This window comes from Acomys minous, assembly GCF_964271855.1.
Source record: "Acomys minous genome assembly, chromosome: 9".
Taxonomy (NCBI): Eukaryota; Metazoa; Chordata; class Mammalia; order Rodentia; family Muridae; genus Acomys; species Acomys minous.
Window position 1 is genome coordinate 86,409,982 of NC_140490.1, and position 1,153,433 is coordinate 87,563,414.

General features: G+C 45.8%; 10 protein-coding genes, 3 long non-coding RNA genes and 1 pseudogene across 30 annotated transcripts; 6 read left to right on the plus strand and 8 right to left on the minus strand.

Moving 5' to 3' along the window:
* Positions 1-26,942: 26,942 nt before the first annotated feature.
* On the minus strand, positions 26,943-42,440 carry LOC311606163 (uncharacterized protein). 4 transcript variants are annotated; one of them, XM_084797254.1, is made up of 4 exons: positions 42,283-42,440; positions 35,585-35,656; positions 32,675-32,801; positions 26,943-31,747 (listed from the first exon to the last, which is right to left on the minus strand). In XM_084797254.1, the coding sequence occupies exons 1-4, from the start codon at positions 42,301-42,303 to the stop codon at positions 30,135-30,137; spliced, it is 1,833 nt and encodes a 610-aa protein (XP_084653380.1). In that variant the 5' UTR covers positions 42,304-42,440; the 3' UTR covers positions 26,943-30,134. The 4 variants fall into 4 exon arrangements, with proteins under 4 accessions (XP_084653380.1, XP_084653381.1, XP_084653378.1 ...); XM_084797255.1 differs by having other exon boundaries at positions 26,944-31,747; positions 35,600-35,656; XM_084797252.1 differs by having other exon boundaries at positions 26,944-31,747; positions 35,585-35,683.
* Positions 42,441-42,482: 42 nt separating this feature from the next.
* Positions 42,483-47,606, plus strand: LOC311606164. 4 transcript variants are annotated; one of them, XR_014782237.1, is made up of 5 exons: positions 42,483-42,641; positions 44,072-44,200; positions 44,809-44,987; positions 45,776-45,966; positions 47,087-47,606. It is a non-coding gene; the product is annotated as an uncharacterized lncRNA (long non-coding RNA). The 4 variants fall into 4 exon arrangements; XR_014782238.1 differs by having other exon boundaries at positions 47,225-47,606; XR_014782239.1 differs by having other exon boundaries at positions 42,484-42,641; positions 45,776-47,606.
* An 84,439-nt stretch (positions 47,607-132,045) lies between these two features.
* On the plus strand, positions 132,046-567,983 carry SYN3 (synapsin III). 3 transcript variants are annotated; one of them, XM_084794231.1, is made up of 14 exons: positions 132,046-132,126; positions 166,048-166,525; positions 187,146-187,203; positions 229,488-229,579; positions 279,902-280,058; positions 283,179-283,268; positions 492,458-492,520; positions 535,609-535,751; positions 544,004-544,078; positions 549,132-549,234; positions 553,744-553,878; positions 554,589-554,676; positions 559,902-560,193; positions 561,468-567,983. In XM_084794231.1, exons 2-14 carry the CDS (start codon positions 166,215-166,217, stop codon positions 561,598-561,600), a joined length of 1,740 nt encoding a protein of 579 aa, XP_084650357.1. In that variant the 5' UTR covers positions 132,046-132,126; positions 166,048-166,214; the 3' UTR covers positions 561,601-567,983. The 3 variants fall into 3 exon arrangements, with proteins under 3 accessions (XP_084650357.1, XP_084650356.1, XP_084650358.1); XM_084794230.1 differs by lacking the exon at positions 132,046-132,126 and adding an exon at positions 138,625-138,998; XM_084794232.1 differs by lacking the exons at positions 132,046-132,126; positions 492,458-492,520; positions 535,609-535,751; ... (4 more) ...; positions 559,902-560,193; positions 561,468-567,983 and adding exons at positions 138,625-138,998; positions 303,898-308,930.
* LOC311604392 lies at positions 176,946-187,243 on the minus strand. Its single transcript, XR_014781470.1, has 6 exons — positions 187,119-187,243; positions 183,510-183,683; positions 182,772-182,906; positions 180,594-180,659; positions 178,398-178,464; positions 176,946-177,907 (listed from the first exon to the last, which is right to left on the minus strand). It is a non-coding gene; the product is annotated as an uncharacterized lncRNA (long non-coding RNA).
* On the minus strand, positions 285,742-335,279 carry TIMP3 (TIMP metallopeptidase inhibitor 3). The gene is made up of 5 exons (XM_084794237.1): positions 334,854-335,279; positions 296,390-296,472; positions 291,794-291,905; positions 290,873-290,994; positions 285,742-289,730 (listed from the first exon to the last, which is right to left on the minus strand). Exons 1-5 carry the CDS (start codon positions 334,972-334,974, stop codon positions 289,533-289,535), a joined length of 636 nt encoding a protein of 211 aa, XP_084650363.1. The 5' UTR covers positions 334,975-335,279; the 3' UTR covers positions 285,742-289,532.
* On the minus strand, positions 297,850-316,496 carry LOC311604393. The gene is made up of 2 exons (XR_014781471.1): positions 315,604-316,496; positions 297,850-315,571 (listed from the first exon to the last, which is right to left on the minus strand). It is a non-coding gene; the product is annotated as an uncharacterized lncRNA (long non-coding RNA).
* Positions 567,984-568,399: 416 nt separating the features above from the next.
* FBXO7 (F-box protein 7) lies at positions 568,400-591,254 on the minus strand. Of its 3 annotated transcripts, none has more exons than XM_084794233.1 (9): positions 590,961-591,254; positions 588,310-588,604; positions 583,584-583,811; positions 581,104-581,245; positions 578,386-578,469; positions 573,788-573,883; positions 571,743-571,919; positions 569,889-569,926; positions 568,400-569,005 (listed from the first exon to the last, which is right to left on the minus strand). In XM_084794233.1, exons 1-9 carry the CDS (start codon positions 591,080-591,082, stop codon positions 568,619-568,621), a joined length of 1,569 nt encoding a protein of 522 aa, XP_084650359.1. In that variant the 5' UTR covers positions 591,083-591,254; the 3' UTR covers positions 568,400-568,618. The 3 variants fall into 3 exon arrangements, with proteins under 3 accessions (XP_084650359.1, XP_084650360.1, XP_084650361.1); XM_084794234.1 differs by lacking the exon at positions 590,961-591,254 and adding an exon at positions 590,754-590,892 and having other exon boundaries at positions 588,310-588,452; XM_084794235.1 differs by lacking the exon at positions 590,961-591,254 and adding an exon at positions 590,754-590,891.
* Positions 591,255-612,602: 21,348 nt separating this feature from the next.
* On the plus strand, positions 612,603-679,154 carry BPIFC (BPI fold containing family C). 3 transcript variants are annotated; one of them, XM_084794090.1, is made up of 17 exons: positions 622,678-622,868; positions 624,253-624,394; positions 629,603-629,726; positions 634,108-634,228; positions 637,750-637,878; positions 639,559-639,714; positions 639,841-639,904; positions 642,091-642,151; positions 654,534-654,625; positions 656,546-656,722; positions 657,890-657,943; positions 659,391-659,561; positions 660,534-660,601; positions 672,671-672,713; positions 675,961-676,024; positions 677,009-677,085; positions 678,552-679,154. In XM_084794090.1, exons 1-17 carry the CDS (start codon positions 622,714-622,716, stop codon positions 678,672-678,674), a joined length of 1,821 nt encoding a protein of 606 aa, XP_084650216.1. In that variant the 5' UTR covers positions 622,678-622,713; the 3' UTR covers positions 678,675-679,154. The 3 variants fall into 3 exon arrangements, with proteins under 3 accessions (XP_084650217.1, XP_084650216.1, XP_084650218.1); XM_084794091.1 differs by lacking the exons at positions 622,678-622,868; positions 624,253-624,394 and adding an exon at positions 612,603-612,718; XM_084794092.1 differs by lacking the exon at positions 624,253-624,394 and having other exon boundaries at positions 622,760-622,868.
* Positions 679,155-680,585: 1,431 nt separating this feature from the next.
* RTCB (RNA 2',3'-cyclic phosphate and 5'-OH ligase) lies at positions 680,586-706,441 on the plus strand. Its single transcript, XM_084794094.1, has 12 exons — positions 680,586-680,787; positions 682,177-682,255; positions 684,589-684,656; positions 685,805-685,904; positions 688,551-688,707; positions 690,800-690,956; positions 691,780-691,939; positions 693,741-693,916; positions 694,347-694,535; positions 695,650-695,760; positions 698,769-698,888; positions 705,959-706,441. Exons 1-12 carry the CDS (start codon positions 680,695-680,697, stop codon positions 706,064-706,066), a joined length of 1,518 nt encoding a protein of 505 aa, XP_084650220.1. The 5' UTR covers positions 680,586-680,694; the 3' UTR covers positions 706,067-706,441.
* A 3,009-nt stretch (positions 706,442-709,450) lies between these two features.
* Positions 709,451-716,476, minus strand: ASCL4 (achaete-scute family bHLH transcription factor 4). Its single transcript, XM_084796136.1, has 2 exons — positions 714,196-716,476; positions 709,451-710,173 (listed from the first exon to the last, which is right to left on the minus strand). The coding sequence occupies exon 1, from the start codon at positions 715,228-715,230 to the stop codon at positions 714,802-714,804; it is 429 nt and encodes a 142-aa protein (XP_084652262.1). The 5' UTR covers positions 715,231-716,476; the 3' UTR covers positions 709,451-710,173; positions 714,196-714,801.
* Positions 716,477-727,187: 10,711 nt separating this feature from the next.
* Positions 727,188-749,669, plus strand: PRDM4 (PR/SET domain 4). Of its 4 annotated transcripts, none has more exons than XM_084794227.1 (12): positions 727,188-727,336; positions 727,591-727,798; positions 731,952-732,085; positions 733,850-734,035; positions 736,764-737,558; positions 739,467-739,616; positions 740,664-740,803; positions 741,644-741,729; positions 742,814-742,941; positions 743,534-743,848; positions 745,279-745,447; positions 749,307-749,669. In XM_084794227.1, the coding sequence occupies exons 3-12, from the start codon at positions 731,953-731,955 to the stop codon at positions 749,617-749,619; spliced, it is 2,415 nt and encodes an 804-aa protein (XP_084650353.1). In that variant the 5' UTR covers positions 727,188-727,336; positions 727,591-727,798; position 731,952; the 3' UTR covers positions 749,620-749,669. The 4 variants fall into 4 exon arrangements, with proteins under 4 accessions (XP_084650353.1, XP_084650355.1, XP_084650352.1 ...); XM_084794226.1 differs by lacking the exon at positions 727,188-727,336 and adding an exon at positions 727,345-727,511; XM_084794228.1 differs by lacking the exon at positions 727,188-727,336 and adding an exon at positions 727,345-727,511 and having other exon boundaries at positions 740,685-740,803.
* Positions 749,670-755,911: 6,242 nt separating this feature from the next.
* Positions 755,912-771,181, minus strand: PWP1 (PWP1 homolog, endonuclein). Its single transcript, XM_084794236.1, has 15 exons — positions 770,988-771,181; positions 768,678-768,736; positions 768,383-768,576; positions 766,445-766,530; positions 766,250-766,346; positions 764,703-764,813; positions 763,818-763,948; positions 763,179-763,240; positions 760,993-761,089; positions 760,227-760,288; positions 759,085-759,196; positions 758,577-758,667; positions 758,371-758,492; positions 756,924-757,029; positions 755,912-756,238 (listed from the first exon to the last, which is right to left on the minus strand). The coding sequence occupies exons 1-15, from the start codon at positions 771,057-771,059 to the stop codon at positions 756,129-756,131; spliced, it is 1,512 nt and encodes a 503-aa protein (XP_084650362.1). The 5' UTR covers positions 771,060-771,181; the 3' UTR covers positions 755,912-756,128.
* Positions 771,182-792,669: 21,488 nt separating this feature from the next.
* ABTB3 (ankyrin repeat and BTB domain containing 3) lies at positions 792,670-1,067,236 on the minus strand. 2 transcript variants are annotated; one of them, XM_084794224.1, is made up of 17 exons: positions 1,063,696-1,067,236; positions 908,439-908,588; positions 892,252-892,456; positions 852,421-852,573; positions 828,445-828,610; positions 826,222-826,311; positions 824,184-824,285; positions 822,198-822,291; positions 821,950-822,085; positions 821,006-821,226; positions 819,207-819,385; positions 812,540-812,645; positions 807,530-807,632; positions 804,934-805,015; positions 800,605-800,673; positions 798,193-798,306; positions 792,670-794,955 (listed from the first exon to the last, which is right to left on the minus strand). In XM_084794224.1, the coding sequence occupies exons 1-17, from the start codon at positions 1,064,849-1,064,851 to the stop codon at positions 794,746-794,748; spliced, it is 3,336 nt and encodes a 1,111-aa protein (XP_084650350.1). In that variant the 5' UTR covers positions 1,064,852-1,067,236; the 3' UTR covers positions 792,670-794,745. The 2 variants fall into 2 exon arrangements, with proteins under 2 accessions (XP_084650350.1, XP_084650351.1); XM_084794225.1 differs by lacking the exons at positions 892,252-892,456; positions 908,439-908,588; positions 1,063,696-1,067,236 and adding an exon at positions 852,711-852,823.
* Positions 1,067,237-1,141,982: 74,746 nt separating this feature from the next.
* LOC311605675 (peptidyl-prolyl cis-trans isomerase A-like) lies at positions 1,141,983-1,142,449 on the plus strand (annotated as a pseudogene). The gene has a single exon. The product of its transcript is annotated as a peptidyl-prolyl cis-trans isomerase A-like (transcript).
* Positions 1,142,450-1,153,433: the final 10,984 nt, after the last annotated feature.

Here is a 1,153,433-nt window from a genome sequence, read left to right on the forward strand (position 1 = left end):
ATTTATGTTGTAGCAGAGTCATCTTGGGTAATTAGTTGATGTAATTCTCTTCATCCACAAAATGTGTGAAAAGGCTGAGGTCACTAGTACTGCTGTGAAAATAAAATCAAAGGCTGAAGTCATTTGGCAAATGCTCAGTAAATTATAAGTGTCACCAATCCCATAGCTGGGAAATACAATAAACCTGCTGGTGGAACAATCTCTAGACAAGGTATTTCTGCAAAGGAATTGATGTCAACATATTCGAGAACAGGTCTACTCTTATTTGCACTGTTACCCTATTTAGAATATTTGAAAAATGAATATAACATGCAAAACCATATATAAATGGGTAAAAAAGAGTTTGTGCATGCATGCATGTGTGCATGTGTGTGTGTGAGCCTGTGTGTCTGTGTTTCAAGCACGTATTAAAGAGAATGACACTTGGACTGCAGAACTGGCTCATGGGTGAACATGATGATGTAAGTTGGAGTGCCAGAACCTGTGTAAATGTTAAATGTATGCTGCAAGCTCTCAAAGGTGCTCCTTTGGGGACATCAGAACCAGAGATATAATTATTCCCAGAAGTTCACAGGCCAGGGAATCTGTTACACAGAAGAAACAACAAAGAGACCATCTTTCAAGCAAGCTGGAAGATAAAAATAGACACCCAAAGTTGTGCTGTATCACACACACACACACACACACACACACACACACACACACACAGAGTCACAAAGTTATGTGCACATCCACATTCACACACTACAGATGAATGAAATCTCTTCATTTCTCTCTACACATACAGAGTTGAAGTGCATTATATTGAGGAAAATAAATTGGACAAGTAAAGACATATATCTTTAAGTCAAATGTAGAGATCAAAGAAGTATATAAAATTATGGAGTGAGGATGATTAATAGATATAAAGAGTGAGTTGGAAAAGAGAAAAAAACCATCCAACGTTCTACAGCAGTTTTACAGTTGTAGACAACAATTAATTGAATATTTTAAAGTAACTGCGAGAAATGGTTTTTACTATGCACACATGATGAAATTAAATATGTCTGATGTCACAGATATGCAAATTATTGTGATTTGTGATTTAAATATTATATACATTTGTTGATATATCATATTATACCCTAACATATAAATATTTGCATGAACAATAACTATATTTAATTAAAAATATGATACCTGCATAGGTATCTAATCCTGACCACATCGTCAAAAATGTTGGATTCTTGAAGATTAAGTTATATCTTACTGCTAATATTACTTAGCATTATACGTCTTTCAAGCCTGAACCCACTCAGTTAATCTCTTCTCTGAAGTTTCTGCTGTATTTATTACAGGCCAAACCCAACTTCTCCTTGGGATCTTGCTTCAAAGCGCTTGCAATAATTCATTACTTTTTAAAGATCAGTAGCATCAGGGGTTTTATAACTTAGAATTATTGAAGAGAGAAATATTTTACTTCAGGATACTTTTTTTTCTAAAATATCTTTCAGTATCCCCAACTGTCTTTATTTATGAGATGGCAGAAAGACATCTCACTGAACTTAAAATTCTAGAGTCAAGAGTCGCCTGACATAAAAATGCCCCCAAATGAGAAATATTATCATAGAAATTTAGCAGGGGTAAGCATAACGTGAACTATAGAAATTTCAATCATTATTTTATTTCTTAGAATATTGGTTCTCAACCTGTGGGTCATAAACCTTTCAAAAAGGTTGCATTTCACATATCCCTGATGCTCTTTATTCACTAATTATCAATAGAATTCAAAGTTTAAATCACTCCAGAGTCAAGAGTCCCCCGAGAAAAAAAAATGCCTCCAATTTAGAAATGTTGCCTTAGAATTTTAGCAGGGATAGGCTTATTATAACCTACAACAATTTCAGTCATCAATCTATCTTTTAGAAGTATGATTTTAATGATATTATATTCAAACTGAACATAAATCATGAGACCTCTCACAATTGCCTAAAAACAATTAATAATAAAAATAATAATAACAAATACCACTTACAATTTCATTATGATTTAGCTTTAAATAGTTATTTATAGTTATTAATTATCCCAGTGAGGATCAAAATAGTATTTATTTCAGATACCTCTCATGAGTATTAAAGTGGCACAGATTAATATGATCTTTCACTAATCCACAACTCTTCACACAAAAATTATGGGTAGTTCAACAGAAGGCATAAACCAATTGTTATAATCTTAATGCTTGTAATTCTCAAAGTATGAAAATAAATGGCATTGATTGTTTCAGTTCCATGTGGATATACTTCATGTCAATTAACTTTAAAGTTTAAAATGGTTAAAGTATATAGACACTCTTAACAATTTTGTGCATGCTACTTATAATTGTTTAAGTATTTTTGAATGAGATGACATAGATTCAACATGCGATATTGACAGTGTATCTAGGAAAACAAAATTTAAAAAAATACATAAAGTCAATACTGCATGTCTTCTTTTACAAGGATAAGCTAAAAAATATGCCCTGAAAGTATTTGAAAGGTGACTATAGGACAGGGATAATACCAGAGGAGGAGGAGGAAGAGAGGGTAAGAACAAGTGTAAACATGCTCAAAACTCTTGATTATACTCAGTGCACACGTTAGCAGTTATCATAGAATAGTTAAAAAACCCAAAATCACCATTTCCTCAGTATTTTACACATACACAAAGACTGTGTTAAATATTCACACACATACACACACACACACACACACACACACACACACACACACACACACACCACCCTTTGCGTCCTACAAAGCTTACCTTTCTTGGCTCATACATGGAAAAAACACTAACATTTCTTTATAACTCTGAAATTCTGTAATCCTGGTGTTATGTCAATATTCCCTTAGCGGTATGTATTGCTTCCAAACACTCAACCTCAACCACTCTTCAGAAAAGAATGCTAGGAATCATCTAACTTCACCAACAGGTGCTTCCCTCTCAAAACAGATTGATCTGGAAAAGCAAAAACAAACAAACAAAAACATTGCCATTAATTTCTCTGTGGTGAAATGGAACATCTAAGAAAACATTGCAGTTCCATTCTTACTCAGCATAAAGGGAAGTTCTTTTTACAAGTATGAGCGTTGTGGTTTACTCTGTATATCGCCCCATTTTCCTCAGCAACGACAACATTTGGATATTTATATGTGCTCTCTGAGTAAAGTGAAAGGATGGCATCGTATTCCTGCTCCCACCAAAACTTCCCCACATCTCCACTATGACCTAGGCTAGTATAGAATCTCGACAATTCGTGAAAATGCTCAGGATACTGACACATATTGGCTATTTAATTATTTCATTTAATTTCTATAGATCAAGAATTTATAGAACCAGATCAATTAGTATTTGTTGAGAGAAATAATTCTATAGGATGAATGTTTTTCTTGGAGTTAATGTTATGAACAAATAGGTGAAAGGGGGACAGGGGTGAAGTAATTTGATTAGAGTCCTACAGCTACTAAAAATAATAGACAAAGGGTTGAGTCAGTGTCTGCTTGGTTTCAAGTCTTGCACTCCCTGGAGACATTTCTTCTTTCTTGATGTTGGTGACACGTTCCTCTGCCATGAAGTTCTAAACTGAGAGTTCATCCTGGTATTTCTCATTGTCCTAGTACCAAGAAAGCAAGTAAAAGATGACTGCCACCTAGGACAGGCAGATTTTTCTGGTTCCAGATCCTTGGTTATTATCATCATACCTTCTTTCTGTTTTGAGTAAAATTCATTATTGAATTTTAATACTATGCAAACCTATTTGTCCTGCTTTGCTTCAAAGCATAGGTAATAACCACAAAAAGAAAAATTCAGTCTAATAATTGAAGACCTGTGGTTAAATTAGAAAATGTAGGCATAAACAAATATCCATCTTTGCATAAAAAAACACACATAAACTCCACTCACTGTAACATGGAAAGCACATGTTTGAATGAGCATGGTGCTATTAACAGATACCATCTCTATAATATCTATACCCCAATAACCTTACAAACAATATCAACACTCACCAGGGAATGTGTGTAGACAGTGAGGAGTTACTTTCGATGACCCATAAGTGTGTTGACTCCATTCACTTTAAAAGTACATGAACTCCCCACCACCATGGGCCTAATCAGTGTTTTCTGAATCTATTCTAGCATGAAATCATTATAATCAGATAATGAAGGCTCCTGAGAAAATTATTTCATCAGAAATCCCCTGGGTTTTTCTTTCTGTTGGTGAGAAAATTAGTTTCAGAAGATATCAGAGCCTTGAAAAATTTCTTCAATCTCTAGAGCCTTTGGGGAAATTTTTACTCATCTTTCAATCAAGCACAGAGAATATAGTTATCGTTGATGTGGTAATAGAACACATCGCTTACGTTATTTTCTGAGGATATAATCAGAAGAAACAGAAGACAGAGTGCATCTCTGTAAACTAGTTTGCTTATGAAAACAATATTTATGAGATTTTGTTAGAGAAATAATGAAACATTAAGAACAGTAGAATAATAGAGCCATATTTCCTCAATTAGGCAATGGGTTTCTCTAAAGCCTTTTTGAAAAGAAGCAATGTTTTAGACTCAGATAGCTGTTGCACACAATATTATTTTTTGTAGCTGATCAGTTAAAGATCAGAGATCAGAAGGCTGAGTTACCACTTCAGCATGTACAGATAAGCACAACAAAATTAAGGTAGAGTGGATCAAAAAGGAGAGAATTCTAAAACTACCTTTAGTATACAGGGGTCAATCATGTGGATCAAGGATAAAACAAGTAATAAAGAAATGAGTATTTTAAGAAATTATGAACATGATCCTTGTAGCTTGTATAACTTTGTACTTCCAAGCCCAAAGAAGCAATTAGTAGTTAAATAAATTATGTTATGTTATTTGGCCTGGAAGCAAGTTGTTAGATCAGCATTTTTGTATGATTATATTTGCATAGTTATGCTTCAGACACCTGACAGAACAACTTTTTGAAAATTACATATTTTACTTACTGTTTCAAGGGTTTCTGCCAATGGTTTTATGATCTCCTAGAGATGGAACAGTATCATATGGAAGTAGTTTGTGAAGGAAGAGACTCTTCTCATGGCACCTTGGATGCAAAAAACAAGAAAAAGACCTGGTACCTAGCATAATCTTTAAATAATGACCACAGTGACCTATTTTCTCTAAATAAGTATCATCTTCTAAAGTTTCCAAAGTCAACAAAAATCATACCAATAGTTAGGGAAAATTTAACATATGTTCATGTGGAAGATATTTAATGCTCAAATTATAAGACCTTCATATAGCCAGGTCATATAATTTATTGTTTTTGAATCATAAAACTTGTATTCCAAGCAGACTGTAGACTGAGACTCAAAGTTGCTCTGGTACTGTTCTTGAATAATTCATAGACAGCAATAGTACATACTGCTTACCTCATTATCAAGTTCTCAAGGTACAATAAATGTCAGATGAAACAAACTTTGATGAAAAAAAAAAGAAACAAACTTTGATGATATAAAGTTTGGTGATTAACATATAGGCCAGACTGATCCGTGGTTCTTTACTTTCAAAATGTTAATTACCATCCCCATCTACATACCACACTTGAACAACAGTGCCTTAGACTCTGTTTTGCTTCATAATGAAGGTTATAAATTTATTTATTTTTGTGCAATTAGTGTCCAAAACAAATGTGCATAATAAAGTTTTATTAAACAAAGTTGGTTGGAAAAGCCAACCATTACAAAAGGGAATCCAAGAAAGAGCAAAGGCTCTTAGATTTCAATACTTTGCATGTTGATTGGCATCAATAATGAATTGAGTAATCAGTAAGACAGATGGAAGATGGAGGAAATATCAATGGTAAGTGAAGTTATATGTGTGTTTGTGGGTAGATAGATATTTGTGTTTAAGGAAGAAGTGATGAGTGCTTGTAAGAATACAAATGACAATTGATAGATGAAAATAGAATGGGTGATTTGATGATAGATTTGTGCATCAATGAATGAAAGAAATGGTTTGTTCTATCTTTCCTGAGAACTGGGAATGGAATGGGATCTGGAAATATCAAGGGATGTTGAGGGCTTTAGATGGGGTTTGGGAAATTTGGGTAGTTATTTCAAGGGCCATTATCTGACTGGAGGGAAGAGGAAATTCTAAAACATGGAACACTTGCCTGGAAAATAATGTTGAAAATTGTCTAAGCTCTTTTATTGGTAGTGAGGAATGCCTCTACCCACCCTGATGTAATTGCTTCCCACCAATACCAGGAGGTACCAAATCTGTTTGACTGTGAGCATGTGGGTAGTCAAGCAGCAGGTCAGTTCCAGGGAAGACAGCCTCTGGCCTGGTGAGTAGGAAATGGGAGCTGCAATAAATGGAGTGGGGGAGGGGGCATGACATTTGGCAGATTTTATAAAGAGACAATAATAATCCTTAAGTAATACAAATCCTCATGGTTAAGCTGTAGGTGAACCCTAATGAAGTGATACAACACTTGGCTATTACGTGTAAGAGCTGGTGTATATAGAACAAAATTTGTAGAGTGTTAGAAAGTGAAAGTGAGGATATGGGCTGTAGTGCAAAGTTGCCTTGCAGTTGGTGAGATGGGTGTGGGATTCCAAGGACCACAGCTCTAGCCTTCTTGTTTGCTTTTTATATATTAAGAGGGAAGACAAGTTGAGAGGAGAAGATAGTGTTAGTTTATTTGATTCTCAAATGAGGATATTTGCTACAGCTAAACATGTATGCAGCGTGCCAATCCATGGGTGGTAAGATCAAATTCTTTGATGTATATGCCACTAGTGCAAAGGAAGGTCCTTGTTAGTGGCCGAGGACACTTAGAGCATAGTCCTCTTTTTCTATTACATAGAGCAAGAAGGGATGGGTTAGGTATGGGAGGCTTATTCTCAGTCTTGGGCTGCAGGGACTTCAACAGCACTGCTCGGGTTTTGGATTTTTAGGTTGATCACTCCATTCTCCCAATTCTCATTGGATACCATGATCATCAATTTATGTGACACAAGCAGACAACAAAAGAATGAATCAGAGTCAGAGTCTTTGGTCTTCACCTACCTTTGCTCTTGGGAAGTTAAGAGCATTTATGAAACTTTGGGTGGGTACAGATAGCTTCTTAATTTAGGAACCATTTCCCACAAGTATTTGGGAAGCCACTGTTGGCTTCCTTGAGTGAAGTCTATTCATGTCTGCTAAGGGCAGGTTGATATACAAAAAGTCAAGCCACAGAGCTTGCACTTGAAGAGCTTCTTGTCAGAGTACAGTTTAATGTATTTTCAGATTATGCAGGATGCCCTGAACTTCTAGAGTGGATAGAAAGTAGAAGGAACAGTCAACTTCCATGACCTAGACAACTCAGCAAAGGGGCTAATTTCATTATAAGTGACAATTCAGCCTTTCTTTTTTCTTTTCTTTCTTTTTGATTGTGAAGAACTCTTACTTAAGTTTATGTGTATTATTTGTGATCAACAGCAGTATCCTTAATTAAAAATAGACTGAATTTGACCAGGGAAATGGCTAAGTACATAAAGGACCCTGCCACCAGCCCAATGTTTTCACAGTGATTTCTGGGACCCAAAAGGTAAAAAAAAAAGGAACCATATTTTGCAGGTGGTGCTCTGGTCTTCCATATGGTTGTGGCATAAGCATTCATCCCTCACATGTACACAACACAAATTAAACAAATGGAATATTTAACAAGCTGATTTTTAATATCCTGGCCAGTTTGAGTATCATGGAATATTAGAACAAGTAAATTTTAGTGGTTAAGATCACTGAGAATGCTAAGTCAAAATGCAGATTGTTAGGTTTGAGTTAGGCCATTTGGAGAGTGCTTGCCTTGAAATCTTGTGTTCCTAGGTTAGATCTCCAGAATCAAAATGATGCTGGTGTGTGTGTGTGTGTGTGTGTGTGTGTGCAGGGGGAAGCATACCATCATCCTTATCCCTAGATGGTGTGACCCAAAAGCATCTGATGTGTGATTTGCCATCAGCATGGAAATGAACATATGTGTCACTATGCAAAGTTCCAAAGTGGCAGTTTTGAGTGTACACGCAGGTCATATTACCAAGAAAGAGGCTAATGTTGCTTGGTATCTTTGCACCCAACAGTTTTTAATTGGTTTCTTTCTTTTTGTCTTGCTTTAAGTCTTTTTGATATTGTTGTTGATGATGGTTAAGATATGTTGCTAAGGCTGGGTTTTGGGCTCATCATCTTCTTGTGGTTGCATCCTCAGTGGTGAGGTGCCTGTCTTCTCTTTTTAGCTTATGCTTTAATTGTAGATGTGTTCCTGTTATACAGGTACATCATCACTTACATCTTTAAATAAAATAGCATAATTCATAAGCAAGGTCTGTAATAGTGGACTTCCATTCTTTGAATCATTACAACACTTGCCATGTACCTGTCACTAGTATTTAATGTCTGACTGAAAATGTAACAAAATACAGTTACCTAATCCTTTTCTAGGTTTGAGTACAAACCATGTCGATTTTCTTCTAGACTCAACTCAAACTGCCTGTCCTTGTATTTCCAATCTCTCCAAAACTTTAAACATGAATGGGTGTTGAATTTTGTCAAATGCTTTTTCTGCATCTAAGGAGATGATCATGTGGCATTTTTCTTTCAGTTTGTTTATATGGTGGATTACATTGATGGATTTCCACATATTACTTTAGGTTGTATAGACAAGTACCACTTTTGATTCTTCTTTCATTTTTCAGAAAATAGAAGATGCAAAGTTATATACTGTCTCCTTCACAAACGTGTGCCAGAAATGTCAACCTGAGGGCTCTTGAGATGCCACTGCAGTAAAAGGGTACCTGTTGTCCCTGCAGAAAAACCAAGTTTAGAGAAACACAAAGCAACTCCCTATAGTTCCTGACTTGAACCACAGAGGTATGGTCCTCCAAAGTCATCAAGCAGGCATGCAGCACACATAACACCGTGCAGATTAATACTCACATAATTTTTTAATGAAAGAAATGGAAACTTATATATTACAACCTCTATTCTGACTACTATGGTAATATAGTACCTTCTGGGAAAGCAAAGTCCTAGGGTGGGAAAAATTTTCTTCTACATTAGAAAGGAAGGAAGCAAAGTCATTAGAAGGAGCATTTTCTTAAGCTTGAAAATAGTTGGCTTATGCACAACACCAAGTCCACACTCTAGGAAATCCTTACCAAACTATTCTACATGCTACAATAGAGAGAGGGGTAGCTGGGTAGTGGTGGTGAACAACTTTAATACCAGCATTTCTGAAGCAGAGGCAGGTGGACCATGTGAGTTTGAAGTCAGCCTGGTCTACAGAGAAAGTTCCAGGAAAACCATGGCTATACAGAGAAACCCTGTCTTGAAATACAAAACCAAAGAAAATCAAACCAAACAAACCCAAAACACACTATAGATGTGAAGCCAGCAATACTTACACAATGGTCTTATGTCTGAAAAATAAAACAAGCCACAAAGAGAAAATACTGATTTCTATATTGACAACTTACTGCTGAGCATTGGAATCAAGAAAATGATACTAGCATGGACCATTCTAAGGCAAAGAAATTTCATGTGTCAAACAACCAACTAACCAAAAAAGCATAGGCAATCATCACTGTGTGATATATAATTCCAATGAGAGAATCCATTAAGCAACAATCTGCATGTCCTCACAGAAACATCAGTTTCATGACAAGACAAAGCCACATATTTCTTACATCATCCTACTGCTCTACAGGGATGTAGTATTTAACATTAAGGTTCAGGTCACTGAATTCTTCTTATTCTATTTCTCTTTAAGTTTCTAAGTGATGCCAGCAAAAAATTCCATGTATTTGTCTGGCCACTGCCATAAACCTTGTTCTGGAAACTTGACTATACCTGATATTCAACCTATGTAGAACATGAGACCTTCCTTCCTCACAAATGTCTAAGGACAAGAGTCTATCCTCTGTAAGAAATGGGCATCAATTATTTATTTTATCATCATTTACAATGGGATCTCTTTCAAAATTTCAGGTCTTAAGTCCAAATGAAAAATATATATCTTCACTGGAATGATCAAGGGACTATTCAATGGCACAAGGCTATACTATGTAAGTGACAAGATTTAAAGGTTGAATCTTGATTACCAGAGAAGAAAAAGAAAAACAATCAAGGAAAAAAATCAATCATAGTTCATGTGAGATCAAATGACTAATTACTGCTTGATATTTTATTCAATGAAATGTTTTTATACTTCCATTGAAAAAGATGTCTTTGCACATGCAGTTTGTCCTTTGATTGTATATATCTTGAATGCATGAGAGCATTACTCATGTGATCTTTCTTAATCCCCAAAGTATAAATTGTCTGGGGCTCTGAATATAGTTGGCTATTGCATGAAACTTTTGTCCACCTCACCTGTTGGCTACATTCTCCCATGACCTCTACAGAATGGATACATGGGAAACTCCAAGACTTGATAGTGCTTTAAGTATTATTTCAGTAAAATTACAAAAGTTACACACAAAAATCACCAGTTTTCTTACATATAGATGATAACTTCAAAAAAAATAATTAGAAAATTAACACATCAGAGTTGCTTCTAATGAATTCTATGAGGAACTGTCTAAAGCACACAGGGAAAAATTAAAAATAATTGAGGGCACGTAGGCTTCATTCCAGGCATGCAGGGATGGTTTAATATATGGAAATCCATCAATGTAATCCACCATATAAACAAACTGAAAGAAAAATACCACATGATCATCTCCTTAGATGCAAAAAAAGCATTTGACAAAATTCAACACCCACTCATGTTTAAAATTTTGGAGAGATCGGGAATAAAAGGCACATACCTAAATATAATAAAGGCTGTATACAACAAGCCAATAGCCAACATCAAATTAAATGGTGAGATACTCAAGGAAATTCCTCTAAAATTGGAGACCAGACAAGGCTGCCCACTATCTCCATATCTCTTCAATATAATTCTTGAAGTTCTAGCCAGAGCAATAAGACAACACAAGGAGATCAAGGGGAAGGAAGAAGCCAAATTATCCTTATTTGCAGATGATATGATAGTGTACATAAATGACCCTCAAAATTCCACCAGAGAACTCCTACAGCTGATAAACACCTTCAGCAATTTGGCTGGATACAAAATTAATTCAAAAAGTCAGTAGCTTTCCTATATACAAATGAAAAACATGCAGAGGAAGAAATTAGGAAAACTATACCTTTCATGATAGCCACGAACAATATAAAATATTTAGGAGTAACTCTAACCAAGCAAGTGAAGGACTTCTTTGAAAAGACACTTTATATCTCTGAAGAAAGAGATTGAAAATGACATCAGAAGATCGAGGGATCCTTGTTCATGGATCAGGAGAATTAACATAGTAAAAATGGTCATCTTACCAAAAGCAATTTACAGATTCAATGCAATCCCTATCAAAATACCTACACAATTTTTAAAGACATTGTAGGATCAATTCTCAACTTCATATGGAAAAACAAAAAACCCAGAATAGCAAAAACAATCCTATACAATAAAAGATCCTCCAGAAGAATTTCCATACCTGATCTCAAGCTGGTTTACCTGGATGTCTACATGTAGAAAAATGTAATTTGTCCCATATTTGTCACCATACATAAAACTGAAGTCCAAATGGATTAAAGACCTCAGCATAAAACCAGAGGCACTAATTTGGTTAGAAGAAAAAGTGGGGAAGAGCCTGGAACACATTGGCACAGGAGACAACTTCCTGAACAGAACATCAGTAGCTGACAAACTTCTGTAAGGCAAGGGACACTGTCAACAGAACAAAGTGAATGCCTACAGACTGGGAAAAGGTCTTTATCAACCCTATATCTGACAAAGGTCTAATATCCAAAATGTATAAATAACTCAAGAAATTAAACATTACCACACCAAGTAACCCAATTGAGAAACGGGCCTAGAACCAAACAGAGAATTCTAAACAGAGGAATATCGAATGACTGAGAGACACTTAAGGAAATGCTCAATGCCCATAATCATTAGGGAAATGCAAATCAAAACAACTCTGAGATTCCATTTTACACCCATCAGAATGGCTAAGATGAAAAACTGAAGTGACACCACATGCTGGCGAGGATGTGGGGAGAGAGGAACACTCCTTCATTGCTGGTGGGGATGCAAACTAGTACAGCCACTTTGGAAATCTATCTGGTTTTATCTCAGAAAACTGGGAATAAAGCTTCCTCAAGACCCATCTATTCCACTCCTTTGAATATATCCAGAAGATGCTCCAGCACACAACAATGACATATGCTCAACCATATTCATAGGAGCCTTATTCATAATAGCCAGAACATGGAAACAGCCTAAGTGTCCCTCAGTAGAAGAATTGATAAAAAAAAAAAAAACCTGTGGTACATTTACACTATGGAATACTACTCAGCTATTAAAAACAATGAATTCCTGAAATTCTTGGACAAATAGATTGAACTAGAAATGATCATAATGAGTGAGTTAATCCAGAAGCTGAAAGAGTCAAATGGTATATACACACTTATATCTGGACACTAGCCCAAGGGGCATGCCCCAATAAAGTCTTTGCTTACCAGGAAAATGGAACAGAGGGGAAGACTTCCTTTTGGGACTCTAGGTGAGAGAAGCAAGGGAGAATGGGGAAATAGAAGGATCCAGAGAGTCCTAGAAACCTACAAGAAGGTCATTATGACAGGCAGATCTGAGCCCAGGGGTCCTGCTCTAACTATGGCACCAACCAAGGACAATACTTGCAGTAAACACCTACCCAGATCTAGCCAATGGACATGACATTCTCCATAGTTGAGTGGAGAGTGGGGACTGACTTTCACACGAACTCTGGTGCCCTGTATTTGACCACATCTCCTGGATGGGGAGGCCTGGTGGCACTCAGAGGAAGGATAGCAGGCTACCAAGAAGAGACTTGATACCCTATGAGCATATACAGGGGGAGGAGGTCCTCTTCAGCCACAGTCATAGAGGAGGGGAGTAAGGAAAAAATGGAAGGGCGGGAAGAATTGGAGGATACAAGGGATGGGATAACAATTGAGATGAAATATGAATAAATTAATAAAATATATTTAAAAATAAAAAATAATCGAGAGTACAGAAATTACACACTGTGACAGGAAAAAAACTGGTTAATGGGCGTATCACATGTAGCAGCTGACAATCGATGGAATCCCCCTGAGCCAAAAGCAACATTTTCACAAAAGTAGACATGAAAACAGGAAAACCACAAATATAAAATTTAACTGAAGAAAGAATATTCTCAGGGTATCACAGAACTTGACCTCATATTATTATAATGCACCCCAGGTACAGAGTCAGTGTGTTACTGTACATGAAGACACATGTAGAAAAGAAAACATAACAAAGCATAATAAAGCCCAGAAAAAAACATGGCAGAAACATAATATGTGACAAATGTGCTCAAGACAAACCCAGGAAGAGAAGAGCCCTTTGAATGCTACTGCTGACAAAATGATTGCCCACGTGCAGAAGAATGACATTAGAGCCACATCTCTCACCCTACACAGAAATCAGTGCAAGAGGGACAGGGACCTTCCTGAGAACAGAAATGATGGAAGCCTAAATGGAAAACATGGTTAAATGCTTAGTTATTCAAAAGTAAGAAAACACTGTCTGAATGAGATCCCACAAGTATGGAAAACAATCCGCACAACCCAGAAAGGACTTCCAAGGAGTAAAAAGCTACAATATTCAGTGAAGTAGTAATGATGTATAAATAACAAAGTGAAATAAACAGGTTTTCTTTACACAAGGGGTTACTACCTAGACTATATAAAGTGCTGATTACCATGAACACATGAAGTCCAAATCATCTAATACAAAAATGGGGTGATCCAACAATTAGATACAGAGTTCACAAAACCACACATGTATATGTATAATATTTTTTAAAGAATGGTTTATTTTTATTTATGTATATGTATAATTTGCCTGTAGGGATGGATGTGTACCCCATGAGGTTCCAGTGCCCACAGAAGGCTGAGGGAGAATCTGATCCCCAGGACACAGAGTGACAGGCAACTGTGAGCAATTATGTGCGAGCAGGGAAGCAAACTGTGTGCTCTGCAAGAGCAACAAATGGATGAGCCATCTCCACAACCACCTCTGTCTGTCTGTCTGTCTATCTATCTATCTATCTATCTATCTATCTATCTATCTATCTATCTATCTATCTAATCTATTAAGTTTTCATCATCTTTAGTCATAAAATTATAAAGACAAAAGCAACTATTAGTGAATCTCACCTGGTCGCAATGGCTACTATTCAGAAAATCTATGCTGGAGCAAGGCAAGGTGGGAATGAATGCCTTTAATCTCCACCACTCTAGAGGCAGAGGAACGTAAATCTATTTGATTGTATGCCATCTTGTCTACCTAGTCAGTTCTGGGCCAGGTAAATGCACATAGACATTGTCTCCAAACAATGTAAAAGCAAATGTAGGGGTACAAATACAGGTGAAGGAATGGAAATGTGGAATTCTTATTTATTCCTCGGGGTAATGTCTACTGTGGTAGTAAAGTATATTCATTTTGGAAGTTTCAAACCAAAATCTTACCCCCACAATTAAACTGAGCTCTCATTCAGCTTCTACTATCCTCCCACAGAGAGACTTGTACACACAGGGACACTACAGCACTATTGACAGGATCCAGGAATTGAAACAGTCTAGATGTCCATGAACAAATTCATGGGTAAAGAAAACGAAGCTCATGCCTGTGGAATTCTATTTGCCCAAAAGAAAATGACAATCATGAACCTCGTATTAAAATCAATAGTAGTGAAACTGATATTGAGTCAGTGCCTAATGGGAAAAAAAAGTCCTCCCTGTGTTCTCAGAAGGGCAGATCCCATATTTCACTTTTGTCAGTGTGCATGCTATTACAGTCCTTGACCTTGGCATGAGAACCAAAGCTTTCACTAAAGTTCAGAATTTTTTTTATAAAAAAGTACTGTAGTAATGGCAGTAGTTGTGTCAGGAAAAAAATCTGAAACACAGTTGCCCTTTAGCAGTGAGCTTTATAAGTGGAACATCCTGGAAAGCATGACGCAGCCTTGAGGCAGGAGAACACCACTGTGTTCTTTATATGGTGCAGGTAAGCCAAGTGTGCAGAGTTTAATGAGTATCACAGGCTCATAGCTCGTGATGATAACTGCTTCCCTACTGATAGAGTCCAGGGGAAGACTGTGCCTTCTCAGAATAAAGAAAATTATCTTCAACATGAACACACTCACAATCCCTGGTCAGTCACTTTGTGAGAAATGGTTTGAGGGGCTCTAAAATTTTCCATTATCGCACATTTTTAACATGGTCTAGCTAGTAGAAAGTACCCACAATATCATATCTGAGTCTATGACTAAATTTCATTTCATTCTAGCTGGTGGCTATAAGACATGCATTTACCATTTGTATCATGCTGTGTTAGAGAACAGGTACATTGATCTGTGGCTAAGTGTATCTAAAAAATACATTTATTCTCAATATGTTCAACATGTCATCAATTGAGGCAGGGCCCTCCTCTTCGTTGTTTAAGAAGATCACGCACTGTTCACTGAGATAAAATGTTCCTTTCTGACTTCCAGAAGCCTAAGTGTGAGACTAGATCTCTGAGCTAAGCTGCGGTTCCCTCTTCAGACTGGAACAAAAACAGCAAGTATACTACCCCTCTTATAATAAAGAAACAAAAACATGTAGAAGCCACCAAATCAAAGCCATAATTAAAAGTGAATCAAGCTGTGTTTTCATCCCCTCCCTTTCTCACCCATCTCTGTCATTTTTCTGTGTCCACCCTCTCACCACCTCCTCTTCTGACCTGACAGCACCTTCTCTTGACTTCCCTCCTATAAGTGCCATATGAATACATGTATGTGCTTGTGTGTGTGTGTGTGTGTGTGTGTGTGTGTGTATGTGTATGTGTATGTGTAAGTGTGTTTTCATTGGTCATTTGTACACAACCACCAGGAACATTCAAGAGACTTGAATGGACCTGTTAGGTCACGCTCCAAACCTCAGTCCTGCCTCCTTGCCTCAGCTTCAACATCCTGGTCCTCATTGCTTGTTCACTGTTATTAATGCTGAGGTCAAAACCAGTATCTTGGGAACAAAGTGCCTGGAGTAAGGTTGCCAAGGCTTCCTGGGTTGGATTCATCTAGAGACTAGAGAGCAATCAAGGGTGGAGTGTGGGGAATGTTCTGTCCAGCTGGATTTTCATGTGCCTATTTCCCCTTATCTGGAAAATTCTCTTCTGCTGACAGTGAGGAGACAGGTCCAGGAGCTAAATCTAAGGCTCTCTCATCTATTCCAGGAAGATACTACATCCTTGTGTCTTGTTTAGTGAATTTCAATGTATTTGGCTCATGAGGCCAGAGCGTCAGAGCTGCTTTTATGTGTGAAAGAAGAGGACGAATTATGGGACCTGTGAGTTTAAAGAGTACAACTGGGACTTCGAGAAAGTAAGATGGTGGGATTGGGAATATGGTTCTGTATAGAGTTCTTTCCTACTATGTACAATGCTCCATCTGTATAACTGCAACAATTAAAAAAATACAATGCTAAGGGAAATAAAAATTTCAAATGTAGATGCAACTTATGTATATCTATATATACAATAAGTTTTAGCTTTTCAAATATTATTGTTGATATTGTTTTTTGGTTTGGGGCTTTTTTCTTTTCTTTCTTTCTTTTCTTTTTTCTCTCTCTTTCTCTCTTTTTTTTTTTTTTTTTTTTTTTTTTTTTTTTTTTTTGCTTTTTGTTTATTTCTTTTTCAGACAGGGTCTCACTATATAGCTCTGGCTGTGCTCGTACTTGCTTTGTTGACTAGGTTAGCCTCAAAGGCATGGAGACCCATTTGCTCTAGCTTCCCAAGTACAAGTCCACCAATGATTTTTAAGATTATTCTTAAAGTATGTGGATGTGTGTGGGTGTGCATGTGGGTGTGGGTGTGCGCATGCTAGTGCAGATGCCTCCAGAGGCCAGAAGAGGGCATCAGATGCCCTGGATCTGAGATACAGGTAGTTTTGAGTGGCTTGGTGTGATGCTGTGGACTGAACCTGGCTCTTCTACAGCAACAGGATTCATTTTCCACCCTTCTCCCCAGCTGACCCTTCTCCCCAGCCCAGCTGCACAGTTCTGAGTTTCATAACCAGGCAGGAGTGTGTAGGAGTAGATGAACACCTATTTACCCCAGATCAAAAGATACATTCCAGTATTTGGGTCTGGGGATGTGGCTCAGTTATTGAAACTGCTTGCCTAGCATACCTCGTGATACCCTGAGTTTGACCCAGAGCACAATATATATATCAGGTATGGTAGTGCATACCTGTAATCACAGAACTTGGGAGGTAGAAACAGGAGGACCAAACATTCAAGGTCAGTTTTGGGTTCACAGTGAGCTTGAGGCCAGTCTAGAAAAATGAAAGTTTGTCTCAAAGAGAGAAGGAAAAGTTCAGTATCCCACAGGCACCACTACCACACCCCTAGTAATCAGCACCCCAAAGGTAACCGGATCTAGAGATTTTATCTAAGCCCTAGGGATCCTGACTAGAGTATGAGGACCAACCGGCGCTGAGCCATGACCTGTTCTTGCTGCCTGATAATTATAGGCACTGGCTCCCAAGTTTGGGGGTCATCAGGCTTGTGTTTGTTCTTCTGATGTTGCTCTGCAATGTGACTCAGTGCTACTGTTTGTTCTTCTTTAAACATGACACCTAGTTCATCATCTTTATGAGCCCCTTTTACTTACCCAACAGCTACCTTGCAAGCCTTTGCCTGTGCTTAAGGTCCAAGTGAGAAAGGTCATGGGGGAAATTTGGTGACAAAAGGTAGGATTTGATTAAGAGTTCATGGGGTGTCTGTGTCTCAGTAGAGAAGGCAATAGAAGTCCTTCTTGATGTAGAAAGAGCACAGGCATAGGGCGGCAGGGAGGGCAAATGCCTAGGCTTGTATCCTGTGTGGGACAGTGGATATAAAGGATTCCAAGGGTGCTTATGGTGCATTTTGGGCAGGAATTGAGGCAAGGTGGGAGATGGCCCTAACACACATTCCTCCCAAGAAGTGGGCTGGGTCTGGGAACACAGGATGGCATGCAGCAACAAGGCTGGCCCTGGTTCTCCTAAGGCCACCCTGCCTTCTCGTAGGAAAAACAACAGCTGAGATGGAGACAGGAGGACTCATCTTGGCCATCTTCGTGCTTCTGGGGCTGACTCTAGAAGCTGTAGTCTCTTTCCTACTAAGGGCAGTTGTGTGACCATGTCTGAGCAGATGGCCTGCACTGCCTGCCTGCTTCCTGGTCGTTCCCTTCCCTGCCAGGGAGGAGCAGAAGTCAGAGGTTGGCTCCTCTAGCCAACTTCTCTTGTCTTCTGGCCTGTACTGGGCCCAGATGTGCTCTGTCCCTAGGGAGGGAGCCTCTGGATGAACTTGGGATTTAGAGTCAGAATATCAATGAGGGATGAGGGGGGACAGTCTCTTACAAATAGCTTTGACTGATCCCTGCTTAAGCCAAGCTCCTTGACTGAGAGAACTGTCTATCTGCCTATCACAGGATGGGGATAGAGGTACCGGGCCTAACTGCTATATCATGTGATCTTACACTTGCGCAGAGCCATCCTTCTGGCTCTCTCTTAACTTTTAAAATGCTTTGGCGGGCTGTTGCAGGTATCTCCAGGATTGTGGAGTTTGGGTTGTGTCTACTATCTATCCAGTGCCCAAAAGTGGGGGGATCCCAGAGACCAATGATGATGAGCAGTTTGCCTGGGAGGCTTTTGCTGGTGGAACCTTCACAGTTCGAGCAGATCACAGTGAGTCAGTTGGCTGTATTATGTTTGGTGGTAGAATTCTTTAGAGGAGTAAGTCAGTTGGGAACACTGTATTTTAATGTGGAATGTCTTTCTTAGGTATTTTAGTTGTAGTTTTAATTCCATGTCTTCACATTTTATTACGATTCATCTCTTTAGAGGTGAGCCCATGGGCTGGGGTACCAAAGTGGTGATAGTTCACATTAAAGAAGTCCAGACAGAATAGTTAGAGGAGAGGAAGTTCAAGGAAGTGGTGAAGAAATCCCCACAGTTCATACAGTATCTCATCACTCTCTATGTGACCATGGGCTTAGCAGTCTTTGAGCACTGTGTTGATTGGCTCATGGCTTCTGGCTTTGCTGATAGTTCTTCATAACTCATTAAATTTGGTGACTTAGTTTGAAAAGATCAGCAATTAGGCATAGGAAAATAAAGAGGAAGCAATTAAGGATGCCAAGGAAAAACAAGACAATAGATAGGACAACAGATGAGGAGGATGACAGTGGTGAAGATAAGAAAAAAAGAAAACCAAGATCATTAAGGGGAAATACATTGACCAGGAAGAGGTGAATAAGACCAGGATGATTTAGACCAGAAACCCTGCTAATATCACTCAAGAGGCATATGATAGATTCTGTAATAAGTTCTCTAAAGGTTGACAAGACCACTTGGCACTTTACACACATGTTAGATAGGCTGGACAGATGCTTTGAGTGTTGTGGAAATGACAGGAAACAAGCTTCCCAAGTTATTGGTAGTTGAGAATGTGGAAAGTGACTTTGTTTCCTGGAAACTACCCAGAGAGGCCTGTTCTTGGCAGGGGTTTTACATTCCATTCTGATGGGAGTTTGAGTTGGTCCCAAACAACTGTAAGGTCTGATTAGAGGGACACGTCTCACTACCAGAATTCTAGGTTGATTTAGCACAAGGCTGTTTTATCGGGAGCTGCACACAGGTTTTGTTCTGTTCCTAGGACTTCAGGAACGTGGTACTGTTCCAATATCAGATGTTTGGTATTGGGGCTTGAGGCAATCTTGTCCTGAACGATCCCAGTGGATGTTCTTTCAGCATAGGTGGTCTCTTAGAATTTGAGGTAGAGGTCTTCATTCCCAGGGCAAGTACCTTTAAACTTTTTAAGAAAAAGAACCACCATCAAACTCATGTTCATTCTGTGGTCACCATTGACAGCTGTGATGAGCTGATACTTAAGAACATCAGGCAAAATCTCCTGGGCCTAATGTATGAAGTGCAAGCAAACAAGTTTTTTTTCATGTTTTTAAAATTTTTTATTAATTTATTCATATCTCAATGGTTATCCCCTCCCCTGTATCCTCCCATTCCTCCCTCCCTCCCATTTTCCCCTTACTCCCCTCCCCTATGACTATGACTGAGGGGGACCTCCTTCCCCTGTATATGCTCATAGGGTATCAAGTCTCTTGGTAGCCTGCTATCCTTCCTCTGAGTGCCACCAGGTCTCCCCATTCAGGAGACTTGGTCAAATATGAGGCATCAGAGTATGTGTGAAAGTCAGACCCCACTCTCCACTCAACTGTGGAGAATGTCCTGTTCATTGGCTGCATACTAGCCCAAGGGGCACGTCCCATGAAAGTCTTCACTAACCAGGAAACTGGGACAGAGGGGAGGACATCCTATTGGGACTCTAGATGAGAGAAGCATGGGAGAATGGCAAAGTTGAAGGATCCAGAGGATCCTAGAAACCTACAAGAAGAACATTACAATAGGCAGATTTGGGCCCAGGGGTCCCGCTCAAACTATGGCACCAGCCAAGGACAATACAGGCTGTAAACTGCAAACAAGTTTTTAAAGAGATCTTCAGCATACAGCTGAGGCGGACTTACACCCAGATAAAAAGAGTCCTTACCTCCCCAAATCTTCACTGGGCTGGGTTGTTTAAATCTGGGAATACTACCATGTGGGGTCCAGCTGTTTCCTGCACTTTCTGTTCTGGTTGATTGTAGAGACTTTATCTGTGGCAAGGTTATCTCAAGACCATGCCCATGAATATCTCCTAAGAAATGTTCCAGAGAGCAAAATCCTGAAAGTCATCAACAAAAACCTTGTGAGGAAGAACCAAGAGCTCGTCTCTGAGTTGCCTGAAAATAAAGAGTAATGCAAGAAATTATGTTGGATGTCCTCTAAGAACTTAAAGGTAGAATGGACAAGGGCTTTTTATCCTGACCATTTTTCAGATTTTACTTTCTAATTCACAATAGGACTTGCTCTTCCCCTACACCGAAAGATTGACATCAATGAGGGTTCCCTTAAAGCAAGGCTCTTTTCTCAACTTCTCTGGTAGCACACTCTGTCAGTCTAGAAATGAGATTACTTACTTGTTAAGGGAAGAGTGTCTGCTGTGTATAAAGGAGACACAGAATCCATCGTCTACATCATTGATATGTTAGAGCTTGGGCCTGATGAAAGCTGCCTTGTATGGTGTAGGAAGTGGAGGTGAGGTAGACGCACCATGGCTACCTAAAAATGGCAGAGTGAAGGTCTTTTTTTTGCACTGAGTCATTAATAACCAATCCTAAAAGTTAGGGCAAAGAGCAGTTTGCCCACTGCACCCTGTAGAACCTGTGCAGAAGACAGGCTTTGAGGTGGTGAATATTACTGAGTCCATGGACCAGTACTAACCAGAGGATAAAGAAGAGAAGAAAATAGAGGCAAGCATAGCAGAACTTGAGAATATATGCAATCTCATGATGCTATTGAATAAGAGACGGTGAGTTGGTGTTAGAGTTTCCCCACTGCCAACCTTATACTGCTCTCTAGCAAAAGGTGTCAGGAAGCATAAAAGCAGGCCCTCTTCAAGCAGTAATAGACTACTGCTTCTGTAGAAGGTAGCAGATTTTTACTTCAGTCTCTTGGTGATGTATGAAATTATCCTCTAAAAATTAGCATATATATATATCTGATCCAATGTCAATGCCCAGTCCTTTTGTTCTGAAAGCATATAATTTCTCACAAGCATTATACAGTCCTAAAATTATAAATGTATGTGTGTATGTGTATGTATGTGTATGTACAGAACAATTGAGGCTGGTTTTCTGTTCTTTGTATAAACATAAAAAAACTGTAAATCTTAATTCATGCCATAGGAAGAATAGCATCTAATAATAATTCATAGGGGTTCTGTAGCCAACAAGAAGCATTGTTTATGCCTAGACATTCATGTCTCAGCCAGTCTCAGAGGTATTCCCATATAGTGGGATTAGCAATATAAGATACCTCCAATTGAGAAATGGGGCTCAGAATTAAACAGAGAATTCTCAACAGAGGAATATCAAATGGCTGAGACACACTTAAAGAAATGCTCAACATCTCTAGTCATCAGAGAAATGCAAATCAAAACAACTCTGAGATTCCATCTTACGCCCATCAGAATGGCTAAGATCAAACATTCAAGTGACAACACAGGCTGGCAAGGATGTGGGGAGAGAGGAACACTCCTTCATTGCTGGTGGGAATGCAAACTAGTACAACCACTTTGGAAATCTATCTGGTGCTATCTCAGAAAAATGGAAATAGGGCTTCCTCAAACCCAGCTATTCCACTCCTTGGAATATACCCAGAAGATGCTCCACCACATAACAAGAAAATTTGCTCAACCATGTTCATAGCAGCCTTATTCATAATAGCCAGAACATGGAAACAGCCTAAGTGTCCCTCAGTAGAAGAATGGTTAAAGAAACTGTGGTACATTTACACTACGGAATACTACTCAACTATTATAAACAAAGAATTCCTGAAATTTGTGGACAAATGGATTGAACTAGAAATGATCATAATGAGTGAGTTAACCCAGAAGCAGAGAGACTCAAAAGGTATATACTCACTTATAACTGGACACTAGCCCAAGGGGCATGTCCCATGAAAGTCTTCACCTACCAGGAAAGTAGGATAGAGGTGAGGACATCCTATTGAGACTCTAGGTGAGAAAAATATAGGGGATGGGGAAGTAGGTGGATCCAGAGGGTCCTAGAAACCTACCAGAGGAACATTATGATGGGTGGATCTGTGCCCAGGGGTTCTGCTTGATCTAAGGCACGAACCAAGGACAAAATGTGCAGTCATCATCAAACCCCTACCCATATCTAGCCAAGGGACAGAACATTCTCCACAGTTAAGTGGAGACTGGGGTCTGACTTTCACAGGATCTCTGGTGCCCCATATTTGGCCATGTCCCTCTGTTGGGGAGGCCCAATGGCACTTGGAGGAAGGATAGCGGGCTACCAAGAAGAGACTTGATACCCTAGCACCATATTCAGGGGGAGGAGGTCCCCCTCAGTCACAGTCATAGGGAAGGGGGATTGGGGTGAAAATGGGAGGGAGGGAGGAATGGGAGGATGCATGGGATGGGATAGAAAATGAGATGTAATATGAATTATTTTATTTTTCAATAAAAATGTGTTAAAAAATAAAAATATCTACAATGATGATTAAAAAAAGGATACCTGCTTGTTCTGCAGTTTAGATACATCCCACTTGTATCCCCCTCCCTCATCCCCTCCTGATCCTTCCTCCCTCCCTCATCTTTTGTCCCTCCCTCCCCTAGTCCTCAGAAAGGGGAGCTCTCCTCCCCTAACATAGAGTTATGAATTTCCCCCTTAGGACTGCTTTGAGTGGGATCACTTGTTTTTTAGCACTCATAGAACACAAATTTGTTCTCACCACTATTAATGTCATACAAAACATTGAGACTATATTTTAAATACTGAGAATGAATCAGTCTGATAGCAAAATCTGCTATCATGAAAAATATACTCTGTCAAAATGCTGTACTCCAGTCTACTATTTCCTTTTCCTTGTGTATGGTGACCTTGAAAACTACATCCTGTGCAGAAATCCTTGTATTTGTGAGAAAGTAGAAATGAGCAGATATGTGACTCTGCTTAAGAATTTCATGTTGATAAAATTAAATGTCACATAGTTAATACTACCCCATTTTCCTTTTGCTTGATATCACATTATTGAATATACAGCTGATTGAGGATATGGGCCAAACCATATGTAGTATTAAATAGATTGTATCTCTCATCTCTAATGGCCATACTAAAGTATTTCAAGGTTAATAATTCAATCACATTACTGGTTGAAAAGTTCTTCTGTGTTTCATAATTAAATTTTGAGACTGTACAATTAAAATGAATTCTACCCTAACCTCTTCAGAAAAGTGCTTTTCCTGTATTTACAAGAGTTTGACGCCTGGATAAATATTTTAAAACAAGAAATGTCATTGACGATAGTATGAAAATCTTTAACTTTAGATTGAGTAAGTTATAATAACTGTGAAAAATTCCATATGCCTGAAAAGTCTCATCTTCTATATCTTACAGCTAGAGTCCCTTTTACTATAAATCACCTCTGCTGTTGCTTTCAAAATTCTATAATCATATATATCATGTATTTCTGCCTTTTCAGGTGTAAGTAAAACTTTTATTTTCTTTTTTCCTTCTTTATTTTTTTGGAGGGGGCATGGAAGCACCATGTAGCCCAGGAACTCCTGGAACTCACACTGTAGACCAGACTGGCCTCAAACCCACAGAGGTCTACATGCCTCTGCCTCCCAAGTGCTGAGATTAAAAGCATGCACCATCACCACCTATCCTAATTAAATCTCTACTGCAATCACATTCGCAAACGCTAAGCAGAATGTGTTCCTTTGCATCTTTCTTCTTGAGTCTGAGAGAAATTAAACCCACTCAAATCCAGTTTAAGTGAAGCACCAAAAAAAAGTATACAAAGTGTCAGATATGTCATAGTCACTTGGATAGGAAAAAATGGTCTATAGCAAAATCAAAAGGCAAAAAATATAAGAAAAAAAACACAAGGAAGAGCTTTGGCATGAAATACAATCCAAGGTATGAACTATGTTAACTATCTGGTACAAGTATTAGGATAGACAAATTGTTTCCTTTGTTACTAAACTCACGTGTTTATACATCATCAAAATCAGATATAATTTTCTTTGAGATTCGTTTCTTTAATGTATTTCTATGTCAAACCTTCTCTCTGTGTCAAACAAGAAAATACTGATACTGCGTCATGTCTTTTACTGTTTATATTAGAACCATATACACTGATTCTGGCAGAAACCCATTCTTTATTCCATCTCACAAGATACCTGAGAATGACATATTGATATCATTTCCAGTCTCTACATACTATACAACGTCACCTGTGGGACTTGGTAGAACTTCAGTAATGTCACAGTTATAATAATGTTTCCCACATTGTTCCTGAAACAGCTACACAACACCAGGTTATTCCACAGAGGTAATTGGGAATCATTTTATTAGATTTTGCTAATGAAGTTGGCACCTTTGCTAATGAAGTCAGTACAAATCATCGAAAATACATGAAACATGAGTGGTGAGATATTACAAGCACAATTATTGTTGGGTTACTGCCTTGAGTCTCCCACAAAACATTCACAATAAGTTTTGGGTTACAAGCATATGTCTATCACAATTTATGCCATGTGTGTGGGTTAATGTTTTTTTTTTGTCTCCCATAGTTTTTGCATGGTCAAAGGTGAGGCACCGGAGTATGTGAAAAAGTCATATCCCACCCTCCACTCTACTGTGGAGAATGTTCTGACCATTGGCTAGATCTGGGTAGGGGTTTAAGGTTTACCGCCTGTATTGTCCTTGGCAGGTGCCTTAGTTTGAGCGGGACCCCTGGGCCCAAATCTGCCTATCATAATGTTCTACTTGTAGGTTTCTAGGATCCTCTGGATCCTTCTACTTTGCCATTCTCCCATGCTTCTCTCATCTAGAGTCCCAGTAGGATGTCCTCCCCACTGTCCCAGTTTCCTGGTACTTGAAGGGTTTCATGGGACATGCCCCTTGGGCTAATATGCAGATATAAGTGAGTATATACCATTGAGTCTCTCTGCTTCTGGGTTAACTCACTCATTATGATCATTTCTAGCTCAATCCATTTATCCACAAATTTTTAATAGCTGAATAGTATTCCATAGTGTATATGTACCACAGTTTCTTTATCCATTCTTCTATTGATGGACACTTAGGTTGTTTCCATGTTCTGGCTATTATGAATAAGACTGCTATGAACATGGCTGAGCGCTCCGCCCAGCCTGTGTCACAGCAGGAGAACTCGGCTGTGCTTAGTTAGCTCCTATGGTGGCACTGAGTGCTCTGCCCAGCCTGCTTCACAGCAAGAGAACTCCCGCTGAGCTGAGCTGGTGCCTAGGGTAGAACTGAGCGCTTGGCCTAGCCTGCGTCAGAGCAGGCGAGCTGTGGCTGCACTGAGGTAGTGCCTCAGGCAGAATTGCTTGCTGAGCTGAGCCAGCATCTCCACGGCACAGCACACTGAGCGAACCCGGGACTCTGGGGCTCAACTGTCCGCCGAGTCCAGTTTGGGTCACAAGGCACCATGCAACCCAAATCCTGTCCAGAGTCCCCTCTCCCGCAGCAACTCCCACCAGCCACCACTCAAGTCGCCTCCACCGGAACGCCCCGAGCTGCAAACCTTAGCCGCCGCCACCTCTGGTGCCTCTGGTGCCACTGCCGCTGCCTCTGCCACTGCCTCTGCCACCACCGTGCCGATACGAGAAAATCCGTGCTCTTCCCATGTGCAGGGGCATGCAGGTCCTCCACTTCCTGGTCCCTCTGAACCGTGGAACACTCCTGCTGCCATGGTGTGCGGACCCTGGTGTTCCTGGCTCAGAAATCCATGCAATTCCCTGAATTGTTCACTGGAGCTTCCAAACATGGTCCACACTGCCCGCCACCATCTTGGGTCCCCCCTGTAGCAACAACTCTTAATAGTTTGGTGTCTTGTGCTTTACATTAACAAGTTCTGAGTCTTTGGCCCAAGTATGACACAGTATACACATTTTTCTATTTTTCTTCTTCTGAAGATTCCTTATTCTGATATGAAGAATCTTCTAATCTCTGTACTGTGGCCTACATTTCAGCATTTACTTTGGTAGTCTTTTTTTTAAAGTATGTTTCCTCTGATCTCTCTTAAAGAGGACATATAAAATTTTAATTTTTACCAAAGAAATAATTACTTGTATGCTGATAAATGAAATAAAGTTGTGTGGGACCCAGCTGCATTGTGTCAGTGCACTTTTCTTTTTTTTTTTTTAACACAGAGAATGTTTTTCTTTTTAATTTCTAATTCTCTTCTTCAGGAATTCCCAAGTCTGTTGACTTTTCAGCATTTTCTACCATTTCCACATGTCTGTAGCTGACATCTATCAAGCCTTTTTGTTCAGGTACTGGCTCTGCCTCTTCAGGTTGGTCCCTTGTTGAGCAGTTGCAGGCTTTTGCTGGCTGGGACTTAACTGGGCTTAAGTTTTCTCATGGACTGCCTAGCTCTCTCTAGTGTGCTAACTGTTCTCTTGAATCGTGCTGTGCTTGGGAGAGGACATCTCTTCTGTGCTTTCAGGCTCCTATAGAAGAGCCAGTTTTCTTATTCAGCAAGGGCTTTTTAGAAGAGCTACCTTCCGCACTGCCTCTCTGAGGTTTCCTGCTTCCCTGGTTGTCACTAGGAAACTGCCTTCCAGCTGGAGAGTTTTCAGGCTCTAAACATGGATTTTGTGCCTGATGCTGGATGCCAGTGAGTTCAGCATTTTTAAAACCCCTTTATCCAATGTCTGACAATCCCAGTGTTCATCTTTCTCTGTGATGGAACTCCCACGTCACATTTCCTGCCTCAGCTAATAGGCCATCAGCTTTTTTTTATTGATAGGTGATGGTTCCATAAAGTACACAAGAGTTTCTCTATAATGACATGCACCATGAGTGTTGGGTTAGTGAGTCCTCCATCTTATGTAAGACAAGATGGGTGGAGTCTCATGCAGTGCATTCACAATGGTTGGTGGCTTACAGTCATGAGCACCTATCCCAGTAGATGCCATTTGATTTCAGTGTTAAAGGTATGAACCCCCCCCCATAGAACATGGACCAAGAGATTTGGGATACATGTGTTAGCCTCCCACAGTACATTCCCCATGATTTCTACATTATATGCATGAACCAAACATATTACATTTACCGTGAATGCTAGGTTACTAGTTTGTGTCTTTCAAAGTACATTCACAGTGACATAGACATGCCTCTCCAAGAAGATTCTTCATATCAGAATATGTTCTAGGTACTTGTAACTAGAAATGCAGATGAGCAGGTCTTTTTCTCATCTGAGATCTCAGTAGAAGTCCTTTTGCTAAATAAGACAAGAGAAAAACAGCAGTTTTCTGGGACCCCAGTAACTCCATCTAGTTCATTCTGAGCTTTTATTGATGCCCCCTTGATGTACTTATGGAGAACAGGTCCAGAGTGAATGTGCATTTTTGGTAGGAGAATGGCCATGTCAAGGACTACAGTGTCTGAGATCCATGGGTGTCGGCGCTGCACCGTCCAGCAGAAATAAGACACCAACAACCAGACTTCTTCTCGAGATCTTTACTCAGGATTAAGCTCAGTGGGAATGGCCCCGAAGAAGGGAAGGGCCAAGCTTAAGTACAACTCAAGGGCCAATCAGCTCATGCCAGGTGTCACCTCCTCATAGGTCCGCGTCAGAGCAGGAATGCTCGTCATCAGATCACCAGTTACCCTTGCACAGCCTTTTGCCATATAAGGACTTGTTTATCTTAGAGAGCGGAAGCCTGCGCCATGTTAAGGCGTGGCACCTCGCAGCTCTCCACACATGGGAATGGTGAAGACTTCTGCAGGTCAGGCTGAGGGAAATGTTGATAGTATATATAAAACTTACCAACTATAGCTTCCACCAGCTGGATGACTGTGATTTTATTCTTTGGCCCTACAACACCCTCACAGATACACTGTGACTAGCTAACCCTCCTTCTCATTCAGCTATGTCTAATAACCACACCTCCTTAATTCATATTCAGATGCCTAAAAATGACTGAATCTTTTTTTTTTTTTAGTTTAGTTTTCAAACTAATGCTATTGTCTCCATCTATCAGAGACCATGGGCTCACCCAATATCAAATTTTCTCTATGAATTGTCAGATAGTCACCATCATCAATGAGAAGGTCTAGGGGGGGGTCTTGGATTGTTCCCCAATACCATCTATCCATAAACACCACTCATCCGTCCTCATCAGCCCCCATAGTTGATTCATAAGCTACAGAGAGAAGGGTCAAGATGGCAGCACAATCAGAAGCCAGAGCCCCATTCAAGGGTAGTATGGCTTGGAGATGAGGAAACTAAAGGGTGCAAGGCCATTTTTTCCCAGGCTCTGAAGGATTGTCTTGGGGAAGAAAGAGAAGATGAGAATTCCACTGTTACCTCACATGTAGGGCGATTCTTAGGGACAGGATACTAATTTGGGGAGGTGTAGTGTGGAAGCTGAATAGAGCACACAAAGAAGGTGAGGCCCAACCAAAGGGTGGACAGGAGCTGAGATGACCTACACATTATCAAATCCATGGGTTACAATATTGAAGTTCTCACATTCTTTGTATTTGTACACTTTCATTCCAGACTCAATATTGTGAAGGTGGATTACAGATGAGTCTTTTCTATAGCACTGAGGAAGGGAGGGAAGTCTTTCAGAATCAATTTTCAGATGAATCTACACTTTTTTCATGAGTTGATGCTTTGGCAACTTCAGTGCATTTCTTGGCATTCTGGAAAGTGGCCTCTAAGATGCAATGATGCATGAATCTAACTTAGACGCATTATCTCTAATACCAATTTTCTGGTGTGCAAGTTTGGAGGAACAATTAATAGTATCAGCACATGTTGTAGGGTAGACTTTTCCTAGGGGGATGCCACACCCAAATCCATGTACTCACCCAGAATAGGAACTGACAGCAAAACTAAGTATGGATCTCACTGAGGTTCAGGTTAATGAATCAAAGAGCTTTACTTGGGTTACTTACAGGAATATGAGGAAGGAATTGTTTATAGGAGCAAAAGGAAGTCAAGTTGCCCCCATGAAACTTCAACCCAGCATTGGATATATCTGACGAACACAAAGCATATCCGCAGGTACATCTACAGCAAGCTGCTTCACAGCGGCACACTCTTCAGACTTCACCATTTGGGATTTAATATGTATTTGAAGGTGACAAAGTAAAAAAAGAAAGTAATGAAAACTTTTCCTTATTTAGTCACGTTTTCAAATATTTATCTTCAGTATAACCTCTTCATCTCTCCTAAGATTTGAAAATTAAAGGTTTTCACAAGTTTTCCATAGTTCACATAGATTCTCTAGTGAAGAGTCTGCAGTAGTTTCTAAGAACAGAACTTTTGATAAAGTAGATGCCACATTACGTGATATGGAAGCTTTTCTCCCCAGTGTGAATTTTCTGATGTCTTCTTAAAGCTGAGGCATGAGTAAACATTTTGTCACATTCACTGCACTTGTAAGGTTTCTCTCCTGTATGGATTCTGTGATGCCGTCTAAGATCTTCACGACATATAAAGGATTTTTCACATTCACTGCACTTGTAAGGTTTCTCTCCTGTATGGATTCTTTGATGTTTTCTAAAATCTGAGCTACAGGTAAAGGATTTTCCACATTCATTGCATTTGTAAGGTTTCTCTCCTGTATGGATTCTCTGATGTATCCTAAGATGTGAGGCACGTGTAAAGTGTTTCTTACATTCACTGCATTTGTATGGTTTCTCTCCTGTATGAATTCTTTGGTGTCTTCTAAGATCTGAACCAAATATAAAGGATTTCTCACATTCACTGCATTTGTAAGGGTTCTCTCCTGTATGGATTTCCTGGTGCAATTTAAGAATAGTGAAACGTGTGAAGGATTTCTCACATTCACGGCATTTGTAAGGTTTCTCTCCTGTATGAATGTCCTGATGCTTTCTAAGACCCGATTCAAAAGTAAAGGATCTCTCACATTTACTACATTTGTAAAGTTCCCCTCCTGTATGAATTTTCTGATGTATTCTAAGATACCAGGCACGTGTGAAAGATTTTCCACATTCACTACATTTGTATGGTTTCTCTCCCGTGTGGATTCTTTGGTGTCTTCTAAGATGGGCTTTCTTGATAAAACCTGCTTCACATTCATTACATTTGTGAGGTTTTTCTCCAGTATGACTTCTGTGATGGGCCCTTAGGTATGTCAGTCTGCTAATGCACTTGCTGCATTTGTTACATTTGTAAAATTTCTCTCTTGTATGAATTGTCTGAGGGCATCTGAGATGTGTCAGTGGCATCAAGCATCCGTGATGGTCACTGCATTTGTAAGGCTTTTCTCCTGTGTGTGCTTTTTTGTGTTTTCTAAGGCATGAGCCACTAGTCAGTGATTTCTCAGAATTATTACATTTGTAAGGGTTCTCTCCAGTTTGGGTTCCATAACGGTCTTTGACCTGATATAACTGATAACAGCATCTGTCACATTCTTTACGTTCACTCTCTCCAGAATGAGTTCTCTGATGCACAGTGAGGCTTGAGGAGTCCTTGAAGCATTGTCCACGTTGATGTGGCTTCTCTCCACCACAGATTACATTCAGTGTGTGATTCTGTTTAGAGTCAAAGGATTTATCATACTCTGTATTTTTGTATTCTTTCTTTCCAGGCTGTATTCTTTGCTTTCTACTGATGATGGAACACAAATGTAAACTTTTACCACAGTCTTTATCTTTGCAGGGTTCTCCAGTGTTTCCACTTTTGTGACTGTTTGGGTTTGATGGTTTAATACAGGCGTCCCTGTGGTTAACAAGGGTTAACAATCCATGGTTGTTGCAGTTTTCTGCAGTACCATCTGTGTTGTGAGGTGCACACTGGGGGCATTCACGAACCATTTTGTCAATCTCATTACATTCATGAGACTTCCCTTGGGTATTCACGTGCTGATAGACAAGATGCTGTGAACCATTATCCAAGACCTTCTCATACTTACTACATGTGCGATGGTTCTCTGAAAAGGAGCACAAATAGGGATAATAGGAATTGATGCTTAAGTGATAGATTCAATAACTGACATCTTCTTAAGTTCTCGAAGAATCTAGCAGTTTAGGAATAAAACCCTCAGTGGAGGCATTTTGTCTCCCACTATTGTTAATTTGATCCTACAAATAAGCAGTTTCACCTCAAAATGGAAGGACCAGTAATAGTCTTCACATTCTTATTGAAACTGCATACTCTGAGGAAGGTGGGACAAATAGATGATCACTAATAAGGCACTCTCGTGATGAGCTCTTGTGAGGATCTTAACTGTTTCTTTGTTTTCTTTCTTATGTTTTTGAGGAAGTCACACTATGTAGTGTTGGTTGACTAGGAACTCACTATGTAAGCCATGCTGACCTAAAAAAAAAAATCACCAGATCATATTGTTTCAGCCTCTCTCGTGTTAGAATTAAAACCATCCTGTGTTGAGACTAGATATAGAGACCATATCTCAAAAACAATTAAAAAAAAAAAACCAAACAAACTCAAATCAAAACTCAGCAACAACAAAAACCATGCTCACCAGAAACATATCTTTTCTATTTTAAAATCTCTCAGTTCTTCATGATCAGAAATAGGTGAATAGATTGCTCCAATAGTAAAGTGAAAATATTCCAATTATTAATCGACATTCGATGACTTTTTTTGCTCTGAATACTATTTCTTTGAACTTTGAAATTCTAATAAGAACCTAGGTAAGAGGGCTGTGGATATTATGCAGTGTATACCATTGGTTGATCTTGCAGGGGACAAATTAAAATGTAAAGGAAACACCAGGAAATATCTATGTTTATTATCACAGTTTCCTTTATTTTTGATATTCTCTATATAGTTCAAAGAGTTCACATTCATGTATAAAACGCACAAGTCAGGAATTTTACAGGAAGCACATTCTTACCTATAAAGACTAGATTGCTATAATTTTCCAACATCACATCAATGTACAAAGCCCTGCAAGTGGACTCCAGACGTTCCCACTCCTCCTGGGAGAAGTCCACAGCTACATCCCTGAATGTCAATTGGTCCTGTAATAAAAAAAATAATTATCCATTTTCCAAGTGCTGCTGAACAAAATGAGATCCTAGGTAAAAGAGAACCAAGGCATTAGAGACACTTCTGTGGTACAGATGAGGCATGACAATTATTAAAAGACAAAAGATTTTTAGACATTTTGTAGAGATAGTTAAGCAGTTAAAAGCATTGCTTTTTATTCCAGACAGACAATATTGGGTTCCTAGCACTCACATGTCTTATTCAACTGATTCTATTGCCAGTTCAATCAGATCCGATGCTCTCTTCTGATCTTTATATGCAGGGGGGACACAGCACTCACTCGTACACATACATTTAGGCAATATATACCCCCACACATAAAATTATAAGGAAAGTGAAGTGAAAAAAATTCTAGAATACTCACATTCCACACTGTATTTTCTATCTCTCTGTAAACAGAATGATAATCCTGCAAATATTAAACTTTTAGGGTTTATAAGACATACATTTGAGGTCTAGATACATACAGTGATGTACCTTTATGAAGGATATGTTGGTATCAAACAGGATCACAATGTCTCATCTCAGATGAAGGCGTGAAAATAAGTTAAACTATACAACTTTTAACCTTGCTGAAATAGGGAGTCTGGATCAATACTGTGTGCAGTTGGGACTCACTTGACTCTACTCTAAAATGCTCAGTTGGGATTCTGAGGTCCAGATTCATCCTGCACCCTTCATAGAACAAAGAGGTAGAATGTGGAAGGCAAAATTCATGGGTGAAATAAAAGTTAAAAAAATGTTTTGTTAATAGTAAGGAGTACAACAACAGTGTGCAATTCTATGTTCTAAGTAGCACATAGAATCAAATAATTTGTGAGATTATATTATTGGAATATTTGACAACCATGAAATAAATTTAATATTATCTAATTAATATTTGTGGATGTAAGTGTTAATATTATCTAATTTCTCTAAGTGTCCCCAAACCAATACAGATGAATAACAACTCTAGAAATTCTATATGTGCTTTCACTACAGAATAGTTAGAAAAATATGTGTAAATATGTATAAATAAGTGGGAACATTATATTAACTTTTAATTTATTTTGAACATACAATTCAAAATAAATAATGAGATTTGCTGAATTTAATATGTGAATCTTATAATTGCGAGTCTATTCTTTTCTTCAGTATTTTACCTCCATCATCTAAGAGGATTTTAGGTTGTATAGGAAAACATCACTTTGGATTCATCTATCATTTTTTTTTTCAGAAAATAGAAGATGCAAGGTTATGAGGGCCAGAGAGATGGCGCTGAAGTAAAGGGCACTTGCTGTCCTTGCAGAAAAAAATCAAGGTTAATTATTTCTTAGAGAGAAACACAAAGCAACTCACTGCAGTTCCTGGCTCCAGTCCCAGTGGTCTGATATAGACCTTAGTGCTCCACAGTCATCATGCAGCACACGTAAAAACATGCAGGTGAATACTCATATACGTGAAAAAAATTGTAAGAAAGAAATGGAAACCTATCCATTACAGCTTCTCTTCTGAATCTCTACCTTTGTATCACAGTAGCATCAGGGAAGGGAAAACCCTAAGGTGTGGGAGCCTTCCTCCTTTGTAGCATGGTTTTCTGTCAGTTCCCTGTGGCAGGGCTGCCTTGCCAGGCCACTGTGGAAGAGGATGCACCCACTCCTGATGTGCTGGGATGGAGGAGGGGGAGGGAGCCTCCTTTTCTGAGGCACAGGAGGGGATAGAAGGAAGCGGGGAGGAGGATGGGAGCAGGAGGAGAGGAGAAAGAGGGCTATGATTGGGATGTAAAGTGGATAAATAAATACATTAATTTAAATAATAAAAAAGAAGAGCTCAAAGTTATTAGAAGGGCCATACATTTATGTTTGAAAATTGCTGGATAATCACAGTACCAAGTCAATACTCTCTAGAAAATTCTTACTGAAATATTCTACATGATATACAATATAGAGGTATGACCAGCAAAGCTTATACAATGATACTGTGTCTGAAAAATAAAACAAGAGTCAAAGAGAAAATCTGATCTCTATATTGACAACTTACCACTGAGCATTAGAATCAAGAAAATGATACCAGCATGGACTTAATGGGTTTCACATGTTAAAAAAGAAACCCATAGGCAATCATTACTATGTGATATATAATGCCAAAGAAAGAAACAATTAAACAGCAATCTACATGTTCTCACAGAAGCATCAGTTTCACGACAAGAGCAAGGCACATATTCCTTACATCATCCTATCTCTCTACAGTGATGTAATATTTAGTATAAAGAGCAAATCAGTGAGTTCTTATCATTCTAATTCTCCATAAATTCCTCAGCGATACCAGCAAAATGCTGCATGTATTTGCATGGCCACTGTCACAGACCTTGTTCTGGAAATTCAAAGATCCCTGATATGCAACCGAGGCAGAGCAGGAGACCTTCCTTCCTCATGAATGTACAAGGCCAATAGTCTATTCTCTGTCGGAAATGGGTACCAATGTATGCATTTCTTTGATCACCATTTACAATGGAATCTCTTTCATAATTTCAGGTCTTTAGTCGATGAAAAATATATGTCCTCATAGGAATAATCAAGAGAAGATAAAAATGGGACAAGGCTGTGTTATGTAAGTGACAGATTTAAAGTCTGAATCTCGACTAACATAGAATAAAAAAATCAAGAAAAAATCATAACAAATAAGTACTTTGGTGGCATTACCAGAGGCACAGAATTAAAGGTTTATGATTTCAATGTTAAAACATTCTCCAAAGAAATGCGGAGCGGACACTGACCTGGGGTGCACTTACCAGAGACTCAGGCGTTCTCCCTGTTGCTCGGCTTGGAAGGCTTGTTGACATTTCACACTGAGGTATCAAAAAACAGACACACACCTAAAATTAACACAACTCTGCCATAAAGATGCAAAGCCAAACAAAAAGACCCAAGCGCTAGACTGATATCAGAGTTCTTGTCAGCATTCTATAGACAGCAGAGCATGAGAGCATATACTTAGAGTGTAAGAAGCAGTAACTGTCAACCGTACCACTGCACTCAGAAACACTGGTTCTCAAAATTCACAGAGAAGGAAGCATCATTGAAAAAAATTGTGGAATAAGAGGGTATTTACTTCAGCAGCAATGTATACCATAATTAGATGCAAACAATGGATAGAAACATCAGAGAAAATCTATCCTTGAGAACACAGGAAAAGGAATTTCAGTAATTTAACCAACCAGAGCAAATTAAAACAAAACCAAACAACAAACAAACGAAGCATATGGTGACTACATCCTGCTTTTCCTATATATTGATGATGACAGTTTTAAAAATAATGTAGAAATCCATTCAGGTTGCTTACAAATGATCTAGAAAATATGTAAGGCACACAGGAAAATAATTTAAAAATAATAGTCATAAGTTTTTACATACCTTGAAAGAAAAAAGAAAAAAAACCAACATTACTTGGGACAGCTGACAGAATCGATGCAGGACTCATCAGTCAAAACTAACATTCTTCATAAAAGTAGACATGAAAACAACAAAACCACAAACATCAAAGTTAACACCAAGAAGGAGTATTCCTGGTGGTATCAGAGGATCTGACCTCGAGTCTAAGTAGAAACGGAAATGTCAATAATACACAGTTGAACAAGATTTCATGGTTGAACTACTCAAGGAAGTAGGGAGAAATGGAACAAAGCTCAAAAGTGTAAAGGGCACGTGCGTCACCGCTAGGCCAACAGAGATAAAAATGAACATTAATAGGAACACTGTATGGAAAGGAAGATATGCAGATTCCCAAGCCTTATTTTACCCAGTGAAATAAGATTATATAGATATAATATATCTACATATCTATAGATATAGATATAATATAATATAGATATAGATATAGAAATTTGAATAGTATGATCACATGCAGAACTTCCCATAGGCACCATGGATGTAAAAACAAGGTTCAGGAATGAAATTATATACGAATTCTAGGAGCTTTTGAGAATACTACAAGAAAGCAAGACAAGAGCCATGCGACCTCAGTTTCTTCAAAACAGGATTAGTTCTTAGAATGTGTTTTCTTGCTCTTCCCAAGTAAAGTAGGTAGGAGTGAGTTTGCCTCAGATTACTCATTACTGCTTGCTATTTTTAGTCAATGAAATATTTTTATGCCTCCACTGAAAAACATGTTTTGCCACATGCAGGTTGTCATTTGATGGTACATAGTTTGAACTTGTGAGAATTTTGCTCATAATTTTTCATAACCCCCAAAGTATAAATTGTCTGAGGGTTCTGAATAAAGTTGGCTGTTGCTTGTGACATTTGTACAACTTATTTATTGGCCCCATTCTCCCAAATCCCATAACATCTAGAGCAGTGACACCTGGAAAATGGTCAGACTTAAAACGTGAATTAAGTATTATTGAAAAATACAAAACTAACACACACAAAATCATTAGTCTTTGTATATATTGGTAATGGGAGCTTCAAAAAAAAATTAAAGATTTAACTCATGTTTTTCCAGCCCACAACTCTGCCTGCATTCCCTGAGGCCTCCCAGCACCAGGGACAACAAGGTAAAACCCCTCCCTTATCAATCCCCTGCCTGCCAATTAGCACTCCCAAGAGCTGTACACTGTAACTAGTGCCAGGCACTCCACTTTCCTGTCCACAACTTTGCCTGTGTTCCCAAAGGAGTGTCACCCCCCGAGGGATAACCAGAGGGCTAGCATAAGAACACAATCAACAAGAGCCGGGGCAATATGGCATCACCAATGGCAAGCTATCCTATTACAACAAGACCTGGATATCCTAACACACCAAAGCACGAGAAAATGACCTTAAATCAATTGTTATGAAGATGATAGTGACATTTAAAGAAGAAATGAAAAAAAGAAATTCCCTGAAATACAGAAAAATCCAATCAAACAGGTGAAGGAAATGAATCAAGCTGCTCAAGACCTGAAAATGGAAATAGAAGCAATAAGGAAAAAATATATATATGAATATATATAAATATATATATACACAAATATACATATATATGAATTCCAAGATGTTGTGAGCTTTCTGCAGTCTCCGTACCCTGTCTCCTCCAGCTACTGCTCCACCAACCTTCCCCAGGCCTGCTTCAAAAGAAACTTACAGTGTAGACCCTCTGCCCGTGAGTGCTTTTGGTTACACTGTGTGTTGTCTTCCCTGTCTCCTAAGCTCCACTGTCCAGACACCAATCCACCAGCATTCACCAGGCCTGCTGCACCAGGAACATCCAAGGGACAACCAGATGGCTAACGACCAGCGTAAGAACACAGCCGACAAGAGCCAGGACACTATAGAACCTTCAGAGCACAGCTATTCTACTGTGGCAAGCACTGGATATCCTAACACCACTGAAGCACAAGAAAATGACCATAAATTCAATTTCATAAGGATGATAGAGGCCTTTAAAGAGGAAATGAATAAATCCCTTAAAGAAGTACAGGAAAATACAAAGAAACCTTTGGAGGTACAGGGCTTCAAAGAGGAAATGAATAAATGCCTTAGAGAAATACAATTAAATAGGTGAAGGAAATGAATAAAATTGTTCAAGACCTGAAGATGGGAGTAGAAGCAATAAAGAAAACACAATCTGAGGAAATCCTGCATGCAGGTGGGAAGCCTAGGAAAGAGACCAAGAACAACAGACCCAGTCGTCACCAACAGAATCCAAGAGATGGAAGAATCTCAAGTACAGAAGATACGATAGAAGAAATTGATACATCAGTAAAAGAAAATGTTAAATCTAAAAAAAAAATAATCCAAAAACATCCAGGAAATCTAGGACACAGTGAAAAGACATAACTTAAGAATAATAGGAAGTGGAAAAGGTGAAGAGTCCCAGCTCCAAGGACCAGAAGATATTTTCAACAAAATCATAGAAGAAAATTTCCCCAACCTTGAGAGACAGAGATGTGTAGTGGATTTAAACACGTTTACGTTTTGGTCCCAAGTGTAAGATGTAAAACAGAATTGTGAGAGGGCCCATGATGTTTATTTGCTAGGAGGGAAACGGCCTCATGCGGGGCGGGCAAAGGTCTTTGCCAGGTAGTCAACATTTTGGTAAGAACTCTGAAAGGATCTATAGGCACACGCCCTTAAAGAGAGGATGTGTTTCTGTCTTTTTCATCACTTCTCATTGCTTGGATGACCATCATTTTGAGACTCTCCTAGAGAGAAACGCTCAAGGTTCCAGGATCTGGCTGCTGCTCTGAGTTCCAGCTGCTGTGGCTGTGGTAGCTTTTGACGAATTTCTGGAATCCTGTTGATAAAGAGTGGAACTGCCTCCAGGAACCAAGTCTGAAAAATGTCTACTTCTGTCCCCATTAACCTCCTTTCTCTCCCGAGTAGGGTAGGAGGGATGGAAGGGAGGCATAGGCATTAAGGAACCCCAAATAAAGTAGGTTTTTTAAAAAAGATTGAAGCCTACAGAGATGCATATAAACGTACCAGAAGCTTATAGAACACCAACTAAACGGGGCCAGAAAATTTTTTTTCTCCTGCCGCATAATAACCAAAACACTAAATATACAGAACAAAGAAAAATATTTTAAAATGCCAAGGAAAAACAGGCCAAGTAACACATAAACATAGACCTATAATAATTACATCCTACTTCTCAACAGAGACTCTAAAAGCTGGAAGGGCCTGAACAGATGTCTTGCAGCTGTTAGGAGAGCACATATGCCAACCTAGACTACTATACACAGCAAAAGTCTCAACCACCATAGTTGGGAAAAAAACCAAGCTATTCCAAGACAAAACTGAATTTAAACAATATCTATCTATAAACCCAGCCCTACAGAAAATATCTGAAGGAACTCTAACACAACAAAGTTAACTACACCCAAGGAAACAGAGGAAATCACTTATTTCACACCAGCAAAAAAAAAAAAAAAACCAAAAAAGAACACACACAGACACACACACACACACACATACACACACCCCTATCAGGTATCTATGAGTGGTTTGGACTGGGTGCTAGGGACTGAACCTGGCTCTTCTATAAGAGCAGAACTCACTCTCTACCCTTCTCTCCAGCCCAGGTATAAAGTTCTTAGTTTTGTAACCCAGCAGAAGGTATGTGGTAGTACATGAACTTATGTCTACACAGATCAGAACATACATTCTGTGGGCTAGAAGGATGCCTCAGCAGTTAAGAGCACTGGCTGCTCTTCCAGGGGTCCTAAGTTCAATTCCAAGCAACCACACGGTGGCTCACAACCATCTGTAATACGATCTGGTGTCCTCTTCTGGTGTGCATGAAGACAGTGTACTCATAAACATGAAATAAATAAATCTTTAAAAAAAGTTTTAATAAAAAATACATTCTGATATTTGGGACTTGGGGATGTGGCTCAATTGTTAAGACTGTTGCGTAGCATACTTCATGACACGCTGAGTTTGACCAGAGCATGTCCTATGTCAGGTATATGGTAGTGCTTACTTCCCAGTAACCCCAGCATTTGGCAGGTAAAAACAAATGGATCAAAAGTTCAAGGTCACTTTTGGTTAGATAGTGATCTTGAGACCAGCTTGGAATAGAATTTTGTCACAAAGAAAGAAAGAAAAAAAATCCCATATCCCACAGGCACCAGCATTGCGGCCCTAGCAATTGGCGCCACAGAGGCAACCAGGCCTAGAGGTTTTGTCCAAGTCCCTAGAGATCCTGAGTAGAGTATGAGGACCAGCCTGGGCAGAGGTATAACCTGTTCCTTGCAGCCTGATCAGTATAGCCATTGGCTGCCAAGTTTCATGGTCACCAGGCTTGAATCTGTTCCTGTGCTGTTGCTACACAATGTGATACAGTGCGACTATTTGTCTTTGCTCATCATCTTTATGAACCCCCTTCATCTTACCCCAAGGCAGACTGTCAGCCTCTGCATGTGCTTTTGGGCCCAAGATAGTGAGGTGATGAGGGCAATTGGTGACATAAGGTAGGATTTAATTGAGAGGTCCAGGTCTGTCCCTCGGTAGACAGAGAGCTAGTAACAGAGTCCTCTGTCTTGAAGTTGCAAGGAGCTGGGGACACTGAGGGTTGGGGTGGGGGAGGATGGCGGCTTTTCTGGGGTAGTGGATGTAATGGATTCCGAGGGTGCTAATCCTGAGTTGTCAGAAGGAATTGAGGCAAGGTGGGGGATGTCCCCAACACACATTCCCCCCAAGAAGTGGGCTGGGTCTGGGAACACAGGATGGCATGCATCAACAAGGCTGGTCCTGGTTCTCCTAAGGCCACCCTGCATTCTCTTAGGAAAAACAACAGCTGAGACGGAGACAGGAGGACTCATCTTGGCCATCTTCGTGCTTCTGGGACTGACTCTAGAAGCTGTACTCTCTTTCTTACTAAGGGCAGTTGGGTGACCATGTCTGGGCAGATGGTCTGCACTGCCTGCCTGCTTCCTGCTCGTTCCCTTCCCTGCCAGGGAGGAGCAGAAGTCAGAGGTTGGCTCCTTTAGCCAACTTCTCTTGTCTTCTGGCCTGTACTGGGCCCAGATGTGCTCTGTCCCCAGGGAGGGAGCCTCTGGATGAACTTGGGATTTAGAGTCAGAATATCAATGGGGGGTGAGGGGGGGCACAGTCTCTTACAGATAACTTTGACTGATCCCTGCTTAAGCCAAGCTCCTTGGCTGAGAGAACTAAGTCTATCTGCCTATCACAGGATGGGGATGAAAGTAGCAGGCCTAAGCGCTGCCGTATCGTGTGATCTTATGAGTTCACTCTCCCTCCTATCTCTGCGCCAGTTCTGTGTCCCCATTGCTTGTCCTTTTACTGCTTATTTTATACTGTCAGAAACCAGGTGGCTCCAAAGGCTCTCTGCTGAAATAAACATTTTTTTCCTCCTCCAAATCTCACTGTGTCCTCCCAAGACTTAACCCCTTGGAGAGGGGAGAAGGCTGGCAGCCTGGATATAGGGTTGAAAATGAGAAAAGGTTGGGAGAGGGTATAACGGAAGGAGGAGTCCATGGGCTCAGAGGGGCTCCAGTGCCCCCTGGTAGGGCCACAGAGAAGGAACAGGCCTGTGGCTTAGATGCAGAAGGGCCAATTTTTTTTTTCTTCTCTGTTAATTTTTTTTTCTTCAGACAAGACGTATTCCAAGCTGACCTTACATTCTTTATGTACCTGAGGATGACCTTGAACTGTTCTTCCTGCCTTTGCAAGTGCATGTACCACCAGATCCTGGATCTAGGGATCAACTCTTAGGCTTTGCGCATGCTAGGCAAGCACTCTGCTCACTGGGTCACACCACTGACCCTCTTTCTTATTTCAAAGGACTGGAAATGGTGGCAGCATTGAGCCTTTCTTTATGTCTACTGTTCGAGTGGACCTCTCACGTAAACACTGTCCTCAGCCCCTGGAAGGAACTCTGCCAAAAGGCCAGTAGTTCCCCCCTTGGTCCAGCCCATACTCCCAGGTGATCCCTGGGCAGGAAAAGTCCAAGGCCTGTGTTCTCCCTTACCTTGGCACCAAGCCCTGACATGAAACTTCTGGAAAAAATCAGAGTAGCGACTCTGTTGCTCCTTCCACCACAAACTGCCAGACAAGTCCCTGCCAGTCAAAGCCGGGCCTCCCGTTTCTTCCCGCCCTCTCCAGGAAGTGCGATAGCGAAGTCCGGAAGTGAAGGCTAAATCGCGGTGGAGGAAGGGACTGCGCTGGCAACTATTCCTTTAAGGCGGAGGGATTTAAGGGAGCTGCGCTGTGCCATTTATAAGGAGTTCCCTACACTTTCTGGCGTCACTGCTGCATCACGGAAGTTCGAAATTATGGCTCCATCGGTTTTTACCTGGCTTTGACCTACTGTCAAGCTTTCCTATTAAGGTAAGAGTTTGGCTTCTTGCCCCTTGCAGCTCCAGCGGATTTGTTCCTGGGAGCCTAGCCATGTTGGTAGCTTGTCCCAAGCGCTCCGGCCTGCCAGCAGGTGGAGTGTCTTGCCTTGCGAGTCTACCACTGCTCATTGCAAAACCTGGAGCTATCCCGCGACCGGTCTCCCCCAGGTCAAAAGGTTCTGCATCCCAGAAAGCGGGGGGGGGGGGGGGGGGGGGGGGGGGGGGGCTTGCCGAGCCCAGGGTGTGGGCAGCAGTTAGTGGGAGCGACCTACCAGGCCAGCAGAGGCGTTTGCCCTCGGTTCTAAGAAAGACTTCAGAGCCAGAAACGTCTGCAGGATTGTGGGCTGCTCTCAGCATGGTCTCCAAGGTTAGCCCTGCCATCTGGTTTGGGATAGGGGCCCAGGGATTGGCTTGAACTCTTGAACCTACGGGGCTGGGATTTCCCTTTTCCCAGTGGAGGAGGAAGAAAAAAAGGGAATGTTGCAGACATGGGAAGGTTCCTAGGTTCCTCTCCTGTTTTGGGTCTGGGTTGAGTTTTGCTTTTAGTAAAACAGAGGCTTTTTATTAAGTTAGATGACATGGTACATTTAAGATGGGAGCAACTCCCTCATGGCTTACAAGCCGAAAACAGTTTTCTCCTAAACAACTTTACCTCCCAAACCATCTTTACTTCTGAAACCCTTTCTCCCGCAGAACTCGGATGGTTCTGGAAGTTTCTGGCATCCCCCACCATTGTCCTGATGCTGGACAGTAGGAGTGGGTGTGTGGTACTCCCCCCTAGCATGACTCCTCTTCATGCCTGCTCGGCCTTGGCACGGGTGACTGAATGGCTTGAGTTACCCTTTTACTTGTGCCGCAGCCTATGCAGATCTGCACAGTGAGCAGGTGTGGGGGAGCTTGGGCTCACGTAGGCTCTTTGTCCTTTTTTAATTGCCTCTTGGACACTCCCCACTGCCCAGACTTTCAGTCCTCTTGTTCTGCTAGATGGAACAGCACAGTGTTGGATGGAATTGTGTCCCTCTCAGGGTGACAGTGGGGAGCAGCACATAGAAATGGCTGCTGTTTCTGATAAAGTTTGTTCTTCATGATAATGAAAAATATTCTAGGTAATGAATTTCATATTCATTCACACAAACATACATCATACATACATACATACAGGGTTTGTGTGGGGTTCTTAATCTATAGTTAATGCTCTTTCCTTCCACTCTTGGTTGCTTTCTTACTGTAGCTTCATGGTCTTTTTCTGTTTCTGTTTTTATGTTTTGTTTTGTTTTTAAATTATATTTCTCGTCGGTTGAGAGTTTAAATCAGTTTAAACTATATCTCTGAACAGTGACTTAGTTAAAACTAGTGAACCTCTGGATTAGAAAATGTACAGGCATTATGGTCCATGGTAATTCCTGATCCTTTCATTGCTAGATGCCACAGGAAGAGGTGGAGACCTTCGCCTTTCATGCAGAAGTCCCCGAGCTCACCTCCTTCATTGTCAGTACTGTCTATTCAAACAAGGAAGGTTTTCTACAGGAGTTGATCTCTAATGCTTCAGATGTGAGTATTCTGTTGTATCTTCAAAACTGTATAGACATGGGAGAGGTATAGTATGACATTGAATGGGAGTGATTGCAAGGAATAATCCAAAAATCTGCCACAAGTTTGAAAGGGAAGGCCCTGTTTGGGCAAATGAAACAAGGTGTAAACGTATTTACAGCTCTTGGAAAAGATTTGCTATGCGAGCCTGGCAGACCCCTCCAACTTAGACAACAGCAAAGAACTGAAATTTTACATCACCCCCAGACCTCAGGAGCACACTCTGACTTTGCTGGACACAGCTATTAGCGTGACCGAGTCTGACTTGGGAATCATTGCTACCTAGGTTTGGCTCCAAAGCGTTCATGGAGGGTAACCAGGTGTGTGCCCTTTTCTGCCACACCATTCTCACCTCATTACTGCTTTTGACTTGCTAATTCTTCAGAACTTGTCTGACTGGTGTGTGTTTGGAGGGTTTTTAGGGAAAGTACATGTGGAAGTCAGAGGACAGCTTTGCCCACTAGTTGCTGGAATTGAACACTTTGGTTGTCATGCTTTCTCAGCGGGAACTCTCACTTGAGCAGAACCATCCTTCTGGCCCTCTGTTAACTTTTAAAATGCTTTGGCAGGCTGTTGCAGGTATCTCCATGGTTGTGGAGTTTGGATAGTGTCTACTATCTATCCAGTGCCCAAAAGTGATGGGATCCCAGAGACCAGTGATGATGAGCAGTTTGCCTGGGAGGCTTCTGCTGGTGGAGCCTTCACAGTTCAAGCAAGCCACAGTGAGTTGGTTGGCTACATTTTGGTGGTGAGTAGCATTCTCTGGGTTGGGGGAGTAAGTCAGAAGTCTTGAGCACTATATTTTAATGTGGAATGTCTTTGTTAAGTATTTTAGTTGTAGTTTGAATTCCATGTCCTCAAGTTTTATTATGACTTATCTCTTATATTTGAGCACGTGGGCTGGGGTACCACAGTGATAGTTCACCTCAAGGAAGACCGGCTGAGTAGTTAGAGGAGAGGAAGGTCAAGGAAATGATGAAGAAGCACTCACAGTTAGTTCCTAGAGCATCCCATCACCCTTTGTGTGAGTATGGGATTGGCGGTCTTTGAGCACAGTGTTGATTGGCTCATGGCTTCTGGCTTTGCTGGCATTGAGTTCTGCACAGCTTATTAGATGTGGTGACTTAGTTGGAGAAGATCAGCAGTCAGGCATAGGAAAAGAAAGAGGAAGAAATTAAGGATGACAAAGAGAAACTTAAGACAACAGGTAGGACAACAGATAAGGAGGATGATAATGGTGAAGACAAGAAAAAGGATACAAGGAAAAGAACAACATCAAATTATGTCCATTTTGTGTTCATCATTGACAGCTGTGATGAGCTGACACTTAAATACATCACTGAGTGTCTCTTGGGACTTATGTATGAAGTGCAAGCAAACAAGTTTTTAAAGAGATCTTCAGCATACAGCTGAGGCTGATTTTCTTTTCCCCCAGATAATAATAAGTCCTTGCCTCCCCAATACGTCACTTGGCTGTGTTGTTTAAATCTGTCGGATCCAGCTGTTTTCTATACTTTCTTCTCTGGTCGATTGCAGACTTTATCTGTGGAACGGATGACTCCAGTGCTGTGTCCCTGAACACCTCAGAAGAAATGTGTCAGCAGAGCAAGATCCTGAAAGTCATCACAGAAACACTGTGAAGAACCACCTTGAATTTGTTTCTGGGTTGGCTGAAAGTAAAGAGAAATGTAATTAAACTTTGTTGGGTGTCCTCCAATAACTTGAAGGTAAGATGGGCTAAGGCTTTTTACCCTGACCACTTTATGTTTAGAGTGTTATTTTCCAACGTACAATTGGACTTGCTCTTCCCCTACACTGAAAGCTTGAAATCGATGATTCACCTAAAGCAGGGCTTGCCTCTCAACTTCTCTGCTAGAACATTCTCTCAGTTTGGAAATGAGATGGATTCCCGGTCAAGGCTGTGTGTCGTCCATGAAGGAGACACAGAATCAATCGTCTATGTCACTGATAGGTTAGAGCTTGGGTCCGATGAGAGCTACCTTGTGGGGGTGGAAAATGGAGACAGACAGGCACATCAAAGCTACCTGAGAGTAGCAGCATGAAAATCTTTTTTTTTTTTTTGACACTGGGTCATTTTAAACCAATCCTATAGTGCAATGAGCAAGTGGTACACTTTTCCTTGTAAAACATGTGCAGAAGAGGGTCTCTGAGGTGATATGAGTCCATGGACCAGAACCATGTGTTCAAGGGGGTTGATGGAAAGAGCATAGCCTTGGTGAGTTAAGGAGTGCCTGTACTAACAAGTGGGTAAAGAAGGGAAGAAAATAGAGGTGAGCAGGGCAAAATTTGAGACTTTCTGCGATATCATGATGAAGACCTTGGATAAGAAGGTTGAGAAAGTAAATTGGTATTGGAGTTCCGCCTGCTGAAAACACTACGTTCCTCCATAGTTAATGTTGTCAGGAAATATAGAAGCAGGCCCCTCTTCCAGCAATAATAGACTATTACTTCTATAGAATTTAATAGATTTTTTTTTTTGCTTCGATTTCTTGGCAAGCTAGGAGCTTCGTTTTTAAAATTTTTAGCATATGTGTATGTACATCTGTACATGTATGTACACATACATGTAGGCTTTTGTCTTTACTCTGCTGCATTTTGACAAACACCCATGTCTGGGCAATGAACATGGAATGGATCCTGAAGACTTAAGAAACTTCTATAGTGAGTTACATGATGGCCAAAAAGCACCTAGAGGCCAGTGCTGCTCACCTGTTGTTGAGACCCTGCAGCAGAAGGCTTAGGATGACAAAAATGACAAAGGTGTCATCGAGGATCTGGTGTTGCTGCTGTTTGAAACTGCTCCTGTCTCTGGTTTCTCCCATGTAGGCTCCTAGACCCACTCCACCTGTCCGATCTCATGATCGGACTAGGCTTGGGTGAGTTAGGAGGCTCATGAGCTACAGATGGCAAGTTGTAGAACTGGCTGACTTCCATCAGGCTCTAATCTCATGTCTTCCTTTTTAGGCAGTGATGCAGATAAGGTGATCACAGAGGAGCTCAGTGCTGCTGTGTTGATGAGGGTGCCTCTCATATGGAAGAAGTATATGAGAGACCTCCCTGGAACACCGATGTCTTCTGTATAGTTTCTCTGTGGATCTACCCACAGCCTTAATTGGCCTTTCTCTACATGGCTGTGTGCTCATGTCTATCATCTTCAGACATCTTCAGACCATCGCTTGGTCATGAGAATAAGACAGGATCTCTTCTATCCTCGAGTTAGGAGTTTTCCCTAACACAGAATTGTAGGGTTGGGTATTGTATACTGCGGTTTTTGTTTTGTTTTGTTTTGTTAATTTTGTCCTGAAGTTAAAAATTATACAAAATGAAAAAGATGTATTTTATTACAGTCCTGTTCTCCTGTTAAAGGAACACTCTGAATATAGTGAGATTTTCCTTGGTTGTGTTGGAAGGTGATGTTTAAAACTCAAGAATTCTGCCTTCTGTATACAGCCAACCAAATTATAGGGCCAAGTTACTGCTGTAATTTAGTCAAATAAAAGCAAAAGGTGTCATTTCTAAGTACCAATACAAGGATCACAGGGATGCCAAGGGAGCTGGACAGGGCTCCGTCCCTCCTCTGTCGCAGCACCACTTTCTCTGCTTCTTGGGGAAACAGCACTGGTACTTGTAAGCACTGCTTCTCTTCTCTACATGGGCTCTAGCTCTCTTAAGGGCTGTTAAAGGTAGGAGAAAGGCAAGGCCTAGTATTAGGAAGCTACATCAAAAAAAAAATAGGCAAGGAAACCTTTATATCTGAATTATCTCTGCAACCCAGACCCACAGTTTTCACTTCCATGCAATCACTCAGAAAAGCCAGCTTAATGGAGAGGTATGTGAAATTCTGACAAAGAGGGCTTCCAGCTCTCCTCAGCTGTGTACTGGGAAAACATTTGCCCTTGAGTCACCTCCTCCTCTAAGAAACTAAAGAAAACCCTAGTGATGAGAGCAGCTATTAGGGTTGTAGTGCCCTCTGGAAGAGACTTTTCCAGGGAAGTGCCCACTGCCACCTCCACCCTCTCCTGGAGAATGAGTCTCTTTGTTCCAAAGCACCAGGGCAGACAAACTTACACACCATGGTGCCTGCACCCTTCCATACAGTATTCTGACAGCATCACAAAGGTCAGCTGCTGAACTACCCCACCTGGCGTTTCAGGCATTGGATCTCAGTCATGTGGGCCATGGCTGCTGAGCCCCTCTACCTGGCAGCTGGTGTACCCCATCCTGTTTCCCAACCCCTGGTTCTTCTGTCACTTGGGCCATGGCTTTCTGCCTGAGCTCCTCCAACTAAAGACCTTGGCAGAGCCTCATGAGACGAAAGGATATGTTAGTCCCTGGGCCACAGGCTCCCTGTGCTCCATCTTTCTTCCTCCACTCTTCCCTTAACCTGCTCCGCAGTGCAACTGCCATAGCAATCCCCTCACAGTTACAAGGCCGAGCAGGCCAGGTTCCCTGTCCTTCAGCCTCAAGGGACCCCTGCCTACTCTTGCTTCTAATCACAGGGCTATTCAAATACAACCATCAACAACTCTCCCTCCCCCCTGCCCCATAAGTCTGATAGGAAAGGAAGTTTTACTTTTTTAGTCATACTGCTGATTCTTTCATGGTGCAGGGATCAGGCCGCTGAGTGACACCCCCAAAGCATTTAACCATCCCTCACAACTATAGGCTTTTACTACCTTCAAGCCCAGGTAAGGTTTCTCAGAGAAGCTGTGTGGGTATCCTCCTGGCCTTCGTCTACCTACTCTGGGGCCACTTTCTCCTTTATGCCGTATGGCTTTCATTTTCTCTTCTGGTCTGTACCTTTCTTCTTTGCTCTAACCCTGCTGCTAGTAGAAATTTAGGTACAAATTTATATCCTTTAATCTCTTTCAAGTCTGTTTAAAGGTTCCTGACTCTTAAGACCTCTGACCACCCTATGAAAAATACTGGCACACGCCTTTAATCCCAGCACTCGGGAGGCAGAGGCAGGTGGATCGCTGTGAGTTTGAGGCCAGCCTGGACTACAAAGTGAGTCCAGGACAGTCAAGGCTACACAGAGAAACCCTGTCTCGAAAAACCAAAAAACAAAAAACCAAACAAACAAACAAAAAATCACCGTCAGCTCTGCCACAGCCTTCGCTCCCTTCTGCTATTCTTCCACAGGACTCACTTCCTTTCAATACACATAAAATTCACTTTGCACATCTAATATCACTCTCACTCATTCTTGATTTTGCTCATGGATGTAAACTGTACCCTTAGCACAATGTGTGGAAGGTGAGTTCATCTAATTGCTATTAAATATCTTTAGGAAAATTTTAGATTTCTGCTCATCACACTGCACGCATTGGGTAAATCAGAAATCAATCATTTAGTAGGGAAGTAATGAGTGTCCATATGTGTGTATAGACTGGAGGAATAGCAATGGACAGTGTAGGACCTTCCCTTCTCTGGAGCTTGCGCTCCTGTCTTGAATCCTCACACCCTGGGGTTACTTGCACCTTGGTAGATTATCAGAAGTCCAGAAGGTGAGGTGGCTGTCTGTCTCTGTCTCTGGCTGCTCCTCTATCAGGCAGCATGTGCAGGCCAGATTCTGGCACTGACAGGCTACATGCAAGGCTGTCTCGCCATGTTGGTCCTGCAGTATACAGCTGCCCTCCTGAAGCACCAGTGCTGACCTGGAATCTGGCTGGTCCAGATAAAGAGCCAGATTGCCTGCCTTCTATAGGAACAGTGGGTAACAGGATCACTGCAGCAGGCTCCTACCTCTGAGAAGATGTTTAGAAACAAAGACACAAGCATTTCTAAGTCCTAGTGGTTTCTCTAAAGGTAGCTAAAAGGCCATTTACATCTTCCATGAAATTAGTGCCAAGCTCCTCCCCATATTCTTGGGAATCTGATTAAGCAGTGCTTTGTTCTTAGTTCTTCATTCCCTGGAAAATTCTCTGTTATCCTCAAGGGTTGTTCTGTAGGGGTTGGGTTGGAGGAGGAAAGACAGAAAAGCCAAGGCAGTCTCCCTGGTAATTCCTTCCTTTAAGGCTCAATTAATATGTTGTCACTTAATGGGGTGCAGTGGCCGATGCCTGTAATCCCAGAACTTGGGGAGGCAGAGGCAGATGGACTTCTTCAAGTTTGAAGCCATCGTGGTCTACAAAGTGAGTCCAGGAGGCAGAGGAAACCCTGTCTCTGGAATCCAAAACCCAAAACCAAACAAACAAAAGCCAACCAATCAAAAACGTCATCTCTTGTATTGACTGTTTTTTACTTGCTCCACAAAGATACTATACCCCACCGAAGCTTGTATGTGTCTTCTATAAAATCTTGTCAGTCATCATGCTGTACAACTAGATTCTGGTGATTTTAACAACTCAGTCTTTGGGCACCTTGTGGGAAAAGGTTGCATCTTACTCATCTCTGTATTGCAACTGCTGCCTCTTTGGAAGATGTTTTTCTATGGGCTCTGATTTGAGTGCTTCAAATGCTTGTCAGATCTGATGGGACCTGGGTGTCAGTCTCTGTAGTGGAAGTATTGCTGTCCTTAAAAACTCAGTTATGGTATGTAAACATAGTTTTGTTTTAATCTCAGGTGTGGGATATGGGGCTGATTCAGATTGTCCATGGTAGCAAACTGTGCCTTGTGCAGGCTCTGAAAGGGCTTCTTTGCCAGCTGCAGATAGTTTAATTCTGAGCACTCTGGAGAAGGAATAAATGTCAGAGCCCCCTCTCCTGAGGGGGAGCTCTGAGAAAGAAGAATGCTGCTGCTCCTGGCTGGTGGTGTTGGTGTTTGAGAGTGGGAGGTATCCTGAAATGCAGATTGGATTTGCCCCAAGGAACCCAACAACCCTAACCAGCAGGAAGGAGCTACAGAGAACTATGCCCCCTTCCTCCCCTCCCCATCAGTCTTTCCCACTTGGTGTTGGGATGTTAGAAGGTATAGAGATGGAGAAGGAAGGTAGAGGCATAAGAACATAAATAAATTAAAATAGAGTTAAAAAAATATCGCCAACAAGTCTCCCTTTGTACATTAATCCGAGGGCTTGAGTCTCACATGATACTTTAGAAACAAGTGCTAGGTTACTGCCATGAGCCTCCCACAGTGCATTCACAATGAGTGCTGAGTCGGAGGTATAAGATGACCATGAATGCCAAAGCATAGGCATGTGTGTTTCCTAGACATGCACTATTAGGCATTCTAACAGATGCCAATGTCCCATAAGATTTACACCATAAGTATTGTTACATGAAAGATTCCACCACACTACATTTACCGTGAAACCTGACACAAAGGTATGTACCATCCACAGTACATGGTGTATGAATTCCTGGCTTTACTGGTTTGAGTCTCATACATAATATTCTGAAAGAGTGCTGGGCTATAAGCATGAGTTTTGTGTAGTCCATGCATTATGAGTGCTGGATTTCAGCTGTGGACCCACCACAAGCATAAGTACCATGAATGCTAGGGTATAGCCATGAGCTTCCTTCAGTACATTCAAAATGAACAATAGGTTAACTCCTTTCAGTCTTGCAGGACTTTCAAAATGAGTAAGTAAATCAACTAGTGAAAAAGTAAACATATTAATGACAAAATAAATAATGAGAAAGGTGAGTGGTAGTTTCTCAGCATGAGCTTCCCATAGAACGTGCCCAATAAATGCTGGGATATAGGTGTCAGCATTCCCATAAAACATGCATTATGAGTGATTAGTTATAGGCGTGGCACCTATAATCTGTATCAACAACGTATCAGCCGCCCCGCAAAGTACTTGCATGAGTGCTGGTTTAGAGGAGTGAGTCACCCCCATACATTAACCACGAATGGTTGAGTCTTGTCCAATACATATTCCATGAGTTCTGGGTTGTGCTTTGAGTTTGTCATAGTATATTTGCAGTGAGTATTGGGTTGTAGGCGTGAGCCTCCCAAACAACATGCAACATGTCAGCCTACTACAGTGCATGCACAGTCAGTTCTAGGTTGCAGTCATAGGCCTGACACGATGCATGCATCACGAATGCAGAATTATAGCCACAAGCTTCTCATGAGCAGCATGTGTTTCTAGTACTAGTTTGAGTCTCTTAGAGTAAATTTGCAGTGAATGTGGGGTTACAGGCATGTGTTTCCTACAGTTCATGCTCTATGACTACCGGGGTACCTTGATTTTTCACACAGTACTTTCCCAATGAGTGGTAACTCATTGGCATGACTCTCCCACAGTACATGCACCATGAGGGCTAGGTTACTGGTTTGAGTCTTGTCTAGTGCACTGACGATGAATTGCTGTATTATAATCTTAGCATCCTGTGGTCTAAGCAAGTGGAAAGGCATGTATCCAACAAAGTACATGCTTTATAAATAGTGAAATTCATGTGTCACTCTTGTCGAGTACATGTACCAGAAGAGCTTGCTTAAAGCCAGGAGCCCACTACTGTACAAGCACCACAAATGCTGGATTCCAGGCATCAGCCTCCCACAAAGTCTCCCCTGGTACATCCACAATGAATACTGAGTTAGAGGCATAATCCTTCCACAGTATGTGCACCATAAGTGAGGGGATACAGAAGTTAGCATCCAGCAGACTATTCATCATTAGTTCTTGATTTATAACCATTGACCCTTCATAGGACATGCACCAGGTATGCTGGGTTATGCATATGACAATCCCAGAGTACAAACACCACGAGTGCTGTATTGCAGCTGAGGACCAACCACTATACTTGTGTCATGAATGCTAAGTTACAGGCATTTGTCTCCCACAACATTCACCATGTGTACTTGCTTAATAGTCTGAGTCTTGTGTATTATATTCATTATGAGTTCTGGGTTATAGGATGTGTCTCTCACAGTACATGCTGTGGAACAGGTGCTGAAATACTGGTGTCAGACTGTATCCCTGCACTGGCTTACTGGTTTGAGTCTTGCACAGTATATTCACAATAGGCATTTGACTCCCACAGTTCATTCAGAATGAATTCCAGGTCACTGTTTTGTGTTTTTCACAATTCTTGTGTTGGGTGCTGTGATATCTGAGTATCACATAGTACCTTCAACAAGGAGTGATGGATGATCAAGAGGAACCTCCCACATCACATGGAGTCAGCCTCTCATGGTATGTGCAGCACAAGTTGTAGGTTATAAGCAGGAGCCCTCCACCATATATATATGTGGTATATATATATATATATATATATATATATATATATATATATATATATATATATATATACCATAAGTGATGGGAGATTGGTGAAACCTTGTATGTGCAACGTGAAGGAAGGGTTATAGTCATAAGCCTCCAACGAATTCATCATGAGAGCTGGGTTATAGGTTTGAGAATCACACAGTACATTCACAACAAATGCTGTGTTTTACACATAAGACTCCAATGATACATTCACGATGAGTCCTTTTTATAGTCATGAGCTTCTGACAGTATATACATCATTATTCCTGGGACCAGGCACACGAGATTGTCACAGTACATGCACCATACACTGACTGTGAAAAATCAATTCTCGCCTTCATATGGAAAAAACAAAAATCTCAAAATAGCTAAAATGATACTGTACAATAAAAGATCTTCTGGAGGAATCCCCATCCTAGATCTCAAACCCTACAATAGAGCAACAGTAGTAAAAACAGCATCCTACTGGCATAGCAAGAGGCCGGTTGATCAATGGAATTGAATTAAAGACCCAGAAATAAACCCACATACCTATAGATACTTGATTTTTGACAAAGAAGCCAAATCCATACAATGGAAAAAATAGCATCTTCAACAAATGATGCTGGTCTAACTGAATGATGACATGTAGAAAAATGAAAATAGATGCATATCTAGGACCATGCAGATAACTGAAGACCAAATGGATTAAAGACTTCAACACAAAACCACACAGACTAAACCTGTTAGAAGAAAAAGTGAGGGAGAGCCTTGAGCTCATCTGCACAGGAGACAACTTCCTGAACAGAATACCAACATCTCAGGCCCTAAGATCAACCATTAATAAATGGGACATCATCAAACTGAAATGCTTCTGTAAGGCAAAAGATACTGTCAACAGAACAAAATGACAGCCTACAAACTGGGAAAAGATCTTCATCAACCCTACATCTAACAAAGGTCTAATATCCAAAATATATAAAGAACTCAAGAAATTAAACACCATCAAACTAAATTATCTCATTAAAAATGGGATACATAAATAAATGGAGAATTCTTAACACAGGAATATTGTCTGAGAAACATTTAAAGAAATGCTCAACATCCCTAGTTTTCAGGGAAATGCAACTCAAAACGACTCTGAGATTCCATATTACACTTAGCCAAATAATAGCCAAGATCAAAAACTCAGGTGACAGCACATATGGCGAGGATGTGGAGAAAGGGGAACATTCCTCTATTGCTGGTGGGAGAGCAAACTTGTACAACCACTTTGGAAATCAGTCTGGTGCGTTCTCAGGAAATTGGGAATAACTACCTCAGGACCCAGCCATACCACTCCTGAGAATATACCTGAAAGATGCTCCACCATACAACAAGGACATTTGGTCAACTGTGTTCATAGCAGCTTTATTCGTAATAGCCAGAACCTGGAAACAATCTAGATGTCACTCAATTGAAGGATGGATAAAGAAACTGTGGTACATCTTCACAATGGAATACTACTCAGATTTTAAAAACAAGGAAATATTGAAATTTGCAGGCAAATGGATGGAACTAGAAAAGATCATCCTAAGTGAGGTAACCCAGACCCAGAAAGACACACATGGTATATACTTACTCATAAGAGGATATTAGCCACATAATTCAGGATAACTTCACTATAGCACAAAGACTGAAACATCAACCAAGGACCATGTATGATGTGGACCTAGACCCACTGCTCATATGTCTCCTTGTGGATCTCTCTTGTGGAGAATAGGGACAACTTCAGACATGCACTCTGGCCAATGAACTTAGATTACTTCTCCAAGGCAAGATGGCTGTCCCAGGCTATAAAGGAAAAGGTTATAGGTAGTACAGATGAGACTTGATAGGCTTATGTCAGGTGTTAGGGGAAGATGGTTGCCTTTTCTGAGTACTAAGGGAGGGAAGGAGAGGGGATGAGGGAAAGAGGGTGGATTGGGAGGGAATGAGGAAGTGGAATACAGTCAGGATGTGAAGAATTTAAACTTCAGAATAAGCAAGTAACTTATATTGCTAATCCCTCTATATGGGAATAGCTCTGAGACTGACATGAATGTCTAGGCATAGACAATGATTCTTGTTGGCTACATAACTCCTATGAATTATGATTAGATGACATTCTTCATATGCGATGAAGGAAGATTTACATATGTCTTTCTTTTCTCCTCATACAAAGAGCAGAAAGCTAGCCTAATTGTTCTGTGCATCATGTACACCTTAGACATATTTTAGGACTACATAATACTTGTGGGAAATTATATTCTTTCAGAACATGAGAACCGGACACTGACATTGGATTAGACCTGACAGGATGCACTCCTCTCAGCATGATGGACACTGACATCCTGTATCCTTCATGTTCCAGCACCAAATGGTGCAATTGCTGTTCCTCATCAGAACATGATAGCTCCCAGGACACTTTCAAAGAAAGCTTCCAATCCCAATTGGTCCAGCCTTTCAGACTGTCCCACTCAGGACTCCTTATAAGCCTGGAATTTCTCAACACTTAAAAACTGAACCACAAATGTGATTCCTAGCTTGTTTAATCATTTCCCCAATTTTATCTGGGCCCCTAGTAGGTATTATTTGGCCCAAATCAACCAGAAGAAACTTTAAGATAATGAAATGATGCCCCGTTTCCTTTTAGAAGGATCAGGTGTGTTTTTGGTTGCTTTCTTGGCCTATAGAGTGTTATTATCAGTGGGACTTGGTTACAAGTTATTATTGGTCTTATTTAGAAAGAAAACAAGCTTAGACTCAGCAATGTGTCTCTTTCCCCTTATCTTACATTAGGTTTGGAGATAGGGGTTGAAAAGAAAGAAGTGGGGAATACAGAAATATATAGGGAATATAGAACAAAAAGTAGATTAGTGAATCTACTCCTCAACTTAATGCCTCTCATTGTTTCTCACAAGGTTACTTTTAATTCACTTGTATAGAATTTTGTATATAGATACAAAATAAGTTTAATTTTAGATACAGTGTTATAGAACTCAAATGTAAGTTTACTCTTCATAAACATTTCATATAAATATTTCTACTCTAATATGAGATATTTTACCCATATAAATCAATTATAATACAAGTTTACTTCCAGTACTTTGAAAGTGCTAATGCAGGCTGTTTAGGATAAATAAGTTGTGCAAGTTAATTGTTAGCTGATCAAATCATGGTCATGCCAATCACTAGTCTACTTTTATCACAAGGATATACATCTTAGGTATGGGAGATAGATATGAATCTATAGAAAGATACGGTGGAATAGTTAGATAAGGTCCTCAAAAGCCTCAGAGACGTGCAGAATATGGCATGTAAAATGTTTTTATTATTTTAAAGATTAACTGACAATGAGACAGGTTAACTCCTGGCAACACCCAGACTACCTCAAAGAGGATGATGAGAATCAAAGAACCTCCTAATGCAGACGGCTTCAAATGTGGCAAACAAGCCACTGAGAAAAATGTCCTCATTTCTACCACAGACAGAATTCTGCCTAAAAAGGGACAAGCTTGGATGCAGGCAGAGTTGACAGCCAAACTCTTCCAAGACAGGGTAAGCAAGTCCTCAAGAATTTCTGCCTTACAAATATCTCTGTCAAATATATTGGGCCAGAAGGCTGAAGAAGATGCTCCAACATTATAGAGAGTTTTGGGTAACTATTCAGGTAGCAAACTGTCTCTGTCATCTTCTCATTTGGAAAGCTGCTAGCCTGCACTCCCAGCATACTCAGGTAATCAAGTTTTATTCCTTTTCAAGTCTCTGATGGAGTTGAAGACCAGGTAGCTTAGTTTTACAATGAAGATTAGTTGTTTAGCGGTTAAGATGTTTTTTGGTTTAGATAGATGTCAAGTTGATAATGACAAAATGTGATGGATACTGATTTACAGTCAGAATTTTAGATGTACAAAGATAGGAAAGATGTTTTCTTCAAGGCTGTCAAATACAAAAAGCAAAAACACTAAGAATTTAACATTTATATAAGTCCTGATCATTTCATGGTTCTTCTTGCTATAGGTAGTTTATTGTATATATGAGTAATAATACAAATGTATATGTAAAAATAAAACAATAAAAAATTAATATGAAAACAGAGCTTATGGAATTTTAAACAACAACAACAACAGCCCAATTAATCAAAGCACCCTCTTCTAGAAGATGCCTTTTAGTAATTAATCCTTCACGTAACATAATATTTCATCTTCTGAGTGAGATTTAAGCATCCTCTCTTGGATCTCTTTTTTGTTTCTATGAATTATAGAAGGTTTATCTTATGTTATATGGCTAAATGCCAATTATAAGTGAGTACATACCATATGTGTCTTTCTGCATCTGGGTTACCTCACTCAGAATTATTTTTTATAGTTCCATCCACTCCCCTGACAGTTTCATGATTTCTTCATTTTTAATAGCCAAGAAATATTCCATTGTGTAACTGTTCCTCAGTTTCTTCATCTATTCTTTCATTGAGGAACATCTAGGTTGCTTACAGATTCTCACTTTCTTGAATATAGTTGTAATGAATATAGTTTAGCAAGTGTTCTTGTGTGGTGGAGCATCTGGTGGGTATATACTCAGGAGTGATATTGCTGGGTCTTGAATTAGAGCTATCCCAAATTTCCGAGAAACTGCCAGATTGACTTCCAAACTGGTAGTACAAATTTGCACACCCACCAGCAATGAAGGAGTATTACCTTTCACCACATCCCTGCCAGAATACGCTGTCACATGGGTTTTTGGTCTTAGCCATTCTTATGTGTAAGACAGAATCTCAGAATCATTTTGATTTCCATTTCTTAATAACTATGGATGTTGAATGTTTGTTTAAAATTGAAGAGTTTTTTTAGGGCTTCACTGTATTAATAGACTGATAGTCAAAAAGAGAACCACATATTTCTTTAGAATATCAACATTTCTATTAAAAAATTTCTCACTCATGTTTTTTACACCTTAGTCTAAAAGAGATGTGACAAACAGAAGTTGTGTAGGAGCCAAAGTTAGATGTCCAGCTAAAATCACTTAGTGATTCACAAGAATCACTGCTCTATGTCCATTTGGTTCTAGTTATTTTTGAGTAGATGTGACTACCTTTGTTCATGGTTTTGAGGCATAGCGTCTCTCTATAATGTACAGGAGAGACTTAAACTTCCAATCTTACTGCTTCAGCTTTCCAAATGCTAGAACTACAGGCAACATCTTCCATGCCTCTTCTTACTTTTGTCAATTTTGAGGGCTTTACCTAATGTATCATTAAGATGTTCTTTTTCAACGTTTCTATTATAATTTACTCATATTCCATAATGATTGTTATCCTCTCACTTATAGCCACTGCCTCCCTCCCTCTTTTGGCCATTGCTCTCCCGTAGACATCTGAGGGGAGATCTCTTCTCCCTCCAGCGAGGTCTCATCTGGATAGCCTGCATCCCTGTCCTCTGTGTGCCTGAAGGGCCTCCCTGCCAAGGGGAATTAATCAAGTCAGGGACACCAGAGTTCCTGTCAGGGGCATTTCTCCCTCCCCTGACAGCCATGGAGAATGAACTGTCCATTGGTTTTATCTGAATATGGGGTCTAGGTTCTCTACACGCATTGCAATTGGTTTGTGCAACAGTTTGTGCAGCCCTTCCCCTTGGTCCAGATCCTTGGGCCTTGATGCTTTCCTTATGGCTTATCCTTTGGGTCCTCCCTTCCTCCTAAAAAACATCAGGTGTTTTATTTTCCAATATCTTTCACATTCAAGATGAGATCATCTAATGTTGAGTTACTAGTTGGTATATGTTAGAGCTTCAAACTGGTTCATAAAACAAAAGGGGAAGAAACACTGCTACCATATTCTACAAAGCTAATAGTGTGCCGACAACCCAATCAGATAAAGAAACAAGGAATGAAGTGATGGACAGAGGAATAAATGGAACAGGGGAGGAAAGGAGAAAGGGAGGAACTCATAGAGGGAAAGGAAAAGAAAACCTGTTCAAAATGTCACTCCTAAATATACATGGCAAAATCCAAATTAATATTGACTAAGTAAAAAATGTTTATAAACCATGAATGGTAAAAATGTCAATAAGACAAATAGTAGAACTCCCTTTTTGCTCAGGGTGTGAGTCTCTCTTTGAGACTTCATCTACTTCTATTTTTTTGTCTCTAATTATATCATAACTTATTAAGTAAAAGTTAAGTAAAAGCTTCCATGACATTGTTGTTCAAGAATGAGTGAAAATAGAAATAATGCCAGGCATGGTAAATATACTCCTTTTGTTTTAAAAAGACTGAATTACTTTTGTGTATGTGAGTATTTGCTTCCATTTATTTATGAGTACCACCTATATGACGTGTCTGTGGAAGCCAAAAGATTGTGTTAGAAACTAGTGTTGTGAATGACTATGAGAAACATGTGGATTATAGTAGCTGTAGTCTTGATGTGCCAAGGCAAGTTGGTACCCATCAAGGGACGCCCCTTTTATGAGAAGAAGGAGAAGAGAGAAAGAAGGAGGCGTGCAAGGGTTGGACTGGGAGGAGAGGAGGAAAAAGCAGTGGTTGAAGAGAGGGAAGAAGTTAGGAGAGAGAGTGTGGAAAGAATAAGGTTGGTTATGACATGTGGAGGGGACACAGGAGGACAGAAGGCCTGCAAGGGAATGAGAAACTGTTAGGCTGCAATTTAAGAAAGTTCAGCCATTTCTGACTATCCCACGTAAATATCACTCTAAATTTTAAGAGCTTCATTAAAACATAGCCACACCCACTGGTTATCCTATTGTGCAAGGTCACACTACAACAGTGTGGCTACCCATGTCTCACAGAGCTTATGCCTGGATAATTTTAATTCATTCAAGGGAGAAAAACTATCTATCTGTGAAATGATATGAATTAGGAAAGCTCTAAGCAAATCCAATGTTGAGGCTCTCTTCTTATTTTCATTATTAACGGTTGTATTATGTCTTCATGGAGCTGAATCCTTTGAATTATCAAAGAACTAAGTTTCTCTCTCACTCTTGAGATTATGTGGTTGAATATATATACATATATATATGATAAATAGGTATTAAGTCATCTAATATGTTTACATTACAAGTATAGAGTCCAATTGTCTTTGGGCATCTTTAGTCCAATTATTGCTGGTGTGTGTGTGTGTGTATAATTTGAAGATATTTTCTGGGCCTTAGACTTGGATGTCTTCTCTTTCCTTGATGCCTATTATTCTCAGGTTTTGTATTTTCATGGTGTCCTTGATTTCTTGCATATTCTTGTTAGGAGTTTTTTTATATTTGGCGTTTTCTTTGATGGTTGCTTTGAGTTCTATGATTATATCTTTTAGTCTCAAGATTCTTTCCTCCATTTCTTGCATTCTGTTAGAGAAGCTCACCTCTGTGTTGCCTACTTTCCTTTTTATTAATTTATTCATATTACATCTCAATTGTTATCCTATCCCTTGTATCCTCCCATTCCTCCCTCCCTCACATTTCCCCTTACTTCCCTTCCCTATGACTGTGACTGAGGGGGAACTCCTCCCCCTGTATATGCTCATAGGGTATCAAATCTCTTCTTGGTAGCCTGCTATCCTTCCTCTGAGTGCCACCAGGTCTCCCCATCCAGGGGACATGGTCAAATATGGGACACTAGAGTTCGTGTGAAAGTCAAACCACATTCTCCACTCAACTGTGAAGAACATCCTGTCCATTGCCTAGATCTGAGTAGGGGTTCAAAGTTTACTGCACGTATTGTCCTTGGCTGGTGCCATAGTTTGAGCAGGACCACTGGGCTCAGATCTGCCCATCATAATGTTCTTGTAGGTTTCTAAGACCCTCTGGATCCTCTTATTTTCCCATTCTCCAATGCTTCTCTCATGTAGAGTTCCAATTAGATGTCTTCCCCACTGTCCCACTTTCCTAGTAAGTGAAGACTTTCTTGGGACATGCCCCTTGGGCTAGTGTCCAGATAAAAGTGAGTATATACCATTTGACTCTTTCTGCTTCTGGGTTAACTCACTCATTATGATCATTTCTAGTTCAATCCCCTTGTCCACAAATTTCAGGAATTCCCTGTTTTTACTAGCTGAGTAGTATTCCATAGTATATATGTACCATACCACAGTTTCTTTTTCTTTTTTCTCTTTTTTATGATACTATTTTTTATTGAAAAATAAAATCATTCATCTTACATCTCAATTGCTATCCCATCCTGTGCATGCTCCCATTCCTCCCTCCCTTCTGCCTTTACCCCGTTCCCCTTCCCTATGACTGTGACTGACGGAGACCTCCTCCCCTTGAATATAATGCTAGGATATCAAGTTTCTTTTTGGTAGTCTGCTATCCTTCCTCTGAGTGCCAATGGGCCTCCCCATCAAGGGGACATGGCCAAATACGGGGCACTAGAGTTCATGTGAAAGTCAGTCCCCAGTCTCCACTTAACTGTGGAGAATGTCCTGTCCCTTGGCTAGATCTGGGTAGGGGTTTGTTGATGACTGCATATATTGTCCTTCATTGGTGCCATAGATTGAGCTGAACCCCTGGGCCCAGGTCTGCCCATCATAGTATTCTTCTTGTAGGTTTCTAGGACCCTCTGGATCCATCTCTTTCCCTATCTCTTCTATTTCTCTCACCTTAGGATGCCCTCACCTCTATCTCGCTTTCCTGGTAAGTGAAGACTTTGATAAGACATACCCCTTGGGCTAGTGTCCAGTTATAAGTGAGTATATACTATTTGAGTCTCTCTGCTTCTGGGTTAGCTCACTCATTATGATTATTTCTAGTTCAATCCATTTGTACACAAATTTCAGAAAATCCTTGTTTTTAATAGCTGAGTAGTATTCCATAGTGTAAATGTACCACAGTTTCTTTATCCATTCTTCTACTGAGGGACACTTAGGCTGTTTCCATGTTCTGGCTATTATGATAAGGCTGCTACGGACATGGTAGAGCAAATGTTCTTGTTGTGTGCTGGAGCATCTTCTGGGTATATTCCAACACCATCAGCAATTTGGCCGGATATATAATTAACTCAAAAAGTCAGTAGCCTTCCTATATGCAAATGACAATCATGCAGAGGAAGAAATTAAGAAAACTACACCCTTCACGATAGCCACAAGCAACATAAAATATTTAGGAGTTACTCTAACTAAGCAAGTAAAGGACTTGTTTGAAAAAAATCAAAACGCTGAAGAAAGAGATTGAAGATGACATCAGAAGATGGAATGGTCTTCCTTGCTCATGGATTAGAAGAATTAACATAGTAAAAATGGCCATCTTACCGAGAGCAATTTACAGATTCAATACAATCCCTGTCAAAATACCTACACAATTTTTTAAAGACATTGAAAGTTTATTTCTCAACTTTATATGGAAAAACAAAAACAACAAAAACACAGAATAGCTAAAACAATCTTGTACAATAAAAGAACCTCTGGAGGAATCTCCATACCCCATCTCAAGTTGTACCACAAAGCAGCAGTAATTAAAACAGCATGGTACTGGCACAGCAATAGGCTGGGTGATCAGTGGAATCTAATCGAAGACCCAGAAATGAACCCACACAAACATGGTCACTTGATTTTTGACAAAGAAGCCAAATCTATTCAATGGCAAAATGATGGCATCTTCAACAAATGGTGCTGGTCTAAGTGGATGTCTAAATGTAAAAAAATGCAATTGGACCCACCATGCACAAAACTCATGTCCAAGTGGATCAAAGACCTCAACAGAAAACCAGAAACACTAAATCAGTTAGAAGAAAAAGTGGGGAGGAGCCTGGAACACATTGGCACAGGCGACAACTTCCTGAACAGAACACCAACAGCCCAGGCCTTAAGGTCAACAATTAATAAATGGGACCTCATGAGGCTGAGAAGCTTCTGTAAGGCTGAAGACACTGTCAACAGAACAAAGCGACAGCCTACAGACTGGGAAAAGATCTTCACCAACTACCTCTGCGTATTCTGTTTTATCTTTTGAATGAGATTTAAGCATCCTTTCTTGGATTCTACTTGTTGTGTATCTTCTTTGGGTCTGTGCATTGCAGCATGTTTATCCTGTACTATATGTCTAAAGCCACTTATGAATGAGTACATACCATGTATGTCTTTCTGGGTCTGAGTTACCTCACTTAGAATGATCGTTTCTAGTTCCTTCCATTTCTCTGCAAATTTCATGATTTCTTCATTTTTAATAGCCAAGAAGTATTCCGTTGTGTAAACCTCAGTTTCTTTATCCATTCTTTTGTTGAGGAACACCTAGGTTGTTTAGAGATTCTGGCTATCATGAATAAAGTTGTTATTGATATAGTTGAGCAAGTATCATGGTTGTATTGTGGATCATCTGTTGTGACTTTACTCAGGAGTGGTATTGCCGGGTCTTGAGATAGACCTATTCCCGATTTTCTGAGAAAATGCCAGATTTATTTCCAAAAATGGCAGAACAAGTTTGCACTCCCACCAGCAATGGAGTAATGTTTCCCTTTCTCCACATGCCTGCCAGAATATTCTGTCACTTGTGTTTTTTTTTTATCTTATCCATTCTGATAAGGGTGTAAGATGGAATTTCAGAGTCATTTTGATTTACCTTTCCCTAGTGAATAAAGATGTTGAATATTTTCTTAAAATTGAATGTTGTTCTTAGGGTTTCATCGTCTTAATAGATGGATAGTCAAAAGGAGAACCACACATTTCTTTAGAATATGATCATTCCTATTCCAAAATCTCTCACTCATTTTTTAAAATCTTAGTTTTTTATGGAATATTACTTACTCTAAAAGAGATGCCACAGACAGAAGATATGTAGGAGCCAAAGTTTGACGTCAGCCTAATTTCACTTAAACATTCATAAGAATCACTCCTCTATGGGAATTTTTCTTCCAGTTATTTCTGAATGGTTGGGCCATGTGACTACCTTTGTTGATGTTTTTGAGAGATGGTGTCTCTAGATAAAGCGTAGGTTAGACTTAAACTTCCGGTCTGACTGCTTCAGACTTCCTAATGCTAGAATTATAGGCAACATCGACCACGCCTCTTCTAACTTCATTTCCATTTTGAGAGCTTTACCTAATGGATCAGCACAACGTTCTTTTTAAAAATTATTATAATTTACTCATAATACATCACGATTTTCATCCCCTCACTTGTATCTGCCGCCTCCATCCTTCCCTCTTTCACCCTCTTCCCCTGCCCTAGACCGCTGATGACAAGGGCGGGGGTCTCTTCCTCCTCCTATCAGGTCTCAGTTGGATAGCCTTCGTGTCTGTTCTCTGTGTGCCTGTAGCACCTCCCATCCAAGGGGAAGTGATCAAACTGGGTACATCAGAGTTGCTGTCAGAGGCAGCCATGCCTCCCTCTACAATCATAGAGAATGAGTTTTTGCGTTGGTTGCATCTGAACAGAGTCAAAGTTCCCTGCATGCATTGGTGTTGGCTGGTGCAACAGTTTGTGCAGCCACTCACCCGCACCTTGGTCCAGATCCTCAGGCTTGATGGCCTCCTTGTGTTTGTTCCTGGACCCTTTGAGTCCTTCCATCCTCCCTAAAAATGATCTGGTGCTTTGTTTTCCAATATCCTCCTCTTCTACTTGAGATCTTCTAATGTTGAGTTACTGATTGCTACATGTTAGATAATTGTTGCTCGTTAAATATTTTATGACTATGTAAATTATTTTGTACAGTTTGTTGGAACAGCAAAAGTCACTTATTTGTATCAGCAAAACCTATATAAAGACAGAGGAGGCAGAAAACAGCAGATAAGAATGATGATCTCAATACAGCGTACAGTTCAGCACTGGAGGAAAGATGGGATATTTTTATAGCCCAAATTAATGATGAGTTTGCTGTTTGCTGTTTGAATGAATCAAACAGAAAGAATCCCACAGCTTCCATGGGAACAATATGAATAGACAACACATATGGGAAGTTTTAGTTGTTTAGTTCACTCCAATAACCTCAATTAACTTTGAAAGCCACAGTTATTAATTTAAGGCAATCAAATATTCAGCTTCTTACTTATCCACTTGCATAAATCTACCAAATGTGGGAATACCTTTTATTTTCTTTAATTGATAAATATTTTTATTTCTGGGACCATCAGTTCGACCATGTGTGCAATGTCTGTAACCTATTTTCCTTCTAACCTATTAAATCACTGGATGATTTCCTCAAATTATTCTATATGTTAGCTAAATATTTAGTATGTAAACATTGCTTATGCTTCTAAGATTTTAATTTCTGGTATTCTGCTCTTTGTATACACACACAAAAAAAAGACATCCATAAATCTTCATTCATACCATATGGAGAATGATTTCTTTTTTATATATACTTTTATTTTATTACACATGTATAAAACACACTACATACAGCAGGGAGAACCAGGTGACAATCAGGAAAATAATGAGTTCTATATATGTTACATTCACAGTGATCTGGCCATCTGCATTCATCTCTTTGGAAGCAAGTGTTTTTCCTGTCTTGTTGGGTCTAGATTTCCCAATGAGATTCAATATCTATCTTATTTCAACTCTAATAGCTTAACTTCTTTATCTTGATCTAAAACGATCTTGTCCCCTAACCAGCTAAACTTGGATATAGAACTATATTATTTTGTCTTCAATGCCCCTCAGAGACTTGAGAAGGAATAAAACTTAAAATCCTGCGTGAATCAGCAGTGTGGGTTAGCAGCTTCCAAAATGTACAGATTGACTTAGGACAGTTTACTCCCTGACCAGTCACCCAATACACTTTATAAGGCTGGAGCCTCATCTTCAGCTTTCTGGCCTGATATTTCTGCCAGACTTATTCACAGGGCAGAAAATATTGAGGACTTGCTTACCCTGACTTGGAAGAGTGCGGCCGTCGACTCTGCCTGCATCTAAGTTGCCCATTTTTAGGCAGGTTCTGTTAGTGGTGGAAAGAGGATGTTTTGCCCAGTGGTTATTTTGCCACCTTTGAAGCCATGTCCATAAGGAGGCTCTTTGATGCTCATCATCTTCTTTGAGGTTGGCTGGGTGTTGTCAGGGGTTTACTTCTCTTGTTGTCGAAGAAATTTAGGATTGTAAGAACAACTCTAAATGCCATATTCTGTGTGTCTCTGAGGCTTTTGAAGACCTTATTCAACTATTTTACCTCATATATCGATACAGTCATATCTATCTGTTAGACTCAGGATATATATTCTTGTTTTAAAATCTGGCAAGTATTTGACATGCCCATGTTTTGTATCAATATATTAAATTCTATAGCAATGACTTAGACGTAACCTTCATTATAAATAGCAAGTAAGGCCTTGAGTTAAGGAGAAGGTTCACTCATCTAACTTTTGTTCTATCCTCCCTCTATGTTCCTAAATCTCCCTTTCTTTCTTTTCAGCTCCCATCTCCTTGCCTATGTATGCAGGAAAAAGGCAAAGAGAGACGTTCCTGTGTTTCCCCTAATTTTTCTCTGTTTAAGACCAATAATGACTTATGACCACCTTTCGATGAGAATAAGCATTTGTAGATCAGGCAAGCATTCAGCAACCTATACAGCTACCCCCCCCCCGAGGAAATGGGGCATCATTCTCTTAGGGTTTCTTCAGGTTCAATTGTGGCACATAATACTTTGGAGTGGCCCCCCCCAAAATTGGAGAGAATGGTTAAGCAATGTAGTGATTGCATTTGTGGTTGAGAGATTCCAGGCTTAGTTAGGAGATTGCAATGGTGGTCCAAATTGGACCAGAGGTTTTCTACAACGTTGTTCAGGAAGCTGTCCAACTCTGATGAGTAAAAGGAACAGAATCATCCAGGGTTGGATCTAGGAGGATGCAGGATGTCAGTGTCCATTGTGCTGGAGGGAATGATTCCTGTCATGTATGATCCAGCTGGTTATTTTGTTCTGAAAACATAATCTCTCACAAGTACTATACAGTTCTAACATTATAATTCTATGAGGTGTTACAGGATACCCAGAACAATTAAAGCTAGTTTTCTGGTCATTGTATGGGTCGACATGGATTCTGTAGCCAACAAGAAGCATTGTCTATGCATACATATTCATGTCTCAGTTTGTCTCAGAGCTATTATCACGTAGTGGGGTCAGCAATATAAGTTACCAGCTTGTTCTGCAGTTTGAGTTATTCACATCCTGATTGTATCTCCCTCCCTCATAGGCTCCTAATTCCCCCTCTCTCCCTCCCTCATCCTCTCTACTTCCCTACCTTAGTCCTCAGAAAGGGTAGGGCGCCTCCCCTAACATCTGATCTCTGTCTATCAAGCCTCATATGTACTATCTATATCCTTTTTCTCTGTGGCCTGGGAAGGCTGCCCTGCGAGGGGGGAAGTAAAGGACTGACATTTTATTGCTCGAAGTCAAGGCAAAAGTGCCAACAAGACAGGAAACTAAAGGCAAGTCATGATTATTACGCAGAGGCCATAAAAAGGTACTTGTAACTCGCTTTCTCCTATGGCTTTGTTTCGACAGAGTTCTTACAGAACCCATGACCAGCACCTGGGAGCTTGCACCAGCCATAAAGAAAGCGCCTTACACCATTAATAAATAATTTTAAAAGACCCATAGATGAGTGTTTATAGCCTGCTTTTATCAGGTGATTTTCTCAGTTGAGGTCCCCACTTCTTTCATGACTGTAGCTCATGCCAACCTGGCATAAAACTAGTAAACACAGATTACTACAATTTTTCTGAGATCTCCTATTATTGGAAGCCTTAACTTTCCCAGAATCCTATGGTTGTTTCAAGTTCAAATTCTACTGAATCTCAATAATGTCATCTGTACCAAAGAAGTTCCCCCTGTCAATGACAAATGTAATTACACAATTTCCCAGACACATTCATGTAATATTCTTTGAAGTGTAAAACTAAATTCTGGTAGGTTTTTCACTTCTCAGAACGGAAGATCGAAGGAACACTTAGCCCTTCACTCTTTATCTAGTATAACAAGCTTAAGCCAACCATGAGAGAAACTAGAATAACTTCTTTGGTATAATGTAATCCAGACCACTATTTCATGCAGAAATAAGAAATCTCCATCAAGAATGTTACAATACTGAAAACTTTTTATTTATAATATTAATATTAACATTAAATTTATAATATTTATATTATATATATATTTATTGATCAATAAAATCAAAAAAGGCTTTATTGATTATATCTAAATTCAGTGAAAGTCAGATTTCTAGAGATGATTATTAATGTTAATGATTTTACTGTATATGACCATATACAGTATGTATGGTAAGAATATATGTAAGAAGCATGGTTTTAAAAATCCATAGTGAGTAAATTCCTAAGCAATATTTCTCCCATGAGAGGTCTGTGTATCATCACTTTCATCTGTCTTAGGATTTTCACATAATTCAAGAAATATTGCTGACTTCTTCTAATATCTTCTTGATATTCCTAGAGTAAATCAAAATGCAATTAATGACCAGGGAGGTGGAAATTGATTTAGAAAATATTCTAAATCTTGTCTACCAATGACAGTGTGGTACTGATGTTTCATACTGATGAAGTTACCACAGACTGACTACTAAAACTGGAGGAACAGCAATGGCTCTCAAGCTTTTTTGTTGTTGTTGTTTCACTTGAGATAAATATCTATGAATGTAAAATTATAATACTAAGCATTACTTTTTAACTGTCATTATAGTTACCTGCTTTCATGAGTAGATACTAATGCATAGTAGTGAGATAACGGCAAACCAAAGGCTATATAGAGCCTTCAGTTATGGCCTTCATTTCAAAAAAAAATACTCCAATAGTACATCCATTTGCCACAAATTTATTTAGACCAAAAATCTCTTACCTGAAATAACTCTTTCTACCCCATATGTACAAAAAATGGAGAAAAGAAGCTTTCTAATATTGTTGGAAAAGTTTATGCTCAAAAAAGTATTAAATTTTGAAATACAACCAAATTCCTCTGAAAGGGCAGCGTATGTAGAAAGTATGAGTTTTAAAGATCACACCAGAGATCCATCTTTAGCAGAGGATTCCCTCAGTATTCTTCCTGAAAGTTCCTTTTGCCCAAACACACTATCCTAGGTTGTCTATGCTATGTACATCCTATTCAAACTGTATGCATAAGACACATATAGTTTATATACAATATAATACGAAAGTCATACAATATACTTTATTGCAATTTGCACTCCCCCAACACTTCTATTATTTTGAAATCTTTACTAGCTCTTCAGCAAACAGAATCCACATTTTCTGTCTATCTCTCATCAGAAAATTAGCAGGTTCCAAGCGCAGTTGCAAACACCTGTGATCCCAGAACTCAAGGAGGCAGAGGCATGCAGATCACTGTGGATTAAAAGCCAGCCTGGTCTACTGGTGAATCCAAGAAAGCAGTGACTATCCAGACAAACCATCGTTTTGAAAAACAAAAGGAAGGATGAGAGGAAAATTTTAAAAAAATAAAGTGAGCAGGTATTTTTAAAAATCATAATGTTACTAATACTAAAATAAAATAAATTTAAATTTAAAACTTAAATGGATTAGAAAACATAAAAACAAAGCTGAAAAACTGTGTTAAAAAATGCACAAGAAGCACTTGAATACCCAGAGATACAAATATTCTGACACTGAGAATTCCCACTAAAAACCCAGGTAGAACTCATGGTTTTATAAGCAAAACAGCTGCAATATGGGAACAAATATACAGACAAAACATTGTGAGAGAAATACCTTGCAATGAATGACATTGAATTAATTTATGTAACCCATTTATTTCTATGTGGCATCTGCATTTAAATGTGGGTTGCATAAATATTGACAGAATATTGAAGTAATTTTTTTCTTTGTAAGCAGTTATCACCTGGACTTATTGTCTGCTTTAACAAAGGAAGTTGTGTCCATTTGTGGCATTGTAACAGGAATTCCAAATTGCCATGTACAATCTGAGTATATACTGTGGGAGTTATCTGGGAGTTCATACTTACCTGAAGTATAATAAACATTGACATTCGAAGAAGAAAAGGATTCCGAGGTTCTGTTAGCCACACATCTGCAGAATTTATAATTATTTATAAGTTAGAGTTTTATAGCTTTTAATCATGCTAAGGCTTTTATATAAAATATAACATCACCATATAAAATATTGAAAGTTTAGATCTATTTCAGGGTTTTTTTTTTATTTTTCCAGATTGAATATCGCCAAACTGATTTAAAACAAAGGACGTAAGCATGGAAGATCATTCCACATTCTGATATCTTCTTCAATTTCATTCTTTAGAGACTTGAAGTTTTTCATACAAATCTTTTACCTGCTTGGTTAGAGTTACTTCAAGATATTTTGCATTGTTTGTGGCTATTGTGAAGGGTGTAGTTAACCTAGTTTGTGAGAATCAACATAGTAAAAATGGCCATCTTTCCAAAAGCTATCTGCAGATTCAATGCCATTACTGTCATAATACTTACACAATTTTTACAGACCTTGAAAGATGAATTCTCAACTTCATATGGAAAAACAAAACTCAGAATATTTAAAACAATTCTATACAATAAAAGAGCCCCAGAGTAATCTACATTCCTGATCTCAAGCTGTATATAGAGCAACAGTAATAAAAATGACATGGTACTGGCATAGAAATAAGCTGTTTAATCAATGGAATTGAATTGAAGTCCAATAAATAAACTGACACACCTCACACCTATGGAAGTTTGGTTTTTGACAAAGAAGCCAAAATAGCACAATGGTAAAAAGATAGCATCCTCAAGAAATGATTCAGATTTATAACTGAATGACTACAAGGAGAAAAACACAAATAAGTCCATATTTATGACTCAACACAAAGCAAAACTCCAGATGACTAAAGACCTCAACATAAAATTAGACACACTAAATCTGTAAGAAAACAAACTTCTTGAACAGAACACCAACAGCTCAGCTTCTAAGATCAGCAATTACTAAAGGGGACCTCATGAAACTGAAATGCTTTTGTAAGGCAAAGGACACTGTCAATAGAACAAAATGACAGTTTGCAGAAGGGAAAAAGGATGTTCACCAACTTTACATTTGACAAAGGGCTAATATGCAAAATATATAAGGGACTCAAGATATTAAACACCACCAAACCATATAACACAATTTGAAACAATGTTTCCAAAGCTAACCAAATAATTCTCAAGAGAAGAATAACAAAAGGCTGAGAAACAGTTAAAGAAATGGTCAACATCATTAGTCATCAGGGAAATGCAAATCAACAGCACTCTGAGATTCCATTTTACACCAGTCAGAATGGCTAAGATAAAAAAAAAAAACTCAAGGAACAGCACATGGGGAACACTCTTCCATTGCTGGTGGGAATGCAAAGTAGCATAACAAGTTTTGAAATCAATCCGGTGCTTTCTCAGAAAACTGTTAATAGCTCTACCTCAGCACCTAGCTAAACTACTCAAGGGCATATACCCGAAAGATGCTCTACCACACAACAATGCCATTTCCTCAGCTATGTTCACAGGACCCTTATTCATAAGAACCAGAAACTGGAAACAGCCTAGATGTGTCTAACCTGAAAAATGGATAAAGAATCTGTCATATGTTTACACAGTGGAGTATTACTCAGCTATTAAAAACAAGGAAATCTTGAAATTTGCAAGCAAGCAAATAGATGGAACTAGAAATGATCATCCTGGGTGAGGTAACTCAGACCCAGAAAGACGTACATGGTATATACTCATTTATAGGTGGATATTAGCCCAACATAGGTTTCTTGTTAGAGTCTCCACCCAGCGGGAGATTGGGACAGATGCTGGATCTTGCTACTGAACAACTGGTGGTTGGCGCTATGAGAGAGGTATGGAAGAATGGGAGGATGGAAGGCCCACAGGCTTCAGGAGCTCCAAAAAGAAACCCTCAAGGCTGGCAGATCAAGACAAAGCAGAAACAGTTGCACCAAGCAAGGACAAAGCATGCAGTAAAACTAGACCTCCCTCGTGCTCAGCTCTATACAGTGGGCAGCCCATTCTCCACAGTTGTGGAGAGAAGCAGGAACTGTCTCTGACATGAATTCCGGTGCCCCCCTTCTGATAATTCCTCTTGGTGGGGGAGGTCTGGCGGCACAGCGGAAGAAGTATACTATCTGGAGGAGACCCGATATGTTGTGGTCGTATTGTGGGGGAGGAGGTCCCCTTGGGTCAGAGGTCTAAGGGAAGTGAATAGAGTGGGAGGAGGGATGGAAGATCCATGTGATTGGACAACATTCAGGTTGCAATCTGAATAAATAATAATAAATTCAAACTGAGATAGAGACAAAAATCTAAGAAGAAATGTACCCCTAGCTTTCTTTTCCTATCGTTTCTTGAAAACAACCTTTTTCTCTCAATGGGAAAAATAAAAATATAATTAAAAAAGACGTAAAGTAGGGAAATTTGTCTTAGGTACAGAAATCGGGATGATCAGGATTCTATGCCTGTGCTGCTGCTGTCATACCCAGCACTATATTGTCCAAGGTGGCAGATACACATACTGCACCTATCCCCATTCTTGACACAACCAACAATTTCATGTCTTTGCTAATCACTAACCCCAGATTCACCCTTGAACCTTCAGAAGCAATCCCTGAGTCACGCAGTCCATTCCCACCATTGAACTGTGAAGAGATCAGCACTGTGATGAAGACCTGTCTACACATAGACCAGAATCACAAAAAAAATCTACTCCATTGTTCTCTTCAACAACTACAAAAATATTGAGAAGTATGCATCTCCTTCTGCTAGAAAAAAGTAAAATGCAAGTTCATGTCATGATGAGAGTGTGAAATCTTTCTGTAAACTTCCTAAAGTGTTCAGTATGGCTGAATATCTGAATCACCTGAAATACAATTGATATGCTGGGATTCAGTGCTAGCAGGGCTTCTGCAGCTGCCATTTTCCCTGACTCCATAATTGTATCACCAAATCACAAAATTTCAAAATGCTAATGTCCTTTGCACAATTCTTTTTAAAATTAAATATGACTTTGTATTAAGCATATTTTCCATTGGCATATTTTAATTCACATTTAATATTTGTATATATTTATAGAGGTTTGGATTGATTATATATATATATATCTCACATATTGACTCCATTAGCCTAACTGGCATTTCTGTTTCTTCAAACACTTATAATATCTGACAGAATTCTTAGCATTCCCCTTTTCTCTTCATTGATGATATTAGTTCTAAAGAAACTTGGACACATGAAGTTGATGTGCTGGTTATTCCCATGCTTTCTTCCTTACTCAGAGCATGTAGGGAGAAGAGGCTTGACCTAGGACCCTATATAATGTGCTTAGCATCCAGGTGTCACCCCTCTCCAGTGGAGTCTGTGTGACAATTACTACACAGGCCTGACAACCAGGACCCCCAAGGAGGTGAGAGTCTCCTGGGCTGGGCTTGATATTCCTGACAGCACATACTACAGTTTCAAAACTCTCCTTGCTGGGAGCTCTCTTCTGTTTCTCTCTAACTCTAAATGCATTTCACTCCCAAGGTGGGACTCCTTGAGCGTAACCATGGTTGCTGTGAGATCCTGGCCTGGGACTGCAGCCAGGGACTGTCCTTGGCCAAAATAGTTCTGCTTCACTTCCACTTGTTAAAAGAGACATGACTAAAAATTAATCATTTAGTTAATAGGTTATACTACAGCCTACAAAGAAATGGAGCATTTCAAAAGATTCCAGTTAGTGGAACAAGAAGAATAGAATAGGGAGAAAACGTCCTGGCACACGGGTGCTGGGCACGAGTTTTGTTAGGGAGAAAGTTTCATTAGGGAGAGGATGTTGGCCCTGGACTAAGAGACCACATACGTATTGATACAAAGCCAATAACTTAGAAGTGATGACATCATTTTGCTATGCACTCTGTACCTTGAATTGTTTCAATTCAAAGTCGTAATTCAAACTATTGACAAAACTATCTGTACCTGTACCATGTATGCTTGATTGCTCACTGACTTCCTTGAATCTGCTCTGTGGGAAAATGCTGTGGTAAAATACAACCAAAAAAAAAAAAAACACCCTGCTTTCAATAAATGTATATAATGCTAGACTGCTTGGCTGAAAAATACACTCAGATGGAAACTCAAACTTGAGTCGCCTCTGCTTGTCACTTTGCCTTATCTCCGTTCACCACCAACAGTCCAAGAACCTCCGATCCCAAGTACCGATCCTCGACTGAACTAGTGGTCCATGGCATCCAGGTCCCCTCAGCCAGGGGACCTAAAAAGAAAAGCAAATGGTGGAAACAGTAAGAATGCCTGATAAGAATTCTGTAGACTTGGCCTTGGGGTGATTGTCACCAACCCAGAATTCAAGCCTGACAACCCACATTGTGGAAGGTGAGGACAGACCTCTGCTGTTCTGCTCTTGTTTCCTCACAGGCCCTGTGGCACATGAATGTCCTCTCTCACACATGCACAAAATAAATAAGTAAATGTAAAAGAAAACATAATCATGTGGCCTCAATAAGATATTTAAAGCTTCTTAGAAGGTTAAATTTAATGTGGTCCCAGTCATGTTGAAACAGCGACTGTATATTTTTATAGGCTTATTTTCTCTTCTCAAATTCTGTGTCAATTCACCATGTTTAATGAACTTTTTCATTCAAAACATCTAGATGAATATATAATTATTGCCAAATGCAGCCCTGAATCTTGTTCTCTTAATTTTTTCTAACCCATTTTTTCATCTGTAAACACCTTTCACAATAGCCACAAATAATATAAATTACTTTGGTGTAATTCTAACCAATGCAAATAGAATCATATTTAGCACCCTGAACTAAACTAAACTCCAAGTAATATAAAGACCTAACATAAAGCCAGACACACTAAATCTACTAGAAAAAAGTGGGGGAAAACCATGAACTCATTGGCATTGAAGACAACTTCATGAACAGAACACTTCCAGCTCAGGCTTTAAGATCAACAATAAATAAATGGGAACACATGAAACTGAATATCTTCTCTAAATCAAAGGACACTCCCTGTAGAACTAAATGAAGGCATACAGACTGCTAAAAGATTTTCACCAAACCTACATTTGACAGAAAGATAATACCTAGAATAAATAAAGAACTCAAATAATTAAATACCAACAAGTCAAATAATCCAACTAAAATGCGAAACAGAACTAAATAGAGAATTCTCAACAGAGGACTATCAAATTACTGGGAAGATCTTTAAACACACTCAAGTCATTAGTCACTAGGGAAATGGAATAAAAATGACTCTGAGATCCTGCCTTACATTTATCGCAGTGGCTAAGATCCAAAACTCATGTGACAGCCCATGCTGGCAAGGATGTGAAGAAAGTACAACATTCCTACTCCTCCAAGTGAGGGTGGAAGTGCAAACTTGTACAAGCACTAAGAGAAAAATCAATCTGGAAATTCTCAGAGAACTGTGAACAACTCAACATCAAGACCTAGGTATACCACATCTGGGCATCCACCCTAAAGACGCTGCACCATATGTCTAGGACATTAGCTCAACTATGTCAACCGTGGTTTGCTTGTTGTCGCTACAATCGTGAAACAACCCAGACATCTCTCAACCAAAGAATGGATAAAGAAACTGTGGCCCTTCTACACAATGGAACACTATTAAGCTATTAAAAAACAAGGGCATCATGAAATTTGGAGGGAAATGGATTGATCTTGAAAAGTTCATACTGGGTGAGATAACCCAGACGCAGAAAGACGTATTTGACATATACTCAGTTATAAGTGGTAAGATGATTTTCAACTAAAAATTTCTTAGTAAATTCAAAATTATTTTTCTCTTCAGACAAGATAAATATAAGCTACTAAATCATTGACCGTTAATTCACAATACTCAATGTTTTTTTTATTCTAGTTTCACCTTGGTTTATGTCACAAATATGATGTTCAACAGGAATCTCGAGTTATACATTAATTCTGTGTTTATTTCCTTCACTCTTTGCAAACTGCAAAAACCCATATTGTCCGTAAACCAAAATAAAATGATTTTGGTGTATATAAAAAGTCAAAACTATAAAATTCAGACAATCCTATGGATGTGGAGTGAAGAATATTCCATGTACATAATATAAAAGATAGAGAAACCTCTCCTGATATCACCATGAGGTGAGATCAGACATAGTGACTTCTACAACAGATAATATCATTGTTCTCCATGCTGTGTCATAGGAGAACATTTTCAATCAATCCTGGAGCAGTTTTTATCATTCCCTAGTCTGGATTCCAGAGAAGTGTCTTAAAGAGATTGGTAATTTTCAGTGGTGAGGTAATTCCAGGATATGCCTCACTTATCAAATTAATTTAATTCACAGAAAATAAAATGAATGTCACAAGGTATTAACAAAAGTCATGATATACAATGTTTTATGCATAAATATGAGACATAAGTTATAACAGCACGGGAATGCATCCTTCACAACCACACTTGAGCTCAGTGGAGCACTGTGCTAACTGTTCCACTCACAGAGAATATATTGAAACCAGACACCCCATAGAAAAGTGAAGAACAGGTTTGTTTCCCATGAGCTAAAAACCATAAGTCACAACATCACTTACTGGTGAGGTAAAGAGATATTAAATTTTGTTGCAGTTAGCACAAAGTATTTAAAAAGCATTTTCATAAGTATTTGGTTAATTTTCATATTTCAGGCAGGAATCGTAACTGGAACACTAGAGCAACAGGCATCATCCTGCCTTTTTCCCACAGCAGATACAATGCTCATACCATCAGCTCTTTTGGCTTCCAAATCCTTCTGTCTTGTTATCCCAGAAAGAAATGGACAATATATGGAATCATGGACAATCTTAAATTACATGCCAGAATGGCTAGCTGAAAACTGCTAAGTTACTCAAAAAACTTATCATATAGAGTGTAAAACCTTCAAATAAATTCGTCTCTTGTTTACTATATATATATATATATATATATATATATATATATATATATATAGTGTTAAGTTCAAATTGACCAAATCATTGAAGTATTACAATAAGGTTTCTAAAATGAATTAAAAATAAAGTTTTGGTCACTCAGGCTGTTATGTAAAACCTGAGAGTTACAAGTCAGCACATTTATAACTCACATGTAAAAACATAAGTTTGTTTCTTCCTTCATGTATAAAACAAAATATCACATGATGCTCACCAGTGGGTTGCAGGAAAGTATTAAAAGATATTGGGAAGACATCATTTTGTTTTTCTTGGGACAAAAATAAAGGTTAAGATTACTGAGCCATGACTATTCTATTCAAAACCCAACTGTCCAGTACTGCAAACACACCATTCACCTTTCTATTGCCCCTGTTCTGACCAATTCCAGATTATTATTATCAGGGAACCATTTTGTGATTCACCTGGTCAGTTTCATTATGCTACAGAAGACTTTTATTATAGCTATTTATGATATTAATTGTCATAAAACTTCACTACTACAAAGAGATGCAGTGTTCTCGTTTCCGCTAATGATGTTGCCAACTAGCTGTCTCCTTTGGATGGATAAAACAAAACTAAAATGTAAGGGACTCTAACGCTTTGAATTTATAACTTTTAATTCTTCCTGTACAAGGATTCCATTTAGTTGAATGCAACAGTGATGTGCCTCAGAACTGAGACTTCAGCTTCCAGTGCTTGCAAGGCTGCTACTACTTAGGCCATTGCTGCTGCATCCAAAGCCACATTCAATGAACACCCTACATGAACTTATATATTTCAACAATATTCATTTATCTTACATTAATAATATGAGAGTGTGAATAAACATTAACATTATTAAAAAGAAAAATATCCACAAGTAGACATTAACTATCCTCTGTTCAATGTACAAATGTGACTCACAAAGACTTTTTGTTATATTTGAACATGGACGTCTTTCAAACAGTGACTTGAACCATAAATTCTAATATCACCTTTCAGTCTCTTTTTCACATGTCAATGGTCAATATCAAATGATTCAGATTTATACATGTCAGAGTAATTACATTTCTTAAAATTGTATACCAAATGAGATCATACAGATCTCACTGTGTTAGGAGAGGAAACAACTAACTGGCATCTGCTGACCTGCTACCAGATCCAACTTTAACACTTATGTGAAACATAAGGCTCCATTTCTCTACCCCATCTCTAATTATCCTGTTTGTCCTGGTGATGCCACCTGGAGAAGATAAAATTATTGTCAACTGACGATTCCTCAATAAACTTAAACACAAACTGATTACTCAGAAAATGTAAAGCACATAAATGCATACTCCTTGATACTAGTCTACAAAATTATTTAATAAAGCTGCTATCTCAAAATATTTTTAGAAACAAGGTCTCATAATGAAGGGTAACTTCAGCCTTCCTTCCTCAATCCCCTGCAGTCAAACTCTTTATTACAAAATCAAATGCTACTTAATAAAATAAAGGAGCACAAATTAAAATGCAGTCTTTTCTTATTTAGTAACAAATGTGATTTCTCCATCACACAATAAACATTCTTAACTCTGTTCATCTTCCTAGTAAATGAGATCAGGCACAGCACCTGGAATGACGTGTCTCCTGACACCAATTAGGCCATCAGCGTTTAACATGGCAAGCATGATTTTCATTACAATATTAAGATCCATTGCTTCCATTTCCAGATCAGAATTCGAATCCAAGCTTCCAACAGTATCTTCATTCGCACTTTCCACGCTGCTATCACCTGCAGAGTATGAAACGCAAGTTGAAGGGCACGGTGAGCACATGTCAGGATTCAGACTACGTCCTGAACAAATATTACATGTCACTTTGTGTTAAGTTCCCACATAGAAGAACACGGAACTGAAATCACTAATTGTGGAAACAAGGATATACAGGATTCAAAAAAAATAAAAGAACACTACATTTAGTCTCTTGCCTTTGCAGATGATGAAGAGTACCACAACTGAGTACAGGGTAAAGAACTTCATGTTGATGCTTTGATCTTCAGAAGAAGATCCCTGTGGTCTGGAGAAGTAGATCATCCAGGGAACCTCTAGCTTGAACATTTATACTGTTACTAAGAACTGCCCTGGCCTCAAGGTGTGGCTACTTGATGATGACGGCAGACTTATTCATTGTCACATGCCAATGGCAGAGTGCTGCCAAGTGCCTTAATGCTCTGCTCCTGTAATGCCCTCTATGATATTTGTTCCTTATTTAGTTCATGCCAGACTTATGATATTCATTTTGCCATCATATGTGAACAGGAAACTCTGGAACAGCCTATTTCAGCATTAAAAATAAAATATTTCAAAATATAAAATGACCAATGCCAATCAGGATAAATACATAAATAACATAGTTAATTTCTGCTACATTTTCTTTCCTTCTTACTTATGGGCCCAGACAATGAGGGTATTGCCCAATGAGAAATAAAACACTCTCTACAGTCAAGGCCCACTTCTCAAATAAGTCTTGGTGAAATCAGAATTTATATTGCTCAAGTATACATCTTATGACAGATGGTCTTTAATGACCTATATACATTCTCTCAAATTGCAAATCTGGTAGAGAAATAGCAAAAAAAAAAAAAAAAACCAATACAAGTTCTCAAAAGTCATTTAAGTGTCATCTATTCACATTCAAAAGATATAAACATTCAATACAAAAATCTTAATTTTGGATAGCAATGTGGTCTTAGAACTCTTCAAATAAGCACAACTACACACACGGTAATAACACAAAATAAAATGCTCCTCCTACTCATCTCCCCAAACAGGAAAGTTTCTATATAAAGGAATCATTTATACTTTCAGTTCCAGGGTATCTGATACAGTCTATGGCCTCCATAATTGATCCATAAAAGAGATGCAAAAACATACACACCGGCAAAGCAACCACACATATACAATGAGACTAAATCAACATTGAGTGAAAACAACAGCTTTCAAAGTCATTGAAGCACAACAAATATTTACATGAAACTGTTTAATTACCTTGTCTGCACTTTGGGCCAAAAAAAGTATTTTGAAATCATCCTCAGTCTCATCATTTCCATTTATTGAGTTACTGATATCTACCATGCCATGACTGATCGCCAGGATAAGTATCATATTTTTGTGCTTTCTTATTTAAAATTATACTATGATTGATTAACATTTAGGTCATTTGCCCTTAAGCTCAAGTTGATAGTGACTAAAAGAAGTCAACTATTACCATCAGTATCTATGATTATCTCTTTCCTTCAAAGCAATCCCCACATCCAATAGTGTTAGAGGCTTACTCCAAACTTCTTTGAAGTCACTTTTCTTTCTCTACTTGCGTTAATTTTCTTGATGTAAAGACCTCTCTCTCTCTCTCTCTCTCTCTCTCTCTCTCTCTCTCTCTCTCTTTCTCCCTCCCTGTGAAAAAAATTTTATGCCTATAACTTTTACACCATTGTTTTCAATGTGATTCCAGTGGAAATAAAGTTGAATTAGATGAATTATCCTAAGTAGCCTAAAAATCTGGTGCAGGAAAAAATGACAAAATGGCACAGTGAGCAACTTGCTTTTTATCTGAAAGTTTTCTACTGCGTCATCTTATATGCGTTCCCCTACTCAGTCACTTACTTACGACTGCTGTAAAACTTTTCATAGAATGCAGTACCACCTGTCCCATATGAGAGCCTCAGGACTTGCGTTGCATTACAGATTTTGCAGCTGGGCATTTTATGATCACCACGCCAATTGTTTTAAATTTTATAACAACCTTCATCTAGTAAAGAAGCACTAGGTCTCTAAGATTGCAATTTAGTTGTTTTTCTTGTTTGTTTGGTTTTTTTAGATTAAGAAAGAAGGAGAGACCAATCAAATTGTATTATTCGACTTTCTGCTTATTGTCTTACAATGCAGAAAGTGGAGTTGAAAGAAACTAAAGTTGAAAAGAAATGAAATATAAATGGAAAGAAGTTCCATGGAGAAGTTTAGCACAAATAACCAACACAAAGAATTTTTTGAGAAGATCTTCATCAGTTTTCCATAATTTTAGTGTCATCAACACATCACTAGTATTAACTATTTGTCACTTTGCATTGGCCATGGAAAAGTTAATACAAAAATACCCACGTGCCATAACATTTTACATAGCACATGGGTTCACCTTGTTACATTGTTGCCCATTTAGAATTCATCTGTTGGCACATGAAATGTTTAAATCTGATTCTGAATATAAACCAGAACATCTGAGTTCTTCTTAGCTTTCAATAAAAAGAACACTTAAGAAATGTTGTTTGTAATTTTCTCCAAGTCTAAACTCTTCCTATTGTCCTTTCCACTGTGTGCTGTACTACTTGTTCTCATTAAAGCTGGATTAACCTTTCCTTTGTTGTGAGGAGATTGTTGATAGGACATGATGTTCTAATCACAGAAGGTGACTGACTGACGGAAAGTACATATTCAAAAATCCAATTACCACATGAGATATTTGTTCACCAATGTTCATTGTCTGTCTTTTAACAATTGCCTCAAAATACATGCAACATAGATATTCATCACATGAAAAAGAAATAACAAAAATGTACTATATAACAAAGTATATAATCAGTTGTTTATAACAGAGAAATAATACATTATAAAGTTATATCGGTGAAGTGAAATTCAGTCATTCCAAGTGAGGAAACCCAAAGTCAGGAAGATGATTGTCATATATTTTCTTACACTATGAATGTTGCTGTTGAATCATTGGATATAAATAGGTTTTGGATAACCCATAATATAACTTAAATGTGTAAAGGAGGAATGGTGGTAGTACTCTTAAATTCAGGGAAGCTAGTAAGTAATAAGAAGAAACAATAGTGAATATTAGATCAGGTGATATTAGGTAGGCTGAAGATTCCGGGGAAGATTGATTATTGAGAAGCCTAAGCATCATTAAAAGCCGTTTGAAAATTTAGATGCAAGCACACCAAAGTGTGCATACACATACATATGTGCAAATAAATTAAACAGGTATTCATAAAAAGGAGACAATGCCTTTAGTATAAATAGCAGTATGGCAAGCAAAAATTTCATTACAAGAAGTGAGCTACTATATTTTGAGTTATTGGTTACAGGAATAAATAAACCCACCACCAAACAATACAGGTTACTGCAACTCTTCTTGGTTATCTACTAAAACTTGAAAATAAAACCTTGATATTCCAGATATGCTTTATTTGAGACATAGGACATAGAAAAATCCAGTCTTTATTGATATGTAAATTTCATAACTACTGGCTAACTTTTATAATGATGCCATAGAGATTTGTGAAAGAGAAAAGTGTTCAGCAACTTTATTTAACTTTGGTGTGGCATCTGGTGTATGTCATTACTACTAAGGATTTTTGATCATTAAGTATTATGAGTAGAAAAATATAAGAGCAAGAAGCTTAGTATGAATCTACAAAAGCCAGGTTTTCTGGACTCAGGATGGCTTTTGTAAGTCTGAAGCCCCATCAGTGTGAGAGCATGCACAACTCTTCACAAGTTCAAGCCATAAAAAAAATCCCAACGTGGCCAGGTGACATAGTCACAAACTCCTACCACTGCCTGAAGATTTATGGCCAATAGAGAGCTTCTTGGAAAGGCAGAGTAACTTTTCATAAGGGTGTGACCACTTGTTGTTTGATCACAGTCTATGGAATGCCCATTCCAAAGGCTAATTAAACAACAATAACTAAACTCGCTGTTTTGTTTTTCTTTTACTTTTTTTTTTAAAAGAGTATGGTGTTTTGTCTATGTAGAAAATCTGCATCTATGAGTTAAGATTGCAATATAGTTGCCTTTGTTTCAACATAAAGTTGAATGATTATCACAGAAGGGTTTCAATTCTTTGTTTATATTTCTGACATAAAAACATTTTAGGAAATGGGCAGCCCTGGCAAAAATGGAAAAAAATTTTAAACTTTCATATGCATTTCACATAAAACATTAAATGCTCTTTTGAAATTTAAACTTAATATAAAATGTTAACAAGAATATGAATAAAGAAAAAACTTTTTTCAACTTTATACAATCAGTCTGTTAAGTTAGTATATTACTTGTTAGACATAATTTAGGATCAGCTCTATCTGCTAAATATATGTGCTAAAGCCATTTCTATAGCTCAGGCTGTTAAAATGATATTAAAATACATACTTGTGATCATATTAACAACCAACCTTTTATTAAAACAGATGCTAATCTCTTCTACACAATTATAAAAATGGTGTTTCAGACATTTCATGATTATTTTGTATGTTGTACGATGTATGTGCCTCTGTGCACATGGTTGCTTATGATTTCATGTTTGTGACAGTGAGTACGTTCATTAGCATGCAAGTAAGCCAGAGAACAGCTATCAGTGTCAATTTGATTATATATTTAATTTGAGATAGAATTACTATGGAATTTTGCCACACAGGAAGAGATAATGACCAATGACTTTTAAGAAACCAACCTTTTTTCCAGACCTCTAATCACAGTGGGAGGAGTAGAAGAAGGTGTGACCACCTGTAGGCTTTGGCATTTTTAAACCTACTTTGTGGTTCTTTAATGCATCTATATCCTTTTCAACCCTCCTACCCTAGATAGGAGAGAAAAATGTGAATAGGGAAATGGGAGATAGACCTTCTTAGACTGAGCTCCTTGGGGGGTAATTCCATGCTTAATATCCATATTCCAGCAGACCTGCTAAACAGCAAACAGGCACATCAAAACATTCTCTGGAGTATTTTCTCTAAAAATACCTGCAATTCAGAGCAATGAACAGCCAAGCAATACAAAGCAAGGCAAAAGCAATTAATCCTTGTTCTTTGGACAACATATAACAGCTCTTAGTCCATACAGGGCTATGCACCAGCTGCAGGAGCACCCACATTATTTCGGTCAGTATGACTAAACTTTATTTTTTTTAAATGAATTCTTTAATTTTTATTTTTTTGTTTACCTGGACAATAATATAAATTTGTAACTACGTAAAATTCAAATTGTCAGAAGTATTCAAAATACTATATTTTTTAATAAAAATAAAAGAATGTCACTTTGAATTCTTAGTGGGAGACTGCAATACCACACTCTCACCAATAGATAGATTATTAATACAGAAATTAAATGGAAAAATAATGAAACTAATAGAAGTTATGAATCAAATGGACCTAATAGATAAGTACAAAGCAGTCCACCCAAACACTAAAGGACATGACCACTTCTGAGCACCTGATGGAACCTTCTCTAAAATTGACCATATACTTGGTCACGAAGCAAACATCCACATATACAAGAAGATACACATAACCCCTTGCATCTTATCAGAGCACAATGGATTAAAATGGATCTCAACAACAACAGAAAGCCTACACACCCATGGAAACTGAATAACTCCATACTCAGTAAACCTGTAGTCAGGGATGAAATTTTTAAAAAAAATTAAAGATTTCAAAGAATTCAATGAAAATGAAGGCAGAGCATACCAAAATTTGTTGGGCACAGAGCAGTCCTAAGAGGAAATTTCATAGCCTTAATAAAGAAATTGGAGAGATCCCATATTAAAAAACATAACAGCATATATGAAAGCTCTAGAACAAAAAGAATCAGACACTGCCAAGAGGAGTAGACGTCTGGGAATTATCAAACTGAGGCTTGAAATCAATGGATTATAAACAAAGAGAACAATGCAAAGAATCAATGAAACCAAGAGCTGGTGCTTTGAGAAAATCAACAAGATAAAGTAACCCATAGCCAAACTAGCTGAAAGGCAGAGGGAGAGAACTCAAATCAATAAAAATCAGAAATGAAAAGGGAAATATAACACAGAGCAAATCCAGAGAATTATTAGGTTTTACTGTAATTTCTGTGTTCGCACAAAATAGCATAAAAGAGTTATATAGTAGGTCAGTATAACATTCAAGTACTCACATATTCTCTCCAAAATTTCTATCCAAGGGCTAATATAGGATAAATAAATCTATTATCTGGGAACATAAAACAACAAAAAAAATTTGTACAACAAATTTGTATCTATAGGAAATTAGAGAGGTCTGCACTGGAGAGTTGTCTGAGTGATCATAAGTCCTGGTTGGTATTCATAGGAGTAAGATCTAATTCTACCACCTACATAGAATGTCGCAGGTTTCTGTCACTCCAGTTCCAGGGAACATGACAATGTACACACAGACATGCATATGGCCAATACAACAATGCATTGAAATTAAAAATAAAAAAAGGATATGAGAGATGTCTTGATAACCGTTGTGTTCAGGTCACATGTTCAGTACCAGGTATATTCTTTCATTACTGCCATTAAAAATATAAGATGACCTTCTCTTGTTTCAAAATAATTTGTTGGTCTCAGTAAGTGCACACCCAGGTTTACTCTCTCTCTCTCTCTCTGCTCTTATAGAAAAAACTCCACATGAGGGTCATACTAATACTTACGCATCATACATATTCTCAATCTTGTCCCAAAATGTTAATAATAGCTATTCACAATGCCAATGGCTCTCAAATTACAGAAGACTGTAAGGATGTCATGGGCCAATATACACACTACCGATTACATTTCATTAAGTTATATGTTAAATCTCTCGCTCATTGTAATTTCTAAAAACAATTAAGCCAGGATCTTCTATTCTCCTAACAGAACTGACTTGGCACTTTGACTGTTTTCAACAATTGGCAAACTGTTTCCTTCATTCTAAGTTTGCTCCTCTGGGCTTTTGGTGTTTCCTACATTTTTCTATGTGTGGCTTTACTTAGACTATCATATTGCATGAGTATAACTTTAGGTGATGCTCTAATTTTTGAGTCATGGAGTCATTATTGATCTAAATTTTTTTAAACGGACAGTTGAACTGTTTAAGCTTCCAAAACCCATGATTGTGTTACAGTTTCTTATCTCTCATGGTTCCATATATACCAGTCTTGTTTGCAGTTTGTGATTTTGCTTACTTAACATTACCACAAATGATACCTGACAATACACAGAACAAGAAGTTATACAGGACACTGATGTGGTTACGACCCAGGACCAACAGTATCAACTCCATTCTTATAATACTAAGGATCACTTGTCCTTTATGTATTGTCACAATCACGTGATTCAACCAGTGCGTTATCCAGTTTTTCTCCTTCATAAGCATTCACGGGCCTTGTCATATAAATCAGTGAGAAATACGTAATAGAAACTAGACATCTGCAATGATTTCACTTGTAATCCAGTGATGCTTCATAATGACTCACTGGCTCAGAGATAATACATTTTCTTCCTGATGTGTTTACCATTGTTTTGGTTTGTAAACATTTTATAAGTTTGTCAATATAAATTTGAATTTTTACATATGTTTGTGAGTTATATTTTGTACAGTTTTTCTTGTTTTTTTTCCCTTCATGCCTTCCTCCCTCCCCCTTTCCCTCCTTCCTGCAGTTCCTCACTTTTAACATTTTTCTCTCCCTCCGTTTTTTCAATACTCTGTATCTTTGCTGCTCTTCCTGTCAATAAGGACTGCGAACTCCTCTTCTGTGTCATCGTTTCAGTTTGCTAAGTACCTGAAAACTATTATGCCACCAACTCCTCACTGACACAATCGTGACATTTTCTCCTTTCTTCACTTAAAATTGTGCTATAATCGATATCACCCAGACCATTGAACCTTAATCTCAACCAAGTATTGAATAAAAGAAGCCAACGATTACCTTTAGTATCCGCTGTTATCGCTTTTATTCACAGTCTCATCACTTCCATTAGTGTTAGAGGTTGACCCCAACATGACTGAAAGTAGTTTTCCATCCTCTGTAATAAACTCAAACCCTTCTAAGTTATAACATCTTATAACTCTATGACACACCAGCTATCAATTCAATACCAAAGAAAATATATTAAAAATTAGAATGAATCCCAGCTGGTGAAAAATATGTTATCCTTAAGGAACAAAGATCTCCTTAACTATGTAGAGTGTGTGGACACAAGAAAAATATGTCAGACAATAAGAAGATATATGTCTAATCCTACTCAAATTTGGTATGTCAAGACAGGTTGATGTCCATGGGAGGCCACACCATTTCTGAGGAAAAATGGAGGACAAAAATGAAGCTGAAAAGGAAAGATGAAGGACTTTGATTGTAGCAGGGAGGGAAATATGGAATTGGGATATAGAGTAAATAAACATTATTCCAAAACAAAAAAAAGGAATCTAAAAATAAGAATAATATGCTGGGTCAATGAACATGATTTTGTTCTTAGTGAAGATAAACTAGATTGCTAAACTCCTAGAAAATGAACTAGAAAAAAGAAAAATTGTCCAAATAAATAAAACTCACACATGAAAGGGGAGTATTACAAGCGATGCCAATGAAATAAATCTAGAATATCAAGACAAAATCATTGGAAAACTTAAATTATGTGATGCTTGAAAATATGGAAGAAATGAATATGTTACACTACACTAATGGATTATCAAAAACAAAGATAAAAACAATTTAAATAAATATCATAAAGCATAGAACCTGAAACAGTACTTAAATATCTCACATTAAAAAATATCATAGAGATGGAAAGGTTTACTTTCGAAGTATTTAAAAATTTAAGGAAAAGCTAATGGCAACAAGCCTCAAATTGGTTCATAAAATAAAAGAGGAAGAAACACTGCTATCACATTCTACGAAACTAATAATGTGCTTATAACCCAACCAGACAAAGAAACAAGGAATGAAGTGATGGACAGAGGAAGAAATGAAACATGGGAGGAAAGGGGAAAGGGAGGAACTCATGGAGGGAAAGAAAAAGAAAAACTTTTCAAAATGTCACTCATAAACATACATAGCAAAATCCAAGTTAATACTGACTAATTTTAAAATGTTTCTAAACCATCAACGATAAAAATGTCAGTAAAACAGATAGTACATCTGCCTATTTTCTCAGCATGTGAATCTCTCTTTGAGACTTCATCTACTTCTATTTCTCTGTCTCTACTCATATCATAAGTTCTTAAATAAAACTTAAGAGCTTCCATGACATTGCCATTCAAGTATGCATGATAATTTACAGTATTTCAGATGTCTAAGGCACATCCAAATCAAGTTGCATAAATAGCCAACATATAAGAATTATGTTAGAGAACATGTTCATACGTTTTCCATTATTTTAGTGTCATCAACAAAACATACATTGTATCTATTTGCCCATTGCATTGCCCATGGAGAAATTAACATATTTACACACACTTGCCATAGCAATGTGTAAAGCACAAGGCTATGGCCTCGCTTTCTTCCATTATTTCCCATTTAGAATTTAATCGGTAACACCTAGACTGCTTCAACCTGAAATTTTTATTAACAGAATATCTGAACTCATTTGAACTTTCAATATAAACAACACTGAACAAAGTGTTTTGCTTTCACGTTTCTCTGAGTCTAAGTTAGTATTGCCCTTTCCATGGTGTTCTGTACAACTTAGACGTCATTGAACCTGGATTAACCTTTCTTAAGTCACAATCAATTTATTGAAAAGACATGTTGTACAAGCATTAAAGGTGACTGAGTGATGGAAAATATTATTCCAAAGCCTCACTTACCACATGATTAATCCCAAATTCAGAGACTGTTCAGCTCTTGATAGCACTGAATGCTCATCATGCATACTCAAGTTTGATTCCCAGAGAGCACTTTTTTTTTGCTAAGAACCATTTATAATTTTTGTTCCATGGTTTCTGATACCCTTTCTGGCCTCCATAATTGAAACATAAGTGGGGCACACAGACATAAATGATGGCAAAGGACCCCCACATATAAACAAAAGTACATCAATATTGAATGAAACCAACACATGTAAATCTACTGAAGACCAAATAATTATGTCAAACCCTCTAATTAACATGCCTGCTCTTCCTCTCAAAAAGAACTATAAAGTCCTGCTCAATCTAATCATTTCAATTCACTGAGTTCCTGATAGTTATCCTGCAACCACTCCTCACTAGGAAAAATCATCACACTTTGTCTCCTTTCTTTACATAACACTTCACTATGATTGATATCAACCAGATAATTGGACATTTAATTCAATGTGTCATTGACTAAATGAAGTCAACTATTACCATCAGTATCAATGATTATCTTTGTTCATCTAAAACTTTTTACATACAATATTCTTAGGGTTGATTTCAACCTGCTTGGAAGTTATCTGCTTCTTCTTAAATGAACTCAAGGCTTTCTCCGTCCATTATATATCATCTTATAATCCAATGATGCATCAGCTATCACTATACTCACAAAAAAAATCTATGTAAAATATTGTAATGAGCCACAATTGGTGAAGAAAAGTGACATCCTTAAGAGATGCAGAGTTCCTTTGTTATCTAGGTTATAGGGACAGAGCAAAAATATGTCAGGCGGTAGGAAAAGATATTCGTAGTCATATTCCAACCTGAAAATGCCTATTCAAGTTAATGTCTAGGGGAGCCCCATCCCCTTTATGAGAAGAAAAGAAGGCAAGAAAATGGGAAAGAAGAGATATCAATGGAATGAACGTGGGTGGAAGAAGGGAAAATAAGATGGAGTTGGGCTGTAAAGAAATGAAAACTGATTCTAAAACAAAATGATAATCTAAAAATACGGATAATATATTGAGTTAATGAACATGAATTATGTTCTTTATGAATATCCCTAACTCCTAGGCAAATACACTAAATGGAAGACAAAATATACTAATTAATAAAACTTAGATATGAAAGGGGACTATTACAAGAGATGACAATGAAATAAATCTAGACCAGTAGGAATTCATTTGAAAACTTGTATTGCACAATGCCGGATAATGTAGAAGAAACGGATACGTTGCCAGACACAAATGTACTATGAAATTTAAGCAAAGATAAAAAATGATTTAAATAAATTCTGTAACAAACACTAAGGGTGAAGCAGTAATAAATGTCTCCTCTCAAAAAAAAATGGCACAGAATTGAAAGGGGTTTTTGTTGGAATATATTAAAACTTTAAAGAGTAGCTAATGCCAAATAACATTGAACTAGTTGATAAAATAGAAGGATAAGGAACACTGCCATCACATTGTACAAATCTAGGAGTGTGTGGATAGAAAAACCAGACAAAGATACATAGGAATGATAGAAAGAAGTGAGGGAGAAGGGAAGAAGAGGCAGAGGAAGGGAGGAAAAAGGGATGGAAGTTAGGGATGGAAAAATAAAAGAAAAAAGTGGTAGAAAACATCAATCATTAAACATACATAAAAAGTCAAAATGAAAAGTGTACAATCTTAAAACATGTTTAACCCTAAGGCACTGAAAAAAAAAAGCAGGAAAGTAAGCTTAGTAGAATGCCCTTTTTCTTCAGGTTGTGAATCTATATCTCAGATTTTGTTTATTATTTTTATGTCCCTACTTGCATCATTAGTTCCTTTTAAATTTTATTTATGTATGCATGTAAAATCCCAGCAATAGCACACTCCCTCCTCTCCACGCAGTCCCACCCTCTCTCCTATTTCCCTTGCCCCTATTTCTCAGAAAAGGGGAGCTCCCCTTTCCCATTGACCCTAGCTTATCAAGTTGCTTCTGTACTGAGTGTGTCCTCTTCCCATGTAGCCAGACAAGGCAGCAGTCCTGACAGGAGGAAGTGATCTAGCAAGAAAGTTCATGTGAGGGACATCTCACTCCCCTTAATACAGCAAGCACATAAAACCTGGGCAGCCCATCAGGTACATCTCAGTATGGGGCCTAGGTCCAGTCCATGCATGGTCTTTGTTTGATGCTTCAGTCTCAGCAAGCACTTCTGCACCTTGGATAGTTGGCATTTTTGTTATTTTTCTGGAGCTCCTTTCACCTTTGGGTCATTTTCTCCTTCCCACTATTCCATATGTCTCCCTATGCATTGCCCAATATTTGGCTGTGATCCTCAGCATCTGTTTAAAGCCTTGCTATGTGGAGCCTCTTAGAGAAAAGCTCTGCTTTACCCTTGTTTGCAAGCATAGCATAATAACCTTTATAATAACGTCAGGGATTGCTTCTCTCCCATGCATTGAGACTTGTGTTCAGCTGGAGATTTCTTGGATCTTCCCTCAGTCTCACCTATATATGATCTATATTTATCCTTGCATATGTTGTGGGTAAGGTGAATTTAAAGATTTTGGAGGTGGGTTAGTTTTCCCCTCCCTCTACTAGGAGACTTATCTAATTATTTCTGGTTATTGTTAAGGACGTAGTTTCCCTATTTTCTTTCTCTGTCCATTTGTTATCAGGTTCCAGCTATTCCAGAGTCAGAACATCAAAGCCCTGCTTCAACAGCAACTGGGAAATTGAGATTTGGCATGGATCCTGTGGTTGGCAGGTGATCCTTCAGACTTTCCCCCAAGGGCAACTTCCCAGTCTGGAACTGATTGTTGCAAGCGATATATTTCACTGATGGTAGCAAGCGAGAACTAGGACTGATGGTTCCTAATGGGGGCTTCTACTGATGGTGGCAAGGGATGGCCTCCACAGACACAGCAAGTGGGGACATCCACTGGTGGTGGCAAGTATCTAAAACATAAAGTGAAAAAAGGAAAGAAAAGAAACACACACACACACACACACACACACATCACATTACACATTTACACTTGATGATGAAGTAAGAAAGACTCACACAGGTAGGTTTCAAAAGGCTTCTACTTGCAAGTTAATCTTACTTTACACACACACACACACACACACACATACACCCATACACACACACACACATACATACATACATACATACATGCATACACATCTTGGTGGATGGAACAATCTCCAAGAGTGAGTTCTAAACCAACCTGCTATTGTATATATGCATATTTACTTTGGTGGATGGAACAAACTCCCAAGAGCAAGTTCTATCAACCTTAATATTTCTCCCGCAGCTTATACATCCCAGCAAGATCTTTCAAGCAGTACAAAAAATCACAATGTGGTTACATTGTATTTTCTTCAAGTGAATGATCAAAATGAGTACTTATGTATACAATTAGAGATGTGAATAGCATAGTTTGACTTCTTCCTTTCTGATTTTTATCCCCTTGATCTCCTTTAGTTGTCTTATTCCTCTAGTTATAACAGGAAGAACTGTATTTAAGAAACGTAAGAGAGTAGACAGTTTTGTCTAGCCCCTGATTTTAGTGGAATTGCCTTGAGTTTCCTTCCACTTAATATGATGTTAGCTATTGACTTGCTGAACTTAGCCTTTATTCTATTTAATTATGGGCCTTATATCCATGGTATCTCCAAGACTCTTATCACCAAACGATGCTGGATTTTGTCAAAGGTTTTCTGCCTCTAATGAGATGAGTGTGTGGTTTTGTTCTTTCAGCTTGTTTATAAGGCATATTACATTGATGGGTGAGCCATCCCCACATCTCTGGAATGTAGCTTAGTACATCACTGTAGATGACATATTTGGTGTGTTCTTGGATGTGGTTTATGAGTATTTTACTAAGAAAGTTTGGCATCAAGGTTCATAAATGAAATTGGCCTGAAATTCTCTTTCTTCACTGAGTCTTTTGTTGTTTGTGTATCAGGGTGACAGCGGATTCTTTGAATGAGTTTTGTAATGTTACTTCTGTTTCTATATTGTGGGATAATTTGAGGAGTACTGGTTGTTGGCTCTCCTTTGAATGTCTGAGAGCATTCTGCACTGACCATCTAGACCTTGGGATTTTTAAAAATTGGCTGACAGACTTTATGACTGCTGCTATTTCCTTAATGGTTATAGGACTGCTTAAACTGTTTACTTAATATTGACTTAACGTTGGTAACTAAAATCTATCAAGAAAACACTTATTTTCTTTTAGATTTTCAAATTTCATGGAATACAGGTTTTTGAAGTAAGAACTAATGAATTTTTGGATTTCCTTGGTGTTTGCTGTTATGTATCCCATTTCATTTTTGATTTTGGTAATTTCAATACTCTCCTGGTTTTTTTGGTTAGTTTGGTTCAGGATTTGTCTATCCTGTTGAATTTCCCAAAGAAACAAGTCTTGGTTTCATTGATTCTTTGTACTGTTCTTTTTTTTTTTTTTTTTTTTTTTTTTTTTTTTTTTTTTACTAATTTTGATTTCATCCCTGAATTTGATGATTTCCTGTCTTCTCTTTCTCTTTGATGTGGTTGCTTCTTTTTGTTCTAGAGCTTTTAGGTGTTCTGTTAAGTTTGGTATATGGAATCTCTACATTTCTTTATGAATGTTCTTAGTGATATGAACATTTGTCTTAGCATTGCTTTCATTATACTCCATGAGTTTTGGCACCTCGTGCCTTTATTTTCTTTAAGTTCTAGGAAGTACTTAATCCTTACTTTACCCACATGAGTGATCACATCATGGCTCATACTGGCACTATGTTCTGTTATGCTTTTCACATCAACTGAGTCATTCTATATCATCATATTTAAATGAAAGAACTTTAGTTATAAAATATAATTGCCATGTTATGAGGATCATCATTTCCTTTCCTCTTTAAACTCTTACCATGATTTATACACCAATAATGACTGACATATACATGGCCTGGTAAAATTCATAGGTTATACAATAATCTCAAATTTAGAAATAGGTTTTCATATATAACTCTAACACAATATTAGGCAGCATCCATTATCAGTTGTGATTTTTTAAGTTCAGATACTCTATTTTTATGGCCTCCATGTTGATCTAAGAAAACACATTTTTCAGTGTTTTAGATGAATGAAAGATGCTAAATAATCAATATCTTGCGATAGGTAGAAGCTACAAAGCATCCTTGAAATGCTTATATGCAAGCCATACAGAAGTATACACATAACATGTTATAAAGAAGATTTTAAGATATCAAACTTACCATGGAATATGATTATCTTCATTATCTAATGTATGTTATTTAATGTATGAATGTGCATTATCTTATCTATCACAAAGGAGCTGTCACTTAAATTTTTCTTACAGACAAAGAAACTATGTAAAACATAAGAGTGAAAAGTGGTAAAGGAATGTGTCATCCTTAACAGATACTGAGCTCATTACTTATCTTAGAGTATAAAGAGACAACACAAATCCATTAGGCAATATGAGAAGATGTAACTAGTTCTAATCATACTGATTATCCCAAGACAACTGATGTCCATAAGTGACCTCCCCTTTTCTGATAAGAATTGGAAAACAGAAGAATGGGGTAGAGATGAGAAAGAGAGAGATGAGAGGAAGAGACATGGAGGAGAGCAAGAAGGGGAAGATGGAATTAGGATATAAAACAAATAAAAATTATTCTAAAACAAAAAAATCTAAAAATAAGAATAATATATCAAGTCATTGAAAATAAATTTTGTTCTTTACAACGATACAGTAGATTGCCAAACTCCTAGGCAAACAAAACAAAACAAAAATATCCAAAGTAATAAAATTTAGACATGAAGGGGGATAATTAAAAGACATGCCAATGGAATTGATATAGATTATCAGCAGGAAATAATTGGAAAATTTATTGCATAATGTTGGGAAATCTAAAATAAAGGGATACATTGCCAAACACAAAGGACCCACAAAGGACCTACTGAAATCAAAGAAAGATAGAAAATTAAATAAATGCCATAATAAACTTTGAATCTGAAGCATTAATATAATGTCTCCCATCAAAAAATAGAACCCGGTTCCCCCTCAGTCACAGTCATAAAGGAGGGGAGTAAGGGGAAACTGAGAGGGAGGGAGGAATGGGAGGATACAAGGGATGGGATAACAATTTAGATGTAATATGAATAAATTAATAAAATATATTTAAAAATAGAACAGGGATGGAAACGTTTAAATATGTGAAACTTTAAAGAAAAGCTAGTGCCAATGAACTTCAGACCAATTCATAAACTCAAATGGGGCAGGAACACCACAATCACATTTTACAACTTAGGTGTGTGTGGATACCAAAGCGAGGAAAAAACACAGAGTAATGAAGGGATGAAAGAATAGAAAAAGTGAGAGACTGAAGAAGGGAGGGAGGAAAGAAGGAAGGAAAAGAAAAAACTGTATAGAATATCACTCATAAACAAATATAAAAAGCCAAATTAATATTGACAAACTTACAAAATGTTTACAAACCAAAACAATGGTAAACATGTAAGGAAAACAAGTAGAACAGAATTGCTATTCCTTCTCAGGTTTTTCTGTCTCGACTTATTTCATAATTTCTTAAATAAACCTTATCTCTGTTTCTGGAAAAATTCATTCCAGCCATCTTTTGATTAACATCATTGTTCTTAACAAAATTCCAATGGCAACAAAGTTGGGTTAAACATATTATCTTCAATAGTTGGTGCAATCCGGTTTACTCTCTATCTAAAACAAATTATCTACTAATTTGTCTTAACACATCCTGCTACTCTGTTAAACACTAATTACTGCTATGCAATCCATCCCACAACTCAGTACACCTGTCTCAGATGAGAGCCTCAGGACTAGTGTTACAATGTGGCTTTTTTAGATGGCCTTTTGATGATCATGAAACTGTGCTTTTGAGTTTTAAAACAGACTTCGTCTAGCAGCAAGACATGCTGTTAAGTGAAGAATATAGAAGTACTAAGTTTGTGAAAATTGCAATTTGGTTGTTTTTATTATGTGGTTGCTTGATTAAGAGAAGATGGCATATCAGTTAAATAGCATTCTTTAAAATTCTGACAATGTCTTTCCCTTCCCATGCTGGATGTGGAGTTATGAGAAACTAGAGTAGAATAGAAATAGTAGATGAATTAAATGAGATCTCCTTGATAGTTTCCATGAGGTTGTCAACCAAGGTAGTGTGATACTTTACATTATTGCATATGTCTAAGGGCCATCCAAACACACTAACAATAATAACAGACATATATGGTTTATGTCTAAAAATGAACTTGTATCTAAGCGCATCATTATTTTAGTGTCATCAACTCACCATTTATTTTGATGATTTAGCCCTTTGCACGGCCCATGGACAAGTTAATACACTAACACACACTTGCCATAACATTGCACATATCTATCATGTCACCATCTTCCATTATTGCCAACTTCGCATTTATTTGTTAACACATAAAACCTTGGCTTTCTTTTATATATATATATAATCAGAACTCCTGAACACATCTTAACATTCAATAAAAACAGTTGCTGTTATTTTTCTCCAAGTCTACCTCTTCCCATTGCCCTTCCCACTGCGTGCTGCAATACTCACACTTCATTACAGCTAGATTTGCTCTCTCTCTCTCTCTCAAGCAATTTGTTGATTACAGGTGATGTTCTAAGCATGTTCTTGTTACCACATGATTTACCCAAATTCGGATATTATTCAGCTCTATGTAGCACTGAATCCTTATTGTGCATACTCAATTTCAATTCCTAAAGGAAATGTAGTGGCTAACAACTATTTATAGTTTTAGTTCTAAGGTTTCTGATAACCCTTTCTGACCTCCACAATTGCACATAAGTAGGATGTACAAACACACAAGCTAACAAAACCCACACATATAAAACAAAAGTAAATCGATATAAAGTTAACCAACACACTCCACATTTATTGAATACTAAACTCCAATCTCAACCTCACTCATTACCTTCCTCTTCCTCTCAGAAAGAGCATCTAAACCGTCCTCAGTCTCATTATTCCAATTTACTGAGTACAGGACTACTATCATGCCATGGCTCTTCACCACTGTAATAAGCACACTTTTTCTTCTTTCTTCACTTAAAATTTTGTTATGAATGCTATCTGCCAGATCATTGGACATTATGTCCACCATGATGTTGACCAAAAGAAGTCAACCACTATCATCAGGATTGATTAATGTCTCTTTCCACTGAAAGTCCAATCAGTCCAATATAGTTAGAAGTTGCATGCACTATGACTGGAAGTCGTTTTGCTTCTGCTTCAATAAAATAATAGCCTTTTATGTTATTTGATCCTATAAACCTATGAACATCATCTATTATTATAATAACAAAAGATTATGTAAACACAAGAATAAAACACAGTTGGTGGGAAAAAAGTGTCATGATACACTTCAGAGATAGAGATTCTTTGGTATACAGAGTTCCTTGGGTATCTAGAGTCAATGGACAAAACAAAAATATGTTAGGCAATTTAGAGAAGATATGCCTAGTCCTTCTCCAACCTGAAATGCCTAGGCAGATTGATGTCTATGGGAGGTCTCCCTTTCATGAGGAGAAAGGAAGGAAAAGAGGATGGTAGAAGGAGAGATGACAGGGAGGGCCTTAGAGAGCAGCATTTAGTAAGGATGTGAAGTAAATAAGAAATGATCCTAAGACCAAAAAAAGAATCTAAAAATAAGAACGATATATTGAGTCAATGAATATGAAGTTTGCTGTTTTCAAAGATACACTACATTGACAAACTCCTTGGTAAATTAATGAAACGCAAGAGAAAATATTTGTATTAATAAAAATTAGATATAAACAAGGATCATTTCAAGAAATACCTTTGAAATTAATCTATAAGGTCTGTAGGCAGTAATTGGAGAACGTACATTGCATAATGACGGAAAATCTAGAGGAAATGAATATATTTCCAGAAAAAAATTATTTACCAAAATAAAAGACGAACAAGAACAATTTAAATAAATGTTATAATAAAAATTGAGCCTGAGGCAGTAATAACTCCCAACAACAGCAATAACAGCAACAACAACAAAACGAAAACATAGCACAGGGATGGCAAGGTTTACTATTGAAATATATGAAACCAGTAAAGAAAAGCTAATGCCAATGAATTTCAAACCTGTTCATAAAATAAAAGGGAACGGAACACCACTATTATATTCTACGATGCTGGTAGCGTGCTGATAGCAAAATCAGACCAAGGCACTGAGAATGATAGGATAAATGGAAAGAAATGGAAGAAGGGTGGGAGGCTGGGATGGATGCAGGGATGCATGGGTAGATGGAGGGAGCGAGGAAGGGAAGGAGGAAGTGGGGAAGGAGGACAGAGAAAGAAAAGAGAAAAACCAGACAAAAATACAAAAGAATGATGGAAAGGATGGAGGGGAAAGGGAAGAAGGAATGGAGGAAGGGAGGGAAAAAGGAAGGCGGTTAGAGATGGAAAGAAAAAAAACTATAGAAAATGTCAGTCATTAAACATACATGAAAAGATCAAAATGAAATGTTTACAAATGTGAAAAAAAAAAGTTTAATACTGAGGCAATGAAAAAGAGCAGGAAAGCAAGGACAGTAGAAGTCCATTTCTTCTCAAGTTGTGAATCTATCTGTGATTTTGGTACAATTATTCAGCCTCTTCTTGCATCATTATTTATTTTAAATTTATTCATTTATTCATGTTACATCCTGGTCACAGCACACTCCCTTCTCTCCACTCAGTCCCACTTTTTTCCTCATCCTCTTTTTCCTGTTTTTCAGGAAAGGGGATTTCCCTTTCCTACCAACCCAGGTTTATCAAGTTACCTCTGGACTAAGAGTGTCTTCCCCTCATGTGGCCAGTCAAGGCAGTCCTGCCAGGATTAAGCGATCAAAATAGCTGGCCGAGGGTTCATGTGAGAAACAGTCCCTGCTCCCCTTAATACAGGACCCATAAGAAGACTAGGCAGCCCATTGGCTACTTTATTGAAGAGTACTAGATCCAGTCCAAGCATGTCCTTGCTTGACACTTCAGTCTCAGAATATACCTCTGGGCACTGATTAGTTGGAACTTTTAGTCTTTTGTGGAGATCCTATCACCTCCAGGTACTTTTCTCCTTCCCGCCTTTCCAAAAGAAAATGCCTTGCCCGTTATTGGCTGTGATTCTGAGTATGTTTTGAAGCACAGCTTCACGGATCCTTTCAGAAGCCATCTCTGCCTGACACTTGTTTGCAAGCATCCTTAGTAACGTCGTGGATTGTTTCTCTCCCATGAGATGGGGCTTGGGATCACCTGGAAATTATTTGGACCACCCCTCAGTCTCAGCTATATCTGCTCTATATTTATCCCTGCACATCTTGTGGGCAGTGTGACTTTGGTGTGGAGGTTCTTGTTGGTGTGTTAGTGTCCCATGGCTCTAAGGATACTTACCTACTTAGAGGTTGTGCTTCCCAGCCTCTATAACCCTTGCTACTAGAATTATCTGATAGACTCCTTCTCGTATTCTGCTGGGAGGTTTCCATGACTGAGGTCTCCAGCTTGTCACAGAGTTGCCCTTGCCCACAGTTACTCTTTACTCAACAGGCCTTTTGTTGTCCCGTTGCCAACCTCCCCAGTTCTGTTCTTGCCTCTCTGTTTCCTCTCCTACTTTGTTCCTTCCTTTCAATCACAACCTCTGTCTATTCCATTTCCCCTTCTGAGTGTTGGTTAAACATCCTCCATTAGATGTTCCTTGTTACTTGTCTTCTATGAGTCTGTACAGTGTAGTATGCTTATTCTGTACTATATGGCTAAAATTCATTTATAAGTGAGAAGATACCATCTTGCGTCTTTCTGGGTGTGGGATAACTCCCTCAAGATGATATTTTCTAGTTCCATTCATTTGCCTGCAACTTTCATGATTTCTTTGTTTTTAATAGCTGAGTAGTTTCATTGTGTAAATGCACCACACTGTCTTTATCAATTCTTTTTTTTTATGGACATCCAATTTGTTTACAGGCTCTGGCTATTATTAATAAAGCTGATATAAAGATAGATGATGAAAAGTACTTGTAAGGTAGAGAATAGTTTGGATATATGGCAAGGAGTGGCATAGCTTTGTCTCGAAGTAAAGCTTTTTCCAAATTATGGAGATATTGTGAGATTGATTTCAAAGTAGTTGTGTTTGGAGTCCCTCAAGCAATGGGGGAGAGTTCCCCTTTCTCCACATTCTCACCAGCATGTACTGTCATTTAACGTTTGATTTTAGGTATTCTGAATGGTGTAAGGTGGAATCTCAGAATCATTTTGATTTGTATTTCCTTGATGAATAAATATGTTGATTTTCAGATAAATAAAGACACTAAATAGACAGTATCTTAGGAGAGGTAGAAGCTACAAAACATCCTTGAAATGCTCGTATGCAAGCTGTGCACAAGTATACACATAATATGTTACAGAAAAGACTTTAAAGATATGAAACTCACCATGGAATATGATTATGGTAAATTTTTACCAAAAATATGACTCACAAGAATGATTACCCCAAAAAAGAAGGAGCATTTATGATGTACTCTCAAACAGTTATCACAAAGGACCAGTCACTCAGAGTTCTTCTTACGTGCCAGCACACTGACAGACTTAATATAATACACACCTAAACAAAATATAATAGAAATGTAAAAATGATATTGAAAATGTGTACAAATTTAAAAGGTCCACAGGAATCACCACCAAGAATTTGATAATCTAATATGTAGAATAATAACTGTGCAAAATTCAGTGAAGACAATTTGTTATAGCACCTTCCATTACCAAGTGACTCAGAGATCCTGTTGGTTATCATTGTTTAAATGTGATTCACAAATGGAAGGAAATTTTACAACCCCGGTGCTATGACGAGGACTTGGCTCTGAGGGAGGTACAACACACAATTCTAACATATTCCCAGACAACCTTTAAAACAGAATACAGCCTAGGCAGTGATATTCCTCCAATGGCAGCACAAAACATGAACATATCTACAGAGAAGTGGATGGTCTCACTCTGCTTACTCTAAATCCCAAGTGTTTATCTGAAAAGAGACCTAGATGTCACCAGAGTATATTATCTGCATCTTTTATGTTGGCTTTTCACAATGCCATATAGCCTTATGTTTTGGGTTGTTTTTTCCTTCCCTAGAAACAGTAGTTGGCTTGAACACTTAGGTTTTAGATCTAAGACTTTGACACTTACACTTTAATAAGAATTTTTCTTATAGGCAGCTGACTTCTGTGACAGTAAGAAAGGGGTAAAAAGTTACTTGCAGCATGGTATAACCTCTTCTATTTTATGCACCGTAGTTGATTCATTGTAAATTTTCCTCCAACATAGCTGAACACAATGTTACCAGAATTCAGTTGCATAGCTGTATCTTACTCTACATGTATTCAAGAAGAAAACAAGAGACAGAAATTGGTAAAAAAATAAATAAATGAATGAATTTATTCAACCCTTGCTCATATTACAATGATTTAAAATTTAATTTTGTAAGAAAATACACAGACTGTTTATAATAATTCAGAGAAAATAATGGAAAAATAGGTGGATAATGTGATGAGACAATACCTACTTGTCCTTTCCCCGGGTGTTGCAACATGAGTCTAGTTTGCCTTTGTACGCATGAGGTGGTCTGTATTATCATCAAGGAATCTCCTCGTTGCTAATCATTTCAGAAGCGAAAAGAAACTTTCAAAGATATCATCATAATTTAATTTATCTTCTTGCTATCTGAGGAGTATCATTTACCAAAAATAGCAAGTAGTCGTTTTAGTGGGGAACGTGAGTAAGGATGACATGTGCTCACACCTGTGCTTAGTATCACAGGCTTCTTTACTTCTAGAGAAGATTCCTTAACCTACATCCCCCAGGTGTTTATTTGTTTGATGGATCTCTAACTTAACACTGGAAAGAGACAGCTGGATATACGTAACCGTTAAGAGAGAGCCAACTTAGATAATTTTATTCCTTCTCAAGTCGCTGATAGGGTTGAAGACCAGATAGTTTTTAGTTTTACAGTTAAGCTAGTTGTTTTGATGTTAAGATATTTTTAGGTCTAGATAGATGTTTTAAGATAACAGAGATGAGATATCATTGATATTGATTTACATTCCAAATTTTAGATGCATTAAGATGGGAAAGATATTTTCTTCAAGGTTGCCAAATAAAATAACCAAAACACTATGAGTGTAACATTTATATAATTCTTGATTTTTCATGGTTTATTTTGTTGTAGGTAGTTTATTGTATATATGTGTAATATTATAAATATATATGTAAAAAGAAAAGTAATTTAAAAAGATACAACCAACAAGTATATTTTGGTTAATTGAAAGACAAATTTTTAAAAGTCTGTTTCTGACACATAATATACAAATGCATCACTGCTAACCAGTGCTCTTTAAGGGGAACCAAGCAGTATCCCCTGTAACACTGATTTTTGTTTGTTTGTTTGTGTTTGTTTGTTTCATTTTTGGTTTGGGATGAGTTATTTTGGTGAATGTCAAAATTCTGGTGTTAATCACAATGTGGACACCAGATTAGTAAAACTAAGCAAACATCAGAGTGTGAAGCCAGGCCAAAAACATTTACCAAAGCTTTATCATTTGAATGAAATTAGAGGTCAAGATATGTTCAAAATAATTCTTATTTCTAAATCAGGGAAGAGTGTGATTAATATAAAACTTATCAGTGAACTGATTGAGGGCTTTTTCTGTGTTGATCCAGATGAATCTGGATTACTTTGTTTCTCAATTCTAATTTATTTTACTTTCAAGTGTTAATATCATTTAAAATGTTTTCTGGGAGTTGCTTTGAACACAAGTATATGCAATACAATATTCTTTTTGGTTTTAGTTGTGCTTTTATTTATTTTTAACTTAAGAAGTAATTTACTCAGATTGCATCCCAATTGTTATCCCCCTACTTGTATCTTCCCTTTCCCCTGTTCCTCCCACTTCCACCCTATTCCCCTTCCCTAAATCTGGGACAGAAGGGGACTTCCTCCCCCACCAAATGATCACAGCTTATCAGGTCTCATCCAGGTAGCTACTTCCTCTTCTTCTGAGTGCCACCAGGCCTCCTCACCATGGGGAAGTGATCAAATAGGGGGCACCAAAGTTCATGTCAGAGGCAGCACATGTTCTCCCAACAACCAGAGAAAAGGAGCTGTCCATTGGCTAGATCTGAAAAGGGGGAGTCTAGGTTTTCTTCATGCATTGTCCTTTGTTGGTGCAACAGTTTGTGCAGGTCCCCCAGCCTTGATGGTCCATCAGCCTTGATGGTCATCTTGTGGGATGCCTGGACCCTCTGGGTCCTTCTACCTCCCAATCTTCTATACCAATCTCATCCAGAGTCCAATAGCAAGTCCCAAAATCTGTCCCAATGCCCTACTGAGTGAACACTCTCAGAGGACATCCATGTTGGGCTAATATCCAATTGCGAGTGAGTATATACCATGTGTAACTTTCTATGTTTGGGATATCCCACTCGGGATGATCATTTCCCTGCAAATTTCAAGATTTCATTGTTTTTAATAATGCAAATGTACCATGTTTTCTTTATCCATTCTTTGACTGAGGGACATCTAGGTTGTTTCCAGATTCTAGCTATTATGAATAAGGCTGCTATGAACATAGTTGAGCAAATGTCCTTGTTGTGTGATAGAGTAGGTATATTTCAAGGAGTGGAATAGCTGAGGCTTGAGGAAGCCCTATTGCAAATTTTCTCAGAAAGTTCCAGATTGATTTCCAAAGTGGTTGTACAAATTTGCACTCCCATCAGCAATGAAGGAGTGTTCTCCTTTCTCCACATCCTTGCCAGCATGTGCTATCATTTGAGTTTTTGATCTTAGCCATTCTGATGGGTGTAAGATGGAATCTCAGAGTCAATTTTGATCTGAAATTTTTTTGTAATCTTTTTGTTTTATAGAACAATAGTCTTTTATTTTTCTGAGGCTATAACTATCAAAAACTAACCTACTCTTTAAAAACATAAATTGTTGTGGTGATATTCATAATACATTGTCAATATATTGTCTCTGAGCCAGTGAGCCATTATGAAGCATCTCTGAATTCATTGTGAAGTCACTGCAGATGTCTAGTTTCCTGTACATATTTCTCACTGCTTTATATGCCCCTCATGCATACAAGACTTGTGACATCTTGTGAATAAGAAAAGAAGTGGCTAGCACATTTGTTGGGTCATTTGATTGTGAAATTACACGAAGGACAAGAGATTCTTCATAGTATGAATGGAGTTGATATTGTTGGCCCTGGATCAAACTCAAGTCATTGTCATGTATAACTTCATGCTCCATGAGTTTTCAGATATTATTTGTAGTAATGTAAAGTAAGAAAAATCACACACACACACACACACACACACACACACACACACACACACACACACACACACAAAACGCAGTTAATATTGGTACCTGTGGGGAAATGTGAGATAAGAAATTGTAACACCATCTTGGGTGTTGGAAGCTTAAACTGTTCAACTTTAGAGTTAAAAAAAAACTGTTCATATCCACAATGACTCAATGACTGAAAAATTATACTATCACCTAAAGTTATACAGTCTAAATGAGGCACCACTTAGAAAAATGATGAGAAACATCAAAAGACCAGAGGAGAAGATTTAGAATAATGGATAAATTTCACTCATTATTGAAGTTAGCAAAACTGCCAAGTATATTCTATTAGGAGAAAAGAAGATCTTGGCATAATTGTTTTGAAAACTCCAATAGTGGAAGAGAGAATCAATGTGTAATTTATTGAAAAGTACTGTTAATATTTGGCTGTGACATGCTTGGAACGTCTGTAATCTGGTACTCATAGTTAGGGTGAATAGAGATTATTAAAATTTTGGGAAAACAAATGAGAATATGTGTCGTGCATAAGGATGAGCATGACCCCCACATGGAGATTTTTCTACATGAGTATAGGAAAGATTAAACGTGGTATGCATTTACTGAGAGCAACAAAATATTTTGTAACAAGAGAAGATCATCTTATAATGATTTTAATGGCAATAATGAAAGGAAATAGCTGGTAGAATCCATGTGACATTGGCACAATATTATCTAGTTATAGTTCATATCCTTTTTCACTTTTATTTTTAGTACATTGGTGTATTGGCCATAAGTATGCCTGTGTATACATGTCATATCCCTGAAGCTGGAACTGGATTTACAGAAATCTGTGAGCTTCCATGCCATGTGGGTGGTAGGAATTGAATCTGGGTCCTCAGAAAGGACCAGGGCTTCTAACCACCGAGACAAGTCTCTAGTCCAGACACCTCTAATTTTCTATAGATAGAAACTTGTTCCAGTAAGTTCTGGGATAATAGGTTTAGTTATCCTATGTCAGTCCTTGGAGAGACATTTTGAAGCGAAAGTGTGAGCACATGAATGTTATAGTGATCTACTATAAACCATTTATATCAGAAAATTAGAGTAGATTCTTTGGATTTCTTCACTTGTTAATGCTCAGCTGGTGATCTGGAGAGGTCCAGGGTAGGGTCTCTGGTGCTGGATGCTGATGCCCTTTCAGGTCGCTTTACCTCTTGGATGGCCAGAGCTGATGGCTCAGGCAACTGATCAGGATTGAAAGAGAAAGGAGGGAAGGGGGAAAAGAGCCCAAGGTTTCTTCTCTGGGGACTGTCTGTACTATGGCCGAGGAGGAGAACTTAAGCTGACCACATTTTTCCTATGTCTGAGACTGTAAAAGCGTCTTCTGGCTAGAAATGTCAAGGGGATCGTAAAAGGAGGCTCTTTGGTCTGTTGATAGGCTTCTTTGCAGAGGTCTCCAATAAGTTGGTGTAAACTTAGGCTATATTAGCAGTAGAAGGCTGACGGCCCTGAGTCTGTTAACTTATTTGCAAATCTACAGAGAAATAAGAAGTAAGAGAGAGATAGAAAATAAACCACTCACACACATACATTCAAGAGAAAAGATGATGAGATCAGGCATCTTGACTTAACTGAAGTCAGGTTTCCCAGTTTTCAGCGCATACAATAAAGAGAAAAGAATCAAGAGAGGAGGTGGATGAAGTCAGGCATCTTAACTTCAACTGAAGTTAAGCTCCCCAATTCTCCCAGCCCCGTTTACTGTAGAAGACTGTACATCTGAGAAAAGGGAATTACTTCATAGTCAGAAGAGTACAATTAATCACAAAGATAGATGAATTCTAAAATATAATAGGTTACGTGTTTTAAATCTAAACATTTCTTATCTATGTATCCATTACATAAGTTCATGGTGAGTTCAGAATGATGAAGGTTGACAAGGTCTAAGGTTAATAGGGTCTGAAGCCTACAAGAGTATACGACTTATCAATTAGGATGGACCGGACTATACATTATCCAGCTATCTCTTAGTTCATTAGGAGCTCAGAACAATAATTTTATCTGTCCTTCATTCTAAGAAACAGGGTAAATTCAGACATCTCTAGGTAACTTCGTTCATTCATGTGAAGTTTAAACAAACTTGCCTATATTTATGGTGAAATACCAGGATTCGTGGTGCCATCTACAGTGGAGGCTTATCTGAGGCACAAGTCTGCTACTAGACTATCCTTAGTGAGGCATCTGGAGGTCCACAAAGGTATTTATTACAGACATAAACTAACTTTAACTTTTAAAACTATTTGAATCAAATCAGGAATTCCATAATCAGGGATTAATTCATCTGAATAAGAAACAGTACATCTTCAATAAGATTCTGTAGGAAGTTTGCTCCATCAGAGTTGGTCAGTACCCAGAAAATAACAATTCACACCAATGCCGGATGTAATTACTTTTGGTTTTTTGAGACAGAGTTTCTCTGTTTAATCTTGGCTATCCTGGACTCGCTTTGTAGACCAGGCTGGCCATGAATGTAATCCTGGCTGTCCTGGACTCACTTTGTAGACCAAGCTGGCCATAGACTCACAGTGATTCACCTGCCTCTGCCTCCCTGGGTCCTGGGATTAAAGGCATGCACCACCATGCCAGGCTCTAAATGCCAGATTTTAGAAAGATGCAGCAAAGCACAATTGACAGGGTAGTCAGAGGTTGGAAGCAATTCTGGGGTACATCATGATACAGACCTTGCAAATAATGGATCACCTCCAGAGATCTCTCATGCCTACTGGACTTCCCCAAATCAATGGCTCCTGACAGCATGTCAGAGGCTGGAAGCAGTTTGGGGGTGCATCATGGTACAAGACCTTGCAAACTCCAGATCACCTCCTAGACAGCCCACATGCCCAGTGAGCTCCCTTAACAGGGTGGCTCTTGGTATTCACTGTCTGTCATTATGTCTCCCTTTTCATTTCTGATTTTGTGGATTTGAGTACATGCCATGTGCCTCTTAGTTAGTTTGGCTAAGTTTCTATCTTGTTGATTTTTCTCAAGCACCAGCTCTTGGTTTCACTGTTCTCTTTCTTAATAATTTATTGATTTCAGCCCTGAGCCTGATGATTTCCAGCTGTCTGTTCTTCTTGTATGTGTTTGCTTCTTTCTGTTCTAGAGGTTTCAGGTGTGGTGTTTAGTTGTTAGTATGAAATCTCTCCAATTTCTTTATGAAGGCGTTCATTCTTATAAACTTTCCTCTTAGCACTGCTTTCATTGTGTCCTATAAGTTGTGGTATGCTGTGACTTTATTTCATTGAATTATATGAAGTATTTAATTTCTTTTTTTATTTTGTCCCTGGCCCAGAGGTCATTGAGTAGGAACTTGCTCAGTTTCCATGAGTTTGCAGGCTTTCCGTTGTTTCTGCTGTTGTTGAGTTCCAGTTTCAATCCATGGTGGTCTGATAAGATACAAAATGTTATTCTTATGTTCTTGTAATTGTTTATATTTTCTTTGTGGTCAAGTATATGATCAGTTTTGGAGAAGGTTCCTTGAGGTGCTGAGAATATGGTATATTCTTTAGTGTTTGGGTGGAATGTTCTGTAGATATCTATTGGGTCCATTTGACTCATGATGTCTATTAAGTTTTGTCATTTTTCCATTTATTTTCTGTCTCAATGACCTATCAGTTGATGAGACTGGGGGTTGAAGTCTCCCACTATTATTGTGTGGGTTACAGTATGCGGTTTAAACTTTAGTAATGTTTATTTTAAAAGCGCGGGTGATCTTGCACTTGGGGAATTGTCCTGTATGGAATATCGGTTGTTATATATAGTCCAAAGAACAAGGATCAATTGCTTTTGCCTTGCTAAGAATTTCTGGTTTTTCATTGCTCCCACATATACTTCTGAATAATCAGTCTTCCATGCAAACTTCAGTCCACCTAATATTACCTGATCCAATAATCACTAGTGCCTCCCTTTTTAACCTACTATCTTCCCTGAATTGAAGACCACCACCACCCATTTCCTCTTTTACATATTTATGTTATTCTACGGGTTATCCAAAGATTCAACAGCAACATTTGTAGTGTAAGGATTTGCTGTAAGGAAATATATGACAATTGTCTTCCTGACTTTGTGTTTCTTCACTTGGAAGGACTGTATTTAACTTTACCCATACACCTTTCAGGTTTACTATTTCCGTGCTATTAACAACTGGATATATTCCTTGTTTCATTGCACATTTTTATTATTTCTCCACCAGGTGAATAATATCGATGTAATTTGCATTTTGAGGCGATGGTGGAAGGGCTGTCAGTGAACATTTGTGAACTAATATCTGTGTAATAAGATGTAGAGTCCTTTGTGTATATGCCAAAGGGTATTACAGGTGAACCATGTGCTAATTGAAACTTATGAATAAATAGTTTTCATGAGTCACCTTTCATGCTTAAAAATAGCATATCCTATCAACAAACTGCTTGTGACAGAGGAAAGGTTAATCTGGCTTTAATGAAATATGAGTAGCACAGCACACAGTGGAAAGGGCGATGGGAAAAGTTAGACTTGGAGAAAAATACAAGCACTGTGTTTTTTGTTTAATGTTGTTTTTATTGAAAGTTAAGATGAAGTCAGTTGTTCTGGTTATATTCAGAATCAGATGTAAGCATTTCATGTGGTAACAAATGAATTCTAAATGGGCAGTAGTGTAAGAAGGTGACACCATAGCCATGTGTTATGTACAGTGTTTTGGCAAGTAGTTGTTATTGTATTAACTTTTCCATAGGTTATGCAAATGGACAAATAGTCACCACAGATGGTGTGTTGATGATAGTAAAATAATGGAAAATTCATGAATGTCTTCATTCAAATACAAATCCTATGTGCTGGTTATTTATGATGGTGTGTGTGGTTGTCCCTTAGACATCAACAATAGATATGGTGACCCTATGGTAAACTTCTTCAAGGAGACGTCTTTCAATTTATCGTCCATTTCTTTTCTTCTTTGGTTTCTTTCAACTCCACTTCCAGCATTGTAAAACCAGAAGCAGGAAGTTCAAAAATACTTTTTGATTTATCTGTCTTCTTTTCTTAATCTAACAAACAAATAAGAAAAAAAAACAACTAAATTGCAATTTTCAGAGACTGAATGCTTCTCTAGTAGATGAAGGCTGTTTTAGAATTTAAAAATCATAGGTGTGTTTATCATTAAATGTCCAGATGTCAAAAGCTGTAGTGTAATACAAGTCCTGAGGCTTTTATATGGGAACGTTGTACTGCACTGTGTGAAAAGTTTTACAACAGTCATAAGTGTCTGACTATCAGAATTCACGTAAGAAAAATAGTGAGAAATGTGTTTTATATATGAAGAAAGTTGTTCATTACCCCTTTTTGTCATTTTTCTTTGCACCAATTATTTAGGCTACTTAAGGTAATATATCTAATAGAACAGTATTGCCATCGGAATCCTGTTAGAAACAATGGTGTTAATAAAATTACTGGGATTTTTTTTCACAGGAACAGATAGAAAATTTATGTAGAGAAAAATAATACAAGTAGAGACAGAAAAAAATGTAGCTGATGAAGTCCCAGAGACAGACTCAAAACCTAATAAGGAATGGAAGTCCTTTTCTAACTTAAAAAATTAAGTTAGTAAAGATTTCTCTTACGTTGGTAACATTTAACTTGGATTTTGTTCATTTGTGGTTATGAGTGATATATTCTATAGTTTTTCTTTTATCTTTCTATCTCTTCCTTATTTTTTGCACCCTCCCTCACACCCTCCTTTCTCTCCTCCTTCTTTGTGTCTTTGTAACTTTTTGCTATCAGCACAGTACTAGGTTTGTAGAATATGAGAACATTTTTCCTTCCACTTCTATTTTATGAATCAGTTTGTCTTTCTCACTGGCATTAGCTTTTTTTTAATGCTTCGTCCTCAATGTTTATTATGGTGTTTATTTAAATTATTTTTGTATTTGTTTAATATTGGGAGGTCATTTGTGACTGGAAATGTATCTCTTTAGAGATTCCAACTAAGTGCAATATAAGTTTTGCATGTATATATGCAAATGTATATATATATATATATATCTTTACATCTGGTTCGAATCTTCCCCACCCTCCTCCCCTCCCAGTCCCTTGCTCTCATCTCTCCACCTCACAATTTTCCTGTCCTCTCTTTATCCTCAAAAAAGAAGAAGGCTCCCATGGATATCACCCTGCCTAGGCATATTAGGTTGAGCAAGACTGGGCTAACTTCTTCTATTAACTGACATATTTTTGTTGAGCCCATGTACTCTAGATAACTTAGGATCACTGTATCTTAAAAGGGCAACCCATAACTTTACCAATTTCCTTTCAATTTTAATGTTTTTCATAGTTTCTCTGCTATTAAATTGCTAGCTGGTGTGTCATAGGTTTATAGAATTATATATCATAGAAGCTACCGAATTTATTACAGAAAAAGAAAACTGACTTCCAAGAAAGTTGGAGTCAACCTTTAACACTTTTTTTTAAAGAAAAGAGACTGTCATATATATTGACAGTAATAGTTGACTTCTTTCAGTCACTATCATGTTGTGCTTAAGGTCCAATGATCTAGATGATCATCAACCATAACATAATTTTAAGAGAAGAGAGCACAAAAATTATGATAGTTATCCTGGTGAGCAGTCATGGTATGGTTGTTATCAGTAACTCAATAGTTTGAAATGATGAGACTGAGGATGATTTCAAAGTAATTGGTGACAAGGAGAGAGCAGGCAAGGTAATTAGACATTTTTATATACGTATTTAGTATGCTTAAATGAGTTTGAATTTTGTTGCTTTCACTTAATATTGATGTGGTTTCATTGTATATGCATGGATGCTTTGCCAGCATGTTTGTCTGTGCATCTCTTTTATGTACCAATTATGGAGGCCAGAGAGTGTATCAGACACTTTGGAACTAGAATTAGAAATGATTCTGCTACATAGAAACTTTCCTGTTTTGAGAGGTGAGTAGGAGCAGTTCATTTTGTAGTATTACCCTGTGCCTGGTTATGCTTATTTGAAGAGTTTCTGAAACCACATTAGTGTCCAAAATTAGATTTTGGTGTTGAAGGTATATATCTTTTGAATGTGAATAAGTGATATTTAAATGATTTTTAGGAACGTGTATTCTTTTTCTTTTGCTATTACTCTATCCACTTTTCAATATGAGCAAATGTATGCCAGTCAGTAAAGACCCTCTGTCATAAGATGTATACTGGGTCAATATACATTCTGATTTTACCAAGGATAATTTGATCAAGTGGATCATGACTTTAGAGAGTTTTAAAGCTTTCCTAGAGTGATACTTTAATTTTCTCGGCCTTACATAACCAGAAACAACAATGTTGCAAAAATTAACTATCCTGTGTATATAACTATCTTGATTGGTATGGGCAATTTAAGTTTCCTACATGAATAGTCACCCAAAACTCTATAATATTGGAGCATCATTCTTCAACCTTCTGGCCCAATATATCTGACAGACATATTTGTGAGGGAGGAACTATTGAGGACTTGCTTATCCTGTCTTGGCAGAGTTTGGCTGTTGACTCTGCCTCCATCCAAGCTTTCCCTTTTCTAAGGGAGAATTCTGTCTGTGGTAGAAATGAGGGTGTTTTGCCCAGAGGCTTGTATGCCACATTTGAATCCATCTCCATAAGGAGGTTCTGTGATGCTCATCATCTTCTTTGAGGTAGGCTGAGTGTTGTCAGGAGTTAACCTGTCTCATTGTCAATGAATCTGTAAAGTAATAAAAAAAACATTTTAAATGCATATTCTGCATGTCTCTGGGGTTTTTGAAGACCTTGTCTTTCTATAGAGTCATATCTAAATGCTGCATCTAAGATGTATATTCTTGTGATAAAAGTGGGCTAGCAATTGACATGACCATGATTTAATCTACTAACATTTAGTTTGTATAACTAATTTCTCTTAAACAGCTTGCTATAGCACTTTCAAAGCATTAGAAGTAAATCTTGTATTATAATTGAGTTATATGGATACAACAACTCATATTAGAGTGTATATATATATATATATATATATATATATATATACTCTATATACTATATATATATATAGTGTGTGTGTATAAAGAATAATCTTAAATTTGAATTCTATACAACTATATCTAGAGCTTATTTTGCATCTATATACAAAGTTCTATATCAGTGAATTTAAAATGTCTTGTGAGTGACAATTGAAGCATTAAGTTGAGGAGTAGATTCACTAATTTACTTTTTGTTCTATCTTCCCTGTAAATTTTCATATTCCCTCTTCATTCTTTTCAACCACATTCTTCAAACAGGATGTCAATGTCCAGTATGCTCAACGAATGCATTCTGTCAGCTCTGATCCAATATCAGTGTCTGGTTCTTTTGTTCTGAAAGCATGTAATTTCTCACAAGCATCATACAGTCCTAAAATTGTAAGTGTATAAAAAGTGTGCGTATGCATGGAACAATTAAGGCTGGATTTCTGCTCTTTGTATGAGCAGGAAAGAAGATAGCTGTAAATCTTCATTCACTCCGTATGAAGACTGGCGTCTAATAGCAATTTGTAGGGGTTCTTTAGTCAACAAGTATAATTGTCTATGCCTAGATATTCATGTTTCAGCAAGTCTCAGAGCTAGTCCCATATGGTGGCATTAGCAATATAAATTACCTGCTTGTTCTGCAGTTTAAATTCTTCACGTCCTGATTATAGCCCACACACTCAATTCCTCCCGACCACCCCTACCTCCCTAACTCCCTCTCCCTCCCTCCATTGGTACTCAGACAGGGGAGTACTCTTCCTCTAATAGCTGACCTCAGCCTATCAAGTCTCATCTGTATTGGCTGTAACCTCTTCTTCTGTAGCCTGGCATGTCCCTCTTGCCTGGGGTAAGTGATCTAAGTTCGGTGGTCAGAGTGCATGCCTGATGTGGTCCCTACTCTCCAGACATGGGATCCACAAGGAGATTATGCTACTACATCCAAGCAGTGGGTCTATGTCCACATCAAACATAGGAGGCATCTCTGGATTTCACATAGTGGCATGGGGAAAAAGTCAAAGATGTCATGGACCCGCTTGTGAATCAGTCATTATTGTCATGTACTTGCCTATGACAAAATCCTGAAAATCACGTTCCTGTGTGTGAAGCTGCCTTTGTTATTGGTACCCACGTGAGAAGCTCTGGATATCATTAACCTTCAGGGGAAAGCAGTCCTGTATATTGGGTACCCATGTGTGAAGAAGTCTTGTATACCTTGTTCCTACATTGCAAAATGTCATAGATACTATGCACACAAATAGGAAGAAGGCCTAAATGTCATGTACCCATGTGAGAAACAGTCCTGGATATCATGTACCTACATGGGAAGCAGCTCTTGTTATTGGTACCCACATGGAAAGAAGCATTGGATGTAATGAAACAGTCTGTTTTTCGGAAACTCACATGCAAAGAAGTCCTGTGTCTCTTGTTTCTGCATAGGAAAAGGTCATGGATGGTATGTAACCAGATGTGAGAAGTCCTAAATGTCTAAAATTATGATGTGACTCTTAAAAAAAAGTACTTATCTGGGAGGTTCTTCACCCTGTTCTGGGGGCTTATGTTTGGACACTTCTGGTATGTTGTTTAAGAAATTTTGAGCATCAAATTGGTGTAGGGGTGCACACATGCACATATGTCTTGACACAAGATGTATCTTTATGTCTTGAAAAAACAGATCTTTTTTTTTATTAATGTGTTTATTTAACCACTTTACAGCCTGATCCCACCCCCCTCCCTCCTTTCCTCCCAGGCTCACCTTCACATCCCTGTCCCACTCCCCTCCAGGGCCAAGGCCCACATAGATACCAACCCACCCTGGTACATCAAGCATAAACCAAATTAAACAAAACATTTAGACTCCACGAAGATCTATAGACCTGATAACCATCAATGCTTTATATACGTAAGTATATGAAAAAGTGAGTACAGATAAATGAAGGAAACAGTTTCCCTACAAAACTGCTACCTTTTGTGAGAGAGCGGTGCATCCACAGAGGCACAGCTGAAGCCGTGAATCAAGTTCTTGAACTAACATGACTGAAGAATTAATTAAATGATTGGCATCATGCAGAAAAGCATGGTGCGCACCCCCAGTGACACGTGTCTGGTATCCAGTGGTGACAATTTACATTTCTAAGACAAGGTAAAGAAAGAAATGAAGCCATCTTTTAAGCTCTACTTAGAGATATAGTTCTTTTCCCCCATGATATTATTTATTATTTTTTATTTCCTGCATATATTGTAATGCATTAAAAGTATGAGTTAAGATAAAGTTTCAAGGTTAGCCAGAAGAGAAACAGATCCAGGTTCCTACTTCCTTTGCCTCGGGCATTGGACTTGTTTGACCTCCTTAAATACGTTAGCATTCTTTCCGGCCTATCAGTGCTTATTAGATTTGATCTTGCCTGATTCTGACATCCAGAGGAAGGTGATTCACTCACAGTAAGCATGCTAATCATTCTCTGAGGACTTGTGTAATCTGGATGATATCATCTTGTCTGGATGGGATGTTTTAAATGGAGAAAGCTCACAGAGTGAAAATTTTCCACTTGCTTGGCACCTCTGGTCTATCTATTTAAGCAGTTGTGAGTGGTGTCTTTGAAAATAAAAGAGGGTGCCCACAAAGTTAATCACACAGATCCATATTTATGACATTAGTCAGTGTAAAACTTTTCAAGGAACTCTCTTTTGAAGAAATAAAGGTCACCGTAAGTGTGCCTTCTCTAAGATTTCAGTATCATTTGGGTCCTAACACTGACTAGCTATGTAATCATGGAAAGTTACCGAGTACTGAGCATTGGTCACCCTGTTCATATACTGAGGCTCCTCACTGAGGCATTATGAAGAATAACAAAACTATTTGACATCACACGGTGTCATATAAGGGGAGGCTGGGAATGAAACACAGGTGGCTGACTCACCTAAGAGAAATGGAAGACAATTTTCTGGAAAAAAAAAAAAGGAATTAAGGAACCGTCCCTGTAGATAGATAGAAAGATTTATTATTATTATTATTATTATTATTATTATTATTATTTTGTCTTTTAAAATGAAATTCTCCAACTATCCTAGTATTAAAAGATGGTAGTATGTGCAATAGAATCTGGTCTCAATTCCTTCCCCATCTACCACATCTCTCCTTACTTTTTGATACTACAGAGACAGTTTAGTCATAGGATATTGTACATAACTATTTTGGCACAATCCAATACGCTACTTCTTGGATTAGTAGAGAATGTGTTGTATAGTGGTTACTAGTACAGGCTCCTCCGCTGCTTGAGTTTAAATTCTGTTTCCATCACTCGTCTGAGTGGTTTTGGGAAAGTTACTTGAGATGGCTAATTTTGATGGGGCTTCAAATCCCACAGGGGATATGGTAGTTCAGATGGGAGTGGCCTCCATGGGCTCATAACGTTTGAAGACTTGATCTCTACTTAGGGGAACTGTTCGGGGGGGGGGGGGAAATAGGAGGTGTGTGTGACCTTGTTGGTGGAGGAGGGGCAAGCTTTAAAGTTTTAAAAGCCCATGCTTTTCCCAGTTAGCTTGTGGATGGGAGATACAGCTCTCAGCTGGTGCTTCCATGCCATAACTGCCTACTTACTGCCACACTTCCTGGCTTGATGGTCATGTACTCACCCTATAAAACTGTAAGCCCCAAATAAACTATTATAGAATAGTTTGCCTTGATCATGGCATCGTATCACAGCAATAGAACAGTAGCTGAGGCAGGAGACTACTAACCTCTGAATACATCTGTGAAGGTGTTTTGAAGGGTGTTTAGCTGAAACAGGGAGGTCTGGATAGAACGCAAACGGCATCACCCCATGGTTTAGGATCCCAGACTGAATGAAAGGGGAAAGGATCCTCTTCCTCTGTGGCCTGGCAAGGCCGGCCCACCAGGGAGAAGTGATCAACATGTGGGGACCAGAGTCCATGTCAGAAGTAGCCCCTACTCCCCGTATTATGGGACCCACAAGGAGACTGAGCTGCCTATCGACTACATCTGAGCAGAGGGTCTAGGTCCCCATCGTGCATGGTCCTTTGTTGGTGCATCAGTCTCTGCAGCACCTCCCTCCTCTGCCCAGATTTGTTGGCTGCATTGGTCTCCTTGCGGAGCTCCTGACCCTTCTATGTCCTTCTATTTCCGCCCCGCCCCCCCTTTCCATAAAACTCCCTGTGCTTCACCCAGAAGTTCTTCTGTAAGTCTCAGCATCTGCTTGGATCCCCTGCTGGGTGTAGTCTCTCAGAGGACCTCTATGCTAGCTAGGCTCCCGTCCTGTTCTTTCTCTTCAACTGCTTCCAGTGTCTACTCTATTTGTCCTTCTGAGTGAAAATGAAGCATTCTACATAGGGTCCCTCAGTTTGTTTAGTTTCTTCGGGTCTGTGTATTGTAGCGTGGTCATCCTGTATGAAGTGGCTGATATCCTCTTCAAAGTGTGGTGATGAGGGAGGTGACTACAATCGAGATGTCAAGTAAATAAATTTTTTTTAAAAAATGTTTAATGCAATTTTTAAAAATAAAGGGGAAATTTCTCTCCCTGCTTCCTAACGACAGCCGCCATATGAGAACTAGGTCACGGTCTGGCCACCACTCCCTTCCCAGCCATGAACTGTACACTAATGTTATAAACCCAGACCACCTAACTCAATTTTCTTCTGTCAGATATTTTGTTACATTAATGAAAAAAAATAGCTAATATATTACTTAAGAGCTCTGAATCTGGAATCCCACATCAGTGCAACAGAAAGGTTATAAATAACAATTTTACAAGTGTGTTCACTAGAAGTGTCAGTTGGGAGAATGCACTTAGAATTGTATCTGGTACACAACAACCCAAGATCAGACCCTTGAGGTAAGTACACATTTTATCTCCCGAAGGGAAAGACTCATTTCCTCTCTGTAGATCTGCTTATCATGGGACAATGTCCTTACTTTATCGGGCCATTCTTTTCTCACACGATGATTCATTCATATTATGACAGTAACTGTTGGGGGGAAATTACATTAAAACTATTTTACTTTACGTGTGAAGAGTGTAATTTTTTGAGGGTGCGGGGGGAGAAGAAAGAGTTGACAAGGGTCCTAGTGAAGAGCAGGATTTTCTGGCTATAACGACCAGGAGTGAGGATGTGAGTGTAGAGGCAGGAAGCCCAGCCACGGACTCTTCTTCCAGCATTTGCATACGCTAAGCTCAACATGAGATGATTCAGCCAGACACATTGAGTCCCTGGTGACATCAGCCCACTGCATAGATAGACAATATGAGTCACCAGGATGGGTAGATAATGGGCTGGGAAGAGCTTTAAAAGTGAAGAGAGGGAGACACCAGAAAGAAGCTCCTAATAAGAAAAGCAGGGTCAGACACCGTCAGTGCTACCCTATGAAGATTGTGGGAACACTATTGATCTGGAAGCCTAAGGGATGGTATCTGTGATGCCGATAGTCATCTCCAGATAACATCGCTATGATCTCATTTTCTGTATCTTCTTCTACCTCCTCATCCTCCCTCTTTTTCTTTCTTTTTAATTTGTTCAGGATTTGGACTCTGGTTTGTTTTGTAGTTCCTGTGGACTTGCGATGAAAACTCAAAGGAATATCAAGGATATTTTATTACCATAGAGCTGGAAATATATCCCAATGGTAGAATGCTTCCTTAGTACATATGAGGCCTTAAGTTCAGTTCCCAGTACCACAAAACAGCAACGGTAAACACTGAAATGCTTAGGTTAGTGAGATAGCTTATCAGGTAAAAGGTACTCACTTCTTACCAAGCCTGAAGACCTGACTTCAATTCCCAGGACCCACTTGAAATGAGAGACATGACTCTAAAGTGACCTCTAACCTCTACAATTGCTCCGAGGCGCAGGAACACACACACACACACACACACGTAATTTTAAAATGTTAAAGAATGTGAACGTGGAAACAGGCCCAGAGGTCTAAAAGGAAGACCAAAAGAAAATAAACATGAACAGTGCAGAAGATTGGGAGTTGATGAAAGTCTTGGGATTTAAAGAGTGTTAGCATCTGCACCCCCCCCCCATGAGGTGAGAAAGATTGAAGGTAAATCTCAATGGGGGTTTTTACAAAGGGGCTCTAGGCTCTAACACAGGCCTCTAACGTTAGTCTTCAAGATAGCCAAGCCAAACTCGGATTATGAGTTAGGATGAAGAAGGACAGAGCTGTATTGATGAAAAATCAGATGATAGCAGTTCACATACCTGTTCAGCAGGCACCCACCCACATTAGCCCAGCATCCGTCAAGCCAGAGTGCTTATCAGAACCTCCAAGGACTGTTTACAGACACTTAAATTCTTGTGCCATGTGTTCAGAGCCCCTCTTGTTGGCTGCTTTTCTTGTGGTTCTGACAAGGTATCTGAAACACCATTAAAATCCCTTTTAATTACTTCACTGGCCTTAAAAAATATAACTCCCATGTGCAGCGTTCGGTTGAGGGTCATTACCAAGGGTTTCTTATGTTTAGTGGCCTTTAGTATTTCTGCCCTATTTGCTTGCTAGAAGAGATGGGGACACATGCCGCTCTTCTCTACTAGAGTTGTTAGTGAAAGAAAATGACAAAAGGGGTCAGCACTGTTTATTTAAGCCTTGGGAAGAAAACTTAAGGAGAATATACCCAAATACTCAGCTGTTTCCTGACAGACCTAGGAGGCATTTCACCACAACTTTTATACTATATGGGGAAAAAAATGCTGGTTAATACATGACCTCTTTAAATCTGATGAGAGTTGACATGATGTTCCCATCATCGGAAAAATTATGAACTCTAATGAGAGTAAATGCATATCCCTTGAGACAGCTGAGGGGGAAAAATCTGATTATCTTCTATGCTCAGAAATGTCTGTGTAGAGCACTGGCTTGGATTTCAGCTCAAAAAAAAAAAGGCCATTCCCCAGGGCCTCCTGGACAAGTATTTAATGCCTAGGCCTGTGAATAAGATACATAGATGTGAGTTCAGCCAAAAGATGATAGTCTTTGTGGATTATGAACTGCAGCATGGTATGGGTGATGCTAAACTTGGATTATGAGTTAGGATAAAGAAGGACAGAGCTGTATTGATGAAAAATGAGATGATAGCAGTTCACACAGCTGTTTAGTAGGCACCCACCCACATTAGCCCAGCATCCGTCAAGCCAGGGTGCTTATCAGAACCTCCAAGGACTGTTCATGGACACTCAGATTCTTGTACAATGTGTTCAGAGCCCCTCTTGTTGGCTGCTTTTCTTGTGATTCTGACAAGGTATCTGACAGAAGCAACTTAAAGAAGGAAAAATTTTATTTTGCCTTGTGGTTTCAGAATGTTCAGTATCATGTAAAGAAAGACATGGTGGCTAAAGCATCTGGGCTGTGGTGGGGGAAGCCAAAAGACACAGATGATTACATCTGACTTGGTCAGGAAGCACAAGGCTCAAGATGGCACCAGATCCAGGCTACAACTCAAAGTCTATTCTCCAAGATACCTGTTTTCTCCAGCTAGGCCCAGCTTCTAAGTGTTCCACAACCTACCAACCTAGTGTTGTTATGAGTTCAGCTTGGATGCAAGATAACTCAAACACCAAGTCAAGGCAGAAAAGAAAAGTTTACTGTAATCAAGCTGATACTTAGGAGCTAAACTGCATCCCTAAGCCAGAATGCTGTAAAGCTTTTAAACACAAAAATCACAAAAGCCATAATCATCTGTGCTGAGTTACAGTTATGTTTTCCACCAATCAGGATTATAGGGGAGTTTCCTAGGAGCACATTTCTTTATGGTACACGTATCCTGTTCTCACTGATTGGTTTGCTCAACCACGGCAGGGTGACTTGCCAAGCATTCATGTCTCAACTTGCCAACCAGGATGTTGTTCATCCAGGGAGGTCTTGGGAATTTAAACTTTGTTTGACCCCCTATATGAATGTTTTATTCAAAATGGCTTTAGTTTGACTCCTTCTTATAGTATCACCATCTGGAGATCAAGTGTTTAAACACAGGGACCTATGGAGGGCATCCCATGTTCAAAATATGGTGGTCTGATCCAACAGCCTCCAGTAAGGCCCAAGCATGAGATTTTCATTTGATTCTTACTCATTACTTATTAAGTTTCTATACTAGTCAGAATCTAACTCCAACCACTTAATCCCACAACAGCTATACATCTCTCTCTCTCTCTCTCTCTCTCTCTCTCTCTCTCTCTCTCTCTCTCTCTCTCTCTCTCTCTCTCTCCCCCCCCCCCACAAACTAGTCAATTAGAGATTCCTTTTCATTTCTGTGGAAAATTCTAACTTGCGCAGAATGAAAAGGGTCCCCTACGTTGCTTTTAAATATTTCTTGGTTGCTCTCTCTTTAAAAAAAAAAAAAGCATCAAAGCACAACAGTCTTGCTGTGTATATAGTCTCCTTCAGAACAACCATGTGTCTGAAGTGATTCCCAGGTGTGCCTGATGCTTTTGAAGACCTGCGGGAATAATGAATGAGTGGTGAACAGGAAGTGCAATGAGGCAGGCAAGGCATGAAGTTCTCAGTCCACGCTAAATAAACAGATGGCTCCCATCAGAATTTTAGCACAAACAAACCCTTGGGTTGCTTTTATCGGATATTGTGTTGTAGCACTGAGACAGGTAAGTGGTACAATAGAAGTTGAGGAAAGACGTTTTGTGGTCAGTCAACATTGGAAGACTCTGAGATCGTTACATTAATTCAGTTCCTACATTAAGTACAATTTTTTTTTTCAGGAACTGTGTGTTGCCAATATACCTGGGAAAATGTTCAAAAGAAGCAGGGAAGGGAGAGCACTTAGCACTTTCTCTTTCTTGCTCAACTGTGGAATTCTCCTCCAGGGGTAGGCCATCTTAAAGGGATAGTGTTCACACCGAGTAAGGCGTGATATCTACCTGCTTTGTGCATCCTTCTACCAACAGGCACAGAGCCTGAGGCAGAGATAATGTCAACAAGACTTGAAGTGGGGGCTGTGAGGTACAAAGGATGGGCAACCAGGACAAAATTAAGCCCCAGTTGCCCTCATACACCCAGAACAACCTGATTTCACCACTCAAAACAAGAGGCTTCCAGATCCTGAGTAATTGTCTAAGCTTTGGTCCGGATTCAACCCACTCAGCCCTCTTTCTACTTTGGTGGTCAACTAACTAAAGCTCTCCCTCTGAGTGTCTTGATTACCTCACTCACCTCCAGATGCAGGTGCTCTTCTGGGGACCTTGGAAACCCAGTGATGGAAACTGCTGATTCCCAGAGGAGCAATGTATGAATGAATTGTGATAGTCACTCTAGCCACAGTGCGCCACCCACAGCCAGAGCTGTGCAGTGCAGTCAGAGTTCATGACTATGCCCATCATGAATATGTTTTAACCACCATGCTGTAAAACTCAGCTCAACATTTGAAACAAATTTAAAAAAGGACTTACATCTTAGAAGAGGTAAAATAATAATAATAATTCCCTTGCAGAATGTGAGAGGCCTATGATCAATTCTACCTGCCCACCTACCGTAAAACTCACAAGTACGTGTGTGTTTTCTTATTACTAGTTAGGAGATAACCCTGAAATTGCCATTCCCTTACTTCACCTGCCATTCGATGTGTACCCCAGGTGCTGAATTATAAAGCAGGCCACTTATCTGGGTCCTATGGCTCATCTTGGTCACCCCTATAAAACTAGCAGAGCTGAAGTTGAGCAGATAAGGAAACCTTTAAAACAGATAAGAGCAGTGGTTTTTGAAATAATGTGAGTGGGTTCAGGTGTTGGCTGAGTCAGAGTATGAGTTAGCTTCTCTGAGGCTTGCTTTCTCCATCTCAAGGTGCTATTGAAGGAACTAAGATAATAAAAACTAAACATGGCAGGCTGGTGCCCTAGTCCTTCATAACCAGTATGGTTGTTGGGTTGTTGTTGCAATATATATATATATATATATATATATATATATATATATATATATATATATATATATATTAGATTGATAGATAGATAGATAGATAGATAGATAGATAGATAGATAGATAGATAATATACCATGTAAGTGGGAAAGGCTGCAGTTCTAACTTAGGTTTCTGGTCACACTAAGGCAATATTTTACCATAAGCTTGCTTCTCCTTTGAAAAGAGAAGCCATCATAACATCCTTTTTCTATAAATATTTTTGAGCCACTAAGTGAAAAGGATGGAAATCACAGCTAAATTTTAGATTGCATTTTACAGCCAAGGAGCACTTTCCCCGGCATCCCTGTTCCGGGCTCCAATATACTGATAGAAATGGTTAACAGAGGAAGAAATGCTCTGCCTCTGGAAGTTAGAAATCAGGCTCTGCTCCCTCAAGGGCTTGAGATTCATGAGAGGAAACTCCAGCTACGGAGCTATAGAGCAGAAATGAAAGGTGACTATGACAGATGCTGGACGCAAGCCTCATAAAGTGTTCAAAAGGACCAGTGGACTGACCTTTCTCTCATGTTTACTCCACCCAACACAAAAGATGAGAAACATCCATGTCTCTTGAGTCCAGCATGGAGGTCCTAATGTGCAGCAGATGGCAGGATATTATGCAGAATCTGTTAGTGCCGGTGACAAGTTAGAAATGTCCTGCCCAGGTGTCTCTCGCCTACAACACACACACTATATACACACACCACACACATACACACACACACACATACACACACACACACACACACATACACACGCACGCGCGCACGCGAACGCACACACACACACACACACGCATGCAGGTATGCACTACACATTACAGTGGCCCCTGAGCCACCTCAGATAAGTCCTTAAGGAGTTGTGTGTATGGTCAGGAAACCCCTCATTTTAGAGAGAAGCCATGGGCATCCAGGAGGGGAACTAATATAGAAGAGGTCACTCAAGCTAGTGTTCCTTCTGTGTTGCACATATTTAAAACATTTCCAGGTTCCCGTTTTAAAATATTTTGTCATACTCAAATAAGAAAAATTAGGGAGTTTGAAGCTTTGATTGTATGAATTATACTTTGATTATACCAATAGCATTGCCATAATTTCATAACAACTTAAGTGTAATGAATAAAGCTAAAGGCTTTTGAAACCCACCCATGCAAATACACAAACAGTAAGTTCCCTCCTTGCTACCCTTGAAGATAACCGTGCGTAGCATTTTTATATACTTTTTTCAATTTACACTGCAAGATGCTTTGCTTCTTATTAATACGTATGACTCAATTGCATAATTTTTCAGTGCTTTATAGTATTCCACATGCATGGACATGCAGATCCTGGGTAAAGAGATGGTTTGAAAAACAGGGCTGCAAGGTAAGTCTTTATCTTGGGCACACGTACGTCACCACATCATAGAATCTGCCATATAAGGAGGTTCCTAGAGATGAAATAGATGGACCATAAGATGCGAGCATTTCCCAAGCTGCCATGGGCTCATATTGGCCTTAATGCTTACTAATGTCATGGGAGGATTCTTCTGCCAAGTGTGTCCTTACACATAAAAGAGGAAATAAGAGAAAATATTTTCTTGATTAAAGAATACCACATGCCCAGGGACAGATGGATATTGAAAATCATGCCAGAAGGGACATAAGCTTGTGTGCAGAGAATTTGAATGGTGCCCATAGTGCTAATGCAAAATACAAGCCCTACCGTTCTACAATAGGACCTGTGAGCTCTCTTGAGAGTAACCCTCCTTTGACTTAAAAAAAAAAACATTAGGACTCCAGAATGTTCCTGTGACATGGAAATGCCCTGTTGAAGAAGAGAGACAGAAAATACAAGGTCACAGAGGCAAGATGCTAGTGAGAACTGAGAAGGAAAGAATTCTAGGAAATCACAACCAGATTCACTATCAAAGGCATGGTTCAGACAGGCAGTGGGTCTCTGGGAGTGACTTACATCACAGGGAGGTGATGCAGGTCATAAATGACAGAAGGCATAATGCTCAGGGTCTGGTGATGTATTAAAAGTTGTGAGATCTTCTATAGTGCATGTGTCTCTTTAGGTCTCTTCTTTTACTGCCTGAGAACTGGGAATAAGAAACATGCTCAGTAGAAGGATCCAGACAGTCCTAGAAACCTACAAGTAGAACATTATGATGGGCAGATTTGGGCCCAGGGGCACCAGCCAAGGACAATACAGGCCATAAAACTTTAAACCCCTACCCAGATCTAGCTGATGGTCAGAACAGTCTCCACAGTAGAGTGGAGAGTGGGATATGACTTTCTCACATACTCTGGTGCCTCACCTTTGACCATGTCCCCTGGAGGGGAAGACCTAGTGGCACTCTGAGGAAGGACAGCAGGTTACCAAGAAGAGACTTGATACCCTATGAGCATATACAGGGGGAGGAAATCCCCCTCAGGAACAGTCATAGGGGAGGGGAATAAGGGGAAAATGGGAGGGAGGGAAGAATGAGAGGATACAAGGGATGGGATAACCATTGAGATGTAACAAGAATAAATTAATAAAAAAAGGAAAAAAATAAAAACAATATGAAAATTAAAAGAAAGAAAGAAAGAAAGAAAGAAAGAAAGAAAGAAAGAAAGAAAGAAAGAAACAAGCTCACTGCTCAGGGCAGCTGGGAAGACTTGACAGTCAGATGTCTACGCAATGGTTATCATGTGACTGGTATGTAGAACCTGTTCCTGGCCTCTGCTGTGGTTTGAACAAGGCTTCCCCTTACCAATCAATATGTGGAGCTGCTAGGGAAGCTTGGCCTTCGTGGGACACCACAGCCCCTCCCGTCCTCGTTTCTATGAGGTTCAAAGAAAGAGGAGAAACTGAGAGAGAAAAGAGGAGAAAGCACCTGGAGCTATTTCTGTAGTGTGTGGCTCAGTGTTTCTGTCAAATTGATAGCCGCTGGAGTCATCTGAGAAGAGGGAACCTCAACTGAGGAAAATTCCTCCTCCATCAGATCGGTTTGTAGGCAAGAATGCGGGACATTTTTTTCACCGATGATTGATGTGGGAGAGGCCAGCTCACTGTCGGCACTGTCGTTCGTGGGTTAGTGGTCCTGGGTTATATAAGAAAGCAAGCTGAACAAGCCATGAGAGCAAGCCAGTAAGCAGTGGTCATCTGTCGCCTCGGTTTCAGTTTCTGGCCCCAAGTTCCTGTTTGAGTTCCTGCCCTGATTTCCCCCAGGGATATTGTGATGTGACGTATAAACCAAATATCCCTCCCTCACCAAGTTGCTTTGGTCACGGTGTTTTATCACAGAAAACAAACAAGCAAGCAAACCAAGCCTAAGATACAGAGCTTCTTCCTGGAGGAATAGGTAAAACGTGGCAGATACAACACTATTAAGTAGGCAAAGACCTTACCTCTAATATGATGGCTGGGATTTAGGTCAAATAAGATGACAATGTGCTAATGGGCTCCATAATTTCCATCATTCAACCTCATTGTCCAGATTAGGAAATTTATTCGTTGTCTGAGCTTTAAATGACAAGCTGTATGTCAATGATCTTATTTTCAAATATTTATATTGTGTGTGTGTGTGTGTGTGTGTGTGTGTGTGTGTGTGTGTGTGTGTACATATGTGCATCTGTGCCTGCAGTTATCAGAAGAGAGTGTTGGGTTCCCTGGAGCTGAAGACACAGTTGCGAGCCACTGGACACGGCTGCTGAGAACCAAACTCAGGTCCTATGGAAGAGCAGAATGCACTTTTAACTACTGAACCTTCTCTCTAGACCCACGTATGCTAGTTTTTATCTGGAGAAATCAAGTAATTGACCATTGAGATGCAGAAAAGGTGGGTAAGATGTGTAAAGTACTCATTCCACGCCAGGCTCGGTGTGAAGAGCTTTAAGTGTTTTACGGGTCTCATTCTCACAAGTATCATGGACACGGGCGTTATTAGTGCCCCCTGTCGTATAGCTGTGGTGTGCCTAAGCTTGTCAAAGGTGGCATACCTGCATAATAGCACAACAAAGATTCCATGAAGATGGTAGGCTTCCAGGGCTGCCCTAATGCCCTTGTACCTCTGCTTCTCTGTGAAGGTGAGGAGAAAATATTTGTTTCACTCATGCCGACTTTTCCTCTGGCAGCTGAGCTTGGCTGAAACAATAGAGGTCTCTAGAGAGACCAGTGTATGTGTACATGCAGACTGGTGTACATGTGGGGCTTAGGATGGAAGGCAAAGGACACGTGGACAATGTAGCCTCTTTGCTGTGCAAAAAACAAAAACAAAAACCCAAACCCTGGGAAACCCAGTGTGTAACAGAAGCACATCTGGAGTTCTGATTCCAGTTTATCTCTGACTAAAACACACTAACACCAAGGACCTGGTTCTGCCGGGCTGTCCATGTTTAACAGTCACAATCCTGAAGTGACTGCCCTATTGTCCTTGCTGTTGCTAGGATAAAAAATATCTTGACAAAAAGCAACTTGGGGAGAGAAAGGGTTTGTTTTAGCTCACAGTTCTGGGTTATAGTCTATCACTGTGGATGTTGTGGAATCCACCTAAATCCAGCATAACCCAAACACCAGGTCAATGCAGATGACTAAAAATGTACTGTAATCAAGTTGCTACTGACCAATCAGAGCTGCAGAAGAGACCCCAGAGCTGAACTGTGACCCCCCAAGGAACACTCTACAGAATGCTTAAAGGATGAAACCATAAAGCGAGGGGGAGTGGGACGGGCTGTAGCACTGTCCAATCATATTTTGATATAAGGTGTTGAACAAGGGATTTTTCCACCATTGCTGCCTGATCCCCGGGCATCCGGCCGTGGTCCCTCCTGGAATAAATGGAATCTCAGATGGGCATGGTGTAGTGAGGAAGCAAAGGCAGCTTTACTTGTGAATTATGGAGTTTGGATTTATAAACCCCGGGTAGTGAGGGTGACTCGTGCCTGATTCACTAGGGCTAAGAGTGCCAGGATACTCCATCTACCTACATGGGGCCTTTATCACAGGAAGGAAAATGGTACTTAACTGTCTTAATTATGAAGGGGTGGTCCTGAGGTATAATTAACGGCCATTTGTTGGAGGCTAAGATCTCAGCAGGGGGTGAGGTATTCCCTGTGCTTGTTTTCAGGAAAGGTTGGGCATGTATTTCCTTTTAGGACTATGTGACACCGCTTACAAAAATCTGGAACCACTGCATCAGGTGGAGTGAGGACCCTCTGAGAAAGGGAGTCCAGTCTTCGTAGACCGAGTGCGGAACTGGCTATCCGGAGAAGATGGACTTTGACCGTAACTAGCGGAGCCTTACACAAGACTACACAGTGAGACAGCATACAATGGGCCTGGACTCTCACTCTTGCTCAGGATTATAAACATTGCTTGCACAATACTGATTGTAGCGGTTCGAATGAGTGTTGCCTCCGTAGGCTCAAATGATTGAATACTTAGTTACCTGTTGGTGGAATTACATGGGGAAAATTAAGAGCTGTGGCCTCGACTGAGGTGATATTCCCTGGGGGGATGACCTTTTCGGGTTTCAAATCCTACACCATTCCCAGTTACCTCTCACTGCCTCCAACTTGTGGATAAGATTTAAGCTCTCGGCCGCTGCTCCAGCACCATCTCTGCCTGTCTCCTTGCTGCCATGCTCTCCACCATGATGGCTATGGACTCTAACCCGATGGAACTGTAATCCCCAATAAACTCTTCTATACTTTGTCCTGGCCATGGTGCCTCTTCACAGCATCGATATAGTATCTACCTGCTGATATCCTGGCCCCACCCCCGTCAGCTGATTGGTTAAGATGAAAGGAGTTGAGGAGTCTACGCATCTTGCATTTTAACCTGGAAGGTTTTTGGAATGTGTAGCCAACCACACTGTTGGAAATGAAACACTGTTAAGGTGTTTTCGTTCCCTGTCCCACAGGACTTGGCCCTCCCCCCCCCCCTTTTTTTTTTAATCTCACTGGAGCTGCTTCTGGGTGAGACTTGAAGGGGAATTTATTGGATCTTGAGAGTGACATGATCAGCTGAAACTTCCATGCACCCTTAATGACAGAGTAACACCCACTGGCATCTGCCTCCTTTGAGGGAGACTGCAAGAACTTGGAAACTTTTTTTTTTACTGGTTGCCATGGCAATTCTTTGCAGTGTCAGCAGAAATACTCCACGACACACACAAGCTAGCAGAAAAGCCTCCCCAAGTCTTCAGCTCAGAATCTGCCTCAGCCCTAGACTCAGGCATGGCATCACTGAGCCTTGACTCTGAAATTCAAGAAAAGAAATATACGCCCTGAGATTGTTTTTTCTATTTCCTTATCTTACTAAGGCACAGAGGTGAAGCAAATTCCAACCACCTCTCCAAGGGAAGTGCATGGGAGTAGATGGAATTGAAAAGTTCTTGCACCACTGATTCCCTTTGAATATAACTCCAAATCTCTCTCTCTCTTTTATTTTTCTTTTTTTATTAATTTATTCATATTACATCTCAATGGTTATCCCATCCCTTGTATCCTCCCATTCCTCCCTCCCTCCCATTTTCCCCTTACTCCCCTCCCCTATGACTGTGACTGAGGGGGACTTCCTCCCCCTGTATATGTTCTTAGGGTTCTCTCTCTCTCTCTCTCTCTCTCTCTCTCTCTCTCTCTCTCTCTCTCTCTCTCTCTTTTAATACTCCAACTGCTAAAGCAGCATTTACCTCTCCAAATCCTGATCAGGTTTGTTTCCAGCCTTACTGTTTGACAATCCTAGCAATTTGTCTCTTTTTAATTGGGTGTGACTGTGTGGGCACACACGACGGTGTGCGTGTTATGGAATATGTGTGGAATTCAGAGGATAAGCTCAGCTGCTGGTCCATCTCCTCCTCTCACCTTGTCTGAGCAGGGTCTCTCTGTCGTTTGCTGCTGCACATAGGCTACTTTCTTGGGGTTCCCCTGTCTCTATGTTTCATCTTCCCTTTGAAGCCTTGGGATTATGAGTGTGCTACCAAACCTGACTTTTTACATGAGCCGAGTAGGCAAATCCAAATCCTCATGCTGGCACAGCAAGTGCTCTCTCTCCCCACTGAGCCACCATCTTCCCATTCCACAGTTCACCTTTAACTGTGTGGCTCTTTTAAGGAAATGTTGAAAAATGAAACTTTCCAATCACCTTAAAAATCTTGCCGTGTGTAGACAACAGAACAATTTTACCCAGCCAATCTACAGCCCAGGAAATCCTGAGCTGTTCTGAGTTAGGGCCCAGGCTCCAGCTATAGCTCTGTCAATTATGAGCTATGCATATGAAATGTGAAATACTTGCAAGCTGTAAAATTTATAGGCGAGGGCTTATTTCTGGGATAGTTTGTTATTATAAGAGCTTGCTCACTTTTTTTTTTTTTAGACACGCTAAGAATAGTATAGTAAAGAATCTGGGTTCTTTTCAAACATAAATATCATTTTCAAATGCTACCTACTACCACCACCTTGTGGGGTGTGATTTCTTATGGAGTGGTGAGGAAATGTGCACCTGTTACCATGTCGGCATCCATTTGTACGCAGATTCCTGTGCTAAACTGTTCCTTTGCTGTTGAATGAGGCAGTTTTTCCTTCCTGAGTCCATCCATTTCTTGGTTCAAAGCAACAGAAATGACTCGGTGACTAATGCAAGAAAGGGTAGCAGAGATGGAGATTCACAAAGGAAAACCGGCAGGGTGAGGTGCAGGGGTGGCCGGAGGGATCACCCTTGGGAAACAGGCAGAAGTCAAGAGAGCACAGAGCCTGGTCACCATGATTCATGACTACATGGTCCAGTCTCTTTAGGATGCTGATGCTGATGCTGTCACTGTCACCCTGATCAGTGTCCGGTCCAATCTTTCTCCTCCTTTTGTCACGTTTTCCTGGGAGGCAGTCATGGGGATGAGCATCTGATGGAGGTTGAGCTAGCATTCTGCCCCAAGGATAGGAGTTGTGCAAACTGTGGGTGGTTCAGGTCTGAGGAGTTGCCAGGCTTTCACACAGTGAAAATTAACCCTCAAAATGTAGAGTTCCAAGGCCTGGAGAGATGGTTCAGTAGCTAAGGCCATGCACTGCTCTTGCAGTGCCTGAGTTCAGTTCTCAGCACCCAAGTGGGGTGGCTGACAACAGGCTCTAACCCCAGCTCCAGGGAACCTCCTGCCTCCGGTCTCTGCAGGCACCTGTACTCATATGCAAAAGCCCACATACACATAATTAAAAATAAGAAAATCTTTTTTTTTAAACTGTATGGAAGTAAAAATAACAGGCATTTTATGGAAAGTCATCTTTTAGCTGGTGCTTGTTTTGCTGCTGGCAAAGGTTCAGAAGCATTGCTTAGTGACTTAGCATCTTTTCCCTCCCAAGTCCTTGTACAACCTCCAAGACAAAACCCAGTGGTTTATGAAATCATCTGCTGTTTCTCCAAATATAAACACGGGCTCAGGTGAGGATGGTAGGGACATAGGGATTGCCTCTTCTGAGGGTGATTACTGTTCACAGGCCCCTTTCTTTGTTCGAGTTGAGTACATAAAATAAAAATGCCAGGTGGCACTGACCTCCAATGCATGATGACCAAATATCATTAATGGAAAACCTTTGGTGCTATATACCAAATACTGGCTATCGTGCATTGAATTTTTAATGAAACCATCACATTCTCCTGCATCTAATTTGCAGCTTTTCTTATTCATAGTGCAATGAAACATGAATACTTGTGCTGTAATTTGCGCGGCTTCTCATCAAAACCCCTGACCCGCTCCCTGTTTCCTTAGAAATATAAGGTCCTTTAGATTAAACTATCAAGGCAAAAATTCCCCTTCTCTTTTTCCCAAACATTTTTCTTATGCATTTTGAACATCAGTAGTGTTGTTTAAAAGAAGAAAAACAAAAACAAAAAGAACTATAGTTAAAAGTCTAGATATTACAGTTAGAGTTGATTGTGGCACGTGCGTTTAAATCCAGCACTGAAGAGACAGAGGCTGGCACGTCTCTGTGAGTTTGAGGCTAGCCTGGTCTACATAGAGAGACCCCCGTCTCTAAAATCGAACAAAATATTCGAGGACCGAGGAGTCTGTCTTGCGGGTGATCTGCTTTGACCTTGTGAAGGAACCTAAGGCATAGAAACAACACAGGAGACAGGGACCTGCCAAATGCCTACCCCCCACCGCCCACTCGCCAAGTCTGTACTGTTTTGGAGGATGAGATTTCCCTGATCAACTTCTTTTCCGATTTCTTTTACCCGAGTAGTCTTAATTCACATCTCACAAATTGCCTCCATAGACCAGTCCTTGTATTCCAGTAACATCTCTTTTGTGTTCTTACTACATATCCCTCTCAGATTACAGCAAGCTGACATTATCTTTTGTTCGTCTGCTTGTATGTAACTAACTTCCTGGCCACCCTACACCAGGATAGGAGCTTAGTTTCCTGCTGCTCCTTGAGCTTGTACTCCTGTGGCATTTGCTAACATATGGCTTCCCGGTCTCTCCTCTTAAAGCCAGGGGAGGTCAGATGACTTTCTCAAAGCTGGCTTCCTAGGATACGGAACTGCACTCTTCACACTCCCTGAGGGGCATCTCGCCCCTCCTGGGATGGAGAAAGATCGCCTCATTTGGCCACTTGAGGCCAGCCAAGAGCAAAAGCTTGCTTGGGCAGCAACTTTTCCTACCTGACTGGAGCAAGAAAGCTAATGGGGCGGAGAAGGAAAGGCGGGAGGGGCGGGCCTAGGTGCAAGGGTCTTGTTGTCCCAGCCAATGGGCTCCGCGGCGCAGGGAGGCCGGGCCGCCCAGAGGAGGCGCTCGCGTACTGTGCGGGGCAGAGGCTGAGCGCACCTAGTGCAGCGCGTCCGCGGATCCTGTAGCTGGCGGTACCCGCCTGAGGTACCGACGGGCCACCGTAGCTGGCAGGGTAAGCGACGGCGAAGTCGACTTTGTGGGTTTTCTGGCCATAGGGAGCAGCTACCCGAGCCCGAGCTGCTGCCCTGTCCTCGCTTGGTGCTGTGTTCCCATAAGCTCCCTCTCAGTGTTAGCGGGATGGTGGTGCTCCGTGTTGGCGGGATGCGGGATGCGGGATGCGGGATGCGGGATGCGGGTGCTCCGTGGGCCCAGAGCGCCACCCTCCCGTCCCAGGCATCTGCTGCGGGGCCTTGACTCTAGTCTCCGTGTAGTACTGGAGCCCCGGAGCTCTCAAGGCTTTTGGGGTTTCAACCCAGCATCCAGATGTCTCTCTCGGGGAAGAGCATCCTCCGAGAAGCTGGGAGAAACACAGCAGGTGCGGATGCTCTGCACTGGACCGCAACACCTGCTTTATGTCTGCAGATCCCTCACGACCTGTTGCCTTGGGTCTGGGGCTCAGATCTGTCGTGCAGTCTCCTATTTCCAGCCATCCTGGGGCGCAGGAAGAGACCTTTGGAGGGTTTCCCTGGCCAGGCTAGGAACACAGACAAACACTGAATAGAGCATCACGACTTACTTGGCTGAGTGCCAGGCACTCAGCTCAGCTCCAGCAGCCTGAAAGGAGTCTTGGGAGTTCATGGGGCCTAACAGGGATGATATGAGGGATTGTCATGTGCTGTAATGCAAAGAGTACGAGGTGGGTGGGTCGTGGTGAAGCTGGGAAGGCTGGGACGTCGCTATTCAGTGCAAATTTACAGAGACTAGAGAGTTTGCCTGCCTAATAACTGAGAGGGAAGATAAGAATTTCAGGTAGATTTTTCTATATGCAGATCAAAGTGAAGGAGCCAGAACCTCGGCTAATCAAACGGTAGATTACACAGTACGGCCAGGACTTGTGGGTGGGAAATAAACTGCAAGGTGAAAGGGCTTGCCAAAATGTACACATGTCTAAAGATGCGGCCTCACAAGTTTGTGCTGGGATGAAGGAATCTGGGAAAAATTCCAGTGGGCCCCATGGTCACTCTGCTGGCTCTGTGGACAGTGCTGGAGGCTGGCATCCCCCAAGCTGGTAAGTTGTACAAAGCTGGTTTTCAGGCAACTTGGCTGCAAAGACTCTGGCCCCTTAAGGCTGACTGACTGTCTGGCCTGCAGCCCTGCGCCTCTAGCTTCTGGGCTTGAATTCAGAGAGGAAGATGCTGCCATGTGATGCCTGCTTCTGAACTTGTGGGTCATTGCATATTTGTTTTGGAAGCTGCGGCATCTATCTCGTCATCAGATAACCTTGGGGAGTTTATATGGAGGATTTGTGCTCTCTTTATGATCCCTGGTTCCTGGGTGAGGACTTCCACCTTTCCTGGGCTTGCCTTTTTACCTCCTTGGGCCCAGTGGCTGCTGCTTTGTGGGCAAGGCCATATAAGCGAGTGGTACAGCAGCCTCAACAAAGGCTCATGGGAAGTAAGACCAGAAAGCCACTTAATCTAGTTGCCTCGAAGACATTATCAGCCTTGTAAACTGTGTGTGTGTGTGTGTGTGTGTGTGTGTGTGTGTGTGTGTTAGGAAAGCAGTGCCTAGTTGCCATAGGCGTGGTTTCTTGGTTAAAAGATCAGAGATGCTATCTAGTAACTTTTAATTGTTAGTTTGCCACACTCTAGAATTAGCTAGGTTGAAAGTCTCAATGAGGTATTGATTGTCTAGGTGAGATTGGCCCGTAAGCATATCTGTCAGATATTGTCTGTATGAGTAAGTTCATTGATGGGAAGACCCAGCCAGTGGTGAGCAGCGCTCTTCTTTGGGATCCAGTCCTGGACTATCTAAGTGTGGCAGAAATGAGCGGAACATTAGGCATGCCTTTATTCTTTCTCTACCTTGCTTGTGGCTGTGACTAGCTCCCTCAAGCTTCATATCTGGAGTACTTTCATGAGCCCCCAAAATATGGGCTGTAGACTGGACTTGGGAACCAAATGAAACCCTTTCTTCCCTAGGTTGCTTTGTGATGTTTTATCACAGCAACAGGAATGAAGATAGAACACATGCTAAGATTTCTGGGTACAAGGGTCCTTGAGGAGTTGCAGCAAGTGAGTGCAGAGTGCTCCCAAGGAGGGACGTAACTTCAGGTGTCCCCTTCAGCCAAATGGTTTCTAAATAGGGCCACAAATAGGAGCTATCAACAGCCAACACTCCTTGCTGCTGGACGTTAGGAGGTAACAAGCATCTTAGCCTTGGAGGCGGGCTGGGCATTGAGGCACCTCTGCTAATCACCCCAATGACTGTAGACTTCTATGCATGTGTATATGTATGTGCTTTCTATGTACATGAATTCTCGCTTAGTTGTCCCACAACATGCAGAGTTATACGCTTTTATTCTCGGTTTCGCAATCATCTCAGTGCCTTTTGAGCCTAATGGAGTCCCGATTAAGCCGGCAATGACAGCATCCGTCACAGTATGTCACTTGTTACACTCCAGGAAGTGCTTTCAGTGATGAGTCACTCGCTAATTCAACCACTTAATAAGCCAATCAGCCTTCCAAACATCAGGGGCTGTCCCAGGCAGGGAGATGCAGCTCTGTGAGCTAAGGAAGGGAGAGTAGTGGGCTCTGTATACTTTAGCCCTTTGAAAGAAAGTACTGCAGGGTGGACCACTGCTTTGCGTGGGCTAGGAGTGAGGATGTGAGCGAGGACAATGGGGGTTTTTGTCTGAGTGACTCTTTGTGTCTTGCAGTTCAGTGAAGCCTCCTTGGAAAGACTGTCCTGTGTGAAGTGGACACCTGCCCTTTCCTTCTCCCTTTACAGCCCTTTTTAACTTTATTCTCTTTCTTGCGTTGGCCTTCCGCACTGCCCCACAGGCTCCAAGCAGTTGAAAGCTGCTTTATCGCAGGGGTCCGGCAGTGTCAAGCACATACTTTTTCATTACACGTGTGTGTGTGTGGATGGTAGGGTTATGGAGACTGAACCCAGGGATTCACCCATGCTTAGCCACACCCCCTACCGCTGAGCTATGCCCCCATCCCAATACATATTTCCTGACGAGTGAAGAAAACGGTGGATCTGTTTCACAGGGTCATCAAGGAAGCTCCCTCCCAAACACCGCCCTCCACCCCCATGTGTGTGTGTCTGTGTGTGTGTGTGTGTGTGTGTGTGTGTGTGTGTGTGTGTGTGTGTTAGTTATTTATGCTGATACTCGGCATTGCTAAGATCAGGAAGCAGAAAGAGTAGCTTGCCTATGGACCGTGAGGCAGTGGACCACAGATGTTTCCACTGTCACGGAAACATCACTCAAGGGTGGCTTCCGGCCACAGGAGATGCATGTGAAGCTGCTTGCCCTTGGAGGCATTCTGAGTTCAGATTTTACCCCAAGTGCAAGGAAGCCAGTGAAGGATGTTAACCCACGTAATGACCTGATACAATGCTATGTGCATCTTTCCTTCCTTCCTTCTTTCTTTCTTTTTTTCTTTCTTTCTTTCTTTCTTTCTTTCTTTCTTTCTTTCTTTCTTTCCCTTGCCCTAGAAGGCAAACTCTGCTAAGAAAGGGACCCAGTTAAACCACCATTAAATAAATGGATGATCTGGGTTATGTTTTCAAAGTATCCTACCAGCTACACTAGAGAGAATAATGAAGTCTTGACGCCGACTAGAAGTTAGGTGAGTGAAATGTGGATGTCCTGCGTAAGCAGAGGGAAAGAGCAGAGGATTTGAACTGTATTTTGGATGTAGAACAGATAGGATTTGTTGCTGCACGACATTGGAGGTGGACATCAGAAAAGAAAGGTCAGAGGTGACTGTCAGGCCTGTGGTTTAGGGTTGGGTGGGTGGAAGACGTCTATCACAGGGTGGGCGAGTGGGTGAATGAGATTAAGTGCGCCATGCGTACACAGGGAACTATCGGTCCTAAAACAACCAAAGTACTAATAATACATGCTACAGTATAAACGGGCCTTGTAAGCAGTACAAGAACATAAATAAAAGAAGGCAGACACCGGGCTACAGAGATGGCTTAGTGGGTTAAGTGCTTGCTGCGTAAGCATAAGAAGGTGAGTGCAGACACCCACGTTAAAAAGGCTGGGTGTGGCCGCACACGCCTATAACCCAGCACTAGCAGGTAGAGGGCAGGAGGAGCTTGCTGGCTGGGTGGCTTATCAGAAGCAGTGAACTCCAGGCCCCGTGAAAGGGTCCGTCTCAAAAGATAAGGTGGGGAGGGATACAGACAAAGATAAGGTGGGGAGTGATACAGACAGACACTGCGCCATTGACCTATGGTTTCTGTACATGCACTCCTGGGTAAGTGCACAAACACACACACACACACACACACACACACACACACACAAAATGTGGGCATAAGAGGCTAGACACTGGACAGTGCCGTTATCCATATAGGTAAATCCACAGACACAGGAATGGAATCAGCATTTGCCACAGGCTGAGGGAGAAGCAGGAGTGGGGCCTGATAGCAGAGAGAGTGAATGGTTCCCTTTGGAGTAATGGTGAGGCCTTAGAACTACACAGGGGTGGTGGTTGTGTCCATATGAAGGTGCTAAACTCGACTCGGCCTTGTGCTTTGAAGTGTTCGGTTTTGCACAATGTAAGATTCGCTTCGGTTTTAAAAAAAAGATTAGGTGGGTAGTATGGGTGTTTTGACAGTGGGAAGACTAGGCAGAAGCAGGCTATGTGGGGCTGGACTAGCCAAGTGCATCATATACCCTTAAGGGACATCCGTTTGGTGTGGGTCTGTACTCTAGCAGGTAAGCCTGGGCTGGGATAGAAAGGGCAGTTGTCAACTGTCAGATGTCAATCACGAAGCCGGTGAATTCAAATGACAAAGGATGTGGAGGAAGACATGAGATCCTGGACCATTCTTGAATGTGATGCTCACGGATACCCCATAAAGAAATCAAGAATGCACCTGACACCTCAATCCGTATGAGCAAGACTGGACCGTTAACTTATGTGGGTCCCCGACTTCCAACCTTCTGCCTTTCTCACCCCAGGATGATGATGCCATTTTAGAACTTCAACACAAGCCTTTCCTGTGGGACCCATTCACCCTGTCAGCCATGACTGAGCATTCACACGTGGCAGGCCCTGTTCTGGGCATATGTGGGTGGAAAGGGTAGACACAGCTGTAATCTCATCAGTCTTATCGAGTAAACAAGCAAGAGCAGCTCCCAGATACAGGGGCCTGAGAGAAGCTCACAGCGAGGGCATCTGTCCTAGGCTTGGAGGTAGGAGCAAGTTCCCTACAGAACATGCTAGTGAGGCTAAGATTTACAACAGAAGCAGACCGAGTGAACTTGAGAGAGACAGTGGTTTCCAGAAGGGCTGACTGCCTCTGAGTGTACCTGTCTGAGAATTCACTTTTCACTCCTCAGTCCTCAGGCTCTGCCATTCCCAGCCTCACCGGCCACACCGATACCTTCTGAATTCTTGCGGACCACGCTAGACAAGCACAAAATGCAAAGCAATTGGCCTGGTTCAACTTTAAGTAGGAACTTCATGTTGGCTATAGCAGTTCAAGCCTTTAATCCCTGTACTCAAGCTATAGGCAGGTGGATCCCTGTGAATTCCAGGCCAGCCTGATCTACATAGTAAGTTCTAGGACAGCCAAGGTTTAAAAAAAAAAAAAAAAAGATCTGGCTTTAAAAAAATAAAAAGTGGGAACTTAACAGGATATCAAGATAGGGTCCAACAGCTTGGCCTTCAAAGTGAGCCGCGGCTGTTGGGCAAATGGCTCACGTTCTCATTTCGTCCAGTGTAGGTCACTGACCCCAAAGCATCATGCAGGGTGGGCTGGTACTCTTCTGCGGAGCCCATCCGTAGCCCTATTTCACTTCTTATGTTGAGATGTGATAGCACTCTCTTGCTAAGGTTATTGGTCTTGAACTTACTCTATAGCTCAATCTAGCCTTGAACTTGTGATTTTCCTGCCTCAGCCCCTGACCCCCACCCTACCCCAGTAGCTGGAACGGCAGATCTGTGCCAGGAGGCCTGGCTGAACCTTACTTGTGAAAGAGGACCTGTAATGTCTGCTGCTCAGGGAAGGATACGAATGGGAAGATGCAGTAAATGTTGAATATATTATATATTGCTCCAAAAAAAAAGTGTCACTGCCCTTAGCGAGGAAGGGTTATGAGTGCACAGGGTCCCGTTTCTTTATACTGTTAAAATAGGTAGCCACACACCCTCTAAAGGCTGTGGTATGGATAATCTGAGGTTGTATCACCACAGACATGTTTAGAAAGCTCTTTGGAGGGATCAGATTAAAAAAAAAAATAAGTTTGGAAAACACTGGTATAAACCAAATCCTTTTTGGGGTTGATGAGCAGGAAGGGGTTAAGCATCTAGAAATAGGATTTTTGCCTTTTAGGAATTATTAGCCAATGAGGGGGCTCACTGGTGATGTAATGCCTAGGGCTGGCACTCCATTGGTTAAGTGTATTGTTTCTCTGGCTTCCCTGAGAAGCAGACCTGGAAGGAACACAGGGGTTAATCATTATCATTCTGTTTCTCTCTCTCTCTCTCTCTCTCTCTCTCTCTCTCTCTCTCTCTCTCTCTCTCTCTCTTTCTCTCTCTGAAGTGTGAAGACATAGCAGAGCTCAGCATACTGTTGGCATTTGCTTTCCAATAAAAGCCATACTCGCTGCCTCCTGCCTCCCTCCTAAGTAGAGCACGTGTTCCAGTAGTACTATAGAGGAGGACCTAAGAGGGCGAGCAGGAGGGGGAGGAGGAAGAGGAGGAGTTGTTCTTTAGGTGACAGAGAGCCTCTTTGCGGGGCTGTGGCCTCTCCTTGCCACCTGGCATGGGCACAGCACCACATGCCCCCGGTGGCTTGTTTCACAACTACCTACTTCTGCGCATTGTTCAACCTGGCGGGATCCTCAGACACGAGGAGGTGAGCCCAAACATCTGGAAGAGGGAGTGGGGCCTGGGAGGGGAAGGGAAAGCATCTGGGAAGGCGGAAGAAACAACCTTAGGCTAGGAGGGGCCGGGGGAGGTCAGGGGCAAGCTCCAGCCTCTTGCCTCTCGCCTGCATTGTGATCTTAGGACAGCAGATCTCTCCCCTTTCAGGGTCTGTTTGCTAAAGTGCATATGGTACTGGCAGGTGCTGGCTGAGCACTGCTCTCAGGGGGAGCTGCTGAGAATGGGCTTGCTCTTGCTGGAGCTGTCCGTCAAATGCTCCCTAAAGGTAAAGGCTTTGCTTTGGGAATCAAGCCAGGATGGGAGCTGGTGTGCCAAGGAGCCCTTCCTTGCATTGTGTGTGCTCCCTGCTTCCCCCCCCCATCCCCCCCCACCCCCGCAGACTATAGAGTAAGATTTCTCCAGAAACTGCTGAATGCTCTCCCAGAACCTTAAGGTCCCTGACCCCCTGAGTTACTAATGTGCCTGAATGAATCTGAAGCACTCTCTGGCTGGTCAGGCTGGGCTGTCAGAGGGCAGAGAATGCTTCAATACCTTTAATGTTGTGGATAGCACAGTTGTGATGGTTTCCTTGTCTGTGTGTAAATGGGCTATAGGTTGTTGGATTGTTGCTAGCGCCTGACACCCTTCCTTACGTGCCCTGAAAGGCTTCCGGTGCTTCAGGGGGGGGGGACTGGAAAAGGGGGGGGGTGGACTGAGAAGAGCAGAAGTGGGCATACGTGTGAGGAGCAGCAGGGAACTGCCGCTGCCTGGAAACTCTGCCTTTCATCTCACTGGCACTTCCAGGCATCCTTGCATCTCATGCTTGCCACAGTCTCACCACCGGCACACCCCCTACCCCCGATGCAGAAATAAAAAAGTTCAGCCACTTATTAGAATGTGGTCATATAGGAGAAGGCTTCTAAATTTCTTTAGGGAGAGTAGAGCCTACAAAGGGTTTTCTTTGTGTCTTGTGTAGCTCTTGGTGTCTGTCACACTACCTTCTAGGCCAGGATTTTCTGATGAAGAACTTGCATGTCCTTGAGCTAAGTCACCAAGTTGGGTTTTTTTTTTTTGTTTTTTTTTGTTTTTCCTGAGCCCCAGTCCTTTTGCTTGTCCAGCAGAGAGGTGGGAAGGGGCAGGAGGGATATATTTTTGGAGCCTTTCTCGCTCCAGGTGCTTGTGCTTTAGAGAGAGATGAGCTCCAGAATGACTGTGTGGGTTGAGGGTGATGGCTAGACAATGTCTGAATAAAGGGGCATGCCACTTGTGTCCCCAGGGGCTTCGCAGTAGTTAATCACTGTATTTTTTCATGCAGTCCTAGGAATGGGCGGGTGAACTCCATCGTTCAGATGTGCAAAGTCAAGGCTGTCAGAAATGGAGTGACTCGCCCAAGGTCACCCATTTAGTGACAAGTAAGCCTGACATCTAAACCCATCCAGGTAGACACACCAGAGTGGCAGCAGGTTACAGGGTGGAACGGGACTGGAGATGGCAGCCTTTGTCTGCTTTTGCATCATTCCCCGCGGTTTGTTCTAGAAACCGTGCCCCGACTTTGATATGGGTTAGCCCAGCCATATTATTGTGGGGTGTCTGTTCCATTGCCTCAGATGGCTGCAGGAGATTAGAGTACCCCGAATCTGAAGGAAGCCTCATGTTTTACCGGCCAGACCCCTCAGCTTACAGTTGAGAAAATGCAGTTCAGAAAACTCAGATGACTTGTCCCAGGCCACTGATTAGTCCATAGATGGTAGGAAACGGGGACCCACATCTTTCTGTCTCTTAGACGCTTCAAGTTGTATCATTCTTATCAGATGATGTTTGTAGTTTGGGGCCTAGAATAGACTCACAGACTACATAATACGTACTTGGCATTGTGGCAGGTGTTTGAGGTGCAGTGGGCAGGGAACAGCCATAATGTGAGGCCAGATCATTATCCTGGAAGTAGGCTCAGGACACAAGCCATGTTTCGTATGAGCTCTGCCTCCCAGGTGAGCAATCTTTCCTCATCTAGGGACTGAGACCCTTCACCTGCACCTCTGGCTGGTATATACTCCACACAACTGTACCAGCTCTTGTCACATATGCTTTCTGCTCTTTGTCTTTCCAAACTAAGCTGCTTGTCCAGAGTATGGCTTCCAAAATGGGGAATGGAATCAGCTGCTGCCACTGTCTAATGAGGAGGCAAGTGTTAATACCTTGTATGACCTGAGGTTGTATACCCAGACATATATAACTTATCAAATCAGCATTAAAAAAAAAAGTGCAGACGCTTGAGTCTTTGCCCAGTCACTGTGTTGATAAGTGAACACCATCCTGACTGCTGCTTTAGATGTAAAAAAGGTTATCATAGGAAAGAAACATTGTTACTATTCTACAGAAACGGGGGGGGGGGGGGGGGGGCACAGCTCACAGAAGTGTTTAGATGAAGAGAGGAGAGCCAGCACATAGAGGGGCAGGGAGCTGATAGGACATTCCAGCAGAGGAGTGTCCCCCCCACCCCCGCTTGCATGCTCATACTGCTCAAAGTGAACAGAAATCCTGGCAGTGAACAGAACCCAGTAGCCTTCAACTTTCCTCTTAGATCTCAGATATCTTGGTTTTTCATCACTAAGAAAAAACAAGGGTGTACCAGGAGCAACCTTATTCTTTTTTTTTTTTAAAGATTTATTTATTATGTATACAGTATGCATCAAATCACAGTATAGATGGTTGTGAGCCACCATGTGGTTGCTGGGAATTGAACTCAGGACCTCTGGAACAGCAGTCAGTGCTCTTAACCGCTGAGCCCTCTCTCCAGTCACGAGGCCATAGTATGAAATGCAGAGCTGAAGAGCCAAAAAAAAAAAAAAAATACCTTGGAACAGATTTTAGTCAACAAAAAGCATGCGTTATGCCCAGCTTTTATGTAATCTAACTTCCACCAGCAATGTTTGTGCTAATTGGTGTCCAAGATACTGGCCCAGCCTAAAAGAAGTAGAAAATTAATCTGCATGGGTTTGCATGGGGTTGCATACTGTTTTGTCTTCAAGGTAACTATCAGGTTATGAGCTAGCATGGCTGGAAGTAGGGAGTTCCCGGGCATCCTTGCTCGCAAGATTCTCTGTGTATGAATAGCTCCAACACCTGCGTGCTTGCTGAAAAGTGATTCTGAATCTTGAAAATCAAATGGCAGTGTCTGGGGAAACCTCCAGCCCACACCTGTTACAGAACAGATTCTCAACAAATATTTGTGGCCATCAGCATCTTGCTCTGTCAGACTTGACAATGCCAGACTTTGAGAAACTTTAGAGGCCAACTGTGTGTCCAGGCTGACCCTTCTTTCTTAAGAGTTGCATCCTGCATCCTGTTAGACTCCTCTGATGTTTACTCTTATAAACAAGCATCCTCCAAAATCCCAGGTCGGGCGAAGGGTGGGGCTGATGCCCTGGGTGTTGCCTATATTTATGCGACACTGAGTTTGTACCTTAGAGTCTGTGTGTTTGGTTTCCTTCACTTGTAAGGCTCACTGGGCTGACTCTGAGAGGACTCACTGACACCTGTAGACTGGCCAGAAGCAGGTGCTAATCTGCCTTAGAAACTTCAGGGACATCTCATAGTGGTTATACCTGTGGGTAGCTTTCTCATAGGGTAGCTTTCACATAATATTATTCTAAGAAAACATGAGTATGTCCCCTTGATGGGAAGGCCTGGTGGCACTCAAAGGAAAGATAGCAAACTACCAAGAAGAGATCTGATACCCTAGGATCATATTCAGGGGGAGGAGGTCCCCCCCAGTCACAGTCATAGGGGAGGGAAGTGGGGTCAAAGTGGGAGGGAGGGAGGAATGGGAGGATACATGGGATGGGATAACAATTGAGATGTAATATGAATGAATTAATTTTAAAAATTATAATGCAAAAAAAAAAAAGAAAGAAAGAAAACATGAGTGTCCAGCCTTGGTCTCTCTGAGGTCTTGTTTCTAATCGAGCAGGCTACAGGAAGATGTCAGACTGAATATAGCTTTAAAGCACAAGGAGCTGAATTAATTATTTTACGTTAGGGTTGATCTACTTTGAAGGGCGATACAAAACAAAGACACGCTATCAGGATGAGAGCGTTGGAAATTTCATGGCTGAGTGTTCATCTCTCGGGCTTATTCATTTATCCATTCAGCAAATATTTGAGGAGTTCTTCCCGGTGCTTAGGGGCATTCTAAGTGCTGGTATCTATCAGTGGAAAGTCAGGTGACATCTTTACTCTCATGGATCATATGTGTTGGTGGATAAAAAAAAAAAATCCGTAAATGAACCATCCTCTCCAGGTGGAGAACCTGACCCTTCCTCGCTGTGTGACTGTGACACCGTTCTCTGTTGTCTATCCACAATATAATGTCACAATAGTCACACATCCTGTGAGGGAAAAAATATGAGACCATTCAAAGGCACAGAGAGCTTTCCTTGCAGAGAAGTCAGAGAAGAGCTAGGGTATAGAGCTAGGGTATAGAGCTAGGGTATAGAGCTAGGGTATAGAGCTAGGGTGTAGAGCTAGGGTATAGAGCTAGGGTGTAGAGCTAGGGTGTAGAGCTAGGGTATAGAGCTAGGGTATAGAGCTAGGGTGTAGAGCTAGGGTATAGAGCTAGGGTATAGAGCTAGGGTGTAGAGCTAGGGTATAGAGCTAGGGTATAGAGCTAGGGTATAGAGCTAGGGTGTAGAGCTAGGGTGTAGAGCTAGGGTATAGAGCTAGGGTATAGAGCTGGGGTATAGAGCTGGGGTGTAGAGCTAGGGTATAGAGCTAGGGTATAGAGCTAGGGTATAGAGCTAGGGTATAGAGCTAGGGTGTAGAGCTAGGGTATAGAGCTAGGGTGTAGAGCTAGGGTGTAGAGCTAGGGTGTAGAGCTAGGGTGTAGAGCTAGGGTATAGAGCTAGGGTGTAGAGCTAATACCCAACCTTACCATGAGGCTCACGAGTGGCTGAAAGTATGTGAGAGAAACTGGAAACAGTGAGTCTCAGAGCAGGTAGAGAGGCCAGGCAAGTGGGGGGGTGTCAATGAAAATGTCACCAGAAGGGTCCCTGGGAGCCAGATGTGTTAAGGAGATTGGATTCCATCCCAAGTTAGACGTTTTAAGCAAAGAGCTGTCTTCTAGGACAAATACCTAGGAGTTGGATCACTAGGGCATGCACTAAGGTTATGTGTGAGTTTGTGGAAAACAGTCAAACTGTTTCTCCAGAGGAACTGGGCTGGTGTGCATTTGGGTCAGCTATGCCTGAGAGTTCCAGGTGCTCGCCATGCTTTGAATTGAATTTCTATAATTTGCTAGTTATGCTGAATATAATTTTATGTATATGTTGGCCACCCTTATATAGCATCTTTGGTAAAAAATATATCTTCAAGTCTGTACCTCTTAGTGTTTTTCTATTTGTTTTTCATTGTTTATTTGTGTGTGTGTGTGTGTGTGTGTGTGTGTGTGTGTGTGTGTGTCCACAGAAGCTAGAAAAGTACATATTATCTCTTGTAGCTGCAGTTATGGGTACTTGGAGATGTCTGACATGGGTGCTGGCAACCAAACTTGGGCCCTCTGGAAGGGCAGCAGGTGCTCTTAACCTCTGAGCCGTCTCTCAAACTCTGCCTTACTGTTTGGGACAAGTTCTCTGACTGAAACTGGAGCTATCAGGTCAGGTGCAGCTAAGATATTACAAATGTGCACAGCTATGTCAGACTTTTACGTGGGTGCTGGCCTCTGAACCTGCATCTTCCTGCTTGTACCACAAGCACCATGCAGACTGAGCCCCAGCTTTTGGTGTTCATTAGATCTCTGTGGTTCCAGTGTTTTCTTCAACTGGGGCTATCAGTTGTTTTCACAGCATGTTGTGACTACAGTATCTGCCAGAAACAGCTTAAAGGACAAGGGGTTTCTTTCAGCTCATAGTTTTCTATGGTTTCGGTTTCTCATGGCAGTAGGAGATTGTAGACGAGGCTATACATCACGGGAGACCAGAAAGCAGGAGCTCGGCAAGAACCAGGTCTAGGCTTTTCCTTTAAAGCCCACCCCTAGTGACCGACTTTAGCTAGGTAGGCCCCACTTCCTAAAGGTTCCCCAGCCTCTTGAAATAGCAACACCAAGTGGGAAATAAACATTCAAAGCATGAGCTTATAGGGAAGTGCATTAGCTAGTATCCTCTAGAGGAACAGAACTGATGGAAGGAATATATATATATATATATATATATATATATATATATATATATATATATATATACATACATACATATATATATATGTGTGTATATATATGGTGTATTTATTAGGTTGGCTTAAATGATATGTGCTAGGTAGTCCAATCGTGGCTGTCTGCACAATGGAGAGCCTGTCCCACCTGGTGCTAAAGGTCTGGAGGATTTCCTGAAGGGGCATTGGTCTTTCATCCACGTTGGAAGCCCACAGAAGCTGGGAATCATGGGAAACTGTTGTGGCAGCTGCAATAACAGAGTCAGCGGAAGGGTAGGCGAACTTACAAGTGAGACGCGAAGACGACGATCTCAAAAGCTAAGCTTTCCCCTCTGGTTTCCTTTTGTCTGCACCGCCATTAGAAGGTACTGCTCGCATTCAGGTTAGGTCTTCCTGCTTCAAGTAACCTGATCAGGACAACCCTTCAGGTGTGTGCCCAGTGGCTTATCTTTCAGTTGACTTCAGATGACTTCAGATTCAGTCAATTTGACCACTAGATTACTTTACCACTCTGTAGGGGAGTTTCAAATTCAAACTGGAGCAATGGGTCTGAAGCCATGGGAGCCTTTCAACTCCTCCTCAGTCACTAGCACTGACTCGCCTTGGTAAAATGTTCTAAGCAGGAGGTCCAAGGAATGTCTCTTGTGCCTTTAGAGTCTCACGTGATAAGGGCTTTTAAGAAACGCACAACACACACACACACACACACACACACACACACACACACACACACACCCGCCCCCTGCGCTATGACAATGGAGCTGGCTGCATGTGCTGTGTGCAGAGCTTGGCACAACACTGTACCTGGTACCACTTCCAGCTTTCCCTGAAGTGCCTGACAGACTCAGCGCCTCCTTTTCACACGTTATCCTTCCTACTCAGTGAGACGACCAGAGCCAGAGCCGTGCCTCACTGTGGTTCGGCTTCTTGTTTCTTACTCACGGCCTGTGTGCCAAGGGTAGTTTGTTTGGGATAACCTAACCCTTGCCAAAAGCCAGGGGATGAGCTAGAGTTATTAGCCCTGTTGTGTGATGGGTAGACTGAACCACGGAAAGATTAAGAGCTGGCCCAAAGAGGCAAGACCAACAGGCAGAGAGTTTTGAGTGTGGTGCATTGGCCTTGGTGGAGCGGCCTCAGAGGAGGAGGAGGAACAGCCATACCCCCGGAAGTGAGGAAGTGGTAACTGAGGACCTTCACTGTTTTGTGTTATTTGCGAGTTTCTCCATGTAGGGACTATTTCTATAATAAAGCGGGCCTGGGGAAGGGGACATAAGTTTTGTTCTTTTTTTTTTTTTGACATTAGCCATTGGGTTGAAGCCTTCTGTTTTTATTCATTCCTGTTGAGTTAATAACAAAGTGGTATATAGCCAGAGAGGTTTGAAAGAGCAACGCCGGGCTGGTGATGTGGCACAGAGGTTAAGAGCACTAACTGCTCTTCCAGAGGTCCTGAGTTCAATTCCCAGCAACCTCATAACCATCTATTATGTGTCCTGATGCCCTCTTCTGGCCTGCAGGTGTACATGCAGACAGAGTACTGTAAAAATAATAAATAAATGAATAAATCTTTAAAAGAAAGAAAGAACAATGCCAAATGTTATGGCATCGCGATGCCCTTAAGATTGTTTGGTGTGGTGCTCTTCGCCCTTCTGTGAAAAAAGTCCCAGCTGTGCCAATTTTCAAAGATTCAGTGCTCCAGGCGGGATATACTCCTCTGGCAAAACCCTTTCTAATCAACTATACCAACTTGGCTTGAGCCACTGAAAGGCAATTGATGAAATATGGGTACACTGTCTGTCCAGGAACAGTGAGCTAACTAAAGGGCTTCTCTTCGTGAGCCTTCAAGAAGGTGGTGCAGGCCATGGAGGTTGAAACCAGTAAAACATGCAGAGCACTGCTATTTCAGAGCCGTCTTGGGGGTCTTCTGTCATGCCAAGTTTTGCCTTCTGATAAGGGGAGGCAAATCTAAGACCGCCCCCAAGAACTTGGTTTCCTTAGAGATTCATCTCTAAGGATGTATCCTTAGAGATTCATCTCTAAGCAGGTCCAGATGCTAAGAAAAGAGATGTGGGAAGAGCTTTTGTGATTAAGAACATAAACTATTTAACCCCTCCCATTTTCCCCCTTCCCCATTGTTGTATGACACCATTCCTGGGGAAACATGATGAACTATCTACCCATCCCAGACAGGGAAGCAATGACAGAGCAAATATGGATAACACCAATATCCAACCTGGTGAACCAATGAATTTTCTTGGAGTTACTTACAGGAGCGGAAACGACTCCCAAGGCAACTGTATCACCCAACATGGGTGACAATTCACGAAAGCTGGAAACCAAGAGTGCACTCTAAAACTCATCAAAAGCTCAACAGGTTAGAGACCGTCATTCTTGAGCAGTTCAGGTGGTCTGAACCTCTTTAGCGAATGTGGCTGCTCTGCTGGTCTCTGCTTCTTCCAGGTGGTTTAGCTAGTCTCCATGTCACTTCTTGGTGGCTTGGCTTGTCCGAGTGTCTCAGCAGCCTCTCCTGCTTTTATTTATATATATATTTTGTTTGTTTGTTTGTTTGTTTTGCCACAGTGGCTACACTGACTTATGCTCCACTCCTACCAATTGCATGAGAGAAAAATATATCCCTTCCCAGAATTTTGTTTTCATAACCTTAGCCATTATGACTCAAGTTAGATGAAACCTCAAAGTAGTTTTAGTCTCCATTCCCCTGATGGCTAAGGATGAGTACTTTTGTAAATTAAGAGAAATATTTATTAAATATGAATTTTGTGGATGGGTTTCATAACAATTTCTCTATAAAATGTTTTTATAATTATGCTTTACATTTAATTCTGATTCATATACAAGGTCTAATATGCATTGTGACATTTGTGTATTGTTCTACATTCTGAGTTGGGAAAGAATCACATCTTATAAACTAGGAACTGGAGGCTCTGAAAGGCCAAGTTATTGTACAAAACTACTCTAAAATTCCATCTTATACCTGTCAGAAGGGATAAGATCAAAAACTCAAGTGACAACACATGCTGACAGAGATGTGGAGCAAGATGTACACACCTCCATCACTCCTGGGAGTGCAAACTTGTACAACCACTATGGAGGCTTCTCAGAAAACTGGGAATAGTTCTACCTTAAGACCCAGATATTACCACTTCTGAGTATATGCCCAAAAGATGCTCCACCATACCATAGGGACACTTGTTCAACTGTGTTTATAGCAGCTTTGTTCATAATAGCCAGAATCTGGAAACAACCTAGATGTCTCTCAACAGGAAAAAAAAATGGATAAAGAACGTGAGGATGAGCACTTTTAAAACTATTTCTTAACTATTTGTGTTTCTGCTGTAGGCCCAGTGAATATTATTTTGCTAAGGGGACATAGCAATAAGTTGCCACTTAAATTTGGAGCTCTGTACCTATGGACTGGAATGGCTCTCAGACCTCATCAGAGAAGTTTCCTTGTGCAGTCAGGGGTGAGACTAACACAGAAACTCACAACTACTTCAAAGTGCAGAGAATAAGGGCCTAGGTAGTGCTCGGCCATGTGTGGTACATGTATCAGCCCTCCCTCAACAGTGCTCAGCCACCACTGTAGAAGAGGTCGGAGGTCGGGGAGGTCCAGAGCTAAAGTGTCTTCTGTACGTGACAGACCTGTTGACTCATGAACTCACAGCAGCTGTAGTGACCTGCACAAAATGAAGCCAGTGAACATTCTAGCATCGGGAGTGGGAGTTGGGGGGATGGTGGGGGGGGGGGTGCGAGCTCAGGAGCCTCCACCCATAACTGAGAAGCTATTGACAGCTGATAGCTTCTATGGGAAGAGAGTCAGTTTTCTCAAAGGATATGGACCCTGGGAGGTGGGCCACACTCTAGTGGATGGCCCCATACCTCTAAGTATATTGACAGCACACAATGCACCTGGTAAACTTAAAAAAAAGAAGAAGAAGAAGAAGAAGAAGAAGAAGAAGAAGACATGAGGTTGGGGGAGGGGGTAACAAAGTAGGGGTGGAGCTAGGAGGAGTTAGGGGACGGAATAGATGGCTGATCAAACACACTGTACATGTGTCTGGAGTTCTCAGTAAATTAATAAAGTGTTACTTTGAAAAGAAAATAATACTAAATGGATGTAGCCGAGGAAGCTGAGGCTGCCTTCAGCATCTTGGCAGGGCTTGCCCCATACTGGCTGTTACTGGAGGTGCCCAGGGATCAGCTGCCAGGCAGTCCCATCCAATGAGAGAAGCTCCTGCTTTGCCCACCAGGGATAGTGCTGCTCCTGGTGGGGAAATCTGATGCCAGGATTCCAAAGCTTTATATACCCTGCCTGATGCAAGTCATCTCCCTTTAGGTGGCACGGTTCCTGCTTGCCTGGGGCTCAGCCACTTCAGGCCTGGGAAAGCCACTTGTCTTGAGGCAGTGAGCCCCAGTGAGGGGAGATCCAGCAGGGCATAGAATTACCCCTTTGTTATATTTTAATTGAAAATTTGTCTTACAATAGATTCTGATCGTGCTTCCAACTCCCACGTCATTTTAATCTGTCTCCACTCCTTATTTCCTGCCTTTCAATTTTACATATGCCCTTATTGCAGAATCCATCTGCAAGAAGTTTTCCCAGGCCCCCGGGAAAAGGCTAGAGGTTCAGGCAACTCCCACCTTGACCTCCAGGGGGGAGCTGATTCTGAGAATGGAAGAAGGAGGGGCGACTGATGAGTGAACAAAAAAAATAAAAATAAAAATAAAAATAAAAAACTTAGAACCTAAACCCTGGGATCCCAGCGACCTGGTTGAGTTATGAGGCGGCTTGTGTTTCCTTGGTTAAGTTACAACAAGTCTTGCTGAGATTTGGCTTCCTCAGGATGAAATCTGGAAGGAAGAACCTCCTCCCTCGGATGGCTGGTACATGAGAACGTGTAAGAGGTGCTTAGCTGAATGCTTTTGATGTAGTGGGACAATTAAAAATAACTTCAGCAAATGTCATTACTAACATAGTATGACAAGTTTTATTAGAAATCAAAATAAACAGAGGCAGAGAAATTAATCTCTTCGCTATGCTTGGCTTTGGCGATTGAGAGTAAGAAACAAAGATTTGCATGAGTTCTTCATAGGGTCCTTCATTTACTGATAGAAAAGAAGCTGGTGAGGGCTGTTAAGGGTGATTTGCCCGCAGGGCGGAGCGGGTATCAGGTGGAGCTCATATTCAGGAGCCAAACCATCTCCTTTGGCCAAACCCTAGGGCTGTGGCCACCAGAAAAGTAGTTCTCCTTTTCAGGGCCTCAATTTCTTTCATCCATAAAGAAAAAAAAAAGATTATTGTAGAGGAGGGGGAAACCATTTGCCTATGTCAGTGATTCTCAACCTGTAGGTCAGGACCCCATTGGGAATCAAATGACCCTCTCACAGGGGTCACATATCAGATAGTCTGCATTTCCGGTGTTTACATTACGATTCGTAACCGTAGCAAAATTACAGTCACAAGGCAGCAATGGAAAAATTTTTATGGCTGGGGATCAGCACAACACGAGGAACCGTATTAAAAGGTCACCGCAGCGTGACAGAGCATCAAAAGAAAAACAGTGTCTAAGGCGCACGATGGATGCAGGCGCCCGCTTCTAAACTTCAGATGGCTCAACTTGAGACTGTTTCATTTTACGGTGAGAATGTGACAGTCTTTTAACTGGGTGCTTCAGATTTGGAATGTCTCCCTTTTCCCCGCGCTAACAGTGTGCATCGTTATCCTTTTTCATGATGCTGGACTGCTTACAGCCAGTGGTCCAGGCAGTCGTGTGATCACAGATGAAGCATCCAGTATCCTGTGGTGTGCATCACTGCCGGGCTATGATGTGCAGTACGTCAGGGGGGGGTCTTCTCTGAATTTTTCAACTCCAGATATTTTTAACTCACAGTGGAGCAGTGCATGTTAAGTCACAGGCATTTGAATAGGAACCTGAGTGACTCTGAGGGACAAATGGACCCTGAACCCTAGAACATCTTAACGAAAGAATGGAAGCATTCAGAGAACCGGTGACCCAGGCGAAAGAGACTGAGTTTATCAGGCAGCAAACGCTAATAGAAACTAGTAGAAAAAGAAAGGCTAATTATTAAAAGCTTATCAGGAAAAATTCCTATTGTGTCTGTGGCATGGGTGGTAAAGGTTCAAAGCTGTCTCCAGCCATTAACCCATGTACTTCCTGGTGGACACAGAGAGAGAGACAGGCAAATGGGTGCCCTGGGTTTAGGAAAAAAAAAAAAAAAAAAAAGGAAGGAAAGCTCTTCCTTTGATCTTTCTTAGTTAGCTTCAGCTCAAAGTAGTCTTTGTGCCATGGTTGCATATGCTGTTCTACTGAGACTGTTAGGACTGGTGGGTTTGTTACACAAGACAGACTTGGAACAGGACCTAGCACTGCCTAAACATTCGCCGTTGTTATTTGTTTTATTATCACTGGCGTCATCCACCTCATGAGGGTGAGGAGCCTGTGGTGGTATCCACCCCCAGCTGTACTACACACACACACACACACACACACACACACACACACACACACACACGCACACACGCATGCATGCACGTGCCTCAGCCGCATGCCTCTTTTCCAGTAGCAGAAAGGCAGCCAGCCTGCAAGATGAGAGTGTTGACCGTTCTTGATACAGTTCCCAGACGTGGGCTTCCTAAGGGGAAAGACAGTGCAGGCCTGAGAGAGCCCTACAGCTCAGCCAGCGTTACCAGCGAGCACTGTTAGCCCATTGCACCTGAAGAGGAGATGGGAGGGTGGGGCAGCCGACCAGGGTGTCTCAGTGGTTGAACGTCCTCATCCTGATAGAGAACAGTGCACTGACCAACTCCCTGGTGCATGATGGTCTGCAGAGTTGCTAAGTCCCTGGAGCCTCAGTTTCTTCATCTGTAAATGCGATCACTGATCGTATTTGTCCCACAGGATTGGGTGAGGATTAGTGGGAGACTGTTTGCCTTTGGCTCATAAGCAGCCACGCGTGGGTGCTATTTGATGATTCAGAAACAATGTTCCTTGTTGGGAAACAGTAATGTAGCTAGGAAGCGGTCACGACGTCCTTATGTTAGCTGGGGTAGTTTTGGAGGCATATAAACTCATAGGTTGAGGACGCAGGAGACCTGTGCTCTGGTCTAGCCTGTGCTTCTACTGAGCTACATGACCTTGGACAAACCAGCCTGCCAGGTTTTCTTGTCTTAGTCAGTTTGCTGCTGTTGTAGCAGAAGGCCTCAGGCCTGGGCATCTGTAAAGACCAGAGATTTCTTCAGCTCGCAGTACAGGCGGCAGAAAAGTTTACGATGAGATTGCTCCACCCAGTGAGATTCCCACGCCACATCAAAACATGGAGGTGGCCAAGAGACATCAGAAGTCCTCCAGGGAGTGGGGTGCTGACGCCTGGCCTGCAGACAAGACAGGAGGGCTGACTTGGTCACCGCCTGCTCTTTCAATAGGTAACTCCGTCCTGTATGAGTGAGGACCCACTGATTCCTGTCGGACAGCATTAACCCATTCATGAGAGTTTGGGCCCAGTGACGTAAACACCTCCTAGAATGCTCTACCTACCAACACTGCCCAGGAAGGAATTACTCTTTACCACAGGCTTTGGTGGAGACCAAGCAGGCTAAAACCAGGGCACGCTCACCAAGGCAAACAGCCACGGAGTAGGAGTGCCAGAGTGTGGGGGGCTCTGTACTGCACAGACATCTCCTCCCATGCCCTCCCCCAGTCGGATGGAGATAGCTTCCAACCACCCACAGACTTAGAGTCCTCCAACAGACTTCAACCCTGTGTTTGTTGTGTGTGGGCTCCGTGTGCCAGATCCTGGGCAAAGCAGTGAGAACAGAGAGCTTGGCTCCGCCCCCCCCTGCCCCCCCCCCCCGGGAGTGCCTGGTGGGAAATATCACTCCGCCGTTGCATTGTTGTATGGGAGCAGTGGGTGTTGGAACAACACTGCAGGGAATGATCAGGGTGAGAAAGTGATGATAATAGAGGTGGGACGTGGGTGGCAAGGAGAGAGCTAGGGAAGAAATTTCCAGAATTGCCTAGTACGGAAGCCTGGGGGGGGGGGTGACAGTAAGGTCAAACACCTCCTCCTGATAGGAAGTGTTTAAGTCATTGGAACATTTGTGTCACTGTGATCCAAATGCTTGACGGAAACAACTCTAGAGAGAGACGATTTGACCTCTGATCTCAGAGCTTTTCCTCCAACACCATGGCAAAGGCATGGCAGAATCCAGGAGCTCACGTCACTCACTGTGGCCAGGAAACAGAGCAAATGAAAGAGAAGCCTACAGTGTGATGTGGTGCAGTCCCCAAGGACTTATCCCCTCGTGATAGACTTTTTCCAGTCAGGCCTGGCCGCCAGAACCTCTCAAAGTAATGCCACCGGCTGGGGACCAAACACTCACGTGGGATCCTGTGGACGGCATTTCATTTTGAATTGTAGGGGATGAGGCTTCCATCATGGATAAACAAACAAACAAAGGCATTTTGGGGGTCGAAAACGTGTGAGGAGAGGGTCCTAGTCATGTTAGCTCCGAAGAGTATGAAATAATCTGGAGTTTTAAAGTACACTGATGGGGGTGGGGTTCATGAAAAGGAACGGCCGATATTGGGAGACTTAACAGACTGTCAGTTAAAAGGAAGAGGCAGAAGAAGAATTGCATCCGCTAGGGACTGTGACCATGGGGCTGAAAGGAGGGAAGGAATCAAGTCTGTTTCAGGTTGGTGGTGGCTGTATGTGGGAAAGGAGGGGAAAAGCATGCAGCTCCTCAGACTGCCAGCCTGTGCGGCTGAGTAGGGTCATTACCAGGGTGAAGACAGACCAGAAGGGGTGTGGCGGGTCTCATTCACTGGACTGCTTTATAGCCGTGCCCTGTCCGCTTTCCCCGAGTGCACTCGCTCGCTTCCTCATTAGGCTAGCACCTGGCCTCGAGGAACGTTGCCAATTGGTCATTTGCCCTGGCCTAGGCAGGGGGCTCCTGGCTAGCAACTGAAGGTGTTGGAGGACTGAAGGCCAAGTAGGCACCGTCTGGCTCATCAGGTGCGCTCTCTGTGAGTGTGCCTCCATATGTCTATGCCTTTCTCTTTCCATGTATGTCTCTTCCTGCCTATGTCTACTTTTCTATGTCTGTTTCTCTATCTATCTATCTATCTATCTACCTATCTATCTTTTCCCCCTACCCCACATGTACATATCAGATATAAATACACAAATATATTTGTGTGTGTTGAGACAGAGAAACATATATAGATATACAGCTATATGCCCCCAAACTGTGTGTGTGTGTGTGTGTGTGTGTGTGTGTGTGTGTGTGTGTCCGTCCTCCGGCAGAAGCATCATGCAAATTTCCCAGGCAACTGGTTCTTTTTCATCGCTACATTCTTTGCATTCTCAGGGACACTGCAGGCCATAAGGTCCCTTTGTCTTTAAGAAGGAGGCCACTTGTTTTTCTTATTCATCGGGCTGGAAGGTTCTACCTAGTTTCCAAGTTGTGGCCGTATAGGCATGCCCTTGACTCTTCTCTGCCTGCTGCTGTCCCCAGCTCAAAAAGTCCAAGGCCACGTGCTCCTCCAGTCTTGGTACTGTGGTACTCAGAGCCAAGCCCAGGACCTTCTCCTCAAATCCACAGTGATGAGTGTTGCACAGGGCACCATCGCAAGCAGCTTTAGACCTAACTGGTAGCTGGTGAGTGGAATCAGAATCTTCATGGAGGAAGCAATGAGCCCAGAGAGCCTGAACAGAATAAATTCCTGGAGAAAGTGGGTGGGGGGGGGGGAGCGAGCGCAGAGAAGACCACACTAGAAAAGAACAAACAGAGATGGAACCACTGTGTGGGGGACAGAGGACAGGGATGAGGCCTCTAAGCACCTCTGTGTAAATGGCTAAGCTCAACTTGAACACCTGAGAAGCCAGATTCCAAGGGGACTAGGGTACTACGGTACGGTGGAACACCCATGGACCGTAGCCTCGCGTCTGCCAGGGTTCAAATACGAAGGCTGAGAAGAGGTGGGCGGCTAGATGGTCAGGATTGTGGCCACCAGAGCTGGGAGTGCTAGGCTTGAGTTGTAGCTCCGCCAACTGGTGGTCAAAAACCACGAGGAGTACTCTCACCTTCCTGATAGGTTCGAAGATGGGTGCCGTGAGTTAGTGAGGCAGAGCCTGGCAAGCTGAGAGGCCATATGGTCTCTGGTCCTTGATTTTTACATCTGCGAAATGGAGTCGATAGCATCTCCTGGCTAGGGTTGTTGGGGAAGGCAAGTCCCATCTTAACCAAACCAAATTGACCCAGTAATATAGCCAACCCCACTGCTGTCATGGCCGTCATCACATTGGTGATTACCATCATCATCACCAGGATCTTATGATACAGGCATCCCTTATTAGTGTCTTTCCTTGTTGTTATAAATACCCTCGACAAAAAGCAACGTAAGGAGCAAAGGGTTTATCCTGGCTCACAGATTAGGTGCACAAGCCATCATGGCAAAGAAGACGGGAGCAGGAGTATGAGGCGTCGAAGTAAGGAAGCAGCAAGAGATGGAGGCTGCTGCTCAGCTCACTTTTCCTTTTTATTCGGTCCAGGAGCCCTGCCCAGGGAGGAGTGCCACCTACAGTCAAGGTGGGTCTTCTCATCTCAGCTACCTCAACCTAGAAAGTCTCTTGAAGACATGCCCAGAGGCTTGCTTCCAGAATAATCTAAAGCCCATAAAGTTGACAAGGTTAATTAACAGTGACAGTCCTCAACCTGTGAAATAGCCTCTGTTTTGTTCTGGGTCAAAAGTGATGCTCTCGCTGTTGAGCTGAGGAAGTGAGTTTCAATTTGCAGGTGGCAGGACTCTTAATAGTCTCCTGTCACCCCTCTCTCTCCTGCGGCTGGCCACTTTGGCATCCCATAGATAGCCTCTGGCCGGAGAAGTATTTCCGCCAAATGAGATTTGTAGACTAACTGACACAGATCCTTTGTAAAGTGCTGTGGCTCCTCTTGATTGTCAACTCAGTTGGGTTTAGACTCACTCAGGAAACACACCTGGAGGCATTCTATAAAGAGGCTTCCAGAGAGGTTTCTACAGGAATGCCTGAACGGGCAGCACCATTTGGTGGGCTGAGTAAAAAGAGGAAGTGAACCATGTTAGCATAGAAGCAGCTTCACAAGCCTGCCTCCAGGCTGCCTAGCAACCTATGATACCATTGCCGGCTACCTACCACCAGGTGTGTGCCCCAGCCCAGCATATAAAAGACAAAAAAAAAAACCCCATCTTGCCTTTTGTTCTCTTTCTTGCTGTTGTGCTGTCTCTGTCTGTCTCTCTGTCCCCCTGGGGTACCCCTTTCCCCTCTCCTCCTCTCCCACATTTCTACAATAAATCGCCTGTCATATACATGTCGCGTGGCGCATATTTCATTTTACCAAACGAGGCACCAGGACCCGTTCCTTCCTGCCTCCTTCCTGTAATGCAGTGTGGCCAGCCACCTCACACTCCCGCTTCCAAGCTTTCCCCCACCATGGGGAGTTTGGACATGACCTTCAGATGATGATGTCTGGATAAGTCAGAGGCAAACTGACATGATGATCAAATCGCTTCAAGCATGGGCCCCAGTCCTGGATGTTACTGCCCAGAGGGCTCTGCAGATTCTGTGTATAAATAGCTCCTGTGATTATTTCACAGATAGCTCAGTCCTGTTAGCCATGTAATCTTCACAGGATTTAGTATATGCTCCCCAACTTCTTAAGTGTAATCGTCTATGTCCATGAGCTTAGTTTTGGGGATTGTTTGGGGGAGGACTTCTGTATTTGAATGTATTTCAGATAGGGGGCAGTGATTTGAAACAAATAAGAGGAGATCACTTGACTTACCCTCTCACAGACTTTCCCAGCACCCTAGGTTTTTCTTCCTCAAGGGGAAAGAGACAGTGCAGAAGGCCACAAATCATCCTTTCGACACTAAAATCTTCTCTGTTTCGGTGACGATCATGTGCTCTGCTCCTGGCGAAATTGACACCACTCACAGGAGAAAGGCATGCGGGATTTGAACTCATCAACAGCAGCAGGCACTTTCACGTGATGTGGCTGGAAAGGCCCAGCAGAGCCAATCCCTCAATGCTTAACCTTTTCTCCAGGAAGTAAAGTGTCTCTTAGCATCAGCCTGGTGTGGTCTATGGATTCCCTGCCTCCCCTGAGAGACTTTCTGTTCCCGCAGTCATCAATGCATTGGTGAAGCCCAGGCCGTGCTGTCTCAAAGAAATTTTAAACTTCCTAAGCAAAGACTGACTCTTAAGGAGGGACCGGAGTAGGAGTAGGTAAGAAGAGGGGAGAGTCCTGTCAGTGTTCACTTGTGGGGCAGAGGATGGTGTGAGGGACCTTGTATGAATCCGGGTATGTTTGCACAGATGAGCAGCCACTAAAAACTGAAGATGGCTACTCCTCCAGTATGAGGTTTCACTAGCTGAGGTGTGAATCTAGCACCGAGAAGAGCTTTCTTTCTTTTTCTTTTTCTTTTTTTTTTTAAGATTTTATTTATTTATTTTGTATACAATGTTTTGTCTGCATGTACACCTGCAAGCCAGAAGAGGGCACAAGATGTCATTATAGATGGTTGTGAACCACCATGCGGTTGCTGGGAATTGAACTCAGGACCTTTGGAACACCAGACAGCGCTCTTAACCTCTGAGCCATCTCTCCAGCCCTGAGGAGAGCTTTCTTTAGTACAATAACATATCTAGTCTTCACAGAAAACCCATGGAAGTAGTTGAACTTTGTCCCTGGTGGTTTTGTATACATTCACTCAGTCAATGGCCTTTGCTGCCCTACTATGTGTGGACACTGTCCTAAGTGCTTAGAACAGATACATCAGGGAACAGGTCACACAGTGCTGTGTGATCTTGAGGCACTTGGATTCTATCAACGCAAGCAGAGGTGGTGGGCAGTGTGTGGAATAAGTTGTAGGCAGAATATATTAGGTGGTGCATCCTGCAGTGTTGAAGGAATCCCAAGTGCCAGGCACTGGCCACCAGAATGGAGTCCTTTTGTCTCTACATTCAGGAATGTAGAGACATTCCTGGCATTCAGGCTGGCATTCAGGAATACCTAAAGGAGGCGAGGATTGAGCTGGGCAGACATCTGGAGGGACTTCCTGTTGAGGGGACAAGCCGTGTGCAGCAAGCACACACAGGAAGTTCCATCCTGAAATCCGTAGTCTTTTCCTGCTGTTCAAGAAATGAGGTTAGGCTTTGCACATTCCTCATCTGAGTCAGCCAGGTAGGAGGTCTGGCTGGCGGCATGAAGTGCGCTGTGTGAGTAACCTCGGAAGGACGTTGTGAAGGCATTTCAGGAGCAATGATGGGTCTCCTCCGAGTTTTGGTGGTTAGGAGAGTCAATTGAGATTTCTAGAACTAGATAGCCAGAAAGTTCATTTTGCTCCGTGTTAACTTAAAAGACAAGTATCTTTAAAAAGCGCTTTAACAGCATTTACTTGGATCTACTTTAGCCCTGCAGCTCTGAGTGTTAGCTGTTAGCTCATTCTCATGTAAATACTGCAGTTCCCCACCACACTGCCCTCCTACTTGCTGGTTGTCAAAAAGGAAATCAATACTACTGGGGACACAGGTTGCTCACTGATGCCAGGCACTATTTGAAACACCTTAATTAGCCACTTCATTCTCATAAGAGCCCCATGAGGTAGGTGCCGACTTATCAGCTGAAATCTGAAAACAAAGTACAGGAAGCACGCATGCACAGCACGAGGAGATGAGGTCACTTTTCTTTCTTTCTTTTTTTTTTTTTTAAGATTTATTTATTTTATTTATTGCATATGAGTGCTTTATCTATAGAAGAGGGTATCAGATCACATTATAGATGGTTGTGAGCCACCATGTGGTTGCTGGGAATTGAACTCAGGACCTCTGGAAGAGCAGGCAGCGCTCTTAACCACTGAGCCATCTCTCCTATCTAAGACCCTGTGGATGGGAAGTAACAGAACCCGAGAGCTCAACCTTCAAACTGACTGATTCTGTCAGGCTGTGTCTAAGGCCAGAGAGCTGAGACTGTGTGCTCTGTAACTAGTGCGTTTGAGAGGGGCCTTGTGCTGGGTAAAGAACCACCATTGGAGTCAAGTTCTTGGACAGCACAGACCCAGTTCTTGGACAGCACAGACCCAGCATGAGGAATGACAAGAGAAAGTGAGTGAGCATCTGAAACCAATACAAGAAAAGGCAAAGGCAAAAACGTGAGGTTTCTGGCCTACGAGTAGATGGATCCCAAAAGTAGAAACCCAGCTGTGTAAGCTGATCTGAAGGGGAGCAAGGAAATTAACCCAGGTTTCTCAGAGATAACCTGCTTTTTTTCCCCCCTCTGGGGTGATGCCACTGCGGGATGACTCTTTCCACTTTAATGCAAAGCTTATCACCCTGTGACTGTCCCTTTTCGGGCTCTATGGCCAAGTCAACCTATTTTCATCCTTCTTAATATTCCCCTCACCTACCTCAGCCTCTGAGAAGTAGCTGCCTGCCATTGAAAATGTTTTAGGTTTATTTTTCTTTTCTAAACCAGACAGGTCCACACCTGCCCTCTAGTGGCAAGTATGTGGCAATGCCACTGCTTTTGCACTCTGCAGCCCTTAGAGAAGATCCTAGTGGGGGGCGGGGGAGAGAAATCCTGGTCGCTTAAGCATAAGAACTGTTAAAATTGTGATAATCCAATTCTGGTGGCCAAGATTGGGTCTAAGTGACTGGTGGGCAGGTTGCATATCCAACGTGACTACGCTGGACCAAGAGATGTTCATTGTCTTGTGCGGAATGGGACAGTGCCATGTGAGATTTTTACCGCGTCACGTTGAGCAGTGGCAATGAGGTAGAGATAGTGGCTCTCCCATGTTCATCTCAGCATTATTCACAATGCTGTTTTCATTGTCAGATGGTGAGGTGTTTGGTGATAATGAAATACTATTGGGCCATTAAAAAGAGAAAAATCCTATTGCTTTCAATGGGGATGAACCTGGAGGACACTATGTTAAGGCAAGTAAGCAGATCACAGAAGGATAGACTGCGTGGCCTCAGTTGGGGCATCTGAGTTGTACAAAATCGGGTGACATTTATCGACATTGCCACTGAAAAGAACGAGCTTCACCTGTCTTTTGTAAGGACAACGATATTAAATATTGAAGTGTCATAGTTCATATTTTCAAATTGCCAAAGGGGATTTTAAATGTTTTACCCATCCCTAAAATGATAAATGCATAAGATAGTTTTGTTTATTGACATGATTTAGTCACCCCCACAGTATCAACATATGTCAGAAAAGTACATAATCTTCCAGCTACAAGTAATGTTATGGTCACTTCCCAGCTGACCTACTTAAAAACACGTAACTCTCTGCAATGTCACTCCAGGTTCTTAACCAGCACATATCTTCAGCCACAGCCACTGGTTCACCAGTTACCAACTTGTCTTTGCCAGACTTAAGCCTTTCTAGGGCCCAGAATAGTAAGGGTTACAGGAAAACCCCTGACCATCCTTGGGGTGCACCAGAAGTTTATAAGGAGGCATGCCACTAGGAATACACCTGTAAACCCAGTTACTTGGGAAGCTGAGGCTGGGTGTTCAAGAGCCCAAGGTTATCCCAGGCTACTTAGTGAAGTGCCATCTCAAAATAAAACATAAAAAGAGGCTTTCTAGCAAACAGAAATGTTTATAGGAGGCAAGTGTGGTGATAACAGTTAAATTCCTACCAATCTGGGGTTGACCAGAGTACCCAAAAAAGTGACTGTTAAATAAACTGCACAGTGTCTTCAGCTCAAATATTTCACAAACGTTTTTATCCAGTCATTTTTAAAGGTTTATTTATTTATCATGTATACAGAGCCCCTTTATCTAGCAATTTAAAAAGAGAGGCTAGGCACGGTGGTGCATGCCTGTAATCCCAGCACTCAGGGAGGCGGCGGCAGGCGGGTCTCTGTTAGTTCGAGGCCAGCCTGGACTACAAAGCAAGTCCAGGACAGCCAGGGCTACACAGAGAAACCCTGTCTCAAAAAACCAAAGTGGAGGTGGGAGGTGGGTGGGAGGCGGAGTGGGAGCTCAGTAGTGATCAGTAGCTTACTGAAATTAGCCCCTTCACAGATGATAATCACCAACTTTGGACAGATATTTAAACGAACATGTGTGGGGGCTGGAGAGATGGCTCAGAGGTTAAGAGCACCGACTGCTCTTCCAAAGGTCATGAGTTCAATTCCCAGCAACCTACATGGTGGCTCAACGACCATCTATAATGAGATCTGGTGCTCTCTTCTGGCCTGCAGGCAGAATGCTGTATACATAATAAATAAACGAATCTTTAAAAATAAATAAATAAATAAATGAACAGATGTGATGTTTCTAGAGAGAAACAAAAAGTCGATACAGCACGGGAGAGAGCTCACCTTGAGGGAGTGGAGCCACCATACACATGCCCAGGTGAAATGGGAAGGCAAGCACAGCGAAGCTCAAACTAAAGCTGATAGTTGGGGTTTTAATGGTACAGTGAGTAACTTGGCAGCATACAAACAGAGGGGGTGGGCGGGCGTGACGGTGGGGGGAGACAGGAGATATTTCAGTTCCTCTCAGGATGTTCATCCAAGGCTTTGCTGAAACTGTATTACATTCGCACCCCTCCCTCAGGCAATTCTGTTTTCATTCTTGCTGACAGTTGTTCATCAAGGTGGCGCTCTTTAACAGGCCTGCCTGTGAGACTCTACAGGGAGAGACTCCTCTCTGGGGAACCTAACCCAAAACAATAGGAAGTAATTATTATTTTATTTTTCTTGTCAGGTGCAATAGGACGTCATCAATTTAGGATCATACAGAGCCATAAAGTTAATCTCATGGCCACAGAGGTGGCTTTGTCAGTAAAGGTCTTGCCATATGAGCAAGAAGAGTAGAGTTGGGGTCTCTAGTACCCAGATAAAAATTCAGACACAGCAGTGTGCGTTAGTGCCTTGGGGAGGTGTGGATTGGCCAGCAAGGGGTATAGGGAAACTTCTGAGGTGACAGAAACAAATAGACTCTACCCCACATTATCATTTAACCAAATTCAAAGAATTGTACTGTAATGACTTTTTGAATTTTACTGTTTTGTTTTGTTTGTTTTTTGTTTTGTTTTTTGGTTTTTGGTTTTTTTGTTTTGTTTTGTTTTGTTTGAGACAGAGTTTCTCTGTGTAACCTTAGCGGTCCTGGACTCGCTTTGTAGACTAGGCTGGCCTCGAACTCACAGCGATCCACCTGCCTTTGCCTCTGGAGTGCTGGGATTAAAGGCGTGCGCCATGACACCCAGAGGATTTTACTCTTAAGTAAAATTCATAAGATGTAAAAGTTGAGGGCCAGAATGAAAATGTTTTTTCTTTCCTTAGATATAGGGATGAGATGAGAGCTGTCCCCAAGCTATAAGAACATACAGCCTGGGATAAGCCCATAGTGTTTCTTTCTCTGTTCTAGTTATCCTTAGGCCTAGGCCTGGAAGCTTCTAGCCTCCGAACAATCTAATCTTCTGCAGACTCAAACAGTGAAAGCTTCAGTTTCCAGCCTTCTCGTACTAACCTAGGCCTAGAATGTTGCAGCCTCTGAGACTTACTGCTGAATAAACCCACCCTTTCCAGCTCTTTCTGAACTCTGGCTGGCTGGTTCAATTCAGCTGTTCTGGCCCAAACTCCTCTCCAAGCTGACCGACTCACACTGGCCTCTCTTGACTTCTGACTGAATTGCACTGCCTGGCCTCCAACTGATTCTAGCAATATTTTTTTTTTTTAAATCTTGCGGCTCCTTCTCATTCTCTGGATCATTCTTTCTGCAACGTGTCTCTGTAAAACGGACACACACACACACAAACACACTGCTCACACTACCCCCTGCTCCTCCCACCGCTTTCCCTGTGCTGCTCTGAAGTCGCCTCTCTTTCCTGTGCTGTTCTCCTGAGAGCTGGGCATGTCCTACCTCTGACTCATTCTGTCCTCATTCTCTGCTGTGTCACTTTGTCTGCCCCTCAATTAGGCAGCACTTTCAAACACGCCTGCTTCCGTCTATAAACTAACCTTACTTTCAGTGCTTGGGACTAAAGATAGGTAGTAAGGGCGTGTCTATCTTCCAGCAGGACCTACAAGGTCTTTAGATGTGATTTCCTTACCAGAGCAGCCATTTTGCTGGATTAAAAGTCCTCTACAAAACAATAAAATGTAACTGAAACATATAGTTCAGTCCCATGGCTTAAGTTGTCACTGTCCTCCATTTCACATAAAGAATGAGATTTTAAAAATTCTTCTTGGGTTGGGGAGATGGCTCGTGCTTAGCCAGTCAAGGCACCTGCTGCCAAGCCTGAAGACCTGAGTTCAGCCTCCAGCCCTACAGAACAGGAGAGAACTTTTACCTGAAAATTATTCTCTGGCTTCCACAAGAGTGTGTATACACACACACATGCACATACACACATGAACACAGAGAGAGAGAGAGAGAGAGAGAGAGAGAGAGAGAGAGAGAGAGAGAGACAGATAGACAAACACACACACACACACACACACACATACACAATACATCAATGAACAAATGTAATTTAAAAACCCAAAATATTCTGTTTAGAAAAGTGTGTGTGTATGTGTGTGTGTTGTCTGTTTCAGTTACCATAACAAAATGCCACAGACTATACGGCTTAAACAGCAGGAATTTGCACAGTCTAGAAGTCTGACAGCAGGGTGTAGCATGGTGGGTCTGGAGAGGACCACCTTCCAGCTTGCAGATGGCCACTTTTTACTTGTGTCCTTACAAGGTACAGAGGTGGCCCAGCCTGCCGGGGTTCGATTAAAGCTCGGGAGGAAAATCCACCTGTATGAAGAAGAGAACACAAGACACGAAGAAATGGGAGCAAGTCTGGATTCTGATCAAACCCCGTTTATTGAAATTTATCACAGAGTTTTTACAGACACGGGGGCATGGGTGTTTGCGTAAGTGAGGGTTGCTATGGATACCTAACTCTGGAATGCTCCAGCAGGTGTCTACCTTTACAGCTGCTATAATCACAGAAGAGGGAGAAAGTCCAGAGAGAAAAGGAAGTTGTGAAAGATCTGGTTAGTCAGGAAAAAGTTCCCAGAACTGCTGCTCACAAGCAGCTGGCCTTTAATCTGATTTTTACCAGTAGTCTTACTGGAAAAGCTAGTTTATAGCCAGAAAGGAGTAGCTCTTACTATGAGCTCGGGAGTCTTAGAATGACCATCTCCCCACAATAAACCACAACAGGTGTCTGACTGCTGAACCACGATAGGGTCAGCTGGTTTTTGATAAATGACAGACTGCTGGAGAAATAGGAGCCTAAAAGTGTAGGCTCTGACAAGATGGCTGAACACTGGCCATATGGCCTACTGTCCCCAACACTGAGGGAGCTTCCTGCCTCTGCCTCCCTCCCAAGTGCAGGGATTACAAGTGTGAGTCCAGACACCCAGACTACAAATAACTTCTTAAGCAGGGTGGCCTGGAAGTTGCCTCTGTCTGATCCAGTCTCGGTTGTTTTCTATGTTCTCAAAGGCTTTTATCTCACAGGCTTGCTTGTGTCTGCTGAATGCTGGTGTGAAGCTGGCCCTGGAGTTCTGCCCTTGAGGCTTGGGGGCTTTGGCACTTTAGCTCCCAGATCCTCATGCAGGGGCAAAGCTCCTGCCTGCCTACCCAGTAACCAACTGGCTGCACTATCTTTGGAGCCTCAGTTTCTATTTAAAACAACTTTTTTTTTTCTTACAAGACTATCTGTGTGCGGTATGTATACATGTATGCCACCATTTACTTGTGTCCTTACCAGGTACAAAGGGTGTCTGTCATAAGAAGAGTTCTTTCCCCATCCTGGGGCCTCCATCATCAATACTGACCCAATTCCAGTTACCTCCCACAGGCCTCATCTAAAAAAAAAATCTCTTCTCACTGGGGATCAGATCTTCAGCACGTGAAGTTAATGGGGGTAGGAGGGGGTGCTCTCAATATCTACCATTATACATTCAAGAACATTTGGAAAATACAAGTAAAAAAAATTTTTTAATGTCAGACAATGTGTGCTGCAAGAATAAATTCACTGCTGTGGTTTATCTGTAGTTTCTAAATTGTATCATTTTTACGGGGCTGAGGTTTTTCTGTATATGTAAGTTTGTGTTATGATGTGTTTTTTTTTTTTTGTTTTTGTTTTTGTTTTTTGTTTTTTTTTCAGTGCTACAGATCCAACTCAGAGTTTCCTGGAAGCTAGGCGCCTCTTTCACTGAGCTATATCTCAAGTCACTTAAAATGTTATTTATGTATTTACTTACCCATTTAATTTTGAAGCAGGTTTTGCTAAGTTATTCAAGCTGGCCTTGGGCTCGCTAGGCCCAGACAGACCTTGAACTATTGATCTACCTATCTCTGCCTCCAGTGTAGATGCGGTTCCCCATGTATTTGATTTATTTGAGTTCAATACATTGATGTATCGATGTACTGATGTATACATTATTACATTGTATACAATGATACATTGATGTATTTACTATTACAACATGAAACTTAGTTCTATTATGGAAGACGTGTCATCTGAACCATTATTTTACCAGTGTCAATAAGGCTGTAATAAATCTATGCATGAAGTTTTTACCTATTACTTAATTTTTTTTAATTTTTACTGTAGAGTTCCCAAAAATTGCAGTTGTGTGCTTGCTTTTAAGGCCTATTGCCAAATTAGTCCCTAAAAGTGTGCCCCAGTTTGCAACTCCATCAGCAAGGGGCTGGAAATGTGCCTTATCTGTTTGCTTTTAAAGGGGAAGAGGTTGTTTCCACTAATGTGCTTGCTGGCTTGTATTCAACAGGTAAACAGAATCCTGTGAGGCCCACGTCTGCTGGGCCAGAACCCTCTGGGCTCCTCTGACCCCAAGCCTCGTCCTGCCTGCAGCTGGCAACCTGCTCTTCCAGCCTCACCTAGTTGCTTTTGTGTGGAAGGAGGCTACTACCCCACCTATCGACGGCGACAGCAGCCATGAACTTCCTCCGGAGGCGTCTGTCTGACAGCAGCTTTGTGGCTAACCTGCCCAATGGCTACATGCCAGATCTCCAGCGCCCAGAGAGCTCCAGCAGCTCCCCAGCATCCCCCGCCACGGAGAGGAGGCACCCCCAGCCTCTGGCTGCCTCCTTCTCTTCTCCAGGATCCAGCCTGTTCAGCTCTTTCTCCAGCGCCATGAAACAGACCCCCCAGGCCCCCTCGGGGCTTATGGAACCACCAACTCCTGTCACACCCGTGGTTCAGAGACCCAGGATCCTGTTGGTGATTGATGACGCCCACACAGACTGGTAAGCTGCTTCGGTTCGCGAACTGAGCCTGGATGGGGCTGTCTCACCTCTCCCGTAGGAAAGAATAGGAAAGCAGGTGCACTAAGAGGCTTACATGGTTTCTGAGGCTGAGGGGTGGGGGTGGGGGCCGCAGGAAGGAGAAGCCCTGTGCCTTGTTTTTTTAGGAACATTACACTGACAGAGTCGTTTGCAAACTTTTAACAGCTCTGAAGTAAACAAACAGAGCCCCCCCTCCCAAGTCCGGAAAAATTCCATGTGTATGCTATAAACATCTTAAAGTTTTCGATATGGGGCATGGCCCCTGCAAGTGTTCTAGAGACCCGGCTGGGAAACCATATGACCTTTCTGAACAAGGAGAGAGGTTTTTGTTTGTTTGTTTGTTTTGTTTTGTTTTTGTTTGTTTGTTTTGTTTTGTTTTTGTTTGTTATTTATTTTAGGTTTGTTTTGTTTCCTCTTTTTTTTCTTTTCTTTCTTTTTTTTTTTTTTCTTTCTTTGGTTTTTCAAGACAAGGTCTCTCTGTGTAGCCTTGGCTGTCCTGGACTTGCTTTGTAGACCAGGCTGGCCTCGAACTCATAGCGATACGCCTGCAACAGCGATCTGCCTGTCTCTGCCTCCCAAGTGCTGGGATTAAAGGCTTGCGCCGCCACACCCGGAGTCTGTTTTTTTCTCTTCTTTAATTTATTTTTAATTTACATCCAGATCGTAGCCCCATCTCTACTCTCCTCCTGTTCCGTCTATCCCACCCTCTCTCCCCCTGTCCTCCTTCCCCTTGTCTTCAGAAAAGGGGAGTCCTCCCCCTCCCCCTCCCCCTCCCCCAACCCACCCCAGCAGATCCAGTCTCATCAGGACTGACTTCATCCTCATTCACTGAGGCCAGATAAGGCAGCCTGATTAGGGCGAAGTGATCGAACACGGGCAGAAGAATCCAAAGCCATAAACAGTACCCGTTCAACTTAACTAGGGACCCCACATGAAAACCAAGCTGCACATCCGGTACATAGGGAGGGGGCCTAGGTCCAGTCCGCGCATGCTCTTTGGTTGGTGCTTCCGTCTCTGTAAGCGCCCGTGGCTCTAGGTTACTTGACTCTGTTGGTCTTCTTGTGGCATTCTTGTCCCCTCCTGCTCCTTGGATCCCTCCCTTCCCCTCTTCCACTCGACTCCCCAAGCTCCGCCTAACGCTTGGCTGTGAGTCTCCTCAACATTTGATTCTACCAGCTGCTGGGGGGTGGGGGTGGCTCATGGTTCTTTATCCTAAACTCTTGGCAACAGATTACCCACCCTGGCATCCCACTCCTCCCATGAGCTTGACCTCTGACACCCACCCAATTGGGCAGGAGTGACGACAGTCCTGCAGACCGTAAGTTCTGAAAGCAGAGAGGCCTGGACACCCACCGAAGTCAGTGCAAGCTGCTGTGAGGGATCAGGCAATGTGCTTGTGTGCAGGGGCTGCCTCTGGGGAATAAGTCTATGTCCCACCGTCGTGATCCTGGGAGGTGACAAATACTCTAAGTCCCATTGGAAGCCGCAGTTTTCAGTTAAGGACGTCGGCCCAACTGTGGAAACACCGAAGCCCTGTATTCAGAGCAGAACTGCACCTGGGGGGAAGCGGAGTGGTTCTGATGGTAGACCCATGCACAGTGTTGGGGGGCAGAGTCGTGTGTGAGTATCTACAAATCCTCCCCAGGGAGGTGAACTCAGGTTGGGCGTGGCCAAGCCTGTGCTTTGGAGTCAAAGCTGCTCATTTATTCGAGATGCGTTCCTGATGTGCAGCAATGTTAATTATCTCCAGCTGATTCGGACAGCCGGCCTCGCCTTTCTGATGAGAAGTAACCTCATCACTGTTGTTGCTTTATGCCTGGAATTCCCTATGGAGCCAAGTCTAACTTCAAACCCATGAGGGAGCTTCCTGCCTCTGCCTCCCTCCCGAGTGCAGGGATTACAGGTTTGTATCAGACACCCAGACTACAAATAACTTCTTAAGCAGGGTGGCCTGGAAGTTGCCTCTGTCTGATCCAGCCTGAGTTGTTTTCTATGTTCTCAAAGGCTTTTATCTCACAGGCTTGCTTGTGTCTGCTGAATGCTGGTGTGAAGCTGGCCCTGGAGTTCTGCCCTTGAGGCTTGGAGGCTTTGGAGCTTTAGCTCCCAGGCCCTCATGCAGGGGCAAAGCTCCTGCCTGCCTACCCAGTAACCAACTGGCTGCACTATCTTTGGAGCCTCAGTTTCTATTTAATCCAACCTTTTTTTTTCCTTACACGTATATCTGTGAGTGGTGAGTGTACATATATGCATGTGTGTGCTCATGTGTGTGGGTGCACATATGCGCATTAACAAATTAGGGGCTAAGAGCACTGGCTGCTCTTCCAAAGGTCCTGAGTTCAATTCCCAGCCATCACATGGTGGCTCACAACCATCTATAATTGAGATCTGGTTCCCTCTTCTGGCCTGAAGGCACAAAACTGTAAATATAAATAAATAGTAGAAGAAGGAGGAGGAGGAGGAGGAGAGGAGGAGGAGGAAAAGAAGAGAAGGAGAAGAAGAAAAGAAGAAGAAGAGAAGAAGAAGAAGAAGGAGAAGGAGAAGGAGAAGCTCAAGCAGCTCTGTGTGTAGGGGCTGGAAGTTGATGTCGTCTTTCTGAACCAGTCTCCACTTTATTTAGAGGCAAGATCTCTCAATGAACCCAGAGCTCACCAACTCTTGCTAGACAAGCTAACCAGATCTCCCCACCCCCTGGGCCACCAGGATTCCCTGTCTCTGCCTCCCCAGGGCTGGCATTATAAGTGGCCATGGTGCCTGCCAGCGTTTTACATGGGCTCACAGAGCTGAACTCTAGGCCCCCTGCTTGCAAGCCAAATGCTTTTAATCCACTGAGCCATCTCCCCAGCACCTAACCAGACATTTGACCTTATTCTCTGCTGGCCCGTCTTATCTCTGCCTCAGCTCTCTGTCAAGAAAGTTGCTTCCTGTTTGGAAGTGAAGTTTAATAGTGGAGGCTGTGGTGTGGTGACAGCTAGGCTGAATTCTGCCGTATACCCCAAGCTCCCTTGCAGCTGTGTAGCTTTTGTAACTTGCTTTGCCTAAATGCAGTACCTACCTCCTAAAGGTAGCTTATAAGTTAATATAAAAGTACTAAGTAGCATTTAAGTATACATGCATGCTATTGTGGCCGACTGTGGCCCTCTCTGTATGGCATTAATCATGACAGCTGTCCTTCCAGGCCTCCGTGTGCCTTGTGTCTTCGGCCCCAGTACTTGTGCAGAAAGGACAGAGTTCATCCCCTTGTGCCCAGTTTCCTCTTGGTCATTTACTACTTAAGCCCTGAGTGGCTGACTCAGATCCTATTGCTCTGTGTCTGCCCATAGAGCCTGTGGTGCTGTGACAAGTCACAGTGACAAGGCCGGGATCCAGCTAGTGACCGCAGCCAAGTAGCATTTTAAAGTTGGGCTTTGGTCATCATCAGTCTCCTTAGCCTACAGGAATGAGTAGTGTAGATATCTTAGACGCCGCTCCCTTGGAAAGGGGGTGGGGGTGGGGGGTTGGAGGTGGAGATACAATTTTGGCCTGAGCTGTCTCCCAGTGTGTTGAAACTTGCTCACACTTTGATTTGGTTTCAAGAACAGCAGGGTTTGGTTTCTGGTATTCTTCCTGCCCTTTGGTGGGGATAAAAACTGAGGCTCATGAGCTCCCCGGGAGTTCGCTCCATATTCACTGAATGTTTGTGACAAAGACAGTTCCTGCCACCACCGGCTCATCGGCTTCTCCTTTGAACTCTCAGCATCTCAGGGGGCATTCCCAGTTGTCTCCAAATTAATGTTCACCGGGTGCCTTGGAATCAGTCTTGCTGGTTGTGGTATTGCACGCTTGTAATCCTTGCACTCAGGAGGCTGACTGTGGGAGGACTGTGAGTTCAAGGCCAGCCCTGGCTACATCGAGAGACTGTTTCCAGAATAGCATGCAGACATGAGAAGATTATTAATCCTGCCTATAAATCTTCAAAAAAAAAAAAAAAAAAAAAGCCTGGCCGCAGCTACCAAAAGTAGCCAGCAGGTGGCAGGCTAGCCCCACGGTAGAGCCAGCTGCCTCCAGGTCGGCTTTGGCCCAGCTCCTCCTCCTTTGTTTGTGTGAAGGTCTCCAGAGGGGAGGAAGTTGTGAAAAGGGAAGAAGAAGCCAGCTCCCACAGCCCCTTCCTTTCCTTTTGAGATGATAATGAGGAGAGTGACCCCACCCCCAGCCCCTTGGGCACACTGCTGTCCCCTTTCTGACCCTTCTCAGACTCAAGCTCTGCAAACTCTCTTTCTCTCCTGGTCCAGGAGGGTTTCCTTGCAAACAGAGGGTGTTGTGGGAACCCACGCCCCTTCTGGGAGTCCAGCTGGGAGATTATTTAAACGTGTGGGCCCAATCAGTTCCACCTGAGAATTAGCCAGAACCCTGGAGAAGGGACCTTGCATTTATTTTATTTTTTTTTCTTAATTTTCTTCCCACCTAGTCTCTCAGTGGCTACACCCTTGGAAAAAAATAACACCCCTCCTTACAGCAACCGTTCACAGTATGAGCTCCTCCGGGAAAGGGTGGTGTCATGTGGGCACCTTCTCCCTCTATGATGGGATGTGGGAGGGTCCAATGTTATGCAAGTATCCATCCTTGCTCTGTGTCCCCTGCTACAGTGACATCATTATCTGATGGCAATGATTCAGGACACTCCTCCCCGCCCATCCCGCTCAAATCTTTCTGCCCCTTCGTCTGTGAAGCTCCGAGGCCTTGACGTGGAGAATGAAAAGGTGTCCCAATTAGGGACGAATGCTCATTGATCACTTATTCTCAGCCCTTGGACCAGATATTAATCTTTGTATTAACCAACATCCTCTGGGTGGGGGGTGAAGTGTGGGGAAGGGGGGACAGGGAAGGAACTGTTCTGTTCTAGGCTGACGGCAGCACTAGTCTATGGGTATAAACATAAATATTTAGCAGGCAGTTTGCCAGCCTATCTCTTAACAGAAACAGTAGTAAGATGTTGTCCCCTTGAGTCCTTCTCAGCCAAAACCTGGTTTTGATCAGGTTTATAGTGTTTGCATTTCCTGAGTAGAACCTGGGAGCCCAAAGCCGACCTTTGCTGCTGAGAGGACTCATGGCTGAGCACTTTAAGGTGCAGCTTGGGAAGGGGAACCTAGCCATGCAAAGGGTCTCTAGAGAGCGTCTGGCCACCCTACTGGAGGTCTGACTGGGTGGCAAGTTTGTCCTCTGGGATGGGACAAAGCATTCAGTGCTGGGAACCACAAGAGAAAGGTGTAAGCACATAAGTCAGTTTGAAGCTCAGTTTTCTTCAGCCTGCTGCCCCTGCGCTGGCTCCCTTGCTTAGGATTTCCAGCAGTTCTCCTGGCTTCTCGCTTCTAGCCTCGACCTTGTCCCCTGGTTACCGTCCAACCTAGCATCACAGCATCCTCCCTGGATACTGGTCATTTCCATCCTTGGATGGTGCTTCACCAGCCTAAACTTCAAGATTGAAGTCATAAGCATGTGCCCCGCCCCCTTTCCTGGATTTGTCTCCAGTACTACACTGTTGGGGACAGTGGGCCATATGGCCAATGTTCAGCCATCTTGTCAGAGCCTAGGTTTCTATCTCTCCAGCAGGCTGTCATTTACCAGAAACCAGCTGACCCTGTCGTGGTTCGGCAGTTAGACTAAAGATCAGATTTAGACGGAGCCACCCTGTTGTAGTTTAACAGTTAGATTAGATAAAGATAGTAAAATATTCGGTGTGGCAGAACGTTGTGACCTGCTTGGAATTCCTCGCATTTTGAGATAGCCTGTAGCTGGGTTGCCATAGCAATATGCTTCCCTGCCCCCTGCCTTATAAAACCTTCTACCTGAAAAATAAAATTTGAGAGCTTGAGCAAAGACTTGCTCTCCTTCTTCTTGTCTTGTGTTCTGTCCCTATACAGGAGAATTCTCCTCCTGAGCATTAGTAGAACCCCCGCTGGCCGGGTCACTACACCCTGTTTTGCAAACAACTGGTTCCCAAGCATGCCTCGCCTTAGCACTTTCTATTCCCCGTTCCACCGAATACCCTTCCCTATTGTGTTTACCTGGCCAATAACTGTTCATTCTTAGAAGCTTCTAAAGCGGTGACTATCTTGTCAGTGCTGGTTGCTGTGTCCCTAGCGTGACTTAAGCACATGCTTCACTGTAGCCTTGTGGCACATTATCACAGCGGATTGTAATCGACTCTTCCTTCAGTTGCTTACCCACTTTTATGTTGTCTAGAGCTTAGTGCACACTCAGTTATCATTGTCATTGTTCCCATTCCTGGCTAATCAGGGTGACATGAGTTTACAAGTCCCTTACCTTGCTCTCTGTCAGTATGCTAGAGTCACTGAAAAGTGAATGTTTAAGGTGGTTTTTAAAGCTGGGTGTGGTGGTGCACACCTGTAATCTCAGCACTTGGGGAGGTGGATCTTTGTGAGTTCGAGGCCAGCCTGGTCTACAGATGAGTCCAGGACAGCCAAGGCTACACAGAGAAAACCTTGTCTCAAAAAACAAACAAACAAACAAACAAAAGGATTGTTTTTAAAAGAAGAAAGGCTAGGAAAAATGGTACCTCTGTTGGTAAAGTGCCTGTTGTTCAAGTGTGAGGTCCTGAGTTCAAGACCCAAAACCCACATAAACAGCTGGATGTGTCATCACACACTTATTTTTTCTATTTTATATTTATTCATATTACATCTCAATTATTATCCCATCCCTTGTATCCTCCCATTCCTCCCTCCCTCCCATTTTCCTCTTACTCCCCTCCCCTCTGACTGTGACTGAGGGGGACCTCCTCCCCCTTTATATGCTCATAGGGTATCAAGTCTCTTCTTGGACATCACACACTTACAATCCAGCACTGGGAAGCTGGAGGCAGGGGTATCCCCGGGGCTCAGTGGCTCTCCTCCTTCTAGCCTACTGGCAAGTTCCAGGTTCCAGGTTCATTGAGAGACCTTGTCTCAAAAATAAAGGCGGGCAGGAGCTGAGGAATGACCCATGAGGTTGACCTCTGGCATCCGCAGGTGCACACACCCTGCATATGAATACCCCCTTGCGCATGTGCACATACAAAACGGGGGTGGGGGTGGGGCCACCAACCAGAGCCCTAGATTTAAGTTTCCAAATAAAACCTGTTACTTAACAGTTTCAAAGACCATAAGCAGGTGGGGTAGGGTGTACCACCATCCTACTTGCAGGTTCTCCAGATGAGGGTCATGAATGAGAGGACGGCCACCAGGGCAGGTAGATGCTGACAAGCCTTCGGCTTCAGTGCTCCTCTGTCCTCTCGGGTAACTGTGGCCCCCGTCCTCACATTGTCTGCAGTTCCACCTCACAGTGGCCCTAGCTGTCTTACCATCTGCTTATTCCCCCCGTTCCTTGTTTTCAAGACAAATGGGAAGGGTGTCCTCCATTTTCAATGCCCCTTACCCACCCTGCACGGAGCCTAGAGGCTACCATGCCTCATTTGCGTGGCAATGCACGGTTAGTGGTAGCCCCGCATGAGTGGCCGGTGGACTTCTAGGTTGAAAGGGGCTGGGTTGGGCAACTCCGTCTTCTCTACCACCTGTGACCCACCCACTCCTAAAATGGTTTCTATGCCTAGAACAGGACAGGTGACAGAGAAAGATGGAAACAGTAATAACCAAACAAATGCTCTGGGAAGTTATTGCTAATGGCAAGGTAGGAGTGTGACACCTAGAAATGACCTCGGTGACATGCCTAAATGCCATTTGCTGTCACCTCACACTCAACCTCATAGAAAGTCATGTGACCACTGGTGCAGTGACACAGAAGTCATAGGCTCTCTCCGGCACACCGCGCGGCACACCAGCACTTCCCGGAAGAAAACCTACCAGGGGCTGTTTTCCAGGCACGGAAGCAGCAGAGGCTCCTCATACCTGCTCAAGGAAACCCAAACAAGAACGAATGGGCTTTGAGGAGAATAAGCACCGCCTTCCTACCCAGGCCTCCCACGCTGGGAGTGAGGGAGTTGCCGGGCAGCGTGGATGGAACAGTAGGACAAAGATACACGAGGCTCAGCGAGGAACTCTCTGAGGGCCGGACCACGTCCTCCTTGGGACGTGGACAGCACTTATGAATGGGCTTCGTGTCTCTTCCTGTTGCTGCGATAAAACGCTCTGGCAGAGGCAGCTTAAGGAAGAGACGGTTTGTGGGCTGGAGAGACGGCTCAGAGGTTAAGAGCGTTGGCTGTTCTTCCAGAGGTCCCGAGTTCAAATCCAGACAACCACATGGTGGCTCACAACCATCCATAGTGAGATCTGGCGCCCTCTTCTGGCTGTAGGCACTCATGCAGGCAGACTATTGTATAAATAAACAAACAAACAAATAAATAAATATTGAGAGAGAGAGAGAGAGAGAGAGAGAGAGAGAGAGAGATGGTTTGCTATGGCTCATGGCTTCAGGTTGTGTCCCCTCATAGTGGGACTCTCAGGGGCAGGAACTTGAGGTATGCACTTACATAGAACCCCTAGTTAGGACGAGAGAACATGTGGCCACCCACCTTCTTCTCTCCATTTTGAGCCTAGGGAATGGTCCCTCCCACAACTCAGGTGGTCTTTTCATATCAGTTAATATAACCTCCCAGGTGATTCTGTCAACTGAATACTAACAATCTCCTAATCTCATGTGAGTCCCATCGCCAGGCGGCGTTGTGCTAAGTGCTTTCCATCCATTCTCTAAGTTAATCCTCCTAATTACTGTGTGGGCGCTAACATTATTCTTGTTTTTATAAATAAGAAAGCTTGGGGGCTCTGTGCCCTGAACCTGAAAGCCGATGTTACTGTCATCTGGGGACCCTGCCAGGGCATTTGAGGACAAGCCTGGGTGTCACTGTGTTCTTGCTATTGTCCCAGCTGCACCTGAAGCCCAGGACCTCCTTGCTGCATATGAGTGGTCTCTGGCACCGCCTCTACGTACACACATACCCAGCACCAGACAGCCCCAGAGCAAGGTGGCAGAACTCCATGGAACCTCCCTGGCCAAGCACCGAAGCCTGGTAACCTCACCCTGGAGGAAAGCGCCCTACCCCTACCAGGCAACCTCACCCTGCCAGAGCCCTTTGGGCAGCTGAGTGTAAAGGTGCCAGGAGGAAATGGAGTCCTTGCAGGCTTCCAGACTCATGATCTCAGACTGGCAAAGCAAACTTTTTGTAAAAAAAAAAAAAAAAAAAAAAAAAAAAAATTGCACTTGGACACACAGAGAATATTTTTCCCCTCTTTAAAGTACTAAGGAAGCTCCATTCCTTGTAGCTGCTTTGATATTAAAGTTGTCACTTCCTTTTTTTAAAAAAAAAATTATTTTTTTATTTTTATTTTTTTAGACAGGGTCTCTCTGTGTAGCCTTGGCTGTCCTGGACTCACTTTGTAGACCAGGCTGGCCTTGAACTCATAGAGATCCACCTGCCTCTGCTCCCCACCCTCCAAGTGCTGGGATTAAATGCATGCATCACTTCCAAGAACACATGTCAGACATGTTTTCCTGAGGAGAACTAAGTGGAAAAGAGGATGCATGCTAGAGAATTTGGGTCTGAAAGGCGGCAGCTCAGAATTGAGGCCCACTCTTCACTCTCACCACCTCTGTGTCTTGGCCAGCTTGCTTGTGAGTCCGTTTCTTTGTGTGTAAAGGGGTGATTGTACTAGCTCTGTCCCTACCTCTTTGGCCTCGGGGAATAGAGGAAGCTCCTCCTCGGAGTACCGCCCTCATCTCGCTCACATGAGTTTCTCAGCACATGCAACTTCTCTACCTGAGTCTACCTGCTTCCAATATGAGTTCCACTCTGTGGCTCTTTCTGTCTCCCCTGTTTAACTACAACTGGAGTTTTGAGCACAGGGCCTGACAAATAGTAAGGTCAGTGAGATGGATATTTAATTAGTGAAGAAACAGACACCAAAGAACTTGCTTCTGCTACATGAAGGTTCAGGCTTGAGGGTGCCTTGGGAAGGCTCCCTCAGAAGACACTCAGATGCTTTGGAACTCAGGAAAGTTCCTGTTGCTTCTTTTGTAGTCTCAAGGCTCCTTGCTGCCCCCTCTCCCCGCCCACCCAGGTGGTAACAGAAAGGCCCCAGCCATGTACTGAGAGGTCAGATAGCCTCTGGCTGTTTGGACAGAAGCACAAGGATAGCAGGACACCTTGGACTGTCTCTCTGAGGATTTGCAGTAAGCCTAATTGGTCCCAAGGGAACCAGGGGTGGAGAAAAGGTGTGACCTCCCAGTTGGCGTCACCATCAGTGGCCTATGGGAAGGTGTGCTAGTGACATTTCTCCTGACCAGCAGCAACTTATGGAAGGAAGGGTTTATCGGCCTCAGACTTTAAGGGCACACTCCATCATAGTGGGGAGAGTGTGGCAGCAGCCGTGTGAGGGCAGATGCTCACATTGTGTCAGCCATTGGGAAGCAGAAAGAGATGAACGCTGGTGTTCAACTGGCTTTCTCCTCTTCGGTCCGTCTGAGGATCCAGCCCTTGGGATGGTGCCAGCCAGAAGTATGTTACCATGGTGATTCGAAAGCCCATCAAATTGACAATAAAGTTGACAATCAAAGTAGGGTTGTGAGATTCAGTCAATAAAAACACAGCTTATCAGGTTAATATTTCGCGAATGAGCCTAAGTATCTACAGCGAAACATGAGAAAGACATATACTAAGAATATACTTATTGTTTACTTGACATTGAAATTTCATTGAGTGTCCAGTATTTTCTCTCAGAGAAGAGAGTAACACAGGATGGAGGTTGGCTTTACAAATGTGCTGCCAACAAGAGGCTAGCTAGCCTCTGAGGTGCCTTGCTTTCTGATTGGGGAGCCAAACCAGGTCTCCCAGCTGGCTCCATTCTCAGAGCACAGCTTCCTCTGCTGTCACCAGCAGGGAGGGAGACAAGGCCAGAAGTCAGTCTCCAGTCAGACTCCTAGATGCTGTGAGATCTGGCCCCTACTCTCCAACTCAGTTATGTGTGAGACCTCCGTCCAGTCTAACCTGCTGGCCTCACATCTCTCCTCTGTAAGGCAGGAGTGGGGACCAGCTTTCCCAAAGGGTTATCGCGAAGGTTAAAGAAAATGGCGTGGGTAAAAGCTGGTACGTGGCTCAGCCTGACATAATAGGCCCTGGGATGGTAACTGTTATTAACAAATAATTGCAGTTACTAATTGCTCGCGAGTATAATAGGCCTGGGAGCCCGAGGGAAGGAAGCCGCTTGGCATGCTTCTCAGTTCAGCTGGTTGTGCTGGAGGGCCAGCTTCCAGAAGCCCTGGAGGAGGGGCGTCTAGGCCCTGGCAGACTTGCAGTCACCCTCTGAGATACAGTGAGAGCTCCAAGTCAGTCGACTGGCCCTGGAGTAAGTGGAGAGGCTGAAAAGCAGAGATGCACTACGTTGCTGAGGACCCCCGCATCCTCCCCCTCCCACAGCTCTGGGGAACAACTTATGCCTGTTGCCACCACAAGGCTCTCCATCTCATAAGTCAACTGCTTGTATGTGGAAAACTGTAAAAGCGCTTCTGGCGAAGTGAGGAGAGGGGGACTCATAAAAAGGGGTGTCACCTCCTCCTCGCTTTACTTATTAATTCAGACATTCCACCTGACCCCACCTGGGAGGCTTCTATGCTGGACATTGGCCCTGCACCTCTGCCCCTCCCTCCCTGTATTGCTCCCTGCCCTAGTGTCCAGGGACAGGGGAGGGGCCTGAACATTCCCCATCAACCAGCTCTGTTGCCTGGAGACAGCTCAGTTTTCCCAGGCCCGGCCCCTTTTATCAGGGAGACAATGTGTGCACACAGTGAGGGCCTTGTGTGGCACCCAAGCCCCTAGCCCTTTGACTTGAGGAATTTTTCAAGTGCTGACCCTTCTCCGTGAGGTCTCATGCTGTCCGATCCAAGGGCTGGTGTCTCCGCAGCTTCCTAACCCAGCTCTGTGAGGAGAGAGGGAGGGAGGGAGGAGAAACAGAAAGATTGTCCCCACCACCCTGCTCTTGTAGAATCTTGTTGGGAGAGCTTCACCCTTGGAACCGAGCTAGAAAACCCAGGGAAAATATCTTTGAACAGAAGAGACTGTGTAGAAAATGTTTCCTAAATCTCTTTCTTTTTGCTGTCTCTCTAAGGAGATTGACTGAGCTATGAGATCTGAAGGATAAAGGACACTCTGCTCTCAGAGCCCCTGTTCTGATAGATATACAACCCTGTGGATGGGCGAAGACCATGTCTCCGAATGAGTGTTTCCATTAAATGACTATTTCCAGCCACCACCCTAAAACTGTTATATAGGGTCATGTTTTCTGTCAAGAAAACAAGTAACTTTGGTCAACGTAAGCAAAACGAAGCTTTATTGGATATATATATATATATGTATATATATATACATATATATATATATATATATATATATATATATATATATATATATATGGTGAAGTTTTTAAGAAGGAAAAGGATGTATAATGATTGGAATTCTAGAACATGTCAGGGCTATGAGGCCCCTCCAGAGATGTGCCTACATCATACATGCATACCTCAACTTTCGTTTGCCCTTGTTCTTAGCAACAAATTATTGGTGAAAATTAAACCTGGCTTAGCCTACTCCTTAACTCTTGGGGACACATGGAGACAAACCCCCTGCAAAGGCTTGTGTACAGTAGGGAGGTTTGGTTCTTTCAGGACACAGGCAGATACAAATGGAGGAGCCACTACTAGACAAGGATTTGATGGATCCAAGTCAGGCCAAGAGGAACTGTCACGTGCCACAGTGGGCTCTGACTGTCCAGAGTGGAGGCAGGAATCTCTTAAATTTTATTTTATTATTTTCGACAATGATGAAAAACCAGCCTTAGAAGCTACCAAGAGAGAGGGGGGCTTTGTAGCCTGTGTCTTAAATGAACAGAAACAAGACCACCACTAGAGGAGCAGCAAAAGATGGAGATGAAACTCAACTTGATAGACAGAGCATGCGGTCCCCATGAGCAGCTTAGTGTGAGTATAATTAGCTGGCAGAAATCCAGTGGGTAGTTGGAAAGCGCTGAGTGCGCCATTGTAGAGAAGATGCCCAGCTTGGTTTGACTACTCACTTGTGAAAGCCATGAAGGGCTCAGGCTCCAAAGAGCTTACTCTAGACGCCCTTAGAAGAGGCTCTACCCTGAAGCTTTTGCTGTTCTTCTCTGGTCTTCTTTGTCTTACCTCCATCTGATGCCCTTGCCTTGTTCGTCTCTGAGGAACTCCACTGCCTCGCCCTCCACAGCATGGCTTGCTAGGCCAGGCCCTCACATTGACCTTCCTTCTCTAGAGTCCCTCAGAGCCCTGGGTCCTCTTGGGCAATAATGACTTCAGAGCAGACGCCTCCAGACTTTAGAACCTCACTGGTTCTAACCCTGCCCCTGGAAACACAAGTCTCTGGGCAGATGCCAGGCGCATTACAGAATGTCTTCCTCCCCAGGGCCTGTGGAAGCCTGCCTCTAATGTGTTCCCTGGCAGGAGGGAATCCTCTGCCATCGCAGGAAAAGGGATGAGGTTTCCCAGTCACTCTTCCAACCAGTCTGGGCTTTTCTGGAGATCTCTGAGGAGTTAATTACCATGTGAAGACACTGACTGCCATTGCTTAGCCAGAGGCTGCCTGTGGAAGACATGCCAGTGAGTGCCTTTGTGGGCATGTGGCTAGGAACTGCACAGGTGGGAAGAAACACTTCCTATGGTCAGGAAAACAGCAGCTTAGGCTCCATGGCCAATGGCATCTGCCACTTGGCTTCAGCTGCAGAGAGATGGCTGGGAACCATGGGGACTGTGCTGTGCTGGGTGTGACAGCCAGTGTTCCCTCTAAAGGCGACAGCTGCAGTCCACTGGGCCAGCTTTTGCCTTGTGGGAATACAGGCCAGATGTTGAGCTTCTAATGTTCAAGGGAAGCCAGACTTTTCTTTTTTTTTTTTTTCACTAATTAATTCATTTATTTACTTTATATTCTGATTGGAGCGTCCCCTCCCCCCTCTTTTCTAAGTCCATCCTTCTCATCCTCCCTGTCTCCCCAGAGAAGGGTAGCCCTCCCATAGATACCAACCTTCCTTGGAACATCAAGTTGCAGTAGGACCAGGTCCATCGGGAAGCCAGACTTCTCACGTGAATTCTGTATTTTAAAAGTAAAAGGTGCTGAGCACAATGGTGCACACCTGTAATCCCAGCACTCTAGGAAGCAGAGGCAGGCAGATAGTTATGGGTTCAAGGCCAGCCTGGTCTGCAAAGCAAGTCCGGAACAGACAAGGCTACACAGAGAAACTCAGTCGCGAAAAACAAAAGGAAAACAAACAAACAGACAAAAAGTGAAAAAGGAGAGGAAGAGGTAACTCAGTGACTAAGGGTGCTTGCTACACAATTCATGAAGACCTGAGTTTGGATTCCCAGCACCCATATAAAAGGCTCTCTCTCTCATACACACACACATGGGGGTGGGGGGAGCCTGTAACCCCAGAGCTTGGGGAACACAGAGAAAGGAGGGTCACTTGGACTTCCTGGATGCCAGCCTAGCCCTAGTGTGAGAGAGAGAGATTGTCTCAGGGGCAAATATGGAAGGCTAGAGAAGGATGCCCAATGTCTTCCTCAGGCTTCCACATGTATGCCAATCCATACTCATGGTAACGTACCCCACAGCCTCTGTCATGCACAGAAGTAAACATTTACAACACATCCTGTCAAAATGGGGGCTCTGGACGTCACCAGATCTACCAGTTGGGGACTTGCGTTAAAAGCCAGAGGTGTTAGGGTAACTATTAGATCTCTATCTTCCTCGGGGGCTGACGTACAGTGTGACATAAAAGCCTTCCTCCTTTGCATGGGATGTTTTGCTCAGTGCAATTGCAAAGACCGACGTGATGCTTAACACTGATGAGTAAATAGTCAGGCGAGTGGATGGATGGGTGGATGAGTCAGGTGACGAGTGAGGAAGCTGCTTAGTGGATGGGGAGTTCATATATGTACAAAGGGAATATGGATAGACAGTAAATCTCCTCAGCCTTTTGCATGCAGAAAAACAGAGGGAAGAGCTGAATGTCAGTAAAATACCTACCGTGTAGCAGGAGCGCTGTCCAGTAAGTAATCCTTACCCAGATGGCACATGTAGTCACTTTTCTCCTAATGTTTTAACCAACGAGAAAACTAGCACCATGTGGTGGTAGGTAGGTGTTTGCCTGGGGTGGCATCAGGATATAAATGGTAGAGCTAGACCGGACCTGGGTCTGTCTCTAAAGCCAGAAGACATTCTTCTACATCTTCTCCCAGCAAGGTGAACCCTCACTCATGCACCGCCCATCAGTAGCCCGCTGGGAAGGAACTCACTGCCACGCTCTTGTCAGCCTCCCAGATGCCTTTGCATCTGGGTCCTAATGTAAACTCTCTCAACACCTTTAGAATTGATCTTTCTTTTTTTTTTAAAGGATTTGTTTATTTGTTTTGTATACAGTGCTCTGCCTACATGCATGCCTGCACAACAGAAGAGGGCATTAGATCACATTATAGCTATATAGATGGTTGTGAGTCACCATGTGGTCGCTGGGAATTGAACTCAGGACGTCTGGAAGGGCAGTCAGGGCTCTTAACCTCTGAGCCATCTCTCCAGCCCCGAAATATCTACAGATATTATCAGAAATCCTGCCCCACCGCCAAACCAGGTCCTCCTCTGTGTGCCTATTGCTCAATTTTCTTTCACACTTAAGGGTTATTTGTCACTCAGGAAGATTTGTCACTCCCTATAGTGCCTGCCAGTGCTTGCCCAATATGGCTGTCCTTGCTGGACACACACACACTTTTGAAGTCTTAGTCCCTGGCAAAAAAAAATAGGCACCAAATATTGGATGAGCCGATAAACTGATGGATTAGGTGGGCTACCTCATCATCAGCACCACAGACACCCCTCCAACCTCACTTCCCACCCCAGGCTGGCCTGAGTGAATGTCTCTTCTGTGGAAAGAGCTGGATCTCTGTGCTGATGTTCCAGTGGCCACCCTCCATCTGTATGTCACTCCCCCTTAGAGGCAGTAAGCCCTGTGTGGTCTTCATAATTGACTCCTTGAAGCCGGAAGATTCTGCACAGAGCAGATGGTCCATCTTTGTAGGCTGAATCAGGCAAAGAAGGCTTCCTGGGGCCATGGACGTGGCCACTGGGCAAGGCACTCGCTGCACTAGCCTGAGGACTAGAGTTTAAAGCCTAAGGACTCTAGTAAATGAATGGCCATGATGCCCTGACCTGCATTCCAGGACTCAAGCTGTGGGTTCAAGTACGAGATGCTGCCTAGCCTCAGTGGCTCCACAGGCAGATAGATGGATCTGTCAGGGAGCTGTGCTCTGACACAGGTAGATCCCATCTCTGTTCATTCCTTGGCTGCAGCAGGGAAAAGAATGCAAAGTCCACTCCTCATAAGTCTCTCACACACCACCACCCGAGGGCCCAAACTAGAGATTTCCCACCCCAGGCAGCCCTAGTTTATAATATTCTCCTTCCTGGTGCCTTGAATGTGGCAGTAAAATATGAGGCCACCCACAGAGACTGAGGCCTCCTGGAATCTAGACTTCCCTCCCCCCTTCTCAGGGCAGGACCACAGGACCACGGACTTGGACTTGGTTGATTGGCTTGAGTTATTCAAGGAGCTGTAAGGATGGACATATTAGGGCACTAGGATGAGGCTGTTGGTGGAAGGCAAAGCCTTTGGGCACCATAGATCCATCTGGTTTTGCCCGAGGTCAAACAGCTAGTCAATAGCAGAGGCAGTGGGCTCCACCCCCCGAGGCATCTAGAATTCTAGGCCATCCCTCTCCTTCCCCTCTGCCAGACAGAGCTGTTCTGAGGCAGCTCCAGCCTGAATGAGCCCACCCTTTCACCCCCACCCTACCCCACCCCCTGCAAGGAGGCAGCAGTCTGTGTGGCCCATCAGGAGACAGACTTCTGACTCCCAGCCAAGCAGAGGACGGACTGTCTGACCCTCACCTCAGCCTGAGACCGCCTGCCAGCCCCAGTGGTAAACATTCCAAAGACTCCTGGGAAGGCCAAGGCCTCTTTGAGGCGAGAGCTGCTTGGGTGGCACGTAATGCAGAATGTTCTGGGTTCCAGGTTGGGATCAAGTCCATGGCTGACTGTCAGTCCTGCCTGCAGGTTAGAGATCTAAACAACAACCCATATCATAAAAAGGTGTAAATTTGTGAGTTATTACAATGATTAGCCAGCAGGTGGCAATAAAGGGTCACAGGAAGGAACTGGGGACAAGGAAGAACCATTTACCTGGCTGACAAACCTGTGGGAAGCGCAGTCCTTTGCCCTGTCACACGCTGTGCTGTCACATGCTGTGACTGTTGGGACACAGCTTCTGGTTTCACAGACTGGATGTTTGGAGTCAGGGGACAGATTATAATGTACGGTTACAAGGCCGAGTGGGACCTTATATAAGGGTTGAGTGTAGGATGTACTCAGAGGGTGAGGAGGGCACCCAACCCAACCAGATGGAGGTGCTGCTAAAGAAAACCAAACAGCAGATATCGCCTGTGAGAACACTGGAAAGAGAGAAAGAGATGACCTGGCAAAACAGAGGCAGGGGCCTGTGCAAAAGCAGAGGACATAGTAAGGCATCCTAGGAGTGTGTGTGTGTGTGTATGTGTGTGTGTGTGTATCCATGAAAGCAGCTGTAGAACTAGATGTGGGTGAAATGGGCCATCTGGTGGCAGGACCACCGTTAGGAAGGAACCTGGAGTTCTGGGCTGAATCCTGAAAGTCTGAAACTAGGGGACAACTGGAAACGTTTTGAGATATTGAATGCAACTTCTCCATCTGCAGGATATGGGGAGTGACCCTGCCCCATTCCCTCTTGAGATTGATGGAACACTGGAATCTAGGGGGGAGGGGGGGGAAGGGGGGCGTGCCTCAGGGCGAGAGTAACCGGGACACTAGGGAAGACAGTGAACTAAGGCGGAGGACAAAGAGCTGCCCGTTGCTATGCTGCCATAGTCTGGACAGGACTCTTAAGTCCTTATGAGTTGTAGTCATCAAAGAAGGAATGCAACTATTTTACATAGGTGTTTGCTAACTTTGTTAGAATCCTGCTTCAGTCTAACTACCTGTGATGTCATTGCTTACCTGACCTGGGGACCTATATAAAAGGACAGACTCTCTAGGCTTCCTCCCTCACCCTCTGTTATCTCTTACCCCTCTCCCTCTTGCCCTCTCCTCCTCCTCCTCCTCCTCTTCCTCCTCCTCCTCCTCCTTCTTCTTCTTCTTCTCTCTCTCTTTCTCTCTCTCTCTCTCTCTCTCTCTCTCTCTCTCTCTCATACCCCTCCCCCCTTTCCTCTTCTCCCCATACTCATTTAATAAACCTCATATAATCTAATATCTGCTGCCTGGTATCTTCTTATCATTTTCATTTTATTAAACACAAAACTCATTGTGGTAGTTAGCTTTAAGTGTCTTCCTGCTACAATGCAGAATCGCCTAAGAGCATCAACTCTGGAATTGACTAGGTCAGGCTGTTCCTGTGTCTGTAGATGACTGTCCTCATTGCTAATTGGGAAACCTCAGGCAATTGTGGGAGGCACCCTTCCCTACAAAAGAAAGCTAGATGAGAGCAAGCAAGCAAGCTTACAGACCTTGACTTTCCCAAAATGGTCCTCTGTATGCCAAAAACAAAAACAAAAACAAAAACAACAACAACAACAAAAACCTTTCATCTCTAAGTTGCTTTTAGTAAGGCACCACAGCAACAGAATTGAAATTAGAATACTTATCAACTTTAAATATTAGTCATACACCTTGTAGGTCATTTGCTGTTTTCCCCAGGCCCCACAAATACTGAAAGTGGGATGGAATGTGCTGACTCTCTTGTTGAGGATTTGTGATGAAACTCCGTATTGTGTGAGGCTAGCTACCCACGCATTTTATTGAAATGCATCAATGGGAAAGAAAGAAAGAAAGAAAGAAAGAAAAGCCTCACTTTTAGGTTATACCAATCATTCCTGTCCCCCAAAACTCCAGCCTTAGTGACATCTTAGCCTGCCAATAGTGTAAGAAAAAGTGCCCCCAGCATTGAATCTGTCAGTCAAGGTCTTCAGAAGAAGGCGGGTTCTGTTGGCATTGGCTGAGGATCGGTGGGAGCTGTGAATACAGACAGCGAAGCAGTCTAAGAGTTTGTGGAAGGAATTCTTTTCACAAACAAAGACTGAGAAAACAGTTGGCCACATCCCTGCTCCAGGGAAAAAGATTAGAACGAAGAAACTCCAGAGATGGCTCTTGACTGTGCTGCTTACAAATTATTGATTAGAACTGGATCCTGTGGCCACATCCACTTAAGGGGGACTTGGGACTGGAGTTTTATGTGCTAATCTATGAGCATTTCTGCTGTAGAAAAGGCAAAGAATGACTTAGGAGGAAGAATAGCACTGTCTTCATCCCTAAGAGGGCTTATGGAAATGCTTAATGTATTGCCTGGTTCTCAGTAAAGGACTCAGGTGTTTGTTTCACTGTAACAGCAGAGGAAAGGGGGGAAGGCAAACTAGCTCTTTTGCATTTAAGTGGAAACATAAGCATCCTCTTAGCACCCTCTGTCCCGACCTTTCAGGGTTGAGTGAAAGAAAGCAGAGGAAAAGGCTTAGGTGCAGTTGCCCTCTTAGGATCTGCAAATGTTTAGTCTTTGGGTTTTGAGTTTCCTCATTGGTAGGATAGATATAAAAATGCCTGCTTCGTGATCGCGATTGTATACCTTAAATGAAAAGGACCATGGATTAAACCCTACGACTCACTGACCCTTCATTTATTTACTTATTTTTTTTATTTATTAGATAATTAATTGCATTCTTGTGGTGTGTTGTCTTCTCTTGTGGGTGTTGGGAATATAGTGATGGGTTACCGACTTGGGGGAGTCCTACTGTCCCTCAGTGGGATACAGGCATTAAGCACAGTTGCCGATTCTGATTATCCTTGCAATCAGCAGCAGGAAAGACAGCCCTTGTGAGAAGGGAGCTATGGTCAGGAGTAGGTCAGGTATAGAAGAAAGTGGGCAAATGGGAGGGATTGGGAAGGAAGATTGGAAGGTCAGCAAGGAAAGGCAGGGAGAGGTCATGGGAATGTTGTCTACTCTTTTGCCTTCTTCAGTGGTTGGTGGGGATGTCAGCTGTGTAGAAGAGAGTCCTGGAAGGGCGAGTGGCCAGATGAAAGGAATAGAGGAACACGTGATACAGAGATAAGAGAACAGATAGATCAGTGAGTCCTTGACACAGTACATACGTGTAATTTAATAAAACAACACCAAATCAATGCCATATTGTTTATGGCTCATTGGGTTCTTCAAATACCCCTAGGCATAGGGAGCATGCTTCCTTTTAGGGGCTGAAATTGAGGCACAGAAGGTCAAGTCACCTGTTGGAACCAGAACTCCAGTCTCCTGCCTCCCCACCCATTTTCCCTCTTCTCCTCCACCATTCTTTCTCTCAATACCAAGGCAGTGGGTGGTCGGAGGAGGACAGGGCCAGATGGAGACTGTCCTCCTTTATACCTCTGGGTCTTTGGGAAAGGGAAGAAAAAAACAAAAACAAAAAAACAAAAAACGATCCTTACTGAGCAGATCTCTTGGTCTTCTTGCAGGTCAAAGTATTTTCACGGGAAGAAAGTGAATGGCGACATTGAGATCCGAGTGGAACAGGTAGGTGGTGGCCCCTTCCCTAGCTCTTCTCACCTTTGCCCTTTTCTGAACCGGGGCCATTACCAAGAGCAACCTTGCTTCTTTCTTATGTGGTCATAATGAACTAAGATTGCCCCCAAAAATGCTGGCTTGTCCTTGGGAGTCTTATTAAGTTCCAGAATTTTCTGGTCCACTAATTTTTCAACCTTTGGTTTTTGGTAGTGTATTGAGGCACAGTAGTGATATATATATATATATATATATATGTATGTATGTATGGTGTGTGTGTGTGTGTGTGTGTGTGTAGGGAATTTATTAGAATAGCTTACAGAGTATCATCCAGCTAGTGTAACAATGGCTCTCTTTTTAGTGAAAGGTCTAAGAGTCCAGTAGTTCTTCACTCCACGAGGCTGAATGTCCCAGAATTCCAAAGGAATAGGTCCTAATGCTAGTAAAGGAATGTACTTGCCAATGAGAGTGAGAAGAAGCCGGCAAAGAATGAAAGCTTCCTTCTTCCATGTTCTCTATACAGGCTGCCGGGGGAAGGTTTAGCTCACATTAAAGGCGAATCTTCCCACCTCAAAAGATCTGGATAATAGATGGCTCATCCCCCTTCAAATAGTTTAATTAATTAAGAGAGAGAGAGAGAGAGAGAGAGAGAGAGAGAGAGAGAGAGAGAGAGAGAGAGAGAGAGAGAGAGAAAGAAACTCTCACAGGGGTACCTAGCAGTTTAGGTTTTAGTTCACTCTAGATGTAGCTAAGCACCAAGAATAACCATCCCAGATAGAGACATTTTCCTCAAAGGAACTATCAAAAGCAGTTGTTCATGCTACAAAACTGAGACAAATAGAGCTGCTCAGAAGGAAAGCCATGTGTCCCATCTTTGGCCCTTTGATTTTTGACTATGGAGTATAGTGGATGTATTATTGTGACAAAACACCATGACCAGGACAGTTTATAATAGAAAGCATTTAACTGGGCTTAGGATTTCAGAGGGTGAAGAGTCCATGATGGTACAGCAAAGGCAGGGCGGAGGAACAAGAGCTCACATCTTGATCTTCAAGTAGACAGAGAAAGATACACACTGGCAATGGAAAGTATTTTGGAATCTCAGGGCCCTCCTCCAGAGACGTGCCTCCTCCAACAAGGCCACGCCTCTTTATCCTTCTCAAACAGTTCTACCAACTGAACACCAGGTATGCAAATACATGAGCCTATGAGGCCATCCTCAGTCAGACTACAACAGTGGAAGAACCTGTTTGAATCCTTACTCTTTTATTTCTGCTCAGTGTTGACCAGATGATTTACTCTCTCTGTGTCATCATTTTCTTGTATCCCTGTAGCTGAAATGAAATTATTTGAAACTCCAGAAGAGACCAGAATTATGACTCCTGTTATCAATATCCAGAACCCTTATTTTATGTAGAAAGAAACATTGGCTAGGCAAAATAGCATGGGAAATAAGAACTGGACTCCAGACTTCTGGATTCCTGACTGGGGACTCCCCATTCAGGAAACCGAGACCCTGCTTTGTAGGACCACAGTACTCAACTTTAGGAGAGCGCATCAGAGCAAGGGATCTGGATTCAGACTGCAGGTTCAAATCTCAACTCTGCCTCTTAATGACTTGTCCTGCCTGAGCAACGCTTGAGCCCTCTCGAGCTCTCCATCCACGCTCTCACAATACTTGTATCATCAGCTTGTGACAGTGGTGTTACGGGGAAGAGGGCAGGAGTCAGTGACAGAATAGGTGTTTATTTTCCTCTTCTCCTCCTCCTCCTCCTCTATCTTCTTTCTTTCTCTTCCTCTTTTCCCCTCTCTGTCCTCTTCCTCCTTCCTTTCCCTCATCCTGTCCTTCTCCTGCTGCTGATTCCTATGCTGTTAGTGGTTGTAGCTGTTATTATTTCTCCTTTTCCTCTCCCTCCCTTATCTCACATCCTACTCCATTTCACTACCACCCTTCCTCCTCCTCCTCCTCCTCCTTCTCTTCTCCTTATCATTCTTCAGTGAATGTAAATAAAATTCTTATGGGAAGAAATACTATTTAGTACTCAAGAACAGGAATGGCCTATCTCCCCGGCCCCACCTCTTGTACTTTCTTTTTCTCTCTCTCTTTTATTTATTTTTTTTATCCCAATGAGTCAGAGGAAGGGAGAAAACTTCTGAGCGTCAAATTGATGGAGTTGGCTTCATATTAAAACACCTACAGTTTGAACTTCAGTATGACCCAGTGGCTTTTAAGTCAATCCAATGTCTATTAATTTTCCTTCCATGGCAAAAAAAAAAAAAAAGCAGGTTATTTTTGTTCATTTTACAAATATTTGCCAGTGTCTACCCTGTTAGCTAGCTCGTGTGGGGAAGGATAGAGAAGGTCTCGTCCATAAACAGAAGTGGCTCTGAGGATGGAATGCTGTTTGAGTTGGATTGGAAAGTGGATGGGCTTTTAACATTTGGAGCTAGTGGCATGGAGAACATGTGAGGTTGAGGCCCAAGGGCAGAGGAAGTTGGCCAGTACAGGGCAAGACACCAATCCCACTGGTTTTGTTTTTGTTTTTACTCCAATACACTGTCTTCCCTTGCCCCTCTCTCAGTGGAGAATGCCACCTGGACCTTCCGCCTTAGCTGCAGACCTGTGCAGTCTCACTCTAGCACCACACCTACCCTCTGTCATGTCCTCTTGACTCTAGGTCTCGTGATTCCCCAGTCCTTCCACCGATGTCCCAGTCTTCCTTGGCTGAACTACCACAAGCTCGCGTCAGAACTTTCCGCCACCAGCCTCGTAACTCTATTAGCTTACCAATCTCCAATTCACTCTTCATGCAAAACCAGAGTGATTTGTCTTTGGTGTGTGTGTGTGTGTGTGTGTGTGTGTGTGTGTGTGTGTGTGGTGATGGTGATGCAGGAGCTTGTGTACCATGTGTGTATGTGGCGGCCAAAGGACCACTTCAGGGGTTACGCCTCACCTTCCCCCTTGTGTGAGAAAGGGGGCTCTTGTTTTGTTGCTTTGTGTTCTTGCCCAAATGTCTTGGGTGCCTCTGGAACTCCCCTGTGTTCCTCTCTCATCTCTCCATAACAGCACTGAGAAAACAGATGTTTGCAGCTGTACTCAGCTTAACAAGGGTTTTAAGAATCCAAGCTCAGAACCCTACACTCACACAGCAAGCCCTTTTACGCACTGAACATTCCCTTTAGCCCTAGAGTGATATTTTGAAAAGAGTGAATTGGGCCCTTTAAAGAGGTAGCTTCCTCAGAGACTCTCTCCCTGAGCCCTATCTGAATCAGGAAACTCAGTGGTTTTCACGGCCCCTCACTTCTTCCTTCCTCACCTGCACCTCAGTATTTGAGCTCTATCTTTAGGGTGGGATTATTTGCCTGAGGGCAGGGGCCATGGCTGTCCGGATCTCACTCTGTAAAGCAGCATGGGTCCCAGCGCAAACTAGAACTGAAGGAAATATTTGCACAGTGAATAATTGACAGATTCCACACATGCTGGGAGCATGGTGGTTTCCAAGAGTGATAAATGACTGCTTCTTAATCTCGCCTCAAAAATCTTGGTTTTTCTGTAAACCATCTGGCAAATGTGCAGTTGCCAACCAAGCTGGACCTTCTTCATCTCCTTTGCAATGACCCCAAGGCATGTTTCCATCTCCTGCCTTGTATCTTAACAACGCCTTCGGGCCCAAGTGGCAGGTACCAAATTTGTATACAGGGACGGATACCTGAGGGAGCTGCTATAACCACACTAGGATGCTGGGGAGTCTGTGGAGGCTACAGTTGTGATGGCAGATGTTGGCTGATTTAGTCATTCTCATTTCCAGCCTCGGAAAGCCAGGAAGCAAATTAGTCAGGAAACCAATTAGCATGTCATTTGGGCATCTGTCCCTGGAAGACATCCCTTCTCAGACTCTTCTTGACATTTGAATGGCTTGTCTTTAGGCCCACCTGAATCAATGGGTGGGTCACATAAGCAATCCCAACCCCCTGGAACTTCACACTCATCCTCCAGCACTCAAGAGAAGCTTTAGGACCAAAAACCACTGTTTAGTCTAAGCTGGCCTCTCAACGGAGGGCCAGATTAGCCAGATGATTGTACTGTCTGGGCTTTGTTGGACAGAGTCAAAGAGTTAGTTGTGGTTGGCCTAGAGGAAGCCTCCACCCCATCTCTCCACCCTCTTCCCCACAATTTCAAAACCACTTGCCTGGCTGTCACAGAGCCAGGAATCCCACACCCAGGGAAGTAAGTGGAGAGCTGCATCACTTTGCATCTGATTATCCAACATAACCTGCTGCCTCTACAGGCTCCTATGGTGGGGGTCCCGGTGGAACTAGAGAGGATTTGGCCAGGGCGGTTGGCCTGCCAAGCTCTCCTGTTTCTGTTTGAGGCCAGGGCACTTTTCCACAGACACAAGTCACCCATTGAGACCAAAAGGGTGGGGTTTATGGATAAATAGATCAATGTTAAGTAGAACCACAGAAGTGTTTTCTTTTTTAAAAAAACAAAGATTTAGTATCATGGAACCCAGGGCTCTGGTAAAACTGAAAATGAGAAGAAGAGAAAAAAGGATATATATATATATATATATGTGTGTGTGTGTGTGTGTGTGTGTGTGTGTGTGTGTGTGTGTGTTTGTATACATACACACATATACATATATATGTATGTATACATATATGCATATACACGTACACACACACATATATTATTTATATACATACATACACACAAACCCATGAGAGAGAGAGGATGCATTGGAATGACCATGTTCAGACTTTTCTCGGTCTTAATGGAGTTATAAAGGCAGAAGGAACCAAAGTGCCTTCCTCTGACAATGTCAGAGAGGAAAGCAGGAAGCAGAGGACACTGGGTAAGCCATTGTTTCATATCTGAGCACAAGAGGCTCCCTTGTGGTTCCTGTTCATGAATTCTCTAGAGTGAATTAGTTCAACATATTTGAACCTGCAGAGGCTGTACAGATTAAAGATCTTTCATCTAGAGTACTCTGGGTCAGAAGTATTTCAAATTTCAATTTTTCATCAGATTTAGAAGTACTTGCACATAGAGGATGAGATGCCATAGGAGGAAACCTGGATCTAAATACAACATTTATTTCCATTTAACATGTAATGCAGACACTGGTAGAGATTTTATAATAATATTGTTAGTGCACCTGTATTTTGAGTATGACCTGTTGCTTGAGGCCAGGGGTGTCATGGTTGGTACTCAAAGACTTTTGGCCTGGGAACATCTGGGAATTAAGATTTCTGGCTTAGGGAAGATCAGCCTGTATGTTATTTGCACATGTATTCACATATGTGCAGCTGCACTAGCATGTATACATATGTGGAAGCCAGAGGTCAATAGGGAATGTCTACCTGTTAGGATACTGCTTCTGGCTGCCTACCTGTGATGTCACTGCTCACCTGCCATGGGGGCGTGGCCCTGCCCTGAGCCATATAAAAAACACAGTCCACATGGCTCTCTCTCTCTCTCTACTTTTCTACTTCTTTACTTCTCACTACCCTTTACCTCTCTTTACTTCTCTCTCTCTCTCTTTCTCTCTCTCTCTCTCTCTCTCTCTCTCTCTCTCTCTCTCTCTCTCTCTCTCTCCACATGTGTCTCTGGAGACAGACGGTTTCTGTGTCTCCTTATTAAGCCTCTTAAGTGGATCTGTTGCGTGGTGTGATTCCATTCCTCTGTACAGCTCCGCCGTTCACCTCTAACCTCCACTGCCCACTTTTTTTAACACTGCCTCTATCCCATTCTACCTTATCTTTTTGAGACATGGTCTCTCATTGAACCTGGAGCTCACTGATTGGCTAGACTGGCTAGTCAAGGAGCCCCCATCCCTCTCATCACCCCCACTCCTATCTGCCTACCTGGCTCCCCATAGCGTTGGGGTGATATATGTATGCCACCTCACCCAAATTTTCTGTGGGTACTAAAGATCTGTACTCAGGTCCTTGTGATCACACAGCAAACCCTCTAGCCTGGTGGCAATCTCCCCAATCACTTTATGAACCCATCTTTATTTTTTTTATGCGTACATTGGTGTTCAATTAATAACTATGTGTTAACCTTTCTTAGAATAGAATTTAACTGGTGTGGGGCTGTAAGCCCTCACTCCTCACTAAGACACGATTGACAGCTGCTGGCTCATCAGGGTGTGAGAATCAGTTTTTCTCTTGACACATGGCCTCTGGTAGGGCTGACCATGCTGCAGTGGATGGCCCCACGCCCGTGTACATGTGGGCAGCACTAATTAATTAGTCTTAGCGGATTAAAAAAAGGAGGGAGCGGGGAGAGTGAGAATGAATCTGATCAAGATGCACTGTACATATGTATGAAATTCTAAGAAAATGAGTTTTAAAAGAACAGACCCTAATTAGCAGTGGGTTTTGTCCATCAAAATAGGGTGGAACTTGAAGAAACATGTCAACAAAATAACAAGTGCAAGTTGGAAGTTCGTTTAGTTTGAACATTGATAACAGCTTGGTCATCATAGTAGAAAATGATTAATTTTTGGAAAAGGCATACACCTTGAAAGAAGTATAGCTAACGGCTTGGGAAAGGCTCACACTTGACTTTGTTTGATACCTCCTCAATAACGGTTTATGACATGTCATTGGTTGAAGACTTTAGGGTAGGTGAGACAGGGAATGTGCTGGATTCTGTTTGATGTGGTCACACTGAATGAGTAAGCCGTGTGTGAAGTGTGACGCAGGATCAGAGAGACCTAGCTTATTGACATCATATGAGAAAACAGGAAGGATCCAATATTTGAGTAGAACCCGGCTCAATATCAACGGGAGGAAGTGTAGGCTGAAGGCTGAGGCTGTGTCCGCAGGGAAGAGTAGAGATGGGAATTTCAGCTCCACCCTGTTTCTGCCCCGTTGGCCTTCCACCTACAACATATCCAAGGATTGATTTCCTTATCAGAGAAGTGAGGGTAATAATTGTAGCCCCTGGAACTACAATTGTTATATGGGCTAAATAGTTCATGAATATATTGAGTGTAGTTTTCGGGCACACATGCTTGTGCTCAATAAACTGTAGTTATGGTTCTAACTCTCAATTTGATGCCATTGCAGGGAGTTCACAGGAAAGTGACATGCTTAATAGGAAAAAAAAAGGTGTGTGTGTGTGTGTGTGTGTGTGTGTGTGTGTGTGTGTGTGTTATAGAAGTGATAGGTTCAAATAACTAAAAACTGAAAATGGAGTTCTGGAAGTTGCTCTCTGAGTTTGCCTTCCTACTCATGTAGTCTTTGTGGTTTCCACTATGGCATACCGCAGCCAGGACCAGACGGTGCAGAAGGTGGTGGAACAGCCATCAAATTCCTCAGGCACTCGCGAAGTAGGCCTTGGATCCAGGTGTGGCTGTGTGAGCAAGGGATTATGTGGAAAGAGGGCTGTGCTATCGGCTTTGATGTGTATATGAGCCTCGTATTCGATGATGTAGAAGAGATTCATTCTTTTAAAAAAAAATACTTTTTAAAGTCAAGAAAATAACTGGATTGGATCATGCTAAAAGGAGATAATATTATTCTGTTCCAGAGTGTTTCCAGCTAGAAATGGTAAAGGGCAGGAGAAGTTGAGAAGGCAGGAGAATGTTTTTTTTTAAGGTGTCTTCTGCTGGGTGCATAGTCTGAAACACTCATTCATATTATTTTGATGGCCCTTATATTATTACCAAGTGACAATAAATGCTGTGAGGTTGTTTTCATTTAAAAACAAACAGACAAACTGAAGAGGTACAACGTGGCATCTAGTAAAAAGTTTTAATCGATTTTTTCCCTGGATGATCTCCTTTTTGCCCACATAATAACCATTATCACTTACTCCTTGATGGGGAGATGATTTTTTTTTTTAAAGAGAGGTTTCAAACCTACACGTGCATGCCAATGTATGAAGCTACAATGGGTGTTCCAAAATGGTAGTTGGTTGGTGTCTGTTTAGATTTAGCCATCAAACTAACCTAGAATTAGCTGTGAAGAGAATCTCATTGCGGTGTTGCCTAGATCAGATTGGCCTGTAAGCATGTCTGTGAGGATTGTCTTCACTGGCAACTGACGAGAGCCCAGGCTACTGTGGGCAGCACCATTCTCTTGGCACTCGGTCCGAATTGTTTAGGAAAGGAAGCTGAGCATGACCCTCTTATCCAGCAAGCAGTATCCTCCATGGTTGCTGTTGAGTTTCTTTGTCTATAAAGTGAGTTCCTTGCTCAGAAGTAACGCTGGGTGGAAGACTGCCCTTCGGATTCCTTCCTTGATTTCCCTCAATGAGCCTGGAAATAGAAGCCCTTTCTTCCCCAAGTTGCTTTTTTATCAGAATGCTTTCTCACAGCGACAGAAATGAGACTAGAACAGTCCAAAAACATGGAAATGATTCTGGAATATTTCCAAGGGTTGGAGTTAATAAGGATTTATATAACGATTGGACCCAAAGGGGAGGTCATATTACGCAAAGCCCCCACAGTCTTCATTCATGGCTGTCACTGTCATGACTGTCCAGGGGGAGCTTGAGTCCACATCCCCACGAGCATTATGGGAACTGCCACCATCTGCCTAACTACTGTTGCTGGCAGCAAAACATGTATTAACTAACCTTAGAAGCAGATGGGTTGATGACTGCCCGCCCCCCACTTTGAGTCCCCGCAAAAGTTAACTCCCATTGGTAGAAACAAAGATGGGTACCATGTGGCAAAAGAATGTGGGACATAGAGACTTGGGATTTTGAGCTCCCATGGTATAAGAAAGAGGAATCCAATGGATGGATGTAGGGCTGAGCAATAACAGCATCCAACACAACCCTACCAGACATTAAGGTGGTTTGGGTGAGAAATGTCCCCCATAGGCTCCGGTATTTGGATGCTTGCTTCCCAGTTTTGGCGCTGTTTTGGGAAAGGTTGAGTGGGGCAGCCATGATGGAGGAAGTGCATCATAGGGGGCAGGCTTTGAGAGGAAAAGTTTCACGTCACTTCCTGCTTTCTCTGTTTTGGCTTATGTTTAAAGATATGAGACCCCAGTTTACTGTTTTTACCATCATGCCTACCACCTGCTTGCCATATCTCCCTGCCATGCCATGATAGACTTTTACCCTCTGGAATCATAAACCAAATAAATCCTTCCTTCTATATAGTATTTAATCACAGCAACGGAAAAGTAACTCACAAAGAGTGTAACTCCCAGCACCCACAGCTGGGGGCAGAGGGAGCGGAGCGCACAACTGCCTTAAACTCCTATTTTGGATTCCACAGGCACCTACACTCACATGTATACATGTATACACATGCTGAGAGACACAGAGACAGAGAGAATTTTAAAAATAAAAAATAAATCTAAGGGAGAGACAGAATGAAGAATTTCTCCCTCCAGGTGCTAGAATTGTTCTCAGAACAGCCCTCAGCCATCCACCCCCTTTTACACATGCCTTAGTTAAAGAAAGCTGCTTGCTCAAGGTCACACCCCTTTCCTGAGTGCAGATAATGGATCCTTGCCCCTCCATTCCAATATGAGACGGCCATGAAGGGCCATCCCCACCCCAACAGCTCCTTGTGGCATGGATAGAGACCTCTGCTGAAATGTCCAGGTAGCTCATCTTCTATTCCCCAGCCTGTTCCCACATTTGCCATCCCTTCTGTGGCGGTGGTGCTTCCTAAAGCATCCCTTAATTAACTTCCCTCAGACCAACATCCATCTTAGATCTGCATTCTAGATGATGCCCAGCCTTCACAAACCCATTTATGATGTTGATAGGTCCTGGGCACTTTAATCTCCAAGGAGGTGCTACAGGTGATTTATAAGTCTCATGGGAGCTAGATTTCTAGGACTCTGCTCAAGCCCTGGATTCTGAAGCCCATCCCATGTAGAACAATTTCTGTTCTTGATTTATTCCAAGCATTGATGCTGAACTCTGAGGTGCTCCACAACTTGATCTTCCTGTTTGACCTCCCTGTGTTTGAAACTCACCAGAGCTTGGCATCTCTCTTATACAGCTGATCCAGTAAGCCTCGTTTTCTTAATACAATCCTGCAAGATTTATTTGTTTATCTTGGCTTACCCTGACCTCAGACGTTCTGTTTTGTATTATTTGTGAAAGTGTACAGGTCTCCATGGAGGCCCCTTTCTCTTCAAATTTAAGAACCAGCTGGGAAATACAGGGAGAAGGAAAAGAAAAGAAAAGAAAAGAAAAGAAAAGAAAAGAAAAGAAAAGAAAAGAAAAAGAACAGGTGGGATGCTAGGACGTTCTAATTGAACCATAACTCAACAGACGAATGACTGTTTCTCGTCTTAACCATGGCATTGATTTGTGTGGGTTTATCAGCTTCCTGGCTCTACCTTTAGGCCCATCCATTTAAGTCTAGAAACTAGGAAGTGGTAATAAATGGCAACAGCAGCAAACTGCCACTGAAGCACCCCAGCACAAGTGCCTCTTAGGTTGCCGTGTGTTAACTCATTTAATCTTCAGCTGTGACTGTTGCTGAGAAAAACTGAGGTTCAGGGAGCATCGTTGAATTGACCAGACACTGTCCCATAGTGTGTAAACCAGCAGCGTTTGATTTCAGCTCTGACTTAACCAAAGCAGACTCTTCACCAAAGTGCATGTATCCGGATGTGTGTTGTTCTTGAATGTTGTCATCAGAGAGCATTTGTCCATCCCCCTCTTGTCTCAGGCCCCTGAGGTGTCTCAGGCATCTCACTCCGATCTTTTGATCTACTGGATACATTACAAACTCACATGTGATGCTCTCCAGCACACGACTACCCTTTCCCCCACTCACCCTAGTGGCCCTTGGTCATTGGATGTTTCTGGCTTGTTGCTGCAACGTTCTGCTGTCCGGAAGTTCTGTTCGTTATTTTATTTCATCCCAAAGGCTACAGATACCCTTGACCTTTGAACCACAGGAAGAGTGTAAAGACCTACTCTCTGGAGCTCCATCAGTGGGCTGTGAGTCCCAGCTTTGCAACTTTCTATAGGACCCTATGGAGTAGTTGAGGGTTCCTCATAGGTAAACCAGTAGCCGTAGTAAGAACCTATAGTCTGAAAAGAGTTACCGTACGTGAAGAAGCCAGAGTAGAACCTGGTGTATAGAGAATGCTAGTTTGACAGTTGAGTTCTTATCCTGGCCACGTGATCCCTGAGTAGTTTCTAGTGTGGGTTTTTTTCTTCTTTCTTCTTAGATTATTAAGAGATGGCAAAGACACAACCATACACTAAAAATCTTCCACACACAATCTGGGAAAGCCTGCATGAGGAACTCTTGTTGAGATGTGTGTTTCCATTCATTACACACACAACTAATCACAGGCCCCATTGCTATTTCCACACGCAACTGGCACCTTCTAATTTTTCCCTGATACCTTACGGTGGGGATCCTGGGTTTGATGGGTGTCAGGGACAGGGTTTAGGTGTTAGGTAGGCCTTTATTGAATGGATGTGAGTAAATGAATAATGTTACAGCCATGGGAGGGTAGAGCCAGATTATCCAATCCAATCTACTTTTGGGGGGAAATTTATTTCGTTTTTTATTTGGGTGTCTCCATGAGTGTATATGTTTGTATATGCATAGAGACAAGAAAAAGAGTGTCGTATCTCTTGGAACTGAAGGTTTAGGTGGTTGTGGACCACCTAGTATGAGTGCTGAGAAGCACTCTTAACCACTGAGCTATTTTTCTAGACCCTCAACCTACTGATGTACTGTTTTAACTGCTGAAAAATTAGAAGGGAAGAGACCAGAGCCATCGTGCACCTCATGCTATGGGTGTTGACCACATCACAGAAAACCCAGGCTCTCATCTCCCAGGCCATTGCTTTATTCTATATCATTTCTCCACCTGCCAATGGGTTGTTTCGGGGTTTGGGGTTTTAGTTTGTTTTTCGTTCGTTTGTTTTGCTTTGCTTTTGTTTTTTTGCTTTTGTTTTTGTTTTGTTCATTTTGGTCTTTCACGTTAAGGAGCCATTAGTTCCTTCTTAATGGTTTTAATAACAAAGAAATTCATTTAATCTCATGAGATCCCTATTTTTCACACTGACCTATGAGAGGCCTTCTAGGTAGGTGTCTAGGCTGGAGTTATTTCCCTAGCTGATGGCCAGAGAACAGAGTTATCAAGTGGGCACTAGAGGGCTACTGATTCCTGTGCTTAGGAGCCCCCCTGATTCCAAGTACAGCAGGAACCATTTTGCCAATTAGATGGTCCCTCTGGTCTGCCTCATATTCTCTGTTAGAGGAGATTTAATCGTCCTGGTATGACTGACCATTCTTGAATACTTGAGCTAAGTCTTGAAGAATATATGGGGAAATATGGGACAGGGTAAGAGAAAGGTGGGGCTTTAAAAGGTTTAATTATTTATTATTATGTATATAGTGCTCTGCCTGCATGTACACCCGCAGAACAGAAGAGGACATCAGATTACATTATAGATGGTTGTGAGCCACCATGTAGTTGCTGGGAATTGAACTCAGGACCTCTGGAAGAGCAGTCAGTGCTCTTAACCTCTGAGCCATCTCTCCAGCCCCAAGAGGTGGGTTTCTATGCACTAATTAGAAGGGAGAGGGGTGAGGATCAAAGGGGTTGGTCCATTCTCCTTCTTTCCTTTTGGGGGGAGGGGAGGGATATAGGTATTCAGTATGTATTCCAGACTGCTCTTAAACTCTCTGTATAATTCAGTGTAGCCTCAAACTCAAAGCCACCCTCCTGCCCCCTGCCACAGCTTTCCAAATACTGGAATTACATGTGTGTCACCACACCTAGCTGGGAGTCTATTGTCTTACGCCAGGTTGTCAAACTCACAGGTCTGGCCTCTAGCCATTATGTTTGGAAATTTACCTTTCCTTACTGTCATTCTGATTCACCAACGCATGCCTTCCCTCCATTGTTAGACAAAGGAGACACCAGTAGAAATTAGGTTTGTTTCCAAAAGGAGAATTCAGCAAGCCCTTCATATATATATAACATTGAACACCTGCTTTGTACTTGGTCTTAATGACAGTTCTTCAACCTCAAGGAGTTTGTCATCTGGTGGCTATAATACATCATGGTATATGTTTTCCAGAGACTTCCCTGCTGTGGGACATTGTCCAGAGGGTCTTCAGAGAAGCAGGTGATCAGCTAGGGGTTGGAGAAAAAAAATAATGGAAAAATCAACAGACAGATGTGGCCATCGGGCCTTCCAGCTAAACAACATGTTTTATATCTTAGCTTGTCACATATGGAGAAAAGATCAGATGATAGAGTGCATGAGAAAAGACTGTTCTGGTTAATTTTAACTGTCAAGTTGACATAATGGAGAATCACCTGGGACAAAAGTCTCAGTGAGGGAATGTCAACATTTGGCTGGCCTGTGGGCAGGTCTATTGGGAATTCTTAATTAATCCAGCTTGGTCAGTAACATTCCCTAGTCAGGGGTTCCAGAAGTGTATAAGAGATCAAGTTGAGCTAACCAGCAAGCAAAACTTCATTTGTTCTTTCTTGGCTTTTAACTGTGGATGTGATGTGACCGGCTGCTTTAGTTTCTGCCCTGAATCCCCCCAAAATGACGGACTGTAGCGTAGAATTGTAAATCCAATAAGCCCTTTCCTCTCCTAGGTTCCTTTATGTTACAACAACAAAACTAAAATTAGGAAAGGGATGATGGGAGGTAAATCTGGAAAAGGAGGTATATAGCAATCTCTTCTATAAGGGCTTTAGGTACAAGCTGTGCGTGATGGCTAGTTTTATATTGACTTGAAACAAGATAAAATCGTATGAGAGGAGGGAACCTCAATTTAAAAAAATAAAAGCATCCAGGATCTGGAGAGCTGGCTGAGCCCCTCACCTGCTGCAGCACTTGGGAGAGTGGACCCTGAATCTGTGATGGACAGCACAATAGAGCTGACCCTGATGGAATGGCATGAGAATGAATGCCATTCTTCAGCCTCAACCTTAAGGGCATGAGATCGGGGAGAGCTGGCTCTGCCCCTTGCTGGCTATGGCATTGGATGAGCCAGCTGGGGCAGGACGGGAGAGCTCATCCCAGTGGTATGGGGGCCCCCGGCGAGCGGGGGTTCGATTAAAGCTCGGGAGGAGAAGTCTCCTGTATAGGGACAGAACACAAGACATGAAGAAGGAGAGCAAGTCTTTGATCAAGCTCTCAAAATTTATTTTTCAGGTAGAAGGTTTTATAAGGCAGGGGACAGGGAAGCATATTGCTATGGCAACCCAGCTGCAGGCTATCTCAAGATGCGAGGAATTCCAAGCAGGTCACACCGAATATTTTGCTATCTTTATCTAATCTAACTGCTAAACTACAACAGGGTGGCTCCATCTAAATCTTATCTTTAGTCTACCTGCCGAACCAGGACAGGGTCAGCTGGTTTCTGGTAAATGGCAGACTGCTGGAGAGATAGAAACCTAGGCTCTGAGAAGATGGCTGCACATTGGCCTGTCCCTAACATGTGGGTATGGGTAGGCTGATCAAGCCCAGATCCAGAGCTTTGAGTTGGCCCACCCCATCAGTGAGCTGCTGGAGTGTGTGAAGGTCCTATAGGTCCAAAACTACAACATCTCCATGACACCAGGCAACAACCGGATATCCAAGAGGACTCTGCATGAGCTCCTGCCTCCGAGTTCCTGTCCTGACTTCTTGTAATAATGAACAGCAATATGGAAGTGTAAGGCAAATAAACCCTTTTCCTCCCCAACTTGTTTTTTGTTCATGATGTTTCGTCACAGCAATAGAAACCCCAAGTTACTATACAACTTAAAAGTGTGTCCTAGGGGCAAGCAAGGCCAAACGGGCACTAGCCTGATTAACCTGTGGAATGATGAGACTGTATGTCCGTGCTTACCTGCTCATGGTGTGTTTGAGAGATGGACATAGAAGTAGCATTCAAGGCTGAAGCACACCCAATCCTTGGTTATGCTGTCCTCAGGTAAGAGGTTTAAGGTGAGTGCCCCATGGATTGGAGTTCACCACGGTGTTCTTTTTAGTATCCGCTGTTATGCCTGTCATTTCTGTTGGAAAAGTGTAGAGGCGACTTGATTTCCTTAGAATGCAGAGAGCATATTCAGACCCGCGCGATGGGGTCAGGCTGGCATCGTCTTGAAACAACGCCACTGTCAACTTCATCTTGACCACATTAGCTGACCATTTCCCCTGGGCTGCTCCATTCGCTGTAACTCCATTTTTCCAGTCTGCTGAAAAGCCAGGGCCTGAGTCTCCGGTGCATGGCCACCCTCCCAGCTCCCTTTGCCCTGCCTTCCTCGTACCTCTGTCCCAGATTTGCCCTTCAACTTTTGCTTGGCCACTCGACATTTCCCGCCAGCCCTACTGTTGTCTTCACCACTTAGGATCCAGCCAATTCCACGATGAAAGGAGTCCCACTGAGCTACCCCAGCTCTGCCAGAGACCCCCAACCCAGGTATGCTTACACGCTAGATAGGAGCCATTGACTTCCAGTAGGGACTCCAGGGGGCCATTAATTAATTCAGGGCAGAACCTATCATGGAACACCCCAGAAACCCAGAAGTGAACCAAGGGGACTTCTGAATGCTCAGCAGGGAAAAACACCACTTAATTGACTTGGATGACTTCATGGCAGAACACTGTCTGGCTGTTATGCTAAACTGGAAATGAATCTGTTATATTGTCTAAGGAGTCTCCCAGCCCACCCTGAGCACGTCTCCTGGGGAAGGGAGTGGGGCCGACACATACACAGGGCTTCTGCATGGAAATGTCTGCGCAGATTGTTTCGTGCCTAGAAGCTGATAGCTGAGGTTTGTATGTTCTGCAGTGTCTACCTTCTGTAGTCCCCAGGAGCTTCCCCAGTGCTCTACTTACTTTGGAATAGAATTCAATATAAATCAAACTTCTCTTGGACCCCCCTCCTCAGAGAGGTCATAGGGTGTCCTTAGAATTTCCACAGACAAGTGTTGTCCCATGATAGCGCTAAGCCAGGGGGCAATAATCCCAGCGTCTGTTTCCCATGCTTCTGAGCATTAGGCACCTACTGGGCGTTTGCTGCAAACGTCTTTCTCTCATCCTCATCAACTCCCTATGGGAAGTAGGTATCATAAAGTCCCCCATTCTCCAAATAAGGTAACCAGGGCTAGTCCAAAGCCACATGGCTCATGAGTGACAGGTGGAAGTCACAGTCAGTGTGACTCCAGAGTCTGCATTGACAGTTCCTAGCCTTGATGCTGGCTCACCTGGCAATGTATCCTGGACACACAAACCCATCAGAGGCTTTCCCACTTCATTCCTCCCAGATTCCATTTTAGACCCCAGTCCTCCTGACTCCAGGCCCTCCTGAGTCATAGTCTGTCTCTGGTCTTACACATATCTCCCTGGGACGTCCTTACCACTGGTCTTCTTTTTATATATGACAATTCATTTCAGGTTTTATCTCCACACTGCTTTCACCTCCTCCTCTCCTCTCCGTGTGTTCACGGTGCCTTGTGCACACGTCTACCATGACATGTACCAGATGACTTTGTTACTACCTGTTCACTTGCCTGCTGAGAACAGGGTGGGATCTTTATCCTACAAATAGAGTGCCTCTCTAGGCTAAGTGATAGGTCAGTTGTGGTTGAGGGAAGACAGATGCAACCTCTGCTCTTCCGCCGTGCCCCCCTCCCCTTAAATGCAATTCTGTTAAAATCCGCAGTAGTGTAAAAAGCTATGATAGTATAGTGGGGGAGACAGCTCAGTTGGTCAAGTGCTTGCTGTACAAACAGGAGGACATGAGTTCTTATCCCCAATGCCCACATATAAACACGGGCATAGTGGTATATGCTTGTCATCTCAGAGCTGGGGAGGCAAAGACAGGAGGATCCCTGGGGCTTACCAGCCAGCAATCTAGAGTAATTGGCAGGGTCCAGGCCAGTTAGAGACCCTATATCAAAAGATAAGATGATTGATGCCAGCACTTGGGAGGCAGAGGCAGGCAGATCACTGTGACTTTGAGGTCACCCTGGTCTACAAAGTGAACCTAGGACAACCAAGGCCACACAGAGAGACCCTGTCTCAGAAAAAAAAAAAAAAGATAAGATGAAAGGATCCTGAGGAAGTCACCTGAGATTGACCTCTGGCTTCTACGTGCATTGCCCACCACCCCTCACACGCTCTGATGGTAAAGGCACCTGGGGTGATAGGAGCTTGTGACGGGTGCCTGGCAATGAACACTTACTCACTTACATAATTAGTGTCCAGGTACAGAGTGTGCATCCAGCAAGTACTTCTCAACCCTACTTAAAGTAAAGGGAAAAATAAAAGAAGCTATAGAGTTCAGACCAAAACTGAGATGCCCCGAGTCTCCTTTTGCCTGGTAATGAACTAATAATGTAAAGCATTAGTTCGATATGAGTGACAGAGAAAGCAATGCCGTTGTGATGCAGAATGTTTGACAGGTCACAATCCAGGCAGTTGATCTGTACAAACTGATTTTGTTTTTGCCACAATCCCCCAAGCAAGCTCAGAACTGATGGAACTGAGACTCACCGAGGGGAAGAGTGCTGGCCAAGGCCACAGGGCCAGTAGAAGGCTGAGCTGAGATGTGACATCCACTGCAACTGGAGAACTGGAGCCCCTTACCCAAGCCATGCCGTTAGACAGAGCCGACCCCACCTACCTTGCCGACTCTTCCTGCCAGTCTGGCTTTGAGGTATTGTAAAGAGAGAGGACTTGCTTGGCATTGATAAAGATCAGCAGCAGGAAGCAGAGGAAAGGCCCAGCATCGGGCACCTAAGGGTGCATTTGGGGGAGTTCCCAAGGGGGCAAGAAGGACAGTGAGTCACTGAGGTTCAGTTCAGTGCACTTCGCAGTCACTGCTTCTCCCCTAGCACTGCCTTTCATATTTCAGCAACTGCCAAGTCTCCTTATTTCTCAGATAGGCAACCGAGGCTGCCAGAGACGGAGCGGGTCATGTCCTAATTGGTGAGCTATGATGGTTCCTCCGGCTGGCAGACTGTCCACTTAATTCACCTGTTGCTTCTTCTCTTCCAGACAAATGCACTTTTCTGGGCACTTTTCTCAGGGCCACAGACTGCATTTCTGGTTTGCTGTCCTTCTGTGTCCGTGGTACTAGCCTTCCTTTCCTCCCTGGATAACACGGCGGTCCCTCTCATGAGCTTATGAGTGGGCTGCCAGTCTGTTTGGGATGGAAGTGTACCAATGGGCAGCCCCTCCCTGCCTAAAGCTTGCAGGCTATCCAGACAAGGAGGAGACCCAGTCCCTCTGTCACTGCCAGGAAAAGCAATGGGTTTGCACCTCCCCTTTCTGGGCCAGCCAATTGCCAGGCACCCCCAAACACTTCACTCGTTGGACTGAATGGGATTTTGATGACTCCTCTTAATTTGCTTCTTCTTGCACAATTGCTTTGGTCTCCCTCTGGCTCCCACTGCCCTCCGTGGTCCAGGCTCCTCAATGTCTGTGGGCTCAAGGCCAAAGTCTTTAGGCAACACCAAAGCCCTTCCTACCCTGCTAAACCTGTCCTCCATTTGCTCTCTTTTCCTCTCTCTCTGCTTTGTGGTCGCCATGGATGATTTCGGAAGAACCAGATAATTAATTTAGAAGGTTTCATACTCCTGGAAGCATTGTCTGTGTCTTGATGTCAAATAATGTTATTTTTACACAATACCTATCAATACAGATAACCATTCATTCATTTACTCATCCCGCCATCTAGCCAGCCCCGTGCTTACAACTTTATCCATCTCTCTAGAACGGATTCTCCATTCTTTCCTTTGTGGATTCTCCCATCTAAACACTAACCACACTCGACCCTACTTAATCAGGAGATCGGGCACATTCTGGGTAGGGTGGCCAAAACTGCTTTCTGGTTTCTGATCAGTTCAGAAGTAGACTTTCTTTCCCCTATAGGCTTTATGAAATGTAATATTTCACACTAAAAATAAAAATAACAGGGACAATATGAACCCCTTATATTAAATATGTTTATAGGAGTGTGTGTGTGTGTGTGTGTGTGTGCGCGCGCGCGCAGAAATAGAGAATGGCGCAGGCTAACCATGCAGCTCACACAAACTGAATGTAGAGATGCAGGCCTGTCATCCCAGCACTTGGAAGGTAGAGGCAGGATGACCAAGGAGTTGAGGGTCGTTCTTGGATATATTAGTGAGACATTGTCAAACAACAGACAGACAGAGATGGAAGGAAGGAAAGAAGGAAAGATGGGGGGAAAGTAGGAAAGGGGAAAAGAAAGAAATGAATTTGTATAGATCGGCACCAGTGTACTATCTGTAGCCCAGTTTCCCTCCAGTGACCTTGAACTGTTAGTGCTGCAGATGGTAAGAGCAGACCCACAGAGTCTCGGGCAATGTAGACTTGTGTGTCTGAGGTAGGACTTGAACTCCCGGCTGACACTCTCTTCTCCTGGCTCCCAGTGCTAACTCACCCCTTATCTTTGGCATACTCGTCTACTTTCCCTACCAGGCCTCTGTGTGCTTTTGGTTTCCCATAATCCTCCCCTGGACGGCCCTCTGTGTATATCTTGTGGGAAATAACAGTAGAGTTCTGGAAGTAAGAAGGCCCATTTGAACTGTCATTACTATTACATAGCATTTAGTCTGCATGAAGGAAATGGCCTTGGTGTATTCAGAGCAGAGGAGTATTCAGGGAATGTGGTGTGGTGGTCAGGGCTGTGTCTAGGCTGAGATGGATAAGGGGTGGGATTTGGGCTCTGCCCTTTTTCACCTATGGGACTGGTAGTGATGGACTCGATGTCCTGAGCTCCCATTTCTTTAGTTACAAATGGAGATAGCAGAGTAGCTGTGTTTGGCATGTAGCCAGAACTGGATTTGCTTCAGCGAAAAATGGATCTAGCCTGACTTACTTGTGAATGGAGGAACTGACAAATACAGAAAAACACTGGCACCCCACATCTGCCCCGTTTCCACACCAGATACGGCTGCCTCATGAAGGGCCACCCACTTTCCAGCTAGGCAGAGGTCATTGATGTACCTACCGGTCCACACAGCAGTGAGTGATGGCAGCAAGGTGGACCCACAGGCTGGCCTGAACTACGTAGTGATTTTTGAGGCCAGCCTTGGTAACTTACCATGACCTGTCTCAAAATAAAATTTTAAAGGGGGCCAAGTCATAGCTTGACAGCAGAGTACTTGCCCAGGCTGGACCCTAGGTTCAAACCCTAGTATTTTTTTTAAAAAGTGTTTTAATACAAAATGAATGCATATTAGATTACTAATAAAATATTTTTATAATTCCTCCATAGCCACGGGAAATAGTAAGGTCATTTGTGCACTGTTTTCAACTCCATAAAACACAACACTTTTTACTTGTGTTGTCATTATTTCTGCTGTAATTTTTAATTTTTAAGAGCCACCACGTCAGCCACTGGCATTTTTACCAAGTGCAGATCGGGCCTCCTGGGTCCTTCAGACCAAAGCAAGAGAGAAGGTTCAGAAAGTGATTTGAGCTATTACTGTTGCCCCTGGTGCCCTTGTTTTGCTGTGTTTTGTTTTGTTTTTGTTTTTTCTCTCTTATCCTGTTTGTCTTTCACTCACTTAGGGTAGAGGACATGTTGGCGGTGGGAGCTGATGGGTGTGTGGATAGACTCTATACTCAGGTGATGTTTTCTCAGAACCTGCAAAGTCAGAGAGCTTCAGTGTGACAATCTACAGACACGCATTTTCAGTCTGCTGTGAAGAGACACCATGGCCAAGGCAACTGTGATAAAGGAAAACATTTAATTGAGACTGGCTTACCAGGGCTGGAGAAATGGCTCAGTGGTTAACAGCACTAGCTGTTCTTCCAGAGGACCTGAGTTCAAGTCCCAGTACCCACCCGGCAGCTCACAATTCTCTATGACTCCAGTTCCAGGGCTTCTGATACCTTCACACAGACATATATGCATACAAAAAAAAATGAACATAAAATAAAAAATAAATTATGGGAAAAAAAGAGAGAGACTGGGGTACAGTTTCCAAGTTTCAGTCCGTTATCATCATGGTGGGAAGCATGGCAGCATTCAGGCAGACTTGGTGCTGGAGCTGAGAGTTCTACATCTTGATTGGCAGGCTGTGGAAAGAGACTGTACCACACTGGGCATAGCTTGAGCATCTAAGACCTCAAAGCCCACCTCCACATGCTTTCTCCAACAAGGCTACACCCACTCCAACAAGGCCACATCTCCTAATAATGCTACTCCCTATGACCAAGCATTCAACACACCAGCTTATGGGGGACATTCCTATACAAACCACACAGTCCCACTGCTGGGTGTACCCCCAGAACCCAAACCCAGGACTGGGCCAGATATTGTGCATGTCCATGAATCGCAGCCCTGTTCATAGTAGTCGCTGAGCCCCAGCACATCATTTGTTGGGCGGTACAGAGGGTTTATACTCTTTTCTCAGAGTATGAACAGAGTTCCCGCCTCCGCTTCTTGACACGGGACAAGCTGAGCACAGATGAGACCTCTTCCCAGACACTGTCCCTTCCGATCTTTGTTCAGGGATTCAGTTCAAGTTGGCTCAAAGCCCTACCTGGGCCACGTCATGCTGGAACTCCTGTGGCCTCTTGAGAGGAAAATGAATGCTTGGGAAGAAAAAGGACCTGACCTTCTAGAAACATAAGTCCCTGCTAGAGAAAGGAAGTGGGAGAAACAGCCCATTCACACACAAGAAAGTGGTCCCAGGGCTCCCCCTTCGCTGAGCCTCATATTAGTTTGGAACCATTTCACAGTGGACCTTTGCATGGATGACCAGTTCAAACTGAGCTGCTTAAAATGCTTGGAGCAAAAGCCTAGGGACTTGCAAATCAACCTCAGAAAGAGGAATTAGCTGTGTCTTGTCTCAGAACTCCCAATGCTTGCGCCAAAATAAACACATAAGCTATGCTGGCGGGGAAAGCACAGCCCTTTTTTCTTCTCCATTTTAGAAACGCCATGTGTGCGTTATTTTAAATAGGCGCCAGCGTATGAGGCCCTTTTTTAACAAGATTGAAAACAGATGGGGCCTTAGGCTATTCGGTAGCTCCCAGAAAACTAGCTTGGGACGTGCTAAGCCATCCTATGTCCAGGCAATGCTCATTTGCTTGTTGAAGCTCAAGTTCAGCCAGGCCTCTGGGTCCCAGAGAGCACGTGTCTGCTTCCTGTGGCAGGTGTGTGAGCCAAGGAGAGGAAATAGCTCCTCTCCCCGCATTTACAGGGTTTGCATTTGGTTAAGCCCTCAGCAGCTCAGGAGCAGGGGGATTGCTCTGGTATTGAGCAGCTTTGGAGTTGCAGGATTGTGCTGGCCTTGGGCAGCCTGGGCAAAGGAGGACTAGGCGAGTCTTGGTCATTTTGGGAGAAAAGGGGTTTGTTCTAGTTGGGGGCTGATGCTTTGGGGGCTGGACACGGCTGTTGTGTGAAAAAGCGTTGCCTGGGGTAGATGCAACACACACATCTACTCCTCCCAGATAGAGAACCCGTAATAGACTTAAGTAAGTGTACCAACAAAGTCCAACTTGGTGAACCCTAAGTTTTATTGAGGTTGCTTATAAAAATATGGGTGAAGGGTTACTTATGGAAGTAGAAATGACTCAAAGACAGCTCTACCACCAAAGCCCATCCCAGCATGAGTGACAGCTCACCAAAGCTGGGAAGCTGGAGCACATTGCGCAAGCCTGCAGGCAGCTCAGCATGTTGGGAAGTGTCCTTTCCAGGTGCCTCAGTTACTTAAACCTCTTCCTGGCAGATCCGTCAGTGTCTGCTTCTTCCAAGCAGCTGGACCAGTCTCAGAATCCTCTGTGCAGTTCTCACCAGCTAGTCTCAGAGGGCCCCTCAACTTTTGTTGCTTACTTTGATAGGGAGAGTCCTAGTGTCTGGTCAGTTTCAGGGACTTCCTGAAAGTGTTTTGAGTTGTCTTACCTTACTGTTTATTGGAGCTTCTCTCTGCAGGATAGAAGGTTTCAATCTCTGAGGAAACTGTTAAAACACCAATAGGGCACCCTGACCTCAGAGCTCTCCAAAATGCTGTGGTTCTGACTCCAAATAGGCAGAGCCATTCCAGTGACTTAGATGCACTTCTCAATTAGACCTCTCCCACATCAATGACAGACCCTGTCTCAAACAAAAAGTGGGAGATGCTTCATGAAGAACAGCACCTGAGGTTGCCCTTTGACCTCCACATGCACACGTATATGTACCCAGCAGTCAGCCTACAGACACCCCTCGCCCCTTCTCCCCTCTTACACACACACACAAACTTCTGGAGAGGGCCACCGTGGTGATTGTACAACAACATGAATACTTCACACCGCTAAACTGTACGCTTAAAATGGTAGTTTTACATTGCATTTATTTGACAATGAAAAATAATGATAGAACATACTGGTACTTTCTTCCTCCCGCTCCCTTTTCCCAGGACCTTGCTCTCTTAAGTATCCCTGTTGCACACTGTCACTTACTCGGGTCCTCTGCTCCCATGTCACTGCTTACAAATGCTTGACCCTACTGAACGTTCTTCATCATGTCCTTCCTAAAACTTAGCACCGTGAGTGCTCCCCCCTGCCAGCTCTCCAGAGTGCTCAGTGGTCCCTCACAGCTGGAAGAGGAGCTGAAGGGGAATCTTCCTGGGTACTACCTGGGCCACATTTCCAGAGGGCCCGGTAGCAGGAAGTGGTAGAGTCTGTCTTGGGGTTGAAGGTCTGTCCTCTAATTATGCAGGTTGGATGCAGTAGAGGGCAGACGAGGCACAGGGTGACAGTGGTTTCAGGAGAAGGCAGTGGCACAAATCAAGGGGAACAAAGAAAAGGAAGACTTAAGTGGTTTTTTTTTTCCTTTTCACAACTTTGACAGTACTGTTGGATCTTGAAAATGAAAAACACAAAGAAGAGTCATTTGCCCTTCTCAAACCTATATGGATGCGATGTCCCTGTCATCACCATATAATTTTTCCCTTTCTGCATACATTTCTTTCCATGCCCTCTGCCAGCTCCTCATGCAGTTCCCTCACCTGAGAATCTCTTGGTCCCTGACCCCAGAATCCCACCCCAGCTGCAGCTTTTGATGCCCCTCACCCTATCTACCCCTGCTCCCTGGTCTCCATTCTTGCTTCTTGTCTTTTTCTCACTCACCTGTGGACTACTGGCTGCTACTACTGACCAGTGGAATGTACTTTCCTGTCCCAGTCTTTAAACATCCAGAACATTCCTCGGTGGGAGAGCACCATGGAGCCATGCAGCGCCTTCCTTGGCACTGAGAAATGAATGTCAAAGACTCGTTAACTAGGGCTGGAGAAATGGCTCAGAGGTTAAGAGCACTTGCTTGCTCCTCCAGAGGTCCTGAATTCAATTCCCAGCAACCACATGGTGGCTCACTACCATCTATAATGAGATCTGATACCTTCTTCTGGTCTGCAGGTGTACATGCAGGCAGAGCACTGTATAATAAAAATAATAATAATAATAATAATGATAATAATAATAATAATAATTGTTGTTGTTGTTATTATTATTATTAAAATAAAAAACAAAATAACTGGTTTTAAAAAAGGACTCATTAACTAATATTCATATCCAAGTCTAAGCTGTGGTCTTGAAATGGCTAATTGGGCGCACTGTCCATTGCAGGTAGCAGAAGGTCACTGTGGCTGGCAAGATTTGGGCGGTGCTCTCTCAACCTCATAAAAACACCAGAGATGGGAAAAGATGAGGCCTTGGTTCTGTTCCTCCTGCACGCATATCCAGCCCATGAGCCATTGATAGCTCTGAATGCAGCCCAACATGCTTGTAGATGACAACATTAAGTCACGATGTCAGAAGGTTGGACACCCATGCAAGGCCTCAAGGCCTCTCCTGTCCCCTCTCCTCCCATTCCTACCATCTGCTTCTTTTATTCTGTCCCTGATGCCCCTCTTCCCCTTCCTCTACCCTTTCACCTACCTCTTTTTCCTTTCCTTCACTCCTCTGTGGAACATCCATCCTGCTCTGGGTACATTGTCAAAAGCTCTCCGCCCACCTCCCTGAACTTTCCACCTGACATGGGGAAAGGACATGAGATATGACCCTTTGAGTCTTGGGTGCTGTTTCTTATGGATGCAGCTATCTTGGGAACCCTGACCATCAGGACAGAATCAAGTCACGGCTTTACTGTCTCTTAGCTATCAAATTCCACCTGACCTCCTTTAAAAAAAAAATTGTGCATCTAGGTTTGGGGGATCAAACCCATATCGTTATGAAATTCCTTTAAAATCAGAAGTGTTAGGCTTCTGCTTCTGTCTGTCTGCCTACCTGTGATGTCATTGCTTACCTGCCACAGGGTCGTGGTCCTGCCCAGGGCCATATAAAAGGACAAACCTTCCACATGGTCTCTCTACTCTCTCTCCTTTTCACTCTTTGTCCCCCCCCCTCTCTGGGGTACCCCTCTCCCCTTTCCTTCTCTCCCCATGCCCATTTGATAGGCTCCTCTATAACATAATATCTGGCGCCTGGTATCTTATTACTTTATACCTTATATCTTACAGCCTTAGTTATTAAACATAAAAAGAAGTTCTGTCTTTTCAAAGTTGATTCTGACATTTTTCATTGCCAAAAGTAGTGGTGGTAGTGGTGGTGATAAAGGAAAAGGGGAGAATTGCCACCTTCCCTGGGATGGCAAAGCTTATCCATTGCACCATCTCCTGCAGAATAAAATTCCAGATCCTCACTGAGCCCCATAATCTCTGACCACATCTCCTACCTCATACTTTCTCACTAGCCAAGTTCTGGCCCTTGCTGGTCTTTGACACTCCCATATACAGTCTACCCTCGGCACTTTTAGACGGGCTGACCTTCTATCTGAAGAGCCAAGCCCCATCAATGGCATTTGTTACTCCCCTTGCTCTTTTCACTGGCCAAATCCCAGTGCTGCCCCGCCCCCAACTTTGACATGACACTCACTCACTCCTAACCCTGTCTTCTTAACAGGGTTTACTTTTCCTTTCCATCCATGTTAAGGCCCTATGAGGACAGAAGTTCTGACCACCCTGGGACCAGTTTCCGCCCGTGGCAGATGTCTTAGTCACTATTCTATTGCTGTGAAGAGACACCATGACCATGGCAACGTCTATAAGAGAAAGCATTTAATCGTGCGGTTGCTTATATAGCTTTAGAGATTAAGTCTGTTATTGTAGCATTGGAGAGCATGGCAGCATACATGGTGCTGGAGCAATAGCTGTGAGCTACATCCTGATCTGCAGGCAGAGAAAGCAACACTGGGCCTGGTGTGACTTTTGAAATCTCCAACAAGGCCAAACCTCCTAGTCCTTCTAATCCTTTTCAATGGCCCCACTCCCCGATGACTAAGCATTCAAATGGACCCATGGGGGCCATACTTATTCAAACTGCCACATTCCACTCCCTGACCCCCATAAGCTTAGAGCCATATAACAGTGCAGAATGCATTTAATCCAACTTCAAAACTCCCCCATAGTCTTTCCATCTCAACAGCTTTTCTAAGTCGAAAGTCTCTTCTGAGACTCAAGACAGCCTCTTAACTGTAAACCCATGTTAAAGGAAAAGGAAAAAGCAAACCGCTTAACTTCAGCATGCCATAGCAGAGAATACATATTATCATTCCAAAAGGGAAGAGGTGGGGACATAGTGAGGAAACACTGGACCAAAGCAAGACATAAAACCATCAGTGAAAACTCCAAACTTTTGCATCTCCACGTCAAATGTCAAAGCAATTTCAGATCTCCATCAGCTTTGTTGATGACCAAAGCAGAGTAGTGATCCAGTGAGAATTTGCTAAGTACGTGCGTTAATGATGAATGGGTAATAAGAAGGCCCTGAGTCCTACGTCTCACTGCTCTTCCCATTAACTTTGTGACCTTGGCCAAGTCATGTGCCCACTCTGTCCCTCAGCTTTCTCAATACATGAGGACACCGATGCCTACTCTCAGATCAGTAAGTTACTGTGATAAGCAAGTTAGATGACAGCTGTGACCACTAACCTTTCTTATCTGGTATCTTACTGTGACATGCAGGTTAATAACAGCTGTGGTCTTCATTGCCTGGCATTTCTTCTAGGGAACTATTGTGGGCCTTATAAGACTGACAACAGACTAGACATAGCTTCACCCAACTCCAGGTCAGCCAGCTGGTGATCATTGGAGTGCCTTCTGAGGGTACGACTGAAAAGCCCACCGCAGCACAGGCAACAGATGACTCACAAACCCCCACACACATCCTTAGTGCTCCCTACCCAACTGGTAGGCAGCTCCACGAGAGAGTCTCCTCTTTGCAGTTGGTCATAGCCTTGAGGGGGAGCCCTCTGAATCCAGCAAGCTTCTGAGCCTCCTGAGTCTCCTGAGTTACTTTTGCTGTCTCCATCAAGAAGGAAACATTAGAAGAAGGAGGAGGAGGAGGAGGAGGAGGAGGAGAAGGAGGAGGAGGAAAAAACATATGATTCAGAGGCAATAGCTATAACAACAGCACTTGCCTCAACTTTGTTCACTTAAGGCTTGGTGGTGGAAATAAGCATTGACACTGCCTTCATTTTGCGGGAGAGAGGTGGGCACAGAAAGGCCAGCCTGTCTACAGTACCATAACAAGAAAGGGGCATAGGTGGCCAAGGGCATAACAGGACTTGAAAAACCAGGAGTGTACCATGTTGAAACTGCAGAACACTGCTGTCTATTTTGGTTTAAATATTCCATTATTTAAACAGGATGTCGAGTATTATCATTTTTTTTTAAATTCATCTTGGCATGTTTTTGTACTTTTATCTTCCCCTATCTTTCTTGTCTGTGTGCATACTTATTCATTAGCACACACTCCCCCCCCCCACACACACATGCATATATACATTTATATCCATATTTTCTCCCTCTCTCTCTCTCTCTCTCTCTTTCCTTTTCCCTCTTCTCTTCCTCTCCTCACCTCTCCCTCTCCTCCTAGACCTGCCCTTCCTGCTCAACATTTCTCTCACATTCAGGGATTATTCTGGTGGCCAGGAAGTAGTTTTGATCAACACAAAGTACCTGCTCCTGGACACTGCAGAGAAGTCCCAGGGCTATGTGGTACTCCTAGACCGTGGCCCTCCCTGAGATGCCAGGTCCTGTTCCCAAATACGACTCCCTCGTCTGGAGAGGCAGCTGAGCCAGCCTGCAGGCTTTCAATGCCTCTTTTGTCTGCAAGGCGAACCTGAGCTGGTGGAAAGAGCTCAGCCTCAGATGTTAGTTGAGGAAGTCATGGAGCCCCCTAGGCCCTGGGAACTAAAAATACAGCCTGCACTGGGAAATGGACAGGAAACAGCATCGCTGGCTGCAGGCCTTGGCACCCTGTCAAGTGCTGGCCGGCATCAAGGCGGGAGGAACAGGCAGGAGGAACAGGCAGGCCAGGCCTTCGCTGATAGAGGCTACAGGTGGATGCACAGAAGACTAAAGGTTTGTAAAGCCAAAGAGCAGCAAAGGCTACAGGCCAGGGGCACAGCCTGAGGCCACTGAGTAGCTCTCCATCTGGCCCTGCAATGTGCACATTAGAAGAGAAATCATCTCACGTAACAGCAACCCCTTGGTGCAATATGAACAGTGTCAGTCGGGTTTGGGTCCCAGGTGATATAACATGAGGAAAAGTCCCTGCCTTCCTGGGTGCCATCTCTGACACCAGCCTAGATGCCTTCTCTGCAACCCATGTCAGTCACTGAGCTACTGCTGCCACTCATCAGGCAGTCTCGGGTCACAGCATAGGGCAGCAGACCAAACGGACTCTGTCTCTGCGCTTTAGAGTCTCTGTTTTGGTCAGAAGGCATTTAAATATTTGATAGACATGATCTTCAGTGTTGAGGAGGTCTGGCGGGAATTATATTGTAGGGATTACAGAAGAACTGGCTGTGGCAGAGTGCTTTGAAGGGCGACCACCCTCTGGCAGCACCATTGAGCGGGTCCCTGAATGGCCTGAAGATACTCAGAGAAGGGTTTTTTTCCATGAGGGACAGGAATCTAGGTCTCACTCTACAACCTTGGCATGGACAGGATGCCAGGGGGAGAGGGGCCTTGAAGCTCAGAGGTAGAGGACCAGGAATGGTGGAAGACAATGGAAACTAACTCCCATGGGATCTTATGAGCCACGGCAGGCTTGGTATTCTATACTTAGTACTTTAACGTTATTATTGCCGGTGTCTGTCCTTTCCACAAGCGTTTTGGCTATGAGAGCACTTTGGAACTGGGGAAGAGGTCAGCTTCTGTATAGAATGCTGCTCTCCAGAGGAGGAATTTCACACCCAGTTTTGTCCATGGAAGTAGATACATCAATCTTTGTTTGGGAGTTGGATGGAAGTCTGATGATAATTTACTGGAGGACTCAGAAGTGCTTTAACCATCCATTGATGAGCACCATCACCCCCACCCCCCTTTAAGGTTCCTACAGTAGAAAGACGATGAGCAAACCAATGGAAACCCCTTGGTGCTCAAAGCGCCCATGCAAGGTCCTCCGTGTAAGCTCCAAACCCCAAGCAGTATTGCATCTTACCTTCCTGTAATCCAAATTACCTTCCCAACTTTCCTTTTTAGGTTTCGTTACTTTCTGTGTGTGAATGTTTTGTCTGCATGTATTACGTGCACCATGTGTCTGCATGGTACCTGTGGAGGTCAGAAGAGGGCATTAGATCCTTCTGGAAATGGAGTTAGAAATGGTTGTGAGCTACTCTGTGAGTGCTAGGAACAAAACTCAGGTCCGCTACAAGACGAACAGGTGTGTTAACCAAAGAGCCATAGCTCCAGCCCCTCTACTTCAAATCTTAATGCAGGTGTCTCTGGTTAACTAGTCATAGCTATAGGATAGTCATAGGACACAGCAAGCACACGGGCCGAAGGAGACAGTAAGAGAGCTAGGCCCCCTGGGAACCAGAGACTCAAGATAATCATCTGGTCCACGGCTGACAAGATGGAGCTACGGAAAGGAGACTGGATCCCAAGAGTAACGCCTTCAAAACACTGATAGGGCAGCGGCCTCGGAGTTCATGACCACTCAGATCCACACACCCTCCAGTGCGAAGTTTAGAAGCCAGGACACACAGAGCACTGGCCCCATCCCGTGGCAGACACAGTCTCAGGTGCTGTGAGTGGTTGCTGCTAGTGAAACAGACTAAGGCAGCTTGTGTACCAGGGCAGAGTGTCACAGGGAATGGGCACTGGGGAGAGCTCCTGCTGCCTGAGATCTTCCGCACTCCACCCCACCCCACCTCCGTGAACACGATGTCCGTCTTTGCCTGTGTGCCTGTTGGTCTAGGTCTCTCTGTCTCTCCTCCCGCAAAATGCACGAATACCGAAGGCCCTGTACAAGGACACACTCGAAGTAAGGGCTCAAAAGTGCAAGCTGCGCCAGGTATGTCTTCACTAACCAACAAGAATTTTCAGACCCTTATCAACCTCCCTTGGATTCCAGACCCATCTGTCTGCCAGCATCTTGCCCTTTCTCAGGCACTCTGGACAGCGTCCCTTTGTGTTCAAATCCTCCTTCAGTCAGGCAGGCTTCACAGTCAAGGCTGATAGCCGCTGCCTTCGCGTTCCCACACATTCTTGGTTTCTCTCCTGCATTCCAGTCAGTCATCCGGTTCCAAGCCTCAATTTCATTCTCCCCTCACCCACCCCCACCCCCGCCCCATTGATCTGTGGGCCTAATAACATCCTTCAGCATATTATCATAATCGCCATCCCACATGCTGTCATCACCGTGATTATCATCGCAAGTGCAATTATCAGTAAGGAGACGTGACTACCCTGTGCTCTCGGTCACATTATCTGCTTGCCTTGACATCCTCGTCAGGTGCCAGTGCTCATGAGAATGTAGCCAGAGGCCTTACAGGAAATTGAGTTCGTCCAATTTCCATTCCTCTGTGTGTGCGCATGCGTGCACACGTGTACTTTGATGCACACATCTCTGTGTGCTTCCTTGGGACCAGACTGGCTCCTTCTGATCTAGGAGGGTATAGGAGAGGCTTTCTGGGTGGATCTGATTCCAGCCATAGGTATGATCTATACCAGAGCCTAGCTATTACAAGGAGCTGTATAAATGTCTTTAAAATCAAACCACTACTCTCTTTGCTGCTTAACTCCTCTAAATATGCCTCCTTCCTAACCCCTGGAGCCTGTGGAAATGTTACCTAAAGGGACATTGCAGAGGTGATTGCATGGTTACAGTTATGAGTCTGGAGCTGTGGGGTGTCTTGGAGGGTCCAGTTTCACTCAGCCTTAACCACAGACCCACATAAGCCCTTGAAAACAAGGAACTTCCTGTGATAAGAGGCTGTGTATCAGAATTGGACATCAGAAAAGGCCTGAGATAGGGAAAGACCTACATTCTGTTGTTCATCCCAAGATGGAGAGAGCAGGGCTGTGGATGTGGCTCAGTTGGTAGAGTGCGTGGCTGGCATCCATAGACCCTTGGGCTCAGTCCTTAACACTATGAATGGTGTGTGGTGGTATATGCCTGTAATTTCAGCACTTGGGAGGTAGAGACCAAAGGAGCAGAAGCTCATGGTAATTCCTGGATGTCTATCAAATTTAAGGGCAGTGTGGGCTGTAGAAAACCTTATCTCAAAAGGAAAAAGAGAGGGGGGAGGAGGAGGAAGAGAATACAGCATGGCGAGAACACCATCTTAAGCAGCACATAGGTCAACGGAGTGGACGCTTGAGTCCTCCAGTTACCAAGAACTGTGTGCTTGCTCTCAACATCCCCCAGGAAGCTTCTTCCCTGAGTCTCCCAATCAGAGCCCGGCTGGCCAGAACCTTGACTTCGGCCTTGTGCAACACAGAACAGAGAGACGGGTCAAGACAGCCTAGCCGTCTCACCTACAGAGCAGTGAGGTGAGTGTGTGTTGTCTGAGGTCCCTAAAGTCACAGTAGTCCGTGGCGGCGGCAGCAGCAGATGAACACAGTGTGAACAGCCTGCACACCCCTTCCCCCAGGAGTCCCAGAGCTTCGGGACCCCTGGGCTCCGTTCCAGGGTTCTAGCTCTGCCTTCTGCTGCATTCAGCCACGGGCTCAATGTTGACTTTCAGCATTCCAGTGCCCATGGCCCCATGTCCTCACCTGTGCTTTTTTCTTCGTTGACCCATATCTTGAGCTTCCCTCCCCTGCTAATATCTGCCCAGAAACACATTCCTGATCACACTAACCCAGAACCTCTGGCAACAGCAGTTCCCAAAGGCAAGCTACTTAGCAGATGTGGGACCCACTGGCAGTAAGCAGGGTTGACCAGAGAAGCAGAACCAATAGGCTGTGTACCTACTGTAGGGGGGCATTTGTTAGATTGCCTTAAACACTAGGTCTAGGGAGCCCAAGGATGCCTTTCTGCATACTGGAGAGGCTAAAAGCCTGACGGCTATTCAGCCTGCAAAACTGGTTGCTTCAGCAACGCCAGGATAGCACCAGCACCCTGAAAGCTCGCTCAAGACTTGAGTCTGAGTCGAAAGGATGAAGAGCCTAGGATCTGATAGACACAGAGGGTGGTAGCAGTAGCGGAAGCAGCGAAAGATGTGCTTGCTCAGGAAGAAGAGGCAGGAGGGGGTCACTGCTTTGTTCTCAAGCCTCTTAGACTGCCCACAGGAAAATACCCACTTTAAAAGCCGGTTATTCCATCATTAAACGTTCTCTGGAATGGCCCTCAGAAACATGTGCAGAGGTGAGTCTCCCAGGTGATTCCAAATCCCTTCCCTTCAAGTTGCTCATTAAGAACAAACACAGTTCCATTCACATCCCAACTATGCGAGTAATCGTTTATTAAAGAAGTGTTTGTGGATACCTTCTGTGTACCAAATCTGACCATAAAGCAGTGAGCAATTCTTCACGGAGCATGTTCTTGCTTGGTGTGCCTTTCTAATCAGGGTTGCTATCATAACAGATTTTGTTTTGGGGTGTTAACTGAAGAACTCTGGTTGAGAAAGAGACCCATGGAGATAATTGAGTCCACCAATTACAGTGTTCCAGATTAAAGATAGAGAAAATTAAAGCCGGGAGAAAATGAGACTGTAGCCTAAGGTTGGTGTTAAAATTTAGTCTTAGGGCTCTAATCCAAAGTTCATGGCCCATCTCTCTCCACCTTTTCTACCTTTCTTCATGCAAATGTTTAATGTGATTATAAAAAGCAGGAAAGCTCAGGTGTCCTTGGCATCAGCGTTGGAAACCTCTCCCTGTGGCTTTTTAAATGAATAGCAAAATACCCATAAACCTGTTTACACTTTTTACAGCCCATCTACAGATCAAAGAATTAGCACCTACTTTTCTTAATGATGTCTCCAGGTCATATCTTAGGCATATACCATACAGTTGGTTTCTCTGCTAAGATAAGAGTCCCAACAATCAAAATTAACTGAAAGTTATATTCATTTTCCAAAATAATATATTTTTATAATTTATTTTATTTTATGTGCATTGGTGTGAGAGTGTCAGAGTCATTAGCACTGGAATTGCAGATGGTTGTGAGCTGCCATGTGGGCACTGGGGATTGAACTCAGGTCCTTTGGAAGAGCAGACGGTGCTCTTAACCACTGAGCCATCTCTCCAGCCCCTCAAAGTAATATATTAGAAGGGGCTGAAGAATTGGCTCATCAAGCATGAGTGCTTGCTTTCAGAGGTCAGCACACATGTTGGATCACAGCTGTTGTAACTCCAGTTTCCTGGGATTTTTAATTTATTTATTTTTTTTTTATTTTTATTTTTTTTTTTTTTGCCTCTTCAGGCACCTGCACACAAGTGAACAAACACACCCAGCGAGATATAAAAAGATAAATAATAAGAATAAACCTTAAGAAAATAGAGGAGGAGCTAAAGAGATAGCTCAGAGGTTAGGAGCACTGGCTTGTCTCCCAGAGGACCCTGGTTCAATTCCAAGGACCATATAGCAGCTTTCAACTGTCTGCAACTTCAGTTCCAGGGGATCCGACACCCTCATACAGGCATACATGCAAGCAAAACACCAATGCACATAAAAATAAAAAGGAATCACAAAATAAGGAAGGAAGGAAGGGGAAGAAGGAAAAAAGGGAAGAAAGAAAGGGAAGGAAAGGAAACAAACTCTTATGTGCCCTGGGTAGCAAGAAACAGACAAAAAGTAACTTCATTGATCACAAGAACATGGGCTTACACTTTTTAAAAGGCAGAAAGGAAGCTAAGATGATAACATTTGGAGCTATGCTGGAACTCGAAACTTCATGAATAATGCCAAGAGATTTCTTTCAGGATGTTGAACATGGCATTAGTGGATGACATACATAGTGGTCCTCAGTGAAGAGGATGACTCAGTACTCAGTACTGGATCGGCCTCTCTCTCTCTCTCTCTCTCTCTCTCTCTCTCTCTCTCTCTCTCTCTCTCTCTCTCTCAAATCCCCTTTACCTTTAGGGACCACATTCAATTGTTCAATTGCTAAGGATTGAGAGGCCAAACTTTGAGGGGCCTAGCAGCAATAATGGACAGACACAAAGCAGAGCACAGTAGAACATGCAGTGCCCCGTCAGCCACATCATAGGGGAGCCACAGAAGGAACATCTAACCAGTGCTCAGGACAGAACCTTTGAGGTCTGTGTGTACTATAGAGTGGGCATATAAGAAGACTCTATCTGGTCTGTAGATAGAAGGGACTGAATTGTTACCCTACATTGTTTCTTCTGTTTAGGTGCCTTTCATCTTATATAGTTAGTCAGTGCCCAGACTTCCTGCAAAGGGGACAGTAACAGAGACAACTTGAAGCAGACTTCAGGATAGACATAGATAACAGGAAAGGATAGAGATTTTAGAAGTAGCTGGGCTTACTGACACAGCCTTGTGACCACAGCTACTTGAGAGGCTAAGCTCGGAGGATCACAAACACAAGGGCAGTCCTTGGACTCCACAGAGAACTCAAGACCATTCTGGGCAACTTAGTGTGACCTTGTCTCAAACTTTAAAAACTAAAAGAGATCAAGGTAGAGTTCAGTGGTAGAGCACTTACCAAGCATATTCAAGGCCCTGAATTCCATGCCCCAGAGAACCACAGAAAGAAAAACAGAGTGTCACAAATGAAATAATTTAGTGTTTGGCAAAGGTACAAGTGTGGTCCCATGGGAGCAGGGTAGAGGCACTGTTTCATCAAATGGTGGCAAAATGCCACTTAACCAGGTGAGAACTCGAAACTTGAACTTTAAAAGTTAATTCTTTATGGGTCACAGGATTAAATACAATGTACATAACAACAGAGCTTCTATCAAGAAAAGTTGCAGGAACAGTTCCCAGGCATGTGTGGGTTCCGCAGGCTTTTGAGCCTACTGGTTTTTGATTTGTTGTCCCATCCCCCGCCTCCCCCCAGTCCCCCAGCGTTGAGTATTTCCTTTCAGGCAGGGTGAGACCACAGCTTGGCCACGGACTTCCAGGTGACTCACTACAGAGTTGGTTTTCGGTGTCGCTCTACCCTTTCCTATGTGTTACCTGCAAGTTCCAGCCACAGTGATTCTCCCGAGCTTCAGCCTTGGAGTCCTCACCTCCGCGATGGCTGAGCTCAGTGTTAGTTCTCCCATGCTGCTCTGCAGCCAGCAAACTCCCTCCAGGCAATTGATCAAAGGCGATGATAAGGATAATTGCTTCCTTTCTGCAGGAACCCCCAGCCCTGAAATGCCTGCTGTGGGATGGCTGCAAACTGACAAGGTAGTTTGTCTGGTCTCCTTGTATAAGATGGGACTACGAATAGAGTCTGTAGTAGTTTATTGGAGCCATGAGCCAAAGTCTGTCTATCAGTTTCTTTTCTCATTGCTATAGCCAAATCTCATACTAAAAGCAACTAAAGAAAAGGAAGAATTTGTTTTGGTTTACAGTGTGGAGGTTCACCGTTGGTGGGGAAGCCATGGTAGCAGAAGCTCTCGGCAGTAAGAGCAGACGCGTGAGGCTCTTTGCTCATATCTGGATAAATCAGGAGAACAGAGAAAGCCAGCACTCAACTCATTGTCCCCAGTGTTTAGTCCAAGACTCCAACCAATCGGATGGCTCTACTCACATTCATGGTAGGGCTTCCATCTTCAGTTAAACCTCCCTAGAAATAAACCCAAAGACGTTCCCACAAGTGTGTCTCCTAGGTGATTCCAAGTTCAGTCAAGCTAGCGATGAGGATGAGCCATCACAATCCCTGTATTTTACCTCTTGGGTGGCACAAGTGCTTGAGGATATTACTGTTTTTCTACTTCTACCATTTGGTTTTGGTTTCGGTTTTTTGAGACAGGACTTCTCTGTGTATCCCTGGCTGTCCCAAAACTCATTCTGTAAGCCAGGTTGGCCTCAAACCAGCCGTCTGCCTGCCTCTGCCTCCCATGTGCTGGGACTAAATACATGCACTATGACATCTGAGGGCTCTACTATTCCTGATGCCTTCAGTTCATTCGTACTAAGACAGGGAAATTGGAAATAATCATAATTGCAGTTCATCGCAGAATCCCTGCGACTCAGCAGCATCCTAATTGTCTCAGAAGTCTGAATCATCACAAAATCTTAAGAATGGACATCATTTATAGTTATCTCCATTTGACAGCTGTTAAAACTGATATTCGGGAGGACTAACGAAACTCATTGGCTAGCACATTGACTAGCTTGCATATACATGTGGCTTCTTGAGGACTAGTGAATCTGTACCGCAAGGTCTCAGGCGTAGCCTTTTTTAAAAGATCACGTAAAAGACAATTGAAGGCAAAATTGAGGCTAAAATGTTAATTCATGCAGAATTTTTAAGTTGCTCTTAAAACTTTTGTAAAACTGATAGTTGCTATATTACAGAGAGGCAAGGGGAGAGAGACAGAAAAATAGACAATACTGAGAGAGACAAAGAGATTGTGAATGTTTCTATTCATGAGTTCATGTGTCTGGCCTACGGTAGAGCAGGCTACTGATGACGCTGACCTTTGGAGATTTCTTCTGGCTTCGTCTGAAAGGCTGAAATTGCATTCATTTCTCAGTTGTTTTCTTTGTCTCCTAGGGTTGCCATGGAATATTTACACAAACCAGGAGAGTTAAAACAATAAGTGTCTCATAGTTCTGGGTGTTGGATTGTCTCCATCAGATTTCAGCATGTCCTCCCACACCCTAGGCTCTCCGGGATGATCTCTGTTGACTCCCTGTGCTTTCTAGTGTCTCCTGGCCATCTTTGCTCATGGCCTCACCATTTCTAGTGTCTATCTCCATCTTCGTGTGACTTCTACCCTCTAAATATATGCCTGATCTTCTCGGGGCTTGTCATTAGAGTTAGGGTTTGCTCGGATCCAAGATGGTCTTCCTCTTCAGATATTCAGCTTAATTATATCCGTATAAATTCTATTTCCTAAAACGGCCCCATTAAGGTATCAAGGGATTAGGACTTGGATATATCTTTGTGGGGGATAATATCTGATCTACTGCAGTCTCTGTGGGAAGAATGAGATTCTTCCAAGGTGACCACTGTTTTAAGATCCTAGCACAGGGACCAGTGAGCTACCTTGGTGGGGAAGGGGCTTTGGGTACCTCTGTTCATTTCCATCACTGTTGATATTTTAGAAATTTAAATACAGAGCAATCCCATCCCCCTTTTTTTCTTAACTTCGTAAACTCTCCATGCTACAACAGAATCTACTTACCCTGTGACCCAGACATTCACCTTCTATAATTGCTTATAACCCATGGCTGGGAAATAACTCTAGACATACAAATCTGAACGAGACCAACCTCTGACATTTTTTTTTATCAAAGCCTGACTATGTCTTCTATCCAGGAATTTCTTTTCCCCTTTGGGCAGCAAAACAACCCCTGGGTCTGCCCTCCTCTCAGTTCATTCTTTTTCTCTACATGTCTAGTAGCCAGCTCTCCTGTTTCGCAACTTCCTTTTAACTTCTTTCTCTGCCACACACATGCACCAGCTTTTAAAAAAATTCTCTGTGGGGTTGCCAATTGAGTATTTTGAGCAATTTGGAGCTGATTTTGGAAGGCATCAGACATAATAGCTGTGTTATTACCACACTTTACCAACATGGGCTCATTAGCAGTGATCTTTTCTTTTCACCTTGCCACAACATAATGAGGTTATTAATTAGAGCAAGAGGCATAAGTGTTCTTGGTTTCACTTAATATCATCCAGAGAGAGGGTCAGGCCCTTTGTCACAGTTCCTGATAAAGAGCTCCAGGGTGATGCATTTAGATCTTTACAAAGTGATATTTTCCATCATTAAAAACTTGTTCTCTTTAAATGGCGTTAGGTCCCTATATTAGCTACTTTTCTGCTTCTGTAATAAGACACCATAACCAAAAGTGACTTATAGAAGAGACAGTTTGTTTTGGCTTATTGTTTCAGAGGTATAAGCATCCACTATGGTGAAGAAGGCATGGGAGTAGGCAGGCGTGGCAACCACAGCAAGAATCTGAAAGCTCACATCCTCAACTGAAAGTTTGAAGCAGAGAGAGAAAACTGCGGGTGATGTGGGGCTTTAACTCTCAAAGCCCACCCCCGACTGACAGGCCACCTTCCGCAAGGCTGCACCTCCTAAACCTCCCAAAGCAGTGCTGCCTACTGGGGACCAAGTGTTCAAATAGCGAGCCTAGGGCCCAGGGGTCCCGCTCAAACTAAGGCACCAGCCAAGGACAATACAGGCGGTAAACCTTAAACCCCTACCCAGATCTAGACAATGGACAGAACACTCTCCACAGTAGAGTGGAGAGTGGGATATTACTTTCTCACATACTCTGGTGCCTCAACTTTGACCATGTCCCCTGGAGGGGGAGACCTAGTGGCACTCAGAGGAAGGACAGCAGGTTACCAAGAAGAGACTTGATACCCTATGAACATATACAGGGGGAGGCAATCCCCCTCAGGAACAGTCATAGGGGAGGGGAATAAGGGGAAAATGGGAGGGAGGGAAGAATGGGAGGATACAAGGGATGGGATAACCATTGAGATGTAACAAGAATAAATTAATAAAGTAAAAAAAAAATGAAATAGCAAGCCTATGGGGGAGGGGGAATTCTCAACCAAATACAGTCTTCAAGCATTAATATGGCCTCATGCAGCCTCAGAGAGAGGCAGTGGCGTGGAAATGGTCAATTGCACAGCCCCAAGAGCAAACCGTCTGGAGTTGAATCCTGAGCATTGCTACCCATTGGGTGACATCCTACATATATCTAATCTCTCTGCCTCCGTTTCCTTGCCTGGTAGATTTATGTGTGTGAAAGGCCTAGACCAAAACCTTGCACATAATGAGCACTGAATATATGCAAACAGTTATGTTGATTAGGTATATCCAAATTAAAGCTTTTGGCTGTTCCTATGAATAAGGTCCTTTGGTATTATTCCCTTTAAATGATGGCATTGTCACTAAAATTCATACATTGACAAAGAGAACAGTGCCAAGTATGGGAGACCTCCTGTTCATCAAGGGTATTGAGTAGACCCCACAAACAATACAGACAATTGCTGTTACTCTTGGTCGCCCACGAGAATCTGATATGAAGAACTCATTGCTGGAGACACTACACTTTGCACGTAGAACAGGAAAACTCAAGATGATGCCAACCTAGAAGCTCCCTCCCTGCTGAATATCTTTGATTGTGTCAGAGGTGCTATACGGGCTGCTGAGGGAGAGAGAAAAGCCATCAGAAGCCATTCCCCAGCTGTGAACTCTGTGAACGTTAATAGCAACCGGCCTGATAAGATAGGCCCATTGATGCAATTGTGGCATCAGTGAAATATGGGTAACCAATTGCTTTCTGTTGGGACGTAAGGCCACTCTACAGAAAAGAGCTTACACCTGGTACTCTAAATCTTGCCAAAAACGCATGGCTTGGAAGCTCATACACCCTAATGGAAACCTAACTTCTGTTATTCTGCTCAATGGAAACATCATCGAACTGCCTTCGAACAACTTAACCTTATATCCATAGGTTATTGCAGCTTTCGCCCCTTATTGTTGAGTGCCCAGGGGACGCTTGTAGCATGTTTCCATAAGGAGAACATCATGGAGGAGAGGGTGGAAAGATGTTAAGAGTGAGGCTGCTGCAAAAATGTTCCTGGGCATGGCAGGGCCATTGTACTCATGAACTCACAGCAGCTGCCACTGCCTGCACAAGACCTTTACAAGGTCAAGCCAATCAGCACTGAAGATAGATGGACTGATACAGGATCAAGCCAATCAGCATTAAAGATAGATGGGGAAGGGAGTCATGAGGACCACATCCACATGAGAGCTATACACAGTTGATGGCTGATGAGGGAGAGACAGTTTTCTTCTGGGTGTGGCCCATGGTGGGTTGTCCATGCTCCAGTGACTGCATCTATATCTGTGTGTGTATGAGCAGGTCTAACTAGACACGTGGGTTATAAATAAATATAAATAAATAAATAGGATATGCGGCTCGAAGGTGGATGTGTGTTGGGGTCTCTAAGAGAATTTAGAAGGGTGAATATGATCAAAATAAGATCTCTCCAGCCCTATTTTACTATTTTTTAATTATGAGTATGTGTGTGACTCTATGGCACTGGATTCCCTGGAGCTGGAGTTACAGGTGGTTGTAATCCACCTAAAGTGGACTCTTGGACTCAGACTCAGGTCCTCTTAAAGAGTAGTAACACTTTAATTACTAAAGCATCTATCTATTCAGCCCCATATATGACATTCTTAAAGAACATATAAACAATTACATTTTTATAAAAATATATCATAGTTTGAAATCCAACCCACAGTACCTCAGAATGCGATCTTGGAGAGAGAACATTTAAATAGTTCATCAAGCAAAATCAAGGTCATTAGAGTGAGAATGTATCTATATGATTGTTGTCCTTATAAGAGCAGGGACTTTGGATATAAGAACAAACATTGAGGAGATGATGAGAAGAGACTCAGGGGAAAAAACTGGTGCTCTTCAAGCCAAGAAAAGGGGTCTAGAGTAGACCCAATCCTTACAAACCTGCTAAAGACACCAGCCCTACTTTTAGCCTAGAACTGTAGAGTAATAAGTTCCTGCCATTTAAGCCACCCAGTAGTGGATCGTTAGAGCAGCATTCTAAGAATCTGATATAGGTAGTTATAGCAACATGTGTGACCAGGGATACGTGTCATTCCACAGAACTCTGATGGAAAGCAATAGAATTTCACCTGTCCCTCTCTCCCCCTCTTGGTGCCTGTGATGTCTCTTCCCTCCTCTTCTTCCTCTGCTTCCTTCTCTTGTTCTTCGGCCTCCTCCATTCTGCTTTTCCATGCTTCCTTAATGTGTCTAGCAATAAATGTGATGCCAAGTAGCTCCCAGGCTTGTGTATTAAAGATATAAGCCACCTATTAGCTGGAGATGTAGCTCAGTAGGCAGAGTGCTTGCTTAGCATTGCACAAAGCCCTCGGTTCCATCCCTAGCACTAAAGAAAACCGTTATAGCACATATCTGTAATTTCTGGAATTAGGAGATAGTGATAAGAGGATCAGAAGTTCACAGTCGTCTTCTGCTACATAGTGAGTCTGGCTGGGGTCAGCCTTCACTCATGATAGACAACACTATGCCAAGAAAAAACAAAATGGAGCAAAAAGATAGAACCCCCTGGAAACAAACTTCATGCCTTGTTTTAACTTCTCAGGATCATTCCCTCATCTTGCATCAGACGCCTGTCCATCCACTGTGACCAAAGGGACACAGACATGGTACTTCCACGGTAGCTACATGTATAGAACAAGGGAAGGGGCCATTACTAAGAAAGGGGTGTCGGGGCTGGAGAGGTGGCTCAGAGGTTATGAGCACTGACTGCTCTTCCAGGGGTCCTGAGTTCAATTCCCAGTACCCACATGGTGGCTCACAAACATCTATAATGTGATCTAATGCCCTCTTCTGGCCTGCAGGTGTACATGCAGGCAGAGCACTGTATACCTAATAATAAATAAATCTTAAAAATAAAAGAAAGAAAGAAAGAAAGAAAGAAAAAAAAAGAAAGGGATGTTGGACAGATGGTTTGAGGAGTGTTCTGTTACCAAGGCCATATCATCAGAGGCATGAGGCTGATGAACTGCATAGCACAAGCTCTAGGGAAATCAGCCTGATAACATTTGGCATCTTCTAGCGACAGAATTAGAGTAGCTTCTTCTGCTTCCAAGGAGGCAGAAGAGCTGTGGTCATGACAGTGGGCCCTCGAATCAGAGACTCATGGGTTCCAATACAGTGTGTTCGTCATTTGATCCTGAGTGTGTCACCTGTCTCTCTGCTCCTCAGCTTCCTTTTGAGAAGGGAAATAAAAATCCCATTTGTAAGTGTGAGATGAGGCCTGCATGTGCACCAGATAATACATTGAAGTATACAGTAAACACAAATGCCCTACAGTGGTGGTGTTTGATGCCTCATTTTTTTGTTGTTGTTTTTTTGCTTTCTTCTCCAGGCGGAGTTCTCTGAGCTGAACCTGGCTGCTTACGTTACCGGAGGCTGCATGGTGGACATGCAAGTTGTGAGAAACGGCACCAAAATTGTGCGGTAAGCGGACCTGAGATACAAAAACCGTCTGAGTAGTGTATATGGGAAACCTCACAGAGACACCTCCACACCAGCCTGTGGCTACTTTCAGGTGCCATGTGCGCATCCCTGTGCCAAATGGTTCCCATAAACTTCCAGGTGCCCCAGTAATAAAAATTACTAGTGACACAAATACATGGGAAGCAACTGTGGTTTCTTTTTTTTTTTTTAGGAGTAAGGCTTGGGCTTGGGACGAAAGGCCTGGGTTCTCGTTGTAGAGCTCTGACTCTGTTCAGCCTGTATTTGGCTCCATTTGCTCTATGTTTCTCACAGGCGATGTGGAGATAACAACACAGCAGCCAGAAGCTGCCAGAGTTTCCATAAGCTCATGCGTGTGAGAGCAGCCTATCCACAGTGTTTAGCAGGAAGAACAGAACCTCCCTCCCCAGGTAGCTCAGCAGACTAAGCATTCAGAGAATCCCCTTTAACCAAAGCAGAACTAAAAGCCCTGATTATCAGATTTTCCAGAAATCTGTGTAGGATGTGTGCTGAGCTGGAGAGGAAATGAGGGAATTCTTTGGAAGTCATAAATGACAAGTACACATCCCCAGGAGAGATAAGAATCACATAAGTGCAGTCCTGTGTGGTTAGGCTCTGGGAAGGAGATGCATAGGCCAGTGTGTGAGGGTAAAGTGGGTCAAGCTCAATGGGCAATGGATGAAGTCGAGAGAAACAGCAAAAGATCTGGGGAAGGAAGGTAACACATGTTTAGCGCCTTGTCAGATGGTAGGAAGTGTGTGTTCTTGATCTGGGGAGAGGGTATGAGAATTCTGCAAGTTGAAAATAGCCTCTGCAGGTAAAGACAGGCAAGCAATGGAGCATGGTTGGGGGCTGTGGAGCGATTGGCTAGCATGCGACCATTTACTGCGTGCTTTCTTAGTGCCAGGAAGACACTGTGTGGCTTCCTGTTTCCAGTATCAGTGGTCCAGGTCATCTGGGCCACCACTAAAAACTAGTTTCCAATCATTGTAATGCTTAGATGCCTTTAAAGAGTTGGCGTGACCGTGGGGATTACCAGGGCGAGAACAATAGGACAGTGAAAGGCCAGGTAGATAAATAAGAATTGTTATTAATTGAATGTGAAATGTCCGCCTGAGGCTCATTTGGTTGAACACTTGGTCTCTAGTAGTGGTGGGTTATTTTTGGGGGAGGCGGGGAGTCAGCAGAACCTTTGGGATGTGGGGTCAAGCTGGAGGAAATAGGTCACCAAGGTGGGCCTTGAAAGTGAAACCTGCCCATTGGCTAGTCTGGGTAGGGGTTCGAGGTTTACTGCCTATTTTTTCCTTGGCTGTTGCCATAGTTTGCGGAGGACCCCAGGGCCCAGACTCGCCTGTAGTTTTCCAGGACCCGCTGGATCCTTCTATTTCCTCTTTCTCCCAGGCTTCTCACACCTAAAGTCTCAATAGGATGACCTCCCCTTTTACCCACTATCCTGGTAGGTGGGTAGGTGGTAGGCTAGCCAATGGACAGGACATTCTCCACTGGTGAGTGGAGAAGGAGATCTAACTTTCACACAAACTCTGGTGCCCCATATTTGAACATGTCCCTTGGATGGGGACGCCTGGTGGCACTCAGAGGAAAGATAATAGGTCACCAAGGAGAGACTTGATACCCTATGAGCATATACAGGGGGAGGAGGTCCCCCTCAGACACAAACATAGGGGAGGGGAGGGGAGTAGGGGGAAGTGGGAGGAAGGGAGGAATGGGAGGATACATGGGATGGGCTAACAACTGAGATGTAATATGAATAAATTAATTTAAAAAAAATAAAAATTAATAAAAAAAAAAAAAAGAAAGTGAAACCTGCCTTCAGTTCTATGGCGCACTCTCCATTTCCTGCCCAGCCACAGTGTTGCTGTGGGTCAGTTGCCTGTTGCCCGTCACCACGGAGTAACTAGACCACACCTTCCCCCACAGTGATGGGCTGAAACCCCTCTGAAACTGTGATCCAAAAATCTGCTTTTCCTCTCTTAAGTATATCCTCTGTCGGGCGCTTTGTCACAGTGATGGGAGAAGCAACTAACGCAAGTACAGAAGCCACCACGTCTTTAGACTGCCTATGTGCTCAGTGGCCCAGATTAGAAACTGGCTTTGGTAGGCTAGGGAGGGAAAGGGAAGGAAGTCAACACTCACGGCAACTCATCTTAAAGAGTGTAATGGTCAATAAACACGCACGCACACACACACACACACTGAACTAAGACTCCAGAGGGCTCCACCTTCAAGGTTAATTGTGCCCTTACAGATTGAAGTGAGACCTAGGAAGCCCCTGGGCGTTCAACTTGATGCCTGCTCAGGTATAAGCAAACCCTTTATAAAATAATACACTTTTATGCCATGCTTCGGAGACTTCTTTACACAACAGCTAGCACACGGTCAGAATTAACAAGGATTGGTGCCAAAAACGAGCAGAACTAGGAATAGTGGACCACTGGGGCCGAACTTCAGAGAGACTAGACACTGCAGTTGCCTAGGCACAGATTAGTACAAAAGAAAATGATGTATATATCTAGGAAAGGAAAAAATCAAGTTGGAAACTATTTGCTGAGAAACGGGAGCTATTAAAAAGTAAGCGTTCTAGTTGGAATGTATGCAGATCTTGTGTATGCTGTCACAGTGTCTGTGGGTTCATGTCCGCATCAGTCCTGCTGTAATCGGAAAGATGCTGTTTCCATGGAGCTGTCCACTTATTCTGGCCCTTACAGTCTTTCAGCCTCTTCTTCCACATAGATGCCTAAGCCTTGAGAGAAGGGATGTCATACATCCCACATAGGGCTGAGGGTGCCAAAGCGCCTCACTCTCTGCGTGTGGTCCAAATGTGAGTCTCTGTGTTAATTACTATCTACTGCAAGAAGAAGCTTCTCTGTTGGGGATACAGTGATACGCTGATCTGTGGGTATATTAGGAGTCATTTTATTGCAATATTCATTTAGCAGAATAATTGTAGTAGGTTTTCCCCTAGGATGCATGACCTATACAATTTCAGGTTCTTGGCATCATTAAAAAAATATCAAGGTATGGATTCCATCTCAAGGAGATGGACTTAAAACAGGGATGGGAGGTGGGCATAAAGTCACTCCCCAAGCAAGAAGAGTTTTACAGCTGACAGCTGTTTGGAGAGGAAAAGTCTGTTTACTTCAACGGAGTGACACCGGGTAATATCAACCACACCACAGGTCAGGCTGATGCTAAGGAATAGTCACCCAACACAAGAAGGACTCCATGTTTTTTATTGTTTAGCTGTTTGGTTTGAATTAGTGGTGGTGGTGGTGGTAGTGGTGTGTGCCCTTTTTATATGTGCACTTTTTTTTTGTTTGGTTGGTTGTTGGTTGGTTGGTTTAGTTTGGTTTGGTTTGGTTTGGTCTTGTCTTTTAAGAGAAAAAAGAGCACAAAGCTAGATGGCTAGAAAGGGGGAATCTGGAAGGTGTGAGGGGAGGGGAAAGAATATGACCCAACCATATTATATAATAAAAATTTAAATAAACAATGTTAAAAATAGAACTTCTAGAAATGGAAAACTTTATTAGCCAAAATGATTGAATGTGCTGTGTTTAACAGCACATTAGGCACAGTTGGAAAAGCACTCACGGAATTAAATGAAGTGTCCTGAAGGAGGCAGAGAGACTGGAGAGCATTAGAACTGCGTAAGAGCGGGCTAGATCACAAGACATGCCAGCGTGTTCATTTAATCACAGAGTAAAAGAAGCTGCCAGAAGCTCAGCACAGTTTAAGCAGGATTGAGAAAAAGAATTCTGCACCCAGACATGTCCATGCAACTTTAGAAAGATAAAGAAAAACATCTTGAGAATAGGCAGCGTTAAGAAGGTAAATTGGTTTTATCGTAATAGGGTGACAGCCGTGTGAGAATGCCTTTCAGAAAGCCATTGTGAGAATGCCTTTAGGGCAGTGAAGGAAATTAGTTGCCAGCCTTTCATTCCACCCCAGGGGAAAGAGCTTCCATGAAGTGAAAGATGAACAAGTGAAAACACTTACAACAGCAGATCCTCACTAAGGGAGAAGACTCTCAAGTATTTAGGCCAAAGGAAAATGATCCCAGATGAAGGATGAAGGAGATGTGAAAAGAAAAGAAGAGGGTGTGTGTGGATAGTTCTTGTTTTCAGATGATGATGATGATGATGATGATGATACTTGTAAGTAGAAATGGTTATTATAAAGTGTAAGCAGCCCAAGAGTCACCTCACCCCTGTCCACTGACTGTCCCATCACATTCCCTCTATCAGTGGGCATGGCCGTGGAACTGTTTGCCATACTCCTAACCCTGAAGTCATCTCTTTGTTTCTTCTTTTCCCAGAGGTTCCCTAGACATTGTGGGTGGTTAGAGCTGATGCCTGACTCTACCCTGCAAGAATACTGATGAGAGATCCCACTTTCACAAAGTGTGAATTCCTAGGAATCAACCCTCTCATGGTTACTTGTGAAAACTTCAACCTCGGCAAAGCAGTCATTAAGTATCTGTGCCACCAATATATATTGCTAATCTCATTAAACATGAGTGGTATAAATGTTCTCATTAAACAAAACAACTTTCAGGGTAACTTCAAAGTTTTTAAGTACATTCTATTCAAAAGAGTAATATAAATATAATAATACAGAGCATTTGAAAACTAGGGAGAAAACATCCCAAAACTACCAGATTAATAGAGAAGCTAATTGAGAGCCAGGTGTGGTAGTACGGGCATGTAATACCAGAATGTAGTATGGTGAGGCAAAAGCACCGAGCCTTTCAGGCCCCCTTAAGCCACATGGCAAGTTCCAAGCCTTCCTGAAGGGGCTAGGAGTTAGTACAGCACAATGGAAGAGGACTTGTCCAGCACCTTCTAGAGGCCCTGGGTTCAAGCCCCGCTACCGCCACCAAAATATTTTTATTACCCAAGCCACCCTGAGTTGTACATATAATGAAACAATGTCTCTAAAAACCAAACAATGCTAGCTAATACACCTGTGTTAATATCATGGGAGTTGGACAAGGACTTTCAGGTGAAGTATGTTACCAAAGAAAAGGACATAAACATGTTATAATGGAGCATTTGTTTATTGAGGATAAATAAAACTTCCATTTTACAAGCACTGGGAAAAGATACACAAATATAGTTAAAAGGTTAATGTAAATAAAAGATAAAATATACAAGTCTGCCATCGAAGGGCTATTTTGAGGGTGCTGCAGGATAAACTCCCTGCACCATATATTCTTATGGTAGCTACAGTGTGCAGTGAGTCTGTAAAGCTTAACTGTTATTTAGGAACCAGGGTATCTTAATGTTCAGTATTACCAGTGCTTATGTCCACTGTCTTGAATCAAAGGAATATCCTCCCTTTGTAATAATTAAGATGCCTCCATCTGTGCCATTAGTTGTCAAGTTTTACTGCAAATTAGACTCACCTCAGATTCAATTCAGAAATTCTGTTACCCAAGTAAAACTTGAGACCAATTACATGGGAATTCCTGAAGATGCAGCATAGAGAGCAGTGGTTTGAAAGCCATCTAGATAATTCCAATAAGCAGTGTTGTGGTTTCATTTCTATAGCACAACCCATTCCATACCTTAACAAAGAATACTTAGGTAACAAAGGATTTACTTCAGCTTACAAGTTCAAGTTACTTGTACCAGAGAAGTCAAGGCAGTAGGGACTTGAAACAGCTGTCCACATCACATCCACAATTAAGAACAGAGAGAAATGAATGCATGCATACTTGCTTGCTAGCTTGCTTGCTCACTCAAGCACTTGCTTGCTTCCTCTCAGCTCGATTTCTCAATTCATATAGTTAAAGTTCCCCTACCTGAGGAATGATGCTGCCCACAGGAGGCTAGGTCTTCCCACATCAATTAACTTGGTTAAGACAATCCTTCACAGACATGTCCACAGTCCAACCCATTTGCATTTCTCCATGTAGTCTTGGCTGTCCTGAACTAACTTTATAGACCAGGCTGGCCTTGAACTCACAGCGATCTGCCTGCCTCTGCCTCCCGAGTGCTGGGATTAAAGGCGTGCGCCACCACTGCCTGGTGATAATCCCTTCTTGAAACCCTTTTTCACAGGGGATGCTAGGCTGTGTCAGTGTTAATAATCAAAGCTAACGACCACAAACAGCCACCCACATTGTTTCTGTGGTGGCCTTGGCTTGGGTTTGTGTCATCTGAAAAGCCAAGGACTCTACCAAGTAGGCTACCTGAATACAGGAATCCGTTTGTGAAAATAAACATCCTCACGTCTTCTTCTAGGGCTGCTCCCTTCTTTCAGAACTTACACAATTGTTTGCAAAAGTGAATTTAAAGAGATACCCCAGATGTTCATTAATCATCTTTCTTTGGAAGCAGAATCCTTGCAGATGTAATTACTTAAATTACGTCATACTTTAACAGCATAGATGCATAATCCAATATGACTGGCGGTTTTGTAAGAGGAAACATTGGCCTAGGCATGGTATCATTCGCCTATAGTCCCAGCCACTGGAGGCTAAGGCAGGAGTATCTGGTGTTCACGGTGTACCTGAGATGCATAGCAAGTTCTAGGTCAACAAAGAAAGATACTGGGTCCAAAATGGGGATATAGAGATACAAGGAAAATGCTGCATAATAATGGAGAACCAAACTGGAGTGAGACATATACAAGTGAAAGAGTGCCAAGGATCTCCAGCAGTGATGGGGAGCTAGGAGATGGACTGGGGACATCTTCTCCCTCAGAAGGAACCAGAGATGCCGGACACTTTGATTTTTGGACGTCTGGCCCCTACAACCACAAGAGGATGGATTTCTGTCATGTGAAGTTATCACACACACAGTGTGTTAGCTTTCCTATAGAGTCATCAATCATAGCGCCTCTCGAGTTGTGGTCCATGTACCCGTCTCCCTACCATCTTATTAACACACAAATTCCCATCTACCAGGTGTTGAGGTGGGGCCTGGGCATCTAATTCCCCTAGGTGCCCCAGGGGTTGTTTCTCCTATAGACTAAAGCTGGGCATCAAGGATTTGGATAAGTTCTGAGAGGACGGTGACGTTGAAGAAAAAGAAGAGAGAGAAGGAAGAGAAGGAGGAGGAAGAAGAGGAGGACCAACCATACCTAGAAGAACCAAGGCTTTGAAGAAATTGACAAAAGAACCAAAGACTCAGGTCCGGGGATCCCATAGAGCTGTTATTTTTTGTCTATATTACTTAGTTTTCTTGTTGCTATAACAACATAGCTGACAAAAGCAACTTAGAAGAGGAAGGATTCGTTTTGGTTCAAGGTTTAAGAGGGAATATAGTCCATCAGGGTGGGGAAGGAATAGGAACAGAGTGTAATGGGGTTGATCACATTATATCTACATCTGGACGTAGAAAAGGGAGTGAAGCTACAAAATCGCAAGGCTTATCCCTGGTGACCCACTTTCTTTACTGCAGCCCCACCTTCCAGCAGGCACAAAACCCTTTTGGTATCAGGATACAACTTTGTCTCATTTACGAAGTTCATGGCAGAGAACACTACAAACAAAGAAACACTACACACAGAGAACAGAAGAGAGCACTACAAACAGACAAAACAAACGGAACACCACAAACAAAGAAAAACCACACGTACGAACCTCTCACAATGTTTGTCTTACTTAAGTGTTGCTATTGCTAAAATAAAACACCATGAACAAAAGCAGCCTTGGGTTGAAAGGATTCTTTTGCATCCTATAGTCCGTCCGTCCGTCATCCTGGGGAACTTGAGGCAGGAACCTGAAATTAAGAACTGAAGCAGAGGCCATGGAAGAATGTGGTGGACTGACTTGCTCCTCACAGCTTGCTCAGTCTGTGTGTGTGTGTGTGTGTGTGTTTTTAACCAAACCCACAGCAGGCTGCCTCCTCCCACACCAATTACTTGTTAAGAAAATGCCTACCAGGCTTGCCTACAAGGCAGTCTTATGTAGGCATTTTTCTCAATTGTGGTTCCCAGGTTAAGAAAGAAAGAAAGAAAGAAAGAAAGAAAGAAAGAAAGAAAGAAAGAAAGAAAGAAAGAAAGAAAGAAAGAAAGAGGAAAAGAAAGGACATGGCTGCTCCTAGATATGGTGGAGGAGAAGGTTTATTGTAGATATGTGGAGAAGCATTACCCAGAAGCTGGGACATCTAGGAGATCCAAGAGTGGACATAACCAAACTGAGCCCTGCTATGTGAGGAGAGGGGGAGGGTAAGGGAGAGGAGAGAGCAGGGAAACCAGCTGGAGCAGCCAGGAGGCCCAAAAGTACAAAGAGGGGGTAACCAAAATGATTGGATTATATAGGGAAGAGCAACCTGGGCTGGAGAGTTGAGGGTCGAGGGTGGGGTATGTAACAGATAGGGAGTGAAGGATGCTGGGAGAACCTGGCAACCAGTTCCTCTTTGATACATTAAGTAGGCCTTTTGTCACTGTTTGAAACCTACTAGTTCCCTCTTCTCTCATAGCTCTAGCATGTATCAAATGCACAAAAACAACAAACAAACAAACAAAAACACCCAAGCAGGACAATGCCTTAAGTTAAAGTTTATAATTTTTCGTTGGACCACATCCAGGGCTCTCCTTAGCCACATGGCATCCACCAATTGGACAGGACTGTAAGACTGAAAGTTCCACAAACTTCCAAAATGGTATCATCATCTAGGGACCAAGCATCAAACATATAAGCCTGTGGGCCTAGAAGGGTGCTCAGAGCCTCCTGCAGGCAGCTCAGTCCAACAAAGCTTGATACAAGCATGTGATGACAAGCCCTAGCTGTGCCCTCCCACGTTGCAATGTTGAGCAATTCTCTTCATTTGTGGTATCTTCTTTCAGAGATACTTAGGTGGCATATTGGAAATGCCAATAGGCATTTTGCACTGGGGCCGTAGTTCATTATACATGTGAGCAGGACCTATAACCACATCGGGCTAAGCATCATCTCTGGGTGTGTCAGCAGGGATCTTGCTGACAGACTGAGTAAAGAAGATGGGATATCAGGACTGGAGAGATGGCTCAGAGGTTAAGAGCACTGTCTCTGCTTTCAAAGGTCCTGAGTTCAATTCCCAGCAACCACATGGTGGCTCACAGCCATCTATAATGAAATCTGGTGCCCTCTTCTGACTTGCAGGCACACATGTGGGCAGGATACTATATAAATAATAAACAAACAAAGAAGAAGAAGATGAAGAAGAAGAAAAAGGAGGAGGGATCTCACTAACGTGGGAAGGCACCATCTCATTCACACAGAGCCCAACCTAAGAGCACAGAAAGCAAAGCTGAGGCTGTCTTCTGCACCTGAAACATCCAGGCTCTCCTCTCCTCTTTCATCAAAGCTCCCAGTTGCCAAAGTTTCACACTCTAGGACTTATACCAATGGTGTCTCTGTTCTCAGGCCTTGGCCTGAGAGTGACACCATTGCACCACCACCACCACCACCACCACCACCACCACCACCACCCCACCCCACTGCTTCTCAGGACTCCACACTCACACCGAATCCCACCACCATCACTGGCTCTCCAGCATATTATGGGATTTCTCCATGGTCACGTGCCCTAGGCTTTTTAATGCATCTCTGTTGCTCTGTATTCTGCTGCTTCTATTTCCATGGAGAACATGAGGTTCTCGGATTCCAAGAGAACAGGGTGGTGGCCGAGTAAACAATTGCTAGTCTTCTCCCGTCTATCTCTTCTGCTCTGAGAAAACAGCACCTAGGTGATTTCCCACCACAATGACTCCTATCTGCCTCGCTGTCTGGACAGTGTGTGCAGTTGACAATACATAACAAGCCCTAGCCCTTTGGACTATCACCTTAAGACTGGTGGTAAGACAACAGGACTTTCTCATGAGACTTCTTCTGAAGTTCTTGGTTAAGAGGCATAGACACGTGAGTTCTGTAGGGGACACCAAGCTGCTGGGGTAGATGTCCAGAGCTGCTGAGATGGTATGATGTGTGCCTGGAGCTGCTGGGGTGGGGGGTGGGGGGGGCTCTCTGTCTCCCTGAGTGAGTGACCGGCCAAAAGTGGAGCCGAAGTAAAGGAAATCACAGCCAAGGGAGACAGTGACCCAGTGGTGTTAAAGCAAAGAAAATCACAGCCAAGAGAGACAGTGACCCAGTGGTGTTACTCAAGACTGAGTCCACACTCTTCCCCAGACTTGAGCCAAGAACAATCCCTTTTAGTTTAAGCCAGCTTGAGCAGCACATACAAAATTCATGCATTTTTATTTATTTAAAAAACACTTTTATAGCGTTTCCTATGAGCTAGGCACTGGTCCAAGCACTTAACATATATTAACTCATTTTATCCTTTCAACAACCCCGTAAGGTGTGTGCTATTAAATTCCATTTTTATAGATAAGAAGTTGAAGAAAAAAAAAAAAGCAAACCAATGAGTTGTGTAATGGAACCCAGGTGTCCAGCCAGGGAGAGGTGGAGCCCAGCCAGTCTGACTCCAGAGCCTCTGTGTGGCATCTCTGCCCTGACTGCCGCTCTTTAATAAGAGGGAGAGTGTTGCATAAAATTTATTCAAGAGGTGTTAAGTTCCCCCACTATGAATGGTACATAAGAGGACAGTTCCGCAATCATTTGGAAGGAAAACATGGGAAGAATCCAAGAGTCTGACTTGGAGACAGGGTATAAGGAAAAGGTCACTACCACTTACTGGCAGATCCCTGTGCTGAGTTCTTCATGCAAAACCATGATCTCAACTAATCCCATGACCCCACAAGATGGCAGGGGACAGTGGAGCTTAGCAGTGAGAGGCCAGGCTCTGGAGCAGTTTGCCTGGGGAGGTATCCCTCTTCAGCCTGCATGAAGGCATTTCGTGACCATGGATAGCACGTTCACTGAATGCTTTATTCTAACAAGTCCTCAGCGAGTTCCGTGAGGGATGCCCAAGATGGTGGTGTGTGCTGATCCCTCTGCTATGTCTAGACCAAGGCAAACTTTAAATTAAGTGCTGGTAATTACTACCGTAGCCCATTTTACAGAGGAAGAAACCAAGTCGTAGCCACAGAGATTCACCTGGAGGCCTAGAATTGTTTGCTTCGCAGATTTCCAGAGGCTGGCAGCACTTGAACCTGAGCCAGGCCTCTGAGATAGGTTCCAGATGGAGCCCCGGGCACCTTTAACTCCTTCAGTTCTCACTGTCTGCCTCATAGCAGCTGTTCCCACTCCTCCCATACCAGCATGGTTGGAGCCCAGATCTCTAGGCAGAAGGCAGCAGGAACCAGAGATCTGGGTTAGTCAGTGCTCTGTCACTGCAACAGGATACCTAAGTTCAATCCACTTAAAAGGTGACTGGGTTTGGTTTTTGTTGTTGTTGTTTGGATTTTGTTTTGTTTGTTTGTTTGTTTTTGTTTCGCTTGAGGTTCCAGATGTTTCAGTCTGCGATTGCTTGGCCCATTTGTTTTGGGGATGGGGGTATCCAGTAAATCTTTGTGGACGTGTGACACGGAAGACAATGTCACCTCAGCATGCTTGTAAAGCAAAAGAGAGCAAGAGATAACAAGGAACCAGAATCCTAACATCCTTTCATGTCACCCTCCCCCCAATGACCTAACTTCCTTCCACTAGTCCACCCCTCCTAAAGATTCCGCCACCTCTCAATAGCATGAAGGACCCTGACCAAGCTATTAGCACGTGACCTTTAGGACCAAATCCTATCCAAACTTAAGCAAGCTTTCTGCAGGGGCTGAGCAGGGACAGAGCGCGCGTAAGAGTTTAGTAGAGTGCTGTTTTCATCCCGAGGTCAGACCTGACCATCAACCTCTAAGCGTCCACTTCTCACCTTAAAAGGCACTAACACAGCTTGTGTGGCTTTTGTAAGCACCACATGAAGTAGTATATGTACAAAGTTTGTTTATATATTCCACAAAATATGACCCACTATGCTCTGGGCACCATTTCCGAAACTAGGAATTACACCAGGGATTGTATGAGGTAAGGGACAGAATTCACCCCTTCTTGGTTTATTTAAACACAAGAACTTTAATGAAAGCGTCATTTGCAGAGGAATGTGTGGGGCTGAAGGGACAAAGAAGGGAAATACCATTACAAGCAGAGCATCCCAATCTGAAAGTCCTAAGCCTAAAATACTCCAAAATTCAAAGCTTTTAGAGTCGTTTCATGGCATCACAAGTGGAAACTTGCACATTGTCAATGTGTGTTTAGCACACAAAGTTATGAAAAACTATTATAGTACCATACCCCCCGGCTACTTATGTAATGTGTATATGGAATGCAAATGAATTTTGTGTTTAGACTTGAGTCCTGTTTCCAAGATGTGTAAATAGGCAATACATATAAATGTATGTAAATATTCTAAAACCTAAAACCATCAGAAATGCAAAACGGTCTGAGTCCAGAGCATGAATGACACAGTCTAGAAGATATAGTTCCTAGTTAAACAGGAGAGACGCTTTGCTGAGCCCTTGGTTACAGAAACCCCTGCAAAGCCACCACAGTGATGGAGGGAGGTATGGTGACTGTGCTATGCCAGATATAAACAGACAAGCTCGTGTTTAATGTCTCTACCTTTGGCTATGCTCTCCCAGGCATCTATAATAAACTATCTCCTCCACCATAACCTATGAGCAGTCATCTTCTCCTTTTTATTTATTATTTTTCATTCAGATTTGTAGATATTGTTTAAATTTGGCTTTATCGTGGAATATCTAATTTTCTATATCTATGCTGATTGAAAGCTCTGCAGGATATACTAATCCAGACTGGCATCTGTGACCTCTTAGAGTCTGCAGGATATCTGCACAGGACCCTCTGGCTTTTAGAGTCTCCACTGAGATGTCAGGTGTGATTCTAATATGTCTGCCTTTATATGTTACTTGGGGTTTTTTTCCCCTTGACACTTTTAATATTCTTTCTTTGTTCTGTATATTTGGTGTTTTGATTATTATGGCCTGGGAAGATTTTCTTTTCTGGTCCAATTTATTTGGTCCTGTATTTTCTTTAAAGTGAGGAAATTTTCTTCTATGATTTTGTTGAAATTATTTTCTGGCCCTTAGATCTGGGAAACTTCTTTCTTCTATTCCTATTATTCTTAGATTCCGTCTGTTCTTCGTGTCCCTGATTCTTGGATGCTTTATGTCAGGAACTCTTTAGACTTAACATTTTCTCTGACTAACGTATTAATTTCTTCAGTTGTATCTTCTATGCTTGAGATTCTCTCCTCTATCTCTTGTATTCTGTTGGTGATCCTTGTGTTTGTAGTTCCTGTACTCGACCCTACATTTTCCATCTCCAGGATTCCCTCAGTCTGTGCTTTCTTTATTGCTTTTATATTTCCATTTTCAGGTCTTGTACACTTTCATTCATTTCCTTCAACTATTTGCTTGGGTTTTTTTTTTCTTGAATTCCATTAAAGAATTTATTAATTTCCTCCAAGTGTTTGGGTTTTTATGTTTGTTTGTTTTATGTGTGTGCGTACATACACATGTGTGTGTGCGTGTTCGTGTGTGTGTGTTTTCCTGGATTTCTTTAAGGGATGTATTCATTTCCTCTAATTTTTTGTTGGTGTTTTCCTGGGTTTCTTTAAGGATGTGTTCATTTCCTCTTTAAGGACCTCTATCATCCTCACATAGTTGGTTTTAAGGTCTTTTTCTTGTGATTCAGCTATGTTGGACCAGATCTGGCATGGTAGCTGGGCTTTGGTGGAGACACGTTCTCCGGCCTGTTATTTTTTATGCTGACATGGAAGCCTCTGGGTTTGGGGTGATTGTAGGCCTAAGTGCTGACTTCTGGGAGGCCAGGAGGGGCCAGCCTGTGGGGTCCACAGGAGGTGTAGATGGAAGAGAGGGACGCAGCTATGAAAAGCCTGGGGGTTGTCTCTGCGGGGGGCCAGAGAGAGCAGAGGAGGGTTCCTGGCCTCCGCCAGGTGCAGCCTATCATTTTTAGCCCTAATTTTTTTTTTTTGAGATAAGCTCTCTTAATGAGCTTCTAAATTTGATTGAACAGATTAGCCAGAGAGCCTCAGAGATCTTCCTGTCTCTGCCTTCCCAGAACTGGAATTATAAATGCATGCCACCGTGCCCAGCTATTGTATGTGGGGTTTGGGGACTCAAAACAAGCACCTTAGCGATGAGCTAGCTTTCTTTACATCCCAGGTGTCTTCCACTTTATGGGGTTCTGGTAGGAAGTTGCACCCATTTCCTAATCTGGTGTATCTGAGAAGCCCATGGGCCTGGTTTTCCTGCTATGATTTTAACAGGCGCATGTGTTCATATGTGCTCATATGGTCATATTGGGACCATAAGTAAAATGGTCCCAGTTTACTTTATATTTACATTTTTACCTGTATTAATAGGAAAGAACTTTTTCTCCTTATAGGAATAAGTTATTTATCAGTGTGTGCCTTGTGGACAGTGTGTATCGGTGGTGTTGCTTATGTGTCCACTGTGGTACATTCTGCCTCTGTGTTTCCATACAAAATTACAAAACATACTGTAGAAAATTACCTCCAAGCTCATTATGTACCATATATGTAAAATGCAAATGAATTTTGTATTCAGAGCGATTAAATGCAAAAGCTGATTTTAAATGGGGTCTCTTGGGGCACATCACAGCCAATAAGACTATTAATTGATGAAATAAAGTGACTTACAACAGGGCACAGCCTGATGCCCACAGGTGAGCACTGGGGAGAGATGCTACCTTTCCTCACTCTGCCTTCCAGTCTCTAGCTGGGGCCATGCAGAGGCCAGAAGGCAGGAGAACTGGGTTGGTACTGCCCATGGGACCAGGTTTGCTGGGGCCCAGAGCAGGGCAGAGAGGAATGGGGACAGAATGGAGTCAGGAAAAGAGAGTAGTACCGTATGGGCTCTTCAGTGGACAGCCACACTATGCCCCTGCTCCTGAGGTCAGATTCTGGTATCAGTTTATACGTTTTAATTGATGGCTTAATCATCAGTCTGCACGGTAATTAAATTGGTAGCGCTTCTCCTTCTGCTCTCTGGCCAACACACAACCCACAGGTGTGTGGCTAAGCAGCTAGGGGTGCTTGAAGCACTCAGACATCCCAGGTCTTAAGGAAATTCACTAGTTCCGTTTAGAAAGCAGAACAGGGGTCAGCCCAGGGCACTTGGAAATCATGTTGTGTGGATGGCAGGGGCTCTTTTGAGCTCACACGAGAGCCTGGCTCCACCGAGCAGTGAGAAAAGGGGGGCAGCTGCGTTCACCCAGACAGATGGACTTGGAACTCAGAATGAGAGGCATCAAGAATGCAAAACACCCAAGGAGGCAGACATTAATGAGGCCCAAGCTAATTATGCAAGCCAGCTCTGAGTCCGTGGCATCGGGCAATTCTAAATCTCAGGCAGGCGTTCAAACCGCAACGGCTGATAATGTGCGTCACTCATTAGAAGGTCAGACATCAGAGAGCTGAAGAGGGGGAACCAGAACGCCTCAGGAACCAAGAGCTTGAGGGAAGTCGTCAAAGGTATTCAGATCCCAGCACCCCCATATCCCAGGACCCACCCAAACAGACTATTTGCTGGAAGGGTATGTGAGGCAAGAGAGAGAGAAAGAGAGAGACAGAGACAGAGGGGGAGGGACAGAGAGAGAGAGAGAGAGAGACAGAGAGAGAGAGAGAGAGAGAGAGAGACAGAGAGACAGAGAGACAGAGAGAGAGAGAGACAGAGACAGAGAGAGAGAGAGAGAGACAGAGAGAGAGACAGAGAGACAGAGAGAGAGAGAGACAGAGAGAGAGAGAGAGAGAGAGAGGCCTCGGCTTATCCTAGCTGGAAGGGGACAGTTCTTGAGAACATAAGGATTTCAAGTTGCCTCTTAGAATTGTCAGTGTGTCCCCATTGTGCAGATGGGAAAACTGTGTGGCCCTGGGCAGGAAGGAAGAGTAATTTGTCCAAAGCCCCTAATATAAGAGGTGGAGCCAGGTTAGTCCCCAGCCATCTCTAACTTTATTCTGCAAACTCCAAACATTCCTTTTAAAAAATTAATAAAATAGTTTGTTTTTGTTTTTTTAAAGGCAGGTGGCAGTGGGACCAGTGGGACCAGTGGCTCAGTAGGTAGTGTACTTGCCACACAAGACTGAGGAGCTGAGTCTGGATCCCAGTCCAGCAGTGTGTCACTGTGATCCTAGCACTAAGAAGCAGGGAAGACAAGGGATCCCTGGAGCTTGCTGGCCTGCCAGTCCTGCCAAATCAGCAAGCTCTAGGCTCACTGAGAAGCCCTGTCCCCCAAAATAAGGTGAACAATGACTGAGGAAAACTCCCAGTTTCAACCTCTGGTTCCCACTGCACGCGCGCCCACACACGCACACACACACACACACACACACACACACACACACACTGTATATGAATAATATTCCTCTGCTATTTATTTCACACATACTTAGCCTAAACTTTGACTTCTCAATTTCACATATTTGAATGAACACTCAGTATCGTGAGTGTCAGATACTGAGTACCAGGCACGGAACCCAGTTCCCACTTTCCCCATTAGCGCACCTGGATGCGTGTGGCACCGTTTTCTCATTGACTCCCCTAAATAGATCTACACCCCCGGGGGATTCCCTGTCTTCCCATTCATTCACTGCTAGAAATAGAGGATATAGCTGCGAACCAAACAGCGCACATCATGCTGATGTTTAAGTTGTGGATACGTATCGTTAACAGCAGGTTCTGGGGGAGAGCAGCTGGTGTCTGAGGCAGACAAGCGCAGAGGCTTCTCCGGAGAGCTGACTCAAGCAGAACAGGGAGAAACCAGAGTGAGCCCCGTGGCTCTGGAGGATGAGCCTCAGTCTTTCCGTTTGACTTTGTGTGGATCCTAAATTTCTTCCTGCAGTGTGGAGACAGAGCCCAGGGCATCACACATTTCAACCCAAGCACTCTATCAACCACACTGTATCACAAGCCGCCTGGGGCACAGGCTGCATGCCAAGCCGTGCTTCTTGAGACACTTGTATAGTTAAGAGTCTCCTCACCCTCTTCTTCTCTTTCCAGTCTGCCACCAAACGTCCCCTTCTCAGTCAAAACTTGCCAGACTGTAAGCTCCCTATTCTCCTGGCTCAATGACACAGTTTTTGCTTCCCTCAGGCCTGCCTATGCCTGCCTGGAGATGATTGAGGGATAGACACCTCTGATTTCAGATAACGCAAAAGATACAAATATAAGATAGCTGTAGCTGTAATATAAATGCACATAAGGAATGCTGGACTGGAATTTAGTTCCTTGCACTATTTTCTAGAGCTTGAGATCAGGTAGACAGGGAGTTGCTTGTGTTCCCATTTTCCCCCCATCTGTCACTTGTCTGGTTTTCAACACCATGTGCTCGGTGGATGTGGAGTGCACCAGCCCCTCCCCCACAACCAGGTGTTCTGCTCACTGCTTGTTCTGTGGCAGTTCTGAGACAGAGTTACCATCTCCTTACCGCATCTCCCCTGGATTGAACTGTCCCCGAGCACCCAGTTAGAGGCAGCTTTCTGAACTCGAACTGCAGCTCCTGGCACAATGCCTAATTTAGCTGAAGTTAATCCTTGACTAGCTGGCAGTTCCCACAAATGAGAGACTCAGATTTTTTTTTTTTTTGAGACAGAGTTTCTCTGTGTAACAGCCTTGGCTGTCCTGGACTCGGTTTGTAGACCAGGCTGGCCTCGAACTCAGGGATCCACCTGCCTCTGCCTCTGCCTCTGCCTCCTTAGTGCTCGGATTAAACACGTATGCCACGACCGCCCGGCTGAGAGACTCAGAATTTTGTAAAGTGAAAAGACTCACCATTGAGAAAACTTGACTGCAGTTGGCACCAGGTGGGGGATTTTATGATAAGACACCACACTTGACAACTCTGATCTTGAGAGGACATATGGTTTAGGTGCGGAGCTTAGCATATCTGGTCATTGTGAGCTTCAGTATAGCAGTTTGGAGGGAAGAAGATCCCTTCGGTCTTCAGTCTTAGCTTTGACTGCTGTAGGGAGAGTTGTGGGGGAAAAAAAAAAAAAGGAAACAACAACAACAAAATGACAGTGTAAGCCTAGAAAGAAATGCCAGGTCTCCAGCCCCACATCTCAGGCCAACAGTTAGAGGGCAGGTCTACCACTAACTTCCCTGGGAGAGGAAACAGCAGCCAGTCCCACGAAACAGAACAGTGTAGCTCCTGGTTCCAACATTGCCGAAACCCAGGATGGAAAAAAAACGTATGAGACCTTCCGCCCCGAACCTGCCAAGCCCTCACACTTTCCCAGTCATAGAGTCAGATTGTTACTTTTTTCATGACTGTTTCTGTAAGAATAACTTTTATTCTCCTGGCTCAATTGTTACCTGGGAGGCTACCTGCCTCCTCCTGCTAACCTAGGCCTAGTCCTGGAAGCTTCGGGCCTCCGTACAATCTAATTTAGGCCTAGAATGTTTTCAGCCTCTGAGACTTACTGCTTAATAAACTCACCCTTACTTGTTCTTTCTGAGCTCTGGGCTGGCTGGCTCAACTCAGCTGCTCTGGCCTCAAACTCTTCTCCCAGCTGACTTATTCAATCTGGCTTCTCTCTCGGCCCAGAATTGCTCGGCTTGGCCTCAAACTAATTCAGCCATCTGCTCTAATCTTCTGGCTTCTTCTCATTTTCTGGCTCTTCAGCTGAGTTCTCTCTCAGAAGCCCACGCCTCTATTACTATCCTGGTAAAAACCTGCCTCCTCTCTGTAAATCCACCTCTTAAGTAGCTTCCTTTTCTTCTCTCTTCTTGTGAGAGTTGGGCGTATCCTATCCTGTCAGATCTACTCTGATTCGTCACCTCTTCTGCCACTCAACTAGACATCACTTTCAAACATGGGTGCTTCCTTCTACAAATTAATTTCACTTTCGTTTGGGATCAAAGGTATATATCACCATGCCTGGATCTAAGCTTTCCTTTACCTCAAACTTGCTCTATACCAGGCTGGCCTTGAACTCAGATCTGTTTGCCTCCATCTCCTGGATTAAAGGTATGTTTGTATTCCAGCCGGATCACACAGACCTAGATCTTTGGACATGCTCTCTTGCCAGAACAGCCATGTTCTGAATTAACCATTCCTCTACATATTTCAAAATACCTGGCCAAGGCGACTTAAAGGAAGGAGGAGGGTCTGGTCTGGCTTATACTAGAAGGGGACTCAGTCCATCACGGGGAAAGAAGTCATGGCTGTGAGAACAATGCATCCGTAGTCAGAAAGCAAACAGGATCGGGTAAATGTTAGCAATCATAATTTATTAACAGCAGTAAGAAGAATTAACTCAGGAAAGCTAAAGCAAACTGGGGGCCTGTGGACCAATGACTGTGCCTCTCTGAGTCTGCTTCCTTGTCTATAACGTGGAGATGGTATGGCCAACCCTGTAGACTAGCTAATAGGCTCAAAGCAGATGCTACACGGGGAAGAGGGGGTGGGTGAGGGTGGGGGTGGGGGAGGTATCCTTGTTAAATTATACAATGATGTTTGAGGTTAAGTTTTATATTAAAATACTGCTTTCTGGGAATTTCTTTGATTTGCTGGTCACTCGTGTTTCTGTGTTACCTGGCCTGTTGGCTGGTACTCTGGAATAGAGATCCTCACCCAACCTTCTGTAGAATTGTCTCCTGATGGTCTTGCAGAGCCTGCCAGTGCTTTGGGCTCTTAGACAACTTGTCCTTCACTGGAGGAGACCAGCTTAGAGGAAAACCCGTGTCCAAGGGAAATACAAGGTCTCCAGATGTCCTGGTTTCGTTTCTGTTGCTGTGATAAAATATAGCCTGGCAAGGAACAACTTTGGGAAAGGGGGAGGGACTTATTTCCACTTAAAATTTCAGGTTATCGTCCATCACTATGGGCAAGTCAAGGATGGAACTTCAAATAGTCACATCATACCCATAGTTGAGAGGCCTGAGGTCCATTGCCTATTGTTTGTCCTCTCACGACAGTCTAACAAATGCCCTTAAATCTCTGTCGTCTAAACTCATGACCATTTTGTTTTGTTTTATTTTATTTTGCTCTATGGGTTGGAAAATCTGGGCAAGGTTTTGCCACATGATTCTTCGACTTAAGATACTGCTCCCTGGGGTAATTCACTTGACCTGTGGCTTTGTGGTTCTGGGAAACTCACTCCACCTACATTCTTAGTCTGGTATCTCAGGGCTCTTCTACTTGCCTTGTCGGGGGGGGGGGGGAGGCGATGGGGCCAGGGGCAGGGGAGAGCAAGATGAGATTTCTCTGTGTAGCCCTGGCTGTCCCGGACTCACTTTGTAGACCAGGCTGGCCTCGAACTCCCAGAGGTCCATCTGCCTCTGCCTCCCGAGTGCTGGGATTAAAGACATGTGCCACCACACTCGGCTTTTCTACATGCTTTTGTGTCTGCATGGCTCTAAGGCTTTCCAGTCTCATGGGCTGAGGGCCTCTGCTATGGCAATTAGTTTTCACCACACAGAGGTATCTGTCCTAGTTTCGTTTCTGTTGCTAAAATACTCTGACAAAAGGCAACAAAAGGGAATAAAGGTGGCTATTCAGCTTCCAATTCCAGCTTATAGCCTGTCATAGCAGGGAAGTAGTCATGGTGACAGGAATTTGAAGCTAGTCATATTCACAGTCAAGAACAGTAAGAAAGGCCGGACAATGGTGGCGCACGCCTTTAATCCCAGCACTCGGGAGGCAGAGGCAGGTGGATTGCTGTGAGTTCGAGGCCAGCCTGGTCTACAGTGTGAGTCCAGGACAGCCAAGGCTTACACAGAGAAACCCTGTCTCAAAAAACAAACAAACAAACAAACAAACAAACAAAGAGCAGTGAGAAAGGAATGTATGCGTGCTAACTTGCTTGTGCTCAGCTGGATTTCTCCAGTACTCTGACTAGAGAATAGTTCCACCCAGGGTGGCCTGTGTTTCCCATGTGAGTTAACTTAATTAAGGCAATCCCCCATAAGCCAACCCAGTGTTAATAATCCCTCATTGAGCCTCATGTCCCAGGTGATTCTAGGTCTCGTCAAGATGACAATTAAACCAGGAGATCACGTCTCTTGGTCAAAGTAGCAAAGATTTTAAGGGCCCACTACCCTTCTATCCAAGAATCAACGAAACCAAGAATCCAGTGAAGTCATTTATATACCATCCATAAGACATGAATGGGCATAGGACTATTTTGTTGTTGTTGTTGTTGTTTTTAAGATTTATTTATTTATTTATTTATTGTGTATGCAGTGCTGTGCCCACATGTACACCTGCACGCCAGAAGAGGGCATCAGATCATATTAGAAATGGTTGTGAGCCACCATGTGGTTGCTGGGAATTGAACTCAAGACCTCTGGAAGAGCAGCCAGTGCTCTTAACCTCTGAGCCATCTCTCCAGCCAGAATATTTCATTCTTTATCTTCCTCTGATAAATTTTTTTTTTATGGTTTGGTTGGTTGGTTGGTTGGTTTTCAAGGAAGGCTCTCACTCTGTGGCCCTGTCTATACTGAAACTCTCTATCTCTATAGACCAAGCTGGCCTCAAAATCAGAGACCTGTCTCCCAAGTGCTGGGATTAAAGGCGTGCACCGTCACGCGAAGCTATAAACATATAGCCCAGGCTGGCCTCAAACTCATGATCCTCCTGCCTCTGCCTCCCTCAGCAAATCCTAGTGGGTACACCACCACAGCCAACTCCTAAGACGTCACTAAGTGTATGCAGCCAGTCTGCAGGCATAGCTTGTTGGTTTGTGTAAAAACCAAAATCAAAACAAAACGTTATTCTAAAATATTATTTATCTGGATTACTGAAAATTTCCCACCCAACCTACACTTATGCCCCAAGGTAAATGTTTCGCTCCCAGCTCCATCTGAACTCAAGCAGTTCCCTGGCATGTAGCAGTGGTCATTCCATCAACGATCGTTAACTGAGAGAAGGAGTTGGAGTGGCTTACAGCACCTAGTAGGTCTTCAGCAATGGAGCCTCAGATGTGGGAGTCAGATTGCCTACATGGACAGTCCTACCTGAGCACCTACTGTGTAACTCCTCGAAAGTTCCGTAGCTCCGTGTTTCAGGTCCTTGCTAATGTAATAATAAACTGATGGTTGGTTCTACCTCATGAGGAGAGTCGGGATATTTTAAATGGCTTTGAAGGGCCTCAAATTACTCACAGTAAATATGAATAAATACTACTGCCATCTCTGTTAGTTCTTCCCCTGGGGTCAAGGGTCACTGGTGGCAAGAACAAGGAGGAACTGGAAAGAGCTGTGGCAAAGGGGTTTCTGGTTCTTAAATCTGGGTGAGCATGGCACTGTCTGACAGTGTGGGTTCCCTGCCTTAGCATAAGGAGCTAGCAGATTCCTACCCCTAACCCTGTGTTTAGTGGAAAGCTCTGAGTGGAGCCCTAATGGGGACTTTGAGACCTGCCCATTGGTTCCAAACTGATGTCCCAGGTCCTCAGTGTTTTCCATATGAATTCAACCTGAAAGGTACTCCCACCCTATCCACAGGTGGGTGAATGAATGAATGAATGAATAGATGAATTAATTAATTGTAGGACTCAGCACAGCAAATCTGAAGTCATTCTTCCAGCATTTTTGAGAGCACCTTCCGACAGCCTGTGTATACTGAGTGTAGTGTGTTGCCTGGGTCCTGGTTAGACAGCCTGTAAAACGACCAAATGGGGTTTTTTGTTTTTTTGTTTTGCATCCAGGACCTGGCATGAGTCTCTCTTACCATCCAGGCCCTGTATCTTGAGAAAGGACCAGGCCAGCCCTTCCTATCTGTCCTTGCAATGGGGCTCTGCTTCCAGATTGGGGGGGGGGGGGAAGTCAGAGACTTTCAGCTGCTTCCAGCCTCTCTCAAGAGCCTCTGGCTGTGCAAACCTCTGCGCCTGGGGTCCCTGGCACCAGGCTTCCCAGTCAGCAGACCTCAGCGGGGCACTTGGATCAGAGGCAGTGTGGAGGAGGGCCAGCTTCCTGCCACGTCACCAACACCTCACATAATCCCACATGCCTGTGCGTGAAACCCCATGACTGGGTTACTCACCAATTAGTAGGAGCCTTGGGGATGTGGCTCCATGCCTGTAGACTGGCGGGACTCCTCTTCCTCCTCTGCCTGTGAGAATGTAGCCAGCCCATAAGACGGCTGAGTACACAGCACGTGCTCAGTAGACAGCCTCAGCCAAGGTTTGAGGTTGCGGGAAGACAGAGTATCTCACTTTGCTCATTCTTCTTGCCTACACCGAGCCTCCATGCCTCCACACTCCAGACGTGTACTTTAAATATATTAGGTGTGAGCCTCCGTGCTAGAAGATAGGTCCCATGAAAGTGTGAGCCACTGCGACATGGCAGGTCTTTGGCCACTGGGAATGCTTACTCTATGCTAACTTTGTGGACAGCAACCGCAGAAATGCTAAGTCCTCTTTTATGAAAAACAACAACAACAACAACAAAACATATTTTCATGCCTTTTAAGGGAGTGTCTGACTTATGAAAACTGTTTTCTTTGGGGAGGATAGAACAAACTCGAAACTGCAAGGTCATTATTCCCTGACCCTGCTCTAACGAGCCGGAAGGTGGAAGCTCCAAGAGGGCAGCAACTGCCCGCTGGGGTTCCCCATCTAGACTTTAAACAGGCTAGAAGTCTGCCTTTCTGGTCCTCTCAACCTGGTCCATGACGTGCCGCACTGGAAGGGAGGGGAGGGTAATAAATTCATCCCATACAAGACAGGCTCTTTGTCCTATCTAAAAGGCCCCAGTGCTGACTGAGTCACAGTCCAAGGCTCTGGTGTGCAGTGATGGTCCCATTGTTCCTCTAAGATGTTACCTACATAAAGGGATTTTTCCCACTTCTTTGCAAGAGTGTGGATAGAAACAAAAAAGCAAGGTCTCCTACTAAACCTGGCACACAACCACTTGGTTAGCATGGCTGGCTAGCCACCACCCTCCCTGTCAAGGGCATTACAAGTGTACTAAAAAAAAACCTTCCACTAGTCCAGTTGGCCAGAATATAGTCATGTGGCTGTGGTCGGCCCCGACGCACTCTGGGAAGTGTAGTCCAGATGGATACCCAGGCCTAAAGGGAAACAGGTCTGATCAAGTACCTAGATAGTGCCATGCTCTGAGCTTTGAACAAGTTTCTTTTACTGCTCATCCTTAAACGGAGGAAACGGGGTCTGGGTATGCCCTAGCTTGAGCCAAAGATCAAGAGTAGTCATTGCTGTCATAGAGCCCGGTGACAGTAAACACAGGTTTAAGGAAACTGTCACAGACTTCACCGCTTCCTCCTGAATGCTTGGCACGGGTCCAGGGACATAGTAGGTGCATAAGAAACCATTGTACTACTGTGCGGCTTCCCACCAGCCTCCTGAATGCATGCCTTGCCTTGGCTCGCTGGTGCTCCGTTCACACACACATCTTTCTGACAACCCACCCATTGCCATCAGTCACTGGCAATGGCCCCTGCCAGCTGTGAGCTGGGACACAGGAAGGATTTTATCTGTAGTTGAGACGTCCTGAAAGGATGAGGCTCCCTTCTCGGCTCGCTGGAAGGCTGCCCGCTGTACGGCACATTCTTTGCAGCCTAGAGGCGCGGACGGTAACCAGGAGCGGATTGAGGGCTACAGCAGGCAGTCACGGAAGACACCACTGCTGCTGCTGTGTGGGCCTGTGTCCTGCAGGCTTTGAGTCCCCACCCCAAACTGCAGTGTCACACTGAAGGAGAAGGAAAAAGGCCGTGGAAACACTGCCAGAGTTTGATTGCTAAATTGGGTCTGGTGGCACAGCCCTGTAACCCCAGCTTCTCTGGAAGCTGCGACAGGACAGCTGAAAGTTCAAGGCCAGCTAGGGGAAAATTTGGAAGACCATGCTTCAAAATAAAAAAGTAAAAATAGTCCTGGCAGCACAGTTTAATGTTAGAACACTTGCTGAGTGCACACAAGACCCTAGATGCACTTCCTCAACGTCTAAAAAAACAAAACAAACAAAAAGCCAGCCTTGGTTGTTGGTGTACTCAGTTCTTAATATAGACAGGTGGGTGTTTGGAAAGATCCTGATGCGGGTCACCCTCCAGTGGTAGCAGTTTCCGTTTGCATGCCTCCTGACATAACCTTCAGGACAACCTTATGAGAGAAATGAAATGATTATTTCAGTGTTAACAGGGCAGAAAATTGGGGCACAAAACCTTTAAACCCATCATGTGCCACAGGAATGTCCCTTCATCAGGGCCCAGCCTCTGCAGCTCACCACAGTCCCCACTACATCTTTATATCTCCCAGACACGGGGACAGAGGGTCAGTCATTGCATCTCTCAACTTGTTAAGTGGTGGGGCACAGAGGGAATGTTGCTTAAACTATGGGTCCTTCCTGACTACTGAAATCCGGCTGTGATCATTAAAAACCAGGGACTGTCATGTCTCTGCCCTGTAAAGCGGGACCATCGCTAACTGTTCTAAACCGCAAATCCTCATTTCCCTCTTCTGTCCCCTAACTGCCCCCAAGAGTGTGTGTAATCCAGGCCACTACTCTGAGGGCTCTGCCATGGTACACTCGTGCTGTTTACTAACAGAAATGACCACAGCCCCACAGCAGATGCTAACACCTGGGAAATGGAAGCTGAGATGGTCCCAGTAGGTGGTGACTCTCAAGGAGGAGAAAATAATGTTTCCAATACATGCTTGGGTAGATGAAGCCATGTAGTGGGCCCGTGGCATCTTCATGTCCATCAGGCCCAACCCCCTCCTACCCATACCCGTAGCAAAACTTTCTGTCTTAGTACAGTGCCGTGGGCAGAGCCATAGGCCACCTCAGACCCCAGTAGGCTCACTCCACGTGGAGCCCGGCACACATAAAGCCCTTGGATGGTGTCAGGTACCTATGTGTACTGTCCTTAGAGATGACAAGAACAGGGACATATATGTGAGTTCTGATGTGAGCCAGGCATAGCAGCAGATACTGGACAAGAGTGACCCGGCCTTCCTGAGGAGACAAGTCAACCCTCTTTTCACAGGAGAGCAAATCAAAGAACTTGGGTGCGTCTGTGCTCACACTGGCGGTGAAGATGATGAAGTCATCCCAGGTTCCCACCCGCTCTCTCCCCATACTGCTTGGCTTTTCTTTTTACCTGGAATCAAGTTCAAGCAAGCTATATCCCTGACCTCTGTAGGTTTTTTTTTTTTTGGATGGCAAATGCCTCTGCCCTACACACACACACACACACACACACACACACACACACACACACACACACACACTGCATCATTTTATCCACACTCTACCATATTACTTACTTTTCTTTTTTTTTAATTTAATTTATTTATTATTATGTATACAGTGCTCTGTCTGCATATACACCTGCAGGCCAGAAGAGGGCACCAGATCTCATTATAGATGGTTGTAAGCCACCATGTGGTTGCTGGGAATTGAACTCATGACCTTTGGAAGAACAGTCAGTGCTCTTAACCTCTGAGCCACCTCTCCAGCCCTTATTACTTACTTTTCGCAAACTAGTTACTGTAGCAAAATAACTGACAAAAGGAAGTTAATGAATAAAAAGTTTACTTTGCTGCAAAGCTTAAGGATACAGTCTCTTATGACAGGAGAGACATGGAGGCAGGAACCTGGGTCAATCGGCTGATGGCATTGCGTCCACAGTCAGCATGCTACCGCCTGTAGTTGGTTGGGCTGGGCTTTCCCACCTCGGCTAATCTAATCCAGAAATTCTCTCACTGCCATACCCAGAAACTTGTCTCCTAGATATTTCTAGATCCTTCCAAGCTGGCAATCAATATTACTCACCACACCTACTTATCCTCCTTTGGTTCAGTCTTTACAAAGGTGCTGCTCTTTCATTCATAGAACATTTATTGAGCACCCACTGTATGCCAGATAGTCTTGTAAGCCTCAGGCCTCTTCATAGAGACTGGGCTCCAGCCCCAGGCACCTGCTGCACCGACAGATCCCCAGATGGCAATGAATAAAGTATCAGTGTGAGGGAATTACCAAAGGAAGAAAACAGTAAGCCTGGAAATGTGTTGTTCTCCCCCATTAAATGGATGAGAAAACTGAGGCTCAGGCAAGTTAAAGATTTGATCAAACCCCAACACCTCAAGGACAAATAATGAATATGACTGGACTTTGTTGTGTGCTGATGGTGTGCCAGGGATCTTTTGTGCATTCACTTCCGCCCTTTTGTGCACTACCTGACATGGACTGTTGCTACCTTTGTCTTGCAAAGGAAACCCCGAGTCACTGAGATTGAACATCCCAGTCTGAGATGAAGAGCTGAAAGGTGGCTAAGTGAGGCCTGGGCCTGGGCTGCCTGGCCCCAGGGACTGAGTTTCTCCCACTTTGAACTCCAGTCTCACTGACCCCACTAGATTCCATGACTGTCATGTCTGTAGGAGACCAGGAAGATGCAACATGACAGTCGCGGCCCTTCAGAGAGACCCCAGGGTCCCAGGCAGTGCGCCATGTTGGGAAGGTCATAGCAAAGAGGAATAAGGATCATATGAGTCCCCAGGCAGAGACCTCCCTACACAGGAGAGTACTCTTACACAAGTACATGCCAGAATGGGCTCCCAAAAGCCAAGTGGAAGCTCATGCCTCCAGGACCTGAGGCCACCAAGGGACTGCAGCTTGCTATTTGACATTCTTATGTCTCACACAGCACCTGGGTCCAGGTACCCACATTCCCAAGGCACCATGGGAGCTCAGTGCTAAGGCAGACAGTTTAGTCCATGAAGGGGTCCAGAGTGAGTCCCGTGCAACCTCCCCAACCCAAAAGGCCGAGCCAAGAGAAATGAACATGTTCTCTTTACCACGGTGTGCAGTGTGTCATCTCAGCGATGGGATTCACCCAAACAGTCTCCCTCTGAGACACTGGAGGGACAGTGGGGCACAGGTCACCCCATGTCCCTGGAAAAGACATTACTTGGAACTACTATACAGCAGTATTTCCTGTGTCTTTCAAAACTGTAAAAAAAAAAAAAAAGAAAGAAAAAAGTTAGAGTGTGTGTCCCCTAATTCTTTTTTGAGTGGCCTTTGAGGGGAACCCAGGGCCTTTATCAATGACAGGGCCAACCACACCACCAAATGTTGGAGGGTCAAGTCATACGTGACTCGGAAAGACTATTTGTTCTTCTGTCACAGAGTTATAGAAAAAGCATTAAAATGTAATCTTTTGCTATTGTGTATTGTCTGAGGTCAAAACCCTCAGACATCTGCTATCTTTAGCTAGCATATTATTATGGTCTTTCTGCCTATATGTTTAATCTTCCTTAAAGGCAAATGAGTTCTGAGCTGCTAAGTGGGTTTTGTAATGAGCTGCTAAGTGGATTTTAATAAAAATTAAAGAGATGCCCCAATTCCTTCTTTTGTTCCATCATAAATGGAATTCTTTGAACCATGGTGTCATTATGTGTTTGAGGATCTTGCTCCCAGGTAGGGACAGACTCCCAGAGCTCCCAAGTGGTTGGCCTAGCTCCCAAACACCTGTGTACCAAAATAGTATTCAGGGCTGGTTAGGCCTGTGGTCTCACCTACACTTCTAGGCTAGTCCTTTCCTCTGGCAGGACCTGATCCACCTCTAATTCTGCTCATATTTTGGATGCAAAGATCTCTGGAAGTAGTGAGCCAAGCATAAAAGGTCACAAAATGACACGTATGTGTAATTTCATTTTATTTAGAAACAGATGCACCAGGGGCTGGAGAATTGGCTCAGAGGTTAAGAGCATTGACTGCTCTTCCAGAGGTACTGAGTTCAATTCCCAGCAACTACATGGTGGCTCATAACCATCTCTAATGTGATCTGATGCCCTCTTCTGTCCTGAAGGTGTACATGCAGGCAGAGCACTGTATACATAATAATAAATAACTTCTTTTTAAAGAAAAGAAAGAGATGTACCAGTAGTGTGTGTGTGTGTGTGTGTGTGTGTGTGTGTGTGTAGAACCTGTGTGGTCTTTGAATCTGTGTGTGTGTTGGGGTCCCCTCAAAGGTCTCTCTCTCTCTCTCTCTCTCTCTCTCTCTCTCTCTCTCTCTCTCTCTCTCTCTCTCTCTCTCTCTCTCTCTCTCACACACACACACACACACACACATATGCACACATACACACACAGACACAGACATACACTATTGGATATTTTTCTTTAAATAGAATTCCAATATAGTTTTACCCACTTAGGGGAACATGTGAACCCCAAAACACTAGTTGGACATTGTCACTGCCTCACCCTCCTCTGGAGGTCATAGAAAGCCAGACCTTCCCCCTCCCCCACCCCCAGTGTGTTTAGAAGCCAGATCTGGACCTGAAGACAAAAAGGAGTGAGCTGAGCTGGGTCAAGAGGAGTGACAAGAAGTGGGGTGTACTAATTTTAGCAAATATAATGGATAGCAGTTACAGGATCCCTATAGGCTCCGCTGGCACATGCTTGGCTGTGTCCCCACCTTCCACTCTGTGACAGCTGGGCAGGCACAGACACTCATAGACCTCAGATTGCAGTGAAACACTGGAGGACTCCGTTGCCTTAAATAGAGGTGTGGGGCATGTTTTGGGATGCCAAGTCTGGCAGAACTGGGAAACCTCAGCACTTGTCCTTGGAGGATGCTCAGGGATAATGCCGCTGAAGAGAGCCAGGTTTCTTTCACCCTCAGTGTTGGTGAGCAAAAGTCTTCATCATCTCCCGTACTAGGCTGTGCTTCCTACCCAGGTACCCTCCTGGCTCCGGTCCTGGGGACTCAGTCATGCTCCATCGCCTCTGTCACTTATCCTCTCTTTCTCTTCCTCCTCACTCCTTTTCTTCGGGCCTGTGATTTAGAAGTGATTCTTTTCTTCTTTTCTTTTAATTACTTGTATAGCAAGGGTATCTAGCACTACCCGCTAGGCACATTACCACTGAAAGCTGGTAAGAGCATGTGCAGACACTGATCATACCCACTGTAAAGACAGGGAGGCTGAGGCATACTGCAGATTCAGTGACTCAGCATGGTGTGTGCATGCCTGCATTTTACTTGCCTGTTAGAGGTCTGAACTGAGGGAGGTTCTCATTCTTCCAAGACAGGCACTTTAGCAGACTGAACCCTCTCCCCAGTTCCTGGTATTATTATCTCAAGGTCACTTGGAGATTAATTTATATACATATATATATTCTACATGATTCTGTAGAGGGCTCACCAAATATGCTTACTATACACTGGGATGGAGCTCTCTGGCCAGCCAGCCTAGCTTAGTGACTCAGCCCCAGGTTCAAAGAAAGATGGTGACAAGAAGAGGAGGAGGAAGAAGGGGAGGAGGAGGAGGAGGAGGAAGGAGGACCAGGCAGTTGGTGGCACATGCCTTTAATCCCAGAACTTGGGTAGCAGAGGCAGAAGGTGATGGATCTCTGTGAGTTTAAGGCCAGCCGGGTCTACAAGAGTTTCAGGACAGCTGGGACTACACAGAGACCCTGTCTCAAAAAGCTAAATAAAGTAAAATAAATAAGGTGGAGAGTGATCCAAGAAGACACAGGATAGTGATCCTTAGCTCCCACAGCCACCCACACATAAATGGACATACAAGAACATGTACATGCATCACAGAGAGAGAGAGAGAGAGAGAGAGAGAGAGAGAGAGAGAGAGAGAAGAGAGAACTAAAATATTATTTATTTTATTTAATGTCTATTAAATGCCAGTCATATTTCATTTAAAACACTTTCCTAAAACATCTCTGTAGTTGACAAAAAAAAAATCTCAACATGGATGCGAAGGTAATAATAAAAATTATACTGAGGTATCAGATTTCAGAGCTGGATGATGCACAGTGCTGGATTCACCTTCGATATGATAGTCTGTAAAATAGTGCAATTTGCTATGGAAAACAACTTGATAGGTTTGCAAAGGGTTTTTTTTTGTTGGTTTTTTTTTGGCTTTTGGTCTTTGGTTTGGGTTTGGTTTTTTCTTATATGTCTGTGGTTCTGTGTTTCCAGCCACTGGGCCACACTGACAGTAAGCGTTTCCTTCACAGGACGTTGTGAGCGTTGTGCAGCGCTGAGTCCTGGGTTCCGCTTCCCTCAGGAATAGCCGGAAGACACAGAACAAGGTCCATGCACCCAGGCTTCCGATCCCACCAGGGATGTGGAAAATGCCTTTAATCCTAGCACTCAGGAGGCAGAGAAAGGCGGATCTCTGTGAATTCGAAGCAAGCCTGGTCTATATTTCCAGTTCAGGACAGCCATGTTAACTATCAGAGAAAGCCTATCTTGGGGGGAAAAAAAGTTTTCCACCGTGTTAGAGTTAGCTCTTTTTAATGAGATAGCTGGTACCAAATGGCAGCAGAAACTTGGGGTTCTGTAACTGAGGGGCCAGTGATATCATCATGGTACAGCCCTTTGGTTAAACCACCTTCTTAAAGGTGGGTGGGAGCAAATGCCAGGTTCCTGGGATGCTCCAAGTGGCGGGAGCTCACGGCTCTGAGAGGTCCAAGCTGACGCAGATGAATTGGACAGCTAGCTGCCTGGCAGCAGCTGGGCTAGCTCCAGTGGTGACAGAGGCACCTTCCACTATGACTGCCTGGCTGTGCAATCAAGCCTGTGTAGGTCCAATGGAAAACCCCGCTGGGGAGGAGGGAGCCTTCTTTCCCCAGCATAAACGATGAGTCTCTGATGATCTTTGATGAAATAGATGGTGTTCTTCACTTATTTCTTGTGAAACAGGGGCTTACAAACCTTGGGCAATGGGAGAGGTTTTGAGAATGAATGTGGGTCAATGGCTGGGGCTGGGATTTGGGAAAATCTGCATTTGCATGGGGAAAGGTGACAGGAGAGAAGCTCCTGTGACTGACCACCTGTAACCTTGGGGCGAGAGAGCTTTGTCCCATACCTTCCATTCTCCGAATTAGATTGAAGTTTCAAATGTGAGATTTTTGGGGTTTGAACATGCTCCAGTCTCACTAATCCCAGGCCAGTTCCTCTGGAGACACAGTCCATTGTAGGCTCAGTTTTCTTTTTTTTTTTTTTTTTTTTTTTTTGGTTTTTCGAGACAGGGTCTCTCTGTGTAGCCTTGGCTGGCCTAGACTCACTTTGTAGACCAGGCTGGCTTCGAACTCACAGCGATCCGCCTGCCTCTGCCTCCCAAGTGCTGGGATTAAAGGCTGAGTTTTCTTAACCAATATATTTTATTATGAACTTATTAACCGAGCGTACGTCCCTTATAACCCGACTAACCGAAACAATCAGAAAAGAGGATTAAAGAATAACAAAACCGTAAGGATCTCAGTTCTAAGGAACTATTCTCCTGGCGTAATCAGCAGGATTTCTTCTGTTGGAACCTGGAGTAACCAGAACCCGGAACCTCAGCAGGAGCCTGGAGCCCCGAAGCCTTCCCTCCAGCGGTTCTCTCTAGGAGCGTCTCGAGGAGCGATGAACAGCCGAAACTATCCCAAGTCCCCAAAGGGCTTGCCTCCTGTTTCTGGCTCACTTACATATCTCCTCCCGGAGTCTGTTCACGGATCTTTTCAGCTGGCAACAATCAAGCTCTCACATGAGGTGGTTTGCCTTCTAGTGGATTAACCTCACCTGTTCTCACAAGACCATTCCCCATCCCACACTTGGGATCATAACAAAAATACGTTTATCTCTCCTTCGGTCCATGAGCTCTGCGTGTAAGTTATGTACACCGAGTGTGTGTGCCTAGTACCTGTGGAGGCCACAGAAGAGTGTTGGATTCCCTGCAGCTGGAGTTAGAGATGATTGGAAGTCCCCAGTGGGCCAGTGGGAGCCAGGAACCCCCAAGTTCTCTCCAGGAGCAGCCACAGCTCTTAACTGCAGAGCCATCTCTCAGCTTGGATGGTTTTCTACAAAGTAAACTATACATATGCCACAGGATCCTTTCTCTTACGAGATCCTCCCCACCCCTCTCAGGAGAAACATGCCTACTACATGACGTGTGTAAGAACCTTTGAAACAGCTTTATTCAGAACAACCCCAAGTTGGAGACAAACCAGATATCCATTAGCTGGAGAATTGGGAGGCAGAGGGTGGCACATCCATGTGAAAGAGATCTCTCAGAGACAAGACAATGCTGCAGCCCTGGAAGGGGCTCCTTGCCTTCCATGGCCGGTGAAATTTCTCCAAGCTTAGCAGTTTAAATCATCACATACTTGTCTGCTGACTTGGGTGGCTCAGAGTTCTGGGCAGTCTCAGCTGAGTTTTCTACAAGACTGTATGACAGATGCCAGCAGGGGCTCATATGGAGTGGCAGAGGTGTCTTTACAGGATCATCCAGCTTGTCGTAAGAATTTCTCTTCTGCACCCATGAACTGCGGGTGTAGTTCCTTGCTGTTTGTTAGCTGGAGGCTTCTCTCAGCTCTTAGAATCCACCTTCAATCCTTAGAAGCCATCCTAGCTCCTAGAGGCCACCCTCGGCTCCAGCTCCTTCAGGACACACTCTGCTACTAAAGGTCACTTCTAGGTCATCCAGATGAACTGCAGCTCAGTTGTCCGTCTTCAGGGAATGGTTAAATGAATTACAGTAAGCCGGGCATGGTGGCGCACGCCTTTAATCCCAGCGCTCGGGAGGCAGAGGCAGGCAGATGGCCGTGAGTTCAAAGCCAGCCTGGTCTACAAGGTGAATAGAGGACAGCCAAGGCTACGCAGAGAAACCTTGTCTCGAAAAACCAAAAAATAAAATAAAATAAGTAAATAGATAAATAAATAAATTACAGTAGAGCCGTAGGCTTAGACACAACTGAAAATACAGAAGCTCGTCTGTGTGTACGTAAATGAAGCAATCCCCGTGGTCTGTTGCTCCGTAAAAGCGAAAGCCACAAGAATGCACAGAAGGGGGGGTTCAATCCACAGCTCATTAAAAGGTTGCGCATCCTTTAATGAAAGGGATGTTGTATTATTTACTCTTCTTGTTGCTGTGACAAAATGCCAGAGAAAAGCTGTTGAAGCAAGGAAGGGTTTATTCTGGCTCATGGTCTGAACAGACGCAATCCACCACAGTGAGGGAGGCCCAGCAGCGGGAACAGGAGCATCTGGTCTCCTTGCCATCTACCTGGGGAAGCAGATGACTGCTGACTCTTAGGAGACGTCCTCCTTTTTTTATTCAGTCTGAGACCACATCCCAGGGAGTGGTGTTCAACCCACTTCATGGTAGATCTTTTCCCCTTGGTTAAATCTTTCTGGAAGCATGCTCACAGGCATATCTGGAAACTGTATCACGCCGGTAATTTTAAATCCAACCCAGTCGGCAGTGGAGTTTAACCACCCCATCCATGCTTGGTCTGAGAATCTCGCCGTGGACAAGCGTTGCGGAAATTTCTTCCACCAACGCAATATGGACTCTTGCTGCAGCAGAGAGATGTGCTATCAGGAGATACGTGAGACAGCTGCCAGGACAACAGGGTGATAGTAAATGTTTGTTATGAAGAGAAGGGACACAATCCAAAGTAACAATAAAAGGGAAGAATCGTAAAGTGGAACAAAGGTCATAGTCACCTGTTAGCGTTACTGAGGATGAAATGTGCACATCGTGTGGCATCGTGCTCTTACGGGCCTGACTGCCCAGAAGGTATGCTGACATCAGCATCACCACCACATCCGGAGTCACGTGTTGTGTTCCAGGGTCAGCATAACTGTGATGTCACTAGAAATGGATTTTTTTTTTCCACAGTCAATAAAAATGTTGTGTGGGTCAAGCTCGATGACCCGAGTTTGTTTCCTGGGAACCACATGGTAGAAGGAGAGAGCGAAGGCCCACAACTTGACCTCTGACCTCTACGTGTGCATGGTGGTGCCTGACCATGCTCATACATGCACAATAAATAAATGTGGTAAAACATTACAAATATTCGTGTGTAACGTGTGTCTTTGTGTGTGCCCATGCCTCTGTCATGCGGGGTGTGTGTGTGTGTGTGTGTGTGTGTGTGTGTGTGTGTGTGTACACCAGCTCCACATGTGTGTGTTGGCATATTGTGAGGGTAGAGGTCAGGGGACAACCTCAAGTGTCATTGCTCCAGTGCTGACCATCCTGTAGTTCGACACAGGGTTTCTCCAAGGCCAGGGGCTCTCCAATTAGGCCAGGCTGGTTGGCTCCTGGATGTACCTGTCTCTGATCGCCAGCACTGGTATATTACAAGTGTATACGACCACATAAGCTTTTTTACATAGGTCTAGGGATCAAGGCAAGCACTTTACTGACTGAGTCTTTTCCCCAGCCCTCCACTAACATCTTCTAGGATGACCCCCACACAGGTGGCCACTGACTGTCCATCAGAACATTTAGGGGATGAAGGAAGAGGAGGAAGGTCTGGGTTAGAGTCATTCAGAAGGTTTCTAATGTCTAGATAAGACAGAGTCCCTTTGCCCCTATGCTGGATCTGTCAGTTGCCCAAAACAGCAGAGACAGAGCTCCAGGCACGTTGGTGAACCTGGATGACTTCCTTCCTGCTCTTTCTGGGATGGCCGTTCAAGCTGGAAGCAGCCAAGATCCTGCCTTAAGGAGTTCCTGTCCACAGTTTAAGGGGCAGCTGGAAGCATTTATACCGGAACCTTCGGCTGGGTGATGTCCTGGAAATCACTGCCATGTGTTTCCAGGAGGGCAGGCAGGGCCCACATGCATTTTCGGCCCCTCCCACAGCCTTTCTCTGTGCAGAGCGGCCCTCACCCTATCCCTTGCCCCTGACTTGAGCCCATTAGTCTCATCATTTCATTGCATCTCTGAGTTCCTTGCAATTGGCAAGGTTCTAGACACGCAGGTAGAAAGCCATCAATCGGCACTCCCCGAAGGAAGAAACTGAACATCAAACTACGGCTAGGATGTGTGGTGATGGGAGAGTAGGGGAGACAGCGCCAAGGAACCATGCCTCAGAAGAGGGAAAGGAAAAAGGACTTCTGAGAAGAAAGGGTACCAACATTAAACCTCCTTTCATTTCGTTTTATTTTATTTTCCATTAATTTAATTATTTAATCACATTACTGGAGGCTTTGAACTTTTTCAGACCTACTTTATTTGGGGTTCGTTAATGCTTATACCTCCCTTCCAACTCACCCACCCTAGATAGGAGAGAAGAGGTTAATGGGGACAGGAGAAGCAGACCTTTCTAGACTCAGTTCCTTGGAGCGATTCCACTCATCACCATCAGGATCCCAGCAGATGAGTTAAACCTCAAACCAGCAGTTCAGCAAAGGTGACTGGAACAGCATTAGCCGGTACCTGGGGCAGCAGCAGGAAACCAAAACCTTAAAATGCTCTCGGGCTGGAGAGATGGCTCAGTGGTTAAGAGCACTGTCTGCTCTTCCAGAGGTCCTGAGTTCAATTCCCAGCAGCCACATGGTGGCTCACAGCCACTGCAGTGGGATCTGATTGCCTCTTCTGGTGTGCATGAAGACAGAGCACTCACACATAGAATGTATTAATCAATAAATCTTAAAAAAAAAAAAAAAGCATTCCCTGGAACATTCCTTTCTAGGAGCGTTTCGAAGCAGAGCGATTAACAGCCGAAACAGTGAAAGCGATGCCAAAACCAAAAAGCCAAGCCTCTTGTTTTGGGCTCATATATATTATTCTCAGTGTCCACACTAGGCTGTTTATCAGTTGGCAAAGAGTCAAAAGAGGCAGCTCTTCTTCTAGTGGACAAACACCGTATGTAACAGACAAACATGGCACGCCCTCACACAAGTCTGTTTCACATCCCACGCTTGGGATCAAATAAAAAACATGTTTACATCCACTATACTTTATAGCCCGATTCAAGCCGCTTCCCTTCTTCCTACCCAGTCCGACTCCCGTGCACCCCCACCCCACCCCTGCATTTTACCCCCTTTATCCTCTTTTCATTTTAAATGTTCATATGCATTTTAGAGTTTGGGATTGTTTTGAATACAGATAGCTGAACATTCAGATTTGATAAATTTGTTTACGTCATATTTACTGAAGATCCTTTAAAAAAAAAAAAAAAAGAACTCAGAGCTTGTCCAGACTTGGGGAACACACAGGGATGTATGCAAAAGACATCTATATGTGAAATGGGTTAGACTACCTGCCTCTGCAGTGTGATCACAGGAACTCCTTAACCAACTCTGTGCCTCTGTCTTATTTAAAAGCCAAGACTGGTAGTCTGTACCTGAAGTCCCAGCATTCAGGAGGTGGAGGCAGGAAGATGGTTGGAGGCCAGCCAAGGCTACATAATGAAGCCTTATTTTTATTCACTTACCTCAAAGGGTAGCTGCTGGAATTCTTTAAAGCAGAAGTTCTTAAGAAGACGAGAGCCCAGCACTTAACAAACATTAAACGTTGATCCTCTTGGGTTCTGGGCTGTGTCTGTCGGAGCTGAGCTTGCTCCTGCATATGTTGGGATTTAACAGAGAAAACCATCTTATCTAAGACCCCCTTAAAGACCCTGTGCGCAGCTTTCTTTGTGCTGAACCCTAAAGGGAGGTCTCCTGTTGGAGTCGGCTAAGTGGCAAATGGACCCACTCTTGATTCTGAAAAAAAAAAGACCCTTGTGACCTCAGGCCTGGGAGGGAGCGGGGCACATTGACTAGACTGCAAAGAGTGTCACCTGGGTCCGAGTTTCCTTTTCAGACTCTGCATCACAACCTCCTCTCTCTGAGGGAACATTCAGGGTACCTTTTGATGGCTCCCTTCATAGAACAGACAAGGGCTCATCTTGTTTCTCAAGAGAAGGAAGCTGTCCCACGGAGAAGCTCACCATGAGGGAAGTGGGGACACCTTGGGATGTGGCGGGAAGGCTATGTCCCCTGACTGGGACATTGGAGGGCAGTGAGGCAGATGAGAGGGTTGGAGAAGTTGCCAGCCTGGATGCTTTGAGCCCCCCGGCCCCAGACTGGATAAGGGAGAAAGGTGTGTCTTTTTAGAGTTCCGTGCCCACTACTGTGTCTTTTCTGTGATGGAAATGCTGAGTGATCCCTGGCTAGATGGATATTAACCTGACAGCAACAGGCAGGTGACGTGTTGGCATAGATCTCCATGACAGAAGGCTCAGGCTTCCATCTCTGCCAGTTCCCGTCCCTGGTCTGAAATGTGCTATCCTGTCCTTCCAGGGGGGAAACTATTAATTTTTATCTCAAAATGGCTCCCCCCCCCCCCACATCCCTGTGTATCTCTCACATCCGTTCCAGCCGTGCGGAGAAGGAACAGCTGCTCGCTCGGGGCCCACCTCTCCTCAGCTGCCTTATCTCCTGGATGAATGATGTCCGCTTCTCTTGCAGCCGCCGCCTGGCAGGAGTCCCATAGTGCTGCAGGCTGCTGACAGCCCTCAGAGCTAAGGCAGCTGTGGGAAGAGAATGGGCCACTCAGGACCCACGTGGGTGAGCCCGAGTCCTCCATATCTCCAAGCCTGGAGGCTCCAAACCCCAATAAACCTCACCTCACACGCAGCCTGACCAGCACACCTCAACACCCAGCGAGGGAAACAGAGGCCCTTCAGACATGAGTCCTGCTTTCCAGGAGTGGAGACTGTTTATGAACCTTATGAGCCGTAAATAGCCTCATGTTCTGGGAATATATTTAACGACCCCAGGTCTCAGTTTTCCTCATCTGCAAAGTGGGTTGAAATGAATGATCTGTGCTCAACTCTGTGCCAGCCAATGTACCCAGAAAGCAATACAATTTAGTAACGCTATGCCCAGGACCTTCTCTGGCACCTTGAGTTGAGGATAACTGTATCCCCAGACAACTGAGAGGTTAAGACCCCTCCCTGTCCCCTCCTCCACCGGCTACAGAGTCAGTAGCATGGCCGTTCCCCAACTTGTTTCTGCAAGTGGGGTATTAGTTATGCTCCAGTTCCCCCTGCGACTCCCACCAAAGCCTGTATTGGCCAACAGAATTCCTTTCCTTTGTTTCTGCCTTCACCACTGAGTCTCATGCTTCCAAGCTCTGGTTTGGGTTCTTCATCTAAGGAACCCAGGACAGGGGATCCTAGGAGAGGAGGTTTCTAAGTGACCATCCCTCTGCTAGCACCCCACAGTGAGTCTTGGCAATTCTTGAAGCCATTCCAACATGGTGGACTATAGCAAAGGACAGAGATGCTAGGAGCAAAAGCAGAAACCTAATTCCCAAGGTAGGGCCTAGGAAAGGCCCTGGGGCCTTCTAGCTCAACTGTCTCTAATGGGGAGGAAAGAGGAGTACTGAGGGGAAAAATGACATTCCCAAAGGCACACTGCGAGCCAAGGATAGCTGGGCTTGATTTTTTCCCCCCCGATATTTTTGTTATTTGTCATCTTCCATTTTGTTTGTTTGTTTGTTTGTTTGTTGAGACAGGGATTCTCTGTGTACTCTTGGCTATCCTGGACTTACTTTGTAGACCAGGCTGGCCTCAAACTCACAGTGATCCACCTGCCTCTGCCCCCCAGAGTGCTTTCCCATTGGTTTTTAATGTTTTTTTTTTTTTTTTTTTTTTGGTTTTTTGAGACAGGGTTTCTCTGTGTATCCCTGGCTGTCCTGGACTCACTTTGTAGACCAGGCTGGCCTTGAACTCACAGTGATCCGCCTGCCTCTGCCTCCCGAGTGCTAGGATTAAAGGCGTGCGCCACCACGCCCGGCTTAATGTTATTTTTTTAAAGACTTATTTATTATTATGTATACAGTGCTCTGTAGGCCAGAAGAGGGCATTAGATCACATTATAGATGGCTGTAAACTACCATGTAGTTGCTGGGAATTGAACTCAGGACCTCTGGAAGAGCAGTCAGTGTTCTTAACCTCTGAGCCATCTCTCCAGCCCCTAATGTTATTTTTTTTAATGTCCTTTGTGTTACATGTACCAGGCCATTGGGAGGAGAAGCCTTGTTCGTTGTGCATTGCCTTTGACATGGGCCTTGTGAATACCTGTGTGTTCAACACCTACTATACACCCAAGAAAGGCCACAGACATCGGCCTTAGAGCCTAGATCCATCTTCTCAAGACCCAGAAACATCTGGGCATGGTGCTCATGCTCACTATCCCCGCACTCAGGGGATGAGACAGGAAGATGTCTGCAAGTTTGAGGCAAGCCTAAGCTATATAGTGAGTTCCAGGTCAGCCTGGGCTGCCCAGTGAGACCTTATCTCAAAAAAACTAACATTAGGGAGGCAGGGACTGGTGCATCACAGAAGCTTGCTGAAAGACCCCTGCCTCACTAAACAACACCCTAGGTTGACCTTGGCCTCTACACACATTCATACATATGAACATGTGTACACACACACACACACACACACACACACACACTGCAATTCTCAGAGAACCTTGTTCTGATTTGACTAATCTTCTACACCTGAGTTTCTGAAAAACTGTGCTTATTAATAGGCTTCGCATTCATTATAAGGTCATCTTGAGGATTAGATTTAGTGATATTAAAGATAATATCATTAAATGCCTAGAGCACAGAGGAAGTAATTTTTCTTACTGCCTGTGAGAACAAAGTGGAAGAAGCTTCTGGCTGAATAGAGCTCCACAGTGCAATTGGTGATGTCTGAAGACAGTTTGGGTTGTCCCAAACCAATGTGGGTTTGCAACTGCGTTTCGTGGCTAGAGGCCAAGGATGCTTCCTAATTTCCTCTGATGCATAGGGAAGCTCCCAGGCGGTTCCCTGAGATCAGGAAGCGAGCAGCTACAACAGCTGCCACTGGATGGCTTCACTCCCAAGAGCCCTGTGACTTCGGATGGTTCTTTAACAGCGCTGTGCCCCAGTTTTCTCATAGGGTTTTCCTTTGAGGCTTAAATGAAAGCTTGTTCTGAGACTTCCTAGTATGGTAGCTATTATTTCAGATCAGATCAAGACAAGAACAGAGGCAGAGAGATCGCTGTGAGTTCGAGACCAGCCTGGTCTACAAAGAGAGTCTAGGACAGCCAAGGCTACACAGAGAAACCCTGTCTCAAAAAACCAAACAAACAAAAAAAAAAAAGACAAGACCAAGCCACTGATCAGGGGTTTTGACAATTATTTATTTGCGTGTATTTGTGTTGCAGAGTTCATATGCACATGTGTGTGCATGTGCCTGGAGGGCAGAAACCATCCCTGGGCATCATTCTTTGGTGCTGCCTTCCCAGTTTTTGAGACAGGCTCTCTCATTGGCCTGGCACTCCTGGATTCTGCTAATAAGCTTTAGGGACCCACTAGCCTTTGCCTCCTTAGTGTAGTATAACATGTGTTTCCTACCACAATGTATGTGTGCTTGGTGTTTTGAAGGACTCCTAGCATAGTTCCTCTAGGTGGAAAGAGTAATGCCATGGGAGCGCAGAAGGTCGTCGAGAGAATCAGCCACCAGCACTGCCTGCCATGCCCCACAGGCTTAACAATGAGACAAAGCAAGGTCCTAGCTGGGACTACAGTAGAAAAGACTTGTTTCTTGTTTGTCTATCCTCGTTTAATTTTATTTCTGTTGTTGTAGTTTTTTTTTTTTTTTTAATCTTAGCAACTTAGAGAAGGAAATAGTTATTTGACTTACACTTTCAGGTCACCATCCTATGTTCATACACTCTGACCAAAAGCAACTTGGTGAGGAAAGGGTTTATTTGGCTTATGAATCCAGGTCACAGTACATTATTGAAAGAAGTCAAGGCAGGGACCTAAAGGAAAAACAAAACAGGGAAGAGCATTATTTCCTGGCTCAATCTCTCACTCACCTAGATTTCGATCTTTCTTTTTGGCTTTTCAAGACAGGGTTTCTCTGTGTAGCCCTGGTGGTCCTGAAACTCACTTTGTAGACCAGGCTGGCCTCGAGTCACTCTGCCCATGCTGGAACTAAAGGTGTGAGCCACCATGCCTGACTCCATCTTACACTGCCAAGATCCACTTGACTAAGGATGATTCCACCCACAGTGGGCTTGGCTATCCTATAATAATGGATAATCAAGACAATCCCCCACACACTACCTATCGACCTATCGCTTCGACACAGTTCCTCAATTGGGACTCTGCTATCACATGGCTCTACAGTATCTCAAGTTGACAGTTAAGGTGAATTGGGTGGGACATGTCCATTATTTCTGGAAAGTCAAAGCAAGAACTTAAAATAGCATAGCGACGGTCAAGAACAGAGAGAAAATCAACACACAGATCATTGCTTATTTAATGCTTAGTGTTCAGCTCATTTTATCTCCTCCGTTACAATCCAGAGCCAAGCCTAGACCCATAATGGACTAGGTCTTCCTACATCGATTGGCAAGCCAGTTCCCCCACAGTCATGGCCCACAGGCTAACCTGATTAGATAATTGGTCAACTCAGACACTTTCCAAGTAATTCTAGGTTGTATCAAGTTAACCATTAAATCTAAGCAGCATAGTCAACTATCAACTGCCTGTCCATCTACCAATCACCTATAGATGCCTGACTACCGTAATCTTTGGTTAACATCAAATTGTAAGAAAAGTGGACATTTTAAAGGAGATACCCAGCCTCCTGATGACTTCCCACCCCTTTACCAAATGAGCAGTGTTCCATTTCTCCTCCCAAACCATCATCTTTCAAGGCTTTCGTGATACAACTGGTTGTCTTTTTAGATAGTTGTGGCGGTGTGGCAGTGTACCCTTAGAGTTTCCTGTGATACAGCGTCACTGCTATGGTTTTCATCTGCTTCCCAGAATGAAGATAGCCTCGCTCTTTAATCCTGCATATAAAAACTGTTCTGTGTTGTTTCGTTTTACGGCAGAGAGAATAACTTAAAAAAAAAAAAAGATCCGACTTTCTATTTCTCATCTCCCCGCTCCCCCGCCGCCCCCCCGCCATTCAAATCACCAGGTTAGCAGTTTGGTGTGTGTCCTTCTATCCATGTTCCTATGTATTGATGGGTTTGTATAATAATAATAATAATAATAATAATAATAATAATAATAATGATAAATATTAAATATAATATATTAATATAAGTATATATTAAATATATTATAATAAATATAAATATTAAATAAATATTAAATAATAATAATAATAATAATTATTATTATTATTATTATTATTATTAATTTTCAGTGTGTTTTTATAAGTAAGGATATTCTTTACTAGTTGGGCTTAATTTTTGATGTAGTTTAAGTGTACATTTCCCCCAAATACATGTGGTAGTATTAAGAGATGGGGGCCGTTAGAGGTTAGAGAAATCTTTAGGATGCAGTGAGATTAGTGTCCTTGCTGAGAGATCTAGAGAGTCCCTCCACTCCCTCCTGCTCTGCCTGGTACAGGTGCAACAAGGAGGCGCAGCCATGAACTGGAAAGGAGGCCTTCACTTTTCACTGACTCTTCTGCTTCCTTGACTTTACCTTTCCAGCCCCCCAAAACCACAAGAAACAGCTTTCTATTGTTTCTAAGCCGCACAGTCTGTGGTGTTTCATTACGGCTCCTGGGATAGACGACCACAGGGCCGCCGCTGTTTTGGCAAGAGGAGCACGGAAGTCTGGATGGATTTATATAGAAGAACAAAATAAGCCAGAAAATCCTAGAAGCTACCAGAATATGGGGCTGCCCGGGGAATTGGATTACTGAGGCGGCTGAACACAGCACTACAGACTGTACGGTTAAACGACAAAAATGCATCCACTCCTCATTCTGGAAGCTCAAAGTCTGAAGCTGGGGCATCTGGTCCTCTGTAGGCCCCAAGAAGGTCACTTTCTTGCCTCTTGCTAGCTTCTGACAGTTGTCAGCAGTCTTTGGAAGGTTCTAGATTATAGACCATCATTGCCTTCATTAATGTTCATATTTCCCCCTCTCTCTCCCTCTCTCCCTCCCTCCCTCTCTCTCTCCCTCCCTCCCTCTCTCTCTATCCCTCTTTCTTTCTTTCTTTCTCTCCTTCCCTCCCTCCCTCTCGTGTGTGGTGTGTGTGTGCGCGCGCGCGCGTGTGTGTGTGTGTGTGTGTGTGTGTGTGTGTGTGTTACTCTTAACAAAGACAGTCATTATGGTCCAGTCCATTGCAATGTGACCTTGTCTTAGCTCAATGCTATCTACGAACACCCTGTGTCCATAGCAACTCACCTCACAGGTAACAAGGATCAGGACTTCAGCCTATGCTTTTGGGAGACATGATTCAGCCCAGGACAGGTAGAAGCTCCAGGGGGAAAGACTGAGGAAGAGGATGGAGCCAGTGACACATCCGCCCACATGAAAGAGGAAGAAGGGCCCGGGATGAAGAGACCAAGACCCTGAGAACAGAGACGCGAAGCCTGCTTCCTCAAACAGCCCCTGCCTGTGTTTTATTACCCTCAAAATACTTGAAGGCCCTGCGATTCATGAGAGCAGGTTTCCTGTCAGCTCCTTCGAGTCCCTTCCTCACTGGAGTATGTAGCTGGCAGCTTCCCTGTGGGCCCCAACCAGCCTGGCTGCAGTATCCTGTTTTCAGCTCCTTGCCAGATTTCTGGTTGGCCGCCACCTAATTTCTGTTTGAGCCTGGTCTAATTTCTTGCAGGTCCTCAGGAAACCGTTGCTAATTCTCAAGTCCTCCCAGCTGGGGGTTCAGTCCCCCACCCTCTGGAGAGCATGCACATTTCCTGTGATTTACACTTGCAGCGAGATGCCTGATATTATGAGCCTTAAGACACAGAGACAGCCCTGATGTTCAGAACTCCTCCCTCCCTCCTGCTGGTTTGCAGCTTCCTGGGTCCCTGTGCCCTAGATTGTACACCACAGGTTAGAAAGCAGAGCAGAGAGGGTTCCGGACAGCATAGAGTTTATAACAAACCTGGGCGTTGTCGGCTGGCATGCACAGAGATCAGAATGTCTGGAGCCTTCCCAGGCCTGGCTAGGAACCGATATGGAGGTGACCCAAGTCAGCATGATCGTCACCTTTCGCCAACTTAGAAGCTGAAGAACAAGGGATAGTTGCAAAATCTCAGCAAAGCAGCTGAGGATAATGAGGCGCCTGCTCATTAGCTGAGGTCCCAGCCAAAGGCCTGCCAGAATCCATTCCTGCTACCGCAAGGCCTCGCATAGTTGAGGGAATTATGACACTTCTCCAGTGGTTCAGAGTGACTCAGCCTTGGGCCCCCCCTGCCTCTCGACATTGCCTCGAGCCCTCGGTAATCCCCGGCAATGTACCTTCTATCTTATCCTTGCCATTTCATTATCTGTCATCCTCAATTTCCTTGGAGTACTGACAGCCACTTCTAAGACATACCTGGGTCCAAGAGCTCATATTAAAGTTTAAGGATGAGATTAAAAAAAAAAAAAAAAGGAACCCCAGCAAGAGTTCCCCAGAGCCAACTTGTGTGGAATTGTCGGAGATCCTGCCCAGGCATGAAAGACCCAGGATGTGGACCCTGCGAGATAGTAGAGACAGAAAGCCGTGATGGGCTGGTGAGGGAGTGCCTTATAGTGTTTTACCAGGGCTCAGCTCTGCCTCCACTTCACATGTCTCTATATTTCAACCACAGAGCTGGCTGCAGACTTCCTCACTTTGTCCCAGTGTTAGGGCAATATTGATAACAACCTATAGGCTGGGCTCAATAGAGCCCAGGCAGGAAAGGATTCCTCATGGTTCACTTAGCTCAGAAGATGAAGGTAGCTGGAGGCCAGGCTCTGTGGGTATCAGGGATTAGCCAGTCATGGGCAGGGCTTTTGTTTCTGTCCCGTAAGACCACAAGAGCACCTATTCTGCAGCAAATGGAATTCTTCCATGTAGCAAAACAGGGTCTCTATCAGCTAACTTCTTCTTCTTCTTCTTCTTCTTCTTCTTCTTCTTCTTCTTCTTCTTCTTTTTTTTTTTTTTTTTTTTTTTTTTTTTGGTTTTTCGAGACAGGGTCTCTCTGTATTAGCCTGGGCTGTCCTGGACTCACTTTGTAGACCAGGCTGGCCTCGAACTCACAAAGATTCGCCCGCCTCTGCCTCCCGAGTGCTGGGATTAAAGGCGTGCGCCACTTCTTAGCTGACAACTCCTTTCCCCTACATAGACAGCAACTCCAAGGAGTCTAATGAGGCCATTGTTTAGGGATCCGAATCATAAAACCAGTTCCTGCCACAGTAACATTTGCTAATGGGAGGAAATTTGATCATGGGCTCTTCCTGCTCAAAAAGAAGAGAGAGAGAGAGAGAGAGAGAGAGAGAGAGAGAGAGAGAGAGAAATACATCCACATCCACAACACTCTTCCTCCTACTTGGAGAATTCTTAAACCCCTGTCCATAAAGAATATAAAGAAGCTCTACTTTTCCAAAACCTAAGCCTTCCTTCCTTCCTTCCTTCCTTCCTTCCTTCCTTCCTTTCTTTCTTTAAGATTTATTTATTTTTAAATTTTTAAAAGATTTATTTTTTATTTATTATTTACCAATGTTCTGCCTGCTTGTACACCTGCATACAAGATCTCACTATAGATGATTATGAGCCACTATGTGGTTGCTAGGAATTGAACTCAGGACCTTTGGAAGAGCTCTTAACCTCTGAGCCACCTCTCCAGCCCAGATCTAAGCCTTACTATACACATTCACCGAGACCTGCCCCAGGAAGAACTGAATGCTCTGGGCCACTTCAGTATCTCGTCCACACCTTTATCACGTCATTTGTTTACTTTTTTTTAAAAAAATGGGTGTATGTCTGTTGTACATACATACATACATTGGATGTGAGAATCATAAGAGGTCACAGGCATTTCTTCAGAAAGACATTCACAAAAGCGTACATGAAGTCTGAGTGTAGTCACTCCCTCTTACTCCCCTTTCCCCTTAATCACATTCATTTCCCCTAGCCAGACAACCTTGTCTCTACTTTCCCACATCGTATGATTAAATGTAGCTGTGTAAAATCTATGATCCCCAAATTAAAGAGAAGATGTGGTTGATATCTATCCTTCTGAGTATGATTTACTTCACATAGCATAATGATTTCTGGCTGCATCCATGTTCCTGTAAATGACGTAATTTCGTTCTTCTTTATTGCTGAATAAAATTCCACTTCTTTATGTATTTATCTGCTGACAGGCACCTAGGCTGGTTCCACAGCTTGTCTATTATGACTAGGGCCAACACAATTAATTGTGTAAACACAGATGTATTTAATGTTCATTTAGTACCGCCTTCATGCACATGGCTCCGTATTACTCCTGGGCTGTCAGTTCTAAAATTGAAGGGATCTTGTCCCCATCATCTTGGCATCTTCAGCCTCTACTGTATCATTTGGAAATATCTGGGGACCAGAGGTATGGATGTTTAGAAGATATGGAGAATGCGGTCATCCTCTGATTGGACAGAAGAATCAGAGTTCTGTGTCAGAAGGAAGCAGCTACCTGCTACTGGTCCCTAATCTCTGAACACTCCTCAGAACTCTGCCCTAGAGAAACCTTTGCGTTCTCTGTGGCAGTGACTGTGCCTATCAATGACAGCACATGCCTCGCCAGCCCTCACACCTCACACGTGAAAAGGACCTGCACACACTTGATGTGAGAATCGTAAGAGGCCAATTTGAGCTCCTTGGGGTTAAATTTTTCCTGTTGGGGCTGACGGCTCTTCATAAATACTAAGCATGTGACACTGCGAAGCAACCCCATAGTTACCAGGGACACATACTATTGTCTGGACGCAGTGGCCATCACACTTCATTTCCTCCCTGTGACCACACGAATTCCCTCCCCTTCACAATGGCCATTCTTTGTGATGTTTGTTGTTTATTCATTCTTTCTTATGCACGCTCTCATTAATGCCCTCTTCCGAGCACTGCGAGCACTGTATCCACATACACACCCTGTCTCCAGTCCACTCCCCACAGACACATACTTAAAAATAAAAATAAATAAATAAAATATTTTCTTTAAAACACTATCCTAGTCTCAGAAGTTGGTCTGAACACTCTCTTCCTAAGCAGCGAGGTTTGACCGTTATTTTCTCAATTCTGTCCCTGCTAGGAATTCTTCACACAGCTAAAAATAAGCTAGAAATAGCCACCCTGTTACCTCTGACTGCTTCGTCTAGGTGGCCTTACCCCTAGCAAGACACTGAGGTCACTGCTGTTACTGTCTAGAATAGAGACCACCCTCCCAGGAAGGGGTTCTGGCTCAACTGTCTGGACCCTGTAGTCAGCAAAGCAGAGAGAGTAAGCAGAAGGCAACATCGGATAAACTGAACCAGGGGAAGTGTGGAGAAAACACGTTTCTATGCTTCCCAGAGGTCCTGAGTTCAATTGCCAGCAACCACATGGTGGCTTCTAACCATCTAAGTTGAGATCTGATTCCCTCTTCTGGCCTGCAGGTATTCATGCAGGCAGAACACTGTGTACATGATAAATAAACCTTAAAAAAAAATGAAAAGCCAAATAACAGAGACATGCAGGGTCTCTTTTAGGGGACGTGACTTATCAAATTGAAACACTCATTGTTCAAGGAAAAAAAAACCTGCTGTGTTATGATACCTGGTGGTTACAGGCCTGTCACCCCAGCTACTTGAGAGATTAAGGCACAAAAAAAACAAGTTCAAGACCAGCTAAGGCTACAGAGAGAGTTCAAGACTAACCTGGGCAACTTAATGAGATGCTGTCTCAAAAACCAAAACAAAAGTGATATAGCCCAGTGCTAGGACATGTATACGTCCTGGATTGAGTCCCTGGTACTGAAAAAAAAAAAAAAACACCCTGTGGTTTTGGCAAATATGTTGCAGGATGGACATTAGAAAAAGCGACCCCTTGAAACTGCCTTTGGTGGGGGTGGGGTGTCCTTTTAGGGGCAGGGTGAGGGAATTACCACAGGAAGAAAACAGAGCGCTTGCCTAGAATGAAGGCCCTGAGTATATGATTCCCAGTGGTAATGAAAGGCGGGATGGGAAGAAAAAGAGATAGAGGAGGAGGAAGAGCAGGAGAGGGAAAAGGAAGGGAGTGGGGGTGGGAAGAGAAGACCCAGGGGAGGGGAGAGGGAAGGGAAAGGAGACAGAAAAGGGGAGGAGAGGAAGAAAGGAAAAAAGAAATTTGTTTTGGAGGATATTTTGGTCATAGAGGAACTATTCATATACTTGCATTATGTAGAAAATTCCAGAATCATCACTGATAGGAAGCATAAAATCAATTATGTGTACGAATGCCTTCTGTATATAGTAAAATGCATAGTTGGACCAAAATGTGTATATAAAGGTTTTTAGGAATTTTCTCTGCATTTCGTAGAGTCTCCGGCAATTTGTTTACTTCTTTGCACATTCCACGGGGGCTTTTTGGTAAAGCATATAAAAGTTGGAAACGGTTCTGTTACAAGTAAGTGCTTCTGGTTGCCGTCAAAGCCTTCCTCCCTTCTCCCATCGCAGTTGCTCTTGTTCCAAGAGTCTGACTTTAACTTTTCCTTACACTAAGGCTGACCATTCCCATAAACGCACTGTGAGTCAGAGGACAGGCCACAATCTGGCCAAAGTGGCCCATGGAGACAAGTTACCATTTAGCAGAGAAGACCCTTGCCTTTGCTTTGACAGGAGGGTAGGTGATGTTCATAGGCGTCTGCACCACACCTACCCTTCACATACCTGCCCTGGAAGTGCAAACCCCAGGGCTATCTATTGAGAACCAAGGCCAACATGGCCTGAGACACATCTGCAGTGTGCATGTTCTTTTAGTCTGTCCTCAGTGGGAGCGAGTCCTCCTTCCTCTCTGAAGGTTATTTTAGCTTATATTTGAATTATTTTAAAGGGACAGAGTTTTTGTGAAGCTAAGGATATGACTCCAGATGAGACAGATGGATCAATGGTACCGTGTTGAGTGTCCACCCTCCGCCCACTGTGAGGCTGGCTTCTCATGTGTCTTAGAAGGAACACAAAAATAAGTCGGCCTTTGACAGTGTGAATAGAACACTGTAAATCTGCCAGGAGACAGGGCGTGGGTGGGTGGGTGGGTGGGGGGGATTAATTTCTCAAAGATGCCATCTTCCCAGCTATAAAGTGGGGGAACCCGGCCCTCCCCTCAACTCTGTTGAGAAGCATTTATCGGGACCCTGTCTCCAGAGGGTCCCAGCAGAGGACCTGTGTGCTCTTGGAGTCTGCCACTTTCCAGAGGTTGCGACTGAGAAGGCACAAGGCCAGTTTGATGAGAAATCTACAAGGAGGAAGTCCTGCCACCAGACAGTTGACAGCTATAGACTTAACCTTTCCACTTACCTGCAACGTGTCTCTTTGAGCAAATTATGTATCTTCTTGAGTGTTAGGATTTACCTCTGAAAAATGAGAGCTGACAGCATCCACGTGCAAGGGAATGCATAAAAGTTATTTCATTGTTCTGTCATTTGAGACATTTTTCCTGGCTATTAAAAAAAAAAAATGGGAATCTAGGAAACAGCCTAAAATCCAAACACAAGAAAGTATCTGTTCTTTCCAGTTCATTTCAATAGTTGAGCAGCTGTGAGTTGGGTGTGTCCCTGTCCATCTTCCCCTCCCCTGCCCTGTCAGCTGAGAGCTTCTAAGGGTAGCGGCCACATAGGGTCAGGGCTATAACCAGCAAGCCTTGGTCATTCTGCCATGTGGTAATACCACTGCCGTTTCTTCTCTTGGCAGGTCCTTCAAACCGGACTTCATCCTGGTCCGGCAGCATGCCTACAGCATGGCTCTGGCTGAGGACTACCGCAGCCTGGTCATCGGCCTCCAGTACGGAGGGCTTCCTGCTGTCAACTCTCTCTACTCCGTGTACAACTTCTGCAGCAAGCCCTGGGTGGTAAGTGACAGACCAGCCCTCTGGGAGGGAACTGGGAAGCATGAGGTGGCCTCCCACCCTGTAAATGACTCCATTCCCCAAACACAGACCCTCAGCAAGGAAGAGAATCTTATTTAAACAACTGAAAGAGCAACTTAAGCCTAGGTCTCTTCGGGGAATTGCAGCCTCCCAAATATATATAAAACACATTATGATATAGGATCGTGTTATAGGAACAGCATAGTAATCTTGATGAAGTATAGCTCGTTGGTATGGTGCTGGGCGCAGTCTCCAGTGCTGCATAAGCCCGATGTGGTGCTGCCTAAATCCCAGCACTTACGAGATGGAGGCAGGAGGATCAGACAAGGTCATCCTTGAATATATAGTAAGGGTTTGAAGCCAGTCTAAGCTACGTGAGATCCTGTCTCAAACAAAAACAAACACATTGCTGGGGGTTTGTTCGTTTGTTTGTTTTTATTTGGGGGGTTTTTTGTTTGTTTTTGGTTTGGTTTGGTTTTTTCGACACAAGGTATCTCTGTGTTATTAGCCTTGGCTGTCCTGGACTCGCTTTATAGACCAGACTGGCCTCGAACTCACAGCGATCCACCTGCCTCTGCCTCCCGAGTGCTGGGATTAAAGGTGTGCATCACCACACCCAGCTTATATTGCTGTGGTTTTTTTTTTTAACATCTTAGCATACTTTTCTTACTGTTGCTCTTCTGTTAATAAGTTATTAAACACTTATTGAATACTAGAAAACTGCTACAGGTGCCCTTGCTACTAGTGCAGTTGACGATGGCATCATTGCTCGTTTCCCACAGAGGAAAAGGCTTCGTTTCAGGCTGGACGGGGAATTCTCTGAGATCTTAGGGCTGGTGTATGGTGAGAACACACTTTGAAGCCCTCTTTCTCCAGCTCTCACACTTTTCTCCTCCCTGTTGATTCACTCATCTCAACCACTCATTTGATTTACTCAAGTTTCCACTTACATGTTATCAAAAACCAAAGGGTCTTCCTAAAATTCCAGCCCTCCTCCATTCTCTGGAATATTCTCAGACCCCTAACTCCGCTTTGTTATCCCTACACCTGGGGTCTGTACCTAAATGACGTCATTCCTTATCTGCCATCTGTCTCCCTCAATACAAGCAACACACACACACACACACACACACACACAGCGTGCAATGGTGACACCAGAGTGCCTGACGCCTAATCTCCCATGCTAGTGGAACAGCCGATTAACAGATAGGACAGCTGTGTCATCTGTCCTATGGTTCATACCTGAGGTTGGGGGGGTGGCAGGGGGAGTTGGAGGAGGCTCATAGGTGTGGAGACAATGCTATGAAATCTCTGGTCCAGCCTGTTTGCCATCACCTGGGCAAGAAGAGCACTGATTGGTCTGGACTCTGGAACTAGATTGCCCAAGGCCAAGTTTCTCCACTTAAACATAGTATGCCCTTGAGCCACTGCGTTAACATCTCTGAACTTCGCATCCATATTTAGAGAAGGATGATAATAATGAGGCCTTCCTGGTTTTCGGCAGGGGCATGAAAAGCGTTTGTCATGGTGGCTGGTATACAGCATACCCACAAGAAATGGTGACAACAATTCTTGCCTCGTACACATGGGCTAAGTCTATGCAGGGATGGTGCTCAGTGTTTGTTGAGTGATTATTCGGATTAACTTAATGTATGTTGATAGTCTTGGCTGCTGTCCTCCTGTCTCTGGTCTCCTTGTATCAAAAGACTCAGTGGGATTGTAAGATCTGAGTGCCCTGAAAAGGGAATAGTCCGTAGTTTTGACAGCAGCAACTATGCAGCAACATAGCATTTCCTGTGTCATATGCTCAGCCCCAATGTGCACCTCCCAATAAGCAGGTATCTGAGGCCCACATAGCTGACAGTAAGTGCTGCAGCTCTTCTCCATAACCCACCGGCTTAGCTATGAGTTGCATTCCCTCCTTCAACTCCGGCTTCCTTATCTATAAAATGAGGGATACCCCCAAGCATCATTTCTTACATTTCTGAGGTTCCCCTCAAGCCCTTCAGAATGACTCTGTGCTGTGCTACACATGTGAGCTACTCCCCCCCCACCCCCGGGACTGCGCAGGAGCCCACCCACTGCAGAGCAGGGCTGTCCTCAGCTTCCTCGTCTCTCCATACAAGATCTTACCATCTGGCTAGTACCAAATATGGCTCTTCTTCCAGCTACCAGGTGCCTGTGTTTGCGGAGTCTGAGTTGTTCTTCTGGCATCAACTTGTAACTCTCATTTGCCTTCCGAGCGAAGAAGATCCTTGGTCCAGCCTTTTAAAGCTCATGATAACCTAGGGTGAATCACACTCTGGCTGCTTTCTTGACATCCTGAGCACTTGAGGCCACAGCCATGGCAACCACTGAAGGCCTTCAGGGACAGTTGTTTCCTTGAGTAGCCTTCGTCCCCTGCAGAGGTCCAGGGAGCCTTCCTGATGGCCTCCACCCTCATCTGTGTCCCAGATCACCCCCCCACCCCCACCCCCCCGGCTTCCTACCAGCACTACTCTAGTGTCTCAGTCTTGCAGTGAGAAACTTGACATTCAGAAATGTACGGTGACCCCACCCCCACCCAGGTCTCATAGCTAGTGAGTAACAATAAGAAATTGAACAAGAGAGTCTGGACTCAGCATAAATATTGTGAAGTGCCTACGATGCTGTCTTAGAAAGATGGGCATTGCAGGCAGAGGGATGGCAAGACACCCCCCCCCCAGAAGGTTGTCCTGGGGGCCATGACTTTGTGTGAAATGACTGAGAATGCAGTTAAGTGCTTATAAAATGTGGGTGAACTGAAGAAGCCAGTGACCTGGCAGCCTTCTAGGGGTTAAAAAAAGAGAGAGAGGGGAGAGAGAGAGAGAGAGAGAGAGAGAGAGAGAGAGAGAGAGAGAGAGAGAGAAAGGAGAGAGAGAAGAGAGAGAGAGAGAGAGAGAGAGAGAGAGAGAGAGAGAGAGAGAGAGAGACCTAACCAAGGAAGTTGGCTTTTGATCCTAGTGGTGGGCAACAGCTTTTAGAGCTTAGCGCAGGTCAGACGCTTGAAGGCCAATGTCAAGTGGGTGCCAGGATCTAGTGGGAAATCCTGGCTGGCTAATGGTCTCTCTTTTTCTCTCCCAGTTCTCTCAGCTCATTAAGATCTTCCATTCCTTGGGTCCCGAGTCGTTTCCTCTAGTGGAGCAAACATTTTTCCCCAACCACAAGCCAATGGTGAGTGCCTTTTTTTTTTTTAGCTCTGCTTATCTTCGTGGTGCGGGATGACCTGACGTGTCTGTCTCCTGAGTCTCTCTGGGCGGCTCACACCTTGCTTCCTGGTTATCTGGACTCCACACAGGCGCCTTCATGTCCTGTGCTTGTGGCAATGTCTAGTGTTCCTTGAGGAAGGTTCAACTTCCCCAGGGGGAATTCGGGCAGGAGGGCAAGTGACAAAGGTACTTGGCGTTCTGTGACACTTCCATTAATTGTTAACACATCAAGGGACTTCTTGAGCTGGCTCCCTAGAACTAGAGGTTGAGTATAAAGGGAAAAAAATATTTTTATGGTAAAATGTTATCTCTAGTGCATTTTTCCTTGGACCTGGTCTCTGCTGTAATTTTAATAAAAGCTGTGATATTTTATTTGAGCTGATTATTAAACAGCAACGCATTTGCATGTTTGATTTCCTTTCTTTGGAGTGTACCTGTGTAATCCCTTGGAGTTGTCTGGACCCAAGCCGAGAGTATGTGGCTTCACTATCTATTTGGAAGGTTTTAAGGCTGATATCTTTCTGAGTGGGTTGGAGGGTTCTGTGACCATAGCTAGAATTTCGGTAGAATTCTGTGCTGCCAGGATCAGCCTACAGCATGCTTGCTCATGTGGTTGGTGCATGGTCAGTGGATTTGGGTCTTGCGGGAAATAGGATTCTGGGCAACAAGAGTCGGGTGTACTCACCCTAGCTAGGGATTGCGACCTGGTTGTAGGAGCCCAGGCTCTGGCTGCTGAGCTTCAAACACCTGTTTGAAGGCACTACCAGGTAGGTCTACAGCCTTCTATGGGAGGAGTAGCCTAGCCAGTCGGAGATTGTGTATCTCATTGGTTGTGTATCTACTGGATCGACCCATCAGTCACAGAATCCAGAGTGTCTGTCTGGTTAGTGTGAGTAGGTATAGGTAAATCTGAATTATCAAATTGACTGGGATGAAAGCACCCAGATTAGCAATGAACTTTCTAGATGTCTGTCAGGGGCCTTTCCAGAGAGGATTAACAGAGCCAGCAAACACACGCTTGGAATGAGGGTCTCTTAGCGCCATCAATGAGGTTGGCTGCCAAGATGAGATCAAAGGAAATGGAGCAAAGTTGGGGCTCAGGCCTTCTCTTTTACTTCCGGTCTACCATAATGAAAGTCACTGGTCCTCCCACAGTCGCCTGGGCACAGTGAACCAAAGCCTCTGAAACTAGGATCCCCAAAAAAATCGTCCCCACTCTCAGTTCTTTCTTTCTGGTATTTGGTTACAATACCAAAGTCTGACAAACACAGGTGTGTGTGTAAGCATTCTAAGAGAATTCAGGGTTTACCTTCAAAGTAGTTAATTATTAACTGCAGACTTAGTCTACTGACTAGATTTTAGACAAGAATTTAATCTCTGCCCGGTGTGGTGACACACATTTATAATCCCAGCCCTCGGGGAGGCAGAGGCAAAGCAAATCTCTGTGCGTTCGAAGCCAGCCCGGTCTGCAAAGCAAGTCCAGAGCAGCCGAGGCTACACAGATAAACCCTGTCTCATAAGACAAAAAACAAAAACAAACAAACAAAACAAAACAAAACAAAAAACAAAAAAGAAAGAAAAAAGAATTTAATCTCCTTGAGAGTGGTAGAGCTATAGCAAGTAAATGAATTATATAGAGCCTGGTGGGCGCTCAAAGCGGAGAATCTTTCAAACAGGGGCAAAGGCCATGACCTGGACCACTGGCAAGAGAGGGTTCACACTTAGGTGGGTAGTGTGCAATGGAGCATAGCTCATTGAGTACTGAGAAGAGCTCAGCAGTTGTTCTAAGGCCCTAGAAATTCCCAGCATTCCAACTAGGCCTTTCACTCACTTTAGGATTATCAGTTTGACCCATTGACATCATGTATGGCCACCTACATGCTTACACTCCTCTTCTGTCCTGGAATTCTCAGGAAGAAAATAAGGAAGGCTGCCGGGCGTGGTGGTGCATGCCTTTAATCCCAGCACTCGGGAGGCAGAGGCGGGCGGATCACTGTGAGTTCTAGGCCAGCCTGGTCTACAAAGTGAGTCCAGGACAGCCAAGGCTAACACAGAGAGACCCTGTCTCGAAAAACAAAACAAAAACAAAAACAAAAAAAGAAAGAAAGAAAATCAGGAAGGCTGAGACAGGTCCCAGGCCCGTACCATCCACCACTGGTCAGATAGCAATCGCTTGACTAGGGAAGCACCTGCCAGTAGAGTAAGAGAGTGAAATTAGGGCTGGACCAGCAGGTATGAGGAGCTTAAGGATACCTTTCCTGAAATCTGTTGCAAAAAATAAGAATTTAATTGAGGTGGCCCAAGCCGTAGACATTGGGTTGGAAGAAGGTTGTGTACAGGGGCCAGAGGGACACAGGCAGAATCTGCTTGCAGGACCCTCTGTGATAATCGATCTAACCTCCCAAGTCAGGACCCAAGAAGGCAAGAGACGACAGGTCTGTGATAGAAATAAAACCACTTTTACTGTTTAGAATAAAGGACGCACTATAAAAAGTGAACATTATGCAACATTACAAGACAATATACATTCACGGAATATAAAATTCATAAATAACATGGAGGAAAGCTGTAAACAGTGCTACAGAATTTAGCAACAAATACATCCCTTCTAGATGGGGTCTCCCGCTGGCTGGTGTCTCTTCATCATTCCTGGGCTTCAGCACAGCTGACTTGCTAGAGGAAAAGCTGACAAAGAATCTAAGGCACTCCTTGTCTCCAAAACCGTGGTCATTTTCCTTGGGCCCTCTCCTCCTCAACCCAAATAGCCATCTTGGATCCCAGCACTCAGGGAGGCAGAGGCAGGAAGATCTCTGTGAGTTCAAGGCCAACCTGGTCTACAAAGCGAGTCCAGGCCATCCAAGGCTAACACAGAACGACCCTGTGTTGAAAAACAACGACAAAAAAAAAAAGCCAAATTAGATCTGTTGAGACCTGGCTTTCCTGCCCTCGCCTCTTCCATTATGCTTCTGCCATTAAGACTTGTTTTCTTTATTTTTCTCTCTGATACAATCACTAGAGCAGCATTTTTAAATAGCTGGGAGCCAACCACCTGAATGCCACCTTGGTGTGAGTCAGGGAAGGGTAGCAAGACTTCCTGGGCCCACATTATCTCCCGGACAGATCTATCCTCAACTCATCATGCCTTTTATTGCTTAAGAAGCACACCGTGAAACAGTGTGTGTATGGCAGGCCTCGGGCTGGAGACGCTAGGCACTGGGTCTCCTTAAGCTCCACACACTAGGCTAGAGCAGAGGGCTAGCCTGGGAAGCAAAAAACCCATGCATAGGAATTCCTTGGTTGGGAGGCAGACAAGATGCCTGGATGAGACAAAGAGAGCTTGGAGTCACAGGTGTCATGGCCCTGGACTTGGCAGAAACCATGGCTTCCTGGTTGCGTGGGAGAAAGGTCTTGGAAAGTGGGTGACAGATGAACCAGGGATATAGTTGATACAGGACAAGGACATCGGTGTAGTTTTGGGTTTTGTTCTGTTTTGTCTTTGTCTTTTGTTTGTTTGTTTGTTTGTTTTGTTTTGTTTTTCCCTTCTCCTTCCCACCCTTAGGATGCCATGGGGAGGAGGCTGGAGGACTCTGTTGTACCTTTATTTCCTTGACTCTCCCGTCTAGCTGAGTGCTTGGGTCCCAGTAATTCTACCCTCCGTTCTACTATAGAATTTGAATCCAGAAAAAAATGACATGTGGGTTTCTTTTTTTTTTCTTTTCTTTTCTTTTCTTCTCTTAGACACAGTGTACACATGACAGCCTACACATGGCACATGATTTAGCAAAATAAAACATTCATGATATGATTGAAATATCAAAGTGTCGCAGCTACATAAATGACTTTAAATTATACAGTAAGTGAACAGGTGAAATAAACAAAGCTATAGCTTATCGAAAGCTCAAAAACCGCCCTCCGATGATGTGACTTTACAAAAGGCCCTTCCTTGTCCATCTTGAAAGGCCTCGCCAGCTAACTGGGGCTATGGTTCTGCCAATTGAGTTTATTTGCCTTCAGGTTAACTTCACGTGCGGTGCGTGCCACATACCCAGGCCTCACCCCGTGTCTCCCTCTAGGAGAGATTGAGAATGGAATCTTGGAACAGACACTGGGGTACACATATGGGAGGGCAACATGAGCAGGGTAGACCAGGAGCTCCGTGTTTAGGAGACTCCGAGGCTGAAATAAACCCCAAACAGTAAGTCAGAGCATCACCCCTTAACAGCTTGCTGTTCTGATCGCAGCTCTTCCTGCAGCAGACCAGGAAAGGGGGGGGGGTGCCTTCTGTTCCCTGTGAGCACAGGGGAATAAAAAATCAACCAAGAGGAAACTTGACACCCCGCAGCCTGAACTGTCTTCCAGCCCTGCTAGTCTATCAAACACCTGGTCAAAGCATTGGTGTGTGTGGGGTGGGGCAGGCACCGGAACTTGTTGTCTCTCTTTCTCTCTCTACTTATAATTGATAACTGTGTTTCCTAAAATGGAATGATACTAAGAAAGGATAAATACCCACAGTCTGAACAAAGGCAGAAAGTAATTGTGTTAAATGCCACCGCCTCACCATCTCGAACTATAACATACACTATCGCCTACTATTGACATCGCATTCAACACTAAAACTTAAAATACATCTTATTTAATAGGAAATTTTATATTATAGTTTTATTTAAAAAAACAAAAATACAACCACAACGAAAGGCCTATAGTGTGACGGCAGAGCCTGGCTCCCTTGGTGACCAACCGTGCTCGTCCTCTGAGGTGACCACCTCAGAAGGTGATGTCCCCCCGTCCCCATCTACTACTGAGCTGGGAAAGAGGTGTATGCTGTCCCTCAAATCCAGGAAAGGAAGCATTCCACTGAGGCAGGACGCTGTGCGACTGTCCCTCTCATGTGAAGGCCCCTACCCTACACTCACACTTACCTGCCATCAGCTGGCCAGTAAGGCAATTAAATGAAGGGTGCCCCAAACACAAAGCAGAAGGGAGAAAGGAGATGAGAGGTCATAGACCTCAGTTATAGGGACAAGAGTGTGCTGACGGTGTTCAGAGTTTCAAATTTTAATTCGGATTAAAAAAAAAAGGGTCAACTTGGAATGTCACAATTTCCCATCAAACAACAACAAAAGAAAAGAGATTAAACTAACTGCATATTTAACAGCATCGAATAGAATTCTGTGTCCTATAAAAATTAGCTCATAATCCCCTGTGGGTATATGCAAATGTGTATATAAACACGTCCCGCTGGATGAGCCAAACGCTACTTTGGAAATAGTATTATCTACCCAAATCTGCTTGACTGTATCTGTGGGATAGTGTGTGTTTCCCCAGCTTACATGCTGGCAAGAGTCCAGGCAAACTTCCCCAAGTATTCCCAGGGGAACATCTCATGGGAGCAAAGATGTTCATCCCAGCCCTTTGTCTGCATTGTTGTACAGACAGACAGACAGACAGACAGGTTGCCTGCTGAACTCGGGCAGATGTTTAAGTCTTCACCAACTCAGAACATTCTGTTATTCTGACATGGATGCTTGCTCCAGGATCTGAAACATCTGGACAATTCCAAGTATCAGAGGACTGGGGAACCCATTTCTACAGTATGTCTATTCACTCCCTCCCCCTCTCTGACATGCAGACATAGACAGACCGTATGATCCAGACACAGTTGTATATCCTCTGTGTAGAAGGTCTTTCAAATACCTGGCGTCTGTCTGCTTGCTGCCCTTGACTGAGTGGGAAACAGTTGGACTTCTGCCAACTTCTTTCTTTATCCGTGTACTTTGTGTACTGGCATGGAAAAAAGTGTACGTGGAAGTGGGGCCAGGAGGTGGTCACGAGAGGAAGAAGAAAGAGAAGTAGTAGCTATTAAATGCCCAAATGGGATAGCTTTTTCACTTTTTTGTTTTCCTAAAAAAATATAGATTATATACCATGAAGAGGAGAATACATGCCTCATTCTTTCTGGGCTTGGCACCAGAGATTCCCCTCAGATGGAAATGGGTGATGATGTCAAAACCAAAAAGAAAATGGTTGGGGGGGTGGGGGGGGAAGAGCCAAGAGAGTATTTTTCCAAATCAACTCTATAGACAGCAGAGACGTTAAGTGTCCCCCCCCCCCCCCAGTGCTAAATTTGCAAGAAAACAGGCACTAATTTCATTGTCATCATCTGGGAAGAAGTTAGTGTCCGGGAGGCTCAGCGGGATGGGAAGGAGGTAAAGGCGGGGCAGGTCTGGGTTCAGGGGTCTGTGGCGTTGCTGATGCTCTTGTCTGGAGGGGCCCATCCTCGGTACCAGCTGCAGTAGCCTCCCTTCTGCCGGATGCAGGCGTAGTGTTTGGACTGATAGCCAGGGTAGCCAAAATTGGAGAGCATGTCGGTCCAGAGGCACTCGTTCTTGGAGGTCACAAAGCAAGGCAAGTAGTAGCAGGACTTGATCTGCAGTGACACACAAGCCACAGTTAGGGGGGGCTGAGTCATAGCAGGCCCAGCCTGGCTCCAAACCCTGGTGCCCCTGCCCTGTCACGCTGACAGTAGGAGCTACGAGCTCATTACTATTGAGCATCTACTGGGGTCCCAGACACGGTGCCTCTAGTGGGTACACTTCTAACGCCCCTCTATAAATAAAAAGAACAGAGGCTCAGAAAGCTTAAGCAGCTTGTTCCAAGTTGCAAGACCTATGAGTCCCAGACTAGATGTGGGAAGGGGAAGAGTACCACTGGAAATAAAGGAACTAAAACAATGAAAGTTCTCCTCTTGGTAATATAGAGGGGGGGGGTAATCCCCCTCAGGAACAGTCATAGGGGAGGGGAATAAGGGGAAAATGGGAGGGAAGAATGGGAGGATACAAGGGAGGGGACAACCATTGAGATGTAACAAGAATAAATTAATAACAAAAAAAAAAAAAGAAAGTTCTCCTGGGTTGGAAATCAGACTCAGCAAGCTACGCAGCCCAGGATCCTACAGCAAAGATCTCTGCGCCTTGGTTTCTTACCCGTACAGTGAAGTAATAGTAATTAAGAGCATGTGACATTATTCTGAGGATTAGGGGAGAGACTCAACTCCCTCCTATGACCTTGTACTTGGGGAAAGGACTGAACCTGGTTTTTGAAGAGAGAGGTGTTGGATGGCAGCTGATGGCAGCGGGCCTCAGCCAGCTTTCCCACCTGGGCAGGGACCCCGGTGAGTCAGCTGTCAGAGTGAACCCACTTGACAGCTTGGCAGAACCCTCCAGGGAAAAATTCTTGTACCTGTCATGGCCTTGAACGGCTGGGAGGAGCCAGGATGCTCAAGAGCCCTCATAACCCAGCAGCTGCCAAGTAGGCACCATCCAGGCCAGTGAATACAGAACAAAGGCATTCTTCTTCAGAGCTTTCATGCCTGCCTTGCCCCAGGGCAACATTCCTTACCACCCTTGTACCACCCCCAGCAGCCTGTCTGTCCCAGAAGAGCAGGAACCAAAGCTTCCTTCCAGATTGCACGTGTGTGTGTATGCACACACGCGCGCGTGCACACACACACACACACACACACACACACACGCACGCACGCGCGCGCGCACACACACACCTAGAACTCACCTTGCAATTGCAACCCAGGTGGTAGCGGTAATTGAGGCCCTTGCGCTGGGACAGCGTGAGGTGATCCCACCTCTCCACAAAGTTGCACAGCCCTGTGTACATCTTGCCTTCATAGACGCGGCCTGAAGTGGGGTTGGAGACAAGGGAACAGGCGTTCGTTAGAGCGCTACACTGCCAGGGCCAGGCACCGACGCTGGCTTTGTGATACCTTCCCTGACACCTTGAGACATGAACCCTGGCCCTGTTTTCTAGAGGATAATGGAGCTTAAGATACTGAGCATTCTGCCAAAGGTCTCAAAGCCATCGGGTCTTAGAATTCCTCCGGGTGCCGGGCACGCCTCTAATCCCAGCACTGGGAGGTAGAGGCAGGCGGATTGCGTGAGTTTGAGGCTGGCCTGGTCTACAAGGTTAGTACAGGACAGCCAAGACTACACTGAGAGACCCTGTCTCAAAAACAAAACAAACAAACAAAGAAAAGAATTCCTCCAGCACTCGGGAGGCAGAGACAGGCGGATCGCTGTGAGTTCGAGGCCAGCCTGGTCTACAAAGCGAGTCTAGGACAGCCAAGGCTACATAGAGATAGAGAAACCCTGTCTCGAAAAACCAAAAAAAAAGGGGGGGGGGAGGGCTTTGCACACTGTCATTCCTACAACAGCCTAACGATTGGCCTGTGACATACAACAGACCTAACTGGTTGGCTGTCAAGGGCTATAGAAGATGAAACCCCTTTCTCACTATATCAAAGCTGAGATATCATGAAAATCAGGACACAGCCAGGTGTACAATGGAGCCAAAGCTTCCAGCCAGCAGTGGGTAAGCGAGACCAGCACTTCGTGAGACACATGGCTATGACCCTCAGGACGCCACTGACTCAAGCTCTGGCAGGCCCACCAGTGCCTTGGTGCCCCTGGTGACTCTTACCTGTCAGCAGGTACTGGTATTTGTTGACTTCTAGCTTAAGGCCACAGAGACTTTCAGAGGCTTCCGTGTGGATGTACTGCACGTGGGGCATCTTACTGAAGCCCCGGTACATCTGTGGGCAAAAGGAACATGATCATGAGAGAGGGCCTAAGGCCCAATCAGCATGCTGCTGTGTAGTGCATCTGAGTCTCTGGTTCCCCTGTGCAGTCAGACAGCTGCAGGCTATGAACTTACCATTACCACAGGCTTCCCTGAACACCCGAGGACGCCATCTCCCTTTTCCCTGAGCCAGGATGGTGTCTTCCTAACCAGCCAGGTACATGTTCCATCCAGCTGCCCCACCCCATTCCTCTACCTACACATCTCAAACCCCAACATCCCTCTCCACAGATCCAAAGCGGTGACTAAGAAAGGCTCCCAGAGCTCTCTGCAAGTCCCAAGGGCATAGCCAACTGGCCTACACGTGACAGCTCTGTGACACGCTGGTATGCACAGCAGCATATTTACATGCAACACCCTCACAAGGAATAGGTACCGAGAACTCCATTTTTCATATGAGGACACTACAGAGGCCACTCTGTCAGCTGTGAGCCAGGGAAGGTGGGACAGGGACAGTGAGGCCTGGCCTGATCCTTACCCCTCAAGGGGCCTTGAATGTCTGGTTGCCGCTAGCCCTACCCTAAGAGCTATAAAATACAACAATGCATTATAAATTACCCAGGTAATTAAAACGAGCTAGACAGCATACCCCACTGGTGCCTCACAAAGAACCTTCTAGGCCTGATAGACCTTTGATTCTCCCTCATCTTCTAACTGGCAATTGGCTAGCAGAGGCAGGTGGTCCACAGGGCACAAAGCCGTCTGTTGGACTTGCACAGTCTAGAGAGAGGCCTCTGCTTATTTACGGAGTGCACTGTCCCAGTGGAGTAGACACCTTCTGAACCCTTCTCCTCCGCTGGGGCTTCCCAAGAGAACAAGAAAACTTGGGGTTCGGCTATACCACAGTGGGGAGCATGGCTGATGGGTCAGACCAGAATGCTGCTGTTTGGTGCTGGAGGATAGTACCACTCTGGCTCCCCAGGAAATACATTTTAAGACTCCCGATGTGAACAATACCATCACCATGGCCCGCAAAGAATGGGCTACCCTGACTTCCGTGCCAAGTCACTAACTGCTCGTGAGGTTTCAGGTTTTGGCAAATATTTCCACTAAACACTTAGTGGATGCAGTGTGTGACAGCACAGTAGGTCCCAGCAAGGGCTAGATAAAAATCTTGCACCATAAGACTCTCAAGCCTTGGAGGACAATGGCTCCCTGCGGCCTGAAGGTCAAGGGGTCTTGTAGCTGGAGGAAACCCTGCTGCTGCTCATTTGCTTAGACAAACCACTGAGGAAAGGGCCCAGCACATTCCAACTGGCCCACAGATCTGTCCTGGCCCCAGTTAGGACAGGCAAAGCACATGACCAGCACATGTTCCCCTGGGATCCTCCTGGGACCAACTGGGACATAATGTCCCCCACGTGCTGTCCCCCTTGCAGCCTGCCTGAAAGCATGTCTGTGCTGCACAAACAATAGCCCCTGGCAAAACAAACTGCTTTCCCATGGTCCTGATGGGAGATAAGCACCCCTCCAACCCCCCACAAATCACAGAGGCCAGTTCTGGAAACTTCCACCTTTGCACCACAGCTCAACCCCAGCTAATCTCCAAGGACAGGTTTACAGTAAACTCCCTCAATGTTCTTTAAAGGCTCACCCCTCACCCCATCCTGTGGGTCTGGGTCACTCAAGGCATTGCCTGACGGAAGGAAGGAAGGAAAGCTGTGTGCCTGTCCTCAGAGGTCAGCTGTGCTGGCTTCTCATGTCCTTGAATTTCCTTCAGTCCGGCTCCAGATCTGACCCCCTGAGGTAGACCAATCCTCAACAGCAAAACCTCCTCAGGGCCAGTGCCAGCCTCCCCTGATTGACTCTCACTTCCGGCAAACACTTCTGATGCACCCTTTGCAGGTTGCGTACCAAGAGCCACCTTCTAGATCACACACCAGCAAAGCCAACCTGGCCTGTAAGTCCCCCCCCCCATGAACAGGTGAAGGGAGCCCCCACAGTGGGTAGAAATAAGCAGTCTGCCTGCCAGCCCAATACTTAGTTATATCTCCTTGTCCTCTAAGACCCGATGGTAAAGACCCTAGAGCTTGCCGTGTCTCAGTCAAACACTCTTGTCTTGTTACGTAACTTGCAAATGTTTGTGGCCTCACCACTGAGAAGAGAAATATGAGGCTGTTTCACAACCCTGGCATGAGGCTTTTGCATAATGCAAAGGCTTAGCAGATCGTCTGGGGCATATCCAGTACCTGCTCTGACATGCAGGCAGATGGTCCCTGCAGATAAAAAGGCACTGACCAGTTTATATGGGTCCTAACACGGGGCTGGGAAAAGTGACTCAAACTTAATGAAAGATGTTAGATATGGCTAATGAGAAAAGCCAGAGACTATAGGGAGATTTGGGGAGACGTGTCCACCTCACCAACCTCAGAGAAGCAGTCCCTCCCCCAAAGAAGCTCCTGTCACACCATTTTGTAGGCTGCACATCCTTGATTAGGAGCCCCCTTGATTAGGAAAGGCCCCCTAAAACCTCAACTTGAGACTCATATCTGCCCTTAATTAAATGCATGACGCTGGCCATATTACTTCTCATTGAACCTAATCAGGAATAAATAAGTGAAAGGTTACTATATTGAATACCCATCACCCTAACACCATGACCCTAGCTGAAGAACAGTGAACAGAAAACAAGACAGCCTGGGAGTGGTGTGCTGGCAGGCTGGTGGGTGAAAGTGCAATTATTTAGCCTCTAAACAACTCCCACTAATGGGTGTGACAACAACCAGGGACATTCTGCTGACAGAAACGCCTCTGGGGCTCTAAAGGGCTTCTAAGCCCTGAGGGCAGGAAGGAAGGCAAGCCAGTTTAGGAATTCCTGCCTCCCAGCTATTGCTCTACAGCAACCTCGAAGTTTCTGACAATGCAGGCTGTTGCAGGACAGGCAGGAGAGGGGCCTCCATGGCCAGAGGTTGCAAAGTGGGGCTTGGGGTTCCTCTCCCAGCTTTCCACCTCCACCCACTCCTGGCTTCCAGGCTGTCTGAAGACATAAGCTGCTCTCATGACCAAGCTCGGGCAGCCAAGGGCAACTGGCCAGGGGCTGAGGCCGAACATTACATAACCAAGAGCCTGGGAGTGTTTCCACAATTGAAGCCAGAGCAACAGGTTCTACAGAGTTAATGCCTCTAGCCACAGGCCTCAAGAGGGAGTACAGAGGCCTGAAGGTCAGCCTCTAGGGTAGCAGGGCTCCACCCAGGGGTGAGTCACCCCTCACCCCCAAGACAAGTCCAGCCTGGGCATTAACACTTGTCTCCTCTTGAGGATTTTTCAGACCTCTGGGTCTCGCCTCCATCTCTTTAATTAGAAGGGAAGCAGTCTCCAAGACCTGCCTGCTACATAACAGACACCCCTCCACGCACAGCTGTTCAAAGATGCAAAGACCAGCAATAAGTAAAAGGGCAGGCAGTTCACATGGACCTCTGCACAGCCCATCTTGAACTTGTGGCTAGTTAGTGACTATCGCTTCTCCCCTCTCCTAAGGTAGAGAGACTGCCTCATGGGCTCACAGGCTGCAAACACAGAGATTGGTATATAAGCAAGGTGCATATAAAGGCACAGGGTAGAGGACCAGCTTGGTTATTCAGGCTGGAGCCCCGGCCCTTAATGCCACTGAGGCAAAGGTAAAAAGGATAAGCTAACAGCAGCTTCTACTGGCTCCTGCTTAGAAACAACACTACCAGCTAGAATGTTTGAACAGTGAAGGTTTATGGGGTGCTAAGCCCCACTCCACACTACCAAAAGATGGTAACACTGTGGCCTGGAAAAGCACTAGGCCAAGGTCAATGAGCTCTTTAGGAGTAGCGACAGGACTAGGACATGGGTTCTCTGTGTTTTCCTCATGATAGACTATTCCAGCAGGTTCAGGCACTTTCAAGTGTTGAGTGTATGGTCTGATGATGGTGTGTATATGATTAGCAAATATTCCTAATGAGCTATAATGCAGGAAAACAAGCGGATCCAGGAAACAAGAGAGAGGGCTCTGTGCTCAGCACTTACTCAGCGGGAAGACTGGAGGGATGGACACCTAATCACGTAGCCATAGTGACTGGCTACGTGGGTACATCCACAGGTCAGCTCACAAGAGCTCTTGGGAATCTTGTGGTCCAAGATGAAGATCTTAGAGGTGTTAGGCAGGCCACAGAAGGGCAGTAGCTGGACGGAGGTCCCATAGTCATCAGAATAACAAAACTGTCTTGCCATCTGGTTCTAATGCTGGCTAAGCTTTTCCTAACAGGTATCTCCGAATACCTACCTATGCTTGTCTTTGGAGCAAGCAGCCACCGTGTCTTCTGGTTGCCTCATTGGCTCCCCGGGAGCTGGCTGGGGCTTTTACACTGAACAAATACACATTCCAGTTCCAACCACTTGACTTCCCTTGGCCATGATTCTCCTGGCAAATCCCCTAAGGTCTCTCCAGGGGCCAGTAATGATGTCACTCACCTTCATCTGCTTAATGGTGTAGACCAGGGTGCCAAAGGGCCCTTCCTTCACCAGCTTCTTTCCCACCACTTTGGCCCGGATCACTGTAGAGAGAGCAAGGCAGAGAGGGATGGGGTTAGGAAGGTCTGAACCACACCGGGAAGGGGTACCTCTTTCTTGACCCCCGTTTCATAAGGATCTCTTCATGTCCTGGCTTATCCACAGGGGTGTGATGAACCCCACCTCTCTCAGCACCACAACTCAGCGTTCAGATTGCGCCACCATGTCCAGCACAAAGCAAGGAACTGCAAAGCAAGTGTAGGTCTGAGGAAGCCTAAATGAGTGGTCTCCATCCCAGCCCCATTGTTGTGACTTGAGACAAGTGGGAAACTTTGATTCCGGCTTCCCATCCCTAAAACAGAATTCACAATAGTCTAGATCCTAGGTGAGACAAAGCAGGTGAAACGTACCCTTGCCTTTTCCATAGCTTCCATCGATAAGTGCTAATTAGACTCATTATCCTTAGCACCAAAAAAGGAGGGACTGTGACAGTTGGCACTCTGAGTGCACACCGACTGCACTCAACAGTCAACAATCTCCACCATCTCCTACGGTGTGCGTCATCTCCAGTCATTACTATAGCCCACAGGACGAAGAGGGATTGACTGAGATGGTTAAGAGTCTGTTCCTTCTCTTTCTACTAGACTGTTTTTAAAAGACTCTCTCCCTCCAAAGCAGTGTTAAGAGTTCTTTTTTTAAGAGAGCCCCACAGAGCAACCAAGGACCCCGGGGGTTGAAAGGGAAAACTATAACGGCAGCAAGTAAGTCGTCATCGCGTGTGCTGGGGGTAGGGGTGGGGATAACCTAATTTTTTTTTTAATTTATTCACTTTACATCCCGATTGTGGCCTCCTCCCTCATCTCCTCCAGGTCCTACCCTCCCTCAGGTATCACCTAATTATAAGAACTGCTGAAAGGCTGCGGCTGCAGCAGGAACAGTGCGGCAGCCGAGGGGCTCCTGCGAGGACTTTGCAGAAAGGAAGCATTTTTACTGGTGTTGAGCTGAGAACCAAACCCTTTAGCTCTAAGATGCTAGTGATGCTCCAACCTCAAGTTCCTTCAGACGTGGAACAAACACACAACTCACCCACCCACTTTCAGTAAATATTCAAGAAATCTGTGTTGAATAGAATATTATGGATATAAAAGAGTATTACATACATACACACACACACACACACACACACACACACACACACACACACACTCATCCTGCTGTATCCTTTATCCTCCTCCCTTGTAGATATCCCATAATATTTCTAAATTCTTTGATTCATCTATTTGCTTTAAAAACATCTTAGTGAAGAGCCACATCCTCATCCCTCTGGGGTTTCCTGCTTACTGAGCCTGGATCCCACTTTTGTAGTCAAACATGAAATCAGAACTCAAATTAGTCAGTGACCTCTCTAGACTTTATTCTTCTTTTCTTTTCTTTTTCTTTTCTTTTCTTTTTTTTTTTTTAACCATCCTGACAACATAAAGCCCACTGGTGAAGCCAGAGCTCAGGCAGTTCAGGTTAAGAAAGGGTGACTGGCTGTTTCCAGGTCTACTGTAAAAGCCAGACATTGACAAGCTGCCAGAACAACCTCCGCAAAGGCTCTGCCTCCATTTCTGGTGTCTCCCTTTGCAAGCCCGGGAGCAGCAGGCATCGAGCCATCTTCGGAGAGGCTCCAGGGACTCTTTCATCTACCCTAACCTCATTAGAACTGCTGGGCAGAAAAAGCAGGTCCACCTGGACTTGGCAACAGACACTCAAGGAACTGAAGTGACCAACTCCGTGTTCAGCTGCTTCCTTTACCCAGAAGGTAAACTGGGGAGTAAGGCTTTGCCTACGAGGGAAAATGCAAGAAGAGGGGTTTACTTTAAATAGCAGTGTCTAGCCTTTCCTGGCTTGCAAAGAGCCTTGATGTAGACAGAAAACGTCTTAGGCAAGCCTGCCCTATAAAGCTGGGCACTTCTGGAAGCTTCTGCACATAAAGCCAGCCAAATTTTTTCTTACCCCGAAATGGCCTGAGCTTGGAACTTTTTTTCATCTGGGGATAGTTTAGGGAAAACACACCGAGGTTTTTTTTTTGTTTGTTTTTTGTTTTTTGTTGTTTTTGTTTTGTTTTGTTTTGTTTGTGCTCAGGGAGTTACATCAGAGTTCAAATCCCACTGTCATCTCTATGTGGCCTCACTATGGCTCTCTTCCCTTAGATCTCTTTGGTTTTCTTGGACCAATGCCACTCACATCGATTACAAGTGACATCCATATAACTCGTGGAGAAAGGCCATAAACAGCTGGGCTTGGCAGGCTCCCTGTGTGGAGTCAAATCCTAGCACTGGTGCCATGTGACCAAAGGAAACATACTAAACCTCTCTGGACCTTAGTGTCCTAATGCATCAAATGGGAGTGTTGATAGCAGTCATCAGAAAGTTGCTGTGAGAGCCAAGAATAAGCATAGAGAATAGTATATGACCTACCCCAAGCATCATTCATCTTAACTCACTGTCACCAGCATTGCTACCACCATCAGAAGCTCACTTGATATCTGTCTCCCTAAAGCCCTATCAGCAAAGGTCTGTCAAACCTTCATGAGATTAGGGTAGAGGGGAGGTTGCTGGCTGGGACGAAAGTGAAGGAAAACTCACCAAAATACCCCAGCCTTGCAAAACCCACAGAGAAAGATACAGGAGCACACGTGGGGTGATCGAAACTAGTGTGCATGAGGTACCTCCATCAGTGTCCCATCTTGTCACTACAGATAGCCCAGTAGCGATTTAGTGAGACCTGCCAAACAAGATGGCATCTGTGGTCCAGAGAGACAGAGGCAGAAGCAGAGACAGCCCAGGGTAGAGGCCACACCACTGGTTTATCTACAAAAGCAAAACCTCTTGAAACTAAACTAAAATTAAACAACATTCTATGTTCCCAAATAGATTCAGAGCCTTTCCAAGTCAAATGGCTTGCCAGCCCCAAGTCCACCTATTTGGCTCCTGAATCAGTATAACTTCATTTACTTTAGTTTGTCCTGTGCAACTTTTGGATGTGTGTTAGTCTGTGCTTTCCTATTTGGCAGTAAAGTTTTCCCCCAGAGGCAGTCACTGGCCCAGGCAGGAGTCATAGAGAACAAGAAGATTGCGGGGTGTCCAAGACTTCAACAGCAACAGAAAACAGCTTCACAACTTGGAGCTGACAGTACATCCAACTGCTTCCCCTACCTCCAAATGGCAGCTTTGAGATGGACCAGGCTGGACACGGGTTCTCTTTACTCCTGCTAGAGAGTGGCCACACACTGTTTCACCCAGTGTCCTCCAGCAGCTGAGCCAGCCTGGGCATGGCCTAGGTTGGGGTCTGGAAGCACGAATGCTTGGTAGGGGTGATGGCAAGAAGTAAAAGCCCCATTCCCTGCTTCCACCAACTGCACTCTAGCAGGGAGACAGGGTAGAGTTTAGCATCATCGTGGAGCCTAAGTGCTGCCATAGACCAGAGAGAGAAGAGGCCCAGCCCGACTCGGCCTCTTGAGGCTCCTTAGGTCCTCTGTAGCCTTCTCTGCTTCTGAGGGCACACAGATTTTTTGAAAGGGACAGGAAGAGATTAATTAAGGCATCAATAATATTTCAACTTAAAAGTTCCCAAGAAGAAACTGCCTAGAGGTTGAGTGTCGAGGCACAGAGAAGGATGATAGAAGAGTTGCCCAGAATGCCCTGGGTTCACTCTACAGACCACCGAAAGGAAAAGAACAGGCTGTGGGTACTTGGGAATTGGCTCACACACCCACAAATGTATGTGAAGTGCTCAAGTCGATCAGAGATATGGGAAAGCAGGCATAAAAAGCACATCTCCTTAGAACAGGCTTCTTCCTTGTGATATATTTTGGAAAGTTTGGTAAGTGGCTGCAAAAAACTAAAGGCAGAGAGAGCACAGCCCTTCCAAGCTCACCCATCCACTTTGCTAGCCACGTGGACCTCAGCTGCACAAGCTTTAGACGGTAACAGTTCCAAGGCAAGCAGGATCCCCTGGTGTAGCTCTAGGAATCACACATCTGCTGTTAATCAACCTATTCAGAGAAGGGCAAGAAACCCTGGAGCTGGGCTATGCCTCTCCCCACAACCTTCCACCCTGCTCCACCAATCCAACCACCACCAGTCAAACCCAGACCTTTCCCTCCCTGACCTGGGTCTACCTATTGACAGGCTGGAAGGATGGAACAGCAGGGCTGCTGGTCTGGCTAATTTGTGGGATAAAGGCCCCCAACTTTGTGGAGATGACCTATCTCAAGCTCCCATCGGGAGCCATAAAGCTCCATGTAGCCTCTCTCTCCTAGGAGCCACCTGACTGGCTGGCTGGCTGGCTCTGCCCTGAAAATGTAGAGACACAAGGGCAGGGAGGTCCCTGTGTAACTCTCCAGCCCTCCCTCCCTCTCCCCTTCCCTTCCCCTCCCTTCCTCCCCTCTCTGGTTCCTAGCAGGAATCTACAAGTAGTGACCACCAGCAGATAAGCGTAGATTGTTTATTTCGCTTACTGTGCCTCTCCAGCACAGGACAATGTGTATGTAAAGTGCTTTGCAGCCTTGGAGCATTGTGCAGGTGGCAGGTGATTTGGAAGCAGGAGTCTGGACAGTACTCGCAATCCTGTAACACTTTTGGGCTCTTCAGAAAAGAAGGCTGACAGCATCCTCCTGCCTTCATCCTTTACAAGGTTCTTCTCAGGAACCTGTTTGCCCCTTTGAGGACCCTTGATGTATCTACATTTAAGGACAAGGCAGTAGAAATGAAGATGAAGGAGGCAAAAGATGAAGGAAGCCTAGAAGCTCCTCTTCCCCCTGGTTCTCACTTTGTGGGTGACAGGACCCTAGAATCTAAAAAAAAAAAATTCCCTCTAAAATGGCTCAAGCCAGAATGATCAGAATAAGAAGGTTTCTAGTGAGTCAGTGGTAATGGCATGAAATAACAGGAAGCACAAGGCACATTGGTGTTGTCGCTGTGTGGCCTCCTGCAGGTCACCCCCCATCCTAGCAGCACATACAGACAGGGCGGGCTAGGGTTACCAACCTCATAGGTGCTCTCCTTCACAGGGAACTCTCCCTGACTCACCAAAGCCAGTTTGTTAAAATTACCCAAAACATTAAAACAAGCAAACAAACAAACAAAAACCCCAGTCCAATCAGTGGTGTATTCTTACTTAAAGCACTCTCTTACATACAACTGTGGTCGTCAGTAAGGGTCTATTTGGCCTGTGCAAGTGACAACTCCCACCTGCTCAGAACCCCCATCAGGACCTTCCACAATTCTTATGCCTCTCTCTATGGTACTCACACCTGGAACTCTACTATAGGTGTGAGGTACAATTGTATCCTGGGAGTAGGCCACACCCATCACCGGGACTCTGAGGGCCTTCTCCGTCTCAGGGGACGGCAGCCCAAATCTTTACCCTTGCAGCTGTTAGGTTTGGACATCCTTGCTTCACCCCCTGCCTAGCTCTCTTCATCCCCTGTTTGTTACATCCTGCTCAGGGTGCCCTCTCCACTGCCCCCCTGCATACCCCTCCCCAAGCCCACAGTACCTCCACTTGGGCTCTAGCCTTGTTGTGTTTTGCCACATGCCACCATCAGGCCGCCTGTTTGTTCATTATATTTCCCTAAATAGAATGCAGGCTCCCAAGGTAGGTAGGTGCTTTGCTTGGCCAACTGCTCTATTCAGAGAGCCCAGGAGGACCGAAAACATCACGGGCTTCTAATACATCTGTGCGGAATACGCTGAGTTTAGCGTGATTTCCACCCTCCCCTCCCCCCCCCCCACATACGCAGCGCCACACACAAAGAGGATGACTCAAGGCTAGATACGTAACTCTCTTGTGTAAACTGTGGAAGATAACCAAGTCTTTCTAAGCTTTCTATCCATCAAAACGTGATAAGGGCAGTTCTCAAGTTGGTAGGTCAAACATCTGTCCATCCCCCGTTGCCTGGGGCCTGTGCCTGACTGGGGGATAGATGAGATAAATGAGGCCCTTAGGAACTCTTATGTCTCCCAGGCAGGAGAAGCATACAATGATAGCAAAGTATGGCAAGCACTGAGGAAGGAACCAGGGCCAGAGCCCCCAGGGCACAAAGGAGTGGAGCTTGCTTTGGGGGCAGGTCATCAGGAACATCTGTTACGGGATTCATCCTACAGAAGACACCTTGTTTGGTGCATCTGAAGTTAAAGGAAACAGAAATTTGGACCAGACTTTAGGAGGAGAAGGGGGGAAGGGCCAGGAACTAAAAAAAAAAAAAAAAAAAAAAAACTGGCTGGGAATGAGGCAAAGCTGCAGCTGGCTCCTAGTAACACCAAGGCCCTCTTCCCCCTTTTCCAGGAAGACACCCTTCCCCCACCAGCTCCCCCAAATAGGCACTTCCTACATCCTATCCTGGTTCCCCAGGGCTCTTCTCTCAGTCAGTTTCAAAGGCCCCATTTTTGTTGATGTCGAAGCCAAGGCCAGACATTATAAAATGCACTCCCCACCAAGATAAGCAGGCTCTAGTTCAAAGCCTGTCCTGACTAACTCTTTCCGTTAAGTAAAAATATTAATCTTGGTTTTATTTAAGCAGTTTTTTTTTTTTGGCAAGAAACGAATGCCTGCGGCTAAAAATAAACCCGATCCGTACATGCTCAGAAAAATCTGGAAAGCTGCAAATCATTTCAACCCAATTCCATCTCAGAGAATGCCTTTAAAACTGCCCCACCTCAGAGCTCCAGTGCTTTGTATCCAATGGCTGGTACCCACATTGTGCTCTGGGGTCTCTGGGCAAGCCTGGCTTTGGGATGCTCTGTTTTCAGTCCTTGGGCCTCTAAGGAGAGGAAAGAGAAGGAATGTGCAGGGTCCTGCCTTGTATGCACTGTGTGAGTCTGCTCAAGCCAGGAGCCAGGAAACAGTCCCTGATGGTGTTACTGTTTGTACACAAAATAAAGAAGCCATGAAAGGGAGGCAAAAGAATACAGATCCAGAAGTTGGAACTTGGTCACCCAAAAGGAACAGGAAACAAAACCTCCAGCATGCTCCTTCTGCTTTCCCATTCACACCAATGACGACCTCAGTGTGACGACCTCAGTGTGATGACCTCAGTGTGAAGCTCTCCGAGACTAATGGCAAGGGTCCCCGGCCTCAGGCATCTTCTCAGATTTGGGATTAATGCAATTAATTTCTAATCCAATTGCTTTTCAAGGCAGTTGCCCTTAATTGCTTCCTTGGCCACTGGCAATTTGGGAGAAGGATATGCGTCATTTGGCCAAGGACAGGGCAAAAGTCCTAGGGATGGCTGCTGGTTCCTGGATATAAAGCTGACTGAGCTGGGGAGTAAGGGCCTGGGATCTGAAGAGGTACATGGTGTTTCTGTGTGGTGTAGGTTTGCCAGGCACCACTAAGGTGTCACTTGGGCTTCTACTTCCTTTCCATGCATTGGCTTCTCTTTAACTAAAATGCTGCCTCCGCTGGCAAATGTATTGCCGCAGGCCAAGCTACTCCCATGGACTCTCGCTGTTCCACTTCCCGCTCTTCCCTTCTGGGGAAGCTGCTCTTCTGTGATGAGTTCTTTGGCAACTCAACAGCATCGCTAGTAACCAGATGACAGGTACAACTTGGGGTGTCCGCACTTGGCATCAAGCCTACATTGCAGCAGGCTCCCAAAAATGTTCCCTGAGTGAATGAATGACCCCTGGGAGAGGGAATGCACGGTAACAGAAAAGCCCAGGATTGTTTTCCTGCCTAGCCTCCTGGAACAGAGTACCAGTTCCTAGACAAAACAAACAAACAAACAAAAAACAGGCAGGTGAAGTGTATCTGAGTCCAAAGAGACCCTGGTCCCAAACAGGGATGGTTCACACTCCAAGCAAAGTGAGTTGAGGCGATGCTGTTCGTACAGGGGGTCGCAGTCAACTTCCTGTCTCTATGGAAGGGCTGCGCTCAGACCCTGCGAAAGATGTGGGTGCTCAGGCTCAGGCACCTAAGAGGAAGCAAGCTCCCACTGAAAGCTCTTCCAGGCCTGCCACTGCTGATCTGCTCACAAAGGCCTTGGTGGGCAGGAAAAACAAATTCAGCTGCCCTTTCCGACCACCTCCCATCCTGTGTTTTTCTGCTTTCACTGTGTGTGCTCTTCTTCTCGTTCTCTGACCCCCTTCCCCTCCTTCTTTTTTTCCTCCTCTTCCACAAGCACACTTGGAATTGATCTAGTCCCTGCGCAGTATTTACTCACAAGGATATAAAGCACTATGATCTGATACCACGCCTTAGAGAGCTGGCAATAGGCAGGTTGGCAAGGCTCCTACCTTTGGGAACCATCTTTCTGTCTTATGAGACCAAGAAGATGGAATTAGGGGGTAACAGAACAGAACCACAGGCCAGAGGGGTCATCCTAGTCTAGTTGCCATCTGAGAAGTTGCTAGAGCCAGAAAGGAATGGGCTTGTTGGTAGGTGTAAGTAAAGGTAAAAAAAAAAAATTAATTAATTCGAAACTCATAGACTAGAGATCCTAACCTACAGAGTGACAGAAAACATAGCCTGCAGTAGGACTGGTCTCCCAAGTGAGTAACAATTCCTCAAGTGATGGTATCTCTAGAACATGCGCTCCCATGGGAGCATGCCCCCCCCCCCCACCAAAGCCTTGGGAAACCCCAAGAAACTAGTTTGGGTCTCCTATGCCTCTCTTTGCATCAGACCCACAATGGGCCCCTTCCACTTTACAACCCATTGCTGAAGCTCAACGTTAGGATTTAATACAGCCCTGCACCTGCCGTGCCCTCCCCCAACTCAAACCCCTTAACCTCCTGGACTAGGTTTGCCTTGGGTGTTTGGTTGGTCTCCTGTGCTGTGGCCAGAGAAGATATGGTGTCTAGGGTGCACACTGACTTCTACTGAGCTCAAACACACTCGGAGTTCAGGACTGCCCACTTCCTCTTTGCGATTGGTTCACAGTTGGCAAGGGGGGGGGTGGCGGGGCGAGCGGGCCACCCTGACCTTCCCTCCATGGGATCCAGCCCCTTCCCATGGGCCCATGGGAAACTTTATCCCACACAAGTGGCCACCAGAATAGCAGCCTGGTCTTCAACCAGAGCCCCTTTGAAGCAGTGCCCAGAAAATACCGTGCCCTCCAATGGCTCTCAGAACATTGAGCTTTCAGGTCAGGTCGTTTGTGAGAGCAGAACAGCTGGCAGCATCTCAGGAACTGTCTATAGAATTTGATTTTTCCTCCTAATTGGGATTTTGTTTGCTAGAAGAGCTGAGGGATGCTGGGAGAGGTTTAGGAACTGAACCACCATTAATCCAAGGGCCCTCCCCTCCGCCCACCAGACCTGAGGGTAGCAATTCTGTTCCCTGAAGGCACCAGGAGGAAAGAGCAGGAGGCATTACTTGTGGCTTGAGCATTCAGCAAAGTCTGCTCTGTTTCTGTAGTATATTTTATACAGCACAGATGTTAAGAAACCCTGGTATGACTTTTTAACATGTTCTTTGGGTAGCTTCTCAAAGCCTCAGTTTCCCCCCCAGCTTTATCCTTAACCCAGCCAAGGTTGTGGATAGCGAGTGCAAATCGCTGGAAGGATCCCACTGGAAAAAGGTGTTACTGGCCCCAGCCCACCAGCTCATAGCTCCCATGCCCAGACATGTAGACACTCACGTAAGTAGAACAGGTATGAGAAAACTCTACACGTGTAAACTCTAAGACAGTTAATCAGAAATAGCTATCGTGAAGGGTGTGAAAGAATGTTTCTCTGAGATAAGCTCCAAGTGCCTCTTCAAGTCCTACCTAATTAAAAAAAAAAAAAAAAGGTAAAGAATGCTAAGTGCTGCCTCTTCTGGTCCTGGTGGATAATGACAGAATTAGAAAGCCAGCTCCCACCGTATTTTTGGTATTTCTGAGCCATCTTCTCTGGCCTGGCCAGTGTAACTGGGAAGAAGGGTCAGTGATAAAGAGGGAAAAGACCATCTATTCTCTGAACATCTCCTCCACAGGACCCACGGTACTTGAATGTATTCAGTAGATATCTCCTGATGGCCTAGCACGCACCACGGCAGATGCTCTGTCAGATGACGAAATACAGCAGCGAGCAAGACACACACCTACAGATAAGTCATCTGCCCCTTACAGCTAATTGTAGTGTTTTTATTGGACGCAGAAAGAAACAAAGCTCAGGGGAGTTGAGGAACTTGTCAGAGGTCATACAACTAGAAATTAAATACAGATGTGCCCAGCCACAGGGCCCGCCCTTTTTCTATTACTCAACAATTAGCAAGCATGGAATGCTCCACCAAAAAGGTCAGATGCATCAGAAAGGAGGAATGACAGGGGGCCTGCCAAGGCTGAACAATCAGGGAAAGACTTAGGAAAGCCATTGCTGCTGAGAGCTTTCGGCTCCTTCAACCCTTGCAATGTCTAAAGACTCTACTGCAAACTGGATCTAGTTTCCAGACCTCGTGTGGATTCATTCTAGCTTCTAGGATGGCTTCTGGTTTTACAGGCCATTCAGAGTGTACCTGTCCCCATCAGTCAACAGTACAAATGCACTCTGAAGGAGGGCAGACGTGATAAACTGGCCGAAAGGCTGGACACTAGGGTCCCATCCCCTACCTAGGGCAATTGCCACAGCACCAGCATCCTCAAATCATGTGTGTGGAGCACAAGTCATTTCTCCCTTCCACCTTCACTGCATAGCTGAAGTCAAGACAGTGTTTCATGTAAATAACCAAAGTGACCCATCGCTTTTGAGTCTGCCTGCCCACACAGGAAGTGATATCACAACATGAGTTTAGCTACTTGTGGAAACACGTTTAGGCACTGCTTCTAGATTCCCCCAAGCACAACAATGAAGAGCCAAGGGGGACACATTTCCAGTGTTACACACCAATGCCCGTTTACAACAGGCAACGGGAGCACTGCAGCTCAATACATGTAGTTTGACATTGACCCAAAATGCCAGTGAGTCACTGGAGCATGCTGGCAGCTTTCCTAGATGAGAAATCTATTTGCTTGGATCGTATCATTCATTTGGCACTCCTGTTATCAATCACAACAGGTGCTAATATTTATGTGCAGGTACTGCGCATGATTGGTGCTGAGTACTTTAGGGGGATCGTCCCATTTTGAGCCTCACTAAGACCTCATAGAGAAAATACTGTCCTTAGCACCATCTCATAGCACTGAAGCATATGAGGATGCATTATTTTCCCAAGATCACCTAATGAGGAAGTGGAGAACCCAGCAGTCCAGGTGGCCTGTCAAGTTCCTGTTTATTATCCTTGGGCCACATTTACTTAACCTTCCAGCAGTGCCTGTTTATACACTAGCGAGTCGGGCACATTTTAATAGATGGACAGGACTTTCAGGGTCACTAAGTATAACATCCTTTAGGTTTGTTTTGTTTTGTTATTCTGGTTTGGTTGGTTGGGTTTTTGTTTTGTTTTGGTTTGGTTTTTGGTTTTTTGTTTTTTGTTTTTTGTTTTTGTTTTTTGAAACAGGGTTTCTCTGTATAGCCTTGGCTGTCCTGGACTCCCCTTGTAGACCAGGCTGGCCTCTGAACTCACAGAGATCCACCTGCCTCTCTGCCTCCCAGAGTGCTAGGAATACAGGCATTGCACCACCATGCACGGCTGAAAATCTTACACAGCGAGCCCTGAATGGCAGGAAGAGCCCTAGGGTAGGGGCACTTGGCCAATTGATTCACTTTGTCTTCCTCTCATTTTCGGTGTGAGTTTTGCCTACCGGTACCTTTCCAAATCCTTCTATTCTACACCAGGATCAAGTTGGAAAGGCCATACTCCATTGTCCCTTCCTACCCCAGAGCCTGGCCCTATTTTATTTGTCCCTTTGTACTTCTCTTTTAGGCATTTTTCCTTCAGCTCTACTTTCTTCATTGTCCCCTGTGTCATGTACCCTGTGTTCTCTCAAACCACATTTCTGAACATCAAGGTCACTGGGGTGGTGTCTGGCCTTGTCTTAAGGGTCCTTCTTGGTATAGTGTCCATCCTGATGGTTTGAACTTGTAGAAGTGAGTATGGAGTGGGCCTAATCAGCTCACTGGGTCCCTCTGCCATCCAAAGTGGCAGAGGATGTTTGCTAATGAGGAGTAAGCACCGTGAAGCCTGGCCATGATGCTGCGGGATGGACACTCTGATGAGAAGAACTCACTCTGAGTAGAGTGATGCTAAACACTCACATCTCCTCTGGGCCCTTCCACTTCCCTAGTGGCATGGCACAGGGACACCGTTAACATTCACCTCTCCCCCCACCCCCCCCCCAAATAGCACAACCTGAGTGGCTTATCTGCCATGCTCCTTGAGCCCCTCAGAGAAAGCTGTTCTGAAAACAGGTACTCCCTTCAGTTTTCCTTACAGCATCCTGGACCTGACTTACTCACATCCTTGCCATAGACGTTTCTATTTATGAAAGACAAGGAAGATTGAATGGGTCTCGCTCTGGGGATATTTTTTTTTTTTTGTCTTCAATTTCCCTCCTCTTTCCCACCCCTATGCCCTTGGTTGGGATTTTTTTTTTTTAAAGAGGAAAAACATAAACAAAACATGATGTGGGTAGCAGCTCACAATGTTCTAGCTGGATCCTCTCTGCAGCAGCAGAGCACATCAGTAGGATCCGCAGGAAACACCTTGCACAATCGGCTGTGAGAGCCAGAGCACAGGGAGGTATGCACCAGGGATCCCGGGCTGGGCAGGCTCCCCAGGCTGGGCACAGGAAACAGGAGCAGGATCCCAGGCCCTGAGAGACAAACATGCAGGGGGGGGGGGGCGGAGGGTGCAGCTGTTTCTGGTGTTTTCCAGTGGGAATCCCTGAATTGTTTATCTTTTTCCCAACTATCTACACCTAATCTGTCATAATGGGGGGGGGGGGGAAAGGGGAGGAAGATTGGCAGCTTCCTTGCATCTTCTGTTGTGGATTTAGCAGCCTCTCTTACTGTGAAAGGTGCGTGCAGTGTAGAGGTCAAGTGTATATGAGGACTTGGGGTAACCGAGAACTGAGGGTTGAATCTGCATTACTCTGTGTTTATGTGTGTGTGTGTGTGTGTGTGTGTGTGTGTGTGTGTGTGTGCGCGTGCATGTGTGTGTGTGTTGGTGAAATCTATCTAGGGCCTTGCCCATGCTAGGCAAATTCTTTACCATTAAGCAATATCCCCAGCCCTTAAAAAATACTTTTTTTTTTAATTGCAAGGCCATGTTTTGTAATATAGCCTCAACAGGCTTTGAACTTGAGATTTGCCTGTTTCCACTTCCCAAGTAGCTATGACTACAGATCATCTCTCTCTCTTGGGCAAACTGTCTTAACCTTTGCATGCTGAAAATGGAGATGTGCGGAAAAGCTTCCTTCTGCCAGAGATGGGAGCTGGTGTAGAGACCCACAGCCAGAGATTATGCAAAAAAAAAAAAGAGTGTAAGCTGGAGGAGCCAGAGGACATGGAGGACACCAGGAGATCATGGTGTCACCGAATCAATAAAGCAGGCCTCATATGGGCTGACAGAGACTGAAGCGGCAAGCACGGGCCCTGCATGGGGCTGCGCCAGGGCCTCTGCATATGTTACGGCTGTTAGCTTGGTGGTTTTGTGGGACTCCTTACTGTGGGGGGGCAGTTGTGTCTCTGACTCTTTTGCCTGCTCTTAGGACTCTTTTCCTCCTATTGGGTTACCTTGTCCAGCATTGATATGAGGGCTTTTGCCTTGTTTTATTGCATCTTTTTAGTCCCGTTTGTCTCTTGAAGGCTTGCTCCTTTCTGAAAAGGAACAAAGGGGAAGTGGCTCTCAGGGAGAGGGGAGCTGGGAGGAGTGGAGGGAAAAGAAACTGTGGTCCGGATGCATTACATGAGAGAAGAATCTATTTGCAATTAAAAATCAATGGAGATGTGAATTCATGCCTGATAGGGCTGCGAGCACTGAGATACAGGTCATGAGGGAAACAGCAGCATTGATTATTCTGGAACAGGCTCCATTCCCAAAGCCATGAAGAAGCTCGAGGGCAGTAAGCAAGAGAACCAGTAAGTTCTAAGAGAAGAGAAAAGGGAATGGAGAGGGCTAGCTGAGCCCCATATGGGGCATTGCAGGCTCACAGCCTGGCTGCCAACCTCACCCCCTTCTTGGAACGGCGGCTGCCCCACTTACTCTCGGCCAGCATATTTTGATTTCAGGTCAGGTAGAAGCAAGGGACGTTGACTGGTATCCATCCAAGGGGACAGTGCAGAAAAGCCCAGCAAGAGAAGGGAGAAGACGCATGGATGTAAATGCTAACTTGTGATTGACGTCTTCCGGGTGGCATCTTGGTCCTTCCTGGGAACGAGGAGCATTTGGACAAATCCAAAATAGTATGTCGGTGTGCGTGGTTAGCCTTTCAAAAAAAAAAACCTGCCTTCCAACAAGTTTGTGGGTGTGGGAAGCCAATCTTGATATACAAAGTTAGGTCTGAGGAGAGCCATGACTTGGCAGGCCTGCTTGGGCCAGGGTCAGTGAGTGGCCAGAGCCAGGCATTATTCTGACTAGAGAGGAAGGAATAGACAGTGGCCAGAATTCTGTAGGAGGTGAAGGCCAGACCCAGACCAATTAGGGTCTGATGGAAAGCGGGACCACTCTTAATAAATCAGGAGGCCAATGGCCTTGCTGCTATGAAGATGCTGGCTAACAGGAGCATCTGGCACTAGTCAAGTCCCAGGCTAAGAAGAAAGCCTGCCATAGGGGTTACAAAAGAAAGCTGAAGGCCCAGGGGCCAGGCTGCACCCCTACCCCCAACTCTATCTCAGTCATAATTAAGTGCCAACTGGGAGTCAGCTGGGCAAAAAGGAACATGTTTCTTTGTTCCATCCACTGGTTGGTAACATTACAGACATTCTTTGGGCATCAACAAGAAAAGTTAAGTGAGGGAGTCATGCTCAGAACCACTAGGCGTGATCATGAAAGGATGGCTCAGATCAAAGGTAGCAGCAGCGTGATGCTCAGTTTAGTTCCTACCTATCTGGCTTTGAGACTGGGGGTCAGCCATATGGCTAGACAGACTGCTAAGAATTGCCTAGCTGAATTTAGCACATCCTATTTTGTCCCTGTCCCCTTTCAGCAGTAGGCTTGGAGGGGTAGACTTTGGTGACATGTGACTTGACATGTTTCAGGTAAGTCAGGTAAGTCTAAGATAAGGAGTAAGCTGATAGTCTGTCTTCTTGGCTACCCCTAGAGCAGTGGGAAGGTAATGGGCAGTTGCCCCAGAAATGCTGGTTTTAGCCTCCCGCCTCCACCCCACCCCCACCCTAAGGGGAAGGGACACGTGTCAGTTTCCTCAAGGGAATGACTCTCCCAGGATGTTCAGTGTCACTCAGTGCCAGCACCACTCCTCTCTGCTGCTGCCAGCACTGAATGCTGGCACTAGTATGCTGGTGCACCAAACATGAAGAAAATAATGTAGCATGAAGGGTATAGGCTGTTTCTCCCCCCAGGTCCAGCCCATTGGGTAGACCAGAACTCCCAGATGTAATGAGGAAACCTTGATTCTACTGCTTAGATGTCTAACTCTTAGGATCACCATGGGCCAAATTACCTCTCATCCCTGCTTCTCCAACTGGAAGCAACGGATGACTGAACAAATACTCTTAAAACTGGCCTTTCCTCCCTAGGTGCATGTAGCTCCGCAAGTGGCTAACCTGATGACTTCTTTCTCGGATGCAGCAACCAACAGGTGGCAGAATCTCCCAGAGTCTGTATGGGGTGTCTGAATGATCTGTTTCCCATCAACAAAGAACACTGGCTGGAAGGGCCTTAAATGGCCCTCTTAGAACTCATTAGATTGGGTTTTGCCCACTCAAATACTGGAGCATGGAAGCTAAGTTTGAGCCTGGCTCCACCTCCCACCCTTACTGTAGGCCCAACACACAAAAAAAGACACTTGATCCATCTTGAATCCCAACGCCCCTGCCCCCCATGTTATTTCATGCATTTCAGTCAGCGTTAACAGTCCAGGAATCTTCCAAGAAGTGAGATCTCTACATTCCTGGCACTTATTATGGTAGAAGAGACAGAACAACAACAACAATGCCCAATAAAATACCAGGTTCTTTGGGGGGAAAGGGAGAAAGAAGCCATGAAAACAGAGATCAGATCCTAAAGAACCTTCTAGAACTTGTTAAGAAGCCACTGGGGAGCTTTGAGCAAGCCATTGCTGATGAGTCCCTGCCATTTCAATAGCTTTCTCTGGCTACTTTTGGAGAATGGATTATAGGGGGCTGAGCTGAGAGCAAGGAAATTAATAGCTATTACTATCACCCTTTCCCTTCTAGGGTCACTGTAAATAAACCTCACAGGAGATCTCTTCTGACACCCAGAAAAGCACAGAGGCACAGGCAGGGTACAGATGGTCACATGTTTGAAAATCCATTTGTACAAGTAGGAGCTTGCAGGGCCTGGCACCAGGCTAGCTGGAGCTGTGTTCCTGTATGGTTGCATTTCAAGGAAACAGGGTAGAGTGGCAGACTCTGCCTGCCCCGTGCAGCTGTCCCAGGCCAGATGAATCCACATACTTAAACAGGGAGCTTTGGGTGAGGCCACGCCTGACTCTGCTTTGGCTGGTGGTGCTGGACTTGGGGTAAGCTAACACCCAGCAATGTGTCATGGATGATGCCGATGAGAAGCCATTTGCTGAGTGCCTGGCACATGCTCGCCTCCCCAGCTGGTCTCTCTTTCAGGAGTAGGAAGAAAACACAAGGAAACTGGAGACCAGGTTAGCTAGGGGGTCTGCAGTTTCAGAGTACCTCCTCTATAAGGAAAATGACCTAGAAAACCCCCAGGACCCCTGGGGAACACATCCCAGCATCATGGGTCCCAGGCTTCTCTTTCCACTGGGGTATGGAGTACTTGCAGGCTGGAGCCTTGGATTCCAAACTGTGCCTCTAGGCTCCCACAAGTGGAAAGAGAGTGGATGTGACAACAGTGTCATAGCGCTGTCATGCAGCGAAGGGAAAACACAGTGCTCAGATGACTCACTCACTCAGATACCTCCTGAGTGACGTCGGGCTGGGGTTCACGGGCAGACACCTTGGTGCTTAGCAAATATTTGATGAGCCCAGATGAATCCACATACTTAAACAGGGAGCTTTGGGTGAGGCCACGCCTGGCTCTGCTTTGGCTGGTGGTGCTGGACTTGGGTAAGATAATACCCAGCAATGTGTCATGGCTGATGCCGATGAGAAACCATTTGCCTGGCACATGCTTGCCTCCTCAGCTGGAGGTGAGCTATCCAGAAGTTTCATTCCTCTAAAAGGCCAGAAGACAGTAATTAATCAGATGACCTGTATGCATTAGCTAGTGTCAAACAAACAAACAAACAAAAACCTGTTAATTTCTTAGGATTTGAGTCATCTGCTGTTTCTGTGACAGGAATACTGAGATCCACCAGCATTTTACAAACTGGAATGAAGGTATTTGCTTTTCCTACGTGGCTGCTGGCCCTGCCGGTTTTCCAGTCAGCTTTTTGCATTGTTTCTTTTGTATAATGATGCCACTGTGCAGAAAAAAAAGGGTGGAGACAGCAGAATGAAAATGACATACCTAAGACGTGGCATCTGCAGGGCACCTTCAAGGCTGTCTCCTAGACTGGCCCAATCCTACACACATGCAGACATGGTTTCACCTCTGATGGAATCATATGGAACACATATGTTGATGATCTGTGTTCTTTTAATCCAAACAGCAGTCATTCATATAGTTCAGCCCCAAGAGCTTGTTGGGCGGTTTTGTAAATATCTCTGTGATAAATGTCCTCTATGTTAATGTCATGTGTATGTTCATGAATATACATACATGATTGTTTATACGCACATGTACCTATTCGTGTACGCTGACATCTTACCTGATTGTCTTACCTGGACCTAGAAGCTATCTCTTGTCTTTAAACAATAGTCATTTAGTAGTCCCTGAATACAAGCCAGAGAGAGTCCTTGGCTCACATCAGCCGACCTCTCTGTAGACATCTCAGGGAGACATGTAGCTATAAGGACATTTGACACAGCTTCTCAGGTCCCAGGAACTCACAAGTGCCTCCCAAGTCCCCCTATCTGCAGCCTGTGTCGCTCACCCACGGAGGCCAACTGGTGACAAGCCTTAAGGAAAGCCTATCTGTCTATGTTTGTGTTTGTTATTCCTTGTGGATCTTGCAGGACCTAGTTTGTTATTTCAAAGTCCTGAGGCAACATCCCAGGATTGACAGGGGACCACCAGGAGTCTATTCATTTGTCACAAAGTCACAGCAAGGGGCCACCTTCCCAAACAAAGTTCCTTTCTGCTTTCCTGATCCTCTGCTCATAAAAACCCTTGGCCTGTAGTGGGCAGTTTTAGGACGCTGGGTGCACAGGGACCATCCCTTTCAGAGAGAAGGCAAGCTGCCCTCTCTATGCTCAATCATCTCAGTCCTTAAAAAAGAATAGAGAAAATGCTGGGAGTGGTGACTCACACCTTTAATCCCAGCACTCGCACTGCACTAGGAGAGGCAGAGGCAGGCAGATCTGGGATCTCTGTGAGTTCGAGGCCAGCCTGGTCTACAAAGAGAGTCCAGGACAGCCAGAGCTGTCCTGGGGCAGGGTGTGTGTGTGGGGGGGGGGGGTGTACAAAAAGTGAAAAACAAAACAGAGAGAGAGAGAGAGAGAGAGAGAGAGAGAGAGAGAGAGAGAGAGAGAGAGAGAATTGATGTGAACATCTCTGGTGAAGTGAACCAAAGGGACTCCATTCAACCAATGAAAGCAGATTCTGTGTCCTACATGCATGCCCCTGACCAATCTGAACTCAGCTATTCCTAAAGATATTTTATTATAATACTTTATACAATACACATGCATGTGTAATTACATCCTCCATCTTAAACATCACTTCCCCCGAGCCTGTGCGATTCCCAGGTGCACTTTTGCTCCAAGCAGAGGTCTAGTGACGGTCAATGTAAGGCCAGTCCTTGACCCAGTAACGAACCTGTCTTCCATGAAACCCTTTCTCCTTACTCTCCCTACACCCAACTGCTCAAGGTAAGATGCTCAACAAATAGCAGCTAGTTTTCCAAAGTCAGTGAAGGAGCGACTGGCTCCAGTGGAGGCAGGAGGGTAGGGTACAGCTGCAACAGGATTCAAGGGCATTTTGTTGTCCTTTGTGATAACCTTATTAGATAGCACTCCACTCTGCATACATACTAATATATATATATATACATATATATATATATATATATATATGAATAGCCTTTACCTGTACAGGCTGGAGATAGGGCTTTTAGGTGAACTGCCTAAATTGCCAGCTCCAATGGGGGGATGCTATAAAGACCAGCCCTGGTCTTTTCACACAGAATCCAGACTTTCCTCCCAGGCCCCAGGTGGCCTCTCCCTAGCCCTTTGAGAACTTGCCAAGTTGTCCCTGGTCCTGGCCAGTCACCATGCTGTCTGCCCAGAGTCCAGCCTCCAAGGTCCCTCGTGTTTCTCTGAGATGCTCCCTTTCCTCCTCCCCATCCGCTGTTTCCCTGCTGGCAAGTGCTCACGGTTTCCCAGACCGCCCCCCTGTAGGCCTGGGCCAGCTTTAGGCCAATGCGCAGAACCCTGGCTACTTCTAGACTGGTAGGACAGGAAGGACACTCCGAAGCCTGATTTCCCTGACTCACTTAGGAGCGAAGCCGAGGAAACCTGCCCGCCCACAGCTCCCCATAGGGACATTACACTTGGAAGTCTCTTGTGAAAGGTGCCATGGATCCGTCCCGTAGCAGGTGCCTCAGAGACAAGAGCCACACAATCTGCAGGTCCACAGAGTAATCAGGGCTCTCGGGGAAACAGTATAAGATCTGAGACATCCCCCCCTCGCCCCCCACGAGCTATAAGGAGCACCCCCAAAAGAGGCAGGCTGTGCTGCTGGCTTCCACCTACCATGGACCCCTCAACCCACACAGCGGATCCATGGAAGCTTTGCTTTCCCTTTATTGTTCTTTTATATATGATTATAAAAATTGGTATGTCACTGTTGTGGAATTTCATTTTCCGGAGTACATGGGCCAAAATGACAATCCGGCAAAACTGTACACCCTAACAAATAAACAGCTTTAATATATACGTTCTTACTTTTCTCTACACATCAAGTAATATAGTAAGAACCTAGGTGCCCCTCCCCGCACCCCCATACTCACTGTCTGCTTCTGCACCTGCGAAAAGACACAAGCAAACAGACTAGACACCCCCTTCCGCCTGCCTGCCCACCCTCTTCCCACTTCTCAGCAGATGGCTCATTCCAGGTGCGAATCACTTTACTATCTTTTATTATTCTTATTTTTTTTTTTAATGTTTCCATTACTCAAAAGTGCTTCCCCCCGCCCCCTCGTGTTTGATAAAGAATATACCACAAGCTACTTTATGGCTCTTTGGAGTCCTGCTGTGTTACATAACACATATTTAAGAAATTTCTCTGCAGGAAACATTAGGCATTGCCCATTTGCACCAAACTTCCAGACACACAGTTGTTTCTTAAAGGACATGCACGTTGTGGGAGCCCGGGATGCACGGTACAGGATGACTTTCCCAGTGGGGCTAATACTTTTCTCGCCAGTAGCCTGTGAAGGTGAGACCCACATCCATGAGGCTGGAAAACATCAAATACCAGGATTCCCCGTATAGCTCTGCCAAGTCCAGGGGGAAGCATCTGGAAATCCCCAAAGGGATTCGCACCTGGAATGAGCCATCTGCTGAGAAACGGGAAGAGGGTGGGCAGGCAGGCGGAAGGGGGTGTCTAGTCTGTTTGCTTGTGTCTTTTCGCAGGTGCAGAAGCAGACAGTGAGAGATAGTAAGTATGGGGGTGGGGGGGCACCTAGGTTCTTCTCTATGGGTCCCTAAAAGTGTCTCTCCACTGACAGGGGGAATGTTCAGGTGCTCCCTAGCTCCTGAAAGTAGCCAGGTTCTGGTGACCTCCTCTGAGACTTTTTGTCATGGGGCATGGAGGCATATTGTGGAAGCCAGAAATTCCAAGTAAGTGGGAGATGAGGGGAAAAAAAAAAAATCAAGCTGACCTTGCAGAATTGCCCCTATGCAATAAACTAATCGGATTAAACTGGGGAGGGGGTGGGGGAGCTCTGGCTTCAGTGTGCTGGGCTCCCAGATGGTGCCAAAGCATTGGGAAAGTGGAAGGTTAAGCAGAGAGAAGGCCACAACAAACTCAGAGAAGACAGGCCTGTGGCCTGGAGATGGCCTGTGGTCCCACCCCAGAGAAAGTAACAATGGCCTTGGACATAGGAACCAGTTGAAGCCTGTTCACCACACACAACATGAAAAGATGCCCTCAAGGCCCTGATTTCTCTGGGACTCCAGGCCATGGGGAGATCACGCTGATAGTTTTCCTAGAAAACCATGTGGGAAGAGAAAGTCTTTAGAAAACAGTCATAGTGTCCCAACAGTTCCCTTGGGCCAGTAGTGGAAGCGGAAGTCAGGCCAAAAGGGCTATATAAGGAAGTCAATACCTAACCGGGCATGGTGGCGCACACCTTTAATCCCAGCACTCGTGAGGCAGAGGCTGGTAGATCTGTGAGTTCGAGGCCAGCCTGGTCTACAAAGCGAGTCTAGGACAGCCAGGGCTACACAGAGAAATGCCTGCTTCGTCGTCCAAGCTAGAACTATAAGAGAAAGGTGGCTAGACCTGCCCCAAGTAGGGAGACAGGCTGGACCCCTTAAAGGTAGGGTGATAGTAATGTCTTCATAAAGACATCAGCACTTTGTCTGTCTGGAATGTAATAGATGCCCAATAAAATTCTTATCCATGAGTTATCAGGGCCTGGGACACATACACAGCCATGTGAGAGGCAGACGGATGAAAACTGCTCCCTTCTCATCTAATAATCACAAGACCGATGGGCCTGGTGGCTAAGGAAGCAGACAGGAAGCGAAGCGCACCTTTTGCACATGTGGCCTCACACTTGAGACCAGCCTAGGATAAGGGCAGAAGCCCTCAGCTCCTGACAAGCCTGACACCCTGTCCTCTCGTGTGTCCTGAGATGCCTCCTCTTTAAGCCTCTTTCCAGCTCTTTGGCTTGGGAGACCTGCAACAAGCAGAGAAGCAGCAAGCTCCTTGCCTGTGTAACCTAGCACCGGCCCCAGGAGGTCAGACCTCCTGGTGCCAGCGCGGATCATTTCTGCTTTTACTCTCTCACTCGCTGGTGGAAAAAAACGAGAAAGCAAAATTCCCCTGAGCAACCTGAAACCCTGTGACCCCCTAAGTGGCAGTCCCCTCACTCCCCCCACCCCACCCCACCCCCAGTCACCTATACTCAGCCCAGAGGCCAGCATGGGGGTTATTTATAACCATGTCAGAGGAGGAGGAGACAGGAAATTAGGAAGGGAAGAGGGGAAGAGCAGCCTAGTGTCCAGTGACCCACTGGATTGGAACCTGCTGCCTGCTTGACCCATGCTGTCTGAGCCTCATGACAGGGGATTTTTCCCCCCTCCTCAGCCCAAGCTAGGTTCATGTGACCTCCAGTCTTAGCTGCAGCTCACTTGCCCACCCACCCTGCAACTCTTCGCCGTCATTATCCTGGGTCTGTTGGCCTAGAGTGGCTCAGTGGTTTTGGCTTCTTCCACCAAGTTAATGGACAGAAGGCTAGGGGCCAGCCCAGAAGCCCGAAAGAAGGGGCGTAGGATAACCTCCAGATCTAGGAAACCATAAAGCGAACAAACTCCCAGCCTCTCCCAGCTGTTGTGTGCCCTACCCTGCTTCGTTTCTCCTGTTCAAAAAGCCAGACTCCTAATGGTCAGCACTCAGGCATTCAAGCTAAGCTATTAACTGAATTAACGAGTCTCTGAGAGGAGATAACTCACGCGGAGTAACACAGCGGTGGGGACCCAGCCAGGATTTGGCTCTTCTGGATAGCACTGTGTTGTCCCGTGTGGCCCACTACAACTCATAAATACACTCCCAGGTTGGAATGTACAGCCTTGCTGCACCCCGAGCCATGGTCATCGTGCCTGAATCCTAGCTGACCACCTCAGGCCCTCTTAGCTGTTCCTCTATCAAAACATCAGGGCCACGGCTGAATCGGCAGAGCCGTTCCCTTTCAAGATGACTGTCGGATGAAATTAAGTTAGGTTCCTTGGAGGTTGTTTTCCTTTATTTTGGGCTATTTCATCTTCACACAACCATTGCCCAATTCTCTTAAGACAAATGTTGTCATGATTGTAAATGCCCTTGGGGAGAGTGTCTAAAATTCTTGTAAGCTGTATTATGCATACAATACAGATTCTATCTGTAATACCATCATCCTGGGCACAAGACTAGGGGCCCAGGGAGGTGCCACATCTGTATGTCCCTTGGATGCTCATGACCTTCTCTGGCCTGGATTTGAGTTCTGGACCTTCAATAGCTCTTTCTCCTGCCAACTATGTTGTTCTCCAGTCAAGCCTGAAAAGAACCTAATTTACTAGGTTCTATAGCTTGGATCTAAAACACACAGACACACACAGAGAGAGGGGGGTGGGGGGAGGGGAGGAAGGGCTTCTCCATCATCCCACACTATTGGAATGGAATCTTTATGAGATGCCTAAAGGGAGGTCTTACGTTCTTGGAGTCCAGCCTTTGAAGGGAATTGGGGTGCTCATCTCTTGCTCTTTTTCTTTTTTTTCTTTTCTTTCTTTCTTTTTTTTTTTTAAACTTCTCAACCACTAGGAAGTAGATAGGCCTCCTTTCCAAAGAACATTCCTCGGTTTGAGCAACACCTTGATTTAAACCTTCCCACAGCTCAGGAAGTCTTGTCTGCTCCTGTCCTCACAAGAAGTGTTGGATTTCTGCTGGAAAGTCAGTGAGGCAGCTTCAGGAAGACTCCTAGAGCTACAGAAGCTGCCCCAGGTCTGGGGCAGGGGGGACATTGGGAAGCTCTAGGGGAACTGGGTTCTCAAAACCTGCTCTTAAAACAGCAATGTCTTTAGTGGGGAGCAGGGACAAACGGGCTGGCCTGGAGCTCAGTGTGTGGCTCAGGCTGGCCTGGAACTCATGATCCTTCCTCCTCTTCCTCCGGAATGCTAAGATTGCAGGTACCTGCCACCACACCCAGCCCAACGGGTCTTGATGACATCAGGAAACGGAAGTCTTTCTCCTGTTTTCAACTTTGAAGGGTTAGCTGGCACCATACCAAGAGCAAGGCCAAAAGCACATTGAATTTGTTTTGCCTGGTGTCCCAATTCTAAGTTGTTATTTTAAAAAAATAAAATGAGGCTGGGCGTGGTGCCGCACCCCTTTAATCCCAGCACTTGGGAGGCAGACGCAGGTAGATCAGTGTGAGTTCGAGGCCAGCCTGATCTACAAAGTGAGTCCAGGACAAGCCAAGGCTACACAGAGAAACCCTGTCTTGGAAAACCAAAAATAAATAAATAAAAATAAAATAAAAATAGTTGCTCTACTGACAACCAAAAGCTGGCAAGTAAACTTGGTTAGCAAAGAGCTCCAGCCTATACGGAGCTCAGATAACCCAGAGTAGAAATTCTCTTTATGCAGAGCACACTCTTTACTGGCATCATACCCCTCCAATGACCCAGATTCAGTGTTTGAGCGTTCCTGTAGTTCACCCACATTTATTGAGCAGCTACTAAGTACGACGGGCCTGTGGTCAGGAATACCAAGCGATTTCCAGGCAGCCGGGCTATTCTTAGCTTTCTGATGTCTATTTAAGGCGTGTTAATCCATTCCACCTCCCCCTTTGCAATTAGACACATACCACCTTCCAACCTCTTATGCTGACCTCACCCGGCTACTCCCACTTGTAGGCAGGATGGACAAGTGCGCTTCGCACCCTGCTGGAGTTGGCTAAGGGTTTAGTCTTTCTGAGCCTGGGCAGCCTGGGAAATCAGCCAAGTCTGAGAAGTGCCTGCTTTGCCCAGACCCTTCCAGCAGTCCTGGAGGTCAGATCCCCTCCCTGTCCTTCTCGACCCTAGAGCACAGAGGGGCAAAAAAAAAAAAAAGCGACTGAACCAAGAACAGCACAACCAGAGGGCTGAGTGGGTGGTCAAGAGCTCAGGCTGTGAGGTAGACTACCCCATTCAAACATCTGCACCCTAGACAGATGTGTGATGGCATCAAATCCCAGCTCCACCTTGCATGAGTAGAGTATCAAAATGTAGGAGCCAAAGTTAACCTGGATGTAAGGCCCAAGGACAAGATAACTTCCTGGAATGCTGGGAGCTGTAGTTCTAGGTTGGATAGCTGTGCCGAGCTGTAGTTCTTGAGAACAAGTCACGTTTTCACTCCCCTAAACAAGTTTGAACCAATTACACCGGATGTGCTTATTGGAGGTAGGCGGGAGATATGTAGGCAGGATATATGTCAGGGATGTAAGCTCACCCATGATAGGAAATGTGGTGAATTGTCAGGTTTGCCTTCTTAAGTTTCTGCAAAACATAAACTCCTGGCCATTCCCTGGGAACCCAGGGATGGACCTGGCCATTTCCCTGGCCAATATTTTAATTAAAGCTTGCTTTAAAATTGGCTCAAAATTGTGGTACTGGCCTCTCTCTTTCCATTTTTAGGATTAAAAAAAAATACCTACCAAGCCTCTTCCAGCCTCAGTAGACCCACCAATAATGTGAGATCGTAGAGGACAACAGTATCAATTCTGAACATCTAAGTTCACAGCTATTAATAGAATTTATATGCATAAACATAAAGTTATTGGGACCGTTGTAACCTTGATATTTAACTTTTCTGGCTGTCAATGTCCTTGTCCGCATTGCCCAACTTCTTTGGGCGGTAACAAGAGTTAGAAGTGATAAATCATGAGTAGATATAAAAATGATTTGATTTATTAATATTGTCAAATATTTATTCCAGATCTCAGCCCTAACAACAGATTGCTCCACTTCTATTGACCTAGTTTTCCCCAATAGTCAAATGGGAGGAGAATTGGGCCGGATAGCTGCTACAAGGTTACACAAGACATAAGCTTCCCACCCTAGGACCTCCGTGGCCTCAAGTCTCTTCTGGCCAAGTTGAGTCAGTAGCTTCTGAGCTGTGGTTAGTCCAAATGTACCCACAGCTTCCCTACATCCCTGCATGCAACCTGCAAAAGAAGGAGAGTAGGGAGAAAAGATGCCTTATATTCAGACAGTATCTTGGCTTGTGCTGTGCCCATGGACACAGTGGTCCTTAGCCATGCGTGGTGCCTAGAATAACCGAAATCCAGCCACTTAGAACTGACATACGTTGCATATAAAACACGGCAGTGCATTCGAAAGCCTTCACTGAAAAACTGGAAAATCTTGGAAATAGTTTAAAAGTTGATTTACACGGTAAGAAAAAAAAAAAACAAATAAAAAACCCCCGTACTTTGGACATATTAAGTACAGCATTAAATGGGATTTCACTTGCTTGTTCCTTTTTATAACAGGACTGCTTTGAGAAGGTTGTAAATGGTATGTGTGCCCCTCCCCCCCCGTCCCGTGCTCCCCTCAGGATGGTGCTGGGCTGGGATTTCTTTCTGCTTGGAAACTATTGCTATGAAACCTCTCAGAGTGAGACCCAACGGAATATGAACTATTTAGGCTTAAATTTTAAAACGAAATAGTAAGTCAGGTGAGGCATTGGGTTGTAGGAATCTCCTGTGGCTTAAAGGAGCCTAGATATAGAAATAAAACTGCCAAATATATATATAAATAAAATCTGCCAAAACACCCCTGGACGCTGGCACCACCTCAGCACCTGAGTTGCAAATGGCCCCTTTGGTTTTCATCGATCTTGTGCGAGCGTTCATGCACAGGCCAGAAGAAAATATTGCATGTCTTCATCAACCATTGTCCACCCTATTTTTGGAGGCAAGTTTTCCTACCGAACCTGGAGCTTCCGGGTTAGTCTACGCTGGCTGATCAGCAAGCCTAAGGCATCCTTTTTGTCTCTGCCTCAGTTCTGTGAATTTTTTTTGTTGTTGTTGTTTGTTTGTTTGTTTTTGTTTTTGTTTTTCGAGACAGGATCTCTCTGTGTTAGCCTTGGCTGTCCTGGACTCACTTTGTAGACCAGGCTGGCCTCGAACTCATAGCAATCCGCCTGCCTCTTCGTCCCGAGTGCTGGGATTAAAGGCGTGCGCCACCACACCCAGTCCGGTTCTGTGCTGTTTTAAGACCACACTATAACACTGCCTTCTTCTTCTTCTTCTTCTTCTTCTTCTTCTTCTTCTTCTTCTTCTTCTTCTTCTTCTTCTTCTTCTTCTTCTTCTTTTTTAAATGTGAGTGCTGGGAATCCGTGCTTTCATGCAAGCACTTTCCCAATTGAGCCGTCTCTCCCAGCCCACTTTGTTGTGTTTTTCCAAGTTGATCTCTGCTGTTTAATGCAACATCTGTTTCCCATCGAGCTTGGCCGGTGCCCAACATGGCAAAAACTAATATCCTCTCTCTTTACCCCACCACCCCCCGGGCTGAGGACACTGTTGCCTAGAAAGATTAGATGCTTTCAAGCATCCTCGGGCATTTCCGATGCATACTCACATCAGGCCATGAGCCAGTGAGCAAGACCCAGTTCCTATGTAAGAGACACAGTAAGACCGTGCGTGTCCCAGTCCTGAGGGTTGCTACAGTGAGCCAAGACTGTTATATTTCTATTATCTCAGGGAATTCTCCTGCAGCCCTATGAAGCTAAAGGTCTTCTTGTTCATTCAGAATTACAGAGAGGATAAGAAAGAGTGAGATGGGGGTGGGTGGGGGAGGGGCGGCTCACCCAAGGGCAAGATTTGAGCCAGACCATTTAACACCAGAACCACTCGTTCTTCACCAGCTTAGAAACTGGGAAGGAGGTGGTACCAAGTACATTATCTATAAGAGTATCATTTTACTTAAAAACAAAACAAGATACTGGCCATATTAATCTAGAGATATGAGAACCTAAAGGTTACCCAGGAGGTCACTGGGACACAAGGTCACAAAACCTACAACCTATATGGCTGAATGTGTGTGTGTGTGTGTGTGTGTGTGTGTGTGTGTGTGTGTGTGTGTGTTGTGGTGTGTGTGTGTGTTCTTCTGGATTATATTGATACTTACAAACTAAAGTTTCACACTAGCACGTTTGGGTTTCTAGCCTTCTATAAGAGCCTAGACATCTGGGCACACTGTCCCCTTTCCAAGAGAGGTGGATTTTCTAGTTCACTACAATTTCCGCTACTCTCTCTGCTCCCTAACACCAAGGCAATGAGAAGGTATTCAAGGCCATCACATGTGTATTTGGAGACAAATGTGGGAAAGAGAGACTGGAGAGCCTTATGTGGTTGGTTGGTACGAGCAATGGTCTCGTGTATTTGATGTTACAATAACCCTCCTTTTCTGGGTAGTCCCTGTAAGCATCAAGGTTTGTGACCTGAACTAAATTACAGACAAAGGAACACAAGTTGGAAGACAATGGGATAAAAAGGGACCTGGAAGGAGCTGGAGAGATGGCTCAGCGGTTAAGAGCACTGGCTGCTCTTCCAAAGGTCCTGAGTTCAATTCCCAGCAACCACATGGTGGCTCACAACCATCTGTAATGAGATCTGGTGCTCTCTTCTGGCATGCACATGTACATGCAGACAAAACACTGAAAATATATATATTTTAAGACGTGTTCAGGCCAATATATATATTTTAAAGGGAGGAGCCCTGGAGCCCACAGCCTCCTGCCCCTCACAGGCATAGGCTCTTCCCCATCATGTCCCTCTATCCAGAACCCTAGGTAGCCCCTTGGGTGTTGGGATTCTCACAAATCTCAGTCCTTTGGGTGGCTGTTTGTCATCCTTAGAGAGGAAAGTAGAGTGGGATTGCTCAATGGTCACATGTTTGACCTCGGACTTCCACACTCTTAACTATTGGAGTGGACAAGCTCCTATGAAGTAATGCCACTTTTATTACAGGTCTACATCTACACTGCAGCTGAGAAGGTTTCCTACCATGCCCTCCAACAGTCAGTGACAGACCCTGAAGTGACCTCAAATTCTGAATTCTAACCTTAAGCTAAGTCTGCAAGGCTGCTGCCTCCTGATAAATGAACAGTATTCCAACAGGAAGTCTGGTCGTCACGTAGATCACTGAGCTCATTAGACGTGTTCAGGCCAAATCCCCACCATGCTCACAGGCACAGAGATCCTGTTCTGATCTTAACAGACTGTGTTTCTAATGAAGCTCCCATCTAAGAGTATCATTGGGGGGGGGGGGGGCGGTGCTGGATGTTCCGTCCTGAACTCCGCTAGACAGCCAGCACTCTCCAAGGGAAGCTGATCCAGCATATGGACGCACCTTAGGTAGTAAACACTAGTGTGCGAAAGAGCAGACACATACAGTCAGTCCTGCACTTTTCCAAGTAAGAGATCAGCACCTGGGGAGGATCACACCACTGAGGTCATTCCAGAGTCAGGTGGGAAACCTGAGGTAGACTTCAGGGCTCCTGACTGGAGACCAGTGTCCTCTCTACCTCAGCACACAGGACACATTCGTTGCTTTCCTAGACCCAACCTGTGTAGAGACAAGAACTGACTTGCCATCCAAGTTTAGTGTCACCAGTTTCCAGGACCCTCCCTTTGGCTACCGGGTGCCTCCTACTCTTTCTACCTATCAGAAGGAAGTGTACTTTTAGGAGTCTAAATGGGAAAAGGGGCAGCCCCTGATCCTTGAAGAGCACTGGACTTGGCCCTCAGAAGGCAGGGGGCCTACACCCAACGCATCTGCTCCATAGTGAAGCTATTCTACCGCAACCATCCTCACTATTGACAGCCACCCATTGGGAACGGTGACCTTCCCACCACCCTGCTTTCTGTATCCCCTTGAGAATACAAACTGAGCCGGGCAAGGGTAGCCCATGCTTGTAATCCCAAGCACTTAGGAGGCAGAGGCAGGTGGATCTCTGTGAGTTCGAGGCCAGCCTGGTGTACAAAGTGAGTCCAGGACAGCCAAGGCTACATAGAGAAACCCTGTTGAATAAATAAATAAATAGATAGATAGATAGATAGATAGATAAATAAATAAATAAATGCTGAACAGTCATGGGACCAATGTGGGGAGCTTCATTATCCTTGTCCTGTAGGAGGCCATGAGGAACGTGGATAGCACTGAATTTGGGATAAGGGAAAGATATCAATTATGATTTGAAACACAGCTATCTGCATGTGACAGTGGAAACATCCATCACCCCTTGCAGTACTGCTTTCCTCAATAAAAATACAATGAGGATACTAGTGTAAGTACATACATATATACAGACACACACACGGGAGGGGGCCAGAGGGAAGCCTTTACCCCACCCCAGTTCTCCCCAGTTTCACAGACTAGGTAACTGGGTCAAAGAACTTTTTTTTTTTTAAGATTTATTTATTTATTATGTATACAGCATTCTGCCTACACACCAGAAGAGAGCACCAGATCTCATTATAGGTGGTTGTGAGCCACCATGTGGTTGCTGGGAATTGAACTCAGGACCTTTGGGAGAGCCATCTCTCCAGCCCTCAAAGAACTTTTTGAAGCAGAGCCCGAGAGAGCTAGCACAGCCGGTGGGGCGGTGGCGCACACTTTTAATCCCAGCACTCGGGAGGCAGAGGCAGATGGATCACTGTGAGTTCGAGGCCAGCCTGGCCTACAAAGTGAGTCCGGGAGAGTCAAGGCTACACAGAGAAACCCTGTCTCAAAAAACAGTAACAAAAAAGAGAGCCAGCATGTTTCCAGATCTCCAAGGCCACAGGTCCAGCCTCAGTAAGGCTGAGATGACCTGGCTGCCACAAAAATGAATAGTCCACGTTGAACAGCACTGCCCCAACATGCAGGTCTGATTTCACGTCACATATTTCTTATCACTTAGCTGTGCCATTCACATCTGGGACAGACACTGGGGACTTCCAGTATCATCACCGGGTCTGTCACTTGGCAGAAAAGGCATGGAAGGAGAAGAAAATAGTTTGGCTTCTGTGAGCCACGGTGATGCAGCCAGTGGAAAACTGCCCTGGGATGATGGTGTGAGGTGGCAAGGCAGGAGCAGAGAGGGGAAATGCTGAGCCTAGCAAGCCTTTAGAAGCACAGATCTGGGCTGGAGAGATGGCTCAGCGGTTAAGAGCACTCACTGACTGCTCTTCCAGAGGTCCTGATCTCAATTCCCAGCAACCACGTGGTGGCTCACACCATCTATAATGAGATCTGGTGCCCTCTTCTGGTAGGCAGGTGTACATGCAGGCAGAACACTGTATATGTAATAAATAAATCTTTAAAAAAAAAAAATGAGAATAAGCCGGGCAGTGGTGGTGTACGCCTTTAATCCCAGCACTCAGGAGGCAGAGGCAGGTGGTTCAATGTAAGTTCGAGGCCAGCCTGCTCTACAAAAGAGTCCAGAACAGCAATAATAATAATAATAATAATAATAATAATAATAATAATAATAATAATAATAATAATAATAATAAATAAAAGAATAAAAATAAGCACTCAACACACTCTCCCTGATACAGAACCCACTGAAGGAAAAGTGGATTGCTTTTAAAATATTTTTTCCGTATTGAGAAGGATGAAGTCAGTGGGGTGAGGCATAGAGTGCTTGGTTAGGAATCAGAGCTCTCTTGTGATGCTTTGGTTCCACTTGGGAGCCCCAAATAACTAACGCTATAACAAAAATCGAGGGCAGCAGGGAAGAAGGCCCAGGAAGCTGGCGAAGGGAACTGCCCTGAGCGTCCCAACAGTGTGACTCAGAGACCAATGTGCCAAAGTTGCGAAGGGAGAACCTGTAGCCTTCAGTCTACAGGAGGAGGAGGCCCTAAAGCTACACAAGGGAATGATTCTGATCACAGGCTTCTGGGGGGAGGGGGAATGCAGCTTGAGGCTGGGCTGTTTCTTGTGTGAGGGTGTGATTGTTGGCTGGCAGTTTCCCCTCTTCAGCCTGAGGCTACTCAGTGGGTGCCTACAAAGGAAAGCCCCCCACTTTACAAAGAATGATAAGCAAGCGTGGAGCTCAGCCCAGGCCTGTGGATTACTAGTCGCAACACCAGTGATAGGCACTGTGGCGTTCTTGCCAATGGGTTAATGGGGCTAGTTAGACTCATCACAAAAGCAGAGGGCAGAGCAGGTGCCACCCACTCTGGGTGATGCACAGCAGGAATGTGGTTCTAGCTTTGGAATGATGCCCTCTGGGCAATGCCTTGTGCCATCAGAGGAGTTGACTTTTGGTGGAAATGAAGTTTGAGCTCTGGATGAGGTGGTTCTTGTGTACCCACCATATGGAGATGGCGGGGGGGGGGGGGGGGGGGATGGGACCAAGTGAGAAACTCTGCCCCAGAGGATGTATGATGGAAGAGCATAGCCTGGGTCAAATGGGTCAAGAGCCAGGCAAGACCAATGAAGAGATGGGTGGGGCCTGTTATTGGTCCTCATAAAAACCATTTTTTTAAATTGTGCTTTATTCCTATTAACCCATTGAAACAATTTCAAGCAGGACTGCGGAAATCATTCCTAAACCAGGTCTCATCATGTCAGGACCCCACGCTCTTTCTCTGCTGGGCCTGCTCTGCCTTGGTCTCAGCCAGTTTCAGGTAATGAAAAGCATTGCCATTTATTACAAAAGCAAAACTCTACAGCCATCTCTAACTAAAGCAGTCCAGAGCAGCAACAAGTCAAGGGCGGTGGCTGTCCTACCACTTCAAGGCCTGCTCTTGATATAAAAAAGGATCCCATTAACTTGGCTTAAGTGGCCTTAATTTTGTTCCCTTTCAGAAAGATGAAAAGGCTGACCAAAAAGCAGAAGTCCTTGGAATACCAAAAAAAAAATGTCTAAAATTGTTTCCATTGGAGGAAAGCCTGACTATAGTACCTGCAGCGCAGCATTGTGACATTGCCTCCATGCCCCCGGCCCCATCCCCCATCCTCTGTTCTCCTGTCCTCCCTCTCTCCACCCCCCACCCCCCTCCCCAGTCCCCACTTCCCCCACTTTCCATTCTTCCAGTTGCAAATCTAAAAAGGACAAAGTCAATACGCAGCTCTGGAGGGTGGACTGCAGCAAAGATAAAGACTTACAGTGCCCTTCCTTCCTAACACTTCTAAATATATATTTGCCAGAGACATATCCATATACAGAATCAGAAGACAATAGTTACTATTTGCTCCAGCATCCTTGTAAGGACTAGAAACATTAAGAAGCATTGTTATTCATAAGTAAGGGGTGTCAAAATTAATGAAGGTAAATCTAGAGGGATATTATATGGCCATAGTACTATCACATATAGTAGTGCACATGCTATATAGCATAGTTTGGTATACCTTAGAGTTGGGATATACATGGGTTAAAATACTAGGCTCTGTTATTTACCAGAAATAGCATTGAACATTACTTAATTTTTTGAGCTTCAGTTTTTCCAGGGAAGATGACAATAGTACGTCTGCCTCGTAGGACTGTTGAGACTTGAATGAGCTAGTTAATTATTTAGAATGATGCCTAGCACTCGGTAATCACTCCATTTTAAAACTCAGCTGTGGGGGCTGGAGAGATGGCTCAGAGGTTAAGAGCACCGACTGCTTTTCCAAAGGTCATGAGTTCAATTCCCAGCAACCACATGGTGGCTCACATGTTCTCTTCTGGTGTCCTCTTCTGGCTTGCAGGCAGGATATTGTATACATAATAAAGAAATCTTTTTTTTTTTTTAAATAAGACTCAGCTTTGGGTTTTTAAAACTATAATCCTATGAAATACTAGAGAGAGGAAATATATATATATATATATATATATATATATATATATATATATATATATATATATATGTGAAACTCCTTGATGCACACGATTGAATGAGAACGACACTAACTGCTGTAAATTTTCTACATATGATGATGTAAGGATGCTTATAGAGAATATAGAAGGAAGTAGCAGCGATCCAAAAGGACTTGCTCTTTTTCTGATTTTATATAGGTGGATGGATAAAGAGATGGATTAGATGATAGATAGATAGATAGATAGATAGATAGATAGATAGATAGACAGACAGACAGATAGATAGATAATACATAAAAGACAATAGGTGGCAGGGCGGTGGTGGCCCATGCCTTTAATCCCAACACTCAGGAGGCAGAGGCAGGTGGATTGTTTTGAGTTCAAGGCCAGCCTGGTCTACAAAGTGAGTCCAGGACAGTCAAGGTTACACAGAGAAACCCTGTCTCAAAAAACCAAAAGAACAAAAAAAGCTCTGAAAAGGTACAAATTACTTGCATCCTTTCATAAGGAGGAGAGTGAAGGCTAAAGAGACCCACTGAATGCCTAAACACAAAGCCAACAAGTGGGGGTGGGGGGACAATTTAATCCCAGCTGTGCCTTTTCCTGGGCCCTTCCACCATCCCACATTGCCTCTAAAGGCCACCCAGGAGTTGAGTGTGACAAAGGTGGGAAGAAGGGGCCGTCGTGTCTACACAGGCTAAAGTGGTAAAAAGCCAAAACTGCCTAGAATTGTGTTGCTTTTGTTTTTCATTAATAAACCTGTTGGAATGTGCCAGTCAGCAGCTGAGCTCAATGGTTCCTGCCGGTCCAGCAAAACCACAGCCCCTTCCCAGCCATGTTCTAGTCCTATCTTTTGGGGGACTGGGAAAGGGACAGACCCATCAGAGGGGCACCTTCTGCATCAACCAGGTTCCCAGTCTGCAGATTTCTTCCCTGGCTCACCCCTCATTGACTCACTTCCCACAATGCATTGGGCTGGGCAACTCCCTGGGAATCCTTAACTATCTCCCACAGGCATCCTGGAAGTTTGGTTCCAATCAGCCTTAGTGCCACACAGTCACTTTTTCACCGTGGCCTAATAATTTTGAGTGTCTTTTCTGGGTTTTAACAGCCAAAGAACATAGGGAATTTCCATTGTTGTTGTTGTTGTTTCCGTTGTTGTTGTGTTATAAAACTATGATCAATTCTTCCTGGGCAAACACGATACTTACTACTCAAAACCTCGGCTGCTTTAGCTACCTTCAAAGTTTTGAGGAAAACTTTCCTAATCTAGATGAAAATGCCATCCATCCCTTCCATTTTGATTCTAGGAACAAGCACCTGCCTTAGCATGCAAAGAGGTCAGTGAAAGTTGTTAAGTGCCATAACTGAGACTGAGTGCAGGCCTGACCACTGCTGGGTGGCCTTGTATAATAAGCATAGCCTCACTCAGCCTCAGTATTTTCCATCTGAGAAACGGGTACAGTACCACTTAAGGTTGCCAAGGAGTTAAGATGGCATCTTTGAAGTGCTTGCACCCCAGTACAAGTCTGAAAGCTTCCTTCCTTTCCTTCCTCTTCCCCAATAACAGTTTTCCACTGGCCAGGATTAGCCTTGGTACACATGCACACTCAAACACACACACACACACACACACACACACACACACACACACACACCACTAGGTGGTTGGCCTTTCTCCCGTGTACCATAATTTTATTTTCTTTGAGTCGGCTTGCATGTAGGAGTGAGAGGGCATGGGTCAGCTTTCTCTTAAAACATGGCTTCTTTGCTAAAACCACTTCAGATCTGATGCTGAAGAAACCTACTGACAGTGGTCCATGTCGAAACAACTCAGGGATATCAGGGCTATTCTTCAAGGCTAGCAGTCACTCCTCCCGGGCCCAGGGGGGCATCGCTGACACCCCTCCACTCCCACCAAAAAAAAAAAAAAAAGCCACTGCCTAATTACTCCTTGTGAATGGGGACAAAGAGGAGGATTTACTCTTCTGAAGTGAAATTCTTTCCACTACTCCCACCTCTGCACAACACACACACATGCACACCCAACTCCGGTTTTCAGAATGCTCTGAGCGTTACCCTTCCTTTCCTGAACTAAGGCTGCCAGAATTAAATTCTGCCTGGCCAAGGCTGCCCCTTTCATTCCCAGCGCCCGCTCCCTCCCCCTCCTTCTTCAGAGTCAAGGGTTGGAAGGAGTTTCAGGGACAATGGCTGGTAGGGAGAGAGCCCCAAGTGAAGTGACTGCTGCCAAGTCCCTTTCTTTTACCCCACTGGTGTATCTGATAAGCCTCCATGTAGTTTATTCTTCTAAACACTTTGATAGGGTGCAGGGCCTGCAGTTGCCATGGAAACACCTTTTAACTCCTCCTCATCCAGAAGGTTGTGCCAGTCCCCTGGGCTTTAGAGAAAAAAAAAGGGAAAAGAGACACCCATGGATCAAGAGACAGGAGAAGGAAGGCCATTGTGGGGTGGGGGTGGGGTTATGAAGAAGGTCCAAGCCAGGCATGCCGCGCCCCTCCCTGGCAACGCGGCATCCGCGCAGGATGAGAATGCAGGAAGGTTCTAGAAGAGGAGGGTGGCAGGCTGGTCTGACCATACTTAGGGGGCTCCAGTGTCCAGAGGACAGTTAGGAGCCATCTACTGGAGGCAGCAGGTCAACAAGTCAGCAGTCCCACACCCACACCTCCCATTTTTAAAAGCATTATCTCATCCCGTATGCAATGCACCAAACTGAGGTCCGCCGAGAAAGTCTGGATCCCTGCCAGGGCAAAGATTTTTCTTTCTTTCTTTCTTTCTTTCCTTTTTTTGCTACTACCATGGTCTGGGTTTGACATATGTCTTGCTGACTTAACTTTTCTCTTAGGAAGCATATGGAGAGGGAGACGGAAGCCGTTTCTTGACTAAGCCCATAGAAATTACAAGAAGCTTCCTCAGTCCTGACCTACAGTTAGACCCTTATGGAAGCAATGAGCTGAGTCCAGAATAGATACAGCAGACAGGATCTGCTGGCTCACATTGGCACTTTTCTATAAACTTTGGGGACACAAACCTCTGAGCAAAAGGCACCCGGGACGGAGATGAGAGCCTTCTCTCCAAACTGAAACACACCCAACCCCCCACTGTGAAGCAGAAAAGAACTTGGGCCCCAGTCTGCACACCCCAGATTCCACCTGCTAGCTCCAGGCCAGGGGCACGCTCTAGGCTGAGCTAAACCAGAACCCAGCAGCAGTAACTAGTTGGAAAAGTGAGAGGAAAAAGGCCAAGAGGAACCTGGGTCGCAGGGGGGGAAAGGGGTGGTTGGGGGGCGGGGCGGGGCGGCGTGGTGGTGGTGGTGGGGGGGGCGATGACACACAACCAGGTCTCCAGAAATCCAAAAGGATGCTTCCAAGCAATCCATACAGCCGGGGGTCGGGGGTGGAGTGGGGAAAGGGGTCCTAGCAAGGCTCTCCCCTAGGGGACAGGCAAGGGTATGTGTCTGCAGGTCCCAGGAAACATCCAACAAGGGTGACTGCAGGTCACACAAACACCCTGGGCTGCCAAATCGACTGACCTGGCCACCACAACCACCTCCCAGATTTACTCCGCCGGCCCCCCCCCCGTCCCACCCCCACCCCCACAAGGCTGTGCCTGGCCCACCAGCAGTGCTTCTCCAAACCTCATTTTTCTCCCTTGCCAGGTCGCCACCCTTCCCCCCCCCCCCCCCCCGCCCTTCCCTCACCACAACACACTTGCAAAGTAAGAATCCCTCACCCAAGACTCAGTGGAAAATTCCCTTCTCCTTTAAGACCATACTTAAAACCCACATCACTCTATTCCTCACCTCCGAGTCCCCACCGGCCAAGGGCAGCTTCATGTCCCACCCTGAGCCCAGCAGGCACACAGGACCTGCGTGCTTTAGGAGCGGGAGAAAAAGAGAGATTTTTCTCCCAGCTTCTACTGACATGGGATGGCCAAACACAAGTTTCTATCCCCAACACTCTTCAGGCACTCAGGACAGTGGGCTCTGCTTTTTAGCAGGTCTCTCTAAATCAACACACAGTCTCTTTGAAACCATCACCGTTAAGTGATGAAGACCCTTGGCGTCTTTCTTCTTCTGGTGACAAATCTGCTTTCTCTGGTTGCTCACTCTCTCCCTTCTCACGTACATTTAGGAAAAAGAAATAAATAAAACCCTCCCTGTGAATTTTCACAGATACGCGGTAAGTGATTCCCCCACAGTCACCTTACGCCAGCTATCGACACCCAGACACAGTTCTCCTTACTGAGGAGGTCAAACCTACCGTTTTCTCCTGTTTCGTTTTTTTTTTTTTCCCACCCCCACCCCCCCTTCGAGCCACTCAAACTTGGCAGGCAAGAGGCTCCATTAGCACTTGCTGGGAGCGCCTGCAGCTAGGCTGGGTTGGATCTCAAGGAAAAGAATGAAGTTCAAGGGCGCGGGAGATAAGCAATCTTTGAACGCTGGGAGTTTTCTCTCACAACTCCGCACAAGCTGGCAACTTCTTGTAAAGTGTACTCGAAGTCCCAGAACTTCAGTAAGCATTCCAACTTTTCAGAACCTTCTCCCACCCTCCTCATCCTCCAGCTTTTCTCCCCTTCAAGAGCCACTGTGGAAAGGGACCTCATTCACTTCTGCCTGCGACAGACCATTTGGCCACTGCTTGGGTTCCCTCTGCGAGGTTGTCTCCCCACACAGACTCCCCCGCCCAGGGAAACCGAGTCTCCAGCTACAACACGCAGCTTGCCCTGGGCCTCCCGGAGCGCTTACCGATGTCAGAGTTGCAGAAGGCATCCTGGGGATGGCTGGGCGAGCATGTGCACGCTTCGGCGCCCCAGTGCCCAAGGCTCCAGCAGCCCAGGAGCACGACAAGCCCAAGCCAGGGAGTCATCGTAGCTGCTGTGGTCCGCTGCGGGGACTGCCACTCTTCAAAGTTGTCGAGCGCTGGCGCGGATGCTGCAGTCCGAGCTCACTCGCTGGGTCTTACCGTGGGCAACTCTGAGCTCCAGGGGAAGTGCTCTCTCCAAGTAGCGGAGCGGGACGCGACGAAGTGGCGTTGCGTGGCTGGATCAGGAGTCCACGGAGCCAGCAAGTGGCCTCCGGGAGAAGGATCGGGAAGTGGAGAAGCGGGAGAAGAAGAAGCTTCCCGGCGCTGGCGGCTGCCCGCTGCCCACTGTGCGCTGAGTCCAGGGCTGCCGAGAGATATAGGGGCGCAAGGGGACCCAGCCCCTCGGGAGCTCGGGGGGCCGCCCCCTCCGACCAATGGCAGCGCCGCATTACCTCATCGGCCCTCCAAAAAGGGGGCGGGGCCGGTGGGCGCGGGGCGACAGGGCGGGGCCGGCCCGGACTGTTCAGATCCTTATAGGGAATAATGCGGTTGTGGGGCACGCGAGTGGGTGGGCTGGGCGCGTCCTGGGCCCAGTATGTGCTGCAGCGTCGCCCCACGTCCCCTTCACCCTACGCCCACCGGCCCTCAGTGCGTCTTCGACCCAAACAAGGATCCAGTCCCAGCCACCCAGCCAGTCAGGAATCCCTTCCAACGGGCCCAGGTAGCCAGCGCCCTGGAGTCCTTGATCCTGCCTCCAGGAAAAAGTCTAGAAAATTTCTCCTTCTTACCTTTCCTAGAGAGAGCAGGGAGTTAAGAGGAAACACCTGGACACATGACATTATTCCCCCCGCCCCCTTTCCGCTCCCCCCTGCCTCCCACCTCTGCCTTTTGGGAATAGCTATGATAATTGTCACTGGGGGCAAACGGGATCTGTGGAATTATTCAACAAACACTGTTCTGGGTGCAAGCAAAGCCCTTGCAACCAGGGTGATTGTGCTAGCGCTATGAGGAAACTGGAAGAGATGTAGACCAAGGCTGGAATGACTAAGAGGGCGTCGCTTTCTGTGGGACAGTAAAGGACGAGTTCTCTGAGGTGACATCATGCAAGAAAAACAGCAAGTGCAAAGGCCCGAGTCTTCTTTAAAGGACAGAATGTAGAAGGAAAGAAAAAAAAAAAAAGGCGGAGGGAGGTGGGGGAGGGGACGGGGGTGGGCAGGGAGGGCTATGATAGCCGGTCTTACCGGTGGCAAAGAGGATTTCAGCAAGAGACTTTGAGGTAAAACAATCCAAAAGTGGAGTAAAACGAGATCCTGGAGAAAAAAACTATGCAGGATTCTAAATGGCAAACTGTAACAGAAGAGTAATGGTAGTGTTATTACCATCCTATTTTAAGTAGCATCTGGACTGTGGGGCCTGTGTGTGTGTGTGTGTGTGTGTGTGTGTGTGTGTGTGTGTGTGTGTTATACTCACTGTTGTTGTTCTGCCTTTTTGAGACACAGTCTCCCTATATAGCCCACGCTGACCTTGAACTCGATGTCCGCCTGCCTCAGTCTCTTAACTGTTAGAGCTATGGATAGGCAGCGCCCCGCCTGGCCTATCCTATAGGGTTTTAAAAGCAGGTTTCCATACTCCAATCTTCTTGTATTTACATATTCCTTCTAATTGAGAAAAGCAAGAGCAGGTGTCCTGTGTACCCTCCAGCTGAGGAAACAGGCTCTGAGAGGGGCCGCTCCCTTCTCACCTCCCCGCTGGCCGTTCTTACCAAAAGAGACATATGCCCATGGACTTAGCAGCAAGTGCATCTACCCAACAGTGCTCTATCCCTTCCTTTCCCACCTTATGCCTTATAGGGGTTTGAAGGAGAACGGTGCTCTAGCTGCAGAAATGCTGAAAACTTGCAGCAAATAACCCCCTTGGATGAGTATCCCCAAGAGAAGAGACTCTTTAAGGGGAGAAGCAGAGAGAATCCTGGTAACACTGTCCCTTGCTTGTACCTCCCTTGCTAGGTCATTCCGTGTCTTTGTTAGTGTTGGCGTTACTGTGATTTTTGAGATAGGATCTCATGACGTAGCCCAGGCTGGCCTTGAACTCTCAACCCCTCCTACCTCAGTCTCCTGAATGCTTCTAAGAGTCCCCACCAAGCATTTCAGCTACTTACAGAGAAGAGAACCCAGCTCCCATACCTTTCTTATCCTCGCTAGCTCTGAAGCCCCTCGCTTCCTTAATTCCACTCTAGGGTGCCGTGGCCCCATCTCCCGGAATACGATTATATTACGTCCCTTCCTAACACTTGGAGGCCTCGGCTATTTGGCCATAGTGCTTTTTTTTCAGCCCTTGGAAGGTCCCTAGAGACTTGAGTGTGGGATAACAGCCAGGACACTAAGGCCCAGGCCGTGGGCACTGCGGGGTCACTCAGAGGAACTAGGTCGAGTGAGGACATTCTTGGTGGGATTTGAGAGATCCTGTTGGCCCTTGCTCCGCGCCGGTCACGTGGAGGACTTTAGAAGGGTTTGCAGACAAATCCACTTGGAATAAACATCTTACAGGCTAAGAGGCCTCTCTTCTCTGCTTTCCTATCACAAGACCGTTGTGTCCAAAGTGCCACTTGTTTTTCCTCCAAGGGAGAGCGTTTTCTGGAATAAAAGACAAGGGCCAGAGAGCTACGTGTTCTGCTACATGTCACAGAGCAGGTTCTTCTGAGAGGACATCTAAAGTGTGCCTTGCTCTGGCAGCTACTTCCTTATCAAAACATGGTGTCCTCTGATTATTTTCCTTGTGGAAAGGTGCTAATTTGGGCTTATTTCCTCTTGATTCTTCTACTTTGGCTCACCCAGAATTTGGGGGTTGCAGGGAACACAAAGAGGATTCTGATCAGGAGTTTCTCTCTCTCTCTCTCTCTCTCTCTCTCTCTCTCTCTCTCTCTCTCTCTCTCTCTTTCTCTCTCTCTCTCTTTATTTACTTATTTATTTTGAGACAGGGTTTCTCAGTGTAGCCTTGGCTCTTGGACTCACTTTGTAGACCAGGCTGACCTCGGAACTCACGGAGATCCACCTGCCTCTGCCTCCTGAGTGCTGGGATTAAAGGTGTGCGCCACCACACCCGGCTGAGTTTTCTCTTCTACCTAGGCTGAGATGCTCCTCTCTGCCTGCCTCTGCAAGGTCAGACTAGCCATGGTCCTGGGAACGAGAGGAGGGTGCTCCTGGAGTCCTCATGTGGGTCCTTCCGGCAGGTAGACCTTGCAGCCATCAGTCTGGACATTAGGTTGTCCACCGGACTAAGAATATGTAAGGACTGCCTTTTCTAGTCACATAGCGAGCAAGATTGAGTGGATATGGAGCTGGGGGTAAGAATGGGGGTACCAGCTCTCCTGCTTTCTGCTGATAACTGAGAACAATGACAGAGTTGTGAATCTGGGGCGAGCTGAAAAGGCTTCAGCCAGCACCTGGCTTGTCCTCAAACCAACCTGCCGCACCTTGTCCCTTTGTTGGAACTTTTCGAGGGAAGGTGAGGGCGTGTCCACCTCCTCCCGTGTGTTTCAAATTTCAGAGGGTAGAGCTGTAGGAGGTATTGACTTAGACATCTAAAAGACGATGGAAAGCTGCTTAGAAACTGTTCATCTTCCTGTTCGATGAGAGAATTTAATCAGTGTCCCACAATGGGCTAGAAGCAGAGCCAAGTTCGTGTTGTGAACACTGATTCCTTTGCTTCTACCTGCATGGCATCCACAGGGCTAAGCCTTCCAGGCTAGGGCACGTGACGAATGTATCTTCAAGTCCCATAAGCTGGCCCACCGAGAGCTACCTGCACTGCTTAAGAGTTCTTGACAACAAGAACAGACCGTTCTGGTCTGACCAGCAATGTGCAGTGCTATGTGACTCGAAGGGTTTCCTCCTGGCTTCATTTCCCTTTCCACGATACCTTTTGCAAACAGCCCAGGCATGGTTTACAAATATATATATATATGAATACTTCCTTTCTGGAGAGTGAAAGGAGGTCAGGGTGAAAAAGAAACATTATCCAGCCCTGAGACCTGTTCCAGACCTGGCCCCTGAATAGTCACACTCCCCACGCACTAGACAAGCCACTTCCCCTGTTCAGGCATCAATCTCTATAGTTCTTGGATAAAGGATTAAACGTTATGATTCATAATTAATAATAATAATAATAATAATAATAATAATAATAATAATAATAATAAAGAATATCTACTATTCTATGGGAAACAGAATTCACCTCTCAAAGACGAGGTGAATGGTTGTGAAGGAAGAGAGATCACACCATTTGAGCGGGTTTGACACCAAACAAACATGCCGAAGACTGAGGCCCATCCACCACACTCAGCATTTTCCCACACTCCCATCCCACTGTCTTCCAAGACCCAGGGCATAAAACAAAGAATGCCAGGGAAGATTATGATGATAAAAGCACAGGAGAAACTTGGAGTCTCGTTTCTGATGGATCCTCTTGTAGTTACCAATTCATTGGCAACACAGTTCAGTTCAGTAATTGGTGCATGGATCCGAAAGTCCGCAATAGTCCCAGGGCCTGCCCAGCTTTGGACTTGAAAGGAGGCAGCTCCTCTGAGAGGCTCTTTGAGCCTATCCCTCTGGCTACTGCTAGGGGGCGCAAGAAGCCAGAAAACACCCTTTCTCTGAGCCTTCAGCCTGCCAAGTCTTCCTGAGAAGCCTGGAGAGAGAGACACATCCACACCAGCCAGTGGGTGCAGATTCCTTGAGTGGGTGAAGCGAACCCTTCCCTTCTGGCGGCCACAAAACTCTCGGTCTATACCCCGTCTGGGTCCGCAGCTGCTTGAGCTCCTCCACGCCTGGGCTGATCGCATGTCAATTTAAGGAAGAGAGGCTTTTACTTGGGAAGCAACAGACTTGTGAATCACTGATTTGGGGGCCATGGGAAGGTCTGGGAAGATAGCGGAGAATGCCACAGTCCCCGTCTTCCAAGTGGGGCTCTGAAAGTTCAACCCGGAGAAGGTGCTGATGAGATTAGGTCAGGACCACTGCCACAGAAGGCAGTACCTCAGCTTCCCTCTCTCTCCCGCCGCCCCCCCCCCCACCCCCGGCCCAAACCACAGTGCCTTTCCCCAAACCCACAGTCCATGTGAAAGTCATTATATTCAAAATAGCCTTTTCCAAGCTACAGACAGCCTGGTCCACCCATCACCAGGAGCCCTAGCCAGACCCTCAGCAGAGTTGCTCACCAACACGGGGGCAATTAGGAGCCTAAAAAGATGGGTGTTTTGGGTTCACTCTGTGCCTGGTACCAGCAGGGAGTAAGCACCTTTTCTGGCTTCCATCTGGAACCAATTTTATAGCAGTAAAATTGTAGGGCGTCTCTCGACCCAGCTCCCCCACCCCCAGCCCTGCCAGGGAAGTGAAGACCCCCTCTGTAAGGTCTCTGGCTGTGTTCACGTGAATGCTGGTGTTTTCGTATTTCTTTCCATAGACAGCTAGCCCTAGGAATTTTAAGCCAGAAAACACATGTGTGTGCGGTAGAGGCACTCTGTGTCCTGTGTGTTTCTGGGGTGGTGGGAAATGGGAAATCGAGTTAAATATTCTGATTCTTGGTTTTCTCTTAATGACTGTATGCTCAGGCAGTCAATTATTTCTGCAAAGGATAGTATGAAAGTCGGAGCAGGGGTGGGGTGGGGGTGGGGGGGAGGGCACCAGAGCTTCCGCCACAAACCCAGCTTAATGTGTTCCTTGTGCTGTTGGGATTACTGCACTCTGCCTTTATTTAACAAGGAGGAGTTAGCTCCCCTGCGGCTTTTCTGACTGTACCAGGCTCAGTCCCGTACAGGGCTGTTTCAGCCAGCCAGCCAGCCCTGCTGGGGCTCAGGGAAAGACTCTGACAGACATGTGGTCAGGTTCCTGCATCCCAGGGCTGGAGATCATATTACTGCAAAGGTACTGTGAGCTCGCCTTGGTGGGGCGGGACACAACTGGAACTGGCTCGTCCTGTGGCGGAGGGTCCAAAGCGCGTTTGACACTGTGAGTCGCGTCCTTCTTGATACCTGGCTATAGGAGGGTCCTCTGCCTCTGGTTTGTCACTCGTGACCTCATGTCCAGTACCTTCTGCCTCGGTGGCGGACTCCCAGCTCCTCAGTTTCCTGTGATTAGATCTTTGCCTTCCCACTTTAGCCTCGGTCATCCCTTTGCGTAATCCAAGCTTCTTTCCTGCTCCGGGCTGGCCAATGTGTGCTGTGCGCACTGGAAGGAGATGCTCACGGCAACAGTGTTCCTCTGGTCTCCCGAACCATCCCTGTCCATCCTCCTGTGACAATTTCACTTGCAAATCCCATGACCTAATCAGACTTCAGTTGTCCTGGACTCACTGTCCCTTCCAGCATTACTCACCCCCTAATGACGTCACTGTTCACCGTGTCCTAGAGAATGTTGAGCTAGACATCTCTCCTAGCCGTCCCTGTTTCCCACTCTCACTGTTCCCACCCTGGATCCAACCTGGAGAGTCTTTCCAGACGGTGTCGACAACCCCATAACTGGCCCTGCTGCCCACAGTCCTTTTCTGTCAGGTTCCTTCCTTGCTTTGCAGCCACCCACCATTTTCTCAATCATAAAACCTGAAGCCAGGCTAAGCTTTGCTTCAACTGATCAGTTCATAGTCCACATGACTTTCTGAACAAAATCTTAAATGCCAAAGACATACAAGGTCCTCTCTGATCTGCCTCTTCCCATAGTACCCCGGGCTGCAAGTGGAGGTGGCACCGCTCCTATAATAAATATATCATATGACAGCTACCCCCACAGTTACACAGCAGCAAACCTGTCCTTAGCCTCACCCTAAACTTCTGGTACCTAAGTGCCATCTTGTACCATTTTATTCCCCCTGTTCCCCCCCCCTTCCCTCACCTCCATCAGCCAGGAGTCAGCTAGGACCACCAGCTTCTGAACGCTTGCTGACCCTCCTGTTTCTCCTCTGTGACCCACTTACAGTGTGTTTTTTAGCCGTCCATCTGAGCACCTCTCAGTCTCTGCTGCCCGCAGTGGTTGAAATGACTGATTCTCCTCTAGACCCAGGGAAACCTGGGTGTTTCTCAAACGCTTGGTGCAGCACCTACACGCAATAGGCCCCTTAGCAAATACTGAAAGACCATACTAACCAATGAATTGATGGGTATGGAATTTGAACAGGGACTGGGGCCATCCTAATAGTAACTTCTAGACAAAGTAGCTTGAAATTTTCTTTCTCTCTTTTTTGTTTTGTTTTGGTTTTTTTGTTGTTGTTGTTTTGTTTCATTTTGTTTTTCAAGACAGGATTTCTTTGGGTAGCCTTGGCTGTCCTAGATTTACTTTGTAGACCAGGCTGGCCTTGAACTCAGAGAGATCCATCTGCCTCTGCCTCCTGAGTGCCGGGATTAAAGGCGTGCGCCACCATGCCCAGCTTCAGAGTCTTTCATTGCTTACACTTTTCCCTTTTGCCTGGCCTCCTCCTGCTTCCTGGGGTGCTGAAGAATGGGGTTCCAGAGTGCCCCGGTTGGCTGACATTGGCTCAGTAGAATCCATTGCTATATTTTCCAGAGATCTCTGAGTTAGTTGTAGAACACGGTAATGATTAAAACTGTATTTACAAAAAGCAACAATTAAATAAATTTTACTTAAAGCAAGGACAATGAACACCGAACTTCATCATTTTCTAGTCGCAGATACTTATCAACTTACGAAGAGGATATGTCCAAATAAACGAATCATTGGCAAAAAATGTCATGGCCCCAACTGCACGTAATATACTTTACCAACCAAACGTCAGAGGTGAGACACAGGGACGGTGCAAAGAGTCAGTGGCTCACTGTCGTAATGGGGACCTGTTGGAGTTTGTGCTCCCTGCCACTGCCCAGCACATCAAGAAAGAGTTTTACTGAACATCAGTAGCTCGGGGAATGATGGAACGTGAAAAATCTGGTGTATGGTTTCTACTGAGCAAGTATCAAAAGGAGTGAAATCATGAGTCAAGTCATCAGAAGTCAAGAGTGTGTATTTTTCACTCCCTCAAGCTCAGTCCTCTAGAGATTACTTCCATTGATTGTGCTCTGCCGTGGTGCACCTTTCCAGTTCTGTAGTAAGTGACGTCACAGCGCAACTTGATAGGAGTATTTACACCACAGACATTGGCCAACGCCGCATATCAGGGCTTCTTGCCTAGGAGAGCCACTTGTTAAATATTTACAGGTTCGCTGTTGTTGTTTCCTGACGGTAAAACCCTGGATAAGTGACTTTACCCCCTCGTGCCTCAGTGTCCTTGTCTGTAGTATTGGGACAGCATTACTCCCTACCTAGTGACACCATTGACTGAGATATCGAAAGCACGTGATAGAATGCTTGGCATCACTGAGCAGCCACCTGTTGAGAGCCCAACCTGAAGTTTATCACACTGTGCTTGGGTTGTCACTGCCCAGATGAATTAGTTACTTTTCTCCTCACCATGTCCCTGACAGAAGCAATTTAAGTGAGGAGCAATTTACTTTAGCCCTGGATTTTCAGGGACGATGGGTCGGTTATAGCAGGGAAGATACGGTGTCTGGGAGGCTTTCTCTAACAGTGATGGAGTTTGTGATGTGGCTTGTTATATCATGGAAGATTTGGAAGCAGAGAGCGCAGAACAAAGCCAGAATCAGATATCACTTGCAGGACCCACCTTTGGTGATTCACTCCTGCTAGGTAGGCCCCGTGTCTCACACATTCCACAGCCTACTCAAAGAGTGCTCCCTGCTGGAGCCTGTGCTCGGTGTTTCATGTTCGACACATAATGCTGAGTCCTGTCTACTTACCAACTGTGCTGATTGGCTTGGGCTAAGTTTCAGTCCTGAACACTTATCCCAGTGCCTGATGCGCAGCACATTCTCAGCAAGCAGGGATTTAGATTTAAGGAACGAGCTGTTGAGAGGCTACTGAAGAATCAAAACTTAGGGGCTGGAGAGATGGCTCAGCGGTTAAGAGCACTGCCTGCTCTTCTAAAGGTCCTAAGTTCAATTCCCAGCAACCAAATGATGGTTCACAACCATCTACAATGAAATCTGGTGCTCTCTTCTGGCCTGCAGGTGTTACATGCAGGCAGAACACAGTATACATAATAAATAAATAAATCTTTAAGAAAAACCCAACACACACACACACACACACACACACACACGCATGCACAAGAATCAAAATTAGAAAACAGAGTGTTCCCTAACCACACTGTACCAATGTACGAATTTCTTTTCCACACTAGGGAAGTGCTGAAACACTATTGATTGGGGTTCATTCCTTTTATAAGAATAGTATAGTGGCCGGGCGTGGTGGCGCACGCCTTTAATCTCAGCACTCAGGAGGCAGAGGCAGGTGGATCTCTGTGAGTTCAAGACCAGCCTGGTCTACAAAGTGAAGCCAGGACAGCCAAGGCTACACAGAGAAACCCTGTCTCGAAAAAAACAGAAACAAGAACAAAACAGAAAAAAAAAAAAGAATAGTATAGTGAAGTCATGCTCATACTTCAGGAGCTGAACACCGCACACCCCCTGGCCCCCCCACCCCCAACTTGGTGCCCATAATGACCCACCGTGCCCACTGGTGTCTTCTTTATAGCTACAACTCCCTCCGTGTGTGTTATGAAGTCCAGTAAAGTCCTCAACCTGACAAGAGAAGCATGAGCAGTAACTTTCTAAACTGCTTTAAGGATGCCTGGAACTGTTTCTGCTTCAAGTATTTACAAGGGGAATAAAAGAATTCGATATCATATCAACACATGCTAGAAGAAAGTGCACCTACCTGAGGAGTGTTTGGAAGGTTGGTGACAAGGAGAAGGAGGGGAGACCCTGAAGGCGTGGTGAAAATATATATATATATTTTTTTCTTTTTGGTCTGTTGTTCCTTTGAATAAACTGGTTTTCTAGCTTATGCAACTCCCAGTAATTAAAATGGCTGGAATACTTTGCATTTTTTACAGCAACTTGAAGGCGGCTCAGAGGCCTGGAGCTGGAGCCAACTCGTGGGGGGCCTGGCGATCCTATGATGCCTGTCCCTTGGCAGGGTAGAGGGTGCTGGCATCTGGCTTGGGCAGGGGGTGGGGTGGGGAAGTGAAAGGGGTCATGATTTGTAGCAACTTGTCTCCTCTTTCCCTGGACAGGCACCCGCGTGTCTTGTCCAGAGAAGGAAGGTCACCAAGGGCCACTCACTTTATGAAAGTCTAATGTTAAGTGAGGTTGTCTAAGGTTCCCAGGGATGCTCAAACTATCCTTTTTCCAATTCTGCCTGTGTATCGAATCCTATAGTAATAACCCATACACTATTTGATTAAAAAAAAAAAACAGTCAGATGAACCCAAGCCTAGAGGTTCATGTCTGTATTATCAGCTACTCCTGAAGCTGAGGCAGGAGGATTCCAAGTTCTTCTTACCACTCCCAATCCTGTAGGCCTTTAATTTTTCTGCTTCCCAAGATCTAGCCTGGTACTCTGTATACACTAGGAGCTCAATCCTGTGTTTATGCCAACAAGACTGTCTGCATGCTTGTCTTCTCTTATACCGGAGGGGGAAATCACAGGTGTTGTTTTGAGCACTCACCTTGTGGAGTAGGCGTAGGTTTGCCGTGATTTCCTATTCTACTGAAGGACTTGGGTCTCACAAGAGCCACCAAAGTACTTTAGAGTTCCAAAAGTAGGCTGGTAAGAGGCAAGTCTCCATTGTGATGAGTTCCCTGTTGCTATGTCAATAACTTTGTGGCTTGCAACAATGTATCTTATCCTCTGCTTTCTGTGAGTCAGAAATCCAGGCAAGACTTTACTGGGTCTGGGTCTTCTACAGGATTAAAATCAAGACGGTACCCAGGGCTCCCGTCCCCACCCACCCCCTCTCGGGGCCTCCAATGAGGAAAGATCTGTTTCCTTACTCATGTGCTTGTTGGCAACTTTTCATTCCTCAGTGTGATAGTTTGAATGAGCATGGTCCCCACGTGCTCATATATTTGAATGCTTGGCCCCCAGTAGGTGGAACTATTTGGGAAGGATTAGGAGGCATGGCCTTCTTGGAGGCCGATGTGTCACTGGGGAGTAGGTTTTGAGGTTTCAACAGATTCTTTCAATTCTCAGTGCTTGTTCTCTATCTCTGCCTCATGGATATGGATCAAGATGTGAGCTCTCAGCTGTTCCATCACTTGCTGTCATGGACTCTAACCCTCTGAAGCCATAAGGCAAATTAAATGCTTTCTTTATTTCTTTTTTCTTTAATTGCCTTAATCATGGTGTTTATCACAGCAAGAGAAAAGCAATTAAGACATCTAGTTTCTCCCTGGTTGTGCTCTGACATGCCTCAGTGGTCCCTTGCCACATGAGTCTGTCCATACGCAGCTTCACTGTGTAGCAAGTTCCTTCCTCAATGCCAGCACGAACACAAGCCTCCTGAGACAAGCATTGCAGCCGTGTTCGCACAACCGTGTGTATCTGGGCGTTCAGGCCATGTTCTGTTCATGCTACAGTCTCTGCCACACTCAGGAAAAGAGTATTGCACGGAACATGGGTGACAAAAGCAAGAACCATGCAGGTCAGAAGGGCTCGCTAATCTCTAGACTGAGTAATTAGAATGTGGAAAGCCCTGAAAGCCATGGAGTTCAGAGAGCTGCTGTAAGTACTTGCTGGGGTGGAGGCAGTAAGACATTCTTTTAAAAAAATATTTATTTATTATGTATATAGTGTTTTGTACCAGAAGAGGACACCAGATCTCATTATAGATGGTTGTGAGCCACCATGTGGTTGCTGGGAATTGAACTCAGGATCCTTGGAAGAACAGGTAGTGCTCTTAACCTCTATGCCATCTCTCCAGCCCCTGGTAAAGCATTCTTTAGTTCTGTTGAGACACAGGTTTTCAGTGTAGCCCTGGCTGTCCTGGACTCCCTTTCTAGACCAGACTGGCCTTGAACTCATGGAGATCCGCGTGCCTCTGCCTCCTGAGTGCTGGGATTAAAGGTGTTTGCTTCTTTAGTTCTCTTTAAATCAGATGTTTGTTTGTTTGAATTAAACTGTCATCTCTAGGGCTTGATTTGGGTTGAGCTCAGCATTGTTTTCTCACAGACATTGAAAAATGTTCAGACTGCCAGGTTCTCCAGAAACCTTGGGAGCTCTGGGATTTCATCCTCAGGGGTCTAGACGCAGCTGCAGCTGCCCAGACTACAAGAATGCTCTGCTCACCTCAGCCCAGCTGTCCCTGCTTCTCTGCCAGGATGCCACAGGGTGGCTGTGTCTTGTTCCCCCTGTGTGCAGGCCCCATGCCACATCATGAACACCTGAGAGAAGCATCCAGGCGACTTAGGCCTGCTATCAAGGCAGAAGCAAAAGACAAGCTAGACCTTAGTGGTCACCCCCAAATACAGGAAGGGAACTAAGGAACAAATATTCCGGGGTCGGGGCTAGCCCCTGTTGAGAGCTGAGGCAAGCCACCTCTCTCTGTGGTTTTTTGGATCCCAGTCCTGCTCACTTTAGGAGTTTCATATGGCTTCCCAGAGAACGGACAAAGAAAGACTCAGCCATCCTTCAGGGCCCAGACCCACAGACAAGGGAAACCAGCTTCCTTCTGTTGGCATGCAAAGGCCTGAGTTCTGTCTGTTGTCCTTCCTGCTGTGGAATTTTTCCTTCAGAAACAATTTTGCTGGAGGAAAAACCAGCTCTCTGAGATGGTTGTAAGAGGAGAAAAGTGTCACTGTAAGATTTGGAGACCAGCCAGATGTGATGGTGCATGCCTGTGATCCCAGCACTCGGGAGGCAGAGGCAGGTGAATCACTGTGAGTTCGAGGCCGGCCTGCTCTACAAAGCGAGTCCAGGACAGCCAAGGCTACACAGAGAAACCCTGTCTCAAAAAACAAAACAATAATCCCAGCACTCAGGAGGCAGCAGCAGGCAGATTGTTGTGAGTTTGAGGCCAGCCTGGTCTATAAAGAGCATTCGGAGCAACCAAGGATAACACAGAGAGACTCTGTCTCGAAAAAAACAAAACAATAACAACAACAACAACAAAACCCCGAAAAACAAAAACAAAACAAAAAAGAGAGGTATGGAGACCATTTATTTGCATTGCTAAAAAGGACAACCATTCTGTAACTGAACAAAGAGGAAGGGGAAGGGAAGAGTGTGTTGCTGCAGATCTACCCAGCTTCTCTACATCCAGGGAAGGGAAACCATCAGAGAACAAACTAGAAAGCATTAAATACCAATTGTACCTTGGCCTGGGTTCAACCAACCAACCAACAGTGAAAACAGTAACTGATACCTTGAGAGTGCATGCTGTGGGCCAGACGCTGATAAAGTCCTATAAATTTCAGCTGAGCCCTGTGAAGTGAGCACACTTAACCCTTCCTAATTTGTGGGAGAAGAAACGAAAACCCTGAAAAGTTAGGGAATATGCCAAAGGCCACACAGCTCATTGGAGGCAAGCTCCCTGAGGGCCGTTCAATACAGCTTTAAGATCGGGGCTTTTTAACTAGCACTGGGTCAGTCATACAAAGAGTTTTTGAGCATCAACCTGTGTAGAGCACCATGCCAGCACAATAGGGAAACAAGAAAAGATGATCGCTTCAGGGAGGTCTTCCCAGCTAGCTAGTGTGCTTGCTGGTGCAGGACCATGGGCAAGCTTGTGAGCTACAGTGGCCTACAGGGCGTGGTGGCTTGGCCTTTGAACTTTTACATTCCAGCTGGAGCTGGTTTCCCTCAGTCTATGGATATGAGTCTTGGAGGACCATGCGGAGTTAGTTCATTGGTTTTTCTAGAATCCCATTGGATCTGCCATAGGCCAATGTCTTATAAAAATATATAAATTAGCCGGGCGTGGTGGCGCACGCCTTTAATCCCAGTACTCGGGAGGCAGAGGCAGGCAGATCGCTGTGAGTTCGAGGCCAGCCTGGTCTACAAAGTGAGTCCAGGACAGCCAAGGCTACACAGAGAAACCCTGTCTCGAAAAACAAAACAAAACAAACAAACAAACAAACAAAACAAAAAATATATATAAATTTTTAAAAAAATAGAAGAGAAGCCAGGCATGGTGGTGACACAGTCCCAGCACTCGGGAGGCAAGAACAGGTGGATCGCTGTGAGTTCGAGGCCAGCCTGGTCTACAGAGTGAGTTCCAGGACAGCAAGGGCTACACAGAGAAACCTTGTCTCTAAAACCCAATAGATAGATAGCAGGGAGCTAGTAGCTGCTTAATGTGTAAGTGGGCAGGTGGGCCAAAGAAGGCAGAGGTCAAGACTGATGACATCAGAGGCTCAGCTCACTATGCCATCCTCTTGTATCTGGAGGGAAGCACAGTTTTCAGAGCTTGCGTGAGCAGAGGCTCTTTGTTACAGCTTCCTCTCTCATAGTTTCTGACATGTTATTCCAAAATGGGGCATGGGTTCTTAGTCAGCCTGTATCTTCAATGGTATGAAAGAGTAAAATGGGGGCCGGGCGTGGTGGCGCACGCCTTTAATCCCAGCACTCGGGAGGCAGAGGCAGGCAGATTGCTGTGAGTTCGAGGCCAGCCTGGTCTACAAAGAGAGTCCAGGACAGCCAAGGCTACACAGAGAAACCCTGTCTCGAAAAACCAAAAACAAACAAAAACAAACAAAAAAAAAAAAGAAAGAAAGAGTAAAATGGGGGCGGGGGGCCGCTGGAGAGATAGCTTCTCCAGGGCAGCACTCTCTGAGCCCAGGTTCTCCTCTTCAGCATGGTTTCACACTTTACATGCACCAGATAACCATTTGGTTAATGCCAGTCTCAGTGTGTAGCCACATAGAAGCAGAAGCTGGTGTGTGTGTGTGTGTGTGTGTGTGTGTGTGTGTGTGTGTCTGAGTCCTCACTGGAACCCCAGTGCCTCCCACAACCTGCCAGGTACTAGCTGCTCAAGAAATACCTGTAGAATGAATGAATCAACGAAGGAATGGTACCCACCACGCTGGCTTGTCCTGTTCACTGAAGGGAGGCATCCTAAGCATGCTTTTTGTTGTGGCTAGAGAAAGTCCTGAAGTTTGGGTACCACTTAATTTTAATGAGATAAAGACAAATTTGAAGTTTTCTTAAAGAGGCCACTGTAACTTTGCTTGAGGCCTTTGCTTGCTTTTTTTGGTGTATTTTCCTAATGGGGATATTGTTAAATGCAAACTAGAGATGACAGCCCACCTGTATAATAACACCTGTGTAATATCATTCAACTTTGTGTATTTACGGAAACAGAAGATTGAAAAACGTGGACCTCAGGTTGGGGGCTAGCTCAGTGAGTAAAATGTTTGTTGTGCAAACACAAGGCCTTGAGTTCAGTCCCCCGAATCCATGTGGGGAGAAAAAAAAGGCCAGCATGGGGCATTTGTTTGTGACCTCAGCACTGGGGCTACAGAGTCAGGTGGATTTCTGGAGCTTGCTGGCCAGCATCCAGCCCACTGGAAGAGTTCCAGGCCATGAGATACCCTGTCATGAAGAAAGAAAATAAGCCGGGCGTGGTGGCGCACATCTTTAATCCCAGCACTCAGGAGGCAGAGGCAGGTGGACTTTTGAATTTGAGACCACCCTAGTCTACAGAGCAAACTCTAGGACCGTCAGGACTACCCAGAGAAACTCTTGTCTTAAAAAAGCAAAACAACAACAACAACAACAAAATAATAAAATAAAATAAATAAAAAGAATAGGCCTTGGATTATTTCAAACACACCAAGCTTGGGACCCTCACTAGCTATTAGGAAATAAGCGTGCACCAAACAAGGACTTCTCTCCCTGAATAGATACCTATGTGAAAATAACTAAAAAAGAAAGATTTGGTTGGTGCCAGGCCATTAAAATTAAGTATAACATGTCCAAATGCTAGCATCCTTCTTAGATTCTCCTCAGAAAACATCTGCTCAGGCTAAATGTATCATAGAAGGCCACAGAGGTCATATTTGGCAGGAAACTATGACGGTGTGGTCTTAGACAGGCCATTAGGTGTTTCTGGCTCTTAAAGCTTTAAGTGAAAAATAGCCCCAGAAGCTGACAGTGCCCAGTTGGTGGCGCTGTGTGGGGAGGTCGCTGGACCTTAAAAGGAAGAGCCTTGCTGCAGAAAGTTTATTGCCTTGCCCCACCTACCTTCCTCCTATCTGTGCATGGAAAATGTCATGAGGTAGCTACCTCCTCCTGGGTCTTCCTCACCACAACGGCCTACCATAAACCCAAACCAACTCCCTCTTTCTTTTCTTTTTCCATTTTTTTTTTAAAGAGTCTTTTGAGACAGAATTTTCTCTGTGTTATCTTGGTAGTGCTGTAGACCAAGTTGGCCTTGAACTCACAGCAATCCTCTTGCTTCTGCCTCCCAAGTACTGGGATTAAAGGTGTGCACCACCACACCCAACAACTCTCTCTTTCTTAAACTGCTTTTCGCCGTGCTTTTTATCACAGCAACTGAAAAAGAAAAATCTAGTACACTGTCTGTCTCCTCTTCAGTAAGATGAGGGAGCCATTGAAGATGAACACATTCTATGGTTCAAGTGAGATTGGTTCTGAGCCCCAAACCTGCAGGAAAGGGAGCTGGGAGGGGCTTCCAGGAAGCCAGATAAAAGCTTGAAGAACTGACCTCTTGACATTAGGGACCATGCCTCAGTCAGCACTGGGGTCTTGGATAGCAGCCTCTGTAAGGAATTAGGAACTCAGCCAGGCAGCACTCGGGAGGCAGAGGCGGACAGATCGCTGTGAGTTTGAGGCCAGCAAGTGCAGGAGAGACCCTGTCTCAGAAAAAAACAAAACAAAACAAAAAAAGGAATTGGGAACTTCCCCCAGGTGTACTAAGGCATGGGGGCTGCGGACAGGTTTCTCCACCTCTCTCAGAACACTGATTAGGGTATCCATGTCCTGGATGGCCTGGCCTCTGCTTTGAATGCTTTATTAAGACTTATTTTTTTTTAAGCCAGGTGTGGTGGCATACACCTTTAATCCCAGCACTTGCATGTACACACACACACACACACACACACACACACACACACACACCAACACCATTTCCTATGTGCCAAGTATTCATTCTGTATTCACAATGGCTTGAAAAGCAGCACTTATTTTCACCTCTTTTCACAGACTAGGGCACTGCAGCCAGGGAAGTGATGGGGCTTGCCTAATTCCGCACAGCTGGTGCCTGATAGAGCTAGGCTGTGACTGAAGGGGACTGGTTCCAAGTCCCCTGCCCTGGGCCACCTTAGCACCAGAGTAGACGCTCTCTTGAGCCACACAGTCTTGAGTCACTGGTTACCAACCCTCCCTCTGCATGATGCTGGACGGCCTCCTCCGGGGTCCCACGAGAATTAGATAGGACGAGCGCATGGAAAATATTTAGTAACACGGCAAAGTACACTTGGGGAGGAGGCGCAAGGATTCAAAGTGGCACTGGATAGATGGCTCGGTGATTCACAGTGCTCACTACTCAGCCACAGAACTGAAGTTCAGTTCCTAGTACCCACACTGGGTGGCTCAAACCGGCCTCTGGCCTCTGCATACCCACAACTCATGGGCAAACTCGTGTGCCCTGCCCCTTACACACACACACACACACACACACACACACTTGAAAATAATAAACATAAATCTTTTTGTTTGTTTGTTTTTTCGAGATAGGGTTTCTCTTGTAGTCCTGACTGTCCTGGACTCGCTTGGTAGGACAGGCTGGCCTTGAACCCACAGCGATCCTCCTGCCTCTGCCTCCTGAGTGAAGCGTTTGTTTTGTTTTTTTTGTTTGTTTGTTTGTTTTTTGAGTTTTTGTTTGTGTGGTTGGTTTTGGATTTTTGTTTTTTGTTTTTGTTTTTGTTTTTGTTTTTTTTGAGACAGGGTTTCTCTGTGTAGCCTTGGCTGTCCTGGACTCACTATGTAGACCAGGCTGGCCTCGAACACACAGAAATCGCCTGCCTCTGCCTCCTGAGTGCTGCGATGCTTTTTTTTTTTTTAATGTGGGTTCTGGGCATCTAACTCAGGTCCTCAAGCTTATAAGGCCAGCATTTCACTAAGCCATTCGTCATTCCCCTGGTTCTCCCTCAGTACTTTTTAAAGGTTTATTGAGATATTGGGTGTATTCTCTTCCCAGGCTGGCATAATAAAATACCACAAACTAGGGGACCATAAGCCAGTAGAACTCTTCTGGAGATCAGAAGTTCCAAGTCAAAGGTGCGAAGGGCTGGGTCTCTCTGTAATCTCCAAGGAATGACCCTTGGCTGACCAATTCCAGTTTCAGGCAGTGCTACCCACTTCTGCATTCCTTGATCGGGAGACGCTGATTCCTTGATTCTAATCTCCGCCTTCCTGGTCACATGTCCCTCTCTGTTTCTAGGTATAAAGTTCCTCTTCTTTTGAGGACGCCTATCTCTGAATTCAGGCCCATCCTCATTCGTATGACCTCAGTTTAACCTTGTGGCATCTGCAAAGAGCCTGTTTCCAGACTCATATTGACAAAGGAGGCTAGAGCTTGAATTTTCTTCAGGGGCCACATTTCAACTCCTACCCAAGCCCTCCTAGCCTCCCTTATCCTCAAGATAAGCTCGGATTCCAGTCCCCAGTGCCTTGGCTTTTACTTCTTCCTTCCAGGTGTATCTTAAACTTGCGTTGGTCTCGTGTTTCAGATCTGACTATCTTGTTGTTTGCTTGCTTGTTTCCTGAGAGATAGGGTTTCTCTGTGTAGCCTCGGCTGGCCTGGACTAGTAAATTAGTAGATGACGCTGGCCTCCAACTCACAGAGATCCACCTGCCTCTGCCTCCCTGAGTGCTGGGATTACAGGTGTGGGCCACCATAGCCGGCTCTTGGCCCTCGCTCTAGTTGGTGCCGCATACTACCTGCTTTCCTTCAAGCTATGCCCACTTCTGAGTCCCACCTTATCATACAAGACTCGCTGTAGATATCAGCTTTCCCATAAGTCTTCCTCACTGGCTCTTTTCCTCCCGATCCAGGGAGAAACAAGCTCTCATCCCCCAATAACCCTGACCCCTGCCACGGCTGTCTACCAGTTCTACCAAAGATCCAGTCACTTTGTCTGCCTCCTTCGCTCACCGTGAACTCCTAGAGGCCAGACATAGCCATCTTCAGTGCTCAGCCCAGAGGCAAGCATACAATAGACCACAGGGTGCAAATTGGAACCTCATGGGCGGGATGTGGCCAAACAGATGTGTTCTATTCATCCTCTGTGGCACTGAGAAGAATTTAAAATAGCTAGCAACAATTAAAATGAGATGAGTTCTCATAAAACTCCAGAACGGCAGCTTCCCCTGAGCAGTGGGGGGGTGGGGGTGGGGGGAGCTCTTCCTCTCAGGTCTTTGTTCTTATCTCAGTTGGCAGAAGCCAAGCCAAACGCCACCTCTTATATAAGACCCATGCTCCCTGTTGTCCCCCCCAAATAGCAACACCTGCCCATTTGTTTTATTGCCTCTGGATGCCTCTACACCCTAGGAGTAGAGTTATGTTAATTTGACACAGATATTTTCTCCCTGGTTTGTAGTAGTTTCTAGTCCCTACTGTAACAACTACTATGGAACCGTGCCTTAAGGCAATATGAGATTTCTAACTCACATTTATAATCGAAAGAGGTCCAGGGTCACTTTCATGACGCTGAAATCCAGGTCCTAGCTGAGCCACCGTCTTATGGTTGGCCTCAGTGGACAGTCTTATTCTCGCCTCTGCTGGTTTCTGTCTGCTGAACAGGCTTTCAATTCCTGGGCTTGTGACGTTGTCTCTCCAATCTCATGGTGCCTCATGGTCACCATGCCCTATTTCCCCTATATCTAAAATTTCCCTCTTCCTTTGCTTATAATGATAAATATGATTGCATTGGGGGGGGGGGCTCCCCCAACTTAATCACATCCATAGAAGCCTGTTCCACACGTTAGGGGACATCTAGGTGTCATTGATTAGGGAGTGAATATCCTTAATGGTCTAAGTATTGCCCGTGGCCTCAGAGGGAATGTTTTGCCCAGCCCTGTTTTAGAAGGAAATATTCCAGCCCTTCTGGAAGCCCCAGGGCTCGTTTTTTATCTCTATCTGGCCCACACCAGTGTTCCCCTCATCACTGCCCTGTCCTCCTGCACAGTTGGACTTAAATAAAGCCATCTGCAGCACTACTAGGTCTTCTGTCCCTGTGTTTCTCTCCCTTGTGGCCCAGTGCTATCCTCAAGGACATAAAAACATTATAGAGTTTTTTTTTTTTTCGGAGGTGGAGTGGGTTTTTTTTTTTTAATTTTTAAAAATTTTTTGAAGGAAGAAATGGTCTGTTTTCCATGTAGGATCCTTTCTTCACCTTGTTTTGCAGTCTCGATGGCTTTACCAGATGTGCTCCTTTTTTTTTTTTTTTTCTGGGCTCAAACCACTTTTTGCATTCTATTTCAGCCTTGTATAACCAATCACCCTCCCCAAACTAAACAGCTCTGCTTCCCTAGATGCACTTGTCTCCCCTCAACTTGCAGTGCCCCAAAAGAAGCATCGCCCTTCCCCTTCCTAGCTTTTACCGGAGAAACTCCGATACAAATTGGTTTCCACATTTCCTTCTGAACTGGTAAAGCTAGCAGAAACATGTGGTGAGTGACCATCCGCCGTAGGAATGAATGGAAAACACACAGGCTCAGAGCCATCTTCATGTGGAGAGAGCATCTTTTTACTTGGTCCACAAGCTCAAGAGTGAATGAAAGGCACTTTGTGTTTTCACAAGCACGTGAAATGGCCAGTCATGTGCGTGGATGATGGCCATCGGTATTATTAGACACCAGTGTCTTGTAACACTGACCCCACCCCGTCCCACTCCGCAAACGGAAGAAGGCGCTTATTGCCTGCAGTTTAGAGAAGGAACGGAGACTTCTTTTTTTTTTTTTTAACATTTATTTATTGTATTTACTGTATATGATATGCCTTATCTGCAGAAGAGGGTATCAGACAACATTATAGATGGTTGTGAGCCACCGTGTGGTTGCTGGGAATTGAACTCAGGACCTCTGGAAGAGCAGGCGGTGCTCTTAACCACTGAGCCATGTCTCCAGCCCGGCACTGAGACTTCTAAGGTGAGATGGCTGCCTAATTGTCAGACAGCTAACAGGTGGCAGGCGTGGCTATGGAGTCCGTTCCCCACCCAGCACCATTTTGACGAGCTGGAGAGGATTCCGCCGTGTGACAGGTCATGTGGATGGCACCGCACAGTGGCCTCACATTCAGGGGCAGCTTCCGATGACTTCCCCTGTCACTCACTGAGTGAATGTTTTCTCTCTAGCATTCAGTTTTTTCAAAAGACTAGTATCTACTTGGTAGACGTCTTCAGGTCCAGATTGAGTCCCAGTAAGAATAACAATGCTAACCAATACTGACCTGGTACTTTTCATGCGCCCGTGCTGTGTTTCATGTGCCTTTTACAGACTAATTCATCCAACACCCACAGCATCACTGTAAGGTGGGTATCGAGCAGTAAGGGATAGGAACATGGTTGGTTTGTTCAAGGAACAGCAAGTGGAGTCAAGGGAATGAGGACAGGAGGTGGGGTTAGAGATGTTTGGGACAGGTATCATGTGAGGGAAGTCATTGGAAGGACCATGAGCTGGTTAGCAATCGGCTATGTCTGGTTGGTTTTGTTTTGTTTTGGTTTTTTGGTTTTTGGTTTTTCAAGACAGGGTTTCTCTGTGTAGCCCTGGCTGTCCTGGACCTGCTTTGTAGACCACGCTGGCCTCGAACTCACAGAGATCCACCTGCCTCTGCCTCCCGAGTGCTGGGATTAAAGGCGTGCGCCACCACGCCCGGCTATTCGGCTATGTCTGAAAGCGTCACGGTCTGAGGTGAGAAGAGAGTAGAACACAGGTAACAGGCAGAAGCCATTGTAGTAATTCAGGGTAGAAACGATGGTGCTTTGGCAATTAATATGGTAAGGATTTATGTATGATACATATGATATGGCAAATAATATAGTAAATGAGGCCCAGTCTATTTTATTTTAAAGGTGTGGTTGAAACTATTTGCTGATGCCGGGCGGTGGTGGTGCATGCCTTTAATCCCAGCACTCGAGAGGCAGAGGCAGGGGGATCGCTGTGAGTTCAAGGCCAGCCTGGTCTACAAAGCAAGTCCAGGACAGCCAAGGCTAACACAGAGAGACGTTGTCTCTATCCCACCGTACCTACACACACACACACACACACACAAAAAGGTTTTCAGTGGCAGCTGAGATAGTTGGTAAGGAGAGAGAAAGAAAGTTTCAGAGCGGAGTGACTGATCACGTCAAATGTAATGGCTCTGCTAAATAAGATAAGAGTTAAGAAGTAGTGATTTGAATGCACAACATGAACTGAATAAAGGAGGATGATAAGGGAGAAGCAAAGAAAATGGCCTGACAGCCGGGCGTGGCGGCACACGCCTTTAATCCCAGTGCTTGGGAGGCAGAGGTAGGCAGATCGCTGTGAGTTCGAAGCCAGCCTGGTCCACAAAGCTAGTCCAGGACAGCCAAGGCTACACAGAGAAACTCTGTCTTGAAAAAAACTAAAAGAAAAGAAAATAGCCTGACATATCCAAGTATCTATTGAAATTGAGTTCTTAATATGCATGTTTTATTTTTTGCTTGTCTGTTTGGCTGCTTGCTTTGGCTTAGGGTTGTTTTTAAACAAGGTCTTACTATGTAGCCCTGGCTTGCCTCTAGAACTTGCTATTTAGACTGGCTTGGCCTCAAATGCAGCAACCTTCCTGCATTTTCATCTTGAATGCTGGAATTATGCATGTGCCACTGTGTCTATCTATAATGCATGTATTTTTCGTATTAATTTATTTAATTCTGCAGTTCAAGAGTATATCAAGAACATAAATAATCATCTGAGATCCAGCCCCTATAACCCATTGCCACATAAGTGGAGTAAACCTGTGAAAGAGGAATACAAAGCCATGGCGCTCTCCCGCGGCCCCCCCCCCCCCCCCCGTCTCTGTCTCTGTCTGTCTCTGTCTCTTTGTCTCTGTCTCTCTCTCTCTCTCTCCTCCTCTCTGTTTCTGTGAGTGTGTGTGTATATATCTTTAATTTGTTTGTGTGTGTCTTTAATTTTCAGCTAAAAGATCAACTAAGCCTAAGATTTGACTCTCAGACTATCATCAGCAGAGGAATTCAGCACATTTGGAACCTTTGTGGGATACCCCGGCCTACAGATAGGGCTGACAGTAATGGGTGTGATTTTCTGAGCAGATAACAGATCACAATTTTAGTTTTCCTTCACTTTGGGAATCTGAAGCCACTTCCCCCAAGCAGTGATTTCCTCATCACCGAAACATTAGGAGCATCCCGCTTACTCAATAGGCCACTGTGGAGTGCTTACCATATACCAGCCACTAGTTTGAGTGCTGGGAACTTCTTGGTAAACAAAACTAAGTTGATTATCATGATTACCAATGGATTCGTTGAGAGTCACCTAGGAGATTGGTGAAGCCCACCTCTAGCTCTATCTATCAGGGCCCTCCCAACGAGGATTATTCAAGCAACGAAGACCCACACTGAACTTAGTCATCATCCTCCCATTGGCTGGGAGGCTTGGATATAGGAATGAATGAACAAGGACACATCTCACTGATGCAGACTCTTTTTATTTTCTGGCCACCCTGATGTGAGATGCTCTGTCATGTCATGCCATCTACCATGGTGGACAGAAGCCTCTGAGGCAGTGAGATAAAATGAATATTACCTCTGAAGTTGCTTTTCTTGGGTATTTTGTGATAGCAGTGAAGAAAATAGCATAAAACTTCCCATGTAGGGGGGCATGGTAGTGCACGCCTTTAATCCCTCAGGAGGCAGAGGCAGGAAGATTTGCTGTGAGTTTGAGTTCAGCCTGGTCTACAAAGTGAATCCAGAACAGCCAAGGCTGCACAGAGAAACCTTGTCTCAAAAAACAAAACAAAACAAAAACAATAATAATAACAACAAAACAACAACAAAAACAAAATAAACAAACAAAAAATAACTTTCCATGTTTCTTTTTCTGGAAGCTTCTGTTCTAGGTAACAATGAGTAACAGAGTGAGAAAGCCACGAGATCAGTATGCACAGTCCTGGGAATGTGGCCTCTCTCGCCTAGTCCCTTCCCTAGGTGACTTTCCAACATGTCTATATTCCACCCATACCCCAGAGGGTTGCCAGAACTATGGCTCTGAATATTGTTCCCCATTTCCATATCATAGAAGTATCATCAACCTTATTCTGGCATGTGTCAGGTTTTTTGTTTATTTGTTTGTTTGTTTTTCAAGACAGGGTTTCTGTGTGTTAGCCTTGGTTGTCCTGGACTCGCTTTGCAGACCAGGCTGGCCTCGAACTCACAGGATCCCCTGCCTCTGCTTCTGTGTGTCACCTTTTTATTGGTCAAACAGGAATAAGCAGACCTCAGGGCCCAGTAGCTACCATCTAAATACCTCTTCAGATCAACCTCCAACAACTGAGCTTTCCCAGAAAGAGGAATCCCAGTGCTTGGAGCCCCTTAGGCGTCTAGGACCAGAGTCTCAAGCCTGCCTGTAAGGGATTGCTCTCCATGGGGGGGCTCCCTGTTTCAGTGTGGCTTCTCTATCACCCCCACGTTCTGCTGCCAGGCTGATGCAGGAATGCCAGGCCCGTGAAAACACCAGCTCCGAGGCAGAGGCTGTGAGATCGAGGCCAGCCTGGTTTACACAGCGAGTCCAGGACAGCCAAAGCTAGAGAAACCCTGTCTCAAAAAAAGAAAAGAAAAGAAAAGAAAAGAAGACACCAGCTCACACACTGCCCACTCTGAACCTGTGAAGTCACCTGGCCCCGACTCCCACCCCCCACCCTCACCCTACCCTTCACCTCCTCTCTTGTCCTGCTTACACAGGCAGCTTCCCCTTGAGAACCAAGCCTGAGTTCTCCCTCACGTGTCCAACTTTCCCAGGGGAGCTTCCAGCGTGTGTGCTTGCACCGTCCTCACCATGTGACTATCCTCCTCTGTCACCCTCTCGCCTGGATGGGCCTGTCATTTTCTCATTATCATCACCATCCCAGACCCAAACTTGTCCTCTGCTTTCCTGTTTCCAATTAAACTTTGTCCTATCAGGAATCCTAGGCCACATTGTTCTGCGGTTACCAGAGAGGAAAATGACAGCATGCGAAGGAAATTCTCACTGCTCAGCCTCACAGACTTGGCCAGAGATATCCTGGTGGGGGTGGGCCACAAAAGCTGGGGAAGACCCCAGGGCAGATGTGGTGGGCCAGTGAGGTTTGTCGTGGGTGTAGGGCGGAGTGTATTTTCTTTCCTCATCTTGTGCTTTCTTGTCACAGCTGCTGTCCCTTGGAGACCCCAACATTCCAGTTCCCAGGGCTAATTTTAATTTCTTGGGACTGGCTTGTTCTGAGTGACCCTTACCCCTGCCTTTTCCCCTTGACTCCATGTGTTTATTCCTGCCCTTTGGCTCACACAACCCGCACACACTCACAACCCACACTCACACACACACACACACACACACACACACACACACACACACACACTCTAGCTCATGTGACGCTTTCAGCAGAGAATAAAATAACTCTTTCAGGACAAGTGACCAGGTCCCCGCAGCACTCAGGAAGCAGGAAACTAAACAGCAGCAGGGAAGGGGACTCCTTAAAGGACAAAAGAGGGTAGGGGGTGGGGACCAACTTCCTGCTTCCCAAGTAAGGGCATGGTGTTTACAGCATCAGATGTCAGCTCAAAACCTCCCTGGAACAATTAAAAAAAAAAAGGAGGGGGCGGGGAGGGGGGAGACTATGAGGAAGTGGAGAAGAAAAAGTAAGAATAAGGCCTAGAAGGTGATTCCACAGTATGGACACCAGGACTCAGAAATGTATGGTGCTTGCCCCTATTTGGGGTATTCCTGGGAGATAATATCAATTCAGACCCTAACCCAGGATACAAGCTCAGCCTTCTGACTTCCAGTTAGATTTTGCTCAGGCCACTAGGCTACCTTTTGCCCGGTTTCCTATCCATTTCTTTCTTTCTTTCTTTTTAAAAAAGATTTATTATATTATTATGTATATAGTGCTTTGCCTGCATGTTCACCTGCAGGCCAGAAGAGGGCACCAGATCTCATTATAGATGGTTGTGAGCCACCATGTGGTTGCTGGGAATTGAACTCAGGACCTCTGAAAGAGCAGTCAGTGCTCTTTACCCCTCTGAGCCATTTCTCCAGCCCCCTCCCATCCATTTCTTATGAGCTGAAAGCACCTGAAGCTTTTGGTTCCCCTCTGGCCCCACCCAAAGTGGTTTCCTCAGAGAGGTCTTTGCTTCTTTGCCAAGGAAGAAGTAAGAGGAAGTGATGTCCATGAGGGAGGAACAACACCTGCCTGGTTCTAGTCTGAGGACCTGGCTATAGAGAACCAGAATACCCTTTCTAGTCTTCATCCTCCACTCTGCTAGTTCTTCAGGAAATCCAGTAATCAACTGGGGCTTCTTCCTCCAATCTTAGAGGCATCAAAACCCTCCCTGGACACTAGTGGTGATTATTCCCTCTTCTCAAATTTCCCCCCCTATTTTTAGAGATGCTTTTTCATACACTGCTATTTTTCTCAATTTCCTTGATCATCTATGTCAACTCTTTTGTCTTCTTTCTTAAATCCTGGGCTTTCTTTCCCTGAGGAAGTAAAGATTCTAGAACTTTCCATAGGATTCCTGTGCATCTGTTAGACTTCAGATAGCTCCCAATAGACTTTCAAGTGCTCTGAGCCCCCAAGGCAATGCTACATAGCTAAAACATGCAAACAGAGTATCTGGATTTGAGTCTTGGCTATGCCTCAGTTTCCACATCAGCGAAATGGGAATGTCCTATTTTGCTTTCTGTTACTGTGAAAGACATCACAACAACAACAACAACAACAAAAACCAGCTTAGGCTTAGGCAAAGACTTATTTCAACCTCCAGGTTGCAGTACATTCATTGAAGGAAGTCAAAGCAGAAACTTGTAGTAGGAACCTGGATCAGAAGCCAAGTAAGAAGTAACATTTCTAGCCTCTTACTCCCAGGTCTCCATTCGTTTTTTTCCCCCCTTTGGATTTTTGAGACAGGGTTTCTCTGTGTATCAGCTCTGGCTGTCCTAGACCTCACTCTATATAGAGGCCAGGCTGGCCTTGAACTCACGGAGATCCACCTGCCTCTGCCTCCCAAGTGTTGGGATTAAAGGAGTGCACCACCACACCCGGCTCAACTACCTTTTTAAATACAATCCAGGCTCATCTGCCTAGGCATGACACCACACACATAGTGGTCTGGACCTTCCTACATCAATTAGCAATCAAGAAAATGCCCCATAGACATGCCAACAAGCCAATCTGATGGGGGCAGTTCTCCAGCTGAGATGTCCTCTTCTCAGATTTGTCAGGTCAGCAAGTTAAGAATAGTCAAACAGTATAGAGCAACTGTGAAGATTAAAGGAGCTCCTGCGATGTATACAAATATAAAGATACTAGTTACTTTACTGATTTACTGAATACATTGTTGCCTTTTGCAATGAAGGTTCGGTTTGTATACTTCTCACTCACATTCAAAGTACTGAAAACAGTGCTGATGCTTAGTGCTGCTACTGTCACCATAACAGTGTAGTAGTAACTATGGGGTTAGTGCCATTGCTCCTAAGTGTCCAGAATGATATCTCCCACTTGATTCAGGCCTTCCACTTTACCAAGTACTACTCTTTTTCTCAACAGCTCCTGGACATGACTAGCCTTTTCTTCTCCTCTCATATAGGCTTACAGAGGCTCAGAGTATGTCTGAGCTCTGAACTCTGTTTTTTGTTTGTTTGTTTTGGTTGGTTTTGGTTTTTCGAGACAGGGTTTCTCTGTGTAACCTTGGCTGTCCTGAACTCCCTTGTAGACCAGACTGACCTCAAACTCACAGCGATCCGCCTGCCTCTGCCTCCCAAGTGCTGGGCTTAAAGGTGTGCAACCCCATGCCCGGCTGCTCTGAGCTCTGAGCTGACTTAGCCCAGAACATCCAGCCAAGAGGTGGAGGACCAAAACTTGTCTCTCAGTCCTTGTGACGGTGGTGATGCTGCTGCACCCAACCTTGCCTTGGCTGTCTTCCCTCTCACTTCGTGGTTACGACTACCAGGCTTTCCTTGCCGGGACTCTTCATGTTCTTAGAAAAGGGACCCATTCAAGGGCTGTAGAGCTTACCTCAGGTCTGCTAAAGTAATTTCCAGTGTAGTGTTACATTTGTTACAACCTTTTGTCTTGTTGGCCCATTTCCAAGCTGGTTGCATCATAACAAAGAGATCCATTTCTGGTGGGTTGCTGTTCACACTGAAATAAAGGAGCCAATACCATTGTGTTGATAACTGGACTATATTACATCCTGGGGAAAACAGGCCATGAACAAGGCAGAGAAGGTTCTAGCTCTTAGGCCTCTGGGGAATCATGGTGCCATTCACTCCAGACACGTCCCCTTTCACTGCTCAAACTCCCTGTCTATTCTTTCATTGAATATATGATACCCTTTGGTATCTGAGATTGTGAATCTGATGTGCAGATCCGTTATCTATAGTGTATCTGTGAAGAAAGTACACTGGGGCCAGGCTCCTGAGAGACCCCCCCTCCCTCCAGGCTGCTGAGTCCTGCACAAGCCCCACAGGGTGGTTTGAGGGTTCCTCCGCCCTCCCAGTCTCCTGATGTGGTTATTTTTAAGGAAAGTTCCACGGAGCAAAGCCTCACAGGGACACTGGTGTTTGAGGGCTGGGTTCTTCCTGCCTTCCTCTGGAGACTGGTTTTTGAGGTCGAGGTCACTGAATCACTCAGCAAAAGTAAATAAATAAGCGGAGGAAGGGAATCTTCCTCAAAAGGAATCAGGCTGCCTTTTCCTCAGACATAAAGCAGCTTGTCATCACCAAGGAGTTGACAGCCTCTCCGGGGCTGTCCTCCATTCCACAGGCACCCCCACTTAAGAAGCCAGCCTTTCCCTTCAAGAAGCTGAGGAAGAAGCCCTCACATCCCAGAGGCTCTGTGTAGATTGACCCCATGTCCTTGTCCTCCTCCTCCTCCTCCTCCTCTTTCAAGCAGAACAAGAAATGACCTGCCCACAGGCCTGAGGTCTTGTCAATTTGCTTGCTTTCCTCTGGGCCTCCCCCACTCCTTCCTGTGACTTTTGTTTTGTTTTTTTGGTTTTTGCAAACCAGGGTCTCTCTGTGTAGCCTTGGCTGTCCTGGACTCTCTTTGTAAACCAGGCTGGCCTCGAACTCACAGCGATCCGCCTGCCTCTGCCTCCCGAGTGCTGGGATTAAAGGCGTGCGCCACCACGCCCGGCCCTCTTCTTGTGACGTGAGCGTGTCGTTTCCATGAGCTACCTCTTCCTCTTGTTTGTCTCCCCTGTCCCCAGTTTTCCCTTGACTCTTCCCCGTTGTGCAAAGGACACGACAGAGAGCTCGTCCGCTCCCTGAGTCCAAGACCCTCACTTTGAAGTTTTGGAAAAAATGAAGTGGGAGCCGGGCGGTGGTGGCGCGCACCTTTAATCCCCACACTCGGGAGGCAGAGGCAGCTGGATCTTTGTGAGTTCGAGGCCAGCCTGGTCTATGAAGCAAGTCCAGGACAGTCAAGGCTACACAGAGAGACCCTGTCTCAAAAAACAAAAAAAAAAAAAAAAAAAATGAAGTTAGGACAGCCTCAGAGACCAGCCCTGGGGTAGGTGAAAGCTTTGGGAGAGTTAGGACCAGAGTCAGAGACACGTTGCTCCCTGAAGCCAGCAGTTGAATTGAGTAGACCCCAAAACCCTACCTCCTGATCTTCAGGTGCTGTACTTGCTTGGGTAAGCTCCTGGACCCCAGACACCTTTAAGGACACCCCGGCTTGATCAAAAGATGGAATAAGATATTGAGAGAAGCATTGTAGAGGGCCTTTAACATTGGTTATGCCAGGTTGACCTTTGTATCAGCCTCCTGGCCAGTTTTGGGGTCTCCTGGGTCTTCATTATTGCTGTCACCCCCTGAGAGGAGCCCACTCAAGACCTTCTGTGAGACAATGTCCTTAACATGCAAGTAGAAAATTAATAGATCTTTGGACGGGGTTCTGTTGGAGTCTTTGGTCTTTAAAATCACTGCTTGAGTTTCTAACGTGAATCTCATAAGAAATATTTTAATGGATTTTTTTTGGGGGGGGCAGATTAGGCCAGAATTTCTAACAATTTCTGAAATAACCATTCTTCTACCATTTTGTACTGTGTATATACACAAAGTGACATTTTCAGCAATGACAGTTATATGATCAAAATATGAGTCAACCCTGAAATACACAGTCTGGGGTGATGGCTGAGTGGGTAAAGGGCTTGCCTCACAAGTGTAAGGACCAGAGGTCACATTCCCAGAAACCCACATCAATGCCCGGTGGCCTGACTAAGTGCCTAGGCCCTGTGGCCTGCCTGTGACTCCAGCTTTGGAAGGCCGAGGCAGAGAATCCAGGAGCAAGCTGGGTAGCAAGACCTTATTACACGTTGCCAGCTTCGTGATTTTGTTACTGCGGCGTAAAATGGACTAACGCAGGAACCGCAGAGGGAGAGACCAAAAAATATACACAAGTAAGTCTGTACAACCAAGATCTGTCCTGATCCCCGGGGAGCTATGGGCTGAGCCACTGGACTGTACAGAAGAAAAGCCTCATTAACGGAGCCTAGAATCTCATCATATTAAATTAAACACAAAACACTTTCAGTAGTCACCTCCTCTACACAATGTAGCCACCACGTGAGTTAAGGGAAGGCAGCACTCTGGTGTGTGTGTGTGTGTGTGTGTGTGTGTGTGTGTGTGTGTGTGCGCGCGCGTGGGCGCGGACGCGCATCAATGTTTTAAAATAATTACCAAAAGTGATAAAAAAAAAGTCACTAATTGTGACCCCACTTCCGGCATGTGACCTACTAATGAAGCGTCTCACTGGGTTTACATTTGTCCCAGAGGGTGCATATTCTATCCATAAGTATAAGCATCAGTCCACTTCCTTATGTCTCCCAGCGGGATCATGGGAAAGCACTTAGAAATGGAAAGGCATGTGATTTTGCTATGTTATTTTTATTTCCTTTAATGATGTTTTTCATATTTGGTTTCTCCTATCACTGTCAATGATATACTTTTTTTTTTTAAATTAAAAACCGTGCATACAGAGCCGGGCGGTGGTGGCGCACGCCTTTAATCCCAGCACTCGGGAGGCAGAGGCAGGCAGATCTCTCTGAGTTTGAGACCAGCCTGGTCTACAAAGTGAGCCTAGAGCAGGCAAGGCTACACAGTGAAACCCTGTATTGAAAAAAAATTAATTAAAATTAAAAATCATGCATACAGATAACTGTTAAGTTTCACTTGCTGTAGAGTGACGTTTCCTCAGTTGAAGAAGCATCACGGTATTTGTAGAACTTTCCTCTAAGACAGAATCCTAGCCACACTAACCAAGCGCTGTTCCACTGAGCTCCATGGCCACCCCACTAGATATTCGTAATAGAAAAGGGGCATTGGGTGTGAGATGAATATGAGCTTACTATGGTGTGCAAATAGAATGTGGATAAGCTTTCTAGTGTTGCTTTGTTGAAGTCAGAAGAATGGAAGCTGTACTTTGAGGATTTGGGGTGGACTTAGGGAATGATTTTCTGGTTTGTCTTTCAAGAAAATGAGTGTATAAACAGTGCTAGAGCTGGAGTCTATAAAGACCTGAGTTCAAATCTTGGCTCTGCCATGTCTTTTTTTTTTTTTTTAATTCATTCATTCAGATTACATCTCAATTGTTATCCCATCACTTGTATCCTCCTGTTGTGCTTTGGGACTCCTTTTGGTATAGGGACCTGGATATGTGTTAAGAAACATTTCCTGGGACCCTTCCTAAGGCAACTCCCCATGTGTCATTATCACAGGGCAGCTGTGGCCTCGAGAGACAGCCTGAGTCAAGCATTAGGAATTCTTGGAGGTAGCCACATGGTGAACCCTTGGGGTGGTTCTATGACACTGAGAAGGAGAGCCTGCCTGCCTGATGTGGAGTCATGTGGTCCGCATCCGGGAGCCCCCAAAGAATGGTGACCTTCGCTCTTCCCACGCACCTCGACCTCTTGGTCTCACCAGGCCCTCGTGTTAAACTTTCTTGGAGTAGAGGCTGGGACAAAGTGGAAAGGCCTGTCACATGGTGTCTCCCTCACGCCAAGCTGCCTCCTGGCTCCCCAGAGATAGGGCCCACGCCCAAGGAAAGTTGCTGTAGGAGGCTAACCTGATCCTTCCTGTGCTCAAGTTGTTCCAAGGGAAGCCAGAGCTTTCTCCGTAGTTCCCAGCCCCCTCCCCCTTAATGGCTCCCAGACCTTCCCTTCACCCTCCCTCCAGTTCTGTGTTCCCACACATTGTCATCCAGAGAGGCCAGCTCCTCACGTGTTCCCCCACATGCCCCTCATGTACTCCTTATATGTGCTGTCCCAAGTAAGCATGACACTCACCTCTTGTGGGCACTCTAGCCTTGTCCTGAAGTCAACTCAGCTCAGGGCCTCTCCTGAATACAAAAGCCACTTTGGCCATTAGACTATTAAAATAATGGACCCCCTAATTGACTCCCCACCCACAAACCTGGAATTACCCCCCAAAAATTGCATTCTGGGAGAAATGTCTGTTGTCTTTGGTAGGCTGCTTATAGATTCCCTTCACTACTTCCTCACACAGGCTGGGGTCTGCAGCCAGTGCTCTGTGCCCCTTACTTCTCCACCCTGACACACTTTCACTGAACCCTTTTCGTCTCATTAATGTCAAGGCTTTAAAAGCCACAAATGTATCTGAACTTGTATTCACACTCTGCCTAGGCATCACATCAGCATTCCAGTGCAAACACTGGAAACTCAACTTTCCTTCCCCTATAAACCTGCCTCACCATCTACGACGTTAGCTCTGGCACCTGCGCACTCAGCCTCAAAACCGGAAGTCCTCCTTGAGTGTGCCATATCTCACCCTCCTCCTCATTGCCAATCTAACCCACAACTATATAGTTCCTCCTCCTGAAAAAGCCTCCCCAGCATTCAGCTGCTCTGCCGCTGGCTACTAACTACTTGTTCTGTTTCTGTCATCGACTGCTTTCAGGAAGATGACCCTCTGTGTCTTCAAGCTCCACAGCAAATCCAACTAGCCAAAGCTCAAATGTATTTGAAAGTATACTTTCAACTAGGCATGGTGGTGCACGCCTGCAATCCCAGCACTCAGGAGGCAGAGGCAGGCAGATCAATGTGAGTTCGAGGCCAGTGTAATCTACAAAGCAAGTCTAGGACAGCCATGGCTACACAGGGAAACCCTGTCTTGGAAAACGAAAGAAAGAAAGAAAGAAAGAAAGAAAGAAAGAAAGAAAGAAAGAAAGAAAGAAAGAAAACATACTTTCAAATTTATGTTGAAAATGTAAGGACTTTTGATATGTTATGGTTCCCTAGCTAACCCAGTACCACATGAATAATATTGATGCCCTACCAGAGAGACCCCAGAAAGATCCCCAGGTAGTTCTGCCATATGAAGATACAGGAAGAAATAGCCATCGATGAGCCAGGAAGTAGCTCTCACCAGTCTATAAGCAGCATGATCTAGCACTGCACTGTCCAGCCTCCAGCACTGTGAGAAACGAATAACCTCTGATTATGAGCCACCACCTACCCTACAATCGTAGCTTGTGGCACCTTGAGCCAAGATATCTAACACGTGATAGTTCAAGACACCTGAGCGGAGGCAGGTACATAAAGAAGTGGGATAAAGGAAGGGACAGAATATCACATTCTTCAGCAGACCATAATGCAAGAAAGAGATCCTAAGCACGTCACTCAGAATGGAGTTTCAGTTGTTCCCTAAGCCAGAGGCATGCCACAAGATAACTCTCGAAGGCTGAGCGGGAAGCCATAGATGCTATATAGTACAGAAACCAGGGGGAAGTTATGTTAATGTTCTGTCCGAGCTGACCCCATGCTACCCACTCAAGTGCAAGAAAAGCCCCAAGTTCACCTGCCCAGACCTGATGCATTCTGAGGCAAGTGAGTCCACTGTGCAAAGAATCTAGGCCAAGCACGTTCCAAACTGCACCCTGATTTATCTATATGACAGTCAGTCTCCTCCTGGGTGACCAAGAACGGTGGCTCACAAATGGCTGACTCCTACAACCCAGACAGCAATCGTACGTATTGGGTGACTGGGAATTCCACCCAGCTCTTCAAGGCAAGGAGGCGTTAATGCAACCCAGCCAGTATCCGTGTTAGACACTCTCCGCTCAGTCACACCCCTTTTGATGTCAGGTTTACAGGTGTCCCCCACCCTGCAACTGAGGTAGTTGTCATCAGCCTTCTTTTATTGGCAATGAAAGCTGGAGCCCAGAAACTTGCTGTCCGCACAGTCCTACAGCTTACAGTTGGCAGAGCTAGAACTGGAAGCCAGCTCTGTCTGACTCTGAGTCCACGCCCTGTCCACCCTCTGTTCCACCTTCTGTTAAATGGCGGGTTATTGTGCCGGCCACACTGAAACGTCTCAAGCATTTTATTCTATTTAATTCTCTTATGAGACTGATAGTATCCCCTTGCTACAAATGGAGAAGCCAAGGTTCACTGAGGTCACCTATTTTTTTTTTAACCTTTTGGGGCTGGAGAGATTAAGAGCACTGACTGCTATTCCAGAGGTCCTGAGTTCAATTCCCAGCAACCACACAGTGGCTCAAAGCCATCTATAATGTGATCTAATGCCCTCTTCTGGTCCACAGGTATACATGCAAACAGAGCACAGTATATATAATAATAAATATATAAATCTTTTCTTTAAAAAAACTTTTAGAGCCAGGAGTGGTGGCACACATTTTTAATCCCAGTATTCAGGAGGCAGAGGCAGGTGGATCACTGTGAATTCAAGGCCAGCCTAGTCTACAAAGCGAGTCCAGGACAGCCAAGGCTAACATAGAGAGACCTTGTCTCAGAAAAAAAAAACTTTTAGATATGTTCTTTATAAGTATTTTTATTAGAAAAAAAACTTTTCCTGAGTGTAGTTGTGTATGCCTTCAATCCTAACACCATGGAGGCAGAGGTAGGCAGATCTGTGTGAGTTCCAGGACAGCCTAGTCTACATAGTGAGTCCCAAGACAGCCAGGGCTATGTAGAGAGACCTTGTCTCAATTTTTCTCATATAATATATTTTGATAATATTCTTACCTCCAACTGTTTCCAGATCCTCCTCACCTTCCTATAGACCCAACTTCATATACTTTCTCTCTGTTTCTCTCAAAAAACAAAAACCCCCCAAATGAAAATCAAAACAAACAAACAAAAAATCAAGAAGATAAAAAAATATATATACCAAACTAAAACAAAAAGTACACACACACACACATACACACACACACACACACACACACACACACACACACACACAAAAGGTCATTTTGTGTTGGCCAATTACTTCTGGGCATGGTGCCTGTCCTGGGGTATGGTTTATATATCCAGTGTCACTATATTGGAGAAGTCGTATTGTCCCTTTCCCCATCAGGTACCAATGGCAAATAGCCTCTTGGTAAAGGATGGTGACTTTGAGTCCACTTCCCCAGATGTCAATCATCTTAAGCTAGGTCATCCACCTGCTAAATGTCGGTGCTGGATTAGAACCTGGATTTGTTTGAGCCCAACGCCAAGTTTTCTCGAGACACAAGGAGCCAGTGCCCTGGCTGGCTCAGTCCCAAAGATGGGCATGAGCTGAGCAGGACAAATCCTGTGTTCTACCTTAGGTCAGCTGGCCTCAGCCTGTCCAAGGGTTATACAGTGTAATCATTAGCACACCCTTCCTGTGGCCAAACCCAGGATGAATCACAGGATCCAGTGGACAGGGAAGGCCCCGGAACAGGGCATCTCCAAGTCTGGAGGATGCAACGGCTAGCACGTATGTCTTCTGGCAGTGGACCAGGGACTCCTAACAAGACTCTTGAAGCTAATGAATGTCTCCTGCAAGAAATAACTCAGAAGAAGCGTGATGGGCAGCTAGACCCTCAGACTCGAGACTCTGAAGCCCTAGGTTTAAACTGAGTCTATTTGCTGGCTGTGTCATCTTCAGAGCCTCATCCCTTCTCAACCTCACTTTCCTCAGCGGTAAAATGGGGTTAGTAGTTGAACGTCTCATGGGCTCCCGGGTCAGATGAAAGGGAATCTCTTTGATAAGGTGTTTGGTAAAATCAGTATCAGCTCCAGTGATGTGCTTTGTTTAATATATGGGCAAAGAACAACTATACTTGATGGAGGAAAGACGTCAGGACTCATAGGCTGTAGGACCTCCCACCTTCCTCTTGCCCTTGGAAAAGCACTGGATCTGAAGCCCAAAGATCCGGCCACAAATACAGCTGAGTGACTCCTCTCTCAACCTTGTCCTGCTCACACCAAAAAAGAAAATAGTGGATTCGAACCTGCCCTACTTAGACCTTAGACTCTGTCAAGCAAACAGTATATGTGGAAGGATTTTAATGCCTGAGGAACATTAGCTGTGTTGTTACGACTGCTCACTGTTCTTGTCCTTCACCCCACCCAGGCTCTCCCCAGCCAGTAAGCCTCTGCCCCACCCTTTCTGGCCCTCGTCTGCCTTGGAATCTCACTTGGCTCCCCAAGAGGCTTGACAGCACAGCACAGATTGTCCAAAGGTTGTTTCCAAAGCCTCCGGCAGTGGAGCCCGGCCCCAGCCCTTCCTCCTTGAAAACATCTCGCCCAGTGGGAAAGAATGTGGGCTCAAATTCAGTCCCGTTCAAGTGTGTGAGCACCCGTTGGGCCACTGCCAGGTGCCAGGCCCTGGACATCGAGTACCTGAAAATAAGCAAAGCGCTCTCTGCCCCAGGAGCTAAGAGTCTAGTTGGCAAACTAGGACATCACATAGACCGACAACTGCATACTGTGTCAGGGAGCCTAGAGAAGCCACCGTGTCTAGCCTAGAGGAGAAAGCCACATGGGAGGAGAGCCTGACCCTCACTCATTCATGTCTGCGTATGAAACCTTTACTGCACAATGGGTCTTTTGTCACCCTGTACTGTCTCTTCATCCCAGGTAGCATAGATTTGCCCCTTCTTCAAGCTTAAGGGTCCCTTAAACTATGACGTGCCTATGTCATTTTAAAGGAGCCAGGAAGCTGAAGTGAGGTTCTCCCAGATACCTAGGTGGACCTGCTGGCATGATTGGGCCACTTTTATGTGCAGATGCATATTTCTTTTGGGGCATTCATTTTCAGTCAGGCTTACCTTCTCGAAAGGATGGCAACTGTTCTTGAAACAACCTGGAAGGAGATTCTCACAGTCCTCGCTGACGCGGTGAACCTTGTGCAGCACTTAACAGTTTGTACCAGCTATTGTATTCCAACTCCGTCCTCACAGGATTTCTGTGAGATGATCTCCTTCAGCCTGGTTTATAGGTAAGGAAACTGAGGTTCAGGGGGAAAAATCTTGGGGGTGTGGCTGTGAAACTTAGAAATTCATTCCAGAAGTCAGAGCTCCCTGGGTCAACATCTCAATCTGACTAGAAACTACAGAGTCTATTTGGGAACTCAGGGCTGTGTGACGGCTTCCTGGCTCTTCTCTGAGGTTGCCTTGGAAGAAGCGGGGATTGCTGGCGGCCATATGGCTGAAGCGTGTCTCTTTTCTGTCTTTGCCCCCCCCCCCATCTCTGTTCTCACCAACTGTTCACAACTCTTAGCAGCTTTTCCTGTCCTGTGTTCCTTTCCACCTCTCCGAGTCACTTATCCATGGCACTCCCCCTCCCTCTTTCTGTGTGTCTCTCTGTCTATCTCTGTCTCTCTGTCTGTCTCTCTCTGTGTCTCTGTCTCTGTCTCCATCTCTGTCTCTCTCTCTGTCTCTCCCTCTCTCTATGCCTCTCTCTGTCTCTGTCTCTCTCTGTCTCTCTGTCTCTCTGTCTCTCTCTCTCTCTCTCTCTCTCTCTCTCTCTCTCTCTGTGTGTGTGTGTGTGTGTGTGTGTGTGTGTGTGTGTGTGATCCTGTCTGTTCAGCCTGTTCACCTCTACCTCTTGTCCTTCTCATGTCACATTTCCTCCAAGGTATTCAGAGATGCCAGGGACCTTGGCTCTGCTAACAAGGGCTGCATCTTGTAGGCCTCTCTGGGCTCCCAGCCTCAAGTTCCCAGGCAGCAATGAGGGGTGGGGAGAAACATGGGGAGATAGACAGTAATGACACACACAGCTCACTCAAGCGAAGGGTGTGGAGGGTGTGCGTGGGGGAACAAACTCAGTGAGAGTAAAAAGCCAAGCTCCAGAGCTGGATGTGATGGCGCATGCCTGTAATCCCAGCACATAGGAGGCGGAGACAGGTGGATTGCTGTGAGTTCAAGGCCAGCCTCATTCACAAAGTGAGTCCAGGGCAGCCAAGATAACACAGAGAAACCCTGTCTCAAAAAACAAACAAACAAACAAACAAAACTGAAGAAGAAGAAGGAGGAGGAGGAGGAGAAGAAGAAAGCCAAGCTCCAGTTCCCCTTCACTTCAGTGTAGGCAGCAGGAGACGTTCAGAGTTCAGAGGGAGAGAAAAATAATTCAATGTGTCCCTCACTTCTTTGGGCTGAGTTCAAATCCTAGCTCTTCCTGCTTTGTAGCGATGCCTCCTGGACTCTTGGACTTCCTTCACTGGATCCCGATTCCTTCATTGTCTGATAGCTGTGAAATCTCTCCTATTACAAAGATATAGCAGGATTTTATTAGATGAATGCCACACACAGAGCTTGGCAGGTATTGGGCACTCCTTCCTAGAAAGTGTTCCTGCATCAGCCCTGCTCCTAGGGCTCTCTCACCCTCTGCTGTCCACTGGTCCTTACGTCTCTGGCCAGTTTCCTGTCAGGCTGTCCGACTTCACACACTAGCCCTCATTACCTCATGGCCTTTGCTCTTGTTTGCTTTCAGAAAATTCTGTCTGTTATTTTATTTCATCACTTCCTGTGATTTGGAGGTGTTTCATGTGTCATCTAAGTGTCCATGTGTTTTAAAGGCTTAGTATCCAGATGGCAATATTTTTTTAAAAGATTTATTTATTATTATGTATACAGTGTTGTCTGCTTGTATACCTGCAGGCCAGAAGAGGGCATCAGGTTATATTATTGATGGTTGTGAGCCACCATGTGGTTGCTGGGAATTGAACTCAGGACCTTTGGAAGAACAGGCGGTGCTCTTAACCACTGAGCCATCTCTCCAGCCCCCAGATGGCAATATTGAAGGATAGCATCTTTAAGAGACGCACCCCTGGTTTGTTGATGGAATGCTCATGGGGTCCTCTGAAGGTGTGTCCAACCCTTTGATATGTCATCTATAAAGTCCATGTGTTCAAGATTTTTATTTATTTATTTAGTTTTTTGAGACAGGGTTTCTCTGTATAGCCTTGACTGCCCTGGACTCACTTTGTAGACCAAGCTGGCCTTGAACTCACAGAGATCTACCTGCCTTTGCCTCCTGAGGGCTGGGATTAAAGACGCTCCCACACCGAGCCAGTTGATTTACTCTTATTCATTGTTTAGCAGATGATTAACATGTTGATTTGGGTGAATGACTTGATTTCTTTGACCCCCTCCTTCATCAGTGGAGGTTGTACATCATAGGGTGCTGGTGGTGACTCAATAGACTAATGCATCAAAAGCTTAGGAGAGGTCCTGGGACCTACTCACTGTTCAGTTAGGGCTTTTGTTGTTAGTGTTGTTGTTAATGCTGTGATTAATTGGATATGGAATGTTTTTAAATAGAGCATACTCTGTGATGAATTTGAGGTCTATTTTACATTGTGCATGAGAGAGCAGGCCACTAAAGTGAAACAGAAAGACCATATGGTTAACTGGAGAAACTCAAAACTCAAAACTGGAGGCTCAAAACTCAGGTAGACCCCTGGATGGGGAGGCATGGTGGCACTCAGAGGAAGGATAGCAAGTTACCAAGAAGAGACTGGATACCCTAAGAGCATATATAGGCGGGGAGGTCCCCCTCAGTCACATACATAGGGGAAGGGAGTAGGGGGGAAGCAGGAGGGAGGGAGGAATGGGAGGATACAAGGGATGGGCTAACAATTGAGATGTAATATGAATAAATTAATAAAAAATACAGAAAGAAACATTAAGTTGGTTGGGTGAAGAGGTGGAGAGGATGTGGGAGAAGATGAGGTGGAGAAAACTGTGGTGACAATATATTATATGAAAAAATTGTTTTCAGTAAGGTGAATAAATAAAAAGGTGAATTTTTGTAAAAAAAAAAAAAAAAAAACCTCAAGTAGACCTAGGTACAAATTCTACCTCATGCCCTTCTTCTCTTAAGTGACCTTGACTGAATAGCCTTTCTTCTTTGATCCTATTACATCCTCTGCAAAGAAAACTGTCTGCATCACCACAGAATAGGTGCTCCCATAGTTGCCATGGTGATGGTGGTCCTGTCTCTTTCTGTCCCTTTCCAACTATTGAGCTGATGAGCATCAAAGCTCTGATTTGAGATAGATCTTTTTCCTTCTGTCCTGTGTTCTTCCAGATGTTCCCATGAAGGCCCCGGAGCCCTTCTGGACCAGGAGGCTAAAATCCTCTTGCTTTACCTTCGTATCTGGTGAAATAGAAAGTTTTCAATTAGAAAAACTAAACACCTCAGGTTTGTTTCCCTCTCTCTCTCTCTCTCTCTCTCTCTCTCTCTCTCTCTCTCTCTTCTTTTCTTTTTTCTTTTTCTTTTTTTTTTTTTGAGACAGGTTTTCTTTGTGTAGCCTTGGCTGTCCTAGACTCCCTTTGTAGACCAGGCTGGCCTCAAACTCACAGTGATCTACCTGCCTCTGCCTCTCAAGTACTGCAATTAAAGCCGTGCACCACCACAGCCTGGCAACACCTGAGTTTTCTTTTCTGTTTTTTTTTAAAAATCTAATTTCATATTTATTTTCTTTCAGTTCTTGGTAGGAGTTCAGTTACTGTTTATGGGCAAATATTAAAAACCTTTCATTTGGAACATTTCACTATAACATGATCAACAACAGAGCCTTGAGAAGATGTTGATTCATTGTGAAAAGTCCATCTACAAAGTGACGACTGTCTCATGCTGATTTAACCGTTGGCAAAGAGGTCTGGACTGATGCTGAGCATTTGTGCATTGTATGTTTTTACAGCCTGTCTCATGAAGTAAGGGGGCCCTCTACTATAGCAGAACGGTTAAAGAACCCCAGACCCACAATCAGTCTACTTGGGAATGAATTCTAGCTCTGACACTTTGGATGGCCTGCTAACCTCTCTGTGTCTCATTTTCTCATTTGTGAAAATGAGACTAGCAAATATCTAATGCTACATATGGTTGCTTGAGAACCAGATGGGCTTACCAAGACGAAATGCTCAGGACAGCTCCTGTGTCAAGATGTAATGGAAGTTTTGGTTTCTCTGTAAACACAGTTATGTTATGTAAATATGTTTTTGTTTTAATCCCAAGTGTGGCATTTTAGTTTGGGATTTTGTTTGTCCACAGCTGATAATTGTCTCCTGTAGGGTGTGGTGTTTGTCAGCTGGTAGCAGTCTGCTTCATGCAGCACAAAGAAGGGCGTGGTCTAGGACTCTGGGGGAAGATAAATAAGAGAGCACAGAGAGAGAAAATGTGGCGTGTGGTGATGGCATGAGGCATGTAGCAGTTTGGAGAGACCAGAGACCAATATTGTGGCAGACAGAGAGAAAAGTTTCAATGCAGCGGCTCAGAAGAGACTGCTTGCTGTGTTTGCTTTTGACGGAAAGATATTGTTGTTATTGCCCCCTCCCCAAAAAACCAACTGACCTTAAATAAATAAGAGTCTACACTCCCTCTCCCCAATAACATTCTTTTGTTTTGTTTTGTTTTGTTTTTTGAGACAGGGTTTCTCTGTGTAGCCCTGGCTGTCCTGGACTCACTTTGTAGACTAGGCTGGCCTCGAACTCACATTGATCCGCCTGTCTCTGCCTCCCGAGTGCTGGGATTAAAGGCATGTGCCACCACCACCCAGCTCCCACTAACATTCTTTCTTTCATTCTTTCTTTTTTAATGATTTTATTTATTTATCTTATGTATAATGCTCTATTTGGATGTACACCTTCACACTAGACGAGGGCATCAGACTCCAGTATAGATGGCTATGAGCCATGATGTGGTTGCTGGGACCTGAACTCAGGACCTCTGGAAAAGCAGTGTTCTTATCCCCTGAGCCATCTCTCCAGCCCCTAACATTCTTTCTTAATCCTAGGGTTAAGGGGGGTTTGGTGGAAGGGAGGTAGAGGTGTCAATTCCCCCAAAATAAAATAGTTTTAGAAACAAGCATTGAACCGGGTCTGCTGGCACACGCCTTTAATCCCAGCACTCGGGAGGCAGAGGCAGGAGGATGTCTGTGAGTTCGAGGCCAGCCTGGTCTATACAGTGAGTCTGGGACAGCCAAGGCTACACAGAGAAAATCTGTCTTGAAAACCCAAAAGGGGGGGAAAAACAAGCACCAACACCAAGAAGTGCTTGCCTGTTATGAAGTCTGTCCCTGCTACTTTTTGTTTTGTTTTGTTTTGTTTTTCGAGACAGGGTTTCTCTGTGTAGCCTTGGCCATCCTGGACTCACTTTGTAGACCAGGCTGGCCTTGAACTCACAGCAATCCGCCTGCCTCTGCCTCCTGAGTACTGGGATTAAAGGCATGTGCCACCACGCCCGGCCTACTTTAGGACTTTAAAGAGAGACATTTGGAGATTTTCTTCACATCCAGGATACAAAGATTGTATCTCCTTAGTTCCCAGCCACCAGAAATAAAATTAACCAAGGATCAAATTGGAGTATTTATCTATAGTGCCTGCACTGCGGTGCCCTAAATTCCTACTGGTCCCTGTTGGCTGTTGTCTATAAAGCTGTGAGCTTTAACTCTCAGAGAAATTCAGATTGGGTCAGACCACGAGGTTCATCTCATCTGATTACTGTGGACACTGAGATGCCACCAAAGCTACCCACCCTGTGACAGATGCTTACCACATCCTGGTCATCCCACCTCACCTCTGTATGTCTCTGATTCAAACAGAGTTCTCTCTGAACAGTGTTCCAAGCTATTGCTGCAAAGGCAGATCCTAACAGCATCTGTTTGCTAGCCTCTGCAGTTTCTCCTTGCACCATGTTTACATCTAAACTCCCCAAGCCCCTCAAATCCAAGAGGCGCCCCTATCATTACCAGCTCCATTTCTTTCTCATATATGACCTGGGTCTCACTAGTTTTCAATGTCAGGCCATTTTACTTATTTGTTTGTTTATATTATTATTGTTGTTGTTGTTGTTGTTGTTATATTTATTTATTTTTGGTTTTTTGAGACAAGGTCTCTCTGTGTACCCTTGGCTGTCCTAGACTCATTTGGTAGACCAGGCTGGCCTCAATCTCACAGTGATCCCCCTGCCTCTGCCTCCCGCGTGCTAGGATTGAAGCTGTGTACCACCACGCCTGGCCCGTGAGGCCATTTTATAAAGTGGTAACTTTGTTTGTGCTGTTCCTCATAGCTTCTCTTCTCTGACAGCCTCCTATGCATTCTCTGAGCCTTCAGTCAAAGCCCTTTGCTCCAGGCGCCTGGCACACTCCCCGAAAGGATGCCAAGGCTCCGTCCATCAACACCACCGATTTTCACCTTAATCATCTGTTTTTGTGTCTTTCTCTCATGAGTAACAGCTCCTTCTTCATGCTCCCCATTGCTCCTTCCAGGCTCAGTTTCCCAGCTGCACAAATGAGGCGGCCAGAAGACATTTCCCCCAACCAGCAGGCAAACATACGGTGGTCAGATTGACCCGTAATCCTGCCCACTGGCACTAGGTCCAGTCCTGGCTCCAGCCTTTTTCATATGGCATCATGTGTGTGCTTGAAGGCAGTTCCTTTCCTCCCTGGGTGCTCTCTTCTCCAAGTCAGCATCCCACATTCCTCTTTTTTGGTGGGGGATGCTGAGGTGTCCCCAAGTCCAAGGCCTTGCTTATGCTAGGCAAGAGCACTTCTGCTGAGCTGTAACCTCCGCCCAACACTCCAGTCCTTTCCTTGTATGGCTCAGGCTTGAGTCCCTTTATCCCTTTCACTCTTCTCTACATAAATTCCAAGTATTTAGTGTCCTCCTCAAACTATGGCATCTGAAATGAATCCCAAGCTGCCCACATGGTCTTCGTAGTGCAGGAATGCTCCCCGCACTTGTCCTAGCTGTGAATTGGTTCATTCTAGCCCAGACTCTGTTGAGCATAGGTTCAAACTAATTCCATTGTCTGTCATCTAAATAACCCATGGGGATGTTGAAATTACTAAACAACTGGCCCCGTCCAGGCACTCATCAACAGCTACAGGGTCCAGAAGCCCCTATTAAACTTGGTATTATTAGGGCTGGAGAGATGGCTCAGAGGTTAAGGGCACTACCTGCTCTTCCAAAAGTCCTGAGTTCAATTCCCAGCAACCACATGGTGGCTCACAACCATCTATAATGAGATATAGTGCCCCTCTTCTGGTGTGCAGGCATGCATGTAGGCAGAATACTGTATAAATAATAAATAAATAAATGTAAAACTTGGTATTATCTTTTATGGCTAGGAGTCACAGAGTACGTAGGAGGCTGAGTGGGAAGTCAAAGCACCAGCAAATTGACCAGCTGCATAAAAACATGTGAATATTTGGATGTCTGGGAGGCTGCTATCCCTGTGCCCTCTGGGTAGGTGTTCATCCTGGATATGGCCGGAGTCAAGGACTTTCAGTTTAATCATCTTATCTTGATACTAGAGTTGAAAGTACTAGCCGGGCGTGGTGGCACATGCCTTTAATCTCAGCACCCGGGAGGCAGAGGCAGGCAGATTGCTGTGAGTTCGAGGCCAGTCTGGTCTAGAAAAGCGAGTCCAGGACAGCCAAGGCTAACACAGAGAGACCTTGTCTCAAAAAACCAAATAAATAAATAAAAAGTACTACCTGTTGTTGGGGGACATTGAAAGGACACAATAAGTAACGTCCCTCAGCCAGGCGTGGTGGCACACACCTTTAATCCCAGCACTCGGGAGGCAGAGGCGGGCGGATCGCTATGAGTTTGAGGCCAGCCTGGTCTACAAAGCGAGTCCAGGACAGCCAAGGCTACACAGAGAAACCCTGTCTCGAAAAACCAAAAAAAAAAAAAGTAACGTCCCTCTTCCCTGACAAAAATGACAAGCAATTAAGAAATAAGAACAATTGAGCTGAGAGCCTGGGAACAATGAGGTAGAAGGGCTGCCTCATACATTAAGGTCTCCTTGATGACCAAGATTAGACCCCCATACCAAGGCTACAGGCATCACTGAACAATGACCCATACCCCCACAATGTGGTCCCCACCTACATCTCCAGCCTCATCTCATTACTTGCTGAATGTGCCAACCACACTGTGCTCTGTGGACATTTTTAACCATGCCCAGTCTTCTGATCAGTCCATGCCTTTGCTTGCTGCCCTTTTGTTCTGGGATGGTCTATCTTCTTTTCTCTGGCCAACTATTCCTTCTCACATAATTAGTATTTGCCTCACAGTCTCCTCCTTAAAAGCCTAGCTCTCCCTATGAACTTAAATTGAGAGCCCGGGTTTCACACTGAATCCCGGGGCCACAGGAAGCCAGCAGGCTGTAACTTGATGGGGTTCACCTCTATGGGAAGTCAAACAGCAAGAACTTCTAGTCAGCCCTCTGTATGTACCAACAGGAGCCAGGCAAAGCGACTCCATCTGCGAGGAGCTTTTATGCCTCATCTTTCAATGCCCATTTCTTCTCTGAGCCCTGTGTTGCTTGCTTCTTGAAATAAATGTGGATTCTATTGAGTGACAGTGTCCACACCCATGGGAACAGGCATTTGTTAGCCACGCACCACTTCAAGTGCTATCTTTGGTGACAGAATTCCTAGACCTAAGGATCTTGCTTCCCTGAGAGGGCCCTGTCTGTCCTCGCCTGTTAGCAAATCCAGCACCCACTTGAAGGGACCTACCACTTACGTCTATAGATAAGCTGCTAAAATTCCAAGGACTTGACAGACAAAGACAGCAGCACAGTTTCAGTCAGCGCGATACAGATTCAGCCTACATAACATATAGGAGTTGTAGTTATTATTACTATTTTATTGGACGGGAAAATTAATAGCTTATTGCTACCACTGGTGAACTCCTAAAATGTCAGTGGGCTTGCTCACGGGACGTCTGATACAGGCCAAGAAGTCTTCCTTTGACTGTCTATCTTGCACATGTGGCCCCATGGTCATCTGAATAGGGAAGTGGCATGCCAGCTCCTAACTGCCTCTATCTGGAAGGGACATGCTGATTCCACTTTTTTTTTTTTTTGAGTCCATTGATCAAAATGGGTCAAAAGACTCAACCTGATTCTTGGGACCATGGAAAAATGTGACGGAGCCCTGGGAGAATTGGCGATGAACACCATCTCTGCCATCATTTTTATTATTAATGTATTTATTTATTCACTTTACATCCCTCCCTTCTCTCCTCCCAGTCCCACCCTCCGTACCCCACTTACCTCTCCTGTTCCTCAGAAAAGGGGAGCCCCCCTACCCACCTACCCTAGCTCATATAGTCGTATCAGGACTGAGTTCACCTTCTTCCCCTATGACCTGGCTAGGCAGTCCCGACAGGGGGAAGTGATCCAAAAGCTGGCAACAGAGTCCATGTCAGAGACATCTCCTGCTCCCCTTACTAGAGGACCCACATAAAGCCTGAACTGCCCATTGGCTATGTCTATGTAGAGGACTTTGGTCCAGTCCGTGCATGGTCCTTCGCTGGTGTTTCAGACTCCACAGGCCTCTCTGAGCCCTGGCTCGGTTGGCTCTGTTGGTCTTCTTGTGGGGCTCTTGTCCTCTGGAGATCCTTTATCCTCCGCCCCCCCACCTTTCCACTAGACTCCCTATATTTCACTCAATGTTTCGCTGTGAGTCTCAGCATCTGTTTCAAACAACTGCTGGGTGTAGTCTCTCGGAGGCCAACTCTGATAAGCTTCTGTCTGCAAAGATAGCAATATCTCTGCCATAACTAAAGCAGTAGAGACAATATAATTATCTCTCACCTCATTTACAAGAAAGACTTGGGAACAATGAGACACGAAGAGAAAAGAGTCACAAGAATGGCTCAGTGAAATTACTGGGCTTCACAAATGCTCAGTTCCTTCTTAGCAAAATGAGGATAAGAGCGTCTAGCCCCGTGGAGCCATTTGGAGGTTTGCATGATAAACGTGGTGGTGCAGAGGGTGTGGCTGACCCATTACCTGTTCCGTAACCAAGAGATTATTCTGGAGCTGTTTACCTAGATCTCTGGGTTGTTGATAACCAGTGAGCACTGAACCCAACATGACTTTTTTCAGTGTTTGTCCTTGGGTCTTCCTGTAGCAAGTACATTTGACTGTCTCTTTCTCTGTCTGTCACTCTCTGTCTTTCTGTGTGTGCATGTATGTGTACGTATGTGTATATGCATGGTGTATTGTGTGTGTTGTGTGTGTTTTATGTATGTGGTGTATGTATGGTGTGTGTTGTGTATGTGTGGTATATTGTGTATTTGTGTTGTGTGTGTTATATGTGTCTTTTGTGTGCATTGTATATATGGTGTGTGTGTGTGTATGTGGTGTGTGCATGTATTGTATGTGTGGTATGTGTGTGTTGTGTGTGTGTTGTGTATGTGGTGTGTGTATGTGTGTGTGTGTAGTATATGTATGTGTGTGTGTGTGTGTGTGTGTGTGTGTGTGTGTGTGTGTGTGCGCCTGTGCACTTGTGGAAGCCAGAGGAGAATGTCAGATATCCTGATCTATCACTTATTCTTTTGAGCAAGGTCTCTCGCTGGCCCTGGAGCTAGGTTTTTCTTTTTTCTTTTTTTTTTTTCTTTTTTCTTTTTTTTTTTTTTTGGCCAGCAAGCCCATGTGATCTTCCTGCCTCCACCCCACATACCACTGGAGTTACAGGCCAGTGGGAGCCACACCCAGTTTTTAAGATGGGTGTTGAAATTCCAATTCAGATAAACATTCTTACCCATTGAGCTGTCGCTCTCCAGCCCCTACATTATCCCTTTTAACATCCAGTTTTCTCATCTGTGAAAGAGTTGAAGCGGCCGCTGACAGTGCCCATCACAGAAGGTTGCTGTGGGGACTCAGAGAGAATCTGTACAAAGTACTAGCAATGCATTTAGTTGACATTAATCCAAAAATGCTGGGTAACAGCATTAAAGGGGGGATGTGGCGTGTCTTATACTATGGAATAATGGTTAGAAGCAAAAGGAGAAGAGTGAAACAGCAGCTGGGCGGTGGTGGCGCATGCCTTTAATCACAGCACTCGGGAGGCAGAGGCAGGTAGATCTCTGAGTTCGAGGCCAGCCTGGTCTACAGAGGGAGTTCCAGGACAGGCAGGGCAACAGAGGGAAACCCTGTCTTGAAAAACAAAACAAGCAGACAAACAAACAAAATGAAGAAGAAGGAGGAAGAAGAGGAGAGGAAGAGGAAGAGGAGGAGGAGGAGGAGGAGAAGAAGAAAGAAGAAGAAGAAAAAGAAAACAAGACAATTACAACGACTCAAACAACATTAGACAAAAGATGCCAGATGCAAATAATGCCTCTTAGACGAAATCTAGAAAATACAACCCAATTTACCGCAACCAGAAGTAAAAAGCATAAAGAGGTTTGGGTTATCAGGGACATATAAGAATTGGGGTTGTCAGAGCCGGGCATGGTGGCGCACGCCTTTAATCCCAGCACTTGGGAGGCAGAGGCAAGTGGGTCGCTGTGAGTTCGAGGACAGCCTGGTCTGCAAAGCAAGTCCAGGATAGCCAAGGCTACACAGAGAAACCCTGTCTCGAAAAACCAAAAAAAAAAAAAAGAATTGGGATTGGGGGAGGGTGACAGAAATATTCCATATTTTGATGGCTGTAACGACAGTCTTTAATAACAATGAATATACCTGCTTGCCAACAGGCATGAGCCTAAATACTTAATATCAATGCTTTGTGGTTCAGGAAGAGGGCTCAGTCTTCACAGTGCTTTGCCTTGGCAAGCATGGGTTTCGTCACCAGAAGCAGCATAAAAATGCTGAATGTGGTGGCACACACTTGTAATGCCAGAACTGAAAAGAAGGGGACAAGCAGATTCCTGGGGCTTGCTGGCCAGCCAGTCTAGTCTACTTGGTGAGCTGCAAGCCAGAAAGAGACTGTCTCAGAATACAATGGGCAACATTCCTGAGCCGTGACATCTGAAGTTGTCCTGTGGCCTCTGCTTGCACATGTGCAAAAGTTCACATGGATCTCCATACACATGGATCACACACGTGCATGCACACACACACACACACACACACACACACACACAATCAGTGCTTCTATTTTCATGTAAATTATACCTGAGTAAAGTACACTTAGTCAACAAATAGAAACAGAGGACCAGGTAAGTTGTAACTGTGATTCTGGAAAACTGCCAGACCTGTCCCTGACCTTTCTATCAAAAGAGGTCCTGTACAGGGGACCTCTGCTCTAGTCCCCTTCCTCTGGGCATCTGCTACAAGTTTACACATCCTGGTTTCTGTTTCCTGCCATTGAACCAGCCAGCCTAGCCTCTCGACTTTGTCAGTGAGCCCAGGGATGCGTGGGCAGGAGGGGGTGCAAGATTCCAGGTGTGGATGGGAGCCCCAACACGTATCACCTCACAGTGGCATGCAAACATTGGCGCGCACACTCTAAGCTGGAAGGATGGATGACCCCTCTGTCTTTGAGGGGCTGGTGACTATGATTCATGAACTAGTGTGGGAGGTGGTGGGGCCGTCAGCTGATGGTGATGCGTCAACTCTCCCATCCCTTACTGTAAACTAGCATGGTGAGAATAAAACACACCCCTCTCCCTGCTGAAGTTAAGACACTTGCCCAAAGTGGCAGAATGGAGATTTGAACTCTGTCCATCTGGCGTGAACCTACGGAAAGCAGATGCCTTACACTCTTGCCTGTGCAGCACACAAAGAGCAAGCAGCCAGTACCTCTGGAGACGCATCCATAGAGCCCAGTAGCAGCGGTGGAAGCAGCTGGAGTGGCCATCCCCTCACTTTTGTCTCAAGCAAATGTAAATCACACTACCAGGAGTCCCAGCTCCAAGGAAGCCTAGGAATGTACCCTCAGCTTTTTCCTAGCTCTTTCAGAGAGATAGTTACCATGGAGCTAGAGTCGAATGGATAGAGAAGACCCCTGTCTACCTTAAGACGCAGTGCTAGATTGGGCGGACTCAGAGGCCCTGGTAGGGAAGGTGCTAGGACCCTGGATAAGTAACTAGTAGACACCAGTAGAAGCATCTTTAAATGAGAGTTTCTTCTCAGGCATATGGGAAGGGTCTCATGGAATCCAGCGGCACCAGTCAGTCCAGGAATAGCCTGGAACCAGGAAGGACTGCCGGCACATTTTTTTTTTTTATATATCTCGGATCCCCGTTCCTTTCTGTGCATATGCTCCAGGCTTTTATTTCCCTACTGATAGGGTTCCTCTGCTTTTCAGCTTTAGGCAGCCGGAAGCATGGCTGCCACGGGGTGGCCAGCTGCTCAGAATGCCTGAATGCCTGTCAGTTTGTCTGACTCTTTCTCTTTCTTCCCACCAATTCTAAGTTTTAAGAAAAAAAAAAAGAAAAAAAAAAAGGCTTGGCTGATGTTGGGCCAACAGTCCTTCCTCACCTGTTGTGTGTGAGAAGAAAAAAAAAAGGATCTGTCACCCCCATTTTGCGACCTATCCATTGCACTTGAGATGAGTCTAGGCGGGTGAGATAATTTGGGAAGGGCTTTTTGGCCAAAAAGGCTGAGAACCCTTCCCGAGACAGATCCTGCATACGTATGTATCTATGCATATTGTTAACTAGCTTAATCTGGGCTCAGGAATTTTTCAAATTACTCCCACATGCAGAGAAGGCTCTGAGCTGTTGTCACTCAGACATCAGATGGGGGATTGCATCTGTTCACCCAGCTTAGGCCATTTAAGGCAGCGGGCCCAGCCTCACTCTACACCTACCAGCTATGGCGGCGGCAGCAGCCCTTCACAGTCTCCACTTATTTCTGGACCTTTTCTCACTCGGATCACATCTCTTTAGCATTTTTGGCAATTCGCTCTGTTCAATCCTGGCTTCTGGCCCTTTTGACTCATTGTCAGTCCTTGGTCCTCTCAACTAGGCTTGGACTAAGCAGGATCCTGGGTTCCAATAACGCGCCGCCCCCCCCCCCCCTTGTCCAGAGTGTTCTCAGGAAGTTCACTGCCTGGTGCCTTTAAGCCCAGGCTCCAAATCCCACTGATCATCACCCTGGCAGGACCAAATAGGGTGTGACCATGTTGATGACTTCACCAGCATACCATGGCTTTGGCCATTCTTTTCATATTTGGGCAAACTTTCGGGCTTTGGTTCAGCATTCTGTGTGTCTAGGCTCCATACCAAGCCCCTACACCAGGTGCCAGGACACAGAGATGTACAGCTGTGAGACTGTCGCTCGAAGAAAGCCACAGGCATGGCCAAGGTTTAGCGGCAGTTGGGGTGCTCCCTATGTTAGGCATTAGATAATGACCAAGAGCCAGCTACCAGCGCCTGCCAAAGAAGACCACACAACCAGCCCAGAATGTCAAAGATAATTCTGGCCTTGGCATGGCGAGCTGCAAGATAAGAAGTCTTTGTTACTTCCTCCTCTGTGGGCACAATGAGGTATTCATGCATCTCCCCTCGGGACTCGGGAAGCATTTTGGGCCCAAGAAAGGCCTGTGCGTCATCGTAATTGTGTAATATGGCCGTCCCCTTCCCATCCCACCCTCCTTGGCAGAGCCCGGTCAGGCAAGATTAAGCTGTATTGATGTTGCTATAACTGTTCATCAAGCTTCCTTCAGTGGTCGTGGATTTTGACTTCTAAGGAACTAATTGGGGCATCATCTGCTCCCACTGTCCTGATCCCCTTACCATCAGGCACGACCCAGGATCCCCAAGTGTTGCAGAACAGATTCTCCAGGAGGGCATTATGGTAGCCAGGAGAGACAGTCTTCCATGTTCACCTGAGACCAAGAGATACTGCTAATTAACAGTGAGTGGAGCAATGGAAATCGTGAGTTTGAACTAGTTAACCAACACTAAAAGTTGGGTAGTTTGTGTAACCGCTCTGATCTTTGGCACTTGTTGGCTTTGTCTTGATTGTGTTCAGTGGATACTTTAAGGAAATGACTTTATAACATTGGTATCAACAGAGGTACCTGTGTATTCCATGTTTATTGGGGAACAATCTACAAAGGCCAGAAAATAGAATCAACCTAGATGCCCACCCATCAAGATGAATGGACAAAGGAAATGCCATATATATATATATATATATATATATATATATATATATATGGAATTTTATACAGCCACAAAGAAAGATGAAATCATAGCTGGGTGTGGTGGCGCGTGCCTTTAATGCTAGCACTTGGGAGACAGAGGCAGGTGGATCTCTGTAAGTTTGAGGTCAGCCTGGTCTGCAAAGCAAGTCCAGGACAGCCAAGGCAACACAGAGAAGACCTGTCTCAGAAAAAGAAAGAAAAGAACAGAAAGAAAAGAAAAGAAAAGAAAAGAAAAGAAAGAAAGAAAGAAAGAGAAAAGAAATGAAATGAAATTATGGCATTTGTGGCAAAATGGATGCAACCAGGGATCATTGTGTTAAATGAACTAAGCCAGACTTGGAAAGACAAACATCACACTTTCTTTTATGTGCAGAACCTAGATTTAAAATTATATATTTATGTGTATATGGGGGGGGTGTCCTAAAATGAGTCATGAAAGCGGAAGAAAAAATATTTTAAAAGATGAGGAATAGGATAATGAAATAGATGCAGGAGGAGGGGCTGATGGGAGAGGGATGAAGGGAATCATCTGGGGAAGGAGGCCTGTGAGAGGGCAACGGGGAGCAGAGTGAATACAGGCCTGGTTGGTAAATATGGCAAAGTAAAACAGGTGGAAACGCACACTCACGAGTGATAATCTCACCTCTGTGTCACCCTTCTAAGGTCAGTCCCAAGAGACAGGCCATCACTGTGATACCCACTTTTTAGGAAGGACAATTAGGCACCTCAGTAACAGACGTAGAACCTGGAAATGGGGTTGGGGGGCTCCTTAGATTTGAACTGGCTTTACAGTTCTCATCTTCTTCTGCCTGCACCACCTCACTGAGCACAGTTAAGAGTCGGGAATCACCATGAAGCCGGTGGTGGGATAGGGCTGAATTTGAACCATGCAAGTTGAACTCTGACTTCAAAGAGATGGTGACTGGGAATACATCATTTTGTTTCCTCATCTGCAGCATAGATGGATAGCGTACACACTCCCGGCTCCAGAGTGGCTGCCCAGATCTAGTTAGCAAGTATCATCAAAAGGCTACAGGGGGCTGGGTACTGTCCTAGAGGGAAATCCTCCAGAAAGACTATGGTCTGGTGTCTAGTGGGTTCCTATTTTATTGTCTATGAGAAGAGGGAATGGAGGTTCACTGGACGTTCATCCCAAACAGCTTTGCCATTGTGTTAAGCAAATGGAGAGACTTGTAGCAGCTATACATGAACTTGGTAGAAGCCAGGAAACACAGTAATAGTTACATAATGACAGTTGACATGTAGGAAGGAATTTTCTCCATGCCGGTTGTATGTAACTGGAGCCATTCTACACAGGAGAAAGCTGGGACTCAGGGAGGCTGTTAATTGGTAGTCAGTCGAACAATGGAAACTAGGCGCTGTGTCTTCTAGTCCTAAATGTCACCCCCAACAGCGGCTGCTCCCACTGACCACTGGCTCTGGTTTCTTGCATCTCAGAAATATATTTAGAGGTTAACTGGATACCTTGTCAAGGGCTTTATCATTGGCTGTGGGGTATATAACTCACAAAGCTTCACCTTGTGTCCTTTGTACCTACTTTAAGATGTAAATCCAGAGGCTAAGCTGCAGGCTGGGGAGCACAGTGCCATGCCATCTGCTGGCAAGCTTCCTCCACCCCACCACCCCCAGCCCCTACCTTGGAAGCTACCTCAGCATTTGGCTTTGCATCACTGTCAGGCAAGCCCAGAGCCTGGGTTGTGTCTGGAATCTGAAAGCTCAGCCAGAGGCTTTTATGAAGTTCTTTCTTTCTGTGAACCTCAAGTAGGCATTACCTCACTTGTCCTTTGTCAATGTCCCCCAGAACACTGGCTGGCAGCCTGATCCGAGATCTATAGATTGTGGGGCTGGAGATGGCCAGAAACAGGAAATGACTCCTTTCAAGGTCACCCAGTAAAGTTATGTGCAGAGGTGCTCCCAGATTTACTGAGGCCCAACCCCGAGAGGCCATCAGAAACCTTAAGAGACAGAAACTGTAAATCACAAAATGACCTGTGTGGCCCAGAGAAGAGGCACTTGTTTGCCACCTTTTCTGTAGTCTATACCTTGCATGGGGCTGCATGCATTCTTACTGCACAAGTGCATAGACATACACCCAGTATATATGCTAGTGTGCACTCACATGTGTGCATGTGATTGTAGAGGCCTGAGGGCAAGCATGGCTCTTGTTCCTCAAGTGCAGCCCACCTTGTCTTTCTTTTTCCCGAGACGGGGTTTCTCACAAACCTAGAACTCCTCAAGCAAGCTAGGCTAGCTGGCCAGGGAGCTCCTGGGATCTGCCTCACTCCGCTCCCTAGTGCTGGGGTCATAAGTGCACTGCTTAGCCCAATCTTTCTTTTTAGCGTGAGTTCTGGGGGTTGAACTAGCATCCTAGCAGTTAACCAACAGAGCTATCGCCCCAGCCCTCACTGAACTCAAGCCAGAGCCTGAGCTAGGCAGGCACTAAGCAGAACACAGCGGATGAGGCAGATTTGGACAGGGGAAGACACACTGAGTAAGGGAAAGGGAAAAAAGTAAGGAGCCCTGAGACCGGAGGGGAAGAGTCCAGAAACCAAAACACGGCAGGAGGAGAGTGGTATTCAGGATAGCTAGTGGGTCATGTAGAGGGAAGATGGCGGAGATAGTGGGATCTGCATTGGTGTTCTAGTCCACCTTATAGCTGAGTATAGCCGCACAAGAAAATACTCATGGATCAAACCACATCTCTGAGGATCTGTACACTTCCAAATCTGAATCGATCGACCTCTAAGGGTAATTGGGGTCCACAATTAACACCTAAACCAGAATATTCTGAAAGACATTGCCAGTTCTTCATCCAATCAAGAATAGGTGCTTATAGTCTGGGAAGATAGCTCAGTTAGATAAGTGATCCTTTAGAACACATGTGAAAAACAGCTGTCTAGGGGTGGTGTGTTTAGAATCAGAGCACTGGGAAGGCAGGGACAGGTGGCTCTGTGGCTAGCTGGCTAGTTAGCCTCATCTACTTGGTAGGTCCCAAGCCAGAGAGAGACTCCGTCTCAAATCAAACAAAGTAGGTGGCACCTAAGGAATAATACTCAACGTTGTCTCGGGAGGCAGAGGCAGGTGGATCGCTGTGAGTTCAAGGCCAGCCTGGTCTACAGAGCGAGTCCAGGACAGCCAAGGCTACACAGAGAAACCCTGTCTCAAAAAACCAAAAAAAAAAAAAAAAAAAAAAAACAAAAAAAAAAACCCAACAACAACAAAACAAAACAAAAAAACCCTCAGCGTTGTCCTCTGCCCTCTGTGTGCACTCACATGCTTGGGAACCCATGCCCACACATGTACCTGCATCCACACAAATACCCCTCCATGTACATACTTACACACACTTACACACACACACACACACACACACACACACACACACACACACACACACACGAAGGAGGATATTGAGTCAAGACGAAATGAAGGCCAATCCGTTGACTGACAGTAAAAAGATCAGCCAAAGTTGGGATTCTCCAACTCTGCGTGTGTGACAACGCTTCCTCACTCTGAAATACTTGGAAAGCCACAGCCCACCTAGGTGGCTGCTTAGTAAGCATCAACGTGATAGGGAATCAGTCAAGGTCAATGTCTTGTGGGACAAAACATGAAAGCACATAATGCAGCCTGCCCAGTGTAGATTCAGCTGGGCCAGCGAGAGGAAACGTATTCAAGGTGCGCACTCAGTAAGAGAAGCTGCCATTATGGTCATTCTGTCAAGGGGGCAATGTCATTGTAAGAGCATTAGGCAGGATGACATACATAATACCAATGTGTTGTGATGACAAGGGCAGTTATTACCTATCCAGGTGGAGCTGGTGCACTGCCCTCATGCAGGGTCTAAGCCTCTACAATTCACATCCATGTCACATTGCTCATGTTATTATGATAAAAATAAGTCATCAATCTACGGGCTATGGCCTATGTTTAGGACACACTACTAAACTCTCCATTGCCGTGGGCACAGTAATGTAACAGGGTGGTCATATTACTCACATTTTGTAGGTGGAGGAAGAAGAGACTAAGGTTTAAAAGGTCGCTCTTCAAGTGAATGGGGAAGCAAGAATTCCAGTGACATTCAACACATTGCTCCACTGCAGTGCTGTTAACACGGATTATGCTTCCCACACCGGCTGAATATGTGCAGGTTGTGAATCTAGTCTCGTCTCTCCCACTCTGGAAAGTAGATTGGATTATTAGTCAGCAAGAGTGATGTCATCAGGGTGACCTTGAACCCACTCTCGTTCATTAAAAGAGGAGTGTTTGTACAAACATCAGTACAGAAGTCTTCTCTCTCTCTCTCTTTCTCTCTCTCTCTCTCTCTCTCTCTCTCTCTCTCTCTCTCTGTGTGTGTGTGTGTGTGTGTGTGTGTGTGTGTGTGTGTCCTCTCCTCTTTTCTCTTTCTGTTTTATTGAGGCAAGTTCTCACACTGTAGGCCAAGGCGGCCTTCAACTTAAGGCATCACATCTTAGCTACCCAATATCTGAGACTAGAGGTATGAGACATCATGATCAGCTCCCCTTCTTTTTGTTTTTGTTTTTTGTTTTTTGGGTTTTTTAAATTTTGTTTTGTTTTGTTTTTGTTTTTTGTTTTTGTTTTTTTTTGAGACAGAGTTTCTCTGTGAAGCCTTGGCTGTCCTGGACTCACTTTGTAGACCAGGCTGGCCTCGAACTCACAGAGATCTGCCTGCCTCTGCCTCTTGAGTGCTAGGATTAAAGGCGTGCGCCACCATGCCTGGCTTCAGCTATCATTCTTTTGGTTTTATTTTTTGTTTTGTTTTTCGAGACAGGGTTTCTCTGTGTAGCCTTGACTGTCCTGGACTCACTTTGTAGACCAGGTTGGCCTCGAACTCACAGAGATCCGCCTGCCTCTGCCTCTTGAGTGCTGGGATTAAAGGCGTGCGCCACCACCCGGCCTCAGCTATCATCCTTAATAATGCAATGACTATTGGCTTGAAAGTTCCCAAATTTGGTAGTAGGCTTTCATACTACAATCCCCATAGTGCAGTTGCCCATAACTCCTTAGTTGTTTTGAAAGGTCCCCCAAAGGTGCTCCCACAGGTGGCTCTGATGGTTGATTGTAATTGTCAGTCCTAATTCACTTAAGAAGAGAAGCTCAATGAGGAGTTGTCTAGAACAGCGTGGCCCCTGAGCATGTCTGTGGGAACTCTCTATGTTAATTGATTTAGGAAGAACAAGCTCATGGTGGGTGGCACCATACCCTAAGCTTGAGTCCTATACTGTGTAAGAGTAAAAAAGGGAAGCTGACCAGAAGCATGCATGCATCCATTTTTCTTTTTATAACAGGTTTTTGTTTTACTTATTTATTATTATGTATATAGTGCACATACACCTGCAGACCAGAAGAGGGCGCCAGATTTTTTTATTATAGACAGTTGTGAGTCACCATGTGGTTGCTGGGAATTGAACTCATGACCTCAGGAAGAGCAGACGGTGCTCTTAATCACTGAGCCATCTCTCCAGCCCGGATCCATTTTTCTATATTCTTGACTGTGGGTGCGAGATGACTAGCTGTTTTAAGCTCCTCCCATGTAGCTTTCCCATTACAGCGGACTGTAATCTGGAATGGTGAGCTAAAATACATCCTTTGCTAAGTTGTTTTTCACCAAGGTATTTTATCACAGCAGCAGAAATGAAATGAGGGCAGCAAACTATCATTGTAATTATGCCTGACCGTCAGTCACCCCTTCTTCCCCACAGTCTGCCTTCTACTTATTCATGTCCAACATCGACCCAGCTCTCTGAGGTCAGCTTCCTACCTATTTGCACTCCGTTTCTGTCCCCAGGCCACGCCATACTGCCATTCATTCACTGTCTCGTTCATTCATTTATTCTACTACTATTTATTGAAGATCTACTTTGTCCTGGGGCTTGGAGAGAGAAGGGTCAGCAAGGGTGTGTAATCCCTGCTCTTGTATAGCTGATGTTCTAGCTGTGGATGTGGAAACAAGAAGTTAAAAAAAAAAATAGATGGCTGCAGCCGGGTGTGGTGGTGCAAGCCTTTAATCCCAGCACTTGGGAGGCAGAGGCTGAGGCAGGCGGATCGCTGTGAGTTCGAGGCCAGGATAGCCAAGGCTACACAGAGAAACCCTGTCTCAAAAAAAAAAAAAAAGAAAGAAAGAAAGAAAGAAAGAAAGAAAGAAAAGAAAAGAAAAATAGGTTGCTGACTGGAACTTTGAAAGAACGATGAAGATTGCCTGGGGAAAAAAAAGAGCACTGGCTAGGATGGGGAAGCCCCACCCCACATCTCGTCACCCTATGTGGGGTTCACTGGTGCCCTCTGTAGTCAGATTGACGCCCACCATTCCCTTGCATTCCTTAGGAAAGCTTTCTCTGTGTCCAGTGTCTGTGTCGCAATCACGCACAAATTGGCCAGCTCCTGCGAGACAGCTGCCATTGTGGGCCAACTCTGACACCCTCAGCGGCCCCTTCAGCTTCCTATTAGGACATCTGCTTCTGTATCTTCTGCCCTAGTCCCGTGCTGTGTTTCCTGAGATCATCTCACAAATAAGCCACCCATATCTGTTCTCTTTGTGGGTGTCTGGGTAAAGGGAAAAGCGGCAAGCGAGGCCTGTGCCTAGAGCCAAATTATGTGACGTCATGGCTGCAAAGGCCTGGAGGGGTTGCTTCCCAGCCTATGCTGCCTGCAGCCTGCACCTTTGAGGCAGCAGGAGCCTAGGTGTAAGGGAACTAGAGAGAGCGAGAGCTAGAGGTGGCGACTCCCTTGGTGGAGTCCAGGAAGCAGAGGAGAATGGTGGGAAATGAAGCTAGAGAGAACAGTAGTTAAGCATCATTTTTTTTTTCGAGACAGGGTCTCTCTGTGTAGCCTTGGCCATCCTGGACTCACTTTGTAGACCAGGCTAGCCTCGAACTCACAGCGATCCGCCTACCTCTGCCTCCCGAGTGCTGGGATTAAAGGCGTGTGCCACCACGCCCAGGTAGTTAAGCATCATTTTAAGTTTAGGCAAAGCCTTGGGGGGACCTTTTCTTTCAGAGAGCTTCTAGAGACTTTGCAGAGTATGGCGGTTTAAGAGTGTGGGACTTGGAAGAAGCTGGTTCAGCTGAGACCAGGGTCTCACAGTCACCCTAAAATAGCCCAGTACCTCCTGTCCTTTGAGGGTGTCACTCAAAGATGCCATCCTGTCCTCTTCCATCTTCTGTTTTCTTAAGTAGGAACTCCTCCAGAGCCTCCCCCTATAAAACCCAAGTCTTCTTATCTGAAAGTGAGGACGGATTCAGACACAGCTGGCAGGGAGGGGTGGAGCTTTGACTTGTGTTGGATCGAAATTCCAGATAGTACCTGCATCTCCCCTGGGTCGTGTGTCATATACAGTATTACCATGACTACCATGTTACGGCCATGTGACAACAAATGTCACATCCTGTAGGCATGGCACACTCCAAGGGCAGCATGGATACAGAATCCACATCCTTTCCAAGTACCAGTCCCACAAAGCATCCACATGAGTGAGAGATCTAAGTTTTCTTCCTGCTTCTGGGGTGTCCTGATTTTCTGTTCCTTAAATGACTCAGGGTTCACCCTTTTCCATCTCACCCACCACCACCACCACCCTACAACTCTGGTTGAGCTCCATGTCTGCTTAAGAGATGACACCAGGAGGCAGGCCTAACCGGAATCATGAAAGTTCCAGAACCTCCTTATCATTCTGGAGGAAAGGTGGAGGTTGAGTAAGACCCTTCCCAGCAGCCCTCAATTAGGCTGTCAAGAGGCCCTAGCCCTAGGAGATGTAACACACTCTCACGGCCTGTGGTTTGTATGCAGATACAGGGTACCACTCTTTTGGACCTCTGCCTGCAGCTACTTGAGTGTCTAGAGGACATCTTTAGTGGAGATCCCAAGCATCCCTTTGGATTTCTCTGCAGCAGCTTCTCTGTTCTGGCCCTGGTCTTTGTCCACTCACAGTGGCATGGGGACAGACCCAGGCCATTCAGGCTAAAAGCTTCTATCCCTCTTTCTTCTCCACAGCCCATATCTAGGTTACATGCAGAATATACGCAGACTTCCCTGCGTTCCAGGCAACCCCTGACCCTGCCTTCTCTGTCCACTGTGCTACCACCATCATGGCCAGGGGACAGATGGAGGTGGCTACCAGCATCTTTCATTTCCCTTTCCCCCAAAAGTCTCTACCCAGCCTTGCTCTGTGCCCTGCCCCCTGACTCAATTAGATATACTCTTGACCTAGCCAGAGGGGTCATTTTTTTTTTTAATAAGGTAAGCATCTAGCTTAAAATCTCTATGGTGTTTGGGTGGGGGCCAATATTTACATGGAACTCCTTATGTGTTTGTTTCTTAAGCCGCTACAGGATGAATGGGGCCATCTGAACTCACCTTCTTTCCAAACTTCCTCTTGTTTTCTTATGCTTTACCGTAGGGGCTTCCTCTCTGTTTCTCAAGCCAAGCTTATTTCTCATCACAAGACCTTTGTATTATTCATCCCTGACCTGGAACAGCCTCCCTAGGAAGCTTGGAGACACTTCTCAGCCTCCCTGCCACAATTCCTTCTCTGCTTGCTCATCACTCAGCACATCCCCTGCCCCATAAATTTGCCATCACCTGACACTGTCATGCTTAATTACTAGAATGGTAATAACCACGAGACATTAGCACAATGGGGGAAGAGTGAGCCAGGCTCATTCAAGTCTATGTTGTAGAACTTCCCTGGTTCTGACGTCGTCTGAAAGCATATTCATAAGACTGCATTGGGATGGATGAATGGAATGTGGGGGGAGGGCCGGGAAGCACAGGGGAGGATGAGAGGAGGAATGTATGAGTGATGGAGGAAAAGGGGGGATGCATGGATGGTGGAAGGAGGAAAGGAGATGGAGGGGGAGTTGATGGAGAAAAGGGGTAGGGGTGGGGAAATGCATTGAGGAATGGATGGGCATGTGGTTTTTGTGGGTTTCATTGAGGAAACCATACATGGAAAAAAAATCAGGAGGAAGGTGGGGCAGAGAAGGGGGCAGATACATGAACTCAGAATGTGGTTGCTGTTCTCTCTTTTCTTTCTTTTGTGGTTTTTTCTTTTCTTTTTTTCCCCAAGACTGAGTTTCTCTGTGTAGCCTTGGCTGTCCTGGACTTACTTTGTAGACCAGGCTGGCCTTGAACTCACGGCAATCCACCTGCCTCTGCCTCCTAAGTGCTGGAATTAAAGGTGTGCACCACCATGACTGGTTCTTTTGTGGTTTTTCAAGATAGGGTTTCTCTGTGTAGCCTTGGCTGTCCTGGACTCACTTTGTAGACCAGGCTGGCCTCGAACTCACATCGATCCACCTGCCTCTGTCTCCCGAGTGCTGGGCTAACAGGCGTGCACCACCAAATCCAGCTAGACTGTGGGTTCTCATTCAGATTCTCTTACTGAAAGAGAGGTACCACTTTCCCAGCCTCCCGGGACCACCATTGCCTATGGTTGTGCCTAGGCATAGTTGTCACTAGACGTAGCCACTCACTCATCAAGAGCTCCAGGGATCCAGAGAGAAATGTTCTGCCAAGGCTGGAATCCCTGTCTTCTCTGAGTGTGGATGACTTGCTTGCTCCTACAGGTTCAAAGAACACTTCATTGTACAGGAAAAGTACAGCTAATGAGAAACAGGCTCCCTGGCTGCAGCCACAGCTAGGGAAGCCCAGGAGACAGAGGAACACCTCCTAGAGCCTGACTGTGGGCATCTGCAAAGAGCAGCCATTTCTTCCCTTGCTCTCAGGCCAGTGCTAGCTTGAAGGCAAAGAGGAGGCTGCTGAGAGGTAGATTGGGAGCAAAGGCAGAGCCATAGATGGGTTGGAGCTTCTGGGCTGGGGCCTTCCTCACGAGCTGAGATCTTTGGCCTGTGATCCAAGTCAGACACCAATAATGACAGGAGCTTCCTGACACTGGACTGTTGACATGCCAACTGTGGCAGCATAGCAGGAAGACCACTGGCTCTGAGGCCACCAGACCTTGTTTGAGGACTCTGGTCCTTGGCGGTCTCAGCTTTCCAGTGAGCATCAAATCATGAGCTGGAGAACGTCCAACACTATTGTATATTACACAGTGAAAATAGCACAGATTGGCGTCCTGAGACCTAGGCTGTAGCCTTGGTTCTGTGCAATATATATATATCCTTGGATAAGGTAAGTTATGATAATGAACCTTGAAAAGTAAAAATGGCCCAGGTTAAAGTTTTGAGGCTCTTGCTACTATGTAGGGAGCTTGGGCAAGTCCCAGAGAATCTCTGAGCATGTTTCCTTATTTGTAGACAGCAACAGTATTATCAAGCTCAAGGGTATATGGGGAGGGTCAATTCAAAAGAGATACGCAAGCTGCTAGAAGTCTGTTTTTATTAAGAGATCACCTTGGGGCTGGAGAGATGGCTCAGGGGCTAAAGCGCTTGCCTTGTAAGCATGAGGACCAGAGTTTGAATCCCACACAAATGCCAAGGGACATATCACACACCTGTAATCCCAGTGCTCAGCAGAGTCAGGGCAAGCTAGAGCAAGCTGACTAGAAAGACTAGTCACATCAGTGAGCTCTGAGCTCCATTGGAAGACCTTGCCCCAGTGTATAAAGTGGAAAGCCATCAAGGAGGATTCCTAATGTCAACCTTGAGCAAAGACATACAGGCACACATACACATGTGTACCCTCACACATGGAAACACACACACACACACACACACACACACACACACACACACACACGTGTGCAGGGGAAGCAACCCAGGCAGGTACTGATATTGTCCAACGTCAACCTTGAGCAAAGACATACAGGCACCCATACACATGTGTACCCTCACACATGGAAACACACACACACACACACACACACACACACACACACACACACGTGCAGGGGAAGCAGGTACTGCTATTGTCCTTAAAGGGATAGAACCAAGACTTAAACCAAGAGTAGATGCCAGATTTGCCAAGTCACCAAGCTGTTCCTCAGAGCATCTCTCTTCTCCATTGCCTGGGGGTAGGGATCGGCGTGCCAGCTAGAGTGCAGCTCTCACTGGACCCAATGAGCCCAAGTGGGGAGTTCGACTGTCTCTCATTATTCCCTTCCCATCCATTCTCTTCACTCCCCAAGCAGTTTTTGAATGACTTAACGAATCTGGGCATTTGGGATTCAACAGTGAACAGAGCAGCACGGCTAAAATCCTTGGTCTTTAGGGAGCTTGTATTCTGATGGAGTGGTGGACTGGGGGATGAACAAATAAGCAAATAAAATAATAAACATCAAGTCACAGAGTCGCTTGGATTGCTTTACCCAAGACTCATAAGTACTTTATTGCAAATGAGTGAGCCTTAAAGGAATTAGATCTTGCATTATGCATCCTGCATTCGACACCAACGTTTTGCTGGTGTTTGCATTAAGCTAAGAATTGAGATTAAAAGGGCAAGTACCTTGGGTCAAGCCCTACTGTAGAAGAAGATATAATTAATTAAATAATGTATATGCATGGTTCTAAGAACTATTTTTTTTGAAACATACACACACACACAAATACACACAAACACACACACACACACACACACACACACACACACACACACACACACCTATACCTCAAACCGGAAGATGTCTGGGGAAGGGTCCTAGAGGAGGTGGCATGTGGCATGGTCCTTGGATGGTAAGAATTCTCTCCTGAGATGGAAATGGAAGACTTCTCGGTAAGAAGAGCAAGCAGATGGACATTATGGAGATCCCATCTGAGATCACAGAATGGTCAGTCCTATGTCCTTGATAGCATGGGGGTGAAGGGGTGAGGTACGGAGTGCTTTTGAACCCCAGATGCATTCAGGAAGTAGTGAGTGGGGACTAGGATGCAGCTAATCATGTACATAGTTTATTTGCAGAGCTTCCTGTCCACTGATCCTTCCTTTAGCCGTGTCTAAACTGACAGGAAGCCTACTCGAGGGGATGCTTAAAATGCGTTAGTGCATCTTTCAGTCTTGGAATCTCCAGCTAGTGTTTCGTTTCGTTTTGTTTTGTTTTCCGAGACAGGGTTTCTCTGTGTAGCCTTGATTGTCCTAGACTTTTGTAGCCCAGGCTGGCCTTGAACTCACAGTCATCTGCCTGCCTCTGCCTCCCAAGTTCTGGGATTAAAGGCGTGTGCCACCACCACCCAGCTTGTTTTTTTGTTTGCTTTGTTTTTTTTTTTTTAATCTGTGAAATTTTCCTATCTTTTATTTCCTTGACTGTACTCACTGATCATCTTAAGGTCTGTGACTGATAACATCAATATATGGATCGCCTGTGAGTAGTTTTGTATCGTGTATTTTTCCTGTTTTGCTTCTGCCTTTTGGCTTTATCTCATAGTATGGTATGTTCGGCTATTTTAGGCCAGGAGCCTGCCTCAGATCCCATCAGTAGTCATTCTCAGTTCAAAGAAAGACTCTTTTCTTTGGCAGAGCACAGAAGGCAGAGACCGATCCTTCTAAGAGAATAGTGGTCTTATTTGGAGGGGAAGACTCAGGGGTGATTCTGACAGCAAGGGGAAGGCAACAAAAGGCAGAAGAGGGTGAAGACAAGAGTGTAAGCACCTCTGCGGTGGCTGCCTACAGCCAGACAGGACATCCTGCAGCCTATGTCTTCCATTCCCAGCCGCAGCTGGAAAAGACATCCAGGCTACAAAAACGAACCCTGTGAGTCTCATGCCAAGAAGGGCTGAGGAAACAGCAGGAACAAGTTGCCTCAGATCTCTGTCTGTGCTTGACGTGAGCGGATCTGGAACAGCTACCTCGTGCCACCCTGCTAAAGGTTGTGAGTGCTCACGGATCCATACACGCCGGCGTGCACAAACAGGAAAGTCAGCGATGAAACCACTGGCCAGATCCACACAGAAATGAAGTGCACAGAAGCTTTGGTTTCAATTCAGTTCTCCAGTGGACGGTATTTCAACAGGCCTTGTCAGTCAGATTCCAAATATCTGTCTCTATTGCCAAAAATCCTTCACCTCCCTCCCTACCCTCCAGCTTGACTATACTTGTGAGTTTCAGATGGCTCCAAGGTAGATGTTTTCAAGTAGAATGATATCTCTCTCTCTCTCTCTCTCTCTCTCTCTCTCTCTCTCTCTCTCTCTCTCTCTCTCTCTGCCAAGGCTTTGCCTTGCCAGCTACATCTTATGTCTCAGACCTCAGCTGGTCCAGGTCTGACATCACCCTTAGTGCCACCAAGATATAGCACCACTGCCCTGTGACCACTATGTCTGGTCCCACCCTTTCTGGGTATGTCCAGCTAACATTGCAGAGATTGAAGTCACCACCCCCCCACTCCCCCCCCAGCACATGCATAGGCCTTGCCATAGACCTCTTTGCACAAGGTCTGACAATCCTGAACATTCTGCCAGAAGAGGAGTTCTCATTGTTCTGATAAAACACTGGACTAAAATACTTGAAGGAGAAAAGATTTCTTCTCAGTTCATGGCCTTGAACTCACAGCAATCCACCTGCCTCTGCCTCCTGAGTGCTGGGATTATAGGTGTGTGTCACCATACCTGGCTCTGAAGTGAGCCCTCTTAAACCATGAACTGAGAAGAAATCTTTTCTCCTTCAAGTACTTTAGTCCAGTGCAGGACAACCAGGACTACACAGAAGAACCTGACTCAAAACACTAAAAAACAAACAAACAAACAAACAAAAAAGAGGGTTCTCTTCATAGTGACAGAGAAAGCAGAGTAGCAGTATGGCTCAAACTCCTCTCTTCTCATGAGACTATAAAGCAAAGAGCTTGGGGAAGGCAGGCATCAGTGATGTGGGGATAACCTGTTTGCACCAACCAGGCCTCTCCCTCTAAAGGACCAACAATCTCCCAAAACTCCACCACCAGTTTGGACCAAGTATTCAGATACATGAGTCTATGGGGAACATTTCCTATTGAAAGCATAATAGGAGGATGAGTGTTGCTAAGCACTGTACCCAAGGGGTTTCCTGCCTTCATCTACCAGGAACCTCAAAGGGTTATTCAGGGGTTCTCTCTTGTTGAGACTTGTCTTGACCCCAAAGTAGACAGGAGAAGAACACTGTGAGATTAGAGTTGGATCTATATAAGTTTGCTTTCTGGTCTGCTGCCTGCTAGATCAACAGTGTTAAGCATCTCAACTTCTGTATTATCCCAAGTAGAGGAAGTTATTCCATAAGCTTACATCGGGAGTAGACAAGTTGACACAGGTCAGTTTTCTAGGACAGTGCTCATAATCATATGGTTTAAACTTGTAGGGCTATGTAACCCACACCCTTCAGGCCATAAACACACGCCAACACAGCCATGAGGAGATACAATACAAAACTGAAAACTTACTTAAAACATTAGAAGGTCCGTTTGACTATTTTGGTTTTTTTTTTTTTTGTACCTCAATTGTGCCATTCTCAAGTATGAAATTTTGTAAATGGCAGAGTATTCCAGGGATGCCAAAAGGTTGGACCCCCATGGAAGTGATGTGTTTTTATGTCAAGTGGAGGAGGGCAGACTTGTTAACTTCAACTATCAACTTGATTGGGTGGAGAAAACCTAAGAGCAGTGATGAAAAACACCTTTGGTGGTATCTATGAAAGCTTCTCCGGAGAGGTATGACTGAGAAAGGGAAGAGCCATCCTAAATGTAAGGAATACTATCCCAGGGTTGGGGTCCCAGATTAAATGAAAAGAGAAAAAAAGGAGAAAGCCCAATTAAGTATCAGCCCTCTTCTTTCTCTGATTCCTGACTGTGGATGCAACGTGATCAATTGCAGCTTCCTGTCCCCCAAACCCATGTCTTCCCTGAAACGATGGACTGTATCCCTTTGAACTGTGGGCCAAAATAAACCCCTCCTGCCTTTGTGGATTTTGGCAGGTATTCGGTTAAAGTGACAAGAAAAGTGACTAATACAGACATAAACAGTGATTAATAAATAATGGCATAAAAGGGGATACGAGTTGGTATCTAATACAGCCAGAGTTTTAATTATGGAGAGATGAGAAACTTCATCCCACATGGTGATGATGGGTGTGTAACCGTGTGGCATAACATTTACTTAAAATAGTTAAAGTAGTAAATTTTATTTTATATAGGCATCACCACCACAAACAAAGGAGCATCTTTTGCTGCTACTTGATGAGGTACCTTCACTGTTCACCAGGTTGTAAGTCAAAGGGTAAAGGTTAAAGGTTTCAGGGTAGTAAGTAGGAGGAACGGTACAGTTCTTGGTCAGTGTTGGGCTCTAGCAACTTCTCTCACTCAAAAGAATTTAAAATCTGGCCGGGTGTGGTGGTTCATGCCTTTAATCCTAGCAGTTGGGAGGCAGAGGCAGGTGGATCAATTGTGAGTTCGAGGCCAGCCTGGTCTACAAAGCAAGACCAGGCAAGCAAAGGCTACATAGAGAAACTCTGTCTTGAAAAACAACAACAAAGAAAAAAAAAGAAAAGAAAAAAAGAAAAAGAATTAAATTCTGAAGTCCTCAAGAAGTACCACCCATGAATATGGTTTTGGGATTAGAGCCCTTGGAATGTCACACAGGTAAGCACATGGGTATGTGCCCAATTTCAGAGACTGAACACAGGGACATGGGCCTGAAGAGATGAGGCAACTGAGCAGGGAGCTTTGCTCTGTGGAGATGATGCTCCAGCTGCCCCAAGGAAGACCTGAAGGGGAGGAAGATGCCCATGCATTGTCCAGGCCTTGGCTAAGTTTTCTGCCCTCCGCATCTCTCCAAAAGCTCAGATGGTCCTCCCCTGCTCTAAGGCTCAGCCAACAGCCACCTCCTGAGGAGGCCTCTCCCTGTATCTACAGCTGTTCAAAGACACGGTCCCTGCATGAGAATCAAAGTCTCCCCATCTCTTGTGCGTCATTTTATACTCACTTCATATGTCAATCACCTCCTCACCTTTAAAGGTGGGAGCTGTGTTGCTTCCTTTCTGAATTCCTTTCCTTGCTCCCTGACCCTAAGTGTGCAAACCCGTTTTCACTGTTTTAATGAAAATCAATGGTTTAATGAAAAACAATGGTGAGATATGTTATAGCACTAGTCCCTACAGTGATTTGCCAGGGCGCACAAGTCCCACGGGATAAAAGGGGATGGTTAAGAGACAAGGGAGTCCTACGGTCTAAGACCCTTGAGAAGAACTGAGCTAAATAAAGCCACGCAGGTTAATATGGGGCACGTGGAGACTATGCCACATGGCAGCACTTTACCAGTCGGCTGGGGCAGCTCAGTGATGTCACTTTGGTAACTTGAGCTCGGCTGTGGTAGGAGTTTTTATATCATGGAGAGCAGCACGTGCTACTGATCTGGGGCTTTATTTTTGTGTTCTCAGAGAGCTGGCTTTACCCACATGTCACTAAATACTAGCTCAGGAAGAGAGCATGGCCTCAAGATTTTCCTAATGTATTCAACCATAAAATCCTTTTAAATTTCATCTTGTGGGGAACATCTTGAGCAGGGAGTCATGTTCTGTAGAAAATACATTGCAGAACGTTGTTGTCTGCACAGATACTTGAATAAATGCCATGGAAGATGAGTGAAAGGGACAGATAGCGTCTACTGTGCCCCACACGTGATGATTGGTGCCCTGTGTTCACTCCTGTGTGTATTTCTCCCAGCACCACAAGAGGCACAGGTATGACCGCACTGTACAAATGAGGGAGGAGGAGGAAGAGGAGGAAGAAGGGGAGGAGGAGGAAGAAGGGGAGGAGGAGGAGGAGGGGGAGGAGGAGGAGGAGGAGGAGGAGGAGGAGGAGGAGGAGGAGGAGAAGAAGAAGAAGAAGAAGAAGAAGAAGAAGAAATGCCCTCACTACCGCCATCACAAAGCCTGTTCCCACCAGAGAGAACAATGTCTAGGGGGTAGTTTGGGCATCAACATTTAAGTAATACTTTCAGAAGGATTTGTCAAACAATTAGTGGACAGGTCATGAGCTATTCTTACAATCTAGTCATCTAGAGATGCCAAAGATACTTCTAGACAGTAGAAGAACAGGATTTGAAAGTTCCAGTTGGTCCACAATCCTTTCTTCTCTATATATGTTTTTCCATATACTGCAAGCCCTGAATCTACCACATTTTTGAGCCTCTTGAACACCTTTTAAAGAACCAATTTGAATCCCAGCACTCGGCAGGCAGAGACAGGTGGATCACTGTGAGTTTGAAGCCAGCCTGGTCTACAAAGCAAGTCTAGGACAGCCAAGGCTACACAGAGAAACTCTGTCTCAAAAAACAAAAACAAAATAAAAACAAAACACCCACCAATTTGGCTGGGCGTGGTGGCATATGCCTTTAATTACAGCACTTGGGAGGCAGAAGCAGGTGGATCACTATGAGTTCGAGGCCAACCTAGTTTACAAAGGGAGTCCAGGACAGTCAAGGCTACACAGAGAAACCCTGTCTCAAAAAACAACAATAACAACAAAAACTCAAACAAAAAAACCCCCTACCAATTTGACTACCCCCCTCTTTATTTCTGCAAGGCAGTTCTAACCCCAGCCAAAATTAAGACCCACTGACACTTCCATGGAAGAGCCCTTAGAGGCCACAGACAAATTCTCATTTTACAGGAAGGAGCCTGAGAGAGTCACACAGGGAAGTGATCGCTTTGGAATCCTGCAAGACTCTGGGCCTTGGCTCCTGTACAACACTATTTTCAATTAACACTGTAGACTCAATTTTCTTAATTGAGTCTTAATGTTTTATTAACAACTTAGTGACCGAGGCTAACCCGATTAACCAAAACAGTAGGAAATGAGGATTAGTGAACACAATAACAAAACCTTAAGGATGTCATTTCCAAGGAACAATTCTCCAGTCGGGAGCTGCAGGATTTCTTCCACTGGAACCTGGGGTAACCAGACCCCAGAGCCTCAGCAGGAGCCAGAGCTCTGAAGCATTCCCTCTAGCGGTTTTCTCTAGGAGCGACTTGAAGGGCAGCGATGAACAGCCAAAACTATCCCAAGTCTCCAGAGGCCCCGCCTCCAGTTCTGGGCTCATTTATATATCTCCTCCCAGAGTCTGTTCACGGGATCTTTTCAGCTGACAGCAATTAAGCTCCTGCATGAGGTGGTTGCTCTTCTAGTGAATTAACATCACCTGTTCTCTCAAGAGACCATTCTGATCCTACACTTGGGACCCTAAAGAACAAGTTTCTCTCCTTCATAATACAAAGATCTTTAAACTTCAGACGCCTTAACATGGTGATTTCAACTGGAATCCAAACCCTTTCTGGATAGCCAGGGCATGGCTGATTTCCACTAAGGACAGGCTTTTCAGCTGACAGCCATCGAGGAAAGATGTTCTGTATCCCAAAGACATTGTCCTGAGTTGTGTATGGAACCAGGCCTCATGGTTCTGTGTTCCTTGTGCTCATCTTAGAGGTACCTTTGCTCCCACTGCAAACAGCTGGGGCCTGGGAAAGTTACCACCACAGAGATGGTCTAGCAGCCTCTTGTTCCCTCTGGTGTGGCTCCCTTTGGTGTTGATGCCGATTTCAATGCTACCTTGAATGTGTCATCTGGAACATTCTAGAAATTCTGAATAGAAGCTCATCTGCCTGGGCAATGAGGGTCAAAATAACCTACCAACAGGCCCTTAACCTGGAATTGGATGGAGGGGAAAAATGGCTCAGAGGTAAAGTTATTGCCATATTAAGCTTGAAGACCCAAGCTCAATCCTGAGCACTCGTTCAAAAAGCCAGCTGTGATAGTGTGTACTTGTAATCCCAATGCTGGGCAAACAGAGAGAGGAGGATCCTACAATCTCATTGGCCAGCCAGGGTAGCCACATATGTGGGCTCCAGGCTCGGTGAGAGACCCTCTCTAAAAACATAAGATGGAGAGCAAGTGAAGAAGACACCAAACACCAATGCTGACTTCTGTAAACACTGTGTGCACATGTTCCATGAGACACACACACATACACACACACACACAAACACACGGGGGGGGGGGAAGAAAAGTAACACAGGGACAAAACACATTGATGCTGTACTGTACTTTAAGCAGGAAAGTAATTTCGGTGAACTTTTAGGCATGTACAATATTTTGTATGAAGTGTTCAATATTTATTCTTGAGCATATAATTTCTTGACCTACCTTTGATGATTTGACAATGAAATTCTCTAGTGAGTGAATGACTGAGTTAATTTGATGTGCAGATTATGGATAGTACATAAATTAAGTGTTGGGGGGTAGTCTGTTGAGGTGTCTGACTTTAATATTTAAAATATCTCATTTGCTTGTTGTTCATTCATTCATTCATTCATTCATTCATTCAAAGTAACCTTGGGTATTCTAGACTTGTGAATATAGGGGCAGACCAAAGTGGTATCTATAAAGATGGTAGAAATTGAATTGATTTCAGGAGTGTGGGAAAGTCATTATGTAAGAACAAAACAACTAAGGAGCCACTTAGGAGACATGCATTGAAGGATGAGCAGGCGACACTGACAGAAGTCCAGCCTGGGAGTACTTCAAAAATCACCTCACAGATTTCACTTGGCCACAGACAAAACAAAAGGAGGCACATGAGGGATACGACATGAATGATGGCTCAACTCAAGGATGCCTAGAAGGCTGGGGATGTGGGGAAGGGTGCTGAAGCTGAGTTAGAAAGGAGCAAAAGAGGTGACACTGGATTGATCAGCCGAGGTCAAGCCCTGCAGAAGTCAGATTCCCCGGTACAGCTGTAGCGCAAATCAGTATGCGATCTTGTAAGTTAAGGATCTCACTAGCGGGCACAGGCAAAGCATGGAAAGGCTCTGCAGTGGTTTATATAGGTATGACCCCCTCCCCCATAGACTCATGCGTTTGAATGCTTGGCTCATAGGGCGTGGTGCTATTAGGAGGTGTGGCCTTGTTGGGGGAAGTGTGTCACTATGGAGGCAGGCTTTGATGCTCTGTGAGACAGTTGTGTGATGGAGGAGGCATGATGGTAACTGGGGCGCCAGCTATGGTGGCAGGAACTTGCTAGGTGATCTGCTACATCTCAGAAGATCAAGAAGCAGGGACCTAGGGCTGGAGGGGCCAGGTGTAACTCTCTGATTTACACCCTGCTGCCCTGCATCATCTACCAGGTAGGACCCATATTTAAAACGCTCTACAACTTCCAAAACCAGCAAGTGCTAAAGATACGCAACCAGATGGGTTCAAATCCCTTCTTTGCACCAGGTGTCAGATGAGGCACAGCACAGAGCTTGTGCAGTTCTCACAGGGATCCTGTATACACAGCAACCATGGCCTGACTGTACATGGTGGCCAACTTGTCTCAGCCGGCTCAGGAGCTTTCTACTTTTAAAGCTAAAGCTGTCGTGTCTGCTCCATACTCAGCAAAGTTGGGCAGTTGGTCACCCGAGGTAGCTGTGGGTGGGACTGTTCCCTTTGGGGATCTGGAAGGATGACTCGAGTGACAGAATCTAACCAGTTACTGTCAGTCAGGTGTGGTGATTTGTGCCCACTCAAAGGTGTAATGGCAGACTTAGTCTGCGGGGTAGGAATATAGTCAGGTATAAAAACTCCTTAGAGGGGCTGGAGATATGGCTGAGGTTAAGAGCACCGACTGCTCTTGCTCTGAGTTCAGTTCCCAGCAACCACATGGTGGCTCACAACCATCTGTGATGTGATCTGATGCCCTCTTCTGGCCTACAGGTGTACATGCAGACAGAGCACTCATACATAAAATAAATAAATAAATCGTAAAAAAAAAAAAAAAAAAAAAAAAAAGAATCCCTTGGAGTCAGAGCCTAGTGGGAGCCCTGTAGCCATTGATAATCTGCCCTTGGCATAGTCAGTGGTTTTCATGAGACCTCTTGGTAGTTTTGTGACAGAGTTCCTGAGAAGGGGGGGGCAAGTGTGTGACCCTTCTTTCCTCACTGCTTCCAGGCTCCACTCATGGCCACCTGGTCACTCAAACTCCTTTCATTCCCATTCATCATTTGTCACAAGGTCCTCACCAGAACTCAAGTCAGTGCCACCACCAGGCCCCTGGACCTCGAAACCTGTGAACCAAATGACCTTTCTTGTGTTGTTGTTGTTTTTCATAAGTAGATTATGTCAGGTTTTTTGTTATAGTGATAGCAGGCTAGAACCAGGGTATAGAGAAACTGGTACGTTTATCACCAATGACAAGAATTAAAATGATTATAATGTAGAGCATGGAGTATAGAAATATGGTCTTTGTTTCATGAACACTTTAAGTCTACAGTGCAAAGCTTCAAATTCAAATATTCATGGAAACATTATTTGTCAAAGTAGAATTATAGGAGAAAACTAAATAATCATCAATAGAGAAATATCAAAATAAACTAGCATGAACCAATGGAATTGGTTATTACTAAGACATTAAAAAAAGAATAAAACAGCTCATGAAAAAAGAATAAAGCAGCTTTTTAATTATGGACATGAAACTAATCCATGAGATACTTCTAAGAAGAGAGAAACAGGTAATTAACCAGTCCTATAGGATACTTATATAAAGCAAAAATGAAAGTATTATTATTCATAGAAAAAGTTATGGAAATATCCCTCCAAAGGAGCTACAGGTGACACCCATTTTTAAATTTATGGGTTTTTTCCTTAGCGCTCTGTGTATTGAGTGATATTTTCCTGTTTGGATGGTTTCCCATATTTTAAAGAGACAGAAAACAAATTCTGGTCCAACAAACCAGATAACAATCATGTTTTCATTCAAAAAGGGTCTCTGTTTTCTAACTCTGTTCTGGTTCATTAATTTTAGAGCACATAGATGTTTTGATCCAAGCTCCAGCTGCTCCAGAAGGGTTGAGTTTTATTTTAAAACAAAACAGGACAAAAAAGTGACTCTGTTTCCATTTCATTTATAGAAAATTAATGCTGAGGTTTGGTTCTGGATTCAAATGGTTGCTTCTCACTCTCTGGCCACTGTGGTTCAGTGCAGTCCAAGCCATTCTGTGGAATTCCCACAGTAACCCTGAATAATTGAAATGAAGGCAGAGAAAGGGAGTTAGAGCCTTAATTATGCAGAAAATTGCTATGTCTCTCATCTTGGAAGAGCCTACAAGAGGCCTCTTTCCCCTGGGTGTAGCATGAAGCCACAGCTGGGACATTTCCAGAAGGCCGGGGCTCCAGTGCATCAGCTCTTCTCTGCCCTTAACCTCAGCTTGTTGTCACCAAATAGGAGCTGGCTCCATGTCCTGTCATTGCCTGACTGAGCCTGGACGCTTTCCTCCGAAGCAGTCTGAACTGGGCCAAGCAACATGCAGTAATATTCCTTCATCATGGGGTCACCCTTGGCCATGGTCCACACCAGGAAATAACTGGCTGAAAGGCCATGTGAGTGCCAGGCACCAGAGTTCACCACAAGCACAACACACACATCTTGTTCCTAAGGTCCGTGGAGAGGACTTGGTGCCTTTCCTTTTATTAAGGCTGGATTTTTGTTTTGTTTTCTTTTGTTGTTGGTTTGGTTTGGCTTTTTTTTTTTAAGGCCTTACTCTGTAGTCCAGGTTGGTCTTGAGGTTATTGTGGTCTTCCTGCCTCAGTGTCCTGAGTGCTGTCATTACACCGTGCACCATCAAACCTGACTTTAGATGCTCTTCTCTTGGAAGAAGTGAGAGTGAGAAGGAGGCAAACACAAGAAAGCTACAGCAAGCCTGGAGTTACTGGCTCAGACAAGCTACTACCGTAGAAAATGCCAGGGCAGCTCTTTTTCCAATCCACTAGTTTTGATCACCAAATGACCCCTGCTCCTCAGTGCTTTCCCAGAGATCACTAGGTAAAGAGGATGCTCTTGGAGCTGTATCCTTCTTGGAACACCCTATCAAGTGTGCCTCAGTGTCCCTAATTAGACACGAGCATTGGAGAACTGTTCCACCCTCGTACTGCAGTGCCTACCTCCTGCACTGGTAGGAAGGGCTGCCTGAGGTACCAGTTGGAAAGAAAGACAGCATTGTCTGTAGATCATTTAAGATCATTATACAGTGGACTGCTATCCAGCCTTCTTTTTTTATTAACTACACACAACAACAACAACATTTCCCAACAACACCAGTGGGAAATATTCTTTGTCATCTGTAACAACCACTCCAACCAATAACACCATGCTGCATCCAGCATTGCCTGCTGCAGATTATATGGTTCATAAATGATAGCCCGCATCCGTTTGTTATTGGGCACATTAGCAATTACATAGTGGATTCTTGTTCATGTGCCATCATAATTCAGTTTACAGATGTGAATACTAACAACAGCACTTGAGGTAAGAAGATACAAGACAAAAATTATGCAGTGGCTTCAAGCCTGAGTTTCTCCTTTCCCCAGATAACGAACAGGTTACCAAATACTATTTCATATTTGCTCCTGATTCTCATACTGGTTCTAAGAAGTAGGCACAACTATGCTCATTTAATATATGAGGACACAGATGCTTGGGAAGGCCAAGGAACCAACCCAGGGCTTTAGCAAAACTGAGGTCTTGTTCCTATAAGCATTCCCCGAGCCTGAAATGCCTAGAGTGTGTAAGACTTTCTTCTGTCGGCTGAGGAGATGGCTCAGGGGATAAAACAGTCCACACACACGAGGACCAGCGTATGGATTTCTAAAAACGTACAGAAAAGCCAAGGAAGAGTGGCGACGCCTGTAATCCATGTACGTGGGAAGCAGAGATGGGATTCCCCAGAGCAAGCTTGCTAGCTGCAATTGCTTAGCTCCATGTTCAGGAAGAGAATCTGCCTCAATAAGCTAAACAGAAAGTGACTGAGGAAGACACTTGATGTCAACTTCAGACTTCTACACGTATATGCACATGTGAATGTGCACGCGCTCACACAATTGAGCCCACACCCGTGCAGACACATATACATGTGGAGGGGGAAAAAAGACACCTGAGGGAAAATGACACTTTCCCAAAGACCATCAGCCGATAACAAGTCAACTTCCTGACACTTAGAGATAATGAGGACAACAGAGAAAGATGGCATGTGACTACTTCATGCTAAGTCTCCTCTCCTCATTGTCCTGTTTGAGCCTCTCAGAAGCCCCAAGAGGCAGGCATCACTGGAAATGATGCCAGATCTCAGGAAGATCAAGTTTATTTACTTGGTGGGGACATGGATCAGTAAGGGGATACCCAAAAATAAACACTTAGAGCCCCTTGGCTGGACCTCTAGTGACCCAGTGGTCCTGAGTGAACGTGAGGGTTGGCAGTGTGGTTGATGAGGGTTGAGGAAAGATTGTGAGCTTCTGAGAAACAAGTATTTGGGGGAAAAGAAATGCTGAATCCCACACTTCTCAGAATCAGTGGTGGTTCCTAGTTGAGGTCTTTGGGTGAATGGGATGACTAAGCCTTCTCACATATGGCCTGGGTTTTCCCAGCTTACATTTCCACGAGTTCCTGGTCAACACTTCCAGGGAGACCAGAAACACGCCACTATCTACTCACAGATGACCAACACTTGTGCCGGTTGAAATATACAGGGAATGCTTTGTTTTGATATTTGTTTATACAATCATTACCCATTGTAGGTTTTCATTGATATCAACATCTTCATAAGTATCATCACAATGATGAAAATAATAGACGTCCATGTTAAAAAATTTAAATACACCAAGGCTTGTTTCTGTTCTTCTGTACTCAAGGTTTTGTTCTCTCTGCTTTTAAAATTTCTTCTTTGTCATTTTTTTTTCATTTGTCATTCAGCTTTCAATTGATGGGTTTTTTTTTTTATGGATTCCTTTGTTTCTGGCTTATTGTCACTGTTTTTCTATTTGAGGTTCATTGAACTTTGGAGACTTCAGTTAGTTAGTTAGTTAGTTAGTTTGTTTGTTTGTTTGTTTGTTTTGTTCGTTTTATTCTCATTTAGGAAAAAAAACTTTCCATTAATTCTTTCAAGCGTTTTGTTATCACTTGTTCTCTTCTCGGACTCCAGTTGCACATATATTAGACTGTTTCCTCTTATCCCACTGGTAATCCCACCAAACAAGAGTAAAGACCATTACCCAAATTCTTTTAGTCAAATTAAGCAAGCTTTATTTTCAGTCAGATAGGGCTGCCTGACATCATGGCAGGGAGCATGGTGGCATGCAGGAAGGCATGGCGATGGAAAAATAGCTGAGAACTCTACATCTGGAGCCACAGAGAGAACATTGGGGTCCCCAGCTTGGACCCTTGAAACCACAAAGCCCTCCCCCAGTGACATAATTCCTCCAAGACCACAACTACCCCTGCAAGGCCACACCTCCTGATCCTTCCAAACAGGGCCACTCACTGGTGACCAAGCATTCAAATCTATGAGCCTACAGAGGTCATTCTTGTTCAAGCCACTACATAGGGTTGGATGCTGGATACTTTTACTTTCATGTTGATGAATGGCAGATTTTATTATATTTATTTCAAGAGCATTGGATTTTACTCTGATAATCAATTATATAGCTTTGGGTTGCTTTTATCTTTTAAGTGACCCTTTTAAGCTTTGTTATGACATGTCCGAAGCAGACTTTATTTTGGGACTAATATAGTAACATTACTAGAGCATCACCTTTGAAGATACTACTGAACACCTATAAATTATAAAGTGTCTCTACTCTGGCCAATGGATTTACAAATTATTCTTATTCTTTAAAGACTTTATTATTTATAGTGTTCTACCTGCATGTTAGCTTGCACACCAGTAGAGGGCACCAGATCTCAGTATAGATGGTTGTGAGCCACCATGTGGTTGCTGGGAATTGAACTCAGGACCTTTGGATGAGCAGACTGGGCTCTTAACCACTGAGCCATCTCTCCAGCCCTATTCTTATTCTTGTATTGGCCTTGGACATTGTTTTGACCTATTTCGTTCCAAAGGATTGTTTATCTTCTGGAGCTATGGAATTTCATTTCACGCATGCTCAAATCTGTTTTCAGAGTAAGGGGACATCTCGGAAAATATTGGAAGTGTCTTTACCCCTCGCTCCCTCTCTCTTCCCTTCCCTAGATCCCGTTCCTTTCCTTCTTTGCAGTTTCTCCTCTCCAGTACTGCGCTCACGGATTCTAGCTGACACAATAACCCAACGTTGTCTCCATCGCCTTCATCCGATAAGACTCCCTAGCTGCCTTGTTTCATTGTTTTTGCTCCCTTGCTGCATGCTGCAGCCTGGAAGCTGGTTCCAAGTAGTAACCATAGGACTTTGGTTTCCTGCTTTCTGAAATTACAGTTCTATCACTTTTCAACCTTTTTTTTTTTTTTTTTTTTTTTTTGCTAAGGTCAAGTGCAAAAATCACTTGTCTATTATCTAAAAACATTATTTTGTTTGTTTCCAGGTTTTATGATACTGTAAAGTATGGGCTGCTGGATGTGTCACAACAGTTAGTCACTTGTGGCACAATCACCTATTCTGAGATTTTTTTTTTAAAGCAGAAGTATGGTTGAATCATATGTGTCTTTAAAAAAAAAAGATCAATCTTATTACCTCATGGAAAATGGATTGAAAGCAAGAGGATGCTGCCTTGTGTTTGAGGAAACAAGAATAAAGAGGAACAGAGTGAGGCAATGTGTAAAATGAATTTCGATTTTTATAAGTTTCAGCGGCTGCCTGCCAGTGTTTATCAAGGCTGAATCTGACTGCTGGACTAAGCAACTGAGTAAATGATGGTGTCATTTAAAATAACAGAACCATGGAAACATGGGTAAAAGACCATGCGCTCTATTTTGAAGCTGTCCCCATGTCTGTGAGACATTCACATAGTTGATGATGACTAGACTGATGGGTTGAAGCTCAAAAGAGATCTAGGCTGAGCTTCTCAATAATATGATGTGGGGCCACATGGACTTCTCTTTCCTTGTTGTTCTATGAAATTAGCTACATGGGTGCTTGTCTAATCCCTTGGTATTATGAGGTGTCAGAGGTCTGGCTTTCTATGTTTTCCTTTCTGAGGCTCACAATTACTTGGCGCATAGGTTGACACCTGATAGGTACTCACTGAGTGTCTGTGAATGAGACAAGGGCTGTTTCCATTGTTTCATGCCAACTCCTTATTCCATACTCTGAGTTTCCTACTTGCCTTCTGGATGTTTGAAGAATTGTCTTAAGTTTTATTGTTCTTGGTTTTTTTTTTTTAAGTTCCAGGCAGACTTTTCTCATTAGTGTGTTAGTCATTAGTAGGGAGGGCCATAACCCTCCTTGATCATAATCAGGGATGGGCCATGTCAACTCAGAGGCTCCATCCTGGACGTGGATTTGGTACCAACTATGTAGGAGGCCATCTTCATTCCAGTAGGGATGCTGTTGGTCCAACGCTTGCACTGAGGGAAATTGCCAGGCTTTCTAATGGATATTTATGCCTTTGGAGTTTCACAGACTTCTCATGAACCTAAGACTGTCTAATTTCTGTGGTCAATCCCCAAGTTAACCTGAAAAGTTGCCCAAAGAACAGGCCAAGCCTATTGTAAAAGATGAAACATCCCAAACTCTAAGAGTTTAAAAATCATATTGATTTTTTTTTAGGTGTAAAATGTCAGTTTTGTTGAAAAGAACTTTGTTCTGTGGCTCAGAGAACCTGGGTTCTTGGTCTGAAATTCATTCTATGAGATTAAGAAATCTCTTCTCTTCTCTAGTCCCTTTTCTTAAACTGAGAGGGTGACATTGAAAATAACCTTAAAGACCTCTTCTGAGTCAGTGGATTCTCTGCTGGGCAGTATAGTTTTAACTCTGCCTCAAGGTGCCTAGAATGTTAGAACTGAAAGAGGGTGGACTGAGCCTCTGCTATCCCCAAGGGAGACATTCTACTTTCTTCAAATGTACTTCATTTGTGTTTTTTCCTCAGTACACTTTTTGAAGATGAAGAAATAGGGTTTTCAGAAATCATGTGACTTATTTAAGACCACACAGTGGGTCCACATTGAACATGACTCACAGCTCCTCAACACATAAAGGCACATGCATGTACACAAGCACGCACATGCACTACCCTAAACTCCACCAAAGCTGTTTCTCTATTGCCCTACCCCTTTGGCACAACCACCTGTCTCTGAAGCTCTGCTGTCCCTTCTGTAGAACATTCCTGTAGAGACAGAATTAACAGATCAAGGATTGAAAACCAAACCTCCCTGCCCATTGGCAATTGCTGTTCCTCTGAACAGAGCCCAGCAAGCGTTGGCTCAAGGGAGTCTAGCAGCCCATGTGGAGCCGTGGGTTGTCAGAACCAAGTTCAGCCCACATGCCACTGGAGCTAGCCCATACCCTGCTCTTCATCAGGTAAAGCCCCAAGACAAGTGGTCTGTGGTGGAGGCACTGTTGCCTTTGGAACAGTTCTGGTTATTGTCCTGCAGGCTGCCGGGGCCAATTCTGTCAGTGTGTCCCGCCAAGCCCAGTGAAGCCACTGAAGATGCTGGGCCAAGCTTTGTATAAAGCCAGGCCAAGTTTCAGAGTGTCTAGTGCCAAGGCTGGATGTCTGATCCAGTGAAGACTAAAACATCCAGATGCTTCTCGACAGTTGACCTCTCATAAGCTTTCTGACCTTGGACCTTGATGACCTCCCCAGGCCTCATGACCTTGTGTAAATACAACGGAGACAACTTGTCACCTCGCCATCCTGAAACACATTATCCACTTTCTTGTGTCATCTCACTGAGGAGTTGCAGAAGTCTAATGTTCCAGATCTTCCTCAAGTACACAGAGGATAAATATTTACTCTTGAGAGTAGGTCCCGATTGAAGGGCTCTTCGCATCTGTACATCCTGAGTATCTGGGACATGTTAATTATTTTGTGAAAGAAAGGGTGAGGGACTTTAGTGTAAAGATGTCACCTGGCAGAATCATCCCTGTGTAAGGAAGAAGAGTAATAGAAGCTGTGGCCTATTGGCAACGAAACCAAGAAGCCAAGATAAATGGATATTCATGAATTTCTGTGACATCAATCCCATCCAGGCTTACTCTTGAGGACTTTCAGTAAAATCTACCTGTACATTTTCTTCCGAGAACTAAGAAGTGGTGCCGACTCCCACATCCTGGAGAGCTTGAAACTAAGATACAACGTGTTGGTTATCTATTGTGTATAGCAAACAACTCCTAAACCTCTGCATCAACTCTGTTTACTGCCCACGAATCTAGAGTTGGTTCGTGTTGGCTGAGTGGCTCCTCTGACCTTGATTTGCTCACATGTCTGAGAACAGCCAGGTGCCAGCTGATTTGGGATGGCTATGAACTGGCCTTTGGGGAATCTCAGCTCTGTTCCATGTATCTCTTTCACTTCAGCAGGCTTGCTCAGGCGTGTTCTCAAGTTGACACAGAGTTTGAAGAGCTCTATTAGGAATGTCCAAAAGCATGATTCAGGTCTCTACCAGCTTCAAGACTATTAACAGCCCATTGGCTAGGGGATGCCATGTGACCAAACCGAGAATCATAGAATGGAAGAATAGACTTTGCCTTGAAGTGGACACTGACTGACAGCATTCCAGGTGGTGGCTGTCCTAACAGCCCAAGGATGACTGAGAACAGAGTCCTCAGCTGTCCTTTTGTGAACAGGTAGTGTGAGTGAGAAAGATAGCTTCTTTGTTTCATGATAAAATACTTCGAGGAGTTTTTATTATTAAACCAACCTAACAACGATACCCTGCCACTACTGACATACCCAAACCTGCTCTGATCACTCAGAACATGCTAGGTCCTGCGTGTCCATTTGGCAGTTAGATGCATTCATGTTATAAAATAATCAACTTCTATTTTATACTGATTTTCTTTGATTTCACTTGATTAAAAAAAAATCAGACAGGTGGGATAATTGTTTTGATATTATTATAGTTGAAGAGACTGAAACTCAAATTGTTGAGGCAACCTGTCAAAGGTCACAGAACTGGTAAGTGGCAGTGCGAGATAAAATAAACACAGTCCACCTGATTCCAGTGGTCAGGCTCCTAGCTACTCCACGTTACTCTGATTCTGTGAATGTTCTTTCATGAGGATAGTCTATGCTACAAAAATAACTTGCGCGCCTCCCCCCCCCCAATAAGGTGATTTTAATGTAATGGCCCATGGGGTCAGGACATTTAACAGAGTTAGTCTGACTCCTTTATACACATACTTGATCCACACCCCAGCCCTGTGTCATGCTCATGACTTTCAGCACCAGCTGTAACGGCACAGAGAGCACCTGGCCAACTGTTTACCCAGAAAGACCAAAGGGTGTTTCACCACCCCACCCCCCAGTATCAAATCTTGCAGCCAAGCTTGGTTTGGCAACAGGAACCCTACTGAGCCATGAGCCAGGCTCCACCAGATTCTATCCAAGGGTGGGGTCCACCAGTGCAATGAGACAGGGATGAAAGGCTGTGTCAAAGCATTATGGGAAGGGGAAGCGGAGAAGAGAAGGAGGCAGCCCCGACCCTTCCTCTGATCTTTCTTTCCAGCTTAAGAAAGGGTGAATGGAAAGAATAAGTTGAGAAGGAGGAACTTGGGAGAATCAGTTTCCACCTACTCGTTCTTCCATTCCCCCCCAAAAAAAGTTGGCTGAGCATCTGTGCTGTTAGCCATCATGCTTGGTGCCGGGGGGTGGGGGGGGGATGATGTAACACTTCTAGTTTAGAGAAAATCAAAGATGATTGAGAGACATACTTATGAGTTAAAAGATGTTTACTATACTCCTAAATCCACTCAAAACAAAAGGGGGTAAAAATAATGAGGAATATTCCATCTTCAATGTAGGCAGGCAATGGCTGTGAGGCTGAGATGGTGAGGTCCTCACTAGCAATTATTTGGTCTTTTCATGATTCAGAAATGGGTAGGGAAGAACTGCTTAGTTAGGGACCACATTTCCCAGCTTCCTGTTTGCATTTATTTGAGGCTTGTGATGGGTTCTCACAGGCAGAATGGGAAAAGATTTGATAGATATCACTCTTGGGCCAAGGTGAGAAAGAGGTAGGTATTCCTTCTTCTCTCCCCTCCCCTTCCCTCCCCTTCCCTCCCCTCCCCTCCCCTCCCCTTCCCTCCCCTCCCCTCCCCTCCCCTCTTCCCCTCTCCCTTTATTTAGGTGAATCCAAAGGACTCTAACACACACACACACACACACACGCACACACACACACATACACACGCACACACACACGCACACACACGCACACACACATGCACACACACACACGCGCGCACACACACACGCGCACACACACACACGGAAGGAATACAAGGAAAAAGCCCACGGACCTCTGACTCAGCATATGACAAGTCACCTGAAGGACAGAAACATTTACAATGGTCTCTTACAAAAGTAATAAATGAGCTCATATCGTATAAGCCCAGCAACATTTGGAGATGGGGTTGTTTGTTACTGAAGCTGATGTTATCATAAGTTCACCAGGGTAGAATTCATATCAGCTATGCATCAGACCTTTGGAAGATAATAGAAGTCAAGTAGGTTGCCAGGTTACCTGATCTTGTATTAGAGAAGGAACAGTGATGTAAGTAGACCTTGGAAGAGTGAGGTGACCCATGTCAATTCATTTCCATTTGGTAGGAGAACAGAGAGACAAGAATGAAGGTGGATAGCTAGTATTATCATTCCAGTTCAGATCCTCATTGCTTAAAGGCCTTGGAAGTGAGGTGTAAGAGAAAGGAGAATGATGTCAGTCTTGAGGCTTATCACTAACGTAGATGTGTAACCACTGAGTGTAATAAGAAGACCTGCACTCTGGGGGCCATATCTACCATGTTTGGTACTGCTTGTAACCTCAGGGAGATGTGCCTCCAGCGGCAGAGCATATATGGTAACAAATTCTAAGACAACAGACTCAATGAGAAGAAGTGGCTTTCAGCCCCAGTTCACTCCTATTATATATTTCAGAAAATAATAAACAAGAGGAAAATATCCCCAAAGTAAAACTATGAGCAAGCAGCAGCAGCCAACATGGAAGCATGTTACAATAACAATTACAGTTAAACAATAACAATAAAATATCAAAATAAATACATAATAAAATATAGCAATGAAAGCCATTATGGAGAGAAAATAATATCAGTTAGATGGAATTTATTCAAGAACAGAAATGGCAATACAAAGAGTAGAGATTCAAAAATAAACGAAGAGGGACATAATAAAGAAAATGAAAGTAACCAGAAAGAAAGCCATACTTAAGGAAATATAAAGGAGTTCACATAAAAGCATACCAGTCACTCCTGAAGAAAACTGCAGGGCAACAGGATGGAAAAATTCAAAGATATTATAGAAGAAAAAAATTGTTAATTGACATAATTGAAAATGACCTTAATATATTGTAGAACTTTGACGGAGAATAGTCAGATCATAAAATTTGGGCGCATTATAAAGGAAAAAGCAAGCCGGTCTCTGACTGGTCTTTATTACGTAATGTTAAAGGATGCTGTAGCAGTAAAACCCTCATGGTAATAAGTAACTCCTTCCTGTCTTCAGGTATGAAAGTAGCCGAAAGACATCCACTGTGTTGGTCACCTTCCTGCTGCTATGCTGACATGCCTGCAATAATTAATTTACAAAAAAAAACCTTAAGTTTACTTGGCTCGCAGTTCTGGTATGAGAATGGGAAGATCCATTTATTTTGGCCATACCAGAGCAAACTGCTCACATCACAAGTCAGAAAGCGAGAGAGAGAGAGACAGAGAGAGAGAGAGAGAGAGAGAGAGAGAGAGAGAGAAGAGAGAAGAGAGAAGAGAGAAGAGAGAAGAGAGAAGAGAGAGAGACAGAGAGAGAGACAGAGAGACAGAGAGAGAGAGAGACAGAGAGAGAGACAGAGACAGAGAGAGACAGAGAGAGAGACAGAGAGAGAGAGAAGGTAGGGAGATAAAAGCTAGGATGCTTCAGTCCCCTTCAAGGACAGGACCCCATGGGCCTAAGGACCTCTCAGTTGGTCCCATCTCTTAGAGATCCCACTACTTGTTAACAAGCTTTGAGAGACCCTTCTCCAAGTCATAACTTTTACCAATTCAGCCTCAAAGAAAACAACACACAGCACTCCAGAGTTCGTGTGAGGATTGAAGCGGAGGAACACGGGCTTGACGACGAAATGCACTCCCTCAAAAAGATGCATCAGTGGGATCCGAGTAGGAATCTCAATGAAGTTTCTGAAATCTATGGGTTGATGGCAAACATTGTATTCATGGAAATATAAATCTCAGGCCGAACATCTGTGGAGATTATAGTTACAGAACAGAATGCAAATGCCCCAAACCACAATGGCAATAAAAAGGGACAGGGGTGGGGAGAGAGACACATGCTAACGTTCCCACATCTGCCTTAGTGGAGAGTCTGTGGGTAGGGAATACAATAAGCGAATCAAGAAATAGATTGGTAAGTTCACTGTTTAAAACACAAGGGTGAATGACTCAGCCAGACTATAAACCTTCCAACCATGAGACGGGACAAGGAGGACAAAGGCGGCTTCTCAAACCAAACCAAAGGGAACCAAGGGAAGCAAATGGCAAGAAGAAAAGAGCAAAGTAAACAGTTTATTTCTTTAAAGGAGAATAAAACGACAATTTTAGAGCAAACATCCGACAGAGCATTCACATAATGGAGCGTGCTCATCTGTGAAAATAAACCAGAAAGTACAATTTGCAGAAAAGTAACTCTGTGTAATCCCGTTTGGGTCAAATAGCTATTGATATAAACATTCTGATTTCCACTTACTTAGAGAAATTTCTGGAAGCCTGCCAAATAAGCCGATAGCCACGATTAGCTTTGAGGAATGGTGCTCGGGAAACTACAGGGGAGAGGACAGACTTTATTTTTTAGTTAACAGTACAAAATAAGTCCCGTGAGCCATGGATTTTTAAAGCATAACTTTAAATACCAAGTAAGTATAGCACAACCCAAAAAGCATGACAGTAGGATGCACGGAGGGCTTTGAGAGGTGCCGGGATGGAAGGAGAGATTTAGGAAGAGCCCCAGAATGGTAGGTGACACATGATGGGGCCTTCCAGACCGCTGTCACTTTCAGAGGTGTGGATCGAGAGTAGGGAGGACTGAGGTGCGGATCGAGAGTAGGGAGGACTGAGGTGCGGATCGAGCCGACAGAGTAGGGAGGATTGAGGCAGGAAGGTAGGGGTGGTGGTTCAAGATTGATGGGAGACGCCAGGATGGTTTGAGGTGTATGAGAGGCTTAGCTGCAGGCTTGATGCTCCTCCTCAGGGGACCTACATGTGTACTGAATAAATAAAAGGATGCTTCTGTGTGAAGGACCAGAGGCTGTTTTCCTAGCTGTCCTCTAGCTCCAGCTCACAGTAGGGTAGAGGGTGGATTCTGGGGGCCTCACATAGATCTTGCTCAGCTTGGCTTCCCACTTCTGCCTTCACGGGCAGGCAGAGGGGCCTGCAGCACCTTCTGAACCAAAGGGCACTCAACTCCAGGTTCCATGTCTACTCCCATTCCCTAAAGACTGCCTTCATCGATCACCTCTACCACCTACTTCGCGTCTCTGTGGCATGGCAAGAAAGAGGAGGAGGAGGAGGAGGAGGAGGAGGGATGAGGAGGAGGAGCAGTAGCCACATTAAAGTGATATCAGTTCCTTTTGGCAGGACTATGCTAATTACCCTCTGCTCTGGACCATTATGAAGGACCAAGGCGGGCTCTACCCTAGTGCTGAGTATACTCCCAGGAGTCTCTTGGTGAAGCATAAGTAGGAAGTAGAGGTCAATAAACTGCTTCCCCTGCATCCTTTAGCCTTCCTGATGCTGCATCTCTTTAATACAAATCCTCATGTTGAGGTGACCCCCAACCATAAAATTGGGGCTCAAATCCTCTAAGATCCTGTGACATGGAAACCACTGTTCCTGTCTTACAATAAGCCAACTGTTGGTGACTAACAGAGTTAGTTACCAGATCTGGGGTTGGAAACAGGTTGGTGTGGCTCATATGTGCAAAGCCACTCCCTTCCCACCCCTCACAGGTGTTTACACAGACATCCAACAAGAACTCAGCTACTGCCCTATGCCAGACTTAAAATCATCTATACACACACACACACACACACACACACACACACACACACACACACACAGAGCAACCTTTGTTTTTTTCAAACTTTATATGTAAAGGGGTTTTTTTGCCTGTGACAAAAATCTGACCCAAAAAGTAGAGAAGAAAAGAAAATAATTATCTATTTTGTTTTGTTGTCTGGTTAGTTTTGGGTAGGGCTGGGTTTTGACACAGTCTCATGTAGACCCTATGCTGGTCTCAAACTCTCCATATAGCCAAAGATTACTTTGAACTTCTCATCCTCCTGCCTCTATATCTCAAGCTCTAGGGTTATAGGTGTGTTCCCCAATGCCTGCAAAAAAAAATTATCTATTAATAGTTTTCTGGGTGTTTCCACCACAAGAATTCCAAAGGTGAGTTCTTATTTGATGCTTAAGGAAATTGGGGCTTAAGGATCTTAAGTTGGTTGCTGAAGGCCTTACTAATACAGGAAGATCGAGCCAATTGGCCTGGCTCACTCTTGGGTCCTGCCCATAGCTGCCTGTCCCTGGACACCAGCCCAGATCTTCCCCTGCCGAGATCTGCTTCAGTAGATCTACCACCACTGAGATGCAGTCCCACAGGGGAGAAAGGGCACCCTTCATCTATCCAGGAGACCATGGTCCAAGCATGGCTACATAGCCCCCAGGAGGGGGACTCAGGAGGAAAGAGAGCAGGTTGGGGTGCTACTCTAGTGGGGGGGGGGGTGCAGGCAAGACAAGTCTTCTCAAAACACTTGGTAAGAACCTTGGAAGTGAACCACAAACTAGCATCCAAGCCTCAGGGTTTAGAAGTTGTTGTGCAAATTCCTATCAGAAATCCCGTAATTGAAAAGGATTGGAGACAGGTCATTATGTCCTGAGCAGCAGACAGTGAGGACAAAGAGCTCTCAGCTGCCCAAAGCCAGCTAACAAAGACAAAAATATTTCTCTTTCCCAAGAGGTTAACCAAGCAACTTTTCCCCAGGTCAAGACACGTACTGAAAAAAAAAAAAACTTGTTTATCCATTCCAAGCAAGAAAGCATCCACCCAGCCAGCAGAGCAGGAACACGGGAGAGGGAGCCATGCTGAGGCCTTGGGGTTGGATATGTCTACTCTCAAGTGTCACACTCTATTGAGTGGCTTATTGACTCTTAGGACCTCTGTTTCCTCATCTGGAATAGTCCCAACATTATACCAGGTCTATCAGACCCACCAGCTATATAAATAAGGACTCAGAGGCTTATTCATATTTTAAAGCTTAAGCCTTTTGCTGGGCAGTCTCTTGTCTACTGTAGCCTTATCCTGGCTAAGCCTGGCACTGCTTCCCTCCACGTGGCCAGGTCTACCTCTCTGCTCTGCTCTCTTGCCCATCCATTCTTGCCTGTGTCCACTGGCAAATCTTCCACCGCTGATTTTTCTCCCATTGTCCCTTTCTCTCTGCCCTGACATTCCACCTTTCACATTCTTCCAAGCTATTGGCCATCAGATTTTTTTAAAAAGCCAATCAGATACAATTCTAGATTGCTTTTGGCCGGTGAGGAAGGAACAAATGTTTACAAGATAAGAGACTGGTGATGGGCCATAGTCCTTTGCAGGTACAGAATTAACAATTGAATATACCGAGACACGCCTTCACACAGTGCACCACAACACAACATGATAGCAGGGATGAAGATGCCATAGATTTTATGGTTGATACACTGTTACAGACGTAAGCCTTTACTTGGACCATTTCATGAATATTGAGTGTATGCCGTGGGCTGCACTCTGACACTCTCTGGTGATTCAGTCTGCCCCTGGGTTACCCTGAAATTTCGCAGGCAGTGGAGAGGAAAACAAATAAGAGCTGTTTATTATTGGGCTCCGACACCTCTAGTTGTTATGAGGGAGATCCCAGGATGGCCTGTCTGGAAGGATTCCTCCAGAAGTTTGCATTGGCCTCTGTTGAAGACTGTGAGAGTCACAGTGGCTGGGGCCTGGCAAAACAGCTCAGCTAGTAAAGAACTTGTCGTGCAGGTTTGAAGAGCTGAGCCCAATGCCCAGCACCTACGTAAAAAGTCTGGCATGGAAGCACACACTTATAACCCCATCTCTTGGAGGATGAAGACATAAGATCACTGGCCAGCCAGCCTACTATAACCAGTGTACCTCAGGTCACAGAGAGAGGCACTATCTAAAAAAAGACAAGGTAAAGCTGGGCGTGGTGGTACACGCCTTTAATCCCAGCACTCTGGGAGGCAGAGACAGGTGGATGTGAGTTCAAGGGCAGCCTGGTCTACAAAGAGAGTCCAGGACAGCCAAGGCTAACACAGAGAGACCCTGCCTTGAAAAGCCAATAAATAAATAAATATAAAAAAGACAAGGTAGATGGGTTGACCTCTGTCCTCTGTGTGCATGCAATGCAGACAGGCATGGCTATGCCGGGCTCCTGTGAGGGGCCAGCACTGCTTTGAAACTCTGAGGATTTGCTGGAATTAACAATGACAAGAGATGTGGAGAGAGGTTTCCAGCCATATGGGATCTCACGGACAAAGTCTTTCAGAGGACAGGGAGACAGACTGCTAGGTCAAGAAGGAGGTGTGCTGAGCATCCTGTCTTAAGTCTTGGAATGCAGGAAAGGTTTAACCAGAGACACAGCATCAGAGAGTGGTCAGGAAGGCATCACAGTGAGCCAGTTGAAGACAATAGGAGCCTGGACATAGGTGGAAACAGAGAAACAAGATGGAGACAGATGACAGTGAGCAAATTTCATAGGTCTTCCTGTTTGATGGGTACCGAAGCTCACACCCATCCTTTGGCTTGGGTATGTGGAGGAATTCTGGTGTCTGTTCCCTGAGATAGGGAAAGCTGGAAAGAGCAAGGATTATGGGGGAAATCCGCAACTGAGAAATTAAATAGAGGGAAAAAAAAAAAACCCAAAGAAACAAAAACGTTGGCCCAGGAATGAAGCTCCTTCCTATTCCTGTATTGCCGGTGTTTAGCTGTAAGGTACCCAGGAGATTTCCATTTCCGCACACAAAGATCAGGGAAAACAGTTGGACAAGATAATCAGTCAGCCACTGTCCATTTAGCGCTTAAGCCCCAACGTTCTTGAAGTACCCGCGGAACAGGCGTTTCACGTGGGTGACTAGAAGGGCTGGGTTGAGATCTGACTAGATCCATGTAGATCAAGTGAATCAAATCCCCACACGGTGGGCCTCAGTGGAGTTGAGTGGCAGCTGAAACTCCAGAGAAAGAAAGCTCTCCCTCCCCTGGGTGCCCACTCATCCACTTCTGTTCACACATAAGCCTGCTTGACCCATCTCAGGGGTCCCTGAAGAGTCCCCAACCAAGAGTCATTTACTAAACTATTATTTCTCTGGTTAAAAAGAAAATGAACATGAAAATAGCATTATGAAGGTATCTTGTGATTCTGCCACCCAGAGAAAATTACCATAAAACTGGGATATGCTTTCTGTCAGCCTTGCTTGATAATTGATCATATTAAATACAATCTTCCTTTATAGTGGTGTTTTGTTTTTTTTTAAACTAGTTTTATAACAGGAGTACTTTGTCAGGAGATTAAAGATTCTTTGAAACAAGGTTTGGAATGATGGTATCATTTGCTGGATAATTTATGTAATTACTCCACCATGGTTTCCTAGATTTGTAGACACATCTCAACTCTGATGGTTTCTTCAGACACTTGGTGAAAGTAGGATGATGGGGTCAAGAGGATGGTGTGTGTAGGCTTTTCAGAATTCCTGTCAAACTGCCTTCCAGAAAGTTCCCATCTTTACCACCCATCACCCATCACACATGGCCTAGTCCAGCATAACCATTTTGAGGAGCTTTCTGGGTGGGGACAGTGAGGCCCATAAAGCAGACCTGCTGATCATAGAAGCCATGTCTTGTCATAGGGCCCTCATTCTGAGAGGAGTTACCAACTGAAAAACTAGAGAGTAAAACAGAATTGAAAATGCCCTTGACATTTGTTCTGCTTTGCAGGTCATAAAGTCTCTGATGAAACTCCACCCTGGTTACTGTGCAAAAGCAGCTGTGGACAGTTCATCAATAGTAGAGTGTGGCAGTGTTCCAGTGAAACCAGGCTTGGTCTTTTTTTTTTTTTTTTTATATGCTTGCTTATCTGGCTCCTGACTCACAGTTTGTTAACCACCAGTAGGCCTCAATCTCATCCTTTTCCACAATCTTGAGAAGTAGGTAAGGCAGGAGTTAGTATGCCTGTTAGAGAGGGAAACTGAGTCTGGGAGATTCCAAGTACCACATCTCCAGGTGCACAGCTAGTAACTGAATTAGCTGGCATGGGTACCTACCTTTTCTGACTTCTGGTTTAGAGTATAAGGAATCTTTTTTGTTGTTTAGTCACAAGAGTCATATGAATAGCAACAAATGCCAACAGTTTGCAAGTCACTTGACCCAGTGTGTAATCCACACGAGGGCACAGAGTTCAGAAAGGAGGAATCGTGATCCAGTGCCTCAAAGGGCAGGAAAGTGCTTTGTAAAAGGTCTCAGATTGTGAAGAGTTAATCTGAAAAATGTGATGTTGGGGATGCAAGTGCTTCTTTAGCAGAGAGTTTGGTGATGGTGGAAAGTAGCTGAATTATACATTCTGTCAAAACTGAAAGTAACAGAGACCCTGCTCTAAGGAGCGGAGTGAACAAAAGAAATTAGTCCGTCCCTGTGTCTCAGAGGTATCGGAATAATGGCTTTTGGCAGAGCTAGATCCAAGGCTAAAATAATGTCATCAACATGTTCTTGGTCCCTTTCTGCTCTGTTTGCTCATGAGCACCATTTTTTAAGATAAGCTCATTTTATGTGACAGATGAAAAGCATGTTGCCAGGCCAGAATGTGTTTAAAATAAAGGGCTCTCACACTCCCGTAACCACAACTTAATATTTCATAGAACTCTGACTATTCTTCCTGGATCGAGTACATCCACCATAGCATTGGTTGCTGTACCCAGGGGCAGGCAGCGTTCTGATTGATCATTGCTTTTAGAGGGTGTGAAGATCATATGTGATGCTCAGTTGGGGACTCACAGGTAGGGTAAGGATAAGGTAAAACCACTAAGGCAGAAAAAAAATGGGGAAAAACTTTACCAGGATATTCACTGAACAATCCCAAGAAAAGAGGGCCAGGAAATTCATTCTCGAGAGACTGTAGTACTACTTTGCTTTACTTTTAAAAAATGAGGAAACCATGGAAAAGGATATTCTTTTAGATAGAATTGTATTTACTATTGGCCCTGTACCTTACGTGGGCAGCATGGTAGAGCTGGCCCTGATGATAAAGGCATGGGTGAGCCAGCCTGAGAATGTGAGAGTGGGAGAGCTGGCCCAACCCCTCACTGACACCACCCCTTGGGAGAGTAGGCTCCACACCTCAATGGGCAGCACAGTAGAGCTGGCTCTGGTTGTGTGGGTGTGGATGAGCAGTCCTTGAAGGCCTGAGAGCCAGAGAAGTGATCCTACCCCCTTGCTGGCTGCAGCATTGGATGAACTAGCCAGGGCAGTCCTGAGAGCTCGCCTTGGTGGTATGGGTTCATGGGTTCGAAAAAGCAGGCAGGCTGACCAACTCAGCTACCACCCAGGCCCAGTTCCAGGGCTTTGAGTTGGCCTACCCCAACAGCTACTTCATTTATGAACTGCTGGAGCATGTGAAAGAGCCGGTCCTGCAGATCCAAAGCTGCAAGATCTCCATGACACAGGACAACAACAGGATAACCAAGAGGAGTCCTGGTGAGACTCCGGTATTGACAGTGTAGCAGAAGCCAGAGGCCTCAAAGCAGACCAATGACTCAGTGCAATGAACATTTGCAAGTGAAGATGTGTAGACAGGGAGGTTTACTGTGGGACACACTGTGACACACTACAGCTTCACAACACAATGTTTTCTATGCTTTGTTTTGCTTTTTTAAATTTTGTTTTGGAGAAGGAGGTTGCAAGGGCGGGGGGGGGGCAGATATGAATGAATAGATGGGGAGATGAGTGAGATTGGGGTGCATGATATGAAACTCACAAAGAAGAGAGAGAGAGAGAGACAGAGACAGAGAGAGAGAGAGAGAGAGAGAGAGACAGACAGACAGACAGACAGACAGACAGACAGAGAGAGACAGACAGAGAGAGAGACAGAGACAGAGACAGAGAGAGAGACAGACAGAGAGACAGACAGAGAAAGAGAGAGAGAGAGACACACACACACACACACACACACACACACACACACAGAGAGAGAGAGAGAGAGAGAGAGAGAGAGAGAGAGAGAGAGACAGAGACAGAGACAGAGACAGAGACAGAGAGAGACAGAGAGACAAAGAGAGACAGAGAGACAGACAGACAGAGAGAGAGAGACAGACAGACAGAGAGAGAGAGACAGAGAGAGGGGTGGGGTGGGGGAGAATGAGAATTGTGTTTGCCATTTCCAAAGATGCATGTGTTGAACTCTGGTGCCAGGCTGTCACCCTACTTGGAAAAAGCATCATTGCAGATGTAATTAGTTAAGATCAGTTGGACTTGATTAGGTCTCCAACCTCATATGGCTGGTATTCTCGGGAGAAGACATTCATGTGACACTGAAAGCAAGAGACTTGGATGATGATACTGCAAACAAAGGAATGCCACAGCTGACCAGCAGTCTACCACAAGCTAAGACAAGGACCCTGCCGCTGGCTTCTGACTGTGGTCTCTCCAACACCATGGCTTTAGACTCCAGTATCGTAAGACAATAAACTCTTGTCACTTAGAGAAAACCTGAGGAACTAGGGCTAGGGGGGATGGGCCAGAGGATAAAGTTCTTACCTTGCAAATGTGAGGACCTGAGTCTTATTTCTCAAAATCCACATGAAAAAATCAGGGCTTGGTGATTCAGGCATGTTCCAGCACAGTGTCACCTTGTGCCTGCTGAGGTGGCTCTTGTTTTTAAGAGTAGAAGAAGAAGGAGTAGAGGGAAAGAAAATAAGTGAATGAAAAGAAGAAAGGTGTATTGGAAAACTCTTGTTCATTGTTTAGAAGTTAATTGAAGTACACTTTCATTTAAAAAAAAACTTTCTCATTACTCAGTGAGAGTGAGGGCCTCTGTCTTTCTGTATTTTCTGTTGCTGTAACAAAATACTTGAAGTGTAGTATTTTATAAACATCAGATGAACATTTGGCCCATGATCTTAGTGTCTAGAAAATACAAACAGCATGGCAATCATGTCTTTTGAAGATCCCCAACCTGAACTGGGCATAGTAGTGCACCCCTTTAATCCCAGCACTCAGGAGAGAGAGGCAGGTGGATCTCTGTGAGTTCGAGGCCAACCTGGTCTACAAAGCGAGTCCAGGACAGCCAAGGCTACACAGAGCAACCCTGTCTCAAACAAAAACAAAAACAAACACAAACACAAACACAAACACAAACAAACAAAAAAGATCCCCAATCTGGTGGTAAAATAGGAGGGGACCTACCATGTACAGAAGGGGCATATGTGTGTATGAAGAAGCAAAAGATAGGGTCTAGCCCTACGGCATATAATAACTCCCTACTAGAGGAATTTTACACTCTTTAGGACCTAACCCGCATGGCAGCATTAATCCTCTCACAAGATCAGTCATAGCCCAACCTCCTCCCATAAGGCTGCTCTTCTGTAATGTCCACCTTCAACACTGCTCCTCTGAAAGCCAGGCTTCCGGAACAAGAGCCCTTAGGGAGCTTACCATAGTAAACCATAGCACGCTTCCTCCTCCAAGCCTCTGAACGCTAGACCCCATGCTTTAGCATATTAGGGTATTTTGAAAGTCCTACCGAGCCATTGAATCATTCCAGTGTTGACTTGGATTGCACTAGTAGCGTGGCAGCTCTGTCACAGACTAGCCTCTGAGGTAGTTTTCTCACCTGTTAAGAGGAGTGGGGAATAATCACTGACCCACGTATGGATATCGGGCCATAAAGTGAGATCAGGCAGTGCTGGAAGTTGCCCAGAGCCTGCAACACGGGGAGCATCTGAGAATGGCAGCTCTTGGGTGGTTGGTGTGTGTCTAAAACAGGCACTAGACTGAGATTTGGGTTGGCACGAAACCTCTCCTCATACCTCCAGGCTTCTGCAGATAGGGAACCTCCCTAGGACGAGTTGGCACTTCTCCGACAAATGTCCAGATACATCTTGTTGGTGCCAAATTGTCTGAGCTCTGTTCCTTCTTTCCACATACCCAAGGCGGTTGCTGATGGGAAAATCTGACTTCCGTTTCCCACGACACACCTTGATTGACAAGCACTGTAGACAGCACTGAAACTCCTTTCCAAGGCAGCACTCAGCACTCCCAAGTGGGTGGCTTGATAAAGGACTGTGAACAGTGTGTGCCTTTTAATAGGATGCTACAAGGCAGGGCTGGGCAGGCTCCCTAAGGAGGCCTTGGGTGGGTAACACTGAGATTCCTCTTGGACACTGGTCCTAATGGGGCCAGTTTTCTCCCCCATTTTGACAGTATCACTCCCTCCTCAGTGTCCGTTCTGGAGGCTCAGAACTCTGTGGAACCCTAGAAATGAAAAATGAATGATCACACAATGACAATGCAGTGACAGCTGGACACAGCATTGAAGACAAGTATTTTCTCCTTATAAAGAGCCCTCGGGCACTGATAAAGCTTCCGGGTTCTCTTCAGGGATTTATAGGTACGTCTATATGCAATCATCCTGCTCACCTCTACTGTCCTCACCTCTACTGTTCAGTGCCTTGGTCGCTTTTCAATTACAGAGTCATTGGGCCAGGAAGCCTCTGACTTTGTCCATGGATTACTCTATGGACACGTGAGTTCGAAGCCTAATGGGCCGGGCCTGGTTGGAAGAGATGAACTATCGTGGACATGCCTTTGATGCTTCCGGGATGCCATGGGGTAAACAGTCCTCCACAACACACTCCTACCCACCATGCTGTCCTGTCATACCCCCTGTACTTGGAGGCAGACTACCTTGGACTTAGTACTCCGAAACTGGAGGCAAGATAAGCTGTTCCCACCCTAATATCATCTCAGGGGTTGTATCGCAGCAAAATCACTGGCTAAGATAGAAATGATGCGGTCAGAGCATTTTATGACAGCTCTGTGCCTTTAAGGGGAGCCAATCATTCCACCACATGGCAGGAGTGATGACTGCCCTTCATCCTGCATCTGCAGTCTCCATCACCCTCACCAGTGGCAAAGGCTTTGTACATCTGCTGTAGCCCATCCTGGACATTAGCAACTGGGTGCAATAGCAACGGCTCAAATAACATTCCCCGCTCAACGGAATGAGCACCCCTGTGAGAATAGAGATGGCAGACAGGGAATTCACAGCTCAGTCCTTCAAGACCGTCATCTTTCTGGAATAACCTTTCCCGGTTCCCTCGCCCTGACTTGAGATCCATCCCTTAGGGACACGTGGGCTGCAGAACAGGCTCCATCCAGGCTATGAGGGTACAAGTCACAGCTACTGAACCGGAAGCCTGGCACCTCTCTGGCCTCTCCTTCCCACCTCCCCCCGCCCCATGCTCTCCATATTTCACCTGGCCCTCTGGTGTCCGCCTTCAGCTGATACATAACACGTGTCCCCTGTCAGTGTCCATGCACACATCTTCCCATCTCACCCCTGGACCACTGAATGGTATTTTCACCTTCGGTCTCACCTCCTTAAGCCAGTTAATGCCTGGCCTTGGCCCTGGCCCTGCTGTGCTCCATCCTGGCCAGCATCAAGTTCAGCCCTGTGCTACATACTCAGGACCAGGCCCATTTCTCTGGCATCATTGTCTCTCCCTTTTATGTGCATATAGGAACGTCAGCACCTTACGTTTCTAGAACTCCCATCCGTTTCCTCACAGCTCACCTATGCACACACAGTTCCTCTGATCCATCCCTCTCGCATTGACTATCTAGCCCCAGCCCACCTGGACTCTCTGTTTCCTCCTGAAAGCCATCCCTTGCTCCCCACTTGCTAGAAACCTGAGCTCCCTTAGGGTGTTGTACTGTATTTACTTGGTGACTTGGCTCCTTCCCTGCTTGGGGAGGAGGGGAAGCTTTTCTCACTCAAGGAAAATCTTTGCTTCGTTGTACCTAACACATAGAAGGCATACATGATCCTTTTTCCTCTGTGTGAAATGGCACAATGGCTGGTGTTTTTGTGTTGAAAAATGTAGGAATTCATGTTTTGCCTGTCTGTGCCAGGGGTAACTCTGTGTTGTGGAGTCCCTGCCTGCAGGAGGCGACAGTGAGGCAGGAAAAGCTGGTTATTTCGCCACCACCAACACAACATCCTCTAAGTAAACAAAGACCTCTTCCCCCCAACTGCCCGCGCTCCTAACTCTGCAACAGAACCCCATTTCCAAGTTTGGCCTTTGGCTAGGGAGCCCCCCAACTCCCATCTCCATCCCAAGAAATCATGTTCGTTTCGATAAACCAACCCTGTGTCCGTAAAAATGGAAGTGGAAAGGCTTGTCAGGGATTTTGTGCTATGCATAAAGGCAACCACACCTGACTCCCCCAGAGGAATCCATCTCTCCACTCACATACCATTTGTGGCCCTTGAGAAAACCCAGGCTCCGGCCCAACTAGGTGCCTCTCTCTCTGCGCACAGCACCGTCCCTGGCTGGCCAGCCCATGCCCTGATGGGAAGCGAGGCACTGTTGCACAAAGCTTTCTTTCTCTCCCCATGTCTACATTATATGAAATTCTTAGGGAGGAGACCAGGCTGGCTTCTTGACCGAAGCTCCCCCAAACCCCACCCAATTTCTCAATAGGGAGCCACCCAGCTGGCGCCTACCCAGCTCCCAGGCCTCAAGGAGAAAGAAAGGGCTGTTGAAAGTGCCTCTGGGTTCCCACACAGGAAGGTGCCAGCTCCAGACAGTCAGGCTTTGTGTCGGGAGAATCTGCTTCTCATGAAGCTGCAGGGCATTAGTGTCCTCTAGAGAGAGTCGGGGGACAGCAAAGAAGACCCGAGCAGCAGAGGGACAGCAAGGATGGTCCAAGTAGCAAAGGAACAGCAAAGAATGACCCAAGCAGCAGGCGAGTCTCAAGCATACACCTGCCCTAGACGAGAAGGTGCTCGCTGTTTTCTTACCTTAAGAAGAGCCCTTCCCAGGACCTCTCCAGGGCCATCACTTCCTTCGGGTCCCAGACACTCCAGCTTGTTTGATTTGGCTACTGTTAACTGAGAAAAGACTGCCAAACCAGAAATATTCTACAGCTAAACAGTGCTCCTAATGTACACATATTTAAAGGTGATATACAGATGAGACGACAGCTGGGGGCAGACAGGGCTAGGAATTGCTAGAGACGTTTGAGACATCCAAGCCTCAGGAGATGTGAAAGAAAACAATCCATGAGCATGGGGGAAGGCGAGTGGGAATATGTGTGAGACTGAGTGCATATGGATGGGTATATGATGCTGGGCGTGGTGGCGCACGCCTCTACTTCCAGCACTCAGGAGGCAGAGGCAGGCGGATCTCTGTGAGTTCAAGGCCAGCAGCCTGGTCTACAAAGCGAGTCTAGGAGAAACCATGTCTCAAAAAACAAAAACCAAAAAAAAAAAAGCAAAACAAAACAAAACAAAACCCCTAAAACCAAATGAATGGGTGTGTGTGTGTGTGTGTGTGTGTGTGTGTGTGAGAGAGAGAGAGAGAGAGAGAGAGAGAGAGAGAGAGAGAGAGAGAGAGAGAGAGAGAGAGAATAAGTGTATGGTTGTTGTGTCATCATGAGTGGAATGAGATTGTATATATAACTGAATGCACATTCTTTTTTTTTTAAATAAATATCTTTTTTTTTTAAATTTATGTGTGTTGGTGTGAGGGTGTCAGATCTTGGAGTTACAGACAGTTGTGAGCCTCCACATGGGTGCTGGGAATTGAACTCAGGTCCTTTGGAAGAGCAGGCAGTGCTCTTAACTACTGAGCCATCTCTCTAGTCCCGTAAGTGTGGTAATAAGGGTATGACAGAGGAGTGTAGATATGTTCAAGAATGTGTGAGTGCCCTGGTGTTCTGAGTATGAGTGGGGGTGTGTATATGTGTAAGGATACACACATGCTTTACTGTGTATGAAAGTGACATCTTACTTTGAGTTCCCATTGCTGTGCAGAAACACCATGACCAAAAAGTAAGTTGGGGAGTAAAGGGTTTAGTTGGCTTACTCTTCTATATGCTGCTCATAATTGAAGGAAGTCAGGATAGGAACTCAAACAGGGCAGGCACCTGGAGGTAGAAGCTGATGCAGAGGCCATGAAGGAGTGCTGCTTACTGGCTTGCTCCCCATGGCTTGCTCAGCCTGCTCTCTTATAGAGCCCAGGACCACCATCCCAGGGATGGTATCCCCCACAGTGGGCTAGGCCCTCCCCACACCATTAATTAATAAAATACCTTACAGCCTTCCTACAACTCAACCTGATGGAATCATTTTAATTGGCATTTCCTTTTCTCAGATGACTTTAACATGTGTTATGTTGACACAAAACTATTTAGCATGGGTGAGGTGAGAGTAGTCATGAATGTGCATGTGAGTGTGTCAGTGTGTCTGAGAGAAGATGTCTTTGCCAGGGCATGGGAGGAAGACCTGATGGGATTCTTGGTACCAAGGTAGCTTGTGCCCCCAAGAACCTTGGCAGAGAGAGAGAGAGAGACTCCCTTGAAACTGGCTGATCCAGTAACTCTTTCCTCTTTTGACAAGTTTACAAACCATGGCCACTGGAGGAAAGGACTCGCCGGGACAGCTTTATGATGCCAGGGCTGGAAACGAAGCCTCAAGATTCCACCCCTACACTACTCTTTGCTCTGTTGCCAAGAGAATTGTCTCACCATTCCTGAAAAACCTGTTAGTGGTCACCTATCGGGTGGGTTATCAGTATCACCCTTCTGGGGGCACAGCCACCCTCCAGGCAGCCCTGCTCCCCACTCCCCATATATTCACCAACTTCCTCCTTGGAGAAGTGACTCGTGCCTGTCCGTTCACAGGCTGCCTGAAGCTCACAGTTTGTGATCATGGCTCTTTAAACATTGCGCTTTGTTTCCTGGCAACAGACAGTTGGTCTCCAAGGGAGACTCTAGCTAAGGCAAGCCAGTTAGAGATCTTCCCTCAGAATCCTGACCACAGAGTCTGGAAGGAGCGTCTGCACGGCTTCTTCATGACTGAAGCCAGGAGGCATGATACTGATATAGAAGAAACCAACAACGCCAAAGACTGAATTCAAAATCGAGAGTCATGGAGTTATCAGACCTGCTAGAGCCCTGTTTCTAGCTCCTTTGAGATGACCAAAGATGACCTCGCGAGTTGCCTGACTATTTAATGCATACTGATGTGTAGGAACTGGTAAATTCTCTTTTTTGTGTTTAAGTTCATGAATTAAAGGCTCTCCCCACCCCCTACCCCCACCCCCCGCCCCTGTAATTCAAAGCCAACATACACCAGGACAGACATAGTCCCTGGAGATGTTTTTCATACAATTTGAACCTTATTGTAATACATTTTTATTTTATTGCAAACATCTTCTTTAAATAATGTGCCTATTTCTCAATTGTTCGTATTTATTCTTTGAGAGTTCCATACAATATATTTTGTTTCTCCTCCTCCCAGCTCCTCCCAGCTCCCTCCCTCTTTCTTAACCTCCAAACTTCACGTTTGTTCTCTCTTTTAAAAATGCTTGGAGCCAGGTGGTGGTGGCGCACGCCTTTAATCCCAGCACTCAGGAGGCAGAGGCAGGTGGATCGCTGTGAGTTTAAGGCCAGCCTGGTTTACAAATCAAGTCTAGAGCAACCAAGGCTACACAGAGAAATCCTGTCTTGAAAAATCAAAAATCAAAAATAAGTAAAAAATACTTGAAATAACCATTAAGAAAGAAAGAAAGAAAGAAAGAAAGAAAGAAAAGGACTCAAGCACACACAAACATACACACCAAAAAAAAAAAAAAAACCCACCGAGTCATATTTCTGTGAACTAATTACTTTTGAGTGTGAAACTTGCCTTGAAGACTGGATAAACCTAGTGTTACTCTGCTAAAGAAAAACAAAAACTGATCCTCCCTCTCTCAGCAGGTATCAATTACAGATAGCTTCTTAATTGGAATAAGACTTTATGCCCCTCCCCTCCTTCACGGTAAGAGTTATCTGGCTTGAACTGGTGTGGATTTTCTCTATTCAGAAACTGAGCTCATATGTGCTAGGTCCTTGGCGTCATCTACCACCTCCGGCCCTTGCTATGTTTCTACAGCATCTTTCGCATAGACCCTAAGCCTTAAGGAGAAGGGTGTGGTAAAAGGCTTTACATTTAATGTTGAGCACTCCAAAGTCTCTCACTCTCTTCACGTTCTCAGTTGCAGGTCTCTGTCTTCATTACCATCTTCTGCAAGAAGAAACTCCTTTTATAAGGGTTACGTGATGCACTGATGCATGGGCATAGGAACTTGACATTAGAAGTCATTTTATTGCTATATTTATCTAACAGAATAATAGTTTGTTTTCCTCTAGGGCTCATGACATATCTGGTGTCAGGTTCTTAGCCTCTTCAAATCTATCAGGTATGAGCTCTGTCCCCTGGAGAGGGCCTTAAATCCAATTAAAAGGTGATGGGTTACTCTGGTAACATTTATGGCACTTTTGCACCGGTGAGCATATCTTGCAGACAGGACATTATTGTAGCTCAAAGGATCTATAGATGCATGACATTGACTACTTTCTCTTCCAGTAGCATGCACAGCACCTTCCAACACTGTGAACACCAGCCAGGAGGCATGGGACTTCCAGTTGAGCACCAGCTAGATTTCTCCATGTTCTATGACATAAGTATATAGTGTCTTCACCAATAGGATTTTACCATCAAGTTGTCTAGGGTAACCAGTAACATTGGCAATAGCATGAAATATTTTGAGGGGAATCTATTGGACCCCTTTAGCCATTGTGCTAAAAAGATATACCCTATTCCTGGTAGAAGGGCTTATACTTGGTAGCATATAAAAAGACCCATTTGACATGCATGTCCCAATTCTCTATTCATCTTCTTCTGTACCATGTGGTATTATAAAAAGCAAGGAATATGGAGGAACTCTAGTTAGTTCTAACTCCTGTCTAGGAACAAAAGGACTGGAAAATCATATAAGTTGGAGGCAAAATTAGAAACCAACCAAGTTCCTCAGAGAAAACATGATGATGTGTATTAATTAGTAACACAGAGCCAAGGCTGGGCCCCCTTGCCCGTGGTGAACATTCGTCTTGCGTGTTGAAGTTCAGGAGTAGGCAGTTGGAGGTAGCATGATGGTTCTGCTCCATGAAGACCTCAGGACTCAAGTGTCTTCTGGCTCATTGACATCTATGACCAATAATTTCATGAAGTGCCTCCATGTTCTATGACTGTATTGAACATGGTAAATCCCAGGGTGAGCCCTCAACTCTGGGGTTCTTAGACATAGGTGACCCTACAAGTGTAGCCCTACAGTGAACCCAATAGGAGAGGTGTCAGCCACGGCTTGTGAATGTTACATTCTCTCACTGGCCTGATGGTGAGATGCTAGAGAGAAGGCAAAGGGACGGAGAAACTGAAGATTTCTAGCACTCAGGTGGTGGAGGTGGTGAAGTCACATGATGTGTTCATTGTGCTTAGAGGAAAAGCAGAGGGAGACAAGAGACACGAGACACACTGCTTAAGGAGTTTAGGAAGGTCTGGAGACACGGTTCCGCTGCTAAGGTGGTTGCCTTGCATACAGAAAGCCTGAGTCCAATCCCTGGCAACACATAAAACCAAATTCAGTGGCACATTCCTACAATCCCAGCATTTGGGATGCGGAGGCAGGAGGGTCATAAGTTCAAGGTCATTCTTGGCTGGGTTAGTAGCTCCAGACCAGCCTGGGTACATGCAATCTTGTTTCAAAAGCAAAACAAAACAAAACAAAACCCCAAAACACTCAGAAGCCCCTCTATCCTTTTTTCTCCATGAGCACACAAATGCATGCTCCAGAGGAGACATCAAGAACAGGAAGGGTTGCATGTCTGCTGCTCCCCAGGAACAGAGTCCAACTAAGGGCACGCCAGTGTTCATGACAGGAAGCGTGTTCATGAAGCTTGGCCACAAATTATAGTCCCACCATTCCCTTCTCCAGTGCTCAAGGCAAACATCAACAATATCTTCCACTAGTAGAAAAAGACGTCAAGGAGAGAAACTCTGTGCTGCCGCATTGAGGAGTGGGGTGCTCTGTACCATCACTCACTGAAGAACGGCTCTGTACTGTCACATCGAGGACTAGTTGGCTGTATGCTGTCACTCACATTGAAAAATGGCTGGCTCTGTGTTGTCACTCACATTGAGGAGTGGGGGGCTCTGGGCTGTCACTCAGAATGAAGAGCAGTGGCTGGCTCTGGGGTTTCGCTCACAGCGAGGAACGGTCAACCACAGATGGCATCAGGAATTTTCATGGATAGTTTTCATCATGTGCATATTTTTGTTTTATAGTGAAATCTTAGAATAAGTTAATATTTCTTCCTCCCTCCTCTCCTATATCCTCACCCTTTCCTCCCTCCCTCCCTTGTATCCTCCCCACTAGCTTAGTGCTATGTACACTATTAATTTCTTAATTTTTTTCCCACCTACTAAACAGTAATCCCTAGCATCCTGAGTAATGTGAATGAGGGCCAACAAGATGCGGGCAGGTCAGGGGTTATTAGCCAGGTGAGAAATGATGGTGATTTGGACAGGGATGGAATAGCCATGGTGTTAGGAACGGCTAGCTTGTAGATCTGTGAAAGATGCAAAGTTTGCTCATAGAGCAGAGGGGATGCGTGGAAGACCAGGAGACAGGACCACCTAGATTCTGGACTAGAACATCCTGTAGGATTGAGCCAAGTGAATGAGGGGAGAGGAAAGAAAGGAAAGGGGTGGAGGAGACTTGGGGTGCTAGGAACACCTGTTAGTTGTATGATCCTTTTGGACCACAAAGTGAAGATGTGTAAACAGACAACAGGTAGAGAGGTTGGGCTACGAGTATACATAGGTGACTCACCCACATAGGATAGGTGTTGAGATGGGTGAGGAAATTAACTGAAGGGATGAGCCAATGTGACTTTCAGGCAGGCACCGAAGATCCTAGAAGCCAAGAGAGGCAAGTGTCGAAGAGCAAGAGCAAGAATGCTATTGCTGAATCAGGGAAGAGGAATGCCCCTCCCACAGCACTGCTCCGTTTCCCTGAATAGTCATCACCTCTAACCCCTTTGGTTGGAAAGTCAGCTCTTTGTACCTTACCAGCCCGGCGCTCATGGTGTGGTTTCACTTGCAAAGGTGTAATCCTACTTGCAACATCCCAGGCTGGGGTCCAGGCAGAAGGCATAGGCAGCAAGTAGACGGCTAGATCAGGAAGAAATAGGGTCTGGCTAGCCAAGCTCCAACCAGGGCTTAGCCATCTGTTCCTTGTGTGGTCTTCACACCCCGTCTGGTGCTCAGGTTCCTCAAAAGCTCATGAGCAGAGGAGAGCCTCCCAGGGCTCTGCTGAGAGACTTCACAGCCACTGTGTAAGTCTTACACTCAGAGACACTTTCCTCTCTCTCAGCCACACATGCCGATATAATCTAAAGGGCCCTTTCTCAAAGTGCGGAGGAGGAATTCACTTAATACTGTTAAAATATAATGCTTGCTACTTTCTCAAACGTCTCTTTTCACCTGTTATGGTGGTTTGTTTGTTTAATTTTATTTTATTAATTTATTCATATTACATCTCAATGGTTATTCCCTCCCTTCCTCCCTTCCATTTTCCCCTTACTGCCCTCCCCTGTTTGTTTGTTTGTTTGTTTTAACGTGCAGTTTAGTGTCCTTTGAAATGGCATAAATAAGTAAAAGGTACATCGTTAGCATCAATTTTGCCACTCATATTGTACTATGCCAAATTACATTAAATGCAGATATAAGAACTTTGAACTTGTAAATGGAATCGATGAAATTACATCATTTGTATTTCATAGCTCAAATACCAGAAGAGCAGAAATACCACACAAAGCTAAGTCAGCTATCTGGAGTTCACTTCTCTTGGCCCGTCCATCTTACCCACACTGTTTCATGATCACTATTGAGCAAAGAAGGGCCAAACCGAAAAGATTGGCCGTTCTCTCTCTCTCTCCGTCTCTCTCTCTCTCTCTCTCTCTCTCTCTCTCTCTCTCTCTCTCTCTCTCACTCTCTCTCTATTTCTCTCTGTCTCTCTCTGTCTCTCTGTCTGTCTCTCTCCGTCTCTCTGTCTGTCTCTCTCCGTCTCTCTCTCTGTCTCTGTCTGCCTCTCTCTGTCTCTGTCTGTCTCTCTGTCACTCTCTCTGTCTCTGTCTCTCTCTCTCCATCCATCCATCCATCCATCCATCCCCCTGCCTCTCTCTTTCCTACTCTTTTTTTCTCCCTCCCTCCCTGCCTCCTTCTTTCTCTCTCACTCTCCCACCCTCCCTCCCTTTCTCTGTTGCCCTTGTCACCGCAGCATGGCAGCTAGTAAGAATGCCGAATGGGCTTCCGGGTCCTTTGCTTTTCTTAGGGTGCCATTCTTGCCTCTGAGGTGAGTTTGTTCCAGCAGACAGCATGGGTCTCACTGCTGTCAGCACTCCTGCTTTCTTAGCTGTGGCCTATACCACTTGCCTTGGACTTGCCTGAAGTCTGCCTAGCCTCCCCCACGCCACACAGCACAGCACTGGTCCACTGGAATTCTATGCTTCAGCCTCAGACTCGCATCTTGTTCATGTTCCCTCTGTTTGCACACGAGATCCACTGTCCCATCAGTCCTTGCAAAACACAAGTTCAAAGGATAATGTATTAAGAACTTTAAGGTGATGACAGCAAAGCATTCACTCAAGCCTAAGGCCATCAGAGCACCGAGACCCTGCATAGTGGTGTGGCCTACTCCCTAGCCTTGCTCTCAAGTCTCCCTCTGTCAACAGGCACAGCAATCACTGCACTACACCCCACCCCCAGGGCTGGCTTTGTCTTCCACACTGGATCACAGCTCTCATCTTGCTCAGTACCCACTACAAAGCACAGTGCTCATGAAACATTCTAGAATGAATATTACTACAAAGTCAAGCCATTGCCTGACACTTAGCCCATTGGTACTAGTGGGTTTTCCGTGGCAGTTTCTGGCCTGTTCATTTGATTCAGCCATTCTGCATCTCTAGAGAGCCCCCAAGTAGCTCATAGTCTGTAGAGAGATAGCTCCTGGAACCTAAAGTTCTCTTGTCTCCTTATGCTACTGAGTTCTAAGCACAGGGCCTGCTGAAGCACGTGCTTGGGGGAAGGTCTGTGGTGAAAAAACCACTGGGGTCTCACGGAGACAACAGCCAGTGGGACCCGGAAGATGGAGTGCTACATAATCTCACGGAAGACATTTTGGAGATATTAAGAAGGTATAAGTAACCTAGCCTAGGATTCCCAGTGAGGTGTCTCAGAGAAAGTACAGAGAAGAGAGGAAAACATGCCCCCCAAAAAGAAGGCCTTCCACTCTAGGAAGACACTTCAGTTGACAAGGTGCTTGCCTTGCCAGCAAGAGGGCTAGTGTTCAATGCCCAGAAGCCACATACAAACCCAAGCGCCATGGTACAAATCTGTGATCCAGTAATGGGGAGATGGGGAGGCAGAGGCAGGTGGATTCCTAGAGGCTTGCTAGTCAGCTAGCCTAGCCTACGTAAAGAAATTCCAGGCCAGGGAGAGAGCCTTCCTCCAGCAAAAGGTGGAAAATGCTTGAAGAATGACAACCAAGGTTGTCTTTTGGCTATATACACACACATGCCTGTGTGTGCTTTTATTGTTTCTACACACGCACGCACGCACGCGCGCGCGCGCGAGCACATACACAGACAGACAGAGACAGAGACAGAGAGACAGAGAGATAGAGAGACAGAGAGAAACAGAGACAGAGAGACAGAGACAGAAAGAGACAGAGACAGAGAGACACAGAGAGAGAGAGAGAGAGAGAGAGAGAGAGAGAGAGAGAGAGAGAGAGAGGAGAAAGAGAGAGGGAGAGGAGAAAGAGAGAGAGAGGAGAAAGAGAGAGAGAGGAGAAAGAGAGGGGGCAGACGGAAGCAGAAGCAGATATGAAAAAAGTACCATGATCCCAGCCAGCGTGGCCTGCTTACCAGGCATGTGCAGGGGGAGCGGAGCATGATGTTGGAACGGGAGATCCTGCTGGGATCTGGGATGTAGTACTATCAACTCCTTGGCAGTAACATAAAGCTCCCCAGGAACCGAAAGAGGAACCATAGCTGCCCCCCCCCCAATTGAGCACTTAGTAGGCGTTCACTTCTGGATGTGTACGGAGACCATCCTAAACCAGGAGAGTAGCCTGAAGCCAAATGACTGCTGTCCTTGGGAAGTGGCAAGAGTGTGTGACTCAAGCAGGAGGTGTGCCAAAGCGCACATGAAAACAACAGCTCAGCAGGACCTGAGCCTGTGCCGTGTGCCAGGCTTTCTGTTAGCACTGTTATAGCTACCCATTTCCTCTTAATGAGGGCCTTTACATATGGGTGGGGTTTTTTTTGTTTTGTTTTGTTTTTACTACCCCCATGTTGCAGGTGAAGAAGCCAGAGCATTAAGTAACTTGGTCAGTACGTTTTGACATCTCTGGGCCTCAGGCTGTTCCAGATCTGTGAGATTCCAGAGATTCTGTGGTGTTTCAAACACTCCCTGTACAGGACACATGGCTGCTTAGCAGCAAACTCAAGTGGTCAATGAGCTTTAAGGGCAAATGGCCAATTCCATTTGGGGTCCCCAAGAACGTGTTGCCCATCAGTGCAGGTGTGTGTTCACATCTGTCTCTCAGAGAAGATGAGCAGGCTGCCTAAGAGATGTAGAAATCTTGAACGAACGTGTAATCACAACTCCATGAATTCAGGTGTGTGGAGAGTAGGGGGCCTAGGACGGAGCCCCAAGTAGGAGATAGAGATGCAAGGAATGAGAAGATGGAGAGGTAGAAAGGGAAAATAGAGTGAGGTACTCAGAAGCTAATGGACACCCGTGTCACACTCTACAGAGACAGCCAATCAGATGAGAATTGCAAAAAGCATGTGGGGAGGGGGTTGTTCTGTGCAGATGCCTCTATGCATGACTTTATACAGGACCATCTCCTCCCACTAGGAAATAAGAGGAAAAGGACAGGGCTGGAGAGGTGGCTCAGAGGTTCAGAGCACAGACTGCTCTTCCACAGGTCCTGAGTTCAATTCCAAGCAGCCACATGGTGGCTCACAACCATCTATAATGAGATCTGATGCCCTCTTCTGGTGTGCAGGCGGTACATGAAGGCAGAGCACTGCATGTATAAACAAACAAACAAACAAACAAATAAATAAATCTTTTTTGAGAGAGAGAGAGAGAAAGAGAAAAAGAGAGAACAGTCAGTGGGTATTAAACTATTAGTCTTATAACTCATGGAGGAAGAATTTCTGCTTTGTCCAAAATGTCCTGGTTTGAAGTCTTGAGTGACAGTCTCTGCAGCCAGATATAAGGTACAACTTGAGTTGGACACATGGCAGGCACATCCATCCTCTGTTAGGGCCTCACTTTGCCTGCTGCTAGACAAAAGTAATTGAAGAGGCACACCCTCAACTTCTCTCCCGGATCTAAAGTTTCTCCTTGACCACTTCATCCAGAGATGTGGGCATTGACGAGGAAGATGTGATGAAAGAGACACCCACCCTCACCAGCACGCATCTTCCGTGGTTCCCCTTATATCCTGACCCTCCTCTATCTGGTTTGATCTCTCAAGGTAGCGCCCAAGCCACTGATGAAAAGCATGTGATTCTGAGCTGCTGGTGTTCCCAGTCCTGCTCATAATTCCCTTACTGATGTGTGTGAACTACAGTGGCCGCCTGGCCATCGTGTTTTCTGACTCATTTCCTCTTCGCTTGTTCTTGGGCTGGCTTCAGCCGGACTGGATCACAAGGAAGTTGGGCCCCCTCTGTGCATCCCCACTGCCTTTCCTCTCTGCCAGCACAGCGGGGTGGGGGGCGGGGAGACACTGAATAAAGGAAATGGACAAGCAGATTGAACCTGCTTGTCCCAGGGGGTGGACCTTAAAACTCAAGTCCTCCTCCCTTGTTAGAGACATCTCCAATGGGTTCCAGGCTCAGCTGAGTCCAGACCCACCATCTTCTCTATCTTGTTACTCTGTGCGATAAAGGTAAAATGAACATCTTTTGAGGGGGCAGAGTTGGATTTGAATTCGATGCTGGCCCCTCTTTTCAGTGGCTCACACTAGGGTACCCTAAGTGCATCTCTCCCATGCAATTTCCATGTCTGAGGATGAGGATATAAGTGGTCCAGGATTTTCTCACCAGGGCGTTGGTGCCCAAGTACATCTGTTTTAAATTTGTCTGTAGAGTAAGTTTAGTTCCTTCATCAAAGAACTTCAGTCCTTTCTCTGGGCCAGACTCTGTGCAGGCACCAGAGTTTTCAAGAGGAAATGGATGCAGTCCCAGTTGTAAGAGATACAGGCAAACAGATGATGCAAATCAAGTTTGGCAAATGTTATGAGGGGGTGTTCCAGGGGAATCACATATGCAGACCTGGGGCTGGGGAGAGTCCAGAGAAGGGATCTAGAAAGTTCTGTTGCATTGTATAAGGCAACAAGTCATGTCATGTCATTTTCCTTTGCTCCTACCACCCTAACTCTGATGTACTTTTCTGAAGGCCTTTGTTTGACTTGGAGAGAAGACTCACCACATTAAGCTGTGAAGTGACATCTCTCTTCTGTGACAACAGAGGGCATTTGTCCCAACAACCTCTGTAGGTTGGGGAAGTGCTGGAGTGCCGCCACCTGGTGGGCCGACTGAACCAGGTGTTCTGGGGGTACTTAAGCAGAGAGGAGGTGACCTGGAAGCAATACCAAACGGAAACTGGTATTGATGTGCCTGATCATTGGTTGGTAGTTACAGGTAACAGGTAAAATGAGAAACTTCTAAGAAGCCCCTGTGAAGGAGAGATAAACCTGGTTTTTAGGATCCCAAGTGCGGGATTGAATGGTCTCGTGAGAGAACAGGTGAGGTTAATTCACTAGAAGAGCAACCACCTCATGCAGGAGCTTGATTGTTGCCAGCTGAAAAGATCCTGTGAACAGACTCTGGGAGCCCAGAACTGGAGGTGGGGCTTTTTGGAGACTTGGGATAGATTTGGCTGTTCATCGCTGTACTTCAAGACGCTCCTAGAGAAAACGGCTTGGCTCGAGGTAAGGCTTCAGGGCTCCAGCTCCTGCTGAGGTTTTGGGTTCTGGTTACCCCAGGTTCCAGCAGAAGAAATTGTGCAGCTCACGCCCGGAGAATCGTTCCTCAGAACTGATATCCTTAAGGTTTTGTTATTGTGTCCATTAATCCTCATTTCCTATTGTTTTGGTTTGTCGGGTTATAAGTGGCGTATGCTTATAGGTTGGGCATTAAGTTGTTAATAAAATATATTGGTTAAGAAAATTGAGCCTACAAGTGGCGCCCAACGCCCCTGTCTGCTTTCAGATGGCTGCAGTCTCCCCTTAAGGTGGATTTGAAGAAGCCGCTAGTTTGGAGGAGGAGCCACATTTTAATCTTGTCTCAAGATCCCTAACCCCTCTAATTGCCCTTGCCGTATGAATTACCCTTGAACTGGTGAACGAAGCAGGCACTTAAACAAGAAAGGCTTGCGGGAGGCCAGTTTCGGTGATGTCTGTATTGATTGGCATGGCTGCCTTTTTCCCTGGTGGCTTAGCCTGGGTCACACATTTCATCTCAGAACCAGGACTGGAGGGGTCTGTCAACTGGCTCGCCCTGGGTTGCCCGGCAGGGTCAGGTGCTGCTTAAATAAGGAGTGTGGCGAGACAACCCAGGAGACAGGAATCATCTCTTCCCCTGTGGGAGAGCTAGCTGCTAGGATCTCTGCCAGTGAATGAACATATTGACCTTTAGTAACTCCCTCTTGCCTGAATGTCTTCCCTTTTCCTTGTTCCTTTCCACCTCTCTCCACACAGGCTCCAGGTCTTTTTGCCTTGCTGCCTCACCTCAACCCACCCCTCCACCCCTAGTCTGGATCACACGGATGCATGCTCTGTGTGGGCTCCTGTCCCGGGTCTACCACTCATTATTTCTGTGAACGTAAAGATGACCCTGAACTCCCAGGGCCTGTATTTCCTTATGCATGAGAAGGAGAGCCCAGCAGTGCACGCAAACTGCGTTGTTGTGAGGATGGATGGAGTGCAGCATACAAGGCCCTCGAAGCATCACCCAGCAAGTAATCTAAATCTACCTGCCGGGTGTTAGCAGTAATTCACGGGGTTGTCGCTCCGCGTACCATGCTCCCTTGCTCCCTGCCCTAAGTCCCTCTCTACCTTCTCAGATAAGGCTCATTCTTGAAGATCAGTCTTCGAGATCTGTCTCCTTCTCACCCACCCCCCTCTTACTGGCACCCTGAATACCCCTGTCCGTCAAAGGTGAGCAGTGGCATCTGCCGGTTGTAGGATGCCTCTGACCAGCAACTTCACAATTAGAACGTATAAGTTGCAAAGCCCTGGCAAGCATAGGAGATGGGTACTTGACAACTGTAGAAGCTTCTGACCTGCTGAATGCTCATCTGTGGCCTTAACCGGGAGACCGGCCTTTAGGACACACTCTTCCATTTTGAAAACACAAGCCCTGCTCTTCTGCAGAGCTGCTGGTTTCCTCAGGTGTCCCAGGTGCTGACAGCTGCTTTCTTCACCCACTCAGCCACCCAGACAGAGTTCAGGGAAGCCACGTGCTTAAGCCCAGGGCATAACCAGTCAGCCCACCCAGAGCCCTTTGTCCCCTGCCCCAACGACCCCTGCTTCCCCTACTGTCACCTCCTTCTTGCCTCTGCCTTTATTCGGTCTGTCTCCCCCAGACCCTCTTTGCAACAAAAATGGAACCGTCCCTTCTCATCTCCTACCCCGCCCCTGGTTTTTTGCTCCCTTCTCCCCACATCTTTGTCACTGCTCCCCAAATCCTTCTCAGGGACTTTAACAAGCAATTCACCTCTTAGCAATTCATCAGACATTGTTAGGACCACGTGCTTGCTGCGAGGTTTTATAGGAGAGTCAAGATGGATGAGATACAAGCACTGTACTGGATGGAGAGGGCAGGGGCTGCTCACTTCCTGGAAGAATCCAGATGCTTGAACTCTTCCTCTGAATTCCCCAGCACATTGCCATGGTGGGGGCTTTGCTGTACAGTCTCCACTTCATAGAGAACTTTGCCTTAAAGGCATGCCACCACCTACATGGCAAACAAAAAAAAGTAAAAATAGGCACCATTTCCTGCAAGTCAGACTCTCATAGCACAGTACACAGCAGGATGGGAGACCCATCTGATGCAGAGAGGAGTGTGAGCCAGGATTCCTTAAGCTGTTTCAGATCAAATGCTTTGTCTCTTGCAAATGCATATCTTGACACCTTATGCCCCTCCAAAAAGAGGGGACTTGAGGTGAAGTCTTTGGAAAATGTCTAAGTTGCGAGGCTGAGGCCCTTACAAATGGGAGTAGCGCCCTTATAAAAAGTCCGCAAGAAGATCTGGAAAGATTGTTCAGTGCACACACCGTGTGAATCTTTAAACTCAGTTCCCCGGCACTCATGTGAAAAAAAGCTGGCATAGTGAAGCATACTTGTAATCCCAGCACTTGTTAGCGATGCAAAGAGAAGAGGAATCCTGGGGCTTACTGGCAAGTGTAACTGGCAAGCTTTGAGTACAAATGAGACCCCTTCTCAAAAATCAAGTAGGATGGGCTCCTGAGGAATATCACCCAGTGTTGGCCCTTGGCCTTCGCACACCAGCGCACACATATGCAACCTCCACATATGAACACACACACACACACACACACACACACACACACACACACACACACACACACATCCCAGAATGCTCCCTCACCTCTCCGGCCACCAGAGAACACACCGATTTGAGGCTCCATCTGCAAACCAACGAACCAGGAAGCAGTCCTTGACAGGCAAGGATTCTTCCAGCTTTTTGACCCTGATGTCTTAGCTCCTGGGACTGTGAAAGATATACTTGTGTTGTTCCCAAGTGTATGACGCTGTGTTTTAGCAGCTGGCAGGGCAGAAACATTCTGAGGGCTGTCTTTGGCCACACAGCGCTTTTGCTGACAGTCTTTGTTTATCCCCAGGACTGCAGGATCTCTCCTTTGTTCTTCAGCCCACGGACTGACTGGAGCGAATAGCAAATCCATCGTTTATTTTGGTCATGTATCATCTTTCCGCTGGTCAGATATCCAAGGCAGGCGCAATGAGACAAGATGCTAGCAAAACCCTCCCCTGGACTGATTGCAATGGAAGGTCTCATCTATTGTTGTTGGTTTATTTTATAAGGTCTGTTTTCATTATTTTCAAGTATGTGGGTGTGAGTGGTGGGGGAGGAAGAAGTATGTTCACGTGAGTCCAAGTGCCTGTGAAGGCTGGGTCTGTTGCAGTAGCAGTATCTGGCTGGTCGGTGGTGGCGCACGCCTTTAATCCCAGCACTTGGGAGGCAGAGGCAGGCAGATGACTGTGAGTTCAAAACTAGCCTGGTGTACAAAGGGAGTCCAGGACAGCCAAGGCTATGCAGAGAAACCCTGTCTTGAAACTACCCCCCCTCAAAAAAGAGAAAAAGAAAAAGGGGGAGAGAGAGAGAGAGAGAGAAAGAGAGAGAGAGAGAGAGAGAGAGAGAGAGAGAGAGAGAGAGAGAGAGAGAGAGAGAGAGAGAGCAGAAAAGAAAGCAAAGCAATACCAGTACTATTGCTTGCTACCAGCCCCATTTTCTGAGTGTCTGGTCTGTACTCAAGTCACCTGCTCATCACGTTGTCTTGTGAGGATACAGTTGTTGGTACCATCAGTTCGGTGAGAAAGAGGTCCTCAGAGGTACCTGCTCAAGACAGCACAGCCGGAAGGGGCTAAGCTGTGATGAGCCTGGAGAAACAAGCTCTAGGAATTTGCTGCCCTGACCCTTAAGTTTTTAACAGGTAAATACAGCCGCACCCTCTGTCTATGAGTTCTGTATCCACAGAGTCAGCCAACCACAGATCTAAAATACCCTTCCCTTCCCCCCAAATCCTGTCTGCATTGAGCATGTGTGGGCCCCACTCCCTTGGTCCTTCATCCTTTAACAATGCAGCATAATAGCTGTTGGCGTTGTGTTGGGGCTAAGTGGCGCGAAGATGATTTGGAGCACATGGGAGGCTGTGCACAGGTTATACGCAATGCTGTGCTGTTCTATACAAGGCACTGGAACTTCTACAGACCGTGGTATTGGCATGTGGCCCTGGAATTAATCTTCTATGGATATCAGGGAAGGATGATACCACACAAGTGGAGCACTCTTACCGAGTGCTAGACACTTGTAGCTGCTAGGAATAAAGTAGCACGCCAACATATGTGGTCCCTGAGGCAGCCAGAGGCATAAACGGTGGGTGGGGGGTGGGGTGGGGGGTGGGATCGGACAAAAAGCAGAAACAGGAGGACTGAGACGATGGCGCTATTGCTAAAGTGCTTGCCGTGCCAGCATGGGGATATGGTTTCAGGTGACCTGTGTCCATGTAAAAAGCCAGAGTGGGCAGCATGTGTCTAGAATCACAGCACCAAAGAGGCAGAGACAGGCAGATCTCTGGAGCTCCCTGGGCAGTCAGTCCAGCTAAATCCATGACCTCTGGGCACCCGCGCGCGCACACACCCATGAATGAAATTTAATATAGTACAGGCCTCGGCTTAGACACAGGACTATGGCATAGAGGTAGGAATGGGCTATGGATTGTGCCACTATCCAGCTGTGTGTGATCTTGGCACACTAACTTCCCTCCTACCTCAGTAGTGCCAGGACCCATGTCCCCAAACATGGTAGTTAGGATTAAGTAATGAAATATGGAGAGGTGCCCATGATGGAGGGACCTGATGCTTAAGCTGGGTACCTGGCCCCCTCGCTCCCTGGCTTCGTATCTATGAGCGTCTCCTACCTCTGTGTCTCCATTTCTTCATATTTTTATTGGGGGCGACAGTCTCTAACTCACAGTGTCATCGGCTGAATCAAATGACTTCACAACTATCAAGCATGTCACCCGTGGGCTTTTACTATATAACTGTTATTAATTGAATTTTTGCCCTAAATGCTAATTACTCTCAATGAATATGGTGGTGCATTCCTTGTGCTTCATGGAGAGATGTCCATGAGAACAGACATCTCTCTATGCACTAAACAAACAAACAAACAAACAAAAAACAAAAAAAAAAACACAAAAAACAAAAAAAAAACTTTCTCCTGCATTTGTGTATCTCCTTCTCTGGGCATCACTAGGAGCCAAAACACTTGAGAAATTAGTTTGCTTGAAACAAGCATCCTACACTGATTCAGAAAGGCCCACTCTGGGTACCACACAGATGGCTCAGCAGTTAAGAGCATGTAGCATCAGGCAAGTCACAGCCACCTATAACTCCAGCTCCAGGGGATCCAACACCCTCTTCTGGCTTTTGTCTGTGTTCACAGGCATGCACACACACACACACACACACACGCACGCACGCACGCAGGCACACACGCAAATATTTAAAATTTAAGGAAAAAAATCTTGTTGGAAAGCCTATTCCGAATGTCAGCAGTTAACCGTCACTGATCCTGTCTTTGCTGGCTATCACAAGCCTTGTCCTCCCCAAGAAAAGCACGTGACCAGCATCTCAAAGCAAGTTTCTATGCCTGGAGAGGCAAAGGAGAGAACATCTTGCATCAGATTTCAAAATGCTCAATCTGCTGACAGCTACTGATGTTTATTGAGTACTCCCATGGGCTTGACACAGAGCATTTTGATTAACTCTCTGACAGTCAGTGAGGTGGATTCTAACAAACTGAGCCTTCCTTGGTCGGGGTCTGGTGTCAAGTGCACGAGAGGCAGAATTGAGTCCCTAATAGGTGTAGGTGTGATTCATACCCACTGTACTGCAGAAGGACGTGAGGCTTGCCTTCCAGAAATGCAAGGCTCACGTAGCCCCCTGGTTGTGGATGTGTGTTTTCTGTGGCTGTAATGACAGACCACATGCTAGCCACATTACAAAGACAAGAGCCCAGTGTTGGCTCATGGCTCTGGTCAAAGGTCAGTGGCCCCACATCTGATGATGACTTCCTGGCAGAGCAAGTTACCCCATGGCAAGAGACAAGGACATGAGTGTGTAGCTTCTGTTCTCACTCCCTTTTCTTAGAAACGAGTGGCAGACCCCACACTGATGATTTATACAAAGCCTAGACATGCCGAGAAACACCCCCCACCTCCAGATACAGTAAATGAATTAAACATACACCTTCCTTATACCACACTGGGATGAAACACTAAGACATGAGTCCCCAAGGGACACTCAAACCACATCCAAACCATAGCACTTGTGAGATAATAAAAAAATCCACTTACCCAGGGGGAGGGAATCCCAGTGCTTGTACATCAAGCATAGAGCAACTACTTCTTGGTGTAATGTCCTCCCAACAACCCCTGTCCTCTTTATATAGGTGGAATAGGCAGTTGGGTGTAAAAATGTCAGTAATCACCAGATAGCCAAAAAGTGGCAGAGCTGGCTTTCCATCGCAATTTATTTTTGCTGGTGTAAGGAAACCCTTGAGACTGGCCTACGTGTGAACAAAGGCCCGGAGATACCAATGGTATAGCATGGCTGTTATGGTTTGAAAATGAGATGTCCCTCACGGAACAGGTCAGGACAGGATAGTGAGGGACAGGTACTCATGATTTCAAGCCGTGGCCATAGGGTGCAGTGTTGTTTTAAGGATGCAGAGTCTTTAGAAGGTGGGACCCGCTTTCAGATTGTTTACCGTTTAAGTGCCATCACCGTGGGCATACAAATCTGCTCACACTGTCAGGTTGTGGTGCTGCACCCGGGTTGCCATAGGTACTCAGAAGACTGAGACAGGAAGATCCCTTGAGTCCAAAAGTTCTTGGCTGTGGTGTGCTATGTCAATCATATGCTCATTAAGTTCACCATCAATATAGTAACTTCCAAGGAGCAGGGGACTACCATGTTGCCCAAAGAGGGATAAGCCAGCCCATGTTGGAATTGCAGCAGGTCAGAGCTATATGTATGTTCCCCAGCATGGTGAACTAAATCCCTATGAAACTGTAAGCCAAATTAAACCTTTCTTCCTTAAGTTGTTCCTGTCAGGTGTTTTTGTTTTCCTTACAGCAGTCAGTATTCCCCAACACACGTACCTCTTATAGCCCATGAGCCAAAACAGAAGAAATTGAAAAGGAAGTGAGGACAAAGCAAAGGCATACGTTTAAAATGAGCACCTGCTCCAGCCCTCAGTCACCCAAAGAGGAAACGTACTCTACAGATTTAAAGCTTTGCTTCAGAGAGACCCATCAATTTTCTGAAGGTCATAAAATGAGCAAATGGCAGCTAATATTTGACCTTGACTACTAAGCACATCTTCTCTAAGTCCGACTTCCCACCTCTGAACATGTGCGCCAACCCCTCCCCTCATACACAAACATGCACATGCGCATGCATGCACCCATGCATGCAACACTTCACTTCCTGCATCTCCCAACCGTATGCTATCTGCCTGGCCTGAGAAATCTAAATTTCTCTATCAGTAGCTTTTTCCTCCCTCAGATTCTTCATCCTCCCAGATCCTCCCCTGGCACTAATTGTATCTTTGGTTGAGTGTAGAGACCTAGAATTTTCTTTTTACTTTTTAAAAACTATTCCCCGCCCCCCAACACACACACTTTCCTTTTTATCTCTTCTGTGTGCTTTTGATACTCAAATTCTGATGTTTGTTTTTGATTGGAAAGCATAGATCAAACTTTATGAGATAACAGGGCAGGGATTCTTTGTATGACATCTTTGCCGTTGATACCAAAATTCTAGAGCCTAAGGAAGTCCTCTTGGCCTCCTCTAATATTTTTTTTCTAAGAGAAATGGAATAAAATGTTTCCTGGTTGGGGAAAAAAAATGGATGGAAAGGCAATTTGATAACAGATGATTTTCTAAGGGCCTGGCTAAGAGGAAGCCAACAGCTGGAACATATTGGTTACATGGAAACCCTTAAGTCATTCCTGGAAAGGATAACAAATGTATGTGCCTGTGTGTGCACGGTAGACATGTGTTTACGTTCAGAGCAAGGCACCCACAGAGGGAAATTGCTTCAATATTGCCTCTAGGCCCGGAGAAAAGACAAGCAAAGCCTACTGTCAGTCTTAGCTTCGGAAATTCAGGTTCTTGGTTCATTGTGGAGTTTAAACTGGAAAGTTAGGAAATCATATTTTTAAGACATCTAACCTGGGAGGGACCCCACCTCAGTCTAGACAACAGTGTGCCAAGGCACAATAGACGTGGTATCTGAGGTATCCTCTCTGCTAATAACTAGGGTGTGACTCTAAGGAAGTTTCTCCTCCCTCGTGGACGTGTTCCTCAAATGTAAAATGAGGGTTTTTTTTTTTTTGACAAGAAAGTCTCTGACGTCACTTCCCACTCTGAGGATCTGTCCATGTGCAACAGGTTTTTATGGTATGAATTTCATCAGCCAGAGATTCTGTTTCTCAGACTCGAGCGGTGGTTCCCTCCACCCACTCAACAAGTATGGCCTTTAGTCAAACCACATTTGGGTAGAAATTCCATTTACTTCATTGTTGCATTGACAATTGCATAATTCCTTGAAACTAAGCTCCTAGGGTATGGGATAATTAAAGCAAAAACAATTAGTCACTTGCAGAGAAGGTGCTCACATCCTGAACTCTTGCCTGGCTCCCAGGACAACGAACGCACATCTTCATGCTTGACTTCATACCTAGTAGGGATCTGTGAGGTACCTGAGCTCTGATAAGGTCTGTCTCCCAACTGTGTGGCAATCTGATTATCTCTTCTGCGTTGAGTTTGTGTGGTAGGAGGAGGTAGATAGTAGAGGCTAGTTACCAAACAGACCCAGTTGAATCCTCTTCATGACTATATGTATAGTAAAATCAATTTCTCCTGTCACTTTACGGCAGAGTCAAGATTCCAACCAGTTGTCGGGAACTTCAGTGTGTGTGTGCACCTGACCGTGCCAATGTCTAGGGCAGATGCAGTAGACCATGCAGTCTAGTGAGCCACATCTCCACATTAGCATTATGAACATTTCGGCAGGGTAATTCTTCAGTCTTCCAGTGGTCACATCACTTGATGCCTAGGACACAGCCCTGACTTCATCCTACATCGTCAGTAGCTATTCCTCAAGAACATCTCTAGACATTGACAAACATCAATGGTCAATGGCACAGACAAGATTCAGGCCAGAACAGGCTGTAGTGCCTACAGCACCTTCCCAAGGGGCATCATGTAGGGCAGAAATGATGTCATTTAGGCGGTGACCACCCTCATTCAAATCTTTCTCCACCAAGCTGACCTGGAGGGGCCGAGCTGAGGAAACCATCCCTACCAACTCTCCCAGTCTTTTCAGTACCGTACAGAAGAGGAAATGAGGGTAACAAGGACAGTAGCATCCTGACCTGATGTCACCTGGAGACCTCCAGAACTTTTAGGATCCAAAGAAAAAAATGTTGGCCCTTCTCAGAGTTTTGGCAACCATCAGTTGGCTCCTCTTCTCCTGAATTTTATGCCTCTAGGTTCCTTGTTCCTATGGTTACTAACCCAACACATCACTGTTGGCAGGTGCACCTGCTTTCCATGCCCCAAACACAAAAAAGCTCTTCTACCAAAGGTGATGTTTTACCCCGGAGAGGCAGGTCTCACTTCAGGATGCAGAAACCTTGTTGCCGCCTCCACAAGCCCCCCCTCGCCCCCCTTCTCCCATTTCTTGTTTTCAACCCCCTTGATGTTGGCCATGGCTCTGTTTTCTTATCTATGGACATCCATGATGGCTTAGATCCTTATGACTCTCTGAGTCTTCAGAAACTCACTTTTTAGTTCCATCATGGACCAAACTATTTCCCCCACTGAGACTCCCCTCCCTAAGCGGGGCCATGGAAGGAGCTTCCATAAGGTAATAAAATAAGATGTGTATCAGTGAAACGATATGCAGTGCTCTGGTTTAGATGGAGGTGGAGTGCCCTCCAGCGCTTCCTGTGTTGGCATTCCATCCCGTCAGTTGTTATGAGAGTAGAAACTGAATTGACTGTGGTTAGAGATGAGGCCTTTAGGAAGAGACTAGGGTTAGATAAAGTTATCATAACGCAGTGCTGGTGGTTTCGTAAGAACAAGGCAAGACGTGGAAATAAATATATGCCTCTGTCTCTTGACATACAGTGTCCTGTACCACGTCAGGACACATCCAGCAAGAAGGCTATCACCACAGCCCCTCACCCTTGAGCCGGAATTACAAAGCAAAATTAGCCTCTTTTCGTCAAGGGTGTTTCCTTGTAGCCGTGCAAATCAGCCCAGAATCATTATTACTGTGATGATATTTCAGCCTCTCATAAATATTTGGCAGTGACCACTGTGATTGATGGACATTAGCTCATTTAATAACACACCTCGGTCAGCCAGCACGGTGATATTCAGTAAAACATAGAGCACGGTGATCCAGAACATTCTCTCTGAGTTGAAGACATAGCCTATATCTTTTTATGTGCCTCTGTTTTCTCCTTTGTCGGTATATAATAGAGACCATAAGAACAGATGCCTTTGAAGTCATTGTGAGAATTGAGTCACTAAAGATGGATGGCGTTTAAAAGGGTGTGGCACTTAGCACGTGTTAGTCGGTGATGGATTATTGTCGCAACCATTGGGGATGAGTAGGGGGCGTTGCAGATTGAGTCAGCCTTAGGCAGGGACAACTCACACAGAGACCTGGGTGGGTGAGTAAGGTCTTGTCCCCAGGAATATCCGGTGCTCTGGGTCTCATGAGATCTAAGCCCACTGATCAGAAACCCCTTTCTCAGCCATGTCTGACTTCCCCCGCTGGCTTTCCCTGCTCATTCCTCATTCCCACAGGGTTCAGTGAGACACTTGGGAAAATATTTTTCCAAAACACATTTTGAGTTATTATTTGTCCAAGCCACCCAACTCTGTGGCCCATCCTTGCCTACTAATGTTACCGCCCTGTCCCTATTTAGATTGAGGTTTTATAGCTGACCAGGGCTCCCATCAGGGCTTCCCTGCCCTGCCGCCTCCAGCCTGAGTCATCCTGTGATGTCACTGTCCCGGATTTGTCACGGTGGCTGCTGTGGTCTCAGAGATTGACTATGGATGAGACTGGCCCCGGGCCCAGCTGTGACTTATTCTCACTGTGTTGCGTCCCGTTGTCCTATTCCTCCGTGATAGAGTGGAGTCATAACAGGGCAACCTCCACATTCTGATGTTTCCTTTCTGTATCGCTCGTATCAAGAGAAGCCGTTCAAACTCTCAACCTACTTATCGGTAAAGAGGAAGATTTGCAGATTGTCTTAGTTAGGATTTCTATCGCTGTGATGAAACACCATGACCAGAAAGCAAGTTGGGAAAGAAAGGGTTTCTTTGGCTCACACTCCCACATCACTGTTCATCATCAAAGGGAGTCAGGACAGGAACTCAAATAGGGCAGGAACCTGGAGGCAGGAGCTGATGCAGAGGCCACGGAGGGGTGCTGCTTACTGCCTTGCTCTTCATCGATTGCTTAGTCTGTTTTCTTACAGAACCGAATCAGCCCAGGGATAGCCACACCCACAATGGGTTAAAGCCTGCCACATTAGTCACTAATTAAGAAAATGCCCTACAGGCTTGTCTATAACTCAGCCTTACAGAGGTAGTTCCTTAATTGAGGCTTCCTCCTCCCTGACAACTCCAGCTTGTATCAAACTGATATTAAAAACTAGCCAGTGCAGAGATTAAATTGGACTATACCAAAATGCCTGTGCCCAGGACAGAGTAGGGGGTAACATCTATTGTCTTAAGTATGACATATAACAAACCACCCCAAAATTCAACAGCTTAAAATATTTTTAATGTGTGTGTGTGTATGTGTGTTTGTGTGTGTGTGCACGCACGCGCGCGCGCGTGCACATTCATGTGCACATGGGTGCGTGAATGTGTATGCCTAACTACAGGTGTTACTCTCCTTTGAGTCAGCATCTCTCACTGGCCTGGACCTATTAGGCAAGGCTGGCTGGCCAGTGAACTCTTGTGATCCTACTGTGTCCCTTTCCCTGGATTTTTACTTGGCTTCCTCGGATTAAACTAAAGCAAGCATTTTACCAGCTGAGCATCTTCCCTGCTGTATCTTTATCCTTGCTCTCATGGATCACACTGGAATTGGTCGGTTTATGCTTGCCTCCAAGAGGACCAGCAGCTCATCAGGACATGCTTTCAGCGTGACAACGGTAGAAGTACAAGAGGACACAATACCCAGATGTCCAAGTACATTTTCAAGTACTGTTTCCATCTCATTGCCCCAAACTAGGGACATAAGCAAGCCCCAAATTAAAGAAGAGGGCTGTGCACTCCAATTGGAGAAATGGCGAAGTTTCTGTCTTAATCTATTTTCTGTAGCTGTGATGAAATCCCTGAGACTGGATGCAATGTAAAGACAAGAGGTCAGTTGAGGTCACAGTTCAAGAGGTTTAAGAACATGCATGGCGCTGGGTGAGGTGGCGCACGCCTTTAATCCCAGCACTCAGGAGGCAGAGGCAGGCAGATAGCTATGAGTTTGAGGCCAGCCTGGTCTACAAAGAGAGTCTAGGATAGCCAAGGCTATACAGAGAAACCCTGTCTTGAAAGACAAAAAAAATATATTTTTTAAATTAAAAAAAGAAAGAAAGAAAGAAAGAAAGAAAGAAAGGAAGGAAGGAACATGCATGGCTTCTGGTGAGGTCATTGTGGCAGAGGGTATCATGAGACAGAGGCTCATGAAAGAAAAGGTCACAAGGCAAACCGTAAAGCAGGAGCACAGGCCTAGAAAAGCAAATTTGCTTTATGGCAAGCCTAGAGCGCACCCACAGGGGCCTAATCAGCTCTGAGGCCTGCCCTCCTAAAGAGTCCACTACCCTCCTACCGTCAGATTTAGTACAAGCTTTCAGGGGGTGCAAACACCATCCCAAGCACTTGCAAAAGGTATTGATGTGTGTGGTTCCGCGTTCTGCTCCGTGAGCCGGGAAGAACGGAGCAGAACCTGGAACAGGTGGGGTCTGCAGGATGCGGGTCCAGCTAGGGCTGCGGGGTAGTAGTGAGGGGGTGGGAGGGAGAAAGCCTTCTCTAAGGAGTATTATAGCCCTTCCGGGTGATTATAGCAACTTCACCAAGAGGGCTGAGGAGCAGTCAGGCGGCCTCTGCCGTGCTGGGTGTGCGGGCAGGAGCTCAGATCTCCATCGAGGCCGCTGGGTGGGCAGGTCCGAGGATGCAGCCGTGAATGTCCGGAGAGAGAAAAGGCCATTTCCGAATCCCGATGCTCACGCATTACAGCTCAACTGAAACAACTACTCTTAGACGCTCTTCGGTGCCTCGGCTTATGCTGCCTCATTAGTGAAGCCGTGTCTGTCCGTTTATTCTGTGGTGAATAAGTACTATATAAACCTTGGGGAGCAAGGAGGAGTTTTGGGGTGAATACATTCCATTGGGTGTGGTTGGCATGCTGACGATGCTCCATTTGCATCCAGGCGCCAGCCGCATGACTACCTGAAGAGGTGGGGGTCACCGGCTTACATGCACCAGGGCGTGCAGGCTCAGAACAGGGAGGGAGCGGTTTTTGCACCCGTCGATATCAAGTTTGAGATTTCCGGGGTTTGAACACGCTCCCCCTCGCCGGTTGCACGTGGCACGGTCCATGTGCTCCACAGGTGCAGAGAGATGTGAATTAGGAGCAGTATCTAGTGCTCCAGGTCAGGAAATAGCTGTTTCCATTTCCAAGTCTCCAACATATACTTGGGCCTCTTTGTTTCCCATCGTGCCCATCGAAACTCACCCTGAGGAGAGAACGTTCAATTGGTGTATTGGCATCCATGACCAATAGCTTGTGTAGGACCTTGGGGTTAAAAAAAGATGTCTTTGTGGTAACCTCAAACGTCACACTTCCTCACCTTAGTGTGTATGCCACTCTCTAAACTTGGTTTTCCTCAGTCTATATGAAACCACCTCATCATTTCAGCCACAGTTGGCTGAACTGAGTAAACTGAGGCTTTGCAATGTCCACATGCCCAAGGTCATATAGGTAATATGCCCCAAGGAGCGATTTACTGAGCCTGGTCTGCAAGCAGGTGGGTTACAGCAACGCTGTGTTCTTTTCACCAAACCGGGAATGTCAGAGCCAGCACTCAGACCAAGACTTCAAACCGAGTTGGGTCAAACGTCAGATGCACTGCTTACAGTTTTAACCTTATTTATGTCTGCGCTATGTCTCATCTATTAACTGCTCTTTAACTTTTCCATGTTCAGTTGAATAAATGTATTTCAAAGGAAACTGCATATGAGTGAAGACCATGATATGATGGCTATCAATAGCTCATTCTACAGACAAAGCAGCCATATTAAAAAAAAAAAAAAAAAACAGAAACAGGGGGTTGAGGATGTAGTTCAGTTGTGAGAGGCTTGTTTGGCACTGACAAAGCCTTGGGTTTGAACCCCAAATGCACAAAAACCTAGGCACAGTGCCATATGCCAGTAATCTCAGCATTCCAGAGGTAGGAGCAGGAAGATCCGAACTTCATAGTCATCGGCTACATAGCAAGTTCCAAGGCAACTTGAGATCCACCAGACCCTGTTTCAAAAGATAAAGATTTTTCAAAAATGGAGCAAATTTTATTAGGTTGAAACTGGATATTCTTGCTTGCTATAGCTCAAAGCTCCCAGAGAAAGATAGCTGTTTGCATGCACGAGGGACGTGGCAGAATTCAACTAGTTCTAAACTAAGACACCTTTGGTGGCTTCTCAAGGTTAGGAAGTTAACTGAAAAGAGAACAGTGCTCCCATCGCACGGTCCAGTGTATTAATATATCCAGTTGTCACCAAGAGCTGCTGGAGAGGCCACCAGCAACTGCGGCTCTGCTTCATATGCAAATGGCTTTGGAGGAAGAGCCCAAAGCTGATTCTGAGGAAAGACTCCAGGAACCTTCTGGAAGGCCTTCAATCCCTCCTCCGACTGAGTCCTTACAGGCCACTGAAGAGTAGTCTGTGTGACCTCTTCCATGGTAATGGCCAGTTTTCTCATGACTAAAAGATTTGAAGCCAACACATTGCTGTAGTTCAGATTTACAGTGTTCCCCCTTCCGTTAAAGGATTGGTCACAGCCAGGCATGGTGGCGTACGCCTTTAATCCCAGCCCTCAGGGAGGCAGAGGCAGAAGGATCACTGTGAGTTTGAGGCCAGCCTGGTCTACAAAGCGAGCCCAGGACAGCCAAGGCTACACAGAGAAACCCTGTCTTGGGAGGGGAAAAAAAAAAGAAAGACTTGGTGACTTGGTTACAAGCCTGTGATGTTACTGAGAGATGATAGCTTTAAGTGGTGAGGCCTGAGACAGGAAGTTAGGTCATGAGTGGCATATCCATGAAGGGGATGTTGGGACCCTGGCCACTTCCTGCTTCTGTCCTTGCTTCCTGACTGCTGTACAGTGAGCCGCTGCCCCCGCCACATGCTCTGCTCTAGATGTCTCTCCCAGTGTGCAGACTTCTCTGCAGTTCATTTGCTTCCCTGGGCATTGGGGGATGTACCAGAGGCTATGCCCACCAGGCCTTCAGGCAACCGTTTCCTCTCCAGAGTCTTGCTGCTACTCTAGTGACCCAGAAAAACACTGCACAGATTCCTTGGACCCAAGTCCTTCAAAAGGATTTCCTCCCTACACTGGGGCGTCTGCACCTGAACCAGGCTACATCTCCCATAGATTAACCCTTCCCAAACTCTCCTTTTAGGAGGACCTCTACACCACCCCTTCCCACATCTAAGGGATTAGTTCCCCATCACAGAAGTGAGGGGCCTTCTGCTGAGTGTGAGCATTTCTCTGAAATCTGTCCTCTGCTGTGTCAAGTCACTTTATTTTTCATAAGGAATAGGGTCTTCAAAGCAAATGCTGGAGAGCAACGGAGGGCAGCAAAACATTGGCCATGTGACCCAGCAACATGGCTGGAAAGACAAGGACACTGCAGAGTGAAAGTGTTCAATACACACACACACACACACACACACACACACACACACACGTCTGCATACACATACACAAGCATACATACAGGAGCACATGCACACACACACACACACACACACACACAGGCATGTGAGACTTTCAGAGTAAATGGTTACACAACTGAGTTTGATAGATGGACAATTTCCTGCCGTCCCTAGACCTTTATCTCCATTTTATCCTTTGGCTTTAAAGGAGGATATGACTTTCTTCTTGTTTTTTGTTTTGTTTTGCTTTTTCTATTTTTGTAGAGTTTTTTTTATTATGTGTTTGTTTGTTTCCTTTTTCTTCTTTTTCTTGATTTTTCTAATAAAAATGTCCTGAAGGGAAAGAACATCATAAAACACTCATTTGTTTTCTTTTGCATTTTCACCTCTGCCCCAGCTTGGGATGCTCTTCCTTGTATGTGCACAGCAAGGCCTCAACCAACTTTCTGGGCTATTCCTTCCTCTTCCCAGAAACAGTCAGAAACAGCAGAGAAAGTCATCAAAGGCTGCAACTCCAAAGGCTTCATGTCTCCTTCTTGGGCAGAGAGAGAGAGAGAGAGAGAGAGAGAGAGAGAGAGAGAGAGGAAGGGGCCCAGTGGGTCCCAGAGGGGATTTCTTCACTTCCTGGCAGTCTCCAGAACACAAACTGTGTTTGTTAGGAGGGAAAGGAATGCTATTGATGGCTCTGCTGCCGCTGGAGAGGGAGAAACTAAAATAATCTGTGACCATTGGCTCCGTTTCCTGTGCGTGTGTCTGTGTGTCTGTCCTGTCCCCAGCCTGTCTGGCAAGCTCCGTGCTTGTCTGAGCTGGAAGAGGTTCATTGAGAGGCCTCCATGGAGCCAGCGCCTGCTCCAGGGTCCCTGACACTGGCCCAACAAGTCAGAAGAACTGCTACCTGGCACTTAGAAAAACCTTTTCCCCTCTGTCCCACTTTCCTGGTAAGTGAAGACTTCCATGGGACATGCCCCTTGGGCTAGTGTCCAGATATAAGTGAGTATATACCATTTGAGTCTTTCTGCTTCTGGGTTAACTCACTTATTATGATCATTTCTAGTTCAACCCACTTGTCCACAAATTTCAGGAGTTCCTTGTTTTTAATAGCTGAGTAGTATTCCATAGTGTAAATGTACCACAGTTTCTTTATCCATTCTTCTACTGAGGGACACGTAGGCTGTTTCCAGGTTCTGGCTATTATGAATAAGGCTGCTATGAACATGGTTGAGCATATGTCCCTGTTGTGTGCTGGAGCATCTTCTGGGTATATTCCAAGGAGTGGAATAGCTGGGTCTTGAAGAAGCCCTATTCCCAATTTCTGATATAACACCAGATAGATTTCCAAAGTGGCTGCACTAGTTTGCATTCCCACCAGCAAGGAAGGAGTGTTCCTTTCTCTCCACATCCTCGCCAGCATGTGGTGTCACTTGAATTTTTTATCTTAGCCATTCTGATAAGTGTAAGATGGAATCTCAGAGTTGTTTTGGTTTGCATTTCCCTGATGACTAAGGAGGTTGAGCATTTCTTTAAGTGTGACTCTAGGTGAGAGAAGCATGGGAGAATGGGGAAATAGAAGGATCCAGAGGGTTCTAGAAACCTACAAGAAGAACATTATGATGGGCGGATCTGGGCCCAGGGGTCCTGCTCAAACTATGGCACCAGCCAAGGACAATACATGCAGTAAACTTCGAACCCCTACCCAGATCTAGCCAATGGACAGGACATTCTTCACAATTGAGTGGAGAGTGGGGTCTGACTTTCACACGAACTCTGTTGCCCCATATTTGACTATGTCTCCTGGATGGGGAGGCCTGGTGGCACTCAGAGGAAGGATGGCAGGCTACCAAGAAGAGACTTGATACCCTGTGAGCATATACAGGGGGAAGAGGTCCCCCTCAGTCATAGACATAGGGGAAGGGAGTAAGGAGAAAATGAGAGGGAGGGAGGAATTGAAGGATGCAAGGGACGGGATAACAACTGAGATGTAATATGAATAAATTAATAAAATATATTTAAAAAAGAAAGAGAGAGAGAAAAAAAGAAAACTCTTTTCTCACTCATGGCCTCAGGGATGAAGAAAGCCTCCCTCCTCCTCAGCTTCTCTCTCTTTCCTCTGTGCCCATCAATCTCTGGCCCTACGTGCGTGATCTTGTGCTAAGACTGTTGTCTTGTCCCCGCACTTAACTGTAGGCTCCTTGAGACATGGTGAACTCCAGCTCTTGGTCCCTGCCTAGAAGTTTCTGGAATTCAGTAGATAGTGTGTTCTATAGAATGGCTCTATCTCCTCTTTTTCTCCCTTAGTATTTCCTCCCTCCCGTCACCTGTCTTATCCTTAAGAGCATTGTTTCAGGGCCCTGGCAGGGATCTAAGGAAATCCTGGCTGTCCTCATTATGCAAAGGAGAAAGCTAAGCTCAAGGTCACACTCATACTGATAGTAAAATGAGGGGACTTTAGGATCTTGGAGTCTGAACTGTTTTGTTCTTTCCCTAGTGTCTTTCTACTGTAACATTATCTTCTTCCTCTATTTTCTGTTTATACTTGTTTTTCTTGCCTGCTCTGCCCACCCATATACCTGCGCATAATTCCCCGTCCCATCATGGCCAGCCATGCCTCCATCAATGACTCTCTGGCCCCTGAGCAGAAGACTGAGATTAATCCACTGTGTGGACCAAGATATGTAGGCATCAAGGAAGCAAGGATGAGGACCAGTTAACCGTTATGCTCTATGTGTGCACGATCATGGCAGTGTACATAATCATGTCGGTGTACATAATCATGTCGGTGTGTGCACATGTGTCAATGTCAGGTCATTTCCTGGATTGGTGTCTAACTTACTTTTTAACACAGGGTCTCTCACTGAGCCTGGAGCTCAGCAGTTGAGTTACATTAGCAGGCCAATTAGCTGCAAGGACGCTCCTGTCTCTGTTGCCCCTCCCCCCTCTCATCTCAAACACTGAAGTTACAGATGCATTCTGCCATGCCTGGATTTAAAAAAAAAATGGCCCTGGGAATATGACTCAGCAGCTCATTCTTGCACAGAAGGCATCCTCCATCAACTGTTTCTTCTTTCTCTTGCTTTTTTTTTTTTTTTTTTTTTTTTTGGTTTGAGCTTTGCTTTGCTTTGAAATGTGATTTTTGCTGTGGTAGCCCTGGCTGGCCTTGAACTCATGATCCTGCAGCCCCAGTTTCTCTAGTGCTAGATGAGCCACGTGACCAGCCTAAAGTAATAATTTTAAACTTAAACTTTATAATTGTGATTTGCAGGTGTTTCATCTTGCATATCTTGGAGTAATATAAATACAATTTTGAGTATTTTTAAAAATATTTATGTACTGAAACACATTCTCATTTTTTTTTTTTTTGTAAGACATCTGATCAAGAGGGCTCAGGATAGGATCCTTCACAGCTTTGTGTTCGTAAAAACCCTTCCTGGAAAATGGAGAGGATTTTTATCCATCAGAGAACATGCTATAAAAATGGGAACCCCATCTTCAGAGCACGAGAAGGAACAATCTGCCTCCTTGAAGACAGTCTTTCAAATAATGGGGCCTGAGGGCAATCATTCTGTCGTGGTTTCTTAAGATATAATTCACAGCCCTCCTTTAAACGGTGCAGTGCAATTGTGCTTAGCCTGTTCCCACGTACAGACACCCATCACTAGCTACAGTTTTAGGACACTTTCCTCATCCCCACAAGTAGGCAGTCACCCCCAGGCCCATCCTCTTAGACCTTGTTCCTTTCCGTCTGCCCACAGCACTTTATAGACCATAGTCTGCTTCGTGTCTCTACAGTTGGCCTATTCTAGAAACTTCTTGTAAGTGGAATCATAGTCTTTATATCTGGTGTCTCTTTCTAAGTTCTTTTATGTGTAGCATATACCAAGACTTCATTCCTTTTTTTATAAATCCTTTGTATGGATGGTTGTATTTTGAGTACTTGTTTATCAATTGATAAGCTTTTAGGCAGTTACTGTATCTTGGCTAATATGAAAAATGCCTTTATGAAATATTCATGAGGAAATTTTGTGTAGACATTGCATTTTCATGGTTTTGAGGAGATAGGGGTTAAATTTATAGGTCAAGGGCATTTGAATAAAATGCAGATTCCTGGGCCCCTAGACCCTTTAAGTCAGACCCTCAGGGCAGGCCCAGAGAACTCCATGGACAGTTAGCTCTGGAGATTCTGAAGTATGCAGTGGACTGAGAGTCACTCTAATCCCGGGAGCTTCACTGTCTAGATCTCACACCGCTGCCTCGGTGCTCATGAGTTCAGCATCATTATCAACAGTGAGGCACAGTTTATCTAGTGATTTCTCATATGTCTGGCGCCTCATCATCATATCCAATGTCCGTAATCACACCACAGAGCTACCGTGTTGCTGTTGCTTCAAAGACAGAAATGAGTCAGCCGGGATGGAAGCAGGAGTACGCCAGCGCATTCTGATCTGAGCCCAGTGCTCATCCAGTACCCCATCCATGGCCGTTTTCTTACCTAAGCATCCTGAAAAAGACTAAAGTGACTATGAAGACTGGAGAGGGGCTCTCTCACTCAACTATGCCCCCTCTAACCCCTTAATCGGAAGTTCTCCATCCCTGAATGACAATTTGAAACGCAGCCATCTCAGAGGTCTAGGTCATAGATTTTCATCTAAATGGGATTAATAATGTGTCATTAATTGAGTCATCAGAAGTTTCTAAACATTTGCCTCGGGTCAAACAACTCTAGTAGGTTTTGGGTACACAGGCAGAAGACACAGTCCAGCTTGGAGAGATAGCTCAGCCATTAAAAGCTATCAAAACCAAAGCCTAAAAAAGGAGGTCTCTGACCCCTGGTTGTTCACACTCTGTCATGGAGGTCTAGAATACATGCTGTAGTAGTGTGGTCAGAGGGCCTGGGAATACCAAGCAGGCTTCCTGGGGGGAGATGAACACTTATGACTTGAAAACAGTATAGGGAAGCTGATGGCATTTCAGGCAAAGGATCTATGGGAACAAAGGTAAAAAGGCAAGAGGAAGCTGCCTGTTTGGGAGACAGGGCATGAGATTTATGTCTCTACAACACCCAGATCATAGAAAGGAGGGGCAGGAAGGGTGTGAAATGAAAAAAGGTGGACCAGGGTCAAACAGGAAGGGGATGGGACCTTACATCACATGAAACAGCATTCAATGCAGTGAGTGCTAAGCCACAGGCTCTGAGGACATCTCCAGAGAAAAGGGGTGGGCCAGGATTTAATTCACAAGCACTAGAAAAACAAGAGAAATCCCCAAGAGATGGTAGAAACTAATGAGCACCCTTAAAATGGCAACTGGGCAGGCTATGGGTCTGGCACTTGAGACATGGTAAATACAAATTGCTGTATTCCCTATCACCCCTGCCAAGGTGCTGAGCCAGATGCCAGGAAATTCAACACCCATTGAAAGCCAGGATTGCACCAGGAGTTTTTAAAGCATCTGTCAAATATTTGTTTCAATATTCTAGGATGTCCCTATTTCAAATATTTGTCATGTGGATGTGTTCTGACTTGGGGTAAGAAAGCAAGCGAAGTCAGTGGATTGACCCCATGTTCACCCATGAATAAATAAATCCTCCTGTCATGGGCTGTGGGAATCCTGCCTCATTTCTTTCAACTACCATCTAAATATATGATGAATATATACCAGATTGTGAAAATGGATAATAAATTGGATGGACGGATGGATGGACAGATATGAGATAAATGATGATAAATGATTGGTGGACAGATACTTGAATGACTGAAATATTTATTAGAGATGGTAAGTGATAGGTGATGATACATAAATGATAGATTGTAGATAGACAGGAAGGAGTTGAGAGAACAATATGGCCATCCCCTGCATTTACCATCTCTACCCAGAGTGGTGAGTAGAGGTGGGCAAAAAGAATTCAGTAGTGTATTCATTACTTTGCTGTTGCTGTGTGATATAGCACCACAACAGAAGCAACTTAAAGGGTTTATTTTGGCTCGCACAGCCCATCATAGTGGGTAAGTCATGGCAGCAGGCAAGAAAGACAAGGTAGTGAGAACAGAAGGCTAGCTGGACATATTGCATCCATACTCAGAAAGCAGAGAATACATAGGAAATGGAATCAGACATTATACCTCAAGAGCCACCCACAGTGACCCACTTTCTTCAATAAGGTGCTACCCCCTAAAAGTACCACAGCCTTCCCAAACAGTGCCACCATCTGGGGCCAAGTATTCAAACACAGGAGTCTCCAAATTATGCATTCAAAACAGGCATTCAAGCTACAGCCAATAAGAAGCTAGCATTGGGGAAGCCAAGTTGGCTTGATGGGAAGAGGTGATGCCTGAAGAGGTCCTGATTGATCAGTAGAATTTAGACATGGCGTGGGGTGGGGGAGGGGGGTATGGTGGTAGGGGTGGAAAATGGCCTGGCTTTGGCTTGAAAAATCCTACAGTAGCAGTTGAGTAACCTGCCTCCTATTGTACGACTGGAGACAAGTCATTCCATAAGTATAAAAGCTCACCCATCAGATGGAGCCATGGGGTTAGAACAGAAAGGAGCATTCAGTGCTTCACGAAAGTCTCAGCAGATGCTTAGCTTCTGAGTTTGGTCCCAGCACTAAGAGTGTAGAGGATGTCGAATCAGTTTAATCCTTACAAGAGTCTTGTGCGAGGCAGACTATCATTTCTCTCCTTGCCCAGAAGAACAAACAGGTAGAGGTTTGCCTGGAGGCACACAGCTCTCTGAGAACAAGCCGAACTGGAACTCAAAAGCCGTGATGTCATAATGAACAATCTGGACCACTACAGAAAGTGTTGGGAGCTGGCCAAAAGATGAGCTTCAATAGCATTGCCTGTAACCCCTGATGAGCTAATGGAGGCAGGAGCCAAAGCTGTCTGCAGCAGTTGCCCCGAGCCTTGAAACTCCTGTGTGCATTACATCAATCAATCAATAGAAAACAAGATTAAGAAAACACACCAGGAACGGCCATTTCCCTGGATTTGGGGTTTATTTCTCTACCAGTAATGCAATCCGCCCCCCTGAGCCATGCTGAGAAATAAATAAAAGGGGACAGACTGAGGAAGGTGTTTGCCAAGGGCTTCTGCCCCCAAGCTAAGTTGAACTCTTCCTGTTCCAAACCCCCGAAGCAAAGAACAACAGATTCCTCGTCATCGAGCTTAGAGCAGGAAGGAACTCCAGACTTCATCTGTCCCATCTAATCCCCAGATGAAAAAAAGGAAGGTCGCCAAGGGAAGGCGTGTCATCCAATATCACACTACTGCTTCCTGTTCACTGCACTGCACGAGCACGCCACGTCTTGGTTGTGGATGGGACGTGCTAGGACATGCGGGGTCTGGGGATATGGGATCGGGCACTGACCCTCCTCCTCCATTCCTGGATCGTACAACAAAGCCACTGGTCCAAGAACATCCTTATCTTCCCAGCACAGCTTCTCCGTATCTGCTGGCCCCAGCATCTCTCTGCCTGGCAAACCAACAGAAGGGGGTGACAGAAACATGACCTTTTTGCTATCTGACTTGTTTTCCTAGGGAATAAATCAAAGAGCTCAAAGCACATTCCTTACCTCATATTCATGCCCTGTCTTTGGTGAAAGAAAAAAAAAAAGAAGGCCTCTGGCTTATACAAATAAGGCTTAACACTGCACAAATTGGAATCTGGTCACCCAGGGGTCTGGCATTGAACTGCCACTTGTCGCTATTTGGTTTGGGGCAAAGTCCATCTTTTTTTTTTTTTTTTCTTCTGACCTTCAGTATTTTCATCTATGGAACATACATCCTGATAGACCCCACCTTACAGGATGAAAGGAGGATTAAGTAGAACACGGAGTACAATGGGGCCTTATACATAACAGTTCTTCAACAAAAGGCGAGCTTACTGCAGCAAGCTCAGAGAAGGTTCAGACCCTCCAGCCTTGTCCTTATTCCAAAGCCCACAGTCATAGCTAGGGGCTTAAAACCCTGTGGAGGGTTTTTGTTGGTTTGTTTGCTTTGGTTTGGTTTTGGATTGTTTTGGACCGTGGTTGAATTTTTATTCTCTTTTCCTTGCTGGGGGGTAGAGCAGGGGTGGGGAGTAGCTGGACAGTGCCTTCTGACTGCGTTAGCAATAGACTGGGGATATTGGCGGGAAATGGAGGGGGGTGTCAAATACAGAATAAAGGTCACCCCCAAAGAGGCCCTGGAGTGTATGAACTAGACAGCTTGAGCTTTCGGGCCCAGCACACCTGTATTTGGGTTCCCATGGAAGAGTAGGGAGCCCAGGACGGGGCAGAACACCCACTGGAAGTGTTGTAAGCAGGAAGAGGGAAGAGGGTGTTCCTGTGAGGGACCTTCCTGTTCTGCTGGAAATGTCTTAGAAGCCTTCAGGGAGTGCTTGCTGCTATCAAGGTGAAGCATTGGGTGATCAGATTTTTTTTTCCTTCTGGGCCTTCTGTGGACTCCTTTTATTCTACAGGAAGCTATGAATGTAGGAAAATGTCTCTCGGTGTACACTATTTAGCTATGTGTACTTTACTGTATGAAACCTGCACACCAACGTTTAACTGGGGAAAGCATGCCTGCCTTATTAAGAAATAGAGCTGAGATCCAGATCGATGATTGATTTTTGGAGAGCCTGGAGCTAGGCAGCATTGCAGATGCGTCGGTCAGATCTTGTCATTCAAAAATGTTGCTGTGTTCTCTCTCCACCACAGATTGATTGGCACTTACTTCCACCTTTTAAAAATATGATACTGACATAGGGAAAATGTGATGTTTGACTGGGTGTGGTGGCACATGCCTGTAATTCCAGCACTTGGAAGTACGGGGGTGGGGGGTAGGTGAGGGGGTGGGCAGAAGTTCAAGGTCATCCTTGGCTATGTGGGGAGTTTGAGGCCAATGTGGGTGATGTGAAATTCTGTCAGAAAAGAATGACAGGGAGACAGATGAGGGAGGAAAGAGAGAGAGAGACAGAGACAGAGAGACAGAGACAGAGACAGAGAGACAGAGACAGAGACAGAGAGACAGAGACAGAGACAGAGTGAGACAGAGACAGAGAGAGGCTGGTTTACATTAGTGAGTTGGGAGTGTCCTCTTAAATTTTATTTTATTCATTTTTATAATTAATGGCTTCCTTACTTTAGTCCTGACTCTAATATGCCTGCTCTATGCCTCTCCAGAACACATGCCTTCCTTACCTCCAGGCAGCCCCATCTGTGCTCAGAAGCATGGAAGGAGAACATGGAGAGAGAGAGAGAGAGAGAGAGAGAGAGAGAGAGAGAGAGAGAGAGAGAACAGAGAGAGAGAGAGAGAGAGAGAGAGAGAGAGAGAGAGAGAGAGAGAAGCTTCTGACTAGAAACTGACTAGGAAGGAATATTGAAGAGATCTCTAGAGAGCAACCCCGTGGGAAGAACAAAGGAAAAAAAAGTTCGTAAGGTGTCTAAATCAATCCTGGGGTAACAGGAAATACAGCGAAGGATGCGCTGCCTCTCGGCCCCCAGGAAACATACTCGGCCCGCCAGCATCCTCCGTTCACAGGGTGCTACCCACTCTGACAGAACCTGAGCTGGTGGTCCCAGGGCTTGTTCACAGTCTGCCCTTTAGAGCCTCTTCTAGCCTCACACCCAATGGCTTGACACAGACGTTCTGCTGAGGGCTTGTAAATATATATAAATATATATATACTTGTATATATTACAAGGAGCTTGGAAGATTGTCTTCTGTTCACGGTGCTGTGGAGTTTGCAAACTCATTCCCATATGCGGCCCAGATGGCAGCCAGGCTTCCTTCCTCCCCTGCCTGAGACCTAGATGTGACTTGTTGAGACCTTGGTGCACTTCACAATCTCCTCAGGTCTGGGCAAATTCCCAGTGGAGGATGAGGGCTCCGTCCTGGCTTCCAGGACGGCAGTTCCAACGTCACTCATTAGATGGACAGTTCTACGTCCAAACACTGTGTGACTCCTGATTGCGTGATCTCACTGCAGATTTAAGGAGCATACAGAGCACTTTGCAAGTGTCTTCCTCAGCCCAGGTTCCCAGCTGCTTTTGCTTCCTTGATTGCCTGGAGAGTCCAAGGGTCCAGCAAAACAGAGCGATTCCTGCTGACTGGGAAGAGGAGCTTTCTAGGTCTGCGTGCTCCTCTCCTCAGAGCCCTCAGCTCACCTGGGTGCACCGTAGCTTCTCTTTTCCTAAAAGAGAAGGCTGCCACTCCTCAGATAAAATTAGGAAACTTAGAACACACTGAAGGAAAGACGTGTTCCCAGCAACCTCAATCTGAGGTCAGAGCTGAAGACAGACATTAGGGTGTCTTTTGACTTTTCTGTTTGTTTCGGGGATAAATTTCCATGTAGGTAGAAATTTCCTCTGAGGCCTTTTACATGTTCTGTCTGTCTGTCTGTCACAGAGTCTGGGCATGTAGCTGAGGCCAACCTCGAACTCCTGCCACAGCCTTCTGAGTACTGAAATTACAAGCATGCGTGCACTACTATGCCTGGCCTCTCCTCACTGTTTAACCATAAGCTGTTTGCTTCATAAAATAATCCAATCTGCCTGCTCACTCTCTCCTGAGGGCTAAAACTGAGGACAAAACCTGCTGACGTGCAGGCTGCTTGACCCCTTGGGGAGATGTGTGTGTGTGTGTGTGTGTGTGTGTGTGTGTGTGTGTGTGTGTGTGTGTGTGTGTGTACGTGCCTGAAACTCTTAACCCAAGAATGAGTGTCAGTCTCTGTGTCTACTCGTGTGGATGTCTTTGTGTGGTGATACATGGCTAGCTGTCTCTGCACATGGCTAGCTCCACGTGCCTTTGTGTGGTTTGCATCTCCCTGTTTATGTATCTGGATATCCCTGTGTCATCAGGTTCGTGTGGTGCCTCTGTGTACAGAAACCTCAGCATCTGTCTTTCTGTATCCCTGGATACCGATGGCCTGCATGAGGAGATGATGTGTCCTGCCTGTGGCCATGGGCAGACAGACGTGCGCAGGAGCAGGGGTGAACTGGGCTCACAGAACCATAGCAAAGGTACACAGTGCCTCTGTAAAGGAGGTCATCTGCTTTCCTGGTTTTGTGTTTTTCATCCTCCCAATGGGCTCCAGACCCTTCTTGCAAACAAAGAGAGTTTAAAAATTGCAGCCCTTCCTGTGTTCCCAAATGTTCAGAACGCTGTGGTGAACTTGAACGCTGGCAGCTTGCATACCCAGCCCTGCCGCTGCAGCAGGAAGCCACCAGCCCAGTGGCTGCCACCACCCATTTATATAATATGCCCCAGAGGAAGGAAACAAGAAGCAACTGCAAAGCTCACTGTACCCCACATCGGGAGCTGGTGGCACGCCTTCTATGGGAATGCGAAGCCTGTGCAAGGCACAGATATGTCCTTTGAGGGCCTTCTTCCAATTTGATGAATGAGACAGTGAATGCGCTCTCTTTTCTGTTGCTATAATAAAGTAGCTGAGACTGAGTGATTTATAAAGGAAAGAGGTTTAGTCTGGAGGCTGGTATATTAGTTCCTTTTCTCACTGTAACAAGATATTTGGTAGAAGCAATTTATGGGAGGAAGAGTTTATTTTTGGCTCACAGTCCAGGGGATACGAGCCATCATGGGGGGGGCGGGGGGAAAGGCATGGCGACCCCTTCCACGACAGAAGTTGGTAACACCAGGCCACAACACGGATAGACCTCAGTGGAAATCTGTAAGGCCTGCCCCCTCCCCATTGATCCACTTCCTTTGGCGAGGCCCCACCTTCTAAAGGTTCCACAACCACCATCACATCCCCCCCACCCCGTTTCCAAAATTGTGCTGCTGGCTCTGAACCAAGGGCTCAAACACATGAGCCTGTAGGGGACATTTTATATCAAACAATAGCACCTGGGAAGTCCCAGCAGGGCTCTGGAATAGCCCCTGAGGCGCTGGCCAGCCTCCGGCACAGAAAATACGCTTGATTGTACAGTGGCAGTGGCAGGAGAGACTCCCCATGGACAGGATCTACCCGTGGGACCCTAAGATATATACCTTGTCCCTGCCAGAAAATGCCTACCCACCAGACAGCCCCAACTCCCCCCTGACCCCACCCCACCCCGACTTCTATACCTCATTCTGGAAGTATAGTCAAACTATCTATGAGGCCACCCAGGCACCAAGCCATAGGGGGTGTTGGATAGGTACCAGGAGGGGCTAGATAATAGCAGCTGTATAGAATCAGCCCAGAGGTACCAGGAGGGTAGCCCCACCCCCCACCCCCCACCCCCCACCCCCCACAAGTAAGCCAATCAATTGTGGCGGGCAGGTGCCTCTCCACCGATCATCAGCTCAGCCCTTTGCAACACACACACACACACACACACACACACACATACACACACACATACACACACACACATACACACACACATACACACACACATACACACACACACATACACACACATACACACACATACACACACACATACACACACACACATGCACATACACACACATACACACACACACATACACACACACATACACACACACATACACACATACACACACACACACATACACACACACACACACATACACACACACACACACACACACACACACACACACACACACCAGCCTCCTCCACTCCAGGACACCCACCCCAGGTCTCCCTAGGCATTAGCAAGGAGCAGGCACTTTTCCAAGCCTTGACGTCATACTGACCATCAAATTCTCCAGCCAGGGAGGGAGCAATAATGCCGTCATCCGTGTACTTGAGAAAAGCAATCGCAGGACTCGGGAGAGGTTTGCTTTTGCAATGCAAAAGGCCAGACAACTCCTCATGGCAAGGACTGCCTCAGAGAAGGGCGGCTAGCATTCACATGAGCAGCATACATAAGGATGTAGGAGGATGCCATGTCCTTGGAGTCAGGGGTCTCAGGGCTCGTGCTAAGACAGAAAAACAATGACTATGACCAGGATCCTCTCGGGGAACTTGGGGGGCGGGTAGGCCTCCCTTCCTGTAGCCCCCGCCTGCTAGTGTAAAGATGTCACAGGTGTGGTCTATTTGACCAAGTTCCATGAAGGCAGGGGCCAGTTCACTGATGTATCACTGGCACTCCGCTGAAAGGCCAATCGATGTGAGCAGAATGGCTGGTCAGGACCAAAGAACAGTGGGCAGGGCTGTAGCGCATATGGATTCCAGGGGTCTAGAGATGACCCCTGGGTTCTCACCTGGTCCTGCCTGGTAGCCAGGTCGGGTGAGTGTGATGAGTAATCTTTGTCACCTTGTCATAAACTAGAGTCACCTGAAAAAAAGGGACCCTCAAGAGAGGGGTTGCCTCCATCAGATTGTCCTGTGGGTGAGTCTGTGGGGTCATTTTTATTATTATTATTATTATTTTATTAATGATTAATGTAGCAGGCCCAGATCACTGTGGGCAGTACCACCCCTCAGCAGGGAGTCTTGGGTTGTATAGGAAAACAGGATTTGTCATCAGAAAAGTGCCCTTCTGTGGCAGATGGGAACAAATGTGGAGACCCACAGCGGGAGGTTGTGAGAGACCTAAATGCTCCATGGCCAAAGTGAGAACTGGGAGAGATACCCCACTCCAGAGAAGGGCATCCATTGAAGACAAATCTCCTTCCTAGAACCCTGTATCCCTGGTACTGAGTTGAGAAACCAATCAATGATGACCAAACAGATGACCAGGAGCTTTCTGCTGTGCTCAAAGCTTGAACCCTGCCCATTGTCTGTTCCCAGTCCTGTTTCCCCTTGTACATAAACTACAGCATAAACTAGAGATTTCCACTGTTCTAAACCTTCCTCAAGAACACCGCAGCTCACTTCAAGAGACAGAAACTGGGCAGAGTGGTGAAGGCCCTTCATCCATGGGAGTAGATGGCTGAAGGACTGAAAGTTCATGGCCAGTCTGGGCTACTGAGTGAGCTCAGTGTCCATCTGAGCAACTTGTTAAAACCTTGTCTCAAAATAAAAAAGAGGGCAAGGAGTGTAGGATTTTGCCAGTGTACCTGCTAAGCAAACATGGGACCCTCTGTTCACTCCCAAGAAAGAGACAAAGAGAGGAGGAAGGAAGGTGTAGGAACCAGAGCAGAAAGCCAGGAGCCACCCTGTGTGAGCCAGAAGCCCTCTCAAACATAGGGGGGATATTTTGAATGCAACCCCCAGGCAGCCCAGAACAAGGAGCCTAAGGTCAGAGCCTTTTGAAGCTGTTTATCCGTAAGTCTATCCCAGCTTCAACTTTTAAAGAATGTTTGCCAATGTGTGGCTTTGAGAAAACATTCTAGCTGACCAGCTTCGTGGCTACTGTGGGCTATCTTCTCCACTACCTCAGGGAAGGAAGCAGCTACTGGTCCACACACAAACCTAAGGCCTCAGCTAGGAAAAGTGGGCCTCCTTGAAATGAGAATGAGATGGGGAAAAAAAATCCAGTCCCTCTCTGTCTCTCTCTCCTCTCTGTTCCTACCTATGTGTGTGTGTGTGTGTGTGTGTGTGTCTGTCTGTCTGTCTGTCTGTCTGTCTGTCTGTCTGTCTGTCTCTCTCCTCTTTCTGGCCCTCTCTCCTCCTCCTCCTCCTCCTCCTCCTTCTTCTTTTTCTTTCTCTCTCTCTCTCTCTCTCTCTCTCTCTCTCTCTCTCTCTCTCTCTCTCTCTCTCTCTCTTTCTCTTTCTCTCCCCCACCCTGGAGCTTTAAGACTTTGCTACAGATAGAGAAGTGAGAAAGGCTTTGCTAAGTGATTTTTTTTTCTATTGAGGCCATAAAATAGAAAAGTTTGGGGAGACAGAGCAAGGGACCCAGATAAGCCTGGGTGGGTGCCCTCTTCAGGACTTTTTCAGCCTGGTTGATTTTCCAAAGCTATTGACAAAGTTGGCCTAATCCAGCCCAGCTGTGCAAACAGGGCCTTTAGGGGGTTTACTCCCACTCCCAGTGCTGTGCTGACAGAGTTCCCTCCAGCCTTTCTGTAGGCATGTCACTGAAGTGCCTGGAGCAAGCAGGTGGGGGGGGGGGGGGAAGCCAACATTACCACCATCAGCTCCACTTGCTAGGTCCTGGTGCCTCAGGACGTTCTCAGAGGCTTTAGTCGGGATATTTGCTCTGCCACCTCTTAGCTAGACCAAACTTGACTTTATCGATTTATTTTTTTGGCGGCGGCGAGGGGTGGTGGAGTGGGGTGGGGTGGGGTGGGGTGGGGGGGCTTTGGTTTCCCATCTGAAATTGGCCAGCACAATACTTACCTTGATAAGTCACTAGGTACAATAAGTGAGTAGACCCTAAAGTGTGCACAGGGTGAGTGGGATCTGGAAACAGGGACAGATGTCCTGAGACCCTCACTCTCAGCCTGCTGGAGAAGAAAGACAAAAGCTACTCCAGCACTGTTGGGCCTCCAGTTAGACAGAGCTGCTGAGAACTGTCCCCTACCTGACCTGATGGGAAGTCTACCCAAAGAAGTTAGGCACAGGAAGGGACGCCCACATCAGTCATCACAATGAGCTCCTTAGTGCCATAGAGAAGAAAACCGAGGCCCAAGACTGTGACCAGGGTGCCATTTCCAGTTCAAAGCCTTTGTTTTCACTCACAGTGCCTTCATAGTTATCATTAATAATTTTTTTTAAGGTGGAGGTCATTGTGTAAGTAAGAAAATGGAAGTACAAGGTTAAAAATAAAGTTTAGAAACGAGCCTTCACTCAGGGGTTGACAGGCTTCAAATTTCGTAGGAGTTCAATTCTCTGAGTAATCCTTTTTCTTTTATAAAAGGGTTAATTTCAGAAGTATTAAGTTTTAGCTACCATCGTAGTTACTTAGGTAGACCAGTAGTCTCAAGCCTGCACGCAGTGAGCATTCAGACTGAAGTGCAATTGAGAGACTCAGCATCTCTAACAAGAGCCCAGGAGATGTTGATCATAAGATCATACTTTGCAAAGCAAAGCTCTAGAGCTAGAGATAGCTCAGCCATAAAAGTGCTCCTTATGCAAACAAGAGAACACAGACTTAATCCCCAGAACCCACATTCTGAGAGTTTGCAGCTGGGTAGTAGTGGCGTATGCCTTTAATCTCAGCACACAGGAGACAGAGGCAGGAGGATTTCTGTAAGTCTGAGGCCAACTTGGTCTACTGAGCAAGTTCTAGGATAACCAGGATGACACAGAGAAATCTTGTCTTGAAAAACAAAAACAACTAAAAAAAAAAAAAAAAGAGTTTACAATCCTAGCACTGAAGAGGCAGAGGCAGGCAGGTATCTGGGGCTTGTTGACCAGGCAGCCTATCCTAACTGAGAAGCTCCAGGTCAAGGAGAGACTCTGTCTCCAAAAACAAAGTAGGCAGCTTCCTGAGGCATGACATCTGAGGTTGACCTCTGACCTCTACAAGCTCATGGAAGGACACATACCCCACACCCTTAATGCAAACATGCAAGTTGTGGGGGAGGGAGAAAGAGAAAGAGCACTCTAGACTTTAGGGATTCCTGATAAGGGGCCTGTAGAAAAAGACTACCAAAGACAGGAAAATCTCAACTGATAAACAAAATATGAGTGATAAAAGACAGCACACCTACCAACTCTGAGGCCATTGGCAGGCCATCCTCCACACTATGTTTTTTGTAGCCCTCCAACTCAAAACTATTCTACCAATGGATTAGCTGAGTTTCAGAAGGGCAGTGGTTAGCATTTGAACCCACACCCCTGGAGAGTAGGGGCAAGGGCTCAATTTTTCTCCAGCTCTGAGTAACTCAGATAGGTGAGCTCAAAGGATTGAGGTGCACTCAGAGCCAGCAGGTCCTCAGGTGTGAGCCTCCTTTCTTGTTGAGCTCTCCTATTCCCAGCCATCTTTCCATGTGTTGGTGACTCAATTCACAGCATTGCCAGAGGGTCTCCAAGTCCCATTTGCTGAGACTGTCCTGTCTGGTGAGTGATTTAGGGGCTTGGCAGCCTCCCTCCCTCCACTGTGCAGCCACTGAATATTCAGCCCAGAGGGCTTTTGGCATGCCCTACATCCTCAAAATGAAACAGGGGGAGCCCTTACTCATTTGCTTGATTTAAAAGCATCTAGAAGCCCCTTTTTTTTTTCCTAGTGGAGGGAATCACACCATCCATCTAAAAGGAGGAAACCCCACATGAAGGAGCAGAGAGAAAAATGGAGACATAAGTTTCAAGGGCTGACATATTAATGGAGAAACCTTGTGCTCGGTTTGTTTCTGCCCAGCCCCGTTCAGCTTGGAAAGACATGCCTCTCTGAAGCTTTGGAGCTAAGAGGAAACGGCTTTATCCTAGGGGAGAACTGAGGCCCCACCCCCACCCCCACCCTCACCCCCTACCCCTTCTCCTTGGACACCGGTGTGACCGCACTTCCATTCCCTTCAGCCTGCAGACAATTACGGAAGGGGGCTGCTCCAGGCTGGGTCAAGACCTGTGCTAGCTTTACTCTGTGCAGCTGGCAAAGATTCGTTAAGTGTTAGGAAGCCTCTGCTTCCCTGTGTTCTGTTATTTACAAGGAGCTGGCTGCCACCAGGCTCAGACGAGGAGGCAAGGAGACGACAGACACACCTAGTCTGGCCAGGAGGTAATCCCCAGGAACCGACAGTCTCAAGTCATTACCTTGTCTCTCCATAGTCCGGGCCTTGAATCTGTGATTCTCCTACCTCAGGAGAAGCTGGGATGACAGGACCGTGGCATCAAGCCCAGTTGCTAATTATTGGTTCTGAAAACTATTTCTACTGGGAAGATGATGGTGTAAAGATACACTAGGGGCTTCATCCTTCCTTCCTAACCCACCTCGGTCCAATCTGAAGGACAGGGCAAGTTAGGTAGCTCACTTGTAAGTTAACTCACAGTAGCCTTGCTCTCCGAAGGCCTCAGGCTGGATCCTTTATCTGGCTCCAGCCCTTCCTTACCCCTACCCAAGCCCGCTCCCTTCCTTCTAATGAGCACTCTGCATGCTCTGTCCTGAGTGAAAATTGAATAGTAGCAGCCCTGTCTTTGGTGCCTACCACCTGCAGGATGCACTCCAAGTACTGTGGTCCCCTGCTCCATCATTTACACTTCCATCTCACTATGATGGATGTTCTGTGATTGTGTGTGTGGAGAGAGAGAGAGAGAGAGAGAGAGAGAGAGAGAGAGAGAGAGAGAGAGAGAGAGCGCCTCCAAAAGAAATGGTCTGGGAGGTTGGGAGGTAGTTCAGTTGGTACCGTACTTGCTACACACGCTTAAGAGCCTGAGCCTGATTCCAAGCATCCATGCCAAAGGCAGGCATGAGGGCACACACCATGTCTGACCTGAGTGGGCAGAGACAGGAGAATCCCTAAAGCTCACTGGCCAACCAGTCTAACCAAATTGGTGAGTCCCAGGGTCAGGAAGAGATACTGCCTCAAAAGCATAAAAAAAGACACCTTCCAAGTGCACACCTGCACATACACAAACATAAACACACATATGTACATAAATGGCTTGTGATAGAAATGGCCAAACACTCATGAACACAAAGTAGCATGAGCAACATGCTGTGCCCCTTTCTCAGCTCCAGCTCAGACCCCATCGGTGACCACAACAGGGTTGCTTCCACATCCAGACTACACGGAGTTCTTCTAAAGCAAATTCAAGACGTTCTGTCCTTTCATCTGAAAAACCCTTCAGCATGTGTTTCTAAAAGGAGAGGTGAAGCCTTCATTTCTTGGAAGCTCCATGTTTGCGGAGTAAGGCAGCCAAAACAGAATGACCAAATTGGTGGTTTGGGTTTGAGTGTGTGCATTGTATAAGCTGATATTTTTAGCTTACAGCCCCTGAACATGCAGAGAGTGCAGTGACTTTGCGTCTACCCTCATTTGTAGAGAACAGGAAGCAGAGTGAGATCTTTCCAGAGCGTGGATGCCGGCCAGCCTCTCCCTCCCAGCACTTCCCTCCATCCTCAAGGTTGGCTCTGATGTTCCCTGAACCCTCTGGGGTCACACTTTTGTGTCCTGCCCTCATGGATGCATCTGCCTGGAGTGCCTTTTCTTCTATTTGGCAAACTGACTATATCTGCAAAAACCCAGTACAAATGTCACCTTGCCCATTGTCTGTGGTACCCTCCTCACTACCATCTTCCTCTTAAGCCAGACTATGCGGCTGAATTGAAGTCATTCTTGTAATGGCTACAGCGCCTCTCTATCCCATTCTCCTCTATAGAGTAGGGTTTGGGTCATCTCTATGACTCGGGTTTGGGTCATCTCTATGACTCGGGTTTGGGTCATCTCTATGACTCGAGACCAGCATGAGAGACAGTCTGGTCCCCAAGCATATGTTTGGCTTTAGCATCAGCTAAAAAGATTATTTAACTAGGTATTGGGGTTCTGGCTCATGAACCAGAAGTAACCCCTCTGTGATGGGCCCACAGGAATGAAGTGGGGTGTGTCTGCTAGAAGGCTGCAGCAAAGCACAGCTGGCCGTGTGGAGGCACCGAACCCGTACAGCTTCTGCAAGACGTCTTCATGGACTCTGCTCTTTAAAAGCCCATTCCCATAGATCTGCCTGACCCTTTAGCACCGGCCCTATCCTATATCTGGGTCCTGATAGCTTCCTCACCGTGCAACAGAGTAAAGGGTGCCCTCCGGCTTGAGCCAGGACCCTGCTATGGAGGCTCATATGACAGCTTGCGTCCGTGCTGTCCTGTGGTCCCTGCCCCTCTCTCACCTCCAATCTCTATGTGCTATAGATCAACCCCTCGGGGCGGGGGGGACCCTGATCCCGCCTCCACAGGATCCCTAGCATGGAAACCAGACATGTCTGTGCCCCTGCAGCCCCAGGTTGTCCGCAAAGAAGCACCCCCTTTCCATCTAGCCTGCCTAGAGGCATCATCAAGACATAGTTCTACAGACGTCATCCATCAGGCCAGCTCCAGCTCAGAATGGGACATGGCGCTGCTCTCAGCCCATCCGTCCCCATAAGTCAGCCTGAAAAAGCCAGAGGCATCACCCACCCACCTAGCCCACGGGCGCCCTTTCTCCCAAGGCATCCTCCTACTTCCTGCAAAGGGGTAGGAATAGAGAGTAGTGTTTCCCTCAGAGATCGATCCGACCACCTCCAAGTGCCATTGTGGTGATATGGAGCCATGGGTCTTCTACAGACACTGGGTATCTGTCCTCCCACTCCAAAGCACATCTCCCTACCCAATATCCACCATTCTCCCAGAGAAGTGATGAGGGGCATGAGAGGCCTATCCTCAGCACTCAGCGGGGCTGTGAGGTTTTTTTTTTTCTTAGAACTCATTCTTCCCCATTTCGCCCATCTCTTTGGTGCTCATCTGGAGTCTGCAGAATGAAAGTCTTCTTGAAGTCAGGAGCTGCTTGGGGGTTGGGGACTGGACCCGGGGTGCGGATGTCTGGATTTGGAAGGTTCGGGCTCACTTCCCAGCTTAACTCAGCAGCTTTGCTCCTCCGTTATTTATAAAGCAAGGACTGCCATCTATATCTCATATCTCGTTAATAGCTGTGAAGACTGAGGTGTGGTTTTAACTGGAAATAGGGCTCTGGCTATCTCCGCTGCCTCTCCCACCTCACTTTCATTCATTTAGTAAAGGAACAAGTTTGTATTGATGGATGTGTGTCCCTTACCATGCCTCCTGGCCTCGGCTAGCACAGGCTATGCCCTGCCTTGCCACTGAGAAGACACTGGGGTAAAGTGATGAAAACTTGAGGGTTTCAGAGGTTGTCAGATAGCTCTGTTGTGTCTAAGCATAGCTGCCTGACAAAAGCCACAGAAACCTTGGTCCAACTTTCTCTTGAAATTGAGTCATACTCTCTGAAGCCTTTCTCTGTTACCAAGATGTGTTCGCCCACGGTAGGCATATGGTCCCATAGTCCTAGAGAACCCCTGATAACCTCTGACATGGAAATCCAGGGTCCTCCTGGTAGGTTGCACCTCAGAAAGCTAAGTGAAGTGGCAAGGGGAGACAGTTGCAGTTATAGGAATCATGTTAAGTTGACTAATAACTCCAAGAACCAGCAATATTCCTGCTCTCCCTGTGTGTCCAGCCAACGGCTCCATGGGGAATTATTCCAATGGATGTAGAGCCTACTGCTTCCTACACAATTGATAGCACAAAGAAGTGAAGTCACTGGCCCAGGGACACACAAGCCCCCAGCATTCTCCTTCTGAGCCTAGCCACTTTTTTAAGCATCTCTGGGATGATAATGTTAGCAAGAAGGACCCAACAATTGAACTGAAGAGCTGACTCAGAGGGAAAGTAGATCAGGCAAGGTGCAACACACACAGCTGCAAGCATCCCAAGTTCATTTTAGCCAGGAAAGACTCTCCTCCCTCTCAAAGATCAGACCTCCAGAACAAGCTAGTGGGCTACTAGGATGATGTCGGAGATGAGATGTTGACCGTCTTAGCTGTGGTTTTGAGATTTCCTATATTCAACTGCATTCAAGGTCTGTCTGTAGATGCTAGAAATGTACACTGAGACACTCCAGCCTATATTGGGATTGGGGTTGGGGTGTAATTCAGTGAGAGAGAACTTGCCTAGTGGTTACTGCAAATGTGTGTGTGTGTGTGTGTGTGTGTGTGTGTGTGTGTGTGTGTATGTGTGTTAGACACCTATACAATGAAATAAAAGGGACATATATTACAATGTGGATGAATCTTGTGAGCATATGCAAAGTAGACACCAATCATGAGGGTTTCCTTGTGTTTGATTCTAAGTGGTAGAGTACTTGCCTCAAATGCTTAAAGATCCTGCTTCAATCCCCATTATTGCCAAGGAGAAGAAGGAGGTGGGAGGGAGGCAAGGGAGGAGGAGGGAGGAGGAGGAGGAAGAGGAGGAAGAGGAGGAGGAGAAAGAAGAAAGAAGAAGAAGGAGGAGGAAGAAGAAGAAGATGAAGATGAAGAAGAAGATGAAGAAGAAGATGAAGAAGAAGAAGAAGAAGGACAAATACAGAAACACAAGAAGCATGAATTTGGAGTAGGGCTGTAACAGTTGGTAGAGCACTTGATAGCACGCAAGAAATCTCAGGTTTGACCTTCAATGTTGCAAAAATATCAAGCCAGGCATGATGGTACATGCCTGTTATCACAGCAGTGGGGAGGTGGAGACAAGAGGTCATCCTTAGCTAGGTGTCAAGGTCACGGTCAACCTGGCCTATGTGCAGACCAAGAGACCTTGTCTCAAAACTAAAATATTTTAAAACAATATCCATAATTGTAATGGGTGGTAAGGTTGGTGTGTTTGGGATGGGTTGATGTCCAGTGAATGCCATTTCTGTTGCCCACAGAGAACTAACTGGGATATAGATCTAGGTAGTGTGCGCCTCACATACTGACTCACATCCCACAACAATGAAGCTGGTGTGTGTGCGTGCGCGCACGTGCGCTTTTTTTCCCTTTACAAAGCTCCTGGGACGTGAGAGGCTGTCTTAGCTGGGTTACTATTGCTGTGATGAAACACTGTGACAACAGCAACTCCTTTTTTTTTTTTTTTAAGAAAAGCACTTAATTGGGGCTTGCTTACATTCAGAGGCTTAGTCCATCATCATCATGGTGGGAAGCATGGCAGCCTGCAGCAGACATGGTACTGGAGAGGCAGCTGAGAGTTCTAAATCAGGATCCACAGGCAGCAGGAAGGTTGTGGGGGGGGGGGTGCGGAGGGGAGGGGCTGGCTTGAGCTTCTAAAGCCCCAAAGCCCACCCCCAGTGACACACTTACTCCAAAAAAAAAGTCACATCTACTAACAGTGCCATTCCCTATGAGCCTATAGGGGCCTTTTTCATTCAAACCACCCCAGAGGCCAAGAAACCTGCCCAAGGAGATTCCTGTGGGAAGATAGGGCTCATGTGTAATGTAGGTAGACCCTGTCTGAAGAAAAAAAAAATCTTAAAATGAATCAGATAAGAATAAATGTAATAAAGCACATAAATAAACTTTTTTTTAAAAGGAAGTAGATAAAAGTAAAGGATAGGAAGAGGAGGGGGAAGGGAGGAGAAGTGTAGCCCACGAATTTTGGGATCCTGAGGTGGCTTCTCTTCAGGAGCCTAAAGGTGGGCTCCTGTACCGCACCTTTCAGGCTTGTTTGGCCTTCTCTCCAGAACAGCTCCTCCACTGAGGGTGTCCTCTCCCTGTGAGTGTCACCTGGAGACTCCCCAAGGGGTTAACAGCATAGGCTGGTAGCCTGAGCTTGCTGTTCTCACAGACAAGGACAAGGAAGCTTGCCGCTAGGCGAATGCTACCAGCCTGTGAGGATGTTTATTTCTGACTGTTGCATTTCTCAGGGAAACAGGAAATGTAAGAGAAAGGAATGCTTGCTTGTTGATAGGGAAATGATCAGTTTAATTATTCCAAATCTACTACCAGTATTTTTCCAAGACACACTTAAAGGAGCAGGGGCGAGACGGAGGTGGAACTATCAGGGCAGAGAGGCCGCAGGCCTCCCAGCAAACATGGCCTAGGCCTTCCCAAGTGCCAGCCCTGGGCCTGGGGTAGCATAAGAGTCAAGGAAGGCAGCTCCAGTGCCGTGTCTATCTTAGGCACCCAGGTCCATGGCAGGACAAGTGAGTGAGGTTGGAGAATGCTGTTTGTGAATGGACGTCACACCACACTGACTGTAAGGTTGAGTTGCAAGTGTCTGCGGGGCTTCCTAGCCAGATCATCAGGACAGATTCCTGGGACAGTCCTCAGGCCTCAGCCGTAATCAACAACAGACATCAGGGAGCTTGATGGACTGGAGAGATGTTAGTGAGTTTCCTCCTGGACAGGGAGGAAACTGGGTCACAGGTCTGGTTGTGACTCAGCCAACAGCTCATGGTCCTAAGGCTAGAAGCTGGACATCAACTTGAAGCCTCCTGGCTCCAGGGTTCCTGGTTCTACCACCTTTCCCGACACTGCTCAGATTTTATAGCCACTGGACGTATCCTCACAGGTCTGCTGGCTTCCATCGACCAACCCACTGCAGAAAGTGCTTGGTGACAGGCAACATGAGGATCCAAGGATGTCACTCGCACATGGCAGCAAGGGTGTAGAGCTCTGGTGGGTCCAGGATGCTTCGTTTTCTCCCTAGGTGACATTTAGAAAACTCTTCCACTATCTTTGCTTCATTTCTTTGTATATAAAATGAGAATTAAAGAAGAAGGAGGAGGAGGAGGAGGAAGAAGAGGAGGAGGGAGAGGAGGAGGAAGAGAAGGAGGAAGAGGAGGAGGAGGAGGAGGAAGAGGAGGAGAAGAAGAAGAAGAAGAAGAAGAAGAAGAAGAAGAAGAAGAAGAAGAAGAAGAAGAAGCAGCTGGAGCAATGGCTCAGTGATTGAGAACAGTTGCTTCTCTCCCAGCTGACTGGAGTTTGGGTCTCAGCATCCATATCCAGCAGGTTCACAATCACCTATAACTCTAGTTCTAGAGAATCCTACGTCCATTATAGACCAAGCCTTGTATGTTACAGTTATGGTGACAAACAAAAAGAAGGCCCTCGTCCTCACAACAACACAATTCTGTCCACAGATGGCAACTCCCCAGTTGTGGCTCCCTTTCTCCAGATGATTCTAGTTTGTGTCAGATACACATCACACACACACACACACACACACACACACACACACACACACACGTTAATCACCACAGTGAGTAATCATGTTGGGAGTCAGGGAGCCAAAGCAGTGGGGAAGGCCCCTGGTTTGAGCTCTTATACCAACTCACTGTTTCAGAGCTGGCCATGTCCCACCCAAACTGACTAGAACCCCCTCCAATGACCTAACCAACTCCCACTAGGCCCCCTATTAAAGGTCCTGCCACCTTGACACAAAGCTGGACAGTCCAGGCATCCTCCATGAACCCTTAGAGACATATTCAGACCATGGCAATGGTTCAGCCAGGATCTAGTTCTTCACTTACTGAAATCCCTATTACCCGGAGAAGAGAGGGAACACCTTGGGTGGGAAGCTGCACAGGACCATCCCCAAGTGCCCAATGTGTAGCTTCATTTCCATCTTCAGCTTGAGGATGGGGTTGGTTGAACACTGACCTTGGCTCAGCCAGCTGGACTCTGATCTTCCCAGGGGAACACCCTGCAAGAACACAGGGCCTCTCCACTTATTTTGGTTTATTTGGGTACTTTTTGAATAAGGCCTTATCAGGGTGGGGAAATCTGTTTTCAAATATGGATCTGGCCCCTCCAACAGGATGTCAGGCCTCTTGCCACAGGGCACTGATGAACTCTGGAGTGTCTGGGGCCATGGGACCGGGAAAAGGGTCCCTGAGAAACCATCCCCAAGGAAACTAAATAAAGCTATTGTTGCAAAGGGAAGAGAAAAAATAGCCTAGCCAACAAGATGTTCTCTGTCCTCTGTGACCTGTCTGTGTTTTGGGAGGGGTTGGTCTATGGCAAAGCAATAGAAATAGGAATGGCCCTCAGAGTCCATAGAAACAGTATGGAAGGGAGGAAACAGGGCGGAAGAGATAGGTAGCCATGGGGCTGTGCTGCTGTTCTTACCTGTCTGAGCTCGAGTGAGTGGCTTATCCTGTTTTCTTATCTACAGTGCTGGGGGAGGAAAGAATGCTAAGGCACATTGCACAAGAAGTCGCTGTTTCCATTCCCAGCTCTGACATGACCCTTGGAAAACCATCACTCTTAGTCTGGGCGGTGACATCATGGATGGACTCCCAGATGCCGACTCAGGGCCACCCTCTTTTATTTCTGGAGATCAAACTGTAGAAACCTATCACAAAGTCTCCAAATTCTGCCCATGTCCCTTTGAAAAGCTCCAAATAGATGAAATACTATTTTCAAGGGGTGTGTGCACAGAAGTGTTAAGTGGAATTTTGTTGGCAGTAGAAGGGAAGGAGCAGGAGGAGATGGAGAGAGAGAGAGAGAGAGAGAGAGAGAGAGAGAGAGAGAGAGAGAGAGAGAGAACCACATACATATTCATTCTTTCACAGGACTGGCATGCACAAGATGTGGTGCAGATCTTGCAGTGACTGGGTTGGGACAGTGTCTGTCACCATGGAAGCAATGTGCACGATACAGTATATAGAGCTAAAGTGTGAGTAGGGTGCAGCTCAGTGGCAAAGCAGGCCATTGGTTCCATCTCCAGCATTGCAAAAGCAAATGATGAGAGCTATTTTTGGAAAAAAAAAAAAGCAAACATCAACTATCTGTGTGCAACAAGTGTATAAAAAGACAAGCGTGTAAAAAGACCAAGGGTCAGAAGCACACCAGGCAGGTGAGATTGGTCACCTAGGTTAGAGAAGACACAAATGGAGTGAAGCAAGAAATGTCAGGGGGGAAATAAAACCCTCTAACAAAAGCAGAAAGATGGGCTGAGAAGATGGCTCAATGGGTGAGGTGCTTGGTACATAAGCATGGGAAATGAGAGTTTAGATCCCCAGTATCTACATAAATACTGGGTGTAGCAGCATGACCCTGTAATCCCAGCACTAGGAGAAGGAGACAGGGTGATCGGTGGGGTTCACTGGCCAGCACCGAGTCAACCAGTGAGGTCCAGGTTCTGTGGGAGACCCTGTCTCAAGAAATAAGGTGGAGGGCGATAAGGAAAGACATCTGTCCTAGATCGCTGACCTTTACAAGCACAGACGTCAGTGCTCACACGTGTAGACACAAATGCACCACATACATGCACACAAAGAAGAAAACACAATAGAATACTAAGTGGAAAGGCATAGATGTAAAATTCTCAGATATTGTTGTAGAATACCTGGGTTTTTAAATTAGACACAGAGATGGATAAATGATACAGCTGTAAATAATCCTCATCTTGAGCCAGAGATACAGCTCAGTGGTAGAGAATTTGCCTACCATCTCCAAGGTCCTCAGCCCTCAGTACTGAGGAGGTGAAGGCGGGGAGGCTGGGAGGAGACGCCTTGTCTTGAGTTTCTATGATCATTTCAATATTATTATCTTAATTTTAAAACTGTCACTTATAACAGAGATAGCTCCTGGGAGTGTCATAACTCCTACCTCATCAACCTGAAACCAATGTGATATGGTAAGGGGCATTACTAGAAATATGCTTATTAAAACACACTAATAGTGTAGGCGCTAGGGGCTGTGTATGGCTACTCACTGGTGTGTCACTCAGTTGCCTTTCAACAGGATGACAAAATTCCTGACATCAACAACTTAAGGGAGAAAGGACTCGCTTTGGCTCACAGTCGCAGAGATTTTCATGCACAGCTCTTGGTTTTGGTGAGGTAGAACAACATGGCGTTAAGAGCATGCGACAGAATGAGTTCGTCACCACGTGGGACAAGCTATGACCTCCAGAGGCACACCCCCATGACCCACTTCCTCTCACCAAGCACCATCCATCTTCCATAGTTTCTGCTGCCTTTAGATAATATTTTTCAAAGTCTGAACCTGTCAACAGTTTAATTAAGCATTGCGTCGGTCATAGCCCCTGTAATCTGACTGACTCTGCAAATGCCATCGCGGATACATCCAGAGGTGTGCTTTGCTGATCCCTGTGGTGTCTCTCAATCTATTCATGAGCACTATTGAAACAAACCATCACAATCAAGGTCTTAGCGTTGACGTTGCCCAACTGTCATCACCCCTGACGGTGTTCCTCCTGGATTGTGGTTTCAGCTTGTTCCATCCTGGATGAGAAGGTTCTGTGGGACTAGAGCCTCTACACATCTTCTCCACCACTCAGTTTTACTGTGCCTCGCCCCTTACTTCCAGACTTAGTCCTTTCTTCCCTCCCCTCTCTTCTACTTTTGAACTTGTAATTTTAGTATTTTCAACTAAGTAATTTATACTTATTTCTCCCTCTTGCCACACCCTTGCCTAACAGCTCTACAAGTTGATTACAATAAGCCCCTTTTGCAGATTGGAAAACCAATATCTGGCCTAAAATTGAGCTGAGAGTAAGTGACAGTACCAGTAGCATGCCATGTTCTCTCCAGGTCCCACCCGGTGCAGCTTGTGACCAGTATGGGCAAGGCAGAGAGAAGAGAACACCCATCTCCCCTCCCCTCAAAGCCTCCAATCTTTCAATTGCTGAGTTTGTTACAGTCTGCAATGATGTCTGGGTGTGATGACTATGCCGGGTAACAAAAGTTCCCTAATGAGAATACACTCAGTAAGTGCTTCACACTGGTCAGATGGATAAAATGTTAGTCTCCCACGGCTGGAGAAGTCATTAGATCCTAGGGGAGAATATAACACAATTATTTTGTTATATGAACACGATGCCAAGCTGTCATCTACATATTTATGTTTATACCCATAGATCAGTGTTCTCCAATCAAGCCCCTAGTCTTGGTTGGAGAAGTTTTTGTTTACAGTGGGTGACAACCAATGGGGGGGGGGGTGTCTCACCAATGAGCAAATGCTAAGAATAAGAGTGGAGTGCTCAGTCCTAAAAGTGACAGCTATGTCACCCTCTCTGGGGCTCAGGGAGCATGGCAGAAAGGAAGGTGGAAAGAATGTAACAACTAGAGGACAGTGAGAAGTGAAAAGATGGACATGATGATGACTGTTGCACCCCTATGAGCTCATGGGAGCAATAGATACTGCACAAGACTGGGGCCATCAGCATGCCATCATGGACAGCTACGAGGAGAGGCTGGTGAGGCCCTACCTCTCCCTGAGGAGCTGTAGGCATTTAAAGGTTGGGCGTGGGAGAGGCACATTCCGCAGTGGTGCAGACACAGGTGAGCCTTGTTCAAATAAATGGCTCCCCGACCAACGCTCTCGCAGGCAACCCTAACTAAATGCAGCGTGTCACAAACACATAGAAAGAGCAGGAAGGGAAGAGGATAAAAACAGGGGGTAGTATAGTCAAACTATGTGTGTGTGTGTGTGTGTGTGTGTGTGTGTGTGTGTGTGTGTGCGAAATCATGAAAGAATATGTTTTTAAAGCTCCAACCCAGAAGTTTAAAGATGAACGACGTGTGTTAGGAATTACATAATAGTAAGATTATGAATAAATGCGGGGGAAGAATCAACACAGAATGCATACACTGGCTCCCTCTAGGGTGGGAGGGAACCGGTTGCATCAAGGAAAGAATTACATCACGGCTTTCCATTGCTTGGGCAGTGTTTTGTTTCATCAACCTGACGTCCTAATGCTGTGAAATATTTTACAACTGTTAAACCCACAAACAATAACCACCAGGGACATTCTCGTCATTTAATATTTAGGTGGAAAGAGCATTAGGTGGAAAAATAAGATTGGATGTGTGCTAGTCTCTCAATTTCATAAAAACAGAACAAATTATAAAACAACTAGAGGGCCTCCCCCCCCCCTCAGACTAGCAGACGATAATATAGGACAACTGTTATATATATATATATTTATATATATTTATTGAAGTTTCCAAATTGCATATTGCTTTTCATGTCACAATCAAATATTACTTCTTCTTTGTTTGGTTTTTGTTGTTGTTGTTTTGGGTTTTTGTTTGTTTTGTTTTTGAAACAGGATTTCTCTGTGTAGCCTTGACTGTCCTGGACTTGCTTTGCAGACCAGGCTGGCCTCGAACTCACAGTGATCCCCCTACCTCTGCTTCTCGAATGCTAGGATTAAAGGTGTGCACCACCACACCTGGTCAAGTATTACTTCTTTACTTTTAAGTAAAGAAGATAAGTTGCTTCACCTTTGGAAAAGGAGTATAGTAATATTTAGTCTGAATTAAGGGATAATTTATCCAAAGTGAGCTTGGGTTTTACAGAATACAAGTTCAGTCCTCGGCTGGCAAATATTCTTATCTGTAAAATGTAGTAATAATAATAATAATAATAATAATAATAATAATAATAATAATAATAATAATAACTATTATTGTCATTATTATTGTTATTATTATTATTGTTATTATTATTATTAATGAGAACCTTCCCAGATTGACTCAGGGGCCATTGTGGAAGTGTAATGTGATGATATATACCTTGCTTTTTTTCCATTTTCGTGACAAAAGACATGAACAACATATTGGAAGAAGGGTTTATTTTGGCTCACAGTTTCAAATGGGTCAGTCCATCCTGGGGAGGCAATGCTGCAACAGCTCACATCATGGTAGAGAGAAAGCAGAATGGCACACTGATAGGAACAGGTTGGACAGGACATAGTCCCCAAGAACATAACCTTCACCTCTGACATTTTACCACCTCCCAGTTGTGCCATCCTGTTTTGAAGCCACCAAGGAATTGAGCCATTCATTAGGTCAAAGTCGCAAGAGCTAGTCACCTCTGGAAATACACTCACAAGCACACTCAGGAGTGTGCTCCAATGGTCTCTTACGTGTTTCTTAATCCAATCAAGTTAACAACTGAGTCCATTCGATAGTTTTGTGATCCACAGACAAGATTGGGCAAGATTGTAACACCCAGTGGGAAAAGAGGAATTCCTCAGGGACCCTCTACATAAGGACAAGTGCATTGCTGGCAACAACCCAGGACAGGGTGACAGACCACTATCTGTACATCCTAGATAAGGGGATGTGATGACCCTGTTGAGGGACAGACTGACCCAAAAGGAAGAGACTGACACCATTACTATGTCTCAAGGACAGATACACTTTGACCTCAAGCAAGCCAGAATAGACTCTGACAAACCAAACACCCTCCAAACAACGTAGGAGTGACGCGAAAGAAATAAATCAAAGCTCGGGCGTGAACTCTGGTTTCCTCTCAAAATCTTTCCTCCCAGCACCCTTTATTATGAAAGGGAGGGATGTGTACACACCTTGAGAAAACGTTGCTGACAGAACAGATTGAAGCATGGCCTCTGTCTTCAGCCTTGTGTTGGTATCGGAAGTGTGTGAGAGACTGCCGATACAACAGGGTACCAGGCAAAAACAGTGGAATCCAAAGAAGCTAACGCCATGAGGCTATTTAACACAGTGCCTGTGAGGTATAGCTGATGGATGCTGGTAGCAGAAGTGGACATAAACTTCTGCAGTAGCCTAAAAGATGGCTAAGAGCAGGAAACGAGACTCTCCAGCTACCTCAGGTAATTTTGGAGGCAGAAGTGTGCTAGGAACAATGAAGCCGCTGGTCTCTGAACTCACACTTTTAGAATTCCTGACACGGGACTGAAGAGACGTCTCAGCAGTTACGAGCGAACACTGATGGATCTTCTAGAGGACCTGGGCCGTCCCACCGCCTGAACACTGGTATACATCTTCCCCACTTTGCAGATAAGGAAAAAAAGGCATGGATCCGTATAATGTTTTGGCTGGATCCGCACTGTGGTGAAAGCCTGAATCTGAAATCGGTTGGCTGGAACACATCTGTCTCTGTGGACTGTCGGGTGCCCCCAGGCATGCTGGTCCTGGGAGTGCAGATGTGCAAAGGCGTATTGGAGCCACAGCAGGGTGACCAGCTGCAGAGCATTCTGTGGGGATTCCCTGACAGCATGCTATGAGTAAAACATACAGAACAGACAGCTGCCCATGGGCTCTCTGCAGCCATGCTCTGAGATGACCAGTAACTGATTTCCTCTTGTGTCTTTCAGCTCACGGCCCCACACTTCCCCGTGGTGATCAAGCTGGGACATGCCCACGCCGGCATGGGAAAGGTAGGAGAAGACTTTGAACGCACATAGCACATAGTGGATACAACCACAGCTTGCCCAGATTATCTGCTGCCCCTCTCCACTTGGCAAAGTCCCCCAGGAGAGAGTGTCAGAAGGACTCCACAATCCTTCTTCCCAACTCATATTCCCCTGAGCTTGCTTTGCATGCACTGTCTCCAACTTGTCAGCCTGAGCTCTGAGCATCACCTTGAATTGATAGCGTACAGTTCTGAGCTCCGAGCATCACCTTGAATTGATAGCATACGGTTGTCCATGATCATAGCTTAAGAGATATGAAGGATAACCTTTTCCTGACAAAGGTTCTTTTCTCCCCAGTAGCTACTATTGTCTTCTTTGCGTTGTAAGCTCCTGTCTTATTCATCCCTCCATCACTTCCTGGGCCAGCACCACAAAGGTACAAGCAGGGCTACACAGCAGGAGCCCCTGGAGTCCCTGGAGTCAGCCAATTTCCCCCAGACTAAACAGTGTATTTTACACAGTCTCAGATGACATCCAGGGAAATGGCTTGGTCGTCCTCACAATTGCAAGTGTCAAAGCTCAACTCAGTTTGGAGAAAACGCTGATCTAGCTGTTCAAGCCATCAGACCACTGGCTAACCTCTCTCTTTCCGGTATCATATCTCATGGGAGATTGCTTGGGCTCATGTGCCTGCCACCAGTGAGTGGGACATAGGGATGGGTCAGCCCCAGTGAAGAGGAAATTCCAACCCTAGACTTAGGGCAGTGGAAAGCTACTACATCATACCTCTCAGGCCCCAGGGCAAGCTAAGTGACAGGGTGGGGGGTGTCTTGACTAGCTTAGACAGCCAGACATTTCTGCTCTTTGGTCTATATCCTTCCCTGAGGGAGAGATAAACATGTTTTTTGTTTAGATCACAAGTGGGGGGATGAGAAAAAGACTTGTGAGAGAGCAGGTGATGTTTATCCCCTTAGAAGTCGAACCACCATGTGGGGGAGATTGGTTGTTAACCAGCTGAAAAACATCCTTGAACAAAATCTGAGAGGAGGTATAAATGTGAACCCAAAACTGGAGGTGGAGCCTTTGGAGACTTGAGATAGTCTTGGCTGTTCAGCACTCCACTTTGAGACGCTCCTAGAGAGAACCGCTCAAAAGGGAAGGCTTCGGGGCTCAGGGACTCCAGCTGGGTTCTAGGTTCTGATTGCACCAGGTTCTGGGTTCTGATTGCACCAGGTTCCAGCAGAAGAAATCCTGCTGATTATGCCAGGAGAATTGTTCCTCAGAACTGATATCCTTACAGTTTCTTTACTGCATTCTTCAATCTTCTTTTCCTATTGTTTAGGTTAGTCAGGTTATAAGTGAGGTATTCTACGTTAACAAGTTCATAATAAAATATAATTGTTAAGAAAATTAAGCCCAGGGCTGGACAGATGGCTCAGAGGTTAAGAGCACTGGCTTCTCTCCCAGAGATTCTGAGCTCAATTCCCAGCAACCACATGATGGCTTATAACTATCTATAATGTAACCTGATGCCCTCTGCTGGCCTGAAGATGTACATGTAGACTAGTATATAAATAATAAATAAACAAATCTTTTTTAAAAAAGAGAAAAGAAAAGAAAAAGAAAGAAAAGTGAGCCTACAATTCTCCTGCCCCAAGATCTCTTCCTGCCTCTGCTCTTCCCGTTCTGGTTGTGTAAGGAGAAGGTCAAAGGGTCAGGGTGAGGCAGGCTAGTGTGGGGCAAGTTCTAAACTAGCCTTTTTAGGCTTCCTCCCCAGTTAGATGATGATTCTCATAACAGCCTCTAGCATGAGTCTTTCTGCATGACTCAGCCTCCTTTCTCTGTAACAAAATGCATAAGAAAATCGGCTTCTAGAAAGGTTATCTGGATGTCTGTTTTTTTGGCTGTTTGGGAATTTTTGATTCATGGTCACTTTGCCCTGTTTGGGCGCCTGTGCTGGAACAGTTCATCATGGCCCAGGTGTGGTGAGTCAAAACTGTTCCTGCCATGGCAACTGAGAAGGAGTGAGAGAAGGAAGAGAATGTGTAACAGAGGCAGCCCACCCCTGGGAACCCATTAAGCTATGAATCCGTTGATGAGATCTAAGCCCTCCTGATCCAGTCACACACACACACACACACACACACACACACACACAAGCCTCTGCTTCTAAATTGCTACAATGGGGACCAAACCTTCAGTGCTTGGGTTTGGGAAGGACATTTAATATCCAAACCATGATACCTCCTTTGAACAAAAACGATAATAGGCTTCAAAAAGCCTGTTCCTTTGTTCCCACTCTCTTCACCACCTCTACAATCTGTCTGTAGCTTCCTCCTCCTCCTCTTCCTCCTCTGGGCTGAAAGTGCCTTCCTCATAGTTCCCAATGGCCTTCATGCTAATTCATGGGCATTCTTCCATCCTGAGTTCCCAATGGCCTTCATGCTAATTCATGGGCATTCTTCCATCCTGAACTGATGTCTCTTCATCACTTAGGCTTTCTGAGCAAACCTTCTATCCTCAGACTTTTCCTCTAGTGGTCTCTGATTCAAGTTCTTCTCCCGGCTCTCTTCTTCAGTTTCATTATTATATTATTATACCTTCAGTCTCTTTCAAGGACAAATTCTCCTGTGTCATCCCTGACCATGGCCGCTCCATAAGCACACTGCTGTCTCTCACTAACTCCCTCAGTTTCAGCTGCCATCCTCATGTCAACAGCCTCCTGAGTCACAGTTCCTATATATGCAATCAAGTTCCTATCTCCAATTACCTCCTGTATTTTGCAGCCTTGTCTCCATGGAAACATCCCAAACAAGGTCCAATATCTCCCCACCTCCCCTTCATCTACTTCCTGTCCTGTGACTTCCATATCTGCAACAGAAACTGTAATCAAAGGGCAAGGGTAGCTCGGGGCTAGAGTGCTTGACTAGCATATCTCAGGCCCTGAGGTCTCTTCCATTTCCGGCACAGCTAAAGAGCACAAACAACTCAGAGATATAAGAGCTACCTCTGCCTCCTCCATGTCCAAATGGTCACCAAGTTCTTGTCACTTGACCCTGTTTCTCTGGTTGCTCCTTTCCACCTGTCCGCTGTCACCATCTCAGACAGCTCTGGTAAAGTTAGGGGGGCATCTAAGGACTTAGTTATATCCTTAAAACTTAAAATAATCCACAAGAGGAAATGAGGAAGTGCCTACAGAGATGGATACAATTCATAGGCAAGAGGGATGTCCCAAAGGTCAAGAGGTCAATCCCCCAAATGAGAGGGTGACACAGACCAAAATAAACACAAGTTTTCAAGAATGCAGACATGGAGGAAAGAGCTTTTTTTTTCCCCCTCTCCTTTTGGTTGAAATTAGAAAACTTGCAAAGACCAATCTTTTTTTTTTTTTTTTTTTTTTTTTGCGGATTTCTTTTTTTTTTTTTTATTAATTTATTCTTGTTACATCTCATTGGTTATCCCATCCCTTGTATCCTCCCATTCTTCCCTCCCTCCCATTTTCCCCTTATTCCCCTCCCCTATGACAGTTCCTGAGGGGGATTACCTCCCCCTGTATATGCTCATAGGGTATCAAGTCTCTTCTTGGTAACCTGCTGTCCTTCCTCTGAGTGCCATCAGGTCTCCCCGTCCAGGGGATATGGTCAGAGGTGAGGCACCAGAGTGTGTGAGAAAGTAATATCCCACTCTCCACTCTACTGTGGAGAGTGTTCTGTCCATTGTCTAGATCTGGGTAGGGGTTTAAGGTTTACCGCCTGTATTGTCCTTGTCTGGTGCCTAGTTTGAGTGGGACCCCTGTGCCCAAATCTGCCTATCATAATGTTCTACTTATAGGCTTCTAGGACCCTCTGGGTCCTTCTACTTTGCCTTTCTCCCATGAATCTCACATCTAGAGTCCCACTAGTATGTCCTCTCTTCTGTCTCTGTTTCCTGGTAAGTGAAGGCTTTCGTGGGACATGCCCGTTGGACTAATATGCAGATATAAGTGAGTATATACCATTTGAGTCTTTCTGCTTCTGAGTTAACTCACTCATTATGATCATTTCTAGCTCAATCCATTTATCCACAAATTTTGGGGATTCCTTGTTTTTAATAGCTGAGTAGTATTCCATAGTGTATATGTACCACAGTTTCTTTATCCATTCTTCTATTGAGAGACACTTAGGCTGTTTCCATGTTCTGGCTATTATGAATAAGGCTGCTATGAACATGGTTGAGCAAATTTTCTTGTTGTGTGCTGGAGCATCTTCTGGGTATATTCCAAGGAGTGGAATAGCTGGGTCTTGAGGAAGCCCTATTCCCATTTTTCTGAGATAGCACCAGATAGATTTCCAAAGTGGTTGTACTAGTTTGCATTCCCACCAGCAATGAAGGAGTGTTTTTCTCTCCCCACATCCTCGCCAGCATGTGGTGTCGCTTGAATTTATTATCTTAGCCATTCTGATAGGTGTAAGATGGAATCTCAGAGTTGTTTTGACTTGCATTTCCCTGATGATTAAGGAGGTTGAGCATTTCTTTAAGTGTTTCTCAGCCATTTGATATTCCTCTGTTGAGAATTCTCTGTTTAGTTCCATGCCCCATTTCTCGATTGGGTTATTTGGTTTGGTGGTATTTAATTTCTTGAGTTCTTTATATATTTTGGATATTAGACCTTTGTCAGATGTGGACCAATCTTGAAGGCTGACTGAGCAAGGAGCCCATGTTCATGCTGGGAAAGTAAAGGTCGCAACATGTGTGCCTTATAGTCCTTGTACCTTCTCCTAAGAAGGAAGATGGGTGGTTGAAGGCTCGCAGGGAGAGCATGCCTTAAGACACCTGTTAAGGAGGTATCAATGGCCTTGTTGTTTTGCAAAGCCTGCTCAGGACCCAGTAGGTGCAGTCTTTGACCTACCTTGTGGTACACCAGACAAGTGTCTAGCCTACAGTGGGTGTGAGAGAATTAATAGGGTCCAGTCCCCACCCTCCAAAAAATTGTGGAGACCACCTCCTATGTAAGGAAAGATAAAGCCAGGTATGATGACACCTATAATCCCGGTACTCAGGAGGCTAAGGCAGTAGAGTCATGAGTTCAAGGCCAGCCTGAGCTGACCAATGAGACTTTATCTCAAAAGTAAATAAATATACAATCTTTACACATGGGGCATGATGGAAGACTATGTGAAGAATGTGCAATGTAAAGGAAAGAGCTTAATCCTACCTAGGGCATAGTGTCTCTTACCACCGTGGAACATCTCCAGCAGGACATATCCTGAAAGACCACTGTTTTACCCAATGTGGAAATAGTTTGAGCGGGGCACAGCATGACCATAACAATCCAATAGATGGTTTAATCCATCCATAAAGGTCACAGCCCTCACAAGCCATTCACCTCTCAAACCACATGGGGAAGCCATCTGAATGAGATGACACTTGGTTTAGAAAGGCAACTAGATAGTGATCCATGGTAGTGATGAGTAAGAGAGTGCCAAGGAGAAGAGCAAAATCAAGCTGCCAAGAAAGCATGAGAAAGCCGCACTAGATAGATTGTGCCTGGAACGTTGAGGAAACCCAATAAACGAGGAACAAAACAAGAGATAGACAAAGCCTCTTGCGTTAAAACGAGGAACAGTAGGTACCATGAGGCAAAGGAATTAAAATATAGCAGAACACTGTGGTTTGGGGTGCTTAGACAAGCAGGGTGGGCATGTGGGTGTGCTTAAGAGTTTTTTGGTTGGCTTGTTTGTTCTTTTGTCAAGTTGACACAAACCGGGAAGAGTTTGTGATTTGCTCCATCAGACTGCCTGTAGACAAGTCCATGGGGGCATGTTCTTGACTAGTGGTCCATGTGGACAGTGCCACCCCAGGCAGATGGCCCCGGGTGGTATAAGGAAAGTAAACTGAGAAGCCATGGGGAGAAAGCCAATATACAGCATTCCTCCATGGCGTCTGCCTCCAGCTTCCTGCCTTGTTTGAGTTTCTGCTTTGACTTACCTCATGATGGACTGTGATTGGGACATGTAAGCCAAAAAACCCATTCTTCCCCCAAATTCCTATTGGGCATGCTGTTTATCCCAGCAATAGAAAGAAAACTAGGACAGAGGGGACACCATGAGCTTGCCAGAAGTCAAGCTAAATAAGCAACTGGGGATCGGCTTCCCAGAGGACACAGAGCTGTGTCGGAAATCAATGATAGTTGTTACAGTTGGGGGAAGAAGGAGGTCCTTCTAGAACCTACCAGGAGGAAGCCAGGGTGCTGATAAATACCTGACAATGCACAAGACATCACACACACACACACACACACACACACACACACACACAATGAAGCTCTGTACAGAGTCCTGAACACCAGCAGTGTCAGATGGAAGGAAAAAAAATCATTGCATTTGGATAAAATTGATTTTATTTCCTCCGTTGCACATGTTACAAGACTGGAAACCAGACGATGTAGTGGGGATGGTAGACTTTAACGTCTAGTCGCTTGTAGTGTTTCAAAAGCCTGACGGGACTCCATATCAGTGGGGCCAACCAAGAGCAGACCTGAAGTGAATAAGAAAAAAAAATTGCCTCTGTGTTGAAAATGTCTGTTTTCTTGCCACTATTCCCTAAGTGTGTGGTAAGTGGTGTGTTCACTGTGCTACATACACAGCAGGTGTATACAGAAGGCGCAACTACTATGCCATCTTATTCAAGGCACATGAGCGTTCACAGACACACGTGCTTGCAGTGTCAATTTTTCAATGTTTTCCTCTTTGGAGACAGCGTGTTACAGCTGAGAATATTCGTTTGGATCTAGGTGCCACCACCCGTGTGTTGTGACACTGTAGGTCCAGTTACCTTACCCGGCCCCCCCCCCCCACGATCATCCCTTCTTTTGTAAAGTGAAGATAATGATAATCTCAACCTCATGTACTGGTTGTGAGGATTAAGAGAAAGTTTGCGCGTGGAGTTCCAGGTCAGTGCCTGCAGCACGTGGGCGGCCAGTGGATATTAGCTGCCAATAGTATGAGAGATGCCTGAGCCTGCTCTGGGGACCCCCAAACCCACAACTGAAGTCAACAAGAAAGAGGTAACTAAACAGCATCAGCTGTCAGAGTTTTCACCTGGCTGCAAGCTCAGTATGCAGTCAAATGCGCATCATGTTGCCAAAAGCTCACCCCCAGCAAATGCCAAACATGCGTGAATGGAAATGGGCTCGGCTGCATTACTCGTTGGGAAAATGAAATTAATAACCACCAGAGTAGCTATAAATGAAAAGACTAATAACACTAAGTGTTGGCAAGGACACCGAACTTACTGACTACTAAGCTGAAGACAGAGGAGTCTGTCTGTTAACAGTAGACCAAATCACAGTGTATTCATTCAAGCTTGATGTTTCAGCAACACAAGCGAACTAAACCACACGTACAGCGTGAGTGACTCTCACAAACACACCATGGAAAGAATTAAGTCACATACCAAGGGATGCTGATTTTGATTTAACTCACATGAAGTTGAAAGCCCTGAGGAAACTATAAGTTAACAGGGATTTTTTTTTTTTAGGTGATAAAAGTTTTAGGAATCCTGAGAAGGGCAGATCTGGAGCTTAGTACTTGCCTACTTCCCTGGCATGAACAACCCCAGGTTCATCTCCAGAACTGCACCGCAAACAAGTCAGAGGAGAAGGGCTCACAGAGCTGAGGCAGATGTAGGTCACATTCTTCACTTGGAATGATGGCTACAGAGATGTTTGCTTTGTATCTACTCAGAGAATCACCCTTTGTGCTGTCCGTCCTTTTCCGTATTTGTGTTATATTTCAAAATCAAACAAGCTTTTGGACAGTAACCGTCTCTGAGGATATAGCCACGGATGTGTGATATGCAGAGCAAAGGAAAAGTCCACAGCTAGAAGCATGTGGTCAGTTCTTGATTGCACCTTAATTCTAGGAGTTCAAGAAAAAAAAAAGGTGGTGCACTGGTGCGTGAAAAACAACTAACAAAGGTCCTGGAGCACCAGAGATGCTCTAAGCAGCTTGCTCAAAGGCATGAAGCACAGACAAGGAAATTTAGACCTGGTGGATTCTACATTCATCTAGCAGGCAAGGCAGGGAAGGTCAGGCTTGTTGAAGGAGCAGCTTTGCACTAAAAACACTGGAGAGCGTCCATCCTCTTCAGGTGGTGTCTTTAAAGCATGGTTGGTGTCTTAACCTCAGATGTTGGACTCCCCCCACCTCGAAAATTGAGACAAATCTTTAGGTGCAAATTGTTTACTGTTTCTCACAGGTAACTTCCCCATGAAGACACCATTGTCCCAAATTTGAGGGCTCAAGCCTATAATCCCCATCCCAGGGATGCTGAGGCAGGAGGATTGCTGTAAATTAGAGGATAAACTGAGCTACACAGTTTAGCCTATTTTATACCTAGCAGGGCTATGTAGTGGGACATTTTCTCAAAAATAGATAAAGAAAGAAAGAAAGAGAAAAAGAAAAGAAAACTCAGGTAGAGCCCTATATTGCTTCATTGATGTTTCTATAGGTTTAGTCAACTGAAAGGAATGGCATCATATACCACTATTCATGATGGGTTCCTCTTCATTATCAGCTTCAAATCAGGGATTTAGAATCACCAAGGAAAATACATCTCTGGATGTAACTTTGAGGGTGTTTCCAGAAAGGTTTACCTAGAGCAGGGAGACTCACCCTGAACGTGAGTGGCACCATGCCTTGGGATGGGAGTCTCAGATTGAATACAAAGGAGGCAGCCAGCTGAGCACCATCACCCACGTCTCTCTCTGCTTCCTGACTGTGGATGCACAGTGAGCAGCTTTGTCAAGCTTCAAAACAAACCCTTCCTTGCTGACATAGATTACATCAGACGTTTCTGCCACAGCGTTGAGAAAATTCACTATTGCGTCAGTGTAGCCTTAGAGGCCAGGTTCAAGGCATCTTCCGGGGAGGCTGAGGCAAAGGGATGGCTTGAGCCTAGGAATCAGAGGCTAACCCAGGGAACATAGTGAGACCCAGTTTCATAAAAACAAACAACCAAGGGATCAAGTCTAAGTCCCAAATATGGTATGGAGAAAAGCATGCAGAATATTTCACCAGGTCTCTAACCTGACCCTGAATTCCCTGTGCACTGGTTATATGCACTTAAATTTCCACATCTCTAACACAGAGACAATAAAGTCTCACCTGGGGCTGTAATGACAACAGAATAAATACAACAGTTCATGCTTAGGGTGGTGGCAGCTGGTAGAGCTGGTAGACGTTTACTGCAAGAGAGCTCCAAAGCCCAACTGCAATTATAAACCACTATTTTGATTAACCACTTACGGATCTGAAATAAGCAGTTGCTCGGAACAAATAAAAAGGGGAGGGAGGGTTTAATTACGTTTTGGGTAAACTCTTAAAAGAAAGGAAACAGCTTTCGGCACAAGCTAACCCGACCCTGGGAATCGCCTCCTGCTTGCTTTCACAGATTCTCCCTGTCTGAGCTTGAGTCTTAGCACTTCACTGAAAAGATATGAACCTAAAATAAACAAAAACAAACAAACAAACAAAAAAGATATGAACCTGAGGCTCAGAGAGGAGCAGGGCCTTGCCCAGGCCACACAGCAATCAAATCTCCCCCAAACCAAGAAGCAGAGTTGAGCTATTTGGCCCCCTTGAGACTTTTGAGACAGAAATGGAGTCGCTGTGATAGCAATCCTAACCATGGTGATGCAGGAGTCTTCTTTAGCCAGGAATGATCTGTCCCACCCCGACCCCAGAGGAGGCCCGAGACTACAAAAAGTGCCCACCCTATGTTTGCAGCTTCCTTTTTGCGTATGCAACTTGATAACTCTTGCATATTTCTGAGCCATCATAAAGTAGAACAAGGGTCACTTGACCCCCAAACACAGCAATACCCAGACCAGTGGTCCTCAGCCTCCCTAGTGTTTCAACCCCATTAACACAGGACCTCATGGTGTGTTGAACCCTGCCCCCACCAACCATAAAATTGTTTTCATTGCTACTTCATAACTGTAATCTTGCTACTGTTACGAATCATAATCTAAATATCTATGTTTTCCGATGGTCTCAAGGGCTCACAACTCACAGGTCGAGAAACGCTGACCTAGATGGTGGTTCTGAGAGCTGAGAACCACTGAATGCCTCATGGGAAGGCAGCATATATGGCGTGGAAATAGTTCACACCAGGAGCAGCTGGGAGGAAGCTGGGACACAGTTCCATCATTCTCTCCGGGATGGCATGTGGCAAGAATGTAAGAATGATTTATTCCTGAAATTTTCCATTTGACATTTTCATGTTTCAAATAGTCGTGGGGATGAGAGAAACATGAGTAAGGAGAGACTATCACAATCACAATAATGGTATTTTTAAAAAACCTAATGTCACATTGATTTTATTCTGTCCAGGATCTAAGTGATATATGGTAGATTAGACAGACAGACAGACAGACAGACAGATGATAGATAGATAGATAGATAGATAGATAGATAGATAGATAGATAGATAGATAGGTTTTTTGATTCATTTATTACAGTTTTGTAAGGCAAGTACTATTGTTTGAGACCTCCATTTTACAGATGGGAAAGTTGAGGCATGGGCAGTAACTGCTGGAGTTGGGGTCCATCCCAAGGCAAGGCAGTCTGGCTGAGCTCAGAGGAGTGAAGGGTATATGACCACTGAGATGATAACAAGTTAAGAGAACTAGACGTCCTAACTCTTCCCACGGCATACACATCGCTGCCCTTTGAAAGGAGCCCCACGCAGTGAGTGACAGGTTTAAGGCACCATGCAGTAGTCCTGTCGGGTCCACAGGACCAGCCGTCTGCCCCAGGTGCGGTGCCTCCAGCGGCCGCAGCAGCATCTCACACACTCCCACTTGCTCCAGTTCACTGCCAGCATCAGCTCCAAGCAACCTGGACCCAGATCCCTTAGCCTCCCCCCCCCTCCCGTAGCAAGCTTTCCCAGTGCTGTCTGCTCTTGAAGTGGGAGGAGGTGGCCCTAGACCTCCATGCTGGAGGGGGAGGAGGAGTAACTAAGCGGAGTGGAGGAATAGGGCCCAGGGGAGCAGTTAAGAAATCAAAAAGATTGTTCTGCCACTGGGAGCCTGCCAGAAAGGAGAATCATCTGTGTTCTGTGGTCAGAAGAAGCCGGTAGCGGTTGAGTGATGCAGCATGCAGAAGATTGATGAGGGCCCTGCTTCCATGAACAGGGTAATCCATTGCATATCTGTGTCCATATGTATTTCACACGTGAACACACGCATAACCTATAGACTCTTGGCTTTTGGTTCTGCCTTTGGATACTAAAGTGCTACCCTTCTAAACACTCAGAGCCAGGGGGAACAGCATTCTAGGGCTCTATCAGCCTGTTATGTGTCATTGGAGGCACATTTGTCCAGATCGGGAGCTTGATTTTTCTAGCAAGGATTCAGGGCTACGGTCTTCGCTTGTGGCATCTTGTCTTCCACTTGCAGCATCCTCGCATCGCCCATGGTTCACACTGGAAAGAGCTTTGGCCCTGGTTCAAGAAACCTGGATTGTCCTGCCAGCCTCTCCATTTTTAGAGATGGCACTGCTCCTGGTGGCCTGTCATTTAAACATAAACGGCAGTTTTCCTGTATGTGCACGGGCCTAGGTTTTCCTTATCTGGCACGTGAAGACTTAATAAGGCCAACAGCACCAGAAGCAGAGAGTGGCATGTGACCATAGAGTGGGTAGGAGGGCTGTTGAGGATCTTGGCTCCAGTATTCTCAAGTTGTGAGCCCATTGCCTCTGTAGTCTGCCATCACTGGGAACTTGAGATAATGTCTTAAGTTCCCAGGACTTCCGGCCTCGCTGAGATAGCCCAGGGCAGATTTTGGTTGTGAGCAAAGGAGGAGGGAGAGAGCACGTTCACAGTTGTAGCTATGTGCCAGAATGCTCCCCTCCACCTCACCTCACCCTACCCCCCACCCCCCACCCCCGAGCCTCCAGGCCTCCCTGAGAGTTAGATCCGCACTCTGCTTTGCACAGGTCCCCAGGGGTCATCTTGCCAAGGCCACAGGTTAGCAGCAGGCCAGAGGCAAGGCCCTGGGAAGATTGCATGGTGGGTAAAGTGCTTGCTGGGTCAGCGTGAAGACCTGAGTTCAGATCCTTAGCAAAAGCCAGGTGTGATGGCAGCCGTCTACAACAGCGATGCTGTGGGAAGGCAGACAGGTGGATCCCAGGGGCTCACTGGCCAGGCCAACCTAACCAAAACAATGCGCTCCAGGTTCAGTGAGAGACCCTGTCTGAAAAATAAGGAGGAACCTTGGTAGAGGGAGACATATGACATTGGCATCTGGCTTCTACATGGGCGCACACCTAGATGTACACACACACATACACAAGAGGGTCAGAATCAAGGTCAACGGGTCTTACGGCTTCCTCTTCTTGCTGCCTAGTAAGGAGCAATCAATAACCTTGGTGTTTCACAAAGATCACTCAGGACCCAGTGGGCACAGTCATTGGCCCACCCACATGTACTCCTGTGGTACACCCACATATAAATGCCTAGTCTATACTGGGAGTGAGTGAATTAATAGGACCCAGTCCCTGCCCTTCAAATATTGTGGAGATCATCTCCTATATAAGGAAAGATAAAGCTAGGTGTGATGACACCTATAATCCCAGTACTCAGGAGGCTAAGGTCATGAGTTCAAGGCTAGCCTGAGCTGACCAATGAGACCATATCTCAAAAGTAAATAAATATACAATATTTATGCATGGGACATGTTGCAAGATTATGTGCTGAATGAGGGAACTTAAAAGAAAGAACTTAATCCCACCTAGGACATGGAGTCTTTAACCACAGTGAAGTCTCTCCAGCAGGGTATATCCTGAAAGACCGCTGTTTTACCCAATATGGAAATACTTTGACACACATGATCATAACCATTTCCTTAGATAGATTAAATCATTTGTGATGTCATAGAGCATAAGGGACACCCTGGTGGAACCAAGTCTTCCCAAGATAAGGCGAAGAGCCAGCTTCAGCAGAGCGTAGATGTATAAAGGGATTTCTCAAAGCCCCACTGGGGAGCATGAGGTACCTTTGAGATGAGCACTGACCTTTCAAAGAAGACTGGCCCTGATTTTCTGCTCCACTGGCCTCACACCGGGCCTCACACACAAGATCAACAAGATCCATCTCAAGAGGATGCAGAAGGGATTGATGATTGTCAAGCCTACGTTTCAAAGGGTGTGTGCTCTACCACCTTCAGGCCGTATTTGTCACAGGGACAGAGGCCTGTCACCAGCCTCCTATGGGAGGACTAAGTATAAGTAACCAGTTCTTATAAATGTTGACACAGACACACACACACACACACACACACACACACACACACACACACACACACAGACCCTCCAGAGAATGCATCGTGTCCAAAAAGAAACAAAACCTTCCTGGAACAGCCAAGAAGTCCCTGTTTCTCTTCTGTTTCCCTGGCAGTGTCTGCTCATCCATCCTGACACTGTGTGTAACAAAAGCCAGGAGAGGCCTTTCTCTCGTGGCCTGAGAAAGAGGAGTTCAGCGCGATTGCCAGCTGGCTCCCACTCTCCTCACCACCGAGAGTCATAGATAATAGAGAAATTATAGAACACAGGCCACGGAGGTAGCTCGATTGGCAGACTGCTGGCCTTATAAATGTGAGGGCCAAGAATCTATGCTTTTGTTTTGTTTTTAAGCCCAGGTGTGGTAGCATGCACTTGTCATCCCAGTGCCAGGGAGACAGAAGGCAGGCAGATCCCTAAGGCTCACTGCCCTGCCAGTCTAGCTGAATCTGTTGGTTCCAGGCTAATGAGAGGCCATCCATCTCAGAAGACAAGGCAGGAGCATCTTTTTAAAATATTTATTTATTTATTTATTATTATGTGTGCAGTGCTCTGCCTACATGTACACCTGCAGGCCAGAAGAAGGCATGAGGTCACATTACAGATGGTTGTGAGCCACCATGTGGTTGCTGGGAACTGAACTCAGGACCTTCGGAAGAGCAGTCAGTGCTCTTAACCTCTGAGCCATCTCTCCAGTGCCAAGGCAGAAGACTCTTAAGGTACAAACCCAAGGCTGACCTCTGGGTTCCGCACACATGTAAATGCATGTGCATAACACAAAGGGGGGGGGGCAGATAAAACGGAATAGAATAGAATAGAACAGAATAGAACAAAATAGAAAGAATACAACTGAGCAGACCCTTAAGGCAGATATTTCTATCAAACCTATTTTATAGGTGAGATAAAATGAGACCAAGAAGACATTAGTCTCACAAGGCTGCACATGACATGCCCACATTGTTGTCTTGTGTTCTGGTGACCATGTTCAAGGAGATCATTGATGTTTCCAGAAAGCTCTACCAGCCTATATAGAACACAGCCTGGTGTCTGTGGAGCCCTTCCCTAGACAAATGCTCAGGAAGAGTCCAGCCTTATAGTCAGCCAACAGGAGAAGCGATGTCCTCAGACAACCACCTGCCTTCCTGGCGTCTCAGCACTGACAGCTGCTCAGCAAGCCTCCTGGAGGGGAAACTAGTCATATCTCTGGCTTCTTGGAAATTGCTGGCGTGTGGGGAAGCTGGTAGTTTGTTTGTCCAGGAAGGACAGAAAGATATAATGTGGGGATGTGTGTGCGCGCGCACACGCACACACATGCATGTTTGGGATATTGGGAGAAGCACATTCTCACCATCAGATGCCACTAAGCTTCTGGACAATTGAGGTAGCAGTGGCCGAGCCTGTGTCTGTTTCCCTGACTTCTAGCCTCAGCCCTGAGAATTATCCCACCAACACCCCTTCCAGGATGAGGCCTGAAGTGCAAGGGAAGCTCGGGACTGAGATGACAAATGCTACCCAGTTCTTTTCCACATCATGGTACTTCAACATGGCGGCATATATGGGGAGTCCACTGGAAGCTGAAGGGTAGGTTCTGGGGTTCCCAAACACTTATGAGACAAGGGACAGCAGAGTTGGGGTCTATTGGGATGTGCTCGGTGACAGCCCAAGTAGGTCTGACTCGGGAGTCAGACAGGCCCAAGCTCCTCCACAGCCCTGCCAATTAAGGGTGCTTTGTAGGAGGACCACCAGCAGCAGCAACACTGGGAGCCTTTTAAAAATGCAGAATGCAGGCCTGCCACACCTCTGTTCCGCTAGCATCATGTCCTAACAAGGTGTCCAGCAAATACTGTTCTGCATGGCTATGGTTTTAGACCAGGAGATGTTATCTGAGATGGCCCGAGGGACCAGGAATTCCACAGTGAATCAGGAACCCAAGCAAGTGTATCAGTAACTTAGAGACAAAGACCATACCAGCAGATAGCATGGCTCAACTCAGATCCAGCCCCACTTGAAACTGTGGGAGATCAGGAAGTCCTTAAATCTTGGGCCACCATCTTTTTTTTTTTTTTTTTGGAAGATTTATTTATTATATATATAATATTCTGCCTGCATGTACACCTGCAGGCCAGAAGAGGGCACCAGATCTCATTATAGATGGTTGTGAGCCACCATGTGGTTGCTGGGAATTGAACTCATGACCTCTGGAAGAGCAGACAGTGCTCTTAACCTCTGAGCCATCTCTCCAGCCCTGGCCCGCCATCTTGATATCTCCAGTTTCATAGTATAGACATGGGTCTCATATTGTATACATGCAGCCTTCATTTTGCTGAGGGCTGCAGAGCCTAACGGCCAACACCTCTGGTTGTGCAATGGATCTGAGAGGTGAAGTGCCAGCTCGCATTCTTGGGCAAGCACTTAACTTTGGGGTCTTTTGTTTCTTCACTTGTGAATGAGGACCCCCCCTCCCCAACTGGACGAGGGGTTTTCCCACAGGCAATAAACAATTAGGAAAATGTTGACTTGCCTCCTGTAGAGGCGAGCTGCTTCCAAAACTGTCTTGTGATTACCAGGGTGGATGGTTAAGGTGGGGGTTGGGAGATGTTGCCTGGACTTAAGTATTTCTAAGGAGTCCACAGGTGATGTCAATACTTCTAGTCCATAATCTAGGTCAAAGGTCAGCAACTTACATCTTACTCTCCAAGTGGCCGTATGTTCGCTGTTGTAGGTACTTGTCCCTGTAGAGCTAAGCAGCCATAGATGATGCGTAGGTGAATGTATATGGCTGTCTCCCTATAGAACGTCATGTGCAGACACTGAAATTTTAATTTCAGGGCCAGGAGATAGTGCAGACCATATAGTGCTTGGCGCATACCAAGCAGAAGAACAAGCAGGGTAGCAAACACACTTGTAATCCCAGTGCGGGGGAGGGGGAGATGGGCAGATCCTTGTGGCTCGCTGGCCAGCTAGATTAGCCAAACTAATAAGCCCCAGGTCGGGGCTGGAGAGATGGCTCAGTGGTTAAGAGCACTGACTGCTCTTCCAGAGGTCCTGAGTTCAATTCCCAGCAACCACATGGTGGCTCTCAGCCATCTGTAATGTGATCTGATGCCCTCTTCTGGCCTGAAGGTATACATGCAGGCAGAGCACTGTATACATAATAATAAACAAATAAATCTTTAAAAAAAAAAAAAAGCCCCAGGTCAAAGTGAGAGATTCTATCTGAAAAAGGGGGGAGGGCTGTACTTGATGAAAGACAACCAAGTTTGTGATCTAATACCTATATGCACACACAGCATATGCTTGCATAACTGCCTACCCCCATACACATAGCGTGTGCATGTGTATCCCCCTTACACACACACACAAGGAAATGTTTACTTTGTGTCAGTTTCATATATCATGAAATACTGTTTGCCTTTATTTATTTTAGGGATTTAAAAATGTAGACGCCATCTCTGGTTTCATGGCAGAGCTGTGATATACGCATCCCTCCCAAGCTGGTATCAAACACTGTACTTGACTTGTACCAATTCCCTGAGTCCTTATGCCCCTGCATCAAAACAGGCCAGTCTTATCACTCAGGTATAAGTTAGCAGAGCTATGTCCACGACCATACTGAGTTCTGAGTCTGACCCTCTTTCTCACCTGCCAAATGGCCAGCCAGGCATATATAAGATGCACCCCTGTCTTCAGCTCTCTCCATGCCTAGACCATGGCCCAGGGCCGTTCACCCTTCACCCTGGACAAGAGCAGGAGCTGGGAGGAGCTGGTGTTGCCTTCGGGGCTGACACTTGTCTGGCGCCCCCCTTCCCTTCTATTCAATCTTACACTGAGCTATATCCAGTTTAAAAAAAAAGTGACCCGAAGAATCGGTGACCCGAGTGATCATCACCACCACAAGGAGACTTGATTTATGAAAGGGAAAAGAGGAAAAGAGCCCAACGTGATCAGTTAAACTTCCCACTATGATAGGGATTGCATTGAATCTGTAAATTGCTTTTGTTGGATGGCCATTTTTACTATGTTGATTCTTCTGATCCACGAACAAGGTAAATCCCGCCATCTTCTGATGTCATTTTCAATCTCTTTCTTCAGAGGTTTAAAGTTTTTTTTCAAATAAATCCTTCACTTGCTTGGTTAGGGTTATTCCTAGATATTTTAAGGAGAGACTTGATACCGTATGAGCATATACAGGGGGAGGAGGTCCCCCTCAGACACAGACTTAGGGGAGGGGAGGGGAGTAGGGGGGAAGTGGGAGGAAGGGAGGAATGGGAGGATACATGGGATGGGCTAACAACTGAGATGTAATATGAATAAATTAATTAAAATAAAGAAATTAATTTAAAAAAAAACTTCCCACTATGGTCCTCCACCTCCTCTCCCCACTCCTGGCAGGGGTGCAAACAGGCAGCAAGGGTGTGAACATACTTTGAGCTCTGCCCCCTGGACTTCACAAGGCTTGGAGTAGGGGCAAAGGCTTTTGAGGATTTGAGCCCGATGGCCTGAATGGCGGCATACTTCCAAAATGTCTAAGTTGGGCCTTTATGCATACCTCAAAGTGATGCTGCAGAGGCAGTGCCTTGAGGAAGGGATTAGATCCTGAGGGTACCACCCTCATGAATAGAGTCATGAAAGAGGCAGGGGAAGTGGCCCGCCCCCTTCCGCAGCATGTAGACACAGGAAAACGCCTTCTCTGTAAAGCCCTGATCGGACACTGGGTCTCCTCATCTTTATCTTGGACGTTCCAGTCCCAGAACTGTGAGTCATGGGTTTCTGTTGCGCATCAGTTGCCAGGCCAAAGATATTTTGTTACAGTAACCCAAACGGCTAAGGTGTGGCTCTTGAAACCATCCAGCAACTATTGATTGATGTGATTGCCCAGCTACTTTAAGCTGAGGCCTCTGTGAATGTTTAGTGACTATTTTTGGCAGATACATTTTGTCACTTCTCTTGCAACTGTGAGAAAACGTCTGACAGAAGTAACTTAAGGAAGGGAGGATTTGTGAGGGAGGCCCCTGGCATTAGAAGGTCTCAGCCCATCAAGGCAGGATGGGCTCATAAGCTGTGGGAACCTGGGACAGATAGTCCTCACGTGACAGCTGAGGAAGTGGGGTCAAAAACCAGAAGCAACTACAATCTTCATGGGCCCATTCTAAAAGGCCTTTTTCTGACAATCAAACCGCACCTCATTTGGGATCCACTGCCATCAAATGTCCCCATAAGATGGGGACTGAGCATTCAAAACGTGAGCCTGTGGGAGGCATTTTGGATCCAAACACTAATAAGACACAAATGCAAGGCTACTGCAAGGCTCAGCAAACTGCTACTGAACCCAAATGCTATTCTCTGGGTTCTGTTAATAAAGTTTTATTGTAGCATGGCCCTGCCTACTGATAAACATACTGTGGAGAGCTTGTTTTTGCACTGTGTTATCATACTTGAGTAGTTTTCATGGCCTTAAAAGTCTAGTATATTTACTATTGGAATCTATAAGGTTTAGTAATCCCTGGCTTAATACAATATGTTTTCAAAAATTAGTAGCACAGACCCCAATAACTAACACATCTTTCCCTGCCACCTGATTCCAAGATACTGAGGTATGTCAGACCCCCACCTGCCCTCACTATGTACCTCATATTTTCTGTTCTGCTGTGTTTTTAAAATGTTGCTCATGGCCCATTCAGTTGACCGCATGCCTCACTTCAAACCCACAGTGTGAAAATACTGGTTCACTACAAATCATATCATACTAATTTAGTCAAGGAATATTTATACGTTGCTTTCTACATGCAAGGCACTATTCTAGACACCAGAGTTGCAGCAGGGACTTCAGCAGTATGCTACCATTCTCAGGGAAGGCAGGTGACGAAATAGACAAGTCCACCTGCGATGTGTCACATGGGACAAAAGGCTATGAAGCGGAGTGCTGCAGCAAGCATGTTCTTCCTGGCCATGGCAGAGAAGTAGCATGACCATGGCCCCGAGTCGGGAGCCTGTGCTGGAGTGAGCTGAGCATCGGAGACGAGAAAGGTCAGGTGGTAGGGGAGAATCATGCCAACAATATAAAGGATCAGTGCAGAGTATAAGCTGCCCTACAGCTGGGACAGGAGCTAAGAAGGCTCTGACCGTGAGTGCTGGGGAAACTGAATTCATTCACTGAGTCCACAGAGAGCCAGACGGCTGCTTTCTTGGTGAGCTCGGGGATAAGGCTGAGCACTGCTGCAGAGGATGATCACAGAGGCCCCATCCTTGGGGCTCCCCAGATAGCATTGCCTGTCAAGGTCCTGTACCTCATGTTTCTCAATCCCAAGGCTTCCTGTGTCTGCCTCCTTCCTGGAATCACAAGTTGCAGGGTCCAAGGGGACTTGTAAAGGCATGAACTCTTGCCTTCCTCGCAGTATTCCTAACAGTGCTCTGGAGCCCCACCCTTTGGCCCCTCAGCTCTTTGTCCAGTGAATAATAAAAGCGCCCACTACATATAAAAGAACCCAGAGGAGGCTCCGCCCTGGAGAAAGGCTGAGGTCTAGAACCACGCAACTGATCTCGCACGGCTCCACCCATGCCCTGGAATCCAATTTCATTCTAAGCTTTTGACTTCTCAAGACAGGGTCTCAAACTCACTAAGAAGCCAAAGCTGACCTTGACCTTCCGTACTTCCTGTCTCAAACTCACTAAGAAGCCAAAGCTGACCTTGACCTTCCGTACTTCCTGCCTTCCCCATCCCCGGTAGCTGTGGGGTTTAGTGTGTATACTGCCATGCCCAACCACCCGGGAGTTCAGTTTGAAAACCACTTTCTTCGCTCGAGAAAGCTGCCCACTCCCGCGCCGTGGTCAGTCCCTGGAATTTTGCTGTTGAGTAAATATGTCCAAACCACCTTCCAAGTGCAAAGAGCAAGCAATGCAGTGGTGTATTTATCAGCCAAGAGCCTGCGTTCATGGTTATTGGAGGGTAGAAAAGCTGAAAGAGAGCCTGAAGGAGAAGTGAGTGCAGGAAAAAAAAAAAGCCTGGGAGCCAACCAGAAGGCAGCAGAGCTGATTTTTCTTAGGTGATCCCTGGGGGCTTCTCTGAGGAGGAGACAGGGACCACAGAAGAAATGAGGAGCCAGCTGACTACGGGACTATCTACCGAAACAGTGTTGGCAGCCGAGGGGCTAGAGAGGGCAGTAGCCCCAGGCAGCATGGAGCCCTATGAGTTCTAGAATCTGGGCAACAATGAAGGGGTGGGAGTAAGAAGGTCAGGGATGTAGCAGAGCCACATCCTGCCTCCCCTGGAAGGTTGGGGGCTGTGCATCTGGGCAACCAGAGTGGGCTTTAGTTGGGTGCTAACCAGACAGGGATTTTTGTTCCCCTCTGAATAATGACATTTGAGCACACCCCTTCCTCAGCAAGGAAAGGGCCCTTTATGGGGTAGCAGGGAGGTCAGGGGTCTTACTCATTAAGCACAATGCTTTTCCCCATCCCACCTTTTCCTTCCTCCTTTCCCTCCCCTGCCCCAGTTGTACCCTGACCTCAGGTCACTTTCTCCTTCTTCAAGTCTAGGGGGCTGAGTGGACTGGGTCACATCAGAACTCTCCTTCCACACAAAACCCCACATGGAACCTACTACTGTGTGGTATCCACCAAGAGAAGATTGCTGGGCCATAAGTTTAAGCCAATAGAAAGTCTTTATTAGCTGGCCAGCACCTGGGAGTTTGGGATCCCGGTGTAGTACTGAGCCTTTCTCAGGGTGACCTTTTAAGCACACACACAAAAAAAGCCATGTTCTGGGTGGGCATACTTCAGTTAGCAAAATTCAGAACTACAGAAACCAAAAGGCAAGGTTAGTGCACCTAGAGACTTTGCCATAACTATGGACTTTAATGAATTAAATCTTTGTTTTGGTTGGCGGTTCTGACTATATGCTGTTTTGTAGCCTGAATGGCACTTCCATCATGGAGTCAGTTGTGCTAAGGTCTGGGGGCCTACTATGACATAGAGACATGTTATACCTTATAGTCACAGCAACATAGGTACAAGTAGTATCCTATTTGTTGTGCTTTGATTAAATGATTTTTAATTTATGACAGCCATATAAATCCATGAAGAGAATACTGGAGGCTGAGTATGTAGGTATATGTCAGAAATCTCAGTGCCCAGAAAGCTGAGATAGGAAGACCGAGTCTAAAAGTCAGACCGCTCTAAACTCAAACTAGGCTCTTTAGTCAGAGAGGCAGGAGAAACGTTTTTAAGCAAGTCCATAATATTTTCACTAACCCCCTAAAAGGCCTGTAAATATGTAGGGAGGGCTCAACCACCATGCTCAGTTGACCATAGACCTCCAATTTCTCCAAACCTCGATGTAACAATCTCAACCATTTTAACTTTGTGCAGTGTGTCACATCCCAATACACACAACACACACACATACAGAGAGAGAGAGAGAGAGAGAGAGAGAGAGAGAGAGAGAGTATTGTTTTTCAAAAATGTTTACATGGCCTTTTATAGCCCCATACTTTTCAGGGGAGTCAACTGGGCAAGGAGGGACTCCCATGCCACTGTCCATCTTTGACTGTCGACAAACCCTCCCATTTTTCTTATGCAAGTCAGCATATTTTCCCTAACTCCCTAAAAGGCAGGGAAACATGTGGGAAGGGTTTAACTACCGTATTCAGTTGACTGTAGAAGCTTCAAGGTGAGATAGCTCTGGGTATTGCCGTACCTAGCACATCCTTAGTACCACCCACTTTCAGACAGAAGACCAGGAGAGAGAGGCCCATGCCAATAAAAGATAATGCAGAAAGTGGCTTAGATGCTATTGCTTTCAGTGTGCGTTGGACTTTACAATAAATAAACAAACTAACAAATAAACAACCTCTAGAGAGCTTTTATTATTGAGGTGTGACAGACAGCTGACACTCACTGTTTTGTGGACATATTGGATTTTACTGTATCTTTAGCACGGCAGGAGGCATGTTTATAATGATAAACTCCATTTACAAACGAGAAAAGTGAGATGTAGATGAGTGAAGAGATTCCCAGAGTTCCACAGTGCACAGCATATACTGACCTGATACCCAGGCCAATGTTCACATCAGTGCCTTCTGGTCTTGGAGAACCCATGTTTTCTGAAGCTTTCATATGTGTAATAACCACTAGTTTGGATGATGAGGTGGGGGAGGGAGGGGGAGAGAGGGAACTAGGGAGGAAGGGAGGGAGGGAGAGATCCTCGTTCCAGGTTACAGTATTTAAATAGGAAAGCTGAGATCCGAATCTGAACAGGCTTCACCCAGAGCTTGGAGCTTTCACCGTGCTCCACATGAAACCTCATCTGACTTCCTTCTTACCAGTGGAATTGGTAATTTGGTAATTTGGAAAGTTGTAGCTATGCACTAAATGCAGTTCCACCAAGCTGGCCCGGCTGATGAGCTCACTAAGCATCGAGCAGTGCCCAGCAGAACACTGCTCTCCTGCCGCCGTGTCCTTTGCCAGCCTGGCAGCCTGATACCTGCCTACCTTGCTGTCTGTTGATGGTCTAGGTGCTCATATTGTGATCCCTACATATGTGAACCATACATTAAGGTGACAGTATTGGGAGGTGAAAGCATTTGAAAGGGGACTGCGTCATGGGGCTTACATGCCTCATGATGAATGACATTGGTGCTGCTATGGAATGTTCCCCCCACAGGCCCCTATTTGGAATTTTCAGGCTTTAGCTGTAGGGCTCTGTGGAAGCTTGTGCGGCCCTTAGCAGGTGGCACCTGACTGGCATGCCTTTGAAAGTCGCACTTTCCTTTAGTTCTACAGCACTTGTTTCCAGCACATGTCACGTGAACAGAAAGAAGTCTTCACCACAGACCAACCCGCGTCCGCCTCCATGCCTTCACCACCATGTTGAACTGTGACTCTTTGAAATCGCGGACCGGTACAAATCGTCCCTCTTTCAGCCACTTCTGTCAGGAATTTTGTCACAGCCAAGAAAAAAAAAAGCTGATAACAATGTTTTTATGAAGTAGGCCCAAGGCTGGCCAGCCAGGTCTGATTGATGAGCACCAGGTAAATGAGGAAACTTGTTTCAAATAAAAAGACAGCATTACTGAAGATGACACCTATGCCCTTTGCACACACATACATAACACAAACACGCACATGTATAAATATGCACACATGTGAGCATGCATGCATACACACAAACATGCACACGCATACATACATGGGCAGATGTTTGTCTTAAACTATAAGATAGAAGCATGGAGACAAAGCATTAGGGTGGTTGCTGGTGTTTGGCCTCTGGTTAATTCAGGCTATGGTTTTTGTGCTTTGTTATTTTGTTTTTCCTGCAAGGCTTCATTGCCAATAGAAACTGGCTCATTTGGGAGAGTTGGTGGTTATACTTCTATCCAGGTTTCTCAAAAGTTGTGTAAACGGCTTATATTCAGTGTGGGGCTCTATCCGCTGCCCTCTTGGGTACTTCCAGCTGGCATGACTCTCCTTCCCTCCCTGGGTTTATTGGCTGCATGCTATGTGCTATGTACTAAGCCCTGCCCTGAGCACCACACATGATTCCTTAGCTGATCCTAAGGCATGCAGTACCTCTCAGGTGGACAGAGGTAGCCAAGTCCACCGATGGCGGAGGAGCCCACTACCTCATTGCACGCGTAGCAGCCCAAAGCTAAGTGAGCTGCTTTGGGAGGCCACACTTGGTTTCCCTTTTCTTTTTAGTGCTTGGAATCAAGCCAGGTCTTTGCAAAGTCTAGGCAATAGCCTTAGTCCACTGAGCCACCCCCGTCCCCGTTCTTGATTTGCTTTTACCACCTAAACTTTTATGATTTTGTTAACTTTTAAGAGCCCAGAGCATGGAGGGGGCCTCTGACTTTAAGTGTTTGTGGTCTTATGTTCTTGGGTCCTCTGGTCTTCCCAGAAAAGCCAAAGTAGATGCCCCAGATGGAAGGCCTTGGACAGCCACCTAGAGATGTGGCCTGAGGCAATGAAAAGTCCTAAATGAAACTCAGGCCAACATCTGCCACCCTCTGCTTATTTGTGTTTTTATTACAAACAAGCTGAAGTCAGCCTAAGAGGCTCTGAGTCGCCTTTATCCTCCCATCCATCAGGCAGGACAGGAAGGAGTATGAAACAGCTTTAATGAGTCTTGGAAGGGAACAGAGCTGTTCAAGTGCCAGGCACTCCCATGAGAGACCAGACAGGCAAGTGCTAGCAAAGAACCTGGTCCATCCTAGAGGGTTATTTCAGGGGTGGATGATGCCTCTCCAATCTGCCCAAGAGGATTCCTGGCTTGGAGGGTCAAATTCTCGGACTCCAGGGGAGACTGAACAAGGCTAGCTTTGCGGGAAGGAACAAGCCAGCCTGAGGAGTTCTTCACAGAGCCTGCAAGGCCAGCGGCCACAGAGGGCCAGTGAGTGGGAAAGGATAGGAAGCAGGCTCCAGTTAGGGTCAGGGAAGTTGTGCCAAGTCCAGGATATTACCCATAGTGCGTAGTCTTTTGGAAGGAAACACTGAGTTAATAGGTGGAGGGAAATGTTGTGTTATCAACAGAAATGGGACATTTCTCTTTGCTCGCTAATAGGGCCACTAGAGCTCAGATTGTAAAAAAGTATTTAAGGACAACTACTTGGGCTAGCGAGATAACTCAGCTATTGAAAGTGCCTGCCACCAAGCCTGAAGACCCGAATTCAGCCCCTGGAACTCACACGTGGAAGGAAGGACCCCTTCAAGTTGTCCTCACCTTGATGAGTTTGAATGAAATGCTTACAGTGCTGTCTCCAGGACATTTTCATCCCAACCCTAGAGAATATTGCGGCCAGGAAAAATTAAAAAGAAAATAATATTTTTTAAAAATTATGACATTCATTTATTTGTTTGTGTTCGTATGTGCACACTCAATGACTTTCACGGTGAATACACCAGCTTGCACCCCAAGTTCCACTGCTGAATTCTACCAAACTTCTAGGGAAGACAATATAAACATCGCCCTAGAAAGAAATAATCTGTCACCTAATCATGCCTTTTCATACTCCCTTGGTCTGCAGGAAGCAAAAACATCTTACCACCAGTGTCTTTATGAACAGGCCTTATGGAATTTCTGTGCTATGGAGAGTGTTGTGATAAACAACATCAGGAGAAGGGAAAGAAAGGAAATTCAGGTAATAGAGGGTGGCAAGAGGAAACCAGCAATGTTAGGAAAGAGTCTGATAAATGCTTTGAAACAAAAGGATAGGCAGATAACAACAGCCACCTCCAGAAACTAGAGGACCAGCAATCAAATAAAGGGAAGTACGGGGCACAGAAAACAACCACCAGCATCCACGAAAGGGCATCATAGTCAGGAGACACAATGAGCTTCTGGCATCAACCACAGAAACCTCGTTTGTGTATGCGGATATTCTTTGGGTCCCGTGTTGGGTGCCAAAATTGCCAAATTTCCCCTTAAAGGAAAGAGGAAAACGTGTCATTCAAAGAAAATAAGAATGCGAATGACCCAGGAATGTGGAATTCAAGATATACCCCAGATGATGTGTTCCCATTGGAAGGAGCTTTGTGAAATGTAGCCACAGAGTAGAGATCGTAAGTCAATACACTCAACAGCCTATTTGTTGGCCGAGGTGTTAAGTCTGTGGGCGATAGCGAGTAGTAATTTCCTCTAAGTGTCAGGGAGATCAGATCCCACCCAGTATCTACAGGAAAGTCTAGGGTAAGTGAATCAGAGGTCAGATAGGTTTGGGTTTACCTAGTAGTTGGGAGAATGTTAAGGTAGATGCAAAGGTTAAAAGTATATAGCTACATTTATAGAGGAACCTAAATATGCCAAGACGGCGTTATCTCTTTATCTTCAACTTTCCATCTCACCATAATTACGGTGTTTTACCAAGCCAAGGCTAGCCTGCAGGTCAGCTTCCGCTGTACAAGGCTGATCTGAGGAAGAAAAGCACAGTGCATGGTCCCCATGGGAAAGACAGATATTAAAAGGAAAGAGAAGAGGAGACTGGACCACGTTTCCCTGTTTTACCTTCAGCTCCTCCCCCTAACCTTCCCTTCCCACAGCCTGTCTCATTGGAGCAGGGCCGAGAGAAGAAGAAGAGATCTGTCCTTCCTGCTGCTCCCACTCAAACCTGGCATCATCCTTCATATCTGCCCTTTTTCTCGTGCCACGTCTTTTGCCCATCAACAAAACCCTCTTATATTTCCTTCACAATAGTTCTAGAATCTGCCTTCCTTGCTCAAGCCCACCGCATCTCTCCCTGTGTCATTTAGCTAGCTAGCTTTCTGACCCATCTCCCTACTCTTCAGCACTTGGTTTAGCCTTCTCACACCAAAGTCATCCTTTTCACCATAATAAAGATCGTGTCAGTTCCTGACCCAAAACATCCATGGCTGTGGTTGACCCTGTCATTTCAAGAAAAACCTTAAATCTGTGTAAGGGCTCTGAGACCCACCATGACCTCCTCTCACCTGTCTGATGGGCCTCCTGCCGTTCTTCCTTGAGTCCCCTCCGCTGTTTCCATCCCAGTGTCTATGCTGGCTGGCAAGTCTACCCAAAACCTCCAGCTTCAGACCTCAGCACTGTGCTTTCTGCCAAGATCCACCAGAGAGGCATGGAGCTCACCTTTCTATTTCCTTTAGGTGTCTGTTCAATGTCTCCTTATTTGGGGGGTGGGACTTCAAACAGCTACACAGGAAATAGCCCCGTTCTGACCCCTAAGAATCCCTTACTCACCTCAGCCCAATTGTATTTTTCCCCTCCATGTTCATCTCCACCTAACTACCATGTATTTATTTGTCGGCGATGCTCCCATCCAGCCCCACTAATGCACCCCCACTTCCTACAATAATGCCTGGCTTGTAATTGGGGCTCCATAAATATTTGTTCAATGAATAACTGGGGCTTAGAGTCAGACAGACTTGGGTCGGAAGGTCAGCGCTTCTATGTGCCAGCTCTGAGCCCCACAGCCAGTAATGTATCCTTTTAACACACAAAAATGGGAATAATAGTACCACCCCATAGGATTCTTAGGAAGACTGAGTGAATTACTATAGCACTTGTAGACTAGTGCCTGGCACATGAAAACCACTCGCTAAGCACAGCTGTCACCATCCATCATTGATGTTATTATAACCGTTGTCATTATTATTATTTATACAGAGGCTGAGTCACATGCCCCAAACCAGAGTCCCACCCCAGTGTCCCCAGCCTTCCTTTCCAGCCAGAGGTGGAGTGGGTAATTTGGGTGGTGGCAGCCTGCCCTATGAGTCAGCTGTGAGCCTCAGCCATGCTGGGGTCCTCTGGCACAGACTGCCTTGGCCAAGGGACCCTTGAGTTGAGTCATCAGGGCCATGATTCCAGCTGGAGGATGCCTTGGCAGTGGAGTTTGGCTGGCAGAGAGTGACCTCCCTGGTCCTTCCAGGAAGAGACTGGGCACCTGCCCCAGGAAGCTCTCGGATGTTACACCATGCCAACATTAAGCCTGTCTATTAGTGCAGTGTGCAAAAGAAGAGGCAGATGAGGGTAAATGGGGGGGAGGGATAGAAAGGAGAAAAGTTACCTCAGTCACTTGCTTCAAGCCAGAGGAATATGGAGGATAGTGCACAAGGTTCCGACCTCAAGCTAAATGACCTCAAATGAGCTCTTTGATTGTCTGGGCCTCATCTGTGAAGTGTAAAGGACAACACGGACCTTTCAGAGTTTCAGCAGGATTTGCTGAGTGGAAATGGATATTGGTTACTTTTTTCCTTACTATGACAAAACACTTGGCAGAGGCAACTTACAGGAGCAGGGGTTTGTTGTGGCTCACAGTCTAATTTTCCCCCACCATGGTGGGTGTCCTTGTGTCCTGTTCCATTGCTGTGAAGAGATACCATGACCAAGGCAAACTCTTAGAAAAAAGACTTTCATCAGGACCTTGCTGACAGTTACGGAAGGTTAGTCCATGATTATCATGGCGGGAAGCACAGAGTCAGGAAAGCAGGCATGGGACTGAAAATGTACATCCTACTGAATCCTCAAAGCCCACCCTCAGTGACACACCTTCCGCAACAAAGCCACACCTGCACCAGCAAGGCCACACCTCCTAATCCTTCTAATCCTTTCAAATAGTGCTGACCAAGCACTCAAATACTTGAGTCTGTGGAGGGGGCCATTACCCTTCCACCCACTATATCCAGGGAAGGCTTGGCCGATAAGACTCAGTCCCTAACAGCAGAAGCTTACAGCACAGTTAGTTACATCTCAGTGGTTCAACAAACAGAGAGAGAGCTCAGTGGAGAAGTCCAGCCCTAGCCAACACCGTCCAGACTCACCTCTCTTCCCACAGTGTTTTACATCCTCCACCTAGGCTCCATCTCCTAAAGCGTCCACAACTTCCCAAAACAGTGACACCAGCTGGGGACCAAGTGTTTAAACAAACACATGAGTGTGTGAGAAAAAGGCTCGCATTCACACCATATGAACATACACTATTTTCAAGTCCCAAGTCCTTTATGAAGCCTTCTTAGTTCAGGCCTACAAAGTTGCTAGCTTCAAGTAATATTTGTAAAAAGGAAGAATAAATTCTCCTCTCTCATGTTCCTCCTAAACCTCCCTCCCCCCCACCCCCCAGCAATGAGGGGCAACAATTGAGTCCTTCCATTCTTCACTTTATCAGTAGCTGTTTATTGGGCAACTACTGCATACTGTGCTGTGTCATGGATATGCAAACCATGGTAAATGGAGGAGGGGTAGGAAGGAGAAAAGTTACCTTAATCACCTGCTTCAAGCCAGAGAAACGTGAAGGACAGGGTACAAGGTACAGAATTCAAGTTAAATGACCTCAAATAAGTTCTTCAATCATCTGGGGGGAAAGTAGACAATGTATAAATGAATAAATAAACCATTACAAAGCTGACTCAGTTTGAGGAAGGGGAGAAATAGGTTGTTGAATAAGAGAGAGATACAGTAGAGCTACCAGAAAGAGCATCTAAAGTCATGGCATCCAAGCAAAGAATGAAGAAAGAGACTGCCCTAAACAAGAGGGAAGAACTTTCCAGGCAGAGAACTGCAAAGTTGCAAATGCAAAACTCCAAAGAATGGTTTGAGGAATGGCAGGTGCACACTGCGCAAGAGTTCTGCACAGGGCATAGTAGGAAAAGGAGGGCCGAAGGAGGCTGGGCCAAGATGGGGCTCCTATCCAGAGAGCCCCTCCTCTTAGGCACTGCAGCCTCCTCGTATGGCCTGTTTCCACCGCCTACAGTCAGTTGCCTCAGAGATCGTTCCAGCTTTATAGTTGTTTACAGAGATGGAGCTTGTCCAGCTACGTGATGGCTGGAAACCTCCAAGACTGTTTCTGAAGGTTGCAATTGTGCGTGTAAAAGAGTCGAGTCTCTTCCTGCAAGTACAGTCTGTGGCATATAGTTAGCACTCAATATAATACACACACAAGAAAGAAAGAAAGAAAGAAAGGAAGGAAGGAAGGAAGAAAGGAAGAAAGGAAGGAAGGAAGGAAGATCTTTTCAAATAATGAATATTAAAAGACTGATATCTGTGAAACTCTGTGTCAACCTCTGTCAACACTCACTTTGCATTGCTATTTAGCTCCTATTCCCCTGCAGTGCCAGACACAGCCCTCAGGACCTCACACATGCCAAGCTCCTATTCTGTCATTGACTTATACTCCCTAGGCATTTCTTCTTCAAAACAAAGTATTATTAGTCAACATAATGTAAGAGATTAATGGGATTTTTCCCTTAAACATAGATGACTAATGAATCCAAAATGAGTGACCTGGATGACCCATGTGGCTCGTTGTCTTGGTCCCCATCCAGGATTCGAAAAAAGTTGTAGAAGAGGCCAGTGCAGACTCAGACCCAACTCTCTCCAGCATCGTAGAAAGGGACTGTATGTTGCAGGCTGAATTCTGTGTTCCCCTTGCCACTTAGAGAGCAGGGAAATTGGCCTGTCAGGAGACTCATTTTGGAGCCCTTTAGTGTCTGTAATCATCTCAAGGAGAACCAAGGTGCATGGCTCTCTGGGAAGCCTTCTAAGGAGTTCAGAATCCATATGCTGCCTGCCCAAAGCATCCCGCCTTGGTGCCTCAGTGGTGCTGGTTTCCCGTCTACTGAATAGAAACCATTCTTTATTAGAAGCAGGGTCTCTTGTAGCCCAGATTGACCTCGAACTCAGCATATAACCAGGCATAACCTTGAGTTCCTGGTCCTCGTGCAAAGTGCTGGGCTATAGTTATCCAACACCATACCCAACTCTCTCAATTATTTCTAACACACTACTTAGGGTGTGTGTGTGTGTGTGTGTGTGTGTGTGTGTGTGTGTGTGTGTGTTTGAAATATGCTCAAGGATTAGTCTAAATAGTGAGCTTACTCTCATGAGCCACTTTTGTTTACACAAAAGACGCCAACACCGTGGTCCTAGTTGCCTTTGTCGTGAAAAGAGCTTACACTATATTCTGAAGAGTAATTTCAGCACATCCCTGTAATCTCAGCCATCAGGAACCTAGCTATGAGATTCAAGAGGCTGAGGCCAGCCTGGGCTACAGAGCAAGACTCTTTCCAAATAAAAGGGAGAGCGTGATCTTAAGTGTGATCTGATTTGAAGTATCATCCTGCTCATTGGCTAGTTTTTCCAGTGGGCTTCCAGTGGACACTCTTCCAGAAACTTCTACTGCTCGATATTAGGGAAGAATCTGGAATAGCAATCACATGAAGTCACACTTCCCATACCACATCAAGGCAGCCTGGGAGACTGGGGGCAGCACAGTGCATTCTGTGCTTCCAAGGAAAGCACAGTTCTCCGAAATGAATAGACACCAGGCAAGTGACTAGCCAGGTAGCTTGGAACATCCAGATTGGATCCCATGTCCCTCCCAATGCGTTGTATCTTTGATTAGTGGGAGTTTGTTGAGATTGTTTTTTAAATAAACGTGCCATGTGACAATCAGTGAGGGACAGGAGGTGAGAGGGACAGTGTCCAGTGGTTTGGGAATTCATTCAGTATCCAACAAATTCATACCCCCTGCTGGTAATTGTAAGATCTTTGTTGATGAAATATTATATTCCTTGGGATTTCTTGCTTTCAAGTTTTCAAGATGTAAATAATTGTTAAGCTAACTAGCCTTAATCCCTTCATCAGGGAAATTGGTAACTTTTTGACATAAGAATGCTGTTTTCAAAACACCTAAGTTGGGCAACACAAACCCAGGAAGTTTGGGAACCGCTGCCTTAGCACTTTTGTAACTTCCTTCTATGTATTTCTTCTAAGCTTTGGGTGAAGAGCGCAAGGGCTGGTTCTGCACTAAAGCGTGTGTGTGGCCTGACAGCAGTGTTACTCAGAACCTAATCCTCTTGGGGGAGGAGAGAGAGAGCTTGTGTGTATTCACGGATGTGCAGGTGCACACGCATGTGGAGGGCAGAGGTTATCCTCTGAAGCAGTTTCTCAGGAGCCCATCTGCCCTGACTTCAGAGACAAGGTCTCTCACTGGGACTTGGGGCTTGCTGATTAGGCAACAGGGCTGGCCAGCAAGCCGCAAAGATCCATGGCCCCACTCTGGAATTAAAAGCGTGTGCCACTATGCCTGGCTTTTGTATGGATGTTGAGGATCCATTAAACTCAGGTCCTCGAACTTTCACAGTAGGCAGTTTTGGACAGAACCATCTCCCCGGTCCTTAGAACCTATTCTTGCCCCTGTCTTATAAGTGTAGTTGCTGCAAGAGTCATTAAAAACCTTCGTAGGAGGTAAGCACAAAGCCTGACCCCTTCACCCCATCTAGCTGCGTTCTTAGTAAGTTGGTGTGGCTTGGAAATGAACTGGATGCCTGTCTTCCTGCTACAAAAACAGGAAGCAAGTCTCCATTCATGTGCCATGACTATGCTTCTATTATGTCAAAGCCTGAGTAGCCAAATGGCCTTCCAGATCCCCTTGCCAAAATGAAAGATCACAGAGCAACTGCCCAGAAATGGATATTGTTATTGGTAGATGTCCTTTGATTTTTTTTTTTTTAGCTGCTTGGTCAATAACCTGGGTTAGTAAACTACCTCATGTGTTTATCTTTTTTTTTTTTTAAGTGTGCCTTGGCCCTAGCAGGAGGGAGAATGTGCTAAGCCTGGTCTTCCAGGGAGACGTGTGAAGATGTACCAAGCTAGAGTGGGCAGGTGACCAGCACTTGCTATAAAGATTTTGGAAGGCTCCAAAACAGTGCAGTGGGCTTCTAATGTGCTCATGCACCATGCACCATGCTTCTAGGGAGGGTCTAGATCCTCTTTCTGCTTTCATCTCCAAGGGAAGATGGGTTGGGTGTGAAGGTTTGTGGGTCTCAGCACCCAGGCACCCCTTCACCCCACAGTCCCCAGTAGTAGCCCCTTCGTTGGCTCTTCAGCAGATGCTCCTTGTGCCAGACCCTAAGCTGGGTTAGGGTATACGGTGGAATAAGGAGAATAATGATGTCATCGTTGGATGCCTGTGATGAGCCAAGTGGTCTTTCGGACCATTTACATGTAAAATCTTGCATAATGTTCAACTACAGTGCTTGACAACAGCCCAACAGTAAGCTACCTGTATCTTGCTACATGAGGAAAGTAAGGCCTGGAGAGGTTGATTAACTTTCCAGGGTCACTAAAGCAAGTAAGTGATGGGGCTGAGATTTGAACCTGAACCTGATTTCAGACTTCCTATTGTCCTGCTTCCCTGGCAAAACCATGAAGTGTGTCCATCCACTTTTCAACTGCAGTTTTAAAAAAAAAAGAGTCACCACAAATCTAAGGTTTTAATGGTAGGAGCAGATGACTCCCAAATGGCAGGGATCCATGGCTAGAGAGCAGGGAGAGGCCCCTGCTGCTCGAGAACCAACCACTGCCACAAAACAACTGCATTCATCCCTGCCTATGAAACTTGAAAGGAACACCAGTGCAGTGGCCCGTCTCCAGATGCTAACCTTTGGTCCACATGTCACCTAAGAACTGGTCACATGAGAGAAGACACATCCCCCAGTGGTTCCATCACTCCCTTCTATGCTCCGCTTTTTTAAGATCCCTTAGTACTTCCTAATAAAATATTGGGGACCAAGCTGCCCACCCACAAGCCTTTGGGAGACTCAATCAAACTGTATGGGCTTTACATTTTGAGCCTAGATAAACCGTAGGTGCAGGCTACTTCCAGTGGCTCTGATGCTCCCCTGCAGGTGGCCTAGGAGGGATCCACATTTGTCCCCCAAGCTCCATCCCACAGCACATCGGTTCTGCTGGGGTCCCCACTGGAGACCTCAGCCGCCGTGGGAGGTAGGAGAACAGGTCACCTTGTTCTCCACGTAGTCTCTACTCTCCAGCTTTCAGAGCCATGTGTCCACATAGCTGTTTGCCACACAGGCCTCTCTGTCCCAGTGCACACTGGGAGGTGTCACCTTTCTTCCCCTTTCTGCAGCTCCAACCCAGACAGGAGGGGTCTGCTTTATATTTCCTTGAGTTAGCATCTTCAAAGACATTTCTATGAAGTACAGAGAAGTCTTATCAGCAGGTGACAGCTTAGGGTTGAGAGAAGGACAATGGAGCCTTTTATCTTTTTTTTCCCCCCCAGATTTTCATTTATATTGTAGCTCTTATTAGACCATATATGTGTAATACTTTTCCAACTACAAAAAGTGCATTTTACAAAAGGCGGATCAAAGTGGTTACAAAACCTCATTCCCTTGATCACTTGAAAGCTGCTCTCCTTGAACGGTGCTTTGAGGAAAAGACATGAGGATATGAGATGCGTTGGATTGAATTATGTAACAGGAGAGTTCACGTTCAGCTGTAAGACTGCTCAGTCAGTAACCAAGCATGAAGATCTGAGTTCAATGCCCAGGACCCACTTTAAATAGTAGTAAGTCAAGTACGGTAGTGCCTGTTTGTGATTTCAGCACTCGGAAGATCTGGAGACAGGCAGATCCCTGGAACCCTAGCCAGCTAGCTCAGCCTACTTGGGGAGTCCCAGACCTCTGAGAGACTCTGCCACAAAGTAACAAGGTTGATGCTTGTGAGGAAGAAAACCTGAGCTTGCCTTCTGACCTCCAGATGTGCACCTCCACACACATGAACAGAGGGAGGGAGGGAGGGAGGGAGGGAGGAAGAGAGAGAGAGAGAGAGACAGACAGACAGACAGACAGACAGACAGACAGACAGACAGACAGACAGAGACAGAGAGACACAGAGAGAGACAGAGACAGACAGACAGACGAACAAACAAACTGACTGACTGACTGACTCAGACAGACCTCCAACCCCCACATGATAATATTTGCAGATGGTGGTCTTTGAGAGATTTACTTGATGTGCCAAGGGTGGGACCCTCCAGCCATGCCAGCACCTTGATGTCAGATGTCCCAGCCCCCAGAGCTGTGAGAATAATCAATCGTCTGCCCTTTTTGAACCTCAATATACAACGTTCTGTTATTGGAGACTTGAACAAAGGAAGACAGCCACCTACAGGGAAACTCGGTGGGCACTGGAGATCAGGGCTGGGTTGCCAGCCCAGCACCTGCTGGGGAAAGCATGGAAGAATGCCACATTGCTTGTGAGGCAGGAATGGCTGATTCCCCAAAACCTTTTCCTCTTAGAAGAACTGGATCATGTTTGGCCCAAGTTGCTTTTTGTTGTTGTTGTTGTTTAAAACACGCAAAGAAAGTGCCACACCTGCTGCCAGACATTGCCACTTGCACTTTTAACCTCCTTCTGACTAATTTTATATCCTCATCCATTTTGTCTTTTTCTCTCATTCCTACTTGTTTTTAAACGTTTGTTATGGAAATGTTCAAACATGCACAAAGAAGGAGAAATAGTCAATCTTCAGCTCCCACTAGTTTTTAGTCATGGCCAGTTTTGTTTCACAGACGCACATACACTCATTTCCTCTCAGACACTAGATACATTTTCATTTTTACAAGCTGAGATCTGCTTCTCATACAAGTTCTCCTTCTAAAGTATGTGATTCAGTACTCTTTTTTTCCTTGGTATCTGCCCAACTGGAAGCCATGAGCACCCTGGAATCCCATCTTCACGCTCCATTCCCCATCAGAAGTCACTGCCAACCCCCTTCCCCTGGGTCCTGGCAGCCACTCCTTTTCTTTCTGTCTCTATGGCTTGCTAGATTGTTTCAAAGCAAATCCCTGCTAGCATGTCATTTTATCCAGAAATAGCTAGGAATGTATTTTTAACACAGAAAGACTTCTTTCTGTAGCATAGCTGAATGTGATTCTTACACCCAAAACATAATAATCCACCATCTATTGTACAGTAGGTGTTCAATATTTCTCTTTTTATTTGGATCTTTTGTTGTTGTTGCTGCTGCTGTTGCTGTTGACATGGTATGGACTATGTAGCCCAGGTTGGCCTTAATTCAGCCTCAGCCTTCCCAAGTCCTGGGATTACAGGCATGCACCACCATGGTAGTGGCCCCCTGTTCTGGCTGTAGTCACACAAAGCCTGACTTCACACAGCTACCATGACTATGACAGTTCTTCTTCTTCTGTTGTCACTGGGTATTTTCCTGTAGGCCATTTATTTATTGGTTGGGAAATAGGGGACTTTTCTATAGAATTTCCTACATTCAAGTTTGGCAGGTGACAACCCATGGTGCTGTCACTGTCTTCCCTGGGAGCTAGAAGGGCAGATGCCAAGAAGCCATGGAAACCAGGTCCTAAGATGAAGAGAGCACACTCCTTGAATGGGTAAGGACGTTATCCCCACATCGTTCCCGAGGCACAGTCCTGTCTGGAGAGTTCCCTTTTCATGTTAAACTGACGAATGAGCTCAGGTGTTGTCTTCATGACCTCTACCTTAGGAAGTTCCCATCAACTCTTCCCCAACAGTCTGGGCATCTACCACTGTTGCCTGGATGCACTGTTGCTGTGGGGTTTACCAAAAGATGCCTTCCTTGGTCCACATCCCTCCATGCATTATCAGAAAAGAACATTTCATCATCCTTTTCAGAATAATGATATATCTTTGTTTCCTCAAAAAGATGACAATCACTTTTATTAAGTAGTTCATTCATTCATTCATTCATTCATTCATTCACTTTACATCCTGATCATAGCCTCCTCCCTCCTCTCTTCTTGACCCCACCCTTCCTCTCTCTTCCCCCCTCCCCTGCTCCTCAGAGAAGGGGATCACCCTCCCCCACCAACCCACCTCAGCTCATCAAGTCCCATCAGAACTGAGCAAGTCCTCATCCCTTGTGGCCTGGAAAGGCAGCCCCGCCAGGAGGAAGTGCTCAAAAACACAGGCAACAGAGTCCATATCAGAGACAGCCCCTGCTCCCCTTATTAGGGGACCCATTTGAAGTCTGAGCTGCCAATCAGCCACATCTGTGTAAGGGGCCAGGTCCAATCCATGCATGATCCTTGGTTGGTGCTTCAGTCTCTTCAAGTCCCTCTGGGCTCTGGTTAGTTGATTCTGTTGGTCTTCTTGTGGAGCCGCTGTCATCTCCAGGTCGTTCTATCCTTCCCTCCACTTTTCCACAAGACTCCTGACACTTCACCCAGTGTTTGGCTGTGAGTCTCAGCATCTGTTTCAATCTGCTGCTGGGTAGAGCCTCTATGCTCTACTCCTATCTGCCAGCACAGCAGAATATATCACTAATAGTGTTAGGAGTTTGCTCTCTCCCATGAGGTGGGTCTCAGGTTGGGCCAGGCCTTGGTTGGACAGTCCCTCAATCTCTGCTCTATCTTTATCCCTGCACATATTGTAGGCTGTTATCTCTAAGTCATGGATTGTTAACACTTCAATGTATTTGAACCTATTGACTTCATTATTCTTTCTGACACTGAAATGGTCCATCTTTGGTTTCTAGGGGGTCTTCAGGTAGACTCATGGTCTTCATGTGACTGCTCCTCTCCTCTCACCATGGTGAGACGCTCTAAATTCTGGAATCAGCCATCCCTCAAAGATCCTGGCTTCCTTTGGGATAACAGCATTTTCTAAGGACCATAATTAAAGTGCTAAGCATGTTTGTCACTGTTTTGCTGGCCACTTCTTCTATGTCCTTTGGAGGTCATAGGGAAAATGTAGATCATAAACCTACACTGACATTTTGAATTCAAATTTTAGATATGAGAGATTTAATTTATTTTCTTTGATTTTCAAATTGTATTTCTTTTTCACTCAGGGCTAGGGATATGACTGGGTGGTGTAGCACTTGGCAGACATGGAAGCAGGAAAAGAAAAGGGAAGGAGGGGGAGAGGAAGGGAGGGATTGTAGGAAGGGGGAAAGGGAGAATCTTGGCTCCTAATAATGCTGATATTATTGCCATCGTGGACCTTTTCAAATAGCCTTTCCATTATTATTCCCACAATGTGGTCATTGAATATCAATCTATTTACATTTCTTATTCAATTTGAAGAATTTGTTAAATACTTTCTATCAAGGATATATAGTTACTGCTGACTTAAGTTGCTGTTGTCTGACTTAAACAAATATGTATGAGCCATGTCCCATGCACCTATTATTGATTAGGGAGAAAGGCGTGTGGCATTTTCTTCTTTGACACTCCCCAAATATAAGCCGCCTCCAGCTCTGGATGCTTTTAATGTCTTAAAACATCTCAAACTATGGGGAGGCCCATATCACTCAGCATAGTCTGAATGTGGCTTTAGGCCACTCCCTGTCAGGAATACATCTGACAGGCTCTGGCCATGCAAGCCTTCATTCTCTAGCCTGCATGGCTCATCCCGTCACTTCACTCAGGCCTCTGTCAAGCTCGTCTTCACCCGCCATTCAGATGGTCCCTCTTCTCACTCAGCATTCCTACCCTGCTTTGCTTTATTCTACATCATTTCCCTTCTTCTCTCTCTCGCACCATTGATGGTTCATTGGCTTAAACGCTGTGTGTCAACTTTCTGTTATGGTCAAAAAAAAATTACTGAGATAATCAACTTTAAAAAAAAACAAACAAAAGTTTATTCCGGCTCACGATTGCGGATGCTCCAGTCCTTGGCTGCTTGGCCTTATGGTGAAGCAGTGCATGGTGGCAGGAGAGCGCTAGAGAGATCGACTCGCCTAGTGGTGGGTGGGAAGCGAAGAGGGAAAGAGAGGAGCTGGGAGATGTAATATGAAGAAATTAATAAAATATATTTAAGAAAAAAAAATAATAAAATAAAATAGACAGAGGGGAAAAAAGAAGAAATTTGGTGGGGAAATGCACATCTCCAAAGCACACTTCCTTTGCCATTTTCTGGCTCATTTATATCTTCCACTACCATGACTATCTCCCAGCCACAAGTGCTGGTCTCTATCCAGCTTCTTCCATTCATTCCAGAAAACACCTTTTAACACCTACAGTGTGCTAGGAATGAATGCTATGGTTTAGAACAAAGTCCATTGTCCATCTCCATCCCCAAGAAGCTGAGCTTCTAAAGGAAGACGGGCACAGCAGATCCAGGGGAGAGCCAGGATTTTATGGAGCCCCAGTATTATATAATTTGGGGAGCCTTCTGTAAAGAAAACAACATCCTGTTGCTAGGGACATTTCGCTTTTTTTTTTAATAGCCCATGGGAGAGTTATGTTAGCTGTTGAGGGGGCACACACACACACACACACACACACACACACACACACACACACACACACAACTACTTAGATTCAGGAGACTTCCAAAGGAAGGTGGGCTGACGCATTAGCTCACTGATTAAACTGTGATATCTGTACTTCCTCTTTTGGTTCCCTTTTGTCCCCAGTTAAAAAAAAAAATCTCAGATGCATTATAAGGCTTAGATTGTGATTGAGATAAAGCGTGATTGTCAAAACAAAATGGCTTAAACAAACTAGAGGTTTCTGTTTCCCCTAATATAACTGAGTAAAAAGAAGCCCAGGCTTGGCAGGAGCCTCCCTGGTTTCATGGGACCAGTGTCCTTCCATCATGTGAGTCACCCACTTGTCATCTATGAAGCCAACGATGGGCCACATTCCAGTCAACAGGAAAAGGCCAAAGGCAAGAGGAACGCCCAGCTCTTCCCTGCAGTTCACAGCCCTTCTTTGATCACATCAAAGTGTCACAATGTGGTCACATGACCACACTACGGTGTTAGGGGAAAGGGCAAGTGTAGTATTTATTCTGGTGGCCATGGGTCCCTAGGTCAGAAGATATTGCAGATGGAGAAAGGGCGCTACGGACGTTAGACATCTCTCAGGCAGCCTATCGTGTGTACTGTGTGGTCTGGAAGCCTCAGAACAGAAGTTCTAATCTTCCCAAAGCCACTTGTGACAGAAGCATGGTTGTGCTTTACTGTCCCTGCAACAGATTTTTTTCATTCTGATAACTTTGAATCCCTGCACCCAAGCTCATGTGCTAACTAAAAGTGAAACCCTAATGCCATCCAAAGGACATTGGAGAAAGACAAAGCAATATCAACTGGGAGGGAAACAGTGGTGTGTGAACAAAACTTCAAAGGCTTACCAATTCCAGATGTTAGCCAGAGACACAACAGGATGCAGCCCATGGAACTCAACAGAATTCACCATTGAAGAGGTTGGGGTGGGTTTTTTTTTTTAATTGCTTGGCAGTTTGGCACGATCTAGACTCACCTTGAAGACAAACCTCTGGGCGCACATTATCTGGATTAGGTTAACTAGTGGGTAAAGAGCCATCCTAAGAAGCTGAATAACAGCATGCATAACTGCTTCCTGACTGTGGATGGGATAGGACTGGCCACCTTCAGCTCCTGCCACCATGCCTTTCCTGTCATGATGGACTGTTTCCCCCCAAACTGTGAGCCAAAACCAACCTACCCTTCCTTCTTCAAGTTGCTTTTGCCAGGTAGCTTGTCATAGCTGTGTAAGTAAAGCAGAGGCCAAAGTGACTCGGAATGTGATGGAAGAGAGGGGAGCCTGAAGACGGCGACTAACAGAAGCCAGTAGAAACAGAATGGTGAGAACCCAAAGTGCCCCAGCAGATAGCACTTGGTTGACTTGTTCCATCGTAATAATCCACAACTAAATCTAAAAATAAATTGACAAAAATGTAGTTCCGCACATTTAACAGAGACCAAAACAACAGCAACTTAACCAAGTTAAGGTTCATTGCTCTCTCCTTCAGGAATCTAAAGGTGCTGAATACTGAGGGGAGGTTACCATGCTGGGGCCTGGGTTCCCTCCATGTTACCACCATGCTATCCTCAACATACGACGGCTATCTCATAGTCCAAGATGACTGATGCTTCTCACGTTACCACGTCCCCCACATTGCAGCCATGAGCAAGAAAGAAAAGGCAGGAGGTCTCTTGAGCTTTGGGAACCACCAAGAGGTGGTTCACACAACGTCTACTTGTTTTTTACTGGATAGACCTTGAAGAGCTCACCATGTCCACAGGGAAAGGACACTAGAAGAAAAAGCATCTGTATCTTGGAGACCAGGTGCTCAGCTTAAACTGAAGGGTCCTGTCTGTTTAAAAAAAAAAAAAGGAATGGGAGCAACCAACAGTCAGAGAGCCTCAAGAGACCTAAGGCAAAGGGGGGGGGGAGCACACATCTCCCTCAGCTACAGCTGAAAGGAGAGAGGCGTCCTGTGAGATGGAAAATACATAGAACATAAGGACCTCTCTCTGGTTGGCCTTGTTTTCTCCGAAGCACGTGCCTGAGCATCACTCCTAGGAGGTTGGGCTCCTCAAGGGTGAAGCAAAGAGAAGGCTTAGCATACCTATATGCCTCATGGTAAAAAGAAGTCTGTACCTGCAAAGGCCCTGAGCTGGTTAGTAACAGAGGCGGACCCTTGGGTCAGGGTTTTAATTATAGGCACTGGGCTCTGATGCACTGACTTTAGATAAAGACGACACAGTTTCCACGTCTGTAGAGGAGCCACAGTGTGTAGCTTGCACGCCTTGCCCCTTGGGGGTGCCTTTCATCCGCTGTGAACTCGGTACAAATGTGAACGGACAGCACTGTGGAAGAGATGGTGTTATCAGAGCGCTCTTTAGGCTCCCCTTTGCTGTTCAGCCTGAATGGCCAGAGACGGTGACTGGTGGCTCGCACGAAGGGGAAGTGAAGCAGGAATGGGCCCTGGAGAGGAGGAGACCTTAGGCATCTGTGAGCAGGATGAGAACAGACTCTCAGGAGGCAGCTTCGGCAGTTTGTTTAATGGGATGAACAAAGGCTACTTAAACCTTTGTGGTGGGTAGGAGCTTTGGGGGTGAGTGTACAATATTAGCCAGGGCCAGGGTGCTGGGGATGCCTCATTTGCATAAGGAGGAATCCCAGGTGCTGCTAGACATGACCTTGTAAGGAGAGACGAAGTTTAACCTGGCTACCAGGCTATATGACCTCCTCCAGGGGACAAAGATGGGGCCACAGGGCTATGTATACGAAGACATGCAGGTCTGCTGATCTCAGGAGGAGATTTAGACATGCCTCAACCTCACCTTATTCCAGGCCAGCTTCTCTGCCTCCCCACCCTCATCCTATGACTCCCTGATCTGACATCAGAGCTTAGATGCAAAAGGTAAGGAATGTGAGAACAAAGACACCCTGAGGGTCAGCCCTACTCTTGTCACAGTTCCACCCAGACTGCTCCAGACTCAGCCCTTAGGTCTTCTACCAGCCTTTGGGCCAGTGTCAGAATAGTCCACGGTCAACAATGAGAAAAGAAGGAAAGAGTGCCATTCTAGACAAACAGGGTCCCCGAGTCCACCTGGAAGGGGCACTCCATCTTATTTTTCATGGACTCTGGGATCCAGCATCTGTACTGTCTTGAGATCACTGCCACAGATCCTTGAGCATGTACCCTGCCCTTGGTGTTGGGAGCTCTCTTAAGACCTCATCCTTCCGTCAAGACCTTGTGGTCTGGGCCTCAAGCCAGTAAATAGAGCAAGTTTCTCCCCTGAGCTTCTGAACTACAACGCCAGCCTGCCCATTGGATGCACACATCCACACTCATACACACTAATGTTTACATACAGTAGCACCAGGCACAAACACAGATATAGACAGCAAATACCATGCAAATGTACAAAAAATACCACACATGTAGCATCCACTAAACACATGTGAACACAACGCACCTATGCATACACACACACACACACTCTCTCTCTCTCTCTCTCTCTCTCTCTCTCTCTCTCTCTCTCTCTCTCTCTCTCTTTTCTAACTGGTTTCTCTGTTGCCCACCACACTCTCCCATTCAACCCCTTAAGCAATTGAGTGATTGCCCTGAAAACACAAATTAAAATACTTTTTCATTTTAAACTCCCACCTCTCTTCCAGTGGCTTCCAGTGTGGCTCATATGAGCATATGATCAGAGCCATCATGACTTTTCATGAACTGTCCCCTAGAATGCCATCAAGCTATTACCCCCACCTTCCTACCTCCAGCAACCAAGTGGCCAGCCACCCTTCCTGAGAGGCTTGAATTTCCTCATGGTTTGCCCCCAACCCACCCGTGTCATCAGCCAGTCACACACTCAGAATGTATACTCACAGGCTGGGAATGGGGGTGTATACCTTCAATCCAGCACTTAGGAGGCAGAGTCAAGGGGATGTCTGTGAATTTGAGGCCAGCCTGATTAGCATAGGACTCTCCAGGACTACAATAGAGAGACCTTGTCTCAAAAAAAATTTACCATTCTGAACCCCTTCAGAGCTCATTTATTCTCTAAAGGGCCTCTGGGCTCCCAGCTGGAACCAGTATCTTTCTCTTTTCTTCCTTGGAAAGAGAAGCAGTGGGATGATTCACCTCCTTTATCTGTGTCCCCTGCGAGACAGGTGACCTTCTTGGTGGAGTACCCTGTCCCAGTCTTGGCAGGTGTGCAGTGGGCACTGGGTGGATAGACGCACTCACATATCCTCCTTACCCCACAGATCAAAGTAGAAAACCATCATGACTACCAAGACATCACCAGTGTGGTGGCCATGGCCAAAACCTATGCCACTACTGAGGCCTTTATCGACTCCAAGTATGACATCCGAATCCAGAAGATTGGATCCAACTACAAGGCATACATGTGAGTCAGTGGGCAGGAGCTGGGAGGAAGGTGGGAGGAGTCTGCTTCCTTCTACCATGACTCTTTGTATGTCCTCACCTCTGCCTCTGTTGCACCTTAGCAGGGTAGATCTCACCAGAAAGATATCTCTCTCTCCCTTCCCCCCCCTCTCTCTGTGTGCGTGTGTGTGTGTGTGTGTGTGTGTGTGTGTGTGTGTGTGTGTGTATCTGTCTGTCTGTCTGTCCCTCATCCCTTCTCATTTTGTGTAAATCAATGACTCCTTGAGTAGCTGACTGAATGGTGAGGGTTTTCTTCTGTACAGAGAAAGATGTACAGTCTGGTGTGTATGTATGGAACAGCAATCTGTTATTCTCTGAAACCAACAAAACTCATTTGGAAGACACATCAGATTCTCCTATTGCAAGCAACAGAAACTACTTTGGAATATTACATGTTTTGTTTTTAAAGAAATTCAATAAAAAACATGGGTGATCAGAAACTTTTAAAACCCAGCTTGTGGTGGCGGGGGAACAAGCTGGGGCCAAGTGTGGTGGTGCAGACCTGTACAGGCAATACTCGAGGAGGCAGCGGCAAGTGGATCACTGTGAGTTCAAGGCCAGCCTGGTCTATAAAGCAAGTCCAGAACAGCCAAGCATACACAGAGAAACCCTCTCCCTAAAAACCAAAATAAAAAAATAATGCTATAATAGAAGAATTGCCATTCAAACCATTTGAGCACGAATCTCAGCGAGATACTGTTTTATCAGAACACCACACCCCACACTGGTCATGATCAGGGACACAGAAAGAACTCGGGAGCCTAACCATGACATTGGTCTGCTTCTAAGGTAGGCTTTTTATAAGAAAAACTTGGGCTGGAGAAATAGCTCAGTGGTTAAGGGCACCACCTGCTCTTCCAGAGGTCCTGAGTTCAATTCCTGGCAACCACATGGTGGCTCACAACCATCTACAGTGTTATCTGATGCCCTTCTTCTCCAGATAAAGCACTCATATACAATAAATAAATCTTTAAAAAAAGAAAGAAAGAAAAACTGTAACCAGATAACAAAACCATAACCAGGTAACAACCAATAAAACCACAACTAGGTAATAGCCATCAAAATGGCGACCAGGTATCCAGGTATAGGAAACAACACTACATTATTTTCACTAGTGAGACAAAGTGTTTCTAACTGACCTTTAATTTGATTGGTTCGATAGTTGGGGGAAACCCTACAGCATATCCAAGTAACAAAGTATACAAAGTTTGAGAAATGAAACCATAGAGACATAGTCATTGGAAGGCAGAGCCTAAAAACTTGAACTTAATTTCACCTTATAATCAAGAGTGATACTAAAAAAACAAAATGGCTATAATTATGCTATGAAGCAGGTAATAATAATAATAATAATAATAATAATAATAATAATAATAAACTAAAGCAAAACCAAAATCCCACTAAATTACCGATTTTAGAAGCATTGGGAATCAGGGCAGCCCCAGGAATATACAGAATCAGAAGTAATTTCTGATGTTCATGGAGCCAATAGGTGAAGAACCCACCATAGTCTTTTGCTATCTCAGAGTGTGAGTGTCATTTGCATTTTGGTTAGAGAAAGGCAGAAAACCCCTATGATGAGCCCCAGCAGGAAGGCAGGCAATTTGAGCAAGATCACTGCCTGGTGAATATGTAGGTTCTGCCTCTAAAGAAAGAGTATGGGACAGAGGCAGTCCCCTGCCTCTGCTCTAACGAGAGTAAACAAAGGCTGGGCTCACCTGGGGCTGAGGCCCATCAGTTTCAGTATGACCCTAGAGTACATAGAAAGGCTCTCCCTGCAGAGGCCTTACCTCCTTCTGGGTCTCTGTGCCCTGTAGAGGAATTTTACTTCAGAACATGGTCTAGGTCTGTGTGATCCAGCTGGAATGCAGATACACCTTTAATCCCAGGAGACAGAGGCAAGCAGATCTCTGAGTTCAAGGCCAGCCTGGTATAGAGTAAGTTTCAGGTAAGGAAAAGCTTAGGTCCAGGCATGGTGGTAGATGCCTTTAATCCCAACACTCAGTAGACAGAGGCAAGCAGATCTCTGAGTTGTAGTGGGTTCTGTTGAGTTACATGGAGTCAGTGAGTTGAGAGGCAGTGCGGTTGAGTTGAGTTCATGACATTTCACTTCATGGAATTCAGAGGCAATTGTACTGGGAGAGATTAAAGAGAGAACAAGCTAGACACAGGTGAAGACAGAATGAGCCAGAGAATAAGAAGGAGTCAGAAGATTAGAGAAGATTGCTAGGGTTAGTTTGAGACCAAGCAGAGCAATTCAGTCAGAAGCTGAGAGAAGCCAGATGAAATCAGTCAGCTTGGAGAGGAGTTTGAGCCAGAACACTGAATTGAACCAGCCAGCCAAGTTCAGAAAGATCTAGACAGGGTGAGCTTATTCAGCAGTAAGTCTCAGAGGCTGAAAACATTCTAGGCTTATATTAAATTGTATGGAGGCTAGAAGATTCCAGGACTAGGCCAAGTCAGTAAGCCTCCAAGATGACAATTATATCAGGCAAATAAAAGATACTTTAATAGTGTTCCTCACTTTGGAATGTTGCTGCTGGTTCCACTTCAAATGGTAAGACCCATCAGCCAAATGTTGGCCCTCTTGTCACCTTCATGTAGCACTGACTTTGGGCATAGCTCCATATCAGGAAACTTTAATAACTGACCATGGACAGTAGTACAGTCTGTCTGTATGTCCATGTGATTCTGTGTAGCATGGCTTTGCCTGAGAATCCTTTGGGCAAGCCAAGCTGTCACCTGCTTCTATAAAGAGGCCAAGTCAATCAAAGCTGTGGCTATTCGTAAATGCATCATCTGCCATGACTTTTCATCACATGGAATTGCCTAGGCCATCAGGAGAATGTATAGGGCCAGGTAGATACTGGGGCGATAGCTTAATGGGTAGAGTGCAAGCATAAGGATCAGAGTTCGGTTCCCAAGCACCCACCTAAAAAGATATGATGGTGCATACTTATAATCCCAGGCCTGGGAAGGATCCTGAGGCTCATTGACCAGCTAAGTTAACATAATTATCAAGTCTCGGGTCATAGTGAGAGAGTCTGTCTCAAAAACAAAGCTAATAGATTCTGATGCACAACACCAAGATTGACCTCTGGCTTCCACACTCCCGTGTGTGTGTGTGTGTGTGTGTGTGTGTGTGTGTGTGTGTGTGTGTGTTTATGAAGGTCTGGGGGTATTTCAATGATTAAAGCACTTGATTTCCAAGTATAAGAACCCGAGTTCAATCCCCAGATCCCACATAAAAAAATACCATGTGTGAGACCATGTATGGTAGTGTATGTCTTTAGCTCCAGTACTTGGGAGGGAGGCAGATCTCTGCAAGTTGGAGGCCAGCCATGTCTACATAGTGAGGCCCTGTCTTTAAAAAATGAAACAAAGCAAGCAAACAAACAAAAATAGCAGGTATGTTCATATGCTCTTTGTAATCCAAGCACTAGATAAGCAGAGACAGCAGGCTCTCTGGGACTCCCTGACCAGCCAGTTTATTCTTATTGGTGACCTCTAGGCCAATGAGAGTGAGACCTTGTTGCATAGGAGGTAGATGGTATTCTAAGGATGATACCCCAGGTTTTCCTCCATCCTCAACAGGTGCACACATGCACACACATAAATAAATAAATAAATAAATAAATAAATAAATAAATAAATAAATAATACTATTATAATAAAAGGCTGGGGATGATCTTAAGCTTTGAGACCCATGCAGTTGGTTGCAGATGTACAATCGTTGCCTAGGACTCTGGAAGAAACAAAGTCAGTTGATGGAGGAGGACATAGTCCTAGAAAAAAGATAAAGCCAGTCTTCAAGGGATAGTTCTGCCCCATTCTGTCAGTTAACCACCCTCTTCTTTCCCCCAGGGTAAGGCAGAGTAATTACTGTTTTCAGTTGTCCTCTCACATGTCTCAGGAATCAGATCTCCCACTCCTGTGTCATCTACGCTCATCCCAGCGAGGTGCTCCAGTGCATGCTTGAGGTACCACACAGGCATCGTTTTCCTCCTCCTTCATTGTAAGAATTTGCATTTGGCATTGGTGTCACCTTGCCCCAGTTTCTTTACAGAGGATTACCTCATTGCTGCATTCTTCAAGCTGAGTCTCTCTGGCCTGACAGCTCCAGTCTGTCATTGGCTACAGAGATTCCTGGACCCTCATTTGGTCCACATCCAAGGGATGGGGCTAATATCACACTTCAGCTGAGAATGTCCTCCCTGCTCATAGCTATTCAACCTCCTCTGGACCACATCCTGTTCCGCACGCAGGCCTTTCTGCTTGCTGCCACTGAGGTGTGACTGCCTTTAGATTCTCTCAGCATAGGCAACCAGAACATATAGATGCATATCTGCCCTCTCATATGCATGCATCCATAATTATTTTTCCATATGTCTGTCTGCGTGTATAGTACATTAAATGGAGTCACACTGTGTCTGGACTTTCATCCAGTACCATGCGGCTCACTTTTGCCTTCCCAGATTGCTTTGCTATACTTTCTATGTCTGACAATAAAAAGCTGGCCCCCACTGTCCATCACTCACTGAGCTATTTACTTGACTCTTATCCATGTAACCAGTTTCAGCCTGTGCCTACTGGCCCAGAGGGGAACAATTCTACCAACCACAGCATATGCTTATAGAAAGTATACCTTTTATTTACCTTCAGTCTTAATATCGTCACTCTCTGTACAAAGTTGCTCAGGCCAGAAGCTTTTCCTCCATCTCCAAGGTTGTACATTGGGTCTTTTATTTCCCCCAACACCCCAAATTCATATTGAAAGTCCATCCCTTCTTAAGTGGTAATCTTAGGAAGAAGATTCAAAGAGAGGATTATACCATCAAGGTAGAACCTTCCAGAAACCGTTCAATGCTTGTTCTAGTTCCATTCTCTTACTGTGTTAAAAAAAAAACCACTTTGAACAAAAGCAATTACAGGAAAAAGAATTTATTTCAGTTTCCATTCCATCACTAAGGGAAGTCGGGGCAGGGACTCAAGTATGAAATTGAAGCAGAGACCATGAAAGAAAGAAAGCTATTTGCTGCCTGACTGATAGACCCATCATTACTTAGCTTTCTATATGGCCCAGAACCACCTCTCTAGGGAATGGTGTCACCCACAGTGGGATGGGTCCTCCTGCGTTAATTAACAGTAAGACAGGCTCACAGGCCAGTCTGATCTAGTCAGTCTCTCAACTGAGATGCTTTTTTCTGATGATTCTAGGCTGTATCGAACTAACATTTAAAGCAGCATTCCTAGAAAGAAGAACTCAAAAGGACCCCTTCTTTCTTCCACTATATGAAGGGACAGTAAGAAGGCACAGTCTGAGAACTAGAAAATGGGCCCTCACCAAACACGCATCTTCAGGCATCTTGAGCTTGGCTATCCCAGCCTCTAGAACTACAAGAAATGAGTTGCTGTTTATAAACCACACCGTTCGTGGTCCTCTGTTACATCAACCAAGATAAATAAAGGCAATTATAGTACAGCCAGATGCTCTGACCGCTATCTTCATCCCATCCTTCATCCCACTGGCTGCATCCCATTCAAGTCAAGGATGAAGGGCAACCCTTCCATACATGTAGGATGAGCTCTGTGAGCTCTGTATGGAGAGTTGAGGCTTTGTAGAGTACAGCTTTGGGGGCATCTGCAGTTAAGAGAGAAGGATAATGCTGGTGCCAATCTCCTTCAGTTCTGTGAGGCTGATAGGAGCCGAGCCTTGTAAAGCCCTTGGACATACGTCTCAGATGCCCAAAGCAATCCTCAGCTCTGCGAGTCATTGTCCTTTTGGAAAGAGAGCAAACTGGCTTGAGTTCCTGTTGCTTCGGCTCTCGGAATGCCTTCTCTTCTTATCTCTTCTCACTGAAAGTACCAGTACATCCATCCCATTTGTGCTGAGATGTTGATGAGTCTATTCGCTCTCATTTGCAGCGGGCCCCACTGAGGTCATCCCTTTATTATTCCCACTTTTTACCAAGGAAAGAGTTAAAGACTGGGAGATGCTGCCTGTGGTATATTACTAGAAAATGCTAGAACCACATTGTTCATCAGTTCTTACCTTCTTTCACTACCAGCTCACTATGCTAAATGCTGTTCATTTGCCCAGACCCACCTCAATAGATACGTTGTGGGACCATATCCAGTGACTTTGGAATTGCTTTCGCTTCCATGGAGCTCATAGCCATCGCTAACTTACCAATGCCAGCCCGCTGTCTCAAAGGTAGTAAAGGCAGGAAGTGAGCGGAATAAAAAGTGTGTGGTTTTATCAGCCCCTCCCCCCTCCATAGACTGCCCCTGTGAGAATTGTCATCGTTTTTGTCAACTTGACACAAACATTAGGCATAGCTGAGAAGGAGGACTCTCAGTTGAGGAGTTGCCCCCATCAGATTGGCCATAGTGTTATGTCTATGAGGCATTTTCTTGATTATTAATTGATGGAGGAGGACCCAACCTCCAACCTACTGTAGGTGGGGCCAACTCTGGCCAGGTAGGCCTGTATAAGAAAGGTAACCGAACGTGAACCAGAGAACGAACTAATAAGCAGCATCTCCCATGATCTCTGCCTGAGTTTCTGCTCCCCAGATTCCTGCTTCAGCTCTTGCCTTGGATCTTCTCAGTGATGAGCTGTGTCTTGGTTACTGTTCTATTGCTGTGAAGAGATACCATTAAAAAAATAATAGAGCATTTAATTAGGGGGTGGGGAGCTGCTTGCAGGGCTCCAAACATGTCCTGGATTCTCCCCAGCATACAGCATCCCTCATCCTGTCAGTAGCTACTGGACACCTACTACATGTTGAGTCCCATTGGAATGGTGTGCCCAGGGGATGAAGGGAAACACTGCTTAGGGCTTCTCCTCTGTCAGGGCAGGTTAGATGAGCACTCCTGAGCAAAGTGCTGGGAGGGGAAGGGAGGGGAGAGGGAGAGGAGGGGGAGGGGAGGGGGAAGCAAGGCAGAGCAGTCCATATAAGTCCAGGAAGGTGCACTTCAAGGGAGCCACATTCAAATGAAGCCTGAAGGTCGAGGAAGGACTTAGGAAGGCAATGGTAGTAACAAAGGCTGCTGGTGCCAAGAGGGAAAGTGAGTGTGTAGGCTTCAAACCAGGGCGAGAGCCACGCATGGGCAAGCACTAAGAAGGAAGACAGCCATGACTGAGACAGAACAAAGTCCAAAAGAAAAGTCATTGAGAGGGGGCGACAAGGCAGGCAGAGATCACAAAGCCTTCTGAACTCCTCACCGTGGGAAAGTAATCACTTCCTCCCTAAGATCATTCTTCCTACATTTACACCTTTAACAATTCCAGAATCACCAGGCGGTACATTGCCCTAGTTTAGTTCTCAAGAACAAGAAGTCATGCATATGAGTCATGTTTCCGTTACTATAGCAAAATACGTGAGACAATCAACTTAAAATCAAGAAGGGTTTATTCAGGCTCACAGTTTCAGAGGTTCTGGCCCACAGTTACATGTCCCCATTGCTTTGGGCCTGTGGTAACATATTCATAGAGACTGCTCATGTCATGGTAGCCAGGAAGCCAAGAAAGAGACCAGAAGTACCAGGGTCCTTTCAAGGGCATGACTTAACTTCCTTTTCCAGGCATCACCTCCCAATAGCCTCATAAGATGCTAAGATTCAAGCCTTTACATATGAGATCTGGTGTGGAGACACTGTAGCACCAAAGTTTGTGACATTTTACCTGAGGTATCAACCTTTTAAAAATTTAATCTACGGGGCTGGAGAGATGGCTCAGCAGCTAAGAGAATTTTGTTGCTCTTGACAAGGACCGGGGTTTGGTTTCCAGCATCCACGTGGCAGCTAACAGCCTCTTCTGTAACTCCAGTTTCCATGTGTCTGATGGCTTCCTCTGGGCTCTGTGGGCATTGCACACACATGGTGCAGAGCATTCAAACAAAGCACTCATACGAAATAAAAATAAATAAACAAAAACCATCAGTAAATACAATTTAACCTTTAAATTTCAAAGACAAGTTTAGAAAACAATACATAACATCCAGGAATAAATAAACCAGGCACCGTTCATGAAGAAAATTACAGAAATGAAAATGAATTTGAGAGCAGAAATCCACAGAGCCAAAAATACTCACTATGTATAATTCGGGCCAGGTATTTGAAATGACATATCCTAACCACCAAAGCAAAGCGGGAAAGCAGATTAGTAACAGCATCTCTAATGTCCTCAACGTGTGGTTTGTTCTAACCCAGGAGAACCTCCATCTCTGGCAACTGGAAGGCCAATACAGGCTCTGCCATGTTGGAGCAGGTGGCCATGACAGAAAGGTAAGAGACAAAAGGGTGGGTGGGAAGCAACACCAGCATCCATGAGCATGCCCCCACCCGCAGAGCACTTCTCATCTTGCTTTCCTGTCTGGTCAGTGTCAATGTCAGGGTACCAGTCAAAATGACATTTGCAGATGGTAGGAGTTCAGAGAAGGGAAGTGGTTTGCCTCATGTTCCAGAGCTGAGTGTGGAACACTGAAGCCTTGGCTTCAAGTCTTCTGGGTCTTGCCTTGCTACCTCAGTAAGAGAGATAGGAGCCTTCACCAGTCCCCAGTTTTCTGCAGATAACTGGAAGAAAGCAGTTTCATTAAAACATAATACAAATGAAGGTGGGCCTTCCTCAGACTGAAGAGGGGAAAGCCAGTTCTCCTTAAATGGTGAGTGTTTCAGAGTGCACTGTAGCTGAGGGCCCGGCCTACAGGTCTTTCTCCCTTTAAGCATGACTGCGTTTGGCCTCCTCATTGAGGGAGGGTTGGGCACCTGCTCTCCACACCAGTCACCAGTAGTGGCCAGAACGTGTTTTCTAGGGTCACTAAACACTGAGAGCCTGCTGCACACCACAGTGCACTGAGCAGCAAAGAGGCCAAGGTAAAGTGCACTGAGCATTTCCTCTAGGGACTGTGGTGCAGCTGCCTCGCAGCATAGTACATCAGTTTGTGATTTGGGGATTTGTCAACTTTTGCTGATGAGAGCTCAAGAGGCATGCTTTCGGGAGAGACCCCCATCTTCACCCCTTCTATTGAAACCATGTCTTTCACGGCTGCGTTGGCTCTCCAACACTGTGTTCTCCAACACTGGTTCATAGCATCACCAGGCTTAAAGCCGCAGTGTCAAGACTGACAGAAAGAACGCCTCCTTCCCTGCCACGGAACCTACTCAGCTGCCTAGCCAGGTTTTGGGTCACATGATCCTCTCTGAGCCAATCACTGGCTGAGAAGGCTGTAGTGCTGCGTTTAACTAAACCTATGTCAAGTGTGTAGCAACAACGACTGAGTCTCAGGGAGGGACGTAATGCTGTATATTAAGAAGTCTTTATAAGCCAGGTGTGGTGGCACACGCCTTTCATCCCAGTACTCAAGGAGGCAGAGGCAGGCGGACTGCTGTGAGTTCGAGGCCAGCCTGGTCTACAATTCGAGTCCAGGACAGCCAAGGCTACATAGAGAAACCCCGTCCCAAAAAACCAAAGAAGAAAGAAGAGACGAGTAAGAGTAAGAATAAGAATAAGAAGGACAAGCTGAGTGTGGTGGCGCAGGCTATTAATCCCAGCACTCGGGAGGCAGAGGCAGGCAGATCACTGTGAGTTCGAGGCCAGCCTGGTCTACAAAGTGAGTCCAGGACAGCCAAGGCTACACAGAGAGACCCTGTCTTGAAAAACAAACCAAAAAAAAAAAAAGAATAAAAGGGGCAAGAGGAAAGGAAGAGAAAGAAGAGAAGAAGAGGAAAGAGAAGAGGAAGAGGAAGAAGAAGAAGAAGAAGAAGAAGAAGAAGAAGAAGAAGAAGAAGACATCTTTCGTAGGAGGGAAAGTAGTTGCCTCACTTATGTTAACAACAGCTAGCTTTCCCTTCTTCTCTAAGGAAGGAGACAGCTGCAGCCCAATACAGTAATGTTAGGACAACATGAGCCCTGAATACTTGCAATACAAAAAGCACCCAATGTCCTGAATACTTGCAGTGGGAACAAGGAGAAAGAGCACCCAGTGAAATTTAGGGAAGAAGAGGTCAGGGAGGACTTCCTGATGAAGGGGGATTCCAGAATTCCTTCCTAGAGAGTGAGTGGGAGCCTGAAGGAGCCAGCTTCTGCTCCACCTCAGCAACTATGTCCTAAGCGCTCACTGTGGGCTAGTTATAGAGCTGGGCCTTGGAGAACAGGGAGGCGGGGGAGAGGCATCAGCCCTGCCCATGTGGACCTTCCAGTTCAGGGGCTGTCATCTCAGGAAGCCAAATGAACCAAGGTGAATGCCCCAACCCTTCCAGCTAAGTTAACGGGCAATTCTGAACTTTGTCCAGCAGGAAGATGAACACAGCGATAGATGAGTCCGCATCTCACACACACACACACACACACACACACACACACACACACACACACACCTGCCAGGGTGGATATCTGCCCTTCTCAGCAAGCCTAGGTGGGAGGCTACAGCTTCTTCTTGGAACTTCCTTCTAACCAGCTAGTCTTGTGGAGGAGTTGTGCCAGGTGCCAGGCACACCTGTCCCCCAGGGAGCCTTCATGGACAGCTAGTGACCTCTTCTTCATGACTTTCCCCAGACTGGAAGTCCAACAGCCTCCATTGCCTCAGAAGTTTACCATGGAGGTCTCCACCATGCCACCGTCCTGCATGTGGGGCTGCTCCGTCTCAAATCACAAAGATGACTCCAAAATGAACCATCACAGGACAGGGTCTGTCTGCTCAGCCTGGCATGCACTGTCCTTCATGCAGTCAAGAGCCACACTCATGGCCTGGATGGAGCTCCCTGCTCCTACTCCTATAGTCTGAAAGTGCCTGGCCACCCTTACGCAGGCCCAGCCCCTCCATGGTTCATAGGCTCGCTGGGTTTCCTGACTCCTGGGCGATTTTCATGCATTTTGTCTAGTGCTAGTCTGCCTGGTTGAAAGGGAACCTTCTTCACATTTCCTGGCCCCTGGGGTGATACGCACAGATAACCTGGATGTTCGCCCTTTGAAAACAGCCTCTGGAGTCTGGTCGCCTCCAGCCATAAGTCTAGACTTCTATCTCTCACAGGAAGAACCTTGACTCAGGAGTGTCTCAGGCATAGTGTTCCTTGAGCGTCTTGTGTCCCATGAGTCAGCCACCAGCACCAAATACGGTAGCTCTGACACCCGGCCCCCAGAAGCCTCTCAAATGCTCCAAGAATGGAAGTTGTTGCCACGCGGGGCTGCGCATCAGTCAGAGTCTTGTAGGACGCATCAAGAGTAGGTAGAGATAGGTGGGTGTAGTGGCCCTGTAATCCTAGCACTCGGGTGGCTGAGGCAGGTGGATCTCTGTGAGTTTGTGGCCAGCTTGGTCTAAAGTGAGTCCAGGACAGCCAAGGCTACACAGAGAGACTCTGTCTTAGAAAAAAAAAAAACAGCAGCAAAAATAATAGGTAGAGGCTGAGTCCTGGTGCTGCTCATTTACCTGCACGTGGCCTTTATTGTCCTTGTATGTCCCAACCACAGGAAGAATCAGGGGAAACTGAGCCATCAGGAGGAAGAGGATCTCCCCAAATCACTAAGGAAATAACAGCAAGCATTCAGGCCACAGGCCGGGGAGACAGATCAGACCATAAAGCACTTGCTACACAAGCATGAGTTCGATTCCCAGATGCCCAAATTAAAAAAAAAAAAAGCCAGGCAGGTATGGCAGCATGTGGCTGTGACCTCAGCACCAGAGAGGCAGAGACAGGGGGAATCCTGCTGCTTGCCTGCCAGCCAGGCCCACACTGTTCAGTAAGTCTCATGTTCAGTGGGAGACCTTGTCTCAAAAAATGGGGTGAAAGGCTCCTAAGAAACAACACTGGCCGGGCAGTGGGGGGGCGGCACATGCCTTTAATCCCAGCACTCAAGAGGCAGAGGCAGGTAGGTGGATCTCTGTGAGTTCAAGGCCTGCCTGGTCTACAATGCGAGGCCAGGACAGCCAGGACTACACAGAGAAACCCTGTCTGGAAAAACCAAAAAAAAAAAAAAAAAAAAAAAAAAAAAAAAAGCAACAACACTCAGGCTTGCCTTTGGTTCTTGATGATCATACATACATATATGTGGTCTTAGCCAACACTCATGCACATGGGCTCGAACACACAAACTCCAGTTCCTTCATGCCAAGTAAAAACAGACACGTGACACTGTGGCAGGCTCCAAATGAGAGGGAGAGAAACTTGATTACAACCTGGCCACACACAGACTCTGGGGCTGGAAGCCACAATGTTATTTATTATTCTCTCTATGCCTCAGCTTTTTCATCTGAAAGATGAGCCCAGAGCTCCCTCCTTGATCAATTTGTGGTGAGATGAGAAGGAAAAAGGAGTCATCCTGCCGGGCACAGAATGGCACATAGTTGGCGTCCAGTGGGTGTGGCTCTTTTTTTCCCAGCATGCTCCTGGCTGTGGTTGGATGGGAGAACTAGGCTTGGGCTCCAGGTCTGGGATATCTAGATGAATCTGACTGTGACTGCCCTGCTGCCTAACTTCAGAGAGAGACCCTCTCTCTAGGCCTCAGTGGGCCCACGCGTGTTCTTAGAAATCTTCAGCTGCGTTCCCGCCTTATTCCAGGTCATACGGCCCAAACACACAAATAGATCTGAGAGCTGGAGTGTCCCGTGTGACCCTAGAGAGTGGGGGAAAGAACCAGGAACACTGACACAAAGTCCCCTTGACTCTCAAATCCAGTCCTCAAGGGAAGCCGAGTGCGAGCCCAGAAGATCTCCCCAGATACAACCAACCCCTTGTTGTAAGGTCAAAGTTCACAGCCCAGATCTGTCCCCAGCAAAGCAAACTGGCCCTGCAGCTGTCTGTCACTGGAACAGGAACAAAAGCAATTGGTCCAGAGGGCCAGGCCCCTAGGCAAGTCAGGAGCTGTCTGAAGGAGCTCCCCTGCCCGCCCCCCACCACCACCATGCCCTGGCTCCCAGAGAATGAGGTCCTTTGTCCCCCTACAGGCTCTTGTCTGGCTGGGGCCCTGAGCAGGGAGGACAGCCTGAAGGGATTTTTTAGAGCCCTTCCAGCAGCTTTCCCAAGGGAAAAGGGCTGCAGGGATGTCTGGGTATCTGGATGGCTCTGGGTGAGGGCGAGGCAAGCTTCCTACTGCTGCAGAGCCAAGGTCCTGGGGCAGCAAAAGGGGTGTGGCCACGAATCTCTGAGACCTCCCAATTCTCACTCCTTTTCTCCTTCATCCTGGCTCTCTTTCTCCCTGCCTCTTACCTTGAGATGCCCCACTCCCGCCCGCCCATCCCCCACTCCCCTCCTTGGTCTGCCTGCACTCTCCCATCTCCCCCTGGCCTCTGTCCTTGCATCTTGCCCCGCACGCTCGCTCACTGTCAGTCATCTGTTTCTGCAGGTACAGGCTCTGGGTGGACAGCTGCTCAGAAATGTTCGGCGGCTTAGACATCTGTGCTGTCAAGGCCGTCCACAGCAAGGATGGCAGAGATTATATCATCGAGGTAAGGAATAAAGCAGGAGAGGTCCAGACTGGACCACCTTCCCCGCCCCCAAAGCAGGAACAACTCTAAACTGAACCCCAGCATTGCAGCCATGGCCTGCTGCGTGAGTGCAGGGCGTAGGGAGACACCCCCACAGGTACTGCCCCCCCCCATCGTACTTCATGCACCCACCTCAGCTGTAGCAATGGTGGGGAGCCTTCCTGCTCAAGCATTCTGACTTCAGAGTTCAAACCTCGGGGTACATGTTTTTCCCAGCCCATCAAGGCCAAGAGTCCACAGTATTCTGTGCCACTGTCCTCATCGGTCAAACGCGTGAAGTGAGCACACTCCCCTTGCCACCGTGCAAGGGTCCCACCCTGATGTGATTTCAACAAGCGTGGGCCCCAGGAGATCTGAGGCACCATCTAGGACCCAGGAGATCCAGGATTTGCAGGCTGCAAGAGAAGGTGACAGAGCGTTGTTGAGCAAAGGGACACCTTTGTACAGAGCGCGGCTGGAGGGACCGACTCAACCACCAGATATAAGAGATGTTGCCAGATGGGCAGGCCCGTTCACCTCTCCATCCCATAATAGCCTCTTCCCTCTGCAACCCCTTCCGACACGCGTCAGGACTCTCCTATCCTTTCTTCTCCAGCTCCCAGCCTCCAACACTTCCACAGCTTTAACCCGAAACACCGCTGTGGCCTCAGGGCCCTCTCCTACCCTAGCTACCCATCTCCACAAGTCACGTGGGGTCCTTTCCGCTCACTTCTCCGCCCATAAGGGAAGAGTGAGCTAGCACCAGGCCAAGACACGTGAGGGGAGCCCTGTGGCCACCCCTCCTCTGCAGCTGCCTCTCCCACGAGTGTGGCCAACTAATGATAGGCACATGGCTGGGATTCCCACAGTAGCCAGCCAGTCGTCCAGTCCCTCGTGTCCGCCCCACTGCTCAGGGACCAACAGGCAAACAACACCAGGTGACTGAATGGGTGAGAGTATGGCATGGCGGAAGCGGTATACCACATCAAGGAGGGGGTTCCCAGGAGCCCAGGGCAACAGTCTCACTAGTCAGCTCACCAGAAAAGCAGAATGCTACCCCCAGGTGAGTGGCATCTCTTTGTAGGACCTCATCCTCGTCTCAAGTCGGGGACCACTTTCCCTCTAACACTTACCACAACAGAGGTGAGCTGAGGGTCACTTCACCTGGGACATCAGTAGTACCTGTCAAACCACCCAACATTGCTTTTACTAGGGCACTACACATGAATCTGGTTTGAGCACACACACACACACACACACACACACACACACACACACACACTTCTTCACTCTCAGCACCAGGCTCTAAACCAGATGAACAGTGCTTGGATGTGGCAAGAGACTAGGAGAGGGCTGCTATTCCGAGAACTAGAGAGCAGGAAAGATGGCTTATAGTCCAGAACTTTCACTGTTCTTGTGGAAGACCTAGGTTTGGTTCTCAGCATCCACATGGTGACCTGCAGCTGTGCAGAACATGCATGCACACACACACACACACACACACACACACACACACACACTTCTTCACTCTGGGCACCAGGCTCTAAACCAGATGAACAGTGCTTGGAGGTGGCAAGAGACTAGGAGAGGGCTGCTATTCCGAGAACTAGAGAGCAGGAAAGATGGCTTATAGTCCAGAACTTTCACTGTTCTTGTGGAAGACCTAGGTTTGGTTCTCAGCATCCACATAGTGACCTGCAGCTGTGCAGAACATGCACGCACACACACACACACACACACACACACACACACACACACGCAAATACTCATACACATAAAATAAGTAGATCTTAAAAAGTAAAAAGATATATAGATATACATATACATCTACATATATATGGATGGACTGGTTGCCTCCTCTCTTGGTTCAGCAACACACACACACATACACACACCTGTGAGCTCTGATCTCTGAGATCTCTGTGCTTTCATAAAACGTCATTTATACCCATAGGCCCCAGCTCCAGACACTAGTAGAGGGCAGGAATGAAAGATGATTCGCATTTAAAAACAAACAAAAGCGCCAGTTTGGGTCTTCTAAACATAAGAAAATAACTTTTAAGAAAAAAAATATTAGAAAAGAGAGAGAGGGAAGAGAAGGCGGGGGGGGGGGGGGGGGAGGGGTCAGATTCTTTTTTTCCTCAGAAACATTAAAGAATTGTTTTCCTTTGGATTTGGTGTGGGATCAGAGAGAGAGAGAGAGAGAGAGGAGAGAGAGAGAGAGAGAGAGCTTGCTCCTAGGAATATGTAATGTATTTTTCCCAGTAAGGGGCAAAAAGGTAGCAGAGATCTGAAAATACTGCCTCACATCCAACTCTGTGTGAAAACACTTGTGTGGCATACATGTTCAGTGAGGGTGCTCAGGGGAAACAGCCTAGGCCTCGTCCTCTCTGACCTGGCCCAAGGGATGACGCTGCTCACTAGGAAAAAATGTCTCCCTGGGGAGAGTGACAGTCCACTTCCTTTGGCTATATCCACTGTGGGGATCCCAGTTCCTGACCTCAGGTTCCTTGCAGTGGCCGTTTTCCCCTGCAGAGGATGTGGGGAGTGGTCCAGGACAGAGAGCAGTGGGCTGGACTGGAGAGAAGAGCGACAGACAGGCGGGGTGCTCAAAGCCCAGGCAGGGGCTTTGGGGACTGCCAAGCCAGAAACTGCCTGTGACCCCAGAGAGTGCCGTGTAAGGACAGTTTACGGGGGGCCTTCTGAGATCATACCCATACCCTAGTTTGCTTTTCGGTTTCCGAGGCACACTGGGTGCTTGTACTCACGGTCCCCTGAAAGTCACAGTCAGGAGGGGTCTTAGCCGCTGCCTGAACCCTTGGTTTACAGTTGACAGAAAAAATAGACCTGGAGAAGAGAAGAGTCTCCACCCCAACCCCCATCCCCCACTCCCCCCAACCCCTCACCCCACCCCACTCCCCCGAAGCAAGTCAGTCACACAACACAGGCCTGGAACCCTGGCAACCTCATTTGAAGTCTTACCACAGAGCTGCCCAGTGCTTGGTCAGGAGGCTCCAGCTGCTGTAGAACTTGCCAGTCGGTTTCCTCATCACGCGGATGAGGCTAACCATAACAGTCATATGGCCTGCCTTGAACACTTGTTGGCTTGAGGCAGGGTCCCATGTAGCCCCCCCCCCCCAGCTGCCCTCAAATTCAGTATGTAAGAAAACCTTGAACTTCTGATGCCTCTCCTGCACCTCCTGAATGCTGGAATTACAGGTGCCAGGGTGAAAGCCAAGCGCCGCCCCCCTACCCCACCCCTCCCCCCACCCCACCCCCTCACGCAAGGTGAACACTCTAGTCACATCTCCAGCCCTGCCAAGGTACTGCTCTGAGACGTCATCTCTACGTGATTCTTAGAATAGCGTCCCCACTTATCATTAGTGCTCAGTGAAACTGTAGTGTCAGGCCCTTCCCATGCTGAGCAGGGCTTATTTACCGCAGGGACATCCCCTCCCCTTCCTCCGGGACACAGGCCACCCTGACTTGGTGGGTAAATGACAGTTCTGGGTCTAAGCTGTCCAAAGGGATAGTTACGTGAGCTCAGCAAAGACACGGGCACAAAGGGTCTCTCGTGGGAACTTGTGAGGCCCTAGAGGGCTTTCGGGAAGGGCTGACTGTTTGATGCTGGATAAGGAGGCAGCCAGGTGAGGGGTGGCCAGAGACAGCTGGGTACAGGATCTGGAAATGACAGTGTCTGGTTGCCCCAGAGCTGGGCAAAGGGCAAAGAGGGTTTAACAGGGTGAAGCAGGTGACAGGGAGTGGCTGGATTCCCTGTAGTAGAGGAGAGAGGTGACCAACACAGCTCTGTCACGGGTGTACCACCTGGTTCACCGGCTCTCATCTATGAGCCTTAGTTTCCCCATCTACTACAAAAGTAGACCGGGCCAACATGACCTGCCAGGACTTCCAACCGCTTCCTCCTTAAGACCAGCCTGGTTCTCAGCGAAATGAGTTTCATTTTTGGTCTGTGTCCTGCTGGGGGCGGGTCACTTCCAGCCTGTGTCAAACTTTGAGTTGTTGTTATGCCTGAGCCCTCACCAGTTTCCAGCTCTGAGGACATCCTTAACCTTGGGTCAGAAGAGCGGGGGGGGGGGGGGGGGGGCGGGGAAGGGGGCCCAGCCCCAAGCCTGGGAGGAAGGTGGGGTGGGAAACGAGGGGGCAGAGACCAATGCCCCAAAGAAAAGTATAGAAAAGGTCAGCGCGTGCTCCCCCACCCTGGTCACGTTGCTTTGACTCCAGCTTGCGGAGGCTGAGTTGAACTGAAGCCAGGGAATCTGTTGGGGGGGGAAAGAACTGGAAAGAACTGGATGTCTGTCTGCTGGGGGCCCAGACGACAGGAAGGACCCCGCTGAGCCCTTTGCGTGGAGGATAGTGCCATCTGGTGGTCATTCCGTATTGAGGCCAGTGTCAACACTGCTGGAACACAAAGCCCAGAGGCCAAGCCGGCTTAACGCAGGGTTCTTCCGCCCCCCCTTTCCCTCCCCCTAGGTCATGGACAGTTCAATGCCCCTGATTGGAGAACACGTGGAAGAGGACAAGCAGTTAATAGCTGACCTTGTCATCTCCAAGATGAGCCAACTCCTGGTGCCAGGGGGCACGGTGCCCTCACCCCTGAGACCTTGGGTAAGGCTCGCTTGAGAACCAAAGAGATTGGGGGGGGTCACTCTGGAACGAAGACCCTCAGGATCCAACGGAGATAACCCCAGGCAGGCATCATGTAGGCGAATGGGGTGGGGACAGAGGCTGACAGAGACCTTGGAGGGGCTCTTCCCCCTTCCATCCCCCAGGAAGAAAGCTCCTGTTCCATCAGCCTTTGGTAAGACTTTGCCAGTGTTCTTCCCGGCATCTCCATCTTGAACCTGAGCATAGGTGTGTGCATCTGTGTGTGTGCGGAAATACATGGACACATATGTCCTGCGTTCCCAAGGCACGAGTCAATAGAGACACTTGTGTCTCCCGCTTCACCATCCCCCAACCCAGCAAGCTCCCACCCCTGCCCTGCACAGGCCCCACCACACCACCCTTCAAGGACTAGCTTGCAAGCCTTCTGGGAGAGCACATTTCAAATCTTCCCCCAGCCCCAATCTCTGCTTATCCCATAGAAACACATCTCTTCATAGACACAGGAATAGTAGTTAAACTCAAGGGGCTGCTGGGAGAGGAGGGGGTGTGGCATTTGCAGACTCCTCCTTGGCTGTGCTGAAACTCTATCATGAGGTCACGGGTTTTATATTAGTGTTTTTTTTTTTTAAAGGAAACAGACCTATATAAGGCCTTGCCTCCCACCCAGAAATGCTGTAGCCACAGGCTTGCTTTCTCTTCTCTTGTTCTAGGGTCCTCAGATTAAACCTGCAAAATCTCCAGGGCAAGGCCAGCTGGGACCTCAGCTAGGACAGCCGCAGCCAAGGCCACCCCCACAAGGTAAGACACAGGATAGACACGGAGAAACATTGTACCCGTGAGGACATTAAAACACAGTGCCAAGGACTGGGAGGTGCCTCGGCAGGTAAGGACTTCCGCTGTGCAAGCATGAGGACTTGAGTTCAAATCCCCAGCACCCGGGTAAACAAGCTGGACATAGCCAAACATGCTGGAAACTGAAGCACCAGGGGAAGAGAGGACCATGGTGGCTGCCCATGTGGTCTAACTGACATGGCAGGCTGCAGGTTCAGTGAGAGACACAGTCTGCAGCAGTGGTTTTCAACCTGTGGGTCACGGCCCATTCAGTGTCACACATCAGATATCCTGCATATCAGGCATCTGTATTACAATTCATAAAAGTAGAAAATTGACAGTTATAAAAGTAGCAACAAAATAACTTTTATGGTTGGAGGTCACCACAACATGAGGAACTGTATTAAAGAGCCGTAGCGTTGGGGCTGGAGAGATGGCTCAGCGGTTAAGAGCACTGCCTGTTTTTCCAGAGGTCCTGAGTTCAATTCCCAGCAACCACATGGCGGCTCACAACCATCTATAATGAGATCTAGTATCCTCTTCTGATGTACAGGTATAAATGGAGGCAGAACACTGTGTAATAAATAAATAAATAAATAAATAAATAAATAAATAAATAAATAAATAAGAGTCATAGCATTAAAACATCTGGGAATCACTAAACTGCCTAACCTAAGGTAAAAAGCAATAGAGAAAGACACTAAGTGTCCTCTGACCTCCACTTGCACACCCAAGGGTGTGTACATACACACAGGGTAATTAATTAATAACTAAATCAGTAAGGATGTGTTGCTGGACACAGTCTAGCGCAGCAGGTCCCAATCTTTCTAACGCTGCACCCTTTTAATACAGTTCCTCATGTTGTGGTGACCCTCCCCCAACCCCAGCATAAAATGATTTTTGATGCTACTTCATAAGTGTGCTTATGCTACTGTTATGAATCATAACGTAAATATCTGTGTTTTCTGATGGTCTTAGGCGACTCCTGTGAAAGGGTCCCTTGCCTCCCTCCCCCAAAGAGGTTGCGACCCAGAGGTTGAGAACCGCTGTGAAAAACAATGCATCCTAATCCTTTATCCTTGGGCCATGCACATTTCCATCCATCCATCTGCAGGACAAGGACCCGAGGAGGGCTCATGTCCTCTCGGGGTCAGGGAGGGAGCTGGGAAGAGAGAGCAGAAAGATGGTTCAGTATTTAGCATATTTAGCATGCCGGGCCTCGCGCTGGAGCTGTTCCCTTCTAGCCTTCCATGTTCATCTTCCTGGTCGCTTTGCAGAGGAAGCATCCGTGTTCCCCTTTTCCCAAAGTAGGAAATTGAAGCGATGCCCAGGAAGGCACAATGAGAAGATAGCAGCTTCTCACGCCTGGACTTCCAAACGTTCTGGGAAATGTTATTTCTAGCTCCTAGTGGTGCCTTGGTATACATTTGTGAGCCAATCAGCTAGAGCGAGAAAGAGAAAAAAGAAGGCTAGAACGTTACTCCCTCAGCCGCTGCTGGCATTCTTCCTCAAAACCATCCCTGCACCGTTCCAAAAGAGCCGCCACTTCTTAGAGGGTGGGTATGGGGGGGGGCGGATTGGACGACAAGAGGAAGAGAACTCATGAGACTAGCTAACTAACGGCTTGCTGGAGGAAAGGTGAGCTGTGGAGGGTTTCCCACACATGGGCTCAAGAGGAGCACCAGGCAAGCGTGTCCCTTGCAGCACCATCAGTGCACTCAGCCTGGCTGCTCTGGGCCAGCTGGGTCTTCAGAGCGGCTTGGCAGGGAGACGCCAAGGCGGGAGATCTTGCAATCTTCACAGAAGGCATTTCCATCCTGCCTTGAACTTTCTAGTCACATCTATTCAAGCGACAGATTAGTTGCTTCTTGGGGGAAATGGGCCTTGGGTACCAGATGGCTTCCACTTCCACAGCTCTAGGGAAAGCAGCTCCCTCCGCCTTCCCCCCTCCCTTTCAGCCTTCTCTCTCTCCTTCTTTCCTTCCCCCATATTTATTTAACATAACCTTCCAGATTAGCTTAAATTCCTCATATAAATGACTTTGAAATTGACTGCCCCCAATATACTCCAAATGTATAAACAGTAATCAAAATTACACTGAACCATGGGTTAAAATATGAGATAGGTGGCATTTTAATTCTCAGTATGTGTGGTCAGTCTTCTCACAATATAGCAAACAAAGCAAACAAACCACATCTGTAATCCCAGCATGAAAGAAGCTGAGGCAAGAGCATTGCTTTGAGTTTGGGGCTAGCCTGGGGTTACCAAGTGAGCTCATTGCCAGGCTAGCCTGGGCTACAGTGTGAAATCCTGTCTCAAAAAAGGGAGTGGGAGGCTGGGGAGAGACAGCTGAGTCGGTAAGTGCATGAGGACATGACTTTGATCTCTAGTGCCCATATTAAAAACAAAAACAAAAACCAAGCTTGGATGTGGCAGTGTACTTAAAATCCTGAAGCTGAAGACGTGGAGATGAAGGTCATCACTGAGGCCAGTTACTGTTCTCCTGGAGGTAATGTACGCACTCCAGCCAGGTCCAGTCTTGCCACCTGGCCACACGGCTTTAAGCCTCAGTGTCCACAGTGACATTGGAGGGAATAACAGCTTCCACGTCTATAGGGTATTGTTGATGGCGTTAGAAAGGGGTCCAACAACGGGGCGTGATTTAGAGGACTCCAGTGTTCACTAGTAGTTTGTGGTTAATGACAATTACACGGCTTACTATTAATACCTGCTCTCTTGCCAGCAACTCTAATTGACAGATTGCTTTTTCATGGTTGTCATTAACAACCCTCTGACCTACATAGCCCTTCTCCCCTCCCGCCTGACAATACCACCATAGAACAAATGAGCCCAAGCTCTGTATTCACCACCCTACCAAGCCCCCCGGCCCTGCTCCCTCCTTTCCCAGTCTGCTCGGGACTCACTCTTTAAAACCACTTTGAATGGCACTAGTGTGTTCTGATCCCCTCTCTGGCCCAGAGGAAAAGCATGCTTGATAGGGAGATTATTTTAAGGAACATGTGGCTAAACACCATGTGAATGAGTTGAAAAATAATCAACCGAGAACCAATTAAGGTAGTTAAAGGGAACGCTCAGTGAATTAACATTCAGACCAAATATAACAGGGCTGATTATAAAACATTTTTCACCAACTTCTATAAATAACAGGATCACATTATTAACTTGTTGTGAACTTATTTTCGAACTCAAGAACATCAAATTTTCCTTTTGTGAACTTCATCTTTTTAGGGTCAATTTTGGGCTTAGGAAAATCATTCATACACACACACAGACACACACACACACAGACAGACAGACCACACACACACACACATCAGGCGGCAGGGAGTAGATCAAATAAAAAATACTAAGTTGTTTGCTTTGCCAAAAAGCTGTAAGAGATAACCAAAGTGTCTCTTGATGTATCCCATTGGTAAAATAGAAACACAAGAAATAGTTAATAAGTTATTCAACCAGGACACAGACTTTCCAAGATCCTATCAACCCCGGTGTGGGGGTGGAGAGCTTAAGACGAATTAAGACGAAAGGAGAAGAAAAAGGATGTTTTGTACGACTTGCACTTGGTTGAGAAAAAAAAAGTAGTCAGCATACAAAAATCATAAAGCTTTTACCTAAACATCTGGATTTTATCTTGTCTCCTCCCCCCCCCCCCCCAGTCAATTTTTAGCCTCTCTGGAAAGCACTCAACCTATTTTCCTACCTAGCACCCCCTGGTGGTTAGTAGGGGATATGCCCCCTTGGTGACAGAGGGCCTTGCCATTTGCCTCAGGCCCTGCTCATCCCTTCATTTCCACAGTGATAAGAACCCGTTGGTGTTTTCCTTATGTTTACTCTTTTTAGAAAGAGAGTGAGAACTGTGTCTTACACCAAGTGGGAATTAAGTCTTTGTATTCGATAGTGTCTCACTCTAAACACGGACTGGACTGAATTCCCTGTATAGCCAAAGCTAGCCTCAAACTTGCCACAGTCCTCCTACCTCGACTTTCTATGTGCTGGGATTACAGGTGTGGGTCACCATGCTTGACTCCATACACCTTCCAAATTACTTCTTCCTTTTCATATAAGACTCCAACCCTATTGAGCCAAAACCTCACCTTATGACCTTTTACCTTAATTATATTACTCCTTAAAGACCCTTTCTCCAAATATGTTCGCATTGATGGTTAGGGTATCGACATTTGAATTTAAAAAAACATGTTTGGTTGCCCCAAGGACATACAGTGAACCTAGACCCCTGTTAAGATCTAGCCAACGGATAGCTCATTCCCACAGTTGTAGGGGCAGCAGGGACAGCCTCTGGCATGAACTCTGGTACCCCCAATGTGATCACTTCCCCTTGGCTGGGCACACAGAGGAAGGGAAAGCGGGCTATCTGGATGGGACCAGATAGGCTGTGGTCCATATGGTTGGGGAGGAGGGATCCTTCTGTCAGAGGTCTAGGGGATAACCATCAGGATGTAATCTTAATAAATTGTAATCATTTTTTTTAAAGTTTAAAAAAAGAAAAGAAGAAAGCATGTATCTATCTATAACAGCATGCCAAATCCCTCTCCTGACACAATCACCCCACAAATCCATTCATACATTGGAGTGTGAGGCCTGCCTCTTCTAATGTGCAGCTTTCCAGTGTTTCTTTATTGCATGGCTATATACATTAGCACTAAAACAAACAAACAAACAAACAAAACCAAATCCATGTTATCTTATAAAATTGCCTTTTTTCTTTCTGTTTCATGGTGTATCCTAGGCATATACTGTTAACAGGTCGGTCAATGTTACCCCAACACAACGTGTGAAAATCAGCAGTTTTTGTTTGTTTGTTTGTTTGTTTTGTTTGTTTGTTTGTTGGCACAGGGTCTTAAGTAATCCAGATTGGCCTTGAATTCTCAACGTCATCAATGATGACATTGAACTCTTGGTCTTCTTGTCTCCGCCTCCTGAATCCTGGGACTACCGGCATGCACCGCCATGCCTAACCATGCTGGGAATCAATTACAGGGCTCCAGCATCCTAGACAAGCACTCCCTGAGATCTGGCATCTCTACTGTTTTCAGTTATAAACAACATGTTTCTATAAACATGTGCTAAGTGTACAGCCACATTATTCCCCAAACAAAATGAACTTTAACTCTTTCTTCGGTTTAGACTTGAACTCTTTCTTTGGCTTGTAGGGGGCCCTCGTCAGGCTCAGTCACCTCAGCCTCCCAGATCTCGAAGTCCATCCCAACAGAGGCTCTCCCCACAAGGCCAGCAGCCTGTGAGCCCCCAGTCAGGATCTCCACAGCAGCAAAGGTCACCAGGCTCTCCACAGCTAGCCCGGGCATCTGGTGGCAGTTCTCCAAACCAGGCTTCCAAGCCAAGTGCCAGCTTCAGCTCACATCCCCGGCCACCTGCACAGGGCCGCAGCACCTCCCAGCAGGGCGAAGAGCCCCCAAAGCCAGCATCACCTCACCCACACCTCAAGTAAGTGTTTGACAGTCGGAAAGGGTGTAGAGATGGAGCGTGTCCAGAGATGAACTGATTGAAGCCCAGGAATTAAGTCATAGACAAGGAACCCAGCAAGGCCTTGCCTAGGATTCAACTAGAGGGAAGTGGTCCTATTAGGGTGACATTTGTGTAGCAGGGACCAGCAATTTGGGAGTACAGATTAGGCCCCTCCGTGTCCCTGGATCAGTCATCAGTTGCTATGTATCAAACAAACCCAAGTTTATGCGGCCGAAGAAAAACTTTCCTGGTGGTTCTAGTTTCCCTCCTGTTGCTGTGATAAAATACTCTGGCAAAAGGCAGTTTTAGAAGGGGCTGGAGGGATGGCTCAGTGGTTAAGAGCACCGGTTAAGAGAGGTCTTCCAGAGGACCAGGGTTCTATTCCCAGTCCCCACTTAGTGGCTAAAAATGGTCTGTAATTCCATTCTGGCCCCTGTGGGCACTACATCCATGTGACACACACAGATAACATGCAGGCAAAAAACCCATGCAGAGAAAATACAAATAAAATCTTAAAAAAGAAAAAAAAACAATTTTCTAAACAACTTAGGGGAGGAGAGGCTTTGTTTTAGCCTTCAGGTCACAGTTCATCATTGAAAAGAATCAAGAAAGGAACTCAAAAAGGAAGTTGAAACAGGAACTATGGGAAAATGCCGTTTGCTGACTTCCTCACTGACTCATGCTTCGCCAGCTTTCTCACACAGCCCCAAACTACCTGTCCAGGGAATGGTGCTGCATCCAGCAGCTGGACCACCCTATGTCAATTAACAACCACAGCAGTCCTCCACAGACATGCCTGTGGGCCTCTCTGATCTGGGCAATCCCTCAACAGAGACAAGGGGTCTAGAACAGGGACTGCCAGATTTCTCGGCTAATGCTGGGAACTCTGTCAGAACCACTGGAGCCTGGTCTAGCCCACTGTGGCTAACACAGCCCCACATGTTACAGAGCAGCCTGGGACGGAGGGAAATGTAAGCAGTGCATGCACCCTACTTCTTGCTTGAAGGCCTACCACAGCCAAATACTTGTCTGTAGGAACCCTAGTCTCTATACCTAAGAAAACGAGGGCAGTACCTCCCACCTTGCCAATTCTGGGCTAGTATCATGTACACACCACACAGTGATGCCTGGGTTCTGGCCTCACCATCCTTTGATGGCTAGGCTCAGCCAGCAGGCTGCAGGCCAGCCCCAGATTTATTTCCATGGGGGTTCCAGCCGTGACCATCCCCCCAACCCCTTACTTTCTGTTTCAGCAAATCTCAGTCCCTGACTAACAGCCTCAGCACGTCAGATGCCTCCCATCGTGGGACCCCAAGTGAAGATGAGGCCAAGGCTGAGACCATCCGCAACCTGAGGAAGTCCTTTGCCAGCCTCTTCTCTGACTAGCAACAACCAACCCAGGCTGGAGGGCAGGAAGACTCAATGCCCGGAGCCTTTCTCTGGGTCCCTCCTCCTCAGCCTTGCTTCCTGGTGGAAACATGCTTCCTACATGCCTCTGACCTGGGAACTGGTGGTCTACATGCATTCTCATCTCTTTGACCATGACAATTCCAATGCTGTCTGACTCATCAGTAGCCTTAGGAGCCCCTAGGTTCCTCAACACAGGCCTTCCAGACAGACAAAGCATCACTACACCTACCATATGCTTGCTCCCCCTGCCGCCATTTCCAAGTGAGATGTCTGTGTGGCTTGTTTTTTTGGTTTGTTTTTGTTTTTGTTTTTGTTTTGCATTCTTATTAGTATTCGGCTTGCCTTTGGGCAGAGGCCCCCTTCTCGGCCTTGACTCACCCCCATCAAATGTATACATTGTAGTTGGACCTCAGCAACACAAGAGGCAATACTTTTTTAATGGTGTTTTTGCAAACAGAAATGGGGAAGGCCAGCCTGGGAGCCCACTTACTCACCTAAAGCAAGCTAGTGCCAGCCTTGCTTGGGAGCGGGCTGACAAAGCCCCCCCCCCTCCCACCCCACCCCCCCACCCCCGACACAGCTGGCCCTCACAGGGACCTTGATGTCAACAGAAAGAAGACAGACCCTATGCAATAAGTGGGGCCTTTTTTCAGAACAGAACAAAAGGACACCCACATAACGCCACCCAAGCCTAGAGCCAACAGCAGAAATCCAGAGAGAGGCAGCACTCCCTGGGGAGAAGGTCACGGGAGGACTGTGCCTCTCTGACCCCACAGAGAATCTGTTCTTCTTCCTTAAAGGCTAGATGGGAAGCCAGAGTGTGTGGACAGCTCCCTGTCATAGGCTAAGACGACACAGTGATGGGAATCGGGTTCAGCGTTTTACTTGCTCTGAAAAAAGGTGTCAGTAAGACCACTCCATTTACAGAAGGTCTCCCGGTGGGACAGCCTTCAAAAGCAATGCATGTGTTTTTTTCTTCAGGAGACTTTGAAGCCTTTTGGAATTTTTTTCCAGGAAAAAAAAAAAAAGTTCCACTCCGACCTCGTTTCAGCCTAGCCGGTATGACTAACATGTTGGCTGCAGGACTAGGCAAATGCTCCTGATTCTCTTTGCTGTGCTCCTTCCCTTGTGCCAGACTGCCTCCCAGGATCTCACATCACCAAGCCCCTGGTGCTAGAAACATTGGAGGTGCCCGAAGCAGCCTCCTGGCCCCCAGAAGACCCAAGACATCAGAACGTATGCATTTCTCTGTACAGCTCCCTTGGCTACTGAGGTGTGCCTTCCCTGCGCTGTGTAATGGGGCGGGGGGGCTGTGGTTAACTGAAGCAGCTTCTGCTTCTGTTCAAGTTCCACAGGTTGCTTGGTGATCATCTGAGGCATCCTCAAGTGTCCAGGAGCATAGGAGCAGTCACTGTGGTTTCCGGGCAGAGTTTGTCTTCTCGAAACAGTCTCATTCAGCAACTCAGGCTGGTCTAGAACTTACGTGGCCCACGTCAGTCTCAAATTCACAGCAGTTCCCCTGCTTAACCAGCCTCCCACGTGCTGAGATGACACTCCTGAACACGGCACCCAGAAAGCAAGCATTCGTCGCTTTTCCATCCTCCCAGCCCAGGCTGGAGCAGCAGAACCAAGTGTAAAGACCCTCTCATGTCCTGGCTCATGTCCTGCAGAATGCACCTTCAAGCTGGTTCCCAGCAATGATCTGCTCAGCATCAGACATGGTAGCTTTAACCCTGGCTGCAGAGAGCCAGTTGGCCCTCACGGTCATCCTCTTCCTTCTTGCCTTTTACTTCCCTCATGGTCAAGTCAATTACTGACAGCAAGTTGACTGGAGTTATTTCAGAAGCCCTGCTTGGCCTCTCTTTCCATATCCTTGGTTTGGAATGATAAGCAGTGGCTGTGACGTAAGATCATGTAGGTCCAGTGACCAGTGGGGCCATAATTTGGAGCTGGAGATGCAGGGCTTTAGGCCTAGTTGGAACCAGTAAGAATCAACAGAAAATACGCTGTGCCGTGATATTAGGCATAACCTGCTGAAGGCCTTGTACCCTCCCAGTACCAAGGAAGCCCAACCTCTTTTATTCCTAATTTCTAAGAATCCAGTATGTGTCAGACAGTCCCTGGGGCTCACCTACACTCATCCTGCCTGCATCTCCCCGAGTGGCTCAGCTGGTCCTCTACCACAGAATGCCGCTGGCAGAAGCTTCCAGAATGCTTCTTGAGGCAGGGATGACCCAGCGCACGGTGAGACACATGGCACAACTGTCAGTGCGTTCTCAACTCCCCCCCACACCGGTGAGGGAAGAGGAGGGCTTGAGGCCAGCACCCCAAGCCAGGCTTTAGGTGGTTAAGAACACGGGGAACACAGTTGGCAGCCATCACTCACAGCAGCCTCACCTATGTCTCAATAATAAAACACAGCTCCTGGCACGCAGTGGAGTGGCGACTGGCAGCAGGAAGTGTCTCAAAGTGTGGGCCATGGCCCTGGACAGAACTGGTTATGAAGGCAGAGGAGGCTTTCGTCAGACGATGGGCGATGAACGTGTAGTTTGAGGGCTCAGAGCCGCAGCTGCATCAGCCTGAGTGTTCTGGAAGCCGTTCTGAAGCAGGGCAGGGAGGGACCTGCCCCTTTGATGGACACACCCAGTGGCTCCCTAAATGGCCCTTTGGCCAAAATGTTCTCACTTACATTCTGTCCCTAAAAATGTCTCAGCGTTCAATGACATCCCTCCAGGATCCAGCAACAGTAGCACAAACTCCTTTCAAAGTCTAAATCAGGCCAGGCATCCTGATTTTTAATAACCATGCACGCATGTCTAGATCCACGGTGTAACACTAGACTGTAGGCAGCACTTTTAACTAATTTCCAACTACCCTGGGAATGAAAACAGAGCTCAAGGGTATATTCAGGTTCCATAGAAATCACGTCTCTCTCCAATGGATTGTTTTTTCCTCCCATAGGCTAGTACATGTTGCTCCCAAAACCTTAACCTTCAATAACTGTGACATTTAGAGGTGGAAAAGGTCAAAAGGAAAGGGGGGAGTCACATAAATAGATTCTGAAAGGTTATCCTTACTGGGTTTTGCTCAGTTACAGCTTTGACCCAAACAATAGCAGTTTTCCTCCAAGCTGACTTCATGTAGCTGAAATACAATAACCCATTCAATGTGGGCACAATGAACAAGGAACTTGCAAACCCAGCCCCAAAGAACACCTTAAAACAGCCCACAGCGAGCTTCCCCCCAAGACCTGCTGGTCAACACGGCCAGCTGCTGCTGGATGACCTTTGGGCTGGTGTGCAGTCAGCTTTCAAGGCACAGAATACCCACACCATTTCTCTTGTCTTAGTTCCCCAAGGCTTCTGGGTTGCTGCGCCCACTCTTAGGATGCAGTCAGTTCTATCCCCCCAGGAAAAAGACGTGACAGCTGAAAACTGGATGTAGCTGACTAGCCACGTCCTCCACGAAGCTCCCATGTGAGTATCTGAGAAAGGACCAGGGAAGCAGGCTGGCTGTGCATCTGCGATCTGGCACAGGGGCTTGGAGCAGCTGCTCAGCGGCAGTTAGGTACTCAGGACTCTCTAGGTTGTTCTAGAAAGTTAGGAAACTAAAGGTATGTATGTGCCAGATTAAGATTGGAAAAGGGACGTTTTCCTGAGCCTGTCACTGAGGAAGTCACTTACCTGAAATTAAACCAATGGAAAGATCAGTAAAAAAAAAAAACAGGAAAATGCTAACAACAGTGATCAGTGACAATTTCTCTCCTCCCTCTCCCCTTTCCCCTCCCCCCACCTTCCCACCCCCCACCCCCACCCCTCACTCCCATTTAACCCTCCAAAGTCATCCTCTGCACTGCAGGGGGACAGATAAGATGGAGACACAAACCCTGGGGAGCATACTCCTGGGGCTCACAACTTCCTGGAGGCCAGGGAGTTGCCCAGGCCAGCATGGGTGGTTGCAGCGGTCACTCCAGGACCGTGCTGCTGACACTCAGTATTGCAAAGGGCCCAGACCCAGGAACGGAAGTGGCCTTCTACGTGAGAGCTTTGCAGACTCCGCTTTGTAAACAAGTCCCCGGACAGTGTGCACCAGCTCCCAGCAGCAGGCCAACCTCTTGTGCTTTGTTCAGCTTCGTGAAGCAGCTTGGTGGCTCATTCAGAAGTGATGAATGGCTGCAGGCTAGTCCCAGGAGCTGGTTAAGCCAGCCTTGCACATACACGTGGTAACTTGATGCTCATGGGGACCGGCCCATTGGCTGCAAGAGCCCTTGCACACGTGTCTCTAATTTCTTAATCCCAGAGCCAAGCCAGCCGGTACAACTGAGCTGGTAAGTGTCAAATGCCGTCCCAAACCCAGATAGCTGATTAAATTAAACTGTTTAATATTTAGACTTTAATAGGAGGCAGCACTTCGGACTTGACAGAAGACAAATGGGAAGGATGGGTGACAAGCAAACCAAATTGGTCCATTTAGGAGCATAAAGGCACAGAGGCTCTCTGTTCCCACAAAACCCAGATTGATAAAACATGCACAGCCAGGCTTCAACAGTCAGATCTACCTGGCAAACCTAGAGAAGAAAACAAAAACACTCACAGCTTTTCATTGAGTCTCAAGAACTTACACTTTCTACACCCGACACTTTATATTTTGCGTTGGAATATCAGAAGCAAGTGTTACAACTCACTTGGGATTCCCAGTGAAGAAAACAAGTCAGCATCAGTAAAAATCCTCAGGGGCTGGAGAGATGCACTTCAGCCAGTTAACTGCAGGAGCTGCACCAGGGCTGAAAAGCTGAGCATAGTGATGAGCACTTGTAATCTCAACATGGGGACGTAGAGACAGGTACAGCCTAAGGGCTCAACCGCTCGCTGGTCGGCCTATCAGAGCTCCTCCGGGCCAAGTGAGACAAATGTGTCTACATGTCTTTACATGACTTGCCTAGCACACTGCAATACCCTTACCCACACAAAGCCTTTGCCAGCACTAGGGCCCAGCAGAGACCTGCCCAACTCTTCTCCAAAGCTCAAATACACAGATAGGAAGAAAACAGACCTCAGGACAAACTCTGAACAAAAGAAAGAGGAGGAACATCCAGCTCCACCCAGGAAGAATTATGGAGCTATGAAGCAGTGGCCTCAGCAACTGAGAAGAACTAAGAGCAGAGCTACAGAATTCAGGATTTCACACAGGGAGCCACAAGCCGGAAAGGGTTCTTCCCAAGACTGAATTACCAGCCGTGACAAATGGGCATTTTCCGTTTATAGTGGTAAGGGGAGGAGAAATCAAGCTCCCGTTACTAAAAGGTGACTATTGGAGACCTAAGGGGCTGAGAAAGATGAAGGCTGTCATTCTTAAGCGCTTGCCATGGGCTTCTAGGCTGTCTTGCTCCCATTACAATGCATGGAGATGACATCATAAAGCCATGTTGCCAACAAGCTGCTGCCAAGCCATGATTTCACTCACTATGTCATCAGCAATACATAAAAACTCAAAAGCCTAATGACAAGGAGGCAAGACTTTCTAAGCTTCTGAATAGAACATTAGCTGCTAGACAAGAGGAAATGCTTTGAGGACTCCTTAATAAAAATTTTGAGAGGTGCCTAAGTTTAGGTTTAGAGCACTCTGCCAATTATCTTTAACTCAAGACTTGCAACATCTGCCAGTTATCTCCAGTGAGGCTGGACACCAGCACCATCAGGGGCTTCCCATGGGCCATTTGGAAATGACTGTGTTCTGAAAATTTGTATTTGGTGCTCTGGTCTTCACTGTTTCCCATGCCTATTCATGCACATATGCACAAGCGCAGACACACACACACACACACACACACACACACACACACACACACACACACGAGGCAACTTAGCATCTAGCCACAAAGACATGTTTTGGTGGAATCTAGATCAATCAAAACTTCAGGGTGGCCCCGTTAGCCACACCCAAATGAACCCTGTGGAATACAGTGGACATTAAGACTGTCCTATAGATCAAAGGAACGTAAGTTGCCCAAATCCTCTTCTGTGTTAAAGGTCACATGGTCTCTAGATATATCAGACTGAAGTTTCTTCACTGTGATACAAAGACTCAAAACACACATGTAGCAAATTCTCACTGGCACACAGGACTCAAAATATTCCTGCAGCACATATTTCAAGCCATTTCCTAGTATGCAAAACAGGTTTTTTAAAAACAGGAAGACATTGGCACTATTCCTATTTCCTGCAGATGCTAACGGCATTTTATTCCTGTGCAGCAGTTCCAATTTAAATGTCACTACAGCATGTTCCTATAGTTATTTGTGTGATTCATTTGTGTTTGGGCTTTTTCTTGTTGTAGAATAAATAAATGTTGAATTTTGAGTATTGTAAGTCTTAAAACCACAACGTTCTCTTAGTAAGAGGGAGCTCTCCTTGAAGAACAAGTACCCGACAGCAAGTATCTTTACTGCTGTTAAGACTTACCACCCTAGACATCAAGACACAACGGGGTGGGGGGCCTCGTGGTTATGAGTCAGCCCAAAGGTCTTCCGAGCCCTAAAAGTTCCTTGTAGAATCCAGAAATGTTGCTAAGAAAGGAAAGGGGTGGATCCATTTCCAAGTTCAAGCAGACCAGCTCAGTGTTTATCATGACATCACCTGAGCTTTCACCGAATGAGCCCTGCTGAGAAACAAAAACAGACATTTCCTGTGCCCAATCATCCCCTCACACTAAGAAGTACCCTGATAGTTTTCATAAGGTGTGACTACTATGTCTTTACTGAAAGTCAAGACCACCATTAATTTTTACTTTTATTAGTTTAGCACAGAACATTATCAGTCCCATAAGCTCCATCTCAGAGGTGACTCCAGAGCGGGGACACCAGCAGTCACCTATTCCCAAAGCTAACCCAGCTTTGAGCAACCTTGTGCTTGGTGCCTTCAGAATCAGAAACTGACAGTAGAGCTCGGCATCCGAGGAAACAGCATCCATGGTTTCAGAACAGTCTCCAAACTGGTCACATGAATGGTAGGCGGCTGTCAGCTGACCTACCCCTGCTGGGTCTGAAGGGAAGTCTGTTGTTGGGGCCACCTCTTCCTGGCAAGAGGGGGTTAGGCCCTGGAAGTGGGCCCACAGGATCAAAATGTGGTCTGAGGGGAGGAAAATAGGCAGGTAGCTCCCCAGGCCTTACGACGAGTGAGGTGACCGGGTCCCCAACACTGGGCAGTATTGGCCTCTCATCGTATTCACCACCAATGATTCCTGGAGGAAGCAGCGAGGTGGGAAGGGCCCTGGGGTAGACGGGAATGGGACAGAATGGGGTATGGCGGCATGTCGGCGGCAGGAATAGCTCATATCGCAAACTCGAAGCCTCTTTTCTTTGTATGTGCCTCTTCCTATACAACTGCAGAAAAAGGAGGGAGACAAGATACGGTGAGTGGTGGAGGTAATCCAACCTCTAAGCTGTTCCCCGCACCCTTCCTTCCCATGGGGTAGGCAACCAAGGCAGACAGGCCATAGAATGCTCCTGGGCTTCTACCACATGAAGAGCCTTAGCTCCAGATGCGGGGCCAAGTGAGCACATGGCCAAAGAGTGACCGCTTAATGTGAGGTATCAGAAGGTCCAAACAAGGGATGACTCGGTGGCGTGTATTTTTACGAGTGCAATCTAGTGCTCCATGGCTGACATAAGCTTAAGTGAGCCTTTTGTACGTGCAATTTAAGTATTTGTTGAAAACATCATGCTATAAATAACATTCAGGTACTATAGGCAATCTCGTGTTTTTCATCCCTACTCGATTTCGATTTAAAGCATCAAGCAAGTGGCAATTTTAAAGGGCAGGACATACACTCAAGAACAATACTGTATATTCTGCAGGCAGCTGAGGACTTTCATTCAATTATCTTTCATCAGTCCTTCCTCGGGCCTATCAGTGGTTTTTACTGTCACAATCTACAAACAGAATCATGCACCTTATTCTTTTCACAATGCACTGTGCTAACTATCTAACAGCTTTACATTACCCAAACACCATGACAAGAGTTATTTTTGTGCAAGAAAAATAACCCTTACTATATTTCAATGAAAAACATTTTAATACACTTTGTAGTTATAAGAAAACAAGGACTAAGCCTAAAGTTGAAACATTTTCATTAGCAATATTTAACAATAACTTTAACTTTAATTGATTTCATCACATCACACTAAAAGGGAAAACACGCCTTTCACTACTCACTTGATCGGTATTTGAGTCATAAACATTAGTCTTTGTATTTAAAATACCTACTTCTTTCCAATCTGTGTCTGGACCTCTGACAGCACCATCTGTGAAGGGAAAAAAAATGTAAAGATTGAAGGACTGTTCACGCACCCAGTACTGAACAGAGCAGAACATGAGGCACTTGCAGGCGCACACTGCATGTCACTACTCTCCTGAGTAAGTCAAGTGCTCATCACTGCCTTGTCATGACCTGAGGACTCAGGCAGTGACCCGGGACACTGCGACGGCATGTGCCCCTGCTTCAAAGCTGTGTCTTGAGGTACATGACCTGGCCCAAGAGTGTCTCTTATGTATCTGGATTACAGTCCGTGCTCATTCCTGAAGTCAAGCTGACCGAGTTCTCTTCTGTAGGTGGGTTACATACTTGCTGATCACCAAGAATATGACCATACACACAACTGTTTTAAATGCACTTAAAATATGTGAAATGAGAAAAAAAAATTCAGTCAACTTCAAGCCTAATGAGTTCAGGAAGAAGCTGGCCATATCTTCTCTGAAAGTTATAAGCTAGCTAAGGAAGTTTATAAAAGCGATTCTCAATCTGTGGGTCATGATCCCTTTGGGGGTTGAACAACCGTTTCATGGGAGTCCCCTAAGACCATTGGAAAGCACAGATTTTTATATTATGACTTATGACTCATGACAGTAGCAAAATTACGGTTATGAAGCAGTAACAAAAATAATTTTAAGGTTGACAGTCACCACAGCATGAGGAACTGTGTTGAAGGACCGCAGCATTAGGAAGGTTGGGAGCCACGGCTCTAGCTCCCAAACAACGTTTACACATACTCAGCTGACTACTGGGCTGTGCCCCACAGTGGCAGGCAGATGCACAGGGAGAGGACATCCACCCCACAGTTTACACTCTAGCTGGCTTTTTCTTGTCAGCTGTTGAACGTATGCTGATCACTATGGGGTTTTTTGTTTTGTTTTTAATTACTTGTCTGATATATTTTTTTTTTCTTTCTGTAAGACAAGGTTTTACTCTGTAACCCAGACTAACTTTAGAGGACCTTAGGAACCAAGGAAGAAAAGGAAGGATCAAGGTCATTCACTTTTAAAAAAGTAACCCCAGTTTTAAGACTTGAAATGACTCTATGATATTCTATTAAGGGGAGGGATCTACCCACTGGATTTCCACAGCTAAGGTAGTATGTTATCAGCACGTTCACATTTTCACTGAAGTGTTTTTGACAGGAAACACATAGCAAGTGTGTGCAGTGCAGTAAATACCAACTTGATAGAGTTCACGTTTGTTTTTCTACTGTGATTTTGTTTTCTTTGCCTGTTTTATAAACTGATGCATTGAGTCTATTTCATGACCCACCCTACAGTCAAAACAGTAGCTTCAAAATCATTGGCACGTCAGTACTGGCAGAGAGCAGCTCACACTCAGGCTCTTTCTGGTTTTGGTCTGGAAATCATGGTGCACAAGGTCTAACATCCCATCCCTGCTGCGATGACCACCCAGTCACAAATGTGACGCTGCAGATAAAGCATCCGAGTAGCACACTGAAGGGGACACTGGTCCCTCAAGGCAGTGGGTGGAAGTGCTCTTCATTTAAGCCACAGACTGAAAACACTCTTTGGGAAGGAATAAACCTGTCTTCTACTTTATATCCTGACATGACAGCTTATTGGTTTATAGTGCAAAAAATATTAGTGGAGAAAGTGTTAGTGGCACAGGCTAACACTAGGAAGCTTAGAGCTTCTTCACTCAAAAGCTTCTCAACAAGCTGTAGATCAAAACAAAACAGCAGGGGACAAACCTACACTCAAAACTTTAGCCATCTGAGTAAAACCATAGCAACAATGTGACAAGGAGCCTTTCTCCCATCAACAGGTCATTATGTAAATCACCTCGAAAATCCCGCAGATACAAACATCTCCATAGCAGTGGGTCATTGGATGCGATAAGGAGGTCATGACAGACTGCAGACAGAGCCAGGACAGAACGAACATCCAAAAGTCGGAAGATGCGTAGCTTCAGCTCCAACGGAAGGACGACCAGCCCAAATACATCTGGAAGGTTCAGCACTAGATGGGGAAGAGGCAGCATCAGGAGTTAACGGGTGAAAAAGAGCACCCAGGTTCCCACACGGCCATCAAAGCTGCCACCGCTTTTCTCCGCTACCTCAAACTGCACTTGACTCGCTCTCGGCAAAGTACTGGACTTCAGCACCGGGTCTTTGAGAACTAGTGCATGGCTTGGCTCTCACACAGATGCTCCTGATGCAGGTCACTCCTTCAGGCAAAGCAAACCCTCATGCACATGACTAGAAATAAGTGCTTCACTATGACACAGAGGGGAGAGAGCTGACTGATAAAAGACCTTCCGAAAAACATAAAGCTTGCTGAATGACTATTTCATCATCCATAAACGTTCATCGTAAAATCTACCTCAAAGTTACTAATAGTCAACTTCACCAAGGTAAAATATCTAGTGCCCAATAAATGAAGAGTACGGCTGGCCAGGCAGCTCAGCAGTTAGGAGCACGTATTGCTCTTGCAGGGCACCAGGTTTGCTTCCCAGCACCACAAGATGGCTTACAGTCATCTGTAACTCTGTCCTCAAGGGCTCCAGCGCCCTCTTCTGAGCTATGCTGGCACTACAAGCACATGAGGAACAAAACTACAGAAGAGCAAAATGCTCATCACATAAAAGGTTTTTTGTTTTTTTTTTTTTAATTTTTTAAGATTTTAAAGAATGGAGGCCGTAAATGGCTTAGCAGACAAAGGTGCACGCTACTAAGGCTGATGGCCTGAACTCAATTCCCTGGGACCGCATCGCACAAGGGAAGAACCAACTCTCAGAAGTTCTTCTCTAACCTCCACGAATATTCTGTGTATGAGCCCAAGTGCATGTGTGTATATATACTTACACACACACACGTGCACACACATATACACAATAGGAATAATAAAAACAATTAAGGAAAAAACACACAGTTTATATGCTACACATACTTTTACTGATTACCTACTGTGGGGCCGGCAATGAGAACACAAAACTGACTGAGACACAGTCCTTACCTTCAAGCCACAACCGTACATTGTAGGCCTAGCGTTATTGTGTACTGTGTAAGGATTCAAATGCTGATTTCTGTGCTCCCCCCGCCCCATATCTGGTTGCAATTCTTGCCAGTCTCAATGTTGTGTAAACACTGCTCCCCAATTATTGCCTAATATGTCAATAAAAAAGCTTGACAGCAAATGGCTGAGCAGGGGAGAGAATAGGGCTGGACTTCCTGCTAGCCAGGGGAGGAGAAAAGAAAGAAGAAATGGGGACGGAGCCATGAGCAGAGGTCCAGGCGACACGAGAAAGCAGCTGAAGCAGAGAAAGCCGTAAAATCCAAGTATCTTGGGGATTTTGGCGAAGTGGAAGGCCAGACTAGCTTAGAGAACTTGAAAATAGTAGTGAATGCTCAGTATTGTGCTGTAAAGATTGTTGAATAAATAACACAGTCCAGTCTCAATTATTTGGGTGTTAGCTGAGTTAAGAGAGCAACTAACACACACAATTTTAAAGCCACCACTAACTTTACATTGAAAAGGAATCATGTCAACCATTACGATACAGTGCAGACACTGCCATGGAACCGGGTGTGGCAGGGAGGCTGAGCCAAGAGGATCACAATTCAAGGCAAAGGCTGAGCTACATAGCAAGTCAGACGCCTCCGCGGCCTACACAGTGAAATGTACCTGTCTCAGATGAAAGAGAACAAAAAGGGGCTCTGGGTAAATATACAAGACAAAGTGGGTAACATTTAAGGGATATACACTGGAGTGATTTTAAAAACAAAATTTCAATAAAACAGGTAAAGTCAGATCTCAGAGTTAATGAGAACACTGAGCACTGGCCACTCTTTCAATCCTTCAGTATGTGACAATTTCCCATCTCTCACCTTGTCTCGTGAAAGCCAGAAGAGGGTACACCAGCTGGTCTTTGAACAGACGGGAGAGCTTCTTAAGGTCTTTGTATACTTTGGCTGCACTTTCCCCTAGAGTGTTACACAGTAGAAGTCAAAACACAAAACCAAATAAAAAAAAACCTAGAGTGGTGTCTAAAAAGTATTAAATATTCATGAATAATTCCTGCACAGATAAAGGGAAATTGAAAAATGACACTCAAGTCTTAACATCTATTCCCCAAAGACAAAGGCAGCCAAGTTTGTTAAAAAACAAAACCAAAAACTACTAGAGCTTAAACCAAATATTGATCCTCACATACTGATTGTGGGAGACTTAATATCCACTCTTACCAATGGACAAATCCTTCAGACAAAAACCAAACAGAAAAATGCTACAGCTAACATGTTACAAATCAAATGGACCTATCAGATATTTACAGAACATTTCACCCAAACACAAAAGAGCATACCTTCTTCTCAGTACCTCATGGAACTTTCTCCAAAACTGACCTCATTCTTGGACACAAAGCCAATCTCAATAGACACACACACAAAAAAAAATTGACATAACTCTTTGCACCCTATCAGACCACCATGAATTAAAGCTAAATATCAGCAATACAAACAAAATAAAGCTTACAGATTTATGGAAACTGAACAGCTCCATACTGAATGAAAAGACAGAAATGAAGAAAGTAAAGACTTTCTAGAATTCATGAAAGAAAGAAAGAAAGAAAGAAAGAAAGAAAGAAAGAAAGAAATCTTATACTAGTATCTAACAGCACACCTGAAAGGTCTAGACCAACAACAAAACAAGCAAGCCACCCAAAAGAAGCAGATGACAAAAAATAATCAAGGTAGGGTCTGAAACAGAAACAAATAATAAAATAAAAAATAAATGAAACAGAGTTGATTCTTTGATAAAATCAACAAAGATACAGAAACCCTTATCTGAACTAAATAAAAGGGACAGAATATATAAACAAAATCAGAAACAAGAAAAGAGACATAACAACAAACACTGAGAAAATCCAAAGAATTAGAAGGACATCCTTTAGAAATCTGTACTCCACCAAATTGGAAAATCTAAAAGAAATGGACAATTTTCTCATCAGATAAACAATTTAAATGGATCTATAACCCCTAATGAAACACAAATAGTCATTAAAATCTCCAACCAAACATCTGAGGGTGAAATGGTTTCAGCACAGAATTCTAACAGACTTTGAAAGAAGAGTTATTGCAAATACTGCTCAAATTATTCCACAAAATAAAAGCAGAAGGAACACTGCCCAATTCAGGATACAGTTACCCTGATACCAAAACCACATAAAGACTCGACAAAGAGAATTACAGACCAATTTTCATTATGAACATAGATGAAAAACTACACAATAAAATACTTGCAAACAGAATTCAAAAACACATCAAAAACATCATCACATCAAGTAAGTGTCATCTTACAAGGCAGGGATAGTTTAACATATGAAAATCAGTTAATAATCTGCCATATAAATAAACCAAAAGAATAACCTATATGATCATTTCACTATATTCATAAAAAGCCTTTGACAAAATCCAACATGCCCTTCATCATAAATTTGTGGAGAGATTAGGAATAAAAGGGGCATGCCTAAATGAAATAAAAGCAACTTACATGAAACCTATAGCCAACATCAAATTAAGTAGAAAGAAACTCAAAGCAATATCACCAAAATCAGGAACAAGACAAGGCTGTCCGTTCTCTCCACATCTATTCAATATAGTACTTGAAGTCATAGCCACAGTAAGAAGAAAACTGAGGGAGATTAGAGGGATACAAACGGGAAAGGAAGAAGCCAAAGTTTCATTATGTGCAGATATGATAGCATACATAAGTGACCCCAAAAATTCCACCAAGGAACTCCTGCAGCTGATAAACACTTTCAACAAAGTGGCTGGATACAAGATTAACTCAAAAAAAAAAAAAATCAGTAGCCCTCCTATATATAAATTACAAAGGGCCTGAGAAAGAAATCAGAAAAACACCACCCTTCAAAATAGCCGCAAATAATACAAAATATCTTGGGGCAACTCTATCCAAGCAAGTGAAAGACTCGTATGATAAAAACTTCACGTCTTTTAAGAAAGGAACTAAAGGAAGATACGGATATGAGAAGACGGAAAGATCTCCCATGCCATGTAACAAAAATGGCCATCCTACCAAAACCAAGTACAGATTCAACGTAAGCACCATCAAAAGTCCAAAACAATTCTTTACAGGCCTCAAAAAAACAATTCTCAGCTTCACATGGAAAAATAAAAAACCCAGGATAGCTAAAACAATCCTGAACAATGAAAAAGCTGCTGGAGGTCTCACCATCCCTGACTTCAAGTTGTATTACAGAACTGTAGGAATACATTCCAAACGGTAGGCCGGGCGTGGTGGCACATGCCTTTAATCCCAGCACTCGGGAGGCAGAGGTAGGTGGATCTCTGTGGGTTCGAGGCCAGCCTGGACTACAAAGAGAGTCCAGGACAGTAAAGGCTACACAGAGAAACCCTGTCTCGAAAAAACAACAACAAAAAGAACAACAACAACAAAACACACAAAAAACCCTGCATGGTACTGGCATAAAAACAGACACATTGATCAACAGAACTGAATTGAAAACCCAGATGTAAATCCACACACCTATGAAAACTTTATTTTTGATAAAGAAGGCATAACAACAGACTGAAAAATAGACAGCATCTTCAACAAATAGTGCCATCAAAGTACATGTCTGCATGTAGAAGAATGCAACTAGATCCGTGTTTGTCAGCCTGCACATAACTCAAGTCCAAGTGGATCAAAGATCTCAACAGGAAACCCAACACATTGAACCTGATAGAAGAGAAAGTGGAGAACAGCCTTGCTCGCACTGGCACGGGACACAACTTTGCTTTTCAGATCTTCAATACAGTTTGTTTGTTTGTTTAAAATTCAAAACAAAACCTTCTTGTAAATATCTGACTAGGAACTTGGAAGAGTAAAATGAGCTACTGGGCTCTAAGCTCCGAGCCACAATACAACACAAATGACTTGCCAAATAAACAGCATATGCCTATCTAACACAAAAGGACTTGAGGAAAAATACTTCACTAAAGTCTATAAACTTTTCCGGAGGAAAAAACTTTCTCCCTCCCTTGCTTTTCTCCTTTTCATATTTAACAGATAAAGAACAGGAATATCTGAGCTAGACCCCTAGATGAGGCTGTTTTTTAAAAGACTTAAGAGTCAGACAATCTACCCTAATCCTGATTCCCTCTACTACTGAGGTCTGGGATGCTGAGATGATTTTGTCTTCTCTAGAGCTATTTTCTTATTTGTAGTATGAGCATGAGCATGAGCATAAAACCTGCTTAGGAGCATGAAATATATATTCATGACAAGCTCCTCCCTAGGATGAAGATAAACATAGTATTGAGGAACTTTTTTAAGTTCTCTGATCATGACAGAAAATATATTTACAGATTTATGAGTCTAGCATTTTCAATAGGGGCAAAATCACCCCAAAGGTGGCAAAAAAGCCAGTTCTTGGAAAATACTAACTTAGCCTTCAGAAGGGCTACAGTACTCAAGTATGGCATGTATTTGTGATACGAAAATGTCGCAGGAAAGAGTGATTGTACAGCAGAGTGTAAGGGGCCTAGGAGTCCTTAGAAGAATGACAGTAAAAGAAATAACAGGCTGACTAAAGGCGGTCCAATGCCAAGATCTCATGCATGCAGCTGGAAAGCCCTGAGAACATCCTGCTCCTCCTCCTGCCTTCAGTCTCCCAGGGAGGAATAACCTGGATCCAGCCAGTCTTGTCCAAGAGATGCTACTGTAAATGCCATCTCTCTCATTTGCCTCTTGATATTTACTGTAGTTTCCCCCAAGGACTGAAGGGAAAGGACATGCCCAGCAGAGAAGAGGAAGGAAGACACATTCCTTCTTCTCTCCACTCACCATTTCTGCTCCCACCTGTGTACGTTTAACCAAAACCAGTAAAAAAAAAAAGAGAAACCTGGCTTTTTTCAATCTATTAAGAATTTTATGGGATACAGACAAAGCCATATTAATGACCCAAATTTTAGGGAAATGCTAATCTCATCAAATATTAGCATTTTTATCAAATTTATATTAAAAATATTCAAATAGTTTTCTCCACTAACATTCAATAAGTACTGAATTTCTTCCATGAAACACAGATCTTCTCTGACTCAGTTAAATGGGAGAAAGCTCTCCAAATACTAACCCAAGGAACTGGGAGAGAACATCAGTGTGACAAATTACACGCAAGTGTTAGTTCCTACAGGATAACTATAATTTAGTGCTCAAAGACCTTAAGAGTTATTAGAAACAAATTCTTCAAACTGTAATCAAACCCTCCACTTTTCTCCCCTCTGGATTTGTGGTGCAGAAGTGGCAGCCAGGGCCTGTACTTGCCAGGCAAATGCTCTGCCATGGAGCCACACCCCTAACCCTAAACACCTGAATTCTTAGAGGCAACACTGTTTGGGAACTCAGCCTTTTCAACACCACCTCCCAAAGCTTCGTTCCAAAAGTGAAGTCAGGGGTACATCACCTGGTTCCACTCCACTAACGTAGGACGCTGGCTGCAGCTGCACTGATTTCACATTCTGAATTCCACCGTTGATTTTTATTGCAGCTGTAAATAAAAGAAAGAAAGATGATAAAGCAACCTGTCGCCTCCTGAGCTGATCCCCTTGGTGCTTGTGCAGGACTGCATTTCCTTGCCTCCATAGACTAAAGGACACATTATTCCAAACGAACTGCTCTGAGCCCATTCTTCCTCTCAAAGCACGGTCAAAAGGCTAAACCTGCCATGAAGTAACCAGCCACAAACACCACCTTTGTAGGACACAGTGAGAGTCTTCATACCCAACCCACTGAGTATCATCAACAGCAGCTTATGAGTAATTGACAGATCTGCAACAAGGTCATCAGGACCAGGCAAGCACAGAAGACCATTATTTCTAATGAAGTCACTAAAGCATTACTCATTTGTTTTCATCCTTGGCAATGGTCAATCCTTGTTCATTAACAGGATCCTGCCAGTTTTCACAGCACTATTACTTTCTAGACCCAAAAGACCAATATTCTTGACATCACAAGAGGGTTCAATTTTAGTTTTGTATACAAAGGCACACTTCATCTCAGCTTATGAAAGAGGCAGTGATGGGCTTATGCACGTGTGCGTCAAGCCGTGCCCTGGGTGAAGGAAAGGTTTAAAGACACTGTTCCTTTTCAAAGACGTGAGCCTGGAGTGACTGGCTCCTGTGGGAACCTACAAGTCACTGATCTGCAAGGAACAAGGGACTGCAACCCCAGAAATTAAGAAGCCATCAGAACACTTAGTGAAGAGCAGGTATTATACGCATGTCCTTAGGTACCTTTGTATGGAACTGAGATAAAGCTCACCACCTCACATTCGCTATTAACGTTTGGTAACTTCCACTGTCCAAGTTGTGACGCGATAAGTCAGGGTGACTAGACAGGAACAGAGACCACTGTCACTCTCGGCACAAAAGGCCAATCTATACAAGCTAACTGTGAGAACAAACACATTACTCAGCCTTCACGCTGTCAGTCACATCCTGACAAATGTACAGTATCTCAGCTTTAAAGTGAAATGCTGACACACTTGAGAACTGGGCAGTTACAAGGAAATGGGAAAAAGTTACATAAGAGGACTAAAAGCTACCTTCTAATTCTAAAATAAAAAATACTGTAAGTTAGTTTTCAAAACAAATTTTAGTAAAAACCCTTTTCTAACACAGAACCTCAACAGACAAGAGGGAAGTGTGTTATGAGAGCGGGGACTCCACCTATGTCACCTCAGAAAAACAAGCAGCTGAAGGACACCGTGGGGACACAGGGAGGAAGGGGTTGCAGGCTACCCTGATGAGACCTGATAGTCTGTGATCAAACGGTGGGTGAGGAGGCCCCCACCAGAGGTCTAGGGGAGGGGAATAGGGCAGAAGAGGGAGGGAGGGTGGGAACTGGGATATAAGAATGAAGGGATAACAATCAGGATGTAATGTAAATAAATTATAATAAAAATTAATGAAAAGAAAACCCTTGGCAGGAGGCAGCAAACAAGGCAATCTGTTATACAAACATTACATTCTACCTCACCTCACCAGCTTACACGTCTGAAAAAGAACCTCAAAAATAAAGAGTGTTAGCTCAGATGGGTGGTACTCACTCACAATCCCCAGAACTTGAGAGGCCGAGACAGAGGATCAGAAGTTCAAGGCCAGCTTCAGCTACATAAAGAATTTGAGGCCAGCCTGGGCTACATGGTCTCAATTTCAAAAATATAAAAATGAAGCAAAAGATCAGGATGAAAGGCAAGATCCTAGTTACCCAAATAGATCTCCAGCATATGAGATCAGGAGAGCATTCCAGAGACCAGCGGTAGTTGGGAAGGACCTGTGTGACATCATGACTAACATGAAACCCAGAGACAGTACACCTCAGGGAAGCTTCCTAGTAAGAGAGGAGAAAGCGAAGAGGTTCTTTATTCAGAGAACTTCCATGGGGAAGGGCAGCTAAATTGTGCACATACCAAGGCTGCAAAATCTCGTCAGTGTTTCTGTGTATCCACAGCCACAGAGATGCCAAACTGGCTAAATAAAACCTTAGACCAACCTCATAAGCCCAGGTAAAGACTTAAAGAAGTAAATAAAAAAGGCATTCACAGACATGCACACACACACAGACACAAAAACCCTTCAAACAGTTGATACTCAGTAAAAGTCATTTTTTCCCTATTATCACAGCTCTCACAGAATACAGTGTTCCAAGACTGAGACATCAAAAGAAAAGGGCTGAGGCTGGAGAAGTGGCCCAGCAGTTAGTTACAGGCACTGGCAGCTCTCCCAGAGGAGCCGGGTTCAATTCCTAGCATCCACGTGGCAGCTCCCAGCTGTCTGTGACACCAGTTCCAGGGGACCTGATGCCCTCTTCTGGCTTCTGTAGGCACTATAGGCATGTGCTGCACGGACAGACATGCAGACATACATACACTCACAAACATAAAATAAACATTTTAAAAGAAAGAAAAACAAGGGCTACCCCAAGAGTGAAAAAGGAGCTCTCCTAAACCAGCGCCCCCATATTTTTAACCCTTCAGGCACGCTATCACTGGTATAGCAATTGAGCTGTGAATGACTCAGAACTACCTGACAGCCAGCCACTGAGGTGGCTACAAAATGTTTAAAAAGAAACTCTTTCCTCGATTCATAAGGCTGCAACCATGACTGCACAGCTCCATTACCATTTATAATGATTAGGTTTCCCAAAGGCACACAGGTGAGCACAGCGAAGCCCTCCTCGCACAGAGGATGCATGTACTGCAGCTTGTACACCCCACTTGACCTCCACTTCTGGGGCATGGACGCTGCTTTGGCTTCAGTCATCTGAGGAATGAAAGGAAAGGAAAAATAATGAAGAATGGTGTTGTGCTATTCCTCTTTTCGGCCACAGACAGGATTTTGCCCTAAAATGGGCAAACTTAGATGCAGGCAGAGTCGACGGCCAAACTCTGCCAAGACAGGGTAAGCAAGTCCTCAATAGTTCCTGCTTCACATTATGTCTGTCAGATACACTGGGCCAGAAGGCTGAAGATGATGCTCCAACGTTATAGAGAGTTTTGGGTGTCTGTTCAGGCAGCAAACCATCTCTGCCATTTTTTCATTTTGGAAGCTGCTATCCTGCACTTCCTGTTTACTCAGGTAATCAGTTTTATTTCTTCTCATGTCTCTGATGAGGTTGAAGACCAGATAGTTTAGTTTTACAATCAAGCTTAGTTGTTTAGGGGTTAAGATGTTTTTAGATCTAGATAGATGTTTTATTGCTAGAGATGAGATATGATAGATATTGATTTACATTCAGAACTTTACACTCACCATGATAGGAATGATGTTTACTTCAAGTTTGTCAAATAAGAATAGCCAAATCACTATGAATGTAACATTTATATAATTCCTGATTTTTTCATGGTTCTTCTTGTTGTATGTAGTTTATTCTACTTATGTGTAATAATATAAATGTATATGTAAAAAAGGGAAAATAAAAAGAATTTTAAAAAAACATGAAAATCAGCAACACCCCTAACTTACTGAACAATGCAGCCCCCTTGGACTGCTGACATGGCTCAACAGGTAAAGTGCTCATCACAAAAGCCTGATACCCAAGACTGAGCCTTGGAACCCACATAAAGGTGAGTTGGAGCACCAACTCCACAGATGGTGTGCACATGCCCCCACATGCACACAGCACACATCTTTCTTTTTTTTTTTCCTTTGGACAGGGTTTCTTTTTTTTGTAAAGATTTATTTATTATGTATACAGTGCTCTGCCTGCAGGCTAGAAGGCACCAGATCTCATTATAGATGGTTGTGAGCCACCATGTGGTTGCTGGGAATTGAACTCAGGACCTTTGGAAGAGCAGCCAAGGCTCTTAACCTCTGAGCCATCTCTCCAGCCCAGCACACATCTTTAAAAAGATGCACAGCCTCCTTGACAGAATGTGCACTTCATTAATACTGCCACCAAAGGAGGAGAACATGCTGTAATATTTTTCTATCAACCTTTTTGTTTTAATAGGTGAAATGACATCATAGAAATAAGGCTTAATTTTTCTCTTCTAAGACTCACATTTCTACCTAGCAAAGACGTGCCATTTTCAAGACCCCAAGTTGGACATTACTTCTTTCCTATAGCCTATTTTCTAAAATTCAGTTCACATTTCTGTTGCTACATATTTGTTACACTATTATTTATAATACATCCTACTAGTCTTGTCTTTCATCCTACTTGTGGAGTCTCTAAGGAATGTGAGGCTCCATGCATGCTGTGCCCAGGCAGACAATACTCTTGGGTTATCCTTCATCTTTGTATCCATCACACGGCCCACAAGAGGAACAGAAGAGCAGTAGTACAGGAGTGTGCAAGACGCTGAGCTCCATGCCAAGCTTACAAAGTCAGAACCTGTACGCTAGCACGGTCCCACATATTCCTCAGCTCCCCTCTAACTGTTCTCTGAGTCCCTGGGCCTCTGGCTGTGCAAAGGTCTCTCCTATGACTTACACAATGTACTGTAACGGTCTAAATGTTTGTCTAATCTCAGACTAATCCTAACCTGAGAACAAAGAGCTGAGAACAGACAAAAACAAATAAACAAATTTAAAAAGCCATTGACACTAGTAGATGCTTAATAAACACATTCTGAACGAAGATAAGCAACCATAGAGCAAAGCCATGAACATCAAACATAGCTTAGCCAGCATCTAGTCAAATTTAGTGCCACCACTTTATCTGTATATTACCATATATAAGCCTTTTGTCTTTTTTTTTTAACCAGTTGCCATTGTCTCTGAAATACTAAACGCTAAAAAAGGAAACAAAGGTAGAAGGAGGAACAATGGAAAGGGACACTTACTGAGCACCTACGACAAAGCCCTAGGCCCAGCCTGGTGACACGCCTTTAATCACAGCACTCGGGAGGCAGAGGCAGGTAGATTGATGCGAGTTCAAGGCCAGCCTGGTCTACAAATCGAGTCCAGGGCAGTCGGGGCTACACAGAGAAACCCTGTCTTGAAAAAACAAAAAACAAAACAAGCAAACAAAAAAAGACAAAGCCCTGTGTCTAAGATTTTATGTTCAACAACCAACCACATTTACTAAAGACAAGTGGAGTACCACAATGCCCTGGTGACTGTGGTACCCCTCACAAGATATTTAGGTTGAACTTACCTGAGGTATGTAGCCCGACTCGACCATGAGGAGATGGACCAGCACTATCAAGGCATCACTGATGTTGGAGCAGCCGGCTGACTGATACAGAGTCTCTAGAGAATGTGGCACCTGCCCCTCCTCTGACTCACTGCAGAGCATCGGTTCCAATGGATGGAAACCAGAAACCTCTTCCATATCCATGGCATCCTGAACTGACTCAGCTTCAACACTTTGACTAGGCCCTTCCTAGAAAGGATGACAATAATAAATTCATTAATTTCACATAGGACATTTTATACCCTAAACAAAGCAGGGATCAGTGCTCAAAATGAAAGCACAGCATGAGGTTCACAAATAGGAGACATCTTAAGGAATCTCTCCTAAACAAATGAGACTTGCAGCCTCCACCTCCAGCCTGAACCCTGTAACTCCAGACTAAAACCCTGGAGCTCATCTGTGAGACTCCGTAACAGTTACTAAACAGTACTAAATGTGACGTCTTCACAGTTCCAACTACTGTCGTGCCTGGGTGTCTCCAAGACTGTGCTTCCTGCGCTGCTGATACTTCAGGGCCCCGTGATGTGTCTCCTGACTTCCAGGAACAGCACTTCCTCAAAGTGCCTGCCTCCCCGTCTTGTCTCATACATGCTTCTGCCAGTTCCCCTGGAAATCAAGAATCCAGTCATGTCTTCTGTCCCAGGATTTCCTCATACGGGCAATGGCATTTCCCATCACTGCACCTTCAATCTGTGTTCCTGGATGTTCGTAGGGGAAAGCTGGTACAGAGTCAGGTAGAGAAACACTCCACGGTCTATCTAATCCGACCCTGCATATTCACGGGATCCAGCAGTAACCTTATAAAAGCTCTGGGGATTCTAAATCAGGAGTAATGTGTGCAACGAACCAAACACATTCGCCTTCCTCACTCACACTTAGCATCTTGTATGCACTTATAACAAAGTCACAAAACAAGTGTTTCAGAGACAGACTGAGGAGCGCAGGCCTAGAAAACTAAGTCCAGAAATCTGGGCTCATAAGACCCGTCATCATCGCTCCCTGACTCAAAATCTGTTCGCTTTCTCCCAGCCCTTCCCTTCCCACGTCTACAGCAGACCCAAGGGATGTCACGGCCTTTACTACTGCACCTTAGCACACTTATTCCCACATCTGCATCTCTCCATGACTGCAAGTTTGTGTAAAGTATAAGACTACACAAGTCATCAATTCTGTAAAAAATGAATACAGTTCCCGCCACATGGTACACACTCAGTAAGGATCTGTGACAACGGCTGGAAGGTGACACACTGCCATTTCATGGTACACACTCAGTAAGGGTGTGTGACAACGGCTGGAAGGTGACACGCTGCCATTTCATGGCACACACTCAGTAAGGGTGTGTAACAACGGCTGGAAGGTGACATGCTGCCATTTCATGGCACACACTCAGTGAGGGTCTGTGACAACAGCTGGAAGGTGACACGCTGCCATTTCATGGTTTTGCTTACCGGGTATTCTCTCATTCACCCTTACAATCATCATATAACTTAAGAAGGGAAAAAGACAGTGCCTTTTTATAGGTATAATTGTTAAATCAAAAATAAAATAAAATAAAATAACCAGTCAAGATTATCTACTTATACAACTTGGAAATGAACCAGGTCCTCAGATTCATCAGCAAGGTTTTTAAATGTAAAACATGCTTTAGGAAAGCTAAGTTGGTACACTGATTTTAGGCAGAAAGTTTGTTCCCCAGTCTGTGCTCAACTCTTAAGACAAAGCAAGCTGCTTCTTTTTTAGGATTTGATTTCCAGAAAAAGGAGTGGCAGGAGAATTTAAAGTTAGAAAGTATAAGACAAGGCTGAAGGACTGGACTAGAGCCACAGCAGATTTTTATTCTTTCCAAATCAGCAGAGTTAAGGCTTAATTGGCTACAGAAAGATCACACTTGCTAAACCACAAACCCTACGCAGGCACAGTGGCACACACCCGTAATTCCGTCACTTAGGAAGTTGAGGTGGCAGAATTGAGAGTTCAAGGTCGAGCTACATAACAACATCCTGTCTCATAAATAGAATTTAAAATTAAATGGGCTCTGTTAATTCATACTACCTAAAAGATGTTACTGAATAAAACATCTCCATAATTTTTTTTGAACAAACAAATCACTATGTTAAAAAGCAATGCATCAAGTCTAAATTCTTAAAATAACCCCTTCAGTTTGCCCCACTAGTCCTACATTGGCCATTTACTACTTAGGCACAACACATGTGGAAATGTTTAAGCAGCCTTACCCTTGGCTGCCAACTACAGACCCGCTGTGGGCTTATCAAACCTCACTCCTGAGTCCAGACAGCACTGGCGTCCTCTGATACGAGTGTCCATCACCCTCCTGCTTGAGAACAGACAACAGCTGAGCACCACCTCTAGACAGTTTTGCCACAGGCCACTTACAGAACTAGAACAAATGGCCAGACGCCACGGGAGCGCTATCAGGTCGGAGACGGGTTATCCCTGCCATCGTCAACAGTAGCTCCTAAGCACCATCAAGTACAACGAACTCACATTTAGTTACACAATAAGGTTCCTCGCCTCTGGTTTTGAGTCTTTTCATCCATGTATATTCCATTTCCACAGCTCCCTTCTACACTGAGCCGGCAGATCATACAGATTCAAGGACTCCGAGCAACACTTATGGCTTCAAGCTCGTCTCCCAACAAGGGTTCCTTCACCCATAGAAAACTTACAGGACAAACGATACACTCTTAGAACTGGAATCACCACCTTGAGGCACCAGGAGGTTCTCAAAAAGTTTCCAAAGAAAAATGAAAGTACTACACACGCTGTAAAACGCCATCTTACTGGAGGATTTTTAGGGCGCACTGAAGTAAAGGGAATACGCTGTAAAACGCCATCTTACTGGAGGATTTTTAGGGCGCACTGAAGTAAAGGGAATGGGCTCTTTTCTCTAGGTTTATCTTTGAAAGAGTCTGTCAGTAAAAACAGAATCATGGATATATTTTAAGTATGCAGTCAGATATCCTTATTTATCACACACATCACCCTACGAAGCAGAAACATACAAGAATGATTTTGTAAGACAAATTAAAATTATTGTATCTAGAAATTATTTTAACAACATCAATTTATTAAGTATTTTAATAACCACCTATTCAGAATATCTACTTATTCTTAATGTCATGGACCTATGTTTAAGGTTAGCAAAAGAAATTAAACTGAGGTGATAAAAATATATACATAAAAGTTAACAATGGTTTATGTGTTAATATTAAAGAATTGTCTCATTTGAGGCTAGCCTGGTCTACAAAACAAATTTCAGGACAGCCAGGGCTGCTACACAGAGAAACCCTGTCTTTAAAAACCAGAAAGAAAGAAAGAAAGAAAGAAAAAAAGAAAGAAAGAAAGAAAGGTAGGTAGGTAGGTTTGTTTCATACAAAGTATAAAACAAATGCTAAGAGACTGGAGAGATGGTTCAGTGGTTAAGAGCACTGGCTGTTATTCCAGAGGTCCTGAGTTCAAGTCCCAGCATTACATGGTGGCTCACAGCCATCTATTACTGGAATCTGATGCCCTCCTCTGACATGCAGACACACGGGAAGACAGAACACTCATATACATGCATAAATAAATCTTTAATAAAAAATAAGCAACTTACAAAGTGATAAAGGTAACCAGTGAATGGTTTAAATCACTGGACTGTAATTAGCAAGGACCTTGGAATGCAGGCAGTACAAACAGGAAAAGGAGGATCAGCAAGGGCGCCAGGCCACCACACCACCGGTCACACGGTCAGCGTGTGGTGCCCTTGCATGTGACATGTGAAAACGGAAGAGTGAGAATGATCAGGAATCTGTAGTAACTAGAGCCGATCACTGACAGGAAAAGACCAGAAAGTGGCCCTGGAGAGGAGGGGTAGGACAACTTCCAGAAAGCCTGGCTACACGACAGTAAGGGACTTTCTTTTCTGTAAAACAACATGGTCGGGCTAGAGACATTTGCTAAAAAAAAATACAGACCTCTCAGACACAGAGCTACTGCAGAGCACGAGAATAACATAGTGAAGACACAGGAAGCAGACAGCCTAAAAGACAGAGTGACAAACACAGACTGGCAGCCTGTGCTGCAAGACGTCAAAGGCACAGGAACTCAGTGGCCCCACTGAGGGGCAGAGCAGGGAGTTCCTATGCAGAGAACAGACCACTGGTGCATATTATTTCCATTTCCAAACTGTTAAGACACAGAATCTGTGGAAATAACTGGACATTAGGTACAATATTAATGAGTGCAGTAGCCCTTTCGTGGTAAGTTAGGAACCAGAAACTCACAGACGGACACCATAGGATCTAAAGGAACATCTGAACAAAACTGCAAAACCACCCATGTTAGAATGCCAGTGAAACATTAGTCTAGATGTTTAGTAGTCAAAAAGATAATGTTCAAGCCGGGCCGTGGTGGCTCACATCTTTAATCCCAGCACTCGGGAGGCAGAGGCAGGAGGATCTCTGAGTTCAAGGCCACCCTGATCTACAGAGTGAGTTCCAGGACAGCCAAGGCTACACAGAGAACCCCTGCCTCAAAAACCCAAAACAAAACAAAACACCAAAGTTCATAAATGGCAGAGTCTATAATTTACTGATGCTAATCATCCTGACGGGCGTAGGATTCCTCTGAAGCGTCAATATATCTTATCAACAACTGTATTGAATTCTTCATCTTTAATACCCACCATACTGTCATCGGTCCGGGCAGGGAACTGGGTGGCCTGTCCTTGGGATGAATCACTCCATTGCTCATCTGGGATGTTAGCCTGACTTGAGCTGGCAGCCAAAGAAGGTTGCTCATTATTCTGGAGTGAGGAATGCTCTGAATCTGTAGATGAAGGTAAGTTAGGTGCCGCCATGTCATCTTCAAGAACCAAACATATCAAGTCCCCAGAAACAATCCCATATGAAGCCAAGGTCTCTTCATCTCCAGTGAGCGCATCCTTGTTGTTCAGGGTAATTGCAAATCGGGTATCAGAACTGCCAAGAAAGACGGGTGAGCACAGTAAGAGCTACCTACTCCACTATTCCAAATACTACATTTGGAATACATTAAAGTGTACGCTATGTACCCCCTCAAAAAACCACTAAGTAACGAAGAAAAGCAGGGGATCTAAATTACTCGTTCTTCTCATCAAATGCCCGAGTCATAGGTTTCTAATGGCTAAAACTTTAGTAGCCGGGGAAATACAGTAGTTATCTATATGTTCATATAATACCTACATTTTCACCAATTCTAAAGCATTCACTTTTCAGCATCACTGAAGTTGAGGTCCTTCCTAAACTTAACATCAGTTTAATTCACAGCTTTACTTCCAGCTTTACACGGGTGCTGGAAGTTCAAACTCAGGGCGTCAGGCTCTTGCGTCAGGTGCTTTAGCCATCTCCCCAGCCTGATGCCCTTTTCTTTCATATGCATCCATTTTCCTCATCAATTAAAGGACTATTCCCACTCCTAAGAAAATAACCTGCTCTGCTGCTACCCGCAAAGCGTTCTGACAAACAAAAAGCTGAAGTCTGCCAGCTGCCCATGAAAACACCAGGTCAACTTTGGCAGAAAAAAGGGAAAACTCCCCAAGTAAACCATTTGTTCTGTAGAAAGATAAGAAACGGTCTGCTTAACAGAAATGTTAATTTAACAGTTTTCCCTCCCACTTTTCTGAAGTATTTTCCAAGGTCCTATATTTCTGAAAGTACAGCAATGGGGGGAGGGAGGGAGTGGCGGTGAATTTCACCAACAAATGGCAACTTTGAAAAAAAATCTACTTTATACCAATCTTTGACTTGCTTACTTAGAAAATGCTCTTTTAGAATAGCAAATGTGTCATGTGGACACATTTTAAAGCTTCCCTTTTGTTCCCCCAAATGAATACAATTTCAGGCGAATTTACTTTCACAAGCTGAGGCTTAAATTCCATCCAACTAACCAACTTCAACTGTGAAAACAAGCCTGAAAGAGAAACTAACTTGGGGCTCCTGGGTTTCACACTCTTTCAAGGCTGCCCTGCTTAACTGAAAAGCACTACAATTTGTAAATATTTTAAAAATACAGTTCTCAAAGTATGTGTGGAAGGGCAACTGTTATCAACATATAAAACACCCAGTTTTACATCACAAAGAAACAAGCAGGTAGGTCATCATTATGTGAAAATACGGTAATATGTTGTTTATTCTTTTAATGTGAAAAAAGCTCTCTTTAAAAAATGTTTTGGTCAACATTATTATTTTATTAGACAGGGTCTCACTATGTAACCCTGGCTGGTCTGGAACTTGCTATGTAGACCAAGCTGGCCTTGAACTCTAAGAGATTTACCTGCCTCTGCCTCCAGAGTGCTAAAATAAAGGTGTAGCTCAGGCTCACTTTTAATTTAACAATAATATAACTTTTTATATAACAACGTGGGGGCTGGGAAGAGAGCAAGTAAGAGAAATTTATACAGGGCTTCACTTTGCTTAATTCCTTACCAAAAAAAAAAGTGAAATACACTTACTTAAAATGCCAATCAACGGGAAGGGTTTTTCTTTTGAATTTCTCATTTTAATAGCCCAAGAGCCCATCTTTAAAAAAAAAATTTTTTTTTTCCTTCACAAGCTCAAATTTCTAGCTCAGCACTTAAAGTGGGTCGCCCATATAGTTTTCTCTCTACGATCTGAAAATATCCTCTGCGGAAACACAGAAGCCTCATCTGCAACCTCATAAATTAGTAACAGAACTTAATCTTACTGTCTCAACTTGCCACCAAACTGCAAGCTCTCTGGAGTCAGGCCTCTGTTTTATGAGAAAAAAAGCAACATCTCGCCCAGAAAATGCCCACTGACCTGAAGCACGCACGCGTACTTCCTAAAACGGTGCAGCTGAGACATTTTACAGTTAGGTGCGGAGTCTGGCTCCAGCACGCTCAGCTGTGCTCAAAAGTTACTGCAGCCCCAAGCAGGGGGCACAAACGATGGCGGCCTAAGGGTGCCAAGAAGTTTGTCACTCCGGGCTCGATGCTTTCCCAGTTTAACCACTTAAAACAGCCTAACCACCGAGGGAAACTCGAGCTGCGGTGGGTTTCCATCGGGAGGGTGTTACCGCAAGCCAAGCGTCCCCGCGGCGGCCACCGCACACCCGGAAGTGACTACTCACCGGGGAGGACAGCGGTACCCGGGGGAGGCTGGGCCATGGTCGGCGGCGAGCACCCTGCGGCCGAGCGTCACAGTCAGAGGTGCTCATCAGCGCCACTACGCCCCGGAGGCCCGGGCCTCACGTGACCTCCCGACGCGCGCCTTCTTTCCCCCCCACCCCACCCCACCCCACCCTCCGAGCCCCACGACCGAGGGCGCGGCCGCTCACCTGAACCCCCATTTGGGGAGCAGGACCTGGCTGAGCTGCGCGCGCAGCTGCCCGAGCGTCGGCTCCGCGTCCGGCACCTCCAGCTGCTGTGTCCGCCTCTGAAGCCGCACGCGCAGCCTCATGGCGAAGAGGACCTCAAGCCTCGGCCCCGGCCCGAGGAGAAACCGAAAGCCTTGTATGTAGCTCCGGGCCTGCGCGTCCAAGGAATTCCCCCGCGCTCGCCTCTCTCCCTCTCTCTCTCTCTTTCGACTACGCCCCCTACAGTCCTCTACTTAAGCCGAGTGCCGAACGCCTGCTCTTGCCATCGGTTGGCTCGGCGCACGACTGCGCCACCTGGGGGCGAGATGCTCACGGCGCAGGCGCTGCTGAGTCCGCTTCAGCGCACAGTGCGCATCCGCTGGGGTGAGAGGAAGCTTATCCCTTCCATCCTGGTTTGCATGACCTTTCGTTCTGGAAGGACCGCTGCAGACAGACGGTGTGGAGACGTGACAGACAGCCCCTAACCTGGCGGCACTGTGGCTTGACATTCCCAGAACTGTTATCCCGGTTATTAGAGAGCTCAGCCCTGCCTGAGTAATAATTTACGCAGGTCCCCTGTGATGACTAAAGAAAGTTAATGTAAGGAGCCAGGCATCCCTTAAGGGCTGTTGCTCTGGAACACCTAGGAGATCCGAGTGGCCTGCAAGTGAGGTAAGAATAGGATTAATAGGCTACAAAGTATTAACAGCTGCCTTTGATTCTGTAAAACTCACTACCACTACGTGAAAGGGATGATACGATCTTTTTATTACTGTATAGCAGAGAAAGTAAGAAACAACCAAGGGAAGTAAAACAATTTTCCTCCAAAGCTGCCGTCCTTCTGCTAGCAGTAAGAATTCATTCAATCTCAGTTTGAGTCGAGCCTAAGTTGTTGGCTTCTCCCAGTACGCTGGAATGCCACAACAGTTTACCTCTCCACTTTGCAGGGAAAATCCTGATAAACCAGCCTACTCCATTTTAGTCTTAAAAAGCCATTTTATAGTAAAGACAAACTAGGTTCATTCTTGTTTATGATTAAATGTTTCTCAAGGATTGGGCTATGCCTCACCTGTAACCTTAACTACAAATGGTTCTGTATTGGCTGTTCCAGGAAACCACAACCATATCTTGTTTCATAAGGTTATTATGAGCACCTGTTATGATGACCACCTTGTTATGACCATCTGTTGTGATGACCACCTTGTTATGACTACCTTGTATGACCATCTGTTGTGAAGACCACCTTGCTATGACCACATTGTTATGGTCACCTTGCAACCATGTCTTTGTTCCTGGCTTGTGTTCTTCTTTGGTACCCCTGCCTACTTGCATTCCAAATGCCCCCATTTATAAACGCCCTACTTGTAAAAACATCAAGGCTTTCCACATCCATGACGGTCCAGGGGTAGCTGAGGTGGGGCAGCAGAGTCAGGGAGAGAGTGTCCAAAGGCTTTTGCTCTGCGCCTATGGGGACTAGGAGCTCATTGCTTCTAGGATTTCTTTCTGTACTTTAACTCTTAAACTTTCAGGCTATTTGAGGCTGCTGGTCACAGCCGAAAGTCTGAACTTTCTTAACTCTTAACTGTCAGGCTGGCAGCCTTGCTATTCAAAAACTCTCTCTTGATAGCCTTGCTGTTTGGGGGGGGGGGGGAGGCACTGGTTTCAGTGAAAAGAAAGGGAAAACCATATATTCACACAAATATAGTGAGCTCCCACAGATCATTCATAAACATGCATAAAGACATAAACAATCAGACAGACACATATTTGGTGGATGGTGAATGGAGGGAAACGTCAGTCAACCAACAGCAACTTTGTTTCTGTCCTGGGTTTTTATAATATGTATAAAAACAATTACCTCATTCAAAAATAGATACAATTGTTACATTAAAAAGGGAGTTACAGTAGGACTATTGATTTTCAAGTTCTTTCATTGGAACTATATCTAGTAGATACTTTTGTTTATTATAAGTTTAAAGCAGTGGTTTTACCGATATGCCCGTTATGAGTGCAAAGCAGGAGTTTTATCTTTTTCTCATTTTTAATGTATGTTGTGTGTTCAAAGCAAGAGTATTTTATGTCAAGGTTTTTCTAAGAAACAGGTGTCTGTCTTGTCTTGTATAGATAACCATTTATTTGTTTCTATAAATTCATATGGTCTTTCTTATTGTAGTGTACACCTGGGCCTTATCCTTGGACTAAACCTAGAATGAATGTATTTCCTTGATGATTAATTTCTTTCAATCATGTTTTCCTTCTTGGTGTAATTCACATGGGGGCTCACAGAGCTCCTAACAGTTTTTGCTATATTGCTGGAGAGTTTAAAGTTATTTGAATCAAATAGAAATCTTTATCAGGAAGTCTGCCCAACAGAAAGAGTAGCACCTATGGAGCAATAATATTATGCTATAGGCAGTGAGGGTCTATTCATCCTTAGCTGCATTATCCCAGGGCCGTGAGACAAGCATGGAAAGGCAATATAGCAACAATAAGAAGTGTTGAGGCAAAATCCCTGGGGCTTTGCTAAAATCAGAGCTATACCCATTTGTCAGCCATGCATAAATGAGTGGGCTCCCTCCAGGAAGTGAACTTGCTTGCTTTTGCCCATCCAGCATGCGATTGCTCCCAGCACCTACTCCTGAACTATAAAAGCCTTTATCTTACCCGTGTCCAATGCTAGTCTCTTGACCCTCACCTTTAGGGAGCGACAGACCCTATACACACACACACACACACACACACACACACACACACAAACACAAACACACACACACACCAAAAAAAAAGCTTGCTTTAATTAATTTGGCCATGATGATTTGGGTCAGTGGTCTTTCTTTCCAAGTCTGTAGGATTAACATTATTTTCTGTTGGATTAACAGTCTCTGCCCCCCCCCTTTTTTTTTTTTTTTTTTTTTTTTTTTTTTGGTGCTGCCATTAGAAACTTGCAATTGAAGCCAGGTCCTTTACCTCCCTTATGTTACAGCAAAACTTAAAACAGCATGTATCTGCTGATCTTTGTTGCACAGTGTATTAGTAATCACCTGCAGCACAACAGTTGTCCCCCAAAGCATAGTAGCCTATATCAATAAACATTTGTTGTCCCATAGGTTCTGTAGATTGGGAACTCTCGGGGATAGTGGAGGTAGGTGATTCCATCTCAAGGTCTCCTGCAAGGGGCTGCCTGAAGACTTGACTGTGCATACCATCGACCTACTGGCCTCAGTTTTTCACAGATTTTTTCCCAGAGATCTGCTTGTATATCTGCATAATGTGACATGCAAGCAGGTCAGAGTAAATGACCCAAGGGTGATCAAGACAAAAACCTATAAAGTCTTTGTGACATAGCACTAGAAGTTATATATTTAGTTCTATCTTTTTTGTTTCTACAAACCAACATTTCAGTATAAGAATATCAAGCCCAAAGCATGAATATTGGTAGGTCAGCTCACTATTGGTTTGTGACTAGTTGTAATAGAAAACCAATTTTTATGAAAGAGACTATTCTTGGGCTAGGCAAAGGGTTTGAGACAAATTCTAGAATACGTGGGAAGCCACTGGAGTCTTCAACATCAGGGTCTTTAGTTCTGGCCAGTGGAAAATGACTCTGGGCAACTAACTACCCAGGAAAGGATGAGTTAAAAGGGTACTATATGGCCCAGGAGAATTCTGAGGGCATTGGAGAAAGCTCATAACCAAAAAACTTGGCCTGATAAGGAATGTACCAAAGTTGGGACTGCCAGATGAAAATGCTGTCACTACTGCTAGGGAACACCGGGGAATGGCTGACACTGACTCTGCTACCAATCAGGTACCTGGTGGGTTTTGCAATGTCCTTCACAAAAATGACAAGCTTCTAAAAGATTGTTTTCTCACCTTAATTCCCAATCAAGGGCTTATAGGGGCACATTCCAACTGAGGAAATTTGGACCTCACACCTGGGTCCTAACTACAAAAGAGATTAAAAATCAGAATCTGGCTCTTTCTTTGGAAACTTATTAGAATTTCCCAGAAGAATAAGGGAGGCAGTAGTGGATGTAAACATGTTTTTGTTTAGATTCCAAGTATGGGATGTGAATAGACTTGTATGAGGGTGTGTGCCATTTGTCCACTGAAACAGACTTGTGAGAGAACACATGATGTTTGTCCACTAGAAGAGGATCTGCCTCTTGCGGGGCATGGTCTTGCTAGCTCATAAACATCCTAGTGCAGACTCTTAGAGGATGTGTGGGGGGGGGCAAAACAAGAGGCGGGCCTTTTTGTTTTTGGCACCACTTCCTATCACTCGGCTGTCCATCAGTCTGCTTCGAGATGCTCCTGGAAAGAAACACTCCAGAGAACTTGCCAAGGTTCCAGTTCCAGCTGCTGTGGTTGCAGTCACCTTTGCTGAATTGCTGGATTGCTGTTTAGCAGGTCGGCAGAAATCCTGACAACAACCGGAATCTCTCCAAGGAACTGAGTCTAAAAAAGGTCTGCTTCTCCTGTTCCCATTCACCTCTCTTCTCTCCTCTCTAGGGTAGGTGGGGGTTGGAAGGGAGGTCTAAGCATTAAAGAACTCCAAATAAAGTAGGTTTGAAAAAACTCAAAGCCTACAGAAGCTGTTCAGTTTTTATAGGAAGCCATGAATTAACAGGTGTACACTTGTAGGGCCATGCTCTGATCTGAAATATACAATTTGCCATAAAAACGGTTGGGGCCAGGAGACAAGACCTGTGGGGCTGTAGAGATATCTCAGTGGTTAACAGGACTGGCCGCTCTTCTGGCAGACTTGGACTTAACTCTCAGCACCCACAGGGCAGTGCACAGTCATCTGTAACACCAGTTTCTAGAGAAAACAATGCCCTCCTTTGGCCTCTGCCTCTTCTAGCCATCTATGGACACCAGGCAGCCACATGGCTCACAGACACTCAGACAAAGCATACATATGCTTAAAAGTATTTTAAACTTTAAAATAAGGATTGTGTTACAACTCACTACAGATGGGGTATCTGTACAGATGACTCAGATTTAGGCTGAGAATATAGTTCAGTTGGTAAATGATAGGTCTGAAGGAGAAATCCAAGCATCCCAAAAAAAAGCATGCCTACAGACTTGGTCCAAAATGGCCACCTTAGCTCAGATCATGTTAGACTATAGGACTGCTGGCAGATGCTCTAAGCATTTCATTCCTCAGGAACTTGTGAAGTGCATCTGGCAAAAACGAGTCATTTTCATTACTGTCCCTTTACTGGCCAAACGGGACAAATGGCTCTCCATTGACATATATATCTGGGGTTGCATAGCAAAGCCCAGGCAGGCCTTCTGGCTCCTTCAAGTCCCTAATCACACAGTACTTGTTATGCATTAAAAAACCCACACTAGCATCCTGGCTCACTTCCTTCATTACCCTAGAATCCTAGGCTGCTCCAATTCATAGACTTCTTTCCCCCAAGCACTCATACTCCTTATAACGCAAATGTTTTTTAAGCCTCCCTACTCTACTCTCCCAGGCATTTCCTGCCACGCCACCTCCAGTAGAGTCCGCTATGACAATGCTGTTCCACGGGCCTGAGGCGACTACCCCAAAAGGGAGAGAGTCTCCTGGAAAAGGCCATGGTGTTCTTTCACTTGGGGGGTTGGTAGCGACCTGCTTCCTGGTATTCCTTCCTATTTGCTCTATTATTCTTCTCACTCATAGTCAAGGCAACAGCAAGGTGACCAGGGACACGACATGGTGCCAGGAGGTGAACTGGACAAAGTGCCAGCCTAGAAACCGCAGGATGAGACACCCCCTCGAAATGCACCTGGTTTATTATTAGTCATCCTGAAAGTTCTTAAGAATAATAAAACAATGGAGAACTTTTGCAATGAATTACAGCAAAAGGAGGCGGTTAAAAAAAATCCCCCCAATTAAATGAAGGGTCTTTACCAAAGGCAGAGCCAATTCAAGGAAAAGGTAACTCAGGCAAGAGTGAAAGTAAAAGCGGAATTTTAATTGCTACAATACAAAACTCTCTATGGCATGACATATGTACTGCAGGGCAGTCTCTGGTGTCCTCCTAGATATAGAGGACCCTATAGATTGGGTACTACACCTCGTCCACCTCTCCCCTATACAGGAGTGTGTGAGGGAGGGGACGGATGGGTGGTCATCAATGGGGGGAAAAGTGTCACATTGACTAACAACAAAAAGTTAATTTTACCGAGGACTGTCTCCGGCCTCTGGCTCAACTTGAGAATATGATTCCTGCCTCTGCCAAGTTAATGTTTTAGAAACAATGACGTCATTACTATGTACTTTGTACTGTGTATTCTATAAGCCTGATTGCTTCACTGACCCGCTTGAATCTATTCCACGGAAAATGTAACCACAACACACTCCCTGCTTCAAAATGGGTATAATAATCTGGACTGCTTGCCTGCAAAGTACACTCAGATTCAGACTGCCTCTGTGTTTGTCTCTGTTTGTCACCTCTGAATCCTTGCGTGCCAAGTCTCTGAGGACCCTCGTCCCAGGGACCCCCATACCTGCCTGACTGGGGTGGTTCGCGGCAATTTCCCATCTGCTTCTTTTTCTCTCTGCTTTGGACTCTTCTAGGTGCCTCTGGATTCTCTGTCTGTCTGTCTCTGTCTGTCTCTGTCTCTCTCTCTCTGTCTCTCTCTCTCTCTCTCTCTCTCTCTCTCTCTCTCTCTCTCTCTCTCTCTCTCACACACACACACACACACACACACACACACACACTGAAAAACCTTCCCCCTAATCATGAAGCAGACATTTCAGCGATTTCTGTACTGCACCTCCAATTACAGTAAAGTGCCTGCCACGCATCCACAAAGCCCTCTGTTCGCCCCACAACACCGCACCAGCTGGGTATAGGCACCTCTATAGTCCCAGCACTTTGGAGAGGTAGGAGAAACAGGAGTTGAAGGTCATCCCTGGCTACTTAACAAGGCCAGACCAGTCTGGGTTACATAGAGTCCTGACATAAGTAAATAATAACCAGGCGTAGTGGTGCATGCGTTTAATCCTAGTAGTCAGGAAGCACAGGTAAGGTCATCTCTGTGAGTTCAAGGCCAGCCTGATCTACATTTCAGGCCAGCCAAGGCTACATATTGAGAGCTCTGGTCTCAACAATAAACAGACAAATAAAAGTTGGGTTTCAAACCCCGCGACATAATGGCTGAGGTGTCTATTTAACATATCAAAGGATTCACTCACCACCAGGTATACACTCAATGTCCCTTAGTCCCTCCTGTGTCCCCAGCGCGCTGCCATACCATGAGCACATCCTCACCACCCCCCCCACCACCCCTTGCAGCTCTCCTTGGAACCAGGACCACTTGGCACTGCTCCACCCCTCCAAAGACCCAACTTCTAGGCATAGCTTCTGCTGCCGGCCTGGGACAGGACTTGAGAGTGCTGGGCCACCCCCTTCCCTCCTGTGTATGCTATGTCAGGATCTGCCAGAGGATGCAATGACTCAGCAGTCAGATCCCAACAAGAAGAAAGCAAGCCGCCTGCTCATCATCTCCAACTGCACCTTTGGGAGGCAGAGGCTAGAGGCAGAGGCAGGTGAATCTCTGAGTTCGAGGCCAAGCTGGTCTACAAAGTGAGTCCAGGACAGCCACAGCTATCACACAGAGAAACTGTCTCGAAATATGAACCTCCACCACACCCCACACCCCAAAAAGAAAACAGAGACCTCGAATTACTGCTGAGGCATTTGTGAATCATTTATCTGTTACATTTGATACTAAATTCCACCCACCAAGTGGCTCTGGCTTTCTGCCTCTCCACGTGACAGCTCGCTTGCACCCCTTCCCCCTCCCTCTCAAACGAAAGCTTGAGCTCTCTCTCCCCTTTTAAAAACATTTTATTTGAGTAGTTTATTCGGATTACATCTCAATTGTTATCCCCTCACTTGTATCTTCCCATTCCCCCCTCCGTCCCTCCTTCACCCTATTGTCCTCCCCTAGGTCTGTGACAGATGGGGCCCCTTCCCTCACCATATGGTCACATCCTGCCAGGTCTCATCCTGGTAGCCTGCTTCCCCTTCCTCTGGGTGCCACCAGGCCTCCCCACTAAGGGAGAAGTGGTCAAATAGGGGGCACCAGAGTTCATGTCAGAGTCAGTCCCTGCTCTCCACACACCTGTGGAGAATGAGCTGTCCATTGGCTAGATCTGATTAGAGGGTCTAGGTTTACTGCGTGCATTGTCCTTGGTTGTTAGGGCAACCCCTACCAGGGGTGCCCTGGGTCCAGGTCCGCCATCCTTGATGGTCTTCTTGTAGGGTTCCGGGACCTTCTGGGTCCTTCCCTTTCCCCATTCTCCCATGCTTCTCTCACCTGGAGTCACAATAAGAAGTCCTAGCTTCTATCGAGTTAACCCAGACCCAGGAAGATACATATGGTGTATACTCACTTATTAGCCCGACAAGGATGTCCTCTGAGAGTCTCCCCTCCTTTAATTACCTCTCTGTTACAAACACCTGGTCTCCTTAAAAGCATAAACTCTACTATTATCTCTAAAAACTCTACTTTCCAACTCTTAAAAATAAAAAAAAATCCTCTCTGATTTATTTTTCTGCTCTCAAATAAAATCTTAAGATTACACTATAAACTCTTATCTAAGGATTTATAATTTGCTTATTGGATATGGTGTTTAAAATATAAATTAAAATCATCATTTAGAACGAACACACACACACACACACATATAAATTTGTAACATCTGTAGAAACACAGATGTTTTTAAATGCCAGAAAAATGACTCCACCATCTTAAGATAACCACATGGTATAAAACAACATTATAAAACATATTATTCATAATTAACTCATTGCTTATTTTATTTCTTTTTAGACAAAAAAAATCTCATTTTAAATTAGTATAGATTTTTTACAATATATTGTGTATTGTACCCTGATTCAAAATGATTTTATATAGCGTTTTCTTTCAAGGTTATAAAGGTCTATTTACATAAACAAGTTAATTTAAAATGTACCTCTAACTACTTATGTCTTTACTAGTTCCTAGATGCATGAATGAATAAATGCTGTTTCTCCTGTCACCAGCTGCTCTGGGTTCACCTGCAGGCTTCCTGGCCAATGGGTTTGATATAATAAATTCAAATGGAATTTTAAAAGTCCTCTACAATGTTCTACTATATTTCCAGCCCTGGAAACTGTGATATGTTAATTCTAGAGACATTCATTTGTTTACAAAATCAGCACTTGGCTATTATGCCCTACCTCCATTCTCAGTGGCTTAAAAATCACTGCCTTAGAAATATGTTTAGCCTTGATTTCTGAATAGGATAATGTTACTAATATAGGCCTAGATTTTTATAGGCTATGGACTTTTATAAACTAAATCATTCAGGAAACTGTTAATGCTCCATATTGCTACAGCATAAAAAGATCAAAAGTTTTCCAATTTCTTTATGGACTATGTTTTAATTTTTAAGGCTCCAACTTAACAGTGATGAAACCTAAAATCCTAATCTTTAATGATTAAAATCTTATAAGTGACCAAATCCTTTAATATGTTCAAAAATATTTTGTCATACTAAGAACCAATGTGATTGATTATAAGATAGATCTTCATTTAGACTCCTATACATATTTTCAAGGTCAAACAAAATAAAATCATACTATTCTGTTTTATGTTTGCAAGACACAGTTTAGAGCAGATAACTAAAGACAGACAAAGGTTGCTTAATTCAAATGTTCTGACCCTCAAGCTTGTCAGAGATCTGTTGAATGTGACATTTAACATATGTAAATTCATCATGAAGAAACAGATTTCCAAATCCTAGCAATAGTTCCCCAAGGTCTACAAGAAGATTTGGGCACAACCATGGATGACTTCATAGATGGATTATGGTATTCTAGTCACTGGGCAAGAGTGCTCCCAAAGAGTGCTTGCCCTCTGCTAGGGCCCAGCCTGAACTGTGGACAAACTGGACGTCTGGAGAGTTATTATCTCATATTGCTGTATGAGGGGAGGTCAGATTCTCCGTGCTTTTCTTCCACAGAAACAGCCTCTTGTCTTCTGTGCCTGATGGCCAGATTGCTTTTGCCCATGGTGCCATGAAAACCACAGGAGTCTGGAACAACTGTCTAGGTAGTGACTGTGGGAAGCCGCGCTCACATTCGCCATTACAAGATGGCGCTGACATCCTGTGTCCCATGCTGACAAACAACTAATCTGCGCATGTGCGAAGGGATTTTCCACTTGTTGTGCTCTGCCTCTCCCGTGGCGTCATCTCGCCCGATGAGCAACAGCCAATCAGGGACTGACACATCCTAAGCGGAGGACAGTTTCCTATATAAGGGATGGGTTTCTGCTGTTTGGGGTCTCCATTTTACTTGTTGTAAGCTTATGCTCTCCCTCTCAAGATGCATTAAAGCTTTACTGCAGAAGGATCCTGTGTGTGTGTGCAGCGTTGTTCTTGCTGGCGACACGGTAACGCTAGCCACAGTGGACCATGACCAACTAGTCATCTCTGTCATTTTGATTAATACATAGACTCATTTAGACTCCAATTTATCCTTCTCAGGTCTCTGATCAGATTGATGGCTAAGCTAACGGTGCCTGACAGGATCGAGAACAGGCAATTAGCTCCTTATCCCAACTATGTTAGTTCATTAGTCAATTCATTAACTAGTTAAAACTACTAGATACTACTAGTTAAAACTACCAGATATCTTATTTTCAAAAAGTAAACAGACTTTTTTGAGTTAATTTTGTATCCAGCCAATTTGCTGAAGGTGTTTATCAGCTGTAGGAGTTCTCTGGTGGAATTTTGAGGGTCACTTATGTAGACTATCATATCATCTGCAAATAGGGATAATTTGACTTCCTCCTTTCCCATTTGAATACCCTTGATCTCCTTATGTTGTCTTATTGCTCTGGCTAGAACTTCGAGTACTATATTGAAGAGATATGGAGAGAGTGGGCAGCCTTGCCTTGTTCCTGATTTTAGAGGAATTTCCTTAAGTATCTCACCATTTACTTTGATTTTGGCTATTGGCTTCCTATATATAGCCTTTATTATGTTGAGGAAAGTGCCTTGTATTCCCCATCTCTCTAAAACTTTAAACATGAATGGGTGTTGGATTTTATCAAATGCTTTCTCTGCATCCAAAGAGATGATCATGTGGTTTTTTATTTTCATTTTGTTTATGTGGTGGATTACATTGATGGATTTCCGTATATTAAACCATCCCTGCATGCCTGGAATGAAGCCTACTTGGTCATCATGAATGAAACAGCCTAAGTGTCCCTCAATAGAAGAATGGATAAAGAAACTGTGGTACATATACACTATGGAATACTATTCAGCTATTAAAAACAAGGAATTCCCGAAATTTGTGGATAAATGGATTGAGCTAGAAATGATCATAATGAGTGAGTTAACCCAGAAGCAGAAAGACTCAAATGGTATATACTCACTTATATCTGCATATTAGCCCAACGGGCATGTCCCACGAAAGCCTTCACTTACCAGGAAACTGCGACAGAGGAGAGGACATTCTAGTGGGACTCTAGATGAGAGAATCATGGGAGAAAGGCAAAGTAGAAGGACCCAGAGGGTCCTAGAAGCCTACAAGTAGAACATTATGATAGGCAGATTTGGGCACAGGGGTCCCGCTCAAACTAAGGCACCAGCCAAGGACAATACAGGCGGTAAACCTTAAGCCCCTACCCAGATCTAGCCAATGGACAGAACACTCTCCACAGTAGAGTGGAGAGTGGGATATTACTTTCTCACATACTCTGGTGCCTCACATTTGACCATGTCCCCTGGACGGGGAGACCTGGTGGCAATCAGAGGAAGGACAGCAGGTTACCAAGAAGAGACTTGATACCCTATGATCATATAGAGGGGGAGGTAATCCCCTCAGGAGCAGTCATAGGGGAGGGGAATAAGGGGAAATTGGGAGGGAGGGAAGAATGGGAGGATACAAGGGATGGGATAACCATTGAGATGTAACAAGAATAAATTAATAAAGGAGGAAAAAAATTAAAAAAAAAAAGTAAACAAGTTTGCCTTACTCACAGATCTCAGGCTAGAAATAAATAGGCTTCAGCTGCTTTCTCAGTCCTCTTAATATTTAGGACACCAGGCCTTAAGTTTCACCCCTGGAGATACTATTGTTAGGTTTAGATACCGTCTACCTTGTTACCAGACTTAAAAGACAGGTCTCAGATGCAACCTTTTACCATTCGTTTAGCTAAAGGACAGTGGCCGCTCACAACAACATCACTTGTGTCTTCACGGTAAATAATTAGATAAGGATACAAAAGTTTAAACTTAAAGGAAGACGTTTTAAGGTTATTAAATGCAAGTTATGAATGTTAGAGGGTATACGAAGGTGTTTTTAAGTCGGTAAAAAAAAAAGATATATAAGGTATCCGAAATAGATAAAATTGCTTCATATTTCTTCCTGTTGCTATGTTATTGTTGTATTAACTGTTTATAGCTTTGACATTAGTCAGTGGAGCCTTTTGGCCCCTGTGTCACCACTCCGATCGATGTCAGTAAGAAGTAACCAAAGACAATTGATTTCTTCACCCTTATCCAGTTATTATCAACAAAAGGCTGGAATGGTGTGCTTCAGATCCTGGAGAGACAGCTCCAGGTTCTCCCAGCACTCCTCGGTCCCTATCTGCTGCAGGGCATGGCTGGCATACCCCGCCCTCTCTGTCCCCCTGGGGCACCCTTCCTCTTTTCTTTCTCTCCCCCATGCTTCTACCATGAATCTTTGTTGCAGACATGAGGATAAGTCATTGAGGCTTTTGCTTGACAAAGTTCCAAAGATCTCCGGCTGATCACCACTGTCCCTAAATATTATGTATGGTCCAGGTGTAATGTTGCTTAGAAATCTATTTCTCCTAAAACTTTTTTTCTCTTTATTTTTCAGCCCTAAGGAAAATCATACAGGGAAAACTTTTTCCCACAGGAAATGTTGAAAGAGGGCATTTGGCCAAAGGCTTGAGACAACAATAGAGTTTATTACTCTGACTGTGAGCGCCCAAGCAGAAACTACATGTAAGAAAGTTAAGACCTTGACATAAAAGTACCTGGCTAGATCCTGTTACCTGTATAAATGTTTCCTTAGAATCTGCTTTGATAGCAATAGAAGGTGGGCTTGAAATGTCATGCTTTACAGATATTTTACAATAGAGGATCCCTTGGCAGTTAGCCTAGGCTTGGGTAGCACACCAGTTGGTCTGGGACTGGAAGTGAGTCAAGTTTTTTCTTTAGAAAATAGTTAGCTCAAGTTATGTTGCTATGACGGTCTTGTAAACACATTGGTTTTAGCCCATGGGAATTTATGATTAAACTTTCCTGTGTGTTAGTTTAAAAAAAAATAACAGTCAGGTTGTGCTGACTGTTGCTTGAAAATTGATTGATTTTTGTTGTATGCTTTGTTGTTGGTTACAGAACTTTTTGTATTTCCTTGTTACTCTGTTGCTTTCTGACTGACCTAGTGATTGTAAAAGATGAAAAAAAAATTCATGATGTCATCTGTAATGGAAAAAAAATGTACTTCATTTCAATAAAATACTGGGGTTGATCCAAGGAGAACAGGGCAAGCAAGTAACAGACATGAGAGAGTAAGCTAGAGTGAAATGGGGAACGGGAAGAGAGACGGATGGATGGGGAGTGGCACGAGAGATTTCAGACAGTAAGCGAGACAGAGATGGAGATGGGTAACAGCAAGCAAGAAAATTAGAAAGATGGGTGACAACAAACAGAGAGATAGAAGATGGGTGACAACAACAGACAGTAGCAAGACAGAGATGGAGACAGAGAGCCAGAAGAAAAGTTCTCCTGGGCTTTAAGACCTTCAGTTTGCACCACATATGCCCAAGTCTCCAAGTATTTCTTTTTCCTCCGTTCCTCAACCTCTCCTCAACAACTGGTTCCTCCAGCCAGTTGTTCAACCAACAGTTGGTTTCCCTTAACCAGCCGTTCACCTCCTGCTCAATTCTCCCTCAGCGGATCCACCTCTCCTGTTCGCCCTTCCCGGAGCTGGTCTGCAGGAGCGGCAAACCTTCTATCATACGTGTTGTGTGGTGCATATTTAACACCTACCTGTTAAAGGATTCTCCAGACTGGCATACCTTACCCCCTACCCTGAACTCTCCAGCCCAGGGGACTAGGCTGTGCTTCCCTATGTAATCCATTGTGGCTTCCTGACTCTTTTTTTTTTTTTTTTTTTAAACCTTTGGGCCTCCCAGCTGCTGCATCTGGATCCTGATTGTCCCCTCTTCCTTCCCCTCCCCTTTTCACATGGCATAATCAGTCTGGTCATGTCCACTCTGGACTCTTCTAGACGTCTGCGCCCTGGCTATGCTTTCCCACATATCTATAATAAACCTTCCTCTTCATACTGAGAGGAAGTCATGTTTCCTTTTCTTTTTATTTCATTTTTCTCACTCAATAAATAAAGTTGATCTGGCTTGTTCTACATAACATATTTGCCTGTGTCTTTATTCAATCACTTATATTAGTGTGAACTTATGCTTTCTTTACATTTTGCATCATAATCCAGTATTAATTCTTCATCGCTGCTGCTGTTCCTGCTGCTGCCCAGCTTTGTCCACTGGAAGAGTCTTCTGTTGCTTCTTATATCCATCTTCCATCTCTGTAATTTTCCTTCATTTGTTTTATTCTGTTACATTTTTCATCATTTACTCTCTGCAACTATCTTCTAAGCCTTCCCAGCTGACTGAGCAAGAATGTCTCATATTCCCATAATAAAATATACATTTTCATTTTTTAAAAAAAGATTTATTTATGTAGGTGTTAAAGTACATAGATAGTGCTCCATCTGCATGTACACCTGCATGCCAGAAGGGGGCATCAGAACCCATTAGAGATGGTATGTGCTGTCAAATGTTTCCTGGGAACTGAACTCAGGAATTCTAGAAGGGCACCCAGTGCTCTTAACTGCTAACTTGTCTCTCTGGCCCCCTAGAATATATATTTCTATATGTAACCAGACATATTATTTTGATAGATACAACTCTGACCCTTTCACATATGAATCACAACCTCCTCCTGCCTCAGCCAGAGTAGCACAAGTTAAAAGTTGGAGTTCCTGGAAGAAAGGAGAAATGATGTGTGGAGAGAGGGAGAGAGACGCAGAGGCTCTTGGTTTCTTTCACTTGGAATAGAAAACAGCTTTATTTTACAGTCAAGTTGATTAAAAGGGCAGAATGGGGTTACTGGGTTACTGGGAGTATCAGGTCTTCCCCCAGAGCTTTAGGTCATAAGGACTCAGAGCTTTCTGAGACATTTTCCTTTCTGGCTATCAGATCCTACTGAAGTTTTTCACAGAGATGAGTGAACACCAAGGGGAGGGTTAACTGACTCCCTCCCAGGTTGCCCTTGGATTTGGGTTTGCCCTTGATAAAAGTTCTCCTAGCCTCCCGGCTTGCAACAGCCTCCCTTGCTCTTCTTCAGCTTCCCAGTCCAACAGTGAAGCACCTGGCTGCCATGGTGAGCCATCTATCTACCTTGCCACTGAATCTGTCTGCTGTACATGCATAGTGTCTTCAAAATTATTAGCCCGTGCCATATGAGTTAACTAGAACACACAGTTGGTCTGCAGTTCTCATCGCCTTTAGGCTTACAGACTCTATTCGTTCCCACAGTTAAAGTCTGTACCTTTTCACACACACAAAAAAAACTTTGGTTATATTATTTCAAGCATTTGTGACCTATAAAATAAAACATGGAAGAGAGGTGGAGAAAAAGCCAGGTGACAAGGTCATTCTACCAGACTGTAGAATCACTCATCTCTCTTAAGAGCCAAACAAATTCCAGGCAGCTTCCTCTGGTAGTAATTTAAAACACAAATCTGTGTTACTCATGCAAATGCAAACAGCTGGTGGGGAAACCAGACGGGTTACCAAGTAACAGCATTCTCCTCTCTCCCCTGGCCTTCCACGTACCCTGAACTGTGGGTTGCCCTTGGGTGACCTTCCTGAAATGCCAGCATAGCATAAGAGGTGTCAAGAAGCATAACACCCATGTCCTGAATGTTAGCACTGCTGCCAAACTTCAAAACAGCCCTTGACCTCAGTGCCTTCATCTATATAGCACGGAGATAGCATTCGTTCCTTGCACAGTCTTGGCAGAGGTTTAGGGAGTCTTCTTATGAAAAGTGCCTAAAGCATAGCAAATACACGGTAAATACTAGGACTCGCTTCACATATTGCTTACGTCTCCTTTGGGGCTTCCCTTTTCATCAGACTTCATTAGCACAAAGTGCTGGGGAGACAAGGAGAGAAGGTGGAAGTTTGCCTTTCGCCTCCAAACTGCCCCTCTGGCTCACCCCTACCTCACATACGTAATACACTGTCCCCTCCCATGAAAAAGTATAATTTGTCTTCAAGTTAAAAACAAAAACAAAAAACAAAAAACAAACCCATCTAACCTTCAGCGTTTGCTTTTACATGGAAATATAATTTCTTCCTTAGGGAGACACAAACCAGGTCTACTGATCATCAGACACTCTCAAGGACGAACCAAAGTTCACCCTGGGCAAACAATGAGTTTATGAGGCTTCCTTACAGAGCGTGGGCACGGGGTTCCTGACAGGAGCACGGGAGACCTCAAAGCAGCTACCCTGGGAAGTACAGAGCGGCGTGGATGCTGGCTTCCCGGGAACTGTCTGGTTGGAGTTCGCTCAGTTCTCTTCCCCTGGCCTATATATTCCAGCCCTCCTGAGACCCTAAAGGCCCAGACAAGCAGAACCGAGCTACAAACACATGACCCAGATGAACAGCTGGACTCTCACATGAAGGTCCAGTGATCCTCTCCAGCTCCCTCCTCCGAGGGAACAGTCAACTGTATGCACAGCTGACCTGAGAAAAATGGCGGCTGCTTTACTCAGAACACCAACTTCTACATGCTCCACATTCTAGAAACCAGGAACGGAGGGATGTTTTATTCCTTTCAACCAGATCTTGGTACCTTACACATTTCTCCACATGCCTGTAATCCCAGCATTTGGGAGACAGAGGCAGGTGGATCTCTGTGAGTTTGAGGCCTGCCTGATCTACAAAGCAAGTCTAGGACAGTCAGGTCTACACAGAGAAACCTTGTCTCGAAAAACCACCACCACCACCAACAACAACAACAACAAAAGATTCTTTAAACAGAGTAGAAAGCTCTCTTAGCCAACTTCTAACATCCTTTCTAAAAACAATGAAATAAGTGTCTCCCTTTCTTAAACCTTTTTGTTTGTTTGTTTTGTTTTGTTTTGTTGTTTTCTGAGACAGGGTTTCTCTGTGTAACAAAGCCCTGTCTGTCCAGCATTCGATTTGTAGACCAGGCTGGCCTTGAACTCACAGAGGTCTGCCTGCCCCTGCCTCCTCGGTGCAGGGAATCAAAGATGTGTGCCACCACACCTGACTGTTAGACCCTTTTAAACTTGTCATTTATTATAATCTGAGGGCACAGGATGTGTGTGGTTGTGATGCTCAAAGGACCATGCTGTGGAGTCAACTCTCTCCTTCTACCGTTGCCTGAGTTTAGCTCTCCACGCTTGCACAGCAAGAACCTTTACCTGCCATCTTCCGTGCCTGGCCTTTGGGTTTTGTTTTTGTTTTTGTTTTTTGGGTTTTGTTTGTCTGTTTGATTCGTTGGTTTGTTTTTTTGGAGGGTGGGGGGGTGAGGGGGTGGGGGGTATTTGTTTTTTCAAGATAGGGTTTCTCTATGTAGCCTTAGCTGTCCTGGACTCACTTTGTACACCAGGCTGGCCTCAAACTCACAACAATCCACTTGCCTCTGCCTCCCAAGTGCTGGGATTAAAGGCCTGCACCACCACACCCGGCTTCTCTGCCTGGCCTTTGTGGTTTAAGCTCCAATTGTTTGAATTCCTTTAAAAAAAAAAAAGGATCCATTATTTATGTGAGCTATACTGTTTTCCTCATAAATGATCCATTTCTGAAAATGTTTCCCAAGTTGCTTAAAAGAGACTGTCATATAAAAATAAAGTATATGTTACTTTTCAAATAAAGGATAGCTATAAAAACTACATGTGAGCTGGTGGCACGTGTCTTTAGTCCCAGCACTTGGAAGGCAGAGGCAGATGGGTCCCTACACAAGGGACTCACAGAGAAGCCCTGTCTTAAAAAAAAAAAAAAACCTACATGTGGCCCTCCTTATCTGTGTTTTCTCATCTATTAGTTCAAGCAACAACAGAGTTCCAAAATATTGGGGAAAAAATACATCTGTCCTAAGTTTTACTATCATTGTTACCACAATGATACAGTACATGATATGTGTCTACATGGCCTTACGTAGTCTATGTAATCTTGGGATGATTTAAGGAATGCTGAAGGATGTGGCTGGATTGTATGAGATGCTACCTTATTGAATAGAAGGTGTTTGAATATCTGCAGATTTGGGGATTTGGAGCCAATACCCTGTAGACACCCAGGGATGACTGTAACCACAAAAACTAAATTTTCATTCCTTTTTAAGGGGGAGAATTGGAGCAAGAAAGAAAATATTGGTGCCACCCTAGGAAGACGCTGAAGAGAAAGCATAATTGTTTAAAGATATTTTATGAATTTTCCATATCATGTGTGATGTCATTCACCCTCCAGCTTCAGCATTTTTGTTTCTAATTCACTAAAAAGGGACACAGTACAATTTGATGTGCTTGTCTGTGTGGCACCTGGCATTATCACACACACCATGCATCGTAGGACCCCAGGCCCAGATGATGTCTTTCACTTCTGGGTAGTGACTCAAAATTCATGCTTCCAAGGATGTCTCCCCTGACCCAAGCTACACACACACACACACACACACACACACACACACACACACACACACACACACACGTCTTGCATCCCCATCACAATGCCTACCGCTATGCCCATCCTTACACCCGTCCACTGGCTTGCTTTCCCGGGTCTCCCACCACTAACTCCCTTCAGTGGCTTCTAATAGCCAGTGGTCAGTATACATATTACCTCCTCAGAGAGGCCAGCCTGGGCAGAATAAACTGGCTTCCTACAATTACATCACTCTAACAATTATAAGGTTGCCTCACCAGCTACATTGTCTTATTTGCTTCATAGTATACATTAGTCAACTTTCCATCACTATAAGAAATTACCCGAGAGAGTTAGGTTACAAAGAATAGGTGTTTGTTTGACTCACAGTTTTAAAGGTTTCCAGCCCGTGACCGTTTGGCACCGTTGACTTGGCCCTATGACATGGCAGGAGGTTGTGGTGGAAGAAGATTGCTCACCTGGTGTCAAGAAAGCCAGAGAGCATAAAGGAGAGAATTTAAGGTCCCACAGTCTCCTCCAACTGTGTACCTCCAATAATGTAAGAATCTCCCACGAGATCCCACCAGTCAAGGATTCCACCACTCGCTCACAATGCCACACTGACAGCTCAGCCTTAGCGGGGACGTTCAGCATCTAAACCATAGGATCACACATGCTACCGTCTGTGCAGTTTTGCTTGGTTTGTCACTTTCTCCTTTTGTTTCTGCTGGAAAATGAGCTTCATGTTGGCCAGTGTTCTTCTTGTGTTTTCTGCTAAAGAGAGTTTCACCCACAGTAAGTCCTTGATAAATGTTTGTTGATCGCATACGTGAATGTATCCATGTTGACTGTCTCCAGGCTCAAGTTGCCATTGATAAGGCCACTAAAATTTTACAGCTTTAACTGTAGATTCTTGTGTTACCAATGCTTCCTATTAATATACAGAGCCGAATTGGTCAGAACCCCAGGATTAAAAAAAAAATTGAGTTAAGGAGGTAACTAGAACTCAAGGTATTATTATTATTATTATTATTATTATTATTGTTGTTGTTATTATTATTATTATTATTATTACTATCATCATTATCATCATCATCATCATCACTATTATTATTATCTCATACATTACATCCAGACCGCAGTTTCCCTTCCCTCCACTCTTCCCAGTCCCTACGCCCAACTTTCCCTCTCCTCCGGATCTGCTAAAGGTTTTTTTGGTTTTGGCTTTTTGGTTTTTCAAGACAGGGTTTCTCTGTGTAGCCTTGGTTATCCTGGACTCACTTTATAGACCAGGCTGGCCTAGAACTCAAGGAGATCCTCCTGTCTCTGCCTCCCTGAGCATGGGGACATTCAAGGTATTTTGTTATGATAAGCTTACAGCCCCCTCGGTAGTAGGGTTTTGCCAAGTGAACATGTCTGTTGCTGTCACTGGAGAAACTAAATATTCTGATTTGGTCTAAGCTATTCTTGCTTTAGTATTGATAATCACACATCCTGGAAGAACTGAGATAGTAACCTTATCCTAATTATTTATTTTATTTTATTTTATTTTATTTATTTATTTAGTTAGTTAGTTAGTTAGTTAGTTTTTAAGAGACAAGGTTTCTTTGTGTAGCCTTGACTACCTTGGAACTCACCCTGTAGACCAAGCTGGCCTCGAATTCGCAAAGATCTGCTTGCCTCTGCCTCCAGAGTGCTGGGATTAAAGGTAGGCACCACCACCACCTGGCTCAAAACAAACAAACAAACAAACAAAAACCCACAACCTTTTAATTTGGATAAAATACAGCATACCATGGAACCTGGTCGTTGGTCCTTCAAAATGCAGTAACTAGCAAAGTGTAGTGGTACACACCTGAAGCTCTCATGCTTGGGAAGATTGTGTATTTGAGGCCAACCTAAGCTACACAGGGAGATGTGCTGCAAGAAAGAAAGAAAGAAAGAAAGAAGAAAGAAAAAAAGAAAGAAAGAAAGAAAGAGAGACAAATACATTGGCTAAATCCTGTAAACCACAGAGATAGAAGGGCATTCAAGTTGTATCAAAGAAATACTGGGACAGGAAGTCATTAGCATTCTGAAGAGGATCAGCCACTTAGAGATACAGTCTGTGGTTCTGCCTTGAATGGTAAAGATGCTAACTACTCTAGCCTGGTTAGCAAGCCTCGTGCCTTCAGACTGAATCTCTTGATCCACTTCCAGACCAGAAGGTATTCTGTGCAGTAGTAGAGCCGTCCACTGCAGGTACTCCGACCTGGCTTATTGTCCTAGAAAGGAAGACTCCTTCTTTTCTTCCAGCTCAGTGTTTCCATTTTCCCCCCAGGGTGCTGGGCATGGAACCCAGGGCCTTCACTGCGAGGTAAGCTCCCTATTACTGAGCTGCATCCTGAACCAGTTCAATAAGAGTTAACACCTTTTACAAAATAGATCAGGATGGGCGGTGGTGGCACACACCTTTAACCTTAGCACTTGGGAGGCAGAGGCAGTTTGATCTCTGTGAGTTCGAGGCCAGCCTGGTCTACAGAGCAAGTTCCAGGACAGCCAGAATTAAAACAGAGGAACACTGTCTTGGGGAAAAAAAAATAGATCAGAAGTCTTTTCTTAATCATTTTGGTAAAATAGCCAAACATTTTCAAAAGCATGCTGTGTGTGCACTTGGCCTGCGCACACACGTGTGTTATAGGAAGGCAATGATTGCATAGGCGGCCTTGTCTGTTCATCTGGGGAGAGACTATAAGTGTTCATGCATGCCATTGGGTAATCACAGTGAAGCAATTATGTATCACATTTTGAAAGAGTCATCCAAAAAAAAAAAGTTCAGTGCTGAGATGACTCAGACTTAATTATCTTGACGTTTCAGCAGCTACCTTCAAGGCTCAAGGTAGAGAGCACTCCTACTTCAAAGGCGAGGAGAATCGAAGGTGCTCCCCAGCTTTGGACGTGTCCCTGAGCTTGAGGTAAGAACCCCAAACCAACTTCAGGTCTCTACTAGCCCAGGAGTTTAGGATGGGAGCCTTTAATGCAGACATCCCAGAGTTGACACTGAGTAGCCAGCTGTCATGCATTCTGAATTCTTACTGCCTAGGGCTTTTTCAGGCTGTGTTTCTCCGTCATCTTGGTTCCTCTGGAGCCCTTGTAGGGGAGAGATTTGGTGAAGACTGAAGGGCCCGATGAAGAGGGAAGAATCAATCCGGGACTCTACATCTAGTTTGAGTTGGTTCATAGTGGCATAGTGGACTTTGGGCTTTTGGTTGCTTCTTGTATCCTCTGTCTCAGAGAGGAATCTAGCAAGCGGCAAGAAATTCTCGGGTGCTGTGGTTAGGACTAAGGAGCCATTGTGATCCCCCGTGCTGCCAGGCTGTGTCTCAAACCACACTGGCGACCTATTCCTGCCCTCCCACTCTTCTGAACAGTTGAGCTTGTCAATGCTAATCTCCAGGTTTGGAAAGGAGCAACTTTGCAGGGAATTTTGATGTCCTCTGTCCCTGGAACTCTTGCTATACCACCAATTATACCACCAATGTAAGAATGGAATCCCTGGAAAGATTTCCTAATTCAGCCCATATCATATATATATATATATATATATATATATATATATATATATATATATATATATATATATATATATGTTCCCTTAACCAGCATGTTGGGATATCCTAGTAGAGACATCTTCAAACCCATTGAACTCAAATGTTCAATGTGTCCTCTGTTTAGAATGTTGTGTTTGAGTCACCCGTCACTCCCCTAATCAGGGTTTCCAGATCCGGCAAAGGTCTTGCCAGTAATAGCCGCTGCAAGCTGAGTAGCCAGTCTCCAGGACACTTTAAATGGAACTAACTGGTGTTTCATTCTTCCTGGTGTTTGGGACAGCCAGACCATTTAATCTCGGGGTGTTTCACTCTGTGTGGGTTGGTGAGCTAATATAGGCTTTGAGTCTTAGAAGGAAACAGTTTCTGAGAGGCCACAGAACAGCCAGCTGGCTGGGAGGGCTTGTAAGTCAGGGTTGTTGGATCCTTTCCTGGAGCAGGCAGCTCACCCTGCCCCTACTTGTCAGACAAATTACTTAACCTTTCCGAGTCATCGCCTTGCCTAACTGGGTTGCCATCGTCTCTGCCCATAAATCATCATCCTAGGCAAACAATTGAATTGAAAGTTATGGATAGTCCAGCCCTCCTCTTCTCCAGTAATGCCAATCTCTCATAAGACGTCTGGAGAGAAAATATGTTTTTCTGCACACTGTCTGAGCTCCTGGATCACCATCAAAGCACACTGATTCAGGCACTCCCCTTAGCCAAAGAGGGAAAACAGTTGTTTTTTGTTTTTTTTTTTTAACACCTCTGGAGGGGAACTTAAAACTCCATTTGTGTCCAAGAAAATATAAAAGAGAGTTGCTCGGAAATGTTTGAAAACTTCCTGGTGCTGGCTGCATTTCTCCACATTGAAGATGTCAGCCAGGAATTTTTACCTAAAAAAAAAATCCCTAGATGAAAATGAAAATCTAGCATTTATCAACTCATTTGATGAAAAAAAATCAGTAACACTAGAATTAGGAACCAGAAGAACAAGACTTGGTTCTCAGGAGCCTGAGGAATTGAATGAGCCACTTGGACTTTCTAAATCTCCATTTCCATGTGCCTAAGCTGAGGATGAAGCAACACTGTCTATCTCAGGAGTTGTGAGGTTGGTTAAAAACATGCAAATTTGTCACTGTTTCTTGTCACTATTAGACACTGAGACATTTCAGTGCTTTGCGCTGGTGTGACCCAGTGCTCACAATGTGATATTTGTTGTGTTTTTCCACTGCAGACATGGAAATATCTATCTGCATGCATGTATATGTTGTTAGTGTGTGCATGTGTGTGTGTGTGTGTGTGTGTGTGTGTGTATGTAGTTTAGTTATTCTTTTCACAACCTTTTCTAGAACCTCTCTTATCACATTAAAATCTTACCGAGGTCTTGTTCTCTCATTTTCATACAGTCAAATTGGTTCAGGCTCTTATCATTGCTATGAAAAATAATTTTCTCTTTGACAAAAATCCCTCTGGTGCCCATTTCAGTCTTTGTCTCTAGTGGTGCCAATGAGGTCACCAGCAGTATGGCCTCTCCATTTGGAAAAATGTGGAAATATTCGGAACCAATTGGTCAATAGCCACCAATCTGAGGTCCTGAGATGTTCTTCTCACTCCCATTGTCCCATCCCTCTAGGCCTAATCTTCACTCCAGAATCTGTGTGTGCATGTGTGTGGTGTGTGTGTGCGTGTGCATGCATGTGCTTTATGATGTGCATGTGTGTGTTATGATGGGTGTGTGTGTTATGACAGGCATATGCATGTGAGGTTGTTATGTTAGACATGTTTATGTGTGTTATGATGTACATGTATGTGATATGACAGGCATATGCATGTGAATTTGTTATGATGGACATGTTTGTGTGTGTGTTATGATGTACATATGCATGTGAATTTGTTTTGATTGACATGTTTGTGTGTGTTATGATGTACGTGTGTGTGTTAGGACAAGCATATACATATGAGTTTGTTATGATAGACATGTTTGTGTGTGTGTTATGATGTACATGTGTGTGTTATGATGTATATATGTGTGGCTGTGCTTTCATCCTTGTGTGAATACGTTGTGGAGCAACAGGTATTTCCTGGCCTAATCTTGGGGCAGACTCTCACTGATCTGGAGCTCACATTTCAGCTGGACTTAGATCCTCCTTTCCCTACTACACAGCCACCACCTCCCCCTAAGCCCTAGGGCTCAGGAGCCCACTGCCATGATTGGCTTTTATGTGGGTGCTAAGGAGTCAAGCTCAGGTCCTCCTGCTTACACAGTGATCCATTTTCCCAGCTCTCAAGGACCTCTTGATCACCCTGCCCCCCAGGACAGTCACAGGATCAGAAAGGCCTAGAATATTAGGAGGCCACTGGACCAGCCTCCATCCTGAGTACAGGATGCTGTTAATACCTTGCTTCTCCCACCTCACATCTCCCCCAGCCATCAGATAACTGCCCGCTTGGCCAGAGGCCTTCTCTCCTACTGAGTGCCTCCCTGTCAGCTGGGTCTCCCTTTCATCCTCACTGTTGTCTCTTCCCTCTCTCAACTCTGCTTCCCAGGCTTCTCCTGAGGACTGCCCCACAGAACCAAAGCCAGCTGCTCGAGGGGCTGAAACATCACACTAGATTCATAAGGCTACACCGGCGTAAAATACCAAAATGCCTCAGAATCTAACAGTAAAGATCTGCTATTCTGTGCCCTCACAGTGTCCTCAACTGCCCTGACCACTCCTTCCAAATGCCCTCTTCTCCCCATGACCCAGACTCAGCCTCCTCGATCCTGCTGCAAGACTGCACCCGCCTCTGACAGGAGTCTGTCCTCTACTAGTTTACATGCTGTGCCAGGCATCTCCGCAATGGACTGTAGCGCAATTAGAGTGAGATAAGAGCTATCACTTCCTTTTTTACACTCAGGGATCCATTCTACCACACTCACCAGTCACCCACCATATCCCAGATCTGGAGCCTCCAAACTATGTGTTTACATTCTGGTAGGAGAGGCTGACAATTTTCAAGGAAATAAATATATGCACATAGATAGATAAGGTTTATTTTTGTCTATAGTTCAGCAAGAAATGAGATTAGCTCAAGGAAGTCAGAAATGGCCTCAGAAAGAATCCTTGCCATGGACCTTCAGGGGGCTGGTGAGATGGCTCAGGAAATAAAGACCTATGCTGCCAAACCTAAGGACCTGAGTTCAATGCTCAGAAGGCACATGCTGGAGGGAGAACTAACTCTAATAACTTATAATCTGACACACACACACACACACACACACACACACACACACACACACACAATATGTTTTTTAAAAAAAGCTGGGTAGGCACAATGGCCACCTATAATCTTAGCACCTGAGAGACAGGATTCTTTGTCCAGGCAAGCTGAACACATACATACATACATACATACATACATACATACATACATACATACAACATGCACATACATACATACATACATACATACAGTGGAAAACAATTGGGGAATACATCTGGTATCAACATCAGTCCTATGCTTACAAGTGCACATATGTGATAATGCATGCTCACATCCATGCACACCACATACACATATGCAAACAAATAAAAATAATAAAATGGATCTGGACAGGGTATAAGGTTTCTGCCAGTTTCTGCCCTTAGGCCTAGAAAAAGAACAGCATAAGCAGTGGTTTTTTTGGTTGGTTGGTTGCTTTTGCTTGCTTGCTTGCTTGCTTGCTTGTTTGTTTGTTGAGACGGCGTTTTTCTGCATTTCTCTGGCTGGCCTGGAACTCACTCTGTAGACCAGGCTGGTCTCAAACTCAGAGACCCCCCTGTCTGGCTCCCAAGTGCTGGGATTAAAGGCGTGTACCACCATCACCCAGCTATGAGTAGTGGTTAAAATTTAGCTGGGCATTACTCACATATTTAGAGACTGAAGGGTTAACTTTGGTTGGATATTAGATTTGTAGAGGAGGCCCCGCGGATGCTGGGTGAGAGGCGCAAGCGGAGTTGGATAAGCTTATTCTGAAAGACAGACTTACCTACAGGTGAGTCAAGAGTCATGGTCTAATGCCCATGGCCCTCCCGTAAAACACTAATCTGAGCGCAGGCCCCCTGTGTGAATTTGGTGGGTTAGGCATTAATTCAAAGGATAAGGGAGGCATCCCTCACTCTCGCAAACCAAGCTCACACAGCTTGGTTTCCTAAGAGGCTCTCTACTGGCACCATCGCTCTGTCCCAACAGGCAGCCATCTTTTTCATCTCACCCAGAGGCCCAAGAAAGAGTAGCAACAGCCTTGCTTGCCCCTCCTCCCCCAATGACACCATTCTGTCCTTCAGGCAATTCCCTAGAAGATGCACTTGTCTGCACCATCCACCCCCATCTCCACGGTCTCAACTCTAGAGCTACAAACTCTATGGGTCAAACTTCTCAGCTACATTAAGCAAACCCCACCCCATCCCTGTACAATAACCTATTTCTATTAGCCAGGGCTGCTCCCAAGGTCTAACCTTCTTCTAATCTTTAACTGGCCACACCCCTCTTCCTGTCCAAGCACAGGGATCTCAAAAAGGCCTCTGTCTTGACCACCTTCCTTGACTTGTTTGAAATTCATGCGACTTTGCCTTTGAGGAGCCAGCAATGACAGCTCACTCAGGCTGTATACACCCAGAACAAGAACCAAAGCTTGTCCGGGGATTAATCATTTGGCTGCCATTGAAATAAGTCCACACCACTGTTGCTATTGGCATCTGTGATTTAGCCAACGAGAAAAATGGGGTGGCGTTAATCCACAGGGTGGCATTAATTGAACAAGCAAACAATTGATTACTTATACGTTCCAAACATAACAGCGAGCACAGTGTGTTTCCTTTCCCTGGAGAGTATGTGTGTCTCAACAAGATAGGTCTGCATGCGTGCTTTGAGGCAGGCATTGCACGGGGACTACGGAGTTAAGGAAGTGAAACACTCCCTTAGGGAAGGGACAGAGAAGGAAGGAGGTGATCGCAATGCACGGGCCATGCGTACCTCATGCTAAAGTCTCCGGACCGCCCTGAGTTAAGTAGAAACCTGTAAGGTGTATTTGACCCAATTCATAGCCCCAGGAAGGGGACAATGACTCATACATCCAACATCCAATCAGTCATTCTGTGCTTACTCACTGCCTACTGTGTGTCAGTAGCTATCCAAAGTGCTGACATGATGAACTCATTGCTTGTGAAGCTGAAAAATGTCCAGTAAAGGGAAAACAACAACAATAACAACAACAACAAACCAGTAATTAAATAATGATTAGGTTACAGCTTCTTTAATTTTATGTGCCTTGGTGTTTTGCCTGCATGAATGTCCGTATGAAGGTGTTGGAACTGGAACTTTCTGGAACTGGAGTTACAGACAGCTTGTGAACTGGAATTGAACCCAGGTCCTCTGGAAGAGCAGCCAGTGGTCTTAACCACTGAGCCATCTCTCCAAGCACTAGATTATAATGTCTTTTTTTTTTTTCAAGTCAGGGTTTCTCCGTGTCCCCTTGGCTGTCCTAGACTCACTTTGTAGACCAGGCACTTGCCTCAAACTCATAGAAATCCGCCTGCCTCTGCCTCCCTAAGTGCTAGGATTCCAGGCATGTACCATTGTACCCACGGGTTAGAACTTCTTAAGCTAAGAGTCACAGCTCCATATGAGGTCTCATAACTGATAGAGAAATGGAGAAAAGTTTACAACAGGAAAAGGTATCTAAGTATACAATATCAAGATTGAAACCAAAAATCAAACATATAGTGAGCCTAAAATAGTTCTGGGAAGGCACACCAGTATTCCACTGTGTGGTGTCACCACAGCCGTCACTCTGAACGGATGGCATGCTCACTGCACAGGCTGCCAAACCATTCAACACCAACGTTCGCTGCTGACATACCTCAGTTCAGACTATTTTGCATCATGAACTGCATGTTTTTTTTTAATCATATATACAAAGTTTTGTTCTGTCGTAGAAGCATAAAGGCCTATTTAGAGAAGACGAAGTCTTTTAAAATTGAGTTTATTTGTTTTGTGTGTGTGTGTTTGGGGGCAGGGATATACATGCCTTATCATGGGTGGAAGTCAGAAGATTATTTGTGGAGGTTGATTCTCTTCTTCCACCATGTGGGTTTCAGAGATCAAACTCAGGCTGTAAGAATTGGCAGTAGGGGCTGGAGAGATGAATAAATCTTTTTAAAATATATTGTATTAATATATTCATATTGCATCTCAATTGTTATCCCTTCCCTTGTATCCTCCCATTCCTCCCTCCCTCCCATTTTCCCCTTACTCCCCTCCCCTATGACTGTGACTGAGGGGGACCTCCTCCCCCTGTATATGCTCATAGGGTATCAAGTCTCTTCTTGGTAGCTTGCTAGCCTTCCTCTGAGTGTCACCAGGCCTCCTCATCCAGGGGATGTGGTAAAATATGGGACACCAGAGACCGTGTGAAAGTCAGTCCCCACTCTGCACTCAGCTGTGGAGAATATCCTGTTCATTGGCTAGATCTGGGTAGATGTTCAAAGTTTACTGCATGTATTATCCTTGGCTGGTGCCATAGTTTGAGCAGGACCCCTGGGCCCAGATCCGCCCATCATAATGTTCTTCTTGTAGGTTTCTAGGACCCTCTGGATTCTTCTATTTCCCCATTCTCCCTTGCTTCTCTCACCTAGAGTCTCAATAGGAAGTCTTCCCCTCTGTCCCACTTTCCTGGTAAGTGAAGACTTTCATGGGACATACCCCTTAGGCTAGTGTCCAGATATAAATGAGTATATACCATTTGACTCTTTCTGCTTCTGGGTTGACTCACTCATTATGATCATTTCTAGTTCCATCCATTTGCCCACAAATTTCTGGAATTCCTTGTTTTTAATAGCTGAGTAGTATTCCATAGTGTAAATATACCACAGTCTCTTTATCCATTCTTCTACTGAGGGACACTTAGGCTGTTTCCAGGTTCTGGCTATTATGAGTCAGGCTGCTATGAACATGGTTGAGCAAATGTCTTTGTTGTGTGCTGGAGCATCTTCTGGGTATATTCCAAGGAGTGGAATAGCTGGGTCTTGAGAAAGCCTTATTCCCAGTTTTCTGAGATAGCACCAGATAGATTTCCAAAGTGGTTGTACTAGTTTGCATTCCCACCGGCAGTAAAGGAATGGTCCTCTCTCTCCACATCCTTGCCAGCATGTGGTGTCCCTTGAGTTTTTGATCTTAGCCATTCTGATGGGTGTAAGACGGAATGTCAGAGTTGTTTTTATTTGCATTTCCCTGATGATTAAGGATGTTGAGCATTTCTTTAAATGTTTCTCAGTCATTTGATATTCCTCTATTGAGAATTCTCTGTTTAGTTCCAAGCCCCACTTCTCAATTGGGTTATTTGGTTTGATGATGTTTAATTTCTTGAGTTCTTTATATATTTTGGATATTAGTCCTTTGTCAGATGTAGGGTTGGTGAAGATCTTTTCCCAGTCTGTAGGCGGTCACTTTGTTCTGTTGACAGTATCTCTTGCCTTACAGAAACTTCTCAGCCTCATGAGTTCCCATTTATTAATTGTTGACCTTAAGGCCTGGGCTGTTGGTCTTCTGTTCAGGAAGTTATCTCCCGTGCCAATGTGTTCCAGGCTCTTCACCACTTTTCTTCTAACCAATTTAGTGTCTCTGCTTTTATGTTGAGGTCTTTGATCCACTTGGACTTGAGTTTTGTGCATGGTGAAAAATATGAGTCTAATTGCTTTTTTTTACACATAGATATCCAGTTAGACCAACACCGTTTGTTGAACATGCTATCCTTTTTCCATTGATTCTTTGTCAAAAATCAAGTGACCATATGTGTGTGGATTCATTTCTGGGTCTTCAATTCAATTCCAATGATCAACCAGCCTAATGCTCTGTCAGTACCATGCTGTTTTAATTACTATTGCTCTATAGTACAACTTGAGATCAGGTATGGAAATTCCTCCAGAGGATCTTTTATTGTATAGGATTGTTTTTGCTATTCTGGGTTTTTTTTTTCATATGAAGTTGAGAATTAATCTTCCAATGTCTTTAAAATATTGTGTAGGTATTTTGATAGGGATTGCATTGAATCTGTAAATTGCTTTTGGTAAGATGGCCATTTTTACTATGTTAATTCTCCCGATCCATGAACAAAGGATATCTCTCCATCTTCTGATGTCATGTTCACTCTCTTTCTTCATAGATTTAAAGTTTCTTTCAAACAAGTCCTTCACTTGCTGGGTTAGAGTTATTCCTAGATTTTTTTTTATTGCTTGTGGCTATCGTGAAGCATGTAGTTTTCCTAATTTCTTCTTCTGCATGTCATTTGTATATAGGAAGGCTACTGACTTTTTAGAGTTAATTTTGTATCCAGCCAATTTGCTTAAGGTGTTTATCAGCTGTAGGAGTTCTCTGGCAGAATTTGTGGGTCACTTAGGTACACTATCATACCATCTGCAAATAGGGATAATTTGACTTCCTCCTTGGCCATTTGGATCACCAAGGAAATAATTTTTAAAATAGATTTTAATCCACCAAATTCATACCATTATCCCATTTTCTGGCTTCCTGCAATCCTCAGATTTCTCTGACCTCACAGTGATGAAACTTGAAATTAGAGTCCCTGCCTTGCTGTTCGTTGCTGTAGGTCTCCTTGGCATTTATGGATTGGGAGGGTTTCCCCCACCATGATGTCTTAGTTACATCTGAGTAAGAATACTAACATTATTTAGGGGCCCCGCTGCTAAAGGAAAAATGCAGCTCTCCTACTTCAGATGTCTCAGTGAGTGAAGTGTTAACTGAATAAGCACAAGGATGTGAGTTCGAATCCCCGACACCTGTGTGAGGATGATGGTGCGCAGCTTAACCTTAGTGCTAAGGGGCAGAAATGCGCAGATCCTGGCAACTTGCTGGACAGTCCGAATAGCTGAATCAGTGAACTCCAAGGTTAATGGGAGACATTATCCCAAGTAAATAAACACTCAGATAGATAGATAGATAGATAGATAGATAGATAGATAGATAGAAGATAGGAAGATACCTGTCATATATCTATGGCCTTCACAGGTACACACAGATGAGCACATCTCTCTCTCTCTCTCTCTCTCTCTCTCTCTCTCTCTCTCTCTCTCTCACTCACTCACAAGGTTTAAAACATCAAGAGCAATGTCAAAGTAGAAACCGAAGGAATCTAAGGTGGTTCTAAATTCAGGCACTGAGCCAGCTTTGGGCACGGTTTGTGGGTCATGCCTCCTTTGGGCAAAGAGCCAGAGAACAGACAGGACTTAGCAAGGTTGCCCAGGCTGGGCTAAAAGGCAGTCTTGTCCTCAGGGGTGGGAGCAGCAGCCCCACCTCCCACAGCACTGCCCAGCCAGCTCCTCCACTCTAGGGCTCTCATGGTGGCCTTTCAGGCTCAGCTGGTTTGCTCTTTGTCTGATGTCACAGAGAGTCATCGGGAAAAGACTAGGCAGCAAGCTCCTTTACCTGCCGAGCCATCTTGTAGGCCCAGAAAACAAAGTTTTAATATTTTTCTAGAATCATCACTCAGCATGTAAGTATCAAATTAGTTCTATCTTTGGATTTTGTTGCATTATAATGTTTAACTTTTATTATTAGTTTTTTTAGAATGATTTTTGAAACTATTATTTGTGGTGTTGATTTGAGTTTCATTAAAAAAAAACCATTAAATGAATTTTGGATTAGACAGATTTCTAACAATTTCTAAAATGGCCCTAAAGATACTTCTGCCTTTTTGTACTGTGTTATGGAAAGTAGTGTTCTCTATAGTAATGGTTTTAAAATCAAAATATTGACTCTGAAAAATATTGAATATATACTCTGAAAAAATATCAAAGACATTCTATGTCCAATGGTATCAAATATGCTATGATTCCATTCTCTATGTGAAAATAAATAAACACATCCTTCATGTTGGTGTGTAAATTTGCTGTTCTCCTTAATAAATAGTAAAATCATACATATTGAAGGCTGTTTTGTGTCCCTAGAGATTTATCCCAAGGCAAAGAGTCAACCTGTCACCCACAACCTCAGCCTCCCTCTCTTCAATATTTTAGAATAAATTTCTTTTTTTGTTTTATTATCAGTAAATATTGGCTTTGTATAGGTATTTTATAAGTCTATATAGTCAGAGTAGTCTAGAATGTTCTTGTGCAAAAGGGATTCTAGGTGGACTTTTTTTTTTTTTCAAGAAGCCCTGTGGTTGATGACACATGCTTCGGAGAAAAATTAAGTGTAGGAAAGAACATAGGAACTGTCAGCGTCATTGTGCCCATTGCTTTGGACAGAGTAGGTAGAAAAGCCTTGCTGAGGTGACACTGGACATTCCTAGAGAAAAGGAAAGCCCTGGGCATTGCCCTGTCTAAGGAAGACTGTGTGAGGCAGAGGAAACAAGTACAGAGAGCCGAGGCAGGCTGCTCAGGGTGATCAAGAAAGACCAAGTCAGCTAGACTGGCAGATATTTCCCAGTGTGCATCTGGAGGAGGCTCAGTGCATAGGCGAAAGGTGGGAATGCCCTGATGCTCCTGAAAAGGCTTTGGCTTTTACAATGAGTGAGATGGGGATGTTCTGGAGGATGTAACAGAGCTAGCCAGAGGGGCTGGTGTGATCCTACCTTCATTTCAATGGTCCCCACTGACTGTCCAGAAAGGGATAAATACTGAATCAGGGAGACTAAAAAGAAGGTTATTAAAGACTGCCGTGTGATGTGACATTAGCTTGAACCAGAAACTAGTGAGAGGTCTGTCAAATGCCCCAACCTACACAGTGCTATACTGGTTAGTTTTTGTTTTGTTTTGTTTTTTTGCTTGTTTGCTTTCTTGCTTTGTTTTGGTTTTGGTTTTTGGTTTGTTGTCTTGACACAATCTGGAATCATGTGGGGGAGGGGAAACCTCAACTGAGAAAATGTCCCCCAACAGATTGGTCTGTAGGCGAACCTGTAAGGCAGTTTCTTGGTTGATGGTTGATGTAGAAGAGCCATTTGTGGATGGTGTCACTCCTGGGCAGGTGGTCCTGCAGTGTATAGGAAAGCGAACTGAGCACACCAGGAAGAGCAAATCAGTAAGTAGCTCTCCTCCGTGGTCTTGCATGGTCAGTTCTTGCCTCCAGGTTCCAGCGCTGCTTGAGTTCCCGCCCTAACCTCCCCCAGCAATGGACTGTTCTGTGGAACCGTAAGCTGAAATCAACCCTTTCCTTCCTGAGTTGCTTTGGTAATGGTGTTGTTTCTTTGATTGTTTCTTTATTTGTTTGTTTCAGCCAGGCAAACTGTCCCTTAAAAGCAAAGTGGAAGACATTTATACTTTCAAAATATCAGTTTAAATGTCTAATCCAACACGAAAACGACGGGGGAAAGATAGGGAGATTGTGCTGTTCTGTTCCCAAACCTTATCTTTCATGAGGCATCAACAGTATACATTTCATTGTATAGTTGAAAAAGCACATTTGACAAATAACTTTAAAACTTTCATATTTCCTATGAATTAAATTATTTTTATGAGAAGGTTCCAGTGGTTCTCTCTGTGGGGAGACAGAGGGGAGTCCTTCTTGGTGAAGTATAATTTGTCTGTTTTTATTGAAAATAAATTCTCCTCTCATACAATACATCCACATCACAGTTTCTCCTACCTCCCAGCTCCCTGTAATTTCCCTCTCCCCCAGATCCAAACTCCTGTTTCCTCATCTGAGACGAGCAGCCCTCCGAGAGAAAACAACCAAACACAATAAAACAAGATACAATAAAATAGGGTAAAAATTCTCAGATTGAGGCTGGCAAGGCAACTCAATAGGAGGAAAAGAGGCACAAGGGTAGGCAAAAGAGTCAGAGATACACCTGCTCCCACAGTTAGGAGTCCCACAAAAACACCAAGCTAATAGCCATAGTATATACACAGAGGGCCAGCCTGGGGTAGACCCATGCAGGCCCCCTGCTTGCCACTTCAGTCTTTTTTTTTTTTTTTTTTTTTTGGTTTTTTGAGACAGGGTTTCTCTGTGTACTCTTGGCTGTCCTGGACTCACTTTGTAGACCAGGCTGGCCTTGAACTCACAGCGATCCGCCTGCCTCTGCCTCCCAAGTGCTGGGACTAAAGGCGTGCGCCCACCACTGCCCGGCCCGCCACTTCAGTCTTTATGAGTCCATAGGAGCCCTGCTTAGTTGATTCAGTGGGCCACGTTAGCCTGGTGTCTTCCATCCCCTCTGACTCATACAATCTTTCCTCCTCCTCTTCTGTGGAGTTCCCTGAGCTCTGAGAGAGGGACCAGATGGAGACCTCCAATTTACACACTCTCTCTCCCTGCACGAAGTATGCTGTGTGTCTCTGCACCAGCTCCCATCTGCTCCCGGAGGAAGCCTCCCTGATGACGACTAGACAAGGCAATGATCTATGGGTATAGCAGAATATCGTTAGGATTCATTTCATTTCTCTCTAGTCGTGTTTGTTTCTACCGTATGTCTCTTGGCTATCCAGTCTCTGGTTCTTGGTAGCCCAAGCACTGCTGAGTATGGGCTCCCTTTTGAGACACGGGCCTCAAGGTAAATTAGACATTAGTTGGCCAGTTCCACAAATTCTGCACCACCGTTGCCCCAGCACATCTTGCTGGCCAGACAGAGTGTATGTTGAGAGTTTTGTGCCTGGGACGGTGTCTGAAGAGTGCAGAGTGCCTTCCTGCACAAAAGAGACACGGGCTCCTCCACTCTGTGTTCAACAAGCCGTGTGGAGGTTGTCCTTCGCAATGCGACCCTGCGCCAGCCCCCGAGGTTGTTTGGGGTTTCCCATGGGACCCCGCTTCAGCCAACAACTGAATGCAGCCCAGTTCCACCACTGGAAGCCTTGCCTGCCTACAAAAGATGGCCAGTTCAGACTCTGTATCCCCCACTGCTAGAAGTCTTCATTGGGCTCTCCTTCATAGAGATTGCAGGAAGTTTCCACTGCGCTAGGTTTCCAAACACTCCCCCACAATGCCACCCAGTACCAGCCATCTCTCTGCATACTCTCGCCTTCCATCCCTTCCCCCAACCTGATCCTTCCTTCTTCTCCCATCTTCCAGTCCACCTATAAAATTTATTCAATTTCCTCTTCCCAGGGAGATCCACGCTTTCCCACCTAGAGCTCTTCTCTTCACCTAATGTCTCTGAGTCTACTGATGGTAGCTTGGTTATCATTTACCTAACAGCTAAGATCTATTTATAAGCGAATACATCCCATAGGTGGCTTTCTGGTCTGGGTTACCTCACTTTTCTAGTTCCATCCATTTATCTGCCAATTTCACTATGTCACATTTTTTTTAAAACACCTGAGTAACACTCTATTGTGTAAATGTACCATAATTTCTTTATCCATTCTTCTGTTGTGAGGGATAACTAGGTTGCTTCCAGTTTCCGGCTAGTAGGAATAAAGCTGCAAAGGACAGAGCTGAGCAAGTGTCCTTGTGGTAGGATGGAGCATCTTTTGAGGATATGCACAAGAGGGATGCAGCTGAGTCTTGAGGTAGATCAATTCCCAACTTTCTTAGGAACTGTCAAATTGATTTCCATAACGGCTGTACAATTTACACTCCGCCAGCAGTGGGGGGAGTGTTCCCCTTGCTCCACATCCTCACCAGTGTGAATGATCACTTGTGTTATTGATCTTAGCCACTCTGACAGGTGTAAGATGGAATCTCAGAGAAGTTTTGATTTCCATTTCCCTGTGGCTAAGGATGTTGAACGTTTAAATATTTCTCAGCCATTTGAGATTCCTCTACTGAGAACTCTATTTTTAGATCTATATCCCATTTTAATTAGATCATTAAATTTAATTAGATCACAGTTGTCTTTGTGATATCTAGTTTCTTTCTATATTTTGGATATTAATCCTCTATTGGATATAGGGTTGGTAAAAAATCTTTTCCCAATCTGTGGGCTGCCACTTGGTCTGATTGACAGTGTCCTTTGCCTTACAGAAGCTTTTCAGTTTCATGAGGTTCCACTTATTAATTGTTGGCCTTAGTGCCTGCACTATTAGTTTTCTGTTCAGAAAGTCATTTCCTGAGTCAATGTGTTCTAGGCTATTCCTCACTTTCTCTTCTATCAGGTTCAGTGTATCTGGTTTTATGTTGAGGTCTTTGATCCACTTGGACTTGAGTTTTTTGTGCAGGCTGATAAATATGGAACTATTTACAAACATCCAGTTTGACCAGGACCAGTTATTGAAAATATTTCCCCATTGTGCATTTCTGGCTTTCTTATCAAAAATTAGGTTTTCATAGATGTTTATGTTTGGTTCATCAATTTGAATCCATTGTTCAACATTTTTATGACAATATCATATGTTTTCTATTACTATACTCTGTAATACAACTTGAAGTCAGGCCTGGTGAGACCTCCAGCAGTTCTTTTATTGCTCAGGATTGCTTTAACTAGCCTGGGTTTTTTGGTTTTCCATATGAAGTTGAGAACTGTCCTTTCAATGTCTGTGAAGAATTGTCTTGGGATTTTGATAGGGATTGCACTGAATCTGTAGATTGCTTTTGGGACAGGGATGGTCATTTTCACCATGTTTATCCTACCGATACATGAGCATGGGAGATCTTTCCATCTTCTCATATCTTCTTCAGTTCTTTCATCAAACACTTGAGGTTTTTATCATTTGAGTCTTCACTTGCTTGGATGAAATTACCGTAAGATATTTTATATTACTTGAGGCTACTGTGAAGGGTGTTGTTTCCTTCATTTCTTTCTTGGTCCATTTGTATTGTTTTGTTTTGTTTTGTTTTTCGAGACTAGGTCTCTCTGCATAGCCTTGGCTGTCCTGGACTCACTCTGTAGACCAAGCTGGCCTCGAACTCACAGCGATCTGCCAGCCTCTGCCTCCCAAGTGCTGGGATTAAAGGCGTGCGCCACCACGCCCGGCCTCCATTTGTAATTTATGTGTAGGAAGACTGTTGATTTTTTTCAAGTTAATCTTGTATCGGGCTACTTTATTGAAAGTGTTTATCAGCTGTAGGAGTTCCCTGGTGGAATTTTTAGGGTCACTTATGCATGTACCATATCATCTGCAAATGATACTTTGGGTTCTTCCTTTCCAGTTTGTATGTCCTTCCTTTCAAGTGGTCTGTGGTTGAGCAAGTGTGTCTGCCTGAGTTGGAGCCTGGGAAACAGCAATGAGAAGGAGAAGGGACGGGGGTGGCCTTTGGGATCCACAGCAGGTGTAGGCAAGGAGGATGCACAGCAGGTGTGGACAAGCAGGAGGGAAGGCTGCAGCTGGTGTTCTGTTGCAGTGTTAGGGATGACCCTGTGGATTGGGTCTGGGGGAACAGAGAGCTGTCCTTGCAACCTTGCAACAGCAACAGAAACCCTGACTGAGACACATTCACTATGCAAACGTGACAGGAGGCTATGACAAAATATGCATGAGATGGCACAGTAGAGAATATTATCACAGAGGAAACTGGAGCTGACCCAGGAGGATGAACTCACCCAGTAGACTATGGATGGGTGAGCAGAGTGCAGGAATGGGTATGGGGGTGCACGCGCGCGCGCACACACACACACACACACACACACACACACACACACACACACACACATACACACACACACACACACACACCACCACCACCACCACCACCACCACCACTTATAAGAGGGGGTACAACAACTAAGAAATGCAGAGACGATGAAAGATCTTTTTGTTTGCTCTTTTGTTTTGATTTGTGTTAAGACAGAGTCTCAAGAACTTCCTAAGGGGCGAGTGCAGGTCTCCAACTCCTGACCTTCTGCTTTAGCCTCCTAAATGCTGGGATTACATGTGTGCACCACCATGCTTGGCTTAAATGAGATCTTGACTGCCGGGCTAAGTGCTTACATCCAGTCCTGTAGATAAAGGGAGGTACCCATGGTCTTTAAGCAGGGTATGCATCTATCAAGTCTATTTTATTGCATTGTGTTATTACTCTGTGTGTGTGTGTGTGTGTGTGTGTGTGTGTGTGTGTGTGTGTGTGTGTGTGTTCATACATACATTTATATGTGGAAAACAAAGATAAGGGGCCATAAGCTGGTCATCTCTACATCCACAGCATATTTTGCTACATTCAGTACATGACTCCTGAATGGATGCATGGGTGGGTCAGCAAATAGATAAAGGCACGCATGGATGGATGGATGGATGGATGGATGGATGGGTGAAATTTGAGAAGTTATCAATGAACACAAGAAAGCCTAGAAACACTAGGTAGAATTGACAGCTGAGGAAGTAAAAATAATAATAAACTCTAATTGTTGATTCACTACAGATGCAAACAAAGCAGGTCCCAGTCCTCTGGGCATGCTTCCTCCTGTGGAATCTCTACAGTGCCTCCTCCCAGGTGGTTTACCCTGGAATCAAGGCGAGGATCACTCAGCGTGCCCTAGACTATGGTGAGTCGGATACATTCAGAAGTCAGGCTACAGATGCCCAAGATGTGGCCTGTGGTCCAAACCAGTTTGTGTGTGAACTGGGTCTGAAATAAACTCTCAGTGGGATCATCTAATAACTCTTTATGAAGATGTCCCAAACAACTGGAAAAAAAAAAGCATTACTAACAAAGTAGACACCCTAGTGGAAGACATATTCAAGCATAAAAGATGTTCTCTCTCTCTCTCTCTCTCTCTCTCTCTCTCTCTCTCTCTCTCTCTCTCTCTCTCTCTCACACACACACACACACACACACACACACACACACACACACACATATATCAGGGCTCTACCTAAAAAATGCATTAGAAAGGATGTCATGGTCCACTCCTTTAGTCCCAACACACCAGAGGCAGAGGAAGGAGAGGATCTCTGTGGCTTTGAGAACAACCTGGTCTACATAGCAATGTCTAGGCTAGCCAGGACTACATAGTAAGAGCCTGCCTCAAAAACAGGAGGGAACCTGAGGTCCTCTAAATCATATACCAAGTTTATTGTGGGTCATTGTGGTTCATTTTTAAAGGGATCCATCATATTTATTAGACGTTCAAAGGGATAGTAGGCTGAGAGACTAATGATCATTACTTTTAGAGGGCCTTTGTAAGACATGAAACACAAAAATGTCAGAATGTGATTTTATTGACCTAATCTAAGGCAAGGTGCAGAGGATCTTGGCTGCAAAATCTTTTACTCCTGTCACATTTTGCCTCAAATTATCTGAATGTAGATCACCAGGTCTCTACCAATTCTTTTTTTTTTAATATATTTAATTGAAATCGAATTGCATCATCTTCCCTTTCCTTTCCTTCCTCCAGGCCCTCCTAGCTTTCTTCTCTCACACCTCACCCCCCTAACACACACACATACCTACACACACTCTCCCAAGTTGATATCCTCTTTTAAACAATGTTTAAAAATAAACAGGGCAAGAAGGTATCCTTAAAGTAATACATAACAGATCACTTAGGCCTTTAGAGGCAGATGAGTAAGTCATAAGCTACAGTAAACAATGAATGTGCTCAGGAAAGGACAAATTCAGAACCTCTTTGAACATAAGCAGCCAATCCAAGCACTATCGGTTTAACCAGGACACCTCTACATCTAACCGAGAATGACTCTCGTGTGATATCAGAAGAGAAATAATCAGAATGAGGGGAGGAAGAGAAAAGGAAGAGAAAGATGAGCTGGTTTGGGCAACTCCTTCTCTTTTCTCCAGTAGTTCATGGGGCACAGAAAGCCTGAAATTAACCCATGATGTGTACCTGTTGTGTGAACAATATTACAACTATAAACAGGAACTAGGAATAGGAATGTGCCTTCGTGTGAGCATCTAGTTACTGTATTGATATGTCTCTGTGTGTAGAAAGTGGGTGTCAGAAATAGGCATCTTGTAATAGTCTTAAAGTGGCCATTCCACCTTGTAAGTCACAGCACTTAACAGATTTGAAGCCCACCGGCATGAGTGTGGTGTCAGTTCTACCCTTTTCCTCAGTGCACGGCCCTGGGCAAGTAGGTTTTCTCACCTGGAAAAAGGTGGTGAGTAGTTGGTCCCTACACCTTTAATGGCAGGAGAACCAAGTGAGCTCACCTATGGAAATGCAGGATGGAGCCGTGGATTTCAGAAGGCCCTGGAGTCAGAATGGCCTCAGCATCTACCAGGCCAGGCTACCAATATGCTTCATGGGCCTTATGTATAAAGGTTTCCAATTAAGAGCTCTAGGAAGAAGCCGATGCCATTTCACAGAAAGAGACTCCACAATGTCAGGTGATTACAGATGCTGCAAGTTCAAGAGTATAAAAGCTATCTTATGCCCGGAAGTCAGAGCTTCACACCATTTCTAGGGTCTTTCTCTAACTCTCACTTTCGTCCTCTTCTTTTGTGATGCTCTTGAGCATTGCAAAGAGGTAATACAGATATCCCATTTATGACTGGGCATTCAGTCGTCTCTTATTCTCGGTACTTTGACTAGTTATGAGTCTGAAGTCACTACTTACCACTTTTTTTTTTTTTTAAAGTTTTCTGACTGAGGCTGACAACAGCGCTAATCTATATGAATAAACATAGCTGTTTGGAAAGCCACTTGGTGAGCATGTCATGTCCATTTAGCAAAAGAACTTTCTCACTAGGGCTTATGACCTTCCCAGCCATGGGCTTTTTGGTCAGGTTTACAGTATGTCATGTGAACTCCTCCCTGTGGACGAGGGAGGAAATCCAATCAGAGAGTGGTTAGTTACCCTTCGACAGACTTGCCACCATTGCATCAGCGGGATTATCTTGCCTGACTGGTTGGTATTGTTTCACACAGGATTCACAGTTGGGTACAACTGTTGGAAATTCACCCCAGCTGTCTATAGACAGAGCACCTTCTGGCACTATCAGAGCTAGCCAGCTGGAAGAAAGTTTCCAGCCAAGTTCTCACTTGTTTTTTTTTTCTATGTCCCGACCAAGGCACACAGTGTCTTCAGCAATAAGGTCTCACTGTCTAGTTCTGTGAGCACTTATGAGCAATAACAATAGCCTGCATGGTTTTGAAGAACTTGGGGGACCTCCCTGACCAAGGACCATCTCACCCTACAACATATGTTCACATTTCTATTCCTAGTGTCTCAAACCCTGCCTGATGGCATTCACTGGCCCGTGGGCAAGTCACTGAGTGTCTCTGAGCCTAGGCTGCCTCCCTTGTGGAGCTGGGACAATGCCTATATCACCGAATTGTTTTGAGACTTGAAGAAAAGAACCTATGCAGAGTGTGGACACATACAGGCACCGCATTCGAATGAACTTTTATTAGTTTAACCTCATCAGTTATATGCCTCCATATTTTTAAAAAACAAAACCACCGCCAAAGCCAACTAAGCAGCAAGATTAAAATAAAAGATTACAAGCACCATAATACCAAACTTCAAAATGCACTACAAAACAACACTAACCCAAACAGCATGGCCCTGCTATAACAGCTAACACATAATGCCTCCATATTTTTACAGAGCATAATTTGTTGTGCTTGTGGTTAGCGTCTCTGTGGGGATGTTGATCCAAGTGGAGGTAGCGATAGTGGTACCCACCTCTCTCGGCTGTGGTAAGACGTGAGTTAATTCACATGTACGAAGCCTTGAGAATGGCACCTAGTGACAACATGCCTAGTAAAAATTATTGACTGTCCCTTTCGTATGTGTGAGTAGATCCCTTTCTGGTCACTGCTAATCCCAAGTCACCGGTGAGGAAAGTGGGGCCGAGTCACACAAGCTAATAAATGAGGGTGTCAGGGCTCACGCCTGAGGTCTTCAATACTGCCTTTGGTTCTTATCCTCACTGCCCTCATACTCTGTCTTTACATCCCCACACTACATCAGTATCCACAGCATTTATAGGATACTTCCTCTCCAGGGCGGGGATGAACTTAAAAGCAAAGTAAGGGAGTAAGGCAAGGTTGCATTCATTTACTTTAAATATTTATTACATTTATTATTTATTGTGCATGCATATACACACATGTGCGTAGGTACATGTGCCATGGTGCACATGAGGAGGACAGAGACAACTTGTTCTTTTGTGTGGATTCTGGGCGTTGAACTCATCTCAGAAGATTTGATAGCAGGCCTCTTTACCTGCTGAGCCATTTAGCCGGCCCTGGAAGTTACTTCTATCAAGCTCTTTTTACGGCCCCCACAAGTCCAGAGACATGTGTTCCTGAATTCTCCCATGCAAATCAATTAGCGGGCTGCCCCTAAACAAAATAGAAGCAGTGCTTGGTCACCTCATCCCAGTATGGGGGTCCTTTGGAGAAGCTGTGACTCCTTTCCACTAACAAATGAAATACTGTAGGTACACACCCGCTCACCATCTTTTATTAGAATCTCAGCCATTCAGTAGTTCCCTAAGCCCCATGAACCTTTCACCAAAACATCTGAGTTTCAAAGAATCTGACAAGAAAGAAAGGAAAATTTACTTTGTGAAATTGGTCAGATTTCTGGAGCCAAGTTGCTCAAAGTTGGCACCTAGGTCCCCAGAACCCATACTTTCTTAGGCAAAAAGTAACAGTGTTCATATCTGCAAGATGTACCTGGGAACAAGTGTAGCACCCTTTGAAGAATACCTTTCTGTGTTGCCATCACAGCCCTGGCCATGTAATGAGAACATCTCCTCATGTTATCCCTGTGGTCTCACCTCTCTTAAGACTAGAGCTTCCCTATGTGAAGCAGAGACAGCACCCCCCTTTCGTAGGGGTTCCGTCTTCTTAGCCCACTTCAGCTCTGACTCAGTGCTTGCCTCTGTAGGATAAAAGATATTACATCACTCTCATCTTCCTTATGATCAACAAGCACTTCCTGGTTCCATCACAGGTCTTCAGATTGGGGTGAAGATTATGAAGCGAATAGCAAAGGATATCGTCATCCCGGATGTGAAAGGCTCTGAGTCTCTCGAGTTTCTGAAGATTGACTACGTAAAGTACAACTTCTCAAAGTAAGGGAGTGGAGTACATTATCTTACATCCCAAAGGGGCTCAAAACCAGCAGAGACATTTATGGCAGCACTTATCTCCTTGATCTTTTTTTGTCTGCTTCTGACTTCTGAGTTCTGACTTCCATTTTCAAGTGTGTCTCATGGCCCCACAAAGCAAGTGTGGTTCCAGCCATTTGATATGTATTCCATGAAGATGAAACAGGGAGAGTCTCTCAGTTCATTTTCTCATGTCCAAGGTTTTGTCTGGGGCTCTACCTAACCAGCATTCCGTCTAGACAGCCACAGACAGAGCATAGTCACATGTCCAGGGATGTTTAGGGAAGGTGAAATGGATATTCCAATGACAACTGGGATGCAATAAGATCAGAAAAGGAGGGAGAAGGATGTGTTTGTTGAACCTGAGATCCATCTAAAAGGGAAGCTTTCCTGTAGAGTTATATAACATCATGAGTCACCACTTGCCCCCAGTGCTTTTTCATTTGCCTTTTGCTCTCACCCTTTTAGGAAGAATCTCCCTGATATCAATAATAACCTTTTATAAAATCAGAAGGTAGTTGGCCAGGTGGTGGTGGTGGAGCACGCCTTTAATCCCAGCACTCAGGGAGGCAGAGGCAGGCGGATCGCTGTGAGTTCGAGGCCAGCCTGGTCTATAAAGCGAGTCCAGGACAGCCAAGGCTACACAGAGAAACCCTGTCTCAAAAGACAAAAACAAAACAAAACAAAAATCAGAAGGTATCTCTGTTGCAGAGGAGATGGTACCAGGAAACGTCCCTGTAAATTCCCTCCCCTGCAGAAAGCCAGCTGTTGGGCATGTGTTTATTAAGCAGCTACTTCACACAGGGCTTTGTTCTAGACACGGGGAATGTTCTAGTGAATGCAGGTGTAAGTCCTTGCCCTTGATGTTTTGTGGAGGAGATGGGCGTTGCATTTGTAAGGATAGCCATTTAGCCACAATGGTAATGGCACAGCATAGAAGTACACAGAGCAATATAATAACAAGTGCTGGTGAAGAGGAGGCGATACCAGTGCTCCTATGCTGTCACGAGTAGATGGAGCGATATAGTTTCAACCCTGTGCTCTCCAAACCACAGACACTGGCCATTCATGACTAGTGAGTTTGTGAAATGACTTGTGTAACAGAGAAACTACACTTATACTCACTTAGTTTTACTTAATAAAAAAAAAACCTGGCTCATAGCCAACCATAGTGATGCACGCTTATAATTGCAGTACTACATGAACCGGGTGTGCTGGCACATGCCTGCACTTGGGAGGTGGAGGCAGGAAGAACGGGAGTTCAAGGTCATCCTTCGCTATGTGTCAAAGTCAACGACAAAAATTAAGATGAAGAAAAGACTGGGAAATAAATGCGTAGACAGCTTCAGCGTTGCTGGTTGTCTGGGAGAACATAGAACAGTCCACACTGAGCGTGGCTCTTCACACCTCAGCCAATCTAGTCCAGAAACTTTCTAAGAGGCACACCCAGAGGTTTGCCTCCCAGATGAGCCTAGATCTCATCAATCCGAAAGCAGCATTAACCACCACATTATGGATTCTACTCCTCAGCATCCTTCCTGAGAAAGTACAGTCCACAGGTAAAGTGGGCATTTCCCTGTGCCACTGCTTATACGACGGCAACAGTGTAGAGAGGGTTTGGGAGTACTCTGTAGTAATTACAAAGAATAGATTAGCTAAGTGTTGTGACTCACATCTCTAATCCCAGCATTCAGCAAACAGAGGCAGGCAGATCTCTGTGAGTTCAAGTCCAGCGTTGTCTACATAGTAAGTTCCAGGACAGCCAGGCTACATAGAAAGAATCTGTGTTTGTGTGTGTGTGTGTGTGTGTGTGTGTGTGTGAGAGAGAGAGAGAGAGAGAGAGAGAGAGAGAGAGAGAGAGAGAGACAGACAGACAGACAGACAGACAGACAGACAGACAGACAGACAGACAGACAGGTAAACCTAAAGGTGTCAACTGGTCATATTTCCAAACCACATTAAATGAATCTCTGCTATTCCCTTCTTAAAGTGAACCTGGGATGCATAACAGAGGACAGATAGGAGACATGAACAGGAAAGGAAACAGCAGCCTCATTTACCAGCTAGCAGATATAGGTTCTAGACTTTTCCCAGTCTCAGTTCGGAGCAGCGCCTTGCTCTTGTGCAGGAACTAGCCATGGGTGAACTCAACGTCCTTTTCCCCCATCCTCCCTGTGGGTAGCATGTCAATCAAAGAGCCATTGATTGAAAGAGGGTAAGTGTCTTGCTTGCTTGAGGTTGTACAACTAGTAGCTCGAGTCCAGGCCATGTGCTCATTATATGCTACATGGAGTGGCGTGGCTCAGGGATTAGGAGGAGTCTGAAGTCAGATTGAGAGAGTATTAGATCTGGTTCCATCACCCGCTTCATAGGCTTTTCTTATCTTCTCATCTCTGAACTGGAGCTTACACACACACACACACACACACACACACACACACACACACCAGAATCCTACAGGGATACTGCGAGGGCCAAACTGAGCTGTGATATAAAGTGGCTACCAGGAGGCCAAGAAACGACAATGATTGTCCTTGTGTACATAGTTTCTGTCTCCGTGGACTACAGGCAAACCCACCGCCTTACAGGTTCCTGGGACGACCTGTTTGACGGCTCAAGAAATCTTACAGGAAGCCAGCTCTTCTCAGCTGCTTAGCAAGGGAAGGTGCTTGCCATATGGGACACCTGGAAACAGAAAGAAGACATATTTTTGTTGTCCCCATGAGGGAAGTGGGGGACACAGCTGACAAATATGTCAAAGGCCTGGTAGTGTATATGACAGTCCCCTTAGGGGAGAACAGATGCTACATCAAAATAACTGATGTCATCCCCTTTAAGGAATGCTGAAACTGGTATTAAAAAATAATAATGGCAGTATTGTACTGTGTTTGTTTTTAGAGAAACCCAAAGGGCTGAGGAGATGCCTCAGTGGGGAAGAATACTTGCTACAAAAGTGTGAGAGGCCTGATTCAAATTTCAAGCACCCATATAAAAAGTGGGCTGGGTTTTATAGATCTGTAACCCAAACACAGCAGGCACCAGAGACAAGAGGATTACTGGGCTTTGCTGGGCACCAGCCTACCTCCAAGTCCCAGGGAGTAAGATGGAGAATGGCAGGAGAGACCATCTGAGTCTTCCTCTGGCCTCAGTGTGCACACACGCATGTGCATGCATAACACACACACACACACACACACACACACACACACACCCCAAAACGAAAAAGAAATTTGAGAAATAGATTATTTGAATATTTACGAATTTAGTTCTAAACTTGATTATGTCCTCTCTCAGCTAGATCTCAGGGGCTTCTTGCTAAGTTAAGAGGGCTCAGGAGGCTGGGCCCAGACCCCAGACTAGAGAGCTGGGAGAGTTCCTTCTCCGCAGGAATTTGCAATCTCAGGGCAGCTCCCTCATTCCTAATTCTGCTCGCCTTAGCCATGTCCAGAACGGTTGCCCTCACTTTCCTGGTTCTTGTTTTACAGCATAAAAATCAATGCCTTCTCGTTGCCGAATGCCTCGCTGGCCTTTGTGCCCGGGGTAGGAATCCGAGCACTGAGCAACCACGCCACGGCCAACATCAGCACCAATTGGGAAGTCAGGGCTCCACTTTTGTGAGTATCCCACGCATCCCAGCGCTGTTCTGGGGGAAATGGACACAAATCCGCTGCTGTTTTAAGCGTAGGCTTCTTTCCCTCTGCATACTTACTCCAGTAAGAGGAAACCCCTGTTTAGAAGAGAGGTGGAGGAAAGGCGCACTCCCAGAAAAGCAGAGCAAAGGAGCATTTAAAATTTCCTAAAAGCCTGCATCATGGCACACACCTTTAGTCCCAACACTAGGGAGGAGGGCTCTGTGAGTTTCAGGCTAGCCTGGTCTTCAAAGTTAGGACACCCTGGGCTACACAGTGAGACTGGGTTTTTTAAATCACTAGAAAGTAAACAAACAAACAAGCAAACCACCTAAGAACTAGAGACCTGACTGGGAGAGAAATCCTCATATGGTCACTGACCTGTCCCAGATGTCTAAAGCATTTCCCCATCTGCAAGTTCAATTGATGGGACACGAAGCTTCCTGTCTCACACAGAGGTTGGAGGATCATATTTAGCTTGAGCCCCGACTCTTCACCAATCAAAAGGTCCCTGTGCCCTCAGACAGACAGGAGACAAAAAAAGCTTGAAGCCAGGTCAACCCCTGTAATTCAAATACTTGAGAGACTGAGGCAAGGAGACTGCTGCTAGTTTGAGGCCAGCTTTGGCTACGGAGTGAGTTCTTGGCCATCTGGGTTACAGAATGAGATCGTGTTTGAGAGAGGATAAAAAGAGAGAGGAGGAGAAGAGAGGGAGGAAGGGAAGGAAGGGAAGAAGAACAGAAAGAGTCTAGCTGGGAGAGGTGGCTCCGTGGGTAAGAACACTGGCTGTTCTTGCAGAGAGCCTGAGGTTCAATTCCCAGCGCCCACATTGGATGGTTGACAACTACCTGTAACTCCTGTTCCAGGGTTCTTGTGCCTTCTTCTGGCCTTCTGAGGCACCTGCATGCACATGGTTGGAACAAATAAATAAAAAGAAAGAAGAAAGAAGGAGAAAGGAAAAAAAGAGGGGGAGAGAGACAGAGACAGAGATACAGAAAGAGAGAGGAGTTGAACTCAAGACACATCTACAAACCAACCTCTAATGACATGTCACTGACCCAGTGTAACAGTTTGGTCTGTTTTGGTTGACACCTCAGAGTAACAAATTCAACCACTCACAAGGCTGCTTACTCTACAACCATTTATTGAGTGTCTGTGTATCATTCTCCCATTGTAAAAGATTGCAGATAAGTAGCATGTTCCTCCAAAAACAGCACAGATCCGTGTCCTTCCTCGCTTCTTTGGTGGTTTAGCAGCCATGTGTCAGGGGAATAATTCTGGGTAGGGCCCTGGGCAAAATCTTAAGTAACACATGATCCACTGCCTCAAGGCCTCCTCACATGCTAAGCATCACTCCCCCATGTCCACCCCACCTAAGTAAGGTGTCTGGCCCTGGGGTTCCCTCTTGAAATGAATATTCAATGCAAAGGGTGCTTGGCCTTTGCTCTGCCACAGCAGCTCCGAGCACTGGGAGACCAAGTAAGTGCTCACTACCTCATTTGCTCAGTAAGCACTCATTTAGCACATAACTCCTGAGAGTGTTGCAGACAGGCATCCGAGACCCAGGTACAAGCACAATAAGGTCCTTGTCCCCAAAGAGTTTAGCAAACACATCTCTATGTGTAGGCCCAGACTTGGCTAACTTCTCCCTTTCTCTCCGTACAGCCACGATACGGGAGCTGCCGATCTGTATCTCTCTGGAATCTACTTTACTGGCATCATTGTTCCCACCCGGAATGACCTCGGTCACCCAGCCCTGGAACTCCAAGACTGCCATGCCCAAGTGAGCCATGCCCACGTCTCATTTTCTGGAGGCCTCAGGTGAGCGACATCGTCATAGTAGAGAGGCCCAGCACTGAGCCAGAGCTTTGGGCTGCCACTCAGAGAAGTTTCCCCCGGTGTCTCCTGGTCCCTGATAAGCTCCCTTTTTCATTTCATCCCCCCTAGTGTCCTGTATAACTCCTTTGCTGAGCCCATGGAGAAACCCATTTTGAAGAATTTAAACGAAATGGTGAGTATTCAGAGGTTAGAAAACCGCTGTCAGCTGGTATCAGCAGGCCTATCGTACCTTAATAAATATCTTATCATAGACAGTTATTGAGCCCTAACTATAAGCTAAGCACCACCCAGGGCTTTAATTCATGCTCTTGTATAAAATTTAAGAGTTTCTCATGGCTCAAGCATTGTGGCAGGAGACACAGAGATGAATAAATAAAGCTATATTCCTTTCTTAGAGTTTGCCATCATAGGATGGACAAGTATTTTGTTCCTAATGAAGGCCCCGGCTAAACTAGGGACTGCTGAGATCAAATGAAAGAAACAAGTATTAGTCGATTTGGAAAAACAAACAAAACAAACAAACTTAGGCTTGGGAAGCAATAACCAAACCAGGGCTTGGATTTACTACACGGTCACATGACTGAGCTGAGGGAGTGTAGGGAACAGGTAAAATTCCTGAGAGACAGACATGTTCTTTAGGGAGTCAGCCTTGAAATATTAATAATATTTGGGTAGGAACATTCTAAAGGCAGAATAAGTTAGGTGGCCTTCTAAAACATTAAGTGCCCTGATTCCAGAAGCCAGGGCTTGAAGGAGGGACCAGAGGACCTGGCCATGCTCTCTTTATTCTCACCCTACCTATCCTGAATACCTTTCTCATGTTTTAGAGGAGCTAAGGATGGGGATGAAGAAGGGAAATGGAAAAGAAAGATGAGGAGAGAGCCTGGCGCCATCACGATCCCAGTGCTTAGCTCTGTGCCTGGTAGACAGCAGGTGTTTAATGGTGGTCCGTGAGGAAGTCAGCATGCACACCAAAGCAGGGAACAGCATGCCCAGGCAGACTGTAGAGCTGGGCAAGGCACGCTCAAGCGATGTGGCCTTCTTCTATGGCCATCTGCCAGGGAATGTAGACCCTGAAAAGGAAATTGGAAATAGTGATGGAAATAGAATGTGGTCCTTTGGCCCCTTATAGCAAGTCAGTGAATATGAGTTAGGGGTTTGGACCATGGCTCAGTTGGTAGAGTGCTCAGTTTGTAGCATGCACAAAGCCATGGGTTCGGTCCCCGGTCAGGGCCACAATGTGGTAGTGTGTGTTTGTAATTCCCCCTCTCGGGAGGTGGAGAGAGGAGGATCAGAACTTCAAGGCCGGTTACACAGCTTGTAGCATAGTAAGTTTGAAACTAGCCTGGGCTACATGAGGTCTTATCTCAACAAAGGCAGCAACGGGCTCACCGAATACAGAGACTGCGCTTGGCAGCATTCTGTAGACTATTTCAGTTTCTCCTCCCAAGTCGACGAGGTACATGTCATAATCACCCCCGTGTTGCAGATGAGGGAACTGAGTTCAGAGAGTGAAAGTAAGTGGACGGCGGTTTCCACTCCAGGGGCCTGGCTGCCTAGCCTCTGCTAAAAGCACCATGTTGCATGAACACTGATGAGCACGTGGCTGACACATCTGTATTTGAACATGACTGTTTCTCTCTGGAATCTACTTTACTGACATCCACCCCTTTCCAAAATACAGAAAGATGGCTGAGGATGTCTCTCAGTTGGCAAAGAACTTGCTTAATATTTCATGAAGTCCTGGACTTGATTCCTAGCACCACATAAACTGGATGTAGTGAGGCATGGCTGTATCATAAGTTCAATGTCATCTTAGCAGAAGTATCATATGTTTGTGGTCATCTTAGGCTACATAGCAAATCCAAAGGTCAACAAGAGTTACATGCGACCTTGTCTCAGGGAAAGGAGAAGGAGAGGGAGCAATAGAATCCTAAGTAGATTGCTAATCTCACGGCTTCTTCAATTAGCCCAGGTGAAAGTGAAGATTTCAACCGAAGAGACTCCAGGCAGGACCTAAGTCCTGATGCAATGGGAGGCAGGGGCACCTGGGCAGGAATGACACAGCTGCTTTGGAAGCAGGTTCCTCAGGTGTGACACCAACAGCATGGCCAGAGCACATGCCTTAACATGTCCAGGGAGAAAAGTAAAGCTCTTTTATGGGGCTAATTGGTGGTTTCAGTTGTTATGAAGTCAACCAAGCACTCAGTGACACACTGCCCATACCTGTGGAGGCTGAAGACCAAGGGCATCAGCTAACTTAAAGGGGCGTTGCCATGGCCACAGGGGTAATGTCTCATAAGCAGAAGGCTTTTTTCAATACGGTAACATAGCTTTTCACATTTTCTTTTGGTCCAGCTCTGTCCCATTGCCATCAATGAAATGGAAATGCTCAATGTCAACCTCAGTGCACTGGAGGGTGAGTCTTGGGACTGTCTTCTGGATGGGTCTCTACTCAGCCTCAAACCTTACCAAGGTTTTTGGTTTGCTTTGCTTTGCTTTGCTTTGCTTTGGATGTTTGGTTATTTTGGCAATAAAGTACACATTCATCACTCTGCTTTTTTTTTTCTGCCTGAAAATGAAAGTCTGAGGATTCTATATATACTGGACAAGCCCTGTCGTAGCACACGTACTCCTTGGCTACTAACCAGCTCCGTTACTGGCGCAGGGAGGTGGCTCAGGAGAATAAACAGGAGAGCTAGGAAGAAAAACCTTTCCCTGGCTCTAATCCAAGATGGCCACTAAATCATCTTCTTGACCAGGTTATCTGCCTAGCTTTTGCTAACCCCTTCAGGGGTTGCCTTCAGTATTATCGAGCTCTCCACTTCATCTCTTGCCTGTTCCTTCTCTAGCAGCCAAACTGCTTCTTTTAAATTATTTTTAATTTTTTCATCTTTTTTTGTTTTTTTTTATTATATATACAGTGCTCATCAGATCATATTATAGATGGTTGTGAGCCACCCTGTGGTTGCTGGGAATTGAACTCAGGACCTCTGGAAGAGCAGTAGGTGCCCTTAACCACTGAGCCATCTCTCCAGCCCCAAACTGCTTCTACTTCCCTTCTCCCACCTTTTTGAAGAGATTCTCCCTTCCACAGCCCACCCTCCTGCATGCTACTATATACAAGTCTGCTTTGCATCCCATCCATTTCCTCGCTGAGGGTGTACACAGTGTTGGTCTTGGTGCTGAAGACACACGAAACCTGGGAGACAGAACTCCCACTTTCATGGGACTACACGAAGGGAGCAATAAACAAGCAAGTAAAACCCGTATTAGGGAAATTAAGAGCGATAAGGGGGAAAGGGCGGGGCTGAAGAGGAGCTTCTGTTTTAGATGGTGTGACCAGGAAACGCACTGCTGAGCAGATGACATTAAAGGAAGAGCCTGAAGGGACTTGGAAGTGAGCTGTTCTCAATCTAGATTGTCTTAGTCCTTTTTCTGTGGCTGTGATAGAATACCAGAGGCTCAATGAATTATAAACAACAGAAAGGTTTTGATCCATGGGTCTAAAGACTGAAAAGGCCAAGATTAAGGAATTATACCCGGTGAGGGTTTCCATGCTGAGTCACAACATGGCAGAATGGTAAGTGAGTGCTCATGAGACAGAGGAGAAATCAAGTCAAATAGTAATGACGTCACTCTCATAGTCATGGACTGTTCCAGAGGGCACTGCCCCATGGCCCGGTCACCTCTTAAAGTACCACTTCCCAATACCCATCATATTGGTAATTAAATTTAAGTGTAAGTTTTAGAGGGATGCCCAAATCATAGCTTGCATGAAGAACAGCCTGGTGGAATAGGTCACACGCTCAAAGACCCCGAGGCAGGAATATGCTGAGTGCATTGTGGGACTATGAGACTATTCTAGGACAAGAAGAAGGGCATGGCTGAGGGGAGTGTAAGAAATGAGTTTGCAGATAGGGGAGAGGGTGTCTAGACTTGTCAGACACTGAAGAGTCTATCTCTTAGTCTGAAACAGTCACTCTGGTGCCCCCAGATAATAATAGACAGGAAGGAGGAAAGAGGTGGCATCAGGGAGACCATTTAGCAGAGTAGAGCAATGACCCATATAAGCGAGGATTGCAGCTAAGCCTGGTGGAGTGACAGAGAGAGAAGACCTGTTCATATTCTGAACATACCTTACAAGTAAACAACCAAGGGCCAGCAGGTCAAATATGGGTTAGCGGAGTATTCGGGCGGGGGGTGGGGGTGGGGGGTGACCTCAGGTTTTCATCCTGAGCCAGAAGACAACTTTGTGGTCAGATCATCAGATCAGCTTCAGGAATGTTCTTCCTGTACTGGGTAATAATTTCCTGGTCATGTGTCTCCTGTCCTCCTCCAGACTCTTAGTTCATTGGGGACAGGAGTTTCGCTCTAACAGCAGGCATGGGCCAATAAAAACTGAATTGATGAAGGGATGAAAAGACTTGGGCAGTGGGACGGAAGATGGATGAGTGCATAGAAAGGAAGTGAGTGGATTAGAAGGAAGGAAAGGAAAGGATGCAAAGAGGAAAGAGCTGCGCTGTGTACCTGGAGCTAGTGTCCGCGTCCCCAGGTCTCAGGGCCTTCCCTGTAAGGAATCCCTGCCCTCACACTCTCAGGATATATTTAGGTTGAGCACTTTAAGAGCATTTTAAAAGCTACACCTGGCCAGGCATTGGTGGCTCACGCCTTTAATCCCAGCACTTAGGAGACAGAGGCAGGTGGATTGCTGTGAGTTCAAGACCAGCCTGGTCTGCAGAGTGAGTCTAGGACAGCCAAGGCTACACAGAGAAACCCTGTCTCGAAAAAACAAAAAAACAAACACAAAAGCTACACCTAAGACTGGAAGAAACATGGCCCAGCGGCTAAGAGCACTGGTTGCTCTTTGAAAAGGATTCAGGTTTCTTTCTCCTCATCCACAGCTGTTGGCACATAACCACCTGTAAGTCCAGTCCCAGGAATTCTGATACCCTCATCGGGCCTCCATGGCCACCTGCACACACACGGTACACATACAGACAAGCAGGGCACTCCCATCCACAGAAATAAAAATAAATTGTAATTTTGTTTTTGTTTTTCCAAGACAGGGTTTCTTTATGTAGCCTTGGCTGTCCTGGACTCACTTTGTAGACCAGGCTGGCCACAGACTCACAGAGATCTACCTGCCTCTGCCTTCTTGAGTTCTGGGATAACAGGTGTGCGCCACCATGCCTGGAAATTTGTAATAAATAAATAAAAGTAAAAGCCATAGTGACATATGATGACACTATGTTTTTATTAACTTAGCAAGCCACTTCATCTCTTCCTGCTTCTCGTCCCCATCTGAGGTACAAACCAAATATGATATTTAAGAAGGTGTTCTTTCATGATATTCTGGTGACCCTTGGGTACCTTCCTCTAGAAACTGAAAGAAGCCTTCAGACCAGAGTACAGAGTAGTCAGCAAAGCAGCTCTCCCATGCCAAATCAGAACCCAAGTGCTGTACTGAGCTAATCTCAGGCATGACATCTTTCCTCCCAGGGACTCTGCTCACTGTTGTTCATCCAATGCCAGAAGTAGACTCTCTGGTGATGACCGGATAAGGCACTGGTCTATGAATATATCCAAAATCATTAAGAGTCATTTTATTGCTACTATTTTTTTTTAATCAGTAGTGTTTGGTTTCACCCTAGGTGTCTGGGCTATCTAATCTCTGGTCCTTGGTTACTCAAGCAATGTCAAGTATGGGTTCCAATTCCTTGAGTGGGACTTAAGTCAAATCAGACATTGGTTGGCTACTCCCACAAAATCTGTGCCTCCATTGCCCTAGCATAATTTGTAAGCCAGGCAAATTATAGGTCAAAGGTTTTGTGGCTAGGTTGGTCTTTATGTTCCCCTTTTGGTAGCATGCACAGTACCTTCCTGCACCATAAACATTAAAACATAGATCTAAAGGCTCCATGTAGGCACCAGCTCAGTTTCTCCATGTTCAATGAGTTGTGTGGGTATTGTCCTCAGCAATGGGACTAGGCCGTCAGTTTTTGGAGAGCAACCCATCATTGTCTTAGGAATAGCCCGAGTTGTTTGGGAATTTCAATAGATCCCTGTAAAATGATTATTAATATAGGTATAAGTGCATAAAACTTAGTAAGATAGATGTTTATCCTTAGCTGGCTAGTTATCCAAAAAACACAGGGAGGCTATGTTTTATTTAATTAGCCTCGAGCACAACACTGAGCAATTATTTCTCCATCCTAAACTTCCAAGTTAGTCTTGCTTCCTCCCAGCCAAAGTCTCCACCATAGTTACAATTTTGTCCTTTCCTTGCCTGACTCCATTTCTCTTTTTCTGAAGTGTCCTGGACCTCTCCTTGTGCCTCAATCCCCATTTCTCTCTTTTTCTTCCAATGTCACATCGTATTCTTTCTATTGCTCAGCATTGACTGGTCAGCATTTATTGGTAAAACAGAGATCAAATGATGACCATGTTTACACAAATGTGAGACAGGAGATATTTAGAATAATCATTACAATCCCGTGTCCAGACTGAAACCAGATAGTATGATAGAGAATTAGCATTTGAATGAACAAAGGTAAACTTTACACAACGCACAATGGCATTATACTAACAGGACCACCTTTGGCCAACAACTCAACTGAATGCAACCCAGGCTCACTACTAGAAGCCTCATTTTGTGATGAAATGGCCACTTATGAATCCATATCCCCATTATTAGGAGACCTCATTAAGATCATCTTCATATGGTTTAGGAAGTTTCCAATAGTCTAGTGTCAATATTATCCCTCAAATACCTCTCAATGTCATCTCTCTCTCTCTCTCTCTCTCTCTCTCTCTCTCTCTCTCTCTGAATTCTCTCTCTCTCTACTTCATTGACCCTCTGGCTGTCCACCTCTGTTCCCAGCCCCACCTTTCTCTAGTTTACTCATAAATATCTACAGTATTTCTCCCTCCCAGGAGATCCATGTGCCTGCCCTAAACCTTTCTCTAGATGTGGTCTACTGACTGTAGCTTAGGTTTTTTTTTTTTTTAATGTAACAGCTAATATCCACTTATAAGAAAATATGTATTATATTTATCTTAGTCTGGCTTACCTCACTTGGGATGATGTTTTTTTCTAGTTTCATGCATTGCCTGCAAATTTCATGATGACATTTTAATAGATGAGTACATTCTTCATTGTGTAAACATTGTATAAAAATGTGTACCACGTTTTGTTTATCCATTCTTCTGTGAAGGGGCATCTAGGTTGTTCTCAGTTTCTGGATATTATGAAAAATCGCAATAAACATGGTTGAGAAAGTGTCCTTGTGATAGAATGGAACATTCTTTCAATATATGCTCAAGAGTAGTATATCTGGGTCTTGAGGTAGATCAGGTCTCAATTTACTGAGGAACAACCAAATCGATTTAGTAGCTGTACAAGTTTGCACTCCTACCAGCAATAGAGAAGTGTTCCCTTTGCTCCACATCCTCTCCAGCATGAGCTGTCACTTGTGTTATTGATCTTAGGCATTCTGACAGATACAAAATGGAATCTCAAAGTAGATTTGATTTGCATTTCCCCGATGGTTAAGGATGTTGACCATTTATTTGTTTTTCAACTATTTGAAATTCCTCTATTAAGAACTCTCTTTTTCTATCTGTACTCCTACCCTTTTTTGGGGGATGGGGAAGACACATGTAACCCTGGCTGTCCGTAACTTCATTTGTAGACTAGGATGTCTTTGAACTCAGAGATCAACCTGCCTTTGCCTGCTGAGTGCTGGGATTAAAGACATAACCCATAATGCCCTGCTACCTGTTCCCCATTTTTAATTAGATTATTTGATTTTGTGATATGTAGTTTCTTGAGTTCTTTATATATTTTAGATATTAGTCCTCTGTTGGATGTAGTGTTGGTGCACATCTTTTTTGATTCTGGAGGCTGCTGTTTTGTCCTACTGACAGTGTCCTTTGTCTTGCAGAAGATTTTCACTTTCATGAGGCCCTGTTTATCAATTGTTGATCTTAGTGGCTGGGCTACTGGTGTTCTGTTCAGAACACCATTTCCTGTGCCAATGTGTTCTAGGCTATTCCCCACTTTGTCTTCTATCAGGTTCAGTGTATCTGGTTTTATGTTGATGTCTTTGATCCACTTGGTCTTAAGTTTTGTGCAGGGTTTGTGATAAATACGTATCTATTTTGCATTCTTCTACATGCAGACATCCACCTTAACCAGCACCAGTTGAAGAAGCTTTTCTTCCTGTTGCCCCACGTTGGGTGCCAGATGTTGGCTCTGTTTCTTAACAATTAAACTTTATTATACAACCCAACTAGCTTACACAAGAAGGAAAAATGGTTAAAGGGACAAAAGAGTGAACCTTCTGGTATCCGTTCCACGGGACGGGTCCTTAGGTGTCTCTCTGGCCCGCGTGCTGGTCCAGCCTGGTTGCTGCTCCCCACGCGCTCTCGCCCGGGCTGAACTTGTTGTTCTCTCCTCCCCACCTCCCTCAGTCACATGGAAAGGGCGGTCTCCTTCTCCCATTGAGGGTCAATTAGGAAAACAATAGCCCAGGTGGGGTTCCCAGGTCTGCTTCCTGAATTCCAGGCCCAGGATGGCTCCACTAAGTCTATCACAAGGTATTCATGGGGTGCCCCAAGGGTAAAGCCCACCAAGACTGCTTCCACCTGTGACAAAGCTTAATCTTTCCCATATCTTCCAGTATGTATTTCTGACTTCTTTATCAAAAATTGGGTGTCCATAGGCGTGTGGATTTATATCCAGGTCTTCAATTCAATTCCATTGATTAAGTTGTCTGTTTTTATGCCAATACCATGTGATTGTTATTACTATAGTTCTGCAGTACAACTTGAAATCAAGGATGGTAAGACCTTCAGCAGTTCTTTTATTTTTTCAGGATTGTTTTTTCCTATCCTGGAATTTTATTTTTCTACCTAAAGTTGATAATTGTCCTTTTGAGGCCTGTAAAAAATTGTGTTTGAATTTTGATGGGAATTGCATTGAGTCTGTAGATTAGTTTTGGTAGGACAGCCAGTTTTGCTATGTTGATTTCACTGATCCATGAGCTTGGCAGAGCTTTCCATCTTTTGATAGTTTCTTCAATTTATTTCTTCAAAGATTTGAAGTTTTTATCATCCAAGTCTTTCATTTGCTTGGTTAGAGTTTCCCCATGATAGTTTATATTATTTGAGGCTATTGTGAAGGGTGTTATTTCCATGATTTCTTTCTCAGTTTATTTGTAATTTATATATAGGAGGACTACTAATTTTTCATTTGTTTACCTTGTATCCATCCACTTGGCTGAAAGTGTTTATAAGCTATAGGAGTTCCCTGGTAGAATTTTTGGAGGAGTCACTTATGTATACTATCTATCATCTACAAATAACAATGCTTTGACTTCTTCATTATTCTTCTTTGCTCTGACAAGTACAACATTGAATAGATATGGAAAGAGTGGACAGCCTTGTCTTGTGCCTGATTTTAATGGAATTGCTTTGAGATCCTCTACATTCAATTTAATGTTGGATATAGGCTTGCTGTAAATTGCCTTTATTATGCTTAGGTATGTACCTTATATACCAAATCCTTTTAAGAATTTTATCATGAAGAGCATAAAGGGGTGTTAGATTTTGTCAAAGTCCTTTTCTTCATCTAATGAGATTATCATGTATTTGTTTTTTGTTGTTGTTGTTTTTGTTTTCTGTTTTTGGGTTTGTTTGGTTTTTTTTTTACTTTTGGTTTGCTATATGGTGGATTAAATTTATTGATTTTCCTGTATTAAATCATCCCTGCATGTCTGGGATGAAGCTTACTTGATCATGATGAGTGATATCTTTGATATGTTCTTAGATTCAGTTTGCAAGCTTTTTGTTGAATATTTTTGCATCTATGTTCATAAGGGACATTGGTCTGTAATTCTCTTTCTTTGTTAAGTCTTTATGTAGGTTGGGTATCAGGATAATTGAGGCCTGATAAAATAAGTTAGGCAGTGTTCCTTCTGTTTATATTTTGTGGAATAATTTGAGGAGTATTGGCATTAGCTCTTCTTTGAAAGTCTGGTAGAATTCTGTGCTAAAACAATCTAACCCTATTTGGGATAGGAGAGGGTGGAATAGAAGACATTTAACAACTGCTTCTATTTCCTTAGCTGTTCTAGGTCTATTGTACATGATTTAACCTTGGTAAGTGGTATCTATTGAGAAATGTACCCATTTATTTTAGATTTTTCCAATTTAATGAAGTACAGGATTTTACGGTATGTCTTTATGATACTCTGGATGTCTTCTATGTCTGTTGTTATGTCTCCCTTTCTGTTTCTAGTTTTATTAATTTGGATATCCTCTCTTTGTCTTTTAGTTATGGTTTGTGGATAAGAGTTTGTGCATCTTGTTGATTTTCTTAAAGAACAAACTCTGTTTCATTTAATTTTTTGTATTGTTCTCTTTGTTTCCATTTTATTGATTTCAGCCTCTAGTTTGATTATTTCTTGTCATCTACTGTTTTTGGGTGTTCTTACTTCTTTTTGTTCTAGAGCCTTCAGATGTGCTGTTAGCTTACTAGTACAAGATCTCTTTCATTTTTGTTTTGTTTTGTTTGTTTGTTTTATTGTTTTGTTTTTTATATAGGCACTTAGTGCTATGAACTTACCTCTTACAACTGCTTTCATTGTGTCCCATAACTTTGAATGTGCTGTGTATTCATTTTCATTGAATTCTTGAAAGTGTTCTATTGCTTTCTTCATTTCTGTCTTCACCCATTTTCATTCAGTAGAGAGTTGTTCAGTTTCCATGAGTTTGTAAGTTGTTGTTGATATCCAGCTTTAATCCATGGTGGTCTGATAGGATGCAGAAGTTATTTCCATTTTTTTTTTGTCTCAACTGAGACTTGTGGGTATGTCAAACTATGTGGTCGGTTCTGGAGAATGCTTCATGAGTTACTGAGAATTAGATATATTCTTTCGTGTTTGAGTGAAATATTCTGCATATATCTTTTAGGTCCATTTGAATTATAATGTTTGTTAGCTCCAGCATTTCTCTGTTTAGTTTTTTTGGGGGGTGACCTACCCATTTGTGAGAGCAGGGTATTGAAATCTCCTACTATTAGTGTGTGAGAGTCAATGTGTGATTTAAGCTGTCATAGTGACTCGGTTTCTCTGTGTAGCCTTAGCTACCCTGGATTCACTTTGTAGACCATGCTGGCCTCAAACTCACAGCGATCCACCAGCCTCTGCCTCCCAAGTGCTGAGATTAAAGCTGTGCACCACCACCGCCCAGCGACACTTCTTTTTTAAACTGTATTTTATTAGGGGGAATTGAGACCTCCACCTCCCTTCCACCAACCCCTTAACTCTGAGTAAGAGAGAAAAGTTAGTGGAGAGGGAAGGTTTCAGATCCCTTTACTTCTCCCAACTGTTTAGGGTCAATTGGGTTCTTTTGGGGCAATACCAATCTCTATCAATAGTAGATGCAACAAGCAGTCTCCTCCAAGCTGCTGCATTGAAACGTCTATCTCCAAGCCACCAGACAAACTCTGGTCTCTCCAAACTGCTACATGCCACATAGCACATGCCACATGCTGCACTTTCTCTCTCCAGGCTCTCCTGTTTATCTCCCTTGGAGACCTTGACCACACTCCTCTCCATGCTGCATGAGGCAGGCCATTACCAGCTGGCAAAGACCACACCCCACAGGAGACAATTATCAGCTGCGGGCATACTAAAACCCAAACTAAAACCCCAGACTTGGGCTTAAAACAAAAACATATTTACATAACATAAGTGAGTTTACAAAGAAACCAAAACTTCCATTGCACCAGCTTGCTGCTTAGATCCACTTCCTTGGAAAATCTTTTTCTAACCTTTACCGTGAGGTTATGTATATCCTTGATGTTGAGGTATATTTCCTGGATGCAACAAAAGGAGGGGTTTTCACATCCATTTTGTTATTCTGTGCATTCTGTGTGTGTGTGTGTGTGTGCGCGCGCGCTTCCCTTCTTTTGATTTTTGCTGGTACCAGATGATTTATTTCCTGTGTTTTCATGAGTGTAGTCAACTTCCTTAAGAGAAGATTTCCTTCTAGCACCTTCTGTAGAGCTGGATTTGTAGATAGATATTGTTTACATTTGGCATTACCATTGAATATCATATCTTATCTTATCTTATCTTATCTTATCTTATCTTATCTTATGGTAGTCGAAAATTTTGCTGGGTATAGTAGTTTGGGCTGACATATCTCATCTCTTAGAGTCTAAATCAGGACCTTCTGGCTTTTAGAGTTTCCATTGAGAAGTCATGTATAATTCTAATAGCCCTGCCTTTATATGTTACTTGATCTCTTTCCCTTGCAGCTTTTAATATTCTGTCTTTGTTCTGTATGGTTAGTGTTTTAATTATTATGTGGCAAGGGGACTTTATTTTCTGGTTCAATCCATTTGGTGTTCTGTATGCTTCTTGTTTCTTATAGGCATCTTATTCTTTAGGTTATTGAAAATTGATTCTATGATTTTATTGAAAATATTTTCTGATTCTTTTGAGTTTCTCCTTCCGCTATTCCTATTATTCTTAGGTTTGGTAGTTTGGCCTTTTCACAGTGTCCCAGATTTCCTGGTTGTTTTGCTCAAGAATGTTTTTGATTTAACATTTTCTTTGGCCTATATATATTTTTTTTCTATCGTATCTCCAATGCCTGAGAGTCTTTCTTCTCTCTCTCTCTCTCTCTCTCTCTCTCTCTCTCTCTCTCTCTCTCTTGTATTCTGTTAGTGAAACTTGCCTTTGTAGTTTTTGTCCACATTCCTAAATTTTTCATTTCCATAATTCCCTCATATTGTGCTTTCTTTATTGTTTCTATTTCCATTTTGGATCTTGAACAGTTTATTCACTCCTCCTCCCCGCACTGTTTGTGTTTACTTGGATTTCTTTAAGGGATTCACTCATTTCTTCTCTAAGGATCTCTATCATCTTCATATAGTTGGTTTTAAGGTCTTTTTATTCAGCTATGCTGGAATATTCTGAGCCTGCTGTGGTAGGATAGGAGGGCTCTGGTGGAGACCTTTTTCCCTGACTGTTATTGATTGTAGTATTAGACTGGCCTCTGGGCCTCTGGGTTTGGAGTAATTAAAGGTCTAGGTGCTGATTTCTGGCTTTATCTTTGTTGAGTGGGTGTTTGGGTCTTTGGTTTCTGTTTCCTTTCTGGATTATCAGAGAGTATGGTGGCTTTGTCGCCGCCTGTTTTACTGGCCTGCTCAACTGCTGTGTTCACAGGGAATGCCTGCTGGTGCTGCAGCCTGAGATAACGTGATGAATTAAGGGAAGGGAGGTTGGAGGAGAAGATCTTTGTGATCTGTTGGGGATGGAGTCAGAGAGGAAAGGGAGACCACGGCAGGTTTCCTGCTACAGAGCTGGGATGAGACAGGTGGTACTGGAGCCAGAGGAGCAGTAGGAGGGAGATGAGTCTTTGGCATAGTGCTGCCTTGGGAGGAGCAGCCCTTAGGTTAGTAGGGGGTGCCTGCTGGGGCTGAGGGCCAGGACAGGAAATGGAGGAGGGGAGCAGGAAAGGCTGCCACAGGTGGTGTGCAGCAGATTTGCCATGAGCCTGAGGAATTAGATCTCGGGAAAGAGAGGGAGAAGAGAAGATCTGTAGGCAGCCTACAGCCTACCTGGTTTTCTGGCAGGCATGGTGGGTGGGTTAGCAGGGGGTGCCTGCTGAAGTTGGGGGCTGGGACAAAACAAAGAGTGGAGGGGTTAGGAGGGGATGCTCTGTGGGATCCACCAGAGTTGTGGTCATGGGAGAAGGTAGGCTGCAGCTGGTGTTCTGTTTAGGAGAGAGGGTTAAGACCAAGGGGTCGGCTTTGTAGGGGAAGAGACAGTGGTGAAGGACTTCAGTTGGCTTACTGTTTCCCCAAGTGAATTCCTGCTGGTATTGGAGACTGGGACACTGGGATGAGTTGGGGGAAGGAAAGTTGGGAAAGATCTTTGTGATCCATTGGGGATAAGGTTAGAGAGAAAGAGAGACCGCAGCAGGTTTTCTACTGAAGAGCTGGGTGTGGGGGGTGGGGAGTGGATCTGGAGAAACAAAAGGAGACATTGTGTATCCTCCTTCAACCTACTTGTTTGTTAATCTCTTCTTAAAAATAGAATCATTGGGTCTGTGAGATGATTCAGGGAGTATGGTTGCCTACCGCCACCTGACAGATTTCCTTGGGACCCATGTGATGGAAAGAGAGTCAGTTCATACAAGTTGTCCTCTGATCACCACACACATTTATATGTATACAATTAACTATATGCACACAGTTAATTAATTATATGTGTGTAGCGAATTAATGTAAATTAATTGTGTGTACACAATTGATTAGTTAATGTTAAAATTTTTAAATAGGAACTAGAATCAGTCCTAAAAGCTGTCCTCTGACTCCACACATGCACAGTAACATGTGTGCACCCACAGCCACCTCTCTCTCTCTCTCTCTCTCTCTCTCTCTCTCTCTCTCTCTCTCTCTCTCTCTCTCACACACACACACACACACACACACACACACACACACACACTAATAATAAAGTTTTAACAATTCAAAGAAAGGATCACACCAGCATTATGCATATGAATGCTGTGTGGATACATACATAAAAAGGTGTGCCGAATTTTTGCTAATGTTTCTCTGATAGTTGAGAAAAATACTTTTTTTCTTTTGCCTTATCTCTTTCTGAGTTTTCAAGTGTTAACGTGTTTCTTGCAAAAAGGGAGAAATGGTGTTTCAAGCATTATTCATAGGTTAGGCTTTTAATGAACACAAATTTTCTTTTTCCCTTCTGGTCATTTAGTTTTAACCAAGATTGACAACTACACTGTGCTGGATTGCTCTTTGATCAGTCCTCCAGAAATCACTGAGAACCACCTTGACTTGAATTTGAAGGTAATGATTGTTCTAGAACACCCACCTGGCTATGATGAATATTTGGAGGGCAGATTGTGTACAGAAGAAAAGACACATGTGTGCTCTTCAAGCATTTTCATTTTCTATGCCACCTGCTGTTAATCCTGAAATTTGCCAGAAAAATCAACTCCCCCATTTTGGGCCAAATCTAAATCAAGCTTTATTAAATGGTAGAGACTGTCCAAGAGATGGACTTTGGTCAGGACTATTCTAAGGGCCACCACCATACTTTCCCATGAGGCTTGTTATTGTCCAACAACTACAATTCCCAGCATTCCAGTCACCTGGTTCCTAGGCAGGTGGGGCTTACAGGTTAATTTGGGGGCATTGCACTTCTTTGGTGTTTGCTCCTTTTTAAAAGACTCCAGAATCCTTTCTTGGTGACCAAATGATTGTGGTCCTTGCACTGCTTATGCCTGTCTCCTTGATGAGAATAGCAACACATTTTGCCCCTTCATTCCTGGGAAAGATTCAAGTAGAATGACCCGCATTCATTAGAACGTAACACGCCAGGAGGTGCTGAAGCGATGACTCAGTTGGGGAAAATACTTACTACACAAGCATGAGGACCTAGGCTCAGTCTCCTAAAGACCATGGTGGGAGGCATGAGGAGGCAGAGATAGGGCAATCGCTGGGCTTGCAGCCCAGCCAGTCAGGTGAATCCTCAAGTTCTTGGTTCAGTGAGAGATGCTGACTCAAAATAATAAAATAATAATAATAATAATAATAATAATAATAATAATAATAATAGTGATTAAAGAAGATATTCAGCATCAAACTCTGAGCTACACAAGCACACACGCATATGAACACAGCACATACTCGTGCATGCATGAGGAATTTATCCCATCAATTGTTTGTTCAGAGCAGCAGGTCCCACTGAGGCCGCTGACCTCTACAGAAATCGAATGTACATGGAAATGGTGGTTACTGATCCTGGAAAAGCAGCATTTTACTTAGGTTTAGTCTTATCCAAACTAACATCACTGCCTTTTATTCTGAGGCAGGGTCTGACTGTGTACCTCTGGCTGTCCTGGAAGTCACTGTGTAGACCAGGCTGGCCTCACATTCACAGAGATCTGTCTGTCTCTGCCTCCCAAATGCGAGGCTTAAAGGCATGTGCCACGACTCTTGACATATAGGGTTTTTTAAAAAATAAAAATTGGTTTGTGTCTCCTTTATTCAGTCTTTCAAACCAGTTAAGTGCTGTTCAAGACAGTATATTTAGGTAATGCCCAATACTTAATAAGACCAAGATTGAGCATATCCCAAATTTGCTTCATTAAGCCATATGGAGTCCCTGTCTCTCCTGAGTACTTCTGTGGCTCCCCAGGGCTGGGCATCTGGAAGACTGGTTCATGAGCTATTCAGAGGTGCACCTTAGCTCGCAGCACCTACCCTCTTTGTCTAAGAGACATCCCAGCTAGGAGCTTCTCCCGGAATGCCCGCCCCCCCCCACCCCCCCAGCAAACAGATACACATAGATACGTCAACAATCTCCAGAGTTCTGGGGCTGGAGAGATGGCTCAGCTGTTGAGTGCGCCTACCACTCTTCCAGGGCACTTGAGTTCTGTACCCAGCATCCACATCAGGTGACTCACAGCTGCCCTCGACTCCAGTTCCAGGAGAGCCAATGTCCCTGACCTTTAGAGTAACTGCACGCACGTGCACTTACCCACACAATACATATAATTTAAAATAAATCTTTTTTTTTTTTTTTAAAGCTCAGAGCTTTGAAACATAGCCGCTAGCCAAGGAGCCTAAAGATCAATCGTGTTCTCATCCTTTATCAAGAAGCTTCTGGGATCTTCTTTATCCTGGCTTGAGAGGTCCCAGCTTCTATGTCTGATGCCTTTGCATCTTCACGCGGTAATCGGTCTTCCTTTCCGCTTCCCCCAGGGTGCATTCTACCCACTGGAAAGCCTCGTTGACCCACCCTTTCTGCCAGCTCCTTTCGAGCTCCCAGACAACAGGAACTCCATGCTTTACATTGGCATCTCCGAGTACTTCTTTAAATCTGCATCCTTTTCGCACTACGTATCTGGGGCTCTTGGTACCATGCTGTCCACCAAGGAGGTAAGTAAAGCCTTGGCATGGTGGCTGTGGCCTCTGTCCTTAACTTTTTTTTTTTAATATAAATGTCCCGCTATGGACTTTTTGTCACAGTTTTGATTTCTGGGTTTTGTTTACACCATCATTCCTAGAAACGATAATGAATGAAGGATTATAGGGGGGTGCTCTTATTATTTGGGGGAGAGGGTTGTAGGGTTTCCGGTTCTTCCTCATGATGGCTAGCCACTTTCCTAGAATAATCTTAACTAATACAGAGACATCTCTCCCACCACTTACCATCTGTGCCCTTTGGTCAGTTCATCCTACCTCTGCGTGTTGGTGTCCTCATCTAGAAAGGAAGCTGAGGGTCCCACACTCTTAGGGTCGTGATGGTCATGAAGGGATTTAAACATATAAAGCTTCCAGAACAATCTCAGTACAAACTAAGTGCTCTGCAACTGTTGCTTCTGGGTTACATCATCATCATCAATCATCATCATCACCACCACCACCACCACCACCACCATCATCATCATCATCATCATTCTTTGCGTTCTGCTGTAAAAGGATATCTCCTATTGGTAATTACTACCGATTTATACCAGCAAACAGTAATGGGACAGATACACAACTGATTCTCTCTGCGATGTGAGCCTCTATTATCACAAGAATACCCTCTCCAGCTAGTCAACAACAACAACAACACCCACTCATTTTAAAATCTTCACTTTCTGTGCATCGTAATTGTACACATTACTGTAAACCTTTCATTCAGTGTGGTGCGGACAGCAGCACCAGCTGCTTTTAGCCTTGAAAATAATGCTCACCGTATAAATTACTTAAACAACTTAACATTTTGGGGAATCTCTGAAAATGAAAACAACGGCTTGAGACTTACAGCTAATGACTGCAGAAATGTTGTATACGGATTGTGTATATACGATACAGTATTCTCCAGGGAATACAGCTTCTGGAAAGGGATCTGACTTTGAGCAAGTCTCTTGCCTTTTCTGGGCCTCAGATATCCTCAAATTTTTTCTTGGGCGATGAGATGAGGTTAACTAAACATTCTGTGGCTACTCCACCTCCTCCACCTCTTCACAGCCCACAGGAGAGAGAATTCTACCTTTTACCCAAAGAAGCAGCCCAGATAAAATCTTGCAGTGATTCAGTACTTTTCCTCTATCCTAGATTTCGAAATATTTCAACCAAAACACTCAAGGAGTTGGCAGCGTGCTCTCCAAGGTGAGTGCTCACATTTCACTCCTCAGTGGTAGTTGTCACTGAGGTCAGTCACTTCCAGGAGATGCTGGGATTGTCTTTTGATCCAAGCAGAAGTCATCCATGCTTTTTTTTCCCTTTTCTTTCTTCCCTTCTCTTCCTCCTCCTCCTCCTTCATTTCTTGACAGTGTCTCAATATGTAACCCAGGTAAAGGTGCAATGCTCCTGCCTCAGCCTTCCATATACTGGGATTATAGGTGTATATATGGGACCTAGGTAAAGGTACAATGCTCCTGCCTCAGCCTTCCATATACTGGGATTATAGGTGTCTATATGGAACCTAGGTAAAGGTACAATGTTCCTGCCTCAGCCTCCCATATACTGGGATTATAGGTGTATACCACCATTTTTGTCCATTGAAAGAATTGTTCATCCTACAAGAATTTTTCTTCCTGATCAAAAATATCTGGAAATATTTGCTAACTAAACCCCTGTTAAAGTACAACTAAAAGTATTGTAAATTCATAAAATAACCAATCCACAAAATTCCACCACCCTCAAAATAACTCACTTAAATATAGAAGTTACCGGTTTAAATAAAGGATTTGATCCTTACATTACATTATTTATTTATTTATTTATTTATTTATAGACAAGATCTCACTATGTAATCAAGGCTGGTCTGGAACTCAATATTTAACCCAGTCTGGTCTTTAATTATTGATCCTCCTGTCTCAGGATTCCAAGTACTGGGGTTAAACATGACTTTAATAAACAATTGTTAATGCTACCCCTTCATAGCATCCTAGGTATCATTTATAATGCACCCACAAGCTCAAGTTTACTTTAACAGGCCAAGATGCTTCAGAGAAAGGCATTCAAGGCAGATAGATGTTAGCTTGAATTTCAGTTCTACAGTTTATTCTGTGAGAACTGTGGGAAAAGCACTTAGCCTATCCACAACTCATATTCCATTGTAAAACAGCGTTACTGCTCAGTGGCAGTGGTGCACACCTTAATCCTAGCACTTGGGAGGCAGAGGCAGGTGGTGTCCTGTGAATTCGATGCCAGCTTGGTCTGCAGAGTGAGTTCCAGGACAGACAGGGCTACACAGAGAAACACTGTCTTGAAAAAAAAACATAATAATAGAAGATGATAGATAGATAGATAGATAGATAGATAGATAGATAAAAATAAAAATAATAAAGCACCACTGCCTTGGAGTTTTATGAAGAGTAGACAAGAGATGATAAAAAAAAATCCCTGATGTTGTAGCTGGCACGAAGGATGTATTCAACAAATGCAACTGCTGTGATAGCTGCGTTTTATGCATTGCTATTCCTAGTAAAGAGGTGTTTCCTATCCTAAGTGCACGATACAAGATTTAGTTAGCACTAGCCACCCGAGGTTTGTGGTTTCCTCTCATCAGCTCCTGACTCTCGATCTCCGTTTCTCTCCCTGAACGGGACAGATTGCAGAGATCTACGTCTTATCCCAGCCGTTCATGCTGCAGATCATGGCCACAGGGCCTCCTGAGATCAACTTACACCGCAACAATTTCAGCCTGGAGTTCCCTGCTTCCGTCGTCATGCTCACTGAGCTGGAGAACTCCACCATCGAGCCCATCGTCTCCATGGACTTTGTGAGTTTGGGGATACAGGAGGGCAGCCTCTGGGCACGAAGCCTGTTCCTGCGGTGAACCACTCACTGGCCAGCAGCCTCTCAATGTGTGGAGTGGAGGTTGGTTCCTAAACTCAGCGGGAGGATAGAGTAGATAGTGAGGCTGTCTAAAAAACAGACCCTCCTGCCCATACCTGGAGCTCAGGAACCTGTGTGTAAACGATCTCACCAATCTCTGCTTCCCATGTACTCTTCCGTTTACATTAGAGAGCTGTAATCAAGCGAAGCTTCCCCGGCCAATTAAAGTTAAAAAAAAAAAATAGTACAATGAAGCAAAATGAAATTACTCACATGAACAAAGAGAAGATCTGCTGTTGGGAGAGAGCAAACTGAAATGGGGGCTGGGGACGTCGCTCAGCGGTAGACTGCTTGTCTGGCATGTGTAACACCCTGGGTTTAATCTAAAGCACTCCCAAAGACTAATTTTAAAAAAAAACAAACTTTAAAGAATAAACCTTTACACTTAGCTTCTTTCCCTGCAAGACACTATTTTTCGTTTGTTTGTTTTGTTTTGTTTTGTTTTTTTGAGACAGGGTTTCTCTGTGTAGCCCTGGCTGTCCTGGACTTGCTTTGTAGACCAGGCTGGTCTCGAACTCACAGAGATCTGCCTGCCTCTGCCTCCCGAGTGCTGGGTTTAAAGGTCTGCGCCACCCCTGCCTGGCTGCAAGACAATATTTTTAGAGCCACTTATTTGTTTGGTTTTGATACAGGACATCCCCCCATGTAGCCCAAGCTGGCCTTGAAATCTTCTTCCTCCTTCCTCACCCTTCCAAATGCTATTTACACTCATATGCTGCCCTGCCCAGATGTAGACATAGTGCTCTTTTGAATAAGAGGCAACTTTGGGCTTGTGATGTCTCCACTAGAGGATATTATACTTGTGGTCTACATGGACAGCCACTCACCTCAATAATGACGGCTTTCTCATCTTCAGGTTGCTAGCACCAGTGTTGGCCTGGCTATTTTGGGACAGAAACTGATCTGCTCCTTATCCTTGAACAGGTAAGAGCAATTGATTTGACTGTTGGAAACCTGGGTAACTAATTAGAAAACATTCCCCCAAAGAAAAGGTGACCACTGAGCAAACAAATGCTTTACCACTGTGGGACTGTGTGAGTCAGCTCAGGACTCTGCCTCTAACAGAACAGATGACTTCAGAGGTTGGACCAAGTATGGACCAAGTAAAAGAAAATTGCACTGTGAAGGTAATTCGATCGGCCCCCATTCCAGTGATGACTAAAGTTCCTCTTGGTGACTCGGGGAGAAATATGCTGAATGGGGGATATTGCAAGAAGTGGGGTACATGGAAATATGCAGGTGCAGTAAACATCTTTATAGAGATTAAAGGAACCAGGTTTCAAATCCCTTCTCATGGGTGAAGTCTTTTCTTAGTGTTAGTATTGCTGTAATTAAACAAAACAAAACAAAAAAACCCCACCATGACCAAAAGCAATTTGGGTGGTAAAGAGTTTATTTGGATTACATATCCTAAATCACAGTCCACTGAGGGAAGCCAAAGCAGGAACTCAAACTGGGCAGGAACTGAGAGACAGAAGCTAATGCAGAGGCCATGGAGAAGGGCTGCTTACTGGCATTTTCCTCTGGCTTGCTCAGCCTGCTTTCTTACAGAAGCCAGGACCACCAGCCCAGGGTGGTACCACCAAAAATGGTCATGACCCTCCTTAATCAATCACTACATCCGTCACACTCTATATAGGCATGCTGACAGCCGGACCTTACAGAAACATTTTCTCAGTTCAGGTCCCCTCCTCCCAAAGTTGACTTAAAACTAGCCAGCATGGGGATGGAAAGGTGGCTCAGGAGTTAAGAGCACTGGCTGATCTTCCAGAGGTCCTGAGTTCAATTCCCAGCAACCATATGGCGGCTCCCAATCATCTATAAATGAGATCTGGTGCCCTCTTCTGGCGTGCAGGTGTACATGCAGGCAAAATGCTGTATACATAACAAATGAATAAATCTTAGGAAGAAAACTAGCCGGTACAAGTCAGTTAACTACTTCCAGTTCATGTCTCCATTTCTTTATGTGTAATATGAAAGCACTGGGCTGACCCAGTGCCCCTCAGACTGTGACACTGGGTCCTACAACTGGAACAGAGAATTTAACAAGACCTTGGACCATGACCTAGGTAGTCTCTCACAGGAGGTGATAAGGTGTGAAAGGATATGAAGAGCTCCTACATACAGGTCACTGAACACCGTCTTCAAGGTCCACGATCACTGAAGTCATGAACCCGACAATCTAAGGGGAGGGTTTATGGAAAAAAAAATTAGCTGGCCCAAGCCAAACTCGTGGAAGAAGACGAGGCAATATAAAACCAGCCAGAAATGAACTGAGAACCCGATAGGAGAAAGTTGGCCCACCTCCCTGCATTCACCTGATGGCTAGCACAGGACTGTAGTAACCTTGGGAAACGCCTTCAATAAAAATCAAGTTAAGTAGAAAAGAATACAAAACTGCATATATACAATAACCAACTGTACAATGAAAAGCTTCATACCTAGCCAGGAAACTAGATCAGCCACCACCCTCCCCCCCCAAAAAATAGAATCCAAGATTATGAGGCTATAAAATTAAAGGTTTTTTCATAAAAATATTCACTATGCTGTACCATTTTTACAAGAAGAGGAATCCAGTTGTAGGAGAAAAGGCTTCTTGAAACTTTACTCAAACTTACCCTCTGAGCACTGCTGGCTTCTCGGAAGGATCCAGAGATACCATACCTAGAGTTCACCAGACTTGGGGACCAAGGACAATACATTCTTAAGGTAGCATCCTAAAGAAACGTGGCCCAGAGTTGATTATACTCGGTTTACACCACCAATAATTTCAAAACGATTATTTACCGTTTCAAAAACAATTATTATGGAACAAGGGCCCCCAAACACAAAACTCTCAATTGTCTGGAGACCCCCAACATGGCCCTATTTCTAGGCGGGGGGGGGGGGGGGTCAGGCAGATAAGACACAGAGCCATAATGAGTGACCTTCGAGGTGGCAGCTCTGAGAAGTAAATGGATACAAAGCACCGGGCAGGGGTATGAGGAGGTAAAGATTCTTCAGCATGCGGATGGGCCAAAAGGCAGGAGGGAGAAAATGTCAGACTGAACTGCTTCAGCCTGGGGCTGTGGGGTACAGGCTGAGAACTTAGGTGATGGGGACAGAAAGGAGGGGGCGGCCAAGAAAGCGAGGCTGGGACCTGGACTCATGGCAGGAGCAGATGAGACAGCTGGTGGTGGCAGTGGGGCCCAAGATAAGGTAGAGGATGCCTAGGTCTGATACGTGTCCGCGGTCCTGGCAGAATCTAAAGGAAGGATTTGATAACAGTAATATTTCAAGCTTGGGGGTCGCGTGGGCTTGCTGCTCTGCTTAAAAGATCCTGGTCTCTCTGACATCTCTTTTAGCGACCAATGGCAGCATCAGTCAGTGCTGTGGTTATTAAGGAAATAATTTTTAAGATGGATTTTAACCCACCAAATTCATACCATTATCCCATTTTCCAGCTTCCTGCAATCCTCAGATTTCTCTGACCTCATGGTGATGAATCTTGAAATTAGGGTCCCTGCCTTGCTGTTCGTTGCTGTAGGTCTCCTTGGCATTTATGGATTAGGAGGGTTTCTCCCACCCTGATGTCTTAGTTACGTCTGAGTAAGAATACTCACATTATTTAGGGGCCCCGCTGCTAAAGGAAAATGCAGCTCTCCTACTTCAGATGTCTCAGTGAGCGAAGTGTTAACTGAATAAGCACAAGGACGTGAGTTCGAATCCCCGACACCTGTGTGAGGATGGTGGTGCGCAGCTTAACCTTAAGTGCTAAGGGGCAGAAACGCACCTCATGCTGACCTGCTGGACAGCCAGAATAACTGATTAAGTGAGCTCCAAGGTTAATGGGAGACATTGTCTCAAGTAAATAAACAAACACTCAGATAGATAGATAGATAGATAGATAGATAGATAGATAGATAGATAGATAAAAACACCTGGCATGGATTTGTGGCCTTCACAGGTACACACCACAGATGAGCATGTCTCACACACACACATACTCACTCTCTCTCTCTCTCTCTCTCTCTCTCTCTCTCTCTCTCTCTCTCTCTCTCACTCACAAGGTTTAAAACATCAAGAGCAATGTCAGAGTAGAAACTGAAGGAATCTAAGGTGGCTCCTGCCGAAGACGCTGGATTAAATTCAGGCACTGAGCCAGCTTTGGGCACGCTTTGTGGGTCATGCCTCATTTGGGCAAAGAGCCAGAGAACAGACAGGACTTAGCAAGGTTGCCCAGGCTGGGCTGAAAGGCAGTCTTGTCCTCAGGGGTGGGAGCAGCAGCCCCACCTCCCACAGCACTGCCCAGCCAGCTCCTCTACACTAGGGCTCTCATTGAGGCCTTTCAGGCTCAGCTGGTTTGCTCTTTGTCTGATGTCACCGAGAGTCATCGGGAAAGGAGGGGGCATGGGTGGGGACCCATGAGACAGACATCAAAGGAGAAGAACCAGGCAATAAGCAACCCCTGACTGAGCTGTCTGGCATTGGTTATATAGATATGAGATGTAGAAATTGAAGGCAAACCCAATTGAGTGGGATTATTATGAGGTTAGAGAGCATGTTTAGCTGGGTTTAGGGTCCAGCACTGCCATTAATCAGCTGTGCAGTCTCACACAAGTCACTTAACCTCTCCGGATCTCTATCTCCTTCTCCATAAAATGATGCTCTATGAAACCTGCTCCAGATGGTTGTGACATTCTGAGTCCATATATGCACAGTGCACACTGGTGCTCACAGAATGCTGGTTCCTCGACGTTTCTGTTCAACCTAAGCAAGCAAAGAGGAGATATTCAATTACACAAGCTTGCGCTCTCTTCTCTTGTCTCTCTGCCTCTCTCCCTCTCTCTTTCTCCCCACCCCCCACCTCTGCTATGGATCAAACTCAAGGCTTTGCATGTTAAACAAGTGTTCGAACACTCAACTACCCATTTAGCCCCTGCAAGGGCACTTCGTGAGTCTCCCTGTTGAGAGACCCTCTCCTCTGTCTCACACATGGCAGAGGCTGTGGGAGACACCATCCTCTACTCTTCTGTATTGTTGAGCTTTAAAATCTCCCAGGTGCTGGGATAATCCCAGCACTCAGGAGGCAGAGGCGGGTGGATCGCTAGGAGTTCGAGGCCAGCCTGGTCTACAAAGTAAGAGGACACCTAAGGCTACACAGGGAAACTCTGTCTCAGAAAACAAAAACAAAACAAACAAAAAAATCTCCCAGGTCCATCACCTGGCCTGGCACCCATTTTATGCCACTTAAATCTTGTTTTTTCTTTTTTTTTTCTTTGTTCATACATTAAATCCCAACTTTAGTTTCCTCTCTTTCGTTCCAGTTCCTCCCCACTCCCCTTGCTCTCAGATTCATTTTTTCTGAGAGAGAGAGAGAGAGAGAGAGAGAGAGAGAGAGAGAGAGAGAGAGAGAGACTGCAGGCCTCCCAGGGGTATCTACCCAGCATGGCCTAACAGGTTACAATAAGACTAGGCACAAGCTGGGCGTGGTGGCACACACCTTTAATCCCAGCACTTGGGAGGCAGAGGCAGGGGGATCGCTATGAGTTCGAGGCCAGCCTAGTCTACAAAGTGAGTCCAGGACAGCCAAGGATACACAGAGAGACCCTGTCTCAAAAAACCAAAACCAAACAAAATACTAGGCACAAACCCTCATATCAAGGCTGGACTAGGTAGCCCAGTTGTAGGAAAAGAGCCTTGAGAGGGACCCCATGCCTGACACTGCCTGGATGACCAGACCAGGGGCAGTTCAGCGGGGAGACCCAGGATAGAACCAAACACAAGTTCAGTTAAATCTTACAGCTGTTTCAGGACCTGACAGCCATGCTCAGAAAGTATCTGCAGGCTAAGTGAGCACCAGGAGGTGACTTCGTGGTCCCAGAGCTTAGACAGCTGACTCTCAAGTTCACAGAGCTGTCCAGTGGCTCGATCAGAACTTGAACCTATTTCAAAGCCATGGGTGCTAATCTACAGCGTTATCTTGCTTTTAGCATAGGAAAGAATTAAGACATATAAATCAGCACTTAGACCTGGGGTGGGGCGCTTCAGAAATAAACACGGTTGTCTGACAGAGGACACGAAGGGACCTGGCGTCACGCAAAACGGAAATAAGACAATGAGTCACTTCCCACTACTAAACCCTGGAAGGCAAAAGAAGGACATAGAGTACAGTGTCCTGGGTGGAAAAGGCACACAGCCCTCCCGTTGCTGGAATCAAGTAGAGGAAAGGGCACAAGAAATTAACAGCCAAGAATAAACTTGACCTCTCTGGGAATGTCTAGTCGGAAGCTCGGTGTCCATAGTCAGGTGTATCCCTACTTGGGTTCTGTCTGGGACATGGTAGCTATGTGAGCTGAAGCCAACTACTCAAGCTTTTGAGTGTCAGTTTCCTCATCAGACAAACATCACTCCCTCACCTTGGTACAGGCTGATGTAAGAGTGAATGGGATGTGTTTTTTTTTTTTAAAGATTTATTTATTATGTATACAGTGTTTTGACTACATGTATGCCTACACACCAGAAGAGGGCACCAGATCTCATTATAGATGGCTGCCAGCCACCCTGTGGTTGCTGGGAATTGAACTCAGGACCTCTGGAAGAGCAGGCAGCACTCTTGACCACTGAGACTGGGCGTGGTGGCGCACGCCTTTGATCCCAGCACTTGGGAGGCAGCGGCAAGTGGATCTCTGTGAGTTCGAGGCCAGCCTGGTCTACAAAGTGAGTTCCATGACAGGCGGGGCTATTATACAGAGAAACCCTGTTTTGAAAAACAAATTAACAACAAAAACAACAACAAAGTGAATGGGATGATGGGTAGGGTGGCTGGCGCCAAGCCTAGCCAGGGTTCTAGTCCTGCCGTTTCACTCTCTCTTCCCATTCCAGCATCTAAGATGGAAAAACTGCTCCCCCAGAGGCATAACAAGTCAGAACGGCCTTAAAAGCTGTAGCATTGGGCCCTCCACATCATAAGTCAGAATCCTACTGTGCTGTCATGGAGCCCCTTGAGGCACATGGAATTGTGTTTGGAGGCCTCTCTAGTCCATAGTAGGTGTTTTGTAGATCCACAGGCCAAGTTAAATGATACATTTCCTCTTACTTGGTCTTCAGGCAGATAACTTAATTGCTAACCTTCAATCACTTGCAAAACTCTCCAGTCGGACCTGGAGAGATGGCTCAGTAAGTAAAGCACTTGCCACACGAACGAGAGGATCTGAGTTTGGAGGCCCAGAGCCCACACAGAAAGTTGGTCGGGTGTCCTGACAAACATCTGTCACCCCAGAGCGGAGAAGGCACATGGGCAGCTCCCTGGTCAGCCAGCCTAGCCAAGTCAGGGAGCTCCAGGGTCAGTGATACTGTCTCAAAAGAAAAATAAGGGGAAGAGTGATTGAGGCAGAGGCAGGCCACTGACCCCTGCCTTCACATGTGAGCGCACGTGCACACACACATATGCACACATAGAGGAATGTGTACACACATACGCAAAGATACCGTGCAACAATCAAATATGCATTACTCTTGATTCACCTAAAACTATGGAACAATTTTCTGACTTTGCTATGATGAAAACTCTGGACATTCCCAAATTCCCTATCATCATCATCATCATCATCATCATCATCATCGCCATCATCATCTCTCACACACACACAGACACACACATACACACACTTGCACACACTCATACGCATACATGCATGCACGCACACACACACGTGCAAGCGCACAAAGAAACACACCCTACAACTCCTCCCAAGCAACATATTTCAGAAAATGCAAATGCAGCTGATTAGTAACTCCCCTCCCAGGTTGGGCAGGTAACTATTTCCCAACATGAGCCATCTGAACTAGGAACACATGTCTAGATAGAACGCACCTGCAGTGTCCATTGTAAGGATGCTGTGGACTCCAGTGAAGGAGGAAACTAAATGGATCCTTCTCAGGAGGCTTTCCAGGCTGTGGGAGGAACCAAGGTTAAAACACTGGGGAATTCTAACCTGTTAAGTGAGTATTTCTCCTTGCAAAACCTTTAACTGGAGGTTAAGCCTACACAGCCTGCTGAGTTTTTTTGGTTTTGTTTTCCTGTTAAGCTCTAGGGCAGTTGCGTTAGCATTTAAAAGGAAGGCCCTGGAGGAGGCAAGCTGTACACGTCTCTCTCCAGGAGGGCAAGGAAAAGCCAAGCTGTCCAACCTCTGCTAGGAGGTCAGCCCCACAGAAGCAGGGCGACAGGGGGAAGGAGGGTTCCGAGGCGAGTGGGGAAGCCCAAAGCTGAGGGGCAGCACCACACTCTCGCATTTTAAAGTTCTTCAATTGCTGGTCCTAGTTTCCAACACCCCCAGCCCCAGCTCCTCCAGCTTCCTAAAACTTTGCTTTAGTAGAATGCCCTCAACTGCAAAGGGGACCCCAATTCCAGCTAGTGCTTCCTACTCTTCTCTCTCTCTCTCTCTCTCTCTCTCTCTCTCTCTCTCTCTCTCTCTCTCTCTCTCCCCCCCCCAGCAAAGCTTTCTTTTTTATTTATTTTTTAAAATATATTTTATTAATTTATCCATATTATATGTCAGTCGTTATCCCATCCCTTGTATCCTACCATTCCTCCCTCCCTCCCGCTTTCCCCTTACTCCCCTCCCCTATGTCTGTGACTGAAGGGGACCTCCTCCCCCTGTATATGCTCATAGGGTATCAAGTCTCATCTTAGTAGCCTGCTATCCTTCCTCTGAGTGCCACCAGGCCTCCCCATCCCGGGGACATGGCCAAATATGGGGCACCAGAGCACGTGTGAAAGTCAGTCCCCACTCTCCACTCAACTGTGGAGAAGGTCCTGTCCATTGGCTAGATCTGGGTAGGGGTTCGAAGTTTACTGCGCGTATTGTCCTTGGCTGGTGCCATAGTTTGAGCAGGACAGCAAGGCTTTCTTGAGCACCTGTTTTGTGCTTTGTACCACCATTCTTGGTCCACAGAACAGAGAGAACAGTGGTCCCTCCCTAGCCTGGGAGGGGAACAAGCAATTAGTGGGTGTCCTTCTAGAGGACCATACGGAGGGCTTTCCTCAAAGGACAGCTTGTCTTGCCCCAACACTGTCTTCCCCCGACCCGACTCTCTCTTGCACACAGGCATCCTTCTGGCCCACACTGACTCCTCCCCCTTTTCACACAGTTTAAGAATTCCTGGATTGCTCTTACCTCTTTCTTTCTCCCTCCCCCCCCCCCCCCGGGGTACCCCTCCATCACCACCCCGCTCCTCCTCTACGCATGCTTTTTCAATAAAGTCCTCATCTAAAAAAAAATTTTCCTGAGTCAGCAAGGCGGTGGTGGCACACACCTTTGATCCCAGCACTTGGGAGGCAGAGTCAGGCGGGTTTCTGTGAGTCTGTTCAGGCCAGCCTGCTCTACAGAGCGAGTTCCAGGACAGCCATAGCTACACAGAGGAGCCCTGTCTCAAAAAACAAGAAAACCAACCAAACAAACAAACAAACAAAAACAAAACACCAGAGTCTACACTGCTTTGTATCATCCCCTACAAATTTAAATTAAATTCTTTTTTTAAATTTAATTTAATTTTATTTTTTATTAATTTATTCTTGTTACATCTCAATGGTTATCCCATCCCTTGTATCCTCCCATTCTTCCCTCCCTTCCATTTTCCCCTTACTCCCCCCTCCCCCATGACTGTGACTGAGGGAGACTTCCTCCCCCTGTATATGCTCATAGGGTATCAAGTCTCTTCTTGGTATTAAATTAAATTCTTCATGTGACCTAGCACATGGCTGAGCCCTGAACAAGCGCAGGGAAGCTCTTGGCTCATCAGTCATCTCTCCCATGCGGATTCTTTGCTTCTAGACCGAAGACCAAATCCACATGGTGGGGTCACTTAGTGTGGGTAGCCTCGCCTGCGCCTCCAGCACCGTTCTGCTGTGCCCTCTCTGTGGCTCTGTTCCCTCAAGGGATCTCCTCCTTCCAGTTTTTCTTGTAAACTCTGTTCATCCTTCCTGTCTCAGCTCAAGGAGTCTTTCTTTTCTTTTTCTTTCTTTTTTGATTTTGTTTTGTTTCTTGAGACAGCCTTTCTTTTGTAGTCCTGGCTGTCCTGAACTCAAACTCACAGAGATCTACCTGCCTCTGCCTCCCGAGTGCTGGGATAAAGGCGTGCGCCACCACCGCCACCGCCACCCATCCCCCCACCCCCCACCACCCCATCCCCCCATACCCAGCTCAAGGAGTCTTTCTTTAGGAACCTTCTCGCATCTACCAAGCCAGGTCAAGCACCTCTGTCACATGACTCAATGACTTGTTTCTTCCCTTCAGAGCATTTATCTCAATTTGCAATTAAACTTCAATGGTTGGGGTTCTCTGACAATGCCCCCAGCTCCCAGCAGGCTGTGAGCTCCTTGAGAACTCCAGCGGGATCCGTTTGTGGCCGTGGTCATCTCCAGCACCTGCCCCTGAACTGACACGTGTTAGGTGCTCAAGAAACATCTTCTGCATGGCCAATAAAGCCGTGCCTAGTGCTGAGATACGTTCCCAATGCCGAGATACAATCGGTAAGACTGGATCTCACCCCTCCAGAAGTTCATGGTCTCAGACTGAAACAGAAACAGGAGGACACAGGGTGTTGGGTGGTAAGGCTGATTTTCCTTGTCCCCCGTGGAACACCATTGGGAGAAGTGATCTTTTTGGGACCTCTGTGCTTGACCTTGCCTCGTGCCTTTTGTTATACCGACTTCATTGTATCGACCAGGTCCCGGATGGCCTTTCATTATGCTTAAGAGTCTGCAATTTTACTCTGGTTTCAATTCAGGCAATAAGCTTTCTCTAAAACTTTTTAAATGGACAATATGCTCTGTGCACCTGCCATGTTTCTGTGTTTTTAGAGATGGAACCTAATGCCACAGGCATGATAAGTGGGCTCTGTCACTATGCCTCACCCTTAACCCCGGAAAGAATAATATTTGTCTTCAAGGAGGGGCCTTTGATCTTGCTTCCTTCCCAACAACTCTATGATGCTGATGAAAGAGTTTGTTTTAAGTAGCAGCGCTTTAAATACCAGATGAGCTAGCTAGCCCAGTAGAAGATAGTTCAAAGACCAAAGACAGGTGCCACCTTGTGGTCTGGGTTGGGATTGTCTTTTTCAGAGCCAGGACGTGGTTTTGTCTCACCAGTGTCCCTGCAGTTAAAAAAAAAAAAAAGTGTAGCATGTGAGAGGAAGTTAAGGTGTCCCTAGGAGAAAAGTTCAAGTGCTCCCAGCCAGGCACTCTCATAGCAAATGCTCCTGAGGCTCTGGCTGGTCAGAAAAGAAAGAAGACTTGACAACTGTGTTCCAACATGATTTCAACACCAGAATAGGTGTGCGTATTCTACGACACAGTGCAGTCAAGGGGAGGCGCCAGGCTCAGTCCTACCTCCTCAGCCGAACCTTTGGAAATGCCAGGTGGATCCCCCAGGATCCGTGTCAGGGACAAAATCTCTGCTCTGTACCAGACTTGAGGTTTTCGGTTTTGCTTATGAGTTTGAAGCCATCTCAAACCTAATTTCTATTTATATGGTAGTGCCTAATAATCAGCTGATACCTCCTTGAGAATCTGCGTTTTAAACGCAGTCACAGAAAGATTCTCAGAAGAGGTAGCACAGAAGATATTCAAAGGAGCTCATCAGGCTGGTGATAGGGCTAGGTGGGTAGAGGTGCTTGCTGTGCAAGCCTGACGTCATGAGTTCAAACCCTGGAACCCATGGGGGAATGAGAGAGCTAGCTCCTGAAAGCTGACCCCCCCTTCCTTCTTCCCTCCCCTCCCTGTCTCTCTCCCTCTTTCTCTCTCATATAATAATAATAATAATAATAATAATAGCAATTATTATTATAAGTTTTAAAAAGTAAAAGTTAACCAATCAAAGAAAAAGAAAAAGGGCCCGTTCCCAAGACAGGAAACATCCTGAGTGAAGACAGAGAATCCCAAAACATCATGAAATGTGTAGGGAAAAGAAATATCTCTCAGGTATAAGAGCTTCCTTAACCCTTCTAATGTTTGGAGACTCCAGCCTAAAGTTACATATATTCAATTGCAGCTAATATAAAATATATCTGACTATGAGTGGTGTTAAATTGCAGTGACCAGTGGCCATAATGTTATGTGAATATGGTTTTTTTTTTCAGGATTTTTTTTTTTTTTTTTTTTTTTTTGGTATTCGGTTGGTGCCAATACTTTTTTAATCCTTAGTTCTATGCTGCTTGGTGAATAAAACAATCACATTCCACAGTTCAGGGTTAATGAGGGTAAACTTCAAGATTCAAAAAAATAGTTGACACTGAAGAGGCAACAGGGAGGAGCCAAGGTAGAAGGCAGTCTCTTGTGCCTTGTAAGTTGCTTAGACTTTACTACAAGCCATTAAAAAGTTTTGGTCAGGGGCGTGTCCTCATCAGACCTGTTCACAACACAGTTTTCTCTGGGTGTGGCACAGAAGACTGAAGAAGACCAAGTCTAGAGACAGACAGATTCAGGAGAAAGCTGAAATAGCCTCAGACCTGGGCAAAAGTCTTCCTTAGCCACACAAAGCTAAGGAAGAGGCAAGATGAGACGGACGTCGAGAGAACTGGGTTCCAGCTAGGGGGCACAGGGCTGCAATCCCAGCACTTGGGAGGCTGAGGAGTTCAGGGCCAGCCTGGGCTACATAAAAAGCTCTTGTCTGGTGGTGGTGGTTGTGTGTGTTTGGCGGGGAGGGGGAGGGGGAGAGCGGTATTGGTTCTTGTCTCAAGTCCACCATATATTCCCTTTTGACTTCAACTTTTCCCCACTAATTACTATTCCTTTATATTACCCTCATTATTGGATTAAAAAAAAAAGGAAGCCTGTAACTTGGGAAGAGCCCTTAGCAAAACTGGAAGAGAGATAGCCTGCTGTCTTGATATTTGACAAGGAATAGCAAGGAAGCTATGTGCTGGCCCACAACAACTGCTCTTAACTCTTAACTCCTGAACCTCAACCCCCACACATCTACCTTCCTCTAACCTCTTTCTGTTTCCTTTCAGATTCAGCCTCTCTTTGCCAGAGAACAGCCAGAGAGATGCCAAGGTAGGGATGCCAGCCCTCAGGGCGCCCTGAGAAAGGCACAAGAAACAGAATTTGGTTGTGTTGTCATCGGTGTGTGTTGTTTTCTATCATCTCTCCATAATTCTAAGCTTTAGCTTTGAAACCTTTTATTGCTCATTTGTTTGGTTGATTTTTTTCAGTACAGGGGATTGAGCCTGGGGTCTTCACGTTGTTCATTTATCATGCCCATTAGCTTGGCGGTATGCTTTTACTCGTGTGACAGGGCTTGGAAGACAATTGGAAGGACTCTGGGTGTGATGCTACAAAAGTGGGCATCCTCATGGGCCGGTTCGTTTCCTAGATAAACTGACCCTCTTGAGTTGAATTCCAAATTTCATAATTCAGTTCATTTTTCAAAAGCATTGAGCCCACATCCTGCTTGGGATTAGACACCATGTCTTAGCTATTTTTCTGTTGCTGTGATAAAACAACCATGGCCAAAAGCAACTTAGAGAAGAAAGGTTTGTTTCGGCTTATGGTTGCTGAGGGAGGTCCTACGATGGCAGGTGGCAGGGATGCCATAGTGTGGTAGCAGGAGCGTAAAGCAGCTGTTTACATGTCCATACACACACAGGAAGCAGAGTGAATAAACAGGAAGTAGGGTGCAGCAATAAATACTCAAAGCCTGCCCCCAGTGACATGCTTCCTCTAGCAAGGCTTAAAGGGGTCCGTAACTTTCCCCCAAACAGTGCCACCAAGTGGTAACCAAGTGTTCAAATACGTGAGCCTGTGGGGAACATTTCTCATTCAAATCCCTGCACACCCCAACAAGTAACTTGGAATGTCCATACTCCTAGGCATCAAAAAAACTCAACCAAGTTCATGACTTTCTTTATTCACAAATGGTGTGCTATCATAGAGGGTGTAAGTACATGGGTTTTGATGTCAGTATTCCTGGGTAGAACTCTGCCTAGTGCATGCTTGTACGTGAACTCTCGTTCTTAATGTCATTCTGTCAATTACAGCTTGTTTCTGAGCATAGCAGTCGATGTTCAAGACAAATGCTCCTCCTTGTGGCATTAACATCCTCCGTGGTGATTCTCCACTAGGATCCACTGAGTCCTTCGGGGGCCTCTGCTATCATTACCTAGATGGGGAGGAGGAGGATGCAGGCACAGGTGTCAGAAATGCTTCTAAGCTTCCCAGAGCACAGCAGCCAAACATCCATCCCAAAAAATCAGTAGAGCAACTATTTGGAAACCCAGTGTTAGGATATGTGAGAGTATGTGTGTGCTTTTGCAACCAGTTGAGGATGCAAATAGTGGACAAATATACAGTGCATGTAGTGAAAATAACACAGAGGGGAAAAACGAATAGTCAATTGGAACAGGAACAGAGCTAGGTAATCACTCGGGGTTGGTGAGAGAATCTGCTGGAGCCAAAGTTATTCAACATATCAGCAGCACGATAGGTGGGAGGTGGTAAGATGGCCATTGTTCCTACACTTACGATAACTGATTCATCTGTCAGCGGATAATAAGCACAATAATTTCATACATTAACTCTGAGACCAAACTACAAGAGTAAACGCCCACCTGCTGGTTGTGAGTTCTTAGACAGTTCACTTAGCCTCTCATAAGGTAGTGCATGGGGCATAGTAGAGACTGAATTAATTGTTGCCACATCCACCAGTAAGACAGGACCAGGTCTGGGGATGTTACTCAAGTCAACAAATTTAGCTGAGGCCAAAATAGATGTTCCGTTTCAGGGAGAATCCTGAGGTAAGGAGTCAGAAGCCACATGGTCCATAAGCTAGAATTTAAGACATCCCAGTCATGCATCCTTCTGAGGTCTGAAGTATCAAGGCTGAGTGTGATGATGCACTCCGGTAATCCCAGGAAGATGCCTGGTGTTGACAAGACGATGTGCAGGCCTTGGCATTTCAGGAAAATGCTGACGGTTTATGCCTAGCATTTGCATAGTACTAACATGCCTACTTCTGATGATGATGGTGGTGGTGGTGGTGAAGATGATGATGATGATATTGTACTACTATTGTCTCCATCTTTTTTTAAAGATTTATTTATTATGTGTAGAGTGTTCCACCTGCATGTCCCCCTGCATGCCAGAAGAGGGCACCAGATCTCAATATAAATGGTTGTGAGCCACCATGTGGTTGCTGGGAATCGAACTCAAGACCTTTGGAGGAGCAGGCAGTGCTCTTAACTTCTGAGCGATCTCTCCAGCCCTATTGTCTCCATCTTATGAGTTGATAAAACTGAGGCACTGGGAGATTGGATAACTCTTCCAATATCATAAAATAACTGGGGAAAAATAAAACAAGAGAGAGAAGTCTAGACAGACTGTCTTCAAAACGCCCAGAAATTTTTCACTGATTCAGGTGTGGTGGCAAACACCTGCAATCCCAGCATTAGGGAAGGCTAAATCAATAAGAACGTGAATTCAGGGCCTACTTAGGCTACATAAGGACTCCCAAGGAAGTCTGGATTATAGTGAGACCCTATTCCAGCAAAGAAATCAAAAAGCATTCACTAAATGAGCTGCTGTTCATCTAGGTCCATTTACTTTTTCAAGACTTATTTTTATTTGTGTGTGTGTGTGTGTGTGTGTGTGTGTGTGTGTGTGTGTGTGTGTGTGTCTACCCACAAAGTCCAGAAGAGGGAATCAGACCCCCTGGAGCTGCTATTGCAGGCAGCTGTGAGCTACCTGATATGGGCAATAAGAGCTGGACACCTGTCCTCTCTGCATGGGCAATATGTGCTCTTAACCAATCAGCCGCCTCTTCAATCCCCAGTCACCTTTAACACCAGGATCTTTCCAGATAGCAACACTGCCTGGTATATCCGAATACCAGAGATTATTGAAGACAATGTGTTGTTCCGATGACACCGTTGTTCAGAGTATGATGTAAAGCCAGGGGAGGGCCTGTACCTGAGGCTGGCAGTAAACACAGGGAAGACTGATAACTGGGAAACCTCTTGGGGCCCCATCATTTTTTACCTGGTCTGTATGTAAACTATGTATTTGCTACTATCCTGGGTCTCTGTTCATTATCATCGGGGTAGAAGGAAACAGAAGTTCTTCCCTCCAGGGAGAAAGCCTGTGTGGTGTGGCTTTCCACAAGGCGTGTCTGTATGTCCCAGCAGGGAAGGTTGTGGCGTTCTGGCCAGCTGGGTTCTGGGGACTTGCACACCCGCACCAGCACCAGGCATGTTGCTTTCAGGGAGCCTTGATTTGACAACTGATAGAGTCTCCTTTTTCATTTTAGGTCGTGAGATTTGAGAATATCCTGTCTTCCATCCTTCACTTTGGAGTCCTCCCACTGGCCAACAGTAAGGGCTCTTTGAAAACTATGGGAGTGTGGTATCGGTTACCCTTTCGGTCTTGCTTAGAACTTTCTACCCTGATGCCTGTATGTTTACAGTGTTGTCGTGAATGCTGGTCAGAGCCAGGAATTTGCCATGTACGCCATTAGGAGCTGAAGAAACCAGTTAACAGGTTTAGGCTTGTTAGCAGCAATATTTACAAATTCAGCAAGAAAGGCTTGAGTTAAAGAGATAAAATGTCTGTCTTTAGTAAAGTCTTCTTTGGATCAAGTAGAAATAATATTGTTCTTCCAATTTAAAATATTTTTATATTAGACACAAACTGTTCCCAGGACAGCTAATTAGGAATTTTCAAAAACATAAATAGGGGCCCTGAATGATAGTTAAGTTGGCAGAATTTTTGCCTTGAAAGCACAAAGTCCAGAATTCAATCCCCAGAACCCATTTGATGCTGAGCATGTTGGTACATGCATACAATTTCAGTGCTGATGGAGGCAGAGACGGGGGATCCCTGAGGCTCACTGGCCAGCCTAGCCTACTTGGGAGCTCCAGGTCAATGGGAGAACCCATCTCAAAAGCCACAACAGCAAACCAAGAGAGTGGAAGTGAGGAATGACACTGAGGCTATCCTCTGACCTCCACACACACGTGCACACTCACACACACAAAACACACCCCTACTCACTATATATATATAGAAAATAAAAGCATGGTTGGTACTTAAATGGGAAAAAATGGAAAGTGTTTTGTATTGTTTTAGTATCCAAATATACATAACTAGAGGTACACTTTTATTGAATGGAAATTAATTACTAATTCATCCAGCAAAATGCTAAGGACATATTAGTGCGGATTAAAACAAGACCGGGAACAATGATAAGAGAAACTATTAAAAGGCTTCTAGTTCCGCTCTTTCTAAAACATCTGCCCAAAAAGTCTGTGCCCGTGGCCAATTAATCTCCTAACACCCCCTTTTTTTCTACATTGTAGCAAGACTGCAGCAAGGATTTCCGCTTCCCAACCCCTACAATATCTCTTTCGTCAACTCAGACATCAAAGTTCTTGAGGTAAAGTCTCTGAAACTCCTCGTCACTATTTATTTTCACAGCAGAACAAGCCTCTTGCTTCGTTCACTGCTTGTTTGTTTTTTTTAAAGATTCATTTATTGTATTTCGTGTGGCCATGTGTGAGCGCGTGAGTGTGCATAGGTGTGCCACATTCACACGGGTGCCCCGTCAGATCTCTTACGCACGGAGCCGCCTCTCCCCTCCCCCCACCCCCCACCCCCAATTATGTTGCATCTTGCTTCTCCTCTGACTTTTGCCTCCCCGGGGAGTTTAATAAACGAAGCACCCAGCTAGTAAAACTTATAATTAACAATGAGAAGTTTAAAACTCAGACTGAGTCTAATTTCACGTTGAAGTCACACTTAATCCCTCCGCAGTATGAGGAAATGATTTTTTAAAAGTATTTTTATTTCACCAGAAGAGCTGTAAGGCTGAAACTATGAACCCCATTTTATGAAGGAGGAAAGTATACCCAAAGAAGTGTTTACTGTTAGGTAAAAAGGAAGATGCAGGGCGTGTTAGTTACTTCGCTTGTTGCTGTGATTAATGCCTGATGGGACACAACTTAAAAGAGAAAGAATTTCTTTTTGGCTTATAGTGCAAAAGGATACAGCCCACGTCTGCAGGGAAAGGTCTGGCAATAGAAACATGAGGTAGCTGATTACATTTTTGTAGAAGCCAGGAAGCAGGGTACAGGAAATAGACCAAGCCCTAAGAACCTTAACACGTGCCCCCCATGACCCGCTTCCCTCAGCAAGAGCTCACCTCCTAGGTTCCAAAACCTTCCAAAGCAGCGTCACGAGCTGGGGACCAAGTTAGCAAACACAGGAGGGATATTTTGCATTGAAATGATAGCTAAGAGCCCAATTGATAAGCCGGGGCGGTGGTGGCGCATGCTTTAATCCCAGCACTTGGGAGGCAGAGGCAGGCAGATCTCTGTGAGTTCGAGGCCAGCCTGGTCTACAAAGTGAGTCCAGGACAGCCAAGGTTACACAGAAAAACCCTGTCTCTTAAAAAACAAACAAACAAACAAACAAACAAAACCAACAAACAAAACCACAAAAAAACCCAACGATACCTTCAGACAGTAAACTTTGCCCTAAAGACCATCCTCAGGACTGCACCAATGAAAAGCTGTTTCCTGGGAGATTATTAACTAACTTCACAATACCGAGCCCCGCCCCCTCACCTCATTTCAGTTTGGGGAAGTAGAAATACATTCCAGGAAGCATCTTCCCCTCTCCTCTCACCCTCCCTCTTCTGCACTCCCCACTGCCTACGTCATACGTCAAAGGTAGGGATAGTGATCTAAAATGGCCTCTTCCTGCATCAGGGGCCTTCACATAGGGTGCAGGGGCTGGGAAAGGCTTGCTGCCTTAGGGGCTAGCAAAGAAACTTTCCTCCCTTCAGGCAAACTCAGATCTGCCCTTAATTTAAAACCGTCTCCCTTCTGCACCCATTTTCAGGGTTTCCTTCTGGTTTCTACTGACCTGGCGTATGAAACATCCGCCAAACAACAGCCAAATCGCCACTTCTGGGGGGGTCTGAACCTGGCAAATGGACCGTGGAGAGAACAGCCAACCCACTGACCACAAGCCACCCCAGGAAGTCGGCAACCTTCAGTGCTACAGAAACTGTACGCCTGGAAGATGAAGGCCACACATCCTCGATAGCAAAGCCCTTGGGAAAACTGTCTCTTTGTGGAGCCCTGGGAGACCTAGAGCGAGGCCAGCTGAGTTTAAGGACTGAACAGGGACAAGGCAGTGGAAGCCGGGTCTACGTATGAGAGTATATGTAAGCAGGTGGCGTGTGTGTGTGTGTGTGTGTGTGTGTGTGTCTGTGTGTGTGTGTGTCTGTGTGTGTGTGTGTGTGTGTGTGTGTGCGTGTGTGTGTGTGTGTAAGACCGTATCTGCTCTTTAGAGACTCTCTTCTTTAGTTGGACTTTGTGTTTTATGTTTACTGTCACTGTCCTGTGGTTAATTAAAATTGTTTTCTATCAATATCAGTTTCCGTGTGTGACACCACCTGTCCTGAATTTAATTTATTAAAATGACAGAAAATGGAACAGGCTTAATTTTTTATTTTTAACTTTGGCAAAGACTAACGCTCTAAGAAATACCAATATTAAAAGGGGGCCGAGAGCATCTTAAGTCTTCCTGTGGTTGTCCTGTGGCATTCGTTCGTTTGAGGATGTGCCCTTTCACAGACTGGACGAAATGGCGGGGCAGCTTACTAAACCTAGGCAGCGCACAGCTGACATCCGCGTTATTAATCACCTGGGTGACACTGGACCGGAGAACACGAGGGTGGACATCAGGGATGGCCATCTAGAGATGAGCAGAAGCCACACCCTGTCTATATGCTGCCAACGCAATTGGGGGGAAGGAGGAGAGCGGCTCTGGTTTCTCTTCCGGTTTCATTCCTGTGAGCTTCACAGTCACCCTACCCATTTCATCAACGAGAAAACAGAGGCGGAGAGGAGCTCCTCACACAGACGTGGAATGGCACTGGTGGAAACTGAGCCCAAGCCTTCCCCATCGCTACTGTGCTGCTCTTCCCAGAACGGGACTAGAAACACATCACTGCGAGCTCTCTTATTCCTAAGAGCAAGAGTCAACAGTGAGAGATGGAGAGGTGGCTCGGCGGGTAAGGGCACTGGCTGCTCTTACAGAGGACCTGGGTTCGATTCCCAGCACCCACGACTGTCTCTAACTCCAGTTCCAGGAGATCCGACAGTCTCACCCAGACATACATGCAGGCAAGACACCAATACACACACACACACACACACACACACACACACACACACAAAATAATAGTCATTTAAAAAAGAAAGCAAACAAAATTCTTTTTAAAAAAAAAAAAAAGAGTCAATTGCCTTTAAACACACGTTGACAGAGGGCTTACTCCAAACCTGGGCTAAGAAACCCTCAAAGATCTACAAGTGCAATTTATTCATCTTTGCATGCGTGGCATTGCTGGCCATACCAGACGCCTTCACAAGCGTTTGTTAGGTATGCTTCCTTGAAGATGCTCTTTTGGTAACAGAAATTGTTGTATGTCCACAAATTTGTCTTGCTCAGCTGCTTAACTAGCGGGGCTGGGAACTCTGAACTATCTGTCCTCTAGAACCTGATCCAGATTCAAAGGCTGCTGGGAGCTGCTCAAAAACATTGTCAAGCGTGTTTTCAATCGTAGCAGTTGGGAGGATCTCTCAGAGTTCGAGGCCAGGCTGGCTACACGTGAGTCCCAGGCTCACAAAGGTTAAATAGCAAGACTTTACCTTTAAAACAAAACAAAACCGAGAAGGGTAGTTTAGCTATATTTCAGTTAAAAACAAAAACAAAAACAAAAACAAAAACAAAAAAAAAACGGTTTGATTTAGCTGCAGCCCATGGAAGGCATTATAACGAGAGGAAGAGGACTTGAGCGACTAGTTTTGAGCCTCAGCGCCCGCCGTCTCCCTTCCGGAGGGGGGGGGGGACGGGGAGGAGCCAGCCGGTCGCGCCTGCGCCCTGAGAGGCGGCGCCGTGAGAAGCTGGTGGACAGCGCGGCGGTTTCTCTTCCTAAGTCGTATAGCGCGGAGCTCTCACCGCTTTTGCCGCCACCATGAGTCGCAGCTACAACGATGAGCTGCAGTTCTTGGACAAGATCAATAAAAACTGCTGGAGGATCAAAAAGGGCTTTGTGCCCAACATGCAGGTGAGTGGGGACAGGCAGCGGCCTCCGGGGCTGCAGGCCGCGCTAAACGCCGGGAACCGGCCGTCTCGGTCCACGGCTAGCCCGGTCGGCCCCTGCAGGCTTCCGCCTCTCCCTCCCTCCCCAGCTCGGGCCCCATGGTCCCCGCGCGACAGGTCCACACACGCGGGGACAGGCGCGGCGGGCCGGCTCACGCGTGATTGGCTCACGCACCGCGAAGGCACGTTTTTGTTTCTGATCTTCCCGAGATTTTCCCAAGCTGGCACTGCTAGCCTGGAAGGAGCTCCGTTCCTCTTGAGTCATGGCAGTTATGTGGATAACGTTTAGCTGATGGGATTCCCCAAACTTAATTGGCTTCTCAGGTAGCGACAAGCGGCAAGATCTAGGCAGTTAATATGCTCTTCGCGAAGGACCCCCCCTTCCCCACCCCCCACCCCGAAGATCAGTTGGTGACCCGGCTGTACCCATCTAGGAAGACAGCACTGATTTAATGCCCAGCCCACTTCTTTTTCTCTACTTGGGTGATGTGTTTCAACTGAACACTTGGGAGCCGGAGACCAGGGCCTGAAACCCCAGACCTGCTTGTTTCCATGGTCGTTTGCGCTCATGGGTTTCACTAAAGTAGTGGATGAAAACACTTGTGAGGTTTTGGCACACGTGTTAAGTGACTCAACCCCTCAAGTGCCATGAGAATGCAATATAGGTTTGCAGTCTCCGTTAAAAAAAAGTTCCCAATAGGCCTTTCTTGGTGACTCGGGCCTGTATCCCTGGAGGCCGAAGATGGAAGATCCTAATACTGCAATGTTAAGAGGACAGTCTGGGATATGTAGGAGGCCAGCCAGAGCTACTTTAAGTAAGACCCTGTCTGAAAACCACAGAATTTCCTTTTAGCAGTTCCTTTACACCACTTTGCAAGCTGAGGAGAAAAAGGCCACAGCAATAAAAGCAACGTTACTTTGTGTTTGTTTTGTGGAAGAAACTGAGTAGTTTCTTAGTAGATTCGCTTGCCAATTTTTTTTTAATTGACACATGAAAATTGTACATTATTTAGGACACCCTTTGTTTTGTTTTTTAATACTGTGTGACTTGCATAATAGCAAACTCACGGTAGACATACCTCAGAAAATTGTGAGCAGGTTTTTTTTTCCCCGATTTGGAGATTGTTGCTTAGATGTTACTGGTTGAACATTCCTAATTTAAACCCAGATGTGAAATGTCCTAAAAATCTTTGTAGTTTATGATTGGAAGGTTTTCGCTTATGAAAGGTAGTGTGGCTTCATGGAGGGTCAGGCAGTGTAGACACTACGTACAGTACACACGTTCTCCCCAGTAGGCCTGTACTAGATGAACTTGGGTTGAGACAATGTTTTTCTGCTTTTCTGTTGCTATCAGGTTGAAGGAGTGTTTTATGTGAACGATGCTCTGGAAAAACTAATGTTTGAGGAATTAAGGAATGCCTGTCGGGGTGGTGGTAAGTACGGAAGAGATTCTCATGTGGGACATGTAGAGCCTTCTCTGTTCGTTCACAGGATAGAGAAGAACTCAGCCGGTGTCAAATACGTTCAAGGAGTGATCACAGCTTGGATCAAAGCACCTGTTTGTTTGTGATCATGGCTTGGCACATGGCTGCTGTGTAAAAGGATTTGGATGTCCAGGCTAGTTCGTTCTCAGAAAACCTCACAAAGTAATGGCCAGTGCTACGGTTTATCCTTCACCTACTGTGTGCCAGGCACGACATCAGATGCTTTATATTGATTGTCCATGATATGTTTGTAATAACTAAAAAGGAAGGTGTTATATCTTTTGCAGAACTCCAAAATGCAGTGAGTTTAAGCGATTTTTAACTTGTCACAACTTCATGGTGACAGAGCCAGAATTCAAATCTCAACCTGATTTTCAAAACTAGTGCTTTTTTCTTTGGGGGTGGGTGTTGCTTTTCGGATACATTTATTAATGTCACATTGTAAATGGCACTTAGATAAGTCTACAGCCATGTTCCATGTCTCCATCCAACATGATTCGTCTTGAACGGAATCAAAATGGTTAATGGTGGCCATGGGCCAGAGCCAGGCCAGAGCCTTTCAAACCTTTACTTCTTTTATCAGCACTCCTGATTTTATAAAGGATGAAGGTCATTAACCCCATTTTTACCTCAAATTCCTGGTAAACCTGGGCATAGGAGGGTTTCATGGAGACCCAGACATTCTTAACAAGGTTTTGAGGCACCTCAGCAGGACCACGGGCGCAGGCCACACCAGCTTCCACAACAGACTGTGCAAAAGCAAAACCAGCACTTGTACCTGGTGCACTAGCTTTTGTGAACGTCAGAACTGCCGCCTGTCTCACATGGCTGAAGCGTGGGCCAGAGCGAAAGCTGAAGTGCTATGACATGATTCTCTAAAGTGATGCTGAAAGGAAACCATCTTCCAGCCCTTTCCACTCTTTAGATCAGCAGTTTACATCCCTTCCTCCCTCGCTTGAATATGCCCACTTGTCTTAAGTGGCGCTGCTAGAGGCTTGCTCTGGCTCAGTGAGTGGGGTGCCAGCTGTACAAACATGCAGACCTGAGTTGGCATCGCTAGCACCCACAGCGAAGCCAGGCGCAAGAGGCCTCTGTAATCTCACCACTTGGTGGGGAAGGGAGGCCAGGCAGATCTCCAGAGCTTGCAGGTCAGTCAGTCTAACCAATAGTTGAGGTCCAGATTCAGGGAGGGACCCTGTCTCAAAAAATAAGGTGGAGCTAGCGAGAGGACTCGTTGGACAAAGTACTTGTTACACAAGCCTCATGACCTGGGTTTAGTTCCTAGGACCCATGTAAAGACAGGGCTCTACAAAGCTGCCCTCTGACCTCCCTGTGCATGTACACACATCATACAGTGAGTGGATAAAAAATTTTAAATGACGTGGAAAGGCCCAAGGGAAACATTTTTTTTTTTTTTTTTTTTTTTTTTTTTTTTTTTTTTTGGTTTTTCGAGACAGGGTTTCTCTGTATAACCTTGGCTGTCCTGGACTCACTTTGTAGTCCAGGCTGGCCTCGAACTCACAGAGATCCGCCTGCCTCTGCCTCCCGAGTGCTGGGATTAAAGACGTGCGCCACCACGCCCGGCTCCAAGGGAAACACTTAATGTTGACCTGTGGCCTCCTCATACATTTGAGTATACATTTAAAAAAAAAAAATAGAAAACAAAAGGAACTGTAAGCAGTTGAGAAGCTGTACTTGTCCTCCATCTGTCCTGACTCTCAAGCTATTGTTTGTTTCCCTGCTCTTCCCCATTGTCCTCCTTTGTCACTTAGATTAGCATTACTGCTGATTTGGTGCCTTTTTTTTTGTTTTTTGTTTTTGTTTGTTTGTTTTTGTTTTGAAAGTCTTGATCCCCTGAAACTGGAGATCCAGATGGTTAGAGATGGTTGTGAGCTGCCACGTGGGTGCTGAGACTTGAACCTGGATCCTCTGCAAAAGCAGCCAGTACTCTTAACCATTGAGCAGTCTCTCCCAGCCCACTATTAGTAGTTTTAATATCCAGTGTGTTTTTGAGAGAGTACATTTATGCTGGCAACACAGAGGTTAATAGTTAGTGTTTCCTGTCCCTGCTGCACTTGTAAGCCAGCTTCTTGTGTGCACAGAACGCTGGCACGCGTGCCTGCTTGTCCTGTCCTTCCTGTGAATGTACTTTCTTCTTGAGTTCCTTCCCCGCTTTCCACTGTCCTTCTCAACTCTGTAACTATGACCACTGCCCCATCATGTATGTAACTAATGGGGGAAAATCAAACGTGTCATCTTTCTAAGACTTACTTTGTTTTCAGGTGTTGGTGGCTTCCTGCCAGCCATGAAGCAGATTGGCAATGTGGCAGCGCTGCCTGGCATTGTTCACGTGAGTAAGAACCATAGCCATTTATATTGGCCAAAGGTTGTGGAACGAATGAAGGGCTCCACTCAGTATACACTGGTGTCATTTAGACTGTGACCTTTGACCACAGCAGCAACCCCTAGAGCTAAGAACTGACTCTGGATGGATGGCCTCTTGGTCTCTGGAATCTAAGCATTTGTGAACCTTTGGAGCAGTTTATATGGAGATATTTAAATCTTGCCATTGTGCGTCATTATTCCTCCACCAGTGCACCGTTCTAGGACTTACTGTGTCTCTGTCTAAGAGTACTTGAAGAAAAAAAGAGAGAGTACGTAGAACTGAACAGAGCAGGAGAGGACCGCCTAGCCAGCTGTCTTGCACTATTGGAGCAATAACAGTAGATGGGTGGGGCTGGATGCTGTAAAAGGGCCTCCACTAGCTTAGCATCAAATTTCACCTTCAGAGTTGAGAGTGGGACCATTACCAGACTTTCATGAGGCCTCTAATGCTAGTTACAGTGCTGTGCACTTGGGGGTGGGGGTGATGAAATGATGTGGCTGGTATGTTTAAGAACCCACATTTCAAGCCTGGTGCAGTGGTGCACACCTGTAATTCCAGCACTCAGGGAGGCAGAGGCAGGCAGATCTCTGGGTTTCAGTCCGGCCTGGTCTTCAAAGCAAGTCCAGGACAGCCAAGGCTACACAGAGAAACCTTGTCTCTAAAGAAACCAAAAAGGAAGAAGAAAAACAAAACAAAACAAAACCCCTCTATTTCTAGTTGTCTCCGTGTCCCCACCATATTTGACTTCTTTCCCATTTGGCATAGCACCCCTCACTCACCCCCAGATGGATAGAATATGCTGTCTTAATGTTATCAGATTTCATTTGTGAAGTTCCTTGTGACCCGTATAAACCCTGGTACAACCATGGTTTGCCAGTGTCTTAAGATGATTTCAAAAAGTAACAGCACCGTGTACTTAGTGTGTGGTTCTCCTGTGGCCTGTTTCTCTGAGTCTTTTCTGTTGGTGGTCAGACTTCATGAAAAGATGTCCTTGGCTGTACTCAGCTTTGTGACTAGGAGGCCGCAGATGAATGGCCACCAGCAGATTAGTCAAGGGCAGGCAGCCAGGCGGAGAGTGGAACAGCTGTGCCTCATGTCTCATTCTCTTCCAGCGGTCTATTGGGCTTCCTGATGTGCATTCGGGCTATGGGTTTGCCATAGGGAACATGGCTGCCTTTGATATGAATGACCCTGAAGCAGTGGTGTCCCCAGGTAAGGCCCCTGTCCCCTTGCGTGGCTTCTTTCTCTTGTGTGGCCTTTCTGAGATAGTAGCTTTGTGTGCATTTCTCAGTCTCATATTCTGTGATATCTTTTTTTTTTCTACATTAAAGTTGGTTATGGATAGTTGGGCTATTAAAATACCTGTCAAGCCACTTACTGAAAACTTTGGGGACTTTATCAGAGGCCAAGTAATATTAGATGTTCACTACAAAAGAAATACTTCTCTAACAAATTTCTCTTGGTGACTCAGTTACTGCATAGGTAAATGTGTCTGATGTCACCATAGAGCGTTATTGGGAGGAGTGAATGAATTCAGTTAGATGCAGCATTTCCTCATACCATCTTTTGTTAAACACAGTACTTTTCATTAACTTTTAGGTTAATGTGTAAGAGTGCTGGCTTCATCGTGTGCTTACAGCCATTCTCCATTGTTTTCGTCCACTCCCCTTCCCAGCTGCCCTCCGTCACCCCTCCAGCTGCTTCCCTTTCTCCCACAGGTTAGGCTACTCATCCCTCAGCCTGCTTCCCTACTGTGTGTGTCCTGTTTCCCACCTCCCTTTAAAATCTCTTCTTCCTCTCATGATGCCCTGGCTAGCCTCATAACCCACAGATACCTGTGTAATACTCTGGTATACATCATTTTAAATTTAGATTTCACATATGAAAAAAAAACATTTGGTATTTGTCTTTCTGAGTCTGGCTTATTCCACTTAACAGTAATGTCCACTTGCATCCATTTTCTTGCAAATATTTTTTATGGCTGAATAAAATTATTGTACATTTACTATACTTTTTTGTATATGTGGGTCTGTTGATGGCCATCTAGGCTATTCCACTTCTGGCTGCTGTGACTAGTACAGCTATAGCTGTGGAGGCGCAAGTGTCTCTGGGTACATTCATCTGCAGTCTTTCAGGTGCAAACCCAGGAGTGCTGGAGTTGGGTCATACTGGGGTTCTGTTTTCAGGCACTTCCATACTGTCTTCTATAGTGGTGACATGGAATATTCTATTCTATGATATAAACACAAGTTTATATTATATTCTCGCCTGTGGTGAATAAAGTGGCTCTTTCCTCACACTGTCACCAGCATTTGTTGTTGTTTCCTTGATGGTAGCCATTTTAGTAGGTAAGGTGCAATCTCACCATTATCTGGGCAGAGTACTTGCTGCACAAACGTAAGGACAGAAGTTCACATCTCCAGCACCAGTGAATGCACACCAGTGTTTATACCACAAACAAGAGGATGTTGAGAAAAGGACATGCATACTGTTAGGAACACTGGATTGATGAAACCATTAGAGAGTATAGTTCATGGAAATTCTTGAAAAAAATAAAACTTCAATGATTCAGTCAGGCCTTTCCTGGGTATATAAACAAACTGAAATCATTATTCAAAATGGTATCTTCATTTGTGTGTTTACTGTAGCATTAGTTCACAAGAAACAACCCAAATGTTGGTTGAGAGATGATTAAATAGAGGCAGTGAGAGTGGAATATTATTCAGCGTGAAGAAAGGAGATCCTGCCTGGTTGGGACAGCATGGCTGAACCCATGAGCAAAATAATCTACACAAGGGAGGACACATTCCACGCACTGCTCACATGGAGGGAATAGCAGCTGCTAGAGTAGAGAGAGGGTGGAGATGCTGATTTGGAAGAGGATGGCCAAAGGACTCAGATTACAGCGTGAGATGAACTATAGTCCTGGGTGCTAATGTGCATTATGCTGGATACAGAAACAGGAACACGCTGTGCTGAGATCTGCTAAGACATCAGGTCTTGAGCTCTCTCCTCAGGGAAAAGGGGAGTGGTTGTGTGAGTGGTGGGATGTTAACCAGCTTAACTGTGGTCGTCATCTCATGGTGTGCACACAGACACTTCATATACAAGTTGTTCCTTGTTAGTCATATCAGTAAAGCTGAGAGACGTTGTTTTTCAGAAATACATAGGTCTATTGTTAATCTCATTTTTGGATGTAAACATACTATAGCCTTATATGCACAAATTAGGAAAGAAAGAGGCCTGAAATATCTTCTCTTTTTAAAAAATCGTATTTAATGTATATGGGTGTTTTGCCTGCCTGTATGTCTGTACACCGTGTGTGTGTTAGTTACCTGGGAAGGCCGAAGAGGGCATAACAGATCCTTCACGACAGGGAGGTTGTGAGCTACCTTGTGGGTGTTGAGAATCAAGCCAGGGTCCTCTAGAAGAACAGCCAGTGTCTTAACCACTGAGCCATCTTTTCAGCCTTCTGAAATATTTTTCAAAGTTGGAGAAAGGACAATAATTTAGACTAGTGAAAGGCAAAAAAAAAGGAAATCATTAGGGGGAAAAATGACTAACAGAATTCATCAGTGCTTGCCTGATGTGAGGAAGATACAGGGAGGCATGGTACTCCTTTCCATGTGTCTGCCATATTCCCCACTGTTGGGGAACTACCTTAGTGCCTGTGCTGCTTGTATGATTTCAATGTTGATAGACTTGACTCAGCAGAGAGCCACTTTGAAGGCTACATTACAACATGCTTGTCTTTGAAACACAGTATCCTTTTAGCTCTATATTAATAGCAAAGAACTTCAAGTAATGCTCTGACTGTCTCATCTTGCTAATCTTTGACTTACTGTCCATATGTTGCAGGTGGTGTCGGATTTGACATTAACTGTGGTGTCCGCTTGCTAAGAACCAATTTAGATGAGAGTGATGTGCAGCCTGTGAAAGAACAACTTGCCCAAGCTATGTTTGACCACATTCCCGTCGGGGTGGGATCAAAAGGCGTCATCCCAATGAATGCCAAGTAAGCACACAGTTGTGGTAAATGCGAAGGGAGGGGGAGACCACATGATGCAGCTTTGTTTCCAGTTTAGATGTTTGCTCAGTCACGTCTTAGCAAGTGCAGGGTAGTTGCTTCTTAAAACGTCTGTCCCAATCCTTATTCATTAGAACAGTCCTTGAGCTAGACCTGGTGGAATACACCTGTAGTCCTGGCCTTTCGAGAGGCTGACATGGTAGGATCATTTTAGCCCAGGCGTTCAAAGCAACATGTAAGACTTAAGAAAAAGCGTGCAGCTAGAAAGATGATCAATGGAGTCGTTAAGATACTGGCTGCTCTTTCAGAGGTCCAGCCCACAGCCATCTGTAACCCCGTTCTGACCTCTGTGGGTGCTACATGTACATGGTGCACAGATAAATTTTCAGGCAAAACTCCCATATACATAAAAATTACTTAATTAAAAATTAAGAAAAATGCCACCCTTGATATAGAATATTTTTAGGATAATAACACTTCCTAAGCATAAGGCCCTGTGCCTGATATGTCATCCAGATAATGACCACTGCTTAAGAAAGCAAAGTGAAAGAATAAATAGTAAATTAAGCTTGTTAAGTTGGGGATCAGACCAAAGATTGCCCTTCAGACAGGCTATGTTCTGAGCACCACTTAATGGACCCATTCATCTGCAGTCTTCCTCTTGACTGCTGGTACTGAGCATGTGCTTTATCTAACTAAGTAGGGCAATAGCACAAGGCCACAGTGCTACTGTCTATTGGGCACCTGTTACAGTGCTGCATTGCTCATACACACTGTGCACCTTACACTTGGCAGGCCTCACTGCCCTCCCACTCTCTGTGTACTGTGTAGCTAGGCTGTCCTGAAACACATGGTTCCCATGCCTCAGCCTCCCAAACACTAAGATTGTGTGTGTATACCACAATGCCTGGATTGAATTATGTGCTTATCAAGTATAAGTCAAAGATGTTCCTTTGACAATTTCTACAGAACTTTGCATTTTAAGTTTATATGCATATATTAATGCAGAAATGCTGTTAAGGCACAAAATTAAATGCTCAGAGAGGATGCCTTCATTGTTACATTAACGATGCTTGACCTGAAGCAACTTGACAAATATTTCAGGTAGAAATTTTATCTTAATTCAGCTGCTCGTTAAGGATTGTCATCTAGGGAAGTGGAAACGGGAGTATTAAAAACTGTAGTCTCTTCTGGCTGTGTTTGAGGATCCTGGACCTTGGGTGAAGGTGAAGGCACCCTCTCTCTGAGCATTTAATTTTGTGCCTTTCAGCTTTAGAGTGCAGGTTCAGTAAAGCTATACAGTGTTTTGGTGAAAATAAACCTTAAAATGGAACCTGTGTTACTTAAGGAAATTCAGATATCTTCATTATTTGGCTAATTTTTTTATAAATTATTGATAAAGATATAATAAAATAGAGGTAGATGGTAGTATCTAATTAAGATTACAGCTTTTATTTGGCTATTTAGGCAGATGTAATATAAAAGAAAGTAATAACAATTGAAAAATACATCACAGGGGCTGGTGGTAAGCTCAGTTGGTAGAACACTTATGTAGTGTGCACAGAAACTGAGCATGGTAGTACCTGTTGTGTTCACACCTGGGGGAGAGAGGCAGGAGTGCCTGAAGTTGAGATCATCCCTGGCCACAGTGAGTTCAAGGCCAGCCTGAACTACACGAGAACCTGCTTTGTTCTGTCTGTATGTTAAGTACAGTAGACTATGTAAATGCCAAGTGGAACTGTAATCATACGCATTGGTGTTTAGCTGCATGTATGTCCATGTGAGGGTGTCAGATCTGGAGTTACAGAGCTGTGAGCTGCCATGTGGGTGCTGGGAATTGAACCCTGGTCCTCTGGAAGAGCAGTCAATATTCTTAACCACTGAGCCATCTCTCCAACCCCACTATCACCATTTTAAATGATGACCATTTATTTGACTACTTTCCTTAGAAAGAAGGAAAGAAAGAAAAGCTAGGGAGCGTAGTAATTGTCCCATATTCCTGTGCTCTTTGAGATGAGTCTCTTCCTAAGTTTTATTATCCTTTGCTGTGAAATGACTTGCATTTCCTGCTCACCCCCAGAGACTTAGAGGAAGCACTGGAGATGGGTGTGGACTGGTCCCTGAGAGAAGGCTACGCCTGGGCTGAAGACAAGGAGCACTGTGAGGAGTATGGAAGGATGCTGCAAGCTGACCCCAATAAGGTCTCACCCAGGGCCAAAAAAAGGGGCCTTCCTCAGGTAACTCACTTTGCAGGGTCAGTGTGCTAATTTAGCTTTTATCAAGGGAAGAAATCTATACCTTCTGTTTAACAAAAAGTAGATTCTTGGAGATATTTATTTTAAAAGTACATCAAAAAGAACACAAAAATGTTTGCTTATATAAAAAATGTTTGCTTATGAATTATTTTTCTGAAAAAGTATGCAGAGCTTTCAAATACTCATAAAAGATTCTGAGTTATAAGTGAATAAGAGAAAAGTGGGATGCCATTATGAGGTTTACAAAGTAAGACATATTTTAGATTTCTTTAAAAATTGAAAAGAATGGAGGGCAGTGAGAATGACTTGGTGGATGGAGGCACAGCCTCAGAACCTGAGCTCCATCTCCACAACCCCCGTAAATGTGGACAGAGAGAACTAACTCCAAAATGCTGTCTCCTGGCCTCTGCCCGAATGCTGCGGTGCACGTGCCCACACACACCGTGCACACAACAGTAGTAATAAAACAGTCTCTTTGATTTGGTGAGTGTTTCCTGGTACCTAACATGAAAAGTAATGTGTCTAGTCATTTCACCCTGGGGCTTATCTGACAGCCAGCGTTCTTCCTAGAACTTGGCCCTTGGGATTTTGGCTTCTGTGAGTTCTTAGAGCTTGTGGTATTCTAGTCCTCCAGAAACATGTAGTAATAAGACTTTGTAAGGCTTAGAATTTTTTTGTTACATGAGTCACTTTGTATGGTTATTTTGTTATTGGTTTGGTGTTGCCTATTTGCTTTTTAAATGTATGTTTGTTTGTTTTTTGACTAGGATGGAATGTGTTTAATCAGACATTCTTATACTTACAGTTGGGGACCCTGGGAGCAGGAAACCACTATGCAGAAATCCAGGTTGTAGATGAGATTTTCAATGAGTATGCTGCTAAGAAAATGGGCATCGACCATAAGGGGCAGGTGTGTGTGATGATCCACAGTGGAAGCAGAGGCTTGGGCCACCAAGTAGCTACAGGTATATTCTAGACCTAATTTTTCACTTGGAACTAAATACGTGTTTTGTGGGGAACAAGACAAGAGAGTTAATTGAGCCACAGAAATACATTGCATGTGTTTTTAACTTGTTCTCTTCATTGTGACCCTGAACAAACTAATAATCATCAGACCTTTCTCATCTGGAAAAAATGGGTATTATTTCTTCATCTGGTATTGTCATGGAAGGTTAGTAAAATAACGTATCCGATGCATGTAACTGTGTGGCACTCAGGAAGCACTTGCTAATGCTAGCTGTGTTTAGTACTGCATTCTCTGTCTGGGGTTAGTGCTAGCTGTCTGGATAGTACATAGACTGTGGAGTTAAGTAGATGCTCACTCAGCAAGCTTAGGGATTTTGGTGGATTGGGTTCTAAAATAGGTACTTGATCTCACTCTATGATGGATGTGATCATGCTCATCAAGAAAAAGAAGGGGATTGGAAAGATAGCTAAGTGTAAGGCGAGCCAGGGGATCTAAGACCAACCTTTCAACCCCAAGAATAAATGCTGGGCATGGTGGTGCACAGTTATAATCAGTGTTAGGAGGCAGAGACTGGCAAATGCATGCAACTCTTGGGCCAACCAGCCTAGCCTGATTGTCAGGCTCCAGGCCACTGAGAGACCCTGTCTCAATAAAGACACCCAAGGAACAATACTCAATGGTGACTACTGGCATCTGCATGAACACTCATCCAAATTACACCACCAAAGATAAAGAGTAGTAGTTGATAAAATATTATAAGAAAGGGAATATAAATATAATGTGTTTAAAAAATATTCCAAAGATCTTCATAGACAAAATCAAGCTAGGCCTTGGGATATGAATAATAACAAATAGAGGACATTCATGGCAAACAGGCAGCAAGGACTAGGGAAATAAGTGTCTGGATGACTTACAGGGATTAGTAAATGTATGAGGTAGTATATATAAGCACATAATTCATGTTCCAGTTCAGCCTTGCGATTGTATTTTATCCTATAAGACTCACTCATTTGTGCCAGCCTGACCCATTAGTTTAATCTAGCAGTTATATGAAGCATTGACTGTGGCTTTAATATTGAATAATTATCCACATTTAATATTAAGGCACCAAACAATATGTTCAAGACATGTTGTTCCACACACTGTGGTATCCTAATTCAAAACCCTGAGCAGAAGAATCAGAGATCCAAAGTGGCCTGAACAATGTAATTAGTTCGAAAACTAGTGGGTTACAAAGTGAGACCATATCTTTTTTTTTTATCTATTTAAAAACCATGATGATAACAATTTTTACGCTATTCTCATTCATTAACATGTAAGGGAGTAGCTAAAGCCGTGTTGCTCTTGTACATATTCCATTTCAGTTTTCTAGAGGCAAATGCTGTCTGTGTGTCTCACATACCTATATCGCCATACTCAGAAGTTTCTCAATAAATATCTTTTTATAAAAATTAATTTAAAGGCATCATCTATATGTATGTATATGTGCCTTCTTGCCTGTATGTGCCCATGGAAGCCAGAACAAGGTTCAGATGCTCTAGAACTGCAGTTAACAGACAGTTGTGAGCCACCGTCTGGGTGCTGGGAACTGAACACTGGTCTTCTGCAAGAGCATCTGGTATTCTTAACTGCTGAGCCATCTTTCCAGCTCCACATACATCCTGTCTGACCAAATGGATGAACTCAGAAGCAAAGTTAGGGTTTTGTTTCTAATTTGAATGTTCACTGTCTCTCTACAGTAAATCTGAATGGTTTATTTAAGAGACGCATACCTGATTTGACCTTTGGCTCTGTTGCAGATGCACTGGTAGCTATGGAAAAGGCCATGAAGCGAGACAAGATTATAGTCAATGACAGGCAGTTGGCATGTGCTCGGATCGCATCCCCAGAGGGGCAAGACTACTTAAAGGGAATGGCTGCGGCTGGGAACTACGCCTGGGTTAACCGCTCCTCTATGACCTTCTTAACCCGTCAGGTAAAGTAAAATTGCTCTCTTGAGTTAGTTGGGAAGTTAAGCATATTTGGTTTTGGAAATGTGTGTTCTGGATGCTAGCTAGGGAAGTGTCTTAAGGTCTTGGGCAGGAGAATAGCGCCAGAATGACCCACAGATTTGCCTGGAGCCTCAGCAAGAGTGGAAATGCCATTCTCTGTGATTGAGAAGGGTGGGGAAGAATAAGTGTCTCTGCAGAACAAGATCCAGAGCTGCAAAGCAGCCTCTGCCTAATGTAGAGTTTGTAACAAGCAGTGTGGGTCTAACAGGCAGTTTCTGTGCTTCCTTCTTGTGAAGACCAGTGAGTGCTGTTGTAGACCTCTCAAGTCCCCCACTCACTTCAGGAGTTGACCAGCTGAAAGCAGGAAATGGTTTCTCAAGAGCTAGACTGCTTGTAACGGAGCTCTCCCCCTAGGCATTTGCCAAAGTCTTCAACACAACCCCTGACGACCTGGACCTGCATGTGATTTACGATGTTTCTCACAATATCGCCAAAGTGGAGCAGCACGTGGTAGACGGGAAGGAGCGGACGCTGCTGGTGCACAGGAAGGGGTCCACCCGCGCTTTCCCTCCTCACCACCCGCTCATTGCTGTTGATTACCAGGTATGGAAGCCTGCATCTCTGTTTGAGGTCACGATCTAGAGAGTTGTAGATGGAGGTTCAGTTAAGCTGTCACTTACGACAACAGTGGTTCCCAGTCTGCACCAGTTATTTATCTTAGTGCTCTATTAGGTATGTTTCACTCCCCTGAGCTGGATATGGCCTGGAAGGTATTGGAAGGCAGGACAAAGGTTAAACAACAGTGTTTCTTTCCCTTATTCTTTTTTTCCCCCTGTTTATTTATTTAGTTAATTATTCACTTGATATTCCAATCGAGGCCCCCTCCCTGCTCTCCTCCTGGTCCCACCCTCCCTCCATCTCCCCCACCCCTCAGGCAAGGGGAGCACCCCACACACACACCACTAACACACCCCAACACATCAAGTTGCATCAGGACTGGGCACAACCTCTTCCATGTTGGCCTGGCAAGGCAGCCCCACCATGGGGAAGTGATTGAGAAGCATGCATCAGACAGAGTTCATGACAGAGATAGCCCCTGCTCTCCTTACTAGGGGACCCACATGAAGACCAAACTGCCCATTGGGTACCTCTGTGTAGGAGGCCTAGGTCCAGTCCATGCATGGTCTTTAGTTGGTGCTGCAGTCTCTACAAGCCTCCCTGGGCCTAGGTTAGTTGACTTTTGGTCTTCTTGTACAGCTCTGTCCCCTCTGGGTCCTTCTGTCCTTCCCTCCACCCTTCCACACAGCTCCCTGCGCCCCGCCCAATGTTTGGCTTGAGTCTCAGCATATGCTTTGGTCCATTGCTGGGCGGGGCCCCTCAGAGGACAGCTTTACTAGTCTTTCCCTCACTCCTAGGTTTTGCAGACGAGGAAACAGAAGTCCAGAGAGGGCAGGTGCCTTGAATGCATGAAAATCCTAGATACTTCCCTCCAATTTGAGAGTTTTTTGTACTATATTCAGTCGGCTGTAGGCCCTTATATCTTCTTTTTCTTTCTTTTTCCAAGGAGCTAAAAAACCAAAGAAATGCCTCAATATAGTTGTAAGAGCCTGAGTTTAGAGATTTAGGTTTCTTCTACAATTCTATAACACAGGGAATTTCAGATGTTAAAAAGCATGTGCCTTTCTACAATTTAACATTTGGTTTTGTGTACCCGCAGCTCACTGGACAACCAGTGCTTATTGGTGGCACCATGGGGACCTGTAGTTATGTTCTGACTGGCACTGAGCAAGGCATGACTGAGACCTTTGGAACAACCTGTCATGGAGCGGTAAGGAAAATGAAAACTTTCTTAGATATCATCCCTTCTATTTAGCTGTTTTGCATTTTGACAGGTAAATACCTGATTAACTTCAGCAAAATTGAGGTTTGTTGTGCCATGACTACTTCTTGCAAGTTATTCCCCATAATACACTATTCAGTGCACTGACTGTAGGACTAGGTATCTCCTCATCAGCAAGTCCAGAAAATCCAAGCTGGACAGTTAGCAGTGTAGCTGTGTTTATTGCCACTGGCTAGTAAGTGGTATAACTAACTGATGTGCCACAGTGAGCTCAGGGCTCTTTTCATCAGCCCATTGGACCCACTCATTTGCTTGATTTCTTCTCTTCTCTTGGACAGTTCACCCCAGATTTGGGGGATATGAACTCTTTGCAAGTCAGAGCCTGTCTGTTTCCATGTGTTGCCCCCCATCTTGTTAGCCACCTTATCAGTGAACTGTCTATAGAGAGCCAGGTACTTGAGGTATTTTAGGCTTTGGGGGCTATACATTCTTTCTGCTACAGTTCAGCTATGCTATTATAGAGCGAGAGGAGCCATAGGGCTCTGCTGTGCTTCAGAAAAATTTTACTTCAAATACAAACTGTAGTTTGCCAACTCCTATTCTAAACTATCAAAGGGGAAATAAAAACCATCTAGATTACCTTGTCATAGAACAGATCTTTATAATATATCTTCAACCACTCTTCCCCTCGAATCCTTCTCATTTCCAGCTATTTGCCCTCCTAGTTCCCACCCAGGGAGTCTGAGCAGTGTGAGCTCCCTACAGCTCTAGAGGCACTGGCAGCATGCGGATGCAGTGCTCGTGGCTGGGTTGGGGAAGGGTGTTACCTGTATCTCGTAGTGGAGGCCACGAGGCTGCTGTGAATCACAGGGCAGCCCATGGCAGCTATCTAGTTCAAAATGTCACTGCTAAGGTAGAGAAACATTTAAATCACAAGCTGTGTATAATGAAAAATTAATATTTATATTGAAGTATAGTTATTGGTATTTAGAAGCATATAAAATAAATCTTTAGATATAAAATACTTTAGGTAGAAATTTATTTTCAAAGAGGGTGTGATGACACTTCTTAATAAAAGACACATGATAAGGTTATAATACCAAACCCTGGTTGGTATGTATGTGTGTGTCTGCGGTCCAGACTCCAACATGGGTTGTCCCGCATTTGTGTTTGTGTGTGTTCCAGAGTCCAACACTGGTTGTCTTCCTCTGTTGCTCTCCTCCTTATGTTGTGAGACAGGGTTTCTCACTGAACGTGGTGTACACTGATGGCTACACTGGCTAGCAAGCCCTTGGGACCCTCCTGTCTCTGCCTCCCCACTGCTGATCTAACAGGCTTGTACAGACGTTCCTCGCTTTTATGTGCGAGCCAAACTCAGGTTTCCTGCTTGTCCAGCAAGCATTTTATCTACTGAAGTATCTCCCTAGCACAGGTCATTTTGTTTGTTCTTAAACTTTTATACTTTATTCTTTTCCTTTGTGTATGTGGGTATTTAGAGGGTGGGGATGGGGTACGGTGCGGCGTGGCCTGCATATGGAAGTCAGAACAATTCTGGACAGTCAGGTCTCGCTTTCCATGGTATGGGTTTCAGAAATTAAACTTATTTAGGTTTTGGCAGCAAGTACTTTTACCCATCTCACTATCTCAGTGACCTGTCAGGTTGGTTTTTTTCTTTGTTTATATGGTTGTTTTTAGTATAAGATAAAAGAAAAATCAAGCTTCATACAGTGGTGTGTGCCCATAATCCTAGCTACCCAGGAGGCTGATGCAGGAGAAGTGCAGGCTCAGGGCCTGCCTGGACACTGTAAGCAACATAGCAAGACTTTGCTAGAAAGTGAGCAAATGTGGCAGGTGAGATCGTTCAGTGGGTAAGGCCTGTGCTGGAAGCCTGATGGTCCTAGTTCCAGCCTTGGAAGCCTTCTGTATATAATCCCAGCACTCCTACAGCAAGTGAGAGGCCAAGGCTACAGTCACCAGAAGCTTACACACCAGCTATCCTACAGTTGACAGCAGCAGCAGCAGAAACGAGGGAGCCTGCCTCAACCAGGGGGGAGGAGAGAGCACACTTCTGAAAGCATCTTCTGACATCCACACACATGCCATGGCTTTTGTACATATGTGTGCTCATGCTCACACACACTAACATTAAGAAGTAGAAATGAAACTTTTGCAGATGCCTCTGTCCCCTGTTGTCACTTGCTGTAGCCAATGGCGGGCCCTTGGGCTGTGTCTCCTTCAAGTTGTTTGCAGACAAAGTTCCAAAGACACCAGAAAACTTTTGTGCTCTGAATACTGTAGGGAAAGAATAATTCTTTCACAGAATTATTCCAGGATTCATGTGCCAGGGTGCTGACTTCACACACCATAATAGCACTGGTGGCAGGTCCATCTATGGGGAGGAATTTGAGGATGAGAACCTCATCCTGAAGCACACAGGTCCTGGCATCTTGTCCATGGCAAATGCTGGACCAAACACAAACGGTTCCCAGTTTGTTACCTGCTCTGCCAAGACTGAGTGGCTGGATGGCTGGAAGAAGGCATGAGCATCGTGGGAGCCATGGAGCGCTTTGGGTCCAGGAATGGCGAGACCAGCAGGAAGATCAGCATTTCCGACTGTGGACAACTCTAATTCTTTTGACTTGCGGGCAGCTTATCCATCAGACCATTCCTTCTGTAGCTCAGGAGAGCGCCCCCACCCCACCTGCTCACAGTACCCTGTAATCTGCTCTCAGTGAAGTTCTTTGGGCCGCATCTTTTCCTCATTCCCTTCCAAGTGTAGCCAGAATGCAGAGTTAAGTATGGTTATGAATAAAAAGTAAACAGGAAAACAAAAAAGAAGGGGAAATGAACGAGTACATAGTAGGGTGTGATGATGGTAAGACGTTAAATAAGGAGACATGTAATTCTAAAGGCTAAGTAATTACTAGAGTCAACAGTTTTAGTTCAAAATTCATAAACTGAACTTTACTCCTGTCCCTGGTGCTTTCTCATCCTAGGGCCGTGCACTGTCCCGAGCAAAATCACGTCGTAATTTAGATTTCCAAGATGTCTTAGACAAACTGGCAGATATGGGAATTGCAATTCGTGTTGCTTCACCCAAACTGGTTATGGAAGAGGTGAGTGAAATCCTGATATGTATTTAACATAAAGCCCCTTAAGACTTATGCCAGTGAGCAGAGATGGAGGTTCTCAGTGTTATTTACAGCAATGACTTGGGCTTCTCGATGGCTTTAGTTTGGGTGTTTGGGGTTGTTTTCATGGTTTCTGTTTTGAGAATACCATCCACTAATATAATGTGTTTTTACAATGCCCACTGCGCCTCCCCCTGCAGTTCCTCCTTACTCCACCCCCACCACTCCCACCCTGTAGCCCAGAGTAGCCTACTCTAGCCTACTCTACTCTAGCCTACTCTACTCTAGCCTACTCTACTCTACTCTAGCCTACTCTACTCTACTCTAGCCTACTCTACTCTACTCTAGCCTACTCTACTCTAGCCTACTCTACTCTAGCCTACTCTACTCTAGCCTACTCTACTCTAGCCTACTCTACTCTAGCCTACTCTACTCTACTCTAGCCTACTCTACTCTAGCCTACTCTACTCTAGCCTACTCTACTCTAGCCTACTCTACTCTACTCTAGCCTACTCTACTCTAGCCTACTCTACTCTAGCCTACTCTACTCTAGCCTACTCTACTCTACTCTAGCCTACTCTACTCTAGCCTACTCTACTCTAGCCTACTCTAGCCTACTCTACTCTAGCCTACTCTACTCTAGCCTACTCTACTCTACTCTAGCCTACCCTACTCTAGCCTACTCTACTCTACTCTAGCCTACTCTACTCTAGCCTACTCTACTCTACTCTAGCCTACTCTACTCTACTCTAGCCTACTCTACTCTACTCTAGCCTACCCTACTCTAGCCTACTCTACTCTAGCCTACTCTACTCTAGCCTACTCTACTCTAGCCTACTCTACTCTAGCCTACTCTACTCTAGCCTACTCTACTCTACTCTAGCCTACTCTACTCTAGCCTACTCTACTCTACTCTAGCCTACTCTACTCTAGCCTACTCTACTCTACTCTAGCCTACTCTACTCTAGCCTACTCTACTCTAGCCTACTCTACTCTAGCCTACTCTACTCTAGCCTACTCTACTCTACTCTAGCCTACTCTACTCTAGCCTACTCTACTCTACTCTAGCCTACTCTACTCTAGCCTACTCTACTCTACTCTAGCCTACTCTACTCTAGCCTACTCTACTCTAGCCTACTCTACTCTACTCTAGCCTACTCTACTCTACTCTAGCCTACTCTACTCTAGCCTACTCTACTCTACTCTAGCCTACTCTACTCTAGCCTACTCTACTCTAGCCTACTCTACTCTACTCTAGCCTACTCTACTCTACTCTAGCCTACTCTACTCTACTCTAGCCTACTCTACTCTACTCTAGCCTACTCTACTCTAGCCTACTCTACTCTAGCCTACTCTACTCTAGCCTACTCTACTCTACTCTAGCCTACTCTACTCTACTCTAGCCTACTCTACTCTACTCTAGCCTACTCTACTCTACTCTAGCCTACTCTACTCTAGCCTACTCTACTCTACTCTAGCCTACTCTACTCTAGCCTACTCTACTCTACTCTAGCCTACTCTACTCTAGCCTACTCTACTCTACTCTAGCCTACTCTACTCTAGCCTACTCTACTCTACTCTAGCCTACTCTACTCTAGCCTACTCTACTCTACTCTAGCCTACTCTACTCTAGCCTACTCTACTCTAGCCTACTCTACTCTAGCCTACTCTACTCTAGCCTACTCTACTCTAGCCTACTCTACTCTAGCCTACTCTACTCTAGCCTACTCTACTCTAGCCTACTCTACTCTAGCCTACTCTACTCTACTCTAGCCTACTCTACTCTAGCCTACTCTACTCTAGCCTACTCTACTCTACTCTAGCCTACTCTACTCTACTCTAGCCTACTCTACTCTACTCTAGCCTACTCTACTCTAGCCTACTCTACTCTACTCTAGCCTACTCTACTCTAGCCTACTCTACTCTACTCTAGCCTACTCTACTCTAGCCTACTCTACTCTAGCCTACTCTACTCTAGCCTACTCTACTCTACTCTAGCCTACTCTACTCTACTCTAGCCTACTCTACTCTAGCCTACTCTACTCTACTCTAGCCTACTCTACTCTAGCCTACTCTACTCTAGCCTACTCTACTCTAGCCTACTCTACTCTAGCCTACTCTACTCTAGCCTACTCTACTCTAGCCTACTCTACTCTAGCCTACTCTACTCTAGCCTACTCTACTCTAGCCTACTCTACTCTAGCCTACTCTACTCTAGCCTACTCTACTCTAGCCTACTCTACTCTAGCCTACTCTACTCTACTCTAGCCTACTCTACTCTAGCCTACTCTACTCTAGCCTACTCTACTCTAGCCTACTCTACTCTAGCCTACTCTACTCTACTCTAGCCTACTCTACTCTAGCCTACTCTACTCTACTCTAGCCTACTCTACTCTACTCTAGCCTACTCTACTCTAGCCTACTCTACTCTAGCCTACTCTACTCTAGCCTACTCTACTCTACTCTAGCCTACTCTACTCTACTCTAGCCTACTCTACTCTAGCCTACTCTACTCTACTCTAGCCTACTCTACTCTAGCCTACTCTACTCTACTCTAGCCTACTCTACTCTACTCTAGCCTACTCTACTCTAGCCTACTCTACTCTAGCCTACTCTACTCTACTCTAGCCTACTCTACTCTACTCTAGCCTACTCTACTCTAGCCTACTCTACTCTAGCCTACTCTACTCTACTCTAGCCTACTCTACTCTAGCCTACTCTACTCTACTCTAGCCTACTCTACTCTACTCTAGCCTACTCTACTCTAGCCTACTCTACTCTACTCTAGCCTACTCTACTCTAGCCTACTCTACTCTACTCTAGCCTACTCTACTCTACTCTAGCCTACTCTACTCTAGCCTACTCTACTCTAGCCTACTCTACTCTACTCTAGCCTACTCTACTCTAGCCTACTCTACTCTACTCTAGCCTACTCTACTCTAGCCTACTCTACTCTAGCCTACTCTACTCTACTCTAGCCTACTCTACTCTAGCCTACTCTACTCTACTCTAGCCTACTCTACTCTACTCTAGCCTACTCTACTCTAGCCTACTCTACTCTAGCCTACTCTACTCTAGCCTACTCTACTCTACTCTAGCCTACTCTACTCTAGCCTACTCTACTCTACTCTAGCCTACTCTACTCTAGCCTACTCTACTCTACTCTAGCCTACTCTACTCTAGCCTACTCTACTCTAGCCTACTCTACTCTACTCTAGCCTACTCTACTCTAGCCTACTCTACTCTACTCTAGCCTACTCTACTCTACTCTAGCCTACTCTACTCTAGCCTACTCTACTCTAGCCTACTCTACTCTAGCCTACTCTACTCTACTCTAGCCTACTCTACTCTAGCCTACTCTACTCTACTCTAGCCTACTCTACTCTAGCCTACTCTACTCTACTCTAGCCTACTCTACTCTAGCCTACTCTACTCTACTCTAGCCTACTCTACTCTACTCTAGCCTACTCTACTCTAGCCTACTCTACTCTAGCCTACTCTACTCTACTCTAGCCTACTCTACTCTACTCTAGCCTACTCTACTCTACTCTAGCCTACTCTACTCTAGCCTACTCTACTCTAGCTACTCTACTCTAGCTACTCTAGCCTACTCTGTGGCCTTAAGCTTGAACCAGTCCCCAGCCTCCAGTATGCAAGGATCACAGGCGTGAGCTACTACTCCTGGCTTCAACTGTGGTTTATCTCGCTTTGATTTTATATTGTCCTTTGTTTGGAGACTAATTGCAAGCTAAGTCTATAAAAATGAATTTTTACTGTTCATGTAGTTTCTGTCTACATTATAATGTTTAAAAGTAGGTTGTGAGGGCCAGCATGGTGACTGAGTTTAATCCTCGGATGCCATATGGTTGAATTTGTTCCTTCAAATTGTCTCCAACCACCACATGTGCACACACATGGGTGATAGAGTTTAACTGTTAAAATTATATATACATATTTTTTTTCTTTTTGGTTTTTTGAGGCATGGTTTCTCTGTGGAGTTTAACTGTTAAAAATATATATACATATTTTTTTTTTCTTTTTGGTTTTTTGAGGCACGGTTTCTCTGTGTAGCCCTGGCCATCCTATAACTCTCTGTAGATCAGGCTGACCTCAAACTCAGATATATGCCTTCCTCTGCCTCCTAAGAGCTGGGATTAAAGGCGTGTGCCTCCACCACCCAGAACTGTAAAAATTTAAACGTAATAAATAAAAGTAGTTTAAGATGATTGTAACCTTAATTTTTGCAGTTGTATGCTTACATTTCAGTTTGAAAATTTGAAAAAGAGACATGTTTAGAGACAATTTGTGTTTAATTCACAAAGAAGAAAAAATGTATTTAAATGATCTGCATGAACCGAAGCGAAAGCCAGTTAGCTACCCAGCCCCTCCCCTCTTGCAGAGCACTTACCACCATGCTTTCCTGATGGCTGTTTTGAAGCTAAAGTTGTTGAACTTTGTTTGTCCTTTTAAAGATGCAGCTCCTTATAAAGCTCTTGGTGTCACTCTCTACTCAGTGCTACCACATGAGTATCTCAGCTTCTGGTCATCGTTTATAAGCTTCCCCCTTTTTACTGCTGTAAATTAATTCTTGATAGGTATATTCATTCTTAAAGCTTTTGATGATTAAAAGTCTCAAGTAGAATACTGAGTCAAGGCCTTAATTGTTGTTGTTGTAACTTAAACTTTCTAAAGAATGATAATAAATTTGGGGAGGGGGGCTGGAGCCATGGCTCAGCGGTCAAGTAAGAGCACTTACTGTTCTTTCAGAGGACCTGGGTTCCGTTCCCAGCACTCACATGGTTTTTCATCTCCTTTTGTATCTTCAGTTTAACTATCTCTGCCTTCTTCTGGCCACTGCAGGCACCAAGCAGAGGACTAAAACATACAAAACAAAACATTCCTACACATAAAATAAAAGTAATAACTGATTAATTTTAAAGAAATGGAAAACACTTAAGAAAAAAGGCACCAGGATTCGTCCAGCCCAAGATGGCCCCTGCCAAGGCTGCTTCTCTGCCTTTCTTGCCTCATAGCTTCGTTCATTCCTGCAGCTCCTCATTAGACGCTTGCTCTTGGTGCCAAGGATGACACAGTGGACAAAACTAATGTAATCCCTTCCTATGGAGTTTAACAGACAGTAAAATCACTAATAATGGTGTAAATGCTATCTAAAGAGCAAACGGAAAGAAAGGGTGTAAGGAATGCCTGGGAGAGATGAGGTTTCACTAGGGTGGCCAGGAAAGGCTTTGGTGTGACACTCGAGTGTGGGCCACGAGGACATAGATGTAAAACTCCTGAGATGTACAGAAGAACCTGGGTTGAGCACAAGCAAGAAAAGGATGAAGTCAGACCTGGAGGGGCACCAGATCCTTTGAGCTGTGTACCCCTCCCCCACCCCTAGCTAGCTTCTGCTCTGCAGAAGGACTCTGGCTTTCCTCACAGTGAGTGGGAAGACAGTGGAGGAGTCTGAGTGAAGAATGGTATGATCTGACTAGTGTGGCTGCTGATGAGAAGAGAGAAACTGAGGAGGACAAAAGAAAGAGAGATGGGTTCCCTACTAGAGCTCAGTGTCTTTGAGATGAAAGTGAACTTCAGGGATGGTGTGTTTCCATTGGAAGCATCTGGCTGTGTAGGGGTAGCACGATGCTCGCACTGTCCTTAAAGTATAGCACAGTGGGAGGGATTTTTTTAAAGAGTGATTCACTAGCAGGGATGGTAGAGCATGTTGGTTGGTTAAGGGAATCTTGCCGTGGAGAGCAAGAAGGGGCAGGAGCCCAAAAGTGCGCTTGTAGAAGAGTTGTAGTCTCTGGTCATAACACGCTCTGGGCAGCAGCGTGCCGCGAGTGGGAGAGATATGCACAGCCATGGCCGTCGGCGCTGAGCGTGGAATGAAGGAGCTTGCGAAAGAAGAGTCTGCGCTGGGTAATGGCATCACTCAGGATCATTGCAAGAGAGCGAGTGACTCAGAAGCTAGACAGCTGTCTCCCGTGTCAGACTGGGACATGAGTCACATGTAGAAACTGAGGTGACAGCTTGGACGTGGTCTGATATGACTGCAAGGCTTAAAACTGGTAGTTCCTGGGGAGGGGGAGAAAGAGTAGAAATACCCATGAATATCAAGGGGGGCTCCGGTTCCATTTTAGGCCTAGTCACATGACCCAGTTTGAGAGAAAAAAAAATCTGCTTCAGAGAGTTGGAAGCAAAAGCTGCATTAGGGAAGATGTGGGGTCCATAGCAGCAGGGTGAAGGATGTGAACAAAGAGGAAGGGTTCACAGGGAGCCACAAGACGTGGTCCTAGAGGCCACAGTGGGAATGGTTCAGACATGGAGCTGCGGTAGAAGAGCACACAGCACAGTGAGGGCTGGGCAGCCTGCCCCCGTTTAGCAAGCAGGTCAGGAATTAGCAGTGGCTCTAAGACAGTAGGTATGTGTAGGGCAGGGAGTTTGTGTACATGCACAGCCGCACACTTGCAGTTGTTTAGATAGATGCAAAGCTGTTGTGAAGAGAAAGTTGCCAGTGCACATTCAGAAACTTGAATAGCTACTAAAATAGAGAAATCGTTTTGCTATATCACTACTATATCATTTGAAGCATTTCCTTTCAGGTAGATTGGTATTTACACTTGAAATGTGTTTACCACACTGTTTTTCTTTTTAATTAGTGTATGTAGTGTGTGTGTATGAGTGTGCCAAGGCATGTGTAAGGGCCAGAAGATAACTTAGTGGAGTCAGGTCTCTCCTACTTACATGGGCTCCAGGGGTCAAAGTCTGGTCACCAGCTTGCACATTCCCCACTGAGCCATCCAACTGGCTCCTCCTTCTAAATATACAAATAATATATGTTTCTGGAGAAATTAGAAAATGCAGAAGAAACTATAAGGCCAAGTATTTATCTCATATCCCTTACCAGCTCTGAGTTTGCTCACATTTTCAACCTTTGCTAATTTAATGGGAAAAATTGGCCCCTGAATATTTCTTATAATTTCAAGTGAAGCTTAATATTTTGAAGTCTTTCCTGTTGGTGGATTTTACAGTGTTCAATTCCTTCCCTGTAGGCTCCAGAGTCCTATAAGAATGTGACAGATGTCGTGAACACCTGCCATGATGCTGGGATCAGCAAGAAGGCCATTAAACTGCGACCAATTGCTGTTATTAAAGGATAGATCCAAGACTGTGAGAGTCTCTGAAGTGCTCATGGACTGAAACTCTTAAGACATCAGACTCAAACCCTGCCAGGATCCAACGTGGACAGCTGTAGCTGTGCATGCCACAGTGGCTGGTGGAGAGGCTGCTGTCGCAGGCTTGTTAAACAGCTTTTCAGGAGACATTATATCTCCATTTGGAGCAGGGCAAATGTGCCTCTTTTTCCTTTGTCCCACAGGTTTTTGCAAATATCTATTGGGGTGTGGGGTGGGATCAAGAAATTGCCCTACTCGGTCATACAAGTCTGTAGAGTGGACTTCTTTACACACTAAGCTTTGTCTGTAGCCCAGTAGGGATCATGAAAAATATTCTATTAAATATAGGTTTTGAATGCTTCCTTTCTTCTTACTATGTCAGTTTTGCCCACTCACCTGTGGACCTCTACACAAAGCAAGCTCTCAGATTCACTTCTCTCATGGAGACCACCAAGTACCTGAGGTGTTTTCATCAAAATACTAGTACATGTTAATCAAAAGGCATAGTCGGGTATGTTGAGGAGGACATATGGTGTGCAAAGAATAGGGGCCAAAGAGAAAATAACATTCCGTAGCCTGTCTGTCTTACCCTAAATACAGGGCAGAGTACAGGTAGTGTGGCGTCGGTTGGTGACTCACTAATGAGGCTGACCTAGTAATGCTTGCACAGGGATGGCAAAGAGCACCCATGGGATACCACACTTATAGTTTGTTTTGTTTTGTTTTTCGAGACAGTGTTTCTCTGTGTAGCCTTGGCTGTCCTAGACTCCCTTTATAGACCAGGCTGGCCTTGAACTCACAGAGATCCACCTGCCTCTACCTCCCAAATGCAGGGATTAAAAGTGTGTACCACCATGCCCAGCCACATATTTAACTGTTACTAAGACATTACATGATCACAGCTGGTGATATTGACAGTTGCTTTGTCTTGGAGACATCTTAAAGAAGCATTCCACTATGGCAAGGAAGGCAGCTGGAGGCAGCTGGTCACGTTGCACTTCATTTACAAAGCAGAGTTGAATTCTGGTACCCAGCTCGTGTTCTCCTTTGTATTCAGCCCCCAGAACCTGGAATGGGGCCATCTACATTGGGTCTTCCCATCTCACCCCAATCTAGAAACTCCCTCATGGATATACGCAAGAGGTGTCTCCTAGATAGTTCTAGAATCTATCAAGATGGCTATGCTAATGGTCACAGATGTGAAGGCTGTGCATTTTCAACCAGGCACTTTGGTGGATATACGTAGTTGGGAGGTCAAAGGTCAACTTGCAGAAGTCCATCTTCCTGTATGGGTTCTGGGGATCAAACTCAGGTTTTCAGGCTTGGCAGCAAGTGCCTCTACCCACTAAGCCATGTAGTAAGCCCTAGAGTCATTGATTGCTGCCTCTCTCACCTTCACCCAAGTCTTGCCAATCCTATTCCTGAGCATCGCTAGTCCTCCCCCTCTTCACTGCAATCCCTATCCCGTTCAGATACTTACCAGCTCTCAAAATATGCAGCCGCCTGCATCTTTTTTCCTCTGATAACTGAACTCCTGCTTCTCAGAACCCACACCCCTGTGCCCACTCTCAGCTTGTGTGGGTGAGCTAACCACATGCAGGCTCAGACCAGAACACCCAGATCACCACTTCCAGTTCCCGACTGAGGAAGTGACACGGGATAATTAAAGAAAAGATCCTGGAAGTTCTCTGGATCAAGAGAGGGGTGCTGTCTCCCCGCAGGGTTGCTAGGATAGTAGAAGGGTTCATACCTGTTAAGAGACACAACCTGAGCCCACATCCAGGGGAGTGGAGCTGAAGGGAAGAGGATCCGGGTGCGTGATATGTGACCCCTTGGCGTCATCACCTGTGCCAGGAATCGGGAAAGGCCGGGACTTCCAGTGTGTGCCAGCCCATCTGAAGTATAGACGGATCACTGAACCCTTCTTTATTAGGCACATCATAACCGGATCTCAGAACTTTCCCGGTGGACCAAATCCAGCTCTCTGGGTTACAAAGGTTTTAGGCGATGACCAGGTGACTCATCTGATGGCTCTACTTTACAGATGCAGCAACAGGCAAAATGTCAGTCAGAGAAGCCTCTAGATTAAGGACACCCATTCCTATCTATCATCCCTGAACCTGACATTTTCATTATTTTTCTCTAACTACCAGTAAGATCAGCACCTAACATTCTCAGCACTAAGTAGGAGGCCTTTATGAACCAGTGTTCTTGGGCCACAGATGAGTGAGCTGGCTCAGTAATGCCAAGTCATGCTCAAAGTCATGGGAGAAGGGTAGAAGTTGAGTTTAAAAGTGTTTCTATGGTTTGCTGCTGAAGTGCCTCAAAAAGGGGCTTAGTCCTCAGTGTGCTGCTATTGGGAACCCGAAACTTAAGAGGTGGTACAGATAGGATCACTTGCTCTTCCAGAGGACCCACCCACACGGCTACAATTACAACTCCAGTCCCAAGGGTCTGACACCAGACCTCCATGGCTACTGTACACATGTGGTGCCACACATTTATGCGAGCAGTCATAGACATACACAAACAAGGGGCCGTAGCTAGTGGGATATCTTTCACCCTCAAAAGTGTGCCTTCCATGGGGAAAACGGCAGCCCAGCACCTTTCTCATGCTTTGTGCTCCCTGGCTTCTATGAAGTGAGCAGCTTCCTCTCTCATGTTTCCACCATGATGTACTGCTTCCCACAATCCCAAAAGCAGGGGGCTTAACGGCCAAGTTTACCTTTTCCTCTAAAACAGGACTAATAATGCATTATCTGTAATCCCAGTAATTGAAAAGTGGAGGCAGGAGGGTCAGGAGTTCAAGGCCATCCTTGACTGCATTGCAAGTTTGAGGTCAGCCTTGGCTACAAGAGACCCTCTCTCTCTCAAAAAACAAAACAAAACAAAAACAAAAAATGGTTTCTTGAGTATCACAAGTGTTGTGTTACAGGACTAAAAACTCAGGCTACTGAATCCCCACACAGGTACACTGTGGTGCTTCTAATTGGATTATAACAGCCACCATGTTAGTACACTGTTTTATTTAATTCTCTGTGCCTCCGATTCATTTATAGAACATATGGAAAATCCCTGCTCCTTACTCCACCTAATTTACAGTTAAGTAAGTAAGAGGAGATTGTTATAAAGAGCATCCTTTCCATTTATTCTGGACGCTGGGGTTATATATATGGATATACGTTATGTGCTGCTTTAGTCTAATTCAAGGAGGTAGAGGCTAAGCAGGTAGGTCCTAGACAGGCCTGACTTAACTGAAGCCTTGGTTCTCCTCTTCCCTGGGGGCTGCTGGCCACCAGCCCGCCGAGGCAAGGGAGCAGGGCCTGGAAGGCCGTAAACACAATGGAGATGGAACACTCCAGAAACCACTTCAGGAGATAGTTCAACTTTAATCAGGGAGAACAAAGGCTACATACCCCCTGGGGAGTGCGTTGGGGGCTTCCAGGATAGGCATTCATAATTGGTTGAAACCAGGCACTTTAAAGATGCTTGTTTTAGCTGGGTGTGGTGGCGCATGCCTTTAGTCCCAGCACACGGAAGGATTGCCTTGAGTTTGAGGGCAGCCTGGTCTACAAAGTGAGTCCAGGACAGTCAAGACTCAAGAGAAACCCTGTTCCAGGCCTGGTCTACAAAGCAGGCCCAGAACAGCCAAGGCTACACAGCCAAGAAATCTTGTCTCTACAAACCAAAACAACATCAACAAGAGGAAGACTTATGGCATCACAGTAGCTTACAAAAGGTTCCAGAAACCCACTGAAGCCATGCAGCGCAGTATTAGTCACATGACCTACGTGGATTTTCCAAGGGGGATATGCTTGAAGCTGTGGAGGTGGAGCCTTGGTTGCAGTGGAAACTCCAAGATCCTGGAGATGCCAGAAAATGGGAAACATTCCGCAGTAAAAGCTGCAGGCTCCGAGTGGAGCTGGTCCAAGAAAGCCCAAATGTTTTGCGGGCAGCAGAGCTGGAAGGCAGCACTACCAAACTTGTTGAAGCTCAGATAATGTCATGATGCCGCCCAGATGCTACCCAAGGGGTTGAAGAGTTTGGTATTTGCTCTGCTGGGTTTCAGTCTTGCTTTGGTCTGGTTTGTCCCTATTATATGTTAGAAATATATAGCTTTAAAAAATATCTTATTTTAGCTGGGTGGTAGTGGCACATACCTTTAATCTCAACACTCGGGAGACAGAGGCAGGCAGATCACTGTGAGTTTAAGTTCCAGGATAGCCAGGGCCATGTAAAGAAACCCTGCCTTGAAAAGTCAAAACCAACTAATCAAGAAAACCTTATTTTATAAGGGCTCCTAGTTAAGAGAGAGCCTTGAGACACGGAAGACACATGGCTTTTTAACAGCGATGAAAGTGTTGGACTATGGAGACTTCTGAAACTGAATTTAGTATATTTTCCATAAGAAGACAGCCATGAGCCTAAACAGATGCCATAGCTTGGATGTACAACGTCCCCTAAAGGGCATGTGTTTGACTGCTAAGCATTAGTTGATGCTACTTTGAGAGGCTGTGCAACTTTTGTGAAGTGGGAGAATCAATGGAGGAAGCAGATCTCCAGGGGTCAGGGTCAAGCCTTACGATTTATAGCCTGCCATCACTTCCTGTCTTGTTCTCTGCTTTATGATTCACAGAAATGTGAGCGAGCAGGGTGAAGCCAAACTCCCATCACGTTGGAGGCACGGGCTCCTGCGCCTTCCCCATGGACCACCGTCTCCAACCATGAGCTCCAATGAACCCTGTCTTCCTTAAGCTTTCTCTCTTGGGCGTTTTCTTGAAACAGAGAGCAAAGTGACTAGGCCAGTCGGTCCCCCTAAGCCTCAGGTTCCCCGTCTTTAGAATGGGCGTGATACAGGCATTCTTTTACACCATTGTGAAAATCAGCCGAGAACAGTACATAGAAGGGCTAGGCCGCTGTATTGTAAAACCTCATGTACTGCTAGCAAATGGAATGATCTGCCTTCAATGGTGTTTTACAAAGAGAAAGAGAGAGAGAGAGAGAGAGAGAGAGAGAGAGAGAGAGATAGACAGACAGACAGACACAGAGAGACAGAAACAGAGAGAGAGAGAGAGAGAGAGAGAGAGAGAGAGAGAGAGAGAGAGAGAGAGAGCGAGAGAGAGAGAGAGAGAGAGAGAGAGAGAGAGAGAGAGAACCTCTTGGAACTGGATCAGAACATCTCCAAAGCCCCTGCCTATAGCTGACATAAAAGACTTCTTTGAGTAGTTTCCAGAGTCAGGGAAAGGAAAACCACCTCCAGGAGTGGCCCCCTCTAGGCCTGCTCTGGAAGCAAAAACCAGTTTGGAGAGTTCTGCTGTCTGGACGGACACCTTTCTGCCGCACCTGTGGTTTCCTTCTGGCTGCAGTTAATGACAGTGAGTAAGGCAACATGAAAGGATGGCTGACAAGTCTTCAAGCAAAGGACACAGCCAAATATCTGGGAGATTAAACGCCAGCCTCGCCGCCCAGAGAGCCCACAAGGAAAACACATACGCAACTCAATGATGAGAATCAAAGGGCTGGAAACCGTTTTGGTCATCATGACCCTGTAAAATAGAGGCCGGGCGTCGTGGCACACGCCTTTAATCCCAGCACTTGGGAGGCAGAGGCAGGCGGATCACTGTGAGTTCGAGGCCAGCCTGGTCTACAAAGGGAGTCTAGGACAGCCAAGGCTACACAGAGAAACCCTGTCTCAGAAAAAACAAAAACAAAACAAAACAAACAAACAAAAAAAAAAAGCTAAATCAACCCCAAAGGCCCCAGGAATGTTTCATTTTTGTTTGTTTGGGACAGGGTCCTACTATGTAGCCCAAATTGTTCTCAATCAGACACACAATCTTCCTGATATAGGGAATCATAAGCATCCACCACCACCCCAGCTCTTAAGAAAAAGGAATAGTTGGGTTGTGACTCATCCCACTATGTGTTTCTACCCAGCCTGAAACAGGAGCACCAGGTTATAAATTATTATAAATATTAGCAGTTACAGGTCTTAAGATGGATCCAACCAACCAGGCATGGTGGTGCACCCCTTAATCCCAGCACTCAGGAGGCAGAGGCTGGTGTATCTCTCTCTGTGAGCCCGAGGCCAGCCTGGTCTACAAAGTGAGTCCAGGACAGCCAAGGCTACAAACAAAAACAAAAACAAACAACAACAAAGACTGATCCAACACACTAGGGATCAAGTCCTGTCCTCTAGACTAGAAGGTTGAATCCTAAAATAAGATGATCACTCTACCCTTAAGACACACTCAAGCTGCTGTATCACCTCCACGCAGGGGGGAACCTCTGGCTTTACACACCATTCAAAAAATAGTACAAGAGCTGGGTGTGGTGGCGCACGCCTTTAATCCCAGCACTCGGGAGGCAGAGGCAGGCGGATCGCTGTGAGTTCGAGGCCAGACTGATCTACAAAGAGTCCAAGACAGCCAAGGCTACACAGAGAAACCCTGTCTTGAAAAACTAATAATAATAATAATAATAATAATAATAATAATAATAATAATAATAATAATAATATAATAAATAAAAAGAAAGAAAGAAAAAGAAACAGTACAAGACTTTCTCCAAAAACCACCACTGACTTAATGTTTGACCCTCACAGACCACACCACTGACTTAGTGTTTGACCCTCACAGACCACTAAGCCCTACACCTCCACACCTCCCGTGAAATACTAAGAGAGAAGATAACCTGCATTGTTGGGGCACTTGGCTAGCGAACAGGAGAGCAAGGGAGCAGAAGACTGGAGAAAGCTGCCCTGGGCCTGGGAGCCAGGAGACGAAGGATGCAGCTCAGGCAGTCCTGGCAACCCTGACCAGCTCAAGGCATAGAATCTCCTTCACGTCATTATTTTTATTTTAGATCTATTTTTATTTTACGTAAGCGCCTTGCTGGTACTACAGAAGGGCATCGTGTGTGCGCAGTGTCCGGGGAGTCCGTAAGGGAACAGCTAATCTTCTGGGACCAGAGTTAGCTATTGGTGGCTGTGAGCTACCACGGGGGTGCTGGGAACCAAACGCAGGTCCTTTTCCAGAGCAGCAGGACCTCTTAACTGCCAAGCTCACCCTCCCTGCCCCCCCCCCCCCAACCGCTGCCACTTCTTAAAATTAGGTTTTTATTTAGACAGAGTTTCATCACATAATGTGGCTGGTGTGGAGCTGGTTATATAGACCTGTCTGGCTTTGAATTTAAGACAGATCCTCCTGCCTCTACCTCCCAAGTGCTGGGATTAAAGGTGTGTACCATTGTGCCCTGGGGATCAATAGCAAGGTCACACGGGGACCTTTTTTTTTTTTTTAAAGCACCATATATTCGTAACACCCATGCCACAAATATCTGAAAATTAAATAAGACAGAACTGAAAAAAAAATCAGCTGCCAAGGTTCTAGCAAGGAAAGGTTAGCCACTGGCTAACGGGGAAAGCAGGAAGGGCTCGCATAATGACATGGTGCCTGGGCAGAGCTCACCACGGATAGTTTTTCTCCTCAGCTCCACCATCCCCTGCCCAAGCTGCTTCTAAAGGAAGGGTATCTCACGATATGAGAAGGAGCGCAAGGATGGGTGTAGACCAGCGGGAAAGCGCTTGTCTAGCAAGCACGAAGCCGTAGGTTCAATTCCCGGCACCACAGAAGGCATGGCCGAGCAGAGCCAGGGGCTTGGGAATAGTAGTTTACCCTCGGATGTCAACAAACGTCTCGATTTTCTATCATTCATAACCGTTTGGTGAGGCAAAGGGAATGGCCAGGGGTAAACATTCAGCCCGCTGGCAAGCCTTCAAGGACAAACAGGTTTGGACACGGACACGTGACAAGTTCAGTTCAGCCCCATCGTCCACGTCCCTCCCTGTTGTTCTCAAACACCAAAAGGCACTGCGCATATTTGCTTTTTATTTTTCAAGTCAGTGTCGACCACCACAAGGTACCAAGTATATTTGCTTCCTTCTTCTTCTTTTTTTTTTTACCAACCAAAAGTTAGACGGGGTGAGAAATGTACACGGGAACATATAAAGAAAAGGACCCTCGAAACAGCAGGCAGAAACTGGGAGGGACAGTAGACGTTCAGCTCTCTTACAAAAAGATCACTGACATCGCTAAAGACCAATTATTTATTACCTGCTAAGGTTTCCAAGAGACCTCTTGCCGACAAAGCAGTATGCGTCCAACATTGTCCTTTTAGCATGGCGATTCAGGCTTGTGTTCGGGTCCAGCAGATGCTCCACAGATGTGTAAATAGAGTGTCTGCTCGGCCACCTCCACTCACAGCGCGGTGTTGATGAGATTTCCAGTCCATTTCCCAAAAGGGAAGGAATGAGTGAAAATGTCCCTCTCGCTTGAAGGACTGTGGTGTGTGTGTGTGTGTGTGTGTGTGTGTGTGTGTGTGTGTGTGTGTGTGGCCGTGAGTGTGGCTTTCTTCTTTGGCTAAGGTTTGTTCACAGTCCTTTGTGTTTTTAAAATCACTGCACCGCATAGATTTAGGACGGTCCTTGTGTGCTTCAGAAGCACAAGAAACGAGTTCCTTTAAGCATTTGTATGTTGCAAGGTCAGAACCAGTGAAGGTGGAGGGAGGGGGGAATACCAAAACCCCTAAACCTCCAAACTTTACAACACCTTTCTTTCCCCCATCCAGAAGCACTTAAATTCTTTTTTTGAACCCAGAGTTAAAACAAACAAACAAACAACAACAAAGTTACCAAGAAAGCCTGGAGGGCAAGGGCGCTGCTAGCCACGCTCCTCAGGCTCGCTGCAGGGCGAGGCCCCGGAGGATGCTTTGGACTCGCCATCGCTGTTGCAGTCCGGCCTGTGGCGCTCCAGCAGCTCCTGCAGGTGCTTGATGTACCTGATGGCGGCTCGTAGGGTCTCCACTTTGCTGAGGCGCTGGCCGGCCAGCTCGCGAGGCAGGTGCTGGCGGAGGCGCGCGTAGCCCTCGTTCACGCAGCGCACGCGCTGCCGCTCGCGCTCGTTGCGTTGGCGCAGAAAGGCGGGCTCGCCGACGCCCCCCAGCGGCAGGGATGGGCACGGCCGACTCCGTGCGCAGTCCGGGGCGTCCTGAAGCGCGGAGACCCTGCAGGGCTCCCTCCCGGGCAGCGCATCTAGCTGCGGCGGCGCGGGACGTAGGGCCAGCACGCCCGCGGCTTTGCGTTTTTCCATCCTCCGCTGAAAAGCGCTCAGACCACCCCAGAGATGATTCTCTCAGCAGGAAGACGAGACTCGAAGCTTTCGTGGCCGGAGATGCTGGTCCATCCAGACTTCCCGGTCTGCCTTTGGAGAAGTTTATAGGTCCAGAAGCTAGGTACCTGAACACACTTGGAGGGAACTTTGCATGATTTCCGAAGTTCGTTGCACTGCCGCCCCCGCCCCGCGCCCCCGCCACCTCCGGTCTTTATAAAACTTCAGAGCAGAAGAGGCAAAGACGGAGGACGTGCCTCATCCACGCTTGTACCTGTGTGTCCCCTCCGATCTTAGTCCAAGAGTTAAACAAAGGGTCCCCAGCCTGAATAGAGTATCGCACCCTAAACAATTTAATCTTTCAAAGCCGCCCAATTGCTGTAATTCACTCCTCGGTCAGCAAGTGTGGATCTGGGGGAGCCCGGTCCTGTTCAGAAATTGAGCAGAACCCCTCCTGGGCACGTGCAGATGGGCTGACCGGCGGAGCGAAAGTTTCCTCGGGCTTTCTCCTTGAAAATCCAAACTTGACTGCCCGTTGTGGTTTCCGGCGTACAGGTCTGATGGAACGAGCTTTCGGGGTGTTTGCAAACATACCCCTGCTCTTTCATTTCTGGGGAGGTGGAGAAGAAGAAGCGCTCATCAAAGGGAAGACTGCTCTCTTGTGGTTAGAAGATGTGTCAAGTCCTCCTTGGACCTCCGGGGAAGCCCGCGGTTTTTTTCCTGCGAAGTCAAGTCTTTTTAAAACCAAATTAGACACTTTTTTGAAGGTAACAAGAACAAAACATAAGTACTTTAGCATCAAATATAAGGATCCGTATATTGTGTAAAGCGGGGCGGTTTATGTTTCTGCTGCTCTGTAAAACACACACACACACACACACACACACACACACACACATCAAAAGCCTGAACAGTAACAAACACTTTTAGCCAGTTATGTCTCAGGTGCTTACTGTAAACACAGCTTTAGTCCTGTCTCCTAACCTCTTCTAATCCCACTCAGGATATACAGATACCTTCCCGCATCACAAAGTATTTTCCCATTGTATTCATCTTTAATTTTATTTCCTCCCTTGAGGACTGGAAAACAATATTTGAAAAGCAGAAATCCCCAATTCCAAGGAAAAAGAATATGTCTTTGAAGACTTGTCTTTTTTAACACTAACTCCCCCCAACACTCAACACACACACGTGCACGCGCGCGCGCGCGCGCGCGCGCACACACACACACACACACACACACACACACACACACACACACACACAAATGAATAATTAATCCATCTGTGCTGGTAAAGGGCTTTGAAGATGAAAGTGTCATTAAAAATCCAACTGTACTGGTTAATGTCAAAGACTGTTATCACATGGAAAAATCAGACTTCCTGTTCTGCTAACCAACACATTAAAGGCATCTTCTACTTGAAAAGTCCAACTTAAAAACAAGAGAAGCAAAACCCCCTAAATTTACAACCAGGCCCGCCTTTTTTTTCTTTTTGAGGAGCTGGGGTGTTGCCCTAACATGTTTTTTTTTTTTCGTTTTTTTTTTTTAAGGAGCCCTCTGCTTCCATATTTACTAACATTTAGGGTCTACCTGATCAGCCTGAAGCAACTGGAAAAACATTTGCATCAAGGCAAATAAAATAGAAACGATTAGTCCTTTTAGGCATACATTAGTCACATTTTAAAAGGCGTAGTTCCCTATAGACTTATACTGACAAACAACTTAATATGGCGTCGTGAATTCTCATGTCATCACTTTTTCATGAATTGAGAGAGCCTATACCTATTAGCAGATAAGCCTCCTGCAGGGCATGCAAGCTCAGAGACCAAGAGCTGCTTTGGGCCAGGGCAAAGATTTTGACCTTCTTGCTAAGAGTGACCAGAGAAAATGAGATCACCGAACGCAGGAACGTGACACAGGTCTGTTTTTATTTCTCAGACTGACAACAAATAAAAAGACTGCAATCAAGGTGTGGTGGTGCACACCTTTTATCCCAGCACTGGGGAGACAGAGGCAGGCAGGCCTGTCTGATTTCCAGGTGAGGCCGCTTTCCATAACAAGTTCCAAGCCAGCCAAGGCTGTGCGGTGAGACTTTGTCTTTAAAAAAATAAGATAAAATAAAAACATTTAAAGGTCGACTAACGACTGGCGATGTGCTGGACTTGGGAGAGGGATGGAAGCTGAAGTGTTGGTATAATCAACAGTATTTATTATCCCACTGCCTTTGATCCAGAAATGTTGACAGTTTTGTCCCACAGAAATAAATGCATCGCTACAGGTTTATATGTAACCACAGATCAATACGGATCACAGCATTTGTGATGAATTAAAAGAGAGAACAGGACTGTGCCTGGGGCTGCATATCTGTAATCCCAGCTCCTTTGGGAGGCTTGGCCGGATGATGCTACTTGAAGGCATGTTTTCAGGGATACCGTGTGATATTGGATAGCCAATTGATACACTTTTCCCTGGGGACAATTACTTCTCCCGCTATCAGCATCCTTAGTTGTCAGCACATGGCTGAGGCTTCTTGGGCTTTCCCCAGTCCACATGACCATGTCTGTTGCCATTTGTCCTTGTTCAGCTCACATTTAGACAGTTTTGTTAGTGACACCTATTTATGTATTTTGGAATATATGTTTATAATATACATATATGTATGTAACAACAATCAATGAAAAAAAAAGAAGCCATGAATTTGATAGAGAGCTAGGAGGGGTATATGAGAGGGCTTGGCGAGGAGGGAAGGGGAGGGGAAAATGGTGTGATTATAATGTTAAAAACTAAAGAAATAGTTACAATCTAAAAAATAAATCTTAAAAAGAAAAGAAAGGTCATGGACTTCCTGGGCTGCAGAGTGAATCCAAAGTCAAACAGGGAATCTTGTGCGACTGTGTCTCAAAAGAAAAAATAAAAAGGAGTCTAGGGTTATGCGTCCTTAGGTTCTATCCCAAGGGAGTTGGGGGCGAGGATGAAACAGGACAGTCTGGATACTTCTCCATAAGGAAAAGACTAAGGCTTACAGACTTTAATGTTATTATTAAAAACCAGGAACAAGATATATGTAAGTACTTACAGAAATGGAAAAAAAAAGTGTTAAGGAGAAAAAAAAAAGGAAGAAAATTTAAGGAGAAAAAAAAAGGAAGAAAATTTCAGACTAAAGTTTGCAATAGGAACATAAAGCAATTTTACATGATTTACACATTTTGTTTTGTTTTGTTTGCTGGGCTGGCCTCAAATTCAAGCTCCTCCTACGTCAGCTTCTTGAGTGCTGGGATAACCGGGGTGCGCCACCATGACAGGTGACATGCATATCTTTATGTGTTTGTGTAGAGAAGGCGAATGAAGTGGGAAGATGCGTCACAAACTTTATGTCATCGGTTGCCCAGAAAGTATGCCAATGTATATGGAAGAGTGGGCATTGTCCTTCGTTCCCCTGTTCACTTGTTACAAACAGCACATGCTTTGTGTTTTCAATCTAAGGAGTTTTAAAACAATAAGAGGAAATGAACACAACACTTAAACGATATACTGACTGGAGCCAGACCTATAGGTTTGTTTTTTTAGCATTAAAGGTTATTGGACCGAGTTTCCTTATAAATTCTTTTTCTAAGGACTGTGGTATGATTGTTTCCTGCACTCTTGACATGAGCAGCACCATCAAGAAGCAAGGAGGTTGAAGTGACCACAGGAAGCCTTGGTCATGGGAAGAGTATACATCACCTAGCAAGGCCCATGGTAATGGAGCAAAAGAAATTCCCTTCTGGGAGAGGGAGAGTCACAAAACTCTCTGTTTAGATTCCATTGCTGCTGTGAAAAGGTAGGTAGGCATGATAGCACATACGTGTTAGCACAGCACTTGGGAGAGAGAGGAGGATCAGGAGTTCAAAGCCAACCTTGGCTCTATAGCAACTTTAAGGCTAGCCTGGACTACATAGGATCCTCTATCAAAGAAACGAGGCTTTAAAAATGTCTAAGGATGGTGGTAAGATGTTTCTGTTGTACAGACACTCAAGCTGCCCATGCTTCTGTAAATAACACCAATAAACTCTTCTAATTTGGGTTTCATGGAGTTATTCTGTTGTCTGTTTGCTCCTTCCCTATTTGAGGTGAGTAGATGTTTCTCATAGGTCTTGTCAGGAAAGTCACAAAGCAGGGGCAAATGCATACACGGTATATAAAACTGGAGCAAAAACAGCCAGATGTTAATATTACCATCTATTTGACCTAAAGTTTCTCTCCAACATAAGAAGTCTCACACAAGGCCAACTAATTGGAAAGTCACATTTGCTACAGCACCAAGAACACTTGGAACTGGAGTTGTGTCATCCCAACTGGATCTGTTTATCAAAGGGGGAAGGGAATTCACTCAAGGTCAAACCCATTAGACTCAAGGTATTCCTGGAGAAGACGAAAATTTATACCCCCAACAGCTCTCTCTCCTACCTGCTTGAAACAAGAGAAGGGAAGAGGATTTGGGTTGGCTTTTCTTGCAAAATATTTCATGTCTCATTACAGATTTTGGTTTCCTGGGACTGTGACATAGAGGTATACATGTGCTTCTGGCCCTGGGCCTGGAATTTGCATCATGCATCACAAGAGGTAACGAGGATGCATATATTATGATCTCATGCTAGAATTCTCCTAAGTAGAGTTAACTCAGCTTCAAAATTGATTATCTAACATGGGTGTATTCAATTATCCCTTCTCCAGACAACTTAAGAGTTAAGTATCTATCTCTATGTGCTGCATCTCTACAAAGGACAACTGTAGTAGTTTGAGTAGGCATGGCCCCTATAGACTCATGTATTTGAATGCTTGGCCCATAGGGAGTGGCAATATTAGAAGGTAGGGCCTTGTTGAAGGAAGTGTGTCATTGTAAGGGCTGACATTGAGGTCTCTCATGCTCAAGTTATGCCCAGTGTGGTACACAGTCTCCTTCTGTTGCCTGTGGATCAAGATGTAGGACTCTCACCCCTGCCTTCTGGGTTCACCTGGAGCACAGCCAGTAGAGGTAAGCTGCATGCTGGTCGCCTCCCTTGCAGCTCCTCGCCTACCTTCCCGAGGAGGCCTGCAGAGCCCCCCAGGAACATCCAGGTTAGACCCCTCCCTGCCAATTCCCTGCCTTCCTGGTCCACCTTGGGCACAGCCAGCAGAGATGAGCTTCACTTTATCCTCTGAGATCCTTTGTGAGGCCCAGGGATCTGCATTTCTTCCCAAGGAGGCCTGCAGGACCCCAGGAACCCACGTGTCCTCTTGGAGCACGAACAGCAGAGGTGAGCAGCATCGAGCGAGCTGTTCTCTGAGCTCGGTCACCTGCCTTTCTGTGGAGGCCCACTAAGCCCTAGGAACATCCAGGATATCCCTGCCAATGCCCTGCCTTCTGGGTCCATCCCGGGGCACAACCAGCAGAAGTGGGCAGCAGGCTGTTCCATGAGCTCCTTTGTCAGGCCTAAGGCTCTGCCTGTCTCCCCAAGTAGTGCAGCTGGTAACAAAAACATTCATCCAACACGAGGGACAAACAAATGGCTAAAGACCAGTGTAAGAACACAACATGAGCCAGGGCAATACGTCACCAACAGAGCCCAGCTATCCTACTGCAACAAGCTCTGTCCATCCTAACACAGCTGAATCACAAGAAGATGACATTAAACCCAATCTCATAAAGATGATAGAAACCTTTAAAGAGTAAATGAATTAATCCCTTAAAGAAATATAAGAAAATACAATCAAACAGGTGAGGGAAATGAATAAAATTTGTTAAGACCTGAAAATGGAAATAGAAGCAATAAAAAAAAAACACAAACTGAGGAAATGCTGGAGATAAAAAGCCTAGGGAAGAGAGCAGGAACTACAGACACAAGAATTGCCAACAGAATACAAAAAATAAAAATAAAAATGGAAGAGAGAATAGCAGGTGCAAAAAATATGGTTGAAAAAATTGATACATCAGTCAAAATGATAAATATAAAAGGTTCCTGACACAAAACATCCAAGAAATCTAGGACACTATAAAAAGACCAAACCAAAGAATAATAGGAATAGAAGAAGGAAAAGAATCCCAGCTCCTAGGCTCAGAAAATATACCCAACTTCTCAATAGAGACTCTAAAAGGCAGAAGAGCCTGGGATGCAGACTCTAAGAGACCACAGATGTCAGCCCAGACTACTACACCCAGAAAAACTTTTAATCACCGAGATGGGAAAAAAAAGATATTCCACAATAAATCAAATTTAAATAATATCTACCCATGAATCCAGATCCAGTCCTACAAAAGATACTAGAAGGAAAACTCCAACCCAAGGAGGTTAACTAAACGCAAGAAAACAGAAAATAATTCCACACCAGCAAACACAAAGAAGGAAATTCTCTCTCTCTCTCTCTCTCTCTCTCTCTCTCTCTCTCTCTCTCTCTCTCTCTCTCTTCTCTCTCTGTCTCTCTCTCTCTCTCCTCTCTTTCTCTCCACCACCACCACCACCACCACCACCAAAATAACAGGAATTAATAATCATTGCTCATTAATATCTATCAACATCAATGGACTCAATTCCCCAATAAAAAAGACACAGACAAACAGAATGGATGTGAAAACAGGATTCATCATACTGCTGCATACAAGAAACACACCTCAGCAACAAACGTAGACATTACCTCAGAGTAAAGGGCTGGAAAAAAGTTAAACATTTAGTAAATAGGCTTTGAACCAAAAGTAATAAAAAAAAGGATGGGAAAGGACACTTCATACTCATCAAAGGAAAAATTCACCAAGATAATGTCTGAATTTTGAACACCTATGCCCTAAATGCAAAGGCACCCACATTCATAAAAGAAACATTGCTAAAGCCTAAATCACACACTGAGCCCCACACATTAACAGCAGGAGAATTCAATACCCCACTCTCACCAATAGATAGGTCATCAAGACAGAAACTAAACAGAGAAATAATGAAACTAACCAATGTTATGAATCAAATGGACCTAACAGAATTAAATGGATATACAGAACATTTCACCCAAACACAAAATATGCCTTCTTCACAGCACCTCACGAACCCTTCTCCAAAATTTGCCATATAGTTGATCACAAAGCAAGCCTCAACAGATACAAAAAAAAAAAAAAATTGGTCAGGGCAGAAACAAAGTATAAGAGGTTAGATTCAGGGACCTCTTTCTCTCTCTCTTTTTGTTTCCTCTATCCATCTTTCTATCCTATCTAGTGTTAAAGAGAAAAGGGGAGAGAATGGATCAAAAGGAAAAAAAAAAGGGCAGACACAGGAATGATAGCATAAAAGGGTAGATTATTGAATCTACTTTTAAACTGAAGAGCATTAACAAATCAACTATTTTACATCGGTATGAATTTTTATATTTTGATACAAATTTAAGATTATAATTAGCCACAACATATATCTATTTCGACTCTTGTTCAAGACATTGTACCTATGCAGCTCATTTAAAAATGCATGTGAAGCCGGGCGCAGTGGCGCACGCCTGTGACTCCAGCACTTGGGGAGACAGAGGCAGGCAGGCAGGCCCCTGTGAGTTCCAGGCCAGCCTGGTTAACAAAGTGAGTGCAGGACAGCCAAAAGAAACCCTGTCTCTAAAAAAACAACAACAAAAATGCAATGTGAAGTTCTAGCCCTTTTGAAAGCTACTACGGCATAATGTCTATGATAATTAAGAAATGCAAGTTAATAGTCAGTCAAACTTATAGTCATATTAGGTACTAGTTTAATCACAGAAGTAAGCTTTATTTCGCCTCCTGTGGACATTTTCTTTCTTTCTTTCTTTTTTTTTCTTTTGGTTTTTCGAGACAAGGTTTCTCTGTGTAGTCCTGGCTGTCCTGGACTCGCTTTGTAGACCAGGCTGGCCTCGAACTCACAGCGATCCGCCTGCCTCTGAACGTTGTTCAAAGTTAAACAGATAGTGAACATCTAGAAACAAGCAATGATTGCCTATTCAAATATACCGTAGATAGATAGATGGTCTTCATAGACCTCAGAGATGATCAGACTATGGCATTTAGAGATGTCTTATTACTAAAGGGCCTTTTTAAATGAGACGCGTCAACTCCTAGCAGCACCCCTATTCTGCTGCTTCAAAGAAGATGACGGGCATCGGAGAACCCCTTTATGGACTTTGCTTCTCATGTGACAAGATAGTCACTGTGCAAGAAGCTGCCCTTTGAAGGAGAGAAACCTGTTCTTTAGGATCCCAAGCGTGGGATCGGAACGGTCTAGTGAGACAACAGGTGATGTTAATACCCTAGAAGAGCAACCACCTCGTGCAGGAGCTTAATTGCTACCAGATGAGAAAGATCCGGTGAACAAACTCTGGGAGGAGATATATAAATGAGCCCAGAACTGGCGGCGGGGCAGATTGGAGACTTGGGATAGATTCTGCTGTTCATTGCTGCTCTTCAAGACGCTCCTAGAGAAAACCGCTCGAGGGAAGGCTTCAGAGCTTCGGCTCCTGCTGAGGCTCTGGGGTCTGGTTACCCCAGGTTCCAATGGAAGAAATCCTGTGGCTCCTGACTGGAGAATCATTCCTCCAGACTGATATCCTTAAGGTTTTGTTGTTGTGTCAATTAATCTTCATTTCCTACTATTTTGGTTAATCGGGTTATAATTGACATAGGCTTGGTAAATAAGTTGTTAATAAAATATTTTGGTTAAGAAAATTGGGTCTACAGCCCTTGCTTCAAACTGGTCCAAACTGGTCAGCCTAGATGCAGAAGAAGTTGCCAGATTTTGTAAGGACAAGGTAAGCAAATACTTCATAATTCCTGTAAAACACACACAGACACACACACACACACACACACACACACACACACACACACACACACACACAATCTGCCAGATATTTTGGCTCAGAAGGCTGAAGATGATGCTCCAATGTGATAGAGGAAGCACAGGTCCAGGCAGACATCTGACTCTGCCATTTCTGTAGTTTTGGAATCTGTTTGCTCTGCATTTCCTGCCTATTCAGGTGATATTTATCATTCTCAGGTCTCCGATGAAGTCGGAGCCTATATAGCTATATCCTCACAATTAAGCTTAAGCTGTTTAGGATTTAAGAAGAAAATGTTTTAAGGTCTAAGAAGATATCTATAGGTTGATAAATGCAAGGTATGATAGAAAAGGATTTAAGTACAAAACTCTGAACTCCCCAAGATAACATAGACAGGTACTTTCTCCAGGGTTGCCAAATACAAATGGACTGGACATTGTGAATGTAATTCTTACCTGATAGTTTTCATAATTGTCCTTATTCTTTATAGTTTATTAATGTAAGAGAAAGCACCTTTTGGAATAAAGGCTCTTTGGACTCATTGGACTAAAACTGGGAGCTGTTGGAGGATGGTTTTGTGCATTGTATATTCAAATGCTGATTTCTATACCTAGAGATCTGGTTGCAGTCCAGACTTTGCCACAGTAATTTTTATGAGGCATCTCCTGTTTCAATGTTGTGTTAAAAAAAAAACTCTCTCTCAGACTGGAGAGATGGCTCAGAGGTTAAGAGCACTATCTGTTCTTCCAAAGGTCGTGATTTCAATTCCCAGCAACCACAAGGTGGCTCACAATCATCTATAATGAGATCCCGTGCCCTCTTCTGGCATGCAGGTGCACATGCGGGCAGCATACTGTATAAATAATAAATAAACCTTTTTTAAAAAAATTGTTCTCTATTGTCTCCAGATTGGTTAATAAAGAGTTAACAACCAATAGCTGGGCAGGAGAGTTAAAACAGGGCTTCTAGAACCAGAGAGACAGAAAGCATCTCAGGTGGGGACCCAGGAGTCACCATGAGCCACCAGGATGAACAAGGAGGCACCAGAGCGAGATTAAGATCACAGGTAATAACTCCATGGCGAGGAAGCAGGCTAGGCCAGCATAGTTGGGTTAGACTAGCTCAGTGTCTGCCCAGCTATAGTGCCAAAGCTAATAATAAAAATAGCAGGTCTCGGGTGCTAGGGCAGGCATAGGGAAAAAAAACTTGCATATTACAGGGACTCTAACTTGGGTCCTCTGCAAGAGCATTATATTCTCTTAACTACTGAGCAATCTCTCCAGCCCCTGTTAGTTTGTTTGCACACACGCCCCTACATGCACATATGTCAGGCCACGTATTTGGAGAGCACCAACTCCGAGGACAACTTAGGAGTTGGTGCTCTCCATCTATCGTGAGAGTTGTGGGAAAGGAAGTTATGTTACCAGGCTTGGAAGCAAGCATCATTGCTTGCTGAGCCGTCACATGATGTGTTATGTGGGCACACAGCAGGCACGTGGAAGTTAGAGGACAACTTTGCTCATTCTCTTCTCTCACCTGTGAGTGGGCTCCAGGGGTCAAGCTCAGGTTATTAGGCTTACATAGAATGTATCTTCACAAGCTGGGCCACGTAGTTCCAGACTCCTTTGCAGCCTGGGCTTGCCTAGAACTTACTATGTAACACCAGAATGACCCTGAACTTCTGACCCTCCTCCCTCAGTATCCCTTAGTGTTGGTATTACTGGTGTGCACCACTATGCTCAACTTTTGACTTTTTAAGGTATTTTTACATATAACAAAACTCACCAGTCCTTTTTTGTTTGCTTTCATCAATCACTTATTGTTTGTTTGGTTTTTGTTTTATTTTCGAGACAGGGGTTCTTTGTGTAGACTTGGCTGTCCTTGAACTGGCTCTGTAGAACAGGCTGGCTTCAAACTCACAGAGATCTGCCTGCCTCTGCCTCCCAAAAGCTGGGATTAAAGGTGTGTGCCACTATTCTTTCTTTCTCGTCTTTCTTTCTTTCCTTCCTTCTGTCTTTCTATTCTGAGACAGGGTTTCTGTATGTAGCCCTAGCTGTCCTGGAACTCATTTTGTAAACCAGTCTGGCCTCAAACTAAGAGATCTGGCTGCCTCTGCCTCCTGAGTGCTGGGATTAAAGGCATGCGCCACCACAGCAAACTCACCAGTCTTAACTTCACTATTTGATTAATTTTAATAAATATATACAGATATATAAACACTACCCTAAATAGTCCCTCATGTCTTTCTCTTTATGGTCAATTTCATCCCTTCACTCATCAGAGCTGTAAAGTGTAGTCTGGCTTTTCCTGAAATTTTATACAGACTTGTAGTCTTTTGTGTCTGATGTTCTTCATTTAGTGTAGGGAGTGGCTGAAGGTCCACCTGCATGCAAATAGCTTGTTCCTTTTTATTGCTACCTAGCGGTTCACTGCAGCGATCTGGCTTAACAATTCCCTGGTTGATGCACATTGGGTTAAAGATCATTATTAACAAAGTTGCAAGGAACATTTGTACTTATGTCTTTGTACATATATACATATATGTATATACACACATATTGTGTTGGATAAGTACTTAAAGTACAGACTAATGAACTGCGTGGTCTAAGAAGCTGTCACATATAGACTGACAGCGTGGCTCAGTGGGTAAGGCCTTTTGATCCCTGGGACCCACAGGTGGGAAGGAGGGAACAGATGCCTGTCAGCTGTTCGCCAACGTCCACATGCACGTTTGTGCTACCCATCCTCGTGTATGTAAAACGTTGGCTACCGAGCAGGTGATGTGGTTTCAATTCTCAGCACTGCGCCTGCCTGTGCAGTGGGGACTGAAAGGCATGGAGAGGAGGAGAAGGAAACCTGCACAAATCCCAACACCATCCTTTAAGACATGGAAAACTTCACATAGGGCTAGTCCTGTGTTTCATAATATTGTGCTATATAGATTCCTGCTTCCCTACTCGAGGACATGCCATCAGGACCGAAAAGCAGAGTCTGGAGAACACTGGAGTTCAGAAAGCACCTCTAGCGCGTGTTTTGGTCTCTTAGCAACGGCGGGTCGCCCGGTTGGATAGGAACCCAGGGGCAACACTTTCCGAGAAGTGACTTGAAGCCTGCCCATTCCCGGAGCTCTGCGCTGCGCACGCGCAGAGCGGGGTCGGAGGGGGGAGTCGGTGCGCAGGTACGGAAGGGAGGGTCAGGGCGCAGGCAAGTGGACAGGTTGCACGTCCGCCGAGTGGCTGAGAAGCCGGAAACACGTCCCGAGTGGCTGAGAAGCCGGAAACGCTCTCCCGAAGGGTGAGGCTCTTGAGGAAGGCGGTGGGCCTGACTGGGGGTGGAGGCCGGGCGGGAAAACGTTAAGGGAGCTGTATACGGGGCTCGGGGTCCCCGGGAGGGCAAGGGCGCCCGGGCGGGCTTCTGGCCCGATGAAGAACCAGGCTGCTGGGACGGTGCTCCTCAGCGGAGGCCTCAGGTGGGCGACGCGGCCGGGGCGGGCTAGAGCGGCCGGGGCAGGGAAAGGCCACGACTGATCGCTTTTCTTCCTTATCCAGGCCGTCCCGTCCGGCTGCCAGCGCTTCCGGAAAAACAGCCCCGGGCGCCGCCCAGCATGCCGGGCACTCGGCGCGGAGTGCAGCCGCCGGCCCTCGGAGACGTCGGGCGGTCCGGGGAGGCGCGGGCAGCGGCGGGATGTGGTAGCACGTGACACCGGCCCCGGCGCGCTCCTTGACTGGACGCCGGTCCCCTGCCCTGAACGCGCAGGTGAGGAGGGCGGGAGAGCCGCGCGGACACCTCCGGGGACACGGTCTTTGTTTGGGTGCCTTCCAGGGGATACACTTGTGGCGTGTAAACAGATCTGAACACCTGAACCCAATACCCCCGCTCCCCCACCAAAAAAAAAAATAAATAAATAAATCCATAGTACTAGTTGTGTCCAGGTGTGAGTGATTGTGCCCGAGTAGCCACACATTGGTAGCAGCTTGGCAACTTTTCCCTGAGTTATTGTAGCTTTTACTATTTTAATCTGGGCTGTCCGTTATTGGAGTAGCACCACCCTTCTCCTTTTAGTTTGCGAGTTACCGTAGCCGAGGATAGTGGAGTGCGGTGATTATTAATTGTCCAAGCCTCATGAATTAGAAGGTATGGTGCCAGCACAGCACAGAAACAAACCAAAGGCGGAGTTATATTTAGCTGCTATTTTTTTTCAGAGTTTTGTTGTTGTTGTTTGTTTGTTTTTGTGGGGTGGTGGTGGTGGTTTGAGACAGGGTTTCTCTGTGTAGCCTTGGTTGTCCTGGACTCACTTTGTAGACCAGGCTGGACTCGAATTCACAGCAATTCACCTGCCTCTGCCTCCGGAGTGTCTGGGATTAAAGGCGTGCGGCCACCACGCCCAGCTTTTTCAGAGCCTTTTAAAAGGCTGTTTAGGGACGAGAAACCGTACTGACCGAAGTTATGGCAGCTTTGCAAAGTGGCCGTGTTTCTGTTAAGTTTCTTGCCACGTTATTCCCAGAAAACAGGACGAGGTCCGCAACTAACACATGATTTACCGTAGGTCGGTTAGAAACATAAAAACGGTTAAGAATGATTTGCCAAAGACACCAGTGAGGAAAACGACTCTGTATCCTGACTTTAGGCCTTCTTAGGATATGATGTGAGACAGGTAGGTAGAATGGCATTGCCCTGTTGTATGAGAAAGCCCTTTGAGAACCACAGTGCGCCTGCCTTCCTCATGTTTTCTGTCTCTTGAGTACTTTTTACCTTTGGTTTATGGTTGATGAGGTCGTCACATTTTGAGATCTCACAGCAAAGCACAAATCTGTTAAGCCTCTGGCATTAATTCTGATTTGGACTTGTTTGAAAGGGTCTGGGATTTCATACTTTTTTTTTTTTTAATTCTGCCATTATATAGTTTAACCTTCAGGAGTTTCAGAACGGGAGGTGAAGCCACACACTGAATTCTGCTCTAATAATTTACTATAATCAGTATGTTGTATTGTAAGCTTTGCGGTTCCAGTGATGGTTGTTTTACATATTGTTGCAGTTGGGAAAATCTAGAGAAGTCTGCTTTGAACTAGCTGGAGCCTAGAAACTTTGTGAGTTAAGGTACCAGTGGCTTCTTTAGGCTACAAGGAGTTTCTACTCTTCTGTGAGAAATGACGTCCTTTTGTTGCTGTATGGTCCTTCAGAGAGTGTGCTTCATTTGTCATGTAGGCCTAGCAGTCTTTGTGGACAGGGTGATGAGTGGGCACTGCTTTAAGGTCTTTCTTACTTAGCTGATGCCCAAAAGGTAGTTTTGTGATTACCCTATGGATACTATAGTGTCATCTAAACAGGTCTGTGTAGGACTTTACACCCCACAGTTCAGCCAGGTCCTAATGTACATAAGACTCTGTAAAACCAAAGACAGTTTTGTCTGTAGATTGTTAACTGGGCTAAGAGATTGAGAATCTTAAGGAAGGTCTGAATTCAAAACTGAGGTGTACTTCTGACTAGTTACATGATTTTTAGGTTGTTTTTAAACCTCAACATCTAGTCTTTCTTATCACTAAAATGGGATTGAGATCCAGGGTTGGGGAAATGGCCCAGCGAGTAAAAGCACTAGCTGTGTAGGGAGGCTGACACATCCAGTTAGGTCCTGGGAACCCAAGTAAAAAGCCGTATGCAGTGGTGTATATCTGTAATTCTAGCATTCCTAGGAGGCATGGGAGGCACACAGGAGATCACCCAGGAGCTGGCAGATCAGTTAGTCTGAAGGTAGCACAGCAACGAGAGACGCCCTGCCTCAACAGCCTGGAAGTTGAGAACTACCTCCTGACCGCCATACACATCCTCAGCCCCCTTCACACAGGTACATGTATGTTAATTTTTTAAAAAAGATAACAAACTGGGTTAGCTAACACTCTGGTTGCCATGACAAAATACATGATAAACATCTTAAGAGAAGATGGTTTATTTGACTTCTAGTTTAAGGGGACACAATCTACTGTGATGGGGGAGGTTAGTCCCATTGCAGCCTGTAATCTGGAAGCAAAGAGAAATGCTGGTGATGGGCCCGCTTTCTCATTTTTATTTTGTGCAGGATCCTACCCCATTGAATGTAGGTGTCCCAACCACACTCAGTGTGTGCACACCTTTTCAAGAAACCCTCCCTGGAAACGCCCTCGTAGGCACGCTCACAGGTGTGTCCCCATGTGATTTTAAGTCCACTGAGGTTGACAGTGAAGATTTACTGTCTAACAGCTTCAAAATATGAGGTGTAGGAGAGGCAGGAGTGAATCAGTTTCCCGGTGTTTCTTACATCCGAGGCTCACAGGAAGAATCTGTTGCAGTGAATGCAGAGTAAGGATGAGAGGTCATTGGAGAGCTCCTCTGAGTGACCTGCTGTCTAGCCTCTGTAAATGATAGTATGATGCTCTCTAAATTCTGATTAGAAACTAACACAGGTGTATATATTTAAAAATGCTTATTTTTGAACCAGGTGTGGTGGTGCATGCCTTTAATCCCAGTACTCAAGGAGGCAGAGGCAGGTGGATCTCTGTGAGTTCCAGAGTCTACAAAGCATGTCGTGGACAGCCAGGGCTATAAGAGAAACCCTGTTACAAACAAACAAACAAACCCAAAAAACAAAGCGAGTCCAGGACAGCCAAGGCTACACAGAGAAACCTGGTCTCAAAAACACCAAAACCAAACCAACCCCCCCCCAAAAAAAACCCAAAAAAAACCAAAAAACAAAAAAAGAAAGAAAAATTTATTTTTAATTATGTGTGTGTGCGCCTATGCAGTATATGCCAGTGCCCTCTGAGGCCATAGGAGGTGTGGACTGCAGTATAGGAAGTTTATGAAGTAATCTGATGTGAATGCTGGGAACTGAACACAGATTCTGGGGACTCAGGTCCCCTGGAAGAGCAGCAGGGGTTCTTCACCAGTGAGCCATCTCTCCAGCTCTATATACTTTTGAGGCAAGATCTTTCTATGTAGCGTAGACTTTGTAGTGTAGAGTTTGCCGTGCCATCCATGGGAGTCTTGTAAGTTCTGGTAGTCCTCTTGCCTCAGCCTCCCTACTTCTGTGCCACTACACCTCGCTAAAACTAATGCCCTTGAATAACAACTGCTGATAATGGCCTTTTCACATCAATATTGCTCTTCTAAGATTCTTTTAGTGACAGTGCAGGATGGACTGTACAGAAACGCTCACTGCTTGATTCTTCAGCCTTCTGAAATGGTCTGTGTACTAACAGAGGCCGATGTGTTGGAATACCTCTGACAACTACATTGTGATTTGAGACATATGTTGTATCTTTGACTCTTAATTCCTCATCTACCTTAATTTGCAGGATTAGTGTGAAAATCCAGAATTGTTTTTAGTAGAGTTCTAGCAAAGCTGTGTGAACCTCAATCTGTGAGGGCATTGAGATTATTGTTTAGTGAGTTATGGATACAGATTTTTAAGAAAATACTGATTCTTAGGGAGAATATGGTGCTTCTTTATGCCATCTGAGTCAGACCCCAGGGTAACTTTTCACTTACTATAAAAAAGGGTAGGAAAACTATTCAAGTATGTTAAAGGATGATGTCTAAAAACAACTGGTTTGAGCTGATAAGCCAAATGGAGAGAGTAACTTCCATGAGAAGAAAGGGTTATTTAACAGAACAAAATAAGCCACAGCAACTTGTGCTGCCGAATATGGATATGTGTTTGGATGCTGTGTGTAGGCTTCAGAACAAGACAGACTGAACTCAAGACCTGTGTACGGTGTACAGTATTGACATGCATTAGTTACCTTTGAATCATACAGTTCCTTGTGGTTTCAGAGTCATAGGCATAAAGGGCAGTTGTTCAGGTCCCATTTCCCCATCCCTGGATTCTTGGCTCTTTTAACATGTGGCTACAGTGGTTGTGTGTGCTTTTTCGTAGGATGAATGACATGAACTTGAGCCCAGTGGGGATGGAGCAGCTGTCTTCATCCTCTGTGAGCAATGCCCTGCCAGTTTCAGGAAGTCACCTGGGTTTGGCTGCCTCTCCCTCTCACAGTGCCATCCCTGCCCCAGGTGAGTGGGAGGGAGACCACTGCATTTCAACGTTGTATTCAGTTCTGAATAAGTTTGAGGATAGTACAGAGAAACTAATGAGTGCCTGCTGCAAAATATTCTGTATAGTTGCAGCATCCTAGTAGGAGGAAAGCAGCAGGATTTTCCTGATAGTCTCTTCTGGGTTAGTCTCTTTCATCCAGAGCCGAAACTGACTTGTCTTTTTATCTGGGGCTTCTCACACTCATCTGGTTGACACTTAGACATCATGTCCTTAACTAATAGACGGCAGTTAGTTAGATTTCCTCAGTAAGTTCCTAAAGCATTTGAGCATCTGTAGAAATACACAAGGCCTGCCTTTATGGGAAGGTAGTGCCAAAGGTGGAGCCCCTATGGGGACTTCTCTGTGAGCACGCACATCCTCAAACACAGGAGGGGAAACTTGGTCTTCCCTATGCCATTCCTTTTTTTTTTTTTCTTCCCTATGCCATTCCTTAATACACTAACTTTCTTTTTTGTTGTGGGGAAATTTTGTTTGAGAATGTCTTATGTGGCCTGAGTTGGCCCCAATTTTAATATAATCTGGTGGATGGCTTTGCCCTCCTGACCCTGCTGGCTCTACTTCTCATGTGCTGGGATTACAGGCCTGTGCCACCACACCTGGTTCTGAAAACCCTTTTACTGTCTGTCCAGTTTTGTTTTCTTTTCCTATTGAAATAAGACATGAATAAGCTATTGATTCTTAAGGACATATAGCATTGTAATGTATCGGACTTTGTATAGTATTTTAAGTAATATAGAAAAGATGTTTAAATAGTTCTTTGTGGAAAACTATATCCTGAACTAGTAAAATGCAGCCGCCAAATCAGATTAACTGACATTAGCATCTCTTTCCTTAAAGTGTCATCAAAAGAAATTTTTAAAAATTAATCTTTATTATGTGTGCTTGTGTGTTTTGTCTGATTCTTGTTGAAAACATGGTGCTTCTTTATGATGATATGAAGCAGAGTTGGGATCACTTTTGTGTACCATATATGTGCCTGGTGCCCACAGAAAACACAATAGGGACTCCCTGGAACTGAATTTGTGATGGTTGTGAGCTACCATGTGGGTGCTCAGATGCTGAGTCTGGGTCCTTGTAAGCGTAGCAAATGCTCTTAGCTGCTGAGCCATCTCTCCAGACCCTTGTTTTGTTGGTTTTGTTTTTAACATAATTCATTCTCTTATCTGATATTTAAACTAGATTGTTAATTGTTTTTGTACTTAGGAGAAACAGAACTGGAGGATGAGTTTAGCACTTTAAAAATAACCTGATGGGCCGGACGTGGTGGCGCACACCTTTAACCCCAGTACTTGGGAGGCAGAGGCAGGCGGATCTCTGTGAGTTCGAGGCCAGCCTGGTCTACAAAGCGAGTCCAGGACAGCCAGGGCTACACAGAGAAAGCCTGTCTCCAAAAACCAAAAACCAAAACCCAAACAAACAAACCAAAAAAAAAACAAAACCCCTGATGTGTACATATACACACTAATTTAAGGGCCAAGTTTGGTCATGCACACCTGTAATCCTACTATTCTGGAGGATCATAGGTCAGCCTGGGCCAAATAAACCTTTTATTTTTTCAGAAGTAATTTGCGAACTAGGACTGCTTGGTTATATTTCAGATGTTACCCAGTAATGTCTTGGGTTACAGAGGCTCCCAGGGAGAGATTTATTTTTCTAAATTCTAAGAGTTTTCTCAGTATTTTTTACATAATCATAATTAAGAAAAATATTCCTTTTTTAAGGTCTCCCAGTGGCCATTCCAAACCTGGGTCCCTCCCTGAGCTCTCTGCCTTCGGCTTTGTCTCTGATGCTCCCCATGGGCATTGGAGACCGAGGAGTGATGTGTGGGTTACCTGAAAGAAACTACACCCTACCTCCACCACCTTACCCTCACCTAGAGAGCAGTTACTTCAGAACCATTCTCCCTGGTAAGTTTTATAGTTACATGTGGTGGGGGAAGGGAGGGGGTTGGAGGTGGAACCAGCTTAAGACCTCAGCTTCTGGAAAGGAGAATTAACATCCTTTTCTCTGTTGTCAGGGGATAGCAAGCTCTGGGTTTGTTGCTATTTCTGTGCTTTGCTTAGAACATGCATACAGTTCAATATTAAGGAAACAGTTTGATTAAGGTAATTTTTAAAAATTGTTTTAATTTTTCGAAGTGGTGGGGTTGAATCTAGGGTTCCATGCGTGCTCTTAAGGCACTTTACCACTGAGCCTCCTCTGAAGCCCGTTTTATTTTGAGACTGGGCAACTGACTGTCTATATAGCAGAAAACCTTTGCTCCTGATCTTCTTGCCTTCCACCTTCAGAGTGTTAGGTTCCAGGCATGAGGCTTTTTTTGTTACTGGTTTGAGACAGGGTCTTGCTTGTAGCCCTGGAACCTGCTATGAAGACAAGGTAGGCCTCACACTTTGAGTTGTTTTCTTTGCCTCTGTTTCCTTAGTATTGGGATTACAGATGAGCTCTACTATGTCTGGTTCACATTAGTTTTTTTTTTTTTTTTTTTTTTTTTACTCTATAAATGTGTGTGGGTGTGTGGTGTGCATGCATGCATATGAGTGCACAGGTATGTGTTGATGCATGTTCATGTGGAGGCTGGATGTTAATGTCTCAGTTGTTTTCCGCCTTACATACTAAAGCAGGGTTTCTCACTGAACTCAGGACTTGCTGATTCAATAAACTAGTGTATCTAACTACCTTGCTTCAGTAATCTGTGGGATTATAGTGGGCCACCATGTATTCCTGAAATTTATGTGTGGGCTTTGTGGATCCAACCTCAGGTCCTATGCTTACATAGCAGTGCTTTTCCTGCTGAGCCATCTTCCAGTTCCCTATGATCAGTCTTTTTATAAAGTGAATTATGATCACTAATAGTGGTTCAGAACTCTAATTTTTGTAGTTTACCAGTGATCTGCCCTGTTTAAAGTTTATTGACTTTTTATTCTGTTTTAAATATTATATATACTCTTTTCAGAAAATTTAGCAATCAGGGAAAAGAGGAAGCCACATCTATCTTTCTGGTGCACTTCTGTCTTCAGTTTTGGAGTATTAGTTGTTACAGTTTTTCATGATTGAGACCTTGATTTCTCCTCAGTTGTGTGGTTTTTTTCACTTAGTATTTTCTTCTCCTACTGGATGATTTTTTAATTCCCCTTCTTGTCCTTTTTGGAAATAGGCTATGTTGCCCTGGCTTGCCTTAAGGACTTACTACTATGTAGGCCATGCTGACTTTGAACTCACAGAATTTGCCTGCCTCTGCCAAATGCTGGGACTAAAAGGGGTGTGCCACCAGGCCTGACACCCATAATGGTCTTTTAAAATCGCATACCCCTGTGCTTCATTGTTTGGAAGGCTGAAGTAGGGAGATCAGCAGTTCGCATGAGCTTGTATTTGTTGGGCAGCTTGGTTTTTCCAGATTTTATTGTCACTGTAGCTGATGTTGTTAGGGGTATCTTTGTGTGTATTTACAAAATACACTCAAGCATTTAGGGAAGGTTGTAAAAGAAATATTTTATGCAAGACAACCCCCTCCCGTTTTCAGAAAAGGGGAGCCCCACCCCTCTATCAACCCACCCCACATACATCTAGTCGAATCAGGACTGAGTGCAGTCTCTTCCACTGAGACTGGGAAGGCAGCCCTGCCAGGGGAAAGTGATAGAAAAGGAGGCAGCAGGGTCCATGTCAGAGACAGCCCCTGTGCCACTAGGGGACCCACATGAAGACTTAAGCCGTCCATCGGCTACATATTGTAGAGGGTCTAGATCCAGTCCATGCATGATCTTCGCTTGGGCCCAGGTTCGTTAACTCTTTTGGTCTTCCTGTGGTGTTCTTGTCCCCTGCAGGTCCTTCTATCCTTCCTTTAACTCTAGGTTCCCTGCGCTCTGCCTAATGTTTGGTTGTGAGTCTCAGCATTTGTTTTGATCTGCTGTTCAGTGGGGCCTCTTAGAGGACAGCTATGCTAGGTTCCCATCTATAAGCACAGCGAAGTGTCAGGGGTTGGCTCTCTTCCATGGGTGGCTCTCAGGTTGGGCCTGGCATTGGTTGGACGTTCCCTCAGTCTCTTCTCTGTCTTCATCCCTGCACATCTTGTAAGCAGGGTGAAGTGTTGTGGGTGGGTTCATGTTCCCCTCCCTCCACCAGGAGTCCTGTCTGGCTAGAAGGTGGCCTCTTCAGTCTCCACGACCTTCACTACTAGCAGTCTCAGCTAGAGTTACCCCATACCCTCTCAGGAGCCTGTCCTGTCACAGGTCTCCAGCTTTTCTCAGAGATTCCCCTCCCTCAGTTTTCCTTTTCTCTTTAAGCCCTCTGGCCTCCCCCTGCTCTCCCCACATTTGATCCCCACCCTTATTTATTATTTATTTACATACTTTCTTGTAGAGCAACTTTTAGCATTTTAGAACCAATGAATTGCAACCACATAACTGTTAGAGGTTGGTCCTATTTAAGTTGTTTCTAGTTGGCTTCAGTTCAGCTTCATGTGCTTAGGATTTGAGTTTCATAGAGGTACTCAGAATGGCATGTGTACTACTTGTATTAATTAAAGAAGTAGCAGGTTATTTAACTTAGGTATATTTGTAAGGAAAATGGTTCCTAGTACTTGGAATTTCTTATATTTAACAATGTGCTAAATATTTCTGATATCTCTTCTTTTCTCAGGCATTTTATCTTACTTAGCTGACAGACCGCCTCCTCAGTATATCCACCCCAACTCTATAAATGTTGATGGAAATACAGCATTATCTATCACCAACAACCCTTCATCACTAGATCCATATCAGGCCAATGGAAATGTTGGATTAGAACTAGGCGTTGTTTCGATAGACTCTCGCTCTGTGAACGCACATGGTGCCCAAAGTCTTCATCCTAATGATGCCCATGACGTGGCATTGGACACAACGATCACTATGGAGAATGTTTCTAGGGTTACCAGCCCAATCTCCACAGATGGAATGGCAGAGGAGCTTACCATGGACGGTGTTGCAGGAGAACATTCCCAAATCCCAAATGGCTCCAGAAGCCATGAACCTCTCTCTGTGGATTCTGTGAGCAGCAATCTTACAGCAGACACTGTAGGTCACGGTGGTGTGATACCCATTCATGGGAGTGGTCTGGAGCTTCCTGTGGTCATGGAGACAGACCACATTGCAAATCGGGTCAATGGGATGTCAGACAGTGCCCTCAGTGATTCCATCCATACTGTGGCCATGAGCACCAACTCTGTAAGCGTGGCACTCTCTACCTCACACAACCTTGCCTCCCTAGAATCTGTTTCCCTCCATGAAGTTGGCCTTAGCCTAGAGCCTGTGGCTGTCTCTTCCATCACGCAAGAGGTTGCTATGGGGACAGGTCATGTAGATGTACCCTCCGATAGCTTGACTTTTGTACCACCTTCACTGCAAATGGAAGACTCCAATTCAAACAAGGAAAACATGGCAACCTTGTTTACAATTTGTAAGTGTGCTTCACTGTTCTCTTCTGGAAGTAGTCGTTTTCATTTTCTTAAATTGTATGCATTTGGGGGTTTTGCCTGCATGCATGTACATGTACCACAAATGTGCCTAGTGCTTGCAGAAGCTAGGGCAATATTAGGTTTTCTGTAACTGGAGTTACACGTGGTGTGAACCATCCGGTGGGTTCTGGGAATCTACTGTGCATCCTCTGCAAGAGTAGCAAGTGCTCTTAATTGCAGTCATCTCTTCAGATCCCACATAGTGGTTTTAAAATGCCGTTGTCCTGGCTAGTGTTTGTTATAATCTGTTACTGGTTAAGGGAATATAGAAAGGAGTTTCACTTTAGAATTTTTCTTTGCCCTCATTTGTCCTTACATTATCTGGTGTCATTTCTTCACATCAAATAATATATTCACAGCTTACTAGTTCTTATAGTGACTCCCTGGAATAAACAGACATTATACTCATGTCTATATTTTACTGATAAATTTAGCTCTAGAATATTCAAGGTATTAACCCAACCAGAACATTACAGGAGTAAGACTTAACACAGATAATCTTAGTGATATTCATTGTGTTTTTTCAGCATATGCCAGAAGAAAACATTGCTGGATCACTCTTATAACTATGGGAAAATGTAGGTTGATATTCAGTGGTTTGTCTTAAGAGTATATAAATTACTACAGTTGAGCATGTAGAAATTTTTTTTATTGGATAGCAACAACAACAAAAAAAACTATAAAAATGGTTGATTTGGTTTCACTGTGTGCTTCATCCATGCAAGAAACTTCCATGTGCTCACTGTCTGCTGCGCTCTGCCAGATGCAAGGACGGGGCAGTCTACCCAGACAGTACAGACTGTGTTTTAGAATAGCCTCGTTTCCCCTGGGACTGGGCAGATGTTAACCCTCCACACTATCCCTATCACTTCCCAGCCTCCATCCCAGGCCACCTGCTTTAGTCATTCCTATCTGGCTTACTTGCTATCCATGACCCTAAAATAGTTGCTAATGTTCTTCATGTGGGCTGCTTCCCTCCGTCCATTCTGATCCAGCTATGTGCATCTCTCCACACTAACCCATCACAACCTCTTTCTTTCTTCCTCCTCCTGTCAGTCTCTCCCTCTGCCTCCCTCTCCTCTGCCAAATCCCAGGCTTCAGTATTTTTTATTAACCAATCAACTTTAATTGGTAGAGCAAGTTTTACACAACAGGGACAGGTGGGCAGCCATTAGCATCCGAATACAGAGCACCCCCAACACTTTACCATAGTAGGAGTAACTAAGATGAAGAAAGCAGAACATCTGTGGAACGGACAGTGCTTGTAAGGTGGGATAAAGGGTGGTGCTAAGGAGAAAGCGCGAGTGAGAGATGACGTAAGCATTATGCTGAGAGGTAGGGGAGAAGGGAGTGATGAATTCGCTTGAGACACTGATTGGGTATGCAAGGTGCTCAGTGGAGAGCCCTGGTGGGGCTCGGGAGGGCTTGCACAAAGGCAAGAATCATGCCGTGGCAGTGGGACGAAACACCTGGTCAGGGTACAGGCTAGCTGCTGAATATAACCAACAAGAAGGTCTGGTCAGTGAGTAGCCTCTCGGTATTAATCTTGAAAGTCTCATTAGCCAGGCGTGGTGGCGCACGCCTGTAATCCCAGCACTGGGGAGGCAGAGGCAGGCGGATCGCTGTGAGTTCGAGGCCAGCCTGGTCTACATAGTGAGTCCAGGATAGCCAAGGCTACACAGAGTAACCCTGTCTTGAAACATACACACACCCAAAAGTCTCAGATTTATAGTAAGTGTAATTAAGACCCTTTTTGCTGGTTGCGTTTAGTAATTAGCAGTTGGTACCAAGTGGTAATTTAGCTTATGTGAACTATACCGATGCGTGTCTTTCACATGTGCTGCCTACAGGGTGCACTCTGTGTGACAGAGCCTACCCCTCAGACTGCCCTGAACATGGACCAGTGACTTTCGTTCCTGACACACCAATAGAGAGCAGAGCAAGACTCTCCCTCCCGAAGCAGCTTGTTCTCCGCCAGTCCATTGTGGGAACAGAAGTTGGTAAGAATACAGGAAGAAACCACAAAATCCCTCAGGTCTCCTATACGGGGCAGAATTGTAAAAGTATGTGTGTACCTAGTGATTCGTTGTTCTAAAATTCAGTGGCTTAAAATTGTAAAATTTGGTAATGAAATTGTAAATGTTAGGGAAAAGTTGACTTCTCTGATGGTGAGAACAGCAAAGCCCATGAAAACTTAGGTGGGAAGTTTCTCCTGAAAGTCAGAATTGAACGGAAGCACAAATCCTGGCTTGAGTCTCTGCTGACCTCTGTTCTTAGCTGTCACATCCACTCACAACTCCCAAACCACCATTTTCCTTGAAACCTGTTTTTGTTTTCTACTAAAACATGGGAAATTTACCTCAGATAAAATGACAATAAGCAGGATTTTTGAATTTGTGCCTGTGTAGCACTCCTCAGGAAGGAATCAAGATTATCAGGCATACTTACCCACATCTAAGTTTAGTGCAGCTTCTGAATTACTGTGCCAGTCTTTTGAAGGTACGAGATTTGATTGGTTTATTATTTGACTGCAGCTTGGGCATGAATCTTGAAAGCAACGAACAACTTAGACAATAATCACACAGTGCACTAAGCACATGAGACTTCAGAAGCTTGACTTATTTTATAGAAATTGCTATTTTTTGATAAAATGTGTTTTGGTCTTTTTTTTCCCCCGCTTATTCTAAAATATGTTTGGAAGGACATAGGTTTTATGTGTACACAACAGGAATTTGATTTTGCTTCTGCATCTCAATTCAGTTTTATTATTGTGTGTGTAATAGTATACACGTGTGTGAGTACAGGTGCATAGATGCCATGCCAACTTTTGGGAATGGAATTCTGTGGGTGGAACGCGGGTCCATCAGGGTTTCATGACGAGCGTGTTTACTGCCCTTGTCTGTGACTGCAGGCTAGGCTCTACATGTCTTTAACTGTCTCAGGATTGGTGGCACAGGAAGAATGTCAGCGTTAGTGAGCAAGTGATTGCTTGTGTGGGCTAAGCTTCTGTCTCAATACCCTTACTAGTTGTGTAAGTCATTGTGTAGTTGGTGTCCTTCCGTTGATAGGTGTATGGACTGCAGAAACCATTCCTGTGCGGACTTGCTTTGGGCCTCTAATTGGTCAGCAGAGCCACTCCATGGAAGTAGCAGAGTGGACAGACAAGGCAGTTAACCATGTTTGGAAGGTGAGTATTGAAGAAATTTCTCTGGCTTTAGACTGTTGCTGCTGTTTCTCTGTAGCCCAAGCTATCTTCACACTCTGAGTCCTCCTCTTTCGCCTCCTGGATGTATCTTTATTTTGTGTTTGTGTACCACTTGTGTGTAGTACATATGGAGGCCAGAAGAGGGTGTCAGAGCCCCTGGAACGGGCGTTATAGAGGCTTGTGGGCTTCCGTGTGGGAGTTAGGAACTAAATTCTCTGTGAGAGTAGCTGCTGCTCTTAACCACCAGGCTGTCTTCAGCCAATTTGAATTACTTTATGCATTTTGATTTCTTACGGCTGCTGAGGTTGTGAACTTTGTTTACAAATTAAAAGTTATTGTTTAGTTAACTAAACATCCTGCAAATATTTGGCTTAAGAAACAGTTTAGAACAAGTTAGCAATTATTTCTCTAGTTTCCTAGTGGGAATATACGGTTTTGACATCAGTAGCTATAATAGAAACATATTTATATAGACTCTTAAAGAATAACGGGTGCAGGATTGAAACGGTGAGCCAGTGCGTCATAGGGACTTCAGGTTTTTTGTCTGACTGGAAAAGTGGGTAGGTTGGTCCTCTGTCCATAGGAGACAGTCGTTCCCACTGTGCCTGCCTGGTAGTGATAAAGATGGATAGATAAGTAGACTGATCTTATCTTTTTAGCCAAAAGTACTTAAGAGTGAAGCCATTCTGTACACTGAGCAGCACCTAAAGACCTCTCATGCTCGCTCTTGTATTTCTGGGAATAGGAGGAGTGGTGAAATAATGGTGGTATTTGAGAGAATCTCCAGTTTATCTAGCATGTATGCTTGCCTTCTGTTGGCAGATATACCACAGTGGCGTCCTAGAATTCTACATCATTACAACTGATGAAAATGAGTGTAACTGGATGATGTTTGTGCGCAAGGCCAGGTAAGGGTACTTTAGGTGATGGGACCATACTCATTCAGATAGGAAACTGCATAAAGTAAGAAAGAGCTGAAGCGTACAAGTTACCACTAGCACCTCGATGTCCTTAAAGCCCGAGCCTTTGTAGCGTTTTCATTCTAGTTGTAGCTGACTGGTGGTGACTGTAAAAAAAAAAAGTGTCTTTTTTAAATAAACATTTTATTTGGCTTCTGGCCAGTGAGGAATGATATGGTCACCCGTGAGTTTGCAAGTAAATGCCTCATCATATTACTGATAGTCTTTTTCAGGCTATTATTGGAGTTAATTTTTGTTAGCATTTTATGTTCATATATTTGTCATGCCTAAACTACTCAGCACCCAGGCATGAGGCAGGAGCATCTCTGCAAATTCTCGGCTGCTTTTGGCTACATAGCAAGTTCTAGGTCTGAATACAGATTGGGACCCTGTCTCAAAATAAACAGGCACACTTTGTTTTATTTGTCTTTTGTTTGTTTTGAGGTAGGATCTCATCTTCATGCTGGCCTGAAACTTGGAGCAATCCTCCTGTAATAGTCCTTTATGTCTCTCAGGTGCTGGGCTTACATGTGTGAGTTTCCCATGCCTTGGCACTTACTCATTTTACATCTAGTAACAGACTGATGTTTCTGACTAGAAGGGATAGCCAGCCACCTTTGTACTAAAGCAAGAAGTGTCTCTTCACAATCCCTGATAGGGAGGCTAGAGTTACAGAAATGATAGAGAAAACAGTTCTGTCTAAGCTTTTATATTGGATTCTGCTGTAGAAGTTATGACACGATAAGTATGTATCTGTAGAGGTTATGACATGGTGAATATCTATCTGAAAATTACTGTACTCAAGGGGCAGGAGATGTAGCTTATTAATAGGATTGCTGGGCTGGTATATGGAAAGCTTTAGTTGGATCCACAGTGCTGAGTGAAAAGTGTGGTGGTGTTTACCTACCTGGAGCCCTAGCTATTTGGGATGCTGAACCAGGAAAATTAATTGAGGCCAGAAGTTTGCAACCAGCCTGAGCAACATAATAAGGCCCTTTCTCTCACACTTGATCTGTTAAATATGATTGTGTAGGAACCGTGAAGAACAGAATTTGGTGGCCTATCCCCATGATGGAAAAATCTATTTCTGTACCTCACAAGACATCCCTCCTGAAAATGAACTTCTTTTCTATTATAGCCGGGATTATGCTCAGCAGATTGGTAAGTCTGTGAAACTTTTTATCATGAATCAAGTGCAGTGCCATCAGTGACCAGGAAGAGTGTTTGCTAATGATTTTACAGTGGCAGCTTTATGAAAGCAAGCTGCTAGCTCTGTGGGCGAGGCCACAGAACTCTGTAGTTCTTCACTAGGTCAATGCTACAGATGTTTCTTTTGTTGTAGGACTTTGAATCGGGACTTGTAAATCCCATAAACTTCTTTTTGAACTTCTTAAAAGTTAGCAAAGTCCCTTGGGTTTGATTTAATGTGTGTGTTTTTTTGTTTTTGTTTTTTTTCTCTTTCTACTGTGTCACTTTGGCAGGTCTGTTTAAGAGTTTTTGTGCACTACAAAATGTAAATGACTTCTCCAGGAAAAAAGTCAGTATCAGCTTTATGTTTACCAAGTGCTTCTTGTGTGCCCTGGTGCACTATTTTAAATGATCGGAAGATGGCACCGAACAAGGCATTTTAATTTGACTGGTAGTGAGCAAGATAGACATTTTGGTAGAAGTGGAAATTGTAATCGTCAGTTATTAATGTCAAGAATAATCTTGAAATTAAAGTAACAGGAGATGTTGATTTAATTTTTTAAAGGTGTTCCTGAACACCCAGATGTGCACCTCTGTAACTGTGGCAAGGAGTGCAATTCCTATTCAGAGTTCAAAGCTCATCTGACCAGCCATATCCATAACCATCTCCCTAGCCAGGGCCACAGCAGCACCCATGGGCCAAGCCACAGCAAAGAAAGGAAGTGGAAGTGTTCAATGTGCCCTCAGGCTTTTATCTCTCCTTCCAAACTCCACGTTCACTTTATGGGTCATATGGGTATGAAGCCTCACAAGTGTGATTTTTGTAGCAAGGCTTTTAGTGATCCAAGCAACCTACGGACACACCTCAAAATACACACAGGTAAGCTGTATTGAACCATTGGCCTGGAGTTTTTATAGTAGTTAGAAATTGCAGCCATAAAGATTTGACAGGAAGAAATTATGGAGGTAGAGTTGTAATACGTCATAGAACATATCCAGATAGCTATGGGATGACATTGGGAGGTAAGCTTTGTGAGGTGGATACCTAAGGCCCCTAAGGGTGTCACCTCCACTTAAAAAGGCATTTCACTTTTAAGGAATCTTACTGTGCAGTATGAAGGAGCCCAGTTTCAATATTTGAACTTTCAGTTTCTAAACACTATGGGAGCCAGCTCTAAAAAAAATTGATTCTTTTTTGTATTTTCCGTGTATGAATATTTTGTCTGTGTGCATACCATTAGCATGCAGTGCCTGTGGAGGACAGAAGAGGGCATCCATCCCTGGAATTCGAGTTACAGATGGTTGTGAGCTGCCATAGGGTGCAGAGAACTAAACCCAGGTCCTCTGCAAGAGTAGCCAGTGAGCCAGTGCTTTTAACCACCATCTCCAGCCCCTCAGCTGTCCTCCCATCCCTATACATACTCCAAAATAACCAGTGAGGTCTTAACTTTCCTGATTGAATCATTTGTTCTACAAATCATGAAAAGGAAGCTTCTTCAGTCCATTTTATTAAGACTGGGTAGTTGGAACAGAGACCATTTGTCCTGCAGAAGCTAAACATCCACTATAGTTTTCCTACCCCCCTCCTTTGTTGTTTTTGTTTTTGTTTTTGTTTTTACAAGATTTGCTAGCCTTTGACCTAGAGTTTTTCTTAAAACACACTTGGAAGGATTTGATTTCATTTCTGCTTTGTGAGATCATATTGTTTTTTTAAAAAAGAAAAAAAAAGTAAAATACAAATTATTCAATGGAAATATTGGCATATAGACCTGTAGCTAGGTGCTACAGTTTGTGAGTTGTTGTTATTCTCTTTTTTGAAGTGAGTTTCATTAGCTTAGGCTAGCCTCATGCTTGCTGAGGATGATCTTGAACTTCTGACCCCCTTGTATCCACTTCCCAAATGTTGAGTTCTGAAGTACCACCATACTTGGCTAATTCGGTGCTGGAAATTGAATCTAGGACTTTAGGTATGCTAGGCAAGCACTCAGTCAGCTGTTACATTGCTAACACCAAGCTCTTTTAAATTAGGTAGGCACTGATAACAGTTTTTCCTTTCAAAGCTTGTATCATGTGCCAGCTACAGACATACGTGTACTTTAAGTAAGGTCAGACTTGTCGGCCTTGCTGGCTTTAGTTTAGGTTTTAAATGGAATGACTTAGACTGATTTTAGATAGATAGCAAAGGGAGAGGAATGCCAGGCATGCGTCAGTTCTGCGTGGCTCTTGCTTGGGCTACTTCTCCAAGCATGCCTGCTTGTCTGAGAATATGGTTAGCTTATTGTCAGTGTGCTGGCTTGTGTTAATTTGCAGGTCAGAAGAATTACAGGTGTACTTTGTGTGACAAGTCTTTCACCCAGAAAGCTCACCTGGAGTCGCACATGGTCATCCACACGGGCGAGAAGAATCTCAAGTGTGATTACTGTGACAAGCTGTTCATGCGGCGACAGGACCTCAAGCAGCATGTACTCATCCACACACAGTAAGTAGCCCGTGCTGACGGTGTGCCTGCTGGCAGTGAGCCTTCGTGTGCACCTCCCTGCAGCTGAGGTGCTGAGTGAGCATCGCTGCTTGCCCCTTTGTACAGGCTGGTGTCCTGAGAAACCAAGCAGTGCTAGGGCTTTGTTGTGGAAGATTTCACTTTCCTCGTCCTGTTCTTATTTTCATATGTTTTTGTATTTTTTATCCATGTTTTTAAAACATTTCATGTACCAATAAGTTTTTAAAATGACCTCTTTGATGTTCGGCATTGTGCTAGAGGATAGAGATAAAGAGGTGAAAGACACTATCCTCATCTTCAAAGAGCTCCATGTTTGGGAAGTGTGACAGGTAAGTAAACAGCATGATGTGCTGTATTGGGTTCTGAAGATGATACAAAAGCAGCACTTTAGCCTGACGGAGCGATATACTCCTGTGGTTGCTTCCACTCAGGAGACTGAGGCAGGCAGATTGTAAGAAGCCAGTCGAAACAAAACTAAAGGGGTGCTGGAGAGGATGAGTGCTCTTGCAAAAACCTCTTACTGGATTCTTAGCACCCATGTGAAGGTTCTCAGCAGTCTAGAACTCCAGGGCATCCAGCATGCTCTTCTGGCCTCTTTGGGCACCAGGCTGGCAAGTGGTGCACAAACATAGATGCAGGCAAAACATTCACACACATAAAATAGCAACATGTTAAACGCCGGATGGTGGTGGTGCACACCTTTAATCCCAACACTCAGAAGGCAGAGGCAGGCGGATCTCTGTAAGTTCAAGGCCAGTCTGGTCAACAGAACTAGATCTAGGACAGCCAAGCCTACACTATACAAAGAAATTCCGTCTTGAAAAACAACAACAACAACAAAAATTCTTAAAAGCAAAATAAAGGGTTAGCAATACAGCTAAATAATAGGGCAGCTGTCTAGCTTAAGGCCAGCAGTCCAGTCTCTACTATTAAAGAGGGCACATAAGCCAGCCTGGGATCTGACTATACTCCCTAAGTAGTTTGAGCTTGGTTCTAAGATCAGTTAGAATTAAGAAAATCAGGAAGGGTAAGGAATTAGAAGGATAGTTTAGATGGCAGCGAGGGTATGAAAATACATAGGCAGAAACAAAAGTAAAGAACCTAGAACGTGTTTCTTTTTGTTAGAAAATGGAGTACTTTGGAGAGCGTGGTGAGAGGCAGATCTTATACCATAAACAATCTCTCTTTTGAGATAAGATCTCATGTATCCCTGACTGACCTCGAACTCACTAGTAGTTATCGATGACCTAATAAGATTATACTAGTGCTGTGATCATAGGCATGCACCGTGCACAGGCTCTGGATGCTAGACAGGCACTGCACTGAGCTACAGCATTGTTGATGGTCTACCAAGGAAATTAAATTTCATTCACAGAATAATGGTGAGCTGTGTACAGGTCTGGCTCCCCTACCCACTGCCGGCTTGGGCAGTTCTGTGCTGAGGGTGTATGTGTGTTGAAATTATGGTTAATAGAGAAACAATTTAGCATTATTAAAGAGTTCAATTCACCAATATGAATTGTCTATATGTAGTTGTGTAAGCTGAGGGGCTTTAAGAAAAAGGCTCTCTTATTTGGTGACATACTCCTGTGAAGACTATACTGTGTCAGATGGACAGACGGTAATCCAAGGGCCATGGAGGTGAGGGAGAGGGCCAGGCAGGAGCGTGCTTAGGGATGCTTTACTGGCTCTGAGCATGAGAAATGGTTTCTCCGGTTGTTGGTTGTAGTGGTTGTAGGCAGCTGCTGCAAGATGGGGAGTTGACTGTAAACTGTATAATCTAAAGAGTCCCTTTGGTTTCGGCTCTTTTGTCTGCTTTCTAATCACAGTATAACCAGAAACATGTCACAGCTGAGGAGCCAGGATCTATAATATAACTCTCAAAAGGACTTTATTTGTTTGTGTGCTTATTTTGGTGAGAGAGTCTTACTTAGCCCAGATTGATCTCAACCTCCGGATTAGCTGAGGTCACAGGTAGGCACCACTATATTTGCTGTACCACCACAAGGAATCTTTTAAAAACGTAGTTATTTGCAAGTTGTTAGGCTTCAGGCAAATGCCTTGCTTGATGAGCCTTCTTGCTGGCCCTATAAAGGATCTTTTACAACAAAGTCTTCATTAATAGTGTGAAATTTTGAGAAATTTGACCTTGATATCAACTAGAGAGCTCAAAAGATCTCTGGGGTCATCTAAGTACTACAATCAGGGCAGATGCTCATAACACTAAACAGCGGCATCCTGGTGGGAGGAAGTAGCCACGCCCTAGCTGGAAGTTGGACGCTTGGCAGAATGAGCCACCAGCTCCTTGGCCTAGCCTCTAGGCTGTGAGGAAATAACACTATTAAGCCCCCAGTCTTTCAGTTGGAAGGTAGGTGATGCGAGGGATGTAAACAAGAACAAGAGCTCAAGGTTTTTCCTCTTATTTTAAGACATTTCCAGACTCCATATTCTCTACTACATCTATGAGTTCCAGAAAGCCCCACCTCACCCTGGAGGTTTGGAATTCAGCATAGAAATTTGGGGCTGTGAGGGGTGGTAGGGTGAGACTCAGTCCATAACACTGCCTGTTGTAAACTCATGGCGAGTGTTAAGAACAACTGATGTCAGGATCCTAATGAAACTGGCCAGGACTAGAGGCCCAGCCTTACATTTTTCTTCCCCCACTCCCTTGAAGTGGGGTTATAGGAGTGCACCGCCACAGCTAAACTTACACTCGTTATTCTTTAAGCTGTATTTTAAATTATGTGTTTTTGTGTACATGTGAGTGCAGATGTTGAGGTCAGAAGAGGGAGGGCCTCAGATTTCCTAGAGCTGCTCAAGGTGGGGACTGGGAACTGAAGTGAGGCCCTCTGCAAGAGCAGTACACACTCCAGACTCCTGAGCCCCTGGAGGTCTTGCTATTTTTAAAAAGATCCAGTCATGGGATATACTAATTCTCAAAATGTCTCTGGCAGGTAGGGATGTCACTTCTTTCTGAATAGCACATAGTCAGTGTAATTCGGGGGGAAGTTTTGTTCCAGTTGAGCCTCTATTAGCGTCTGTCCTTTCATTCTGACACCTGTGTTTTGCAAAGGTTTAAACATAGGTTTGATACTTCTGTTTTTGGTAGGGGTGAAGGTTTGTGGTATGAATCAAATCCAGGGTCTCCCACATGCTAGGCAAGTACTCCACCACTAAGTTATATCCCCAGGCCCTAACAGTTCTGTAACTAACAGCTTTTTATGTAACTTGTGGTTACTGTCATGTTTCCATGGAGCTCTTTTATCGTTTATGAAGCTTTTCCTATTGGCTAGTTTCAAGTTTGGTCCCTCAGAGGTGAACACAGTATTTTATGATTTGTTTAGGGGTTAGAGATAATAGTTCTGTGGTGGGCTGCTTGCTTAGTGTATAGAAAACAACAGAGCTCTCATCTTTCTGACCTTGAAATTGGGTGAATGTTTGATCTAAGTATATATTTCTCCTGTATATATCCTCCCATCTCCCCCATATATATAATCAGAAAAACATTCAAATACATGGAGTCTTGCTTGTGAAAATATAAAACTGAAAGTCGCCACCAGAATATACACTAAGAACAAAAAAAGCCAGTAATAGACTATAAATACTTCATATTAGTGGAAGGGAGCAAACTACAGGTACTTGGTGCAACTTGAATTTCCCGGGCTTCATACTCAAAGAAACCCACACTGGATGGTCCTGTTTGCATAGAACTCTGGGAAGGGAAAAGCAGCCTGGTTCTAAAAACTCCTAGAAAAGCCTGAGATTAGGGAGCATGTGTGGCCTGATTGTTGTTTGGACCCCCAAAGCAGACAGACAGATATTGTTCTTGTGTTCCTTTTAGAGAACGTCAGATCAAGTGTCCGAAGTGTGATAAACTGTTCTTGAGAACAAACCACTTGAAGAAGCATCTCAATTCTCACGAAGGAAAGCGAGATTATGTCTGTGAAAAATGTACAAAGGCTTATCTGACCAAGTACCATCTCACTCGCCACCTGAAGACCTGCAAAGGGCCCACCTCCAGTTCCTCGGCCCAGGAGGAGGAAGATGATGACGACTCTGAGGAAGAAGATCTCACAGACTCCATAAGGACGGACGACTGTAGGATGAGCAGTGCTATTTACTCAACAGATGAGTCTCTGTCCACACATAAATAAAAGGAAAGAACAACTGCTTTGGATGGAACATACATTGGGAAAACACAAAACCAACCCATTGCAGTGTTTTGATTTTCTTTTTTAATTTATTTATGATTCCAAATTAATGTTAATCAACGAGTCGATACAAATTTGTTCTCCTCTCCCTGAGGATGCACTTTGAAGCTGGCTTCTTGAAGCATTAATGTCTTCATCTGTTACTCCAAAGGCGTTTTTGATGCCATCTTGGGTTGGCTCCGCTGATTCCCCTTCCTCTCTTTCAACTTCATAGTCTGTCAGCCTTGATAGACAGTCCTTGGTTGATGAATGTGCCATCTGTTTCCTCTTGCGTGAGTTGGCAACTTTGCACAAGTTCAGAAAGTTTGCTGGACCAAGGCACTCATGACCTTATAAGCTTTAATGCCTTGGTATACAAAAACTTGTTTTCCCCATGTGGGTCCTTCAAGTCAGCCCTGGTATGTATAAATGCCTGGATCTCTACGCCAACTCCTGGTAGAAGTGAGCCATCAGAGAATCCTTCATCTGTGACGAACAGTTTTGTTAAGTTGGATGGCATCTCAGCGTATGCAGATACCAGATGCAGTTGTCCAATTTGCCTTTGCAGTGTCATCTGCTGCCTCCATCTCAAAGATTGCTGTAAGAAACTTGGTATCTAAGTTGTGTATAGTGAGCCACGTTGCAGCTACCTTAAGGTTTTGGGCATCAAGCTCTATGGTTGGTGGGGTTGACCCTTGGAAAAGTAACGTGTATTACATTCAAGTGCTTTGTGATCTGCTGAGTTGCTGCTTGTTGAGGTTTCCAAATGGAATGGTAGAGAAGCCCAAGTGCTACCCTGAATATAGTGTTCATCAGGGCTGGTGTTTCTCTGGCCTCGTCATTGGCCCAAAGCATATACTTCCCATCTGAATTTTGTTCTCTGCCTCTCTTCACACACGTGGTAAAAACACAGTTTTTGTTGCATATGGTTCCTCTAAAACTGCAAGTAGGCAACAAATGGGGAGTGACACAGTCCTCCAAGAGTTTTGGAGTTGATCATCTCAGGGGCACACAGGTTGGTTAAGGCAGCATTGAGTGCAGTGTCTGGAGGAGGTATCCTGGCTTTGTGAGCTATTGCCAACTTCCTGTCATGCCACTGAGTGTCCTTGGTGAGTACTGAGTGCCCGTCAGTGTGTTGTCCTGCAGTGGTTTTTGATATGAAATGCTTTCTGATCCTTCCCACCCAAAGTGGACTGAGTGGGAGTAACTATAAAGCACTTATAGAAGAATGTCAAATGGATTCTTCAAGATGGACTAGGAGACATGTGTCTGTCCTACTTTTAAGTAATAGGTGGCATGGAGAGGGCCAACTTTTGATACCTGTTCTTTACTTAACGTGTTCTTTATTAGGGAGATTCTGAGTCAAAGAGGCCATCTGTCCAAACAAATCAGATTTATCTTACATTGTGTCCTGTCCCCACTGCTGACCACATATCACACATTATTGTAAGGTATGCATTCCACAGAGAGAATTGTAACAGCAGTGCAAGTGTTAGGCTGACTGTAATTAAAGTAACACCTGCCTAACTTGTGGCCACTTGGAGTTTAGATCCTGCTGCCCAGTCTCAGCAGGGGTTGAGAGGTAAAGTAGCAGTCAAGGTTCAGAGGACAGTGACAGGTCCAGAAAACAACCTTCAATGGAAACCACCTGGTTATGTGTGCATGCATATCTCTGTGGTCTAGCTAAGTCTATCTGTAGGAAAGCCTTCAGTCATTCAGAGAGGACCTGGAATTAACAGTGTTTCTTAATGCCTGCCAGCAAGTGCGCATGGCCTCACCTGACAAGACTGGCACTTCAGCCTACAGGAGGAAGGAGGGGAACGAGCTTTTTATGTAGGTTTACTTTATGAAAACCGTTAAAATGTTGCTAGCTAAAAGCAACAAGTAGTTCCAAATGCATTGGTGGGTTTCAGTTAGGCCTTCCCAGTTGTCTTCCTTGCTGAAGGTCCTCACCAGCTAGGTGCAGAGGATACCAAAGGAGTTGGAAGATAGAGAAGGCTTACTAGTCGCCATACGGTCCCTGTGAGCAGACATAACCAGCTTCTGGCAAGAAGTAGACAAATGCTGAAGTTGACAAAGTTGATGGAACATGCCTTCCTGCTCAAAGGCACAGCCTTAGCTTGAGTAGACGACTCTGCTGCTGGGAAGGGTTTGCTGCTAATGTGTTTATGGAATGAATGTATTTCATTCAAATCTGTATTCCTCTAGGAAGAATTAAAATTGTTTTCTAATGAAAATACGGAATTTCTCAATCTTTTGTGGAGAAAGGACTGGAAGGTTAAAAAAGAAGCAAACATTTCTCAGTTTTAGCTCTGAGATCATATCCTGATTGTTTCTATGTAATGGTGCTTAGACTATGCTGCTGGATTCATAGCCTCTCCTTCCTCCCTCTTCCTAAGGCCGGGCCTTTACTGTCTACTTGGAAATTAGCAGGTCTACTGTTAAGACTGGTGTTGTGGGTGGCTAGGGGTGGCTGCTAACACCAGGGCAGCTTCACTCGTCACCGTTAGTGCTCAAAGTAATGCCTCCCTTTTCTCAGGAACACACACTGGGCTAAACTCCTTTATTGTCCTGCAGAGATGCTCCTCAAAATAGCTAAGCTAAATGACAAAAACAGGAGTAAGGGCAGAAAAATTCTTGCTATGAGGATGTAGCAGGTATTACCGTTTACATTGTTGGTTCTACTTGGGTTTGTTTTGTTTTTATTTTCCGAGACGGGGTCTCTCTGTGTAGCCTTGGCTGTCCTAGACTCACTTTGTAGACCAGGCTGGCCTTGAACTCACAGTGATCTGCCAGCCTCGGCCTCCCGAGTGCTGGAATTAAAGGCGTGCACCACCATGCCTCGCTAACCTCTTGGGTTTAAGTAGCACGTTTTAAATTATTAGGAGAAACTAGCAACTAGCCTTTGACAGAATTTAAACATCTCTGCTTAGTTACAGGAGGTGCTGTCCATTATTAACTGTTGGGTCTGTGGCTGTCCTGACAGACAGGATATGGTAGATGTGGGCTCTGAATCCAGCTCAAGGTTCTCATCTGGGTACTGTGGGATCATAGTTTGTAACCCTAGCCAAATTATACAACCTATTTGGTACCTCTAAATTGCCAATACTGTGTTTTATACTTGCTTACATTTTCTTTTCATATTAGTATAGGTCCTGAGATAAAGTGGATACATGATGACCCAGGGAAGTCCTAATCTTTGGAAATTTAGGAATAATTTCTGGGCTAAAGCCTAGAAACATCCATAATGCCTTGATTATGTGGTGGTTCCTTAGAAGGTGAGTTGCTCATATCTTGCATATGTGCTGAGCTGGGGTTCAGAGTGATGTAGAGGCAACAGAATGCCATAGTCTGGGTCTATACCAGCTGTTTTTTAGACCTGTGTACAGATGTGCAGTAAGTGGTCTTTTACTGGCTTTGAGAGAAGCATAAATATGTCAGCTGCTTTGAATCCATCAATTCCATGAACTTGAATTATCCCATCAATTGCCTCCTGGAAGAACACCAAAGAATGACCTCTCTTCGTATACATAATCAGTGTCTATATGGACTTTTTGTTTTGTTTTGTGTTTTCTTTTTGTTTTTTAAGACAGGGTTTCTCCATGTGGCCTAGAACTCTTTCTAGACCAGGCTTGGCCTCAAACTCCCAGATCGGCCTGCCTCTGCCTCCTGAGTGCTAGGAATAAAGGTGTCCACCGTGACCACCCAGCACACATTTGGACATTTAATCAAAGTTAAAATGAGGCCCTCAAGTTGGGCCCCTATACAGCGGTACCCTTTTAAGAATAGTTTTAAGTTCAGGTAAGGACTCATACAGAAGGGACATGATGAGTGCCTGTAAGGCAAGAAGTTCCTTCACTTAGTCACTAGACAACACTGCCAATGTCCTAGCTACTGTCTATCCACATCTCCAAGGAGTGTGGGAAAAATAGCTTTCAGAATAGCCAACAGCCATGATCAATGTGAAAGGCAGCTAATATAGTCGTTTCTGTTGCTACCAGCAAAGTATTACCCTGAGTGGATTAAATGGCACCTGTACAATTTTGTTCCTTAGTTTTCCTTTCATATGTGTGTATATATATATACTTGGTAAGTCTTAGGCCATAGACCTCATACAAGGATAGCTTCCCTTGCTTCCACCCACAAAGCATGTAAGGCATTGTGACACAAGTTGGTAATTTTAGCATTTAGGAGGCTAAGGCAGAATAATTTCCATAAGTTGAAGGCCAGCCTGGGCTATAAGACCCTGTTCTTAAAAAAGAAAGAAAGAAAAGAAAAAGAGCATTTTGAGACATTGTAGGAAGAATGAGAAAATAATTAGCAGTATGCTATAACTTGTTCATACATGGTATTTTTCAGGGCCTCTAAAATCTGGCTTCACATTTAGATTGTCTGAAGACTATGAAGCCACAATGATGCTGAAGCAGGTTGCAGCTTTATGTAGGAGCCCTGCAAACACAGTGCTGATGTCTGTGAGTCATGCTAGAGCAATGATACGATCATGCTGCTTATAGTGGGACAAGGTCTGTTGGTCATGTCACCAGGCCACCAGGCATTAATTGCTCTGCAACAGCACAAGGTGTATTTACGTAAACCCAGCTAGCACAGACCATCATTCACTTGGCCTCAGGGTAGTAAAAAGCAAGCACTTGACGTGGGAGGCTGTAGTGTAACATGGCTGGGCAGTTTACAGTAACAAGTTGCCAAGTATCACAATATTGTATGTGCTGTACTTTTACATCAGGGACAGTGTAGTGGGTTTAAAACCAGCATTCCACAAACATATGAGCAATGCTTTGTGCTAGATAGAATGTTAAACTTGTTCATTCCAACCCTATTTGTAATCTGTGGGGCCACTGTCAATGATAGAGTTTTGCTGTATGTACAATGTGTTACAGTCTAGGAACAGGAGAGTGAGGAGTCCTATCTGAGAAGAGAGGGAGTGAAGTGCACAATAAGCTTGGCTCAGTCAAGACGGGGACTTTGAGAATGAACAGACCAGGTCTGGAAAACCAAGTCATATGTGTAAAATACAGGTCAGCATCTCGAGCTAGGAAATTTAATTACCAAGAAAGAAATGTATGTTAAGCCCCTACTACATGTTAATTTTATTTTACAATAAAAGCTTAAAAGGTGAGGGTAGTTTTTAAGTGCAGGATTGGGCTTCAGTCAGATCTAGTTACACATACTGTGTTTCCCCCGTTGCTACATGGCAGTCATTGTGTGGGGAGCACATTTACCTTGGGTGGTTCTAGTCCCATTTTGGAACTTTGTAATGACCATGTAAATTCTGATGAGCCTTGAGAAAGGCATTCTGAAAATACTGAATGAAGCACAAGTGAGGTGAATTTTAATGACAACTAGACTACATTACCATACTCAAAATATCCTGTAGACTTAAGTATTAACATTATATAACTTGGAAACAGCTTAGCAATTGGAGAAGTGTGAAAGAAGACTGGATGTTAACGGAAGAAATAAATGGACAATTGTCCTGTGTGGAACAGTGTAAGAGTCTTAAATTTATCCTTCTAAGGCCAGAGTGCTTTAAGAGCTTGACAAGTTCAAGTTCATTTGAAAAGATATGAAGAGATTATGAAGTAACTAGGAGAATTTACTGGAATCTTCTGGAACCAAAACTTATAAGGTTGTATGACTGTTTTTTATCCTTTTAGTAAAATACTTTGCTCATACAAATTTTGTATGAATTAACCCCTCCCCACTTTAAAAAAAATATTGGGACAAAGAAAACATTCCTGAAAAACATGTAAGTTCATAACCAAAAGGTGAGTAGCTTTGTCAAAAATATAATATGTAAAAGTGAAAATACCTTTAGGAATCACATTTTAAATTGCTGAGCATGGTGGCACACACCTGAAATCCAAGCATTCATGGAGGAATAGGTAGGCCGATCTCTGAGATCAATGTCAGCCTAGTCTACAAAGTGAGGCCAGGACAGCCAAGGCTACACAGAAACACTGTCTCAATAACCTTACTCCCACAAAAGAAAAGGACTTGAACTCTGAATTCAGTTGTAAAGTCTACAGTGCATATTGGTGACCCTAGCCTGGGCAGATGGAGCCCTGAGCAGACCAGGCTGGCCGGCCAGGGAGTCCTGAATTCCTCCTCCCTAGTGCTAGGACTACAAGCATGAGCCATCACACCAGCCTAATACAGCAAGGGCCGTCTCAGAAAAGAATCTAACTATGTATTTTGTAAGCCTACAGTTTCTAGGTCAAACAGCATGTTTAAGGAATTATTTTTAAAAAACCTTTTATTTTCAAGAAATGCAAGAACTCTGTACAATGGCCAGCTGAAGGCAGACACACAGGCTGTGACCCGCCTTCAAAGCTGCAGAGCGGAATGACAACAGGAAGTGAGCTCAATCTGTTTCCATCATTATGGCGATAGGTACACTAGGCCAGCTTTTTGGAACCCGAGTTAGGGTGAGTAAACTGGCAAACTGCTCTTCATCAGGTCTCCATTGGGGTCTGTGGGCTCCTGCTCCCACAAGGGCCACTAACAGACAAACCTTTTGCGCTGCCAATAACCAGTCTCTCCCGTCTTCCAAATGCTTCGTTTACTAAAAGGAACCATAAGATAAGGAGGTAAGAATCTATACTATACTACAGAGTCTGTGGTGAGGTGAATACTTAGGAAAAATGTATGTAACACCAAATGAAGAAGTAACCAACTTGGATGCGTGACCAATTATGTACTGAATGAGTGAATCTTTTTTTTTTAAGAGTTATTTAATGTATCTGAATGTTGTGTTTGCATGTACACCTGCATGCCAGAAGAGGGCACCAGATCTCATTATAGATGGTTGTGAGCCACCATGTGGTTACTGGGAATTGAACTCAGGCCTCTGGAAGAGCAGACAGTGCTCTTACCAACTGAGCCATTTCCCTAGGCCCATGAATCCTTTTTTAATCATCTTTTTGTATTTCTCTTGGACTTTTCCTAGAGTTCTCTAAGCCAGCTTGGAATAGGGCTCTGCTTCAGATTTTTTCTGTCTGCGTCATGACCACACATACATACGTAATCTATACATACGTCCTATTTATAAACTCAAATCATAGCAACTCTGACAAATCTTAGGCTCCTTCGTCATCATTGGAGGGAGAGTGTAGTGGGGACATACTGTCCTTAGGACACACTAGACAGCAGGTGACCTGAGGACAGGAAGTCACAGTTACTATTTGACACATTCCTGGTGTGCTTAGTCCTTACACTTTGAGAGCGAGCAGGAGCTTCGAGGCTCTTACCTGAAGAGACAGTGCTTATGTCCCAAACCCGAAGTCCTTCTTTCTGTCCTCCAAAGGCATAAACAAATGGCAAATCAGGACAACATGAAGAACAAAAGAGAACTCCCTACGGAGAAAAGAACTGAAAGTCAGTGACTTCTATGCTTCCAGAAAGTTCTAACCTCTAGGCCCCCACCCCTATTCTCTAAGAGCAGGTTGATCTATTGCTCAAAGCTAGGTAAGCACAGCACTGCAGCTGCACTGTGAGGCTGCTCATGGTCTCACTGCAGGCCTCATTCCTTTACTAGGGTCTCCTGCCTAGTTTCCTGTATGCAGCCAGAAACTTCTTGATTTATCTTTTCAAGCAGTAACAGTGATACCGTAGGTCACTATGAAGTCTTTTCTTAAGTGTCCCTTTGCATGTATACAGGTTGGAGATCGGGACTTCTAGGCAGGTGCTCTACCCCTGAGCGCTATCCTCAGCCCTCAAACCACTGGCCAACATTACATGTATCTTAGGTGTTGGGATGGGCATGTGTGGGGGCAGAAGACAACCTGCGGGGGTTGCCTCTCTCCTTTTACAACATGGTCATCAGGCTTAGCAGTAAGTGACATTTCTCTAGGCACCTTTAATTTCTAGTAAACTTTTAATGTTTTCATTTTTACTCCTAATAATAGAAATAAGCATTACAAGAAGGTATGAATGAGAAAAATATAAAAATCCCTCAGTAAGATAACTTCTTATTCTGGGCTAAGTACTGAATCAAGTACTAATTTATATATGAGCCTGGGATGGAGCTAAGAAACTTTATGGCCTGCCTTTCAATAAGCTAAGTGAATATACACAGTTTTAACAGCTGTGATATTATACTGTGCTGCTAATGTTACTCATGTAACTCACTACCCAATACAGTAAGCACTTGCTACTTGTTTAAAATGCTACTTATTCTAAATGGATTTGTTTTTCTTTTTTTTTTTCCGAGATAGGGTTTTTCTGTAGCCTTGGTTGTCCTGGACTCACTCTCTGGACCAGACTGGCTTCAAATTCACAGTGATCCACAAATACTGGGATTTACAGGTGTGTGCCACCGTGCACAGATATTCTAAATATTTTGCTCACACATATATTATCAACTTCAATGTAAAAAGCTAGTTATGAGAAGTAAATGGAGAGCCCCAGTAGCTCTACTGCCCGAAGTCCCAGTCCCAACATTTCCGGAGGCAGCCGTCGGTTAACGTTAGCTGTGGCCACTTCCCCATGTCCTTTCCCCATTCCTCTTGATCCTATCACGTGACTAGTAAGCGTGTGAGCTGCAAAGGAGTTCAGATGGGAATGACCTCTTTACAACTCTCCTAAGTTACACACTCCCGTCCAACTTGACTAGCTTGGAATCAGCTTGAGCACAGCCCTGACGCAGTGCTCCCCAGGAGAAGACAAGCACAACACAAACGCCAGGCAGAGGCTCACCATTTTCATGTCTCTAGAATGAATGAGGCTTGGCCTGTCTCCTAGGATGTCCCAGATCTTCACATACTTGTCCGCTGAAGCAGTCACAAGGCAGCCTTTGATCTGACTGCTCAGATCAAGACCTGGAAGATAAGATTAGTTCAGAAGCTTCTCCCTGAGATGTAGATTTACTTAATACATTTGAAAGAAACATCATTCTTGCTCACCAGAGATTTCATCATTGTGGGCATTAAGTGTAAAAATTGGCTTATCTGAACGTGCATCCAGATTATACACAAAGCCATCATCTGTACTAGCCTGCAGAGTAAAAGACAGGGCAAGATCATGTTACATGACAATGAAATGTGGCAATGGAGAAGTATATAAATTACAGCAAAAATCTTTTTATCTCTGGAATTTACTAAAAATTAAAATAGACATAAAGCATGAATTATAAAGCAGGGGAGAGCAGGGTTGCAGTGTCTGCACAAAGGCAGGAAGGGAACACCTTGGGGCGGGGTGGGGCAGAGGAGTGTGGGTGAGTGTGGCTGCCGCAGGTATGAGCTGAAGAACGCACAGAATGAGGCACAGGAGCAAAAAGTGCATGTCGGGAGGCAGTAAGGAACTCAGGAAGAATGGCACACTGGCAGAGAAAATGCTTGTCTGATAATCTCACTGTTTAGGAATTAGAAAAAAGTAATTTAAAACCTGAAAAAATAATGTGAATAGTCTTACCAAAAAATGACAAGGTGAGAAGTGGTTCCAAGTCACTCTCTCGATCTGCCCACTGAATCGCCACAGGCGGTGGTTCTGGTTTGGATTTCGGCAGTCATACAGAGCCACTGACCTGCACACAATACATGCCACATGAGGGTTAAGTTTATTCTAGTAAAATAAAAGCAGCATTGTGAATTCACAATTCAGTTATTTAAAGCTTGTTTTAAGGTTCTAAACTTCAAGGGAAAAGGAAGATTCCATTCCTGTTGTATGTGCAAGGGCCTATATGGCTCAGAGTTGGAATTACAGGTGGCTGCGAACCATCTGGCGTAGATGCCAAGAACGAGCTGAGGTTCTTTGCAAGAGGAGTAAGTTCTCCTACCAACTGAGCCATCTCTCTAGCCTGCTAATCTCTTCATTTTCTGTTTTGGATTTATTTATGAGTGTTTTGCCTGCATATATATATATATGCACATTATGTGTGTATGCACTGCCCATATAGGCCAAAGAGGGCATCAGATTCCCCTGAGCTGGAGTTAGAGATTGTTGTGAGCTGTCGTGGGTGCTGGGAACTGAAACAAGATCCTTTGAAAAAAGCAAAATGTGTTCTTGACTGCTGAGCCATCTCTCCAGCCCAGTTGAACTTACAGGTGGATTCTATTTTGACTCTAGAAGGAACCGTGGCTCTAACTGGTTCTTCTGCAGGCTCTAACTGGCCTAATTCTTCTGCAGGTCAAAATCTTGACTTAGAGACGAATCCTATTCCAAAAGTGCAGGCAATTCTTACTTCCCTTTCCGAGGTAGGACTTTGGGGTTGCTTATATGACAAAAATGGTTAACTCATACACCTTTTAAAAACCAGAGAAGAACTATAGAAACCACAGTTTCTATAGTTTAGATTACTACGACAAAACCACATATTTTTTTTGAGGGAATGAGGATGAAGGTTGAAAACTAGCATTAACAATTTAAACACATAGCACCCCGGTAGCACAGCCTGTCCAAGCATCGGATGGTACCCTGTCTACTCAGTGTTGCTGAGACAGAATTCAAGGTCTTGTGCATTCTGGGCAATAGCACTTCTGAGCTATATCCACAGCCAAGTACTTTGCATTTAGTTCGATAATAATGCAATAGCAGTAAGAGAAGTGCTTTCTTACTTATCATATGATCCAGAAATCAGAGTCTGTGCTTCAAATGGATGAAACTGCAGAGTCTGGACCTAAAGGGAGGAAAGATAGAGGCATCTATTGTTATCCACTCTCAGTAATATGGCTACGGTGTGGTGAGACAACTGGCAGTGGTTCCATGTTTCTTTGAAATTGCAATAGTGTGTTATTTGCAGGGTTTGTTTGTTTTGACTTTTGGAGAGGGTTTGAAATTTGCTTGTTTAGACCAGGCTGGCCAAATGGCCTTCAACTTCCTCTGCCTCCTGAGCAGAGGTATTAAAGGCATGTGCCACAAGCTTAGCCAAGAAAAGTTATCAAATACTCAAAAAGGGAAACCATTGTCTCAAAGAAAGGCTAGCACTTACAGGCACTCACAGGCATTAACACAGCACTCCTTAGACTCTGTGGTGGAACACTTAGATCCCTCAGAAGAAAAGGGAACAGGCCTTCAAGTCCAACTGTTCGCATTCAGCCACCTGAGCAGTGTTTTTAGTTACACATCTGCTACAATCTTTCTTTACTACTGTTGTGACTGACAACCCCCCCCCCCCCCACACACACCTCTAAGAACCTCCATGTACTTGTCACAGGGCATTAATGTTCCTGATTACTAGTCTATAAAATCAGAGATTATATCTATCACCCAGGGCTCTGTGAACCTCAGTGGGATAACTGCCAAAAGCACTTTGTAAATCACAGAAAGCCTTATGCAAATGTCTGAATTATTTTAGCCAGTAACCCTTTACCCACACCGTACCTTGTCTGTGTGTGCAGTAAGCCTGGCTGCTTGCTTCCCCACAGACATATCCCACAGAAGTACAGTGCTATCTGCTGATGCACTTGCCAGCACATTTCTGAGAAAGGGAAGAAACAAAATACAGATATTGTTTTAAAAACTAAGAGCATTAACTATAAAGAGTTCACTTATAACATCGAAGCAGTAAAATATCAGGCATTTAAAAAACAAACTTTAAGATTTCAATCCTAAAAACTACCAAAAATTATCAAAATACATGAATGGATGGATGGTGGCATGAGAGACCCCTCTTTACTTGTACTGGAGATGTAGGATGTTGAGACGGAAGCAGCACCTACAGGCTGATACAGATTCAGCCCTCTCTGCTCAGATAACTAAAGGAGAAAATGGCAAGCTGCTTCTTAGATTTCTATGCTTATATAGAACCCATGAATAAAACTGGGACGCACACAGATCCCATTTAAATTAATAGAAAAGTTAAGAATATCACAATGAAATAGACAGACCTATATAGACTGACCAAACAAGTAAATCTCAGAAAATATATGTTGTTGTGAGCCACTGCATGTGGGTGCGGGGAACCACCCTCTACCTGTTCTGCTTTGTTCAGAATGTAGTCTCACCATGCTGCCCAGGTTGTCTCAAGCCCTGTGTTCAACCAGTATTCCTGCCTCAGCTCCCACTGAGCTGGATCTGTATGTCTGCTGCCCCACTGGGTTGTGGCTTTTAGTTTGCTTTTCTCAATTATTGGTATTTTTTATTTTTACAAGTGCCAAGACAAATGTTCAAGTTGGGGGAATGACAGGGATGACATTTTCAACAAATGATTCAAGGACAATGGACTATGCTTGTGAAAAAGTTTGGCCCCTACTTCAGCATTCACACAACTCAAAATGGACAACACACTAAAGTACGGAAGGTAACACTTCAAAATCCCAGAAAAACACATGAATATAAATCTTGATGGCCCTGGGTTAGGGAATGTTTCTTGGATGCAACAGCAAACACATCAACAAAAATAAACGGACACCATCAACATTAAAATGATTTTAAAAAGAAAATGAAACAACAACCTACAGCATGATAGAAGTATTTGGAAACTTTTGAAAAGACATTTGCCACAAAGAAGGTATACATAGTAGTCAGTGAGCACTCTGATGCTCAGCATCACCAACCACTGAGAAATGCACACAGACCCAGCTCACTGGGAGCTGAGGCAGGAATGCTGCTTGAGCGCAGAGCTTGAGACAACTTGAGCAACATAGTGAAACTACATCCTCCCCCTCACCCCGCCCAAAAAACAAACACACAAAAAACCCAAAACCGCCAGGCGTGGTAGTACACGCCTTTAATCCCAGCACTTGGGAAGCAGAGGCAGGCGGATCTGTGAGTTCGAGGCCAGCCTGGTCTACAAAGGGAGTCTAGTACAGCCAAGGCTACACAGAGAAACCCTGTCTTGAAAACAAAAGAAAACCCCACACCAGATATAGGGTGCAAGCCTTTAATTCCAGCACTTGGAAGGCAGAGGCAGGTGGATTTCTTTGAGTTCTAAAGCAGCCTGGTCTACATAATGAGTTCCAGGACAGTGAGAACTACTTGTGAGACCATGTTTTATAAAACAAACAAACCCACGTTCTAAATATATTTTGGTAGGAAGTGCAACAGTGGCTGCCAGGGCTGGGAGGAAGAGGAGGAGACAGGGTTTTGGTACACAATTCAGTCTGGGAAGACAGAAAAGATCTGAAGATGGGTGGTGGTGGCAGGTGCATGTCAATGCTGTGAACTGCTGACCTTAAAAAAGGAATCAAAGTGGTGACTTTATACTGCAAATATCTGACTATAATTTAAGGAGAGAAAATGGGTGATATGTGAAAATTACTTTAAATGAAGTGAGAATAATGTTTGTTGTTGGGAAGCAACAGTATCTCGTGGCATCACTAGCACTGCAGTACAGTTCCCAGTGATGGAGAGGAGGATACCTGGGTCCAGGTTTGTAAAGGGCACCTATGGCAAAACCTGCTAGAGGAGGTGGGGATGCAACTGACTAGCGCAGCTGCTGCCCTCGAGTGGCGCATACACAGGAAAGAAGGAAACAATAGCTGCGAGGGCCGACGCACAGGAGGGACAGGGTAGGCACGGACTAGCACAACACTGTAGACACCGCATCATCAACGCCGCCTTCTTACCTGATTGTCTTATTCCAGGAAAGGTCAAGGACAGCATCAGTATGCCCTTCTCCTGAGGAACTCTGTAACATATTTTAATTTGCTTGTATTAAAAGTCACCCATCACAACTGTCTTATTATCTAGGCAATTTTATCATAATAAATATTCTTTTCAGAAGGAAATTACAAAAATTCATGACCTATTAACACTGCCCTTCACTTCTCCCCAAGCCTACTTTAAAAACTACAAGAAAAATATAGATGTTTAGAATTCATCACATAAGCAGCTCAACAGGAAACTTAAAGTTCAAAATTAGCATTTAGTAGAATACTAAATACTCTACATGAAGGCTCATCACCTGTTCCGTGTGATGATTATATACCAACAAGTTCCACGAGACCAGAAGACACATGGCTTTCTGAAATTAGAAGCCACGGTAACTAGCTGGGTGGTGCTGGTACACACCTTTAATCCCAGCACTTGGGACATGGAGACATGTGGATCTGAGGTCCAGGCTAACCTGGTCTATAAAGAGTTTTAGGACAGCCAGAGCTACAAAGAGAAATCCTGCCTGGAAAAACCAAAAGTAAAGTTAACTTTGTAACTCCTGTCCTGTTCTACCAAGACTATCTGATTGGAAAAATATTACTCCTCTTTACCTTCTTCCCTTTCTTCTTCTTCTTTTTTGAAAGCTTACTTCCCAGTGTGAAGACTGGCTCTAGAGAGTCCACTATATCCAAGTCCCACACTTCGATGACAGGGGTCATGTTTCCCACAGCAATGTAATTTCCTATGGAAAGAAACAATGCCCTTTTCCATTATAAAACTAACAGCCAAATATGGCAGCCTAGCACATCACACGGTGGAGTGACTTGAGCATCACTTCTCAAACCCACTGCAGTATCCTGGAACCCTGCAGCTCTGACAGCTCCCATGCCGCTGCTGGCTGGGGAGTCGTAGTTCTAGTAGTAAAGGATCAGTCCTTGGGTCTCAGTTACGGAATTTACTGCAGTAAGCAACAACTCTTGCCCTTCCTTCCATGGACCACTGCCAGGATGAGGAATCAAGTTGGGACTGTGAGCACAAATAAGCCTGGCAAACACCATGAAGTCGTATTATAGTGTTGATTGTTACCAGAAACACTGGTTAGGCAGCCAAGAGTGCGCAGATGTGGCTGAAAAGGACAGTTCCCTGGGACAAGGGTCTTTGTTTTGCTTTTATCTGTTTTTTCATGTTTTGAGACAAGGCCTGGCCTGGAACTCAAGACTCTTGTGCCCCAGCTTCCAAATGATAATATACCATACCTGTCTCACTGAGTGTGAGACAGGCTATGTTCCTAAATGCCTGCTGGTAACATGATACCACTTTACACTGGGCTTTCATGAGCTCCATAGTCAAAAAAGCTTTCAGAGAGTATCTTTCAACACACAGTATGGCAGCTTCTGGAGGACAGAGACCTCAATTAAGTGACATTAGACTAGGAACTACTTCATCAATTATCAGCAACAGTTATGACCTATGAAGAACAAACAAGTTTCCCTTACCAGCAGACGCATCTGGGCTAGGATCAAAATTCAGCCATTCCACACTCAGAGGATATGCAGACAACAGTATGTCATGGTGTACGTAGAAAGACTCCTCTTCTTGATTGTAAACTAAAAAGATTGGCAAGAGAGACTTCAGTAAGAGACTTCAGAAATGACACATACCTCAGCACACTCTCCTGTTAAACAAGACAGCTGAGGACATTGAAAGGAAACTTCACGGTCACTACTGCCAGACAGAGTCTGTGTGTCCAATCTAATATATCCTCATCTGCTAGCATTTCCCATGAACACGCCTGACAGATAACTGGTTCTGTGACTTCATTACAAAACACAGCCTACAGGAGGACTGACAGTATCTGCTAAAGGTCAGAACAAACAAAAATAACACTGGAGAAAAACAACTGTATTTAGAAATTTAAATGCCTACCAAATTATTTCAATATTTCAAGATTTTATGAAGACTAACAATGTAGTCCAAACTTTTAAAGGACATACTTTCAAATACGGCAACTTGTCAGGCGGCAGTGGCACACACCTTTAATCCCAGCACTAGGGAGGCAGAGGTAGGCAAATCTCTGTTAGTTTGAGGTCAGTCTACAGAACTCAGTTCCAGGACAGCTAAAGCTACACAGAGAAACTCTGTCTCGAAAAACAAAACAAAACACACACAAATATGGCAAATCACAGAAGTAGCTTTAACATTCACATAGAGTTAAGGATCAGAATCACAGGAAATTGTCCAATTCCCAGAGTCCGTCCCATAATCAGAGATCTGAGAATTTAAAAAAAAAAATCTTTAGCTTATTTTATGGGACAGACTCTGGGAATTGGGCAATTTCATGTCAAGTTCTATCACATTAGCCTCTGCTGAGAAGGTACAGTCCCACAAAAACCTTAGCCACCACCAATTTGCAACATACATTATAAATTAAACTGGTGATGGTAGAATGATCTCAGATGTGCATGTTCAAAAACCAATCTCAAAAAGACTAATAAAAAGCTGGGCGTGGTGGCGCACACCTTTAATCCCAGCACTTGGGAGGCAGAAGCGGGCAGATCGCTGTGAGTTCAAGACCAGCCTGGTCTACAAAGTGAGTCCACGATAGCTAAGGCTACACAGAGAGACCCTGACTCAAAAAAAAAAAAATCTTTTGTCTCAGCCTCTCGAATGCTGGATTATAGGCCTGCGCCACCCCCATCCCCCACCTGTCTGTAATAGCTCACAGACGCCTAACTCCAGTTCTAGGGGTCTAGCACTCTGTTCTGGTTTTCTTGGGCCCCGAGCATGGAATGGCACACACAGGCACATTCAGGCAAAACACTCATACACAAATCAGTAAGGAAATAAAAACAAAAACCCCTTCCCCAAGGGACGTATTTCTAAAGCACAGATAAGCAGCACAGGAGGTGTGGTGTGAACGGATCCGCGTCACCAACTCAATGAGCTGCGGCAGACCTGGCCTCTAACGTTGCACGGCAGTGGCCACTGCAGTATCTTAACATCAAGTGGGAAGCGTTTTATGGGGGCATTTAGAGGTACTCACCATGCACCTCTAAATTGCACTGTTCTTGTTCAGCACGGCCACAAACGATGAGGTTGTCAGTAGGCTTGATCAAGAAATCTTCATGCTCGTATTGTTCCTGGAGGGCAGGAGACAGTCACTGGCTAGAGGCAGGGATTCAGCAAGGGTTTTCAACACCTGGGAGCAACCTGAAAACCAATGTGGCTAAACATTTACCGTATCTTTCAGGGTGACATATGGATCTTGATCATTACTGCCATAGACTGTGAGACCCAACAGAGATTCACCAATAGTCTCAGCGTCTGTAATTAGAATTCAGGAAAAAAAAAGAAAAAAGAAAAAAGAAAAAAGAAAGAAAGAAAGAAAGAAAGAAAGAAAGAAAGAAAGAAAAAAGAATTCATCTATCAAAATAGAAAAATAAAAATCATCTTGACAAACCCTTTTCCCCAAGATGTCTAGTTTTGGACCTGGGTCTATTTTATCACTAGCTGTACAAATTTCAAAGTCCTTTCTATTTGACATCTGGAATGTATTCCTAAGTCTTAGAAGTCATAATCTTTGAATGAAAGAATTAAATCAAGATTTTTAACCCTTTTAGAATATATTACAGCTCTGTTCAGATTCTCTAGCTTGCTCAATACAATTAAAATTCAAGGTGCTAGAGAGGTGCCTTTGAGCACCTAACAGAAAGTGTGCCTGAAACACTGACAGCAACAAACCAGACAGAGGCTGTTAGGTAAAAACTAAGATTGCCGGCTTCACAGTTAGCCAGGCTGCTCTGCAGGCAGTGCTCTCGGGTTTACACACTCATGTGCTTCACAAATCTGGAAGTGGAATCATCATAGCACCTTTGCAGACGTAGAGAGACTGTTCCGGTTTGGACCTGACATACTCCTTGAAGGCTCTTGTGTCAGGGATGGATGGGCTGCCAGATGACACGCTTCTAGGAAGGGATACAATCCTCTGAGTTCTGACCTAACCAATAGGTTTATAACAGGACAGCAGTATTTCCAGCTGGTGGGAGGGGCAGGTGGGAGGGCCAAAATGAAAGGCAAAGCAAACCCAAGCTCTTATGAAAAGAAACAGCACCCTACTGCACAGCGTTCCCTAGCAGAGCTGCACTGTGTTCCCTTCTATCACATGGTGGGCAGTAAGGCTGAGGAAGGCTAAGACCTCATGAGGAAAGAGAACAGGAGCAACAGCAACCAAAAAGTACAAATGAATAAAAGCCACCACCCTTGGTAGTTATGTATTTTCCTTTACATAATGAATAGACCATCACTCAAATAATAGACCACCACTGAAAACTTGAGAACAGGGTGGTGGCAGTGATTTTAACTTTGCTGCAGACGACTTTCATACTGAGTTGGTGTTTTATGTGTCAGCTCATTAGTTTTTCTGATTTTGTAAATTGGGAGTTGCTGATTCTAAGAATTCCACTAGGTCCTAGAGAAGCAGAGTAGCTGGGATTTACATGTTACAGAGCTTATCAACTACTCAGAGTGATGAAGTTGCCACCTATTTCTCACTTTAAGATTACAAGTTAGCTGGGTGTGGTGGCGCACGCCTTTAATCCCAGCACTCGGGAGGCAGAGGCAGGCGGATCTCTGAGTTGAAGGTCAGCTTGGTCTGCAAACAGTTTCAAGATAGACCCTGTCTCAAAACGCGCGCACACACACACACACACACACACACACACACACACACACACACACACACACACACACCAGGTTAATGTCACCCAGGGACCACACCAGAAGCCACGAAGCAAGCTCACAGAGCTTCTGCCAGATCTTTACATTTATTGTCGTACTTCCTTTGTGAAAGGAGCAGCTTGCCCAGTGTTCTCAGCTACTATGTTTCCCCCAGGCTCCCTCTCTTCATTACCCCCAACAACAGTGCTGTAGCTGCAGAGAACTGGCAGGTCAGTTACTCACACAGTCACACCCGATACGCGCAACAAAACAGACCTTCCCTTTAGATCTCATTACACCTTAGACCAGCAGATTAGAGCTCCCTTCTATACTGGTTTAGGAAACCGGTCCAAATCTGGAGCTAAATTACCTGACTTGACCCCAGACTAAAGCTTTGGGGTAAGACAGCAGCACTGCGAGCACTGTGGGCAGGACACAGGGGAGGTGAGCCACTTCTAACCTGGGTTGTCCTCTTTGTCATAATTATCCAAGTCGTACTCAGCTAGCTCGTCGTCATCTAGGGTACGGTCATCCTGCGGGTCACCATCCTCCAGGGGCTCCCGAGGCCGAGCCTGGGCACGGGCACGGGCAGTCAGCATGCCATCTTCTGAAGGACTGCCTGCCTCCTCCTCCTCCTCACTGCCACCTTCTTCTCTGAGTGAAAACAGAAAGGGAAAGGATGTCACCCCCCAGCAACAGGCACATGACACACTTTACCTGGATATGACCACAGTCAGCGACACTTCAAAACTTACTGTAATTTTCCTTTTGCTTCGGCGATAAGACGCTTTACTTCCTCTTTGCTTAGCTCTACCTACAAGGGAGCAAACGTTTCAGTAGAGCATATCTATGGAAATCATTAGAAGCCTTTGAACTGTCTTCAGGCAAATATAAACTACAGCTTCACGTGCCATCAAGAACTCCTGCACGCTGATCAAGGCTCTACGTTTAACCAAGTGGAGCTTGTATAGGTCCTTATGATTAAGACCCCTCCCACCTACTACTGTTCAGAAGTCATGCTCACCCCGCTCCACTTTCCTCTATATTCAAACAGGTTAGGGTTTGTAAGATGAATCTGTGGTAACCACCTTCCTTCTAGCTTACCTCAGACTCCAAGGGCACCTCCCTCTCCTGTCAGTGGTCATCCATTAACAAGCCGCACAATAGTGGTCCTCTGCTTTTTCCCCCGTAACATTATTGCCAAACACACACCGATTCTTTCTGGCTACTCCTACTTTCCCCCCGCTTTCTAATCTCGAATTCTAGTTCTATTTTCCCAACGTCCAGTAAGATTTCCTACCTGGCCATCTTTTAGTCTAACAAGAGTTCAAAACTGAGGCCACTGTTTTCACAACTGGCAATCCCTCACCTAAACAATGAGTCAGTATCTAGAAGACAGCTAACAGCCAGGCAGTGGCGGTGCACACCTTAACCTCGGCACCTGGGAGGCAGAGGCAGGTGAATCTCTGTGAGTTCAAGGCCAGTCTGGTCTACAGAGTGAATTCCAGAACAGCCAGGGCTACACAGAGAAACCCTGTCTCTACACACAGAGAGAGAGAGGGGGGGAGGAGAAAAAAAAACCCAAAAATCAACAACAAAAACCAAACAAAACAACAAAACCCACCTAACAGTACTAGATTAAGCCTGTAAAGGCCAACACCAGTTTGGTATTATATACTTAAGCCCGGCAATGCTCTATGATTGAAGGTGACTCAACTGATCAGTTTCTACTAAAGAACCTCCAGGTCTTCAGTGCCTCATACCTATAACTCTAATGTTTAGGAGCCTGAAGCAGGAGGATGAAGCAGGAGGATTGCCATAAGTCTGAGGGCACAGTGGGCTACAGAGTGAGACCTGGTTTCTAAAACAAAACCAAAAAAATTAAAGGTTAGAGAACAGCGGGGAAGCGGGGAGCTCACTCAAGTGTTTGTCAAGCAAGCTTATGGACCCAAGTTCATCCCAGAACCCACCTAAAAGCAAGGCACAGTGGCAAGCACACTTGTAATCTCAGCACTGGGGATTACAGAGACAGGATTTCTGGTGCTTATTAGCCAGGCAGTCTATCTCAATTAGCTAGCTCTGGGCTCAGTCAGACATCGAACATGTATACAAACACACAAATATGAGCATATGCATACACATATATACACCCACACACTCACTCACAAAGGTATTTGTATTGCTTGGGGTTGGGGCATGGGAACTAGGTATTTTTAAAGACTTCAAAAGCTGTATATGTCCCTTTAAAATGAAACCCATTTTGTTTTGGATAAATTTTAATGAGGCAATTTGTTGTCCCTATTCTATAAATATACAGTGGCTGCCTGCTATAGGTTAAACACCAAGGGAAATAATGACTAAATATTATCTGTACTCTGGTGGAATTTACACCTATAGGGAGTATTTCCATCCCTCACCGTGTAAATTCATGTCCAGACCACTCCCATGTCTATTAGATACGGAGCTGTCACTGACCCAGACAATTACACCCACAGCAACACTTTCCCTTCTTTTAATGACTTGCTGAAAGTCAAGTGCAAAAAAAAGGGCAGGGTTTTGCTCTGTTTCGCTCAAACATATCCCATGATTCTGAACTCCGCCTGGTTTGCAGAAACCACCTGAGTAGTCGCCCCCCTTTACCACCGTCTCCTCTAGCCTTTGTACGATTTCTTTCATGTGCCTCACTGACATTTCGTCCTTCCTGCCCCGAGACGTTTTACCTGGATCACCCTAAGAAATTCCTACGGCAAGCACCCCGCCCCCTTCCAGTGCACAAAGTCCACGTGCTCGCGAATCTGGGGGTGGGACCCGGCTCCCGGCTCCCAGCTCCCGGCTCCCGGCTCCCGGCTCCCGGCTCCCGGCTCCCGGCTCCCGGCTCCCGGCTCCCGGCAGGGAAGGGGCGCGGTGTCTGCTCACTCCAGGCAACCCAGCCACACCCCGAGTGGCTACCGCCCGGCTGACTTAGGCCGGTCCCGTCGCGCGGCTCCGGCCGGGCGCGTGCGTCCCCAAGGCGGGGTGTGACTCTGTGGGCGTCCGGAGGCAGCTCCCCCACAAACAGGCCTCACCTTGTCTGGCGTCTCTTTGGCCACGCCGCGGCTGACCCAGGCCACGCAAGTCACTTGGCGGCTGCGGTTCATGGTCCTGGGCTTGAACGCGTCTCCAGCTGGAGACCCGGTCGCTGGCAGAGGCTACACCGCGAGGGGGAGCAACGCGCAGGCGCGGGCGCCCGCCTGATGTCATTCGCAGGCGCCACAGGGAAAGGGGCGGGGAATTTGCGTGAAATGGGCGAGGCCGTAAGCTTATATTGGAAACCGGTTTTCTGCGTGGTCCAGCTTCTGTGAAGGAGCTTAAAGTGGTCTTATGTATGGTCTACACAGTTGTAGCTTCCATGCCTGTCAGGTGTATTTTCACACTTAGCAAAGATTTAGTGACTGATTGGCTAGACGAAGGAGCCAAAGAAAGTTCTTAAGTTTCGTGCTCTTCCCACTGGATGCAGGGGTATGGCGCCCCCTAGTGGGCATTTCAGAGTTATGCCTGAACTTTGAACATTCCCCTGACCCCAAAACACTTGTTGCGTTCTGGGGCTTCGCCTGCTTGTTCATGCTTCACACACACACACTGAGGATGGCAGCACGGCCCTACAGGGGACTTGGAGAGCCAAAATGAGCAATTGGAGAGAAGAAGCTGTTAGAGAACAGAGTTGAATAGCTAGGATGACTGGTGAATAGCTAGAGCTGCTGGTGACACGCCGCCGCTGCCTTATTTGGGGGAAACTGGGTCCGAGATTAGATCCATATCACGTCTCTAAGGCCACTTTCCACATTCTGCGGGGCCCACCGTGTTTATGTTACAGCAGAAGACACTGGTTTTAGATCAAATTAGGAAACCCAGGGCTTCAGCTCTAATAACGGTCAGGTCCAAGGTCTGAGCTCTGATCCTCTTGACTTTGATAGGCTCCGCTGTTGGCGTTACACTGCGCCACATTTTAAAGGCTACCTCAAAATGGTCCAAAGTACGGCCCCTGGAGCTTTGCTCTCTCCGAGTGGATCACAGGTCTACTCATGGACCCACCTGGCAGTGTATGATCTTGGGCAAGTCATTTAATCTCTCTGACTTCCAGTTTTTCTCCCTGCAAAGCGGCATAGCAAAGTGCTGGTCGAACATTTTCTGCACACCCACATCACTTAGGATGTTATCTGTACATCTCAGACTTCATCCCTACATATGTGGGTTTCTCTTAACCTCCGGGGATTCCCGGAGGTCCTTCCAAGGACCCAATCCCGGAACTCCCTTGAGAAGGGTGTTGATTAAGGAAGGGTTTTATGTTTTTTGTTTTTTTAAAAACTTGACACAAACTAGATTTTCTCTGAGAGAAAATCAACTGAGAAAAATGCGCCCATCAGATTGACTTGTAGGCAAGCTTGTGGAGCATTTTTTGATGGGTAATTGATGTGGAAAAGCAGGCCAGTGTGGACGGTGCCACCCCTAGGCAGGTAGCCAGTGTTATAATAAAAAAGCCAACTGAAGCCGGGTGTGGTGGTGCACGCCTTTAATCCTAGCACTTGGGAGGCAGAGGCAGGCGGATCGCTGTGAATTCGAGGACAGCCTGATCTACAAAGCGAGTCCAGGACAGCCAAGGCTAACACAGAGAGACCCTGTCTCAAAAACAAAACAAAACAAACAAACAACAACAACAAAGCCAACTGAGACAAGCCATGTGGAGCAGAGCTTCTTGGTGTCCGTGCTCTAGTTCTTGCCTTAGGTTCCTGCCTTGAGTTCATATCCTGATTTTGTTTCATAAAGGACAGCCAGCTATACGGTGGAAGAAGCCCTTTCCTCCTCAGTTTAATTGTTTATTTATTTGTGTGTGTGTGTGTGTGTGTGTTTGTTTTTATTTATTGACAGGGTCTTCCTGTAGTTCTGGCTGTCCTGGAAGGCTGGCCTCGAACTCTCGGTGATTTACCTACCTCTGCCTCCCCAGTGCTAGGATTAAAAGAGTATGCCATCACACTCTGGTCCTTGTGTTTTTATCACATCAACAGAAGTATAACTAAGTGTCAGGCAAGGTGGCTTAAGTCTTTAGTGCCAGCACTCAAGAGGCAGAGGCAGAGGCAGAGGCAGAGGCAGAGGCTGAGGCAGAGACTGAGGCTGAGGCTGCAGCAGAGGCAGGTAGATCTTTGAGTTCAAGGACAGCTTGGTCTTCATAATGAGTTCCAGGACAGCCAGAGTTATGTAGTAAGAGCTTGTTTTTTTTTTGTTTTTGTTTTTGTTTTTGTTTTGTTTTTTTAAAGCAAGCCTAGGACAGGTGTGACAGGTGAACAAGCAGCCTCATCCACCATGAGATGTCCCATGGTGCCTTCTGAGTATGCCTAGTCTTGGCTCTGGAGTGTAGCGACACCTAGCATTTTCTCTCTCTCTCTCTCTCTCTCTCTCTCTCTCTCTCTCTCTCTCTCTCTCTCTTACACACACATACACACACACACACACACACACACAGAGTCACACACACATACACACACACACACAGTCACACACACACACACACACACACAGTCACACAGACACATACACACACACACACACACACACACACACACAGTCACACACACACACACACACACACACACAGAGTCACACACACATACACACACACACATACACACACACACACAGTCACACACACACATACACACACACACACACACACACACACACAGAGTCACACACACACACACACACACACACACACACACACACACACACACACACACACTTTCCTGCAGGGGAGAAAGGGCTGGGCCCATCTTTCCAATCCTTCAACTCAGCCTGCTTTGCAGTGATTTGAGCTCGCATCCACCTCCCAGACTGGAATTTTGAGGGTGCTGCTGACTGTTGGGGGCCAGTTAATCCTCTGCCTTGTGTGGTACATGTGCCAGATGCTCCCATGTCAAAGGGCAACCCCATCTAGAGAACCAATGTTCCAGAGCAAACGCAGGGAGCCTCACCGCAGACAGGCAGCTTGCTGAAGCAGCACAAACAGCAGTGAGCTCTTTCTGGGAAAGGCCACGCCTGATGATGGGTTGTGTACAGTGGTAAAGGGGTGGGTACAGCCCAGAGTTTCTGCAGAATTGACACGCTGCGTTGTCAGCAGGACCATGGCTTCTTTGGATGGGACTTTTTTCCTATTCTGCTGAACTTGTTTGTATAGTGCCTAACAGTTCTTGATGAGGACTCTGGGGCAGAACCTAAGAGCTGAAATATCAGTGCTTTAGGACATTCTATAAAAAGGAGTTTCTATAAAAAAGGAGTGGTAGCACACACTTTTAATCCCAGCACTCATGAGGCAGAGTTAGGAGGATCGCTGTGAGTTTGAGGCCAGCCTGGTCTACAAAGCGAGTCCAGGATAGACAAGGCTATACAGAGAGACCTTGTCTTGAAACAGCAACACAACAAAAAAAGTAGTTTTTTGTTATTTTATACTTTCAAAGGACATCCCTGGGGAAGATGTTGCTGATTGCAGTTTTCCTTGCTCAATGTTTCTTTGACAATTCACCTTCAAGGTATCTTAATATTGGAAGGAAAAGTGGGCTCAGCAGTTGGAGTCACTAGCTGCCTTCCCATAAGACCTGAATTCAGTTCCCAGCACCCATGTTGGACTGCACACAACCACATGTTAACTCCTGGTCCGGGGGTCTATTTCTTTCTTCTGGACTCCTTAGGTTGTCATACATCTTTCTTTCTCTCTCTCTCTCTCTCTCTCTCTCTCTCTCTCTCTCTCTCTCTCTCTCTCTCACACACACACACACACACACACACACACACACACACACTTTTTTATTTAAAGATGTCTTGGTCTGAACTGCTCTAACAAATATGCCATAGCCAGGGTGGCTCCAACAAACATTTGTCCTCATAGTTCTAGAAGCCAAGAAATTCTAGATCAAGGTAGCGGCCGACTCACTGTCCAGTGAGGATCCTAGCTCTGCCTCTTAGACGCATGTCTTCACCCCTCACAGACAGGGCAGGAAGGGCACACGAGCCCTCTAAGCTCACCTGGGTTCACAGCTCTAGAGCCGGTCACACCCCAAAGGGCATACTTTCTGGTTCCAGTGCAGCAGGATCAGAAGGTGGCGCACACACATGGAATCCAGTCCGTAGAACAAGCCTTTCAGAAATCCCTTTGCCGTGCCTGTTTATAGGCGTTATTAGGGTCAGAACGGAGGCCCTGGCAGCCCTGGCTGGCAAAGCTTGTAGCTAGTGTCAGTTAAAGAGGTAATACTGGTGCAAAGCAGAGAAAGGCTTTCTCAATTTGGTCACATTGGGAAGAAGGGGAAACAATGAGGTCCCTCCCTTAAAGCCAAGACAAGAAGTATGCATAACTGTATTTTTTTTCCTTCTGTTTCTGGGATAAAATACCCTGACCAAAAACAAACAAACAAACAACAAATAAAAATAAAAAACTTTAAAAAAGACTTATAGAAGAAAGGTTTTTTTTGGTTTTGGTTTTTTTGTTTTGTTTTGTTTTGTTTTTTTAATGATGGTTTCAGGGGACTAGACCATTATGAAGGGAAAGCGCGGTTGCAGCAGGAGCAGGAAGCTGAGAGCGCTCATCTCAACTTCAAACACAAGCGTGGAACACAAAGGGCAGAGGAAGCGGAAGGAGGAGGAGACTGTGAGCAACCCAGCCCAAGGTGGACTTCTTCCAGCAAGGGCCCACCTCCCGAAGGTTCCACACCTCCTGCCAACAGCTCCACCTGGGCACCGCTGTCCAAATACCTGAGCCCGAGAGGGACAATTCTTACTTAAGCATCACAGTAGCTGAGGAGTCTTCACCCATCACCGGCCCATCGTGGTCTCTCCTGCAAGGTGTTCTGACAGGCTGTCAGTTCTGTATGACATTTTTCTGAGAGACAAGCTCCCCGCCCTCTCCTCCCCTGACTGGCATCAAGGCCCCAGCATGAGGCTCCCTGGGGTCCATTTTTGCAGTCTCTGACAGGCATGGAAAAAGCAGCAGTGTCTCCTAGACACATGTTCATTTTCACTTAACACTTTAGTAGCCGTCGTTTCCGCTTTGGGAGCGTGATGGTGTGGGCACACTTCCCCCACGTCTTTGTAGTTTCATAAAAAGCCCTTCGCTCTCTGTGTCCTCTTGCCCCCAGGTGGCACGGTTACAACTTAATGCTTGCTAATTCACAATGCCGTTGTCCAAACGGGTGGCTGGAAAGGCTGAGTGCCTGTGTCGTATGCTCAAGCTCTCCCACAACATCTCCACCGGGAGAGACAGCAGGGGAAAAAAAGCCATCCATCCGGTGGGAAAGTTAATTTAATAAATATTCACCAAAGGCTTGAAAAGCACCGCATGGCCTCAGCCAGGGAAAGTCACAGGCAGGGGGAGAATGTCCACAGAGCTGTGGGAAAAACGCCTCAGAGAACGCGGATCTTTTCAGACACCGCCTTATTCCAGATGAACACAGAGATCACTTCAGGCCACTCCTCCCATTTCCCACTCCCATCCCTTCCCCCAGTCCTGGCCATACAAAGAGGCTGTCTTTGCAGGCACCATTTGAAGTGTCCTCAGAGTGACAGGAGCAGCTCACGGGCGCCTGGGAAGACAACAGCGCGTCTCAGCCGTCAACATGCTCAGCAGTTCCCGGACCTCGGGCTGCAGGTGGCAGAGAACGACTTCAGGTGTCACTCCTCAGGTGCTGCTCACCTTGGGGCTGAGCTAGGGTCTCTCCTTAGCCTAGAGCTCAGCAAGTAGGGCTGTGCTCGATCCCTGCAAGTCCCAGGGACCCTCCTGTCGCTGTCTCCCCAGTGTGAGGATTACGAGTGCACACTGCTACACTCAGCTTTGTCAGGTGGGTTCTAAGGTCCTCATGCTAGTGCTGCCCTTCCAAGCACACGAGCGGCCAAGTCCTCAAGCTTGTTTTTAATGCAGTCTCGGCAAGGGCAACCAAAGGAACTGGTTGTGTTCTTGTGGAAGAAGTCTGCCTGCGAGGACCACCAGTGTGCATGTTCCTGTATTAGGCTTCTCCAGGGGAACAGAACTGGGAGAATCTGTCTGTCTGTCTGTCTATCCATTATCTATCTATCTATCTATCTATCTATCTATCTATCTATCTAAATATCTATCTATCTATCTATCTATCTGTCTATCTATCATCTATCTGTCTATCTATCATCTATCTGTCTGTCTATCTATCCATCATCTCTATCATTATTGTCTGTCTATCTATCTATCTATCTATCTATCTATCTATCTATCTATCTATCTATCTAGGGGGTTTATTAGAATGGCTTACAGGCTGTGGTCCCCGTGGTATAACAATGGCTCTTTACCAACAGAAGGTTCAAGAACCCAGTACTTGTTTGGTCCACGAGGATGGATGTCTCGGCTGGTCCTCAGCATGGGCAGGAATCCCGGAGAAGTAGTCTGTAACGGCTGTGAAGGAATGGGCTTGCCAGCGAGAGCAAGAGCGAGCAGGCAAAGAGCGAGCGCTTCCTTCATCCGTGTCTTTTCTATAGGCTGCCAGTCAAATGTGTGGCCTGGATTAAAGGAGGATCTTCCCACCCCAAATATCCAGATTAGAAATGGGTCTTCCCACAAATGATTTAATTAAGAAAAAAAGAAACCCCAGGGCTGCAGAGATGGCTCAGCTGTTAAGAGCACTATGTGCTTTTCCAGAGGTCCTGAGTTCAATTCTCAGCAACCACATGGTGGCTCACAATCATCTATAACGTGATCTGATACCTTCTTCTGGCCTGCAGGTGGACATGCAGATAGATCATTGTATACATTTAAAAAAAATAAATCGTAAGAAGAATGAAAGAAAGAAAAGAAGAAAAGAAATCCCTCACAGGTGTACCCAGCTCCTTGGTTGTAGCTAATTCCAGATGTCCTCAAGTTGACAACCAGGAACAGCCATGGTATTCCCATCCTCAGAGCAACAGAAGAAAGGGCACCTCCCTTCGTGGGTTCATTTAATTCTAAAAGCTCCGGGAGTAGGTCAGCATTCGGTGGCTTCTTTTGTCCCAATAACAGACTAAAAGCTACACTCCAAGTCTGGGTTGTTCTCCGTGTCTGGACTCTGCATGCTGCAACACTGGCCTGCCAGGCGAGATGTGCTCCCTGGTGCAATCACAGCATGACTGTCATGGGGTAACCAACTACGCTCTGATTAGATGTGGGCCTTGCTCCATGTAAACCGAGTCAAAAGCCCACGGCTGGGGAGTCACAGGCCCTAGCATGGAACCTGAGAGGTGAATGAGAAGAAAGGAAGGACGAGGGAAGGAGAAACTCCACAGCATGCAGGTTTAAAAAAAAAAAAAAAGAAAAAGATTTATTTATTTATTATGTATCCAGTGCTCTGCCTGCATTTTCACCCGCAGGCCAGAAGAGGGCACCAGATCTCATTATACATGTTTTAGCCACTATGTAGTCGCTGGGAATTGAACTCAGGACCTCTGGAAGGGTAGTCAGTGCTTTTAACCTCTGAGCCATCTCTCCAGTCTGCATGCAGGTTGGTTTATTTTTATTTTTATTTTTTTTAGAGAGGAGGTAAAGTAAACCTATAGCGAGGGCCTCTGTAAGAAGCAGAACCTAGAAACTACGCCTTAGTTATGGTCGCTATTGCTGTGATGAAGCAGCAGGACCAAAGCAGCTTGGGGAGTAAAGTGTCTATTCTGCTCAGGCTTCCACATCACAGTCCATCATCAAAGGAAGTCAGGACAGGAACTCAAGCAGGGCAGGAACCTAAAGGCAGGAGCTCACACAGAGGCCGTGGGGAGGGGTGCTGCTCACCGGCTTGCTCTTCATGGCTTGCTCAGTCTGCTTTCTTAAAGAACCCAGGACCATAAGGCCAGGGATGGCAACACCCACAAGGGGCTGGGCCCTGCCACATCAATCACTAATTAGGAAAAAGTCCTAGAGGCTTCCAGTCTTACAGAGATGTTTTCTTAGCTGAGGCTCCCTTCTCTCTGGTGACTCTACTTTGTGTCAAGTTGACATAAAACTATCCAGTACAACGAGTTATAGTAGGACAGAAAGGGACAGGTGGGAAGGGAGGTTGGATTGTTCCTTTTTTTTTTTTTTTTTTTTTTTTTTTTTGGTCTGTTATTGGTCATTGATCAAAGTAACCACTGAAGAGCAGTCAGTTTAAGATTGCTAGATGGTTGATAAACATCTTTCCTAGCTGGACATTAGCTGGGCTTCACAGGGCAGGGGAGTCAAAAATATAGAGAAACTCAGTCTCAGCACTCGGCAGGCAGAAAAGCAGGTGGATCTGTGAGTTCAAGGAAGAAAGAGAGAGAGAGAGAGAGAGAGAGAGAGAGAGAGAGAGAGAGAGAGAGAGAGCGTCAAGTTAACTTATTTCTGGAAACCAAATTACTATACTTATTAAAAATATCACCATTTAATAAAAATGGAGGAGTTTACAAAACGACATGGCTTCTGTTAACAGAACCTATTTTCATTATTTTGCTAAATGGTCCCCGTTGTCAAACTTCTCACTACTTATGTTTAAGCCCATAGGCCCAGCCTTGCTCAGGCTCTGTCACAGAAGTGACTTTCTTCAGTGGGAAGCACTCAGTGAAGATTCGTAACTGGTCAAAGGGCTGAGACTTGGTGGGAGTTGAAGGAGAGACATAGAGGGTAGGTAGTATCATATTTTGTTACATACGTGTATGATGTTCTCAAATAATAGATTTGAAAAAAAAAACAACAGAAAAGGAAAAATAACAGAGGAGCCATTCCAAATGAAAGGGCAGGGTTGAGAAGAGGGCATGAGCTTCCATCTGTAACTCAGGTCTGCCACTTACTTTTGGCTTCATCTCAGTTTTCCTATCTATGATGTGGGAATGAAAATTCTTGGGCTGGAGAGATGGATCAGAGGTTAAGAGCACGGGCTGCTCTTCCAGAGGTCCTGAGTTCAATTCCCAGCAACCACATGGTGGCTCACATCCATCTAGAATGAGATCTGATGCCCTCTTGTGGCGTGTAGGTGTAAATGCAGATAGAGCATTCATATACTTAATTAATTAATTAAAAAAGAAAATGCAGAATTTACCACCAGGACTGAGATGCTGCGCATAAATAAGAGCATGAAAAATGAGTCGAGGATAACATTCCACTCCTCACACAGTGAAAACTGTAGTCCATGAGATGTTAGTGACAGAAGAGTCTCTGACAGAGCTGACAGAGGCGTGGGATGCAGGCTGTGCTCCAGTGGCCTCTGAGATGAAGTGACACCTGGCTGTCACTCACACAGTGAGATTCCCTTCCCTTAGTAATAGCTCCAAACAGAAGATTCTCCCAAGCTCCAGGACTGAGGCTGTCAGGAGTGCCACCAATCAACCCCAAGCTGAGCAGATGCCTTCCGACACTCCACAGTGTAGCATGCTGGTGTGTGTGTGTGTGTGTGTGTGTGTGTGTGTGTGTGTGTGTGTGTGTGTGTGTGTAGGGGGGGTGTACAGGGGCTCCTCACTAGAGGCCTTAAAAAAAAACCAATGCTGGTCTTTGGGGAGCCAACTTGCTAGGGAAGTGGGTTGAAGTAATTAGTGCTCAGACTAGAGGCTGCCAGGCCCAGGGCCTGAGCGATGCTCCCCTTCCCTCTTGCATAGCTTCCGTGAACATAGCATTCTGAACTGAGAGAGAGAGAGAGAGAGAGAGAGAGAGAGAGAGAGAGAGGGAGAGAGAGAGATACCTGCCACCCCTGACTGGTGCTTCCAGAAAGCCTGAGTCACCCACTGTCTTAACGCAGTGGCACTCCATTCTACGAGCAGGAAGACTGACGCTGATGACGGGACTCGTTTAGACACTTGGGACAAACTCATGTTTTTTTTTTTTTTGCTTGTTTGTTTGTTTTTCTGTGGAACCTTAGTTCAAGAAGCACATAAGAGGGGCTGGGGATGTCAATCAGAATACAGAGTGCTTTAATGCACAGAGCTTTGGGCCTGATGCCCAGCACCATATAAGCTAGATGTGGTAGTGCACAGTTTTAATGGTAGCACTTGGGAAATGGAGTCAGGAGGTTCCGAAGTTCAAGGTTACCCTCAGGAACATGGTCAGTTCCAGGCGAGTTTGACATTCACAAGACCCTGTATTATTATTATTTTTTAATCACAAGAAATGCAGAACAGAGTTTCTGTGTGCCAGTCACACATTGTATTACAAACTAATCTTAGAAATAGCCCTCCCAAGCATGAAACATACCTATAATCCCAGCACCCAGAAGGCAGAGGCAGGAATTCAAAGTTATCCTCAGTTGTATATTGACTTTGAGGACATCCTGGACCACATGATCCCCTAGACAGAGGATCTCAACCTTTGAGTTGATAGCAAGAGACTGACTCACGAGGGACGTAAAGATGGAACATGCGTATTTATGCGGGAGTGAGTTAGGGTCTCAAAACTAGAGAGGGGGTGTGAGAGCAAGAAAGCATCTGGGAAGAGGGTGACAGAATAAAGAGCCGTGAAAGTGTAGAGGGGTGGAAGGGCACAAGGAGGGGAGAGGGGACTGCCTAAAATATGTACGGAAATGCCATAATGAAGCCAGTTACTCTGTATGTTAATTAAAGTAATAAGTGAAAAATGGAATGATAGACTACTCTAATTATAAAAAGGAAGGAAGGAAGAAGTTCTTCCCTGGCTTGATTGATGATTGGAATCCTTTTTTTTTCCCCCTATATAAAAAGAAGTCCCATATTTCAGTGATGAGGCTGCTTCTTGTTCTCTTTTCTCTTGTAGCTCGTGGGGTTTTGTGGCCCATTTCTCTCCCGTCTGCACTGGATAAGTAAGAATAATGAACCAGCCTGCCGCCTCGCTAACTTGATGAGGATGGATAGGGTGGCAGGTTTTAATAAAATGCAGCCCTAGCCAAAAAAATAAAATAAAATAAATGAACGCTGAGAGGTCATTATACATGCTACATAAGATCTATCACGGTGGGCATCTGTCTTCTGCGGCCATATAAATGACTCCTATCACAAGGAAAGAAAGTATACGGAGGCCTGGGACAGCAAGGCTCTGAGCTCTACCACCTCAGGTTTCTTGAACCCCCATCAAAAGGTTGACAAGTATTTTCTCCAATACTTCCTGTGATGCAAAATACACTTTCCCTCACTGCATTTTGTTTTGTTTTCTATTATTATTATTATTGTTATTGTTATTATTATTATTATTATTATTATTATTATTATTATTATTATTATTATTAGAGACAAGATCTCCTATAGCTCAGGCTGGCCTCAAACCTCTGATTCCTCTGTCTCTCTCTTGCTCTGTGCTGGGATGGCAAGCATGTGCCACCATACCTTCCCCCCCCCAACATCTCGGGGGAAGGCTTTGCTCTGACTGTTCAAACTCCTTCTTCATAAAGTGAACTCTGATCCTGGTTGAGTCCACCCGAGGAGCAGCCCTGGTCCCCGGGGTGCGATGCCTCGCTGACTCCTCTCAGCCTGTCCTTCTGCCTCCGCTTACTTCCTTCTCTGCTTATGTGGGTTCACAGCTTGAGGAATTTGTTCACCATGGTGGGGAAATCATGGCAGCAGGAAGATGAGGCAGTTGGTCACTCTGTATCCAGGGACAGAAAGCAAAGAGTAAGGAATACTGATGCTCAGTGATCTCTCCCTTCCCCCTCCCTCCCTCCCTCCCTCTTTCCCTCCTTCTCTCCCTCCCTCCCTTCCTCCCTCAGTACACTTGTATTTGAGTGGCTTATATGTGTTTGTATAGGTAAGTGCATGTGTGTGCATGCAGTTGTGTGCATGTGAAGGCCAGAGTTTGGTGTCAGGCGTCCACCTCAATCCCTTCTCATGCCATTTGCTTGTTTTTGAGATAGGGTCTGTATGTAGTCCTGGCTGTCTTGGTGCTCACTATCTAGACCAGTCCAGCCTCTGACTCACAGACATCCTCCTGCCTCTGCTTCCTGGATGCTAGGATTAAAGGCGCACACCACCACGAATGGCTCCATGTCACTTTGTGTGTGTGACAGGGCTCCTTACTGCACCTGGTGCTCATCAGCTTGGCTAGGATGGCTGGCCCAGTGAACTTCAGGGATCCTTCCGACTCGGTCTCTCCAGTGCTGGGATTGCTGGCACTCTGCTTTCACTCATGTGCTGGGGACCTGAATTCAGGTCCTAAAGCTTGCACGGCCGGCATCTGACCGAGTGAGTGATGTGCTCAGCCCCGCCCCCTCCCCACTTTCTCCTTTGTATGTAGCCTATCATTCCAGCTCATGGATGAGCTGCTCACAGCTAGAGTGGCTCTCCTCACCTCAGCTAACCTCATCTAGAAACCCTCAAGTGGACACCCCCAGAGCTTGTCTTCTAGATGACTCTAGATTGTGTCTAGTTGATCATCAATAGAAACCAGCACAGTCTGAGCCCTGCATCCCTAATGCCACTACCCCACCTCCCTGGCTGCGAAGATGCTCTCCTGCCTTGGGGTGCACCTAGAAGAAACAGCAGAAGAAAATGGGCGGGGCCTTGCTTCATGCAGAGTAAGTGGAGGCACTGAGCTTTCTGAGTAGGGGGAGTCTATGCTGCAGACGAGGTCCTGCTAAAAATTAGAACGGTCAGTATTCGTTTCCGCCCCTGTATATTTATTTGGTGGCAGCAGTGACCCCAATGACCTCATCGGATGACCTCATCAGACCGCTTCCACAGCAGAGCTTCTTAAGTCGTTCCCAAAGGCTCTGCTTTTAATGGTCTTTCCAGTGGTTGCGTGACTCCTCTCACGTCTTTGGCTCCTTCTCTTCCTAAGATGGCCAGAGTTGCTTATGTTGGAGTCCTGGACTCACGCGGATACTGAGCTGCTTGTGGCTCGTGCAGCCATCACTCTAGTGCAGAGAGAACCATCTCCCTCATTCTAGAAGCCACACTCCTGTTAGCGTAGCCTACAGCTCCATTAGCTTTTTGATGTAACACAGGGAGAGGTGGGTGCCCTGTGTAGAGAGGACGGCACCTGTCAAGTAACAAATCTGCCTTGGAACCAATGTCCAGGCAGGGAATGGGAAGGCAGATGCAGATTATGAGTGATTTATTCCTTAGGCTTAACCTGACTGAGAGGGTTTCAAAGGACTTTCTTGGATGGATAGCTAAGATGTCCTCACTGCCTATGTCAGAAAGGAAGCTCCAAACAATACTTATATGGAGTCCCCAGAAAGGCCAGGTGACAAGGGGAAAAAGCCACAGGTTGTTCTGGTAGCGGAGGTGACCCTCTGACCTCTATACTCTAGGCCTTTGCTACTCAAAGCATGAGGCGTTTGGTCTAGAGCATCAGTGAGGCTGAGTCAGTCACAGGACTCTCGGGGCTCGGATGCATTACTGCCTACCTATCCTACAGTGCCAAGAACTTACAGATCAGATGAAAGCCTGGTTAGCCTCGGTAAAGGCACCTGGACTCTAGGGACTCATCACAAACCCAGGATGGTTGGTGCTTTCCCGTGACACACTATGGGACTCAAGTCAGCACCTAGGAGACAGAATTCTTTTCGGAGAGTGAGGACCAGGCAGCTGCCAAAGGTGAGCCAGCTTACTATCATGCTTCCTGACCTCACAACGACGTTAGAAGGATGCTGTTCCATGGTGTGTGCCCGCTTGCCTGGCATAGGAGGGTCCCTGGGTTTGATCGCCAGCATGCACGTGTGAAATAAACGAGCAAGGGGTCGAGAGAGAATTGTTTAACAATAAAAAGGAGCGAAGTTGCCATAGTCATATCATCTCAACTACTCGAGAGGCCGAGTCAGGAGGATCACAAGTTCAAAACCAGCCTGCGCTACTTAGTGAGGCCTTGTCTCAAAATAAGAAAGTTAAAAAAAAAAAAAAAGAAAGAAAGAAAGATAGAAAGAAAAAAGAGGCCGAGAACATAGCACAGTGGAGGATCCCTCCCGTGAAGTAACTGAGGCCCTGAGTTCAATTCTGAGTTCCACAAAATAAAATAAAATAAAATAAAATAAAATAAAATAATAATAAGAAGAAGACGAGGAGGAGTAGGAAGAGGAGGAAGAAGAGAAGGAGGATGAGGAGAAGACGGAGCACACATAGCACACATTTGGTACTTACTGTGTGACTCTGTTTATAGATTATTCTTGAAATAATGGAAATATAGAAATGCTAGTGTGACGATTGCTTGCCAGGGGTTGAGAGGTATGTGGGGCTGACTAATGTGGCCATCACAGGTAGCTAAGCCTGCCAAGAGCTGTCATTTCATATACATTGCCCCATTTGGTAAAACTTTGGTTTTTGCATAGGCCCTGAAGCATCCCTCAGACGACAATGGCCTGAAGCAGCTGACTTCCTTCTGCTTTTCTTCCTCCTCCTCCTCCTCCTCCCTCTTCCTCCTCCTCCTCCCTCCTCCTCCTCCCTCTTCCTCCTCCTCCTCCCTTCTCCCTTCTTCTTTTGCGCTAAGTCTTTTGCAAACTAGCCAGTCATGAATGACTAGAGGAAAAGACAAAATTAGCACCTGCTTTAGAATTAAAAAAAAAAAAAGAGCTTCTTTTTGTTTGTTTGTTTGTTTTTCAAGATAGGGTTTCTCTGTGTAGCCTTGACTATTCTAGACTCGCTTTGTAGACCAGGCTGACCTTGAACTCGCAACGATCTGCCTGCCTCTACCTCTTAAGTGCTGGTATTAAAGGCGTGCGCCACCATGCCTGGCTTACAAGTGTGCTTCTTGTCCCAGTGTATTTGCTAGCCCTGTTTGGCTCATGGAACATTCTTTCCTCAAAAAAAGACATTGTTTGGGGCTGGAGAGATGGCTCAGCGGTTAAGAGTACTCGCTGCTCTTCCAGAGGTCCTGAGTTCAATTCCCAGCAACCACATGGTGGCTCCCAACCATCTGTAATGAGATCTGGTGCCCTCTTCTGGTGTGCATGTGCAGGTGTACAGGCAAGCCGAACACTGTATATGTAATAAATAAATCTTTAAAAAAAAAAAGACATTGTTTGGCTTAACTACTTTGCTTTGCTTGTGTGTTCTTTGTGTGACACTGAGAATTTTTTTTTTCAACACTAGAAAGGGTGGTAGGAGGCAGCTATTTGCAGTGGTGGCGTGGTGACTGGTGGTGTTTATGAGAATCTCCATATGATGCCATAGAATTAAACACACACCATACTGATGCCAATTTCCTGGTTTTTATGTATTAGACTTACCTAAATTCCACCACTGGAGAAATCTGCAGGGAAGGTAACATAGGGCCCCTTCCCCCCCCCGCCCCCACCTTCTTGTAAATCTATAAATAAAATGTGAGGTAAGCCAGCAGGATTAAAAACAAAATAGTCCCAGTATGACTGTGAGCTAATGAGAACAATCTTCAGAATTAAACATCCAGGACCGACTTTGTTCTGAGGTTTGTGTTTGGTTTTCTCCTGGGAGCCTTTTTGATGAAAGCATCAGGTTACCAATACATTCCAGAATGTTCTATCACTCTAAATGGTGTTACCAGGTTTGGAAATACACGCGTGAACTAAGGGGGAGAGTATAATGCTTTAGCCTAGGCCCACGGAACACCGGCTCACCGGGCCCCTGTTTCAGAGCTGAGAAAGCGAGTCCAGGATGTAGAGGAGTCCTGGACAAGGTCACCGAAGCTGCCGATGGCAGAAGCAGGATCAAGGGTGATGCCTCCGGATCCTCCTCTCTTTTCAGATCTCCGCTCACCCTGAAGGTTTAAGCCATTAAAATTCAGAACGCATCCGAAGGTTAAGTCTGAAACGCAACAGCCAGAGGAGCAGATCAACACCAGGGCATCTCTTTTAATTGCCTATTCACGCAGACAGATTGTCTTTTCTTATTCGGATCTAAACTTGGCCCGCTGCGATGTGCGTCCTTCTGCAGGGCACTCGTTATCTGCCTGCCTCATCAGGAACGGGAACTCAAGTGCAGTTTGATTGCTGAGTATAGGTTCTATTTTTTCCCCCCTCTAAGCAGGAAGTTCAAAATCTACTGGGTTATTTTTAAAGAGGGTGAGCACAACAGCTTCCTTAAAGGCCCTGTCCGAAGATACAGAAGATGCGTGCTGCTGCTGCTGCTGCTGCTGCTCCTGGTCCTCAGCTGAGTGTGTGTGTTGGGGGACCAGGGGTGATGCAGTGTTGCCTCTGGGCCATTTCTCGACGCAGGGGTAGAGACTGAGTGGCCCTACCGAAGGAAGCAAAGGACATATGGGGATGGTGCTGATTCTGTGGTGACAGTCGCCCCAGGTTTTTCTGGAGCGGATATGTAGCTAGATTCCTTGGAGGAGCTGTGACTACCTTCTCTTTGTCCGCAGAGCCATGGTTCCCAGTTCTGACCAGACAGGTGACTCTGGTGGGTCAGGGCCCTTTGTAGTCTTTGGTGGAACCTGGACCTTTAAACACTACAAGAGTCACAAGCATAATCCTTACCATTGTTCAGAAGATTAAATTCCCGAGAGAGTTTCAGAAAATATGTTTACAGGGAAGGAAGTGAACTTGCTTATGGTGGCCTAACCATTTATGGATGACTGACCATGTGACGTGCTATGTTGCAAACAAGAGTTATAAATGAGATACTCAGATTTTTTTGCGGGGGGAGGGGTTCCTAATATCCATTAAAACGAGCAGGAAATCCTGGGAAATTGCAGGGCACCATGGGAAATGCTTTTGTAGGAAGTTGCAGAAACAAAGGGCAAAGGCATTAAGCGTTCTTTTTTCTTGTACCAACTGTCAATCCCTCCTCCTCTCTGCTTGTCTTAGAGGCTTAGGAATACCTTCTTCCTGCTGTTAGTTAGGAGTGGGGGGGACCTATAGGACACCCCCTTTCATCCTTCTAACCCCGGCAGCCCTATATTTCTCTCTCTCCTTTCCATGTTCTCTCTTCCTTTTACTTTCCTTCCTTCTTCCCAAGACCATGTCTCAGGCATCCCAGGCTGGCCTCACACACTAGTAGCCAAGGATGACACATTTGAATTCCTGATCCCCTTCTGCCTCTGTATCCCCGAGCGCTAGTGATTAAAGGTGTGGTGGTTTGAACGAAAATGGCTTCCCTAGTGACACCAACCCACCTATAAAACCTTCAACCCAAAACTTGTCTTGACTACAAGAAGTGTAGGGATAAAGATGGAGCAGAGATAGAGGGAATGGCAAACCAATGACTGACCCAACTTGAGACCCACCCCATGGGAGAGAGCCAGCCCCTGACACTATTAATGATACTGTGCTGTGCTTGCAGACAGGAGCCTAGCCTAACTGTCTTCTGAGAGGCTTCATCCAGCAGCTGATGGAAATAGATGCAGAGACTCACAGCCAAGCAATAAACCTAGCTGGGGAGTTTTGTGGAAGGGTAGGAGGAAGGACAGGGAGCTGCTGGGGGGGGGGAGGTGGGGGGGGTCAAGGACACCATAAGAAAACCTACACAGTAAACACACAGAGACTAAATCACCAATGAGTATGCATGGGCTGGACCTAGACCTCCTGGACCTAGACACATATGGAGCAGATGTGCAGTGTGCCCAACATGTGAATCCTCTAACAATTGGAGTAGGGGCTGTCTCTGACTCTGTTGCCTGCCTCTGGATCCCTTTCCACTAGCTGGACTGCCCTGGCAGGCCCAATGGGATAGGATGCGCTTAGTCCTACTATAGTCTGAGGTGCCAGGGTGGTTTGGTACCTCCTATAGGGGCCTCTTTTTCTCTGAGAAGGCAAGGGGGAGTGGTGTGTGAAGGTGGGACTGGGAGGAGAGAAGGGAAGGGGGCTGGGATCAGGCTGTAAAGTGATGAAATAAATTTTTTAAAATTGAAAAATGGAGAGAGAAAAAAAAAAGGCTCTCATAGGCCCTTAGGGAGTGGCATTATCAGGAGGTGTGACTTTGTTGGAATAGATATGGCCTTGTTGGAGGAAGTGTGTCACTGGAAATGGGTTTTGTGGTTTCAGAAGCTGAAGCCAGGCCCAGTGGCTCACTGTCTCATCCTGCTGCCTGTGTGGATCCAGATGTAACCGGCTCCTTCTCCAGTGCCATACCTGCCTGCACACCACCATGCTTCCCACCATGACGATAATGGACTAAACCTTTGAACTGTAAGCCAGCTGCAGGTGAACGCTTTTCCTTTTTTAAGAGTTGCCGTGGTCATGATGTCTCTTCATAGCAATAGAAACCCTAACTAAGACACTAGGTTGTGTACCATTCCACCTGGGTTATGTGGTGGCTGGGCATTGAATCGGGGCAAACGCTCTGCCAACTTGAGCCTAAGCTTTTCCAAAGAGGAGGAACGGAAACTAAACACGTTGATGACTTCTCCAGAGTTTCGGAGTTAGTGAGGGGCAGCAGCAGGGTGAAAAGAAGAGGTTCTCAGGTGTGTTTCCCGAGAGGGACGTGGGAATGGGAGTGTCAGCCCTTGAGGGTCTCTGGTGGATGGGGTGCTGTTCAGAAAGGGCACAAGAAGTGGCAGGAGGCAGCACTCCAGTCACATTCATCTGTGACTCAAGGTGGGCAGAGAGAGGGGAATGCTGGATTTTGAGAGCAGACCCTAGGTATAGCAGCGCTCCCCTCAAACCACTCTGTCTACAGCTCCCAGGAAAGTCCTGTCTGTATAAAGGGTCTTCCTTCATGGGGCTCCCTACCCTAGCTGGAAGTGACTTTACATGAAGGACCAATGTGCAACCCATAAGGATGCAGAGCGAGGGGTAAACTGCATCCTGGAGTCCCAGGGATCCCCCATCCAAATCTGCCCTTGGGTGTTTCCCATTGTAGCCAAGAGTGAGTGCCCACAGCTGGTTTCCGTGTTGGGGGAGACTTCTTCAAGGAGGATGAATGGTAGTCAGGGATCGCGTACCTCAGACCAATTACCTTGTGTGTGGGGGTGGGGGTGGGGAGGGGTGGGCTCAGAAGCCAAATTTGGGGCCTTTGCTTAGACTTTCCAGAAAGAAGGGTGGAAGGGCCACCTCTCCTGTCCTGCAGATGCTGGGGGCCCCTGTACAGGCTTCAACTAGCGCCAGAGGCACCTGTTACACAAAGAAACGGGCATTGCTACAAAACTCACTTTATTTTGCTAAAAGGGACGGCTTGAAGAGCTCCTTCACCCGAGGCTATGCAGAAGGAATGTACATCAGAAATGAAGGGGAGTACTTCTGATATGACCTGACTCCATTTGGATGTGTTCCCTCTCCCCTGGCCCCCACCCCACTCCCTTAACCACCCCTCCCCCCCACTACTGAGCAGAGTGAGCCTCCATCATGGGAGACTAGGCCAGCTCTTACCTAGTCTGCTCCAAAGGTCCAAAGGACCTTCCAAAGCAGGCTGGCTGCTTCTGGCTGTAGAGGATGCTGTGGTTTGCATGTGAAATGTACTCCGTAAGCTCCTGTTTGAACAGTTGGCTGGTTTGTGTTGTTTGGGAAGGTTGAGCCTGTATGAGGTGGAGTCACAGCAGGTGAAGTGGGTGACTTGGAGTAGGCCTTGGGGTTTGACAGCTTGGCCCCATTTCCCGTTGGCCATCTGCTTCCAACTTGACCAGCTGGCCTCCTGTTACCACACCCTCCCCGCCAAGATAGAACGATCCCTTCAAACTGTGAGCCAGGATAAACCTTTCCTCCAGTCAAGTCCTTGTTGTCAGGTGATTTGTCACAGCATTAAGAAAAGACCATATGCAGTGTAGCTCTGCGGGTGACCAAGGGACACCAGTTCCATGGAGGCCTCGGCTGGCAGCAGAACCCACCAACTTGGGACTTAGTTTGACTTCAGGGATGGTGCACCCAAGAAGAGATATGTCTGCCCTCTGGCTTCCCATTCCTTGTCAGGTAGCATCACCTCATGTGGGTACCATGCCGCAAACCTGCTACCCCCATTTCCATTTTTTAAAAAATATATTTTATTAATTTATTCATATTACATCTCAATTGTATCTCAATACCATCTCTTGTATCCTCCCATTCCTCTCTCCCTCCCATTTTCCCCTTACTCCCCTCCCCTATGACTGTGACTGAGGGGGACCACCTCCCCCTGTACATGCTCATAGGGTATCAAGTCTCTTCTTGGTAGCTTGCTATCCTTCTTCTGAATGCCACCAGGCCTCCCCATCCAGAGTTCATGTGAAAATCAGACCCCACTCTCCATTCAATTGTGGAGGATATCCTGTCCATTGGCTAGATCTGGGTCGGGGTCATTTCCTCTTCTTAAAGACAGCATCTGTCCTGGCTAGTTTTATGTAAAGTTGACACAAGCTAGAGTTATCTGAAAGGAGGGAACCCCAATTAAGAAAATGCCTCATCAGGCTGTGGTGGCGCAACACCTTTGCTCCCAGGACTTGGGAGGCAGAGGCAGGTGGATCTCTGAGTTTCAGGCCAGCCTGGTCTACAAAGTGGCAAGCCTATAGGGCATTTTCTCTATTAGTGACTGGTGTGGTGTGTGTGTGTGTGGGAGGGCCCAGTCCATTGTGGATGGTGCCATCCCTGGACTGGTGGTCCTGGGGACTATAAGAAATAGGACTGATGGGCTGGAGAGATATCTCAGTGGTTAAGAAAGCAGGTTGAGGGGGCCGGAGAGATGGCTCAGTGGTTAAGAGCACTGTCTGCTCTTCCAAAGGACCTGGGTTCAATCCCTAGCACCCACATGGCAGCTCCCAACTGTCTGTAACCCCAAATCCAAGGGATCTGACACTTACATACCAGTGCACATAAAATAAAACTAAAATAAAAATATTTTGAAAGAAAGAAAGAAAGAAAGCAGGCTGAGCAAGCCATGAGGAGGAAGCCCTAAACAGTATCCCTCCATGGTCTCTACATCAGCTCCTGCCTTCAGGTTCCTGCCCTGTTTGAGTTCCTGTGCTGACTTCCTTGTCAGTGAAGAACAGTGACATGGAAGTGTAACCCGAATAAACCCTGTCCTTCCCCCCAAGTTGCTTTGGTCATGGCTTTTCATCAAAGCAATAGTAACCCTAATAGCATCTCACTGTGTGTTCCTGACTATCATAGACTTTACTATGTAGACCATGGCTGGCTTTGAACTTGCATCAATCCCCTTGCTTCCGACTCCTAAGTGCCAAGTGCTGGGATTATAGGCATGCACTATATTCAGACACTTGCATCTTTTCTTTTTAAATTTTAGTGTGTGTGTGTGTGTGTGTGTGTGTGTGTGTGTGTGTGTGTGTGTGTGTGATGCAGTGCCATCACACCTGTGTGCAGGTGAGAGAACGACTTTGTGGAGTCTGTTCTCTCCTTCCACCTTTGCACACGTCAAATTTAGGTCTCTAGGTTTGCACAATAAGTACTTTCAACTACTGAGCCATTAAAAAAAAAAAAGATAGGTCTCTCTATGATGTCGTTTCATATGTACTAGCATTCACTATGTAGACAATGCTGGCCTCCAATCCACAGAGACTTCTGTTTCCCAAGTGCTGGAGTTAAGGGCTGGTGCCACCACCCTGTGCCAGCCACGGAGCCATCTTAGTGGCCTAAGACTTGTCTTTTCTTTTTTGTCCCCATCCTGCAAAATGTCATATCATAGTACACCGAGAACGGCCACAAGTTTGGCTCCCGCAGGCAACGTTTCCCCAGCAGACAAGAGGTACCACTGCAGTGGCCAGCATGGGCACACCTCTGGCTACTTTGCCTGATGGAAAGAAAACCTGAAGAGTCAACTCAGAGGTGTATACAGACTCTTCCTCCCGCCCCCTCTCTGCCCTCTTTGTGGTAGCATCCCTACCCTCCACATTTTCCACAGAACCACATTCCAGTCTCTCCACTGAGGGAAAAACCCTAGGCTTGAGCCAAGGGAAGAAGCGCTCTTGTATACCACACAAAGGATTCAAACTGTGGGGAAATATATATATATTTTTAATGACAGAGAAAGCACACCGAACTGTAACAGAAGCTTGGGTGGGAGTTACCAGTGTACAGAGAAACGCCTGGGGGTCCAGAGAGCATAAGACACTCACAGAGAAGCCGGCTAGGTTAGAGAGCAGCATCCCTGAAGACAAGTGACAGTGTGCCAGCCATCCACGTCTGTCTGTGATTTGGTTGTCATTTCAAGCAGTTGTTCCCTTCCTCATTTGACGGTAGGGCTCAGTAGGCTGGCAGACAGGAAGAGAGGCCTCACAGAGCTGCGTCACAAAGAGGCTGATGCTGCAGACAGACTCAAACTGGGTACCTTGCACGCCACACCCGCGAACCAGGACATGATACGGGTCCTTGACAGGTATTCAGGGAGTAGGACAACAGGCGAAGAGTACGAGTTCCTTTAGCCTCTAGAGTTTGGCGCAACCTCCCAAAAGCATGCCAGGAAATGAGTTTATCAACCAAACTTGGCCATCTGGAAAGATAAAAGCCACTCTTCTAGCTTTTATCATAATGTATCTAGGATTCAAAATAAAGAACGAGGGAAAAAAAAAAAGGCCGCAACTCAAGAATTGTTTGGAGTATTGTGGCACTTTACCAATCTCTTTTGCATATATATACACATACATATACACATATATATACACATATATGTGTATATGTATGTGTATATACATAGTATATGGCAGAGTAAACATAACCCTGTCAATATAAACTTTCATCATAGATAATTGTAGACTGTACATTCTCATAATCCAGAAAGGGTCAAGCCTATCTATCATACACTTTTTATCTTGAAAAATAATCTACCATAGTCATATTCTCTGGCTAGTAACAAACTATGAACATCTTCCGAGAATACAGATAAAGCTCTGAGATTAGTAGTAGATTCTCTGACGTGCGCCCCCACCCCCCCATTCAGTATCAGAAATGGACATATTTCTGCAAAAGCGTCCCCAGAACCATTCATAATCAGGAAAAGAAAACACATACGTTTGCTTCACAAAATGAGCTTTTAGCAAGAAGCAAGGGGACATATTTTACCTTGGCAAAAGAAAACAAAGCACGAACATCATGATGTATAGGTTTGGGCCCATGCAAATGCATGTTTTGTTATGTGGGGGTGCCCTAGTCTCACCCCCAAAACCACAATCAGCATGCAGGTTATTGTCAACTATTGGATTCGAGATAATTAGAGATAATTGGCAGTGCACCTCTTTTGTGTAACCATGATTGAATCACTAAGGCAGGAATATGTGATCCTGTATAGTATCAGCAGGGATTTGTCGGATGCAAGTTTATACGGCATGGACCTGCAATTTACTGTCTAAAAAAGGAAGAAGAAGAAGAAGAAGAAGAAGAAGAAGAAGAAGAAGAAGAAGAAGAAGAAGAAGGAGAAGAAGAAGAGAACCCTAAACACAGATTCCCTAAATACAATTCAGTTGAAAATGAACTGTTAAGCTTTTAGAAATATATTTGAAACTACGAGACTGCTCTGTGTTTGCTACACATGAACATATTTTTTTTAAAAAGTTCCCACCCCTAAAAATTGGCCATGTGATTTCCTCATGCTGAGCAACAGCATCAACAATTAGCCATCATGACCGATGCTTGAACAAGCACAACCTCCAAGGTCCAAGGAGTGTGTGATGTGACACTTCTCCAGGTCACGCTGTTGAGTTTTTGTCATCAGTCCACCTGGAAGCAAAGGGACCTTTAAGCCTTAGTCCATCTGTTTTAGACTGTGGTCCTCAGCAGCAGGTGCCCATGGCTCCTGGGCACTTTCGATTGGAGGTGGCTTGGCTGCTGTGAGCTGGTCTGCAGATTCTGGACTCAGCTACAATCTAACCTGCAGACCCAATGGAAGGCTCTTCACTCAGGAGCGCAGTGAAACCAGGTTCACTGACTTGGAGAGTGGCTGAGGCAGTGGAGGCAGCTCCTTGGCCCAGCAGAAACAGACGCCTGGAACTATTTGTGTGTTTTTTTTTGTGGAGCCAATATAGGAGGGAGCTGGAACCCTTGCTCCTGGGAAACATTTGCTGCGTGGGGCATTTCATACCACAGAACCCTTGGAGGATGACAGGTGGATGGATTGAATCCTAATGGCCAACGTCCTCTGTAAATCTTGAAGCACATCCTGGCCCGTCCCTTCACCGTTTTTGTCATACAGGAGCTGTTTGAACGCTTCATTTTCGATGAGGACCATCATGTTTTTAAGAAAGTAGCCTTCACAGTATGCTGAGAGCTCCGTGACCCCAAGGAACTGCGGGGGAGGGAAAGGAAGCAGGCAGTTACTGCGACAATGATGGCAAACACTCAGCTAAGTCAGCCAGACACTTCACCAGTCCCTTCCTCCTGTCCCCAGGCTGTGGCTTTGTGGCTCGCAGAGAAGGGCTCAAGTCCTTTCTTCTCCCTCTTGCCTTGTGCAAGTTCAATCGCTTTTTTGAGCCTCAGTTCCCTAGTGCTTCAGAGTGGGGGAGGTAGCCTAGGACTACCATTCATGACATGGCTACCAATGGGGACTCTGTGGTCCTCAAGAATCTCTCATCTCCTAGACACAAGTTTGGAGACTTACAGTCCCCTGGGCTAAGCTTGGCCCACAACTTGTTCTACAAATAAAGTTTTATTAGAACACAGACACACTATTTGTTTTCTACTTCTGCATGGCTGTTTCTGCACCAAAGGCAGAAGACAAGCAGGGACAAACAAAAATAAAACAATAAAACAAACAACGTCAGCCCCCCCCCCCCCCCCCGCCCCAAAGCCTGCAATATCCTGCAAAGTTGAAATTAATAACCTGCCCCTTTACAGGACACACTTGTTTGTGTTTATCCTCGGATTACATTTTTCAAGTGCAGAGATCATGTCTTACTAGTTTTCTTTTCTTTTCTAAGATGGCAGGGCGGGGGAGGGTGGTGGTGGTGGAGGGATGGGGACGTGTCTCACAGACTTGGCTGAACTCAAACTTTCTATGTAGCCGAGGATGGTCTTGAACTCTTGATCTTCCTATCACTGGCTCCTGAGTGTTGGAATTACAGGCATGAGCTACAAGGCCTAGACTGTCTTACAGACTTCTTTACATTCTGATGTGCATGCTGATTGTAATGCCCAGGAGGTCCAATAAACACCAGAGAAGAAATCCTGGGGTTCCCAGATACATGTTCTTTGCATCATTATGTTGGTCCTGGACTATCTTCGCTATATTTGATGAGGCAGCTTGTCCTCTTTCACACACAGAGATGACCTGAAAGGACCATCAAGAAGAGGCTCAAGACTGAGCAGCTGGGATGGCTTCTAGGAAGAAGAGATGCTAACCCACGCATGGATGGGCCGGCTTTCTCATCTGTCTAAACCCCACAGCTGTCTCAAGCCCTTCCCTGAACCACAGAGGTGATGCTGTGGAGGGCCTTGCTGGCCTTTGGAGCTTGGCTCTTAGCATCTAATGTCTGTATTTCCTGTGGCTCCAAGCAACCTCTGCTTTTCTGCTTCTCCACTTCTTATTGCGCTATGGCCAACCTGCAGCTCACTCTGTCAGTGCAGGATTCCCAGTGGCTAGAGATCATCTGTCCAGACCTGCGTTGTCCGTAGCTGAGGGAGGTAGTGTGCACACAGGGCAGGAGGCAGCTGGCCCCGCCCTTCCCCTCACTCAAATACCACAAATGGCAAATGTTGATCTTGGAACCTCTCCAGGATGGGATCATGGAGTTTGAAGCCAACGTCTGTCAAAGCAGAGGCCCTGGCCATGAGGGTATACTGTGGAAGTGGCTGCTTCCCGGCCACAGGTGTTCTTGGCCTGTATTCCCTGCCATGGGACTCACATGGGATCAGTTTTCATTATTAAACCACGGCATGTGCTGCTGACACTACCCACACAGGAGCCTTAGGAGCCTGGGACAGGACTCAGCCAAGGTGAGAAGCCACATAAAAGTTACCTGTGGAGGGGGGGTTTCTGGGGCAATTGAAATGACCATAGTTAAGGGAGAAGAGGAGAAAGATAGTGGCTTCCTTCCTGAGCACAGAAGGTGTCTCTGGGCGGTGCCATTATGCAAGGCAACCCATTTAAGATGAAGACAAACACTGCCTCACTGGGGCGCAGACAAAACATTTCAGCCTTCAGGATCAAAGCAGAAGAATGGGAAGTTCAAAGCCAGCCAGAGAGTGACTTTCTCTCAAAAAAAAAAAAAAAAGCTTAGATCCTTAGCAACCAGATTTGGGTGTGTGCATGTGTGTGTAAGTGTGATTGTGTGAATGTATGAGTGAATGTGACTATATGAGTGTGACTGTATGAATGTGAGTTTGTGTGACTGTGTGAGTGTGAGTGAGCATGACTGTGTGAGTGAGTGCAAGTGTGTGTGAGTGTGAATGTGTGTAAGAGTGACTATATGTGCTTAAGTGTAACCATGACTATATAACTATGTGAGTGTGTGTGAGTGTGATTTGTGAGTGTGACTATGTGAGTGTGATTGTGTGAATGTGACTGTATGACTGTGAGTGAGAGTGTGTGAGTGTGAGAGTGAGTGTGAGTGTACATAAGCGTGACTTGTGAGTGTGATGAGTTTGACTTGTGAGTGTGTGTCTCTGTGTGTGTCCCAGAGACAGGAAGGAACGTGGTAGTTTGCATGAAAAGTGTCCCCTATAGTCTGGGCATTTGAACACCTGGCCCCAAGTTGGTGACACTGTTTGGAGAGGGTTAGGTGGTGTCGCTTTGCTGGAGGAAGTGTGATACTAGGGCAGGCTTGGAGAGTAAGAGCCTCACATCAATTCAAATTTATTTTCTTTGCTTCGCACTTGCTTTTTGAGAATGTGAAAGTCTAGCTATCTGCTCCTGTCACCAAGCTCGCCTCCTGCTATGGCTCGCCCCACCCCCGGCCCCTGGTCGACTCTTATCAGGTTAGACTTGAAATCCCAAATAGCCTCTCCTTCTATAAGTTACATTGCTTTTTTCACAGCAACAGAAAATACTTAACACTCACTTGAGCTTGCATTGGGATCAGGAGCACAGCCTCAGAGTTTCTGCTTTCATAGATCTGGGAAGTGACCTCCTAAAACAACCCCTTGCTACTGTTGTTGGATTGGAGGCCACATTGTGTGTATGCATGTGTGTGCGTGTGTGTGTGTGTGTGTGTGTGTGTGTGTGTGTATGTTTCTGAGACAGGGTTCCTTTGTGTAGCCTTGGCTGTCCTGGATTTGATCTGTAGACTGGGCTGGCCTCGAACTCAGAGACATTAGCTAGAACCTGATTAGGGAAGCAGAATTGAGAGCCTGGTCCAGGCCTAAGGAACCGGAGTCTGTGGCATGGTTCTCCTGACAGGAGAGTGACCAACATAACACTCTTGGGGGATGCTGTTGCCTGGGTTACCTCCCAGTGTGCAAGAAAGGGTGGCAGAAGCAACCTGCTGATGTATACCGAGGCCCAGAGTTTAATCCCAAGCAACACAACACAGGACAGTCTTGGGGGGGGGGGCACAGGCCCAGCTTTGGTGTCAAGGGAGAGGCCTACCTTGGCGTGGCTGTAGATATCCACACAGTTGTCAGTATTGATGCTTTTAGCACAGATAATCTCGCAGTGTCGCTGCAGAGCCTCCAGTTGGAAAAATTTAGCAGCCGACAGAAGCTAGAATCCATACAAAAAGAGCCTGTTAGAGGCGGAGATGGGGAAGGGAAGGACCTGCCACAGTGACACCGTGACGGCTTGAATAAATAATGCCTCCCACAGTCCTGGGCGCGATGGCACTGTTTGGGGGACAACTTAGGAGGTGTGGCTTAGTTGGACGTTGTATGTCACAGGAGGCAGGCTTTGAGAGCGGAAGTCCTTTCCCTACTCCCGACTCCCAGGAGGCTCTCTTTGCACCCCCACTCTACCCATCCCCCCCGCCCCCCAAGATGTGAGCTCTCAGCCGCTGCTCCTGCCACCATGCCTGCCACTTGCCATTTCACATCAGGAACTCTTATCCCTTTGGAACTGTAAGCCCAAATAAACCTCCTCTCCTTCAAGTCGCCTTAGTCATAGTGTTTTGTCACAGCGGTAGAAATGGAATGAATACAGCCACGGTCCACAGGGTACCTGGCTGAGGGCCAGGAAGTAGAGACGGCGGAGTACACTGCAGGCAGAAGGTGAGCCTGGGGGACAGGCCCTAGTTAATGGAAGCTTACTGTGGGGCAGAGAGCAGAGTGACACATCTGTTATAGTAGGTCAACCCCAAATGCTCCAAATCACAGCTAGCGAGGAAGAGGGCACTACCTATTAGCAAGGTGACTATCACTGTGCTCCCCCCCCCCCCCCCCGCCTGTGGTCACCAGGCCTCCACTCCGGTGTCACTCCTCAGAGGGGCTTTCTTTGTCACTCCACCTCGGGAAACCCCTCCATGCCTTGTTTTCCACTTCCTCATGGTAACTCCTTTTTAGATGCTATTTCACCTCTGTCTCTCTTGACAGAGTCCAGGAGGCAGAGTCTATTGGACCATTGCCACATTTAGCCAATGTCAGCTCTGGGCCATGGGAGGCTCCCAGACTATGTCCTGAAATGTGACAGGCTCTGGCGAGAGGGAACTATAGTCTCCCAAGTCGGAGGAGGAAGCAAAGTGGGGTTTCTCATGAGCCCTTCTTGGGATTTTTATTTTTGTATTTTTTTATTTTTTTGAGACATAGTCTCACTACGTAGTCCTGGCTGGCCTGGAGCAGGCTACTGATTCCAGGCCTCACACCCCTCCCAGGTTCTGGAATCACGGGCGTGAGCCATCATGGCCAGCTGGGACTTAAGTGTGAGTTCATTCACCTCCGTGCAATCTCTCACTGAACCGGCTCTGTGGGCTGCTGAACTGGTCCCTGTCCTGGGAAGGCAGCACATTCCAAGTCCACAGAAACTAGGGGGTCTGAGCCTGCTGTGTGGACCCTGCCCTGCTTGCTCATGCAGCCCTTTTACAAACTAGCAAATGCAGAAAATAAAATTTAAACTATTTACAAAAGGCCTCCTGGTACTGCGATGAAATACAGGGTAGGTGGAAGGGTCCAGAGAGACAAAGTCTCTGGGGTGAGGGTGGGGGACTGGGGTAAGAAAAATAAGGAGACAAGACAAAGTGGGCACTTAGTGACTGCAGGGTCCCACAGCACTCTCTGTGGCTAAAAATCTTCTAAAACTGATGTTTGTAAAATCCTCTTAGACCCCAGAGTATGGTCATTTTCCAGGAGAAGAAAGAAAAGGTCATGTAGGTCAAATAAGCTGCCCAAGGCGACACAGATCTGACATGACAGAACCCTGATGTGACCCAGAGTCTGGGCTAAAGGAGATCCACCTGCCTCTGCCCCCTGAGTACTGGGATTCCGGCTGTAGGCCAAACATGCCCAGCTGGTACCCATCTTTGATTAGGACAATGGATCAGAGCTTTGGGCTTTGGATGGGGCAATAGAATGGGGAGTCAGATGCAGTGGAGAAGCATCCCCGAGAGAGGGTCATGGTGAGAGCAGAGAGCAGCAGGCACAGGTGAGGGAAGGCTCCCAGCTCTCAGCTTCTGGGTCCCAGTGGCAAGGTGGGGGATGAGTGCCAAGCCTCTCACGGATGTAATGCTCTTAGCAACCACAAGGTGGAGGAAGACATCTAGGATACAGCCTGATAGGGCTATAGAGGTCCAAATGTGTCAGTGCAGGGGGTCCCTGAATTCCCTCTGTGAACTTGCCCCTCACAAACCAGTTAAGACTGGTTTCCATCCAGTGCCCCTGGTACAGCCATCTCCAACGGGGGAGGCCTTCCCAGAGAAGCCACCTTGCTTGGGAGGATCACAGAGTCAGGGAGGACTACGGAGTCAGGGAGGATGACAGAGCCAGGGAGGGTCACAGAGCCAGGGAGGACTACAGAGTCAGGGAGGGCCAGAAAGAAGGGAGGCTGGGGCAGGCACTCCCACAATGGTCTCCTTACCTCCATGATCTCATTGTTTTTAATGAGAAGTGACTCTGGGCCGCCATAGTAGAGATACTGCATGACCAGCTGGAAGGAAGAAGACACGGTGAGTAAAGCCCCAGCCACACACAGCTCCTTTGGAAGCCAGTACACTGCTCTAGAACATCACTCTCCCTGATGAGAGAAATTTGGGCAGGCTTTCCTGATGACACCCCGAAACCACGACCCTAGAGTTTCCAGGCCCTGCCTCCACGTCTATGCACAGGGCCGAATGGAACAACCTGAGCTTGGCTCCTCATGACAGGCACTTGAGGAGGATTCCCAAGGGGTGCCAGCCTTAACACACAAGACAGTCTGACTTAAACTCCCTGACATCCCAGAGGGCCACTCTGGGCAACAAGTTCCTTATAACAAGTTGACAAAACTCCAGAGGAAGCCGAGAGGGGCCCAGGGTTTTTACAGTCACCAATGGTGCAGTGAATGCTCTAAGCAAGGCTGTCCTCTTGTCGTGTGACTCCCAATGTCTGGAGAGTGCCCCCAAATTACAGAGCCTTGCAAATGTGTGCCCCTGGAGTGACTGAATACCATGGATGTATCTGAGTTTACTGTAGCGGCTTCACATGACAACCAAGTGTTCCTTTGCGCGTGCTGCATTTGTAATCTATTTTGTCCCTGATCTCTCCACTTTCAGCTGCTTTCCACATGTCTGGGGTTCCCTGCCTGGATCTGTGGGTTGGCAAAATATGCAGACTGGTCACATCCCATGCTGGGATCACACTGTGGTACAACCACAGCCATAATAGAATTCTGGAAAGAAATTTTCAAATATGCCATGGTATATTCACATGTATGTGTGTGTGCATGCACACACACACAGATGCACGTGTGCATGCATGCACACAAAATAAATAAAACACGAATTTTGGGAAATGTTTATTATGTAGACAGTGTTTTGCCTGCACATACACCTGCACACCAGAAGAGGGCACCAGATCTCATTACAGATGTTTGCGAGCCACCATGTGATTACTGAGAATTGAACTCAGGACCTCTGAAAGAACAGAAAGCACTTAAAAAAAAATAATTTATTTAAATTTTAATTTATGTGCATTGGTGTAGGGAGTGTCAGATCCTGGAGTCACAGACAGTTGTGAGCTGCCATGTGGGTGCCAGGAATTTAACCTGGCTCCTTTTGAAGAGCAGGGAGGGCTTTTAACCACTTATCCATCTCTCCAGCCCCACAGTAAGTGCTCTTAACCTCTGACGCATCTCCCCAGCCCTTGGAAAATGTTTACCACTCTAAAACTTACTATCACCAGACAGTCTGTCCCCACAACTACTAGCCCTGACACACCGTGGAATTAGCCAGTTTGTACATGTCATTAAAGCAGATCCCTAGTAGAATCTGGCTTTTGTTTGCTTGCTTTGAGACAGATCTCACTGTGTAGCAAACAAGTTGCTATGTAGCCCAGGCTGGCCTCTAATTCACATTACCCTAGCCTCTGCCTCCTGAGTGCTGGGATTACAAGTTAAGTGTTACTGCAAGGAGTCGCGTGTCTGCCTTTTATGCACAGTCCCCTCTCTCTCTCCCTCCCTCCCTCCCTCCCTCCCTCTCTCTCTCTCTCTCTCTCTCTCTCTCTCTCTCTCTTTCTCTCTCTCTCTCTCTGCCTCTATCACAACCTCGCTCCTTCAGCCCAATGTGCTCTCTTCTTTACCAGTGGAAGCTGGTCTTTCTTTGGGTCCAGCTCTGTGGTCACTGTGCTAAGAAATGTGGGTTTCCTTTCCACCTAGTTTTGTTTGCGGCAGTGGCGGCTTATCCTTTATAGTTGTCTGAGAGTTCAGGTGTCCTACTCCCCACTGTATTCCTGTGTCTAGCACACAGATATTATTATTATTATTATTATTATTATTATTATTATTATTATTATTGTCACCACTATTATCAATATTTGGATACAGGGTCTCATTTGGTATCCCAGGCTGGCCTAGAACTCACAGCAATCCTCCTGCCTCAGTCTTCCAAGTGCTGGGACTGCAGGCACACATCATCATGCCCTCCTCATATGAACGTCTTAGACGTAACTGTCTCCCATGTCTGAGTTTCCCTTATATTGACTTAGGGCTTCTGTGTCCACCTGCTTGCTAGAGAGATGCTGGCATTGTCTAAGCCTTGGGGAATAACACTGCATTGTTCCCCTCCCCCCTCCCCCCTTGGGAAGAAGTGCTTATAGGTGTGTGAAGTGCTGTCAGCCAACACTGAGTTATTGGCTGTATTAGAATCAATTGATTCCTCTAGCACCTTCGTGATAAAGGCCAGAGCAGTAATAACAAGAAGCACCGCTGTAATGCCAACCCCTCCCCCGCCCCTGATATGGACTCAGCATTTGCAAAGCACTTTCCTATCAGTCACATACACCATCTCATTTATTCAAGGTTGAGCTGTAGGCTGAAATCGCTGCACTGGCGAAGGGAGATCCTAGGCTAATGGAATTTAAACTGGGCTGCCCCAGCCCCCTTCCAAACTCTGCCAGTGCAAGCATTTTCTCTAAGTGGGTGCAACAAACCCTTATGAGGCCAAATGGCCTGCACATGGAGCTGTTTTTCTTGGCAGCTGCCAACTTACATGAGGCAAGGACTTTCACAGCCAGTTAGAGGCCTAGCTCCAGGTGTGGCCTCGGCCGGTCTGGCTCTTGCCCACATGTCATGCTAAACAGTCTTGAGGGAGGAAACACGGTGCAGTATTGACTACTAAAACTTCTGCCAAAATTTATGTGTAGAAGCATGTAAAGTACATGGGCTTCTGGAAGCTTCCTTTTGGGTCGGATTCAGCCTTCCTTGGCCTCTTTCGAGCCACAAATGAGGCTTTTCTTCCTTTATGGCGAACGAGCAGGGACACAGACAAGTTCCCAGGGCCGGATAAATCTTTCTGTCCCATTACAGGAACTTGAAGCTAATGTGGGTAGCAAACCTTCCCCTATCGGATGCAATTACAAGCCTGGGGATCCCTCCGAGGTCAGCCTTTCCTAGGAAGGACTCTGATGACAAGTCCGTTGGGCAAGAAATTACTGAGGGCCTGTTTGAGCCAGACCATTATTACTGGAGCCTCCCCAGCGAAGGCCAGGCTTAACAGTCACGGGGTACTTCTTGGTGTGTGCTTGTGTACACGTGTAAGCGCGTGCCCCACCACTCTTAACAGGCCATAGGATTCTTCCTGTAGGCTTAGGTGACGTCAAAGCAGACCCCCTTGCCCAGGGTGTGAGAAAATAATGGGACTGGCTTCAGTTTTACTCTCAGCTTTCTGAGTGGGCAACTGTGGCAACTTGGAGCCGCATCCTTCCGAGAGCTCGCTCTTGGCAGGGGAGTTGGAAGGATCAAAGGACACACGGGTCACATTAACTTTCAGGTTTGGAACCCCGGTACCAGCAGCATCAGGGGCTCTTGCCAGAAGTGTGAATTGTCATGCCTGAAAGTCAGGCTGGAGGGGCGGGCCCTGGGAGCTCACATTTAAGGCGTTTTCTGTGTTTTAACAGTCACTCTAAACATCTACAGGGCGTTCTGGACATCTGCTAAGGTTCAGAAGTTGCTAGAAGGTAGAGTGTCTGGCTGCACAATGACAGGAGGGGAGGGGGAGGCCTCAGTGTGCTCAAGATTGGGACCAGCCCTGAAATTCTGATTTTATGAATCTGATGTACAGACTGGACATCCAGGAGGGGCATTTCCAAAGCTCCCCAGGAGATGCCACGATATGGTGGGGGCCGAGGGAACAGGAGTTCCATTTTGGTATGAGTTTTACTTAGAAAGGCCATCTTAGAACTGAGTTGCTGAGCTGTGCCACCAGATAGGAAGGGTGACGCAGTTCCTGCTGTTTCTAGCATGGCTGGGACAGTTGTATCATTTAAGTTCTTTACATGCGTTCTTCTCTTTGTCTAGAATGTTCTAGCATCCTTCTCGAGCCCAGTGCCTCATTCTGAGTCCTTTCCCGCCCCTGCCCCCAGCTTTGGCATGGCCTTTGGTTCTCCATTCCTAACCCTGCCCTGACATCTTGGGTCTGAGATGTTACAGCACATGGCTGTGAAAAGGGCATCCTCTTTTGTACAGACCCCACGGGGTACCACTACTTTGAGATATTCTCTCTAGACTTACGAGTCTTTGGAGAGGGTGGTCCTTCCCACCCCCCCACCCCCCCAGCCCAAGATTGGGACCAGCAGGCACTGGGCTTCAGCGACTGCTGCAAGGTTGAGGGATGGAGAGAGAGAGATGGAGCCTTCAGTGCAGATGCTGGTAGCTCAGACAGGGGTGTGTGGGTGTTAGGGGCAGCTGAGGGCTGCAGGCTACCCCAGGGCTCACCTGGAAGATGGGGTACTTCACGTAGCCGATCTCTATGCAGGTGCTGTCATTTGTTGGCTTGCTGGAGAGGAGGGCCTTGAACCTAAACAACACGTAGAGAGATCAAAAGAGTCATCCACGCCCCTGCAGGCTTGACTGAATCAGCTCTCCTCATGATATGAACCTCTGGTTCCTGCTCTAAAAGCACAGCTGGATTATAGATGTTCGTGTCTTCAGGGAAAGCTAGAGACCATGCTTGGAAGTGATGTACTTCCCCAAGCTGGCCACCGGTGAAGGAATGGACACTCTTTAAAACCTCATGACTTGGGCTGGAGAGATGGCTTAGAGGTTAAGGGCGCTGACTGTTCCTGCAAAGGTCCTGAGTTCAATTCCCAGCAACCACATGGTGGCTCACAACCATCTATAATGTGATCTGATGCCCTCTTCTGGCCTGCAGATGTACATGCAGGGAAAGCACTGTATACACAATAATAAATAAATAAATAATCTTAAAAAACAAAAAACAAAAAAAAAACCTCATCACCAACCCGGGGTCGCCTCCACAGGTGTCTGTCTATTCTGAGCACCTGTCCTGGCTTCCTTCTTGTCTGGTGCCCAGGGGGTTGTCACTGCCCAGCCTTTCTGTTGCTCAAGCTTTGCTCCAGGGGGCCAGGAGCTTCTGTCTTTGTGAGACATAAAGTCTCAAGGGCATTTAACCCATACTTTCTGTCTTAGTTTGGGTTTCTATTACTGTGATGAAAACACCATGACCAAAAATTAAGTTGAGGAGGAAAGGGTTTATTCAGCTTAGACTTCCACATTGCTGTTGGTCATCACCATAGGAAGTCAGGACAGGAACTCAAACAGGGCAGGGGCCTGGAGGCAGACGCTGATGCAGAGACCGTGGACAGGTGCTGCTGACTGGCTTGCTCCTATTTGCTTGCTTAGACTGCTTTCTTATAGAACCCAGGACCACCAGCCCAGGGATGGCCCCACCCACAATGGGATGAGCCCTCCCCCATTGCTCACTAATTGGGAACATGCCTTATAGCTGGATCTCATGAAGACATTTCCTCCTTCCTCTCTGGTGATTCTAGCTTGTGTCAAGTTGACACACAAAACCAGCCAGTACAATTACTGACTTGGGGAGACCCCCCCTTGTGGGTGATCACAAGGCTTGGTGTTTAGGTGCAAAGCTTCTGAACTGTAGGGATCCTGTTAGTGGAACGAACACACACTGACTTAGACACTCACACAGAGAATTAAGTTTTAAAGAGAATAAGCCAAGTTGTCTCTCTTGTTTTCTTTTTCTTTCTTTTTTCTATCTTTTTTTTTTTTTTTTTTTTTTTTGGTTTTTCAAGACAGGGTTTCTCTGTGTAGCCTTGGCTGCCCTAGACTTGCTTTGTAGACCAGGCTGGCCTCGGACTCACAGTGATCCACCTGCCTCTGCCTCCCGAGTGCTGCTCTCTTATTTTTTTTAAACATTTTCCCCTTCAACATGATGGTAGGTTTGAAGAAGAGTGGCAGAAAAAACAAGGCAGCTGTGTTTCCCTTTCTGCAGCTTCCTCAGGGCCGAGACCTCCAGGGCCACAGTTACCTTGAAGAAAACTAACAACTGGACACAGGCACACTGTAAAACTGCTTGTCTGATGGCACCAAATAGAACTCCACCTGGAAGGTTCATCTCTCTTGTGGTTACAAAGCAGAAGACTGGGGTTTATTTGGTTTGGGGGCACATGGGACAGATATTTATAAGTCACCGTTCCCTGAGAAAAGTACAAGAGGGGTTTCTGTATCTGCACTGTCAGGAACCTGATCCTTTTTGGGGCACCCTCTGCTCCCCTCCTGTCAGCCTGTTTCTGCACCATGCTAGCCAGGCCTCTTCTGCCAGGCCCTCTGCTCCCTGCACATGTTCCAGATGCCCTTGTGACCTCATCCTAAGAGATAGCATCGGTAAAGCTAGGATGGGGGATGCCACTTCCCTTCCTCCATTCCCTTGGGCATAGAACTCAGGGCTTCATGTTGCACTTTCTCACTGTGCTGTATCCTAGCTCACCTTTTCTGCATGATAGTCTTACCCGTTAACTGTACAATCAGGGATAAGGAAGGTCAGAGCCCTTAAACTCTGCAGGCTTATATCAGAGCTGTTTCCTAACACTTGGAGGAAAGAATAGGCCTCCCTAGGCTGTGATGTAAGGAGTCTCAAGTTGTCAACTGGCCTCGAGGGTGCCCAGGTTGCATAAAGAGGCACCTTCTCCTCTGAGAGATTTGATTTTGGGGGCGATGTTCTGCTAGCCCGGTGATGAAACCATTAACCATGAACTTCAAATGCAGTGACAGCAGCTAGGGATATGGAAGGTTGGCTCAGCAGTGCCTGGCATTCATGAGGTGCAATCCGCAGTACCAAATAAATTGGGGCATAGTGGTGCATGCTTGCAACCCCAGTGCTAGTGATGTCGAGGCAGGAAGGTCAGATACTCAAGGTCAGCCTTGCTACCCAGTGAATTCCAGGACATCCTGACTTACCTGAAAATTTGTCCCCAAAAAGAAAAAAAAAAGCAGTAATAGGGAGAGTTGCAGGCATCTTCCAGCCGCAGGCAAAGCCAAGAGTACGTACCTGGGAGAGGCTGTGAACAACAGCACTTTGTGAGCATAGAAGGGTCTTCCCTCGACCAGAAACGTCACGTCAGACATTTCTTTATTGTTAAGAAAATGAGGATCTAGAACAGAGAAAGGAAGGGGGGGGGTGTTAGTGAAGGAAGGGCAAAGTTGGGCTCCTCTGGTGAGAGCGCAGGAGACAGGGATGGTCCATTCATGGGTGACCCAAGAGTCACACTGGAGACAGCACCTGTAGAGGAGAGACGCATCGCTGCCACCCATCCCATCCCAGGAAATGTTCAAAGCTGACTTGTGGTTAGAAGCAGGCCTTGGGCTGGCGAATTGGCTCAGTGGGGGGTAATGGCACTTTCCAAACATGTGGGATAGCCTGAGTTCTGATCCCCAGAATCCTCTTAGAAGTTGGAATATGGTAGCACTAGCATCTAGAATCCCAGTGCTCCCACAGCAAGATGGGTGGTGAATTCAGGCTGAGAACCCTTTGCAAGCTAGCTAGACCGCTGTACACAGAGGCCAAGAAGAGACCCCGCCCCAGATAAGTGGGAAATGGGAGCTGACAGTTGGCATTGTACACTCACACATTCACCAAGATTAGAAGGAGAAGGAGAAGAAGAAGAAGAAGAAGAAGAAGAAGAAGAAGAAGAAGAAGAAGAAGAAGAAGAAGAAGAAGAAGAAGAAGAAGCCATCCTTCTCCACAGCAGACACACCTCCAACACCTCCAGGCAGAGCTCAGAGACTTCAGGGTGTGAAAGGCATGTCTATGAAGAAAACCCACCCATCCTCCTGTCATCTTTTCAGGCTGTGTCCCCTTGTCTAGTGGACATGGAGTAGAAGGGCAGGCATTGCCTTGCCACTGGACTCCAGGTCATTTCCCCCCCATTTTTTGACACAGGGTTTCTCTGTGTAACAGTTCTGTAGTCCAGGCTGGCCTCGAACTCACGGAGATCGGCCTGCCTCCGCCTCCCAAGTGCTGGGATGAAAGGCCTGCGCTGCTGCTGCCACCACCTGGTTGACCCCAGTTCTTTCTCTTCCAGCAGCAGTGACAAAGGAGCCACGCCCCTGCTCTTACCTCTCATACGAAAGACAATGTAGCTAGCTACTACACACAGACTGAGCCTAAGACATGGCAGGCCTTGTGCAGGGGTCACATTACCCCACTGTGCAGCAGAGAAAGCTAAGGCAAGCAGACATTACAGCAGCTATGCAGGACAGGATTTGAACTAAGGCACTCTGATCCTATGGCTTGACTCGCCAAATACAAGGTTCCTAGGTATTGCCTTTAATGTAGTCATGCAGACCCTAGGCCCTTCTGGGTGGCCCTTGGGTTCAGCCTAGCCCTTCTGCATTGCTAGGAGCATCTTCCCTGGCCCCTACCCTAGTTAGCTCCCACCCAGCAAAACCACGCTGGCTCTAACTGCCAGCGTCTTGTGGTAGGACAGCTGCCTGCTCATTGACTGGAGCTACAGTATCCAGAGCTGGCCTTTCATAGTGCTTCCTAGGGGGAGCAGCATCTTGTCTGAGTTCGAGGAGCCACAGCCTAAGTGATTCTTCGAGCCTCACACTCTGTGCTGGGTGTTTCTCATCCCTATGAGAAGTGCCCCAAACCAGGACCAAAGGCAGGGTCATTCCCAAAGTCCGGAACGTTTCTCCTCCATTTCTTTTCATTCTACTACCACCCCTTTCCCGGTGACGTCATCTACCTAGACATTTCTGGGGCTTCTGTTGGTCTCTCTGCCTTCCCTCGCCACAGGTGCCATCCTTCCTAAAGCCAGAGCCCACCCGAGTGGGGGCAGGGGGCACTGCGTGCATTCCATACCACCATGGGGGCACTTACACAGTGCAGAAAACAATCTGCACGGATATGGTAAGAGCAGCTTGGCAGGGCAACTGGTAATGGCTCGCTGGTTCTGAGTTTAAAACTCCAGCCCAGGGTGGTTCTAAGGAAAGCCTTAGTCCAGAGAACGAGGACCGGTCCAAGACATGCTAACAGGAGAAGGTTCTCAGAACTGTGCCCGGCCACCGGACAGAGGGCAAGGCTGAGCTCTAGAACGGCTCACTGTCTTTGTGCCCACCCTCCCTACAAAGCTGTTGGCTGGAGAGGAGTCAAAAGGTTCTTAGTGTGTTAACTCACTGGGTTCTCTGAATATAGCACAACTTAGTGATCCAGTTCCTGTCTCTGATGACTGGTGTTTGTGGGAACAGGCAGTGTGGGCTCTGATTGCAATCGTCTCTTTCCTTCTACAAACCTCTCAATAGCTCCCCAGTGTTCCCAGGAGAAGCCACATTTCTTAAAAAAAAAAAAAAAGATTTTATTGCTTTTAATGCCATGTGCATGTATGGGTAAGTGCACATGAGTGTAGGTGCCTATGGATCCTAACTCTTCCGGGCTGGAGTTACAGGGGGTTGTGAGCTGCCTGGTATAGGAGCTCAGGCTCCCAGGAAGGGCAGTACCAGTACATACTCTTAACTACTGAGCCATTCTTTTTTTTTTTTTAAAGATTTATTTATTAAGTGTACAGTGTTCTGTCTGCATGTATGTATACCTGCATGCCTGAGGGGGGGCGGGCATCAGATCTCACTGTAGATGGTTGTGAGCCACCATGTGGTTACTGGGAATTGCACTCAGGACCTCTGGAAGAGCAGGCGGTGCTCTTAACCACTGAGCCATCTCTCCAGCCCCTACTGATCCACTCTTGAGCCCGAGTCCACATCTCTTGACAAGACCACCGTGGCTGAGTTCCTTTTCCACCTCTTCCTACTCAAGACCCCTCCCTGCCTTCATAAATAAAAATACGAATTTTATTTAAGCCTGTGCGCCTGCCTGGGTGTTTATAGGTGCACCATGCATATGCAGGAGCTCGGGGTGGGGGGGGGTGGGGGGGTGTCAGAAGAGGCATCTGGCGCTCTGGAACTGGAGTTCCGGACAGCAGCGAGTCACCGTGTAGGTGGTGGGAATAGAACCTGGGTCCTCTGCTAGTGAGAGAAAATACACTGAATTCAAGAATTCCCTTCCCTCTGTGGCTATGGGGAGCAGAGCTAAGTAAATGTTCACACTAACAAGGTGCCTCCTAAGGGCTGGCACGTTGTGTCACGTTGCAGGAAGGTGGCCCTCACCTCTATCACTTTCGTGCTTGGTTGGCCTTTCCAACCTGTCACCCTGATGATCAATGTTTTCTGCGGGAGCAGAAAGGCTTGTGACTTAGGTACAACTCAGGCTTGTCACGCACACGGTCATGAAGGTAACATCTAACCTTTGACTTGGCTGCCAACGATTCCATTTTGGCAGAGAGCCGTGTCTCATTTAAACACACAAGCTGCTCGTAGCAGCAGTGAGGACGCCTTGAATCGGCTCCATGCACTCAATCTTTCAATTGATAAAGGCAAAAGAATGGGTTTGCTGCAGGACAGAAACTCCAGATGCTTCCATTCCCCCCAACATTTCATCTGTAGAGGGGAAGGATATAGGGAGCAGGGAAGTTCCCAACCCTTATAGGAAAAGCAATTCTTTGCTGTTAATTTTTTTTATCACTCCCTGGCAGCAGAGGATGGGCTTCTGCAAACAGCAGGCTTGGGGTCCCAGCGTCAAGACAGCTAGGCATTTTCCTGCCTTTTCTATTCTGCCCTGCCTGTAGTAGCCTCAGCTCTTCTGGATGAAGCCAGTGCCTGCGTGTGGGTGGGGAATTTCAGGAACTGGCCCTCCACAGTGAGGAATTACTGCATTGGTGGGGCTTGGTCTTTTCAAGTCCCAGCTCCATCCATTTTCCAGACTGTAGTCAAAGCATGGGCCAGGCCTGGCCTTCCTCCTGGGCTATCTGAGAACTACGCAGAGGTGGACATCGGGTGCCTGGCTGGAGCTGGCTTAGGGTACCTATCCAAGGAGCATGTAAAGTGATCACCTGTCCTCACTGGATTTCAGAGCATCCAGCCCCTACTGGCCAGGTATGCCCCACTTTTTTTTTTTTAATTTAAAGAGATTTATTTTTAAATTAGCTAATTAACCTATATATGTGTGTGTGTCTGCGTGGGTGCTCACAGAGGCCAGAGGCTGGAGGCCATAGGCATTGGCTCTCCCTGGATCTACAGTTATAGGTAGTCATAAGCCACTTCACATGGGTGCTAGGAACTAAACCAGGGTCCTCTGGAAGAGCTGTACTCTTTCTTAGCCCCTGGCCCTAGCCTGCCCTGGTCGTGTGGTCATGTGTGCTGGTAAGCACGGGTCTCTTCTTCTTATCATTTCCTAGCGTAGGACTTCCATTAGGGACGGTGCTGGTTCCTGTTTACTCCTCTGCAGTGAAGCTGAGGGGCTTCACCGACGGGGGAACTGCTGTCTTAGTTTCTTTTCCTGTGGCTTCGGGGGAAAAAAAAACCCTGGCAGAGGCAACTTAGGGGAGGAAGGGCAGAGAGTCAGAGTCACGGTGGCAGGAACTCGACAGTGTTCACATCCACAGACAGTCAGCCCAGAGAGATAATGAATGCATTTGTGAACGTGCTCAGTCCCACCCCCCTTTTTTTCCTTTTTATACACAAATCCAGGCAATGGGGCCCCCGTCCACCTTTAGCCTGGGTCTCCCCACACCAACGATCCTAAGAAGATGATAACCTCCACAGACGAAGCTCATCTAGTCCATCTCTCATCGAGAGTCTTTCCCTAGGTGAGTCTAATCTAGGCTGTATCAAGTTGACTATGCAAATAATCGCAGGTGGTGACACGGACAGTGGGCCATCTCATCTACCATCATCTGCTGGGCATGACCTAACCTCGGCAGTCTTCAGTGCCGGTGAATGAGGGAGAAGGCCCGACAGGTGAGGTACTACAGTCTCCTCATCCAACTCCTTTGTTATGTTCTCTAAAGAGCCCTAAGGGAGATCTCATCTGCTGGGCCTGGCTCCTCCTCGGCCTCTTGTTTGCCATCCGAAGTTCTCACCCTATGTCTGTCCCATGTGTCTGCTTCCTTCCCATCTTGATGTCCGTCCCACAGCTACGGCCTCATCTCCCGGGGCCACTACTCACCCAGGCGTGAGGTCTGCTTCCTCTTGATCTCCGTGAGCTTGGGAATGGGGTAGGGGCCGTAACAGTGTGTGAAGATGACACACAGCTGCTGGCTGATCACTTCGTTCTGCGAAGGAAGAAGGTGAGCTGCGTTACGGGAGTGTTCGTAGGGTGGAAAGAGCCAGGCAGTCACTACAGAAACCTGCTCCCCTGTGGGCACCAGGAGCCCAGGCATTTACTGTCCTCTTAGAGCATAGGCATTCGGTTTTCACTTGCCATCCCCGGACTGACCTGCTCTGTGAGTCTACTTCTTACAAGTTCACTGCTGAGTGCTTGTGAAATTTATAAAAATATTTTTACATCTCACCCCGGTCATTTACTAGCTAAGGGAAAGCAAGCTTTTTGTAGCTCATGAATATAAAGGTTTTACTTTATTTTTAATTTTTAGTTTTTTCATTTTTAAAATATATTTTATTAATTTATTCATATTACATCTCAATTGTTATCCCATCCCTTGTATCCTCCCATTCCTCCCTCCCTCCCATATTTTTATTTTTATTTTTATTTTTTTACCATCAATCCCCCTTTGTCTATATTCTTGAATTCTGGACGCAGTGGATAGTCCTGACCAAGCAGCAGAAAGCCCTTTTGGTTCTGTGACTGTGTCCCTCAAGGTCAGGATGAAAGCTTTTGACTGAGCTCTGTAATAAGTTGGATTCTAGGGCTTAGGCATTTTGGGTCTGGGAGTCATCCGCTGAATCACTTTTCAATAAAAATAAAAATAAGGACGGACGAAGACAGCTCTATACTTCCAAACTCCAGCTGCCCGTGGCTCAGGGAGGAAGGAGACTGCCCCGAGTGACCTTCATCCTAGTGTTTTGGTTCTTTTCCATGTCTGAGTCCTTCCTGTTCACCTCCGTTCAGGAGCAGGTGTGCAGGCTGGGAGGTGGGACGTGACTCACAGCATTCTGCTGCTTTTATTTTATTTTTTTCTTTTGTTGGGCAACTGGCTAAAAAAGAAAGGGCTAGACAAATATTTACAGCTGCTGTGGTTGGACCAAGTGTCCCTGAGGGCCCATGTGTTGGGGGTTGGGGTGTGGTTCCTGGTTCCTGTTGTTATGGGGAGATGGTTAAACCTTCATGAGACCATGGAGGAAATCCAAGGGATTACGGGATGTTGGTCTACTCAGCTCTTTTTCTCTTTACTTCCCAGCTGCTCCCATCATGTGCTTCCACCATGCCCTGATGCCCTGTCCCACCTCTACCTCAGAAGCAATGGGCCAGCTGACCCATGGACCTCCATAACTGTGAGCCAAACGAACCTTTCCTCTTTGAGGCTGACTATCTCAGGTGCTCTGTCTCAGCAACACCAGGCTGATTAACACAATAAAGTCTTTTTTTTTTTTAAAGTAGGTTAAAACACACTTTGTACCAAGTCTCTTTAAAATCAAAGACTGGAGAGCTCATTATTATTATTATTATTGTTGTTGTTGTTGTTGTTACTATTATTATTATTATTATTATTATTATTATTATTATTATTATTATTATTATTATTTTCTACTTCCAACAAGTGAGTATTGATTCTGTGATCAAAATAATAGACACCATTTTGTTTTTTAGAATGTGACTTTGGGACCCCCACCTTGCCAGTGATTCAGGATAGTCTCAAATTTAATCCCCCAAGAGAGGACATAGCTCCTTCCCATGCGAAAAGAGAAAGCTAAGCCCTTTCCTTAATGTGGATAAATCCACAGAAACAGACAGTACGATGTCTCCTGGGACATGGTTCAGAGAGATTGTCATTACAGTGAAAGGAAGAAGGAACTGTGGCCTTTTCTCAAGGATGGTATGGATGGTGCGCTACGAGCAGAGGACGGGAGAGTCTCATCAGCGGCTGCCATCTCACCCTTACACTCAGAGGTGGGCACCGTGTCCCTGCCCCCCCTCCCCCTGTGAGTAGCATTAGAATCCCCTGGGAGCTGGTAAGGAATATACAGCCCTTTCTTTTCTTCTCTTTCTCATTTTTGTCTGAGATGGGCTGTAGATATGTAGTTCAAGCTAGTCTTCAATCTGGAATCTTCTTGCCAGCCCTTTCCAGGTACTGGCATAACAGAGTGGACACCACACTTTTTAAGAATAGTGTTTCTTTTTTTCTTTTTTCTTTTTTTTTTTTTTTGGAGCTGGGCAAATTCTGGCAACAGGTTGTGTGTGTGTGTGTGTGTGTGTGTGTGTGTGTGTGTGTGTGTGTGTGAAATCACTGGATAGGTGACAGTCAAGGTTCCTTTCAAGGCGGCCTCCAATGGCCATGACAGATGTGGGGTGACCTTCTCATTGGCAGGAGGCTCTACAGTTGCACACCAATGTGTGTGTTTTTTGTCATTCAAGAAGACAAAATTGTCATCTCACAGTGAAACACAGCACAGGCAAACCCAAGAGGGAGCCGAGGGACAGGGTGATTGTACAGTTGAGAACATGCGGTTTGCGGCAGCCAGGCTGCCTGGATTGGGATCCCGGCTCTTCTGGGATCTCCTCCAAACAGGCCTCAAGCTCATCATTTTAAACGGAGACGGTGATAACGCAACCCCTTCCCTCCCAGGGTTCCTTGCGAGGAGTGGCTGAGGATGGAGTGACTAGAGTGACCCCTGGCCCACAGACAGGCTTTATGATGTGGGTGATTATTATTATCATTAAACCCACGTCCTGGCTCAGGTGCCCAGATCAGGTCACCTCCCCAGCACAGGCTGTGACACAAACACGAGAGAGAGAGAGAGAGAGAGAGAGAGAGAGAGAGAGAGAGAGAGAGAGAGAGAGAGAGAGGCTGGGAGAACCCTGAGTGCTGCTCGAGGGACGTAAGCGAAGGCCAGCCCTAACAAGGCGTTGATGAATGGACGTTAACGGAAGCGGGTAGATTGCTAAGCACACACTTGTCCTGCTTCAGTGTTTCCTCTGAAGTTGATAAATTAAGCCGCTTTGGCAAACGGTGTTTACACCAAATCTCATTTTCAAGGTTTTTTTTTTCCCCCATGGACATGGTTTGAGAGCTCTGCTGTGAGGATGTGGGGACGTCTCTGGTGACTTGTGGTGGTGACTTTTGGATGCTTTCGAGATCTCATCCGAAACTCACTTAGTGGCCGGTTTTCACTGGCAGCCATCTGGCAGGTGGAAGGTTAGAGCAGAGCACTGTCCAGGGACCCCCACCCCCCCCACCCCCCAGTTTATTTAGAAGCTTGGTCTGGCTTATTTTCTGAATTTTCTGCCTCAATTGAAATTTTATTTTTTAAATACTTTTTATACTTTGGGCACACAGCTGCTTCTTTGAGGAGAGATCAAGGATGTTTTCCATACACTAATACTGGTACATAGCAGCCAGAATCAATTTTTAAAAAATCAATGTAAAAGAGATTTATTTTCAAAATATTATGCAGAGGCCACCAGTAGCTCTTATGACAATGGGTAGCAGAAAAGAATATATCTTTTCGTATTCCTTGTGATAACGCCGCTATGGTTTAATATGCTTTTCCCGCTGTAGTACACTGGTTCCCAATCTTATGATGCTGAGGAGACAGTAAGTACTATCACTTAGATAACAGGGCGAAGGACAAGTTACAGAGGGGGAGAAAATATCTGTAAACCATATAGCTGACAAAGGACCAGCACCTAGTATACAGATAGAACTCTTATAATTCAACAGTTCAGACAGAACAAACGAGTCAAGTAGAATGACAATAAAAAGATGTCAAGAGAAATTTCAATGGAGAGAAAGTACGGACGATCAACCACTACATGCTTGGGGGATGATGGACCACTGCATGCTTGGGGATGGTGGACCAATACATGCTTTTTTTGGGGTCAGGTAAACCAGTGCACACTTGGGGATGGCGCACCAGTGCATGCTCGGGGAACATTTGACTGCACACTGTAGCTATGTAAGCTTCCTTTTCCCCCTGTGGGTCAGTCTATGTGATGTCATACCATACAGGCCAGGGCTCCCCCGGTATGTCCTATGAAAACAAATCAACCCCTCTATCCTTCCCTCCTCCTGGCTATACCATCTTTCTTAGACCTGTCCCTTCCAGACAATAGAGCTGCCTGCATTGTCTCTGGATCACCTATCCTGGATGCGCGGCACAGCTGCCAGGGAGCAGGCTCCAGTTCACTGGGCCCTTCCCTACTTCCATTTTCCAAATGTTCCTGTTAGAGCGGTTGGTGACTTTCATTTGTTTCCTCTCAATGACCCACCCTACTCCTGCTGTCAGGCACTGGGGTGCTTGTGGAAGGCTCCTCATACGCTGGAGATGTGCTTATTAAATGAGCTACCAGGCAAGACAAAACACGTGATTTTAGCAATCAGAGAGCGATTTCTTTTTATGTGTCTGGGGAGAGAGAGGAGCTTGGGGTGCTAGGCGTGCTGTGTTTGGGGTCTAGTCCTGACTATTGGATGTTCAGCTGATGAGAATTCACCAGGCTTTGCAGTTACGATCTGGGAAATTTTCTATGGGTATGTCATATTTCAAAGTGGAGTCAGTTCAAAATCAAAACAAACAAAAACCATCAAAAGACATAAACCCAGGGTACTCCAGTATGTTCTGGAATTCCTCTGCAGCCTGGAAAAAAAAAATTCAAACCAGACAAGCCGGAAAATGCTAGAACACAGACACAGGGAATGCACCCATAATGCTTTTCACTGAGGTGCTTTTTGGGTAAATTTCAGGTGAAAGCCTTTTATTCATTTGGATAGGGGATGGGGGCGGGGCGCTAGAGGAGGAGTTTGCTTTTGAAATGATCCCAGCAGGTTCTGCTCTTCTCGAACTCACCGAGGCCCACTCTCCTGAGGTCCGGTAGCATGGACGGACACTAAACACAACCAGCAGTGGCCTGCAAAGGCTGGCTTGAGGGTGGACACTGACCAGAACACCTGCTGAGACTTGCTGTGGCCCCAAGGCTCTGAGATGCTCTGAAAGTGGATGGACTGTGCTGCTGCTGGGCTGTCTCCGCAAGTTAGTTACCCGTCTCTCTGCCTCCATTCCCTCCATTGGTTATTTTCTTTAATTTTATATTTTTCTACACAGGTCTCTCTATGTAGCCTTGGCTGTCCTGAACTTGCTTTTTAGACCAGGCTGGGCTTGAACTCACTGAGATCCGCCTGCCTCGGCTTGCTGAGTGCTGGGATTACAGGCGTGTGCCACCACCACCCAGCTTTTACCGAGTTTGTTACATAAAGACAAATGTAAGGCTTCTTTAAGACAGCCCACTATGAAAGGGTTCTGCAGACAAATGAGTTTGGGAAATACCCCAATTCCCTTTGCGAACTAGGGTATTTGGGGCATTGAAGACAAGACGTGTTCACAATGCAGGGTCACTCTGAGGAGAGGTGATGGCATGTGATGCAGGTATCTCTAGCTGGCTGGTGTCTGCTGCTGCCTTGGGCTGCCATTTACAGAAGGCCCACATCATGGTCTTACTTTCTGAACCAGCTAAGAAAGCTTTTACTTGGTGCCCGGGAGGAGTGGAAGGGCACTGGGGTTTTCACCGCTTACACTCACAGCCACCTATGAATGATTGCTGTGTATGATTACCCAGTCATTTACAGACCGGGAAATTGAGGCCAAGGGACATTTAAGAACCTTGAATAAGGCCAAAAGGCTAGTAAGTGGGAGAGCCAGGATTTGAACCTTTGTAATTTGGCTCCAGAGAACATATGCTCAGCTAAGGTGCTACATGGGCCTAAGTCCTTGTAGGATGTGATGGCTTAGGATATGAACTCTTTAGAACCGCTCAGGGAGACTGCACAGTGCTGAGGTGTTATCCACAGTGTTCCCTTGCCTCCAGCTGTTGACCCAATGGGTGGCAGGGACATGGGAGGTGGGCTACCCACCCCTAGAAGACCGGAAGTTCTTTCTGATACTCCCAAATGAGCGACTCCACAGAACACATCATGGAATGACTCTCCTAATACCCCAAGAGCAAGCCTGGGGTTTGGAAAGGGGTGTGGAGGTGTGGCATTTCCTTTTCTGGGAAAGGAGACCCCTGGTAGGGGTGAACCCCAAGGAGTCAGAATGAAGGTCCCCTGACTCGTGTTACCATCAGAGGTGTCTAACACTTTGATGTTGTCATATGACATCACCTACAAATACATTGGGCCTTATTCATAGCTAGCCTGCGATGTGTGTAGCCTAAGGGCTGCATGTTGGACATAATGTCAGTCTACAAGACAAGGCTTCTCACAAGGCCCAGGGATAATACCTTTCTCCTCTTCCTACTTGATTCCTACTGTCCCTTTAGGCCTGGCCAGTGCCAGCACTCCTTTTTGAATCTTATACTTCTTTTGGCCTGGTCCAGGGAAACTAGCTTTCTGTGCTCTAAGAGCACACATGTTGCAACTGTCCCCTGGCTTGATGGACCTCCTGGCTTGAGGGGTGGAGGGTGAACGTTCCATGAGTCAAGTATCCCTAACCTGTCTTTGTGCCCAAGTGCCTTGGGAGACAGCAGATGCTCAGCCAAATAGCTACCCCACAAGTGATTGTGCAAGTAGCCATAGCCAGCTGGGATGCAGTCGCTACCCCGTGGCTGGGATGTTGAGGACCATTGGTTCCCAGCAAGGAGAGGATCCATCTAGACCTGTGGTCCTCCACTCTCACTCTCCACTGCAACCACAGCGGCCTCACATCCCCACCTCCCCTCGTACCTTGCTCGCTTTTAAGATCTCAAACATCAGGGGCAGGCCTTGGCTAATGAGCTCCTCCGTGTACTCCTCCTCTTGAATGGTCTTGAACTCCTTGAGCAAGCACTGGATGAGAGGCCTGCGGTGCTGCTGGAAGGCGATCCGCAGTGACTCCAGCCATGTGTGCAGAGTCCACGGGACACCTGGATGGAGGTGGGGTGGTGATGGTGGTGGGAGGGGCATCGGGGCCAGGTGGGAGGGGGAGAGCAGAAAACAGCGAAGGAACAGGAATATTTTTATCCTGAAGTTGGCCTTTGTCTAGGACATTACCAAGCTATGAGACCTAGGGCCCGGCCTTCGGTGAATACAGGTAAGACTTGCAGAAGTTGAAATTGAAGACCATAACTTTTTCTTTTCTGCTTTTACATGCTACCCATATTAGTAGGGGATGCCTCTACAGTACCAATTGCTGTGTAGAGTCTTTCAATTGTTCATTCTTATGCATCTATGCTTATGAGCTCATGGTCTTCTGGGGAGGGAGAAACTCATGTGAAAAGGGAGTTTTGTCCAGGATTAGATAACGTATCCAACTCAGATGAGGGTTGAGAACTGTTGAAACTTGGGGCTAGAGAGATGACTCAGAGGTTAAGAGCACTGCCTGCTCTTCCAAAGGTCCTGAGTTCAATTCCTAGCAACCACATGGTGGCTCACAACTTTCTATAGTGAGATCTGGTGCCCTCTTCTGGTGTTCAGGCACACATGTGGGCAGAATACTGTATACATAATAAGTAAATATATCTTTTAAAAAAAGAATTAGTGAAACTAATCAAAGGAATTGACCATCTCCAGTCACATCTAAATAAATGGGAGGAGACTACAGCTGGTCCCTTGTGCAAACATTTCTGTCTGTGGCACCACATGGTGTCTTTTTCCCTTTAACAAAGTCTCCTTCAGCAGATGACTGCTGTGATGTGCTGTGAGGTAGTAAGGACATGCCTCGTCTCCTTCAAAATGAATAGGCAGATCGTTCCAAGCCCCCGAGCTTCATAATCATGCAAACACAGACTCTTAGGGCAACAGCATAACTTTCCCATGTGTTGAACAGTCAATCTGCAAGATGCTCTTTCCAGAACAGGGACCCAGTGACTTCTATTTGGTCTTCAGCCTGCCATATAGCCTGAAATTTCCCTGTCATTTCCATGCACCACCGTTCCCTTCCTTGCCAGGCTAAAGCCACTAGATTGGTGCTAAGCTAGCCTTGATCCCCAGACACACCAGGGACACACAGCTCTGGGATAGCCCACTCAAGAAGAACCTGCTGCTTCCCTGAATGGCTCTTGTTGGCTCAGAGGGAAAGTTCTAGTGAGGAGGCGTTTGTCCTTGTTCCAGCGGTCACTCTGTGTCAATGGAGTCGGGTGTCCTAAACAGTTAAGTCCTCAACCCCTGGGAACCACCTGGAGTGATTGTTAAATATAAAGATTCCAGCCTTTATCCATCCAGACCCTCGGCAGCAGAGTCTCTGGGTGCAGGGCCTGGCAATCTGTATTCAGACAAGCTCCCCAGGTGATTTCAGTACCTGGCTTAAGGTGCAGGGTCTGAGAACCAGGACAAGATGACAGGGTAGCGCCTCAGGGAAGGCAGGGTGCTGCTGATTGTGGGGGACACTGTGGGTGTCTTGGCCTGGACATGTTCTAACCAGTGAAGGCGAAGCTCCCTGGGACCCCTTGATGTGTGTGTGTGCGTGTGTGCGTGTGTGTGTGTGTGTGTGTGGTGTGTGTGCACACACATGCTGTCGTCTGGGGGTGAATGGTGCTCGGACTGACCTATACTCCTGATATCAATTGTGACATCCACGTAGCCATGCTCAGCGCTGTGATACATGGCCTCCCTCAGGGCCCTCAGTTTGGCCTTGCTGTTGCGGCTGGTGCACAAAGGGGGCGGGGCTGTTTCTGCCAGGTCAGTCCCCTCAGCCAGAATCTCCTCCAGGGACAGGATATCACTCTTCTCCTTCTCTGGCTGAGCGAGCAGTTTGCGGAACACATTCCTGTCAATCATAAACCCAGAGAGGAAGACACTCAGAGATGGAAGTGGCTGTGCTGGGGCAGGGGCGGGGGCGGGGGTGGGGTGGGGTATGGCACGATGGGGGCTAGGAAGCTGCTCACTCAGGATCAGGAGCGAGAGGATAACTTCCGGCTGGTGGCTTTATGGATGATAGGCTTTGGGGATGAGGGAGATGGTGGGGTATGGCTGGCCATGGTTCTTGGAGGACAACTTGAGGCTGAGCAATGCACAGAACATTCTGGAACTCTGCGCTTTTGAGTGTTCATCTGGTATATTTGCTTTCCTTGGGGACACTGTGCACTATAGTCTAATAGGGTTGCTGAAAGAAATCTAGAAAGGATATGGGCAAACACAAAGAACTCTGCCATTTTTATGTGAGTTCTCCTCATATCACGGTGGCTGATGTGATGTATGTACTGTGACCCGTACAGGCCGAGAGTGATGCATCCTTGTGGCTATAGTTGGCTGACAGTGAACAGAACATAGCTGTCTGTCTGCATGCATGTGCAGTGCAGGGAATTGGCTCTTGACAGGAAACTGTTGAGTGAAGGCACTCTGGTCAGGCCTGGAGCCTGGGCCACCCCAACTTTCACTGAGCCCCTGGGCCCCACATCCAGAGAGAGAATGGGTCTGGGGCAGGCCTGGGAATCTGCATTTTTAACAAGCACCGCTTGGGACCTGGCGGCCTTGGCCCATCCTAGCCTACCTGTGTCCATGGGCTGCGGCCTGGCTGAAAGAGTTCATATCACCCTGGGGGGTTGTAGAAATTCCATTCCTGTACATGGTTCCTATCAGGGGATCCGCACCACGCTCCAACAGCAAACTAACCAGCTCAAAATTTCCTGCAAGCCCAGAGAAGGGGACTTCATAAGAGGAATAAAACAGAGACTAGTCACAGGCACATCAAAGGTCACAGTGGAGACCGCCAGGGCTGCCTTGGAACTAGCAACTTACCCACAGCCGCTGCAAGCTGGAGGGGAGTTTCTGAATAGTTTTCCTCGCTGTGTTCCACCGAGCCTTCCACCTTGGCTCCAGCATCCAGAAGGAGCTACAGAGGAAGAGAGGCCATTGAGACATTTGAAGGGCATGCATCATGAGGAGGCACCAGGGCACTGGTAGAAATCAGTCTGATACTAGCATCCCCCTTCCACGCCCTCCACCCCCCAGGTCAGTAACCTTGTGCACCAGGCTGGAGGCAATGTGACCTCAGAAGAGGAGCATCTCTCATCTTCCAGAACCCCAGACTACCCACAGTGTGGTCCATGCACAAGAATAGTTAGAGAGGTTGTTAGATGAGCTGCCTCTGTGGCCCCAGCCTGGCCATCCTGAGCTAGTCTGTATTTGAGCAGACTCTCCAGGGCATCCTTAAGGACATTAAGGTTTCTGGAAGCACTGAGATAGAAGCATCCAAATGCTGCAAGTCTCCACTGCTGGATCTGTGTCACAGGCCTCAGAGGGCAACGGAAGTGGTTCCCTTTCAGCCACAGATGCTCAGGAGTTCTAACTGACTCCAGGGATGTGCTTGGCCAGCTAGGGTGGAGAATTCTTCCCAGAAGCTCCTGGATGGTTCTGAGGACAGGTGAGGCGTGTAGTTAGTTCTCTGGCCAACAAGATCTGGCAACGCAGCAAAAGCTGCAGAAATTCTGCTTCTCCTGCCTTTGTCCTTCTGTGCATTTGCTGAGATATGCGAGCTTGTTAAAGGAGGCAGGGGCTCTGTCCATGCCAGCGCACTGGTCTCGGTGAAGGCGCTGTCCGCATATCGCACGCAGCATGAGGAAGAATCTACTACCTACCTATTACTACCGGAGGGCACAGCTCTCTGACTGCACCCGCTGCTGGGATGTGGCCTGACTACCAGGAGGTTCTGCCTGGCTTTCAGCTGTTCTCTTTCCTGACTGAACCTCAGCCGAGGATGCCATGGCCCATCAAGGGGTGTGGTCTGTGCTCTCCAGATGCTGTCAGCTCCCATCTTTTTCAGATTTCCCCCCTCTGCTAGGAGGGGGCTGAGTTTGATATTCGCCAAGCAGAAGTCAGCCTCAAGGGTGTGCTACATCACACACTCAGCCTCTCGGAATGCCACTATGGGTCTGACATAAGGATCCCCATAGCCAGGGAACAACAAAGGCTCCTGCGCGATGCCAACACTGCCACTCCCCACCACTCCATCCTGTGCTTCTCACTATTGGGAAGCACGGGCCACATCAAAGAGGCGTGTTCTTGCTGTCTCTGAAGCTCTGCGCTCACTGCGGGTGTGGTCCTGAGCTTGGGTGCCAATCTCTCTCTTCTGATGAGGTTGGCCAAGTTAAGACTGAGGCCATTTGCTGATCATCAAGTCTACCTCGGTCAGAAAAAGGGACAACAGTACTCTCAGGATTGCAGACAGGGGCACGTCGCCACCACATTTTGGAGCTGTTTCGGAAGACACAGGAGATGGGAACCTACTGGAGCCGATTCTCAAGTGTCAAGACTCACACCAGCACATTTTCAAACATCTCCTTGTTGATCTGGATGCTTCTTCCCATTGGTTGGAAACCACTAGAGTCTACAGGACACCAGGGCCGCACCCGAGGGAGGATTCCCTCTGGATACTGATCCTGGCTGAGTCTCAAGGTCATGTTAAGGCAAGTGAAAGGAACAAACCCACAAAATACCAGCTGAAGTCCCACCTCAGAGCAACCAGGAAGAACTCCACAGGTCTGTCACTCTGTGTGTGAGGCTGCATGTGGGCACGTGATGGCTTTCATATTGGTTAATGCTCGGCCAAATAGATACTCAAGTATAATAGTGTTACTATAATATATATATGTATATATATATATGCTACACCATTAACCAATATGAATCACTCGGGGAGATAGGCATGCTGGGAGAGATTTAGATTTGCATTATGGAGGAAGTTACAGTTAACGGTTGGATGTGGATAGGGAAATACGTTAATACCTGAACTACAGGAATATGTCCATGCAACACAGCAAAAGTCAGAGCCGTCCAATGGCGGGTCTCGGGGTGGACGGATGGATATTTATGAGGAGTACTGACAACCTATAAACAAATCGAAGTTATTTTCAAAATGTGACCTTCGCAATATTTAGGCTTGCCGAATCTAGCCCTATCTATAGCCAGGCACACACAGGCGAGGAAAGTACCAAAAAGACATCCTGGCAGGTGCCTTGGGAGATGGTGGTGACTGCGGGTAGTGATGTCCCCTGTTGGAGGCCCTAAGCAACTTCTCACTGGAAGTGGGCGCTGGTCTTGCTTATGTTTGTCAGCAGAGATGTTTAAAGCATCTTTCTGAAAGCAGGCCACGGAAGGACTGTGTTTTAGGGGTGTTATCAATGGGGGCAGGGAAAGGTTTGTGAGGCTGTGTTCTCTGTGCCTTTATTTTCCTCCCAAAAGACATCGGTGTTCACTCCCAGGAACACTTTAGAAATGTGGTTCCAATGAGCCAGTGGCTTCCCTGCCTGTCTCTTTCCTTTTTTCTGCTTATGGAGGGTGGCTTGGGTCTATTACAGGAGGTGACCTAGCCTGAAAGGTCACTAGCACCCTGTCCACATTTTAGGTCCTCAAAGAGGACCCAGGTGAAGGGTGGGCCTACTTTATGCTTCATAGTAGAGGGGACAGTCACTCCTCGGAGAATGGATGTCCCTGCCACTCCATTCACAGACACCCCTGCCCCTCCCCCCCAGCTTTTTAATGGAAAAGGGCCCTCGTGTAACTTGAAAACACACAGCCACAAAACTCGCCCTGAATATACCACAAAGAAATAACAAAGAGACTGAGTTTCAGGATCGGAGGGAGGCCTTGGAATATACCAAGCTGGGGTGTGGGGGTGTGGTGGGGAAGCCGACAGACAACCAGGGACTGGCGATACAAACATCAGCGCATGGTGTTGTTCTCCGCAACAATCCTGGGGTGTGTAACCTGGGCCTGAGCATCCTTACAGTAGACAAAGGCACGGAGCGAAACTCATAGTCGGGGGGTGGTGGAGAAGAGGATCAAAGAACCCCTCCAGCTGAGGACCTCGCAGGGGTCTGTGATGCTTAGATACCCGTAGCAAGGTGGACAACCCCTATATCACTTGAAACGTCTAAGATCCCAAATGGGTTTGGGTGCAGAGCTGTGTTTACTGTCTGCTTTACTCAGATGACTATAAAACTCACCAACAATTAAAACAAAACAAAACAATAACAACAAAGCACAGGGTAACACTGCAAGGGCATCTAATTTTGAAGCCAAAAGGTTTCTGGAAATTGTTGATTGATGGCTGCATCATGCCAATCTCCTTGACGTCTGCAACTGCCAAGCACTGGCTGAGCAGGCCTTCAGGCAGCAAAGAAAAAAAAAAGTGAGATTTTACTTATTTTGAGTCTTGGAGCGGTCTGGAGCAACTACTGCTAATGGAATCCCAAACCACTGCTAGGTGCTTCCGCTGGGCGCAGACCACGCCTAGGTATCCCAGCTAGAAATGATCCCTCCCAACAACAACGTGTGCGCCAGTGCCTCTTCTCCATCCCATAAGCCACACCGCTTCTCAAACATCAAAGCAGGCAGTAGATTCAGAACTTGAACCTGAGCCTGTCAGACTCTAAAAGCCTGCAGGGAGGAGCGCTTCCGTGTCCAGCCTGCCGCGTCACGTGCCAGCCTACCACGTTACACTCCAGCAGTCTAGCCAGTGGGTCTGGAGGGGAGGACAGGGGATGTGAAGAGGAAAACCTCAGCCCAGGAGGGCCAGGCTAGCATGTATCAGGTCATCAGGAAAGGGCTGGAATACGGGAGTTTTCTGTCCCATCCCAGAAAAGTTGAGTCAACATAAGCCAGAGCTCCCTGTAGCTACTGCTATTTCTTTAAATGAAGGTCACGATCTGCCAGGTGGTTTCACCAAGGCCATCTTCACTGAAAGGGTTGAGGAATCATGTGTGAGGGTGACTGGGAAGGGAAAGTCCGGGCTGGCAGGGCCTGCAGCCCTCCGCACCCTCACCTCCACATTCAGGTCAGCTCCGGCATCCAGCAGCATCTGCACCATCGCCTCGTCCCCACGGACGCAGGCGTACATCAAGGGGGTCATGCCCTGCGGTGGTTAAAACCAGAGACGTTTACAAGGTGGCCGTGGTCAGTTGACAAGCACATGGAAAGTCTCACTGCACTCAGACTGGTGGGACAAAAGAGCCAATGTGGAGCCCTGTCACTCACAGGGTCACCACTCCCGTCCACCTTCTGGAAACTGGGGCGGAGGAGCGACAGGAAGTGATGTTGCCTTTTAGCGCCTCTCTGCTCAAGTTGGAGGGTTTTTCTGTGTTTCAAGGCACAACAGACCTAAGCATGTTTTTTAAAGCAAGTGGCTGGTTGCAGGGGGCTAGAGGGTTTCCAAGAACGTTCTGGATTCTGAAATATCAACCCTAAGCAAGTTCATTGTAACGAATACGGTTTCTTTGACATTTGCACCCTTCACAGTATGACAAATTGTCCTTCCTGCTCTATATGAGCCGTGGGTCAGACAGAGTCAAGGGTGCCTGGACATCTCTGAGCATGTGGCCATGGTCACTGACATCTGCTCTGGTGCCATTCTTTACAGGCACAAGGCAACTGAGGCAGGGTAGCCTCTGGGAAACCCTCCCTGCTCTGACTTTTGGTCATCACAACGGAGCACCATGACCAAGAAGGAAGAGATGGAGTTTTCTATCAAATGTGTTGTGAAGGCAGGTTTTGTTGTTGTTGTTGTTGTTGTTATTTTAGGGGGTGGGGTGGGGAAGATGTTCAGGCTGCTGCCTTGTCTCACACTATACATCAATATAACCTTGAGTTTTACTAGAGAAAGCCAGCAAGAATTAGAATGGTAAGAGACACCAAGTTGGTTTTTGCACGCATCTCCTGACACAAATGTAATGGGATCCACCATATGTGAAAATCCGCTCTAGCCTTGGTGCTGTGTGATAGAAAACATTACAAGCAAAATCCCAAAATCAATGACAAATTGGGATGCACTTGTTACAATAAAGGATTCTGTGCCTAATATTGGAAGGATTCCTATAAGTAAGCAAGAAAACAGTAACACTGCTAATAAAAAGCGGACAAAAGGAAAGCAGAAGATTAGCCGAGGGTATACGTAAGCAGTAGGTGTGCAAAGACCGGTCAGGCTCCTGCGGTCACGGTGGGGGGGTACTGAGGACTGAGAATTTAGGAGAAACCGATGAATTTGGGACACTTCCATTTTAAAGAAAAGTTCCCCCCCAAGGCAATTAGAGATGGAACAAGGTTTGTGTAGGAATGTTTATGTCAACGCTATTCACACACACTTTATGACGCTGGGAGAAAGGTTAATAAATAAACTCTACAATCATTTCATATGTATGCTAAAAGCAACTTACAAAATAATACTCAATAACATTGCAAGGTATCTGAAATATGAAACACTGAAAAAAAAAAAACCACACCAAGGTATCATAAACCCCTGGTTTAAACATAAAAGATGCATAGGATTGTGTCTTAGGGATCCCTGATGTTCGAGAAAGTGGTTAGTTGTCATTAAATTGTCCCTTTTACTCTCCTCACGGAACTCTTTGCAAGAGCTGCCTGTGGGAGAAACAGCCCCGCGTGGCCTTTGTAGCTGGCTGCTCTCAGGGCTCACGCTGAGAACGCTGCTGTCTGTTTTCTCTGACACTACCCTCTCCCCAAGGTGCCTCTGATTCATGGTTGCCTCTCCTGTACCTGGTTCAAGATCTGCCATGTCTGGTTGATGCCATCGGGTCCCTAGGCTGGCTTTGGTGTCTGGTAAACACACCCTAAGAACACAGAGCAAACAGCCTAGATTTATCTTGTACCAACAGCGGACTGGCAGAGTACTGACTTTAACGTGCCCATAACGAGACTTGAAGGTTGCACAGTCCTAAGTACAATCGATGGTTGAGCAGATGGCAAATTTTTTTTTCCCTTTCTGGAGCAGGTCTATTTTTCATTCTTTTTAAAAATTCCAACTGCAATGATCAAGTGTATAAGATTAAAAACGCACACACACCAAAAAAAAGAAAAAGAAAAAAGAAAAAAAGATTAAACACACACACACACACACACACACACACACACACACACACACTAAAAATGGGAAAAACAGGGAGGGGCGTTATATATATATTTTTTTAATCTATCAGCAGAGGGAGCCTGTGTCCCATGAACAACCGAGATGAGGGCACAAGGGACCCGGTACCTGTTCGCTCATGGTGTTGATTCCGTCAGGCCCCAGCAGAGACACTGCCTGGTTCACCAGGTCCGTCCGCCCACAGTTCAGCATCCGGAAGCCCAAGTCCTGCTTGAACTTGGCTTCAATGGCCACTGCGTCCAGCTTCCGAGAAGCACAAAAGCAGTCGTCTGCCCTGAGGGAGGGAGGGAGGGAGGGAGGAGGGAGGGAGGGAGGGATGGTCACGTGGGTGCAGCCGCTTTCCTCCCCCCAGGATCCAGCCCTTGGGTACAAACTTCCCAGCAAGCCCCACCAAGTTCTTCATTTGCTTCCCCCCCACCCCCCACCCCTGCAAATTGCCTTGTCAGGGCTTCCATGTATAAAACAACTGCGGGGCAGCGGTGGCACAACCTTTGATTCCTACACTCTGGAGGCAGAGGCCAGCAGATCTCTGAGGCCAGCCTGGTCTACAGAGTGAGTTGCAGGACAGCTGGGACCACGTAGAGAAACCCTTGTCTCGAAAGACCGAACCAATCCAAAACCAAACAAATAAAACTCCTGCCTCCAGGTGGCTCTAAATTCTCTGGTTACTGCATCTGGGTCTGGTCCCCCCCCCCCCCACGCCAGTAGCATTCTCAGCTAAGCACCATTATGCAAATATTTATGGACTGTTTTGTGTGAGTTGGTTCTTGGTTCCCTCAGTTCCCACACAGTAGAAAGCATAATTCCTACGAGGGACTTTCAACCTCCAGGAAACAGGGATAAGGAACCTCTCCGAGGCCGCTCCATCTACAAGTGACAGCTTGGATTTAAACCAGAGTAGCACGTGTGGAGATGTCTTTGGATCTACTGCGCTGCCCTCTTCGCCTAGGCACAGAGTCTACTGTTTGCTTGTTCACTTGTCTGAACCCTCACACTAGGCTGAGGACCTCTGAGCAGGCATTTGCCTGTGTCCACTCCAGGGATGAAGGCTTTAAGAAAGAAATGTGAGTGGATGGGACACGGATGGGCTTCCCACATTCCACAGTGGACGAAGCCGGAGAACTTGCTAGATGAAACGGTAGTCGGCAAGGTGCTTCAGCAAGCCAGTTCAGGGGAAAAGAGGAGAGGACAGGAAAGGGGGAAGGGGACCAATTGGGAGACGCTGATACAGGCTCCGTGTCAAAAGGATGCTGTTGCTGTCTCCCAGTGCACTGATCAACAGTCATTAAATCCAGCCACAAAGATTCGTTGAGTGCCTGTTTGGGTCATGTTCTGTTCTAACTAGGTGTCTCCTCACCATCTCTGCTCTGGAAGCCCCACAGTCTGCTAAGGGAAAAGGCAGCTATAGCGCCTAATTCCACGCAGCAAACACAAATATTGAGGGGCGGACACACTATTTCTGAGTAGAAAACATTATGGGACTACAAGGCTCTTTGCATCACACACACTGCCTGGGGGAGCCTAGGAGTCCTCAGGAAGGTGAGCCCTGAGCTGTGGATGGAGGGGCGGGGCCAGGAGAGGCAGGAGACACAAGCACTTTGTGCAGGGCCAGCAGGAGCAAGGGTTCAGGTGACAGGTGGCAGGCTGTGTGAGGCTCTTTACAGAGGCCAGTGTCTCTGGGCATAGGGTACCAGTAGCTGAGGATGGAGGGACCCAGGGCCTAACATCAGCATGCTAGACGTTTGGGCACAGAATGGGTCCAGTGCCTGTGGGCTTTGAAGTTGGCTAGAGTTGCCAGATTAGGCAAATATCAATGGTAAATCAACTGGACATGAGCATCTTTATATCAAAGCTTTACCTGTTGTTTATTGAACATGAAAATTTAACTGGGTTTCCTTTTTTATTTTTTTTTTATTTTTTATTTTTTGAGAGGGGCAGAGCTAAATATGCAGAGAAACTTGGGATTCCCTCACCTCTAGTGTGGTGGCAGGCTTTATCCAAGGGACTAATGGTCTCCAAAACTGCCCAAGGAAGCTTTGTGACACCAGGGGAACATGGTATAGATCATAGGGCACAGATCACAGAGGCCTTCAGGGGGAGTAAGTATGCATCTGTGCATGGTATTCTAAAGTTCCAGGATCGTGTGTGTGTGTGTGTGTGTGTGTGTGTGTGTGTGTGTGTGTGTGTGTGTGTGTGTGTGTGTGTATCCAATCTCTGGGAGTCATTAGACTTGATTCATTGATTGTATGGACATCCTTTCTTCTGCTAGATGCTAGCAGTGCTGGAGGAGGTTGCTTTGTGAAATCACACAGTTCCCATCCTGAGGAAAGAATGCGAGAGCTGGAGGGAGGTCGGGGAGTAGTGTGGAAGGCTGATTTTGTGGCAAGACACGGCTGTTGCAATCTTGAGTTTGTAGCTGGGGTTACCTGGTCAAGCTTGCGGGTAACCACGTTTCAAGTGGAGCCGGGGAGGGGTTCATGAGGACTCACCACTCCCTGAGGATTGTATGTAGTTACTGGTTTCTGTGGGAGGGATGTGCCTGTGCTCCTGTGAACAATTCTAATAAGACCCACTGGGTCATTAAGAACAAAGCAAAAACCATGGAAACAGAGGAGGGATTATTTGGGAAGAGGGAGAGGAGTCACCAGTGGGAAGGTAAAAAGAGTGACAGAGCAGGGGATATGATCAACATACCTTATTTAAACGTATGAAAATGTCATGATGAAACCCAATGGGAATGATGAATACACACTAATAAAAACATTAAGCAGGAGTTCCCGTCTGGGGACAGAGATGTGAGTGACCACAGTCACGGACAAACCCACCTAGTCATTTCCTCTTGCTTGTCTGTCTCTAACAGCCCCATTTAGATAAGCAGGTCTCCCCCTTCCCCTTCAAACAGGCTACACCCCATGTGACTGGGCAAGCATTGCCAGTGCCCACTGGGTTGGAGCCCTTGACCAGGAGCTCCAGGAGATGGAGGCAGAGCGCTGGGGCCACGGAACTCACAAGTTCGTAAGCAGATAATTCTAAGAACATCACAAGTGTTTACCAGCTCCACGGCCCCCCCCACGACCCCCCCCTCCGCCGTCCTTGATTTTAATTAGAAAGAGACAAATGGCAAGAAGATGACTGCAGCTAAAATGATGACGTTCACCGAATACTTACTGTGGAGATCTAAGCTCTTTCCGTGTGTTGACCCATACCATCACCGTAGTGAGCCTCAGAGCTAAGTGCTGTGCGCAGCATGCACCAACAGCGAAGAAGCCAAGGCAAAGGAATTGCCAGAGACACAGGCACTAAGGGACAAGCTGGCATGTGTCAGAGCTGACCTAGCCCTCATATATTGGGGGCCAGAGGGTCCCGGAACACACCATCATGTTCTGTCTACACATGTAACTTCTATTGGAGTTGGATATCTTTTAGAGCCCTACCCCCCCAAAAAATTCAGCATCTCCAAACTGGAACTGTATGAACACCTTTGTCCCCATGCTCTGAACTTGCTGCTGGTTGTGCCATCTCGGCCATTGCTGCTCATTCAGATGCTGAAACCAGAATCTTGTCTTATACCCACATCCACCTCCACAGCTGCTGTATCGCACCTGGTCTTGTCTTATACCCACATCCATCTCCACAGCCTCTGTATCGCACCTGGTCTTGTCTTATACCCACATCCACCTCCACAGCTGCTGTATCATCGCACCTGGTCTTGTCTTATACCCACATCCACCTCCACAGCTGCTGTATCGCACCTGGTCTTGTCTTACACCCACATCCATCTCCACAGCTGCTGTATCGCACCTGGTCTTGTCTTATACCCACATCCATCTCCACAGCTGCTGTATCATCGTACCTGGTCTTGTCTTATACCCACATCCATCTCCACAGCTGCTGTATCATCGCACCTGGTCTTGTCTTATACCCACATCCATCTCCACAGCTGCTGTATCGCACCTGGTCTTGTCTTATACCCACATCCGTCTCCACAGCTGCTGTATCGCACCTGGTCTTGTCTTATACCCACATCCACCTCCACAGCTGCTGTATCGCACCTGGTCTTGTCTTATACCCACATTCGTCTCCACAGCTGCTGTATCGCACCTGAATCCCAATCCATCCCCCGTCTCCACCCTCATGACTCTCCATGGTCCTGGCTCCAAGCACGATCACTGGGTGGAATGCTGAAGGAACCAGACGATCTTGCTTTCATTCTCCCTGCCCCATGCCACCTCCCACACAGAGTCAGTGTCAGTCCTGGCTGGTCCCAGCTTAAATCTTCTAAAGCTTTCCAGTATATTGAGTATGAAATTTGGCTCTTGGCACACAGCCTGCCGCCCACATTTCTTTTTCTCCTTCCGCGTCAACAACTTTGCTCCTCTTCTGCCCTTTCCACACACACCAAGGTCTTTCCTGCCCCAAGGACTGTTTCCCTGGCATTCCTTTTCCTTGAAAAGCCTCCTCCCTTGGGGTTCTTTGAAGGGCTGGCTTCTCCTTGACCTTCAGAGCAAGCTTGGTCACAGCCAAGTAAGCCTCTGATCAGATGACGTGTACAAAGGTGTGCAGTTCTGTGTACACACCCATCTCCCAGCCAGTTCCCGCTTGACACACCTTCACAGTTAGCATGACTAGTTTTCTTTTTCTTTCTTTTTTCTTTCTTTCTTTCTTTCTTTCTTTCTTTTTTTTTTTTTTTTGGTTTTTTGAGACAGGGTTTCTCTGTGTAGACTTGGCTGTTCTGGACTCGCTTTATAGACCAAAGCCATCCACCTGCCTCTGCCTCCCAAGTGCTGGGATTAAAAGCGTGCGCCACCACGCCTGGCCTAGTTTTCTTTTTTCTTTTTAATTAAATATCATTTAATTAATTAACAGATATGTTTGCCTCTCTCTGTGTGTATGTGCACATATACATTGCATGTGCCTAGGACTGTAGGGATGAGTTCTTTTTTTTCACTATATGGGGCCCAGGTCCAATTTAGGTCAACAACCTAACTTGACTCGCCTGCTGAGTCATGCCGCCAGCTCCTACTCTAATATATTTTTTTCCCTACCAGCATGTCTAAGTCCAGGGACAAGGCCACACCCATCTTGTTCTCTGCTGTAGGCAAAGCAGAGTTGAATGCAAATAGCAAGGGCTACTAAGGGAGACAGGTGTGAGCATGACCGTGTATTCTTTAAAAAAAAATTAATACTTAATACCGTATGATTGTTAAAAATCTATACATATATATTTATAATGTATAGCATGATACTTTGAAACACGTGCACACTGTAGACTGGACACACTAAGACAATAAATGTTTTACTTTGCACGTCTGTGGGGAGAAGAGTTCAGACCCATCCTTCTCTTCCTCTCCGTGCATTGCTAGACAAGCAGTCTACCGAACGAGCTACGTCTGCAGCCCCCAATCTACTCGCTTAGCAATTTTCAAGCCCGTAACACCTGGTTACAAACTGTATTTCCCATGCTTTTTAGCGTATTTCCTCCTGTCTAATCTCCTGGCCCGCCACACGCTCAGGGTCTGTAGCTACACTCCCCTCTTTGCGTCTCTGAGAACAACAGTTTCAGATTCCCCAAGTGAGTTCACACATCGTTTGTGTGTCTTCTTATGCCTGGCTTATCTCACTTAACATAACACCTTCCAGGTGCATGTGTGTGTCGTGATGACCACATTCCCTTTTGGAAGGCTGCCTAACTGTTCTGCCTTACTCCCATCACCCACCCCAACCCCATGTTCTTTACTCATTCATCTGCTGACCCACAGTTAGGTTGACTCCATTTCTTGTCCGTCCTTCTGTCCTTCCTTCCTTCCTTCCTTCCTTCCTCCATTTCTTAATTGTTGTAAATGATGCTTCAACTTAACATGGTGAGATGAACTGTCTCTCACTGACTACTGACTTCCTTTATGTGTCCAGCAGAATCGTGGCTGGACTCTATGGTAGTTCCACTTTTAAAATCTTTGAGGAACCTCCACGGTTTCCATAACGGCTGTACTCACACACTCCCGCCAACAGTGCCCACAGAGCACCTTTTCTTCTTGACTACAGCTATTCTAACAGGCGGGAAGCGGCATCTTCCTGTAGTTTTAATGCGCGATTCCCCAATAAGTAATGATGTGTGGCATTAAATTCCATTGTAAATGGGATTGAATCTCTTATATACTCTGGCTGCTAACTCTGTTTTGCATATGTGTTTGTAGACATGCCCCGTTCTGCGTAAGCTCTGCCTGTTGTGTGTCCCATAGGCTCTCTTCTGTCGTTCGTCTCTCCTCTGTGGTTTCCTTTGAGGTGCAGAAGCTTTTAAATTTGATGCAATTCCAATTGTCTACTTTTGATTTTGTTGCCTGTGTTTATTTTTTATTTTTTGGCCGGGAGGGGGGTGGGGAGACATATCCAAAAGTTATTACTGAAACTAATGTCATGGATTTTTCTCATTGTGTTTCTTTTGTGCTCGGTACAAGATAAGGGTTTAATCCCATTCATCTGTGCGTGGATATTCATTTTGCTCGATACCACACAATGAAGAGACAATTCTTTGCCCCACTGGAGAGGCTCCCCAACCCCCAACTTTCAAACTCCTGCCAAACCGGTGTGAGGAAGCTCACACTGGCCTGGAACTTGGCAATCCTCCTGAGTTAGTCTCCCGAGTGCTGGGATTATGGACATACACCACCACACCTGGCCCTATTCATTCTTGAGTTTAGCCCCAGGAAGCACCTGTTTAGCAAAAAGGCCACAGACTCACAGAGCCAACAGTGGTTCCTGTTTCTGAACCAAGTAGAGCAAGCAAACTAAAGCAGGTAAAAAAAAAAAGAAAGAAAGAAAGAAAGAAACCAAAACAACACATTTTCCAACAAAGTGTGAAACACGGCTTCCTGTTCAATCCACTTTGTCAGGGAATAGAACTTAGTGGAAAATCACCCCTGCAGTATTCTCCTGGACAGGGCTACAGCTCCATTCCTTCCTGGAAAGTCCCCTGCAGAAGCTCCAAGCTGCAAACGGGGCCAGCCCCCTGTGGCCCAAGGAAATAAGTCTGCCCTTCTCTGTGCATGACTTATTTATGCAGAAATATATTAAACCTATCCCCCAGGGCTTCCCCAGGTAACCAACGTTGTGGTTTTCCTTTGAGTGGCTTTCAATGATGCTGTAAAAATCCTGATCGATTTAAGGAACGGGGTCAGCTACTGAGGTGGTCAATTTCTCTGGTTTCTCAAGTGCCCCAGTTTGAGAGATCGACTCAGTGTCTTTCACCACTTCAGATCTGTGACCTCAGAAAGGTGTTTTCCAGACACTGAGCTTTAGGGCCTGAGTACAGGGAGAGAGGGCACTGTTTACTGTCTCTCCTCTGTGAGGAGGATGCATGGGAGGAGCTAACACACTGCTCACTCTCCATGCCTTCTGAGTGACAAAGGCCACCTTTATGCTTTTACTGGCTTCCATGCTAGCTTGAACTCTGCTGTGTCTTCCGCTGGGCTCAAACCCAAGCTCTATCTTTTAGTGGCTATGTGATCTTGGGGCCAGTGGCTTTACTGTTTTGTCATCTGGTTTTCTCATCTGTAACCGGAGATTTGTAGAAACACCTTCCATCCGGGGATGTTGGCTGTGGGTCAAATGAGGTAACCCTCAGGAGTGGCTGAGGAGAGCAGACAACATTACAGGGCTGGGGAGGGAGTTCAGATGGCCGACACAAGAGCTTGGGGGGATCTGAGTTGGGTCTTAGCACTCCCATAAAAGCCAAGTGATCCCGGTGCTGAGGTGGGTAGAAACAGGAGTATCCTGGAACTTGCTAGCCAGTCAACCTTGCTGAAGTGTTAAGCCTCGGGGAGAGACTCTGTTTCAGACAAGCAGGAGATCTGCTCCTCTGGAGCAACATCTGGGGCTGACCTCTGGCCTCCAGATAAACCCGTGCACCTATGGGCACAAGCAAGCAGGTAGGTACATACTCCTATACAAACCCTGTCCCCAAATGTACATGGAAAGGCCAAGGGCAGACTGGAGAGAATATGCTGTCTGCTGAGGAATCAAATTCAGACGCCAAGCACACAGAACACTGCAGTCACAGTCCTGGTAAGCTCATGTTAGATGACATGTCTAACCAACGCCACAGCAATCAAGGAACCGAGGCAATCCTTTCCTTGGTGGGGATACCTGGCTCCCAGAAGGCAACCACTTGGGGCTGGCAGGGTTTTTGCAAGCAAATTGTGATGATGGAGGTTAGAGAGATTCAGTCATAGTCAGTAATAAAAAGCCCCCCCCACCCCCCCCCACCCCCGTTTTGCTGTATGCTTATAGTGCACTAAACGCTTCTGGGCGCTCAATTTTTGCCACTACAACCACCACCACCACCACTACCAGCGCCACCACCGTTTTCCCCATTCTACAGGCAAGGACTGTGGCGGCCAAGCCCCAAGTCATAAAGGCTTCATTGAACCACCAGCTGGGACCAAGCATCCAAACACGCGAGCTTGCAGTACACACTTTACATTCAAACCACGCCAGTGTGTGACACCAAAGCCACTATGCTCTCATGGGGCAGCAAAAGCCTAGTGCCCCGAGACCAGTTCTCGTGTCCGCATTCTTCGGAGTTCCTGAGACTTGACAGTTAACCGTCTCAGTACGCCTCGGTTTCTCCACCTGCAAAGCAGGACAGTGCGGTAGCCGATGCCAAGCTCTGTAATGCGGCTTAAAGGGAAAACACCCGGGGGACCCGCTCAGCAGAGAGAGTGATGCTATAGGCTGCCCAGCACCATTACTACGTAAGCTTCATGTTCTCTCTCCAGGGACTTAGCTACATCCTCTCCATCTTGCAACCATGCGATCCTCTCATTCTGGGGAGGGCTTTCCTAACTACCGAGGCCTCTTCTAGCTGCTTTGGAGCCGAGCCTGGTCCCTCTAGGCACAGCCCTCTATGGCCTGTCATCTGGGCTCCACTGATAACCTGCTCTGTCCTGGGGTCTTTTCCACTCCATCATCCGTGGGTCCTCTTTTCACTCCTCTGGTCCCACCACCAGGCAGGCCATGTGGACAAGAGCAACTGACCCAGCTCCTTTTGTGGGCGGTAGCCAGGGGCCTGCCTCGGGCCAGAGGTGTTCTATAGGAGAAAGACACAGTCTCCTGCTCCTGTGGAAGGCACTGGAAGTCTATAACTGCAGGACACAGGCTGAAGTATTTTGCGAAGGCCGAATGTGAGAGGATGTAACCTATGCTGCCCAGGGTCCCACCAGTGGTGATTTGGCTTAGGATATGGTTTCCATTAGACCATTGGTCAACAATAGATTTCCTGGAAGAGGATCACAAGGCTGACAATCAGAGGACTGCTAAGCACTTACAAACGGCTTCCTCACGCACAGATTGCTTACATTAATCATATATAGGCATCCACCATCCACACGGAACACTTGATTTGTTAAGCCTTTCACATAGAACACCCCTAATTAATCCTCAAAGTGACCTTCAAATTGAACGCTGCTACCCTCAGCGTACAGAGGAGAACCGAGACGCACAGGCTCTGTGTCACCTCCCATGGCTCACACAAGCTTGTAAGGGCTGGAGCCGGTAATAAGCCTGGGAAGCCTGATGCAGCCCACACCCCGTCATATCTTGCCTCCAGGACAGGAGACCCCGAGGTAGATTTTAGTGGCCTTACTTCACCGATATGGGGGGAGTTAGCTGTGGTGCCTACCTGGCTTCTTATAGCTCCATTTCAACCCAGAGAGATTTCTTTTTAAAGGCCAGGTTTAAGTAGGGCCATGCCTTTTATTTTCCCTGTTACAGCCAACTCTAGGGAGTTCATTGCTCTCAACAACCCACTGCACTACACACTGTACCAGCTACGGGCCAGGCGGTGCGTTAGGCGGCATTCCAAAACACTTCATTACTTCTCACATACTAAGACCAAACATGTATGTGGCATTTACCGCGTTCCAGTAACTCTTCTAATTTTACACACACTCAGTCACATATGCCTTCATTCATGTGAATGTATGTGCATACGAAACCATACAAAATATTCATACACGCACTCACATGTACAGTTTTATATTACCTTTTCTTTAGCCCTACAAAGTTTATCTTCATTACAGCACAGGGAGGCTAAGAAATCTGCCCAAAGACACACTGTCAGTGGAGACCTGAGATCTGAATCCAGACAGGCTGGGTCTGGGCCCTGACTTTGCTACCAGACTCTGCCATCGATCTGTGTCATCAAAGGCCTCCCGTGTTTGCTCAGACTCTTCAAGTGCCAGGTACTGGGCTGAGTGTCAAAGCTATGTGGATTCCCAAGCCTGTAAGTGGAAGAGTTTCCTGCCATTTCTCCACAGGAGAGGCCTCACCTCTCAACCACTTTATGTTTCCTCTCTTGTCATTCAAGAAAACCAGATACCCATTTCCCTGCATTCCCCGTCTCCCCCCCACCCCCACCCCCACGGATGCGTGGTCTGCCTCGCACTCAAATCTTCTTACTGTTTAATCTTGCTTCCCCTAAATCATATTCTGGAGACAAATTCTGTGGGACAGCTTGTGACGTGCAGCGCCCCTGTTGTCCAAGTTGGCTCCGCTCGTGGAGGGGCACGAGAGTGTTGACTTATTTGTATGAGTTACAGAGGAACGTAGGGGCGCGGGACCTGTCTTTCTTCTGAGTCACATACGGAGACCTTTAGGTTTGGATGGGTTAATGATTCTCAGCCAGTGGGTGACTTCAGCACCCAAAGGAACTTGTGGTAGGGCCTAAAGACACCGGGGGTTCACATCAGGAAGGTGCTGCTGGCATCCGCGGGACAGGGGCACGGCTGCTGATAAACAGCCTCTAACACACAGGAAGGCTACCTTTTCCCCCTTCCTCAACAACAATAAAAAAATAATGCCGCTCCAAACATTCCTGGTTCTGAAGCTGAGGAAGCCTGCTGTACAGTGATGAGGTATTTATGCATCACGTCTTACATCAAGCCCTTCCCGTGACAGGATCCTGCGGGTGTGGCAATCAAATGGTGGTTTTGGAAATGAATTGAGAAATCGCACATCAGAAGACTGTAGGCCAGACGTGCATGCGGCCCGCAGCTCCTTCCTTAGAAAGCCTTAGTCAAACTCCTTTCAGAGGCTTCAAATCCTGAACTTGATGACCCTTTCTTTTCCCTTTGCTGTTTCGTAGGAAAAAAGGTTAACAACTCGATGCCTCTTTGTGCCGAAAGAGTCATCCAAGATCTCAGGGCACGTTTCTAAGAATGAGAAAAAAAATGGTATTATTTCAACAAATAGAACATGCAATGCTTGCAACGTTCCTGGGAGAAATCTCGGTCCTGGAATTGTACCCGCTTGCAGTTTAACACCGCGACCAAAAGCTCAGAGAGGACCTGGCTCATTAAACTGCCTCAGAGGAGGAAAAGCCAGGATGGGGACCAGGTGTCCTCCCCTCTGCCTGGGTTTTCCCTGCCTCAGGCAGGATATTAAGGGGCCTGGAAGCCTTCTATTTGGACTTTGATGTTTAGCTAGCAACAACACACCCACTGCTGTTACCTGCCCCAAAGATGGAAATTCTGGGTCTCTTCAAATATGCTTACAAAGATTTATCTCAAAAGCAAGGACTGTGAACACCCAGGAGGGTGGAAGAAGTGTCTCAATTTGAACTTGCTGTCATATTATTTTGAGTAGAAAATGATGAAGGAGCATTATAGATTTTTTTTTTCCTGGCATCACCATTATTTTTTTTTTTTAAAGAGCAGAAATCTCCACGGATCGTTTTAAGATTCAAAATATCAGTTGGGCACATGACTGTTCAGATAAAGACTACATTTACCAGGTTCCCTTGCAGGAATGTGTGGGTATAAGACAAAGTGCTGCCCAATAGGAGCCTTCGCAGCTCTTCCATTTCCTCTTTTCCCACTGCATAGATGCAGTCCTGTTGGGTGGGGCCAGTGCAGGAAGACAGTATGCAGGGATAGTGTCACAGGAGGGAAAGGACTCCGGTATTGGCCTCATGAGCTCCTGTGACAGCTATGGGACTGATTACCCTTGACTTGTTACCTGAGGGAGAATTTCACACTCTTGTCTTATCTAAACCAAGGTGCTCAGATTCTCTTGTAGCTAATGAGCATACATACCCTATCAACCCATAACATAATGCTTTTTAAATTAATTAAATTACTCTCTCTCTCTCTCTCTCTCTCTCTCTCTCTCTCTCTCTCTCTCTCTCCTTCCCTCCCTCCCTCCCTTTTAGTTTTTGAGACAGGGTTTCTCTGAGTAGCCTTGGCTGTCTTGGACTCAATTTGTAGTGACCAGGCTAGTCTCAAACTCACAGAGATCTGCCCGCCTCTGCCTCCCCCGAGTGCTAGGATTAAAGGCATGTGTCATCGTGCTGGGCTGATGCTCTTTTAGTGGCTAAGCCATCTCTTCAGACCCTCAATTTTTTTTTCTTGTCAGTCTTGCACTTTATTGCCATTGTCACCTCAGGCCTTGACTACATACTTGCACAGCGGGTATAACTCTTTCCGCTGTTGTTTCTTGGCCCTCAGCGTCTCCTCCTCATGTTTGGTGAGCGGGTGGCAGCGCATGGCTCTAGTCTTCTTGGGCTGCAGGGTCAGAGGCTTGTACTTCTTGCCCTTGTAGAATTTCCTGAGGCTTTCATTTTGAGTCTGGTTAACGACAGTGAGGACACTGGTGATGGATTTGTGCACGATTCATATCTTGGAGAGCTTGGATGCGGTGTTGCCTGTCACCTTGGTGACCTGAGGCTGAGACAGCTCCACCTTCAGAGTGTCCAGTTTGTTTTTGGTTTTTTGTTTTGTTTTGTTTGTTTGTTTTTTCTTGGCTTTTGGAGACAGGGTTTCTCTGTGTAGCCTTGGCTGTCCTGGACTCACTTTGTAGACCAGGCTGACCTCGAATTCACAGCGATCCGCCTGCCTTTCAGCAGCTCCTCCTTGCTGTGCAGGTAGGGAGCCGTAATCTTGGCCATGGCTGCATTGCTTACCTCTGAAGCCTGGTTCCCAGACTTTTTTTTTTCCAAAAAAGTATGCTTAATTTTCTTTAAGAGAGTATTTCTCAACCTTATTGAGCCGCTTCTGAAGTAAGAGTTATTAACCCAGGGCTGGCCTTCTGAGTGTGCTGTGGAAAGTGCTGGCTAAGAAGGTAACTCGTACCGGCAAGGAACTATTTTAAGCACGCACACTGTAGACGAATACGGTGATGATCTACCTGCTCACCGTTCAACCAAAAAAAAAAAAAAAAAAAAACAACAAAAAAAAGAAGCAATGCATGTCAGGACATGCAAAGGCTCCCGAACACCTCGGATCTTGTTGTCACCACTCCCTTCTGAGAAGACTGTTTCTGGGCTCTCATTCATCTCTACGCAGGCTTCATCCTTGGGAACTCCTAAGACTGTAGAGGCTCTTTTGCATCTCGTCAAGCATGAACATAAGCATTCTGCACAGATCCTCCTTCAACTTGCTGTTTTGTTTGCTGTTTTGTGTAATATTCATTAGTTAAGCCATGCAATAGCCTCGTAAATCTAGTTCATTTATTTTCACTGCGACTTGGTTTTTCATTAAATGAACATACCATAATTTATTTATCCATTTGCCTGGAGACAGACAGCTTGTGTTTGTGTTTGTTCTCTCTCTCTCTCCCTCCCCCCGCCCCCCCCCCCGTTATTATGACATCTATGAACATTCTTGTTCATATTTCCTTTCGTCCACACGGAAGCATTTCCCTAGTGTAGAGATGTAACAGCAGAATTATGCGTTTACAAGTTTAAATAAATTAAATAAAATAAAGGCAGAGTCCCTCCCAGTGGTGTTGGAATTCTCCCTGCTCTATACCTTTGTTCAAATCAGATAGCCTGAGTGCCAGACTTTTAAAGAATGTAGTGTATGTGCGCACAGTGTGTGTGTGTGTGTGTGTGTGTGTGTGTGTGTGTGTGTGTGTAGGTCAGAAGATGACGTTCAGGAGCCAGTTCTACATCCTACTTTCCTGTCTCTTCCATTTCACTCTGGACTAGCTGGGAGACATTCCTGTCTCCACTTTGTCCTGCCTCAAAGTAGGAATGCTGGGATTACAAATATGTACAGTCGCATCCAACTCTGACTCTGGCTCTGGGGTGGTCAGTCAGGCAAAGCGAGTGTTTTTTGCTTGGGTGGGTGTTTGGTTTTTTGTTTTTTGTTTTTATATTTGAAAGGTGTGAAATGCATGCCCAAGTGTGGCTGTGAATTGTCTTTCTGGGATCGCCAATGAGGGTTCACCCATCCCATGTATTTCCCAGCCCCTTGGGGAACAGGACTACTTCTTCGTGGGGAGCTCTAACATTAACCCAAGCGGAGAATTCCTAAGAGAAGTGAGAGTCTGGTGGCTGACCATTCTTGACAAGAGCCATGGGACTGTTAGAGAAAAAAGGACTTTCACATTTCCCATCATGCCTCTGGTTGGAATTGCTAATCTAAGAGAGAGAACACGGCCTTTGGCGTCACATGGACCTGGTTCAAATCCCACAAGGGTTACAGTGTCAGGGAAGTTTTGCAACCTGCTGTAGCTTGTGCTTCCTCTGGTGTGAAGAAGCAGGCTACTCACAGGGCTCGGCGGGGTGGGGGGGATTGAGGGGGGGGGATGAACATCTGTGGCCAGGTCTCCTCTGACCACAAAGGCTGGCAAGGGCTTTCTTTCTGGAGCGACGGCTCATTTGAAAAGGGGCTTGCTGTGCACACATGGGGACCTGAGTTTGAATCCTCCTCAACACCCACTCACTGGCTGAGCAGTGAGTGCCTGTCATCCCAGCACTGAAAGGTAAAGACGAGCATGTTCCTGGAACTTACTTCTAAAACCAGCCTAATCAAACCAGCAAGCCCTAGGTTCAATGAAAGAATCTCTTAAAAAAAAAATAAGAAGAGTGACGGGAAAGGATGCCCATTGTCAGCATTGTACACATGTACATTGCACACCCCCTTACAATCCATGCACACAAACATATAGACCACATGCATGTATACACCACATACGCACAGGGGGAGGGGAGAGGGGGAGGGAAAGGGAAGCCCTTGAGAGAATATACATCGTGGCTACTCTTATTTTCTTTGTCTGCTATGGTGCCTCAGTTTCCCCCACAAGTAAGAGTGTCATTCTCATTTCCCACAACTAATGGCAAAGACACTGGGGCTCACCCAGGCTGGTAGGGGTAGTTCATGCAGTCTTTTTTTGTGATTTAATGAATTGATGAGGAGACAATGGACCTTGGGGCACCTGACACCTACGAGCAGGTACCCACAATCCCTGTGGGGAGTGGACTGGCTCCTTAGGGTTGCTGGAAACCCCTCTGCCCTGGCTTGTGCCCATGAGCTCTCTGCAGGAAACCCCAGCTGCCTGGCTTATCGAGAGGGGAAGATAATGATCCTCTATAACTAATTCTGTCAACTAGAGTTTAGATTGGGAGGTTTGCTGGCCTGTGAGCAAATCTGTGGGCTGTGCAGAAATCTAATAGAGTCAAGAGTGGGACAGAATGTATTAAAAAAAAAATAAATTGCCGCTCCCCAAGAAGCCAAATCCTATATAAAAAACTAGACACCCTCCAACTGCCAGCCTGGATCTGGAGCCCTAGTCTGGAAACGAGCCCTAAATGCCACTTCAGATGCAATTCTCTTACGTTGCTGCTGTAAGCACCAAATGTGTTTTTGCTTTCCTTTTTAACACTTTGGGCGCTCAGGACGCACGCCAAGTGTTGGCAAACTGCTTGCCGCCTGCAGTCTGGCTGCCACCCACACCAGGCTGCTCAGTGTGCCACTGCAGGGGGCACTAATGACTTCCCCACTGCCAGGCCCTGGGGGCCACTTCCAGCCTTACCTCTCCTACGCTAGCATGGCAACCCCTCAGATCCGGGAGACCCCTGCCATCACTTCTCTAACATTGGGTCACTCTTTCTCGTCTCTCTGGGACTCCTTATTATAATAAAGCATTTTATCCACACGCCACATGCGTTACGTCAGCGTACATTTTTGTTAGGGTCTCCCCCGAGGTTTCTTTTGCTGAGACCTCTCAGCTGACTTTCTTCCTCTTTCTCTTTATCCCTCCCCTCCTCCCTCCCCACCCATCCTTCTCCTCCTCCTCCTTGAAACATGGTCTCACGTGGCCCAGGCAGGCCAACAGACTCAACACGGAGCAAAGGATGATCCAAACTCCTGATTCTCCTATCTCCACCTTCCGAGCACATGGGTCATAGGAGTGGACCACCACGCCCAGCTTATGAAGTGCCGGGGCTCAGGGCATTGTTCACGGGAAGCAAGCTCTGCTCACCGGGGCTGCATCCCCAGTCTTTCACCTGGCTTCTTGCCTGGATGCCAATGTTGCATGCTTTTGCCTTTGAATTGGTTTGAGAAGTCTAGTCTGTTTACATGCAGTATCAACAACATAGTTCCCAACAGCCCTGGCCCTTTGCATCCTTTATTCATTCGACAGATATTCAGTAGGCGATGACTACATGCAGACCCACGGACGAGGAAACCTATTTCCATCCTAGCCCTAAAAAGAGAGGAAAGTCAATTGTCTGAGTTGAAGAGCATAGGGGCAACCCTTTCTTCCAGAATAATCTATGCCTCTTAGTTGTTCTCCTAGCTCTTTACTCTTGGAACAAACCCCAGGCAAAGAGAAGCCACATAGTCTTTCTATTCAGGCCTTGTCCCCTCCCGCTATCTCATCTCAGTGACCCCCATCTATGGATGCTTGGCTGCTGTGGACATGGTACCAGATTCCAGCCAGTGATGGCTTTCACAGACTTATACTTCAGAGGAAACACAAAACCAGAGGCACCCTGAGAGCCCTGTAGTCTTGAGGGAAGGGCCCGTGGCTCCCAATCTGGACATCCCAGCCTGATTTTCTTCTTACGTCGTGAGGGCAGGCTCACTAGTAGGAGTAGGGAGGTTTAAGACACACTAGACCTCATTCTGGGCCACCAATCACTTCTCCAATGGTATGGCACCACACTTACTGTGATTATTATTATTATGAACATTTTTATAGACATAGGAACCAAAGCCCAGAGCTGGTGAGCAATAGGCCTAAGGTCACATAGAGAGGAAGTGGTCTGGCTGGGCTTTGAGCAACTATCAGAGCAAAATTCCAACTTATTCTACTCCACTTTTTCTCTAAGGAGAGGCTGGGTACGAACTTTCTTCCTGGTGACCTCACTCTGATGGACTGACCTATCAGGACCCTCTCACTTGGATGGATAGCCATCACTTTCTACTACAAACCCAGTATTGCCTCTCCTGCACTGCCCTTGGGCGATCTTTGAGTAGACCACCTCAATTGCACATGTGTGCGCGCGCGCGCGTGCACACACACAGACACAAACTAGAAACCACAGAGCCAATATTAACACAAAAAAAAGTGATGAGCGAACAGACAACGCACCACACGCTATGAAGTCCAACAGCCAAGCTCTGCTCCCCACAGTGTTATGTAGAGGCTTACATCACCAGGAAGACATGAGCTCACTGGGGTAGGGCCTAATCCAACATGGCTGCTGTCCTGTGATGGAAACGGGGCTAGAGATGCGAGAAGGTGGCCTGGCGAGGACAGAAGCTGAGACTGCAGTAACAGTGCTCTAAACCATGGGATGCCTGGAGCCAGCAGAGGCTGGGACGCAAGGAGGATTCAGAGCATGTGCCATGACACCTCAGTATTGGGCTTTAGACTTCATCAGGGCGAGGGGACAAATGACCATTTCAGTGTCTCAGGCGGAGCTATGTTTGTTGTCACTGTAGCCCCAGGAAACAGACACGCCCAGCTGGGTATTGCCCTCCTGGATGCCACCTTCAACTCTTTCTGTTGCTTCTTCCAGAGAAAGTTTGGACATGTGCAGCAAACACATGTATGCATATTTCACACATGGGGGACATCTTCCACATTACTCTGCACAGTTTTGTTTAATTTGAAACTACCCCAAGGAACACTATTATATATATATTTTTAATATTTATTTTTATTTCATGTGTTATGAGTGTTTGCCTGTAGCGTGTATATGTACCATGTGCACAAAGTACCCTTGGAGACCAGAAGAGGGTATCAGATGTCCTGGAACTCGAGTTCCAAGCGGTTGTTAGCCAATCTGGGGGCGCTGGGAACTAAACCCTGGTCCTCTGCAAGAGCAACACATGCTCTTCACTGCTGATTCATCTCTCCAGGCCCAGGACCATTATTTTTACTCTGATAAAACATACATAAAATTGATTTTTTAAAAAATATAAAAAAATAACTTAAAAAAGATTTGTTATTTATTTATGTATGTGTGTGTAGTATGTCTGTGTGACTGTATGTGACATGTGTATGGGTACCCACAAAAGCCAGAAAAGATCTTGGCTTCTCTTGCAGTTGGAGTGAGAAGGGATTATAAGCTGCCAGTTGTTGGGGGCTGGGAACCGAACCCAGGTCCTCTGGAAAAGCAATATGTGCTCTTAACCATGCGAAGAGCAATCTCTCCAGCCTTGAGCTGTGTTTGAAATGTTGTTCTGAGGCATTTGGTATATCCACACTGTTGTGCAGGTGTCACTATCATCCACCTCCATCTGAAACTGTCCCCAGTGCATGAAGACTCTCTTGCCCTTCTGCAGCGCCCCGCCCCCACCCCATGGCCATCCTGTAAACCTCTCACTTCCTCACCCCTACACGTTCGACAAGTCGAGTCCCTTCCGCCTCCCTTGTTTCCTGTTTTCCCTGTTCCATCCCATTGCCTCCTTCACTTTCTGCTTCTGAGCTCTAGTCCTTAGCTTCTCACCTGGAGCACTTCAGGGTCCATTACCCACTGCCTACCTCTGCTCATCCTCCATGCTGACTCTAAATTATAAATCCCATGTCCCCCCCCCCCCCCATTTAACACTGGTGATCGCTCATACCACCTACTGGATAAGCTCAATCCATTCCCTCCCCAGGCAGAATTCTCTAAACTTTTTACCTTCTTTCCCTTCTCGTGTGTGTGGCGTATTCCTATTTATTCTTCAGAATACAGATCAAATGGTCCATGCAGGAAGGTCACAGCAGCTCTCTGCCTGGATCTCTACTGACCTGCTGGCCCTGGTTTGTGCTGTTATTTCTGGATGTCTCTGTTCATATCTTGCCCAGCTGAGAAGCATAGCAGGGCAGTTACAGGGTAGGTGCTCAGTGGGTGTTTGCTGAATGCCAGGCTACCTGGCTAGTTTGACATCCTGGGCAGCCTCTATGGCCTGTCGCTGACTGTGGTAAGGGAAGACAGCTGAGCCCCGGAGGTGTTTGCCTAGGACCAGGGAGAAGGCAGCATTCCATGTTCCCAGAGGTGCTAATGCATTGGCATCAGCATTTGGGGGGGGAGGGGTGGTGGATCCCACTGGGTCACTATGGCCAGCAGTGTGAAGTCTGATGTCTTCTCCTGGAGGTGAAGAGGCGACTGGTCTGCCAATGCTGCACATCCATGGCTCCCGGCCATGGATCCACAGGGAGATGAGACGCTTCCTCCAGGCAGGGACAGACAAGGGCACTCAAGGGGAGAGAGAGAGAGCAGACTGCCAGGGTGGGGAATGTTCCAGGCAGCCACAGAGCCAGTGAAGGGCCAGGTGCTCCGTCTCTGCCGGTGACCTTCTGAGAAGAGGGTGGGAGGCCCACGGTTGGGATTCAAGGATCTATAAGGGCGTGGCTTAGGGAGACAGTCTGCAGGTGTACAGTTCTAGAACCATGCCACTTCTGCTCTCTCCATGAGCCCCATGCCCCGAGAGCTATGTCCCTTAAAACAGGAGCTTCCTCCGTGTCTTCCAGGCCCCTTATGAACATCTAACCCTATATCTCTTTCTCTCACATCAATTCATCTCTGCCTCATGCCATCCCCTTGCTCCGTTGTTCATTACTACTTAATGGCTGCATCTTCCCACTGGTGGGAGAACTCTGAGGATCCCAACTCCTCCGAGCTCAGACTAGGATCTGGTACCATCAAGATCCCACACTAGACCTCTATATGCATGAATCGGAGGAGCTGGGCAACCGAGAGTCAAAGATATTCATAAAAAAAAAAAATTACACGGTGTATGGATCTTCTACACAGTACAGTATGGCAAGCATTTGCATATCTAATGAAATGCAAATCAGCTCGAGATGATTGAAAGCATATAGGAGATGGTGAACAGGCAGATGCAATTAAGACTACGCCATTTTGTAGAGGGCTTGTGAGGGGGGGAGGGGGTTCTGAACCCCCCCACATCTAGACTCTGAGGGATAACCTACTCCCCATCCTTCTGAGACCAGAAGTTGACATTCTATGCATCTGGATAACCCTCTTATCAACCAGGGATCTTCAGTGTGGGCTCTCCTGGCACAAGCATCACACACCATACACGGAGCTGTACTTCAGCTGTAGCTACCGGGCTGCCTTTCAGGCCCAGGGTGCTTGTGGCACAACCTTCACTTTTGAGCCCATTTACCTACATCAAGCAAATCGTAAAACACATCAGCCTTAGAAGGTGCCCTGGAGGCCTGAAAGGGTTAAAAGCCAGAGGCGCAAATTGTTAAACTGAGCCCAGGTCCCCTGCCTTCCTCAGCCAGCCCATGAAACAGTTGCCATTTCTATTTTTGCAGAGGATGGAGGAAGCAAGTTTGCCCCGGGCCAGCTGACCAAAGTATGAGACCTAGATGAGAGCACCCTGTAGGGCCTTGGCACTCCAGGGCTCTAGAAACACCACAGGAGAGCCAAGGTGAAGACGGAAGTTACCAGGTCTCTCGGAGTTCCAGCTGGACACTCCGTGCTTTCCCATCCTTGAGCTTTTCCATCGGCAGACAGCTCAACCACTTCCAAGAAGGAGTAACCATTCTCAAGAGGAGCTTGAGGTGCTCATGGCCCCCAGTCTTGTGATAGGCACTGCTTAGCAGCTAACAGGAGATTTGTGTATACCTGGTAGCTTTTGTTTTTGAATTCAGCCCTCACTCCAGAGCCGGAAACCTACTTCATCCAACCAGCAGGAAAACAACAGCATTTATCTTTGTATTTCTGAAGAGTTTCAAAAGGAATCATCAAGAAAGCATACAAACCCTGCCAAGATGCAGTAAGTGTTCTTTCCTTCCTCTCCCTAGCTCCTCGACTCCCTCACCCCCGCCCCCCCCCCAAAGAACTGGAGGAAACAAAAAGCCTGGCTCTGCAGTCTGCATGATCTGGTACTTCATTAAAGGAGAGTAAATAAATGGGTTACCCCCCTGGGCTCAGAGGCCATGGCCACTTGGAGTGGCATCCCTTTAGAATATTTGCTCTCCATGGTGAGGCTTGACCGTAGCCGAGTCAGACAGAAGAACATCCGTGGCAGCCTCTGACCAAGGTCACTTTGAAGATCAATGGCAAATGAGCGCCACACCTGGGAATCCTAGACCAGGCTGATCCTTCCTGCATGGTTTCCAGGCCACCTCCCAGGAAGGAGTAGCCAGCTGGTAGGCAATTACATGTGCTGATGCCACTGACACTTCAGGACCAATGCCTGGCGCTCTTGCATCTGCTAGATCACACGATCTTCATCCCTTTTGGACAAGGGAGTCCAGCTCTGACTCTGAACCTGGAGCCCTGAGTCCCTCTGACAAGTTCTAAGGTGGATGGCTGGCAGGGCAGATCAGCTCTCAGTCACAACAGCTGTGTGACAGATGCATTCTGGGAGCCCTTGGGGCCCCAGCCTTCTTCTCATCTGTCAAATGGGACAGTCAAAAGGCACAGTGGTTGGGGATGGCTTGGTACATACCACAAGGACAGTTAGCATAAGATGCAGATTAGGTCCCTGGTGCCTTTGTTGGATGTCAGAATGAAAAAAAAAAACAAAACAAAACATTTCCTCTGTTGCTGCAAAAGGGAGATGATAATTCCTGCATTATATCATATTAAACAAGAGAGATGTGAATAGCAGAAAAATAGATGCTCTCCTTTGTGTACTGATTTTTTTTCTAGTTGTGTGTGTGCGTGCGCATGTGCACGTACTTGTAAGTTTCTGGTATTCTGTAAGTTTTGCATTCTGTCTGTCTGTCTATACCTGCTAAAGATTGAATCCAGGGCCTTGTTTCTGTTAGACAAGTGTTCACTGATGAATCCCATCCCCAGGACATTTTATACTTATTATTTAGGCAAGCCAATGGAATCCTGTGCAGCCATCCCTCAGTACTCACGGGGGATTGGATCCAGGATCCCCCATAAATACCAAAACCCATACTGCTGATGTATCTTCTACAAGATGGGAAATAGTTACATAAATTCTGTATCTCATCCACATATATTTTAAGTTCTCTGAGGATTATTTATAATACCTGTTATAATACAGACACTATGTAAATAACAATTATGCTCTATTGTCTAGGGAAGAGTGAACGAGATGTCTGTACATGTTTGATATGGAGTCTGATGTTGCCACAAGACAAAGAAACACCAAGATGGATTCTTGGTGTGATTGTCAGAATGACACGCTTGGTCATTAGACATTGTCTTGAGCTAGGGGGAGGGCACTGGGAAGAAAGGCTCCCTAGAGGCTCGCATTCAGGCTATGAAGTCCTGAGAAGTGACAAAACCCCAGAAGAGGGTTATAGCATCTCTCATAGACTGGCGGAGCTCTAGGTCGGGGGAGCAGAAAACTGACATAGCTCTGAATTCATGGCTGATGTGTGTCATGTTGGGGGCTATGACTGGCACATAGTAGGCGGCCTATAAATGGTTGCTCCCTAGTCTCTCCCCTGGGCCTGCTGTTATTCTGGTGACATGGTTTGAGGCATGGTGGCAATGGCTCAAAGCTGCCTAGACAGAAGCCCAAAGGCAGGCGTAAACTCAGTGGCTGGAACTCAGCCCCGGGGGTGGGGGTGGGGGTGGGGGGCTGGGCTGTTGGAATCCACTTCCTGATGATTTGCCACTCAGTTACCTCAGCCATGCTACTTAATCTACCAGTACCTCAGTTCCCTTACGTGTGAAGTAGGGCACAACAGCCACACACTTCACAGGCTTGGGGAGCATTCTGTAGGTTCCAATCCGTAGATCCATAGCAAGCACTCAAATCAGGGCTCCGCTTATGGTTAACAAAATAAATGCACACTAGCAGTTTTGACTCTGACTGGCCTCCTGTATATACTTGGGTGGAGAGGCAGTTCTGGGTCACCATAAGCCGAGGGTTATGTCACAGACCCCCGACGACATCCTTGCGGGGGGGGGGGGGGAGGAGGGCGCCCTCCCTCCATTCCCATCAAATCCAGTTAGGGTAGAAATCTCTGAAGTTTGGGGTGGAGTATTCCCACAGGAGGACAGTTTCTCCTCAGGTGGTGGGAGATTGATTCGAAAATGATACGGTCACCCAGAGAGCAGTAGAGAGTCAAGGAAGTGGGTGTCCACGCATCACTTGGTTTCTATGCCGGTTGCATTTTGGGCACAGGCAGGACTCATCTGAATAAACTGGCTGGTGTTTTTGTTTCGTTCTTAGATTAAAAAACAAAAACAAAAACAACAACAACAACAACCAAAAAAAACCCTCAAAAACAAAATCCAAAACCGAACAAGCCCCCTGCATGAGGGCCCTGGGCAGCCCCTGAGGAATTCCCACCTAGCTGAAGAGGAGGCCTGGGTACAAGCCAAACATTCAGGGGAAACCCATATCATCCCCAAGCTGGTAGGAAGGCAGAGGGGGCGCTCTCCCGAGACAGAGATTTTACTCTGCAAAGATAGGTCAGAAAAGTAAGACGCTAATATTTCACAGAGATGGGGACAGAAGGGAAAGGAGTGGACAGAGGGACAGAAACACAAATGGAAGGGTTACCAGCAGAGACTAGTCAGAAAGAACAAGACACCTCGCGTCCTGTAATCCACAAGGACTAATTCTCGGTTTACTGTTCAGCCCCTCACCCTCCACCGGGTCTGTGATTTCAACCCTCAGAGCCTCAGCCTCAGCACAGCATGGGGGGGGGGGGCAGCAAGGGGCGGGGGAGTGAAATGCTTGTGCTCCCCGCCCTCGTGGCTGCGACTCACAAGCAAAGCTTGGGACCTCCCACCTCTGCCTCCAGGGGAACCCCCTAAATCCGCTTCTTTTAATCCCTACCTTTAGCGTCCCCGCGCCCTTCCCCCATTGCCTCCCACCCTCTCTCCCCTCCACCTACTTGAGCTGGCGCGGCTCGCAGTCCACGCCGGGCAGCAGAAGCCGGGCCGCTTGGCGGACATCGTCGCTGTCCATAGAAAAGCTGCGGCGGTGGCCGGCGTGCGCCACGGCCACTCGGATCCACTCCATCAGAGGGGGCAGCACGAGGAAGGGCCTGCGCAGGAGGAGGGAGGTGGGGAATGTATTAGGACTGACAGGGAATCAAACCCGCCTTGACTCTCGGAGACCCCTATTCCAACCCCATCCGTACTTCTACCCCCAACCCCCATCCGGTTTCCCTGGAGACCCTGCCTGGAAATTCCTGAGTGCGTGAGCCTTTGGAGACATCCTGACCCCACTGGTGACCCCGGGGCAGGCCCTGTAGAATCTCGGGGCCTCGGTTTCCTCATCTGTGAAAGGGGGCTACTGAGGCCACCAAAGGATGCAGTATTACTCTGCTGTGAGTGCTGTCCCTCTCAGGGATCATGTGCGTGTGGAGATGAGTCACTTCGAGCACTGGCGCAGGGTCTGGAGCCAGAGGAAGCCAATGAACACCAGGTGTTACTTCAGATCCCCGGTCCAATCCAAGGAACCTTCTCTAGCTCCGCTACCATTCGGGCAGGCGGGCGGGCTAGGCTTGTGGACACCCTGCTGGCTTCAGCTCTGCACTAGAGCCAGGCTACCGAAAGGCTCGGATCACTTGCCAAAGCAGAATGGGAGCCAAATGCAGCTAACCTTCGCACACAAGACTGCTAGAGCCAAGGAGCAGGCAACAGGGCAGAACAGGGCGCACTGTGGTGGCTTGTTGCAAGCGTTGACTGAGGCAGTGCCTCTCCCTGAGCCATAGCTTTCCAAGTGGATCCGGCCTGACTTCTGTTTCTTCTAGGGATTGTATACTGTCTCCTCTCACACTTGTAATCTGGAGTGCGTGAAAATACTTGCGTCCGACTCCAGGATTCAGTTGGTATAGTATGAAACTGGGCCTTAGTAATTTTTAAAACCTCCCTGTGCGTCTTTAATGTGCACCCCAACTCCCGGAATGTTGGGCTCCATCCACCTGGCGCAGTTTTGATTAGCTGGATTAGGAGAGGAAGCTGGGAGATTGCTATTCATGACGCTGGCCTAGGGATGCGGCTCAGAGAACTGGTTCACCTGTGGGGTGATGGGGGTGGGGGCGGCGTGTTAAGTTGCAGACTACTTGGCCTGTCTCCAGAGATTCCGAATTCATAGAGCTTAAGGACACAATGTAAGGGAATGAGAGAAATGACCAAGAAGGTAGAGCTGCTTGCTGGCAAATCTGATGAGTGCAGCTTCATCCTGAGGACCCACAGGGTGGGAGGAAAGGACCAATTCCTGAATATCTTTTGGCCTCTAAATGATGCACACGATGTTATGGTGCATTGTGCCCCTAACTAACTAACTAACTAACTAACTAACTAAATGCAATTAATTAAAAAAAAAGATGTACTTATTATGCATGTAGTGTTCTGCCTGCATATATGCCTGCACATCAGAAGAGGGCACCAGATCTCATTATAGATGGTTGTGAACCACCACAGTGGTTGCTGGGAATTGAACTCAGGACCTTTAGGAAGAGCAGCTGGGTACTCTTAATCTCTGCACCATCTCTCCAGCCCGTAATTAACTATTTAAATGGACATAATCTGAACAAGCACCTCCCATGCTTCTACTGTAAGTGGGCCATGCTTTAAGAATGGTGCTATGTGCACTGGCAAGATTTCCTACCGTTTGCCACGGAGGCAAGGGGGCCTGGGATGACAGACTTAAGGAGGCAGAATCAATCCCACAGCTATGGGAGTGCAAAAAGGGTTTACAAGGCATCATCAGCTCCCTCTCAAAATGCAGATGTCACGAGCTTCCCACAAGGCTTTTGGTGGCAGAGTCCAGTTTTTCCAGCGACAAGCTACTTACATGACGGTAAAATATGGAAAGACTCAGTCTTTGACACTCATCTCAGTTAACTGTGTTTATGAGATTTAGGGCCAACTGGCAGCTAGTTATGAGTTGGCCTGCTTTAGTGTCAGAAAAACCTCCTTTACTGATGTTAGGGAGCCTTTCTAGCCGTGGACCAGAAGGTTTTTCAAAGCTCAGAGTCAGACTATGTTACTTGGTTACACAGTCCATATGGCATCATCTGTCCCATGTAATCTCACCATTCTCCCATCCTGCTTCCCAGCATGCACTCATTGTAACAACCCACAATGCACCTTCTGCTTCCAGGGGAGCTGACCCGGTCTCTGATCTTTGAAGGCATGTTACCTTCATTTTCTGTCGTGCAGCTCACTCCCCTGTAATGGAGGGTCTCCATCTCTTCGAAAGTGCGCACCTCACTTAACCTTTGCCGCAGTTCAAATCTTACCCAAACATGTCTCCTGATAACTGTGCCACACAGACCACTCTCACGTGGCTCCCACTTTGAAGGACTTTACTCATTCTGCAGATGTCTATCAGGGCAGAGACCTGGGGCTGCCCAGCTCACCTCTCCAATCTCTGCCCCAGGACAGTGTCTAGCAGGCTGGAAAGCCTTAATGTCTGCTCATGAAACAGAAGAAGACTTACCAATTTCTCACTGTCTGATACTAAGAAAATCTAGCTTCTGGGCCTGGGAGCTAGAGGTCAGACTCTCGGGGAATTTCTGTCTGCAGCAGCCTGCTTCTTAGGCTGTCTCTCTCAGCCTCCCCATCTTCCCATCACCTAAACTGAATCAGCCACTCAATAAACACACCGACTTGAAATTGAATTGGATTCCACTGTCTCCAGGGGGAAGCGGGCTTTATTTCAGTCCCCGTGTCTCAGTCACGGCTGGAAAGCAGTCCCCGTGTGCCCAACAACTCCCCCAGGTTGTTTCTCAGAGGTGAACCTTCCTGACTTTGTTCAGTGGTCGCCAAGCCCGGTTCCTGGTGGGTGGAGTCTCTGGGGTAGCTGGCTGCTTTTCAGGCTAGTATGCCTGCTGAATACCAAAGCGAGGCCCTGCCACTTTCTATGTCACTTCTTTACCAAGACAGCTGGCCAGCTCCAGAATAAAACGAAACAAACCGAAACAAAGCAAGAACAACACCAAACCTCAAGCCACAGAAGCTCTTCCTCCTCTGGACTTTTCTCTTTTCCTATTCTCTCAACACGGCTATCTGTCTATCCCCTGACTCCAGCAGTTTATAAGCTCATGATTTTTTTTTTTTTGCCAGCAACTCATTTAAAAGAAATCTTATCTTGTCGGCTCAAAGGGGACAAAGTAACATTATATGTGGTGTTTTCTTTGCAGGAGTTAGTGATGGAAAATAAATTTTAAGGCCTTGAGTCAAATGGAGCAGAGAATGCTCAGGAAAAATATGGGATCTGTGTGTGTGTGTGTGTGTGTGTATGTGTATGTGTGTGTGTGTGTGTGTGTGTGTGTGTGCGTGTGCGCGCGTGTGCACATGGTGTTCATGTGGGAGCCAAAGATAACCACTGGTGATATTCTCTGTGAGCCATTTACCTTTTTTGTTTTGTTTTGAGGTACGGCTGTGGGTCTTTCTGATCCACATTACAAGTGCACATTTACAAGTGTGCACCATTATGCCTGGACCTTTTTTGTTTTCCCCTTAGAGGCGAATCCTGGGGCACCGCATTCAGCTGTTCATGCTTATAAAACAAATCCTTCATCCCCACTATCATTCCAGCTCCCTTCTTGCATATTTTTAAAGAGGACCATGATTCGTTGGCCCCTTACTTTATTCAGAAGCAGTCAGCTAAAAGCCAGAAGAGCTTATAGAGGAAGAAGTGATGTCTTTAAAGGCTCCTGAGCTTTGGCTCAACAGGGCTGGAGTGAGTTCTGGGCATCTGAATTCTAAGCCATCTTTCCTGGCTGTTCTGGGACTCAGCAGGGTTTGTGAACCAAGCATCCTGGATGGACAGGGAGGAAGGTGGACCACTCAAGCAGTGCTGTGGCCTTCATTGTAACCTTAGGCAAAGTGTAGGGGGGTGGGGCTACAGCCTCTGGAAGGGAACGGAAAGCTCAGATGGACTTCTGCAGGGTCGAACCAGCAAGTCAGCTCAGGAAGGCCATTAGAGCCAAGATCCAAGGAGGAGATAAAGGACACAAGCGGAAGCAGCCCTTCCACGACACCATGAGAGATCTGGTGACAAGGTGAAGGCCAGGAAAGGAAGGGGACAATGGCTGGTGATTCTACAGCACCAAATTCCACTTCTGTGTCACCCTGGCTCTGGCCTATAACTGTTTTAGCCATTAGTATCATTTGTAAAATGGGGTGGGTTCAGATGAGGCAGCTTAATTTGTGGGCTGGCAGCCATCGCTGCAAATGGCCAGATAGAAAATATGTTAGACTTCACGGACCATATGGTAGCTGCCGCAGCTAATTATCTCTGCCCTCACACAGAGAAAGCATCTACAAACTAAACGAATGCACTTAGCCATTTCAGTAAAACTTTATTGATAGCCCAGATATCTGGTCATAGTTGGCCAATACTGGTCTGTTTAGTTCTCTCTGATTCTAAAATTCATTGATTCTATTGGGAGAGTAGTCACCTGGGAACTGAGGGTCTGATGTATGGTCCAGGGACAATGTGGAGAAGTCCATTAGGGCTTTAGTGACAGGGCCAGGATGCTTACAAGATTAGAAGATGGAATTCCCTCACAGGGTCAAATCTGCACTTGGGGAACACAAAGCCAAACCAAAGGTGCACCCACCCATGCCCATCTTTGCGATAAAACTCAAGACCTGACATGTGGACAAACTATAAATGTCATTTATGTTCAATGACCTATTAGGGAGCACCCAAGAAGCTGACTGAGAAATATTCCCCCAAAGATGCCTGTCTGTTTATTAGTTGGAGCCTGATTTCAATAGGACGGATGTGTATCACACATGTGGCTGGATTGAGCATCTTGGGAAGAAAGGAGGGTCCCAAATGGTAAGAGGTGGACCCTATGTGTTGCTTTCAGGAAGGAGGCAAGGATGACAGAGAAAGAACCAGGGCACACGGAGGGAAAACAATGGAATCATGCAAGGAAAGAGACACGAGCCAAGGTGGTCCCAGAGGCTAGAGAAGGGGAGGAGAGGGCTCTTGACCAGAGCCTCCAGAAGGACACACCTTGTCATTATCACAGAGGCTCTGGTTTGGGATATCTGGTCTCTACAGTATAAGGGAGTACGTCTGTAGGATTTATTTTGCATATGTATGTAGGGGTGGCATGCATGCATGCACGCACGTGTGTGTGTGTGTGTGTGTGTGTGTGTGTGTGTGTGTGTGTGTGTACAGGAGTGTAGATGTATGTATATGTATGTGGAGTCCTGAGGTTGCCTTCAGGGCTACTATCCACGTCATATAATGAGGCATGGTCTCTCACTGAAGCTGGAGCTCTCAAAACCTGGTTTAAAAATTTCCTGTCCACTTTCCACAAACTTCTCTCTCTCTCTCTCTCTCTCTCTCTCTCTCTCTCTCTCTCTCTCTCTCTCTCTCTCTCTCTCTCTCTCTCCCCTATCTACCTACATCTATCTATCTATCTATCTATCTATCTATGTATGTATCTTTGAGACAGGGTCTTACTGTGTAGCCCAGGCTGGCCTTGAATCTGCTATATAGAACAGGCTGGCTTCAAACTCACAGAGATTACGCCCCCTGTCTCCCCCCCCCCTCTGCCTCTTGAGTGCTGGAATTACAGGTATATGCCCCCACACCTCGTTTCCTACCAATCCTTTAGATGGGTATTCTGGGGGATCTGATCTCTGGTCCTCAAGGTTGTATGACCGGTACTTTGCCTACCTGGTCACCATGTTGTTCGTAGCCTCTGTACCTGCAGCAACGTTCTTAAGAGCAGCCACAGGGAACGAACACAGGGTGTTACTGTACGGATCAGATGAGCTCCTGTGTGAACTCCAGGACTCAGTAATTGTGGCTGTTGTTCTCATCCTCAGCATCCCTTACCTGCCTCTTTGCTGGAGGAAAATGCCTTGCCACATGGAGCTGCTCCCGCCTCCTCTTCACCTTACAGCAAATCTCTGCGGTTGCTATAGTTCTCCTCCTTTAAGCCCCGTGGCCCTGACTTTTTGTCCTTGCTATTTGCTGAGACTTTCTCAGGCTGGAGAGGAGTTTCAGTGTTTGGCTATGGTTTAGGCAGCTCACATTTCCAGCAATACAGGGGATGGAGGAAAAGCTGCTCTTGAGTCATAAATTGGTTTCTATAGCAATGGCCACGCAATCTTGCGGTATCTTTGGGCAGCAAAGCCAGGAAGATGGCAGAAACAAGAGGTAGCCCTGCTGGTTACTATGGTGACAGTCCTACTGTGCAAGGTGTGGCTGGCCTGCCCATAGGGTGGTTCCTGTAGGAGAGGGAGGAGTCAAGGGGAGTGCCTCAGCCTATGGCTCTTGAACCTAAATGAGGCCATGACAAGGAGTTTGCTCACTAAGCCTAGGTCAGGGTCTGAGCTTCTCCACTTCTAATGGGCTCCCAGGAAGGATGGCAGGCTGGTCAGTGGAGCACATATTGAAGAAGCAGGGAGCAGCATGATTCAAGTCTGAAGTCAGAGAAGATGAGTTCTGTTTTCATGCAGGGACAAGTGCTTGGGGATCTGAGGCCCAGGAGAGGGTGGGAACAGGAGGAGCTGGGCTGCTGCTTCAGATCCAACCCTCCAATCATCAAGGGAGCTGGGAAAGCACTTTCCTGGTATTGTCTGCTTTTATACCAAAGGAAGGGTGTGTGTGTGTGTGTGTGTGTGTGTGTGTGTGTGTGTGTGTGTGTGTGTGTGTGTGTGTGTCTGTCTGTCTGTCTGTCTGTCTGTCTGTCCATCTGTCTCTTGCCAGGATTTTCATTTATCCTTCTAACAAGCCTCTGAAACAGATCAGGCTTCCAGTATTTATTCTGAACCAGGTGCCTGTCCTATTGTCTGAGGAGCCTAGTGAGCCCACAGCAGTGTGGAGTATTGGCCTGGGAACAGAAACTCTTCTTCATGCTGAGTTTCATGTGCCAACTTGCCTAGGTGGCAGCGGCTTCTGTGTTTGGCCAAACATTATCTGAAGAGTTCTCTAAAGCTTTGTTGTTGTTGCTGTTGTTGAAATTAACATTTAAATCCATTTACTCTAAGTGAGCCAACTGCCTTTCATGGTATGAAAAAGCTTTGCAGGCCTTGAGGCAAAGGGCCTCTGCCTCTGAACCCTAGGACTTGGCCACATCACCAATTCTACCAATTTCGGGTCTTTTCAGGTCTTCTGTCTGCTGGCCTGTCCTATAGTTAAGTCCTTCTCTATGAGAAAGAGAGAGAGAGAGAGAGAGAGAGAGAGAGAGAGAGAGAGAGAGAGAGAGAGAGAGGCACATGACTGGCATATCAATCAACATTTCCAGAGAAACAGAACCAAGGGATATGTGTATGTTTGACAGATTGATGCATCACCTCTCTATGAATTTGTCAATTAATCTATTACTCCATCCACCCATATACCAGTACACCTACTGAGATGTTTAACCAGCCATCCATCTTTTTCTACCTATCTATTCACCTATTATCCATCTCTATAGATCTACCTATTAATTTGTCATTCAGTTGGTAAACCCATCCATCCATCTATTACCCATCCATCCATCCATTTGTCTACCTATCCATGTGTCCATCCACCTTTCCTTCCTTCTATCTATTCAATTTTTTAACCTATTGATCTGCTGACATTTCCATCCATCTGGCCGTCCATCCTGTCCTCACGTTATTGGCTCTACTTCTTAGGGAGACTCAAAGTAGCACACACCTGCAGTAAGACTTAATTATATGCAGATGCACTTGTCCTTTTAAATCATTGATTTCAACCTCTCATCATCATAACATGAGCATCTGAGGTCTAGAGGAAGTGTGGGGTGGAAGTTCATGTAGAGAATCACTTTGCAGCATCTTACATTTGCAGGCAACACTATGTGAGGACCAGGAAGCAAAGGCATCATGGGTAGGAGCAACTCTTTTAGGGAAAAGTGGCCATTTTGTGCCCAAAGGACAAGAGTGAAAGTCACTCCCAATTATGGTGGTTACATAAATCCACTGGAATGAAACAGGAACTAAGGGGCATGACCTGAGGTAATAACTTCTGCTAATGGTACCCAGAGACACGAGTGACCTACCATGGAATGCTTGCTGGCCTTCTTGTCAAGACTTAAAAGGCTGAAGGGCTGTAAACAGAGTGCTGCTGAGGTACAAGCGTATAGGGCAGAGCAAAAATACTATGTGAAGAATAGCCTGCACCTTGTGAACAACTGCATGTGCCACAACGCTGTCTTAGTCTCCTTGTTTCTGCTGCTCCATCACTCATTTCCCTGTATCCCCACAGCTTCAGCCTCTTCCTTTGTATCTACCCCTTCAGCATTCGACCATCTCTGCCTCTCCTTATTGGATTGAGATGGGAACAAAGTGAAGAAGCCACAGTCTTCCTAGCATGTTGGGTGGTCGATTCCATCTAGTTTTCCCTCTCTGGGGGACCTCTAAGTCACCTGGTGAGCCAATGAAAACGCACGGCCACACCCATTCGCTGGGCATACTGGGGTCTCAGTAGTTCTGGAGGCCAGCAGTCTACAATGAAGGTGTGAGCGGCCACTCCTTCTCCTGTGGATCTAGGGGAGTTCGTTTATTTCCTGGCCCGTGTTTGGTGGCTGATGTCATCCCATAGCATGTGAGCAGATCATGCAACCTCTGTCTGTCTCCACATCGCCTCGAAATCTTTCTTTATCAGTATGTTATGATTTCACTTAGAGCCTGTCCCCATAATCCAGGGACATCCATCTATGCTGAGAGTCTTAACTGAGTCCCATCTACAGAGACCAGTCCCCTTCTTCTTAATCCCCAACCGAGACCTTGTAGGCCTTTTCTGATATCTGCCAAAGACCGAGGCCTCCAGTCTTGCCAGTAGTAGTTTTGACCTGCAGGATGCCTGGGCTGCTGATTCCTCCCCAGACCCATGGGAACCAGCACACCAGCATGTACCTCTGCTCTCCAGGCATCTGGCTACACCCTATTCTGACATGTTAGGGTGTGAGGCCTCTGTGCTGAGAACTTGGCTGATGCCTGCAGGGTAGAATATAAATGACCCTGGAAAAAACCACAGCTTCAGAAGTGGGGCGCCACCAGCTCTGTGCTAGTCAACTTCAGAGCTCCTCATGGCAGCCTCAGCCTCCCTCTCTCTCTCTCTCCCTCCCTTTCTCTGTCTCTCTGTCTCTCTGTCTCTCTCTCTGTCTGTCTCTCTCTGTCTCCTCTCTCTGTCTCTCTCTCTGTCTCTCTGTGTCTCTGTCTCTGTCTCTGTCTCTCTCTCTCTGTCTCTCTCTCTCTTTCTCCTGCGAAGCACTAGATGTTGTTGCTTCACATTCCGGGTGCAGTGGCTCTAGAAGCCTAAGAGAGGGCTGGGCAAGGCCAATAGGCAATGGCCAAGCAGGCTTTCAGGAGTCATGCAGGCCTGCCTCTACTCCCCAAAAAGATTATCAAAGAAAGCTTGCCAGAGGCAGCACACGGCTCACTAGGGGAGCCCACTATGACACTAAACTTGGTATTCATGTGGTGGTTGGAAAGCCTACTGCATGATTATGGTACAACCTTGGGCACATGACTTCTTTGTAGCTCAGTTTCCTCATATGTAAAACTGAAAAAGGGTGTTCAGCCTTTATACAGGATTTGTTGTGAAGATGAACTGAGAGAATTTTTGCCAGATTGCTTAGCTATTATTTAGGGCTTGTTATATGCCAGGAATAATTCTGAACATTTTTTCTTTCATTGTCTCATTGCTGGAGAGAGGCAGGGAAGGGCTAGAGGCAGGACTTGGAAACTTCTAGAATAAAGTGAGAAGTTACCAAGACTTTACTTTTTCTTCGTTAGACTTGTAGTTGAGGATTTAGAAGGGTTGAAGAAGAAATACCTTGAATGGCCAGCAAAGATAGCCCTGAGGATGGGAAACAGAGCTAACCACAGCCCTTTGTTTAGGAAGTGTGTGTGGGAAAATATGTCCATATTGTGATATATTCCTGGGTCTCCCTCCATGTGTGTCCTCCTTTTCTTCCTTAGAAATGACACCTGTGACATTTAGTTGGGCTCCTTACCACCTAGCTTAATATTACATTTTTCAGTCTCCCGGAAGCTAGGAGCCTGATTTGGGTGATGAAGCAGAACTAGAACGTTCTTGTGAATCTTTCAGGAAAGGTCTTAAAGGAAGCCAGGCTTTCTCAGCTGTTCTTCCAGTCAGTGGGCAAGAGTGTGGATGGGACAATTGGCACACAAGCAGCCAAACTGGACCCTGAGGTGGAAGTGACATGCTGTTGGACACAGGGCAATGAGAGAGAAGGGTTTGTATTTCTGAGAAGGGCCCATACATTTCCTGGATTCTTCTCTCAAGACTATATTTATATGACAAATAAACTATGAGTTTGAAGACGTTGTACTTAACTTTTTCTGTCACTCGGAGCTATGTCTAGTTTTTTATCTCAAGGGTAGGGTGAGGGATGCGGTGGGTGAGACAGGATTTCACTCTGTAGCCAGGTTGTCCTGGATACCTCATCCCTCCTGCCTCTGCCCCCAAGTGTTGAGATTATGCGATGTGCCACCATGCTCTGATTAATTCTCAGTGACTTAACCTTCCATTTGTGCCCCATTAGGCCTCCATGATTTCTGTCTCTTCCTGTTTATTAGGAAAGGACAAGGCTATGAACAATTTTAAAATTTGACATTAAGACTTTAAAAATACCACAACCCCCATCATTTTTTCTATAAGCCCAAACAAAGAAGGACAGAAAGACAGAGGGAGCAGCAGCTGGGAAGATGGCTCAGTAGGTAAACTGTTTCCAAGGCAAGCATGGAGACTCGAGCTTGGCCCCTTAGAACTCAAGTAAAAAGCCAGGTGTGGTGGTAGATATCGTTAATCCTAGGCTGTGGAGGAGGATATAGGTAGATCCTGGGACCTTCTGACTAAGTAGTCTAGCTGAATCAGTTGATGGTTCAGTAGAGGAAGCATGTCTCAAAAACTCAGGTGGGGAGTGATGGAGACGACACTTGACATCAACTTCTGGCCTCCACATGCACACACGTGCATCCATACACACATAAATGTACGTGCTTGAGCATGCATGTGCACGCATGCACACACACACACACACACACACACACACACACACACACACACACACACACGGTGGGCAAGTCAAGGGTGGCTTTGGATGTCACCCTTTGTTCTCTGATATCCTGGCCACAAGGCCTTGGCTTCCAGAAAATGTCATTCTAGTTCCCTGACAACAAACCCACGCATGCGCATTACCTTGCCTTTGGCAGTTAGAAGGGGTGGGTTACACGGATACCCCAGGTCTGATGTATAGGACTCCCCATTATCAAAACACAGGCTTGGGAGAGTGGATTCCACAGGCCCTGGAGTTACCCCAGGAAAGCTGATGCATGCAGTCAGAAGCATGGCTTGGACAAGGCACTGTTATCAGCTTGCATATCATTAATACAGTCTTGTGATGCTGTGAATCTATCCCATCTCTTGGGGCCTCAGGAATATCACAGATAGAATTTAAGGATTACAGTATTGTCTCTTCCAGCTTAAAACAATAATATAATATTAAAAGGAAAGAAAACAAAAAAAATATCGAGATGAAGAATTCAGAAAGATAACCCTCAAGGGCAGCTTCCAGCAGAAATCTGTTCAATGGAATTTTCTGTGCTGTAGATTCTCACATCTATACAGCCACATGTGTGCCTATGAAGCATATGATATGTGGGTAGTATGATGGGAAACCAACATTTTAATTAATTTATGTAGCCACATATATGTGGTGGCTGCCCTATGGACAGTGAAAGCTCAGGATGCTTTTTGGGTCAGGGAGATTTCAGACAACAATAAGGTAATGATAAGGGGGCACAGTCAATGGCATGCTACTGTACTTTGACTTTGTCTTTTCATGACCATGAATACTGCTGCTACTACAACAATCATTATCACCACTATTATCATCACCATTACCATCACCATGACCACCACTAGCATCTTCATCATCATCATCACTATCATCACCATCATCTTCATTACCACTATCACATCTATCATCATCAACATAATTTTCATCATCATCACCATCATCTTTACCACCATCATCATCACCACTATCATCTTCATCATCATCATCATCACCATTATCTTCATTACCACTATCCTATCCACCATCATAACCATCATCTTCATCATTATCATCATCTTCATTACCACTATCACATCTGCCATCATCACCATCATCTTCATCATCACCACCACCACCATCATCTTTGTTACCACCATCACATCCGCCATCATCATCATCATCTTCATTACCATTATCACATCTGCCATCATCACCATCATCTTGATCATCATCACCACCACCATCATCTTTGTTACCACCATCATCATCATCTTCATTACCACTACCATCACTATCACCACCCATCATCATTATCAGTGTCCTTATCACCACCACTACCACCATCACTATCATAACCATGAGCATTTAGCACTTAAGAAAACATCTATGAGTGTTTGCTTGCATACATGTCTGTGTACCACATGCATGCCTGGTGCCCACAAGCCCAGAAAAGGTCACTGGAAAAGAAACTGGAATTATGAGTGATTGTGAGCTATCACATGAGTGCAAGGAACCAAACTGGGGTCCCCTATAAGAGCAGTAAATGCTCTTGAGCATGGATCCATCTCTCCAGGCCCCACCACCTGCCTCTCGAGTGCTTCTGGTGCTCCAAGCTCGGTGCACACTGGCTCCCTGCACATGATTTGCTTTAATCACAGAAATAAGCAGAGGCTAATGATGATTGCTCTCCCGGTTTTGCAAATGACTGTGCCGGTGTGAGGTTAGTGAGTCTCTAATGGGCACAGGCTGGCACAGCTGTGAGGCAGAGCTGGCGTTTGATTGCAAGAAGGACCAGAAGCCATAACCGTGGGTGAGTCATCTTTCTAGTGCTCCTCTAAAGGCCAGTGCGACACTGACCAGGACTCTGAGCACTGGGACTCTGGTGGCTCATCTGGGACTCGAGGAGGCTCGGTCACAGCACCCCCAAGTCTCACTTCAGGAGGAAAAGGCAATGAAGCCTATGTCCTTATATTATACAGAACCCCATTCTCGTATAGCAAATGCTGTCATTACTTTACAATTGTGACCGTGACTGAGGGGCCCTGGTTACTCTGAAAGCACTATTTCCCTAGACTCCCTCCTTGCCTGGATCATGGGATTCAGGCCATCAGAAAGGTCTGAGACTACCAGCCCTGGGCTGAAACAGCCAAGTTCTGATATCCAATGTGAGGAGTTTACATTATCCGCACAATAGAATAATTTTCTCTGTGTGTGTGCCTGTGTGTTTAAATGAGATAATGAGAATACAAGTCAATGTATATTTCCCCCCTTTTGCCTTGGTGACCAAAACTCTCAAAGCTAAAACACTAGGAGAGATTTTTTTTCCTGGTTGATCATTAGTCTTCCACATTCTATATGACGCCCCCTTTCTCTCTATCTGTCTCTCTGTGTATCTCCCTTACCCTCATGTGTGCATGCATATGTATGTATACACGTGTGTGTGGGTCATGGATCACCATGGGTGCTGCTCCTACCTTGTTGTCTACCTTGGTTTTTTGAGACAGGGTCTCTTGTTGACCTTTCGCTCTCCTACTAAGCTGACCAGCTGGCCAACGAACCCCAAGGATCCTGCTATTTCTATTTTCCAGGTGCAGGAATTACAAATTTGTGCCAGCATGCCTAACTTTTGTATGTGGGTTCTGGGGAATAAAACTCAGGTCCTCGTGGTATATAGCGAGTGTTTACTGGCAGCCACCTCCCCAGCCCAACATGTCATTAAACTACTATCGGTTTCATGTGTCTTTTTTAGAACCAGCTCACACTGTGAGGCTAGCTCCAGGCCTGGCTTAGTCACAAAGGATGGATGACTAAAGAGACACCATCAGGTTCAGATGAACAGCAGCTCTAACACTAAGTGGGATGGTGATAAAAACGAAGCTATCACCATGTACAACGAGGGACCCCACAGAAGAGACAGTGAGATAAAACCTCCCATTAGGAAGAAACATTAAACAAGGAGTGCAGAGGCAGGAAGAGGGAGAAAAGTGCCCCGCCCCCAGGAGGTTTCAAAATCCCAGAAGTGGGAGGGAAGAAGCAGTTGTGTCTGCAGGAAACAGCCGTTTGGCCACGGAGCAGATTGATGGACCTCTAAGAAGAAAATGTCCTTGTGGTTTGCTTCTTGGACGTGTGGCCCGTTTTACATAGTGCCGGGCATAGGATGAGGGTGACAGAACTCAACGGTTCTGGGCAGGAAAGGCCTTCATGATTGGTTGGGACTCCGGGGACACTCTGTCCGCATCAGTGAGCTTCTTCTCTGGGAGATGGAGAGATGGAAAGAGGACTCGGGGTTGGGGAGCAGGGTGTGTGTGTGTATGGGGGGGGCAACGAGATCTAAACCCATTCCAGGAAAATCCTGTTCATCTCCCCTCAGCCAGGGGTGCATTGTGGGGCCAGTCCTGGGGAACAGAGCGGTTATCCATCAGGGGGTGTCACAAGCAAGGAAAGGCAGCACATGTCTCAAGATGGGGGTCCAGCGAGGCTGAGGGTTGCACACCTCTGGGTTGGAGGGGTGCAGGTGGAAAAGCAGGGAGGTGTCTGAGGTGCTCGGGCTGGCTCTGAAAAGGCCGTGGGTACAAAGGAGAGGGTAACCATGGGTGTCGCGCAGCACCCAGGCTTAGGCACCTTTCTCATGTGAAGAAGAGGGTTCGGAGTGGTAAATAAAAGTGAGAGAGCAGACGTGTGATCGCCTGCAAGAGTGACGTTCATCCATCTTCATCTACAGCAGGCACTGAACACGCAATCAACATGGCCACAGACTCACAGAAGAGGGGAGGTGGGGGGGGGGAGAGAGAGGAAGGAGATCAGCAGGGATTAAGGGCGGGGCAAGAGATGAACAGTGGGGTAGTCAAGAACACGATCAAAATGCGTTATATACTTGTATTAAAAGTCCATTGTGGGTAATTAATATGTGCTTATAAAAACATAAAAAGTTGTCACAAATTCTCACGCATATTAGAATCATAAAAAAAAAAAATTTAACAAAGACATCGCCCACAGGATCAGGTTCTGCCATTAAGTCCTTGGGCCTCAACAGTAGCAATACCACAGCCTACATAAAGGGGACCACCTACATGCACGTGCGCCATGCTCTGTGCTCTGCGGATTAGCAGGTTTCCCCCTCCATTTCCTGGCACCAGCTTCTCTTTGTGCTTCTAGATTTCTAGCCTCCTGTCCTCACCGCATTCTCTCTGCTCATTGCTGGGACGTGTCACACTGGACCTTCCATTGCTTACATCTGACCCTACAATCTACTTGGGTGCCCCCACCTTTCTAGACACGCCCCTTTCTCCCCTGGTATCCCGGCTTACTGACCTATTTCTCCCGCGCAAGGACTTGTGAGGTGGTTCCTGCTACTTTCCTCCTCCAGCGCTACACCCAGAAGCTGGGTTTGCACAAAGGGCTGAACAGAAATCACTCTCCCTTTTTGGAATATTCGAGGCTTCAAGTCAAGCTCTAACACGCTATTAGAGACCTGGATGAGGTCTCTACTGTCCAGATCTCCAGAAAGGGCGGGTGGGGCCACCATGTTTAATTTATCGTTGGCTCCACTTCTTTTCACTCCTTTCTTGAATGCCCAGGGAAAGGATTTTTTACAGATATAGATGTTTAATGAATTCGCAGTTAAATTGATAGCAGTTCTGTGGAGCCAGATAGCTCTGGAGTTCCGTTCTTGTGCTGCGGTGTAACTGGGGCAACCACCAGGCCACATGGACAAGAACCTCTGAGTTCTTGCATATTCAGGAAATGAGCATCTAGGTGTGCCGGGTCCGGCCTGGCATGGGGAAGGCGCTCACTGAGATATGGTTGCTTTGGGCCGTGTGGAGCTATGTCTAACTACCCTGAGGGAACCCTGAGGAGTACACGTGTGCACACCATGGGGCAGACCCTGTTCTACAAGCACCTCAGAGCAGAAGGATTCTCAGCTCTGAAAGCTGGGGCTTTGGGGCATGGAGATGAGCCATCCCTCAGGAAGGAGACTTGCGTGTGCAATAGATGGTCGGGCTACAACATCTAGAGCCACCCCCAAACCTGAGTCCAGCACTATATCCTATTTAAATATATATATTTAATAGGCTATATTAATAGGCTAATAATCGAGACCAAATGTACACTCATTTTTTAATACAAGGAATCCTTTATATCTTGCAAAACTGTAAGTTGATTGGTACTGAAAAGAATACAACGTATTGGCCAGTGAGACAGAAGGGCTAGTAAATCGCTAACAGTATAATTTGAACCCTAGTGCACAAGATTTCTTACAGGGATTCAATATTAAGTCCTTCCCGTGTCCTCTTGTCTGTGGGAAGGAGGAGCACAGAGACTATGCTGCTTGCTTCTCGTCACCTTAATTAAAGTGGTTGGACTTTCGATTAATCGTTATTAAAGTCAATTCAATTCAGTTACTGAGAACTACTGACTCAGAGTTTCCTGTCACTCAGCCCTGGTTCTAGTAAGCATTGGCTCCATATGATAAGGACATTTGGGTTGTAAGATGAAAAAAGAGGAAGTTTCCATGTTTGGGTAAGAACGTATTAACAGGAGTCGGTAACGAAGTAAACCTCAGTCATCAGTCCTTGGGACAGTTTAGATTCAAGTGCTTCGTGGCATTCAGGTTGAAATATTTTTATCTTATGCTATGGGGCCGGCACACAACTTCCAGCCAAGTTAGTGGGACAACAGGCTGTGTGGTTTGTTCCAGAGCTGGGAACCCCACACAGCAAAGGAGAGACCCCATGGGATATTGATACATCCAACAGGCAATTGCATCCTGGGAAACCTATTAGGAGACTCAAGGTTGTCCCCGAAGTCGTAAGAGATGGCACTAGAAGAAGGTGTCAGTACAATCTGGCATCAGGTGTAAGAGCTCTCCCACAGGTCTGTAGGTGGGGGTCATTAGGTGGGCTCGGGCTGGCAAGAACAAAAACCCTGTCAGTACTCCTGTCCAATAGAGCCTTAGACCCCAGGCACATTACCAGAGAAGGGTCCACATACAAATCACAACCTGGGGCTCAGCGCCCACCTGGGACAATGCTAAATACCAATTATGGATTGCCTTCTGCACGGTAGACAGTTGTGCATAGTGTTTGAGTCTACCCAAAGTGAGTTTCATGAACCTTCCACTGCTGTGGGGGTTACATAAAGCACAAAGATGACAGGTACAGCTAGAAGATGCTAGATGCAAAGGCTAAATAATCGAGACCAAATCCAATGATCTCCAGCTCAGATCAGAGACTGGGAATATACTGACAGACACTGACCTTTTAAAAAGTGTAAAAATAAGGTTATCGGGTATGCAAACAAGCCATTCCTTACATCTATTCTAAAAAAGAAGCGCTACTTACAGTTGTCCTGTATTAGCAAAAACGACTTGAAAGCCAAACATATCAACAACATTTAATTTTCTTCTTGCAAAGGCCAAAGAAGGGTAATTGCAGTTATTTATTTGTTCAGGAAACACTAGACAAATATATTTATTTCTCAAATGTAAATTGCTTTAGATATTTATCAAGTCAAAAAAAAAAAAGAGAGAGAGAGAATGAAAATGAAAATTTGAGAGACAAATCTAGAACATTCTTAAGGTGTGTTTAACAACTGCCCTGAATTGAGACACCTCAAGAGATCCGTTGCTTGAACTTTATCATACTTGCTTCAGGAAGCGAATGCTGAGCGCAGACTTAGTGATTACATTCACTTGCGCATTTCCATACAACTCAAAGAAAGCAATTATCCTCTGGCATAACTGACATAGTTCTATAGCACGGAAAAGAAGCGTCTCTGGACCTTCCAACTTAAGATTCACTACTAAATCCATTTATTTAACTAAGATGTGCATTATTACAGTTTTTCAAAATCATTTTTATTCTGTCGCAACTTCATATATATAAAATATATAACTATATTTTATATATGTATCTTATTCCCCTTCTGCCAAACTTCTTTGTCTTCCTGACAAGTAGATAAATTAAATTTGTATTACATTTAAATTTATTAGTGTGTGTGTGTGTGTGTGTGTGTGTGAGAGAGAGAGAGAGAGAGAGAGAGAGAGAGAGAGAGAGAGAGAGAGAGAGAGAGGGAGGAAGGGAGGGAGGGAGGGAGAGAGAAGGAGGGAGGGATAAAGACAGGGAGGGAGGGAGCATAGGTGTGTGAAGGTTGGTAGACAACTTGTGGGCATTGGTTATTTCCTTCCACCGTGGGATCCCAGGAACAGAACTCAGGTCCTTAGGCTTAGCAGCAAATGGCCTTACCGAGTGAACAATCTTCCTGGCCAAAAGTAGATTCATTTTTTTTTGACCAGACGTCTGTATTATTTTTATAATCTTTTTTTTTTTTAATGTGGATCCTGGGGGCTAGAGAGATGGCTCAGTGGTTAAGAGTGCCACCTGTTCTTCCAGAGGTCCTGAGTTCAATTCCCAGCAACCACAAGGTGGCTCACAACTGTCTATAATGTAATATGATACCCTCTTTTGCAGATAAAGCACTCATATGCAATAAATAAAATAAATAAATCTTTAAAAAAATGTGGATCCTGAAGCTCAAACTCAGGGCAAGGCACACACTTTACCGAGCATCTCCTCAGCTTCGTTGAGGTCTGAACTACCACCGCAGCCACACTGAGGAGAGGAGTTAGGTCTGTGTCCTCCCATCTTTCCACAGTAGCATTGGCACTGCACAGGCTGGCAACGGTGCTGTCAGCTCCTGCTCCGGTATTCCTCCTCACCAGTCAGTCTATCATCTTTGAGTGAGCAAGGCTTGTCCTGTGTCCTGCTGTATCTAATAGGTCTTCCCTAAGTGTCTTTAGGATGAATAAATATTTGTTAGATGAATCTGTGAAGGTGCTGCACAGCCAGTTCTTCCAGATTGAATCACTGCCTCAGGAGGGAAGGGGAGGCATAAAAAGTAAGCAGTTTAAAAAAAATTTTTTTTACGAAGCCCAGGAAACTCCTAAAGTTACAAGACTTTCAAGGTCGAGGCCCCTCCTCGATGTTGTGAAATCACTAAATAAACAAAAACCAAACCACCTCAACCATCACCCAGAAGAAAAACAAAACAAAACAAAATAAAACTGTCAGGGAAAGGAGAGTGTCTTCCTGCAGATTGGGCAAGGAGCTACCTAGAGTGCCCCCTGCTGGCCTGGGATTTTTTTTCCATTATGTCTTTGCATAACCCAGGCTATGCAAGTAATCTCTTACCAAGAGCCTGTAAGTGACCCCCAATAAATTTATTGGCTCCTGAAGTGACAACACTTGAGTGTGATTGGCTCTTTGATCTGTCATGGGGCCCTACAGTGTGTGTGTGTGTGTGTGTGTGTGTGTGTGTGTGTGTGTGTGTGTGTGTGTGACTTGATACCTGCTCACATCTCCACAGGAAAAGCCATGCAACAGAATGTTAGTTAAACCTGCCAATGTGCTTGGTTTAAATGCTGGTGGGTTTCCTGCTTTACTCTGGGGATGCTTTACGGGATTGGCTTGTAAAGTCTAAGGAAAACGATAAAAAAAAAATAGCCAGTCGTGACTCATTTCCAGTTACAGTAAAGGAATAAATTCCACATCATTAGGACTTAATGAGAACCAGACTTGGGTAAAAACTAGGTTAAAAGTCAGGTCTAGGACCCTGCCAAGGGCCTGGAATAAATTCCAGTGACTCCCTGCCCCCTCCTCCACCCCCTCCCCCACACACCCCAAAGACAGCAGACTTTGGGAAAGACAGAAATGAAATAGAAATAGCAGGCTAGTATTGGGTCTCTAATATTCAGAAACAAGATGCTCCCTGCACCAGCTCTGTCAGCTCAGTGCAGGGGGGCAGCTGGCAGTGGGCACTGGTGGAAAGACTTTCGAATAATCTCCAAGGCTCTGTGACACACCTGGAAGAGAGAGATGCGTGATGGAGCAGGTCGTAAAGTTGCTGAAGGGTTTGACTACGAGGCTTCTGTGACTTTGGGTAATAAGGGCAGACTAGGGCCGTGCCTGCTTCTCAAACTGTTTGTTTTCTAGCCCAAGGACACCTGATGTGTTCTCGTTCAGTTCAGTTCATCCCAGGGAAGTCACGGACCTTTACTGGGCACTTCAGCAGACAGGAGACGGAACCCAACCTGGTTCGCCTGCCCACTCTGCCCACCTTGGATTACAGCTCCTATTGCCTTCCCTGTTCACCCTGCTCCAGGCTTCCTTAGCCTTCTGGCTCATGCTTAAACTTGCCAAGAATGCTCTTGCCTCAGGGCCTTTGCATTTATTGTTCTCCATGACTGGCTGGGTCAGTCCTCCTCTGGGCCTGCTGTCTTGCTGTCTTTAGGCATCTGCTTAAATAAAGAGAAATCTGACCATGCTACTAAGCCAGCTCCCCCCCCCCTCCTTTTTTTTTTTTTTTTTTTTTGGTTTTTTGAGACAAGGTTTCTCTGTGTAGCCTTGGCTGTCCTGGACTCACTTTGTAGACCAGGCTGGCCTCGAACTCACAGCAATCCACCTGCCACTGCCTCCCGAGTGCTGAGATTAAAGACGTGTGCCACCACGCTTGGCTAAAACAGCTCCTGTTTTACTCCAGTAGCTGGCTTTATTTCTCTATCTCTGTACATTATTTATTACTTCCTATGCCTTTTTCCCTATTCTGTCTCTTGCGGTAGGAGTTGAAGCCCATGAAGGCAGGGGCTTTGCCTGGCCCGGTAGCTTCTTACATTCATCTACCGAATAGAAGAATACATAAATGAGTTTATTTGGGGCACCAACTTCTGTACTTGATGATCCTGCAGAGGTCCCAGGCCTCGGTGACCTTCTGCTCTCATGTGAAAAGGCCCGAGAGAAGAAGGTATTGAGCTGACATCTAGATGCCCTCTGACCTGGACCATGCAGTCTTCTGAGACGATGAAGTTGGTGCTCTGGCAACAGCCTCAGCGGAGCCTGTGGGAAAGGAGACTGTACCCCCTGAGTACGGGCAAGGGAATGAGATACAAGTAGACAGGGCATTTTAGGGGGGGCGGCTTCTGTGGAGCTGAATGGGTAAGAAGTTGGGGGACATTGAACCTAAGAAAACATATGACTAGGGAGAAGCCTTTGGAGAAGGCTCAGTGTGAACTGGTACCCTGTTGATGAACAGTCACCTTGGAGGGAGGATATGGGGCGGAGTCTCGTGGAGGACTCTAGGTTTTTAAAGCCTGCTCCCTGGTGTTTGAGCTTACCCAGAGGGTTTAGCGTAGCCCCTCAGTACTGAGTTATAAAGAGCCTCGATGGCAGGAAGTCTGATTGTCGTTGGTTATACCTGCATGCTTGTTAGAGCAGCATTTGCGGTTACCGGTTGAGGAGCCGTGTAAGTGGCCACCAAGGCAGGGGGAGGGGGTGGGGTGTGGGGTGGATGGGTGGGGGGAGGTGGGGGCGGGGCGAGAGTTAGAACACAAGGCAAACTGCTGAGTATCCTGTCAGCTTCCTGTAAAGAGCTCTGGGATTCCAGGGCAGAGGCAGTTCCTCAGAAAAGGGCTGTGGAGGCCTATGAAAAATTCAGCATTACCAAGCTTGTTCTCCATTTCGCCCTATACTAGCTTCCTTCTCTGTACACACACACACACACACACACACACACACACACACACACACACACTCCATCCAATGCCCAGGGTCTGGGGAGCAGCCACATGGGGGCGGGGTGTCTGGGTCAGAGATGACTAGAGATTGCAGAAGAGCTCCCTCCAGCCTTGCAGTTTGAACTTGGCAGAGAGAAGAGGAGGGAAGGCCGGGAAAACAGCTACCTGCTTTTGCCAGCCTCTTGGCCGGAATTCCTGGGCATGCCAGAACCTGACTGGTGGAATCTGGACTGAATTTCTCAGTCTTTAAAGATTGAGAGGAAGCCTGCCTGGGCAAAGTTTCATATACATAGGGGAAAAAAAATGCTGTAGGGCACAAAACCTGAAATCTACACTATAAAGCATACACCATAACCAAATATGTACGAAGAAGACCGAACCAAGCACATGTGCAATGACCTTTGCATAAAAAACAAACAAACAAAACAAACAAACAACAGCAACAACAAAAGGCCAACACTTGCTTTCGGGCGCTGCAGGGGCGGCCTTTTTGTCCCTGCCTGCCCTAAAAACAACCGGGGAAGATGGGTTTGGGAATCTCAGGCATATTCTAGTTTCAATTTTGGAAAATCCCACGGTTTTGGTTGGACCCGGTCTATGAAAACACGAAAAACAGCCTCAGCTGATCTTGCTAGGGCCTTCGCTGGGAGCCCCGAGGGAGAAGCTACAGAGAGGGTTACCGTGCTCATTCCAAAAGATCCTTTCCTTGACTGCGGGAAGAAAGCTAGCAGGAGTGGAGGTTGCCTTACCCACAAGGCCTTGCTTCCTGAAAAAGGAAGTAGGAAGCTGGCTGGGCAGGGCTCCTTTTAGGGAAAGGGCTGGGCTTCTCTGCCGGTTTCTCGCTCACATTGAGCTCACGTTGGCCGTCAGAGGCCTCTTGAACTGTCTCTAAATTGCTCTCCTCCGAACAGACTCCTCTTATTATATCTGCTCTCTCTCCATAGATGTTTTAGTCATGCCACAGTGGGTAGTTTTCAAAGAACAGCAATCCGCAAATTGGAAACAACCCAAATGACCAGCAACTAGGGAAACATTAGGCAAATTACAGTACGTTCAGAAGACGGGATATTTCACCGCCATTAAAAATGATGTGCATGACTGTTCTGCAGTACCCAAAAATGCTTATGGGGACACTATTAAGTGAAATAAGAGGGATATAAAGTTATATACACAGTACGAATATTTTAAAACTCTCACTATTTTTATTAAAGAACAACAACAACAACAAAAAAATGAGACTATGCCCTAGGCACTAATTTTTGGCTACCTCTGGGTAGCACAGTTGTAGATAATTTTAGTTTCCATTTTTATATTTTTCTATATTTTCCAATAGTTAAAAAAAAACAAGCTTATATACCTTTTCAGTAAAAAAAAAAATACCCTGTAAAACTTTGAATTTATCGCTCTTTATATTGCAGCTGTAAAATAATGCAGCACATGATGAGCGCAATATGGACAGAAGGTTGGATGATCAAATCAATGAAAAACCAAACCAAAACCAAACCAAACAAAACCTGGAAAAGTGTGGAGGCCCCGTGGCAGAGTACGCCTTTGAAGAATATGAAACCTGGGTATTCATCTGCCAGGCAGATGAGCAGACATGATGTTTTGGCTACTCCCATAGTGTGCAACTAGCTGTGCCCAGGCAGTAATCCCCAACACTATAGCTGAAGACTAGGCATCTGGGGCTGCAGATGTAGCTTAGTGTTGCGGTGTGTGCGGTGTGTGCGGTGTGTGAGGTGTGTGCGAGGCCTTGATTTCATCCCGGATGTGGTGGTGTCCTCCTCTAATCTCAGCACCTCGGAAATGGGAACAGGATCGGGAGTTCAAGGCTATATCCTCTGCTAGGTCCTGAATCTGAGGCTAACCCTGGGCTAACCTGGGCTACCTGAGACCCTGTTTCGAAAAAGAAGAGTAGGAATTTGGCATGATGGTTCTAGGGTTGTGTGGGTGTAAGGACGTGTTGTGTGGGCTTCACTGTTTCCAGGCACCAGGTTTTCCCCGATGGACCCTACCAGGCTGGACCAGTTCCCAGTTCCCTCTGGGCAGAATCCAGAGCTAATATGTACATATGTCCTTTTTGAATTTCTTGACCTGTGTGTTCCAGGATCCAAACACAGGGCATGCAAAAAGCTGTCAGTTCTAAGCAAATCAGGCATCTTGCCTTGGGGCCATACAGGAGAGGGAGGCCAGCTGGTGGCACCAGGCCCTGGAGGATGCAGAGAATCGCACTCTGTAGACCATGGGCTTGTCACCACTCTCTGAGGCTCTGCAGGAAGCTGCCTCCCGCACCATGCTATGCGCTGCCCTCGTGTAATGGCCCAGGCTGGCCAACTCTCTCATCTATTCAGTACAAAGAAGAGTTAGAGATGGGGCAACACACAGCCCTCCCTGCCTGCAAGAAGTTCAATGCAGTGGCAGCAGACACAGGCATGGGGCGTGGGGGTGGGGTCAGCCTGCAAGGACAAAGCTACAGGGAGGTGTCGGGAGGACAGGACCTCTGGGATCACTGAGCGTGGGCACTCAGCTTCCAGCCAATCACTGACAGGGCTCTGTGACCTTGGGCAAGGCCTTGAATTTTTCACTCTCTTCTCCGTTAGCAGTATATGAAGACTAGCCTCCATATTTTAGACGCTGACGCTGAAGTTCAAGTGGGGGATTTCTGACAATCCCTCTTCCCAGGCCTGGCACAGGCTAGCACTCCACAGCTGTTATAGCTCTTCAGTAAAGGCTCTCAGGAGAACAGAGGCCTTCTCAGGCCTTAGGGGCAGCTTAACACAGTGCCCGCAGAAGATGAAAAGGTATAGGAGATCCGCCAGGGATGAGCAGGCTCTGCCTTCCACTCTTGCTCCCTCCCCAGCACCCAGAACTCCTACCCTCAACCCTAGTCACCCCCATCAGAGGCACAGAGACCAAAGCCACATACATGGGCAGGCCATCATTTTTTCCCCCTTTGAATTTAGGGATGACCTTCTAAATATTGAACTACCGGCGAGGTCAAGCAGCACCTGCCTGTGACCTCAGTACAGACAGCGTCTCCCTGGTCCACTGCAAGGCCAGACCCTCCAGCTATGGTCATTGCGAGGAGGGGGCGTGTCCGGGACACACTATGGGGGTCGGAGGTGGGGCCTATGAAGCAATGCCTCTTTACCAACTGTTAGAAAAGCATTTGAGCATTTTACGGGTGAAACAGCTGTACCTTTGCAAATGGGTGAAGGAGGGCCTCCTGGCCCCAGCACTGGTCTTCCAGGGCTACTGGTCTTTGCCTACCACCATGCCTCTTTAGGTTGTCATTGTTTGTTTGTTTAAATCTAGGGCCAGTGACTCCATCCCTGGATTACCTCTTTCTCTTCATCGTATAACTATACGAGCTGATCCAGCTTTCAAAGTCAGACCCAAGTACCACCTCCCACACCACAACATTCCTCATGCAGTTCATCCGCACCTCCCTTAGGCACTCTGTACTCTTTGGCTCTTTTTCAGGGATGCTAAGTAGGAGCCACACGAGGCCCTTCGGTTCCTTCTCTTCTGCTCAGGGACTGACAAACAGCAGCAAAGTGTTACAGTTCCGTACCACAGTCCCGGGACTAGGCTGCTGACTGTGAGTCCCTGGGTTGTCACTTTGGGGCCTTTTAACTGTGAGCCACTTGTGTCTCTTCTCTGCCACACCTTCTCCAGTCTATAAAATTCAGATACGCTAATCACACATATCTTGTGGGGCTGTCCTGAAGGATGTGTGAAGTCATTCATTATAATCATTAGAGTGCTCCTGCCCCCCTTAAAAGGGCTGGAAGAGCAGCAGCTTCCACTACCGCAAAGCTCATGGCAGACACTGGACAGAACAGACTGACTGAGTGAGTGACAAGCAGATAACGAATCAAAGGCTTCATAGGAAGTAAAAAATGATGGAAAACCAACATAAACCGAAACATGACATGTACAAATAGTGTTGAGGTATCGCTTTCCCATGAGGCACATTTCAACAGCAGTAGAGTTTGGCAGAGGACCGTCGGCCTGCACAGAGTTAAAGGGAAAAAGAGGGATGGATTTCCATCTACTGAGCATGAGACTGCTGCCGATAATGATGCTGTCTACGCTTCCAAATCACGAAGGGCGGATTTTAAACATCCTCACTACAGAGAAGTGACAAACACTGGAGTGGTAGTTATGCTAATAAGCCCGGTTTGCTCATGCATGGAACAAAACAGAACATTGTGTTTCACAAGGATATGTGGTTCTCATGTGCCGATGAGCAATAAAACCTAAGAGGCAGACTCTGTTTACCCTAATAGGAATTTAAGAAATTAACACATTTCTCTGAGGTTTAAAAACTGTAGTCAAGTTAGATGACGTGATCTGGCAACCTTTGTTCCATTAATTATTATTATTATTATTTTTTAATGTAGGTATATCCCAAAGGACAATGAAAATTTTTATTCCTGCTTAAAGAAAAATGGAATGAACTAGAACATGCCTTAAAAGTTAATCAAGACATGATGGCATGTCCAACATACCTTATTTCTTTTTTTAAAATTTTATTTTGTTAATTTATTCATATTATATCTCAATGGTTATCCCCTCCCTTGTATCCTCCCATTCCTCCCTCCCTCCCATTTCCCCCTTACTCCCTTCCCCTATGACTGTGACTAAGGGGGACCTCCTCCCCCTGTATATGCTCATAGGGTATCACGTCTCTTCTTGGTCCATTTATTATTATTAGCAGTATTTGTTGAGGGAAAATACTAGTAGGAAAAGAGAAGAGGGGCTGGGCGTGGTAGCACATGCCTTTAGTCCCAGCACTTGGGAGGCAGAGGCAGGTGGATTGCTGTGAGTTCGAGGCCAGCCTGGTCTATAAAGCAAGTCAAGGTCAGCCAAGGCTATTATGTAGAGAACCTTGTCTTGAAAACCTGAGAAGAAGGAGGAAGGGGAAGGAGGGGGAAGAGGAGGGAGGGGGAGGGGGAGGGAAAAAGGGAACCATATTGAAAGCAAGTCTGTTCTTGGGGTGCACTGTTTTCTGACTTCTCAGGGCTCCTCATCCCCAGGTAGTGCGTGTGGCTAGGAGAGGTGCTCTGGGCTCCTGCCTCCTGCCTTTGTATGCTAGTTTGGTTCTTGAACAGCTGTGTGACACAGACAAGCTGATTGAGCTCTCGGAGACTAAAGTCCACCGTCAAGCAGGGGTAGCTAAAGGGAATGGCAAGTAGATATCATTCACGGGTGCAACGCAACTTAGACGGCAGCTGGTATATACTGGGGATTTCTGGAAATCAGCACAGCGAGGCTATTGATGGCTGCTTTAGGAAGCTCTGCTCTAAGCCGGGCCTGGAGGCATAGACTCATAATCCAGCTACCCAGGAGGCCGAGGCAGAAGGATCACAAGTTCAAGGCTTGCCTTGGGCAACAGAGCAACACACTGTCTCGAACTTTCTCAAAGTAAAAAGTATATATAGCAAAGGGCCAGAGTGTAGCTCACTATCAGAACATTGGCCTAGCATCCGGGTACAGGGACAGTGCCTCCTCTCCACAAATGCAGCTGCATATAATTGCAAGGGCTCTGCAGAGTTTAATGAGATGCTCATTAAAATTCAGTGGTAGTTATGCACAAAGTATAATAGGAAAAAAAATCCTAAAAATTCATGTGATTTCGGAAGAGCTAGGCAGTGCTGATGAAAGAGGGCAATGCTAGAGGAATCACAATATAACTTCAGACTACATTACAGACACATAATTAACAAAACGGCATGGTACCGCATAAAACATACCAGCCAAGGGAACAGAGTGAGTGTCTATATTAGGTTGGCCTGTGGGGGCTTGTCTTAACTAAGATAATTGATGCTGAAATACCCAGGCCACTGTGGGGGGCATCATTCCTTAGGTAGGGGCCTCTGCAACTGTGTAAGAATGGAGAGATAAAATAGAGTGCAAACAAACAAGCAAATATGTATAGAGTCATCTCGCTCTGTTCTGAGTGTGGATCTGATGAGTTAGTTATTATACGTTCCTGTTGCTTTGACCTCCCTGCTATACAGGACTGTAACCTGGGCTTGTGAGCGAAAATAAACTCATAAACTCTCTCTCCTAAGTTGTGGTTTTGTTGGGTTATTTTTGTCATGGCAACAGGAACAAATCTAGAACCATCATTCACTGGAGAAAAGACAGCCTCTTCATCAAAAACCAAACACCAAAACAAAAACAAAAACAAAAAAAACAAACAAAACACCCATCCAATTAATAAAAATAATTAATTATCCAATTAATAAAAGTAATAATAGGCAAGTGAGTGGAACAGAAAGTTTTCAAAAGAAGCACAAATACCTAACAACTATATGAAAAAAAAAAGTTCAATATCCATAGTCTTCCAGGACATTTAAGTCAAAGACTACAGTGAAAGTCCATCTTGCCCCAGTCAGAATGGATTAACGGAGAAAAAGCAAACAACAAAAGATGGCCAGGAAGTGGGGAAAGAGGAACCAAAAATGCACTTCTGGTAGAATGCAAGCTGTTGTAGCAGTGATGGGAATCAGTACGGAGGCTCCTACAACAACTTGAAACAGGGCTGCTGTGTGACTCAGCCAAGCCACAGATAGGTGTGTGCTGGAAGCGCTCTAAGTCAGCACATCGCAGCTCTGTTTCACACCCAGGTCATCGGAAGTGCTCAAAGTCAGCACACCGCAGCGCTGCTTCACACCCAATTCACCAGAAGTGCTCTTAGTCAGCACACTGCTGCGCTGCTTCACACCCAATTCACCTGAAGCACTCTAAGTCAGCACACCCCAGCGCTGCTTCACACCCAGTTCACCGGAAGAGCTCTAAGTCAACACACCTCACACGGAAGAGCTCTAAGACAACACACCGCAGCGCTACTTCACACCCAATTCACTGCTGCACTGTGCGCAACAGCCTGGGGATAGAGTTAGCTGACTAGGCGAATGCATGAAAAAAAGTCTGTGGCGTTCATATGCACCAGAGTTTCGTTCAGCCATAAAGAAGAGAGTGTGAGTTCTCTGCGGAGCTCACCATGTTAACAAAATAAGCCAGACTCAGAAAGGCAAATACCATGTTGTCTTTTATATGGGGAACCTAGACCAAAGCAATATGCCTACATAAGACACGGATATAGAAAAGGTCTATTTGGGAGGGGGGACTGTGGGAACAACAGAAGGCAACGAGTGAATGTGGGCAGAGCACGTGATCCGCATAAATGAAAATGTCACAATAAAATCCATCGCTATGTATGCTAGTTAAAAAAAAAATTAGAACACAAACTGAGCCCGCCTGTAAGATGATCAAAGTGGGGGATGTGGTGCACATTCCAGCAGGTCCTGGGGCTGTAACGACTCCTTCCATGGTGGCTGGGGAAGGCGGAGTTCCCTGGCTGCTGTCCTAAAATGCTGCTTACATCAAGTTTCCCAGAAAGTTCTGTGGTTATGGCAATGTTTTAGGTCTCAGCTGTCCATCCCAAGACCTGTCAGTTCCCCCATGAGGCCTCACCAGCTGACAAGCATCTGAAAGGAGGCTGGACTCATGCTGGCTGGAAACTGACTCTTCAGTTAGATTTGGTTGGCTTTCATTTAAATGTGAACACCCATGTATGGGATGGGATGCCTGGACTGGGCTGGGCAGCTCCAGATTGTAGAGTCTCTGTGTTATATAAGTAACTGGAGAGACAGCTCAGTTGATATTGGAGATACCCTTGTAAGTATGAGGTCCTGAGCTTGATCCCTAGAACCCGCCCCTCCCCATGTGAAAACATCATCCAGATGATGGTGTGTGCACTTATAAGCTCAGTGCTGGGGAGGCAGAGACATGAGGATGCTCCAGCACACTGGCCGGCAATACAGGACCACTTGGTGAGAGATCCTATCTCAAAACAAAGGACCAAGATGAACGAACAAGCCAACAAGGTGGCCAGCACAGGAGCAACGGTGCTTCAAGAATGGCAACTGCAATTGGCCTCTGGCCTCTATACACATTCCCACCCACACAAACACACAAATAAAAAAAAAATAACAATAAGAATATAAAGATTTTTCCCCCTTCGCTACAAAGCAAGGAGCTGGCGTCAGATCCCATGAGCCTACCTTGGTGACTTGTGGAGCAGATCCAAAAGAGAGAAACAAGTGTGGTACCAGCTGGCAGTCAGGCTATACCTGCATACTGGGGGTAGGGGGGAAGGGGTGGGGGGAAGGGCAGATGCTGTCCTTCAGCCTGAGCCTGCCCCCTCAGCCTGCCACCTATGTACCTATGGGCACGGATTGTCTCTTTCCCTAGGTAAATTCCCTAGGTAACCCAGTCAAAGCTGTTTAACAAGTCCTGAGGCTACAGATGTCAACAGTCCAGATGCTGGTGAAGTCCCTTTTGTCTAGATGCTGTCCCCAGGGATGGCCCCTGCCAAATACTGCCTTGTCTCTCTCTCTCCCTTACACAGTTTACTGCATTAATTTGCCAGCCTTGAGCTGTGTGGGGACACTAGGCCACCTTAGGGAACCTTGGGGTGATCATTAAATTGGGAGCTATTCTTTAGTGGTGGATCCAGAGCTGAGCATGCCGCAGGCTGGCCCTGTTTGGACAATCCCATTTGTTCAGGCAAAGTGCAGAGGGCTCCTGGGGTAAGGAGACCAGAGGCTGGTGCCAGCCCTTCTGGGAAGGCTATCAGACAGCAAGAATCCGCTAAGCTCCATCCCAGGGAGACGTAGTTACTACAAAAACTTGTTTCTTGTCTGCATATGTGACTTAAAAAATAGACGTTGGTATAAACTTTGAATGAAGACAAAACAAAGAAAAAAAATGGTAAGACCTTGTTACAGTGATATCTAGGTCCCAACAGCTTCACCTGGGAGCTAGTTAGAAAATGTGTAAACCCCATCGAGGCCTAATGAATAGAATCTACATTGTAACAAGCTCTCAGGCAGGGGATAACGGCCATTGTTTCCAATGTGAGCTGAGACCTTTAAAAGGCTTTCAATGTATCAGGGCACAAACCTTCATGGGCTTCTGTGAGAGTCCAGGGAACTGAGGCTCAGAGCTGCTAAGCAACCTGTCCAAGCTTACTCAGCTAATGCCGGCAAAAACCAGGCTGTCAGTCTAAGTCCTATATCTTCAAAATTAAAGAATGCCCAAAGCACATTTCTCTTGCTCATCACACATGGATCAAAATCTCATTATGTTTCCTAAGTAAATATGATTCGTATTCATCATTTTTTTTAAAGTGCTGAGATATAAAGAATGGGCTATGATGTTTGTTAGATTCTGAGCAAGAATTCTTTTCTTACTATCAGTTACTTTTTTGTGTGTGTGTCTGCCAACAAGGATGTGAGGGCTATATACTACACTCTGTACACATGGCACATGCCAGGCTCAGAGTAGATGCGGATTAAATAACAGTCTCTCCTGCCAGCATCTTGAGTTCTACATAGGGAGCTCCAGGGCTCTCAGGCACAGCCCTAGGCTCACCACCCGCACAATGCTCCTCCTTTTCCATCTTCACTGACAGCAGTGGGTCCCTCTACCTTCCTCCCAGTCTAGCGCGTTGCTGTGCCCCCAGATCCTCTCCTGGACGGGACCTGCCTCTGTGTTCTGACGTATTCTGTACTCCGGGCTTCTCAGACTTGCCCGTGCACCATGGGCCCTGAGTTTGCATCCGTCAGGTGGGAGGCAGAGGTGGTGTAGATCCTTCCTTGGGGTAACTGTATGAGGGCTGAGGTATTGTACACATAAGGGTTTTAGGAAAGATCCTACCACAAAATAAATGCTCTCTGAAATCACTAGGCACCTGAGGGAAACCAGTCTGGATTATAAGGGGGGGGGGGAGTAGGGGTAAAGAACAGCACCTATGTGCGTTAGGATAAATGCAGCGAGGGAGGGGCGCCTGTGGCCAGCTTATGCTAAATTGTGCTGCTAAGAGATTACTCCCTCGAAATAGATGTAGAGTAAGAGGGTTATTGGGGGGAAGGGGGAGATTGAAAGACCATCTCCCAGTGGGGACATGAGAGAGATAGAGGCAGACAGGCAGGGCGGCACACAGACAGAAAGGGAGACAGAGAGAAGGAACTAGGAATGGGCGGGGGGGGGGGGAGAGACAGAGGGAATGAGAGGGAGATGAGAGATCTCGGGTGGCAGGGGACCATCTTATGCACAGCATCTAGCACACCAGGCGCACCTGTCAGTGGCAGGTGATGACATCAAGCAGCTGCTAGGTCCCCTGAGGGCAGGCAGGTGGGAATGCTAACAGTGCGTGTCAGTGGCTGCATAAGGCACATGTAGGAGTTCAGCAGTCATACAAACAGCTGAGGAAGTAGGCGCCATTTCTGGATGAGAGCTGAGGAAGCAGGCCTGGAGGTGCACACAGCATGGGAGCTGCAGTACCAAGCCTGAGTGGGCACTGACAATGTGGTTCTCTGAGGCAGCAGCCGGGATTCTCAGGTATTAAGGGGTTAATCCACCAACAGGACTAATATAATGATGGGTAGGTCCCTACACCACTTCCTCATGAAACAGCCTCATCACCTTTGTCTAAAGTCACAGTGCTTGCCACTGGTCACAGGGCCCATGCGAAATTTCGTCTTTGTAGCTTTCTGATACTCATCATATTTTACTTATGTTCATTTTATGACATGTAAACAACCATGAAGATCACAAAAGATTCTAAGGATTTGAGATGAGGTTTTCAAGTGTTTTATATATATATATATATATATCCCCATATATATATCTCCATATATATATCCATCATCTATTAACAGAAAAACAGACAGCTTAGTGAATATGAACACATCCCAGAGGTCAACTCCTAGGGTTCAAGCCCTCTAATTTCAGCTACATGTCTTTGGGCAAGCTAATTAACTCCAGTCAGATTAGTACAATGGCTCTCAACCTGTGGGTCATGACTTCTTTTGGGGGGAGAAGGAGTCAAATGACCTTTTCACGGGGTTCATATATCAGAGTTCCTGCAAATCAGATATTACATTGCATTACATATAACAGCAGCAAAATTATGAAGCAGTGATGAAAATAACTCTATGTTTGGGGGGTCACCACAACATGAGGAAGTGTATTAAAGGATCACAGCATTAGTAAGGCTGAGAACCACCAGGTTAATAGGACCTAGAGGGAAAGCTTCATGAACATATATTATATATGCCCTAGCTCGTGAAGGATACAGTGATATTTAAAAATTCGGTCTGAGGGGCTGGAAAGATGGCTCAGCAGTTAAGAGCACTGGCTTTCAAAGGACCAGGGTTCAATTCCCAGCACTTATGTGGCAGCTTACAAATGTCTGAAATTCCAGTTCCAGGGAATCTGTCATCATCACACAATCACACAGGCATTAAATAAATTAATATTTTTAAAAAATTCAATCTGAAATTTCTTTTTGTTCTTAAGTGATAGTAACAATTCATATTAAAGCCGGCATGTTTGTATTTTCTGGAAAGGGCCAAACAGTACTTTCAGTTTCGTGAACATTCAAATGATTTGTTGCTAGGAACTGAATCTGCCACTCTTCAAAAGCTGTCATATAAATAATATATAAGGGAGTAAGTATGGCTATGTTCTGGTAAAGCTTTATTTTCATAACCAGGCAATTGACCAGAGTCGGCCACTGGGTAGCATCTGCTAATGTGTGCACCAGGTTGACTTCCTGCTCACTTAGGAACTCTAACTTCCAGTTTCATACGTACTGGGGTTTGAATAATTTTTACCCTGGTCCAGACAAAGCAAGTTGCAGCCATATTCTAATTATAATCATATCACATTAAAACTTTGGCCCCTGGCATCAATTATTTCAAATTCGGCATGGACATTTCCCTCATTTGCAAACCCTCTGTATGGTGGCTGAGATTTGGGGCCAGTTTCCAAAAGCCCTTACAGTGGTTAATCTTAGCTGTTAACTTGATGGGACACCATAGAAACACATCTCTGGACATGTTTGTGAGGAATTATCTACATGAAGTTAACTGAGGTGGGAAACTGTTTGGGGCACTGTTTCCTGGACTGGGGTCCTAGACTGAACAAAAAAGAGAAAGCCAGCTCAGCACCAGGCTCCATCGTTTTCTCTGCCTTCTGACTGTGGATGCAACATGACCAGCTGTCTCATGCGCTTGCTTTTATGACTTCCTTGTCCTCAGGCAGTGAGCAAAAACCAAACCCTTCCTTGCCTAAGTCATTTTTGTTGAGCATGTTTGTCACAGGAAGGAGACAAGTAACTAATTCACCCACCAACAACCATGTAGTAAGCAGGACCTTTTCGTGGGTCTGTTCATCTGGGCCCACCAGGCCTGGGTTGGGCATTTTGGAGACAAAAAAAAAATCCAATATGAAGCTCGCTCTGAGGAGGCATTATAATCTTCTCTTTTCTCTTTTTAGCATATGAGACTTCCAGGGTAACAGCTCAATGTGTCATTGTGTTCGGACAATACTTTGGTTCTAATCTGTGACAGTGTAAGCCAACCAGTTATGATGACGTAAATGTCCAATACGGTAAAAACAACAACAACAACAACAACAACAACAACAACAACAACAAAAAACAAAACAAAACAAAAAAAACCACTGAACTATGAAAGTGAATCCTATGTGCATCATCATTTAAAAATGGTAAAGTAGAAGTGAAGTGGGGATACTTTGGCTTCTAGGAACCAGCGCTGACATTCGCAGGTTTGAAAAGCCCCATACTATGACTCATGGTTGAACAAGCTACAAATTCCCATTCCCAGGATTACCTGCAAAGGTACATGTGTGTGATCTGAAACTACACAGTGCAACAGGTGTCATGTCTACCTGACAAGACAGGTGACGAAGACTTCCCTTTCTTGGGGCCATGGCGACAGAAGTCTTCCAGAGGGTCTCATGGCCAGTAGCAGCATTGTTAAGTCAGGCGTCTGTGTCACCTCCACTGCTGCCTGAATAACTGTGCAACTTTCTCTGACTTACACACTCTATATCTCTTGGAAGAACCTCATAGAATAAGCCACTGAGGTCCCTTCAAGAGATAGTTACAAGAGTCAGAGAGTCAGAGAATTGAGGAAATCCTTAAGCTCTGGGTTCTTGCCCAACCTTTCTAGTACCATCAGGCCAGATGTAATTTATCAACATGTGGCCATTTTGATGGTGCACAGTGTTGCCTAGTAACACAGCTGACACTGCAATTTTTACCAAGTTTCCAGGGGAACAGAGCCATAGAATTAATTCTATGTCAACTTCTAACACAGAAGAATGCAGAGCGTGTCAGCCTTCTGCCCGTGCCCAGCTCTTCAGAGGTTTTTCTATTGCTTTAAGCATCCTGACAGAACATATCCAGCCTTCTGGATGTTCTTGCACAACCTAGGAAAGCCCCTGGGAGTCTGTTGAAACAGAAGCCCTGCTTATCCTATGGGTAAAAGCATGTTAAGAAGAAGTGATGGATAGAGGTGAACTTTTGGTGAGGTGAGGATCTAGGAAGATATAACTGGATGATTCTGTTCCCCCTGTTTTATGAGCTCTGTTTCCTCAAGTGTAAACTCTCTCGCATGGTAAGGTGGTTTTGTTGCACACCACTAGTCTTCCTGGCAATTGATGAATGAGTGATGATTGTGGCTGTGATTGAGATTCCCCCAGAAGGCGTCCTGCCACACTCGTGTTCACGTTCTGATTGCAGGAGAGGTGGGGGCTGTTGATTCTGCTCCCCTACTCCACACCATGGAAAGACTGGAAGCAGGCAGACCTGCCAGTGTCTACTCTTCCCAGTGAAACTGTTCACTGCTCCTCTCACACAGCACCAGATAATTAAGGCCACAAAGCATTCCTATTTGTCCTCTTCCTATTTCCCATTGTGACAACAAGTAAGTGAATTCATCCGTGGCCAAAGACATCGAGGAATCACTGATATTTCCAGCAAAGATAATTACTTGGGGGGACTTGTCCTCAGCATAAGATGGCTCTATTTTGAAAACGAGCTCACCCTCAATATGAAGGTGTTTGAACATACCACTACTGTTTGGCAAACATACAACTTTAATTATAAATCTCACAAAAATCTATTTGAGTTTTAACAAAAGGAATATACTTGCCATGCTTGACAGAGCCTAATAGCACTGGAAATAGTAGTCAAAGTCCTGGTAAAACATAGGCTACAGTAATTTTATGTTCAGGGTGAGCATCTTCAAACCACCACAAAGAAAAATGGAACTACCCAGAATGATGGAGCAAGGGGAGGACTGTGTCCATGTGACACAGACAATAGCCTCTGGAGGCTACATCTTAGCATTTTGGTCAAGAAAGACTCTTTAGACTTGAAGTGGCAGTAAAAGACATGAAGCAAGCCATATTTTAGTCAGTTCTTCCTTAGACTCTCTGAGAGAACTATGTCAGTCTCGTTTCTGTTTCTAAGGAACTAATGGCCTAGAGAAAACACACACACACACACACACACACACACACACACACACACACACACACACACACCATACCACCCATCCACACCCACCACCACACACATACACACCACACACACACATACAACACATACACACACACACACCCACACACACACCATAGCCCTACCCAAACTTGCCAGAAGAGAGAGCCAAGATGATGATACCATTTGCTAGGGGTGGGGAGTGCTGGTTCCCAAGCTCTTTTTGGAGGTATTGGTATGAGGCTGACTGAAAAGAATGTGAACTCCCTGCATGATCATTTCCAATGCTAAACTCAAAAGCATTAAGGGGCAGGAAGCCTCTTGTAGGAAGAGCTACTCAAAGGCTTCTATGAGGACAATGATAAAGAGCAATTTAGAGAAAAGAGAAGAGAAGAAAAAAAAAACCCAGTATGATAGCAGCTTTCTTTGTTGAAGCAGCAATGGTGAAAGGTGTTCTCCTTAATGGCGGGATTGCCCCGAGTGTCTCAGCTCTGATTTAACTCACTGCTTGTACCTGTCCCGTGAGGAGTGTCCTTTCTCATGTTACAGACGACAAAAGGAGATTCAGAGAAGCTAAGTCACTTGCTCATGTTCTCAGAACTGTGCAAAGCCAGGCTGGGATTACTATCTGGCATGCACCTGGCTCCCCAGGCTGCAGGATTTCCAGAAGACAAGAGCAGTCAGGACTTTAAAAAGAAAATGTTAACATCCACTTTGGTTTTTGAAAATCCAACTGAGGAGGAATGGGAAGAGCGAGATGAGTAGCTTTGAGGAAATCTGGGACATGTGGCTCATGCCTCTTTCAAGTGTGTCCTGGAGTTTCTGTGTTTCTTAGTGCATCTCTAGACTTCCAGCTGCTCCAACCACACTCTGAATCCAGAAATAGACCCGAGAAGTGAAAATGGCACCTGACAAGCACAGGGGCTGTAGGAACCACACAATCATAGGGCCAGGGTTATTGCAACAGGATGCTACTTAGGTCTTAGAAGTTCAGATTTGGTAACTATGGAGAGGGAGGGGCTGTCCAGGGGAGATGAAGCCTCATTTGCAGGCGGACCATTGAGAAACCAGCTTCAATAATCAAGAGGGAGAGAAAAATAGGGGTCTTGAATGACTTCCACAGCAGCCTGGACAGAAGGGAACAGAGAAATGAGATGTCACAGATGCTGCATAAGACATGTGTTATAGAACACTGTCCTGTGGTGTAACGCGGCCGTTGCTCTACTGAACCATCAGTTTTCTGTGATTACCCTAGGGAGACCTGAAGAAGACTGGGCCCATTAGCTTTCTAAACATGAGTGGAGGAGGGGCTCCCAAGGCCTTGCTTCTCCCCAGAGTTTATAGGTGGTTAACAGGGTTGTTTGGAGGAGGGGCCCATGAGGACACACCCCTCCCCAAAGATAATATTATATGTAATAATATATTACATGATATTATACAATATATGTAATAATATATTATATTCTCTCTCTCTCTCTTTCTCTCTCTCTCTCTCTCTCTCTGTGTCTGTCTGTCTGTGTATAAATTCACTGTTATACTAAGCTAGGCTTCTATGGAACCATTTCTTAGACTGCTGTTTGGTGCCCTATCTATCATGTGAGAATAGATGTTTGTTCATCCTTCATGGAAAAGTCACACTGCAACATGCTAGCCAGTTGGATGCAAGCGCAGGTGCCAGAGCCCTAGTTTTCTAAAGCCAGTGGGAGTGCCTTTCTTAGAGACTGAAGAGGCAGGCAGAGTAGCGGATTTGGGGATACGATGACTTCAGTTCTACGGTGATGTCTGTCTGCCTGAGGGACATGTCCCCATGGGCAGCTGGAATCGGATCAGTCCATGCTTTCATTTTATAAGCCCCTGCTGAGTGTCCATTGTTCACCTGGCACTCAACTTGGCATTGGCTGTGGCATGAGGGGCCAGCCGCACCCTACCATCAGGAAGCTCACAGGCGTGGTGCGTGCATAGGAATCTATGGACTGACGGGCTGGTTACTATGCTAAGCGAGGGGTTACAAGAACAATTCACTTGAGAGCGTGAGACGAGATAATGGGAACTTGAAGGGGACATCAGGGTGGCAGGAGAAGATTCTGGAGCTTAGAGGAGGCAATGCTTGCCTGAGCATGGAGAGGCATCATCTATAGAGAGACAAAAGCCAAAGGTGGCATGAGGAGGTGAGCAAGGACTCTCACCACTGTCTGGGCTCTGAGAAGCTTGGTACCTCTTAGCCTGTGGCCAATGGCCTCCATCCCCTCGGCTCTGAGGGCCTATAGTCAAAGAAACCAAGGTGCTGGTGCATCTGGCCGAGGTTAGATTCTGTTCAGGGACCGTGGATATTTCGGTTCAGCAGGACATGTCTATGCATGACAATTTGCCTAGGGTGTCCACTGATTTGGCCTGGAAGGTGAGAAACCTAGGTAACTCCGGATCCATTAGCTTCAGATAGCTGGATACTGATACTGACTTGGGATTCCTAAAACCCAAGAAGATTCTTAGCGCCCGGCCAATTTTCATCCTCTTGTTTTTGTTTGTTTGTTTGTTTTGTTTTGTTTTTTTTATCAGAAAGCTGAGAGGTGGGCGGGTCTTAAGGCAGCCCATCAAGATACAAGATACTGTGGTAAAAACAGAATCTGCTGAGGATTCTTTTTTTTTTTTTTTTTTTTTTTTTTTTTTTTTTTTTAGAATAGCTTGGATTGAAGTAATAGAAAGGAGCCCAAGATGGGGCTAGTTCTGCTATGTGTGCATGGTTGCTACAGCGGCAACAGCAAGAGGGGACATCACTTAGATACTTGTGTGTACTAGGCACTGTTTAAATCACATAAGTTCCAACCGCCCTGTGAAGAACTTACTTTTAAAAAATATATATATTATTAGTTTATTCATATTACATTTCAATTGTTATCTCATCCCTTGTATCCTTTTCTCTTGGACCCTTCTCTGTATGCATGAGGGCCATTTCCATTGCACTTACAACAAGGAATGCCAGTGACAGGGTGAGGCCTGATTCGTTTGCCAGGGAGAGCAAGCAAGGGAGGAGACACTGCCCGGTAGCCTCTTCTGTGAACCGTTTCTAATCTCAGACCTCCGAGACGGTGAGATTCCCCTTCCCCACCCCCCCACCAGAGGATCCTGGGATTTAAAGATGTGAGGAATCCTGGGAAATTGTGTAAATCAGCTCTCCGGTGTGTAGAAGGGAGGCAGAGGCAAGCAGAAACAGAGGAACACGAGCCATTTCCCACTCTCCTCTCCCCACAAGGATTTCATGCCACAGGGACAGCTAAGGGTCTTACCCCAAGACAACTTAGTGTCCGCTCGACCTGAGATGACCCTCTTCTGGCTAAGCAGCTGCTCTAGTCCACCTGAGGCCCCAGGGTAGCCATGGAGAAAGAAAGATCCAAAGAGGTGGCACTCCCAAACTACCTGCACAAGGAGGCCAGGCTGCGTTCTAGAGGTTCTGGCCCCTCGGAGATGTGCAGGTACACACCTATGACCCAGGCCAGTCTTATCTTCTACGGGAACAGTCGCGTATAAAGCTATTTCCAAATCCTCGCTAGGCTTTAAGATGTCTTCTCATGTGATGAGGTTTCCCTTCAGGGTGCTATGGGATAAAGGGGAGCGATTCTCTCCCATCGTCCGCGCCCGCCCCCGCCCCCGCCCCGCAATCTCTTCACCTCAGAGGGCAGTGCCAATCCATTACAAGGCTATGGTGAGCTATGAGCTGTCCCATGCCTTTCAGAAGCCGGGAAAGACATACCTTTCCACCTGGAGGTTGACCTTGGAGGGTTCCACGTTGGGGTTTTCCCATTCCATTTGTGGGCAGTGCATGAAGTAGCAGAGAGTGTACAGGGCCTCCGGCTCCCAGTAGAGCGCCCCCTGCTTGTGGTGCAGGGGTGTGCCGTTGCCATGGTGTTTCGCATTGAGGGGCTGCAGATGGTGCATCGCCCGAGACACCAGGTCACCTGCGGACAGAAGCAAGATTTCAGAACCTCCAGGTACAGACGCCAGCCTGAAGACCTTGGCAGAGACTCTGGACCCTGGTTCCCTCAGCCACGGAAACAGTCCCACCTCAAGCGGAGAAGAAAAACATTTGTTGGCCATGTGACTGTCAGGGACGTGATCTGAAGCATACATGGCAACGGGATCATTTGTGGTCCTGCTGTTCTGGAACTCCAATGCTTCCCCTCCCCTCTTATATAGCCCAGGATATAGCCCAGGATAGCCTCAAAGATACTATGTAGCTCAGGATAACTTGAGCTTCTGAGCCCAACACCGTATCCTGAGTGTTGGGGCTCTAGGCATGAGCCATCACACCCAGACTATGTGGTGTTGAGGATGGAGCCCAGGGTGTCTTTGCGCATCCTAGGCATGCTGCCATCCTATCCTTAGCCCTAAAAATCCAATTTCTAAGAAGGCACAGGAAGTCCTCTGTGCTCCTTTCCTGATAACTGCCTCTCCTGACTCAGGGTCCCCAGGTCATCTGAGACATCTCTCCAGCACCTCATATGGTATTTTTGTAAATCAGTTTACAGATGAATACATGGAAGTCCAAAGAGGTTTTATTCCTTCTCAATGTTCATAGCTAGAAACATGTAAGAGGAGGAGAGCTGGGATTTGAACCTGGGACTCTGGTTCCAGGATCCATGCACCCACACACTTATCCACACTCCTTGAGCACAAGGGTCTGTTTTACCCTTCTCAGCGCTAGCAAACCCAAGAAACACACTGTTTTCTTTTCTCTCCTTTCTCAGAGGGAAATCAAAATTCATTTTTATTTTTAATCCTGTGTATGCATGTGTATCTGAGTATGGATTCGTGCATGTGAATGTTACATACACAGAAGCCGGAAGAGGCCATCAGATGCCCTGGGACTGGAGTTCTAGGTGCTTGTGAGCTACCTGATGTGGGTTTGGGGAACTGACCTCTAGTCCTCTGCAAGAGCAGGAGGGAATCTTAACTGTGAAGCCATCTCTCTACTCTCAAAATCAAGCCACGGGTGTTTTCACTGGGCACAGGGCAGCTCTTCCTGGAGGAGCCTTATTGAGCTCAGAACCCCATCTTTCTTCCTGGCCAAGTCAATGGCTCCAGCAGTCACGAATGTTGCCATGCCAAAGTGAGCACTGCCTTTGCTGCTACTTGCTTAATTTTAAATGTACTCATTTTGTTTTATTTAAATACATCCATGTAATGAGGAAAATTATGTTACATTCATAAATAGACTATGAGCATCGCTTGCCATAAATAGAAAGTAAATCTGATGAAGACAGCTCAATTTTGGTTCTGCTTTCTTCTTAAATAAATAGCAAGTATGAGAGAGGGGGTTTACAGGCTCCTATCAAACAGAGCCTTTCTTAAGTAATTAAGGTTAAAGCAGCTTTAAAAAAAAAACAGTGAAGATAAATGTATTTTAATGCTTTGTCCCTGACCACTAAAGTCATCTCATGTGCAGTAGAGTGTGTTGCACACCTTTGGAGTCACCTGTGTAAGATTTGAAATGATTAGTTTTATGTGTCAACTGGGCTGGGGTGTGGAGCTAAGTTGCTTGGTCAGACACTGACTAAATATTTCTATTTTCCAGGATCAGTAGACTCTGGGCAAAGCAGAACACCTTCTGTAATGTGGATGGACCTTGGTTAATTGAAGACCTGAGGGAAAAATGGGGCCAGAGAGGTGGCTCAGTAGTTAAAAGCATTCATTGTTCTTCCAGAGGACCAGAGTTCAGTTCCCAGCAGCCACATCAGGCTGCATAGCTGCATCATCCCCAGCCCCAGAATATGTGATGCCCACTTCTAGTCTTTGTGGGTACCCCACACATGAGGCAACACGTGCGTGCGCGCACGCGCGCGCACACACACACACACACACACACACACACACACACACACACACTCTTTATTAGAATCTCAGCCTACTGGCCTGCCCTGCAAGTTCCTCTTCTGCAAGTGTCAACAGACAGCAATCATTGTCATCGAAATCTTTTAAATAACTGTTTCCCTCCTACTGTTACACTTTGCAGCTTAGGCTAGCTTTGAACTCACTACGTAGGCCAGGATTGAGAGAACTCTAGGACTCGCGGGGAACCTATTGCCTCAGTCTCACTCCCAAGTGCTGAGGCTACAGACATGAGCTACCATGCCTTACTGCCTCCCCTTCCTCCCTCTCTCCCTCCCTCTCTCTCTACCTCTCTGTCTCTCTCTCCCTCTCTCCCTCCTCTCCCCTTCTTCTCTTCCCTCTCTCCTTCCCTCCCTCCCTCCCTCCCTCCCTCTTTCCCTCCTTCTCTCCTTTAGTGCTGAGATTACAGATGTAATCCATCATGCCTGGCTCCCTGGTTCACTCTGTTTCTGTCTTCTGCCCTCCCTCTCTCTATCCCTCCTCCCCTCCCAAGTGCTGAGATTATAGTTGTGAGCCGCCAAGCCTGCCCCCTCCCAGGACACCAATACAGTATCTATGTTAGCCTCTCTCATCCTGTCCTGAGTTGTCTGGCTGAATCCAGACCTCAGGCTCTGCTCACTTCTATCATCCTGCTTAACTTCCCAACTTTACCTGAACTCAAAACCCAAGAACATGAGGCCTAGTGAGGACCAGGAGTTTTCCCTCCAAGGATTTAAAACTCTGCTTTAGGTTCCTGATTTATCTAAAGGAGGCGTCGCCATCACACATGATGACGGGCAAGAGTCTCCTTCGCCCTATTAGAAGGACATAAGGTCCTCAAGTCCCTCCCACTGAGTGGAGATGCAGTCCCACCATCCTTCTCAGAACAAGACTCGGTGCTCAGCCACTTCTGAGTACAATCCTCAGGCTTAGTACCTGGTCAGCAGGTGCAAGAGCTGAGCAGCAGGTGCAGTGGCTAATTTAGATGTCAGCTCATCTGGATTAGGGACTGCTAGATAAGTGGCTAAATATATTTGAGTGTGTCTGTGTGGACATTTCCTGCAGGACTGGCATTTAAATCAGTGGACTAAGGAGCCAGTGTGGTCATCCAGTCAGCTGAGGTCCCTGACAAGACTGAATAATAAGAAAAGAAAATCCTTCCTGTGCTTGGATTCAGAATATCCCTTCTCTTGCCTTTCTGTCTATTGCCATGTTTATTTAAAAAAAAATGGCAAGGCATCATGTTAGTGGCAGAGAGCAGCCCCCAAGGCTGCACTTTGATCTTGGACACCTCAGGGACTATATCTGTGATAAAAACCAAATTCTGTTCTTGACTTAGTGCCTAACCCAGAGCCAGTCTATCCTTTCTTCCTTCTGTGAAATTGGGAGAAACAGCAAAGAAAGAAAAGCAGCCAGCCAGGATGGAAGCTCTCTCTGAAAGGCTCCAGGGCACCTGCATGAAAGGAACAGAAAAGGCAGTCTACCGCACGGAAAACCATCCAAAATGGGGGTGGGGATAAGCAGGATGCTAGGTCTCTGGGATCAGCAGGGCTGAGAACATGCTGTTTGAAAGCTGTGAAGAGGATAGGAGCCAACAGCTCAGATTTAGACCATCGTGGACGTCAACAAACACCTGTCTAAGACCATCCTGTGTGCTGAGAACCTTGCATAGGCAACACTGAAGTAACGGGTCTTCATAGCACATCCATCTTATAAATCTATCCAACTCATATCCCACTGAGTGTAAACTGCCAAGGCCTGAGCATGAACACGCCACCACCAAGGTTGGCTACTACCCACCACCAAGGTTGGCTACTACTCACAGATGGCCTCCAGAGATCACGAGGAAGAGTTCAGCTTTTCCTCACAGGCATCAGTTAACCACAGCCTTTGGTGTGTTGCCTAGTGGGGCTTAGTGCAGTTGTAGCTTTGGGGCAGGGCTCTGTTCATACATGTTGGGGTCCTCAGGTGACCCTAACCACAGGTAGGAGCAAGGTCTAAAGTTTTTGCAGGTACATGGAACAGCAAGGTCCCTGACTGTGGGAAGTCTCACCACTGAGCCACAGCAAGGCAGGAAGAAGTGGTGACTCCATGGGAGTGGTCATCGGGTGGATTCTCAAAATTAGCTGGGTGAGTCCTGCAGAGGTGGGTGGCCAGTGAACCAAAGGAACCTGAAGCTGGTAGGTGTAAGGAAGGCTTGGCTAAGTGTAGCATAAAGATCTCAGGTTCCCCAGTGACACAACACTCCTGGTTCTCCTAGGAGACAACTGTGCTGTGTTACTCCAAGATAAACACCCAGGAGTCAAGGCACGAGGCTTCCATCCCAAAGACCCAGAAGTGATTGTGGGTTTTGCTTGTTTGTTTGTCTGTTTTGTACGTATGTGTGTGGGGAGGGGTACAGAGGTGGTCCACACTGGATGGCTTCTTCAATCACTCTGTACCTTATTTACTTTCTGAGGCAGAATGTCTCACTGAACCTGGAGTTCAGTGACTGGAGTAGCCAGTGAGTCCAAGGGATGTAATTGTAGGTGCTTCTCCTGAGCTCCTCCTTTCTTCTAAACATGGGTTTTAGGGGATTACAGTCAGGTCTTCATGCATGTGTGGCAAGCAGTTTACCAACTGAGCCACCTCCCTGGGCCACCTTGCCCAGATTTTGGTTGTTTTTGTTTTCCAAATAGCTGGAGAGGGACAGAGACACTCAGGTCTTTAGCCAACCAACCACGCAGGAGGCTAGCCAGTCAATCAGCCATCTATCCATCCATCCATCCATCCATCCATCCATCCATCCATCCATCCATCCATTCAATGAACCAACCAACCAACCAACCAACCAACCAACCGGTTGACTAGCTGATGGCCAGATAACCATCCATCCAGACAACCAACCATCCATCCAGACAACCAAACAATTAATCAACTAATCAACCAACCAATCAAGCAGCCATATATCCAGGCAGCCATGCACCCATTCATCCATCATCCGTCCATCCATCCATCCATCCATCCATCCATCCATCCATCCAACCATCCATCCATCCAATGAGCCAACCAGCCAACCAACCAACCAACCAATCAACCAACCAAGACTCCTAGAGCTGGGAATGGCTCCAGGCTTCCTCTCTAAAGTACCGCCAGCTTCAGGTAATGGGCTGCCTTCACTGTGTTTTAGGAACAGTACAATCACCTTCCAGTCTGAGTTCAGTACTGAGCACCACCAAGACAGCATCTGCGTACCCTTGCCCCCACAGCATCCACAGTGCACGCTGATATGTCTCAGTGTTGCAGCTGGGTTGCTTTTTAATCAGCGAAGTCTGGGGACATATTTGCTCTTTACACTTATGGAGATGCCTCTGATGACTAGTGGGCTGAAGTTAGGAACCCTGCTGAACATCCTGTGCACAGATCAGTTGCCACAACAAAGAATCTAGTCCCAAAGGTCCAAACTGCTGAGATAGAAAACTGAGGCCCAGGTTGCAGGGCAAGGAAGTGGGAGTGGGGTCAGACAAGGTTTTGCCTGTTTCTTTCTTTCTGCAGTGGTCCAATTTCTTCCTTCAAAGGCAGCCCAGCTTAGCTAGTCAGCCCTCAGTCCATCTTGGAGCAATTTAGCTTTATGCAGCAAATGTATTATCAAACAGTCCAGTCCCCCAAGTCAGTAATCCATTTCTGGGAATGCGTCCCAATGTTAGAATTCAAAATGCTGCGGAATCTTCATCCGTGAGGATTGGCACCCAAATCTTATTTACAGACTCCCAAAGCCGACAAACAAATGCCCCAAAAACATAAGAAAGAAACTCTAGTACACCCACAAGATCAAATAATAAACTTGGGCAGACACCAAAACTGTTTGCACAAAACTGCAATATCGTGAGGAGGGATCTTCATTAAAATGGTAAGCAGGGAAAGTGTGAACTTCAAAATTACTTACTCTCTGATCAGGATTATGTTATTAAAAAGTATGCATAAAGTAAATATTGAGAGAAGGAGAAAGCGAGTGTTGACCAAGGAGTTTTCTGCCTGAGGGGATTATGGGTGATATTCAACTTTCCTGCAACTTCTGAACTTTGAATTCTGGCACCTGGGGGAAGGTATTTCTGTCCCTGCACTACTGTCCAGGGTCAAACTAGAATATTCTTTCTCTCAAATGCTACCATGAAGAAGAAGCTTATGAGGCCCTAAAGATTGTTAGTGCTAAGTGCTAATTCTCACCTTGACAAAACCCAGAGTCAACTAGGAGAAGGGCCCTCTGGGCGTGTCTTCATGATTATTTGGTTATGTTAGTTGATGGGAAGACCTACCCACCGCGGGTGGCACAATACCCTTGGCAAAGGATCCTGGACAGTATGAGAGTGAAGAAAGCGAGCAGAGTTAACACACACGCACTAATTTATTGTCTTTGTTCTTGACTGTGGACATAATGTGACTGCCTACTTCAAATTCCTGCTGCCTTGATTTCCCTGCTGTGACAGACTGTAACCTAGAACTGTGAAACAACTAAACCTTTTACCCCTTGAAAAAAAATACACACACACACACACACACACACACACACACTTCTCAGCAACAGAAAAGAAACTAAAATAGAAATCATAAGAGAGGAACCTGAGAGGTTAATAAGTGATAAATACTGTTAAATTATATTGTTTGTGTATATGAATATGGCATAGTGAAACCTATTATATATGATTAATTCATACTAATAAAATGAAAGGAGACTATTCCCATAAAATACTTCAGAATGAGAAAAATCAAGAGTGAGTGGAAAATGGGAGTGCTGATAGTAACGGCAGAAACAAAGAAACGCTGGCTGTGGTTTCCGGCTGCCACCATCTTATCACATCCTGGGGCCACTGGGAAGGCTGGTGGGTGAGTGTCCTTCGTCTCGTAGTCTCATTATTTCCCCACATTCTTGGGGGTGCATTCTGGCATTCTCAGGTCCTTGCTTTGTTAATTTGTTACCTTGGATGGTTATTCCCCACAGCCTCACAATGGCACGTCTTCCAGGGAACCCTCTAAAATGCTGCGGTCAGAATCTCGTGCCCTTGCACACCTGCTACACACCCCCAAAAAAGGATGCAGCTGCTTGGTGTTCTAGTGATTTACAGTTAACTCTCCATGCTTATGCTTCCTCCATGGAGCCTCAGGCACAGAGACCACACCCCACTTCTTGCTGTCTTCTGGGCAGGGTATAGCACGCTCTTTGCATGAATCTTAGCACCCAGCCTGCCATTATGTAGTGGCGACTCTGGACAAGCTAATTTAGTTCTCTGTGAGAAGGGGAAGTAATGGCAGAATGGATTTGTCTTGTACATTAAGAGAAAAAAATACATATAAAACCCCTAACTTGGCATCCTTGTCTGTAAGATGGAGATAATAGTGACATTTACCTCATAGAATTAAATGAGGAAATGCATATACACACAGTACTTAAAACAGGATCTGGTTCCCTGTTTGTGCTTAATTAGTATTTAGCACTATTGTTCTTTGTATCATCACTATAGTTGCCATTATTATTACCACCACCACCATCGTCATCATCATCATCACCACATCAATTCCATCTTCACCATCATCATTACATAATTTCCATCCTCATCAACATTAGCAACATCGTTATCATATCATTTCTGTCAATCACTAAATCCATCATTACCAGCATTATCACCCCACTATCACTGTCACCATTACATCGTTTCCATCATCATCACCAATATCATATACGTTTTTGTCACCACCATGTTCACCATCATCACCATCATCTCCATCATCACCAAACACTATTGTAATCATTTAAGTCATCACGTGATTTCCATTACCATTGTTCTCTCTTCATCCCTGGTCTAGAGGCCCTCGACATCTCTCCAAGGAGGCTGCCCATGGGAGACCATCTCTACATGTCATCTGCTGTCGCCCCTCTCTGTGACATGAGCGCCAAACAAACATTCATTTTTTTCCCCACCAGCTGCTCTAAGCTTAGGCAGCTCTAGTTCAGTTCAAGGAACCTATCTGAGAATCTATGCACTGGTAATTGTGTTTCTCAAATGTCAGCCACCTGGGAGTTACCATCATGATGTCTCTCCTCTCTGTGCACAGCTTGTACAATTTATTTACTTAATATTTTCTCTTTAAATTGCCTCACTTGGACATACAAATAAATTTATTTAAAGAGGAAACTTCGTATCAGTGCCGTAAATGGAAAGCCAATATTTCCTCATGAAATATACATAGCAATTAAAATTAAAAAGGCTCTGTGCATCACCTACAATCATCTTCCATGACAGCCCAGGGGATGCCTCTTTGAACCTGCCCAGCTCCAGCTCTTGTGTACATCCCCTTAGAAACCGAGACTGCTGTGAGCCAGGGGTGACTTCCCTGGAAAATGATCACACATCCCAATGCGGGCTGCTTCTGCCCAAGTCAATGCTTAGACAGCCCTTTCATTTTGAAAAGAAAGAAAGATGAGAGAAAAGGAGAGGGGAGGGTGTAAGGGACAGAGAGAGAAGGGGAGGAGTGGGAAAGAGAGGACCACACTCGGGGGCGGGGGGCGGTGACCAGCACTGCCCACAGACTTCAAGTCATTGTGAGGACCACATGCTCTTAGGGTATCACTTTACTGTTTTAGGTTTGAGGGCATGTATATGTTCAACTCAGGGCCCCCCCAAGTCCTAAAGCTCAGTAGACAACTTGAGAAAAAAAAAGTCTGGACTTTTCTTTGAGCCCCCAATCTACAGAATCTCCTTCAGTCTTTGTGTCATAGAGTCATTCTCTTCGGGTGACTAATTTCTCATTCGAGGGACATTTGCTGGGCTGTGGGTGGTATATGACGTGCTCAGAATACAAAGCTCATTCAGACACAGCAGAGAGGCCAACGAACGCTGTTGGAACTAAGACTTTTCCTTCTTTCTGGCTGTAAATCCTTGGACAAGACAGTGACCCTTCCTCACACCCAGTTTTGTTATCTATGAAGCGGAATACCAGTAACGCCTGGAGTGTAGGCCATGCACTGTACACACAGAAGACCCAGGAATGGTGAGTGGTTTTTGCCCCAAGCCTATACGTCAGTAAGCATCCCACCTGAAGTGGCAAAAACACCTGAAGTAATCTACGTACGAGGAGAATTAATTTCCCTATGGTCTCTTGGCTCCACCACTTTGGGTCTGCAGAAGCTCAGTATCTCACGGAAGGAGCAGCAGGTAGGAGAGGTATCTTTGCTTTGCAGCAGCCAAGAATCAGCGAGACAGGGAAGCTCGCCATCCAAATGTCCCCTTCAAGGACACCCCATCCCGCCCCAGTGACCATGGGCTGGAAGATAAGCTCTCAACATATGCCTCTGGGAAACTTTCAGGATACAAGTGAAGCCCCATAACAGGAGGGATAGAGGTAAGTGCTCCAGGCACTACAGTGACTTAGGGCAGTTCCAAGCCTTAATATGATTTACTGGAGGAACATCAAAGTGGCATGGGGAGACACCCCAGCCTTCAGGGCTGGTCCCCTCCTTAGGGACTTGGCCACTTTCCTGAGTGATGTGCGTCTCCACTTTAGCCCAGGGCCTGTATACCCTCAGAGCCAACTAACTGCAGGTCCTCAGAGATGGAGGAACATGGCCCCCACCTGGCACCCCATCTTTATGGACTAGGCTCTAGGATCTGAGTGGTACTTCTTTCAGGTGACCCCCTGGGGGAGCACAGTTCTATGGTGGTGGTGGTGGCAGATTTGCCTTCCGAAAAGCCTGGATGCAAATTTCCAGCCCTTCCAGTCACAGGGGAGGCAGGTGGAGGACTTACTGTTTAACCTCCTCGTGTGTCCACCCCCAGGTCACAAGGTAGGGACAAGACATCAGAAGCATATCTATAGATTTATCACAGCACCTGTATTCGTTATTTCTGACCAGAGCAACTTAGGCAAGGCAGCGTTTCTTCTGGTTCACGGTTTGAGTGGATAGTCCATCATGACTGGGAAGGCACAGCGGCAGGCGCTTGAAGCAGCTGGTTACACTGTGTGCACAGGCAGGAAGCAGAGAGAGAGATGGGTCTGGGGGCCTCAGCTTGTTTTCTCTTTGTTCAGCCCAGGACCCCATTTCATGGGATGGTGCCATCCACAGTCAGGGCAGATCTTCCCTCCTCAGTTAAGCCTTTCTGGAAACAGACTCACAGACACACCCAGAGGTGTGTTTCCATGGTGATTCTAAACTCATCCTGTTAACCATCTAGATGAGCCAGCACGGCACCCTGGTTCCGTAATCATCAGTTGCTGCTGTTATCAACATTAGCTACTAAGAAAGGGCTCTGCTCTCAAATCTTTCACCCATGAGAATGCTTCAAGAGCTGAGAATGTCACCTCTGCTGCAAAAACAGCGGCTTCTACCACCCGCCTGGAAGGGACAACCTTTGAATATGAAGAACAGCTCTCTGTGTCCACAGAGAGAGCAGGTCTGTGTTGATTCAGACTGCAGAGCAGGCCAGCCTAAATTACAGTCCTATCTGAAGAGAGGAATCTTATTACCTTCCTTCTATGCTGGGTCTTATCAGAGCACGTCTGCACACCGGCTGCAGCCCCAACTTAATGAACACACAAAACACACTTGCAATTAGCAACACCCATTTGTGTGCCGACAATTCACACATGAAAGTCAACATCCAATGATGACGGTGTTTAATTTACACAGCAAATTATCCTTAAAAACAATTTCTGCAGCACGTTGCTCCCTTTGGGCTGCCTGCTTAGGTGAGCCATGGATTTGCTTAGCAAATTCTTTCTTTGAACAGAAGCTGGGTGGGCCCTTTGAGGCACTTCAGGACTAACCTCTGTATGTGTTAAATGTATGTAAGGGTGTGTGTGTGTGTGTGTGTGTGTGTGTGTGTGTGTGTACGCACACATGTGTGCAAATGTGGAGGCATATGTGTTAAGTGCATGTAAGGACTGTGCGTGTGCACACATGGAGGTATATGTGTATATGTTAAGTGCATGTAAGAGTGCTCATGTGTGCACATGTGGAGGTCAGAGGTGGACATCTGGTGTCTATTCAATTGTTCTCTATCTTATTTTTTGAAACAGGGGTTGTCACTGAACCTCAATTATTGATTTGGTGAGGCTTGGAACACTCAGGATTCTCCTGTCTCCATGCCTGCTTCCTGCCCCCAGGTGGACACTAGGGTTATAAGATGCTTTTCTGTGGGTGTTGGGGATCTACACTCAGGTCCTTACACTTGCTTGAGAAGCACTTCCTTGACTGAGCCATCTTCCCAGTCCTGGAATTAACCTTTGAGACCTGACAGGACACTACATGGGCTACTCGGTATGGAGGCCTTTCCCCAAGCAATGTATACAATGTGTTCCCACCCCATTGTCAGACTCTAATGCTCGAGGGCCAAGGGAATTTCCCAGAAGGAGAGGGTCCAAATGTGTGGTACTCTATTCTGTCTTCTGGCAATGCATCCCAAGGGAGTTGCTTGGAGCCTTTGTACATTCTCAAGACACCCTGGGAGTGTGTTAAAATGCAAACATACCTCACCTCCCTGTGGATACCTTGGAATCTTATTCATAAATATCACAACCTCAGAATTACATGGCCATCAAGCTTGATGCTAGACCCTGTCATACCATGTGCTATTAAAGATGCTGAAGAGATGGCTGGTGGTTCCCAGCACCTATAATGGCAGCTCACAACCATCTGTAACTCCAGTCCAGGGGACCCGACAGCCTCACTTGGCCTCCTTGGGCACTTTACACATGTGTTGCACATATGAATACGTAGGAAAAAAAACCACTCATACACATAAACCTAAAAATAAATCTAAAAAAAAAAAAAGCACAGAAAGACTATACCATGGTTTAAATGCAAAAAATTTGGTTTTCTTTGTAGTCTTGTATGTTATGCATTTAAAAATGGGCTAAGGCCGGGTCTCTAGATGTCACTAGACTGTAAACAGGGCCATGTCACTAAGAAGCTTTATATCAGCCACCCAACCAGTAATCAGAAGATATTGTTGCTGGGGGGGGGGGCATCTCATGGCTTCATGAGTCTTAAAAGGGTGGGAATCCAATGTCCCAACCCGGAGGCCAGGAAAGCAGCTCTCTTATGACTGCTGTAATTTGCATATGAGGTGTCCCTCACTTAAAAGGCTCATCTGTTTCGCTTCTGGATAGTGGTGCTATTTTAGAAGGGTCTAGAAACTTTAGGAGGTAAAACCTAGGTAGAGGAAGTAGTTTCTGAAGCTGGGTCCTTGAGGGTATTATGTTCCTGCTCTCTTACTGTCTTGCTCTTGGCTTCCTGTTTGCAAGAATATATATATATATATATATATATATATATATATATATATATATATATATATATATATATATGTATATCTTTATACACACACACACACACACACACACACACACACACACACACACACACACACACACATCTCCTTGGCCACATACCCCCACCACCATGATGTTTTGCCTCATGGTGAGTTAAGAGTTAACAGAGAACCGAGTTGCCAGGGATGGAACCTTCTAAAACTGTGAGCACAGATGAACCCTGTTCTCCTAAGTTGTTCTGTCAGGTGTTTTGTTACAGTGAAAGAAAACTAATGACTGCAGTGCCAGGGACAGCTCCCCAACCCCGTCGTGGCTTGCCATCACAGAGATGCAGCATGTCCCCAAGGGAGGCCATACAGGGCTTCCTCTGGGAGGAGGTGCTGGTTGGGTTATGGGTCCAGACGTGCCTTACTGCTTGGGATCAGCTGGCATTGCTGTATCAACTTCTGCACAGGTTAGTGGTGCAGAAATCAACACTCCAGTCCTACCAGGACCTGATAGCCAGCTAAGCTGCTTAATAGCCAACAGAGTCTTGAGCAAACGCAGCAGTCGCTTCCCTAGCTTGGTATCCTGGTTAGTTTTTACTGCCCACCGGACACAGGCAAGGCAACATATGGAAAGTGGGGATTATCAACTGAGGGATTCTCAGACTAGATTGCCCAGTGGTCAGGTCTATGGAAAAACTGTCTTGCCTGTTGATTGATTGATGTGGGGAGGCCTAGCCCACTGTGGGCGGTGCCATCCCCAGGCAGGTTGTCTTTGAATTACACGGCACTCTGTTTCAGTTCTTGCCTCCAGGCAGCTGTCTGAGTTTGTGCCTGGACTTCCCTCTGTGATGAAGTGCAGCCTGGAAGTGGATGCTGAAATACATCTTTTCCTCCTCTGGGTTGTTTTCGGTCATGAGCGATTTATCACAGCGGCAGAGAGGAAATTAATAGAGGTGACTGGTTGGAGAACACAGCCCGAATTAGGGGGTGCAAACCTGGGAAACTCCAACTTTGACTGTCTTCCCCCCGCCCCCCGCCCCATGTAAGTTATCTTTGTATTGCTGTGACTAAAACGCCTGACAGAAATGAGAGAGGAAAGGTTTACTTTGGCTTACAGAGCACAGTCCTCTGAAACCCTGTGTCTTCTCTTGGCCCCATGTGCTTGGGCAGAACCCTGTGATGGCAGGGATGTGTGGTAACGGTTGTTCCTTGCTGCTTCGTGGGTGCGAAATAGAGAGAGAAAGGCGTGCAGGAAGAGGCCGGTGCGAGGATGCGCCAAGTGACCTACTTCCTCTACCTTGACTCCTACCTCCTACCTGTGCTACCTGCCAATGATGCTATCATACTATGAGTCCCTTAAGGTGTGAAACCGTTCATTAGGGACCATCACAGTCACACCGAGAACGCTTCCTAGTCCCTTAGACACCTCTTTTTTTTTTTTTTACACTTATTTGTGTACTGTGTGCATAGATGTGCATGTTACAAGGGGCTCATGGGGGTGACAGAGGACAGCTTGAGGAGACGTCTCTCTTCTTTCACCACGTGGTGTCTTGGAGATGGAATTTGGGATTTGGGTCATCAGACTTGGCAGCAGTCACTTCACCCAGCGAGCCATCTCACTGGTCCTCCCTGGGCTTTTTTTTTTTTTTTAAATCCCACCAAGCTAGCTAGCAAAATTGACCATTACATCCTCCCTTATTTCCTTTATGATTTTTGGGGCCCTCCCTCCTTTCTTTCTTTTTCCACCTCCTTTCCGTTGCACTTCTTCTTTCCTGAGACCCAGATGTACCATACATCTGATGCTGTTCTTTCAGTGAACAAATCAAATATTTGTCCTGTCAGGAAGAGAGAACAGCTTCCAGCAGGGAGAGAGAAAAAATTAAAAAAAAAAAAAAAGAAAAGAAAAGAAGTGAAACGTGGAGTGTGATTAGGAGAGGGGAGTGATGGGATTGTTATGGGTGCCGGCTTTTTAACTGGGGTAATAAAACTGTTCTAAAACAGACCGTGGTTACAGCTGTCCAACTTGGTAAATATGCTAGAAATGACTGAATTGGATGCATAGGTAAGCTGTGCCTCAATAAGCAGACGATGGAAATGCACGAAGTAGGCTGTAGGGTGGTAACTGCTGGGCGTAACTCTCAAAAGTAGTCGGGGATGAAGGTTGCTAAGAACCAATGGGTTGAAATGCTTATGTCCTCACCAGTTTACAAGCGGGAAGTCTCAGTCTCCCCGGCATCGTGGTGTTAGAAAGCTGGGCATTTGGCGGATGTTTAAGGTTGGGCAAATTCAAGAGGATAGAGCCCTTATGATAGGGCCTCACAGGAAGAGAACCCTCACCCTGCCCCCAGTGAGAAGGTACCAACTGCAAGCCAGGCAGAGAGCCCTTCACTGGGAGCTCAATTTTTGACCTTGGACTTCCCACCCCCTAGAACTGTGAGAAATAAGTGCCTCTCCCCAACCCTTGCCTCCGTGTATGTATGCACCCACGCAAGTGTGAGGGTGCCCCCAGAGTGAGTGTGAGGGTGCCCCCAGAGGAGGCCAGAAGAAGTGACTGAGCCCCTGGAGTTGGAGTTATAGGAGAATGTGAACCTCTTGTTACAGGTACCAGGAGCTGAATTAGAATCCTTTGCAAGAGCAACAGGTGCTCTAGGCCCTAAATGCTTGCCTTTCAAGCCACGCTGTCTACTCTGGTATTTTGTTTTGATAGCCTGAATAAGACAAGGGTCCTCCACGGGGGGCGGGGTCTGCTCAAACTACTCTACCAACCAAGGGCAGTGTACATAGTCAACCTAGAACCCCCTATTCAGATCTAGCCAATGGACAGCACATTCTCCACAGTTGTCTGGAGAGTGGGGACTGACTCTGACATGAACTCTGATGCCCCCTATTTGACCACTTCCCCTTGGTAGGGAGGGCTGGTGGCACTCAGAGGAAGAGGAAGCAGGCTACCAGGAAGAGACCTGATAGGCTGTCATCTTATAGTGGGAGATGAGGTCCCCTTCTGTCACAGACCCAGGGGAGAGGAATAAGGTAAATGAGGGAGGGAGGGGGAACGGGAAGATACAAGTGAGGGGATAACAATTTAGATGTAATCTGAACAACTTACTTAAATAAAAGACAAGGGTCCTTAGAGAGGTCTTGTTTCACAGGAGTGGGAACGCAAGGCATGGAGAGTTGTTTTGGCTGGGGGAGCAGTCAGTGCAAAGGTCCTGAGGTTTTCCTCCCGTGGTCACAGAGCAGAAAGGACATGAGGGAGAACAGAGGGTAGTGAGTGGGTGGGAGGCCTGAGAGCAGTTCTGAGGACTTTGGCTTGTCCTGTGGGTTGGAAAGGGACCACTGAAGTATTCTGAACTTCAGTGAGAGAGGGGAGATCTGACAGGTGCATTCAACAGATCTGCTGTAGACACCAAGGGCTAATGGGCACTTACAGAACATGTACATTGCCTGCAGCAGGCAGAATACCGAGCCCTGAGATGAGCATCTGTGCATTCCGTGTCAGAACATCACCTAGCGCTGGCTGCGATGATTTCTCTGATTTAACTGAAAAGTAAACTGAGGCTCAGGGCAGATGAGGACTAGATTTCACTACACCAATGAGAGAACTGGAAGATTTGCCAGGCCTTCCTTCCCCTAGAACCCGCGTCTTCCCTAATTTCACTGGCACTGCTTTGTGCACAGAGCAAGTGCTCAATAAAGGTGCACTGGGCAGGTCAGCTTGAGCACTGGACATGGAGAGGCTACGTAGTGAGGGCACCTGGCTGAGGAGCCAGCGTTGACTTACTGAGCTCAGCGATGCTGCCCACCCGAGTGGCCAGCAGGGACTGCTCGATGGTCCTCAGCTCCGACTGGCTGAACATGGGCAGCTCTCCCGGCTTGCTGGGCCGCTGTGGGTCTCGGTGCAGGTTCAGGCTCTCTGGCAGGCTCAGCACACCTGCAGTGGGGAGGCATGGAGAAGACAACAGCTCATGACTTTTCGATCCTTCAAGGGGGTCAGCCAAACCTCGAACTGTCAGAAGCTGAGATGGGAATGCACACTCTGGGCCCCAACCCCTTTTGAGACAGGGTAGCATATAGATCCCATGCTGGCGCTGGCCCCAAAGTCATTCTATCCAAGGGTGACCTTGAACGTCTAACCTTCCCACTCTAGCTCCTGAGTGCTGGGATTACAGGTGTATAATCCACATCCAGTTTATTCGGAGCTGGGAATCAGACCAAGGCTTCATCCATGCTAGGCAAGCAGAAACCAACTGAGGTACAGCCTCAGCCCTGGACCCCTTTAGTGGTCCCCTGGATGTTGGCAGTGGCCAACAATCCCTGGTTGCTGATTTTAACAAAGACGCGAGCATTTTTCTGGGCACTATATCTCTAGAGATCATGAAGCAGAATTGTTCCCCGGCTTGGCAGGAAAATCTGTCCTCTGAGAGAAACTTCCCCTGAACCCAGTGCCTCATTCTTTCTCCCAGAGATAGCCTAAGCAGTCGGGGATGGGGGAGGGCAGTCCTGGTGGTGGCCTTTGAGGACTTTCTTCACTGGCTCAATACATGCGACTGATGTGAGTGGGCTGTGTGATCTGTGAGGCAAGGCTTTGGGATATCTCTGTGGTGATGTACATAGGGTGGGGGTCAGGGGAAAGTCCCCAGGACTTCTGTACCTTGTACAGTGCATGTCCACAGAAATCTCTAGAACATAATAGTCTCCCCCTGCCCCCCCCCGCTCCCATCCCTTTCTGTTCTGTAAACATTTAGTGAGCACATAAAACGTAGCTATGTGGCTTAAACAGTCATTCACCCATCCCTAACCATCCCAGTAGGAGCAACCATGTTCCTGCTCCTTGGATTTTCAAGTCTGACTAATTGACTTCCTTTAGTCAAGGGTATGTTAACAGACAGGAGCAAATCAGAGGCCTGAAAAGTGCTTATGACCTTGAACTTGCTGTCTTGAGCTCGGTCTTTATCTTAAGAAGAACATGCCTTGGCTAGCCTTGCCATCGAAGGAAGGTGAGAGAGAGACAGACACTTGGTGCATAGCCCAGCCAAATAAAGACACACACACACACACCACACACGAGAGAGAGAGAGAGAGAGAGAGAGAGAGAGAGAGAACATGGATGCTCACAAAATAACCTGGGAGCAATAGCATGCGATCAATGCATAGGTGCTGAGCGATGTATATGATGCAAGTCACCTGGCAGAGGGAGGGGAAGAAGAATGTAAAGCCAGTAGCTCAACTTCACCCCTCCCCCTGCTCAAATCACAGACCTCAGTAGCCTCACCCATACCCTGCCACTCCCTGGGTTGGCTCAGACCTCTGGAAGGCAGCTGGAGTAAACGTTTGTCTTAAATGGATGATAACAGTGACTAAAGAGTACATGTGGCCACATTTTCATTAAAGACCCTTCTCCAACTGCTTATTCCTCCAACACTTTGTAGCTCTAGAGAATGTCACAGCCCAGGACACAGACACACACAATCTGCTCTTCATGTTTGCCTTCGAAAAAATCTTCCACAGAAAACTGCCTGCCCTTACTGTGTGGCTGCAGCCTCTGTTACTGTTTTTCTCTTCATATATGCGCGCGTGCGCGCACGCATACACACACACACACACACACACACACACACACACACACACACACTAATGATTCAGAACAGGCAGTGTGCTTGTAAAACAAAATCACAGCCTGGCAGACAGCCAATGAAACACCTCTCCTCACTGGATACCTGAGGATCTTTCAGATTGTAGAGAGGGAAGGCCAGACCTTCAGAGAGATGCCCACTCTGCAAGGGACCCTTCTGCCTCTCTAACCTCCTTGCCCTGGATCCAGGCAGAGAAGTTCTGAGTTCTTTTCTTCTCCCTCACTCAGACCTGAATGTACGAGGCCAGTCCAGGCCGCTGCCATAGCAATAAATGGGGGTTTATCCCTTATCTGAGCCATTTCTGTGGCTCTAACATGAGAACCTCCCACCCTCCCTTGAAGTTGTCACTACAAATGATGCCAGCCAATGATGACCCAGACTAGGAAGTGAGGTTAAGTTTCATGGACAACCCCTCCCCCCCTCAGTTGCGGGCAGTGGGGAGCAGGATCATGGGGCTTTAACAGCCAAGAGTGAGTTCCTGAATGCTGAGGGCGGGGAGGGGCAGACCAAGTATTAGTACAGGCCCTCAGGTGTTCTGAAAAGGTTGGTCCTGAGGTTTTCATCATTGACTGTGTGGTAACCCAGATCTGTATGCTGTACCATAGGAATCACAGGCATAGGGCAGTCTGGAACCCCGAGCTTCACCCTAGCCTGACCGGTCCTGAGCTTGCCCTTGGATAGGTCAGAGACCCTCTCTGGACCTCCACGTGTCCTCGTCTATGAAGTAGGGGGGCGTGGGATGAAGCCCAGGGCTTGTCTTTCCTCTAGGGCTGCTGTGAGTCTCGTGGGCTCTCTTTCATGTGCTAAGCAGGAAGGGGCTCCGCACATCAACCTGAGATGAAAGTCGACGCACAAACGCCAGCTCTGGGTTTCTTCAGGCTTCGTCGCGCAGAAACAATCCCCCTTGGAATTGCTCGTCCTTTTGGAGAGTTATGAAATTCAAACGCGGAAATGACATTTATTCAAAGAAGCCTTAAGAACTAGATGACGGAGATTGGCAAAATCTGTAATTGATCTATTCTGCAGAGATTTTTGTGTTGGGTTTTATTTTCTTTTTGAGAACTCCATATGAAGTATCTCATTTAGGGATTTATTGCTGTGAAGAGACACCGTGACCACGGTAACTCTTATATAGGAAAATGTTCACTTGGGGCTCGCTTGCGGTGCAGTTTAGTCCGTTATTGTCAGGGCAGGAAGCATGGAGGCACACAGGCACACACGGTGCTGGAGAAGGATGCGAGAGTTCTACATCTGGACCAGCAGACATCCGGCAGAGAGAGTGACACTGGGCCTGACTTGAACTTCTGAAACTTCAAAGCCCACCCCCATCTGAAACACTTCTTCCAAGGCCACACCTACTCCACCAACGCCACTCCCTATAGGCCCGCCCGTGGGAGACATTTTCATTCAAACCCTATAAGGCTTTATATATAAACCTTATATATAATAATTATTTTTTCTAATGTAAAAAGGTACCTAGGTGAATGAAATGGCCTCAGCATCATATTTTAGTGTCTGATGCAAGCCCATGATTGGAGTTGAGGACAGGACAGCTTGGTGGTTAAGACCCAAGTTCAAAATTGAAGTTCACGGGGTAGGAGAGATGGCTCAGCCAGTCAAGTAGTTGCTATAAGCATGAGGACCTGAAAAGGCCACGTAAAAGGCAGATTTGGTAGCATGCACCTGCGAGCCTAGCCCTGGTGTGTGTGTGTGTGTGTGTGTGTGTGTGTGTGTGTGTGTGTGTGTGTATGTGTGTGTATGTGTTTAGACAGGAGCTTGCTAGCCAGCCAGCCCAGTCATGTCTTAAAAATTAAGGTTGAGACTGATAGAAGAAGACTGTTGATGTTGACTTAGGGCTTTATACACATGTGCACACTCACTAGTGCGCGCGCGCACACACACACACACACACACACACACACACACACACACACACACACACACTGCGCCTGAGAAATCTGTCTTTGTGAGATTCCGTGATGTTTGGTGTGTTTCTCATTCGGCTGAGGAAGGAGTGCACTTACATTCTCAAAAAAGGGTCAACGGCTCAAAAAATATGATCAGTCGCACCTGTGGGTGCCACCACACTCACAGCCAGCCATCAAGGTTTCTGCTCACCGCTGGTGCTGAGGTGCAGAAAGGCCAGCACAGCGGGGGGCCCCCGAAAAGCTGAGTTCCTCCTCAAACAGGATAAGCCTTCTTCAATGGTTTCCCCCAGCTTCTGAGAGCAGCAAAGCCGTGGGCACTGCCAGTTTACTGAGACGATCGAGTATGATAACGTCCTGAGAGCCTCTGGCCTCCAGTGTGAGAGTGCCATAGACACTGCCCTACCAAACATGGAGTCTCATCTATTTAATGTCTGGGGCCGGTGACGATCATCTTTCTGAAGTCTTGTGTGACTGGAGAAAGAAAATCTTTTGGTCAAGTACATAAAACGTAAGAAGCGCTGCTCAGCTTGGGATCTTAGATACCCCATGTCCTGCACCTCCTCTGTCCCTGGGGTGGGGGTGGGGGCAGGGGTGGGGGTTGGGTACCAGACGTGCTGCTCCCTCAGCCTGCTTCCCATCTGAGGTGCACAGCATGGCCCTATGGCAAACGGAATGCCCCGCCTTCCTCTCTACATTACCACTGGACCTAGGTCAAGGATGTACTTCTCCATGAGAGGAAATCCATGCTAGCCAGTACCCAGCCTTCATCTACTCACCCCTCAAGGATGATGCTGGTGATGGGAATGAAGCAGGAGGAGGCCAGCCAAACTTTGTGTAGTACCAGCGCAGTTTAGACACTGTGCCAAGTACTTTCTGGGTTTAGATTAAAATTTTATTTGATTTCTGACAGCCAGACTAGAGTAGGAAACTCTATTATTATTATTATTATTATTATTATTATTATTATTATTATTATTATTATTATTATTATTATTATTTGGAGGCACCATAAGGTAACAGTTTAGAATAGTCCTGGATTCACATGCTGTTCCTCTGAACCGTAGCTGTAGCACTCAACATCCTTTTCATTTCTAGCACTTCCTGTGGCTTGATACTCCGTTCTTACACCTTGTCTATTTTATGGTACTTCATGTGAGTAACCAAGAGTTACAATGTAACGATGGAAGAAGCCAGGATCAGAAGATGCCTATGCCATACTAGAGGTGGGGGTGGGGTGACGACATGGGCCTGGTGCTCTGGGCACAGGCTTGGGCTCTGCCTCCTTGGCCTCTGGCTGCAAGAGGAGAGAGGATTGTACTGGTGCTGCCTGCCAACCTGTGCTCCATTAAGAAAGTAAAAAGCTGAAAGCAAGAGTCCTGGCAGCCAGCTCAGCTTTACCAAACAGGAAGAAAGAAGCCTTGGAAGAGACCTGGCTGGGTGCCGATGCCCACTTTGCCACCTTCCAAGGGGGTTGCCAGGCTCTGACTTGGTTCCTCTGAGCCTGCTCCACCCTCTGCAGTGTTGGACATCGCTTTCCTCACAGTTGGCGGAGAGGCAGGAATGGAATAATATATATGGACAACCTGGCACAGAGAACGGAGTCGATAAATGCTTGCTAATAAAGTAAGTAAATGAAGTTCTTTGGAGCTAAAGATTTAGGAAGTCAATAACCCAGTCACTGCCAGAAGGCTTTCGTTTACTGTTAAATTTATGAAGAAACAAAATAGAAAATATCATGGCTTCTTTTTTTAATGCCTCTACCACCAGCTTGGGGCCCCCCTCCCTTTTGTTTTAAAACTTCTTGGCAGTGAGAAGCAGATTTAGGGCTTGCTTAGTGAACTCACTGTCCATGAGAAGTAGACCTGCTAATGCAAACATGCTTCTTGGCTCACGCTTTTCCCAAGAATAAATTTCCTTTTCAGAGATCGTTTTTAAAATATTGTACCCAGGGCACTTAAGAATGAGAGTGGAGGAAACACAAATGTAGAGCTTTCTAGAAATGGGCGGCAGGGCACACTGAGATGTGGTAGAGGCTGAAAACACATCTAAGGAAGGGCGTGGTGCCCTTTGGAAAACACAAATGCTGGGCTTGAGGCCTCAGGCCTAGCTGTGACGGGACCTCCACCAGCTGAAATGCTCATGTAGAAGAAACAGCAGAGGTGAGCATCCATCCCTTGGGGTCCCGTGGAGGTGCCTCAGAACTTCAGATGCTTCCTAGGGACTCAGCGTCAGCTGGGATTTTGGAGAACCCAGCTCCACCGAGCAGTTCAAAGAGCCCGAGTTCTGAGTTCTGGAGGCTGTGTTTGGTGCCTCCCCCCAACACTGATGCATCTTGTTAGCCTCCCCTTAGGCACCGGTTTCCTTGGGAATGCCACGGAGTAATGGAGACAGTTCACAGTGGATAACCCTCACAAGTGCCACTGAAAGATGAAATGAGTGATATCCAGCCTGCTCTCTATAAATAGCATAATAATAATGGCAGCTGTTATTATCATTATAATTGTTGCTGGAGGACAGTCCAGGGAGGAACAAAGGCCCAGAGGCAGGTGTTCAGCTTCGGGGTTGGGGGGGGTAGGGGGAGGGGGAAAGCAGAGGGTACAGAGGTGGTAAGTGGACAGGCAGCGGTAGATCACGGAGGACTTTAGTCACTGTCCACAATCCAAAACCTCCCCCTACAAGGCACTATGCTTCTCTCTCTGGTCACAACCAACTCTCTAGAAAGAGCGGCCTCACGCCCCATCTCAAGCTCCACTTCCATTGGTCTAGCAAGTTCAAGGTTGTCCCTTGGAGCCCAACTCAGGATGCCCAGGACTTGCGGAAGCCTCAGGCCCTGCTTTTGAGGAACTTTCCACCCAGGCAGCCAGGAAGATAGAAGAGCAGCCAAGGACTGCCAAAAGTAGCTACAGAGAGGTAGGACAGGTAGAATGGAGTCACAGGCAGGAAGTGGCCCAAGGTGACCCCCACAAGCTGTCCTTCCCTCTGTGAGCCACTGGCGGCCAGCTTTTTCTCCCACCCAGCGGCTAACACCACCCTGGGCTTAGTGCACAGTGGCAGCTATGCTGTTCTGCAGCCTTGTTTTTTTTTTGTTTGTTTGTTTGTTTTTTGTTTTTTTTGTAGAGGCAAGGCAGGGAGACAGTGGGGATGTCAGTGTGGCTCTAACACTGATGATGTAATAAGAGTACTTACTCATTGGTGGAGCAAGAAAGCCAAGGGCCAAATGCGCATCCATTGAGCGTTAGCTGAGCACCTACTAGGTGCCAGTCAATGTTCTGGGTGCTTGAGACCTGGTAGCAAAATACCGGAGAGCCTTCATATTTTAGTCCCTCGGTCCCAGATGAACACTCTGAACATACAGTTAGAATATGCAGGCAGTCAGCAGTAAGTGCCACAGAGGAAAATGGCAGGAAAAAAAAAAAGAGGAAGAAGTAACGGAGCTGCTGAAGCAGAGGCTTGAAGGAAGTGACCTGTGTGCCTGAGTGAAGAGCAGGACAGCAGGGTGGACCATAGTCGGAAAAGCCAAAGGGTGGTGTGTGCTTGGCCTGTTAGACAAAGGAACAGAAGTCGCCTGCGGTGATGATGCGCTGAAGATGGATTGGGTGAAGCCTCATGGGTGACTCCGAAGACTTTGGCTCTGGCCCTGAGCAAGGCAGGGGGAGCCACTGGAGGTTTCTGAATGGAGAAGGAAGGAGGTGGGCCTGTGTTTGAAGGGCCACTCCAGCTTGCGGTGGGCTGACCATGGACTGCGGGGAGTGGCTAAGGCCGACTCGGGTGTGATTATCATCGTAGAGGTCATAAAACAGGCCAAGCAATGAAGATGCTAAGTGGGTGTTGGGTGTAAGAAAAAAAAAAAAGAGTCTAATTGCAAGGGGGAAGGGTCTGCATTTACTCAAGGGGAATAGGTTTGGAAAGCATGCCAAGCACATGTGAGGTCCATGCTAAAAACATGTCCTGGCTTCTCATTTCTCAGGATGCAGTCTTACCATGGGAGCACTATGGTTGCAGATGTTTTTTTCACTCTTCTGTCCTGCCAGTAGGGCCCGTAGCTAGCCATACTCGCAAGACTGTTGGCTCCCTTTTATACCTACTCTACCTGCTTCTTTTTTTAAATTTATTTTAAAGATTTGTTTTTTTTTATTGTATATACAGTGCTCTGCCTGCATGTACACCTGCATGCCAGAAGAGAGCACCAGATCTCATTATAGATGGTTGTGAGCCACCATGTAGTTGCTGGGAATTGAACTCAGGACCTTTGGAAGAGCATGCAGTGCTCTTAACCTCTGAGCCATCTCTCCAGCCCCTCCACCTGCTTCTTTCCCAGAGTTTTACCTCTACTGTATTACTCATGCAGTTTCTCTGCATGGTCCTCAGTGCCGTCCATCTTGTAGAGGCTTAATAGAAAAGAAGACCACATTTCTTTGTTTCCCCATGACTTCAGTAAAGGGACTCATAGGGCTCAGTGGGTCAAGAGAACACTTGCTTTAGACTCTAGCCCCCCTCATAAGAGCCTTGGGGGAATGCTATCGGAGTTCTCCCATTGGCTCTTGGGTAGCTGTGGAAGCATCAGGGGTGGCCAGCTTTTGGAGGGTGGCTCCCAGGAGGAAGGGAGTCTTTGGATAGTTTTCTGCAAGGCATCTCACATGATCACTGCACAACGGTGACACCGAGGGGGAAAACTGGCATGGGACGTGATAAAACTCAGCCTTGGGGCGTGGCTAACAGAAAAATTCTAGGTTAGCCATAGTATTTGACATTTCGATTAATTTCATGGCAATAGACCAGGCAGATTTTTGGACAATCAGGATTTATTTGCTCCATATTGAGTTGACATTGGGCATCTGCCTCTTAAGATATTTGCAATCTAAATGCACACAACCATTCATCCATCCACCCATGCACTCATTCCCTCATCTCGATCCATCCATCCATCCATCCATCCATCCATCCATCCATCTATGTACCCCTCCATTCACACCACAGAACAGGTCACTTTTAATTAACGAGGATCTACAATGTACCAAATCACAGAGATGCAGCAGAAAATATAACAGAGTAGCTGCTTTTATGAAGCTTAACATCCATCTGCTCTTCTGTCATCCATTCTTTCGTCGCATGTCCTGTCTTTCCGTCGTTCAATCTATTGACTCCATACCATGTGCCTTGTTGGGGCTGCAGCCATTGTAAGACACACTAAGGCTGCCCTTAGGAAACTCAACTCCATGAGGTGGCCAGGGTGCTGGAAATGAAGTCTACATGCAATGTGGATGGCACAGTAAGGAGCTGGATGTTCCACATGGATGGTAGGCCAGGAAAGGCTCCATGGATGAAGACAGTACTAGCCTTGAAAAAAATGAACCCATGTTCATTAGGTAAACTGGATGGGCTGGGGGAAGGCACAAAGGCAAGAAAACAGGTGTCTTGTGGTGACTGTATGAAGGCGCTTGTTGCTGGAGCAAAGCGCAGAAAGGGATTTCAATGGAGTGGGTGGGGCTGGACCAAGGAGAGTACCTTCATCGAGTGTCTATATCGTTGAGGGCAAGGGACTTCCCTGAGAGCTAAGTTTTGGTGTCTTGCTCCATACTTACATGATGCCAAGGTTCCTCAATGGTATTCTAGTGAGAATAGCCATGGGAGATATAGCGCGTGTCTCAGCCCAGGCTGCTAGCAAGCTCGGAGCAATGCAACATCCATCCTACTGTCTGCCCCTCAGCTGTCCAGGCCCTGAATGTTGCCTATAGGCTCCTCTGGCTCAGGCGATGCCTTGAACTTGACTTCTTTGGTTTCTCTGGGCTCTCAACATCCACCCTATCTTCCTCTACCTCTACCCTCCCAGCCCAGTCAGCCCCTGGGTTTGGCTGGGTGGGACCCCTTGCTGGACTCCTGTCTCCTCAGGACTCTCTCATGACCTTCATCCTAGAATGAGCTGCTCTTTCCCTCCCAAGAGGGGGAGACAATGGCGTCTGGCACAAGTTGGCATCCTTTTTCTTAGATGGCCCTTTCCCATCTTGCTCCCGCTATAGACACTCACTTAAAATGCCTAAACTGTTTTCAAAGCAATGATCAGAAAGTTGCACACGGGCATTTGAAAAACCTTAACAGTAAAAACTGTTAACAGAAAACAACCTCCTTTTGGCTCCCTGTACCTGCCCCACTCTTCCAAGGGAAACTATTACCAGTTTCTTATATACAATCTTTCTATCACTCCCTCCCTCCCTCACCATTAACTAAATTCAAACAATGTGCAGGTTCTCCATGGGATAAAGATCCAATGGTTCTTGCCCTCATAATCTAGCCATAGGGACTAACATCCATTTAATGAACACATACACACATGCACACGCACACACACATTCACACACACACACACCTTTGTAAAACACCATCAAGAAAATGTCCATGCATGATACCCTGCCCTAAGCAATGTGGAAGCTAGATGGTAGAACATAATGTAATTTAATCTCATATACTTTTAAGGAAAAGAACATTCCTTGTAATCATTAGCATCCATTTCCCTTTGTGTCTAAATCACTGTCTATCCAGCTCTTTAAAGATTTAAATAGACAATCAGATTCCCAGTGTTAAAAAAGTTCTTTGCATGTTAAGAAATCATTCCTTTCTGACATACGTCCTACACACGCATGTCGCAGTTTCCCATCTGTCCTTTAAATGTGCTGATAGTATCATTGCAACCAGGAGTGTTTTCACTCAGCGTAGCTCATGCAGTCTTTTTCTCTGTAGTTTTAGGGCTGTGTTTAGAAAGGGCTTCCCCGACAGAGAGATGGATCAGTGGCCAAAGCACTTGCCAGGCGAGCAAGAGGACTGATGCTCACATCCCGGAACCCTCGTAAATGCTGAGTGGGCATGGGGGCCCTGCTTGTTAATTCCAGCTTTGGGAGGCAGAGACAGGAACCCAGGAACAAGCTGGCTGGTGAGACTAGTCATATTGGTGAGCTCTGGTTTTGACTGAGAGACCATGCCTCAAAGTGACTGCGGAGAGTGACTGCGAAAGCGTCCCAACGTCAACCTTGGGCCTCTACATGCGTGCGCAGAAGTGTACATAAAAACCTGACACATGCGCATACATATACACAGAAAAAGAAGGCAGTGTTTCCTTTAGGCAATAGCACTAGAAGTTAAGCATGTTTCTGCCGGTAACTGTAGTCATCTTATCAATATTAAAACTGTGCCCTACCTAGAGTGAGCTGGGAATCAAGTTTTTGCTTTGGCAAAGTAACCGATCAACTATGTCAGCGCTGACTGGGTAAACCACCTTTGCCCCACTGATTTAACATCCACTCTGTGAAGCACTTTATTTCCAGGTACGGTTGAGTTCCTATCCATATTCCATGCTCTGTCCTATTGATCTCATCTTTATTTTCGGTGTGGGAAAGAAATCATTTCATTATTGCAGCTTCATAAATGCTTCCAAATCAGAAAAGACCAGTCTTGATTCAAATGCGTTTCTTTTTAAAATGGCACTTAGTTAGAGGCTATTTTTTTTTATCTCATTCTCTGCAACATTAATTTAAATTCTGAATCATTAGATCTGTGAATGCCGTTCAATTGATGAAGGTGATTGCTTGGGATAAGGAAGCCAGTGGTGGGGTGCTTGGGGGTGCATAAGTCCATTTAGGGCAATGTTTGAATATGCGTTGTGCTTCCTGCAGCACGGTTAGCTGTCTCTTTGGCATCCCCAAATCTCCGGTTCTACCGCTTCTCATGGGGGCTTGGTTCATAAAAACAAGTTGAATTCATGAATGAGTCCTGGATAGACTTCTTTGTGGGGAAGGATTAGTGTTTTTTTTTTTTTAAAGGTGTTAAAGCCATATTAACACCCTCTGGGTATTCTCCTCTCTTATAGAAATTGGAGGGAGCTGGGGGGAGAAAATGGAAGATTTCACACCATCTGCCAGCAGCATTTGATGCCAAGGACAAATATTCACAGATCTGTCTCCTCCAGGGATATATACAAACCATTTCTAGGTAAAAGTGAGGATTCCCGCTAGAGGGAGAGGCTGCTGTACCTGGCTGGCTTCCAGTGGGAGGTTTCTTCCCAGTAGAGCTTTCCACACCGTAAGAGGATTATTTATAAGCATCGTGAAGCCCCTTTAGGGTCTGCAAGCTCCCGAGTCACCCACAAAAGATTAAATCTCATTCAACCGAGCCTCCTCGGTGCTGAGTATATTTAATTGTATTCTATGTCTTCAAAGTCTGACTATCTTTAATTAAACAGTGTGATGATAGATTGAGTACTTATTTGATATGATATAGTACGGAACTATTCACTGAAGTGCTGAATAAATGGAAATACCCTGTAGCTGACCACACGGATTGACAGAGGTGTGTGTGCGTGCGTGCGTGCGTGTATGCGCGCGCGCGCAGTGTTTTGAAAGTTGGCAGTGTTCCTTCGTTAACATAGTATAGAGATTAATGACACATAAAAGTACAAGCCTGCCATTTGCAGGCACGCATGTGTACACAGATATAAATAACTAATCGGCCTCCCACAATCCATCAAGAATACAGAGATTACTAAATTGGCTTTTAAAAACATTAGAACCCCATTAGGGCAAATTCAGCTGCTGACGATAGAGCGAAAAACAAACCACAAGAGGACTCTTAAATTCTCCTTTGTAGCTTCTCGTAGCAGTTAAAGGTACTGCAGCTTTCAACCAGGCTAGGGGCCCTGGTGGGGGCTTGGGAGGTGGGGGGGGGGGAGGCACAGGCCAGGAGGTAAAAGCTAACCTTGCTGGGGTAGAGAGGCCCCTTTCCACCGGACATGTGGGAAGGATGCTTCTGCGGGACAAGTCCGTTTTAGGGAGGTAACGAGGAACAGCATTCCTTGAGGAAGCTCAGACATAGCTTAGTGGTTCTCAGGTCCCCAACACGAGCCAGAGTCTGAGACTGATGTACAGAGACTGTGTCATTGCCTCTAGTGCGTTGAATGGTGGCTTCGAAAGACACATTCCTGCTGAATCCCCCGGAAGGAGCTCACGCGGGGCTTGAGGCCCTTTCTCAGCCCAGTGGCACAGGGCCATGTGACAGAACAGCAGAGGGAGACTGAGGCACACTGATCGTTCGAGTTTCATTTCTGTGCCTGTGAGAAGGTACTCTAACAAAAACAAACTGTAAGAAACAAAGGTCTTCTCTGGCTCACGATGCCCACGTCACGGGCCATCGTGGCACAGAAGCCAAGGCAGGAACTTGAAGCCGCTGGCCCCACCCACCAGCGGAAAGAAATGAGTGCTTGAGAGTTTACTGGTGCTCGGCCCTTCCCTCTAGGCTTGAAAGGTCCAAGCCAGGGAATGGTGCTGTCCAAATGCGCAGGTCTTCGCACCTCTATTAACATAGTCAAGAGAATCCCCGCCCTGACCCCGCCCCCGCCCCCGCCCCCGCCCCCACATGCCCACAGGTTAACCTAACCCAGACAGTTTGTCATTGAGACTCTTTTCCCAGGTGATTCTAAATCATGGCAAGCTGACAAGTACACTGAGGCAGCCACGTGGGGGAGGGGGGAAGTGATTGGAGTGGGCATCCATAGGCCAAGGGACACCATGGTTTGCTGGCAGCCACCGAACTCTGGGAGAGAAGCTTGGTCAAGGCCCGTCCAGCAACCGATGCTGCTGATGCCTCCGTTTCGGACTCCCAGCCTCCAGAATACAAGGAGCTGCATTCCTGGGTTTGAAATCCACTGGGGCTGCGGCCAGAACAGATTTCTCTCTGGGTGCTAAACACATCTGACTGCTCGGAGCAAAGCTTTGAGCCCCGTGACCTTCTTCCCTCGTTTCAACAACCTTTAGTGGGTCCCTATTGCCTGGAGGATGGGACGGAATCTCTTTACCTAGGGCTTAAAGGCCTCTGTTGGCCTTTGCCTGGCCTAGCTGTCCAAACAAATTCCATTCTACTCACAAACCCACAAAGCCACTAACGTCCCTGGATGCGATGGTCTACTTCCCCGTCCCTGTTTATTTCTAAGGCTGTTCCCTCAGACTTCTAAAGGGAGCCATCCCCTGCTTTTCTGAGCATAACCCCATACAGCTTCCCTCGGCAAGCGGACCCAAACTCTCATAAATGCCCTCAAATTCCTACCCCTTCCCTTATACAAAAGTATAGCCAATATCATTTGGGGGAGGCCAGAAAATGAGAACACTTATGAAAAAATAAGAGTTAAACCTTTTGTGGCCCTTCCTGTGAGCCAGAGACTATTCTGAGCATGTCACACCATTAATTGTTTCCCACATCCCCTTAGCAGTTTGTATGATTATCAGGTGATGAATAGGAGGCCCAGAGAAGTTAGGCTTCTTTCCAATGGCCACACAGATGGGGGCTACAGCTGGGCTTGGGAATTGATCCATTTGGCTTCAGAGTTTATCTTGCCCAGAAAGAAAGGCAGGGGCTGAGCTGGGAAGGACTCAAAGGCACATCAGAGATCAGCAAAAAGCCAGAGCAGAGAAACAATCTCGGCACAGAATGCATAGGGCCAGGGCAAAAGGAGATAGCGGGGAAGGGCTGGGCATGTACAGCGCATGTACCGGAGGCACAAGAGTCTAAAGGAGCCAGAGATCCTCGGTAGGGTAGCAGCCCGCGCCGCACAGTCCTGTCCAGGAAGGTGATTTTGGTAGCAGGTGGGGTGGGAGACATATGGACTCTCTAGTGAGTCACCGAAGGCCACCCAGCTGACACAAGTCAGGGCTGGCCCTGAGCTGACTCTGGATTCCAGGTTAAACAGGGGCCTCTGAGCACCACCATGACTGGAAGTCACGGATAGGGAAGGGGATGGAGTCAAGCTGGTGGTGTACAAGAACCATTACTTTAGTGGCCTGGAGCATTGGTCAAGATCGATGGTCAGAACGGATGAAGGTTGCTTGGGTAGGAGGTGAGAGGGGGGTGGCCGGGAGAAGCAAGGGTATATACTAATGTGCAGAGGTGCTCACCTCGAACCCCGCGCCCCCCACCCCAGCCTCTCTCAGCAGATCCAAGCCTCAGTGGTAATAGGCTCACAGTGCCCTCCACCCCCATCTGAAGGCTGGTTACCTCTAGGGAGCCAGGGGCTGGTGAGAGGAACACACTTTCTATCCACACTTTGTATGCAGGTGCTTGTACACATAAACACACAGCCCCTGGGCATACACACACACACACACACACACACACAAACACAGTTGCCCATGCGTTTACTGTTGGTGTGTGTGCTCAGCTGTCTTCCGGTACAAAGCACCGTGCCAGCAGAGAAAAATGATCCATTGCTCTCCCCGAGGGGAGTTTCTCAACAGATGTGATTATGCACGCATCTTCAGAGTTTGCGTCTGCTATTTAGAAGCAGCGAGTCATGAAATCGCAGGTCCCATAAGCTAAGAAGCCATAGATACTACAAAGCCCAGCTACCCCAGTCAGGTGCCGTCATTTCCAGACCCCAAGCCTGCAGTGCTGGTCCCTTCATCAGCATCTACGCTTAAGATCCTTTTCATAGAGATAAGCAAGGCCCAGAGAGGGTAGGGAACTTCCCTAGGGTCACACAGCCTTGTATAGTGGAAAGTCATTTCCGGTGCCAGGCTGCATCATCAAGTTGAAAGGAACCAGAATTTCTATGGTCAGTAGAGTTAATGGTCTTCAGAGGCGCTTACTGTTTACTCACTAGAACCTATGAACATGAAAGGGAGGTTCAAAGAGATGCTCTGAGTCTCTCCCGAGTCTCCAAAGAAACCCAGTTCAGTCAACAGCTTGCTCTTAGCTCACTGATGTCCTTTTGGGCCTCTGACCTCTGGAGCATGAAAAACTGCTTCAGGCCATTCTGTCTGGAGGTCTGTATGGTGGTCAAGGGAGACTCGGCCCTCACATTAGGCCGAGTCACGTGAGAGGGTTCTTGTGTGCTGGGCCTGGTGGGACCATTCATTCTTAAGTGGCCACCAGTAGTCTTCCTGGAGGCCCAGAAAGCAGCTGCAATGATTGATCCGGGGGTGGGGGTGGGGGTGAGGGGTGGGGGTGAGGGTGGGTGAGGGGGGAGGGGGTGCACAGGAAATCACTCCCTTAAGAGTTGTACCAGTCGCTAATGGGAACGGGTTTTCCCACGGTCCAAGGAGTGCACATACGGGGAGTACCTAGGAGGGATTATGGGGTTGGTCTGTGACCTTGCTGGTGCTCTTCTGGCCCCTCTGATCCCTGTCCAGATGAGACGAGGGTCTCAGGATAGCTGTGCCCAACTCTAGTCATACCAGGACTAGAATCCGTCCTCGTCACCTCCTTAGGCTTCCTATAGCTGAGCCCAGGCAGCTCGGCTGTTCCCCAGCATAGGTTCAGACTGGCCTCTGATAAAATCTGGTTTACTTGCAGAACATTTAAGTGTGGAAACAGCAGCGGGCCTGTGCCAGTAAGGTGGGACCTGGCTCCCCTACAGGTTCGATGCGTAGGACAGGCAATGGCTGACTCAGATTGAATCACCCCAGATCACGCTGTGGCTGAGCCCACCAAGGAAGGCCCACCCTTGTCCCACCGCCTTTTCCCAGACACCAGGGGACAGAGGGCTTCATTGGTGAGGCCAGCTGGTGACATGAAGGAGCCTCGGACGACACAGGCCCAGAGAGGCTGCCCTAGGATCTGGGAGTCCTGGTTGTACCCTGCTGTCCCCTCCACCATGGGATTGTGATCATAAGCCTGTTCTCTATCTTTGCATTTCCCAGATTGTTAGTGACATCTCCACTGTGTCCCTACAGTCCCCCGACCAGAGCTGGAACATAAAAGGCCTGTTTTTGCAGGCTCTGGAGGACCCGTGATACTACATTCCATGCTTTGATTAAAAATGACCCAACAGGTGCAGTGCCTCTACCTAAGTAAATAACAACACTGCCCATGCACATGCTCCTGAAAGTTACACAAATTAAATGTAGTGTGTATGTGCGCATGCATACACCCACAAACTGGAAATAGTAGGGGGACTCGGGACAAAAGGATTTGGTGGGAGGAAGAAAGGCATAAGAGAAGGTGGTAGGGGTGACTTTGATCAAAGAACAGTATATATGCTCATATGAATATGAAATTGCAAAAGAATAAGTAAATTAAATAATGATTTACAAAACAAGAATGACCCCCCAAGGCTCTGCTTCAAAGAGTCTGGGCTTTCCAGAAAGTGCTCAGCAGGAAAGGAAGTTGCTGCCTGGGGACAGCTCAAGTCCAGGGTGGTGTCAGGGCAGGAGGAGGGCTTTCCAGTACTTCTTGGTTCCTGGCACCTGATACCTGGGGCCACCTGGCTTCCTGGCCATACCCTGTGAGTCTGGGAGCAGCCTTTTGCCCAGGCTTATTTGCAAAGCACACCTAGCTTTTGTCAGTATGGGGCTGTGGGAAGCTCCCTGCTCTTTGCTCTTGATGTCTCGCCAGGCTCCTTGCAGCAGACATCCTTTTTGTACGAGAGTGGAAAGGCTGGGGTGGGGTGGGGATTTATCTTTAGGCCTGGATCTGGGTTGCCTGATGTTCTCTGGGAATTCCACTGCGTTCCTCTAATCAGGACCCAAAGTTCAATACTCTTGTCTGAGTCCTTTTCTTTCCTTTTTTAAAAAAAGATTTATTTATTTATTTATTTTACAGTGCTCTGCCTGCATGAACACCTGCATGCCAGAAGAGGGCATCAGATCTCATTACAGATGGTTGTGAGCCACCAAGTGGTTGCTGGGAATTGAACACAGGACCTCTGGAGGAGCAGCCAGTGCTCTTAACCTCTGAGCCGTCTCTCCAGGCCCTGAGTCGTTTTCTTACTGTGTGGCTTTGAGCACATCACTCTTTCTCTCTGAGCCTCAATTCCTATGACCGCAAAGCAGGGGTGGTAACCCTCCCCAACCCCCCTTAGTAGGTGTGCTTTTGAGATCCGAGGTGTCCACATAGTGTGGCAACATGCTAAAGTTTCACAAAGCTCCACAGACAGCAGCTGAGATAGAGACACCATGGTGCGCAACAGTAACCCCAGCTGGAGTAGGGGTGTGAATGGGTAGAAATGGAGGCAGAAGCATCCGGAGTTAGAGCCCAGGCTACAGAGGGGATTCATGGCTAGTGTTGAGTCACCCGAGACCCTGTGATCCGTCTGTACCATTCCTGGCTTCAGGCAGATGGCACCCGTTGTTTATCTTTATCTTCCCACTGCATTCTCTTCGAGTTGTGCAGCTGTATCCAGACTCCCCTTTTTCATAGTCTTGCTCGGCCTACCCCATCTTAACCATCTACATCTACGGGGACCCCATTTCCAAGGAAAAGTCCACTCCCCAAGATGCTTGGAGTCTGGGCTTGAGCATATGAATTTTGGAAGGGACACATTCAAAGCATCCCAGAAGAGGGTACCAAGCCTGTGGGATGCTTGGGCCTTTTTTTTTCTTCTGCATAACAGAGCAGCCTCTGAATCTGAGAAGGTACCAGCACTCTGGGAGTGCTCAGTTGGTACACACCTGCTCAGCTAACTTGAAAACAAACAAGCAAGCAAGCAAGCAAACAAACAAACAAACAAAAACCAAACCACTATTAGCCAGCACTGTTAGAGGCTCACCCCTTCATGTCAGGGTCCAATTTTGCTCTGAGAGAAGGTTTTTTTTTTTTCGCCCCAGGGACCCCTCCATGGGTCACACCATAGTGTCCCCCACAGCTTTCCTTGTGCGGACAGTGAAAGGATGGAATCAGGGCTTGACATTGGACAGCCAATGTATTCCTAGTTTCCACCCCCCATGCTTTTTCCAAGACGACCCAATAGAAAGCGCCCTAAGGCAGGCGGCTTCAGTCCCAGGGGACGCCTGGGACTGTAGATCAGCCTTTTCCCTTTGTGGCTCAGCTCCCTGGGGAGGCTCTATTTAGCAATCTCTCCTCAGGTGCTCACATCTTCTGGTGTGTTTAATGTCACTCTGATCCTAAGAGCAGAGTTGGGGGGTGAGGGAAGGTAGCAGGGCAGGCAGGGAAGGGAGGAAGCTATCTGCTAAGCTCAGACTCCATTAGCACTTCACAGCCCTTGGTGCTGGAGGGCATGGGTTTATCTTTGGTGGGAAAAGGCAAGTGGCTGCCCAGGGGCAGAAAACTAATAAACAGGCAGCGAATTCAGCTTGAGGTTTTTCCCTGCTCTGGCTGTCCCTGAAAAGGGCTAGTTTTAACAGGCATGCCACTTTCTGTGGTTGTAGTTAGTGAGTTTGGTCTGACCCCTCTAGAGGAACAGGCCAGGCCTCTTACAGGCCCTTAACTCATTCTAAGAGAGAGGAAGGAAAGGCCAAGAAGGGAAGGTTAGAGAGAGAGATACAGAAAGACATTGGAGGCCTGAGTAGGAGGGGTTGGCCTTGGTGAAAGTTTCTTAGGCTGCTGGGAAAGCAGTCCCTGCTTCCGTGCTAAAAGGGAAAATGCTGGCTTTAGAGACAGGGAGAACCAAGGACACACTCTGCTGTGCTCTATACCAGCCCAAGGGGCCTCAGGCAAGAGAACAGCATCTCCCGAAACGCTGCAGGAGAAGGATTTAGTCCCTGGAAGGAACCATCTCTCCATGGTTTTTTTTTTTTTCAAATAGAAAAAAGTGGCGTGAGGTCAATAAATTATTGCCATTAGGTGTCACGGGGTGGAAGTGACAGTGATCATAACAGGAAAGGATCCAGGAGAGAGGGCTATCTCCATATTCTGCATCTACATCCTCACTGAGCCTCAACTTGGTTTTGCAACGTCTCTTCGGGTATCTGCTGCATTTCCCCACCAAAAGCCATTGAGTCTCCGGAGACCATCCGCAGGGCTCAGCCTAGCTCCTGCAATGACAAGCCTTTAAAGCGCACTCACACTCAGCGTATCGCACTGCATTATGGGAGGATCCGGACGGCGGGGTCTCCTCAGCCTTGCAGGGGGCCAGCCTTTGAGCAAAGCGAGGTGCAAAGAAAACGGCCCGGCACATGTTCAGCGAGTGAATAAATGAGTGCAAAGAATAGCGCACTTCTGGTGCCACTCTCCTTTCTGTTTATCAGCAGCAGGCCAGGGGTCAGGCGTATTCAGGACACCCCAGGTGTTGTGGCAACCAGGCTAAGGCGTTCTTCATCTACCTGATAGAGGAATAAGGACATTAAGGTATGAGCATTCTTGTTTTGGGTCAGATGAATGAACGGTCATAAAGATCTGAGTTCGAATCCCAGTTTCAGTCCTTGGAAACTATCCAGTGGTTCATGGCATGGTGGCGGCGATGATGAATTGCACTAAGCCCAGCACGGGGGTGCACAGGCCACAGGCGCTGGCTGGGGTGGCCCCACTCACGTCTTAAGAAGTGGCTAATGCTCTTTAGAGGAGAAAGGTCAATTTTCAAATGAATTTTATTTGGTGCAGTTCACACCCAGTCACATATTCCTTGTTGAATGTGCAAGTGTCTCAGCCGGTAAGCCATCTGCTATTTAATTAAACAGGAACTCAGTCAAGCCATAGAGTGGCTGCGTTACTTTTCTCTTCCATCTGAGAGGGGAAGGTGTCGCTCGGTTGAATAGGAGATGCAGTTAGTTTGTCACGGAGGGGAAGGCATGAGGTGACTGATGATTTGGCGTCCACAGAGAGGAAGTAGAGAGAAGTGAGTGCTGGTGTCCAGCCTGCTTCCTCCATCTTACTCTGCCAGGGACCCCAGCCACCCAGGTGGCCTCCAGGTGAGGGAGGTCTTCCTTGCTGGAAAACATCTTCAAAGAAACCCCCAGAGGTGTGTTTCCATGGCGACACTAAATCCCATCAAGTTGACATGAAGATGAACGGTGACATGATTATATAGTATTTCCATCATCCCCTAACGGCGAGATTGAGGCTGCCAGCCAGCAAAGGGGACCAGTGAGGCCCGAGCCTAAATTCTGTCTCTCCCTCCCACGCTGCCTCCTGAATCTTCCTCTTCCTTGGAGGGTGTATTTCCCTGAAGCCAGCTCCTGCCCCTGAGGCCTGCCTTTGTTTCCCACAGTGGCAAAGCTCTCCTACTCTTTCCACTTGAACGCCTCTCTCCCGTTCTTGAGTAGCTTGGATTCGGGGAACATTCTTCCCAGGTGCGGGCACCCTGGCAGCCCACTGCCCCTCCCCCGTGCACACTGCCTTCACATCGGCATCACTCCCGTGATGCAGCTTAGACCCTCTGCCTAGGGTGACAAACTATCATCGTCACAAGGGGCAGAGCATCCTCTTTGAGTGCTTGGTCCTATTGATAAAGGACTTTTTGTTGTTGTTGTTGTTGTTGTTGTTGTTTTGAGACAGGGTTTCTCTGTGTAGCCCTGGCTGTCCTGGACTCACTTTGTAGACCAGGCTGGCCTCGAACTCCCAGAGATCTTAGTAACTGTCAGAAGGAGAGGGGGGTGGGGCATACAAACAGAAAGAGAACCATGGCAGACAGGACACAAAAAGGAGAATAGCACCTAAGGTCTCTCTGTTCCTTGGGTTTTTTTTTTCCTTTCTTATTTGAAGGGACATAACATTGTCCTTTTTCTAGAGTACATGGGCTTTGGGCACAAAAACAGCATTCTACCTTCTGGGGACAGCCAAGAGGAACATAGTAGCTATTTTTTTTGGTTTAGCCTTTCTGTTAGCTGAGAGTCTGTCTGGGAAGGCCAGAACTTGGGATGTATCAAAGGTAGGAAAGACTAACAACTCTCCACATGAATTGCTGTCAGCATACCTTCCAGTGTCCTTAGCTGTGAGCATGAAAGTCATGCTAACTGCTGGTTCAGGTTCTGATTTTTCAGTTTTGGGCCAGTCTAAAGGCCCTGCCATGGAGCCATAACCTGTGGCCCCTTCCTTCCTTCCTTCCTTCCTTCCTTCCTTCCTTCCTTCCTTCCTTCCTCCTCTAACCCCTCCCCCCTTTTTTAGACAGGTTCTAACTATGTAGCCCTGATTGGCCTGTAACTCACTATGTAGACCAGGCTAGCCCTGAACTCAGAGAGAACACACCTGCTTCTGCCTCCCTGAGTTCTGGGAGTAAAGGTGTGCATCACCTCGCCCTGCCTGCCCTACCCTGTCCCCTTTGCTGGTCTTTGAGACAAGATGTCACCATAGCCTGGAATGGAGCTCACTAGGCAGACAGGGATGGTGTTGAATGTCTGTTCTTCTTGCCTTTGCCTCCCCAGTGCTGGGATTACAGGTGTGAGCCACCATGTCTGATTTATGCAGTGCTGGGGACCTAAGCCAGAACTTTATGCACATTAGGCAAGCATTCTACCAAGCCAGCCAGCCATGTCCCTAGGAGCGTGTGGTTAAGACAATGTCTCTACCTGGGCCATTACCCATTCGCTGTGAGCCAGAAACAGGAAGCAGAAGAACAATACTTCTGTTGTCCGGGAGAAGCCGAAGAAAGCCAGGTGTGGAGGGCCCGACAGAACACATGCTGTGCAGCGTCTGATTTCTAGCTACAAATGGGGTTCACAGAGGCAGTGATGAACGAAGTAGTGATAAACCAGCCTCCACAGCTACACTAGCTGGGTTCAAACCCCAGCTCGCCTACTCACCAGCTCTGTGTGCCTTTGAGAAAGTTACTGACTTCTCTGGGCCTTGGCCTGTTCATTTGGACAACGGCGAAAACAACAGCGCCTGCCACTTAGAAGTGCTATGAAGGTTGAAGTAGCCCAAGTACGAGAAAGTTTAGAACAGCAGCCAGTACAGAGGGCTGTGAACATCGGTGGTTACTGCCATTCAAATCTGTGAGAACGTCACAGTGCCTCGGACCCCAGGCAAGCAAGGGGCTTTATGTCTCCCAACCAGTCTGTGTTCTTGCTATGGACTTGACTGTCTCTACCCTGCCCCGCCCACATATGTCCTCAGCATTGTTGTAGGACGAGAAGAGTCCCTCCTACAGCAGAGAGGGAGTGAAAAGTTGTGTGAAGTCACCCTCCAGGCTAACACACACACACACACACACACACACACACCCTTTTGCTAAAGCGATTTCCACCATAGTTTTGTACAGTGCTGGAACTGTTGTACATCAAGAATATATAAAAAAAATAAGAATAAATAAAGCATGATCTTATTTATCGCCCTGAAGGTATAATCCCTTCTGGGCTAGGAGAATACATGATTTATGGGCAAGGCTGGGCGATTTGCTTTGGAAGGTTCAAGTGTTCTGCTGTTTTTCTTGCTTAGATCTTCCATTTGAAAACATACACAAGCACACACAGGAACAAGCACAAGTGCAATTGCATGCCACATGAGCACACTTGCATATAAACACAGACACACATGAATATAAACCTGAATATGCAATACACATGTACATAGACACACCATGCATGCGCATACACACCTATGAACATGCCCGCACAGACTCACACATGCACACACAGACACACAGACACATATCCAATATACTCAGATTCACACACATAGACACATATGCACACATATATACACACATGCACATTCAGACTCATACATACAGATGCACAGAGAAGCACACACAAAATGCTTGCACATACACATGTGCACACAAAGACACATCATTCCAGAGTCAGAAGAGCTTCTTTCTCAAAAAGCCATGAGTTGAAAGGCAGAAACAGGAAGGGCCACACTAAGGCACAGATGTGGGTTTTCCTCCCTCAGCTGGGAACGAGGGTGATAACACGATCTGTTGATTGGTTAGACCAGTGGCTTTTGATGCCGTCTCCGTGTCTGTCTGTCTGTCTCCCTCCCCCTATCTTTCCCTCCATCTCTCTCCCCTCCCTCTCTGTGTACAGTCCTGTACATGCTAGGCAAGCACTAACCTGTTACAGAGCTCCTAGCCCTAGTCCTACACTAGCTGTTTAATCTCTGGGAAACTTGAATTAACAACACAGAGAAAAGCAAGATGGGGCTAGAGCCTGAGTCCTGCTTTGCTACAGATGCATCTTAGGTCTGCTTGGCACCCTACTTACCTAGTCTCTCACCTGGGTGCATTTCCACACCAAAGGGGAAAAATATGTGTTAGATCTTATTTTAAAAAAAATACTTATTTTATATGTATACATATGAGAGTTTATATATACATATACACTGATATATATGTGTGTGTCTGATCACCAGGAACAGGAGTAACAGACAGTGGGAGGCGTCATGTGAGTACTGGGCACAGAATTCCAGTCCTCTGCAAGGGCCGCCAGGGCTCTTAATCACTGAACCATTGTACCATCCCAGGTCCTTGTCTTCCTACATCCTTTTGTGCTGGTGGATGCTGGCTGGAAGTGGTCACACAGTCCAGTGGGCACTGAGGCCACCCTGCACCTCACACAGCACTGCACACCTAGGCTCTGCTCCCTAGGTTTTAGCCCGTTCAGTGAGCGGCAGCTTCTTTCCCTAGGCCAGAGCCATTGAGCCAGCCTTGGCCCCCCTGAGTTCTCTTAAGGACCACACTGATCTGCAGCTACTCCTGTGGCACCTCTCTACTCCTCAGCTTCTCAGTAACCCCAGGGCAGCTACCTTCATCTCTGATACATGATGATTACCCCCACCTCATGGAGAGGGGTAGCATCCATTGGCCCAGTAGCCATTTTTTTTTATGCAGAAGCCAGAGTTATTCTGGGGGGAAAAAAGTGGGCGGGCACCTCCTTTGCTCAGACCTCCTAATGGCTCCATCCCACTCAGCTAAAAGCTAAAATTCTCAATGCCCACGAGGGTCCTTCCTTCCTGAAACTCTTCCTTTGCCTTCTTCCGCCCCCTCCCACCCCCGCCCCCCATACCCACGATCTCTTGGCTCCAGGACTCCCGGATTCTTGCCTGTTTTTAAGAATATGTTCATCGAACTCTGACTTTAGGTCATCCATGAGCCGCTTACTGGAGCTGTGTAGACACGTAGATGTCCAGCACCCCAGCTCCCACGGCCTCAGCTAACGCACAGCCACCCAACTCTGACTTCTTTTCTTCACTGACATGCTGGTGTATAGGTTTCAGGTCGGCTCCACTAAGGGAAGAGTTCTTCTGCCCTCCTGTTCTCTTCAGCACCTCCAGCACACAGATCTGTGCGAGCGCAAACTAGACACTTGTCACCAGTGGAGGACTTATAGTCAGTCACCTCTGTAAGATGGAGCCCTGGATGCTGTCCATGGTCTGAGTGCAGTCACGGCAGGCAGCCTGGGCCATCCATTTCATGACCACTTCTTTGTCTGCAAAGAGCTTTGGGCCCGTGCCTGGGAGTTCAACCAGCTAAGTTCTTTCTGGCTCAGTACCAGTCTGGAAGCCGGGAGGGAATGGTTGGGTGAGGCGAGGGGGCTCAGGGAGAAAGGCCAAGGGCTGGCACCTGGCAGAGTGGTGTGTGTGTGTGTGGGGAGAGAGAGAGAGAGAGAGAGAGAGAGAGAGAGAGAGAGAGAGAGAGAGAGACAGAGAGAGACAGAGAGAGACAGAGAGAGACAGAGAGAGACAGAGACACAGACAGAGAGAGACAGAGAGACAGACAGAGAGAGAGTCAGACAGAGAGAGACAGAGACACAGACAGAGAGAGACAGAGAGAGAGACAGAGAGAGAGACAGAGAGACAGAGATACAGACACAGACAGAGAGAGAGACAGAGAGTGAGAGAGAGAGATAGACAAAGAGAGAGACAGACAGAGAGAGAGAGAAACAGAGAAACAGACAGAGACACAGAGAAACAGAGACAGACAGACAGAGAGAGAGAGAGAGAGAGAGAGAGAGAGAGAGAGAGAGAGAGAGAGAGTTAAGATGCATCAGTCTTCAGGGAAGAGCAGAAGCCAGAGAACGTCGCTGCTGGGACACAGCCTCTCAATTCCCTGTAGATGCAATAGGATGGAGGTAAAATGATGTGAGTGCTGAGTGAGGCCAGGCAGGAAGAGAAGGAGCCGCTCTAAGCTTTAGCCTTTGCCTGTAGCTTCTGCGTGAAGCACCCAAACTGTAGTGGGAGATAGTGGCCCTTCCTCAGGAAGCTCAGAACAGAACGGAAGGAGCAGGTTAGACACGTGTCACTTACTGGCTGGGGGTGATGGTCATATGTCCTCCATTTACTTCTTCTGCCAATGGCACCTCAAGTTTCTTCTGGGGGACTGCTGAACAAACATTGTATACACTCGCTGCTCAGGGCTGTCCTCACTTCCTTGATGTGACAAGGGCTAGGTGGGGAAGGGACACTTCCTCAGTGCTGAGTCAGTAAGGCTTACTTAGCAACCACTGTGAGAAAGGCTCTTGGATGGGTTGGTTGGTTCTTGAGGCAAAGTCTTACTATGCAGCTTGGGCTGGCCTTGAACTCACAGCCTTCCCACATCCACATCCCAAGTGGTAGGCTGACCAGGCCAGGCTGAGCCACGTGTTTTGAAGGTTTGGAGAAAAAGTCGTGAGATCTGGTGATCATCTTAGCTTCAAGAAGGGTTAGGATACCTCATGAAGAGAGCAGAGCTATAGACAAGAGAGCTGAGCCCAGAGGTACCTGAGCCACTGGTGGAGGCAGGAACAAATCATCAACAGAGCCCCTAGACCCAGCCAGACAGGAGGCTGGAATTCTAGCTAATTCAGGTGCTAAACAAAGACACCTGGCTCCATCTATGTGCAGCTGGATTTTCTGCCACTTACTGGAGGAGCCTTTTGGCCATACAGGAGAGCCACTATGCCAGTTAGGCTTTTATGTGTGAGAGGAAGTAGAGACCAGGCAACCATTAGGTCTTCGTAGTTTGCTCTTGGTCTAGGCAGGGTCACAAGCCCTAAATTTCAGAGGGGTCCAGGCCAAGCAGAGCACTAAACAGGTCTTGCAACAATATGCCTGGCCACTCCTTACTGCATGTTGAGAGAAGTGAGGAAGGTTTCTAGGGTCTGTCCACCACACAGGAGCAACCAGAAAGCAGGAGCCCAGAGTTGTGTCCAGCTCCGCATAGGACCTCGTTGCTCCAATGCGGAGCTCTCAACCTCAGCAGTGTGGATAGTGTGAGAAGGGTAATCGTGTTGCCCGAAAGACTGGTCTGTGTGTGGGTCAGAATGTTCAGTGTCGTCCTTGGTGTCCACCCACCCACCATCCAACAGGATCATCCTTGTTTTCAATGGTGACAACTCCAAATGTCTCCAGGCATCATCTCGTGTCCCCAAGCACAATAGCTGCTGCCCCCCCCCCCCAGTTAAGAACCATGGCTTTGGAGAATTCTGGTGCCCTGGAGGACGGTTGCTGGCTTCCCAAGCCTGGCAGGTTCACTTCGCTTCCAGTCTTGCCCTTTCCTACCTAAATCAACCAATCTGCTAATTCTGCCCTTTCCCTCGGTGCTGCTTTTGGCTACCACACCCTGCTATGCAGATATCTGTGCTTCACACAGTTATCGGTCCCCCATGTGTACTTGCTGCTCTACATGCGTGTGCATGCGTACATCCATGGATATAGCATACAGATCTTTGTAGCTGGGGTTGTAACCTCCACAGTGGGAAGGGGCTCCTCGCTTTCAGGTTCTCTGACAGCTCCGTTGCATCTTTGCCTGACACAGCGGAAGAAAACAGGAATTTAGAGTCAGAACACCTGCCTGGGCTATGGCCTGGGCTGCTTCTCACTGTAAGGCTTTGGACAAATCTCGTTCCGTTGCTCTATTGGCTTAGAGCTTCATGGAACATTAGGCATCACCAAAGCCAATGACCTCTTCCTGGTGTCTAGTTTCCACCTGCCACTACATCAAACTCTCTGCTGCTGCAGGCTGGTCTCCCCCGAAACACAGCATGTCCGTTGCTCAAAAGTATCCTATGGCTACAAGAAAAGGGTTATTTTATTTTGTTATGAGTTACAGGCTACTTTCTACAACCAGGTGTTGTACAACCTTCCACCTACTTACACTGAAGTGAAAGCTAATGACTTTTGTGCCTAAGCGTTTCTGAGTTTTCAACTCTTGTGTCTTTATTCTTGTCCCCTGTGCCTAGAACTCTGCCCCCCCCCTCACTCCCCCGGCCTGACTTCTCTCCACCCTTTTTTAGGCCTGTCACAAAGCTCAGCTGCTTTGGGTGGCCCCTACAGCACCCGGTGTCACCCAAAACAGCAGTGTCTGACTTCAGACCTCTCCTGTCCCAGCTGAGCACCAGGCATATGAGCCATACTTCCCTGGGCCAAATCCTGATGCCACAACTTTCTGGATCCTTCCTTACTGCTCCTTCTACTCAGCTGGGGGGAAAAATGGAGAATCAGCATTTTCATCCTAGCCTGTTAGGAAGTGAGCCAACCCACAGGATCTCATGCAGGATGTGGATGCTGAGTGCTTACCATAGGAAGTGCCCGATGCATCTCAGTGCTACCATTGCTATCCTTATTGGGCCCTGGAGAAAGGTTAGGAAAATAGATATTCCCCCAGGGCTAAGGTGAAATGATAAAAACCAAGTAGAGCACACACAACAGCTTCTAATTCTACCTTGGCCTCCAGAACAATAACAGCACACACCTGCTTAGTGCTTAATACGTGCCAGGCACCATGCTCGGAACTTTGTGTACACCAACGCTAATTCCCAAAGCAGCCCTAAACCGTGGAGGCCATTAGTGCTCCGTTTAGCTTGGTGGACACTGAGACACACACCTGAAATCACAAACCCGAGACTTGGTCTCTGAGGCCCCACTTCATTGTGACGAAGGCACCCGTGTCCTTGTAGGGCACGTTTGTGAAGTCTCCCGGCACACGCACACATCCCAAGTTGCTTTAGGGAGAAAACAGAAGCAGAGGCCGCAGGGGAGCTGAAAAGGTGACTATGTGCGAGGCTGTCTGCAACCTCGTGTTTAGTCTGATCTCTAGCCATAGCCACCCGAGATTGGCTGGTGCTTTGCAGGGCCGGAGAACATCTGGAGGCCAGATGTGTCCACCGTTCTCTGAGACAAGTCAATGTATGTGGGGTTTTCTAAGCCCATGAGTTCTGAAAGCGTTGAATACTACTCTGTGGGGAGAGGAGAAGAGAGTGCAGAGAGACTGTCAGAAAGCCAACTTTGGGGAAGAATCAGAAACTAACTTCATGGCCCCTGTGAGAGCCAAGCTTTCACAGGGACACTCAGCTCAAAGGATCTGTAGGTCAGGAGGCATTAGGGCACAGCTGGGGCTGGCTGGGCCCAGGGCCAAATCTGAGGGGGTGTGGGGGGGGCGCTGAGAAGGTGGGAATTGTCCCCAGTATGTCAAAGAGACAACTTTAGACTCCAGACCTATATCCTCCAGGCCAGATCAGAGGGGTTTTGGGTTCTCAAACTGAAAACACACGCACATGCTATTCCACTAGCTGAGGGATGATTCCGAATGCATTATATAAGATCTGAAAAGGCAGGAAGCGTCACCAGCTATCCACTATGACGCTCTTTCTGTGTCTGGATTAGATCTGTTCTTTATTCGTTCATTTGCTTTATCAAATTATAGTCCGCTGATTTCTCAGCCACTCACTAACCCAGTCCCCTAGGAGCGATTACTACACCTGAATGCAAGACAACGCATGGGAGAAACAATAGTACACTAGACCCCAGTGCTGAGGTCTTTGTGGGCCAGCCCACCTGCCCCGGCTCGCTGTGACCCCTGCCCTATTTCCCCGTGCCAACCCCATGCCGTCTAAATAGGTAAAGATTCTGGAACTCAAACAAGAGTGTGCCTCCTGAACATAAAGCTTAACTGTCTTAAATGCCAGCTTCAAAATATCTGCGTATGCTGTCAGCAGTAACGATTCCCGTGCTAGCCTGACTTGAGTATGTGTAGAAGTGGCTGAGCGTCTGGGCCCTAACATGTCACTCTCTGCTGTGCCGTAAGGGAAGGCCTATGCTCATCACACGTATGAGAATTTTCATCTAACAATCCGTGGCTCTGGGAATGACTTTCTCCGCCCACATAGGGTGCATTCTGTCTTTTTTTTTACTTCTTACCTGCTGCTTTAATTTTCAACTGTTTATTCCCACCCCACCCCCATATCCTTTCCCATGCTTTTCCAAGTCATGTGACCCCATGGCTGTCACCCATGCGTCTGGGAGAAGAATTAAATATAGGAAAGAGAAGCCCATATCCCAAATAATTGTTTGTTTCTACTATTAAAGATTCATTTTTTTTATTTTTAATTTTGTGAATGTGTATGCGTGTGTGTGCATGCACACGAGCACCTGTGTGCACATATACACATGCGAGTGCAGTGCCCTTGGAGGCTAGAAGAGGGTATTGGATATAACCCAGAACTAAAGTTACATGAGGTTGGGAGCCACCGTGTAGGTGCTGGGAACTGAACTTGGGTCCTCACAAGTATGTGCTCTTGACTGCTGAGCTGCCTTTCTAGCCCATAAGTGCAATTTCCTCCCTCTCGTGATGGAAGGATGAGGAGGTATTCCAAAACATGCCTCAAAAGAGTTTTTTTCCCCCTTTCACGATGGGTGCATCTAGTGTGGTTAACTTGCAGTCGTGTAGTTCTCTAATCATTTTAGACAGGTTTGCTTCGTAAAGGACTCAGAGATGGACCTTGATGCTGGCCCATAGGCAATGGTCGAGCCGGCCTCGGTGGCTAGGAATCATATTGCCGACCCCAGTCACGCCCGGTGTCCCTGGCACTGTGACCACTGGTGATCACCTTGGTAATGAGAGCGTGAATAGAGAAATAGCCAATGCTCCTACAGAATGGACCATCCTAACCCTGCCTCCCCAGGTATGAAAATGCTCTGATGAGGTCATCTTTGGTGAACATCTCCAGGTGACAAGTATCTAAAGGAGTTTTGAACAGAGAAGTCCAGCCTCATTCTACATCTCCTGATACCTTTGTCACCAACTTTCTAATCATTGGCCATCCAAACCAATGATTGGAAAACACATGAATCAGCATATACTCACAATTGATCATTTCTCTAACAAGGAACACATACAAAAAATTGGAACATTGATTTATTTCTGACCAAGGAGAAGACACCGATGCCCTTGGGTATATGCAAGAAAGAGGCTAAAACAAGGCAACTCTTGGTATTTGGGTGTTCCCGTGTGTTCCTCTGGACCATCAGCAAGACTGAACCTCGTCTTCCCCTGCAAACTGCTGGTGAGGAATTCTCCCTGGCAACATAGCTGCAGTGGACAGTGCTCTATGGCACAGTTCTGGGCTGTCCTGAGAATCTTTCTCAGCAGGTGTTTCACCCCACACAGATAGCAGTACATCTCAGGAGCAGCTGGAGCCTGCTTTCCTTGTGCCAGATTCACTTGGTGAGCCCTGGGACAGTGTAACTTGCCCAATTTTCCTATCCCTAATGCCTTCCCAGAGGCTCGGAGCACAATTTACAGGTCCCCAGAGCGAGCTTATATAGAAAGGCTCTAGCATTCACGTCTGCCTCCTTTTGGCATTTACTTTTTTTGTTTTCCTTTTATATCTCTATCACTGAGTTCAAATTTAGTCTATCTTGCCATGTAGTATATAGATTTATTTTTAGTTCCATAACTGGGGATGGAGCTAGATATGTACTCTACCACTGAGGGTATAACTATTAAGTGAAACATGATAAACTCAAACAAGAGTTTTAAGCTTGAATTTTCAAGAAAAGAAAAAAAAGAAAAGAAAAGAAACAGGTAACCCTGGACATTAGGGGGTGATACCCACAAAATTCACACTAAAGTACACCCAAAACACTACATGACACATCTAAGCTTGTTTGCCATTGGCAAGAGAGATTCACACCCTCATCTCAAGCATCAAATCAACAGGAGCAATGTTCAGGGCCAGCATGGCTAATGGCACACATGGTCCTACCACATCCAGAAGAAGAAGAAGAAGGAGAAGAAGAAGAAGGAGGAAGAGGAGGAGGAGGAGGAAAAGAAGAAGGAGAAGAAGAGCCCACTCTTGGCTGATGTCACTCTAAGGTGCATTAAGAGAAGCATTCTGTTCCCTTGTTTTGCATAGTGATGTCCCTTGGCTTGTCTGTTGACTTGGTAATGGGGACACACAGAAAAGACAGATACAGGAGAGAGACCACAGATGCACCTGACTTCCCTTTGGCCAGAAGGGGATATAGAAATGATCTTTTGCTTTCTTCAAGGCAGGAAGGCCAGCACCAGAAATTTAAAGATAAAAATTTAAAAGTTAATTAATTAACTAATTAATGAATTAACTAATTAGTGAATTAAAGCACATTGATGTCTTGCTTGTATGTATATCTGTGTGAAGATGACAGATCCCCTGGAACTGGAGTTACAGACAGCTGTGAGCTGCCATGTGAGCGCTGGGAATTGAACCAGGGTCCTTGGAAAGAGCAGCCAGTGCTCTTAACTGCTGAGCCATCTCTCCAGCTCCTTGAAATAAAACTTATTATTTGAATTTATGTGTATGGGTGTTTTGCCTGCATGTATGTCTTTGCATCACATGTGCTGCTGATCAGAGAGGCCAGAAGAAGATGTCAGATTTCCTGGGGTTAGAATTACAGATGATTGTGAGTCACCATATGGTGCTGGGAATGAAATCCCACCTAGGCCTTCTGGAAAAGAACTCTGTGCTCTCATCTGCTGAGTCATCTCTCTAGCCCAGTAGAACCTGGATTTTAAAGCAGGAAGATACGGCATTTTCAAATGCAGGGAACAGAGTTCATCTAAATATCCCTGAGGAGCCAGCAGGTAGCAGGGTCATTCTTGTGGACACAGACAATAGAAATTTCCTTCGGACAATGAATACCTTATTCATACTGAAAAAAAAATGTAGATCCTTTTCTTTTGTGTATGTGGCCCGTGTGTGTTCACGTGTGCATGTGTGGATGCAGATGAGTGTACACACAAGTTCATATGTGAGTAGAGGCCGTAAGTCAACATCAGGTAACTCTCTCAATTGCCCAACACCTTAATTTTAAGACAGTGTCTCCCTCTGAGCTTTGAGTGCACCGATTTAGCTAGCTTGGCCAGGCAGGGAGCCTCAAGGACCCTCTTTCCTCTGTCTCCTGGCACTGGGATTATAGGTGCGTGCTGCCACACCCAGAATTTTCTAACGGATGCTGGAGATGGGGACTTGGGTCCTCATGCTTGTACAGTGAGCACGTTACCCACCAAGCCATGTCCACAGCCCCTGGCTGTTTTTCTTTAGCTCAGTCTGACAAACATATATTATGCATCAACCACACAAATTCCCTGTTAGCACAGGCACACAGAGAACGAATTAAGAAGCATATGTACACTTGCAGATGCCGGTAAGCATCTTAGTGTACAAGGACATGCATTCTCCTTCATGCATTCACCTGCTTCATGCATTCTCCCCCGGGCTATGCTCCCTTCTCTCGGGGTCGGGGGCAGACCCATGGCTCCTTTTTTAACACGCTACTTTCTAGGAAGTCTCAAGAACACAGGTCTTGAGGCATTACCTCTATCCCAGCGCCAGTCACCTCTCCTCCTCTCTAGCTGGGTCTTGTCTCACAGCTCTGGTGACTGCTGACTGTAGGAATGCATCCAGCATTTGAGTGGTGCATGAGAAATACACAGGAGGAACAGATGGTTGAGTGAGTAAAGGGATGTTGACACTCTTCCTCCCCAGTTAAAACAGAACTAGAGCTATGGCAAGGTTTGGTTTTTTTGGTTTTTGAGACGGGACTGTGAGCCAGTCGCCACGGTAGGCGCTCTCCGCGCATTGTCTCGTTATGCCCTTGGGAGGAGCTTCCTGAAAGATGGCCTGCTAGCTCCATTTTGCAGATGGGAGGACTGAGAGGCCGTGAGACTGTGGGAGAAGACCAGGTTTCCCCCAGGCCAAGGGAAAGCTGTAACTGAGTCCAGAGCTCCTGATACCCGAGACTGGAGATGAGAGATATGATGATTTCGAGGGGCTTGCCTTCAAATGTGGCAGCTCTAGTCACTTTCTGTGACTTTTAAGGACACCCAAATCTCCAGATCAGAGCTCAAAAGGAAGGTGGATGGTGGAGGCTCAGCTGGGAAGCTCCTGGCTGAAACTGAATGTGCTCTTGCGCCTCAGGAAGCTCCTTTGCAGGGGGGGGGGGAGGGGGAGGGATCAATCAATGGCTGATCTGGCTAAGCTGGCCCTGGACACAGTGAGTCTGCATAGCCTGGGGCTAATCAGATAGCCGTGCCCTCTGCCCCTCTGATCTCTAGTCTGCAGGCCCTTGCTTGGTTGCCGTCCCCAGCTTCCCTCATGGACATGGTGGCATGATGCTGCAAAACAAGCCCAGCTGCTAAGGAAAGTTTGTCCTGCCAAAGTGTGATCCATCATTTAATCCAGAGCCAAGGAGGGAGAAGAAATCCCAAGTCTCTGATGCTAACATAGTGGGATTCAGGGCTGCTGAGAGAAGAGAAGACCATCTCTCTCTCTCTCTCTCTCTCTCTCTCTCTCTCTCTCTCTCTCTCTCTCTCTCTCTCTGGCAGTCTCATCCTGAGGCACTTTGCAACCTTCATCTGGTGTCACATCCTTTGCAATGAAAAAAAATGTTTTTCCCATAGGGAACAGGGATACCCAGAGGAGGGCCAGGGAGCAAATGAACACAGAAAGGAAATAGTGATGGTCTTCTGCATTAGAAGCCTTGAGTACAGGCCGACTTCACTTATAGACCACTTTATGCCATGGTTTCCTAATTTTAAAAATGAACACAACAAAACCCCATCTGTACAGGTTTGCTCTGGAGAAGAAATCAAATAGCAATGTAAAACCCCCTCTAGGGGGTTCAGCCAGGTAAGTTGTAAAGTCACCCTGGTTTCTTGCTCCCCAGAGGTTATAACACCCAAAGGATCAAAGTCAGATCTGAACTCTGGAAGTACCTCCTCCGCGATCTGCATGGAGAGACTGGAGTGAAAAGGAAGGGGCACGGGGCTACCAGGCTGGAGCTCGGTACAGCAGGTGCTGGGCAGTGTGAGCAGCTGACACTCACCCCGAGGTTCTGATTCTGGCTGCTCAGCTGAGCCTCATTGCAATGTCATGCTCACCACATCCTTTGGCAACTATGACATCTTGAGAATCCAGGTTCCCCTGATTCGTCCCACACACGTACTTCCAGGTGAAAACACTAAGGCAGGTAAAGATCTTGGTCACACTTTTACCCTAAACTCCTGGCAAACAGAGGCTGCTCCTTGGCCGTGGACCTAGGAAGACATTATCCTCTCAAGACACCAGAGGGAGGGTCAAAAGTAACTTCGTAGACGCAGGACTGGAGCCTTCCTGGAAAGTTGCGGCTGAGTGAGTTAGTGGGTACATGGCAAAGCAGCAAGCTGAGTACAGGGCAAACTAGGGGGCTGGGGAGCCGCAGAATCAGGAGAAAGGTTTAGAGTTTGGGAGTCAGTATGAATATGCCTCTTTCTGATGGGGTCCAGAATGGACCCAATAATATTATTGGCTCCTCACAGCAGTCCTGTCCAGACCTGGGTCCATCAAAATCACTGCAGAGGCATGGACTATTCTTCTCCCCCAGGGAGATGGAGTAGTTGTTGGTGACACCCACCTGGGCAATGTACCAGCCACCCTGGGAGGCTGGGACGCAGCACTGTGTTGGAGGATGGTAAAATATGGCAGGAGTGGGAGCTTTATATTTTTCTGTCTGATTCAACATGTTTCCTGTCCTTCCAGGATCAAGGGCTCCTAACCTCTAGACTCTCAGGATTTTTCCTGATGCTAAAGCCTCATCTCCTTCTTTCCAACATCCATCCCATGGTCCACCCTGCCCTTCCCAAGGCTGAGCTGCTGCAGAAGAGGGCAAGTTCTTGACCTCTTAACCTTTGCTTAAGCATCCCTGTTTCCCACACGGACTGCCATCTTGTTATAAATCTTCCACACTGCTGCGGTCCCAGGGTCCTGACACAGAGGTCATGCCCTCATCAAGGAAGTGGTGCCTCTTGGTGGTGGCAGTGAACAGCAGGGAGCCCTGCATAGGGCTTATCTTAGAATCAGTGGTTGGTTAACTATGGGCTGAGTGGCTCCTCTCTAGCTTGATGCTGGATGTCAAGGACAGAGGACTCAGCCATCCATCCCCAGGCACATACTCAACAGGACAATGTGCACAGTCATCAAGATGATTTCTAGAATGTTCACAGAAATTATATAAATACTCCAGTGGGCGGCATTCACAATAGAATGGATAAACCAAAGCACGGTTTATTCACCAGCACAGTAAGATCCAGCCAAGATGAAGTGGATGCAATGCTAACAAAGACAAATCCAGACTGCAGGACCCTCTGTGTGAATTTCAGCGGCGAATGGAATCTGGCTATGCTTCAGGAGCCAGGACAGAGTGACACTGTGTGGAGGGGACCTAGGAGCTAGCTGTGCTCTGAGACTAGATGGTCTCTGTCACCTAGTGGGGACTGTATTTGATGAGGGCCCCTGACCAGAGGGCTGCTTGTTGTTGTTGTTGTTATTATTATTATTATTGTTATTTTTTAGTTTTTTGAGACAGGGTTTCTCCGTGTAGCTTTGGCTGTCCTGGACTCACTTTGTAGACCAGGCTGGCCTCGAACTCACAGCGATCTGCCTGCCTCTGCCTCCCAAGTGCTGGGATCACAGGCGTGCGCCAACACACCCAGCTATATGGCAGGCTGCTTGTAAGGTGTATTTGGGTGATGCAAAGGCACTATGCTGCCTACTTCTGACGGGCACACTTTCTGTATGCCGACTGCAGCAATTAAAAACAAACCTCACCCCAGAAGGGGTTCTTGCATCAGGAGAGAAAAGTGACGGAGGATGCTCACAGCTGCAGCTTGGGATGCCCAGAACCATGAAACTCAGCTAGCAGCATGCCTTGGCCTCCCCTGTTCACTGGGCTTCCCTTTCTAGAGGAGGCATCAGAAAGGGATGGATGGTCTCTTTCAGCTAGCAGGGACTGTATTTGATGATGGTGCCAAGAGATACAAAAGCCAAGACCATAGCCCACGTATTCCTGGCTCCCCCACCCCCCCCAATGACACACTTACTACCCTTGGAGACGGCTAAACCTCACAGGACCGTGTGTCCTCACTCTGTCCCGTCTTGTCAAGAACACAGTACCATATACTGATAGCTATCAAAAGGCCATAATTCAGAGTCTGCTGGACACCTGTCACATGTGTAGCACAGTCAAGTCAGAAAACTGGAATCAGGATGATTGCAAATCACAAATGCTCTGCCTAACGGCTTTCTCTCCTCTCCCTTCATCTTCCCTTGGCCAATGGAGGGGACCTCCACTCACTTCTCTGTCTGTTTCTGTTTCATTTCTGTTGCTGTAATAAAGTACCCTGGCAAAAAGCAGCTAGGAGGAGAAACGGTTCTTGGGTTTACAATTCCAGGTTGCAGTCTCTTGTATCAGGGGAGTCACAGCGGCAGAAACGTAAAGCAGCTTGTCACCTCATATACACAGTCAAGAACAGAAAGAATTGAATGCATGCGTCCTCGCTAGAAATTGAATGCTCACGTGCATGCTTGCTTGCTTGACTGCTTGCTTGTGCTCAGCTCCATCCCTCCTGCCCCTCACACAGTTCAGGAGCCCCTGCTTCTGGAATGGTGCTGCCCATGGTGGTCTGGGTCCTCCCGCATCAATTAACTTAAGACAACATACTGCCCCCCCTTAGACACGCCCACAAGCCACCCCAATGTAGGCAAGCATTTGTGGAGACTCTCTCCTCAGGTGGCTCTACGTTGTGTCAGGTTGACAGTTAAGCTAACCACCAAAGCTCCCAAGCCCAAGGTTCCAGGAAGTGAAAGCAGACTCCTTTTCTGGAAGAAAATTTGGCTTGCACCTAGTCTCTTTGTCCCTGATACTACACTTTCTACCTGTGTGACTGTGATAGTTATTTCTCTGTGCCTTGGTTTTTCCTCTTCCATAAAGTGGGACAATCATGTCTTTTGGTGGAGCTTAAGTGAAAATTCGGAGTGAACGTAAAATAATAAATTACTGTATGCAAAATAAATACATAATGGTGACACCATGTGTAAGGCCCATGCAGTTGCTGTTATTGAAACCCCCGGAAAATACTGAGCTCCGTTTGCCCATCCATCATATCACTCAACAATTTATTATTGATTATCTGCCTCCGTCGTGCCTGGCATGCTCACTGGGCCACAGCTGTTCTCTCTGACAGCGACAACTGTTCTAAGGTGCCAGGGACACCACTGAGAATAATACATCTGCATCTCAGCCTCCCTTTCCTGTCACTCGCCCCAATCAAACCAAGATCTCATGTCCCTCAGCTGGCTGGTGGGGCATCAGGGTCCCAGCTTTCCAGATGGCTTAATGCTTTCTTCTTCATGCCTCTGCCCTGGGTGTTTTCCCATCATCTCTGGCCAATATCCCAGGAGCAGGGACGACTCCACCCATCAGAGGCTCAGTCAGCCATGGCCTGGCACTAGGAGAGGTACCACCAGGCCAAAGGCAGTAAATCTTGTCTTTAGTTAGCAGTCACTATGGGTGGTGAGGCCCAGGGGTGACCTCGAAGATGTCAGCCTGCTCTGTGCTGGATGATAAATTGGGAGCATCCAGGTCTGTGAAGGGCGGTGTCCACGCTGGTTTCTGGAGCTGCACTTCTTCCACCTGCAGCCCAGTTACCACAGCATCCAGTCCAGGCCTTCTCAGGACAAAGGATGCTGGCCAGAATGTGGGTGGCACCCTGGGCTGACTAACCCAGCCAGATGCTTTGGGAGGAAGGAGCCCAGCATTTAGTAAGCCGTACCAGCAGCATGTAAGATGTAATGATGCTGATAACCAGCTTATGAAGTTGCTGCCTTTGCAGGAGGGCCTGCTCGTATAGGATCTGCTCGTGGACTTTCTACCATGGGTGGGAGACGGGCTCACAAGACCTCGCAGTCCTCCCCAAGGATGTAAAGACAGTCAAAGGATGGAGGCACAGGAATGGGGAACTAGATTCCCAGGACCTGAGCTTTAATCTCCAGCACCTACATAAGACGTCCTGAGCATGACTATGCACACACCTGCAACCCCAGGGCTGTGTGCAGTTGGAGACAGGAAGGTTGTTGGGGCTTGTTCTCTGTCTGTCTGTCTGTCTGTCTGTCTGTCTGTCTGTCTGTCTGTCTCTCTCTCTCTCTCTCTCTCTCTCTCTCTCTCTCTCTCTCACCACATGCATGCTTTGTCTCTGTCTTTTGCTCTTTCTTTCACACACATGCATGCTCACTGTCTTTGTCTATCTGTCTTTCTCACACCCACACATGCATGCATGCTATCTCTCTGTCTCTCTGTGTCTTTCTCTGTCTGTCTGTCTCTGTCTGTCTGTCTATCTGTGTCTGTCTCTCCCCCCCCCCTCACTCACACACACGCACACATGCATGCTTTCTCTCTCTGTCTTTCTCTCACATACCTACATACGGATGCATGCTCTGACTCACACATATGTATGCTCTGCCTATCTCTGTCCCTTGCTCTCTCACACACAGACACGCACATGTGCGTGCTCTCTATCTTAGTCTCTTTCTCTTTCTCTCACACACATGCATGTTCTCTGTCCCTATATGTGCCTTTCTGCTCTCTTTTCCCACCTCCATCTCTCATACACACATGAACTGAACAGCCTCTTCATATGGATCTACTGTATTCTCATTGCCTGCCACTGATAAATATGGTCAACACCGCACAGATCACTTCATAAACTCATCACAAAAGACAGATGAAGTGCTGGTACTGTGCCCATTTTAGGGATCAGTATGTCAAGTCCCAGAAAGTGTTTGGTATCTACCTTGTCAAATACCAACCAAAGGACAAACCCAGGATTCAAACCTATGCTGCCTGGTGTGGTGCTCAACTACAACGCCAGAATGGTCAGTCAGCTGAGCATGTTCATTTCAACCTCTTTCTACAAGCGAGAGCCTGCTACCTATGGGGAAGCCATTTGGTTCCTGTGATCCCTTCAGATTCTGGGCTTGTGACAGAGGCCTAGGCTGTCTGGAACTGTCTGTGGCTGGACCAGGATGGGTCAGGGTGTCATGCCACCTGCTGCCACTGAGGCTTCACCTCTCAGTGACAGTTAGTTGCCTTTGTCTTCCTGCAGGCTTTGGGGATTCATCTGGCCACTAATTCTGCACTTAGAGAACGGGGGAAGGAAGATAGCATTTAAGAAACCTCTATCATCCCCATGGCAACCATTCCCGTTTTGCAGATGAGGATGCTGAGGTGGGGATGCTGTACCACCTGGATGGACACTAGCCTCCAAGGTCAGCCAACCCTGCTCGCATCTGCTGGGCTGGATTTTAGCATCCCACCTGAAAATGAACATGTGCAGGGTGGGCTGGCTCTAAGCCATGCTCCCCGGAGGGTGACTTGGCCAAGTGGCTGTGAGGTCTAACTGCAGCAAACCCTGGCCTCCTGACATCCTAGAAAACTGCTCATTGTTAAGTACTTGAGAGCGAGATAGAGCGAGCTCCTGCCTCTGCCTTCTTTTCCATGCCTAACACTCGTCATCCTCGGAAGGAAGAACAGTCATGCATTTATTATTTTTCTCATGTAAGCCTCACAAAATAGAATCCTTTACTACCCTGCTCCTCCTTCTCTGCCTTGCCCTAAAACAGCACCCAGCACACAGTAGGTCCTCTGTAAAAATTCACGGAACGAGCTTATGGATCAAGAAACAGGAGCACCTGCCCTCCGCAGGGAGGAAACCCCCAACTCACAGCCCCTAGCAGTTTCTCTTCGTGCCTCTTCTCTCCTGCCCAGGTTCCTCCCCTTGGATGTTTGACATGTTTTTGTTTGTTTCCAAGGTCAGGCTCAAAGACCAGCCTGCAAACACCCCACAGTGTGTCTGCCTCACCAAGGTTCCTGGCTGGTTCATTTCTCCTAGCCAGAAGCCAACCGGAGTCCCTTTAAACTACATAAGAGGTCACTGGCCAGCTTCGCTCTCTCCTCAGCAGGCCCAGAGGAGTGGAAAATAAACACCCAGATGCCTGGCCCCACTTCCACCTGCACACGAGCCAAGGCATGCTGGGTCTTCAGATCTGCCCGACGCCTCATCTGATGCTTGAATGCAGTGCCAGCCAGCTAGCTTCTCTGCCCAGCCTTATGAGGGGTGCATCCCCCACCACCCCCACCTTAGTTTTGTTGACCTCAGCATATGCTGGAGGGCCTGTGTGCTCAACTGAAGGCCAGGGATGGTTCTGGTGTCTCCAGCTAATGAAAAGCATAAAGAAACTTAGAGGACCAAGGATATGTCAAATCAAGGCAACGACAGGCTGCCTTCATCTTAGTGCTCCATGCGGGGAAGGGGCAGGTCACAGCTGGAAGGAGTAATTGGTGGACACATCTGGAGCCCCCGGAGCCAGCCAAGTCTCTGCGCTTTGTTTACTAGTGGGCAGCTGAGCAACTTCCAGAAGGGAAGCCTTGAGGGAAAACAGCTTCCACAGACGAAAGGCAAGGGCAAACTTGGATGGAAAGGTCCTTCTCCTCCAGTCCTCCCCGACCCAGAAAAGCGAGCCGCGCTCCAAGGCACTGGCTCCTCTGCAGCCCTGAAAGTATGTGGGTCTTGATCTCTGTGTCTGCGTGCGTCTGCGCGTGTACCAATGCATGTGTGGATGTGGGTGTGTGCCCTGCAGAACCGTGGAATACCATGGCCTCCAGGGATTTCCTTAGACCTACCTCTGCTTGGAGTCCATTGGTAAAATTCAACTCACTGAAAAATTGTCAGATGTCGTGGTTCATGAACTGAGGACAAGAAGGTGACAGACCAGCATGGGATGCCAGAAGCTTCCGGAAGCTGAAATTCAGCAGGCTAAGGCAGGTCTGCTGTGTGCATGGGGTGTTCACTGGGAACACAGGCTAGAATGTGGGCATGACAGCAGTCCTCAGAATGCCAGACACAGTGTGCACGAGACAGTCATGTCACCCCAGCCTAGCAAAGAGCCCTTTGCTTTAAGTAATTATATATATATATATATATATATATATATATATATATATATATATATATATTTTTTTTTTTTTTTTTTTTTTTTTTTTACCAGCCTCAGCACCCCTATAAAGTAGACACTGCAAATGCAGTTGTGTTCCAAGAGCCCTTGGGCCAGAATGACTCAGAATGAAGGAGTTGGAGATCCTGAGATGACACAGTAGAGATGCTGCGTAGTAGATAACGTGTGTGTGTGTGTGTGTGTGTGTGTGTGTGTGTGTGAGCGCATACACAAGTGTATGCAGGTGTGCATGTGTGTAATTGAGCATAGAGGCCAGATGTTGGGATGTCATCCCTTCCCTGCTATCCACTTTGTGTATTGTGAGACAGGGTCTCTTCGCAGGCCTGGATCTTGCCAAGTAGGTTAGGCTGGCTGGTCACAGGGCCCCAGCAATCTACCTGCCCTGGGGATACCCGGCCCTGGGATTACAAGGGAGCATCATTGGGCTGGCTGGCTTTTGCATTGCACTACTCTTGCAGAGGATCCAGGATGAACCACTGGAGGCTTTGCCACCACCTGAAGCAACAGCCTCAGCAGGATTCGGGATTGTGGGGAGGGAGGGAGAGAGAGAGAGAGAGAGAGAGAGAGAGAGAGAGAGAGAGAGAGGGAGGGAGAGATGGAAAGGGAGAGGGAGAGGTGGGGGGGCTTGTGTTAATGAGGGTTAGCTGCTGAATAGATTTGTGCTGACTGTAAGGGGAAGAATATCCTTTGGTTTCCAGAACTTTCTATGGTTTGAGTCTGCACACAAAAGAGCAGGAAGACTTGCTTTGCAGAGCAGAGTGGGATGTGGGCACCTGAAGTGGGTTGTCAGCAGCACCAGTGTTTACATTGGCTCAGCCATCCAGCCCTTCTAGGGCTGTGTGTGTATGTGTGTGTGTGTGTGTGTGTGTGTGTGTGTGTGTGTGTGTGTGTGTGTGTGTTTGTCTGTATACCTGCGCACATGTACTCTAGAAGCTTCGCAGATGCGAAGGGCTGCAGTTGCTCCCAGCATGCCCTCCCAGGCTTCTTCCTTTTCACAGACCCCTGTTCCCACCCAAGGACCCAGGCATACAGCTTAAAGCAAGCCAGGCCTTTGGCTCCTCTTTGCTTTGTGGATACTGTTCTGGGAACCTTAAATACCCTCAACCTCTCTCATGGTTGGGCCAAACGTCTATTCATCCTTCAAAGACCCTTTCCCTGGTGAGGCCTTTGCTGATCCTGATAGCCCTTTTGACCCCTTGTTCAGTATGTTAGGAACACTTTCCAGTGAGCATTAACCAGACCCTACCAGCCCTTTGGTTCCTGGGAAAACATGTACTACCCTCAATTAGGACAAAGGGGGCATTCCCAGTGTGGGGACACAACCATTTCCAGGAAAAGGCGGATCTGCAGGATGCTATGGTTTGAGTGTGACACGACCCAGCTTGTGAGCACTTGTCCTTGAGGAGCTTTGGAATCTAATGTCCTAGCTCCGACCGACTAGCTGTGTGACTCTGGCCACGGGGCTCGACTGCTCTGTGTCTTGGTATCTCGTGTATAAAATCAGGATCCGACCTCTCAGGAAGACTGCGAGGGCGAAATGAGATAAAGCACAGGAAGTACTGAGCAGGGAGAGGCTAGTGCACAGCACTCACTCCGTTAGTGTCATCATCGCTAACACCAGATTTACACGCTCCCTGCACAAACAGGAGGACCTGAGTTCCGTCCCAGGAACCCACATGATAGAGCAGGGGGGCAACATGTTGTCACTGAAGCCCAGGAGGGGTGAAGGGAAGTGCACCCCTGGGGTTTGTTGGCCAGCTGGCGTAGCTTATCTGGCGTCTTACAGGTTAGTGAGAGATCCTGTGTTTGTTTGTTTGTTTGTTTGTTTGTTTTTCAAGACGGGGTCTCTCTGTGTTACCCTTGGCTGTCCTAGACTCACTTTGTAGACCAGTCTGGCCTCGAACTCACAGCAATCCACCTGCCTCTGCCTCCCGAGTGCTGGGATTTTTTAAAATTTAATTTTAATTTTATTAATTTATTCATATTACAACTCAATTGTTAACCCATCACTGGTATCCTCCCATTCCTCCCTCCCTCCCTCCCTCCCGCTTTCACCTTATTCCCCTCTCCTAGGTCTGTGACCAAGGGGGACCTCCTCCCCCACTGTATGGTCATAGGCTATCAAGTCTCATCTTGGTAGCCTGCTTATTCTTTCTTTGAGTGCCACCAGGCCTCCCCACCAAGGGGAGGTGGTCAAATATGGAATACCAGAGTTCATGTCAGAGTCAGTCCCTGCTCTCCACATGACTGTGGAGAATGTCATGTCCAGTGGGTAGATCAGAGTCGGCATTTGATGTTTACTATTGTATTGGCCTTGGTTAGTGCAATAGTTTGAGCAGACCCCCTGGGCCCCAATCCACCCATCATGATGTTCTTCTTGTAGGTTTCTAGGACCCTCTGTGTCCTTCTATTTCCCCATCTCCTATATTTCTCTTACCTAGAGTCTCAGGTGGGAATGCCAACTTGTACAACCACTTTGGAAATCTATCTAGCACTTTCTCAGAAAACTGGGAATAGGACTTCCTCAAGACCCAGCTATTCCACTCCTTGGAATATACCCAGAAAATGCTCCACCACACAACAAGGACATATGCTCAACCATGTTCATAGCAGCTTTATTCATAATAGTCAGAACCTGGAACCAGCATAAATGTCCCTCAGCTGAAGAATGGATAAAGAAACTGTGGAACATTTACACTATGGACTACTACTCAGCTATTAAAAACAAGGAAATCCCGAAATTTGTGGACAAATGGATGGGACTAGAAATGATCATAATGAGTGAGCTAACCTAGAAGCAAAAAGACTCACATGGTATATATTCGCTTATAATTGGGCACTAGCCCAAAAGGCACGTCCCATGAAAGTCTTCACTTACTGAGTGCTGGGATTAAAAGCATGCGCCACCACGCCCAGCTGAGAGATCCTGTTTTAAAACCTAAGGTGGACTGCTCCTGAGGAGCATTAGGTGAGCCGTCCTCTGGTCTCTGCACTCATATACACACAAGGCAATACACAAATACACCTGTACACACAGACAGACAGACAGACAGACAGACAGACAGACAGACAGACACACACACACACACACACACACACACACATACATACACGACTGTAAATGTTCTGCAGGTAAGAAAGTGCAAAAAAAAAAGTTCTTAGATCTGTGAGCGTCACTCCAGCTTCCCCTGTTCAAGATATTCCTAAGTGAGGGCTGGTTTGTGTCCCCCCAGAGGTGGCACCCCAAGTAAGGCAGGCATCGCCATTCAGAGCCCTTCTTTCTGGAACGAACTCCTCTTCTTTGTCTTAGGCTGCTGTGTAGCCTGAAGAAGTTGCTTCCAGAAAAGAGCCGGCCCACTTCCTCAGACACTCTTTGAGACTTTTGACTTCCTCTTTCGAAGAAGGCATGTGGAGGAGGAGTTACTTGACCATCAGGATCGCCTGCCTCAGGCCTGGCTCCTTTGATGTCTCTAAAGCCTTCAGGGTGGATGTGGGTGCCAAGTTTGCTTTCCTGATCTTAGGCATATCCACACCCCCACACCGCCCCCCCCCAACTTCCTTGTCCCTCACCCAAAACTGTCTTCTTTTTCAGTGCAGATCTGAGACAGATGCTTCAGGCAGGATGTATCGGCATTCACAGGAATCAGGGGTTCAGATGACAAGGACAGGGGACATGTGTTACTGTAAACCATTCTAAAAGCCTGGGAGGTTTGACACAACAGAAGTATACTCCCTGCCAGTGTGAGGGCCTGGGGTTAAAGGTCGCAGTGCCAGCATGTGGAAGCTCCACAGGAAAGGATTCTATGCTGACCCCTCTCTGGTATTTAGTTTGGGCAATGTTTTTCAACCTTAGGTTGGGGGTGGGGTGGCAAGGATATCAAGAAATCACTTAGTGCCTTTCCACTGCTAAAGTGGCCAGTGTAGAACAGGAAAAAAAAAAAAGGACAGAAATAAAAAATAACCACGTGGCCCTTCTGGAGAGGGAGCCACTGTCTTCAAGCTGCTTTTCCAGTCCGTGGCTCAGAAGGATGGCAGTGAGGCTGGGTGCGTGGGGGGCTGGGGGGGGGTTGGGAGGTGTCTCCTCTTCCTGCACTGGGGAATGGTGCAGGGGAGAAGTCACAGCTTTGTATACACAGCTGCTGAGTAGACAGCGGGCTTAGAACCCAGGCCTTCTTCCCTAAGTCCAGCCAGGCCTTTTCTGCACTTCTTTTCTACAGTTTGCATCTTAAGTGCCTCCTTAGGTGTGTGTGGAAAGGCTGCTCCCTTCATGACGCTCCAGGGAGATAGGGGAAGTGAAGAGGTGCGGCCTAGAAGGAAGCCTTCAGATCACTGGCTATATACTAGAAAAGACTAATGAATGGCACATGGGTTTCTTCCCTTTTTTCCCCCCACTCCCATCATGAGATGCATGGCTTTTCTCTGCCACTTGTTCCTGCCTTGCCACAGGCCCCAAATAAATGGGGCCAATCAACCATGGACTGAACCTCCAAATCTGTGAACCCAAAGGAACCTTTCCTCTTTAGAAGGTGACTACCTCAGGAATTGCTCTCTGCTTCCCCTCTCCACCATGCCAGGGAGAAGGGAAGACGGGTAGGGCACAGCCTCAGTGACAAGGACGAGGATGAGAGAGAGAAGGAGGCAGTGAAGATGCCTGGCCTTGTGTGAACTTCAACGTGCCATCCGTTCAATTCTCCACAAGCTACTATGTTAATTTTCAGAACAAGAGAGTTCAGAGAGGTCAAGCCAGTTGTCCAAGGTCACAAAGCTACTGAGGACAGAGAAGGTATTTGAATTCACATCCCCCTCCCCCAACCTCCCCGCAGACACATCTTTTTCCTGCTGCCAAAACTTGGGTCCTCACTCCAGGCCACTGGTTACGGCTCCTGCAGGACGTGTTTGAGCCACTGACCCTGGCTTAGTCCACTCAGCTGAGGGGATTGGCAGGTGACTTGACAAGCAGCATGCAGCTGAGGCCAGACCTCCAGGGCCCTTGTGGCACCATTGCTTTTGACAGAGCTGAAGGGCTCATGTCATTACCGTGCCTGAAGGACTTTCTGTTGGAAGCCAGGATGGCTAAGTCCATGGGATCTTTTCTATTTTAACAAGATTGGATGTGAAGAATCTGCACCCAGAGACCCCCATCCATCAGTTGACTAAAAGCCATAGATCAGCCTGCCTGGGACTCGCCAGCGCCATTGTGAATAAGAGGTGTCAGGAAGTCTTCCTGTGTAACCAGTGTCTTCGAGATTGCCATGGTGACAGTTAATAAAACTTCAGAGTCTATCTTTCAGCCAGCCAGCTCTGCTGCCAGGCAATAACATTTGGGACAGCCTTTGAAGCAGTTTGTATTGAGACAAGCTGAGCGTGCTGTGTCTCAAAGCTCCACTCCCTCAGATGAAAACCAACCATGGCTCTCATCAAAGAAGAGCTTGTCCAGGATCACGGAGAGACAGGACTAACAGGGTGACCACACAGGACTAACAGGGTGACCACACATGGTCGCAGAGATAAGACAACTCTGGGTTTAAAGCCAGGTTCTATCTTAGCCTGGTGGTTTGGCTTTCTGGGATTTGGTTTCTTCATCTACAAAATGGGGCTAGAGGTTAGTAAGTGCATATTTGTTAGGGCCAGATATGTCAGTACAGAAAAGGCTGAGAGAAGGCCCTGGTACATACACACGATACTCATTAGGTTAATAAAGATAATTTATGCGCACGGCCTTCTATTCTGTATGTCTCCGATCTGTACTCTTGATGACTCTGAGCTGGGTCTCGTGGTTTCTTTGGCTAAGAAAATACACTTCATGCACTGAGCTCCAAAACAGCCAATCAGTGAAGCCACGCCTCAGGAAACGCCTGGTCAACCCCACTCCATTCTTAGAACCCTACAGGAGCCATGTGAACAGATGCAGGTTGGTCAGCTGCAGGAAAGGGACGGGGGGAGAAGTCTGACGGTCTGCCCCCTCCCCACATAGCTCTGTCTGCAGCCTGCTGGCCTTTATGGGAGCAGACAGCCCAGAAAGCACAGCTGATTCTGACCCACGGCTGACTTAGAAGATGTGCACGGAAGGCCAGCTAGGACCAGCAGAGCCATCCAGCTGTTCCCCAGACTCAAAAAAAAAAAAATCAATAAATGTTTATTGCTTATATCCGTCTGAGTCGAAAGGTGTCTTGTCACATGGCAATAGTTCACGAACCCTGGACAGAGTGAATCCTGAAAACTGACATTAGTATGCAGGAGCTGGCAGGGAATAAGGAGGTGCCCATAATGTTTTGGGGCTCACAAGCCTACTGGGAAACAACAACAAACATAATCCCATTAGGCTGGGGAGACAGCTCTATCCGTAGACCGTTTTGCCCTGAGTTTGATCCCTACATGCACTTTAATAATTAAAAAAAAGTGCACATGGTAGTGTCACCTATAATCCCAGCCCTGGGAAGGAAGAGACAGTGGGTTTCCTTGGCCAGCCAGCCTAACCTAATGGGTAAGTCCCAGGCCACCGAGAGACACTGTCTCAAAATAAAAACAAATGAACAACCAAAGTGAATGGCCCCTGAAAAATGACAGACAAGGCCATCCTCCGGCTGCAGGCATAGTAGCTGCCCCTCCTGTACCCTCCCTTGTGCCCTGTCCCAAGTACTGGCCTCATAGCTGCCAAGTGTCCTTAGATGAGGACCTGACCTTGCTAAGCCTCGGGTAGTTTCTTAGTCTATGGGCTGGGCATGGGGAGGGCTACCTCACCAGCACAGTGACCATGCAGATCAAGGACTCAGAACCCAGCATCCCACATACACCAGGGCCTGAGTGATCAGAAGCTCTTGGTAATTGTTAACTTTTATAATCCAAACTAATCTGATTAACAGTGATACAGATATGAGCAGAGTAGTGGGGTGAGTGAGAATGCGTTCCTTCCCTAAGTTGGGGTCCCGCTTTGGGGATCAGAGGACAGAAAGCAAGGAGGGGACCAATCTACACAAGGAGCTTCTCTGAGAGGCAATGGCCTATCACTACGGACGGATTACAGCTGGAGTCCCTCACGTGATCCTCCAGGTGGCTTCCACCTGTCCCTACCGGGAACGGAACATCTGGAATCCTTCTTGCTGCTGTGGAAAATTCCACAGCAGCCTTTGTCTCAGAAGCCCTGGATGAACCTCTGTTTGCCTGAGAGAGGTCAAAGTCCTGTGTGGGAGCCAGGCCAGCTTGGGGGGGTGGGCTGTAAGCATAGAAAAGCAAGCACTCTGGGCAGCCCCTTAATGGTCTGCTGCAGCCACCCTGCATCCGATAACAACTGTAATAAGGGTCTTTCTGCACCTCCATTTTGTGTTGGACCTTGTAAATCAGGTAAACAGACTGCCCTGTCTGGGGTGCTGGCAGCTATGAATCCTGAAGGTACTTTCAGGTCAGATCAGCAGATGCAGCAACCAAAGTTGCATCCTCCATTAAGACAAGTAGAAGTGGGTACACATTCATCCAACAGACACACACGGAGTGCCTGCTGTGTCCCTGGCACAGGGTGCTAAGGGTATTTAGGAGGAACACAGGGTCTTTGTCCTTGAGAAGTCTGATGGTCCCAGCTGAGCTTGTGATCTCTCCCTAAACTTGGAGCTTGGGTGCTCCAAGTGGTCATGCCTCATAGAGCCCTGACTTGGGCTCTGCTTGGAGTTTTGCTGGATACCTCAATTATTTCTACTCCTGTGTCTTCTAGCTTCTCAAAACCAAGCAAAAGCAAAGCAACAGCAACAGAAACCTCCTTGCGTTCTTTCTCAGATACAAAGAGCATCCCAGTGGACGCAGGGTAGAGCTGGGACGAGACTCAAGTTCTATGCTCCGGTCTCTGCTGTCTGGCTATCCAATCTGGAACTGATTATTTAATCTCCCTAGGCCTGAATTTCCTCATCCAAAAAGTGTAGATTATAACTGCAACCTCAAGTAGTTGCTGGGAAATGTCATTGACATTGGAACACATTGGAAAATACTTTTTAAATTAGAAACCCAGTGCAGTGGGAAACTCCCTGGAAGCTATGGGAAACCTTAGATATGACTCCTCATAATGGGGAACACAGAACTGGCCATCTTGTGTAACTACACAAGTCTTTCAGTGGAGGGATTGGAACTCCAACCCAACAAAACCTTCGATTTGCAATTTGTCCTGCCTGCAAGATGTGCTGGCATAAATAAAGGTAGCTCAGAACTTGTGGGAGTAGCCAACCAATGACTGGTCCAACTTTGGACCCATGTCACAAGAGGGAGCCCGTCCCTGACACACTGCCTGCAGGGTGTGTGTGTGTGTGTGTGTGTGTGTGTGTGTGTGTGTGTGTGTGTGTGTGTGTGTGCAGAAACCATAGGCAGGATAACCCAGAGACCTAGGATAAAACCAAACATGACTGGCAAGGAAAAAAAAAAGCCAATGAAATGATCCCTAATGAGACTCTGCTACACTCATAGATGGGTGCTTAGCATAAACGTCACCAGAGAGGCTTCATCCAGCCACTGATAGGAGCAGATGCAGAGACCCATAGCCAAACATTAGGTGGAGCTCAGGGAACCCTGCAGAAGAGTGGGAGGAGGGATTGAAGGAGCCAGAGGGGTCAATGGCATCACAAGAACAGGGCCAAGGAAAGAATACCCAAAGCAGGGTTCGTAGGGGGCTCACAGAGACTGAAGTGACCAATCACGGAGCCTGTATGGGTCTGACCTAGGTCCTCTGCATATACGTTATGATTGTGTAGTTTAGTGTTATTGTGGGACTCCCAACAATAGGAGAGAGGGTATCTCCAACTCTTTTGCCTACTTTTGAGATCCTTTTCCTCCTACTGGACCGCCTCATCCAGCCTTGATTTGAGGTTATGTGCCTTGTCTTATTGTTATGCTGTGTTTGGTTGATCATCCTGAGAGGCCTGCTCTTTTCTAAAGAAAAATGGAGAAGGAGTGGATCTGAGGGAAGAGGGGGAGGAGCTGAGAAGAGAGGAGGGAGGGGAAACCATGGTTAGTCGGTGAGCTGGGATGTAATATATGAGAGAAGAAAAATAAATAAATAAATGAATATATTCTTTTAAAAAAGGAAAAAATAAGAGCTTTATAAAATGTAAAAGGTGGTTTCGTTTGTTTGCTTTCTAACTCTTTGAAAGATAGCCCTCCACTCAGGGTCTCATAGCCCATTTGAGCTATCCAGAACAGTCTGTTTTAGAATGCTGAGGGGGACAGAGGGTGTCGCTCCAGGCTCTACTGTATAAAGGAGAACGTTCAGCTGCCATCTCAGTGCTCCCAACCTGCACCCCAAACTGGGGGAGGTGGGGGAGAGATAGAGACCAAAAGACACCCCGAGGAACAGCCAGGATGTTTCTGGAACAGTTCTTCCATACCTGAACCTCAAACAGCTGCAGCCTCCCTATGCTGTTTTAGTCATTACCAGGTAGACAGCACATGACAGAACTCCAGGTCAACTCATATAATGGTTTTGGCCACATGAGTTATGGCACCTTCGGGGCCACTCCTGCTGGGAGGGTGATCGGAGCCTCCAGGTCAGATTCTTCATTAAGACTTCCAGCAAGCTAACAATAAAACTTGGACATCGTGGGCTGAGCCAAAGAATTCTGAGCTTGGACCTCTAACCCTGGTCCAGGTGGGCCTGGGGGATGCCTTTCAACCTCCTCCCAAATGTTTATGCAAGAGTTTCATGGGCCGGATGTGAAGTTGTGCTAAGCAGGGCTCAGGAATTTTCCACAAGAATATTAAATGAACTCTGGGGCAAACCCACTGGCACTGAGTTTTTACAGCTCCCGTTTTGAGGACTAGAAAAATGAGGACTACAGGACTTGACTAACAGCACCGGAAATCCACCTACCAAGCCAGGAATTGACTGACGGCCCCGCCCTTTATGATAAGCATTAACAGTTACACAGCTTTGGCTTATTCGCTCGCAAAACCCAAGCTCTCACGGTGGCTGTAAAAATTGCTCTACGTAGTGACCATTTCAGGTGTGTCACTCCCACCGGCACTCCATTCAGTAAACAGCCGCCCAAGGCCACCAGCAGTCATTGGCTTACCCAGGGAACATCATCTGAGTCTGACGCCTGCCGGTTTCTGGCTTCCATATACGGGTCCACACATGTGTATATGCGCCCACACGCACATGTGCAAACACGCACATGAAAACATACATGGGATGGGGGGTGGAATAGGAGACAAAACTCCCTATCTAGCCCAAGGTGAGGCCAGCGAAGCACCCCACATCAGCATCTAGTTCATAAAGTGTTTGCAGCCAGGGGTTTGTCTTTTCCTTTCCCCCTTGACCTCTCCAGTACTGCCCCAGGGTCATGGGACAGGAGATTTCCTGAGTGATAAATTCTTGTCTACTAATGGCTGGGTTAGTCACACTCTTGGTGATGACCAGCTGGTTTCTTCACCAAGTGTCAAAACATAGTGGGTGGGATCTGATTATCTGCGGTGTGACAGTGGCACCTACTAGGGGAATAGAGAGAGCTGAGGCCAGAGTAGACATGGCTTGTGAGGCCACCTGAAACAGGAGTAGACATGGCTTGTGAGGCCAGTTCCCTGCCTTGATGGTTCTAAGTGGAGCTGTCTAGATAAGCTCTGTTGTACATTCTATGTGTGCCTTCCTCTTTCTGGAACATTCCATGGCTCCTACTTAACCACTTTCCTTACCTCTCATTTCCACACTCTGCCCCTCAGTAGATACAACACAAAGCCAGGTCTTGACTTGCCCCATTAGTAACACATACCTGCTCTCCATTTCCACAAGGGTGAGAAAAAAAATCTCCCTTTCTCCCAGGAAGGTAGAAAGCAAACTTTTGAGGTTTACCCACTCATGCGCTGAGCAGTTTGTGGTCTACAAAAGAGTACTTCCTTGTATAACATAAATTCTGGTTATAGCAATAAAGTATGGCAAGATTGAATGACTTGTTGGATGAATGAATGAATGAATGAATGAATGAATGAATTGGCTTGTCCTTCCGGTTGCACATTTCCCAGTTGGTTCTTCTGGTTTTGAGTTCTCTGGTGGCAGGTAATTTGGGGTCATCTCAGCTATTTGGCTCTGCCTGTGGTCAAGAAATTTCTCCTCTCATTCCTCATTATTATTTGCCTATTACCTTTAAAAGTGTTATTTTTTAAATTTAAAAATTATTATCCTTAAAAAATCACCTAAAAAACTAATTTGGTTTGCCATAGGCTATTCTGAATAGACATACCCCACTCCCTGTATCTGTTTCATAGGAATGTAGCTGCTGTCATGGTGTGATTTTGGTGTCCTCCCAAATTCCTACATTGAACTCCTAGTCCCTAATATGGAACAAGGGGATGGGGCTTTGGAAGGGATGCTTAGGGCAGAGGGCAGAACTCCTGTGGATACGATTGGTGCCCTTAGAGGATGGCATCTTCAGTCTCTATGACTCCTGCTTCTAGGAGCCTCAGCTAGAGTCACCTCAATATCTTCCCAGGAACCTACCCTGCCGTGGGTCTCCAGCTTATCTAGACAGGACTCCTAGTGGAGGGAAGGGAGCACCAACCTACCTTTGGAAAGTTAGATCCAAAATTTACCATGCCTACAAGATGTGTAGGGATAAAGATAGAGCAGAAATGGAGGGAATGTCCAACCAGAATGGCCCAATCTGAGACCCACCCCATGGAAGAGAGCCAACCCCTTGACAATATTAATGATACTCTGCTATGCTTGCAGATGGTATCAAAACATGGCTGTCCTCTGAGAGGCTCCACCCAGCAACAGATCAAACAGATGCTGAGACTCCCAGCCAAACTTTAGGTGGAGCATAGGAAGCCTTGTGGAAGAGTTGGAAGAAGGATAGAAAAACCTGGAGGAGACAGGCAACTCACCTGGGCCCAAGGGAGTTTTGTGAAGACTGAAGCACTAACCTAGGACTGTGCATGGACTCTATCTAAGCTTCCTACACATGTGTACCTGATGGGCAGCTTGGTATTCATACGGGTCCCCTAGGAAGGGGAGCAGGGGCTCTCCATCTGTTGCCTGCTTCTCCATCACTTCCCCCTGGCGGGACTGCCTTGCCAGGCTACAGAGGAAGCAGATGTGCTCAGTTCTGATGGGATTTGATGTGCTGGGGTGGGTTGGGGGGCGTTCCCCTTTTCTGAGGGTGGGGGGAGGGGAAGAGGGGGAGGGAGGAGGGACCGAGAGGAGAGGAGGGAGGGCACGAGAGAGAGAGAGAGAGAGAGAGAGAGAGAGAGAGAGAGAGAGAGAGAGAGAGGAGACAGACAGACAGACAGACAGACAGACAGACAGACACAGAGACAGAGGCTCCAGAGAGAACCCATGTTCCACAAGGAGATAACACATGAAAACAGCAGGCTATGACCCACAAATCTGCCTTCATCTTGGGCTTCTTATTCCCCAGGACTGTGGTAAGTAAATACCTGCTGGTTATGAGCTGCTGAGCGCCTGGCGCCTTGTAAGCAGTCCTTCCAGCCAAAGACAGATGTCCCTGGGAACTGCACACACCAAGGAGATTCCAGGATGGCAAGCAGGAGAGTCTCCCTAGTCCTCAGTCCCTTTTGCTCGTGTTTTACTGAAGAGTCCTCCTAGGTTACCACACAGTTCAATTACCTCATACGATTCACATGCTTGAAGCTCTTCAGGAGTCCCTTATCTTCCCAGGAGCCATGGTTGTGGGAAGAAAGGAAAGAAAAGCAAAAACAAAAAACAAACAAACAAACAAACAGGAATGGAAAGGCAACTCCTTATGCCCTTTCTGAAATGCTGGAGCCTGCTGCGGAAAAGGCTTGAAGTGTTAAAGTATCCAGCCACGTAGTGATGCCCCCATACTCATCCAAGCCACACGGCTCAGCTCACAGTTCCACAGAGAAACAAGAGTGCGTGGTTTCAGGTAGAACAGAGGGAAATCAAATCGATGGCCTTCTCTGCTTTTCAAACCCAATGTAGAACAGAAAATGGATCTAAAAGAGCTCCATTCTTACCGCACCTGGATTATTTTGAAGATTTCTTTCTCAATGGGAGAAAAATTCCAAAGGGAAAACACCCCTCTCTCCCCCCTCCCTTATCTGCCGGTTCCTGTATGTCAGCTCTGTCCCCCCTGTAGCACCCTAGAAATACAGACAGAATAGCACCTCATTGCCCTGGAGAACAAGAGGTGAAGAGATTCTTCAGAGTGTAGATGAAGGGCCTTTCCCCCAGACTGTTAACCCTGAAACTGTGGCAGCGAGGTCTGACGTCTGCATTTTAAGCAAAGTGTCCTAAGGTGTGGGAATCTCTGCCTGCCATTCCTCAGGAGCAGAAACTGAGTCCTCCTCATCTTCTCCAGGGCAAGGGAGGATGTGATCATCAACAGATCCGCCTCCCCCTGCCCCGACAGGAACCTCTGCACTATCTCACTACGTGATCTGAGCAAGTCACTTCCAGCCGGGAGACTCGTCATCCTCATCTGTAAAATGGGACAGATTAACACCCGTTAATGCCATCTCACTCAATGGAGGCCACGGGTGGCACATGGTGGGCTCAGGCCTCCACTCCATACAGCTCTGACTCTTGCTGCTGTGGCCCTCTTACACTTCCTCTCCTCACTTCCCTTCCTTCCTCCTTCCTTCCTTTCGAGAATTACTGTGGCACAGCGTCCAGCTTTCTCGAGCTACGGAGGGCAGTTGGTACATGGATCCCAGGTAGGAGGGCAGCACAGTCACCATGAGGGTCATGCTGCTTCTCTGAGGAAGGAACACCAGAAGGAGAATGGCAGCCCCTTAGAGGGACTCAGAGGGCAGAACCTTCCAGAACCATAGAATGGGCAAGGGTCCTTCCTGAAAGTGAGCTTATGGTATCTGGGGCAGCTGTAAGAGGGCAGCCAATGTGGCTGTGTGGTAGGGTAGCTCGGGCACTGGCTGGGACCTGGAGGGGAAGTGGTGGCCAGATACTCAGAGCTGTGTAAGCTGGCCTGTGGGCCTCCCTTGCATCCAAATGGGTGCTGACCCAAACCGAGTTGGGGGGGGCCTCACTTTTGTGCACCAGGTGTGTGGGTGCTACCCCTTCATTGCTGAGCTGCAGGGAGTTCAGAGAGCTTCTTAGACAATGGGCTTTTAAGAACCAATAAGGACCCGCTGACTTTGCAGGCCATCAGATAAACCTTATGAGGGAAGGCGGCAGTCATATTTCATTCTACACACCACGGGAAGCCACTGATGGGCAAACAGCAGGGTGCTAATGCCAGTAGATTAACATTTTGAAAAGCCCATTCTTAGCAAATTTTAAATATGCACACGAAACCCAACAACAATAATAAAGGAGACCCAAGGAGATGGTGGGAGGCAACGTGTGTGTGCGTGCGTGCGTGCGTGCGTGCGTGCGTGTGTGTGTGTGTGTGTGTGTGTGTGTTCCTGATATGGAGGATTTAACAGTTGTATATCCCCAAACCCTTCAACAGAAAGTCTGCGGGACTTGTTATAAGCCAATCAGACCCCAATGGAGCAATCTAGAAATAAAATAAAAATTCCATTCAGGTTGCTATGTGACTATGAACCAAGAGGAGAAGGGGAGTGAGGTAGGAAAGAGCGGCCGGGGTGATGGACCTGGAGAGGCCCTGGCATAAGGCAGAGGCACTCAGGAAGGGGAGAGGCAGGGCTAGTGCCAAGTGGCCCAGCATGCTTCTTTGGTACCCAAGCCCTGCTCTCCACTCTGCAGACAGCAACCAGAGAGCCAAGCATCCTTGAAAGTCTAGTCTTTTAGCCCTTACCCCGAAGCAGGGGAGTCAGGAAACAAGTGCTAATTGGTCTGAGAGTTTCCGTACACATCCCCAACACTCTCAGAGCTGAGTTCAGAGCAGGCCCTGTCAAACCAAGTCCACCAAGCTTATTATTAAGCCAGGCATGTCTGGGGAAGGTTAAATCGAGGAAGGGGAAAAAAAAAGCCAGACATATCAAGTGCTGCTACCTGCGAGTTACAGCACCATTAAAGAGTCACAATTATTAGCACTCTGTGTGCATGGGGTGACTGTCTTTATGCTCAGACAACAAACAAATGGTTCTTTTTTTTTCTTCAAGAGACAAATGTGAGCCAACACTTCCAAGGCTGTTAACAACTGCAGTAATAAAATAAAAATCAGTGATGCCTTCTGTTTGCAAACTACATCACTGTTTGCTAATTGGCTATTATTGGCATAAGCAGCGAGTGTTTTCTTCAGCTAAACAGACAGGCAATAACATTTTTTTAAATGGTCCTGTGATAGCTTAGCACCCAAGGGCGTCTCACCTGGAGCAGCTGCTTTCTGTGAGGACAACATCTGGAGGTCTGGTTACTTATCTATTCTTGTGATGCTGAACGCTGAACCCAGCACCTCATACATACTAGGTGATTGCTATACCAGTGAGTACATCTATTCCCCTTTCCATTTGTGTGTGTGTGTGTGTGTGTGTGTGTGTGTGTGTGTGTGTGTGTGTGTGTTGGTATGGGGGAGTATGTGTGTGCAGTACATCCACATGTGTATGCATGTGCACTCTAGTGAGCACGGCATGCCTGGCTTTGTTGTACGTGAATGCTCGGGACCCAAACCCAGGTCATCATATTTGAGCAGAAAGCACTCTTACCCACTGAGGTATCTTTTTATCTCAAGATCTCACTAAATACCTCAGACTGGCCTTGACTTTACTCTGTAGCCAGGTAGGCCTTGAACTTGCGACCCTTCTGCTCTAACCTCCTGAGCAGCAGGGATCTTAGGCCCCCTGTAACACCATACTGAGAACACTCTGGTGCAAGAGTTGATCCCCATCCCCCATACTCCCATCCCCGACCATCACCGAAAATGACGCTGTGCTGATTTAATGTACCCGACGTAACGTAACGTAACGTAACATTGCCGTGGGAGCTTTGAGAACATACACTGAGTGCTCACAAAACTCAAGGTGGGCATTATGACCCACGAGAGTCATTCATTCATTCCAAAGGGAAAGAGGGAGAGGTTTTCAGGGTGGGAAGCCTTTCGTCTGCCAGAGGACATTCCCCTGAGGACAAACAAGCCTGCGGCTTGTCAAGTATATCCTAATGCTCCTGAGGCAGTAGCTTGTGTGCTGGAAGACACACGTTGCGCTGTGTTTACATACAGCTGCATTGGAGCTAGGTATCGCATCAAGAAGAATTCATCCTGGAGGTTCTTCCCCGGTAGGCTGTGAGGACTACCCATGCCGGGTAAACGGCTGACTCCCAGGCCCCACCACTGTCTGCAAATACATGAAAAAGGGCTGCCCCCTGCAGTCTCCATTTTAGCTTCTAGGGAAAAAAAAAAAAAACCAAACCACCACAATGTTTCTGGTAGGGCAGAATCAAAGGCTCTGGGTGTGGTTATATTCGGGGAGAGCTGAGTTAGGCCTTGCCCAGAGTGTCTGGATTCACCTTCCGGTGCAGAACATCCTCAGTCCAGACCGCAGGGGTCAGAGGGAACAGATAAAATACAAGCGGCCGTCACCATGGTTTGGACTTACCTTACTTTTCCATTGCCCTGTGAAGATGCCATGGCCAAAGCAAGTTATCGAAGAAACAGTTTACTGAGGCTTACTGTTTCAGAGGGTGAGTCCATGACTATTATGGTGGGAAGCATGGCAGCAGGCAGGCAAGCATGGAGCTGGGGCAGTAGCTGAGAACTTATATCCTTCTCCACCACAAGATGGGGGCCAGAAAGAGCTAACTAGGGATGGCATGGGCTTTTGAAACCTCAAATCCCACCTCTAGTATCATAACCTCCTACAGCAAGGCCACACCTCCAAATCCTTCCTAAAAAGTTCCACCAAATAGGGACCCTGTAAGGGCCGTTCTCAATCAATCCACCACAGTTGTCAGGGTCAAGTGTATCTGAGGCTGAATCAAGGCGAAGAATAGATAAAGTAACCATCCATGTCCATGGAATTGATTGGCAGCCTGGAAAAACAAACACTTGCGTACTGTGACATATTCATAGCTTCCAGCCTGGGGATGTTACAACTGCATTTTTCACTGTTTATATCACCTATAAGTGACTCCAGTCCTTGGTTGATCACATGGCCACACTCATGGTATAGAAAACACAGTCCCGCGGAGCTGAGCTTTCATGCTAGCTTGCATCTCTCCAGTGGTCTCGGGTTGGATTTTTTTTTCATTATCTGTCACAAAACACTTGAAAGGGATATAATTGTTAAGTGATTATGGGGCAAGGGGGAGTTGAATGTTTTTTGGAATTGTTCCTCCTACCACTACATCTGGTTGGAAATGCCCTAAATGCTTTTACCAGGAGGCTGGTTAAAGAAGCAATATCAATATGAAGGGAAAAAAAAAAAACCGATTCCCTCTTATATTTGTATCTACTCCCAAATATGTATTGAGCACCCACTGTGTACCCAGCACTTCTGGTGATGGAGATGCCTTTTTACTGAAGAGTTAAGGAAGCAGATTAACAAGACAATACATGAATAAAGACTATTTCTAAATGTAAATACTGTCAAGGAAACGGAAACCTGGAAGCCACGGGGTGAGTGGCTGGTATTCTTTTTTGGGGTGGGGTTAAGACAGGATTTCTCTGTGTAATAGTTTTGGTTGTCCTGGAACTCTCTTTGTAGACCAGGCTGGTCTTGAACTCATAGGCCTTCCTCTGCCTCCTGAGTGCTGGGATTAAAGACGTGGAAGGTGTAGGCCACCACACTTGACCTTGGCTGGGATTCTTTTTTTCCGGTTTTTTTGAGACAGGGTTTCTCTGTGTAACCTTGGTTGTCCTCAATTCTTACAGACCAGGCCTTGAACTCACAGCGATCCACCTGCCTCTGCCTCCCAAGTGCCGGAATTATAGGTATGCTTTTGGGACCCTGTTCCTGTGAAGGCACATATATGGAGATTCCTAAAGACTTGGGTTAGAGCGTGGGCTTGGGGACATGTGCACAGCGTCACATTCTGAGTATGGGTAAGTAGCAAGAGAAGCGGCTGGTATGCAGTGACTGTGTTTCCCATAAGGCCGCTTGCACATGGACTGGCACCAGAAGAGAACACGGATACACGTCTCTTGAATCAAGGTCAGTGAGGATGGTTTGGGGTTGTTTTCGTAATGCGGTTCGGTGGATTTGCCCAAACAAGAACATTTAGATCAGCACACAGCGCTCCACAAGGATGAAGGATTAAGGTGGCCAGCAAGGGCGGTGGACAGGTGACCACATACATATGGTGCTGGTCACACTCAGAAGGCCAGCTTGTCACTTCCTAAGCTAACTTCTGGGCAGAATGAATTCGGCCTCCAAGTTCCTATTGGGCCCTCTGGTTTCTTCTTCCTCCTTCTCCTTCTCTTTAATGCTTGCTGGTGAAGTTCATTGGGTATTTATTTATTTACACACACACACACACACACACACACACGGCCAGGTTACTCACTGTCTGCTATTTCCACAGTGGGGATAAGCTCAGTCTTCCACGGCAATAGCTGATGCCTACAGCATGAATGTTGATTTCCCCTCCAACTCAACATATTGAAATCCTAACCCATAGTGTGATGGAATTTGGTGACGAGGCCCAGGAACTAGTTCAAAATACTTTAGGAGAAAAATAAGACTGAGACAGGGACCTCATGAATGGGCCCAGCACTCTTAAAAATATAGCATGATATATTTCCTTATGAGGAGAGATGAGGAAAGCTAAGCAGTCTGCAAACCAGAGGAAAGGCCGTCGCCAGATCCTGACCATGCTGGCCTGCTGATCTTCAATTTTTAAACTCTGAAACCTGGGCTGGAGAGATGGCTCAATGATTAAGAGCACTGTCTGCTCTTCCAGAGGTCCTGCTCTTCCAGAGGTCCTGAGTTATAGTCCCAGCAACCACATGGTAGCTATCTATACTGGGATCTGATGCCCTCTTGTGGCCTGCAGGTGTACATGCAGGTAGAGCACTGTATACATAATAAATAAATAAATAAATAAATAAATAAATAAATAAATCCTTTAAACTCTGAAATCCCGGTAAATACACTTCTGTTGTAAGACACCCAATGTGTGCTGGCTGAGATGTGGGCTTGCTGGCAAGCTCACTGTTTGGACCTCACATCTTTCTAGATACACTCACCCGACTCCTTTTCTGTCATCTTATCTCTATATTCCTAGGGCTTACATCTTTGCTTAGGATCTGCTTCTGGGGAGAAATCCAACATTGGACAAGGACCTCACCTGTCTAAGACTCTTATGGGGACTTAGAAGAGAAGACGCACAGAGTGTAGCACACGCAGAGCACAGAGAGGGTGCTTGGCAAGCCAACTTCTGTTCCATAGGCCACACCTTCCACAGCTGTTCTACCTGTTTTCAAGGGCCATCTCATCTGTCAAGCGCTGCAAAGCCTTGCTGGGCCACCTATATCATGAGAGACAATTTCCCCTCAGGCTGTTTGTGTAGTTAAATTTTTTCAATAATAACCCATTGTTTGGTTTGGGCAAATGCATTAAAGACATGAGATACCTATTTCTTTAGCATCCTTTTCCCTTCATGTTCTTCTTGCTTTGAGTGGGTTAACCCTACTCTACTATAAAGAAGAGGCAGACAAAGAGGTATGTGTGGTAGTTTGAATAGGAATGCCTCCTCTAGGCTTATAGATTTGAAGGCTTTGTCCTTAGGGAGCTAAGCTACTTGACAGGGATTAGGAGGTGTGGCCTTGTTGGAGTAGGCGTGGCCTTGTTGGAGAACCCCTCCCCCCCCTCGCCACTGGGAGTGGGTTTTCGGGTTTCAAGTGCCAAAGGCAGGCCCCAGTGGCTCTCACTCTTCCTACTGTCCGCTGATCCAGATGTAGAACTCTAACGCCATGTCTGTGTGCTGCCATGCTTCCTGTCATGATGAAAATGGACTAAACCTCTGAAACTGTAAGCCAGCCACAATTGAATGCTTTTCTTATTAAAAGTTGACAGGATTGCTTCTTCTTCCTCGGGAAAACACCAAATGGCGGATGATGCCAGTGCAGCGGAGGGCCTGGAAGACCTGGGGGTCTAGGACTAGGAGGATGCAGCGGCTTCCGCAGAGGATTCGGATTCGGCAGCGGTTTTAGGGGCCGTGGATGAGGCTGTGGTCGAAGCCGTGGGCCTCATGGAGGTAAATCCGAAGACAAGGAGTAGATCCCTGTCACCAAGCTGGGCCGCCTGGTTAAGGACATGAAGATCAAGTCCTTGGAGAAGATTTATCTGCCTATTAAGGAATCCAAGATTATTGATTTTTTCCTGGGCACATCCCTAAAGGATGAGACTCTCAAGATCATTCCAGTGCAGAAGCAGACATGGGCTGACCAATGCACCAGGTTCAAGGCTTTTGTCTGTTTTGGGGACTACAATGGTCACATTGGTCTTGGTCTTAAGTGCTCCAAGGAGGTAGCCACTGCTATCTGAGGGGCCGTCATCTTGGCCAAGCTCTCCATCATCCCTGTGCAGAGAGGCTACTGGGAGAACAAGATTGGCAAGCCAAACACTGTTCCGTGCAAGGTGACAGGCTGCTGTGGCTCTGTTTTGGTACGTCTCAGCCCTGTCCCCAGAGGCACTGGCATTATCTCTGCTCCTGTGCCCAAGAAGCTACTGATGATGACCGGTATTGATGACTGCTACACATCAACCAGGGGCTGCACTGCCAACCTGGGCAACTTTGCCAAGGCCACTTTTGATGCCATTTCCAAGACCTATAGCTACCTGACACCTGACCTCTGGAAAGAGACTGTGTTCGCCAAGTCTCCTTATCAGGAATTCACTGATCATCTTGTGAAAACCCACACCAGAGTGTCTGTTCAGAGAACCCAGGCTCCAGTTCTGGCTACCACATAAGGGCTTTTTATACAAGAAAAATAAAGTGAATTAACTCTGTTTAAAACAAAAAAAAAAGTTGACCCGATCGTGGTGTCTTGTCACAGCAATAGAACACTGACTAAGAGGGTATGCCAGTCAATGAATGAACTGTTAATGAGTAAGACTTTGCTAACTTAATCTCTGTTAGGTCCTTCTGCAGGGAGTGGCTGGCATACCCCGCCCTCTACCTAGGGGCGGGGCTTCCCTTCTCCCAGAAACCCTTCACTGTATAATTTAGACATTTTGGTTCCTCCAGATCTTTTCCTCCTTTCTGCTCTCTTTCTTTCCCTTCCCCCTTCCTTCTCCTCCTCCCCTCCCTCTCCTCTGTTCTCTCTTCTCTCCTCCGCTGCTTCCAATAAACCTGCATTTATATAATATAGCTTCATCTCAACCATTAGCTCATCCCATTTTAATCAATCAGATTCATTAAGAGTGATCACCAAAAGCATGAGTCTCAAGTGGAAGTCCAGAGAACCCTGCTGTAAATGTAAATGCATGTACCTGGGCTTTCTCCCTCCACAGATTCTGATATGAAAATCTAGACAGCATCTGGGAACTTGCATCTGACCACCTTCCCCAAGGGATGCTGATGCAGGGAATCTGGAGGATGCTATTTACAGCACACCCATCGATGGACTCCTGCCTGGATTGGAGGAAACTCCAATTCATCCGCTCATCATTTGATTTCTCTTTCGGGTGCCTGTTCTGTCCCAGCCACAAAACTAAATACTGGAACTACTGCACATGTCTGCTGGGGCGCCAGCTGGTAAAGTGCCTTCTGCACAAGCAAGAGGAGCTGAGTTTGGGTTCCCAGCACCCACCTACGAGTGTGCTTCCATTGGCCCAGCTCTAGTTGGGGACACAGAGACAAAAGGATCTCGCAGGCTCCATAGCCAGCCAATGTAGCTGAATGGGCGAGCTCCACATTCAATGAGACCCTAATTCAAAAAGGAGGATGGAGATTGATTAAAAAAAAAAAGAAGAAGCAATGTCACCAATCTAGTCTACACACACACACACACACACACACACACACACACACACACACGTCAGATGAAGTCTGTTTTGTCTGCCAGTCAAAGACCAGGTATCTTTTTTAAAAACATGGGTACACAGCAAAGCTCTCCCAAGGTCAAGGAATCAAGGAGAGAGGTTAATCCTCCCATGGAGTTGGCAGGCCTGCCTCATTGTCAATACAAAATATTTTATGGTGGCTTTGAGGGGGAAGTGTCTTCCAGGTCCATAAGCCTCAAGCTTCAGGGTGACTTTTTCCTTCTAGGGCGCTGCATCTTGAGCATCATCTGGCCAAACAGGTGGACAGGATGATGGACAGGATGATGGACAGGTAGAGGGAGGCTACACAGCTTAAGCATATCTGGTTATACAGACCAGACTCACGTGTATAAGGCTTTCACGAAGAAAAATGTCACCTTGTGCTGCACTGTGCAGTATTCTGGATTGACTTTTTCAAGTCCCTGCTATGTGTCAGAGCTCTCTGGAGTGCAGAGGTGACTAAGCCAATTCTGCTTCAGGAAAGGGATAATTCCCGTGTGCTATGTGATGAGAAGAGAAACCGAAGGGGATGAGTCATGGTGTTCAGCACAGAATCAAAGCCCCACCTGGGTTTGACAGGTTTTACTGTCCACTCATGCAGGTCACATAGACCCAGTTCATTCACCAGAGATCCCAGGGAAGGACATAAGCACTTCCTATCTGTGTGCTGATGGTGCTCCCGAGAATGAAGAGCCAAGAAGTTTTTCCACTTATTTTTATAAAGTTAACACAACCTTGGTCTACTCAGTGGTTTCTCTGGGAAACTTATAGCTGGGAATATAGTTCAAAAGTGAGTGCCTGACTCGGATATGTGAACCCCTGGGCTCAATCCTCAGTCCCACAAAAAGCTACAAAACAACAATAAAAGTTAGATTTAAACCAGATGTGGTGGTATTCACGTGTAGCTCCAGGAATGTGAAAATCTATCTCAGAAACCACAACACAACACAAAACAAAAAAATTACAGTAGTAAGCCTCGACTAGGAAGAATTCATTATAACAATCAAGTGAAGATGAAATTAGGAGATTAAAAGAAATCTACCTCGATCAGGAGATTAAAGGAGATACATAATTATCTCTGTAGATGGCAGCCAGTGTTTGTTTTTCTTATTTATTTATTCACTTATAATTTATTCTTCCCCCATATAATACATTACAACTTAGCCTCCCCTCCCTCCACGTCTCCCAATTCACCCCACTCTCAACCTCTTCTCTCCCCCCAAATCTCCTCGCCCTCCATTCCCTTCTGAGAAGAGCAGGCCTCCCAGCAGTATTAACTGAACCCAGCATAACGAGATGCCATAAGACTAGGCATAAACTCAGTTATTCTTCTTTTTAAATAGACTTTTTAAAAATCTGCCTTGATGTTCGAAAAATTAAAAGCACAAGGGACTTTTTTTTTTTAATGAAACAAGAAACATCCAATGATCACCATCACACTTAATAAGGAAACACTAATGATATCTCATTCAAGTCACACTCAAGGAAAGGAAAACGGCCCAATCATCATTTCAAAAGAGAATTCTGGAAGTCGAGAAAATGATGGACAGATGTGTAGATGGATTTGCGGATAGAAAACAAACACTGGAAACGGTACTGAAACTGTCCTAAGAAGCTAAGATGTGTCCACTGTGAAATACCGATTATTAGAACACAAATTATACAGGACTTGCAAAAGTAATATCGAAACAAAAAACCACCCAAAGCCCTTCCCACCCCTTCCAGTCCAGTAATTGCACACTGACAAATCTATCTTCAGAAAATAGTTTGAGTTCCATGAGTAAGGCCTCCACAGAATGATTTTCAAGGTTATAAAAGAGCAAAGGCAGAACAAACTAAATGTCCAGTAAAAGAGGGTTTCATAAATTAATTAGGATTTCTCCAGACTAAACAGGAATGTAACATAATGCTTGAACATTAAAGTTTAGCTGTGCAATATTTAGAAAATGGCCACGATGTACTACCACATGAAAAAGGAATAACACAGCATGCAAACTATAATATGATTTTGTAAACTATAACTATAAGCATAGAAAGCCAACTAGAAATCAAATGCAAATGTACAAAGCGTTTACCTTGGTATTCTGTGGTTCCCTTTTCTTCATATTCATTGGTAAGTAATTAGACAACAAAACTACAATATTTTAAAAATGAGTTGATGGGGGGGGGCTGGAGATGTAGCTAAGTGGGGGACGTGATTGCTTAACATGAATGAAACTCTAAATTTAGGTTGCATCCCCATGAGGTTGGGGGGTGGTCTGGTGTATTTTGATGCTAATGACTGCTTACTGTCTCTGTGATTTACCTTTTGCTTAATAAAAAGCCATCCCACCTGGGCAGGGCAGGAAATAGGTGGGGCTAGGGGAGAGAGAGAGAGAGAGAGAGAGAGAGAGAGAGGAATCCTGGGAAAAAGAAAGATCGCCACCAGGAGAAAGGAGGAGAAAGACCTAAAGTGAAGAGAGGAAGGCAGCCATGGGTTAGCTGGAGGAGAAGCACATGGCAGGTGGCATGGATGGAGAATCCAGCCCAGATGAAAAACATTAGCAAGTATTTGGGATTATAGATGGGAGGTAGCTTGATAAAAGTTATCAGAAACAGATGGCATGGAATTGAGACAGAGATCTCATGCCTGCCACACTATGGGAGGTAGTTTAGAGGATTAATATCTGCCCTGGCCCAGGTTAACTAAGGCTATTTTAAAATATAACAAGTGTCTGTGTCTTGATTGATTGCTAGCCGGGCCTACAGATAATACATGTAATTTAAAAAACAATACCATAGAAAACTAGTCACGGTGGCAAAGGCCTAGAACTCCAGCGCTCAGAGGCTAGAAGGAGGAGGATCCAAAGCTCAAGTCATCTTCAGCTTTATAGAGAGTTCAAATCCAGCTGAGGCTTCAGGAGATCCTGCCTCAAAACAAAACAAAACAAACAAACAAACAAAAAGCACGGGTTGATATAATGTGAAGTTCCAGAGTGTACCTTGTGCATTGCTGGGTTTGTGTCTAAGGTCATTCTCGCCATAGCCAGCCAATGCCAGATAGCAAAGCCTGTCCGTGGCTACTGACAGCCTAACAGCTTTTCTACGTTATGGGTGACTTGTGTCACGTGTATCTGTGAAATACAACCAGATCGACAGCTTTTCAAACAGATTGCCTTGTGTGCTGAGCTCTGGTAAAACAAACAAACAAACAAACAACAAATAAACAAACAAAAAGTATCCTTTGGCTGAATTGTCCATAGAACCCCATCCACCCAGTGGTAGAGAGAATAGTACCAATAAATAAGCACCTCCATGAAGCTGACCTTGAGATTCAACCCTGGCTAGTGAAGATAAACACCAGAGCTTTTAAGAGCCCAGACCAAAGGGTGAAACGGCTATAATACGCTGCACAATACACTTCATACATCCCAATGAGGAAGGGAGACCAGGCATGAACACGAAACTTGAAAAACTGGCATAGGTTGGGAGTGTGGTTGACCAGTTGTCTAGATTGGTGATAGACCAGGGTTTTTGGTTTTTTTTTTTAATCCCAAATTTGGAAGAAGAGACAACAGGCCAAGGTCAGCTTGGCAGCTGGTCCAAGGCCCTCTCACAAGCTCTTCCTAGCCTGAGGAAGAACTGACCCAACACCTAAGTAGATCAGACAAGGAACATTGGTACCTGCCAGCTGGTACTGCAAATTTCACTGCTGTTTGCGTTGTAAGCTAAAGAAGGAAGGGCAGCTCACTCCTACCCTCGGTTCACATAGGAATCCCTCCTAATTTAGGGACGGTCCCTTCCCACTCTACACTAGATGTGTGCTCTGGTGGCATCTTGGTGAAGTAATATGGCAGCTTTGTGTCTTTCAATCGCCTCTGCTCCTTCTTTTGATCTCCCTCTCCCCATCTGTAAAGGAAGGATGGTAACAGTGCCTGTCTCACAGATACCGTTAAACAATGCAAAGGGTATTAGTGGCTTATCCTGAGGCCTGGCACCTAGTATAGATTTGACAATGTTGACTTTTGCTATTTTAATTGAATTTTTACCTCTTTACAGTATTTGTTATTTTACATTGGAATCTTCCAAAAGCTGACTCTCGGGCAGATTTGGCTGTGTTGGCTGGCAGCCTACCGATACCAGGAGACACAAGCTATTAGGCTTTTCCAGGAGAGTCCAAAAGGAACCAACCGTGCTATCTTCCAAATCGTAAGTGGATTTTATTGGGACTTCCCACTTCTATGACAGTAAGAGAATACATTTGTTGTTGTTGTTTTAAGCCAGTTTTGTGGTCATTTGCCATAGTAGCAACAATTTAAAAATATATACGGTAGCTCAGAGGACAGGCAGGGAAATGGATGAAATGTAGCAGGGAAAGAGGTTACTGCCAGCTCATCAGCAACAGGGACATATGGGTGAGGCTGCAGCCTTGGGCATGGGGAAGATGGTCAATGAGATGAAATAGGAGCACAGAGCCCCCCCAGGACTTGGCAGAGGTCCAACAGGAAGACAAAGAACAGAGCGATGGCCCTGTTTCTGGCTTGGACCATGCAGGCAGATAAGAGAGGAGACGGCAAGGATGAATTCCAGGCCCTCGTGTGCCATGGCGGGGCTGAGCTGTTCCCCCTCCTAATAATGGCTGCTTCTGGGCAGGCTGATCAGAACAAGCCCAAAGTGACAGCAGTGAGCCAGTCAACAAACCCAGCCTCATCAACCTATGCAGGAGACCCAGGTGGGGAACCACAGGGGACAGCATCTGGAGTTAGGGGGACTCAGTGAAAGAAGGGTTGAATTGGATGGTCAGGAAGGAGCTAGCAGTACCCCTCAGTTCTAGCTTAGGAGGGGGACACTACCACTACCATAGCAGGCCAGGAGTCCACTGAACATACCTCACTGGAACAGTCGCCAGCTGGATTAGGTTTCCAGACTGTACGCTCTCAGAAGCTCCACGCCAACTTGCAGCAGGCTCACAACTCCCCACTGCAGCAGGATCAGGAGTGCCCTGCCCCCGCCCCAGCCCTAGACACAATGGGGCCAGCAGGCCACTACTTGTCTTTACTTCATTCTAAACTGCTACAAGGAGAGGAAAGGGGGACAAAGGCCTGCTGTGAAGTGCTGACGGTACAAAAACGGGAGCGAATAGTAAATAAAAAGGAAACACCCATGAGATGAGCCAGAAAAGAGATGCCAGCATTTATGCAAGTAGGCCAGAGCTGTGGGGGAGGGAGGGGGTGGAGATGCACTGAAATGCAAATACTTTCGGCAGCAGGAAGATGCTCAGCTCCTAGGGGGGTGGGGGGGGGAGAGGGGGCGGAGGGGGGGGCGGACCTGCTGGACTGTGATGGACTGACCCAACTGTGGGGAGGGCTTCTCTTCTCCAGCATGTGAGGACAGAGAAGGGCTGAAGAAGATGGGGATCCAGGAGAAATAGGCTATTGGACACAAGCACAGACAGACAGACAGACAGACAGACAGACAGACAGAGACAGACACACAGACACACACAGGAGACAGAGAGAGAGAGAGAGAGAGAGAGAGAGAGAGAGAGAGAGAGAGAGCATGCGTGCTAAGTGGGTTCTGAGGTGCTATGCTGGACCTCTGGATGACAGATGGTGGAAACAGGGCCACCATGGCAGGAGAGGTGTGTTCCAGGTGTGCGCTTGCTTCAGGGACGCTTCTGCAGAAAAGGCATTTCAAGTCTCTCTTACTGCAACGAACTTGAAGCATAACATTAACCTTTCTTAAGTGAACACTGCAGCGGCAATTTAAGCCGTGCACGGGTTTTATTCAACCCCGCCCCCACTCCTCATCTAGTTCCAAAACATTCTCTTCACCCCAAAAGGAAGTGTGTGTTTAGTCAGCAGTTGCTCCCATTGCTTGCCCCAACTCCCATGCTGGCCTCCCAGGACTGTGGAACTATATGATGTGCGTGACTATATGATGTGTGACCTTTAGCCCCCGCTGCGCTCATTTAGCATAAAGCAGATGTTGGAGCATCTTTCTTTTGATGGGTGGATAACAGAGGAGGTGATTTTTGAGCAGGAACATGCAGAGAGAGACAAGAGAGAAAGGGCCTACGGTGGTAGTGGTGGTGGAGGAGGAGGAGGAGGAGGAGGAGGAGGAGGAGGAGGAGGAGGAGGAGGAGGAGGAAGACATAGTGGTGGTAGGAATGGAGTGTCTGCAGACAAACCTTGGAAGGCAATAGAGGGCATGAAGTAACCATTCAGTTCAGAAACGATGTTTAGCTGCAGTGTGGACTGAGGCAGGAAAGCCTGTTAGGCAGCTACCAAGAGGTGCTGGTCCCAGGAAAGGGAGGAGCTAAGGTAACACAGAAGAAGGAAGGACCACAGCGCTGCCTAAGCAGGCAAACTTGACAGGTGTGGCCCACCCACCTTGGAACTGAAGGAGACGGAGATGCAAGAGCCATGGGAGAATCTGAAGGGGTAAGTAGGTAGCATCGAGGTGAGGAGGAATGTTCTGACATGGGAGAGTCACACTTTGGGGTTCTGAGGGTCTTTTTGGTGGATCCAGAAAGATTTACGAGCCTTGCTTCAGTTGTGAACTCTGCCTCTTGACGTGTACTGGGTTTCCATTTTATAGTCAGGGTCATGGAGACCCAGGGATTAGCCCTGGTACTCAAAGTGAAGTTGCTCGTGGTGGAACTGTTGCCAGCCTCACCCGCTGTTGACCCTAAGCCCCAGCGCCACCCCAACCCTCACCCGCCCCACCCCCGCCCAGCCTACCCAACTCCAGAAGGTGGCTGGCTGCCGTTTAAGCTACTGCTCCCATCTCTATTTCTTTTTTTTTAAAAAAAGATTTATTTATTTATTATGTATATAGTGCACACCAGATCTCATTATAGATGGCTGTGAGCCACCATGTGGTCGCTGGGAATTAAACTCAGGACCTCTGGAGGGTAGTCAGTGCTCTTATCCGCTGAGCCATTTCTCCAGCGCCACGCCCCCCGCCCCCATCTCTATTTCTATTTGGTACTTCCTCACAAGGAAGAGGAATGGACCACACCAGAGCAGCTGTTCCTGCCACAGCTTCACTTTAAGGGTGGCGGGTGGAGATGGGGGCAGGAGGGGTGGGAGGGACAAAAAACAGAGGCAGGTGGATACTGGTCTCCCAGTAAACACTTAAAATTCCCAAAGACCCACTGCAGATGCAACTGAACCTGAATCAAGACCTCCGAGTCACGAGGCTGAAGCGGACACAGATAAGGTAACCAGGGAGACGTCCCCAGGGCATAGAGGCTGACTAGGTATCTATCTTTACACCACTTAAGAGTCTCTCCCGCATCGCATCTCAAGGTCAAGGCATTAGCTGCTTCTTCCCGGACCACGTGAGCAGGCTTATAGTACCATTGTGGGGAGAAAGATGCAAGTTTAACAATTTCATGGGTAAATTTGAGGCTTTGGGGACCTTCTTAACTGGTAAGAATAAATCTGCCCCAGAGGCCAAACAAAACCCAGGCAAAGAATGAAACCATCCAAAGCAAACAACTCTGGGAGGTGAGAGACGATGTCACTTGCAGGCAGGCGGGGAGGCAAGCCAGGGCTGTTATTTTAATGAAGCCAGCCAGTCATCCTCTTAGAATGCCCTGCCGATGAGTCCAGGTTGCATTCCCAAGGCCAAAGCCGACAGAGCTGCCAAAGAACGGCCTTGAAGTGTGTTCTACTGTCCCTGAATGTTTGTCTAAATAATTTACAGAGAGGCGGCTCTCTCTTTAACACAGCACCCAAGGTCCATGGCCATTAGGCACCACTAGCTCCAAATCTTGACTTTATACAATGTCCCTGCTGTTGTCATAGCCAGGTCCCCTCTGGTCACTCCCCAACCACCACCCTCCTCAGAGCTATTATGCATTTTTACTCTTCTCATACAATGGCTGAATGCGAGGGCTATTGTCTTTCTTTCCACTTTCTCTGGGCTTGTCAGGTAGCTGACGAACACGTGACTCTCCGCTTGCTTTTCAAGTTCAAATTCTTTTCCCTGGGCACGGGGAGGTATCATGTCTTGCAGCTGGCTAACGTGTGGGGAAGCGTTTGAGGGGTGCTATCAGGCAAGCCATAACTCTTGTTGCTATGAGGCCCTTTTTAAAAAATGTCTCCGGGAAAGCGTACGCCGTGACACAGAAAAATGAGCAGGCAGGATCCTCCTTCATTATAAAAATATTCTCATTATGCCCAGGTAGTAGAAATCAGTTTTTTTTTTTTTTTGCCTACACAATATCCATTCTCCCTCACTTTTAGTAACGCACAATTTGGGGGTGGGTAAGGGTCTTCTCTGCCGCCACCTCTGGTTCCAGATTGTCCATCACAGAGCAAGACTTGGCCCAATCCCCATCTTCCACGTCTGAGTGATTGGGTCAGAAATGGACAGCTAAGACCTGGGCAAGTAATTTTGGTGGATGGGTCATCAGCCTTTATTGACTAAACTAATACCAGAGACAAAATACTTTCTGTCCCCGTGGCAATCGCTATTCATGGAAGCCTAGAGTGTGAGGAGGCTTACCCATGAAGAAAGATGCTAAACCTCAGTATGGCCTTGGCACCTCTTATACCGGAAACCCATGGCTATGGGAGTCAAGCTGAGTTGCGTTTCTGATTTATAAGCAGAAAACCCTAACACGGTCCCACATAGGACCTCCTCCGCCAGCCACCTCCTGATTCTCCTGTCTCTGCCTTCTATGGAGAGCTGGGAGTACAGCTGTGCCCCAGTCCAGCTGGCTTTGTACCTGGGTCCCTGAGCTTGAATGTAAGGCTGTTAGGTTTGTACTGCTAGCTAGCGTTTGTACCTGCTGAGCCAAACGGCCTGGCCCATAAAAGATCTTTCCAGAGCGTCGTTCAGATGATGTCGCTCTGCTGCACATTCAATGGTTTCGTTCCCACTTTCCCTAAGGTCTATCTGTAGGACTCTGGCAGCCCACGAGAGAGTCCTTATCTCAGCTGTGTGACCATGCCAACCAAGGCCCTGAACCTATCACCTTTGCCCTAACTCACTGTGGCTGGGCCATGTGGCCTTCTCTTTGCTGGACCTCCCTGATGGCATGCGTGCGCAGTCTCACATTGAGCCCTTTGTGCCATTCCTTCTTCAGCCTGGAGTCTTTCCCACATATTTCTCTGGATCTCTCTGCTTGACTTTTTCCCCCCAGCCCCATGTAAAAGCATTATCTCTCGCTCAGCGCTGTAGCCTAGCACAGCGTCTGGCGCACCCACAGGCGTTCTATAAACTTTATTTTTCGAGAGCCTGAGCGGGTGCTAAGTGTGAACGAGCGGCCTCGGACACAGCAACCTCCCTGGTCCCTCTGCTTTTTCCACCTCCATCATTATAAAGCCTAGATGAGACCCACACTCTCTGTGGAGCAGATCTCCTTAGTCTGAGACAGGCAACAGGGGACTACTTCCCTGCTGCAAGCCACTTAGTTGGCCTCAGCTTCATAGGTTGGGGGTGTGGCCTACAAAAATAGTATCATGATGCCATCCGAAGGGGGGCTAGCCTTGTGAGTGATTGCTGTTAGGACTACAAATTCATGGCGTCCTCTACCTCCAGGCATTTTCCCCCAGCAGAAGGCTGTGTGGGCTTCTTATCTCTGCTTTAAATCCTTACAAAGAGTGATTCTCTTCATTAAAGAGGCTCCCAGGGAGCCTTCCTCTCTTCTGACACTGATCCCAGTGGTCAGCAATGCTGTCCAGGCCTCCTGTCCCAGAAGAGCGGCCTTTGCACTTTGCGAGTTGAAAGGGAAGTTCCTCCCACTCCTCAGTTAGCCACAGACCTCTCCTTGTCTTTTACTCCATGCAGTTTCGACACATTGGCAGATTTCTCGAAAACCACTGAGGTACGAAGTTAAAACAGAAAGGGGAGGGGGAAATCGATCCGTGGATGAGGCTAATTAAAATGCCTCTCCATAGGACTGCACGGCTTCTCATCCCACACCTGGGAGGCCAAACTTGTCTCACTCGTCATATTGGGAGATGGGTGTGGTGGTGGGGGTTGGGGGGAAGCGTGGAAATACGCTCAGAGTAAGCTGCAGATGGCAACCTCGGTAAACTTCACCCAAGGACCGAGGACTCTTTCACCGAGTCCCTTTCACCACAGCTTAGAAGCCGCAAGAAGAGAGGAGAAACATTGGGAACAAAGATGGGCAATTGGACGGCATGGGTCAATGTGGATCCCTTAGAGAGACTTACAAGGAAAGCAGAAAAGAAGCAGCTCCAGGCAAGGCGGTGACCTTAGCATACTGAAACCATTAGGCCCCACAAGCCAGACAGTGACAGGGCTGTAGTTAGAATCCAGGGAGGACATTAGGGTCCTTTTGCATCTAGTGTGATCCCTCTGGGAGCCCTGCTAATAGGCAGAGACACTAAGAGTGCCAAGACTACGGGAGGAATGATGCGGCCAGCCGTAGAAGGTGATCACCTAAGACACACTACATTTGCAAACTGGGGTCCCCTCAAGAGCAGTCACAGTGGCATTAAGTGTTCACTTTGGGGTTGGCATAAATGTTCACTTTGGGTTTTTTCCTCTTCCTCGTGTAGGAAAATTACATAGAACAGTCTTCCCAACATGAGGATCTGGTGAAGCTTGTCCTGCTGAAAACCCTCCCCATCACTACCTTCTACCTGAGCCCTGTGGTCTTTGTGGCTCCCTGTTCCTCACCCATACTCCTCAACACTACAATCTATTAATACCATCCCACCCGCACGTCCCAGCTCACAATATGGGGCCCTTTCACTTGCTCGAGTTGTCCCCTCTGTCGGGAGCAACACCCTCCCCCTCATCAACTCTTAACTTGTCCTTGTAGGAAGAATGTAAGAAAGATTTCCCCGAAGCCTCAAGTGTGGGTTAGCAAATCCGGGCTCAAACTGTCAAAGTGAAATTGACAGTGAGTGACATTCCCGGAGGACCCCTCATGTGGTCTACACCTGGCATGTATATTCTTCATTTCTTTATGCATTCCACCCTCACTCAGCGCCATGCGGTGAGGCGTCTTAGTGTTAGACCGTCATAGGTGAGAAAGCCAAGACACAGATCCGTTTCGCACTGTGGGCGAGAGGGCAGAGAGTGGCTGTTGGCAGAGCTCTTTCAGCGGGGACTGGATGAAGAGAATGGGACCAACATGGGATTATCAGGGAAGAACAATCCAAATGGCCAAAACAGCAGGTAGCAAGGTCCTGAGACCGTTTATGTACTGGAGAAACAGAGGTAATTGGACAGAAGAAGACAGATGCTAGAAAGGTCTGCAGAGGTGGGAGGGCTAGATCACAGGGAGCCTTCTGTGGTCTACAAGAAAGATTTTTATTATTATTTTATTAATAAATACGATTTTATTTATTAGATTTTATATAGATTATTTATATAGGCTTGTTTGATTTACTAGATTCTCAGTGTCTCACCAGTCTGGATGAATCTTGCAAGGGGTAAAGCAGGTGAGTGCCTGGAGGGGTAGGGTGCAAGAGAGAAGGTCAGAGAACACACTTCAGCCATCCATATGGGTCACCACACACAGTCATACGGGGCCGTGTTCTGCATCACTGGTTCCTCTGCGTCCTGCTAGGACCGTGCACCTTTGTAATACTGCTTGCCCAGCCCTCAGTTCCCTATCTGAAAGCAAGTGTCCTCAAAGTGTTTTTGTTTCTTAATTAAATTCCAGCAACCTGCTCCTTTTAATTGCATCAAATTATCAGGCCATCTGTTACCTGGGCAAGCACGGAGGCTGGGGGCCACTCCTAGGGAGGCTGCTGTGCTCTCCTAGGCATCTGAGCCCCACCAAAAGGGGACTCTGGGAAGGATTTTTAAAGCAGCCCTACTTTTATTTATAAGGTTGGAAAAAACAGCTGGCTGTTCGAAATCAATCCCATCAATCTCTATCTGCATATCCAAGCCTTAGAGAAGTGGCAGGTGCTGCCCAGGGTCACAGGAGGGAACTTCAGGTCGGAGGACAGGTGCTTCTGCCAGCTCTCCATCCGGCCAACTCTCTTCTTGCTGCCTGGTTTCTAGGCTACCAGAGGCTACTGCTCTCAGCTGCTACTACAGCTTAATTGTCAACATGCCCCTTCTGTTCAGGGCATAGGAAGTGTATCTCTCAATTCCACCTCTGAGAAAGATCGGTGGGTTGGGTAGGCCCGATGCAGAAAGGATGAAGGCCTGAGATGATTTCCAACAGGCCAAGTCATTTTTTTTTTTGCCCTTACCCTACTGGGAAAGGCATCTAGAACTGTCTCTATAGCTTCTCTCTCTACGGATGGGGCCATGGGACAGATCTATAGGGAAAGTGGGTTTTGACAGCTGTCGGGTACTCCTGTCACAGGCTACAATATCCCTAGGAAGTGCTGGCCCCCAGAGGGAGACTGACACTTCCAAATCAACTTTTTAAAAATAACCTGTCCCGTTTATGATCTTTTGTCATAGTAGGCCTGGGGTACTAAGACAGTTTTCAAGGTCAATTGGTGGTAAAGGCAGTTCTGTTTGACCTTAAAGGCCGTGGTCTTAGCTGTGGACTCATACTTGGGTGAATGGACGCATTCGTGCATGAGAAAATCTTGTCACAGTGCAATTATAGCAAAGTCATTTTGGTGACAGGGTGGGGAAGAGGGAGATACAGGCAGGGGGAAAAAATCAATTGCTAATTTCTCTGCCTTCAAGTGCAAACATAGGCACTCTCTATGCTCCGTGCTTCTTTACCACCAGGAATCCTGGACTCAGCAGAGAAGGCAGCAGGGCAGAGCGGGCCTTGCTTAGAGAAGCCATGGGTCAGAACAAGATGGAAACAAAAACACCTGCCTAGGCCTGGCAAGCAGCTACATCCAGGTCACCTGCAGGACAGTAGCTTCTGGAAAGAGAAAGAAGCAACAGTGTTTTACCAAACAGTGTTTTACCAAAGCATGGGTTTTACACCACAAACTCCTAATGGAGCGCCCACAGATCTGAACTACTTGTTCTTCAAAGGGTTACATTTCTCCTCTTTTTCTGATGTCTCCTTCCCTCTTGTCAATAAAAGCAAGGGAAGAGCCCAGAGAGCCGGATGTCCAGAACCTGCTAACAGAAACAATGTGAATCCAGCTCCTGACAGGTGCTCAGAGGAAAGAAGAGGAAGTGGGTGTTGGTACCTCTGTAGATGTTGGGTATTTATTTATGTATGTAGTCCGGGCTGGCCTCAAATGTCCTGTGTAGCCAAGGATGACCTTGAACTTCTGATAGTCTCCCCCACGGCTTCTGGAATGGTAGGGTGACAGATGTGCACCACTGTGCCCAGTTTATGGAATGCTGAGATGGAACCCATAGCTCATGTCTACTAGGCAAGATCTCTATGAACTGAATATCTTTGGCCCTAGGAGTCAGCTCTTGATACTGCACTCTGATACCATATTAACAATAGATAGGAAGCCAGAGGGTCGTCCGCCTGCACAGCACAGTGGCCCTGGCACCCACCCTCATACTCTGGCCTTTACTATGCCAACCAGGCAAGTGCTTTTTTGGGCTGCAATCCACCTACTGTGAATTTCTGACCACAGGCTTTTCCAATTTTCAGCTGGGCCTGGCTGCATTCTTTTAGAGCCTGGAATTTATCCAACTTCCCATTACTGGCTGGCTGTGAAACAGAGCAGAAAATGCCAGTCTTCTTTCTTTCACATTCCATACTGAGCAGACAACCACAACAGACCTCAGATCTAAACTACCAAAATCTAGATAGGCTCAAAGAGTTCTCACCAGCCTCTCAAGGATGAGGGGCACCCTGGTACGATGCAAGGAACCTCAACCTGGGGCCACAAAAGAGGAGGGCTCAAAGCTCGGCATCAGCGTTGACTGACAGTTCAGCCTAGATGAGCATTCTTGGCTCACATTCCCGCTTAAACCTTGGCCTGTAAGTCATTCGACACAGTCACAGAGCCTTTCGAATGTGACAGCACCATTCCTCCCTGCTGGGGGAGAAAGAGCACAGACAAACAAGCAAAAAAACCCAATATGACAGTGGGAAGGGCTACTCAGAGAATGCAACGGGACCAAAGCACATAGCAATCGGTCAAGTGTGCCTTGAATGGACGTGGAAGGCCTCCCTGAGGAGGTGACATTGAAATTAAGGCCTGAGTGGCAAGAAGCCATCTATGTCAAATGGCAGAAGAGTGTTGAGGAAGTCGATCCAAGACAACAGGGTTGAGCCACACTTGATGGTTCAGAGTGGAGTCATGTGACTAGACTGTCATGCATGGAGCATAATGTGAGGAATGACAATGCTGGACAGAGACTGGGGCCGGATCCTATAGTGGCTTTAAACTGGGGTACATGTGAAGATTGGGGGGAGGCTATGGGAAAACCACCAGCTACATTTGTTTTGCACATGACATGTCCCCCACAGGCTCATGTGTGAGGTTTGGTTTGCCAGCATGTAGGCTCTTGGAAAGCAAATGGGTCCTGAGGAATGTGACCTAATAAATAGCATATTCCTTTGTAAATCCATAATACGGTAGTGTTACTGAATAAAGACGAAAAGCAGGAGGTGGGGCCAATATGGTGGAAGTAGGCCACTGGGTGTACACCCTTAGGTCTTTATCTTGTCCTGGCCTCTTCCTATGTTCTCTTTCTGCTTCCTCTCTGCCACGATGTGAGCAGCCTCTGCCGCATGCTCCTGCCGCCATGAGGCTCTGCCTCACTGTGGTCCCAGAAACAGCAGAGTCAAATAATGTGGATCGAACCCTACAACTGGGAACCAAAATCCTGATTTCCCCCCAACATACCTAAGTTATTTATGCAGGGCATTTGTCATAACCAGGGCAAAGTCTAACACAAGGTCTCCTTTTGAATCTCAAAAGAAAAGAAGGAAACTGAAGGGAGCCTTACTCTGTTACTGCTAATAGAATGCCTCTAATTGCCAAATGAATCTGTATCTGACGAGGGTGTACACGCCACACACACACACACACACACACACACACACCACACACCACACACACACACACACACACCACACACACACACACACACCACACACACACACACACACCACACACACACACACACACACCACACACACACACACACACCACACACACACACACACACACACACACACACACACCACACACACACACACACACCACACACACACACACACACCACACACACACACACACCACACACACACACACCACACACACACACACACCACACACACACACACACACACACACACACACACACACAAGCTGGGGGCGGGAGTACTTACGAGATAGTTTAGGCATCTCATCAGGCTTTGAGTAAAAGCAGGGGATGGGGTGGGAGCCTCCAGAGGGCTTTAAGCCAGAAGGGTGGGAGCTATGTCCTCAATTCATGTGACCCACACACAACGTGACATTGATTTTTACTGCAAAAGGCTACCAAGCCTAAAAAGTACCAGCACTATTACCAAGTACAAGATTATCTCCAACAGCAACAACAACGCTTGTGCTCACTGACTCCAAAATTCTGCCCACTTCCAATTTTCACCTTGTTTACCCTCATTTCCTTTCACCAAGACACACCCCATCCACAGCTGACATGTCTGTCCTTCCCTAACCCGTGCCATCTTTTCTCTCCATCTGTTCTTTGGTGGCCAAGCTAAGAAAAGTGCCTCTTTATTTCTCCTTGTAGAGATTTATAAAGTATCCTGGGCACTGAGGGGAAGTTGAGTAACTAGAAAAGGCTAGTCTAACCCAGTGACTGGCAACCAGGCCACCCTCTAGCAGCCCTGTGGGATCTTTACAGACTAATTATGTGTGGTTCCTGATGGCTGAGAAGGACACAGGAGCTTTCCCTAGTAGAAAAGTTGTCACAGATTCCCTGAGGAGCCCACTGGGAATTACTCCTCAAAACCACTAGCGTCCATCTCCCTCCGGCTCGTGCCTTGTCTCGGAGAGCCTTTTATATAACACACTCATCCAGCCTCCCATGGTACCAAGCTCGTGTTCTGAGGAACACACCTTGGGGAACCCTGGACCACAGCAGTGATCTACCAATGTCACCACATCTTGCAATCATTCAGGAACTTGAGCTCTAAGGCCGTAACCTGAGGTAAGTTTAGACAGGTCCTCCAGGTGACTTGGATGGTCCTCGGAGTTAGAGGAGCATCTAGTAACAAAATTGGGGCATTAGGCAGAGATAGTGAGAAGTGGGGTACACCTAAACTGAGGGTGAAATCCGTATCTGAAACTTCCTTAGCTGGATGGTTTTGACCTTAACCCCACACTGCTGGCCCTGCCAAGAAAACCGTGATGGAATTGGGGCGCGGAGCACTATGGAGGCACCAAGCTTTTGGGCTGACTCAAGGAATGAACTGTGTGGCCCCACTCAAACCTCCCACATTCCTGCGCCCCCCTGCCAGTGTGACTTTGTGACACAGCCGCCCAGAGGACAATACGCCCAGCCAATCCCCTGTAACCTTGCGAGGCTGATGTGTCCTTCTTGGATGAATAATACCCAAGAGGGATGGTAAAGGCCTTCGGATAAGTAGCTTAAACTTTGCAAATCTCAGCTTTTCCACCATTTCAAGAATTAAAAAGAGGGACTGTTTCAACGGCACTTCAGCCTGATGCCGTCCGATAAATGTCTGTTGTGGATGATAGTAGTGAACAGTAGAAGGGCACTCTAGAAACACTGTCACTTGCACAAAACCCCCCAAGTCTCAAATGATGCTCTTCTCTCAGGATGAGTCAGCGGGTTCTGGGGTCTGAGCATCTTTGAAGCAGGAGTAAACACTGCCTGCTCAAAGCGAGCCACAGGGTCACAGGCCATCAGAGAGTACGCTCTTAGTCCCTAGGCCGAGCAGGCTGAACCAGACTAAAGAGAGAGCATACGTAACACCACCCACTAAACACCGAGGTTAAAGCTCACCCCACGGAGCGTGTCTAACATGCATGGAAGCTCCTTGGCGCAATCTATACGGCTCTCTAGGGCCCCCAGGTCCTCACGGAAGCTCACAGACTCATAATCCTCTCACAAATAGGGCAACTGTAGACTGGGGATACAGTGAGGCCACCAAGGGGCCATACTTTGCCAGGTGAAGGCTGCAACCAAAAAGGGAGGGAGACACTAACGCTCAGGGAGCTGCCTCACAAACACTAGGGCATTTGATCCATGCAATACACCCACCCGGTAGACATTACTGCTTACAAGAGGCCACACGTGACGCTTAAGCAGGCAGGGAGGAAAATGAATGCAAATCAAGTCTCAGCTCATTAAGACACTAATAACCCCACGTCACTAGGACTGGGGAGTAGTAGTCTTCGGTAGCATAATTGCCCATAAGCTGCGCAGGGACTTGCTGACTTTGAGTGACCTATGCTTCGGTAAGCAGCTCTAGCAAACCCACTGGTTCATCAACATGGACGTGGGGGCAATCCTTTCTTTGGTCTTTAGTGTCGTTCTCTATCTAGGTTAAATAGATGCCTTCTTCTGGTTCTCCAGTGGAGACATGTGATAAACGATTTACTTACTCGTTGGCATGAATCCTGCACAGGTGTGTGTGGGGGGGGGGGGGGTCCCAGGTGGTTGTAGTACATGGCCTCCCACACACCTGCAGGCAGGGGCCACCTGCAGGCAGGGGCTAGGCCTAGGATATCAGGAAGGGTTCCTAGAGCACACAGATGAAGCAAATGAAGGGATCCCAGGAGAGGCCTAGGCTTCACAGCTGGACACCCGTACTTAGAAAGGGTCTGGGCTTGTCACCACCGTAAGATGGTGCACCCCAAGGGGGCTCTGTGGCTTCATGGAGTACAGCAGCACACAGAGAATGGTATCCAGCCATGACTGGGGCCGTTAGCAATATCTACACAGGGCTGCCTGGTGTCACAGCACGGTGGCTGAATTCCAGGTATGAGAGTTTCCGGAGAGTTGAGAATAAATGTTATAGGAAAAGTGCATGGGAGAGGAAGTGGGGAAGGAAGAGGAGGAAACGGAGGGAGAAGCAGAGGGAGAGACTCCCAGAGGGGTCCAGGGAGGGAGAGAGCTCCATAGTCTGGCCACTTTCTACTGTAAGAGAAGTCCACACAAGCCCCTTGTTGAAGAAGCCTTTGCAGACTCCTGGTTTTCTCGGCCATGTGTCCTTTGGACAGTGTATCCCTTCTTCCCAGGAGCTCTACGCTTTGGGAGGGATGCTCATGAACCACGAAAGAGCAGGTACTTGGGCTTTACGCACTGTTGGACACTTAGTGCCCAGCCCAGGACCTGGCGCACTGTATAGTTACCATTTGTTCAGCCAGAGCCGCCCGAGCCAGCTGAGCTTGGACTTGAAGCCCAACGTGCCTTCACGCTCCCTCATAGCACAAGGCTGGGACGCAGTGGGTGACATGAAGTCAGCACAGGCTTCCAATGCCAGCTTTGCTCTGGAATAGCTAAATGACCCCGGGAAAGCTCTCTAACCTCCTGGGCTCTCACTGTCTCCAACTGTAGAATGGAAACTACGGGATTAATGCCAGATAAAATAAAACGCATGTGGAAAGCACTCAGAGCGGAGACAGAAAGTGCTCAGTAAAAGGCGTCCATTTCCACCTCCCTGAGTCTCCCTGCACCCTTCCTTCCTGCTCCTACTGTCTCCCCAGAGATGAGCTATCCCTTGTCACCTACAGTCATAAAATTCCCCAGCCATGCCGGAGCATTTAAGCCATTGCTTGACAGTATTTAAATTTGCAAATTAGAAATGTCAACGCTCTTCCTCAAGTGAACTCACCAAGGAAGTGACAACCGGTCCTCGGGGCTCTGGGTTTTAATAAAAAGAAAAATAACCAACAGTATCATTTTTTTTCCCCAAAAGCACCTGATGTATCCTTTCCAAATTACCACCCTGCATTTCCTTCCACTCCTTGCGCTGCAGTGAAATTACCTCACTCAGAGAAGCTCTGCTCCTCACAGAGCCGCACCAGTGTTAGCATGCACTCGGGGTTTTATTGTGGAAAGCACAATGCACAGCTACAGACGGTTCATCCTATCTGGTCAGCTTGCCCCAGCTGCCAGTTTTACTTATCTCACAGGAAAGAAAAGGGTCTGGCATGAACGTGGGAGTAGCGACGCATTCCAGGGCATCTCTGCTGTATTCTTATATCCACCCTCCATCTTTGTCAGTGTTTTTGTTTTTGTTTTTTTTTTTCTTTCCCTTTTTGAGGAAAAGCCCATACAACATCCCAGGAAATGTGGGTGCAGAAAGAGAGACATGAAACAAAAACCTGGGTAGTGGCTGCGGCTCTTCTCCAGCATTACAGATGAACATATAGAGGGCTTCCTTGAACAAGTTCCAGTCTCCTGGGGATTCTGGGAAAGCCCGAATGATCACCTCATATTTCTTCACACCCCTGGCCATGCGACTTGACAGTTCCCTCCGTTAAAGGGGAGCGTTTCCTCCGTCCCTTTTTCACTTGGGATGTGCTCCAGTGACTGTTTCTCTGACCACCAAGAAGAGGCAGACACGCTGGCCCACTCAATACCTTACCGGATCTTGCCTGTTCTGGCTCTGCACCTCCAGAAGTGAGGCCTGCCCCTCGCAGCCGCTCTTCCTGTACAAGTCCCCAAATAAACACGAGGTGTGAAAATCTGAGATCAAGGCTCCTTGAAAAATTAAGGCATACTGAATCTCCGTAGCATTCCCGTCAACACTCTCTCTCTTGTCACTTCTCTAGCCCCTGAGACCCGCTGCAAGTATAGGCAGGGTTATTTTAAGCCATTGAGTTTTGGGACAGTTTGTTATGCAGCAACAGCAAACAAATACGGGTGAGGGAAAAGACCTTCGCTCTCTGCACTAAGCTCGGTGTGAAATGTCCTGCACAGTGTTGCCTACTTAAGTCAGTCAAGTCGCATCCTGGCACAGTGAGACACAGACACTGATTTTTAACAAGTCCATGCAGGAACTAGCGTGCATTAACTCTCTGAATCCCGAGGATGGTCTTAAATGGAGGAGATGTTGTCTTAAGATGCAGAAATAACTTGTAGGTTTCTAGGACCCTCTGGATCCTTCTGTTTCCCCGTTCTCCCATGCTTCTCTCACCTAGAGTCCCAATAGGATGTCGTCCCCTCTGTCCCACTTTCCTGGTAAGTGAAGACTTTCGTGGGACATGCTCCTTGGGCTAGAGTCCAGATATAAGTGAGTATATACCATTTGACTCTTTCTGTTTCTGGGTGAACTCACTCAGTATGATCATTTCTAGTTCCATCCGTTTGTCCACAAATTTCTGGAATTCCTTGTTTTTAATATCTGAGTAGTATTCCATAGTGTAAATATACCACAGTTTCTTTATCCATTCTTCTGCTGAGGGACACTTAGGCTGTTTCCATGTTCTGGCTATTATGAATAAGGCTGCTATGAACATGGTTGAGCAAATGTTCTTTTTGTGTGCTAGAGCATCTTCTGGGTATATTCCAAGGAGTGGAATAGCTGGGTCTTGAGGAAGCCTTATTCCCAGTTTTCTGAGATAGTGTCAGATAGATTTCCGAAGTGGCTGTACTAGTTTGCATTCCCACCAGCAGTGAAGGAGTAGTCCTCTCTCTCCACATCCTCATCAGCATGTGGTTCACTTGAGTTTTTGCTCTTAGCCATTCTGATGGGTGTAAGATGGAATCTCAGAGTTGTTTTGATTTGCATTTCCCTGATGACTAAGGAGGTTGAGCATTTCTTTAAGTGTTTCTCAGCCATTCAATATGAGAGAATGGGGAAATAGAAGGACCCAGAGGGTCCTAGAAACCTACAAGAAGAACATTATGATGGGCGGATCTGGGCCCAGGGATCCTGCTCAAACTATGGCACCAGCCAAGGACAATATATGCAGTAAACTTCGAACCCTTACCCAGATCTAGCCAATAGACAGGACATTCTCTACAGTTGAATGGAGAGTGGAGAGTGGGGACTGACTTTCACACGATCTCTGGTGCCTCATATTTGACCATGTACCCTGTATGGGGAGGCCTGGTGGCACTCAGAGGAAGGATAGCAGGCTACCAAGAAGAGACTTGATACCCTATGAGCATGTACAGGGGGAGGAGGTCCCCCTCAGTCACAGTCATAGGGGAGGGGAGGAAGGGGAAAATGGGAGGAAGGGAGGAATAGGAGGATACAAGGGATGGGATAACAATTGAGATGCAATATGAAAAAATTAATAAAATATATTTTTAAAAAGATGCAGAAATAAGAGTGGAGGGGTTGGAGCAACTTGCCCAAAGTCTAGCTGCCAGGCTGATGGGGCAGAATCAGGACTCAAGGTGCAGGAGCCCAAGCTCCTGTGGGACTAGCTGGTAGGGGCCTGGGTCTGGGGACAGGGTGTAGGACTCTAGGGGGACAGAAGCATGAGGCAGGGAGAATTTACATTTTCTACCAGAGAGGCTACCAGGGGCTGGGATGACACGAATTATGCGTGTACTTTTCTCATTCTTTTGTTTAGCATCTGACTTTTTCCTTTCCGTGGGGAACAGTATTTTCTGCCCACTTTGGCCTCTGATACATGGTCAGAGTCTTATCGGCCAGTAGGCCATGGGAACTCACTGAATAGCACTCAGAGGACAGCATGTGAGAAGGGGCAGTGGGGGGACTCTTAGGTGTCCAGGTGCTCTGAGATCACTCAGAAATATGTCTGATGACAGCTGGGAACGCCAGCCAACTAGACTCAGAGGCCTGGAGCCATGGGACGGATTCTCTTAAGTAGGGGACTCTGTTGAAGATTGGCTCAGTGAGAAATAGGGTGCTTAAGGGGGCAGGGAGTCTAGATTGGTAGCTAAGTGCATTGACCCCTGGGTGAGCAGAACCTTTTACTTCTGTGTCTCTGTCTCTCTGTCTCTCTCTCTGTGTCTCTGTCTCTGTCTCTCTGTCTGTCTGTGTCTGTCTGTCTGTCTGTCTGTCTCTCTCTCTCTCTCTCTCTCTCTCTCTCTCTCTCTCTCTCTCTCTCTCTCTCCCTGTTTTTAGAGACAGGGTTTCTCTGTGTAGTCCTGGCCTGAAACTCAAAGAGATCTATGCCTCTCTCTGCCTCCCAAGTGCTGGGATTAAAGGTGTGCCCCACTCTCACCAGGCAGGAGCCTCAGGGAGCTTCCTGATGTGCACTGTGACATGACGATGCCCGGCTGGAAAGGAATAACTGAACAGTGGCTTCCCCTGGCTTCTGAATCTATGAACAGTACCTACTCCACCCCAGATCTGGAATTCAGGATGTAGTGGCTGCTGTGATGTGGGGACAGAGAGTCTTGTGGGCTACCCCAGCCCGGGAAAGGCTGCACTATCCATTAGGGCTCCTTGGCAGTGAAAAAGGGGCTGCCGTGCCAGAGTGTCCCTGCACCATTAATCAGTGTTCCCCAGACCAGCAGAAAAACTAGGTAGGCATCATTCCTGGCAGCCAGAGGAGGCCCCCAGAGAGTCAAACCCAGCAAGTTTATTAATAAAATACTCCATCCTTTGGGGTGCTGTGTGAGGCATAGAGGTGGGGGCGGGGCTGCTTTCCAAGGAATGCCGAACAGATCTGTCTACCCCGAATTTTAAAGCAGCAGCAGCATGCGGTGACAGCGAGGGGCTCCAGAGAGCAAGAGGAAGTCTACAGCCATCTGCCTTAACACATCGCATCTTCACGGTCCTCCAAACTGCCATTTTCACCAGTCCCTCTCCCCCTGCTCAAGAGACTATGGAAAGCTTTCACTGCGGACGCAAGCCCTTTCCAGTAGATGGGACACAGATCAATGGAATAAAATCTGGTCCGCAGCAACTCTGCTTTCTGCCTAGATTCCAAAGACTTGTGAGCTTCTCACCAGGTCCCCTTCATGATGCTTTTGATAATGCTTTTGACTTCTTTGTCTGCTTGGATAGCCATGTTGGTTTTTTTTTTTCCTTTGAAGCAGCAATCTTGCTATGTAGCTCTGGCTGGCCTTAAACCCCTGCAGCCCCTGCCTCAGCCTCCTGAGTACTAGCTTACAGGACTTTATACCTTACCCTGTTGTGTTTGGGCTCTGAGTTGGATGGAAGGCAGGAAAGGGGGGAATCTCTTGCTGGCCCACTGATGTTCCCTTGTGAAAATGAAGCACTTTAGAGTGTGTGTTCATTGCTTTAAGGCTCCTCTGCTCTCTGAGATCTGCAAATGGCAGCTGGGCCAGGCCATAGTGTCCTTCTACCCCCCCCCCAACCCCCACCCCCACCTCCACCCCTGCCCCCAACCATGAAGCCAGGGCCTCAGGGAGCTGGCTTCTTTTCAAAGAGTTTTTCTAAGCCAAGGTGAATGGCATTTGTTATGTGTCCACAGAAGGTGACCATCCTGCAGACATGATCTCATCTTGTTCTTCTCTATTTTCACATCACTCATGAGGACCTGTAGACTACCTGAGGAGTGGATGAGCCAAGGTTCACAGGGGTGGGCAGAGGGAACGGACGGAGAAGAAGTTTCCTGTCACCCCCCTCCCCCGCCTCACGCCCCCCCACCCCCCCACCCCCCGCTTCAGTTTCCCATGGGTTCTGAAGATGGACAAAGCCTGGTGCAACAATCACGGCCATTCTGCCTGTGCTGTGTCAGACTCAGGGAGACGTGCCAGGCCATTCTTCGCTCGCCTCTAACCGGAAGCTAAAGGGCCCACCCCACAGGGATCACGGTGCTTACATATGTGATGTTTAAAGTCCTTTGCCAAAGGCTGTTCACACCATCAAAAGTTGCCTTTGCCATGAGTTCAAGGCCCATGACAATATCCTTAGCCTGAAGGTAGCAAAGCTGGGACTCCAAGCCGTTCTTTCCCCCTCTTGCATGCTTGGCCACATGAGAGACAGTGCCCCAAGAAGTAATGTTCATGGGGTTCAGGGTCCTCTCCCCCCCCCCCCACATTCTATCCATCTCTCTCTCTCTCTCCTCAATCGTGCTAGGAATGCACCCCAGGTATCTGAGTATGGCAGATAAGCAAGTGCTCACAACCTCTCTATTGCTAAGCAATGCCTGATGGCAGGAGCCTTTAGGGGACCAGCTCTGGGTGGGCAGGAGACGGAGAAGTGCTAAGTGGGGCTAGGAGTCCTCAAGGACCCCCAGTGGCTTTTACCACTGTGTAAAAAGCAGAGGCCAAGGCTAAAACCACTCTGCTCACAAGAGAGTGTGATCTTAAGAGAGTGTGCCCTTCCATGTCTCGCTGTTGTTCCTTCTGCACAGAGCAGACCTTCTCAGACTCTTAGGATTCATGAATGAGAAAGAAACCGCCACCTCCCCTCCCCCCCACCCCTCCCACCCCCCCGCACCCGTGTATAGAGACCAGCATCAGAGCAGGCTCTACTGCGTCGGAATGACACAGGCCACCAGGACACTCAGCAACCTGTCGCGCACTGTGGTCATTTCACCTTTAAAAGAAAAGACCATCTTCACACCAGGCCAAGAGCCAGCTCCGACCTTTTAAAGGGAATCCATTTTTTTTTCCTCTGTGGGAGAGCTCACAAGGAACCCTGCAGTTATTTCTGTCTCCTTTTGAGGCAGATTTGCCAAAGCCTTGGGTGGGCTCAGCCAGGCAGTCCTGGTGTTGACTAACTCCCCCCCCCCCCCCCCCCCGGCTGTGGACTGGAGAGGTGTCGTTTTCCTACTATTACTCAAGCATTAATGTAATCAGCGAAGGGGCGAGCCAGCTGGAAAGGATGGAGCCCGACATCCCGAAAAGACAGACGACTAAATAAGTCACAGGGCTCACAGACAGCCGGGCTGCCAGACTTATGTAACCAGCCCCCCTTGCCCCCCCCCCACTCCCTTTTCGGCCAGCCTCTCGAGCAGTCTGGCCTTTCTTGTGCGCTGCTTCGGCTTTGCTTTCTGAGACTGCATTTCTACAATAGGCAGGGAAGAAGAGATCAGACATGAAAGGGATCCCAGTGGGGAACAGGGTACAGGTGCCACCTCATTTGTCACCAGGCTCAACACCAAACCCCAGATTTCCATGGGAGCCAGGATGCAGCCCGGAGAAAGGTTGAGCGTGGCACGGCTCTGCAGGTGAATGTGGGTGTGGTTGCTGGCTCGGCCCAATGCTGGCAGGAGGAGGCAGAGACCAGCCCTGTTGGATGGTGAGTTCAGTTAATAATACATCTTCGTGTGTCTAAGGCCTTTGGGGATGAAGCTGCTTGTAAGGCAGGAAGTCACCAATTTTCTGTCAAACCAATTCCCCGCAGGTACAGGTTCCATGTGTAAGAATCGAAGTAAGGGGCCTGGCTTGCACATATCTTAGCAGTGAACTGAGAAATAGCCACTCTGTTGGACAGGGCTCTGGCTGGTTCCCGAGGCCTCTCTGTATACTCTGTGCATCCCTAAATATATAACCAGTCACGGTGACGGTAGTGTACGTGCACTGTCGCCCAGCGTGGAGTATCTCATCAGCCTGAAAGTCCATGCAAGGCAGGAAGCAGATCCTGTGATGATTTCCAGCTGACGGACAAGGGCTCACAGACTTGGAAAGGAGAGGTCCAGCTACCGGCCAAATGCATACACGCAAATGCAGATTTCACTGTGGCAGCTCAGGTTAAGGTAGAGGGAGGTCAGGCCCCAGTGTTTCTCAAACCCACTCGTGAACGGGGTTATGTGGAGTCCATATTAAAACCAGAGCTTCATGGGCTCCCCTCCAACCCCCCACGCAGAGCTGTTCGATGAGAAATCTCAGTGGAGAGGCCTGGCAGCCTGCATTGTTAGCCAGTCCCCTCAGGAGCTCGGACCATGGGTCCACCTGAGCGATGACTACATACTTTGATCAAGTTAGCGCATCGAGAAGGGCATCCAGCCTTCTGACATTGCCATCTGCAAAGTTTATGCTCAAGAACCATACCTACTCGCCACCTCCAAATTACACACTGAGCCTAGACACAGGGGGACAGGCCTGCAATCTCAGTATCTGGGAGACAGAGGTAGGAGGACTGGTGTAAATTCCAAGGCCATCCTGGTCTACACAGAGAGCTCCAGGCAATGGATACATAGTAAGTCCTTGTTTCAAATGAATGAATGAATGAACGAACGAATGAATGAATGACCAATCCCAACAACCATAAACAAACAAAATACTCATTAAGTTGGTTACCAATTCTGAGTTGGGCTGTATTCTTTGGCTATCCTTGTGGCCCACAGGCCTCGGGTTGGACACACCTGGATTCTAAAGCCTTTAGTACACCGCAGGACAGAGTGGCAGCTGCTGGAATATTATAGATGCTCCTCAACTTAGAATATAATTGTCTCTGGATAAAACCCATTATACTAAAGATACCAATATATCAGCAATATATGTAATACCCCCGACCTTCCGGACATCACAGCTTAGCCTAGCTTTTTTCTGGCATACCCAGAGCACTTAGGGTCGGTTACAGTTGGGAAAATCATTTAACACGTGCCTTTATGATAAGGTGTCGAATATTTCATATAATTGATTGGCTACTATGCTGAAAAGTAGAAAAACCAGAATGGGTATACAGGTATGCTTTATACAACTACAAAGGTAAGCTCATCTTAAGTAGAAGATGATCTGTAGTGATGACAGCCATTTTTTTTTCATGACTCCATCTACCTTTCCAGTTGTCGAGCTCAGGCTTGGACTGTAGGGACGACAGGGACCTTGCATCTTTGGCTTCCTGGAGGTCTCTCATGCACCTGTGAGGGCCCTTCTCTAAGGTCCAAGTGTGGATCTGGTTTTCAAAGTCAGAACCAGAACACGGACAAATAATAGAGAGATGAGCTCGTGTGGTTAGGGTGCTGTGCTCTTTTGGGGGAAGCTTCTCGGGGTCTTATTGTCACACAACTCCCCCAGTACCTCTGCTCATGGTCCTAATCACCATGGTGTCCTGTTAGATACCTTTGAAGAGAAGCCACTCTTGGGAGAATGTGCACTGTCCCGGTTCCTCCGCTGCAGCCAGCTGTGCTTTTACTTAAGGACACAGGCTTACAAACACATCACATACATGCATGCGCACACACGCACACATGGACACACACAGATATGCAGGCACTCGCATGCACATGCCACCTAATTTGCCTGGTGATCCTCCATAGCGTCAGTGAACTGCTCCAGAAGGGGCTGAAAAGTAAGAGAGCTGGATCTGTTTTGAGAACACATGCAGGTGCACTGTGCATGCAAGGCGATGCAAGGCATTTCTTGAGGGGGAATTCCAACGCTCACTCAGTGCACTGGTGTTTGCCTTCGATCCCTTCCCTCCTACCTTCCAGATGTCTGACTTGGGCACTGCTAGAGCTTGTCTAGGTCAAACTAACCTCACACCAGTCCTGAGATCTCCAGACTCAACACACTTTATCAGCTGTATGTACCGATTCCTGGAAGGCAAGAGTAAGGAGGCCACACTATGCTACTCCCTGTTAAATAAGTCTTGTGTGGTCCAACTTTAAATCCTTTCTGTAAGATGTAAAACTCCCTCACTCATTACCCCTCCGTCCAATTTAGAGGTCTGCTAAATTGCTGTTTAGTACACTAGATTTTAAATGAGGTGATACGTGTTTGCTGTCACAGGGTCACCCCGGTGTCGTGTGGCTGTTCGCAGCCCCTTGATGAGTCAGGCTTTTCCCAGTGAGCACCCACCCCAACCTCAGCCCAGTGCCACTGCAGATGGTGCCTGCATGGTGGCCAGGCTATATGGAAAGAGCTCACCTTCAAAGCTAAGAAAGACGCGAAGGACAGAAAGACCTGGTTAAACCCGCTTGCCGTGGGCTCTCACCGCAACCTGGGCTTGTCTTGTACGGCACTTCCGACAATTTTGAGTAATTGTCCCTACTAGACAGGGAAAACTGGAGCACCTACGAAAAGGCACGAGTATGTGAGTCAGTGTAGTGTAAATCCAGCTTCTTAAACTGTGGGTTGTGACCCCAGAAGGGACTCCTAGCACAGTAGTGAAGTCTCAAAATGGACCCGAGGCTAGGGCAGGGACTGCTTCCCACTTCTTCATGGAAGTCTCCTGAGGTGACCTTGCCCCGCCCCCCACCCCATTTCCTCATAGCTACACCAACCTGACTGATTGCTATTGGTGCTTGAGGCTAGCGTGGGATGGTCTGCTTGGCCCTTGAACCTTTTTAAAGGCCTTTACACTGGACAATAAAGTTAGATCTGCAACTTTGAGTCTGGTCTCCGGAGTCTGATTCCTGCCTGGGCTCCGTCACCATTCACCCCCCTGTCCCCCCAGTTCCTGATCCCTACATCTCTGAACATGCCAAGGAATCAATTCAAAACTCAAACACGCTATGAAACATGCTATGTTTCTGATCACCCTACTCAGGTTGTAGTCCAGGACTTGACTGCAGCTTTGCTTCTGAACCTACAACATAGACACTCTGTGTCTTAGTTGCTTTTCCACTGTTATGATAAAACACTATGACCAAAAGCAACTCCAGGAGGAAAGGATGTGGTCCAGCTTACAAGTTACGTTCCATCACCCAGGGAAGTCAGGGCGGGAGCTCAAGGCTGGAGCCTGAAGGAAAGAAATGATGCAGAGGCCATGGAGGGGTGCTGCTCACTGGCTTGAGCCCCAGAGTTTGTTCAGCCTGCTTTCTAATACCATCCAGGATCAAGCACCCAGGGGTGGCACTGGCCACACTAGGATGGATCCAACCACATCTATCATCAGTCAAGAAAATGCACCCCAAGCTTGCCCATGGGCCAACTTAGTGGGACATTTTCTCAATGGAGTTTCCTTCCTCCAGAATGATTCCACCCTAGGCCAAGCTGACATAAAAAGCCAGGCAGCACACTTAGCATTGTGAACGTCACCATGCCTTGAAATACCAAGGAGTGCTGCCCTCAGCACCTCAGCTTCTCCAGGGAGGCCTAAGTTCCGAGCTGCAGTCCACTTTCACTGTACATATAGGTTTTCTGCTCTGAGAGAAACAGAATGGCTTTCTTATGGCCAACAGACTTTCCCCACTTTCCTACCACAATCCCTTAGCACGTATCAAATCAGTATACTTCTGGATTGCATTGTGTTAGAATGTTTGATTTTTTACAAAAAAAAAATCTATCTTTGAGTTACTGACTTGAGTTTCATAAAAAAACACTGTTCTGGTAAATGAATTTTAGCTGGGGACTTGGACAAAATTTCCAGCAATTTCTGTGGTGGCCCCAAACATACTCCTGCCATTTTGTATATATATTTATGTGACAATGTTCCTGCTGCTGATGACTATAAAAATCAAAATGTCAATCAACTATGAAAAATACTAACCAGGCTCTGAGTCCTGTAGTATTAAATGATTGATGGAGATTTAATTGTTGATGTTAAAAATAAATAGACCACATGCAACTCATTAATATGAATTTTTCTTTTTGTCTTTCATAAGTGGTAAAATAAAAAAATCAAATGTATAATAAAGAATTGATTTCAAGTAAATTTCATTATGATAACAGTTTGTATGTGTTTTATAGATCTATAGTTCCTGAGTTTCATAAACTTTTGAGGGACAACAGGGGCATGGGAAAGGTTTTTGTTGTTGTTGATGATGTTGTTGTTGTTTGTTTTAGCGGAAAGTTTATGAAATCTTAATACAGAACAGAGCTGGCATTAAACGATGTGGTAAAGGTGGAATGTTCAAATCAAGGTATGGGACAAATGGCCTTCCTTAAGGACAATATTAAAGCCTCATTTCTGCTACACACAAAGGGATTAATAACCTGTATGAGAAAGGACAGCACCAACAGCAGCATCATTAGCAGGAAATGCCCTTATAAACTTAGCTCTTAAGAAAGTCATAATTGAAAAGAAAATTAGATCAATTCAACCAAAACAAAGTTTTAAAATCTCTCTTAGGAAAAAAAATGCTCCTCAAGGAAACTCAGTCATAAAGAATACACCGGGAAAGGGGTCTGCAATAGAACGCAGAATTTAAAAATCCTTCCCCAGGGGATGCAGGCTATCCAGATGAGACCTGATAGGCTGTGGTCATATGGTGGGGGAGGAGGTCCCCTTCTGTCAGAGTTGTAGGGGAGGGGAATGGGGTGGAAGGGGGGAGGGAGGGGGAACGGGAAGATACAAGCAAGGGGATAACAAGTGGGATGTAATCTGAAGAAATTATAATAAAAAAATCCTTCCCTAAAACAGACTGGATATTTAGAAACACAGAGAAATACACAGCACAGTGACGATCAGAGATGAGAGGAAGAAAACAAGTGTGAGGTCCCATCACACACCAAAGCTGTTTGGCGGAAATTGAAAAGTCTGGAAATGGTGAGGACCAGTGAGGCTGTTGGGGAGCAGAACCCTCAGAGGTGGCCTGTGTGAACCCCTGCGCACACTCTGAAGAACAGGTTGGCATAGGCCAGGCTGGCTGACAGCTTGAGTGCTTCATGAGTCAGCACTTCCACCTCTGTAACGCCTTCCCCTGGCACTCCTGAGGGACACACCCAGGATGGATAGCGATGGCAGGCAGGCTGCCTGGCCTGGCAGAGCGCATCATCATCATCAAAATGAGCTAGGGAGCCCGTGCTTCCACACCGATGTGCTCGCAAAACAATATGGGGTGGAGAGAATTGAGTTTGAGAGTGTGCCGTTGAGCACGCGAACATGACACATGTATGATTTATGAACACGGGGAGGAAGAGAGAGCACAACGCAGAGACAGATTGGAAGGCTGTGGCCCGAATTCAAGATCAAGGCTGCCTCCGGGGGGAGGGGAGGGAAGCAGAACCACAGGAATCCTAACAGGAGGGCCTTCGGCTTTCAGGAAGATGTTTGACCTCTTCTGTTTGAGAAAAATCATGCAAATGGGAGGAATTATTAACATCTACTAATTCTGGTGGGTGGTTCTTCTATCCTCTGGATTTTTAATTACTGAAAAGGAGAATGAATTCCCAAGGATTAAAAAAAAAAAAAACACAAAACCATCATCTGTGTCACTGTTCATCATGGCCTACCTGCCCCCCTCCGAGGGGTGGGGGAGCACAGGACAGATCAGGAGCTCCATGAACACAGGCTGTCAGTTGATGCCTTTCCCCTGTGTGTTGCTTCACTTTGCTCTCACAATGTCTAAGCCAGGCCTCATTGTCCGGAGGAGAAAGCTGTGTTTTGAGGAGGTTAAATGACTTCCCGATGATGCTCCACAATAGTTGGTTTTGAACTTGTGCCTAACTCTACATTACAGATAGGTAGGAAGAGTTTGGGGCACATAGGGGGACAGGGATTAGAAGGACAGTGGAGACGGGATCCAGGAGACATGGGTGTTGATCTGCTTGGTCAAACACAACAACAGTATTCAAAGAGAAGTATTCTTTATAAATTACATGCATTTGTTCGGTGCATGTGTTGCGGGTTGGGTACACGCGTGACAACTTGCAAGACAAGTTTCTCTCCTCCCACCATGTAGATCCTGGGGATTGAACTCAGGTCATCAGACTTGTCAGCAAGCTCATTTACCTCTGAGCTCGTTGAGGCAGCCCCATTAAATCATTGCCAACCGTTGCCAACCAAACCTCAAATTTAAGGTTGCTAGATTGTTTTTTTCAGTACAGGGGGATTGAACCTATGACTTCACGCACATGACTAATGAGAGTATGACTCTTCATATGGAGAAAAACAAGGCGGGGGGCGCAGCGGAGGAAGGTTTCAATATACAAGGGCTGGATAAAGGCACTTTCGCTGTTGAGGGGTGACCCCACCCCAGGTTGAGGTTGCGTAGTTGCCAAGAGGACCTGCTAGGGTGAGAAGATCACAGAAAGCCTGAGCTTCACTCAGTCAGCTCTGTGCTTCCATGATATGCCCTTTTCCATGGTAGTTGAGGAGACAGTGAATCCCTGTCCTAGATCCTAGCACGTCCTGCATCCTCCCAGACCTGGTCTCCTGGAATGCACCACACACACTGAGTGTCTGTAATCACTATCTGCCCCCACACACCAATGGTTCCCGGGTTGCCTTAGGCCAGTCGCATACCCTTTCTGTGCTCTGGGAGCTCTAGGGAGAGCAAACAGAAGGGAGACAAGCGGGAATAGAAAGGAAGAGACCAGAGCTGCCCCCCTTCCGAGGGTAGATGTGGCTGACTTGGGAGGCCATGGACTTACACAGAACCGTCCCGGGGTAGCTTCTGGAGACTGGGGAATATGTTGGCACAGCAAGCCTCAAACAGCGCCACACAGACCAGGTGTTCAATAACAAGAACAAAACTGGTTTGGAGCTACGAGCAGTGCAAGCTGAGTGGCCAGGTTGGTAGCGTGTGAGAGCATGGGATGTGTATTGAGGCAACAGGTAAATAGCACAGACAGCTGGCCAGTTAGCAGGGATTCCATCTAAACACCAAACTATGAGGGCCCCAGCATTAGAAGCATAAACCCAAGGGCAGAGAATAAATTCAGTCTGATGCAATCACATATGATATGCCTGGCTCCATTCAAGTATATCTGTCGATGAAGAAGGCACTGCAAACACAAAGGCACCTCCATTAGAGACAAGACTCTCTCAGGTATCCCAGACTCACAACCAGGCAGCAGACGTGGCAGTGTCCTGCAAGGGGTGGGGTGGGGTGGAATATCCCAGTGCAAGGATGGCCCCCAACTGGTGCAGCCCCAGCCCACACACATCCCTGGAGTGGAACCATCCACCTGGGCAGAGTTAGTTTCTGGTGCCCTGAGAGATAACAAGGCTGTAGGTGTAATCCCTGTGTTCTGGAGCTCTGTGAGCAGCTAAGGGGCTGGAGGACAGAGAAGACCCAGAACAGACAGTGAAGCTGCCACGCTGTGCACAATCATGTGGGCTTTGGTGGTCACACTGGGTGTGATGTCACATGATCTGCAGGTGACCGCTGAGGCACATCCCTGCTTATACCTGTTTTCCACTCTGTACAGTGAGATGACAGGGATACCAAGAGTTGACATGAGACGAAGGCTACACAATGCCAGGCACATAAAAGCACTGGACAAAGAGCTGTTCAGCTCCACAGAAGAGCTGGAGGTGGGGGTGGGGGGGGCGCTACTGCCTGAGTAACACAGCACGTAGAGGTTTTGCTAAATTTTTCTTTCTTGCCAAAACACACTTTTTCTCTAAAAGTACTAAGATCTTCTTGCAAATTTGTCGAGGCAAATCCCATTAGCGCTGGTGCCATTTTCCAACTTTGAGCCTCCAGTATAAGACTCTGATCTTTGAAGCACCAAGAAGCCATCCCAGTCGCCGCAGGTCAATGCCCACTGGCAGTTCAGGTCCGTTTCTCAGAGAAAGGAAATTAAAAACTTGAACTCTGATTTTGAAGGTTGGTCTGCTCCAACATGAAAAAAAAATGTAAACTCGGGGCTTTATCCACCAAGGAGTGGAGAATGTGAAGGCTGAATGTTCCCCAACACACACACACACACACACACACACACACACACACTCATACACAAGCACACATACAAACACATAAGCACACATACACATAAGCACACATACAAGCACACACAAACACATACAAGCACACTTACACAAACACACAAGCATACACAAACACATAAGCACACATTCACACAAGCACACACAACACACATACAAGCACATCACACAAACACACAGACAAGCATACATATACACACACACAGAGAGAGAGAGAGAGAGAGAGAGAGAGAGAGAGAGAGAGAGAGAAGGAATCCTGGGAAGGAGAAGGAGAGGACAGGGTCCCGAGAGGAGGAAGAAGGCCACCATGGGCTAGATGGAAGAGAAGCACATGGCCGGTGTGGATGGAGACTTGGCCCAGAAGAAGAACATTAGCAAGTATTTGGGATAATGGATGGGAGGTAGCTTGATTAAAAAAAAAAGTTATTAGAAGCAGATGGCATGGGATTGGATACCTGTCCCACTATGAGAAGTAGTTTAGAGGATTAATGTCTGCCCTGCCCCAGGTTAACTAAGGCTATTTTAAAATATAAAAAGTGTCTGTGTCTTGACTGATTGCTAGCCGGGAATACTAAAGTACTGATAATACAGTAATATTGAAAACAACACCTAGCACTTGGAATAAGTAGCTGCTCAAGAAACACTCACTGACTTATGGACCAGGGACTGACTGCTAACATGAAGGAAGGCAGAAACGAACAGCCTCATAGGAATGCGGATGCTTGTTTGCGGGCTTAGGAGGCAGTTGCCAGCTTCATCTGTACCGTTTTATACATACTTTAATTGAGCTTTCTATTTGAGAGGTTGAGGCCTCTGCGATGCACCAAGGATATCACAATGACACTGCATAGTTAGGAAACCATTTCACTGGCTGGTTTTGAGGGTCAACTTAACCCAAGCTAGAGCAATCAGAGAGGAAGGAGCCTCAGTTGAGGAAATGCCTCCATGAGATCTAGCTACATACGACTTTTTTTTTTCCCAATTAGTGATGAATGGGAAGAGCCCAGCCCACGGTGGGTGGTGCTATCCCTGGGCTAGTGGTCCTGGGTTCTATAAGAAAGCAGGGTGAGTACGCCAGTAAGCGGCACTCCTCCATGGCTTCTGCCTCCAGGGTCCTGTCCTGACTGAATTCCCGCCCTGACTTTCTTCAATAATGAACAACAATCTGGAAAGGTAAGCTTGAATAAACACTTTCCTTCCCAACTTGCTTTTGGGTCACTGTGTTTCATCACAGCTATAGACACTCTAAGATGGCCATGTACAATAGACTCAGGGTGTGCCTCCAGTTCACAGATGGTAGGGACATGAGTGACAGGTGGTTGGCTATTACCAAAGGTCGGGGAAGCCTGTCTTTCCTCTTGCCTGCTGGAGTGAGGTTTCCAGAACAGTGGGGTTCTCACTAAGAAAAGATGCCTACAGCTTCAGTGTGCACTGCCTGGCATACTGAGATTCCTTGGCCAACCTCCCACTTTGATGTCGCCTGAGGCCCTAGAGGTGTCACTCAGAGTATCTGAGTTAGGATGACAGCACCTAGGGCCCTGAGAATGCTCTATGGAGGGCATTCAAGGGTAATTGAGCCACCACTTGTTCTTGTCACTGGGATGTCCTCTGGTGGGACAGGCCCAGGCTCTGTTCTATTTCTTCGCATCACCCAGCACTGCTGAAAATTCTACATGCATCAGTTTGCTTGTTAAGTGTGTAGTCCTCAAGAAAGAAAACTCCTTGGGAGCGGCCCCTCTTCACTGCTTGGGTCCCCAGCACTTGGGATTTATCTAACCACACTGGATCACGGACTAAGTGAACAATAAAAACAATGACGGAATGAATGGCTGCCTTCCAAGAAGAAAGATGATAGGTCCAGCTTGGTCGCCCGGCCAGGGAGTTTGCATCATGTTCAGATCAGGGCGGGGCAAAGCACCACAGCAAGTCTTGCGTGGGAACGGAATAGAGGTCACCAGCAGCCATGCAGAAGAAAGTCGCCGACATGGCAGGTAGAGGCTGAGAAGGAGAGCCCACGCCATAGCCCTGGCTTACAGTCATGAAGCCTGATTCCACAGAATCCCCGTAGTGATCCATATTTAAGACCCACTCATTGCCAGCAGAGTCCCTGTGATGGAGGCTGGGAACTGCCTTATAAGCACGCACCATATTCAACAGTCTGGACCCTCAGTTGAGTGTCTTCCAAAGAACTTCTCAGCCTAAGGGAGACCTGTCTGAGGTCCTGCCTCCTGGGGCAGTGGTATCCTGTGCCTAGTTTGATGTGGAGGGTCTATTCTGAGGAATGTTCCAGTGTTTGCATTTTGTGGAGTCAGCAATGGGGTCAGCTATGACGTATGTGGCAAATACATCCAAATTCAACTTCTTCCCTCTGACCAGTAGATACCAGGACCACACCCCCAGTAGGTCTTTTGGCACAGGCACCGTAGTAAGTCTCTTCCAGGAAATACGAATTAAAATGATACCCAAGCAGCATTTTGAAAATCTCAAAAGCCCAGCTAGGGTTTATCAGGGGCCAATGGCATTAGCTCCCATCACCCTGGCAAAGAAGAGTCTTCTTCCTCACCACAAGTAGTCACCTGTTGGGTGAGGGTACTATTGATTCTGGCTCCAGATTTCACCCTTCCTAGCTCCACGACTCTAAGCAATCTTTTCTGCTTCCTTGTTTGTAAAATAGGACTCTGACTTCACTGGCTGTTGAGCTCACCCATATATAGAAGAAGGTTCTAGGAACATGATCGGCCCACGTGCCGATCTCATGGTAGATCTCAGCTACAGCCATTTTTCAAGGTGCCCGAGTAACTTCTCAACTCCTGTAGGGACCACAAGTGTGCGGCCTGCGGCACTCCTGCGTTTCCTGCTTGTGAGGCGGGGATGAGCATTTGAAACTATGTCTAAAGGCTTGCCCTCCTGCTGCCTCACTTCTCGCAGCCCCATAGAAGCTTTCAAAATGAAAGATGCTGTTATTAGGCAAAGTGTCTGGGAGTTTCTTATCACTAATTCAGATCAGCCCAGGAACATGCCATTTCCATAAATCAGCGGGCCACAATAGACCTGCCCAAGCACAGCATAACCATGGCGAGAATGAGCGTGTGTATTTATGCGGCGCCTTTGTTCCGCAAAGCGCTGAACAATTGACAATCATTAACTCATTAATCCTACAACTGTCCCTGAAAGGCAGGCCCAGGCTGGAGCCTCTCCCCTTGAATACACTGGGAAATAACACGGGGAGGACCGACCTTTGATTCTGTGCTGCATTTCCACTCAAGGGCTTTCCAAATAGGAACTCGCGTGTAACTTGATGAGGTAGGTATTGCCTGCTACAGTCTGAATAGAATCTCACCCTTCCAGGAACGCGGTGAGATTTGATTGACCGTGCAGCTGTGATAGGAGATGGGGTCTGGTAGAGGGAATCTAAGTCTTGGAGGTGAAACCCGATGAATGGAGCTTATGAATGAATTTCTTATATAAATTCTTACTCTCGCGGGACAAGATGAGGTGTTGTAAGAAAGGACTGTTATAAGGTGAGTGTTGACATCACTTTGTCAACACTCTGATATCACTCTGCCCTATGTTGCTCCAAATTGTGAAAAACAATGTTTTCTCATACTGCTCCTTGCCTTCACAAGACCCCATTTTACAAGCAGCCTTTGACTCAATTTTGAGGGTGACTGCACCTGAGTAGACAAGGAAACAGTTCCATCTGTCCACTACATGCAGCAAAGGCTGATGGGAGAAGAAAAGATGCCACGTTGGGCCTACAGAAGCCTAAGAGTCTACTGAAATCATAGCATGAGACGGGGGGGGGGGGGGGGCTGGGGGTAGGGGAGGAGAGAACTCATCAGATGCCTGAGACCAAGGAAAGGGTGTAACGCCCTCACCTGCACACCCCAGGAGGAAACGGACACCCAGCACAGATACGGCCCCAGCCATGAAACTGTCATCTGACTGTCTGCTGCATACCAAAGAAGGACAAGCAGGGAACACCTAACTGTCCCAGGAGCTTCGGCCCACTTCATGTCCATTATTGGTCCATGTGGACAAGCTATCCAGCCATCCGCTCAGTCATGGGCCTGCCCTTCGCGTCACCTCAAGCTCAAGTCCGACCCGGGAGTGGCTTCTTCATCTAGGCGATGGTTTCATCCCCAGTAGAGACTACTCTGCATTTTTTCCAGTCTATTATCTTTGGAATTTCAGGCCTCTTAGAAGCCTTTTGCCTCTTTAGCCCTACTTAGTCCTTCTATAACCTATATAGCAATAAATGAAAGATTGATCAGTTGCCAGAGACATATAGATACATTTACAGTGTGATATTAATGTGTGACTTGAGAGTAAACATTTATCACTAAGATCAGAATAAAAACTCGTGCTTGCTTGAGCCAGGACTGTCAAGAAAGCCCTGTGCAAACTACAGCCGTCGGCACTGCTCTTACCCTACGAACTTACTGTTAGTCAATAAAGCGAGATGCAGAAAGACACAGCGTGCAGCTTATAAAGACGACATGCTGATGTTGCGTGCTCACAGTAGTGAGGTTGCCCCTCCCTTCTGCTTTGCTCTTTTCACAGTGCATTTCACCTTTCTGTTGGCTGCCATGCATGAGCCCCTCACTGGAAGCCAAGCGGATGCCCTCCGAACCAAGGGTCTATTCTCTTAAGTAACCAGACACATATTCAGTGACAGTAACAGTGACAAGAGGACTAAGACAGTATCACAGCCCGCATTTCACACGGGCGGAGACCAGAATTGATGGAGGTTAAAGGACTTGGCGCAGGAACTAGCAAAGAATGGAATCAGGACCCAAGCCAGGCTTGACACCTGCCCAGATGTTGTACCTAAGTCAATAGAATGCCAGAGTGAACACTGAAGCCAGAACTAAGGATGAAGGACAGGCCAGCCACCTGGGGGAAGAACAGAACTTCTGACTTCAGAGTGGCATTTGTCTGCAGGCTCATCTTGCTTCAAAGCTCCTGGAGTCATTTAGAACTTAGTCCAAATGGACTTTGATGTCCCCTTGACATGGGATGGAGAAAGATGAGGGTGAAAGTGAGATCCAGGTACAGGCATGAAGGGCAGTCCACTGTCTTCTCTGTCTCAAAGACCCACACACTCTGCAATGAATGGATCCAGGTAGCAGCTGGCTTCTCCACATCATGCCCCACCCCTTGCCTCTACCCTCCTTCCTTCCCTGTTTTGCTTTTGGTTGTGTTTGTTGCCACAGAATCTCTCTATATACTGGTACACTTGTACACCCAGGCTGCTCTTGAACTTAAAATGTTTCTATCACAACCCATAAAGTATATGCACCACACCCCTGCTTAAAGCCATCCCGGGTCTTTCTATATAAACCCCTTGTTTTAATTCTCAAGCCCCCTGGGAATCTTGGGAACCCATTCTGGCCCACTTCTCTAAAGCCCTTCCATGCCCCAAACACTGATCCTTGTAGACCCTGAGACATATGCAGCCATATTCCAAATAAGTCACATCTGTGTACCAGCCGGAGGAAGCCGTGGTCTGTTCTAGACATCTCTACATTAATTCTCCTCCTGGTCTTATCACTGGCTGATTTGTGCTTGTTAATTTCTTCCTTTGTTTATTATTATTTATATTAAAACACAAGCTCCACGCCTGAGTGCTTTATGCGTGTTTTGGTTAATGATGCTCTGCTCTGCCTGGAGAGCAGTTGGGTCCCTACACATAATAACTAAGACTACAGAGTGCTTATTACAGGAAATAGCTCCACAATCTACAGAAGTTAGATCCTTTCATCCTCCCAACACCCTGAAGGGGTTGATCTCATTATCACACACACACACACACACACACACACACACACACACACACACACCACTTCACAGGTAAAGAAGTTGAGGTAGAAAAGTTGATACAATGTGCCTAAGTCACATACCTGTCAGTGGACAGCTCAAGGTCACGGGTGTCAACCGCCTAGTCCACTCTCCTCCATGTGACCCCTCACCAAGACATTCTCCCTGCCTTAGGACTTAGCCTAAACTCCTTAAAATAAAGAAAAAGCTTGCTATGGTCTAATCTTCCCAATTTCACCCAGCATTCTTTGATATATACAGTAGGTACCAACCTTGGAGATCTTCCCAGAAGCTCTTTCCTTCTTTGGTCAGCCACTTGCCTTAGCTGCTCCCTCCCTTACCTGGCATTCACTTCCCTGACCCATTTCTCATCTCTTAGGTTCCAGCTCAGGACATACACTCAGAGTACAGGACAAAGTCAAAGTTTTCTTCCCTAAGTTGCCCTTGTCAAGTATTTTGTCCCAGGAACAAAAAAGTAACTAATACATATACTTAATAATTAAATAGATTCATATTAGTAAATATATGTTATATATATATATTCATATATGCATAGAGTTCATTGTAAAATATATAAACACATAGCTCATTGTAAAACATATAAAATATAAAGTCCTGAGCATAAGAAATTAATAGAAAGAAATGTTCTGGAACATTTCTTTAGTCCTCTAGCATACCATCTTGCACTCTTGTTTAGGAAACCGGAATATCTGCTTGGCTTGGCATAAAAGGGGAAAGGTGCAAACACAGGAAGAAGAGCATCTCTGACAAGAGATAATTAAGGCAGGCGCCCAACAGTGATTTGTCCCATGACTCAAGCCATGGGGTTCAGTAGACCTTGAGCAAGTCCAGGTGAAACAGGTCATTTCCTAATTGTGGGTCTCAGTTTCTCCATCTGTAAACATGGGGTTGTCTAAGCCCCGCAGGGACTTCCTTGAGCCCAGAGCCTACACAGGTACTGAGACCCAGGTTAAGGTTCCCTCCTCATGAATCCAATCACTAACCCATGTGCAGGAAGGGGTAGTGAGTCACCCGACTCAGTGAGATGTGCAGCTAAGTTCTTCTGTGGTCAGCGCTTTCATTTGCTGCTCTTTTGTTCTCTCTCTCTCTCTCTCTCTCTCTCTCTCTCTCTCTCTCTCTCTCTCTGTGTGTGTGTGTGTGTGTGTCTGTCTGTCTGTCTTTCTGTCTGTCTCTTTTTCTGTCTCTGTCTTTCTGTCTCTCTCTGTCTCTGTCTCTTCGTCTCTCTCTCTCTGTTTCTGCCTCTCTGTCTCTCTCTTTCTGTTCTCTCTCTTTCTCTTTCTCTGTCTCTGTCTCTGTCTGTCTGTCTGTCTGTCTGTCTCTCTCTCTCTCTCTCTCTCTCTCTCTCTCTCTCTCTCTCTCTCTCTTTCTCTGTGTGTGTGTGTGTGTGTGTGTGTGTAGTTTTATGCACATAAAAAATATTCACAAGAAAACAAAGGCACTGCAAATTCCCTCAAATTATGCAGAGATTCAGGAGTATAATGAAATCCATAAAACACTGCCTGAAATAAGAGCTCTCAATCTTCTATAATCTTGGATGATAAGACACAAAAGAGCAGCCAGTCACGCCCATTCATAAATACCAGGCCTGTTAGCCAGTGCTCCGATCACAATCTATGCAGAGAATTCACTCTGTCATTCTGCACCTCAGAGAGAAAAGGCATCATACCACGAGATGCCAGGGCTGCAGGAGACCTGAGACTTCTGTTCTGCTGTATGTGAGAGGAGGCTTGTGGGATGCTGGGGTGGCTGTGGGCAAAGACATTGCCCAGAGAAGAACTTGAACTCAGTGACATCAACCAGTTTCAGAGCTCTGTAGCAAGGAGTAGAGTGAAGACCCAAAGCCAACACTCCCTAGCAGCCTGTTAAGCCAATCCTTATGCTTCTGGAAGGTTCTACACACTCTTGAGGGAGATCAACTCTGTGACTCCCATTGCCCCAGCAAAACCTCTGGGTGTTCATGCTGTACCATCTTTCTTGGTATAACATCCCATCTACCTTTCCAGCGACCCTATAGAATGACATCACTGTCATCCCCCTTGTATGATGGGGAAGCAGAAGCTCAGAGGGTCTTAGTGACTTAGGTAGGCAGCTGATACTCCTAGGATGCCAGTTTTCACAGCTCTGGTGTTGGGACTTGGTCTGGTGAGCCGTGTATTCAGATGCTGATTTCTGTGCCCCAAGATCTGGTCTCAGTCTGGACGTGGGCATTGCCATGATCATTGATCAATGGTGTATAAACATTGCTCGCCAGATATCTCTTATTGGTTAATAAAGAAGCTGAGCAGCCTATGGCTGGGCGAGAGAGAGGAGAGAGAGCAGGGAGGCTGGACTTCCGTTCCCAGTCCAGGAGTCTCAGGTAGGGATCATGAGAGAGAGAGGGAAGAAGGAAGAAAAGGGAGAAGAAGAAAGAATGTGGCCATGAGAGTTCACAGTGAGGACTGACATGATGGAACAGAAGCAGCCCGGGTGAGACCAACATGGCAAGTAACTAGGGGAACATGGTTGAAGAATAGCGAGATTAGCATAGACAGGTTAGAATAAACCAATATCTACCCAGTGTCAGTGCCTTAAGGCTTGTGGAATAAACCTAATAGGTCTCCATCTCATTATTTGTGAGCTAGAGCGAGTGATTGGAAAGGGGGCCCTACTATTAATACCATAATTGTACACTTTGGCGCTTATCTGCCTCGTCACAATGCCTGTCACTGGGACAACTTTTTGAATTGCTTCCAGTACCATCTCTCCGTACTGCGTACTGTGTACTGCGTACCGTGTACTGTGTATTGCGTACTCTGTACTGTGAGTAGGAGCAGCTTTCATGTGACGTGGAGTATCCCGGACACTCCTGTTTTACAGCCTCCCAGGAAGCCCGATGCTTGTCTACAGGGCAGGGCACGTAGCCAGCGCCTGTCAGGGAATCTGTTCACAAGTGGCAGAAGACCATGCTCGCTCGCAAAGATAGACGTAGCCAGACCAGCTGCAGATTCAGTCATGAACAGCCAGTCTGGGAAACTAAAAGGGGAGCCAGAAAGGCCCAGAACCAGTAAGTTTGAGGGGGATTAAAAAAACCTATCAGAGGCAGCAAGGTGGGAGGCACAGACAGGGAAGGAAAGGCTCCTTTAGGAGGAACGACAGCGCTGACACTACTGATTATGTCGTGCGAAGCCTCCAAGAACCGCAGCTCCTCAGTCTATAAAACAAGGCTAACAATAGCACCCAGCCTGGAGAGTGGCTGAGAAGATGAAACACAGTCATAAGTTGCTTTAAGCACAGGGCCCGGCACACAGGAAGCAGTGAGTACTGGGTGTCGGTGGTGCTGTGGTACTGTATGTCATGCTAAATGAGTGCAAAGCAGGGGAAAGAGGATGTGTAGGTAAGCTCTAACGAGGGAGCAACAATGTCACCTCTCAGTTCTTGGGGGGACATGAGGTTAGCGTATCATATCTGCCTATGGGAGAGGGAGAGGGAGAGGGAGAGGGAGAGGGAGAGGGAGAGAGAGAGAGAGAGAGAGAGAGAGAGAGAGAGAGAGAGAGAGATGGAGAGAGAGATGGAGAGAGAGAGAGAGAGAGAGAGAGAGAGAGACAGAGAGACAGAGAGACAGAGAGACAGAGAGACAGAGAGAGAGATGGGGGGGGAGGCTGCTCAAGGGACAGGCTGTTGCTAAGTCACAGGCGTTTTCTGGACAAGAACCATGGCTGCATCATCTGCCACTCCAGCCCGTTGGCACCAGCTTTGCACAGAGGGAGCAAGCACTCCACTAATGAATGAGAAATTTACAAGTGGCTGGGCTCCCTGAAGTCTCTGAGGTTCTTCTATTCCTTCCTTTCTTCATTCACATAGTCCCTTCTATTTCCCCACCGGCAACTCATCTCTCTTCTTCCAACGGTTCTCGAGCGTCTATTGTGTGTCGCGGTCCTCCTGGAAAACTAGGAGGTATTAAAAAGAAGTCTAAGCCAGAGCTGTAACTGAAGCAACCGAACTTACACAGTGAATAATTGAAACATGAGGCATTTATTGCACTTGGCCACCTCTCACTGCCTATGCCCAACAAGGTCTTTCCTTTGCCCCTGTGAGCTATGAATGAAATCCTAATTCTACTCACATTTTTGTCTTGCTTATTCTAAACCATCCAAAATATCCTCTATAGGCGTTTGACAAGGAAGACGCGCAGATGTAGTCTATCAGCATAGGAGATAGTTGTTTCCCTAACCAAGAACATCAGAACTCAAAAAGCACAACAAGAATCAAAACAGAGCCTGCCACCGGAAGGCCACTTCCATACCGCCATCACTACCAATGGCTCTTCTCTTTGCTTCCACCAGCACGCACTGGTCCTGCAAGAACGAACACAGGTCAATGGGGATGGTAGGGAGAGGCCATGAAGTGTTCTGGGTTGCCCAAGGATTAGAAAAGAAAATGGAGATTAGCATGGGAGGCACTGCAGGGGGGATATGTGCGCGTGCACAGACACTTAACAAAGCGCTCATGGGTTCTACTTCGGTGGCAGGGATGGACGACAGCACAACTAAGTGTATGGAGGGAGAAGCCGGGTTGTGATGAATTCTTAGTGCAGGTCTCAACCCTGCATACCTACACACACACACACACACACACACACACACACACACACGTATATATATATATGTACACACACACATGTATATATATATGTACACACACACACATGTATATATATGCACACACACACACACACACACACACACACACACACACACACACACATCCCTCTATAGTATGCTATAAAGATGAGACATCTCTTCAGAGTTGTCCTGAGTGGGTGCCTGCAGCTGGGGGTTATTGTCAATGAATCATGGATGTGAGCTGCCAAGGGAGGCAATGTTACTGGCTCAGGGTCTTTCTCGAATAGTGCAATTTCCAAAGAAAGCTGGATGTGGAGGTACACGGCATCCAGTCCATGCAGGAGTGCTGAGTGGCCTCTCTGGAGTTTGGACACTCTAGAGGTTAGCCACCCGCTCTTCAGTGAAGAGCTTAAACACAAGAGGAGCGGTGGAGATGTTGGCCTCTGAGGTCAGACAGGGCTCACATAGAGCAGCCACCTGGTCTCTCTTTAAGCCCCTCACTGACACAACAGATCTGCTACTACACATTTAGTTCATGCCAGCATGGCTGAAAATGGTCCATACACCTGACACATTGGGTGACACAGGCCTTACTCCATCCATGGAAGGCCAAAATGAGTTCCTCCAGTCTTCCCCAATGCCAGCTACATACTCTCCGCCAAGCCTTCCCTCGGGGCTCAGGGTAGAGTACACCCCCACTCTCCGGTGAGTGTGGACACCAGAGTGGGAAGGAGCATCAAAGGAAAGATTCACCACAGAGAACAGCTGCTGCTGAGGTTTGAGCGAGCAGTGCCTGAGGACGTCATGAGGCTGAGAAGCTTCTGTAAGGCAGGAGGCACTGTCAACAGAACAAAGCGACAGCCCACAGACTGGGAAAAGATCTTCACCAACCCTACATCTGACAAAGGTCTAATGTCTGAAATATATAAAGAACTCAAGAAATTAAACACCACCAAACCCAATAACCCAATTGAGAAATGGGGCTCAGAACTAAACAGAGAATTCTCAACAGAGGAATCGAATGGCTGAGAAACACTTAAAGAAATGCTCAGCCTCAACATTTTTGGGGAAGTCTCTTGAGCCTCATGGTCAGCCCACAAGGTGAGAAGCACTCTGTGTCTGTGTGTAGTCCAACAGCAAGTGGGAAAGAGCCATGTGTAACACCGGACACAGCCACAGCCTGAGTGAGTTGGATATGGAGTTAACCCATTCTCACAACACAGATTGGTTTATCACGTGCTCAACATTGTCCTAGGACAGTATTCTCACCTAGGGGTGTCTTTGCTCCTCGCCTACTGGATATTTAGCAATGTCTAGAGATATTGGTGATTTTTTTCCCATAGATTTCCAAGACCTAAGAGGTGAAGGGTACCATTACATAAGAGGTAGATGTCAAGGATGCTGCTCAGCATTTAGCAGTGCAAGCAACAGAGATAGAACAGAATTATCCATCCCAAATGTCAGTATCATGGGCTTCTAACAGTAATGTATCAAGAGACCTGGTCTCATTCCAGGATACAAGACAGACAATGAGCAAATATATGTTTACAGGTCCACTAGGGAAAAGGTACTAAGAAAAAATAACTAAGAAAGAGTGGCGGGATCATCAGAGACCTAAAAGAGGAGAAACTGGAGGAATGTGAGGGGAAGGCATGTAGGTACCCAATGTGAGGGACTGAGGCCCTGAGGTGGGGTACACAAGGCTTCCTCAGATATGGCAGGAAGACCATATAATGGGAATATGTTGAGGGATGAGATCAGAGGGTTACTATGACAACCTGGCTCGCTGTATCAAGAGCTTAGGACTCCCTGAGGACACAGGTCGTTCCCAGGATCCAACTTCTTAGCGCCATATATTTTCTGGAACTAAGCAGAAGATGATGCCAAGTTGGCGTGTACTTTGGCTCAGGGGAGGCAGTTTCCTGTATTATGAAATTTACATGAGACAAATTGTCCCTGCTTTGTTCTGGTCTGGGGCAGGAAATGAATTTAGATGTGTTGGCACTTTTGCCTTATAATTTCTGGTTGGTGGTCATGCATTTGAGAAGAGAGTATATAATGCCACATATCACAAGAGAGGAAGATGCAGGAACGATCCTGAGTACAATTTCAACACTGTCCTCTTAGCCCCTATGGAGAAGACAGACACATCCGCTGATCCAACAAGTAGGTATCGGGATCGCCACAGGACAGAGGTAGGAAGATACAGAGATGAATCAAATACAGATTGAAGTAGCAAAAAACTTAAGACATCCAACATGAAGTAGAAAGTGCCAATTGTCTCCAGGTAACAAAGTACAGTGAAGTAGACAAGATGACTTCAGATAAGGCGGGGGTGGTGAACAGCTCCCATCCACATGCCAATTCTTGATCAGGAGTTGTCGGGAAGTCTGCCATCTTATCCGACCGTAGCTAAGAGAAGAAGTTCTGTGTTCAATTATTTATGTCTGCCATGTGGGAGACAGATTGAGCGTCTCAGCTATCAAAGCTTGAGTGGAGACCAAGTAAAAGGGAACGCAGTTTTGAGAGTGAATTGTGTCCTTCCTCCGAAGGTGTGACATGGAGATGTATCTGTAATGTACTGCATTGTCAGAGTGGAAATGGAGGAGCAGCTGAAACGTCATAAACCGCCTTGAGTGAACACCTATTTACCCGCTCAGTGTTAGGAGTATTGAGAGACAAGAGAGACTCCTGTAATCCCAGAACTTCAGAGGCTGAGACGGAGGGAATCACCAATTCAAGGCAAGCCTGAGCTGCACTGAGATACTCTTTCTCATAAGAAGACTGAAACACCTAGGATACTCTGCTACTAACTTAGGCTACTACCGAAGGGAGAGCCAGACATGACTGGTTCAAATCGAAAAGGGAATGGCTCAGAAGCAGGACACGCTCTAGATCTCTAAGCCAAAATCTCTGTCTCCATCCTTGTTGCCCATTTCCTGTTGCCCAGAGCATACCAGGTTCAGACAACAGAGCAATGGAAGCTTACCCTAGACCTCTATTTGCCAGCCAAATCCCTCCTTCCAGAGTCTTCTTGTCTCTACCCAGATTTTCTACATCTCCTTTGATGGGGCCTCTGACCACTGCCTTTCTTTAGGGCATTTTCAGTACCCTAATAACAGGGAAGTCACTTTCAGATAGGGCTCAGTCTAGTTGGATACAGGCAAGTTCCAGGATCCTCTCCCTGTTTGTTACTCAAGCTGGGATTGAGCCAAGGGCAAAGCAGAGATCTTAGGACCTAAAAAGAGATGAGACTATTTTACTAACATCACCAAGAACAGGGTTAAGAGTGCTATGATTTGAGATGTAAGCTGTGGTTTAAAATACAGGCAATGGGCAAGGAAGGGGAGGAGGTGTTTCCGGTCATAATCTGATGATGATCTTAATCTGAAGGCTGCCGTATTGGAGGAGGTACCTGCCCTCCTTGGCCAGTGTGAGGAGTCATGAGGCATTACAGGGCCCACCTGCCTAGACTGATGGAACTCCAGGACTTAAGAAAGAAGATGACAGAACAGGCCAGTCAGAACAGGCCAGGGATCAAACACTTATATAATACAGTTTGAAAAGAATAAAAATCCATTTTTGAAAAGCAGCCAAAGCAGTGCTTTGTGGAACCCGCAGTGTGGTCCTTAAAGCACACTATTTCCCAAGATCCAAGCTGAGCATCCCCAGAACACTGCCCACCCCAGAGCCTGGCTGCAAAGCCTTCCATATTTCACTCAATTCCTATAGCCAAAACTTTTATTTTTAGCCCTCTAACCCCCATTTTTTTAAAGAAATCAACAAAAAGGGAAGGAGTGCCAGAAAAAAAAAATCACAGGTTCCTATATCCACCTGTAGAAATGGCCAGGCATAAAGAACACACAAATGACTTGTCTGACATTCCTGATTGTCTATCATGTGTCAGGCCTTTGTCCCTAAGGCTGGGGACAACATGGTGGCTGTGAAAGACAGCAGGGAAGGATCTACATAGGGAGCCTAGGACAGCTGAAAGACGTTCTGGTGGGCAAGCCAATAGCAAGCTTCTGGAAGCCCGTGTAGGACACCACAAGGGTATCCAGGTATAATTGTGTGGAAGTTATGAATTGTCAGGTAGGGACAAGAGGCAGTGACATTGAAGGGATAAGGGTCAATGTATCCCCCACTTTGATGGGGACTGGGGAAAACCACTTACACAGGCACCAAAGTGATGACAAAGATCAAAGGGAAAACATCAATTACTAAAAAGGTGTGCTCTTAAACGTTTTCCCTCACTTAATTCTTACTAGAGCTTTTCAGGGCTCATAACATCCCCCTCTGTGTTATAGAGAAATGGAGGTTCAAGTTCACATAATCATTGAGTTGTAGAGGCAGAACCGAGCCCCGGGTCATTTGACATGAGGTTCATGTTTGTTTATCATGCCCCAGCCTTTCTTAGCACTAAGAGGCACCTTCAAGGGTGACCCCTAACTCAGAGCACAGCACATAATTTGCACAGTAAAATGTATCTGCCTTTTATCTTCTAAGAGTAAGATTTAGCAGGGAGCCCAGAGAAAAATGCAAAGCTGGGGGTAAAATAGGATTTGATCTGTGGTAAAGGTAGGATGAAAGGGGGAGATGGCTCAGAGATTAAGATGACCCATTTCTCTTTGAGAAAACCCAAGTTCAGTTTCTAGGACTCGTGCTGGGCAGCTAACAACCACCTGTGGCTGCAGTTTCAGTGGTTCTCACAATCTCCCTTGACCTCCAAGGGCATCATCGCACATGAACACATAAATAAAAATAAATCTTTTGTTTAAATGGTTGAATAGAAGTTTGGTAAAAAGAATGAGTTGGTGATAATGTCTGACTCCCTAGATGACCTTGGATCCTTCCCATATATCCCATATATGAAACATCCACAGGTATATCTGGGAGTGTTGGAGTCCACGGCAAGCATACATAAAGCCCTGCGTTTGCAAGAAAAACTCAGTGCGGCATTGTATGCCTATAACTCGAGCACTGGAGAGATAGAGAAGGAGGATAAGACACTTATGGCAATCCTCAGATGTAATTTTAAGTTCAAGACCAGTCTGAGCTACGTGAGACCATGTCTCAAAACAGAACCCACAGCTATGCGTGAAAACTCTAAACAGAAGGACGCATGAGAGGAGGTCTTTGTGGACTTATAAAGTCTTCTTAAATTAGATTCCAACCAACCAATAGCAGAGGTAGGAAACGGGACAGAAAAACAGTTCAGTGATATGACTGGGAAGTTCACAAGATGGGGAGTGAGAGTGGGCAAGGATGCTTAAACCCAGCACCAGTAATAGGAGACACAAAAATGAAGTCAACCACAGGGTTCCATGTTCTAGTCAATGGACTGGGACCATCAGAACACAGTCATCAACACAACATACACATAAAGGTTATGAAACAACAAGCTCAATGCTGGGTACGGAGCAGAGAGAGACACTTGGGGGACATGTGAGTCACAAGGGTGCAAATGAAAGGCACTTCATGTCAGCACTGAGGTCTATGGTGGCAGGAAATGGGAGGTAACCAAGAACGGACAGACACAAAATGCGGTGGTAGCTTACTGTATGACACTCATTGGATCTGTTTGCCAACGTTTCCTCCTGTTAGGTTCCTGATAGGATTGCCACTTCCATGCCTTATGAAGTCGGGAATGGCCATGCGATTTAATTTAGACCCTTGTTTGGACAGAAGGGTTCAGAAACCTTTATGCCATTTGCCTCCTTATGGGCAGAGACTGCACGGGCAGCAAGTGTCTTGTCACCTCCTCCTCTCTCTGCCATGATAATGGCGAAGTCTTCACAGCCCATTGCTCAAGCAGAGACCTTACTCAACTGATACATGTACAGTGTGGACAAGCAGCAAATCTCCATGGTTTCCAGCTGTTAGGAATGTACTGGTGTTACTGCGTGTAACTTCACTGACCTTGACTGCCTCAACTATACTGTTTTAAGAAATTGATAAATTAGCTGTTCAGCCAATATCAGGGGTAGATTAAATATATATATTTAATGTGGAAAAATAGAACAAGCTCATTTATGCAGTACTATTTCTTTAAAAAAGCTCTAGTACACACACACACACACACACACACACACACACAGCCATACTGCATATTTCATGATATACTCATGCTCACGAACATGTAGTAAAAGCTGTGAGTGGGTAACAATAGTGAAGGGGAGATTGCAGATGAAGAGAACATCTCTGAAATCTAAAACTATTGAGACTACACTACTGGTTGTAAAGTGACCATGGACTTATGACTGTGGCTAACTCAGGTGAGACCTGTAGAGAACGGAAAGGAGAAAAGTGTAGGAAGCCTCTGTTCCGTCGCAGTTTTAATTTTTCACACAACTCAAGCTCGTGCAAGCATCCGTCTTCCACTTCACAGCCCGATTGTAACCGACCCCAATAGGTGCCCACACTATGGCCTCCAGGTGACCACACATTGGCATGAAAGGACAGATTACATCCACCCCAACTCCCAGAGCTCCGCAGTACACTGAGACCTAAAGGAAGTTGCTTTTTAGAGAGGGTACAAGTACAAGGCAGCCTGGAGAGGTGGCTCAGTGGTGAAGAGCCCTGGCAGTTCTACAGGACCCAACTTGGTTCCCAGCACCCACATGGCAGCTCAGGACCATATATATAATTCCAGTCCCAGGAGATCTGACGCTGCTCCCTTCTGGCTTCCGCAGAGAGGGAAGCGAAGTGCCAAAGTCTGTGGAGGTCACTCTGGTGGCCTGTGTCCCCACTGGCTCAGTCTGTTCGCATCCATACCACGGGAAGGGAGGTAGCCTCTCAGGGGAGTGTTCCTGGCACCCCTGGTGTATTTTTCTGTTTTCCCTGGAGGTGGGGGTGGGTGGGGTCTGGAAAGAGGCCAGCATGGAAATCTATTCCTTAGCTTCATTAGCTAACAACGTGGAAGACAAGGAGGACCCACCAGGGGGCTCCCCATCACCGTGTTCCTTCCTACAGGGAAAGGCAGACCTGGATTCGGATTCAGGCCCCATCACCCAGGAAGAAGGCACACTCGTCAGCTCTTTGCAGGCAGGAAGCGGGAATCACCGGACACAGTTATCTCTAGCACCTCCTTGGTTTATTTAACGAATAAAACAATAATTGAGTAAATTAATCACCAAATTACATTTTGTTTTAGTGGCTTCTATGCCCTTGACCCCCTCTGGCACTGAGTTAATTCTAAGAACTGGCTCTCGCTTCCCATGTCTAGCAGCCGTAAGAACACGCACTAGAAGTGTATGAAAATTTTTATGGGCTACTTACTTACTCAGAAATCTTTACACGCATTTCTTTCAGATACGACTCTCTAAGTGCATTTATCTTATTTGAGGCAGCCTTCCTGAATGTAAATAAGGGAGTTCAATGATCAAGCCCGAGAACATTTGTTCAAGCCTCTTCGAGGCTCGAGATCAAGATTAATCTTCCTATTTAGCTGCTCTTTATGTAGATAAGCAAGACAGACGACAAGCGCACACACCACCTAAGCCACGGGTTTTAGAACTGAGTTAGGAACCATGGAAGGAGCCATGGAGCCAGTGGGCCACCGTTGGTTTTGTGTCCAGGTTAAGATCATTGCTGGATGACAGAGCTTTGGGTAAAGGCTGCTGGGGAACAGGCTGCTCATGTGATTTCCATACGTCACGCACCCGATACGTAACGACTGCAATGAATTATAACGGCGAGATCTTGGTGTCGTTGCCTCCAGCCAAAGAATCCAAGAGAAGGTCTCTAACTCGGAGACTACCAGACATGATTCAGTAAGTTCGCGGCAGGTGGTGTCTTCAGGGGTTCCTGCTCAACACACTCCTTGAACATCACCACAAGGAAGCCATGAGCCTAATACAGAATGTGAGCCTTTTTTTGAAAACATACCTGGACTTCTCCCCTTTAAAGCCAGTGAGCTACAAAAATGTAAAAAACAAACAAAAAAAATTAGGGTTGATCTGGATTAAAAGAGACTGGAGAGCCTAGGAGATCAAATGGGATGCATTGGCACTTAGATTCTCTCAAAAGAAGTACAAGTCAGCCCCGCGACACGTGGGGAAAATCAAAGAAGGACTCCAAAGCAGCTGGTATTAATGAGTTTGTGTTCACTGTCTTTGGTCATCCCACTGTTAGATCTCTTGGTTGTAATAATGGCCCTGGAGTTAAGAGTTGTCCGCGTTTCCTTGAACTACAGCTGAAGAATTTTAGGACGAAGGGTGTTTTGTCTGCATGCGTGTCTGTGTACCATACACATGCCTGGTGCCCATGGAGGCCGGAAGAGAGTGACAGATACCCTAGAACCGGAGTTGCAGAGAGTGGTAAGCAGACACGTGGGTGCTGGGAGTCGAACCTGGGTAATCTGGAACAGCGGCAAGTGCTCTCAAACACCGAGTCACATCCCCACAGCCCCTGAAACTTAGTTTTAAATTATGCAGAAGAAGAAAAATGTGGAGAGGGTACAGAAAGTGAGGGAGAGAGAGGACATGCCAATGTGAGTACATGCTCCAAGAAGATGAGTTAAGATCAAGAATATACAAGTATTGTGTGTGTGTAAGGCAAGTTCTTTCTCCCTGTATACCTGTTATTATGTCCCTTTACTACCCAAAAGTATAACTGGTAATTCAGATAAAGAGCCTCGTTTCCTTTTTGCTCTTAAAATATATTTTTTTTTCTGTCAACGGACTATAAAATTATCTATTTCCCACTTCATTTTCATTTTCATAGTAAGACGCATTTGCTAAATATCCCAATTAGAGGCTGAAGAAAAGACCACACTTTATTCTTAAAAAGCTATATTTGTACTCATTTGGTTGCTAGTTAAGGGAAGAAGAGAAACTGCCAGCTTCCAGGCCCAAGTTCTGGTCTCCTAGGTTGCTCCCCAGCAGGCATGACTAATCAATCATGGAACAACACATTTTCCCTTAGCTGGAGCATTTTCAACATCTTTAACGTGTACCCTATAGAGTTGTTTCCTGGTGTTAGGGTTTTCCCTTTCCATTTTTATTTCCTTTTTAAGAGACATTAGACAAAGTGAAGAGTGTTCACTTTTTCATTCCCAGGAGACTCCTTTTACCCACAGAATTTTACTTAGGATGCTTGCATTCTCCGGGCTCCTGATTTCCTCCCTTAGTTATTTATTCAACATGCACTTGCTAGCTGCCTACTGTGTGCAGGCACCCTAGAGTACCAAGCATTGAAAGATACTAGCACAAAGCTCAAATGAGGTCAACAAAGCAAGAAATGGCCAGCTTACCGAACAGGGAAGACGGAGTTTTCAAAGAGGAGGTGACACATTCTCAGAAGCTTCCAGAACAGTGAGTATACTTTCAAAGGGGCTCACAGAAGCCATATTATGAGAGACATGTGGGGGATATTCCTTCTCTGGCTTCCCCAGCTCCCATGGGTACCTGAGTTGATTGTTACAGGGTCCTGGTGCGGCTGCCAGACACCAAGCTGGGAGTGAAGTCAAGCCTTTCCACTCTGTGATGTTTCCATTGCTTTGAGTGGCTATAGAAAGTTGCAGAAGGTGAGATAGGGCCATTATCTGCTGTGATTCTTGCAGTGCCAAGCTGGAATCCCTCAATGCAGCAAGATCTCTGTCTCTCTCTGTCTCTCTGTCTCTCTGTCTCTCTGTCTCTCTGTCTCTCTCTCTCTCTCTCTCTCTCTCTCTCTCTCTCTGTGTGTGTGTGTGTGTGTGTGTGTGTGTGTGTGTGTGTGTCCCTTCCTGTCATGGAAATGGCAATAAAAGAGAAGAGGGCAAGGTAAGACTGTGCAAGCAGCACAGAAAATTGGTATTTCCAGAACAGCTACCTCTGTCCATGTCGGTAGGTGTTTCCAGCAGTGCATCCAGCCTGCGTGGTGCTTTTGAGAACAGTACCCGGCTCACAGCACCACCAAATACAATTTTCATTTTATGCTTTCCAGAAAAACCCCTTGGAGCTGGGTCAGGATCTAAGCCTCATACTCTTAGGAACTAAGTGGAGAGAAGAGAAAAGAATTTAAATATTGGGTGTCTGCTCTTTGCCTTTTTAAAAATTTTCTGTGTACATGATCTTTTCAGACCCTCAGAGCCTCTAGGGCATGGAATTTTTTTTTTTTTTTACATCAGGCCAACAGGAGGCTCAGAGAATTTGACCACCACCATCTCCACACCAGCAGGAACAATCACAGCCTAGGAACACTTCATTTTGTATCAGGCTGGGCAAACATTTCGTATCTGCTGTGTTATTTTTATTATCGTAAGAATCCTTTGACATGAGCCTGAGCAGGATGACCTTTACTGTGAAGCCTTTGAACCCAAGAAGGGTCAGATAGCCTGGTGCTATGGATCTTATAAGTTTCCCAAAGTCGAGTGTCAAAGGCTTGGTCTCCAGCTCGTCGTGGCACCTGGAGAAGGTGTCAGACCTTTCAGGAGTCCACAGAGTTGAAGGAAGTTAGTTCACTGAGAGTGCCCCCATGAAGGATATGCTGTGACTCATTCTCCCTTCTCTCTCTCTCTTGCTTCCTGGCTGCCATGAGGTAAGAAGCTTTGCTCTGCTGTATGACAAAGGCCCAAAGTGATGAAGCCACCCGACTATGGGCTGAAATTCGGAAATCATGAGCCAAAATCAGCCCTTCTTATTTTAAGTCTATTTTTGTCACAGTGACAGAAATCTGAATAATATACATTTCAATAGGTGCTGGCTCTGGGATTCGAACTCAGGTGCATCTTGATTCTAAGCCCATGTTCGAATTTAAAATCTGTCTGTTACTGCAGCATAACCCAATGTCTCAGTTAGGGTTTTTGTTGCTATAAAACAACACCGTGACCAAAGTAAGTTGGAAGGACTTACTCAGCTTACACTCCCACATCACTGTTCCGCACTGAAGGAAGCCAGGACAGGAACTCAAACAGGACAGGAACTTGGAGGCAGGAGCTGATGCAGAGGCCATGGAGGGGAGCTGCTTACTAGCTCCTTCTGGTTTGCTCAGCCCACTTACTTGTAGAACCCAGGACCACCAGCCCGGGGATGACACCACCCACCACAGTGAAAATACTCTACGATTTTGCCTACAACCTGATCTTATGGAGGCATTTCCTCACCTGAAGCTCCCTCCTCTTCAATGACTTTAGCGTGTGTCAAGTTGGCATAAAGCCAGCCAGCACAGCCAGCTTACCCTAGCTACCAGTTGTTAGATCCTCTGGTGAGCTCTGTGTCAAGGAGAGCTGTTATATTCTCACTTTACAGCCAGGAAACTAAAGCGCAGAAGAGTTAGACAACTTACCAAAGTCACAAAGCTCGTAAAGGGCAGAACCAACCGTGAACCTCAAGAAAGGAGTCCTCAGAACCCTTTTATTCAGTCAGCACTCGTGGGGTGTTTGTGTGTGTGTGTGTGTGTGTGTGTGTGTGTGTGTGTGTGTGTGTTCACATGTGTAGGCATGCATGTGGAGGTCTGAGGTTCACTTGAGTTATCTTCTTTAATCTCTTTTCACCTTTATATATTAAGGCAGGGCCTCTACTTGAACCCAGAGCACACACTTAAGGCTAGGATGCTTAGCCAGCTTGCGGGGAAGATTTCCTGTCTCTGCTTCCTCAGTGCTGGTGTTAGAATTGGCCATCACACCCACCTGACTTTTACACGGATTCTTGCAATCCTCACTCCAGTCCTCAAGTTTGCATGGTAAGTGCTGTACTCCCTAAGCAACCCCTCCAGCCTAGCAGTCACATTTTTTAATGCCACCTGCTGTGTACCATCTTAAATGTACTAGAGCCCCAGGCAAACACCGTACAACTGAGCAGCACCCTCTCAGAGGTCGGGAGTGGGGGCTTCTTGGGGCGTGTAAGCATTGTTCCTTAGATCAACTCCAAAATAAAGACAAACAAGCTTCCATGAGATGTAAAATACCGTATTTTTCAGACTATAAGACGCACTCAGCCATAAGATGCACCCAGTTTTTAGAGCAGTAAAACAAGAAAAACAGTAAAAACAACAATTGGACCTTAAGGTGCACCCTAATTCCGCCCCCTGACACTTTTAGGGGCTGGGGAAGTGTGTCTTATGGTCGGAAAAATATGGTACTTTGGCTGGGCCAACCCCCAGCAACAGCAGCTTTAACCCCTGCTTGCTATCTGCCTGACACTGTCAGAGGAAATGCTCCCCATCTAACCGTAGACAGATTCCAGCTCCCCAATATTCCTAGTTTTCTTGTGCTTCCGGACTTTCCCCCACCACTTCAAATTCACTCTAGTTGACACTTTGCAAAGAGTGATTTAGATCACTGTCTTTGGAAGCCATGAGGAGCCAGGACAGAATGCTCCATTGTAACAAGAATGGGAAAGTGTTGGCAGGGAGGGGCCATGAAGTTGGAGCAGCTTGAAGTCTACTGAGCTCCCTGATAGCCAGGAGCAATGGCTGTGGCGCCACCCAGCACTGCAGGGGAACCACATGAATGAAAATTCAAGCTCTGTTGTAGGCATGCCCTCATATAGGACTTGCCTGTTACAGCAGCAGCAGCTTGCTTATCCTGACCAATACCTGTCAGATCCTCATATCAGCTGAAAGTTGACAATGTTGTTATTAGCACCTCAAAGACAAGAAGCCAGAACACAGAAGAGTCAACAGTTGGCCAACGATCCCATAGTTCGTTCAGAGTAGAGACAACTGTGAACCTCAAGAACGGGGACTCCAGAGTACTTAGTCTATCCCATAGTTTATGTTTTCTTGTCTACATTTTTTATCCATAAGAAATACTAATGCATAAATACCAAGCTCTACACATTTCTTGGCATAGTTTAGCCAAGATTTACAGAATACGAGAATCATAAAAACATATAATTAAGAAACAACCAAAACCGCTGGCTTTGAAAAGGGAAACACAGCTTAGTTTCAGCTTACAAAGTAATTAAAAGTGAAAATGGGTCATAACCAAGGGGACCGCTCTCTAGGTAGCTGCTTGAAGGATGGAAAGCCACTTAAATACTCAACTGCTCTTTTTTTTTACTCAAATCCTTAGAGTCTACACTACAGAGCAATAGATTAATTAATAGCATAAAGAGTGCTATTTCCCCTCCCAAAGTGTATGCTTTCTAATGAAAAATTGCTTCTTGAGCTAGAGAGATGGTGGCTCATTGGGTCGTCAAGTCTGACAACCTGAGTTCAACCTCCAGGCCAAATGCTGAAAAGACAAAAGCTATTAGCATAGGTAACCTCTCCCTCTCCCCCTCACGCCCCCCCCCCCACAGAAATAAATTATAATTTTCTTTAACTTACCCTGCGTTTTCTTCCTAAATCAAGGCAGATCCTTAATGAGTTAATGCAATGTTCGAGTGAAAATGGAGTCTTTGGCAATTTTATGTTGTAAACTTGAGTGTGTCTCTCCTGGTCCCCTTGTCACTGTCCTCTGCTATGTGTGTGTGTGGTCCATCATAATTACTACTTGTGATAATTGGGGACATTTGGTGAAGTGGTTCTTTCAGAGGCAATTAATGAGCACTCACAGGAATAGGGCAGATTGGAAGGTCAACCTCAGAGCCACAAGGGGAGGCCAGTGCTAGTTCAACCTAGGGATGCAGACAGTCGCGTGGGCCTGACTCTTTGCTGGCTCTTTCTCTAGTATAAAGGTTTCGAGCCTTTCAAAAGTCAGTTGCAGTGAAGGCAGAAGCAGTTAGTCATGGCAAAATCTTTTTTAGTTGGGGACCTGAACTGAAAGCAGACTTCTTCACCTCCTAGTTTAGAGATTTGGGGTTAGGGGACCATTCTCAATGCCTCAGTTTCTCATCTATGAGATGGGGATGGACACTGTCTGTCTATTATTAGATCAGCCAAAAGATAAGGCGCGTGCAGAAAGCCTAGGGTAACACTCAACGCCAACTAGCTATCACTTTACAGGGATCGCTAAAGAACACAATTCTCCCCTCCTAATGTATATCCTGGTTTACAGGGGCATGCTGCTTCTATAACACCCAAGACATTTTAGGTTTTAGATTTACTTATTTTTATTTTATGTGTATGGGTGTTTTACTTGCATGTACTACTCGTGTGCTTGGTGCCTGTCGGAGCCAGAAGAGGCTGTTGGATCTCCTGGAACTGAACTCACAGATGAGTGTGAGCCATCATGTGGGAATTAAGCACAGGTCCTCTCGAAGAGCAGCCGGTGCTCTTAACCTCCTCTCCTTCTCTCCGGCTTGTTCTCCCTCCCCCCTCCACTCCCCCTACTCCTCCCACCCCTCCCCCCACCACATTTCTTTACACCTCATTGACTCCTTCCTTAGAGAGCTGGAATGAGTCATCTGGTTCCTGAATTTGGGGAGAAAAGCAAGGTAGGCAGAGCATTCTCCTTGGGCACTCCATCATGGTCACAGTTTTCCAGGGCAGGGGGTTGTAGTTTTCTATCATAGCCAAGCACAGGGACTCACACCGACCAGCTCCATCACAGGCTGCCCTATTAGGAAGCCACTTGTGCACACTTAGCTACTGCTGTAGACAAATTACTGCAGAGCGTGGCGGGGAGGGGGGCGGGTGTCATACAATGAACACATGTCTCCTAGACCTGCAGGCTGTGACGTTCAAAGCTCAACATACCAGCAGACCTGGGGTCGCCTGGTGAGGATCTCCTTCCTTGTTCAAGGACAGCTCTTCTCATGGTGCCCCACGTAGGAGGTGTGGCAAGGTTCTTCTGAGGTCTCCTTCATCAAGGGATCTCATCTCACTCATGAGGACACCGTTTTCAGGACTTAATGCCTTTCACACTTGGAGAGCAATCCAATGTGGGAGTTCAGAGTTGTAGGAAGATAAGTCATCAATCCATATGAATCTATAGCTTCCTGAATCTACGGCAGATGCATCACACAAACTAGTGCTTAGCAGTGATAACGGTATGCACTGTTCTCCATCTGCCAGTTTGCCTTATCTACTTCAGAAGCAATGTAGGGAAAGGAACTACTGTTGACCCAGCTCTCTTAGATCTTCATCAGAGCTGTTGCAAACTTTCTGGAAGGTATCCAAGGCCCTTTGTGAGCTAGAGGGTTGGACCTTGTGGTCCCATGTTGAGGACTTTAGCTTTGGGATATAACCAACTATATAGAAGGAGCTATACTTTGAGCTAGTCCATCCCAGAGTTCTTTTTTTTTTGATTATTAATAATAAAACATTTCTTATTATCAATAAGGGGAAATGACAACCAATCAGAATGCTCATTAGAGAACTGAGCATAAGACTGGGCAGCATGCATCTGTGTTTAGTCATGCCATCAAGGACTGTGACGGCACCTGATGCTATTTGTGATCTACATAGGGGAAAAAGAGACAGAGCACTGTGTGCAATGATTCTATTTGAGGAAAAACTTAAATGCAGGAAAACACCTGGAAAGGTTACTTCAAATTGTTAACCTTTTTTTTTTAATCTCTTAATGGTGGGCCACATATAGTTTTCTTCTATTACTTATGTAAATACTCTAAATTTTCTCTCGTGTGCAAGCATGAGAGTAGGAAATGGGGGTATTTTTTTTCGAGACAGGGTTTCTCTGTGTAGCCTTGGCTGTCCTGGACTCACTTTGTAGACCAGGCTGGCCTCGAACTCACAGCGATCCGCCTGCCTCTGCCTCCTGAGTACTGGGATTAAAGGCGTGCGCCACCACGCCCGGCCTGAAAATGGGGGTATTTTTAAAAGCTAGATAGATGCTTGGCAACCAAACGTTGAGAACACCTTGCCTCGCTATTGGCCTGCATCTTGCAGGAAATAGAGTCGCCGGATAAACAGGCTCAGGCTCACATATCCCAGCATCCTCTTTGACTTCACTCCCTTAGAGTCTGGCTGCTCAGGCTCCACTCTGCTCAAAGTCGGGAGGGGGTTCTTGTACATCCTGGAGCCCTTATGGGACGCTCAGGGTGATGAGGGAGACGGCCACCAAAGCAAGGAGTTTGGACAGCCTAGAACGACATCCTCAACATGGGCACCTTGACTGTGGGGCCTGACTCCACTACATGACATTCAAGGGCATTCAAGGTCTTTATAATCCAGCCTCAGACAGGACTTTACCATCTCACACCCTCATACTTGTCCAACTGGCCAGGCTATGGACCAACAAAACTCTCTCACAGCTCCCCAGACATCCATTTCCTAATCCTATAGTCTTTGACGAGCTGTGTCTTCTCTCTGCCATCTTTCCTCTTCCATCTCTTTCTGGTGGACTCCTATTCATCCCATAAAGCTCAATTCAGCCGTCACCTCCCCTGGGAAGCTGTGATGGTCAGTATTGATTGCCAAGTTGCCAGGAAGCCTCTGGCCATGACTGAAAGGGATTATCTAAATTAGATGAATCAAGATGAGGTGGGAAGACCAACTCTACATGGGGGTAGGGGGGGTGGCTTCTACATATGGGTTAAAGTCCTAGGCTGCATAAAAAGAGAAAGCAGCCGAATATGAGCATCTCTTATTACCCTCTACTTCCTGGAACGCGTGAGATGCCATCAATCGTCTCACACTCTGGCCGCCATGCCTTCCCACATGGCAGACTTCTCAACCTGTAAGCCAAAGCAAATTCTTCTGCTTTAAATTGCTTCTTTCCAGGTATTTGGTCACACTAATGAGGAAAGAAACCAATATAGACACCTTCAATTATCTCCAATCCCAGGGCACATCTTGCAGACCCTGCCTGCCGCGGTACCTATCCACGGTGACAGCTATCTAGATGTGCCACTACGTTGTCCACAAGTCCAGAGGATTGCACCGCGAGCGTAGAGACTACCTTTTACCTCTGGCATCTCATGACCCAATATAAGTCTGGTAATCGTGGATGCCTTGGGACAGTCCATGGTAATTGTCAGCTTGACAACATGTAGAGTCACCTAGGCCTCTGAGTGTGTGTTTCGGGCATTATCTTGATTACCCTGTTTGAAGTGGAAAGGCATGCCCACTGTGGGCGGCGGCACCACTCTCTAGAGCGTGGACTACACTACGGAAGAGTGGAAGAAGGTCACAGAGAACTAAGAGATGATTACTCTTTGCTTTCTGCTCCCCGACTAAGAATGCAAAGTGACCAGCTTTCTCGAGCTCCTGCCACTGGGCCATCCTACCAATGGTGGGCTGTAATCCGGACCTTTGAACTAAAGCAAACCCTTTCTCCCCTAAGGTTCTCTCATCAGGCTATTCGTCAGTGCTGATCAAGTTTTGTGGTTGATCAAGAAGAGGGAAGATGACAGCAGTAGTAGAGGGGAAGGGATGACAGGAGTAAAGGCAGGAAAAGGACGAAGAGTTAAACTGGCAGTTACCTGCCAAACTGGTACCCGAGCCACAGGCTGGGGGGAGGTGGTTGCTACAATATCTGAGGGAACCCACAGGGCCCTCAACCTTGGCTTCAAACTCAGGCAAATTACATTAAATTCCCAAGTCTTGGCTTTCAAAAAGCACCCAACATGATGACATCAGAAACTGTGTCTGTGGGGCCCTTGCTGGATAGCCTGATCGCTTGAGTTTGATCCCCGGGACCAATGTGGTAGGCGAGAACTGAGTCCTGCAAGTTGACCTTTGACCTCTATGTACTCTGATATGTCCACTCTGTGTGCATGTGTATGCACACACACAAATGTAATCTTTTTAAAGCCAGGTCTATAAACTGGCTGACATAAGGGGACCACCTGAAAGCTGTCATTTGATCACCCACAGGTGGCATGGAGCAACTCAGGACATTTGCAGAGACAGATCCAAAGTCATACATGACACCACATGCAGGCCAGCCTGGCTGCAGGCTGTGGTGCCTGTCTCCCCAAACCTTTTATTTTAATGGGACATCATGAAGATGTTGCCACCCCTGCCACGAGGGTTCTGCTCAACCTGGAGGCTGTCCATCACCGATACTGCAACATCTGGAGAGCAGTAGGCTCCCTGGGAATGCGAGGCTCTGAGCCTGCAGAAGTCTGCATGTGAGCGGGCACCTAGGAGCAGGAAGGCCTGTGGCCACCCACAGGATCTAATTAGCATCATCTCCACTTACAGACCCACGTCTTCCCACCCTCAAATGAGAGGCCTGGCTCACATGGGCCTCCTCACACTGACCACCAATGATTTCATCATGTGAGCCTGTGCAGGCCCATTCCGCTTTCTACCACAGCTGTCACCTGACCTCGGTTTGAGCACTGGCAGGGTGTCTGGCTTCTTTATTAGTCTGAATGTCAATTTCCAGACATTGGGATGATGGTGTTTCTTAGGATCAGGAGGTCAGGTCAGCAGTGATGGCGTAGTCCTGGTTCTTCTATCTTGGACTACACCAGTGGCTACTCATAGTCTGAAGAACACGGGAGAGTGAGTGAGCTGACCTGGCTTGGAGTGTCACAGCAATGCCTCTCTCACCTTCTAGAGGACACCACAATCCTAAAACAGACTGTGAACTTCATAGGCACAGTTTTTTACTCAGCGGGTCTGGGGTGCTTTAGGTACCAAACTTAGGGAATTAGTAAATGAGTCTGGATTCTAAATCCTTTCTGAAATCTGGCCACATCCCATAACATCCACCCTATTACTTGTCTCCTTGCTCAAACCATTCCAGCCAGCTGCTTCACTAAGGCCCAAATCAGTGCCTCCCTGCCTGAGGGCTCCTGCCTCCCTGCCTGAGGGCTCCTGCCTCCCTGCCTGAGGGCTCCTGCATCCCTGCCTGAGGGCTCCTGCCTCCCTGCCTGAGGGCTCCTGCATCCCTGCCTGGTGCTCCTGCATCCCTGCCTGAGGGCTCCTGCATCCCTGTCTGAGGGTTCCCGCATCCTTGCCTGAGGGCTCCTGCATCCCTGCCTGAGGGTTTCTGCATCTCTGCCTGAGGGTTCCTGCATCCCTGCCTGAGGGCTCCTGCATCCTTGCCTGAGGGCTCCTGCATCCCACCCTGAGGGTTCCTGCATCCCTGCCTGAGGGTTCCTGCATCCCTGCCTGAGGGCTCCTGCATCCCTGCCTGAGGGCTCCTGCATCCCTGCCTGAGGGCTCCTGCATCCCTGCCTGAGGACTCCTGTATCCCTGCCTGAGGGTTCCTGCATCCCTGCCTGAGGGCTCCTGCATCCTTGCCTGAGGACTCCTGCATCCCTGCCTGAGGAATCCTGCATCCCTGCCTGAGGGCTCCTGCATCCCACCCTGAGGGTTCCTGCATCCCTGCCTGAGGGTTCCTGCATCCCTGCCTGAGGGTTCCTGCATCCCTGCCTGAGGGCTCCTGCATCCCTGCCTGAGGACTCCTGCATCCCTGCCTGAGGGTTCCCGCATCCTTGCCTAAGGGCTCCCTCATTCCTGCCTGAGGGCTCCCTCATCCCTGCCTGAGGGGTCTGGCACATACTGATTCTCCTGCTCAGAAGGCTCTTCTCACCATGTTGCACCTGTTTTTTTTTCTGACTTTGGCGACTTCTACGGTATCATTTATTTAGTGATGCTCTCTCCTACTACAACAGCTAGCATAAAAATCTTCTGTCTTCACTCATTACCCTCATTTCTGGCTTTTGCTCTTCTTCTCTGTAACACAACTCCCACCTAACAAGAATTGAACTCACACATTTCTACCCGCCCCAGCCCCCAAGGACAATGCCACTGTATTGAGGGCAAGAGATTTTGTTTGTACTGTTTACTTGAAGATCTCAAAACAGTGCCAGTTACAATGTATATGATTTAATATCTGTGGGAGGAGAAGAGTAGGAGAGGGAGAGAGAGAGATAGAGAGAGAGAGAGAGAGGGAGAGGGAGGGAGGGAGGGAGGGAGGGAGAGAGAGAGAGAGAAGGGATGACAGGAGAGAAGGAAGGAATTCTGCAGAAATGGAGGATTTTTCAACATAGCAAGCTGTAGAAGATCAACAACAACGTTGCTATTCTCTTTTGTTATTTGTTATTTTCTTTGTGATTTAAAAAAAAAGAGCTTTAAAAGCTGAGACGCAACTGCCTTCTCTTCCCATTGGGACCCGGCAGGGTGGGCACTCTTGTTGCCAAGCTCATGGGAGCTGAATTGTGTTTCGAACTCTGAGCTAAACGCCGAGCTGAGGTTTTCCTCTTCAACTCAGAGGTCAGATATCAAATTCAATGTTGGGCGTCCAGGTGACTGGACCTGAAGGAGGAACGCACCCAGGTGCACAAGCCCCACACCTGGCACATAGTAGGTCCTCAGTAAGCTCTGTGGATTGGGCTCCTGGCAGCTCTTACTCACTCGCTGTTCGGTGGCTAGTGCCCCTAGAGGGCATAAGTCTCCAGGGTGCCACCAGGCTTGAGAAAGGAAGGAGCAAGTGAGACACAGGGCTGGAACCCTTTCAGCTAAAGGAGTGGCTGACGCAGACTGAGCTCTTCACACCAGGGGGGGGGGGTTTGGGGGGTGGGGGGGGGTGGGGGGGGGTCAGTGTGGCTGTAAGAATTGTCATAAGCAGAATTCTGCCTGAAGCTTGGCAAGGTTAAATGCAGGCAGAGTTGACGGCCAAACTCTGCCAAGACAGGGTGAGCAAATCCTCAATAAGTTCCTGCCTCACAAATATGTCTATCAGATGTACTGGACCAGAAGGCTGAAGATGATGCTCCAGCGTTTTAGAGTTATGGGTGACTGTTCAGGCAGCGAACTGTCTCTGTCATTTTTTTTTTTTAAATTTGGAAGCTGCTAACCTGCACTTCCTGTTTACTAAGATAATTAATTTTACTCCTTCTCAAATCTCTGATGGGGATGAAGATCAAATAGTTTAGTTTCACAATTAAGCTTAGTTGTTTAGGGGCTAAGATGTTTTTAGGGCTAGGTCGATGTTTTAAGTTGATAGAGATGAGATATGATAGATAATGAGTTACATTCAGAATTTTAGACTCATGGAGATAGGAAAACGGTTTTTTTTCAAGGCTGCTAAATACAAACAGTCAAAACACTATGAATGTAACATGAATATAATTCCTGATTGTTCTGTGGTTCTTCTTGTTATATGTAGTTTTTTTATATGTGTGTAATAATATAAATGCATATGTATAAAGTAATAATTAAAAAACTGTAAATAAAAAAAAGAATTGTCATAAGATGACAGTGTCCACAGTTCCATAAACCAAGAACTTGGGACAGCAGAAATATTTTCATGAAGAATGTCAGCCCTCATTTTTGCAAGGCATCAGAAATCCTATGCTGGAGAGATAGCTCAGTGGGTAAACTGCTTACTGCAAACGCACAAGGATCTAAGCCTGATCCCCAGGACTCATGTTAGACACTGGGTATAGTGGGGTACACTTGTAACCCCAGTACTGGGGAGGCAGAGACCAACGGATCCCTGGAGTTCACTGGTCAGGTAGCCTAGGCTGCTTACTAAGGTCTGAACCAGTCAGAAGGGCCTGTACAAGTGCACACACACACACACACACACACACACACACACACACACACACGTGTATGTGTATGTGCACATTTGCATGTGTATGTGCACATACATGCACACTGTTTCACACACATGCACACAAGTGTGCACAGTTGCATGTGCACATGCATATACATGCACACACATGCACATACACATGAATACAAACTTGCACACATATGTGTGTGTGCACACACACACACACACACACACACACACACACCCTAGTCATCTCCTCTTTCCTCTCAGCCTCCTCATCTATCAGTGAGCATGGATACCCGTCCTTTCTCTTCTCCATCAGGAAAGGTAATTATTATTCACCTTGTTGCAACTTACCCAACTCTGAGCATGTGGCGACTGAATTCTATGATACACAGGGTGGGACAGACTCATGAGCAGGTCGCTGTCCACCTCACTATATCATCCCCCAGCTGTGGCCTACCTACCTCCAACAGGCACGAGTAAGTCTAGGAGACCCATGGATAAGCACTTTTATTTTGATTATGCATATTTTTAACGTTCTAACTACAAACATGACTGAGTCGTCAGACCCTCTGTGTTACAAGCTTTGTATGGGAAATTTCATGCTAAGCAAAAAAAAAAAAAAAAAAAAAAAAAAAAAAAGAAGTGTTAGACAAGTCATAATTCAAATGACAAAAGGCTCTCATGAGCTGAGAACAGACTGCTAGTAGATTTTGAATCCCATCCCTGTGGCCCACCAGCAACGTAACATTAAAGGAGTGGTTTTGGTTACTCAGCAACCAAAAGCGACTGACTACTGTGAAGGTTCTGGTCTGGACTGGTACAAATTCACTATTATCTTTATGATTGCTCCTTTGTATCCCCCCTGCGCCTGTAACAGAAAGCCGGAGAAGCGCTTCATTGGAGGAAGAAAATAGAGTTCTGAGCTCCCAAGTTAAGCAGCCTGTGGCGAAAAGATGAAAATAGATAACAGAATAAGAAAACGGCTTTGTGTGTGTGTGTCAGCCCAGGGAGCTGCCGGGTGGGTTCCCTGGTGAGAAAGGAAGACAGCTGGGCAGCGATGCCCGGAGCCTCCCAAGTACCAGCTGTCCCAGGCCGCCCAGACCCCACCTGCTGCAACAGGCTGCAGCCCGCACACTGCCTTCCATGTGTGGCATGCCATTTACAACACAGAAAGTCTAAACCCATAGGGGTGCTGGCTCGCAGGCCGCAGGCCCAGTACTGCAGCTCAGGAACCTGTAAGAACAGCCTGGCAGCCTGGGCGAGGGGTGGAAAAACATCCTGCAAGCCAGAAGACCTCTTGACTAGGGAGGGGGGAGTGGTCTCTGATTCATCTGCGTGTAAGCGTGGCTACCTCTAGGATGGTACATCCAGAGATCTAACGCTGCTCAGCAATCCAAAGCATCACCATCGTCCAATGCTTCGAGGAAAGCCTTCTGCCAGCTGGGATGAGTGCAGTGTGACCTCTCCTTGGTAGACACAGGCAAGGAAGTGAAGGGTCAGCCCACAGTAGGGTGCCAATGGCAGACCAAAGGAATGATTTCCATTCCCTAAGTATTTCCTCACCTCACCGAGTCACGGGAGGGAAGAATAAGCCCGTGCTCACGCGTGCAGACCACTGGGCAGCTTCTTGCTCCACCTCCTTCGCTTATCCACATGCCCCACTCTCTCCAGGGAAACCTTGTCCCCTCCACTGACTCCAGTCTTCCCCGCCCCCCTCCCTGCCACAAACCCTGGAGCCAGAGAAAAGGCTCAAAAACATAAGTCCACTTGCATTATACTGATTTCCACCACAGCACAGGCCCAAGGCTCCTGGCCACCTGAAGACTGGTGGCCAAGGGGTACCCAGGGCTCACATTCCCTTTGTCACACAGTCTTATGCAAAATACACCCTAAATGACCAATTGGAGAAGCCTTACCTGCTCTGTCTGTCCACTGCTCTGAAGACAAACACCAAAGTCTTCTGAGGAGCTTCATGGTGAAGCATAAGTACACACACACACACACACACACACACACACACACACACACACACACACAGAGTTATCTTCTTCCCTAAATACCAAGCTCTGCCCAAGCTAGAAGAGGCTACTTACTAACCAACCATCGCATCAACATCTGGAGTGAGTAATCAATACAGGTAGTTATCAAATGAACAGATGAAGATGCAAGGGAATGGACCAAAAGGACCGGCCAACATGGGACACACAAAGGTTTAAATCTTCCTAACTGTGCCTGAGTCATCGTCCTGGCAGCGAGGAGGGGACACCCACGATGCACACAGTCCCGCATACTCACTCAGATGGTGACGGAGAGAGGTACTGTGAGCCACCACAGCCATGAGAAAGGGCAGTGGGGGAGGGGACACTCCTAGGGGGTGTCTGCGGGTCAAACACGAGACCCCAGCCTCACAGGGAAGCAGAATACTGACTGGTCTCCTTGATGCCAGAAAAAAAGGCAGGGTTCACCGCCCCCCCCCCAAATTAGCTTCCACTCCACATTCAAATAGCGTATAGAAAGTGAAAGTTGTCTGTTCCTGGGTCAACAAAGGTCACTCTTTGCTTAGAGAGAGAAGACAGAGATCATGTTTCCAGATGGAAGAGTGGATGGAAAAGCAAATCTGGGATGTCGGTGCTCTCCTCCGGCCATGACCACGTGATCCCATCTCTCTGTGTGTACTCGGGTCACGTCAGTCACCACACAATGGCTGCTGTTGTGCTCATCTTATACAGAGGTTCTCAACCTTCCTACTGCTGTGATCCCTTTAATACACAGTTCCTCACGCTGTGGTGACCACCCCTCCCCCAACCATAAAATTATTTTGTTGTACTTCACAACCGTAATTTTTGCTACCGTCGTGAATCATAATGCAAATATCTGATGGGCGACCCCAAAGGTGTGGAGACCAACAGGGTGAGAGCCACTGCAATGCGAGGCTTCCTCTAAATCAGGCATTTCAAAGTAGGAGGTGGGGCCATGTTGGAAGTAGAACGTAAGAATGTTCTACCACTGAGCTACAGCCCTGGCCTTTTTTTTTTTTTTTTTTTAAAGAAAATGTATACAGTGAAAAGCCAGGATGTCGTCAGAACAGAATGCTGGTAGCGTGTAATATTCAGGACACAAGATAAAAAACTTCTTGTTTATGTAATGTTCAAACTTTAGTCAGCCCCGTGTCTTTTTATTGGTCAAGTCTGGTGGACCTACCCCTGGTTGCCCATTTTACAGCAGAAGAGACAGAGGAAAAGTCAAGTAAGCGGCTGAGATGCCGAAGCTGAACTGGGAGAGTGGAACCTTATCCACCTCCTTGCCTGTGTGCGATGTGCGGGATGAGTGTGTGTGTGTGTGTGTGTGTGTGTGTGTGTGTGTGTGTGTGTGTGTAGAATGAATTCGAGAAGGTGAGTAGCCAGGGAACCTCCCCCCAGCTTAGCTCTGAGTCACCATTCCCTTTGGGAAGCCCAGCACACTTCCTTATTAGTGAAATCACTCACCGGAGCTGACGCTGTCCCACATTCTGCCGGAGAGAGAGAGAGAGAGAGAGAGAGAGAGAGCCAAAGGCAAGAGGACAGTGACGTGAATGGGCTAAGTGAAAACAAGCCTCCTCGATGTGCCAGAAACTGCAGCGGTGCAGGTGGGGGCAGTGGGAGGCTGCTTACATGGCAGGCTGCTCGCCCCCCCCCGCTGCATCGTCTGTAACTCAGGCTTTACAGGCTGACCAAACACCACCTACATCCACCCTCAGATCAGCTACAGGCCAAGGGGGCTAGATAGGTAAGGCTCACCCCTGCTCTAGCCTCAGGGACTCAGGGTGAGGGGGGCCCACAGTGTAACAAAGCACAGGTTCAAGGAAAAGGTGGGCCTCAAGTGGGTCATAACACACTGGTGCCAAAAGTCTTTCCTCCAACCCTCCCCTCTGCCTGGAACCCTACCATAGACCATCTCATTTCTGCTAAATGTCACCCCTCTAGAGAGAACCCTGCCCCAATGCTGTGCTCTCTAGAACAATATGCCCGAACTTGGCGTGGCGGCGCAACACCCATGGTGTTGGGAGGCTGAGGCAGAATGGCTGATAGGAGCGTGAGGCCAGCCTGGGTTACAGAGTGAGACCCTGTCTCAAACAATATAAAATGAAATCAAGAGGAAAATTAAAGTAGCGTCCCTGGCTTTGTTCCTTCACTATCTGCTGTTGCCATGACATCCCTGCCATGGCGGACTAGATCCCTTCTGCAATGCCAGAGGGGTCCCATTCTGAAATTCAAAACAATATTAAGAGACTAACAAACCAAAGTGTCTCACCTCAGGGGGCTAGCTACACCAGGATGACTCCCCTGGGACAATACAGGACCATGTATTTCCTGAATTTTAAGTTCTGAAGGGCTACCTATGAGCACAGTCGAGTTAGTTCTGTTGGAACGTTCTATTTTCAACATCTTCATAAACGTAGTGTCTTCTAGGATTGGGCAGTGCCCGACTAAACTTGGTGTGATGTGGGGGTTCCAGCCAGTTCCTACACCAGCGAATCCAGATCCTTAAGGGATGGACAGAAGCAGAAGAGTTTCGTGGTCCCTCGTAGGCAGGAGGCTAGGCCTCAACAGCAAGAAGCTATTAAGACTGATCCCCATCTTCCAGGGCTCCCAAAAGATTTCTGGACCACATCTCTTGGGAAAACATTTGATGCAAGAGAGAAAGGCTTCAGAATTAGCAAGTGAAAGAACATACGCACACACACACACACACATACACACACACACATACACACACACACACACACACACACACACACCACTACCACCACCACCATGACCACCAACAGCAGCAACAAGAACAGCTAGGCCAGCATGTAACAAACAGCGCATGAATACTACGTTCTGATGCCCTAGGTGGCCAACCACTTTCCAAAGAGGCAAAGTCTCCTGTGCACACACTTTTTGTCAGCATGACCTTGTCACTACCTTTTCTTCTAGCCAAGGATGAAAGGGACATCACTTATGTCATTTTTTTGGACAGGGCTTTTTTAACCATGCCTGGCTCCTGGAAGCCAGCCACCACAGGAGAGGAACAACTGCCCCAAGGGAACCCTGTTTGAGAAGCCCAAGCCATGTGTAGGATAAGCCCTGGAAGACAAGATATAACGCAGAGAAGAGACCAGAAGCACCAAAGTGCCAAATACACGAGTACAGAAGCTACCATGGGAACACATTTATCAGCCCCAGCCACCAGGTTGGCCTCATTACACCCCAGATGAACTGCCCGCCCAGCAGAGTGCACCCCTAGCTCCTGACACACAAGACAGATCAAAGTAAAGTAGTTTGTTACTATGTTTTGGGGTGTGTGTGTGTGTGTGTGTGTGTGTGTGTGTGTGTGTGTGTGTGTGCACATGTGCATGTGTGTGTGTGTGTGTGTGTGCACGTGTGTGTGTGTGTGTGTGTGTGTGTGTGTGTGTGTGCATCTGTGAGTTAACCTTGGGCATCATTCCTCAGGAATTACCTACTGTGTTTCTTTTTTGAGACAGAATCTCTCTTTTACCAAGTAGCCTAGCCTGGCTGGCCAGCAAGCCTCGAGGACGCCATCTCTGCCTCCCAGAGCAAGTGTGTGTCACCCTGCCCATCATTTTTCTGTGGATTCTGGGATGAGAACCCAGGTTCTCATGCTTGCTTGCAAGCAGGCACTTTAGGAGCTGAACTATCTCTCTAGTCCTCTCGGGGGTTGTTTATCATGCCGCAGTTTTTAATTGGAACCTCTTCAGAGACAGAGAGTCCAAGTTATTTAATACTGTGACTCCTACTCTAAAACAGGGCAAAAGGATCATATATGATTCCACAAATCTTAGCCACACAGAACGAGCTTGTGCTAAATTAACTAAATTAGCACACGGAGACTGCTTCAGTAGGTAAAGCCTCAACGTCCCGTCCCAGCCATCAGCCAAAGCGACTCTGCAGCCCCAGTGAAAATGGAAGTAGAGATCTGTACAAGATGGCAACTGCTTTAAATGCTTCAAGTGGCTTTAAATGCTAGCATTCCAGAAGGATTAGATGAAACCCCATTTACCCCCGGTAAGTTTTAAAGAGAACTGCTGGCTATTACTGTCACTGCAAAACAGCCCATAAACGTTCTGGTTTTGCGCCTGGTCCCTGAGAACTGTGACACACTTCCTAGGTCCTGAAAGGACAGAAGGGATGCGGTGCAGCCAGCAGCCAGCAGCCAGCAGCCAGCAGCCAGCAGCCAGCAGCCAGCAGCCAGCAGCCAGCAGCCAGCAGCCAGCAGCCAGCAGCCAGCAGCCAGCAGCCAGCAGCCAGCAGCCAGCAGCCAAGGGCTCTGCCTCCAGTACTGCTTATTAGTTAAAAAGGAGAGCAGACTAACGTGAGGACCAAGCGTCTCTGGTTCTTGGGACATCTGACTGCCGAATGCCTTCTCTGTACTACCACAAAAGGCTGTGTCCTGACCTGCAGTGTCTCTCCTCACGCGCCCCGAGTGTCTCCTTCAGTGAGGTTCTGCCACAAAGTCTTCTAGGTTTTAGCCTTTGCTCCAATCTAGAACTCCCATCGTCCCTGAATTCTGATGGAAAAGAACCTCAGAAGCACCTCATTCAGCCCATAGTGGAGTTGCCACTGCCCGGATCCTTCCCAGGGTGCAGGGGGACGAAAGGTCCAGGCTCCACTCTCAGCAGCCCCAGCTATGGTCCGCTTCCACGGCTTGCTGATGAAGGGGTCTCAGATGTGTCATTTAGCCTCATCAGTAGGTAGGACTGCTGGCAACTTGTACCTCATGGCACTAAATTACTCTGAAGATCAAATGAGGTGCCGCCTTGTGAAACTCCGGGAATACAGTCAGTCTGGAATGAATGAACAAAGCTCCTGCCTGAGATCACAAAGCCCAGGAGTGGGTGGCCACTCACCTTTCATTTTTTTTTCCTACTTCCTGTTCCGAGGTCACAGCTCATGCTTTGTCCCTTCCCACTCCCATCCCAAAGCCTACCCCAACGCCTGTCCGAAGTCAGCTCAAATTTGGGGGTGACCACTGTTGTTCTCAATACTCTCATTGTATCCCAAGGTTTCTCAGCCTTCCTTTGGGGGAGTTCAGTACTTCAACAGAAGTCCTGAAACAGCTGACCCCCAGTCCTAGAAATGTGACCATCTACAATCAAACTGCAGCATGGGTTTTAGAGGGGGCAAGTCAAATTCACCGCAGGTGAATTTCCTTGCCCTTCCTTATCCTTCATCTTTCACAGGATGTCTATGTGGTTATTGGAGCTGTAGTAGCTGTCTTGGTGCTGTGGACTGGAGGCCCTGTGCTAAGTGTGGCAGGACAGAACACAGAAGGAACTTAGGATTAGTACAATTCAGCTCCCAGCCATGGCCTATCTACCTGCCATGGACTATTGTAAGACAGAAAATTAATTCCCTACTTTGTTTAAGCCACCTTGTTTTGGTTTGGTGTCTGCCCAACACCATCTGGCATTAGGCTAGCCAGTGCATTTAAGCCAACTACCATTATTGGTCAAGTGTGACACGGTCACCTCTGGAGAGTGCTTTAATTGAGAACAAGTCTGTACTCTAAGTGGCACAATATTGATCAGGAGGCACCCTCAGTGTGTGGAGAGCAGGAGAGACACAGAGTAACCATAGAATCTAAACTTGGCTTTTGAAGGCCCCATGGCTTCAAGAAGAGCCAGGCATAGCCACAAGCGTCAAAGAGCATCCAACAGTGTAAGGTATGGGCGACTGACTGCGTGGCTGGAAAGCAGTATGACCCAGGGAGCTGGCCCGGAGCAAGAGTGAGGTTGAGACTTGTCCAAACCCCAAAAATCTCCTCCTGAGGCTGGCAAGAGTAGGACTGCTTCCTCCCTGCCCTGGGCCTGCACGTCCTGGTGCAGGTAGCCTTACAACCCCCACCTCTGCCGTTCTTGAGGTAGTCACATAGCTTGGTGGCCAGGCTATAGGTTAAACTTCCCCCCTCTCCCTGTAAGGACATGTCCAGCAAGCACCTGGAATTCCTCTTCATGCAAACAAAGCATTTCCAGCCCCTTGGCCCCAGCCAATGATATATACACTCACCCCAAATACCTATGCACTCCCCAAGGCTTATATAGCCCTTGTACCCCACTGCCCAATAAAGAAAGCTGTCTTGCTAAAATTTGTCTCTAGAGAAGGCTGTTTCTCCTGTATGCACATGGACTGAAATCCTACCTAATCCACCCCCGGCTAAGCTTTACTCCATCCAGTCCAACACAGTGGTGCTCAATGATGCCTGGGTACCCCTGAGCACAAAAAACAGACCCAAAGTGGCAGGCAATGCATTCCCAAGGTGCCTTTCAGACAGCAGGCAAGAGAGTGGAAGCCCAGAGAAAGAAATGCAGGCTAGAGTTGGAGAGCAAGGCTAAGAGGGCAGGGATAGAATCAGCCCACTTAGGTACCGTGAGCAGAAGCTTGGAATTAAGAATGCAAGTGGGGATGGTGGTGTCGTTGAGAAGCTCCTCTGAGGCAGGATCATGGGGAGCCAGGCTGAAGAGCTTGCTCTTGAGCCTGCAGCCATTAAGGGATGGCCCATGATGGACCAGGATGAGGAGAGGGAAGAAGGCTAAGGGAAGGCTCTAGTAAGAAGGCTGCTTGTGGTCCAGAGGTCCCTGGGGTATTCTGAGTAGGGGCAGTGAACAGGGCTCACTGGACAGCATGGCTCTTGGACAGCATGGCAGATGGAATAAGACTGGTAGTGGAACCGTGGGATCCTTCCATCTGAGAGCCTTTCTGGAGGGACTGAGCAAGCCCACAGCATGTGGTCTCCTCTTCCCTCCTGTTCTCCTTCAGATGAGCACCGTGGATGTCTCATCTTCAGAACTGTCCCATTATGGCGTACCCACCCATTCCCTTGGATACCTAGCTTGGCTGAGGACAGGTGCTCAGCACGGTCTTGCTGTTTCCCTTTAGCAGATTTTGACTCTCACCGACACTGGATGGTTCCGCAAATGCACATGGGGATGTGTAGGTTTGCGGGGACTCACTAAGAAGAGGTTTGTTCTAGCTTGTTTTTCTGTATGCTGTGATCAAAACACCAACCAAAAGTAACTTGGGGGAGGAAAGGGTTTGTTTCCACGTAGAAGCTAATATCCACCATTGGGGGAAACCAGGGCAGGAGGAACTCATGGCAGGAACTTGGAAGCAGGAACTGAGGCGGAGATCATGGAAGAATAATGCTTACTGGCTTGCTTCTCTTGGCTCCCCTGACTACCTTCCTTAGACAACCCAGGCCCACCTGCCATGGGATGGTACCACTTACAGTGGGATGGCCACATCTATTAGTGATCAACAAAACACCCCCACAGACATGCCCAGAGGCCAATATGACAGAGGCAGTTCTTCAGTTGAGGTTCTCTCTTCCCAGATATGTCAAGATAATAAATAAAGCTAACTATGACAGGATTCGATCCTGGGAGCCCTATGGGGAATCTCCCACAAAGGTTTTAGCAGCAGGGGATTGGGAGGGTCGGGAGGGACAGGTTTCCTGTCAGGTACTTGTCTCTCCTGCTCTCTACAATGGGATATTGGCTCGACATGGTCAGGGCTCTTACAGGGTTCTCATAGCCCTGAGAGCTATGCCAGGGCTCTAGTAGATTATGAAAACAAAAAGACACACCACAGCCCCCCTTCCTGTCCCCAGGTGCCTGAGGCCAAGACATGTATGAGTTTAGATGCACAGACTTCACTGTGCCCTCACAGGAAGGGAGGAGGCAGAAAGGAGTTTCTGGTTCTGGTTGGTCCCAGTTTTACACTAGATTCTGTTGACAGCTAGAGAGCATAGTGTGTGAATGTATTCGTGTTGTGAGAGTGTTGACAATGCCTCAGTTGGGGAAGGGAATTCTTGGAGGAACCTGTCTCGGGCTAGCCTCTACTGGGCTCCTTGATGTTGAAGCAAAGAACTGTTTTGTTCCACAGAGCAACTTGGTTCTTGGGCCCAAGAGAGAAGCCAATGCTTTCAATAATCATCATCAACCACTGTGAACTGCAAAGCCAGAATCAATAACAGCAGCAAAGTGGCCAAACTCTTAGTGTGAAGTCAACAGACATCCATAGCCACTCCATTATTTTTGAAAAAAATATATATAAAGACTGCTTAAATTTCACTCAATTTTGCACAGATTCCGAGGATTCGTGACCACGCCAGGAAAATCAGAACTTCCCCCCACCCACAGCACATGCCCACACATCTGTGAGCATGTATACTTATACACACACAGGAACATAGCACATGTATGCATACACACACACACACACACACACACACACACACACGCACAATGCATGTGTCCATGACCACATTCAGTCCATACACACACATACACATTTGCATACGTAGAACACAATACACACAGAGAGAAAACATGCGTGTACATTCATGAGCACACACTCATGCTATTTTCTATACTCCAGCGATACTAATACTTCCCAATGGTTCATCCAAATGGAAGCACACAGCTGTTCCTGACAGCTTCCAGGATGGATGCGCAGCCAGTCACCCGCTTTACCTGCCACAATAAACCCCTTTTCCCTTAAGGAAAAAAACCCAGTGAGTGGTTGAAAACCACAGCAGAGACTTCATGAACATGATGCATAAGAATTCTGATGTGTGACAGTCTCCTTGATTCCTATTGGCAGAGTGAAAGCAAAAGTACATGACTCTTGCTGAGCCAGCTCCATTTTTTCAGTGCCCAGCACAGTGTGGGCCAGTTTAGCATGTCGACAGAAAGTGGATTGCACACCAGACTCCATGCGCCTCTGCGCATGTGTCTTCCATCAGGAAGAATCTGATCAGAATGAGCCTGGTTCTTCAAGAAAGGCAGGCAATGGGGAAAGGCCCAGGGAGCCGGAGATGGTGGTGGCCCATTCTTTGTAAGCCAATGGAAAGGCAGCTCGCTCAGGGGCCCTCAGGAGGGCACCACAGAAACTCCAATGCTGATCTTGAGGTTTCCTCCCTTACCAGCCCCTCTCTTCTTTCAGAAAGCATGTATCAAGGGCTCCCTGATCATCAAGAAGTTGCATCTAAGGCCCAAATCGATCTGTCTTCAGAGTTTTTGCCTCTCACTGCCAAAGAAAGAAGGGCAGATGCTATTGGAGCCACAGAGATTACAGTGCTGGGTAGAGGGTGTCCACCATCTGGCTAAGGTCAACGGTATGTCCTGACCATCCTTCAGATGAGGCCATTGGGGCTCTCCCCAACATAGGATGTGCCATCTGGGTTCTCAAAACATCTGAGCCCCAGCAATGTGCAAAAGTACTCAAAGACCATAGATCCAAGAGACCATATTGGCACGGTAGCTGATTCTGAGGTCAATGTGGTGTCATCACTCATTCAGAGAGTAGGTCCAAAGAAACAATGAGGGCTCTTCTCTTTCTGGTCTTCAAAGAGAAGCAAGCTAGAAATGCAGAGTTTTTCAGCGCTGAGAACTCAGAAACACAGAGGCAAAACCCAGTGGGCCACCTAGGCCACGGTTAGAGAAAGGTTCTTGGTTAGCCATCAATCAAGCCCCAAAGACTAAGTTGTCTGTCTTCTAAATGTTGGGGACACAGCAGTCAGTGTGTTAAACAAATCCCTACTTCACTGAATGTGCATACATAGCCCCATTCACTCACTAAACGAATATGGTTTAGTGTCTACTATGTGCCACATGTGTAGTAGTGAGGGCAAGGTGGCCAGGAGATGTTAATTACTAGTTCAAACTGGTTAAGTACTGTGACACAATTAGGAGGATACCAAGTCCTTAATGCTGTTTATTAAGTCTTTATAAATAATAGGGCATTTATAGCCCCCCCCCCAATCACTGAGGTGGCCACACTGCTGAGGGAAGAAACTGTATCTTCGAGAGAACCTTCCCGAAGCGGTACAGCTGGCAAAGGACAGTGCCAAGACTGAAGCCAGACTACCTCACCACAGACTGACGGTGGTTTAAAAAAACAAAACAAAACAAAACAAAAAACAAAAACCAACCAGATCAGACAGTTCTGCGGATAAATAACTTAAGCTTCATGCATCCCAGTGGCCTCAAGTGCCCTGTTTGCTTGCATCAGGGTCTAGGAATCAGGACTGACCCTGTCTGTTCAGCCACAAAACTTCTTAGGATGAAAAGCAAACCTCCCCGAGTTCCAGAGGCAAGCCGGTTTTTAAAAGACAGGCTTCTTAGAGCCACAGATGCTGCTGCCGGCCCTGACAAATGACAGCAAGCACATTGGCTTGGGAGGTTGAGCAGCAGTGTCTGGCTGGACAGGGCTATTTTTGGTTCAGAGATGACTTTGATGAGTTCTGCCTCCGCTCCCTGGAATCAGAAGTGCCACCTGGGGCACAAGGATGTGGCACGGAAGGGGGCACATCTCTTCCCTGCATCCGATGAAAAGCTGAATCCCCTAAGGACCAGAGAGCGTCTCCTATTTTGAAACACCTAGCTGTTTGAAGTCACCAGCCCGGTTTAGTCCCAATAGTGGGTCTCTTCCATCTATCTATTTATTTTTTTCCAACCTGGAGCTCTTTCAGAGGGTTCCAAGTTCAGAATCCACCTCTCTCTCTCTTTCCTTCCCAAAGCCTCTGCCCCAGTTGCTTCTGGGAAACTCGGCATCATGATGTGGGGTTCCCAGCTTAGGTGTCCAGAGCCTCTGGGATATTAGAGGCCAGTGCTTTCAACCTGAGTGTCTGTCCAAAACCCCAGTAACAATAAAATATACGGGAGAGGAGTGAGCCTGGTCAGGGGGTGTCCGGGGTGGGGTCTGGGAGCTTCTTTACCTTCCCTCACTCCCGAAGTCCCTACAGCCCTTTTACGGAGCTTGGGAGTGATGAAGCCCATAGACGATGAAGCATCATGGCGACACACACAGGGCACATCCCCTCCACCCTCTTGAGAAGCATCGCAAGCATCCTTTGGTTCATGGCAGATGGTGTGGCTCTGATGAGCACACAGCTGTTCCTTCCTCGGTTCTGAAGCGGCCTATAAGGACTAAGGCAGAAACACTCTCACTGCATGGGAATCCATTGATACCTCCCTGCCACCTGCCCTTTCTTCTCCAAGAAAGCCCAAACTTCTGTTGACCAATGGGCCACTCTGTGCCTCTTCTCAGTTGCTCGAGCTGCCTTCCCTTGGTTGGTCGTCCCCTCTGGCCTACCTCACTCTAGGAAGAGCATCGTTCCTGGTCCTCCTTTTCCTACACTCACTCCTATGCTGGCCCCGCCCCGCTCCATGACCATAAGACAGTTCTAAGCTTGGAATTTCTATCTCAACCTCCCAGGCATCCTTCTCCCCCACTCCCCCCGAACACTGCCCGTGAGTGTTGTCTGCCAATGAGAACATCTCCCTCCAAATGCGTGAAAAGTAGCCCACGTCTAGCCCCAAAATGGTGTCTGCGGAAGACAGGAGCAAGGATGGGGCAAGACAGGAAGGGACTCTGAACCAGAGCTGCCAAGAGGCAGGGACTCCCTGCTCTCCTCTCCTCAACTTGTTGCTCTTTGGGCACCGGCACCAGTCTCTTGGGAGAGCGGGAGTTGGGGGGCCAGTCACATCCTTGCCATACCCTCCCTGGCAGGCTTCTTGAGGGTCTGTGTCATCACTGTGACCCAGGAAGGAGGCTGACAAGGAGCACTACTGAAAGCTCAGTGCAGTGAGCACCCTTACCCCTGATGCCTCTCTCTTCCCTGGCACTGCTCTGACCTTACTTCATAACCCAAACGGTTTTGTCCACACCAAACACACATGGCTCTGCGGACCTCACCTCAGGGGCCATTGCCACAGGCACAGCTTCCATGTGGAGAATAAACCAAACCCATCCTGATCTATAAGAGGTGAGTCGAGTCTGCCTTGGCTCAGGTCAGGGGAGGGGTAGAAGGTCAAAAGAGGGAGTGGCTGGCAGTTGAGCTTTCTAGAGGCATCAAGGAAGAGAGAAGTGACAATTCATGTTTAGACTACTTATGAGCATCACAGCTCCCTGGGTGGTACCTTGTGCCGGATCAGAAACAAACAATAAGACATGTCACCCAAGCAAAAGCAGTTAATCCATGTGACCTCTGCTTCTAAGGTAGTCACAGCTCTTGAAAGGTTTCAGCATCGGGCGCGACTGGTTCTTCACAGACGTCACTCCAGCAGGCTCAGCAGACATCTACTGATGCCTACACACGCCTGTGCTCACGTCCTCTGTGAGATGGAAACCAGAGTGGGAGGGGCCAGTGGGAATGGAAATCCATCCTCACAGATGCCATCCATATCACAGGCTCTGCTTCCTGGAAGTGATCAGGAGGCAATGGATGGTCTTCCTAGGAGACGATGGGCTGGGAGTCCGGCAGCATGGGAGTCTGGTTCCATCTCTGCCTGGTGGTATTGATCAAGGCAATGTCTCCTGGGCCTCAGTGTCTCCATTAGTAGTGTTGACACCTGGACCATATGCTTTCTTGGGATGAGGAGAGGGAAAGGCTGTTGGAGGCTCTTGGGACTTGGGACTGATATTGGTTGTCTCATCCACTCTGGGCAAACGCCTAAAGGTATTGCCTCCTCAGGTTGTCTTCCCACCAGATGGGGGACGGCAGTAGCTAACTGGTCTTCCCACATTCAGCTTCTCCTCCCAGAATTCTCTGCATTGTGACCAATACTAGCTTTCTACAATACAGATTTAATCACAGGCTCTCTCGCTCTCTCTCTCCTAAAGTGCTTTCCAAGGGCCTGGGTAAAGTATTTGCTACACAAGCATAAAGATCTGAGTGGAGGTCCCCAGAATCCACATTAAAAAAAAAAAAAGCCAGGTATGGTGCTGGCTGGACTACTAGCCATGGGAGTCACTGGAGTAGGCTTAGGTGGGAGGTTCTCTGGAGCCAGCCTCGCTGAGTCACCGAACTCTGGGTTAAGAGAGAGAGACCCTGCCTCAAAAACTAAGTTGGAGAATAATGAAGGAAGACAGCAGACAATATCAACCTCTGAGCGCCATAAATATGTGCACCCTCACACAGACATGCACACATATGAAGAGGTACACACACACACACACACACACACACACACACACACACACACACACACAAACATACTTTTTGAGGCCTTCCAGAGACCCCAGAAAAAGAGACTTAATTTGGCAGCTACTTGGTCTAACCTTTATTTTTCTCCCTTCAATCCTCTTCTTCTCCCATTCCAGCCACACAAGCTCCTCTTCCGTCCCACTAAGGCGCCCCTCTGCCACAGGTCTTTTGCACGTGCTTTTCACACCTGCAGAAAACTCTCCCACCCTCTCCAACCAAACTTGGCTTGCTTAAACCTTACTCAAGCTTCGCTTGCTTCCCAGAGGCCACGCCCCGCACCCTTCCAAGCATACCTGTAACTTCAGCAGAGACTCACAACCCACTGACCTTCTCAGTTGTATCAAGAGCCAAGAGGCAAATTCACATCGGCATTATCATTTTTGATGAACGAACTAAGTTTGTCACAAACCCCACAAGCCACAGGAAGGCAGCGATCATGTTGCCTGAGATCTAACCAAGCACGGTGGAGTCAGCCATATGGAACGGAACAAAACCACCAATTCCTGCGTGCCAGGCACCTCCCAACAGCCCTAAGAGTTGTGCTTCTGAACAAGAGAAGACAGCCATGGAGAGGCTAAGTGGCTTACCCTCTATCCCACAGTCAGTAAGGGGTTGAATCCCAGAAGTCTGATTACTTTTACACTATTTAAAAATCTTTCCCCCAGAGGACACGGGCTTGGGCTGTATAGTGTCATGTGCTCCCATATATGGCCATCAGGGTTGAGAAGTCATGCCCTGTTGGTTACTCTGAGGGTCTTCCCGAGGGTCTCTTAGTAGTCCCTGGGATTCGGTTCTCACCACTAGGGTTACTGGTGGTAGCAGGGCAGCTCACACCAACAGCTGAACTTAGCGGAGCCTTAGTTTCTTCTCCAGAAACACAGAGGTCTGAAATACGCATTTCACAAGATGTATCTGAAGTTGAAACAGGGTCGTCTGGAATATGTGGAAAGCCTAGACTAGGACCTGGTCCAGCGAGCAACAGTTTCCCTCTTTGAGCAGAAGGCACGGGATGCCCAGAGGAAAAAGGCAGGCACTTGATAGAACCTTCCTGAGCTTCTTGGGATCTGAGTCTCTCAAACCTGTATCCTCCCATGCCTGAGAGCTTCATAGTTCATCACTGGTAAGCCACTTCCAGTTCAGGGAGACACTATCAGTAATAATAAAGATAAAAACAGCAAGCCAGGCATAGTGGTGCACGCCTTTAATCCCAGCACTCGGGAGGCAGAGGCAGGTGGATCGCTGTGAGTTTGAGGCCAGCCTGCCCTACAAAGAGAGCTCGGGGACAGCCAGGACCGCAAGAGAAACCTTGTCTCAAAAAACAACAAACAAACAAACAAACAAAAGATGAAGACAGCAGCCATTAAATGTGTGTTGTGGGTGAGAGCGCAGCATAAACATCTCCTACTTACTATAACACATTGGTCTTCACATCCTTAAGGAGGAACAGAGAGAGTGACACTCAGCCGGGCCACTTGTACGCTGTGCCACCTTAGGCAAATTCGCTAAACTTTCTGTTCCTCAACTTCCCGATCTGAAAAATAGGCTTGGTAATAACACCTACTTACAGGTATTGAAGTGGGTAGCTATCTAAAGCATTTATGCCCCTCTGAGAGTGTAATATCGGGGTTAGAGTCGTTAGCTGCTTATCAAGGGGCCACAACTCCCAGACCTTTTGCATCTAGTTAAGCCATCAGCATGTTAAAGTAGTGGTCACTGGCGTAGAGGAGGGATTGATATATGCCTGCTCAGGACGGCCCTGTTGGCATATAAGCAGCTGGCCTCCAGGTTGCTTAGCAACCTCCAGCATCATCACCTGCCCTCCACAAGGTGTGGGCCCAGGATATAAAAGGATAAACCTGCCACCCTTTGCTCTCTTACTTTGTCTCTTACTTCACTCTCTCTCTCTCTCTCTCTCTCTCTCTCTCTCTCTCTCTCTCTCTCTCTCTCCCTCTCCCTCTCTCCCTCCCTCCCTCCCTCCCTCCCCCCCTCTGTTCCCCTGGGGTGCCCCTCCCTCCCCCCACTTCCTTTTCTCCCATGATTCTACAGTAAATCACTCCATATTCACATCTGTTGTTATCTTACTTTTAATCCTAACAGGCCCCCCCAAAACAAACAAACAAAACAAAACCCTCCTGTGCAACAATTCTGTTGTTCTCACTCCTATCATCAGTTGGACTTGACGTGAAATAGAAAACAAAAATTTGTTGGTGGTTTTTGCAATGCTACGGATCAAAGGGTGTGTGTGTGTGTGCGTGTGCGTGTGTGTGTGTGTGTGTGTGTTAGGCAAATGTTCTACCACTGAGCTACACTGCAGCCCAGAAAACAATTTTATTGTGTTCTGCCCCTAGGATATTAGGATTTACCTGATAAATCAGTTAGTCTTGCTCTGGCTAACACAGAAATTGTTACCAGAAGTGAGGTGCTTAACATACGCGGCGTTATTAGAAGGCAGAACACTGGAGCCCCTCGCTATGCGGCAGCTCACCTGTCATCTGTGGTAACGTAGACATCAGGACCGATGCCCAGTGAGCCGAAGCTCTGTGGAAGGAGGCTAGGGAAATAACGGTAATAGAATGTGGTGATGAGCCCCAACCGGGTTTATCTGAGGCATAATAAGCCAGTTTGCAAGTCAGATTAGAAAGGAATAGTGGAGAGGTGGAGACGATAACAATTTCTAGACCCTCCCCCCCCAACCCATAAGAGGAAAGATTAAGAAGACTTGTAAGCGAAATAATACAAGATTAGGGTTGTAAACCTATAAGCCTAATAGCTTCAGTGTGTTCGCCATGAACTTGAGAAAGAGAGAGAAGTGGAGGATGGACGGGGGCGGGGCAGTGTGTAAAGAGGCAAAGCATGATCCAGGCTATAAAACAGTGATGCAGAAAATAACTCTGCGTGTGGGTACCAACACTCTGGGTGGCTGCTGGGCGTGGTTTGAGCATCCACCAAGGGTGCGTTGCGATTAAAATCTTGCTTCCCAAGATGGCACTTCTGAGAGGTGGGACCCAGTTGAAGAGCTGTGAGTCACTGCGGGTGTGCCCTTGGCGGGTGGCCAGCCGAGTGACTCTTTGGTAGTTCACCTAAGAAGGATTTAAAAACCCCAAGTTTACTTCCATTTCTCAGTCTTTATCCTTGGCTTAAAAGGTGACCCCACCCCACCCCACCCCCCACCCCTCACCCCCGCTTCCCCAACTCCAACAGAAATTTTAACCATTGACATCTTGCTATTGCAATTTCCATGCGGTTCTTGACAGAAGGGAGACAATGCAGGGACCAAGACCCCGCATGAGTTAAATAAACCTTTTTTCTTTGTAAATGTAGTTGCTTCCTGTATTTCAGCACAGTGACTCAAAGCAGACTACTACAATGGCATCGACGACAATCCCACTAAATTGCACGGGCAAGACTCTCTAAGCTTGGGTTTTAAAGGTCTTATTGTGAGGGCCCCGAAGTAATCCAGGTTGCCTAAAAGTTCAAGAGAAGGAACGACACTACAAAAGATCTAGAGCCTTTAAAGAGGCCCCCCTACCTTGCAAGACCCACTTCAAGGGTGGCCAAAAGAAGAATAAAAGGAGAAAGTAAATCCTCACGCCGGCTAGAGCTGGGAGTGGGAATGAACCAGCAAATGCTTCCCAGAGGGCAGAACGCAGGCCTAATCCAAAAATGTCACCCATGGCCAGGCATGCAGGGCTTAGCTGGCAAGCTCTCGGAACCACTAAGGACCAGCTGAAGGAGAGATAAACCTGTTTTTTAGGATCCCAAGTGTGGGATTGGAACAGTCTTGTGAGAGAACAGGTGAGGTTAATCCACTTAGACAACTGACCACCCCGTGCGGGAGCTTGATTGTGGCCAGCTGAGAAGATCCGTGACCAGACTCTGGGAGGAGATATATAAATGAGCCCAGAACTGGAGGCGGGGCTTTTTGGAGACTTAGGATAGTTTTGGCTGTTCATTGCTGCACTTCGAGACACCGCTCAAGGGAAGGCTTCGGGGCTATGGCTCCTGCTGAGGTTCTGGGTTCTGGTTACTCTAAGTTCCAGCAGAGGAAATCCTGCTGATTGTAGCAGGAGAATTGTTCCTCGGAACTGATATCTTTATGGGTTTGTTATTGTGTCCATTAATCCTCATTTCCTATTGTTTTGGTTAGTCGGGTTATAAGTGACGTATGCTCGGTCACTAAATTGTTAATAAAATATATTGGTTAAGAAAATTGAGCCTACAACCAGTCCCTGGCCTGGGTCTCTCACTAGTCCCTTTCCTAAGAGAGAGTTTCAGTGTGGTTATCCCACTCTATTGCAATATGGTCCGTGAGTGCAGATAGGTGGGTGTAGCGCAGATCATCTTGGCTTATAGGTCCCTAAGCTATGCTTAGTCCTGCTAAGTGCAGTAAATGGGACTGAGCATTATTCAAAGATCTCGAATGCTAAGTCAGGAGCAGTGTTCAGAGGGAAGAGAAAAGGATGTGAAGACAGGCAAGCGTATACCAGGTGACGAGACCGATGTGGCTAGTGACACAAACAAAGGGACCTGTCCTGTGAGCAGCTGTCTTAAGAACCCCCCCCCCTCATTTGGCCATGCTTCCCCAGTCTGCTGGCTGGATGAATGCAAAGGAGCCGCTACTGAGGAACCAAAGCAAAACTCCTTCCGTATCCGACGGGGCTCCTGACTCCTCCAGCCCACATTTCACCCAATCAGAGCTTAAGTGGACAAGAACGGCTTTCTACTGAGATTTGGAAATTGTCTTTTATAACAGCTGATGCAAAGGTAACAATTATAATATGTGGAAGTGATTAAAATAAGTGCTGCAGGTGTAGCTATTTTTTTTTCCTAGAGTAGACACCCAGTTTACAGATGAGAAACCTGGGCCTGACAGGGATGTCTGACCCCAGAGTCAATTTGCAGTCAGTGAATGGTAATCAGACCCATTTTGCAAGTTAGCTTGTTTTCTGGCTCAAGGCTACAGGTAACAACAGATTTAGGAGTCAGGAGTTTTCTTCAATTCAGAAGCCAACAGGCACCCCTACCTGTGACCTCAAGCCTCCAACTGACCCTTCACTGTTTTACTAGGTCATTACTAGGATGCTTCATGAAACACACAACTTGCAAACACCCCAATGAGGAACTGACACCTCTGCACCGAAAACCAAATAACCCTCTACTGACCCAAATTCCTGGTTTTAATTTACAAAGAGCCAGTTAATTAAAAATGTGCCCTGAGACCAAAGGCACCGCTCAGTGGGACTCTTGAGACAGCTTTGCTGCCTCCCCAAAGACACGGAGACATTTTGTCCAGCAGAACCACACACAACACAGAACGGCCCAACCAGGAAGCGCCCTACTATGCAGCTGGCATTTTCAACAGACCAGATAGGGTCTAATACTGTAATTGTCCTCCATGGTAGGTTTGCATTTCCTTCATTTAAAAAAAATTATTTTTTAAATTTTATTATTATTTTAATTTATTTTCTGTTTTGTTTTTACATTTCAAAATAGGGTTTTTCTGTGCAACCTTAGCTGTCCTGGACTCGGTTGGTTTGTAGACCAGGCTGTTCTTGAACTCACAGAGACCAGCCTGCCTCTGCCTCCCCGAGTACTGGGATTACAGGTGTGCTCCTTCAGTTTTTAAAAATGTGTGTTTTTCTTTTCTATGTGATCCTCATCATAAAGATAAAAACAAACAAACAAATAACAACAACCACCTCCTCCCACACACACAAAAAAAAACAACCCCAAACCCTAACAATAACTCACCTGCTAGAAGACAGAGGAACCAAGATTGGAAACTGGCTGTTTCTTAGCAGAAAATTCTTCCCTGATTTGGACAAATTACACTGCCTCTTCCTTCCTTCCCTGTAAAGTTTTCTGCATGTATAACAAAGGTTCATACAAGGATCCCTGTGGCTTTTGTGGGGGGCATGTCTTGTTTTTCCCTGTAGGGTATCTTACAATACCGAGAAATGCACAAAACCAAATTTCATGATGGGATGAACTTGGGCAAATATCAATAGATACCTCTGTTGACGTAAGGGGGCATTTCCATCACTCAGGAAGTTCCCTGGTGCACCCTCACTAAAGACTTTTTAAAAATGAAGCACAGTAAGATTTTTACCCTTTAGTCACAACAACTTTCTGGTGACTTAGGCCCCGGAGGTATGCTCACAGGTCAGTGTCTGAAGTAGGTACACTGACCTATATGATCCTGAGAGAGAGAGAGAGAGAGAGAGAGAGAGAGAGAGAGAGAGAGAGAGAGAGACAAAACAGAGACAGAGACAGAGACAGAGACAGAGACAGAGAGAGAGAGACCCAACTGAAGTTCTGTGCCCACACCTGTGGGCTCCCTCCACACTGAGCGTGTGGGGACATCGATGCAGTGTGATAAAGGACCTACTACAACGCCAGGCTTTCATCACGCTGCCACCATCGCTTGAGCCCCTCCCCCCACGCACCAGACTGACAACGTCAGGACGAACAATCTCACCTAGTTACTAACCTCATTTTACAGTCTAGGGCTGTCCCTGGAATGCCCAAGAATAAACATCTAGAAAAAAAATGGCAGCCTTGGAATCCAAATCCAGGATGTGCGACTCGGGACGCTGATATGATAGCACCAGCCCTTACAGAGGAGAGGCTACGTTTGACATCCTAAAGACTGGATGAGCTGACTGTATTCATTTAGTCAAGAAGCAATAGAAAGTATTTCACAGTGTGCCAGGCGTTCCGAAGGGAACTAGGACCAAGACACGGGATGACCGGGTGCAGAGAAGGCGCTGCTTCCTCTAGAGGAGGCCAGATCGCAGGTGAGCCAGGACTTCAAGCTTCAGTGGAAAACAACTAGTTCTGAGGGCATTTAAGATACAGTGATTAATGACCAAAGCCTTCTGTCCCTTTCTTATTTTTAGCGTTAGTGGAATGGACTGAGTCAAATGTTCATGCCCCACAGAAAGCCATCAGTGTCTGGTGTCTCTTCTCTGCTGCTCAGGCTCAACAAAACACCTACAAAGTGACAAAAGAAAACCTAGGTCTGAAGAGGTTTATTGCAGTACACAACAAAGGGCATGGTCCGGAGTCCCGCCCCGCTGATGCTGGGGCCCAAGCCCCGCCCAGCTGATGCTGGACCTACCCCCCTCTCAGTTGATGCTTGGACACAAGCTCCACACGGCTAGTGCCAGGCCCATTGTGCTCTGTTTTCTGAACCCAGTCCCACTAGTTTCATGATTTCCAGCCTTAGCAAGTTAACTATTCAAATCTGAAGGAGAGACAGTTGTAAGTGTGGGACAAAAATCAAAAACTTCCAAAGAGGATTCATTCAAGAGCTGGCAAGATAGCTCGAGAGGTAGAGCTATCAGGTAGGCCACCAAGCCTAAGGGGACCTGAACTTGATCCCCACAATCTACATGCCTGGAAGGAGTGAACTGACTCCCACAAAGTGTCTTCTGGCCTACACTGCATTAGACAGCAAACCGCTCCAAACTTGCCAGCCCCAGGTGTTTGCATCCTCCGTGACTCCAAATTCCAGGTGGCCCAGCCTAACAAACTGGTCCAAGGCGGCCCACAGTTCCCTATCCTTATAGAAGATAATGTGTTGTCCTTTATCATGTATTATCAACAGAAAGGCTGGGATGTTAGGTCTTAAAGCCAGGATCCATGGCTGGGGTGACTATCATATCAAAGAGGGCCTAGCTACCAGGCTCTCCCAGCATCCGTTGGTCCCTACCCATTATGGGGTATGGCTGGCATACTCTGCCCCCTCCCTTGAGCTTCTTCAGCCCAGGGTCTAGGCTGTCCTTTCCCTAGACAGCAGGAAGCAGTCTGCAGAGCATGGCACCCTCCTACCCACCATTTCCAATACCTTTTATAATGAACAAATAGGAGGAATGCCTGGCATCTCGCATCTCTCAGCTCGGGCCTGCTTCACCTGTCTAGGATCTCCACTGAAGACGCTTTCCCGACTTCAGTTTACCCTTTCCCCTACCTTGGTCTCCTGGCCCTCCCCTCCCCACTCTCCTTACCCGGCCCTGGCTCACGGTCATGTTCACTCTAGACTCTCCCAGATGTCTCTGTCGTTGGCTATGCCCCTCCTCACATCTACAATAAACCTTGCCCTCCACGGTACCCAGGAGCAGTCGTGGTCTTTCTTTTTATTTCTTTTTCTTTTTTCCATTCACACTAACCTCCACATGGGTGCATGGCATCCTTGAGAGTGTAGACACACACACACACATACACATAGACACATACAGACACAGACACACACACACACACATACACACACAGACACACACAGACACACACACAGACACACACACACAGACACACACACACACAGACACACACATAGACACACATAGACACACACAGACATACACACACACACAGACACACACACAGACACACACATAGACACACATATACACACACAGACACACATACACACACACAGACACACACACACAGACACACACAGACATACACACACAGACACACACAGACATACACACACAGACACACAGACACACACACAGACACACAGACACACACACAGATAAGTTAAAATGAAATTCAAGAGGCTCAAAAGGCAGTTAGCTTCTTTGAGGACACCATGCAGTTTGCTCAATTCAACAGGCATCAAGTAAGCTCTAGCTGTGTGTGTTGGGTACTCCCTTCGGCTTGGAAAATGTAAAAAGACACACGATGCAGTACTGCCAGTTTAGACCGGCAGGTATGAAAAGTGTATAAACAGAAACGAAAAGAACAGCAAATTGTACGGGGTCAGTGCTCAGCTGTGTGGATAATGATGTAGGATGGCCTGGAGGCAGGGAATTCATCTGCACCTGAAGTTACGTGCACAGCAGCTGAGCGCACGGCCCCTGACGTCGGCCATCTACACTCAAACAAGCAATACGAAAACAAAACGAAATGTTCCATTTGTGCTTCAGTCTCTTGCACTGTATAAAAGAGATAGTACTTTTTTTTTTTTTTTGAGACAGAGTCTAATGTAGCCCAGACCGGCCTCAAACTTTGCTATGCAGCCAAGGATAGCATTGAACTCCTCAATTTTCTACCTCCACTTTTGCATGCTGGCACTACATGACTGGCTGATTATTCGGTGCTGGAATTGAACCTGGAGCTTTGTGCATGCTAGCCAAGCACGCTGTCAGCTGAGGCGAGACCCTCCCGCCTGACAGTATAGAGCTAGACAGAAGGATCAATATATAAAGTGATCTCGGGAGCACATTGGCTGGGGTTGCCTTTTTACCCAGTGTCTACTCAGTTCCTGGCATTTAAAAACTGTTCAATAAATATCGAAGAACAGATGAATTCACAAATGAATAAATAAGTGATGTTACCGAGTTAAAAGAGGGGAAATCCATTGTGGAAGGTGTGTGGTCCTCAGTAAGGCTTGCAGGGCAGAGAGACTGCCCTGTGAGCTGAGATTGCTGAAGCACTGGGCTTGGTGTTTAGTGTATGTTTTGGATGCCTGAGACATTAATCACTCATTGCTTGGCTATTCTGTATGCATGCCCAGCCATTTTGAACAAGCCCGTAGAAAGATGAAGAGATCAGGATGAAACAACAGCATATCTTGGGCCAGGAAAGGCCGAACGAAGAGGGCTGAATCCCAGGAGTTAAGCTGTGTGATGTGGGGGACGTCTGTGGTGGCTTCATGGCTCGACTGCCACTCGCTCACCCTGCCCAAAGCCAGCCCTGTGGTTTTCTCTCCCCTTAAATTAGCCTTACTCCAAAAGGGATAAACACACATGCTATCTTTAAAAGAGGCTGAAGAGCCTAAAAGTAAAATCTATTTGGGAAAAAAAAAAAAAGGATTGGCTGTTAACAGAGCCATGGGAGGAGCTGGGGGATATACCGGGTGTTAAAATCTGCATCTGCAGACAAGGAGACTGGGGCCCAGAAAAGTCACCCGGAATAACCAGGTCAAGAGAATGCAGACAGAGATGAAACAGGATGAGCCTGTTTGCAGACTAGGGCTTCCTTGGAGTGGGGGAGGGGCATGTGAACCCCTGTAAAAGTAAAATGGGGAAGAAAAAGAACTCCAAGAGGGAGATGGGGCGTTGTGGTGCTGAGGTTACTAAGGCTAACGCGGTGACTGCAGTGGGAGACACCGGGAGCTTGCAATGGGAAGGAAATTAAGCTGGTCTGTGCTTTTGGAGTGAGGGCAATCTTCCAAACAAAGAATAATTCAAAACTTGGGGGTATTAGAGGTGGATTCTCCCCCCCCCCCCCCGTTCTGAAGAAGCACACAGGAAGCCTCAGACTTTGTCACCGAATGTTCACATTCTCGGTGGGACATCCTGTGTACTTGCCACGTGTGCTGGTCTGTGCCTGTGCACGGCTGTGTGTCTTGGTGTCCTCTGGGGAGTATGCATTAGGGCAACAGACAACAACAGGGAAGAGCTCTGGTAAAGAGATGTGAAAGAGTCTGCGGGTTCAAGGGTGATCCTAGCCCCGCCCCCAACACACACACACACACACACACACACACACACACACACACACACACACAATTAGCTTTGCTCTTTTCTTCCCCTCCCCCACGATGATCACAACCAGGTGAAGGGATTGAGTCAAAGAGTCCATGGGGTAAATTTACAAACGGTTAAAGCTGGAGCCTGCTGGCTCGCTCCTTCGTACACTCACAAGGCACTTGCACACACATGCGCGGGCACACCCACACGCACACTCTTGGCACCCCAGTGGCCGAGCCAGGCCAGACGCATCTCTCCTTTGCCTTGGAGGAAACAGACAGGCTGCAACATGAATGAAATCTGCCCAGAAAGGCTGCATTTTCGCTCCGACCACGCAACCGAGAGCCAAACCGCCTGGAATACGTAACAAAGTTTTATTTTGCTTTTAGAGTCTCCAGTTACTCCTCCACCATTTCCTGTGGAAAATTGAAGCTTTTGAAGTGTCTAGCTCAGGCTTTCTCAGACAGGGACCGCCAGCTCAAGCCGAGGAAAACAAGCGGCCCAGCCCCACCCGCTATGCCTCCAAGACCGCACGTTCAAGCCCACCCAGCGCCCTCCAGTGGGGCGCGCTGAAGGGAATTTAGAACTCCCTGGAAAGGACTCCCTCAGCTGACAACCCCGCCCACCAGGACCGGATCCCTAGAGGCTCTCTTTCAACCAAGTGACAGATGTAAATCGCCAGAGATAGGAATCCTTGGCCTTGTCCATCGCTACTCCCGCCCCATTCCCACCCTCCCATGGCCATCTGGGTTCAGGTGCTCAGAAACTGCTTCGGAAAACTTGGAGCTATGCAATGTCGCCGTCCTACCATCACCCCCACCACCATCACCACCACCACCACACACGTACACACACCTCCGTGAACATGTTTAGACCCACCCAGCTATACCGGTTCACCTTCGCCAACGCCAGCCAGCCATGCCTTCTTTGCGCACCCACAGCGACCCCAGAGGGCCCGGGTCAAGCGGTAGAACTGCATGGCAGAGAAGTGAAGGTGCCTCCTCAGCCAAACTCGTGAGCACTGGACTATGTCCCCCTTAAAGATCAAAAGAGGGTTCTAGAAGATATGCAGTAGACTCAAACGCCTCAAGCCTCATCCGACTGAGATAACATACTAAATTAAATGTATACTAAAAAAGGCGTCGCGAGGGAGGCAGGCACCTCCTGCCTCGGCACATGGGGGCGGAACCCTGTGTGTTCTGGTACCTTTGCTACCAGTGTCAAATACGTGGATCCCAAACTCAGGAGTAAAAAGTACAGGTTTCTAGCTGTCTTCACTCTAGCCCCAACTTCAAAGCCTGTGGACAGCGCGAGTGGCCAGAGAGATGCGGAAGGGAGCCACACGAGGCAAACTTGAGCCTGGAGTTGACTGAGTGGAGTGGGAGGAAGGAGGCATTCGTACAGCCACTTACCACTGGCGTTCTTCCCACAGATGAGGTGCTGGTAGGGCTGCAAAAGCCCCCAGATTTCCGAGTCGTTGTTGACTGTGTGCTCCAGGGTCTCCAAGGTGAATTTGGGCGCTTCGTGAAGTGTATGGTGGTGGTGGTGGTGGTGGTTGGCAGCGACAGCGGCAGCGGCGGCTGCGGCTGGCGGGACCGCGGTCGCAGCCGTGGCTGGCGGGGCGCAACAGCTACTGCCTCCGCTGGCGCTGCTTGCTGCGCTGCATGGGCCACCGCTCGCCGCCCCTCCTCCCGGCGTCTCGCGCTCCTTATCCGCGCCAGGGGCACCAGGGCCTGAGCCGGGGCCTGGGCCAGAACTCGAGCTGGAGCCAGGACCGGGACCGCTACAGCTACGGGGTAGCCCGGAGGCCAACACCCGCGTGTAGATGTCCCGGAAGAGGCTCTCCATACAGGCGGTCAGGTAGATGGCGGCATGCTCGTGGATGCGCAGCGCCACGCGGCTGTCTACCATCCAGCGGTACACGCGGCCCACGGAAAAGGTGAGGCCGCAGCGCGCCGACTTGCCACGGCCCAAGCGGTCGCCGCCAGCGCTGCTCATGTTATAGAGGGACAGCGCGGCCAGCGCGGCAGCGGTGCAGTGAGCCGCCAGGCCCCAGGACAGCACGATCTCCATGGCACTCTGGATCTCGTACTTGGTGCACTTGGCGAAGCGCAGGCTCAGGCGCTGCGCCTCTTTAGCGATGCGCACCAAAGCCCGGCTTACCAGCATCGAGAGCTTAGCCAGTGCGTCCTTGGGCAGGCTGCCGGGGGCCGCAGGGCCTGCCCTGGGATCCCGCGAGCGCAGCAGCAGCAACTCCAGTTCCTGGAGGGTCCAGGGGACCTCGTCGAGGTCCGGCAGCAGCCGCGAGCAGTGCTGACCAGCGCAGTCCAGCCCCTCGGAGTCTTCCACCAGGGCAGTATTGACAGTGTCAAAGCTGTTGTGCCGGCTGTGCATGGAGTCAGCTAGAGGCGGCCAGCAGCTCCCGCCATACGGGGACGCCGGGTACGAGTCAGAACAGCACAGAGACAAGTTGGAGGAGCGCACAGAGTCCGCCGCGCCACCATAACCCGAGTCCAGCGTCAGATCTTCCAGCGTTCGCACCACCGGCTTCTTACCTCTTCTGGCCATCGCTGCGCCACTTCATGCTGCAGCCGCCGGGGAACCCAGGGGAAGGAAAGGCAAGGAGCTGTGGGCACCAGGCTCCGCAGGGACAGCGGGGTTCCTCGTCGCCTAGGCTCACTTTCCCACCTGGCGTTGCCAGCAAGTGTCACTACTTTCGCCTGCCTCCGGGAGCCGTCACCACTGGAAGATACACGGCGGACCCTGAAGTCATCTTCTGGAGTCGGTGCCAGAGCTAGGACGCACTGAGCCGCGAGCCAGGCCGGGAGGGAAGCTCCCGCCAGGACCCGCGCCTTTCATCCAAAATAAAAGTGTCTGGCCCGCTTCTCCCTGGGACCAGACGAATGCAGAAGCCTCTGAGCGCGGACCGCAGTGTCGATAAGACGGAGATCGCCCCAGATACGGCCGCTGCAGCTCGGCTGGCTTCTAGCTCCCTGCTCTGGGATCCGGGCCGCAGCTCACTGAGCTCCCGCCCCGCACTACAGCACCGTAGCCTGGCGCCTGCAAAACCCTACTGAGCCCCAGCAAACCCTAGCAGCCAGAGGGCGGGCGTATGCAAAGCAGGGCCGTCGAAGAGCCAATGGAATCAGAGGATGCTAATTATTTGGTTTTTTTTTTTTCCTTTTTAATGTCGCCTCTTCGCGCGGCCCCGCCCCCCGACACGCCCCCCACCCCTTACCCGGCCTTGACCAGGGCTGCGGATGGAAGAGAGCAGCGGCCTAGGAAAGCCCTGGGACCCATGGAAACCTGGAGAAAGAGACCTGGAAACCGCCATCCTGCGACAGTAGCTCCCCTAGTTCTCGCTTTTGGAGAACTGGCAAAACGACCTTCCTGTCCTCGCTGCTCCACTCAGCGGTTCACAAAGTGTTTGCCTGAGGGTCACTTCCTATTCTAGCATTTTGGATTTCTCTTTCCCTCCCACCATCCCAAGCAAGAAGCATGTTTCTCCTCCTCCCTCTTCAGACAACCTAATTCATGCGCGGGGATGGGGGTGACGGGGATTCCTTGTCTTGCCCTGAGGTTGCTTCAGCGTGGAGGGAAAACCAGGAAAGTAGAGGGAGTGGGCTGATGGATGCCACTGGAAGCGCAATCTATAGTCATAAACTCCCTATCACGGGGACTCTAGATTTTGTTACAGCAGGCAGGAATCTACACCCACACTTCAAAGTCCCGCGGTTTTCCCGGGGAAGGGTGATGGTTCTAGACCGGACCATCCAGACTGCTCAGCCTTAAAAAGGGTAAATCTGTGCAGAGGGAGAGTATTCTTCTTCAACTAAAGAAAGGTAGAACATTTGTGCATGCTTTTGCTGTATTTCTTTGCCTAATGGCATGGCCTTGGTTGTTTATCCCTCTCCACCTATCCTAGGAGAAACTGTATTCAATAGGTGATCCACAACTCCTCTGTACAATTCTACAAGAAGCCCACCCAGATCTTCCAAAATTACCTTGGGTGTTTCCACCATCCCACCGTCTTCGATGGATTCATATTTCTGCGCCATTATTACTCTGGGCTGCTACCATCTACTTATTTGTCTGGACTCCACATTGGACTCGGGAGTTGTGGTAAATATTATGAGCTGATGAGGAAAGGACACTCTTTGAACTGCTGGTTTGGAGTTCAATAGTGGCCAACAAGGGATATGAAAAGACGCTCAGCATCAGGGAAACTGTAAATCAAAACCATTCTGAGCTGTCAGCTCATGTCTGTTATGATTGCAATTATAAAAAAAAAAGTAAATAGATTATAAACATCAGCAAGGGTGTGAAGAAAAAAGAACTTTGTGCTCTATTGATGGGAAGGGAAACTTATGCAGTCATTATAAAAAAAATAATGCAAATTAGAAGTGCCATATGATCCAATAATCCCACATATGGATATTTATTAAGAAAAAAAAGTCCCTATCTGACAGATCTATTTGCCCCTGCTTGTTCATTGAAGCCTACTTCCAATAGCCAAGACATAAAACACTGCTCAGACTCCAAGAAAGAAGAAGAAGAAGAAGAAGAAGAAGAAGAAGAAGAAGAAGAAGAAGAAGAAGAAGAAAATCTTGCCACTTATGACAAATGACTGATCTAAATGATACTGTCATGCTAAGGGAAATAGAATCCCACTCACAGTGGCAGACAGCAGGACTTAAGGCTGTGACTGGGTGCTACTAGCGAGGGGGAGGAGGGATTTATTCCACACATACAGACTCGAAGTTGTGGATGAGTGAGATCCACAGTGCTAGGGGCATTGTGTACAGCATGGCGTCTATGGTGACCGATGATGTATACGGAAAGTTTTCCGTAAGTGTTCTTGTCAAGCAGGGGGAAAGGTCGAAAGTATGAGTTGAGATATGTTACCTGCCTTGATTATGGCAGTCATTCACAACGCATTTATTAAACACCACGTGGTACACCTGAAATGCCTATAATCTTTGTTCGTCATTCATGGCTCAGTTAGGGAGTGGTGGGTGTGGATTACCTGCTATTTATTTCACATGTCCCACGTCATCCCATGGTTTCCATTCTAATACATATCAACTTGTCCCCTTTCCTGTTTTCTACAAACTAATGAAGGAGAGAACCCTGTTCTTTAGGATCCCAAGTGTGGGACCGAACGGTCTAGTAAGAGAACAGGAGATGTTAATTCACTAGCAGGGCAACCACCTCGTGCAGGAGCTTAATTGCTACCAGATGAAAAAGATCCTGTGAACGGACTCGGGGAGGAGATATATAAATGAGCCCAGAACTGGCGGCGGGGCTGATTAAAGACTTGGGATAGATTTGGCTGTTCATCGCTGCCCTTCAAGACGCTCCTAGAGAAATCTGCTTGAGGGAAGGCTTCAGAGCTCCGGCCCCTGCTGAGGCTCTGGGGTCTTATTACCCCCGGTACCAGTGGAAGGAATCCTGAGAATCATTCCTTGGGACTGATATCCTTAAGGTGTTGTTGTGTCAAGTAATCTTCATTTCCTACTGTTTTGGTTAATCAGGTTATAACTGACGTAGGCTCGGTCAATAAGTTGTTAATAAAATATTTTGGTTAAGAAAATTGAGACTACAAACTAATATGAGAATCTTCCAAAAGTTCAGTTCTTATTTTGCCATACAAACAACAACAATAAAACCCAAAGCAAAACAAGACAAACAACTCGCATCATCAAAAATGTGAGAGAGGGCTCTTTCTCTCCTTCCGTCATCTCAAAGTTACCTCAGAAAGTTCACACTCACTAGCTGGCTTTCGGGAATTCCACACTTCATTCTCACACTCCCTTTCCATAATTTCATGTGCTTTGTATATGACTTAATGACCTGATCCCTGCATTGTGCTCTGGCCTAACACACCAGACTGCGTGCATGTGCGCGCACACACACACACACACACACACACACACCACGGGGACGGCAGAGGGTTTGCAAGGAGAGATAAGAAGAAAGAGGGACACACACACACATACACACACACACACACACACACACACACACACACACACACACACACACCACGGGGACGGCAGAGGGTTTGCAAGGAGAGATACGAAGAAAGAGGGACACACACACACACACACAGGCAGAAACAGAGAGACAGAGAGAGGAGACACTTTCTCACACACAAACCTTGCAGGCTCTGGGCTGTAACACGCCCGCCCCTGCAATCTGATGTTCCCACTCAGCATGTTGCATCTCCCTCGACCTTTAACGCCCTTTGCAGACGCTGTGCTCTCTGTCCATCTCCTCCTTCTTTTCCTGGAAACCGCCTCTCTTCTCGTTTCTCTGAGACTCAGCTCCATTCAGCAGTGGGCAAAGGCTTTCGTTGTTGTTTTGTCTTGTTTTCCTGATGTGCTTGCTCTCCACGCAGGCAGGAGAAGGTATCCCGTGCACGTGGCTCAGTGCGTGTTCTACAGCCCTTCTTATTTCTCTGCACAGTTTCCTGGTCATCTCATCCACTTCAAGCCTATATGACTATAGGACTCTTGGGTGATGAGTTCTGAGCGGAGCGCAGAGGGCAAAGATCTGAGACAGCCTCCTGCATGTGGAGGGAACCCGCCACCAAGCAATGCACTTCACACTGATTCAGTTTTGTTCTGTGATGTGAGGTCAACTTGGTACTGGCTGTCTCTGCCACTTTCCAAGCCGTATGTCCTAAGTCATCCGTTACATCCATTTTTCACTTCTGTTTTCTCATCTCTGAGATGAAAGCAACTGACAGTTCTCAAAAGATTAAATGGCCAATGAAAGTATGAAAAAAAAAAGTTCAACCTCACTATCCAACAGAGAAATGCAAATTAGAATCAACCTAGCTTATAGAGTTGTACAACTGAAATAAGGTTCTACACTTTTTAATAACCCTGAACATATTTGCTAGTATATTTTACACTTCCCTATTTTTTTTTGCACAATGCACTTACTACTTATAGAATCAGAAGAAAGGAAAACAAATATTACTTATAAAATAAAGATACCTCAGCTCGATGACTCTGCCATACCTAGAAGTGCTTCTTCTGGTCTGAAGCATCACTTGTCTCCCTTCCCCGCTTTGCAGGTGGCACGCTCTCCTGAAAAGCTGGGACCTCATCTAACGTGGGGCCAGTACTGATGACCATATTTCTTAGGTTCTACAAAATATTCTATCGTACAAAAATTTAAAACTCAAAGAAAGCATCTGAAGAAAACATCAGAGGATGGAAAGGCCTCCATGCTCATGGCTTAGAGGCCAAAAGCTACTGTGGATTCGATGCAATCGCTATCAAGACTCCAGTGAGACCCTTCGCAAGCAATCAAACAATCCGGTCAGCAAGTGGGGTAGTGAGGCAATGAAGGCAAATGACGGTTCTCAGAAGATGAAGTACAAATGGCCAATGGAAGTAGGAAAAAAAATGTGCAGCCTCACTAGCCATCAGAGAAAAGCAAATTAGAATTGCATTGAGATCCCATCTCATCCTATTCAGAGTTTTGGTCTTTTGGTTCTTTTTTTCTTTTCTTTTTTTCTTTTTCTTTCTTTCTTTCTTTCTTTTTTTTTTGTTTTTTGTTTTTTGTTTTTGTCTTTTGTCATTTGTTTTCTAATTGAAAACAAATACCATTCCAGGTATCTCTCTAGCTATGTGCCCTGACACAATACAGGGGCTATCTTGGGAGAGAGTGGCTTGCTAGTGTGCACCAAACACACATACACCCCCGTAGCTTTCCAAAAAGTATGACCCTGAGTGTTCCTTGCATATTTTTCAAAAGCATCATAAAGCGCTTTAGATAGTTCTGTTTTAATATAATGTCTTAGCTAGGGTTTCTGTTGCTGTGAAGAGACACCATGACCATGGCAACTTTTATTTTAAAACAAAATATTTTATTTGGGCCTGACCTACAGTTTCAGAGGTTCAGTCCACTATCTTCATGGCGGGAGGCATGGCAGCATGCAGGCAGACATGGAGGAGCTGAGAGTTCTACATCTTGATCTGCAGAAGGCAGCAGAAGGAGACTGAGTGCCACACTGGGCATAGTTTGAGCATAGGAGCCCTCAAGGCTCACCCCTATAATGACACACTCTCTCCAACAAGGCCACAACTCCAAATAGTACCACTTCCTGTGACCAACCAAATACGTGAATCTATGGGGGCCCTTCCTATTCGAAGCGCTGCACATAGACTTCTGGAAAACAGCAAATATCTTTCAGTAAAGCAAATTGGAATGGACATTAGGCGGTTGCAGAGAGTAGCAGTGGGTTTCCACAGCCTGTCAGGCCGGAACGCAGAGGAGTGTCTCAAGTGTGGGCTTTGGGGAGGTACACAGAGTGTGGCCTTACTTGCAGAAAGACGCTTGATGAGAAAGCAACACATGCGTGACTAAGGGCTTTCTTGAAAGGATGGAAATGCTAGCTATAAACAGGTTCATTAGATTTGTAGTGTTTTTAAAAAGTATTTCATGATATATATATAATTTTTCTTTCCCCTCTCCCAACTCCTTCCAGGAGTTAGGTTTATTCTAGTCCTATCCCTATTGTTTTCTTCTTTAGATTTTTCTGTATGTGGTTTTTTGGTTTTTTGTGGGTTTTGTTTGTTTGTTTTTGTTGTTGTTGTTGTTTTAAATTGTACACAGGTATAGTGGTGTATGCCTTTAAGCCCAGCATTCAGGTATTAAAGGTGGATCTCTGTGACTTCAAGGCCAGCCTAGTCTACTAGTGAATTCCAGGACAGGCAGGGCTACGCAGATAGAGTCCCGCTCAAAACAAAGCAAAACAAAGCAAGGCAAAACAAGCAAACAACAAACAAAACTGAGCTCTTTACAATAGACAGGTACCACAAAACCATTTTCAATAGAAAATAAACTTATTTTCTGCCCAGGATTCGGAACCCTTCCTGTCAATCCAAGACTGAGTAGCTTCACCCTTCAGCAGTCTAGAACCAGAAAAGCGTGTCGACTCTCCCAGCAGCCGGGGTGCCACGCAGCCTCATTCACTGTAGCGTATCACATCTCTCCCAAGAGTCTGCCACGCACGACGGTACCAAGCAGCTCCACTTGGGTTTAGAGCCTGGCTCTGCCACTTAGTCATGCAGGCTGCAGCCCCAAGCGAGTTCCTCAGCCTCACCTTGCCTAACTGCCTTCCTTGGGAGCGCCTCAAAATCTCAGCGGCCAGATTTAAAAGGTAGGATCAGGACTTTCAAGTTGGACACGTAACTGCTGTTGTCGCTGCTGGCCAATGACAGCCTGAGCTTAGGGGGCGGGGCCCTACTAAGCTCCACCCACTCCTATTTTCTGCGGAGGCTTCCCATCAGGTTAGCCCTGCCCAGTCTCTGGAAGATTGAAGAGTCTGGGAAAGGAAGTTCCGTGTGTGAATCACGTAGGCAAGGCAGACTGGTGGAAGGGCTGGAAATGAGCTTGTGAGCACAGGAAGATGAGCCATTCGGAGGCAATCACCGTCTTGCAAGCGCTGAGTGTCTACTATGGTGAGTCGCACTGCAACACCACACGTTTTTTCAGAGGCGAAGCTTCAGCGGTGTTTCCCATCATTTCTGCTATCCTTACTCCCGGAACCCCTCTGGCACACAGTTCCCAGGAACCCCTCACTGGCCTACATTTTCCCCTCAGACTCTACTGTGTTGGTAGGAACATTTTTCTAGAACAGTCTCATAGGTATCCGAAAGGAACACTGCTGGCCTCTGTCTAACGTCATTATCTTCTGTCCTGGTCAGCCACCGGGTCCCTCACTACGACTCCTACAGCTTCTTAAACATAGGGAATGTCTTTACCCACTTTTGTGTTAAATACTTAAAAGATAAACGGCCCTATTGAACTCTCTTACCTGTCTTTCAAAAATCTAGCTAGCTACACTCCTGTCCTGCCCAATGGATGGGGCCGGCTCCTTCGTTTGCACTGCTTTGAAGCCTTGAACACACAGCTCCACGGCAGGCCTGGCCAGTAATTGCGAGCTATAGGCAATATCAACAGCAGCAGCTGCTGCTATAGTTGCCTTTTGCATTTTTCTCTGTGTGACAGAACAGTGTTTATGAATGTTACCTCGAGGTGATAAAGACCCAGGTTTAAACACTGACTGTGATTTTCCCCCGTGGTATGTCTAACCTACAAATTTGTATTTACTAAACTTACACACACACACACACACACACACACACACACACACACACACACACACAGAGAGAGACACATTTCCTTTGTAATACAGAAGGTTGAACATAGGGACCTGTGCATGCTGGCTGGGAAAGCATTGAGCAATATCTCCATCCCATATTAATTCTTCCTGTTGGGAAGACTATAGTGCTGGCCAATCTGATAGGATTGTGGAGATATGTGATAACACATTTAAGAACATAGGAAAATAGCCAGTGCATAGAGAAGCTCCAGGAAATGCTACTGTGTTGGTTTGAATGAGAAATGTCCAGACAAGGCAGCCAGGTTAGGAAAACAGGATCCAAAGGGAGGCATCAGAGTCACAGCAAGGCCCCTACCCCAGTTGTTGGAAGATCCACACTAAGATCAAGCTGCACATCTGCTCTATATGTGCAGGGGGCCTAGGACCAGCCCATGCACTCCCTTTGGTTGGAGTGTCAGTCTCTGTGAGCCCACATAGGCCCAGCTTAGTTAACTCTGTAGGTCTCCTTGTGGAGTCTTTGACCGCTCTGGCTCTCTCAATCATTCCCCCCAATTCTTCTGGAGGACTCCCTGAGCTCTGCCTAATGTTTGGCTGTGGGTCTCGTCATCTGTTTCCATCAGCTGCTGGGTGAAGTCTCTCAGACTTCAGTTAAGCTAGGCTCCTGTCTGCAAGCAATGCAGAGTAGCAGTGACAGTGTCGGGGATTGGTTCTCTCCCATAGGATGGATCTCAAGTAGACCCAGTCTTTGGTTGGCCATTCCCTCAGTCTTTGTCCCTTCACATCTTGTAGGCAGGACAAATTTTGGGTCAAAGACTTTTGTAGGCGGGTTGGTGTTCTTATCCCTGCACTGGAAATTCTTCTTGGCTACAGGAGGTGGCCACTTCAGGCTCCCTGTCCCCCGCCCCTAGGGCTCTCAGCTAGGTCGCCCCTCCATAGATTTCCTGGAGGCTGCCCCTCACCTTCCTTTCTCTCTCCAGGCCTTCTCTCCCCTGCTCTCCCTACACCTAATCCCCACCTCTGCTCCCCTCTCCTACACAGTTCCTGCCATCCATCCACTAAATAACCCAATTAAAAAATGGAGTACAGCCGGGCGTGGTGGCGCACGCCTTTAATCTTAGCACTCGGGAGGCAGAGGCAGGCGGATCGCTGTGAGTTTGAGGCTAGCCTGGTCTACAGAGTGAGTTCAGGACAGCCAGGGCTAACACAGAGAGACCCTGTCTTTTAAAAAGAAAAATGAGATGCAGAGCTAAACATAGAATTCTCAACAGAGGAATCTCGAATGGCCAAGACACACTTAAAGAAATGTTCAAGGTCTTTAGTTATCAGGGAAATGCAAATCAAAACAACCCTGAGATTCTACCTTACATGCTGTACCCACTAGGACGGCTATGATTAAAAAACAAAAACAAAAACAAAACAAACAAACAAACAAAAAAAAGAAAAAACAAAAACCTCAAGCAACAGCACATGCTTGTAAGGTTATAGAGAAAGGGGAACACTCCTCCATTGCTGGTGGGAGTGCAAGCTTGTACAACCACTGTGGAAATCAATCTGGTGCTGTCTCAGAAAATTGAAAATAGTCAGTTCTACCTCAAGACCCAGCTGTACCACTCCTGGACATATACACCAAAAGATGCTCCACCACACGACAAGGATATTTGCCCATCAATGTTCATAGCAGCTTTACCTGTAATAGCCAGAATCTGGAAACAACCTAGATGTCCCTCAAGCAGAGAATGGATAAAGAAACCGTGGTACGTTTACACAATGGAATACTACTCAGCTATTAAAAAGAAGAACATTTTGGGAGGAAAAAAAAAAGCTGGAACTAGAAACGACAGCCATCCTGAGTGAAGCAACCCCAAAAGACGTGCATGATAATGTATTCACTTATAAGTGGATGTTTTCCATAAAGTATGGAATAACCGTGCCACAATCCACAGATCCAAAGAAGCCAAGTTACAAGGAGGCTACACGTCTTATTTTTGAGACAGGATTTCTCGTTGGATCTAGAGCTCACTGATTATCTGTACTGGCCGACCAATGAGCTCTAGGGTCTTGCCTGTCTCTGCCCTCCCCCCCCCGCCCCAACACTGGAGTTATGAATGTGTGCCATTGTGCCTGGCTTTTCTATGGGTGCTAGAGATCCAGGCACGAGTCTACATGCTCTCTATTCTTTTTTTTTTTTTTTAAAGATTTATCTATTTATTATTATGTATACAGTATTGTGCCTGCATGTACACCTGCAGGCCAGAAGAGGGCATCATATCACATTATAGATGGTTGTGAGCCACCATGTAGTTGCTGGGAATTGAACTCAGGACCTCTGGAAGAGCAGTCAGTGCTCTTAATCGCTGAGCCGTCTCTCCAGCCCCAAACTATTCTTGATTGTTATGAGCTACAGACAGAATTTCTCAACATATAACCCTTTCTCTGTCATGTACGTTATAGGTAATTCTCTATGGTTTGTTATTTTCCTCACTTTAAACTTAATTACTTATTTTACAATATAATTTTTGTTTGTTTGTTTTCTGCTAGTTAAGTTTGTCATTTCTTCTCTTGAAAGGTTGGTAAATTCAGAAAGGTCTACCTTCTTCTCAAGAGTAAAAATATTATTCGGTATTTAATCTTATCTTAAATTTTCACATTTAACTTTAGAATCTTTAATCCATCTCTAATTCTCCTTACCTTGGCTAACATCAACGCCACTTGATTTCTAAACGAGACCTTAAATGTCTTGAAAGGATCTAAAAGGGACATTCAGTTGGAGAATGTATTCATCAGTGTCCTCTAGAGGAACAGAATTAATAGAATATATATATACATGCTTATTAAATTCATTAGAGTAACTTAAGAGAGTATGGCCCAGCTAATCCAACAATGGCTGTCTACTAATGGAAAGTCCAAGAATACAGTAGTTGCTCAGTCCATCCATGAGGCTGGATGTCTCAGCTGGTCTTCAGTGTACACCGGAATCCTGAAGGAGTAGGCTCTAATCCAGTGAAGGAATGAAGGTGCCAGCAAGAGGAAGAACAAGCAGGCAAAGAGCAAAAGCTTCCTTCTTCCACGTCCTTTATATCTGCTGCCACCAGAAGGTGCGGCCCAGGTTAAAGGTGGGTCTTCCATTTGACAGAAGAGGATATGTCCAACTCTCCTGGGAAGTGAGTGGAAAAGGAATTATTTAAGTGGCCATGCAGAGACAGAGAAAGCAGGTAATTTTTAACCAGGACAGTAATAGAGAGATTGGTTGCAGAGAGAGAACTCAAGTAAAGATGGAATGAGCCAGAAAATGCGAAGCCATAAGGTTAGAGCAGATGACTGGGTTAGTTTGAGGCCAAGCAAAGCCATTCCAGGCCGAGAGAGAAGCCAGATTAAGCAAGTCAGCTGGGAGAGGAGTTGGAGCGAGAACAGCTGAGTTGAACCAGACAGCCCAGACCTCAGAAAGAACAAGAAAGGGTGAGCTTATTCAGCAGTAAGTCTTGGAGGCTGAAAACATTCTAGACCTAGATTAGATTGTCCAGAGGCTAGAAGCTTCCAGAATTAGGCCTAGGTTAGGAGAAAGAGGCAGTGAGGCTCTCAGACAACAACTGAGGAAGATTAAAATTACCTAAGGGAAAAAAAAAAGGTGGGTTTTCCTACTTCAAATGATTTAATTAAGAAAAATCTCACACAGGTGGATTCAGCCACTTGGGTTTTAGTTAATTCCAGATGTAGGCCAGTTGACAAACAGAAATTGCCATTACGGAGAAGTTGGTCCGCTTACTGTTTTGTTAACATCTGGGAACAACGCATGAATTCCTCAGCAGCAACGCTCCAAATGTAAGACAGGAATGCCAATTCGATCCCCCTCATAAGTGAGGTAACCCTCTTCCCCTCCCCTCCCCCCTTATAAGTGAGGTAACCCCCTCCCCCTCTCCCCTCATAGGCAAGGCAACCCCCTCCCCCTCCCCCAGCCTTTTCATCAGAGGTATGAGACACTTGATCCATATTACACCAGAAAGACAAAAGCCCTGTTTCCCTCACACGCTCCCTCAAGCAGGCAATTGTAGGGAGGGCAGTGGTAGTTGAGGAAGAAGCACACCAAAATTCATTTTGATTTGGAAAAAAAAAACAACAACAACTTTTCGGAGCTTTCTTTGTCTAGAGCATCCTTTAGACATTTAAACACCATCCAATGAAGTGTTTCGGGCACAATTTCAATACCGATTATGTTTCCTGTCCTTGGGGACAATGCTCTGCTTCAACGGGCATTACTGGCCTCAGCAAGGCTGTGATTTTAAAGCTCACCAATTCCATTCTTTCTCTTTGCCTAAATATTGTAGCCGAAACCATTACTTACAAAATGAAGCAATTAATATGTCTCTAAACACACTTCAGGACAAACACAGCAGCTCCACGGCCAGAGACTTCATTTTGGTGTTTGCAGGGCCAGCCCACATAGCAGATAGATAATCAGCCAGTGCTTGCTAAATAAATTAATGTGACTGTGCATGATGCTTGGGGAAAGAAGAATAGCTATCAATTTCATAATAAACAGAGGGTGAGGGCACGCTATGAAATTTTATAGGGAACCCAAAACCTTTAAAATCACAACTTTAGTCATTATTTGTTTAACTTACAGAGAATTTTCCATTGTGTGTTCCACAGAACATTAGCCCTATGAAATGGAAAGCAAAAAAGAATAAATCTTAAAAGTTTGTGAGCCACTGAGTACTCTCTCCCACTTCTGCAGATTCATAACAAACATTTGCACATGAAAGGCCTTGTTTAGGGGCTGATGATAAATGGCTCAGGGCCGTAAATGCATTTGCTGCCAAGCCTGACAACTTGAGTTCAGTCTCTAAGATCCACATGGCAAAAGAAAAAAAAACTGACTCCCACAAGTTGTAATGTAACCTCTACATTCACGTTGTGGCATGCACTTGTACACACACACACACACACACACACACACACACACGTACTCACACACACATGCACACACGCATACACTTGCATACACACACACACACACACACACACACACACACACACACAACCAAGTAAATGTAATGAAAAAGTAAAGTCCCTATTAATTTCTGCGGCGTGGAAATTGTATTAACTAACTCCATAATGGTAGAAAAAGTCTTATTTAATGTTTTATTTTCCATTATGTATGTATGTGTCTGTATGTGGGTTTGTACATGTGGGTGCAATGCCTGAGGAGGCCACATGAGGGCATCAGATCCCCCGGAGTTGGAATTACAGGTGGTTGTGAACCACCTTACATGGATGCTGAGAACTGAACTCAGGTCCTCTGAATCTAAACCACCGAGCCATCTCTCCAGGCCCCAGAATTTAAGTTATAATGTGATCACTCATATGTCCCAGGGACCTCACAGGGGGCTCTTGCATAGTTATTGAATTACCAGAGCAATATATTAATCACCTATTGCTGTATAAAGAATTATTCCAAAACGTAGAGCTTCAAGACAGCAAGCAATTATTTTCTAGCAGTCTGTAAGCACAGCTTAGGTGGAAGCTCTGTGTCAGAACCGCATAGACTTCAAAACGAGGGGCTTGGCTGAGCTGTAGACTCTTCAGATCTCGTTTCAGGAGATCCACTTGAAAGAGCGCTGGGACGGTTGTTGGCTGGAGGCTTTGGCGTCTTGTTCTAGGGACAGTTCCCATGCAGATAACGAGCTTGTGGCAACAGAATAATTAAGACACGGTTCTTCTATCTATTAAGAAGACAGATATGTTTAAGTGCCTGGCAGCACCCCTTCAAGAGGTCAGAGGTCAGCCCTTTTAGGTGAGTTCAGGTATGTCTGGGGGGTGTGAACAGGTCAGCCCTTTTAAAATACAACACGTTGCCGTAGACCTGCTGTTGATGGGCAGTGTCGATGTCAAGTGGGAAGGAAGAGGAAGGGTTTGGTCCTCTGTGTGGCCTCCTGGTTGGCTAGCATGCATCGTCTTTCATGTGCTTCCTGGTGAAATCACCGAGATCGACCTATATGTGGACAGTGGTTTGAGTGGGTGACATGAAATGCAGACCCAGTGAGCAGAAAGCCAGGGTATGGGTGATTGCAGGTTTGGAGACACCAAAGAAGACCATACCCTTCTGCAGGCTCAATTTTCTTAGCAAATATATTTTATTACTAACTTATTAACCGAGAGTACCTCACTTATAACCTGACTAACCTAAACAATAGGAAAAGAAGATTAAAGAATACAGTAACAAAACCGTAAGGATATCAGTTCTGAGGAACTATTCTCCTGGCGTAATCAGCTGGATTTCTTCTGCTGGAACCTGGAGCAACCAAACCCAGAACCTCAGCCAGAGCCTGGAGCCCCAAAGTCTTCCCTCAAGCAGTTCTCTCTAGGAGCATCTCGAAGCAGAGCAATGAACACCCAAAACTATCCCAAGTCTCCCAAGGCCCCGCCTCTTGTTTTTGGCTCACATTTATACCTCCTCTCAGAATTTGTTCAAGGATGTTTTTCAGCTGGTTAACAACCAATTTCCCCACATGGTGGTTCGACTTCTCAGGGGATAAACATCACCTGCTCTCTCACAAGTCTTTTTTCTCATCCCCAACTTGTGATGTAAACAAAAAACATGTTTCTCTCTCCTTCACATTTCTCTTTGGAGTGATTATAGAATTCAGTGCCCCAGAACCCTAAAAGATCGGGCATGGTAGAGTGACATATTTGGTTAGTGACGTGTGAGGAAGACAAAGCATGTCTTGCATCAGAAACCATAAGAGCTGATGTGAATGTAGCTTGATGCCTTTCTTCCAACTTCTGGGACTAAGGATCACCAAATTGAGTTGGAGCTTAGGGCCTTTAGCAACTCTGAGGACAGGGCAGATAAATGGGAGGCAGAGGAGAATGGAAACTCAACCTCTGGCATCTAAGGCATTGCAACGCAGGGACTGTTTGCTACCCCAGAATAACCTAGTGTGTACAGTAGTCCCGCAGTGAACATCAGCACGCAGTGGCCAAGTGTAGAGACTGGGTGCACAGAAGTGTGTAGACGGTGGTGGCAGCTTACCAGCCATGGCTTTGTCCAGATGCTGGGTCACCTCTCTTGATTGCTATGTTACAGAGTTGGCTGTAGCTCTATCCTGCCAGGAAATCCTTTTCTTGGTCAAGTCACACAAGGTAGGACTCTGTTGCTGACAACCCCAAGTCCCCCTAATATTAATTCTGTTTCATCCAACGGGAATCTATTGATCCCCGTATGCTCATTACTCTCCTAACCACAGGCGGTACAGTCATGTTCAATATTGGAACTCAATAATGAATAAGAGATACTCCTAATCTCAAGTAATTTGCAATCTCATTAGACAAATGGTATGCATACAAATGAAGCTGGTACTGAAAATTAAAATAAACATGCAACAGTGAAGGCACATGTGTGTTTGCTACCTAGCAGCTTTCAGAAGAAAAAACTGTAATAAGAACACGGATATACATTTTCATTTCTTTGTACTTTTCTTCATTCACCGCAATCAATCAAAGTCTTGATTTGAATGTTATGTGCCAGTGCCTGGACCAAGTGTTGATTTCTTGAATAAATAAATACAGGAATGTGATCAAGGGCATGTAGGCTTTGGAGTCAGTGGCCAAGAGTTCGAGTCCTGCTCTCCCATTTCTTAGCTCCTTGAAGTCTCTGTAATTCTGCAAAATGGAGGCCACAGCACGGGCACCACTCATCCTTTCACCGGAAGCACCGAGGAAGTTGAATAAATGTTGTGTGGCTCAGCTACAGGAAGCGTGCAACCAACAGGCCACATAGTGAGTTTCCAGAATCCATTTCACCTCATCTATTACTTCCAATGGGAGCCATTGCCTGGAATTTCCAGTAGGTTTCATATACTGCTATGGGCTGAGACTCCACCATGAGGTGCATGAACCTTGTGAGAAGTGAAACTTGGGGGACCCAATCTATATTACAGAAGGAGTCTAGCCTGGCTATTGCTAAAATCTAGCAGTCCTGTCCTTTGTGGTTTTTTCTGTAATCTTGAGAGTTCTCCACGTCTCATCTTTACACTTCTTTTGGAGAACAAAACCAGAGGGCAGATGGGGCTGATGCTGTACGTTAACTGCCTGGGGTCCGTGTCTTCTTTTCCCTACTGATAGAGTTTGAGTTTCTTAAGAGTGGAACAGCATGCTACTATAAGACTCTTATTTCCTTAAGTCTCCCGGAACCGGGTGGCCATGTGACTCCGTTCTGGTTAAAGGTGTGCACAAGTGGGCGGGGCATGAGCAGATCTATCTATCCCTATGTAGATGGGACTTCTATCTTCTCAGACATCTCCTTGTTTAGGAGGACAAAGAACACAATAGAAAGGCCAGAGGTGCAGAAGCAAGCTCCTTGGGGGAGATAGAAAACCATCTACTGGAAAGTCGGAGGAGCCAGGAACCTGGTGGCGTTGGAAAAGCACCACACTGGCCCCCAATAAGCCTCTATTGTTTCAACTTGTCAGTTGTTTAGGAAATTCTAAGCATTTCACACCACCGTGGTCTAATCAACATTTACTCAGACTCTGTTATGAGCAAGGCACTGTTCCCCACCGTGAGGAGATGACACAGAGCAACAAAAGGCAAGTAAATTACTCTGGAGATAGAAGGACAGAAGTCAGATAGCAAACATGCACCGTGTTGCCGAAAAGGACAGGCATGAACCATGCCAGGAGGGCGGAAGCTGTCGGAGGGAGTCGGGTGCAATTTAAATAGAGGGACCTGGAACATCTCTGGTGAGAGATGAGGGAGGGAAGAAGTTGGGGAGGAAGTCATGAAGGGAAGATGGTTCCAGCTGAGGACCAGGCAGTGTCTAGGCCAGGTGGAAGGATGTGTAATGAGGTAAAGGAATAGGGAAGAAGCTCATGTGATGTAGCAAAGTGAGGAAGGGTGAGACGGGGTCTGAAAGGTGGCAGCAAGGAGTGGGGAAGAGAGGACTGTGTGAGGCAGGGACCAACAAGCTTCTCCTACAATAAGACAATACTCAATATGCTAGGTTTTATGAGCCATGGTCTGGGATACTACAGCTGCCCAGACAGCTAGAGAGGAGACCTAGGTCATGTATGTACAAATGAATATGGCTGTGTGCCCAGACTTTATTTACAAAGCAGGTTGGCAGACAGGGGAACTTGGCTGGAGGACTGAGGTTTAGAGCGACGCTAAGGTTTGGAGATTGAGCGCTGGTGTGCCACTATTGAAAGGTAGCGTGGAACCCTTAAGAATGCAAGGGCGTTCACAGAGGACACCGCCCTCGATGAATGTGGTTCTAGTGGATACGGAGTAGAGCTCAAGAGAAGGTTGTTCCAAAAGAGCAAGCCTGGCCCTTCCCCATTCTGCTGGGTTCTTGTCTGACCATGTGATCCCTCCGCACGCAGTAGACACGTGCCATAGCCAGAAAAGCCCTCACCAGAGCCAGTGCCGCACTGTTTAGATTTTCAGCTTGAGCTAAATAACCCTCTTTTTCTGGTATGTTATCACAATCAGGTATTTTTGTTATATCAACAGAAAACGGGCTAAGATAAAATGTCTATTAGATCAGTATAAAGACTTCAGCAGTTTTTTCTAGAAATAAGTCGCTAGCTTTTGGAAGACTTTGAGCATAGTGACAAGGTCGGAATTGCACCTTAACAGGGACACTTTGGGTGTATGAAAGAAAATAGGATATGAAAAAGATGGGGAGTTGGGTAACAGTGAAAAACAGCAACTGTGAAGGAAGTTAGGGGGCCTAGGTCATGTCATACAAAATATTCCACTGGTTTCCAACCGCTGCAAAGACATGACATTGCTACTCAAATGATTTATTCTATCCACCTCAGCTCATGCATAGTTAATGTTACCGACCTCCCTTCCAATCCAAAACGTTCCCAAGTACTTGGAAACCTGATTTACCAAACAAAACACGAAGAACAGAGTTACCAATGGAAAGAGTGGCAGGGCCAGGGGTGGGGGTGGGGTTTAAATGGGCAACATGCAATTGATTGAATTGGAACCAATATAGGACACCAACACACACACACACACACACACACACACACACACACACACACACACACACACCACTGAGTTCAAGTCAGTAACTGGAAGAATAAGACCTGGATGGGATCCTTTTGTTGGCTTCATAATAGGGCAGATTCATCACCAACGCTGAGATTTGGGCAACGGCGGTGGAGTTAATTTCCTCCCTTCTACTTCAAAGATTATAGGGTTCTTGGGGTCAAGAGCAAGACTTTATAGAGAGCAATCATGTCTATTGCAGGGGTAGCCAAGATAGAGATGCCTTATGGCCGTCTGCTGAGGAGTGAGATAAAGAGACTTGAGATTGACAGCCCTCGTTGTCACAATCCCAGGTCTGTTCACCACTTCCTAGTAGAGGCACCACTGCCTTTGTTCTCCCAGTGGGTGGAGCTTGAACCTGGCCCAGGATGAACTGATGCTAATCATGAGGGTACCACTCCCCTGGGTCAGCTACTGCTCTGAAGGGAGGTGCAACAGCTTTGTGGGATACAACCCCTTTGTTGTGCCCTAAAACCCACCACTGGTGCTTTACAGGGTCTGTTTCCAGCCAGCCACTGAGCATGGCAGAAAATACTACCAATTCTAAGACCTCTGGGACAAACAGATAGGTGAGTCAGAGAATTGATTTGCTTCTCGAAAAAAGGAATGGTGAGGTATTGGGGAAGATATGCCCTCGGCTTTGCTCATGGGATGCACCCACATTCCTGGAGAGAAAAGAGTATCTAATTATATCAAAACCACTCTGGACTATCTAGGCTTGGGATCCCTGCAGAAAACAACACTGAGAACCTCACTGGGGACCAAGTGCTGGCACTAAACCCCAGGACCTCTCAGAACACCTGAAACACTTTGGCCTGAGCTGACATAATATTTTAACCCCAAACTGGTCTCTTTGTGGCTGTCAGCTAATAATAGCCCATGATGTGCACTGGTCCCAGTTTACAGCAGGCACTGCTCCAGGACACCATAGAGAATTTCATTTCATCTAGCAAATTTGTGCTAAAATGATCATCCCCACTTACAGATGAGCAAACTGGGGCTCGGAAAAAGTTGAGTATTTGATAACCACACACAGCTATGGAATTATGAAGCCAGAATAAAATCTCCATGTTTTGAATCTGAAGCCAACTTTTTCCGGCATCATTTTCCTCTTCCTCAAGACTTTTGTAATTTCCCCCATTTAAAAATATAAATAAATAAGAGGACAGGTAGCGTTTGCAGCTCTGTGGATGCTCTGTTGCAACCACTCGACTCTGCTCCTGGAGCACAGAACAGACCATCATGAGCAATTATACTTACCTATTTTTTTTAACTTTATTTTTAAATTTTATTTAAGTTGACAGGCAAAATTGCCTGTGTTTACCATATACACCATGATTTGTTGAAGAATTTATACATTTTAGAACTGTTAAATCTAGCTTTTATTTAAGAGAAAATTGTTGTATTTCTTTTTTTAAATATATTTTATTAATTTATTCATATTACATCTCAATTGTTATCCCATCCCCTGTACCCTTCCATTCTTCCCTCCCTCCAAATTTCCCCTTACTCCCCTCCCCTACGACTGTGACTGAGGGGAGCCTCCTTCCCCTGTATATGCTCATCGGGTATCAAGTCTCTTCTTGGTAGCCTGCTATCCTTCCTCTGAGTGCAATACTCACTTATAATACTTAAGATTGCTCTTATAAAAACATCCAGTTCGCTGAGGGTGTAGCTCAGGTAGGAGAGTCCCAGCCCAGCATACAGGAATCCTGGAGTTGGATCTCCAGCAAGGTGTAAATCGGGCATGGTGGTGCGCCACTTTAATCCTGGCACTGGGGAACTGGAGACAAGCGAATAAGAAAATTTAGGTCATCTTGAGCTACTTTGTGAATCTGAGGTTGTTGCAAGACACATGCGACCCTGCCTCAAAGCAGAACCAAACCAAATGAACCTGGAAGGGAACCTGACGTGGCCTGGGTTCTCCGTGACAACACTTCATTTTTATCTGCACCTCCCCACTTGGTCCTATCCCATCTGATACCACAGCGCCCACCCCAGTAAGATGCAGAATCCAAGTGACCCCAATTCCTTGGACCACCTACAGGAAGTCCATTGAAGCTTTATCTTCATCAATTCACTTTGACTCCTTGTCTATATCTGCATATAGACAGTAGAGACATGCAGTGATGGTCACACACACACACACACACACACACACACACACACACACACACACACACATTATATATGTAGTTTTGATTCATCTCATCAACTTGATTGGGTCCAAACACACCTAGGAGATCAGAAAAGCATATGTCTGTGAGGGAATTTTTAGAGACAATTTGATCATGAGCATTTTTTTTTATAAACCTAATCAATGGTTTAAACTATTGATGGATTTAAATTGTGGATAGATTCTTGGAAAATAGTGGTTCTGTGGAAGGCGGGGCATGTCTTTGAAAGGCATTTCTTGGCCTTGACCTCTTCTGTAACCCCTCTTTACTTCCTGGTTTCCACACGGTAAGCGTCTATGCCTCACCCCCCCCCCCCCACCCTTCCTCTGTGATATTTCTGCTTTACCACAGGCCTAAAAGAAATGGAGGCAGCCAACCAAAGGCCTTTGGTCCTGTGAGCCAAAAATCTTTGCTCTCTTTGGCTATTTTCTCTCATGTATTTGTAACAGCAATGGAAAACGTCTACATTTGAAGTCTTCATAAGGGAACGATTTTTATCAATATGTCACTGTCCTGTTTTCCCACATGGCAGATGGCACTGAAACGGGGGGGGGGGGGGGGGGAGGGGGAGGTGCAGAGACCTGACCAAAGAGCAGCTTGAGTGTAGGAAGACACCTACATGAGGTCCCGTGGAGGAGCTGATGGGTGCATGGTCGGCTGTGAGTGGCTAAGCTGGTGCTTGCTGTTTTAGAGGTGGAGGAGGAAGAGGAGGAAGAGGAGGAGAAGGAGGAGGAGGAGGAGGAAGGGAGAGGAGGTCTTCACATGATGAGTCAGGGCAGGGCCGGCAAGCGTCTCAGGTGAAGGGAAGCGGGCATGCCAAGTCCTGAGACAGGAAGTTTGGGCAACTGTGGCTGGAGCACCGGGAGAGATGGGAGGGGCTCAAGCTGAGCTTGGAAGAGTTGTCTGGGACCAGTTGTGGGTGGCTTTGCGGTGATGGTAAGGAGTTTGGAATTTACTTACTCTGATTGGCACTCACCTCTTTTTTTAAAAAAAGTTATGTGTATGTATGCATATGTGTGTGTGTGTGTGCGTATGTGTGTGCATATGAGCATGGGTGTGTGCTGGTATATGTATGTATGAACATGGCTGTATGTGTATGTGTGCTGGTATGTGTATGTATGTGTGTGTGTGTCCTGGCATGTGTGTATGCATATGGGCATGTGTGTGCTGGTATATGTATGTATGCATATGTGTATGTATCCATATGGGAGTGTGTGTGTGTGTGTGTGTGTGTGTGTGTGTGTGTGTGTGTGTGCTGGTATGTGTATGTATCCATATGGGAGTGTGTGTGTGTGTGTGTGTGTGTGTGTGTGTGTGTGTGTGTGTGCTGGTATGTGTATGTATCCATATGGGAGTGTGTGTGTGTGTGTGTGTGTGTGTGTGCTGGTATGTGTATGTATGCATATGTGTATGTATCCATATGGGAGTGTGTGTGTGTGTGTGTGTGTGTGTGTGCTGGTATGTGTATGTATGCATATGGGTGTGTGCGCTGGTGTGTATATATATATATGCATATGCATATGAATATCCATGTATGCATATAGTGTACATGGGAAAGTCAGAGGACAACTCTGGAGAGTCAGTTCCCTTCATTTACTGTAGGATCCAGGGATCAAACTCAGGTCTTCAGGCTTGCTTGGTAAAGGCCTTTAGTCACTGGGCCATCTCCCCAGCCCCCAAAGTCTTGCTTTCCACTTGCATTTTTACTGCAGCAGTAAATTAGTAGGAATCGGAAGGTTTCCGTTTGATTGATTTCTTAGAGTGAGAGCAACTGAAGTCTCGGAGCTCATCCTTCTCCTATCCCTACACCCACAGCCTGTTTCACAAGACTTTCCCGTGTCTGTCAGCGCTAGTGTTCGCCTGGAGTCTGGGTCCCCTGTGTGATTGACTTTAACCAAAGGGCCATTAGGAGCGGAATGCCAGCGGAGACTTGATGAAAGCACTGTCTCATTTCCACTCCTTCCACGTCACCTCGGCAACCGCTCCCGCCCTGCTAGGAGAAAGGCACCAGCCAGAAACAAAGGGTAAAAGTCATGTCACTCAAGGCCATCATGGCTCAGCCAATAGCCAGTGGTGTCGTCTGTGAACAAGCCTGGCCAGATGAGCAAAGCCTACTCGCTGAAGTCCAGCTGACCACAGCCATATGAGTGAGCCCAGCTCAGCCCAGAACGGCTGAACCAGGCAGACTGGCGAGCTAAATACTTACAGTGATATGTCATTGAGGTTTCGTGGCTGGTTACTACACAGCCTTAACATGAGCAGCGTAGGTAACTGATTTCGTGTCTCAGACTGTTGAAACCTACCCTCCTTCACCTCAGAGTTAAAGAGCTCAGACCGCATTGTGGTTGCGTCAGCTCCTTCTGCCTGAGCACCAAGGCCCCTGGCATCTGGAAGACCGATCAGCTATCTGTCATCTACGTTGATACTTTGTGTCTTAGTCAGGGCTGCTATTGCTGGTGATGAAACACCAGGACCAAATGCAACTCAGAGGGGAAAGGCTTTTATTTCACTCCCAGTTCCATCATCAAAAGCAGTGAGGGCAGGAACCTGGAGGCAGGAGCTGATGCAGAGGCCGTGGAGGGATGCTGCTTACTGGCTTGCTCCCCATGGCTTGCTTAGCTTGTTTTCTTATAGAACCCTGGACTGCCAGCGGGGGGGGGGGGGGCGGGTGGCTCCTCATGAATCACTAATAAAGAAAATGCCCTACAGGTTTACCTGCAGCCCAATCTTATGAAGGCATTTTCTTTTTGATTGAGGTTCCCTCCTCTCGGTGACGTTAGCTTGTGTCAAGTTGACATAAAACTAGCCAGCACATTTTGTGGTGTGTGTGTGTGTGTGTGTGTGTATGCTATTTACTATCTACATCAATACTTTGTGGTGTAGGTGTACATGTATGCATGTGACTGTGCATGTACATGTATACACGTGTGTGTGCACACATGTATGCGTGCATATAGAGGCCACGGGTCTATGTCTGGTCAGGTGTCTTGCTTAGTTACCCTCCACCGTATTTTTTGAGATAAGTTCACTCACTTGTGGGTCTCAAGCTGGCTAGACTGTCAGGCCACCAAGCTTCACAGAGCCGTCTGTCTGTCTCTACAGTCGTGTGGCAGCAGCTGCTCACTACTGTGTCCCGCTTTTTCTAAGAGTGCTGCGGAGAAAACTCAGGTCCTCAGATTTAGGCAGCAAACATTTTACCAATTGAGCCACCTCCCCAGCTGCCACTCTGAACCCCACTTTCTGTACTCCAAGCCCCAGTTTCTTTATCTGTAGAATGAGTCTAAGAATCATATCCACCTGGCAAGGGGTGTTAGAAAAATCAGACCAGAAAACATGTGGTCAGTGTTAAGCTTTCCTTGCAATGTGTATTGATAAGCATCAACCTTTGCATGTCCGGAGAACAGAACACAAACAGCAAAGGAAATTAAACCATCTCCCAACAGAGTGCCTCAGGGGACAGGTACAAGTATGGGCTTAGGGCCTTGCATTGAGATTGCGGTTCCTGCAAGGATGCTCGATCCGTGGCAAAGAAGGACATAATGTGTCGGTTGTAAATCATTTTCAGCTGATGGATTGAAAAGGAAAGCCAGGAATAAGAAACTGGTTAGCATCAGCTGAGGGCCAGAGGGCCAGCATTGTCCATCCAGTACAAGGAAGCACTGCCCACAGTGTGTCCTAATTGTCACACAGGGTCCCCAGGGCTATCTGTGCTGACCCAGGTGGAAGCAGGTGAGTCAGGCTGGTCCGTGCTAGTCAGGTGGGGTGAGCTCTCCTCCCATTCCCTAGGGGGGAAATCTGTCTGGGCTTCCTCTCTTGGGTCTCAAAGCCCCACCTCTCCACTGTATCCCCAGAATACAGAGATGCTGGGCCCTTACTCTTCCTCCCTCTGCCACCTCCCTGGTTCTCCACTCAGAGCCCAGGAGCACTGGCCTCCACGTTGTTTCTTGTCTCTCCAGCAATCCCCATCCCATAAATATTTTTCAGTTTTTTTTTTAAGACAGGGTTTTTCTGTGTAGCCCTGGCGGTCCTCGAACTTGCTCTGTAGACTAAGGATGGCCCCAAACTCACAGAAATCCACTCGACTCTGCCTCCTGGAATGCTGGGATTAAAGGCATGCACCACCTGGATGGTATCTTTCAGTTTATAAAAGCGGACAACCAGGTCAATCTATCACAACAGGGCTCCCAGCAGGCAAACGCTGGGGTGGAGAAGGTTGCTGTGCTCTGTTTGTGTGGAAATGTGACCTGACTTTCCAGATACTATAGGCCCAGACAAACATGGTAGATTCCAGGAAAGTAAAGAATCCCACAGTGCACTAATGCTGGCCGCAGGCTAATTGGGAAGGTACCCGAGGCTTTGCTATGCTGAGGCTGCTGGTTTCTACCACACGAGCATCATTAGCGAGGAACACAGGAGAGCATCCTGGGAGTGGCAGCTCTCTGCTGGTCTGTAGCTGCAATGCTTTCTCCTGTGGCTGTCTGTTTCTGAGATGCTATCATTCCCTGCCCCCCCCCCCACCTCCTGCATCGAATGCTCACTCTGCAGGTCTCCTGGCAGCTACCAGGGAACTCCAGACCATGAACTCCAGACTAAGTGTCTCGTCTTCCTAAATTACATGGGGTCTCGGCGTCCAGCAAAGCCCTGGCTCAAGGAAGTAAGGGTAGGGAAGGAAAGGCCCAGCTGCCACGGCGGAAATTTCAGATCATTCGTTAGCACCACTATATTTGTGTTTGCACATGTGTGTTCATGTGTGTGTGTGTGTGCATGCGCGTGTGCACGCGCATCATGATGTTAGACATCTTTTTCAGTCACTCCTTACCTTAGTGTGTGTGTGTGTGTATGTGTGTGTTTGGTGTATGTGTGTACATGATTTTATACATGTGTATGTGGGTACACAGGTTTGTATATGTGTGTGTCTGCATCATGATGTTTGCATCTTTTTCAATCAATCCTTACCTGTGTGTGTGTATGGTGTATGTGTGTACATGATTTTGTACATATGTCTATGGGTTTGTATGTGTGTGTGTGTGCACATGTGCATCGTAATGTTAGATATAATTTTCCTTTCTTTTTTCTTTTGTCTTTTTCTTTTTCTTTTTTTTTTTTTTTTTTTTTTTTTTTTTTTTTTTTTTGAGGAAAAGGCTTATTTCACTTATGCTTTCACATCATTGTCCATCACTGAAGAAAGTCAGGAATTCAAACAGTGTAGGAACCCAAGGCAGGAGCTGATACAGAGGCTACGGAGGGGTACTGCTTTCTAGCTTGATTCCCATGGCTTGTTCAGTTTGGCATAGTTTTCTCTCACTCTTTACCTTACTGTGTGTGTGTGCATGTACATGTGTATGTGGTGTATGTGTGTACATGTTTTTATATGTATGTAAGTACAGAGATTTGAACATATGTATGAACATCATGATGCTAGGCATATTTTTCAATCACTCCTTATCTAGTGTGCATGTGTGTGTGTGTGTGTGATGTATGTGTGTATATGTTTTTATACATATGTCCACAGGTTTGTTTGTGTGTATGTGCATCATGATGTTAGGCATATTTTTCAATCACTCCTTACCTTAGAGTGCACATGTGTGTGTGTTGTATGTGTGTACATGTTTTTATACATATATGTACACAGATTTGTATATGTGTATACATTGGTTTGTAGAGGTGACAGGTCCACAGATGTCTTTCTGTATTGTGTTCCACCTTGGATTGTTGTTGTTGTTGTTGTTGTTGTTTTTGTTGTGTGTAGACAGAGCCCCTCACTGAACTCAGAACTCACTGATGGACTAAACTGCCTGGCCAGTAAGCTCCATTTTCCCATCATTAGAGTTACAGGTGTGCAGCACTGAGCCCATCTTTTACATGGGTGCTGGGGACCCGAACTTAGGTCCTCATGTCTGAGCAGCAAGTGCTTTACCAGGTGAGACTGGGTCCCTCACTGGACCTGCAGCTCCTCTATTCTGCTGGACTGGCTAGGTAACAAGCCTCCAAAGGACAGTCCTGACTTCTCTGCAGTGCTGGGCTTACAGGTGAGCACCACCAAGCCTGGCTTTTTTGCATGGGTGCTGGAGATGACAACTCGAGGTCTTCATGGTTGCATAGCAGGTACTGCCTGGGCCATCTCTTCAGCACTGTTCTTCCAGGGCTTGCTAATGCTCTTTGGCCATGACTGTGTCCTGAGCACTCATATTAGAGGTTTCCGTGGCCTCAGGGGATTCTCACAACAATCCTTAAATGTACATCGTTTTGATAATCAGGATAAGTTCATGTCTGTGACAAGACAAGGCCAAGGTTCCAGGAGTATCCAGGAGTAATTCAGTGACAGCTTGTTTCTTGGTCAAGTCACAAGCCCAAGTGACCTGGGGTACTCTGTTCCATGCAAACACATAGGGACTCAGGATCTACTGACATCCTCCAGGAAGCCAGGATTCCTGTCCACAGGTGACAATGAGGAAAAAGAACGAACTCACCCATGGAATATTTTTTTTTATCAACCAGAACTGAAAGGCACATCACTTCTAACTGAGGTCAAAGGACAAGCCCCTTGTGTCGCCACACGTAACTGCCGATACAGGCAGCCGTGTCCAGGAGGAAGAGGAGATCTAACCCTTGGCAAACTCCTACAGCCTCCATGAGGCTCTTCCTATGTTCAGATGGAGGGAGCAAGGTCCAGAGAAGCCATATCACTTACCTAATGTCACATCCTACTCTACAGCAGTGCTAGGCCTCAAACCTATGTTAGTCTAGCATGATGTTGGCCTTTCTTTACTGTTCTACAAAGTTCTTTATTCCTACCTCCTGCCCCATTCTCCCCAAAACAAAGCCTCTCTTTGTAGCCTAGGCAAGCCTGGAAGTGGAAATCTTTCTGCTTCAGCATCCCTGAGTTCTGGGATTATAGGTGTGCAACCCATTTCTTTTCACATTTCTTGGTCCACCTATCCTCACTGGATGTGACATGCCCACCTCCGTTTACACGTAGAGAATTCTTGTTGGCACATTCCCACAGGGCTTTATCTAAAGAGGCTCTCAGCTCTTGACTCTTTAAACTTCTCTAGAGAGAGGCTACCACTACTTGTTGTAAGAGAGAAAGAAATGGGAGCTGACCACTGCAATGCATACCACACCCCACCCATCTGCCAAGGTTTCCCCAGGACACTCTTGGACTGAGGCTGTGCCTCTTCAAGCTGTCAGCTACTCTGTATTGTGCTTGCGTGTTGCTCCCTTCATCCCTGGCTTGACATGGTGTTGAGTTCCATGCTTCCAGAAGTTCCAAAGCCTTACTATAAACTATACATGCCATGAATGCCTATTCACTTACTTTTGACTGATAACTCAGGTCTTTGACAAGGTCCTTACAAATAGGGAAGGGGGTTTGGAGTAGAATTACTCTGGTTGGAGACCTCTGTGTTACTTTTTTCTTGAATCACTCCCTCTGTCCCAGCCCAGCCCCACACAGTAGACTTGACTAGCATTCATGAGCCATCTTGCCCCAGACTCTGGCTTCTTGTGCACTCTCCTTCCTCACAGCCCTCACAATTGCAAGTTTAATGACTGCCTGTATAATTAATTACTTGTCTTACATCTTCCTGCCTCCCCAGACAGAAAGTTCATGAACTAAGCAGAGCTCACAGTTTAATTTTTTATCTTTCTATCTATTAATCCACCCATCATCTGTCTATCATCTATCTATCTATCATCTATTTATCATCTATTTATCCATCCATCTATCTATTATCTATCTATCTACGTGTGTGCACATATATGTATACATACACACAGGTACCTGTGTGTGCACACAGAGAGAAAGACTAGAAGATGGTGTATATCCTCTTTCACCACCTGTTCTTTTGAGACAGAGTCTCTACCTGAGTCTGGGTCTAGAATTTTCTCAGCTAAATTGGAATGAGAAAAGCCACCATAATCCTCCAGTCTCTGCCTATCTTTAGTGCTGGGGCTTACAGGTTTGCATGGAGCCCAGATTATTATATGAGTGTTAGAATCCAAAAATTGGGTCTTCTTGATTGTGTAACAGATGCTCATAACCTCTGAGCCATCCTCCCATCCCCAGAGCTTGTGTTTTCACTAGTCACTTGTGTATCAGTCCGCTAATGCTGCGTGATAAGCAGTCTTTAACGTCAGTAATTTATAATAGCAGTTAGATATTCTCACTAGCATGTCTGCAGACTCACTGGGTCTTGATTGATCTGGAAAGTGTCCAAGCATCACAGCAAAGCTGAGAACCTACATAATTTAAACACCATTACCAAATTAACCTCACTGAATCTAACTCTAAGCCAGCAGTGTTTCTTATTCTTTAGAGACCCACTGACATGATATTCTTGTGGCAATGATGGAAACATAAGAAGCAGCAGAAATCAAGCCCCTTAAAAGTCTAGTCTCGGAACTGGCACACAGTCCCCCTCTGCGCAGACTCTCTCAGCTGAAGTAGGCCACACGGGCTGATAAGACATACTCTGTTCCTCAGAGGAGCAACTGAAAAATCACACATGTAGGGCGAAGATACAAATTATTGACTGAACATTTTCCAGCAGTACTGCAGTGTATCACATGGCTGCATCTCCATTAGGCAGCGAGCAGATTGCACTGCACACCACAGCTGTAAATTAGTGTCATTTGAATGAATGTATAGGATGTGCTAAGTCGATTAACCTCTCAGGGCTGAAAAAAGAGCCAATCACTAGTGGGTATGGATGGACTAATGGAGCAGGGTACTGTATGAAGAGCTTGATTTGTGTTTTTCCTCCCTTTCCTCCGGCAGAGAAGCTGGGTGGGGCTTGTGTGCAACCTCCACAGGGAGGAACAGAAGCAGCATCTTGAAGGTGCTTCCAGCTTTTATCCCTGCCTCAGCCAGGAAAAGGGGAGACACACACACACACACACACACACACACACACACCATGCGTGCACACACTCACATACCAAATTCACATCAGTCACACACAATACATGCAACCATACACATACCACACAAACTACACACATATGATACACACAGAAGACACACACATGCTCACACATAACACATGCCACACACACCACACATATCACACACACACACACACACACACACACACACACACATACACCACATCACATACCCCACAACCACACATACTCACACACCAAAAATACCACACACATCACACATACCACACACACACACACACACACACACACACACCACAAATACCACACACAAACATACCACACAACATGCACACATCTCACAGGGTTCTTGTTCTGACAAGCTGAAAAGGCTTCAGAAAGGATGACAATTGCATTGTATGAGGCGGAAAAATCCTGTTTTTCTAGAAATAATCCGGAACCCTATGAATGGCCACAGGGTAGAGTATTCTGGACACAAAGGATCACCTCCAACTCAGGCAGTGAAGACAGTGACCACACATCTCAGATCCTAAGACCTTGAAGCATGAAGGAGTCTCTGATAAGGTTTGAGATTAAATCTCTCACATTGCAGTGGAAATCAGAGTATGGTGTCATAACTGTGTTGATTTAAAGGAAATATTAAGTCAGTGAACAGTATAGTTCACATCCGTTAAATTGTACCAAAGCGTAAGCTGTGACTTTTCCAACCGAGGCCTTTTAATATAAAAGTAGTATTTAAATGTGCCACAGACATTTGTTACCATTTGTATATGAAATCTTATAAAGTGAAAGCCCTGTACATTACACCAGAGAACGGGGAGGTTTTCATAATAAGACAGAGGACCTTCCCCGCGTCTTCCAGGCGTTGAGGGCTCTTTGTAAAACCCACGCAATCTCAGATTGTGAAGTTGAATTAGAAATAATGTTTAAATTATGCAGGTTCCCAGCTGTGCTGTGCTGTTTGCACACTTTCTAGGAAATGACTAATTATAATTAGTGCTTAAATACAAAAGAGGTGGTACCATTAAGTGAGAAGAGCAAAATACGAGTGCTGGCTATTTTCATTCTCTTAACGCTGGGGCTGCCGGCTGCAGTGCCCGAGGGAAATGGATGCTGGCACCCATACTCCAGGTGAGAGGATGGATTTAGATGTTTCTGAGTCACTGGAGGTCACTAGACACAGAACAAGCACCGGCAGCAAGCATCTGATGGTCAGAGGAGAGGCAGCGCCAGGAACGCAGTGAGAAGGAGCAGGCAGAACTGAGGCAGTCCCAGAGCTGGGCTGCCCAGTTCTGTCTCCTGGGAGGTCATTTAGCGAACCAACGAAGAGCCAACAGTGACTGTGTGGATGTCAAGGTTTCTTCTCGGGCCGGTGGTCATTTCTCCAAAACAGCAGCCCACTATTTATTTTGAAACTTTCACACAAACATACAATGTATCTTGGTTGGATTCATCACCAGTTCCCTCTCTTCAGCCCCTTCCACCTCCTTCCCAACTTTGTGTCTTCTTAAAAAAAAAATAACCAACTAAGTCCAGTTGGTGCTACCTATATGTGTGTGTGAGATCATCCGCTGGGGCAAGAGCGACCCACCAATGGCAAATTTCTCCTCTTCAAAGAAAGACAACTCTTTCCTGTCTCAACAGCCATCACGTGCCATTAGCTCCTCAGCTAAGAGTGGACCACTGGGTGTCCCTCCCCTACTCTGTTTTGGAAATGTTTAATTCTATTGATCTTGTGAAGGTCTTGCATAGGTAACCACAGGTACTGTGAATTCATCTACGTAATAGCTGTATCACCTCCAGAGACAGCAACAGCCATATCACCTCCAGAGACAGCAATAGCCAGATCATCACCTCCAGAGACAGCAATAGCCAGATCATCTCCAGAGACAGCGATAGCCAGATCATCACCTCCAGAGACAGCGATAGCCAGATCATCTCCAGAGACAGTGGTCTTCGCCACCCTCTGGCTCTTAGAGCCTTTCCATGCCCTATTCCATTATGCCCCCTAAGCCTGGAAAAGGGCAGGATGAAGTAATAATACAGATATTCCATTATTGGTGAAAACAAGGAGTTGCTCATTCTCAACCACTATTTTTCAAGTGCTTACGAGGTGCCAGTTCTTCGGCTGGACCCTGTTATTTGGAAGGTTTTATAGAAAAACAAAACCTTCCCTTCTGTACTCCCCTTAGTTTCCTTGGCTTTTTTTTTTTAAATCACGTTGCTTCACTAACTGACCAGTCTCAACAGCCTTTCACCATGAAGGACAGGACCCAAGTTGTGTTGACTGTTAGCTGATACACCATTGGCATCTCCTCATTGTATCTGGACATGGCAGACACTAGATCGATATTTGGAGAAAGGAAGAGAGATGCTTTGACTTGTACTGACAATGATTTAAACGCTTTTAATGTTGCCTCATCTGCACCATAAACTCTGAAAACAGGAAGAGCCTGACATTTCTTCTGGCATTTCCTAAGGTTGCCCAGCAATTCTGAGCATATAATTACTCCTGTGTTGCCATGAATAATTATTGAGGGCCTCCTCTGAAGAAGGTACGAGGCCATAGCACTGGCCACTGTGCTGTCTCTTGGGATTGACGTGGGGAAAGACAATGCGATTGTTAATGAGCCATCAGCCCTGTAGGAACTCAGAGCACTCCTGTAAGAAGCACAACCGCCAACTGTTCTCCTCCCCTTCTCTTTATTCTCAGGGTCATGGTTTAACTCCGAGGCCAGAGTCCCACTTCCTAGCGATTTTCATAAAGTAGTTGAGTCTGATAAACTGCACTGACCCTTCGGTTTCCCCATTATAGGTCATCAGTAATAATGTGGTCATGTGACCCAGGCTGACCAATAGGCTTCAGGGGTCTGCCAGTGGGATTCTGGGGATAATTTTCCACTCTGCTAAAATAGGAAGAGAGAAAGAAGTCCAGTTGCTCTGTCCTGTCCTTACTGCTTGGCTGTGGCCATGTGGCAATATGATACTAGCTGTCGTGACAGCATCTTGTGACACAAAGGGAACACATTGTTGACACACTGGGTATCTGTTGGGCTGTGTGTATCTGAACTGGTGTCTTTAGAATCTAAAAAGAGTAACTCCTTTACTTTCCTCTGTGGTTTTGTTGGTTTGACTTGCTTTTGTTTGTTTGTTTGGAAACAGTGTCTTCACTATGTAGCTGTGGCTCTCCTGGTATTATGCATGCTAAGCTGGCCTCAAACACCCAGAGATCCACTTGCCTCTGCCTCCTGAGGACTGAGATTAAAGGTGTGTGCCACCACTGCCAGCCTTCCTCTGTGTCTTAAACAGCTGAGAAGGCAGATGAAGAAGACAGGCGAAGGGCAAACTACCACCCTGAGTAAAATGCTCAGTGTGTGCCTATAGCCTCGGGGGTTGAGGGGGGAAGCTTCTTTCTCTTTAGGCAACTTTAGCACTTGTTATAGACAGCATCTTGAGTAACTTAAGTGTAGCATGTGATAGCCTCTAGGTGAAGGGCCTGAGTGAGCTGGACTGGATCTCTACTGTTCAACTCATGGTGCTAAAATCCCAGTGTCAGCCCTTGAACCCCACTCAATGATTTCAGATGGAACAGTACTCAAGGTGGGAATGAGAGGACCAGACATTGCTAAAAGGCCCATGGCTAGGGTCATGTAGCCTCCATGAGCACTGGCCATGCTCCTTGGACCCCGGCCAATCCCGGTTAGAGTCACCTAGCCACAGATAGCATTCCCCTAGAAGCCTTTAAAAGAGCCTTCGAGCTCCTCGTCAGAGGCCGCCGACATTTGTGTCGACAGTTGATCCCCGCATGCGGGCTGTTTCTGCAGGATAAACACTCTTCGTTTTTACATACTTTTTAAGTCTAGGGTCTTCTTTCAGTGATTTTTTTTGAACCCTTATATAGGGGAGTTCACACACTTCCCAAACAGAAGCTAGGCTTCTCCTCAGGATGGGGTCAGTAAAGAGAAACGAAGGGGCCACAATTACTGGTGCCCGAGCATCTTGTAAGAATGGACACGGGAACACCCTTTCAACAGCCGCTAGGTGACCGAGCTACAAGCCGCGACATGTTTCCAACCTCAGGACTGCCTTCAGAACTCTTGCTACAGGAGACTCAGAAACTCCTGTTATTAAAGCTACTTTTTGCCAGGCATGCTGTCCACTGGGACCAACACATCCTCACCGATTTAGGCACCAGAAGAGCAAAGCAAAGGATGCTGGGAGGAGCCATGCCAAAGGGAACTTATTTTGACTTGGTGAGGGACAGAGGGTGTCTCTAAATTCATGCCACTTTACCTGACCTGAAAGGATAAGAGAAAAAGGCTTCAAAGACAAAGGAAACAGCATGTGAGGAGATCCGGAGGCATCAGAGAAAGGCTGGTGTGGCTGAAGTGGACTCCGCGGGAGGGTTCATGAGATTTAATGCTGCGGAGAGGCAGGCGTTGAATCTTAGCTTTACAGATGACATGCGGCAGCGGGGTTCTCAGCGGACGAGCAAAGGGAGAGAGCTTTGCAAGCAAGGATGCTCATTAGGCCTATGTGAGAGGAGAGGAAAGGAATGGCCTAGGAGTGGGTAGATGGAGGTGTCAGCAGCGACTGGTCCCAAAGGGAGTTGTGGGATTAGAAAAGCCCTTCAGAGCTGTTGCAAGATGGGCCGAAATAGCAAGAACACTGTATCCCACATCGATCCATCCTAGCATGTAGGGTCTCTGGGGTGGGTGGTACTGCCACCGAGATCGCACCTTGAGACCATGCTTTGAGCGTTGTTTCTTGTGCCCTGTAAGACATTTAGCAGCCCCATTTGGCCCCCTACATACCAACGGCATCTTTCCCTTCCACTGTGACAATCAAATTTTTTTCTCTAGACATTGCCAAATGTCCTCTGGGGATAAATTTACGGTTTTAACTTAAAATATCTGAAACCGCTCGAAGGCAAAGCACGCCATATTGAAAGCACGGAATTTGGACCAGATATTCAAATATCCCTGGACTCCTTTGGGTAAGGGCTGAGCTTTGATGACTGTGTGGTGACATCACAGAGGGAGGGAAGATGAGTGACTGTGTGAGACCTGTGTGCCTTGCAGATCTGCACAGGTACAAATGCAGCAGCCTCCTCCCTCCCTCCCTCCCTCCATCCATCCCTCCCTCCCTCCCTCCATCCCTCCCTCCGTCCCTCATCTGCTGACTGTTGTCTCACACCTGGTGAGTTTTAAGTATAAGAGTGAGAGCACAGCCACACACCTTTTCATCTTCTTTCTAAACAAGCTGATTGCCTTCCTTTGTGAGCTTTTTTGGGGGGCAAGGGCAGGGGTGCGTTTTGCCAAAGCTAACCCAGCTATTGCTTTCCTTCAGAACTCCCCACCCAACTTTTGCTTCTTAGGATTGGGCCTGGTCTGTGTTCTTAAGTCTGGGTCAGTGTGCATCACGTTAGCCTTCGAGCCAGTGATGGCTTAGCCCTGTATCAGTTGTTGTTATTGTTTTTCTGGATCTTTACCCCTGTGGTAGGATGGAGCTGTCCAAACAGGAACCCTGAGAGCAGAGACGCTTGGACATGGAACCTCGGGTCCTGTGGGTGACATCAAATGAGGAATTTGTGGGGGTCACCATAGTTTCCTCCACCAACAAAAAGAACCACTGTTCTTCTGTCTTCTGAGAAACCACTCCTTAATGGAAGCTACTGGAAATGTTCTATAAACCCGCCTCTGGGGTCACCATGGCCACACGAGAGGGACTAGTTGGCAAGCCAGTTTCTGCTGGTCACGATGACTGCGTCAGTGCAGACCGTGTGACCTCAGGTGAAGTAATCATGTTCAGATTTTTGTTCTTTTGGGGTACAATTGTCACCTCTTGTGACAGAAGCCTGCAGACCTGCTTATCCATCTTAAATCATGCTTAGCCAAAACATCTATGTTTCTTCTCACCTCAATCTTTAAAATAATTAATGAGTGAATTAATTTATATCTTGACCCCCATTATCCCCTCCCTTCTCTTAGTGCTTCCCCCACAACCTCCCCTCCAGGCGTCTTTTGTTTTTAAGTTTCCAAAAGGGGTCAAGGACTGTGGAGAGGATGGTACCGGGCTTGCTTCAAAAGCATGAAGATCCGCGTTCAACACCTAGAGCCTGCGTAAATAAACCCCGTGTAGTGGCATAGGACTGTGATCCGACACTGGGAGGCGGAGACACGCAGAAGCCTCGGGACTCAGCAGCCGTATGCTAAACCTTTGCTAGTCCCAGATGGCACAATAATAATGAAAGGTGTAACCTAATGAGTTCGAGCCTTGGGTTCAAGTCACAGTTTCACTTCTCTGTGATATTTCTCAGTACAACTTTCGATACCCAGTTTCCTCCTATCATCAAATAGAGGGTAAAAGAATCTATGGTAATTTGTGGCGCAGCATAGCCTATTTCAACAACATCCAGTCTTGCATATTGTAGACACAAAATAATAGTTTAAAATGTATATAATATGTACAGGAAGTTAGGAGGATTCACCAGGCCATCCAGCTATCTGAGGACTCAAACTACCGTGTGCTCAGATTTACTGAACTCTCTTAAAGAAGAAAAGGATTTATACCTAGTTAATGATAGTCAGATGAGGCAATCAATGTATGAAGAAAAATGGTTTATTTTGTTTCACAGTTTTAGGGCCTTCAACTCATAATTGGTTAGCCTCAGATTTTTTTCTCTAAATAATAATAAGAATAATTATTAATTTTATTTATTTATTTAAGTTAAAGCTTTATCATATAGTCTAGCTGGCTTAAAAAATGTGATCCTTGCCAGAAGCGGTAGTGCATGCCTGTAATCCCAGCACTCAGGAGACAGAGGCAGGCAGATTGCTGTGAGTTCGAGGCCAGCCTGGTCTACAAAGAGAGACCAGGACAGCGAAGGCTACACAGAGAAACCCTGTCTCAAAAAAATTTTTTTTGACCTTCCTGCCTTATCACCTTGGTTGCTTTGATTACAGATGTGTGCCTACCATGCCTGGCAGAGCAATTTCTTTGGAGTCTGTGGTGGCATAATACATTAGGGCAGGGGTCCATTGCAGGCCAAATACCACCATTCTCACGACCAGGACACAAAGGAGAGAGAGGAGTCGGGCGGGGGGGGGGTCCCCTCAGTGCCTGCAATGACCTAACCACAATGGCCTAGAGACCTCTCGTGGGCTGTACCTCTTAAAATTTACACAAGCCACCCACAGTACATCGTGAGAGAGGAATTATTCACCCCATGGCCTTTGGGAGATGATTAAGATCCAAACACAAGCAGCATCCATTATCAAATGAGGACCAAAAAAGGTTGCCATTCATTTAAATGTATTCAAGTACATATTACCAGTGTTCCTTAACTCTCCTCCCTGCACGGCAGTGTTAGTTTGCGACGGCGAGTTTTTTTTCTCATAACCAAGTTGAAGTCTGGTATAAAGACTGTACAATGCCACCAAGGGTCTTGGATCTTTCTGGATGTCTGTTCTGCTCCTGATCCTCACTTGGCAGCTAAATTCACTAATCCCCTCTCCTCCCCAGGACCTCACCTCACCTATCCTATGGAACTGTTAGCAACAGGTACAGTGAGTGTTATCAGTTCAATAATGAATTAGATGCCCTTTCAAGCTATGATATGAAGAGCAGGGTAAAGGAATAAGATATAATTTCCGCATTGAAGAACGCTAAGGCTAACAGGGAAGAATGATAAAAGTGAATTACTGTCAAATAGAGTCAGAGGATTACAGCCTAAGCAGAGACGGTAACTCTGTCTAGACAGACAAGCCAGAGATAGCTTCGCAGAGCAAGGGAATGTTGGCCTTGGGCCTTGACAAGTGAGTAAATATGTTAGTCAGCGTAGGCTGTGCTGTGCTGTGGTAATAAGAAGGCCCCAACTCTAAAGGCATCAACACAGAAAGTTCATCTCATCTTTCTGCAAAGCCGACTACAGACACATTGGGTTTGGAGGCAGCCCCGGTGCCTCTCAGATCTATCTATTCCTTGGTGACTCAGAGGACCCAGGTTCTTCCAGACACTGTCCCCTACTGTCCCTCGAGACTTCAGCATCTGCTCCAGATACTCTTGAGTCCAACTAACCTGCCCGCTGCACTGTGTGAACTGGGAGTGTGTGGAGGATCGTAAACCCCACACTGGACGACGTCACCTGCAAGGGTCCAACTCCATTTCTGCTTGCGTTCCGTTGCTTAAGCACCAACCACACGGTCCAACTTTAATGCAATAGATGTTGGGAAACAGGAGCCCCTTCCCACCAGGGAACAGTTCTGCAATGCGAGGAGTCGGCTAGCCATCTCTGCTACTGCACATGGCTGCGAGGCGGAGGAAGGAGATGAAAGTGCCTGAGGAAGAGGAAGGGGCCTACTGGAAAATCCTGGAAGTTCAGTTTATTGCAGTTACAACATGTATACCACTGTGATAAGGTTTCAGGTTACGGGAGGTAAGAACGGAGTCTAAAGGGGGGACTAGCGGAAGCCGATAAGATGGGTAGGGAAAGTTCTTGAAGGAACCTGAATTTGCCCTTATCTTATAGGCAATGGGAAGATGAGAGACTTTTTTTTTTATGTGAGAAAGACTTGAGGCAGTAAGCATAGGATGAACTAGAGAAAGCAGGCACAGCAAAGGAAACACTTTTGAGAGACAGAAACAAAAGCCTGAGACAGACATGATGGAAGCCTGCCACAGGGCCATGAAGAGAAACTGGGGGAAGGCCTGGAGAAAGATGAAGGCGGATTTATTGGGCACAGCAAGCACGGGACAGGGAGGTGGTGGACCACGGTACATGTGCACCGGTCAAATAGAATTCCGTCCTTCATCCTCTCTTGTGTCCTACCATGGTGACCTACAGGTGCAACTATAGGAAATCTACTCCGCATAGCCAGAGGGTAACTCTGTCTAAATGCCCAGAGGTTTTGTGCATTGCCTGGTGGCTGGTGTCAGAGATGAACAGTGTGGGAAGACCAGGAAGTGTGGAGGGAACAGGAAGTCTAGAAAGAATAGGATGTATGGGACAAACAGGAAGTGTGGAAGAATAGGAAGTGTGGGAGGAACAGAAATTGTGGAATGAACTGAAAGCGTGAAAGGAACAGAAAGTGTGGAGAGAACAGGAAATGGGAAAGAATAGGAAGTGTGGAAGGAACAGGAAGTGTGGAATGAACAGAAAGTGTGGAAAGAACAGGAAATGGGGAAGAACAGGAAGTGTGGGAGGAACAGGAAGTGTGGAATGAACAGAAAGTATGGAAAGAACAGGAAGTGTGAAAGAATAGGAAGTGTGGAAGGAACAGGAAGTGTGGAATGAACAGAAAGTATGGAAAGAACAGGAAGTGTAGGAGGAACAGAAAGTGTGGGAGGAACAGCGACTATGGGAGGAACAGGAAGTGTGGGAGGAACAGCGACTATGGAAGAAACAGGAAGCGTGGAAAGAACAGAAAGGAGGAAAGTATTTAAGTGAGAGAAAAGACAGAAGAAACAGCCTGCCACAGAGCCCCTCAGGCAGCCAAGCTGCAATGCACTCTTGCACAGTAGTTTTCTGTCTCGGGTAGTTTTCAAAAGTGAAGTTTCTGCTTTTTTTTTTCCTCATGGCTCAATTTTAGGTTCCAGAGATCCTCAAAACTCAGAGAGCTGCACAAAGTGGGTGTATGCACACGTTCCTCAATCTCCACACTAGGCCCCCTAAACTAAAGTCCATGCTACAGTGTGAACCACAAGCTACCCAGATGACGGGTGTCATGTCAGCTTCTGCCTTCTGTATACACTTCCACGGAAGTGGGAAGAGGGTGCTTGAGCTGTATTTATAGGAGATTGTGAGCTTCCTAACATGGGCACTAGAAACTAAACTCAGGTCCTCCGCAAGAGCGGCCAGTGCTCTTAACAGCTGTGCCATCTCGCCAGGCCTAATTTATCTTTTAAGTGAAAGCCTATTCGAAGGTTATTTATGTTAAAAAAAAAAAACAGTTACATCTTACCTTTTCAATCTAAAATCACATTAATCATTTTTTAAACGTCCTATCATTATTGCCAAAACAACAAGCAAGCCAGGCGAACCTTGAGTATGGCATATCTAATAATTTTTCTAAACTGAAAGCAAGAATTATTAATGTCCCTGAATGAATACATAAAAGTTACGGATTCCGTGTGTGCAAACTATGTTACATTTATTCAGTTAGGCGCTTTTCTTGTTGTTGAGACAAAGCAGCGAACAGAAGCAGCTCAAGGCAGGACGGTTTGCTTTGGCTTCTCATCCAGGGGCCACAGCACCTCACGTCAGGGAAGGCGTGACGGAGGTCATGACCCTGTGTGGCTGCTACATCACACATCTTCCAGATCAGGAAACACAACTTAAACCCAAACCAGAACAGGGCATAAACTTCAAGGTCCGCCCTTAGAGGAGGCCTGTTTCTGCCGTCTACACTCCACTCCGGAGGGTTTCATAACTGTCTGAATAGAGCTTTAGCTAGAGCCCAGGTATTTAAACACGTGAGCCTGTGGGGAATGCTCACATTCGAGGCCTAACACGACTCATCCCTAGATGCTGTACGGACAAGGCAGCGTGCAGACCCATGCCAAAATAAAAGTCTGGTCATCCCTGATGTCCTACCAACCTTTAGTCATTTGTAAACCACAAATTTATGCTGATTCCACAGTAGTTGAATCTGTGCTTATTTTTTTTTTCAGTTTGACTGCTATCAAGGTCAATTTGTAAAGGCTGGGCGGAACATATTTCAGCCCACAGTTTCCTGTTTTATTTATAACTAAAATTCCCAGATTAGTAGACAGCTTCATTTTGACCCTTTACTGGGTTTGGGTTTTTTTTTTTCAAATACTTGGTGGGCCTATCCGATCTTTCCATAGCTGCACAAAATTCTTCCCTTACACAAATCCTAAACTTCAAGCTTCGAATTACTAACATGGCTATACATTTTCTTTATGAGAAGTAGAAGCACACCAGAAGAAGAAACATCGTGATCTTATTCATCAAAATTAATCGTTTGGTGTAAATTTGTTTCTAGGCTCCCATGATACAGGCATGCTACCATTTATCCGCCAGGTCCTACAGTCCCGGACATCTAGTGGGTCTCTCCTTCACATGTGTGATGTTTTACGTGACACCAATGACCGTCGTAACAGGTGAACCTTTGGGCACAGCTTGGCTTTATTCTTCAAGTCTTAGAAACACAGCCAAAGGACCAATGTGTGTCCACCTTTCAAAGGATTCTGGCACCTGCTGTCAAGTTGTCTTTAGTGAACTAATTTCCCTTAACTTGCCATTCCCCTACTTATTTCTTTATTTAAGAATTTACAAGAAATATTTTCCTATGGCTGAACAACTCTGGAATTCAGGAGCCTCACCTGAATTCCCAACCCTTCTTTTAACATGTGTTTCCTACCAGAGCCCAGAAGCATCCTTTCAGCCTTTCCAGACTTTGGGCTCTTGTTTGTTCTTCTGGGACCCCTCACCCTCTGGTGTTTCTCTCCTAATAAAGCTGATGCTCAGCGTGATCATTTCTTCGCCAAAGTCCTGTTGACCTCACAGCTTTTCCATAGCTTCATCTGGGTTAATTATATTTACCAACCTAGACCGAGACGCCTTGAGCAAATGCCACGATTGCTATACTGAAGACTAATATTCAAGAAAAGAAAGCGAGCCTCCCAGCCTAGCATGACTTCACTATGATTAAGCATATCTGATTAATACCATTTCCTCTCTTGAAGAGCTTGCTAGGCAGCTGAATTAAAAGGGGGAAGGAAGAAAACTTAATATCCGTGTGGAAACTTTTAGTTAATTTTTTTACATGTGATATATATATGCACACACACACACACACACACACACACACACACACACACACATATAGTCTCAATGAATACAGTTTAAGCTCCTATTTACTGCAGCGCCAGAAGGCTTTGTTCCCAGTGAGGAAACTGATGATCTCAGAAGTTCAGGGAGCTGGTAACTCAGCAGTAGAACGTCCTGGGATTTGAACCCAGGCAGCACGGTTCTGCAGATACCAGCCACAACCACGGTGCTCTGATGACCACCTCAGTCATTAATGTAACCCCATACACATTCATAATAATCCTAGGAGCCAGGAAATTCTTTTCCAGCTACAGATGAGAAATCAGAGAGCAGAAGAGATTAAGCCCTTCCCGTGAGTTTCCACAGAAGGGAAACAGTAGTGTTAGTTAGAGCCCAAACCTGGACTCGTTGGTTCAAAATCTCCTATAGTCTTAGTGTACATGCAGGAACTTGCCAAGAGATCTTATAAAATATTGACTCTGAGACATTAGACAAAGATGTATGATGCCCATTAGGAGGATAAATGACAATGCCCAAAGACTATTGATTAGTTGACTGCCATCCCCACGTTGAAGTTGATTCTTAATGCACCATGGAATCTAATGATTTCTCTCCCTCGAGTGGGAGCCCCGTCCTGACTGTAAAAGACTAGATCATCTTCTATTCTGTGTCTATGCGAATCTAGTTCGATCTGCATGTATCTCAGAGGGACCAGGCGAGACAGCCAAGCCTGGGCTCAGAAGATGGGCTCCCAGGTTGTGGTTCTCAGAGCCTGATGAATACCAAAGTCATAGCCAATGAAATGAGAATGATGTCAGAACTAATCTGGCATATACGTCCCAGGCTCATTAAACCAAGATCAATCGTGACAGTTACAGAGAGGCCACTGGCATTCCAAGCCAGTAAGGGCAGTCTGTTGATAGGATGCTCTGATGGAGATCCGTATACTCCCAATGTTAGCACATGTTCAGGGGCTTTGTTTCCCCGCAGTGATTCCAAAATGATATCTGAATATTCTAGAAGGGAGTAAAACCACAGGAATTGTAAACCTCACAGAGCTATCAGAAGCACACGAAATCTTAAAAGTGACATATATAGTAACATTCTTTTTATTCCATAGTAGTATAAAATGGGGGGGGGGGCAGGGAACCCTCGCAAAGCAGAAAATAAAGGCTATGTTATCATGCATTAGAGTGATCTGCCCCACCTGAGTCACCAATGGACACTTGTTTGTCAGGAGGGAGATGTTGTAGACGTTTGCCGGCATTGCTCATGAATCCTATCCACCGAGGTTTGGGGTTTCTTTCAATGTTGACGTTCTAGAGTTTTAGAAAGGGAAGAAAGCCATCTTCAAGGAGATGCTAAATTAAAGGGGGGGCGGGGTTGTAGATGAAGACACACCTTTAAAGGGCTCCTTGTGTTAGCTCTTGTTCAGAAGGCACCTGGCCACTACTGTTTACCAAAAGGGAGAACTCGCTCCGGCCACAGCATCCTGCCTGCTGTTATGGGCTGCAGGCTTTCCTTGAGTTTCCACATTAACAGCAGGGGAGCAGATGGCCATACTGTTTTAGCCTGCAGGAACACTAAGCCTGAGAGCTCCCTTCTATGACGGAGGAGTGGGTGATAATCAAAGCGAGAACATCTCTAAGAAGTTCCATAGAATTCTATGTCTCGAAATTCCTCTGCCCTTTTGTCATGACCAGCAAGTGCTACAGACAGAGCACATCTGTGGCTCCTACCCATCCAGGGTGGGGCGTGACCCCTTTGGGGGTCGCATCATCAGATATCCTGCATGAGTCATAAGAGTAACAAAATTACAGTTACAAAGTAACGGTGAAATAATGGTATGGTTGGGTTCCATAACACCAGGGACCGTAGTAGAGCAGCATTAGGAAGGTTGAGAAACACCATGTTGGAGAATCTTTCCAGTCTAACCCTGATTCTGTTTGGGTCAGCTTGTCGAATGGCAGCCTGTTGGGTGGAGGCGGCCAGTAAGTGGTGGGGATGTGGTGGGGGGAAACCGCTTTCCCCCCAATGTTTTCATGCCTCTAAGTGGAAGACCCACCACTAGATTAACACCTTTGCTTTGTCTCCTTTCAGAAGCACACTTCCAGGTCAATGGATATGCGGCAAGGGGGCGGCATAATTAACACCTCCCTGCAGCCCCCTCCTCCCCAACCAGATGCCCATGAAGCATCAGATCTGTCCCAGGAGGAGAGACCTGCATTTGGATGACTAAGATCAGTGTTGGATAACCTTAGCGGGCAATCTGGCCAGATCTAAGCCACGCTGGGTGCTTTCACAGTGGCGATGCTCACATATTTATCTCGATCTGCCGGACTCCTTGGGATTTCCCTCAATTAATTAGAAATTCAGGCAGGGAGCAGGGGTATCATTTGTTAACTCTCTAAATCCCCACGGTAGAAGTCTCTCGCTCACAGACAAGAGCATCTTGATGTACTCCGTTCCCTTCTCCGGCCTTTCCCCCACAGGACGCCCCGCCCTCCTCTTTAGCCTCCAAGAACATCGGAGCACGTGCCATTCCCATCCCTGTGTTAATTCCTGCATTCATGACTTCGCGTATATTATTTTTTTCCGCTTGTATACCCATCCACCTTAAGCTGTACCCCACCTGCCATTTCTCCACAGAACTGTGCTGATGATACCTCATTTTAAAGAATGCCACACCCAGGAAACCATCCCTGATTACCACCTTCCCACCATCCTAGGGTCCAAGATTGAGGTCCTATAGTAGTAGTAAAGTTTGAAATGAACACACCGCATTGTTTTAAAATATTTCTGTCACTGCTAGATTGGGAGTTTACTGAGAGGGGACTATGTTCTTTCCTGAATCCTCCAGGGAACTTTCACAGAAGGCACGCACGTTAAACATGTGTTAGATCAGCAGACAAACTAGTGAACTGTGAGTAGTTCTCAATCCTCAGGCCAAGCTCAACCAGGGAGGGCATTTGAACTAAGCCAGAACAGGTTAAGGTTATAGTGAGAATTCTGGAATTTTGGTTTCTTTTTTTAAAAAAAAAAAAATCAACAACACCACAGAAATGTTATGGGAATATGTTTTCATTTTAATCCCAGGCATGGGGAATTGGGCGGGGAGGGGGGGGGCTGCTTCCCAGCAGCTGACTGTGATTTATTTGCCTTGCTCTCTGGCAAGGGGCGTGGTTTTGCCAGCTGCACAGATAGTTTCCCGGAGTGTGTGTGTGTGTGTGTGTGATGTTTGGAATTCTAGGGACTTTTCAGAGGATCTATAAATGCTAGAGCCCTGATGGGCGGACTGCTTGTTGGTGGCTGGATGCTATTGGTTGCTGTTTGTCAAGCTGTCAAGAGCAAAGAAACTGGAAGAAGAAATGAAATATCCTGATTGTGAAGAGCAAACTTGCCCCCAAAGCTTTCTTTCTCCTGTATTCTTTTTCTATTGCATCTTAGTATTAGGAGCTTGAAAGGGAAGAAGTAAAGGGGTGAAGGAGGGTGGAAGGGAAAAAGAGGACCCCCCCCAAAGCAGCACATGCGGGCTACACAGGACAGAGTTAGCTTTAGAGGAAGAGAGAGAATGCCTGCGGTGTTGCTGTGTGTGATGCTGGGCATCATGTTAGGATTTGACCAGAATTCTCATTAGATTCCCAAGGAGACGCTGGCACCATTGACTTCCCAAGCTTGGGAGCCGCGAGTCAAATAAGGATCTGTCATTTAAGGGTGATTTGGTGTCAGGTATGTTGTAATCACAACAGAAAACAACCCAGGGCCGGAGGGGACAGGGGTGCAATGCAGGGACTTGGTTAGGCTGAGAGCAGGGGGAATTGTGGGAGTGAGGAGAAGCTCTGAGTCCTGGTCCCATCTTTGTCACTACAAACTAAAAGCTTGAGCAATCTTAGACTAGTCTATGTGTTTCCGCGCGAGGGAGTTTGCTCATCTCCTGTCTCTAGCACATTCTCTTACATCACTCCTCAGTCCCCCTGCAGCTTAAATGGCAAATGGTTTTCTAACAACCATCCCATAATGTGGTGGGAGAGACTCGTTCCTTTGTGGAAGCACGTGCAAGCGTCATAACTTAGTAACACAAACGTTACCTACAAATGTGCGCATATAGTATATTGGATGTCTGTTTTAGTATATTTATTCAACCATAGGCATCTCCTGGATTTTGAAATTATGGAATCAATGAAATTAAACTAAACTATTCCTGAAGTCCCTTCCAGATCTAAACTGCTGTTATTTTCTCTCCTCCCTGAGCATTTATTTAGTCTGTCTCTCCCTGTGCGTGGCACTGTGGCACTCTCTGTTTTTAATGAGTGTGTGGTCTAACAAGCCTAACACCTTTAAAAGCTGTTGAGAGAAATAACCCAAGCCATTGTTTAATTTAGTACCGCTGCTCTACTGTTTGTTTCATGCTCTAAGGAGGAATTGAAGAGAGCAGGGAAGAGTCCCTTAGAGGAGGTGAGCGGCAGGAAGGAGTAGTCGAAAGATGAATGGATGGACAGGATAGGACTGTTATAAGAAGTGCGTCCTGAAAGAGGAACGGAACGGGAGAAATGGTATAAGTATATTATAATCTCAAAAATAAAATATTTTTTAAAAAGTTAACAAAAAAAAAATCGAAAGGTAACCATGGTTGCACATAGGCTTGTGAGGAAACCTGTTTTACAAGAGGAAGAGGGAGAGAAAGGAGGTTAGTGTTGTTCGTTTCTGCTTGTAGTGGTGCATTTCAGGGTGTCTGCCCTCCCAAAGCCCCTCTTTCTGAGAACCGCTCTCATGCATAGCTGAAGAGGCTGGCCCAGGGCCACGTCTATACCGCCGCGAGCCAGCCGTCTCACACTGCGGCCGCATGAATAGACCAGCAGGGGGCGCCAAACCAGACTTGGTGGATCCAGTTCCTCTACCAGGAATATGACCCTGAGCACAGGAACGCGGAGCAGGTGGCTCCACAGGAAGGCTGCAGTAGAAAGGCATCCAGGGGGAGATAGCAAGAGGTGGAATGTTGCTGAGGAAGGCAACGTGTGCACAGAAAGCAGATGGGATGTTGGAGGAGTCTGTGGCTCCCAGGAGATGGAGCAAGTACCCAGATTCCAGCAAGCCTGTTCCTACACCCTCTCCTGAGGACTCTGCCTAGCATTTCCTGTTCCTCCATTTCAGCTTAATGAGTATAAGTGCCTTCTTCCTATCCCTGCAATAATAACAGCTTGCCCAGGATAGTTCATTCACAGACAGTTTTCTTTTCTTTAGCAATTTTTTTTCAAAAGAATTAAATTTTATATCATGTGTGTGATGCCTCCGTGTATAATACATTAGTGCAATACCTGTGGTGACCAGAAGAGGGCATCAGACTTCACCCCGACCCCTCCAAACTGAAGTTACAACCGACTGTCAGCCACCTTATGGGTTCTGGGAACCAAACCCGGGTTCTCTGGAAACGCAGCCAGAGCTGCTGAGCCATCTCTCCAACACCTACTTGCAAACATATTTTTCTTTGCGAACTTCACAATAATTCAATGCAATAGACATTTTTCTCCAGTATTAAAGTGTGCAGCAAAGCTTAGAGAGGCACCGTGGCCCGTGCCAAGCAGCCAGCTCACTGTGCTCCAGCTGAGACTCAAACCAAGTCCGTTGGGCTCTCAGACCCTACACATCACGCGAGACCTTCCTAAGAACCTTTGTCAGTGTCAGTCAACAGCTGATCCCAAGAGCATCTCCCTGCAACCTGCCCGAGATACTTTGAGTTCTGAGCAACATTCCTGGCCCAACTTAACAACATCTAATTATTCCAAGTTTCCCTTGAGGAGGGGCGGGCCTAGAAAGCTTACAGAAAATGCACACAGGTTGACTCCTGCATGAGTGCAGCAGAGTCTGAGAGAACAGGATTTTCTGACAAAATGACTACACTGAGCTGGCAGAATCATGTCCTGGTGTTAAAGTAGAGCCAGATGAGAGCAACACCTGGCATTTCATGTGGTCGTTCCTGGCCCCGCTTAGAAGGAAGGACGCAGTGGGTGTAAACATGTTTTTGTTTTGGTCCCAAGTGTGGAATGTGAGACAGACTTGTGTGAGGGTGTGCCGTGTTTAGCTGCTAGAAAGAGACTTGTGAGAGAACATGTGGCGTTTGTCCACTAGAGGAGGACCTGCCTCTTGCGGGGCGTGGTCTTGCGGGGGCGTGGTCTTGCGGGGGCGTGGTCTTGCGGGGGCGTGGTCTTTACCATCTCATAATGTCCTTTTACGGTTTTGGCATCCTTTCCTATCGTTTGGCTGTACGCAGCTCCGCTTCGAGATGCTGCTAGAAAGACGCGCTCCAGAGAATGCTTCAAGGTCCTGGGTTCCGGCTGCTGCTCCGGCTTCCAGCTGCTGCTGCGGTTGCAGTCCCCTTTGTTGAATGGCTGCTGTGCTATTTAATGGGTCTGCTGAAATCTTGATGGTAAATAATGGAATCGTTCCAAGGAACTGAGTCTGAAAAGGTCTGCTTCTCCTGTTCCATTCACCTCTCTTCTCTCCTATCTAGGGTGGGTGGGTCGGAAGGGAGGTATAAGCATCAAAGAACCCCAAATAAAGTAGGTTTGAAAAAGTTCAAAGCCTACAGAGGGACTTTTAAAGTTGAACTAGTCCTTGCAGAAGAACGCCCAGTGGCAGAACCTAAGGTGCATTTAATGACTCAAGTTAGTCATCCTAAGGTAGACAAGTTGGGAAGAATCTGTTTAGATACCTTGAAAGGTGAGTATTATTTTTCACCCTGTGCTATTGTTAACGTGCCCTTTCTGTCTTAAGCATTCCATGTTCAGAATATAAGCATTATAATCTCCCCTCATGCTAAGACCACCAGATTACGTGGGAGGAAAATACAACAGTCCTGGGTCCGTTTTTCGTGCTTTTTCACATCACAATGGACCTGTTACCCTAAAAACTAAGTCATCCCCAGCACTGGAGATCCGCACAGTTCTGCTATCAACCCAGGCTTTCTTAAGAGCTCCTAATCCAGATGATTCATTAGCAAATGATGGAGCTGAGCAGTAAGTGTACAAGTGTACATCACTTCCTCTCTACCTGTACATCACTTCCTCTCTGCCTGTACATCACTTCCTCTCTGCCATGGCTCTTTTTCCTTTTTGTTTGTATTTAATGGGCATAGTTTTAGGGACGCTTCAGAACAAAACCCCGGGGCTACTTCATCTTTGGTGGTTACACACACATTAGCAAATCCACGTCTCTTTCTGATTCACTGTTGTACAGCGTTGGTCCGAGGCCAGACGTGTCACCCACTGGGGCTGCTGTGAAATGTCTAAACGCAGTGACTCGCTTCCTTGATTTGCGTTCCCCATCATGGTTCAAGTACAAAGCACTGCGAGTGAAGGTCTTTGTCAGGGCTTGCTGCAGAGGCGTGGGTGCTTTTATGTCATTTTTTAGGGAAAATTAATTTTATTTTATTATTACAGTCTTCTCCTTACTTTCCTTTATGATGGGATGGAGCCGGAGTGGTTAAGCCAACCAACTAAGCCTTTAGAATGAGCTCTCTAGCCAAGGCTAACTTTAGATGCAGTGGTTCTCAGCTTTTCTTTTCTTTTCTTTTTTCTGTTTTATTTATTTATTTATTTTAATATTTTATTAATTTACTCATATTACATCTCAATTGTTATCCCATCCTTTGTATCCTCCCATTCTTCCCTCTCTCCCTCCCTCCCTCCGCGTTCTCAGCTTTTCTAATGCCGAGGTCCTTTGACACAGTTCCTGATGTTGTGGTGACCCCCACAAGCATACAATTATTTTCATTGTTACTTCATAATTGTAATTTTGCTACTGTTGTGAATCCTAATATAAACACCTGATATGCAACCCCTGTGAGAGGGTCATTCAACACCCAAAGGGATGGCGACCCACAGGCTGAGAAGCACCACTGTGGATGGGCGCCCTTGATTGTCTGACCCGAAATGGGAACATTAAGTAAACATTAAAGGCCTTACCAGGAATGCTGTACCTTCACTATCTAGTGTCGATTTCTTTCTTCAGAAAGGACAGTAAAATAAAGCTTGTTATTATTTTATATGGCTTGTCTGGAGACTTCATAAATTCATGTTTTAGTAAAATATTTTTTTCTTTTCTTAAAGAAAATTTACAACTTCAGAATTTGTAAGAAGTCGGTAGAGTGGGAGGATGAAGATGCGGCGCAGTCGGTACAGTGTGGACTTAGCCATTCACGCAAACCCCGGGTTCAGTTCTCAACACTGCACAAGCCAGTAGCACACGCCCGTGATCTCAGCGTCTGGGGAGTAGAAGTGGGAGGGGTCAGAAGTTCAAGATCAGCGCAATTACAAAATAGCAAATTCCAAGGTGGCTTTGGATACATAAGGCACTGACTCAAAAAACAAAAAGGAAGAAGTCAGACATTGTCAGGCTAGTCTTAATGAGCCAGGAGAAATTTCATCTTTAGAGAATATCTGAAGTCTACTGGAAAAAGAAAATGCCAAAATGTGTGGAATTTCCCTAAACTAAGACAATTAATAATTCTCTTTTTTAAGGCTGCATATATGCATAATACTTGGGAGGGTAAGTCCAGAGGGTTGTAGGTTTGAGGCTACTGGAAAGTATAATCAATACATTGTCTGAATAAATAATCATATACCCCAATCACTAAATTTTCTATTTTAAAATCCAGCTAAATAATGTATCGGCCCTAAGCAATATCTATTGAGTAATTGCCACACCTCTTTCTTATATTCCAAATACAGCTTCTACACGCAATTTACGATCGTGTCACTCAACCCTTCAAGTTACCTATTTCTTGGACTTCTTTGACATAATACGTCTGAAAATTCATTTTCCTCTCCCTGCGCACCTGGAAACTTCTGTTCTTCCCTCAAGATTCAGCTCGATGTGTGCCCTGTAGGACACAGTTCCTCTCCTATCCGTGATGCTGCCCCATGAAGGTCAGTTACGCTTTCCGCTGCAGCCCCAGGAAACTAGACCTTGAGTCTCATCATGCACTGGGAATGGCTCTTAGCTGCTGAGCCTTATGCCCATCACCTCCCCCGACACACTCTCTTCCTTTACATTGACCTCTTCTTCCTCATCTCTCCCCTAATGGGAAAGTCATCGCTGGTGGGATGAGCTTGAGATACTGATTATGCCGCAGTTCGTTAAGGAGAGCGGTTTCCATGGCTGTGACTGCCGTATCTTTCTGCAGAAGGACCAGGACTTTCCCAGCCTGCACAAGGCACCCACGGTGGGTCTTTCTCCTCCACACCTCTTCTGTAGTGTTGATGAAATGAGATAACAAGCAGCATGTGCAGAGATGTAACAGCCACGCCCCGTGGGCCCCGCCATCCTTCCCTCCCTCTGTAATGACACGTGCCTGCTAGGCCAAGCTAATGGGTTGTGTGGTGTAGGCTATGCTTATTTTCGAGGAAAGGAAAAAAAGAAGAGACCTCCCTGGGTTCCCAGACCAGCTGTCTAGTCCGGTGGTCTGGCTCCTTATCACAAAAGCCCTCACTTAGATCATGGTAGGGGGGGTTATAGAGTCTGTCCTCCACAACAGTGGACCTGTGTTGTCTGCTTAGCTTGGTTTCTTTAAACATCAGAATTCAGATTTTTCCGAGCCGGCAACTCATTGAGCTGCCATTGCCATCTCCGGCATACGTCTTCTTATTGAAAAATCGGAGGCCAGTGTTTTCCAGGCCAGGCTCTGTGCTAGAATCACCTTCCCCACGGGAAGTTCAGAGAAACTGTATAATAGTGCGTGGCTGTTTGTCAGCCTTAGCGAAGGAGCGGTTAGCAAATTCCCATCCTGCCGGAGGTCATGAGTTCTGCAACAGAGCAGGCAAAAACAGCTTCAGGAACTCGAGGGCTTAAAAGCGGAGTTCAGAGTGACCTTGAGTTAATCCGAACCTTCGCAATTGTCAAAGACAGGGAGGGTACACCCAGGGCTCTGCTTTTGATATGCTGGGAGTCGTGGGCCCCTTTGAACTGATTGTGACGTTCCAAACACCTCTCCAGAAAAGCTAATTGTTACCCACACTTACACACTGCGTTCAGCTTCTCGGGGCCTCGGGATCCCCGGACACCTTGCCGTGCAGTCCGCTGCAGCTTCAAGCTCCATCATCCTGGGCTTTCGACTCTGTGAGAGAGGAAGGGAGCTCTGGGGTAGCCAGACTTCACTGCTCTTTTGCTCTCTCTTGTTCGAAACACACGTGCTGTGCCTTTAAACACAATGCAAGCAAGATGCTCCTGAGGCAAGAGCCCACAGCATCTGGAAACATCTCAGGGAACCAGGGAATCGTGCAGCCTCCTGTTACTCAGATTATTTATTGAGACCTGCTAGGCACCGGACTCTGGGATAAAGTTAGGAGCAAAACAAGTCCAGTTGCCACCCATGTGCTTTCCGCAGCCTGGCGGGGCTCATCTCTCCCGCCACACGCGTTATACAGAACATGCGCTCGTTGTGTAGAATTTTCCTGTTTCACTTACAGGGCTCTCTTTGTCTCGGCCTTTATTTCCCTGCCTCTGTATCTCTAATGGTTGCAAGTGCAAGTTAGCTCCATTTGCGTTCCTGTGTGCATGTTTCTGTGTGTGTGTGCATGCATGTGTATGTATGCACACACATGGGCCAGTGCACTTGCTCATGTATGCACATGTAGAGGCCGGAAATTGAATTGAGCTATTCTTCATCAATTTTGGGCTTGGTTTCGTTATTTTAGACAGGGGCTCACTGCAAGCCTTGGCTTGCCTGGAAGTCACTATGTAGAGCAAGCTGTCAGGGAGGCCTCGAATTCAGAGACATCCAGCTGCCCTCGCCTCCTAAATGCTGGGATTAAAGGAATAAGCCATCACGCCAAACTTGTCTTTTTTTAGACCAAGTCTTTCGCAGAACTTGGAGCATCCTTCTTTGGCTAGGGAGGCTAGCCTGTGAGCCTCTGGAATGCGCCTGTCTCTGTGTGCCCGGTACTGTGATTATAAAGAAGTCCTCATGCTTGGCCAGTAAGCACTTAACCCTCTGAGCCATCTCTCTAGCCCCACAGTTATCTTAAAAAGTAAACCCTTCTTTCTTTCGAAATTTGCAAAAATCAATAAACAAATAAGTAAATAAATAAAGCAAAGCTAAAAAATACCTCTGCCCTTTGCCTGTTCTCTTAGAGGATGCTTTCTTCCCCTCCTCTGCCTGGTCCCCTCTTCTCACAACACCGGGGCCCAAGAAGCTACAGACCTGTCCTTCTCCTGCCTGTATCCCTTCCTACCTGTGACTCAATAGGCCCTGCTCAAATGTCCCCAGGATTTTTGCAGCATGGACATGGGCCACACTGTTAGTTGACATATCCCTGGCCCCACGAGCAGCCCCAGGACCGCTGTGTTTCGCAGACGTGTAGAACGTGCTCTTGGGAGCTGTTATAGCCATGTGATTGTGTGAGGCCCCCTACAGGGAGGAAGAGTGGCAAAGGAAGTGGCGCGAGCTGTGTACCGGGGACTGAAACTGCCTCTCTCTCTCCGGGTGGTCATTTTCCTGCTCTGGGATGGAGAGCTCTAAATTTAAAGCTGGCTTTTCCAGGGCATTACACTTTTATAATCATAGAAACGTAGTGGTCAGACTAGGTGAATACAACATATTTTTAGTTTACAGTTTCTGAGCCGGATTTATCACATTTAAGAGTCTGTATAAATGGTACGTGGGTCTCTGTGTGCACCCTTATTCCGGGTCACACAACTGCTGAGGTTATTCTAAGGAAGTGTGCAAACAACGCGAAGCTACCTAGGTTGCCTGGGTTTCTAACACTTTTCCTTCACCAGGGCCTTATGATAATGATGGGGACAAGGATAGTAGGTTTAAAAAGTAAAACTCATGTGCACATGTGTGTGTGTGTGTGTTGTGTTGTGTGCATGTGTGTGTGCATAGCATGTACATATACCTGTATGAGTGTGGATACCTGTGTGCACATACAAGAGCCAGAGCAGGACCTTGGGTCGTCTGATCTACCACTGTCCACGCTATTCCCATGAGACAGGGTCCTCCCCGCTGAGCCTGACGTGAGGCTGGCATCCAGCAAGCTGCAGAGGTCCTCCTATCTCTACCCCTCAGGGCACAAGAGCAGCTGGTACATGTGGTACATGCTCTTTTTTCACATGGATTCTGGAATTCTAAGCTCAGGTCTCCAAGCGTGTACAGCAAATGCTCTCACACACAGAGCCATTTATTTCCCCCCCAGGTCCCAAATAAAACTCTTACTGATACGTAATGCGGATATGTACAATTATCACAGATGGATCAGGCATATACACAAATGAACACACACACAAGCACAGTTGTCCGTGTACTAAATGATTGGAATGTGACAAAGAATATAAACATATCCTCGGTCCCTTTCAACCACTCTCTACCCTTTTCAAAGGTAACCAATATTCTTCATTGAACTTTCAGTAATTAAAATCATAGCAAACACATCCTCCCGTGCATGACCTCTTTCCCAAAAATATCATATTTACAACACTCACCCATGTCACGCGTAGAAACAGTCTGCTCACTTTCACCATCATATAATAGTCCAATGAATAAGGAATAGAATTGATAAATGACTACATATGCATTTATACACATATGTGGGTGTTTGGGAGACTTACTGAATTGGCTTACATGATGCAGCCTGGGTTGTGCAACATTAACCGTCTCACACTGGAGAGGTGGAGAACCTGGTGAGGTTGCTTGGTCCACAGGCTGGATGTTTCAGGAGTCCCAACCTGGCACAGAAGGCCTGCAAGGCTCTTAGAAAGCTGCCGGTCTTCTGTTTATATCAGAAGCTTTAAGAAGCTTATTCTATCATCGGCAGAGGAATGCGATGGCAACAGCCTCGATGAACTTCCCAGCAGAGTGAGGGTACGCAGGCACAAAGTGCACTCCGTCTTCTATGTGCTTTTATCTGGGATGCATCCGGCAGATGCTGCCCCCGTTAGGTTAGGACTTCAAGAAAACCTCTCTCAAGTGTGCCCATCATCTTTATGTTTTAGGTGGTCCTAGATCTAGGCAAGTTGACAACGCAGGTTATCCATCGCGTCTGTTTTCACTTATTTCTTTTGGTCTCTGATTGACATTTGGGTCATTTTTTTTTAAATCAGGGTTTCTAAAAATAATGATGCCATGACTTTTCTGTGTTTGTGTAAACTCATTTATGTTGAGTATATATCCACAGAAGTGATAGGATGGGGGTCTCATATGGGCGCATTCAGCTTTGACTAGCTGCTGCAAAAACTGGGTTGCGTGGGAAGATTTTTGTTTGCTTGTTTTTTGAGTCAGGGTTTCTCTGTGTAGCCTTTGGCTGTCCTGGACTCACTTTGTAGACCAGACTTGGAACTCACAGAGATCTGCCTGCCTCTGCCTTCCTGAGTGCTGGAATTATAGCATGTGCCACCACACCCAGTTGTGAGGGAAGATTTTAAATTATTCATTTAATAGCTTATACCAATTCATATTTTCCATTTCTTTATGTGTCAACTCTGTTCAACTTGCTTTCCAAGGTATCTGTCCATTTTCTTTAAATACTACTAACTTGCTTATAACATTCTTTGATTACATTAACTCTACATAATCAATAAATAGTCTCTAATTTTTATTAATAAAAATCCTTTTGCTCTTTTGGCCTTTTTGGCAAATGAGTTTATATGCCTTTTTAGAAAGATGACTTTAGTTTTGTTGACTTTCTATATTGTTTTGGCTTTTGTTCGTATGTTGGTTCCATTTTTCCCTTTTATCTTCCAATGGAAGATTAACTTGTTGAATATTTTCCTACTTAATACTGCATTCATATGTTCTCCAAATCTGTAACAGAATCTCATAGCCCTGGTGAGCTACTGAAGAAAAGAAATGTACATCTCATAGTTCTGAAGCCAGGAATCCAATGTCAAGTTGCCAGTATATGGTGAGTCTTTCTGCTTCATTGTAACATGACGGGTGGATGCTTATGCACATGTGACAGAAGAAGGAAGGCACAAAAGAAAGACGAGGATACTAAACTTGCTTTATTTTAAAGATTTTATTGTTTTAATTGTGTGTGTGTGTGAGAGAGAGAGAGAGAGACAGAGAGACAGAGACAGAGACAGACAGAGAGAGAGAGGGGCAGACAGAGAGAGGGGAGGGAGGGAGAGTGGGAGGGAGGGAGGGGGAGAGAGAGAGAGAGAGAGAGAGAGAGAGAGAGAGAGAGAGAGAGAGAGAGAGAGAGAGAGAGAGAGAGAGCTGGAATTATAGGATCCCATGAGCTTCCCAACATGGGTGTTGAGATCTGAACTCAGGTCTTCTGCAAGAGCAGCACGCTCTTTTTTTTTCCTCCCATTAATTTATTCATTTGTTCATTTTACATCCCAATCGCAACCTCACTCCCACCTCCCCTTCCGGTCCCACCCTCCCACCCACTTCCCTCATTACTCCCCCTCCCCCGTACCAACCCCACCGTGGCTCATCAAGTCACATCAGGATGGGGTGTCTCCTCTTTCGCTGAGGCAAGACAAGGCAGCCCTGCTCGGAAAATAGGATCCTGAGGGAGGCAAGAAAGTCCAAGTCAGAGACATCCCCGGATCCAAATGTTAGGGTACCCAGTTGAGGACCAAGCATCCCATCAGCTTCATATGTGTAGGGGGCCGAGGACTGGTCCATACATGTTCTTTGGTTGGTACTTCAGGCTCTGTGAGCCCCCATGGGCCCAGGTTAGTTGGCTATGTAAGTCTTCGTGTGGTGTCCTTGACCCCTCCAGCGTGCTCAATGCTTCCCCTGACTCTTCCACTAGACTCCCTGAGTTCCGCTTAATGTCTGGCTTTGGGTCTCTGCATCTGTTTCCGTTATCTGTTACAGTTATGCCAGGTTCCTGCCTGCTAGGGTAGTAGAGTATTATTAGTAGTGACAGGGGTTGGGTCTCTCCAATGGGTTGGTTCTCCACTTGGACCAGTCACCGGTTGGCCATTCCTTCAGTCTGTTCCATCTTTTGTCCCTGCACATCTTGTAGGCAGGGTAAAGTTTGAGTTGAGGGTTTTGTGGGTGAGTTGGTGTCCCCGCCTCCCATCACTGGAAATCCTGCCTGGCTACAGGATGTGGCTGCTTCAGGCCCGGTATGTCCCTTTAACAGCTGAACCATCTCCCCAGATCCCAAACTCACCTCTACAACAACCTACTCTCATCATGTGCAACACCCTCGAGGATGGCTTTAATTTATTCAGGCGCTCTTGCGATCAAATCAGCCCCTAACAGTTCTACCTCCTAATAATAGCCATCTGGCAACTGAGTTACAACGGGAGTTTTGGAAGAAATGTTCAAGCCATAGAAGATAATTGGGTAATTGAGTTTGAGCTTTTTGTTTGTTTGTTTCATTTTCCAATATAAACATTAAAAGCTCCCCGCCTTCCTTTTAAGCGCCACCCTCCCCCCTTCCCTGGAGCCCACAAATTAGGTATGTCTGTTTTCATACACTTCTATTCTGAAAGTCTTCGGATTTATCTTTGATTATTTGGAAGAATATCGCTTAATTTCCAAATACTTAGAGTTGTCCTACTTGGCCACTGTTATTTATTGCTTGCTAGCTGAATTCCTCTGTGACAGAGAGCGTGTTTCTTTATGGCCATCCTTTGAAACTTGTTGAGACTGCACCCGGGAAGGGTTTTCACTGTGCTGGTTGGGTCTGATGTTCTATATATATCAAATAGGCCACTTCATAATCATGCTGACTTTTCTATCCTTGTTCTATTGGTGACTGAGAAAGTAATGTTAAAATCCCCCAACCAAGCTCATGAATTTGTCTGGTTTTTTTTCCCCACCGTTTCTTACATTTTGAGGCATTTGTTAATAGTTATTCCAAACTTAACATATTTATAACTTACTGTGGATTAGCCTTTTACCATTTTTGAAATACTTCATTTTATTGCTATTAATTCGCCTTCCCTTATAGTTTGTACCATCTGATGTTAATAATGCCCATGCCAGCTTTCCTGCATGTTTGGTGTATGTGTGCCTTTGTGTATCTGTGAAAGTCAGAGATCGACTTTGGTTGTCGCCTTCCACTGTTTCCTACTTTATTTTGGGGGAGGGTGCAGGGTCTCATATTGAACTTGGAGCTCCTCAATTCATCCGAGTTGGCTGGTGAAAAAGCTCAGGGAACTTGCAAGTATGGAGATCTCCTTATATAACCGTGCAATGATTGTGTACAAAGAAAAGTTTAAAATCATATTGTTGTTTTACTGGTGACCATCATATTAAGAGAATTATATCAGAACCAAAGATAAAAATCACATTTTAACTGCTTCATAGATTCTATTTATACAGATACATAAACTCATGCGTATATGGGACATGAAAGAAGTTAGATTGCCTAGGGAAACGATTGTGAATAACGGAGAAAGGGAGAGCGGGGTGGACTTAGTCAAAGTACATAATATACTTGTATTAAAATGTCCTTTGAGAACCTTCACTGCGGCTAGGCAGTGGTGGCACCTTTAATCCCAGCACTTTGGGGGGCAGAGGCAGCTGTATCTCTGTAAGTTCTAGATTAGGGAGGTTTACAGAGCAAGTTCCAGGACAACCAATGCTACACAAAGCAACTCTGTCTCCAAAAACAAACAAACAAACAAACAACACACACAAAGAAGAAAGAAAAAAAATGTCCTTTGAAAATCTTCATCATGGCCGGGCCGTAGTGGCACACACCTTTCATCTCAACATTCAGGAGGGAGAGGCAGGTGGTTCTCTGTGAGTTTGAGTCCAGCCTGACCTATAGAGCAAGTTCCAAGACAGCCAGGGCTACACAGAGAAACCCTGTCTCAAAAAACCAAAACGAAACAAACAAACAAACAAAAAACAACTAACCAGACAAAAACCAGACAACATAAAAATACCATATATGTACTATATGTCAATAAAGGTTTAAATATATTGTTATCTTGCATATTCAATACACCTGTGTATTTGTTTTCCATTTATTTTTGTTCCCTCTCTATGTTTCCACATCGTATCTCTTGCCTTCTGCCTAAGGAGCTGTATATATTTACTTATGAATTTATTTTTAACGAGAGTGTTCTGGTGATAATGAATTCTTTGTCTTTGTCTGTAAATATTTTCATTTTAAAAGGCATTGGCAAGGGCTGCAGCAATTTAGGGAGTAGCTGCTGTCTTCCCTCCCTCCTCCCTTCCAGCATGCAGCTTTTTGTTTGTTTTGCTTTCAGAAGTGAGCTGTCCAGTTACGCGGCATCTCTATGCCTTCTACTCTCCGGCTGCTTTTACGGGGAGAACCGGCCCTGGGTTTTGGGCAGCCCTTGCCATGACTGCCTAAGTGAGTCTCCTGACTCTTCCCCTGGCAGCTCACCAGGCTGGAGCTGGTGGCACAATGCCTTTTATCCTGGGAACCCAGCGCTGTTTCTCCACGCACTTCTTTGTTCTCTCTCTCTCTCTCTCTCTCTCTCTCTCTCTCTCTCTCTCTCTCTCTCTCTCTCTCTCTCTCTCTCTCTCCTCCCCCTCTCTCTCTCTCTCCCCCCCTCTCTCCCCCCTCTCTCTGTCTCTCTCTCTCTCTCTGTCTCTCTCTCTCTCTCTGTCTCTCTCTGTCTCTGTCTCTCTCTGTCTCTCTGTCTCTGCCTCTCTCTGTCTGTCTCTCTGTCTCTGTCTCTCTCTGTCTCTGTCTCTTTCTGTCTCTCTGTCTCTGTCTCTCTCTGTCTCTGTATCTCTGTCTCTGCCTGTCTCTGTCTCTCTCTCTCTCTCTCTCTCTCTCTCTCTCTCTCTCTCTCTCTCTCTCTCCTCTCTGTCTCTGTCTCCATCTCTCTGTCTCTCTCTCTCTCTATCTCTCTCTCCCATGTCTCTCCTAGGCTCTTTTCTTCATTTTTCATTTTTTTATGTCTTCATGCTCCAGTCTAGATATTTTCTCCAGACAAATTCCTCAACTCATTAATCCCTAAAAAAAGAATTCCAGCTGTTTTAAGTTTTAGAATCTCCACTTGCTGATTTAAAATGTTATGTATTTATTTGTGTGTGAGTGAGTGTGTGTGTGTATGGTATATGTATATGTGTGTATATATGTGTGGTGTATGTATGTGTGTGTGGTGTATGCATGTATGCATATGAATGTGTATATGGTGAATATATGCATGTGTGTATATGTGTGTGTTGTACGTACATGTATTTTTTTAGCCATGTAGGCACATACATGTATATGTATGAGTGTGTGGTATATGTACATGGGTGTGTATATGTGGTGTGTGTACATATGTGTGATATATGCACATGTGTATGTGGTGTATGTACATGTGTGTGTGAGTGGTATATGCACATGTGTATATGTGTGTGTGGTATGTGTATGTATGTGTGTTATGTGTACATGTGTGGGGTATATGTACATGTGTATGAATGGCATCTGCACATGTATGTACATGTGTGAGTGTGTGGTATATGTACATGTGTGTACATGTGTGTGTTTGTATGAGAAGGTGTATATGCCCATCCATGGGAAGGATGTCAAGTGTCCTCTCTGCCTTACTCCTTTGACAAATGGTTTCATCCTAACTTGCTCACTTTTATTAGTTTCTTCTTCTGAGCTAAAGAGTTGCCACTGTCATGAACATATTTATGATTGTTATCTTAAGTCTGTATTAATCTCAATATCTTAATTGCCTGTTGGTTTCTTCCTTTTCCCTGGGTTTTCTTTTCTAAGGGTTTTCAGACATTTTGTCTTGCCTCCTGGTGTGTTTGGTAACTGTCAGCTGTTTGTAAAGCTCCAGGCAGTGCTGTCTTCCTCCAGAGATTAAGTAACTAGGTAACTAAGTTGTTAAATCAGCGAAGGGCTGGACTGGAAACCAGGCTTCAGTTTCTATGAAGACACATGGTCTAGCTAAGCCATATTTCTGCACTTTATGTTTGCTATATGGTCTCCCAGTGTCACTCAGACTAGTTCAAACAGCAAGGAGGGCAAACAGCCTGGTCCGTTCCCTTTGCCAGGCCCTCGCTCCTCTCTCTGATCCCTGCAACCTCCTATGCCTACCAGAAGTAATCTTCAGGCCTTTCACTGTTCAGTTCTCTGCGACCCCAGAGGAAGCTTGTCTGCCAGGGCATGTTTGGGGGTGAGGGGCTGTTAGACCCCTCAGTGCTTGCTTCCGTTCTTCCTGAGATCCTGGGCTCTTAAGTGTTGCCAGCCTCAGTAGTTCTCTGAAGTGTTAGTTCATCCAGCTTTCCTAGGTGTCCTCTGCAGGAGAGCTGCTCTGAAGCTCGGTTACACACATGCCGAAGGGCTGGCGTCTCCAAAGGGCTTGAGTATGTCAGGCACTTGTCTAAACTGCATGTAACAGCTCATTTACATAGCATAATCATCCTAAAGTCTACATTCTCTTACTTTCTATCCTTTATGGGGGGAAATGGTATCTCAAGGGGCAAGTGGTTTGCTCAAGACTATACAGTACACACAGTATTCAAGAATATGAAGCAAGGAAACTGACTTTAATGCCTTTTTATTTCTCTGGGGTTCTTTATGCATTTGAGACCCATGAGGTGTAGCTTCTGCCATGTGTGTGTGTGTGTGTGTGTGTGTGTGTGTGTGTGTGTACATATATATGTGTGTGTGTGTGTATACACACACATTTTACTTGAGTGATTTTCCATTACTTCCAGTCAAGTAATTTTTAATCAAGCTTCCTGCACATCATTATTGATATTCCTCCCCCGACAATTGATTCTTATTATCCCCAGAGCTGCTTATTTCTTATCATCCTCACCATCTCCTTTCACTTCCCTTGTTTTCATATGCAAGCTCATGGGATGATGTCCTCCTGCCCACCATGCCAGCAAACCCCTGTGTGGGGCAAGAGTCCCGGAAATAGGAAGGCTAAAAGCAGGCAGCCACGTGGAAGAACAAAGTCCTCCACCAAGGTTAAAATTCCACCAAGCCTGTGTTCTGAGCCCCAAAGCACAGCATGAACCGGAGGTAATTGAGCCAGCTGCTGAGAGGCATCAGGCACATCCCCCCAACTCATTAACCTGCCCCCCCTCGGCTGTGAAAAGGACCCAAGGCTTCCATTTTAGCAGCATGAGGAAGCACAGCATTTTCACACACCATTCCATAAAAATCCCCTCCTGGATCCCTGCTCTTAAAAGCAGAGTTAGACTGTTCACGAGAAAAGTCCCTGCAAGTCCCCATAGCTTTGTATTTGGCAAATCCTTACTTTATAAAATTTAGCCAGCTCTTTATTTTTTTTCCACTGTTAGTGAAACATGATTCCAATGGTGAGTTTTAGGGGGGACATCCTGGTGCACATCAAGGACTAGGTAAGCAGAAGGCCAAGGAAAGATGTGTGCTCTGGAGCCATTGGCCACGGTGGAAGCACTTCCTCTTGTTGGGATGCAGTGAAGAAAAGGGTGTTAGGCTGTTCATCTTTTTTTTTTTTTAATAATTTTTTTCATATTACAACTCAACTGTTAACCCATCACTTGTATCCTCCCATTCCTCCCTCCCTTCCGCTTTCACCCTATTCCCCTCGCCTAGGTCTCAGACCGAGGGGGACCTCCTCCCCCACTGTATAGTCATAGGATATCAAGCCTCATCTTGGTAGCCTGCTTATTCTTCCTTTGAATGCCACCAGGCCTCCCCACCAAGGGGAGGTGGTCAAAAATGGAGTACCAGAGTTCATGTCAAAGTCAGTCCCCACTCTCCACGTAACTGTGGAGAATGTCCTGTCCAGTGGGTAGATCAGAGTCGGGGTTTGATGTTTACTATTGTATTGTCCTTGGTTAGTGCAATAGTTTGAGCAGACCCCCTGGGCCCCGATCCACCCATCACGATGTTCTTCTTGTAAGTTTCTAGGACCCTCTGAGTCCTTCTATTTCCCCATCTCCTATATTTCTCTTACCTAGAGTTTCAGTAGGATGTCCTCACATCTATCCCAATCTCCTGGTAAGTTCATCTTTTCCAGTGGCTTTGCTGTTCTCTGACACTTGGAGAGAACACCCCAGTCTCTTCATAGAAAGAAAGTAGCAATGACCAAGGACTCAACAAGGACACCAAAAGGATCTGAGCTCCGTCTCAGAGAATTCTAACTTTCTTAACCACCTAACAGGAACAATGAGGGGGAGGGGGAGGGGAGGGGGAGGGGGGAGAGAACACCCCATTGGCTATCAGATACAAAGTGGCCTAAAGAAATAAGCCACGTGAAAGCATGTATTTTTATCCAAATCCTACAGAAAAATGTGATTATAAAGGTTATGTAATTTGCCCAGTTACTCTGCAGATAGGGAAGCCAAGACTGTAACATAAGTCTGTCTTCTTTTTAAAATTCTACCCACCTCCCAGCTGCTGTTCACTATCACACCAATATGGTAATTCATATTTTACGGTAAGGCCATACCTGCACTGTGAAATAAAATTGCTCTCTCACAAAGGTAAAAAAAAAAATCCTACACACTATCAAACGACTATATATTATTTAACAAGTTATTGGATGGGAGCTCTTAGCGCCTTGAATAGATAGCTAAGGCTATGAACCAGCTAACGATACCTAAACATCTAAAGAGAGCGAGAGTCAGATGTATCCTCAGGACTTCTTAAGAGAAAACAAGCATGCTCTAAGACAGGGAGTATTAGCATTCTGCTTTAGTCGGCCTCCCTACGACGGCATTGCTTACCTGCCATGGGGGCGTGGCCCTGCCCAGGGCCATATAAAAGGACAAACTGTCCATGTGGCTTTTTCTCTGTCTACATCCTCCCTCTCTCTTCTGCTTACTCTGTCTTGGTCTCTCTCTGGAGTACCTCCCCTTTCCTTTTCCCCCCCTCCATGATCATTTAATAAACCTCTTATAACATAATATCTGGCATCTGGTACCTTATTACCTTATATCTTACTGCCATAAGTAATATATAAAAGGGAGAGGAGTTGCCGTGATCTGCCCGCTGTTTTGGATAGGGGAAATTCCTTTTCCTCTACAGGACAGAGCTGGGTGCTTCCCCGTCTTAACATGACAGTCAAATTTCTGGTCAAAAGACCAACTGTTATTCTTAAAACTTATGGACTTCAAAAAGATTTTTGGTTTAGGTGATATATAAAAATGTGTGTGTGTGTGTGTGTGTGTGTGTGTGTGTGTGTGTGTGTTAAAAATTAAAGTTAGAGGGGCCAGTACAATGGCTTATCAGGCATCGAAGCTTGCCACCAACGTGACTACTGCCTGAGTTTCATGCCCAGATTCCACATCATGACAGAAGTAGAAAACTGAGAACACAATAGGCCTTCTAACCTCCTTATCTCCTTATACATGTGCGCGCACGTGCACACACACACGTTAAACATTAAAAAGAAACTTAGAACTTTATAATATTTAACTTACTAACATATTTTAAAAACAGAAATAAACTCATTTTCTGTTGACCTAACATTTTATGGAAAATATATACATTTTCAAAAAAAGAAAGAAGAGTAGCACCGTTTTGACTAGACAGTGGGTAGTTCAGTAGCCAATAGCTGGACTCCTATACCTATCTCTGCTTTTAAGTTATTGTTTTGTGTTTCCTTGGGTGAAGACAGAAAGATCTGACTCACACTGAAAAAGAAGAGTCTTTTCGTGTTTTTTCCCCTAGGCTATGGAAATTCTTCTTCAATATTACTCCAAAACTTGACAAATGTCATGGCAAAAAAAATAAGGATTATCTATGTGGAAACCGAGTGTCTCCTTTGCCTTTGTTCCTGGTTAAATCAAAATCCTTTGGATTCTCTCATGCACAATTAATCTTTTATGCAATTTTTGGTACATCATACATTGATTAGTTTGGAGGTATCAGTTCACTTGGCGGTATTGGTCTTCCAGATGGACACATTTCATCATTCCAGCCCCAGATGACAGTCATCGCCACCCTCCGTGGCAGCATTAGAAAAGTGCTTAGTATGCCAAGTTCCAGGATCACGGGTTCAGATGCACATTTATAAAATTCAAGTTTATGCTTGAATTTTATCTTGTTGGCGGCAACCAAACTATCAGGGTTTCCCCTGTCCCTGGGAAGCGGCAGGTCCCCTTATACAGTGTCAAGAAAACAAATGGAAAATACCCCCGGGAGTGTAGCAGTGTTTTGTGTGCCCACTGTTCCCGCGAGCGGAAGTGGTGCTCCACTTCCGTGGTTCATCCAGCCTACAGCTCGGATGGAGACTTGTTCTTTCCTTAAGACAGCCATCCTCGGTGCGCAATGAGAGCGCCGTGCATATACTGCCCGTTCCACCACAAATAGCGCTGTAAGAACATCTCCAGAACGGAGACTCACGAAATTTAATCGTTCTCACTTCTTTAAGATATTCTTTAGTGAAATTTTTAAAAACTTTCATTTCTCCTGGTGAGTGGACAGCGTCAAAGAAGCCAGCCTTCTAGGACCTGATGGTACCTTACAATTGTCACTCCTGCTAGGCCGCCAGCATCATCACCTGCCGTTATGGTGTATTGTTACTACAAAGTCAACACAAGAGAGAAAGCAAATATAATGCAACCTTGTGAAATCCTGAAAAAGCTGGAGACACCTCCCCTCCTCCTCCTCAGCAGTTCATGGTCCCTAGTCGAAGAACTACCTTCCTAGCAAAATGAGAGTAAGTGAGATTTCCACTCCTACACACACACACACACACACACACACACACACACACACACACACACACACACATGCACCCCCGGCACCCCCCATACTCAGTGTGTTGGCTTGCAGGGACGGAACACTAGCTCCCTCTCTGGATAATTGTGGAACTGCAGAGCCTATAGGTGGAGCCCAGGCAGCTCTCAGAGGACTCCTGGGGTACCAGGGAATTCGGAAAGACCACAGCAATAAGATTGTAAATTTGGATACTGAACATACTTGGCTGAGGAGGAGAAAAGAGCGCTTTCTGGTGATGGCATGTCTTAATAACTTGTCCACAAACTGGTGTAGCTAGTGGTAGCTTTGATTTGGGGACACGTGCTAAGAGGTGTTCTAGAGTATTCCATAATACTAGGGAGAGGAAGAACTGAGAAGTGTGTGTGTGTGTGTGTGTGTGTGTGTGTGTGTGTGTGTGTGTGTGTGTGTGTGCTTGTGCATGTTGAAAAGACTGGACATTGCTAAAAGGTCCATGGCTAGAGCCACGTAACCTCCACGAGCACATGGCCGCCCTCCACGGGCACTGGCCAACCCAAGTTAGAGTCAGGTAGCCACAGATAGGATTCCCCTAGAGGCCTTTAAAAGAGCTTGCAATCTCCTTCTCATGGTCATCGCCATTTTGTATGGAGCGTTGACCTATGCGTGCAGCCTGTTTCTGCAGAATAAATGCTCTTTGTTTTTGCTCTTTGTATTTGGGTCTGGAGTCTTCCTTCAGCAACTTTCGGAACCTTACTGTGTGTGTGTGTGTGTGTGTGTGTGTGTGTGTGTGTGTGTGTGTGTGTACTGCTGTAACAAAGTGATGATAGACTGGGCAGCTCATTTTTAAAAGCCAGGCCCAGCAGAGGCAGAGGCAGGCAGATTTCTGTGAGTTCAAGGCCAGCCTGATCTAAAAGGCAAGTCCAGGACAGCCAAGACTACACAAAGAAATCCTGCCTTGAAAAACCAAAAGAAAAAAGAAAAATGTATTTCTTACCACCCTAAGGCTGAAAAGACGATGAAGGTAAGCACAGGTAGGTTCGCAGTCTGGTGAAAACCGGCTTGGCCGATGGCAGCCAGCCAGCCGACTCATCACTCAGACTTCGTATACTGGAAAGGGCAAAGCCAACTTCTTTTATATGAGCGCACTAATTCCATTCATGACTACGTACCAAAGGCTCTCCCTCCCGATACTGTCACATTGGGTGCTTAGCATGCATAAGGCTGGGTTCAATTCCAGTGCTTTCCTCCCCCAAATAGAAAAAAACCCTGTAGGCTAGGCCTGGTGGGAGGTTCTCGGAAGATTGGCAGCCGTGCCCTCAAAAAGGATTCCATAACTTTCTACTATCTGTGCCTATACTAGAGGTAAATTGGTGGGGGTCATAAAATTTTGGGTTTAAACTTCTAGGACTGAGAGCTAAATAAGCCTCTTTACTTCATAAGTAGCTTGTCTCAAGCATCTCATTATAGTGACAGAAAGCCGACTAATGCAGCAGGCAATTTGCTTTGTTTTATTCATTCTAGACAGACGTTGGGGCTTTGTAATCTTTTATTATTGAAGCCAGTCTAAAATACAATGGGTTCCATGCTCAGCTGTTTCAGTTCCTAACATGTGAGTATTCAACTGCTTAAACAATTAGCTATTCATTCTAATTATTTATTCACTCACTCACTCACTCACCCAGCAAATATTTACTGAGCATATACTAAGTGATCCTAGATACTGAGTTTGGCACCACGGATGAACAATGAAACTGTTGTGTCTGTCTTTAAGGAACTCACAGCCTTTGGGAGATAAAAAATGATCACAAAATCAATGAAAATATTTGTTTTAAAATTCAAGGGAGGTGTAGAGAAAGTGCGTAAACATCCGTCTGTCTGGCAACACTGGGAGCTTGAGATTCCTTGCCAGAGAGACAAGGGCATCTGAGGCAGAGAGGAGCATCTGCAAAGACAAGGAAAGCAGGGGCGGGGCCAGAGGGGCGGGGCCAGAGGGGAGGGCCAGAGGAAGACTGGGTTAGAGGCGGAGTCAGAGGGAGAAGGGTTAGAGGGGAAATAAGAGTTTGCTTGAAACAGGAAGGATAGAGAGGGATGGGCAGGGGCAGGTCATGACCCATGTCCTGTAAAGGGGTTTGACCTTGGCTGTGAAAGGTGAGCCCATGACAGACGTTTCAGGAAGAGCGCTGGTGATAGGGCCAAGATGGAAAACCCAAACAAAGAAGCAGAATTCCAGATAACTGGAAAGGATGAGAGAAGCAAAGTGCACAGACGGAGATCATAGCGCTGGAAAGACCGCTCAGGAAGGGAGCAAGGATGTGACAGTAGATGCGCTAGTTGCACTAATGGCTCTTTGGGTGGGGGTAGGGGTGGGGTATTGAGATGTGTTTGTGTTCATGGGTTTGTAAGGAGAACGGGTTTTGACTCTCTGAGGTTTGTCACTTTCCGTGAGCCACTTTCAGGGCTTTAGAAATGTGAGTCCTCTTCTCTCAGGATAAATATGCACAGTAAAGGCTAATGGCTGATGAATGCTCATCACATTCCAGGCACTGCTTTAGAAGCTCTTCTTGCTTATAAGCACATCAAAGCTGTCCTTTGGCACTTTTATCCTGACTCAGTGATTAAGGAGATCAGAGATGGTAAGTAACTTACCCAGGTCACACAGCAGCTAGGTCAGAATTTAAACCCAGGTTATCTGCCTGTAGCTCTCTGGGCAGACTCTTCCTCATTTCTCCTTGTAGAGGGACCGTATCCTGAGCCTATATTTGGGAAAGATCCCGCCCCTTACCTCCCAGAACCCACTTATGAGTGCTTAAAACCTCACTACAGGCTAAGGGAAATGAATGACCTTTGAAAGAGCCCTTGGTAAACTCACAGCTTGGGGCATCCCTAAAGGAGTACTGGAAAGTAATTTTTCTTTCTTTCTTTCTTTCTTTCTTTCTTTCTTTCTTTCTTTCTTTTTTTCCTGTTTTGGTGTGCATGCACCGGTGTGCATTTGTGCACCTGAATTTGTGAACCTGAATGTGTAGGCCAAAGGCCAACACCCAGTGTCATTCTTCAGAAGCTCTTAGACAGTGCCTTGCCCTGGTACCCGGGGCTTGTAAGTAGTCTATGCTGGCTGCCCAGTGAGCTCTGGGGGAGCTGCCTGTCTCAGCACAGCTGGGACCTTGGCTACACCCAGATGCTTCACATAGGTTCTAGGTTTCGAACGCAGTGGTCATATGAGGGAGTCTATTAAGAAAAATAACAACGTGTGCTGTGAGAACTTTAAGGACCAAGTCACCTCTGTAATTCAGTTATTTTTCTTAATATATTCTTCATGAGATGTTAATGGTGCAGATGTACTAGACACATGTTGGCGCCCTGTGTGTCCACCTGTGCTTTATATAGACAAATATGAGTTTCTCAGCCCTTCTCTCTACTTTCCTTTGGTCGAGACCAGGACAATGGCCGCCATGGAACACACATCCTGCCCTTAGGCCCCTACCATCAGAGTTGTCTCCAAATCACATAGCCACTGGTATCTTGTGGATCTATCTCAATGGCCCCCAGTGATTGGCACACGTCGCTTTCTATGTGCCAACAGCTCTGCTGGAAACTTCACACACATGATCCCAGCTGAGACCACAATTAGAAGATACTGAATACATAATGAGCATTTTCAGGCATTTGTGTAAATGAATGACAGATACAAATGGTTATGCTGATGTCTCTTGATGGAAACCGATGCTTTTCGATGCCAACGTTTCCAAGGCCTCACCACAAGAAAGTGGCAGCGCCAAACTTCCCCAGACATGGCTCCGTGACTCGCTCCTTCCTATTAGAGAGCGTTTCACATATGTCAGCCTTCACCATCTGGCAGAGGGGCTCACAGGAGATTGCCCATCCAAACGCCGAGGCCCTTGGCCCTGTCCCAGGAGTCAACAGAAAGCAGCACTTGCCAGCTGCCCTGGAAGATGCTGCCATTGCCTGGGTGGCCCTGTCATCTATTCTCAGGGCTCTCTTGTGTCTTCCATTTGCTTCAAGCATCTCCTGCCCCTCTGCATAAGTGAGCTTATAGGCTTCTGGGAGTACAGCCTTTTGAGATGCCGTGGAGTGTCATGTTGCCTGTTGTCACACCCAAAGCACTACAGGGGATGTCCTGTGGACCATTGGCAAGGCTATTCTGGCCTAATTCTGGGGTCTGCCAACCCTGAGGGAACCCCTACACACCGCTAATGGGGATGTAAACTAGTCCAGCCACCATGGAAATCACTATGAAGGTGTCTCAAAAAACTTAGAAGTAGGCCTACCACAAGACCCAGCTCTGCCACTCCCGGGTATTCAAGACTTCAAGTCAACACATTACAGAGATGTGCGTGTGTGTTGGGTATTGTCGCAGCACTGTTCTCAATAGCTAAGTTACAGAACCAACCTAGGTGTCCAACAACACAGGAACAGATAAAAAAAAATGTGATATAAACACACAATGGAAGATTTTAGCCATAAAGCCATAAAGAATGACCTAGTTATTCAGGAGAAAGAATACAATGGAAATGCCCATATTATGCTGATAAAGCCAGTCTTAGAAAGACAAATACAGTATATTTCCTTTCACTTGTGGTTCTTAGATTTTATACAGATGTATAAAGCCATATATGTACATATGATATGAAAGGAGAAGTGAAACTGGCTGTGGGGGAAAGAGGCCTGTTGGGAGAGGGAGGGGGAAGAAAGAGAGGGTGGCGGACATGGGAGGCAATATATTCAATGGACGATATATTCTTGTAAATGCCATAATGCAATAGGATGCAGCGTGTAAGGAGTACACAGTGAAAATTTAACAACACATGCATTTGAATCTCACTGGATATTTGAAAACACTAATGCAGAGTAAGCAAGAGGCATGGCCAAGTTCGTGCAATAAGGTTTGGGTGGATGGAAGAGTGTGCGGTCATAAAAAGATCGTGATCCCAGCAGACTCACGATTCTTAATCCATCGACAGAAGAACCACAGGGAAGTTTATTAGGAATCGAGAGTCCCAGGTCCCACTCCTGGGAACAGACACATCAGTTCTTCGTGGAACCTGAGAAGCTGCATTTTTCAACAGTACCCCACATGACTGATGGTTTGAGGGGCTTAGATGAAGAACAAAAGCTTCTCCTTCCTGTTTCACCAGAAGCTTCTAAGGCTCTACATGTGGCAAGTGCCTGAGAAAGTGCTACAAACCTCTGCTGAGCTCCTGTGCCATGGGGGGGGGGGTGGTGTGTGGATACTCCACTGGAGACACTCGGAGTGTGCTGATGCAGAAGCAAGCAGTGATGCTGTTTCATCCCCAGCAGCCATGCACATTGGTTCGTTTCTCTCTGCTGCGCCTCTCACTTGCTTCTCACAAATAGGCTGAAGTAAGAGTAATTGATGGGAGTCACAGCTGATACCAACTATCTCAAACACTCCCTTGGCTTCTTGGTTTTTGAAGGATGCTATGTTAGTGACAAAATGCCTCAAGAAACAACTTAAGAGAGGGGGAAGATTTATTTTATGCATTCAATTTGATGAGATTCAGTCCACCACGGCTGGCAAAATTAGATGGTAGCAGCAGGGGGCTAGTTGACACAGTCTCATACACAGGAAGTGGGGCCAGGTTTTAAAACTTCGAGGCCCACCCCAAGTGACACACTTCCTCCAGGAAGACTCTGCCTCCTAAAGTATCCACAGCTTTCCCAAACAGCACCACCAGCTGGACAGTAAGTGGTCAAATAAGGGATCCTATGGGGGACATTTTACAATCAGACCAAACCAGACACGAAGTGAGAGCTGCCTCATGAAAATGCCTGTGTACCGGGCATAGTGCACACGCCTTTAATCCCAGCACTCGGGAGGCAGAAACAGGTGAATCGCTGTGAGTTCAAGCCCAGCCTGGTCTACAAAGTGAGTCCCGGACAGCCAAGGCTACACAGAGAAACCCTGCCTCAAAAAGAAAGAAAGAAAGAAAGAAAGAAAGAAAGAAAGAAAGAAAGAAAGAAAGAAAGAAAGAAAATGCCCTTGTGGCAGGAGACTCTTGCATGAGCCAGCAGTCAACAAGCTGCTATGGGGCATCCCAGGAGTCGCCATGCTGTCATCATGCCCCATCAAACCTTGAGGCAACTGCAGCCTGGTGAGAGAGCTTTAACCAGAGGCATCCTACAAAGCCACACCTAGCCCCTGACCTGCAGGAACCGTAAGGTAAGAGCTAGCTTGAGATACTGGATTTGAGGAATCATTTGTTATATAATATCAGTAGTGGAGCTACATACAGGTTAATTTTTTTTTTAATGTAGTGTTGGTGAAATGAATTAATGTTCACCATTCAAGAAGGGGGACTGGTTCAGATCCCCTAGAACCTATGTAATGGTTATTCTTGGTTGCCAACTTGACTACCATCTGGAATCAACTAAAACTCAAACAGCTAGGCACCCCTGTGAGTAATTTTTTCTTAATAAAATCATTTGAAGTGGGAATACCCCCTTCTAATCCCGATCTTTGGGGGAAGAAACACCTTTAGTTCAGATTTTTTTTGAGGTTGGAAAATCCACCTTTAATCTGGGCCATACATTTTTCTGGAAGCCTGTATAAAGGGACACAGAAGAAAGCGTGCTCTCTTTGCCTGTTTGTGCTCACCCTCACTAGCAAGTCCATCTTTTCATGGCATTACAGCCTCGTTCTTTGGGATTCTGATGTATATGCAAGACCAGCTGAGACATTCAGACTTGTGGCTGAACAGCAACTGGATTCTTGGACTTTACATTGGTAGACAGGCATTGTTGGACTAGTTGGGCCACAGCCTAGAACACATTCTAATAAATTCCATATATATGTATATATTAATTCTCTGAGTCCTGTTTCTCTAGAGAACACTGACTGATACAACCTAGATAAATACTAGGTGGGGACAGTAGCTTCCTGTTATTAAAACTTCAGAAAGTGGAAACACAGGATGCCGAGAGCAAGCGGGTGAGCAAGCCAATCATGTCAGTGAACTCTGGGTGTTGACTGAGAGACTCTGCCTCAAAGAATAATGTGAAGAGCAACTGAGAAAGGTTCCCAAAATCAACCTTGGGCTTCCACATGCACACGTACACACAGGTAAGCACTGCCACACACTCATGGCCATAATCATGTGAACACTGCATAATGTGCATACACACACACACACACACACACACACAAATGAAAAGCACAGACAACAGCCTGCTAATTGTAATGGGGGTAGGGGAAATAAATGAATGTGTTAATAAAGAGGCTATGAATGAACAAGGAGTCATCAGTTTAAGTCTAGAGGGGAGACAACACAGGAGAGAGGAGAGTGCCCCTGAAATGTGGCCCTGTGGTAGATAAGAGAGGAGACTTGGTGTGTAAGAAAAGGGATGGAGCACGTCCACAGAGAGATGGCGGGCACATTGGAGAACTAGCCTGTGACATTTGTGGTTATGAATTTAAAATGAAAACCAGCAGGCAGGTGTGTGTGTGGTGTGTGGTGTGTGGTGTGGTGTGTGTGTGTGTGTGTGTGTGTGTGTGTGTGTGTACATGTGTGTGTGTGTGTGTGTGTGTGTTCTCTAGTCACATTCAGCTGCAGGTTGGGCCAGAGCAGGCAGCTCTGCATTTCTTCAGGGATTCATCATGCCAAGAAAAGAAGACAAAGCTGGAAAGCACAAGAGAGCAGAGGGGATAGAGGGGATTCACAAGGCAGTAATTACACTGGGCTGCCGAGATTGACGTGGAGGATGGACAGACTACAGGTCCCAGTGTGGGGACAAGGGGTGTTTTTAGAGAAAGACCCCAGAAATCAAGATTAGACATGGAATGAAAGGGTGGGACATGGCCACCAGAAAGAGTGACAGGAAGGAGGGAGGAGAAAGCCACTGAGGCACAAGCGTGTGGCCAGGGAAAAGATCATTCTCAAAACTGACATATTCAACATATTCAGAGATTGTCAACATTGAAATTGCAACAGAGGAAGGTAGGAACTAATAAAGAGGCTATTCATGAATTTGTTTTATATATATGTCTTTTATTCAAAATAGCAAAAGGTGAGAGTCTTTCGTCTATATGGTGTAGTGCCTGTGCTTGTCACAGGCTCATCCACATGCAGAGATCCTTAAGCTCTCTTCCCAATGGGTCAGCTGAATGGTCCCTCTTCGTTTGCTGGCCCACTGTGTTTCTTCCAGGATCCTGTCCTGCTATGCGGGAGCATCATGCTGCATAAGCAAGCTCACGAAAAGGTCTTCGCTAATTTGAACACCAGCCCTGACATTTCTTGTGCCCAGTGGTAGATTGCTTGATGCAACTGCTTATTAAAGCAGCTTTGTTAGATGGTACAAACACTGCAGGACTTCAAGCCAGACATCTACGTCTATAGTTCGAGTGGAGTACGGACACTCCACTCGATGGCTTATGTGATCACGGAGAGGACAGTTTCCCTCATCAACCACTCGTTTAGTTTTTACGTACAACAGGGACGATAATCTCTGCCTCTGAAGCAGTTGTGTAAATTAAATAGTAAAGCAGTAGCAAATGGTTAGTGTAAGTCTTGATCATGGCCCCAAGTAGCAATGCCCTGTGTTCCCTGCCAAGCACTCTTCTATGTGTCATACAAACATCAACTCATTTCACCCCTGCAGCAAATCAGAAAGGTAGGGGTTGTAATGGTTCCCCTGTCTTAGGTGAGGGCACTGGCCCGGAGGGGTTGTGTAAGGAAACAGTAACAGCTGAGCGATTCTGTCCCCTACACTAATTTGCATCTCCTTCTTTACATATGCCATGGTTTTAATTTCTTCCTTACAATCCCCATCTATGATACCAGGATGCGCAGTAAAGCCTTGAGAAGTTAATCCACTTCTTCCCAAGATTAGTCCTACTGTCCCTAAAGGTAAAGGACCACAAACACAAATGGTTATTTTGTAACATTCAACCTATGGGGATAGTGTGAGAAATTTATATCTGAGGCCAGATCCAAAGTTAAGATGCCTTCAGATGCGTTAAATCATTGATACCTAGTCTCTGTTTTACTGCAAGTTTGTTACCTCCTGGCTGACGAAAGAAAGACAACTCATATTGTTTGCTGCAGGGCCTTGAGCTAACAGGCCCCTCCTTTCATTTCCCAATAGCAAGAGATTACCTTGTACGTCTCTTTTGCATCGACAATCCCTAAACCAAAGTTTTCCCTTCCCACAGTGGCTATAATACCCTGAAAGTCTTGGCATTTCATCACCATCACGGCCAGAAGCTCCTTGTACTCTTCTATGGGTACCATTTACTCCAAAGTGAGCGCACCTGTTATTCTGAGGTCTGGGACTTTTAACCTTACAGTTTCTTTGTAAATGGCCCAATTTACTACAGTTAAAGCACCGGGTGTTTTGATATCTGAGACTTTGTCCAATGATATTGTTTTGATGCTCCTGAGAGATAGCATTAACTATATCTCTTACCCATTCCTCTAATGGGGCTCCTCATGCTATTAATGGTCCAATTGCTCTCTTACATTCAGTATTTGCATTCTCACACGCCATGATCAGTGTCGATGCCTGTGTGGTCTCAGGATCTGGTGTGGCTCTATCTAGACCTGAACCCAATCTCTGTAAGAATTCTGTGAAGGCTTCTCCAGGGCCTTGAAATACCTTAGTAAATGAAGTGGTTGTTTTATCAGGCTCCTCAATCATGTCCCAAGCTCTAAAGGCTGCAACACGACACTATTCAATTACTACATCTTCAGATCGGGTTTGTTCTCTTAAGTCAGCATAACGCCCTTCACCAAGCAATTGATCTTTATCAACATTTATGCCCCTTGTTATATTTTGTTGTTTTTCTTGTGGCCTCATGTTCCACTACGATAACCCCTGTAATGGTTGAGCAGCTTCTAACACAGCTGACACCAATCCCTTCCAATCTCGGGGAACAAGTCCATGCTGCATGGCCTAGTTACTTGACATTTGATTAACAAAAGATGAGTGCATTCCATAGCGAACAGAATCTTCTTTTAAATGCTTTAAATCTAGCATATCTACTAGACGCCGTGCCATCTCATCATAAGCCTCACCACCATCATTAGCAGGGATATGTCGCAAAAAGACTGGAAAAGCTGGTGGTGTCTGTCTAGCAGAGCACTTGTCTCCAAAGTCCTTTTGGCCTGTCTGCTTTCCTGTTTCTCTAGAACCTTTACAACCTCTCTGGCTTCCCGTTTTTCTCCAGCCCCTTCTGCATGCTGGTGCTCTGGACACCTGGTTTGTGCAGCATGACGGGGCAGCAGTTGTGGGAAACACTGGCTCTCGGTTACCAAGGTGTTTTCCCTTTACCAATGGTACTTTTTGCTTTCCAAATGCTTCGACCTCGACCCACAAATTCTCTAGTCGTACAGCTGACTCTGCAATCCTTTCCAGAACGATAGAATTTACTGACCCTTCTGGGTTTTGTATCTTATCGGTCTTTCTTCCAATCTTTTTAAACAATGTAATAAAGTAAAAAGACAAAGAAAAAACAAAAACAAAAAAATACCTCTGGGTATAAAGCAGGAAAGAACCTTGTAACAGCAGCTGCGATTTTGCTGACACCCTGAAACAGCATTTCTATTCCTCCACAGTTATTAGAAGTTACCCATTATGCCCAAAGCATGATGGGCACCACCTGTAGTCTTTGACCTGTTCCAAACCTACTTTATTTGGGTTTCTTTAATGCTTATACCTCCCTTCCAACCCACCTACCATAGATAAGAGGGAAAGGAAGTTTGTGGGAACAGAAGAAATAGACCTTTTAAAAACTCAGCTCCTGGGAGCGATTCCCCTGGAGTAGCTGGTAGGATTTCAGCAGACCAGCAATTCCACCAAAGTTGCTGCAGGAACCTGGAACGGCAGCTGAAGCTGGGAGCCTCAAAGCCATCTGGAGCAGTCCTCTCTTGGAGCGTCTGGGAGTGGAGCGATGAACAGCCAAACAATACCAAGACTCAAAAAGCCCCCACCTCCTGTTTTGGGTTCATATATAATCTCCTCTCAGAGCCTGTACTAAGATGGTTCATCTTCTAGTGGATAAACATCACCTGATCTCTCACGAGTCTGTTCCCCATCCCACACTTGGGATCAAAACAAAAACAAGTGTACATTCACTACAGGGTTGTGTGCTTTGTCCCAAACCAGACTGTTGATCGTAGAGTTGAGCCATCTAGTCTCGTTCTGGGGCCCTTACTTTTGATCACTGTAGGTTAGTTTTCTATTTATATCATAAAACACCGTGATGGGAAGCAACGTAAGTAGGAAAGTGTTGATTTCAGAGAGACGGCATCCATCAGGCACGGTGGTGGGAGCAGAAAGCAAGAAGCCCGGCAAGCACACCTCAGAAGTACACAGGGAGCAGGGTGAGGATTGGGCAGCTCGGGAAGTCTAGAAACCCCCAAAGCCCGCCTCCAGTGATGCGCCTCCCCCAGCAAAGTCTCACCTCCTTTGTAACCACCACCGCCCCAGTGTCACCAACTGGGAACATACATGAGCATATGGGGGACATATTTTATTTGAGCCACCACAGTCATAATCCTTAAAGTGCTCATGCACTGGGAGAGACAGGCTCAGTTGGTGACACGCTCGCTGTGCAAGCGTAAGTCTGATCTCCAGAATCCATGAGACCCATGTTTTAAAAAAATGCAGAGCATGGTGGCGCATGCTTGTAACTCCAATGCCAGAGAGGTAGAGACTGGAGGATCCCTGTCACTCGCTGGATGGCTAGCCTAGCCTGCTGAGTAAGCTCTAGGCTCTGTCTGAATAAAATAAAATGGGGGGTGGTGAGGCTTCTGAGGAGATGGGTTAGTGGGTAAAGCACTTGCTGTACAAGTGGGAAGAACTGGGTTTGGATCCTCGGGGCCCACATAAAAGCCAGTTATAGAAGCCAAGAACTAGAGATGAAAGGCAGAGCGACAAGCAAGTCCTCAGGGTTGCTGGCCAGTTAGCCTGGTCCAAATGATGAGCTTTATTTCAGTGAGAGGTTCTGTCTCAAAAAATAAAGTGAAGAGTGATAAAAGAAGGTACCTGACATTGACCGCTAGACTCCACATGCAGACCCACAGGTGCACACATATACACACACGTGCACACACTTGCGTACCTCATATACAAGCACATAAAATTTTTTTAAAAGAAAGGGACGGTGCCTGAGGACCAGGCAAGATGGTCTTCTGACCTACACACACACATACACACGCAAGTGAAGGTGCACACACATACACACACACACACACACACACACACACACACACACAATGTCCTGCTCTCTTCAACATTCCCAATATCACTTCTCTAGCATGTTTCTGAGGTACTCGGAGCAGGCAATTAGCAACTTGCTAGTTTGTCTTGAATTCTCCGTTTGCTATGTCCAACGTGTTACGCTGGAATCCACAACTACGGCCCTTCTGCTCTTGCTCCAATTGTCACTCATGCAGGCACACCTCCCATCTCTCTACCGAGAGTAAAGCACCTCACCATGCGGGTGGAGGGGGGGTGGCGTGGAACTCTGCAACCATCTCTTGGGCCCATGTCCTGCCTTCAGTTCCACATTGGCTGTGTGATGCTGGGAAAGTTCCCTGCTGTGCTGTCTTCATTTTCCCAGCTGTAAAAATGGGAGGACCAACACGGAATCAAGCAAGTTAAAATTCCATCATAGAAGGGATGGGGACAGGCTCTCGAGGCTCCGCCCCTGACTGAGGTGCTTCTCCTCGTCGTTGCTAGCTGCTGGGGGGGGGGGGCAGGTGGTGGTGGTAGATCATTCATCTTTGAGGGTGTGGTCACTGGCAGGTTTGCCATGCTCCCATAGATGACCTCACACCCACGCGCACACAGGAAACACTAATTTTAGTAAAATTATTAAAAAGTGAAAAACAGGCTTTGCAGATGCCACTGCCCCCTGTCGTCACTTGCTGCAGCCACGGTCAACCCTACCGTGTTCTTCAGCACTGAGGTTGTTGGCGAGCCCTCGGGCTACGTCTCCTTCGAGCTGTTTGCTGACAAAGTTCCAAAGACAGCAGAAAACTTTCTTGCTCTGGGCATTGGAGAGAATTTGGATATAAGGTTTCCTCCTTTCACAGAATTATTCCAGGATTTATGTGCCAGGATGGTGACTTCACACGCCATAACAGCACTGGCGGCAGGTCCATCAGTGGGGAGGAATTTGAGGATGAGAACTTCATCCTGAAGCACACAGGTCCTGGCATCTTGTCCATGGCAAATGCTGGACCAAACACAAACGGTTCCCAGTTTTTTATCTGCTCTGGCAAGACTGAGTGGCTGGACGGCTGGAAGAAGGCATGAGCATCATGGGAGCCATGGAGCGCTTTGGGTCCAGGGATGGCGAGACCAGCAAGAAGATCACCATTTCTGACTGTGGACAACTCTAATTCTTTTGACTTGCAGGCATCTTATCCATCAGACCATTCCTTCTGTAGCTCAGGAGCGCACCCCCACCCCACCTGCTCACAGTACCCTGTAATCTCTGCTCTCACTGAAGTTCTTTGGGTTCCATCTTTTCCTCATTGCCTTCCAAGGTTAGCTGGATTGCAGAGCTAAGTATGATTATGAATAAAAAGTAAATAGGAAAAAAGGCGAAAAACAAAAGGGTCCTAAGGATGGGAAGGGGGGTTGCATCAGTCTGGGAGTAACCAGAGGTGAGAAATAGGTGGTGGATATGATTGTATTTCATTATATGCATGTACGAAGTTCTCAAAGACGTGTTGTTGAACCATTCTGTCCTGTATTTTCACGAAATGAGCTCCTTGTATTCTTATCTCTGCTCGAATGTCAGCCCTTCAATGAGGGCTCACTGTGTCTCTTATCTAAAAGCCCACACAGGCATGCATGTGCACACTCACACAGTCTTACCTGCATAAGACTCATTAAGTTTGTGTGTATTATTTCTGCTTCGCCCTCTAGACTATACGCGGCAGGAAGGCGTTACGTGACATTTCCTCTTCATGGTTGATGAGCCAGCACTGAGCATGAATAGACAGATGCTGGATGAATTAGCCGTGACTGTCTCTGAAGTCCACCATCCACGCAGTGTTAGCTGCGCCTCTGCCATGGCTTTATTTAAATCTTCACAAGGAGCCTGAGAAATAATGCCTGACGACGGTGCTGAAATGTGTGTGACATACTTAAGGGGCATGTGGTGGTTTGAATGAAAAGAGGCCTCGCATATCTGAGTGCTTGGTCCCCCAGTTGGTGGAACTCTTTGGGAAGGATGAGGAGGTGTGGCCTTGTTAGGGGAGGTGTGTCTCTGGGGTTAGGCTTTAAGGTTCCCAAAGTCCATGCCATTCCCAGCTAGCTTTGCTCTGCCCCCTGCTCGTGCATCAGATGTGAGCTCTCAGCTCCTTCTCCAGCACCACGCCTTCCTGCCCGAGGCCACTCTCCCTACCATGATGGCCATGGACTCTATGGACCTCTTGAACCATGAGCCATAAACTAAATACTTTCTGCTATAAGTTGCCTTGGTCATGGTGTTTTGTCACAGCAATAGGAAAGTAACTAAGCTGGGGCAGAGCATGTATGAGCATCCTTGAGGTCACCCAGCAGGTAGCTGGAGAAGCCGCTTCCAGTCCAGCAACTGACAAAGCCTGCAGCCTTGACCATCATGCACTCAGGGTAATAAAGGACTTCTGTCTTTTCTTGCCAGAACTTTTCCTCTCACAGTCCAACCCAGCTGCTTTCTCTGGCACCCAGACAGGCTGCCTTCAAAGTTCACTAGGGAACATTCTGGAAAAGATTCAACTCTCCTCTCTCTGGAAAAGAGCCCTAGATGGGCTGGAGGCGGCAGACCCTGCGAGGCCCCTGCTGGCTCACCCTTGCCTGCTGGCATCACCACATGGCCATGATTGATTCTGAGAAGACGCCACCAGGTGTAAGAGAGCCTGAGCCAACAGACTCCTCATCCTTCAGAGCCTGTTCCCGCTGGCCCCTCACTCGTAGTGGGACCAGAATACGTGGGATCTCCAAAGGAGGCCAAATGGTTTCCCCACCCATTGCCTCAACATTCTGTGCACCTGCCTGGCAATGCCCTTCCTGCACCCTTGTCCTCGCGGACTCCTGCGCATCCTCCATGACACAGTTCAAGAGTCCCCTCCTCCAAGAAGACCTCTCTGATTTTCCCTAGGAGAACGCTCTGCTCTTGTCCACCTCTGCCCTTGGTGTGGATGTTGTAAGGTGGGAGGTAGATGGCCTTGAAGCGAGGAAAATTAGATTCACTTGCCCCTCCTTCACACAAGTAACTTGAACACACTGAGCCATATATATATATATATATATTTTTTCATTTAAAATGGGATAATAATAGTATCTGCCTTGGTTCTGGTGTAGGTCATAAATGTGATAACCCACATAAAATGCCAGGCCCTGTGAAGTTCCAAAGGGAAGTTTGACGTCTCTATCAGGGCTGTTTTCTGTTTTGAATTAAGGCTCTGTTGTTCTTCTCAGCTGGGCCTGAAGAGTCGGCCATGACTACCAAGAGACCAGAGCCATTGAAATGAAACCTTTGTGTTACTGGGATAACAGATGCTGGTCAGCTGGGGCTGAGAAATTAGCACTGCTTAAGAAAAGGTCAGTGTCTCCTTGAGGTGAAAATCTTCAGGGAAGTGTTTCTCGAGAGTCAGCACCTAGGAGCTGTGTTCCAGAGGCAGCCTAGGCTGCCAGCTGAGCATGGTCGTGTAAGAATCATCCAGGTGGTACTAGTTTTGAAGGCATGAAGGGGTCATGGAGACCAGAAGACATCAGCAGTTTGGGGGATGCCAGTGCCATGGGACAGCCACCTAGGATAGCAGCGGCAGCAGTGGAGTGGATCCAGTGTGAGCCCAGAAGACAAGGTGTGTGTGTGCTACAGAGGACAGAGCTGGTTAAGTGGTCCAAGCCTTTGGAGGAGCCCAGAAGATCATGAGTGGACCCCAGACATGGGGCATTGTGTTGTTTACAACACTGGGAGTTTGATTTTGCTTTGATCTGGTTGTGACTATGCCTTGGTTCTTCCCTCTTGAAGTAAGGATGTATTTAATTTATTTGGATTTTACAGGAGCCCACAGTTAAAAGAATATTTTTAATAGGTATTTTAGGTTTTAAAAGAGACTTCGAATTTTTAAAAGATTGATTTTTTTAAAAAATAAATATTTGAATTTATAAAGACTATGAGACTTTTTAAGTCTATAAAATATTGCAATATTGATATTAATGTATCACCTTGGGGATGAACAAGGAAAAGTAGGGTTGTGGCTTCACAGTGATGTGTTTGTGTGTCAAGCTGACAAGGGGTCAATTGTGCAAGATAACTTTATGACAACTTGACACAAGCCAAAGTCATCCGAGAGGAGAGAGCCTCAACGAAGAAACTGCCTCCAAGCGATCAGGCTGTAGGCAATCTGGTAGAGCATTTTCTTAATTAGTGATTGATGGGGGCAGGGCCCAGCCCCTTGTGAGTGGTACCATCCCTGGGCTGCCCTCACTGTTTTTTGATGAGAAATAATCCTTTTCCTCCCCAAGTTGATTTTGGCCATGGTGTTTTATCACAGCATCCTCGTGTCCGAAAGCACCATCCTTCTCTCTTTCCTCTGTTTCTTACAAGTGGTTAGTGCCCTGGCTGCCATGGGCCCCCTCCCTGCGACCCTCTCCCCACACCCCGTTTCTCCTCCTGATTTTCTTTTGTCCTTCCTCGTATTTACTGTAATTTGTAAGAAAGTCCCACTTTCAGCACTACATCCACATAACTACACATAGGTGCACACTCACTCACATAATTAAAAATAGAAATGAATCATAAAAAAAAAATACAGAACAAGCTCTGGCTTAATTTTATTTTCAGGTAAACAATAAATATTTTAGCGTGAATACATATTGTGCCTTTCGGCACTGCATTTGTTTAAGTTTCTCTTTTGGCATCTGAAATTCAAGTAAGAGTCCCATATTTTGTTTGCTAAATCTGGTGGTTTTAAGCTTCCTGGGATCATGGGAGGCTGGGTACAAGGGGAGTTGGTAGTTGAATTGTGCCCTAAAGATCCTGAATAGCAGCCCCGAGAGGTGACACATGCCTTTTATCCCAGCACTCAGGAGGCAGTAGAAGGTAGATATCTGAGTTCAAGGCCAGCCTGGTCTACAGAGTGAGTTCCGAGACAGCCAGGCAACACAGAGAAACCCTGTATCAAAAGGGAAAAAAAATGGAGGGGGGGCGATGGGGGAGGCGGAATCCCAAAGAGGATTTCAGAAGCTGGATTATGTAAAGACAACCCAGGGCAAGAGGCTATAAGAGCAAAAGACAGGATTCGCAATTTCTTGATACGTTGGCGATTGTGTGACCACCGGGTGATTCACGTAGCCTGGCCACCATCTTGATGAACCTAACCAATGGTGAGTCCAGTGATGGGTGTGGAGAAATATTATAGCCATGGTGCAAATTCAACAACTCAGATATGGACCCTTGGCCTTGTGTACGTCTAGCGGTTGATGTCCTGAAGCTAGAAAGTGGGGAATTGGGTTGCCAAGAGAACCCAGTAGAGTGTTCAGGAGTATTCTTATCCGTAGAACCTCCATGATGGAAAGAGAGAACCACTCCGCACAAGTTGCCCTCTGACCTCCACATGCATGCTATGACATGTGTCACTACCACCCCAACACACACACATACACACACACAGAGAGAGAGAGAGAGAGAGAGAGAGAAAGAGAGAGAGAGACAGAGAGAGAGACAGACAGACAGACAGACAGACAGACAGACAGACACTTTATTAAAAGAAGGAAAATGGAGACTTTAAGGGAGGCTCTCACATTTGGAATAGTGCCATTCTGAAAGCGGAGATCACTGTCCTGGTCATCTTAACTTGTAAGACAATTATAAAACACACTACTTGGTTCTGCCTGACCTGCCACGTCAACCAAAGACATGGGATGGCACCTGTGATGGATGAGGTTAGCATCGCACCACCTAAAAATGACCAGGACACACATGGCTATTTACCTTGGGCTAAGCCAATCAGAATGTACTTGAAATTGGGACCAGAAGATTCTAGCGAACTGTGTGTTGGATCCTTGCAGAAAGAATGTCTATTTATCAATAAATGCTGGCTATTATGGCAAAGCCTTGTTCTTGCCCTGTCCTTGTTAACTCTCCTCTTAGTGTGAGGCGTGATAAAAGTCTCATCAACCTGGAGACTCTTCCCTTCCAACCTCTGTGATATGAAAGCTGGAAATTCTCTGTGTTAGGTGCTAAAAACTGATACAGTTCCATGCTGCGTACCGTGCAACAGACTGATAATTTCTTTTTGCTTTTCAGTAATTATTTCTTACTTACCACCAGGGTCAGGCTGGGGACCAAGAGCTCAAGGCAAGACGCTGCCTGCTGCCTGCTGCCTGCTGCTTGGGCCTCCTTCTTTGTACTTAGTCTCTGAACTCACAGTTGGGGATATATCCTGATCTCTGGGAGTTTTAAGCACCGTACCTGCTCTGTGCCATGATCTGCTGTTTTGCATTATTGATAAAGAGGAAGACAGTGGAAAGGTCAGTGCAGTGAGCCTGCCTCTAATGCCTCTCGTGCCTAGCTCAAGCATAGCTTTGCCTATCTGAGAAAGCTTAGAGTGTGTGGAGGTCAGGGCAGACACGTGTGTGTATTTGTGTGCAAATGCACGTGGAGCTTTCAGGAGCTACCCACCTTTCATTTTTGTAGACACCCTCTCGGGCCTGGAGCTCACTGAGTAGGTGAGGGAGTGGCTGGTCAGCCCCCAGGGATCTGTCTGTCTCTACCTTCCCAGTACTGGGAATTCAAACAGGAACCATCACTCCTAGCTTTACAGTAAACAAACAAACACAGGTGCTGGGAATTGAACTCAAGTCCTCACGCTCGCACTGCAAGCACTTGACGATAACTAAGTGATCTCCCAGCCTGAAACTTGGGGTTTGATCCTCTTAGGCCCACCCTGGGTTTTACTTTGGTCCCTTGGACCACCTGTGGCCCGGCCCCCTCCCCCCCAAAAAAAGGATTCAACAGATTTATTGGGTCAGCTCACTCTGATTAAAATGAAAATGGATGAGCTGCAGCGTCCCACATCCATGGATCAGGAAATGAAACCACAAGTGGTAAGTGAAAAGGGTAGATGCTTTCTCTGTGCTCACTGCCTAGAGATGGCCTTGAACCCCACAAGATTCAGGGCTCTTGCCCAGGGAGGAGCCTGAAGCGAGGGGTGGGGGTTTGGGGGTGTGGGGTGGGGGTGGGGGGCACAGGAAATGACTGTAGAGGGTTCACTTGCTTTCTGGGTTGAGGAGCAGGAGTGAGCCACTCAGGGTTGCAGCATCTCTCTCCTGACTGCATCCCCAGCGGAACCAGCGCCTTTTTCAAACATCCCCACTGCAGACATCACTCTGATAGCACCTAAAGTGGTAACTTCAAACCGGGAGGCTGTTGCCAATCTTCAAATCACCCAGGTGCCCGGGCAAAGGCAAGTTTCTTAGCTGGAGCCCTGGAAGGCAGAACTATCTATGAATGGCACCATCAGACTAATCAGAGCTGCTCGGCTTTTTTTAAAGTCCTGACCAATCAGCTTACCCTGAATTTGTGCCTCTAACTTGTAAAGCCCTAGCTAGGATGGCTGTGATTAAAAGGGTTAACGATCATGTTGCTAACAGCAGCAATCTCTTCTATAAAGGGGAAGCCCACTGCGATGGACTGAAGTCTTCTCCCATCAGCATCCCAGTTTAACATTTTTTTTCTGGATTTAATGTTTCTTATTTTGTGTCTGAGATTAATCTGGTGTTGCATTCATTCCTCATTCTGGGCTTTAGGGAATAATGATAATTTTCCACTTTATAAAGCTTCCTCTCTCTTTTTTTCCCCCTCACTCCCTCTCAAAGACAGCTATTTTAAATGTTGAGTGCCTTTTTGTATAGCACATCATTCCTCAAAGTGTTATGAATGACTTTTTATAAAGTTGTTGTCAGTGGCTATAGAGACAGTGGAGAAGTACCTTAGGTAACCAAGGTTACATAAGAGTTGCAGGGCACTGGTGCTCAGTGTTTTATAGACATGACCACAAGCCCTGCATTTAATCACCTAGCCTTTCTTTGCCTGTACATTAGGCAGCCAAGCCTTTCTAGATCACTAATAAATCGCTCATCCAGGGCCAGGTAGGAATGAACCTCAGATAGATTATTCATTTATGAGTTCCCATGGAGAGGAACTTCATAAAGAAATGGTCTAGAAAGGTTCCTAGGACAAATATGACCCTAGATATGCAGAGGCATCCTTCTTCAGCTTTCCAGAGCTGAGAGCAGGCTGAATGCTGTCTTACCTGAGCTCACCATACACTTGGCCAAAGGCAGATTCATCCAAGTTCGCGTCCCAGCTGCATCACGAGCTAAGTCTGTGACCTTCCAAGTGTCTTCCTCTGCCTAGGTTTCCTTGTCTATAAAGTAAATATAATAAAAAAAAATTCATTCAAAGTTGTCCCGCACCTAAACGCAAGGGTGCCATTAATGTGAACTGCTCACTCGTTCCCTGGGAGACAGGAAGTGCTTGAGGTCTCTCCATCCAAAGGGACTCATTGCAGAAAATGAGCAACACAGTTGATGATCACGGTGAGAAACCAGAGGCCCAGAAGGCAGCTTGGAGATTAGACGTGGTGGGAGGCGGCTAGGGATGGAGGGACAGTGGGAGGCTATTTCACAGGAGATACAAACCAAATCCAGATTTGTGCTAGACACACAGGGGAATGCCCCCAGGATGAAGAGGAAGGGAGCAAAAATATCCTGACTGGTCTCCAAATTCTGTATTCTAGTCTGCCACCAGCACCTCCAATGGTTGAACCTTCCTGGGAGTTACATGGTAAGGGAACCCAGAGAATAAAGCGCCTTGCTAAAGTATAGAAGAGACCCAGGAAAGTCAAGGGTGGCTGAGTGCAAACAGGAAGTGAACCAGGAAATTCTGATGCTTATGGAGACCTCGCTATGAGCCAGGCTCTGAACTTAGTGCTTTACAGGACTACACAATAAATGTTTTTTTGGAATACACAATAAATGTTAGATCTGCTATTGAAGTGATTAGCATAAAACTTAAGGAAAATAATAGAATATGGAACGCCCTTCGCGTTGAGATGAACTGAAGGGAGGAACTGGTCCTGATTCATCTTTCTGCACCCAGCACAGGGCATGGGAGCCTGCCTTTGGTGGCCATTCAGTTCACATTTGTTAAACCAAATGAAATCGGTGGCAGTGAAATCAATGGAGTGAGGCTAAGTGAGGCGCTCTCCCAGCCGGCTAGGCACTGCCAGCGCTAGCTCATAACAGATCCGGGCTGGCTTTTTCTCTCTTGAGGGGCTTTTAGAAGCCTGAGCCATCATCTCCATCCCCCCTGAGAGCTCCGAAGCCTGTGCTGGGAAGCCCACATGATCTGACCACAGAGGAGTAAAAGTGTCAGAGGAGTCGAAGATGCCACTCAAGCCCGGACACCAGACTGTGAGCCAAGAGAGCTTTGAGAATAACCCAGGTCCAGACTGACCGCAGCCACAGGAACAAACAACTCAGAGGCCAAACAACCAAGTGAGCCCGAAAACAATTGAACTGAGAAATGCATGTGCATACGGCCTTTCTCAGGTGTTTGGGATGCAAGTTGTTCTGAAGTAATAATTAATATAGATGTGTGTGTGTGTGTGTGTGTGTGTGTGTGTGTGTGTGTGGTGTGTGAGTGTGTGTATGTGTGTGCATGCGGTCTATAAAACAGAAGCAGAAAAGTAAAGGCAGATGAACAATGTAATTAAAATGTTAATAGTGAGCTGGGAATAGTTCTAGACTCAGCCATACCACTCCTGAGCAGATACCCGAAAGACGTTCTACCACACTACAACAATACTTGCTCAACCATGTTCATGGCAGCTTTATTAATAATAGTCAGGAACTGGAAACAACCTAGATGTCCCTCAACTGAAGAATACATAAAGAAACTATGGTATATTTACAACAGAACGCTACTCAATTAAAAGCAAGAATATCTTGAAAATTGAAGCAAATAGATGTAACTAGAAAATGCGATCCTGAGTGAGGTAACCTAGACCCGGAAGTGAGTACGGTATGCTCTCACTTACAAGTGGATACTAAGCCACGTCGTACAGGATGACCGTGCTGCACTCCACAGACCCACAGATGCTAAGTCACAAGGAGGGCCCAAGGGAGGATGCTTAAATCTCACTCGGAAGGGGAAGTAAAATAGAAGTGGATGGAGATAGAACTGGGTGGGAAAGGGGAACAAGAGTAGGAATCAGGTGTGGGAAGAGCTAGGGTAGGAGACGTGAGGGCTGGGAGAGAGGGAGAGAGAGAGAGAGAGAGAGAGAGAGAGAGAGAGAGAGAGAGAGAGAGAGGAAGGAAGGGAGAGGGAGAGAGAGAGAGAGAGAGGGAGAGGGAGAGAGAGAGAGAGAGAGAGAGAGAGAGAGAGAGAGAGAGGGAGGGACGGAGGGAGGGAGGGAGGGAGGGAGGGAGGGAGAGAGAGAGAGAGAGAGAGAGAGAGAGAGGGAGAGAGGGAGAGAGGAAGGGAGGGAGGAAGAGAGAGAGAGAGAGGGAGAGAGGGAGGGAGGGAGGGAGGGACGGAGGGAGGGAGGGAGGGAGGAAGAGAGAGAGAGAGAGAGAGAGAGAGAGAGAGAGAGAGAGAGAGAGAGAGATATGGTGGGGCATCTCTGAGACAACTGAGAGACCTGTGTTGGGGTAGGCTCCTGAGAGAATATGACAGTGACTTCAGCTAAGAACTCCTAGCAGCAGGGGACATGGAGACTGAAGTGCCCATCTCTAGTATCCAGGCAGGACTTCCAGTGATGTGAGGGGACAGCAACCTAACTACAAACCTTTGACCCAAATGTTACTGTCTACAACATGTGCAGGAAACAGATGGAGCACAGAGATCGAGGGAATGGCCAACCAATGCCTGGCTCAACTTGAAACCCCCACCCCATGGGAGAGGACCAACCCCTGATGCTATTAATGATACTCTGCTATGCTTGCAGACAGGAGCCTGCCATAACTGTCCTCTGAGATGCTCTCCCCAGCAGCGGATCACAGCAGATGCAGAGACTCGCAGCCTAACATTGGGTGGAGCTCAGGGAATCCTGTGGAAGAGTTGAGGAAAGGATAGAAAGACCTGGAGGGGACAAGAACCCCCCCCCCACACACACACACACAAACAGAGTCAACTTACCTAGGCCCATGGGGGCTCACCGAGACTGAACCACCAACCAAACAGCATGCATGGACTAGACCCAGGACCCCTTACACTTATGGAGCTGATGGACAGCTCAGTCTTTGTGTGGGTCCCTTTGCAACTGGAGCAGGACTGTCCCTGACATGGATGCAGTTGCCTATTTTTGGATCACTTTCCCCTAGCTGGGCTGCCTTGTTTGGCCTCAGTGGAAGAAGATGCAATTAGTCCTGATACGACTTGAGGTGTTGGGGCAGGTTGGTACAGGTGAAGGGAGGACTCCCTTTTCTGCGGAGAAGGGGACGGGGAGTCGGGGGAAGAGGGGAAGAGGGCGAGGTCAGGAGGAGAGGAGAGAGGGGGCTGCAGTTAGGATGTAAAGGGAATCAATAAATAATTGAGAAAAATATTAACAGTGGTCCCCTAATACCATGTCTGTAGTTGGATAGGGAGTCCTTCTGATAACACATTTGTGGTCTTCTTTCTTCTCCTTCTGTCTAAAGTGTTTCCTTGAAAAGGTAAAAAAAAATTTTTTTTTTGTTGGAAAACACTTAATAGTGGCCTTGAAAACATCTAGATTTCTTCAAGTAGCTCCAGGCTTCCTACCGTAGCTCCCTGAGGTCCAAGCAAGTACATGAGAGTGACTATAGCAGAATCTTTAGCATGAAGACCCCGTCTCTAACCCCCAACAAGGCGCTGAGTCCCTGCACATACCTGCATGAGAGCATTCATGTCCATCTCTCCATAAGCCACACCTCTTCATGCCGAGTGATCTATTCCATCCAAAGCCAGGCCATCCTCAGGACCCACTGACAGTAAGTCTGTCTTTCTAATGAATGGTGTCTCCCTGGAACATTATTCTAGGCACTGGATACAATAAATAGTAAGACAAAGGCCCTCGTTTTCCAGGAATATAGATACTACTGGGTGAAATGTACAATTTAAAAAGCAAAACTTACATGATTGTTGCAAATGAAGGGATTGCCTAGCAGGCCATGCAATAGAATATTAATTCCTCAATACCGAATGCTGAGAGATGGGAGACAGTGGGAAGGATTTGGCCGTGGAATGCCAGCCTCATATGAATTCCTGCCTTTCCCAGGGGAACGGGTTAGCTACAGTAGCATTGGGTCAGAGGAAAGTGTAAGGGTCATGCTGGGCCACATCTCCTTCCTCCTTCAGACCTGGACCAGCATCTGTGTTTTAATGGACTCCTTAGTGATTCTTCAAAACACTGGGTTACAGTAGACTCATGTGCAGTAACAGTTTATACCTGGTCCTGGCAGTTATTAGTTATGTATGGGCAGGTTATTTTTATGGTCTCTC

Excerpts from the sequence above, each read along its gene's own strand:
- PRDM4 (XM_084794227.1), top strand. The coding sequence starts at position 731,953 with ATGAATGACATGAACTTGAGCCCAGTGGGGATGGAGCAGCTGTCTTCA. Across the intron at positions 739,617-740,663 it reads CATTGTGGGAACAGAAGTTG|TTGGTGTCCTTCCGTTGATA; the intron begins GTAAGAATACAG and ends GTCATTGTGTAG. Across the intron at positions 741,730-742,813 it reads ATGTTTGTGCGCAAGGCCAG|GAACCGTGAAGAACAGAATT; the intron begins GTAAGGGTACTT and ends ATGATTGTGTAG.
- ASCL4 (XM_084796136.1), bottom strand. The coding sequence starts at position 715,230 with ATGGAAAAACGCAAAGCCGCGGGCGTGCTGGCCCTACGTCCCGCGCCG.
- BPIFC (XM_084794090.1), top strand. The coding sequence starts at position 622,714 with ATGGTGGCCTTTCAGGCTCAGCTGGTTTGCTCTTTGTCTGATGTCACA. Across the intron at positions 639,905-642,090 it reads TGAAGAATTTAAACGAAATG|CTCTGTCCCATTGCCATCAA; the intron begins GTGAGTATTCAG and ends CTTTTGGTCCAG. Across the intron at positions 659,562-660,533 it reads CCATCGTCTCCATGGACTTT|GTTGCTAGCACCAGTGTTGG; the intron begins GTGAGTTTGGGG and ends TCTCATCTTCAG.
- SYN3 (XM_084794231.1), top strand. The coding sequence starts at position 166,215 with ATGAACTTCCTCCGGAGGCGTCTGTCTGACAGCAGCTTTGTGGCTAAC. Across the intron at positions 492,521-535,608 it reads CCCACGCCGGCATGGGAAAG|ATCAAAGTAGAAAACCATCA; the intron begins GTAGGAGAAGAC and ends CTTACCCCACAG. Across the intron at positions 544,079-549,131 it reads CAGGTGGCCATGACAGAAAG|GTACAGGCTCTGGGTGGACA; the intron begins GTAAGAGACAAA and ends CTGTTTCTGCAG.
- PWP1 (XM_084794236.1), bottom strand. The coding sequence starts at position 771,059 with ATGAACCGCAGCCGCCAAGTGACTTGCGTGGCCTGGGTCAGCCGCGGC. Across the intron at positions 768,737-770,987 it reads CCAAAGAGACGCCAGACAAG|GTAGAGCTAAGCAAAGAGGA; the intron begins GTGAGGCCTGTT and ends GCTCCCTTGTAG. Across the intron at positions 768,577-768,677 it reads GAAGCAAAAGGAAAATTACA|AGAAGAAGGTGGCAGTGAGG; the intron begins GTAAGTTTTGAA and ends GTTTTCACTCAG.
- FBXO7 (XM_084794233.1), bottom strand. The coding sequence starts at position 591,082 with ATGAGGCTGCGCGTGCGGCTTCAGAGGCGGACACAGCAGCTGGAGGTG. Across the intron at positions 581,246-583,583 it reads AGTCGGGCTACATACCTCAG|ATGACTGAAGCCAAAGCAGC; the intron begins GTAAGTTCAACC and ends TTCATTCCTCAG. Across the intron at positions 569,927-571,742 it reads GTATCTGCGGGATTTTCGAG|ATGGTGCTGTCAGAGGTCCA; the intron begins GTGATTTACATA and ends TTCCCTTCACAG.
- TIMP3 (XM_084794237.1), bottom strand. The coding sequence starts at position 334,974 with ATGACTCCCTGGCTTGGGCTTGTCGTGCTCCTGGGCTGCTGGAGCCTT. Across the intron at positions 296,473-334,853 it reads CTTCTGCAACTCTGACATCG|TGATCCGGGCCAAAGTGGTG; the intron begins GTAAGCGCTCCG and ends CTCTCTCTACAG. Across the intron at positions 290,995-291,793 it reads ATACCAGTACCTGCTGACAG|GCCGCGTCTATGAAGGCAAG; the intron begins GTAAGAGTCACC and ends ACCCCACTTCAG.
- LOC311606163 (XM_084797252.1), bottom strand. The coding sequence starts at position 42,303 with ATGTCAGGGCTTGGTGCCAAG. Across the intron at positions 32,802-35,584 it reads CTCTGGTAAGTGCACCCCAG|GACCAATTGACATTCAGGGA; the intron begins GTCAGTGTCCGC and ends TTTTTATTACAG. Across the intron at positions 31,748-32,674 it reads TAGCAATCTAGTCTTTATAG|AGAACCATCGCACATGTAGT; the intron begins GTAAGAATGTGC and ends GCTCCTTTTCAG.
- RTCB (XM_084794094.1), top strand. The coding sequence starts at position 680,695 with ATGAGTCGCAGCTACAACGATGAGCTGCAGTTCTTGGACAAGATCAAT. Across the intron at positions 682,256-684,588 it reads GAATGCCTGTCGGGGTGGTG|GTGTTGGTGGCTTCCTGCCA; the intron begins GTAAGTACGGAA and ends CTTTGTTTTCAG. Across the intron at positions 685,905-688,550 it reads TGAAGCAGTGGTGTCCCCAG|GTGGTGTCGGATTTGACATT; the intron begins GTAAGGCCCCTG and ends CATATGTTGCAG.
- ABTB3 (XM_084794224.1), bottom strand. The coding sequence starts at position 1,064,851 with ATGGCCAGAAGAGGTAAGAAGCCGGTGGTGCGAACGCTGGAAGATCTG. Across the intron at positions 828,611-852,420 it reads TGCGAGCCGCGCCAGCTCAA|GGCAGACGACTGCTTTTGTG; the intron begins GTAGGTGGAGGG and ends TCCCTCCCTCAG. Across the intron at positions 824,286-826,221 it reads GAGCTGACCTGAATGTGGAG|GTTGTCAGTACTCCTCATAA; the intron begins GTGAGGGTGCGG and ends ATTTGTTTATAG.